We start from the raw sequence: 986,780 nt of genomic DNA on the forward strand, positions 1-986,780 counted from the left end.
ACGCAGTGCCGTAGGGGACCGCACCGCCACTTCCCAGCAAATTAGGGACACTGTTGCTCCTGGGGTATCGGCGAGGACCATTCGCAACCGTCTCCATAAAGCTGGGCTACGGTCCCGCACACCGTTAGGCCGTCTTCTGCTCACGCCCCAACATCGTGCAGCCCGCCTCCAGTGGTGTCGCGACAAGCGTGAATGGAGGGACGAATGGAGACGTGTCATCTTCAGCGATGAGAGTCGCTTCTGCCTTGGTGCCAATGATGGTCGTATGCGTGTTTGGCGCCGTGCAGGTGAGCGCCACAATCAGGACTGCATACGACCGAGGCACACAGGGCCAACACCCGGCATCATGGTGTGGGGAGCGATCTCCTACACTGGCCGTACACCACTGGTGATCGTCGAGGGGACACTGAATAGTGCACGGTACATCCAAACCGTCATCGAACCCATCGTTCTACCATTCCTAGACCGGCAAGGGAACTTGCTGTTCCAACAGGACAATGCACGTCCGCATGTATCCCGTGCCACCCAACGTGCTCTAGAAGGTGTAAGTCAACTACCCTGGCCAGCAAGATCTCCGGATCTGTGCCCCATTGAGCATGTTTGGGACTGGATGAAGCGTCGTCTCACGCGGTCTGCACGTCCAGCACGAACGCTGGTCCAACTGAGGCGCCAGGTGGAAATGGCATGGCAAGCCGTTCCACAGGACTACATCCAGCATCTCTACGATCGTCTCCATGGGAGAATAGCAGCCTGCATCGCTGCGAAAGGTGGATATACACTGTACTAGTGCCGACATTGTGCATGCTCTGTTGCCTGTGTCTATGTGCCTGTGGTTCTGTCAGTGTGATCATGTGATGTATCTGACCCCAGGAATGTGTCAATAAAGTTTCCCCTTCCTGGGACAATGAATTCACGATGTTCTTATTTCAATTTCCAGGAGTGTATGACAGCACACTGACGAGGAGCTGTTACCGAAGTTCATCTTCATTCCAATGTCTAGGATGACAGGAGATCCCCTAAGACACCAGGGAATAGCTCGCAAGGTAATAGATGGATATCTACCTATGCGCCTAGATACATACTCCGCAAGACAACGTATGGTACGTGGCGGAGGGTACCCTGTACGACTATTAATCTTTTTCTTTCCTGTTCAACTCGCAACTAGTGAGAGAGAACTACTGTCTGTATGCCTCCTTACAAATCCTAATCTCTCTAATTTTCGTGGTCCTTACGCGAAATGTACGTTACCCGGGATAAAATCGTTCTGCAGTCAGCCTCAAACGCCAGTTCTCTAAATTTTCGCAATAGTGTTCCTCGAAAAGAACTTCGTCTTTCCTCCAGCGGTTCCCATTCGAGTTCCCAAAGCATCTCCGTAATATTTACGTCTTGTTCGAAAATACAAGAAACAAACCTACCAGCCAGCCTCTGAATTGCTTCGATGTCTTCCTTTAATTTGACTTGGTACGTATCCCAAACACCCGAATGGGACGCAATAGTGTCCTATAAACGGTCTCCTTTACAGATGAACCACAATTTTCTAAAATTCTCTCAATAAACTGAAGTCTTCCCCACTAAAGTCCTAAAATGCTCATCCCATTGCATATTGCTTTTCAACTATACACTTAGATATCTAATCGACGTGACTCTGTGAAAGAGCACACTACTAATGCTGTCTTCGAACGTTATGGGTTTGTTTTCCTATTTATCTGCAGTAACTTACATTTTTCTTCATTTAGAGCTGGCTGCCATTCATCACACCAAGAAAAATTTTTATCTAAGCCATTTTGTATCCTCATACAGTCCCTCAATGCCGGCGTCTTCTCGTACACCACAGCATCATGATCAAACAACTGCAGATTGATGCTCACCCTGTCTGTCAGATCATTTGTGTGTATAGAAGACAACAGTGGTCCTAATACACTTCTCTGCGGCACTCCTGATGCAGAGGGTGAAAGCTGTACAGGAAGACGAAGACTGGAATACATCCAGCAACTACTTGAGGACGTAGGTTTCTAGGGAGATGCATGTGGTCAGCACACCGCTCTCCCGGCCGTAGGTCAGTTTCGGAGACCGGAGTTGTTACTTCTTAATCCTGTAGCTCCTCAGTCTGCCCCACAAGGGCTGAGTGCACCCCGCTTGCCAACAGCGCTCGGCAGACCGGATGGTCACCCATCCAAATGGTAGCCCCCGACAATGCTTTATTTCGGTGATCTGACGGCAACCGGTGATACCACTGCGTCAAGACCGTTGGCATAGGTTGCTACTGCTCCGCTGAGATTAAAAGGTTGGCACATGTTATGAATTCGTGGTGAGTCGCATCAAACCAGTCATAGGAATGATGACTCCAAAAAAAGTCTTATATGCTCAGAGACTTATGACACTGAACAAGAAAATGGTTCAATTGGCTCTGAGAACTATGAGACTTAACTTCTGAGGTCATCAGTCCCCTAGAACTTAGAACTAATTAAACCTAACTTACCTAAGGACATCACATACATCCATGCGCGAGGCAGGATTCGAACCTGCGGCCGTAGCGGTCGCGCGGTTCCAGACTGTAGCGCCTAGAACCGCTCGGCCACCACGGCCGGCGACAGTGAACAGGTATGAACTTTAATGAGTCATCACCAGAACTAGTGTCTTGTTACAAAATTCACACGTCGAGTCGTCATCCAGCGTTCATCATGGTCTCTTAAAATCAACTCAACTCTCTTGATTTTAAGTGACCATGATTTTTTTCTTTTGTTTTGTGTATTATTCTTATCAGCAACTTGGATACATAATCCATTAAGCTGACTATGAATTAGTTGACGCACTTACCTGCCATTGTTATTTTTGGGTACGTGTGCGTGAAACGGTTCCGAAAGTATGGTGGCGTATCTCCAGAGTCCCGACTGAATCGTGTTGTATGAAAGACGTCAGCATAGAGACGAAATGTTGGTAGAGCCGAGAAGGTCGATCCCCGGGCCGCTCTCCGGAAGGATACCTCGCCCTCGTGCAAACTCGGATGCGCGCCGTCGCCTCCTGCGAGCGCCGGCGCTATCCGGCATCCGCCTACCCCGCGCGACGCTGCCGCGGCGATAACTCGATCACGGAGCGGAACCGTTCCCGCGCGCTGTTTCGGCTTTACGCCCCTCCTCAGCTCCGCCAGCCGTGCTTTACAGCTGATTGCAGACCCCTCGCTTCCTGCCGTGTGCCTGCGCTCCCAGCTACACTCTCAGCTCCTGCCTCATGCGTCACCAATGGTTCAAAAATAATTTCTATTTATAAAATACCGCGGAATATTTATTAACAAATTCACAGAACCATGACGGATATTACACAAGCTGATGATGTTGATGATGTTCTGGTAAAGAAGCCTAAGGCTGATTTGAAGCAGTATTCCAGTTCCCTAGCCTACCTATTAACTATTCCATTTCGGCGTGGAAAGAGTCTTAGATCACAGAATTTTTGCTTCGTATACCAACACACCGGAGTCTCTCCTTTCACCAACTCCTTTTCTATGGGTTGCAATGTCGGATCATGTGTAATTTACATTGCTAAACCGCTAAAATAGTAACCCGATCCAAATTCTAGGTTGCCTATCTAATGGCTTCCTGGAGCAACAAAAATTTGATTTTCAGTAGTTCATACAATTGTTGGCCGAATTTAAAAATTTAAAACGTTGTCATAGTCTGCTCGTTAACAAGAATTACGTTAAAGCATTAAGGTTAGAGACTGTGCATATATCTTGAGGCAGCGTAACAAAGGCGCACAAATTACCCAAACTATATTCATACAGTATTTGAGAATGAAGCCTCTTATCGATTTCCAACAAACTTTGCACACAATTTCAAGTTATTTCGAAACATTTCTTCAATCTTACCGACTGCAAAATAGGAAAAGGGAAAAAATTTGCCGCTCATTACACTTTCGCTGTTCGTACAGTAAAACTTCAACTTCAGCTATACTGTTTTAATTTATTACTTCTTTGCTGCTAAATATAAATGTCACACATTTGACAGGCAGTACTCATGTATACCACTGAATGTAGCTGCAAAATTATATCGCTCTACGACATAAATCATATCGTGAATATCGTTTTACGTGCTACACGTCAAACACTTAATTCATTAACTCATTTGTAAAGTAATCACACATTTTTTTACTATGAAGTTAAACAACAGTGTGTGGCGAATTTCTGGTATCTACGAAGCCATTTTACACTAGAGAGGCAAAAAAACTGATACATCTGCCTAATATCGTGTTGGACCCCGAGCACGCAGAAGTGATGCAAAACGACGTGGCATGGACGTGACCAATGTCTGAAGTAGCGCTGGAGGCAATTGACACCATGAATCCCGCAGAACTATCCATAAATCCCTACTATGGGGTGGAGATCTGTTCTGAACAGCACGTTCCAAGGCATCCCATATATGTTCAATAATGCTCATGTCAGGGGTGTTTGATGGCCAGCGAAAGTTTCTAAACTCAGAAGAGTGTTTCTGGAGCCACTCTGTAGCAATTATGGACGTGTGCGGTGTCGCATTGTCCTGCTGTAATTTCCCCAAGTCCGTCGGAATCCACAATGGATATGAATGAGCGCATGCTATCAGACAGGATGATTACATATGTGTCATCTGTCAGAGTCGTATTTAGACGTATCTGGGGGCCCGGTTCACTCCAACTGCACACGCCCCACGCAATTACTGAGCCTCCACCAGCTTGAATACTCCCCTGTTGACACGCAGGGTCTATGGATTCATGAGGTTGTCTCCGTACGCGTACACTTCCATCTGCTCGATACAATTTGAAACGAGACTCGTCCGACCAAGCAACATGTTTCCAGTCATCAACAGTCCAATGTCGGTGCCGACGGGCCCAGGCGAGGCGTAAAGCTTCTGTCGTGCAGTAAAGCTTCGTGTCCTCAATGGGTACACGAGTGGGCCTTCGGCTCTGAAAGCCCATGCTGACACTAGTTGAGGGCCCAGCACTGAAATCAGAAGCGATTTGCGGAAGTGTTTCATTTCTGTCACGTTGAACGATTCTCTTCAATCGTTGTTGGTCCCGTTTCTGCAGGATCTTTTTCCGGCCGCGGCGATGTCGGAGATTTGATGTTTTACCTGATGCCTGATTTTCACGGTACTTACAGGGGAAATCCCCACTTCATCGCTACCTCGGAGACGCTATGTTCCATCGCACGTGCGCCGACTATTACACTACGTTCACACTCACTTAAATCTTGATAATCTACCATTGTAGCAACAGTAAACGATCTAACAACTGCGCCAGACACTCGCCGTCTTAGGTGTTGCCGACCGCAGTGCCGTATTCTGCATGTTTACATATCTCAATGTTTGGATACGCAAGCCCATATCAGTTTCTTTGGCGCTTCATTGTACATCAAATACCACAACAAAACCGAAGAAACCAGTGTTCCTGTTTCTATTTATTAATAAATTCTGCGTTATATCACTTCGTACCTGATTCTTAATCGTTGCACGGCAGGTCTTGTACGAAACTATGTAGTGCTATCCATAAGATATCGTCTACTGTTGTCATGGAGTTTCTACCTGAGTATGCACTCACATATCTACGTTGGCGTTTCTATGCAACGAGAGAAAGTTCGTTGAACGTACGAGACAGACTTTTCTCTTCTGGAGTCATCAGTCTCCTGATTGGTTTGACGTGACCCGTCACAAATTCTTCACCGGTGCATCTCGGTGTACAGCTTACACCCTACATCCTCTGTTATTTGTTAGATATATTCAAACCTCTTTCTCCCGCCCCCCCCCCCTCTACAGTTTTTACCCTCTACAGGCCCGTCAGCTATCACAGAGGTTATTCCCAGAAGTCTTAACGCATGTCCCATCATCCTGTTCGTTTTTGTTGTCAGTCTTTTCCTATCTTTTCTTTATTCGTCGATTCTGCGGAAAGTCTCGTCATTCTTTGCCTTATGAGTCTACCTAATTTTCAACTTTCGCCTGTAGCACCACACCTCAAACGCTTCGATTCCCTTCTGTTCCTGTTTCCCTACTGTAATGATTCAGTGCCATACAAAGCAGAGCTCCAAACGTACATGCTCACGAATTTCCTCCTCAAATTGAGGTTTGTGTTTGATACCAGTAGACTTCTCTTAACCAGGAATGCCCTCTTTGTATGTGTTAGTCTGCTTTTTAAGACCTTGTTTCGTCCATCATGTATAATTTCGCTAACAGGGTAACAGAATTCACCAATTTTTATGCTAAGTTTCTCGCTATTCTCGTTTCTGCTATATCTCATCAGCTTTGTCTTTTCCCAGTTTACTTTCAGTCCATATTCCGTACTCATAAAACTGTTGATGATAGATCCAGTAATTATTCTTCGCAGTCACTGAGAATAGCAATGTCCTCAGTGAATCTTATCACTGATATCTTTTCAGCGAGAATTTTAATCCCAATCTTGAAACTTTCTTTTATTTCCATCGTTGCTCCTTCGACGTACAGATTAAACATTAGGAGCTAAAAACTGCATCCCTATCTTACACCCTTTTCACTTTGTGCTTGATCTTCTAGTCTTCCAATAAGACTGAAGCTAGACTAGGGATCAAAATTCCCGTACATCCGTCTCCTAATGGATAATGGGACAGCAGCTGTTATATTTATGTCTGGCAGCAATAACATCATCAGCTGTATGAGTTTTAATTTAACTGTAAATCGTTTCGTTGGTAGAATACACCGTCCTCCGCGCTGCAAACAGACTCACCACACATCAGAAGTATTGCAAACGCCAATGGTTTCCGCTGCTTTTACCAGAAATATGGTGACGATTCCCGCTGCGCAAGTGATCCCTCTGTACCGCAGAGGGACCTGAAGATGGTGGATTGTGTCACCGAAACAGGTGGCAATTAACACAAGTACACGTGGCTGATGCTATTGTTGCTAAACATATATAGATGTTGATACTGATGGTCTGTTAATTACGTAGTCTCTGTAGACGCACTGCAGCCAACTCAGCAACTAAGTGAGTCATCAGAACGAGTAATAAAGGTATGAGTGGGAATGACAGAGTTTATTTGCCAATAGCACTATTAGTTATGGCACTTGATTTTTTTTCCTGTGGTGGTGAGGAAGGCAGAGAAACGTGGCAAAGCGGCAGAAGTGAAAGAAACAGCCGTAGGTTTTTCCAGGAAAGCAACCGGGCTTCTACAATAGCATGACGGCTTTGCTTGTGAGCGCAGGCGGTCTTACCTCTCGGTAAAGTCGGCCTGAATTCTGGAGGCTGAGCAGTGGTAAAATTTGCTGTTTTGAAGAGCGCGCCGCAGCACGTATTGTGAAGCAGTCGCCCTCCGTTTCTGGCGGTGGCGCCGCTGTGGCAGTCGCAGCTTTGATGTCTCCCTCTGGTGGGAAAGGTTACCTGTTCACGTGCATTTAAGGGGCGCTATGAGCTCGCTAAGCGACTCGCTCACGTTACGTGGACATTCACGAGCCGGAGATCATCACCATCAGTTTCGTGTGTGTGCCATCGTGTTTGTGTTTAGTGTTCTTCGCCGTCACGCCCCTCCGTTCACCTGTGCCGTCGAAGTCGTCAGTGTTTGTGCGCCGTGACGACAGATTTTTACTGTTTTTCGTCGAGTGTGAACGGCTTCGTGTTATTTGTTTTCTGTCTCTACTGTTTTTTGCCCTTTGTACACTATATTCTGTGTCTCCCTTGTTTTTTCATTTGTCCAGCTTGTGGCTGAAGAGCGGCGTAGTATGCTGCTGCCAACCCACCTTATGTAAAGGTGTTAAATAACAATAAAGGAAAAAAAACTCGCTAGGCGGCGAGTCTGGGCAGTTGGTCAGTCGGGGTGAGGCTGGGTCAGTCTCGCGTCACCAGTTGCTGGTCTGTCTGTCGTTCGCATTTGTGCGGCCGTTAGTGTCTGCCTGTCGTCGGAGTGCAAGTATGTCTGTCGTCTGGATCAAACTTTAAGGCCAGAAAATGAGAGTCTTGCCACTCCGCCAGCAACAGAACTCAGCTAGTGGTCGCCCGGTCGGGGCTGAGTTCCTGCATCTGAGTCTGCGCGTTAGGCCCCCAGTCTGCTCGAGTTGCTCGGGCAACGGTCATTGGCGGTTGGATCGATTGGTTGGTCAGTCGCGCACTGAGACACGAGATGACTTGTCCGCCTTGAGCATCGGCGCATGTCAGGTCGCCACGTGAGTCCAGTGGGCCGCGGCGTATAGCGAGGGGTAGTGACTTCGCGGTCGACACGAGAGCAACAGGAGTCAAACCACGACATCGGGCTGGCCGGTGTGAGCTGCGACGCCGTGAGACGGGAGATCGGTGCGCCTTCCTGCGTCCGGTGAAGCGGCTGGCAGCGTACGGTTCGGGAGAGCGTTGGGGGTGCTGCGCCAGGTCTTCGCCGGAAATCGCAGTTTATTAGAAGTGATTGGAGATATGTTGTTTCATTTACTTCTTAAATTCTACTTGTATTCTTGGTGAGGTCACCAGCCGCTTTGTTTTGGGATAGTCCCACCATTATTCTCAGTTTGCCCACCCGCGGGTAGGTGGTTATTTATGAATTGGGTGGTCCGTTTTTCCCTTGTGGAGTAGGGGTGGGTTAGAGCAATCTGCGGTTCGGGTTGTTCAGTAATCCCCGTGTCAATCTGTCATACGTTAATAGCTGCCTCTGTCGTGTTTCTAGGATTCGGTGTTAACGAATTTATTGCGTAAGGTGTAAAGGCCGAATTCCTGAAATATGTTTTTATCTTGCCTATCATCTTGAGAGGCGGTATATGTGTAACGTAGAGCATGTTTGTACATTTTATGTAAGACTGCATTTCATGGGTTTTTATTTAAATGGTCATTGTAGTATATAAAGTTGCTACACTTCCACCGTAAGAGCTTTCTTTTAAAAACAAGTTGCACTTTCGGCGGCAAGTATTTTTTTTTTTTAATGTGAGTGTTTTGTACCATTTCCATCCCTCCTACGGGGTGCATAGTTTATGTGTTTGTGTGAGTTGTTAAAATTTTTATTTTAAAGTAACCTGCTGTGTTGCAGATTTGCACCAGTGTAGTCTTTCAGAGGTTGTTGTGAGCGGTCGTGACTACGTCCGTGTTAAATGGGAACGGTAAGGCTCTCAGCCCGAAAGCTCATACTGTCAACAACAAAAAAGTTATTTCTGCCTCAGAGTAAATTGTAACTTGATATTTAGAGGATGGATTCCGATTATAATTTTTAAATCTGTTTTTTTTTTAAAAAAAGAAAAGGTTTTTAGGAATAAATTTTCGATTTGTTGAAAGAAATTTGTTTTCATCAGTTACCCACTGGCAACTTCTTCCACGCTCACATACTGTGATTAAATGTGTTAATGTGCTTGGTGAATAGCTAGTAAATAAAGTAAATTCTTTAAGAAAATACTTCGATAGTAAATCCACGGTTCAGAGGCGTATTGTCCATCTGTGCGACTGACGGAGTTTTGTGATTTGCTCTGGAAAGGAGAGCATTCTCCTCCGCTGGTGTGGAGTGCACGTGCATTTTCCTGGCGCCAAGTTTAGCGGCAACCCAAGCATAGATTTTAGCGGCAAACTTTCTCATTGGAGGAATAGCGCTATCCTGTGTCGAGGCAAGAGTAGTGGCACGGTGTTATTAGAACTACATTGGCGCAAATCACGTGGGCAGCTTGGCCATTGAAGAGAACAATTTTCGGCTACTCCACGAGGATTTTGTGTCGAGGACGTAACAGAGGAGAGGTTTCCGCGGCATTCTGTAGGTGCCCACCGTAGAGGATGGCGTGGACAGTTCAGTCGAGGTACTTTGTACGTTCAGAAAACTGGCAGGGAGCCTCCAAAGACGACAGTCGGTTCTTTCGGCGCGAGGATAAGCCAGCGATGGCCTTCGAAATTGCGCACCTCGACCAATCTCCACATCACTCTTGGGCGATTCAGTGTTGAGCGTATAGGCGGCCCAGGGCTATTAAAAATCTTTTTCTGAGGACTTAGTCTTCACTGCATTGATTTCATCTGACGTACAGCCCTGTATTTCAACCAACCCATGTCGTACTGACATTCAGCTGGCGGATCACTATCTCGGTCAGTACCTGACGTATAGTCAGAAGCGCCGGCCGATGTGGCCGAGCGGTTCTAGGCGCTTCAGTGTGGAACCGTGCGACCGCTACGGTCGCAGGTTCGAATCCTGCCTCGGGCATGGATGTGTGTGATGTCCTTAGGTTATTAAGGTTTAAGTAGCTCTAAGTTCCAGGGGACTGATGACCTCAGCTGTTAAGTCCTATAGTGCTCAGAGCCATTTGAATCATTTTTTATTGTCAGAAGCCTTTGTTGCTATTACCCGAGGGAGATGTCGTTCCAGCTTGACCCCTCCCCCCTTTTAATAACTTTGCCAGCCGTCGACATCATCTGTAACTGTGCGTTTTGTGTCTTTTGTTTTCAATTTTGGGGTTTGTACTAAAATAAGTCTGAAAAGGGCAATATTTCATTTCAGTACCTTATTCATCCTGTCCGATTGAATTCTAATAAATTTTTGTGCGCTGAGGGTACATAACAAGGGCAGGAAAATGTAGTCAGTAGTTCGATCCCGGATCGTTCCTTGTTCACAACATGGTTTGGAGTCCTCATCAGACTGTAGGTCCCCCTATAACAGTCAGGTAAGTCAGTTCAGAGATACGAAGATCAATGAAAATAAACGGCGTACACCGCTTCCAATAGGACCGTGCCTAACGAAGGACTATAGTTTTCAAACCAGCCTTCGGATTCATGGCATACTTAAACAGATTTGTGTGTCTCACTACTGGGTAGTCAGGAGTGGAGTGATCAGTTACATTTGTTTTCCTTAGACAAACGTTAGTGCAACTTTCAACATTATATTAGAACAGAATTACAGACTTTAGCATGTTTAAGACTTCGTGGTAATAAATCCTCATTCTCGAGAACAACTGTGTGCTGGAATAGAAACTGAAATTTTGCAGGCAGAAAGGAGTTTCAACACGGCTACCAGTTAGAAAGACGGGGTCCACTGGTGACTATCTCCAATCTGCAACCTACCAAGTCTCCAGCAGAAGCGATGACAACTACATGGCGCTGCTGCAAGTAAGACCGAAACGTTGACGGATAACACGTTCTGTTAGGTGAGTACTCCTTGAGAAACGCCATCCTATCCCTGGATGGCAATCACCCCACACTCCCAATTTATTATTTTACTTTCCAGCATTTGATTATATCAGATTCCTGTTTTCTCACGTCAGGCGGGTTTGTCTGTCTTAAACTTCCACCTCTCTATCATAAACTTCAATTGTAATTGTTGATCCCTAATTTCCTGTGATAGGATGACCAACAGTGGTCTAGGGGTAGTGTTTTTCTTTCTTAGCAATCAAAGTGTCCTTGGTCCTGGGTTCGATACCTGCCATCACATAAATTTATATTTATAATTAGCATTGACGGACGAAGACTTCCGGCGTTCACGGTGTCAGTTCGCTGCAGCACTACTTCAGACATTAGTCGTGTCCATGCCAAGTCGTGCTGCGACACTTCTGCGTGCCCGCAGGGGCCCTACACGATATTGGGCAGATGTGCCTATTTATTTGGCTCTTCCGTGTAGTTTTGTTCATTTCCTGCAGACGCAGGCGCCGCGAACGAGGCCCGTGAGCAAGTGCGCCATTGAGAGCGAGCAGAACGGCAGGGACAGGCGCGTGGGCGTCGCGGGGGGCAGCGGCGGCGGCGGCGGCGGCGGAGCGGCGGCGTGTCCCTAATTGTGTGTCGTCTGAGAATGCGCGCGCCGATAGCATCGCATCTGCCGTGCCGTGCCGGCCTCCGCCGCGCTCTGCCCTGCTATCCCGTGCCCCGCACTGCTCTGCTGTGGCCGGCAGCCCCGGCAATCGCGCCGCGCATCGCGGCTGCCGCCACCTCGCGCGACAACGCGCCGGCTGCTCGCTGGGAGGGCAGGGGGCACTGGGCTGGCTGATGCCGACGTGTTTACAGCCGCAGCAGGCACTCGCTTACCAGCTTCTCACTTAACCGACAGTTCGCAGCGACGTGATTTTTTCAAAATTTATTTAGAATCCAGAGTGTGTATTTAACCGTCTAAAAGACATAGTTACCATGGACACTGGAATCTACTGGGCACCTGCTCACGGATGACCAGTGTGAGCTGTAATTATCGCATGGCAGCGAGACTTCGTAGATATGCTAATGCGTTAATGCGGAACCGATTTACGTTGGAGAAAATTAGTTTCTGGTTTGGTCACCAGATGCAAATCTGGCGCTGAACATTATTTGTATGACGGTATAACATCCAAGCTGTCATTGGACAAGCCATAAAGTGAGGAACAGTATACAGGGTGTTACAAAATGGTACGGCCAAACTTTCAGGAAACATTCCTCACACACAAAAAAAAGAAAATTTATTATGTGGACATGTGTCCAGAAACGCTTACTTTCCATGTTAGAGCTCATTTTATTACTTCTCTTCAAATAACATTAATCATGGAATGGAAACACACAGTAACAGAAAGTACCAGCGTCACTTCAAACACTTTGTTACAGGAAATGTTCAAAATGTCCTCCATTAGCGAGGATACATGCATCCACCCTCCGTCGCATGGAATCCCTCATGGGCTGATGCAGCCCTGGAGAATGGCGTATTGTATCACAGCCGCCCACAATACGAGCACGAAGAGTCTCTACATTTGGTACCGGGGTTGCGTAGACAAGAGCTTTCAAATGCCCCCATAAATGAAAATCAAGAGGGTTGAGGTCAGGAGAGCGTGGAGGCCATGGAATTGGTCCGCCTCTACCAATCCATCGGTCACCGAATCTGTTGTTGAGAAGCATACGAACACTTCGACTGAAATGTGCAGGAGCTCCATCGTGCATGAACCACATGTTGTGTCGTACTTGTAAGGGCACATGTTCTAGCAGCACAGGTAGAGTATCCTGTATCAAATCATGATAAAGTGCTCCATTGAGCGTAGGTGGAAGAACGTGGGGCCTAATCAAGACATCACCAACAATGCCTGCCCAAACGTTCACAGAAAATCTGTGTTGATGATGTAATTGCACAATTGCGTGCGGATTCTCGTCAGCCCACACATGTTGATTGTGAAAATTTACAATTTGATAACGTTGGAATGAAGCCTCATCCGTAAAGAGAACATTTGCACTGAAATGAGGATTCACACATTGTTAGATGAACCATTCGCAGAAGTGTACCCGTGGAGGCCAATCAGCTGCTGATAGTGCCTGCACAAGCTGTACATGGTACGGAAACAACTGGTTCTCCCGTAGCACTCTCCATACAATGACGTGGTCAACGTTACCTTGTACAGCAGCATCTTCTCTGACGCCGACATTAGGGTTATCGTCGACTGCACGAAGAATTGCCTCGTCCATTGCAGGTGTCCTCGTCGTTCTAGGTCTTCCCCAGTCGCGAGTCATAGGCTGGAATGTTCCGTGTTCCCTAAGACGCCGATCAATTGCTTCGAACGTCTTACTGTCGGTACACCTTCGTTCTGGAGATCTGTCTCGATACAAACGTACCGCGCCACGGCTGTTGCCCCGTGTTAATCCATACATCAAATGGGCATCTGCAAACGCCGCATTTGTAAACATTGCACTGACTGCAAAACCACGTTCGTGATGAACACTAACCTGTTGATGCTACGTACTGATGTGCTTGATGCTAGTACTGTAGAACAATGAGTCGCATGTCAACACCGAAGTCAACATTATCTTCCTTCAATTGAGCCAACTGGCGGTGAATCGAGGAAGTAGAGTACATACTGACGAAACTAAAATGAGCTCTAACATGGAAATTAAGCGTTTCCGAACACATGTCCACATAACATCTTTTCTTTATTTGTGTGTGAGGAATGTTTCCTGAAAGTTTGGCCGTACCTTTTTGTAACACCCTGTAGATATCGACGATAGGGCACACTGTTTTATCCGAACGGCAGAAATTACAGTGATACCAAGTTAGTGTCGCCGGCTGAAAAGTCTGAAGAGAGACCCAATGTGACACTACTGGCCATTAAAACTGCTACACCACGAAGATGACGTGCTACAGACGTGAAATTTAACCGACAGGAAGAAGATGCTGTGATATGCAAATGATTAGCTTTTCAGAGGATTCACACAAGGTTCGCGCCGGTGGCGACTCCTGCAACGTGCTGAAATGATCAAAGTTTCCAAACGATTTCTCATACACAAACAGCAGTTGACCGGCGTTGCCTGCTGAAACGTTATTGTGATGCCTCGTGTAAACAGGAGAAATTCGTACCATCACGTTTCCGATTTTGATAGAGGTCGGATTGTAGCCTATAGCGATTGCGGTTTACCGTATCGCGACATTGCTGCTCGCGTTGGTCGATATCCAATGACTGTTAGCAGAATATACAATCGGTGGGTTCAGGAGTGTAATACGGAACGCCGTGCTGGATCACAACGGCCTCGTATCACTAGCATTCGAGATGACAGGCATCTTATCCGCATGGCTGTAACGGATCGTGCAGCCACGTCTCGATCCCTGAGTCAACTGATGGGGACGTTAGCAAGACAACAACCATCTGCACGAACAGTTCGACGACGTTTACAGCAGCATGGACCATCAGCTCGGAGACCGTGGCTGCGGTTACCCTTGACGCTGCATCACAGACAGGAGCGCCTGCGATGGTGTACTCAACGACGAAACTGGGTACATGAATGGCAAAACATTTTTTCGAATGAATCCAGGTTCTGTTTACAGCATTATGATGGTCGCATCCCAGTTTGGTGACATTGCGGTGAACGCACATTGGAAGCGTGTATTCGTCATCGCTATACTGGCGTATCACCCAGCGTGATCGTATGGGGTGCCATTGGTTACAGGTTTCGGTCACCTCTTGTTCGCATTGACGGCACTTTGAACAGTGGACGTTACATTTCAGATGTGTTACGACCCGTGGCTCTACACTTCAATCGATCACTGCGAAACCCTACATTTCAGCAGGATGATGCACGACCGCATGTTGCAGGTGCTATACGAGCCTTTCTGGATACAGAAAATGTTCGACTTCTGCCCTAGCCAGCACATTCTCCAGATCTCTCACCAATTGAAAACGTCTGGTCAATGGTGGCCGAGCAACTGGCTCGTCACAATAAGCCAGTCAATACTCTTGATGAACTGTCGTATCGTGTTGAAGCTGCATGGGCAGCTGTACCTGTACATGCCATTCAAGCTCTGTTTGACTCAATGCCCAGGCGTATCGAGGCCACTATTACGGCCAGAGGTGGTTGTTCTGGGTTCTCAGGATCTTTGTTCTCAGGATCTGTGTTCTCAGGATCTATGCACCCAAATGGCGTGAAAATGTAATCACATGTCAGTTATAGTATAATCTATTTGTCCAATGAATACCCGTTTATTATCCGTATTTCTTCTTGGTGTAGTAATTTTAATGGCCAGTAGTGTATTAAATGGTTTAAAGAAGATGATAAAGAAATTGGACGAACGCAGGTGAGCTTCCAGGAAGACGAGAGTGCAAGTTATTGGCGATGTTGCTGTTGCTGTAACTGACCGTGCTGCACATACACCGGAACTGCTAGTGCTTCTGCAGTGTCACGAGAACTATCCATCCTATTGGCAACAGTACGGAAAGTTTCAAGGTCTGTTTTACTCCGGTTCCTGCACAAGATCGAGGTGGTGCGTGAACTGAAACCTCATGATCCGCAGCGACATATCGAATTTGATCTTTCGTTTTGTCACGCATCGGAGTTGATGACGTGTGGCCGGACAATATTATAGGAAGTGACGAGGCACATTTTACAGTACAAGGTGCACTGGATACACGGAACTGTCGAACAGGGGGTACTGTTAAACCGCTCGTTGTCCTCGAAGAGCCATGGCACTCGCCAAGTCTGATACTGTGGTGTGGATTCACAGACCTGTATTCTCTGTCCATTCTTCTTTGAAGAGAATATACCCAGATGGCCTGCCAAGTGTACAGAGACGTCTGCACGTTTTCTAGACTTTCCTGTACAGCATGTGATTGCTGCTTTGGAAGAGCGCAACAGTGTGAAAACTACTACTTTCATGAAAAGATGGGGCAACACCTCCTGTAGCTCGCCCAGTGAAAGATCTGCTTCATACAACCTTCCACGAACGTGCTATTTCGAGAGGTTTTGTAGATGCATGGCTTGCACCTGATCTGAATCCGTGTGTCTTTACTCTATGGGCAGATCTAGAAAAACGCGTTTACCACGGATACGTTCGTTCTCTACCTGATCTGAGGGCCGGTATACAGGAACAAGTTGCTCAAATTGCGAGCTAACATCCCAAAGATGTTCGGGCTTCCATGCGGTTCCTCTTCGTCGAAATGTCTTGGCTCAAACTCGTCTAGGGGTTGAACCGTAAGTGTCGCATTACACGCCCTAAATTAGACACTTGTAACCCTTTGCTTAAATTGTCTGGCTGATGGCAAGTTTGCGAAGTACAAAGTTAATATAACAGATAATAACAGTAATAACAATATCGGGAACTAAATCAACGACCCATAAATGACGTAGGCCACATAGTTGCGATTTGGTTAGAATAATGTTTATTCAGAAAGCAAACTAATAGCGAAAGTGATCGTATTTAAAGTTAGTGTTACACTCGAGCTCTTATCCATTTGACACAGTTCGATCATTCACAGTCTCATCGCGAAATACAAGTTACGCGAAAAGTTAGAGTTTACACTAGACATGCGGCTGCTCACCGCTCAGAGACTAACTCCCGCGATACCACACAATGCGAAATTTTCTAAGTCGTTTCACTTCCTAGCTACCTAAAGACCGACCGTCCGCTTTCGCGTTTGCATTCGAACTGTCCCCTATGGTGTCTCGACCAGAACTGACGCCGGCCGCGGTGGCCGTGCGGTTCTAGGCGCTCCAGTCCGGAGCCGCGCTGTTGCTACGGTCGCAGGTTCGAATCCTGCCCCGGGCATGGGTGTGTGTGATGTCCTTAGGTTAGTTAGGTTTACGTAGTTCTAAGTTCTAGGGGACTGATGACCACAGCAGTTGAGTCCCATAGTGCTCAGAGCCATTTTTGAACCAGAACTGACCTCTGTCCGTCTCCGACCGCGTTTCCCGCGCGCCGAACCTCTTCGCTCAACTGACTAGCGCAGTTCCCTTTCCTGAAGCCGTCCATCTCATTGACTACAGCTTATTCTACATTACATTTTAGCATATTTAAATAATCAAAGTTGACCACTTTCGCGTTCTAAATAAAGTAACAATAATATCCATTACTTAATAAAAGTTAAATTCTTTTACATAGAACCAATACAATTTCCTCCTTAACTTTGTGTGTCGCGGCCAGTAACCTTGCACCAATGTGCTTTCTGATAAATAAATAAAGAACAAAAGTAACTATTACGCACAAAACTCTACAACAAATATTCTATTACCAAACGATTCGGTAAGTTGTCATGCTGTCATCGTTCAATGTGTTTTGCGGGGAGAAAATGATGATCTGATGCTTAACTCAAAATACTGATAATTTAAATTTACTATATCTTTTAAACAAAGTTACAGAGTTGACATTTACAACGTTTGTCATTTTAATGATGCGTTTCTACACTCCTGGAAATTGAAATAAGAACACCGTGAATTCATTGTCCCAGGAAGGGGAAACTTTATTGACACATTCCTGGGGTCAGATACATCACATGATCACACTGACAGAACCACAGGCACATAGACACAGGCAACAGAGCATGCACAATGTCGGCACTAGTACAGTGTATATCCACCTTTCGCAGCAATGCAGGCTGCTATTCTCCCATGGAGACGATCGTAGAGATGCTGGATGTAGTCCTGTGGAACGGCTTGCCATGCCATTTCCACCTGGCGCCTCAGTTGGACCAGCGTTCGTGCTGGACGTGCAGACCGCGTGAGACGACGCTTCATCCAGTCCCAAACATGCTCAATGGGGGACAGATCCGGAGATATTGCTGGCCAGGGTAGTTGGCTTACGCCTTCTAGAGCACGTTCGGTGGCACGGGATACATGCGGACGTGCATTGTCCTGTTGGAACAGCAAGTTCCCTTGCCGGTCTAGGAATGGTAGAACGATGGGTTCGATGACGGTTTGGCTGTACCGTGCACCATTCAGTGTCCCCTCGACGATCACCAGTGGTGTACGGCCAGTGTAGGAGATCGCTCCCCACACCATGATGCCGGGTGTTGGCCCTGTGTGCCTCGGTCGTATGCAGTCCAGATTGTGGCGCTCACCTGCACGGCGCCAAACACGCATACGACCATCATTGGCACCAAGGCAGAAGCGACTCTCATCGCTGAAGACGACACGTCTCCATTCGTCCCTCCATTCACGCCTGTCGCGACACCACTGGAGGCGGGCTGCACGATGTTGGGGCGTGAGCGGAAGACGCCCTAACGGTATGCGGGACCGTAGCCCAGCTTCATGGAGACGGTTGCGAATGGTCCTCGCCGATACCCCAGGAGCAACAGTGTCCCTAATTTGCTGGGAAGTGGCGGTGCGGTCCCCTACGGCACTGCGTAGGATCCTACGGTCTTGGCGTGCATCCGTGCGTCGCTGCGGTCCGGTTCCAGGTCGACGGGCACGTGCACCTTCCGCCGACCACTGGCGACAACATCGATGTACTGTGGAGACCTCACGCACCACGTGTTGAGCAATTCGGCGGTAACGTCCACCCGGCCTCCCGCATGCCCACTATACGCCCTCGCTCAAAGTCCGTCAACTGCACATACGGTTCACGTCCACGCTGTCGCGGCATGCTACCAGTGTTAAAGACTGCGATGGAGCTCCGTATGCCACGGCAAACTGGCTGACACTGACGGCGACGGTGCACAAATGATGCATAGCTAGCGCCATTCGACGGCCAACACCGCGGTTCCTGGTGTGTCCGCTGTGCTGTGCGTGTGATCATTGCTTGTACAGCCCTCTCGCAGTGTCCGGAGCAAGTATGGTGGGTCTGACACACCGGTGTCAATGCGTTCTTTTTTCCATTTCCAGGAGTGTATATGGAAAGTCGATTGTTAAGATCGACCAAAGCTTTCAGATTTTAGCATTTAGGTCTTTGTACAAAACTTGTTAATTTCACTTTAGCAGTAAATCCTAAACTATTATGGATATGATCAATATTCAAGTTTTATTGGGATCACCAAGAAAATTTATGGAGGATGGCAGATTAAAATTACTGTGGCTTGATTCCCTGCATTACTACAGAATTAAATAGTTTTCATAAATGTTCCCTTTATGGCCGATCTTAGGTCCGCCACATTTAACACTGCTACGTGTCCTTGGGCACAAAAGCCTTCTACTGGGTTTTCCTACGACGTAGGTTGTCGTCTGCCTCACTTGCACACTACAGCGCTTAGGCCTCAATACACAATAGACACCTGCAAGTTCCCCATCTCGTGGTGAATCTGCGCCCTTTGTGGCATCCGGCCCTGACGACATGGTTCGTTTCACAATTCCTGTAGGGTGACTCTTCCGGCCATATATTTAAAGAAGAGCGCAATGCTCGTTAACTCACAACATCCCACTGGAATTGCTCCGAGCAACTGTTGATCACATCCTTTTACGGACTCAGCGTCTCGTCGTCGTCTCCGGTGCTCTTATTGAACAAACAGTTAAGCAACGGTTAACAATAAAATCAATATTATGCCTTTCTTACTTCTTTGACGTAATTTTTCTTCCTGCGTAAATCGGTTCCTCATTAAAGCATTAGAATGCCTCCAAAGTTTCTCTGATCTACGATAATTACAGCCCACACTAGACCTCTCTGTGACTAACTGCACTTAAATTATAACCACCCGGTAAGAACAGAATAACTAACTGCGTATTTTCAAAGATAAGAGCCCAAACAGTGACAATGGTATCCACAGTAAATCGTTAACAAATTGCGTTAAAAGTAAGTTCGACAATTTTGTTTTAGAAATTCACACCATTTCAGTAAATTCATCACAAGAAATAGTTAAAAATGAATTACGCTGTCTATATATCGTTAAAACCTGCAGATTTTCCCCAATACTCTTGAAGAAATTAACAATTGCTTTATAAGAGCGACTGTCTTTAGTGAATAAAAGAGAAGTGGCTCATTGAAGCAGGTGATATCCCATACTCAGCAGTGTCCTCAAAAAGGTCCAACCATTCACAGTCAAATTGGGGACATGAAAACAAGACGTGGCTTACATCAGATTCTAACTCAGAATCGCACTCCCGTGCAGGACAACTGTGAATGTGTATCCAATATAGGAGGAGAGTAAAAGAGTGGAAATCGTAGGTCTGTCCAAAAGTGTGTTCGTAAACCAAGGCGTTGTAGGAATTCGACGTTACAACACCGCATAATAACCACCCTCGTTTTTTGAGACGCGTTCCACATCTCTTGCTACTGGCGTTTTAAGCCCTTTTTGAGCTCACTTAAGTGGTCTGTACAGGGCAATATGAAATCAAGAACAGTGGCAATAGAAGCCGTTTGCTTCGCTAATAAGCTTCCTCACTATAGGGGACTCTAGCGTGAAAATGCACCCACAACAAACAGATAGTGTGCTCCCTCCATTTAATACGAAGGTATTCTAAGACCATATCCCACATAATTTGGTTGGTTCTCTTATTGTATTTCGACATATCCCAGCACACAACACACATTCACAGACAAGCAGAATCACTTATATATAAGTGCCAAGGTAAAAGATGTTCTTGTGTTCAAGCAGGGCTCTCTGGTAAAAGCTGGGGTCTTTGGTCGCAAGAGCGTGACCTGGATGTTCACCTCTGTAATAAGACCTACGAAAGTTTGGGCTACAGTATGGTGGAATAAGGTACAACAGAAGTCGTCTACTAAGCAGCTTTGGAAGATGCATCACATCTTTGTATTACAGTAAAGGCAGTGTCAGGGGTATGAAGGTTGAAAACTAGGGAAAAAAAGCTGTAAGATATCCAGAATCCCAATCTAATATAATGAACGTGGTAAATTCAGGAATGGTGGAGAAATGAAGGCTGACTATGCCACAGCTTCCAGTTGCCTATGCAAAACTTTCAGAGGTACAATTGGAAGCAGGGAGCAGTGGAAGAACGAACCACGATACCGTTCAGGAGACAGACTGGTTTACGGACTGGTCGAAAACTGGCGAAGGTGTTGAGGCCGGAGTATACAAGCTATAGTGTAAACTAAAGAGTGTGATCTCTCTAGGAAAACTGACTACGATGTTACAGGCGGAGATATTCGCTCTCAGAGTGTGAGAGGAGGAGAATCTATATTCATGCAGACAGCGAAGCAGTGCTGAAATTTCTATTAGCCACTGCAACGACATTTACGATGATCTCTGAATGCCATGAAGTCCTCATAAGGCTGGGGAAAGCAACAGGGTAGACCTGCTGTCGGCCCATGGTCTCTCAGGTATTAATGGCACAGAATAAACTAATCACTGAATAGGCTATCCAGGGAAGAGGCGACGATTCCATTTGCTGGACTGAAACCTGTGTTAACCATCATTAAGGCAACTGTAAAATCTAAACTATGTAGCTGCATCAAGAGGTAGCACGCGGAATATTGGATTAAAATCCAAAAACAAAAGCATGGTTTCGGCATAATTAGTTTGCCATGCTTTTGTTTTTGGATTTTAGTCTAATATTCTACCCGTTGCCTCCTGAGTATGCCGTAGTCATGTTTTAAGAGAAATTCTGAAATTTGCGGATGAACAGGGGCAGATAAAGTTCACTGTATGTTTGATGGCCTGCCACAAGAACTTCAGGAAACGTCTGCACGGAATGAGTGTACAGAAATAAGCCCCTAAGTGCAGATAATGTGGTGTGCTGAATGAAACTGCACCTCATTTAATCTTGCAATGCGAAGCGCTGCAAATCAAAAGAAAGAGATTGCCTAAAGAGTTTGAGTCTAAAAAAAAAATCTAGTGAAGAATGTACTACCATTATTCAAGGGTACTGTCTGGCTTTACTAGAACGACAGGGAAAGGAACTGTAAGATAGTTTCGTTGTGGACCAGAAATCAAATACATACACAAAACCTTTATTTTTTTCTGAAACAATGGACAACATTGTCCCAGAAGTGAACCAGAATTGTCCCCATCCCCCAGCCCACCCAAGCCTTGCGGGAGGCTTCCCTCCATGATCAGCGGATGCCAGAACTGGAAGCCCCTCCAAAGCATTCGCTCTTTAACGTCCAATAGTCACTGCTTCAGTTTCCTCGTTGCTTCCTACAACAGTGCCAGAAGTGCATGTTCGTGACAAACGAATGAAGCTCGTGGATTAAAGAGACTAAAAAGCTCGTTAGTCCGAAATTTTGATTGGTGTATGTATTCCAGTGTCCGTTTTTCTCTACAGATTTTACCCTCTATAGCTCTCTCTAGTACCACGTAAATTATTCTGTGATGGCTTAACAGAAGTCCTACCAGCCTGTACCTCCTTCTCATCAGTGTTTTCCATGAATACGTTTCCTCGCCGATTCTCTGGACGTCCTCATTCCTTAACTTATCAGTCCATTTAATTTTCAGTATTCTTCTGTAGCACCACATCTCAAATGCTTCGATCCTCTTCTTTTCCGGCTTTCCCGCAGTCCACATTTCACTACTATGCAATACTGTGCTCCAAACTTTCTCAGAATTTTCTTCCCTAAATTAAGGCCTATGTCTGATACTAGGAGACTTCTTATGGCCAGAAATGCCCTTTATGTCAGTGCTGGTCTGCTTTCATATCCTCCTTGCACCTTCCATCATAGGTTATTTTTCTGCCTACGCAGTAGATGGTACAAATGGTGGTACAAATGGCTCTAAGCACTATGGGACTTAACATCTGAGGTCATCAGTCACCTAGAATTACAACTACTTAAACCTAACTAACCTAAGGACATCACACACATCCATGCCCGAGGCAGGATTCGAACCTGCGACCGCAGCAGCGGCCCGGTTCTAGACTGAAGCGCCTATAACCGCTCGGCTACAGCGACCGGCTACACAGTAGAATTCCTTACATTATGCTCCAGTGTAGTATCCCCAGCGTACACTAAAAATTCGTCCAAGTTCTACCTTTGGAGCTCCTGGAAGCCGAACCGCCTTTGTCGATGACCAATGACTGCCAGATAGGCGGATTTCTGAGCAAGTTTCGGCAAACACGGAAAATATCACAGCACGGGGGAACAATCGAGTGGCCAGGTCTGCAAGTGAAGCAGAGTGACATCATGGTTGGTTGGTTGGTTGGTTGGTTTTTGGGGAAGGAGACCAGACAGCGAGGTCATCGGTCTCTGTGACATCATGGAAGCCGAGAGATAACCTTACTAATGACAGAGCAGAGTTTCGTAAGGAAGGCTGTGCATAACGCAACATTAACTATTGAGGTATCGAGCCAGCAGAAAAGAGCCTCTGCAAGGTGAATCTGCAGAAGTCTGAAGTCACTATGAGAGCTGGTATGGCCATCCCCGTCGTCGCAGAGCTAACAGGAAGCGCCAGCATAAACACCCCACCCTTTTCAACAAATGTCTGTTTGCTGCGTGCTGACTGCCGACTGCCCTGTGCGTAGTCTCAACACTTGTGTCAGTTGCAGCTATCCAATGAGACAGGACGCTATAGAGGTGGAGCGTCATCATGCCTCGCTGTCATCAATCGGTTATAGAACCGCGAGTACAGCTGGAAGGACATCGAGGCATCACTGATGGAGTTTGGAGGCACCCAACAACCCGCAGTCCTGCTGGGGGCTTGACCTTCACGATCTGGACGCTGCCTGTCATCCACCATTGAGAGGGGAGGCTACTGCAGGTGCTCATCCCATTCTTGAGGCCGTCACTGATGCCACTGGCTCCTGTTTCCTAATCAGGGCTAAGAGCTGATCATGAACTATGAACTCAGCACAGAGCTGGGCGAGATGTGGTGGTGGGAACCTAGCAATGATCAAGAATGCCAAGAAAATATCATCGAAAATAACACATTAATGAAGCAGTAATACGTATCAACCGTGGTCTAGGGGTAGCGTCTTTGATTCATAATCAACACGTCTTCAGTTCCGGGTTCGATCCCCGCCACTGCCTAAATTTTGATAAATAATCAGCATTGGCGGCCGAAGACTTCCGGCATAAGAAGTCAGCCTCATTCTGCCAACGGCCTTGTCAAAGAGGGCGGAGGAGCGGATAGAGGTTCAGGGCACTCTCTTGTCCTAGGGGTGGGAAATTGCCCCTGAAGGCGGAAGAATCAGCAATGATCAACGACATGAGGATGCAGAAGGCAATGGAAACCACTGCATTAAAGACACGTAACGTGTATCCACAGGACATGTGGCCTGTATTTCAAGAAGTGTCATGATGATCTCTCCATTGGCAAAAGATTCCGGAATAGTCCCCCATTCGGATCTCCGGGAGGGGACTGCCAAGGGGGAGGTTACCATGAGAAAAAGATTGAATAATCTACGAAAGGATAACGTTCTACGGGTCGGGGCATGGAATGTCAGAAGCTTGAACGTGGTAGGGAAACTAGAATATCTGAAAAGGAAAATGCAAAGGTTCAATCTAGATATAGTAGGGGTCAGTGAAGTGAAGTGGAAGGAAGACAAGGATTTCTGGTCAGACGAGTATCGGGTAATATCAACAGCAGCAGAAAATGGTATAACAGGTGTAGGATTCGTTATGAATAGGAAGGTAGGGCAGAGGGTGTGTTACTGTGAACAGTTAAGTGACCGGGTTGTTCTAATCAGAATCGACAGCAGACCAACACCGACAACGATAGTGCAGGTATACATGCCGACGTCGCAAGCTGAAGATGAACAGATAGAGAAAGTGTATGAGGATATTGAAAGGGTAATGCAGTATGTAAAGTGGGACGAAAATCTAATAGTCATGGGCGACTGAAATCCAGTTGTGGGGGAAGGAGTAGAAGAAAAGGTTACAGGAGAATATGGGCTTGGGACAAGGAATGAAAGAGGAGAAAGACTAATTAAGTTCTGTAACAAGTTTCAGCTAGTAATAGTGAATACGCTGTTCAAGAATCACAAGAGGAGGAGGTATAATTGGAAAAGGCCGAGAGATACGGGAAGATTTCAATTAGATTACATCATGGTCAGACAGAGATTCCGAAATCAGATACCGGATTGTAAGGCGTACCCAGAAGCAGATATAGACTCAGATCACAATATAGTAGTGATGAAGAGTAGGCTGAAGTTCAAAACATTAGTCAGGAAGAATCAATACGCAAAGAAGTGGGATACGGAAGTACTAAGGAATAACGAGATGCGTTTGAAGTTCTCTAACGCTATAGATACAGCAATAAGGAATAGCGCAGCAGGCAGTACAGTTGAAGAGGAATGGACATCTCTAAAAAGGGCCATCACAGAAGCTGGGAAGGAAAACATAGGTACAAAGAAGGTAGCTGCGAAGAAACCATGGGTAACAGAAGAAATACTTCGGTTGATTGATGAAAGGAGGAAGTACAAACATGTTCCGGGAAAATCAGGAATACAGAAATACAAGTCGCTGAGGAATGAAATAAATAGGAAGTGCAGGGAAGCTAAGACGAAATGGCTGCAGGAAAAAAGTGAAGACATCGAAAAAGATATGACTTTCGGAAGGACAGACTCAGCATACAGGAAAGTCAAAACAGCCTTTGGTGACATTAAAAGCAACGCTGGTAACATTAAGAGTGCAACGGGAATTCCACTGTTAAATGCAGAGGAGAGATCAGATAGGTGGAAAGAATACATTGAAAGCCTCTATGAGGGTGAAAATTTGTCTGATGTGATAGAAGAAGAAACAGGAGTCGATTTAGAAGAGATAGGGGATCCAGTATTAGAATCGGAATTTAAAAGAACTTTGGAGGACTTACGGTCAAATAAGGCAGAAGGGATAGATAACATTCCATCAGAATTTCTAAAATCATTGGGGGAAGTGGCAACAAAACGACTATTCACGTTGGTGTGTAGAATATATGAGTCTGGCGATATACCATCTGACTTTCGGAAAAGCATCATCCACACAATTCCGAAGACGGCAAGAGCTGACAAGCTGCTTACAAGAATAATATACAGAAGAATGGAAAAGAAAATTGAGAATGCGCTAGGTGACGATCAGTTTGGCTTTAGGAAAAGTAAAGGGACGAGAGAGGCAATTCTGACGTTACGGCTAATAATGGAAGCAAGGCTAAAGAAAAATCAAGACACTGTCATAGGATTTGTCGACCTGGAAAAAGCGTTCGACAATATAAAATGGTGCAAGCTGTTCAAGATTCTGAAAAAAGTAGGGGTAAGCTATAGGGAGAGACGGGTCATATACAATATGTACAACAACCAAGAGGGAATAATAAGAGTGGACGATCAAGAACGAAGTGCTCGTATTAAGAAGGGTGTAAAACAAGGCTGTAGCCTTTCGCCCCTACTCTTCAATCTGTACATCGAGGAAGCAATGATGGAAATAAAAGAAGGGTTCAGGAGTGGAATTAAAATACAAGGTGAAAGGATATCAATGATACGATTCGCTGATGACATTGCTATCCTGAGTGAAAGTGAAGAAGAATTAAATGATCTGCTGAACGGAATGAACAGTCTAATGAGCACACAGTATGGTTTGAGAGTAAATCGGAGAAAGACGAAGGTAATGAGAAGTAGTAGAAATGAGAACAGCGAGAAACTTAACATCAGGATTGATGGTCACGAAGTCAATGAAGTTAAGGAATTCTGCTACTTAGGCAGTAAAATAACCAATGACGGACGGAGCAAGGAGGACATCAAAAGCAGACTCGCTATGGCAAAAAAGGCATTTCTGGCCAAGAGAAGTCTACTAATATCAAATATCGGCCTTAATTTGAGGAAGAAATTTCTGAGGATGTACGTCTGGAGTACAGCATTGTGTGGTAGTGAAACATGGACTGTGGGAAAACCGGAACAGAAGACAATCGAAGCATTTGAGATGTGGTGCTATAGACGAATGTTGAAAATTAGGTGGACTGATAAGGTAAGGAATGAGGAGGTTCTACGCAGAATCGGAGAGGAAAGGAATATGTGGAAAACACTGATAAGGAGAAGGGACGGGATGATAGGACATCTGCTACGACATGAGGGAATGACTTACATGGTACTAGAGGGTGCTGTAGAGGGCAAAAACTGTAGAGGAAGAGAGAGATTGGAATACGTCAAGCAAATAATTGAGGACGTAGGTTGCAAGTGCTACTCTGAGATGAAGAGGTTAGCAAAGGAAAGGAATTTGTGGCGGGCCGCATCAAACCAGTCAGTAGACTGATGACCAAAAAGAAAAAGAAGCAGTAATAGAGGACTGTCTTCCAAAGTGCCACATCACAGCCAGGCCCGCAGAGCAGCGCCTCGTTAGCAGCAGAAAAAAGGGTGTGCGCTCAACTCGTAGTTCTGCCAATACAAAAGAGTATCAGGTGGCGACTACTACATCACAGGGCGGCCGTTCACCCGCGGCCTCTAGCAGCCCCCAGCTCTATGTATCGATCTCTAAAATGCTCTCGTTGACATTGCAGATCTGCACTCAGGAGTAAGGTCCCAGTTCCTCCTGAAATACTCTCTGGCTCTTAGGGATCAGGCCTAAGCCCCTATTTAGGAAACGTGAGCCATCAGCATTGGTGTAGGCCTCAGGAACCAGGTGAGCAGCTGCAGTGGTCTTTCAAGGGTGGATGACAGTCAGTGTCCAGGTCATGCTGATCATGCCTCCAGAAGGCTTGCAGTGTGATGACGGCTCTGCGTGGCATTAGTGATGCCTCAGAAGCTGAGAGTGCAGCTAGCTGCAGCAGTTTCCTTCCAGCCACACTTGTGCTTCTGTAGACGATCGAAGACAGCTGGGCGAGCTCAGGGTCGACCTCCATAGCCTACAGCTGCAACTGATACAAGGGCTGAAACTATGCACTGGGCTGTTGGGAATAAGCACTTAGCAGACAGATTTGTTAAGAAGGGTGGAGTATTTATGTTGGCGCTTCCCCTGTGCTCTGCAGCGGTGAGGATGTCTATGACATCATGTGTCCTGGTAGATGACTGCTGTCAGTTCTCCTAGTGGCTTGACATTTGAGTACTTAATGTTGCATTGCGCCCAGCCTATCCTACCAAACTCTGCTTTGTCCCTCGTAGTACAGCGCTATCTCTCCGCCTCCATGACGTCATTATGCTTCACTTGCAGATCTGGCCGCTTGGTCGTTCCCCCACAATGAGATAGCTTCCGGGCTTGCCACAACCAGGTCAGCATTTTCCACTAGCTGGCAGTCTATGGTCATTGACACACACGGTTTAGATTCTGGGATCTTTCCAGGTGGAACTTGGACTAATTTTTGGTGTCCGTCAAGGATACTGTCCTGGGGAGTATCACTTAAATTCATCTAATTCGTGATCACCAAACTTGAAGTAAAGTTTCTCGCTGTTCTGATTCCTATTACCTCACATTACTTTCATCTTTCTTCGATTTACTCTGAATCCATATTCTGTACTCATTAGACTGTTCAATCCATTCAGAACATCTTGCAGTTTCTTTTTCACTTTTACTGAGGATACCAATGTCATCAGCGAATCATATAATTTATATTCTTTCGCCCTGGATTTTGATTAGACACTTGAACATCCCTTTTTTTTTGTCTTTGCATCTTCGATCTATGGATTGAACAATAGGGGAGAAACACTATATTCCTGTCTCATACCATTGTATATTACCCATCTTTCCCCTTACCCCTTACCCCTAATTTCGAACATCTTCCACCATTTTACGTTGTCAAATGCTTTTTCGAGGTCAACTAATGATATTAAAGTGTCTTGTTTTTCTTTAGTCTTACTTCCATTACCAACCGCAACGTCAGAATTGCCTCTCTGGTGCCTTCACCTTTGCTAAAGCCAAACTTATCGTCATGTAACACATCCTCAGTTTTCTTTTCCGTTCTTCTGCATATTATTACTGCCAATTACTTGGATGCATGACCTATTAAGCTAATTGTGCGATAATTCTCGCGTTTTTCAGCTCTTGCAATCTTCGGAATTGTTACGATGATATTTTCCCGAAGGTCATATGGTGTATCGCCAGACTCTCACATTCTACACACCAACGTCAATAGCCATTTTGTTGCCATTCTCCCCCACCCGCCAATGGTTTTAGAAATTCTGATGGAATGTTATCTAACCCATTTGCCTTATTTCATCTTAAATCTTCCAACGCCCTTTTAAATTCTAGTTGTAATACTGGATCACCTATCCCTTCTATATCGACTCTTGTTTCTTCTACTGTCACGTCATCAGACGTCTTTCCCCTCATAGAGGCCTTCAACGTACTCTTTCCACCTATCCGCTCCCTCCTCTACACTTAACAGTGGAATTACCATTGAACCCTTAATGTTACTAATTTTGCTTTTAATTTCACCGATGGCTTTTCTGTATGTCAATCCTTCTGACAATCATTTCGTTTTCGATTTCTTCACATTTTTCGTACAACCATTTCATCTTAGCTTCCCTGCACTTCCTGGTTACTTCATTCCTAACTGACTCATATTTCTGTAATTCTGAATTTCCCTGAGCGTTTTCGCACTTCCTTCTTACATCGATCAAGTATTTTTTCTGTTAACCATGTTTTCTTCGCGACTACTTTACTTGTACCTATGTTTTTCTTTCTAACTTCCGTGACTGCCCTTGTTAGAGATGTCCATTCCTTTTCATCTGATCAGTCTACTGAGGTATTCTTTATCGCAGTATCTATAGCCTCAGAGATCTTCAAGCGTGTTTCTCCATCGCTTAGTATGTCCCTATTGCACTGTATCTTAAACTTCAGCCGACTCTTCATCACTACTAAACTGTGATCTAAGTCTATATCTCGCCCTGGGTATGACTCACAGTCCATTGTCTGATTTCGGAATCTCTGACTGGCCATGATGTAATCTAACTGAAATCTTCCCGTATCTCCCGGCCTTTTCCAACTATATCTCCTCGTCTTGTAGTTCTTAAATAAAGTATTCGCTATTAGTCGCTGCAATATTTTGCAGAACTCAATTAGTCTTACTCCTCTCTCATTCCTAATACCAAGCCTATATTTTCCCGTAACCCTTTCTTCTACACCTTCCCCTACAAAGGCATTATAAGCCCCCATGACTATCAGACATTCATCTCCCTTTATGTACTGAATCACCCCTTCAATGTCCTCATATATTTTCTCTATCTCATCTTCTGCTTGTGACGCCGTCAGGTACACATCAACTATCGTCGTCGATGTTGGTTTGTTGTTGATCCTGATTAAAATAACCCCGTCACTGAATTGTTCACAGTAACCTACTCTCTGTCTTACCTTCCCATTTATAAATAATCGCCGGCCTCTGTGGCCGAGCGGTTCTAGGCACTTCTGTCTGGAACCGCGCGACCGCTACAGTCGCAGGTTCGAATACTACCTAGGGCATGGATGTGTGTAATATCCTTAGTTAGGTTTAAGTAGTTCTAAGTTGTAGCGGACCGATGACCTCCGATGTAAAGTCCCACAGTGCTCAGAGCCATTTGAACCATATTAAGAATCCTACTCCCGTTATACGTCGACTTACTCGCTGGTTAAGTGCATGCGCTTATCATCTTTACCCTGGTCTCGCATCTGCCAGGCCTGTATCTCAGACCCTGTCTCGTAATGCTGATTTAAGCTTGCCGTGGTTTCTCTAAATCACTTAAGGCAAATGTAGAGGGAGTTTCGTTAAAAAGGATACTGCTGATTTCCTTCTCCACTTTCCCCAAGCCGAGCTTCGGCTCCATTCCTAATGACCTCGTCACTGGCAGGCCATTAAATCGTAATCCTCTTTCCTTTCCTTCGTTTTTTATTCACTTTGCAGTGCATATCGTCGTCCATCAGTCTGCTAATAGAATACAATACAAGGCTTCAACAATCCAGCGATGTTATACACTCATTTCCAAGTTCCGAAGCTGATTTATGATTCTTCTTTAAGTAGCAAATACACTCCTGGAAATTGAAATAAGAACACCGTGAATTCATTGTCCCAGGAAGGCGAAACTTTATTGACACATTCCTGGGGTCAGATACATCACATGATCACACTGACAGAACCACAGGCACATAGACACAGGCAACAGAGCATGCACAATGTCGGCACTAGTACAGTGTATATCCACCTTTCGCAGCAATGCAGGCTGCCATTCTCCCATGGAGACGATCGTAGAGATGCTGGATGTAGTCCTGTGGAACGGCTTGCCATGCCATTTCCACCTGGCGCCTCAGTTGGACCAGCGTTCGTGCTGGACGTGCAGACCGCGTGAGACGACGCTTCATCCAGTCCCAAACATGCTCAATGGGGGACAGATCCGGAGATCTTGCTGGCCAGGGTAGTTGACTTACACCTTCTAGAGCACGTTGGGTGGCACGGGATACATGCGGACGTGCATTGTCCTGTTGGAACAGCAAGTTCCCTTGCCGGTCTAGGAATGGTAGAACGATGGGTTCGATGACGGTTTGGATCTACCGTGCACTATTCAGTGTCCCCTCGGCGATCACCAGTGGTGTACGGCCAGTGTAGGAGATCGCTCCCCACACCATGATGCCGGGTGTTGGCCCTGTGTGCCTCGGTCATATGCAGTCCTGATTGTGGCGCTCACCTGCACGGCGCCAAACACGCATACGACCATCATTGGCACCAAGGCAGAAGCGACTCTCATCGCTGAAGACGACACGTCTCCATTCGTCCCTCCATTCAGGCCTGTCGCGACACCACTGGAGGCGGGCTGCACGAAGTTGGGGCGTGAGCGGAAGACGGCCTAACGGTGTGCGGGACCGTAGCCTAGCTTCATGGAGACGGTTGCGAATGGTCCTCGCCGATACCCCAGGAGCAACAGTGTCCCTAATTTGCTGGGAAGTGGCGGTGCGGTCCCCTACGGCACTGCGTAGGATCCTACGGTCTTGGCGTGCATCCGTGCGTCGCTGCGGTCCGGTCCCAGGTCGACGGGCACGTGCACCTTCCGCCGACCACTGGCGACAACATCGATGTACTGTGGAGACCTCACGCCCCACGTGTTGAGCAATTCGGCGGTACGTCCACCCGGCCTCCCGCATGCCCACTATACGCCCTCGCTCAAAGTCCGTCAATTGCACATACGATTCACGTCCACGCTGTCGCGGCATGCTACCAGTGTTAAAGACTGCGATGGAGCTCCGTATGCCACGGCAAACTGGCTGACACTGACGGCGGCGGTGCACAAATGCTGCGCAGCTAGCGCCATTCGACGGCCAACACCGCGGTTCCTGGTGTGTCCGCTGTGCCGTGCGTGTGATCATTGCCTGTACAGCCCTCTCGCAGTGTCCGGAGCAAGTATGGTGGGTCTGACACACCGGTGTCAATGTGTTCTTTTTTCCATTTCCAGGAGTGTAGTATAAGGGCACCAAGCAGCAATTGCAGACATAATGCAGGAACTGGCACATCTTGCACGATGGCTACACTTGCTGTCTGGATTCCTCATATTTGTGAATGTACTATGATTCATGTGACTACAGAACTATGTTGAGTACGCTTGCTTATTGTCCAAGCTCGTAAATAATGCAATAATTCTAACCTTCTGATGCAGGGGAATAGGTGGCTGAAAACAGTTGCTGATTTTTTCAACAAAATAACTACTACAGAATGTATAACAGTAATCTGCTTAACTTCACACTCACATAAATCTATTTGAAGGAATGTTGTCGCCTTTGACTGTAAAATTATAAGTTTGCACCATGAGTCCTTTATCAGACGGAGTAACGTATATATAGTAGTAGTAGTAGTGGTAGCAGTAGTAGCAGCAGCTTTATTCATCCATAGATCTCTTTTTACAAGGATCTAGGACATGTCAAAGTATTTACAAATTTAGATCAATTTAAAATAAGCTAATTCGTCTACACATATATTTACTGACTTCTAGTTAAAGACAATGATTAGATTTACTCCTTGTATACAATACTTACTAAATAATGTAAAGCCACATTGTTCACTCATATCTTACTATCAGTAACTGCACACACTATACACACATTGTTTCGTAACACTTCACTCACTACACACACACACACACACACACACACACACACACACACACACACACACACACACACACATACAAGCTGGTGATCTCTGGGCCTTTCCCATTTGCTATCTTGTAAAACTGAGTCAGCATCCCTCCATAATAAGGAAGATGTCGTGCTCAGAAAGAGGAAGAAGTTTTAGTGTTGTGCAATTCGTAGCTTGGGGGTAAGTATTTCTAGAAAGGAAAAAAAAGAAGGAAAAAACATAAAGTGAACGTGTTATGTGGAATGTTGGATATTTTATAATCATTATTATTATTATTTATTTGTATAACATTTTTTATCAAACCCCTACTCTGTTTTAGCTAAGTAATCCTCCAATGTATAAAATGTATTGCGTTACAGGTACTCTTTGGGTGCCTTTTTAAATAAGTGTATTTTTGCATTTTCTTTAATCTCTTTTGGTAATTTATTGTACAGTTTTATTCCGTGGTAGATACAGATATAGAATGACACTTACATAACGTCATGCATATGATTTACTAAATACAAAAAATAACATACTATTGGTATATAGTTACGGTATGCATGGCATGATGTAAATGCTAGGCTTCGTTTTAGCAGTTCGCAGTATTCCATTTCATAATGACCACTCGGCCGAAATTGTAATACTAGGTTTCATAAATGAATAATTTTACGATCTAAGGCAAATATGACGTCCTTAAAAAGTATATAGACTTGTAGCCTGATGGCCATCACTTTTCGTGTAACAGACAGCTGGATGACCATATTGGTTATGGATGGCATCGGCAATTAGTGTGTAAAGAAAACACTTCATGAACTTTCGATCATTGCTACTAATCCACATACTATGCTTGAAATTATCAGGTTTCTATGCCAGGATCGTTATAATGAAGGGGGCTCTTTCATTCCTTTAGTTGGAAACATTGTTTTTTGGGATATATTGTGCAACATTACTATCGACTGTGGTTATGCCAAAAGCTTTGCTGGCCAGACAGCACACTGAGTGGCAAATTTATCTTTTGAGTTTCATGTTTGATTCGAACAAGCTTGGAGAGTGCGAAGTTGAACGAGTTGTGGTAGTGTCGCGAACTGCAGAGTATCCGGTGCAGGACGAATTCAGTCTTCCCAACAATCTGTTGGTAATGGTTCTATTCTTCCTATTATAATTATTCATATCATTGATCTAATATTTATGTGCCCAGTACCTGTCAAGTATTGATCGATGACACTGCTCGCGATTACACATGATATGTTTGAAGATATATCGTGTCACAGATCAACTAATATCATTTCCTCTTTTTTTCATTCATATGCATTTGGTATGAAAATAGATGTAACGGACTTCAAAATACCACGATTTTCTTTAACAGAGTATTCAGATTACCTGTTTCGGAAAAACTATGTTGCCATCTTTCGGTCTTATGTGCAACACTTCAAAGAATCTCTTCCATGTCTACAATAATTTGTGTCACACAATGAACAGACATTCCAAGAACGAGCATGGCATAGTATATCGGCATGTCAAAGATGAAAAAATTATTATATAAAATACCAAACACAGTGCACCCAATATACCCAGAGTGGAATAATGTCAAGCATATACAATATGCATTTATTGCTTAGACTACATTTCTCTCACACCCATCAGTTCTATTTTCTGTTTACTTACTAGTCTTGCCTCTTTTAGCAAAGATCGACCCATCACGTGGCTCCTGCGAGAGAGATGGAATTTGTCTACTACCCCTGATCTCACCATGCCTGTAATCTTATATAAAGGAGATATTCTGTATACGAATTTTTCATTTTCGTCTGCCTGATGTCTAGGGCCTATCGACGTATCAGGAAGCTTTAGAAAATAAGTAAAGTGCATTGTACATTTAGAGGCACTCTTTACCACTCTCTTAAATCAGGTCCACATTAACAGTCCACGACTGAATATAGGGATAAATTTTTATATGTGGGGGCACCCACAACTGTTCTGCAACATGTTTGTGGTAAAGAAGACAGAAGTCGCTTACATTACCTTGGTTTTGGGGTCTGAGTCGGCTTCCTGTAAGCACACGGGACACACAGGTGTATCAACGTTCAACGGTATGCGTTCCCGATGGCAGTTGTGGGACAAGAGGTCGTTTCCCAGGTTCCATTTGAAGGTTGATGTTCTTTGCAGCCACGGGGTGCTATATGAAGGTCCACCTACGGTATAGTTCGCGCAGAATGCGGTGGCCGTTGTACAGTGACCAGTTTTCGTGCAAAAGTGTTGGGCGAGTTCATCCCTTTGTTCAGAAGGGGAGGCCGACGACCGTTTGTCACCTTTCGGCGATGACAAAATCGACGCGCACGCCCTGCAATCTTTCTCAAACAATTTTACAGAAACTGTTCGGTAAAAAAGTCATTTTGCTTCACTTGTAGCTTTATATGCCAGATCCATTATAATGTGCCCATCATTTCGTTAATGAGGATAGTCATTGCGACTTTTACGCGGAAGTAAGACACTGCGTGGTATCTGAAAAAGTTTGCGATGAAAGACAGGGGGTGCTATGATTTTGGATGTGGTGCATGTTACATAATATGTTTCTGCGTATGAAATTTAACTAACATTTTGAATTTTTCTTTACACTTGGGTGGAGTCCTTAGTCTGTCATCAATCTCGAGAAAATTGATCTGACGTAGCGCACTCATCTGCGATCCCGCAAGGCCAGCGACAAAACCAGAGTGAAATATGTACAACATTCCTCATATTCCATAAACGGTCTGAGATATCGAAATGAGATTTTCGCAAATGATAGTGCACGAACAGGAGAGTGCTTTGCCGTATCGTTATTATGCAAACCTTCATTATCTACAGTGTTACTCCACTAACTACATACTTTTCCAAAGGAATAATGTAATTTTTAAGTGCCGTCGATAGCTGGTGTAATGAGAAATGCTGTGGGTCTTGGAACAACATAAGCGATGTCACTACACATTTATTTTGTACCATGGATATGCTTTTTCATAAACTTAATAATCCACTGATTCAGAATGCTCTCGCAATTGCGTCTGCACAACATGTTAGTGAGATGAGGCTGGGTAAACTCCGCTGAATTTTGTCAATAGAAGCAAAATTTAACAAGGCAATAAGAGCTATGTGTAGGTTTTACTCAAAACATTTTTCTGAAAGTTGCAAGTGGTTAACAAACCAGGCGAAAATAAATCGCTACATTTTCGGTTGAATTCTTTTTAGATACTAACCAAAGGAGAAGTGACAGATATTTTTGAATGGTCGCCATGCAAGTGTGAGCGTGAAGGGGCCTCACTTAATTATTAAAAAAAATGTGAGTATAGGCTGTAGTTTATAATGGCATTTCCCCTCCAGCGGTCGGCTTTTCCCTTACAGCGCCTGCCCCACCCCTCCCCCAAAATGCGTGCCCTGCTGTCTCTGCCTTGCGTGCACCATAGACGTATGACGCCCCATTACTGCTAGATTCCAGACTCACCTGATGATGGGACTACGACCCCGAAACTGTGCTAGTGTAAACCGACTTCTGTCGTGCAAGATTTCGGTCAATAAAAATATTTTACTACTTTGACGGATTTGTTTACCACGAACATGAATACAGGTGTCGCAACATTTCCAAATAGCTCTTCGGAAATAGTGCGGTGACACGAGAAGAGACGTATCAGAAAATAGGTGACTCTCTTGGACCTCGGCGCACACTAACGTACCAAAGGATCAGCTCAGGAATCCTAAGGCGTTGTCAGTGCTTGCTGCCAACACAGACTCAAAGGAAGGCATCGGCGCTTGTTGGTGACGTCACGTCAGCTAGGCACGGCGAACTCCAGGTCTGTTGCAGGCAGAAACGCCTGGGCGTGCTTATCACTATAAATCTCTTGTTTTTAGACAAAATTTTTGGTATTGTTTTGGATTCTGCGGTTTTATTTAGATGAAATATTTTCTTACTATCGTAAAGCTACAAATGAAGATCATACTTCTGTATTACTGAATCCTGTCGAAACAAACGTAGATCATAATGAGAAGATGCTTTGCCCCATTGCAAGCTTCGGAAATTTTACATTCAAGTAACTATATTTACTTGATCCATTTTGCTATCGAATCTTACCCCAACCCCCTTACAATGAACTCGTTTATTTATTTATTTATTTTCGTTTTCATCGTCACTGGAAATGTGAACTAATTTACATGTGCAAATGTCCAACTGTTGCCAGTCATTAGATTACAGTCGTTTTCAACGAAAGGAATTCTAAACAGGAAACAAAATAGCTTCATACTTCGAAAATACTGCTGAGCTTAAACTTTTTTAAACATGCACATTAGAAAGATACCTATTCCCCTCTTGCAACTGAAAGGAGAAAATTTATAAGATAAAAAAAATTTATTTGACAAAACAAGTATCTCTCTTTTGCCTCTTCTTCTGTCCCCCACCCCATCCCCAAACGCGAACAATCGCAAGATATTTCATTAATATTCAGTGCTCCTCACCCCATAGTCAACCAAGATACCTAAAGAAGAGCAGCAATATGTTCACAGTTTCTTCTAAAAGCAACCCAGTACAAATGTAACTTCCTCAGATTTACAAATAAGGTAAAGAAGCACGAATTCTGTTGCTGCTGGACCATGAAGTTGTTTTTGTATGTCAATCCTTAAAACAGGTGGAAATTTAAGTTCAGGAGTACACTATTTGTTGAGAAGTGTAATGAATTGCACAGCTAATTGATTGCAGAAATCTCTCAGGACAATGTGTGTTGGTCAACTACCGCCAATAGTTTTACATTTTCCTCTATCAGAGGGGGAGACACCACCATTATGAGTATGCCTGCAACAGACCTGGCGTTGGCCGTGCCTAGCTGACGTGACGTCACGAACAAGCGCCGAGGCCTTCCTTTGAGTCGGTGTTGCTGCTGGTCCCACGCGTCGAAGTCGACCTGGGATGCCCCTCGATTCTCATGCGGCGATAACTCGATCATGACTGCGAAAACGTTTTGACGGCGGCGGCGGCTGCGGTGCAGCAGCTGGGGTTGGGGCCCGGGTAGGGGTTGGGTCTGGCGGGGTGAGGCAATTTGGCGCCGTTTTAGGGCGACGCGGCAGCGGCGGCGGCGGCGCACACTCAATTTAACTTTCATCTGGCTCCTTTGTGCAGCGCCAGTCAAAGGAAACGCCGCCCCCGCCAATGGCGGCGGCTCCGTCAGGTCCGAGGCGGCCCGCCCTGCTGGCACGACGCGGCCGTCACTCCGCCAACTGTGCTCTGCCTCTGCAATCTGACTAATGGACTCTCACACGAGCGCCTTCCCGTTCTTATCGTAGCTGTACCACACTGCTCAAATTAATGTTGTTCCTCACGAACCAGGGAGTTCCGCCATTCCCCTCTACACAACCTTCCACAAACTGCTTCAATGCAAACTGTATAATTCTATGAATGATGATACTGCGAGGGTTAGTCATAAAGTTTTAATTATCTTAAAAAAAATAAAAAAAGCTTTATTTAGTAATCTTTCGTTGAGACTACGAAGGCTTTCCCGTCGTAATAATTGATAATATTCTTCACGGGTGTGCAGCCGGTTCATAACGTCTTGATGACACAATATTTCCACCGTCCAACTGGCCGCCATCTTCAGGTGAGAGTGCTGGTGCACGATCTCGCCGGAACTGACTTCCCAGCGCAAGCGGCAGCCCCTATATAGGCCGCAGAAGACCCACAACGCGTGCGCGAGAAGGTGCCGTAACTGCCCTCTAGCGCAAGTAAACATACCGCACCGCCAGTGGTGGAAACAGGCGAAATCGAGATATCGCTATCAAAAATCAAAAATTTTAAAAAAATTTTAAAATTTTATTCCGACGATCGAAACACAGACCGTTGTTTTTTAATGTCAGATAACACCGGATCTCTTACTTAGAAGATAACCCTTGCCCCTATTAATAAGATTATCAGATAAACGAATCTCTATAGATTCTTTTAAAACACAGTCCCAATAGCGAGATGCAGGGGCAACAATTTGTGTCCCGTCATATAGCATTCTGTGTCCCTCGGTGAGACAGTGATCCGCCACTGCAGATTTCTCATGTTGAAGCAACCGTGTGTGCCGCTGATGCTTAGCACATCGGTCCTGAATGGTCCGGATTGTCTGCCCAACATAAGCCTTTCCACAGTGGCAAGGGATCTTGTACACACCGAGCTTCCTCAAACCCAAGTCATCCTTAACAGAGCCAAGAAGCGCTCTAATCTTGGCTGGCGGACGAAAAGTACTTCTGATATGATATCTTTTCAGAATTCTTCCTATCTTCGAGGAAATGCTCCCAGCAAAAGGCAGAAAAGCCACCGATTTGCAGGTATCTTCTGGTGGTTCAGGCGAAGGTCCAAACTGGAAAGCACGACGGATCTGTTTATCTGTATAGCCATTCTGCTTGAACACAACCTTAACATGGTCCAATTCTTGTGTCAAGCTTTCTCCATCTGAAATGGCATAAGCTCTTCTCGTCAACGTCCGCAGGACCCCCGTACGCTGGAACGACGGATGACAGCTAGAAGCATGCAGGTAACGGTCCGTGTGCGTAGGCGTTCGATAAACACTGTGTCCCAGTATCCCATCATCCTTTCTGTACACCAGAACATCCAGAAACGGAAGCTTTCCATCACTTTCCACCTCTATGGTAAACTTGATGCTAGGATGCAGGAAATTAAAATGATCTAGGAGGCGGTCAAGAGCTTCTCTCCCATGAGGCCACACCATAAACGTATCGTCAACGTACCTCCAGAAACAGGTTGGTTTTAAGGACGCCGTCTTCAGCGCCATGTCCTCATAATCTTCCATAAAAAGATTGGCGACTATTGGGGACAATGGGCTCCCCATAGCCACTCCGTCAGTCTGTTCAAAATATTTGTCACTGAATAAAAAGTATGTCGACGTCAGCACGTGGCGACAAAGTCTGGTTGTTTCCTCATCCAGTTTCTCACCAATTAATTGCAAGGATTCTTCCAGAGAAACCCGGGTAAAAAGCGACATGACATCAAAGCTCACAAGCAAATCCCAGGGACTAAGAGACAAGGACTTCAATCTCTGAATAAACACCATAGAATTGGGAATGTGATGTTCGCATTTGCCGACGTGAGGGCCTAGAACAGATGCTAAATATTTGGCTAGATTGTAGGTAGGAGCACCCAAATTACTCACGATCGGACGAAGCGGGACCCCTTTCTTATGAATCTTGGGTAGAGCGTATAATCTCGGTGGCACGGCAGCACCAGGACGAAGTTTTTTGAGAACGTCGTCAGGTAAAGAACTCTTCTTCAGTGGAAATATTGTGTCATGAACACGTTATGATCTGGCTGCACACCCGAGAAGAATATTATTAATCTTTCGTTGTTTGCGCGGACACAGTTGCGTCGCTGAGATAGGCTTACATGGGGGCCACACAAACTTCTCCTCATCGATTTGATTTATATTAAAAGGATGTGTGGGCTACGACTATGACTTCAATATATGTAAACATCAAGACGCAACTCCAAACTATTTTTGAGAAATCGAGTCTTAACATTTTACGCGTGCTCACATCCCTCGTATGGTCGTCAGTAATCGAGGATTCCGCAGCCAAGCGAGTAAGCACTTAGTTTTGATAAGAACGATGTCTTTGGGTCGAATCTCGCTTCGGATACTCTATTTTTTATTTCGTTCCCACGTAATTCTAACAACAGACTTGGTGTGGTACGCGGCACAATTGTATGTTGACCGAGCACTGCTTACGAATGTAACCCTATAAATAAATGAAAATGAAGAAAAACGTTCACATGCAAAGACTCGGCGTTCGTTACAAGTGCTGTGTATGTGCAATAATTATTATTTCCCATGTTTCTACGATTAGTATCATACTGATTCGTACAGTGCTCCATATTGTTGTGTTGTGATCTTCAGTCCAGAGACTGGTTTGATGCAGCGCTCCATGCTACTCTATCCTGTGAAAGCCTCTACCCTCTTAATCTCCGAATAACTACTGCAATCTACATCCTTCTGAATCTGCATAGCGTATTCATCTCTTGGTCTCCCTCTACGATTTTTGCCCTCCACGCTTCCCTCCAATACTAAATTGGTGACCCCTTGATGTCTCATAATGCCAAGGTCTGCCACAGATTCCTCTTCTCCCCAATTCTATTCAGTACCTCCTCATTAGTTACGTGATCTACCTATCTAATATTCAGCATTCTTCTGTAGCACAATATTTCGAAAGCTTCTACTTTTTTCTTGTCTAAACTAGTTATAGTCCATGTTTTACTTCCATACATGGCTACATTCCATAGAAATACATCCAGAAAAGACTTTCTGACACTTACATCTGCACTCGACGTTAACAAATTTCTCTTCTTCAGTGACGCTTTCCATGCCATAGCCAGTCTACATTTTATATCCTCCCTGCTTGGGCCATCATCAGTTATTTTGCTTCCCAGATACCGAAACTCGTTTACTACTTTAAGTGTCTCATTTCCTAACCTAATCCCTCAGCATCACCTGATTTAATTCGACTGCGTACCATTATCCTCGTTTTGCTTTTGTTGATGTTCATCTAATATCCTCCTTTCGAAACACTGTCCATTCCTTTCAGCTGCTCTTCCACATCCTTTGCAGTATTTGACAGAATTACAGTCTCGTCGGCAAACCTCAAAGTTTTTATTTCTACCGCATGGATTTTAATTCCTACTCCAAATTTTTCTTGTGTTTCATTTACTGATTGCTCAATATACAGATTGAATAACATCAGGGATTGGCTGCAATCCTGTCTCACTTCCTTCTTAACCAGTGTTTCTCTTTCGTGCCCATTGACTCGTATAACTGCCAACTGGTTTCTGTATAAGTTGTAAGTAGCCTTTCGCTCCCTGTATTTTACCCTGCCACCTTCAGAATTTGAATGAGAGTATTCCAGTCAACATTTTCAAAAGCTTTCTCTAAGTCTACAAATGCTAGAAACGTAGGTTTGCCTTTCCTTACCCTATCTTCTAAGATAAGTCGTAAGGTCAGTTTTGCCTCACGTGTTCCAACATTTCTACGGAATCCAAACTGGTCTTCCCCGAGGTCGGCTTCTACCAGTTTTTCCATTATTCTGTAAAGAATTTGTGTTAGTATTTTGCAACTGTGACTTTATAGACTGATAGTTCGGTAATTTCCACAACTGTCAACACCTGTTATCTTTAGGATTGGAATTATTATATTCTTCTTGAAGTAGGGTATTTCCCCTGTCTCATAAATCTTGCTCACCAGATGGTAGAGTTTTGTCAGGACTGGCTGTCCCAAGGTTATCAGCAGTTCTAATAGAATATTAACTATTCCCTATATGTTATACATTATACTTGCCGGATTTGTAGATGCAATAACGTAAATAAAATGACCATTGTGATTTGATTGAAAGCTCTCGTGTATCCATTTTTTCCCAATTTCATCACGAAAACTTTTTTCTCGTTATTTCGGGAGATAATTTAAATAATAAATGACTCATTCCATAAAGACACACTGCACAGTAATAATTCGTAATTACCTGTGAAGAAAAAAATTCAAGGAAGAATACTCGATCCATTGACCTCGCGCTCCTTAACGTAGCCGCTTAATATGCTTGGCTACAGACTCATTGGTTGCTAGCGACCATACAAAATATAAAAATAGATGTAAAATTTTGAAACACCAGTTTCACGAAAACGATTGGGAGTTGCGTCTTCCTGTTTACGTATGTTAGAGCCGTAAAGTGTCCTACACATCCTGTCAGTTTGAATCAAATCAGTGAGGGGAAGTTCTTACGGTGTCCTTGTTAGTCAAATAACGTAAGACTTACCTCTGACTGCATTCTCAGCGCTTTCCAGACCTTAGCAAACAGACGGGATGGTCTAACAGGGGAAGGAAAAGTTAGAATTCTGTGTAGATAAAAACTCTGATAGAGACTCAGAAGATTCTGAAAGTGCTTGAAGAGAAAGCTAGGTTTGATATAACAGGTTTCAATATACCGAACAATGATTACACTTGGATTTACTTAGTCGATCCACGATTAAGAACTTAAGAGCAGAATGAATATAATCACACTTGGATTACATTTAGTCGACCCACGACTGAAACAAAGTTAAGACCAGACCTAGCTGCTATCTACATTCAGCAGAATTCTGAAATACGCGGGCAAAGATGGGCAGAGCAGCTGTGGGCTTATCTAAACAAATTCACTGCCGCTCAAGCAGACACCATGCTATAGATTCATTAACTATTAATTTAGGCTCCACAGTCTCTAGGTTCCGCAGCCATTCGTATGGTGACATCCTACATCATGGCTCTCAAGTCACTGCTATCTCTTGGACAGTCAGTCTGTGGCATATATGCTATTTTGTGTGACGTCAGACCTGCTCTCTGCTAGATCGCAAGATGTTTATACTCCATAGAACCTAGAATGTCTCGTAATATCCGGAATATTCGCACGGCGACAGAGTGTTGTGTTGTCCCTGTGTTCTTATCGTCATAAACGACATTCCACTGTTGGGATGGCTGTGTGGGGACGTCCTGAAAGCCAATAAACTAAAATTAAAAAAAAAAAAGCTTCCTGGATAATGTCACGTACCTAGCGCGGACTCTCTCTTTTCCTTTGCCTTTGACACGTGATCTTAATTTCAGAGTCTGCGAGCAAAGAAGTGGCGCTTCTGTCGATAACAGTGCGATACGGTTCAACCACTAGTTTATTTCGAAACACTCAATGAATGCTGGCAGCCTTTTTCCAAATACACAGATGACAGCTCATTGCCTGTCGCTCCAGCTGCACTGTTACTATCTACTGCTTGCCATTATTAATTTTAGAGGTGCCAATAATTGAGCACACGTGACTACACGTTTGCAGCTCTTGTACACACAGAAACCCCCGCGACTCACCACCACAGCGCGCCACTAGAAGACGCATAACAAACTGGTGCAACACGACGATGAAGTAATTAAACTTTAAGACAACTCCTCGTAAACTGCATTTTAGAAAATTAAAATTACACTGACGGGCTAAAACTCATGGGATGTCTCCTAATGTCGTGTCGGACCTCCTTTTTCCCGGCGCAGGGCAGCAACTCGACGTGTCACGGACTCAACAACTCGCTTGTAGTCCCCTGCAGTCAATATTGAGCAATGCTGCCTCTACAGCCATCCATAATTCCGAGAGTGTTGCCGGTGCAGAATTTTGGGCACGAACTGACATATCGATTTGTTGCACAAATCGTCAATGGAATTCACGTCGGGCGATCTGGGTGGCCAAATCATTCGCTCGAATTGTCCAGAACGTTCTTCGGATAAATCGCGAAAAACTGTGGCCTGGTGACATGGGGCATTGCTATCCATAAAAATTCCATCGTTGTTTGGGAATATGAAGCCCACTGATGGCCACAAATGGTCTTCAGGTATATACATTGAACCGTTTCCAGTCAATGATCGGTTTACTTTGTCCAGAGAACCCAGTTCGTTGTATGTAAACAAGGCCCACTCCATTATGGCGTCACCACTAGCTTGCACAGTGCCTTGTTGACAACCTTTGTCTTTGGCTTCGTGGAGTCTGTGTGACACTCGAACCCTACCATCACTTATTATCAACTGAAATCGGGACTCATCTGACCAACTCACGGTTTTCCAGTCTTCTAGGTTTCAACTAGTAGGAGAGTTGCTGCAAGCGATGCTCTGTTGTTCGCAAAGACACTCGCGTGGGCCTTCTGCTGCCACAGCCCATTAACGGCAAATTTCACCGCACTGTCCTAACGGATACGTTCGTCTTACGTGCCACATTCATTTCTGCGGTTATTCCACGCAGTGCTGTTCGTCTATTAACACTGAAAATTCTACGCAAACGCCGCTGCTCTCGGTAGTTAAGAGAAGGCCGTAGGCCATTGCGTTGTCAGTGGTGAGAGGTAATGGCTGAAACATGGTATTCTCGGCACACTCTTGACACAGTGGATTACGAAATATTGAATTCCTTGATGATTTCCGAAATGGAATGTACCATGCCTCTAGCTCCAACTACCATTCCGCGTTCAAAGTTTATTAATTCCCAACGTGTGTCCAAAACAACGTCGGAAACTTTTTCACGTGAATCATCTGAGTAGAAATGACAGCTCCGCCTACGTACTGCTCTTTTATACCCTGTGTACACGATACTACCGCCATCTGTATATCTTCACATCGCTATCTCATTACTTTTGTTCAAATGGTTTAAATGGCTCTGAGCAGTATGGGACTTAACATCTGAGGCCATCAGTCCCCTAGAACTTAGAACTACTTAAACCCAACTAACCTAAGATCACGACACGCTTCCATGCCCGAGGCAGGATTCGAACCTGCGAGCGTAGCAGTTGCGCGGTTCCGGACTGAAGCGCCTAGAGCCGCTCAGTCACCGCGGCCGGCTGACTTTTGTTACCTCAGTGTTTATACATGTAGATAAAAGAAATAATACTGAATGTTTTTGTATGTCCATCCTTATGATTGAAGGATTGTGTGATTTCGGCTGTTCACTTACGTAACAAAATGTTGCTGGTTGCTGTGTTCTCTGTTACACTCTCTCTTATCACTGTGCGTTTCCTGTAATCCTCCTTTTCTCTCTCGCTATCTCTCTCTCTCTCCCCCCCCCCCCCCCTTCCCTTCCGCCCAGTACCTGTTATTTACACGCAACGGATCACGTTTCTTTTTACATTATGACATCGACTATGTACACGACTCTAACGCACTTGAATTGGTAACTGGCTGTTTCATGATACAATTATTATTCTACTTGGTTCGGGTTATCAAAACAAACTCTATTTCGAGCATGATATATGGTTTGAAGCGTATTTTGGAGGATTTTTCGAGTGTGGATCTTTGCTGATGGGTACGTTGCAGTCATTGCCCTTTCGTTATATGCTTGGTGCTAGGCCAGCGTGTACAATCGCGAGAATTACTACTACATATCACTGAATGTCTGCTCTTGACATGCAAATATCTGAATCGTATGAGACGTATTTAGTGGTTCTGCATCCGTTTTCAGTTTTACATGACTTTGCACTTACCCTCACTTGGGTTCCGCTGGACGTGACTTACGGCACTGCCAGTGGTTTTGTTTGTAGTAGTGAATTTGTAGTCGACTCATGGATTACTGTCACATGTTCATAGTCTTGCATTAAGCAGACACCTGGAATTTACTTATGATTTCTTACTGGTACGTTGTGTAGCCTCCTCACTGTTTAATTAATATGTGGTTTGTCTTTCAGACGACGTGGGTGGTCAGTACCTTTAATCAGAGATTTTTATTACATAAATGTAACGCCTTTTAGTTTTAATGTGGCTTAAAAGACTTTGGTGAGTATCCATTAACAATGTATTTATTCATGGGTATATGCAACTGTAAAATATATTTTCTTTGTTCACATATGTTTAAATACATATAACTTTTTGAGTGGCTTGCTAGTGAAAAAACTTTTCTGTTAATTCACGAACTGTTACAGTTAACGTTATCCTTTACCGTGCAGTGCATCCTCGCAGGCTAGCACCACTCATTTTGGTAAGGTGTAGCGTAGTCATTTAGGGTGTGGCTTCTTCTGGGTGCAATTATTGCAGAGTATCTAACCTTAACATCCTTCCGACTGTCTTCTGTTCTGACTTATTTGTTGATGTGTAACCTTAACACCTGCGACATTTGCTCAACAAGCTGAATTTTGTGCATACGCAAAAGCTTTATTTGTTAAATATTTTACAGGTGTGAAGAAGATTAGGAAGTAACCAGCGGATTTTTTATGTAGTGCATCCAATCTATTATTGCTAAAAATAATATTATTGCAAACATTGTGTGTTTTTATTTTTTTGTACCTCTCACAATAATGTCTGTAATTTCAGTTCAGAGCCTAGAATGCGACAAATATAATTCTGTTCATGCCAGTATTTTCACTGCAATGCCTAGAATGCCACAACAGCACCAGTGTGCTTGAAACACATCCTCACTATGACAACCAGTATCTTCATTTATTGTCAACCTGAATGATAGCTGAAACTTTTGAAGCACGTAGACCCCTGCAGCCACTGCAGCTAAATTAGTAGAGTGACTGCACTGCAGTGGGTACACGTTTTTTTTTATATATATAAAGTACCATTGCATGCCAAAAGCTGGTGTAGTCGGTATCATGGCAGGGTGGCTGAATCATCCTCGACACAAGGACTTTGTTGTAAGTGACCGGTCTTGTGATGGTGTTGAAGACCAACAGAAGAATAAGAAGAAAAAACAGGATACTTCTTCCTGATAATTTATGGGCTGTAACTGTAGGTAGCTGCGGCAAGACAAATGTTTTCAAGCCACTGTTAACACACCCGCTTTGAGTACATATGTGTATTTTCAGAAACGTTGTTTCAGTCTAAATATCAACTTTTACTAGAGATATTATGAGATATGGATGGTGTAACATACACGACATTCACGCAACGCAGTATTATCACCCCCATCGGAAAAAGTATAAAACCTAAACCTAAAAACAGTGTTCAGTTTCCATGATGTTAACAAGGAAAACTAGGACCAAATTCGAAGATATTTATGTTTTGGGCGTCATTTGAGAGGTGCATATTTTATTTGAGTCCTTCATACTCCAGAATCCCAAAACAGTCAGTGTGGGATAATGCATACCTCATCATAGTCTTCAAATGAGACAATTTGAATTTAAAGCACATTTAGCTAGCTCATGTAGGAACTGACATATCATTCAATAAATATGTAAAGTTATGTGAAGATTGCTGGAATCACACACAATACGGGTTTCTTGTTACTGATATAACAAGAAAACTGTATGACAATAGATATAGATGCAAATTCCAGGAGTTTCCATATATATGGCTACGAAAGAGAGGGTACATTAGTAAACGTTGCTCCATGGACAAGTTTGCAGGAATACTGAAAGGATAGGTATACATAGAAAGAGAATTTGTCTGTACATAGATGAAAAATTTCTGCCTCTCAAAGTTGAGGATCTAGATACATATTTCTGGCATCAACTGATAAACGCTTTAGATGCTAGGGTCACTGCACGTGAAGTGAAAGAAACAACTTAACCGAAAAGGTTGATAGAATCGAAAAGGTAGGTTAATAAGAAAATATATAAGGTGCGCCCTTTTAAGGAGTCCGCTTAGTATGTAACAAGATGTCAACTGAGCATAAGGTTGTCACGGCACGGAAGGCTATTTGAAAGAAATTCACTTTATCGAGAAATATGGTACAAAATTCTACCATGTTACTTGAAATGTAGTGTTCTCTGAAGTACACTAATTTCACTTTTCTGGGAAATATACTACAGAAATTCAGCCACATGGTTTTAAATGTAGCGTAAGTATGTATGAAATGAGAACCATGTGCTGCAAACAGAAAGACACTCTTAAACTTAAACACACAGTTTAAAATGCAATGGCATTCGAGCACACTTGCTACTATTTCTTCTCCTCCTTTTGCTACTGCCTTTGTCCGGCATTGGGCGCAGGGTCGGCAGGTTACAGTACAGAATTGGCATGGTTAATTTTAAGGAGTGGCCAAATGCCCTTCCTTCGGTCACCCCATACTCCCCAGGACGGAATTAGTGTACCCCAGCTGTCTGCGTCTAGTGAAAATAATGAAATAAAAAAATGGTTCAAATGGTTCTGAGCACTATTGGTCTTAACTCCTGAGGTCATCAGTCCCCTAGAACTTAGAACTACTTAAACCCAACTAACCTAAGGACATCACACACATCCATGCCCGAGGGAGAATTCGAACCTGCGACCATAGCGGTCGCGCGGTTCCAAACTGAAGTGCGTAGAACCGCTCAGTCACCAGCTGCCAGCATAATGAAATGGTGCAAATGTGTTCCATATGTCTGCAAGTCGTATAACTGAGGAGGGACGTGGGGACCAGGCCAGTATTCACCTAATGGTATTTGGAAAACCTCCTAAAAAACATATCCAGGCTGGTCAGCAGACTAGCTGTCGTCGGTAATGCTCCAGGTGGATTCGATACAGGGCCGGCGCGCCTGCCTGAGTCCAGGAAGCATCGCACCAGTGCTCTCGGCTAACCTGGCGAGTCAACACACTGGCTACTACTAAATAAAGTCAAATAGAAAATACAGGAAATTTGAACATATACAGCTACTGTTAACACACTTTCTACTCCTAAATTCTCTTTAATCAGAAGAATATAACAAAATGCAGTCACTTGGTTTGAAATGCATATGTAAGGAGCACAGAAACAAACTTTACAACCAGCAGCATACTACTAAATTTGAACACATCGTTCGAAATGCATCGAAATTCGAACACACTTGCTACTACTAAGTTTGGTTTAACATGAATATACCACCATGAATTCTGTACGCAGAAAATATGTATTCCCACACCTGTTGTGATGCTGCTGGTGCATTCCGCTGTGGAGGCTGTTCTTCCACACGTGGAAGCTGCTGTTCCTGCTGCTGCTTTTTCTAACTGGCAATCTAAGACAGCTACTGTTTCCAGCATGAACACTGCAACGATAAAGAAACTTTATGTAACGAAATTCGTACACATGTTTTATAATGCAACAGAAAATATGCTACAACACTTGCAGTTAAATTAGTTTTAATCAGAAATATACTACTAAATTTGAAGATTTAGTCTGAAGTGCAATGAAAATTGTACTACGAACACACTTGATGTATTGAAATCTGAACATATGTGCGGCGAGCAGAAATATACTATGTAACACATACTAGAAAAATACTCTAACACACACTAGCTACAACATTCGTTGGAAAAACAACAACGAGACTATATCACTACAATTTCTGTACTCCGAAAAAATATCTAGTTACAGGGTACTTCGTCCAGGTCTTGCCTTGGACGTTTCGCTTCCTCGTTGACAATGACTGCTGCTGGTCAGTTGATGACGAAGGATGAACATATGTGGACGACAACTGGATAAGAAAATTTCCAGACCCTTTGAGCAGAGTGAGAACGATTCTGCAATGCTAAGGTCTATACAAGTTAAGCACCACCAATAATTTTGAGTAGGGGTGTAGTATCATTGCCACAGATACTACTACACACAGCGCCAACACAAGGCTGGCAGCCCGTCGTCTGCCGAGCAGTGCGCACTCTAGCGGGCTGTGCAGCTCGACGGAACTGGAGTGTGCCTCGTTCACTTCTTAGTTAGATTTCAACCTAGGCAGACGCACTTTCATAATCGGCCCTCAGCCAGTTCTGTAATGTTTGCATTGATTCCCCGAGGAGGGCCCATCAGGCTTGGTCCCTGAGAATATGTTGTATTAGCGCATGGTATTCCATGTTACGAGATTGTCAGTTCATAGCCACAGCTGCAGTCCTACAAACTACTGAAGATAAGTACTTTCATTGTACTATGTGTTTCTTGAATAATAATCCTTCTCTCTAACACTGTGCCGTACCGCATATTATTGCAACCTGGACTCATTCAGCTCCTATCAACTCGGCCTCCTACTTATTTGCATTTAGTAACGAGCTGAAAACACCCACGCGTTTTCTGCCTCTAAACAGAGAGACACAATAAGAGGAGCAATAGGAATGGTTCTATAGGAGTTAATTTTTGTGTGGGAGACCAATAGGTCTGCTTGTGCTTTGTGAACTAGCCACTCGATATGGGGCTGCTGAAGAGGACACACATTCTTCTTCTCGACACTGTTATAAAAACTGCTCAGCTGAGTTGTAGTACAGCGAATTATTTTTCAGGTGAATACCGTTTTTTTTGTTTCTTTGTTGTTTTTTTCAGTGAGGTGCAGCCTTTCCGCTGGCAGGGGTAGCCGAGCGCTTCTAAGCGCTACAGTCTGGAACCGCGCGACCGCTACGGTCGCAGGTTCGAATCCTGCCTCGGGCATGGATGTGTGTGATGTCCTTAGGTTAGTTACGCTTAAGTAGTTCTGAGTTCTAGGGGACTGTTGACCTCGGAAGTTAAGTCCCATAGTGCTCAGAGTCATTTGCAGCCTTTCCAGTTCTTGGTAGAGAAAAGGAAACCGTTTCAAGTGCTCTCACAAGAACATGTGAAATACAGTCGCTTTCGTGCTGGAGAAATGGAGTTCAGCCACACGTGCATGCAGAAATAGTATGTGACCTTACACAAAGTGAACTCACACCATCTGTTGTTGCTGCTCGAAACGCATAGGATGTTTCACATTGCTCAGTGTACCGCCTGATCTGAGAGGACGTGTAAACCCATTACCCAACACTGCGAGCACATGGCCGAGAGCTGTCTTCCACACACCAAATGGATAGGTATGTCATCCACACGTGCACAGACGCAGTGACAGAATAGTTCACAGTTACACACTCTCTTCCCCACGTTCCTATTCATAATGAATCCTACTTCCGTTGTTTTCTGCTGCTGTCCATATTACCCTGTTGTATCCTGCCTACTCGTCAAATATGGGGTGCCTAGGATACCTGCTTCTCGGATCGCTAGACTACAATTCAAGGAAATCTTATTAATGAAGTGTATTCTACATCTACATCTACATTTATAATCCGCTAGCCACCCAACGGCGTGTGGCGGAGGGCACTTTACGTGCCACTGTCATTACCTCCCTTTCCTGTTCCAGTCGCGTATGGTTCGCGGGAAGAACGCTGTCTGAAAGCCTCCGTGCGCGCTCTAATCTCTCTAATTTTACATTCGTGATCTCCTCGGGAGGTGTAAGTAGGGGGAAGCAATATATTCGATACCTCATCCAGAAACGCACCCTCTCGAATCCTGGCGACCAAGCTACACCGCGATGCAGAGCGCCTCTCTTGCAGAGTCTGCCACTTGAGTTTGTTAAACATCTCCGTAACGCTATCACGCTTACCAAATAACCCTGTGACGAAACGCGCCGCTCTTCATGGATCTTCTCTATCTCCTCCGTCAACCCGATCTGGTACGGATCCCACACTGATGAGCAATACTCAAGTATAGGTCGAACGAGTGTTTTGTAAGCCACCTCCTTTGTTGATGGACTATATTTTCTAAGGACTCTCCCAATGAATCTCAACCTGGTACCCGCCTTACCAACAATTAATTGCACGCATACTCCCAGATATCTTACAGAAGTAACTGCTACCAGTGTTTGTTCCGCTATCATATAATCACACAATAAAGGATCCTTCTTTCTATGTATTCGCAATACATTACATTTGACTATGTTAAGGGTCAGTTGCCACTCCCTGCACCAAGTGCCTATCCGCTGCAGATCTTCTTGCATTTCGCTACAATTTTCTAATGCTGCAACTTCTCTGTATTTCTACAGCATCATCCGCGAAAAGCCGCATGGAACTTCCGACACTATCTACTAGGTTATTTATATATATTGTGAATAGCAATGGCCCCATAACACTCCCCTGTGGCACGCCAGAGGTTACTTTAACGTCTGTAGACGTCTCTCCATTGATAAATACATGCTGTGTTCTGTTTCCTAAAAACTTTTCAGTCCAGCCACGCAGCTGGTCTGATATTCCGTAGGCTCTTACTTTGTTTATCAGGCGACAGTGCGAAACTGTATCGAACGCCTTCCGGAAGTCAAGAAAAATAGCTTCTACCTGGGAGCCTGTATCTAATATTTTCTGAGTCTGATGAACAAATAAAGCGATTTGGGTCTACACGATCTATGTTTCCGGAATCCCTGTTGATTCCTACACAGTAGATTCTGGGTTTCCAAAAACGACATGATACTCGAGCAAAAAACATGTTCTATAATTCTACAACAGATCGACGTCAGAGATATAGGTCTATAGTTTTGCGCATCTGCTCGACGACACTTCTTGAAGACTGGGACTACCTGTGCTCTTTTCCAATCATTTGGAACCTTCCGTTCCTCTAGAGACTTGCGGTACGCGGCTGTTAGAAGGGGGGGCAAATTCTTTCGCGTACTCTGTGTAGGATCGAATTGGTATCCCATCAGGTCCAGTGGACTTTCCTCTGTTGAGTGATTTCGGTTGCTTTTCTATTCCTTGGACACTTATTTCGATGTCAGCCATTTTTTCGTTTGTGCGAGGATTTAGAGAAGGAACTGCAGTGCGGTCTTCCTCTGTGAAACACCTTTGCAAAAAGGTGTTTAGTATTTCAGCTTTACGCGTGTCATCCTCTGTTTCAATGCCATCATCATCCCGGAGTGTCTGGATATGCTGTTTCGAGCCACTTTAACGTAAGACCAGAACTTCCTAGGATTTTCTGTCAAGTCGGTACATAGAATTTTACTTTTGAATTCACTGAACGCTTCACGCATAGCCCTCCTTACGCTAACTTTGACATCGTTTAGCTTCTGTTTGTCTGAGAGGTTTTGGCTGCGTTTAAACTTGAAGTGAAGCTCTCTTTGCTTTCGCAGTAGTTTCCTAACTTAGTTGTTGTACCACGCTGGGTTTTTCCCGTCCCTCACAGTTTTACTCGGCACGTACCTGTCTAAAACGCATTTTACGATTGCCTTGAACTTTTTCCATAAACACTCAACATTGTCAGTGTCGGAACAGAAATTTTCGTTTTGATCTGTTAGGTAGTCTGAAATCTGCCTTCTATTACTCTTGCTAAACAGATAAACCTTCCTCCCTTTTTTTTATATTCCTATTAACTTCCATACTCAGGGATGCTGCAACGGCCTTATGATCACTGATTCCCTGTTCTGCACTTACAGAGTCGAAAAGTTCGGGTCTGTTTGTTATCAGTAGGTCCAAGATGTTATCTCCATTAGTCGGTTCTCTGTTTAATTGCTCGAGGTAATTTTCGGATAGTGCACTCAGTATAATGTCACTCGATGCTCTGTCCCTACCACCCGTCCTAAACATCTGAGTGTCCCAATCTATATCTGGTAAATTGAAATCTCCACCTAAGACTATAACATGCTGAGAAAATTTATGTGAAATGTATTCCAAATTTTCTCTCAGTTGTTCTGCCACTAATGCTGCTGAGTCGGGAGGTCGGTAAAAGGAGCCAATTATTAACCTAGCTCGGTTGTTGAGTGTAACCTCCACCCATAATAATTCACAGGAACTATCCACTTCTACTTCACTACAGGATAAACTACTACTAACAGCGACGAACACTCCACCACCGGTTGCATGCAATCTATCCTTTCTAAACACCGTCTGTACCTTTGTAAAAATTTCGGCAGAATTTATCTCTGGCTTCAGCCAGCTTTCTGTACCTATAACGATTTCAGCTTCGGTGCTTTCTATCAGCGCTTGAAGTTCCGGTACTTTACCAACGCAGCTTCGACAGTTTACAATTACAATACCGATTGCTGCTTGGTCGCCGCATGTCCTGACTTTGCCCTGCACCCGTTGAGGCTGTTGCCCTTTCTGTACTTGCCCAAGGCCATCTAACCTAAAGAAACCGCCCAGCTCATGCCACACAACCCCTGCTACCCGTGTAGCTGCTTGTTGCGTGTAGTGTACTCCTGACCTATCCAGCGGAACCCGAAACCCCATCACCCTATGGCCCAAGTCGAGCAATCTGCAGCCTACACGGTCGCAGAACCGTCTCAACCTCTGATTCAGACCCTCCACTCGGCTCTGTACCAAAGGTCCGCAGTCAGTCCTGTCGACGATGCTGCAGATGGTGAGCTCTGCTTTCATCCCGCTAGCGAGACTGGCAGTCTTCACCAAATCAGATAGCCGCCGGAAGCCAGAGAGGATTTCCTCCGATCCGTAACGACACACATCACTGGTGCCGACATGAGCGACCACCTGCAGATAGGTGCACCCTGTACCCTTCATGGCATCCGGAAGGACCCTTTCTACATCTGGAATGACTCCCCCCGGTATACACACGGAGTGCACATTGGTTTTCTTCCCCTCTCTTGCTGCCATATCCCCAAGGGGCCCCATTACGCGCCTGACGTTGGAGCTCCCAACTACCAGTAAGCCCACCCTCTGCGACTGTCCGGATCTTGCAGACTGAGGGGCAACTTCTGGAACAGGACAAGCAGCCAAGTTAGGCCGAAGATCGGTATCAGCCTGAGACAGAGCCTGAAACCAGTTCGTCAGACAAACTGGAGAGGCCTTCCGTTCAGCCCTCCAAAATGTCTTTCGCCCCCTGCCACATCTTGAGACGACCTTCCACTCTACCATAGGTGAGGGATCAGCCTCAATGCGGGCAGTCTCCCGGGCAACCACAGTCGTAGTCCGATCGGGGGATGCGTGGGACGAGCTGGCCGTCCCCGACAAACCCCCATCCGGACCCCCACAGTGATGCCCATTGGCAACAGCCTCAAGCTGTGTGACCGAAGCCAGCACTGCCTGAAGCTGGGAGCGAAGGGATGCCAACTCAGCCTGCATCCGAACACAGCATTACAATACTTAACTTTGTGAAATATAGATGTGTCGCAGGCAAAGGGCGACAGAAAATGTACGAAATCTCTTCATTACATACAATGCTACATAGCAGAAGCGAAATGTCTAGTCTTGATGCTGTTCTTGAACTCGCTGCTGTAGAAGTCGGCGAACTGCTATTCTTCAACTGGGCCGCGGTCAGACTGGTGCAGAGCTTACGTTCTCTTCGCGGAGATGGCGCTGCCGTCGCTTTGTCGTCCTGGAGAGGGGTCGGTCCGCATGCAATTGGCTGACGTCTTCTTCACACCCTCTCTGCTCTAACGTTCTCTACCGGCGTACCGGTGCTTGACTTTACGCCAGAACATACAGACATCCTTGTCAACTTTCCACTTCACTTCACTGACCCCTACTATATCTAGATTGAGCCTCTGCAGTTCCCTTGTCAGACTTTCTGGTTTCTCTACCACGTTCAAGCTTCTGTCATTCCACGCACCGACTCGTAGAACGTTGTCCTTTCGTTGGTTATTCAGTCTTTTTCTCATGGTTATCTCCCCCTTGGCCGTCCTCTCCCGGAGATGCGAATGGGGGAGTATTCCGGAATCTTTCACCAATCGAGATATCATGACACTTTATCAGTTACAGGCCACATGTCCTGTGGATACTTGTTACGTGTCTTTAACGCAGTGGTTTCCATTGCCCCCTGCGTCCTCATGCCGTTGATCATTGCTGATTCGTCCGCCTTTAGGGGCAATTTCCCACCCCTAGGACAAGAGAGTGCCCTGAAACTCTGCCCGCTCCTCCGCCCTCTTTGACAAGGCTGTTGGTGGAAAGAGGGTGACTTATTACGCCGGAAGTCTTCGGCCGCCAAAGCTACTTATTAATCAAAATTTAAGCAGTGGCGGGTTTCGAACCTGCGACCGAGGATGTTTTGATTATTAATCATTTTGCCCGTAAGTGTTCGTTCTATTAGTTTGGGGCGGACGTCCCATGACGCTTGTTCATCAGTGATCCATTACTCAGTTTCTTTTTATTGTTACAGAGGGTAGCTAACCCTCAAACCGAACACCGTGCCGGCGGCCCCTACACCATGGGTGCAACGCACATCAGTGTTCATCAAATGGCCGACTGCGATGGACAGCGCTAGTATAGTATGAGCAGGGCACATGCTCACAACAATATCTCTTAACCATGGAGAGGGTAGGACATAGGCAGAGTGCACCAGGTCAAACGTAACACCACACACTCGGTGCTTGCGGTGTGTAACGGATGACTCTTTTTAACTGTGAACTTTAGTGCTGTGTATGAAACTGTTGTTTCGTGAAATTTATGTTTGTCACACGATGTAAACTCAGTTTCATGTGGCTTTTTCCACACGCATCTTCACACATGATGGGTCCAGTGCATTCGACGTTCGCAATATCTTTAAAAAAACCGCGGTATGCATATTTTTTCCGCGTGTAATTGGTGACTGTATTTCACATGCATTCCTACATGTGTAAAGCGTCCCCAGTTTAGTTTCGAGTATTATTTCCATGTTAGTAACATAACCACTCATGCAGGAGCTTGAGAGAAGGTGATCTCATAACCGATTTCCACGCGGGACAAGTTAATTTCACCTCGATTTTTACTTTACTTTCGTGATAATTTTCATTGTGTTATTAGAGCAGTTTCAATGTCCGTAGCGGCAGTGTATTGATCTGTAATTAGGCGACTGTTTCCCACCAGTCGATTTCTCTTTAGTTTTGTAAATGATAGTTAATTGAAACCTTTAGCTGCCGACAGGTATTGTTGATGTGCCTCGATGGGGACAGCTGAAAATGTGTGGCCTGACCGGGAATCGAACCCAGGATCTCCTGCTTACATGCCACCGCGTACACAGATGAATAGCGCGACTGCAGGGACTTATCCCTTGCACGCTTCCCGTGAGACCCACATTCCCAACTGTCCACAATCTACATACGTAATGTACCTAATAGATATTTGCCCAATCACTCATTACTCGCGCACACTAAGGTGACGATTCTCGTAAGAGTTCGGGCAAAAAATGGCTCTGAGCACTATGAGTCTTAACATCTGAGGCCATCAGTCCCCTAGAACTTAGAACTACTTAAATATAGCTAACCTAAGGATATCACACACATCCATGCCCGAGGCAGCATTCGAACCTGCGACCGTAGCGGTCGCGCTGTTCCACACTGAAGCGCCTAGAATCGCTCGGCCACCACGGCCGGCGAATACGGGCAACCTGTGCGCATTAGCACAGACAAACGTCAATGGCTGGGTAGCCTTTAACTATATATATATATATATATATATATATATATATATATATATATATATATATAGTAACTGTTCTCGAAAGAACAGATAGCATTGATGATCGTGCTGCTTCTCTAGAATAAATGATACTTAATTGAAATCCTTAGTATCCGACGTATGTAGATTGTGGACAGTTGGGAATGTGGGTCTCACGGGAAGTGTGCAAGGGATAAGTCTCTGCAGTCGCGCTATTCATCTGTGTCCTCGGTGGCTCAGTTGCAGTCTGCCGCCGGCAGTGCTGCGAGGCGGTCACGCGCCAGAGCGCTGCGGGCGAGGCGCGCACGGTGTGTTTGTGTTTACTTCGGCCGCTGTAAGTGCCGTTTTCCTTCAAGACCACCATGGCGCACAACTATCGGAAGAAGACATTACGTTTCAACTTTTGTTCTGACTTCGCCCGACCAAAGGCCCTGGAGGTAGAACGATTTATACGCGATGAAGTTAAAATACCACCAACGGATCTAATTGGTATCCACTTGTCCATAGTTAGCAGTACCGTCTACGTCAAAATGATCAACGATGCGGCGTGCGACAAGGTGCTTCAAGAGGCAAAACGTGGACTGCGCTTCTGTCATTCCGACGGCAACGTCGGACCCGTTACCGTCGATCACGCAGGTCTCGGCACACGGACGATAAGGATCTTCGAACTGCCGTTCGAACTACCTGCAGACGTCGTCATCGAGGCGCTCCGTCCCTATGGCAACGTTCTGGAACATGTTGCCGAACGATGGGTCCAATTTCAGACCTATCCAGTTTTAAACGGTGTTAGACAGGTCCGCATCGAGTTGCAGAAACACGTGCCTTCCTATCTACGTATCGGAGGCTGCCGTGCCATTATAATGTACGACGGCCAACCTCGGACCTGTTCCGGTTGCGGGAAAGAAGGTCACCTACGGTCTGAATGCATTCAACGACGTGTCGCGCAGCTCCCGTTGTCGGAAGCGTCCGTCACACCCACGATGACCGCCCTACCGGTCACTTACGCAGCGGCTCTTGCCACGTCTACAGTTTCGTCCAGTCCGTCGCCCGGTCCTTCCGATCGGCACGTCCCACCGTCCCAGTCACCAACAGACGGTGCAGACGTCCCACCTGACAACGTTGCCGCCGAACAGGCTCCCGCACCGGACGCTGAGGAGACCAGTACATCTTCACAACACCTGTTTGACAATTTCATTGTACCCACCGACGCCTTCGAACCAGGTCGACGCTCCTCCTTACCGTCGTCCGACACTGAGGAACACGTGCGCAAACAACGCTCGCCACGTAGGCGCAAACGCCGTCGCCGTTCACCCACGGGCTCTCAGAGCGTTGCCACCCGCGACGACGAAGACGACACCCAAGCAGCCGACATTTCCACGCAGAGGTCGGCGGACAACTTTCACGGTGAACAAGACGTTTCGCAGGACGGGACCACTATGGAGGTCACCACGCGCAATGTAACGATCGGTGCGCCGGTTGAGACGCCTGTCTCCCCGCCGACAACTCCAGATCTCTCTCACCACGACGCAATTCCCATGGACATTGGACAGACCCACGGCACAGGAGCATGGGCCGACGACATTGAGGAAGATACGCCCCCTCCTCCGGATGAGTTACCTCCGCCGGACGAGGCTGCCTGTTAACATCAAAAGCGAGGCATTGCAGCTGATGGGACGGGACTTCCTGTCGGTGCCCTCCTCTTACTTCCCTTGGTGATGGTAGATGCGCGTCCACCACCACTGACACAAACATACCGGTTTGCCACACTGAACATCAACACGATCGGCACTGCACCCAAGCTGCAACTCCTATGTGACATGCTTCGGGCCTCTGACGTCGACGTCGCCCTTCTTCAGGAAGTACGCGTTGCCACACTACCACCAGTCTACGGCTACGACTCATACACGTCCACATGTGATCAATCAGGGCGTGGAGTGGCTTTCTACATACGCGAAGGAATCCCACTCACGGACACGACAATCCTTCCCTGTGGAAGAGGCATGGCTGTTACCATCTTCGACACGCGCGTCATCAATATCTACGCTCCGTCTGGCTCCACGAACCGTCGGCAGCGGTCCACTTTCTTCGGACATGACGTGGCGCCCCTGTTTTCTGGACACTTTGATCGCCTTATCATGGGAGGCGATTTCAACTGTGTCCTCCATCCGCAGGACCAAGTACCTGGTTATTCGCCATGCCCGGCGCTGCTCACCTTAATCGAAGATTTTCATCTAGTGGACGTTTGGGAGAAAATTCATGGCAATACCCCCGGTTTTACCCATTATACAGCACATTCTGAGAGCAGACTGGACCGGTTTTATGTCTCTGCTCACCCCGGCAATGAAGTCGCCCAAGCTGAACGATGGCCCCTTGCATTTTCGGACCATTGCGCCGTCATTTGCTCCCTGGCTCTGCCACCTCAGTCAGTGTGGCGCAGCAGAGGTTACTGGAAGCTTAATACCTCCCTCCTTAATGATCCACACTGCCGACAATGTATTGCCACTATATGGGCGTCTTGCGAAAGACGCCTTCCGCAATACACATCCACGTTCCATTGGTGGCTCAAATGTGCCAAACCTGCGATCAGAAAGGCCTTCATACAATGTGGCAAGGAAGCAGCAGCATGGCATCGAGACACCACAAATTTTCACTACGCCGTCCTCCGTGAGCTCGATGCGCTCCCTCCATCACCTGACACCCACAGGGAACGACAACGTACTAAAGCTCGTCTCCTCTCTCTTCAACGTGCACGACTGCATGGTGTCGTGGTGCGTTCCCGACGACAAGACCTCCTCCACGACGAAACCCCATCCACAATCCATGCCGCATCCGACCATAGTCGTCGACGTCGGCTTTTCGTCCCCAACATCACGACCTCCGATGGTGTTCACCACACAACACAGGCGGCGGTCGTGTCCGCCTTTGCTGAACATTATCGCCAATTTTACGATGATGAACCGATGGCGACGCCCATTCCTGATGATCTCCGTCCTTCCCCTGATCGGACCCTCACCGTAGCGGAGTCAACATCCATGATGTCTGCAATCACCGCAGAAGAGGTGGTAAATGCGATCAACAAAGGAGCCAAGAACAAATCACCCGGACCAGATGGTCTCCCAGTTGAGTTTTATCGGGCGTTCACCACGTTAATGCTTCCTCGCTGGACGGAAATGATTCAGGAACTCTTTACTCCGTCCTTCCCAATTCCACCTGAATTCGTCACTGGCATTCTTCTACCTGTGCCTAAACCGAAGGGAGGGTCTCATGTCTCTGCATATCGCCCCCTTACACTACTGAATGCAGACTATAAAATCTATGCACGCCTCTTAGCAGCGCGCATACGCACCGTCTTACCTACGGTCCTTTCACCTGAGCAGACTGCACGTGGTTGTGGGGCCACCTTACAAACAGCCCTCGGAGAATGCCGTGACCTCATTGCACTGGCGTCGGTTTGTCGCCTTCGTGCAGCACTGGTATCCGTCGATGTCACGAGTGCCTTTGATCGCGTTCGACATCCATTCCTCCTCACGGTGGCGACACGTATGGGGTTTCCATTGCTTTTTGTCGATGCCATTCGCCGGTTACTCCTTCCCGCGGTCTCGATGGTACAAGTCAATGGGAGGCTTGTAGGACCGATTCCTATACGCCGCTCTGTGCGTCAAGGATGCCCTATGTCTACTTTACTATATGCCATTGCACTTGAGCCCCTCATCACTGGACTTACCTCTAGACTGCAGGGCCTCACTTTGCGTGACCACACCTTTCACTGTAGGGCTTACGCGGACGATCTCCTCTTTCTCACCTGCTCCTCCACGGAACTCAATGACGCCATCCAATGGATCCACCAGTATGGACGTCTTTCTGGTAGCATTCTTAATGTCCGTAAATCGACTATGATGCACATTGGGCGCGGCCTACCGGCTATGGTGCCGACCCCACTCCCAGTCAGTGCCACCCTTCGTTACTTGGGTATCGAATTTACGAGCTCCACACACCGCACAGTGGCCCTGGCTTACCGGCGGCTTTTGCAGTCGATTCGGCACCATGTCCGCGGTCAAGTGCACCGTAACTTAAACCAACTCCAACGTGTGTCCTATGTCAACATCTATGTCGCCCCTAAACTGGTACACGTCGCCCAGATCCTCCCAATGCCGTTACTCCTTGGTCGCCGCATCCAATCAGCCTTTGGATATTTCGTGTCAGCAGGGGCACTTTTCAAAGTCCGCTACAACACTCTAACACTGCCTCCTGCAAAAGGTGGCCTCGGACTCATCAACGTGCGGGCACGCTCTTCTGCACTCTTTGTCCACACTCTGTTGCGGCACTGGCAGGGGCCGGTCCCGTCTTTCACACGCAGTCTCTTAGATATCCTCCGACCAGCTTCTCTAGATCCACCGATCAATGTGGCACCTATTTCTCCATTATTGTACTACGTCGCCAATTGTTTCATAGAACTCAGCTACGTTCGGGCCGATCTTCCAGTCACCCGTCCTCCCCGTACTAAAGATTATTATCGTTTGTTTATGCTGTCCAACCCTTGCGACCCCATGGTGCTACAGCATCCTGACATTAACTGGCGCACGGTTTGGGGGTGTGTGCATGCACCCTTTTTACCGTCGTCTGTGTCTGCACTCTGGTATGTTTTAGTCTATGGAAAATTCCCGACTAATAGTCGACTTTATCGCATAGGACTGGCCGCCTCCCCTCTCTGCCCTGACTGTGAGCTCGAAGACACCGACGAGCACCGTCTTACGTGCCCCCTGAAACAAAACGTATGGCTCCTCATCCAACGAATCGTGGGCTTTTACCTCCGTGCCCCGCCAACGACGGTAACCCCGGATTTCCTGTTGTTGCCCCAGACATTTCACTACCCTCTTGCTAAGCACCATACCCTAATCTGGTTTCGAGGACAGGCTTTAGAATATCTCTTTCGGAGTGGTCCGCATACAGTCCTTGACTTCTGGTACAAAGTTGTGACCGCGCATAGCACCCTCACCCGAAAACCATCTTACCGACAAACTTTTGCCGGTTACCTCCGCAGCGTCTTCCTTGAACCCCCTCCAAGTTGGGGTGTACCATGCCTACCTGTCACATGATGCAACACCCTTATCCACGTTCTCATGCATCGACCAAAAAAAAAAAAACACAATTTTTAAAAAAAAAAAAAAGAAAAAGGAAGAAGACAGAATATGTTATATTTTGTTGTATTTAATGTTTTTTTTAATATTTTTTTTGTTTAACTAACAGTCATTTGTATATTTTCAAATGGTACCTTGAAGAACTCTTGCATAGTGAATATATATGTACTATTAGTTTGTTCAATTCAAATTTTTAAACAAAAAAAAAAAAATGTTGGATAGCGTCTGTCATGTAAGCAGGAGATCCTGGGTTCTTTCCCGGTCGGGGCACACATTTTCAGCTGTCCCCATCAAGGTATATCAATAACACCTGTCGGCAGCTAAGGGTTTCAATTAATTATCATTTATTGTAGAAAAGCTACATGGTCATCAATGGTATCTGTTCTTTCAAGAACAGTTACTATCTTCATATACTTTAATTTAGAGGTGACTTCAACGATTTTTTAAAAATTTCATTGGGTAATTAGCACCAGTTTCAGCAATATATAGATGCATAACGTTTCCCTACACAAAAATATTTTGGACATGTATGACTGGTGACGGCATTTCACATCGATTTCAGTGCATAAATCGCCCCAGTTTAGTTTCGAGTGCTATTTCCAGGTGGAAATGCAATCACTCGTGCAAGCGGTCAGGAGAAGGTAATTTTGTAACGATTTCCACGTGGGAAAAGTTAGTTTATATTTTACTTTCATGACAATTTTCATTGTGTAATTAGCGCAGTATCAATTTCCAACGCAGCAATGTATCGATCTGTAATTAGGTGAGTGTTTCCCGCAAAAATTTGAATTTCATGTCGATTTCACTTCAGTTTTGTGCTTATTTCATTTTTTTTTAATTTCATTTGGTAATTAGAATAGCATCAGTTTCATAGAAGCAGTCTACTAATCTGTAATTAGATGAGTGTATCCACACACAACAAAAATAAAATAGAGCTCTCTGTGACCATAAAGTAGCTACCTTCCTCAACAGCAGCTCAGCACAGAGTCAATTTTCCCGCCATTTTCGAAGAGGGGAAGGGGGAATGAAGGGGAAAGTGGGGGAGGGGAGGAGAGAGTGGGGATGTGAGAGATGTCACCAAGTGATGTCATCAGGTGATGTCATCAGTGCGATGTTCCCACAGCTATTGTGGCCATCGTGCATAGATTTAGCAACCATTCAGACTGCCTGAGTATCGGCTTTATTACCCTATTTACGATGGTTGGAACTTTGAAACAGAGCTACGCTGAGCAGCCAGGACGTTACGACCACTATCGATATAAACCCATCCACACGGTAGCAGCATCATGTGGCGAGGAACGTCTGCTGGTCAGACACATACACGGCGCATGTCGTATCAGTGAGTGTGCTGTCTACGTGAAGAATGGGGAAGGCGCGTGATCTATCTGAGTTTGTCAGAGGACAAATTGTGATGGCCCAAAGGCTCAGCACGAGCATTTCGGAACTGCCCGTACTCCCCCAAATTACCTAAAAATTTAATAAAGGATTCTTTCTCAAAGGGACATGTTTCAGCCTACTTTTATTTAATTGTCATTTGTAACTTACTCTGAACTACTCCACAAAACTAGTATCCTGCTATTTTTCGTTATTATATATACATCCGGGGAGGGGGACTGCGTAGAGTCTCATTTCTATTGATTATTATTTTTGTGTTTCACATCAGCAACCTGTTTTACTCTTTTTGCGTACTTCCCTTCATGGATAAGCTCTGCAGCGCGTAAATGTACGTACAATGGGATGTACACGTGTATCACTACTAATCAGGGTAGTTTTTTCTTACTTAAGAATTTTTCGCTCATTCTTGCTCAAAACGATTTTGGCCTGATGTGGCTGAGAACAGACACCCCACTTTCCTTTCACGTTTTCCACTGATCAAGCAAACCAACACGCGTACTCAGTCGAAAATTTTGTCAGATTAACTGGTGTCGGCCAGGACAACTGCCTGCCGCGGACAACATCGGCGCCGGCCGGAGCGGCCAAGCGGTTCTAGGCGCTACAGTCTGGAACCGCGAGACCTCTACGGTCGCAGGTTCGAATCCTGCCTCGGGCATGGATGTCTGTGATGTCCTTAGGTTAGTTAGGTTTAAGTAGTTCTAAGTTCTAGGAGACTGATGACCTCAGAAGTTAAGTCCCAGTGCTCAGAGCCATTTTAACCATTTGAACAACATTGGCTTATGAGGGAATCTTGGTTTTGAGAAGATACTGTTTTTGGTGACGCCATGGTGACTGGTAAAAGGATTCGGTTCACATTTTCGATGTAGATAATCATCAGATTTACTTCCATTAACAACCAAGAGAAATAATGCTCTTTGGTATCATGTGAAGGGAGTATCTATTCAAATTCGTCGTTTGCTTTTTGCGAACCATGAGCACGACGTCCGTATCAGATTTTCATACTAATAGTCAATAAGTACTTGTCTCAGTGACTGGAAAGAAGACCTGAAAATATATCCATATCGGCGCCTGCCGAATTTTAGCAGACTTAATATATTTTTGACGAGTTGACTTTGCAGTTAGTTCCCGCCCACAACACAATTAGGGCCTACACGGTATTATTCCTGGTCATAGGAAATACTCATAAGCCAGAAAAATTGCTGATAGGATGGGACTTGCTGGTATTATTAGCCCTTTATTCAGCATGGCGGACTTTGCTTCTTGTTTCCTCTGAAATCCATTTGTAACGATAGTGCAAGCTGGTACGCAAATTCTGTGTCGTCTCCTCCCATAGTTTTTTTCATTTTTTAGCTAGTTGGAGTCTCGTGTATTATTGAACCAGTTTGGTGTTGGATCAATCTGGAGTACGATAGCTCTATTTGATTTTGTGTGTGCTATCATTCATCCAAAGTTGGCAGCAGCCACTCTGATTGCGCCGCCATGGGCTCGGCGAGGCGTCTTCTAGAGGGGATCTTCGGCGCTCGAGAGGCGTCGGCCCGTGGAGCGAAACAGCGAAGTTCTGCTCTATAGCCGTGACTTGTTGTCGGCATCAGTCAACGTTTATCTGTGGAGCTAAGTTCGGAGTCCAGTCCGTAAGGGGTGTGGGGGCAGCCGTGGTAATGCTCATGTCCGCGTCTTCTACGTGCAAGGAGGAAACCTGATTCTCACTCAGCTATGGGCAGCCTTTGTATCCTCGTGCTCGCCATCACTTGTGATTCACGCGACACGGTGGTGCCTTGGTAGAGCTGTGTAATTTGTCGAATATCGAATGTACTTGGTCATTTTGTGATGGGATTTGCTGCACCTAAGCAGAGAAATGATTTACAACAATCAGCTTTTGTACTAATGACCAACAGTCGTAAGCTGTGACAGTGCACAACACTTAGCAATGTGGTAAACAATAAATTTGAGCTCCGCAGCTTGTAAGATTAGTGTTCAACACCTTAGAAGTTAAGCAGAGAACAAAATGGCCCTCAGAAACTGATAATTAAAACCACATTAAAATATGTAAATAGCATTTAAGGTGAAAGCTTAGAACAACAACACACAGAGAAAGTGGCCCAGGCAAATTGCTCATTGTGAAGCGAACAGTTCATGCATCGAACACAAGCAATGCTCACCTTCTGCAAACAACGTCCCTCCAAACAACGTATCCAATAGTTTGAGCCAACAGTTTCCACAAACGACCCCCTTTCGGCTGTTGCCACCACACTGCAGAATGTATCAGCTCTCACCTCGTCCCAAAATGACCAAGTATGTTCGAGGCGTCAGCGCTATCAAGACACCATCGCGTCACGTAAATCACAAGTGATGCCAGGCACGAGGATATAGAGGCTGCCCATAGCTGAATGAGAAACAGGTTTGCCCCTTGCACCTAGCAGACTCGGGCATCAGAGTTACCACGGCTGCACTTACACTCCTTAAGGATTCTGCGTGCAACTCCACAGACGAATATTTACTTATGCCGATAACAAGCCACTATACTGGGGCAGAACTTCACCGTTTCGCTTTACGGGCCAACTACTCTAGAGTGCCGAAGCTGAACGCTAGAAGAGGCTTCGCCAAAAGCCACAGCGGAATCACCAAAGTGGCCACTGCCAACTTTAGGCGAGTGACAGTACACGTAATATCAAATCGAGCTACCGTACTCCAGATCGAGCCAGCACCAAACTGGCTCAGTTATAATGTTCAGAGCTTACTGCATTCCAAAGAGTATCCATATCATATTACCCTCGAGCAAAGATCCCTTGCTGATATTAAATGTAAAGCATGTTTAAGGGAAATTCACCCCCTCTTAAGGAACCAGTTCAATAAGATTATTTCTTGATGTACTACATCTGGGTCAGGAGGGAAGATCTGGCGGGGCAATAAGTGGTTGTTTCAGAGAATATAGTTCATTCTTCGTTCTCCCCCCATGCGCATTCGGTTATTTTCCTATATCCCCTGTTAACTCACTGATGGAAAGAGTCCTGCTTGATAAATGGATAACAAATATTTAATAAAACCATTTACCTTGATCGCTATGCTGAAGCCTCAGTATTAAACAGCACTGCACTTTCAAAAATACCTCATTGTGTCAAATGGTTCAAACGGCTCTGAGCACTATGGGACTTAACATCTGAGTTCAGCAGTCCCCTAGAATTATAACTAATTAAACCTAACTAACCTAAGGACATCACACACATCCATGCCCGACGCAGGATTCTAACCTGCGACCGTAGCAGCAGTGCGGTTCCGGACTGAAGCGCCTAGAACTGCTCGGCGACAAAGGCCGGCGATTGTGTCAAACATAAGTAAACTTTCATAGACACTTTGCGTGCCGCTGCACGCGGTAGAACTGGGATATGGTAAAGCTTTGCCTTTTTTAATAAGAGTCATACTAGTTTTCCAGAAGTCCAGCGCATATGGCAAAAGGCGTGAGGCGAAAAATAAGGAGCCAAATATGTATAACAATCAGGAATACAAGCAGAAGTGTTCAAATAAGACAAGGACACATTTTATTTCTGACTTACTGTTACGCACAATAAGCAAAATTTGTTTGTTACTGTCCTTGGTGTCACAGTTTTAATGCCCAGCAGCTATGCTTATGACGGTGATTTATATTTTATACGGTTCAATGCGGGGCGGCGAAGATCATAGTGACTTTCTAACTGTATCGATTTTTCAGCGCAATTGTTTTCTTGGACAGTGGGAAGCTCTCGAGGCAAGGCTTGACCAGGTAGGGTGCCTAGGCTGAGCGATTAGCCGGGGGCCAGTGGTCGCGCGATCGATTTGTCGGCCGCGGTGTAAACAGCGCTCCGCGTGATTGATTGGGCCGCCTCCCGCCGGCACAATCTCGCCGATCCGCCCCCACGGCCCTCGCGCCGCTCCCCAGAATTTGGTTGCGCTTTGATGGATGGCCGCGCCCATCAGCGCCGCCGATTTAGAAACACCTCCGCTGGCACCTCACCTCTCGCGGGCATTTCTGCGAAAATATCTCGGGAACAGGCCACAGCGCAGCAAGACACCCACAACACCAATAGCACACAGCTTATTTTTAGTAAAGGCACTAAGCGGAGGTTTTTAATGGCGCTAGATGCGATATTATACTTCCCTCAGTCACGAACTTATACTTGCTACTTTTCTTTGGTGTTACACGTTTCGAGAGAATCCTCTCGTCATCAGTTGTCCGTCTATTAAATAGACATCATTATTTTGTATGACTACAATACTCCCGCCCCCCTCCCAAGTACGATGATTTCTTTGTTGTGTGTGTGTGTGTGTGTGTGTGTGTGTGTGTGTGTGTGTGTATGTGTGTGTGTTTGTGAAGATGAATGGAGTGAATATACATTAGAAATTCTGGGACATTGATTGCTCAGAAAACAGTTATATATGTCAATTCTTGAGTTGATAATAAAAACATGTAAGGCAGTCGTAGATCTCACCCACGTATACTAAACGGATGCATTTAAATTTAAGCCATTTAGTTTCGTGGTTTATCGTAGAATTTGTCATTTTTGCATTGTGTGTCTTGGGAATGATTAGGAATTCACTTGAGCACTCACATCTCTGCCGCAGCCTGTTTCATAGAAAGAATGAAGTGAAGACACATGAAAGCAACCGGAGTAGTTGTCTAGACATACGGAAGCAAACCGGAGTAGTCGTCTATTAGTCTCCATTCTAAGAGCAGGACAAACACTATTGTGAGCACTACGAATAAATTGTGCATATTCTGTAAGAAATTGCTGGATGAATTTAATAAAATGCGAGCTGAAAGCGAAAACTGGACTCGCCTACATTATTCATGATAAATGTTTACCTTGTCTCCACAAACTTCACTAAGATTCAGCCTGCAGCCGATTTGCTGTATCTAAATCCCTCAGATATACTCCAATTAGTATATACACTGAGGTGGCAAAAGTCATGGGATAGCGATATGCAGATGTACAGACGGCGGTAGTATCGTATACACAAGTTATAAATGGGCAGTCCATAAGGAGAGCTATGGCTCTAAGCACTATGGAACTTAACATCTGAGGTCATCAGTCACCTAGAACTTAGAACTACTTAAACCTAACTAACCTAAGGACAAATCACACATCCATGCCCGAGGCAGGATTCGAACCTGCGACCGTAGCAGCAGCGCGGTTCCGGACTGAAGCGCCTAGAACGGCTCGGTCGCATAGGCCGGCAAGGAGAGCTATCATTTGTACTCAGGTGATTCATGTGAAAAGACTTCCGACGTTATTATGGCCACAAGACCGGAATTAACAACTTTAAATGCGGAATGGTAGTTGGAGCTAGACACATGGGACATTCCATTTCGAAAGTCATTAAGGAATTCAGTATTCCAACATCCATAGTGTCAAGACAGTGGCGAGAATACCAGATTTCAGGAACTACCTCTCACCACGGACAACGCATTGGCCGACGGCCTTCACTTTACGACCGACAGCAGCGGCCTTTGCGTAGAGTTATCAGTACTAATAGATATGTCATTGTGGAAATATAACGAACGTATCTGTTATGAGAGTGCGTTGAAATTTGGAGTTAATGGGCTATGGCAGCTGGCGACTGACGCAAGTGCGTTTGCTAACTGTACGACGTTGCCTGCAACGCCTCTCCTGGGCTCATGACCACATCGGTTGGACCCCAGACGACTGGTAAACTGTGACCTGGTCAGATGAGTCCCGATTACAATTGATAAGAGCTGATGGTAGGGTTTGTGTATGGCACAGACCCCACAAGGCCACGGACCCAAGTTGTCAACAAAGCACTGTGCAAGCTGGTGGTAGCTCCACAACGATGGGGGCTGTCGTTACATGGAATGGACTGGGTCCTCAGGTCTAACTGCAGCGACCATTGACTGGAAATGGTTATGCTCGCCTACTTCGAGGTTATTTGAAGCCATTCGTGGATTTTATTTTTATGGCTGACAGTGCGCGATGCCACCAGGCCAAAAATGTTGACGTTTGTCTTGAAGAACATTCTCGAAAATTCGAGAAAATGTTTTGGCGACCCAGATCGCCCAACATGAATTCCGTCGAATATTTGTGGATCATAATCGAGAGGTCAGTTCGTGCACAAAATCTTTCAACGGCAACACTTTTGCAGTTGTGGACGGCTATGGAGGCAGCATGGCTCAATATTTCTGTAGGGGCTTTCAACGAGTTGTTGAGTCCATGCCAAGTCTAGTTGTGGCACTGCGCTGGGCAAAAGGAGGTCCGACAAGATCTTAGGAGGTAATCCATGACATCTGTCGCCTCAATGTATACTGTCTGATCAAAAGTATGCGTACACCTCTTAATGGACAGTAATGTGGGGTGTGTCCATCCTTTGTCTTTATGATGACTTGAACTATTCTGGAGACACTGTCAACGAGCTGTCTGAATATCTGCAGAAGAATGGTAGCTCATCCCTACTCAAGAATCGAAATCAGTGAAGGTAGTTATGTTGCTCACAATAATCTGGAGTGAATTCGACGCCTTAACTCATTCTAAGGGAGTTCCACTGGTTTCAGTGTGTGCACAGATAGGTCCTTTTCAAGTCTGTTATTGTCCGAAACCACTGGCTCACAGATGCTGAATTGTCATGCTGATATAGAATGTTCCTCTACTGTACGCAGTACACAGTGCTATAGAACGCGTTGATATCCATCCGCATTTAGCGTTTTCTTCAGCACTATCCGCGAAAAACACCCCGAACACTGTAGTACCACCCCTTCTCTACTGCACTGTTCGCATTACACATGAAGGCAGCTAACAATCTTCAGACATTCGCCAAACCCAGACTCTTCCATCGGTTTGCCACAAGTTATGGCGTGATTCGTCCTCCAACTCAATCGTTTCCAGTCATCTACTGTCCAATGGAGTTGGTCTCTCATAACCTCAACCGTCATTAGGCACTCATAACAAAAATGTGTTGCATATGAGCATCTGCTCGACCACTGTACCACGCTCTTTATAACGTCCTACGTATAGTCGTTATGCTAGCTGGACTGCTGGTAGCACTTACGAGATCACGAATGGCTCTTTACACTGATTTCATGCGATTATTTGCAACCATCCTCTGCAATGCTCGAGGGTCGTTGTCCGTCAGTTTGGTACTAGTTTAGCTGTGGCTGTTCCTTCACAGCATCACTTCACAGTCACATCACGAACAGTTGACTTGCGCACCTTTAGTAGGGCTGAAATATCCCTGATGGATTTGTTACTCCACGTTTACATACGGTCATTGAGCATTCCTAATCGACCCATGCTACCGTTACTGTTTCTCTACTGTCAAAACAGTATTGTGCGCCTTCTTTTACACTGGCGGATCCGCTTCTCGCAACATCTAGTGGTCAGTTCCTCATTACATATGGGACTCTGGATAAATTTAACGTGGTAAACATAAAAAAGTTAGGAAATATATAAGACAGTGACAGCCCTCAACCACTGAACTACATATAACTTTTCTTTGCGTTCTACTCTTCATTTAACGAAAATAAGTAGAACGAAAATATTGAGTTGCGTACCTCCTACTGGCCCTCCACATTCGTAAATTCTAAATTGGTTTCAAGTAATACGTATAATTGAGTTTCGTCCGGGTTATCAGCTTATCTACACTGCTAAATGGTTATTAACAAGTAATAATGTATTATTTCAAACATATTATTGATTTGGTACTGCGACATCAAAGGATCATTTGAACATCTAGAAAACAATATTTTTATTTATCAGCCTTTCTCCAAAAAACACCGAGTGAGGCGGCGCAGTGGTTAGCACATTGGACTCGGATTCGGGAGGACGACTGTTCAAACTCGAGTCTGGCATTCCTGATTTGGGTTTTCCATGATTTTCCAAAATGCTTCAGGAAAATGCCAGGATGGTTCCTTTGAAAGGCCAAGGCCGATTTCCTTCACCATCCTTCCCTAATCCGAGCTTACTCTCTGTCTCTAATGACCTCGTTGTCGACGGGACGTTAAACACTAATCTCTTCCTCCAAGAAAAATGTCATGCCTATAACAGAAATGTACGATTAAGGGTGAAATTGTTTCCTAAAATCAGGCGTAAATTACAAGCCTGCTTTATTTTATCCACGTACTGAAGTGATAGCAGCCCTTGTGAGGCGTGGGAGACGTTTCTAATATCAGCGCTGCATGTCATTATCGGAGGGACTGTTTTGTTGTACTGCATTTTATGACCGTGCAAATGAAATATGCAATGCGTTAGGGATGATTATGTCCTTTTTACTAGAGGGTGTAAACTGTGCGCTCTGTCGGTTAATTTTATGATCCAGGCACTCGTATGTGCGATTAACTACGGTTCTCATCGGTACTGTACATCCAGTTGTGTACTCGTACGCCGCGAAATGTGTTCATTATCAACCATACAGATAGCGCCACAGCACAGCATGTGTGTACTCTTTGGCAACATTCGAACGCTGTATATAAAAAAAAATTGATATTTCAAATCGAAAAACAAATAGTCTCTGTGTTTTGTCACTACTTTCGAATTCTGTTTCCAGATAAGATATACACGCGCCCTTTGTAAGTTACCATCCAGCTACTGTCTCTGTAGTGAATCGTTCGTGTAAGTAATGCATTTTATCCGTTCAGTAGCGACGTTCATAAAACGTAGTTTAAAACTCTATACAAAAAAAAAACAGAATCTTCCGCTAACTGGCTTTAGGGCTGTAGGAAATTGTTTACTTTCTTTGAAATGCACTATCTCACTTTAGTTTTAACATTTTTTCCGGCGAAACTTTCAGTAGTCTCTGTCTACATTTGTGAAGTCAGCCTCTATGTCACTTATTGTTCGTAGTGGAGGGTCTCTCCCCTTCGGTCTTGCCTTACACAACAGCTAGTAGTTTTCTGGTTCTACGAGTGGAGTCACGGACAGAGGTCTGTTGACAGCAGATACGGTCAGCCTGCGAGTGTGTGCCTGTAACTGGGTGGATTGTTAACAGCCAGACCTCAAGCCCAGCCACATGATCAGGCTTTCACGCAAGCAATGTTGTGCTAAATGTAGCCTATATATTCCTGAATACCATTTTCGCGACTCTCGCTTTTCATCCTTTAAAGATCAGCATTCTCACTTACGGAAATTCGGGAGCATTTCTTCCCACGCTGATCCAATGAGGATTTGAGAAGTGATGGAGATTGTATAGGAATTATAAGAAATTTCGATGGATAGGTGTTTTAGGTCATGTTCCCCTCAGGATATAGGTGTGAAAAAGAAGAATTGCTCGTGTAGCCTGAATGACTCTGCTCCCACTGGGATAGTGAGAGAGACCCACCTACTGTCCCTCGATAAGAGAATGGAACTAAGGACTCCCTCGGTCCTTACAACATAATAGCATCGGCGTCGAAGTTCACTGAGGTGGTTCAAATGGCTCTGAGCACTATGGGACTTAACTTCTCAGATCATCAGTCCCCTAGAACTTAGAACTACTTAAACCTAACTAAGGACATCACACACATCCATGCCCGAGGCAGGATTCGAACCTGCGACCGAAGCGGTCGCGCGGTTCCAGACTGTAGCGCCTAGAACCGCTCGGCCACTCCGGCCGGCCTCACTGAGGTGCCCGCGAGAGAAAATAAAAGTCTGAAACAAATAAGTAAAAGCAATGTCATAATTAGCTACGAGGCCGTGTGGTTGCCACACATGTTCTCCCAAGAAGCGAGTACTACTCTCTGTCTGCATGCTGCCAGTAGCGACACAGAGCTTGATACGATGACACAACAAACGGCGTAAATAGATTCCGGGTCTGTCAAAGTGCAATACAGAGAGCAATGCTTGCAGTGAGTCTGAGAGAAAGGATCGAGAATCAAGAGGTAAGAAGAAGAAAGAGTCTATTACGTTGCCGAGCGAGTAGCGAGACTGAAGTGGCGTGAGGCAGGACACGCGGTCAGGAACACCTTCAGATGGACCAAACTCTGATTCAGTGACATCCTAGAAAACCAAAGTCATGTGTCGGACGTCCTCTAACGAGGCGGAGAGACGACATCCAACGGCTTGCAGGGAAAAGCTGGAGCCATATCGCACAACAAAGATCGACATGAAAAATCTTTGGAAGAGGTCTATGTTCAAGTGACTGAAGATGAGGAAGAGGAATACGACGGCACAGATGTCTATTACGTTGCCGAGCGAGTAGCGAGACTGAAGTGGCGTGAGGCAGGACACGCGGTCAGGAACACCTTCAGATGGACCAAACTCTGATTCAGTGACATCCTAGAAAACCAAAGTCATGTGTCGGACGTCCTCTAACGAGGCGGAGAGACGACATCCAACGGCTTGCAGGGAAAAGCTGGAGCCATATCGCACAACAAAGATCGACATGAAAAATCTTTGGAAGAGGTCTATGTTCAAGTGACTGAAGATGAGGAAGAGGAATACGACGGCACAGATGGTTCTAGAATTTGCAGATAGTATCCATACGCTGCTGATGTTGCAAAACTACGACTATTTTATTTTAACTTTGCCATTGCTATCCTGATTATAGCCAAAGCAAATTTTCTGCCTGTGAAAGGATTACTCAACGGTGTGTGAACAGCACCAACATCCCTGCAGCCCACACATAACACAGAGCTATTATATGCCAGCTGACCCTAGCAAAATCGCCTTTATAGCCAAACCTCATTTTCTGAAGGGATTACTCAACAGCGTGTGGATAGCACCAACGTCCCTACAGCCTACACACATCACAGCGCTATTATATGCCAACTGATCTTAGCAAAATGGTCTCTCCGTGCCTCCTCCTGCCAGGGACTTAATTTCTTCTGCAGTAGACTGTCACCTCGTTGTGCAGTCGATAAACGATGTTACATTCTACCACACCATCGCACACACCCAATCCCTCCTTCCACGCTAATACCCACAGTGGATGTCTCACAAACTGTAACAGTGGGCGTAGATGTATACGTATTTTATCAGCTTCTTGTGTTGTACGTGCCATAGCTTTGAGCCCGTATGTTGTTAGGGACAGGATGAATGTATCCATAAAACTTTCCTTTCAAATTTATGGTGATATGCCATCTAGGCAAGCCCAGTCATTCGGATCATCTGTGCTGTCTGTTTATCTTTTCCAAAAATGTAAATATATGTGAATTCCTAAGGGACCAAACTGCTGAGGTCATTGGTCACTGGACCTACGTACTACTTGAACTAACTTAAGCTAAGAACAACTCACACACCCATGCCCGAGGGAGGACTCGAACCTCCGGCGGGAGGGGCCGCACTATCCGTGACAGGGCGCCTCTAACCGCCCGGCCACTTCACGCAGCTATCTTTGTCCCTGACAAATATATGATTTGTGTTCCAGAGATGATTTTTGACATTTATAACACATGAAAATGGCCTAAGACTGAAATCTAGATGTGTAATAAAGCATATCACACAGTCAAAATATATCTTTCCGTAAAACTAAACGTATTCATTTTCACTTCCGGAGCATAGGTTTCTAGCATGGCCAGGCCTAATGACTTTCGCTTTTTTAATGTTAATTTTGAGTCCTATAGCTTGGGAAGCGTCTTTGGTTCTCGGATTATTTCTGACAGTTTGTTTGTGTCATTGCTAAAGCAAAAGTGTTTTCCATGTCGACACCTTTTTTTCCCCAGAGAACACAGTTCAACACACCTTCCACAGCCGAGATGTGTAACTTGGTGACATTGTGTCTCCGTGTCTGACGCCTTTTCTCACGGGAACTTGTCAGTGGTCCAGTCTTCTTTTACTTTCACAAGCTGCTTTCTCGTAAATGTAGCGAATTAATTCGCTGTATTTATAGTCACTCGAGGTTCTGTTCATCGTCCTCAATACTACACCGGTTTCGATCGCGTCGAACGCCTTCTGGTTGTCTACGAAGGGCACGTGACGTGGGGCGTTGTAACCCGTGCATTTCTCTTTCTGTGTGCATGCTCCTTGGAGATGGCCAAGTGAATGTGAATTTCTGTGTGAATGCAGCCTGATCGACTGGCTGCCAAAAGTCAAATTTTTGACTTAGGAAGTACGTAATCCCTAGGAGTTGACGTACAGAAACTGAAGAAGAAGAAGAAGACAAATACTTTTCAGGCAACTGTATTCTCCGAATATTGAGTGGGAAATTTGGAAAGTGTTGTTGTTGTTGTGGTCATAAGTCCTGAAACTGGTTTGATGCAGCTCTCCATGCTACTCTATCCTGTGCAAGCTTTTTCATCTCCCAGTACCTACTGCAACCTACATCCTTCTGAATCTGCTTAATGTATTCATCTCTTGGTCTCCCTCTACGATTTTTACCCTCCATGCTGCCCTCCAATACTAAATTGGTGATCCCTTGATGCCTCAGAACATGTCCCACCAACCGATCCCTTCTAATATACGTAAAAACGTAAACGCTTCTACTACATTAGGAGGAGGGTCATGACTCCCATAATACTCACCTCTCCCCCCCCCCCCCCGCTACCCCCCCCCCCACCACCACCACCGCATTTGATCTGCTCATGTAGCGGGTGGTGCGGGTGGTTATAATTAAAGTGGAGCTACTTATAAAGGTCGAGTGTTGGCTGTAATTACCGTATGACAACCAAACTTGTTAGACATTCTAATGCGTTAATGCGGAACCTATTCACGCTGGAAAACAAAACAGTTCCAGTTTTACCCAAGAGGAGTATGTCAGGGGGTGGGCACTCTTCGCATTACGGTGTGGCATCTACGCTGTCATTTGACAAGCTATAACGCAAGTGGACGGTACGGCTATCGACAAGAGAAACCGTGCACTGATAGTGAAACTATTTTATGTGAACAGCAGCATTTACAGTGCTGCATTGGGGGAACATCGCCGACAGAAAGCTCTGAGGAGAGGCCCGATGTCACCGAATGGTTTAAAGAAGATGATAATGAAATTCGTAAATACGGGTGAACTTGACGTGGCACCTGGATGAGGAAGGCGTCCTATCGCGGTGTAAGCTATAGATGATGTTGCTGTTGCTGTAACTGACCATGCAGCACATGCCCTAGGTAGTGCTTGTGCTGGTGCAGTGTCACGAGAACTGTCCATCTCATTGTCAACAAGTGGAAAATTTTACGGTTTCTTTGACACTGCTACCCATACGAGTTCCGGACGATACAGCAACTGAAACCTCATAACCCACGGTAACATTCTGCATTTGCTCTTCTTTTCCTGGCGCGGAACGATGTTGATGACGTTGAAAGGTGGCTTTAACTTCGCACCTTACAAGAACTCATCATACTTTGCCGTGATCTACAAACACAATTAGGTATCATGTAATAGGTTGTACATCGTATATATAAACATATATAAAGGAGACTAACATTGTCACGTACGTCTTGGAAATAATTGTTAATGCTTATTGCATGAAAGGCGACGGAGTGTCTTTTTATAAAAACGGCGTAACGAATGATTGCCTATACTAGTAGAGGTTGGAACGCCAGTGGAGATGAAACGGCAGGCAGAACTCAAGCTCAGGGTGGAAGGCCCACACAGGTGTTGGTCCTGCTCAAACACAGGAAGTAGCTAGATAGTCGTCGTGGCACCTGAGCTCTGGAGCACAATAGCACAATAGGGTGAAGGCCAGCCGCTATTACAGTAGGGACCGGAAGGATAAACTGATAATATTTCGGAACGCTGAAAATCAAGGATGCAGGTGAGAGGAACGTAGAAGCCGCACCTCAGAAACCACGCAGGCTGGGTTATTTCCAAGGATTTTTACTCAGAAGCGTACCATTGTACGAGTATAGGTTTTTCCTCGCAAACTTCAACACTGGACGACAAAAGGCTAAAATATGGTTGGTCGGCGTTCGGAAGAATCTGTAGAGAGGGAGAATATTCCGTGGTTTCGGGAATGTGATTCGTTTTTGGAATTACGATGGTGGGGAGCCAAGCCATGCTGGGAAGCCAGCGCTGGAGAGACGAGGTTTTACGTTGTGAGCGCCCGTGTGTGACGGTCGCTCGATATCAGCTTTGTTGGTACAGACGGGCTTGCTGTCTTTGCCCTCAGGAGAGTTTATAGTTAGAACAGTTAGGCACTGTACTGTTGCGAACCTATACGATTCTGGACTTCACCTACGGGTTGGAAGTCGTCGTTGACTACGCAGCGTTCAGTAATTGAGAGCACTTCCTCTGGCTACATATACGAGTACGTTGACACTTTATCTGAACTCAGTCCTTGTGATTAGTTTCTCATCTGTAGAACACAGAGAGGAGAAGACAGTATTAGAGTATATTAGTCAGAGGACCGCCTTCTATGGTCCTAGTATTTGAAAGAGTTTACTTGTGGCTGGAGTTCTGCCATCGTCGTAGACGAGTACGAGAACCATCACTTCGACGCACCGGACGTAGTTCATACGCTGATATCGCAAATTGCTTCGGCTTATTAGCGCTATAAAAGCTAAACAGCTGTGATCACGTTAGTTTATTTCCACTGAGGTTCCACACCACCGTAGATCATCTTTGAAAGAAGTGTCTTCTACTGTTTGGTTCGTAGATGATGTCAGACATTCCGTGTTTTTTATATTAGACCGCGCACTCATAATAAGGGGCAGAGTTGGGCAATTGATCAGTGATTATACTTAGAAAATGTAAGCTTTGTAATATAAAGGTATTTTTAATCTACAATAAATATGTAAGCAGGAACAACGTTTATTATTTAGTAGGATTAGTTGCCTTCATCATTCATTTATGTTTAGATTGTAATTTATATGTTAAAGTCGATTAAGAGATCCTCATATCTGCTTCACTGGGTAGTCAGAAAGGGCCAAATCTTCATTTTAGCGTTTATTATTTTCCGTTGCGCACATTCATTTTATACCCGCCTGGAGTAGCATCTTGGAACATGTAGCCTGGCAACAAACTGTGGAATGACGAACCATATCTTACACTACAGGATGCAGTGAATACACAGAACCGCCGCTTATGTGCTATTGTTAAACCCAGTGTTGTGCGCGAAGAGCCATTGCACTCGCCGTATGTGACTAAGTGCTGGGGATTCACAAGCTCCTTTATTCTCGATCCGTTCTTCTTTTAAGAGAGTACACCGAGAGGGTCTCTCAGGTGCAACGTGACATCTGCACGTTATCGAGACCTCCTTGTACAGTATGTGATTTCTGCTTTGGATGAATGCAACCGTATGGAAACTTCTGTTTTCATGCAAGACGGGGAAATACCTCAGGTCGTTTACCCAGTGAAAGATCTGCGTAATGCAACCTTCCAAGAAAGCGTTATGTCGGTAGGTTTTCCAAATGCGTGGCCTACTAGATCACCTGACGTGAACCCATATGACGTTTTTGGCTCTGGGGATTCTAAAACAAGGCATTTGTCAGGGACCGTTCGGTCTCTGCCTGATCTCAAGGACAGTATTCAGGAACAAAAAAATCGTTCAAATGGCTCTGAGCACTATGGGACTTAAATTCTGAGGTCATTAGTCCCCTAGAACCTAGAACTACTTAAACCTAACTAACCTAAGGACATCACACACATCCATGCCCGAGGCAGGATTCGAACATCCGACCGTAGCGGTCGCTGAGTTCCAGACTGTAGCGCCTAGAACCCCTTGGCCACCCCGGCCGGCTCTTCAGGTTTGCACCGATCCCACTGGAACTGCTGCGAGCAACTGTTGCGCACGTCGTTTGAAGGAGGCAGCATCTCGTCGACGTCTCTGGTACTCACATGTAACAAAGTGTATAAGCGGCGATTTATAATAAAATCAACATTATGCCTGTCTCACTTGTTTGACCTTCCTGCCAATACCCCGATCCTAATCCATTACATATGCAACCATTTCTATAGGTATTTCTTGCCTTCAAAACCCCAACCTTGCATCTGATGGCCAAAATTTGGCCTAATTATTTTTTACCTGAGTAAATCGGTTCCGCATTAATGCATTAGCATATTTAGCAAGTTTCGCTGAAATACAATATTTACAGCGCACGCTGGACCTCTGAGCATAGCTGCACTTTAATAATAACCACCCGGTACTAGAAATACACTTCGTCACACACCGTAGTGTGCCTGCGGACTATGGATGTAGATGTAAGGTACTGCTAATACGCTACTGACCATTAAAATTACTACACCAAGAAGAAATGTAGATGATAAAGGGTGATCATTGGACAACTATATTATACTTGAAGTGACATGTGATTACATTTTCACGCAATTTGGGTGCATACATCCTTAGAAGCCAGTACCCAGAACAACCACCTCTGGCAGTAATAACGGCCTCGGCATTCAGTCAAACAGAGCTTGTATGGCGTATACAGGTACAGCTGCCCATGCAGCTTCAACATAATACCACAGTTCATTAAGAGTAGTGACTGGCGTATTGTGGCGAGCCAGTTGCTCGGCCACCATTCACCAGACGTTTTCAATTGGTGAGAGATCTGGAGAATGTGCAGGCCAGGGCTGCAGTCGAACATTTTCTGTATCCAGAAAGGCCCGTACAGGACCTGCAACATGCGATCGTGCATTATCCTGCTGAAATGTAGAGTTTCGCAGGGATCGAATGAATGGTAGAGCCACGGGTCGTAACACATCTGAAATGTAACGTACACCGTTCAGACTGCCGTCAATGTGAACAAGAGGTGACCGAGACGTGTAATAAATGGCACCCCATACCATAACGCCGGGTGATACGACCGTATAGCGATGACGAATACACGCTTCCAATGTGCGTTCACCGCGATGTCGCCAAACACGGATGCGACCATCATGATGCTGTAAACAGAACCTGGATTCATCCGAAAAAATTACGTTATGCCATTCGTGCACCCAGGTTCGTCGTCGAGTACACCATCACAGGCGCTCCTGTCTGTGATGCAGCGTCAAGGGTAACCTCAACCATGGTCTCCGAGCTGATAGTCCATGATGCTGCAAACGTCGTCGAACTGTTCGTGCAGTTGGTTGTTGTCATGCAAACGTCCCCATCTGCTGACTCAGCGATCGAGACGTGGCTGCACGATCCGTTACAGTCATGCTGATAAGATGCCTGTCACCTCGACTGCTAGTGATACGAAGCCGTTGGGATCCAGCAGGCGTTCCGTATTACCCTCCTGAACCCACCGATTCCATATTCTGCTAACAGTCATTGTGTCTCGACCAACGCGAGCAGCAATGTCGCGATACGATAAACCGCATTCGCGATAGGCTACAATCCGACCTTTATCAAAGTCGGAAACGTGATGGTACGCATTATACTCCATACACGAGGCATTACAACAACGTTTCACCAGGCAACGCCGGTCAACTGCTGTTTGTGTATGAGAAATCGGTTGGAAAGTTTCCTCATGTCAGCACGTTGTAGGTGTCTCCACCGGCGTCAACATTCTGTGAATCCTCTGAAGAGCTAATCATTTTGTGTGAATGCTCTGAGAAGCTAATCATTTGCGTATCACAGCATCTTCTCCCTGTCGGTTAAATTTCGCGTCTGTATCGCGTCATCTTCGTGGTGTAGCAGTTTTAATGGCCAGTAGCGTAGCGGCAGATACTCATGGAGCGAGAATGTCGGCGCACGCGGGGCGGTTTAGCGAGCAGTAGTGCGCGACGCGGCGCAGCGCCTGTTGACGGCGTGGAGAGGTTTCCTCACAGCTAATCAATATGGCGCTGCTCCTGTGAGGGAGGCGGCGGCCGGGGGCCGGCACGCCGTAATGAGGGCTGCGCCGGCCAGATAACGCCGCTCCGCTGGGCCGGACGCACTGCGGATTAATGGCGGCGCGCCCGGACAGAGTGGCCTGCGTCCAGGGGTTCCCACTGCCGTGAGTTGACGTGGAGCCCGGGATCAGTCCTCGTCTCTGTGCCCAAACTACAACATCTTATCGTATAAAATAAAGTTTTATACTAATCTAAATACAATTATAGGTCATTCATGTTTAATTAACACATATCAACAAGCAATTCTACGCAACTGTTCAAGTTCTGTAAAGATTCCACGTCCCACTGCAGACAGATGACAAACGGTGCTCCACAGGGCTCGATGTTGGATCCACTACTGCTAGTTTAGTACTCCACGATTTTGAACATTGTAGGGCAAAGAGATTGGATAGCTGGAAATAGTAAATTGATGGGAAAAGACTTTTCCCACAATCAGCTTAACAACTCATGCATCCATGTGCTAAAAACCATAATATACAGAAGAATGAAAAAGAAAAGAAGCTGCCTTAGCCGGCCGGAGTGGCCGAGCGGTTCTAGGGGCTACAGTCTGGAACCGCGCGACCGCTACGGTCGCAGATTCGAATCCTGCCTCGGGCATGGATGTGTGTGAAGTCTTTAGGTTAGGTTTAAGTAGTTCTAAGTTCTAGGGGACTGATGACCTCAGAAGTTAAGTCCCATAGTGCTCAGAGCCATTTGAATCTTTGAAGCTGCCTTAGATGAGAATCAGTTTGGGTTTAGCAAAGGTAAAGGCACCGGAGTGGCAGTTCTGACGTTGCGGTTAGTAATGGATGCAAGGCTAAAGAAGAAACGAAACACGTCCACTGGATTTGTCGACCTGGAAAATGCGTTAGACAAATGGTCCAAGATGTTCGAATTTCTGAGGAAAACAGGACTACGCCTCAGTGAACGGCGTGTGATATACAGTATGTAAAAGAACCAAGAGAGAACACCAAGAAGACGTGCTCAGATTAAAAGGCGAGTAAGGCAGGGATGTTATTTTTCACCCCTGCTGTTCAATCTACAGATCGAAGAAGTTATCACGGAAATCCAAGAGGGTCAAGAGTGGGATTAACGTACAGGATCTGTTGAATGGAGTAAATAGCCTAATGGAGTGAACAGTCTAATGAGTCCAGAATATGGATTGAGAGTAAATCGAAAAAAAAAGAAAAACACGAAAGTAATGATAAGTAGTAGACATGAGAACAGCGAAAAACGTGGCATCTTAAGTGTTGATCATGAAATAAATGAAGTTAAAGAATTCTGCTACCTAGACAGCAAAGTAACCCATGACGGACGGAGCAAGGAGGACACAAAAAACAGACGTACTACCAAATAGGGCATTCCTGGTCAAAAAAAGTCTACTAGTATCGATCATAGGCCTTAACTTGAGAAAGAAATTTCTGTGGATGTACGTTTGGAGCACAGCATTCTATGTCAGTGAGACTTGGACTGTGCGAGAACTGAAACAGAAGATAATATAAGCATTATAGATTTGGTGATACAGGAGAACATTGAAAATTAGGTGGGCTAATAAGGTAAGGAATGAGGAGTTTCTCTATAGAATCGGCGATGAAAGGAACATAAAAAGACTGATAAGAAGAACGGACAGGATGATAGGACATCCGTTAAGGCATCACGGATTAACTTCCATAGTAATGGAGGGAGCTGCAGAGGGTAAAAACTGTAGAGGGTAACAGGGATTGGAATACATCCAGCAAATAATTGAGGACATAGGTTGCAAGTGATACTCTGGGATGAAGAGAAAACAGCAAAGTAGTAGACTAGCGAGTATTTTGGAAAAGAGTTAAAATTCAGGTAAAATAAATAAAAAATTTGATGTTTCCTGATGATATTCTAATTCTGTCAATAGATTTGGGAGAACAGTTGAACGGAATGAATAGTGTCTTGAAAATAAGTTATAAAATTAGCATCAGAAAAAGTATAACGAGAATCTGGTCAAACTGAATTATGTGATTCTCAGGGAATTGGATTAGAAAATCAGACACTAACAGTAGTAGATGAGTTTTGTTATTTGGGCAACAAAATGAGTCAGGACGGCTGAAGTATAGAAAATGTTTAATACAGACCATCAATAGCAAGAAAAGAGATACTAGAAAACAGAAATGTGTTATCACCGAATATTAATTTAATATTAATTTAAATGTTATATTTAAATGTTATATTAAATTTAAATGTTATATTAATTTAAATGTTATTACGTTTTTCTAAATGTAATTGTGTGGAGTGTAGCCTTGTACGAAACTGATCATGCTACAGAAGAACGCTGAAGATCTGTTGCTTAGATGCGATAACTAATGAAGAGGTACAACTCGAACTGAGGTTGAGGGGTAAAAACTTTTATGGGAGACCAAGGCTTCGATACAGTAAGGAGGCTCCAATGAATAAAGGTTGCAGCAGTTACGCAGTGAAGAGGGTTAAGCCGGCTATACTAGATGCGAGAGCTGGATCAAACCAGTCTTTGTACGGGATACTACTACACACGGCAGTCACCACAATAGGGGCGTTCAGGATGGGTTATCCAAAGTAGCATACAGGGGCCTCTACTATTTAATCTGTACTTTAACGGTATTGTATCGACATATCATACCAAGGTAGCCGTCTACGGTAATGACACACCTATAAGGGTTTAAATGGCTCTAAGCACTATGGGACTTAACATCTGCGGGCCGGGATGGCCGAGCGGTTCTAGGCGCTACAATCTGGAACCGCGCGACCGCTACGGTCGCAAGCTCGAATCCTGCCTCGAGCATGGGAGTGTGTGATGTCCTTAGGTTAGTTAGGTTTAAGTAGTTCTAAGTTCTAGGAGACTGATGACCTCAGAAGTTAAGTCCCAGAGTGCTCAGGGCCATTTGAACGATTTTTGAACTTAACATCTGAGGTCCTATAACAGCATAGGTCTGTAAGCCGGAAAACATAAACTCACGACTGTAAACTGCACGCAGAGACGTCGATCTTTAGCAGCAGATACTCGTACGTCGTATTGAGTACGAGGCCTACGAGAAAACAGGCCGCGGCGCGTACGTCACAAAGGTAGGCCTGAACTCGCTCGCTCGCTTAACTCATAGACAAAATGCGTTTCTAAACCTGTTAAATCGCAACTGGATGTCTACGTACTACCGAGAATTGCATATTATGCTAGAATCTGGTATTATGAAGTCTTAACGATGACTACTCGTACAACAAATTTAAAATCAATTCTCGACATAAATGTTATAACGGTTTGTTTGTAGCATTTATTCTTTTCTGCTTAACAGTCCTCGTTTCATACAAGATGTGGTGCCTTATGCAAGTGATAATCATTTTGACCTTATTTTAATTTTATTGTACCCCAGCACATCTGTAACAAACCATTAGTAGGCCCATGCACTTTCTGTCATTGTAGGACTAACAACAGTAAGGTTCCATAATAGTAGATTCCAATAGAAGATACAATTCTCGTTTGTACATACACACCCGGTTAAGAGTTAACAGGTGTTGAAACGCAGTTTTTCTGCTGAGTTGAGCGAGCGTTGGACGAACTAGGCCTACCTTCGTGACGTACGTGCCGCAGCTTGTCTTTCTCGTGGGCGTCGGTTGAGTAAAGGTGACATAGGGGGGCAGTTCGTGGCTTAACAATTTTAATCACACTTAAATGGTAGTAACGATCGCCTTTCAGTATACTGAGCAGTGATCCGGCCACACTCAAGGAGTAACACTGCCAAATTTGAAAATTAACGTGCCTACCCTTGAGAGTACAGGATAAATGCCAGGAAAAAGAAGAATGATTTATCTGGAATGTAGTCTTGTAGGGAAGTAAAAAGTCGGCGATAACAAGTCAGACAAGAAGAGAATAGAAGCTTTTGAAATGTGATGCTACAGAACGATACTGAAGATTAAAACGGTAGATCGCGTAACTCAAAAATGGTTCAAATGGCTCTGATCACTATGGGACTTAACATCTGTGGTCATCAGTCCCCTAGAACTTAGAACTACTTAAACCTAACTAACCTAAGGACATCACACACATCCATGCCCGAGGCAGGATTCGAACCTGCGCCTTAGCGGTCGCGTGGTTCCAGACTGAAGCGCCTAGAACCGCACGGCCACACCGGCCGGCTCGCGTAACTAATGGAGGGGCACAGAATCAATGGGGGAGAAAAAACTTAACAGCACAGCATCAATAAAAGAAGAGTTCGACTGATATAACCGATTCTGAGGCATCAAGGAATCGTCGGTTTGGTACTGGATTGTGGTTTGGTGGCGGGGGAAGGGGGGGGGGGGGAAATTGTTAAGGAAAGCCAAGGGATGGATTCAGTAAGCAGGATCAAATGAATGTACGTTGCAGTACTTAGAGATGAACAAGCTTGCACATGATAATTTAGTCAGTCTTCGGACAGAAGACCACAACAACAACGACATTCGTAAAATAGATTGTATCAATGAATGTAAAACTCTTGCTATTGTAAATAAGCATTCTAGACAAAAAATTACTCACTCCGAGGAGACATCACGCTAACACCGCCGCGCGGAGTGGCCGCGTGGTTTGAGGCGCCATGACACGGATCGCACGGCCCCTCCTGCAGGAGGTTCGGGTCCTCCCTCGGGCATGGGTGTGTGTGTTGTTCTTAGCATAACTTAGTTTAAATAGTTTGAAAGTCTAGGGACCGATACCTCAGTAATTTGATCCCTTAGGAATTTAGAAACATTTGAACATTCGCTAACACCGCATAACATAATGGCTTCAGTTGGGCGACTAAGAGGTTCCCGAAGTTTCTTCAAGTATGCCATATTCAACTGAAGGCACCCATTGACGAATAGATCCTGCAGAGTTATCAGATTACGGGAGTGATATGTAAGTCTGCAGGCTTTCGTGGCCGTTGTCACTGAAGTTAAAATTCCCTGGGTTGTTAGGCCGCGTCATGTTTCTTCTAAAATGTTCGACTACTGCTAGAACCTGTTCTGAACACCAAAAGGTCCTGATGAAGATCCCATCAGAGGGGTCGAAACGTCGAACATTTTAGAAGAAGCATGACGCGGCCTAACAACCCAGAAGATTTTAAATTATGGGAGAGAAGTTCGTTACATTTCAGTCAGTGTTCCACACAGTCCCGAACATTTTCTATCTGTTTAAGATCGAATGATTTAGCGGAGTAGCGGAGGTAAGGTAGGGTGCCTGACTAATCGTCAAAACAAGAATGTGACTGTCCGCACTGCTTTTCCATGGAAGGCGAGGGTCCACAGTACACAGTACAGAAGATGTAAAATAGTGGACGACACTCTGTCACAGAAATTGTTGCCAGAAACACCCTCCTTCACGTTCACGATAACCTGAAGGCCTGGGCTCACTTATGGAAGGAGAAACATTCACAAAACTTCACAGACCCCGCACCGTACTGCTGCCTCCAAACACTGCGGGTGAAATGCCTCCTTCAGATGTCGGCTCCCCGCATCGTTTGAAAAGATAAAACTTGCAGTCTCCGGAATTGTGTGGATATTATTCCGAAAGTCAGATAGTATATCGCCAGACTCATACATTCTAATCACCAACGTGAATAGTAGTTTTTTTGCCACTACTCCCAATGATATTAGAAATTCTGATGGAACATCATCCGTACCTTTGCCTTATTTTTTCTTAAGTCTATGTTCTTCTATCGCATCACAGACGTATTTCTCCTCATAGAGGCCTTCAAAGTACTCTTTAAACCTATCCGCTCTATCCTCTGCATTTAACACTGGAATATCCATTGCACTCTTTATAGTACCACTCTTGCTTTCAATTTCAGTGAACTTTGCTTTAACTTTTCTGTATGCTGTGTCTGTCCTTATACCAGCCATTTCTTTTTCAGTTTCTTCACATTTTTCATGCAATCATTTCGTCTTAGCTTCCCTGCACTTCCTATTTATTTCATTTCTCAGCAACTTGTATTTCTATATTCCTGAATTTCCCTGAACATTTTTGGTCTCCTCTCTTGCAAAGATCAGCTGAAGCATTCCTACTGTTACCCATGGTTTCTTCGCAGTCACCTTCTTTGTACCTATGTTTTTCTTTCCAACGTTTGTGATTGTTCTTTTTAGAGATCCCTCTCCAACCGAACTACCTAATGAGCTATTCCTTATCGCAGTATCTTTAGCCTCAGGGAACTTCAAGCATATACTTTCATTCCTTAGAACTTCTGCATCCAATTATTAATGGTACAAGTCAATTACCAAATCCACCAATTACAATGGACATTACTACGAAGAAAATTATTACAATTGCGTGAGGTGTAATAATAACATTATAAATTTGGTCATCCCCAATTAGTGATCCTTCTCTGCCCATTGGTTCTCCCTGGCAAGCTCTTAAACTTGAGACTACTGTTAATCAAGACTAAAGCGTGATCTGAGTTTATATCTGCTCCTGGGTACGCCTTACAACGCACTTTGTGATTTTCGACTGTCTGATGTTCAAATGGCTCTGAGCACTATGGGACTTAACTTCTGAGGTCATCAGTCCCCTAGAATTTAGAACTACTTAAACCCAACTAACCTAAGAACAACACACACATCCATGCCCGAAGCAGGATTCGAACCTGCGACCGTAACGGTCGCGCGGTTCCAGAAAGTAGCGCCTAGAACTGCTCGGCCACCCCGGCCGGAAGACCATGACGCCCGACCGTGATGTAATCTAATTCAAACCTTCCACTATCACCCAGCCTTTTCCAAGTACGCCACTTCCTCTCCTGATTTTTAAACAGTGTGTACGCTAACAAGAGCTGAAATTTATTGTAGAACTTAGTCTTTCTCCTCTCTCATTCCTTGCCTCAAGCCCATATTTTCCTGTAACCTTTTTTCTGCTCCTTCCACTACAACTGCATTCCAGTCCCCCATGACAATTATATTTTCATCTCCCTTTACGTACTTTCTTAACCTTTCAGTGTGCTCCTGTAATTTCTCTATCTCTTCATCTTCAGCTTGCGCCATCGGAATGCACACCTGAATTGTCGTTGTTCGTGTTAGTTTGCTGTCGATTATGATGAGAACAAATTGTTCACAGTAACACACTCTCTGTCCTACCTTCCTGTTCGTAGCGAATCCTATTCCCGTTATACCATTTTATGCTGCTGTTGATATTATCCAATTCTCATCTGGTCAGATATCCATGTCTTCTTTCCACTTGACTACATTGATCCAAACTATATCTGGATTGCGCCTTTGCGGTTCCCTCTTCAGATTTTCTAGCTTTCCTACCAAACTCCTCATATTCTACGCCCCGACTATTAGAACTTTATCCCTTGGTTGGTTATTCAATCTTTTTTTCATGGTAACTTCTCTCTTCGCAGTCCTATCCCGGAGATGCGAATGGGGGAATGTTCCGGAATCTTTTGCCCGTGGCGAGATCATCATGACACTTTTTTAGTTACAGGCCACATAGCCTGTGGATACAATTTGTGTGTCTTCAGTGCTGTGTCTTCCATTGCCTTCTGCATCCTCATGCGGGTTGATCATTGCTGAGTTTTCCGCCTTTAAAAACAGTTTCACACCCCAAGTGTAAGAGAGTGTTCTTAACTTCTGTCTGCTCCTCAGTCCTCTTTGACAAGGTCTTTTGCAAAATGAGAATGTCGGAAGCCTTCGCGCGTCAGTTGTAATGATTTTTATTCTAAATTAGGCGTTGGTGGAGTTTGAACCCGGGATCGAAGACGATTCCTCTAGACCACGGGTGCTAATCGTACATGCGACTTATTATCAATGAAAGACCACTCAAGTGAAGGCCGATGGAAGTATTATTATGCTATGAGGGTCATTGATCTGGACTATCATGGCACCTCCTGTACTAATCAAATATACCGTGACAACTATGGATTACATTAACGTTACACGGCCACCTGCTTCACTTCATGCTTAGTGAACACTCCGGTGGCGGTGGCGGCTTATAGATGAATAATTGTCCGTATAAGAAGACCAAAATCGTGCTACAGTGATCTGCGGAGCATGTGAATGTACTTTCATGGCTTGCCCACCAAATTCGATTGATACGAACCCAGTGGAACACATATGGGACGCTGTCAGGTGCAGGCTTCGCCTACGTATGCCGCAGGTCATTAAATTAAGGAAATTTGGTTACCTGTGCGTAGGCATGTAGCGTCATAGTCCTCCGAAAAACTACCGAGAACTTGTCGAGTCCATGCCACGCAGAATCGTTGCTGTGTTGTGTTCCAAAGATGGACCAGTACACTATTAAGCAAATGGTTAAAAATCAGTTATGAACTAAGGCACACAGATAGATCACACTCCCTACATGGTTCGAGTAACCGTCAGCGATATCAATTAAATATTTCGATGTAATCGGTCGGATAACGTAATATATAGGGTGTTTCAATATTACAGCAACAAACTTCGAGGGATGCAGAAGGCGTCTTGAGGAACAAAATAGGGATAGGAACTCGTACCTGGAAACATCATCCATCAACGTCGTGGAGCGTCGAAGTTAGAGGTTCCGGCACGTGTGTAAGCATGTACAGACCGGGTGATCGCCTAATGACTTTACAAAGTTTCAGCGAGGATGGAGAAGGTAAAATGTATCAACATAAGAGACCCTGGTCCGGAAACGAACAAGTCCACAGATATAAGCGAAAATCGATCTGATAATTCCTGATAGGGAAAATACAGGGTGAGTCACGAATATGTGCAAATATTTTAATATGTTATTCTACAAGTAAAACTACAGAAAAAGTTCACATAAACATAGGTCCGTAAACATTTAGTTACGGAGTTACGGCTAATAAAAGATTTTACCTTAAATTTAGCAACTTCACTAATATGAAGCCATTGCATAACTGTACGAGGTAGATGTAAAGAATGATTTCCATTTATTTTGTTGTTATTGGTCTGGTGAATCTAATAAAACATGTTCCAGACGTGTATCTGCACTAGTTTTCCAGAAAATCCAGAGGAACAAAGATTTTTATACAAGTAAATTTGTTTACTTTCCATTAAGAATGCAGAAGCATTTATGCCATTGTTCGCAACAGTTAGTTGTTTCAGTCGTTTCCTAACCTTGAAACGAATTAGTTTTCTGTATTGTTCGGTGAAAGAACATAATAACAACAGTGTATTTAACTGAAACCACATAGCAACTGTTGTAGTTTGTAGATTATTTATGAAATAGGGATGCCTTTCAAATTTACGACAGAGGAATTATTTATGAAATAGGGATGCCTTTCAAATTTACGACAGAGGAATTCGCCGATATGGTGTTTATTTACAAGTATGATGGTAACGCTACGGCTGTAGTTCACAAAAATCGCATGCGTTATCCAACTCGGAGGATTCCGAATGCACGAACCATTAGTGGAGTATTTCGAATATTACGGGAGACAGATTCTCTGCCTAGCGTTCGTAATCAGTACGAGCGCTCGATACGTGAAGACGATGATGAGGGTATTATGGATGCTGTTCAACGTAGCCCAGGTACCAGTACACGACATATCTCTCAACGGTTAAGCATTTCACAATCGAAGGTATGGCGTACACTGAAGTACAACAATCTGTATCTTTACCATAAACAAAAAGTGCATCATTTACGTCAGGAGATCCTGCCCTTCACTTGGAGTTGTGCAACTGGTTGAATATTAATCGCCGGTTACGCAAATATATTTTATTTACTGGTGAGGTACAGTTTACTCGAGATGGTATAGACAATTTACATCAAGAGCACGTATGCAAACCCCTGCGTTACACTGTTCAACGGCCGGCCGGAGTGGCCGCGCGGTTAAAGGCGCTACAGTCTGGAACCGCACGACCGCTACGGTCGCAGGTTCGAATCCTGCCTCGGGCATGGATGTGTGTGATGTCCTTAGGTTAGTTAGGTTTAAGTAGTTCTAAGTTCTAGGGGACTTATGACCACAGCAGTTGAGTCCCATAGTGCTCAGAGCCATTTGCACTGTTCAACGCAGTTTCCAACAACGACTTAGCATAAATGTGTGGTGTGGTGTGGTATGATAAACACACACTTTATTGGACCATTCATTTTCCCAGGACGTCTAACTGGCGAACGTACTCACAATTCCTTCAACAAGAAATGCCCCGCTTCCTCGAAGATGTTCCACTTGCTACGCGATTGCAAATGTATTTTCAACATGACGACGCGCCTCTACATTTTTCCAACGCCGTTGCTGCACATTTAAATGAACATTTTCCCCAGAAATGGATTGGTCATGGTACTGCACGTCTGTGGCCACCCAGATCGCCCGATTTAACGCCAATGGCTTTTTGTCTGTGGGGATGGATGAAAGACATAATCTATGAGGACAAAGTCTATACACATGAGGTATTCCTTGCTCACATTATGAATGCAACAGACGAAATTAAGAAAAACCCTGTGAAACTAAAAGGAGCAACAAAATCTGTTCATACACGTGCAGCTAAATGCACAGAACTCTGTGGAGACGTTGTTGAATATTTATTGTGAATGCATTGTGAAATTGTATGTACACTGTACAACTTCCTTAAAACTGAGTTTTTTTTCGGTTTAACATGGTATTAATAAAAGCAGATTATCTGACACATTCATACAGTTTCAGTTAACGTTATTACCACCATTTTTCCAAAATTAAATTCTCTACAACGTGTGTTGAAAACTTTGTGCAGTTGTCTGCAAAAACAAATTGGGCCAAGTAGTTAATAAATTAGCTTCTCTGGATGTTCTGGAATACTGCTGGAGATACACGTCCTGGACATATTTTACTAGATTCCCCAGACCAATAACAACAAAATAAATAGAAATCGTGCTGTATTTTAACCTCGTACAGTTTTGCGATGTCTTCATATTAGCGAAGTTGCTAAATTTCAGGCAAAATCTTTTATTAGCCATAACTCCGTAACTAACATTTACCGACATATGTTTATATGAACTTTTTCTGTAGTTTTACTTGTAGAATAACATATTAAAATATCTGCCTATCTTCGTGAATCACCCTGTATGTACTGGTACTGTTGTTGCTAACAAGGTAGGGCAGATAGCTTTCAGAGGTGGTAGTATGGACCACAACAAGAAAAAAGGGTCCAGTAAACATGGGCCCTGCGGGACTGCGAGCACTTGTTCACCTTTGCTACTGTGAAAGACATCTCCACTACTGAGCTCACAGCTCTTAAGCTATGCACTTTAGAGGCCACGTTTGGTTCAAATGGCTCTGAGTTTTATGGGACTTAAAATCTGTGGTCATCAGTCCCCTAGAACTTAGAACTATTTAAACCTAACTAACCTAAGGACATCACACACATCCATGCCCGAGGCAGGATTCGAACCTGCGACCGTAGCGCTCACGCGGTTCCGGACTGAAGCGCCCAGAACCGCACGGCCCCACCGGCCGGCAGAGGCCATGTTTACTGGACATTTTTTGCTTGGTTTGATCCATTCCACCACCTCTGAAAGTTGGCTACCCAACTATCTTCGCAACAACAGCAACGGTGCATGTATTCAGTGCCAGAGGTAACAAAACGATTTTCGCCTATACGAGAAGCGTTCAGTAAGTAATGCAACACATTTTTCTTGGTCAGTTTCGACTGAAAAGTGCGGAGTCTGCTGTAGGATGTCGTGGGATATTCCGGCTTCAGTCCGTATACTTTCATGAAATTGCGACCGGCTGCGGCGCTATGTGTAGCCTGTAACGGAGGTGCGTACGAAGCAGAGAGTTTTCACTGAGTTTTTTCTTTTTGGTAGAAAACCAGAGCACAGTAGATATACACAGGCGCTTGCAAAATGTCTACAGAGAGGAATTCACAAAACCTCATTGGACTATTCTTCCTCATTCACCTTAGATGGTTCAAATGTTTCAAATAGCTCTAAGCACTATGGGACTTAACATCGGGGGTCATCAGTCCCCTAGAACTTAGAACTACTTAAACCTAACTAACCTAAGGACATCACACACATCCAAACCCGAGGCAGGATTCTAACCTGGTACCGTAGCAGCAAGGCGGTTGCGGACTGAAGCGCCTAGATCCGCTCGGTCACAGCGGCCGGCTCATTGACCTTATAGCCCGGATCCCGTAGCTTCCGACTTCCATCTCTTTGGCACATTGTAGGATGCAGTTCGTGCTGAACAATAAGCGGGGTACTGATGCAGCAAGACGTTGGCCTCGACCTCGACTAGTAGAGTAGTAGCATGCGGGCGTAGAGGACCTCCCAGTAAGGTGGTGTAAGGCCATCACACTGAACAGAGAGTATGTTGAATAACAGAGTTTTGTTGCCAAACGAGCGGGGACTAGTGTGGCATGTTGGAATCCTCAATAAAACTAACCTGCTCCCAGAAAAAAAATGTGTTCAATTATTTATTGAACGCCCCTCGTAACTGTGTCGCATGCCGGTACACCCTTTATTCGGCACATCTCTGGCTCCTGGACTCTTTGCATTCTACGGTGCCGCAACCAAGAGGTCGTGTGGGGTACGTGGGAGCCGGGAGAGGCCATCCAGGTGGAGCGAGAAGTCGAGACAGTAAGGTTTGCTTGGTGTGCGAAGTGTCTGGCGCCGGCCTGGTAACGGAAGGCGGTGTGTTCGGTGCGAGCTACAGTGAACGGAATGGGAAACGGCTACCAGGCGGTATTACATGAATTCCGCACCAGGAACTCCTGAAAGGGGAGCGGTATTTTTCGCTGGTTCCATCTGCAACTGAGTTTTCCAGTATGTTCTGAGTATATTAAACTTCACCAGCTGTTATTCGCCCGCTGTGTTCCCCTTCGTAAGCATCCGTGATTATTGTGGATACTCGAACGTTATTTCAAATAATTAAGTAACGTGCTCGCGGGCGGCGTTCAATTGCGTCTATAAATACAATGGTGTACAAAATTAAAGCAACAAACTGCCATTTCCCTATTCTGTATCTAATTCACGATATAATCATACAGACTGTCACCAGATGTCGTTACGATTGTGTTCTGTACGGAAGACGCCATTCTGATCAACGGACAACCGCGTCAACAATGACCTCTGATCACCTATCAAGCGGGGTAGGGCCGGCCAGGGTGGTCGAGCGGTTATAGGCGCTACAGTCTCGAACCGCGTGACCGCTACGGTCGCAGGTTCGAATCCTGCCTTGGGCATGGATGTGCGTGATGTCCTTACGTTATTAAGTTTAAGTAATTCTAAGTTCTAGGGGACTGATGACCTCAGAAGTTAAGTCCCATAGTGCCCAGAGCCCTTTGAACCATTTGAAGCAGGGTAGTGTTTGCAGGGTAGTCCCACATCCACAATCGCTGTGTACACAGACGGTGCAGTATGGCACAGATAAGACGCCTACAGACTCTCTAATGTGGAGGACCATAGCAGAAATGGAAGCAGGAGAGTCGCTAACTGAGCCGCGTGGGATTAGCTGAGCGGTCTCAGGCGCTGCAGTCATGGACTGTGCGGCTGATCCCGGCGGAAATTCGAGTCCTCCCTCCGGCATGGATGTGTATGTTTGTCCTTAGGATAATTTAGGTTAAGTAGTGTTTAAGCTTAGGGACTGATGACCTCAGCAGGTAAGTCCCATAAGATTTCACACACATTTGAACAAGTCGCTAACTGATGTCGCCCGACAGCTTAATGTGATTCGTTCTGTTGTTTCTCGGATGGGGCGACAGTTTAAAAGAGACCGAAACTGTGTCGCGGAGACCAGGACAGAGCCGACCAGTGTGAAATCAGAAAGAGTAGACCTTTAATTGGCTGTAAGGGCACGACGGTACCGCCTCAGTACTGCACTGGAACTGGCATCTGACCTCACAGAATCTCCTGGCGATGTTATATCTCAGTAACACTTGCTTGTTGTTCGAAGCCGGCAGGTGTGGCAGAGCGGTTCTAGGCTCTTCAGTCTGGAACCGCGCGACCGCTACGGTCGCAGGTTCGAATTCTGCCTCGGGCATGGATGTGTGTGATGTCCTTAGGTTAGTTAGGTTTAAGTAGTTCTAAATTCTAGGGGACTGATGACCACAGATGTTAAGTCCCAGCCCGCATCTCGTGGTCGTGCGGTAGCGTTCTCGCTTCCCACGCCCGGGTTCCCGGGTTCGATTCCCGGCGGGGTCTGGGATTTTCTCTGCCTCGTGATGGCTGGGTGTTGTGTGATGTCCTTAGGTTAATTAGGTTTAAGTAGTTCTAAGTTCTAAGGGACTGATAACCATAGATGTTAAGTCCCATAGTGCTCAGAGCCATTTGAACCATTTTTTGTTAAGTCTCATAGTGCTGAGAGCCATTTGAACCATTTTGTTGTATCGAGGCAAACGGTGTACAGGGGGCTTCAGCAGAGTGGCCTTTATTGTTGGAGACCTGCTGTCTGTTACCTCTGGCGTGTCTTTACAGAAGGGAATGTTTGGAGTGAAGCTGTCAACATGCCACCTGGACGGTCGAACTGAAGGCCAATGTTCTTTTCACAGATGAGTCCCGATTTGTTTTGCAGAGTGATTCCCAACAGAGTCGCATCTGGAGGGAACGTGGAACACAATTTCCGAACCCAACCACTGGGGAAAGAGACCGATATCGAGGAGGATCCCTAATGGTATGGACAGGGTTTATGTTGACCATTCGAACACCTCTTCATGAAGTTGTACTGGTGAATCAGCAAGATTTAACTGCTGATACGGTGAGGAGATCTTGAGATCTCATACGCTATTGTTGCGAGATACTGCGAGACCAGACTTCGTATTGGTGGACGATAATGCTCGACCTTAGAGAGCACGGGTGGTCTTCGCGCTCTCCCGATTTGAATCCCATAGAGCACGTCTGGGATGCACTAGGTAGATGAGTTGCATCACGTCAGCATCAACCACTCTCCAAGACTTGTGAGCAGCTCTGCAAGAGGAATGGCGATTATTGCCTCAAAATGAGATTAATGATATCATTCACAGCATGTACCATCGTTCCGGGGCTGTATTTGTGCCAGAGGTGCTCCGCCCCGTACTAAGAACATTAACCAGTTATCAGAATGTATGTGCAAATCAGTTAAATTGGAAAAAAACGAACAGTTTTGTCTACCGTTATGCATGTTGCAGCTGAATATGTTCTGTATTTTTTACGTTCTTTCTACTTTACTATAATCCGTTTATATAGTTTTGTGGAAAAATAAACACAACATTGCAAAATTTGCGTCTGTTGCTTTAATTTTGGACCAGTGTAAGCATTCAGTAGTAGCTGTGGCCACTTTTATTCTCTGGGCATTTTGTGCAACGGCCAAAGGCTTTTTGTTGTCTGAGGCCCTTGTAACTATTAAACTTGAGATCACAGTGTGTCCCATTAATGTGCAACTACTTTCAGAACTAAAATAGTTTCTTTGCAGATTATCGGAGGCCTTGTTGTGTACCATGTACACCTTCTGAATTGCAAACGATGTCATAGTAACGCACTTCAGTTGAATATTGTCCAAGATGTTACTCCAGGCGAGTGTGAAATGAATGTGCGCCACGGAGAATAATAAACGCTAAAATAAAGATTCGGCCGTGTCTGACTACCCCCTGAATCAGATCTTAGGATCTCTCAATTCTATAAATTATAGTTTAAACATAAACGATTGATGAAGGCAACTAATCCTACTAATTGATAAACGTTGTTCCTGCTTATATATTTGTTGTAGATTTAAAAAAACTATATATTACAAAATTGCTAATCAATTGCCCAACTCCGCCCCTTATTATGACAAATGGTTCAAATGGCTCTGAGCAATATGCGACTTAACGTCTGAGGTCATCAGTCGCCTAGAACTTAGAACTAATTAAACCTAACTAACCTAAGGACATCACACACATCCATGCCCGAGGCAGGATTCGAACCTGCCACCGTAGCGGTCGCTCGGTTCCAAACTGTAGTGCCTAGAACCGCACGGCCACTTCGGCTGGCCCTTATTATGACAGCGCGGTCTAACATCAATAACGCGAAATGACTGACATCATCTACTTACCAACAGTACAGTTCCTAACTGTTCTAACTATAAACTCTACTGAGAGCAAAGACAGCAAATCCGTCTGTACCAACAAAAGCTGATATCAAGCGACCGTCACACACGGTCGCTCACAACGGAAGATTGCGTCTCTCCACCGCTGGCCTCCCAGCAAGGCTCGACTCCCCACCCTCGTAATTCCGGAAACGAATCACATTCCCGAAACCACGGAATATTCTTCCTCTCTACAAATTCTTCCGAACGCCGACCAACCATATTTCAGTCTTTTGCTGTCCAGCGCGGAAAGTTTGCGAGGAAAAACCTATACTCGTACAACGGTACGCTTCTGAGTAAAAATCCTTGGAAATAACCCAGCCTGCGTGGTTTCCGCGGTGCTAGTTCTTCGTTCCTCTCACCTGCGTCCAAGATTTTCGTAGTTTCCGAAGTATAATCCTTTCGGTTCGGCTACAAAACCGGCCGGTCACGACTCCATTGTGCTCCACCGCTTAGGTGCTACGACGTCCGTCTTGCTACTTCCTGTGTTTAAGCAGGACCAACACACCTGTGTGGGCCTTCCACCCAGGGCTTGAGTTACGTCTGCCATTTCATTTCCATTGGCGTTCGAACCTCTACTAGTATAGGTAATCATTCATTACGCCGTTTTTATAATAAAGACACCCACGTTTCATGCAATAAGCATTAACAATGATTTACAAGGTGTACGTGACAATGTCAGTTTCCTTTAAATATTCATATATACGATGTACAAACTATCAAATGATATCTAATTAGCCGGCCGAAGTGGCCGTGCGGTTAAAGGCGCTGCAGTCTGGAACCGCAGGACCGCTACGGTCGCAGGTTCGAATCCTGCCTCGGGCATGGATGTTTGTGATGTCCTTAGGTTAGTTAGGTTTAACTAGTTCTAAGTTCTAGGGGACTAATGACCTCAGCAGTTGAGTCCCATAGTGCTCAGAGCCATTTGATATCTAATTGTGATTGTAGTTCACGGCAAAGTATGTGGATGAGTGCTTGTAAGGTGTGAAATTATAGGCACCTTACAATTACATCGTCCTGTACCGGGCGCTAGATGTACGCTGAAACACCAGATTAACGGTCTCAAAGCTGAACAGCTGATGATAATATCATTGGTTGTTACTGTATTAATCTTAGTTGGTGGATTATGCTTTTTCTAGTTACTTAATTTTTTGCTGAATGACAATTCGATTATTACTTTTTAATGTATGCTCTTCCATGTAATGATTCTGGAGTTGTTGTTCTGATAAAGTAAATTATTGTCTGAGATGAGCTTCTGTTCTTAAACTTTTCTGGATTTGGATTATGCCGTGGAGTGAATTTCTCTATAGTGCCACAGGTAAATTTAATTGGTATGGGTGGCTACTTTTAATTTTTTGGATAACTGGATTTTCTAATTTTGTTGACTAACTGTATATTCAGTAACGAACCAGCTAAATTACGGCTCTATTAAATTTAGGGGACTTTAAGTGGCTAAATCCTGAATTAACTTTCATCATTTAACGTTTATTATTATTAGTCTGTTGTAAATGCTTGTGTGTCTTTACATTTCTCAAAATTCAGTAAAGCCTTCAGCTGCACTGCCCTTCTATTTAAACCAGTTCTTTTGCGGGGCTGTTGAGTTACGATTTAATGATAAAGGTTTTAAAGTGTTGCATTGGTAAATTTACAAACTTTGATAAAGAAAAAGAGAATGAAATGTTGATAGTAGTCAGTAATATAATAGGTATTTCAAATATGTCTGTAATAAATCTATCACAGTATTATTCTGCACTACACCCACGCGACCCTCGCTCTGCACACCTAGGTGGCACGTAACTTTCAACTAGTTTGTTTCCGGACTATAGTCCTTCGCCTGAAATTGATACATTTATCCTTCTCCATCATCCACGTAGGTTTGTAACATCATTGCAGAATCACCCTGTGTATACACTCATATACAGGCACCAGCGCATTTAGATTCGACACTCAGCAGCGCCGTTGGATGACATTTCCGGACACGGTTTCCACTTCTTGGTTTGTTCCTCTTCTACACTGAAGAGCCAAAGAAAATGGTATAGGCATGTGCATTCAAATACAAGGATATTTAAACAGGCAGAATACGGCGCTGCTGTCGGTAACTTCTGTGTAAGACAGCAAGTGTCTGGCGCAGTTGTTAGATCGATTACTGCTGCTACAGTGGCAGGTTATCGACATTTAGTTGAGTTTGAACGTGGTGTTATAGTCAGCACACAAGCGATGAGACACAGCATCTCCGAGGTAGCAATGAAGTGGGGAATTTACCGTGCGACCATTACACGAGTCTACCGTGAATATGAGGAATCCGATAAACCATCAAATCCCCGACATCGCTGCGGCCGGAAAAAGATACTGCAAAAACGGGAGCAACGACGACTGAAAAGAATCGGTCAACGTCACAGAAGTGCAACCCTTCCGAAAATTGCTGCAGATTTCAATGATGAGCCATCAACAACTGTCAGCGTGCGAACCATTCAACGAATCATAATCGATATGTGCTTTCGGAGCCGAAAGCCCACTCGTGTACCCTCGATGACTGCACGACACAAAGCTATACGCCTCACCAGGGCCCGTCAACACTGACATTGGACTGTTGATGAATGGAAACATGTTGCCTGGTCGGACGAGTCTCGTTTCAAATTGTATCGAGTGGATGGACGTGTACGGGTATGGAGACAACCTCATGAATCCATGGACACTGTATGTCGGCAGGGGACTGTTCAAGGTGGTGGAGAACCTGTAATGATGTGGAGCGTGTGCAGTTGGAGTGATATAGGATCCTTGAAACGTGTAGATACGACTGTAACACGTGATAAGTACGTAAGCACCCTGTCTGATCACCTGCATCCATTCATGTCCATTGTGGATTCCGATGGACTTGGGCAATTCCAGCAGGACAATGCGACACCCCACACCTCTAGAATTAATGCAGAGTGGCTCCAGGAAAATTTTTCAGAGTTTAAACAATTCTGCTGGCCACGTAACTCCCCAGAAATGAACATGATTGAGCATATCTGGAATGTCCTGCAACATGCTGTTCAGAATAGATCTCCATCCACTCGTACTCTTACGGATTTATGGACAGCCCTGCAGGATTTCTGGTGTCAGTTCCCTCCAACACTACTTCAGACATTAGTCGAGTCCATGCCTCGTCGTGTTGCCGTCTTCTTCGTGCTCGCGAGGGCCTACACGACAGTAGGCAGGTGCACCAGTTTTCTTTGGCTCTTCAGTGTATATTCTTTCTATATCCCCTCGAAATTTGTCGGTGTACTTTTTAAACGCCCTGTAGAACAGCCACATAAATCATGAAGAGAATATGAATCACTAGCTTAAGGAAATATAGTATACCACAAGTATCTTCTCTAGTGGAGAAGACCTGTGATCCGCACGATGTCATGTAAATTGCCACTGAGCTGCTTTTGAGTTTTCGACAGTTAATCTTTCTATAGGCTGTTCACGTCTCCGTAAGCATTCCACAGAGTAGTAGTGACGAAATCGAAAATTTAGACAGGTACAGAGCGTACAAGCGATCGGTCTTTCCGCGAAGCATCCATGAATATAATGGGAACGGGAGGCACGTAACATTCTCATCCATAACGCGATGACATGATGTGCCTTAGTAAGCGCATAGAAAATTAATCACGTCGACTTTCATGGAAGCAAGTTTTCAGTCCTTGTTTTCTCACTGGTTCATGAATTCAATAAGCCACAAAATGTGTTTCTCTTTGTAATTTCTCACCTTTCAACTTCCGTGTCATGAAGTAATGACTTAATTGCGTAACAACGTACGCTTAGTGTATCTGCGTAGAGATACAGGTCGACCCGTCATCGACTGCTGACACCACAGCTCCAACTGCGCGGTTGCTCAGCTGCAGGTGACGACAGGTGCCTCTCAGCACGTTCAGCGGCTCCCTGAATCGACTGGACGTGTCGCCAATGGAGATACGTACTGATCTGAAGATGGGTATCAGAAAAATAAAAACAATTTGCCATCTAGACTGATTGTTTTTTTTTTTTTTCGTTTCCTACAAGATCGTTGTTGTTCTAGTTATTCCAAATATTATTAACAGCTCAGGGATCATCAATATCCATAGTTTGTAATCGAAATGTTGCATTATCTATTAAACATCTTTTTCAGCCTTGTATTATGGTACCACACTATGTGATCAAAAGTATCCGGACACACCCAAAAACATACGTTTTTCATATTTTGTGCATTGTGCTGCCACCTACTGCCAGGTACTATGTATCAGCGCCCTTAGTAGTCGTTGGACATCGTGAGGGAGCAGAATGAGGCGCTCCGCGGAACTCACGGACATCGAACGTGGTCAGGTGATTTGGTGTCACTTGTGTCATACGTCTGTACGCGAGATTTCCACACTCCTAAACATGCCTAGGTCCATTGTTTCCGATCTGATAGTGAAGCTGAAACGTGAAGGGGCACGCACAGCACAAAAGCGTACAGGCCGACCTCGTTTGTTGATTGACAGAGACCACCGACAGTTGAAGGAGGCGTAATGTGTAATAGTCAGACACCTATCCAGACCATCACACAGGAACTCCAAACAGCATCACGATCCACTGCAAGTACTATGACAGTTAGGCGGGAGGTGAGAAACCTTGGATTTCTTGGTCGAGCGGCTGCTCATAAGCCACACATCACGCCGGTAAATACCAGACGACGCCTCGGTTCGTGTAAGGAGCGTAAATAACGGACGATTGAACAGTGGAAAAACGTTATGTGGAGTGACGAACCACTGTACACAACATGACCATCCGATGGCAGGATGCGAGCACCTGTTCATAATGCACATCCTGTGACGGAGTGGTTACACGACAATAACATCCCTCTAAAGGACTGGCTTGCAGAGAGTCCTGACATGAAACCTACAGAACACCTTTGGGATGTTTCGGAACCCCGACTTCGTGCCAGGTCTCACCGACCGATATTGATACCTCTCCTCAGTGCAGCACTCTGTGGAGAGTTGGCTGCCACTCCCCAATAACCTTTCCAGCACTTTGTTGACGTATGCGTGCGAGAGTGGAAGCTGTCATCAAGGCTAAGGTTGAACCAATACCATATTGAATTCCAGCACTACCGATGGAAGGCGCCACGTAATTGTAAGTCATTTTCAGCCAGGTGTCCGGCTATTTTGATTAGATAGTGTACATCTATGAGGTCTGTTCAAAAAATTACGTAACTTTGTCCATAAAAATTTTCAACGCTTACCTTTTACTTATTGTTCATGGTCTTCGAAACACTCTCCTACACAACTGATAACCGCTCCCAACGCCGTTTCCACTTCCGGAAGCAGTTTTGGTACGCCTCTTGCTGGATCGAGAGAAGCGCCGTCTGCGAATTTTCCATCATCTCATCTATAGTTGCAAATCTTCGTCCTTTCAACGGGTCTTCAACTTTAGAATTAAAAAACGACCGCAGGGGCAGGTCTGGAGAGCACGGAGAATGATTTCAATTTTTATGCAATAGTCCCGCACCAACAGGATGCGTTATCGTGACACAAGAGCCATCAATTGTCTCGCCACATTTCAGGCCATTTCCTTCTTACATTTTCTCGCAGGCGACGCAAAACATCCCTGTGGCACGAATTCATGATGAACTAATCCTACAAAGAAAATTATCAGCATAGCTTTGACATTTGACCTGACCTGACGAGCTTTTTGTGGTCTTGGGGATCCTTTCCCAATCCACTGTGAGGATTGAACCTTGGATCCTAACATCATGACCGTAGACCCACGTCTCGTCGCCATTTATGATTCTCTTAAGGAACATCTCGTTCTTATTTGCACGATCCAAAGGAAAGTTCTTCACAGGTTGCGAGGCGAAGGGCTTTTGGTCTCGACTCGTGAGTCGCTGGACGAACTTGGCGGCAAAACGAAGCATTTCAAGATTCTGGGTCAGGATTACATGACATGATCCAACTGTTTAATGTTACATTCTTCTGCAGTCTCTTGGACAGTCAGTCTTCGATTGGCAAGAACAATTTCGTTGACCAGAATGAGATTTTCACTCTGCAGCGGAGTGTGCGCTGATATGAAACTTCCTGGCAGATTAAAACTGTGTGCCCGACCGAGACTCGAACTCGGGACCTTTGCCTTTCGCGGGCAAGAGCTCTACCAACTTAGCTACCGAAGCACGACTCACGCCCGGTACTCACAGCTTTACTTCTGCCAGTACCTCGTCTCCAACCTTCCAAACTTTACAGAAGCTCTCCTGCGGCAAAGGTCCCGAGTTCGAGTCTCGGTCGGGCACACAGGTTTAATCTGCCAGGAAGTTTCATATCAGCGCACACTCATTCTGGAAACATCCCCCAGGCTGTGGCTAAGCCATGTCTCCGCAATATCCTTTCTTTCAGGAGTGCTAGTTCTGCAAGGCCCGCAGGAGAGCTTCTGTAAAGTTTGGAAGGTTGGAGACGAGGTACTGGCAGAAGTAAAGCTGCGAGTACCGGGCGTGAGTCGTGCTTCGGTAGCTCAGTTGGTAGAGCACTTGCCCGCGAAAGGCAAAGGTCCCGAGTTCGAGTCTCGGTCGGGCACACAGTTTTAATCTGCCAGGAAGTTTCAATTTCGTTGACGTTCCGGACATGAGCGTATCGGTTGACATCACAACGCTACCTGAACGTGGGTCATGCTTAACTTCTGTCCGGCCATTTTTAGACTGTGCGAGCCACTCTTAACACCGAGTCGGGCTTAAGCACTCATCACTGTAGCGTTCCTGCATCATTTGGTGTGTCTCGGTAGAGATTTTCTTGAGTCTCAAGCAAAAATTTAATGCAAACGCATCACTCATCTAACTCTGCCATCTCGAAATTCGCAAACTGTGCTGACATGATGTTCTATTTAATACAGCACTGAACAATTATTAACAGACATGCAACAACCAATCTTCCGGCAATTACACATTAAAACACGCGAGAGTAGTGACGCCAACCGCATTTCGCTCCAACACACCTGAGCCGTGTTCCGGCTCGTGTTTGTGCCGTTGACAGGTTGGCGTCGTGTATTCGGCTTGTGACCTCTCCTTTTCTTAGTGCGTTCGCTGGCGCCACTACGTTTGCTCGCTTTCTCTATCCGTGAGTGGCAGTCGCGGCGTTTATCGATAGCTATTACTGTGGTACTATCTTTGGAGCGACCTCTAGCATTTCCGACTCGTCGTGTGTCGGAGTTCAGTTGGGACCGAGCAGCAGTGAGGTCCGTCAGCGCCAGTACTCGCCGAAGGAGCTGGCGATATAAGCACTGCCCGATGGAAGGATGTGGTCGCGAGAGTGCACGACCATGTCGGGGTCCGGGTTCAGCGAGTTTAAGTTGAATAGATCGTTATAGCCGAGTAGTGCAACTTTGACTTTTGTGTGTGTCCGTCCGTCGAAGTGACCTCAAGCTATCAAGATGTCAGTTGGCGATTTTATACTCTGACGTTTCCCTTGCAAAACTTGATTGGCAACGACCGTTGGTTGGTCGTTCGATCGGTCGTCTCAGTGGACGACGTGTATCTGGTCTTTCGACCGTTTCTGTGTTCTTAGCGTTCATGCCTAGGGGCAATTCGTCTTGTTTCTGAATAGTGACTCTTTTAGCATTGTTTGAGTTGTTTGTGGAATTATCTTTTGCTATTCCATGTGCATCTAATCAGATTTTGAATAGGCAATTTGGTCTTAACCCTGTCTGCGTACTAGGATTTGGTGGAGCCAAGTTGTGTAATTAAATGCTTGTGATTTGACGATGTTAACTGTTATTCTATCGTGGTATTGGTTATCGCATCTTAGGCGGATTTTGCGAGTGTGCTGGTCGGCGTTTAAGCTGTCCGTAGTTTGAGTTGCCATCTTGTTAACTGAGCATAACTCTTGGCTGCCTGTCTCACTGCTTACGCAGCTGTAGGGACTTTTCTCAAGCCGATCCTTGGGGGATCACTCCCTTCTTTTTTGGTCTGATTGTGTCAATTGTTTAAAAATAATATTTTGTTTAAATTATTCCTACTGCTTGTAGCCTTCAGCCGACAAATAGTTTGAATTCTGCTTAATAAGACCTTCAGCCGTCAGTGTAGCTTGTATTACAGTCAATTTTTTAAAAATGATTGTTTTTAAAAAATTATTACCTCAAATAAAGTGTACGTGTTTACTGTGCAACCAACGGTAACCGATTAGGCCCCGTTCACACCTTTTCCTGCCTTCCCTAAGTCCCACGTCTCAACACCATTGGAGCGCAATTACGGAATGTTCCGGAATTTTTTGAACAGACATCGTACTCGACAATTTCTTCATAATCTTTGCACTTTGTCCTTGGTCTTCCTTTGTTTCTCTTTCCTAGCGGCCGATAATACTAAATATATTTAGTGCTCTATCCTTCTTTACCCTAGATACTGGTTCTTTCCAGTTATCTTGAAAATTGGCTATTGTCGATTCATTGTTGACATTACAGCACATTTAATTTTTTTCTGTCTCTGTAGTTGCTAGATCCGCTATTGAACGAAACTTCATATTTTATTCTTACTGCGGAATCGGTTTCGAAATATGAAGAATTTCATTTCCACTTGTATCAGGGACATCTCTGTCGGAAACGTGTAGAAATCGTCTAAAAGATTTGTATAATTTTGTCTTTGTTGTTGGTCATCTGTGTCTACTATACAAAGAGGCCCACGCGAAATGAGGCAAACTGGGGACTCTAGTTTCTTATAATGGCCAAACAAAATTACTTACAAATTGATATATTCTGTCGCTCCAAATGTCTCTGAGCACTATGGGACTTAACATCTGTGGTCATCAGTGCCCTAGAACTTAGAACTACTTAAACCTAACTAACCTAAGGACATCACACACATCCATGCCCGAGGCAGGAGTCGAACCTGCGACCGTAGCAGTCCCTCGGTTCCGGACTGAGCGCCTAGAACCGCTCGGCCACCGTGGCCGGCTCTGTCACTCCAAACGCACATATTAAATTGGTTACAGTTATGCGTCCGATTAATCCCGACAAATTACGCGTAATTAATTGGATGCAGAATCAATCGGTGTTGAAACGCTACCATGTAAATAGCTAAATATAATTAGATGCGTTACCCTGGTCAGACGAATAGAGAGTAATATCAACAGCATCAGAAAACGGTAAAACAGGAATAGGACTTGTTATGGAGGTAGGACAGAAATTTACTATGGACAGTGCAGTGACAGGGTTGTTCTCATCAGGGTCGATAGCAAACAAACACAGACAATAATAGTTAAGGTATACATGCCGCTGAAGCTGAAAATGAAGAGACACAGAGAGTATATGATGATACTGAATGGGTAATTCAGTTCGCAAGGGGAGATGAAAATTTAATAGTCATGGGGGACTGGAATACGAAGGCAAGGGAAGAAACAGGAGAAAGGATTACGGGAGAATATGAGCTTTGAGGTAAGGGTGAAAGAGGAGAAAGACTAATTGAGTTTTGCTATAAACGTCAGATGGCAGTAGCCATTACTCTGTCCAAGAATCACAAGAGGAGTACGTATACTTGTAAAAGGCCGGGAGATACTGGGATATTTCAGTTAGATTACATTATGGTCACGCAGAGATTCCGAAATCAGATACTGAACTGTAAGGCGTACCCAGTAGCAGACATTGACTCAGATGGAAATTTGGTAATCATAAAGAATAAGCTAAGTGTAAAAGACTAGTCAGCAAGAATCAAGGCCCAAACAAATGGGATACGGAAGGAATGAAGTGATATGCTTGAAGTTGGCTGAAGCTGTAGATATTGCGATAAATAATACGGCAGTAGGCAGTTCAGTTCAAGAAGGATGGACATCTCAAAAACGGGCAATCACGTAAGTTGGAGAGAAAAACCTGGGTCCAAGGAATGTAGTTGCGAAGAAACCATAGTTAAAAAAAGAAATATTTCAGTTGATCGACGAAAGAAGGAAGTACAAAAATTCAGGAATATAGAAATACAACTCACAATAGGAAGTGCGTGGAAGCTAAGGCTACGTGGCTACTTGAAAAAAGGGAAGAAATGTAGAAGGAAATGATTGTCGGAAGGACGGCCTCAGCACATAGAAAAATCAAAACAACATTCGATGAAATTAAAATCAAGGGCGTAACATTACGGTTGCAATGTTATTTGCACTGTTAGATGCGGAGGAGAGAGCGGATAGGTGAAAAGCGTCCGTCGAAGCCTTCTAAAAATAGGACTTATGTGATGAGGTTATAGTAAATGAAACAGGAGTGGACATGGAAGAAATAGGGGATCCAGTATTAGAACCAGAATTTAGAAGTTTTTGAGCAATTAAAATCAAATGAGGCAGAATGGATGGATAACATTCCACAGGAATTTGTAAAATAATTGCGAGGAAGTGGCAACAAAACGATTATTCACGTTGATGTGTAGTATGTGTGATAATTCCGATATACCATCAGACTTTCGGAATAGCATCATTCACACAGTATCCATAAATATAAGAGCTGACAAGCGCGAGAATTTTAGCACAATCAGCTCATGCATCGAAGTTGCTGACAAGAATAGTATATAAAATAATGGAAAAGAAAATTGAGGATATGTAAGATGACAATCAGTCAGGCCTTAGGACAGCTAAAGGCACGAGAGAGGCGGTTCGGACGTTGAGATTGGTAATGGAAGGAAGTCTGAAGAATCGTACATGGGATTTGTCGGATGGTGACAGATCATCGAAATCCTGTGAAAAACAGGGGTACTCTATGGCGAAAGGCGAGTAATATACAATATGTACAAGAACAATAAGAGTGGAAGACAAAAAGCGAAGTCCACAGATTAAAAAGCTGTAACACAGGTAGACAGGTGTGTGGTCTTACGCTCCTGCTGTTCGATCTATAATTCGAAGAAGCAATGGTGGAAATAAAAGAAAGGTTCAAGAGTAGAATTAAAATCCAAGGTGAAAAGATATCAACGGTAAGATTAGGTGATGATATTATTCTCAGTGAAAGTGAAGAAGAATTGCAGGATCTGTTGAATTAATGAGAAGTAGCAGAAATGAGAACAGCGAGAAACATGACATCATAACTGGTGATCATGAAGTAGATGAAGGAATTCTGCTACCTAGACAACAGAATAACCAATGACGGAGGGAACAAGGAGAACATAAAAAGCGGGCTAACACAGGCAAAAAGGACATTCCTGGCTTAGAGAAGTCTTCTAATATCAAACATAGGCCTTAATTTGAGGAAGAAATATCTGAGAATGTACGTTTGGAGCACAGCGTTGTATGGTAGTGAAACATGGGCTGTGGAAAACGAGAACAGAAGAGAATCGAAGCATTTGATATGTGGTGTTACAGAGGAATGTTGACAATTAGGTGGACTGATAAGGTAAGGAAAAAGGAGATTCTCCGCAGAATCCGCGAGTAAAGGGATATACGGAAGACACTGACAAAAAGAGCGTGCAGTATGATAGAAAATCTGTTAAGACATCAGGGAATAACTTCTTTGGTATTAGAGAAAGCTGACGAGAGTAAAAGTTTTTGATTGCGTTTTGTATGTGCGCGTCCAACTGACCACATAGAGAATTTTCAGAGGAATAACTCAAAAACGAAAATTTAACACCGTCTTGATTTCATTTGGCAATATAAGATCTTATTCATTGTAAGCAATGTCTGTTGACGGTGTTACAGCAATAAAATCCTAGTGCACCGAGTCGCACTTAGCGCTAGTTACGCAAATATAAAAATAATAACAAATGATCCGTGTTTTTATTACCAGTCTCACGACATCATTGTGCAGTCATTCGACCTGAGGCACTATATTCAGCAGAATGTCCCACGGTGAATCGGAAACGTCTGAACGAGAAGTTAGAAAAGAAAGAAACCTCTTCTGCAATACCTTAGGCGGAACAAGGGAGAATAATGCCAAAATACCAAAAAGACTGCTTACTGTCAAAGCGAAACATTAATGACCCAGAAAATACTAGCCAGGCGCATTTTTGTCTATTTTCTGCGCAAAAAAGAAATTGACGAGGGTGTGCTGGTTCACAGATGTTGAACTGGATTCAAGAAGTGGGGACCACGAATGAAGACACCCAGGACTGTTTTTATTGAAGAAGGACCACACAGAACGAATGAGTGAGTATTAGATGCAAGTTAAATATCAAAGACGTGGTTGAAATAACGTACTCCACACGCAGTTTGCCGAAACGAAAGAAGAACAACGGCATGTACCGTGTAATAGCATTACTGCACAGTAATTTGATAATGACTTAAATTTAATTTCTGTGACTGACAGGTATTCATTGATCGTCATCTTGTTAAAAAAAAGTCACTCAAACCGTTCTTCGTGCCTGTTTCTATTGTAACATGTTGTTGTTGTGGGCTTCGGTTCGATGACTTGTTTGATCCAGCTCTCTATGGTAGTGTATCTTGTGCAAGCCTCTTCATCACTACATAACAAATTCTTTTCAATCTACTTACTGTATTCAAATATGGTTCCTGCTTATGATTTTTATCCTCCACATTTCTCTATAATACAAATTGACGATATCATGTTACCTCAGGATTTATCCTCCACATTTCTCTATAATACAAAATTGACAATGCCTTGTAACCTCAGGGTTTCTTGTAACAATCTACTCTTCTTTTAGCCAAGTTATGCCATAAAATACCTTTACCTCAATTCGATGCGGAACCTCCTCATTATTTATGAGATCTATCCACCTCGTCTTGAGCAATCTCCTATTGCACAACGTTTCAAAACCCACAGTTCTAGAACGCAGGCTGTATTTGCGTAATTGCTGATACAGTATTTGTTTTTGCAGTGTCGGTCGCCATCCGGTTGGCCGTGTTATTGCCGCCAGCGCGACAGGAGGGCACTGCCACGAGCGTTTACACCACTGCCAATGATAGGCAGGCATCACCTCTTCGGAGATCCAGCGGTGGGTCTATTTAAGTTAAAACATCGATGCAACGAGCCCTATTTTGTGTTTGCCATTTCATAACATTTACAGACTTTCATAGCGGTCAGGGCTCAGCATCTACGAAACAGTCATATTATTTAAGATTGACTGAGTTGTAAACCTTTTTATCTGTATATATTTCAATATTCAAATCTACTGTTAGCAACTAGCTCTGCAACTACAAAAAACAAAGTTATGTCTTACTTTTACTATTTGGTATCAGGTGCAGAATAAATTAATACCTGAATTCTCGGTCCACGAACGGCTCCTGTAACAACTAAAGAACAACAAAGCATGGAAAGGAAGATACAGCAGTTTTATGGGCATAAGCCAGTGGTAAAAGCCAAAATTGCCTGCCTAACGTTTTAATTTCTAATGCTGAAGATATCATGAATGTTTTTAACAGCTCAGAAAGCAGGCTTAGGATCGAACAAGCTCAGTAATCCCAACTGTTTATATGTATAAGCGCAATAGGTGGTTCGTGACGTCATTAGAGCGTTGCCTAAGATCGAACAGTGGCACCGTCGTATGCTATGAAGCTTTGATTGCAATCATGTCTTCGATTTAAGGATTTGGGATACGGATTTGAAGAACCCAGTACGTTGTCATCGATGCTGAGTGTTCATCGGAGGTGAGGGTATCATCTGGAGTGCCCCAGGGAAGTGTGGTAGGTCTGCTGTTGCTTTCTATCTACATAAATGATCTTTTGGATAGGGTGGATAGCGATGTGCGGCTGTTAGCTAATGATGCTGTGGTGTACGGGAAGGTGTCATCGTTGAGTGACTGTAGGAGGATACAAGATGAATTGGACAGGATTTGTGATCGGAGTAAAGAATGGCAGCTAACTCTAAATATAGATAAATGTAAATTAATGCAGATGAATAGGAAAATGAATCCCGTAATGTTTGAATACTCCATTAGTAGTATAGCGCTTGACACAGTCACGTCGATTAAATATTTGGGCGTAACATTGCAGAGCGATATGAAGTGGGACAAGCACGTAATGGCAGTTGTGGGGAAGCCGGATAGTAGTCTTCGGTTCATTGGTAGAATTTTGGGAAGATGTGGTTCATCTGTAAAGGAGATCGCTTATAAAACACTAATACGACCTATTCTTGAGTACTGCTCGAGCGTTTGGGATACCTATCAGGTAGGATTGAGGGAGGACACAAAAGCAATTCAGAGGCGGGCTGCTAGATTTGTTACTGGTAGGTTTGATCATCACGCGAGTGTTACGGAAATGCTTCAGGAACTCGGGTGGGAGTCTCTAGAGGAAAGGAGGCGTTCTCAAATGGTTCAAATGGCTCTGAGCACTATGGGACTTAACTGCTGAGGTCATCAGTCCCCGAGAACTTAAAACTACTTAAACCTAACTAACCTAAGCACACACACACATACATGCCCGAGGCAGGATTCGAACCTGCGACCGTAGCGGTCGCTCGGTTCCAGACTGTAGCGCCTAGAGCCGCTCGGCGGAGGCGTTCTTTTCGTCAATCACTACTGAGGAAATTTAGAGAACCAGCACTTGAGGCTGACTGCAGTACAGTTTTACGGCCGCCAACTTACATTTAGCGGAAAGACCACAAAGATAAGAGAGATTAGGGCTCGTACGGAGGCATATAGGCAGTCATTTTTCCCTAGTTCTGTTTGGGAGTGGAACTGGTTGTGGTACGAGGTACCCTCCACCACGTACTGTATGGTGGATTGCGGAGTATGTATGTAGATGTAGATGAAGGACACACAATACCCAGTCCCCTGCCAGGAATCGAACCCGGGTCCCCTGCGTGGTAGGCGGTAACGCTACCGCTACCCTAAGGAGGCGGACGTCCTCAGTGGTGTCGAGCAAGAGCTCTTTGGAGAGCACGTGAGGGTCTGTTGCGTTTTCTTATGAAAGCTGGTTCTCTCTCGGTTCCAGAGAAGCAAGTCAGATGAGGGCCTGCAACCAACATGTCTGCGTGACAAGCACACTGTGGTGCAATTTCGTATGACAGCAGCAACACTCTCCTGGTAATCCCAGGTACTCTGCAAATTTGCACGTCTGTTAGGTGATTCGACCTGTAGTGGTGCCATTCGTGAACACCGTCCCAGGAGGGGTTCCAACAGGATAACGCTCTCCCACATGCTCTACGGAGTGTAGACATGTTGCATTGGCCTGCTTCATCATCAGAGCTGTCTCCAGTCGAGAAGATATGGAACGTCACTGGACAATAACGTCAGTGTCATCCACAAATAGCATTAACCACCCTGCACTGACCGACTAAGTGCAACAGGCATGGAACTCCATCCCACAAATTGACACCCAGCACCACTAAACACAATATATGCACTTTTGGATGCTTGCATTCAACATTCTGGCGGTTACACTGGTTATTAATGTACCAGCATTTACATTTGCAACGATTTATCTTGCGCTTACATTAACCTGTGATCCTGTAATGTTACTCTCTTAAATATATTACCTAGACAAATGTATTTTTCATTACTCTATATTAATTAATAAAATTATAAACAGCCGACCAGTTGCAATGGATAAAGAATTCATTACCTAGGTTTCGACAAATATAAATTTGTCTTCTTCAGAAGGTGGCCTAAGGACAATGAACATCGTAGCTTACATTATAAAAGTATGAAACTTAAGCCAAGAATAAATTTTAACAGAAATTAGAGAGCTCTTGCATTACAGAAATATGAGACCGACGACTGGTACTTACAATTTTACATTAGTAATGACTAATGTACCATCGCCGTTTTTACAAATGTCGGCATACCTCCATTTGTTAAAAATGAAATGTAGCCCTAGAACTAGGGTTTGTCACGTAAATATAAAATAGTACATGGATCTTGCAGAGCTCACAACCGACTGAGTGTAATCGGCGAGCGTAGTTACTCTGAGACCAGGGTAGGTGGCGCTCATGGCGAGAACCATTTGCCAATTGGCGTACAAAGGTAGCGTGTAAATTATCAGTATTAATAACGTCCTTAGATAAAGTAACAATAAAAAAGAAGGAAACTAACACTCCCGTTATAACAGTATGGGAGCATTGGTACAAATAATATAGTTATACATCAAAAAAGCAGGTGGCGCTTACGCCGAGAGAATTACGCCTAGTGGCATATACAGCCAAAACATAAAAAAATTACATTACTATATTAGTGAAGCCCACAAACGGTAAATATGTCAGAACTTTAAAATTGACAATAATGGCTCTTCTCAAGACAGAATTACACAATATAGTTAATACACATTCGCAGGGAACCAAAGTTTTAGAGCCAGACAAAATCACATATGGGCCGATGTAGTGGCAAACATACATCGTGAGAAAACCACATTACATAAAGGGTAGTGAGCTTAAAGCATTGAAGGTGCATCATAGCTTCCTGAGGAAATAGACCACTAAGGTTACCAGCATTAATGTTAAACCATAAACAGTACAGGTTTAAAGCCTTCGAAAAAGGTTCAACTGATCGTTCAGTATATTACCGTCCTTGGGCTCTAGATGTTTGAAAATTTGTAACTCTACCCACAGATCTAATCTACGCCCTTTGACTTCTCTGTGTAGGATAACAGTGTCTTCTAAATGTTTAGGCGTATGACCGGCTATCAAGAGGTATTCAGCAAAAGTAGAGCTGTGTATTTTCGCTCCTTTTTTGCCTAATAGGTGTTCTTTATATCTTGTTTTATTATATTAATTACTTCTCAGTGTTGAGATTTTGTCTATCAGCATACCTATTTATTAATGATGCAGTTCGTATGACGACACTCTAATCTCACCAGCAGTCCGTGCTAAAAGCAGAGAAATTTCTGAAATATTTTCAGTTAAATAGTCGGCACGAAATTCGCTCGCCACTCCGAATCAAACGCTCAAATGTTAAATGGATGAAGGCAGAACAAAAATAATGGAAACGGACAAACGTTCCGAGAAAGGATGGGAACGAGTAGGAGCAATTTCCGTGGGAGCCGCCAACTGATAATATTTACCGACTTATTGATTTATTCATCGGCCGCGTGTGTTATGTAAAGCATGTAGGCGGCGATCGTATCGGCGACTTCTGCTGAATAATGGAAGACGGACGAGATTCGGACGTCCCGGCAGGACCGCCGCATCCACGATGCGCGCTGGCGCTGCCGACGGCGCATACCCAGGCGAGTTACGGCCGCCGATGAATATGGATAACCAAATCGTCTCCCAGGGGGCCTAAGTGCAGTCATTTATCGGCAAATGTCATCGACGGGAAGTCCGGAATGACTGGAAATTCCTGCTGGCTGAGTGGATAGGAAAAGTCTCTCACCTGCCGCGCCCTAGTGCTGCCTTCTGCGAGAGCCCAGAAACACAAATAGGTAATCTAAACAGCGAACTTCGCCGCAGTAGAATTCACACTGAGATGTTTTCATGACATCTCTAACGTAATAGCAAGTCAGCTGTTGTAGGATATACGGATGAATGCTGGAATATCCATCTCATTGACATACACTAAGTGTGTCTCCAAGTAAACAGTTCGTCGTTCATTAATGATTTTGCCGAACTATCCAAAATTCTGGAAAACTTTGAAACACAAATAAATCTCTTGGAACAGATAGCCAGTAGAGCAGGTTTAATAATCTTCCTAAGAAAAAATCCAATTTTTCCCAACATAAAAAATACCTCAAAAGTTTTAGGAACAGACATCGAAAAAATGAAAAAGGAAGAAACGTTCAAAAATGTGGGAGATTGGCTTAGAAAGATCTGCCATACATGAAATCATACACATAATACAGAGATCACACTAAATGTTTGCAATAATTTCCAGAAAAAGAAAAAAAAAAAGAAAAAAAAACGCGTTTCAATGCGCTACTAAAACCATGATGCTTCTATGATATAGTTGCGCTCTACCAAAACTATGGTTTTCTCCAAGTAAACTGTTCGTCGTTCATGGATGATTTTGCGGAACTATCTGAATTTCTGGAAGAAACTGAAACAGGTAGCCAGTAGAGCACGTTTAATAATCTTCGCAAGAAAAAATCAAATTTTTTACCAACATAAAAATATCTCAAAAGTTTTAGTAAAAGGTGTCGGCAAAATAGAAACAGATGAAACGTTCAAATATCTGGGAGACTGATTTAGAAAGATCTGCATAGATGAAATCATACACATAATACAGAGAGCACACTAAACGTTTTAAATAATTCCAAAAACGGAAAACAAACGAATTTCAATACGCTAGTATAACCATGATGCTTCTAAGATACAGTTGCGCTTTACCAAAACTACGGTTTTCGTACAGTACATAAATGGCGTAGTAAATGACAGAGTTACAGGTAGCATTGGTTGCATTAGTGGGACAGAAACATAAAATTAATGAGTGAGAGAGAAACTGGGAACCGACGACATCTCTTTGTTTTTTGTGTTTTTGTTTCTTGATTTGTTTTGCACAATGTTAGAACCGCACATCGTTCAGTGCTAATATATTGTGTATTTTATGTCCTCACAAAATATAAAGTGCATTTTATAATTAAGAAAAATTAGTTGAGCGCGAAGCTTCTGTGCTTTTATGTGGCCAATGCAATTACTTTCAAGGCCGGCCAGTGTGGCCGAGCGGTTCTAGGCGCTTCAGTCTGGAACCGCGCGACCACTACGGTCGCAAGTGTGAATCCTGCCTCGGGCATGGATGTGTGTGATGTCCTTAGGTTAGTTGGGTTTAAGCAGTTCTAAGTTCTAGGGGACTGATGATTTCAGATGTTAAATCCCATAGTGCTCAGAGCCATTTGAACCAATTACTTTCGATTCGAGTACGGTTTACATGAAAAACATAAAAAAATATATATGCTTACTGTTATTATTGAATTTCTGTTTCTGGCGCTATATGATGAATTTGTACTGTCTTTTTCTAACACAAAATCCCTCTGTTTGGCGTTACAGACAGATAACTCTCGCATAAAACCGAAATCAAACATTGACAACTTCAGCTTTGCTGTAAATATTGTTCATTGTTAAATAACAGACAGGAGGATAACTGTGTTGATAAAAACTTTCCTTAGTTTACGCGTTTCTTTATATATCCTCACTCAGTTTCTAGACGGTTCACCGCCTCTGGTGTCTATGGGAAACTAATGAGACACTTATCGCATACGCTGGCAAAGCGAGAGAACTGAGGTAAAGCTTGAAAAGTATACAACACACCTAACGTCCAGATAATGCGGTTACAATCTTAACTGCCAATACTGCTAGGAAAAGTACCGTAGTCAACGCTTACTTATGATGGTCTACAGTACCCTACTATACTTTTACAACTTTTGGAGAGAATTTATAGGTCCAGTAAGAAGCGTAGAAACCCGTAAATCAAGAAAATTGTTTAAGAGCTTCCGGAATGCTGGAGCAGCTGTGGGTCAGCAACTTTTGTTAATCAACACAAAGGAAAACCAGTCGAAAGCGGGACGAGACCCATTTTCAAATCATCGTAACGTAGTCAAAAATAGTATTTCCGGAGATGCGAAAACCATGTCAAAAATGTGGAACGAACAGTTACAGCGCATACAGATAGTTATCTGCAACCCCATTTGACCGACCGACCATCCGAGAGCTAGTAACCCCCTACAATTTTCTGTCATCCCACAGTATTGGTCAATGACCACCAGCAGTCGGATTAGGGCATTACCGTCCCATGACTGCTGTTAACACCACCCCAGCGGTGCCGGACCGGGAAGCATAGACTGCTGCTGGGTGGTGTCGTATTCTGTTTCAGCAGTGAATGGCGGTTCTGCGTTGCCTCAGATGACCTCATCGGCGCGTACTGAGGCGAGCTGGGAAGACGTGGCATCTTACCATTGTTTTGGAGAGGTGTAACGGTGTCACTCCTGGTCTCATGGCGTGGGGATCCATCGGGAATGACTTAGCCACCGCTGGCATTGATTGATAGTACTCTGACTGCATAATGGTACGTCACGGAGAGCCTGCGTCCTCATTTACTGCCTCTACGGAAATGTGGCGTGGGACAATGTTCGCCCACACGTGCCACGTGCCTCTATGAACGGTCTGTCTGGTGCTGAGGTACTCCTGCGGCCAGCAAGATGACCAGATCTGTCAGCTGCCGAGAATTCTTCCGTGTTGTATGGTCGTGGTCCATGGGACTCTTCTATCCCTGACGTTTCGTCCAAGGCTACTGTCAGTCGGCAAGACTCAGCGTAACCAGGAGCACCTCCGAAGATTTCCAGCGTAGCTTCGGACGAAACGTCTGGGATAGAAGAGTTCTATGGACCACGGCCATACAACCCGGAAGAATTCTCGGCAGCTGAAACATCCAGTCGTGAAAGCCTTCATTATATGCCCAGATCTGTCCCAGATGGAAAATGTGTGGGACCAGCTCGGCTGTCAACTTCGTATCAGTGCCAATGTCCCGGATATCAAGGACGAGTTAGAACAGTCGTGTGCAATCTTGCCTCAGGAGAGAATACAACGGCTATATGACACCCTTCACAACAGAATCAATGCCTGCATGCAGTCCAGATGCGGCGCAGTTCATTGTAGTAAGTAAGCTCATACTGTCTCCTTCTCTAGACATTTGACCCGATTTTGTCATCGTTGAAGTAACATCACGCATCCTTTCAATTTCATTTTCTCCTCCCTTTCTGAGTTTTCCACTTATTTTTGTCAGTAAATTCTGTAGTATACTTAGTTAACGGAGACGTCCTTTAGTGGTATACTTGCTTCGAAGTATTGTTGGTATAAACTTATTTTGATTGTTGTCTTTCTGGGTGGTAGTATGCATATGGTAGAGCATGGCTTTTGGCGCATAGAGCAATCGCGGCGGAAGACGTCTGGTATAGCAAGTCACCCTCGTTCTTCCAACGGCCTTGTCAAAGAGGAGCGGACAGATGTTAGAGACGCTGTCTATCCCTTGGAGTGGGAAACTCCCCCTAAAAGGTGGAAGAATCAGCGACGATCAATGCCATGAGGGCTCAGACACATATTGTGTATCCACACTACGTGTGACCTGTAATTGAAAAAGTCATGATTATCTTTTCACTGACCAAAGATTCCGGAACAATCATCTATTCGGATCTCCTGGAGGGCACTGCTAAGGGGGAGGTGACCATTAGAAAACGACGGAATAACAATAGACGAGCCGGAAAGTCAAAAGTCAGAAGTTTCAACGTAGTAGGGAAGGTAGAAAACCTGAAAATGGAAGTGCTAAGGCTCAATTTAGATGGGAAATGGGGAGAAGACATGGATTTCTAGTCTGACTAATACAGGATAATATCAATACCAGCAGAAAATAATTACACAGGAGTAGGGTTCGTTGTGAATAGGAACGAACGGCACAGAGCAAACTGCTGTGAACATTTCAGCGATAGGATTCGTTACATTCGACAGAAAAACAACGTCGACAACAATATTTCAGGTTACGACCCGATAGAGATACAGACGGAGAGGTGTTTGAGGATACTGAAAGGATAATTTAGAATGTGAAGGGAGACGAAGATTTAATAATAACAGGGGATTAGAGTGCGGTTGCAGGGGAAGGAACAGAAGAAATGGTTACGGGAGAATATGGGCTTGGTCATGGGAATGGGAGAGGTGAAGTATTAATTGAGTTCTGCAACAAATTTCCGACGGTAATATCAAATACTCCGATCAAGAATCACAAGAGCAAGAGATATGCTTGGAAAAGACAAGGATACATGAGAAGATTCTAGTTGGATTACATTGTGGTCACATAAATATTCCGAAACCATATACTGGCGTATTCAGACAACAATTTAATAATGATGAAGAGTGGAATGAAGTGTAAGAGAGTCGTACCGAAAAATCAGTGCGGAAGGAAGTGGGATATCAGGTACTGAGGAAGAATAAGACGCGTCTCAAGTTCGCTAAAGATGCAAATACTGCGACAAGGAATAACACAGTTGGCAGTTCGGTTGAAGAGGAGTGGCCGTCCCTAAAAAAGGTAGTCACAGATGTTACACCGTCAAACATAGGTACAACGAAAGGAACTGAAAATACAGAAGAAATACTTAAACTGATCAACGAAAGGAAGGAAGTACAGAAGTATTCAAAAACACAGGAAAACAGCAGTAGAAATCCCTTAAGAACGAAATAAGTGGAAGTTCATGGCAGACAAGGTGAACTGGCTGCAAGAAAAATGTGGAGAAATCTAAAAATAAATAACCGTCAGAAGGAATTATTCAACAAGTAGAAAAGTCAAAACAACCTTCGCTGAAATTAAAAGCAAAGGTGGTGCCATTAAGAGTGCAATCCTAATCCCACCATTAATACAGAGAGTGGATAGGTGGAAACAGTACATTGAAGGCTCCCGTGAACAACGTAAAAAAGAGCTCTAGAAGTCTTGAGATAAAATAAGGCAGCAAGATAAATAACATGCCAAAGGAATATCTAAATTCATTGGGGGAAGTGTCAAGCAAACGACTATTCAAGTCGGGGTGTAGAACCTATGAAACTGACCATATACCATTTGGCTTTCTGAATAACATCAGCCACACAGTTCCGAAGATTACAAGAGGCGATAAGTGCGAAAATTATCGCACAATCAGCTTAACATCCCATGCATCGAAGTTGCTGCCAAGAAAATAGACAGAAGCTTGGAAAATAAAATTGAGGATGTGATAGATGACGATCAGTTTGACTTTAGAAAACGTAAAGGCACGAGAGAGGCAATTCTGTAGATGCAGTTGATAATGCAAGCAAGACTAAAGAAAAATCAAGACATGTTCATAGGCTTTGTCGACCTGGAAAAAGCGTTCGACAATATAAAATGGTGCAAGATACTCGAAACTCTGAGGAAAATAGGGGTAAGCTATAGGGAGAGACGGATTATATACAATAGGTACGAGAACCAAGAGACGACACTAAGAGTGGAAGACCAAGAACGAAGTGCTCGAATGAAAAAGGGTGTAAAAAGGGATACAGTCTTTCGCCTCTACTGTTCAACCTATGCATCGAACAAGGAATGAAGGAAATAATAGAAAGGTTCAAGTTGTGGTTAAAATTAAGAGTGAAATAATATCAATGATAAGATTTGCTGATGACATTGTTACCCTTAGTAAAACTGAAGAACAATTACAGAATTTGTTCAATGGAATGACACGCCAAGGGTACGTACACTGAAGAGCCAAAGAAAATGGTACAGCTGCAGAATATCGTGTAGAACACCCGCGAGCACGCAAAAGTGACGCAACACGACGTCGCATGGATCGACTAATCTCTGAAGTACTGCTGGAGGAAAGTGACACCATGAATCCTACAGGGCTATCCATAAATCCGCAAGAGTACGAGGGGGTGGAGATCTCTTCTGAACAGCACGTTGTAAGGCATTCCATATATGCTCAATAATGTTCATATCTGGGGAGTTTGGTGGACTGCGGAAGTGCTTAAACTCAGAAGAGCGTTCCTGGAGACACTTTGTAGCAATTCTGGAGATGTAGGGTGTCGCATTGTCCTGCTGGAATAGCCCAAGTTCGTCGGAATGGACAATTGACATGAATGGATGAAGGTGATCAGACAGGATGGTTACGTACGTGTCACCTATCAGTGTCGTACCTAGACGTATCAGAGGCCCCATATCACTCAAATTGCACACGTCCCACACCATTACGGAGCCTCCACCAGCTTGAAGAGTCCCCTACTGACGTGCAGGGTCCATGGATTCATGAGCTTGTCTTCATACCCGTCCATGTCCATCCGTTCGAGACAATTTGAAACGAGAATCGTCCGACCAGGGAACATGTTTCTAATCATCAAATTCTAATGTCGGTGTTGACAGACCCAGGTGCAGTCATCAAGAGAACACGACTCGGCCTTCGGCTCCGAAAGCCCATATCGATGATGTTACGTTGAATAGTTCGCGCGTTGACACTTGCTGATGGCTCAGCATTGACATCTGTAGCAATTTGCGGAAGGGTTGCACTTCTGTCACGTTGAAAGATTCTCTTCAACCGTTGTTAGCCCCGTTCTTGCAGGATCTTTTTCCGGCCGCAGCGATTTCGGAGGTTTGATGTTTCACCGCGTTCCTGACGTTCAAAATACATTCGTGAAATGGTCGTACGGGAAAATCCCCACTTCATCGCTACCTCGGAGATGCTGTGTCCCATCGGTCGTGCACCGACTATAATACAACGTTCAAACTCGTTTAAATCTTGATAACTTAGCATTGTAACAGCAGTAACCGATCTAGCAACTGCGCCAGATACTTGTTGTCTTATATAGGCGTTGCCGATCGAAGCGCCGTATTCTACCTTATTATATATCTCTGTATTTGCATACGCATGCCTATATCAATTTCTTTGGCGCTTCAGTGTAATATAGATTGAGTGTAAAACGGAATCAAAAAATAATGAGTAGTAGCAGAAACTAGAATAGTCAAAACTGGTGATGAAGGATTCGACGAAGTTAAGGAATTCTGATTCCTAGGAAGCAAAATGACCAGTTACGGACGAAACAAGGAGGAGATAAAAAAGCTGACTAGCACAGGCAGAGAGGACTTTCCTGGTTAAGAGTAGCCTACTGGTATCAAATATAGGGTTTAATTTGCGGCCGGCCGCGGTGGACGTTCGGTTCTAGGCGCTCAGTCCGGAACCGCGTGACTGCTACGGTCGCAGCTTCGAATCCTGCCTCGGGCATGGATGTGTGTGATGTCCTTAGGTTAGTTAGGTTTAAGTAGTTCTAAGTTCTAGGGGACTGATGACCACAGATGTTAAGTCCCATAGTGCTCAGAGCCATTTCTTGTACCTTAATTTGCGGAAGGAATTTCTGAGAATGTACGTTTGGACCACAGTACTGTGTGATAGTGAATCGTAGGCAACGAAAAAAGTATAACAGAAGAGAATCGAAGCGTTTCACATGTGGTATTACAGAAGGAAATTGAAAGTTAGGTGGACTGATAAGGCATGGGTAGGTTCTCCACAGAATCGGCGAATAAAGGAACACACTGATACGAAGAAGGGACAGGATGATAGAACACGTGTTATGGCGCCAGGGAAGAACCTCTACGGTACTGGAGGGAGCTGTAGAGGGTAAAAACTGTAGGGGAAGACAGAGGTTGGAATACATTCAACAAAAAACTGAGAACGTAGGTTGCAAATGGTGCCCTGCAACGAAGACGTTGCCGCAGGAGAGGAATCTTTTAAGGGCCGCATCTAACCAGTCAGAAGACCGTGGATGGTGATGATTTCTGGGTGAAGGCGTTACAAAACAAGGCCACCAGCGAATGCTGATGACTTAAGAATAACGAAGAAAAAACTTCCATGATTCAATGGATCTTTTGGAAACACCTACAATTAGTAGCGTACATATTCGGCGACAACGATCGACATAGCATTCTCTATGATGTTGCTCCATATGACCCACAGTAATACTTGCCGGGACATAACCCTAAGCTATTCATCACTTAAAGTGGCACTTTTATAGTGGAACAACGTAATCCACTAAACTATTTGAAAAACGTATGCGTACAAATAAGCATTATTAAACGGTAAGTACTTCGTTATATTGTTTCTACAGGCCTTCTACCATGTTGTTAAAATCACGGTATACTATATATTGCAGTCGTATTTAATAAATAATCACACACGCCAACACACACACACACACATATATATATAGTCTATTTTTTAATGATAACATAGTGTTTTCTGGTGTCCGCTTCACTTTTATTTTCTGTTTAGCCTTAACACCATCAGTTACGTTACTACTGAAATGTAGAAAATGACATTTACTCCGTATTTTCACGTCGCTTTCTGTATGCACTATTTCTTCTATGTTATTCACTATTATTGTATCATCTTTTATGACAACGGTCAATTACATTTTGATGATGGCTCTGTAAACCGAAAACTGGTTTACTTAATAAACTAATACAGTATCACAAACACGATTTTGTGCTTCTCATTTCTACATCTACATAAATACTCTGCAAGCCACCGTACGGTGTTTACGCAGTTCAATAGTTCTGTTCTCTGCTCCTCAAAATTAAAATTATTATGAAGCTGTAACCCCAAGATCATCACTAAAACAGGTGGTGCGTATCGGACAGAGCTGCAGGATTTGCTCCCTGACAGGGGAGGTATTTCCCGATGTGTCTCACTCTCACCTGTGTCTCCACGTCCACCACTCTCTAGCGCAGGATCAGACGACGACGTTCCCACAATCGTCAAAGTCCTGAACCTACGAGCGCGCATCGTCGTTACACACACGCCTCTTCTCTGGTGTACAGCTGAGTTCGACCAACCTACTTTCCCTCGCTCTTGCCATAGTAGTCGCTCGAACAGCTGGATGCAACTCTCCTTCTTTCCAAAGCTCGTAAATTTTTCAGATGTCTTCCAGCACTTCTAGGCTCACAACACTGGTCGCATGATATAGAAAAAGGAAATTTTCTACGTCTCTGTTCTCTGCTGAACACAGTTTGTAAAGCGGAATTTGGGAAGATGATGCAATTTTTCTGCTACTCGAAAAGAACATCATAAATGTTCCCAAAATGACCATTGAGGTCTCTGTAGTGGCTAAGCTAGAGGCCATAATTGTTTCTCTAAGTTTCATAAGCGAGTAAGAAATAAAATTTGAAAGGTTGCAAAAGTTCAAAAATTAAGAGGGATTACAAGACTGGTAATAAAGAAGAAGGGAGATGATGAAAAACTGTAAACTGGTAATAAGCAATTAGGTGAGAAATTAGGGAAAAGTATAGAAACTAGTGCAACAGAGTTAAGCGAGAAACTAGGAATTACTGTCACCACTTAAGAGGGACAGATACATAATTCATAAGAAATATGTCAATACATTAATGAAAATGCTACACGTAGACTTAATGTGCCTAGTGTTAAGTGAAGGGCTACAGTCAGATTTTGATTAAACAATTTTTATTGTTAAAAGTAAACTAACCACTGTTGAAGCAGGTCAGACTAAACACCAGGAACCATTAATGAACAGATTATACAGTTGCAAAGAGAATTTTAGAATTTATGGAAGGAGAGTGTGAAGAGTGAAACAGAGTTAACAGAATGATTTGAGGTGATACCTTATCAGGAAGTTGTTACTGAAATTGAAGAATAAATTTAAAGTCATATCACAGGTTTTAGAATTTTGAAGAGTTGAAGGTTAGTTCTGTAAAAGATATGCCAGGGAGTAGCGAAGAGGTTGAGCAAACGATTAAGAAGATTGGTGATTTGAGTGCTTCTATTGCACTATTATTAATTAATGCTGAAACAAGTTTCAGTGGAACAGTACTTATGGGTGTTGGTGAATCTTAATAAGCGAAAGAAGGTGAAGACAGAGCGACCAATTGGTCTTAAAAAATCAAACTGTAGGAGCACAGAGCCTAGGAAATCATAAGGAGGCTTGTTCAAATGTAATTATTGTAGCTGTGGAAGTTAAGAGATCAAATATGGTGTCAGAGCAGGTGTTAGAACTTGAGCCAGCTGTATAGATGTTGACCCTGAATCAGCAGGCAGCACAAGTGGTTCTGAAATCAGTCCGAAGTAGGAAACTAAGTGAACTTGAAAGTTCTGCAGCTAGGTTTTCTGAATATGAGTATATTTTTGTATGTACTTAACAATATAGCAAAAATTGTTTTATTTTGTTCCAGAGAGATGTAGAGTGATGATTAATTTTTCCTTGTGAAATAAGATTAGAGAGAGGGATTGGTGCCTCAGATGTGGGAGGCTTTGACGGGGGTGCTATAGCATTCTACTGGAAGAGGATCCTTTCCAAAAGTGGTACTCTTCACACTGAGAACATATTGGAATGGAAGTGTGTATCAGCTCTGTAGTTTTGAGGAGTTTTACTCAGTGGGGAGTACCCAGTGCCTTTTATTGTCTATTTATTAATATTTTTTCTTTTTTCAGGGCTAACCACAAAGTTTTTTAAATGTTTTTCTTGAAATGTATTTAATTTATAGTGTTTGTGACTAATCAAGAAGCTTTTGCATGTGTTTCTCGTTTTGCTTCCATGAGTGATAAGACTTCCTGGGGTACTCATGTGACTGATATTTGTCTTTGGTGGATGGAACATGTAAATTGAAGTTTGACAGTAATTCCAGCTGATGATAAGGTTTTGCAACTTTTGAAGGATATTCCTCAATCGTATTCTTATGTGTTTCTTGGTATTAATGTTTTATTCTGTAATATGGCGATTGCTGTGTACTTAAAGACATTTTCTTCTGTTTGTAGGTCTGAAATCTAGTGTGATGAAAATGATTCTGGTTTGTAAGATGTCTGAGGTTTTCATGAGCTTACCACTGATGTTTGTTCCTTGATGAATGTTTTGTTACACTAATACATTAGTTGAGTATTACTTGAAACAGATGCTTCATACAGAATGAGTTAATTTGCTCTGTGTTTGTGAATTTTTGAAAACTGGTTGCAGTAGAGAGAGATTTTCTATGCATTGAAGTGTAATCATAGAAATTAATGATCAACTCTCAATATGTTCTTCTACATAAATAACAAACTAAAACAAAATAGCAAATAAATAAATTAATTAATTTACAGCGAAAAATATAAAATGTAATTCACAGCCACGTTAAAATACAGAGACTGTAACTACAAAACAGCTAAAATAATGTATTTGTGAACTGTACTTGGTTGAGTAATGTAAAAACAAGAAATGAGTCAATCACCCTGGAAAGACATTATAATCTCCCATCTAAAAACACTATATAGAATGTCAGACATCACACAGAATCTAGAAACATGCACAAAATTCGATTTATCATCTCTCAAAATAGTGGACAGGTCAGCAGGTAAGCTGGTTGCGTTTCTCTTATTTTGGTGTAAAGCACATTCTGTTAAAATGCAGTACAGATATATGTACACCACAAGCACAGCATACTGGTCTATCCTACTGCAGGAGCAGGAATCGGGGCCTCAGAGAACAGTAGCCTATCTGGACGTATGTTAGGGGTACTCCTTCCCACTGCAGTGACTGGAAGAAGCAATGCCTAGGCCGTGGCATTTCTGTCACTGACTGTAGCCACATAACCACTCCTCACCCCACAGTTGTATGACCCTGTGCCTCAACAAGAAGGTAAATGTCTGTAGAGGCACAGCACATTTGGAAATTGTATTTTCCAAGCAGGTATTCTTAGATAATTCATCTCTTACTTCATTACCAAGAATTCCCATGTGACCTGCTGCCCAAGAGAGTAACACCTCCTTGCCTTGCCTCTGTAAGTGGAAAAGGGTGTCATGGATCATCTGAATACACAACATTTTAACCTTAATGTTGTGACATATATGGTCTTGAGACTTGTATAGCTGCCCACGGAGATGATCGGAGGTCTATCATACATGATTGCATGGGGCAGAGTGTTGAGACAGAACAGTAGGCCATTGAAGGCACAGAGAGGCCCAACTGTCGAATTAACATTTTATTTTACTCATTCATTTGTGGGGGGAGTGACCACACCCCCCATTCCATGTGAGAACAGTTGGGTGACTAGCGAGATGGCAACCAGTGTCCTAGTAGCTGGCTGCACATGCGTACCTAGCTCTGCTGACACAGTGCTCAGTATGTCATACACAACCCCATTGCATGAGTCACTCCACAAACACAACACTTCAGTGGCACATGAAGATTGTCAGGAAACTTGCTATGGCAGCCAGCTTCCCACTGAATGACTGCATCCCAGTGGCCCTTGGTGTGTAGTATGGGGCACGCACATTGTGATGACAGAAGATAGCTGCTATGCATGGGGTGTGACCTCCTGCCCCCTGGGCAGAATGGCTTGCTGATGGAGTAGGCTTGTGAAAACCCATTGCGCCATGGCACTTAATCTGGAAGGTAGACTTCGAGCAGGAATCTGATGCATTAACAGACACACAAGCTCGTGACTGCTGCCAATGGCCCCCATGTGGTCTCCTTATCTGGCATGGCCCCCACATCCTGGAAGAAGTGATGGGCTGCAAATAAAAGTGCTATCGAAGAGACAGGTATTTATAATCACCTTCTCAGAAACACCACTAGTAGCCATTTGTGGAGAAGTTCCCTTGGGAGTACTGCAAGAACCATTGCAGTGGTGGTCTGCAGTGATAGGTCTCACTGATCAAGCCTGGTCCACCTTGCAATAATTCAACAGCTCTGTTGCTACAACCAAAACGACAGCATCCTGCGATCACCAACTACCAATGTCTGCTGCAGTACTCCACCACATAATTCCACAGATTTGCCTATAAAATGGTAGCACCTCTACAGTTCTATAGTTGATGGTGCTGAGAGCTCCTGGTAGTTTATATCTAACAACATGAGTAATTTTAAGGAAAAACTCGTGGAAGATGGACCCATATATTTCGTCATTTGTCATTTGTCATTTGCTTTGTTGCTTAACAACAATTACTTTGATTACAAATTAAAAATCTTGGCAAAAATGTACAACAACGTTCACTTTAATTTAAAGGATATGAACAGGATCAATTCATTAATAAAAAATTTTAACAATTAATACAATTAAGAACAGGGCTTAAAACCAGTGATATGCGTAAGTCCCCAAATACAATCAAGAAGTCACTCCAAGTAGGTGCGACTGCAACCGGTTAAATGAATTACAAATGACTGCCACTAAACGTACTAACAATTCCCAAACATGGATAAAACTTTAAAAAAATAGACAACACCAACCACCGGCCAGTGCGGCCGAGCAGTTCTAGGCGCTACAGTCTGGAGCCGTGCGACCGCTACGGTCGTAGGTTCGAATCCTGCCTCGGGCATGGGTGTGTGTGATGTCCTTAGGTTAGTTAGGTTTAACTAGTTCTAAGTTCTAGGGGACTGATGACCTCAGAAGTTAAGTCCCATAGTGCTCAGTGCCATTTGAACCATTTTTGAACGACACCAACCCAAAATACAGAAAGAATAACAAGTCACACCACTGATTGTGGGCAACGGCCTTGTCACAGTGGATACACCGGTTCCCGTCAGATCACCGAAGTTAAGCGCTGTCGGGCGTGGCCGGCACTTGGATGTGTGACCATCCGGGCCGCCACGCGCTGTTGCCGTTTTTCGGGGTGCACACAGCCTCGTGATGCCAACTGAGGAGCTACTCGACCGAATAGCAGCGGCTCCGGTCAAAGAAAACCATCATAACGACCGGTAGATCGGTGTGCTGCCCACACGTCCCTCCTAGCTGCAGACTCATCTGAGGATGAAACGGCGGTCGGATGGTCCCGATGGGCCACTTGTATCCTGAACACGGAGTGTGCTGTTTACCACTGATTGTGGCAGTTGGGAAGTCTTTAACAATTTATAAACCTTAGTACAATCCCTTAAGCAATAAAATATACAATCCCCTCAAATACAAGAAAAGCTTGGAAGGCATGGAACTTAAAAGATTACTCCCAGTCGATATGCACCAGCAAAGACATTAATAACGATCATTAAACAAATACGCAATCCCCCAAAATAGAAGAAAAGCTGGGAAGGCTTACAGTTTAAATGTGACTCCCAACTTGTACACACCAACAGAAACATTAATAATGGCCCTTAAATAAAGAAGAAGTCACTCAAAATACAACAAAGGTGTCAAAATACAGCAACCAGTTATGACAGCAAACTGTCAGCAACCACGCAAGTTTGACAATGAATGTTGTTAGTTAATGAACTCAACAGTTCGTACACATAAGTAAAAGCCTTTAAAACTTAATACGCCTCGGAGCTAGCAAAATAGGGCCTCTAACATTTAAACGAGTTGTTAAAGGAGAAATATAGTACGAGGAACCTCGGACTTGCAGAGCACACCTTAAGGCTTGTGTGCTTGCTTAGCACTCAGTACTTGAATAGTTCAAGGGTTCTGGAATTCATTGTCCGCAGATCGTGGTCGTGCGGTAGCGTTCTCGCTTCCCACGCCCGGCTTCCCGGGTTCGATTCCCGGCGGGGTCAGGGATTTTCTCTGCCTCGCGATGACTGGGTGTTGTGTGATGTCCTTAGGTTAGTTAGCTTTAAGTAGTTCTAAGTTCTAGGGGACTGATGACCATACATGTTAAGTCCCATAGTGCTCAAAGCCATTTTAACCATTTTTTTTTTGGAATTCATTGAGCGACACGGTGCTGTGGCACGCAAAAAAACGATTGAACTTAATTAACTTGAGCTAACACGAGGCAACCGACAGAAGTTCCTGGCTGCAGGCAAACCTAGACATCGTGCAACAACGAAGTGTCACCGCACAAGGAAGAAAACACGTCCCTGCTCTGAGCCCAGGAAACAGAAACGTGTCGTCTGCAGCCAGAACTACTCTCCCAGCATGCTTCAGAAAGGTAACTGTAATCTGCCCAAACACGACTCCAAACGACAGTATCTAAGAGGTAGGAGATATTAACGTATTGTGGAAATGGCTACACATACAAGTCATGAGCTTGACAGTCCTTAATATTACATGAGAACTGACGACGTGAACTACAACCAGCTGCAAATCCAAGTACGAGGGCGCACCCTCTTTTAACAGTCCATTTCCTTTGACGCAAACTATAATGCAGTCCCAATCACATAAACTCAATTTACAACAGAGGGTATTCATAAACTTACAATGAATATGATCTGGAACAAACAGATTTAAATTAGTTACACTGATTGATGACCATCCACACAATCACTCGGTGGCGTAATGAACACAACAAGTCTAATTCAACATTGAAACAAGTGTGGGCTTATGATAACAAGTACCAATAAGAGATTAACTCCACTCAGGTGCGAAGGAGCCATGACTTCCAGGATTCCAAGGAGGGGTGTTATTGCCTCAAATTTGTGCACGTGATCTACGGAACCTGTAACGTTTAAGCGTGCTGGTGCTTTCTGGTCAGGTTTCATTCTGCATCAGTGGCCCTTCGCACAATTACTTAATCCAGCCAGAAAAACCAACTCGTCAACCGCGCCTCCCGCTAACCACCGGTACCATGGCCCGGAAGACCCAACAACAGTCGACCAAAAACCGTAGCCCTGCCATATGACCAGGATCGATATAGGCTATACAAGTACACTACTGGCCATTAAAATTGCTACACCACGATGATGACGTGCTACAGACGCGAAATTTAACCGACAGGAAGAAGATGCTGTGATATGCAAATGATTACCTTTTCAGAGCATTCACACAAGGTTGGCGCCGGTGGCGACACCTACAACGTGCTGACATGAGGAAAGTTTTCAACCGATTTCTCATACATTAACAGCAGTTGACCGGCGTTGTCTAATGATACGTTGTTTTTATGCCTAGTGTAAGGAGGAGAAATGCGTGCCATCACGTTTCCGACTTTGATAAAGGTCGGATTGTAGCCTATCGCGATTGCGGTTCATCGTATCGCGACATTGCTGCATATGGAATCGGTGGTTTCAGGAGGCTAATACGGAACGCCGTGCTGGATCCCAACGGCCTCGTATCACTAGCAGTCAAAATGACAGGTATCTTACCTGCATGGCTGTAACGGATCGTGCAGCCACGTCTCGACCCCTGAGTCAACAGATGGGGACATTTGCAATACAAGAACCATCTGCACGAACAGTTCGACGACGTTTGCAGCAGTATGGACTATCAGCTCGGAGACCATGGCTGTGGTTACCCTAGACGTCACATCACAGACAGGAGCGCTTGCGATGGAGTACTCAACGACAAACCTGGGTGCACGAATGGCAAAACGTCATTTTTTCGGACGAATCCAGGTTCTGTTATAGCATCATGATGGTCGCATCCGTGTTTGGCGACATCGCGGTGAACGCACAAAATGTTCCACTGCTGCCCTGGTCAGCACATTCTCCATATCTCTTACCAATTGAAAACATGTGGTCAATGGTGGCCGAGCAACTGGTTCGTTACAATACGCCAGTCACTACTCTTGATGAACTGTGGTATCGTGTTGAAGCTGCATGGGCAGCTGTACCTATACACGCCATGCAAGCTCTGTCTGACTCAATGCCCAGGCGTATCAAGGCCGTTATTACGACCAGAGGTGGTTGTTCTGGGTACTGATTTCTCAGGATCTATGCACCCAAATTACGTGAAAATGTAATCACATGTCAGTTCTAGTATAATATATTTGTCCAATGAGTACCCGTTTATCATCTGCATTTCTTCTTGGTGTAGCAATTTAATGGCCAGTAGTGTAGTTAGTGGCGCCAGTGGAGTGGCATGTCCAACAAAATTAAAGCTGCGACAGCTCAGTGGTATTCACTAGTTTAAGGATAAACCCTCGTGGTCTCGCGGCAGCGTTTTCGCTTCCCGAGCACGGGGTCCCGGGTTCGATTCCCAGCGGGGTCAGGGATTTTTCCTGCCTCGAGATGACTGGGTGTTGTGTCGTCTTTATCATCATCATTCATCCCCATTACGGTCGGAGGAAGGCAACGGCAAACCACCTCCATTAGGACCTTGGCTAGTAAGGCGGTGCGGGTCTCCCGCATTGTTCCCCTACGCTCTATAAAGAAGCATGGGACTTCACTTCATTTCAAGCAGACAGGACTGGAGAGAAATCGGTACGATGAAGGTTGTGGAATGAGTGTCGGGAGGAGTCAAAATACTGGATGTTTGCGGTAAGAGATGGCTATGACTGCAGTGTATCAGGGAAAGATTGGGTTTCAGCCTTCGTATGGTAAAGGAAGAGCTAGTAAGGTTATGGGTTGCAAAGTACCTAAATCTCACGAATGACTTTATGGTCTGGAGGGGAAAGTGGTTGAACTTAACTGAGAAAAAAAACATGGGATGTGTGGAGAGTGTAAAATGTGGCGTCGATAGTTACGATGCCTCACCGTAGGTGCACGCTTTCGTAAGTTGACACTACGAGAGGGGACACACTACGCCGACCACTACACCCTCTGGCCGACGCTGTGGAGCTCAAAAAAATAGTTCAAATGGCTCTGAGCACTATGGGACTTAACTTCTGAGGTCATCAGTTCCCTAGAACTTAGAACTACTTAACCTAATTAACCTCACACACATCCATGCCCGAGGCAGGATTCGAACCTGCAACCGTACCGGTCGCGCGGTTGCAGACTGTAGCGCCTAGAACCACTGCGGCCGGCGTGTGGAGCTCAACGAGTGCTGTCTTGATTTCTTACTATTCCATCAAGAGCAGATGGCCTGGAAACATCGCTTCGACTACCGAGTGGGCTGGCTTACTATTGAGACTTTGATTAGACATGGACTACGGCTTCACACCTACGTGCTCATTCTAGCCAAAGTTATGTATGCCTTTGTTATTTACTTGTGTTTTTGACTCTAGTAAAAAAAGTGTTCGTTATATGCAGTACCGAAGTGCTTCACCTCTCCTGCTCCTACCAGCTTCCGCCAGCCGCGGTGGCCGAGCGGTTCTAGGCGGTTCAGTCCGGAACCGCGCAACAGCTACAGTCGCAGGTTCGAATCCTGTCTCGGACATGGATGTGTGTGATGTCCTTAAGTTCGTTAAGCTTAAGTAGTTCTAAGTTCTAGGGGACTGATGAGCTCAGATGTTAAAGTTCCATAGTGCTCAGAGCCATTTGAACCAATCCTACTCGCTTCCTTCACTCTCAGCCTATATTACAGATGGCTGGGTGTTGTGTGATGTCCTTAGGTTAGTTAGGTTTAAGTAGTTCTAAGTTCTAGGAGACTGATGACCATAGATGTTAAGTCCCATAGTGCTCAGAGCCATTTGAACCATTTTGAACCATATTACAGAAGGCGGGATAAAAAATAAGACAGACCTGTATTCTCAAGGATGAGGGATATAGTAGGGTCTTTGGATTCCATTTTGTGAAAGACATAACACTGGCAAGAGAAACCCAGGTGTTCGAATATATGTAGCAACTTTCTCAGCTGTTAGAAGTTACGGTTGATTGAGGGTAAACGAATACAGATAGTTATTTAGCGTGCACGACACTCATTCAGATGGAACGAGTGTGTCCTGCCGTATCATGGCTGTTGCATTGGCTTCTATTGTCATCAGGGGCCGAGTTGTCCGCCCCCAGTAGCTGAGTGGTCGCTGACGCGGTAGCTCAGCGTGTTCGGTCAGAGGGTTGCGTACCCTCTGTAATAAAAAAAAAACTGAGTTAATCGATCATCAACGAACTTAATGGGATGTCTTACGACGTCCGCCCCGAGCAGATACAACGAACAAAAGCGAACAAAATGAGATTTTAAAACAAAACAAAAAAAATGTGGTCAGCGCGAAAGAATGTCAATCCTAAGGGCCCGGGTTCGATTCCCGGCTGGTCGGAGATTTTCTCCGCTCAGGGACTGGGTGCTGTATTGTCCTAATCATCATCATTTCATCCCTATCGACGCGCAAGTCTCCGAAGTCGCGTCAAATCGAAAGACTTGCACCCGGCGAACGGTCTACCCGACGGGAGGCCCTAGTCACACGACATTTATTTATTTTTAGGGGCCGATTTCGGAAAACGAAAGATATAACCGACAGCATACGTCGCACAATTACAAACAAATCCGCGTCTCCGCTGTGTTCGCCTACACTTCGGATGTTGGGCCACTATTACGCAGCTCACATTCCGCCGGCAGCACCTGCGCGGGAAGCTGAAGAGGCAGTGCGGCGGTGCACGCGGCGCGGCGCCGCCCAGCTCGGCTCGGGTCGGCGCGGTCGGTGGCCCGGCGCGGTGAGTATGCAAACACGCGAGCGTGCATGCGTAGCCAGGTGCGGGCGGCCAATTACCGCGCGATGACGCACCGCCGAGGAGTCACCGCAGGGTGGGGGGGAGGGGCAGGAAGCGGCGGCGGCGACCCGCGTGACAATGAGGCGCGTGCCGGCGCGGCCAGCCAGCACGGCCAGGCACGCCCTGCCAGACGCCCGCGGCGGGAACTCCGTGTCCGCCACAGCAACACATGTCAGCGCGGTTCGGCCACCACGGCACTCTGCCCCGGACTCACCAAAATACACTACAGGAAAAGGTAGTTCACCCTTCTATATGTGTATTGTTGCTGCAGTGCATATGGAGTACACGAAACAATTCGATTTACAGATCAGTAGCACAAGCGGTTCTGACGAATCAGGTATTCACCCATCTTCAAGCGCGCATTTAGTACACGGTGTAGCCTACACCGTGGGCAATGCAGGCGCTGACTCTGGTCTTACGTTAAATCAGTAAGTGGATCGAAACAGCATATCCAGACACTCTGGGACGATAATGGCATTGAAACAGAGGATGACACGCGTAAAGCTGAAATACTAAACACCTTTTTCCAAAGCTGTTTCACAGAGGAAGACCGCACTGCAGTTCCTTCTCTAAATCACCGCACAACCGAAAAAATGGCTGACATCGAAATAAGTGTCCAAGGAATAGAAAAGCGACTGAAATCACTCAACAGAGGAAAGTCCACTGGACCTGACGGGATACCAATTCGATTCTACAAAGCGTACGCGAAAGAACTTGCCCCCCTTCTAACAGCCGTGTACCGCAAGTCTCTAGAGCAAGGCTTCCCAACGTGTGGTCCGCGGACCCCTTAGGGGTCCGACGGCTCTTTCTAGGAGGTCCGACGGCTCCTTCTAGACGGTCCAGTGCCACCTTCACCAAATCGTGTAAAATAATGAGTAAAATTATTGAATCAAAATGTGAAAATCAAATTCATCATTTTTTTTTTTTTGGTGTGAAAAACATATGTACTTTTACTTCAGGTCGTATTCCCAAGCAGCCTTTGCGGTTCCTAAGTGAGAACGCATACACAGTTTACTGCCGGACTATGCGCCTTCTCTGATCGACTGTTTCGCAACAATACGGGCGTCGTTTGTGCGCCGGCTCACGGCAGTAGATCCGCTGAAACATTTTACGCATGCGCGGAGCGAGCTTTGTCGACCAATCACAGCGCTCGCTGGCACGTATGCGGCCCCAGGCATCATTAAATGTCAAACTTGCTTTGTCAATGCACTACCTATTTCGTAAGTCGATTTTTGACCTTCAAGTTGTTTTCATTCATCTCTAAACCAAAGACTATGGAACTTGCATTAAGAAGCTTTCAGTTCCCATGGGTTTCACTATGAAATTTAAAGTTACTGAGCTCTTGACTGACTAGGGGTCCGCCATGGATTTTCGACTGAAGAAGGGGCCCACCAGCTGAAAAGGTTGGGAAGCCCTGCTCTAGAGGAACGGAAGGTTCCAAATGATTGGAAAAGAGCACAGGTAGTTCCAGTTTTCAAGATGGGTCGTCGAGCAGATGCGCAAAACTATAGGCCTATATCTCTGACATCGATCTGTTGTACAATTTTAGAACATGTTTTTTGCTAGTGTATCATGTCATTTCTGGAAACCCAGAGTCTACTCTGTAGGAATCAACATGGATTCCGGAAACAGCGATCGTGTTAGACCCAATTCGCTTTATTTGTTCATGAGACCCAGAAAATATTAGATACTGGCTCCCAGGTAGATGCCATTTTCCTTGACTTCCGGAAGGCGTTCGATACAGTTCCGCACTGTCGCCTGATGAACAAATTAAGAGCCTACGGAAATCAGACCAGGTGTGTGGGTGGATTGAAGAGTTTTTAGCAAACAGAACACAGCATGTTGTTCTCAATGGCGTGCCACAGGGGAGTGTTATCGGACCATTGCTTTTCACAATATACACTCCTGGAAATGGAAAAAAGAACACATTGACACCGGTGTGTCAGACCCACCATACTTGCTCCGGACACTGCGAGAGGGCTGTACAAGCAATGATCACACGCACGGCACAGCGGACACACCAGGAACCGCGGTGTTGGCCGTCGAATGGCGCTAGCTGCGCAGCATTTGTGCACCGCCGCCGTCAGTGTCAGCCAGTTTGCCGTGGCATACGGAGCTCCATCGCAGTCTTTAACACTGGTAGCATGCCGCGACAGCGTGGACGTGAACCGTATGTGCAGTTGACGGACTTTGAGCGAGGGCGTATAGTGGGCATGCGGGAGGCCGGGTGGACGTACCGCCGAATTGCTCAACACGTGGGGCGTGAGGTCTCCACAGTACATCGATGTTGTCGCCAGTGGTCGGCGGAAGGTGCACGTGCCCGTCGACCTGGGACCGGACCGCAGCGACGCACGGATGCACGCCAAGACCGTAGGATCCTACGCAGTGCCGTAGGGGACCGCACCGCCACTTCCCAGCAAATTAGGGACACTGTTGCTCCTGGGGTATCGGCGAGGACCATTCGCAACCGTCTCCATGAAGCTGGGCTACGGTCCCGCACACCGTTAGGCCGTCTTCCGCTCACGCCCCAACATCGTGCAGCCCGCCTCCAGTGGTGTCGCGACAGGCGTGAATGGAGGGACGAATGGAGACGTGTCGTCTTCAGCGATGAGAGTCGCTTCTGCCTTGGTGCCAATGATGGTCGTATGCGTGTTTGGTGCCGTGCAGGTGAGCGCCACAATCAGGACTGCATACGACCGAGGCACACAGGGCCAACACCCGGCATCATGGTGTGGGGAGCGAGCTCCTACACTGGTGATCGTCGAGGGGACACTGAATAGTGCACGGTACATCCAAACCGTCATCGAACCCATCGTTCTACCATTCCTAGACCGGCAAGGGAACTTGCTGTTCCAACAGGACAATGCACGTCCGCATGTATCCCGTGCCACCCAACGTGCTCTAGAAGGTGTAAGTCAACTACCCTGGCCAGCAAGATCTCCGGATCTGTCCCCCATTGAGCATGTTTGGGACTGGATGAAGCGTCGTCTCACGCGGTCTGCACGTCCAGCACGAACGCTGGTCCAACTGAGGCGCCAGGTGGAAATGGCATGGCAAGCCGTTCCACAGGACTACATCCAGCATCTCTACGATCGTCTCCATAGGAGAATAGCAGCCTGCATTGCTGCGAAAGGTGGATATACACTGTACTAGTGCCGACATTGTGCATGCTCTGTTGCCTGTGTCTATGTGCCTGTGGTTCTGTCAGTGTGATCATGTGATGTATCTGACCCCAGGAATGTGTCAATAAAGTTTCCCCTTCCTGGGACAATGAATTCACGGTGTTCTTATTTCAATTTCCAGGAGTGTATATAAATGACCTACTAGATAGTGTCGGAAGTTCCATGCGGATTTTCGCGGATGATGCTGTAGTATACACAGAAGTTACAGCATTAGACAATTGCAGCGAAATGCAGAAAGATCTGCAGCGGATAGGCACTTGGTGCAGGGAGTGGCAACTGAGCCTTAAAATAGACAAATTCAATGTATTGCAAATACATAGAAAGAAGAATCCTTTATCGTATGATTAAAAGATAGCGGAACAAACACTGGTAGCAGTTACTTCTGTAAAATATCTGGGAGTATGCGTACGGAACGATTTGAAGTGGAATGTTCATACAAAATTAATTGTTGGTAAAGCGGGTGCCAGGTTGAGATTCATTGGGAGAGTCCTTAGAGCCCTACTTATACCTCCCGAGGAGATCACGAATGTAAAATTAGAGAGATTCGAGCGCGCACGGAGGCTTTCTGGCAGTCGTTCTTCCCGCGAACCATACGCGACTGGAACAGGAAAGGGAGGTAATGACAGTGGCACGTAAAGTGCCCTCCACCACACAGCGTTGGGTGGCTTGCGGAGTATAAATGTAGATGTAGATGTAGATCCAGTCGACCGTACAGATGGCGAATACCCTCCTGGGATACGTTATGTCACGCCTGCTCGACCTGTTCACGTAGTTCTTCTGTAAGAGTTATTGGTTGACGAGTTGAACGGGTCACTTCTCTGCCTATCATATCCCACACGTGCTCGATCACAGGGATCGTGCTGACCAAGGGAGTTGCTGCTCGTGTTGCAGAGAAGGTTGAGTTTCACGGGCAGCGTGTGGGCGAACGTTATCCTGTTGGAACAACACATCTCCTTCTCGTTGCAAAAACGGCAATAGAACGGATCTAACAACATTCGCAAGTGCCGAACGCTGGTTATCGTCCCCTCCAGAACCATCAAAAGTGAAAGAGAGTTGTATCACACCCCAGACCATAAGCCTTAGGGTGGGGCAAGTGTGTCTTGGACGAACGTACTCTACCAGATAGCAATCACCGAGTCTACATCGAACGCAAAAACAGCCGTCATTTGCTTGCAGGCAGAATCTACTTTCATTCCTGAAGACCACGGCGTGCCATTCCATCTTCCAAGCGATCCTCTGATGGTACCAGTTGAGCAGTGCACGGCGATGCTGTGGCGTGAGTGGAAGACTAGCTAGAGGTGTGCGTGGCCATAGTCCCACTGTTAACAAGTGGTTTACAACACATCCTGTTGACACGTCTAAACCCACAAGCCCTTTTATCTCTGCTGTGGTAGCTGTACGATCTGCCACTGCTGCCCTTACAATACGACATCCTGACGGGGGTCAGTCCTAAGTGGACTTCCAGAACCTATGGATGTGAGATCGTTCCCGTGACCACTGATACCAGCATCGCTGCGCAACCGACGCAGCACGGGCAGCTACTGTGGCAATTTTCCGAAAGGACCGTCCCGCTACTTGAAAGACCACATTTCAAAGTCGCTCAGTTGGCTGTAGCAAGCACGAGTTCGTCTCTGTGGCGTGGTTGCCTGCCTGCTTCACGCGTTTGCACCGAACTGTACCTTTTGGCTGTGAGCATTCCCTATTAAAGGTTAAGCACAATGTCCTCCTTGTAGCTATGCCACTGCGCTACCTGCTGGCGGACGACGTCTGCTATATACTACCCACCATGTGGCATATGCCGTCGCTTTCATCCGACATAGACGTAATTTTTCCATGTGTAGGCAAATATCTTTTTTTTCCGGCGGTGTATGCGGGCTCGGGGAAAAGTTCTCTGCCTGGGACCGAATAATTCAACATAACTATTGAGGTTGTCACGTCGAAAAAAGCAGTCTGCAATGACTTCTGAAAAAAATGCTCTGTAATGCGTCACGTTTTTTCTAAAGATGATTCGATGTCGTCTGCGTTTTGGCTGTTCATAAAATTCCACTTCGAAAATCTACTCGTCATCGTCCTGGAAATGTCTGCCTCGCAGTGGTTTCTTCATCCGAAGATAGATGATGAATCTGATTTTATCAATTACAAATGGTTGCTGGAAGACTGTGATTATAAATAAAACTTTCTTTCTACCGGTCATGTTTCTCTTTTTATTTATATTTTGCATTTTGTATTTCGGGAAATGACAACCATTTTCAAGTAGTCTTACTTCCGTGGTTTGTCATTTATACATACATAACATAAAGTTTGATCATGACCCATATTCAGACTAAGAAGTATACAAAATAACATGCCAGTAATGTTGCGTGTGATACCTAGGACAAAAAGGGCGAGATTTCAACACGAGGTATACGGAGCACATAGAAAAATGGTTCAAATGGCTCTCAGCGCTATGGGACTTAACTGCTGTGGTCTTCAGTCCCCTAGAACTTAGAACTACTTAAACCTAACTAAGGACATCACACACATCCATGCCCGAGGCAGGATTCGAACCTGCGACCGTAGCGGTCACGCGGCTCCAGACTGTAGCGCCTAGAAAATGGTTCAAATGGCTCTGAGCACTATGGGACTTAACTTCTAAGGTCATCAGTCCCCTAGAACTTAGAACTACTTAAACCTAACCAACCTAAGGACATCACACACATCCATGCCCGAGGCAGGATTCGAACCTGCGACCGTAGCGGTCGCGCGGTTCCAGACTGTAGCGCCTTTAACCACTTGGCCACCCCGGCCGGCGATATAGCGCCTAGAACCGCATGGCCACTTCGGCCGGCGGAGCACATAGAAGCCTACACACACAAAGTCAACAACAGCCACAACACAGGATACCCATTTCGAAAAGTAGAACAAAATTTTCAGTGAACTCCACTGACGAAACGAAAATTAAAAACTAGATCTGTTGGAAGAAGTGTAGATATATTCACATATAAATCGTAAAGACAAAATAGTGCGTGAAAAATTGGAATGTGAATTTCTTCAGATTCTTCGACAGCATACTTAAATAAAAATAGCGACACATAAAAATTATTGCCACTGTAAAAATAAGTATCTGGTAGTTGTAATAAAAGTTCAGTTACTCTCGGAGGTCCAGTGTGGGCTATAATTGCCATATGCCAACGAAACTTGGTCGACGCAGTAATACGTTAATGTGAAACCAGTTTGCGCCGGAAAAAAGTACGGTAGTTCCAATTTTGGTCACCATGTGCGAATCTGGCGTTGTACACTGTTTGTAGGACGGTATGGCACACACACTGTCATTTGACAAGCCGTAACGTGAGTGAACAGCATTTTTATCGAGAAGAGAGACCGTGCGCCGTTAGTGAAACTATTTTATGTGAATTGCGCCAAGTGCAGTGCTGCATTGAAAGAATATCGCTGACTGAAAGGACTGAGAAGAGACCTGAGCCCATTTAATGGTTTAAAGAAGACGGTAATGAAATTCGAAAACACGGAGCACCTGGTAGAGGAAGGCGTCCCATTGTCATTGGCGAGGTTGTTGTTACTCTAACTGACCATGCAACCATGCCCCTGGTAGCGCTTGTGCTCGTGCTGTGTCACGAGAATTGTCCCTCGTACGGTCAACAGTCCAGTAAATTTTGCGGTCTATTTTACAGTGGTGCCGTACAAGATCCGGACATTGCAACAGCTGAAACCTCATGATCCACAGCAGCGTTCTGAATATGCTCTTCGCTTTCCGGCACAGATCGAAGATGACGACCGACATGTGGCCAGACAATATTCTATGGAGGAAGAGGCACCTCTCATAGTGCACGGTGCTGTGAATCTACACAACTCCCGAATTTGGGGTGTTTTTAAAACCACGTATTGTACACGAAGAGCCATCGCACCCACCGTATGTACACTCCTGGAAATGGAAAAAAGAACACATTGACACCGGTGTGTCAGACCCACCATACTTGCTCCGGACACTGCGAGAGGGCTGTACAAGCAATGATCACACGCACGGCACAGCGGACACACCAGAAACCGCGGTGTTGGCCGTCGAATGGCGCTAGCTGCGCAGCATTTGTGCACCGCCGCCGTCAGTGTCAGCCAGTTTGCCGTGGCATACGGAGCTCCATCGCAGTCTTTAACACTGCTAGCATGCCGCGACAGCGTGGACGTGAACCGTATGTGCAGTTGACGGACTTTGAGCGAGGGCGTATAGTGGGCATGCGGGAGGCCGGGTGGACGTACCGCCGAATTGCTCAACACGTGGGGCGTGAGGTCTCCACAGTACATCGATGTTGTCGCCAGTGGTCGGCGGAAGGTGCACGTGCCCGTCGACCTGGGACCGGACCGCAGCGACGCACGGATGCACGCCAAGACCGTAGGATCCTACGCAGTGTCGTAGGGGACCGCACCGCCACTTCCCAGCAAATTAGGGACACTGTTGCTCCTGGGGTCTCCATGAAGCTGGGCTACGGTCCCGCACACCGTTAGGCCGTCTTCCACTCACGCCCCAACATCGTGCAGCCCGCCTCCAGTGGTGTCGCGACAGGCGTGAATGGAGGGACGAATGGAGACGTGTCGTCTTCAGCGATGAGAGTCGCTTCTGCCTTGGTGCCAATGATGGTCGTATGCGTGTTTGGCGCCGTGCAGGTGAGCGCCACAATCAGGACTGCATACGACCGAGGCACACAGGGCCAACACCCGGCATCATGGTGTGGGGAGCGATCTCCTACACTGGCCGTACACCACTGGTGATCGTCGAGGGGACACTGAATAGTGCACGGTACATCCAAACCGTCATCGAACCCATCGTTCTACCATTCCTAGACCGGCAAGGGAACTTGCTGTTCCAACAGGACAATGCACGTCCGCATGTATCCCGTGCCACCCAACGTGCTCTAGAAGGTGTAAGTCAACTACCCTGGCCAGCAAGATCTCCGGATCTGTCCCCCATTGAGCATGTTTGGGACTGGATGAAGCGTCGTCTCACGCGGTCTGCACGTCCAGCACGAACGCTGGTCCAACTGAGGCGCCAGGTGGAAATGGCGTGGCAAGCCGTTCCACAGGACTACATCCAGCATCTCTACGATCGTCTCCATGGGAGAATAGCAGCCTGCATTGCTGCGAAAGGTGGATATACACTGTACTAGTGCCGACATTGTGCATGCTCTGTTGCCTGTGTCTATGTGCCTGTGGTTCTGTCAGTGTGATCATGTGATGTATCTGACCCCAGGAATGTGTCAATAAAGTTTCCCCTTCCTGGGACAATGAATTCACGGTGTTCTCATTTCAATTTCCAGGAGTGTATCTGTGTGGCGTGAGTTCACAAGCACCTTTATTCTCGGTCCGTTCTTCTTTGAAGAGAATACACCCAGAGGGTCTGACAGGTGTACCGAGACGTGTGGAAAGCATTGAGAGCTCTTTGTACAGCGTGTGCTTTGGAAGAGCGCAGCTACGTGGAAACCACTGTTTTCGTGCAAGACTGGGCAACACCTCATGTCGCTCTCCCTGTGAAAGATCTGCCCAGTGCAACCTTCCACGTACGTATTATCTCCAGAGGTTTTGCAGATGCGTAGCCTGCAAGATCTTCTGATCTGAATCCATTTGGCATTTAAGCTTGGGGATATATAAAAGAACGCATTTACGAGGGACACGTTCGTGAGCCGTGCACGGCTCGTGTTAATGCCATTTATGGTTTGTCGTCTTCTATTACGGTACTGCCGCCTCATTTTCTTATTCCATTTACTGGCGTCACGAACTTCCTGCCTTACTTGCCCGTGAGCGGCAGCAGCAGCGCGTATCGATAAGTGCACTGTCCTACCATCTCTGCAGCGACCGATAGTATTTCCGGGTCGTCGTGTGTCTGGCAGTCAGTTGGAGACGGGCCAGCAGTGCAGTCGGGACGCAGCAGCAGTGAAGTCGGGGACGGAGCGCCGGTGAGGCGCCGACAGCCAGTGCTCGCCGACCGCTGGCGACACACGTGAACAGTCGGACGGAGGGAGATTGGAGAGGGACAACCGTTGGTTGGTCCTTCGGTGGGTCGTATCATCGGCCGACGTATATTTGGTCCTCTCACTGTTTCCGGGCCTGAGCAGTCGGTCGGTTGGCGAGAAGCAGCAAGGAAGTCTCCGTCGCGCGTAGTTTGGCAGGGGCCGCTGGCGCTCTGCATCCGCTGTTGGAGTGTGAGGTGCTGCTTGCGAGTGGTCGCCCACCGATCTTAGACATGAAAGATGAGTCCTCACTTAACCTACTATCGAGCCTCAACTATTTACATTTCTTTGTTTATACTGGTTGTCGCTTTTGGGATATTCCCGTGAGCAACAACGTGTGCACAGTCACGTCGGCTAAGATTCCAACGTCTTCCTGTGGTGTTTATTTTAATTTATTCCCAATTATTGCAGTTGACCAGCGGTATCATCTGCCTTGTGGCCATTGACATTCCGGTTACCTGCCCTGGCCGTTGACGTAATTTTCGGCGGTGTATTTTACTCGTCGTGTTGTTGCTATCCTGCACGGTGTGTAGTTCGACAGCTCAAGTGTTGTTGGTCGTTGTGGGCGCCAATACTCTGTGTGTCGTTGTATTGAAATCTTGTGGTCGTTTTACTGGTTGCGTGGAGCAGAACTGATTTTGTTGATTGCTCGGTCGGCTGTCTGTCGGTTGGGTTGCCTTCAGATTAAGAAGTCGTTGGGCAGGCTGCCTGTCTCACCTAAATGGGAGTTAGTGTTACAATCTCAGGCCAACCCTTTGAAATTTCTGAGAGCCGTTCTTTGTGTGTTACATAGTAATTTCCCTGTTTGGGCTTTGGTTATTTGGTTGATGAGTGGCCTTCAGCCGAGTATCAATATCTCTTAAATTAAAGTTCTTGTCTTGTCTTTAAGGCATGAGATTGTAATTCCTTATAGGGGCCTTCAGCCGAATTTTGTATGAAATGTTTTAAGATACGGCCTTCTTCCTTTTGATTGTAACTCTTCTTATTGCTTAATATGCGGCCTCCAGCCAAGATCCATTAAAATTGAATTGCTAAGGCCTTCGCCGGCCGGAGTGGCCGAGCGGTTACAGGCGCTACAGTCTGGAACCGCACGACCGCTACGGTCGCAGGTTCGAATCCTGCCTCGGGCATGGATGTGTGTGATGTCCTTAGGTTAGTTAGGTTTAAGTAGTTCTAAGTTCTAGGAGACTTATGACCACAGCAGTTGAGTCCCATAGTGCTCAGAGCCATTTGAACCATTTTTTTTGCTAAGGCCTTCAGCCTGTTTACATGGAAGATTTAGAAAATACTTTTGGGTGAAACCTCCAGAAGAACCTTGTGTTTCAATTTCTTGCCTAGGCCTTGTGTCTTGGATTTTGAGTGTGGCCTGAAGCCGATGTAAAGTTAATCAGAGGAGGTCGATTAAAGTTTTCAGTGTTTTACATCTTTGTTGTAATATTGTATGTTGGTAAATAGAGTTTGTATGCTGAGTGCAACTGACAGCAACTTATTTCGGCCGCTATCCACAACCTAATCCGCTCTGTCCTGCTAGCCCAGGCATTTCAGTTCGGTCCCTACCAGATCTGAAGGTCAGCATAGAGTAACACGTTGCTCAGATTCCTCAAGAACTGCTGTGAGGAACTGTTGATCACGCCGATTTACATATGTGGCACCTCGTCAGCGTCTCAGGTGCTTAGGTTGAACGTATTATGTAAATGGCGGTTAATTATAAAATTAACATTATGCCTTTCTCACTTGGTTGATCTTTTCCGCCCACGACCTGCTCCTAATTCATTACATACGGAAACATTTCTATACATATTTCTTGCATTCACAGCGCCAGATCTACACATGTAGCTAAAATTTGAACTAATTTTTTCCAGCCTAAATCGATTCCGCTTAAAGCATTAGAATATCTACCGAGTTTCGTTACCATACGATAATTACAGTCTACTCTAGACCTCTGTGAGTAGCTATACTGTAATTATAAACAACCAGTACAAGTAAAAAATAATCCAGATTATTAAATAAACACCCTCTCTATGAAAGCACACATCCTCTGCGAACTACCTGCAGTGTTATCTTTGTAGACTATGTGTAAAGACATGTTTGAAACTGCTTGCTTGCGTTTTTTTTGCCAATTTTATTTGGAACTGATCATACAAAATTGTGTGTGATGTTTAATATGTGTTTCTCCACAAGTAAACCACAAAAAACTGTGAGTGGAAGTTCTTTCCAAATTTCGTCACCAATGTAGAATGATAGATCAGTAATTAAAAACTGTGCATTTGTTTGTGTGTTAAAGTAAACAGCACAGTGTAGCACCTCACACATTGGAAATATCGTGAATATATGGTATAACACACAGAAAACGTGCTTGTGGACGGAGAACCATTTCGCAAAATAATTCTTGCGAAATATAGATAAGAAGAAAATCTTGACTAGTAGCAGAAAAGTTATTTCTTGCTGTCAGTTCGGGATCCTGGCAGACAGTCACACTCCAAGCAGCTCTGCGGAACGCAACGTGTTGTTTTGAATACATTGTAGTGCTTTTCATAAGTTCTGGATGGTTTCTGTTTAAGCTGTTGTCACACGTTCAGTGAATATCTGTGGTGTGTTTACATTCTAGTAGGATTAGCCGAGCGGTCTAAGGCGCTGCAATCATGGACTGTGCGGCTGGTCCCGGCGGAGGTTAGAGTCCTGCCTCGGACATGGGTGTGTGCGTTTGTCCTTAGGATAATTTAGGTTAAGTAGTGTGTAAGCTTATGGACTGATGACCTTAGCAGTTAAATCCCATAAGATTTCACACACATTTGAACATACATTCTAGTTTTAACTTCCGCCTGCCGTCTAGCCGTTACGTGTTGTTTTCGATTCGTTGTAGTGTTTATATAATTTCCTGATCAGCAGTTAAGGTTCATGCTCTTAAGGATCTTGGCCAGTCCATAGCCACGAACTACCATCATGGTTCCTACCAAACGATCTGTTGCGGTCAAGACTGAATTCTATTATTTCGCATCGACTGCTGTTCATTATCACTGGAAGAATGCTTTCAAAAATTTTTGATAGGGAAGAGCCGCATTTATAGGTAATAGTCACGGGAGAGGCGTAGGACAAATGCTACGGGAAAATTCGGATGTAGAATATCGGGTCACAAGGATCATGAAACCTAGTTTCAAGCTTAGTAAGATGACAGACGACATAGTGGCCCTGTGCAGAGATTTCGATGGAGATGATCACGTACTTACAGTAGAAGGAGCAGGAAACAGCCTGGCTACCAACGTAGAATACAGTATTAAAGCTGATCTGTAGGAAAAAGGAGTAGCAACAGCACACACTCGTTTGGGGTTTTGGAGGTTTTGCAGCACCATGATCGGCCCTGGATAAAAACAGCTATTAACCGTATAAACAAATAAGTGAGTGGGTTGCTTTTGACTGAAACAAAGTCTTGTACCTGTCCCGTGCCTGTTGCTACAAGTGAGAGACGAGGATACGCGAATCATGCCCTGCACTTGTGTAGGAGGGAGAAGAAAAGTTTAGCTGCACATCTTGTGGAAAGTGTAAGGGAGACCACAAGCACACAAGACAAAATTCGTTTGCTTACTGGAGTCAAAAGGCTTCATTTTTAGGTTAGAATCTGGCTACAGGCAAACAGCAATGAAATAAATTAAAGCAGAACAAGACTATAAACTATATATAATAGTTTGCTGCAAAAATAATTTTTTTTATATAATTCAGTTTGTTAATTATAACTCATATTTGGAACTTGCGTTTCTCAAGCGTCTATACAGTTCGGAGAAATCACCGAAACTGCTCTTTTGTACCGGAAATTACATTTCACGTACCTCCAGCGAGAATATATTGCACAATATCGAACGATTTACCTAGACGATCTTAGCAAAATATTTGTATAATATCCAGCCATTTCTCTAAGCTTTCGTAGAGAAATATAACTTGAATAAGTCTCACGTACTATTTGATCCCGTCAGATGACGTAGGTATCCAGGGGAAATGTGGGGCTCCCACATTAGGTAGAACTTGATAGCTCAAAGAAGCGAAATATATCACTGTTTCAAGTGCTGGATGAGCTGGAGCGTTGTAGTGGAGCAAAATCATCCTCTTGGACAATTTCCTGCAACGATTCCTCTTGACCGCATCCCGTAATCTCATCAGAAGTTCTCATAAAGTATTCCTATGCTCCTGTTAGCACCACACCACGACAGGTCACAAATACAGTCAGCATCACCTCTCCCAAATATGCCTGGGCACTAAGGAGGGAAAAATCGACTGATTCAACCAATACAAGTATTTTAGTTCTCTATAACCAGTATTTTCTGGTGTTAGTTTGGTCTCGGTTATAACAGGTTTTCTTGTCTTTTACTTACAGCCAGGCAAAACGTTCTGCACATCAATTTTCCACAATAGCGGTGCTACAATTTTTGGGTTTTAAATAAAACTTTTTTTTAAAACAAAAACGAATAATTTGTTTGTAAAACAATCCGAGTACCTGGCGTTGCCCGGGTATGTATTTATCTCAGTCTTCTATTACCGCATCTCTTCCTTTCCATTCTCTTTGTCTATCTCCTCCTCTCCTCCCCCCGTCTAGGCCCATCTCCTCCTCCCCCTCTTGTGGTTCATCTCCTCCTCCGTCTGCGTCCTCTCCCTGCTCATCTCCTCCCCTTTCCTTTCTCATTCCATTTCCTAATCTCTCTTTGTCAGTTCATCTCCTCCTTCACCCCTTTCTGCCTGTCTCTTCCTCCCCCTCTCTCTGCCCACCCCTCCTCTTTCCTCTCTCTGTCGATCTTCTCCTCCCCACTCTCTCCGCCTATCTCCTTTTCCCCCTTTCCCCCTCTCTCTCTCTCGATGTTCGCCTCCCCTCGCTCTGTCCGCTTCACAGTGGACATCCCCTCCTTCGCACTCGCTGTCTGTTCATCTCCTCCTTCCCCCTTCTCCCACCATGTTATCACTGTCACCCCAATAGGAAGCCGGTGGTTTTTACCTCCACAGTATTTCTTTTCAGACTATAACTAATATGTTTACCAAATTTGGCTGAAATCGTTCCAGGGGTTTATGATGAGTTTTTTACCCTTGGCTTTGCCTGCGTATGCACGTGCCAAAAGTATTTCAAATATACTTAAGGTATTTCATACGTATTTGTACGCATATTTCACCTGTATCTAGAGCGAATTTCGCCCTGATGTTTTATTTTCATGTAGTTCAGTGTTTTTGACTTCGTATCTCTTGAACTATTGTTGTTGTTGTGGTCTTCAGTCCTGAGACTGGTTTGATGCAGCTCTCCATGCTACTCTATCCTGTGCAAGCTTCTTCATCTCCCAGTACCTACTGCAAACTACATCCTTCCGAATCTGCTTAGTGTATTCACCTCTTGGTCTCCCTCTACGATTTTTACCCTCCACGCTGCCCTCCAATGCTAAATTTGTGATCCCTTGATGCCTCAAAACATGTCCTACCAACCGATCCCTTCTTCTAGTCAAGTTGTGCCACAAACTTCTCTTCTCCCCAATCCTATTCAATACCTCCTCATTAGTTACGTGATCTACCCACCTTATCTTCAGCATTCTTCTGTAGCACCACATTTCGAAAGCTTCTATTCTCTTCCTGTCCAAACTGGTTATCGTCCATGTTTCACTTCCATACATGGCTACACTCCATACAAATACTTTCAGAAACGACTTCCTGACACTTAAATCTATACTCGATGTTAACAAATTTCTCTTCTTCAGAAACGATTTCCTTGCCATTGCCAGTCTACATTTTATATCCTCTCTACTTCGACCATCATCAGTTATTTTACTCCCTAAATAGCAAAACTGCTTTACTACTTTAAGTGTCTCATTTCCTAATCTAATCCCCTCAGCATCACCTGACTTAATTCGGATACATTCCATTATCCTTGTTTTGATTTTGTTGATGGTCATCTTATACCCTCCTTTCAAGACACTGTCCATTCCGTTCAACTGCTCTTCCAAGTCCTTTGCTGTCTCTGACAGAATTACAATGTCATCGGCGAACCTCAAAGTTTTTATTCCTTCTCCATGGATTTTAATACCTACTCCGAATTTTTCTTTTGTTTCCTTTACTGCTTGCTGAATACACAGATTGAATAACATCGGGGAGAGGCTACAACCCTGTCTCACTCCTTTCCCAACCACTGCTTCCCTTTCGTGCCCCTCGACTCTTATAACTGCCATCTGGTTTCTGTACAAATTGTAAATAGCCTTTCGCTCCCTGTATTTTACCCCTGCCACCTTCAGAATTTGAAAGAGAGTATTCCAGTTAACGTTGTCAAAAGCTTTCTCTAAGTCTACAAATGCTAGAAACGTAGGTTTGCCTTTTCTTAATCTTTCTTCTAAGGTAAGTCGTAAGGTTAGTATTGCCTCACGTGTTCCAACATTTCTACGGAATCCAAACTGATCTTCCCCGAGGTCCGCTTCTACCAGTTTTTCCGTTCGTCTGTAAAGAATTCGCGTCAGTATTTTGGAGCTGTGACTTATTAAACTGATAGTTCGGTAATTTTCACATCTGTCAACACCTGCTTTCTTTTGGATTGGAATTATTATATTCTTCTTGAAGTCTGTGGGTATTTCGCCTGTCTCATACATCTTGCTCACCAGATGGTAGAGTTTTGTCAGTACTGGTTCTCCCAAGGCTGTCAATAGTTCTAATGGAATGTTGTCTACTCCCGGGGCCTTGTTTCGACTCAGGTCTTTCAGTGCTCTGTCAAACTCTTCACGCAGTATCTTATCTCCCATTTCATCTTCATCTACATCCTCTTCCATTTCCATAATATTGTCCTCAAGTATCTTGAACTATACGCTGTACAATTATGTAATTCTGCAGATACATACAATGGTATGTGTCCACTGTCTGCGAAATGTGTTGTGAATAGAGTTAGTGTTACTTACTTCCTCTTTCAAGTCTCTCTTCCTCAAAATTCCAAATATTCCCGCTCTCCATGGTAATCTCCGCCATCCAAGATTTCTTCTGCCTGGAGGTGGGCCTCGTTCTTGCTCCATTCACCGTGCACGGCCATACTTTTGAAGAGCTCTATTCCCGATTCTTTGCACGACAAGTTGTTCCACATCCGTTATCTCCCTAATTTCTGTATTTCTTCTCCGCTCTGTTCTGGATATCCTGGCTGCCCTCCTTGTTCCATCCATTTCTGCTGCCTATACTCTGCTTCTCTACCGCTCCCTCAGGGTCCACCCTTCTGCAACATATGCTAGTATACTTGCCACACAGTTTGCAGAATTCTCTTATTTGTTCGTTTTGATATTCCTCGGTTCCAAGTAATCCTGTTTAACATTTTAACTGCTTATTTTGCCTACTGTGTCCTCATTCCACATCTGTTTCACAACTTTCCGAGAAACGGATAATCGATTATAAGTATGTAAACTGCTTTACGGTTTCAATAGTTCCTTGGGGCAGTGTTATATCCTTTCTACCTCCTGCCGCAACTCATATTTATTCTAAGCCAGGCTCGTTCAAATGCTTCCATGAACGTCTTTGTCGTAAATTACACATCCTCTTTACTTTGTACTGTCAGCACTTGATCATCGGTAAACAATAATGAGTAGAATGTAGCATGCTGGAAAGAAATTACCATACCTCCTCATGACTGATTCTCCCATTCCAGTATCAAACAGGGCTGGGCGGCATGCTTGGAATGTCTCACTCAACTTTCTCTCTACTGTAGCTACAGGGTACTATTGGTGACGTATTCTCCGAGTTAGGGATATTTGTTGCGCTTCTACATCTACATACTCTATCGCTTCCCAAAGTTCGTTGATGAGTACAGAATCACGATCATTTCTAAATTCACAAATATTAGACGTACTTCCCGATACGTAGAATACACCTTCTGACTTATTTCTCTAAGGCTAAAATATTATCCAAAAAGATCGCCCAACCGTAAAACCTACCTGTACCTCTCGCAACTTTCCCTCAATCTCTCTCTCTCCAACCCGTTTTTCAATATAGCGCTAAAGAGTCTACTGATAGACACCATAATACTAACTTATTTGATTACTTCTTGTTCACTTTTATATAAATGCCAGGTATGTAGGATACACATCACTCTAGTGGTATTTCTTCTCCCTCCACAATCTGAGTCAACAATTTACATACAAGTCTCTCTATTTGAGGGGGCCCATGTTTCCAAAATTCCATCACAACTCCTCCTAGTCCATTTGCCCTTCCATTTCTTGCCTTTTCAGCATCTCTTTTACTTCTTTCTCTAGTACAGGTTCTGTATTATGTGATGTACTGCTTTTGTTGTAGACTTCTACCAAGTGGTCTCTTCTTTCCTCTACCACAAATTCTTCAAGGCGCTTTTTCCACTGTCCAATAAATACAGGTTGGATTGAGTCTACTGGATTTCTAGACATTTTCATGTCCTTGTCATCTTCCATGCCTCTGCCACACTTCTAAATGTGAGTGAATGCCCTATTTCTACACGTACTCTTTCACATGCCTCCTTCTTACACTTTCTTGTATACCTTGTGCCTCTCCGAATCCTTTCCACTCAGAGAGATTAACCACATGTGATATAGTTTCTTCTTTTCTCAACCACCTCCAACAATTTCATAATCATCCAATCATCCATTCAGTTCTTACTCTTCTCTCCCTTTTCCTTCCATAAGCCTCCTCCACTGCTTCCTTAATTGAGTTTCAAAAACCGTATAACTCATTAGCACACAGATGCTCCACCAGTTGCACTTAATCGGAAAAACAGTTTTTGATGAAATTAGAAAATGATCGGAGCCACACTCTATTCCTCATTTGGCCCTTACATCTTTTACCTTCGTTCCCTTCTGCCTCCGCACCATAGTGTATTTGATTTTATGTTCCTTGACAGATCGGCCTAGGTGTACTTATGGATTTCTTTGTGCTGTAATTGGCCAAATAAGTTTATCAACCTCCTTCCGTTATGGTTTTCTAATTTTTTCCCGGTGGTCCTACAGCGTCATCCTTGTCCATTACGTAAGGTGTTGCTATCATAATTAAGAACGATTCCAAAAATCTGTCAGATAGTGAAAGTGTGTTCATGTCCGTTGACAGACCAGTTTTAATGTTCTGTATTACATTTCAGATGCTGTTTTTAAATGATAGAGTGCAGAAAACAGTCGTCCTATTTTTGCAGGATTTATTACGCAGATCCAGATTCCGGCTAGTGCCTAGCCATTACCACTATTTTTTATTCTCGATGCATGTTAGTTCCCTGCTGTTTGGGAGTCAGTCCTAGTTCTTTGAATACTATTCGATAGTATTCAAAGAACTGTGACATGATTGACTCTTTTCGAATTTACTCACCCAAGTACTGATGCCACCATTGTGGCAGTACCATCCCCCTTTTTTTTCTTTCTGTGGACGAGGCATTCATTGGCAAAAAAAAAAGTAATTTCCACAGATCGCCATATTGCACCAATAATTAAACCTTGCAAAGTGTCCTTACTTATCGCCAAATACTGAAAAACGGTTACTCAATTACACTGCTCACCCACTGAGGATAGGAGCTTGAATATTAGAGCATGAAACTGATCTCTGACCAAGCAATATATCACCGTGTATTGTGTTGATATAGTAAACATTCAATTCGTGTCCCATGCCATACAAAAAACTGCCCCTTTTAGATCATTCGTACATATACCACGAAGACAGGCACTACCATAGATATACTCGTGGCACTAGATATTTCCCTGCAAGGTCAGTGGTCATCCACTCCTGACAGGTGACCAGAGCGCCCTCAGTGGGCCAAAGTCACTGTCAGAACTGTTCTTCAAATTCGGGCTTGTTCCTCTCGACACAAGTGAGTTACTGTTTCTTGTCCGGACCTGCTTGCCTGCTCGCTTTTCTACACCCATCTCCAGACTCCGGGATTGCAATGACGTATGTATTTTCGCATGGTTTACCATAATATTATACCATTTTCACGGTATTTCTCGTTATCAAGCACACAGCAGTAGCCTACCGATCGCTTAATAGGTTCACCTTGAGCATCAGGGTTATAAAGTATGTGATTGTGTTTCAACATGCCCAAAGGAAATGACTATGTCCAGCCATGAGAAAGGTATGGATTTGATGTGGAGTACTGTATAGCAAAGGGAAGAGTATGTCAAGTCATAAGAATGGTAGTGATATTTCTATTTCCAGAGCCACAGCCATCAGCAGGGTGTATTTCCAATACTTTGCTCACTGCTGAAGCTCGATAAACTGAGACTGCCATAGTAACATTTAGTTGTAAGTACATGGAAAAAATATATATGATGCCAGTTTTTTTCCTAAGACGATTCTGTCTATGATTGCTTGGCGTGCAGCACCGGTGACTTGTGGCAGGAATGACTCACATTTCCCATAAACTGTAGCAGCTTTCCGAATGCAGAGGACTGTTGGAGTGTAGGAATGTAGCTGACTTAACTGTTGTCCTCTAGACGGCCGAATAGCGAACTAATACTTAGTATGTGTTGCATTTCTTTCGTAATTGCGTGGAAATATGAAAAGATTCAATATGAACATGTGTTTGCACTAGGCCGTTATTCCCTCCCATGAAAATTGTCCAGTTGACTGCTTCTGCAAATTTCGGGGATTTATTTAGTTGAGGGAAAATCGATTGTGGTGTGTGCATCTAGCATTTGGAAGACTCCTTTACCGGTTCTCTAGACATGAGAAACACCTTAGTTGACCTTGTAAATTATAGGAATGATTTGGTATCTGCAACATCACTGGCATTGGTATTCACGAGTGGGAATATCAGTTTTCTCTATTTTTCTTGAGTTTCCACATAAATGTTGCAGACATGCCACATTTCTAGTTAGTCAGTGGTTTACAGCATGCCCCACCTAGCTTAAGTTTTGGGATTGTAGAGAAATAATTTCCAGTATATATCTTTTGCATTATGTTGCATGAGCGATCGGTAGAATACTGCTGTGAGCTTGATATGGAGAAGTACTGCGGAAATGGAATAATATTATGGCAAACCATGTGAAAATACATATGTTCTTCTAATCCCAGAGTCTGGAGATGGGTGTAGAAAAGCGAGCAGTCAAGCAGGTCCGGAGCAGAAACAGTAAAGCATTTGTGTCAAGGGGAACGAGCCCTAATTTGTAGAACAGTGACTTTGGCCTGCTGAGGGTGCTCTGGTCACCCGTCGAGGGTTGAAGACCATCAACCTTGCAGGGAAATATCTAGTGCCACGAGTATATCTACAGTGCTGCCTGTCTTCACAGTATATGTAAGAATGCTGTAAAAGGGGCGATTTTTGTATGGTGTAGGATATGAATTGTATGTTTACTATATCGACACAGTACGTGGTGATATATTGCTGGGTTGGAGATCAGTTTCACACTCTAATATTCAAGCTCCTGTCTTCAGTAGGTGAGCAGTGTAATTGACTAAGCGTTTTTCGGTATTTGACGATAAGTAAGGGCACTTTGCAGGTTTAATTGTTGGTGCAATTTGGCAAATAGCTTTTTTTTGCCATTGAAAGTTTCGGTTGCAGATAGAAAAACAAAATACAGACGTTGCTTCCACACCAGCGGCATCAGTACTTCGGTAGGTAAATTCGAAAAGGGCCAATCATAATGCCCAATTCATTCACAAGACATTCTTTGTACTGGGATACAGGAGTCTCTACATAGCGGTCAGAACGTTTGCATATGTTGAAAGCAGGAAGGATAACACTTGATGGACAGGCTTCCACATTAGGACCATGAAGAAGAATGCATTCGACGTTATTATGTGCTATTTTCGTAAACAGATTTCAGTGCACACAAGCCGGGACATCACGAAAACTCCTACAAAAGCGCACATTAAGTATTTCTGGGACAGTATGCAATTTCCAAGAGTTCGCTACAGATACTTAGATTCATTCCACAACCACAGCCATCAAGAGGAAACGTTACCTGTACATCAATCATTGTCAGGCTGTAGCAGCAATCATAACATTTAATTGTAGTTACTCTGGTAAGTAAGTTCCTGGCTTCCAATATTCGTGTGAGTCTTGCATGTATTTGATTATCTGTAGACAACTTTTGTGGGGTTTAACTATCAGTGCAATGTAGCGATCTGAGCAAACAAATTTTGCCACTGAAAGTCTTGTCTGCAGAAAACAATAGCGGATGGTGCTCCCACACTGGCAGCTTCAGCAGTTTGACAGGTAATTTCAGTGATGGACAGGTTGTCCCATTAATAATGACCAATACAGCCTTTGCTATTCTGGGAAACCTTGCCACAACTCTCATGGCACTGCACCCAGACTGCAGCTATGGGTCGTCATGCCAGCAGTGGTACGTAGGTGAACATGTATTTCAACAGGAATTTCTAAGCTGTCAAGTATGAAAGGGATGTCGCTGCCACATCCTTGTGGGACCTGAACAGTCACATCGTAGCTTCGCAGGGAGTGCCGGTGCACCCTGACTCCGGCGTCATCGTTGGGCGTTGGGTAGCGGGTTGTTTTTTACTAGCAATCTTTTGTTTAAACTATATTCCGTCTACATCTACATCTACATATATACTCCGATAGTTACCAAGCAGTGTGTGGTGGAAAGCACTGTTCGCACCAAAGTCATATTTACCCCTTCTGTTCCACGTGCAGATCACGCAAGGGAAAAATAACTGTCTGAATTCCTCAGTATGAGCTCTAATTTCCCTTATCTTTGAATGGTAATCATTGTGCGATATGAATGTTGGTGGTATTAATATATGCTCTACATCCCTGGCGAAGATAGAATTTTGGAATTTAGTGAGCAGCCCTTTCCGTTTAGTGCGTTGTCTATCTGCAAGTATGTCCCACACAATAGGTTAAGTGCCTGTCAATCAAAATGAAATGGGGGTGACATGGAAAAGCACTTAACAGAACGAAAGGTTAAGTATGCGTGAATCAAAGGAGAACAATAGGTTAAGTACCTGTCAAGCAAAGGAGAACAACTGGATTGCACCTTAGTGCATACCTGCCCCTGATATAGGCAATCCACATTAACAAAATGGGCTTGCACACCTGTAGCCCTACTACTGGCGTAAACTTGTTTGTTCACCAGCTTGTGTCGGCTGTGAACTCGAGCTTGCCACAAAAACTAACCATCCTCTCTAGATTTGATTGTCATCATAAATAGTACCGAACTTAGAACCGAAATCGGATGATTTGTCGTAATATTGGCCAACGTCATGATGTAGTAGTAGGAATAATTTTATAAAGAATCTTCTGGTTAAAATTTGATATTGTTGTGTTTAGAGTTATTTCGATTAATCAGGACGAAATGCGTTATTTTGACAACTGTCCTAACATTGTGACGTTACAACCTACTTAAATTCGTGTATTTCTTTGATAATAATTCTGAATTAAAAACAATATGTGTACAGCTTAAACACCATTTTGCTCGGTCATAGAATAAGGGTCCATTCCTTACCCCAGTCATTTATTCTGTAGACGCTAACGCACTCACAGAGTGTTTATATTGAGGTCTGACGAGAGAGAAAAGGAGTGGAGTGACAAGCTCTGTGTTCTATGGAATTTAAACGTTGTTGGTGGGGTGGCTGCGCATTCTGTATTAGAAGAGTGGGCGGGGGTATCGGAGCCACCGTTCCTGACGTCTGCAGCATTGTCGTCATGCCATAGGTTGGCTACTGCGGGTCGGAGGTGACGGTGCTGATAGTCGCACTGAACCGCTGCTGAGTCGGGTGTGGCGGAAGTACGGTACCCTGTCTCGTAATGTTTGAGGGAGAAGTAACTACTTTCGTTTAGGCACGTTTTTCAAAAAAATGGTTCAGATGGCTCTGAGCACTATGGGACTTAACATCTATGGTCATCAATCCCCTAGAACTTAGAACTACTTAAACCTAACTAACCTAAGGACATCACACTACACCCAGCCATCACGAGGCAGAGAAAATCCCTGACCCCGCCGGGAATCGAACCCGGGAACCCGGGCGTGGGAAGCGAGAACGCTATCGCACGACCACGAGCTGCAGGCATGTTTTTCAACACAGGTGCTTCTTCTCGGAAGGTAATAATATTAAGAGACATAATTTTGTTAATTTCCTTGTGCTTAAGATACACTGGGCAGCTTCGGGAGAGAGCACTGTGACAAGTGACACAATGAATACGAGGTGGTTGATTGGCCGTCCCACAGGCGTCACTTCTGTGTGGCCCTGCGCAGTACGTGCATCTTGTGTTACTTCTGCACTGTTTGCTGCCCCGTCCATACTGCAAGCAATTATAACACTGTAAGACGGAGGGTACATTGACTTCCACTGGACAGTGAACTCCATGAATATAAACAGACTGTGAAAGCCGCTGCAATCTAAATGTCACAGCACGGTTTTTTACCTACTGCTCGCTCAGAATTTCAATTTCATTAAATCTCCTGACGGCAATAACTTTACAGTAACACGTCATTTCCGATAGTAATTAACTCACCGCCATCGTAAGGGAAGTTTCTACATTATTGATAATACCTTCTTTAGCATAAAGAACTTCGGAATGTAGGCTTCCAAATTTACTTTGGCTGAGAAAGAGTATTGAACTAAAAGACTGGGCGTTAATCCTGACACAGTCTCAGTTTTCACACGGTTTTTCCCCATCATCGTAATATTAATTATGTGCTTCAATAATGACTCGCAGTTCTGCCTAATGAGCTTGTCTAGTGCCGTAGGGTGGAGCCTGCCTATATTCCTGTTTCTGCTTTCAACAAATAAGATAAGCGGACTTTTGTTGGTTCCTTCTTATAAATTAGCAGCTCAACATACGTGTTGGTGCGTGATGGCTCCTTCTTGGGTGGCGTCGACACACACCACTTTCTCCATTTTCTCTCGTTGGTCATCGTCTCCTTTCTCCTGCATGCGGTCCCACTGGCGGTTCTGCGAGGCAGGCAAGTCTCTTGCTGTAGTTGCATCGCAGGTGCAATATAATGACTTATAGAATGAGATTTCCAATCTGCAGCGGAGTGTGCGCTGATATGAAACTTCCTGGCAGATTAATACTGTGTGCCGGACCGAGACTCGAACGCGGGACCTTTCCCTTTCGCGGGCAAGTGCTCTACTAACTGAGCTACCCAAGCAAGACTCACGACCTGTCCTCACAGCTTCAATTCTGACAGTAACTCGTCTCCTACTTTCCAAACTAGGTCCGACATATAGTTTTAATGTGCCAGGAAGTTTCATATCAGCCCACACTCCGCTGCAGAGTGAAAATCTTGAAACATCCCCCAGGCTGTGGCTAAGCCATACCTCCGCAACACCCTTTCTTCCAGGAGTGCTAGTTCTGCAGGTTTGCAGAAGAGCTTCTGTGAAGTTTGGAAGGTAGGAGACGAGGTATTAGCAGAATTGAAGCTGTGAGGACGGGTCGCGAGTCGTGCTTGGGTAGCTCAGTAGAGCAATTTCCCGCGAAAGGCAAAGGTCCCGAGTTCGAGTCTCGGTCCGGCACACAGTTTTAATCTGCCAGGAAGTTTCATAATGATTTGTGTCTGCGTCGTAGAACGCGATGATTGCGTCACTAATCATTTTGCTGATTGGTGTGTGAAGTGCTTCAGTATCCATTGCGAAACTGTGCGGCTGGTTTAGAGAAGTTTGTGGAGCAGCACGGCTGCAAACGACGCCGTCTATGGTGATGATCGTAGCGTAACAAAAGTTTTAACGTCTCGGCAGAAACTATGGAAGTAGAACAAATACCGGAACAAACTATCACTGTATACACTTCGGGAGCAGCAGCCGGATAGGAAGCGTCTACACGGCAGCGCGCCGATGTTGTTGTCTCTTCCGCTTCCCGGAGCGAACTGAGTTATTCAGGCTTTTGACAGGTGATCACATAATGTCACTAAGCACTGTAGTTAAGCACGTCTGATCAGGAAAACAGCTTGTTCACGGCACCTGGTGGAGGCTCCATGCGGGGCCTTGGTAACCGATTCTCCACGGTAGAAAATAATGTTGGCCAGCCAATCTCAGTGATTAAGTGACTTGTTTGAGACATTTCGCTGCGGTTCACAAACAAAGGTAAAGCTATCCTAGCAGACGAAAGAGCAATTATGTGTTCGTTGAGACAAGCAATTGCTCACCGATAAGGCGTTTTTCAGTTAATCCAGATAATTGGGAGCTTGCTGTTCTTGTTTCGCAGTTTATTCATTGCAACCGTTCTTATATTTGTTATATCGGCGAGCTCGTCTAGTAACATTCGTGTGCGACTTTCTGACAATGGAGTAGATCTTGTATAAACTTCCTAGTAGCCGTCAATTCATCGGGTAAAATGAAGCCTTTTTCTAGTACAAGGTTTCGCTGCAATTTCAACACAGGGTGTACATTACAGAATAAGACTACTTTTTTTGTCGCCGTCTTTAGGATTTGTAAAATATCTTCCACTTTACTCAAAAGTCGTTTCAGTACACCAGAATTTTCGGTCTCCTCTGTCGCAAACAACAGGCACAATGCGGAGTGCAGTTCCGCTCTGCTTCTTTACAATTATCTTTTGAGAGCTCACAAGTCACTGTGACACTGAAGGCGTAAATACTGGCTACTTTCATGTCAAAAATAAATTGAGGCCATGAACACCTGACCATTTTTAACATTGACTGAGTATCATATTAAGATATGAATAGTACCTTGTTCTGCTATTTTTAAGTTTCACGATGTACACACGCACTTTGAGAAAGGAATTATGTGGATTAGGAATATGATGCGAAAAAACCTATGTATCTTCCTTAGAGGCAAGTCTAACGTTTCATTCCCCCAGTTCCCAATTTAATCCTCTATGAAAATATATTGCGCGTATGCTCGCATTACACACTTTCATTCTATCACTCGTTTGCAGCAGGATATCCACGTACGTTTAAGAATAATTTTTTCAGAGAGCAATGCTAAACTGTGTTCGAATGATATACGGTACTTTGATCTGATGAGAAGCAGACCACCGGAAATTCAATATTTTCTATAAAAGAAACAAATCAAGCACTGAGCACACCATTATCTGCGGCCCAAACCAAAACACTTTCAGGAAACATTCCTCACACACAAATAAAGAAACGATGTTATGTGGGCATGGTTCCGGAAACGCTTAATTTCCATGTTAGAGCTCATTTTAGTTTCTTCCACCTACGCTCAATGGAGCACGTTATCATGATTTCATACGGGATACTCTACCTGTACTGCTAGAACATGTGCCTTTACAAGTACGACACAACATGTGGTTCATGCATGATGGAGCTCCTGCACATTTCAGACGAAGTGTTCCCATGCTTCTCTACAACAGATTCGGTGACCGCTGGATTGGTAGAGGCGGACCAATTCCATGGCCTCCACGCTCTCCTGACCTTAACCCTCTTGACGTTCATTTATGGGGGCATTTGAAAGCTCTTGTCTACACAACCCCGGTACCAAATGTAGAGACTCTTCGTGCTCGTATTGTGGACGGCTGTGATACAATACGCCATTCTCCAGGGCTGCATCAGCGCATCAGGGATTCCATACGACGGAGAGTGGATGCATGTATCCTCGCTAACGGAGGACATTTTGAACATTTCCTGTAACAAAGTGTTTGAAGTCACGCTGGTACGTTCTGTTGCTGTGTGTTTCCATTCCATGATTAATGTGATTTGAAGAGAAGTAATAAAATGAGTTCTAACATGGAAAGTAAGCGTTTCCGGACACATGTCCACATAACATATTTTCTTTCTTTGTGTGTGAGGAATGTTTCCTGAAAGTTTGGCCGTACCTTTTAGTAACACCCTGTATATATATATATATATATATATATATATAAGTTTTGGTTTGGACCGCAGATAATGGTGTATATATATATATATATATATATATTTATTTATATATATATATATATGTGTGTGTGTGTGTGTGTGTGTGTGTGTGTGTGTGTGTGTGTGTGGAGGGGGTGGGGTTGTAAAAGAGGTAGCGGCTGACGTTCTAAATTTTTTCAAATCAGTAAGTGTATGTTTGTTGACGGCCGTATGAACTGCTGCTGTAGCTAACGGTAAGTTCACGCCTGCCGCAGTGATTTCTCAGGAAAGCCACACAACATATCCGTGAACGACGGAGTTTTCATCAGAAATAAAGGCGAACAATCGCCTCCCCTTCCAACCCCCCCCCCCCCCCAACCCAACCGAACGTCCCCCCCTCCCCTTCCCATGGCTCCTCCATTGATCTCGATTTGGCTTTGTCAAAGCATTGTAATGTTAAGTCAGAACCCAACCCAAAAAAAAGTGTAACCAAAATATGGACCTACTAAAGCGCACTGTTATATAGGTCCGACCATTTGGTCTTCTACCCAATTGGCGATCGTAACACATTTACTGATTTTTTCCCTTCCATAACCATATTTATCCCTATATGACATCAGCAGTATACGATCCACCATATAAGAATCAGGAGTAGAGTATTTTAAAGCATTTGAACTAATATACTTCTAAAAAATTGGTTTTGGAATCCCACGTCAATCCGAAGCTCTTCCTACTTTCGCCGCGCGGGATTAGCCGAGCGGTCAGGGGCGTTGCAGTCATGGGCTGTGCGGCTGGTCCCGGCGGAGGTTTGAGTCCTCCCTCGGGTATGGGTGTGGGTGTGTGTTTGTCCTTAGGATAATTTAGGTTAAGTAGTGTGGAAGCTTAGGGACCGATGACCTTAGCAGTTAAGTTCCACAAGATTTCAAAAAACATTTTTTTCTTCCTATTTTCAGTCCAGTGATGACATAATAGCTCCTGCTGAAATCAAATATTCCGAAAACATCGTGAAAATCTGGCAATATTTTCCAGGAATTGCCATTCGTATTTCGTACACAGCTTGTTGCTAATTACTGACAATCTTAAAGGTACACGTCCTCGTTCTTCTCTTCTGTTTTAGCCTATTAAGAAAACAATCTAGCTGGGTGTTGTATGCTGTCCTTAGGTTAGTTAGGTTTAAGTAGTTCTAAGTTCTAGGGGACTGATGACCATAGATGTTAAGTCCCATAGTGCTCAGAGCCATTTTTTGAAAACAATCTAGCAGCTATGCTACGTGCTCAGTCGCTGTGAAGCTTCCATAGGGGGTGTAATCTTGTTGATTGCTTGAGTCCTTTAGCGGATGTTTGCATTTATCACTCATTCCTGTGTTATTTAGAATTTATGGTTACAATGGCTTTTTCTCGCCAGGGTGTCTGATATTTTCAGCTTGTAATTATAGAGAAAGTGCTACAGTGGTGAGAGATACTAGCATAAGTTGAATGGCTGCATTTTGATGTTCCATATACAAAGCGACTCAGATAAACTGTTCATCTCAAACATTTCTGGAGCCGTTTAAGATATCACAATTCCATGAATGCATGGATAAAGAGGAAACTGAGGGATGCAACACCGGTATGCCAGTATAAAAGGGGCACAGAGAAATGCAGTTTTCATTCTGCCTGTGTCGTATTCGTGTGTCGAGTGCTGATTAGTTTTGAAAAATAACTGCCTTTGACCAACCAAGACAAACTAGATATGCTACGTCTCTACGGAGGCTGCATAAGCAAACTGGTGGAGAACTGTTGAGCTGTAGACAAGAAGGTATCGCTGTGCCCAACAAGTATGACAGTTTACTGAATGTGCAACAACAAATTTAGTGGAGATGTAACAACTGGGCCAAATGAATAGATGTTCTGACAGTCAAATTGCTAGTGCCTATGGAATAAGTCAACCCAGAATTGATTAAGCTGTGTGCGCAAACAACGTCCATCTATCAAGCAGATTAATCAGCAGGATTGCGGAAGACACATGAAATTCTGGCGCTCGCTTCTGATGCGACATTAATATAAAAGTTCTTTCTTCAAATAATTCTCTTTACTGATTAAGCTACCTTTTCAAATCATAGAAAGCTGAATTTGAACCACTGAGAATCCATTATGATTGAGGCAAACCAACATGAGTGTCAGTGGAGTGTGAAAGATTGTTTCGGGATTATTGGTGACTGCATGACTCGATCTTACTTCTTTGAAAAGACCTTCCCGGGTAGAGGATGCACCGAAGTACTGCTGGCCTGCTAGAGGAACTACCACTTCAGATACGAAGCCGAATGTAGCAGTAACACAATGGATGCACGGCTCAATACTTGCTTATAAGGCTAAGACAGCGCTCACCCAATTCTTCCCTGATCGATGGAGAGGACGTAACGACGTTAACAATAGGCAGGACGTCAGTAGGCATGATGTTCACCTGATTTGATGTCACCGGAATTTTTCTCTATAATGAACTCGAAGATGACGTTTATGCATAACTTACGACCACCCAAGAGGATTTAAAACATCGTATGGTTGTAGCATGTGCATTAGTATCGAAGCAATCTTCACAGTCTGTTCACAAGTCTTTGCACCAGCGATTGCAAACGTGTATTGCAGCAGATGGTGGTCGTTACTCGCACTTAATGGCATAGATGTAACCTTAAGGAAGTGTTAATGACCACATTTCAATGCAATTTCTTTGTTGTTGTTGTTGCTAATGGAATTTTTCTTGGCATTAAGTTCATTGTTATTTATCAGTCTTTACATATCAATCCCTCGTTTTGCAAATACATTCAGTTTTTGACGTTCAAGCTTATTTAAAGACCCTAGCAGAAACTAAAGCAGAGTTGTTCCTGTAGTTAACTGTGGACAGTCTTTAGATCCCATGTCATTTGCCTTCGAGATAGTGTGTGGACCTACCACACATAGTCAAGTGTGATTGGCGTCCGTATTAAATTAAGCTCTACTATTCCACTTTCGTCAGTAGATTCTCTTAGCCGTGTCAAGTTATAGTGTCCCATCACCCTGATATTCAATATGACAACACGAACATCCGCTTAAGACAGCAAAAGGTTTCACGTTGAAACTGATAAATCCTAACTTCTAAACATTGTAAATTCTCCGAAGCTATAAACTGGGGTTTGAAGAGTGAAATGCTTTTGAATTCCTCTATTTTACAAATGCGATACTAGCAGCAGAAACTACTGTGCTTCTATTCCAAAAAAATTTAAGTTGATACCGACATCTCTATAAGTAATATAACTATTGAAAGAGACTATACGGAATTTAAGACGACTTACACGGTTTATCTGGATGAAAACGGAATTACGATGTCTTAGACGATTCGGAAAATGTCTGAGATGAACAACTCAGCTAATTCATCCTGTATTGTGCTGTGTAAGCGTCTGTGATTCCTAATGTTTGTTATTGTTTACTAGCTTACTGAGTTCATGTGAAACTTAAATCCTGCGTAAAATAGTGGAATACTATGGAAAACACTCCAACGGAGTCGTTAAAATACCTTGTAAAACACCTAATGTAGCAATAGCCAAATATCCGAGAGGAAAGCACATATTCTAATAGAATATCAACCGTTATGAGTAGAGCTCCAAAACTACGATTATTGTGGTTTTCCTTGTAGCTTTGGTCAGTTAAGGCCGTACCCGCGTTACATGTTCATTAGGTCTGTTGCATACCTATTGTATGTCCCCTTATAACAATCGCTTTCTTTACGTATTCGAGCAGTGTCTCACTAATTCTCCCAAAAAAACGGAAGTGGTGAACCATGTAGAAGCTATGGGGGGATATATACAAAGCGCCAGGTAACCCACGTAACATTTGTTTTTACATAGTTATCCTCCTGTCTTCTACTTCAAAGTAAAGAGTATTCATAACAAAACTGAAACTGTCAACGTTTAGATCAGGTTTTATTCGAAAATTGCTGATTTGTAACGTGAAACAGTGGGATGTTCTTGTAAAAAGAAAGAAAACAATAAAAATTTATCATGCAGTGCTAGAAAACGAAATTTCCTCAACAAAAAGATAAACTAAAAAAACGCAAAATAAAAACATATCAACCATCGCTTCAATACTTTGTCGAACTTATATAAAATATGTTTCTTTTATGCATAAACAACTTTCGGGTTTATCAGGAATAACAGGGAACTCTTTCCGTTGATCATGATGAAAGACGTTCTGATGATGATAATGATGATGAAGTCCCATACTCCGTGACGAAGCGTAGGGGAACGATGCGGGAGACCCGCACCGTCGTAGTAGGCAAGGTCCTAGTGGAGGTGGTTTGCCATTGCCTTCCTCCGACCGTAATGGGGATGAATGATGATGATGAAGACGACACAACAACACCCAGTCATCTCGAGGCAGGAAAAATCCCTGACCTCGCCGGGAATAGAACCCGGGACCCCGTGCTCTGGAAGCGAGAGCGCTACCGTGAGACCACGAGCTGAGTACAAAATAACAACACGAATTAAATATTTTATATTGTTCTTGCATGTAAATTGTACCTGCATTAAAAGTAATTGCTTTGGTAACATAAAAGCGCAGAAGTTACGCGATCAGTTAATTTTTATCACGCACAAAATGCAATTCACGTTCTGTAAACATATGGAATACATAATGGGCTAACGCTGAATGATGTGCGGTTTTAATTACGTGACAAAGAAGAGCTGTCGTCGACTCCCAGTTTCTCTCTTGCACATTCATTTACGTTTCTTTCCCTACCAATGCTATCAATACTATCAGTATTCCTCTCATTTACTACGTCATTTATGAGTGCAAATCTACTAATGAGCATTCGTAAAAATGTGATTTTCAATATTTAGTAACGGATAACAGCCGATGGGTGTAATGCATTTCTCAATAATTTTGTGTGACTAACTAATAAACGAGTACTAACAATACCCAACGATATAACATAGCTTCACCAACCAGACTGATAGCCCCATTTTCTTGAGATGATGACGGTTAGCTCAATCGTCCCAAATATTAGACAGAGAAACGAAATATTCATCCTGGTTGGACACTCAGCAGTATATATTACATATGATGAGCAGAAAAAATATAGTAAATCAATTCCAGGGCTCCAATTGCCACGACCTCACCTTTTAGTTATAGAGACAGTTCGGGACGGATGCGTGCGCGGGCGTCACCTGGCGGGCTGTCCGCGACTGTACCGGCAGGTGGAAGCAGCGAAAGTGAGGCGCGCTCTGAACCAATGTTTGGCGACCCTGCCAGGCCTGCCACCCCCGGAAATTCATTTCCTAGCGCGGAAGTCACCTCCGGCGAACGCACATCCAAACAAGCGAACCAGACCCCCACACCTTGTTAGCTGCCTGCAAATCTTGCCAACGTCACTGATCTGTTAAATTACCCCACGTTTTCACTTTTCTCTCTCCTGAGACCACTTCTCTTTTTCTTTATGTAATATGAGCCGTATCCATCAACACAATTTCTTTCCTTGCTTTTATTCATTTATCTGCCCTACTTCGCGGGACTGCTCTACATCTACAAGATATTCCATGTACTAGTTCCTAGAAATTTTTTAACTCAGACCATACAACGTATATCCGACAGAGCAGCAATTTTCATGCATGTTTGTTAAATCGAAAAGTATTCGGGAAACATCAGGTTTAGTTTTCTCCATTAGTTCTATTTATAACCAGCCAATAGCTGTCACTCTGATGAAATTATTCCAAATATTTAAATCTAAATAAATCATTTCATGATTATATTAATAAACACTAAAGCGTGTAATACGACTAACAAAACTGAATTCGACTAGCATGCTAAAGGATGATAAGCATTCGGCTCCATATCGATCATCCAAATGTAAACAAATGTGATATCTTTCGTGGTTTATACAGCTAGCTACACTCCTTATGATTAGACATAATGGTGACCAAAACTTCTACTTCATGTGTGCAATAAATACAGAGGACAGAGAGATCCCCAAATTTATCCCAGATAGAACATGTGTGGGAGCAATTGGAACGTCTACTCCGTCCCAGGATATCAATGTCCAGTTACAACAGCTGTGGACCGACTTACCTAACGAGGGGATACAAAGGCCTTACGAAACCTGTTCCAACCGAATTAATCCATGCATTCAGGTCAGAAGGCTTTCACTGTCATATTTCTATCTGAACCACGAACCGATTTTTTTTTTTCTTTAAGATAACAACATAGGCTGTCAAATTATTCAGGATGACTCTTATTGCACCGCATACATAGTGTTCGGAAATTTTCATTACAAACTTCTAGAACTTGCAGAGGGGACTGATTACATAATATTGTGAATAGAAACCCATCTCCGGAAACGGCAGCCGTTTGAACACACGTTTGCTACGTAGGTATGCAGCACGGTAGACATGATGGCAGGTGATTACGTCGTCGGATGTCATTTGACGTATCTCCTACCTCTCTGATCTGGTTCGAGCCTCATTCACGTGTCTGTGAGTGTTAGAGCAACGTAGCTGCGTACACGTTTGCAGAAAACACCGACATGATCCTTCTGAAAGGCTCCTCGTCGCCTGTGCCAAGTTCATTTTCCACAACGTACGAACCCATCGCACACACCTTTCGTCACAATTACGCTACGGCTTCGGGAAAGGGTACCTTCACCGTCAGCAGGCTTCAAGGAGATGCCACACATCCTCACTGGAAGAAGCCGTACTGCATCATGTTGAATAGAACCCATCAACGTGCACAAGAGCAATTTTTTTGTCTGCCAACGAGTGGAACTGTAGAATAAATGATGTACTGGTTCACCCCTAATCAATTACTTGTAAAATTGGTCGCATTACCAACATATTTTCAGATGGTTGCAGCACGAAAACCGTGATTTCCTGACTCGGGTTCCAGTTCCAAATATTATCTGCTCACTCCCCTCTACGATTCCTAGAAGTTTGTAACGGGAATTTCCAGCCACTCTCTATATGGCTTTATTGAGCAGTTCCGTTATGTGGCCGTTTTGAAATGTATTGCGTCGCTAATGTGTGTATCATATTGATAATTTGTTAAGTGCTACATGGTAACACACATTTCGAACAAACGTCGAAAGTCTACATATATGGTCCTGCACATCACAGACTCCTTATAAGATTATATATGTAGACTTTAGAGTTGGGGGGATGGGGGGGGAGAGGGCATAAATATCTGTTTGCACGTAACAACAAACAGGGTTTAAATGTGAAACACACATCAGTGATGCAAATTCATTTGAAAATGGCCACAAGCCGAAACTTGCTCGTAATGTCACATTGATACGGGGTACAATAATGATCAATAAGTGTAATACAATTTGACAGCCTACGAGATTTCTTAGATGATTTCAATATCAAGAAAACGTCGAGATTGTGGACCTAATTATGAAGAAATTAATTCATCATATTTCCAAGTTCTTGGTACTTTAATTGCTGAAATAAAATCACATGCCTTCTCAATCCGTGAACGTTCAGATCGTTTCCTCCTCCGTTTCTGAGCGCTTACCTTCGTTTGTCCGGTAATGTAATTACTGTAAGGATCAAAGGTTTGTTTTACCGAAAACAAACATTCAATGTGCGCCTTATTGGACGCGTGACAAACTTCCAGAGGACCATCAAATCCGTCCTACACTTTGCATGTATTTAGTACTGCATTCAACTGCTGCTCCAACGCGAAGTTAGTGGAAAGGGTGACTCGTACACGGACTCTTTTGTAATCCCCATTCCACACCAAAACAGCACACTTTGTGAGATCAGGTGACCATGGAGGAGAACGGTGTGATGCGAGGTCCTTATGACCCTTATACAGTAGTGAGTTCATCGCCCTACTCGCCACGAAAATCACGTTGCACAGCAGGAACTGAGAATGCAAAACGTCTTTGGTTGCTGCGCTATCGCCACGTTGAATCGATGCGCATCGGGTAATGAACGAGTGAACGAAGGAGACTCCTACCCGCAACCTCATGAACTGACAACTTACGGTAGATGTCAAAATACCCTTTTAACTTCCGTGTGTATGTTGTTATAAAATTTACTCTAAAGCTTTTATCTTCATTTTTGTAAGAGATGTAGTGTTGTGAAATGAGATTAATGTTTTTGAACGCTCTATAATACATACGAATGTGGCAGCAGTTACATGGGCCACGTTTTGCGGGCTATTGCCAGTCGCTGTGCTAAAAACAAACAACCCATAGCGTATAGCAATTTCAAAAATCAGCCGGGGCCAAGTACAGTGCCGTGAATAAACATGACACTATATTCTGGACCACAATTCGAATCTCTGGTTCTCTGTGTAAGGAAACCGTTAAAATTATACCTACACCAACATTAGCAAACACAAAATTACCAAATAAGCAGCAACCAGTCGCCATATCATGTTTTATTTATTCACTTTTGCAAATAGAAGTAATACTACTCAGGGCACATATTCGTTGAAAGCACCGATGATGGCTGTTAATCAGTTGAAATCGATTTGCAAAGGTGAATAAATATAATGATTTTGCTACTTGTTGCTGCTTATTTGGTAATTTTATGGTTTACAGTCGCTGCACAACTTGGGAACCACATGGAGCCCACCACTCATTAACAAACGCATCAGTCACGCACTTAACAGCGAATGGAAGGCCACCCATGTTTTATCGCTCGTAACAGTTTGGCTTAAGAAATCATCACCGTCGTGTTGGTACCGCTCAAGGAAAGTCAATGCACTGTCTAAACATTTGGTTTTGTGCACGTCCGTCAACATTTTCGGTACCCAGCGTGAACAAAATTTTCGGTAATTCACGTGCTCGGTCACATTGCTAGACAAAACACTAAGAGAAACATTAGGAAAGTCATCACGCAAGGAGGAAATCGTAAAGTGTCTGTTTTGTCTCACCTTATTTTCCACTTCCTGCACCAAACTTTCATTAACGACCGAAGGACGCCCACTCCGTTGTTCATCACGCACATTTGTGTGGCCATCTTTAAATGCTCTCACCCACTTTCTTACCATTCCATAACTTATAATGTTTTCTCCGTAAACTGCACAGATCTCACGATGAATATCGATCGCTTTTAGGCCTTTAGCAGTAAGATATCTTAAAACAGCCCTTACTTCACAGTCGGCGGGACTCACGATTATCGCAGACATCTTAAACACTCAGTACACAACGCGAACAAGGAAGAATCAGACTATTATGGCGTCAGTGCGTAGATCAAGGTACAGGCTTTTATGGAAAAATAAAATTATTGAGATATCTTAGCACATCTTTTTTTAATTGCAAAACGGTACTTAATTTAAAAAAACACGCCTCGTATATCGTTATTCTTAAGGCCAAATCCTCAAACTTTTTGCTCGAAATTCTACTCCTAGTCTGAGATGGCGACATCATAAATTTGAGCGACGTATTTTATGAAAGTCTGACGGCCCTTCACAACGACAACGTGGCATTTTATCCGAAATTGGTGTTGCACGAAAAACGACTACTTTTTATGTAACAACCTCGTCTTGAATGATTTGGAAGCTATCCTGTACAAACTACTATGCTACTCGTTTATTGCTCCTGCTGGTTGTTTTCGCAAAGCTCTTGCACTGCTGTACTCGGTGGTGCTGTCAGTTTCATTTCCATACGCTCGGCAACCACTATAGGAGATGCGAGGTCGATACGTAGGGGTCCAGTTTCGCATACTAATGTGGCCACAGGGGTTGTTGGTTCGTCAGATCGCGATGGCCCGTCCCCCGACCGGGACGGAGTGCGGCGGAGCGCAAAGACCTGCGCAGGCTGGCCTGGCCTTGGGCACAACAAAGGCAGGAGCTGAGCCGTGGTGGGGCGGGGTGCGGAGAGAGGGCAGCTCGCAGCTGCTACACTGGCCTACACCCACGCCACCCATCTGCGCGTGGACCCACCCTTCGCAGAAGTACTTCTCAGCCTCGTGCTCCGCACACGCCTTGTGCCTCCTCCCTGCTGGCTCCCTGATTCTGAAAACTGGCACCCTTTTTTATTTCAGGTTTCCTGAAACAGCATGTATCTATTACTTCTCCCATCAAAATAGACATTTCACTTACAAGTATTTATTGTACTAATTGAAGACATTGCCGTCTGAGACCAACGTGACTTTTTTTAATATAATGAAGGAAAACAGACACCATATGGGCCAGTCTCTATGTTTATTCACTCTATCAACAACTTTGCCGCAGGTATCTTCAGACTTAGTGTCTACTAATTACTGCGAAGCTTGAGATAAAACAGTTTCACAGGTTGATTCTTGCGAACAGAAAGCAGTCACTATTGATAATACTATTTATGTATACAAATAGTGCCGTTGCCGGTTTCGAACCGACAGGTTCATCTTCAGCTGCTCACGTCTAAATATATATTTTATGATGTTTACCTTAGTTTTCGGTTTTCTATTCCTACTTGTGGTGGAAGTTCCTTGGGTTGTTACTACTCTACAGCATGAAACCATGTTAAAAACGAACTATTTAAACATAACTATTCATAACAACTATAGCATACATGTACACAGATCTTTGACATTGGATTATTGTAGTTTACTTATGCCGCAATCTTGCGTCATAATGTTGCAATGTTATATGCTTGTGTTCACGAAATACTGAAGAGTATCTGAAGAACGTATTTGATGTATATACATAATCACAGTGTGTGAAGCACCATACACACACACACACACACCAAAAAAATTTTTGTCCCTTGGGAAAGTATACAAAGATAGGGATATCACAAATATAACCATGCCAAAGAATTTCTCTCTCAGAGATATTACAATACATTTATTGATGTGATAGCAGGAGAAATAATGTAAACAAATGTAGAAAACAATTTGTTCGAAAATGTTACTTAAATAATATTGCGTAAATATTGTGGTAAACATGGACTACAAAGTAAATAGATATGAGTGTACGTAAATAATTAAATAAATAAATATTATGACAGTGGACGTTTTATTTATGTATGATGTTTAGCCGAACGTATAAATTAATTTAACTATTGTATTAATATGTCACTGTGTGAGATGTTATATTTTAGCGTAGTGTTCCACATTTTGTTGCCGTCTGCATGTGAGTATGGTCAAAACGGGACTAATGTATATTTATGTTTCAAATTGGAAAATAGGTGAATCAAGTTTTGTAGGGATGCTGTAATGACTGTCTCAGTCTGTTCATTAAGGAGATGATGGGGCTTTTTTTGGCATGTATTTCTATCTCTTTGAATAGATTCTTAAGGCTTCCTGTCTCAGCATGGTGCAATATCTGGATGTGGTCATGAATCCTTTTCACTCCACGTCTGTTAAGCATTATGTGCATTGCCAATGTGGAGTTTGATATGTTGTTCAAACATATGGGATCTAAATGATCTTAGAACCGAATCTCGAAGCTTCTCTCAGTTTGTCCTCTATAGCAGGAGGGGAACTGCGGCAACTGACTATGTATACATCTGATGGGGGACTGTTATTCCGTAAGTTATAAAGCTACTGAAGTTTGTTGTTTGTATGGAAACTTATCTACATATCGATATTTTTAAACAGGCTGCTCACTTTTGTGAGAAATGCTCCCCGAAACAAGAAGTGCAACCTGTTTTCGTCTGCCTACTACTGTCTGTTTCATTAACTGCAGTTCACGACGAAATAAGGTAAAACAGCTAAAACTTAATCTTCCTCCTACCTACTAACTGCGATGCGCAGTAATTGGGAGATATTGGTTCTGAAGATGTCCTGTAAACAACAGTCGAAGCAGGTGTGACGATCGGCTTATACTCGCCTTCAGTGCCAGTTCTTTATTTCCTCCAGGTAATAAGGCTATGGCGATGATATGTAGAAATGATGAAGAATGAAGTTGAAAGTGGTGGTAAACCTAGTGTTAACTTTCTTGGTAAATCGTTTAGTAAAATATATCGTTGCCACCCAGTAATCCGACTTGCTTGTGGGAAGAAGTACCCGGCTCAAGCAACGTGCGCGATGACAGCATCTTAGCAATGGGTGTGTGGAAAAGTAGCGTCCTGACGTCAACACCACTTAATGAACATTTGATTTTAACTTCGTAAGACGCCAGCCATTGGTTTATATACGTACGACACTGATGTAATGATATTTGTTGCACCAGACCAGACTATTTGACTGAACTTACTGTTAAAGCTGAAGAGGAAATATTAAGAAAAGAGCTGGGGAATTCCTGGGTGCAGTGTCTGTGACGTGGAATTTAGGAATACGTGTTCAAGTTTGTTCCAAGGTGAGAGTTTTATTTCATGAGTATATTTGAGTGGTAATATCGAAGTGTGATGATCAGTTTGATGATCTGCAGACAATGCCACATGTTTATTAATTTGAAGAATCTTTCATGATATTGGTACAGTATAACTGCTTTTTGAAATTGATGTAGATTGTATGGAGTTTAAACTTTTGCAAAGAGAGCAGTTTTTTTAACAGACTTCCATATGCACATTCAGGGCCACAAATAGATAGTCTAGTCAGTTAAAAAATGGCTCTGAGCATATTGGAACTTAACATCTGAGGTCATCAGTCCCCTAGAAACCTAGGACATCACACACATCCATGCCTGAGGCAGGATTCGAACCTGCGACCGAAGCAGTCGCGCGGTTCCGGACTGAAGCGCCTAGAACCGCACGGCCACCGCGGCCGGCTCTAGTCAGTTATACATTGGCATATTCGGGTATTTTGACTATTAGGCCCCTATTTAACAGGAGTCTCATCCGAGCCAGATCATTATTATTACTCAAGTGATCAGGAACGTTACTCTGGGACATGTAGTAATTAGACGCAAGTTTCCAGCTAATCCCACTAAATACGAGAAACGCTACGGTGGTAATCCGGAGAAATATAAAAATTGAGCTATACGCTGTTGTTTTTCTTTTGTTTATACTGAGCTACGATGCTATTGCTTCAATATAAGTTTTAGTTGTTCCTTCAGAACGGTTATGTACTGAAAAGTGTTGAAGAATTCATTAATTACTTTTTTTACTGGTTTATACACATATAGAACTCAATTTGCAAATGTTGCTTTGACATTTCCCTGTACTGCTCCTGTTTATTTCCACTTCATCACAGCATTATTATGCGAATTTCTAAAGGTGATAGTCAAGACGGACCATCAGTCGATGCGTTTTTAGGAGAACTTCCCTTGGTAAGAAAAAATGTTTAGTTTGCATCAGTTAAAATTTTTTCGGTTTCAGAAATTTCATGAAATTTCAGATGGCCCTGAAAGGTTAAGAAAATTATTATTTAAAGAGAGAAAATTTCTTTTCACAGTGTCTAAATTTAGTTTCAAAAGGTACGTCAGAAAACAGCAAAAAAAAGCAAGCCGAGAAAGAAAAAATGATGATAGGAAAACAGTGCTATGAGAGGGGGAGGAAGCCCTTAACAAAAACATGGGCTTCACCCTACAAACATACAGAACTGAAATTCGTAAGTCAGTCTTTCCTAGTATTTTTTTCCTGCTACTTATCGCTTCTTGCCTTCCTGGAAATGGTTTATATAACTGAATAATGCCAAGTTTCACTATGGCTCTGGGAGCCAATAAGTCCCTGGGAAAGCGAATTCAGACGTCCGAGCAAGACAGTGGCATTCCACCTCGAATATGACCATTCCAAGTGATGTTCAGACTGCATTCGGTTTTATGGCAACTTTACCTTTTTACCTTATTTCTGGATTTCAGTTTCTTCACACTCCGTTGCGGCTTCCTCTCCTCCTCTCGCTTCCGTACGACGTACTTCACTCGCTTGAAAAGTTTCTGAATCCATCCTTTCGCTCACAATAAACACCGTTCGCATCACTTAGCCAGGGACTCCCGTGCTCTCGGCCAGTTTTCACGGAGTCTAGATTAACGTCCCAAAACCAGCAGAACTGTCGTTTTCAAACTTCTGCTCAGCAACCTCCAGCATAAGACACCACAGATCCCAAAGAACCCTCCTCAGCGCGCACCCTCTTCCATGTCCTTAGCACGTTTCCCGGATACGCCCGACGTGAATTTCCTTTCGAAAACTGTATTTCAGCCATTTATACTTTCTGTAATATGTCGATCTGTTGGGACTAGCGTGTGAAACCGCGACAGCAGGTTCCAGTGTACCAAAGTACCATTAGTGTCACGCGATACATTTACATATGCAGTTAAGTCCCATAAGATTTCATACACATTTACGTATGGGTGCCAGGCTGACTTCTAGGGAAATTATGAACGCTTCAGCACCCTCGCGAAGATCCATTCAAGTACAGGACGTAGCAACCTGTAGAAGTGTATTAATTTGTAAGCGCTATGTGACCTCAGACATAGCGACTATCTATCAACATTCCTCCGGTGCTCTACGTTTGGACGACTTTCCCGCAGCGTAGTGGACGGTCTTAGCGGCGTGTGTCGCGGGGAGCCTAGGCGGTAGGCGTCTGCCCGTTCGTCGCACGCGCCTGCACGACCCAGCGGTCTGTGTTATGCTGATGAGACAGGTGTGCGGTGAGCAGCCCGAGGCAGCTGCCTCGACCCACGAGCCTGACGGGGGTGGCGATTGTCTGCCTCTGCCGACTTACCCCACGCTTCCACTGTAAGCGGTATGTTGCAAAAGATGCGGCATCCGACCCAACCAAAGTAGTCGCAAGTCGCCTACATAAAAGGAAGGTTAAACCGAAGTTGAGATTCGAAAAGTTATATGTCTGCAGTTCTCTCTGAATATCGAGAATGATGCTAACTACACGCTCGGCTTCTGAATTTTGACCTTAATTAGGTACATATTTTATGAGTGGCATTGCGTGATTTATTTGTTTGTCAAGCTGTCAAGCAGAAAAAAAGTCTCTGCGTCAGTCACCTTTTTATTACATCACTACGCTTTTAGATCATTCCCATAACTATTTTCAGATGGAGAACTACATATCGAAATTCTTGGTATTAGTGCAGAGCACAAACGCCTTTTCACGGCAGCAGGCCAATTGAATAACAGATTTTCTTCCCACTTTGCTTATTATACTTTTTTAAAACAGAAACAGCACCGCTAAACTTAGAAACATATGTTATGATAGTGTAACGTGTACTTACATGCAAAACAGAACTAAATAGATGCTGCATTCTGCTGTTTGTTTTACACGATCGTCAATGTCTGTGAGGTGTTCACTGTTTCTTTACTTTAAAGAAGACGTTGTATGCATCAGAGGCGTGGTTCTATTTTACTTAAGCTCAAAGATAACTGATACGTGTAATTACTGGAGCTTGGGTGTTTCATTTAGTGTACATCACAAAGTAAACCGTTTATTACCTCGAAAGTAATTGCCATAATTGTTAACACATTTATCTCATTGTGAGACAACGCGGTCAATGCCTTCATGAAAAATTGTTTGCGGTTGTCCACAATATTATGATTGTAATCAGGCGTGCACTTCTTTGTCCGAAGCAAATTAATGACCGTGAATGTCTTTCTTCAGGGCTCCAAAAATATGGAAATCGCATTGGGAGAGATCGGGACTGTGTGCAAGATTTGTAGGGCTTCCCAGAGAAATTTCTGCAACGTAATCGAAACAAAGTTGGAAACATGTGGGCGGGCATTATCCTTCAACAGAATGATGCCATCTGTCACCACTCCCTGGAGTTTTGATTTCCTGGCGCGCTTCAGTTTGTGGAAAGTTTCTACGTACAGTTGTGACTGCATTGTGGCGCCGTGTTCCAGAAAGTCAATGAGCAACAAGCCATTGCAGTCAAAGGGGAAGGTCATCATGACTTTACTGGAGTTGGAGTGCCTGATGTTTAGAAAACAGTAAATAGCGTGTTTGTGCTTCATCCTGTGTATCTTTTTTCCCTAGATGCCAAATAACATCAAAAATTATTTTTCTCATTAAATTCATCTGACTTTTTCACTGTTCAAACGGTTTTCATTAGAAAATATTCATCTACTTGTATTCCTGTTTACGCGAAGTACAGGCGTTTTTGTCCAGGTATTGTAAAACGCAAACACCTTTTTGCTTTCAGATAATGCGTCTATTCTGTGAGAGAATACTAGCAGGAAAAATACCAATCGTCTATGCAAACCTTTGCAATCACGCGAAGATTAAGTGAGCAACAAAATACAGAGTAAGAAAACACAAAAGGGCAAAATACATTACTGCAATAGGAGTGAAAGTGGCGAAAGTTGGTTAACTTCCCATCTTCGCAGACGATGCCAGAGTCCCCCTTTTCTGCACATGCGTAGTCTGCAACATACTCAATATTTTAGAACGCCACTCTCGATACAGTCGATTGATCATTGACATCACAGTCCCACTAGCGAAATAGTTGATGGCTGGTTCACTTGCTGTGACGCACAACCACAACGGATGTCGATATTAACCAGAAAATCGCTCTGGCCTTAGAAATGCTCACACTTACGACTCGGAGTCCAACAATCTAAATCATCTGCCAGTGTAGAACGAAGGACGAGGGAGGAGAATGTTTCTGATTCATTATGCACCCTCTACAACACGCCGTATTGCTGCTACTGGTATTAACTGTAACTTTAAATGCGAAATGCATAACTTCTTCTGTTTTGTATATCATGCGAAATATCTAACCGCGAGGTGAATTAAATGCAGCGAAATGAATGGATCGACAGTGAAAACGCAGCAGTTGGAATGACAACTGGGTGTTCAGATACTGTAGCTAAAAACAGGGTAAATTAGAATGTCATTGGTGTTTGTTGCAGGATTCTAGTGCGAATCGTTTACAAGATATTGCATTTTGAAAAGTTCCCACGCCGACTCTTGTACAACACCTGTGGTAGCACACACTAAAGTACAGAGCAACTGTATACATTTGTTATGTGGGTTCTGATCGGTGACAACTGACCATCACAGGTTGTGTTCGAAATGACACCAGCAGCAGCAATACATGCTTCCAGCCTGCTATGAAACAAGTGTTGCACACGTGTTAGCATTTCAGCGGAGATGTCCGAACAGGCTGCAGTAATACGTTGTTGCGTATCATCGGGTTTAGCTGGTATGTCCTTGTAGACAGTGCCTTTCGGCTTTCCCCACGGAAAAAAGTCTACGGCTTCAGATCGGGGGAATGGGCCAGCCAACGTACAGGTCCTCTGCGTCCAATCAAACGATTTGGAAAGAATTCATGAAGACATGCTGTAGTACTTCGTGCGCTGTGGGTCTAACTGCCGTAATTTTGGTACCACAGGGTCTTTCTAGTCTGAAGAGGAAACGTCCTTTAGCATTAATGGAAGATGGTCTGTTAGCGCGCGCTTTAAGTGTTCTGTCCGTGAAAAGCGGGCCCATGAGTTGATCGTTCACTATCCCACACCACACGTTTACACATCACGGATGCTGATTTTCCACCTGACGAAGCCAACAGCGATTGTCAACATAATCAGTAGCGCATCTTTTGGCATTTTACATGGCCATAACTGGTAAATGTAACTTCACCACTGACAAGGTACATGATACATCTAGAGTACCCTTCTTTAATGCCCATGTACAGAAGTTAACGCGATTCTCATAATCGTTTCCAAGGAGCTCTTTATGGAGAGAGATGTGATGAGAATGGAGCCTCTGTCGATGGAGAACGCGTAGCCTGATTCATGGCACTTCCTCGTGCTATTGCGCGGGAGCTCTCGTGCGGATCAACTGCTACAGCTGTCGTCACTTTTTTCCTTCTATTACGTTATCTCGATGTTACACTACGACATTCAAGCAATTGGTTGAAGAGGTTGAGAAATAACGCCGAGATGGTTGACGTCTACGATATCTCGTAAACGACTCGCACTAGAATTCTATAACAAACACCACTAAAATTTCCAGAATGACATATTTTCACTCTTCAACGGAGTGTGCGCTGATATGAAACTTCCTGGCATATTAAAACTGTGTGCCGGACCGAGACTCGAACTCGGTACCTTTGCCTTTCGAGGGCGAGGCGAAGGTCCTGAGTTAGAGTCTCGGTCCGGCACACAGTTTTAATCTGCCAGGAAGTTTCACCACTAATATTCTAATTTACCCCACTTTAAGTTTGTTAATGTTAGTAGGCATTGTTCATTTTAAAGAAGTGGATGTCTGCATAAATAATAGACATTCTAAGTATTATTACAGTCTGCTAATTGGCTAACAATACGAGCCCCTGAATACGAACCCATTCTGCGAAAACGCCACATCAATAGGACTTCCCATTTCCGAAATATCTGCGGTGCAGATTTTAGGGAATTCATCCCATATACACTATAAATGAAAGTATTTATCTATGTTACTCACTTTCATTTTATCTCACAACGCTTTTCGAGGGGCTACACCCATTTGTTGGGTTACATTATATTTTTGTTTCCTGGATGTACCTAGTTGTCCATTTTGTGTTTCATTCCACTACAAGTAAAGTATAATTAGCACTACGAACGTAATACGGCACTCTAATTACAAATTGTAAACAATAATAAAGATGCTTACAAGATGTTCTAGCAAAAGCAATCCTCACGGCGAACGTAAATGTACATTTTCATTTTAAGATATCCCACAAACACGAAACAACAACATAAACCGTTTAGAAATTGTACAGATGTAGAAATACAGTGCCTTCTAAGTGAAAGAGCATTCATTACCAGCTATCACTGCGAATCGAAGAAAGAGTAACAGGTATATAGGTGTTGAAATCCTTACAATCTTTCCTCTTAAGAATGTCATTATTACAAACAATACAACATTTAACATAAAAAATTTATAAACATTTACTTCAGCATATTTATTTCTTAATCAGTTTGGCGTTTTGGCAGTGGTTTTCATGATTTAATTGACTCCAAAATGGACGGTAGTAAAAGTTACTGCGCATCACGTAGTATGCCTGTGAAGTTTCTAAGAAAGTTCATTGACTCCGTCCCACCTTTGTCATTTTTTATGTTCTGCTCATGTTTCCTGCTACCAACAAATGTTTAAAGTTCTTCACAAAGTTTCAAATTGTAGCCTTTGTTTACTTTATTATTATTGAATTATAAAATAACAGAACTATTGCTGTAAAACATTTTATTTCACAAACAGACGTTTTTAGTTATTGTCACCCTCAACATACTCCCCTCCTCTATCCCTACAACGTTCCATGCGAATTTTCCATTGATGGAAACTGTACTGGAAGTCTTCCTCTGTGAGCTCCTTGATGACATGTGTCGTTTTTCCTTTCACTGCATCAACGAACTGAAATATTATTCCTTTAACTGCAGATTTGACCATAGATAATAGATAAGTCACATGCTGCTAGGTGAGGCTAGTAAGGTGGGTGGTAAAACCCTTTAGGATATTGTACTTCCCTAGAAAGCTCTTAACGGACAACGCGGTATAAGCTGGTGTGTGTCCTTGATCCAGAACCCACGAGTACTTCCACAATAACTAAGTACTTTTTATCTTATTTTTTAACGGAATTGAACTAGAACCTTCAGATAGCAATGATTGTTAGTAGTTTGATCTCTAAGGAACACAATGAAGATACACAGTTCCCCGAATAACGAAAAAAATCACGCTTTGATTCTCGATTTGCTCTTTCGAACTTTTTCCCTCTCGATGAAGATGGGCCCTCGAATGCGTGCATTGGCATTTAGTTTCTGTATCATAAGTCAAATCCCTTACATAATCCCTTAACTCTTACCAAGTAATTAGGATCATTGTCAATGTTATTCAAAATGTCAGTAAAAACACTTCTATGAGCTTCTTTCTGGTCGATTGTGAAAATTTTCGGAATAGTTTCGCGCACACTTTTATTGTGTTAAATTTGTTGTGTAAACTTTTCCTTAAGCATTCGTTGTCGATACCTACATTTTCAGCAATGGATCGAATACTCAGCTAAGGGTCAGATCGAATCAGATTACCTATTTTTCCGATGTTTTCAATTTTTTTTATTTTGAAGGGCGTCCCGGGCGTGTGTCGTTTTCAACGTCTTCTCAGTCATCTTGGAAGAGCTTGAAACACTCAAAACCTCACGTACGTGATAAACTGTCGTAGTTAAAAACTTCTTTGAGTAAAAGATTTCAGTAGCAGTTTCTCCAGGTTTCATGTGAAACTTCACGACAATTTGTTGCTCTGTTATTACTTACCACTTTTGCGGCAAAACAGAATAACAGCTGTTACGCAAAGGAAAGTCACGGGCACAATGGATTGTCTACGGACGCAAGAGATGATGCATTCGTCTGAGAAAGCTTCGCGCTTCACAACTATTTGTCCTTCCATCTTCAGCACATGCGTACTTACTCTGTGACTGCATCAGTCTCGTTATTTTATCGCCAAAAGCATGTCCTGTATTGTTAATGTGGGTAACTATGGCACATTTATTGGGGGGAGGTCGTTACAGCACAGTTTTTTAATCTGGTATGAAGGTTTAAAACTGCGCACACTCCATTTCATTCTAGAAAAAAAGGATGTTTGTGTGTAATATCGACAAAGACGAAAGAACCTGCCAAGTAGTTTCCTTTTGGAAAGCACTAGAGAAAGGCGAGAGCGTTGCAGTGGTGTTGCTGCCACGTCAGAAGTGATTTCGCAAGATGCGCTGCTGCTGGCTTGCAGGTGAGTGCGTTCGCTACGTCAGACTCTTGGCAACCCCGCACGTCGGTGTGGAGTTGCGAGGCTAGCAGGTAAATCGCCAACCCTGAGCTCTGTGCAGCCGATACCCGACGGGCGCCGAGCTGGGAAACCGCGCCGGCTCTTAATTCTCGTCCCTAGGGGAGCCATTTCCCTAGACTACAGCAGAATGCATGTAAACGAGCCAGACCCTCGCGGAGTGCCTAATGCTAGGGGGAGGGGTAATAACGGAGTCGCCCCTGTAAAAGCGGGAATTTTCAGTATTGGCGCACATTTAGGGGTCGCCCCGCGGAAGGGGGTGATTTTGTCACAGAAAGGGCGCATAATAACAATGAGACTACGACGGACGGGGAGTTAAGAGAGGGTGGAGTAGCTGCGACGCTCGGAAACGCGCCAAGGGAGAGAATAGGGTAGCGCCCCGTTTCCGAGATCTGGGAAAACGTGTCGGGCCGTCACCAGCCCCCCTTCCGGTGACCTAGATTCTGCAGCTGCGATTTCGCGGAGGGAAAAATCGGTTTTGAGTAAAAAATCGAGACCAAGGTCGAGACTGCGGGCTATTGTGCGTGCCCCTTCCTCCGTCACACGCAGACTTCGGGCGGCGCAGGCAGCGAGTGGGGGTGGGGGTAGGAGTGACCTCGTCTCCCCTCCGGCTCTGCGCCACCCCAGGAATGTGCGAGGGTGGGGGCGGCGAGAGGGACTGTGGATGGAGACACACACTCTCGCTCTCCGCGACAGTTGTGTTGGCTGCCTTCTGCTAGCGTAATTTTCACTTTTCGCGACCAAGTATTCATACGCATGAGAACACTTACGAAACTGCCTTAGCTGAAGCAGTTCTCTTTGCAGACAACGCAAGCAGTAGATGCAGCTGCAAAAGCAGCAGCCGGCTGAAGTGGCCGTGCGGTTCTAGACGCTGCAGTCTGGAACCGCGAGACCGCTATGGTCGCAGGTTCGAATCCTGCCTCGGGCATGGATGTGTTTGATGTCCTTAGGTTAGTTAGGTTTAAGTAGTTCTAAGTTTTAGAGGACTAATGACCTCAGAAGTTGAGTCCCATAGTGCTCAGAGCCATTTGAACCATTTTTTGCAAAAGCAGCTTTCATACTCCTACATTTTCTAAATGCTGTCGGTTGTACCACATGTCGACAACTAATCTCAGTACGTCACACATGAGTCGTGGCTCAAAGACTGGCGGTAAAGCTGGTGCACGAAAATCGAAAGGTCGCTAGATCTTCCCTGTCAAACCAGGGAATTTTCAGTCTACATTTCCACCTATCATTCATCTGTCAATGGTGTGAAGATTCGCGAGAAACGATTCCCCGTTGGTCCCCTTTCCGCTGCTGGATAACTGGAGCATAGATTAAGGACCCGCAATTCGTCGAATTTAAACTCTTGCGCCAAGCCATTGAAAAGTACGAAATTAGTGTCACATGGTGTTTATTGTAGATATATGAATGCCTCGGTGAATTTTTGACTATCACAACTAGGTATAATGGTTTCACGTTGCTCACAGAGGTCAAAAGATATACATGTATTTCACAGATAGAAACACGCCGTCTGTCTTTCTTTCGGTTTTTATTTCCAATACGTATTCCAAAGTGAAATCTCCACTACCAAGGGTTCCAAAATTAACACGACCAGGAGAATCAGCTGTACCTAAGGGATGTTAAAACAATCTGTTAAGTAGAGAAATGTATGTGACAACAAACTAAAACACATACATACATCGTATATACGAATAAAAGAGAAGTACAATTACGGTTAATAATACCTCCACTCAGCCGCAGCGTCCATAATTGCTTGGCATCTTCGAGGCACGATTGAAAAAAATGTTTTTATGCGTATTCACATAAAAGAGACCTTCAGTTGATGGCTATGCCAAAGTGGAGATCTTTTTCCTAGCAACTTCTTTCTTATGTAAGGCCATACATTTTATAGGGTTAGCGTCATGCGACTGCGAGGTCCTTTCCAGTACCTGCACGCCTTTCTCCTTATCGCAATCGCTGCAAAGCCTGTTGGCGGTGCTTTGGATCATTGTCCTCCTGCAGTATCCAATATTCATTTATGTCCATGAACCAACCTTTGGCAGTCGGCATCAAATGTTTTTGATAAACGCAACTCATAATCTGCACTCATGTCGCTTCTTGTGTATCTCAGTCAATAATTCAAAGTAAACAAGCGCTTTATGGACATTTCAAGAAGGACAAAGCTTCCCTCTGTTGGATTGTGAAAGAACAAAGGCGATATCTTTTACCATCTGTGTGTAATGTCGACCACGCTCTTACTTAACAGACTGTACGTAAAAGTAAAACGAAAACAGCATCAGTAAAAACAAAAAAAACAAAAACATAGCGCTTTAAAACACCTGCATATTATGTCTGACAGAAAATATGCTTATCCGATGTGTCATATCTATTTCTTATACTTAGGTTGGTTAAGGGTCTAAGCGCAATTAAAAGCAAACAACCTAGAGGAATTTCGTCCCTCTCCCTGGACCTCGAACGTGCTTATGACCGCGTATGGCATTCCGGTCTCCTCTTCAAGCTCCAAACCTTCGCCCTTCCCATTAACTACGTCCGTCTGATCGGCTCCTTTCTCTCCCGCCGTCCTTCCTATGTCACCATCCATAACACAGATTCCTACACCTTTTTCCCCTCCGCCGGTGTGCCCCAAGGCTCCGTCCTCTCCCCCCTTCTGCACCTTTTGTACACGGTGGACATGCCGCCGCCGTCACCCCCATCCACCTTCTCCAGTTTGCCGATGACACCGCCTTCCTTGCCCTTGCCCTTGCCTCCACCCTACAGCGCTCCCAACACCTTCTCCAATCCCATCTTCACCGGTTCACTTGGTGCAACCAGTGGTTGCTCAAGGTCAATCCCTCCAAAACCTAGGCGATCATTGTAGGCAAAACCACCCCTTCCTTCCGCCTCCTTGATTTCTATATCACCATCTATGGCCGTCCTATCGCCCTCACTCCCACCCGTAAGTACCTTGGCGTCACCCTCGACCGTCGCCTCTCCTGGACTCCCCACCTCCGGACAATCCAAGCCAAGGCACACTCCCGACTCGGTCTCCTGCAGCTCCTTTCCGTCCGTACGTGGGGTCTGGACCCCTCCACCATCCTCCACACCTATAAATCCCTCATCCGCCCTATCCTTTGTTACGCCCATCTGGCTTGGATCTCCGCCCCCCCTACCTTTTATAAATTCCTCCAAATCCTTGAACACCATGCTCTTCGCCTCGCCTATCGCATCCGTCTCCCCTCCCCCACGTGGATCCTGTACGATCTCATCCCCTTCCCCCACCTCCTCCTTTTCCTTGAAAGGATACGGATCCTGTACACCTCCTGTAAACTCGATCCTCCTCACCCACTAGTCTCCCCGATCCTCTCCCACCCCCGCCCACTGCTGCGCCTGTATTCCCACATCCCACCCGGTCTCCATCTCTCCACCCTCCTTGCCCTCTCCCAAGGTGGCTTCCGTCAGCTCCCCCGCCCCCTGATGATGTCCTCCTCCCCCTCCATCTACCCCTCCTATCAACTGTGACTCTGCCGCACCCGCTACTTCTGGTGTCCTTTCCTTTAGGCACCCTCCCTCCCTTCTCTTTCCTTTTCCCCCATCCCCTCCCTCCACCCCTCTTCCCCCAGGCTTCCCCTCCCCCTTCCTCCCTCCCCCTATCTCCCCTGCCCATGGCATCTCTACTCTCCCCTCTCGCTCTCCCACTCCCCTTCCTCCTCCTCCTCCTCTCTTGGCAGGTCCCCGGACTCGCACACGCATAGTGAACATTCGCGCGCCGGAGATCATCGCCATCAGTGTCTCATGTGTGTGCATTCGTTTGTGTTTAGTGTTTGTTCGCCGTCACGCCGCCACTGTTCCCGTGTACCGTCGCCATCATCCATGTTATGTGCGCCGTGTCAACTACTGTCAGTGATGTTTTCTCGTCCAGCGTGAACGGCTCCATGTTTTTTTGTTTTTTAGTGTCTACATTGTTTTGCCCGCCGTTTTGATTGTATTCTCTGTGCCCCCTCTCTGTATTACTTATTGTAAAACTCAAGGCTGAAGAGCGGCGTACTCTGCTGCTGACAGCCCGCCTTGTGTTGTTGTTGTTGTGGTCTTCAGTCCTGAGACTGGTTTCATGCAGCTCTCCATGCTACTCTATCCTGTGCAAGCTTTTTCATCTCCCAGTACCTACTGCAACCTACATCCTTCTGAATCTGCTTAGTGTATTCATCTCTTGGTCTCCCTCTACGATTTTTACCCTCCACGCTGCCCTCCAATACTAAATTGGTGATCCCTTGATGCCTCAGAACATGTCCTACCAACCGATCCCTTCTTCTGGTCAAGTTGTGCCACAAACTTCTCTCCTCCCCAATCCTATTCAATACCTCCTCATTAGTTATGTGATCTATCCATCTAATCTACAGCATTCTTCTGTAGCACCACATTTCGAAAGCTTCTATTCTCTTCTTGTCCAAACTATTTATCGTCCATGTTTCACTTCCATACATGGCTACACTCCATACGAATACTTTCAGAAATGACTTCCTGACACTTAAATCAATACTGGATGTTAACAGATTTCTCTTCTTCAGAAACGCTTTCCTTGCCATTGCCAGCCTACATTTTATATCCTCTCTACTTCGACCATCATCAGTTATTTTGCTCCCCAAATAGCAAAACTCCTTTACTACTTTAAGTGCCTCATTTCCTAATCTAATTCCCTCAGCATCACCGGACTTAATTAGACTACATTCCATTATCCTTGTTTTGCTTTTGTTGATGTTCATCTTATATCCTCCTTTCAAGACACTGTCCATTCCATTCAACTGCTCTTCCAAGTCCTTTGCTGTCTCTGACAGAATTACAATGTCATCGGCGAACCTCAAAGTTTTTATTTCTTCTCCATGAATTTTAATACCTACCCCGAATTTTTCTTTTGTTTCCTTTACTGCTTGCTCAATATACAGATTGAACAACATCGGGGAGAGGCTACAACCCTGTCTTACTCCCTTCCCAACCACTGCTTCCCTTTCATGTCCCTCGACTCTTATAACTGCCATCTGCTTTCTGTACAAATTGTAAATAGCCTTTCGCTCCCTGTATTTTACCCCTGCCACCTTTAGAATTTGAAAGAGAGTATTCCAGTCAACATTGTCAAAAGCTTTCTCTAAGTCTACAAATGCTAGAAACGTAGGTTTGCCTTTCCTTAATCTTTCTTCTAAGATAAGTCGTAAGGTCAGTATTGCCTCACGTGTTCCAGTGTTTCTACGGAATCCAAACTGATCTTCCCCGAGGTTGGCTTCTACTAGTTTTTCCATTCGTCTGTAAAGAATTCGTGTTAGTATTTTGCAGCTGTGACTTATTAAGCTGATAGTTCGGTAATTTTCACATCTGTCAACACCTGCTTTCTTTGGGATTGGAATTATTATATTCTTCTTGAAGTCTGAGGGTATTTCGTCTGTTTCATACATCTTGCTCACCAGATGGTAGAGTCTTGTCAGGACTGGCTCTCCCACGGCCGTCAGTAGTTCCAATGGAATATTGTCTACTCCGGGGGCCTTGTTTCGACTCAGGTCTTTCAGTGCTCTGTCAAACTCTTCACGCAGTATCGTATCTCCCATTTCATCTTCATCTACATCCTCTTCCATTTCCATAATATTGTCCTCAAGTACATCGCCCTTGTATAGACCCTCTATATACTCCTTCCACCTTTCTGCTTTCCCTTCTTTGCTTAGAACTGGGTTTCCATCTGAGCTCTTGATATTCATACAAGTCGTTCTCTTATCTCCAAAGGTCTCTTTAATTTTCCTGTAGGCGGTATCTATCTTACCCCTAGTGAGATAGGCCTCTACATCCTTACATTTGTCCTCTAGCCATCCCTGCTTAGCCATTTTGCACTTCCTGTCGATCTCATTTTTGAGACGTTTGTATTCCTTTTTGCCTGTTTCACTTACTGCATTTTTATATTTTCTCCTTTCATCAATTAAATTCAATATCTCTTCTGTTACCCACGGATTTCTACTAGCCCTCGTCTTTTTACCTACTTGATCCTCTGCTGCCTTCACTACTTCATCCCTCAAAGCTACCCATTCTTCTTCTACTGTATTTATTTCCCCCATTCCTGTCAATTGCTCCCTTATGTAGTTGTACAACCTTGTGTAAGGTGATAAAATCACAATAAAGAAAAAAAAAAAAAGGAATTTCGTCGAGGACAACCAGTGAAACACATTGTCACAGTATGAAAGTATTTTTAAAGGGCCGTAATTTATTTTCTACTAGCGCTCTTACGCGTTTACATATATATAAGAATGTAACGTACCTAAGGTGCGTCTTAAGTGACCGTTGGAAAATCCTGCTATGGAACTTTCGCTTAGTAACACTTATCAGAAATAAAAACCAAAATATAGACTGTCTCCAGGCTGTTTTATTTATAAAGCACAGGACAATACTAGACGACGAATGTTGAACAGAAAAGAAAGTAGCATTGATAACAAAGCGTAATAGAACCTCTAATGTTCTCAACATACATAAACGATTTGCTAGGCAGGATCGGCAACACTATAAGTTTATTCGCAGTCGACGCTGTTGTGTATAGACACAATCCTTATTGCAACACTGTATGGAAATTCAATAAAACTTGGAAAGAACCTGATAGTATCTGATTACTCAATTTGTAGTGAACATCGTGAGCAAGTAACACCATATAAGTAGGTAATACAAAAAAGCGACGAAGAAAGAGTTGCAAAGCTACAGAAAGCTTACAGACTTACATGGAACGATTACAACAAAAGAAGTATTTCCGTTAATGCCATATTAAAACATTACAAAACAATAGTCTTACCAGAAGCCTTGTATGCCTCAGAAACAACAGTAATCAGGGGAAGAACGAAAATCAAGGAAATAGAAAAGCAAGAGAGGAAAATTCTGAGAAAGGTCTATGGGCCAGTTCAGAGTTAGGGGGTCCGGATTAAAAGATCGACAAAAGAATTGTACAAGCAGACAGAGATAATTACAGACATCAGAAAAAGAATGGCTAAATTCTGTGGCCACATTTATAGGATGAACGAAAGTAGTGTAGGCGCCCTGGTGGTCCCTGTCGCCTACGGTGGACTGGATGGCCGAGCGGTGACCTCTCCAGTTGTCAGGATGCTAGGAAATGGCTGTAGAAGCGTCAGAAACGCTGAAGAAACATTATTCATTCATAACAACTTTATTCCTGCCGAGTACAGCGTGGCTTGGTGATATCAACGACCTTCACCGAGACCTCGCTGACTCGTAGTGATGACACCAGATCCGGGCCGTGCAGTCTTGCTAGCGCAGCGCCGCGTGCTGTGACGTAGCGGAGGAATGTCCTTACTACGGTCGCGCGTGGCTGGCGGCGCCCGGCTGGGCGGCGGCTCGGCTGCGGACAGCAAGAGGTTCCGGGTTGGAGTCCCGGCGCTGTCGGAACGAGAAGCGTTCTCGTAGTGCGGAGTGTACTCCATTCCACCCCGTCTTCTTCCCTGCTCCTCCTGGTGGCTCGTCCGCGGTGGACGGGCGGAACGGGCTGCAGTCCCCCAGCGTCGTCGGCTCACCCGGTTGTGACGGCGGATGCACAGGGCCTAAGCCCCGCACGATGTCGATGACGGCTCACTGATGTGGTCAGCATTGGCAGCGAGCGAGTCTGCCGCGGTGTCTGCTAATCCTGGGTTGATGATTGACAGCGTTAGCAGAGAAGACCAGGGCTGGTACTGTCCCCTCACGTCTGCTGCTGGATGGGCCGCCCTTACTGCAACATCGCCTTAATAAAGATTAACGTGTCGATCACCGAGCTGAGCGCTACGCAGCGACCCAGTACACATCTAACTGCAAGTCTAACTGCGAGTGCGAGTGTTTTGCTGCTATCAAAGCTGGCGTATTTAAAGGAAGCACGACCGACGTCCTGACTCGTTTGTAATGACCGCATTCGTTCCACTTATACTGCTGATTCATTTGTCGTACTCGCCCCTTAGGTGTTCTTGCGACAGAGTTACGTGTTGTTGCGGCAGACTTACGTGAAGTTGTGAAATGCGGTACAGCTGACGCTATACCTCTGTCTTGCACTCTACGAAAGTCTCCGTCTAACACAAACCCGCGTGCTAAGCAATTCTCTCTCGCCTGTTGTGTGTAACCAGGCCATTGCCCCTGCGTGACGACACATTCCGATATATGCAATCCTCTTAGCTCTTGCCTAACCTACTGCTTCTGGCTCTCGGCATAGGCAACGAAACTTTGACAATATTCCACGTTTCCAACTCTTTACTATTCCGGGACACTACAGTAGGCTGATCAAGAAGATTTTTAACATAGCGATGAGTAATACGATAAAAACTAACTGGGCAAAGGAACCCATGGAAAATCTCAAGAAACTAAATATCTCCACAGAAGAAATAACAAACAGAGAAAACTGCAGAGAAAAAAAATCAGGAAACAGAAATTCGAGGAAACATCAAAAGAGAAGAACCCAGGAAAGAAGTGGACAGAAGAGAAGAAGAAGAAACATAGTGGATATACCATGTGTTTTTTGGAAGATAAAAGAAAGAGACAAAAAAGTGCCATGAAAATTGATTGTATTTTAACGCTCCCCTAAATGGAGAATTAACGATAATAAAAAAGCAATACGGTATTAATTGTGATACACACATAAAATTAATATCAGCGAAGAATTTGTTGAAAGGTTTGAAGGTAGATGTAGATGCGGGATTAATACATCTATTTTGCAACAGTTTCCTTTGCATTTGATATGCTGGACTGGCGGCAAAGATACTTTCCGTTGTATACTTAAGAATTCGATTTTTGTATTAGTATAATATGCATAGACACACCGTCTGTGCGTTAGAATATGTGCACGTCTTTCAAAAACTTAGGGCGGATGCATAGGGCTCTTCAGCATCTCCTCAGTACCTCTTGTATCGCTAAAAGATGCGGATGACGTCTAATCATATCCGTTTCTCTTCACAGAAATTGAATTTCAAAGAGTTACTAGCAGTTTTAATGACTCCCGTTTCTCTAGTCTTCAGTCTGAATAATGGTTTGATCCAGTCCTCCGCTCTGCTCTATAACGTTCATTTCAGCGAGTTAATGGCAATATTCATGACGTTGTTGTGGTCTTCTAGTCTAAAGTCTGGTCTAGTGAAACTCTCAACGCTATTTTATCCTGTGCAGACCTTTTCATCCCTGCATAACTACGGTAACTAACTGTATTTGAAACCGCTTATTCTACAACCCCTCTTCTAATCCCCCCTCCCCCCTCACACATATATATACATATATAGACGTTATACATCCCTCCGTCAATAAACTGATGCCTGAGGAAGGGTCCTATCAACTTGCCTCTTCTTTCAGTAAAATTGTGCTATGAATTTTTTTTCCCCTCGATATGATTCAGTATCTCTTCATTAATTGTCAGTACTACTCATCTAATCTTCAGTAGCATCACATTTAAAAACCTGTTATTCTCTTCTTGTCTACATTCTTTATTTTCCACGTTGCAAGGCTGCACTCCAGACAAATACTTTCAGGTCAAAAATTTATTTATGAAAGCGCTACTAACAATAGGCTACTACTGAGGTTTACGTCGGTTTCAAACGTACGGGTGTAATTATCTTCTTTTATTGGTAAGGATCCTGCGTCGCAGTGACTGTGCGACACCCCATGACGTCACTCAGAAGCTTGCGTGCTGTCGCGTGCTCTGCTGTGACGTCACGGCCTTCTCGAAGCTGCACTGGCGGCCGCTTCGCAGAAGCGCGCACGCACTCGCCTACTTCCTGCCGGCTGCTAGGCCTACGCGTCGTACGCATCATGCTTCTAACCGATCATACGCCGCAGGATGAAAGAGTAACATCAGTGCGCCAATGTGGACAGTAGTAGTACCGAAAATGTAATATTCTAGATCTAGATATTCTGCTTCAGTTTCTTGTAACGCAATCAACGTTTCGGATGTTCTTCAAGATCTTCTGGTATCCCCGGTTGGCTGAACACACTCTAAGACCAGTGCTGTCTTCACTTATACAAGAGAGTTTTCCCATTCTTGTTCTGGACAAATGCGGCTATTCAGTGAAATTTTCCGACTACCATTGGCAGGCCATCGTCTTTGGATAGGTAGTGAAGCGAGCAGAGAAACAGAGGATGAATGTATATCAAAATACAGTTTTTGTGCTGCAAAGGTGGCTCGGCATTACTTGAGGAGAACTGGTCAAGCTCCAGTGCAGAGTGACGTCCATTGTCACCTCGCAACGAAAGCGCGATAATAACTTCGCAGGACTCCGTGACAACTTGCTGTCTACGAAATTTATTTTACTGGCAATGAAAATGAGAGGGCGTGATAGTACCTACAGAGAAGATGCAAGCAAATATTGACAAGCAAACGTTAAAGTGATGAAATCTTCTCGGGCTTCCATTCGGGTAGCTGCGTCGAATATCCGCGACGTTTCGATGAGTGTCACTCTCATCATCTTCTGGCGAAGAAGATGATGAGAATGACACTCATCGAAACGTCGCGGATTTTCGATGCAGCTGACCGGATGGAAGCCCGAGAAGATTTCATCAGTGGTATACACCAGGAATGCCTAAGTGCAGATAAAAAGTTAAAGTGTTTCATGTATGGGCTTTAAGTTTTAGAGGGCCGGAATGAAAGGCTCATTTTGTGAGGACGAGAGAATATACTTTCAAAAAGACCATTCTTAATTAGAATATTTATGAAAAATGAATCAACAAAATGAAAGCGACCATTGGTTTATTTAGATGAAGAGTGGATCCATACACACTACACTGTGAATAAATGCTGCACTGCGACAGTGTGCAAAGAATATTCTGAAACAACAGTGGCAGGAAACGTTTGATTTTTTTGAATGGAAAATTTCATTTCGTGTTCACTTCTTCTCTATGACTTTAGCAGGAATATTCCGGACTATCTTCTAGAAAAAATCAGAAATACGTAGAGTGAAGGTCAGCCGAACTTCGGCTTGAATTTAAGAGCACCAACCTTCTCCCCTTTATTCTTCTAACAAGCCTTGTAAGAAAATTGTTCTCTTTCTACCACCACCGTACCATCTACCGTCCTAAATCCTCTAGAACTGATCTCCAGTCTGTCAAACAATAGAATCCGTAGTCGTAGTATGCCAGGTATCTCTGTTTCTAACCCAAAAATTTAGCGGCTGATTTTTTGGCTGTTGATAAACACCGTGTGTTAATGCAGACTGATACCAGCTTTCCGACGAAACACTTCAGCTTCGCTGCTATTATATTCAACCAGCTTTCTAACTGGCCTCGCAAGGCTAAGTGGACCTCCTTCCTGAATTTTCCATCACTGAAAAATTTGAGGCAGTCACCGGGAATCAAAGCTAGGACCTTGGTGTTGTTGTTGTTGTTGTTGTTGTTGTGGTCTTCAGTCTAGAGATTGGTTTGATGCAGCTCGCCATGCTACTCTATCCTGTGCAAGCTTCTTCATCTCCCAGTACCTACTGCAAACTACATCCTTCTGAATCTGTTTAGTGTATTCATCTCTTGGCCTCCCTGTACAATTTTTACCCTCCACGCTGCCCTCCAATACTAAACTGGTGATCCCTTGATGCCTCAGAACATTTCCTTTCCAACCGAACCCTTCGTCTAGTCAAGGTGTGCCACAAATTTCTCTTCTCCCTAATTCTATTCAATACCTCCTCATTAGTTATGTGAACTACCCATCTAATCTTCAGCATTCTTCTGTAGCACCACATGAAAGCATCTATTCTCTTCTTTTCTAAACTATTTATCGTCCACGTTTCACTTCCATACATGGCTACACTCCATACAAATACTTTCAGAAAGACTTCCTGACACTTAAATCTATACTCGAAGTTAACAAATTTCTCTTCTTCAGAAACGCTTTCCTTGCCACTGCCAGTCTATATTTTATATTCTCTCTACTTGGACCATCGTCGCCGGCAGGGGTGGCTAAGTGGTTCTAGGCGCTACACTCTGGAACCGCGGTACCGCCACGGTCGCAGGTTCGAATCCTGCTTCGGGCATGGATGTGTATGATGTCTTTAGGTTAGTTAGGTTTAAGTAGTTCTAAGTTCTAGGGAACTGATGACCTTAGAAGTTAACTCCCATAGTGCTCTGAGCCATTTGAACCATCATCAGTTATTTTATTCCCCAAATAGCAAAACTCATTTACTACTTTAAGCGTCTCATTTCCTAATCTAATTCCCTCAGCATCAGCCGATTTAATTCGACTACATTCCATTATCCTCGTTTTGCTTTTGTTGATGTTCACCTTATATCCTCCTTTCAAGACACTGTCCATTCCGTTCAGCTGCTCTTTCAGATCCTTTTCTGTCTCTGACTAAATTACAATGTCATCGGTGAACCTCAAGGTTTTCATTTCTTCTCCATGGATTTTAATTCCTACTCCGAATTTTTCTTTTGTTTCCTTTACTGCTTTCTCAATATACAGACTGAATAACATCGGGGATAGGCTACAACCCTGTCTCTCTCCCTTCCCAACTACTGCTTCCCTTTCATGCCCCTCGACTCTTATTCGACACTTTGGTGTTATTGAGCCAAAAATGCTAACTACACTGACGAAAAAAATCACAACACCAAGAATGAGTTGCAAGACATAAACGGCAGTTCCTATGCGTGTTTCTACATCTGAAGGTTGATATCTATTCAAAATTCGCGGCAGTTTAATAAGAGTGGCATCAGTAGCGCCGCTGTAGGGATGCACATCAGGCTTCCTTTAAATACACGCTGATCGGTCGTGAGCGTTAGTTACCTTCCAAATTGGACCTAGTGAGTTAGTCAAGAAAGCCTTTAAGGAAACGAAGGCGCCTTTATCAACACTTTACTGAGGGTGAACAATGTCGTGTAATATGTCTACGAGAAGCTGTATGTTCCTTCTGCGATATTGCTGAAAGACATGGCTGGAACGCAGCCACTGTGTATGACTGCTGGCAGTGGTGGTCACGAGAACGTACAGTCGAAAGAAGACCAGACTCCACAAGGCTACGTGCCACTGCTTAGTGGAGAGACCATCTTGTTCGCCGCATAGCTCTGCTACATCGCGCCGCGATGAACTGTTACACATCAGTTACTTCAAGGACAGCGTGCGTTGCACTGATCACAAACCATCGCTACTTGCGGTTTCAGTGGTGTCAAGTGAGAGCTCATTTGAGGGCAGGGTGGACGCCAGTTGTGTTTTCTGATGGTTCTGCGTGGGTGACAGTGATGGCCGAGTGTTAGTTAGAAGGAGGCCAATTGAGGGCGTGCAACCAACCTGCCTGTGTGCTAGACATTGGACTTAGAGCTACGGTCTGGAGCAAGATTTCGTATGGTAGCTGGAGCACTCTCCTGCAGCAGGAGCTTCCTGGCTGCAAATTTGTGCATCGTAGTGATTCGACCCGTTGTGCTGCTACTCGCGAACAGCATTCCAGGGGTGTTTTCCAGAACTAACTATCGTCCATATACGGCTGTTATAAAAAAAAAGGCTCTGAGCACTATGGGATTTAACTGCTGTGGTCATCAGTCCCCTAGAACTTACAAATACTTAAACCTAACTAACCTAAGGACATCACACACATCCATGCCCGAGGCAGGATTCGAACCTGCGACCGTAGCAGTCGCGCGGTTCCAGACCGTAGCGCCCATAACCGCTCGGCCACACCGGCCGGCTACGGCTGTTATAACCCAACATGCTCTGCCCTGCGTCGACATGTTGCCTTGATCTTTTAGCTCACTAATCGAGCATCTAATGGACATCATTGGACGACAATCCATAATACAGCATGAACCAACCAAGTGCAACAGACATGAAACTCCATCCCATAACCTGGCATCAGGCATATGTACAACATGCATGGGCCAGAATGAGATTTTCACTCTGTGGAGAAGTGTGGGCTGATATGAAACTTCCTGGCAGATTAAAACTGTGTGCCGGACCGAGACTCGAACTCGGGACCTTTGCCTTTCGTGGGCAAGTGCTCTACCAGCTGAGATACCCAAGCACGACTCACGCACTGTCCTCAGAGCTTTACTTCTGCCAGTACCTCGTCTCCTACCTTCCAAACTTTGCAGAAGCTCTCCTGCGTACCTTTCAGAACTGGCTCTCCTGAAAGAAAGGATACTGCAGCGACATGGTTTAGCCACAGGCTGGGGGTTCTTTCTAGAATGAAATTTTCACTCTACAGCGGAGTGTGCGCTGATATGAAACATCTGTAAAGTTTGGAAAGTAGGAGACGAGGTACTGGCAGAAGTAAAGCTGTGAGGACGGGGCGTGAGTCGTTCTTGGGTAACTCAGCTCGTAGAGCACTTGCATGCGAAAGCCAAAGGTTCCGAGTTCGAATCTCGGCCCGGCACACAGTTTTAATCAGCCAGGAAGTTTCACTAAGCACGGACGTTTGCATCCTTGCATTCAACATTCTGTCAGTTATTCAGGTTATTAATGTACCAGAATTTCACATTTCCAATGGCTTATCTCACACTTACTTTAACTGTGATCTTGAAATGTTAATCATTTAAATATGTTACCTAGACAAATGTATTCTCAAAATTTCGTTTCTCAACATTAATTATCTTTTGGTGCTGTGATTTTTCCCCTCAGTGCATTAGACCACGCCGCCAGTTTGCTTTTACTGCAGAGACATTACATTAGCATTTACAGTTCTGATACTAGAAAACCAAAAATGCTATGTACCATGCAAAAAATGATTTCCGGCCACCTGAGGAGATGTAGTGTGACAGACTAAAAAAAATCTGTTGGCGTAAATTCGAACAAAGAATTGGCATAATCATCTGCGATTGAAGCAGCAGATGACGAATCAAAAGACATAGGACTGCAAAATTAGAATATCACCAGACAAGATAGTTTCACAGAGACTGCAAGCGAAGCCGGCCGGATTGGCCGTGCGGTTCTAGGCGCTACAGTCTGGGACCGAGCGACAGCTACGGTCGCAGGTTCGAATCCTGCCTCGGGCATGGATGTGTGTTATGTCCTTAGGTTAGTTAGGTTTAATTAGTTCTAAGTTCTAGGCGACTGATGACCACAGACGTTAAGTCGCATAGCGCCCAGAGCCATTTGAACTGCAAGCGAAGCATTCCGAGCACCCGACGTGTGATATACTGTTTGTCCCGTTTCTATTCGTTTTCTAAACGACAACTTCATTGAGTGATGTGTACAGACGTGAAAGAGTACTGGAGTGTACATTATAGTAAATCTGCCCTCCATGTTACTCAGGCGTAAATACACTGTGCTGCCACCCAGCACTGGTAATCAGTTCGCCTTGTTGAGTAATAGTTGCTCGCATTCCTCGTGCGCTTCGGCTGGGTATTTACTTCCGTGAGGGGGGAAATCAAGTTGAAAGCCTTTAGCCGTCACCTCTATAGAAATTACTGTACTTTCGCCGGCCGAAGTGGCCGTGCGGTTAAAGGCACTGCAGTCTGGAACCGCAAGACCGCTACGGTTCGAATCCTGCCTCGGGCATGGTTGTTTGTGATGTCCTTAGGTTAGTTAGGTTTAACTAGTTCTAAGTTCTAGGGGACTAATGACCTCAGCAGTTGAGCCCCATAGTGCTCAGAGCCATTTGAACCATTTGAACTGTACTTTCCTTCTTAGATATCGTAACTGCTTCTCGGATTTTCCTCCTTTAAAAGTTGCATTCTCTGGCTGGAAATCGTCAGTTGCTGAAATATACGTCTTGGTCACAGTTGATGTTTCGCTTTCGAAGATTTGTTTTAAAGGAGTACTCTTTAATATGTTCTCTTGCTCCCTTTCCAGTTTCGGTCAGATACACTTTGTCACAGCCGCTAATCACTACACGGAATTTGACAGTGAACTGGTGATCAGCCGTGTTCGTTTCGTGCTGCAAAGTATGACATTTGTTCTCACAGAAAATTGTTGTCTTTGTATCATTTTTCTGAAGAATTCTGCATCTACGGTCAGAATCTTTAGAGAAAAACGGTAACTTCAGAATGAGAAGGCGGTTTCTCTTCCTTCTTGTTAATTAACACTCACTTGAGAGTAGTACCCATGGAAAAATTATCGTAGTCGCTGGTCCTCAGAATCTGTTTTAAGACAGTTATCTACAAGCTGTTATTTTCGTTGATACGGAAGGCATACAAATAGTGTTGAATACTGCTTACTTCAGGGAAGTGGTCAGAATTAGCATCTAAGTACCAATTGGCGTTTGTAGGCTTTCTATAGACTCTGTGTCCTATAGTATTGTCTGATCTTCTATGACCAACACATCTAGGAACGTGAGATCGACCTTACTCTCTATATTCAAGACGAAGTTCACTTAGGATAATATCATCTAAGAAATTGTTAAAGGTCACAAGCTCTTCTTTACTGTGCAGCTGTATAACAAATTTATACCTTGTTACGCGATACCACCGTTTATACAAGCATATTGCCATTCCATGACTTTTGTCCCCTCACTGTATAACATTCCTTTTCTTATGTTTGGCGCGTAACATACATTTAGTGATAATGATTTGTTTTCAGCCAATACGCGTTCCTACGTCTCTACGTAGGCGAGATCGCTAACCCTTGGTTATCGAGTAGCGCTCCAGTCTGAAAAAGAAAGTCTGAATACAAGAGGCGGAGAAAGTTTCTTCACCAGTGTGTAGGCTGACTCATAAAAACTTCTGATTGTCAGTCTTTGCACCAGTGTCGTACTTAACATCACAAATCTGCCTCATCGAGGAGAGCATGCGATACTATTGATGGTGATCCACCCGTTCAGACGGTAAACTTAATGGCCTCCTTAATAATCTACGACTCAAAGAAGCCACCTCTTCCCTTCATTTCATCCACAAGAGTACAAACTCAACACTACACTGTACACGCACTCATTACAATCATCCAAACAACACAGGTACACACTCGACACTTCGTAAGAGGTCGGTGGAAGGCTAAGTCAAACCTACGCCACGAGATTGCCCACAATAGACAAAATATTGATTTGTATTTTTATGGAAGTTATTGGCTGGTTTTGCACAAATGGGCTAGCTTTAAGCTTAGAAAAAAACACAGCTCATTCTATTGGTAGAAAGTTTTAATTTCTTGGGTGTGCATTCTAATGAAAGCTTAAAACGAAATAACCATAAAGTTGACGTGCTAAAATGGATGCTTTTGCCATAAGAGTAACTGCCAATTTTAGGGATATAGAGAAGTGGGTAAGTTGCCATATTTTGCATATTTGCAATAACCGATGCCTTACGAGGTAACAGTCTGCGATCACTCCTCCGATAAAAAGTATTCATTAAAAAAAAGAATTAGAACTATGTGTGACATCCACATGTACATCTCGCAGGCATCTCTTTAATCAACAGGGAGTATTAACCGCAGACTCACAGTACATTTATTCATTTATGAAATTCCCTTTAATGAAAACATTGCCACAGAAAGGGCTCAAATATGCAGCTGTAATACTCTATGGTAATCTAACCGGGCCGCGCGGTATTAGCCGAGCGGTCTTGGGCGCAGCAGTCATGGACTGTGCGGCTGGTCCCGGCGGAGATTCCAGTCCTACCTCGGGCATGGGTGTGTGTGTGTTTGTCCTTAGGATAATTTGGGTTAAGTAGTGTGTAAGCTTACGGACTGATAACCTTAGCAGTTAAGTCCCATAAGATTTCACACATATTTTTTTGAACAATCTACCCGGAAATAAAAGTCTGACAGCAGAAGTATTTTTAAATGAAGATTAAAGACGTTTCTCTTTGTCAACTCTTTCTGTAACATACATAAATTCTTTAACAGAAGTAATTAGTCATTTTTACAGTAACAAACCTGCAAATGGATAGCTTGCAAGCACATTAAGATTTTTCAGTTTTTTTAGATGTATATCTGTATATTGTAATTGTTCTATTGAAACGATTCACATCGTAACGTTTATCGTGAACGCGGTACAAGTAACCACCAACTCACTAAGTAGAGTCCCTTTTCCTAGGATTCAAAGCCAGTTTCTTGAGAGAGTAAATGACTTTTATTTTATAGTCTCACCTTTGTATTTACATGTCTTAGAGTATTGCATATACACCGGTCTGTTGCTCCAAGGCTTGCAGATTCTATGTTAGATGTACCGTAATTTTATGTATAGTGGAACTTGTTGTGGATGTTACTCAGTTATGTGGAGAGAGGTAGCAAAAAGCCAGAAATATTTTTTTAAAAAAGCTTAATTTCACTGTCAAGACCGGTTTCGGCTCATTACGCAAACCTTCAGATGACAGAACTTGTTTGGTTTTACTGTCGGTAACATCGACAGCATGTACTCTCCTCTTGCACAACAAGGGAAGTTTAATGTAGTTAGCACCATTTTATGCTCTATGTTGAAGACTTACGTACATTAAAATGTGAATCCATCAAATGTGAATAACTTAGATGTACATACGCGTGTTTCAGTGAACAATGCTTCGGTCCTCATTCGTCAATATGATTTCTTGAGAGAAACCACCAAAAAGTTAATGTAAGCAAAATGCACACGTTCTGTTGTCGCCCTTCGTCGTTGATCCGACGGGCGAATTCGATTCGAAAGTGGTGCGCCCCCGAATCCTGGAAACGGCGGAGTAGTGCGTGCTTCGTGTGAGATACTCTACTCGGTTCCTATGGTATCAGCACCAAACAGGAATTTTATAAGACTGTGAAGTCGCCGGCCGCTGTGGCCTAGCGGTTCCAGGCGCTTCAGTCCGGAACCGCGCTGCTGCTACGGTCGCAGGTTCGAATCCTGCCTCGGGCATGGATGTCTGTGATATCCTTAGGTTAGTTAGTTTTAAGTAGTTCTAAGTCTAGGGGACTGATGACCTCCGATGTTAAGTCCCATAGTGCTCAGAGCCATTTGAACCATTTGAAGGCTGTGGAATGAGGTCGGTAATGTCTTCTAAAATGAACATCGATTGCCGGCCGGAGTGGCCGAGCGGTTCTAGGCGCTACAGTCTGGAACCGCGCGAGCGCTACGGTCGCAGGTTCGAATCCTGCCTCGGCCATGGATGTGTGTTATGTCCTTAGGTTAGTTAGGTTTAAGTAGTTCTAAGTTCTAGGGGACTGATGACCTCAGAAGTTAAGCCCCATAGTGCTCAGAGCCAATTTTTTGAACATCGATTACGGAACTGAAAGGGTAAGGATCAGGGTGTTGGAATGGTGAGGTGCTGAACACAATTTATACTTTCGATGTCTAGTTATTTACCGCAAGTAAACAATAATATAGAAGCTCGTTTAGTACCTTTTCACATCATCTGTACAAAGAACAGTTAAGAGACCAATGTAACTTGAATGTTAATTTCTTAATATTTACGTTCAGGGATACCAAAATTTTAGAACACGAGAAATGAACGTCACTGATTTAACAAAGCAAATGGTAAAATAATCGCCTTCAATACGGCATAATTCAATACAACGATTGCAAGTGACCGGTCTTAAAGCTCCAGTCCCTTCAAAATAAGAAGGCCAGCTTTGGAAGCGGCATAACCAACCTCTTACAGTTAGCAACTTTGAAAAGCAATGGCCTCCGCATAGCTACTTCTAATCTATTGTACAATATACCAAACCTGTCTGCAACACACCAAAAATCCTTAAACCCAAGAGTAGTATTTAATATATATATTAAAGAGAACTAAGTCTAGCATCTCTTTGTAAGTAGACTTTTTAGGTTTTTATGTTGGTAACGCCACGTAGCGCTCTGTATGCAAATCACTGACTGTGCTGTGTGCAGTCTGTGGCTGATTTGAATTGTTGGAATAGTTGCTACTGTAGTGTTGGGCAGTTGGATGTATTGGCGCTCGCTGTATTGCAGTAGTTTGAGTAACGAATATTTGTGAGGTAAGTGATTCATGAAAGGTAGGCCTATAGGTTATTGTTAGTCAGGGCCATTCTTTTGCAGGGATTATGGAAAGTCAGATTGCGTTGCTCTAAAAATATTGTGTGTCAGTTTAGTGATGATCAGAATAAGTAAAGAGAGAAATGTCTGAGTACGTGCAGTTTTGCTCAGCTGTTTGAAAATCAAATAACATAAGAGGTTTACCAGCACAGTCATTTATAATTTTCCAAAGGGGACGTTTCACTCTTCGAGAGCTAATTTCATGATTCGAAGATTTGAAAACTACAACAAATTCGGCCAATATTTGAAGTGGCCAGCAGAATCATACCAACATAATTAAGTAGCGCCTCAAAGGCTTAAACAAGTAAACATCGTACTAAATAAACGCAAATGGTTCTTCAGGTAAACTTGAATACGTTTACATTGATCGCAACCAGAACATAACTTACAAAGTTGTGAGCTTACACGGACTCTACCCCATAAATAATGATTGGACAGATATTCATCAGTTCACAAATAAACCGGCTTGCGTTGTAACACCGAGTGTGTCTAAGCCAGAAGTCAGTCGTCCACATTATTTGAACATAACATAGTCGAAATGCGCAGGCAAGCCTGGCGGCACTCTACAGGTGTCAACATCATCACTAGCATAGGACAGTGATAAGTCAGATGCTTACCGAATAATGGACATAGATGCTTGCCGAAACAGCGCAAGGCTAAACGCTTACAATTCAGTCGTAGCTGACAGAGTAAATGGAGTCTCGGCTTCAGGACTGCGGGTTCCCTCCACTACAGGTAGCAAGCAACGGCTCCTGCCGAGGAGCAGCAACCACACCAGACGTAAACACGTTGCAACACACCAACAAGCAAACCCTCTCGGTGAACCAATCCTTCGGTCGTAACGCGGAACCCCAATGCTCATCGCGGCCCACCAGAAGCCGCACTGACTCGCTGCACCGCCAACGGAAACAATCAAATATCCCTCTATTATGGAGCGAGTGATCACGCCTTTACACTGAAGTGACAAAGTCATTGCATACCTTCTAATGTCGTGTTGGACTTTTGCTCCATGTGCTGCACCAACTCGACGAGGTATGGAGTCAACAGGTCGTCGGAAGTCACCTGCAGAAATAATGAGCCATTCTGCCCCTATAACCGTCCACAACTGCGAAAGTGTTGCTGGTGCAGGATTTTGTGCACGAATTGACCTCTCGAATAAAACCCATAAATGTTGGATGGGATTCATCTCGAATTTTCCAGTATGTGCTTCAAACCAATCGCGAAAAATTGTGGCCAGGTGACATGGCGCATTGTCATCCATAAAAATTCCACAATTGTTTGGGAACGTGAAGTCCATAAATGGCTGCAAGTGGCCTCCAAGTAGCCGAAAATAACTATTTCCAGTCAACGATCGCTTCAGTTGGACCAGAAGACCGACTCCATTCGATGCAAACATAGCCCACACCACTATGGAGGCACCAACAGTTTGCACAATCCCTTGTTGACAACTTGGGTCCATGGCTTCGTGGGATCTGCGCCAAACTCGAAACCTACCATCAGCTCTTAAGTTTGAAATCGGTATTTATCTGACCAGGCCACGATTTTCCAGTCGTACAGAGTCAAACTGATATGGTCTCGAGCCCAAGAGAGGTGCTACAGACGATGTCGTGTTGTTAGGAAACGCACTAGCGTCAGTCGTCTGCTGCCATAGTCCATGAAAGCCATATTTCGTCGCACTCTATTAACGGGCACGTTCGTCATACGGCTCACGTTGATTCCTGTGGTTATATCACGCAGTGTTGTTTGTCTGTTAGCACTGACAATTCTACGCAAACGACGCTGTTCAAAAAATGTTCAGATGTGTGAGAAATTTTATGGGGCTTAACTGCTAAGGTTATCAGTCCCTAAGCTTACACACTACTTAACCAAAATTATCCTAAGGACAAACACATACACCCATGCCCGAGGGAGGACTCGAACCTCCGCCGGGACCAGCCGCACAGTACATGACTGCAGCGCCCGAGACCGTTCGGCTAATCCCACGCGGCTCGACGCTGTTCTCGGTCGTCAAGTGAAGGCATTCGGCCACTGCGTTGTCCATGGTGAAGGTTATGCCTGAAAATTTGTATCCTCGGCACACTCTTGACACTATCGATCTCGGAATATTGAATTGCCTAACGATTTCCCCGCGTTCAAAGTCTGTTAATCACGTCGGACATCTTTTCGCATACCTTGTGTACGCGGTACTACCGCCATTTCATCTACATGTACATACATACTCCGCAATCCACCATATGGTGCGTGGCGGAGGGTACCTCGTACCACAAGTAGCATCTTATCTCCATATTCCACTCCCAAACAGAACGAGGGAAAAATGACTGCCTATATGCCTCCGTACGAGCCCTAATCTCTTTTATCTTATCTTTGTGGTCTTTCCGCGAAATGTAAGTTGGCGGCAGTAAAATTGTACTGCAATCAGCCTCAAATGCTGGTTCTCTAAATTTCCTCCGAAACGATTCACGAAAAGAACGCCTCCTTTCCTCTAGAGACTCCCACCCGAGTTCCTGAAGCATTTCCGTAACACTCGCGTGATGATCAAACCTACTAGTAACAAATCTAGCAGCCCGCCTCTGAGTTGCTTCTATGTCCTCCCTTAATCCCACCTGATAGGGATCCCAAATGGTCGAGCAGTACTCAAGAATACGTCGTATTAATGTTTTATAAGCGGTCTCCTTTACAGATGAACCACATCTTCCCAAAATTCTACCAATGAGCCGAAGACGACTTTCCGCCTTCCCCACAACTGCCATTACATGCTTGTCCCACTTCATATCGCTCTGCAATGTTACACCCAAATATTTAATCGACGTGACTGTGTCAAGCGCTACACTACTAATGGAGTATTCAAACATTACAGGATTCTTTTTGCTATTCATCTGCATTAATTTTCATTTATCTATATTTAGAGTTAGCTGCCATTCTTTACACCAATCACAAATCCTGTCCAAGTCATCTTGTATCCTCCTACAGTCACTTAACGACGACACTTTCCTGTACACCACAGCATCATCAGCAAACAACCGCACATTGCTATCCACCCTATCCAAAAGATCATCTATGTAGACAGAAAACAACAGCGGACGTACCACACTCCCCTGGGGCACTCCAGATGATACCCTCACCTCCGATGAACACTCACCATCGAGGACAGCGCACTGGGTTCTATTACTTAAAAAGTCTTCTAGCCACTTACATACTTGGGAACCAATCCCATATGCTCGTACCTTAGTTAGGAGTCTGCAGTGGAGCACCGAGTCAAACGCTTTCCGGAAGTCAAGGAATATGGCATCCGTCTGATACCCTTCATCCATGGGTCGCAAGATACCATGTGAAAAAAGAGCGAGTTGCGTTTCGTAGGAGCGATGCTTTCTAAAGCGGTGCTGACGCACGGACAGAAACTTCTCTGTCTCAAGGAAATTCATTATATTCGAACTGAGATTATGTTCGAGAATCCTGCAACAAACCGATGTTAAGGATATTGGTCTGTAATTTTGAGGATCCGTCTTTCTACACTTCTTATATACAGGCGTCACCTGCGCTTTTTTCCAGTCGCTCGGGACTTTACGTTGGGCAAGAGATTAGCGATAAATGCAAGCTAAGTAAGGAGCCAATGCAGTAGAGTACTCGCTGTAAAACCGAATTGGAATCCCATCAGGACCTGGGTATTTATTTGTTTTCAACCCACTCAGCTGCTTCCAGCCCCAGGGATGTCTATCACTATGTCCTCCATACGGGAATCTGTACGAGACTCAAACGGCGGCATGTTTGTACGATCCTCCTACGTGAAAGGTTTCTCAAATGCTAAATTTAAAATTTCAGCTTTTGTTTTGCTGTCTTCCGTTGCCAGGCCAGACTGATCAGTGAGTGACTGGATGGAAGCCTTCGACCAGATTACCGATTTTACGTAAGACCAGAATTTCCTGGGGTTTTCAGCAAGATCTTTTGCTAAGGTATGACGGTGGTAGTGGTTGAATGCTTCGCGCATCGCTCTTTTTACAGCAGCATGAATCTCTACTAACTTTTGCCTGTCCTCATTCTCCCGATCACGGTATAAGCTCCCTTTGCCGTTCAACGCGAGGTTGTGGCCCACTTCTCTCGCGAGCAAGACCGCGGGCGTGTGGGAGATCCGCCTGACACGATTGTTGAGGAAACATTACCTAGAATGTGCCACGCACCCTGCGACCGCTCCATCTGTTTGGGGTGGAGGACCGCTGGACTGGAATGGAATGCAATTTCACGGGGTTCCCGCCTAATGCGGCGGCAGGGGTGCTTTCCAGTCCCGCTGCAAATACGTTTCCTTTGAATCCGCAGAAGGAGCCCTCCAAACCACAGTTTCTTTAAGTCGGGAGGAGACGCTCCCGCTCTGCACACATGTCACGCATCTTTGAAACTTTTATTCGGACCGTGTCTACATCTCCTTGGTATTTATACTGAGAATGGTTGCTCTGAAAGCGCATAGCATGTTCCTGACACAGTGTAGTCCCACGAGACCTTGTCATTTCAGTATATCTATTGTTGTTGACGAACTGCGATTGTGATTTAAATTGGAGATTTATTTCGTAATAAATATGCAACCAGTCGCTTTTTTCTTAGGTTTTTGACACGATTTATTCTATCATAAAGATGTTTTCGAGCCACTGCAGGCTCATCATCAGATGGAAGTGTTACAAGAACATTATGCTGTGGACCAAGTGCAGCTAGTTGCTGTACTGATGTTGAGTGCATTGACTTGCGGTATCCATAGCAAATCTGTTCCTATAATGTAAATTATCAAGCTATGTACACAAATATACGCAATACTTAGCTGCACCTGGTTTTACACTAATTCACATGTGTGCGGAGTGACACTTTCACTCTCTAGCGGAGTGTGCGCTGCTATGAAACTTCCTGGCAGATTAAAACTCTATGTCAGGCAGACTGAGACTCGAAATCGGGACCTTTGCCTTTGGCGGGCAAGTGTTCTACCAACTGAGCCGCCCAGGCATGCGTCACGACTCTTCTTCACAGCTTAATCTGCCAGGAAGTTTCACATCAGCACACACTTCGCTGATTAATGATAATCTCATTTTGGAAACATCCTCCAGGCTGTGGCCAAGCCATGTCTCCACGATATCTTTTCTTCCAGGAGTACTAGTTCTGCAAGGTTCCCAGAAGAGCTTTTGTGAAATTTGGAAAGTAGGAGACGAGGAACTGGAAGAATTGAAGCTGTAAGGAGGGGTCGTGAGTCGTGCTTGGGTAGCTCAGTTGGTGGAGCATTTGCCCGCGAAAGGAATAGGTCCCTAGTTCGAGTCTCGGTCCTGCATACAGTTTTAATCTGCCAGGAAGTTTCACTTTGCATGTGGTCAGCACACTGCTCTCCCGACCGTTGTCCGTTTTCGTGACCAGTGCCACTACTCCTCAAACAAGTAGCTCCTCAATTGGCCTCAAAAAAGCTAGGTGCTACCAGCTTGCCAACAGCTCTCGGCAGACCGGACGGTGATCCACCCAAGTGCTAGCCAAGCCTGACAGGGCTTAACTTCGATCATTTGACGGGAACCGGTGCTACCACACCGGCAAGGCCATTGGCTTCATCTTTTTAATGATCAAAGAATATTCTGTTAAACAAATTTCATGGTGCGTACATGTTGTTTTGAGAATACTTCTAGATATCACATGGTGAAAACCACAGCTTCATTTTTGTTGCTCCTCTTACCTGTCTTGGAAAATCGTTCTTCTAATACAGAAGCTTTCTTGTTTCTTGATTCCTCATCCACGGATTCTCTATGATCTAGCACAATGGATAGGGGAGGATATAATGGTATACTGAGTACGAAATCAACAAAATCCATCGACGGAAGTCTTTAGAACTTCAAACAGAATACGCCGGATAAATCTAATTGTACCAAACATTGCCACGCAAAATTGAAGATGACAACCGAAGCACTACAGGAAATGAAAAAGCCATCAAAGGAAGAGATGTTCCATTAATAAGGGCCAAGTAAGCTGGCAATATAAACACCATAAAGAGCAAAAGGTGGCGCAAGCGTGTAGGAACTGCGTATCCCCTGACGGGGGCTGAATATGTCATCAGAGGTCTGATCAGTGACACGTACGTGGACCGCGACACCCTTCTATTTACGAGGTGCATTCAAATTCTACCCCTCCGATTTTTTTTTCTAATCAACTACTAACCCGAAATCGATGAAACTGGCGTTACTTCTCGACGTAAACGCCCTGCAGACGTACACATTTTTCGCAACGCTGACGTCATGATTCCACGGCAGCGGCGAAGGCTTCTTTAGGAGTCTGTTTTGACCACTGGAAAATCGCTGAGGCAATAGCAGCACGGCTGGTGAATGTGTGGCCACAGAGAGTGTCTTTCATTGTTGGAAAAAGCCAAAAGTCACTAGGAGCCAGGTCAAGTGAGTAGGGAGCATGAGGAATCACTTCAAAGTTATCATGAAGAAACTGTTGCGTAACGTTAGCTCGATGTGCGGGTGCATTGTCTTGGTGAAACAGCACACGCGCAGCCCTTCCCGGACGTTTTTGTTGCAGTGCAGGAAGGAATTTGTTCTTCAAAACATTTTCGTAGGATGCACCTGTTATCGTAGTGCCCTTTGGAACGCAATGGGTAAGGATTACGCCCTCGCTGTCCCAGAACATGGACACCATCATTTTTTCAGCACTGGCGGTTACCCGAATTTTTTTTGTGGCGGTGAATCTGTGTGCTTCCATTGAGCTGACTGGCGCTTTGTTTCTGGATTGAAAAATGGCATCCACTTCTCATCCATTCTCACAACCGACGAAAAGAAAGGCCCATTCATGCTGTCGTTGGCGTGTCAACATTGCTTGGCAACATGCCACACGGGCAGCCATGTGGTCGTCTGTCAGCATTCGTGGCACCCACCTGGATGACACTTTTCGCATTTTCAGGTCGTCATGCAGGATTGTGTGCACAGAACCCACAGAAATACCAACTCTGGAGGCGATCTGTTCAACAGTCATTCGGCGATCCCCCAAAACAATTCTCTCCACTTTCTCGATCATGTCGTCAGACCGGCTTGTGTGAGCCCAAGGTTGTTTCGGTTTGTTGTCACACGATGTTCTGCCTTCATTAAACTGTCGCACCCACGAACGCACTTTCGACACATCCATAACTCCACATGTCTCCTTCAACTGTCGATGAATTTCAATTGGTTTCACACCACGCAAATTCAGAAAACGAATGATTGCACGCTGTTCAAGTAAGGAAAACGTCGCCATTTTAAGTATTTAAAACAGTTCTCATTCTCGCCACTGGCGGTAAAATTCCATCTGCCGTACGGTGCTGCCATCTCTGGGACGTATTGACAATGAACGCGGCCTCATTTTAAAACAATGTGCATGTTTCTATCTCTTTCCAGTCTGGAGAAAAAAAATCGGAGGCCTTAGAACTTGAACGCACCTCGTAGCGTGCCAACAAGAGGCGGAGGAGAAAATGGACTGAGAAAGGGGAGAGGAAGAGATGGACACAGAAAGAAAAGGGGAGGAGACAACAGGGAGACGGGAAAAGAGGAGATGGACAGAGAGAGAAGAGAGGAAGAGAGGGACTAATAGAAGATTGGAATGAATAAATACCCGGGCAACGTGGGGTTTCTCAACTAGTTATGCTCGAAAGCTACATGTTGTAATGGTTCTTTATTTACGTGACCATTACGGCACTCCAACCCCAGTTCTACTTTTCTGGGAAGTAACAGACATATTTTTGTGACAATATTGTCATTCGGTTTTATTAATGTATAGGTACTCCGATGTATCGATATATTACAGTGATATGTTTCTTCTGTGTATTCATTTCTGTTAGACTGTCATAATCTTTGACTTACTTGTAACCGTCTTGGCGCGAATGCGCACAGAGCAGTCTTTGTTTCACTTTGCAGAAGTTAAGCTGTTATTTCGCTTTGTAAAAGAACGGTCAAGTCTTGTTTTTGATTAAAGTGGAAATTAAATATATGAAGATTGATACAAAACTGTTTTCTTGATGATGTGACAATTAAGAAGAAGTATATGTGAATTTACAAGAAGTTTTATAAAACTGTGGATTGTAAACACCAAGTCAAAAATTACACTCCTGGAAATGGAAAAAAGAACACATTGACACCGGTGTGTCAGACCCACCATACTTGCTCCGGACACTGCGAGAGGGCTGTACAAGCAATGATCACACGCACGGCACAGCGGACACACCAGGAACCGCGGTGTTGGCCGTCGAATGGCGCTAGCTGCGCAGCATTTGTGCACCGCCGCCGTCAGTGTCAGCCAGTTTGCCGTGGCATACGGAGCTCCATCGCAGTCTTTAACACTGGTAGCATGCCGCGACAGCGTGGACGTGAACCGTATGTGCAGTTGACGGACTTTGAGCGAGGGCGTATAGTGGGCATGCGGGAGGCCGGGTGGACGTACCGCCGAATTGCTCAACACGTGGGGCGTGAGGTCTCCACAGTACATCGATGTTGTCGCCAGTGGTCGGCGGAAGGTGCACGTGCCCGTCGGCCTGGGACCAGACCGCAGCGACGCACGGATGCACGCCAAGACCGTAGGATCCTACGCAGTGCCGTAGGGAACCGCACCGCCACTTCCCAGCAAATTAGGGACACTGTTGCTCCTGGAGTATTGGCGAGGACCATTCGCAACCGTCTCCATGAAGCTGGGCTACGGTCCCGCACACCGTTAGGCCGTCTTCCGCTCACGCCCCAACATCGTGCAGCCCGCCTCCAGTGGTGTCGCGACAGGCGTGAATGGAGGGACGAATGGAGACGTGTCGTCTTCAGCGATGAGAGTCGCTTCTGCCTTGGTGCCAATGATGGTCGTATGCATGTTTGGCGCCGTGCAGGTGAGCGCCACAATCAGGACTGCATACGACCGAGGCACACAGGGCCAACACCCGGCATCATGGTGTGGGGAGCGATCTCCTACACTGGCCGTACACCACTGGTGATCGTCAAGGGGACACTGAATAGTGCACGGTACATCCAAACCGTCATCGAACCCATCGTTCTACCATTCCTAGACCGCCAAGGGAACTTACTGTTCCAACAGGACAATGCACGTCCGCATGTATCCCGTGCCACCCAACGTGCTCTAGAAGGTGTAAGTCAACTACCCTGGCCAGCAAGATCTCCGGATCCGTCCCCCATTGAGCATGTTTGGGACTGGATGAAGCGTCGTCTCACGCGGTCTGCTCGTCCAGCACGAACGCTGGTCCAACTGAGGCGCCAGGTGGAAATGGCATGGCAAGCCGTTCCACAGGACTACATCCAGCATCTCTACGATCGTCTCCATGGGAGAATAGCAGCCTGCATTGCTGCGAAAGGTGGATATACACTGTACTAGTGCCGACATTGTGCATGCTCTGTTGCCTGTGTCTACGTGCCTGTGGTTCTGTCAGTGTGATCATGTGATGTATCTGACTCCAGGAATGTGTCAATAAAGTTTCCCCTTCCTGGGACAGTGAATTCACGGTGTTCTTATTTCAATTCCAGGAGTGTATTTCTACCATACCACTGTTCTGATCTGGGATTGTTTGATCATTAAGAATTTCATGAAAAACGAATATATTGCTAAAATACAGATCTGGACCTTCTAGCAGTCAAAGTGGAATCACCCTAGAATCAACAAGATGAGCCATAACAACTTCGACGAAATCTACGTGGGAATCCATTCAAGATAAGTGCCAAAATTAATGACTTTTTTACAGTGATTTCATTATTTCCATTCGGACGATACGATCCACAGTCAATAACTTTGTTGTTACTCGATAAAGCGAACATATGTTGCGTGAGCAACATTATTAATCTGATTTCTAACGTACTTTGCAAGTGGTGGTATTGTTAGCACCTGTACTCTGGTTCAAATGGCTCTGAGCACTATGGGACTCAACTGCTGAGGTCATTAGTCCCCTAGAACTTAGAACTAGTTAAACTTAACTAACCTAAGGACATCACAAACATCCATGCCCGAGGCAGGATTCGAACCTGCGACCGTAGCGGTCTTGCGGTTCCAGACTGCAGCGCCTTTAACCGCACGGCCACTTCGGCCGGCCTTTACTCTGGATATCAGAGTAAAGTGCACGTCAAAGTACTGAAGCACATACCGGACTCCTTATCGTTCCACCCTGATATAGAGTATGGGAAAAATTACGACTTAAACGCCTCTGTGGGAGCTATGATCAGTCTAACCTTGTCTTTGCACTCCCTATGGGAGTGATACATAGGGGATTGTAGAACATTCTTAGAGCACTGACATTTTGTAAGTGGGGTATCGCCAGGTAGTTGGCATTGCATGTGTATCACGCCCTACCATTCGTCAAATCCTTCATTGTACACGTTCTGTATCTCTTGTTAGTCGCAACTGATACGAGTGTTTCACCCTTGAGTAATATTCCAAGGTCCGCCCCCGGTAGCTGAGTGGCAGTCCGCTGTTAGCAGCGGTGTATCAGATGAGAGCAGGAATAAGTGACTACCGTCTGAGACATCTAGACCTCCTACAACGGACACGATATGCTGACGTCTATTTGGCGTCACGTATCCCCCATTTTGCACAGGTACTCCTTATACCATCCACCCTGGCTCACCGCATGTTGGCGGTTTTGGGATCCTTTGTTAATACGGGCATGTTATTTAAGATTCGTTACGAGTCCCTAACCCTCCCGAGGAGCAGAGGGGGTTTAGGCCTTTGTCATGTTCAGAACAGAGCGAAGACCCTGTCACCTGCAACTGTGGCGACGAAGTCCGACGTTCCTCACAAGTCTCTTACTGGAAGCCTTACGACCAATCTCACTCGCACCCCCTGTGATGATATCGGACATCCCAGCACCTTTCTTCTACATTAGCCAATTCTTCCTTGAATTAAGCTACATCCGCACCGCACTACTACCCACACGCTTGATAATGACGAGGGCGATATATGCTGCCATGCAAATGAACAGGACGCCGAATGTGATTGAAAGCAAACACCCCACTACCAAGTGGCGCGCTGTGTGGCAGGCAGTGAATGCCACCACCCTTGATACTGACGTGCAATCTGCATGGTACGTAACTGTTAATGGGAAACAGTTGTGCCAGTCCCGCCTACATCACATCCACCTCGCTGATTCACACTTGTGTGCCACATGCCAAGTGATTGACACGGATGAACATCGTTTCGAATGCGGGTCGGCAAAGGACGTTTGGTATTTGGTGCGTCAGATATCGTCTTTTCTCAAACGCACGACTCCCGACAGGATAACTACCCGATCACTTCTTTTCCCCGATAAGATTTATTTCCCAAGAGCAAAAACTAACTCTGTGACGTGGATCAGCGGCCACGCTTTTCACTACCTATTCGGTAACGGCGAAAAGACAGTACCCGATTTTTGGTATTACCTCAACGAACGACTGTGCAATCGTCAAGAACCCTAAATATAGGCAATATTTTTCTAATTTTCTTTGGAGTGCATTCCATAATCCGCCTCGCAGCTGGATTATCGATGACATGAGAAAATAACCATAGCACCTCTACCCAGTTTTTTTTTTTAATGAGATTGAACAAACAACGGAAAAAACACAGCAACGAGACGACAGTCATCGAAAAATTCGCAGCGGGCTATAGTATGGAGCATCCTTTGTCGTAACGGGACTACTTCCTATTATTCTGTTTATGTAGCCGAAGAGGAACGGCCTTCCTTTTATCCATTTGTATGAAAATAAAATAAAATAAAAATTAAAATTAAAAAATGCAGAAAAACAAACCTTCCAAAATCCTTTTTCCTTTTTTTTCTTTTTTGTTAAAGTGGCTAGGATAGCTGGCTATTTAAAAAAATGCCCATTTGTGTTACGTACGCATTTTGTTATTTTAATTAGTGTAGGTTTTGAACATGTCGACATACTAATTAAACCATAACTTGAAAAAAAATTTTAAAAATTAAAAAAGATGGATAGAGCGTAAAAAAAAGCCGTCAGCGCGACGGACTGTCAATCCTAAGGGCCGGGTTCGATTCCCGGCTGGGTCGGAGATATTCTCCGCTCAGGGACTGGGTGTTGTGTTGTCCTAATCATCATCATTTCATCCCCATCGACGCGCAAGTCGCCGAAGTGGCCTCAAATAGAAAGACTTGCACCAGATGACCGGTCTACATGACGGGAGGACCTCGTCACACGCCATTATTATTAATATTCCAAGACGTGTTGTAGTGGTGTTTTGTAAGCAATAGCTTTTGTTGAATGATCGCATTTTACCCCATTCCTACCAATTAAACGCAGTGTATCATCTACATTTTGTAAGACTCAGCCTATGTCATTATTCCATTTCATATCTCAGAGTTTCAGGGAGAGCGTAAGGGAACAAATGGCAGGAATGGGGGAGAGAAATACAGTAGAAGAAAAATGGGTAGCTTTGAGGGATGAAGTAGTGAAGGCAGCAGAGGATCAAGTAGGTAACAAGACGAGGGCTAGTAGAAATCCTTGGCTAACAGAAGAAATATTGAATTTAATTGATGAAAGGAGAAAATATAAAAATGCAGTAAATGAAGCAGGCAAAAAGGAATACAAACGTCTCAAAAATGAGACGACAGGAAGTGCAAAATGGCTAAGCAGGCATGGCTAGAGGACAAATGTAAGGATGTAGAGCCTTATCTCACTAGGGGTAAGATAAATACAGTCTACAGGAAAATTAAAGAGACATTTGGAGAAAAGAGAACCACTTGTATGAATATTAAGAGCTCAGATGGAAACCCAGTTCTAAGCAAAGAAGGGAAAGCAGAAAGGTGGAAGGAGTATATAGAGTATCTATACAAGAGCGATGTACTTGAGGACAATATTAGGGAAATGGAAGAGGATGTAGATGAAGATGAAATGGGAGATATGATACTGCGTGAAGAGTTTGACAGAGCACTTAAAGACCTGAGGCGAAACAAGGCCCCGGGAGTAGACAACATTCCATTAGAACTACTGACGGCCTTTGAGAGCCAGTCCTGACAAAACTCTACCATCTGGTGAGCAAGATGTATGAGACAGGCGAAATACCCTCAGACTTCAAGAAGAATATAATACTTCCAATCCCAAAGAAAGCAGCTGTTGACAGATGTGAAAATTACCGAACTATCAGCTTAATAAGTCATGGCTGCAAAATACTAACGAGAAATTCTTTACAGACGAATGGAAAAACTAGTAGAAGCTGACCTAGGGGGGGACCAGTTTGGATTCCGTAGAAATATTGGAACACGTGAGGCAATACTGACCCTACGACTTATCATAGAAGCTAGAGTAAAGAAAGGCAGACCTACGTTTCTGGCATTTGTAGACTTAGAGAAAGCTTTTGACAATGTTGATTGGAATACTCTCTATCAAATTCTGAAGGTGGCAGGGGTAAAATATAGGGAGCGAAAGGGTATTTACAATTTGTATAGAAACCAAATGGCAGTTATAAGAGTTGAGGGGCATGAAAGGGAAGCAGTGGTTGGGAAGGGAGTGAGACAGGGTTGTAGCCTCTCCCCGATGTTATTCAATCTGTATATCGAGCAAGCAGTGAAGGAAACACCCGAAAAATTCGGGGTAGGTATTAAAATCCATGGAGAAGAAATAAAAACTTTGAGGTTCGACGATGACATTGTGATTCTGTCAGAGACGGCGAAGGACTTGGAAGAGCAATTGAACGGAATGGATAGTGTCATGAAAGGAGGATATAAGATGAACATCAACAAAAGCAAAACGAGGATAATGGAATGTAGTAGAATTAAGTCGGGTGATGCTGAGGGTATTAGATTAGGAAATGAGACACTTAAAGTAGAAAAGGAGTTTTGCTATTTGGGGAGCAAAATGACTGATGATGGTCGAAGTGGAGAGGATATAAAATGTAGACTGGCAATGGCAAGGAAAGCGTTTCTGAACAAGAGAAATTTGTTAACTTCGAGTATAGATTTAAGTGTCAAGAAGTCGTTTCTGAAAGTATTTGTATGGAACGTAGCCATGTATGGAAGTGAAACATGGACGATAACTAGTTTGGACAAGAAACGAACAGAAGCTTTCGAAATGTGGTGCTACATAAGAATGCTGAAGATTAGATGGGTAGGAGGTATTGAATAGGATTGGTGAGAATAGAAGTTTGTGGCACAATGTGACTAGAAGAAGGGATCGGTTGGTAGGACATGTTCTGAGGCATCAAGGCATCAAGGGATCAAGGGATCAAGCATTGGAGGGCAGCTTGGAGGGTAAAAATCGTAGAGGGATTCCAAGAGATGAATACACTAAGCAGATTCAGAAGGATGTAGGTTGCAGTAAGTACTGGGAGATGAAGAAGCTTGCACAGGATAGAGTAGCATGGAGAGCTGCATCAAACCAGTCTCAGGACTGAAGACCACAACAACAACAACAACAACAACACCATGAAGCAACACACCAGTGTGTATTGAGGGAATATTTCCACAAAAACGTGTTGTAGCCCAGTTGCACAGGCGGAGCGGCGGTATGTGGGGGAGGCGACGCTGGTTGCGGCTCCGCGGGCATCGCCTCGCTGCACGCGCCCTGCTCGCAGCTCGGTGGGCGAGACGACGCCGCCCCGCTGGTGCCTCTGTGGCGGCCGCCGTGTTGCCGGGCTTCGCGACAGGTAGCTCAGCTCTCGTGGAAACAACGCGCCGCCCCGCAGGAGAGGGCGCGCAAAAAAGCGCGCGCCGGATGTCGGGTCGGGGGCGAGATCTGCATTGCCGCCGGCCTACCTGCGCGCTTTCCCAGAAGGCGGAAGGCCGCCGTATACCTGCGCCCGTAAGCCGGCCCGCTCCCTCCGCGTTGCGTCCACGGCGCCGCGCGTCCGTCTCCAGCTGCGCGACGCAGACGCCTGGACAATGGCGTGGCCCACCCACTCTGGAGCCGGCGACTCCATTAGGCTGCTGTAAAGACAAGAATCTAGGCTCCCGTCTGCCCCGAAATATTACAGTGTCTGGGGCCCAAATATAATACATTCTGGCCGGACGCAGTGGCCGAGCGCTTCTAGGCGCTTCAGTTCTGAACCGCGCGACCGCTATGTTTGCAGATTCGAATCCTGCCTCGGGCTTGGATGTGTGTGATGTCCTTAGGTTAGATAGGTTTAAGTAGTTCTAAGTTTTAGGGGAGTGATGACCTCAGATCTTAAGTCCCGTCGGCCGGAGTGGCCGTGCGGTTCTAGGCGCTACAGTCTGGAGCCGAGCGACCGCTACGGTTGCAGGTTCGAATCCTGCCTCGATCATGGATGTGTTTGATGTCCTTAGGTTAGTTAGGTTTAATTAGTTGTAAGTTCTAGGCGACTGATGACCTCAGAAGTTAAGTCGCATAGTGTTCAGAGCCATTTGAACCATTTTTTATACCACATCCTAATAAATTTTGATTCTCAAACAAAGCCACGGGAGTAGACGACATTCCATCAGAACTACTGACGGCCTTGGGAGAATCAGCCATGAGGAAACTGTTCCATCTGGTGTTCGAGACATATGAAACAGCTAAATACTTTCAGACTTCAAGAAGAATGTAATAATTCCAGTTCCAAAGTGAGCAGTTGCTGACAGGTGTGAAAATTAACGAACTATCAGTTTAATAAGTCATGGTTGCATAATACCTGTTGTGTTGGCAGAAGAGCCAACACCGTGTTACTAGTGGAGGCCGAAATGCACGCGTTTTAGCTCACGCAGGGTGGTGTGAGGAGGGAAGGACTATACTGACGTGAGGTCTGGAACATGACAAGGAATGAGAATTCAGAAAGCGGACGTAATTAGTTTGATACTTAACTGTAATCCATTAATTACGAACGTCGCTCTTGACGGTACATGATTCACAATATTATCTGTTCAGAAGACATATAATAACTGAATATGGCGCCGTGCTAGATCGTAGCAAATGACGTAGCTGAAGGCTATGCTAAACTGTCGTCTCTGCAAATGAGAGCGTATGTAGTTAGTGAACCATCGCTAGCAAAGTCGGCTGTACAACTGTGGCGAGTGCTAGGGAGTCTCTAGACTAGACCTGCCGTGTGGCGGCGCTCGGTCTGCAATCACTGATTGGCGACACGCGGGTCCGACGTATACTAAAGGATCACAGCCGATTTAAAGACTACCACCTGGCAAGTCTGGTGTCTGGCACTGACAACACAATAACAACACTAATCCTTTATATAAGAATGAAGCAACTGATGGAAGCCGACCTCAGCCAAGATCAGTTTGGATTCCTGAAACACGCAAGGCAATACTAACCCTACTACTTCGGTTAAGAAAAGACAGCAACTGATGGAAGCCGACCTCAGCCAAGATCAGTTTCGATTCCTGAAACACGCAAGGCTATACTAACCCTACTACTTCGGTTAAGAAAAGACAAACCTAAGTTTATAGAATTTGTAATCTTAGAGAAATCTTTTGAGCATGTTGACTGACACTTTGAAATTCTGAAAATAACGCTCGTAAAATACAGAGAGAGAAAGGCTATTTACAACTTGTACAGAAACTAGACAGTAATTGTCAGAGTTGAGGAGCATGAAAGGGAAGCACTGGTTGAGACGGGAGTGAGACAGGGTTGTAGTCCTCCCCCGATGTTATTCACTCTATACATTGAGCAAGCAGTAAGCGAAAGCAAAGTAAAATTTGGAGTAGGCAGTAGAGTTCAGCGAGTAGCCATGACACTATAATTCTGTCAGAGACAGCGAAAGACTTGGAAGAGCAGTTGAACGGAATGGACAGTGTTTCGAAAGCAGGGCTATAAGCTGAACATCATCAAAAGTAAAACGAGGATAATGGAATGTAGTCGAATTAAATCGGGTGTAGCTGAGGGCATTTGATCAGGAAACGAAACATTTAAAGTAATAGTTGAGTTCTGCTATTTGGACAGCAAAATAGCTGATGACAGACGAAGTACAGAAGATATAAAATGTAGAATGGCAATCGTAAGAAAAGTGTTTCTCAAGAAGAGAAATTTGTTAACATCGAATATAGGTTTATGTTTTATGAAGTCCTTCCTGAAGGAGTAAAGCCGTATGTGGAAGTGAAGAAAGTGCGATAAACACTTAAAACAACAAGAGAATAGAAGCTTTTGAAATGTGGTGCTACAGAAGAATACTGAAGATGGGTAGATCACGTAACCAGTTGGGAGGCACTGAATAAAATTGATGAGAAAAGAAATTTGTGCCACAATTTGACTAAAAGAAGAGATCGGTTGATAGGACACATTCTGAGTCATCAAAGGAATGTAAAGTTAGTATTGAAGCGAAGTGTGTGGGTTAAAAATAGTACAGGGATACCAAGAGATGAATACAGCAAGCAGATTCAGAAGGATGTAGGTTGCTGTAGTTTTTCGGAGATGAAGAGGTTTTCAGGGGATAGAGTTGTATAGGAAGCTGCAAAAACCAGTCCTCGGACTGAATACGACAACAAGAAATGAAAAAGTCATATGTTCTACACTATTAATTTGTTTCGTATACTGGTTATCTATTTACAACGCTATTATCAGACTTTAATGAACTATTGTCGTCAAAGAGGGCACTGTATTCGCGAACAGCGTTGAAAAAGATGTTACAAGTCGAGAATGACGTACATACGGAGTAAATGTCGTCGTTGACAGTGCAGCTGTAGTGTAATTAAACATTGTAACATCAAACAGTAAATAAATATTAAATGAACAAACCAGAAAAAACATGAACACTAAACCACCAAAAATGGTGGTATAGATTTTTCAAACCGGTAGAGGGAGTTTTCTTTGGATGAAAATTAATTAAACTAACAAACTCTGGGAGGTTGCACAGGAAAGTGAAAAGTTTTTTTCTAATGTGTTTTTCGGCGAGGACAAAAAGTAATAGAAAAAAGTTTCAACCTCTGTTACCAATGGACAACAACATGGACAAAATACAATTACTGTAGTTATAGTAGACAGAGCTTACAGCAGTGGACCATGTACAAGAACCAGAATATGTGGAGTACATAATCACAATAAAATAAATGAGTACAAGAGGAATGGTAGAATAAAATGAAACAGGCAGTGTGGAAGAATTGGAAAAATTTGAGAATTAAGATAAGAATAGAAGAAGGTAAGTACCGAGTTCTCTTTGGTCTCTTACCTGTTTGATGTACAAAGAAGATTTCAATGCACTGTTAAACATATTAAAATTTATTGCCTTAACCTGCGGCTTAGTAAACAACAAATGAACCAGGCTATTGGCGTAACTCTTATGTTTATGTTTGCAATCAGTCACAAAACATTATTAACTCAAACGTTTTATTGCTTGTATGGGGATAGCAATACAAGTTTCGGATTTTGGTCTGTCATCTGATGTCTCATCTGCGTAATGTGCAAGTGCTACCGTGAGGTGAAGAAGTTGACATAAGAAATGTAGTCGTGGTAGGCGACATCAGATGAGCCAGAAAATTGATGATGACAGTCACCCCTTCTCCTCGAAAAACGAAAGAACACTGGGTTGCATTTACGGGATTGTTGGAAAAGCTACAAAGAGGTGGGAATTTATGGGGCCTGCAACATTTCATATGGTGTACAATTCCTTGAAACGGAAGAAGAAGACGAAGACGAACTATAGTACCTTTCAGATTGGATATCTGTGCAAGACAAATTCAATGATATAACTTTTTCGTATTTCGAACAAGAAATTACGGACTAACAATATACTGAATATGAAGCTTTTGTGGTGTTTGCCGTTAGAATTGCAAATTTACTACTGGAAGTTTACGTCACTCGCCACGGAAACTATCACCTGCGAGGAAAACGATAGTGATGTTTACGCTACTCTCGACTTCATTTGTTTCATGGGAGAACCTTTGGAGTAACTCGTTATTTATATTAGCTGTAAGTAAAGTATGCTGCTTTTACACTTACTTTTATCTGTCCAGTTTTCTTTACGATCTATTGGCTCTTGTGGTGGCACTTCTGGGTAGGGAGAAGAATCACTTAGAAGGAATCTTCAGGCGCGATTTGATGTAAAAATCCATCAGTACCTGGATTACTTAAGTGTCTATAGTTACTTATTGTTTTTCTGACTAGTTGTTGTTATAAATATTCCATCAAAAGCTCTATTTTCTGTGTTTCAGAGTGACTGTTAAGGTTAATGTATTCCTTTTTACAGTAACCGCTACCAATCAAAATTTGTTCGCACCTCGCTAAAATTTGATTTTTGACATGTTTCGAAGTATAAACCCATCCTCAAGTAGCCAAGAATTTTTTTTTCTTCCCAGACGTTAACAGACCAAATGCTTTAGCGTCAGCATAACGAATCACCTCTTAACTCACACACAGCCAAAGTATTAATATTACAGACAACGACCTCGTACCCACCATGTACCGTTGACGATGGTCCAATTATATTGGTTAGCAGATCCAGGAACATCCGTGATAGTTGTACCTTAAACACGTTCAGTTACAGGCAGAAAGTTGACTTGTGCACTATAAATATAGAAATCTAGCCTCTCTGATAGTATGCCATTAAAGGGTATGCAGTACCCAAACAAGACTGTTCGTAAAAGACCTTTCCGAATTAAAGTCACTGTACACTTCGCTAATGGTTCAGAAACGATACGTTAGGCAGTATGACCACAACAGTGTTTAAGACAATTTGTAAACGTCACGTAGATCTCATAAGCATTACGTGTTTAACATTCGACTGAGCGATGATATTGCGGTGTATTTTCTAATCATGAAAACATCTGTATATGACAGCTTCCAGAATACTTTGTGCGGGAGGTTCCCACAGTTCTAAGCATAGCAAGCTCCTGATTATCCGGTTTAATTTTATATGTTGCATTTGAAAACCCGCAGCATTACATACATTATACTCACCGGATACTAATGTATTTACAAGTTTACTCTTAAAACGCAGCCGGCCGCTGTCGCCGAGCGGTTCTAGGCGCTTCAGTCTGGAACCGCTTGACCGCTACGGTCGCATGTTCGAATCCTGCCTCGGGCATGGATGTGTGTGATGTCCTTAGGTTAGTTAGGTTTAAGTAGTTCTAAGTTATAGGGGACTGATGACGTCAGATGTTAAGTCTCATATTGCTCAGAACCATTTGAACCATCTTAAAACGCACTGTAATTCGCACCACTTGCTTAAGCTTTACTTGCGAGAAATAACAGTTCAGTTTTATTATTTCTGCTTTTCACTAAGTTCTCTCCCGACAACAGTTTTCACGTTCATTTTCTGGAGTCTAAGCATTCGTGTAGTAGAACGAATTTTGTGCTAAAACTAATAAAAGATCAAGCACTTCAGTGTCTAAACTTTAAATGAGCAGGAAATTGTCGATTATTTAACTCTTAGGGAAATAGTCAGGAAAAGCATATAGACTAGAAGTCGGCCACTTCTATGCATCTATGTAAATGTTAAAGGGGAAACAACCCAAAAGTATTCCAGTTTGCTGACTTTGGGATTTGGGTCCGTATCGTCTCCTGGTGGTGAAATGTAAGTCACAGTCATAATAGTATGTTACAGACGAAAACATTTCTTATAATTACAACGGAATACTTCAGCTCCGTTTAATTTTTTTAATATTTTCAGAACTCGCCAAACTATGCACAGATTATCGGAACGAAAACTGGCTAATTCACCCACAACTGCTGAGAACATAATTACAGTAATCTAGTACAGTTTCTGACCTTTTTGTCGTCTTCAGGTACCACAAAATTATTTACATTAGCCTGCATAACCGCGTTCTTAACCTAGCGTCAAATAAAATAAAAGCCATCCTGCGACATCTTCGTAGACTGTCATAATCAGATTAGATCTTGTACAGGGTGCTATAAATAAATTTATGGCACCTGATGGTGAAGATTGAAATCAGTATTAAATAAAGAGTTATTTTATCAGTATCTCTTGTCGGCTTTGAGATACAGCCGACTGTTTTTAATTCGAATCTCGATGTATACTATGTTTCGGTAAAAAGAAGAAGTTGTCCCGTCTTTTGAAAAAAAAACACTGGATAAACTGATGAAATCTCGTGTGTTTTGGATTGACGATTGACATGACATAACCCCCCCCCCTTCCCCCCCTTCCCTCCCCCCCCCCCCCCCCCCACACACACACAAACACACTATAATTCGAAGACAGCGGCTATCTAACAGTTAGTAGTTAGTAGTTGATATTTTTCGTCATTTGTTTACGTAGTTGTTGTGGAATTCAACTCCAAGTGCTTTTCCTTTGTTTACTTAACATTGAATAACGTACTGTAATGACTCAGTTATGAAAATGACGTCAAAGAATACAAGTGTTTGCCTCTCGCAGAACCGTTTTCTTGATTTACGAGAAAATGTAGTATATGAGTATATAGTACATTTTAATGATGGTGTGAAAAGAGCAGCAGGAGAAGAAGCAGAGCCGATTTCATTTGTGACTTCACAGGAGGCAAAGTCGTCAAGGGCCCCACCAGCAAGCGACCGACAGCAGCGATCCGAGGCATGCACCATCATTGTGATCCATCGCACGTCTCACCCCTCCACACACCAGTGTTACTAGCGCCGCGGTGTGATGAAGTTTTGCTATCGAAACTGAACTGCTGTGTTTGCCGGCGGGCGTAGTTGTGCAGCGTAAGTTTACTAATACACTTAAATAACGTGCAGCATAAATTGAATTTCAAAGAGAGAAAAGTTATCTCATACTAATTTACTGACAGAATTACGATTTCATCGAGAAGACCGGCGTAATTACATACGTATGACTGAAAGTACTTACCTGGTGTCACTAAAGAATGTTACGCCGTAAATACAAAAAAGACACACAAATATGAAGCAATCAATATCAGCCCACGTGCGCCTAACTACACCTTTAAAGTTTCTAGCGGCTGGAAGAAATTAAATTTTAGATATTGACTAAATGGCAAACCTGGAGTAGCCCGGTTATTCATTCTGGAAAATTTCTATTAGGAATGAAAACAAAAAATAATTTTTGTGTGTACTGAAGTATCGAAACCATTGCCTTTTTCCATGTATTCGCGACAACACCTTTTAAATTGTGAACGAGCCGTACAAAGAAATATGCATAACGTACAGATGTATAAGTACAGTATCCAAATTAAAAGGCAGTACGGCGGACAGTATCTGTACGCTGCGCGCCGCGGCTACGCGCGTCTACAACGCGGTTTTGTAAACGTCTCTACGGCAACGCCTCTTCATAGCCCTACAGTAGGCTAGCCTTTTCGCCTACAGCTGTTTGAGCTTCGCAGCTGAAAGCTGTCGAAAGCGCTGACAGGTGTCATTGATTTTCTTAAGTTTACTCAACTGCAGGAGTCTTTTACTACTAAAGAATAGATGTATTAAAACTTCATCCATGATGCGTCGTTTTTCACCTGCCTCAGTGTTTATGACGTAGTTTCTCTTGAATTACATGTCGTAATTGTGTTGATACATTCAGCAGCGTTTGTAGATACTGTCAGCGAAATGTGTTGCTAATAGTGTCAGTAGTAAAGAAGTTATAAGTGTAAGTTTGAAGCATCATGCTGCAGTTTTTTACACAACTCAGTGTTTACGGCATATCTCCTGAACTATATATGGTACTAATGTATAATTTTGTAAGTGCACTTACTGCCGTATGTGGATACTGCGTGCAAAATTTATTGCGAATACAATTAGTAGCACAGAAGTAATACACTGAAACATCATCCACGGCGCAGAAGTTTTCAAGAATCTCATTCCTTTTGACATCATACACTATGTGACCGAAAGTATGATCAAAAGTATCCGGAAATACCCAAAACATACGTTTTTCATATTATTTGTATTTTTCTGCCATCTACTGCCAGGTACTCCATATTTGCGACCTCAGTAGTCATTAGACATCGTGTGAAAGCAGAATGGAGCGTTCCGCGGAACTCACGGACTTCGAACGTAGTCAGGTGATTGGGGGTCACTTGTCTCATACGTCTGTACGCGAGATTTACGCACTCCTAAACATTCCTAGGTCCACTGTTTCTGATGTGATAGTGAAAACGTGAAGGGACACGTACAGCACAAAAGCGTACAGGCCGACTTCGTCTGCTGACTGACAGAGACTGCCGACAGTTGAAGAGGGTCGTAATGTGTAATAGGCAGACATCTATCCAGACCATCCCACAGGAATTCTAAACTGCAACAGGATCCACTGCAAGTACGATGAGAGTTAGGCGGGAGGCAAGAAAACTTGGATTTCATGGTCGAGCGGCTGCTCATAAGCCACACATCACGCCGGTAAATGCCAAACGACACCTCGCTTGGTGTCAGAAGCGTAAACATTGGACGATTGAACAGTGGAAAACGTGGTGTGCAGTGACGAATCACGGTACACAATGTGACGACCCGATGGCAGGGTGTGACACGGCAAATTCCGGGTGAACGTCATCTGCCAGCAGTAAAATTCGGAGGCGGTGATGTTATGGCGTGGTCGTGTTTTCCATGGAGGGGTGTTGCACCCCTTGTTGTTTTGCGTGGACCTTTCATAGCACAGGCCTACACTGATGTTTTAAACACGTCTTGCTTCCCACTGTTAAAGAACAATTCGGGGATGGCGATCGCATCTTTCAACACGGTCGAGCACCTGTTCATAATGCAAGGCCTGTGGCGGAGTGGTTACACGACAATGACATCCCTGTAATGGACTGGCCTGCACAGAATCCTGATCTGAATCCTATAGAACACCTTTGGGATGTTTTGGAACGCCGACATCGATACCTCTTCTCAGTACAACACTCCCAAGAAACCTTCCAGCACCTCATTGAACCTATGCCTGCGAGAATGGAAGCTGTTATCAAGACTAAGGTGGGCCAACACCATATTGAATTCCAGCATTACCGATGGAGGGCGCCATGAACTTGTAAGTCATTTTCAGCCAGGTGTCCGGATACTTTTGATTACATAGTTTACCTCCTTAACTATGATAGGTAGGTTGTTCTTAACCCCCCCCCCCCCCCCCCCCCCACACACACACACACACACAGCGATTCTTGGCTGACTCAGGAATATTTCTACCAAGTTTGTTTGACGTGGCTGCACGATCCGTTACAGCCATGCGGATAAGATGCCTGTCATCTCGACTGCTAGGCCGTTGGGATCCAGCACGGCGTTCCATATTACCCTCCTGAACCCACCGATTCCACATTCTGCTAACAGTCATTGGATCTCGACCAACGCGAGCAGCAATGTCGCGGTACGATAAACCGCAATCGCGATAGGCTACAATCCGACCTTTATCAAAGTCGGAAACGTAATGGTATGCATTTCTCCTCCTTACACGAGGCACCACAACAACGTTTCGCCAGGCATCGCCGGTCAACTGCTGTTTGTGTATGAGAAATCGGTTGGAAACTTTCCTCATGTCAGCACGTTGTGGGTGTCGCCACCGGCGCCAACCTTGTGTGAATGCTCTGAAAAGCTAATCATTTGCATATCACAGCATCTTCTTCCTGTCGGTTAAATTTCGCGTCTGTAGCACGTCATCTTCGTGGTGTACCAATTTTAATGGCCAGTGGTGTACTTTGTGATGACGAGAAAGCCTCTGTACCATCCCTCACAAGGATTAGGTTGTCGTACTAACAGGTGTGATGTATAGATTTCTTCTGTGCCACATCCTTACAGATGAGAACTAATAACTTTTCAGTTTTATTTTATGAACACTGTGCTCAGACTACGCAGTTTCTTTTTTTTCCTTTGTGATAGCTGCATTCACTTTCTTCGCCTTATTCAACAGCAGCGTCAAGCATCTTTCTCTTTTAATTTTGACATAGTAAGCTTTCGAAGTTATCTTGCGTAAAGCTTTTTTTCCTCTGAACACTTCAATAAATTCGGTAGTAAAATCTTTACTACACGGAGCCATCCTGCTGATTCACAAAAGTATACGATACACACTACACGAACACGTACGTCATAACTTCTAGGTGACAAATTTCGCAGCAGCAGCGGCTAAAGCTTATTGTTACTAGGAATGAATTTAATGAAAAGGAGTTTGTTTGGGTCCTGTTAACTACTAAATAACTTGTGAGAAGCGATTTCATAAATTAAGTCTGTTTAAAACTTCAGGATCATTGTAAGGTTGATGCATTAAGTTGTTCTGAAAGTGGTGCTGATATTCAAGATAATAAAAGGGGGTTAAAAGCTGTGAGCTATCTGGGGAAGTTAACCTTGCATTACTGAGCAACTGTTTCACCAGGTATCCAGTCTATCTTACCAAATTCCCAACCAGACTAACATGAATCATAATCTTTTAACAGTCACTTACGACAACCGGTGAAACATATATAAAAAGAGAATTTAAATAAAAATAAATAAATCAGTTTATATTTGGACAGTTATTTTAACATTGATCATTGTTCCGTTAAAATTTCATCATATTAAACTTGATTCATAATTAATATGGTGCCTTATTTAGTAGGATTGTGAAAATGTGAGTTTGTAATCTTACGGAACACATCAAATGTGGAGCCAAGATTGGGAGACTGCATACAACACAGCATTCTAAAATAACACACGAAGAATGTTGAAACATATGCAGGGGGAAATTAACCACAACCAACCGATTCAATTTTCACCAAAAGAAGTTACGGTCGTAGCGCAATTCTGTCCGTCATGAAATTACCACACACTGGTATACTTAATTCATACTAATTGTCTGTAAAATCTTCTCGAAAAGAATAGCTGAGGGCTACCTTGATGATTACACCACATGCTTCACGTGGTCAATTTGGTTTACACAAAGAGTGTAACTCCACAATAATTTTGATAATTAAAATAAATTACATCGAAACGCAATTTACAATAGAAAAACCTCGAACTGGTTACTATCGTCATACTATTAACCTGATGGGACAAACAATTATATAAGCACGTGGTACTGGTCTCACAAAGTATACCCTTCGTGGGTTGAACATAAAGAAAAGTTGCTATATTGAAAAATATTGTCAAGACGAGACGTTTTAATCTCACGCACATTCGCATTTAAGATTGATGATCTTAGTTAGGGTTACGGATCATCATCATTTGGTTCCACTTTGCTCACAAAGCAACTACTGGAAGATATTCTGAACTTCACACTCGAATCACATTGCGTTGCAATTTAAGATATAAGATATTTTAGATCCAAACCTGACACAAAGGTCATTAAATTTTCAGTTAGGCTTAACTTAAGAAATCCACTGTCCTACGGACTTAGCAGAGACGCGCTTAGCTGGAGATCTTACCACTTCAGACGCTTGCCATGGACAGACTGGCGTGGGCCCCTACTGAGGGTGCCTCATAGATACAATCGGAAGTGACCAGAGAGGCAGCTTCCTATACCAACATGACAAGGGACGGACAGGACCATACCAAGAATAGAAACCTCTTTGCTTTTAGAAAGCGTAGCTACCTGTTCCGACGTTGGTCCAACTGTTCTCTAGCAGACAGGCTTGCCTGCTACCATCAAGCATGCAACTAGAAATACATTTGCTCATTCATCCTTTCACAAAGGGAAGGGGGATGACACTATCTTATTATATACACTATATAAAAGAAAGCAGATGTAGGTTCCATATGAGACTGTGTGACATGAATTACATGAAGTGAAGTGTCGTGTGACGAGGGCCTCCCGTCGGGTAGACTGTTCGCCTGGTGCAAGTCTTTCGATTTGACGCCACTTCGGCGACTTGCGCGTCGATGGGGATGAAATGATGATGATTAGGACAACACAACACCCAGTCTCTGAGCGGAGAAAATCTCCGACCCAGCCGGGAATCGAACCCGGGCCCTTTGGATTGACAGTCTGTCGCGCTGACCACTCAGCTATCGGGAGCGGACGTGAATTACATATAAACTGTGTTTTCAAGTGTAGTAGTGTGACAGATCATTCTTGTTCATGTGTAAAAGTAACACGTTTCACTGATCAGTCTCCTCCCAGATAGAAACACCACAGTAAATTTAGAAGGGGAATATATGCCATAAATGACAACAGTTTTAAGAAATTAACATGAAAGGAATCCAACAGAGACCTTTCATCATTATAACCCATAAATATTAATAGACAATGACAGTTTCAATGACATAAGTATCAATAATGGCTGAATGCCAGATTAACAGATTATTTCAATTTCAAAGTTACATTAAGATTTAATAACCACAGCACATTATTTAGATGTGGAGGATAATTATTATTATTTGGAGGATAAGCAGGCTTCTTTAACTGATAAGCAAAAAATGGGATTATTCCAAACTCGGACTAACAATCAGAAGCCTAACCTTGCAGTTTATTTTGTGCTATGCTTGCGAATTTTGCCTTGAATTCCATTTTCAAGCGTAGTTAAGCCATCTAAATCTCTCCTGGCTATATAAATGAAATCAGGCCTTGAGTGTGGTAAGATCTGCCATCACCGACGTGAGGGCAGAGTGACACGTCTTCTGTCTCCGAGCTCTCGACCGACAGTACTACTTCCACTCTCGCAGACAGACCTCGTCTCACAACAACCCTTACAATCGCGCTCCCATGCTTCGCCCTCAGATTGTTTCTATCGTTATATGAGTGCTTACACAATTCCAAGAATAGTGTTAACTTCGATATATTGTTTCATGTAATGGAGAGTTATGACACACTCCTTACAACGTAAAGAAACGAGTCACAGACAGGAAGCCATATTGAAATCACACTTGTGATCCGTCATATAGATACCTGCGATCTAAGAAGCAATCAATCGCACATGCGAAGGACCGCTGCGATTCGTCGCCAATGTGTGGGGCTTTTTACAGACAGACGTTGCGCTTATTAGTTACGTCCTTACAAGAGAACCTCAACCCCCCCCCCCCCACCCCCCTGCCATCGCAAGGCCCTCAAATTTAGTGGCAAAATAGCCCGGTGTACAGTCCGTTGGACACGCGTCAAGCACGAAAACGGGAAGGAAGTGTACTGAACTGTGAAGAAAGAAACAAAATAGAAACACTGAACGGTCCAAGCTCAAGATGTGCAACATCGAGAGAAATGCGGGCATCAAGACGTCGTGGTTCTGTGCGCAGGTGTTGGACTACAAAGAGGGACATCCGTATTCAAATCTCCTTCGTGCTCCATTTTTTTTTTCACAAAATTATGAACTTTTCTTGCGGTCGTTGACGCGTCTGTTTTCCATATGAAGTCTTGGCAACTGTCTCTATACATTGGTTACAGAACATGAATCATGTGGTAAGAATATATTACCAAACTTAAACTCCTCCCAAGCAGGCCATGAAGGCCCAACGGTACCGACCGGCGGCCGTGTCATCCTCAGCCCACAGGCATCACTAGATGCTGATTTGAAGGGGCATGTGGTCAGCACACCGCTTTCCCGGCTGTATGTCAGTTTCCTAGACCGGAGCCGCTACTTCTCAATCAAGTAGCTCCTCAGTTTGCCTCACAAGGGCTGAGTGCACCCTGCTTGCCACCTGCGTTCGCAGACCGGATGGTCACCCATCCCAGTGCTATCCCAGCCCGACAGCGCTTAAATTAGGTGATCTGACGGGAACCGGTGTTACCACTGCGGCAAGGCCGTTGACAAGAATATATATTATCGCCGCAAGTAAAAGAGATGAACAGTGATCAGTGGAGATGCCGCATAGACCTCTAACAGAAATGAAAACAACGAATAAACGTGTGTGAACTATGTTACAACAAAGGAATTCATGAGTCAAAACTACCAAAACGCTATGCAAGTCTTAACATGTTGTACTTGTGGAGAACAAATAGCAGTTACGTACGTCTGGAGGTCCCTCGTTGTCAACAAAACAAATAATATGTGGAGTGTGGGGGAGATTGGAACACGGATCTTACCGCTTCGCGGTCCAATACCGTGACCAGATTACCACGACGATGTGATTAAAGCATTTCGCTCGATGTTGCACATCTTGCCTTTGGACCGTTCTCTGTTTCAATTTTCCTTCTTTTTCCACAGTTAAGTACACCTTCTTCCAATTTTCATGCTTGATCTTTGTTTCTGACGGGCTACCCACTAGGCCATCTCACCACTAAATATGAAGGGGCCGTGATAGCGAGGTTCCCTTGTTAGCAGGAAGGAGAATGTGACTTGGTGAATTCTTCAAATCATTCAAATGGCTCTGAGCACTATGGGACTTAACATCTGAGGTCATCTGTCCCATAGAACTTAGAACTACTTAAACCTAACTAACCCAAGGACATCACACACATCCATGCCCGAGGCAGGATTCGAACCTGCGACGGTAGCGATCGCGAGGTTCCAGACTGAAGCGCCTAGAACCGCTCGGCCACACAGGCTGGCGATGAATTCTTCTCGGGTTATCAGACGAGTGGTGCCGTCGTCTTGTCGCAACGTTCCAATGAGTTTCATACCCATCATCTTCAGGATGTACGAAACTCATTGAAACGTTGCGACAAGACGACGCCACCACTCGGCTGGTAACCCGAGAAGAATTCATCAGTGGAATACGCCGAGAAAGACTGCAATCGCATAGAATGTGACGTATTTCCGACTTTTGGTCACTTTAAAATAAACATTTGCTAAGCACGCTGTAAGTCCCTGAAGCAGATAAAGGTCATCAATTTCTTTATTAACCGTTCTCTTTGTACGGACACCATCATTTCCATTATTTCTTGATTCCACCTTGAACAGTCAAACTTTCGTTTAATCGGTACCCTCAATTACTCGAACTTTTTTCTGATGTCTCTTGAACTTCGAATTACCGAAATACGATTGTATGATAAAATTATAAACAGCCGACCAGTTGGAATGGATAAAGAATTCTTTACCTAGGTTTCGACAAATATAAATTTGTCTTCTTCAGAAGGTAGCCTAAGGACAATGAACATCATAGCTTTCATTAGAAAAGTATGAAACTCAAGCCAAAAATAAATTTTAACGCAAATTAGAGAACTCTTGCATTACAGAAATATGATAACGACGACTGGTACTTGCAATTTTACATTAATAAGGACTAATGTACCATCGCCGGTTTTACAAATGTCGGCATAGATTCATTTGTCAAAAATGAAATATAGCCCTAGAATTAGGGTTTGTCACGTAAATATAAAATAGTACACGGATCTTGCAGAGCTCACAACCGACTGAGTGTAATCGGCGAGCGTAGTTACTCTGAAACCAGGGCAGGTGGCGCTCATGGCGAGAACCAATTGCCAATTGCCGTACAAAGGTAACGTGTAAATTATCAGTATTAATAACGTCCTTAGGTAAAGTAACAATTAAAAAAGGAAGGAAACTAACACTCCCGTTATAACAGTGTGGGAGCATTGGTACAAATAATGTAGTTATAAATCAAAAAAGCAGGTGGTGTTTACGCCGAGAAAGTTACGCCCAGTGGCATATACAGCCAAAATATAAAAAAATATAGCAATGCAATTTTTTATATTTTGGCTGTATATGCCACTGGGCGTAACTTTCTCGGCGTAAACACCACCTGCTTTTTTGATTTATAACTACATTATTTGTACCAATGCTCCCACACTGTTATAACGGGAGTGTTAGTTTCCTTCCTTTTTTAATTGTTACTTTACCTAAGGACGTTATTAATACTGGTAATTTACACGTTATCTTTGTACGCCAATTGGCACATGTTTCTCGCCACGAGCGCCACCTGCCCTGGTATCAGAGTAACTACGCTCGCCGATTACACTCAGTCGGTTGTGAGCTCTGCAAGATCCATGTACTATTTTATATTTACGTGACAAACCCTAATTCTAGGGCTATATTTCATTTTTGACAAATGGATCTATGCCGACATTTGTAAAACCGGCGATGGTACATTAGTCCTTACTATTGTAAGATTGTAAGTACCAGTCGTCGTTTTCATATTTCTGTAATGCAAGAGTTCTGTAATTTGTGTTAAAATTTATTCTTGGCTTAAGTTTCATATTTTCTAATGTAGTTCATTGTCCTTAGGCTACCTTCTGAAGGAGACAAATTTATATTTGTCGAAACCTAGGTAAAGAATTCTTTATCCATTGCAACTGGTCGGCTGTGTATAATTTTATTACGTGGAACCGTTGCTGTTGTGCAGCTATGTTTCAAATATTGACGATTGTATGACTTTTTTTTTTAATTTGTGTTTCGAATTGTGCCATTTTCTGTGCCTCTGCTACTATTTTTCCAGGGGAGGGGATGGGGGAAACGGGCATAGAAAGTGCGGTTAGACCGACGCGTGCAGCTCCCGACGAGTCGCGAATGTGGCGCGCAGCTGCGGGTAGGGACGGGCGCCGGCAGTGAAAGGCTTTCTCGCGGCGCGCAGCCAGCAGCCACCTGCCGCGTCCCCCCCCCCCCCCCCCCCGCGCTCGTCTTCTTCGCTTCTCTCCTCTCCTCTCCTCTCTTCTCCTCTCCTCTTTCGCCTCGCCTTTGTCATTAAAATCAATATCGCGCCGGCCGCCTTCCGTCTCTGTCTGGCGCCGCTTTCTCCGCTCCCTGTCTCGCTCGCCGGCCTCTCATAACGGCCCGCCAATAAGAGCATTTTAAAGGGCGGCGCCCGGGGTGGGGAAAGGATTACGAATGGCATTGGTGCAAAATGTAAAAAGGGGGAGAGGGCGCCGGTGAGGCGGGGGGTGGTGAGGGGAGGCGGGGAGGGGGGAGCGGCGTCGGACGGCGCATGGGCGGAGAGGCGCCGGGACGGCGGCGGCGGCGGCGCGGGGCGGCGGAGGCGTTCACGCCCCCGCGCCGCTGCTTTGCATAGCGCGCATGTGCGACCCCGCCGCCATGGAGCGCCGCGGGCGGGGCGCGGGGGCGGCCGCGGCGACGTCCGCGTCACTAGTGCCTGCCCGCCGCACGGCCTCGTCGCTCTGACTCTCCTTTCATTACACAGGGCGCAGGCTTCACGCCTTTTACGGCTTCTTTAAAACTCTTCCGTGTTTATTCGTTATAGTGTGCAACCTTCCAACGCTTCGGTTTTCATCTGGTCGTCGACATACACTAGTCACCTAAAAAGAACGAAAAAAAGTAAATAATTATAAATTCGTGATGAAAAACTGTGGTCATAGCAAAGCAAACGAAGCTCTGCGTTTTGGCACAGAAGGAGCTAATAGGGAGCGATCGACCGTCGTGTCATCCTCAACCAACTGGATCATTCGGGGCGGTATGGAGGCGCATGGGGCGGCATATCGCTCTACCAGCCGTGAAACATCCCCTTAGAAAAATTTATGAATGACAGTGCTAGTAAACCTCTTACGTTATTTGATTTTCAAATAGCTGAGCAAAACTGAACATACTCAGACGTTTCTCTCTTTACTTAGTCTGATCATCACTAAACTGACACACAATATTTTTAGCGCAACGCAATCTGACTTTCAATAATCCCTACAAAAGAATGGCCGTGACTAACAATAATCTATGACTTTCATGAATCACTTACCTCACAAAAATCTTTGTTACTCTAACTACTGCAATACAGCGAGCGCCAATACTGCCAGCCGGCCGGGGTGGCCGAGCGGTTCTAGGCGTGTCAGTCTGGAATCGCGTGACCGCTACGGTCGCAGGTTCAAATCCTGCGTCGGGCATGGATGTGTGTGATGTCCTTAGGTTAGTTAGGTTTAAGTAGTTCTAAGTTCTAGGCGACTGATGACCTCAGTAGTTAAGTCGCATAGTGTTCAGAGCCAATACTGCCAGCTAAGTAAAAGATTCTAACTACTGATAGGCATACTTAACAAATGAAAGATTTTAATAGAGAACAAACAATGTATTTACCTTAATAGTATTCTAATGTCATTATATATATATCTCAGTTCATGACATCCAGTATTACCAATTCCGTTTATCTGACGGACACACGTCCAGATCGTCCGCTCTCAAAACTCTGGCATCTCTCTTCCCACATCCACCACTGCTGGCGGCTCACCACCAAATGCCCAACGCTACGCACTGTTCACATCCAACTGTCCAAAGCTACAATATCGAAAATTCCAACAATGCAAGTCAGGCACAGACTGCACACAGCAGAGTCTGTGATTTTCATACAGAGCGTTACGTGGCGTTACCAACATAAAAGTCCGCCCCCGGTAGCTGAGTGGTCAGTGTGACAGAATGTCAATCCTGAGGGCCCGGGTTCGATTCCCGGCTGGGTCGGAGATTTTCTCCTCTCAGAGACTGAGTGTTGTGTAGTCCTAATCATCATCATTTCATCTCCATCGACGGACAAGTCGCCGAAGTGGCGTTAAATTGAAAGATTTGCACCCGGCGAACGGTCTACCCGACGGGAGGCCCTAGTCACACGACCAACATAAAAACCTAAACATACAGCCGTTGTCGGCGTTTCTCACGTTGGAGCCGCTGCTTCTCACTCAAGGTGATCCTCAATGGCCTCACGAGACCGTTCCAGTCCTCCGACCAAGGAAACATCCCTGGTAGCACTGGGGGTCGAACTCCATTCCTAAGTAGCTAAACACCAGTCTGCCACCGTAAGTCAATTTTCAAACAGACGTGTAGGTCAAAGAAAAGTTTCACAAAGCCTAAACTCATTGTTGAGGCACAATACACGTTACCCCCACGGTCCCGAAGTATAAATTGCTATTACTTCCTGCTGTGACCAACCACTCCAGCACCTACTGTATGTCGCCTCGTCCGCCTACCACAGGGATGCGATCGCTAGTCTAAGACAATATGAAAAAAAAGAACTATCGGTAAGTAAGTAGCATATGAATGCCCAGAATGAAAATTTCTCTCCGCAACGGAGTGTGCATAGTTTTGAAGCTCCGTGGCAGATAAGAACTGTCTGAGGGACCAGGACTCGAACCTGGAACCTTGCCTTCCGCGATAAATGCTGTTTCCGACTTTCTTAAAAATAATACTTTATTGATTCCTGAAGTGTTACAATGATGAATGACAAAAGAGTCATTTCTACTGCTATTGTACACAGTTTCTGTGTGAACATATTCAGGTTCTTCGTCAACTGTTAGCTTCTTACCCATATTATACAGAAATCGATGCCATCAACACATAAAGCCACATGAAACAAAATAAACTACCGTAAGTTTCAAATCTATACCACATTAAGAGTGCTGAAAAGATGTTACAGTCCACGACAATGTTTTACTGACTAAAACAGACAGGGTTATTGGTTTCACAAGGGGATGCCACGACGTTGGGACCACAGATTTACGTCACTTCGCACACCTTTAGTAGGTCATTAAAGCAGCATTATGTGCAAGTAGAAAAGTGCACTACTACGGCAATTCCGAGAAAATCGACCACAATGACTTCTTACGGTCGGCACTTTTGCACGGATTCATCAGTTACATAATAGACGTATAAAACCTCTCTTGCCACTTTCTCTGGATTGCCAGAGTACTGCACCTTGCTACTTGCACGTTATGTTGTTTTAACAGCCTACTAGTGGTGCACAAAATTTGAAGTACATCCGTGATCCCAAGGTCGTGGCCTTCTCTTGTCAGACAAAATCAGTATTATGTGTTCTGACAAAACTTCAGTAATATTTTAAAACTAAAAACTTACACACCAAGTGAGTCAGAGTATTGAAAATACAAACTTAAATAATATTATTTCTTTAAATACTTTATTCCACAGTTGCTACTGTGACATTCTTGTCGTCACATAATTAAACGAATCTCAGGTTGCTTAAGAGCAGTGACGTATAAATACACTGCTAAATTATGTCCCTACTGTAATTTGATTCTTTACTTACACTACAGCTCACTTATAAAAACTATCTATAAAAAATAAAAATATACAACAAGATGCAGACATTGTATACTACACTACATAATTCCACAGTGAAATCTCTTGACTTTACTGAATATCACTTGGTTCATGTTCCATAACATGGAATTACTGCAAACGTATTGAGTTGTTGCTTTTCCCCGGTCGGCTGGTGTGGTCGAGCGGTTCTAGGTCTGGAGTTAGGCAACCGCTACGGTTGCAAGTTTGAATCCTTACTCGGGCATGGGTGTGTGTGGTGTCCTTAGGTTAGTTAGGTTTAAGGAGTTCTAAGTTCTAGGGGACTGAGGACCTCAGATGTTCAGTCCCATAGTGCTCAGAGTCAAAAATGGTTGAAATGGCTCTGAGCACTATGGGACTTAACATCTATGGTCATCAGTCCCCTAGAACTTAGAACTACTTAAACCTAACTAACCTAAGGACATCACACAACACTCAGTCATCACGAGGCAGAGAAAATCCCTGACCCCGCCGGGAATCGAACCCGGGAACCCGGGCGTGGGAAGCGAGAACGCTACCGCACGACCACGAGCTGCGGACTTGCTCAGAGTCATTTGTACTATTTGGTTTTAGCTTTTCCCCGTAAAGGACACTTAATTTTGTTCTTAAGCGAACAGGACACGCTCTTGTAATGAAATATGTCGCCACATTGTCTTTTTCTACAGTTTTAGTACATTGCTTGCAAATTCAAATGTGAGTGAAATCTTATGGGACTTAACTGCTAAGGTCATCAGTCCCCAAGCTTACACACTACTTAACCTAATTTATCCTAAGGAGAAACACACACACCCATGCCCGAGGGAGGACTCAAACCTACGACGGGACCAGCAGCACAGTACATTGCTTGCAGTCAGATTGCACATTCATTAAGGTTCTTCCTTCTTGCTCTCTGTTGTTCTGCTTGTGGGTGTGTCTACCAGTTCCAGACTCTTTGCTGCAATTTTTTTGGGTCGTCTGCCAGTGCGTTGAATAATACGCACAACCAAAAAGAATTTCCGTACCACGCATTTTGTCTTCTAACAGTTTTGCATCTCCGTACGATCTGTCTATTTGTCCTGTGAAACCTTGCTTCTTGCCAGGATTCATGATTCTAGCCCAACGCGAAGTACACTACAGATTTTAATCAGTGAGTTTGAGAGTATCAAAATATGTGGCATAAATGGTCGAATCTTTTGACTACATTGATTTAGAATCTTACAATTTTTACGCCGCCAAGAGACCGTAGACCTTACTATGTTACGTACATTTGTACTTCATACGCCAAACTCTTCCAGAGCAACAGACAGACAGATGGATTTAAAAATATTTTTGTGTTACGTAATAAAAAATTAGTAATTTTAGGACTTTCTCGTTTCTTTCACTATGAAATCTTACTCCTTACCAAATTTCCTGAATCTGAGCCAACGGCAAGCACCCTGTATGTTTTGATGAGTCAGTTTTCGGGTATGAAATTATGTGAATACTACATGGCCGTATCTTTTGATTTTGTAGACTTAGAAGCCTACAGTTTTTACATCGCCAAGACTTCAATATGTGACTGAAATTTTCGCGTTATACGTTCACCCATACCTGACAAAAAGAGCCTAAATCGTCAGGCATGCATGTAGACAAAAAGACAGAAGGACAACAAAGCGATTCTAGAAGAATTCCGTTTATGCAAACTGAGGCATAGAAACCTAAAAAGGGTGAGAAACGCTGGCGAGGGGATTTTGACTCGAGAACGAGTCCTTCACGGTGCAGTAGTGTGTGCGCCGCTCTTCCCGAAAGGTTCAAAACAAAATAGGAATTGCTGTTTATAAGTGGATTTTTCCTCTTACCACCATAACCTGATGTGGGATCATTACTCAAAATCGTTCAGAAATCGTCTCAAGGAAGGAAGTGGAATTCATATTTAGCGGCGTTGCGTTTTATTACTCGATGCCGCTTATTATTATTTTTTTTTTAGCAGTTTATGTGACATTTTTTCTCACCATCGACACATGTAGTTTCAGGGCACTATATCCATATTCTCAGCTTCTACCGACATTCTGATATTGCTATAATGAGAATTTATTGTTTTGTTTTGATGCAAATTTTTTCGGTACTGATGCCAAATACACTCCTGGAAATGGAAAAAAGAACACATTGACACCGGTGTGTCAGACCCACCATACTTGCTCCGGACACTGCGAGAGGGCTGTACAAGCAACGATCACACGCACGGCACAGCGGACACACCAGGAACCGCGGTGTTGGCCGTCGAATGGCGCTAGCTGCGCAGCATTTGTGCACCGCCGCCGTCAGTGTCAGCCAGTTTGCCGTGGCATACAGAGCTCCATCGCAGTCTTTAACACTGGTAGCATGCCGCGACAGCGTGGACGTGAACCGTATGTGCAGTTGACGGACTTTGAGCGAGGGCGTACAGAGGGCATGCGGGAGGCCGGGTGGACGTACCGCCGAATTGCTCAACACGTGGGGCGTGAGGTCTCCACAGTACATCGATGTTGTCGCCAGTGGTCGGCGGAAGGTGCACGTGCCCGTCGACCTGGGACCGGACCGCAGCGACGCACGGATGCACGCCAAGACCGTAGGATCCTACGCAATGCCGTAGGGGACCGCACCGCCACTTCCCAGCAAATTAGGGACACTGTTGCTCCTGGGGTATCGGCGAGGACCATTCGCAACCGTCTCCATGAAGCTGGGCTACGGTCCCGCACACCGTTAGGCCGTCTTCCGCTCACGCCCCAACATCGTGCAGCCCGCCTCCAGTGGTGTCGCGACAGGCGTGAATGGAGGGACGAATGGAGACGTGTCGTCTTCAGCGATGAGAGTCGCTTCTGCCTTGGTGCCAATGATGGTCGTATGCGTGTTTGGCGCCGTGCAGGTGAGCGCCACAATCAGGACTGCATACGACCGAGGCACACAGTGCCAACACCCGGCATCATGGTGTGGGGAGCGATCTCCTACACTGGCCGTACACCACTGGTGATCGTCGAGGGGACACTGAATAGTGCACGGTACATCCAAACCGTCATCGAACCCATCGTTCTACCATTCTTAGACCGGCAAGGGAACTTGCTGTTCCAACAGGACAATGCACGTCCGCATGTATCCCGTGCCACCCAACGTGCTCTAGAAGGTGTAAGTCAATTACCCTGGCCAGCAAGATCTCCGGATCTGTCCCCCATTGAGCATGTTTGGGACTGGATGAAGCGTCGTCTCACGCGGTCTGCACGTCCAGCACGAACGCTGGTCCAACTGAGGCGCCACGTGGAAATGGCATGGCAAGCCGTTCCACAGGACTACATCCAGCATCTCTACGATCGTCTCCATGGGAGAATAGCAGCCTGCATTGCTGCGAAAGGTGGATATACACTGTACTAGTGCCGACATTGTGCATGCTCTGTTGCCTGTGTCTATGTGCCTGTGGTTCTGTCAGTCTGATCATGTGATGTATCTGACCCCAGGAATGTGTCAATAAAGTTTCCCCTTCCTGGGACAATGAATTCACGGTGTTCTTATTTCAATTTCCAGGAGTGTATAATTACGAAGCGTCTTCATAAATCGCAGGGTATCGGAATGTGAAACATCGAATGTTACTGAGAAAAAAATAACATTTTGCTGCCAGTTTAATGCGAGTTAAAATGCATGCTGTATCTATGTACCGTACAGCATCCCAGTCCGTCTCCATGGCTGAGTGGTCAGCGTACATGGGTGCCTTGCGTTGGACCCGAGTTCAGGTAGCCACCACCAGAAGCGCAGGTGCCTTAATTTCGGTGGACGTCAGCAAGGCCTTCGACAGGATCGATCACAAATACCTCGTAGAGACACTAAACAGACTCGGGTTTGGACAAAAATTCATCACAATCATCCAGAAGATACTAAGTACTGCGAGATTGACAGCAATAATCAATAGTTGGAAAACAAAGGAGATAAAACTGGACAGATCTGTGAGGCAAGGCTGTCCAGTCAATGGCTCTATTCACTTTAGCATTGGACCCGCTGCTGCGGAAACTCACTAATGACATCAGAGGATTCTCCGTAGGAGACAAAGCAGTAGCGTGTATAGCCTACGCTGACGACCTAGGCAGATATTGGGAGAGTAGAAACCATCACGAACACATTCCAAAATGCGTCAGACGCCCAAACCAACCCTAGAAAAACAGTACTACTGCCGATACGGAATCAACGGCTCAAGCCAGAAAGGCAGTGGTACATAATAGCAGAAAGCCATAAAGTTCTTGGAATATTTATACAGTCTTGTCCACTTAGAATGGCCGCGTACAACTGGAGAGACGTGCTACACACCATAAGAGGCCTCTTCAGACAGCACGCGAAACGGAAACTAACAGTCCGCCAGAAAATAGACCTGATACGCACAACGATCCTGTCGAAAGCATGGTACCTGGCGCAAATCTTAAGCATCCCGACCGAAACTGCGCGAGCACTTACGAGCGCAATGTACTACCCGTTGTGGCGTCGAAATATATTCAAAGTGGCGCAAGCAACGTGCTCGCTGCCAACGAAAGAAGGGGGACTAGGTCTAGTTGATATAAAGACCAAATGTGCAGCTGTTCTACTAAAACGAACGCTCGGCATCCAGGACAACAGACCTGACAGCGACACAGCCAAGATAATTGCAGGCTACAAGCCTTCATCAGAAGAAACGCCGGTCGACACGAGGCACATTCCTTTCAGAATGCGACACGTCAGGCTGCACTACGCCATCAAAAGTTACGTTCTGGGCACCACGGCGAACCCCACCCACAGAACAGCCAAGAGAATATACTGGACCCTCAGAGGGAAGCCGGCAAAAAACAAAATCGAACACAAACTTCCGCAGTACAATTGGAAACAAAGATGGGGAAACGTCTCGGAAAATGTGTTGCCTAAACATGCGAAGGAGACATGGTACAAAATAGTTAACAGAACGGTACCAACCAACCAAAGACTGGCGAAGATAAAACTCGTCGCAAGTGACAAGTGCGACGTATGTGCCATGACCGACACCCTCGAGCACCGATTCACCTGCGGCAGTGCCACCAACATATGGGAAGCCTGCAGCAGATGGTGGCCCACATCAACAGAACGGCGCCGGGAAGCATCACAGTGGAATCAAGCGACTGGCGACTCTCTGGATCCTCGCCATGACGGCACGAGCCATCGTAGCGAGGAGGCAGACCGACCAGCTGGCCTTCCTGATGGACCTCTGGGAGAAGAACAAGACGGCCCAGCAGCACAGGCGCTACCGCGAGAACTTCAGAAACTTCCAGCAGATTCCACTGCAGACAGCGATCGCCAGAGTCTTACCCAGCCTGTGACCCTCAGCACCGCCACAAGCCACCTAACCACACTCACCACAAGAAGAACGTGTGCAGTGATAGTGAATAACTGCAACAGAAAAGATAAAGTGCTTTCTCCTCTCGCCTCATATAGTGAAATATAGTAGTATAAAGTGTTTCTTCTTAGTGAAATCAGTGATACAAGTGCTTCTCAGCAAACAACTGTCATGCTCGCAGACAAATCAGTGTCAAAAGTATGCCCAGTAGTACTAACAGTGTTTTTCTTCCGTTATTTTACTGTATTGTCTAGGATACAAGCATTACTTAGTGGAAAGTGCCAACTACTCATAATTTTTTTAATGATTTCCTTTACTATGTGCCCTATAAAATTTATATTGTTTACTCACACTTTCCTCTCTGCTTCTCTTATATAATATGACAATTTTTATCTCTTCTTCAATTTATGTATAATCTGTAGTATATGTAAAAAAAAAAGTTCTCTTCCACTTTTGCTCCATCTGTCATGCTGATGTTTCGCTCATACTGTCCCACCTAACAGTGCAAACTAGAGGAAGAGATGAAACCAGAATGCACACTGTGCCTGTGGCAGCACAAGTGCATGACATACAGATACATGAACTCAAAATCAATGTGTCGATGCTACATATAAATTATTATGCCTGTCCTGCAATGTTTTACCCAAAAAAAGGACGACAAATGGCCACGTAAAAGGTTTCAAGGAACAACAATAAGAGAAAAACGAAAAAGAAGAGAATATACGAACGAAAACCTATAAAATGACAGTAATGTTAACCAACACTAGGAATGTAATAGGTTAATAAAATGAAATGTTTTTTTAATGTATAGTTGTTAATGTATTCAAATATAATATATATGGTTACAAAAAAAAAGATTCGATCCCCAGTACCGCCAGGTATTTTTTTTCCTTGGCTGGAGGACTCGAGTGGGGTCCACTCAGCGTCATGATGCCAGCTGAGGAGATACCTGAATGAGGAATAGTGGACCCAAGTCAACAAAGCCAACAACATTGGAGACCCCTGAGTCCGTTCACGAATGACGCTGTTGTAGAGAGAATAGCCACAATGCCAAGAAATTGAAGAAAAATCAACTAAGGACTGCTGAGGTGCAGTGAGTGGCGGTTGACTCTTAACAGAAACAAATGCAAATTAATGCGCGTAAATAGATGGGAAGACTTGTTATTTTATAATGATACGACTGCCAAACAATCACTGTAACCAGTCATATCCATTAAACTTCTTAGACTATGAGTACAGGGTCATTTAAAGTGGGAAGTCCTCATAAGACTAATTGTAGTAAGGACTGATGCCAGACAGAGGTTCATTGGAGGTATCATCAGGAACTGAGGTCCATCCACGACGGACATAGAACTCTCGTTCGAGAGATATTTGAGTATTGGTCAACCTCTGGCCTTTATCAAACAGGATTGATAGGCGGAGGAGGCCAAAGAAGAGCAGCACTTTTCGTCATAGTTTCGATAACTAAGTACTAAAGCGTCATGAAAATGTTTGTCAAGATCCAGTGCATACAAGAGAGGCGTTGTGCATCACTGTGTGGTTTACCGTTAAAATTCCGAGAGCGTACTTTCCTAGAAGAGTCATCTAGAACTGTCGCTCTAACAAATGGCTCTAAGCACTGTGGGACTTAACATCTGACGTCATCAGGCCTCTAGACTGATAACTACTTAAACCTAACTAACATAAGGACATCACTCACATCCATGCCCGAGGCAGGATTCGAACCTGCGACCGTAACGCCAGGGCGGTTCCAGACTGGAGCGTCTAACATGTTACACCGTGTGACGTTCTTGTTACGTGACCATTTTTCCCAAACTGTCCCGTAACTGATGTAAAAACCAATTAAAATCACAAATCAAATCGGAATAAATTCACTCCCAACGATAAATGAAATATGAATAGGTAGCAGTGATCGCCATTATTTAACTATGTAGATTACAATTTCCTGTATTGAACTGCATGCATACCTAAATAACGATCTTCCACAAATGCATAATGCAACGCACTGTTGGCGGGGGGCTCACGGTGGGTCATAAACCGGCAGGGAAACGGCCCTAGAAGATATCACAGAAGTCCTGCAAGCAAATAGACGAGGATCCTCCTCGGGTGGTCAGATTAGACGGTTCTTTGAAGGAAGCCGAAATGCCGTCAAATGCAATAAAAGTCACAATGCGGATTGTATCTCCAAGTTGAGCACTTGATACTGTTTTTAGGGAGCTATGTCCGGTAGCGCACTGTTTCGGTAGAGTCCCGGAAGAACTCCGATTTTGGACAGATGCACAGATTGTCACAATTTGCCGAAATATACAGAATTTTAAGATAACATCTTGGACAGTAGAATGGGAACAGCAAGTTAAGGACACCATTGAAGGTTGTGAGACACCACACCGTCACCGCGTTCAGACCCCTTTTAAGACCTGGTTGTTTAATAAAGTGGAAAAAAACAACTATCATGGGTTAACCTCAGCAATTTAGAAGTCGGAGAAAGAAACAAAAATGCGCTTCAGGGTTCAACTTTATCGGCTAGCCCGCGAACCTAGACAGGGAGGGGAAGCGAGCAGGACATACTTTTGGAGCGCAAAGTATAACGATTTTCGTAACTGGTTAATCGCCTGAATTGAGAATAAGGTAGGGAGACCAGCGTCTTTGAAGACAACTTCTAAATGTCAGCACTCGGAATATTTATCGTTCAGCCAATCAAAACTACGCCACGGCAAGAAAACGCAGAGAACTTGCTTGTTGGAAACAGCCTGCAGTTCATTTTACAGGGTCTTTATAGCCAGGTGGCACCTTGGTCAGACAACACTTCGGCACCGACATGCTCTCATCCGGCTAACTAGATGCAGACGCAAGTTACTGGTACCGGGTCAATAACTGATTTTGTAGGAACTTCAGCCGCTACTTGCAGGTTATCAGTATGGTGAGCTCCAGTCGCAACAGCGAAGCTAACAGTAGGCAGCAATTTCAATCTTCGTTCTGACCTCTTGTTTGCAGTTAAGGGATGAACATGCTTTCAACGCCAGCCGCAGGTACAATCACATATCCTTCTGTAGCGCTTTCTATCTTTGAACACTAATCTTCCGCAATCACGACACGACTTACACGAAAGTAATTGTTTTATCTATATACGCGTTCATTTGAATCGCATCCCATGTGTCCAAATGGTTCAAATGGCTCTGAGCACTATGGGACTCAACTGCGGAGGTCATTAGTCCCCTAGAACTTAGAACTAGTTAAACCTAACTAACCTAAGGACATCACAAACATCCATGCCCGAGGCAGGATTCGAACCTGCGACCGTAGCGGTCTTGCGGTTCCAGACTGCAGCGCCTTTAACCGCACGGCCACTTCGGCCGGCCCCCATGTGTCCCGCGTCATGGTTTTCCAAGGCACTAGCTTATAATTCTTAAACCATTTCTTTTGCATTTTTGTGTAAAATCTGTGTTAACTCAGATCCTTGTTTAATTCAGAAGATACCCAACTCATTTATCGTTTTTCTCGTCGGCAACTGTTTAAGTATGTCAGATATGCACGTTCATTTATCCAATTGGATACATTTAATATATCCAATTAAAGATTAGCATTTTTAAGCGGCCACCACCAGAGAATCGTAAAAACGACAACTTACACTCTCATTCGCGAGGTTTGATGCATTACGACTCAGCAATTTGCGCTCCTGCCGTCAGCTGGCAAAGTAAGCGCGGGTGCAGTTATCAGCGCTCTTAGGTACTAAAAAGCGTGTACTTGATGGTTTCAGCGGTGTCTTGCGGTGTAACACAAATCTCATAGAAAAAATATTTGTTCTAAATTGTCGCAGCGTTTCGAAGGTGAGGGGGAGTCTTTCTTTTCCCGGAGTGTGATGTCCGTTGAAACCTGGGTTCACCAATTTTGAGCCCGAAATAAAAAGATAGGATGCAATGGCGTCACCCTCACTCCCCACAGAAGGAAAGTTCCAAAGATTCCGCCGGTATGAGGACTATGTTTTGAGACAGTGGGAGTGGATTTTAATCGATACGAAGCCACGGGGAGATACTATTACTTCCGAGGGAAATGTGAACACATTAACAATACTCAACGAGAATTTTCGACAACTTCGTTGCCACAACAACCCACGGGATGTTTTGATTCCACATTATAACGCTCGGCTTCACACAAGTCTGAGGACGTGTGATCACGGAACAGTATTACCCATCCACCCGACAGCCCAGATGTACTTCCCCAATATTTTTTTTGTTTGCGGCGTTAAAGTAGTATAATATTAGTGAAAGACAGACATTTTGAGGACAACGAGGAGGTGGTTGGTGCCATGAATAAATGGCTTCCTGGCCACAATAAGGACTAGTATACCGATACACGCTCCTGTGTCTCGCTTGAGGAAGGCCATGAAGATTATTACATTCGTTCATTCATTCATGCCTGCAATTTTAATTGAAGTCTAAGCGGTAAGGTCAGGTGGCCTCGAAGCTGACAAGCGTTTTGAACGACTTCCAAACCAACGTCCAGCGAACATGCACTTGGGTTATTTTCGGATAATCAGAGCACAGTGTGGAGACCCGTCGTGCAGGTACACAACGGAATTCAGTTGTCCATCAGACGGTTTCAGAAAAAGGTCAGACAAGTCTTACAGAAACGACGTTCTACTTCTCAAGGTACCTGGCACCATTTATCGTGTGCTCTGTAAGAAAGAGTGTGCTGGTTGGTACTAGCCATACTTCCTGGTTGGTAAGGGAATGGGGATGGGTCTCTCCCATTTTTGCACTTATTGAAGACTGTTGTAGGCCGATACCCGGCAACTGTGGAGGCTGACAAAAACACAAGTGTGAAATGTGGCCTCGTCTGAATAGAGGAGGTTATCTAACAGGTTTTTTATTTTTCTAGGCCTCCATAAAGTTAGTATCCATTTCTATACGGGCGGCATAATCATCCTTCCCCGAGTGCTGAATTACTTGAATGAGATACACCGTTTTCCTCAACGTAAAGCGAAGAGTACGCCAAACAGTAGATCGTGGAATATTTAGTTCACGGCTCAGACGACGAATGGAAGAGCACTGACTCGTTTCATTGGCCCTCTCAATGCTCCTGGCTGCGACGTCAGATGTAGATGGTAGTCCTGTTCCTCTCGTCTGAACTGCAGACAAGAAACATGTTGTTGGCCTTTGGTGGTGGCGCTTTGCCACGGAAAAGACAGTAAAGCTGACACACCTCCCCGAAAATTTCACTACCATGTTTCCAGGAAGCAATGGATATTATTTCTTTTACACAGAGCATGTTAAAGACCCTTGAAAGAGGGAATGATTACATTAATTTTTAAATGAATTTAATCATTATTTTTGTGGCACCCTGCAATGCCCAATATATTTTTTCTTCAACGATGATTTCTTCAACACAATTAAAATTACAAACATGAATGAGTGAGCGAATGGACGAAGCTTCATGGCCTTCCTCAAGCAAGACACAGGGGTGTGTATCGGTATAATAGTTCTTATTGTGTCCAGGAAGCCATTTCGTTAAGTCGTTGATCTTCAGGGTTAAAATCAGTACCCTTGTTAGGTGTTTGAAAGGATTGTGGACTTGGTGAAAATCACCAAAACTTATCAACAACGGAAAGTATTCCGGGCTATGGAGGAAAGATGCCCACTTTACGTTGACATAGAGGGTGGGCACGTTGAACTTTAATAATGTCTAGCGGCCACCCCTCCATGAATCATTGACCATGCAGCTGGTGGGGTGGCTTGCGTGCCTCAGCGATACAGATACCTGCTCCGTAATTGCAACAACGTCCGCCCCCGGTAGCTGAGTGGTCAGCGCGACAGACTGTCAATCCAAAGAGCCCGGGTTCGATTCCCGGCTGGGTCGGAGATTTTCTCCGTTCAGGGACTGGGTGTTGTGTTGTCCTAATCATCATCATTTCATCCCCATCGACGTGCACGTCGCCAAAGTGGCGTCAAGACGAAAGACTTGCACCAGGCGAACGGTCTACCCGACATTTCATTTCAATTGCAACAACAACGGAGAGGTATCTGTTGAGAGGCCACACGAACGTGTGGTTCCAGAGGAGGGGCAGCAGCCTTTTCAACAGTACCAAAGGCGACAGTATGTATGACAGATCTGGTCTTGTAACATGAGCCAAACCTGCCTTGCTACGGGGGTACTGCGAACTGCTGAAAGCAAGGGGAAACTCCAGCCGTAATTTTTCCCTAGGGCGTGCAGCTCTGCCGTATGGTTAAGTGATGGTGTCATCCTCTCGCGTAAAATATTCCGGAGGTGAAATAGTCCCCCATTCTGAAATCCGGGCAGGGATTACTCAGGATGCTGTCGTCACCAGTAGAAACAAAACTGGCATTCTACAGATCGGAGAGCAGAATGTTAGGTCACCTATTTGCGCAGGTAGGTCAGTAAATTTAAAAAAAGGAAATAGATTTATTTAATTTAGATATAGTGTGAATTAATGCAGTTCAATGGTAGGAGTAACATGACTTTTGGTCAGGTGAATACAGGGTTATAAATACAAAATAAAATAGGGATAATGCAGGAACAGGTTTAATAATGATAAGAAAATAGGAATGCAGGTAGGCTACCATGAACAACGTAGTGTCGTAGCCAACACATCCACCACAGTAGTACACAACTAGCTCCGCAAATGACAAAGAAATTGAAGAAATATTTAATATAAATTTAAGTGTTAGAATGTGTTTTCTGGAAGTATTTGTATGGAATGTAGCCATGTAGAGAAGTGAAACTTGGACGACGAACAGTTTAGACATAAAGAAAACAGAAGCTTTATCAATAAAGAATAATGAAGATTAGACGGGTAGACTATGTAACTAGTAAGGAATTACTGAATATAAGTGGGGAGAAAAGGAATTTGTGGTACAACCTGACTAGAAGGAGGGATTGGTAGATAGGACACATTTTGAGACATCAAGGGATCGCCACTTTAGTATTGGAGGGAATTTTGTGGCATAAAATAGTAGAGGGAGACCAAGAGTTGATTACAGTACGAAAATTCAGAAGGATGTATGCTGCAGTACTTATTCGGAGATGAAGAGTCTTGCACAGGATGGAGTAGTATAGAGCCTTCGAACTGAAGACCACAGCAACAATGCCTCATATGTGCCTTTGTTGTATAATATGTTTTCCATACTAAACACGTGTTTCACGAAAAAGGATCATTGCTTTTGGTACACCCTGCACTTTCTTGGTGACGCTCCTACCTTAAAAATAAATTAATACCTTGCGATAGTATCGGTACCGAGCCCGACATTATCGATGTATCGACACGGTGCTAGGTTCTGGTATCAACATCAACTACACTGTGGAATCTGATACTTGAACAGCCCCACGAAGATTGCGAGCACAGGGAGTGCGCGACGCCTGTTAGCATACGCTGGCCAGACCAGAGTCGGGGCTGGCGAGAGCCCATCCTTTTCTCGGGAGCGGCGCGCCCTGCGCGGGTATCGCTGTTTACCCGCAGAGTCAATAAAGGCGATTACTTATTATTTATTTATGCCGGGCCGTATCTGCGCCAGATAACCTGCGGCGTACCGACTGAGTCACAGCTACGGCGGCGGCAGCGGCGGCCGCACTACGACACTCACGTTGCGACACCGCCCTATCTCCCTGGACGTGACGTGACGTAGGCTCCCTCTACTTGCACTCGCCGAGATCAAGCCTGGTCTGCTCCGCTCTCCTTTCGTTAGCAGAACATATTTTGCACTTATTCAAATGAACAATGCCGTCCACTTCTCAGTATATCCCCAGGAAACAGCAGACACGCTGAAACAAGCACATAAACACAAGCAGATTACAAGTATGATACTGGTCGTGGAAATAGATATATAAATATACAGGTTGGTCCATTGATCGTGACCGGGCCAAATATCTCACGAAATAAGCGTCAAACGAAAAAACTACAAAGAACGACACCTGTCTAGCATGAAGGGCGCTATGGTTGGCCCGCTAGATGGCGCTGCCAATAGGTCAAACGGATATCAACTGCGTTTTTTTTTTTTTTTTTTTAATAGGAACCCCCATTTTCTATTACATATTCGTGTAGTACGTAAGGAAATATGAATGATTTAGTTGGACCACTTTTTTCGCTTTGTGACAGATGACGCTGTAATAGTCACAATCATATGGCTCACAATTTTAGACGAACAGTTGGTGACAGGTAGGTTTTTTAAATTAAAATACAGAACGTAGGTACGCTTGAACATTTTATTTCGGTTGTTCCAATGTGATACATCTACCTTTGTGAACTTATCATTTCTCAGAACGCATGCTGTTACAGCGTGATTACCTGTAAATACCACATTAATGCAATAAATGCTCAAAATGATGTCCGTCAACCCCAATGCATTTGGCAATACGTGTAACGACATTTCTCTCAACAGCGAGTAGTTCGCCTTCCGTATGTTCGCACATGCATTGACAATGCGCTGACGCATTTTGTCAGGCGTTGTCGGTGAATCACGATAGCAAATATCCTTCAACTTTCCCCACAGAAAGAAATCCGGGGACGTCACATCCAGTGAACGTGCGAGGCGTGGTATGGTGCTTCGGCGACCAATCCACCTGTCATGAAATAATGCTATTCAATACCGCTTCAACCTCACGCGAGCTATGTGGCGGACATCCATCATGTTGGAAGTACACCGCCATTCTGTCATGCAGTGAAACATCTTGTAGTAACATCGGTAGAACATTACGTAGGAAATCAGCATACATTGCACCATTTAGATTGCCATCGATAAAATGGGAGCCAATTATCCTTACTCCCATAATGCCGCACAACACATTAACCCGCCAAGGTCGCTGATGTTCCACTTGTCGCAGCCGTCGTGGATTTTCCGTTGCCCAATAGTGCATATTATGCCGGTTTACGTTACCGCTGTTGGTGAATGACGCTTCGTCGCTAAATAGAACGCGTGCAAAAAATCTGTCATCGTCGCGTAATATCTCTTGTGCCCAGTGGCAGAACTGTACACGACGTTGAAAGTCGTCGCTATGCAATTCCTGGTGCATAGAAATATGGTACGGGTGCAATCGATGTTGATGTAGCATTCTCACCACCGACGTTTTTGAGATTCCCGATTCTCGCGCAATTTGTCTGCTACTGATGCGCTGATTAGCCGCGACAGCAGCTAAAACACCTACTTGGGCATCATCATTTGTTGCAGGTCGTGGCTGAACACTTCCTGTTTCCTTAAATAACGTAACTAGCCGGCGGACGGTCCGGACACTTGGATGATGACGCCCAGAATACCGAACAGCATACATAGCACACACCCGTTGGGCATTTTGATCACAACAGCCATACATCAACACCATATCGACCTTTTCCCCAATTGGTAGACGGCCCTTTTTAACACGGGTAACGTATCACGAAGCAAATACCGTCTGCACTGGCGGAATGTTACGTGATACCACGTACGTTTGTGACAATTACAGTGCCATCTATCACAAAGCGAAAAAAGTGGTCCAACCGAAACATTCATATTTCTTTAGGTACTATACGAATATGTAATAAAAAATGGGGGTTCCTGTTTAAAAAAACGCACTTGATATCCGTTTGACCTATGGCAGCGTCATCTAGTGGGCCAACCATAGCGCCATCTAGTTTCCCCCTTCAAGCTAGACGAGATTCGTACTGTGTAGTTTTTTTGATTGACGCTTATTTCGTGAGATATTTGGCCCAGTCACTATCAATGGACCACCCTGTATACACTGAGGTTAAAAAAGTTATCGAATAGCTATAAGCACAAATATAGATGGCGGTAGTATCGCGTACACGAGGTATAAAAGGGCAGCGCATTTGCAGAGCTGTCATTTGTCCTCAGATGTTTCATGTGAAAGGGTGTTAGTGGGCTCACTATGGCAATTAACAGACTTGTAAACGTCGAAGGGCAGATGGAGCTATAAGCGGGGCATATTCCATTTTGGAAATCGTTAGGGAATTCAGTATTCCGAAAACCATAACGTAAAGAGTGTGCCGAGAATTTCAGGCATTACCTCTCACCGTGAAAAACACAGACGGCCTTAATGACACAGAGCAGCAGCGTTTGCGTAGAGTCGTCAGCGGTAACAAACAAGCCAAAATACGTGAAATAAGCGAAGAAATAAACGTGGAACGTACGACGAACGTATCCATTAGGACAGTGCGGCAAAATTTGGCGTTAATTGGAAATGGCAGCAGACGAGCGACGCATTTGTCTTTAACAGCAGGACGCCCGTAGCGCCTCACCTAGCCTCGTGACCGTATCGGCTGGGGCCTAAATGACTGGAAAACTGTGGCCTAGTAAGACGAGTCCAGATTTAAATTGGTAAGAGCTGATGGTAGGGATCAAGTGTGGTGAAGACCCCATGAAGCAATGGAGCCACGCTGTCAACAAGGAACTGTGTAAGCTGGTCGTGACTCCTTAGTGGCTGTGTTTACATGGAATGGACTGTGTCCTGTTCCGAAACTGAACCGATCACTGGTTGTAAATTGTTATGTTCAGTTTCTTGGAGACCGTTTGTAGCCATTCGTGGATTTCATGTTCCCAAACTGCGATGTCATATCACTGGGCCAGAATTGTTCGAGATCGGATTGAACAACATTCTGGGCAACTCGTGCGAATTATTAGGCCACACAGATCGCCCGACATGAATCCCATCGGACATTTATGGGGCATAATAGAGAGGTCAGGTCGCGCACAAAATACGGCACCGGCAACGCATTCGCAGTTATGGATGGCTATATAGACGGAACTTCCAACGACTTGAGTCCTTGCCAGGTCGAGCTGCTGCACTAGGCCGAGCAACGGAGGTCCGACACGATATCAGGAAGTATCCCATGGCTCTTATGAACTCGGAGTATAACACCAACATACCACCGACTACAAGGCAGTTCTTGCAGTAATGATCACCGGGGCAAGTTCGAGGTAGAGGATGGCTCAAATGGTTCAAATGGCTCTGAGAACTATGGGACTTCACTTCTGAGGTCATCAGTCCCCTAGAACTTAGAACTACTTAAACCTAACTAACCTAAGGACACCACACACATCCATGCCCGAAGCAGGATTCGAACCTGCGACCGAGGTAGAGGAACCGGCTATTTCGTGAAAATTACATATCGTGTCTCTTGTCTTGTATTCACCTGTTTGTTTTCCCAAGCATTTTACATGAAACGTTATGACGCTATTGCTGCACGCATTGAATACTTTTTGTTGTATTCTTACATTAAAAAATGTTCAAATTTGTGTGAAATCTTATGGGACTTAACTGCTAAGGTTATCAGTCCCTAAGCTTACACACTACTTAAGCTAAATTATCCTAAAGACAAACACACACACACCCATGCCCGAGGGAGGACTCGAGCCTCCGCCGGGACCAGCCGCACAGTCCATGACAGCAGCGCCCCAGACTGCTCGGCTAATCCCGGGCGGCTGCCAGATGGGTGAATTTCGTCCGAGCTTCAAATCGCTTTCTTTTGGAGTATTTCTCTTAATAGGTTCTCATACGCTACACCAGTGTCTCAGCTGCGTATTAGGTCAGGCACCACCCAGATTCCAGGCATTGACATACTCATCAACAAACTGCCTGTCCATCGTGCTATCCTGACTCCAAAATAAAATAAAAAATTAAAATAGAATAAAAATAAAAGCTTGTATACAGATGTATCCTTCAGTGTCAATCCCATGCTCGTTGCTATGCCCTAGAGCGATGTAGGTATCACTGTCCGTGGCAACATCACAAAACCCCAATTAATATGGTTTGCCTTTTTTCGAGCTGCAATAGCATTTCTATATGGACGATGATTAACAACTGTTAGTGGCGCTGTGTGTGTGTGTGTGTGTGTGTGTGTGTGTGTGTGTGTGTGTGTGTGTGTGTGTGTGTGTGTGTGTGCTCTATTAAGAGTTCATGCTCGTGTAGTTTAACGCATAGTGAACTAATCTGGGAGACAGGGAGGTCAGTCAAGTCAAATACGGATACAATCCTCGCGGCGGTTCAACGACCGTTGGTACGGCACACCGGCCAGCCTGAGCGCCTATTTCGGGCGACCTTTCGCACTAGCCTCAGCAAATGCTAGACTGTCACCAGTGTCTGCTCCGCAAAATAACCAGCGGAAAATGCTGCTATCCGAGCACAAAAAATTCGTATATGTTACTGTTTATTCAAAAGACTCTGACTGGACAGTGGGATACTACCTGCCTCATTCTACCTTTCTCAGCACCTTTAAACATTTTCCCAAAAATTTTAGCATACAAACATATTCATGCATTTTCGAGATGTGTCTCACCTCAAACTCCCACAATCTCGCCCAACTAACTCCCTCACATCCAGTAGTCCATCCGCTCCGATTTTCCCGTTCTCACTCACTCAGTCAGTCCACCTCACTGTCATTATCTCTTTGTGTGTCTCTGTCATTTTCTCCTGTGTCACAGCCGCAGTCCCTTTCGGTCTATCCTAGTAATACAGCCTTGTCTCACTGTCGCTGTCTATCTCTTGCTGTTACTGCTATTGCCTCATACCTTGTTTCCTACTGGTGGTATTTCTTCCCACTGTCACTATCTCACTCTTCCTTATTGTCAGTGTCATATACTCTATCTCTCTTCATTCCCTCCCCCCCCCCCTTCCCCTCCACCTGGCACTGCCTGCTTCACTCTTTTCCTAGCACTGTTCAGTCATTGTCGACTATGTTCCGTAGACAAAGTGTCCCTCTGTTTCTCTCACCCTGCCATTGTCTCCTTCGCTGTTTCTCTAACACAGCCACTGTCTACTACCTTCTAGTACTTATTACTGCCACTGTCGTCTTCTCTCTTAGCGTAAGAGAGCGTGAATATGTTATCATCCCAAAATCTTTGTGGACCTTTTTAAAGATCTTGAGACAGGTAGAATGTGGCAGCTGTTATTCCACTTTTCAGTCAGTGTCTTTTAAATAAACATGAACATACAAGCATTTCTTGCGCTCCGATATGAGCACGTTCCGCTGATTGCTATAGTACAAAAACTGCCAGTATTAACTTTATTTGTTCATAGTCAGTATTACGTAAATTTCCACTTCAGACACCCAAATCATTGTAATACTGTTTGACATATTACAATTATTTCTTAGCAAACTATGACGTAAAAAAAGGTACCGCTTGTGTGAAACCCTGGTCTGGAGAGAGCCTGATGTCCCTAATCAGATCAGGTTAAATAAATAAATTGTCACCGCTGTCGTCTGTAAGACTCGTCCCTACAGTTTTTCATGTAATGCGCCTTGTGTAGCATGTGTTCCAGGGTTGAGGGTGTGTGTGGCGAACACCTGTACTCACGGAGAGTTTTAGTTTTTACAAGGTGCGTCACCCAGCCAAAACACATTTCAAAAGAACCTTGCCCTGTGCCAAAAAGTGCTCTTCCCGGAACGTTATAAGAGGAGCAGTCAATGTTAGGTAAAATTCAGCGTTCCATGAGAAGCATCCGCCGCAGTGTGAATAGGAATTCTTTTCTCTTTGTAAAGCCAAGGGCCAATTTGCTGTCGCTTTTTTTACGTGGGTTGAATAACTTCTGGCCTAAAAAGTTGTAAGAGGGCGCCTCCTTGGCTAACCTAAAAAAAAATAAGGGTGCGAGAAGTTGCGATGACAGTTTCCAAGAAGTGGAGATTTGAGGCAAGCATATTGACTGAAGTAACAAAGCTGAGGAATAGGAGAGAAACTCTGTTTAAGAAGTGCATGCTGATGTGTGTAACTATCGGTTAATGTTGGAAAACTTTTGCAAGGAAGAAAGACAGTTGGCTCGTTGGTAAAAACACCACTGGCCAGAATTTTGCAGAGACGTTTTCATTGGCAATCGGAATTGTGTTGATTTGTAGAGTAGAGGAAGAACGTTGTGTCCATGGAGAACACTCTTCGGATCAGGAAACAGAGGAAAACACACTTCGGGTTGCGACACATTGGAAAACACTATCGGACGAGGTACGAAGATGAGCGCTTGGTCTAGAGATTTCATATGAGGACCCGATAGGGAGTTGATGTGTTGCAGTCTTTGGCAGATCACAGCGCCTGCTATGCTCCACGCATCTGAGCGCTAAATATAGTGAGAGATCGCAGCTCGGGCAAGTAGAGTGCGAGAACTGTAGTGTGGTTTTAGACGCATTGTTATGACCAGCGACATTTCGCAAATCCAACACAGTTCCCATGCGACTGAAGCCCATGTAGTTACGTCAGTTGCACGTGTTGTGTTTCATTCTTCTCGCAGTTTCAGGCAATCACTGCACGACCACCATGGATTCATCTTCCCATAATTCATGTGTAGAATTCGGCTACGTCTTATTTACCTAAATCAACCAGTCTTTGCCAAGATATTAGATTAATACTGTCCCATGTCAACAATAGTTGATTATTTTCTTATTCCCTGCGTTACTTGCGATCGAGAGGACTCTGTAATCTGGTATTCATATACGTCAACAGATAACCTTGTAACATGGAGGGATTAGTGTGGGCAACTGTTTCATTTCATAGTTACACGAACATCCTGTTTGTTGCTTTTTCTTCGGTACAACAGCCACGTCTCATGTCTGCTAGGGCCACCCCTGACCTGTTAGTTACTCGTTGCACGAAGTCTTTCTCGTTAAATACATATGAGTCCATGGTGAGCGATCTGACTATTGGCCAGTCCAACGAATGTGGTTCGTACTGACGCACATGGGTGCGTGTGGAAGGCTCGGATGTATCCTCGCAGCATCAGTTGCGACATATTGCATAGAGATTATCTGGATGTAAGTACTGATCTGTATCCTACGTTAAACTGACGATTCTGATATTGGTTGTGGTGTTATATGATTTGTTATGCAGGTTACATGTTTTATTCCTGCTTTGTTCGGAATATGTGGCAGGGTGCTTGATATTGACTATAAAGTCGAAACTGGCAAACACTAAATAAGCTGAAAATTGTACAGCTCATAACGGAAAATGTTTTCTTTTCAGATATATAGGATGGTCAGAAACAGTCTGAAAGGCTTGTAAGGATGCTGCAGGGGAGCGTGTGCTGAGAAATAACTATTAAGAAAAAATTCAGTCCGTTGCGTCGTTTCAGAGTCATTTAGCTTTGAGTTAGCCAGTCAGGCCATCGCATGCGAAAATTCAAGCGTGCTGCCCGAGGCAGTGTCTCCAAATGTGTTCTTCGTTTGGTTTCCTCAAACCGAACAAACGTGTATTTTGCTCACCTAGCTTAAATTCATCATTTCCGAAAAAGTCACATTTTAACTGGTAACGAGCATTTCAACAAGTGGTAATTGAAGGACCAAAAAATGTCTGTTCATTAACGCATTTCAGCGCGCGCAGGTGCTTGAATTTCCGCGCGCATCGACCTGATTGGCTAACTTCAATGCTAAATAACTCGGAATCGGCGCAACGTATCGAATTTTTTCTTAACAATTATTTCTCAGCAAAACCATTCCTGAATTACCCATACAAGTTTTTCAGACTGTTTCTGACCACCCTGGCCGGCCGGAGTGGCCGAGCGGTTCTAGACGCTACAGTCCGGAACCGCACTGCTGTTACGGTCGCAGGTTCGAATCCTGCCTCGGGCATGGATGTGTGTGATCTCCTTAGGTTAGTTAGGTTTAAGTAGTTTTAAGTTCTAGAGGACTGATGACCTCAGAAGTTAAGTCCCATAGCGCTCAGAGCCATTTGAACCATTTTTTGATCACCATGTATATCGAGGCTATGGACCCATCGGCACATAAGATTACTTGAAACTTAATATTTTTATGCTCGTTACCGTACATATGTAATATACCTAACTAACATTGCTTATCAGTCGTATTTCCACAAACAGAATGAACTGACAAATTCGATGGATGTTGTGCACACACGTAAGTCACCTGCATCTCACGTTTTGCTTCTCACGACAAACGAAAGCATGAAACGAACAAGTTATCAGGCATAATGGGAGATCACCACCTTGAAATGGAAGTACAGGGTGTTCCAAAGTACTCATAACCACTTTGGTCAGGTATATTTCAGAAATGGGGATAGGTATAAAGATAGAATTTGTAGTATAATGTTCATGCACACCTGAAGTTTTAGTAGCCGTTCAACAGAGATCAGTGTGAATGCCATCTGCAGCAAGCAGGATACCTAAGAGATATCCCATTTCCTCCCATGTCCGGCCTAGCATGTCTTCACTAATGTGTCCAGTTGCTGACCTGATGTGAGTTCGTAGTTCCTTCAGACCCTGCACTTGTTTCTGGTAGACAGAATCCTTCAAAAAGCCACAAAGAAAAAGCACTAATAAGATTACGTCTGGAGACATTAGGTGCCGGGCAATGGATCCTCCTCTGCCACACCAAGGAGCTGGAAACGTGTCGCCCAAAGCCTCCCTAAGGACCGTCTCACATGGAGTAAGATTCACTGCAATCTTAACTTGCCAGTTCAAAGGGCTACTCCCTTGAGGGCTCTGTGGTCTGCTGGCCGGCTGCCCTGCACGGAGCTGTCCGCCTTTCCCAGGTGATATTTTTCATGTGAGGCCTAGTCGGATTCCCTGCACGCTACCTGTTCTGACCAATCAACAGTCCCGTTTGGCGATTGGCATCACAGCCTACAGTGCGGGAACTAAGACACCGCCAGTTAACTCTCGGGACCGAAAAGAACGTCACGTGCTCGCCAGCTGAACTACGATCTTCCCCAAACAATTGTAAAGAAACTATTAGGTAAAAAATTTGATTCTCGCACATCTTATGGCTTCATTCGTCACCTCCATGATGAATTACTTATCATATAGTTAACTGTCGAATTTACTGTAGTATTTCAGGATTAAGTAAACTACTGCAAGAACTTCGGAAAGTTTGCAGTGAAAAATAGCGGTCGGTATGAATTGGTTTTTAGTACATGTTAGGTAATATGTTGCTGCTTGTGGAATTTAGCTATCACGTTGAATTTTTCTTTAAACTTCGAAGGGTACTGTGATCTGTCATCAGTCTTTAGATAATGGGTATTATGTAAGGCGCTTTGTCCCGAGCTCGCACGTCGGCGATGAAATATTCACAAAATTACTCGTATTTCCGAAACTGTTTCAGATATTCGAACAAGATTTTGACAAATGACAGTAGACAAAGAGAAGAGTATTTCACCATATGATTAATATGTGAAACTTACATATCTACCGCGATATTCAAGTGGCTACATTCAGTGAAATGATGCAATATTTAAGCGTCAGCCACCCGTTGTGGTCGAGCGGTTCTAGGCGTTTCAGTCTGGAACCGCGCGACCACTACGGTCGCAGGTTCGAATCCTGCCTCGCCGGCCGAAGTGGCCGTGCGGTTAAAGGCGCTGCAGCCTGGAACCGCAAGACCGCTACGGTCGCAGGTTCGAATCCTGCCTCGGGCATGGATGTTTGTGATGTCCTTAGGTTAGTTAGGTTTAACTAGTTCTAAGTTCTAGGGGACTAATGACCTCAGCAGTTGAGTCCCATAGTGCTCAGAGCCATTTGAACCATTTTTGAATCCTGCCTCAGGCATGGATGTGTGTGATGTCCTTAGGTTATTTAGGTTAAGTAGTTCTAAGTTCTATGGTACTGATGACCTCAGATGTTAAGTCCCATAGTGCTCAGAGCCATTTGAATCATTTTTAAGCGTCATCAGGAGCTCGTGTAGCGAGAATTACTGTGGGTCTGAAGCATATTTTCATATCGAGAATGAGCATTTTAAGAGACCGTTGATATATCTTTACATAAGTTGCTGTTTTATCATTCAATCGAAATTTCAACTACATTATAATGTTAGTGAGACGAATATTTATAAACTCGAGCAAAAGAAACCGATTAATATGGCAACTCGGAATCTTACATATTTCTCGAAAATCGTCACTGATAACATTTCTCTGAAGAAAGATAGAGATGATGATATGTCTGGGGAAAATAAATCACAGTACCTGTTGAAATTTCAGCCAAATCTTATAAGCCAGTGTATTTTTAGTAACTAATGATGAGGACTGAAGCTGGGCAACGGATTTTTTTTTATTTACATTGCCAATAATCTAAGAAATATGATAGCAGTAACACGCCGCAGCCGGCCGAAGTGGCCGTGCGGTTAAAGGCGCTGCAGTCTGGAACCGCAAGACCGCTACGGTCGCAGGTTCGAATCCTGCCTCGGGCATGGATGTTTGTGATGTCCTTAGGTTAGTTAGGTTTAACTAGTTCTAAGTTCTAGGGGACTAATGACCTCAGCAGTTGAGTCCCATAGTGCTCAGAGCCATTTGAACCATTTTAACACGCCGCAGCTTCTTTTTCCTGTCTCTATAATGAATGAGCGACTGTACATTTTCACCACAGGCGTCTTTTAGTTGGTCAAAGATATTAGTAATCTGTTTACACCTTCATTGGTAGATGAATGCATTTTGCAAATTTAAATTTTTTCATATTTCTCAGATCACTGAGGTACAGAAATGAAATTATTTGGCCAGTGTCAATCCACATCATTCACACTGGAGCACATAATTTCATTAAAATTTCAATAGAAGTATCGAATTATTTTTGCCAGACTTCTTCCCTTTAATTTCGTTCAGGAAGACGTTATCAGTGACAAGTTTTGAGAAATGAGTTAATTTCCCTTGTGGCCACGTTCATGTCTGCTTCTGTCGCAAAACATAGTAGACAAGTATTCATGTTACTAACATTCTATTGCAGTTGAAATTACAACAGAGTCATAAAACAGCAACTGATGGAAAGACAAGTCAATAGTTTTCCAAGATGCTGTTCCAGGCAGGTGTTAAATGAATGTGCGCAACGAAAAATACTGAACGCGAAAATGAAGATTTGGCCCTGGTTGACTACCCCCTGAAGCAGATCTTAGGATCTCTCAATGGTGATATTATATCGTCCTTCTTGCTCTTTAACATATAAATTACAACATAAACATAAATGAATGATTAAGGGGACTAGTAACTACAAAATGATAAATGTTGTTTCTGCTTATACATTTATTGTAGATTAAAACCCCTTTGTATATTACAAGTGTTTATATATCAATGTCCAATGGACATAAAGAGATACAAATTAATTTCCTAACTAATACGCTTCATCAATAGCCCAAATCAGCCCCTTTTCATGGCTACGCGATCCAATATAAATAACTCGAGATGACTGACATAATCTACGTATCAAACACTAGAAGACACTACTTTCAAAGATGATCTACAGTGCTGTGCAACCTCAGTGGAAATAAAATTTAGCTTTATAGCCCTAATAAGCCACCATATGTACTGCGTCCGGTGTGTCGGAGTGACTGTTCTTGTACACGTCTAAGGTAACGGAAGAACTCCAGCCACAAAATATAAAATAAAAACTCTTACAAACATTAGGATGGCAGAAGACGGTTCTCTGACTAGTATAACCTAAAACTGTCTTCTCCTCTCTGTGTTCTACAGAGGAGAAATGCGTACTCCCAGCCACAAGGACGGAGTTCAGATAACGTCTCGACGTGAGTATAGGCGGAAGAAGTGCTCCCAATCACTGAACGCTGCGTAATTAAAGACGACCCCCTACCTGGAGGCGAAGTCCTGAATCGTATAAATTCGCAACAGTGCAGTGCCTAACCGCTCTAAATATAAAATCTCCTGAGAGCAAAGACAGCAAGTCCGTCTGTACCAACAAAAGCTGATACTAAGTGACCGTCAAACACGGACACTCAAAACAGAAGACCTCATTCTCTCCACCGCTGACTTCCCAGCAAAGCTCGGCTCCCCTGCCTCGTAACAGCAGAAAGGGCATCATATTCTCGAAACCATGGAATATTCTCCCTCTCTACAGATTTTTCCGAGCGCCGACCAACCATATTTTGTCTTTTGTCGCCCAGCGCGGAAAGTTTGATAGGAAATACCTATCCCCGTTAATTAGGAATACATACAATGGTACACTTCTCAGAGTACAATTGCTCAGAAATAACCCACCCTGCGTGATTTCCGAGGTAACGCTTCCGCGTTCCTCTCTGTTGCGTCCAAGATTTTCAGAGTTTCCGAAGTATTATCCGGATATCTTTCCGGCCCCGATACAATACCGATCGGCCGCCGGTGTATTGCGCTTCAGCGCTCAGGTGCCCCTACCGTCCGTCTTGACTACTTCCTGTGTCAAGTAGGACCAACACAACTGTGCAGGCTTTCCCACCCAGGGCTTGAGTTACGCCTGCCGTTTCATTTCCACTGGCGTTCCAACCTCTACTTGTATAGGCAATCATTCATTACGCCGGTTTGATAATAAAGACACTCCGTCACCTTTCATGCAATGAGCGTTAACAAGTATTTACAAGGTGTACGTGACAATCCCAGTCTTCTTTAAATATTCATATATACGATGAGCAACCTGTCAAATGATACCTACTTCCGGTTGTAAATCACGGCAAAGTATGTACATGAGTGCTTGTAAGGTGCGGAAATTATAGCCACCTTACAGTTTAATGAAAATACCCATTATTTGTATAAAAATAAAGTGAAATTCCCTCATAAGTGTTGTTCCAAACACACTCGTTTCATTAGTTAAATGCTACATCATTTCATTGAAAAAATCTGCAGTCGCTTGAATATAGTGGTAGATAAGGACGTTTTACGTATTAATGATATGGCGAAACACACTCTTCTTGGGGTATGATGATTTTCGAAAATCTTGTTACAATGTCTGAAACCATTTCTTCTTTTCTTTTCTTTGTGCCTTTATCCCACAGTGTGTGTGGGATCGGCATGGTTACAATCGGATTTGGCATCGTTAGTTTGAAGGGGTGGTCGGATGCCCTTCCTGCCGCTGCCCTGTACCCCCCCCCCCCCCTCCCTCTCCCCTGGGACGGAAACAGTGTACCACATCTGCCTGCGTCTAGTGTAAATCATGAAATAGTGCGAACGTGTTTCAAATTTCTGCGAATCGTGTAGCTGTGGCGGGACGTGGGGACCAGCCCGGTATGTAGATGGGATGTGAGAAACCGCCTAAAAACCACATCCAGGCAGGCTGGCACACGGCCTTCCTCGTTAATCCGCCGGACGGATTCGATCCGGGGTCAGCGCACCTACCCGAGTCCACGAAGAAGCGCATTAGCGCTCTCGGCTAACCTGTCGGATATCAGAAAACATATACGAAGTATGATAAATTTCATGAATATTTCTTTCTGGCTTCTTCACTGGTCGCGAGTAACATACAGTCCATTTTCTCGAGACTGGTAATAGCAATATCCTCCAAAGTTTATAGAAAAATCAGTTTGTTAGCTACATTTCATAGCAGCATATGACCTAACGTGCACCAAACGCAAATTCGTAGCGACCTCTATTTGTCACTGCAAACTTGCAGTAGCTTACTTTATCCTAAAATACACTATTAGCCATTAAAATTGCTACAGCAAGAAGAAATGCAGATGATAAATGAGTATTCATTGGACAAATATATTATACTAGAACTGACATGTGATTATATTTTCACGCAGTTTGGGTGCATAGATCCTGAGAAATCAGTACCCAGAACAACCACTTCTGGCCGTAATAACGGCCTTGTTACGCCTGGGCATTGAGTCAAACAGAGCTTGGATGGCGTGTACAGGTACAGCTGCCCATGTAGCTTCAACACGATACCACAGTTCATCAAGAGTAGTGACTGGCGTATTGTGACGAGACCCCATTGACCAGACGTTTCCAATTGGTGAGAGATCTGGAGAATGTGCTGGCCAGGGCAGCAGTCGAACATTCTCTGTACACAGAAAGGCCCGCACAGGACCTGCAACAAGCGGTCGTGCATTATCCTGCTGAAACGAAGGGTTTCGCAGGGATCAAATGAAGGGTAGAGCCACAGGTCGTAACACATCTGAAATGTAACGTCAATGCGGACAAGAGGTGACCGTGACGTGTAACCAATGGCACCCCATACCATCACGCCGCGTGATACGCCAGTATGGCGATGACGAATACACGCTTCCAATGTGCGTTCACCGCGATGTCGCCAAACACGGATGCGACCATCATGATGCTGGAAACAGAACCTGTGTTCATCCGAAAAAATGACGTTTTGCCATTCGTGCACCCAGGTTCGTCGTTGAGTACACCATCGCAGGCGCTCCTGTCTGTGATCCAACGTCAAGGCTAACCGCAGCCATGGTCTCCGAGCTGATAGTCCATGCTGCTGCAAACGTCGTGGAACTGTTCGTGCAGGTGGTTGTTGTCTTGCAAATGTCCCCATCTATTGACTCAGGGATCGAGACGTGGCTGCACGATCCGTTACAGCCATGCGGATAATATGCCTGCCATCTCGACTGCTAGTGATACGAGACCGTTGGGATCCAGCACGGCGTTCCGTAAAACCCTCCTGAACCCACCGATTCCATATTCTGTTAACAGTCATTGGATCTTGACCAACGCGAGCAGCAATGTCGCGATACGATAAACCGCAATCGCGATAGGCTATAATCCGACCCTTATCAAAGTCGAAAAGTGATGGTACGCATATCTCCTCCGTACACGAGGCATCACAACAACGTTTCACCAGGCAACGCCGGTCAATTGCTGTTTATGTATGAGAAATCGGTGAGAATCTTTCGTCATGTGAGCACGTTGTAGGTGTCGCCACCGGCGCCAACCCTGCGTGAATGTTCTGAAAAGCTAATCATTTGCATATCACAGCATCTACTTCCTGTCGGTTAAATTTTGCGTCTGTAGCACGTCATCTTCGTGGTGTATCAATTTTAATGTCCGATGACTGGGTGTTGTGTGATGTCCTTAGGTTGGTTAGGTTTAAGTAGTTCTAAGTTCTAGGGGACTGATGACCATAGATGTTAAGTCCCATAGTGCTCAGAGCAATTTGAACCATTTTTAATGTCCACTAGTGTATCAAAATAAATATGGCAATTAACGAAATGATAGGCAGTTCACCATGAAGCTGACAAATGAAGCTATAAGGTGTGCTAGGATCAAGTTTTTTTTACAGAGTGGTTTCTTCACAGTCGTTTGAGAAAGACTGAACTTTGGCCGGCTGGCTCACCCTGCCGTACACGGAGTGAAGCCAGCCAGTTAGCTTCCGCGCCGAACCGTACACGGTGTAAGAGGTGCAGCAAGAAAGGTAGCTGTCACCCCCACCTGTTAGCCGCCAGTCACGCGCGCCATAAAGCAGACTTGTGGAGAACCTCACTCTACGTGAGACAAGCTTAATGATTAAAGTAATCAGGAGCAGCATCATCCTGCTGTAGCATGTCAGTTTGCAGTTCTTCGACCTGTGGAAATGTAAAGTGTTCCAACGAATCCAGATGAACAGTTGAGGTTACTGATGCACTTGCAAACAAAACTCGTCACACAACTCATTTATGAAGTAAACCGCGCCACACGTTTATTTTGAACTGTGTGCCTCAAGGCCCAACGCACACTGCACACAGCAGAGGCAGAGCAGAGGTGGCATGGCTTTCGTAAAGCACGCTTTCAAATGAGACGCCACACAACTGCATGCAACTAAGGTGCACGACACAGCTGGGCAGCACTCTGTCCCACTGTTCGACCCGCACTGTTTTCCTCTACCTGCACGGACTGCTTCGTCCCCTCAAGACCCATTGATTTGGCATGGTTATTAGCAGGATCTCTTGACTGCATGAACAACAAGGTACATATGCTGGCCGACCTTTTTCAAACGGTTGTAGAGAATTTATTCTGTAAAAGAAATTGTTTTTGCACATCCCACAGCTTAAATCTTCGGCTCCGTGATGAACCGCCTATGATTTCGTTAACGATTATAGTTATTATGGTATTTCGAGATTGCTAAACTACTGCAAGACATTCTTAAAGTTTGCACTGAAAAATAGGAGTCGCTTTGAATTGGCGTTTGGTTTGTGATAGGTCATCATATGTTGCTGAATATAAAATGTAGTTAACGTATTGAATTATCCCTCTGTTGCCAGTATCGAGAAAATGGATTATCTGTAAAGCACTCTATCCCGAACGCAGGCGGCACTGAAAAAGAACGAATGAAATATTCATAAATCTCTCATATCTCATAAACTAGTTTGAGGTATCGAAACAATGTTTTGGCAAACATCAAGGTACAAAAAGTACAGGTACTTATTATTTGATTTATTTATTTATTTTATATGCATTCTTCACAGTGTTAAGTTCTTCACTTTAGTATTGGGCTCTTTCTATAGTACATACTGCCATTGAACAGAACCTTTTGGTGAATTAAAACACTCGTGAAATCTACCTCTCGTAAGAAAAATTTCCCTCGTGTTTCTGCTCCTACTTGGAGGAGGCGACAGAAGATGTTTAGTACTCATGGTGAAATCGCTTGACATAATGTTTTCATTCCAGAATTAATTATGAACTACACATGTATTCAATTCTGGCAACAGCCTCCAGTTTGCACTCAAAAGCCGTTTAAAAACACGAAACCTGGAACACAATACGCCAGATGCACTGTGCACAGTTTGACGAACTAGAGAAAGTCTGTAAATAAAAACTTTAATTTCGTCGTTAGCAGTACCTCTGCATTTCGAGTATGGTCGCATTAAGTTTTTTTCAGAAAGGAAATACTTCATCGCCTATGAAAACGTAAAGGGCTCCTGAGTTCCGAATCATAGGCGGAACCTTATCTAACTGCATGGACTCGCAGTGAATACTGCTGGTCGCTCTGTGCTTTGCGAATGTTAGGCCACTACCGACAAGGGAAACTCCCTATCACACGCCTCTCAGATTTAGAAGTAAAATGGCCCAGTGGATAGCCTGCCAAAAAGTGAATACAGATAAAGCATGAAAACAGTAAGAATGTCGTCTGAACTACGAAAAAAGAAGCACAGTTGAAACAGTGAACAGTCCAAACTCAAGATGTGCATCATCTAACGCACGTGGTTAGCCACGGTGTTGTGGTTACATGGTTACGGTGTTGGATTACGAAAGGGGAGATACGCGTTCAAACCTCCCTCGTGCTGTTTTTTACCCCTTCACGAGAATTATGAGCTCTCCGTCCGCTCATAAACTATCTTCAAATTTGTGTCTGTGTCGTGGTGTAACGCTCGTTTGCAACAGTGAGGTGTAACGAAGGGACCTTCAGACGTATACACCTCTTACTAATTCTACACAGGTGTTACATGTTATCACTCTTGCGTTCCGCTTTGGAAGTTTTGAGTCTTGAATTCCTTTGTTGTAAAAAAGTTCACACCCATTTATTAGTTGTTTTCATTCCTGTGAGAGGTCTGTACGGCATCTCGCCTGCCCTCATTAATCATCAAATTTACTTACGACGCTAATATATTCTTACCACATGACTCACGTTCTACAATCAATACATAGTATGATAATTGCCGAAAGTCCAGAAGGAGAACAGACAAATCAATGAATGGAAGGACAGTTCATAAATTTGTGTGTGTATGGGGGGGGGGGGGGGGGCATGAGGAAGATTTGAACACGGATCTCCCCCTTCGCAGTACAACACCATGATCACACAATCACGACGCGATAGTTCTCGAGATACGCTCGATGTTCAAAGAAAACTTGAGTCTCATTTCAAATAGGCATCCCACTTACACAATTATAATTGGTGGTGAGTTCAATCTGCCCTCGACATGCTGCAAAAGCTATACGTTTAAAGCCGGCGGCAGCCAAAAGCGTCATCCACAATTGTACTGAATGCTTTCTCAGAAAATTCAATGCGAACTGCTTTTAATAATGTCTCTGTCACGGAATCTGGAAGAAAACCCAAAAAGATTCTGGTCGTACATAAAGTACAAGATAGGCAAAACGCAATGAATACTTTAACTGCGCGATAACAACGGTGAAGTCACTGATGACAGTGGCACTAAAGCAGTTATTAAACACGGTTTTCCGAAATTCTTTCACCAAAAAAGACAAAGTAAATATTTCTGAATTACAATCAAGAACAACTGCCAAGATGAGAAACAGTCCGACCGCGACCTGCGACAAACGAAAATAACACAATATGTATGTTTTTGGATAGGGTCCGCCTTTAGCAAAACACAGTGAATGTTTCAGCCGCGATTGCTGCAAATCCTCTCATTAGCTCTCTGCAAGTAGCGCGAGTTTCAGGAATTTCGCAAAGAAGTGTCCTACGCATACTGCATGCACTACAAATGGCATCCACTTCTATCGCTGCATCACGAACTGCACAGACGGCCCCTCCCACCGAAGGTTCGGGTCCTCCCTCGGGCATGGGTGCGTGTGTTTTTCTTAGCATAAGTTAGTTTAAGATAGTTTAAGTAGTGTGTAAGTCTAGGGACCCATGACCTAAGCAGTTTGGTCCCTTAGGAATTCACATACATTTGAACACTTGAACTGCACGGAGACGATTTTCACAATCGCCTGAATTTCTACAACTGGATGCGGTAACAACTGACAGCCAATGATAGTTTCATTTCACAGATACTTTTCTCCGATGACTAAAATCTTACGAATCGTGGTCAAGTGAATCGACATAATATGCATTATTGGTCAGTGGAGAACCCCCATTTGGTTAGGCAAGTTGCACATCAATGCCCATGGAGTGTCAACGTTTGGTGCGTTATTTTAGATATGCAGGTAATTGGCCCATACTTCGTAGAAGGTAATCTGACATGTCAAATGTACAGTGACATTGTGGTAATATTTTACCCATACTACTATGATCCACTTTAAACAAGACTGGATATGTTGTTTCAACACGATGGGTGCCCAGCGCATTATTCACGACTTGCTCGACAGGTTTTGAGTCGAAACCGTCAGGGATGATGGATTGGACGAAGAGCTCCTAAAACGTAGCCCGCACGTTCACCCGATTTGACTTCTGCCGAATTTTTCCTGTGGAGATGGCTAAGAAAGCGTGTTTGCATGGATGTGCGAACAACCCCTGAAGATATGCGGCAGCAAATTCGCAATGTATGTGCAAACATTAGCGCAGAGACACTAATACATGTCAGATAGTCGTTCAGAGAGTTGCAGTGTGCATTAGAAACAACGGACAACATTTCGAACATTTGCTGCACTGAAACACTTGTGAGAGGCGAGAGGACTCACAGTAATCAAGCATCCCGAGGTAATGAGAGGAAAGGGGACTCACCAAAATCGAGCACCCCCTTAGGGAACACGTTACTACTACGCCCATGTCGTTGTTGCTGGGTAACGCTAAATGTAATCTAAGAATGCACTGCGGAGAGTAGACAGTATCACATGATGGCATTTTCTCAAACGTCAAATAATGTATTTTGATTTTCCTAATTGGATGTGTATTTTTGTGGGATATTACCGTCTTGCAACAATTGTCACCCCATTTTCATGTGTGCCGATTACAGCGCCATCTGTCAGGAAACGGTAGAAATGTTTCATACAAAGGTTTCATATTTTTGCACTGAAAATCCAAATCTGCAACAAAAAATTGGGTTCCTATTTAAGATTTCAGTCACCCCCCTCCCGCCCCCGGAAGCGGTGCAGAAGGGTCGAGCGTTATGTTAATAGATGTTCCTCTTCGAGGTGAACAACGTTTGTTATTTTTTTTTTTAAATCCAACGTGTATTTTGCCAAGTATTCTGTCAAAAAGTTTTAAATGCCTCAACCTGTATATCCTATGATATATCTTCATGTTCATCCTCATGGTTATTGCTCGTGCTTGAGTCATTTGCTTGGAAGGGCCCCTAATTGTGCGTTCTCTACTTCATCGCTAAAAAGCCCGGGGAACCAGGTGCCATGGCCTATCAGTACACGTGTAGATGCAGTTGCAAGACCTGCCGGACACCTGGCCTACATGGTAAGTTCTCGCTGTCGTCCTCGGACGTCAGTTGTATTGCAGAATGATACAATCCCTAGGTTATCGTAGCAACGAAATATAGTGCTCCATTTGCTTTAAGAGATTAAAAACGGGAAAAGGCACAAAAAAACCTACGAATCGTACAAGGAAAATCCTCCACAATGTTCCTTGGTACAGAAGATAAATTCGATTGATACACCTATAATTCTATTCCTTTGCTGTAAACTTGGAATAGAGACCGAACCCTTAACAATCTGGTTGCTTCAGGGCAAAAATCCCAAAGCGACGTTACAAGGAATTGACTATGTTGTGACATTTCGCTCTCGTTGTCACCGCTCCCCTCTCCTTCACATTCGCAATCTTTGCTGGGAACAATGAGTCCGAGTTGTGGTGCAGCCTCTACCCCATATCGATTGTGATCTCGTAGTCCTTCATCTTCATTAGAATTTTTCAGTCTTTGCTCGAAGTCTATGTTTGTTACTAGAAGCAGTTCGACGCGCAAGTCGCCGAAGTGGCGTCAAATCGAAAGACTTGCATCAGGCGAGCGGTCTACCCGACAGGAGGCCCTCGCCACACGCCATTGTTATTATTATTAGCATTATTACTAGAAGCAGTAACAATAAAAACCGAAAATGGTTCATCTCAGTCTGCCCGTTATTTTGAACAGTTTTAACTAACAGGTTAAACTGGAGACGAAAACAACAAATGTAACCAAAAACTGGTAGTTTTAGCGATAATCGCCATCCGCAGATGGAGGGACATTTTCGTCGATCACTAAATAAACAAAACTTGCAGTGTATGTCAACATTACGCCACAAGTAGACTATTCTAGCTACAAGAAAAGACGTTTAATAAAATACGTACAAGAAGCAAGAAGGAATAACAAGACTGGAAGACGAAGAACGAAGTACTCGGATTGAAAAGGGAGTAAGGCGGGGAAGTAGTCTTTCGCCTCTACTTTTCAATCTATCCATAGAAGAAGCAATTATGGAAACAAAAGAAAAGTTCAAGAGTGGAATTAAAATTCAAGGTGAAAGGACAGCAATAATAAGGCTCGCTGATGAAGTTGCTATCCTTAGTGAAAGTGAGGATGAATAACAGGATCTTCTGAATGGAATGAATGTGAAAATGAAGAAGAATAACAGGATCCGCTGAATGGAATGAATAGTCTAATGAGTACAGAATATGGACTGAGAGTAAATCGAATAAAGTCAAAAGTAATGAGAAGTAGCAGAAATGAGACCATCAAGAAACTTTATATTAGCATGGATTGTGACGACGCACATGAAGTTAAGGAGCAAAGTAACTCATGGTGGACAGAGCATGGAAAACATCAAAAAGGGCATTCCTGGCCAAGAGAAAGCTACAAGTAGCAAACATACACCTTAATCTGAGGAAGAAACGTCTGAGAATGTGCGTTTGGAGCACAGCACTTTATGGTAGTGAAACATGGACTGTGTGAAAACCGGAACAGAAGAGATTCGAAACATCTGAGATGTAGTGCTACAGAAGAATGTTGAACATTATGTGGACTGATAAGGTAAGGGAAAATTGGGAAATCTGTGGTAAGGTCTTATGGGAACAAACTGCTGAGGTCATCGGTCCCTAAGCTTACACACTACTCCGCGCGGCATAAGGTAAGGAATGAGAAGGTTCTGCGCAGAATTGGAGAGGAAAGGAATATATGGAAAACACTGAAAAGAAGGGACAGGATGACGGGACGTCTGTTAAGATATCGGGGAATAACTTCCATGGTATTAGAGGGAGCTGAAGAGGGTAAAAACGGTACAGGAAGACAGAGATAATAATACATCAAGCAAATAATTGAGAACGAAGGTTGCAAGTGCTGCTCTGAAATAAAAACATTGCCATAGGAGAGGAATTCGTGGCGGTGCCTCGTCAGACCAGTCATAAGAGTGATGACTCAAAAAAAAAAAAAAAAAGAAGTGAGCGCCGCGAGGGAATCGACATCGAGGGAGGATGCAAGAGTGTCCGCATCCAATTCAGATTGGAACGCCTTGGTATGCAGATCAACTTGACGTAGAAGCACGGCAGAGTCTGTCACATCTTACAAACGCAAGAAGTTGATGACGGCTCCATCTTCACTAAGAGGACAGCACTTCTGCAGCACACACTCGGTGCCACAGTCATACCTACGCGTTAATTCGCAGCACCGGCAGAGTAGTTCGCTTTGATTTCACGCTTGTGGAATCCAAGAGGATCACCTGTCTCATTTTCTTTTGCACAAATAATAAATGTGTCGGCTTTTGGGTTTTGGTCTCGAGTTACCAATCACAGTTCCGAATGATAGTAACAGGCTTAAATAGTTGTCAGTTAACGTTGAACTTCCGGAAAGAGTAACTTCTTAAGAGGACAAGAACTAATTTGACTAATAGGATAGTGACACTGCATTCTATTTCAAGGAAATTAGATAGATGTAATTCTCGCAGGTTTTAACTTATTCATTTTATACATCGATCCCGCAAATGTCTTTATGAAAATCTGTAAGTATAATCATTGTTTCTGTTCGACCCCTTCACTTATTCTTCGTAGTAAGTTTTAATATGTGACTAGGAAGATATCAGCAATGAGCTCAAATTCATAACCGCCACACTACTCCGTTCAGATAGCTTTAGAGTGACATTTTGTGCAAATTCCCCACTTTGAGTTATAGCTCAAATGGCTCTGAGCACTATGCGACTTAACTTCTGAGGTCATCAGTCGCCTAGAACTTAGAACTAATTAAACCTAACTAACCTAAGGACACGTAACGTGTATCCACAGGACATGTGGCCTGTAATTGAAGAAGTGTCATGATGATCTCTCCATTGGCAAAAGATTCCGGAATAGTTCCCCATTCGGATCTCCGGGAGGGGACTGCCAAGGGGGAGGTTACCATGAGAAAAAGATTGAATAATCAACGAAAGGATAAGTCGGGGCGTGGAAAGTCAGAAGCTTGAACGTGGTAGGGAAACTAGAAAATCTGAAAAGGGAAATGCAAAGGCTCAATCTAGATATAGTAGGGGTCAGTGAAGTGAAGTGAAAGGAAGACAAGGATTTCTGGTCAGATGAGTATCGGGTAATATCAACAGCAGCAGAAAATGGTAAAACAGTTGTAGGATTCGTTATGAATAGGAAGATAGGGCAGAGGGTGTGTTACTGTGAACAGTTCAGTGACCGGGTTGTTCTAATCAGAATCGACAGCAGACCAACACCGACAACGATAGTTCAGGTATACATGCCGACGTCGCAAGCTGAAGATGAACAGATAGAGAAAGTGTATGAGGATATTGAAAGGGTAATGCAGTATGTAAGGGGGAAGAAAATCTAATAGTCATGGGCGACTAGAATGCAGTAGTAGGGGAAGGAGTAGAAGAAAAGGTTACAGGAGAATATGTGCTTGGGACAAGGAATGAAAGAGGAGAAAGACTAATTGAGTTCTGTAACAAGTTTCAGCTAGTAATAGCGAATACCCTGTTCAAGAATCACAAGAGGAGGAGGTATACTTGGAAAAGGCCGGGAAATAAGGGAAGATTTCAATTAGATTACATCATGGTCAGACAGAGATTCCGAAACCAGATACTGGACTGTAAGGCGTACCCAGGAGCAGATATAGACTCAGGTCACAATATAGTAGTGATGAAGAGTAGCCTGAAGTTCAAGACATTAGTCAGGAAGAATCAATACGCAAATAAGTGGGATACGGAAGTACTAAGGAATGACGAGATACGTTTGAAGTTCTCTAACGCTATAGATAAGCAATAAGGAATAGCGCAGTAGGCAGTACAGTTGAAGAGGAATGGACATCTCTAAAAAGGGCCATCACAGCAGTTGGGATGGAAAACATAGGTACAAAGAAGGTAGCTGCGAAGAAACCGAGGTAACAGAAGAAATACTTCAGTTGACTGATGAAAGGAGGAAGTACAAACATGTTCCGGGAAAATCAGGAATACAGAAATACAAGTCGCTGAGGAATGAAATAAATAGGAAGTGCAGGGAAGCTAAGACGAAATGGCTGCAGGAAAAATGTGAAGACATCGAAAAAGATATGATTGTCGGAAGGACAGACTCAGCATACAGGAAAGTCAAAACAACCTTTGGTGACATTAAAAGCAACGGTGGTAACATTAAGAGTGCAACGGGAATTCCACTGTTAAATGCAGAGGAGAGAGCAGATAGGTGGAAAGAATACATTGAAAGCCTCTATGAGGGTGAAGATTTGTCTGATGTGATAGAAGAAGAAACAGGAGTCGATGTTGAAGAGATAGGGGATCCAGTATTAGAATCGGAATTTAAAAGAGCTTTAGAGGACTTACGGTCAAATAAGGCAGAAGGGATGGATAACATTCCATCAGAATTTCTAAAATCATTGGGGGAAGTGGCAACAAAACGACTATTCACGTTGGTGTGTAGAATATATGAGTCTGGCGATATACCATCTGACTTTCGGAAAAGCATCATCCACACAATCCCGAAGACGGCAAGAGCTGACAAGTGCGAGAATTATCGCACAATCAGCTTAACAGCTCATGCATCGAAGCTGCTTACAAGAATAATATACAGAAGAATGGAAAAGAAATTGAGAATGCGCTAAGTGACGATCAGTTTGGCTTTAGGAAAAGTAAAGGGACGAGAGAGGCAATTCTGACGTTACGGCTAATAATGGAAGCAAGGCTAAAGAAAAATCAAGACACTTTCATATGATTTGTCGACCTGGAAAAAGCGTTCGACAATATAAAATGGTGCAAGCTATTCGAGATTCTGAAAAAAGTAGGGGTAAGCTACAGGGAAAGACGGGTCATATACAATATGTACAACAACCAAGAGGGAATAATAAGAGTGGACGATCAAGAACGAAGTGCTCGTATTAAGAAGGGTGTAAGACAAGGCTGTAGCCTTTCGCCCCTACTCTTCAATCTGTACATCGAGGAAGCAATGATGGAAATAAAAGAAAGGTTCAGGAGTGGAATTAAAATACAAGGTGAAAGGACATCAATGATACGATTCGCTGATGACATTGCTATCCTGAGTGAAAGTGAAGAAGAATTAAATGATCTGCTGAACGGAATGAACAGTCTAATGAGTACACAGTATGGTTTGAGAGTAAATCGGAAAAAGACAAAGGTAATGAGAAGTAGTAGAAATGAGAAACTTAACATCAGGATTGATGGTCACGAAGTCAATGAAGTTAAGGAATTCTGCTACCTAGGCAGTAAAATAACCAATGACGGACGGAGCAAGGAGGACATCAAAAGCAGACTCGCTGTGGCAAAAAAGGCATTTCTGGCCAAGAAAAGTCTACTAATATCAAATACCGGCCTTAATTTGAGGAAGAAATTTCTGAGGATGTACGTTTGGAGTACAGCATTGTATGGCAGTAAAACATGGACTGTGGGAAAACCGGAACAGAAGAGAATCGGAGCATTTGAGATGTGGTGCTATAGACGTATGTTGAAAATTATGTGGACTGATAAGGTAAGGAATGAGGAGGTTCTATGCAGAATCGGAGAGGAAAGGAGTATGTGGAAAACACTGATAAGGAGAAGGGACTGGATGATAGGACATCTGCTAAGACATGAGGGAATGACTTCCATGGTACTAGAGGGAGCTGTAGAGGGCAAAAACTGTAGAGGAAGACAGAGATTGGAATAAGTCAAGTAAATTATTGAGGACGTAGGTTGCAAGTGCTACTCTGAGATGAAGAGGTTAGCACAGGAAAGGAATTCGTGGCGGGCCGCATCAAACCAGTCAGTAGACTGATGACAAAAAAAAAAAAAACAACCTAAGGACATCACACACATCCATGCCCGAGGCAGGATTCGAACCTGCGACCGGAGCGGTCGCTCGGCTCCAGACTGTAGCGCCTAGAACCGCACGGCCTCTCCGGCTGGCTTTTGAGTTATGACTAGGGCCGTAATTTTCACGTCATCCATTTAACTTTGCGCACAAAAATTTAGAGGTTAGTTGTTGAAGAGATGGCCTGCCCACAATTAATTTTGGAAGATCAGGGGAAATTAAACACTGTGTGCGTTGGTGAGAGGGGAAGGGGGGGGGAGGGGGTTGCAAGACAGGTAGAGAACAGAAGCTTATAGAACGCTGGAGATTAGGTGGGTAGATGGAATAAATAATGAGAAGGTACTGATTAGAATGTATGGCACACCTTGACTAAACGATGGGACTGGCCGATAGGACACATCCCGAGGAATTAAGACACAGTCCATTTGATAATAGAGGGAAGTGTGTGTAGGGGGATCGGGGGTAAAAATTTCAGAAGGTGACGAAGTTTGAATACAGCAAGCTGATTCCAATGGATGTAGACTGCACTAGTTATGCAGACATGTAGACACGTTACAGGATGTACTAGCGTGGAGGGCTGCATGAAGCCAGTCTTCGAGCTGAAGACTACTTACAACAGAATTTATGTGAGTGCTTTGTACAAATACTAAAAAAATGAAACATACGTCGTTAAATGTCGAAGGTATGGGGTTGATCCCCAATCAGTAGTACGATTTTTATGTCACTTAACACTACTTCTAACTCTTGTGTCGGTGACACCCTGACTTACTTCTTAGTTGCCGCCAGCAAATTACTTGTAAACATACGATATATTTGGAAACAGAGGGATGTAAGCGTTACGAACTATTTTTAAAAGTAGGTATCTGTGGATGGAACACAAGGCTTGAGTAGATATGTCGCTAGGTATGTTAACTGTGGTCGTAATGCCAGATCACCATTAAAGGTAACAAGATGGGATAGTAAGACACTTGCGGAAACGAATGCTTCCACTTCTCATGATGCAGGCAAGCTAATAAACAGTATTCCTAAGCCAGCGCAAGTCTTAAGAATCGTGGAAGGTAAAGGTTACTGAGTAACCCAAGAGTTCTCATGTGTTATGAGATAACTGTGTTAAGTCCCATATGTATCGTTATGATATTATCAGCCTATAACTAACTAATTTTACAGTTACGCCCAGTAATTTTATTCTTTATCTACTCGAAATTGTTTTTTCCTTTCACGACCGTGCACGAAAAAGTGATCGACTTTAGAAGTTACAATGAGTTACAAAACCCTAAATTTTTCCTGGGTGTTACTTTCGAATTCTAAACGTTTTTTCAATAGGCAAGTGAAGTTATTAATAGATGCAAAACAGCCCAGTGCAGTGTCATCCAGTAAGAATCTTTCCATATAAGACTGTTATCTGGACTTCACTGCACGCAAAAGTAAACGACGTCTGCAAGATAATTGATGGCAGAGCTTTCGTTTATCTCAGGAGCTACACTGTCCCGACAAACTGCGTATTAGGTAGTCGGTCGGTATGCCAATCCTTCGACAGTACATGTCCTTCTCCAGTCAGTGCAGAGGTGGTTTCATTTACTGCGGAGTCAACAACATCTAGATTGTATCTTGAATGAATGGTGTGTTCTTCACATATAAAGTTTTCGGAACTATTCTCGTATCTCGTTCGTCTCTGGGTAGAGCCACACGAAATGCATGGAAGGTAACTAATTTGGTGGTGGTGGTGGTGGTGGCGTCCTGCCCTAAGGAGTTGTAATGTTGAAAGAGTTTACGGAACTTTACATCTTTGCTAATGATCGAAGCAATATTGTTAAGACTCAACACTACACAAACGAAATCCTTCAAAAACATGCGAGTGCATTCAAAAGTGTAGTTGAGATTTCCATTTCATAGGCGATAATGCCAGTCCTCACGGAGACGGGCTGATAAACAAATTTCTGTAAAATTAATTTCAACGCCTCTACCGGCGGGCGAGGCCTCCGCATCAGAAGAATGGTTTTATTAGTATTTTTTTTTTATGAGCGTATTCAGTTTCACAACTTCCATAAGCACTTATTTAGGGGGATGGTTCCCTTCAAAGGGCACGGCCGACTTCCTTCCCATCCTTTCCTAATCCGGTGGCCGGTGGGTCCTATGACCTCGCTGTTTGGTCCCCTCGCCCGAATCAGCACTTCGGACACTGTTTTATGCGAAATTTTTTATAATTACGCTTTGTTTGTCACTTTCCCTACATTTTGTACGGCAGATACACTGACAGAAAAATCGAAACACCAAAAAGCGTTTGTGCGACGTAAACGAATGATGGTAGGCGTCCTTCCACATGTGAAAGGCGTTTTCTATTCATATTTCGCGAGAGTCGAATACGAGTGGAGCTAGCGGCGCCACTGTGAGTAGATACCAGGGTTGCTTCAAATACATGCTGTAACAATCGTGAACGTTAGTTGCCTTTGAGATGGATCCTTCCTGATTTGGCGTTAGTTAAGAACGCCATTGCCACGCGTAGTGGCCGCGCGGTTAGAGGCGCCATGTCACGGATTGCGCGCCCCCTCACGCCGGAGGTTCGAGTCCTCCCTCGTGCATGAGTGTGTGTATCGTTCTTAGCATAAGTTAGTTTAAGTAGCGTGTAAGTCTAGGGTCCGATGACCTCAGCAGTTTGGTCCCTTAGCATTTCATACACATTTGAACATTTGAACAAGAAGAAAGAAGGCAAGAAATACGCCATTGTCCCCTCCTCACTGAGTTTGAACGAGGTCATATAATAGGGCTACAAGAAGATAATGTTCCTTCCTAGATACTGTAGAAAGACTCGGCAGCAGAGTAACCGCTGTACATGATTGCTGCCAGTGGGTTCACGAGAATGAACGGTCGCAAAAAGACCGCTCTCAAGAACGGATAACTGCCGAGGGGGAGGACCGTCGTGCTCGGCGTATGGATATAGCGCATGGTACTGCATCTGTAGCAGCAATCTGAGCAGCAGTTGTCACCACAGTAACACAACCAACTGTTTCAATTTGGTTATCTCAAGGACAGCTCTGAGCCAGGTGCCCTGTAGTCTGCATTTCACGGACTCCAAATCACCGCCATTTGCGACGTCAGAGGTGTTAAGCGACAGTTCACTGGAAGGCAGGATGGAGATCCGTTGTGTTTTCTAATGAAAGCTGGATCTGTCTTGGTGCCAGTGACGGTGGTGTCTTGGAGGCCGTTTGAGGGTCTGCAACCAACATTTCTGTGTGTGTTCGAAAGACAGCAGTAGTACTCTCGCGGTTATCCCACTAGAAACAGTACGTCAGACTGGTGATTGGACCTGTTGTTCTGGCATTTATGAACAGCATTCCAGGGACTGTTTTCCAACAGGATAAAGCTCGTCCGCATACCGTTGTAGCCCAGCATGCTCTACAAAATGTGGACTCGTTGCCTTGGCCTGCTCGATCTCCAGATCTGTTTCTAATCGAGTACATATATCATATCATCAGACGACAACTGAAAACTCATCCACAAACAGCACTAACTGTTCCTCTTTTGATGAACATGTGCAACAGGTATGTAACTCCATCCCACAAGCTGACATCCGGCACCTGTACAACACAATGCATGTATGTTCGCATGCTTGCATTCAACACTCTGGCGATTACGCCGGTTATTAATGTACCAGCATTCCGCATTTGCAGTGGCTTATGTCGCGCTGACATTCACCCGTTATCTTGCAATGTTAGTAACTTAAATATGTTACCTATACAAATTCATTCCTGAAATTTCACTTCACTACATTAATTTTCTTTTGGTGTTGCGATTTTTTTCCCCGTCTATGTATGATACCATTTCTTGCTGATACTTAACTACTGGACCTACTGTAGAAAGATATCAATGAATGGAGTCTCCTCTGTGGCATCCTTGTGGTGATTGTGTGTTTCCTCTATGTACATAAGTAGCCTTTCTAAATACCGCTCCATTTCCCTCTTCCCACGTCCCTGAATGATAATCCGAAACCGAGTCTTTCGGTCTGGGGCGACTGTATAATCGCTGGCGCTTGATTGACAGGTAAAAGTAGCAGATAAGCAACACACGTATGTCGGATAAGGAGCCGCCGTATGCAGACGCTACATGGCGAGGTGTGCGCAAACGGAACGCTCATTTGTTAGACGCGTGGTGCGTCTGCCACTGCAAAGTGGGTCGCGGCTGCGGCCTGCCGTTTGCATTCTTCTCTATATAGAGCCGTCAGTGGTTTGAAGTTAGGTACCGGTAGCTGTCAAACACTCTATCAGGATTTCCTTATTCATTTGGCCTAATACATCCCTTCGTTTTACGTCACAATATAAGTCAATGGTGCTTCATCGTGGTAACCAACGTTTTGGAGTTTTTGACAGGCTGACATTTACGCAACAATCGGTAAGGTGAAGGATCTCTCATTCAGATCAATAAGAGTAAAGGAAGGAAGTAGTGTTGGATACACAGAAAATTTTCTGTGCTAGTAACCCTCTACGTCATTTGATTTTCAAACAGCTGAGCAAAACTGAACGTACTCAGACATTTCTCTCTTTACTTATTCTGCTCAACACTAAACTGATACACAATATTTTTAGGGCAACGCAATCTTTCAATAATCCCCACAAAAGAATGGCCCTGACTAACAATAATCTATACCTTTCATGAATCACTTACCTCACAAAAATCTTCGTTACTCGAACTACTGCATTACAGCGAGCGCCAATACTGCCAGCTAAATAAAAGATTCAAACTACTGAAGGCTCCAACTACTGATAGGCATAGTTATCAAATGAAAGATTTTGATAGAGAACAAACAATGTATTTAACTTAATAGTGTTCAAAAGGCATAATATATATAGCAGTTCATGACATCCTGTCTTAAAAATTTCCTTTTTCTGACGGACACAGTTCCTGATCGTCCGCTCTCAAAATTCTGCCAACTCTCTCCCTACATCCACCACTGCTGGCGGCTCACCTCCAACTGCACAACGCTACGCGCTGATCACATCCAACTGCCCAACACTGCAATAGACAATATACCAACAATGCCAATCAGCCGCAGACTGCACACAGCAGTCAGTGATTTTCATACAGAGCGCTACGTGGCGTTACCAACATAAAAACCTAAACAGCCTACTTACAAAACAACCGTCCCACGTATCTCGGGTTAGTGTCGCTTCACAAATCCGACTTTCACTTCTTCACTTTTAGATATTATTTTCAGGCACAATGCGCTCATCAAATAGCGATCAGCATGTTGTCGTTAATTTATTAACTACCGAGATGCAGGTGTGAAATTGACTTCATGCTGTCTTTTAGCCCCACAATGGCAGTTCGTTTTCTTCTTCTTTTCATGCTTTCATCATAAATAGAATGTACGAATGAATAATGCTGAGACATTATGCACACCGCTCTGCAAATCTTAATGATGAGATGGTTAAAGTAACGTAGCATAAAACTGGTGGAACATGTGAAAGTAGGGGAGCATGTTGCCAGAGGTCTCCCAGTCGTACACAGAAAGCTGGGACGTGACATAGCGTGTGAGCAGAAGGACTGTAGGGCCATATGGGGCTGGCCCTGCGACACGAGGCATTTGAAGGAACGGGAAAGACGTTGTCTCAATCAGTGAGCATTACGATGTCCTGTGGTGGTGTTCTTAACTACAACATGTCCCAGAGACAACATCCGGATAATTTCGCACAGGGAAGAATCATCGAGAAACTGGAAGAAGTATAAAGTGCAGTAAGTACATCGCAGGAGTTTGGTATTGTCACAGCATTGTTTTACACGTATGGGGAGCGTTCCGAACCACATTGACCATTGCCCGAAGGAGAGGAGGTGGCTGATCATGGTCAACTACGACAGCAGATGACCGATATAGTGTGAAACAGGCAAGAAAGGACCCACTTCAAACAGAGAGTTCAATTGTAACCACATTTGACACGATTGGATGGCCGGCAATCTCACACTTCACAGGGGTTCGACGAGTGAATCGAGATAGTCCCTTTATCCGACGACCAGACACTGTGTTCCGTTTATACCAGCACCTCGGTGACACCGTTTGCGATGGTGCCAAGAACATAGGTACTGTACCATCGAGGACTGGGGGTCGCACCAGCCGGTGTGGCCGAGCGGTTCTAAGCGCTTCAGTCTGGAACCGCGCGACCGCTACGGTCGCAGGTTCGAATCTTGCCTTGGGCATGGATGTGTGTGATGTCCTTAGGTTAGTTAGGATTAAGTAGTTCTGAGTTCTAAGGGACTGATGACCTCAGAAGTTAAGTCCCATAGTGCTCAGAGCCAATTGAACCATTTGAACTGGGGGTCGCGTGCTCTGCTTGGATGAGAGCAGTATGTCTGAGCAGTCATTCTGGACGTACTCTCGTTTGAAGAGAGATGGAGAACACTTACAACAACCATGACAGTTTTGTTATTCCAGGTGTCATGGGGAAGGCCAGTATATTGTTGCATGGCGGTACTGTCCCCTATATCTCACCAGTCAAAGTTATTGTGACACTTCACTCCTTTCACAAGTACGTCTTTTCAGGGCTGCCATCGGCCCTGATTTCACTTTTATGGATGGCGATGATCGACCGCATCAAACAGCGAAGGTGAAAGAGCTTTTGCAACGAGAGGATATTCGGCGAATGGACTGGATTGGCCGTTCCCCAGGCTTAAAACCCATCGAGCGCGCGTGGGATGCCTTGCGAAGACTGTTGTCAAATGTTAGGACACACCATCCAGCAGTTGTCAACCTCGCTCGTAGGGGAATGGAACGCCGTACCACAGGAACTCACTTCCAACGACGTGGCCGGAATGGAAGCACGTCGCAGAACATAAACTGCCGTCCGTGGTGATCACACACCCTATTAATAAACGTGTCCAGCCTTTTGTAACGCTCATGCGATCATCATTAATCGCGAAGACTTTAGTGTAATTACTGTCTTTGAATGTAAGTGGCATTTTTGTTAGTTGCAGTTCTGTACGGTCCAAGTTTCATCCAACTACGTTACTTGCCAGTGACACATCATACGAAAGGTACTCAGTCCTTTAGTTTGGCCCACCAGTATTTTACAAGCAGCATAAATTAATTGAACGTCGATGAATGTCCCAATATCCACTGTACCTCACTCAATATTCAGAGCAGCGATACAGATTAATTATCTCCTATTTCGACATGCATTTTATTGAGTTGGGTATTCAATCCAACCCAATAATAACAACCTAATTTTGAATATGATCGTACGTCGTAAACTTTTATCACATTTGTGTGCTTGTGTGTGTGTGTGTGTGTGTGTGTGTGTGTGTGTGTGTGTGTGTGTGTGTGGTGTGCATCTGGGCATTTGTGAATGTACCTCCCCGATCCTGCAACAAGTTTTTGATAGGTGTGCTTACAATTATCTTCAGAAGTTGTCATGTATACACTTTTCTTTTCATGCTATAAGACTTCTCTTCCTCCTCGGTGGGAGCCACCGGGTATAACTTCAGTTCACCTGGTAGTGAACTGAGGGGATTATGACGGCACAATGGTACGCCATGGACATGCTGCGTCCTCCTGCCTTAACTGTCGTGCGACAGTATCGCGGTGCAGTTTTTCAACAGGACAATACTTGTCCATAGAACTGTCTACGAACCGTCTGCGTGATGTAAAGGTACACCACTGGCCAGCAAGAACCCCTCATATTCCCCGATAGAACATGTGGGGGACCAGCCCGGATGCCAACTCCATCCCAGTGACAGTACATGATCTCAAGGACCAGTTACAACAGGTGACGATAGAACGACTTTGGCACACACTTCCCAACCGACTCAGTGCACTAATCCAGGAAGTTGCAACGTCTTACAGGTAAGAGGGTTCGTACAACAAAGTTCCTTGTAAAACTGACTCGATTTTGTAGTCAACGAAATATCACATACCCTCTCAAACCGCAAAGTTTCATTCTGTTTCCTCTTTTTCATCTTGATGCTTCCCTTGTCTTTCCAGGTGACTGGTTTTTGGTTTTTATGCGACCCACCACGAAGTCCTCTCCTGTGCCTACCATTCCATCTCAGAGTAGCGACTGCAACCCACCTCATCAATTACTTGTTGGCTGTATTCCAATCTCTGTCTTCCTCTACAGTTTTTACCCTCTACAGCTCCGTCTAATAACATGGAAGTTATTCCCTGATGTCTTAACAGATGTCCCGTCACCCAGTAGCTTCTTTTCGGTGTTTTCCATACATTCCTTTCCTCGCCACTTCTGCGCAGAACCTCCTCAATCCTTACCTTATCAATGCACGTAATTTTCAACATTCTTCTGTAGCGATACATCTCAAAGGCTTTGGTTCTCTTGTGTTCCGGTTTTCCCACAGTACATGTTTCACTACCATACAATGTTGTGCTCCAAACGTACTTTCTAAAAGATTTCTTCCTCACATTAAGGCCAATGTTTGATACTAGTAGACTTCTCTTGACCAGGGATACTCTTTTTACCAGTGCTAGTCTGCTTTTTATGTCCTCCTTGCTTCGTCCGTCAGGAGTTATTTTGTTGCTTAATTAGCAAAATTTCTTAACTTCGTGTACTCGGTAATCCTCAATTCTGATTAGTCTCTCGCTGTTGTCATTTCTCCCATTCCTCATTACTTGAGTCTTTCTGTGATTAACTCACAATCCGTATTCTATACTCATTAGGCTGTTCATTCCATTCAACAGGTCCTGTAATTCTTCTACACTTGCACTGAGGACAGCAATGTCGTCAGTGAAACTTGTCATTAATATCCTTTCACTCTCAATTTTATTCCCACTCTTAAACCCTTCTTTTATTTCCACTACTACTTCTTGGATTTAGAGATTGCACGGTAGGGGCAAAAGAATACCTCTCCGCCTTACTCCGTTTTCAATCCGATTACTTCGTTCTTCACCTACCAGTCTTAGTATTCCCTCTTAGTTCTTATACGTATTGTATCCCCCGTCTTTTCCTGTAGCTTACACCTATTTTTTTTAAAAAAGAATTTCGAACGTCTTGCACCGTTGACATTGTCGTACGCTTTTCCCAGTTCGACTAATCGTATGAATATGTCTTTTCTCTTTATTTCTTAAATCTTGCTTCCATTATCAACCGCAACATCAGAACTGCCTCTCTAGTGCCTTTACCTTTCCTAAAGCCAACTGATCGTCATCTGATTATTTTCTTTTCCAGGCTTCTGTATACTATTCTTTTCATCAACTTGGATCCACGACCTGTTAAAGCTGATTGTGCGACAATTCTCACACTTTTCATCGCTTGCTGTCTTGGGAACTATGTGGATGATTCTTGTCCGATATCGCCATTGTCATATATTCTACACGCTAGCGCTAATAGTCGTTGTCTATGTCGTCTGCCTTATTTGACCTTCAGTCCTCCAAAACTCTTTTAAATTCTGCCTGTAATAGTGGATTCCCTACCTCATACTATCGACTGCTGTTTTCTGTCACATCATCAGACTAGTTCTCACATTCCGGAGGCCTTTGAATGTGTTCTTTCCACCTACCCGTTCTCTCCTCTGCATTTAATAGTAGAATTAGCATAGCAATCCTAACCTCAAGCGTCTGCAAAGTAACAGCCAGCCGTGGGACACTTCAGAATTCCACACATATTGTCTGCGTTAAGTGAAAGCTGACAGAAACTCTAAAGAGATATCCTGCCGGGGTTGACAGGAGTGGCGCGTATATTTACTTCGGCTTGAGGGCGCTCCTGTCGTAGTACGGTCCTATTCCGTGCACTGTTGGCCGAGGTCGCTTCAACTCCTTGTTTGGTCTTGCGTTCTTCGTCTTCTTTCCGGCGCTTGTAGTTACGCCAGAACATGTTTGGGAACATAAAATCCATGGTCTCCAACTTGCCAAACACAACCATTTCCAGTCAATGATCGGTTCATTTGGACCATAGTACCCAGTCCATTCCACGTAAGCACAGCCCACACCATTATAGAGCCACCACTAGCTTCCATACTGCTTTGTTGACAACTTCGGTCCATGGCTTAGTGGGGTCAGCGCCACATTCGAACCCTATCATCAGCTCTTACCAACTGAAATCGGGACTGACCTGACCAGGACAAGGTTTTGCTGTCGTCTAGAGTCCAACAGATATGGTCACGAGTACAGGAGAGGACTGTAAGTGATGTCGTTCTATTAGCAAAGGCACTCGCGTCGGTCGACTGCTGCCACAGCCCATTACCGCCAAATTTCGCAACATTATCCTGACGGATACGTTCGTCGTACATTCGAGATTGATTTCTGTGGTTATTTCACGCAGTGTAGCTTGTTTTTAGCACTGATAACTGTACACAAACGCTGCTGCTCTCGGCCGTCAAGTGAAGGCCGTCGGATGCTTTTGAAGTCTGTTAATTCCCGTCGTGCACCAATAACGACGTCGGAAACCTTTTCATATGAATCACCTGGCTGAAAATGCCAGCTCCGCGAATGCACTGCCCTTTTATATCTTATGTACGCGATTCTACCGCCGTCTGTATATGTGAATATCGCTATACATGACTTTGTACATCTCAGTGTACATCGAAGCTGGGTAAATCGAGTAACTGATAGTGGGATACTGAAGCGCACTGGGAATGAGTTCTATGGCGCAACTTGACTAACAGTTATGAAAGACTTGCTCAAGATAAACGTGGAGAGCCAAACCGTTATTCGTAGTGATGAGTACAATAGCCGTGTTACGCTACCACCCCCTCACCTTTATCAGTCTTTCTGTGCTGCACCTGTAACTTATATCACACAATCTATATTTTTACAAAAGTACAGAACCCGATTGACCGTCTCCACTTGAGCCCGGTAAGTGACTTCGCATATTAAGGAGTGATGCCTGGTAACATCCCTGAGCCCTGTGGAACTCTATTTGGGTTCAATACTGACTTCCTTGGTCGGAACGCTTATATCTTGGCGACGGCAGGTGATACGATGTCCTAACATTTTTGTAAAGAGAGAAGACATTCAAAGCGTTTGGTGAAAACCCATATATGTCTGTGTTGCCTGCTTATGCAACCGAGGGCACCAAAGAACACTGACGTACAGGACGTAGTCAGTTTTAAAAGAGAGCATTCAAATGTTTTCCGACTTAATTTTAGCAAACTGAGGGTCGGACCCCAATCATTAATTTACTAAAAACTCAGTTCCTGACGGTTAAATTATCGGTTAGCCTAATCTCGAATGCCTCCTTTTCTACATCGAATTTTTCCAACAAGGAAAATTATTTTCAGTTCCATGACAGAAGTGTGCTCATATATATTATGCTAAATTCCAGCATTTTATGCAATGAGTCATGAGTAAGGTCATAGACCACTGCTGATGGTGATTTTAAGTTTGAGATTTATTGAACTAAGGAACAGGCTGGATATCGGCACCAAGTTTCACTCATCCAAAACAACACAAAACGCAGTATTACAAGCAACGATCACACTCCACTCGTAACATTGATACAAACTTGGAGGCTTACACAAGCAATTTTCGCTTTGGCTTTACACAGGATGGCAATTTGGAATTCCTGGTTTCGTTCCACCGTTCACTTGACAGGCAACAGACATGGAAACAGAATATGGAGGCCTAGTAATTTTCTCGTGGATTTATCTCTTACAGTTGCACTTGACAATACGTCTGTTCCTTTTCCTTCTACCAAAGCTACCTACTTTCGTGGCATACTATTTATAGGAGTCGTGGGGAACGGGTGACCCTTATTCATGCAGAACAGAATCTGCATCAACATCTATTCCCACTAATGAAATGTGTGACAGCGCGTTCTTTTTATTGAATCATTTGTTAAAGTTTCGTTCATCGTAAATTTCGGGAACAACGTCTCTCCTATCTTTCTGAAATCCCCACGATATTGTACTAGAAAACGATCAAGTCTCTGTCTGCAAATCTGAATGAGCATCCCAGTTTGGCAGTATAAGAAACCACTATGACTCATAGTCAGTAAAAGTTCATCTCTTGTGCATATTCAGCTGTCTGTGGGATTTTCGTTCTTCTATTGTTTCAAAATTCAAAACTGATCTATAACTCACTCTTGCTCTTCTCCCTGTTGCAGCTTTCAATGAGAATGTTCTGTAAGTTACCATAATTACTCATAAAATAACTAAATGCTTAAAAATTGCTTCATATTTATTTAATAGTAGTGAAATTAGCATTGAGCCGTGCTTGGCTCATTTTCGTGCCATCTTTATTTAACATCTTGTTTTTACCGTACTGCCGCCTCGTCATTTTAATTTCAATTACTGGTGTCACTGAATTGCTGTCTTGTCTGCCTATGAGTGGCAGCAGCAGCGCGTATCGATAAGTGCACTGTCGTACTATCTCTGGGCGACCGATAGCATTTCCGTGTCGTCGTGTGTCGGACCTGGCTGGAGTCGTTGAGCTGGAGCGCGGCAGAAGTGCAGTCGGGACTCACTTGTCAGCAGCAGTCGGGGAGGGAGCGCTAGGGAGGCGCGGACAGCCAGTACTCGCCGACCGCTCGCGACACAGGATGTACTGTCCGGCGGGCGGAGATGGCAGCGGCATCGACCGTTCGTTGGTCGGTCGTTCAGTTGGTCGCCCTTTTGGGCGACGTGTGTTTGGTCTTTTGACCGTTTCTGGGCCTCGTCACTGGATCATCTTGTTGGACGTGGCTCGGTTCCTTCTTGTACGGAGGCGTCGTGGCCAATGGGCAAGAGTTACCTCTGCATGACTGGGTCCGATCCAGTGTGCCCGGATCGCCGTGTCTCCCAGTTCCGCATGGACATCGGGTTGAGTCGGGATGGAGTTGCAGTGAGCTCCGGACAGTCTAGACTCGCCCGACCATTGCCGACACACATGGTTTGACTGGCAACGACCTTGGTTGGTATTTGGTCGGTCGTCTGGTCAGACAACATGTGTTTCGTCACCGACCACCTTTCGGTTTGGTGTGTGTATCCGCCTGTGATTTGTTCGAGTTGTTCATCAGTGTTTCGTTTTACGAGTGTTCGAGCTTCTTGTGGCAGTTTTTCGTGCAACATTGTGTACCCTGTGTCAGTTCGACTGAGCAATGCTTTAAATGCTGTCTGCGTACTGCAGTAGCCAATTGCTCGGTTGCGACAGACCAGCGAGTGAGTGTTTTCTTACCGTGTTGGTGCTGTCCGCCACGGCGTGTAGTTCGACAGCCGTTGCGATGTTTTTGTATGTCAGTGGTTATTGTGCCTTGGCTTATTAACACACCAATATTTGAAGACGAATGTTACTGGTCTCTTCGCCTCGCTGTCATTTTGGTCATAGGACCGTTGGTCTGGTGACCGAAATCAGGTAGTTGGTTGGTTCGTCGGCCGTCTGTCGCTTGGGTTGTTGGTCAGCCTGCCTGTCTCGCCTAAACGGGCGTTAGTGTTACTATTTCAGGCCGACACATGGAAACTTGTGAGCGCCGTTCCGTGTCTATTACATAGCAATTTCCCTCTTTGAGTTTTAGTATTTTGGATAATGTGCGGCCTTCAGACTAGTTTTAATATATCCTGAATTAATGTTCTTGTCTTGCCCATTAGGCATAAGATTGTTATTTTTTATATGGGGCTTTCTTCCGAATTTTACATGAAACCTTTTACGACTTGAAGTCGTTAAATTATGGTGTTCATATGTGGCCTTCAGCAGAATTTAACATCTCTTAAACTCATGTTCCTAAGATTGTGACGCTTTGCTATGGCGCCTTCAGCCGAATTTGCTTGAAATGTTTTAAGAGTAGGCCTTCTGCCGTTTGATTGAAACACTTCTTATTGCTTAACATGCGGCCTCCAGCCGAGTTCCGCTTAAATTGAAGTGCTAAGGCCTTCAGCCTGTTTAGATTAAAGATTTAGGAAATATTTTGGGCCAGACCTCCAGAAGAACCTTGTATTTTAAGTTTTTGCTTAGGCCTTGCGTCCTGTATTTTGAGTGTGGCCTTCAGCCGATCTAAAGTTAGTTAAAGGAGGTCAATTAAGGTTTTGAGTGTTTTGCATTCTTGAGCAATATGGTGTGTAGACAAATAAAGTTTGTATGTTTAGTGCAACTGACAGCAACCTATTTTGGCCCCTTTCCACAACCATACCCGCTCTGGCCTGCTATACCAGGCATTTCAAGCACCATGTTCCATTAATCAAAAAAACTGTTACGGATTATCAGCCTGTTACTTAGTTGAAAGTGATTGGTTTGGTGACGCAACGATCATGCGCTATGACCGTGCCGTCGTTTCCAAATTCCAGCGCACGTTATTCGTGCCTGCAATTTATAATGTTAACTAAGTCCGACGATTATTACTATTGTGCAAATTGTTTTTTTGAATTGAAATCTAACAGAAAAAGCGGTTTTATAGCACCAAACCTTTCCGCTCTCCAGCAACAACTTCTGTGCTGGACAGTTGAGTTCCATAAAGTAACAGGTATTTAATCAGTTACAGGCATTAGACGAAGTAGGAGAATTTTACTCCAACTCATTAATTTCATTAACTCTAAAGTCTACATTTTCATGCCTTTGCTATTATCTTGCTGTCGTCAGTGTGGTGCCACTACGCTTCGAGAAAATTTCGCTTCTGATTCTAAAACATTTCAGAAACGTGCACCGGTCAAAACAAGGCAGAATTACACTGGCGACTTAGTGACTTGACCAACATTTGATGTACATTTGTATATATACAATTTTATTGTCATAATATTGTTACAAATTGTTTCGTGTCTTATGTACCATCAACAGTGATAGGTAATGGAAAAACTGATTAACAGCCGAAGAGCCACCCAATAATAAAACAGTTTAATTAAAATCAACAGCTGTGATTCCTTAAATATTTACCAACACAAACAAGTTAGTCAAAAAAATTGTGGGTACCTGTCTACGTTTTACCATAATACAAAAGGTAAGGCTAATACTGTTTATTCTCTTTTCCTTATGTCTCGATTGGAATCTGATGCAACATTTTAATCATTCAATGCCCAGTTTTATTTAGTATTCGAATATTTTAAAATGTTAGTGGTGGTTAGTTTTAACAATAATAAGTATTTTGTTTGTGCAGGATGCCTGACTGGGCTTACAATAACGCGTAATGGGCAGCGCTTCTTATTATTTCAACAAATCAATGTCATCTCTCCAGAACGTTTATGCCCAGCAATTTTGTTATTTGTGTGCTGATTTTTTAAACATTAGTCTTCTGACTGGAGTAATGCAGCTCGCCCCGAATTCCACATGTCACAATCTGTCTTCCTCTACAGTTTTTGTCCTCTACAGCTCCCCCTAGTACCATGGAATTTACTCCCTGATATCTTATCAGATATCCTATCATCCTGTCCCTTCTTCTTATTAATTTTTCCTTATATTCCTTTCGTCGCCATTCTTATCCTTATCAGTCTACCCATTTTTCAATATTCTTCTGTAGCAGCATGTCTCAAATCCCTATATTCTCTTTTGTGCGGTTATTCGTACAGTCCATGTCTCACTGCCATAAAGTGCTGTGCTCCAAACGGACATTCTCAGAAGTTTATTCCTCAAATTAAGACCTATATTTAATACTGGTAGGTTTCTCTTGGCTAGAAATGCCCTTTTTGTCAGTGCTAGTCTTCCTTGTATCTACGTTTTTCTCTCAAACTTTCGTGATTGCCCTTTTTAGAGATGGCCATTCCTCTTCAACTCAGTTCCCTACTGAGTTATTGATTACCGCAGTATCTATAGGCTCAGCTTTAAGCGTCTCTCTTCATTCCTTACTACTTTTGTATCCCACTTCATTGCGCACTGATTCTTCCCGACTAGTCTCATACGTTTCATCCTACTCTTCATCATTACTAAACTGTGGTTTGAGTCTCTCTCTGCCCCTGGGAACGCCTTATAATCCAATATCTGCTTTTGGAATCTCTGCCTTCCTATATCTCCCGGCGTTTTCCAAGTACACCTCTTTCTTTTGTGATTCTTGAACAGAGTATTCGCTGTTACCATCTGAAATTTATTGCAGCATTCAAATAGTCTTTCTTCTCTCTCATTTCAACTGCCAACTCCCGTAACCCTTTCTTCTACTTCTTCCCCTGTAAGCGCATTTCAATCCCCCATGAGTATTTTCGTGCCCCTTTACGTACTGAATTCTTCTTATTTTGCTTGTGCCTTTGTCCAGTAGATTTCGGAGGGTCAGCATGGTTATGGTCGGATTTGGCAGGGTTAAGTTAAGGGGTGACCGGATGCCCTTCCTGTCGCCGACCGGTTGGATGAGAGGAGATGAGCATGATGAAGACAAAACAATCTTCGACCCAGCCGGGATTCGAACGCGGGCCCCTTTGCACGGCATTCCGTCGCGCTGACCACTCAGCTATCGAGGCGGACCCTTTACGTACGGAATTACCCATTCAAAATCCTCATATGCTTTCTCTATCTCTTCAACTTCTCCTTGCAACGTCGGCATGTATACCTGAACTACTGTTATCGATGGTCGTTTGCTGTCGATTCTGATTCGACAGCTACTTTTTATGTTGTGATATAAATAAGTAAGCCCATGAAAATGGGAACTGAAACATGGGACAAGATAGTATAGCAAATTTGCTGATGTGGCCATTGAAAACACTGATGTTTCAGCACTCGAAATGAGATCTATAGACTGGACAAGTGTGATTTTTTTTAAACCTGAGTTGCAGTGTCTTGGTCATGTCATAAACAGTCAACGTTTGCATCCTCTTCAGTCGCTTTTGTCAGCCATACCTGATCTGCCAGTTCCTCGCAATGTCACGGAATTACAGTCAATCTTAGGGAAAATGAACTACTATATTCGGTTCATACCGAATGCAGCACAATTCGCAGCTCCATTGCATCGCTTGCGTCGCAAGAACGTGTCCTTTGTTGGAGAGATTAGTGCCCAGAAGCCTTTCAAAAACGCAAAGATGCATGGCTCAGTGATCGATGCTTAGTTCACTTTGATCCTGGTACACCAGTTGTGTTGCAAGTTCGCGCTTCCTCTTGCGGAATAGGTGCAGTGCTTTCGCACAGATTTGGTAATAAAGACCGGCCTATTGCTTTCGCGTGAAACGTGTTTTCCAAAGTTCAGTGTAACTATTCACAAATAGAGAAAGATGCTTTGGCTATTGTGTATGGTGTAACCAAATTCCACCACTATTTGTATGGCAGAAAATTCTGCTTGGTAACGGATCACAAGCCATTGCAATCCTTGTTTCATTCGACGAAGCCGGTTCCTGTACGAAGTGCCCAAAAAAGGAAAGATGGGCTTAGTTGTTGTCTCAATACCAGTACGAGATTGTGTATCGTCCGACAGGTGATGCGGACACACTTTCATGTCCTCCGATTTCCCCTGATACAGGCTTTGACGCTTCTGCTGCATCTTGTTGTCACATTAATGCTCACTATTCTGAATTGCTTCAATCCTTTACCCCTGAACTATAGGAAAATTGCACAGGCCACGGAAGCTGATTCCGATTTGAACATTTTGCTAAAATACATTCGAACATCTTGGCCTCACTCATTGCATAGGATAAAGAACTCTATAGTGCGCCGATGCTTTACACGTTAGCATAGCCTTGCTATACAGAAAGGAGTGATTCTTGTTCGAAATGACAGTGGACACTCACGTCTATCGATCCTCAAAGCTTAGCAAAAAGAAGTGTTGCAGTTACTTCACAAAGGACACTGGGGAATTCTCGTACTAAGCAGTTAATGCGTCGACACCGTACTTGGAAGGGTGTGGACGCCCAAATAGACCACATGAAGTAGCGGTGTCACTCCGCTCCGCCACAAAAATTTCTGCGTGGCCTAAGTCACAATCACCATGGCAACATGTGCACATGGACTGTGTGGGACCTTTTTGGGACACTCTTTGGTTGATTGTGGTAGACTCTCATAGCAGGTTTCCTTTTACCGTGCCAATGAACTCGACAACGTCACATAGTAAAGCTCAGGCGTTGTCCTCTATTTTCTGCCTCGAAGGTTTTGCCTGAAGTCATAGTGTGAGCCAACGGCCCTCAGTTCACGTAAAATGAATTTGAAACATTGTATGAACGCAGTGGCATACGGCATGTAACTAGTGCACCGTTCCATCTACTGTCAAACGGCTAAACGGAACGTTTTGTCAGACCCTTCAAGCAGCATATGGCCAAATTTCGCACAGCACACACCAGGGATAAAGTATTGCAACTGTTTCTCGCCTCTTATCGTTCCATCCACCAACTTGACCATAGCCGGCGCAATTGCTTCACGGCCGCCACCATCGGACACTGCTCCATCTACTCCACCCTCCTCAGCATCCGGCGCCGAAGAAAGGTTGCAAGTATCGCTTTACTTCGCCAGATGTTGTGTTTTTTAGGGTTTTTAGCGGCAGCAGACGGTGGGCGCGAGCCAAGATTCTTCGTCGACTTGGCGCGTGGGTGTATGTCATTTCTGGCCCAGACGGATTGCACCGCCGACATCACAGTAAAATTCGTTACTTTCATGTGCACAGTGATCTTTCTGTACCTCTTCGCCCAGATTCACGAATCCCGAGGACAGAGCGGCCGAGGCAGCCGCCAGAGGGTGCCATCACGACACCGCGGGACGAACCCATGGAGCCTTCGCCTCCGCCGCCTCCTCTCGTCCTACAGATGGAGCTGGAACCGCACACGCCGCAACAGCCGACGCCTTCTACATCTGGTTATGGGCCTCAGAAGGTGGATATGTACCTTTCTGGGCGTTTTCCAGGGAACTTTTCCGCCAGAGCACAGACCGGATCAGGGGGAGGGGGGGAGGGGGGGAGGGGGTACGACTGGAAGCCGACGTCGTGTGCAGCCACAGCTTCCAGACCATCGCAGCATCCACGCCCCTGCCTACCCTCCAGTTGTCGTGCTCCTTATGTGACGACGGTCCGTCGCTTTGAGGAGGAGGAATGTTACGGCATAAAGTCAGGTGCCGGCACGTCAGTCGGGAACGATAGAGTAGAGAGGGCTGTGAGACGACGTCAGCCAATTGCACGCCAACCGACCCCTCTTCAGGACAACGCGACAAAAATGGCTCTGAGTACTATGGGACTTAACTTCTGAGGTCATCAGTCCCCTAGAACTTAGAACTACTTAAACCTAACTAACCTAAGGACATCACAAACATCCATGCCCGAGGCAAGATTCGAACCTGCGACCGTAGCGGTCGCGCGGCTCCAGACTGTAGCGCCTAGAACCGCTCGGCCACTCCGGCCGGCGACAACGCGACATCAGCGGCTGGTTGCGGCCCAGTTGAAGAGCAGCATCAAGATTAGACACTTGTATAATGTAGCAGCGACATCGGAATTGTATATACTGAAGAAACTTGTTTATTTCGTAGGTCGCCCCTTGCTTGCGACGCTTGTGTGTTATTGTCAGAGTTAAGTTTTTGTCATTGTTCATTTTGTAATAAAACTCATTAATACGATTCGCTTGAATTTTTGTCTAGCGATCCGAGGAAACAGGTTCCATAGACACACCATCTTTGACGACTAGGCAGGATTCAACAATTTCAAATACATCAGATTAGCTTTTTCATAAAAATTCGGTTTCCAAACAACAAATTAACCTCTGTTTCTCGAACAGCTCAGACTGTTTACGGAATTTTAGTAGTAGTAGTTTTTGTTGTTGTCTTCAGTCCAGAGACTGGTTTAATGCAGCTCTCCTTCCTACTCTATCCTATGCAAGCTTCTTAATCTCCCAGTGTCTACTGCAACCTACATCCTTCTGAATCTGTTTAGTGTACTCATCCCTTGGTCTCCCTCTGCAATTTTTACCCTCCACGCTGCCCTACAATACTAAATTGCTGATTCCTTGATGCCTCAGAATACGCCCTACCGACCGATCCCTTCTTCTAGTCAAGTTGTGCCACAAATTTCTCTTCTCTCCAATTCTGTTCAATACCTCATTAGTTATGTGATCTACCCATCTAATCTTCAGCATTCTTCTGTATCACCACATTTCGAAAGCTTCCAAACTATTTATCGTCCATGTTTCACTTCCATACATGGCTACACTCCATACAAATACTTTCAGAAACGACTTCCTGACACTTAAATTTATACTTGATGTTAACAAATTTCTCTTCTTCAGAAACGCTTTCCTTGCCACTTCCAGTCTACATTTTATATCCTCTCTTCTTCGACCGTCATCAGTTATTTTAGTTCAATAATGAATTTTTCCTGTATTTTTCGCTTTATAGTGGGTCCAGATATGCTTATAGATTCATCCTACCTTACAGTCGGCACTTCACTAGTGCCCTGCTACATTATGAATCATTCATCTTACATCGGTACGGGACCTTATTTGTATTATACCCATAAGACTTCAAACCACTTCCATTACAGTTCAGTCTGCAGTTATATGGTCATTTTCCTGAAAACACAGTTTCGTCTAAGACCATAATTTTGCACAACATGTTCCTGAAAGATAAATATTAGAAAAAATATTTTCCTTAAAATTTTTATTTTTATTTACGTAACTAATGACATTTTTCATTATTTTCATTATTCTCCTCATCAGAAGTGAATTAACAGAGAATATTGTTCAACCGGTGCACTCAAGTGGCACAAATATGAAACAGTTGAAAAATTACCATCTCTCAACGAGAATAAACTGTGACTTTGGTAAAACAGGTTGCTAGTGAAAGCAATTATCCTAATGGGGCGGTAATTGGTTGATAAATTAGGATGATGTATTCAAGAGATAGACCTTCAGAAGCTGAGCACGTCGGTAACGCCTTGGTCCACCTTTGGCCCTTGTGCTGAAATTTAAGGTTGGTATGACCTGCCATGAAGAGCATCAAAACAGAGCATAGAACGTCGATGACGTATCGTCAAGCCGTTTGACGAACGACAGTCAGACCGCTATCCCTCTGCTGTCCCCCCCAGACACATCTTCGGCCTGGAATCTCACTGACTGGAGTAGAATTGCCTTCAGTGATGAGACCCCCACGCCCTTTGTCAACGAGACAGGCGGCGCAATGGTTAGTAAACTTCGCTGGCATTCGGGAGGACGACTGTTCAAACCCGCCATCCAGAGTTAGTTTTTCCGTTATTTCCCTAAATCGCCCCAGGCAAATGCCGGGACAGTTCTTTCCAAAGGGCTCGGCCGGTTTCCTTCCTCAAACTTGACACAAACCGAGATTGTACTCCGTCTCTAACGACGTCGATGTCGACGCGACGTTAAACCCAATCTTCCTGTCTTCCTTCAGTTTCCCTTTGGTTGTCATCCGTAGCACCCCTGCAGCACAGCGGTAAGTTGACGATATTCTACGCCCCGTTTTGTTGCCCTTCGTGGCAAGCCATCCTTGGCTTACATTTCAGCAAGATAATGCCCACCCACACACAGAGAATGTTTTTACTGCATGTCTTACAGCTCGCTAAACCCTGTCCTGGCCAGTAAGGTCGCCAGATCTCTACCCTCTGTATATCCATCTCTTTAGCGATGGTTGCGGGACTCGTCTGTTTCTTGATAGAGCATGTCAAATTCAACACCTTTCTACCGTCAATTTTCAACCTTATTTTATTTTGTAATCAGTTTCAGCGTTTTACTACGCCATCTTCAGGCCCCTGACCGAAGTGCAGGAATAATCTATCTCGCTTGTGATCGAAACAGAGGCCAGCAATACCAGAAATACTGGTATTAGTAGATATTTGTAACGGTGACAACTTCAACCATCACTAGCTGATGGTTGAAGTGGTCACTGCAACAACTACTAATACCTACGCCTGAAGATGACGTAGTGAAACGCTGAAACTGGTTGCCCAATAAAATAACGTTGAAAACTGACGGCTGAAAGATCTCTACCCAGTTGAGAACGTTTGAGGAATTATGGACAGTGCTCTCCAGCCAGCTCGGGATTTTGACGATCTAATGTGCCAGTCCGACAGACTTTGGTACTCTATCCGTTAGGAGGACTTCCAACAACTGTGCTCATTAATGCCAAGCTAAATATCTGCTTGCATAAGAACCAGAGGCAGACCAACGCGTTATTGACTTGCTCAATTTATGAAGAATTATCTCTTGAATATGCCGTGCGGGATTAGCCGAGCGGTCTGGGGCGCTGCAGTCATAGACTGTGCGGCTGGTCTGGCCGGAGGTTCGAGTCCTCCCTCGGGCATGGGTGTCTGTGTTTATCCTTAGGATAATTAGGTTAAGTAGTGTTTAAGCTTAGGGACTGATGTCCTTCGCAGTTAAGTCCCAAAAGATTTCACACACATTTGAACTTTTTTTTCTCTTGAATAAATCATTCCACTTTTTCTGAAGTTCCAATAATTTGTTTGTCTGTGCTTGTACATCACGGATTTCCGTCCCATTAGAATAATTTCTTCGTGGTGCGTCGTATTTTTTTTTTTTTTTTGTTCTATGTCCTTTTTCCCTATTTCTCATGGTGTATTTTATGACATGTCTGCGTCTAGTTGTGACATATAAAAATTGTAATTAAAGGCTACCACGCTTCTACGTTCCACATAGTTCAGATTTCATATTTCTGAGAGCAGGCGTGGTTTGAGGCGCCATTTACGGTTTGCGCGGCCCCTTCCACCGGTGGTTCGTGTCCTCCCTCGGGCACCTTAGCGTAAGTTAGTTTAAGTAGTGTGTAAGTCTAGGGACCGCTGACCTCAGTAGTTTGGTCCTTTAGGAATTCACACACGTTTTCTGAGATCAAATGAGTTTTGTGTGTCCCGAAGAGAGCTTTTCGAAGCGAGACAACCTTGGACAAAAGAGCGAATTTGTTGTGGGTTGTCAAAAGATGTATCGTGGTGACGGTGTATCTAGAGCAAGAATATACAATTGCTTGCTAAAGTTTAGAACTTAGTATGCTGGTCACCCGATATTACTACCTTTGCGTCCATTGCGACAACATGGCGGTGTTGCGCAACGCAAGCACGTTGCTCCTGGAGCACGTCGCCGTAAACAGAGCTTCGAAGGCGCCTCTCTCCGGGGACAACAGGTCGTGACCGCACTGGAGTGCACTTCTCCGCCAGTAACAGTTTTTATGCTTTCTTCGTTACAAAGTACGAAAATTGAAATATTTGCAATGACAGGCCAATACATACACAGGACGAGCGTAAAGTCTTTTCCTGGTTACGAGAATTTAGTTCTAAAGAAATTCCCTCACAGGACGTGAAAACGTTCGTGGGCGAAGAAGTGGTGACGTCACAGCGTGAAATTCCATGTTCCGTTACATTGCGTAGCGTGAAAGGCAGAATCCGCCATGTAATAATTTTGCTTCGTGGAGGGAAATGTGGCCACCGAGATACAGCGTCGGTTTTACGTTACAAGCAGAACTCAGAAGCCGCCGTATTGTATTAATTCGTGTGAACTCTGTCTACATTTGGCGGTTTTTATACTACAGGGTATATGGCGTGAAGATAACCTGTTTCAAAGCACCAGCACAGTACAGATCTATGTGGTTACAATTTGCTATAAGGAAATGACAGGATCCACATTCCTGTAGTTACAGTCTTCTCATATTCGCCGCTTTTTGTATTCTAACTTGCATGCTATGAAAGTATGCCACTTCTGTGTTATGGGGCATTCGTCATTTATCAAAAGTACGCCGTTCTTGCTACAATTCATTGTAGTTAATTGTCAAATGACGATATCTGTGGTTACAACCTTCAGACTTTTGTAAAATTTGTATCCACTTAAATGAGCCATTGTTGTTATGTTCAAACGGTATTGTTATCGATAGTGACATGAACTATGGAGAGAAATGTAACAGGTTCGTGTCTGGTTTTTATTTAATTTTTTTCATCTAATGTTTTATAAAAGATTCCGAGACTTATTAGTTTCATAGAATTATGATCTACAATACTCGATGTTATTTAGTATAATATTATTTTAAATAATATATTTGCCGCCCTTCTTGTTGCATAGGCCAATAAGTGGAACGTTTCCCCAGTGGCCACCAGAAATTTTAATGCGGCTGCCAGTGTACGTCAGAAAGTAAGCATAAGCTACAAACAAACTGGAAGTCTGTATGTTGTCAGTAAATATCATTCTCAATAATGGTGAGTAGCTTCGTCTCCCATTGGAATGAAATTGCGAAATAAATGTCTACTTTGAAACCTATTTACTTAAGTACGTTACTTCAGAGTGATAGTCGTCAATACAACATCGAGAACATGGACGGTGTGAATGCAGAAACCGATATTAGACACTATAGTTCATCCGCATTCAATTTATATCCAGAAATGTGACAGAGAGTCAATTGTTAACAAATGATCTCAGGTCATTGTGCAGCATATCTACAGGGTGAGCGAGAAGTCCCCGTATCTCTGCAGCCCATGTTTAGTATCAAATGGTATGCAGATTGGTAAGTAAGTTACTGCTTATCAGTTGTTGGAATCGATTGCTGGAATTCATGTTTACTTGTTTTCGGAGTCTCAGTTTTTGGCAGATGTGAACTGTCGTAGTTACACTATTGAGAAACGCTTAGTGTCGAGACGTGTGATGCGCCAACGACAACACCCTGGGCAAAAAACGAAATAGATTGTGGGAGCATTCCAGGAAAGATTTAATAAGCCTCCACCGTCAAAGACAGCATTTCTCGGTTGGGAAAGACGTGCTTTTGCTTTTGGCTGTGTTAAAGACAGGTCGCGGAATGGAAGCAAGAAGAGACGAGAAGAACTATGCGCCGGAATCTCTGCTTCCGATGAACAATCCCATATGAAGTCGACGTTTAAACGTGGGTGGGAACTCTACATACCGACGACAACAATGCGAGATCCATTGAAAAAACACTTTTTCTACTGACATTCGTAAACGAGTTATCGGATATAGACCGGAGTGAGCATATAGCCCCAGTTGCAGTGAGCCGTGCCTAGGTTATATTTTCAGACTAATGTGCCACTTATCGCAGCTCACGCGCAAGAAATATTGTCTTTTGGGCCAAAGAGAATCTTCATTACATAGTCAAGTTAGACACGAATCCGCCTCACGTAATGATAGACAGTGATGATCACACAACATCTGCTTGGACACTGCTTTTTGAAACGATTGTGAATGACGCAGATTATTTACACATGGTACAAACTTGGTTAATACCTCAGCTTGAAGAAGGGGGCCTCGCGGAACACACGTGGTTGCAGCAAAATGGAGCGCCTCCTTATTACGCTCTTGCAGTCCCCGAGTTCCTAAATAAAGACTTTCCAGGACGGTGGATAGGTCGTGGTTCGTGGTTCATCAGCAACACCAGCTCCCTTGAAATGGCCATTAGTAAGTCCTGGCCACCGAGAAGTCCTGACCTCACCAGATGTGACAAACTCGATATGGGGGTCGTTAAGGCGCATGTATCATCAAAGCGTTACGCTACAAATGAAGAACTACGCAATACTGCTGGGGATGCATTTCGCACTATAACACCGTACCTGCTCGGAAATATGTCAAGAATAACATGGAGGCTTGTGGAAGTGTATTTAGAGCATGATGGAGAACATAGTGATTTATGAGAATGCAGGCTTTCTCGGCGAATCTCGATGATAAAATCTTCTAGGGTTGACAACCGAGTCAATGTGTTGTTTTGCAGCAACCGTTCAGCAAGTTTCTTACTTGCCGTCTTCAGGCGAAGATGGCAAGTAAGAAACTTGCTGAAACGTTGCTGGAAAACAATACATTGACTCAGCTGTCAACCCGAGAAGAATTTATCAACGTAGTGATATATTGGACACTTAATATGTGAGTACTTGGGCTAAAACAAATGAAATCGCTTGATATTCGATACTAGGAGGTACTGGGATTTATCGCCTGTCCCGTTCCCCTACCACCAATTCGCTCTTCACGTCATCGTCGAGCCCAGAATCTTCGCGATTTTTTCCGCCCTTCTTTGACTGTTGCTACACAGTCAACGGGACTTTTTTTACCCGCGTCCACTTTCGTAAACTGCTTGATGTGTAATTAGCACACCAAATGTAGCTAAGTGTTGCTGGTGTGCGCTGCGGTTCCAAATCACGTCGAGGAACACGTTCCGTGAGGAGTGCCACGTAGTTTCAGGGCTTGTAGCAGCCTCGAGGGATACCATGTTTGGCATACTTCGCAATTAGAATCTTGGCTCTTGTGAGACGGCTTAAGCAATAATGCTCGATACAGCTATGAAGTTTGTTGCAAATGGTAGTTTAACTCATGGTGTTTCTACAGATACACTTTTACATGTGCTCTGAGAACATCTATTTAGGAGTGCTGCTACCACAATGGCGTATGCGCAGGCGCAATGTCTTTTGTGGTTTCATTGAACACGGTTGCCTGTTACAGTTCAATGACAGTTCCCAAATGCCTATGTTCGATACCCACCAGATGTGAAGAGCAGCAACAGATGGTATGAAAAGCTTAAAGAGGCTCAAGGCAAGAAACGGCAGAACTGGAGTGAGGACACTATTGATGCCGTGCGTACGGCATTGCAACACAGCACACGGAAATCGACGTGTCGTGTTTCCAGAGAAACCAGCATACCTCAGAAGAGAGTGGTGAAGATTTTACGCAAACGGCTGCAGTTTCATGCATACAACCTGCAGCTTCTTCAAGCTTTGTAGCCAGACGATCCTTCCAGACCTGCCGAGTCTGCTAGGAACATGACAGAACGAATCGGTGTAGACAGTGGCTACCTTAATAAAGTTTGTTTTTCGATGAACTGATTTTACATATCTCCAGGGATGTAAACAGGCGTAATACCCGGATCCAGGAGTCGGAGAACGCACATATCTTGGTACATCGGATAAAGCGCAGCCTGAAAGTGCATGTATGGTCTAGCTTATTGAAAGACGCAATTATTAGACCGTTCTTTTTCATTGAGCCTACCATTACGGCAGCAGTATTCATGGCTGTGTTGAAACTCCACGCTGTGCCTCAGTTATAAGAATTTCACCCGTGTTTAGTGTTTCAGCAAGATGGGTCATCTCCGCACTTGGGTTTACTTGTTCCCCAATACTTGGATGAAATCTCTCCCGACATATAGGTCAGTAGAGAAGGCCCAACATCAAGACCACCATGTTTACTAGACAAAGACCTTCTTGACCATTTTTGTGGATTTACTTTGCGTATAACGTGCAAACTCTTACGGCAAAAATACGAGATGCTGCAGGACTTATGATGGAAGTGATATTGGTAAAGACGTAGAGAGGAATTAAGCGTCGCCTACACGTTTTACAGGTAACAAACGGAGCACACGTGGAAATATATCCATAAAAACTTTATGATTTAAGGACCATTTGCAACAAACCGCATAACTGTACGTAGCACAGTTACTTATAAACATTTTTTTATTCAGGAAAAGACATTACTTTCATCATGTACTATTAAGGAATTAAGGTACGAATGATACTTAAAGGGGACTCCAGCGTTTTCCGTAGTCCTTTAAGTGTGTAATTTTCATCGTAATGGTTTATTGCAGCCCTGCTAATAAAACGCTCTATTTAATGTCGTTTCGCAAACTATAAAACGCGGTGTACTGTCGAGAACAACGGAGGACATTGAAACACTGGACCGCTCAAAGTCCGGAAACTAGTAAGTGCATGAAGGTGCGCGTGCTTCTAGAAACGCAGTCGCAGTACGGAAGCTAGAAATGTCTCTCATGCATAACATCCTAACAGTTTTGCGTACAAACCAATGTCGATGCAAGGATGTTGTCTACAAGCGAATGACTGTTAAGTACGTCTTAAAGGACGGAACAATCTACTGATCCACCGCCGTATTACCAACTTATTTCCTGCAGTGGTCATGATAGTTGCTTAAGGTCACCCCTTTCCTTGTGACTTCATTGGCAGAATTAGGGGCCCTGTAAATAATGTATGACCGCTCCTCGTTATCATCGGACGACGGACTTACGAAACTCTATTATGCTGGATGTGAAATTCAGATCACATTAAATATTTAGCAAAGTTAGAATCCTTTATCTCTTTTGATACGCAGTAACTATATGTTCCTATACGTTGTCAAAGGTCTCTATTTTGGTTACAATTTGCCGTTAAAATATGAGATGGGCAAGGGTATTCCAATGCTGCTACGGTATCCAAAGACACAGAGCTCCGAATAACAATGGAATAAACAGAATACTGGTGGTTTGTATGATTTTAAATATGCTGACTACAAAAGGTCGTAACCCGTGCGAATACACGCTGTTTTTAGAAAATTAGATAACAACGAACTTTTTTTTTCATTTCTAATGTAAGGAACGTCACGTGAACTGCGATAAGCAATGCACAAATAATATTTTGTCAGTGTGGCAATATTAGAACTGAGATTTCATATCAATGTTGATCTTTAAAAATAGCTGGATACTAAAAATTTTCATCAACTGACATTGAAGATAATGTTTAGAATCGGAAGAGAAAATAAAAGAAGATGCGATGGAAGATAAAATACTGCGGAAGGAATTTGACAAATCTCTGAAAGATCTAAGTCAAAACAGGTCCATGGGATTAGACAATATTTCCTCAGAATTACTGAGATCCTTGAGAAAGCCAACCATGACAAATCTATTCCAGGTTTTATGCAGACATACGAAAAACCACAGACTTCAAGAAGTATGTAATAATAAGACGGTAATCATTCAGGTTCCAAAGGACGCGGATGCTGACAGATGTAAATATTACCGAAAAATCAATTTAACAAGTACTTCTTGCAACACGCTGACAATTATTTACAGAAGAACCGAAAAAATGCTAGAGGTTGATCTCGGGGAAGATCATTTTGGGGTCCAGATAAATGTAGGAACACGCTAGCCACTAATGACCCTACGCCTGAAACGTCCCCTTAGAAAAATTAATGAATTACTGTGCTGATAAGCCGCTTACATTATTTGATTTTCAAACAGCTGAGCAAAACTGAACGTACTCAGACATTACTCTCTTTACTTATTCTGATCAACACTAAACTGACACACAATAATTTTAGCGCAACGCAATCTGACTTTCAAAAATCTCTACAAAAGAATGGCCCTGACTAACATTAACCTATACCTCTCACAAATCACTTACCTCACAAAAATCTTCGCTACTCGAACTACTGCAATACAGCGAGCGCCACTACTGCCGGCTAAATAAAAGATTCAAACTACTGAAGGCACTAACTACTGATAGGCATAGTTAGCAAATGAAAGATTTTGATAGAGAACAAACAATGTATTTACCTTAATAGTGTCAAAGTCATAATATATATAGCAGTTCATGACATCCATTCTTACAAATGTACTGTTTCTGATGGACACACCTCCAGATCATCAGCTCTCAAAAATCCGCCATCTCACTTCCCCACATCCACCACTGCTGGCGGCTCACCTCCAACTGCGCAAGGCTACGCGCTGTGCACATCCAACTGCCCAACACTACAATAGCGAATATTACAACAATGCCACCCAGCCACAGACTGCACACAGCACAGCCAGTGATTTTCATACAGAGCGCTACGTGGCGTTACCAATATAAAAACCTAAAAAGCCTGCTTACACGCCTTCTCTTAGAAGACAAGCCAAAGGAAGGTAAACGTACATTTACTGCATTTGTAGATGCAGAGATAGCTTTTGGCACTACGTTCACTGGTATACATTCTCTGAAATTCTAAAGGTAACGAGGTAAAATACACGGAGCAAAAAATTATTTGCAACTTGTACCGAAATTAGACTGCGGTTAGAAGAGTCAATAGGCATAAGAGGATAGCAGTACCTGAGGAAGTAGTGAGACAGAGTGTAAGCTGCGTGTCAAATGACACTTTCAGTTCCTCAATAGTTTCGCCTTCAACAGCTCGCAAATTAGGTTTTGCAAACATTTTCTCAAAAACCTTCTGTAACCAATGCAGAGTAGGTTCTTTGATTTGCGTCTCTTTGAGACAGTGCGGAGGGAACATGTTGACTCTGGTGACTTCTGCACGCTACCTGGAGTCGCAGATTGAATAGACTCAGCACTGACTGTTAGGGGCAGCTCGGCCCGAAACAATAACAGCCAATAGCATTTCACAGCATTCAGGTGGGGTCACTTCATGTAACGGGCGAAGCCCCGAATCCTCCCTCGGTCAGAAAAATGGTACCGAATCCTGCCAAGCCCGCAAGGGTCTGGAAAAAGATGGGACCGAATCCTCCCGTTTGAAGCAGGTAGCAGTCCTAAACGTTATGAATACTCCAAGCAACCAAAGGAAAGCATATGAAGTTACAGTAGAAGATGTAAGAAATTTTCGCGTGTATTGTATGTTTACAAGTTTTATCTTTTGTCTTATTGAGATAAAGTCCAGCCGGCACAGGGCCAGTGACTAAGTCCTGCTCGAGGTCACGCGCAAAGCGTGCATAAGTGAATCAACATTTTTTGTTTAAAACATGGGAGGGGTAGAGGAACGAGATAGGGAACATGGCAGAGATCATTATATTATTGTCTATAATACAACATACAATGTGTCAGTTTGGGAGGATTCGGTCCTGTTACCTTCTTATCTACCTGGTTTCGGGAGGATTCGGGGCTGCGCCCGACGTAACTCGCTTGCTACTTCGGAGGCTCCACATTGGATTTCATCAGCGGTAAAGAGCCTTTAGGAGATCCTAAGAACAATGGATCAGGCAACGCTTGTACTTGCTTGACGTGATCCTATGGTTATCGGACGAGTGGCTATGGCGTTGGAGGAAGCAAGTTCGCGTCCTGCTACATGCATTTCTTTTTTTTTTTCCTTTTTCGCGTTTGTAACAAATTCTTGTCCCTTCTTATTCACAAAACAGAAGTATGCTCTGCAATATACGATATTATCCGTATGTAAGAACGTTGTCTCTCAAGAACGAGTTTCTTCGGTTTTGTGACTTCAGTCTGATTAGAAAGCGAAAGATGATACTCCTGCAAGTCATACAATCAGCAATGATATCTGTATTCTAGCTTGTTACGAACTTCTCTTTGAGTCATCAGTCTTCTGACTTGTTTGTTGCGGCCCGCCACGAATTCCTCTCCTGTGCCAACTTCTTCATCTCAGAGTAGCACTTGCAGCGTACGACCTCTATTATTTGCTCGATGTATTCCAATCTCTGTCGTGTACTACAGGCTTTGCCCTCTACAGCTCCTTCTAGTACCATGGAACTCGTTCCCTGAAGTCTTAACAGATGTCCTACCATCCTGTCGCTTCTCCTTATCAGTGTTTACCACACGTTCCTTTCCTCTCCGACTCTGCGCAGAACCTCTTCATTCCTTACCTTATCAGTTCACCTAATTTTCAACATTCGTCTGTAGCGCCACATCTCAAATGCTTCGATTCTCTTCTGTTTCGGTTTTCCCACAGTCCATATTTCACAACCATACAATGCTGTGCTGCAAACGTACATTCTCAGAAATTTCTTCCTCAAGTTAAGACCTGTATTTGATACTGGTAGACTTGGTCAGAATTGCCATTTTTCCCAGTGATAGCCTACTTTTGATGTCGTCCTTACTCCATTCGTCATTAGTTATTTTGCTGCCTAGGTAGTAGAGCTCAACTTCTTCTACTTCGTGACCATCTCTCCGGATGTTAAGTTTCTCGCTGTTCTCATTTCTCCTGCTTCTCATTTCTTTCGTCTTTCTTCGATTTACTCTAAATCCATATTCTTGGCTCATTAAACTGTTCATTACATTCAGTAGATCTTGTTATTATTCTTCACTTTCACTCCGGATAGCAGTGTCATCATTGAATCGTATCGTTGGTGGTATTCACGTTGAATTTTAATCCCACTCCTGAACCTTTCGTTTTTTTTCCATCATTGCTTATTCGATGTACAGATTGAACAGTGCGGGTGAAATACTACATCCATGCCTTACACCCTTTTAAGTCCGAGCACTTCGTTCTTGGTCGTCCACTATTATTATTCGCTCTTGGCTTTTGTACATATTGTATATAATCCGTCTCTCCCTATAGCTCACCCCTATTTTTCTCAGAATTTCGAACATCTTGCACCATTTTTCATTGTCGGGCGCTTTCTCCAGGTCGGCGAAGCACATGAATGTCTCTTGATTTTACTTTTGTCTTGCTTCTACACTCCTGGAAATGGAAAAAAGAACACATTGACACCGGTGTGTCAGACCCACCATACTTGCTCCGGACACTGCGAGAGGGCTGTACAAGCAATGATCACACGCACGGCACAGCGGACACACCAGGAACCGCGGTGTTGGCCGTCGAATGGCGCTAGCTGCGCAGCATTTGTGCACCGCCGCCGTCAGTGTCAGCCAGTTTGCCGTGGCATACGGAGCTCCATCGCAGTCTTTAACACTGGTAGCATGCCGCGACAGCGTGGACGTGAACCGTATGTGCAGTTGACGGACTTTGAGCGAAGGCGTATAGTGGGCATGCGGGAGGCCGGGTGGACGTACCGCCGAATTGCTCAACACGTGCGGCGTGAGGTCTCCACAGTACATCGATGTTGTCGCCAGTGGTCGGCGGAAGGTGCACGTGCCCGTCGACCTGGGACCGGACCACAGCGACGCACGGATGCACGCCAAGACCGTAGGATCCTACGCAGTGCCGTAGGGGACCGCACCGCCACTTCCCAGCAAATTAGGGACACTGTTGCTCCTGGGGTATCGGCGAGGACCATTCGCAACCGTCTCCATGAAGCTGGGCTACGGTCCCGCACACCGTTAGGCCGTCTTCCGCTCACGCCCCAACATCGTGCAGCCCGCCTCCAGTGGTGTCGCGACAGGCGTGAATGGAGGGACGAATGGAGACGTGTCGTCTTCAGCGATGAGAGTCACTTCTGCCTTGGTGCCAATGATGGTCGTATGCGTGTTTGGCGCCGTGCAGGTGAGCGCCACAATCAGGACTGCATACGACCGAGGCACACAGGGCCAACACCCGGCATCATGGTGTGGGGAGCGATCTCCTACACTGGCCGTACACCACTGGTGATCGTCGAGGGGACACTGAATAGTGCACGGTACATCCAAACCGTCATCGAACCCATCGTTCTACCATTCCTAGACCGGCAAGGGAACTTGCTGTTCCAACAGGACAATGCACGTCCGCATGTATCCCGTGCCACCCAACGTGCTCTAGAAGGTGTAAGTCAACTACCCTGGCCAGCAAGATCTCCGGATCTGTCCCCCATTGAGCATGTTTGGGACTGGATGAAGCGTCGTCTCACGCGGTCTGCACGTCCAGCACGAACGCTGGTCCAACTGAGGCGCCAGGTGGAAATGGCATGGCAAGCCGTTCCACAGGACTACATCCAGCATCTCTACGATCGTCTCCATGGGAGAATAGCAGCCTGCATTGCTGCGAAAGGTGGATATACACTGTACTAGTGCCGACATTGTGCATGCTCTGTTGCCTGTGTCTATGTGCCTGTGGTTCTGTCAGTGTGATCATGTGATGTATCTGACCCCAGGAATGTGTCAATAAAGTTTCCCCTTCCTGGGACAATGAATTCACGGTGTTCTTATTTCAATTTCCAGGAGTGTATTATCAACCACAACGTCAGAATTGCTCCTCTGGTGTCTTTGCCTTTCCCAAAGCAAAACTGATCATCGTCTAACACATCCTCGATGTTCTTTTCAAATCTTCTGTATATTATTCTAGTTATCAACTCGAATGCATGTGCTACTAAGCTGATTGGGCGATAATTCTCGCACTTGTCAGCTCTTGCTTGTGTGGATGACATTTTTCCGAAAGTCTGATGGTTTGTCATCAGACTCATACATTCTACATATCAACCTGAATAGTTCTTTTGTTGCCACTTCCTCAATGATTTTAGAAATTTTGATGCAATGTTAACTACCCCTTTGCCTTATTTGGTATTAAGTCCTCCAAAGCTCTTCTGAATTCTGATTCTAACACTGGATCCCCTTCTCTTCTAAATCGACTCCTGTATCTTCTTCTATCACATTAGACAAATAGAGGCCTTCAATGTACTCTTTCCACCTATCCGCTCTCTCCTCTGTATTTAACAGAGGAGTTCCCGTTGCACCCATAATGTTACTACCCTTGCTTTTAATTTCCCCGAAGGTTGTTTTGACTTTCCTATATGCTTAGTCAGTCATTTCTTTTTCGATTTCTTCACATTTTTCATACAGCCATTTCATGTTACTTTCTTTCCACTTCCTAGTTATTTCATTTCTCAGTGATCTGTGTTTTTGTATTCCTGAATTTCCCTGAACATTTCTGTACTTCTTTCATCTACCAGCTGTAGTATTTCTTCTGTTACCCATTATTTCTTTGCAATTACGTTCTTTGTACCTATGGTTTTCTTTCCAACTTTTGTGACTGCCCTTTTTAGAGATGTTCATTGCTCTTCAACTGTACTGCGTACTGAGCTATTCCTTATTTCTGTGTCTATAGCCTTAGAGAACTTCAAGCTAATCCTGTCATGCCTTAATGCTTTTGTATTCCAGTACTTTGTGTACTGATTCTTCCTGACTAATCTCTTAAACTTCAGCATACTCTTCATCACTACTACATTGTGACCTGACTCTATATCTGTCCCTGGGTATGCCTTGCAATCCAGTATCTGATTTCGGAACCTCTCTCTGACCGTGATGTAATCTGACTAAAAGCCTTCCTTATCACTCGGCCTTCTAAAGCATATTTCCTCCTCGTGTGATTCTTGAACAGATTATTCACTATTACTAACTGAAATTTGTTACAGAACTCAGTTAGCCTTCCTCCTCTCTCATTCCTCGTCCAAAGCCCATATTCTTCTGTAACCACTTTTTCTACTCCTTCCCCTACACCTGCATTCCAGTCCACCATGATTATTAAATTTTAATCTCAATTTACACACTGTATTACCCTTTCAGTATCTTCGTATAAGTAGGGGGACAACGCCATTGTTTAGTGCGGTTTGCTTACATTCAGACACAAATATGCATTCAGCAGCAAATTTATTCAACATGGTTCAAATGGCTTTAAGCACTATGGGACTTAACATCTGAGCCGGCCGAGATGGCCGAGCGGTTCTAGGCGCTACAGTCAGGAAACGCGCGACCGCTACGTCGCAGGTTCGAATCCTGCCTCGGGCATGGGTGTGTGTGATGTCCTTAGGTTAGTTAGGTTTAAGTAGTTCTAAGTTCTAGGGGACTGATGACCTCAGAAGCTAAGTCCCATAGTGCTCAGAGTCATTTGAACTTAACATCTGAGGTCATCAGTCCCCTAGACTCAGAACTACTTAAACCTAACTAACCCAAGGACATCACACACACATCCATGCCCAAGGCAGGATTCGAACGCCGGCCGCGGTGGTCTCGCGGTTAAGGCACTCAGTCCGGAACCGCGCGACTGCTACGGTCGCAGGTTCGAATCCTGCCTCGGGCATGGATGTGTGTGATGTCCTTAGGTTAGTTAGGTTTAAGTAGTTCTAAGTTCTAGGGGACTGATGACCACAGAAGTTGTCCCATAGTGCTTAGAGCCATTTGAACCAGGATTCGAACCTGCGACTGAAGCGCCTAGAACCTTTCGGCCACACCGGCCGGTGGTAAATTTATTGTTCTCTTTTTTGAGCGACAGGCCCTTAACCTACTGTTCTGCTAAGAGGGTTATGACACCCTGGGGACAATCCATCCTGTTGCCTGACGGTTCCTTAACCTGCTGTTCCCTCAGCCACCCCCACTCTCTCCTTCTCCCCCTCCCCGTCCTCTTCCCCATTCCCCCCGGAAAGGTCGTCGCTGATAACAGCACACTTTTGATTGACTAATTAATTAAATCTATCAATTAACTACCCACCTCTTGAAAATTCCCCTGCCCTCCCCCATCCCCCCAGAAAATGGCGGGAAAAGCGATCAGTTAATTCATCATTTGCAATGAGTGTAATATTGTTTAAAACATTTGGAAAATGTGTGGAATATTATTTGAATTAACAATTTATAGGAAGCAAGGCTGTGTATGAAAATATTTTATTTATTTTATTTAAAGAATTTGGCGGGATATCGATTGCAGTGCATGGAATATTGTTTAAACAATTTGGACAATGTGTGGAATATTGTTCAGGAGTTATTAAATCTGGTGTGGGTTATCACATCTTGAAGGTGTCACAAATGTTTCTTCAGAAGACATGCCACAGGGAATATTAATTAAATCGTTAATACAGTGTTTAAGTAATTTGCTTCACACAATTTAAAACTACTCAAAAGTAACAAAAGATAAAATTTGCACAATAGTTTGCATGCATAAACAACAGTGTTATGTTTTTGACAAGAAATTTTATTAAATAATCCAAACCTAGTATTATTTGAGACACGATTTGAAGTGGTGATGTATGAAATAATAGTTGGAGTTTCAAATTTCGATGTGAATTTATACCATCACACTTATAGAGTTTCCAACCACTACTGGCCTGCTAAGTGCATTTTCTTTTTTAAAGCGCTACAGAATTCCTAAGTTGTACAGTTCTCTCCGCTACACCACGACGAAGATAGAGGGAGGAAGGGTTCTACACTTGAGGGGATAGTAGCAACAGCAACAACAATAACAAATACCTATGCAAGACAGTCTAGCGCAAAGTACTGAGAAGCAATAAATACGACACACACTTAAACTGCAACCGAATCCGTATTAATAAGTTGTCATAGTTAGATGTCATAGACCGCTATCAGTCGGAAATTTTATGTCGCAATTGGGGTTTTAAAGCACTATAGAATCCCTAAATTAGTTCTTTCCGTTACATTTGGAAGAAGGAAAGCTCTACTGTATGGTAGGATAGCGATAACAGCAAACACCACTGCAACACACAGAGTCCACTGCGATGTACTGAGAAGTGCTAAACATGACACACGTAAACCATGGCCCAGTCTGTAGCAGTAGTTGCCATTGCTAGATGTCGGAGACCACAGAAATGCTCCAACATTCCGTACGCTCACCTCTCTGTCGTTCACACACAGTACGCCTCTCCCCTCGTACAACGCCAGGACCGACGTTCAGAAGTCGGCGAAAACTACAATCGTGACTGCATCCACAGTTGTGGACGCGGGTGTATGCCAGAGTGCACCAACCTTGGCCATGGAGGGTATCCAGGGATGATTAGAGCAGGAATTTGTATGTTATCAATACTACAGTACAAACATCAATTTTGAATCTTCTCTCACGCAACATACACGCATCTACATCTGTCTCACTCAGCCAACACGCTGGTCACTTCACCAGTCCTCGCTGCCATGGGCAGACCAGACAGGTCGGAGCATTCTTTGTACCCAGCCCAGCGTGAGCTAACCCTTTACTGCTGGTTGCCAACTCCTTGTGATCGCCGCTGCAGCTAGCCATGGCGCACTGAGAAACAAGTAGCTGCAGCTTGGACGTATACAGTAGTTCTAAACAGTTCCACCCCGACATAGACCCACCAGTTTAAAAAATCTACTTTACCCAACCCCGAGCGGAGTAGATTCCTCCAGTTTATACGAGTTATTTTGGAAGACAGAAGAAATCTGACAATACACGCGTTTTCACATCGCTAAAATATCGTTACTTGTTGTGAAAGTCCTGCACAGGATGTAATATCATAGATTAAGGGTCGACCTGCGACAGCAATCGCACAACTTGCATACGGGCCGCTAGACGCCGCCGCGAGCGCTAAAAGTGCATTGCGGTCGCAGGCGCGTGTGTTGCGTACGGGCCGCCACGAGCGAAACCGTATGTAAGTGCCGACGGAGTTCGGCCAACTCATTTTGTTGGCATCTCATTTTTGCCTATTCTCTTATTTCTTTGTGCTCTCTTTCAGCCATTCTGATTTACTCCCAATTGAGAAGTGCTCATTTTGGCATTTCACTTTTGCATATTTCTCATTTTGCTAATAATGTGCTCCTTAGCTTTTTACAGTTGAATTGATTAACATAGTCTCATGTACTGTTTGTTCATTTCAGCCTCTTCATATTTTGATGTTCTTTAAATACTGTTGTAAGTAGGCTGTTTAGGTTTTTTTATTGGTAACGCCACCTCTGTGTGAAAATCACTGGCTGTGCTGTGTGCAGTCTGTGTCTAGTTTGCATTGTTGTCTGCCATTGTAGTGTTGGGCAGCTGGATGTGAACAGTGCGTAGCGTTGTGCAGCTGGAGGTGAGCCGCCAGCAGTGGTGGATGTGGGGAGAGAGATGGCGGAGTTTTGAAATTTGTCATGAACTGCTATATTTATATATGATGATATCAAGGTAAATACATTGTTTGTTCTCTATTAATATCTTTCATTTGCTAACTATCCCTATCAGTAGTTAGTGCCTTAAGTAGTTTGAATCTTTTATTTAGCTGGCAGTAGTGGCGCTCGCTGTATTGCAGTAGCTTGAGTAGCGAAGATTTTTGTGAGGTAAGTGATTTGTGAAAGGTATAGTTTACTGTTAGTCAGGGCCCATTCTTTTGTAGGGATTATTGAAAGTCAGATTGCGTTGCGCTAACAAAGTATTGTGTGTCAGTTTAAGCACAGTCCTGTATAATTGTTCAAAGGGGACGTTTCACTGTAATAATCATCGGAAGCATTTCTTCCCTTAAACTTGTGTAAAGTATTCTCGATGTAGGATTTGTTCTGTGACACAGGTGCAAGGCTTTGAATATAGGTTATATACGAAACTGTGCTTTAAAAGGAACTTATTTTCTCACAGTTTTTACTACATCAGACGACAATTTTATGATATGAGGGATAAATTTGAGGGGCGAACCCATGGAAATAGTCTTAAGTGATCCCCTTTAAAAATAAAAATTTGTTTGACGCTGAAAGACGTGACACTGTAGGCACCGAATATATATATATATATATATATATATATATATATATATATATATATATAATTATATACGTCACAAGGACTATGGCATAGTCTACATTCCCTCTAAGTATTCTTTCAGGTAGAAAAATATCTTTTCTTATGTGTCATGTCCTGTTCACAGGACTAGAACATCAAACTCATTTTTGGCTCATAATGGAGAGCTAAGATCTACCACTGTCACAGGATGCCTCCTTACTTTCGGACTCTCTTAAGGTAGCAGCCGGTTGCTGTGGCCGTGCGGTTCTAGGTGCTTCATTCAGGAAACGCGCTGCTGCTACAGTCGCAGGTTCGAATCCTGCCTCGGGCATGAATGTGTGTGATGTTCTTACGTTGCATAGGTTTAAGTAGTTCTAAGTCTAGGGGACTGATGACCTCAGATGTTAAGTCCCATAGTGCTTAGAGCCATTTTTAAGGTAACAGCACATAGAAGTTGTAAATATAAGGTTCATATTATGTATCACTTAATAAATTTGTTAATACATCTCACTTGATTACGCAGGTCGTCCATCCCTATGTAGGGGAGAGATTCAAATATCGCTAAAAGATATCGCTGCAACCAAAAAAACGCCAAGTCAAGGATCATATCCGTGGTGACCTAGCCATCACCCCCACTTGCCAGGTGGCATGTCACTATTATAAAACTCATAGGCTAATCAATTAAATTGATCATGAGAGTCATTTTGCGTGGTGAATATTTTTATTTTTTCAGTATTTGGATTAAACTCACCAGGTAGTGCAAATGGGAGTCCTTGGTGGGAAGATGATTTTATTTTCGAGGAACACTACTGAGAACTGACGTTTGAAGCTGACCACAGAAGGACTCTACCAGCTGCAACATACATTTTGCGTAAGGTCCACGCTGTTAAAACGTGATCACAGCAACTATGTTACCGTAACCCTGCATGAAAAGGGGTCTTGGTTCTACAGGGACACACAAAAGTCGCTGATAGAATTATGCTTTCTTGTAGAAATGCTATCTGTGATTTGATATCGAGTCTATCCAGTCAAACATATACTTCCGTTGTATCCTATGGAGCCGTCTCTCAATGAATTATGTTCATACCACTCTCATATCTCGAAATAGGTCACCATTTTCGAACGTATCTTCTACAGCAAAACTCTGTGGCTTCAACAGTCCCTCTTCATCTTCTAACTGTTCCTCAGTCTCTGCTCTGCTCTCTCTGTCTTGTCTTTGTCCATGTGATCATCTCAGTTAAAGTCGGAACTGAACAGGAGTTGAGAGCGCTATATCTACCACCTGCTGCACCCTGTGGACAAACAGGTTGAGCTGAGCTAATGTCACAGGACCATCTTTTCTGACCACTTTGTTCAAATGGGGATATTTGTAGAAGCTCTGCCAACAGTGTACGATGTGTAAGGCCAGTACCAAAACGAAGCTTCATCCTGCAACACAAGGTAGTATAAAAGACAGTACAGGAACCGAAAGATAGATGAGGATTTTGCTACTGTAGTCCTGTGCTTCTCCAAACTACATATAGGTACTACAGTCCGAAGGAGATCTACATCCCTTAGGGCGCTTTCACATCTCTCACCCAAACATTCTCTGTATCATCCAACAGAGGAAAACTACAAATTATAAAAACTCTGCTAACTTCAGCCAACAGAGAACTTGACAAGATTTTACCGCATCTCTCTCTTCCAATATATTGAAAACAAATACCATGTGCTGACATTGAGCATATGTGGTGATACTGTTAATTACATACATTTTGATCCATTAGAGCAGGTGGCCAGTGATCGAAGGTACTTGGACAGACCAGTGTAAAGTTTCATCACCTGTAATGTAGGAGGGCCACAGACTATCAGTTGCAAGAGAGGGTCCCTGTTTTTTTTTCTGATACATTGTTTTTTCTGCTGTAACATGTCCAAGCAGTGTATTACTACAGCTTTGTACACCACCATACATTTTGCTTTTTCCACAACGACTTAGAGGTCTGTGTCAGGTTCTAAACTGATGTTAACATGTTTCGATCCATTGGCTCTCATAGAAAACTAGACATCACTTGATGTAAATAATTTTGCTGCTCCTCCCACAACGCACACTGGAGGACTGAAATAAAAGAAAGTCACAACATAAGGAAACTCAAACCGTTTTGCAGCATCGTGAAACGTTTCCAAACAGCTGTCTGAAGCTGATTGATGATCGCTACCATTAAACTCATCTTTCACAGCGACAGGGTAGCATATGGCTCGGTGTTCCATTTCGATTGATTCTTCATATTGCAGTCCTGTATGTAATCACTGTTTCAGTGCTGCCTATTCCCAGAAGGTGTTGTTCCTGCCAAGACTCTCCATCTCAAACAAGTGATGTCAGTCAATCATCGTGGTATTCAACAGTTAACTGATGGATAGATGTGATGGAAAAGACCATGTCAATGTTCTGTAATAAGTACCACGGTTGATAGTGTGATCAATTTTAGCAATTTTACGCTTTTTTATGTAATTTCAATGCTGGCCAATGACACAGCAGCATGATTCCCACTTTCTATATCATCACTAAACCGCCCCTCCACTATTTTGTGAGTACCATTGCGAATGTAGATATATGACTATGCAGGACATCCATTCAGTGTTAATTCGCAAACTTATACACCAAAGTATACCAGACAGCAATCTAAATACTTCTACCACTTCTATCATAGGCCACAATTAACGATTATGATTGCCCATCTTTCCCTACATGTACGCCAGTCACAGAGAAATCACACATTTGTAGGGGGATGTTAGAGATCGAAAGATCTACTCGCACTGTCTTTGACAAACGCTCCCTGCAGTACTGTCACCGATTTAATTTGTTGGTTGGTTGTTTTGGGGAAGGAGACCAGACAGCGAGGTCATCGGTCTCATCGGATTAGGGAAGGACGGGAAAGGAAGTCGGCCGTGCCCTTTGAATGGAACCATCCCGGCATTTGCCTGGAGCGATTTAGGAAAATCACGGAAAACCTAAATCTGGATGGCCGGATTTAATTTGTAGCTTACCAGAAACAGACCGTTACATTGCACATCTTATGAAGGAACAGAGTGAACTGAGCCGGTAACTGCTGTTTAGTGGGCACTGTTCCACAGCAATATTACTTACGGCAGCCATCCAACTGCACGAGATCTCTCCAGATGAGGAGGTTAGCACCCCTTATCGGTCTATACGTACTAGATATGAGTGTTGTGGTATACAACAGATAGTTATGAAGAAGTGGATGCTGCAGATGGACATACTTTGAAGCATTTTACGAGAAGGTATTGGTAAGAGAGGAATGGTCGTGGAACATAAACACATGCATTCGTAAGGCTGCACGATTCTGCACTTAAAACACGCTAAAATACTAGAGCGCTGCACCTTCCGACTTATTAGTCATGTGGAATGTAGTGCTGTACGTATCAGCAGCGCATGGCATACACTCTCCACGTAAGTTTCTCTACGCTAAACTATTGTGACAAGCTATAAAGTGATAAAAATACTATCTTGCACACTAAAGGAAACATCGATTCTTTGTAACACAAACACTACATAGGTTTCTAGGGATGTATTATAAGCTGTTTACGAAGTTGATGCCCATTATGGTTAGCGTCCGCCCATCCTGATTTAGGTTTTCCGTGATTTCCCTAAACCGCTCCAGACAAATGCCGGGATAGTTCCTTTCAAAAGGCACGGCCCGTCCTTCCCTAATCCGATGAGACCGATGACCTCGCTGTCTGGTCTCCTTCCCCAAAACAACCCAACCCAACCCATTATGGTTAGGAAATTATATGTTCCCAACAGCCCTATGGAATGATCGTCAACAGCCAAAAATGCATATGAAGAAACAGTGACATCTTAGGAGGAAATAAACACTATGATCAATAGCCGTAGGAGATGTAACAGTCTTACTGCAGTTTACCACCGCACCTGGTAGTCTTCTTCTTCTTCCATACAGAAGTCGTGGTCCGATGTTAGGTTGTATTTTTCAAGTGCTGGATAATGTTACCATTTCACCTAGACATAATGTCTCTAGAATGCCTCCCCTCTCCACTATTAAGACGTGTATATGTTGCACCAGTCCACTCTCCTCCTCCAGAACATTCCATTTTACTGATTTTGCTGAGTACTCCTTTCATGGTATTTGTCTCTAATTTTATATATTCTCAGTCAGTTACCGCTATCATACTAAGTTTCCGCGATTTTGCATATTTAATATTATTTCCCACAATTTTTACGTATCTCACAACAATTTTTCGTGATTATACCAATTTTTCCTCTAATTTTATCGATTTTATGCCATCTTCCATATTTTTTCCACAGTTTTCCTCACACACACACACACACACATATATATATATATATATATATATATATATATATATATATATATATATATATATATATGCTCATGTTGCTGACATACCCTTGTTCTTCTGATTTTCTACAAGAATATCTGCGCTTCTTATACACCAACATACTAACAAATCCTAAAACTTGCCCTTTCCCTGATGATCCACTTGCATGCATTTAGGATAAGACGAACACGAGAAGTATGACAACAGTCGTTCGTAACTATATGAAACTAGTCTCGGTAGCTGATAACTGTGATGATGTCTCACCTGGTCTAGTGTTCCGACATACATAAATTATTACTCTACATTTGGTGGTCATCCACGTTAAACATTCTATTCCAGCCGTCTTATCGCTGTCGACAAAAAATGACTGTTTCCCTGGTCCCCGATGCTTCCATGTCATCATTTTCTCGTATTCCTCTTGCTGTTGCATACTCTTTCCCATACACAAGAATTTCCCTGCACCAAGAGGAAAACATGCAAGTATTCCCTCAACTTCCTTGCATTTCGGAATATTTTCCTCAATTTATACCTATTTTTTGTCATTTTTCGTAATTTTATCGATTTTATGTCACTTCTACCCATGCGATGGAGACGAGGTACTGGCAGAAGTAAAGCTGTGGGTAACGGGCGTGAGTCGTGCTTCGGTAGCTCAGTTGGTAGAGCACTTGCCCGCGAAAGGCAAAGGTCCCGAGTTCGAGTCTCGGTCGGGCACACAGCTTTAATCTGCCAGGAAGTTTCATGCCATCACTTGTCTTTCTGTATTCTAAAATTGCTTGTAAATGTAGTACACTCGCCATCACCTAGAGCAAATGCATTATTTCTCTGGTCAGTCGGCGTAGTATAGCACTGTACTCAAATGGATCCAGTCACCTCCAACCACGTATTCCATAGTTGCAGTACATTTGCTCTGCTTTCTGAATGTCTGTGTCTGCGCATGTGTCGTGTGTGTCTCCCATAACCCGGTCCTCCTACTGGTGGATCCAACTTCAAACATAGAACACATCTCCGGACGTAAGGAGCGGTTGGTCCACCTTTGAGCCCTATCCCAGATATGACGTGTTACTGATCTACCTCTGAACATCGCTCTGACTATAATACGCAGCAGATCCACCTTAAAACCCTATCCTGAATGTCATATATTGTGGATCAGCATCCCAACAGTGCTCCAGATATAACGCGTGGTGGATCGACACTCGGACACCAACTCGGGTGTACTCTGAGCCAACCATGACACATGCACGGACACGAAAATACAGAGCCAAAACATTGCATCTGTAGAATATGTGGTTGGAAGTGACTGGATGCCTTCGAGTAAAATGCTATACTATGCCTTCCAGGCAGAAAATAGTGCTTTTGCGCTACGTCTTGGCAATAGTACTACATGTACAACCAATTTTAGAATACAGAAAGACAAGTGATATCATGATCGCATGAGTAGAAGCGATGCAGAATCGATAAAATTATGAAAAATACGTGTAAAATGAGGGAAAATACACTTACATATATGGAAATTGAGGGAGTACTTGCATCTCTTCCGCTTTGTACAGGACAATTCTTGTACATGGGAATGAGTATGCAACAGCAAGAGGAACGCGAGAAAATGATAACATGGAAGTACCGGGAACCAGGAAAACAGCCTTTTTTGTCAACAGCGATAAGAAGGTTGGAATAGAATGTTTAACGCGGATGATCACCGAACATAGAGGAATAAATTTATGTATGTCGGATCATTGGGCGATTCTGTAAGTGTGAGCTACTGATTTAATTTTTTATACATTTTCAATGTCAGATTGTGTTACAAAACTTTTTATTCGGTCATGAAAATGGTTATGAACTGTAGATTAAAACTGAAGAAACTTCAAAAAGTTGGGAATATAAGGAGATGGACCTGGATAAACTGACTAAACCAGAGGTTGTACAGAGTTTCAGGGAGACCATAAAAGAACAATTGACAAGAATGGAGGAAAGAAATACAGTAGAAGAAGAATGGGTAGCTTTTGAGGGATGAAATAGTGAAGGCAGCAGAGGGTCAAATAGGTAAAAAGACGAGGGCTAGTAGAAACCCTTGGGTAACAGAAGTAATATTGAATTTAATTGATGAAAGGAGAAAATATAAAAATGCAGTAAATGGAGCTGGCAAAAATGAATACAGACGTCTCAAAAATGAGATCGACAGGAAGTGCAAAATGGCTAAGCAGGGATGGCTAGAGGACAAATGTAAGGATGTAGAGGCTTATCTCACTAGGGGTAAGATAGATACTGCCTGCAGGAAAATTAAAGAGACCTTTGGAGAAAGGAGAACCACTTGCATGAATATCAAGAGCTTTGATGGAAACCCAGTTCTAAGCAAAGAAGGGAAAGCAGAAAGGAAGGAGTATATAGAGGGTCTATACAGGGGCGATGTACTTGAGGACAATATTATGGAAATGGAAGAGGATGTAGATGAAGATGAAATGGGAGATATGATACTGCATGAAGAGTTTGACAGAGCACTTAAAGACCTGAGTCGAAACAAGGCCCCCGGAGTAGACAACATTCCATTAGAACTACTGACAGCCTTAGGAGAGCCAGTCCTGACAAAACTCTGCCATCTGGTGAGCAAGATGTATGAGACAGGCGAAATACCCTCAGACTTCAAGAAGAATATAATAATTCCAATCCCAAAGAAAGCAGGTGTTGACAGATGTGAAAATTACCGAACTATCAGTTTAATAAGTCGCAGCTGCAAAATACTAACACGAATTCTTTACAGACGAATGGAAAAACTGGTAGAAGCCGACCTCGTGGAAGATCAGTTTGAATTCCGTAGAAATGTTGGAACACGTGAAGCAATACTGACCCTACGACTTATCTTAGAAAATAGATTAAGGAACGGCAAACCTACGTTTCTAGCATTTGAGGACTTAGAGAAAGCTTTCGACAATGTTGACTGGAATAGTTTCTTTCAAATTCTAGAGGTGGCAGGGGTAAAATACAGGGAGAGAAAGGCTATTTACTATTCGTACAGAAAGCAAATGGCAGTTATAAGAATCGAAGGGTATGAAAGGGAAGCAATGGTTGGGAAGGGAGTGAGACAGGGATGTAGCCTACCCCGATGTTATTCAGTCTGTATAGTGAACAAGCAATAAAGGAAACAAAAGAAAAGTTCGGAGTTGGTATTAAAATCCACGGAGAAGAAAAAAAAAACTAAGGTTCGCTGATGACATTGTAATTCTGTCAGAGACAGCAAAGGACTTGGAAGAGCAGTTGAACGGAATGGACAGTGTCTTGAAAGGAGGGTATAAGATGAACATCAACAAAAGCAAAACGAGGATAATGGAATGTAGGCGAATTAAGTCGGGTGATTCTGAGGGAATTAGATTAGGAAATGAGACACTTAAAGTAGTAAATGAGTTTTGCTATTTGGGGAGCAAAATAACTGATGATGGTCGAAGTAGAGAGGATGTAAAATGTAGACTGGCAATGGCAAGAAAAGCGCTTCTGAAGAAGAAAAATTTGTTAACATCGAGTATAGATTTAAATGTCAGGAAGTCGTTTCTGAAAGTATTTGTATGGAGTGTAGCCATGTATGGAAGTGAAACGTGGACGATAAATAGTTTAGACAAGAAGAGAATAGAAGCTTTCGAGATGTGGTGCTACAGAAGAATGCTGAAGATTAGATGGGTAGATTACATAACTAATGAGGAGGAGCTTGTGACACAACTTGACTAGAAGAAGGGATCGGTTGGTAGGACATGTTCTGAGGCATCAAGGGATCACCAATTTAGTATTGGAGGGCAGCGTGGAGGGTAAAAATCGGAGAGGGAGACCAAGAGATGAATACACTAAGCAAGTTCAGAAGGATGTAGGTTTCAGTAGGTACTGGGAGATGAAGTTTGCACAGGATAGAGTAACATGGAGAGCTGCATCAAACCAGTCTCAGGACTGAAGACCATAACAACAACACGAAAATGTATATGACAAGACATAGTTTCACTAAAAGAGGGTTTCGAGGTACTACTTGCATTCGTAGATTAATCTGCTGAAACATTACAAGACCTGCAGCGTCTCCCGGAAGTTATGCAATCTGTACATTGAGCAGGAAATGAAGGAATCGAAGGAGAAATTAGGTCAGAGACTTACTGTTCACAGTGCAGAAATAGAAACTTTGTGGTTTGCCGAAGACGTGACAGAAACGGGAAAGAACTTGCAGTTGCAGTCGAATGTATTAGTTTTTATTGAATCAACTTGTGCTGATAAAATTAGATTAGAAAATTAGATACTACGAGTAGCCGATGACATCTGTTATTTGGGAAGCAAAATAGCCGAATACGTCCAAACTAGAGAGAATATGAAACACAGGCAATAGCAAGAAAACGTTGCAGAAAAAGAAAAATTTGTGAATATCGAATACAAATTTAGGTGTTCGGAAGTCATTTCTGACGGTGTTTGTCTGAATATTAGGTCTATAGAGAAGTGCGACATGGAGAATTAGCAGTTCAGCAAGAAAAGAATAAAGGTTTTAAAATATGGTGCTATAGAGGAATGTTGAAAAGTAGATGGGTGGATCCAATAACTAAAGAGGAGGTACTGATTCGAACTGAGGGAAAAGTAGACTGTTGCATAACTTGGCTGAAAGAAGGGATCAGTTAATAGCACACATCCAGAGGCATCAAAGAATCGCCAAGTTGGTACTGAAAGGATGCACAGGGCTAGAAACTGTAGAGGGAGACAAAAATTTGAATATGATAAGCAGTTACAAATAAATTCAAGATACAGTATTTATGCAAATATGAAGAACCTTGCACAGTCTAGTGTGGAGAACTGCATCAAACTAAGCAACAGACTGAAGGCCACAACAGAGACAACAACTGCAGTGAAGAGAATTAAATTTTGGAAATATTTGGCTAGACTGGCTACGACTATGTTACCTCACTTTATCGTGTAGTTTATTATGTATGTCATTTTCGATTATTCAGAACCACACAGACCATCGTTAACTTATCTACAAAGATTTTAGTACTATTTTCTCACACCAAAGAACTGTGCATACTGAACTTTGAAGTCAAATTTAATAGGTTGAATTACCTTCCCGCCAGGTAATAGTTCTGCAGATAGATCTTTTGAAGTTTTTTATTTTATCGCTGCAACTTCACAGTCCTATCGCTTAAATGCTTTCATATAAAAATAATACATAAATGGTGAGTCTCAGCATAAGAAAACAAGTTTTAGCTTATTATAATACTGCTATCAATTTAAGTAAGGCATAAAAATAGAACATTATTCCCCAGAAACCATAAAGTTTAGATCAGATTGCATGTAGTTAAGTAATTGTTAAGCCTGTGGCTACACTTCATCACAGAAATTAAATAGGTATCATTCATCCACATGCAGAAAACCTGTCAAGAAGCGATGATTATTATAAGCCATACAATGTAAATAAAATGTATAATCAGAATTTGTAGTTCATAGCAGAGCTTATAGACATCTGTTTGAAACAACTACAAAAATAATTAACTATCTTATAACTAATCGTAACATCCAGAAACGACAACATGGAAAACGGTTAACCAAAAGAAAGCATTGTGTTGTGGAAGAAACACCATAGTGATTTGTATATCCAGCTTGTCTGAGTAACAAATTCTAGATCACAGAATTATTTATTTCCGATGGCCAGTTTCAGCCAGTATAGACTGCAGTATTACAGCTAGGCTGGTTCTGATACAGTCAGCAATGCTGCCAGATTTCCCGCCCCCCCCCCCCCCCCCCCCACCCCTAGGACATCATCAATCTGTCATGCATACCAGATTTCTGCCACTAGCTCCCCACCCCTCCTCTGATATAGGCCTCTATATAGCATGGTAGTAAATTCAAAAAGCGTCAGGAATTTCAAAATAGTCGTGATTTTCCCCCACTCCTATGAAGTCATTGTGCAGTTAGGGCAGTTATCCTAAATGTAAAATGGTGCATGAAACTAATTTTAAGCCTCAACTTCCCTCTCTATTAAGAACAAAATGGTATTTGCTAGGAACTCTCCAAGCCTATCATGAATCTAATTTGTTGTTCTGTACTTCACTCATATGGCAACAGCGCCAAACTATATTGAACACATATCAACCTATATGCTGATATCTACTGCCATCTGGGTCTCAGATGAACAGAGTTAGCTGATCATCTTGGATATTAATACACAATTTCTGCTGTATTTAATCCTTTAATTTTAGACCACTGCTAGTATCGTGGCACCAGGAGAAACATCTTCAGGTGAACATCGGCATAACAATAAACCAAAAAGTAATAACAACCCTAAGAACTCAAATGATATAATAACTGTTCTAAAAGCGTTTGAAATTCTTAAAAAAACTTTTATAAACTTTTACAAAACAATATTAAAATATTTATACTCTCATAACTGAATCATTAAAGCTAAAAATCTCAGAACTTGGTATCCAGATTCATTGTTGGTCAAAATAAAACTCTGCTAAGAGGTGGTACATCACTCAATAAAACAGTCAGATACATGGATTCAAATCCACTACGATGGGTGGAGTCTAAACAGATTATGCCATAGTGATACGGAAAAAAGTCATCAGGGTAACGAGACTGGTTTTCAATTCGAACCTACCACAAAACGACGAAGTTCAGACTAGGTTTCCTGTGGTTCGTCAAGACTGAAGAAGGTGCGAACGTGGCGCGCTTGCCGGCCGGTGTGGCCGTGCGGTTAAAGGCGCTTCGGTCTGGAACCGCGTGACCGCTACGGTCGCAGGTTCGAATCCTGCCTCGGGCATGGATGTTTGTGATGTCCTTAGGTTAGTTAGGTTTAATTAGTTCTAGGCGACTGATGACCTCCGAAGTTAAGTCGCATAGTGCTCAGAGCCATTTGAACCATTTGGCGCGCTTGTTGAACAATATCCCACAGAAGGGCTTTTCTGACACTTTCATATCGGTGTATGAACGTTCTGTGAGTTGTACTCAACATGGGGGACACTTGTTTACAAAACTTGAAGCTCTAAAGGTTTTCAGAAATTACTGCAACCAGTCGCCTTTTATGTAGATGTATTTTATTTAACCATGACCGGTTTCGAGCTGCCTAGCAACTCATCATCAGATGGTATATACATTTAGTGCTTTTTTGTACCCATTGTGTGGGTGGTTGAGTATCTGTGGCTAGACAGAAACGAGAACAAATAATCGCTACATGTGGTACAGTAACACGAAATATTTACAGCATAATTTATGTTTAACGTATAAGAGCAAATAATCACTACATGTGGTACAGTTACACGAAATATTTACAGTTTAATTTACGTTTTGAGGTGTTACTTACAGATAAATCTTTCTGCAGGTATATATATATCTCTTTTAGGACGTATTTTTGAAACCATTGTGTCTTGTTTTTCACAATTTCACAAGTTAAAACTTTCACTAGATGTATATTACTTTTATGAGGCACTGTTGGAAACATATATCTTGTTTTTCGTAAACATCGCTGAACACACTTAGCCACAGATACGAATACAGGATTTACACATTATAAACAAGCCAAAGATTGCAATATAACTACAGTATCAAAGATTTCAAGTTGACCAGAGGCATTATTAGTCATCACACACACTGACAAGAGATTTGTCTTTATTACATAGAAAATAAATGTAAATTAGCTTAAACTAGTAAAATGTTTATTTATAAATTAACTGTGCAATTTTAACAGGTATATAAAAAACTAGATTTTTTACATTATATTTCAGTTACATTTAAGATTATTGGTATTGAGAGTATTATGACAGCTAATTTCTTGCTCCTTCCATTGGCTGATCTTGGCATATGATGTCTGGGATGAGAGGTTGATGGTTAACTTGAAATAATAAGTGATGCTGGTACTTGAAAGGGTGTGGAAAAGGAGTTGGCGGTGGGGGGGGGGGGGGGTGGGGGGGGGTGTTCCACATCCACAATGGATAAAAGTCTTGAAGCTCTAAAATCATCATATAAACTTTCTCTATTTTTTATTAATTCAGTCTCGAAATTTTATGGACTGCTGGGTAAGTAGTGCCCGACGTACAATAAAATATGCGTTCTTTCTCATGTTGCCCAAAGAGCTTCCGCAGCTCGGTGCGGATACATCTATGGGTCTTTGGCACCAACGGTCATACAGAAACCTCGCACCCGTGCAACAGTGTTTTCTGGGACCAGGCGATGAAAGGTGACAAAATCAAAATGAATAGAAAAAACTCTCAACACGCTGACATGGACACGTTTCAAATTAATCACTTTCCTTCGGCAATTGGAACAAAATAGTTTGCGTCTATAACTTCCAAAACTGTTTGGGGCGTGCGATTTACATCTCAGAAAAATGACTGTTCATCTTTAATTGGCGAACAATCGTGTCTGGGAGTCGTCATTAAGAACTACAAGGTATTCGTGTGAAAGAGTGCGCGGTCTGGAAGAGGAATGACGAGTTGTTCCAGGTTCCGTGAAACAGCGAAATTTAAGCACTTCGTCGGAAGCAATTAACGGAAGACATGCACAAGACAAGAGCTTGTTAACTAGTGCAGAATTTTTCACGATGTACCGAAAATTGTGCAGTTGAAGGCAGCTAGTTAGGTGCCGGTTTTGGCGATATGCCTCAACCCCCGCCGACAGGCGGCTGGTTAACGCGCTCAGCTGTGCCATCAGTTGACGGTAATGAGTTCAATGGCCGCTTTCTGAAACATGCCTGGGGCTGCTATGTCTGAAGACTCTCGAAATGATGTCAGAAGAGCGTGATGCAAAGCAGAGTCTCGAAGACATTTACCTTACTCTGGCAGGTAACGAATTAAACAAATCCTCATATAAACTACACGCTGATACCTTTTCCTTAAGAATAATCTCCAATGTCCCCGACACTGATACGCGAGAGCTTCTTTACTTTACATACCTTTCCTCTATTATTTCGGATGGTTTCATATTTTTGGGCTACTCCGCTCTTTCCCAAAGAAAATCCTTCGACCAGAAAAAGGAGGCTCAGAGCGTTTTGCAGTGTCAGTTCGAGAACTTGAAGGTCCTTGCTTAGGCGCTTTGGAATTATGTAAGCTCGTTTATTGCTGCCTACGTTACAGCGATCTTTAAAGTGCACTTCAAAAAATCTGTCTCTTTGGACTGTATAAAATTTGAGATAAGTGCCACGTTTTCCCAATCTGACTGACAATGAGTATTTATTACGACCTGCTGATCCTTGTACCATATTCTGTACCGAAATTGACTATAAATAAGACTAGTTTAGTTTTGTTTTTAGTGAAAGAACGAGCAATCTGTCAGTACAACGAATTTCTTTCTTTGAGTTTCATATTGTTGATCTCTACTATTCGTCCACTTCTTAATTTTCTCACGCAATTTAATCATCTCCTTTGTTTTATTACATCGTGTCTATGATTGTAATCCTCCAGATTTTATCTGTATTTCATAGACCGGAATGCGAGGAATGCACTGACTTCTGGTTAATCAAGTGCTTTTCCTGCCGGCTCGTACTTGTATAATAGAAGCTTGATATAACAGTTCTTTCATACTGCCTGTATAGTATACACTTGTGATAGGTATGCCACTTACGGATGGCGACTGCAGGTGGGCGGCATCTAATTCGCTTCTACTGAGACGTGTGTCTAGGTTACCTGAGCCTCTAGTTACGTAGTTATGTACTTTCACCTCAATTTTGTTGTGGAGCTAACTGTAGCCTACAGTTTCAACAATCAGACCAAACATATGTTTGTGCGCACGGTTCCTAGTCTGTTCAGTTTTACTTTGACGAGTTCCCTATGTAACGTTTCAGAATGGGCGTCACTGTGAACAGAAGTTATTTTGATTTAGTAATTTAATTTCCTAGTTCTTGGAGATAAGTACCACCTATTATGCAAACCAATGTTTTTTTCCACATAGACCCAAAAATGTTTTAGCAACGTTGTTTCATGGACAGTGTGTATTCTACAGTGGTGGAAATATTTATTGCATCACCTCTTACGATTAACAATTTTTGTTCGATAACTGAGCTAAATTTGCCTGATTTATCTTGATTTCTATCAGAAATGAATATACACAGTAATTTTTGTCAATTTGTTTTTACTCTTAATTTTTTTGTTTCTATGAAAATGTTTGTTTTTTATAATTTAATACTTTTTCGAAAAATGAGAGTGTAGATGTCAGCTTTTCTGTTTTTTGCTACTCTTAAATATGAATACTACTGTTGAAAGAAACTGCATATTAATGTTCTAACATAACACTGATGGATTTTAGTGTTTGTATTGCCTCATTCGAACACACTGTTGCATTTAATGTTTGTTGCGGCACCACACGCCTTAATCACCGCTTGGCATCCTAAAGGCATTGAAAGAATTAACTTTTTAATGTACTCCTCACTCAGTTCATGAAACCACAAACGCACAAGGGTGTCCAATAGCTCCCGTGGCTTCTTTTTGGTGATAGCATTTCCCATAGCCTTCCAACAGTTCTTAACAGGATTGAGATCTGGTCTGTTTCCAGGTCACTCTAATACTCGAACCCCATTTTGTCGAAGGAAAGATTTTACCTGAAATGTAGAAGTACGTGATAATTAATAAAGAAAGTAATCTGCTTCGTGTTTGGTACAAACATTAGTCATAGGACTCACCTTCAAAGTTCTATGGTAAGGAGCGGAGTCATCCTGAAAAATGCAATTGGGAACAACTCCAAACTGGTCTCTAATGGTTGACTAAGCTTCCTTTCAGGGATTCTTATGTAGGCGTCTGCATTGACAGTGCCATTGACAAAGTCCAAATGACCTATGCCGTGACTGGAAATGCACCCCCGGACCATCTGTCCTTGTGGGTGTTTGACTGTATGTGTTATGCATAAGCCATGCAGATTAAATTTGGACTCATCTGAAAACATTACTTTGTTCCATATCTCTGGTGTCCATGTGGCATGTGCCTTTGCCCATTTTAGTCGCTGTTGTCGCATTATCTTGGTCAATAAAGGCTTCCTTCTAGGACGACGGGCTTAGAATCCAGCCTCGAGTAGTCTACTTCTTACAGTTCCACTGGTTACTGAGATGTCGCACATTTCTTCCCAGTTTCGTTTTAGTTCAGTTGATGACAGGCAACGATCGTTGAGCGAAAGCCTTTTCAATACCCTGTCCTGTTTGGCAGTAGACACCCTTTCCCGACCTCTTCCTTTCTCAAGATCAACATTTCCTTTTTCCCTGTATTTTTTCAATAACCTCGTAATTGTAGATTGATTAAATCCTGTCTTGGAGGCTATCTCTCTGGTGCTGAGACCAACAGACGAATAGGCAAGTATAGCAGCTTTCTTTTCTGGCGTTAATTCAACTTACCTGCCTATCTTCTCACTGCAAAGTCTCAGCTCAAAGGGGCAGTATAAACAGTGGTTTCATTGTAAAACCAAACGACACAACAAAGAGTTGTGTGTTGTTGGAGAACATGCATGAAGAAGTCAGATTATTAAGGCAAGAATATGTCAACAAAGTTTAGAAACAATGGGACTGGTAAAACCTGAAGCAAACTGCTGCAAAAAACAAAAAGATGCAGTAATTCATGGTGATGCAATAAGTATTTCCACCACTGTATATTCAGTTCCTAATTTTTAAACATCATTGGGCGTGTAGGATCCAATAGTGTTATCTGATTATCAGCTTTGGCTCATATGTTACCACGAAACCCAATAAATTAAAAATCAGCAACACGTACAACGCCTCTAAAGCGGAATAAAGCCGGTGACTAGCCTTCACATACAGTCCAGAAGCCACAGCAAGCAATGGTACACTTCCCTGGCAGACGAAAACAGCAGTCGGTCACAGTGATTGGTAAGAACGCGGCGCAACAAGCACACTTCCATCTGAGTAACATCCCAACCGATCTAAGTAGGACACGTCATTTTGGAAGGTTAGAAGTGGTGAATTAGTTCAGGTGAATAAGGGTGCTGAAAATAATCAAGCTCAGCGTGTTCATTGAAACATTCCTTCCATATGCCTCGAGTGGTTTAGACCACAGAAAACTTCATACAGGATAGCTAACTTGTATCTGATTTCCGATCAACAGAATGCTAAACCGGGGTCTTAAGGTTGTTGGCGCTTTAGTGACCACTTGTTGAGGTGTTGCCTGTTGGCTTCTATCTCACGTTCTTCGGCCAACGTTTAACGATTTGCCTGACGTTTCGCCGACACCCTCCGTTGTTGATGTCGATCTAGAGTCGAGCTCGCGGCCGGAAATTATATGTACCGTCCTCGCCAACGTCAGGGTGCTTTCTCCTGGTCATCACCGCCGTGGTTCGCACCTGATTCGTATTCTGTAGAGACCGACCGCTCACATAGCAAGGGAGAACCACAGCGGTAATAATCACGGAAACGCCATCAGGTGTTAGCGCCACGGGAAAACTTCCTCTTATTTGTCTTCAAACCTTACTCTATCATCTGAACTGCATATCAGAAATACTCGTTCTCTACAAAGAAAAATTTTCTCGGTACCATGACATAGTACTGCCATGTTCTTTGTATAAAGAGCCCACTTTTGGAGCCATCTCCCTCAAAATATTAGAGAAATTAAACTCCTTCCAAACTTTAAAAGACAGTTAATAGTCCACTCTCTATCACAACAGCCATTTTCTCCTACATTGTGTGCAGCTGGTTCTCTTAAGTTCCCCTCCAACAGAACTTTACTCTACCCCTTTTTTGGCAGAGTTCTCTCTCTGTTTGTATCCTGTTGTTTCCTAACAGTCACTGCCACTGTCACTTCAGTCTCCTTTTTCTTAATCCATTCTGCTTCTGCTAGTACTAAACATGGCTTCAAACGTACTAAGCTAATCTGTATCACAAATGGCCCTCCACTGTTATAATTATTTTTACTATTGTTATTAGTGTAAGTTATTATTATTATTATCTTCACTTTCTCAGATGTTAAGTCCGGTTAAAAATGGAGTGACGCGGACCTTGATCAAGCGTCACTTCCTTTTAACTGTACGGTATGTGTTATATTGCATTTAGAAACTTTCGGGTAATTGAACATGTATCAATAATTACGGATTTCTGTAGTTGTATATATATGTTTGGATGTAGCTGTATTGCATTGATGTACTGGTGGATATTGTGTGGTATGACTCCTGTAGTTGATAGTATAATTGGTATGATGTCAACTTTATCCTGATGCCACATGTCTTTGACTTCCTCAGCCAGTTGGATGTATTTTTCAATTTTTTCTCCTGTTTTCTTTTGTATATTTGTTGTATTGGGTATGGATATTTCGATTAGTTGTGTTAATGTCTTCTTTTTATTGGTGAGTATGATGTCAGGTTTGTTATGTGGCATTGTTTTATCTGTTATAATGGTTCTGTTCCAGTAAAATTTGTATTCATCATTCTCCAGTACATTTTGTGGTGTATACTTGTATGTAGGAACGTGTTGTTTTAAAAGTTTATGTTGTAAGGCAAGCTGTTGATGTATTATTTTTGCGACATTCTCATGTCTTCTGGGGTATTCTGTATTTGCTAGTATTGTACATCCGCTTGTGATGTGATCTACTGTTTCTATTTGTTGTTTACAAAGTCTGCATTTATCCGTTGGGGTATTGGGATCTTTAATAATATGCTTGCTGTAATACCTGGTGTTTATTGTTTGATCCTGTATTACAATAATGAATCCTTCTGTCTCACTGTATATATTGCCTTTTCTTAGCCATGTGTTGGATGCGTCTTGATCGATGTGTGGCTGTGTTAGATGATACGGGTGCTTGCCATGAAGTGTTTTCTTTTTCCAATTTACTATCTTCGTATCTGTTGATGTTATGTGATCTAAAGGGTTGTAGAAGTGGTTATGAAATTGCAGTGGTGTAGCCGATGTATTTATATGAGTGATTGCGTTGTGTATTTTGCTAGTTTCTGCTCGTTCTAGAAAGAATTTTCTTAAATTGTCTACCTGTCCATAATGTAGGTTTTTTATGTCGATAAATCCCCTTCCTCCTTCCTTTCTGCTGAATGTGAATCTTTCCATTGCTGAATGTATGTGATGTATTCTATACTTGTGGCATTGTGATCGTGTAAGTGTATAGAGTGCTTCTAGGTCTGTGTTAATCCATTTCACTACTCCAAATGAGTAGGTCAATATTGGTATGGCATAAGTATTTATAGCTTTTGTCTTGTTTCTTGCTGTCAATTCTGTTTTCAGTATTTTTGTTATTATTATTATTATTATTATTATTATTATTATCCTTATTGTTATTATTTTATTATTATCAACATTATTATTGGGAAGATTTGTAATATTTTTTTTTTACGTGCTGCTCCTGGTCAAATGTAAGAGAGGCGCCAATATGGTAAGGCTAAATAAGCAATAAATAATAAACATAATCTCTGGCTCCGGGCTTGGCTCCAATCCGCTACCAGCAATGGAGAGAACCTTTGATAGCACCGGCCGTTCGGCTGACGGAACGTCACGAAAATCGTTAACAAACGTCGACAGAAGAACTCGAGACAGAAGCCGATAGCCAATAGTCATGGTCTTAAAACACTGTTCCAGGAACAAGAACTCCCATGTACGTTAAATGTTCACCGAACGTTCGGATAAAGAATTCGAAGTGATTAGCTGTATTGTGGCTAGCAAATTCGTGGTTTCAATCTAAACACCTGTACCGCTTCCATTTATTCAGTTCGCCGTCTACGCATTTGTTTATTTTTCTGAAAACCTCTTCTCCTACATGTCTAAAACATGAAACGCAGTAAATTCATAATATTGAAAATTCTTTACATAACAATATTTTTATAAAAATTTTTAACTTCAGTAATACACTAACGATGATATTACTAAGTGTATATAGCACAATCGTAAGATAAGTAAATATAATAATCCATAATTAATTAGAAGGAATATGAAATGAAAACAAGTAGTAAAAGAACAAACGTAAATGAAACAGGGGAGAGCGCGGCTAGAAGTTACCGAGGTAAGTTGTTCCAATTTAAATAACTTCGTGAGGGAAAGAGATATGAATATGAAGTAAAAACGCCGTGAGATGAAATGCCACAGCGCACCGACGTCAGCCATCGTAAACAGGCTAGTGGTCTGGAACATCGAAACGACAGCACGTGCGTCGCTGGTTCACGTAAGAAAATACACTCCTGGAAATGGAAAAAAGAACACATTGACACCGGTGTGTCAGACCCACCATACTTGCTCCGTACACTGCGAGAGGGCTGTACAAGCAATGATCACACGCACGGCACAGCGGACACACCAGGAACCGCGGTGTTGACCGTCGAATGGCGCTAGCTGCGCAGCATTTGTGCACCGCCGCCATCAGTGTCAGCCAGTTTGCCGTGGCATACGGAGCTCCATCGCAGTCTTTAACACTGGTAGCATGCCGCGACAGCGTGGACGTGAACCGTATCTGCAGTTGACGGACTTTGAGCGAGGGCGTATAGTGGGCATGCGGGAGGCCGGGTGGACGTACCGCCGAATTGCTCAACACGTGGGGCGTGAGGTCTCCACAGTACATCGATGTTGTCGCCAGTGGTCGGCGGAAGGTGTACGTGCCCGTCGACCTGGGACCGGACCGCAGCGACGCACGGATGCACGCCAAGACCGTAGGATCCTACGCAGTGCCGTAGGGGACCGCACCGTCACTTCCCAGCAAATTAGGGACACTGTTGCTCCTGGGGTATCGGCGAGGACCATTCGCAACCGTCTCCATGAAGCTGGGCTACGGTCCCGCACACCGTTAGGCCGTCTTCCGCTCACGCCCCAACATCGTGCAGCCCGCCTCCAGTGGTGTCGCGACAGGCGTGAATGGAGGGACGAATGGAGACGTGTCGTCTTCAGCGATGAGAGTCGCTTCTGCCTTGGTGCCAATGATGGTCGTATGCGTGTTTGGTGCCGTGCAGGTGCCACAATCAGGACTGCATACGACCGAGGCACACAGGGCCAACACCCGGCATCATGGTGTGGGGAGCGATCTCCTACACTGGCCGTACACCACTGGTGATCGTCGAGGGGACACTGAATAGTGCACGGTACATCCAAACCGTCATCGAACCCATCGTTCTACCATTCCTAGACCGGCAAGGGAACTTGCTGTTCCAACAGGACAATGCACGTCCGCATGTATCCCGTGCCACCCAACGTGCTCTAGATGGTGTACGTCAACTACCCTGGCCAGCAAGATCTCCGGATCTGTCCCCCATTGAGCATGTTTGGGACTGGATGAAGCGTCGTCTCACGCGGTCTGCACGTCCAGCACGAACGCTGGTCCAACTGAGGCGCCAGGTGGAAATGGCATGGCAAGCCGTTCCACAGGACTACATCCAGCATCTCTACGATCGTCTCCATGGGAGAATAGCAGCCTGCATTGCTGCGAAAGGTGGATATACACTGTACTAGTGCCGACATTGTGCATGCTCTGTTGCCTGTGTCTATGTGCCTGTGGTTCTGTCAGTGTGATCATGTGATGTATCTGACCCCAGGAATGTGTCAATAAAGTTTCCCCTTCCTGGGACAATGAATTCACGGTGTTCTTATTTCAATTTCCAGGAGTGTATTTTCGTATTTGGTATTTTTGATCTGTCTCACGAAATTTAACGAGTAACATTTAGTGTTTCAATGTTTTATTTGAAGGATTTATCTACTGTTTTGGTACACAATGCGTGTATTACCTACAGTAATGGAAATAAGTATTCATACCCTAGAGCGTGGAAAAGTAAACTGCCTTTATTGACAATAGGAAACCATAAACACTAATTCCATATGCACTATACACATTGGACAGTCGCCAATGCAGCTATGCTGGTATATAGAACGAGAACGAACAGGCCTTTACAAAACAAAATACAAAAACGTCTGCCAAGTTCTCTACTGAGCTGGGAATTAAGAATGCATACACCTACAGAAAATGACACTTCAAACAAAGCCAGAACATGTTAAATACTTCGTATGCATACCCTTCCGATGTATTACTTCTCGCAACCTCCGTGGCATGGAATGGACCAATCTTCTTGTAGTTTCCGACGTTATACATTCCCATTCTCGAAGGAGAGCCTCTTTCAAAGAGGCCTTATTACGAATGTCGTGTTTTCTCACTCGTGTTTCCAGCTCACTCTACAAGTGTTCGATGGGATTCACGTCCAGACTCTGAGCTGATGTTTTAAGAGTGTGTGGAGTGTTGTACAGCAACCACAGCCGTAAAATTTGCGCCGTATCTTTGGGATCATTGTCCTGTTGGAAGTATTGATTTCTAGGTAAACCCAATACGTCAACACTCTGTTGTAAGTTCTGTTTGAGAGTGTTCATATACACAAATCTGTCCTTGGTACCTTCCACAAACACTAGTTTTCCGACACCGGACGCTGACATACAGCCCCATACCACCACCTCCGTGCTTCACCGTGGGTTGAAAGTTGTTTCGGTCGAGGTCTGTATTCGGTCTTCTCCAGACTAAGATCCTACCATCATTGTGCACGATATTAAGTTTGCTTTCATCACTAAACAATACAGTATCCCAGAAGTCTGCTGTCTTGGATACATGTTGTTTGGCGAATTCCATCCGCCACTTCCTGTTCTTTTTGTTGATGTAGGGCTTTCGTCTCGGGACCCTGGCTCTGTAGCCCGAACAATTGAGAATGATACTAACTGCCCTTGAATGGATGTCCTTTCGGAAGTGGCCATGTACATATGTGGATAGTACCGAAGCTGTCGTTTTCGGGTTTTTCTTGATGATTCTTAGCAGCATTCTGGTCTCTCTTGTTGTAAGCTTCTGTGGATGACCGTGTCGTTCACTGTTTATTACTACATGTCTGTCCTTATATCGCTTAATGATAGATTGCACAGTCGCTCCGCTTCGTCCTACGATATTCGCAATTTCGGCATACGACTTGTGTTGAAGATATTGGGCGACAACGATGTTTCGTTCCTCAATGGTCGTTTCCTTCCCCTTGCGGCTCATTCTACTGTTCCACGGTACCCGCGTCCGACGTGCTGTTGCTTCACGGCCGCCACACGACTACACAAGTGTGGCATGCACTACGGGGCTGCGTCAGCCGTTTGTTTGGTTGAAATCAGTCCGCTGTATGAATACATTTTGCCTTGCCGTAGACTGTGCGGAGTGTAACATAATTTATTTTCCCAGAATAGATTAATAGCATACGGGAAGCTTCATTACCAAGAACTTGGTTATTTGACGCTACATCATCGTACTTATTCGTATCGGTGCTGTGGGTGATTTACTTTCCCAACACACCATCGTAGTTTGTCACCACCTACTGTATGAATACTTATTTCCATGACTGTATGTTTCGTAAAGTAAACAATATCTTGCTTTTATTTCAACATCCGTCATGGGGCTAGATGTTCCGTTTTTCCGGGACACGTTGTGAACTCGGAATAACTTTCCCCAGTTCATTTGCACCACCAATGGAATATAGGAATATAAATATCGTTTTTTTTTTGCCTTGAGAACTATGGGAATTAACATCTGAGGTCATCAGTCCCCTAAAAGTTAGCACTACTTAAACCTAACTAACCTAAGGACATCATACACGTCCATGTCCTAGGCAGGATTCGAACCTGCGACCGTAGCGGTCGTGCGGTTCCAGACAGAAGCGCCTAGAACCACTCTGCCACAGAGGCAGGCGTTTTTCTTTCTTTTGTCGTTTAAGGACGTATCCCCGAAAAATAACACGAGGTTCTGTGCCACAGGAGTTGAAGCAAAAAGCAGCAGATGCAGTTCTCAACGATGGCAGGAAAATAAAAACTGTTTGCAAAGAATTGGATATTTGTCATATGACTTTATACAGATTTCTCAAAAAGCTAAGATCTGGGGTAGAAAATATCGCGATTGGTTACGAAAAAGTAAGATTCGTCTTTACTGAAGAACAGGAAGATAGCAGAATATCTGTTGCAATGTGCTTCAATTTTCTTTGGTCTTCTACAAGAAGAAGTCAAAAAGTTACCGTCGAATGTGCACTGAAATTCAATGCTCACAATATTCCACCATCGTGGCAGGAAAATAAAAAGCTACTCTAGACTGGCTGACTGGTTTTTTAAAAAGACATCCTCACCTGTCAATAAGAACACCGGAGTCAACGAGTGCCAGCAGGGTGACATCATTCAAAAAACACAATGTTATTGATTTTTTTACAAAGCTGAGTACAGTGTTAGATAAATATAAATTTCCACCTTAAAGAATATGTAATTTAGATGAAGCAGGCGTTATCACAGTGCTAAAGCCAAGGAAAATTATTGCCAAGAAGGGAATGAAGCCATAACATCTGCTGAACGAGGGACATTTGTTACAGTGGAACTGGCAGTAAATGCATTAGGTCATGCAGTTCCTCCCATGTTTATTTTCCCAAGGCTTAAATACAAGGATTAGTTTATAAAAGGCTGACCACCGGAATCTATCGATGCAGGAAACAGTTCAGGGTGGATGACAGCTACCGAGTTCGTGAAATATATGGATCATTTTATCAAACATACTAAACCATCACCTGCAGATCAGATATTATTGTTGCTCGATAATCACCAATCTCATACTGATATCAATGTGGTGGAAAAGTGAAATCTAGCTCCATTATAATGCCGTCATTCCCGCCTCATTTTACACCGCCTATAGGCATTGGATATTGGAGTAAATGCACCTTTCAAAAGCTATTATGCAAAGGCTCAGGATAATTGGCTATGTAATAATCCTGGCAAGACAGTGTCGATATATGAGATCCCAGAAATTTTTTGATACGCTGCCTCGTGCAGTGACGCCCATAAACGTAATGAGTGCTCTCAGAAATCCTGGCATTTGGCCTTAAGACCCCAACGCTTTTACAGAAAACGACTATGCTACAGATGTTACAGACCGCCTTTCAGCTTTAGTAAACGCATAAGACGTGGCTTTAAGCATTTCACATGATATTTTCACCAATAGTTCGGAGGCAGTATCAGTGACTGTTACTAGCATACACGCTAATGCATCTGAAATGGTAAACATAAGTACAGATACAAGACAAACCGTTGATGCGGCAGGGCCATCAGAGGTTGTTAATATGCCTGCATCTTCTGGTGTCATAGAAGAACAACTCGATGAAGTCCCTTCTCTTTCGAAGCAGTACGTCCTTTGTAAGGCACCACTAAGGATTGGGACAAACAAGAGACGTCTTAGAAAATTCGCTATTTTAACCTATACTCCAGTTAAACAAACATTAGTAAAATAGCAAAGCATGAAAAGGAAAGTGAACATCAAAAATGAAAAAGTGAGAAAAAATAAAGGAAAAGGGAAAGATAAAAAACACAAGGAAATGGAAAAGGAAAAGGCAAAGGGAAGGGGAAGTCGCTTAAATGACAGGTGTTACAAACAAGTAGTGAAAGGTCTGAAAGTGAAGAGGACAGTTTAGAGTATTATTGTCTAGTGTGGTGTGACAGTTAATCTAATTCACGTTCTGGGGAATAATGGGTACAATGTCAAGAATGTAAGAACTGGGCCGATTTAAGATGTAGCCTGAATCAAGCCTTATTAACCTACCCATGCCCGTACTGTGATTGTGATATATCTTCTGATGATTAATTAATTATAAGTATATATGACAGAAGACTGAATTATCAAGGCAGAGTATTTACAAGTAATTTAATAAGCTGTTGATTACTAAAGGGTTAATAATATTATTAATTATAGTTACTTACAAATGTACAAATGTTTACCTGGTGATTCATACGACATTGTTGATTATTACTTAAATAAGCAGACATGGTTTCGTCATTTATTGTTTTTTATTTCACAAATAATAGCTTTAACAAGTATGGTAAAAACTTACCCCGACTTTTTAACAATTTGCCCCAAGTCGGGATAAATTGTTATTTTACGACTTTAGACATTGAAACATTAGTACTTAGAAAACCTCACAACAAATGACCCAAATAACTGTCATAATATCAAAGTTACAAATGTAAGTTAATTTTGATTGCATCGCATGAATACTAAAATCAAGTATTCTTAACGAATTTTGAAGTTAACTAAAAATCGCAAATTGTAGCCCCGCTCTCTCCTACCGCATTGTAGACGTTATTCGAATGCATACTATCCGGATTCAGGATTATCCATGAACATTTCAGCGATTTATTAGAAAAGATGAAGCCTGAAGTGTTTAGCCATAAATTCACCGGATAAAAATTTCTGGTTGTGAAGATGCAGATGATGAAAATGTGTCGCAGGTATATTGAACAAGGTATGTTCGGTGAATGAAAAGAGTGAAGACGGACACCGAGACACTAAACTGCGTTATCTGTTATTACAGAGAAAATTCCTTTGATTATGCTAATATTATGACTCCCCAGCAAACGAAATTGTAATCAACAAAAAAATTAACGAACCAAAGAAACTGGAGAAACTGGACGATTATTTCCCGAAAGTGAACTGAAAGCAAGTGGCAGGTACAGTCTTTTTCACGTAATATTGTTAATAAGCTGCCAGTAATGAAATGGGTTTTCAGATGTGACATGTACCACGTTTTATGAACACATTAATTAGATACTATTTTCTAGAAAAAACGTCGTTTTTTGGGTTATCCCCGTTTATCCATGCAGTATCGGATTCTCATTGACCCGAATAATAGGGAGGCTGTTGTATTAAATTACCGCTATCGTGTATTTCTCTTGCTGTACTACACTACGGTTTGTAGCTAGCTCGGGCTTCCAGTCTTGCGTGCACCGAGTGGGAGAAAAACCTACACTCACAACCGTTTATGCATTTTACTTTGTGCCCAAAAAGCTGTCTGCTTTGAAAATTAGTTATTTCGCACCTAATCGATATCGGGATTCCTAAATTCCAGCGTCAGGCACCTTAGTTTGACCAAGACAGCTGTAACTCGCAAGCACAGCGCTAATCATGAACCCGAGCCTGCATGTCTCGCAAGATCGCACGTAAATGTTTACCTCGTGACAGAGAGAATTCCGCACCGGTATCAGTTGCTCCCTCTCCTACCTCAGTTGCATACGTACCGATCAAAAAATGTCTGGCCTTCTGTCCATATATCACTCAGGCTGTCATCGCGATATCTATGCCAGATGTAGCTCTTTTACACAGTTCTCTCTGAACATCAGTTTCCTAAATTTACACAGGCCCGACGTCACCATTCTTCCTGAGCGTCTCTGTTACGCTCTGGTGTGAGCTAGGATTTTTACCGGCATCTTACGACCTTAGGAATCCGTTTGTGAATTCCTACGACGTTTTCTTCCTTTCACTTACGAGGGTCTTTAATGTGGGACCGAAACAGTATTCTACCTAAGTCGCACTGGAGTCACGCTTATAGTTTTCCTAGCGTATACACTACACCAGACTTTATATCTGCATCTGCACGCTGTGGATCATTAGGAAGTCCATGGCAGAGGGTACATTTTACCACACGGCATTGGGGCTATTAATATTCCATTCACAGATGTTGCTTGCATAAAACTGCTGCTTATGCGTCTCTGTGCAAGCTTTTACTTGCTTAATTTTATCCGCACAAAATATTTGTCTGGAGGGCTGACGAATCGTCATAGTTTCTGCCCAGAAAGACTGTTCTTGAATATTTATGAGGATTTTATCGGGAGACGTATATTGTATTCAAGTGGTCAAGTGTGTATCTTACCCTTCCACATATCACCATTAAAGTTCTCATTGTTTGCACAAATTTTGAAAACTTCGTGAAGAGTAAGATTACGAAAGAAGAACTTATTTAACTTATCTTGATTATCTCGTTGTTGCTGTTGTTGCTACTGGCTCGAAATCTTGTTATGTCCAGAAGTACATTTCTTGCTGTTGAAAATTTTGATTTATCGATGCAGGTTCTTGTTGCACTAAATAACTGATGAAGATTTACCTGTTGCTATAAATATCTTTTTATTTTATCCCATTCTTCTATGCTACACTGACTTCACAGTCTCCATTTTTGTCACACCACAAATACTTTATTAGTGACACGCTCAAATACACGTCTGATTCCATCAGAGACATACCCACTGCTACTTACATTCTGCGGTACTCAGTTTCCAAGAGTTTACAAACTTTCTCGATAGGAGAAGAATCTTTACCAAATTATATCATTATTTCATAAATAAATCTAGAAATAAATTTAATAATTAGCGTTTGATTGCGCAATTAATAATATGAATTTTATGTATGCCAGAAGTTTTACGCTTAAAAGAAGAGTAATTTTAACTGTTAGTACATATCGATTGTAACACATTAATTTCATTTTATACATTTTAGCCTGAAATATAATACATCGTAAACAAAATCATATTAATTCTTTTGGTGAAACAGTTGAGATAATTTTAACCTACGCAGCAATCGATAGTATACATGGTATCGGTTATTTTAATAAAAAAAGGTAATGTTAGAGGAGGGTGACTCGTTATAAGTGTTTTACACGATGTCTCCTTCATAAAAAAAACTATACTATCCCAGTATCCTGCCAGTGAACTGCAGCATGGAACTTTCTTTACGTAAAATGTGAGTCTAAATGGCTCTTCCAGTCTTCATCTCTACACATTGCTACCCACAAATAATTGCCTTTGAAAAAGTGGAGCACCCAGAAGGGGGGAATGAGACACAATGAAACTTCATGGGTTTTGAAGTACTGTGATGTTATTTCACTGATTACAAAATTTAGTCGTATTTACAAAGAACTTGGCAGTATGAGCTCACATATCAGCATAATGTTACACCCTCTCTGTCCTGGATGCACCCACTAATCCGACTGGCAAGGGTGTTCACAGTTCCCGGCCGCAGCAGCACTCCAAACATTCGTGATCACTCAACATCTGATGCTCTTGCACCCATTACAGACGGTAACAGGCCTGGCCAAAACGCTAAACACGAATAACACTAACTTGTGACCGTTCTACATATCACAGAGAATTAAAGCTCTAATCATTTAGATATCCGCTAATGGTGTGTACGTGTACGGAGCTACATTGGCATCCGACTGTCTTCTAGCTGCTTTACTTCTTTTGTCAGCCAGAGTACTCGTACAACATTACTGACCCTAGTTCTCTAGTTGTGACTCATTACTCTAGAAAATTCTTTGTAGAAGAAAGGAGATATTACGCTTTTTTGTGCATTGCGGATCTATTTGTCTCCTGTTTTCTCAGATATTCAATCAAAATGAGTGAAATCTGCAGACTGACTATATGACTTCGTCCAGCCCATGAAGCACTGTATACATTCTACGACAAAAAAAAGGAAAAAGAATAGAAAGACGCACCACGAAGGAATTAACCGAAGGGGACGGATATCGGTAGATAAGACGTACATGTACAGACAAGGAAATGATTACCAGATGTTTTCTATTCTAGTCTTTGATCACAATACCAATTCGTTAGACGATGACCGGTTTCAGTCCGTAATGACCATCCTCAGATCTACAGTATACAAATATATACACCTAGTGAGCAGTGTGTCTTTCACCATAATACAGCAACGCGTATCACAATATACTATCATACAACCAGAGAAATATACAGATAAAATACGGTAAAACTTACCTTTTTTACACCATGTCCTAAAGTGATAAGGCCATAATGGCATCGTCAAAACATGTAAATTGAATCAGCACAGCATCGTCATATAGATATAAAATAAGGTGTAGAATATGCCACATCGTCCACGCAGTCATTATTGCAACTGACTAGTGAAGTACAGTAGCTACCAGAAATCTGTTTGCCTACATCCTCCCTAGATTTCGCTACTGTGGGCTTCGATGTAGTCAACATTTACGCAGAAACATAATCTGATAAAAACACATTAGGTAAAATACATGTAGCAGACTTTTAAATATTGATAACTATCATAGAAACCAATTGTGATACATTAAAGTACGAATAAAGTTACCCATACAAAAATTATTAAAAGGATATATATGAAGAGAATAGGTCCGATCCTTTTATGGTGCCGGCCGAAGTGGCCGTGCGGTTAAAGGCGCTGCAGTCTGGAACCGCAAGACCGCTACGGTCGCAGGTTCGAATCCTGCCTCGGGCATGGATGTTTGTGATGTCCTTAGGTTAGTTAGGTTTAAGTAGTTCTAAGTTCTAGGGGACTAATGACCTCAGCAGTTGAGTCCCATAGTGCTCAGAGCCATTTGAACCATTTGAACCTTTTATGGTGAATTTACCGTCAACAATTAATATACGTACTACATTGCCTGTAGCAACCTATAAATTGATTATGAAAGATAAAATGTCTATATGACAGCTGAAAAAAGACAGATCAATGATCAGCGCCCTCTGTTGGGTCAGCCGCCAGGATATTATTTAGGTCTGCACCGATCTTAAGAACTTAACCACTAGAGGGCTTTGCATATATCGTGATATGTCTCCCACAGGAAACGTATAAACAACATATTAACAGTCAATAAATAAAATTATATAGTCTGGCCATACATTCCATGAATAGTTAGGACATAATCATTTACAGAATTGGAGCGACTAATGTATGGAAGTAAGGCAAATGCCTATTGTTCTCGACATAAATCATCAAGCAAGGCAAGGTATAAATACGCGAAGCATTCTTTGGCTATCGTAGTACGATATCAAATAACTATGTCTCAGTTGGTGAATGATTACCAGTTCAGAGAAATTGGATGATTTAGTAAAGAGAAAGATCTTCGCAAATTGAGCAAGTCAATAACGCGTTGGTCCACATCTATCTCTTATGCAAGTAGTTATTCGGCTTGGCGTTGACTCATACATCTACATCTACATCTATACTCCGCGAGCCACCTTACGGTGTGTGGCGGAGGGTACTTATTGTACCACTATCTGATCCCCCCTTCCCTGTTCCATTCACGAATTGTGCGTGGGAAGAACGACTGCTTGTAAGTCTCCGTATTTGCTCTAATTTCTCGGATCTTTTCGTTGTGATCATTACGCGAGATATATGTGGGCGGTAGTAATATGTTGCCCATCTCTTCCCGGAATGTGCTCTCTCGTAATTTCGATAATAAACCTCTCCGTATTGCGTAACGCCTTTCTTGAAGTGTCCGCCACTGGAGCTTGTTCAGCATCTCCGTAACGCTCTCGCGCTGACTAAATGTCCCCATGACGAATCGCGCTGCTTTTCGCTGGATCATGTCTATCTCTTCTATTAATCCAACCTGGTAAGGGTCCCATACTGATGAGCAATACTCAAGAATCGGACGAACAAGCGTTTTGTAAGCTACTTCTTTCGTCGATGAGTCACATTTTCTTAGAATTCTTCCTATGAATCTCAACCTGGCGCCTGCTTTTCCCACTATTTGTTTTATGTGATCATTCCACTTCAGATCGCTCCGGATAGTAACTCCTAAGTATTTTACGGTCGTTACCGCTTCCAATGATTTACCACCTATGGCATAATCGTACTGGAATGGATTTCTGCCCCTATGTATGCGCATTATATTACATTTATCTACGTTTAGGGAAAGCTGCCAGCTGTCGCACCATGCATTAATCCTCTGCAGGTCCTCCTGGAGTACGTACGAGTCTTCTGATGTTGCTACTTTCTTGTAGACAACCGTGTCATCTGCAAATAGCCTCACGGAGCTACCGATGTTGTCAACTAAGTCATTTATGTATATTGTAAACAATAAAGGTCCTATCACGCTTCCCTGCGGTACTCCCGAAATTACCTCTACATCTGCAGATTTTGAACCGTTAAGAATGACATGTTGTGTTCTTTCTTCTAGGAAATCCTGAATCCAATCACAAACCTGGTCCGATATTCCGTAAGCTCGTATTTTTTTCACTAAACGTAAGTGCGGAACCGTATCAAATGCCTTCCTGAAGTCCAGGAATACGGCATCAATCTGCTCGCCAGTGTCTACGGCACTGTGAATTTCTTGGGCAAATAGGGCGAGCTGAGTTTCACATGATCTCTGTTTGCGGAATCCATGTTGGTTATGATGAAGGAGATTTGTATTATCTAAGAACGTCATAATACGAGAACACAAAACATGTTCCATTATTCTACAACAGATTGACGTAAGCGAAATAGGCCTATAATTATTCGCATCTGATTTATGACCCTTCTTGAAAATGGGAACGACCTGCGCTTTCTTCCAGTCGCTAGGTACTTTACGTTCTTCCAGCTATCTACGATAAATTGCTGATAGAAAGGGGGCAAGTTCTTTAGCATAATCACTGTAGAATCTTAAGGGTATCTCGTCTGGTCCGGATGCTTTTCCGCTACTAAGTGATAGCAGTTGTTTTTCAATTCCGATATCGTTTATTTCAATATTTTCCATTTTGGCGTCCGTGCGACGGCTGAAGTCAGGGACCGTGTTACGATTTTCCGCAGTGAAACAGTTTCGGAACACTGAATTCAGTATTTCTGCCTTTCTTCGGTCGTCCTCTGTTTCGGTGCCATCGTGGTCAACGAGTGACTGAATAGGGGATTTAGATCCGCTTACCGATTTTACATATGACCAAAACTTTTTAGGGTTCTTGTTTAGATTGTTAGCCAATGTTTTATGTTCGAATTCGTTGAATGCTTCTCTCATTGCTCTCTTTACGCTCTTTTTCGCTTCGTTCAGCTTTTCCTTATCAGCTATGATTCGACTACTCTTAAACCTATGATGAAGCTTTCTTTGTTTCCGTAGTACCTTTCGTACATGATTGTTATACCACGGTGGATCTTTCCCCTCGCTTTGGACCTTAGTCGGTACGAACTTATCTAAGGCGTACTGGACGATGTTTCTGAATTTTTTCCATTTTTGTTCCACATCCTTTTCCTCAGAAATGAACGTTTGATGGTGGTCACTCAGATATTCTGCGATTTGTGCCCTATCACTCTTGTTAAGCAAATATATTTTCCTTCCTTTCTTGGCATTTCTTATTACACTTGTAGTCATTGATGCAACCACTGACTTATGATCACTGATACCCTCTTCTACATTCACGGAGTCGAAAAGTTCCGGTCTATTTGTTGCTATGAGGTCTAAAACGTTAGCTTCACGAGTTGGTTCTCTAACTATCTGCTCGAAGTAATTCTCGGACAAGGCAGTCAGGATAATGTCACAAGAGTCTCTGTCCCTGGCTCCAGTTCTGATTGTGTGACTATCCCATTCTATACCTGGTAGATTGAAGTCTCCCCCTATTACAATAGTATGATCACGAAACTTCTTCACGGCGTTCTGCAGGTTCTCTCTGAGGCGCTCAACTACTACGGTTGCTGATGCAGGTGGTCTATAGAAGCATCCGACTCATAGAGCCGGTGGGTGTCCTCCTGAAGGATACCGTGCCAAATCCTGCCCAATTGGCATGTTTCATAGTCAAAATCCCGAATAGATGGAGGACCCTGCCCATAATGCTCTAACTTTCTCAACGGGGGAGAGATCCGGCGACCTTGCTTGCCAAGGTAAACTTTGGCAAGCATGAAGACAATCTGTGTGCGAGTGGACATTATCGAGCAGACAGGTAAGCCCAGGGTGGCCCACCTTGAAGGGCAACAAAACTTCGTGGTACTTCGCTCTTTCCTCTTTTTTTTTAAATATCTATTTGAATGTTATTTTATTCATGCTGGACCTTGTGAACTCGGTGGCCGTTCGCCAACAACTTCTCTAGCGTTCAGTCAGTTCCATATTTATGTACGTCTAAATATCAACTATTATGCTGTTGCATAGTGAGGCAAACACTTTTCAAAAATGGCTCTGAGCACTATGGGACTTAACATCTGAGGTCATCAGTCCCCTAGAACTTAGAACTACTTAAACCTAACTAACCTAATGACATCACACACATCCATGCCCGAGGCAGGATTCGAACCTCCGACCGTAGCAGTCGCGCGGTTCCCGACTGAAGCGCCTAGAATCGCTCGGCCACCGCGGCCGGGAAACACTTTTGAATGCCGCAAAAAGTCTACTATTCATTATTGGTCGTTATCGCGTATGATCTGCGCCTTCAGTATTAAATTTGGCTGACGGGCACGTTTCTACTAAACATGTTTTCCGTTCTCTAGATCATTTGGTGCCTCACAGTTCTCTTGTAGTCATAATAGCTATGGTTGTGTCCCAGATGTATTTCAATGCCATTGTTTCTTTTGAGTGACAAAGAGATGGCGACCTCGATAAGAACTCCAGCACTATGGCACGGTGAGTCATTAACTGCCTTCGCTCTCCTCTCCTACACTACAGTGGAATGCGTGGAGAAAGCTACTGGCACGCTGTTTCATCTTTAGGCTGCGCGTGACGCACCATTGTCAGCGAACTGAGAAGAGAAGCTGATGTGTTGAGGAGTTCAGTAGAAGGAAGATACTAGCAAGGAAAATATTCTTTTGTGCGGTAACTACTTTCTGTTTGGTATTGTTCAAGTAGGGAATATATGCTTGTAATAAATCTCAAACGGAACGAAGCAACTGTTTAAGTGAAGGCGTGAATTTCAAGCAGACGATATCAGTAACAGGGCAGAAAGCGCATAATTAAAGGAACTATTGGTAAATGTCTTAGAAAGGATGTAATAAGACATAAAGAAAATTTGGTTAGAGAAACAACTGAAAACATGGAAGTTTAAACCAAACAGAAACCTCGTACTACGTTTGAGCAGGTAATATGAAAGAGAAAAAAATTTTACGAGTATTCTGCATGTGATAAAATTTCGGGCCACTGAAACGTTGATGTGAATATTTGTCCAAGCACTGGGAGGGGTATCGGATTAAATTAAGCAGAAACATCATCGTTTTGGAAAACCAGCAAAAGACCTTGCACGTACGAGGAAAGCAAAAAAAGAAAACAACAAATAGTACGAGGCAGGTATTGAAGAGAATGCAGCACTTTCGAGTAAACAATAACAATAACGTCGTTCTTTGAATAATAATAGGAATATCATAGAATACGCTACATTCAACAAAATTATTAATTAATGTCTTTGGCAGAATGTGAGGTGACACATGACAAAGTCGTAAGAGAAACAATCGACAATCAGTGTATAAAGAGGACAAAACAAATCTCCAATGTGTCGATGCCATATTTCTACTCTTAAAACTAAAGACAGTGAGAAAATTGCAAAAAATTTCCAGAACACACACACACACACACACACACACACACACACACACACAGGTTTATATATATACCCGCGTTTGTAAAGCTATTGAAGAAGGGAAGAAAATAAAATGCGAAAGAGGTGATGATCTTTCTATAGGAATGAGTGAAGCTGCGGAAAAAGGAAATTTTACAGAATGTCTACAGAGAAAAACAACAATCAAAACTAGAAAAATGCTACAACTACTCTACTTCCCAAGAAAGTAGACAGTCAGTACATCCAATAAATCATACAATTATGAGTCTTCTCTCCGTATTTTGCAATAAAAGCAGTAAAATTTTCACCTATTGCTTACAGAAGCATTAGAATGCAAAACGAGAAAGATAGAAGCTGGCTTTAAAAAGGATGCAGCACAATGGACTAGTTGTAAGGCGTGAAAGAAACTATAGAACGGAACAATGCGTATGAATTTCCACTTTGAGAGACATTTATAGAATTTGAGAAGGCTTTTGACTTAGTTCCCACAAAATCTGCCTTAACAGTCCTACTGTAAGTTCCATTAGATGTCATCAAGGTAGTAACAAATTCAAAGTAAAAAGAGGAGTGAGGAAGTTTAAACGGGACAACGAAAAAGGACACGTGTTAATGTTGCGTATCCGTAACAACTTCGTTTAGATTATGGCATGGACTGCTTTCCGCTAATGTAGATAAGCTTTAACAATGAATGGAAGATATTAATAGAGAATTCTTGAAGGCAGACTTGAAAATAACAGTAAAATAATTTCAAATCAACATATCAAAACAGTAGTGTTAATTAACATTGATGTCATAGAACAAGTTGACAAGTTTCTGTATTCACTGCAGCTGAAAACAAAGGTTGGGTGAGCAGTAAAGAAACATGTAAAATTAGTCTTGTAAATTGGTAAACTGAACTTCTGGTAAACTGAATAGCGTTTCCAAAGATAATCTTCCAGTTTGACTGATAAGGAAAGTGTGTATCGGCAATTTTTATTTGTTGCTACGTGACCCGAATTTTCAAAGGGGAAACCATACAAAAAAATTAGTGTAGTTCGTCGTGCAATGGAGACATGTTGCTGGAAACCAGTGGGTGGGACAGAAAAACAACAAGCTTTCCAAACATGAATTGAGCCCCAAAATCCAAAGAAAATATTCCGTGCGTTGTTCAGGGATATTTTCTGATTATTCTGGTATAAATGACCAGTGGCCTATTGGCTCTATACACAATAGTATTGTAATTACAATTTAATCAGTTTTGTTACCGCCGTTACCTCTGTTTCTGTAAAAATGCCTTCACAACAGTGAAAAAAGATGTACCATGTAACCATCGCAACATGGAAGGATCAGGTTTTTCGTACACGCCTATACACATATGTGAAACTACTTCATTTTTTTTCTTCAACAAGCCCCATTACAGTATCTGTAATACTGTATGTTTAGGTTTACTCTTCATACAAGATACATAAAAAAATTTAATTATAACGAATTACGAGAGCACAGATTAAAAGTATGCAGTTAATTATATTAGTAAACTACTGTATAGCCCATATTATTTTAAGATCGTATTTCACAGTAATACAGATTTATGTCTTAATGTCTGGTAAGGTTTTCAGTAAGAAAAACGTTCTTTTCTTACCTTAAAGTAACATAATTATTCATAAGCTGGGAAAGGTTACGATATTGCAAAATATGTGAAATCCGTTCATGTAAAGCTTCGCTAAAAGTAGTTTATCGACGAGTCAGTTGCCTGCCTTTTATGTAACACTCTTCCGTAATGCGTCTCACTCATTACTAAACTCTCGGCACACCCATAACATGTCATCTACTGATTGATTTACATTTTAAGCATGTACAAGCAGTACTTCGGGCTAGCCTAAACAGACGGTAGTAGGACATTAAATCTTTATGTCCGGTTAACTTTGTTGTAAGATTAGATGACAGGTAATTGTATGGACAGACGAAGTTCAACATTCGAAAAATGTCTATTGAGGTCGCCCCTTCCGTAATTTCAGCCCGTTCTCTTCCCATTCATCTTTCAACGCGTGTCTTAACTTTCTTTTAATAGTAGAAGGAGGAATTCTGTTATAGCTTCCCACTGCGTTTTCACGAGCTACTAATTTGACAAGTCTGTTGCAAGGTCTTGCCTACGAGTTCCTACACGATCTTTTGTCCTTTCGAAGTAAATACATATCTACATCAGATGAAATTCTCTAATATTTTTCTGATCTCTTCTATCAGATATTTATAAATCCTGTAATTTTTTAACAAGCCCAGCATAATTTGGCTGGCCGTGCATATTACAGCTGCCAATTTAACATTTGTTTCTCATTCGTTACTTATAAGGGACAGACAAAGGAAAATGAGACAGATGGAAAAATTAAGTAAATTGTTTATCAATTAAAAAGTGATCACCAAAGCTGTTAATACATTTATCTTACGGTGAGAGGGCTCACATGTTGCGAAGGCTGTTTCGACTATGCAGCAGAAGTTTCGCTGGGAAGCCCTTACACATCCTCTATACATTCCAGATCTCGCCCCATGTGATTTCCATATTTTTGGAACGCTAAAAAGAGAGATTCGTGGCCGCCGATTTGCTTCGGACTAAGAGATGCATGCCTGGGTACAATCATGATCCCATAGGCAATCACAATCATTTTTATGTGAAAGCATTTACTGTCTTGTATCACAGAGGGGTAAACGTATTAACAGTTATGGCGATTACTTTTGAAACAAATAGTTTACTTGCATTTTCCCATGTGCTTCGTTTTCATTTGACTGTTCCTTACAGTCTCTCTAAAGCTCGCAAGATTGCTCATTTATTGCTTAATGGTGCACCCATTCTTTAGCGTATATCGTAACTTACAGGCAGGTGTGCCTTTAATGATTATTACCACTCCTGAACCTGTTCCGTTCTCCGAATAACTTCGGCATGTATAAACCATATTAGATATTCCTTGAGCTCTTTTACCGGGTGGGAGCGCTGTTTGTATTCTAAAGGGGTGTCTGTAGAAAGGGCTACGTCTGCAGTTTTTATAATTTTATATTCGTTAGCTATTGTCCGGAGGTATGCGAAACTACTGCGATGAAGTTACCGTCACTGCCGGATCACCGGAGCATAGTATGGGCTGTACCGCTTTCCCAGTACATTCCCATACACGAGGTGCATATCGGCCAAACTTGAACCAGTAAACATAGTCACAGAGTTGTGTCCCATTGCTAGCGTACAACTAACTCTGCTACACAAACAAACCTGAGACAGGATCGAACAGTACTGAAGGCAAGCTTGAAGACAATAAGTAAAGTGGGCGTTACTGTCGAGTACCGTGAGCCAACGCAATAAACTTGTTTCCAAACAAGACAAACAGCGCATACTATCGACATTCGTGTTATTGTGCAGGTATTTTGAGTGCAAAACACCTAGTCAGATAATGGAGGTAAGAAGTCAAACGAAAAGCAGTTTTTCTCTAACAAGCCACCCCAGATCATGGGTTCTTTATAGCAAAATACAATATTTACTTGAAAACCTCCTGTTGACTGTTGCGGAATACGCAATTACCACTCTTACGAGAAAAATATTGGAGAGTGCGGCACGTAATCAGGCGAATAAATGGCACAATAGTCGAAATTTTTTGCTAGTAAAGGAACTAGTTAAGAAAAGATTGAAATGACGGACAATAGGAAGTGGTTAAACGGCTATAAAAATCATTCAACTGTCGCATGAAGGCCTATAACGAAAGGCAGAAATGCACTCAGAAGTATAGGAGAGGCCTTTGCCAAGCATTAGCTCTTGAACTGCCGTTGCTGCTCCTGAGGCACCTAAGGAATAACAGATTTCAGGTCGGTTTAATCTCCTTGAAAGGAAACATAGCGAGGTGAGAATAAAGATATTTATCTATTCATGATAAGATTATCTGAAACGTGTCGTGGATGAAAAATAAAACGGAAAACGTGACAAGTTGAGGTATTTATTGTTTCTCAGTTGTCAAACCCTTCTATACACATTCTACGAACACCTTGAATTTTGCCCATCCTTTCTTTGCTTCTCTTCTCACTTCCCTGATCTTTCATTACGGAGAATTTAGCTCACCTTTCGTTCATTGCTGTCATTGCATCCTATACTACTCTGCTTTTAACACTTCTACTGTAATTCTTCTCTATACACGCAAACAGCGTTTGGTGCAACCATCGTTCCTCTCTTAGGAAGCAAAACATGAATGTATTTTCAAAAATTGAGCTGGTTCAATTGAAATGAATACCTTAAATAATTTACGAGCAGAACAAATAACAAAAAAAGCGACCGAGTAAAAGTTACGTATCGCGTCATTATCGATACATATTTTCTTTTCAGTCAATTTAGAGAGGCTGGCGAATCTGTCTTTATACATTACGCGAGAATGTATTTATACCGAAGAAATTCTTTCCTAGCGTCCATGTTACATGAAATGAAAACACTATTTACCATTGCTGCTTAAGGTAATCACAAATTCCTCGAAGTTTGAGTGTCGTCGAGTAACTGCAGCAACATACGAAAAGTAGCAAACGGTTGTTCAACTTCAGCGTTGGTGGAGAGTTGAAAAATTTAGGAATACAATACTTTCTTCGAAAGCTCGAGAGATACAGTGTAAACCAAAGAAGAGCGGCCTTAGTTGTGGGTGTCCCTCACTCTGGTGAATCTTAATAACAATTTTGATGCCTGAGATATATTTGAAAGAAGTTGTAAAAATTTAATCCGCCAGCCATGCAGAGAATGCGGGTTAGCGATTTACGTCGTTAAGATGGGTCTGAAAAACTATTTGAAAATTCACCCGGGAAGTCCCAATAAGTTTAGGAATCTTCTCCTGATAATTTAGGGCACGATACGAAATTCTTAGCGATCATCTTATAATGTAAATAAAATAAACCTCATCTGTTTGCTGACATCTTATGGCCAGATGAGGCATTTTCCGATGTGAGACTTTTCTTAACAAAAGTAACTGCGTTATCAGTGTTAACGAAAATTACAGTGCTGTGCTATGCGAGGTAACTTCGTATTACCGGTGTTCAGTGGAACAATACTACAGATCTCATATGTATACAAGATGATTACCACATTTCGCTATTAATTCACATCTATTTTGACATCCGCTTTCGAGGACCGTAGCACAATCATTGCGCACAAGATAATGACCACCAAGAAGCACAGATATTACGCATCTCATGCTCTCGTTGATCTTGAGGACAGAATCGTCCATTTTTAAACCACAGCGCCGAAGGATTTACTAGCATTTGCAGCATTCCTGGATTCCGTGTATGGGATACAGCCTACTAGTGGTAGATTATATTTGGATACATAGGAAGATTCTTAGATATTATACACAGCAAAAATAAGGCCGTTTTTCGATTACAGAATTACAGTAAATCAACTGTTGCAACCCGGCTACACAAAATAGTAAGGAAAATAGAAAATGGACTGAATAGGAGATACACTGAGTATTCTTCATACAGCTTAAAACGCAAAAAACTACAGATCCCACGACGCTACAAATCTACTGAACACAAAAGCTGCAGCCAAGTGTAACTCTGAATGAAAAGGCAATGAGACACTAAGGCAGAAAGTAACTTTAGCGAGACTTGCCTCTTCTATCAAACTATCTCACAGGCACTTGACACAACTTGATTTTATTACAGATCCTCATCTTGAAAACAAAACAACAAATATTTTTCTAAGCAAATAAAAAATCCATTTGAATTCATATAATGAATTTCTATTTTTAAAAGTCTGTTGATGACATATCTGTAAAATTCAGCATACTTTCGATTCACGCATGAATACAGTAAAACATTTAAACACAATTTCCGCTGATGTACGATGCAGTTGTGTAATAATCTCTGTATTTCAGAGATGCGTAAAACTCCGAACATTACCTGAAGTGATTCCTGTAGATCTTTGGGACAGTTTGTGAACATGTAGTGTGTGAAGTTCATATGCAAATGTCTCGAAGGTTAAAAGAAGCTCTGATGTTCAGGACTGTAGGCAAGTTACATCGGCTCTGAAAGTGTTTCCACGCCTCTCTGGGAACGCCTGTCAGTGTTACTGAATCAGAGTCTCTTGTTCTTACTTAACTAAATCATGATGAAATGTACTGTTCTTCGTTGAATCTTCTCTATTTTCTCTATGAATCATAGCTGGTAAAGCCTTCTGATCCTTTATCGGTCGACCGGAAGTTTTGGAAGCTACATTTTCACAGGGTACTATCGATAAATCTGAGTCTGATATTTGCTTTTGCTACGATTAATTTTATGTGGTCGTTCCACTTTAAATCGCTCAATCAGGTTCTCGCAGGTATTTAAGGGATATTATGGACTCTAGTGACTGTTCAGTAGCAAGAAATCACAAAATTACGGGTCTTTCAGCTTATATATCCGTAATACGTTACATTTGTTTATCTTGTGGGTCAGCTACCAATCCTTACGCTAACCGTCGATTCTTGGCAGGTTCTAGATTTCTCTACAATCTTCTTAACCCTCTGTATACAACAGCATAATACGCGAACGGTCTTATGATGGTTGTGGCGTGCTATATTTAGTCATTTGCAAACGCTTTAAGACAAAAAAACGAAGAAGTGTCAGGAAGATCGGGGTTGGGTTATTTTTGGGTGAAGAGACCAGACAGCGAGGTCATCGATCTCATCGGCTTAGGCAATGATGGGGAAGGAAGTCGGCCGTGCCCTGTCAAAGGAACCATCCCGGCATTTGCCTGGAGCAATTTAGGGAAATCACGGAAAACCTAAATCAGGATGGCCGGGCGCGGGACTGAACCGTCGTCCTCCCGAATGCGAGTCCAGTGTGCTAACCACTGGGCCACATCGCTCGGTCGCCACGAAGGAATTGTCCGGAGTGCCAGATATTGGTAGTGTGACGTACAAGTACAGACAGGAAAATTATTGCAATTTCGGAAAAAATGGTCAGTTTATTCAAGAGAAGGAGTTTCACATATTGGACTAGTCAATGAAGCATTAACGGACCCCTCGCCCTTATGCAGGCAGTTATTCGGCGATAGCATTGATTGATAGATTTGTTAGATGTCTCCTGAGGTATGTTGTGCCAAAATTTGTCGAATGGGCGTGTTAGACCGTCAAAAATTACGAGCTGGTTGGAGAGCCTGCCCGTAAAACTCCAAACGTTCTGAACTGGGAAGAGACGCGTCGACCTTTCTGGCCATGGTATGGTTTGCCAAACACGAAGATAAGCGGTAGAAACTCTCGCAGTGTGCAGGAAGGTGTTATCTTGCTGAAATCTAAGTCCACCAAGGCCAACAAAACAGGGTGTAAAAATCATCAAGATGACACAGCTGTAAAGGTGCCGCAGATGACTGCGGAGGGCTTTTGACACTGTACCACACAAGCGGCTCGTAGTGAAATTGCGTGGCCGGCCAGTGTGGCCGAGCGGTTCTAGGCGCTACACTCTGGAACCGCGCGACCGCTACGGACGCGGGTTCGAATACTACCTCGGGCATGGATGTGTCTGATGTCCTTAGGTTAGTTAGGTATGTCCTTAGGTTAGTTAGGTTTAAGTAGTTCTAAGTTCAAGGGGTCCAATGACCTCAGAAGTTGAAGTCCCATAGTGCTCAGAGCCATTTGAAATTGCGTGCTTATGGAATATCGTCTCAGTTGTGTGAATGGATTTTTATTACCTGTCAGAGAGGTCACAGTTCGTAGTAATTGACGGAAAGTCATCGAGTAAAACAGAAGTGATTTCTCGCGTTCCCCAAGGTAGTGTTATAGGCCCTTTGCTGTTCCTGACCTATGTAAACGATTTGGGAGACAATCTGAGCAGCCGTCTTCGGTTGTTTGCATACGACGCTGTCGTTTATCGACTAATAAAGTCATCAGAAGATCAAAACAAACTGCAAAACGATTTAGAAAAGATATCTGAATAGTGCGAAAAGCGGCAGTTGACCCTAAATAACGAAGTGTGAGATCATCCACATGAGTGTTAAAAGGAACTCGTTAAACTTCGGTTACACGATCAGTCAGTCTAATCTAAAAGCAGTAAATTCAACTAAATACCTAGGCATTACAATTCCAAACAAATTAAATTGAAAGGAACACACAGAAAATGTTGTGGGGAGGGCTAACCAAAGATTGCGTTTTATTGGCAGGACACTTAGGAAACGTAACAGACCTACTAAGGAGACTGCCTACACTACGCTTGTCCGTCCTCTTTTAGAATACTGCTGCGCGGTATGGGATCCTTACCAGATAGGACTGACGGAGTACATCGAAAAAGTTCAAAGAAGGGCAGCACGTTGTGTATTATCGCGAAATATGGGAGAGAGTATCACAGAAATAATACAGGATTTGGGCTGGACATCATTAAAATAAAGGGGTTTTTCGTTGCGATGGAATCTTCTCACGAACTTCCAATCACCAACTTTCTCCTCCGAATGCGAAAATATTTTGTTGACACCGACCTACATAGGGAGGAACGAACACCATGATAAAACAAGGGAAATTAGAGCTAGTACGGAAAGATATAGGTGTTCATTCTTTCCGCGCGCTATACGACATTGGAATAATAGAGAATTGTGACGGTGGTTCGATGAACCTTCTGCCAGGTATTTAAATGTGATTTGTAGAGTATCCATGTAGATGTAGATGTAGATGTAGACTATCAAAGCATTCCTGCCATGAAAAGAAATGGCCTTCCAGGCCATCACTTCTGGTTGTCGGTCCGTAACGTGGGCGATAATCAGGTCGGTATCGTACCGCTGTCCACTGCATCTCCAGACACTTCTTCACCGGTCATCGGGGCTCAGTTCGAAGCGAAACTCATAACTCAAGGCAATCTACTTCACACATTCCAGGCCGAAGATGTGTCCGGGGACGCCCCGGATTGCGATGGGATACCTAACCGCCATACGACAACCAGGAGTGATGATCTAGGATGCCATTTCATTTCGTAGCAGGACCGCTTCGCTTGTCACCTGCGGCAACCCTACAGCACGGCACTAAGTCGACGATATATTATGGCCCGGTTTGTTGCCCTTAATGGCAAGTCATCCTGGGCTTATATTTCAGCAAGATAATGCCCGCTCGCACACAGCAAGAGTTTCCACAGCTTGTCGTCATGATTCCAAAACCCCCTCGGTCAGTAAGGTCGCCAGTTCTCTCCCAAATTGAGAGCGTAACGGGCAGGGTCCTCGAACCATATCGTGATTTTGACTATCGGACGCGCCAGTTGGATAGAATATGGCACGATATCCCTCATTGCTATCTCCAGTGAAAGTGAACAAGAATTACAGGATGTGTTGAATGGAATGAGCAATATAATGAGTACAAATATGGACTGAGAGGCCTGCCGCGGTGACCGAGCGGTTCTAGGCGCTACAGCCTGGAACCGCGCGACCGCTACGGTCGCAGGTTCGAATCCTGCCTCGGGCATGGATGTGTGTGATGTCCTTAGGTTAGTTAGGTTTAACTAGTTCTAAGTTCTAGGGGACTGATGACCTCAGAAAGTGAGTCCCATAGTGCACAGACCCATTTTTTTGGACTGAGAGTGAATCGAAGAAAGATGAAAGTAATGAGAAGGAACAGCAAACAGAACAGCGAGAAACTTAATATCGTAATTGGTAATCAAGAAGTAGATGAAGTTAAGGAATTATGTTACTTAGGCAGCCAAACAACCCATGACAGAGGGAGAAAGGAGAACATAAAAATCAGTCTAGCATTGGCAGAAAGGGCAAGAAGAGTCGGCCAGTATCAAACATGGACGTTAATTTGAGGAAGAAATTTCTGAGAATGTACGTTTGGTTCAAATGGTTCAGGTGGCTCTGAGCACTATGGGACTTAACATCTGAGGACATCAGTCCCTTAGAACTTAGAACTACTTAAACCTAACTAACATAAGGACATTACACACAGCCATGCCCGAGGCAGGATTCGAACCTGCGACCGTAGCGGTCGTGTGGTTCCAGACTGAAGCGCCTAGAACCGCACGGCCACAGCGGCCGGCTGTACGTTTGGGGCACAATATTGTATGTCAGTGAAACATGGACTGTGGGAAATCCGGAACAAAAAATAATGGAAGCATTTGAGATGCAGTGCTACAGAAGAATGTTGAAAATTAAGTGGACTGATAAGGTAAGGAATAACGAGGTTCTTCATAGAATCGGCGAGAAAAGGAATATATGGAACCGCTGGCAAGAAGAAAGGACAGGATGATAGGACACCTGCTAAGACATCAGGGAATAACTTTCATGGTACTAGAGGGAGCAGAAGAGGGTAAAAACTATAGAAGACAGAGATTGGAGTACATCCTACAAATAATTGAGGCCGTAAGTTTCAGTCGCTATTCTAAGACGAAAAGGTTGGCACAGGAGAGGAATTCGTGGCGGGTCACATTAAGTCAGAAGAATCAAAAAAATTTCTCAGGAGAACATTCAATAACCCTATCAATTAACGGCAAACCGAGCAAGTGCTTGCATAAGAGCCACAGGTAGACTAACGCGTTATTGACTTCCACAATTTGTAGATCTCTGTCTTTTGGACAAATCGTCAATTTTTTTCTGAAATTGTAATCTTTCGTCTGTATATATATATATATATGGACATCACATCTACCGATCTGCGCCCCATTCGGTGATTCATTTGTGCCGCGTCGGTTATTTTTTAGTGTGTGTTGTGAACATCCATGCATCTATAACACTCTCTAAGGTAACATCCAAGCTACTTTTACGTCTGAAAGTCTCTCTACGTTAAGAATGACAGGTTGTATTGCGTTTTCTTGGAACTTTCAAACTGATCACGTAGCTGGTATGATATTCCGTACGCTTGTATTTTGATCATGAGCAGCCTGTGAAGATCTGTGTCGAACACCTTTTAGCATTCAAGGAATGTACAATCGGTATCTGTTGTCTTCTGGCTCTCCTGTACTAACAGACAGACCTGTGTTTCCGTGGATGTTTGCGGAATCCACGCTGAGTCCTACAGAAGAGATTTTCGGACTCAAAAAATGTCATAATATAAGAGCGCAAATCTTTTTTTCAAAATTTTGCAATAGATTGAATCCAGTTTATATAAGTTTATAGTTGTGTACCTCTGTTCTACAACCTTTTAGGAAACGAAAATAACATGAACTTCCTTCCTCCAACAATCTACAATAGACTACAGCTAGAGGAGCAGTAAGTTCTTTCGCGTGCTCTGTAGAATCCTGGAAGTAATGTTTTACAGGTTCACAGAGCCCGTCAGTGTACCATTAACTACTTGAATACTGAAGTGAAGTAGCTGGAGAAAGTTTGAAGCGAGGCAAGAAATTATAACGAAAGACAAAGGGCAGTTACTGACAGACGGAAGAGAGACAGCGCATTAATGGAATACAAAGAGAATGGTTGTGGCCGAAGTGAAGATTAGGAGAAGGCGTTTGTTTTGTCGAAGCCTTAGTTGGAGGCGAAAGCGGGCATCGTACCACGTAATTAGCACATCCGAATAACAACAAAACTGTGGAAATGCTTTATTTATACGATTAATTTTCTTCTAGGTTACCCATGAAGTAAGATGATGATTTAACAATTACAGAATATAATAGAAAACTAAAAATTCAGAAAAAACAACAGATTCTAAAACTGCTAAGTTATATTTCATAAACATAACTTTACGGGTTTACATCCTTTAAGCCGATTTACTTGAGTGATCTATATTTAATTCACTCCACAAAAAAGTTGTTCACTTGCCACTGAGCCCGACGGAGGAGGCAGATGTGAGATGGAACTTTGTGTTTACTGATCACCACTACAAACGATCCTTAGACACGGGGATATGTTTTCATCTGTTGTACTCTTTGAATAAGTTATTTTAAAATATTTGGTAACCAACACTGGACATTGCTTTTATCTATTTTGTCATAGTTTCAGCTCCAGGCAGTAGATGCTGCTATATTAACTGTCACGAATATAGCATGCTCTGTTTCCGGGCAGGGGTGTCAAAAACCTTCCGTTTGACAAACAGACTGATACAATCCAACACTTTGACTGAATCTGTCGTTTAAAGGTTTGACTGGAAATCTAACCTTTTCACTGTGAGTTTAAGAAAGTAGTATTTCCCTAAACTTTCCCACAGTGATCACATCCGAGGCAATTTGTTAACAGGGGCATTCTTTTCAGGTCGGCCAAGACGTCCTGGGCCAATGTCTGCTGACTGCCTGATCTATACTGCTAGTGGTTTCTGGTTCTGAAGTTTAGATTTTGAACCTCGCTGGGTAAAACTTCCAATTCAAAACTAACGAGGCGGAGCCAGTGTCGAATGTGCAGTTTCAGTCGAGTGTTCCATCATTTTGGAGCAGAAGGCAAATATCCGCTGTATTACCTTCTATCGTGAACTCGTGGTGAACTCGTAGTGGTTACGAAGTATGGATACAGTTGATTCCTTTTTGGTGAACATTACAGTCTCAATAAATTGCAAAAAAGTCATCGTTTCCACCAGGACATTTGCTTAAAATAAGTTCATTGTTTACCTCTAATGGCCATTTTCAAGCTTTAGCTTAATAGAATGGATGTCGAAAACATGTGTTTCTCGGTGGAACTGAATGTTACGTTTTACCGAAAAGATACTGAGGCTGTAAATACGTCGGTTTTCGCGGCCGTGACATCTTATAAAAATAAAAAGTGAAATGCTAAAATGTTGAAATAACCAACGTTTCGTTTTTTTTTTAAATAAGATGTCACGGAAACACCCCCAAAACTATTTGAAACAGATAGTGAGATTACTTACAAACGTATGGAGACACACCCGACTAGCTATTTTTGATAGTTATTATTGTTATTCACGAAGTCTTGACCTCATTTGATGGATTTATTACAGCTGAACTGTTTCGAATGTAGTGAGTCATCAACAGAACTAAAAGATCCAAAACAAAAGACAAAAATTTAAAATTACTATTACACACAAACAGTTATAAAAATATTAGAAAGTGCACGATAGCAGCTGTGACAACTATAATCCACTAGAACACAGCATCTCTGATTGTATCCACACTCTTTGGGAGGTAATAAAGTCGCAAGCAAACAACGTGAATGATGATTTTGCGTATGGACCAAACAAACCCACAATTATACGACGAGACTTTTCAGGGTGAACAAGGATTGCCATTGTGCAGTACTAAAGAGATATCCGCCCAAAAGAACTCCGCTGATGCAACCATGCGATGTCCAGCTTTGTCGTCAGCTGAAGAATTCGATCAAAATGCTTCGTAACTGCTCTTATCTCGTCGAGAGAGAAAAATAAATCACGTTACGAGAATACCGCAAAAAATACGCTCCATTGTACATCACCAGTTGTCCTCGCCAATATTTGGCGAAATGATGCGTTATGTTACTGAAACACTGCGATGAGAGAGGTCCTTTTATGTATGTCAACATACATAGTACAGAAACTCTCAAGCAACCATACACTTTTTTAAAAAATGCAGCGTTTGTATTGTGTGCAAGATGAGAAAATTACTGCTTCCCATGTTTTTACGACGGATACTACACCAGTATGTGTAAATCATCAACTTCAAAATAATAAAAGTGTCTAGTCTTATGTATGAAGTTCTCGTGTATTTCTTAGAATCCCTTTCTGAAAATTTATTTACAATTCCAAAATATCCTTAGCGTTTTCTTTCATGAAAATATTAATAAATACAATGGATTCAGCAGTATTTTAGTTATTTGTAGTGTAAGTAACGAAAAAATATAAAATAAAATAAAGATTTTAAAAAATGTGTGTGAGATCGAATGGGACTTAACTGCCAGGCCATCAGTCCCTAAGCTTACACACTACTTAACCTACGGTATCCTAAGGAGAAACACACACACCCATGCCCGAGGGAGGACTCCAACCTCCGCCGGGACCAGCCGCACAGTCCGTGAATGCGGCGCCTAGACCGCTCGGCTAATACCGCGCGGCTAAAGATTCAACATACAGACTCGAACCCACGACTTTCGGATTACCATTCTTACTCTTTCCGCTGCAGCAGCCTCTCCCTGGATACCACATTCTTATAAATTACCCATTCTTCCCATGACTCCCACCAAAAGTGCTATTTTTCCTGTAGGCCTGTCGTGTGGACACAAACTTTTGTTACTTTCATTTCTGGCCAGCTGCTGCTTATACCATAAATTAAGACGAAATTGGCGACGCTGGGTCCACTTGTTATCTGGTGCAATTTCATATTATTTGGTCTCACTATGTACCTGATAAAATTATTCATCTATTTCTTTCTACGAGGAACGTTCAGTAAGTAACACTTTTTTTTATGAAAGCAGGCTAGTTTTGTTTAGGATTCCAATATACTATATTATTCCTCACTCAATTGGCAACAGATCCACTTTTTCAACATAATCTCCGTTCGACCGGACGGTGTGACGCCACTTAACGGGGAGGGCCTGTTTGCCCGCATGGTACCACTCTACTGGTCTGCGTCAGCGTCAACGTCTTGTTGCACCAATAACCTCCCCATCATCGACGTACTGTTTCCCGTAAAGTGAATCCTACAATGGGTCAAACAGAAGGAAGGGAGATGCAGCGAGAGTCAGATGGATGAGGAAGAAAAATCCCGTTAAGTTTAGTTAGGTCCTCTGGAGAGCGCAGACTTGTGTGAGGCCTTAGTTGTCGTGGAGAAGTTCGTTTTCATCCGTCCATCATCTCGAACGAGTGTGTCCGCAAATTGTAACATTGCACGAGTCACAAATATATGTGGCCGGCCGACACGCCAGAGATCGGAGAGATTTGCGCGATCTTGTTAAGAAGATTACTGACATCTCGCCCAACGGCTCACCATGCTGTTGTTCACCGCCAGATCTCCATACATTCTGCAAGCACCTTTGAATATCTGCCATTCTCTGATTTTCCGCCAAACGTCAATGAAAGCTCTCTGCTTGGAACGCATCCCCGTTATAGATGTCATTTTGAAGACTACGTCTTGCGTCACCACGTACCAAAACTTCATGACACTATAGACGTTGAAACGGGAATATGTCGCACAACAGAATCCGCATTTTTTACACCGAAATTAGCAGATAAAAAAGTGATGCATTACTTATTGTACGTCCGTCGTATTTTGATGTCTTATTATACCAGGTGATCAAAAAGTCAGTATATAGTTGAAAACTGAATAAATCATGGAATAATGTAGATAGAGAGGTACAAATTGACACACATGCTTGGAATGACATGGGGTTTTATTAGAACCAAAAAAATACAAAAGTTCAAAAAATATCCGACAGATGGCGCTTCATCTGATCAGAATAGCAATAATTAGCATAACAAAGTAAGACAAAGCAAAAATAATGTTCTTTACAGGAAATGCTCAATATGTCCACCATCATTCCTCATCAATAGCTGTAGTCGAGGAATAATGTTGTGAACAGCACTGTAAAGCATGTCCGGAGTTATGGTGAGGCACTGGCGTCGGATGTTGTCTTTCAGCATCCCTAGAGATGTCGGTCGATCACGATACACTTGCGACTTCAGGTAACCCCAAAGCCAATCTGGGGACCCGGAAGGCCGAGCATGACGAAAGTGGCGGCTGAGCACACGATCATCACCAAACGACGCGCGCAAGAGATCTTTGACCCGTCTAGCAATATGGGATGGAGCGCCATCCTGCATAAACATTGTACGTTCCAGCAGGTGTTTATCAGCCAGGCTAGGGATGATGCGATTCTGTAACATATCGGCGTACCTCTCACCCGTCACGGTAGCAGTTACAAAACCAGAATCACGCATTTCCTCGAAGAAAAAAGGCCCGATAACGGTAGGTGTGGTAAATCCAACCCATACCGTGACTTTCTCGTCGTGAAATGGAGTTTCACGACAGTTCTAGGCTTTTCGGTAGCCCAAATTCTGCGTTGACAGACCCTCGGAGCGTGAAATGAGCTTCTTCGGTCCACAACACGTTACTCAAGCAATCGTCATCTTCGGCCATCTTTTGAAACGCCCACACCTCAAATGCCCTCCGCTTCACTACATCGCCAGGTAACAGTTCACGATGCCGATGGATTTTGTACGGATAGCATCGGAGGGTACGCCTCAGTGCCAACCAAACAGTAGTGTATGAAATGCCGATGCGACGTGCGACTGCACGAGCGCTTACTTCCCGGTGCATAGACGAACCCGCTACAGTCTCACTTCCTCTTGAACTGTCTCAGCAGCATTACGCCTTGTGCTCGGTCGGCCACTACGGGGTCTATCGTCTAAACAACCCATGGCTTCGAACTTCGAAGTCAAAATGGCTCTGAGCACTAAGTGACTTAACATCTGTGGTCATCAGTCCCTAGAACTTAGAACTGCTTATACCTAACTAACCTAAGGACATCACACACATCCATGCCCGAGGCAGGATTCGAACCTGCGACCGTAGCGGTCACGCGGTTCCAGACTGAAGCGCCTAGAACCGCATGGCCACAGCGGCCGGCAACTACGAAATCATTCTCGCCACAGCTGCATTTGTGAACGGACCTTTACCCGTTCGAATCCCCTTCCTATGGCGATAGGATCGCAACGCTGAACTAGCACATTCACCATTATGGTAATAGAGCTTCACTAAAAGCGCCTTTTTAGGTAACGTCAACATGCTGCGTCTGCTGGCGCATCTGATTCTCTCTCTCTCATTACCGCTCCTTCTATGCACGATCGTCATGCGCAGTCACTGATGTTTTGCTGTCCAGCGCCATTTTGTCGGACATTTTGTGAACTTCTTTTTTTTTTTTTTTTTTGTTCTGATAAAATCCCATGTCATTCCAAGCACGTGTGTCAATTTTTACCTCTCTATTTACATTATTCCGTGGTTTATTAACTTTTCAAATTTATACTGACTGTTTGATCACCCGGTATTTGTGGATGCATTTGTAAATCAGTTCAAGCTTGGAGCTCGCCAATAGGGCTAAGCAAACTTCTAAACTAATGAAACAGCCCGGAGGATATGTTCTTTGGATAACGAACGGAAGTAGATGCAGAAAATTTGGCACAGAGGGTAAGTTTGAGGTGAGAAAGAAGGATGAGAGGCGAAAGGAACAATTATGGTCGGAGAGGAGTGGGCGCTGGCGAGGAATAGCAGGCGGAGGAGGAAGAGGAGGAGGAGGGCCGCGGACGAGGTGCAGATGCGCGTCAGTAGCGCGGCTTGTTTACGCGGGCGCGGGCGCGGGCGGGAGCGGCAAGTGCAGCAGGCCCCTCCGCCGCCACCTGTTCGCGGCCGTGGTGGGGGCCGCGCCTCTCCCCCGTGGTGGGGGGCCGGGCGCGCTCAGTGCGAGTAGAACGCTCGCGCGCGCCGGGCGACCCGCAGGCAACAGAGCGCGCGTGGCCGCAGCCGCAGCAGCAGTCGCAGCACGAGCGCCCGCACACCCCGCAAGCTGGCCGGCCTGCAGCACAGCGCCGCCATGGCGCCCTGGGCCGGCGCCGCCCCCGCCGCCTGGGGGTGGCCGGCGCCGCCCCCGCAGCCTCCCGCGCCGCCACCGCCGCCGCCCGTGTCGGCGGCCGACCAGCCGCTCGACTTCTCGCTCGCCAAGTTCCATCACAACAACAACAACGACTCACCTCCCGCCGCCCACGCCGCCCTCCTGGGCCGCCGGCCGCACGCCGTCACGCCCCCTCGCGCGCTACCCGACGCCGCCTCCGACGCTGCCGAAGACGACGCCACCGGCCGCGACTCGTCGGACAACTCCTCCGACAACTCGGACGTCGCCCCCGCGTCTCCGCCTCCAGGTGAGAGACGCTGCCCCCGGCATGCCCGTGTGGATTTGGCCAGCGTGGCCCTCCAGTTGTCACCCACCTATAGTACGTGTGCGAACCAAAGTGTTCGGGAACACCAGTGAAATTTTCCTCCTCCCAATGCTCTTCGTGAACGTTTCGTGTAGACAATAATACGAATTTGGGTGCTTAACATCTCGTTCTTAACCAATACAGGATGGCAGCCTGCTTAAATATTTACACTACCTTCGTAGTTCTTTAAGTGCTCAACGACAATAAGATTCATTCAAACAGTACTGTGCCTTGCAGTGCATGTTCCTTATAAGACATTAATTCAGGGGCTGCAGTATTTTATTTGACAGTCGGAAGGCAGAATTTTGCAGATTTTTCGTTGTGTACGATGCCTTTCTTGCAATGTCTGGCACTAGAAAGTTTTATCATTGTTTACGTGATGTTGTGCGCCTCGTAAACAAAGTTATGACGTATATAGCAGTTCTTCTCCGTGTCTCCTCTGTAAGCGAGGGTGGTCCCGGCGGAGGTTCGAGTCTTCCCTCGGGCATGGGTGTGTGTGTTTGTCCTTAGGATAATTTGGGTTAAGTAGTGTGTAAGCTTAGGGACTGATGACCTTAACATTTGAACATTTTTTTGTAAGCGAGGGTGCTCGGTAACTATTCGAGACAAAGAGGGGACATACCTCAAAATTCTCTCAATGGGAATGACAGGCGGTCTTCCCTTCTAAGCATCATTTCGAGCAGTGATGTTCATAGTGGCGCTGACTGCAATCCAGTCATCACTTGTGTAATCAAGTCAAAAATTCTACTCACTCATGGTCACCGCACCAAGAATAAAGTTTGAATATTCTCCACAACCCACCTGTCAGTAGCATCCACTTCACGGCTGCACGTGTTATTTACGAGTTGTCGCACAAAGCCCGATTTATCTACTACTTTGTTCGTGTATCTCGTAAACTGTACACCTTCTAGCATCATCGCCTCTGATACGGTCGATCCACTTTCGTTAAATATCAGAGAAAAGTAGCGTGATGTGTTCTGCATACAAGAGAATCCTAAATCTGAGTAAGAAAGAGAACACCGCTACTAGCCTTTCGTATAAGGTCGGTGGGGTAATTTGCTGTGGAAATATAATGCTTACTTATTGGCAATGAGCATTTTGTCAAATAAATATATCAATTACGTTTCAAGTTATTACGTTTTATACTAATGTACGTTTCATCCGGACATCTTGTAGCACAATTCGGCTGACAATAGTAATTCAATACGAACTGAGCTAAAGCATGTCGACAGTGTTCCTTGTAGGTCCTTAGCGTACTTTTTGAAGAAACTTAACCAATCAAGAGAGTCAGATTTGGATTCACTGATGCGCATTGAATTTGTAAGCAGTTTAACATTAAACAAAGCCTGTATGGAATAGCTGCCTCAATCGTAGCCGAAAACAATTGTTATCAGTTATTCACGAAAATGTCAACACGTGCTCGTGATGCTGATGTAGACATTACAGGAGTTCTTGCAACAGCTTCCGACTCTCTTATGACTGATCTGTCGTAGTAAGACTTCTCATTATGCATGTTATTTTTGCCGGACAAGTAGTTTCGCGGTCACAGCACATATATCATATCATTTATGTTTGTCACGATTCTTTGGCTTGTGTTCTCTAACGAATCATTCCGTTCCCACATGGGAAAACTAACAGCAACGCAAAGTTGTCACACTTTACATGCAAAGAATGTTGATCAAGGAAACATATTCCTATGGGCAGGTAAAGTGTTAATACGATGCAAACATCTGTCGTAGAATCTTGTAGACTTCCGGGAGTACAGTGGTCGATATTGTTTGGCGCAGCTTTTCCGTCAGACCCAAAAAGCTAATCACTATTTGCACTGAATCACCACTTCGTAATTTAACCCTCCGTCCCGCCCAAACACTTACACACACCTACAAAAACAGATGAATGAATTTGGATAAAACTCAGTCAAAGCGGAAACGCAAAGACTTTCCTTTCACTGGAACATTTTCAGTATAATCATGTTCTTAAGAGAAGTAGTACAATTTTTCTTCACATTTTATTGTCGACAGGAAGCTTGCAAATTCATCATCTTCGTCATTACACACTTACTCTTCAACCATTTTGTGTAACATTGGTTAAACTTCGTTTGACTTTAACCACTTGTTATTGTTCTGATATGGGACCTGCACCTCCGCAGGGTCTAAAAGAGAAAGCATTTTAAATTTTCTTTTAGTCATTGTCTTCACGGTTTAGATACATTTAAATCGTAAAAAGTTACAAATTAAACGTATTTCGCATGTAGCGTACTGTCCAGCAGGAGAGTGCTATAAAACATGTACCTCGTATTTTTGCTGACACGCTAATTGATCTATCTATGGTATTAATCAAGATGGAAAAAGTGAACTTGGGAAGAAGTAGTTGCATGTCTGTTGTACAATAACCTGTCAGCAACGTGTAATAATATTATAAGCGTAATATTTTCAACAACTGACGTGAATAACGTATTTTGTACGAAATACTTTAGTTTCGACTCAGTTCGCCAACAAGATATCCACAGGTTCCTTTCCTCTAATAAAAATTACGTCTATTTTCTGTAACACGCGAGCTGAGATACGTAATACATTATTAGAAAATATTGATGGCATTTTTGTAAACTGCTCTACAGCAAAGCTAGTAAGTCCATATTGCATACGTATTTATTTGACACTGAAAATTTGTTGAGTCCGGAGAGCCACTTTCTCATTAGTTAAACGGTACTTCAGGTTGTCGCACATCTATTTTTTACCCCAATGCAACTGCTGTTTGCTAAATAAATACACGTTTCTTCGGGCTATTGCCATCCCTGAAAGATATTTAATTTCCCATGTCACATACTGTGTCTTTACGACAGTCATCAATGTAATAATGTATTAAAAATGTTTAGACCACGCAGACGTTTAAAATGTTCATTGGTTCATAATTTTTTCCTTCTTTGAGAGCTATAAAGTTCGCCATTTACGCAGTAACAATGGAAACGCAGCCCGTGCTCTCTGCACCAAACAGTAGTTTTACCACGTATTTACTGCGACGGCTCTTAATGCGTGGTTAGCATCCCTCCCAATTGTAAGTATATATTTATATACTTGACGGAGTGTTTCGTCCTTCTAACTGAGAAAACTAAAGAAACGAGAGACGGCTATATGTAAACCGAGAATGCATGAGCCTGTTTCCCCTAATACTACAGTTGTGAAATTATTTATGCGAATAAGTTGCAATGTGAGAGTCCGACATACTCCACCACACAGAAATGAATCGATTATGGACGGTGAGAACAACGTTTTGCGTCATCTCGTAAAAATTATTCTTAATATTAAAAAGTTAGAAAGAAATATTGAAAATTTCTTCATCCGATACTGCACCAGTTCTACGCATTACTTATCAATTATCACATCACTGAAAAAAAGGCAACACTAATTTACAGAGTAAAATACTTTTATTTATGCATTACGCAATGCAGATGCTTCGTAGCCAAACACCCACTTTATGTAAACAACTAAATTTTTTAGTAACATCTTAGAGTGCGCAATAAATCCAATGTGGTCCACACCTATAACTCTGCAAACTGTTGACTAATTTCCATTGCCAAAACGGACGCTGTCCAATGGACAAGCAATAGCTGGTATCTTCTAAGCACACATCTCAGGTCGCTGTTGGTAGAAACTACGACCTCTTTATCGCCTTAACCAACTCAACTTACAAGAATGAGGCGTCAAAAATACAGATATACATAAAGTTAAACGCACTAACCATAGTCCTCAGAGAGGTTTGGTTAGTCGTAAGTTTACTACTCTCATCTACAACATTTTGCGGAATCAGAATACCACAGCATGAATTAAATATTAAACAGCGTTTTTGAAAGCGAGTCAGCCGTGACGTGGTTTACATAGAAAAGCATTTCGTCATTCAGTGATAATCTCTACAGAATATTGGCATGAGTCACAAGCGAATGAGAGCGTCACACATCGAGACGGAATTTGTTGTGAAATGTTATTCGCCATTCTTTATATCTACTCACATTAATCTCTCGGAATCTGCTTACACGTTATGTATTTATTCTGAATTTATGCATAAACATTATCGACAATCTAGTAGAAGCATAACGTATATCAAACAGTCAGTGTTACAAGCCCTTCCCATAGGTGACATGAGGTACTAGACTGTTGTATTTGCAAGCGAGTTATCATTTAATTAATATTAAAAATAAAGCGGATGCAGCCAACGTGTAAATGATTTTTGTTCGACAGTGAAGTCCTCACACTCCCAAGAGCCCCAACATCTATCACAAAGTTAGTCGTGTCTGACCGAACAGATAAGTGTTCATCAGCCCATGAGTCGTTTTGCATAGAAAATTTAATACGAAAAATGATATAAAAACATGTTTTATCATATGTACATAAAATCCGTAGATATGTCGGAAGACGTACGCGCAGAGCGCAATAAATAAAACAGTTGTGCAGCTGCTCCACGGTGGAAAAGGAAGATTATGCTTCCTTGTCTCGCTAGGGGCAGCCTACAAAGCTCCAAAAATATTTCCTCAAACCTCGTTAGACGGCCATTCTGTCTTACCAAGACCAAATTAATATTACTACTGTAGTCTGTATTGCAGAACATAATATTCAACTTTTATACTGAAGGATGTGCTGTATTTCTCCGCAGAAACTATTCTTGCTCGACAAGACAGTTGAGTCTACCGTTAAGTTTGCTGTTGCAAGAAGAGATTTATATTATAATTTCCTGTTTTGATAATTTTGCTGACGGTAAACATGTGAATAACTGTCTGGACAACACAGTTCAGTGAAGAGTTCTCTTTAATTATTGTTAATAGCGCTATCAGACGCCGATCGTGTTATTGGGACGAAGAGGAGGGAGTTCGGTGTACTTGTAACGTGGCTCCCACTGTGCCTTATCTCAGTCGGAACGGCGACGCTTGTGCGTATTACTCGTTTATCAATTTCCGCTCTATCTGGAACGGCTTACGTTTCGCTCGTTGGTTAAAATTAGAGGCAACACGACTTCGCGCGATCGACAGTCCGTTTCGCAATTAGCCGTGGGGAAAGGTGTGCTGTTACGCAAAATGTCGCAGAGCCATATTCCTCTTACTCCCAGCTCTTCTTCTATCGGGAAACAAAACAGAGTCGTCCAGTAAACTTGCGGTGGTGTTTCTCGTTGTTATTACAATGTGTCACCCGGAATGAATTTTCGTAGCTATTTTCGCAGTTAATAACCTGAGAGTCGGTCTGCAAACATCGTCTCGCTTTACTACCACGTTTCAAAGTGGAACCACAGATTCGTGGTACAGATTGTTATGTAGGAGCTATCACAGATAACTGTGCTCAGCCTCCTTCACGGTTAAAAGAGTCAGTTGATCCAGAGCACTATTAGAGAGAACTTCCGCCTTACGCAAATCGCAGTCCTTCCCGATACGTGTTCCAGCACTTTAACTGTTATTTTCAGTGGCCGATAGTTCGAAATTGCAACGTGTGTTGGTGAAATAAAACTGAACTAACTGTGTTACGTACAAGACAGTAATTTTCCCAATTTTTTCCGTACGCAACATGGATATTAGGAATGGCTTAAATATCTAAAAGATGGTAATTATTTCGTTCCTTGTTGAGTTGTTTCTGGGACATACTATAGTCGAATATCCACAAAATGGAGTTCATAAGTTTCAAGAGCTGTTTCCTGGAGTGTTTTGACACAAAATGCTGGACGCTAGTGGTTGTCTACAGAGTAATTCGTCTACTTTGTTGTGGAGAGTGCTGGACTTTCAACACACGGGCACCACAGGTTAGGGACTGTATACAAGTTATCTTCTGTTTCCCGTTGACTGGGGTTACTACCAGATTACTGCTACAATGCCAGAAGGCAAGTGAAAATACCTCTTAACCGTAAGTTACTAAACGCTCGTAAAGTTTAAGACTGCTGTTGGCACCAATTCGAGGTTTTCGCCAAGCTGGTGTTGTCAATACAAGGCGTAAAACAGGTCTTTTTGTACTTATTATGTACGTGACATACCAAAGGAGACCGTGTATTGTAATTAAGTAGCGCATGAACTTTACTTCCTTTGAATTGAATATGTACTAAGATTTACGATGGTCTAGTACCAATGTAACAATTTCCCGCCTTTAACGTTCTAAATAAATAAATCATTCAAGTAATTATCTGTGGACTCGCTTAAACGACCACATGTGATCAAGCTGTGTTCTTTCTTGTATGAAACGTCCCCTTTGAACAATTTTTACAAGACTGTCCTTAACCTGACACACAATATTTTTAGCGCAACGCAATCTGACTTTCACAATTCCCTACTAAAGAATGGCCCTGACAAACATTAAACTATACCTTTCACAAATCACTTACCTCACAAAAATCTTCGCTGCTCAAGCTACTGCAGTACAGCGAGCGCCACTACTGCCAGCTAAATAGAAGATTCAAACTACTGAAGGCACTAACTACTGATAGGGATAGTTAGCAAATGAAAGATATTAATAGAGAGCAAACAATGTATTTACCTTAATATCATCACAAGTCATAATATATATATCAGTTCATGACAAATTACAAAACTCCGCCATCTCTCTCCCCACATCCACCACTGCTGGCGGCTCACCTCCAACTGCGCAACGCTACGCGCTGTTCACAGCCAGCTGCCGCTGCCCAACACTACAATGGCGAGTATTACAACAATGCAAAGCAGCCACAGACTGCACACAGCACAGCCAGTGATTTTCATATTGAGCGCTACGTAACATTGCCAATAAGAAAACATAAACAGCCTACTTACATAGAGAAAACATAAACAGCCTACTTACACTTGTAATGGCATTTATTGACACTTAAGATCAATGTGCATGTCTAACGAGCTGCTCTACTGAGCTTGCACAATAGCCACTGAAAGTTAATAAACCAATGTTTTACTAAATCTGTGCAGTTAAGTACACCAGACGTTGTGAATTGTCGGGTAATTTTTGAGGCCATAAATATCACTCTCAAGACTGTCGTACTCCTTACTCTAAACAAGGATGATGAGGGAGACTACGTTTTGACAGCTGTAATACCGCTATAATGATTTTCACGGGAAGTAAATATCCCTTCAGTAACCCAAATTAAAAAGTTGTTACAAGCAACATTGTTTAACGCTGTTTTCTTCTGTAACATCAAAGTTTTTCTTTCAGTCATCTGAAAACGATAACGGTGTCGCCACAATTTCTGACGCTGTGGTCAGTCTGACCACAAGTAACTCTGTTCACCTTCTTGTACACTCTGCGGTCGAGCCTATTTGATTCGGTAGAATGCGTCTCTAGTGTACCTCAGTAGAATTTTGTAAGTTTGTCAGAAAATCATCTGTGGCTATTTTTACCATTGTACTAATTATAGTGAAGACGCCGTAACCAGAAATAAACAATGTATTAATATCATAAGTTTAGCGCTTCGAAGGTTCGAATAAATTTCTTTCATTGATTTACAAATTAATTTTGTAATTTAATATTGATTCATTATACTCTCTTCACCATTCACATCTGCTGAGGGACTGTAATTTTTGTGATTCTTTTTAAGCTTTGTAATTAATTTCGAAATATGTCAGAATTTTACCACATCGCACCCAACCCTCTTCCTCCCTCCCTTCTACTTACCTGCATTATTCAGTCGTTGATATTGTCATTGATATTGTATTTATTTATTTATGACTTCAATTCAAAGGCTAGTCTTCCAGCGGCATATTGTAACACCGTCACTCAACTGTCACCGTTTAACATTTTATAGAAACGGGTCACGCTTCAAATCAGCCGTGGATACGTTCTAATCCGTGACAGGTAGGTGTGGACCGGCATGCACCTTGCGGTCGCTCCCGGAGAGACGTTCTATTTGAAGGCGGAAGCAGCTTATCAGCCGCACCTCGCGTGTCGAGTCGCTTCTCGGAACGATAAAAAAAATAAAACGAAAGCTCGGGCAAGGGCGCGCCACGAACGTTCCACACCTCCTGCAGGATATTTTCGGGGAAAATGTACGTAGACCTACGTGTTCATCCGCACGTGGCGTGTCGTTTTCAAATTGTCTGCGAGAGATCTTTTCTTAACATAAATCCGTCATTTTAAATTCCACTTATGGAAATTACAATCCCTAGAGCTGTTGTTTGACCTCCGCTCTCACATACAGACAAGACTCACCGGTATGAATGACAGGTATTTTTCCATGTTTATATTGATGCAATAGTCACATAGGCTGAGACGTAGGTAAAGGTGGTGGAAAACTTAATTTCATCGGTGAGATACTGGGAAAATCAAGGCAGACCACAAAGGTGACTCCTTACAGAGTCCTCGTGCTTCCCATCTAGAATACTGCCCGAGCGTACGGCACCGGTATGAAATAAGACTAACAATGAATACTGAACGTATTCAAAGAAGAGCAGCACGCGTGGTTAGAGGTTTGTTTGACCAACGGGGTAGCATTATCATACTAAATCTTTCATGTAAATGGCAAGGGAACCTGAGCGACATCATCTCTATCAGTTTCTGCCACTATGAAGCCATACATGGAGCCACTTGCGTAAATAAAGGTTTTTCTGTCTCTCCCAAAACTTCCAGAGTTTTAAAGGTACCCTTGCGTAATAAAATGTTGATTTTCATTATTAGCATAGTTTCCCTATAGCTTTAGTACATGTAGATTTATCAGTAGTGCATAATCTGTAGTCACTGTGCAAAATTGTTTCCATTTATTAGGAGCAGCAGTAAAAACAAATACAACGTGTGTAAATAAGAGCTACGATTTTAAGGTTCATTGAGTTAGCGGGCACGCATTTCTGGATTGCGGAAGCGGAATACATATTAAGCCGCAGCAGCCCTAGAACGCATCTGTTGAGCTGGATCTTTACTCGGTGATAGGTGACGTTTTCAAAGGACTGCTGTGTTCGAACGAATCGTAGTTGTGTTAAAAACTTGGAATTTTTATGGACGTTCCCAGTCACTGGCAACGAAAATGACGGTCAACAGCCGTTGTTATAGTCCTTAATATGTTATTCTAGTCCTTAAATTTTGTAGCTCATTTGCTTTCATGTCTTTCTTGTTTTAGAGTTCACCACCACATATTTTGCTCACAGTAACGTCACACATGAAACATTACCCAAGAGAATGACTATTCATACAGTCCACCTTATGTGTAGCAATCAAACGTTTGCACACTTCTTGGGCTCAAATGAAACTTTAAACTTATTAAGTGCTGAAGTTCCGTTACAGGCACCTGTAATTTAGTTACGTAGTCCTGTGTATGCACGCCAGCGTGAAAATACAGATAACCAATGTTACGTTAAGTTGTGAAGCTACGAACCACGGCGACGAAGGATCTGCACATCTTTCATTCAGTTTTCTACTTAAGTTATAGATGACAGTTTCGTTTCATGGTTAGATTTCATTATGAGAGAACTGAAATATCAAAAATTATAGGAAAACAGTGACTCCCCATAACAGAGCTAGCAGGAAACATCCGGCTCAACACTGTTTTGGATTGGCAAGACCGCCAACCCACTATGAGAGGAAACCGAAAGGCACGCGTTTTGGCTCACGCAGGCTGGCGTGAGGTCTGGAAAAGGTCAAGGAAATTAGACTAGCAAAAAACGTACGTAGCTGCTGGAATGCTTAACTTTAATCCATAACTGGTGAACATCGCTCTTGACGGTACATGTTTTACAGCATCAATAGTAACTGGTAATGGCGCCTTGCTAGGTCGTAGCAAATGACGTAGCTAAAGGCTATGCTAACTATCGTCTCGGCAAATGAGAGCGTATTTTGTCAGTGAACCATCGCTAGCGAAGTCGGCTGTACAACTGGGGCGAATGCTAGGAAGACTCTCTAGACCTGCCGTGTGGCGGCGCTCGGTCTGCAATCACAGATAGTGGCGACACGCGGGTCCTACGTATACTAATGGACCGCGGCCGATTTATAGGCTACTACCTAGCAAGTGTGGTGTCTGGCGGTGACACCACAAACACTGTTTGTTGTGGTGTCAATTTTAGAAATCTGTTATATTATAGTGAGAGATCCAACACTCTGAATAACGCGAATAATAGTGTAAGGCAGGTTGTTAATGAACCGCCTTGAAGTTAACTGGATTAGGGAAGTTGCTACATTCTTGGTCTACACCATTTGAAAATTTACATCAATGTAGAGGACAGTGGTACTACAAAATTGTTAAGGCTTTCGTGGCCACTTGTTGACAAACTGCCTATTGGCTTCTGTCTCGGGTTCTTCGGCCGACGTTCATCTAATGATTTTTCTGACGTTTCGCCAGCACGAGTGGCTGGCATTGTCAAAGCTCCACCCACCACCGGCAATGGAGGGTGAAGCTTTGACAATGCCAGCCACTCGTGCTGGCGAAACGTCAGAAAGATCATTAGATGAACGTCGGCCGAAGAACCCGAGACAGAAGCCAATAGGCAGTTTGTCGACAGTGCTACTATTCAAACTCTTATGGGACCCACAACTCAGTGCTGAAGTAATACCGCTCTAATTGCCTTGCATATAACCGATCGAATTGAAGCCTGTTTTCGCACTCGGACTATACAAGAACGTTTTTATACAAGGGAAACTTTGAACACATTACAGATACAATGACCATAAGTGTGTTACGCCGGTCTTCGTAGTATCAAACTGCGGTGTGAAACAACGCAAAACCTTTGGGAGTACCCTTGCGGACTTGTCTTTATCGACTAAATAGATCTAAATAAACAAACAAACACCGCATGGAACGTTGTTTCTTTTATTACCGACCACAGTTATCAGTTTTCCAATCCCAATGTTGACAAACTGCATTTTGCGGCGCCAGATCTGAAGATATAGCGCAGATTCAAAACGGTAGTCGATGATAAAAAGTTTTGACCAAGACGATCTTTGTTTATTTGTTCTAACAAAGGAAATCACAGTTCCTAGTACAGGGTGCCAGTTATAAATGTAACTATTTTTTAGGTACATGAGCTGAGCTTAATGCTTTTTTTAAATAATGTGACGCTTTTAAAACAAAAATTATATCACCGTCATAAAATACCTTAATATATTGACTGTTTTTTGTTCAGATTTCAGCAGATTAGCGCTTCCGAACTTCTAGGAAAGTAACTTCAAGAAAATGTAAAAGTAACGAATTTGTTAGCAGTGAAATATAATAACAGAGTAACTTGTAAATTAACTTGGAATAGTTGACACTAATAGCACACCATAACTGTGCTAAGAAACTAACACTTCGAGTCTGGGCAAGGAGCAGGGCAGATGTATGTCGTCTTTTGTCGTACTTTGTTCGTAGAAAAATGTTAAACTTTTACCAGTTAGGTAATAGCTCAACAGTAGACGTGGCACATAATCTAAATATTTTTGCTGGGTGAAGAAACCATAATTCGAAGTTAAAATGACGATTATGCTGGTGATTCTGTAGTTTGATGAGCTACGGCATAAAAATACCAAAATCATTTCCCATTTTTGCCTCTGCTGAGATGAAGAAACGCTCAGAAATTGCCTGTGCTAATAATTACTAGCTCACAATTACCTTAATGATAATGGCGTAGGAGCTTGAGAATATTGTCATACTGATTTGAGACACCTGCATCTACATCTACACACACACACACACACACACACACACACATACACACACACACACACACACACACACACACACACTCTGTGCAAGCCACCGTATACTATTCGTCATTTCCTTTCATGTTCCACTCGCAAAATAACTATCTATATGCTTCCTTACGAGCCGTAATATCTCTACTCTTATCTTTATAACCCTTATGCGAAATGTGTGTTGGCGACAGTAGAATATTTCTGCTCTCAGCCTTAAATGCCGGTTCTTTAAATTCCTTCAGTAGCGCTTCTCAAAAAGAAAGTCGCCTTCAATCTAAATATCTCCATTTGTGTTTCCGAAACAAACTTGCATTTGTTGTAATTTACCGGTAACAGATCAGAACAAATCTATCAATCTGCCTCTGAATTAGTTCGATACCTTCCTTAAAACAGACGTGGTGCGGATCCCAATCACTCGAACAGTCGGTCGCACTACAGGTGAGCCACACTTTTCTAAAATTCTCCCTATAAACCGAAGTCGACCATTCGACTTCCCTATTACAGTCCACAGAAGGTTCATTTCATTTCGTATCGCTTTGCTACGTTACGCATAGATTTTTAATGGACGTGGCTGTGTCAAGCAGCACGCTGCTGATACCGTATTCTAACATTTGGTTTTTTTTTTCCTACTCATCTTCATTAACTTAGGTTTTTCTACATTTAGAGGTAATTACCATTCATTACACAAACCAGAAATTTTTTCAAAGTCATTTTGTATCCTCCAACAGTCACTCACGCCCAAACCTCCAGATGTCAGATCGGTACCAAAATGTTTTATGCCGATGCAGTATCAACCAAAACATCGATTTAGTTTATACTGTGCGCTGTCGTTCAGCAGAACGGGCGTAAATGTTTATTAAAAGTAACACCAGAACTAAGGTGCACCAGAAAAGGATAACTGTGAGTAACTAACATTTATTGCTTCCTTGGGGAAGTTGGTAGAGCGTTAGATCGTCCCCCTGGGATTATACGCCAATGATAAAGATTATTTTTTACTGTATAATGGGTGAAAGCGTTATATGGGACTATTTTCCGAACGTGTGATGCAACTGCTTCTATATTCTATTGCTCCGAGTGTTTGTTTATTCTGTGAAACTGCAAATGCACTAGCTGCTTCATCACGAGTGGTGCCTTTTCTGTCGCACATGTCCTACAGATCACCACAGATATCTACATAAATGTACTCTGTAGATTTGCTACTTTCTGTTAACCAAGTGAAAGCAGACTGCCAAAAAAAAGAACACTGATACAAACTTCGAAAAAGTCCTTTTACGTGCCAGGAAAATGTTCTCCCGTATAACAGTTTCGCGTGTAGACAGTTAAAACAAATTGTCATCACTCCGGTTTGAACACGGGACCTTTAGTACGACGACCTCCCGCTTTCCGAAATTACCCACGAGAGGTCAAGAACATCGTCACTTACAGATACGCCTTTCATGTGCTCCGTAGTTCTGCTGTTACTTTTAATTACCGTTTACGCATGTTCTATTTGACGACAGCACATAGCACGAACTAAATCGGTGTTTTGACTGATATTCTATCTAGATACAATGTTTGGTACCGATCTGAGTGTCTGACGTCTGAAGGTTTGGGTGTCTGCGACGACGCTTTCCCATACGGCACAGCAGCATCAGGTATAAACAGAAGCAAGGAAAAAATGTACGTGCTTTCAGAATGCTACTGAAACGTGTTATGGTAATCTGGTTGGTAATAGTTAACCGAGATCTTTGTCAGTCCATTAGTTTTCGTTTTAATGTGTGGCTGGTGTTTTATCCCCTCCCCCTTCCCCGAATTGTTGATTGACTTAGTAGAAAGTGAAATATGTTTTAATAAACTAACGTAACCATTTCGCGTCGCTAAAGGAGTGTTTTGGCGCCGATCCTATTGAAAACAGGCCTCCCCAATTCCCGGTTGCGCGACGCCCCTCGTTTTGGAGAGGAATCTGGCTTTTGTGGCACCATCCCATTTCCAGCGCTTTTCAGTTAATGTCGGGGGAAAGCCGGGGGAGCGCCGGCGTCGCCACGGCACGGCGGCCAGGGGCGGCCGCTTTGGTGGCCAGATTAAAAGAGCGACCAGCGCGGGGCGATCCAGCGTCCAGCGTGCCCTGTCTGTCTGCGCCCCACAGGCACGACCAGTTAAGCAAAGAACAGGGGTCGATAGCAAAATCCATTTCCTGACTGTACATAGCAGACAGTAATTAGCCATTTTTCCAAGATGCGAATTAAAAAAAGCACTCCCTCTTCAGGCCACGAGTGGCCTACCTGGACCATCCGACCGCCGTGTCATCCTCAGGGAAGGATGCGGATAGGAGGGGCGTGGGGTCAGCACGCCGCTCTCCTGGTCGTTATGATGGTATTCTTGACCGAAGCCGCTACTAGTCGGTCAAGTAGCTCCTCAATTGGCATCACGAGGCTGAGTGCACCCCGAAAAATGGCAACACCGCATGGCGGCCCCAGTGGTCGCCCACTCAAGTGCCGGCCAAGCCCGACAGCGCTTAACCTCGGTCATGTCACGGGAACCGGTGTATCCACTGCGGCAAGGCCGTTGCCAAGATGCGAATAAGCTGAACGATAAATTAGGTTCGTACATAAGTTCATAGCGTTTTTATTTTGTATGTTGGTATTACAGCTGCTATAGATTTATTTATCGTTTGTCATTTTCTTTTCGTTTCTAGTTCATTGTAGCTGTCTGAGTAAATTTCGTGATTTGGAGACAGTGAGTGGAGCTATGACCTCTCGAAATTGGATTGCCAAATGGAGAAATCGAGAACGTTTCCGTCATATTTGCCTATTTGAATTCAATAAAGTGGTGACAGCAGCGGAGACAGCCAGAAACATTTGCGCCGTGTATGGGGCAAGGTTTTTCTAGTTTTAAGTAGGATTGTTTTGACATTAGTGACTCTCCACTTTCAGGAGGACCGTCGGTGTTTGATGAAGATCGGTTAAACGCATTAACCCACAGTGATACATGTCAGTGTACCCCAGAAGTAGCAAATGTGATGAACTGTGTCCATTCAAGCATCGTGCGATATTTGCATGCAGTGTGGAAGCGCTCAAAAATCGGGTATATGGGTACCACATGATCTAAGACAAAATCACAAAAATTAGTGGGTCGCCATATGTGCATCTCTGCTTGCTCGTCATCAATTGGCCCCTGTACCACAGCTACCATTCCTATCCTGTAGAGACGAGAAATGATGTCTTTATGCTAACATGTTGTTGTTGTTGTTGTTGTGGTCTTCAATCCTGAGACTGGTTTGATGCAGCTCTCCATGCTACTCTATCCTGTGCAAGGTTCTTCATCTCCCAGTACCTACTGCAGCCTACATCCTTCTGAATCTGCTTAGTGTATTCATCTCTTGGTCTCCCTCTACAATTTTTACCCTCCACGCTGCCCTCCAATGCTAAATTGGTGATCCCTTGATGCCTCAGAACATGTCCTACCAACCGGTCCCTTCTTCTTGTCAAGTTGTGCCACAAACTCCTCTTCCCCCAATTCTATTCAATACCACCTCATTAGTTATGTGATCTACCCATCTAATCTTCAGCATTCTTCTGTAACACCACATTTCGAAAGGTTCTATTCTCTTCTTGTCTAAAATATTTATCGTCCACATTTCACTTCCATACAAGGCTACATTCCATGAAAATACTTTCAGAAACGACTTCCTGACACTTAAATCTATACTCGATGTTAACAAATTTCTCTTCTTCAGAAATGCTTTCCTTGCCTTTGCCAGTGTACATTTTATATCCTCTCTACTTCGACCATCATCAGTTATTTTGCTCCCCAAATAGCAAAACTCATTTACTACTTTAAGCGTGTCATTTCCTAATCTAATTCCCGCAGCATCACGCGATTTAATTCGACTACATTCCATTATCTTCGTTTTGCTTATGTTGATGCTAACATAAGGAAAAGAAAGGAATGGTTGCACCCAAACAAAGCAGTAACTCTCCGTAGAAAGCCGTGCACACACCCACAAAAGATAATGTTATGCATCTGGTGGAACTGCAACGGTGCAACGTACTAAGAATTGCTTCCCCGAGGTATAATTATCACTGCCGACATTTATTGTCCACAAGTGAGACGTCTTGCAGACTCAATCTAAGAATAACGACCTGGAAGACTGCTTAAAGAGATGCTACTCCACGATAACGTTCGTCCGTATTCTGCTAGACTGACCAGAAGTACTATTCAGGGGTTGGACCGGGAAGTCATTCCCCACCCACCTTATTCGCCTGATTTTGCGCTCTCAGGTTTTCATCTTTTTCGCTCTTAATCAATAAGTTACACCAGCGTTGGCAGGCTGTTGTAAATGGTGAAGGAGAATACATTACTGAAGGCTGAAGTCTCTGTTATGTGTACCCGTTCTGTTTATCAAACGCTACAAACCTATAGTGCATAGGTTTGTAGCGTTTGATAAACAGAACGACATCTTCAACTTTTGTTGTCGTGTCTTCCTCAGTTGCGTGTAATATTACGGTCCATAAGTAAAAAATACAATTGAGACTCCATAAGAGAAGAAGAACAACACCAAAAATGCAACAGGAGCGTAATATGTAAGAAATTGTCCACGGAACCTGCCACTGATGATGCCTTGCAGAAAATAAAGGCGAAACGCGTATGGCACTAAAATTTTGTTTTATTCAGTTGCTGTCGGACGGTCCATAAGTAAAAATTATCTGTATATCGTAACTATGCACTAACGCATTATAAACTAAACAATGGCAAGAAAAGCTTTCCTGAGAAAGAGAAATATTAATATTTTAGTTGCGACTGACGGTGACCGTTATGAAAACCAACTGAAAATACAAATTGCTGTAACCAGTTACATTTATTATATTATACATGCCACTACGCGTTGGTGTCCTGTGTACTGAAATTTGCTCCATAAAAGACCGACGGAATGTACTCTAAATCTTCCTGTCTGAAATGCGTAGCTTGCCCGGTAGATAGCGCAGCCAGTGGCTCTTGCCTGGTCTTTTGCTTTTTAATAACACCTCATGAAGTGGTGTTCGAGCAAGAACAGTAATGCCAGAATTCTTACAATCGGGAACGATGATAATTTTCCTTTTGATTTCCGTGTGGTTTGGCCCGTTGATTTTATAACGTGCTCTTCGTTGCCTGCAGTTCTTGCACTTCGTAACTCGCGCCCTAGATTGTCCAGATAACCTAACTCTGGAAGTCGGATTCTCTTCCTCTCGGTCCGTCTCCTTCGCCTGATTAGTGTACGGTACTTCTGAGCGAGCGTCATATGGAGTTTCTCGTTAAAGCACTTTTGAACCAGGCACTTTTCAACGTTTGGTGTTTCGCATTCATCGGATATCCGTTGCTTCCTTTTTTCAACAGCGCCAAATCACTATCCTGTCTGCTTTGGTTCTCCTTAAGATATACTTTACGATGGTTGCTGGGGATGGTCGTTGAACGTTCTGTATTGAACCAAGAGGCCTACACATATGCAAAAAGCACGAATTGAGCGATACGAATGCTACAGACTCGTACCTAAGTGGCTATCCACTCCGGTGGAGGAGGACGTCAGCAGTACAGGTAGATCGTGGATCATGCGGAGCTTTTCTGGCCGACGAGGACTCACAGGATATGGGCAAGACGTATCTTGGTGAGCAGGTAGCTTCCAGGAATACTGGGCACAAATTTCACAGATTATAGTACGGGCACAAATTTTACTTTGTGCAGTTTCCAACTAGCCTTACGCATTTCGGAGGACTATACCTCCACTATCGGGAGTGTTTACGTCATTTAACATCGCATGGATGTATTGTATGTTCGAGTTTTGGGTGGCCTGTGGCACTGACCGGTAGCAAACGGGAAAAAGGAAACTATTTTTGTAAAAAACGTAAAGCTACGTAGATGTTTAGCTGACATAGATCAACAGTAATATAAATGTGATACGTCTCAGTGGTCACAAGCAAAACGAAAACACGCAGGATCCTACGTGGCTGAAACATGATCAATCCCTCTCTCTCTCTCTCTCTCTCTCTCTCTCTCTCTCTCTCTCTCTTTCTCTCTCTTCAGTTTTATAACGTTCGTGTAATATGGGTGAGGGCTGGGGACATTTTTCTATCGCCTTCCCGATGGAATCACCCTAGTGCATAGCCCTTAGTCATTTGAGGTGAACCCGTGTCTACATGTATGAGTCTACCTGCTGGTAGGTACCAGGCCAGGTCTTGTAACAGACGCTTTTTGTCACGGTTCCAGGTGAGATAGTGCGGTGGTTGATGTGCTTTGTCTGGGAGAATAGCAATTCAGATCCCAGCCTGCCATCCGTGCCTTACTTAAATCGTTTAAGGAAAGTGGCGCAATGGTTCAGATTTCCTTAGCCAACAAGAGGCTACGCCCCGTCTCTGACCACCTCGTCACCGGGACAAGGCGTTAAACCCTAGTATTCCTGTCGAGATAGTTTCACATTATTTACTTTCATAGACTATGTGTGCGTTCCCACGAACAGGAATTCATCGCCCATGCGTTTCTTCTCTGGCAACGCAATACAATAAATTGCCACATTTCAAATTCAATAAATTGCTGCGTAGTACAAAACAACTCGTTAGTTTTTTGTCTGTAATGGCTGCATTGTTTCATAAGATAGGAGTACGGAAGAGAAGATGCAGTGTCCCATACTCTTTACGACATATCCAGTATTTATATTTTCTTCGGAGAATGTCTAATTCAGTAGCTTTCTCTGCAGTTGCCCCTCGTAAAAAAAAAAAAAAAAAAAACTATTTCCCGTTTCACATTTGATATTATGAACTATTTTGAGAATGCCAATTAGCTGCACTGAATTATTTTTACGATTAGAGTCCTCCGTGAAGATAGTGTGACTCTATTTCCATAAAGTTGCGAGATGATCAGCAATGACGACGGGTCCGAAGCGGATAGCTTCTGGAGAGGACCGATATAGTGCTAACGTGGACGCACAACTGACAGGAAAAGTTTTAAGACGACCAGTATTAACTGTCGCACATATTGACTAGAGGGCTGCGTAATTAGCATTTTTTCCATGTTTGTATCCCTACAGACTTTCTACGTCCGTCTATATATGCACTTGATGGGTTCAATTCTTCAGTTTAGCATCGTGAAATTAGATCTCATTCAGAAAAGATGTTCCTCAAAAATAGTGCTAAAAAGCTGAGCAAATGCCAGTGGCCGAGATAAATCCAAAGTTTAGTCAGTAGTAATCGCTTTAGCAACACATTTCCGCTAAGCAGTCGGCAATATTTCAATACCCTCACTCGTCTGGAGTGGAGTTCCTGCCCATTTAACTCTGTGTAAGACGTACATGTTATTAAATGTGAACTACAAGGTTTCTGATATTATTTTGTTCAGTGCTGTTGTATGAAGACACACGAAGTGGAAGAAAAACGAAAAAAAGGAAGCAAGTCGCTGTACATTCGCAGTAATGAAGAACTCAAGATACTCCCACCAAAACTGTAATTCAGCGCCGTCAAAAGTGCCTAATCAAACTCAGTCAGAAGCCAAACGAATAATTTGAATATGTTCAGGCCGGCATTCGCGTGAGTTGCGTTAGCTTTTCCTTCAGTCCAGCAGGGTTTTCGATGACATACGTGCATTCTGTTAACACGTGCGAGGAAGGAAGACAGTAAATTCTGCTTTTATCGCAGCTTCTGACGAAAAGGAGAGACGGGAGATGTAAGCAGCCGTACACTCAGATACGTATGGACGGACGACCGTTTAATGTTGCATGGTTATATTTTGCCCTTACACTGAAAACAAAAAAGTATCACGCGGGAATCATTATCAATCGAACTAAGATACGCGTACATTGTTACTTTCAAGTATTTAGGAATAGAGGGGAAATTTGACATATTGTTTTTGTTAGGCGTTCTCTGTCCCGCAAAGAACACCAGGATTTTTAAAATAGTACAAGACAGGACGAGAACACAATTACCAGGAGGTAAAGAACGTTATATGGAGTCAGTTCGTATTCAAAGATATGTCTTAAACGCTGGGAAACATAGTGTCATCACACGAAGAATTAGATTTATAAATCTAATTGCGTTGCCATTGTTTTTACTCTAATTTGGACCATAAATTTTCTGCTGTTCAGCATAGTGACATTTAAATGTCCAAGAATGTAAGCATAACTTCTTTGTTTACAGGAATGAATATAACTTCATCGGATGCAGTTTCACTACTGCCTTCATAAACTTGCTTAGTTGCAGTTGCCAGGACTGTTTCATCATCATTTAATTAGGTCTGCATAAATAGCGCTATTAAAGGAGTTGAAATTAAAATTATCTTACTACACGTGGTAAAGAGTGCTGCATAAGAAATCGTAATGGTTTGCAGCAATAACAGCTAATTATTCACATATTAAATCTGTGCATTTCCGTTTGGCATTCCAGTACACTGACCAACAGATAATTGGGATTTAACATTCAGTGGAAGTGGTTTATTTTGGAATGCCCCAACTTTTTTTTGTTGTCTCTCGTTGTCTTCTAGAGAGTATAACTGTGAAAAGCGTTAAATTTGTTCCGAGCAACAAAAAATTGAACATTACATTATTGCTGACTTAAAAGACATACTCCGTACTGATTCGTCGTGAGAACGAATAAATAAGTCTTTGCATGCAAATAGACTAGCGTTAACGAGATTCTTAGCATTGCTATTAACAGTCCAAATAAAGGTAGCGCATTTAAATGGACGTGTCTCCGGATACAAATTTACTCTTTCTGTTCGATCATACCTCTTCACATCAGATCCTTTTTCTCGAATCTTTCACTCATAATATAAGAAATAGTGCCCTTCGATACTGTAATTGCATCTTGAGGAAACACAAAGAAGTCTTCCGTTAACTTTTCTATCTTAGGATCGGTTGTAACGAATAGCCGGCTTTGTGACTTGGCACTTCGTTGTAGCTAAGTTACGACAGACCTCGGAGGTCGTGGCTTCTTGTCTCGCTTGGAGCGTAGGTGAATGTTTTGAACGTTGTGGTCCTATTTGTAAATAGCAACGGATAAGATGAACAAAAATACGTTATTTTTGATTTCTCATTATAGTTTTTAGGAGCTACTGAAATTATACAAATAGATAACAAAATTAAATACTACCGGTAAGCATTTCGTCTTTTGTAGAAATTGAAGCTTAAAACAATTTTGATATGCCTACGGCTATCTCCACCTTTGAATGTTTTGCGATTTTGCTAATACACACATTAAAAGAAGCAATGGAATGAATACTTGGAGCGCGTTGTTGAATCCTTCTGAGTCAAAGGAATTAGTTTTACTGTTTTTCTGACAAAGTAGTTAGAGGACTAAACTGTAACGCACACATAGAAAATACACAGAATCTTAATTAATTTGAGAATTACTGGCACTAGATTTAAATATTGTTATATTGTTGTGTTATTGTCTCACAAGTAACACTCACCGGAATTCGGAACAAAACCCAGGCTATCTTTCGGTGTTTCTCGTATTACCAGTTATGAATGCTACAATAATAAATGTATGAATGACGCGGTGTATGTTACTGGACTAAAGAAATCACTAACTTTACTACAGTTTGTCTTATTATTCGATATTTGCATCTCTAATAGCATCCCATAACGGACGTGGAGATTCTAGTTGAGAATTCTGTCCCCTAACGCCACTGTTATTCAGTTCGCAAGTAGTGACAAGTAGCTCCTAATTGCTGTCTGCCTTTATGATAATTAAATAGTCTTTCCAGTTTGCATAAATCTGGCTCATATGTCGACGGTACTAGAATACTCACATTATTATTTTATTATAATACTGTATACAAGCCTCTCCATCGTACTCTGCAGACGTTCCTACAATTTCTACTCCAACGCTAATTTGCTGATCTGTTTTCGATTCTGTCACTAAGTCTTCATTGGAAATAATGCCATTTGGTACACTAGATACTGGGCACACATTGTCCTTCTCCCACTGGTGACTCCACCGCTATTGAATCTTTCGGCTTCCACATTTCTCGACGCTACATCACCTTCCGTCGATGGAATAAAAGTCACTTGAAACTCTTAGTGAGCTGCAAGCGAATTTCGGTTCAGATTAATTTTCTCGTCTTTTGTTTTCTTGCTTTAGTGTTTGCATTTTCTTAGAGCGACTTAGTATTTGTCCACACGCAGATCCAAAATGTAGTTTTACTGACTCCATATTTAAGGTTGCTTTCCATATTTTAATTTGGATTTCAACAGTGCTGTAACTTGCATTTGGTTTTGTAATTGTAATTCGTGGCGTGCTCTATTCTTTTACAACGTCAGTCAGTTGTCGAAGGAAATCTGAGTTATTCCAGCATCTTAACAAACACTCTGGTCAGCTATGAACTATACCCATGGTAAACAATACGAGCAAACTAATATCACTTGCAAAAATTTCGCTCAATACTTTGGCACTCTGAAATCTTAACGTACTACATGTAATTCCATACTAACGATCTGCCCTAAACTGTGCTCACACGTAAAGGGTTGCATGTTTTTAAACAATAGCTGAGGAGAATTTTTAGTACTTCCGTCACACTGATCCAAGCCTCCGGTATATAGGAAAATGCTATACGAAGAGGCCTTTTACTGAAGAGTTTTGTCTTACAGCATTTTCGTTACTTAAACGTTTTGGCATAAACTTTCGGTTGTTTTTGAATTTCTGTTGACTGTTTAGTTGTTTAACCTTACTGGGCAACGATCACTAGTGTCGGGTGCAGAGTGTCACGTTCGCTGTTTGGTTGGAATCCAAACTGCGACCAACAAAAGTCTGCCCTTGACACCTGGCAAAAACAACTAGGAAGTTCTTGAAATCTCTTGTAAGCAAAAAACGAAAATTCATCGGCAGACCAAAAAACCCTGTAAACCATGCTATACACAGTTTAATGTATTAATCTGCGTTCGACCTACCAAAGCCTTTGGTCATCATGTTCTGATGAGTGTAGCCAGTGGAATTACGCACTGAAGAATAGCGACGTCAGCGAAACGCCGCCGCAGAGACAGCGCAGATGTGTCGGGTTGCGGCCCATCATGTGTGTACACCTGGCGTCTTCGATCATACCCCTTCGCGCGCCAGAAAAGCGTTGGGATTGCATAAGGTTACACTTAGCAATATTCAGCCGCCGTCAAACATTTAGCATTCCCTTATCTTCCTTTTCCTTGTACAGGTAGGTGATAATAATTGTATTTGTTGAAATAGTAATTTGCAAAAAAAAAAAAAAAAAAAAAACTCTTATGCAGATCTCATTTTAGTTAGCACGATTTATAGTTTCCGTAATTCCTTTGAGTCACTTCCATGCCGGCCGCGGTGGTCTAGCGGTTCTAGGCGCTCAGTCCGGAACCGCGCGACTGCTACGGTCGCAGGTTCAAATCCTGCCTCGGGCATGGATGTGTGTGATGTCCTTAGGTTAGTTAGGTTTAAGTAGTTCTAAGTTCTAGGGGACTGATGACCACAGATGTTAAGTCCCATAGTGCTCAGAGCCATTTGAACCACTTTTCACTTCCATGTTTGTGCGGGAATGAATTTCAGTCCTACTTTAAATCAAGCTCTACTAATTTGTTCAAGGCAATGTACACTAGAGCCAGTGCCTTCCAAAAAACGCTAATGGACCATGTACGTTCCGTTCACACGTATCCCCTCTTCTTTTTCCCTGTTTAATAAACTCAAACCTTCTCTGAGACGGTTCAGAAGTCTCTTGTCGGTTTTTATTCTCCTTTCCCGACTTTTATTTCGATCCAGAAATTCTCACAATCTTGACGAAGTCTAATGAGAGCTGAATCACGAAGTCTAGTGAAAACTGAATCGTCAGACTATGTCGTCTACACCAAAACAGCATAGGTTGGAACACTACCGTGTTTCTCGGTGGCCGTTCATAATAAGTTTGTTGAAACTGAGCCAAATGTTTTCTCTAAAATCTATGAAACGTAGGAAAAGCGTTTTTCCATACTCATTATCCAAATTTGCTAATTTAAAGATTTATTACAAATGATCCCTTGTGCTGTTTAACTTATAAAGCCCTCTTGTATCTCAAGTTGATTAAAATGAAATGTTATTTCTGACAATGCCGTACCGAAAATGTGGTCGTAGGGGCAGCGGGAGAGGCCCTAGTTCATACCTAGTTAGCTCGAAGGGGAGGAAGAAGAGGAATGATGGAGTGTTGTTTGGAAACAAATTTGTTCCATTCACTCACAGTGAGTGCTGTTGACAACTTTAATACCTACTTTACTCTTCGCCACGAAGTTTGTGTTTACGACATGTGTGTCTACACTCCGCAAGCCTCCTTGCGTCGTGTGGTGGAGGTTCTTTGTGTACCACTCTCAGATCCCCCTTTCCTGTACCAGTCGAAAATGGTTCGCAGGAAGAACGATCGCTGGTAATCCTCCTTATGGGCTAGAATCTCCCTAATTTTGTTGTCACGGTGTTATTGACTGTACAAGGAACGTACGCTCTCGGAACTTTAACAGTAAACCACGCCGTAATGCAGAACGTCTCTCTTGCAGCGTCTGCCAGTGGAATTGGTTGATCATCGTGATGATGTCGTGCTTATTAAAAGTATCTGTAACGAAATGCGCTGCCGGCTTCCTTGGCGGGTTTGGCTTTCCAAAGTGCTGGCTGTATGTTAACGGTGGTAAACGCAGTATGAAAACTTATGCTGATGAAGAATCAGCCAGCAGCCTGATGAGCTGTTCCTAGAGTGATGACAGTTACATCACAATACATTCGCATTGTTTGAAGGTTGCTACGACACTGTATGTTTTGTGTAGTGCCTTTTGGTGACTGCAAATTATAGTTTTTTTAGTGTTTCGAGGGTACTTTCATAAAAAGAAAGGCAAATAACTTTAATTAACTGAATGAAAACTGCGTTAATGTTGCGCAGGCAGCCGCTGTATACAAGGATCCGCTACGACAAAACGCCCAGAAAATTTCTTGAATAACAGCTTAAATTTTGTAGGTGGAGTTCGTGTTAACCTTCCATAATGTCGTCGTCGAGGTGATGTTAGTCACACTTCTTTCCGTCCTTTGGATGAGAGCTTTTAAGTCCAATGATCGAGAGGGCTATCGAACGTGCACCGAGTGAGGTAGCGCAGTGGTCAGCACACTGGAGTCGCATTCGGGAGGACAACGGTTCAAACCCGCATCTGCCCATCCTGATTTAGGTTTTCCGTAATTTCTCTAAATTGCTTCAGGCAAATGCCGTGATGGTTCCTTTGAAAGAGAACGGCCGTCTTCCTCCTCCATTCCGATGGGACCGATGGCATCGCTGGTTGGTCCCCTCAGCCAAAGTAATCAACCACCCAACTATATAATGTTAGTTTGGGTTGGGCTGTTTTGGGGGAAGAGACCAAACAGCGAGGTCATCGGTCTCATCGGGTTAGGGAAGGACGGGGAAGGAAGTCGGCCGTGTCCTTTGAAAGGAACTATCCCGGCATTTGCCTGGAGTGATTTAGGGAAATCACGGAAAACCTAAATCAGGATGGCCGGACGCGGGATTGAACCGTCGTCCTCCCGAATGCGAGTCCAGTGTGCTAACCACTGCGCCACCTCGCTCGGTTATAGAAGGTACTGACACTTGTTTATAGAATATCTGCTTCGGTTCCCACTAATTTTCTTAATTTATTCTACAACCGGTTTTAAAAGTTAAAGCTTGATCTTCAGGTGCCACCAAATAATTATGGGAACATAAATGTCTGATGGTGGGGCCAGTCAGTCATGTGGGATCGCACCCACGTCAAACAAACACATGGGATGGTAGGACCATCAATCACAGCGCCCGCTGTGGCGCTGGGTTCAACAAACTTTCACCAACAATACAAACGCGTCATGGACTCAGCACTGTCACTCATACGGCACGGATGTATTAGGGACAACACTGACAAGTCTTGAATGGACACAGACAACTTTCACAAGATTGGGCGGGTCAACAGTTCATGTATCTGCAGTGTCTGATTGTCACCTGAAAATTGAAAGATTGGGCTTAGAAATTGCGAAATGCCAGCAGTGCTTGTAAAAAAAATCAAGAAACTGGTGAAAACACGAGATGTTTGAGAAGGTGGCATACGATTCGCGTTGCTGTCTCCAGCACCAGCTCGTCACTGGCTGTGAATTTACCTGTGCTGTTTCGCTTGGCGCCGCTACCGTACAGTGCGACCTCGCAGTAAATCAGCCCAGGTATGGCGACTGTACCTCACCGGTAGGTGACTGGCCTGGCCTTTCCGTCATTAGAGCGACACGCTCACCGCCTGGAATGCAGCAACGGCGTTCCTGCACGGCGCCCCTTATCTTTCAAAGGGTCGCCAACCGCCGCCTCACACCGTAAACACTCGGCCCGCTGTACGACTGTGTCGTACTATCTCTTTCCGCCGAATACTGCCGTAGGTGAATTCTTGGCTTCTGAGGCTTATCATACATCCGATCAACTGAATCCACCGATACCCGAAGCAGTTTTTAACTTTTGAAGTAGTGACGTTGTGGCTTCAGACGTCAAACGATTCCAGACAGAGACAGTGTTTATTTTTTTAAATGTAAGTGGTATTGTCAGTCTGATCTGTAGGGTAGGGTGAACTCTAGGTTAAGTTGAAAGGCGACAGCTTGGTTGTGAGTTTGTGACGCCAAAGAATGTGAATATGAAGTCTTAGTTTTGGTGACATACAGATCTGTGGAGTGACCCAAGGTATAAGTTAGATCGAAAGGTAGTTCGACGAACCCGTGCCAGTTAGGGTAGTCATGTACTTATAGATCTGGTTGTGTTTTGGCGAAGCTAACGAATGTAACTTTCTTTTTTTTCAGTCCTCAATTATTTGCTGTGTTCCTCTGTTATTTTTACGCTCTGCATCTCCCTCTAGTACCGAGGAAGTTTTTCCCTGATGTCCTGTCCCTTCTTTTTGTCAGTGTGTTCCACATATTACTTCATTCCTTCCCTCCCGATTCTGCGGAGAAGGTCCTCATTCCTTACCTTACCTCAGAATATATCCCTGTAAATCCATCCTTTCTTGAAGTAAAGTTGTGCCATAACTTCTCTCCCCATTAGTTGCTCTCATCCTCTAACCCACCATATTATCTAGCACCATATTTCAGAAAATTCTGTTCTCTTTTTGTCTGAATTGCCTGTCGCACAGGTTTCACTTCCGTAAGGGCTACAGCTTAACGAATAGCGTCAGAAAGGAGTTTCTAATACTTAAATTTATATTAGATGTTAAGTTCTGAGCACTATGGGACTTAACATCTGAGGTCATCAGTCCCCTAGACTTAGAACTACTTAAACATAACGAACCTAAGAACATCACACACATCCATGCCCAAGAAAGGATTCGAACCTGCGACCGTAGCAGCAGCGCGGTTCCGGACTGAAGCGCCTAGAACCGCTCGGCCACAAAGGCCGGCTGATGTTAAGCAAATCCCTCCTATTCAGAAGGGCTTTTATTAATACAGCCATGAAGACACTACTTTACCATCTGGGTGCAAGATGTACAAGACAGGTGAAATACCCTCAGACTTCATGAAGAATTTAAAACTTCAAGAAGAATGTGATAATACGAATGTCAAAGAAACAGATATCAACTGAACTATCACTCTGATAAATCATAGTTGCAACATACAGACAAGAATCCTTTGTGGAAGAATGAGAAGTTGGTAGATATCAACCGAACTATCACTCTGATAAATTATATTTGCAACATACATACAAGGATCCTTTGTGGAAGAATGAGAAGTTGGTAGAAGCCGACGTCGAGGAAGATCACTTTAGACTCTGAAAAAAAATGTAGGAACATGCGAATCAATACCAAACTTACAATGAAGTTAGAAGACAGAATAAATTCTCTAACCTATCTACCCGATTGAGGAATCTGATATTCGACACTCCGAAACGGAGAATGTCAATTTTATTTTTCCTGATAACAACATCCTCGTAAATAGTCCCCGCTCAGAGATTCGAATGGCAACGTTATATCCCCGAAATATTTTACCCAAGAGTATATATCATTTAATCATACAGCAGAACTGCATGCAATCGGGTAAAATAACTGCTTTATTTTCTCCTTGCTTTCAATCGTTCGTAGTACCAGAAAAGTAACGCCACTTTTCCTACGTTAGCACATCAGTCAGTCGTCCAGACTGTTTTCTCTGGAACTACTGAAAACGCTACTGCCCCTATTTCAGGAATCACTTGTTTTTCTGTCCCCTCTACTGACACCCTACCGGTACGGTTATATATATATCGATGAGGCACTTAGTCCATCCCATCGTGGCAAGGTCAGTGGTGTGTCCGTTATTTTTAGAGAATGATAAATTGCCATTGCCATTCTCGAAATGATATCTGTGCAGTGAGTCTAGTTTGCTTTTGTTCTAGGTCATCGCTGCTTAAACCCTTATACATATTCCAATTTCTCTTCATTCCGCATCTTTTATACCCTTGACTCCCACTGTCACTGTTTTCCTTTTTAACACATTTATTTTTATTCCATTACCTTTTCCAGTAGTTGCCCTTAACATTTCTTGGGCACTGCAAACGATCACAAACACAGGACTACACACCAGAGATGTACCATACGGTTAGGATACACAATAACTTCCCTCATCACGATGTCCAGAGTCAGCAGTGACAAATACACATTGGTAGCTGTGGGCCTTTTCGCTGATACACAACATTGCACCATTAATCTCCCCAGTTGTGACTTTCGCTAGACCACTGAAAGTTCACGAAGGAGCGAGGAGATTCCTGCAGAGAAGCTCCATTACTTCTTGCCTAGTCCCCAGTGATTCAGTCGAAATTCTTCTAAATGACGTAATAGATATCTAACGCACATTCCATTAGATTCTCAGCAGCTTCTTCCCATGCCTCTTGGAATATAGCAACAAACTTGCATGGTCCATCTATCTTGTATTCTATTGGCTCCATTTCATTTTCATTGCGGTGGTTCTAATTACGTCTTCCTCTCCAGTCTGTCCCTTTATCAATTTGTTTGCGTTTCCATGTCTGCTAGTCATTTTTAACAGTTATCTCTCCATTGCTCATTGAACAGTTCTGTCCTTTTTTTTAAGTAGATTCCTGATGTAGAGTTCATATTTTACTGCCACAAGTTAATATAACCGGCCGCAAAAAAAAAAAAACGCAACGCCCTCAAATGAGGTGATAGGTAGTTCACCATTGTAACCATTGTAGGGGTGTGTGATAAATTCAGACCAATGAAACACACATTTCACAGTAAATGGAGGGTGCCCAAGGAATCGCATCGGTACACAGCGTAAATCCCTCCCTCCGCCTCCCCCCCCCCCCCTCCTCCTCATTTCTCTCTAGCTCTGCTGTCTCTGAAGGCAACACAGTTCGCATGGAAATGATCATAAAGGTGCCGAATGGCATTCTGTGATAAACTGTCCCAAACACCTTGCACCTTGTGTTGTGATACGGGAATGCTTCTTGCAGGTTCTGGAGAAAGAGTAAGTTTCCGCCTAATCAAGTGCCATACGTGTTCAGCTGGCGAGAGACCTGGTGATCTTGTTGGCCAGGACAGTTGTACATTGTGAATAGCACGTTGCGCCGTTGCAGCCATATGTGGAGGTCTATTATACTGCTCAAAAAAGCGCACCACTTTCCTATCGAAGAAATGTCAATATCACAGTCTTCCCAATGTAGCGGACACTGACTAGTTTACCCTGTAGGACACCAATTGTGACCACGAGTTGTAACTGATGCCCAGCCGGCCAGTGTGGCCGTGCGGTTCTAGGCGCTTCAGTCTGGAACCGCGTGACCGCTACGGTCGCAGGTTCGAATCCTGCCTCGGGCATGGATGGGTGTGACGTCCTTAGGTTAGTTAGGTTTAATTAGTTCTAAGTTCTAGGCGACTGATGACCTCAGAAGTTAAGTCACATAGTGCTCAGAACCATTTGAACTGATGCCCAACCCCTCTCCCCATTTCCCAGAAGATGAAGCCTGGGGGTGAGACCTGTGTACCGTGAGCAAATGCATTCTGGAAAATGCATCTCACCAGGTGTACGATTTACACGTGTGCATCCACCACCCGTATACAGTCAGAACCTACTTTCATCACTGAAGACAACTCACCAGTCAACTCTTTCATGACAGAAGAGACTGTGTCGTGGTTTCGATGGTGACCTAGCTAGAGGCACACGTGAATTACGAAGGGAGCTGAGTTTAACGGAAATCTAAGAGATCAGTTCGATGCCAAGAGAACGCTCTATCGAACGTATATAGACAGCACAACGTCCCCTTCCACAGAAGTTGGGTTCTACTCTCCGAGAGAAATATCGTTCGTTAACGATCGCTGAATCTGCAGCTGCTGAAATCGCAACGCCATTTGCCGGGTTAAAGCACAGTTCAGCATAGCCGCCCGAGATTCGTTGGATTGTTTTTACGTCTAACGGAAGTGTTAGTATCTTTGGTAAACAAAAGACGGTTGCAGCAGACTGTCAGTAAGCCGTGTAATCAGCCGCTTTCCCGTAATATATTTTTATTATTTTTGTACTGATTTGTTGAACGTTACGTTTTCCAATATTAACGAAGAAATTCATGTCATGTTCTCAACTACAGTTAAATTTAAGAGCAAAATTTTACTTTGGAATGAGGTAAGTTCGTAGTCTATAATATCCATACTTGTGAGAGTACTAATGGGCTTAAAAAGTAAGAGCTATACCATTTGAAAATAATTCATTACATTGCAGCAGTTGTGAACGATTTACATTCACCATTTTCTTAAGTGGGACGTGTAATTACTGTATGAATTAACGTTTACCAATATGTATGCCTGCCGAGTTCATTTGTTTCACAATAACTAAGAGTTTTTATATTCATCTCAGAAATGGATTGTATTAAGATTTAATGTTCTTATGGTCATGAGATAGTATTGTATGTAGTCTGTTAAACGAATTAAATAGCAAAAACTATTTATGTTGAACACATTATAGTAGAAATATATTGGTATGCAACAACTTTTCAACACAAGCTACAGTAGACACATTATAATTTTGGAAATTTATAAAGGATCATGTTCTTCAGATATATTCACAGGGCAACATATAACATGCTCAGCGGATTCATTATTAGCCTATATAAGAGTGATGAAAAAAATTGAAGCTAATGAACATTACAGATTAAATATGCTTCTTTGTTCAACTTCTTTCCGGGCACTAACGTCGTTATCAGAAATTTCTTCTCTGTGTGTCAACTACAACATTATGTTATTTACCTTCTACCGGACAAAATATTTTTTTAATAAGATTTTATACGTAGACTGCAACGAAATAACCATTAGAGCTGTGTGAATCAGTGAGCACGACTTGTGATATAAATTTTTTCCCAGTTATGTTTCCATGAACGCCGGAGAACGGGGGAATTCGTATGGCTCGGGTTTCTTTGCTAGAGAACTAATCACATTCTTGTAAAGTTTGTTAAAACGGGAAAAGAAAAGAACCACGCTGTGACAGCTAAAGTGAAGAACCCTGTCACCCTAATCGTGAAAGAGATAACGTCCTCACATCCTCTTGTGACGGGACTAGCTTATGGATCGTTCGACGGCGTTAGGTAACCTCTGTTGGGCGTCGAGATCCCTCCTCTGCGATTAGTTGGTGTTCGTGCCCCTCGAGAACTGAAGCAACGGGCTGAATGATGCAAAACATTGCAACAAGTACTTCTGTAATCTTAATAAATGTCTTCATTTTCGGAAGTATCTTTTTTCAGCACAACGTGAGTTTCTTGATGATTATTTGATGCAGAGAGGGCCCCAGGAAGAAGGAAATTAACTGAATGCCAGGGCGTTAGCCAACCTCGGTACTCTTCTTTCTGAGCCCGCAGACAAAAGTTGAAACGTGCGGAAGCCAGAGCTGTCGCAACTTCTGTTATCTGTTGTCATCATCACCCATCCACAGTGCTGATGAAATTAAGTATGAAAGACAGTCAAACAGATGTCCATATAGAGCACTGTAACGGGCAGAAATGCAGGCGTTTTTAAAAGTAAATCCCTGTGATAATAGCTAGCGTTTATGTGAGGGTGATAAAATAAGCAGTGGTACTGTGTTGTCCGAAGAGACTTACGTGAATAAGACATATGCGATAGAGTCCGGTTGATGAGTTACATACCTTTGGCTATAATACTGGTTTCATGAGAAGATTGTGCAGTTGATATCTTTGGATGAACAGCCACTAAGTGCAATCAGTAAGTGTACATTCCGAATGGAGGTAAGAAATCAGTTTAGGCGACTAATGACCTCAGAAGTTAAGTCGCATAGTGCTCAGAGCCATTTGAGCCAAGAATCAGTTCTAATATGAAAATTAATAAACAGTTGTTTATTACTCATTCGAGTTCAAATGACAGAGTCTTGCTCATTTTAGCTCACGGGAATTTTAATGACCTCAGCACAATAATTCTTTTTATTACTTTCGTATGAAGGTCAACCAAACTTCTCCCGACGTGTGGTTCTGTTGAAGTGTTCAGTCCGAAGACTAGTTCGACGTGCTGTGGTACATACTACAAATTAGTATATCATCGGAATAACAATAAGTGAAACTTACTACTATTAATAGCATCAAAATACTCACCAATAACATGTTAACATGAATAGTCAGTGCTAATTGAGGTGACATGAAGGCGAGCTCCAAAGCTGCTGTGAAGTGGGTTGTTGTTCATAAACAGACTTGTCTTGTGGCCAACAGTTGATCGAATAATGAAATTCAAAAAAGTTTGAGCAACGACGTCATTCATATATTGCTATGAGATGATAACTATGTGACTTTACTTAAACAGTAAAACATACATATCGCAAAAACAAACAAGTAAGAGCGAAACAATCGCACAGTGGCGTGATTACAGAGTGCTACCGTCTGACGGTCAGCAGCTTTTCTATCCTGATTTATTCATCGCTGCTCAACAGCAATAAGTTTTATAACTGCTCATCTCACTTCTTAGTTGTTACTCAGAGGTATGCTAAGTTGGGTTGTGTACCACAGATCCGAAGAAGGTTGACTGACCTTACCAAATCATACCCAAGTAATGAAATACATTGTCATCAATTTCCGCCCATCTAATATTGTCAACGACCATGTTCAAGATTTAGTATCTAAGATTTATGTTACACGATTCATGCGCGTCAGTTTTTTTACGTAGTTACAAAGTTGTCGAAGACGTGATGATTTTGCAGATAAGACCACCGAGAATTTTTGTGTGTTTTCTTATGTTTTTCAAGTGACTGGAGCTTTTTGAATGTAATGACCTATTTACATAAAACTATTATTGCGTAATTCTCAAGTAATGAAGTCCTTCCAGTGCCTAAAGATTTTTGTTCATTTTTGCGTAATGAAATTAAATGAAATATTCGTATGGCAATGATAGCCGGGAGTCCACACTTGTGGAAGTTCGGCATTCGCTGTCAAACTAAAAAAAGAAGAAAAGGCAGGTTCCGTACAGGACGTCACAGTTCTCGTGCAATCCTCACGTGCGTATGTGCCATCCGGTGACAAAATAACATACTAGAAAGATAGGCTCTAACGTAAAGGATTGAAGCCTGCCGATATGAGTAGTCAGAAACTCTACCTCCAAGGCCGGTCTGCGTGTCTGGACAAAGACCACGCAGCATCTTGAGGGTGACTCACCAAATTTTAATAGTAACTTTATGTAGTGTACCCTTTTAGTAGTAGAGAAATTAACGTAGCAGATGTTTGTGGAAATGTGTAGCTTCTATGGCTGCGGAGCGTCAGACCATATTGGTTCCCATCGCGCGTCTGTGCGTTGATTCGGAAGAGCGAGGTAAGCGTGCCGCACAGCCGATGAGCGGAGTTCCCGATCTATTCAGGGAAAGAGCCCAAGCAATTAGGGACGCTTCGACTGTAGTGTCCGGCCAGCCGAATTCCTTTGGTCGCTCCCTTTCACTCGTCGGCAACCTTTCAGGCTAATGCATTCGCCGCGGACGGCCTGTTCACAGGGATGCCGGTGTCGGTGCGTCCCGCTGCGACACTGGAGACCCCCGACGAAACGAGCCGCTGTCGCATGGAAATATTACAGCGTCAGTCACTCTCCCTGCTGTGCTAGAATAAATAGCCACTTGATTTCTGCATCTTTATTTGAACGAAGTTCCTGGTTAAATGATTATTGTTATTTATTAGTTTACTTGAGTGGCAGGGGGGCGAACTGTAATAATTACTTGAGAGAAGGTGAACTTCGAAGACAGGGCTAAGAATAGCGGTGGCCTGGCTGCAATGAAGTGCACAGTAGTGTGTGGTATGGCACGAGAGAATTTGGCGAATCAGGAATTAGACTGTTCTTGTGGTTATAGCACTGACTTGCCGATTCACCGTTCACCTCGTCCCTCACATACCTCTTATCGAGATGTGAAGACGGTAACCATGCTTACCGATACCGGTGATCGACGATAAAAATTGTCTGCAACTGATCTTGGACAGGAAGTTCATCTTCTCTTAAGTAACTAATATTATTATTACTATCGTTATTATTATCATTATTATTCGGTTCTAAAAAGTTCTGGTTCACACACACTTTATTTTATTACGAATTTGCACTAAGTATTTCAGTTATTGAGACTGCTTCTTGACGTTTCATATTTTTAACTAAAAAATGTGAAGCTGAGACGCATGAGAATGGAGTCTGACTTTCGAAATGGTCTGCGCATTTCTTTGCGATAGAATGTGGCCTTTGAAGCGGGACACAAATAATTTTTAATATCTAGGATAAAACTGCAAACCTCACTAGTTTCATTTCCAGTGGGATAATTAATATAAATTTTAAAGCTTTGTTTGTACATTTTGCCAAATTACTGTGTGAATGTAGACGGTAAAACAGGGTGATACACGATTATCCTTGGCCGGCCGCTGTGGCGGAGTGGTTCTAGACGCTTCAGTCTGGAACCGCGCGACCGCTACGGTCGCAGGTTCGAATCCTGCCTCGGGCATGGATGTGTGTGATGTCCTTATGTTAGTTAGATTTAAGTAGTTCTAAGTTCTAGGGCACTGATGACCTCAGTTATTAAGTCCCGTAGTGCTCAGAGCCATTTGAACAATTTGATTATTCTTGTCTACAGCGACAGATTCCACTGAAAGACGAGGCAAGAATTGCCCTACAGACAACGGACACTTAAAACAGTGCCTTGACCGTATTTCTTTTGCGATAAAAGTTAGTAATATTGCAGTTTTATATGTCCCGTTCGAGGATTGTAGGTGTTAATGACACGAAACTCAGGTACTGTATCCAAAGTAGTAGTAGTAGTAATAGTAGTAGCAGTAGTCTTGTTTCTGTAATTATCTGTTCTCTTGTAAATACACCTCATACTAAATGACTGCTAATCGTATGAAACAATATACACTGAAGCCGGCCGGTGTGGCCGTGCGGTTAAAGGAGCTTCAGTCTGGAACCGCGTGACTGCTCCGGTCGCAGGTTCGAATCCTGCCTCGGGCATGAATGTGTGTGATGTCCTTAGGTTAGTTAGGTTTAAGTAGTTCTGAGTTCTAGGGGACTGATGACCACAGATGTTAAGTCCCATAGTGCTCGGAGCCATTTGAATATACACTGAAGCTCCAAAGAAACTGGTATAGGCATGCGTTTTCAAATACAGAGAAATGTATAAATAGGCAAAAGACGGCACTGCGGTCGGTAACGCTTATATAAGACAACAAGCGCCTGGCGCAGTACTTAGATCAGTTACTGCTGCTACAATGGCAGGTTATCAAGCTTTAAGTGAGTCTGACCGTAGTGTTATAGTCAGCACATGAGCGATGGGACACAGCATGTCCGAGTTAGCGATGAATTGGGGATTCTCCCGTACGCCCATTTCACGATTGTACCGTGAATATCAGGAATCCTGTAAAACATCAAATCTCCGAGATCGCTGCGGCCGGAAAAAGATCCTGCAAGAACGGGACCAACGACGACTGAACAGAATCTTTCAACGTGACGGAAGTGCAACCCTTCCGCAAATTACTGCAGATTTCAGTGCTGAGCCATCAACAAGTGTCAGCGTTCGAACCATTCAACGAAGCATCATCGGTATGGGCTTTCAGAGCCGAAGGCCCAGTCGTATACCCTTGACGCCTCGCCTGGGCCCGTCAACACCGACATGACTGGAAAGACGTTGCCTGTCGGACGAGTCTCGCTCCAAATTGTATCGAGCGGATCGACAACCTCATGAATCCATGGACCCTGCATTTCAGCAGGGGACTGTTCAAGCTGGTGGAGGCTCTGAAATGGTGTGGAGCCTGTGCAGTTGGGGTGATATGGGACATTTGATACGTCTGAATACGACTCTGACAGGTGACACGTACGTAAGCATCCTATCTGATCACCTGCATCCATTCATATCCATTGTGCATTCCGACGAACTTGGCCAATTCCAGCAGGAGATGCGACACCCCACACATCCAGAATTGTTAGAGAGTAGCTCCAGGAACACTCTTATGAGTGTAAACACTTCCGCTGGCCACCAAACTATCCAGACATTATTGAGCATATCAGAGACGCTTTGCAACGTGTTGTTGAGAAGAGATCTCCACCCCCTCGTACTCTTAAGGAATAGTTGACAGGCCTGTAGGATTAATGAGTCAGTTTCCTCCAGTTCTACTTCAGACATTAGGCGAGTCCATGCCACATCGTGTTGCGGCACTTCTGATTGCTCGCGGGGGCCCTACACGAAATTAGGTGGGTGTTCCTGTTTCTTTGGCTCTTCAGTGTACGATTACCTCCAGTTGGATATAGATATGAACTCAAAACTTAAGATTTTATATCGATGGTTCTCAAAATTTTGACGACGACTAATAAATAACTACTGAATCAGATTGTGTACTGCTCGTATTCCGCAACGACAACTTGAAGAATGAAAACAAAAACTGAGCATCATAAAAATATGCTTCATGATTTGTTAAACTAATGATAATTCACTCTGTGATGACGAACGGTTTACGTGATCTTTAGAATACAGTGCTGATTAATTTTATGAAGTAAATAGCGTTCTCTAAATGTTGATTATGAAATGTGAGCCAAGTGCTGCAATGCCTTGACGTAATCGTCCACGCCTTTGCTAGTAGCCAGCTACTGGCACTATCTACCCAACCATCCATACAGCAGTATGTGATCTGCTTACCGGACCAATATTCCAGTTGACTCAGAAGTTAAGATGTGGACTAGGTTTCACACAGAGTGCGGTTCAAACATCAGACAAGGCATCTATACTTCGGTTACCCATGATTTCCTTGTGTTACTGAGGTTGCTGTCGGAATGCTGTGTTCATGAAAAGACTACTGCCAGTTTGCTGCCCCCCAACCTTCTTCGGCCTGGGCATGTGATGCGCCTCTAAGCATCTCGTCGCCGACAGGACTTCGCGCCCTAATCTCCCTTTCATAATAGCACGATGCACCATCAGACATTTGCTGATGCTACGGCTGATGGTCTTGCATGTATATTTATTTGTATATGTCGTACGCTTATCGACCCTCGAGGAGTGAAGTTTCTGCAGATACCCGACGCATCTTTCTTAAATGTGGGAGACGAGACTGAAACATCCTGGCCCAGTGTCCATTAAACTAATAAGCACATGCTTATTATTGGCGTTGACGTTATCATGTAATTATGTGTAGAAGGTTCCATTATCGAGTTTTAAAAGATGCAGCACTCATTGTTGATAAAATCTTCTGGACTGAACAACCACACGGAGACACCAGAATATTCCTGGGGAAGATCTCGGCAGAGGAGTTGAAAACTCGAGTTTGGAGAAGAATTTCAACAGGAATATCTCACAGTCAATATCACACAATAGTTCTTACCTTCAATTACTACCGTCATTTAAGCCTGCGGGAGTATACAAGCAGTAATCTATTACTATAAAACATTGACCTAAAGTTGATCAAGAAATTCCTGAGACTATAAGTTAAGAGCCCTGTTTCGAAACGTGTGCAAGGTAATTGGAGGGAGGTGCGGGGAAAACGCACTAAAAACCAAAAAAAATTTACTAGAGGAATGGCTGGGTTGTTGTTGATTGGTTCGTGGGGCACTCAACTGCGTGGTCATAAGCGCTCGTACAATGTCCCAGTTTTTGTCACTCCAATTTTTTACTCAATACAATCTAGCTACTGTCACGAATGACGATGATAATGATGAAATGATAAGGACAACACAAACACCCAGTCCCCGGGCGGAGAAAATCCCCAACCCAAGCGGGAATCTAACCCGACACCGGTTGGGTTGATGAGAATATATTTTAAGGTATGTTCACATGTTTAGCAGTGGGAAGATTGTAGAACATTTGGCATATTAATTATGCTGCGATGTGGTAAAGGCACAAGATAGTCTGTCGGTCACCTGAACAGCGAGCTCTCGTGTCCCCACCCTCTTTAGTCGGCTGCGTCACAAGGAGCACCTGCAGGTTATTTCCCCTCGGTATGCCGACCTTTCCACCACGCGCCTTTCAAAATCTGAGGCGAGACAAATGATGTTTATGTTCCACTTGATGCGTTAACGCTATTCGGAAGACAGAAAGGCATTACAAAAGAAATGATACAGAAACGAAACTGTTGGAATTTAAAATAAGATTTATGTACATTCACTATCTGATGATGTATCTTGCCACCTATTAGTGGAGTCTAATGTAGAGTGTGTCCACCCTGCGCCTTTATGGTGGCTTGAACTCTGGTGGGGACACTTTTGAGGTGTCTGAATAATTATAGAAGAAAGGCAGCACTTTGTCCCTCAAGAGCCGAAACCAGAGAAGGCAATAGTGTTGGACGCTGGGGGTCTTCAACGAAGTCAGCTTTGTAACTCATACTAAAGGTGTTCCATTAGCTTCCCGTCGGGACTCTGTTCAGCCCATTCCACTTTAGCAATGGTGGTGTCCACAAGCCATTGCCTCAAAGATGCTGCTTTATAAGAGGGTGCACTGACATGATGATTCAATCATTATCTCCTAACTGTAGCGTTTTCTCAAGCACAATAAGGGGACCACACCTTAACCACGAGAAACACTTGCATATCTACTATTTACTTCACTGTATACAAATTTTGAGAAGTTTAAGAAAGTGCAATTATTTACAACAGTTACTAATTTTTAAATGGGACGATGTCTTCTGACAATTAAGTCCTAAGAGTACAGTAAATGAGAATGTCAGTGGTGTTTGTTCCAGGAAGTTATGCAAGTAGTTTACGAGTTATCGTATTGTGAAATTTATAAACACGGACAGCTGTTTGTTCCATCCTATTGCTTAGATGCCAGGCGACGTAGTCCTGTTTGTTTACTTTGTGTTGCATGTACACTGCGATTGCATTGCGACGGTCCTGTCAGTTGCGTGATAGTCAACGCCGTAGGACGTGCATGGAAGTTGGTATTTCCCAATGCGGAAAAAGCGGACATACTCATGCATGAATGTAGGAAGAATTCCGTTCGTTCGTGTAACATGACCCAGTGCGACAGACCCCTGCAAACAGTTACATACGATTGGTAGTGTAACGCCTAGAATACATAACAGAAGGAAACGCGTGACTGGATAGGTGGGTGAAATTAATATACTACCTGCTGTAGCAATAGGCCCGCAAAGTAGTTACTTTGAATTCGCAGGAGGAAACCGCATGAATCAGGCAGGCGTACTTCGCGTTCTCCATCGTCATAAGTTTCACTACTGCACATCTCTCTCCATCTAATGTTGCGTGGAAATGATTTTGCGAATTGTATGAACTTTTGCACAGGGGCGTTAAGGCTTGACGCTCGGGACGTGTCATGTATCGTGTTTACAGATGACGCAACATTTACCTATCACGGCCAAGTAAATTTCAGACACCTGCACCACTGGTCTGCTGACAAGCCCCGTTGGCTTCGTCAGGTGAAACGTCAGCGTCCATGGAGTTTAAATGAATGGCATGGAATTGTGCATCCCTGATTTTCGTAGGGGGGACACTGAATTAGCACAAATATCTCAAACTCCCTAAAGGACTGTTTTCCGCAGATGTCAGAAGACGTTCCCCTTCAGACTACGCCGGCCGGTGTGGCCGAGCGGTTCTAGGCGCTTCAGTCTGGAACCGCGCGACCGCTACGGTCGCAGCTTCGAATCCTGCCTCGGGCATGGGTGTGTGTGATGTCCATAGGTTACTTAGGTTTAAGTAGTTCTAAGTTCTAGGGGACTGATGACCTTAGATGTTAAGTCCCATAGTGCTCAGAGCCATTTGAACCATTTTTGAACTACGAATCTCGTAAGCTACTTGCACTGTAACAAACACCACTGAAATTGTAATTTACTCTACGTTCATTGAGGTACTGTCAATAGCCATTGTCAGTTTTAACAGATAAAGCAATATTTACTAATCATGGCCAATTAACTCTCAAAAACTACATAATTACTGAAAAACTTCAGACAATCGTTAATAAACAAGCATTTTTTCATTGAAAGATTTGTACCTTTCGTAAATAAACACACGTTCGAAACTAATACCACTCTATGTATGAGCTACAAAGGCGAGCTCCGGTCTACCATTCTAGTCTGTGAAATTCGCTTATGAATAGAGCCTTCCATTCCCGAAATATTTGCGGCGCAACTTTTAGGTGATTCACCCTGTATTTTGTTAAATATAACAATCGGTTGTCACTGGAAAAAAAAATACGGGATATATTTCGATAGGATTTTCAACGGCTTTAGTAACGTTATTGAAAACATTTTGAGACTTGTTTGGTCTATTTTGTTAAATATAAACGTCGGTTGTCACTTGAAAATGTGGCGAGATGCTGCGAAAAGTAAGAATTCTTAGAACATCTGTCTTTTTCACATGAGCTCTAGAATCAGTATACGGATTTCTATGCTGTTTCAGAACTGAACAATGTAGCTGTTGTGAAAGGGTTTCAAGCTATGCTTCTTTGAATCGAATGTAGCAGAATTTGTACAGAAATATTATTTGCCAATGCAGCTTGGATTTCTTTGTCGAAGATCGAAACGACTCCCTTTGTCCATGAGCAGCAAGGATTTTATATGAGCGAATCACGTCGTACCAGGGGACTTTAAAAAGTTACACATTGCTATTGCAAGCTAAATAAGTTTTATTGAACACCACACTACAGTTCAAGGTGACACAGATACGTGACACTATTCTTCAACACCGTCACCAGGTATCTGCAAACAATGGTCGAAACGTTGCACCAGTCCTTCGATTCCTCGACTATAGGAACCCGCTCCTTGTTCACGCAGCCATTCGAGGGCCACTGTGTGAACTCCTGCAACATTGGAAAATCTCTCTTCTTTCCCCCAGATGTCCCTTCAGCCTGTCGAAAAGATGGAAATCGCGTAGGTAAAATCTGGACGTTCCGATCAGCGTTGCCCACGATCGTGCAGCTTTGGTCAGATAGTTGGCACCATTTCACTGCTATTGCACGCGACATTGAATTTTTTTCATATAGCGCCAGAATTTGTCGTTGTATCTTTGCCCAATTTAGACGTTTTGCCTACAAGAATCGCATGTCCTGTGTCCTTCAACTTTGGAGTACGTTTCCAGCTGACGGGCCGGCCGAAGTGGCCGTGCGGTTCTAGGCGCTGCAGTCTGGAACCGCGAGACCGCTACGGTCGCAGGTTCGAATCCCGCCTCGGGCATGGATGTATGTGATGTCCTTAGGTTAGTTAGGTTTAACTAGTTCTAAGTTCTAGGGGACTAATGACCTCAGAAGTTGAGTCCCATAGTGCTCAGAGCCATTTGAACCATTTTGAACCAGCTGACGGCCCATTTCGCTCTCACTCTGTGATGCACCTATTGTCTGTACAGCAGCAGAACTGCGTCTGCAGGACACCTGGAACATATGCCCTCTTATGACAATGCGCCAGCCGTGTTGCTCTGTGGTCTTAGCGTGGGAAACAAAATGGTTCAAATGGCTCTGAGCACTATGGGACTAGAACTTAGAACTACTTAAACCTAACTAACCTAAGGACATCACACAACACCCAGTCATCACGAGGCAGAGAAAATCCCTGACCCCGCCGGGAATCGAACCCGGGAACCCGGGCGTGGGAAACGAGAACGCTACCGCACGACCACGAGCTGCGGACAGTGGGAAAACATGTGGAGCTTCTGAAGTCTTTACGTGCCATTAAAACATTAACATGCTAACTGAGGCTGGTAACTGATCATCGCACACGGCACTATGCTCCTGAGCAAGTTCTAGGTGTGCTTGTATGAAAATCGCAGCGATCTTCAGGGAGATGCCGTTATCCCCACAACGGAGGGTGTTGAGGGCGAGAGAGGGTGGGGGGGTGGGGGGCACATCTCAGTTTATTCAGGACGGTTTTCTCCAAAGTTGTGAAATCCTTGTTCTTCATTAGGCCATCCCCCATTGTCTAGTACCTCTGTGTCGCCTTTAAACTGATAAAATGCAAAATAGACGACACCCGCGCCAGCGTTGCCTAGGCTCACGTTTCCCAGCATTCTAAGAGCTGTCTAGCACGCAAGCTGGCGCAATGGCCACGAGCGGATCGCACAAACAATTACAAGTTATCACTACAAACATCCTCTCCATATAATGAAATTATGCCGTACACACACGCAACATCCGTGTTTTTCCCGCGTACCCGCTTTCGCCGACTCATTAAAATAATTATTACAGATGTATCGCAACGGGGCAACCGAGCATTTCCGCGGCGCAGTCGGCACACAGAGAGAGAAGGGCAGGGAGTCAGTGACTGCCGGGTCGTGTTATGTGTAGCGAGCGCAGACGGCCGAGACCACGAGCACGACCACAGGCAGCTGTAGGTGTGAGTACCGTCACGAGCGCCGTGTTCTGTTCCGCGGCAACGGCCCCCTTCCGGCCCCCACCACAGGTCACTACATGCGGCCACTGGTCTCGCCCAGGTACACCACGTCCGTCTCCCTACCTTACAGCGAAGATTTCTCCTTACACAGTCTTTACACTTCATGAGGATTCGCGGCAAACGAAATCTTAATTGTTTCCTTCTGTCGTGGCTGAAGCGACTCAGTTGTTTTTCGAGATCTGGTTTCAAATAATTGTCCGTCTAGATTAGTCATGGTTACCTCAAACAATTTGAGACGTATACTGCGATGATTCCTTAAACAAGTAGACAACCTATTTCCTTCCCCATTCATATCCAACCAGATCTTGTGCAACAACTCCATTGACTTCGGCCTCTGTGGGATGCTCTCCACTCTTCCTCTACTGATCCCTGGACTCTCTTCTACTGTCGTCTTCTCTGTGCTCGTCTGTCGCCTCCTCTGTACTCTTGTCTCGTTTCCTCTGTACGCTTTTCTATCCTTCTCCCTCTTCTATCCTCCTCTCTCTTCTGCCTACTCCTGTCCTCTTCGCCCTCCAAGCGAGGTGGCGCAGTGGTTACACACTGGACTCGCATTCGGGAGGACGACGGTTCAATCCCGCATCCAGCCATCCTGATTTAGGTTTTCCGTGATTTCCCTAAATCGCTCCAGGCAAATGCCGGGATGGTTCCTTTCAAAGGGCACGGCCGACTTCCTTCGCCGTCCTTTTCTAATCCGATGAGATCGATGACCTCGCTGTCTGGTCTCCTTCCCCAAACCAACCAACCAACCAACCAACCAACCAACCATCTTCGCCCTCCTGTACTACTCTCCCTCTTGTCCTCATCGCTCTGCTTTCCTTTTCACTCTGCTGTGCTCTTCATTTTTCTGCTCTCTTCATGCATCTGTCCTTTTTTCTGTTCTGTCACCTTCTCTCTCTCCCTCTCCCCCCCCCCCCTCTCTCTCCCTCTCGTCTTCTGTCTAAATGCAACTCGATCTTGGACTCAGGAGCGTGGGGCAGCAACTGGTCACTGTAACGTAATAATAGTGTACCAACAACCGTTATTTTGACATTGTTTTATTACGCAACCCGTTTCGACGCTCCAATCACGTCATTTTCAGGCCTGTCGCATGAATGACACCAAGTACCACTCGTGCATGTGGTTCGTTTGACAGTTGCTGTCACATGTGTGAAGTTCGGATATCTATGGACAAATTATGAATAATAGTGTCTCGGCTTATGCATACTTGAGTGATGCTAGGTCTCGTTCATGCGATAGGCCTGAACATGATGTGATTGGAACGTCGTACATGGTTGCCTAATAAAACAATATCAAAATAACGACTGTTGGTACAGAATTATTACACTTCTTTTTTTTCTTCTTCTTCTTCTTCTCCTCTCTCTCTCTCTCTCTCTCTCTCTCTCTCTCTCTCTCTCTCTCTCTCTCTTTATCTTTCTCTTTCATTTCTCTCTTTCGACTTTCCTCTCTTCTGTCTTCTCTCCAGCCCTCTCTTTTCTCCCAAAACATCCGTTTTTATCGTAGGCCGTCACGAGATGGTTTGTTTACCTTTGGTATGCGACTTCACTACAGAAATGTACTTTGCATCTGGTGAACTTTTGCATCACATATATGTTTAAATGTGTAATAGCAGGTGATGGGGCGCAGTGTTTATGGAATTGTACGCCTTATCTAGTTTATGAATGTTCCAACCATAACAACGCGTGACACAAAATGAAAAGTGCACTACGTTGTACAACGTATATTTTCCACCAGCCTTTTCCATTTCTTGCTCACGAATAGCTGTATGTCACTTTCCCCAGTTGACCGTACCAACATTGAAAAAATATTCATATTTTGAATAGGTGACCTCTGAGAAACGAACAGGTCCGCTATCCAGAGATATCGGTTTTACTTCAGAAACGAGCTAGATGGCTCAATATGTTTGACGCTGATCTGATACTCCGGTGGATTCGAAAGCAAATCCCCGTAGAAAAAAAAATGGCTCTGAGCACTATGGGACTTAACATCTGAGGTCATCAGTCCCCTAGAACTTAGAACTAATTAAACATAACTAACCTAAGGACATCACACACATCCATGCCCGAGGCAGGATTCGAACCTGCGACCGTAGCGGTCGCGCGGTTCCAGACTGAAGCGCCTAGAACCGCTCGGCCACACAGGCCGGCAATCCTCGTAGATCCATACAAATTCATGCTCCCTCTCGTTTCGTAAAGCATTTCAAGTGAATTGGGGCATACTTGCTTCATGTCGACATGTCCGACTAATTCCTCTTCTTTCAGAGAGCTAGTTTTTTAGCTATGATGTAACCTGAGGTAGTCCAGCATTGTGTTAATAGATTGAAACAATAGGATGCTATTTAGATGGAGTCTGTGGGGAGTGCATGCGAAAGCCTTGATGCTCGCGCGGTCTTCGCTCATTTACTGCGGACCATTTTGTTACATCTAATCAGAAGAATCACCTCATCATGTTGTCCCAAATGTTTTGAAAAACACCATGTTTTAAAAGAGAAGATTCGAAATAATTTCTCAGTTAATATTTCGTGATATGTGTAGTAAACGACATGTCAATACCCCTGCCCCCCCCCCCCCCCCGGTCCCTCCCCGGAGCTCCATTCCCTTCCAAAACAAAATAACTTACATGGCGTTAATGTTTGTGTCATTTGCGAAGTAAGGTACACGTATTTACATAAAAAACGAATTTATGTGACATTTACATCCGTTTTCTCATTCATGTTGCATTTCTCAGTTCACGATTTGGAATATCATTGTAGCACATTTGCGATCTTTCGGTATAAGTAATCTGTTCCCGAAGGTTGCGGTAAATACAAGATGCTTTCCGGCTTTATCGTCAATGCTCATTTGGTGTTTGCAGCCAGTAATGCAACGAACACAGAGTTCTACGCTGAGTGAAGTGGTTGACCCAGGGCGTGGTCGAGCGGCGACCCTGAGCGGACAAGCCAAGCGCGAAAGAGGCGCCAGGCGCCAGCAGACGCGCGCCGCCTGTCGATGAGCCAGCTGCACCCGTGTGTTAAACACCTCCAACCGACCGCTGGTACCTGCGACACACGCTCTCTGTCACTGCTTTTAACTGTAACTGTTTTATTTACATCCACGAAATACCGAGTGGTTATAATAAAAGTGCAAATACTCGCGGGGGTCAAGTGTAGGCTGCAGCGCAACTTGGTAGATATGTTAATGCGTTAATGCCGGAAAAAAATTTAGTTCTAATTTTGGCCACCAGGTGCACGTCTGGCGCTGTAAACTGTATGACATCCACGCTGTCATTTTACAAGCCATGAAGTTAGTGAACAATATGCGCTGTCAGTGAAACTGATTTATGTGAACGGCAGCAAATGCAGTGCTGCGTCGAAAGAGTACCGCCGACTGGAAGATCTGAGGAGATACCCGATGACAATTTGTTTAAAGAAGATGATGAATTTCGAAAACACGGATGAGCTCGTTGTCCAGGTGGACGTTATTGACGAAGTCGCTGATGCCGTAACTGGCCATGCAGCACGAGCCACGGGTCGTGCTAGTGCTCGCGCAGAAACGTTTCTGTTCGTCTTTCTCGCATTCACAGCGCCGAATTCGCACCTGATGGCCAAAATTAGAACTATTTTTTTTTTCCAGCGAAAATCGGTTCCGCGTCTACGCATTAGCGTATCTACCACCTTTCGCTGCCAAACAATACTTCAAATGGTTCAAACGGCTCTGAGGACTATGCGACTTAACTTCTGAGGTCATCAGTCGCCTAGAACTTAGAACTAATTAAACCGAACTAACCTAAGGATATCACACACATCCATGCCCGAGGCAGGATTCGAACCTGTGACCGTAGCGGTCGCTCGGCTCCAGACTGTAGCGCCTAGAACCGCACGGCCACTCCGGCCGGCAAACAATACTTATAACCCAAACAGGACCACAGTGTGTAGCTGCGCTTCAGTTGTAACCATCGAATTCCTCCAGGTTCAACAGGTTACCGTAGTCTCATTCACACACAGCATTTTCTGTAACACAGACTCACTGTACTTAAAGGACGGCATCAAGGAAACCACCGACACCTGCTGTAATGTGTATTTGCTCATGAACAACCAGATTCCGTCAATGTCTGGCTCCAGCTCACGGACAGACATTACTTCAGGCCTGAGGAAGGTTTATTGGCGTAAGTTATGTATTTTTTAGGTTACTATTACTTTCCTGTTGGCGGCTATGGTCCCGTTAGACACTACTAAATACTTTATGGAGTACAGGCACATAAATCCCGTTCCGTCTTGTTTGAAAAAAATCTTTGATTTCATCCCAGTTTTGTGCCACATGAACTATTTTGCCGTTTTGAAGCAATTCAAAAGGTTCTGTATCAGATTCACGATGCATTCACGACTGTACAATATCCGCGTGTTTGCGATTAAGTACCCCTCCTCCTTCCTCTTTCTTCTCTTGCTTCCTCACTCTCCTCCTCCCCTTCATCATCTTTCCCCTTCCTCATCTACTTGCCGCTTAATCCTGTTCCTCCTTGCACTTCTTCCCCCTCGATCCTCATCCCTTTTTTTTCTGTACACCCTTCGTTGTCCTCCTTCTCCTCCACCTCCTCCTCCTCCCTCCTCCTCCTCCCTCATTCTCTTCTTATTTTTCTTCATTTTCTTCTTTCTCTTCCTCCTCCTCCTCATCCATTATCCTCCTCAACCATTTTCCTCCTCATCTGTCCCATTTTCTACGGTTTCATGCTCTTATCCTCGACCTTCCTCCCTCTTTCCTCCTTGTCCTCTACTTTCTTCTCACCTTTTGCCTTCTTTGCTACTGTCATCATCATCTTCATCTAATGCTGCTGCTGCTACCCACCACCACCACCACCACCACCATTATCGACATAGCTTGGTGCTCCTTGAATTTTGTGGCTGCTACATGCATAAAGAGTTGCTTTAGTGGAACTACTGTTTTTACATACGCCATATTTTTTGCCTTATTTACGGACACACTGTCCTTCTCCGTTATGATTCCCATAGCTGATAGACGCAAGGTTAGTCTTTATGTTGTGTTTAAAGGGAATTGTTTACTTTATCACTGTCGTACGCCAAAGTATTAACCATTCAATATTACTTTCCTGTTTCTGGTATACTCCGAAAAAGATGGGTGTAGCTCACAGAGGCAGGAAAATCGACAGGCTCATAGAATCGTGCAGAATTAGTAGTTATCATGTCACATGCAAAGAAAGGAGAGCTTTGTCACACACCAGAAGACACTGTGACGAAACATTTACATTTATGTTTGAACTGGTGACAGATAACGACTTTTCCTTCTGAGATGTCCTTATACCTGTACTGAGAATTAACAGTCGAGATTATCATTGCAGTAACTCAACTCTAATAGAAATGCACAGGATAACATTTTCAGACTAAGCAGAATCTAGTGCCAACCACAGAGAGACCGATCTGGTTTACACTACGTAACAATTATGGAGTTCTATAGTTTCTTGTTTTTGTCTTGTATGATTTATGCTAAAGGACAACTAAACGAAATTTCTGACAAGCAGTAAGATCAGCCCTGTGTCGTACTTTACATTGAGGGAAACAGATAGAGCTACTCATGTAGTGCGATAAATCAAAAATAGAAGATTGACTGTAACTTTTACAATCCACCTTTTGCAAACAAATATATGTTGGAAATATTGAGAGATTTGTACCTCGAGTACATTTTAAATGACATAGTGTCTGTACCGATATTAATATCACTTGACCTGGTAAATTACTTTTTAACTAACGCATTTAATACCCGTTGCAGAAGGCTACAGATAGGTAACCATGGTTATTATAACAAGGAATACAAGTTAATATCAGTATAGCGCTAGGTAGTGACAGAGGGACATTCTACATGTGGTTCCATCATTGTCAAATTTGGAAACGAGCGACGAGGTGAGAAGCTTTTAGATTTTCTATGAGAATGAACCGGCAGCAGCTCTAGTGGGAGAAAGATGGAGTGTACAGTCTTGGTCTCGTTGTCAATTTTTCTGACATTAGCCTGCGACATTTTACATCCGGTTTGGGAACGACACATGTAGCGCGCCAGCAAACGCTCTCACAGCTCATAAAAATGTGACGATGAGTAAATTTCCATTGAAGAAAGGAAGGACATACCCCTGCGTTTAGTTGCTCTATATGAAATCCATGTGTAGCATCGTAGACGTGTGGGGCTTTTAAAGGGACGAAACCAGTTGGAATAAGGAAAATGGGAAGAGGAATCAAGGACCTAAACGCTACTTGTTTTACGATCACAAACTTGCTACGCCGAAGCGGTGGCGTGTAGAAAGCCAGTAGAGAAACACACTGCCCTTCTGCGAATAGCTTTCTTCTTGACGCACCTGCCAATGATGTTGCAACACGCCGTGAAGCAATGACTGCGTGTGTAACTATTGGGCAGCTATCTAGATTACCCGAAAGTCAGCAGTAAGTGTGATATTTAATCGAATGACGCCTTACCTGTGTATGACGTATGACAAATTAGGCATATCCTGAGACGATGAACAAGGTGTTCTTCCTTTGTTACAGTGCAAGGGACATAAGATGTCCTTTAATTTGTTACTGAAGTACAGTTTGGAACCACTTTCGACAGCGGAACACGTACACCGTTGGTCACTATGCTAGTTACTGTTGCATAGGCAAACGCCTAGTTCTGCTCTCGATTTGTTACGGTATGCCATGAACAGATAGAGCCAAAATACTGTGACGAAACTAGGGATTGGTTGATCTACCAACACGTCCGGCTAGTTATTTATTTTTATCTTTTCTGATAGTCGTAACATACCGGGAACAAAACTGAATTAACAAAACGAAGCCATCAACTGAGGCTACTAGGACTTTAAAGTGTTGGCTTCCCCCGATTGTGATTTCTGAACAGTTTCTCGGAACTAGATGGTACCTATTCGGCCTCCCACTTACCAGTACTGAGGACCTCATAAGACAGTATATGTTCACCCCAACTTTTGTTATTAGAGAGGCCATAGCCAGTCGTGGTACCACGTTGGCTTCCTCGCTTCGTGAATTCTAGCCGGCAGTGCTAGCTTTCTCCAATAATTTTTCCTCGTTTTTCTGTCAGGATCATACAATTCTTCTGAATTTATTTCTCTTCCACTTGTTTCGCTGCGTGTCAGAACACGTGTGTATATTCTTTTTGTAGTATGGTTCATATATCACCATTCATTTTCAATCATTCTTCTATCAAGCTCAGTTATGTATTTTTTTCAACTTGTTCCTATTACCTTCGAAACGTTTGGCCGTATTTTGCTTTACCGGTAAGTGAAGCAAACTTCCTGACTTTCTCCTGTTTGTTTATGTAGCTGTTAAAAGTACAACGTACTGCTTCTGCGCGTAACTGAGCGTTAACAGTGACTTAGAAGTAAAATGGTAGTTAATTTGCAACACATTTTCTCATCATTTTAGTTTCATTATAATTTCTTGCCTTGTTCTCTTTCCATAGATCGTTATTACGAGTGCGTTTTGAAAAGTAATTCCTCTGAATTTTTTGTGAAAATTCTTGTCTTTTTAAATAAAACGAACGTTAATAACATCCTACGTCGTTATCCTTCATGTCTACATATTTGCTGTCCTCTGCCGCTAGAGTGCTCCGAGTTGTAACGTGTAACAAGGCGGTTTGTAACGTAACTATGTCGGAGCTTGAGAAACAGCATGCTGTAATGAAGTTTCGAATTCGAACAGTTCGTTCACACGCTGAGCTTCCTCTCCTTCAGTATGTCAATGCCACACCATACAGGAGTGCTGCGACATTTGCAACAATCCGACGCCTTGATTTGACTGCCTTCGATCATCGTCCACACAGTCCCCATTTGACCATATCATATTGTCATCTGTTTCCGAAACTTAAAGAAAATCTTTGAGGACTTCTCTTTGATAATGAGGAAGCGGTGCATGCAGAGGTGAGGTTGTGGCTCCGTCATCAGTGTCAAACATTCTACAGTGAGGGTGTCAAGGAATTGTTTTCTCGTTGGGAGAAGTGTGTTCGTCGCTTGGGTGACTACGTAGAGTAACAAAATATGTAGAGATGAAGAAAAAATATGTAGAGTGTATTAATAGCGTTTCTTTTATTTCAAAAACCTTAAAAGCTTTCACACAAAAAATTAGTTTTCAGCACGCACTCGTAGGATTATCTTGCGATACAGAGCGAACATATGAGCAAAGCAAACGATAGTTAAAAGTTGTACTCAAAATACGTTTGAGCCATCTGTGCCAGCGTTTTCAACGAAGACAGTATGAGAGCAGTAGAAAGTCGCTGTTTGGGTAGCAGATGCCAGAGGAATCTCGTGATACAAAAATAGAAAGCTGTTTTGAGCTACATTGACGAGATGAGGTATCGCTACGTGGACAGATGATTCATTCTCATTGCCGGATGTTATGTTACACATCTGTTGCGCAAATAATTGTGAAAGTACGGCGCCAGTAGAGAGAGCCACTAACGACATTTCGTTAAAATCTTTACTCTCATCGAATTCCTCAGTGCGCCCTTGCGAAATGCCTCGAGATGTAGCCGAGACATAAATATAAGACTCGATGACAGATACTGTGGCGTGGTGGACAAATCAGAGGCAGTGTGTTGCATTACCGAACATAATTTCAGTGATTGCAGAACACGTTTAAACGTATCTGACAGAAATGTCGAGAGAATGGGGAAGGATTAGCAGTAATGATTAATTATTAGGTTGACGCATTAAGTTCGAAGCTTTTTTGTTTTGCATATTCGTATTAGTGTTGCTATGACTTATTTATCGACTGTCATTTTGTATTTGTAGCTCACTGCTGCTATTTGAGTCTACATATTGTCATTCTGTCATTTGGAGCCCGTGGGTGGAGCTGTGGGCGTTAGAAAAAGGAGCTCCAAGTGGAGAAACGGGACAAATCCGATAAATCCTTCTGTTTGAGTTCGTTGGAGGGGTGACAGAAGCGGAGGCAGCCAGAAACATTTTCGCCATGAATGGGGATAATGCCATTGGAAAGAACACGGTAAGAAAATGGTAAGGAGAATCATTTTGACATTAGTGACTTTCCACGTTCAGGAAGACCTTGATGAACATCGTTTAAATGCATTAATCAACAATGATCGACGTCAGTGTAATTAAGAACCGGCAAATGTGATGAACTATGATCACTTCATTACCGTGCAACATTTGAATGCAATGAGGAAGGTTCAAAAATCGAGAGTGTGGGTACCGCATACTCCAAGCCAATATCACAAAAACCTGCGGGTCGCCATATGTGCATCTCTGCTTGCTCGTCATCAATTGGGTCGTGAACAACACCTACCATTCCTATTCTTTATTGTCAGTAGCGACGAGAAAGGGTGTCTTTTTGTTGTCACATGGGAAAGAATCGAATCGTTGAGACCAAACAAAGCAACAAATTCCCTATACAAAGACCTGCACGCATCAGCGACGGTGTGGCGTACTGTGAATTGATTCTCCGTGGCGTTACCATCACTGCCAACATTTCTGTCAATAACTGAAACACCTTGCAGACGCAGTCCAAGAACGACGATTAGGAAGACTGTCTGAAGTGAAGTGTTGCTACTCTGCGACAACACCAGTCCGCATTCTCCTAGACCGACAAACAACGCTGTACAGGAGTTGGGTTGGGAAGTCATTCGGCACCCACCTTGTTCGCCTGATTTTGCACCCTCAGATTTTTCACCTTTTCCGCTCTTTGTTGAATAACCTTAAATGATCTTCCTTTCCGGATGAAAATGCGAACCTAACATGGATCGACGAGTTGTTCTTCTGAAAACCGCGTGGTTTCTGCAGCCACGGAATCGGAAAGTTACTCCAGCGCTGTCATACTGTTGTAAACTGTGAAACATAATGTATTATTCATGACTAAAGCCTCTGTTATGTGTATGCCTCTGTAGTGTGTTTAAATTTATAGAAAAAACGCTACGAACTTATCCATCAATCCAATATTTTGGAGAAGAGCAGGTAATGCAACACGGAACATTGTTATAGAGACTTACAACACTGCATAAAGATTATTAAACTGTTTTATTATTCTTCCTCTCATTCTGCCTGAGCTGCATTAATTATATTTAGGTTCGACCGGTGCTTTAGACGTTCTTCAATGCTTGCGACATACATACCGTTCCTGCACAAGCTCATCAGCATCCTCCTGTGTTATACTGTCCAACCAGCCCAATCTCGTCACCCTTTTGCCGTTCTTAGAGGTAGTGCCGAGCTTGGTGGCGTAATGGTTACAATACTGGATTCGTATTGGGGACGGCGCCGGTTCTGATCTCCTAGCTGCGATTCAGATTACGATTTCTTGTGACTTTCCTAAATTGCTTCACACGGGCTCGGCCGATTTCTTTCCCTATTCTTCCCTAATCGGAGTTTATGCTCCGTCTCTAACGGCCTCACAGTCGAAGGGGCTATAAGTTTCATATCAGCGCACACTCCGCTGTAAAAATATCATTCTGCAAACATCCCCCAGGCTGTGGCTAAACCATGTCTCCGCAATACCCATTCTTTCAGGGGTGCTAGTCCTGCAAGTCTCGTAGAAGAGTTTCTGTGAAGTTAGGAGTATAGGAGATGAGGTACTGGCGGTATAAAGCTGCGAGGACAGGTCGTGAGTCGTGTTGGGTAGCTCAGTCGGTAGATCAGTTGCCCACGAAAGGCAAATGTTCCGAGTTCGAGTCTCGGTTCGGCACACAGTTTTAATCTGCCAGCAAGTTTCACAACCTAGAGCTATTTTTGTTCGCTGTTCTGCTACAGTGGCTACTGAGTTTTTGGAGGGGAAGGGGGCAGGGACGGCCAGAAATTGCTGGCATGGGGTTGTCCCTCATTGTTGTGACTGACGCCACAGTCTTTGCGAAATTAAGATAGTTTTGCATCAGCTGTTCTGTTGTGGCAATCGAGTGATATACTAAAGCACACGCTGCGAGGCAGCCATGTTGTTTTTAAAATATACTGGTTACATCTATAGAGAACCGTTTCCGCAGTGAAAGTGCGTCAACAACAGTGCTAGATTAAGCAACGCAATAGTGTGATGCTAAACAAGAGCTCCGCCATTGTACCAACTATGCACATGAAATTTTGGGACGTCAAAATCATAAGTGAATATCCGATACACGAATATCATACCGTAACAAAAGATGTATCCCGCACAGGCTGCGGTGTCAGTCACAATAGCGAAGCACAGCTCCACATAGCAGAAGACAAGACTGGACATCGATTTCTGGCCACCCGCCCCTTAAACACCACAACAGCGGCCATAAGCAGTTCCATGTTAACATAGACTACCATATTTTATCTTTAATTAACATCTGTAGGCATAAACGCCTGACGGAATGTGTTAAATTAAACACAAAACAGCACAAAATTGCAAATAATTTATTAATAAAAACTTTAACTAACCTAACCAGCTTTGACCAACCTGACCAACTTCGACCAACCAACCAAGTGTGACCAATCTAAAGAAGCATGACCAGTGTAAGTAACTTTGAGCAGTAAATTTAACCACTCCATCTCACTAATACGCCGTTTATCTAAAAAAACCATTTATTACGAAATTTTGCACGACCCATTCTAAGGCGAGTCTCCTTTTGATTAAGACTGCCACCTACTATCAGACAGACTGCGCGTACTGTATCCTGTGTGCTACTTTCCATACCACCATGACGATTCCCACATAACCCTGCCATAGAGCTCCGTCTTTATTGCATTGCTGATTGCACCGGTACTAGGAACTGTTAGAGACTAACGGCGAACCCTAATCTCCATCCAGTAGACAAATGCCAGGTAATACCGGCGATGTGGTGCCTGGGGCCGTTTTGTATCGACTCGCACGCCTGGTACTGTAATACAAAAATCAATCGCTGATGTGTTGAAGCGTAGCACCCACTGAAAATGACTCCACTTGAAGCTATTAAGAGCGCTAGTTGCGTCGTACGGCTGTCGCCACCTGCAGTGTAGCAGACGGAACGTGGAGCTGAAACTCAATGTTGCAGCCACTGCACACTACGTGCGTATGGGCGCCTACTCAGTATTCGCTGCGTCCACGGTTCGAGTCGGGCAATCTGCCACCGTGGACGACTATCTTTACGATCGATCTGCATCTGCCACGGGACAGTACGGTCCCTGCTGAGATAGCGATCCTGGCGTCCGTCTTGAAACCCACTCTCTGCTCTTAATCCCACCAGACGATTTGCTCAGAAAAATCTTCACCGTCTCGATTAGCGACAGGAAACAATCTCGGATGCCAATGGAGTTACATGTACTTTCTCTCTCTCTCTCTCTCTCTCTCTCTCTCTATTATTTACCAATCTTTCCATTTCTGTATACCTACTAAACCTACACTTGTCGATAATGTTTAATATGATCTAAACTCATGATTGACCCTTATAGTGCTTCTTCCAGTGCTAACTTTTCCTCGATGTCGTTGTAGGTATCACACTCAACTACCCATTTTTCTGGTGTGGGTTTTCGTAGACTTGTTTACTTACCTGTTTTTTCTCGTATACCTGGAATCATACTATCTCGCTTCCATGCACATAGAAGTAGCAGTCATGAAAAGAAATGTAGTAATGTCTGCCAGAAAATCAAAGGAGGTTTTCCTGAAGTCAACTGAGGCTATTCTCAGCATCACCACATAAAAACATCTTACAAACGTCGCAAACTAGAGTCCAGCCTCACGAAATATGGATGGAACGTAAAGAGGACTTCATCACGACCACCTGCTACTGAAGCTGTTTAATACGTGCTAAATCACCCCACCACCTGTTACCTGGTGATATTCAAGAAAAGTAAGGGACAGTAATTTGTGTGCTTGTGTGTGAGAGAGGGGAGGGGGGGGGGGGGTGGCAGCAGCGGAGTTGGTGATTTACACTCACCGTAAAGTAGCAACAGCTGTGGTAGCACAATGCGGAATACGCATTAAAATTATTAAAAATGAATGGACTACCAGTAAGTCATTCAAGCGAATTCGTTCTGGTGTCGGAAGCAGCAAAATTAACCCCACAGAGATGAGGTTCGCCGGCCGATGTGGCCGAGCGGTTCTAGGCGCTACAGTCTGGAACCGCGCGACTGCTACGGTCGCAGGTTCGAATCCTGCCTCGGGCATGGATGTGTGTGATGTCCTTAGGTTAGTTAGGCTTAAGTAGTTCTAGGGGACTGATGACCTTAGAAGTTAAGTCCCATAGCGCTCAGAGCCTCAGAGATGAGGTTCCTGCAGTCGGGGTTTCCTGAATATGACCCTGAACAGACTTCAGTTTTGATCGTACAGTCTCGCTCATGCCCAGCCTCGTTTTACATGGAAGACTTACAGAAAGTGGCCACAGTTGCTACTGAGGTTGCCAAATTCTGTCTGCAGTTTTCTTAAGAAAATTTTTCCATTGCGTTCCCATTTGACATGTATATTGCTGTGTTTTTTTTAGTCGTCTGCTTCTGACACGTTTCTTGAAATATTCATGGGGAAGCAAGGGCCTGCAACACTGTCGCTTACTGTCAGTGCGGGCGGACAAGCTCCTCGTGGAGCGTGAGATTACGTAGACTGAACGGGGCATGATAGCTGGTGCCTGATTCGCGAGACACGTTGACTCCGAAGTTGTGTGGACCAGTAGTGATCGACGATTCACGCTGTCAGATGCCTCGAAGGCTTTCCAATCCACAGAGCACACTGAAACCTTCCAAGCACAGCTACTTCTTGAGCCTGCCAGCAAACACTAGCGAGAATTCTCCGAGGCAATCTGCAAGTCACACAGCTTAACGTGACACCAGAATGTACTGCTGGAGCCGCAAAACCGCTCCCCGACAGAGCAGAGGTACGGTCGTTAGCTTCCGTGTAACATAGAGCCAGGCGATCTTCCAGAGCCCCCCTGTTAAGGCCTCAGCGGGTAACTATTAACGTAAATTTACTGACGTGCATCCTAAGAGTCCTGAGTTCGTCGCTCGGCGGTGTTTTTGCGTGCATCCTCTACATTCTGCAGTACAGAACGCAAGCGAGTGCCGATCTTGCCTCACCACAAAAACATCCCCTCGTGCCGTGACGTGTACTGTCTGAGCTGCAGCCATCTGCAACAGTGAAATCAATAGCCAGTTAAAAAGATTCGTGATCTTGATGCGGCTAATTTACTAGAACCGTAGATCCCACAGCAGATTCAGTTGCTGCCTCAGAAGAAACATTCTCTTAAGTATCATGCACAAGAGTTCAGGTATGGTCTTAATCTGATCACGTGTAACTCTTTTCATTCTCTGTAACTGCATTCCGCTTTCAGATACACTTTTCTAAAGTTAATTGCTTTTAATTTTAAGCTGACCTACTGAAAATTTTCAAAAAGTTTGAGCGTGTTCTTTTCTACCATTAAATACCAAATAAATTTCGTCCTGTATCCCAAGCTACGGAGTTATTGAATACGTATACTATATCTCTCACATTCAAATAGTTTGGTGAATTAACAAGTCCTGCATACACTGCTCTAATAGGGATAGTTTGGAGCTGTAACGTATCAACAGGTAAGCCACAGCTCGACACAGTTATAATAACTTTTTAATTTTTTTACTTCTTGTTTGCGCGTCATCGTATTAGCATGTGCTAGCGACGTGTGGAAACTACGACGAGTGGAGACTACAGCAGAGTGGGCAGGAGGCGACAAAAAAGGAAGAAATGGACAGTCAGTGGTGCTGAAATGGCAGGGAAAGGTCTACAATTGCAATTCTGGTTCAAATGGCTCTGAGCACTATGGGACTTAACATCTGAGGTCATCAGTCCCCTAGAACTTAGAACTAATTAAACCTAACTAACCTAAGGACATCACACACAGCCATGCCCGAGGCAGGATTCGAACCTGCGACGGCGGCGGTCGCGCGGTTCCAGACTGAAGCGCCTATAACCGCTCGGCCACTCCGGCCGGCTGCAATTCTGGGAACTTAGATGCTCATATAAAGGTACAATCGGCCAACACCGTCCGGAAACAGCATCTTCATGAAATAGTACAGCCGATCGCAATTCTAAAACTGAGGTTGACGTTAATTAATGAAATTACTCTGCAGCTCATGTTACGCATTAGACAAAATCAGTAAAGTGACAGAGATGGGGAAAAAACTAGGAGACCTTTATGCGATTTTGGGGGAATATTGAAACTTCCTGGCAGATTAAAACTGTGTGCCGGACCGAGACTCGAACTCGGGACCTTTGCCTTTCGCGGGCAACTGCTCACCATCTGAGCTACCCAAGCGTGACTCACGACCCGTCCTTACAGCTTCAATTCTGCCAGTACCTCGTCTCCTACAGGTCCCGAGTTCGAGTCTCGGTCCGACACACAGATTTAATCTGACAGGAAGTTTCATATCAGCGCACACTCCGCTGCAGAGTGAAAAATGCCGTTCTGGGTGAATATTATTTGAGCAAGCGTACTGACGATTTATAGTGTCGTAAGATTGTCTGGAGCACAGAAACCAAGGTGATGACGATAACTATTCGTGGTGGAAATCACTCTTTTGCTGTGGGATGACTCTAAGATTGGAGGACACTGAGATGAAGAACCGTAGAACGAATGAGACGTAATAGCCACGTCAGAATTGACTAAGCCATTGGGACGCCAGAATTCGAAATAGTTGTTTACTTAAACGCAAATATGACCAATATTGGTCTGGCTGGAATCTTGAGATCACCACCAAGAATTTGTTAGCATAGCGTAAATGTGCGAGCTCGTGAAAAGTCGATCAAAGATTGTTGAAAGGGACTAATGGGATGAGACTGATTTTCAGCTCCTTTGTTTCAACAACATACTTTATGCACGAAAGATGCTTTAAGATACTTACGTGCCAAATTGAGGAGGAGGACTGTATGGTGTCACCGCCAGACACCACACTTGCTAGGTGCTAGCCTTTAAGTCGGCCGCGGTCCGTTAGTATACGTCGGACCCGCGTGTCGCCACTACCAGTGATTGCAGACCGAGCGCTGCCACACGGCAGGTCTAGAGAGACTTCCTAGCACTCGCCCCAGTTGTACAGCCGACTTTGCTAGCGATGGTTCACTGACAAAATACGCTCTCATTTGCCGAGACGATAGTTAGCATAGCCTTCAGCTACGTCATTTGCTACGACCTAGCAAAGCGCCATTACCAGTTACTATTGATGCTGTAAAACATGTACCGTCAAGAGCGATGTTCACCATTTACGGATTAAAGTTAAGTATTCCAACAGCTACGTCCTTTTTTGCTAAAGTCTAACTTCCTTGTCCTGTTCCAGACCTCACGCCAGCCTGCGTGAGCTAAAACGCGTGCCTTTCGGCCTCCTCTCATAGTGGGTTGGCTCTCTTGCCAATCCACAACAGACTGTAGTGGTGCGAAGAAAGGAAGCAATTTTGGAGCTATAGTGATATTTAGGGGTGAGACCAATGTCAATTTTGATAGTTCTCGTACCCAGCAACAGATAGCAACACTTATTTCTAATTTTTTACATTTGAGGGTTAGAGCGTCTTCTGTGCATGTCTTCTATTGCCATGGCTCCAGTCATCCTGAATCCTCGAAACACTTTATAGCTACTGATGAGGGTACTCCTGAATTTGCGTGCGCATTTTATATCATTTGCAAATCAGTGGTTTTGGTATCTTACAGAAGTAAAATCAGTTTAATAGGCATAGCTTTGCAGTGATCTCGAGTAATCAGTGACTTCTCTTAGTTACATTATGAGACGTGACAGGAACTTAGAAGTTCCGTCTGCGTCCGCTGTTTTTGTAGCCTTCGAGCGAGTTCCACGTGTCGAGAAGACGGCGGCGATTTCAATCCGGGCCGCTCGAGGAAGAAAAGACAGGCGAGGCGAGACCAGACAGCCCCTCTCCCCGGGCCGCGCCATCGGTCGCCCAATTTCCGCGGTCGGCCCTTGGGGGCGAGCAGAAGAATTAATCTTGTTTACACCAGGCCGCTCTTCACTGTAGCGCGGGGAGAAGTTTTAGAAGTAATCTAGAGCTCATCTCGGCCCGGCGATTAAATCTATTAGGTAGGAGAGGCGGAGAGGGAAATAATAGCGGGAAGTGCTAGTGAGCGCTATGGTAAGGCGAGAGGCCTCGATTAATGTCGAGGGGCAGGCAGCGGGAGACGCGAAGGCGGCGCAAAAAAGGAAGGAACGGGCCTCGCCGGCTATCCGTGGCCGGCCGAAACAAGTCTCTTGCGACTAACCATCGATGATATCCTGCCGGCCGCGGTGGTCTAGCGGTTCTAGGCGCTCAGTCCGGAACCGCGCGACTGCTACGGTCGCAGGTTCGAATCCTGCCTCGGGCTTGGATGTGTGTGATGTCCTTAGGTTAGTTAGGTTTAAGTAGTTGTAAGTTCTAGGGGACTGATGACCTCAGATGCTAAGTCCCATAGTGCTCAGAGCCATTTGAACCATTTTGAACCTGATAACCTCACTGCCATGTCGGCCCACCATGAATTGTGCGTGGGTACGGCCGACTCACTAAGAAACTGGATCAGCTGTAGTACCAACAATCGGGACATAGTGAAGCCTCCTTTCGGGAACTACCTCTGTCAGAATTTCAACTGACAGTATTTGAGACTTTGGCTATATGGATTCTCTTACCCTATTGTGTGATAGTGCTCCGTCGAAAGACCAGAGAAGTTTCGAAAGTGGGTAAAAGTTTAGAAAGAAAAGATAAAAGCTTTAAGGTTTGCTGATCACAAAGTAATTTTGTCAGATAGTACATGAACTACATGAAATAAAACCGTCATACGATCTGAACGGTTTGCGTTAGGACGTTCAAGCAGCACGGTTGGCCACGGGGCATGATGAGAATTAGTACGATGCGAATACGGTTTGGTTTAGCGACGAAGCCCACTTTCAAGTGGATGCGTTCTTCAAGAAGGAAAATGGGGGAATTTGGGGGACTCTTCACCCTCAGCGGGTGACTGTGCGGCATAAAGTGTCCAGTCACGGAATAATCGATGCTATACTGCTTCAAAAAATGGTTCAAATGGCTCTGAGCACTATGCGACTTAACTTCTGAGGTCATCAGTCGCCTAGAACTTAGAACTAATGAAACATAACTAACCTAAGGACATCACACACATCCATGCCCGAGGCAGTATTCGAAAATGCGACCGTAGCGGTTGCTCGGTTTCAGACTCTAGCGCTTAGAACCGCACGGCCACCCCGGCCGGCGCTATATTGCTTGATGGCACAGTGACTACCGAACGGTACGTGAAGGTTCTGGAAGATGATTTCATCCCCGTTATCGAGCGTGACCCTGATTTAGACAAGATGTGGCTCACGCAAGACGGAGCTCGACCCCATCGAAGCAGGAGAGTGTTTGATGTCCTGGAGGAGCAGTTTGGGGATCGCGTTCTGGCTCTGGGGTACTCAGAGGCCAGTGGCATGGGCCTCGATTGGTCGTCGTATTCTCCGGATCTGAACACATGCGACTCCTTTTTGTGGGTCTATATTAAAGACAAGATATACAGCAATAACCCCAAAACCACTGCTGAGCTAAAGACAGCCATTCATAAGGTCATCGACAGCATCTATGTTCCGACACGTACCGGGTCATGCATAATTTCGCTATTCGTCTGCGCCATATCATCGCCAATGATGGCGGACATATCGAGCATGTCATAACCTAAATCCGAATATCTGTTGTGATGTTTACATGTTGAATAAAGTGTGTGCAAGCCGTATTTTGTAACTAATTTACGCTTTTTCATATAGTTCAATAATTGTCAATCTGTAAGATTACTTAATACAATTGACAGTGACTTGAAAAGCGATGAACGTAAAAAAAAAAGTAAAACAAGGGTAATGGAATGCAGTCGAATTAAACCATGCGATGCTGACGAAATTAGTCTAGAAAATAATAAAAGTAGTAGATGAGTTTCGCTATTTGAACAGTACAATATCTGATTATGTTAGAAGTAGAAAAGATAAAAAATGTAGACTGGCAACAACGAAAGAGGGAAACATTTTAATGTATCAGATAAAGGCAAGTGTTAAGAAGTATTTTTGGAAATATTTGTCTCGAGTGTTGCCTTGTATGGAAGTGAAACATTAATGATGGAGAGTAGAGACAAATGGTAGACAACCTGGTCGCTACAGCCGACTATTGTGCGATCCAGCTTTCCTAGTGGGTGGCAGGTGGTAGGGATTTTAAAAGCATTTCGATTAGGTTTCCGTAAAACTTTGACAAAGTGTTTGGTAAGTAATTATTATTATTATATGCTTTAACTTCATACAAGTCTATAAATCACCATTACTCTGGAACTAATGGGCGCTTAGAAAACTTTACTACAGAGATACAAAAGTGGGCGGTAGATTAAAAAGGTTGATTACTCCTGGTATAGACCAAGGGGCAGAAGGTTTTGAAATGTTGTGCTACTGAATATTGCAGAAAGTTAGATGTGTAGATAGAGTAACATAGGACGTAGGGAAATACTGTACCAAATTGAAGAGAAAAGAAATTCCTGGCACAGCCTTACTTAAAGGGGGGGATAGGTTGTGAGAATACATCCTTAACGTATCAAAGGATACTCTGTTTAATTATGAAGGGATGTATATCTGTGTGGGTGATGGGTGTGGTTGGAGGGGGGGGGGGGTGAGGTGGTAAAGGCTATACTACAGTGAATAGGTTCAAATTGATATAGTCGTTGTAGTCAGGCAGACAGGGTATATTGGCGTGGAGAGTAGCATTAACCTGATTTCGGTATGACGACAACAACAACACCAGTAATTCGGTCTCTAGCGAGAAGAAATATTTGTAACAGCAAAGAAATACTTACAGGAAAGTTACATCGTTAAAAAAAAATCAGCAAAACTAATTCCCGAAGCGAATCTTGAGGCGATCACATAAGGAAGTTTCCGAGTGGATCACTACTCTATCTCGGACATATTCCTTCCACTAACGTTCTAATATCCTGGTCGATTTAAGTACCCATCACGGATTTAGTCTGGCAGTGCTTCAGCTGCACTTTCAAAAGATCACGGGCTTTCTTTTGCAATCTTCGCTGGAATAACAGCCACCAGATGCGAACGGTGTACCTCTTTAGAGTTTTGATCCTGCACACACACACACACACACACACACACACACACAAACACACACACATATATATATATATATATATATATATTAATTATATATTAATTTCTCAAGACATTCCTTTATGTTTTATACTAAGGATCCCCCCCCGCTTTGCAGGGGTAGCACAAGGTATCTACGACTAGATGACTTGTTTATAATGTGTAGTTGTATGCACAAAGCTCTCTGGGGAATGAGCGTCTCTATCAATGAAAATCGATCAAATTCCCTTCAGTGTCACAGCACGTAGACATAAAAATGCACCAGTGGACTTTATAATATTTCTATTTAATTTCTCTACAAAATTTTGGTTATGAAACGATTCTGAGAATGCTCTACTGCACTGAGTACAAGAAGTGTTTGCTGCATTTTAAGCGACATATAAGGGAAGCCAAAACAAAATGAGACATGTGGAAAGAAAGTACTTCTTATTTCAAAAGTAATCGCAATAACTACTAATAAATTTATCCCACTGTGAAGCAAGACGGTCAAGGCCCTCATGAAAAATGTTTGTGGTTTCCTACAGAGCCACGATTGTAGCCAGGCGTGGACCTCTTCACCTGAACCAAATCGATGGTTACGTAAGTCTTTCTTCATGGCTGCAAAAATATGGAAATCGCTTGAGGAGAGATGGTGGACAGTATGGAGGATGTGTAAGAGTCTCCGAGCCAAACGTAGATGAAACAACTTTGGCAACATGTGGGCAGCCATTATCCTGCAACAGAGTGATGCCGTCCGTCTACATTCCAGGGCGTTTGGTCTACGCTGCAGAAGTTTTGCTGGGGAGCCGTTACATGTTCTCCATACACTCCCGATCTCTCCCTGCGTACCACCGAGCGAGGTGGCGCAGTGGTTAGCACACTGGACTCGCATTCGGGAGGACGACGGTTCAATCCCGTCTCCGGCCATCCTGATTTAGGTTTTCCGTGATTTCCCTAAATCGCTTCAGGCAAATGCCGGGATGGTTCCTTTGAAAGGGCACGGCCGATTTCCTTCCCCATCCTTCCCTCACCCGAGCTTGCGCTCCGTCTCTAATGACCTCGTTGTCGACGGGACGTTAAACACTAATATCCTCCTCCTCCTCTCCCTGCGTGATTTCCATATTTTGGGAGCCCTGAAGATAGACATTCGTGGCCGTTGATTTCCTTCGGACGAAGAGGCGCACACCTAAGTACAGTCACTGTTCCGTAGGCTGCCGCAAACAGTTCTCCACGAAGGCATTGACCGTCTCATCACACAGTAGTATAAATTAATTAACATTTATGCCGATTAATACTGAAATAATAAACAGTTTACCTACTTTTTCCATCCCTCTTGTATCCATTTGAGTGCCCATTATAGAACTGTTCTGGTTACAAACTTCAGCAAAGGCTTCAGCAAAATTTATTTAAATGTTAACATGATATTGAACGTTATCATATTGTTGTGTGACACTTCTGTTATGAACCTAAGACCATTGACGTGAACGCAATTTTCTTCGTAAAAACATGTCCCTAACACGAAATGGTTTCTCCACGTAACGTGAAGGTACATCCAGCTGAATGCTGTGCCTTAATCTAGAATTCTTAGCGGATGCACAGCGGAAACAGAACGTGTAGGATGCAGCTAAGGAGAAGGTTTGCCTCGCCACGTGAGCGGCACAGAAAACATCAGAAATGTTTTTCTCAGAGGGAGTGCAGGAGAATAAATGGAGTGTTAACGGGCACAGTGTGCTTTTCTGGAGAAGGGAGTGCGGTGTTTTACCCGTTTCTTGCCGCTTGGGAAACAGAGTGTCGCTGCCCTCGCTAACTAATGAAGCGCACGCCGACTGAGAACCCGATAGCTCCGTGGAAACGCAGCTCACCTCTCATTAAAGGATTCCTCTATTGCAAGTACACGGTAAACGTACTTAGGCACACAGTTTGAACTCGGCACTTTTCACTTCTTTTGTAGTTTATTTGTCTATTTCACTATGCACTGCACCGAAGTGGTCAACACATTGGAATCGTGTTCGGAAGGCAAGGAATTTAAATTGCCGTCCAGCCATCCTCGAATGCTGGAATGTTTCCTTCAACTAGGGCACGGCCACTTCGTTTCTCCGTCTTTACGCACAGGTAGCCCTCCATCTCTAATGTCTTACATGTTGACGAATAATCAAACACTAAACCTTGTTGCTTCATTTTGCCCTTATTTGTAGTCACTTAACCTCTTTGCTGCTGCGTTTCTCCTGTGTTTTACTTACACCACATTTATTCAGGCTGGAGAAAAACGTGCGTTTGGAGCTGGTTCACTTTCGAAACTGTGCTCTTACAAGGTGTTCCATAATTCCCGTTAGGGAGTTCTGCGGGTTGTATAGGAGACTTAGTAGGTGAATTTTTGATAAAGGAAGCATGTCCGGAATCGTACGGCTAGGATATGAAATCGTTTTGAAGTCTCCCGCTTCACGGTACGCACACAGCGGAGACAGTGAGCTCCAACCTGTGTGCTCTAAGAAGCCCACGGCATGGGCGGAGTTTGCAGTACTCGTCGTCCGGATTCATGCTTGGTGACGGAGGACATACTCTTCAAAGTCGAGAGTGCGGCGTGTCCATAGAACATCACAAAAAAAATGGTTCAAATGGCTCTGAGCACTATGCGACTTAACTTCTGAGGTCATCAGTCGCCTAGAACTTAGAACTAATTAAACCTAACTAACCTAAGGACATCACACACATCCATGCCCGAAGCAGGATTCGAACCTGCGACCAGAGCGGTCACTCGGCTCCAGACTGTAGCACCTAGAACCGCACGGCCACTCCGGCCGGCTAGAACATCACAGTTAACCCTTCCAGTTGCGAGCGCACCACTTTCTCGCAGCCTGTGTTGCAGACGTGCGAAAATGGTACGCGACGTCATAATTGCAACACGGATTGACGACGGCGTCCACTCCAAAAAGTCGTGTGTACCGTGAAGCGGGAGATTTGATAGTGATCCTATCTTCAAATTTCTCTTTTAGCCTAAAAAGTGTTCATAGAAATATGTACCCAGTATTTTATATAGAAAATTAGCAGGATTAACAGTATTATCCAATGTCGAACGTATTCCACATTTCTTTCTACGACCTGTTTATATAACTTAAACGTTCAAATTACGCGCTAACGAAACAGAAACGTGAGACAAATCGGGATTGATCCTGTTGGCCAAATTAGGGACCACTCATCTGCTACACCTTGAGACACATTTACAGCCTGGCCGAGCGGTTCTAAGCGCTACAGTCTGGAACCGCTACGGTCGCAGGTTCGAATCCTGCCTCGGGCATGGATGTGTGTGATGTCCTTAGGTTAGTTAGGTTTAAGTAGTTCTAAGTTCTAGGGGACTGATGACCTCAGAAGTTAAGTCCCATAGTGCTCAGAGCCATTTTTGAACCATTTACAGCCAACTGAGGGTCTGGTTCGCTGTCTCTGTCTCGGGTACACAACACACAAATACGAGTATAAATAGAATCAAGCTTCCGCGATTCTAGACAGCACACAGGAAATTAATTCCTTAGGGTAGCTGATTATTGTGATGATAAGATGGACACCCAGCAGTAGAGTTAAAATAAAAATCATCCACTCATAGCGAGTACAGTTCGTCTTAAGCTACTACTTTACATACCGAATGAGGGAACGTTGCTGTTACTGTATTGCATTCATATTCAGAAGAAGGCCTAGCCTGATTAAGATTTCTCTAAGCTTTCCCGACAAGGCTTCAGGCGAAAACCGATTTACTGTGTCTGTCAGACCACGAATCCAAAGGTTCGCGATTCAGTCTTATCTCTTCTTTCTCCTATAGAAATAATTAATATCACTATATATTACAAATTAAAGCCACCCTCCGCCTTTTTCTGCCTGTATGTTAAGGCTTACCTCAGGAACTAGCGCAAGATTTTGATACGATTTCCTCTAGTAGATAGACTGATTCACGAGGAAGGTTTCTGTACATAATTTGCAGCGGAAAAATGCTTCTCTCAGAGCAAGAAAAGTGCGAATATGTTCCTGGTTATTTAAAAGACTGTCTGAATAGTGGGATACCAGCTGTCTCATTCCACCTTCCACAACACCTTTAAAAATTTCCTCACAAATTTTAGCATGCGAACATATTCGCTTTTTTTCTTTTTAGCATGCAACTCACCTCAAACTCCTACAAGCTCCCCTAAATGTAATTCACTCACACCTACTAGTCCATCGCTGTAAGCCGCCCATACCCATCCAATCCCCATTGTCCCTTCTCACTCACTCATTCAGCCCAACTCTTTGTCATTATCTGTTTGTGTGTCTCTGCCATTGTCTCCTGTGCCATATCCACTTCGTTTAATCCTATTACTACAGTCTCCCCTCACTGTCACAGTCTCCCTCCCTCCCCCCCTCTCTCTCTCTCTCTCTCTCTCTCTCTCTCTCTCTCTCTCTCTCTCTCTCATGATAACATTTCAGTCCTTCGTTTCTACTGCTGCTGTGTGTTTTTCACTCTCTCTCTCTCTCTCTCTCTCTCTCTCTTCCTTGTTGTTATAGTTTCTCAATATTACGGGCTCTCACCCACTAGTTCTTTCTCTTTATCCTCACGCCTGGCACTGTCTCTCCCACTCTTTTCCAAGCACTGCTCTGTCACTGTCAAGTGTGTTCCACAGCCATTGTGTCACTCTCTTACTCTCACACTCCATTGTCTCCTTCGCTCTTTCAATACCACAATTACTGTCTACTATCTTCCAGTAGTTATTAGTGTTCCATCTCTTTGCCACTACCACTGTCTTAAAAAAATGCGAATGTGTCCGCTTGCCAAAACGTTTGGGAAATTTTTTAAAGGTTCTGAGGAAGGTAGGATGGGTCAGCATATCAACTTTTTTGTGCTGCGATAGGAGCATTTTTCCGCCTGTTCCCTTCTTTTCCTTGCTACAGCAGTACATGTCACTCATATGAAAAGAACTTTATGGAGCAGTAAAATTTTGATAGTTTACTTACGTGAAATTGAAATAACAGACACTAATTTTACGCCTCCTACCTGTTTTTATGTGCACAAAAATTTTGCATGTGCTTCAGTACTAGAACACTTAACGGTGTATTTCTCCTTGCTATGTGACTTTAGAAACAAAATTTTCGCCTCACACCGTATATTAGGGCGTATTTTGCATGTAGGCTAACTTTGATCCTCTGCATCTCAGAAAGGGTGAATATATCAAGAAAAATTTCAAGGTTGTTCGAAATGAATGCAAATGTATGTGAAATCCTAAGGAACCAAACTGCTGAGGTCATCGGTCCCTAGACTTACTCACGACTTAAACTAACTTATGCTATGAACAACACACACACACACACACACACACACACACACACACACACACACACACACGCCCGAGGGAGGACCTGAACCACCGGCGGGAGGGGCCGCGCAATCCGTGACATGGCGCCTCAAACCACGCGGCCACACCGCGTGGCAAAGTTGTTCGAGATTGGGATCTTAGGAATATATCGTAAAAATTTCAGCCATTTTCTCTGCTTATCCGTCTTGTAATCCCCGACAGGAATTTCGTCTGCTGGTGATGGCAAAAGTATCGTAAAAAAAAACATTTTTATGGAGTTTTCCGAGGAACTACCATGAGCTACTGGTGCGTCCATAAGTCGCATCGAGGCCACAGTAGACCACATCAAATGAGAAAAATAACCAACCCATTTTCTCAATTTTACCCTGTACTATAGGATAGTGACACCGACAATGAGCCGGTCGGAGTGGCCTTGCGGTTCTAGGCGCTACAGTCTGGAACCGAGCTACCGCTACGGTCGCAGGTTCGAATCCTGCCTCGGGCATGGATGTGTGTGATGTCCTTAGGTTAGTTAGGTTTAATTAGTTCTAAGTTCTAGGCGACTGATGACCTCAGAAGTTAAGTCGCATAGTGCTCAGAGCCATTTGAACCATTTGAACCAAGACAATGCTTCTACTAGGTATAAAAATGTTCTCTACACCAACAGCTATCCAGAACACCTGACCCTACCTTTTTATCGTCAATAGAAGCCAAAGCATGAGCAACGGAATAGCCCGTATATAAATACGGCATTTTGGCAAATTTTAGGTGTTTACCGTTACGTCGAAAAAGCCGTCCGGTCGTAGACACATGTGCAGAGTTTGATATTGCAAAACTCTACCACGGTTCGGAGTACACGCTAAACTGTAGGGCCCCAGTCATTGATAATGTTAGTTCAGAGTAGCATACCTAGTAATGCAATGCTGTCTTCAAATCCGGTGTGAGAACAGCTTTCCCCGAAACTCTTCCAACCTAGCTAGCTAGTTTTGTGAATCTGAGTACCTCGACGTGGATGTGTCGTTGGAGTATACGCTTTCTTCAGTCGAAAGCTCCGCGAACACCTCAGTTAACGTTTCCGGCGTTAGTAGCGGAAAGAGGCCGCTGTGTAGCTGTACCGCATTAGGTGACAGCGCGCAGATTCGGAGTGCATGAATGAAGCTGGCGAGCGCCGCGTGCTCTCCCACGGCGCGCGGAGGCAGGTCAGCGGCTGCCGCTGCGGCTGCGGTCTGTCCGCATGCACCGCCGCCAATTACGCCAGCCGAGCCCCAGGGGACGGTGCTCTGCAGCCCACAGCCTCAGCAGGCTGGCAACCCACGGCAAACGCGCTCGCCGCCGCACGCCCTCGGCTGACCTGACACATGTTCTTGTCGTTAATGTTGGGAACCCTGCACCGCGCGCTGTCGCTTTACAACAGAGTAACGGACTACATCGGCTGGAGGCAGAAGGGGTGGGAGAGCCAGCAATAATCGTGGCTGCCGGTAGGCAAAATTCCGAAGGTAGCATGGGTAAAATACAGGGAGTGAAAGATTACCTACAACTTGTAGAGAAACCAGACTGTAGATAAACGGGGTGAGTCACGTAAAACTGACACCCTTTTATTTCCTGAACGGTTCCAGACATCGAAGCAAAATTTTCAGTAATTGATAGTATGACGAAGGGCTAACGCTCTGAACACGGGTGTCAACCGAGAACAAGCATTATTAATTTTTTTTTTTTTTTACTGAAACTGCGTCCTTTTCATAACTGCATTTAATAGCTCTTGGAAAGACGATTACAGTGATATCGGGCTTGATAATTCTGACGTTGAAACTTTTCGCAGAAGACGCCAAGAAATGCATTAAAATTGGAACATAATGCTGCTATTGCGTTGTAAACGCCTCCAAGATAATCTCTCATACCAGGCTCCGTTGTTACATGCAGCAGTACAGCTATTAAAATGAAACCTCATTTCCTAGACGACATAGATGCAGTGTCAACTGTTATTTTTGTACATGAAACCACGGCATACGCTAGCTTCGGGGGCATCAGTTGGTGCTTAGTAAAACTATTTCAAATGTGCGTGGAGACAACTAGAATTTCGTCAAGCAGTTTTCCATTGCCGTTGCGATAGTGTTTGTTTGACATTCGCCGTATAAAAGCAGCGCGTCTACCTTATCCTCATTAGAGTATATGCGTGCATGTAAGAAATGCGGAAGCAGAAATAACCTGCCGGTAGACAACAAAGTTCCTGCTTGTTCTGCAGTGTCGAGAAGTAAATAGTCGAAAGACTTGATACAACGATGTAGCCTGGCATAACTTTGACTCTTTCTGGCAGATTAAAACTGTGTGCCAGACCGAGACTCGATCTCGGGACCTATGCCTTTCGCAGGCAAATGCTCTACCATCTGAGCTATCCAAGCACAAATCACTCCTCTCCTGCCGGCCGGGGTGGCCGAACGGTTCTAGGCGCTACAGTCTGGAACCGCGCGACCGCTACGGTCGCAGGTTCGAATCCTGCCTCGGACATGGATGTTTGTGATGTCCTTAGGTTAATTAGGTTTAAGTAGTTCTAAGTTCTAGGGGACTGATGATCTCAGAAGTTAAGACCCATAGTGCTCAGACCCAAAACCAAAAAACTCCTCTCCTCACAGATTTACTTCCGCCAGCGTCTGAAGGGGTCCTGAGTCGTGCTTGGATAGCTCAGATGCTAGAGCGATTGCCCGCGAAAGGCAACGGTCCCGAGCTCGAATCTCGGTGCGGCACACAGTTTTAATTTGTCAGGAAGTTTCATATCAACCCACTATCCGCTGCAGAGTGAAAAACTCATTCTGGCGTGACTGTGTTTACAACTCAAGAGCCGATTTTGGCCGACTTGTATTTCAACTTTTGAGTACTTCTCGGATTCCTTTGCGAAGAATTCCAGTTTCAAAATTAACAAGTATTATATCTTTGTACTCGTCTTTTCAAGCGTTTTCGGATGCCGTTGAAAATAGTATAACATTCTGTTTTAAAAAAATCATAGTTGATCCAGTAACACGATGGAGACAAGAGGTAAGATTCCATATTAGGTGCCAAAGTAAGTGACCCTTAGAGTAGGATCATTTGCCGAAAACTTCATTTCGATAACTGGAACAGTTCCCAGAATTACGTCTCACGTGACTTACCATATAGAAGTCAAAGGAAATGTAAGAGAAGTAGCAGTTGAAAATGGTGTGACAGAGTTGCGGTCTATACGCCGTATTACTCAATTTGTACATTGAGCAAGAGCTAAAGGAAACCAAGGAGAAATTTAGAATGAGAATTAACGTTCAAGGAGAGAAAATAAAAGCTCTCCGGTTCGCCGAAGATATTGTAATACTGGCAGAGACAGCAAAAAACGTCGAAGTTCAATTGAATAGAATGGATAGTATCTTAAAAATAGGTTGCCACGTGAATATAAACTAAAGTAAAACAAGGGTAACAGAATGTACTGAAATTAACTCGGGCGATACTGAAGGAATTACATTAGGAAATGAAACACTTCTAGCAGTAGATGAGTATTGCTGTTGAGACAGCAAAATCAGTGATAATGAATGACTACAGTAAAGAGGATAGAACATGCATACTCGTAATAGCAGCAAAATCATTTCTGAAAAAGGTAAGTTTGTTAACATCGAATATAAATGTAAATTCTAGGAAGCCATCTCTCAAGGAATTTGAAGTGTAGGCTAGTACAGAACTGAAACGCGGACAATAAACAAATGAGAACAGAAAACTTTTGAAATATGGTGCTACAGAACAATACTAAAAATTAGACGGTTAGACTGGAAAATAAAGGAGAGATGCTGCATCGAACTGACAAAAGAAGTTTATTAAAAAGTACTCGAACTACTTTTTGATGGTAGTGGGTACTCATTACTAGAAGTATGTTGTTGTGGTCTTGGTTTGACGCAGCCTTTCCGTTGAAGCCTCTTCATCTCTTTGTAGCTTCAGCAATCCACAGCCATTTTAACCTGCTTATTGTTGTGAAACTTTGGTATTCCTGCAGAACTTTTCTCTCTTCCGACTCCCACTCTCCAACACACACACACACACACACACACACACACACACACACACACACACACACACACAACCTACCTCCGGTCGTTACCAAAACTGTCGATTATTTGATGTGTCCTATGAATCGGTACTATCTTTTAGTCAAGTTTAGCCACATATTTCTTTTCTTCTCAGTTCGATTCAGTACCTCACCAATGGCTACCGATCAACCCATCCAATCTTCAACATTCCTTTTGTAGCACTACATTTGAAAAACCTCTATTCTTTTTTATCTGAACTGTTTGTAGTCCACTTTTCACTGCAATAAACTCCAGGCACGTACTTCAGGAGACCGTCCTAACATTTAAATTTGTATTAGATGTTATTCCCAGTGTGTGTTTCATATTGGCTCTACTTCGGCCTTCGCTAGTTATTTTGCTGTACAAATAGAAAAACTCGGCTCCTATTTTAGTGTCTTACGAAATGTATTTTTATGCTATCCAAAAATGAAGAATCAAACGAACATCACGAGCACTCATTTCAACCACCCAAGACTCCGTCTTTAGATCCTCTTATCTTCATTTTACCGAAAACAGTTTAAAGCCGGAAATGTAGTCCTTCTTTAAAAGAAACCACATGCATGTCGTTCAACAGGTATTTACCTCTGTCCTCGAAACAAAGACTCTTCCACAATGGACAGATAAGATCGAGTAAATGAGAGAATGACTTATCAGTGTCCCACTTTCACGTCTAAACAAACTGGAATCTTTCCATACAGCAGCCTCCGAACTGCTTACACAAAATGTAAAGGCAGTGAGAACAGTTTGAGGACGAGTACTTGATCCTTTCCTCTGTGTCATTTCAATTCCTTTTCTGCTATTTTGATTAGTTACATTTAATAGGCGTTCCCCCGTTGCTATCAGCATAGTGAGACTATCATTTTACAGTAGAATATTCTTCTCCAATGTATCCTTTTGTTATGTGACTGCGCAAGTTTGATCATCATAACACACTGTGTTGTATGAGGGACAGCGCAGCCATAAGTAAATATACTGAATAATAACTGGATGGTTGCTCTTGTAAATAATTTATTCAGCAACCGTTTTCGTAGCTTAGAACTCAAATCATCTGGTTGTATATGTTAAGTAGTGACCTTAAACTTGCGATATGGACGGGACTGGACATTCCTTGTCTATGTGTAAGTGACACAATCAATGATTCGGTCAAGTACGCAGAAAGTATGGATCCATGATTCCTCACACGTGCCGTGAATCCGGAAAGGACAGCAGTTAAGTGCAGCGCATTGTCGCAAGTTTAAGGTCGTGATTTAATATGTCTAACCTGATGATGTGGTTTCTAAGCTGCGAAATCTGTCCTTAAAAGAATTATTTACAAGAGCAGCCAAACGGCTGTTATTCAAGATGTGATCACAATTATTTCAGTGTGATGACTTTCCTTACTGATTCTCCAAATTTTGGCTGTCGGGTAACTACATATGCCACACGACATAAGTCTCTTCTTTTTCAACAGGTCAAAGAACCTGTCCAGTCACTCTTCTTTCAAATATTCCCACTTTTCCTCTTACATTTTTCTGGCTGTCCATCACATAGGGTGCAGCTGAATATTTCACTCTGTTAAAGATATTAACTCCCGTGCGCCAGGCAGAAACGAATGTCTTCTGATTGTAGATTTTCCCATACATCGAATTCTACATCGTCGTTAGCTGTGAACTGAGCTCCCAAGAAGTTGAACCTCTTGAGTGATTTAAAGCTTCTACCAAACAGCAAACAATAAGTTTTAATTTTGTTGGTCTGTATATCTTAACGATTACCTTCTGCCATCACTGTCAGCTTAGCCTTTTGTTATCTCAGAAAAAACACTATCTTCAACGATTGCTAAGTTCTGATGCATGTTTCGCTTATCCGTCTCCACTATCTGAACTGTTTACCCTATCGCTGGAGTCCAGTATTCTCGCTTCTGATTTGCTTGTACAGTCTATGTATATATGTTTTATATTGATAATTCGTTTTATCTCCAACAAAGAAAAAAAAAGTCGTAAATCGATCGGCACACATGGCAGCGGGCTGGAGCTGGAACAGAGATTAATATCGTAGAGTGAGCAATGTAACGTGTTTGAACTAGGACCCATGCTACACGTCGATTGCAATCAGGCTAGAGAGGGTTCTGCTGTCATGAACATTTACCTTATTTCCCTATAACACCGTGGTTATATGCATGCCCGGCAAAAGAAGGTACTAAACTGCAATCCCCATAAGTATATGGTACCAGAGATCTTTCTGAATGCGATGTTTATATGCAGACTGAAGTGACGAATGAAAATTTGTACGAAGGCTAGGACTCGAACCCGGCAGATACTGCAGCAGTTAGCGCATCTGCCAAGAGAGCAGGGGATCCAGGTTCGAATCCCGGCCTTGGTACAAATTTTCATTCGTCGCTTCAGTCCGCATGTACGAAAATCCCCGAAGTTTCGTCGAGCCCAATTGGGATTCAGCCCAGCCGATTGCGGTTCTCTCGAATACTGGCCCACCGGACCACCACAAGTTGTGAACGACTGTTATTCGATATGTTACTCCATTATGTAACGCTTTGGACTAGTCATGCCACTATGAATCGCATTGCTTTTCCCCGGACAAAAGCGAAATGGACTGATAAAATGTACTAGAAAAGATTGTCTAACGAAAGTGGCCACAATGGTGTAAAGGATGTAACGACGGAAACTCTGAGAATACAGGAAGATCTGCAGCGGATAGGCACTTGGTGCAGGGAGTGGCAACTGACTCTTAACATAGACAAAAGTAATGTATTGCGAATACATAGAAAGAAGGATCCCTTATTGTATGATTATATGATAGCGGAACAAACACTGGTAGCAGTTACTTCTGTGAAATATCTGGGAGTATGCATACGGAACGATTTGAAGTGGAATGATCGTATAAAATTAATTGTTGGTAAGGCGGGTGGCAGGTTGAGATTCGTTGGTAGAGTCCTTAGAAACTGTAGTCCAACAACAAAGAAGGTGGCTTACAAAACACTCGTTCGGCCTATACTTGAGTGTTGCTCATCAGTGTGGGATCCATAGCAGGTCGGGTTGACAGAGGAGATAGAGAAGATCCAAAGAAGAGCGGCGCGTTTCGTCACAGGGTTATTTGGTAAGCGTGATAGCGTTACGGAGATGTTTATCAAACTCAAGTGGCAGACTCTGCAAGAGAGGCGCTCTGCATCGTGGTGTAGCTTCCTGTCCAGGTTTCGAGAGGGTGCGTTTCTGGACGAGGTATCGAATATATTGCTTCCCCCCACTTATACATCCCGAGGAGATCACGAATGTAAAATTAGAGAGATTCGAGTGCGCACGGAGGCTTTCCGCCAGTAGTTCTTCCCGCGAACCAGACGCGAGTGGTACAGTAAAGGGAGGTAATGACAGTGGCACGTAAAGTGCCCTCCGCCACACACCGTTGGGTGGCTTGCGGAGTATAAATGTAGATGTAGACAAGCCTGGCTCGCGACGAATATCACCTCCGTCTTTGTAAGTTTTTTGGTACCCTACCTTGTTTACAAGTACCATGCGTTTACAGATGAAACAAAGTCCGGCTTTGCAAAGAAAAGACCGCTACTCAAAAAATTAGCGCTGTAGGTAGGACAGGCTCTATACAGGAAGCGAGCCGGGAGGTCATCGGCAGCCACTCCCCCACTCCATTTGCCTGTCGGCTTTTGAAATCCCGCGGGGGAGAACGCAAGCGGATAGGGAGAAGGGATGATCTCATAATCATAACATCACATCGCCCTCGCAAAGACGACGGTGTGCTGTGCACGAGGGCGTTTATTAAGGATCAGGAAGCTCTCCCCTCGACATCGCAGGCACCAGGGGTAGCAGCTATTTAAACTCCGCTTCGTCAAGATGAGCCAGTTCATAATCAAGTACTTCATAACTTCCAACAGCTTCTCATTTACCAGTGCTCCGTGTAAATATAGGGATTTCTGTTCATGAAAATTTGCGTAAATCATGAATACAGGGTGTTACAAAAAGGTACGGCCAAACTTTCAGGAAACATTCCTCACACACAAAGGAAGAAAATATGTTATGTGGACATGTGTCCGGAAACGCTTACTTTCCATGTTAGAGTTCATTTTATTACTTCTCTTCAAATCACATTAATCATGGAATGGAAACACACAGCAACAGAACGTACCAGCGCGACTTCAAACACTTTGTTACAGGAAATGTTCAAAATGCCCTCTGTTAGCGAGCATACATGCATCCACCCTCCGTCGCATGGAATCCCTGATGCGCTGATGCAGCCCTGGAGAATGGCGTATTGTATCACAGCCGTCCACAATACGAGCACGAAGAGTCTCTACATTTGGTCCCGGGGATGCGTAGACAAGAGCTTTCAAATGCCCCTATAAATGAAAGTCAAGAGGGTTGAGGTCAGGAGAGCGTGGAGGCCATGGAATTGGTCTGTCTCTACCAATCCATCGGTCACCGAATATGTTGTTGAGAAGCGTACGAACACTTCGACTGAAATGTGCAGGAGCGCCATCGTACATGAACCACATGTTGTGCCGTACTTGTAAAGGCATATGTTCTAGCAGCACCGGTAGAGTATCCCGTATGAAATCATGATAACGTGCTCCATTGGGCGTAGGTGGAAGAACATGGGGCTCAATCAAGACATCACCAACAATGCCTGCCCAAACGTTCACAGAAAATCTGTGTTGATGACGTGATTGCACAATTGCGTGCGGATTCTAGTCAGCCCACACACGTTGATTGTGAAAATTTACAATTTGATCACGTTGGAATGATGCCTCATCCGTAAAGAGAACGTTTGCACTGAAATGAGGATGAACCATTCGCAGAAGTGTACCCGTGGAGGCCAATCAGCTGCTGATAGTGCCTGCACACGCTGTACATGGTACGGAAACAACTGGTTCTCCCGTAGCATTCTCCATACAGTGATGTGGTCAACGTTACCTTGTACAGCAGCAACTTCTCTGACGCTGACATTAGGGTTATCGTCAACTGCACGAAGAATTGCCTCGTCCATTGCAGGTGTCCTCGTCGTTCTAGGTCTTCCCCAGTCGCGAGTCATAAGCTGGAACGTTCCGTGCTCCTTAAGACGCCGATCAATTGCTTCGAACGTCTTCCTGTCGGGACACCTTCGTTCTGGAAATCTGTCTCGATACAAACGTACCGCGCCACGGCTATTGCCCCGTGCTAATCCATACATCAAATAGGCATCTGCCAACTCCGCATTTGCAAACATTGCACTGACTGCAGAACCACGTTCGTGATGAACACTAACCTGTTGATGCTACGTACTGATGTGCTTGATGCTAGTACTGTAGAGCAATGAGTCGCGTGTCAACACAAGCACCGAAGTCAACATTACCTTCCTTCAATTGGGCCAACTGGCGGTGAATCGAGAAAGTACAGCACATACTGACGAAACTAAAATGAGCTCTAACATGGAAATTAAGCGTTTCCCGACACGTGTACACATAACATCTTTTCTTTATTTGTGTGTGAGGAATGTTTCCTGAAAGTTTGGCCGTACCTTTTTGTAACACCCTATATATCTCCGTATAAGTGTTCTCCTCTGTTTTCCTTGTAAGCTCGACGTTGCAAGAATACGTTTCCGTGTACGATTAATTTGGTGTTATATTATCTCCTCAGATAGCACGCGCACTGATATGCCGTCTGTGCACACGTCGTTTTCTCGGATATTACTTTCTCCGAGCTGAGTGATAAGTCGCCTCAGTCTTGCCTCTTAGCAGTGAGTAGCGTCACTAGATGAGTGCTGATTTCACATTATACATAGATAACGTCATTAGACCTTATTATCTCTTTCCAGTTACGCTAATTTCAAAATTATACCTCCACTGAACGTAGATCTGCTAGAAGTGGACTCTGCAAGACTACCCGGCAACGAAATGTGGTCGTCTTATTCTGGAAGATCGTAGTTTGAATTTGAGATCTACCATTGTGATTCACCTTTCGTATGCTGTCCCTCCATTATTCACCGCAGGGGTTTCCTCCTTTTATCTTTGACCAGATAGATACGTACTGCTATCTAAAAGACATTACTTGATCGGTCTGTGAGAAACCATAAGATTCTCGTCGGGTCTGCAGCCGGATCATACAAATCATCTAGACACGGTACTTCAGCGACACATCTCGCGCCCATCTTCAGGCGAGAACACTGTTTGTTAATCTCGCCGGAAGTGATTCTTACCGTAAACGATGGCCCTTTTATACTCCGCGGAGAAACGACAGCATGAGCGGCAGAAATTGTCGGTGCTGCTTCCTATACAAACTGAAGATACTACGCCCCACTAGTGAAAACTAGCAGAAACGATTAATTACTATCGAGTATCTGGGTCAATACACTACGTCCACCAAGTCAAAGAAAGCTGCTTTTTAATATAAGATAAAACAGTATATATATTTTATTTATGTCTTTATTTATAGTATTATCTGCCGGTCTAATTTCGACTGATTCCATTAATACATAGCCATAATAGCGAGACCAGGGGAAACTAAATGTGTCTCATCATACTTCATTCTTTTTCTGTTTGAGAGAGTGCTCTGCCACTGCAGATTTCTTAGGTTGTGGTAATCATGTGAGGCTATATACGGTCAGCAGAACTGTTGCGAATTGTATAGCCAAAATGCATTTTCTCAGAATGAGATTTTCACTCTGCAGTGGGGTGTGCGCTGATATGAAACTTCCTGACAGATTAAAACTGTCTGCCGGACCGAGACTCGAACTCGGGACCTTTGCCTTTCGCGGGCAAGTGCTCTACCATCTGAGCTACCCAAGCACGACTCACGCCCCGTCCTCACAGCTTCACTTCTGCCAGTACCTCGTCTCCTACCTTCCGAACTTTACAGAAGCTCTCCTGCGCAGGTGAAAATTGACGATCTGGTAGAAGACGAACAACATTAGGAAAGGTAACGCTTCCAGAGAGGACGTTCTGACGTTGAACCTGTTAATGGAAGCAAGGCTTAAGAGAAATCAAAATATGTTCCTAGAATTCGTGGACCTAGAAATGACGTTCGAAAATGTAGAATGGTGGAATATGGTCGAACTTCTCAGGAAACAGGTGCAAGCCTTAGGGAAAGACGGGTAATACACAACATGTTTAAAAATCAATAGAACAGTAAGAATGAAAGTCAAAGAACGAAGTGCTCGGATGTAAGATAGGGATATAGTCTTTCTCCACTGCTGATCAATCTGTTCGTTGAAGAAGCAGCGACATAAAAAGGGAGAGGTTCATGAATGGGATAAAAATTCAGGGTGATAAGATTCGCTAATGACATTGATATCCTGGGTGAAACCAAAGAAGAATTACGGGAGCTGTTGAATGGAATGAACAGTCTAACAAGCACAGTATATAGATTGAGAATAAACTGCAACAAGAGGAAAGTAATGACGAGTACCAAACCTGAGATTAGTAACAGAGTTAAAATCAAACTTGGTGATCAACATGCACATGATAAACTTAACATCAAAATAGCTGATTACTAAGAACACGAAATTAAGGGATTCTGGTACCTTGGAAGCAAAATAACCCATGGCGGACGATGCAACGACATGAAAAGCAGGTTCTCAAGGGCAAAGAGAACATTCGTGGCCGAAAGAGTTCTGCTAGTATCAAATATCGGCGTTAATTTTACGAAGAAATCTGTGAGAATGTATTTTCAGAGCACAATATTGTATGGAAGGGAATCACGGACGGCGGCAAAACTGGGAAAGAAGAGTATCGAAGCATTTGAGATGTGGTGTCGTAGAAAGATGTCGAAAATTAGGACTGATAAGAAATGAGAATTTTCTCCACAGAACAGTGAAGAAAAGAACATATGGAAACCAACGGCGAGAAGACGGGAGAACATGAAAGGACATGCGTTAAGACATCAGGGCATAATTTCTACGTTACTGGAGGGAGCTGTAGAGGGCAGGTAGCGTAGCGGAAGACAAAGATTGGAATATATACAAAAAATAAATAAGGACGTTATGGGCAAGTGCTACTCTGGAGAGGAATTCGTGGCCTGCCGCTTCAAGTCAGAAGACGGTGACCCCAAAAAAAGTTCATAATGTTATGACTGCATGATGTAAGAATTCGCCGCCGTAGCATTCCGCTACTGGTAGGGATTTTTCCTTGGTAGGAGGATGGGAACTGCATACACTTACCTCGTGGTTACCTGATCGAGTAGTATTGGCACCAGATATGCTAACACTACCACACCAGGGAGAGCAGCGTGCTGACCCTATACCTCTCTGCCGCATCTCGATGACGCAATTGGTTGATGATGACATGGCGGTCGCTCGGTCCGACAGGCCCGTCTGTGGCCAGAATGGCGGTGCTACGGTGTACCAGTGTATCTACCCGCTCGCTCAGCGAAGTGGCACTGGGACACTAGTCTCGCATTCGCGAGGATGATGGTTCAAATTCTCGTCCAGCCATTCTGATGTAGTTTTCCCGTGATATCCCTGAATCGAATGCTGGGATGGTTCCTTTGAAAGGGCTCGGTTGAATTCCTACTTTGATTTCCTTCTCCATGCCGGCCGGTGTGGCCGTGCGGTTCTAGGCGCTTCAGTCTGGAACCGCGTGACCGCTACGGTCGCAGGTTCGAATCCTGCCTCGGGCATGGGTGTGTGTGTGGTCCTTAGGTTAGTTAGGTTTAAGTAGTTCTAAGTTCTGGGGGACTGATGACCACAGATTAAGTTCCATAGTGCTCAGAGCCACTTTGAACCTTCTCCATGCTCCCCTAATCCGAATTTGTACTCCGTCATCGATGACCACATTATCGACGATTCGTTGAACCGTTATCTTCCTTCCAGAAAGTCCGCCTCTGTAACTCTGTGGTCAGCGTGCGTGGCTGCTACTCGAAGACCTGGGTTTGATTTCCGATACTGCCAGGACTTTTTCCTTGTTGAGACAACTGGAACGGGGTTTGCTTGCAGCCCCTGCCCACCCCACGTCCCTTCATACCGCATCGAATGACTCCATCGGCATAGGATGACACGGCCATCAGTCTGTCCCGCGAAGCTTTGCTTTTCCTTCCGGAAGATATTCTGCAGATAAATACCGATGTGATTCCCCAACAAGTTCCTTTAGTAGTAGAAATCGGTATGGAGACAGTATTCCTAAGACAGTAATAGTACAATGTCTGTACGTTGCTGTATCAACTTTAGTATCAAAGTAGTAGAGACATATAAGACGTAAAGAATCATAACAGAATTACATAGTTTGTTTCATAACATGAGTAACAAAATTACGAGTTTGCATTTCTTGGGTGGAAATTGGTATAAAGACACTCATTGTCCTGCCGTGTTATTGCATTGTTAGTACTTTTTCCAACCTACATTATTCCTAAGTACCTCAAAAATTCTATTTGACATTGATTTTTTTAGGGTTTGTACGTCTAGCAGTGAAACTGTCGCCCACTGTTCTCGTATCACACTTTTCAGTTCACGTACGGCCTCAAATTTCCTTCCATTGCGACAAGCACGCCTTGCAAGTATTCCCCAAATGTCTTGGACGAGGTTCACGTTTGGGCTACGTGGCAGCCATGGCAAGACATCAATATCTTTATCTACAAACCTCTTGTTAGTTGTAGCAGAAACATGCACAAACACATTATCTTGTTGAAACATTAGACTTTCTTTCCCTAGGTACTCCTATATTCTAATCAGTTCTGTCTCTTGAATTTCAGCACACGTGTTAGAGTACATTGTAGTGAAACTTCCTGGCAGCTTAAAACTGTGTGCCGGACTGAGACTCGCTCTCGGGACCTTTGCCTTTCGCGGGCAAGTGCTCTACCAACTGAGCTACACAAGCACGACTCGCGACCCATCCTCACAGCTTTAATTCCAACCGTACCTCGTCTCCTCATTCTGGATACATTGTAGTGGTCAGTCAAGCAATAAGTGATTCACCTTTAGCGCAGAAGGCTGACCAAGTCATAACACTACCAAAATTTCTGCTCATTCTTATCTGCTGTTCTGTTCTCAGTTCTTGCCAATAATATTGAAATCCATCCGGCCCATCTGAATTAAGATTCTCAACACTGAAAATCACTTCATGCCATTCTGAAGTCCATGACATATGTTTTAGGAGAACTCCAATCCTGTGTATGTTTGGGTGTTGGAACACGTTTCTGCAGTCGTTTCTTGAATGCAAGATGTTTGTCAATTGACAGAATTTGACGTACACTTCTGGTAGTTACTGTAAATCAGCAATAAGTTGAGAAGAATAACTGTTTATGGTCCTTGCTTTGCGTAAAAGAAACCGTTTCGATGTTTCGAATAACTTTCTGCTTAGCTTATATTTTACGTTCTGCCCTCAACGTGCTCCCAGACTAGCGAAATTATCAATCATTGTACGACGTGAACAGTTCAACTTACTGGCGACTTGAAGAGTAGAGAGACCTATTTCCACGTATGCACAGATTTTTTTTTTTTTAATGTGTGTGAATTCCTAAGGGACCATTCTGCTGAGGTCGTCGATCCCTAGACTTACATCCTACTTAAACTAACTTGTGCTAAGAACAACACACAACCCATGCCCGAGGGAGGACTCGAACCTCCGGCGAGATGGACCATGCAATCCGTTTCATGGCGCTTCAAACTGCACGGATTTGTTATCCACAATCGTGGTTTATGTACACAACACGCACTGTCACTACTGGTGTGTGTTTCATATCTGCAGTAGACACACTTACGGAAGCACTATACCACAAAAATGCTAAGTTCCACTTCTCACTCGTTGATGTCTTGTTATGTACCGTACTACTGACATCAGACGCGATACCATTTGAATGCATTTGTCAGTATACAGGATCTCATACTATTTCATTTACAGCAAAGACGATTCGAGCCGATAATGTTAATTTTCCTAAAAGTACTCACGTCTTTACACTGATTTCCACTACTGTGCAGACAAAAAGTTCATTGACATCGACATAATCTCTGTGTGTGGACTGTCCTCGGTACGTTGTTAGAATGGGTAGCATTCATCTCACGCTAGGTGAGGAGAGCGCTACGTCATAGTGACGTAGGCACGCGTAATCATGAGTTTCACGAGTTTTCCTATCGACTGTTGTGTGCATTCTGTATATATCGACTGTTGTGTGCATCTTGAATCTGCATTGTTATTTGTTTATGTGCTTTCATTGTCCGGTGTTGCTAGCGTGTACGTCGTTCTGAACATGGGGTACTCATTTAGTCGATTTAGGTGATTTACGTCACGTTGACGTAGCATTACGTCATTATGACGTAGGGTTCTCACCTAGCGTGAGATGAATGCTTCCCTGTTAGAACAGGCGCTCGCTCTATGAGGGGCGCGGTGGTTCGTTGACAGAGGCTAGGCAGACACGAGCGTCGCTAATGAGGCGGCTGTTAGGAGACGTTCGTTGCAGCGGGGAGTCGGCCGTGTGACAGTTGGCAGGCTCCACTCCTCGCCGTGTGAGGTGAGGCGAGGTGAGGTAAGGTCAGCGGCCGTGGCGGGATGCGAGACACGCGGGCCGCGGTCGCAGTCGCTGCCGCAGCTGAGCCCCGGCGCTGGCGGAGGCGGCGGGCGGTCTCCTGTGCGGCCACGCCCACCCCCCACCCTCGCCGCCCGCACGTGACAGCCACGCTGTGTCGCCGGTTGCCTGGCGCCGCCGCGCTCCACTCCGCTCGGCCTCTTGTTCCTGCCTTACCCGTGTGTTCCGCATGTCCTGAACTTCGACGTCTACATACGTACTCCGCCAGCCACCATACGGTGCACGTCGGAGGGTACCCTCTACCACTACTACATCTGCATCTACATGATTATTCTGCAGTTCACATATAAATACTTGGCAGAGGGTTCATCGAACCACAATCATAATATCTCTCTACCATTCTCCCGAGCAGCGCGCGGGAAAAACGAACACCTAAACCTTTCTGTTAGAGCTCTGATTTCTCTTATTTTATTTTGATGATCATTCCTACCTATGTAGGTTGGGGTGAACAAAATATTTTCGCATTCGGAACAGAAAGTTGGTGACTGAAATTTCGTAAATAGATCTCGCCGCGACGAAAAACGTCTTTGTTTTAATGACTTCCATCCCAACTCGCGTATCATATCTGCCACACACTCTCCCCTATTACGTGATAATACAAAACAAGCTGCCCTTTTTTGCACCCTTTCGGTGTCCTCCGTCAATCCCACCTGGTAAGGATCCCACACCGCGCAACAATATTCTAACAGAGGACGAACGAGTGTAGTGTAAGCTGTCTCTTTAGTGGACTTGCTGCATCTTCTAAGTGTCCTGCCAATGAAACGCAACCTTTGGCTCGGCTTCCCCACAATATTATCTATGTGGTCTTTCCAACTGAAGTTGTTCGTAATTTTAACACCCAGGTACTTAGTTGAATTGACAGCCTTGAGAATTGTACTATTTATCGGGTAATCGAATTCCAACGGATTTCTTTTGGAACTCATGTGGATCACCTCACACTTTTCGTTATTTAGCGTCAATCGCCACCTGCCACACCATACAGCAATCTTTTCTAAATCGCTTTGCAACTGATACTGGTCTTCGGATGACCTTACTAGACGGTAAATTACAGCATCATCTGCGAACAACTACTCCATTCGCAAGTCATATGTTAGATGACGATCAGTTAGACTTTAAGGAAGGTGAAGGCACCAGAGAGACTGTTCTGACGTTATACTTCGTAATGGAAGCAAGACTGAACAAAACTCAAGCACATTCATAGATTTTACGTCCTGAAAAAAGCAAAAAGCATTAGATAGTGTCAAATTAAGCAAGATGTTCGAAATTCTGAGAGAAATAGGGGTAAACTATAGGGAAAGGCGGGTAACATAGAATACGTACAAAAACCAAGAGGGGACAATAAGAATGGAAGACCAAGACCAAGAACGAAGTGCTCGGATTAAAAACGATGTAAAACAGCGATGTACTGTTTTGCTCATACTCCGAAGGAGCAATGACGGTAATACGAGAAAGCTTCAAGAGTGGGATTAAAATTCAAGGTGAAAGGATATCAATGATATGATTCGCTGATGATACTGCTATCCTCAGTGAAGTGCAGAAGAATTATAAGATGTGTTGAATAGAGTGAACAGCCTAATGAGTACAGAATATGGACTGACAGTAAGTAGGAGAAAGACGAATATAACGAAAAGCAGCACGAATGAAAACAGTGAGAAACTCAACAACAAAATTGATCACGAAGCAGTTGGAGTTAAGGAATTATGATACCAATGCAGCAAAATTACCCATGACGGACAGAGAAAAGACAAAAAAAAAAAAAAAAAAAAAAAAGCAAACTAGCACTGGCAAAAAGGGCATTCCTGGCCAAGAGAAGCCTACTAGTATTAAACATTGACCTTAATTTGAGGAAGAAATTTCTGCGAATGTACGTTTGGAGCACAGCACTGTACACTGTACGGCAGTGAAACATGGACAGAAGAGAATTGATGCATTTGAGACGTGGTGCTATAGAAGAAAATTAGCTCGACTGATGAGGTAAGAAATGATGTGGTTCTCCGCAGAATCGGCGAGGAAAGGAACGTATGGAAAATAATGACAAGAAGAAGGGACAGGACGATAGCACATCTGTTAAGACATCACGGAATAACTTCCATGGTATTAGAGGGAGCTGTATCTACATCTACACCCATACTCCGAAAGCCACCTGACGGTGTGTGGCGGAGGGTACCTTGAGTACCTCTATCGGTTCTCCCTTCTATTCCAGTCTTCTCGTATTGTTCGTGAAAAGAAGGATTGTCGGTATGCCTCTGTGTGGGCTCTAATCTCTCTGATTTTATCCTCATGGTCTCTTCGCGAGATATACGTAGGGGGGAACAATATACTGTTTGACTCCTCGGTGAAGGTATGTTCTCGAAACGTCAACAAAAGACCGTACCGAGCTACTGAGCGTCTCTCCTGCAGAATCTTCCACTGGAGTTTATCTATCATCTCCGTAACGCTTTCGCGATTACTAAATGATCCTGTAACGAAGTGCGCTCCTCTCCGTTGGATCTTCTCCATCTCTTCTATCAACCCTATCTGGTACGGATCCCCCACTGGTGAGCAGTATTCAAGCAGTGGGCGAACAAGTGTACTGTAACCTACTTCCTTTGTTTTCGGATTGCATTGTAGAGGGTAAAAGCTGTAGAGGAAGACAGAGATTGGAAATACATCCGCACAAATAATTGGGGTGGTAGGTGTAGGGCAGTCAGCAGACATTCGCAGACTAGGGCACACCCTGTTGGTCGGGTCATTTATCTATACAGAGAACAAAATCGGTCCTATGGCACTTCCTTGCGGCACTCCTGGCCATAGCCTTGTCTCTGATCAACAAGCGCGTCCATAATAACGTATACTCCCGTCCATGACATCTGTCCAAGCAAACTCGTTATTGTCAGGACTGTAATTCGTATCAGTTGACATCCGAGTCTTAAGCTCAGATCTTGTGACTTTTTCGTGAAATAGTACTATCTGTAGGAGGTCGTCATATCGTTTCGCTTCCTAAGGCGATAGGAAATCGCTCTAAAGACTCCCACCAAAATCTTGTAAAAAAACTGATTTTCGCCTGGGCTATAGGTTTTCACGTTGTCTCTAAGGACGACAGAAATGTGTTCTGAATTTAATTAGGACCGATTTACGTTAATTTTTATTTTTGCCCGATTAAATTTTTGTCGCCTGGTAAATTGTTTTAACATCATTAATGGACATTAAGTAGTGGGCTGCCTGTGACTGTAACTTCTAGGTTAGGGGTATATTTACTAATAAAATTCCGTCTTCACTCACAGTATTTTTAGTTTCTAATTCTTGTCTAAAGCATTTTGGAGCGTCACAACTGCTTCGGTTTTTCATTTAACAGAAACAGAAGACACAGTTCTTAGATTCAGCGAGAAGGCTATGACAGGTGGGAGTAATGAGAGAAATGCTAGAAAAATTGAGGGAACTTTAGTATTGTAGTATATTACCCTCGTTTGAAACACAACATTCGTCTTCTGCATTGTTGAAAAAAGTTCCACATTTGCACATACATTGTAACAGAACTACTTGACTCAAATAAAGCATAGCTAACCTATGTGAGAGTGATATGATGGAACACTGAATTTCGTATCATTTCCTTTCAGATGGACTGACGAAATGAAATAAATAAATTATTTACGTGAGTGGCAGTTAACTATCTTCATTTTACATTCTTAAATATTCAACACGAGATCTGGCATGGTTAAGAACATACAGGGTGACTCAAAATACTTGTTGCAATTTACTGCTTCTATTATTGTGTGTCATTTATACCAGTCGACAATGAAACATAATTTCGCAGTGGGAAGGGGGAGGCAGGAGAGAGGGAAAGACCGAGATCAGGATGGTGGAGCCGGCCGTTGTGGCCGAGCGGTTCTAGGCGCTTCAGTCTGGAACTGCGCTGCTGCTACGGTCGCAAGTTCGAATCCTGCCTCGGGCATGGATGTGTGTGATATCCTTAGGTTAGTTAGGTTTAAGTAGTTCTAAGTTCTAGGGGACTGATGACCTCAGATGTTAAGTCCCATAGTGCTCAGAGCCATTTGAAGGATGGTGGAGGTGACTGAAACAGGTATCAGGAAATTGTTTTCATTGGTTCTTGTGAGGCTCTTATATTAAAAGACAGTCATTGCTGAATACAATTGCAATCTGTTGTATTCTGTTCATTCGGAATATCATAGGGTTGGATATTGTTTTGTCCGCGTATTTCTAGTGTCTCTAGTATACTGGGCTGCGCGACTGAGAGTTGACTATGGCAGATTGTGAGATCTTTATTGTTGCCGGAAGGCTGTGTTCAATATCATGAAGTTGAGTTGCCATTGACTGAAGATTGAATACCATTAATAAATACATCAATGACATAGTTTCAGATTTATCATATGATGTCTCCAACATGCTGAACTCACTAAAATGTGGGTTTGTTTTCTGTGATTGCTCTCTAATCGGTCTTTCGATGGTTTCGTATCGCATTGCCTTTTCTAAGTATAAGCTTCGGGAAAGCTTTTTTTTTTTCATTTGTCAATTTTTAACACGTAACTGATATGAAGTCTTAAGGTGCCGTCGCCTACAAAATACTTAAATTCAAGTGTGCTATATATATATATCTATAATTCCTCAAAGTCTTGCTCGGCGATTAAATGCCACACAATGGATCTAACAGCCTTGCGTTGGATCCTCGATCAGCCCTAGGATTTTTATATACCCCTTATCACTTCTTTCGTCTGTGACATTGTTTGTCAATGAGAAGAATGCAGAGTTTAACCGTATTTGGGATATAAGGTTAAACTGCAGATCCGCCTACAACTGATTGTTGGAAGATCAGAGGAAGGCAGTGGTGTACCAACTCCAATAACATCGTGCCTTTTAAAGCAGTTTGGTGTTCAAACCAATCGTCGAGTTGATACGAGCTTTACGTCGATATCTAGGAATTTCAAATATTTGTTCCTGATATTACTTGCTGTGGGAAAAGTTTTTTTTTTTTTATTGGATAAGCGGAATTTTGTCCCCTGAAAAAGTTTTGCTACAGTGTTGTGCAAAACTTCAAGACGAAAGTAGCTTTCTCATGATGTGTTACTGCCTGCCAAGAAACATAGCCTGTTTATAGAAAGGCAGTGCTGGAGATACCCTCATGTTGTGAAAGGTGGGAGTGCGTAATGTACCCAGGAAGTTGTCGAACGTGATCGTTTTAGTGACACAGGTATTACGGTATGAGGAGCATAATTCGCATGGGGTACTGATCTCCATAATCTTTGAACACGGTCAACGTTACTGTGGCACCGTAGTCCTTCTCCAGCGCGTCTTTTCAGGGCTGCATTGGGGCCTGACTTCATTTTTATGGATAACAATGCGTGACCGCGAACAGCACAGGTGGTACAGCTCCTAGAACGCGAGGATATTCGGGGAATAGACTGGCCTGCCCCCTCCCCCTCACCCCCGACCCACTCAAAATCCATCGAGCACGTCTGTGATGCGTCGGGGAGCCGTGTTGCAGCATTTCCGCGTGCACCAGTGACCACCCACCAGTTTTGGGAGAATAGAACGATATGCCATAACAGTTCCTTAGCAGCCTTGTGGCCTGTACGGGAGCACTTTGCGGAACATACATTGCCATCCGTAGTTATCATACACCTTAAAACAATGTCCCGCATTTTGTAATGTCCAGGGGACCATTACGAGTCGCATTGACTGCAGTGTAGTTATTGTCTTTTAATAAGTCATTTCTGTTCGATTCACTGCGTACTTCTGTCAATTACCTTCCGTACGATACTGTAGCAGTTGTTTCTATGTATGGTCGAAGTTTCAGGGGTCTGTCACTTGGCAGTGACACAGCATACGAAATATACTTTCGTGCTCATTGGTTTGCAAACCAAGTGCTTGAAAAACTGGCAGCTCAATGCCTTGGCCACAGGAAGCCGCAACACAGAGGGTGCCTACAATGCCAGTCCATGTCCAGCCCGCTCACTGTGAAACTACGTCTAATTCAAACAGGACTTACGGGTGCATGAATTCGCAGAGGAAAACGATTGTAAGCGAAAGTACGCATGACAAGCAGAAAACCGATCAAAATCATCCTTGCATAACATGTCTGCGATCAGATTGGTTTATTCGAACACTACACTGCTACTACATTGTAGTATGGTCAGTTGAGAATGGTACGCGCTTGTCTCTTTTTTGTATCCTGCCGCCTCATCTAATGTAGGGTGCCTAGGAAGCTGTTTTCTCGGATCTCTAGGCGACAATTCAAGCAAATCGTATTAACGGAGTTTATTACAGTAACTTAAATTGACAATACTTAACTTCGCGTATCCACAAAGGTGTGCCGCAAGCGACATGCAAATAATCAATGTCCTTCGGTGTATACTATTTCACAGCTAGCAAAAAATACAATTCAGTTCATAAGTCACTGCTGTAGCATAAGTGTGACGGTTCTTCTTCCACTCCGGCCGCGGCCAGGTGGCGTGGTCTTATATTCTCTTCGTGTAGATGCCGCTCCTGTCTCGGTGTCGAGCTAGTCACCGTACTATTGGCTGACGTCGTCTCACAGCCCTCTCTGCTCCTCCGTTCTTCATAGTCCTGCGGGTGCTTGTCGTTGCGCCGGAACAGTCTCCATCAGCGTGTGAGACGGCTTAACTTTATTTTAAGCAAGTACATACGGAACTACCTGAAGGCAAAGTGGTAGGAATAATTGAAGTACTAAACAGAAGTTCGTAATTTTATTTTTTTATCTATTTATTTATTTTTTATCTGATCCAGTCTCCCACACGCCCCTCCCCCCCCCCTCCCTCCACCACCACCAGATACATCAAACCCCACTAAGATTACAGGACACACACAACCTTGAAGTTCAAATCTCCTACGTGAGTAGGCCGCATGATACTTCCACATCCTTCTACAAGATACGTGTAGGAGGACGTAAACATTGGTAGACTCTTCTAGAAACGTAGGCTCTTTGAATTTTAGCAGTGAAGCACACAGTGATCCAGAACGTCTCTGTTGTAGCGTCCGCCACCTCCGCGACAATTTTCTCTCTTCCTAACCGGTCTAAACGAAACACAATGGTCTTATTGCAATCTTCCCTACAACCTCAATCTGTTCCAAACGGTAAGTGTACCAGACATAGAAACAATACTCAAGTATCGCGCACTTCAGCGTGTCTAAAATCTGCGTTTCGTACCCCTTGATGGCGTCGTCAGTTGAACTAGGAACACTACGAAATTCCCGAGAGAGATCCCAGCTGAACTGCCGAAATGTCGTGTTTGGAGAAGTTTAGGGAGGAATCTAATGTGGCCTAGTCACCCAGAGGATGTGACCTACAATAACAAGAGCAACGACAGTCGGCACACTAATACAAATATCGACGTTGCTGTTTCGTTCATTGACCTTAAAGTTCGTTTTATGTTTTCTCCATTCCTGTCGCTTGGCAGCTATCCTCTCCATTTCAACTAAACGACTATATTCTACAACACTGTTATGTTCACACCTGCCACTGATACTCGTTTTTGTACTATGCCTTCACATACAGTTTCACTGTCTGACAAAAAGAAAAAAAAGAAAAAATAAGAAGCACCCAGAAGACATGGTTGGTAGTCACTTTAACTTCGCCCACATTCAACCCATCGGCGGATATGTGAATGATCAGAGTTGTAATACTCTCTGACAGGCAGAAAGGCCACCTGAGAGCATTAGAAGTGTTCGTATTTAATGTTGTTGCAAGGCTTCGTAGTATATAAAAGGGTCGTGAACAGTGGCAGTTGTTTGGTAACCACTCTGAGAGATACCAGTGAGACAGCGCTATCAACCGGACTGAGTTTTAAAGGGTGTCGGCCTCCTGGTCGAGTCGTGCAATTAGGCAGTTTTGTAGGGCATTCGCGTGTGGCAGTGACGGTGGACTGCATGGGAAGGTGAGAGCAGGCTTACTCGACGTCGAGATTGCTGTCTACGACGTCTGACCGACAGAAGAGGTTATCGCCAAATATTGCGGAGCAAGTATGTTCCAACCCCCTTCACAACTGCTCCTGCCAGCCGAGAACAAGTAATGGACTCCGTACACTATCCTATGTCGTCCCGCACCGCACTAGGTGGTGACAGTCCTAGATGTAGGCTACCGTTAGCTACACAACACAAACTGCTGCGTTTGGAGTGGGAAGCACAGAATACTGATCAACGGCGTCGCATTATGTTCACCGATGAATCGCGCTTCTGCACTAACCCGCATGACCATCGTCGGGCAGTACGGTGGTGTCTTGGGAGAGAAGACCAATTCTTCCAATGTTTTCCGCAGGCACAGTGTGTTACTTCTGGCGCCTTGGTGTGGGGAGGCATTGGGTATGCATTCAGGTCACAGCTGTTAGTGATTGGGGTACTCTGACTGCATAACTGTGCGTCACGGACAGCTTTCGTCCCTGTGTGTTACCTCTCATGTGACAGTACATTTTCGCAATTTTCCAACACGACAATGCTCGTACCTTCATAGCGCGTTTCTCTACGAAAAGTCTGCATGAAGTTAAGGTACTCCCACGTCCAGCAAGGTCTCCGCACCTCTCCCCGATAGAACATGTTTGGAATCAGCTCGATCATCATGTTAGCGGCAGTATCCAGTATATCAAGGAACATTTATGGCAGTAGTGGTCCAGCCTGCCACTGGAGAGGATATAACGCCTTTACGACGCCATTCCCTACCGAATCAGCGCGCGCATTCAGACCAGAGGGGGTGCAACGACGTACTGATAACTGGGCATATATTGTCAAATTATTTGTAAATTTGTCTCAGTTTTGTAATTACCGAAATAACATCACATATCCCCTCAGCCCGTAAAGTTTCATTTCATTTCTTCCCTCTTCCCCCCACCTCCACCACCACACCACCACCACCACCACCACCACCTTCTGCGCGCTTCGCTTTTTTGTGAGTCAGTGTAGACACACAACTCTGCTGAAAGGCAGTTGCAGTCTACCGTCAAGTTGTATCTGATGATTCTAATAGTATGGCCACTTTTATTTTGGTACTTATGCATGGTATAGTGTGTTTTTATTCCTAATGTTTCGTCCTCTGCTAAGGAAGATATCGCTAGAGGCAAGAAATTTTGACTGTTGCTTCTACCTGTATCAATAAGACACTGAAACACCTTGTGCCCAGTCGTCCGTGATGACACCGGCGTCGGGGGATCCAAGCTAGTCAGTTGGGTGGTAACATCACCGTACAGGGTAGCCGCGTAGTCTTAGGCGCCTTGCCACGGTTCACGCGGCTCCCTCCTCTCGCCCTCCCCCCCGCCCCCCACCACCACCACCACCAAGCCCCGACATCCGAGTCCTCCCTCGGGCATGGATGTGTGTGATGTCCTTAGCGTAATTTAGTTTAAGTTAGATTAAGTAGTGTGTAAGCCTAGGGACTGATGACCTCGGCAGTTTGTTGCCATAGGAACTTACCACTGTGCAGTTCTACGGGACTGCAAGTTAGACTTAAGTCAGGCAGCATAACAGCCTACTCTGAGGCTGTGAACTTACATATCTATCCACTCTGCAGACCGGTGTAATTATGAAGTGCAAAAAGTATAAAAAAATGGTATGGAGGCTAACATCCAACCGGTGAAAGTGGGTAATGTTGTTGATATACAGACATGAACGTCTAGAACATATGTCTAACAACGTTTGGTTTCCTGTTCTGTCTTCTATTAAGATGCTGTCCAGGAACTGTATACCCATATACTGAACAGCTAAGAGATAACTCAATTTGTACTAACGCATGTCATTTACAATGCTGCTTTTGGGAAGCCACAGACTTTGGCTGATGGTAACCACTACTTTAAATATGCTAAAAATGAGTACATCCAAGGTAACTGACTGTTTTCTGAACCCTAATGTACCCAACTGTGGCTTTAAACTAACTGCCCGCTTTCGCTATGTTTCAGTGTCATATCGTTCTCACTGTATCTGTTTCTCAGAAATCAGGTCACAGTTGCACCTCGCAGACAGTAAGACCGCTCTGGTTATTGAGAGTAATTCTGATGTACCTTTTGATTCAATCTTACTTTCCTGATGCCATCTGCGGGTACTGCAACGCGCGACAGATATCGGAGTAGAGCAATACGTTGAACGAACTTGTGACCCACTTCTGTTGGCCTTATCACAAACAATGAGTAACGCTGTTCTGAGTAGTCGGCTTAATCTGTAGCGCTTAAGATTCTTGTCGACACCGAAAAATCGATAATATCGCCATGGAAATGTGATAAGATAATTACGAGCTTGTTATTTAATTTCAGCGTTTTACATATTGTTACAACATATTCTAAATGCGCACTATTGCACGATACTCACACATGAACAACAAATTAAGTCATTACTGATTTGTTTTTCAGTTCCGCGCTCACTGCGCAGTTGGTGGTGATAAATTATAGAGTTGTTCATCAGAGCGTCTGGCGCGCCTGAACGAAGACCATGAACGAACACTACGTTAATCTATTCTCTGAGAAATTCTGTTCGATTTGTCGTTCCTGCAGCACTCAGGTTCGCCCACCATTCTAGTGCCTGAATACGTATCGGACTGTCTTATTTAAGACCAGTCTCAGATATTCGCTAATGTTCAGTTGTGATTTGACATGCCATATGTTCCTCAAACCACTCTTAAACAGAGTTATAATTGTGACACAGGTCATTAGTCTTAGGAAACATTATATATACCACACGATGTAAAGGTATTCAGTTCATTAAAAGTAAAGCGTCGTCTTTCTTTGTAACTGTGTCATTGTCCGTACGCTTCTGTGTTAAGTCAACCGCGCCATAAACGAAACGTTTAAATTTGTATGTGAAGGTGCTGTTCTCCAAGAATTCTTTTTCTGGAAGCACTAACAAAGTCACTTTCGTGCTAGACTGGAAATTTTATGTTTTGCAAAGGAAACATACAGTCCTTTATTTATGGCGCTAGATGAACTGCTTCCTATCACTGCAATACCGTAGCAATTCGGATCCATTAAGAGGCCAGGAGGGGTTCGAGTATTACGGAATAAGACATGGATTTGTTGGGCATGGTTCCATCACCTTGACTCTATTCTTCCCTATTTAACTGACCTGGTAAGAGCATGTGGTCGATGTGGGGACTTACATGTTAATGTGCAGTGCAAACGATGGTGCGATTTCTAATTTTGTACATGTGTACGTAACCATGCTAAACCATATTTGTTTCAAAGAACTTTGTCTTTCTCTTTCCAGGTACGTGTTTTAGCTGCCAGTATACGCAGAGTGTTTCCATTACGGTCATCATACGGTCACTCCGTCCACAGTTCCTGGAAAGAAACAGGACGTGAGCAGCGGCATGGCAGAGTCGACACACAGTAAGAAGCTTATTACGTCCGTCAGTTCTAATTTACAACTAGCGTCCTGCTTTCCCTCATAACTATTTTACGAATAGTATCATACAAAAGAGGAAGGTGTAAATTCTTGTGGCAAAATACACTATTCCGTGCCACTCGAAAAATCCAGCGATTATTTGCATGCCCCCATTTCAGGTAGTAATATTTGTGTAGCATTTTCTTTATGAAGACGAGACGTTCTTTCGATTTAGTGGATGTTAGATTTGAATGTTCACGCAGCCTATACTGTTTTAATGACTGTAATACGCCATACGACAATATTTCTTTGTTATTTTACCCATGTTGAATCTTGTGAAATCCGTGCCGTAAATGATAGTTAGTGAATAACGCAGCCACACGTAAGTGCTTTATTTTAATGCCATAACCAGTTTCGCGCTACCGTACACATCTCCAGATAGTTAAAATTTCCAGTTACGTTGTTTTGATTAGCACCATGTCGTCTGTTTCTGTGCTGTACAAGAATATTTGAATAGCGGCTCTCAATAGTCAAACATTCTTGCTGTGGCTGGTTACGTTTTCGCCAACAACACACTTTCTTTCTTTCACCAGAAATCCTATAAATTCGTAGCTATTGTAGCCTTCCGCCTTACAGAGCTCAGTCGCGTCCGACATGGTTCCAGAATTGTGTTGTCAGGAATAATTAAACGTCAACTTGTATTCAGCCTACAGCTGACAAGATACCACGAAATTCAACGATTCTGTGGATTTATTGAAACAAAAAAAAGGGGAGGGGACGTTACTATGAGCGGGATCAACAAGATTTTTCACCTCGAGTCACCAAGAAAACCTACGAAAATCAATATTACAAGACTTTTCTTGCGCTTGGCCAGAAGGTCATATAGTCAGGTTTTAGTGTTCTAGAAATTTTTCTGTCCGTAGCTCGTGGTTTGGTGGCTAGCATTGCTACCTCTGAATCATGGAGTCCCGGGTGGATTTCCGACCGGGTTGGGGTTTTTCTCTGCCCGGGGACTGGGTGTTTGTGTTGTCATCATTCGTGAACGTGGCTAGGTTGGACTGTGTTCAGATTGGGAATTTGTGCGGGAGCTGATTACCGCGCCGTTGAGCGTCCCACAAAGCAAACATCATCTTCTAGAAATGTTACATTTATTTAAAAATGTTATTATTTTAAAAAATATATGTATCTTACTGATAAAGAATTATCATGTTATGGGTACGTATGGATAACTGGTATAACAAACCTGTTTTGTGCTGTGAACGAAGCGTGCATATGAATAAAACGTTATATGTATCTGCTGTTGCTATATCACATCCACAGTAAGGATTGGTTGGTGTTACGAGACTTTGACTTGAATGTTCATCTAATTATGGGGTGTACAGCCAAATTATCTACAATCTATAAGTTCTGCAAAACAAACATGACATGAGTACAGCTTCCACTACTCCAGTTGTGGACCAAAAAAAAGGCTAATACTAACAAGTTTAAGTATCTCATGTCCACAATTTTCCTGAATTCGTATTTTAGAGATTTACGTGGTGTTTACCCTATACACGTACATGTACCTACGTATGTATTTATGCATGCACGAACAGAGAAAGCTGTCTCAGATTTGACCCTTGAAACACTTCCACTCACACTTAATTGCATTTTGTCGCCCTCATTCCTTTGGGTGTCTCGTACAGATTGCTTTGTAGTTTCTATGTAACACAGGACTGCCCTGTCGTGAAGTGTGTCAAATAAGGCCACTCTTTAGTTTCAAACGGGAACTGATGTTGGGATGATACAACACTAGTAACAAAATTTTAATAGGACAGTACTGTTTATCAACAGAAGTATCGCTTACAAGTGAGAGAAACGGAAGGACTCGCTTATGGAATATAAATTTTCCATAGTGCCTCCAACAAACATACGCACTCAGTTCCCAGAAATGAGCAGTACGCAAGCCTTGCAGGGAATGACACTTGAAATGAACAGCTATTAGTTATTTCGCCTTGATGCTCTTCCTCTTTACTTGACTAGTGGCGTCAACTATCGTCTATGACGGGAAAGTGACTGACTATTCTTTTGGCGATTACTTTACGTATCACTTTTTCCATTACAGTATACTAAGACAATGCGAATTTTACTTTCTCTCCAGTTCAGTCATTCCAATAAGTAAATAATGGGTGGAAATCAAAAGCTACAATGTCCGAAAGATGACTGTAAATCAACGCCTTTGTGAGAAGTTTCTTGGTCCGCCGACTACACCCAATTATTGCTGAGGCGGAGATAAGGGGAATAACTCTTTGTCGATAGGGAGCCGCCTTCTCGGAATGCTTGTTTAAATATTGCGACAGGTGCGGCACGACTTGCCCGTTTTATTACCGGAACGGAACGGCCTGGTGCGCAACACAACGTTATCGGCTACGCAAATAATAGATTAAGGCTCACCTTTGCGTCCCATGCGGAAAAATACTCGCGACTTAAGTACCCGCATCGGACAACCTAGAAATGGGAATCAAGAGCGGAGAGTATTTTCTTGCTGTCTGGCAAGTGTTTTTCAAGTCGGAGCCACAAAATTTCCACGTAATAACAGCGTGATGACATTCGTTATGTAACTGGCTCAATTCAGATCGCTATAGCTCTCGTAAGCACACGATTCCCGACGAATTACGTTAAGAGGTGACTAGTGTGGGTCTCCTATCTGTGGTCGACCTGGCAGGGCAGTAGGACGGATATGAAAAACGCAATTTCGAAAAGGTCGAGGAAGAGTCCATTAAACCCACAAACCGATTTCCGTGTCTTATCTTACTTGTAGGAGAGTGTTTACATGGGCTGACGGATTCTCTGCACTTTGGAGAACGTCAAATGAGTGCGTCTTTCGTTTCACATTTTAACTCCTTGTTTGTATCAGTTCACACTATTACAGATTTGCGAGTAAACTGAGAAGAGTGCTTACAGAGTCTTACACGCGGCTAAGTACTCGTAGTTTCGGTTCATGTTCCGTAGCGAACGCTGACAAGAATATCACAGCAGAACGAGCAGTCATCCAGAACAGAGTCGTGTAGTGGTGAAATGCACAGATTACACTTATTGAGGTATGTTTCGTACCAAATTTAAAAGTTATCTTTGACTAAAAAGTATTTTCTGGAAAAAAGTACTTGCAGTTGAAACTCGTCATTATATACTTTGTTCCCTTTAAACACTATTTCGTTATCTTTCTGTTAGTTGAGATATTTAGCATACTAGTAATAATTATTTTTTTAAATTGTTGTAATTAAAATTAATAGTACTCCTGAGCTTGACTTTGCTATACTCCTAGAATATGCCGGCCGGAGTGGCCGTGCGGTTCTAGGCGCTACAGTCTGGAACCGAACGACCGCTACGGTCGCAGATTCGAATCCTGCCTCGGGCGTGGATGTGTGTGATGTCCTTAGGATAGTTAGGTTTAATTAGTTCTAAGTTCTAGGGGACTGATGACCTCAGAAGTTAAGTCGCATAGTGCTCAGAGCCATTTGAGCCACTCCTAGAATATGGCTTACTGACCTTTTGCGGGAAGTGGCCAAGAGAAAATAACAGGTCTGCTGCTGTTTGTGGAGCTCGTATACTGGTGGTGACGGATGTCTGGGGCAAGCTGCGGAGAGTGAGTGATGAGCAGATAAAAGCTGAAAAGTTTGTGTGAGCCACGGTAGTAGGGGTGAGGAAGAAGGGGCGACAAGTTCTCCAGTCTGGTATTTAGCCTGGCTTTTGGTCGCTTGGCCAGGACCGAGGTCAAACCTATTAAACAATAATTTGTACTCCTGAGTAGGTAATAGGAACACCAAAGCGAAGTTGTTCTTACATATTCCTGATGTAAGTCTCGGGGCGATCTTGTAGATCTGGCTAAACGATAACAGTCCTGTCATTATTGAGAAGCTGTTAGGTGATTATCAGTTTGGCTTCAAACATTTCCACATAGACTACGCCATTCAGTGTCGCTAATTACTGTACTATTGTAATGAATCACAAGATGATGGCGATAACTCTGAATTTGTCACTGCTAATAGCCTACAAAAGGAAATACAAGGGGTAACACGGATTTCGACTTAGGTTATGTAATTGACAGGCATGCTAACATATTTTTCAAATCACAATTTCGGATTTTTGTTTGTTTGCTGGCGAAAGTAATTGAAGTATCCACAATGAATTTTCATTCTGTAGTGGGGTTTGGGCTAACCTGAAACATCTTGGCAAATTAAAAAAGTGTGTCAGACCGGAACTCGAACCCGCCATCATTGCTTTTCGCGGGGAAATGCTGTACCGACCGAGTTAGCCAAGCACAACTAACGACCCGCCTTCACACCCTTACTTCCGCCAGTAACTCATTTCCCACTTCCAAATTTCACAGACGTATACGTTGCGAGAACTCCAAGGCGAAAAAATATAGTGGTGACATGGTTTAGCCACAGCCTAGGGAGTTGTTTCCTGAATGAATTTTCACTCTGCAGCAGAGTGTGCGCTTGGAAAAATCTGTGAAGGGGTCGTGAGGTGGCCTGGATGGCTTAATTTTAGTCGGTAGAGCACTATCCCGCGAAAGGCAAAGGTCCGAGTTAGGAGTGTCGCTCCGGCACACAGTTTCAATCTACGAGTAAGTTTCAGATCAGCAAACATTCCGCTGCAGAGCGAAAATTCATCCTCTAAACAATCCCCTGGGCTGTGGCTAAGCCATGGCCCCGCAATATGAAATCTCCCAGAAGTGATGCCCCCGCCAAGAGGATTTCAGTGAAGTTCGTTAGGGTGGAGATGAGGCAGTGGCGGAAGTTTTGAGGCCGGGTTGAGAGTCTGGGGAAGGGAGAAGGGGGGCGGGAGGGGGATAGAGATTGGACGTACAGTTAAATATAAGTATAAATAATCATAGCTCTATCCATCCATAAAACAGAAGCATTCACGGAGTACCCTGTCGCTGCTGTCCGTCTCTCCGCGTTCTGCTCAGAATTCCTCCTCTTTCGTTTAACAAAAAACGAAAGCATTTTTGCTATCACTGTAACTTTTCCCTGAAGTTATATGGCCTGACTGCGAAATTACAGATGAGATAAGGATAGGTCTTGAGGAAAATTCTAAGCCTGATCAAAGAAAATTGTGACTTCAAGAGAGAAAACAACCATGAACCCTATACACAAGTAGAAAAGACCGAAAACACTATTCGTGGTAGATTTGTTCTTCCGTTAATTTCTCAACAAACGTGCGGTTCATCAAGGTAGAAAAATACGTGCAAGAAATAGGGATAACATTGAAGGATATTCGTGAACGCACTCCGCTAATGAATAAACTCGAATAATAGCCACACATTGACGAATAGCCAAAACGAAGAAGTGTCAGAACATGGCAAACGCGTGAAGAAAACTTTGCCAGTTTTCTCGTTCACGGAGTAAAAGAAATGCAGCTATCTTTCTGTGTTGTTCGTTTTTCTCTTTTCGTTTCAGTCACTTCGTCTCCATCTCCCACCGTCTCTCAAGCCCATTGCTGCCACTGCCCCCAATTTAAAATTAACTTTGTTATTCTCCTTTTCACAAAACAGACTCGCATTCGGGAGGCCGACGATCCAGGTCCCCGTCTGACCACCAATATTGAGGTTTCGCGTGATTTCCCTAACTTGCTCCACGCAGATGCTCCCTTTCAAATCGGCAGGGCCTATTTCTTACCCATCCATTCCTAAACCGAGTATGTGCTCAATCTCTAATCACCTCGTCGTCGACGGAATGTTAAAGTCTAACCTTCCTTTCTACCATCGTTCACCAATATTTTTTACTATCGCGACTATTGCTTTCCGCCATTTACTTGTACATTACAGCTATTTATAAGTGTTGCGTCCCATATCAGATGGAAGTCTTGTTATAACATCTGCGCATAATGTGAAATATGCAGAATGCCTGATTAGATTAAGAGACGGCCTAGTGGCGTTAATCTGGCCGGGATAAATACTCACGTAAAAATAAATGAAATGGTCATCAAGTCGCCACAATTTTCTCTGAGAAACCGCATCACATTTGTGAACTGTCACGTTTCACGTTATACTGAGACCTCGGAAACACCATCCCTGGAACATGCACGTCACTACCCTCACTCCAGAAGTGGCAGAAGAAAAGTGCCCTGAAACTGAGAGGACAGAAACTGAAACTGGCTTAAAACTGTGACCCAACCAATCAGTTGCTTTAATAGTAGGGACCCACTGTGTAATATCCGCCGTGTGCTCGCGCCACTAAACGGTCTCCTCCTTCGCTCGCGTGAGACGACGAGTGTTGCCCCCCCCCCACCCCCCCCCACCCTACACACACACACACACACACACTCTCTGCTTCCCTGGCCTAATTGCTTCCGCCCCCGGAATGCGAGGTTAGCCAGCCAGCCGCGTGTCATCCTCTCGTGACCCCCGACGCCGTCTCTCAGGGGAATCTCAGGCCCCCTTTAAAACTGTTCCCCACTCCGGAACTGACACCATCGAGCAACGTGGACGCGAAAGTCGGCGGGTAACGATGTAAGTCTTGTCATTTTTCGTGGCGTTTGCAGACTTGACTTTCTTTAAAACTGATTCGCTCCAGTGTACTGCAGAAGCCACATAGTAGCGTTTCTTTAAGGTGTGGTGCGGCGGTTCATTGGTTAGTCCCAGACTAAAAACCCAAAGCTCTGGGTTTGTCACTGTTTCTTTTGGTTTGTCGTCAATAGCGCTTATTCATGCACAGTGCGTTACATTTATTTACGTCCAGAGTTAACTGCCGGCCCCTGCAGCGCATGTCTTATTGCATTCCGCTACGGTCCTCCGGCGTTGCAACCATCCTACAGACACCGGCGATATCTGCGGACAATCTCGTGGAGCTTACGAGCTTTTCTTTGTCTCTAATGACCTCTTCGTCGACAGGTCGTTAATCGCTTATCTCCCTCCTTACTGAACAGATTACTCCTTACAATAGTGTAAAACAGCAACAAGCAACTGTTAATAATAGTATTTAGCTATTTCTGGCGAAAAAAAAATATCGTTATCAATTTCGAATCGACAGGTTCATAGTGAGACTGCTCTTGTCGTTTCAAATTAATTTAGCTTGTACTGGAATTTTAAATGTGAACACTTGCCGAAAGCGTATCTCTTGCCTTTCGGCTCGGCTAGATGTTTAGTTTAAAACACCCGCTGGCTCGATCTGTCGCGCGCAGGATAAGCAGCCATTGCCCTCTTACTTAGGGAAGTGGACGTGTGGAGCATGGAGGCGGAAGGTTGTCGGTATGTTTCGCTGGGCTGTGATGTGCACGACGTCGAGGCAGTTGTACTGGCTTTTCAGTTCCTGAATGGGAACTCTTTGACAGTTGTCTTGAGTTGCTTTGGACTTGTGTTCAAATGTTAAAGCGGTTTTAGGTGTTCAAGGGTCAGCTGGGAAGTTATTGGATTCGTTTGGGTGGTTGCAGTTGTCGTTAAATTGTCGTGTAGTTTTATGTGCTGAACAGGTCTGCTGGGCAGCCTTTGTGTTCGTTAGCCCTATACCAGTTTGTTGTTTAAATTTACCAGCTGAGAGCTGTTGAGTTGATTTGAGTTGTTATATTTGCTGATTGAAATAGTTTTGGTTTTAAGTGCTACATAGATACCCAGGCAGCTGTTAGCATGGTTGATGTTGTTGAGATTTTTCTTGTTATGCATTAATGTGGATTTAATTGCTGCGCAGCTCAGACTAGTAGCTTTTGAGTAGATTAGCGAGGCTGCAAGCTGACGCTGGTGGTCCTCACGGCAGTTCTGAATTGAAGGGAGCTATTTACCAATTCTGTTAAGTCCGCTGTAGTAGGCGTTAGACTCCACGGAGATTATACTTCAGCGATTACGAAATTGTCCGTTATTAGCGGATTGAAATTCGTTTGCCTACGAAGGCGTGGATGATAAGTTTTATAAAGCTGTGAAACAAGTATATCCTTCTGCTTTGCATATCTGCAATTAGTGTGTGCCCTATTGGACCAAGTGGGTTGCGGTTCTGTGTACACATTTGATTGTTGAAAATGGCTCTGAGCACTATGCAGCTTAACTTCTGAGGTCATCAGTCGCCTAGAACTTAGAACTAATTAAACCTAACTAACCCAAGGACATCACACACATCCATGCCCGAGGCAGGATTCGAACCTGCGACCGTAGCGGTCGCTCGGCTCCAGGCTGTAGCGCCCAGAACCGCACGGCCACTCCGGCCGGCGATTGTTGAAATAAGTGGTTGTTAAGGCAATGTAATTGGGGTAATTCCCCAGCCCTCCACTCAAGAATTGTTCGGGGATCGAGCTAATAAACATCATTATTAACAGTTGCCACTTTGTCGTAACAATTAGCGTGTACTTACACACGTGCACTGCCTCGGCACTTCATTTTTCGATAAAATAGCAGTGATATCCTATATCTTTCCTTTTCCTTAGAGGTGTACTTCCCGCTCCTTCCTGCATACCTTCTTCACACTTCTCTCTCGCTCTTAGTGCTTCGCCATATACAGTTCGCTATTTTAGCTCTCTGTTCAAAAAATGGCTCTGAGCACTATGGGATTTACCTTCTGAGGTCATCAGCTTCCTAGAACTTAGAACTACTTAAACCTAACTAACCTACGGACATCACACACATCCATGCCCGAGGCAGGATTCGAGCCTGCGACCGTAGCGTTCGCGCGGTTCCAGACTGTAGCGCCTAGAACCGCTCGGCCACTACGGCCGGCTTAACTCTCCGTTGTTCGCATACTAATCATCTATACGGTGACAGTAGTATCAATGTGCTAACTATTAACAAAGTAACTTTGAAATACTCCGTGAATTGTGGGTTAGGCAGACTGGGGAATTCGACTTAGCCATTTCAACAAGAAATTTCTTCGGATCATAACAAGGTGGTGGTGGTAAGTTCCTATGGGACCAAACTGATAAGGTTATCGATCCCTAAGCCTACACACTACTTAATCTAACTTAAACTAACTTACGCTAAGGACAACACACACGCCCATGCGCGAGGGAGGACTCGAACCTCCGACGGGGGTAGTCGCGCGAACCGTGGTAAGGCGCCCAAGACAGCACGGCTAACCTGCGCGGCTGGATCACGACATGGAGGCTTAGTGACAATCTTTCTTCTTGCGAACCATACGTAACTGAAACAGGAAAATGCGGAAGTGACAGTGGTAGACAAATTACCCTCCGCTACACACCTTGAGGTGGCTAGCGGAGTATAGATGCAGGTGTAGCTGTAGATATGCGATTCTACAGGAAAATAAATTGCTTCTGAAACAGATTTCACGAATCGCTGACGTCTCCAGCACGACCGAAATGTCGTTCTTTTCCAGAACGAATTTGTCCTAGGGTTGGCAGTGATCACTGAGTCAACCGATCTGCAGCGCCAGTTTGAGTGTTACAATCTCTCAAAATCCTTTTTCGGTTTTTTATTCCTGTTATGTCATGTGATATACTTAGAAATGGGCCAGTGACTGAAAGATTTTGACTCCCAAGGTTTCAAGACATACAGAGTAAAATATTAAATTACATAGGCAGATAAAAGAAATCTTTGTCTGTCTACGGTTCGTTGCTGTTCTTGAAAAGTGATAAATGGTTGAATACCGCAAAAAATGACCAGTGTTCTCCCATTGATTCTAATTTTTTGGAACTCTGCTCAGAAATCATTTTGTAATCGAGGATCACATCACTGTTTTAACATTACGAATATTCATTGCTACAAGGTGAAAACTGACACTGAAAAACCCTAAATTTCACGTTAATATTTCTGTTTTCAAAAGCTACAACCGGATAAATGCGTATTATGTAGACACAGGCAAGAGATAAGCTACTTTCTATTTTTATTCTAACCTGTGAGTGAATTGTTAAAGTTTTCCTTTTATATGATGTAAGCTTGTCGTGGTTCTGCCACTCTTATCAGTCTTTTACATCTACATCTACGTGATTAATCTGCTATTCACAATAAAGTGCCTGGCAGGGGATTCAGTGAACCACCTTCAAGCTATCTCTCTACTGGTCCATCCTCGAACGGGACGCGCGAAAAACTAGCACATAATTTTTTTTTTGCAAGCCCTGATTTCTCTTAATTTACCGTGATCATTTCTCCCTATGTAGGTGGGTGCCAACAGAATGTTTTCGCAAGTGGAGGAGTAAACTGATGATTGAAATTTCATGAGAAGATCCCGTCGGAACGAAAAACGCCTTTGTTTTAATGATTGCCACTCCAATTCACGTACCATGTCTGTGACACTATCTCCCCTATTTCGCGATAATACAAAACGAGCTCCCGTTCTTTGTACTTTTTCGATGTCACCCGTCAGTCCCACCTGATGCGGATCCCACACCGCACAACAATATTCCAGAATAGGTCGGACAAGCGTGGTGTAAGCAGTCTCTTTAGTGGACCTGTTGCACCTTCTAAGTGTTCTGCCAATGAATCGCAGTCTTTGGTTTGCTCTACCCACAATATTATCTATGTGATTGTTCCAATTTAGGTTATTTGTAATTGTAATTAAACCAAATGGTTGATACTACACTTCGCAAAATACTTCCAGATTAGGGATGGCGCCATTCTGTAGACGGCCGGAGTGGCCGAGAGGTTCTAGGCGCTACAGTCTGAAACCGCACGACCGCTACGGTCGCAGGTTCGAATCCTGCCTCGAGCATGGATGTGTGTGATGTCCTTAGGTTAGTTAGGTTTAAGTAGTTCTAGGTTCTAGGGGACTGATGACCTCAGATGTTAAGTCCCGTAGTTCTCAGAGCCATTTGAACCAAGCCTTTCTGTAATATAAGTAACGTCCGACGACAACAGCGAGAAACAAATATGGGACAAGATGGGGCAAGTCTTGCACACTGCACGTATACGCGTACCATCTCATAGGTCACGCTGCATGGTAACAGGCACACTATTGTACAGGCAATGCTGAACCAATTCTTAAGCCACATTGAAAGGTATAGGTTAATGTTAGTCAGGGCCATTCTTTTGTAGGGATTATTGAAAGTCAGATTGCGTTGCGCTAAAAAATTGTGTGTCAGCTTAGTGTTGATCAGAATAGGTAAAGAGCGAAATGTCTGAGTACGTCAGTTTTGCTCAGCTGTTTGAAAATCAACTAGCGTAAGAGTTTTATCAGCACAGTAATTCATAAATTTTTCTAAGGGGACGTTTCATATAGCTACCCTGCCAGGATTCGAACCTGGAATCTAAATTTTTCCAAGGGGACGTTTGAACGTGTTTGTTGCTCGTTTCTGTCGTCGTTGTTGTTAAAATAGTAGAGATCGCTTTTCCCATTTTCTATAATAACCCGATATTTCAAAGCAATGGAAATCTTACGAATAAAAAAAGTTACAGTTTTTTCTTTAAAAAATGGTTTATTTAAGAACCAAAAATTTTAGCACTGCTGCTACGGCTAACTGCTATTTCGGGTTTTTTACGCGGTTATTAGTAAAAAAAATAAAAACGCCTTTTACGAACGTGACAAAACAAATACGGAAAATACCGGTTATTCAGAAGTAAAATATCCGTATCGGTCTTAAGTGGCCGGTTTTTCCCATGCTTACATTGCCCGCCCGGCATCAGATGCCAGTGAACTTTCACCTTCCGTTGTCCCCGCAGGGGGCCGATTGAATGGGATTCCACTTGTCACCCCTATCGAGACTTTGCCGGCGGGTCGACACGAGCGCAACCCTTTCCCGCAGGTAGGCGCGTGGCCGGCGGCAGCCACCTGTTAGGACCGACTCACACGCGCACGCACGTGCGTATCTTGTTAAGTCGCGGCGTGCGGCGGGGTGCTAGGGGGCCCGGGCGGCGTGGCGCAATTAAAAAGTCGCGACTGAGGCGCTCTTAATTGAGCGGCGCTGGCCGCAAAATTAGCCGCGGCGCGTCGGCGTCGCTCAGCGCCGTCGTGGGAGGCCGGCGCGTTCCTAACGAGCGGCGTGCATTGCGGCGGCGGCGGCGGCCACCCGCCGCGGTCTTCCAGCCCGGCGCCTGCCGCTCGGCGCCTAATGGCTTCCTCTTCCGCCCACTCGCGCTTCCAGCGTAAACACTCGCCGCAGCAGGCGTTTGCGCCCTTCCGCCTGCACTGTGCCACTCTACCGCTGCGCCACAGAGACTGCTTCGCTACTGGAGATCCATTCAATCAAGAAGTCAGTGGAATGGAACAGCAAACGACGTCACAGTAGGGATGGGAAAAACTGAACCTGTTACAACCAATACTAGTACTTTACTTCTGAATAACCGGTACTTCTCGGTATCTGTTTGGTCTCAGTTACGCTGAAGCACCCAAGAAACCGGTATGGGCATGCGTATTCAAATACAGAGCATCGAGTAACATTATACTGAGTAAACTATCCGAAAATTACCTCGAGGAATTAAACAGAGAACCGACTCGTGGAGATAACATCTTGGACCTACTAATAACAAACAGACCCGAACATTTCGACTCTTTAAGCGCAGAACAGGGAATCAGTGATCATAAGGCGGTTGCAGCATCCCTGAATGTGGAATTAAATAGGAATATAAAAAAAGGGAGGAATGTTTATCTGTTTAGCAAGTGTAATAGGAGGCAGATTTCAGACTACCTAACACATCAAAACGAAAATTTCTGTTCCGACACTGACAATGTTGAGTGTTTATGGAAAAAGTTCAAGACAATCGTAAAATGCGTTTTAGTCAGGTACATGCGGAGTAAAACTGTGAGGGACGGGAAGAACCCACCGTGGTTCGACAACAAAGTTAGGAAACTACTGCGAAAGCAAAGAGAGCTTCACTGCAAATTTAAACGCAGCCAAAACTTCTCAGACAAACAGAAGCAAAACGATGTCAAAGTTAGCGTAAGGAGGGCTATGCGTGAAGCGTTCAGTGAATTCCAAAGTACTCGTAAAATTCTGTGTACCGACTCGACATAAAATCCTAGGAAGTTCTGGTCTTACGTTAAATCAGTAACTGGGTCGAAACAGCGTATCCAGATACTCTGGGATGATGATGGCATTGAAACAGAGGATGACACGCGTAAAGCTGAAATATTGAACACCTTTTTCCAAAGCTGTTTCACAGAGGAAGACCACACTGCAGTTCATTCTCTCAATACTCGCACGAGTGAAAAAATGGCTGACATCTAAATAAGTGTCCAAGGAATAGAAAAGCAACTGAAATCACTCAACAAAGGAAAGTCCACTGGACCTGACGGGATACCAATTCGATTCTACACAGAGTACGCGAAAGAACTTGCCCCCCTTCTAACAGGGGAGTGTTATGTGACCTAGTAGATAGTGTCGGAAGTTCCATGCACTTTTCGCGGATGATGCTGTAGTATACAGAGAAGTTGCAGCATTAGAAAATTGCAGCGATATTCAGGAAGATCTGCAGCGGACAGGCACTTGGTACAGGGAGTGGCAACTGACCCTAAACATAGACAAATGTAATTTATTGCGAATACACAGAAAGAAGGATCCTTTATTGTATGATTATATGATAGCGGAACAAACACTGGTAGCAGTTACTTCTGTAAAATATCTGGGAGTATGCGTACGGGACGATTTGAAGTGGAATGATCACATAAAATTAATTGTTGGTAAGGCGGGTGCCAAGTTGAGATTCATTGGGAGATTCCTTAGAAAATGTAGTCCATCAGCATAGGAGGTGGCTTACAAAACACTCGTTCGACCTGTACTTGAGTATTGCTCATCAGTGTGGAATCCGTACCAGGTCGGGTTGACAGAGGAGATAGAGAAGATCCAAAGAAGAGCGGCGCGTTTCGTCACAAGGTTATTTGGTAAGCGTGATAGCGTTACGGACATGTTTAGCAAACTCAAGTGGCAGACTCTGCAAGAGAGACGCTCTGCATCGAGGTGTAGCTTGCTGTCCAGGTTCCAAGAGGGTGCGTTTCTGGATGAGGTATCGAATATATTGCTTCCCCCTACTTATGCCTCCCGAGGAGATCACGAATGTAAGATTAGAGAGATTCGAGCGCGCACGGAGGCTTTCCGGCAGTCGTTCTTCCCGCGAACCATACGCGACTGGAACAGGAAAGGGAGGTAATGACAGTGGCACGTAAAGTGCCCTCCGCCACACACCATTGGGTGGCTTGCGGAGTATAAATGTAGATGTAGACAGTGACATGAAAACAGGCAGAATACGGCGCTGCGGTCGGCAACGCCTATATAAGACATGTCTAGCGCAGTTGTTCGTCGGTTACTGCTGCTATAATGGCAGGTTATCAAGATTTGTGTTTTAACGTGGTGTTATAGACGGCCCACGGGCGATGGGACACAGCATCTCGGAGGAAGCGATGAAGTGATGATTTTCCCGTACGACCATTTCACGAGTGTGCCGTGAATATTAGGAATCCAGTAAAACGTCACATCTCCAACACCGCTGCGGTCGGAAAAAGATCCCGCAAGAACGGGACCTACGTACTTGAAGAGAATCGTTCAACGTGACAGAAGTACAAACTTTTCGTAAACTGCTTTAGATTTCAGTGCTCGGCCATCAACAAGTGTCAGCGCGCGAACCGTTCAACGCAACATCATCTATATGGGCTTTCGGAGCCGGGGCCCACTCGTGTACGCTTGATGACGGCTCCGACGCAAAGCTTCACGCCTTGCCTGGGCCCGTCAACAACGACACTGGACTATTGACGACTGGAAACATGTTGCTTTGTCGGACGAGTCTCGTTTCGAATTGTACCACTGGATGGACGTGTACGGGTATGGAAGCAACCTCATGAATGCATGGACCCTGCATGTCACTAGGGGAGTATTTAAGTTGGTGAAGTCTCTGTAATAGTGTGGCCGGCCGCAGTGGTCTCGCGGTTCTAGGCGCGCAGTCCGGAACCGCGCGACTGCTACGGTCGCAGGTTCGAATCCTGCCTCGGGCATGGATGTGTGTGATGTCCTTAGGTTCGTTAGGTTTAAGTAGTTCTAAGTCTAGGGGACTGATGACCACAGCTGTTAAGTCCCATAGTGCTCAGAGCCATTTTTGTAATAGCGTAACCCACCAGGTTAGTTGAGAGCGCCAACGCGCTGCTTCCTGGACTCGGGTAGGCGCGCCGGCTCCGGATCGAATCCGCCCGGCGGATTACCGACAAGGGCCGGTGTGCCGGCCAGCCTGGAGGTGGTTTTCCACATCCACTTAGGTGAATACCGGGCTGGTCCCCACTTCCCGCATCAGTTACACGGCTCGCAGACATCTGAACACTTTCGCACTACTCCATGGATTACACTGGTCGCAGACAGTTGGGGTGCACTAATTCCTTTCTGGGGGGGTACGTGGTGGCGGCAGGAAGAGCATCCAGCCACCCCTTCAAGTAACATTGCCACTTCCGATTAACCATGCCGACCCTGCGTATCCGCGGGAAAAACGGCACAAGCAAAAGAAGAAAGTCTCTGTAATAGTGAGAGGCGTTTGCCGTTGCAGTGATGTGGGACACATGAAACGTGTAGATACGACTCAGAGAGGTGACGCGTACGTAAGCATCCTGTTTAATCACCTGCATCCATTCATGATCACTGTGCATTCCGACGGAGTTGGGCAATTCCAACAGGACAGTGCGACAACCCACACGTTCATAATTGCTACAGAGTGCCTGTAGGAACACTCTTCTGATTTTAAACGCTTCCGCTGGCCACCTGACTTCCCAGACATCAACATTATTGAGCATATCTGGGATGCCTGGCAACGTGCTGTTGAAGAGATCTCAATCCCCTCGTACTCTTACGGATTTACGGACAGCCTTGCAGGATTCGTGGTATCAGTTGCCTCCAGCACTATTTCAGACATTAGTCGAGTCCATGCCACGTCGTGTTGCGGCACTTCTGCGTGCTCTCGGGGGTGGGGGGTTCCTGCACGTTATTACGCAGGTGTACCAGTTTCTCTGGCTTTTGAGTGCATAATAGGTTTCTTTATTTTTTACTAATAACCGAGTTAAAATAAACTATCAGTTAGCCACAGATGCAGTGCTAATTTTTTTCCTTTTTAAATTCACATTTTTTAAAAGAAGGAATAATTTTTATTCGTAAAATTTGCGTTGTTTTCAAATATTGCGTTATTATAGAAAATGCCGACGGACAAACGAGCTACAAACACACGGCATAAGAATTGGTACACCACGCCTGAGACAGTAACGTTCCTGTTGCCGTGTGTCGTGGCTTCAGGTACGCCTGTGCGTGCTGTGTGCAAGAATGGCCTCCACCAAGTCTGTGGGGCACCTCTTCTCGCTGTCGTCGCCGGACATTAGTCGTATTGCACTAACCGTAGTCTTGGAAATATCTCTACGAAGAGACGTAGCAATGAAGTACAATGCTTCATTTGCTTAGAAGATTAAAGATCTGTCTGCCACGATTATGGTATAGTAAAAGAGGAAGGAAATTACGGTAGAAGTAATAAATTAAAAGATTAACAATAATTCATTTATAGTATACAGTAAAATTAGAAACTAGGTGATCTGCTGACTGTATCTACATAATACACTTTTATCTGCTTGTAGCCCTTGAAAACGAACAAATTAACATGGAAAACAGAGTTCTTGAACCTTAGTTTTCATCCTTTAGCACTCACTTTTCGTAATGCCAAAATAGAGATATGATCCCCGATTACAACATGATTTTCGTGCAGCGTTTCAAAATGTTAGAACCAATACGAGAATACCTTTTTTTTGTTAGTATGCAACCACTTGACACTTTTCAAGAAAAGCAGTGACCGGGGAGCAGATTAAGTTTCCATTTAATTGTTTACTTACTTTAATATTTTGATTTTATATATCTTGAAACTGAGACTCAAAATTTTTTAACGTCTCTACGATTTCTAAGTTTATTACAGAATATAATAGAAACAAGAAGCGAAAGTTGGTCATTTCAGAAACTGGTTATTTTCAGCGGTTTTAAATGTCAGGTTAAACTGGCGTGAATATATATATATATATATATATATATATATATATATATATATATATATATATATAATTGCCCCCCCCCCCCTCTCCGTCGGAGTTTCGAATTCTCCCTCGGGCAAGGGTGTGTGTGTGTGTGTGTGTGTGTGTGTGTGTGTGTGTGTGTGTGTGTGTGTGTGTGTGTGTATGTGTGTATGTCGTCCTCAGCGTAAGTTAGTTTAAGTTAGATTAAGTAGTTTATAAGCTTAGGGACCGATTGCCTCAGCAGTTTGGTCCCATAAGACCTTACCACAAATTTCCAGACACAAATTACGACGTCTAAATTGGAAGAGTAATAAATCTGACAGAAGTTTCACTGGTGAATTTTCAAACTCCTGCAGGAAGAATAAACGAAAATCTCTTGGAAGTTTGGAACGGTAATAAAAAACAATTTCAAAAATCTTACAATATCGCTTTTAAGTATTTGACAATGGTCGGACGTCTGTTCCATCTTAGAGACTATTTTCGGAGATTTTCACAGACGATGCAAGCTTTGAATCAACAATGAAATCGATTGAAGGGCAAACGACTGGGTAAATTTTTGTTTTGCAAACCATAGAAAAGAAATATTGTAGTCTTTAAGAAACTGTAAATTTGTTATAATTTTCTTCCCAGTTTCTAGCAATGGATTTTGGACATCACGAATGTATCTATTTTGTTTTTATTCCGGGTATATCAAATCAATGCTCGTATTCAGTTGTAAAAAATTAGTAGATGTTTTGGAAATATCTACGTATTTTTTGATGTATCGTCATAACACCGAAAAAATATCAACGTATTTTTTAAAATGTCTATTCCTTCTTCCTTGAAAGGAAGATGATGATGACAAAACGTTACACAACAGTATCCTATGAACACAATTCCTGTGTCAGAATTGCAATCAGTCAACATATATAAATACCTGGGTGTACGAATCAATGGATTATGAAATGGAACGATCACATAAGGTCCATCGTGGTTAAAACTGGTGACAAATTTTGGTTCATTTGTAGCACTCGAGAAATATCAGTCTTCTGAACAATGAGAAAATACGCTTGAAGTTTTCTGAGGCTATACATACTACAATAATGAATATCTCAGTGGGTGTTGATGAGGAATGGACATATCTCCTGTTGAGTGGAACGAACAGTCTAATGGGTACGGAATGTGGATCGAGAGTAAACCGAAGAAAGACGAAAGTAACGAGAAGAACCGGAATTGAGAATAGCGGGAAACTTAACATCAGGATTGGTGATCACGAAATAGACGAAGTTTAGGGATTCTGCTAGCTAGGCAGCAAAATAATCCCTAACTAACGGAGCAAGGAGTATATAAAAAGCAAATTAGCAGTGGAAAAAGGGAATTCCTGGCCAAGAGAAATCTGATAGTATCAAACAGAGGCCTTAATTTGAGGAACAAATTTCTGATAATGTACGTTTGGAGCACAGCGTTGTATGATAGTGAAACACGGACTGCGGGAAAACCTGAACGAAAGCATTTGAAATGTGGTGCTGCAGAAGAATTTTAAAGTTTAGGTGAACTGATAAGGTAAGGAATCAGGGGGTTATCCGCAGAATCGGACTAACGACAGGGAGGGAGAGGATGTCAGGACACCATAGGTTTATGGGACTCATACGAAGAAGATCAGTGCGAAAAGGCCCAAGTTTGTTTGATGGAAATAGTGAAATGGTAAAATAGAAAATAGATTTAAGCCTTCTTGCGAAATCCTATTCAAAAGATTCAAGAACTAGTATTAAGATAGGAATTTTGGAATATATTATAACTCCGGATGCGTCACTCCAAGAGGGACCACAAAGACAATATTATTTTCAGCATGCGCTCGGGGATTTAAACTCCTTCTCCCTGCGCACCATGCGCCATTGCGAAGGGAAGAGACCCAGATATGTGGCACAATGGGATGTCAGCAGTTTGCGATTTGTTTCGGGATGGATCCTCAAACAATCAGGATTAATATTCAACTGCAAACTCACCCTTCAGCATCAGATCATAGTTGCAAATTTCTTGTTGGTTCAACGAGTAGGACTCACAGTCAGACACCATTTTACAAAGAGCCTCCCACTTTTCAGAGCAAGGAGCTACGCGTCATACATGGCACCGAGAAGCACTCCCTTAATAATGACATAAAAGGTAATAGTAATTTGAACACTTTTCACCAGAAATCAAAAATTAGGCCCAACAAACTTAAGCAGAGTTAACCTTGAAGCTTCATAGAAGGACACCGAACCTGTAGTTCACAGAATACTTACACCTTTATGTCACATTCTTGCCCGTAAATATGATCCAAGCAATCTCCACAACTGGTTTTTAAAGTAGTTGAATTCTGATACATTCACTTGGGACTATCGGTAAGTCACATGTCTCGGAGATTTTCCACTGTTATCATCAAGACAAATTGTTTCCTGTCTTATCTTCACAGTCAAGGGAGGCTACACACGGGAAAGTATTAATGAATTTTGATGTATGTCTCTTGTGTGAGACGATGGACTGGAATCGTACGAGGACGTCCAATTTCCGTTGACATTTCTCTAGTTGGGAATTCTGCAAATACCTAATTGCTACGAAGGTTGGCAACAAAGACTCTGAAAGAAGCAACTTAATTTTTGAAAGTTACTCTTACAATGTATTAGAACGTTCATTGTCTTGTAATGACTGTACAACTTAAGGGTAATGTGTGTTTAATAAAATTAAACATACGGTTTGTATAAATTACCGAGTGATATTTGGATTTTACAATTATTGATTGTTAGCACAAATGAGAGTAGAAATTCATTTAAAAATTTACACTTGAGACGTTACAGACCTAGTTCTCTTAATGGTAGTGTTTGGGGTGGGGGAGGGGGGGGAGACGTTCATTAGTATTCTGAGAAATATGCAGTAAACATTCCATTCCACAATGGGCACCTGATTCCTTCGTACGATAAACAAGTGATGTCATCTTGAAGGCATTCGTGACACCGCCCTTTGTCCGGTGAGCTGTCTGAAATGAAAAGGGCACTAGGAATGCCACAGACTGATGGAGTGAGGTACATGGAAGTCCCGCTCGGCTCTGCATCCTACACTGTAAACCGCGTGTCTCACACAACGACTTTCAAGCTTTGGATTTTGATGTTGTCTGCGAGGAATGACGAGCAAGAAATTGAATGGAATTCGAGGTCTAATGTTTAAGCCACATTATCATCTACTAAATGATTTACGTGTTTACTGAAAAAGTGTTCACGCCGTCATTAGTAATCTCAAAAGTAGCATTTGACAGGAGCGTGTGGAGAGAATCCTTAAGATACTTGTTGATGATCTGAAAATCGAACCCAGTTTTTGAATAGACGTGTATTTATTAGCATCACTTGCCGGTTAAACTACGATGATTTTTAAATACTTGCGAGCTGGGAGCGCAAATTTTAAGCGGTGATTAGACCTAGTGTAAGTGTTGATCATTACTTCCAAACAACACGTATAGAAACATAGTATTTAGAAGAGAAATGAATGTGCGGTGTGGTAGTTAGGTCTTCACTACTTCTGAGAGTGTTTTTTAGACATTGATATACACTTACTGAAAGGACACGATTTCGGTTGTTCTTATATGAAGACCCAAAATTTACCTGGAACATCGGCTTCAAGCAGGACAGTGAATGTATGTTATATTAAGAAATAAATGAAATCACCCAGGGAATGGCAATGCTTTCCACTGTGATGAAATCCAAGCTAGTAAAACGTATGTTCTACTTTCATTCCTCCATTTTCTGTGCAGTAGAAGAAATACTTTTTGTACCATATTAGCGCGTTCTTCCCGATTTACGTACAAATCTTGAGAAGAATGACGTATATGGTCTCCCTATGAGTGGTAACTAGACTGATATTATTTGGCAGATAACCTCAACTGTATTTTAGGTTGTTTTCCAAGTTCGTTTTGATAACTGCTGGGTCGTACCCAATCTTCGCCTTCATAAAATACAATGAACGTAAGGTCAAAACACGTTAACATAGGAGAGAATGTTCACACGATTCTCCGATAGAGGCCGCATCCAACTTCCCTCCTTTAGGGCAACTGACGATCGTATCGATGGGAAGGGCGTCCAACCGTGAAAGTTAAAATAAAATAAATTTCCCAAATTATGAAAACAGCGGATTCCCTACGAAGGGATAAACACTGGGAAAGAGAGAGAACGCCATCTCGTATTCATGTGTTACATGGAGTGGTGCCTCGTAAGTACACAATTCAGGTGTTCAAATTTTACATTCAGATAAATATGAGTGTGAAATTAAAAGTAACTGCTGTATAACAGTTATGCTTATCAACATATCTATACAACTTAAGTTGCTGTCAGTAGCATTAACAATAATAATAATATTACTAACCTGCATAGCTTGTCTGAAAAAAGAAAGAATAGTTTTGAGGAGTTTTGTACTCAATTAAGGACAGTTTATGGCAGAATGAAATGTTCAGATGTGTGTGAATTTCTAAGGGACCAAACTGCTTAGGTCATCGGTCCCTAGACTACCTACTCTAACTTAAACTAACTTATGCTAAGAACAACGCACACATCTATGCTCGGGGGAGGACTCGAACCTCCGGAGGGAGGGGCCACACAGTCCATGACATGAGCAGAACGAAATAATGTTTAAGCATTAACTGCTCTCCGTTTCGCATTTTTGTGTAAGTGGGAGTTTTCGTGCTTTTTTATTTTTGCAGAAAATGGTTCAAATGGCTCTGAGCACTATGGGACTTAACATCTATGGTCATCAGGCCCTTAGAACTTAGAACTACTTAAACCTAACTAACCTAAGGACAGCACACAACACCCAGTCATCACGAGGCAGAGAAAATCCCTGACCCCGCCGGGAATCGAGCCCGGGAGTGATTTTTGCAGACAAATGCACAAGATCCTAAATATGTGTGTTAATTAACAAATAAACTTCCGGGTTGAAAATGATACATTCTTTCGCCTAGCACCGTGCACTTTATCAAATCAGCATGTATTTAGTCTGTAAGTCAATTATGTCACACCAGTTGCGCATGCGCAAAAGCTCCTTAAAAATGCACAACTGAAGGTGTTCAATTGGTTCAAATGGCTCTGACCACTATGGGACTTAACATCTGAGGTGTTCTCGCGACCCTGCTGCCATGTTTCAGCGAGTCTAGAGGGGCAATGTAGCACAGTGCGGTAGATGTAGTGCCGTGTATTTCAGATTAGCGCGTCTACATTACGTTTAACAGCATTCAAAGAAAATAAACAACAAATCCGCAAGGTGTCAAAAGTTAGGTTGTGCACGTGTTCTTATGCTCTTACACAACATCCGCCTCAGGTTATATGTTTACCACAACTGCTTTGCTATCCCATGGGCCGGCCGGAGTGACCGAGCGGTTCTAGGCGCTACATCCTGGTTCGAATCCTGCCTCGGGCATGGATGTGTGTGATGTCCTCAGGTTAGTTAGGTTTAAGTAGTGCTAAGTTCTAGGGGACTGATGACCTCAGCAGTTAAGTCCCATAGTGCTCAGAGCCATTTGAACCATATCCTATGGGGTAACCCGTAGAATGTTCTTATGTTCCTCTCTTGGAGCGCTATTTTCAAGTGTACTAAATCGAATTTAAGCAGATAAATATCACGTTGGCAGTTAAAATTTTTAAGTATTTGTGTGGGTCAAATCTTTGAGCAGATTGTCTGCAAACAGCTAAATTTGTCACATGGAACAAATACGAGATCTGCTCTCGATCATTGTTGTAGAGTGATGGAGCGTATTTTGTGATTGAATAAATATAAGAGAGAAAAGTAGTAGTAGGATAAATTAGGCAGATCAAAACCATTTCCTTGGCAATCCGTAAATTGCCTCTCGAAAGATGGGATGAATTTCGAAAACAGGCGAAAAAGATCGATTAATAAAAGAAAGGAACAAGTAATCCCATTTGATGAAACCTGAAATCTCTCTAGATGCTAAGAAATGCATAGAATATAATGCATCGCGGGAGTGAAGCGCTGGACAGCGGCGGACCAGCTACCATAAAAGGGAATTCCCCGGCGATCAGGGGTTCTTACTGCGCCACCAATGCAATTGGCGGCACTGCTTGCCGGAGTGGAGGAGTGCTTTTAATTGCGACGCATCGCTTTTGCGGTCTAGTTGAGCTTAAATTTATTGGATTAATTAAAGCGTCTTGAAGCAGTCACGGGCTGTCCGTTCCCATCTCGCAAGAACAATTACATATTTTATACGTTCGTTACCACCGGCTCCTAACAGCTCCTGTGTACGGCTCTTACGACGCAATAAATTAAATTAATTAAGTTGCCCTAACTGCTTGCAGTGGGAGTGGGGGAGGGCGGAATTGGGGGGGAGGTCTTATCTCCGCTCCCCGCTGCCATTCGCCCAGCCCGCTCTATTTTAATTATCGGAAGCTTTAGCAGGAGGGGGCTCCACGTTGTCCTTTTGTCCATTTGCGACCATTTCTTGACTGCCCGTTTCATTAGACTCTTAAGTAGTGGGAATTGGTCGTCTGTATCGCGACCGGTCTGGACATCCTTACGTCACGTACAGTAACAATAGTGCAGACCTTACCGAAAACTCTATTACTCCAAGAAGGAGGGCGCTATCCATTAACAAACGGATGAATGTGAGCACAACCACAAGTGTACCCAACTGGCTGCCCTTACACGTTTCGCCCAAGCATCAATAAGATGTGGGGTTGACGTCGCAGATAAATCGCGTAATGTCGGAAGCTCATCATGGGAACCGTCACAAGAAATAGCGAGAAACAAGTGTTCGGGAAAAAAAATCTGTTTCGACAGCAAGGGTTGCCGCTTTTACTCTCCCATTAGTGCTCCAGCAACCGCATTAATGTGGTCATAAACAGAACCTGGCTCCATCATTCGCATTTCCAGCAGTGGTTTTTATTCGTAGCTGCGAACTCTTTGATGTCAATAAACTCGTTAATAACGAAACTGCCAAGAATTTTTATTATCTACTGCCATCGCTTAGTTGTCGTCATCCTCACTCCCTTCGTACGTTAGTATTTGAGTGATTCTCTCTCTCTCTCTCTCTCTCTCTCTCTCTCTCTCTCTCTCTCTCTCCCTCTCTCCCTCCCTCCCCTTTTTTTCTCTATTCCTATCTTCTTACCTCTCTCAATCCGTCCGAAGATGTATCACTCACATAAGTAAAATAACGGTACTGATCGACTGATCAGGTTCTCAAGTACCGCAGATTTTACAGTGACAGTAACTACGATTTTGTTTTCTGCCGTTAGGAACGAATACCCTTTTCCCATCTATTGTGTATTTTCGAAACTATTCTGTGACGCGTACCCTTGTTTTGGAATTAGTCTGGGAGGTCTCGAACAGAGATGTAGTTTCTTCTTCCTTCTGGCGCGGTGTTGAAGCTGGACTAGCACTCCAACCGGCCATCCACATCGAGATTTTCCGTGGTTTTCGTAGATCTCATCCTAAGAAATATGTAGAATATAATGAAACGCGGGAGTGAAGCGCTTGAAAAGCACACGGCCGATTTCCTTCCGCCGATTTCCTTCCCCGATCTTCTCCAGTCCAAATCGGCTCTCCGCCTCTAACATCTTTGTCGTCTACGACACTTTAAACACTAAACTTGCTCCGCTTCTTTCCTTGCACGCCTTTGAAAACTGATTCTCTCTGCTAATCAACGCGTCCCTTCTTTCCAAATTCCACTGACGGTCTCCCGCCTTTCTACCCATACGTGGGAGAAATGAAACAGCAGTGAACAGCGTAGCACCACTCTGTGGAATGTTTCCAGAAAGAATCATTTACTTTGCTATAGTTTCATCACTGTCGCCCACACCGCTCTCATCTTATAAGCTTTCCAAGATATCTTTTGTTCGTAAGTGAATTTCGATTGTACGTCCATTTCGTTTCGTAACTGGCGACTCTCTCTCTCTCTCTCTCTCTCTCTCTCTCTCTGTCTCTCTCTCTCTCTCTGTCTCTCTCTCTCTCTCTCTCTCTCTCTCCCTCCCCTCTCCCGTGCAATACATTACATTTTAGAGCCCATTCATTACCTGCGTGTTACTCGGTTGAAACCATGGGCTGAGAATTATTATCGACCTTCAGCTGTCAGGAAAATGGCAGGCAAACATATAGATAGGAAATCGGTCAAGGATTTGTTACAGCAGTAGCAAAATTTCAGACATGAAGTTAATTAATATTAATGTCGTGTGACTAGGGCCTCCCGCCGGGTAGACCGTTCGCCGGGTGCAAATCGTTCGATTTGACGCCACTTCGGCGACTTGCGCGTCGATGGGGATGAAATGATGATGATTAGGACAACACAACACCCAGTCCCTGAGCGGAGCAAATCTCCAACCCAGCCGGGAATCGAACCCGCGCCCTTAGGATCGACAGTCTGTTGCGTTGACCACTCAGCTACCGGAGGCGGACGACATGAAGTTTAATAAACAATGGTACTCATTTTGAGAATGTGACGTGCATGAGATGTCGAGATTGGAATTCGAAAATTTGAAACACAGGACTCATCGAGAACGGTACGTAATTTCTCTCGGTGAGGTTCATAATTCTACTCATTTATACTTCGAGCAGCGGTAAGGCAACGATTTTCCCGGTGCGATCTACAAATTATTCCGCGCTGGCGTCCGGTATGCTTCCTTACCTCGCGAGCTGATGTTCCCCGCTAGATATTTAAGGCGCTTTATAGCCGCAGTGCACGCACCGCTGCGAAAATATGTGGCGGCTGGTGCACGGCGCGGCAACGAACTCATAACGCCGGCCAGCTGGCTCGGCCGCGCTCTCACTATCTGATTTGCCTCCGCGGCCGCCCGCCTCCCGGAGCATTGCTATTGCTGCCGGTTGACGGTGGTGCGGGCCGCGCCGAGGTGAGGCGAAACGCAATTATAACCCCGCGGCCGGCCGTGGTCCCGCCCACTGCAGCCGCCAGCTGCGCTCTCCGGGCTACACCGGTGGCTCCTCCACGGATCACCACACCGGCCGCCGGGTCACACTTTCCTCTCCTGTACGCTTCCGTCCTACTCCATGTACGGGGCACAGCGTTTACAGTGAGGTGACGAAAGTCACTAGATACCTCCTAATATAGTGTTGGACCACCTCTTGCCCTGCGTAGTGCAGAAACTCTACGTGACATGGGCTCAACAAGTCGCCGAAAGTCCGTGAATAAATACGTTTGTCCGGAAAATACGTATAAAGTTGAAGGTGGGAGTGTACGGCAGCTTGTTGAGTTACCCTTTTTCATCTGCCGTCGGCATGGAGCTCTCTCTGATTGAGGAACAGCACGTCAACATCAAGTTTCTTGCAAAGCTAGGCAAGAATGGCCGTGAGATTTTTGAGTGTTTGAAACAGGTTTACGGAGACAATTCTCTGAAGGAACCAACCGTGAACAAGTGGTTAAAAAGGTTCCGGGATGGGCGAGAAGAAGTTAACAATGACCCTCGCCCAGGACGCCCGTCGACATCGAGTTCCGATGCAAATGTTGAACGAATTCGGGCTTGTGTTCTTAAAGACCGTAGATTGACAGTCAGAATGATTGCTGACGAGCCATCAATCCCCAAAACAATCGTTCACGAAATCCTGATACAAGGTTGTGAGCGAAAATCGTACCGAAGCTCTTGACGCCAGAACAGAAAGCAAAGCGGGTTGAGTGCTGTGAGAATTGGTTGGAAGCAGAGGAACGAGGGGACTTTCTCAACAGAGTCATCACTGGAGACGAGTCCTGGTTTTACGAATTCGATGTGGAGCTCAAATCTCAAAGCAAGGAATGGAAACTAGCAGGAGAACCGAGAGCAAAAAAGTCGCGAAAATCAAGGTCCAATGTGAAGAAAATTTTGATTATTTTCTTTGATTCTAGGGGCATTGTTCACAAGGAATTTGTCCCTCCCGGCCAGAGAGTGAACGGAAATTTTTACGTTGAAGTTCTGACACGTCTCAGAGCTCGTGTGGCCCGAGTTCGACCGGAGTTGGCAAAAGGGGGCAGGTGGAGCCTTCATCACGACAATGCGCCCGCTCACACGTCGCTCGTTGTGCGCGAGTTTTTGGCCCGAAGCTCAATCACCGTGACAGACCACCCGCCTTATTCACCCAATTGAGCCCCCTGTGAATTCTTCATGTTCCCGAAATGCAAAATGGTGCTTTGGGGGCGGCACTTGGGATATGTGGAAGCCATCAAGGCAGAAACGACACGGCAACTGAACAACATCACAACTGAAGACTTTCAGCAATGTTATCAACAGTGGAAACGGCGTTGTCAGAAGTGTATCGCGTCTCGGGGCGAGTACTTTGAAGGAAACCATATTACAATACCTGAATAATTGTAAAATAAAGTTATTATTCAACTTTCATGCGTATTTTCCGGACAATACTCTTATTGAGCCATTCTGCCTATACAGCCGTCGATAATCGCGAAAGTATGCCAGTGTAGGACTTTGTACACTAACTGACCTTACAGACGAATGGTAAAACTGGTAGAAGCCGACTTCGGGGAAGATCAGTTTGGATTCCTTAGATATGTTGGAACATGTGAGGCAATACTGACCCTACGACTTATCTTAGCAAATAGATTAAGGAAAGGAAAACATACGTTTCTAGTATTTTTGTAGACTTAGAGAAAGCTTTTGACAATGTTGACTGGAACACTCTATTTGAAATTCTGAAGGTGGCAGTGGTAAAATACAGGGAGCGAAAGGCTATTTACAATTTGTACAGAAACCAGATGACAGTTATAAGAGTCGAGGGGCGCGAAAGAGAAGCAGTGTTTGGGAAGGGAGTGAGACAGGGTTGTAGCCTATCCCTGGTGTTATTCGATCTGTATATTGAGCAAGTAGTCAAGGAAACAAAACAAAAATTCGGAGAAGGAATTAAAATTCATGGAGAAGAAATAAAAACTTTGATGTTCGCCGATGACACTATAATTCTGTTAGAGACAGCAAATGATCTGGAAGAGCAGTTGAACGGAATGGACAGTGTCTTGAAAAGAGGATATTAGATGAGCGTCAACAAAAGCAAAACGAGGATAATGGAATATAGTGGATTTAAATCAGCTGATGCTAAGGGAATTATATTAGGAAATGAGACACTTAAAGCAGTAAAGGAGGTTTGCTATTTGGGGATCAGCCGACCGGAGTGGCCGTGCGGTTCTAGGCGCTAAAGTCTGGAGCCGAGCGACCGCTACGGCCGCAGGTTCGAATCCTACCTCGGGCATGGCTGTATGTGATGTCTTTAGGTTAGTTAGGTTTAATTAGTTATAAGGTCTAGGCGACTGATGATCTCAAAAGTTAAGTCGCATAGTTCTCCGAGCCAGCCATTTGGGGATCAAAATAACTGATGATGGTCGAAGTAGAGAGCATATAAAATGTAGACTGGCAATGGCAAGGAAAGTGTTTCTGAAGAAGAGGAATTTGTTAACATCGAGTATAGATTTAAGTGTTAGGATGTCGTTTCTGAAAGTATTTGTATGGAGTGTGGCCATGTATGGCAGTGAAACGTGGGCGATAAATAGTTTGGACAAAAATAAAATAGAAGCTTTCGAAATGTGGTGCTACAGAAGAATGCTGAAGATTAGATGGGTAGATCACATAACTAATGAGGAGCTATTGAATAGAATGAGGGAGAATAGAAGTTTGTGGCACAACTTGACTAGAAGAAGGGATCGGTTGGTAGGACATGTTCTGAGGCATCAAGGGATCACCAATTTAGTATTGGAGGGCAGCGTGGAGGGTAAAAATCGTAGAGGGAGACCAAGAGATGAATACACTAAGCAGATTCAGAAGGATGTAGGTTGCAGTAGGTACTGGGAGATGAAGCAGCTTGCACAGAATGGAGAAGCATGGAGAGCTGCATCAAACCAGTCTCTGGACTGAAGACCACCGCAACAACAACAACAACTGACCTCTCGTTTATGTCCCATAGCTTTTCGACGGGATTCATGTCGGACAGTCTGGATCATTCGCTCAAACTCTTTAGAATGTTTTTCAAACAAATTGCGAACAATTTTGGCCGGGTGACATCGAGTTGGGGACATGAACTCCTTGAATGGATGCAGATGGTCTCCAAGTAGCCGAACGTAACCATTTCCAGTCAATGATTGGTTCGGTTCCACCAGGCGACCCAGTCTCTTCCGTGTAAACACAACCCACACCGTTATGGAGCCACCACCATCCTGCACAGTGCCTTGTTGACAATTTGGATCCATGGCTTCGTGGGTCTGCTCTTAACACCTGAAATCGGGACTCGTCTGACCAGGCCAAGACATCCCAGTCGTCTAGGACCCAACCGAGTGGACACGAGCCCAGGAGAGACGCTGCAGGCAATGTCTTGCTGTTAGCAAATGCACTCGCTTCGATCGTCTGTTACTCTAGCCCATTAACGCCAAATTTCGCCGTATTGTCCTAACGGATACGTTCGTCGAACGTCCGACGTTGATTTCTATCGTTTTTCACGCAGAGTTGCTTACCTGTTAGCACTGAAACTCTAAGTAAATGCCGCTGCTCTCGGTAGTTAAGTGAAGACGCCGGCCACTGCGTTGTCCGTGCTGAGAGGTACTGCCTTAAATTTGGTATTCTCGGCACATTCTTACTACTTGGATCTGGGAATACCGAATTTCCTAAAAAGATGGCTCTGAGCACTATGGGACTTAACATCTGTGGTCATCAGTCCCCTAGAACTTAGAACTACTTAAACCTAACTAACCTAAGGACATCACACACATCCATGCCCGAGGCAGGATTCGAACCTGCGACCGTAGCAGTCGCGCGGTTCCGGACTGCGCGCCTAGAACCGCTAGACCACCGCGGCCGGCCCGAATTTCCTAATTCGAAAATGAGCTCAGAAAACCAAACTTAAATTGAACATATGAATTGAAGGCACGTGCGGAAGAACGGGTGAACCCTCAAATGTAAAAAGTTTAGAGATAAGTGTTGCCATCTATTGCTGGGTACGAGAACTATAAAAATTGACAATGGTCTAACTCCTGTGGGGTAACCATGGAAACGCCGAGGAAGCGAACAAAAGTGTTGTTGGTGCAGAAAATGATTGGTTTCTGCCTTCTTTCATGTTTCCTTATCCTCGTTTCAGTTGAAAACTCAACGACCAGCGAATCAGTAAATTGCAGTTACCAGACAGTTTTTCGGATTTACTGGACCATCGTGTTCAATACGTGATGAAGAGAACTAATTCATAAGTCTGTGCGGAATGCTATCATACACCGGGCGAGACATACTAAACCGAATCCTCTATCAATATCACCCAGAAAAAAAGCTTCGTAAACTGTTCGATGCCCTTATATTATTAACACACGTTTTAATTGCTTTGGGGTACACCTGAATGTGACTCTACTTTAAAAAATTTGATACTAACATATTGCTTACATCACTGCGTTAATTTCTCGACATGCGGTCTCGATGCCATAGTTAAAGCTCCACCGTCTTAAACTAATTGTGGCGTTTAACAGTCTAGCTGCAACATTTGTCTACCTGACATATATTGGGGCAGGATCTGTCTTCTTTTTATGAGTATAGGTTAGTAATGAAATTGGACGGAAAAATCTGTTCAACTAATTTTTGTAGCGCTATAAGACCTCTCTGCTTCTCTACTAGCGGTGGATAACGGATCAGTTTAGCCTCACAAGATACAGAGGGCGCCTACAGTTCGAAAGTTTGCGCTTGTGAAGTGTTAATTTCTTGCTGATCATTTACGCCTGCGAACATTGTAATACGGCTGTGGGAATACCTATGTCGTTACAGAAATGTCACCTACATCTGCATCTACACGGATACTCTGCAAATCATATTTTAGTGCCTGGCAGAGGGTTCATCGAATCACCTTCACAATAATTCTCTATTATTCCAATCTCGCACAGCGCGGGGAAGAAACGAACACCTATATCTTTCTGTTAGAGCTCTGATTTCCCTTATTTTATTACGATGATCGTTTCTCTCTAAGTAGATCGGCGTCAATAAAATATTTTCTCATCCGCAGGATGAAGTTTGTGATTTACATTTCGTGAGAGGGTTCCGCCTCAACGAAAGACGCCTTTGTTGCAATGATTTCCACCACAAATTCTGTATCATTTCAGTGGCACTCTCTCTCGTATTTCGCGATAACACAAAACAGGCTGCCCTTGTTTGAGCTTTCTAGATGTACTCCGTCAGTCCTATCTGGTAAGAATTCCACACCGCACAGCAGTATTCTAAAAAGAGGACGGACAATCGTAGTGTAGGCAGTCTCTTTAGTAGATCCTTTTTTTTTCTTCTTCTTCTAAGTGTCCTGCTAGGAAAATGCAGTCTTTGGTTAGCGTTCCCCACAACATTGTGTGTTCCTTTCCAGTTTAGGTTGTTCGTAATTGTAATTCTTAGGTACTTAATTGAATTTTCGGTCTTTAGATTTGACTGATTTATCGTGTAATCGAAGTTTAACGGATTTCTTTTAGCACTCATTTGGATGATCTCACACTTTTCTTTATTTAGGGTCAATTGCCAATTTTTGCACCATACAGATATCTTTTCTAAACCGTTTTGCGATTCGTTTTGGTCTTCTGATGACTTGGTTTGTCGATAAACGACAAAATCATATTCAAACAACTTAAGATGGCTGCTCAGATTGTCTCCTAAATCATTTGTATATATAAGGAACAGCTAAGGGCCTATAACACTACCTTGGAGAACGCCAGAAATCACTTCTGTTTTACTCGACAACTTTCCGTCAGTTACTACGAGCTGTGACCTCTCTGACAAGAAATCCGAGCCCAGTCACATAACTGAGACGATATTCCATAAGCACGCAATTTCACTACAGGCCGCTTGTTCGGCACAGTGCCAAAAGTCTTCTGGAAATCTAGAAATAAGAAATCAATCTGAAATCCCTTGTTAACAGCACTCAACGCTTCTTGTGAGTAAAGAGCTAGTTGTGTTTCACAAGAATGATGTTTTCTAAATCCGTGTTGACTGTGTGTCAATAAACCGTTGTCTTTGAGATAAGGCATACTGTTCGAATACAATATATGTTCCAAAATCCTGCTGCTTACCGATGTTAATGATACGGGTCTGTAATTTAGTGGATTACTGCTACTACCTTTCTTGAATATTGGTGTGACCTCTGCAACTTTCCCGTCTTTGGGTATGGATCTTTCGTCGAGCGAACGGTTGTATATGATGGTAAGTATGGAGCTATTGTATCAGCGTGCTCTGAAAGGAACCTAATTTGTATACAGTCTGAATCGGAAGACTTGGTTTTGTTAAGTGATTCAAGTGGCTTCACTGCTCCGAGGATATCTATTTCTACGTTACTCATGTTTGCAGCTGTTCTTGATCCGAATTGTGGAATATTTACTTCGTCTTCTTTGGTGAAGGAATTTCGGAAAGCTGTGTTTCGCAGCACTGTCATCGGTAGTATTTCCATTGCAATCGCACAGAGAATGCATTGATTGTGTCTTGCCGCTAGTGTACTTCACATACCTGATGTGTAAGATGCATTTTTATATACATGTTACTTTTGATGGACCTTAAAAGCTTTAATGTTGCTGCCTATATTCATTCCTGGAGTGATCATCGTTGTTTCCAAAATTTCTTAATTATATAGAAAAATTCGTTTTTTTTTAACTTTCCCATTCTTTAACTACCATCCATTAGCAGAATGAGATTTTCACTCTGCAGCGGAGTGTGCGCTGATATGAAACTCCCTGGCAGATTAAAACTGTGTGCCCGACCGAGACTCGAACTCGGGACCTTTGCCTTTCGCGGGCAAGTGCTCTACCAACTGAGCTACCGAAGCACGACTCACGCCCGGTACTCACAGCCCAGGCTGTGGCTAAGCCGTGTCTCCGCTATATCCTTTCTTTCAGGAGTGCTAGTTCTGCAAAGTTCGCGGGAGAGCTTCTGTAAAGTTTGGAAGGTAGGAGACGAGATACTGGCAGAAGTAAAGCTGTGAGTACCGGGCGTGAGTCGTGCTTCGGTAGCTCAGTTGGTAGAGCACTTGCCCGCGAAAGGCAAAGGTCCCGAGTTCGAGTCTCGGTCGGGCACACAGTTTTAATCTGCCAGGAAGTACCATCCATTAGCTTCACACACACATGACAGTATATTGGTACTCCATACAACTCTTGCGTTCGTAACTTTTTCCTCGAAACTTTTGTTCTTTGGAGAGTACTTCACATTGCTCAGTTGCATGGTTCAAGAGTTCACCACCTTTACCCTCTTCAAATCACGTGTGTTCTTTTTACGAATTACACATTTTCTGATTGCATTTGACGTTGTATGATTTGCTTATACATTTCACCTGAAGAATATATACTGTTACTCCAGCTCAGCCACATCTCCTGAGCTGACCTAGAAGGGAATCCGAGACAGATGTGTTTGTTCATCTCACAAAAGCAGCCGTTTTCATCAGGTTCTATGTTGGTCACTAATGACCATCGCTTCTTCCAAGAGAAAGGACTACGCGCCGCTGACTCAGACATATAGTGGTCCAAACAAAGCAGCTTTCTCCTCTCAGCCGATTGTGCAAGCAAACTGAACTTTGCGCGGCAAAATCATGTACAGAAAGGCATTAGGTGTAAATAATTCCCGCAATATAGTTACGAATATTACTAAATTAAAGCAACCTTTACCCTTCCTCGGTTACTCGTATTTCTCTCTGTAGAAGCGCGTTCTACGATTGAGTATCGTTTCTTTGAAGTTCCAATAAGAAATAAACAAATGAGAGAACCTGTGCAATCAGACGAAACTCCTGCCATACTATCTGTGTTACAAGGGGGCGTGAAAGTGAATGGACGATAACGGAACTAATCAAAATAGTGGATAGGAAGAGTGTTTATTCATGCAACATAAATATAATAGTCAAAAAGTTTCAAATTACTCGTCAAAGAGTAGTATGAAGCGCTATTCAAAAATTATTTTTGTAAGAGAATGGTTCTGATAACACCTATAAGAAATTTCGTTCCCCTGGTTTGGTAATAACAGTTTACACCCGACACAAGCGTACTAGTGAAAAAATCATTCAGAAACTGGTGAACATGGTGATTACCATCCGAGGTCGTAACATCGCACCAGACGTGATGGACATGATTTTGCGACATCATGAATGACCATAACATACATTTGTAACAGTTTTGAGACTATGTTGCGTTACATGTCATCAAACATTATGGGAAGAATTACGACCACCGGACATATGCGGAAGCACTAGCGCTTCGAAGTAAGCAAGGAATTTCAACTACTATTTGAGCAGAATCCACTTTCTTTGAAAACGTCACTACGAAGAAAATTAGATTTGCGGTTACGATCTTTAACATAAATAACGATCGTCCCAGTGTCAGAGTGCTTGCTGTCCACGCCCAGAACATTAATAATGATTCCTCTTCAAAATCCGAGGTGCAACATCCGAAGCAGATTACCCTGTTTCATTGATAGGATAGGTATTTTCATATGTGACTTCTCTTGCTCACTAAGATAATAGATATAGATGTAGAGAACATTTGATCGCCAACTGTCATTTTCTAAGGAGTTCGAGAATAGGTTTTAGCAGTAAACATCAGATAATTGGCACTTGAGTGCAATAGATTAGAATATTCAACTGCGTACTGTGTAAATCATGAAAAACATTTTGACCAAAAACCAAATAAATTCTGTTTGTCACACGCCGTACTTTCCAGACATGTTTCGTGACTTTCATTATCTCTTCCCAAAGATGGAAATTAAATTGACTGAAGCAGCTGAGAAAATTAAAGGGAAACGCTGTTAGTGCTCAACGCTGCAACGAGGGAATGCTTTCAGTGGCATTTAAAAAGTAAAGGCGTTAATTTTAAGGTGACAATGAAGAGTAGGATCAGTTCGCAGCGGCAAGGCAATACAGAGATACTTTGGCGTAAACGAGACAATGGACAACAAGACGCCGATATTCTCGCAGTGGCTTCGTAAGCTAGGTCTTCTTCCTGCATCCATTGCTTGTTCGCTGATACTATGAATGGACAGAGAAAGACATAAGAAAACAACGTTATTATAACTGCTATGGACAGAAGACGTTTTTTAGAGAACTTAATCCATGTACATAACTTTCAGAGAAAAATCCTTCGATGGCTCTTTCTTAAACGCTTCCGGAATTTCTTCTTACTGGCAGAAACGCAGGAATAAAGGAGGCACGAACGGGATTCTGCTACCAAACTTGGGAAATAACTCCAGTTAGTATTCAACATGTGGTGCACGGAGGAAAGATCTGCATGAGAACTGCAAACTGGAGGGTCCTTTCGCCTTAGAAAGTAATCATTCCGTTAGGAAAGAATGATGGAGGGTTAGTATATAACGTTCCGTCGATGACAAGGTGATCAGAGACGGAGAAAAGCTTAGACTGGGCAAGGATAGGAAGTTACATCGTTTCTGTGGAATGAAGACCAATGCAGATATTTTATAGCGCTTTTGTTTATTGTTTACTAACGCTCATATCTTTTTTCCATTTATTCTGGGTGTCCATACCTCCCTGATTTACAAACGCAATTAAAAAGAAAAACTACGAGGCATAGAAACTTGCGGTTTGCGGCATCGTGTAATGTAGCTCAAACAGTTTTCTACAAAAAAAATTGTACATTTCCTCATGGGCTCCTTTCGCAACCAGTAAAATGTCTAAACACTGTCTCATCGCCTGTGCTAACATGGACGTCTGAGGTGACAGAGGCTATTGCATCCACAGTTCTGCCACAGAGGTCTCCTAGAACACCTACAGACGAGGAAAACGTAACGTCTTTCACATAACCATAGAGGAGGAAATGCAGAGGGGTTATGTCCGAAGATCATGGTGGCCCCTTTGCTGGTCCACAATGTTCTCTCCATTGCTGTGCAATTGTTCGATTGAGGAATTCAAGAGCATGAAAATTCCAGTACAGTGCTGCACCACCCCTCTGAAAGACCACATCTGCCTGAAGGGGAAGAACCTGAGAGATAGAAAATTACTCAACATGTTCACATAAACAGTTCCTATCATTGTTTGTTCGATGAAGAGAAAAAGTCCAACTACGCTGTCTTTCATCAACACACACATCACTTACGTCTTTTCGCTGTCTCTGACACGGTTTCGCCAACATTGCCGATTTCCCGAACTCCAGATGTGAATTTGTTGCTGAAATGTAAACCCAGGATGTGCCACAAAACGGGGGGGGGGGGTAGAATATGTCGACTTCTGCTGTGGTATAAGAGTGCCGCGGATGACAACCAAAGGAGTCCTACTATGAAAAGAAATGGGACACCACAGCATCACCGCTGGCTGTCGGGCCGTAAGTTCAAATGTGTGTCAAATCTTATAGGACTTAACTGCTAAGGTTATCAGCCCCTAAGCTTACACACTACTTAACCTAAATTATCCTAAGGACAAACACACACACACCCATGCCCGAGGGAGGACTCGAACCTCCGCCGGGACCAGCCGCACAGTCCATGACTCCAGCGCCAGACCGCTCGACTAATCCCGCGCGGCCAGATACGTCTTCACTGGTCATTGGGGCTTAGTTCGAAGCGGAATTCATCGCTGAAGACAATTCTGCTCCATTCAGTGAAGTTCCAGGCGGAAGACGTGTCTGGAGACGCCCTGGACAGCGATGGGATACCAACCTGACTGTCGTCCGGCATACGACAACCTGAAGTGATGGTCTATGGTGCCATTTCTTTTCGTAGCAGGACCTCTTTGGTTGTTATTTGTGGCATCCTTACAGCACTACAGTACGTCGACGACATTCTACGCCCTTTTGATGGCAAGCCATCCTGAGATTACATTTCAGCAAGATAATACCCGCCCGCACAAGACGAGAGTTTCTAGTGCTTGCCAGGCACTACCTTGGCCAACAAGAAGCCGGATCTGTCCCCAGTTAAGAACGTTTGGAACATTATGGACAGGACCCTCCAACCATCTCGGGTTTTTGACGACCTAACTCGCCAATTGGACAGAATGTGGGACGATACCTCTCAGGACATCCAACAACTCTACCAATCAATGTGAAACTGAGTAACTGCTTGAACAGGGGCCAGAGATGGACCATTGCATTACCGACTTGCTCAGTTTGTGAAGCTCGTATCCTTGAACAAGTCCTCGAACTTTTCTGAAATTCTAATCATTTGTTTGTCTGTACATGTACATCATATCCACTGATTTCTGTCCAGTTCGGATAATTCCTTCGTGGTGCGTCCTCTTTTTTCTTTTTGTTTTGTCCTAGAATATATGCCTCATAGTTTCGTTTTTTAATTGCATTTGGAAATCAGAGAGGTTTTATGTGGACACCCTGTATAACAATCATCGCTCAGGTGCAACTACTTCACCAGATTATGAGAAAAGCTTTCTCGAATCAAATCTTGGAAGTCCTGATGGAGCTTTCGCACCAAACTTTGTATGTGAACCAAAACCCTAAAATACTGAAATATTGTCAATGGACTATACAGAGGGGTCCAAAAAATGTATCCACTGTTTAAAATCCATAACTGGCAAAGTAATTGTCGGAGTTGTCTCATGTTTGGTGAAAGTGTAGCTTAAAGTCCAACTTAAAGATATCACTGTAGGTGTTCGAAATGGTCGCCATTAACATCCACAAACAAACGATGCCGCCGAACTGCAGCACACACTACTGACTGCAACGTGTTCAGTTGGATATTTGCACGTGAATGTACGATGGATTCCCGAAGTTCATCTTACGTGCGTGGCTTTTGTCGATAAACGACGTCCTTTAGTGTTCCCCACAGGTAAAAGTCCAGAGGAGTTAGGTCTGGGGAACGTGGTGGATACTCCACAGCACCTCTACGGCCTATCCATCTTCCACCGGCACAGTTACCGGTGGTGAGGCGTCCCTTCAGAAGCTTCGGAAATCCATTTTGCCTGCCATGCGAGACTTGTATGGAGACGAAAGAGTTTACTTTCAACAAGATGGTGCCCCAGCCCACTACCAAAATCGTGTTAGGGCGTATCTCGACGAAAATCTACCAGGAAGATGGATACTCCCTAGAGGCGATGTGGAGTATCCACCACGTTCCCCAGACCTAACTCCTCTGGACTTTTACCTATGGGGAACACTAAAGGACGTCGCTAATCGACGAAAGCCACGCACTTTGTATGAACTTCGAGAATCCATCGTACATCCATGTGCAAATATCCAACTGACGACGTTGCAGTCAGTAGTTCGTGCTGCAGTTCGGCGGCATCGTTTATGTGTGGATGTTAATGGTGACCATTTCGAACACCTACAGTGATATCTTTAAGTTGGATTTTAAGCTACACTTTCACCAAAAATGGGACAACTCCATCAATTAGTTTGCAAGTTATGGACTTTTAAACAGTGGATAAATTTTTTTGACCCCTCTGTATATAATTTAAGGAAAGCAATGAAAATCTAATTCGATGTGGCCGTACAGGGTTAGGAACCACCGCCCTACTACTAAGGTGTCCAGTGTTTTACCAGTGCGCCGTCTCGTTCGATGCTGGACGTGGAGTAACAGGAATGAATGAGGCGTACACGCGGCAGCTTTAGCCGTACGGATTCCCCACGCCGAGGAGCTCCGCGCGTTGTCCACCGGACGCTGCGGCCACGTCCTGCGCGATACGGATCAGCACACGCGGTCTGCACGTGGCTCGGGAAGGTGTGGCTGCGGCTGTGGCGCCGCGATCCCCGCCAGGTGTCCTTGGCGGTTTCCTTGGTACCGCAGCCCGCGATGGTATCGGGGACCGCTTCAAAGGATGCCGCTCTTCCCCGCTATTCCCTCCTGCCTTGCATATGAACTGTGCGACTCACCGGCGGAAAAGACTGTTTTCACGGAGTTTGTAACTCCGAGAAAATGTGCGCCCTTACGTGGAATTGGGTCGAGTGTGGGCCGCTCAGTCTCAACACGATAATCTGAAATCCTAGCGTAGCGTAGTTCAGTCTTGTCGTTCATAAAAGCTTTACTTAAAAGCAGTGTGGGTTGAGTTGAAAAACTCTCCCAGGAAACTGTGGTCGGTAATACACAACAGTAATGAAACTGATTTAGGCATTTTAAAAGGAAAATAAACACTTTTCTGTCCTGCTTTTTATTTCTTTCGTAAGATGTATGTGCTTTTGTTGATGCAGTAAGCGGAGAATATCCAACCGTTGTTCTTAAATCACAAACAAAGCATTCCGTGATGCACAACACTTACAGCGTTCGCCACCGTCGTTTGTTAAATCTCTCCTTACTACTCTCGGGCTTGCTACCAGGTGTACCGGTATGAACTGAGCGTTAAGATACAAATGTGTCGATAGGGATTTGTTGTGAACCAGCTTTAATTTTTTTTTGTTTGGTTGGTTGGTATGACACCTGTCAAAGATATTTAGTATACATCAAGTCATGGAGAAAACATCATATGTTTTCATCGTGTTAACATTGTCGAATTTTGTACTAGAAAGTGATGATTTGCGGGAAGCATAAATTTTTTGTTTTCATTTGAAAAAAAAGAGTGCTGCAGAGTCGCATCGAATGCTTGTCGAGGCATATGGTGATCATGCTCTATCAGAAGCAACATGCAAAAGATGGTTTCAACGGTCCAGAAATAATCATTTTGATGTAAGAAATGAAGAACGTGGAAGACCACCAAAAAAGTTCCAAGACGCCGAATTGCAAGCAATATTGGATGAAGATGATACTTTGAGTCAGAAGCTAATGGCAGCAATGCTAAATGTTGCACAGCGAACAATTTCTGACCGTTTGAAAGCTATGGGAAAGATCCAAAAGTGTGGAAAATGGGTGCCACATGAATTGAATGAAAGACATATGGAAAACCGAAAAACCATTTGTCAAATTTTGCTTCAAAGACATGAAAGAAAATCAATTTTCCATCGTATTGTTACTGGCGATGAAAAATGGATTCATTTTAAGAATCCTAAATTGGAAAAATCATGGGTTAATCCGGGACAACCATCAACATCGACTGCAAAATCTGATCGATTCGGCAAGAAGACAATGCTCTGTGTTTGGTGGGATCAGAAAGGTGTGATGAATCATGAGCTTCTAAAATCCGGTGAAACTGAATACTAATTACTACAGACAACAAATGATCAATTTGAACTATGCATTGATCGAAAAAAGACCAGAATGGGCCAGAAGACATGGCAAAGTAATTTTTTTACACGTCAATGCTCCTGCACACAAATCAAAACTGGTTCAGGATACAATCAAAATACTTGGCTGGGAGCTGCTACCCCACTCGCCGTATTCACCAGACATGGCCCCTTCCGACTACCATTTGTTTTCATCAATGGGACACGCATTGGCTGAGGAACACTTCGATTCCTACGAAGAAGTCGAAAATTGGGTGTCTGATTGGTTTGCTTCAAAAGACGAACATTTCTGTTGGCGTGGTGTCCACAAATTGTCAGAAAGGTGGTCAAAATGTATAAAAAGCAATGGTCAGTACTTTGAATAAAATGTTTTTACTTTTCAATTCAAAATTAGTGTTTCATTTTCACAAAAAACGCTCATTTCATACTGGTACACCTGGTAAACCATCTTGTGGATAGACGCAGCTCTTTTCGTTTGAAATTCTTTGTCTGCTCTACAGATTGTCACACATAAAATTGATACCCCTCACGTACCGATTAATCATCAGTAGCTGAATTGTTTGTGAAGTGGCACACTGTCCCGAAAGTTGGCTACACTGCATTTTATTGGAAAGTTCAGTGCAGCTGTGTGTTCGTGTGTCATTTGTTTTGAGAAGCTTATAATGTTGATTTGTTACACAAATGGGGCACTTTGCATCACAACAGCGAATTTGTATTGTGGAGTGTTGCATAAAGACAGGCTCCATCAATAAATGTAAGGAAATGTTTTTAGTGAAGTACCCTGGTAGAAAACTCCCCGCGACAAGCACCATTAAAGATCTGTACAAGAAATGCAGGGCTGTAGGATCGGTTCAGAAAGTGCAGAGGAAGACGCGACCGACACTATAGACAGAATCCTCATTTGTATGAATATTACGAGAAGTCCTCGCAACTCCCAGAATTTCAGATGCTAGTCTCAGGGCATCCTACATATTCTGCATGAAGACTCTCTTCACTCAGGTGTTTGGTATGCGTTATTCGGCATGCGCATTATTAGCCCCATATTTTTTAATTAAACGTTAAACAGAGCCAGATATCTAGAGATTTTTGACTCTTTTTATGCACATTTTACAGATGCTGAGAAGCAGACCAAAGTATGGCTACACCACCAAACTGTTCCTTAAAGACAAACTTGTCAGTAGACGCCTCTAGCTTACTAAAAAACAGAGTGTTTGCTGACAGTCCTCACCCAATTGAAGATCTTAATCGTAACGTTACCATAGAAATTAACAACTTCACGCCTGCTGAAGTTTGTCGCTCATAGCGTCATCAGACGAAGTCATCCATGCCTGGATGCCCATGGCCACCAGTTCCAGTGTCTCTTATAGATAGGCAACTACATGCCTTTTAACGTTACTATTATCTATTCTTTTTTAGTTAGTTCACTGTTGCTTGAACCTCTGGCGTGAGGCGTACCGGTTTTATGTGGGGCACCCTGTATTAATCCAGCTTACTAAGCCGTACTGACGAGCCGTATTTCAGAATCGGTTGAACAGTTGTCATGTAAGGCACTTTTTTCGTATATAGATTATATTTCCCTAAGATTCTTTCAGTGACTGTCAGCCTGGCACCTGCTTTCTATGGTAGTTTTTTATGTGGCCATTCCACTTTAGGTAGCTCTGGGTGGTTACTACTATCGATTTTTCGGTAGTTACTGTTTCCAATAATTTGTTGCCAGTAGCTTTACCGAAAAGTAGTGTCTCTCTTATCCACTTTGAGTCACCATGTATCATTTATTTCCGTTGAGTATCAAATGTCATTTCCTGCATCAATGGTCGCTCTTCTGCAGTACTTCCTGCATTTTACTTCACTCTTGAGGCATTGCTATATTCCCATAGACAAAGGTTCTCAACCTGCAGGGCGCGTCCCCCTGGGGACTGGTTGGTTGGTTGGTTTTGGGGGAAGGAGACCAGACAGTGAGGTCATCGGTCTCATCGGATTAGGGAAGGACGGGGAAGGAAGTCGCCCGTGCCCTTTGAAAGGAACCATCCCGGCATTTGCCTAGAGCGATTGAGGGAAATCACGGAAAACCTAAATCAGGATGGCCGGACGCGGGATTGAACCGTCGTCCTCCCGAATGCGAGTCCAGTGTCTAACCACTGCGCCACCTCGCTCGGTCCTGGGGACGGGGGAGGAAGGCTTGGGGGAGGGGGGGGGGCGTGGTAGCACTAAATCTAAATGTGGAGGGGGCGGCGCAAGCTTACTGAAAAGAAAAAAAAATGAATTCAAAAATTTTAATTTACTGAAAGGAAAGAAAAGCCATAATAAAAAATTAAAATTAACATTTACACTGTTATAATTCATTTATAGATAGAACTGTATCAGTACTGCACAATTGATTTAACAATTAACTTTTGAATACTAAATTTAAAAAAGTATATTAATTGTTAGTGACTCTGTTGAGCCTGGCTTGCAGAGCAAAGTTTAATGAAGGAGGTAATCCATGAAGTTATCGCGCGCTACCTGTAAAACAGAGCAATGTAGTGGATCGGTGATACGAAATAGCAATAAATTTACTTGTTCGTGATAATTTGTAAGGTATCTGAGTTCGTAACTTTAGCCTCAAAATACATATATAGTTGTCGCATAAGGGAAGGGGGAGGAGGAGCGAATTGAAAATTGGGTCACCATGAACACTGAAAAGTTGAGGAACGTTGCCATAGACGGTAGCTTCGTCTGCGAATAGCCTCACGGAGCCTCTAACATTATCCTCTAGATCATTATTATGCAGGGTGTTTCAAAGGCTATGCATTAAACCTCTGGGGTGACAGATCTTGTCACGACGCAAGGTGTCCTTTAGCATTAGCCCCACCTGAGATGACGAGATTTCGCCAAACTAGCAGTGTCCACTAATCAGTTGTTCGCCATACTACTTACCCCAGTAAATTGAGAGAATGATTTTCAGTAACAGAACCGTAAGAAGCCAGCTGCTGTTGCCGAGCGGTTCTAGGCGCTTCAGTCCTGCTACGGTCGCAGGTTCGGATCCTGCCTCGGGCATGTATATGTGTGCTGTCCTTAGGTTAGTTAGGTTTAAATAGTTCTAAGTCTAGGAGACTGATGACCTCAGATGTTAAGTCCCATAGGGCTAAGGGGCATTTTTTGAACCTTAAGAAAGGAAGTCTCTAAGCGGGGAAATTCATTTTAGAAGCGAATCAAGAACTTAAATTTCGCTGAGCCTATCTTTCATAAGGAGCAAATAAGTGGATTAGAAGTGTTTGACACTTTGCCCCACTGCAGAGTCTTGACGAAGGTCCGAGCATGCGTATTATGTTCTCAAATATACGAGTGACACGGAGACGTTTTAAATAATAGACCCTAGCACGTCGTCGTCGGCGGCGTGTGGTCGTCAGAGACAAGGCTATCGACAGGAGTACCTGATCTGACGGACAGAGCGAACAGCAATTTACGGCTGTTTGCTGATGATGCTGTGGTGCACGGGAAGGTGTCGTCGTTGAGTGACTGTAGGAGGATACAAGAGTACTTAGACAAAATATCAAGTTGTTGCGATGAACGACAGTTTACTCTAGATGTAGAAAAATGTGAGTTAAGGCGGATAAGCAGGAAAATCAATGCTGTAACGTTCGAATACAGAGTTACTAGTATGCTGCTTGACATAGTCAAGTGGAGGGAATATCTAGGTGTAACGATGCAAAGCGGTATGAAATGGAACGAGCATGTCAGATTGATAGTGATGAAGGCAAATGCTAGTCTTCATTTTATGGAGAGAATTTTGGGAAAGTGTAGCATATCTATAAAGGAGACGGCGTATAGAACATAAGTGCGACCCGTTCTTAAGTACTGTTAGACTGTTTGGGATCCCCACCAAGTCGAATTAAAGGACGACATCGAAGTAATTTAGAGGCGTGCTGTTAGGTTTGTTACAGTTAGGTTGGATCGGCAAGCAAATATTACGGAGGGAAGACCGCGCTCATTTCGCCAGACATTATTGCGCAGATTTAGAGAACCGACATTTCAGACGGGTTGCAGATAGATTCTACGGCTGCCAGCACAAATTTCGTGTAAGGACCACGATAGCAAAAGATGGGAGAACGTAGGTTCGTACAGAGGCTTACAGAAGGCTATTTAGCCTCGCTCTATTTGCGAGTGGAACAGAAAAGGAAATGACTAGTAATGGTACGTCGTACCTTCCGGCATACACCGTACGGAGGCCTGCGGAATATGTATGACGATGTAGATGGGTTACACACAAGGCATACGCACGCTTGGGCGTGCCTACGCCTCTCAGGGCCATAATCAATACAAAACTATGAAACTTCCTGGCACATCAAAACTGTGTGCCGGACGGAGACTCGAACTCGAAATCTTTGCCTTTCGCGGGCAAGTGTTCTACCAACTGAGCTACCCAAGCACGACTCACGCCCCGTCCTCACAGCTTTAATTCCACCAGTACTTCGTCTCCTGCCTTCCAAACTTCGCAGAAGCTCTCCTGCGAACCTTGCAGAACTAGCACTCCTGGAAGAAAGGATATTGCGGAGACAAGGCTTAGCCACAGCCTGGGGGATGTTTCCAGAATGAGATGTTTTCACTCTGCACCGGAGTGTGCGCTGATATAAACCTTCCTCGCAGATTCATTCTGGAATACAAAACGATGCCTGAGTTTGCGGGAAACCGTCAGATAACATTTTGTTCCTCACATAAGTTGTTCATTTCACGTTCCATCCCCGCTACAGGTCTAATGCGAAGACGTTGAACTGTAGTGTATACTGTAACAGCTTTACCACATTCTCTTTGGGTAATCGTGGAATTATCTGTAGACAGGTTCATTTTGTTCTGTTAAAAGCGATGTGTTGAGTCCTTCCTAACCGCGGAGTAGGCCTGCGTCCAGATACAAATCTTGCCCGATACTCAGTAAACTCGTAAACTTGGTTGGTCATATTGTTCGTATACCAGAAAGCCGAAAGCCTAAAGCACAATGACTGCACCAGACCTGTGAGTAGATAAGACAGATGAACTACGTCTGGAAAGATCCACAGCAAATGGGTGCTGGATGGATGGCAGCAAAGAGCAGTGAGTAGACAAAGGAAATGCGTGATCTATTGTGCCTGATCGCGTCAACTAATGAAGTAGCCCTTTATTCCTTTGCCAACTTCGCTGCGGTTATTGTTTTCTAATTTGAACACTATCGATCTCAAAGTAACACGGCTCCACTCTCAGGCGCAAGAATGCGGGAACCGGTGTCCTTGAGCTTCCAGATACTGCTAATCCGTCCCTGTAGTCTAAAATTACGCGTACGGCTCAAATTCTATCCTTTCTTCCACAGAGGATATGTTGTGAGGTTTCCCCGGTGTTGATCGGGCAGCATGAGCTCCCTGTGGGAGCCACTGTTAGATGAGGTATGATTCGGTGCGTGCGCCTCGACCGGGAATATCAGATTCCTCGGCGTGTGCTTCCGACGCCGGACCGGTTCCCAGTGACTGATCGCCGGGCCAGCTGGCCGCTTGTTTTTGCCACCGGCAGAGGCGTGATCGCCCGGACCGCAACGCCCCGTGTGGACTCATGTCTGCGCGTGACCCCGACCAGCACCTCGCGCTGCACCCGAGACTTCCAGAGGGCCGACCATACCGCGACGGCTGTCACTTCCTGCCACGGTTACCACTGTACCGTCATCTCCGTTTCCGTTCCGCTGTCCTGCAGAGACGAATGCCTGGCAGCAGAAATATAGCAGTCGCAAGAAAACGTATCCGAATTTCATCGACAAAATTTCGGAGGTTTATAAGTATATACCAGAGGAAAAATGCTCCTATCGGAGCACAGAAAATACGAATATGTTCCTGTTTATTTAAAATAAAGACTGAAAAGTGGGGTACCAGCTGCCTTATACTTCCTTCCTCAGCACCCTTAACAATTTCGCAAAAATATTATGGGAATATATTCGCGCTTGCAGCTACCCTCTCACTGCCACTAGCTGCCCTAACTATAACTAGCCCAGCCGGGCGGAGTGGCCAAGCGGTTCTAGGCGCTACAGTCTGGAACCGCGCGACCGCTACGGTCGCAGGTTCGAATCCTGCCTCGGGCATGGATGTGTGTGATGTCCTTAGGTTAGTTAGGTTTAAGTAGTTCTAAGTTCTAGGGGACTGATGACCTCAGCAGTTAAGTCCCATAGTGCTCAGAGCCAATTATAACTAGCCAACATCCATTAGACCATCACTGTAAGTCCCTCATGGCTATCCACTCCCAATTGCCCATTTGTAAGTAGGCTGGTTAGGTTTTTATGTTGGTAACGCCACGTAGCGCTCTGTATGAAAATCACTGACTGTGCTGTGTGCAGTCTGTGGCTGGTTTGCATTGTTGTAATTTGCTATTGTAGTGTTGGGCAGTTGGATGTGAACAGCGCGTAGCGTTGCGCAGTTGGAGGTGAGCCGCCATCAGTGGTGGATGTGGGGAGAGACATGGCGGAGTTTTGAGAGCGGATGATGTGGAAGTGTATCCATCAGAGACAGTAAATTTGCAAGACTGGATGTCATGAACATTATATATATATATATATATATATATATATATATATATATATATATATATATAATGACTTTTGAACACTATTAAGGTAAATACATTGTTTGTTCTCTATCAAAATCTTTCATTTGCTAACTATGTCTGTCAGTAGTTAGTGCCTTCAGTAGTTAGAATCTTTTATTTAGCTGGCAATATTGGCACTCGCTGTATTGCAGTAGTTCGAGTAACGAAGATTTTTGTGAGGTAAGTGATTCATGAAAGGTGTAGGTTATTGTTAGTCAGGGCCATTCTTTTGTAGGGATTATTAAAAGTCTGATTTCGTTGCGCTAAAAATATTGTATGTCAGTTTAGTGATGATCAGAATAAGTAAAGAGAGTAATGTGTGAGTACGTTCAGTTTTTCTCAGGTGTTTGAAAAGCAAATAACTTAAGGGGTTTTCCAGCACAGTAATTCATAAATTTTTCTACAGGGACGTTTCACATTCTCATTCACTCATTCGACCCAACTCATAGTCACTATCTCTCTGTGGTTCTGCAACTAATTCTGTCTTCTGCCTCGCAGTCACAGTCGCCTTCCTTATGTTCTGCTACTACTGTCTCCTCTCAGTCGTCGTCATTGTCACAGACTGTCTCTCATTATCACTATCTCACACCCATTTCCAATTTCTCCTTCTCCTAATTCATCTCCCCCCCCCCCCCCCCTCCTCTAGCGCTACCTCCTTCATTCTTTTCGTAACACTGTTCTGTCACCGTCAAATGTTTTCGCTGCCACTGCGTCCATTTTTTCTCTCCCACTGCCATTGTCTTCTTCGCTCTTTCTATATCACAAGAAATGTCTACTTTCTTCCAGTATTTATTACTTTTCCATCTCTTCCCCACTGCCACTATCTCCTTCTCTCTCAGCACAAAAAGTGTGAATATGATATCATACTAAAATTTTTGGGAAAAATTTTAAAGGTACTGAGGAAGGTAGAATGAGGCAGTTGGAACTCTACTTATCTGTTGGAGCCTTTTAATAAACATGGCCGTATTAACCTTTTGTGTGCTTCGAGAGGCGCATCTTTCCTCTGGTTCCCCTCTTTTCCCTGCTATAGCAGGGCATGTCATTCATATGAAAAGAACTTTATGGGTTAGTAAAATTTTGATAGTTTATTTATGTGAAATTGAAATATAGCAAAACAATTTTTCACTTCAGTCAGGATTTTACGTGCACAAAAATTTTGCATGTGATTCAGTATTACAAGACGGGGTTCCGCGGTGATAAGAGGGACACTTTACAGCAAAACTTCTCCACGCGACGTCACTCTGTATGCTACGTTTTCCCCTCTCACCGCATTTTACATGCCTATTTGACTTGCAGAAGTACCTCTGTAACTCGGAAACGGTAAAGATAACTAGAAACGTTTCAAGGTCGTTCGAGACCGGAATCTAGGAATAGATAGTAAAGATTACGGCAGTTTGCTGTGCATAGCCGTCTCTGAATCTGCGACTGGGGTTTGATCGCTGCTGGAGAGGAAAAAGCTGTGAAAAACGCTTTTCTCTGTTGGGGTCCTCAGGAACTGCCCATGGATTCGCGCAATTGCGTAATTAATTAATTAATTCATTCATTATTCACGGGTATATCGCATCACCAAACCGTAATCAATCAGTTTATTTAATAATTTTTACGTGGGTATTTTAATTATTCAAACAGTGAAACTTTGAACCTCTGTATCCTGGAAACAGATAAAGATATGAAGAAAATTTTCGAGGTAGTTAGAGATTGGAATCTACGAATATGTCGTAAAAATTTTAGTCATTTGCTGTTCATTGCCGTCTTGGTATCCTCTGCTGGTTTTTGGTCCGCTGGTGGGAGTGAAAATACAGTAAAGAAAAAAGCTTTTGTTTGGTAAGGGGACGACTAACAGTGCTACTGACCATTTGTGCTGCATATTGCCGACCCCAGTAAACTAATACAGTGGTTTTCAATAAGAAAATCCCAACAATGATTGTGTCTAACAAGAGAAAGATATTTTAGAAAGTAATCAGAAACTTTAATTTTGCTGGGCTTTTACCCCCTTTGATATGGATCAGATGGCTGTATTACAGGCAACACCCAAAGCAGAGGCACGCCGTTCAGTGCCTATACCCCAGGTGCATAACCAGTGCAAAGGGATGCCTACTGTCGCTGAGAAGCGATAGTGAACATTTTATCTCTAACAGAAGTTGTTTTCCATGACGTGATCTGTCAGCGTTAGACGTTTGACGCAAATAGTCTGGAATACCGTGCAGGTTCTGCTCAAACTTCGTTGTTCTCCGGAGTTGTGGCGGCTGTTTATTGCTTTTCCCCACCAAATACCACCTCATCTGTAGAGGACTAGCTTGTAGATCCCACCATGGCCCCAAGATGTCACATCATACGCCAGTTAAATACGGACTAGATTACAATACGTACATATATGACACACTGATTGTTACTATAACTAAAAATTATACACACAAACCATCCTCATGGATGAATGTATCTATTAGTGAAAACTATATCAGAATCCCTGCAACAGCTCCTTATATTAGTTTTCACATGCAGACAGAAAAACACCGCGAGGGACTTCAGTTTATAATATGTCTAGATATGTGTTCAAGTGCCATATAGCGACATGCATTGTCTCCAGGCATCCACCAAGGCGAGCCGCTCTCCGCGGCGAGAGGAAATCGCTCTAAAGGCTCTATCCACTACAAAAACAACTTTTAAAAAACCTAAAATTTCCTTGTGGTATTGATCTCTAGGGCGTCGTTAAGCACTTCAAAATTTGTTGGTAATTTTATTTGGAATCAAAATTAATTCCTTTTTGAAACGGATGAAATATTCCCTTCCTGTAAAAAGCCTCAAATTTAACGTGTCATATACTGAAAACTAATGACCATGAGAAGTCTGCTACTATCAAACATAGATCTTAAGTTGAGGAAGAAATTTCTGAGAACGTACGTTTGGAGCACAGCATTGTATGTCAGTGCAACATGGACTGTGGGAAAACCGGAACAGAAGATAATCGAAGCATTTGAGATGTGGCGCTACAGAAGAATGTTGAAAATTAGATAGACTAACAAGGTAATAATGAGGTTTTATGCAGAATCGGCGAGGAAAGGAATATATTGAAAACACTGACAAGAAGAACTGACAGGATGATAGCAAACTTGTTACGATACCAGAGAATAGCTTCCATGGTACTAGACGGAGATGTAGGGGGTAATAACTGTAGAGGAAGTCACAGATTGGGATACATAAAAAAAAAATGAGGACGTAGGTTGCAAGTGCTACTGTGGAATGAAGAGATTAGCACAGGGCAGGAACTCGTGGCGGTCCTCTTCAAACTGGTCAGGGGATGATGAAGACTCAAAAAAATGTATCTGCTCACTGAGAACAGGGAAGCATAATGCTTCGCGGAGCGGAAGTGCCCGCACAGTGGGGCAATGCCAGTACATCTCCCTGGTGCATTGGCGGCGGTAGTTGTCAAATGCCAACTAGTTAGAGTCGGACTACTGAGTTGGGTCCACCGCATCAGCAGTTGACTGGCGAGCACGAGCGCTCGCCAATCGCTGCGAGCGCCGATCTCGGCTCGAGTGCTGCACAGAGTACGCCACGGGCAGCGCCGCGGCTCGGTACAGTTGCCGGCGGCGCGCCCAGAGGCCACCAACAAACCAGCAGCAACCTTGGCCGCCGCTGCCGCCCGCCCGCTGGAGGGTAAACGCCCGTGGCGAAGGCCGGTACAGGCCTGCCAACCTCTGCATTCCAGGCGCGGCACGCCCTCGCAGGTGCATCGCTCGGCCGCGGCCGCGTCGCTCGGGGCAGGCCTGCGGGCAGCGGGCCCGCGCTCGGTACCCGCCACCCGCGGGTCAGCGCCTGCCTGCCTGCCTGCCTGCCTGCACAGTTGCCCTCCCACCGCGCCGCCGCGACGCGGCGCCCACACCCACCCTTGGGACCTACTGCGCACGCCGGCCGAAGTGTACCCGCCGCTATCTGTGACGGCTGATATCACAGCACCCCTCTTCACCGCCCCACAGTAAACAGTATGGGTCCATACTGAGTGTGTGTGTGTGTGTGTGTGTGTGTGTGTGTGTGTGTAGTTTGAGGTTTTCGGGCGCTAAACAGCATGGTCATCAGCGCCCAAACGCATAGAAACAGGAACACATGCGGTGAAGGGACGAAGACGGACAGCGAACAAGGACGACGACTAAAAGACACAGACCTGACGCAGTTCCAAATCCTCACATACAGAGACAAAACAAGAGGAGAAGAAACACACTGTAAAAGGAAACACAAGGAAAAGAGAACAGAAATCGAAGTGAAACAAGTAGGTAATCGTCCGAGGCAACAAATTGGACAGGACACAAAACCGTAAGACCTTAACCACAGTCGTTGCGTCGTCTTGCAAAATAGAGGGCAAATCCGGTGGCAAGGAAACCACCGCCCTCTGGTCAGAGAATAAAGGAAAGTCAAGTAAAATGTGGCGGACAGTAATCTGGACGCCGCAAGCACTGCAGATTGGGGAGAGTCCTCCCGCCGGAGTAAAAAACCAAGCGTTAAGGGACTGTGCCCGATGCGGAGGCGAGTGAGGAGAACCTCATCCCGCCTGCATGACTGGTAGGACGTACGCCATGGCCGCGTGGTGGCCTTGACCAGACGCAGCTTATTTTCACCGATTGCCAGCCACTCCTCTTCCCACTGACGCAAAACAAGAAAACGCAAAAGGGAGGTAACAGCATGGACGGGGACGGCACATTCAACAACGTGAGGGAGGGAACATGCATCTTTGGCAGCCACATCGCCAGTTCGTTTCCCCTAATACCCACGTGCCCCGACACCCAGCAGAAAGAAACCTCCTTCCCCTGCCGTTGCAGGTGGAGAAGGGCATCATGGATGTTCTGGACGACCGTATCCGCTGGGCACAAGTGTTGCGTGGTCTGAAGGGCACTCATGGAGTCAGAACAGATGAGAAACTTAAGACTGGGAACACATCTCATCTGCTCCAATGCCCGCAAGATCGTAAACAATTCGGCATCAAAGCTGAAAATACTTCATTCACAATTTTGGGAAAAAATGATCTATTGAATAAATGCTTCATGTAGTTCCTGCCGCGTCAGGTTTCTATTCTGTCTCAAGCTTTCGACGACTTCGCCTTTCGTCATGGTCAAGAGATTCCAATAGGCTGTTGGTTACATTAGATCACGCTGGCGTTATATCAGAAATCTGCCATTTACCAACCTCACTGCAACAGTTGTAATACTCCATGCTTAGGACAAACGAATAGAACATTTGAAGTAAGCTATAAAGAACACAAATAGAGCATGGAAATAGGGCACCAGCAATTCAGTATTTGCAGAACAACCTGAAAACTAAACCACCGCCCCATCACAGTAAAAACATTTGCATGAAATACGGGGAAAGAAAGGGAAGAACTGGTACGAATTCGTGACTTCCAGCATTGTGGTAATGCTACGACGAAAATTAAAATTTTTTGCCGGGCCGAGACTCGAATCTGGATGTACCGCTTCTCATGAGCAGTTGCCTTAATCTCCCAGGCGATCCTAACACTGTCCCTGACCGACTGCGGCACGCATTTTCAGTTTTTGTCATTCCACTGCCGTAATGCCGTGTCCTGCTGGAAGTCACGAAATCTCACCCATCCCTTCCCTTTCTTTCCTCATTCTCTATTTAACACAAATGTTTCCACCAGCCGCGCCTTCACGAGCGGTGTCAGTTCCATCGGACATGTCTGACAGAATAGACACTACTCAAAGCATTTATAATAGAAATATCCATGAAAATTGGATCAATAACAACAAACATCTCCTATAGATAAAAAAACACAATAAAAGACCAAACAAAAATTTATTAATGAAACATTATTTAAACTAAACTAGTAAAACATGCAGTACATAAATAACAACCCCTGACCACAAAAATACCCTCACATGAACCAGGGAATGCACCCATCCAAGATCATCCACCGCTGTACCATAGTGAAGCAATAATTTACAGCCGGCCGGAGTGGCCGAGCGGTTCTAGGCGCTACAATCTGCAACCGCGCGACCGCTACGGTCGCAGGTTCGAATCCTGCCTCGGGCATGGATGTGTGTGGCGTCCTTAGGTTAGTTAGGTTTAAGTAGTTCTAAGTTCTAGGGGACTGATGACCTCAGCAGTTAAGTCCCATACTGCTCAGAGCCATTTGAACCATTTGAATAATTTACACACAGAAGTTAGGACATATTAGTTCACCTTATACACACACACACACACACACACACAGAGAGAGAGAGAGAGAGAGAGAGAGAGAGAGAGAGAGAGAGAGAGAGCGCAATCGCGGACGCTTCCAAAACAAAAGACGATCGCATCCCGCATTTTATATGTAAGGCCTAAATCCCGAGCGAGGTAATGCAGCAGTTAGCACACAGGACTCGCATTCGGGAGGACGACGGTTCAGACACGCGTCCGGCCATTCTGATTTAGGTTTTCCGTGATTTTGCTAAATCGCTTCAGGCAAATGCGTGGATGGTTCCTTTGAAATGGCCCGGCCGATTATCTTCCCCTTTCTTCCCTAATCGGACGGGACCAATGACCTTGCTGTTTGGTCCCCTCCCCCAAACCAACCAACGAACCAGCCTAAATACGTTTCGTGTCAGTCAAAGTGCTGTCAACAAAAAATATAGCACGTAAGTGAAGAACAACGTTTAGAATGAGACAGGAAACAAAAAACTATTGAGTAATTATAATAATTTAATAGCGTTTATGATAGTATGTCGAAGCTTGAGAACTGTTCACGATCCTGGCAAACAGAATTCCAAGACGAACCATATTGTTACAGTGGGCAGAGCACTGAAGATGCTTTTAAGTAAAACGAAGCGCGTATGGACTATCTAAGACTTGTATTACAGTAGCAGAAGAGGTAATTAATCTATGTAGCCGGCCGCGGTGGTCTCGCGGTTCTAGGCGCGCAGTCCGGAACCACGCGACTGCTACGGTCGCAGGTTCGAATCCTGCCTCGGGCATGGGTGTGTGTGATGTCCATAGGTTAGTTAGGTTAAAGTAGTTCTAAGTTCTAGGGGACTTATGACCTAAGATGTTGAGTCCCATAGTGCTCAGAGCCATTTGAACCATTTAATCTATGTAACTTGTGTAACGTGCACTTTGTTTAGTTGCCGCTTTATATCATGGAGACGTCAAAAAGTCACAGAACTTCTATGTGCTACCAGAGATTATCTCGATGTCTGTAAGGGAAAAAAGTTCATAACGATGCTGACTTCATTATCTGGTGGGTGACTCAGATTAGATCTCTGTTGCCATTCAGCATCAAGTGTCCGTTTCTATGCAGCACTAAGGGTGTAGCTACTATGCCAGTGTAAGTTGTCGTTACAGATTCCGATGTCAACGGCTTCTTTGGAGTCGGGATCCCAACAGCTAGATGCGTGGGATAATATTCCCATCTCATCAAATATAATCATCTGTTTGTTCGCATTCAGCACCAGCAGGTTTATCGAGATCGCGATATTTGATGTGTCGGTGCTCTGTCCAACTCCGTCCAATATAGCTGCCGCCACATGTCACAAGATATTTTATATATTCTACGAAAGCCGAGACCATGCTTACCGTTACTGGGCATGTATGGAAGTTCCGTGGTTTCGTGACGTCTCCATGGCATAATTCGGCCAGCTAAATAAACCACCTAACGTAGTGCTCAAATCTCCTTACAGTGACAAGAGAGGTCGAAAGCTTAGGACTGAATTCAAATTTGCCGCGGCAGGCATTTATCTGAGAACGTCACCACCATATACTACGTTGTCAAAATGACTTATCGGCGGAATAATGCTCCTTGGAACTAACATGCAATGACGGAAGAACCACGGTCTCGTGATCACAGAGCGGAGAAATCGACACACACGTTTCGTAATCCCACGGAGAAGGGCTCACAGTTGGCGGGTGAGGCCCTTCGTGAGCATTCCAAAGAGAGTTCCTCGTATATTTACTACCTATCTCTCCGCTTTAGCATCTTGTAGGCTACGAGTGAGCGGATTATTGCAGTTTGCCGTGCGCTTTTGTGAAGTGACGAACTTGCTCAGCAAGAGAGGATAGTGGCGTAAAGCTAAAAAAGAAATTAAGAAATTTATCTCGAAGTAGGCAAATGATATCAAAAGTGCAAGAATGAAGGGCCATTCGTGTACCAATTACAAGCGTACTGTAATCGAGCGTCTTTCCTTGCGACAGGGACATCAGTCTAGTGGAATAGTAGCTAAGAAAGCATGACCCAATCTACAGTGTGCATCACATATCATAGATCATTCTAAACAGCAGTAAAAACTAACAAGCTTCTCGTCAAGGAAGTGTAAACAATCCGATGAATTTGATTTTAAAACGCTCTGGCAGATCTCCTATAAAATGACTTGTTTTGACATGAAAACGCTAAGAGAAGCGTTCCTCGAGACCAGGAAAATACAATTTAACATCAACAGCTTTAAGCATTTCCTCTTACACTACCTAGTTGCATTTTTTTCTCTGAGACGTCATTGGCGCTGTGATTTAACATATTTTCCGAGCGGTTAAATAAAGACGACCTGAGCGCACGTTACCCAACAGCCTAGCATACTCAGTAGGATGCGGCTCAAAAAAATCTTACAAATTAATTGATGTAAGAAAACTGGCTCTTTACATGCTTACATTTTTATGATGGACTTTGTACATGGCAAGTGAATGAAAATGATACCACTAATGTCTTTCCACAAAAATGCAAAATGATGACGATTCATAGGTTTGGCAACAAGTAACTATAAAAATTACATACATATGGGAAGGTGTTATTCGTAATGTTATATGACGAACCCACATTACGCTAATGTATGAATATCAAATAGTGTTAACGAAATGCCGGAAGCTGTGGCCGAGCGGTTCTAGGCGCTTCAGACCGGAACCTCGCTGCTGCTACGGTCGTAGGTTCGAACCCTTCCTCGGGCATGGATGTGTGTGATGTCCTTAGGTAAATTAGATTTAATTAGTTCTAAGTCTACCAATAGACCCCTGATGACCTCAGAAGTTACGTCCCATAGTGCTTAGAGCCATTTTTGTTAACGAAATATTATTAATCACATTGGTGGCTACAGCACTGGATGGACTTTTTTTAAAATTTGTGACACATACTAAGAGAATTAAATTTTTTATTTTATTCGAAAGGCACTCAACTAGACTGAGGCCCTTTCAGTATGGACCGATTCGTGACTGCTGAAACTGGTGCCACATCGGTCTTGAATCCGAATTTCCCGCTTTGCGTCTTAAGCACTAGGCTGCCTGAGCTCTCCTTCAAACCTCACACAAAGTATCATCGTCCCTGATGTTTCCGTTGATAATATCCACTCATTCGAACACGGAATTTGCCTTTCCCGGGCAACGCGATTCAATTGTCAAGCAATACGGTGAAGAAGCTTCAGTCTTTTATCTCTCTTTCCTACTTTCCAAATTTCACTGAAGCTCTCCTTGCATACCTTGCTGGACTAATAATCCTGCTCAGGTCTGCAAAATCTGATTCTGGAAGGAACCCCTAAACCTGTGGATAAACAGCATCTTTCTTCCGCGAGGGCTAGTCCTGTGCTGCATGCAGCAGAGCTTCTGTGAAATTTAGAAAGCTGGAGAGGCTACTGGCAGAACTGAAAGCTATGAGGGCGGGTCATGAGTCATGCCTAGTCAGGTCACCAGGGAAAGCCAGAGCTCGTAGTTACAGTCCCGATCAGGCACATAGGAACTTCCAAACAGTGCACACACTGCTACAGAATGGAAACAACCTCTAGCTTGTCCGCAGAACCTTTTCTATCAAGTTTGGAAAGTAAGAGAGGTGCAAAAATTGCAGGTACGACGGCAGGAAGTGAATCTTGTCCAGATAGCTTACTCGGTAGGAAAATTTCCCACGAGAGGCAACGATCTTGGTTCGAACCCTAGTCCGGCAAACACTTTCAATCTCTCAGTGAATTTCTAAAACGTCGTAATTTCAGTTCACATGCGGAAAAGTGAATTGGTGGTGCAATGCTTGGTCTGAAAGTCTGAAAATGCCATAAAGTTCTTTGTCTCTTAGCATTAATACTGAGAAACAATGCTTGAGGTAGATTGGATTAATTCAATTGTAGGAAGAAACATCAACAATTCTGGAAGTGCCTGCCACACATTGGCTTCTTCATCCCTGGAAAGAGGAAGAAGTTACTGGGTGTCCTGTTAGGAGAATACGCCGGGGACGGGGTAGGGGAGGGGGCGTGAAGGCAAAACACTCAGGACGTATGACTGCGTCCCGTACAAAATATGAAACAGTGGTGGCAAGGGAAAACACCACCTTGAACAGCTTCCAGCGACCTCCCGTGACCTCGTTAGGAGATTTCGCCAATACGCTGTTGTGAAAGTTTGGCCACTGCTGACACAATCTTTTATCGCCACACTATGGGAGTGTCCCCCCCCCCCCCTTTTTTCCATGCGCCAGTCATGTTGTTCTGCTGTGCTTCAATGCCTGTGAACATGTAATGAGACAAAAAGGAAAGATACATATCAGAGTCAGTCTGGACGGCAGCTAAATCGAAAAAAAAAATGGCCCAAATGGCTCTGAGCACTATGGGACTTAACACCTGAGGTCATCAGTCCCCTAGACTTAGAATCACTTGAACCTAACTAACCTAAGGACATCACACACATCCATCCGACGCAGGAGTCGAACCTGCGACTATAGTGGTCGCGCGGTTCCAGATTGTAGCGCCTAGAACCGCTGGGCCACGCAGGCCGGCAGCTAAATCGAAACAGCTCACTCCTGACAGAGAACGCACATATATTTACACAATTACAGAAAGTATTTCTATTGATTTCGCAAGAAAGTCCCACAACGTTTTGGAAAACGTGAATGTGAAGGAGAAAAGAATGAGGTACAACAGGACTCCAACCCTGTACCGATGTAGTCTCTGCTAGGTTGTAGCATCGTTATAAGACACTCTTGATTTTATCTTACAGTCTCCTATAGGCTTTAATCACCGGTTTGTTATTAATTTACATTTAATTATAACAAACGCTAACAAGAATGACACGTTTTACGTGACTCTTTAATGTGCCGTTGCCTTAAATCAGCTTAGTCTGATAACACGCTAGTTATAACGCGATAATAACTAAATACAAAAATTCTTTAACCACCAGTATGACGTTGCTCTTAGTTTTATTACAACACATCATACCAATAACAATTCTCTCTCGAGCCATTCCAGTGTGCTGGTCCTTAGAAACAGCATATATTAATGGGATGTAACGTATAACACAAATTTCACCGAATGCAGGCCTCTGCTAAACAAGACAAGTACAATATGGCGCCTTGCTTTCTGCTGGGCTCCAGCTTTCTGCTTAGGAGGACGGAGCGTTCTTGCTTCCTATCGGTTTTATTTAACGTGTCACGTCGCCGAAATATCGCGGAACTACTTTTGTGTTTCACGTGACGGAATGGCTCCTCAACTTGAAATAGCAGGAAGTGACGTCACGAGGAACAGTGCCACCGTCCTGAGGTACAGGTGGAGCAGCTAAAACCTGTCTTTGTCACTGTCTAGGCGGTACAGATGGACTCGGCCAGCAGTGTATGGCCCCTGGCTGGAGAACGCCCCCACTCCTGGGAGGCCGGCGAGGCGTAATGGTCAGGGGGCTACTTGGGGAGGCCTGCGACACCTGACAAACGACTTTACATAGAAAGGCGGCGGTTGCCGTGGCGGGCGCATACGTCTCGCCCCCATATTGATTCCGGCGCCGCCCGACGCCGACGCTGCAAACACGCCGTTTTGTCCGCTGCAGGCCGCATAAAAATCGCATTCCTCAGCGGCCGCGCGGCTTTGTGCGCGCTGCATGCTGATGGACGCCTCTTTCCGACCCGCCCTGTGGGGGTGCCGGCTGCGACACCTATTCTGCCTCACGGCCATTCTGTGCCAGCAAATCTGGGCCCGCTTGCTTTTCATACCTATGTATGCGGGCCACATAACCACTCTTTTCCGAGGCGCAGTACAATGGCGGGTCGTAAGAAATGCTTACAGTACACCCTCCACGAAATTCCTTTCGTGGAATTCGAACTCCTAACGACAGCTGCAGCCTTTAAGCTAGCTCGCTTTGGCGAAGACTGCGACATCAGGCTCTGAACAGTACCGCCTTAGAATATCTCCACGGAGAATTTGCCTTTATTGTTATTATAAATATGAAATTACATATATGTTGATGTAGACCGAAGACTGGCTTGATGCACTCTCCATTCTATTCTGTCCTCTGCAAGCTTCTGCATCTCTGTGTAACTACAGCAACTTATAACGATTTCAACTCTTGGTCTACCTCTACAATTTTTACATGTCTCCATCCCCCCACTCTCCTCCATAACAAATGACGACTTCTCCATGCCTCATGGTGTGTCCTATAAACTGACTCCTTCAATTAGCCGCATAGTAAACTCCTTCGTTTAGTCGCACCTTAAATGCGTACAGAATATGGATTGAGAGTAAATCGAAGAAAGATGAAAGTAATAAGAACTAGCCGAAATGGGAACAACGAGAAACTTATCATAATTCGTGATCACGAAGTAGATGAAGTTAAGGAATTCTGCTACCTAGGCAGCAAACTAGCCCAATACGGGCGGAGCAAGGAGGACATAAAGAAGTAGACTACCACTGACAAAAAGATCTTTCCTGGCCAAGAGAAGTCTACTAGTATCACAGGCCTTGAGGAAGAAATTTCTGAGAATGCACGTTTGGAACACAGCATTGTATGGTATGCAAACATGGACTGTGGGGAACACAGAGGAGAATAGAACCAATCGACATGTGGTGCTACAGAAAAATATTGAAAATTAGATGAATGATAAAGAATGAGTTTCTGCCCAGAAGCATAATGGAAAACTGCAGGCGAAGACAGAGGTTGGAATATATGCAGCAAATAATTAAGGACATAGGTTGCAAGTGCTAAGCTGAGATGAAAATATTGGGACCGAAGAGAAATTCGTGGTGGGCCACAGCAAAGCAGTTAGATGACTTATGACCTAATATATATTTCCATTTAGATTCATTAGTTATTAGGTATACCCACCTGATCGTTAGCATTCTTCTGTAGCACAGCATTTCTTGTCTGGGCAGTTTACCGTTGATGCTTCACATTCTTACAAGGCTAAACTCCAGACAAATACCTTCAGAAAGAACTGCCTTAGACATAAATTTATATTAGATGTTAACACGTTTCTCTTTTTCGGAAAAGCTTCCGTTGCTATACCCACTCTGCATTTTAAACCGTCTCTGCTTCGGCTATCATCAGTTATTTTGTTGCAATCTCTCAGACTTTCCCGGCGATTCGTTGTCATCTATTTGATATCGGATGTTTTATCGGTGGTCCGTGTCTTCCCAACTCTCAGGGAATACGTGATGAAGACGTAGAGCTACGGCGTCGAAATATCGTTCTGGGAAGAAGCGTACCACCGGCAGAAAACAGTTTCATTGAGATGACTCTTATCTTGGTTCCAAAATAACAAAACTCATCTACTGTTTTTGTTGTCTCATTTACTAATCTAGTTTCTTCAGGGACACATTTTATAATTCGGCTACATTCCACTAGTTTTTCTTTCTTCTCCCTGACCTTTTCCACATTCCTCCCTGATTTCTTTTACTGCTCGCTCAAAGTACAGACTGAAAAGCACTGGGGATAGGCTCCAACATTCCCTCACTTCCTTCTTGTTGCGCACGAGGCTTAAGGGTACACACATACCACGAGAGGCCGCAGTCACACAGCCACAACGATTCGCTAGGTGCCCCTGTGTTCCGTGCAGCAGCCTCCAGGTGGTGCTCATAAATTCGGACCACTTTCTGCTTCCGCGCTATGTCCCTCTGCGTATCATAATACTCCACCGATAGTGTTGCCAACCTCCAAAGGGAGCGCTATCAGCCATGGATTACTTTGCTTCCGCCTTGTAATGGCGAAGATGGAAATCCTTCACACACATACACACACACACACACACACACACACACACACACACACACACACACACACACTCATAGTTTTGATCTTGCGGTCAGACAGTGCCAGCACACAGCTCAGCTCAGTTCAGTTCCTGCAATTAAGCTACGGACCACACTGCTATGAGTTCCACCGGGAAGAAAAAAATTCGACTGTTTATGAAGAAGTAGAGACATTGACGATTGTCTGCGTAATTACTGTCAGGCATAGTGAGAATATCATAGACTGCCAAGAGACAGCGAAATTGTTTTGATTTCATTCTATTAGGTACAGGATATCAAGTGCTACATATAAACTGTAACAAAGTTAACTATCGTACCGTATAATACATACAATAAATGTTATTGGTTATATCTGATTGTATTGCTACACTTTTATTGTAGTTCCGCCCTGTCAAACAAGTGTATCAGTAGGCTATTCAAGCACGCAGTTACCTCCCAGTTTATTGAACAATACGAGTACACGTCTTTTCTGCTACTGTGGATGTTTGGGGCGAATTAATAGTAGTGTTTCTCAACCTCTGCTTTCCTTTCATATCCATCAACTTACTACTAGGATGTGATCTGGTAGGTAAGAAGGTGCGTTTTGCACTGAGCATTGTCAGATGTCTCGAATTTCGTGGTAATTTTAAGGCTGTTATGACCCACCTCACCCAAGCTATACACGGAGCACCAAATATCTCGACCGTTGGGCACTGCTCATAATTCAAAATATAATTTGTATTCACTTCAAGGATGGTAGAGTACACAAAACTTCCAAAACGTGTTTTGAATATGTCGACTGCTGTAACCAAGGAATTTAGAATACGGAGTTCGCCACGAGGTCATCAGGGGCGCCTGCGTGAACTAAACAACTGAGCTGTGTGCTCGTACTGAACTGTCTGACTTGTGTGTGTGTGTGTGTGTGTGTGTGTGTGTGTGTGTGTGTGTGTGTGTAGGATTTCCATCTCCGCCATTACAAGGCGGAAGCAAAGTAATCCATGGCTGATAGCGCTCCGTTTGGAGGTTGGCAACACTATCGACGGAGTATTACCGTCGTGTGGATTCCATTATCGTATTATTACCACTACGCCACTATTTTCTGAACGGTATTTTAACTTTTGCCCCCTGTCGTCCATTGACTTCTCTTGGAGCGCCAATTAGTACTGTACTTCCATTCCACGATGGTGACCGATCCTCGTCTTCGCCCACTTGTTCGTTCCGTGCTGTCGTACGTAGTGAGAAATACAGCGCGGTGTCAGGGGTCTTAGGTGCGTGCACACCACCCGTCAATGTTCTCAGTTCATTTAGTCATCATAAATACGACTGGTAACTAGTTTATTGACTTTGTATATGTTTCGAAAGATAGTAAATGCACACAATTTGACTGAAACTACTTCCTCACTAGGTAAATGAAGTAATTACACTTACAAACATCGGCTAGTTTAAAGTTTTACATTAGGATTCTTAAGAACACCGAATAATAAAAAAATGGTTCAAATGGCTCTGAGCACTATGGGGCTTAACATCTGAGGTCATCAGTCCCATAGACTTAGAACTACTTAAACCTAACTAACCTAAGGAAAATACTGTTTCATTTTTTTGCATAATAGGGCAACCTTTGTTAATATCACACGTGTACAAAGATGCACACATCCTTTCTACGTTATGAATTAGGAAAGGCATTTCGTTTATTAAATATTTTAAATCCGAGCTTTTAGTTTCTTGACACACCGACTTTTTAAACCACCAATCTCCTAGTTCCGAATTCGTGCAAATCAAATCTGGCTACACCAGCCACACTGCTTATCAATAATTAGAACATTAGTTCCATGCAACTTTTAGCTTTAATTGGTTTTTACTTTATGAATAGAGGAAACCGGCTTGATGCCCAGTTTCTGGACTTTCAAAAAGTAGTTAAACGGTACCACATGGAGATGTTCTAAAGAAAACACGCCGTCATTTGATTTATAGCCAGAATTGGAATTGGATGGAATTTTTCCAAACGGACAGTACTCATCAAGTTATCGTGGACGGAGCGTCTCCTAGAGACGCAGAAGCAATTTGTTATGTGCCCAGGGGAACGTAGAAGGAACGTCACTGTTCATGTTATACTTCAGTGACTTAGCGGATAGTATCAGTTCCAACCTCAGATACTTCACAATGGATGTAATCCTCGAGGAATTTAATTTCGGCAAAACCTGCAGTAATGTGTAGTCTCTATCACAGCACCGTCTTACTATTGAACCTCTTTCATTAATACTTGCTTTTCAGATCTATCCTAGAGAAAGAATCGAGCAGTGCGTCCCGTGTGAGATGTATTCATTACGTTTGATTTTTTGAACCGGCCGCCGTGTCATCATCTGCCTTGTAGCGCCATGTGGGTGTGGCACGGGGGTGCATTGTCAGCACACCGGTCTCCTGCCCGTTTTACAGACTTTTCGGACCGTGGAGCCGCTAGTGCTCGGTCAAGTAGCTCCTCGATCGGCATCACAAGGCTGAGTCCTCCCATTAAGAAAAAATCCTTGCCATTACTCGGAATCTAACCCCGGTATTCTACATGGCAGCCATCTACACTGGGCACTCAGCAATGGAGGTGGACAATAATAACAGTCATACTGTAGTTTAACAGTTGGAGCCTTCTGTAGGAATTTCACAGTTGGATAATCAACATTTGTTACATCATTTAATTGTGATTTTTATAGTAATCAACACACATATCGAATTCTGCCCGACGGATGCACGTAAACGAGATAAGTTCTTTTACTGTATTCTCTTTCGAAACCTTCTCTTTTTTGCATATGCCTTCTCCGGGCTAAATACGGGAACTAAACAAGGAGATTGAATTAATTAAAAGTTAGTGTGGAATAACAGGAATACTTCGAAACTGATCGAAATCTGATTTATTCCGGTTTCGAGTCCAGGAAAACAAATGATCTGTGAGACATTAGGGCTCTGAGCACTATGGGACTTAACTGCTAAGGTCATCAGTCCCCTAGAACTTAGAACTACTTAAACCTAACTAACCTAAGGACATCACACACATCCATGCCCGAGGCAGGATTCGAACCTGCGACCGTAGCGGGCACGCGGCTCCAGACTGTAGCGCCTAGAACCGCTCGGCCACTCCGACCGGCAACGGAGCTGTGTTCTCAGACATAATTGTTATCCCACCAACCGGCGATGATTGACCTCGTCTGGAGGTGTGGTGAGCTACAATAAAAGTCAATAGCTACACATACTTATTCCTAGAGGGCCAGGCACGAAGTGAAAGGCATTAGTTTTCAGCAATACGCATTATCTCTATCTCTTCTGTAGTGGCTCACAGGTGTGAGTAAGCTGCATCGCATTACCATCAGAAAGCAACATTCTTCTGTTTCGCTCTTAGGCGACGCCCCTCCTGCGATGTACGTTACTTCAAACTCGTGTGCGTTTTCGGAACACGGTCGTGAGTTACAGCGGCGCTCGTAAAGCGAGACCGATCAGGCGTGAATACGACCGGGCGCCATCCTCTTGCATTCGCAAACACTACGCCAGTAGCCAGTGCCTGTAGCCAGCTAGCAAAACACTGTGCAACTTGTTTTTACTGAGGCTGGAATGGTCCGGATAGTTTGGAGGGAGGGGTGGGGGGGGGGGGCGGCATATGAATGTAAGACCACAGTCATACACATCTCTCGCAGGAATACGTTGCCACATTTTCCGTTTCGCGGCTCTGTAATAATGAGTGGTGACATAAACACTGGTACGCAACGTCTGAGGATGCGATATCATCGCCGTTCAAGACAGTGGAATGAATGAGTAAAACAAATGAAAATGAGGAATACTTCTTGCATTTTATAACCAGACTGTCAATGTCCGGATCGCACTTGAGTTTTGAAATGAGACAGATGATCTGGCACCGTTTTTTTCACTAGTTTTGTAAGGGGACGCAGAGATGTATACTACACTCCTGGAAATTGAAATAAGAACACCGTGAATTCATTGTCCCAGGAAGGGGAAACTTTATTGACACATTCCTGGGGTCAGATACATCACATGATCACACTGACAGAACCACAGGCACATAGACACTGGCAACAGAGCATGCACAATGTCGGCACTAGTACAGTGTATATCCACCTTTCGCAGCAATGCAGGCTGATATTCTCCCATGGAGACGATCGTAGAGATGCTGGATGTAGTCCTGTGGAACGGCTTGCCATGCCATTTCCACCTGGCGCCCCAGTTGGACCAGCGTTCGTGCTGGACGTGCAGACCGCGTGAGACGACGCTTCATCCAGTCCCAAACATGCTCAATGGGGGACAGATCCGGAGATCTTGCTGGCCAGGGTAGTTGACTTACACCTTCTAGAGCACGTTGGGTGGCACGGGATACATGCGGACGTGCATTGTCCTGTTGGAACAGTAAGTTCCCTTGCCGGTCTAGGAATGGTCGAACGATGGGTTCGATGACGGTTTGGATGTACCGTGCACTATTCAGTGTCCCCTCGACGATCACCAGTGGTGTACGGCCAGTGTAGGAGATCGCTCCCCACACCATGATGCCGGGTGTTGGCCCTGTGTGCCTCGGTCGTATGCAGTCCTGATTGTGGCGCTCACCTGCACGGCGCCAAACACGCATACGACCATCATTGGCACCAAGGCAGAAGCGACTCTCATCGCAGAAGACGACACGTCTCCATTCGTCCCTCCATTCACGCCTGTCGCGACACCACTGGAGGCGGGCTGCACGATGTTGGGGCGTGAGCGGAAGACGGCCTAACGGTGTGCGGGACCGTAGCCCAGCTTCATGGAGACGGTTGCGAATGGTCCTCGCCGATACCCCAGGAGCAACAGTGTCCCTAATTTGCTGGGAAGTGGCGGTGCGGTCCCCTACGGCACTGCGTAGGATCCTACGGTCTTGGCGTGCATCCGTGCGTCGCTGCGGTCCGGTCCCAGGTCGACGGGCACGTGCACCTTCCGCCGACCACTGGCGACAACATCGATGTACTGTGGAGACCTCACGCCCCACGTGTTGAGCAATTCGGCGGTACGTCCACCCGGCCTCCCGCATGCCCACTATACGCCCTCGCTCAAAGTCCGTCAACTGCACATACGGTTCACGTCCACGCTGTCGCGGCATGCTACCAGTGTTAAAGACTGCGATGGAGCTCCGTATGCCACGGCAAACTGGCTGACACTGACGGCGGCGGTGCACAAATGCTGCGCAGCTAGCGCCATTCGACGGCCAACACCGCGGTTCCTGGTGTGTCCGCTGTGCCGTGCGTGTGATCATTGCTTGTACAGCCCTCTCGCAGTGTCCGGAGCAAGTATGGTGGGTCTGACACACCGGTGTCAATGTGTTCTTTTTTCCATTTCCAGGAGTGTATTTATTTTTGCGTTACAAAAATGGTTCAAATGGCCCTGAGCACTATGGCACTTAACATCTGAGGTCATCAGTCCCCTAGACTTAGAAATACTTAAACCTAACTAACCTAAGGACATCACACACACCCATGCCCGAGGCAGGATTCGAACCTGCGACCGTAGCAGGAGCGCAGTTCCGGACTGAAGCGCCTAGAATCGCTCGGCCACAACGGCCGGCTTTTTCGTTACAGCGACACTTCGTGGCCGCCTTGTTGTGGTTCCGCATGAAACGAAGTGTAAAAATGTTTGGCTGTAACTCGGCTGCAGTTCGCATCCAGTTTAGGTAGAAATCACTGGGGCTTGAGCAGTCTATATTTATCTGTGGTTCAAGCTATTTACACTGTCACCGCTCTAGAACCCAGTTACAACTTTTGGCAGCAGTACACATGCAAGACGTCTTTCATTCACTACAAACTCGTGTATGCCCGTACGTTGCTCTTTGCCTTTTCCGCCGCTAATGCTCTTTCATCTCACAGGAAAAGAAACCTGTTTATGATGAATGGTGAAACATTTTCAAATTGTTACCAAGTTGATTCGAACACTAACATCTAATTACTTCTAAAAAATCTTCGTTGTGTGTCTACATGATTTACGCTAATATTGCTTAAAATATTCATTGAAGTTATAATTGAAATATCGTATGGTATGAACAACACAGCTCACTTGGACGTCCGACAAAAATTGTGCAATCACATACTTAGGGAAAACAAGTGCCATAAGGAGCTATGTAGAGTACATACATTTGAAGGATAATTTCTGAGAATGTGTAGCCTAGATAAATAAAATGCATGTAACAGATAATCAAAACTGCGAATCATTCCAGAAGACTATAAATGCTATATATACTTACCTAACAGAATTTGCCAAACCATTTTAATATGCAACAAGATTAACAGAAGATACAGCCCTAATAGCGACTCTAGGCTCACAACTAGTTTCCGGCCTGTCACGTTGATTATGATAACAGTGTTGTACAAGTAATCGAATCACTAGATATACGGGGTGATTCCGTGATGGTGTAATAAACTTTCAGGGCTGTTGGAGAAGGCGAATTATGTAAATATGAGGTAAGAAAGCTGGTGTGGAAACGACTGAGCTGTAACTTATAAGCGAAGTGAATCTCTTCTAGTGCAAGCTCTGTTCTTTTCATATTTTGTGAAGAAGTAGTATGGACCAAAATAGTAAAGAATTTCCGATAAACATGGGTTCTAAAGTGTGTGCGTGATGAGCTATGAGCACTTCTTCAATAGAAGAAATAAGTTTCGCAGTAGCGAAGATAAATAAATCCTCATAGCTCTCCAAGCACACACTTTAGAATCCATGTTTATCGGAAATTTTTTACTATTTTGGTCCATGCTACGTTTTTCCAAAGTATAGAAAGGAAGGAGCTTACAGTAGAAGAGGTCCACTGTTCGAGATATAAGAACGATTTTCACTTGGAACTTTCGACTCGGTTGTTTTGGGAAGAGGGTCCCTTATCACAGATTGATACATTACCATTCTCTATCATCCCTGAAAATTGGTAACATCATCACAGAATCACTCTGTGCATAAGTGTGGCAGTAAATTTATTTCGACAGTCTTTGTTGTTGACGAAGAAATGTAACACCAGTTAATACAGTGCCAGTGACGTATAACACGAATATTTCGGCTTTCAAGTAAAACTGGATTACTACGGATGGAAAATATTTCGCTCAAAATAATAATCAATGAAGAAACAATGGAGGAGACAAATTCTTTTAAATATTCCAATTGGCTGTGCGTATAAGTAGTGTTATCATCGAATTAGAAATGAACACAAAACTTGAGTGGATGCATTTACATCTGCTTCGGGGATCATTCGTAGAGTGATCTTAATGCATAACATATGCTGGTCTATAATGACTAGAGCTAGAAATCAAGACAAAAGTCTTAAAGGAATAGAAACATCGGGTGCGTGATTTTTACGACACGCTGTGGACATGGTTCTCAGAAATGACACTAAAAACAGTAATAATCCTCGGCAACTACGCCTCTAAGAAGAGTTAGAAGGAACAATTGCCGGCCGGAGCGGTTCTAGGCGCGGTTCTAGGCGCTACTGTCTGGATCCACGCGACCGCTACGGTCGGAGGTTCGAATCCTAACTCGGGCATGGATGTGAGTGAAGTTCTTAGGTTAGTTAGGTTTAAGTAGTTCTAAGTTGTAGGGGACTGATGACCACAGCAGTTGAGTCCCAAAGTGCTCAGAGCCATTTGAACCAGCCAAGGAACAATTTGTCCGCTTAGTTTTTAACATTCTTCTGTAACTCTGCTTTGAAAATGCTTTCAGATTCTTCCTCTCCGGTTTTGTCATGACCCTTCTATACAACGCAGTGCTTTGTCGTACGTTTTCTACTGCTTCCAGAGCTGTCTATCAATAAATCTTGTTTATCGAATAAGCTTTCTTCACCCCCGAGAATCCGCATGTGATGCCCTGTTCGCCTCCGCCATTTATGTGATATTCGCTGCCCACTTCATCCACCATTTTTTAAAGGGTAACGATGTGAATATTGAGCATTCTAGGAACACTATTCTCTCTGTTACATCATCATTACTCTCTCCCTAGCCGGCCGGAGTGGCCGAGCGGTTCTAGGGGCTTCAGTCTGGAACCGCGCGACCGCTACGGTCGCAGGTTCGAATCCTGCCTCGGGAATGGATGTGTGTGATCTCCTTAGGTTAGTTAGGTTTAAGTAGTTCTAAGTTCTAGGGGACTGATGACCTCAGAAGTAAGGCCGGCCGCGGTGGCCGTGCGGTTCTAGGCGCTCCAGTCCGGAGCCGCGCTGCTGCTACGGTCGCAGGTTCGAATCCTGCCTCGGGCATGGATGTGTGTGATGTCCTTAGGTTAGTTAGGTTTAAGTAGTTCTAAGTTCTAGGGGACTGATGACCACAGCAGATGAGTCCCATAGTGCTCAGAGCCATTTGAACCATTTTGGACCTCAGAAGTAAAGTCCCATAGTGCTCAGTGCCATTTGAACCTCTCTCCCTACCTCCTCCTACGAGTAGTTCCATTCATTCACCTCGGGACTCTGGGTCAGTCACGTCTTTCTTCGGACGCCACCGCCGTGTATTGTGATTGACTCAGCTGGCAGTGTTTCGCAGAAGGGTCGACTGTTCCAGGAGCGGTGGGAAGCACGTTCGGCCCTTCCGAGAAAAGGCGCGCGCTCACCGAGCCTAATTCATTCAAATGTTTGGATCAGTATGTCGCGTGGCCGCGTGCGCTCTTTAGCCGGCGTCGTTTGCGGCATTTAGGCCCGGCTCACGGCTCGCGCGCCGCCGCCGCCGTCGCATATGAACGCCGGGCCGGCACCTGCATCGGAAATATCACGCGTGGCGCGGCGCTGCGCCGCTCGCATCAGAATGGCAGGCTTAGCTCCGCCCGACGCACGCTACTCCCGCACAGCCTCGCAGGGAGACGCCAGCACGGCCTGGGGTTCCCGCCATTCACTCAACAAGTGTCAGCCACGCTGCATTCCCAAGTGGCCACCGTCCCATCCGCTGCTGCTCAAACAGCTCTGCGACAGCAATCTGTTGTAAGCTGCTCTTGCCTCCCCTAAACAATTACTACAGTATATTCTCGATCATTTACGTCGACACTCACGATCATAAAAGTTGCATCGTACCCAAGGCGTCTTGCAACAAACGACAAATTTGCATCAAGTGTACTCATCATATGCTTTGGTACACAAATGATTAATATTTCAGAGCAAGCGTGCAATGTGTTTAGTACCAAAGGCATGTACGACGGCGTGCTGAAAAATAATGGCTCAGAGTTTTTTTTATATGAAAACTCTTGAAACGTCCCCTTAGAAAAAATAATGAATTACTGTGCTGATAAACCTCTTACATTATTTGATTTTCAAACAGCTGAGCAGAACTGAGCGTACTCAGACATTTCGGTCTTTACCTATTCTGATCAACACTAAACTGAGAGACAATATTTTTAGCACAACGCAATCTGACTTTCAATAATCCCTTCAAAAGAATGGCCCTGACTAACATTAACATATACCTTCCGCAAATCACTTACCTCACAAAAATCTTCGTTACTCGAACTACTGCAATACAGCGAGTGCCACTACTACCAGCTAAATAAAAGATTCTAGCTACTGAAGGGACTAACTACTGATAGACATAGTTAGCAAATTAAAGATTTTGGCAGAGAACAAACATTGTATTTACCTTAATAGTGTTCATAAGTCAAAATATATATAGCAGTTCATGACATCTAATCTTACAAATTTACTGTCTCTGATGGACACACGTCCAGATCATCCGCTCTCAAAACTCCACCATCTGTCTCCCCACGTCCACCACTGCTGGCGGCTCACCTCCAACTGCGCAACGCTACGCGCTATTCACATCCAACTGCCCAACACTACAATAGCATATACTCCAACAATGCAAACCAATCACAGCCTTCACAAAGCACAGTCAGTGATTTTCATATAGAGCGCTACGTGGCGTTACCAAAATAAAAACTTAAACAGCCTACTTACACTCTTAAAGCTTTTTAAATAAAACAAGCGTCATTACTATTCTACATCTTTATTTTCATATCTACATGTTTATTTCTAAGCGTAGCCACTCTGGTGACGAACAGACGTCTCCCAACAAGAGACCAGTTTGTTGATACCGTCACTGTAGAATGTTTGACATTGTTGACGGAGCAACAGCCTCACCTCTGCTTGCACAACTTCATCACAATCAGAGTGAAGTCCTGGAAGGAGTTCTTTTAAATTCTGCAAACAAATGAAAATCGGATGAGGCCAAGTAGAGGCTCTACGGAGGATGATCAATGAGAGTGAACTAATTGTTGCAGATGTCGCAGCGCTCATGTGTGATCCGGTATTGTCATCCTGAAAGAGAGGGTGTTCCGTGTGTGGACGAACTCTGCGAATTCGAAACTCGATTATAGCAAGCTGTTGCTCGAGCACCGACGTAGCTACGTTACGCACCGCCATGTTACACGCTACAATTCGGAGTGCTCTAGGCAGAGAATTGCAAATATGTAGACATAAAGAATGAAGGTGTTGAAAGTAAATAACGTTTGTTGTACTAAAAAATCTTTAAGATTTTCACATAACAAATTCAGAGACATTATTTTTCTGTAAGCCCATGTTCACTGTATTGGAGTACAGATAACGCGGAGGATTCGTCATTCAGAAATCTCACATTAATGTTACTTATTTGTGAAAAGATCCTGTTACCCCTCATACGAGGGTGAGTCAAATGAAAACCTTAAATTTGTAATAACAAATCGAAATTTCGCGCCTTTATCCCGTAAGTTGGTAAACGTGTTACAAACAGCGTGCAGAATGGCCTGTAGGTGGCAGCATAGGGCAGATGCACACATACGTAGCAGTATCAGTATAAAGATGGCCGCCCCACTTGCGACTTGCACCAGGGTAGAACAGCGTTCTGTTATTCGGTTTTTGCGTAATTGGAATTCATCGACGAATGAAGGTTCAGTACGGTGATGCATGTTTGTCACAACAGCAAGTCTACGAATGGAGTAGGAATTTCGCAAATGGTGTGACTTCAGTGGAAGATGCTCCTCGTCCATGTCAGGCACAACGAGTTGTGACTCCACAGAACATTGCAGCAGTTGAAGCCATAGTGAAGGAAAACCGCCGAGTGACTGTGAATGCCATTGCAGCATGTTTACTGATTAGTCATGGGTCAGCACACCACACTGTGCATGATGTGCTCCAGTTTCACAAAGTGTCTGCAAGATGGGCGCCACAGCAGCTGACTCCTGAAATGAGAGAACGGCGTGTTGATGCTTGTGAATAACTACTTCCGCGCTTTGAACGAGAAGGTGATGTCTTCCTTGCAAGAATCGTTACTGGGGACAAAACATGGGTTCACTTCCACCAACCGAAAACGAAGAGAGCTAGCAAGGAATGGCGCCATTCGTCATCACCAAAACCAAAGAAGTTTCGAACAGAACCATCAGCAGGGAAGGTTATGCTGACACACGTTTGTGATGAACAGGCGTCATTTTGGAGCATTACATGCCTAGAGGGACCACTGTCACCAGTGCATCACACACAGATCTCCTAAAACATCATCTGCGGCCTCCATCAAATCAAAGCGACGTGGATTGCTGTCAGCATGTTTCCTTTTGCAACATGACAATGTAAGGCCCCACACTGCCCGTCCAACAGTTGCAACAGTCACAGACCTGCATTTTGAGTGTCTTCCTCATCCACCATACTCACCTTGCCCCAAGTGATTTCCATTTGTTTGGACCACTCAGAGACGCAATGGGAGGAAAGAAGTTCCGTTCTGATGAAGAGGTACGCCACGCGGCACAAGAGTGGTTGCGAGGACTACCAAAAGAATTTTTTTTCTAAAGGAATTTATGCACTATGTAAGCGCTGGAGGACTTGCATTGAGCGTGGGGAACATTATGTTGAAAAGTGATACAGCTTTGTACTACTTCTGCACAATAAATAATATTTAAAAAATATTTAAGGTTTTCATTTGACCCACCCTCGTACAAGAAGGAGAAACGCTTAACAGCACATGTTGGAAACCATTAACGGCAAGATCGGTCCATCTCGGGATTGCTATATATCATTCATCGATATCAGTACTCTCTTTAGTCACGTTCTCATGACTATGATGCGAACATGGAATAGATTGGTTCTCAATCGACCTACGCCACAAGCGCTCGAGAGGAAGCGCGTATTGTTCGCTTGCCCACGCAGGGGCTTAGAGCCACGTCACGACATCGAATCAGGAAACAGGCTCGATAGCGGGGCGACCATAGTTGCAGCTGTCCTTGATGCGGCAGTAGAGAGAGACGCGCCGACAGTGGTGCATCCAGGACATGGCTGGAAACATGGGTGGCGACGCGTCGTCTGAGGATCAGCGTTTAGCTTCGCGATAGATGTAACGGTATGTGGAGACTCTGAGGGGAACAATCGTTGCAAGTGACGGATGAAAACACCTCTGACAGCTGGCTCTAATTCATCATGCTACAGATTTTACGACATGCAACCACATCTTCAGGTGCACCAAAAAAGTATTACATGAATCCTTCATAGGTGAACCCAACATTCTTAGTTACTGCTATTCTGAGAATATTATCAATATTTTAAAAATTAGAGGAACGAAGGATAATTGAGAAGAATAATTGAGAACTTGAAGGAATGTCATGTGGCGTCCACCCTGACCAAATGCCGAGAACAATGACTAACTAAATGAAAGAAGAAAAAAAGAAAAGCGGTAAAGCACTCTTCTGGAAACCAGGAAGTTGCTGGATGCAGTCTCGGCGGGACCACGGATTTTTCAGTCCTCTTTTTACCCTAGCTTTTATCTCCCAGAAATGTGACCATTCACCAGAAACATGTGGTTCGGATTCCACGTTAAACTGCATGTCCCCTTTCCTGAGTTGAATATCTGGCGTCGGTAATGTACACGCAAGTCGCCGAACTGACGTCAAGTAGGAAGACTTACACCAGGCCATTGAGGCACACTACATTACTATATTATTATTATTATTATTATTATTATTATTATTATTATTACTATTATTATTACTATGGAAGCACAAACTTCAATTCATAGAAACCACCTTAAAGAGTGCTCTTGAAGATGTGTCAAAATAGTACAGAATAAACCAGCTTAAACCAAACCCATCAAAGACACAAGTGTGTGCTTGCCATTTGAGAAATAGGAAAACCACCCGCATGTTAAATATAGAATGGTCAGGGGTTAAACTGGAACACTGTGACACTCCAAAATAGCAAGGAATAACACTTGGCAGATCTTTAACGTTCAAAAAACACGGCACGAATTTCAAATCAAAAGTCTCCACCAGAAACAACCTACTGCGAAAACTGGCCGGATCACAGTGGAACAGACAAGTGAAACCATTCGAACTTCTGCAGTGACATTATGCTACTTCACTGTAGAGTATGTCTGTCCTGTCTGGCAGGCATAAGTCAATACATGCCAAACAGGTGAATATTGCCCTAAAGGATACATTCAGAATTATAACAGGCTTCTTGAAGTCAACTTCAGTCGAATGGCGCTACCACCCTGTAGGAAAAGCACCACCTCGTCTTCAAAGAGAAATAGCAGCAAACAGGGAGAGAACGAAACTGGAGCAGGAAAAAAAGCAGCCCATGCACGGGAAACAACCCCACTCACAACAACTAAGGCCAGGTAAAAGGTTCCTTAGAACATCGGAGAAACTAACAACCACTGACGAAGAATCCAGGCTGCAACTATAAAGGCTTGAGACATCCCACCCTCCTGGTTGGAAAAGATTTTCAGAATCTCTATTAACCCCTGGTCATGATGAGATTCGGCCAATCTGGAAATCCTCGAATAGGCTGAGGTCAGGAGAAGGCAGATCACGGGTTAACTTACAAGAATGGGGATATATTGAAGAGAACAAACCCAATGCGGCTGCGGGGAAAAACAGACCGTTCAACATATGCTTTAGTGTCAACTGTGTCCAGCCAGGTGCACAAAAGACGGCTTTCACCAGGCAACGGAAAATGCACTGCACATGGACAAATTTTGGTCAAAGATTTATAAACTTTGTTGGTCTATCAACAACTGTATAAACTGTGTTTTATGTATCTTTCTGACACGATTGTACGAAACCGTCAGATCGCGAGTCCACTCACATTTGTGGGTTTTTTTCGGACAGAAAGCCGTTATTTACAAATAGAGACAGATTTTGTTTCATTCTCCCGAGAAATGTCAGATTTGACACTTGGGACGTGTTCCATTTCCACCCTTCACGTGATTTCCAACACGGTCTTGCAACGAGGGACCCACGTCAAAACGTCTTTGTTACCGAAGCTGACCATTAGTGGCGTATATAAACAGTACTCTCAGCAAATATACAGTCCTGGCGGAAATAATGCCGTCCTTGAAACAAAAGTTTTAAGCCTTCCTTACATTCGGCTTGGGCGGTGACTTTCGTGTGCGAACCATAGCGCTGCCATCATTTCGCGGCGTATTCCCCAACGCAGTGCCATTATATCACGTCAGCGGAGGGCAGTGTGGGGTCCCAGGCGGGCGTTATTGCCGGTAGACAATAGCGCGGCCTTTTGAATTGGTCGTCCGCGAGTTCCGGGGCGGCGCGCGGGTTCCTGTCACGCAGGCTAATTTGCGCGATAATTTGTGTTGCGCGAGTAATTAAGAAGCAGCGGCGCCGGCTATCCGCGGTCCGCTAACTGCGGCCTGCGCGACGCGTCGCCGCTTAATGACAAGCTGCGAGGCCCGCAGGAGCTAATTACACAGGCTGCGGGCGCGCTGCCCGGCTACCGGAGGCCGGCAGTGGCCAAGTGTTAACTGCCTACCAGCTACTCCGCCGCTCTCTTCCAGTGCCGTCTCTTATTTTGTTTTTCGTTCGATTACGACTGATTTGTCACTGGCGGTGTATCTATATAAACACCGCCCGAGAAAAAAAAAGTGATACACCCAGAAAACATGATCGGCAGCAGATGTAACTTGATATGCGCACATACCATCGGCGGGTATGTATTTTACTCTCTGTATGTAAGGGGCGTGAAGAGCTTCAGAGGGTGGTGAGAAAATGTGTGAAATGCTTGTAGGGATGTTATAGGGCAGGTTGTACTGAGACATAAATGTTAAGAAATTAATTCGATACGTTGCGCCGTTTCAGAGATATTTAGCATTGAAGTTAGCCAATCAGATCGTCGCGCCCGTTAATTCAAGTTTCAGGTAACGAGACAAAGCACTCGTTGGGCAACACCGCCCCTGGCAGGCCGCTAGAATGCGAGAGCGCGACGCCCCCGATTGGCTAAATTCTATGCTAAATAACTTGGAAACGGAGCAAATTTCTTTCTTAAAATTTATGTCTCAGTACAACCTGCCTTGTAACATCCCTACAAGCATTTCACACATTTTCTGACCACCCTGTATTTATATATATATCCATCAGCGGGTATGTATATTACTCTCCGTATATAAGGGGCGTGAATAGCTTCAGAGGGATATATATAATTTTCGATTATTCCCTTTTGAGAGAGAGATTGAACTTGAGTAGTCATTATTTCTTCTTCTCTCTTCGCTCTTCCCAAATTCTCTTCATACGTTCACTGTGTTCTCTCTTGTGTTCTTCCGACCATCTTTCTCCCGTTCTGTTCTCCGTACGTTCGTGTTTAAGTGTGTCTTTCTATATGATGTTTCTAAACTGTTCTCTATTGTTTATGTTGTTTTGTGTGATCCCCAGTACTGATGTTCCTCCCACGAATTAACTTTGGAGGTTGTGTCTGTTAATACCTGTTGAATAATTGACCTTGTTTTCCTGTCAATCCTGAACTCCTCTAAGGTGTGAAATAATGTTTCTCTATCTATTGAATCGTATGCCTTTATATATATATATATATATATAACTGACAAGTTTGTAGGACAAATGTTGCATGGGACAACGGGGTCTATAATGCGACGTTGGCTTTTTGTTGCTAAGTGGGTCGCGCCAGAGATACGCCAGTGATGTGTAACAGTAAGGTCTTTGAATGTCAACGAAGATCACAAAGGTGGCATGAACGTCCAGTTACAGAACTTTCCAACAATGACTACTTTCGTAGTGCCCCTGCCCATTACACTCATTACTCGCGGCAGACAACCTTACCGAGTCCCGTAAGAGTTCGACCAATGCGTGTGCATCCTGCATCATTTCATTCTGAGAGTTGCATGGTCACCGATGGTATCTGTTCTTTCGTACATCTCGGAAAGAACAGATACCATCATCATAACGTTGTATGTCGTATCTGTGACGACGCCTTACGCCTGTCCGTTCCGAGAACTCGTGTGTAGTTGTAGCGCGTTACCTGTTGCCGCCAATTGCCACTGGAGCGCGCTGCTTTCGCATACGATTACGTCGCGGTACACGAGCCGTGTGAACACTCCGGGCTGTTTCTGATCGTGCGGCAACACGGTGGGGACCAGGTCAGCGCGTTGCACGCTGACTGCCGTGCCCCACGGCTTCACGCTGGCGGTGGAGCGGGCCCTGCCGGCCGCAGTTGTCCAGCTGTCGGAGCGGCCCTTCCCTCCCTGCCGAGATTTGCACGCTCTGCGCGGCGGGCGAGTGACGGCCGGGCGGCCAATGGCGGTCTCCGCGGCGACGCCGCTCTTTACAGCCGTCACGGGCCGCGGCTCCTGAATACCGCATGCAGATCGCCGCCATATGGGGTCACGGCCGCTCCCTGCTCCAGCGGCGACGCGGCCCGCACCAGCCACACCTCATTCCACCTGTGAGATTTCCAGGGAGCGTTCTACCTTCAGGCGCACAATAACTGGACTAGAGTCCTAACACTCGAGAGACGTGGAAAAGGACGGGGTCACACAGAGTTGCACCATGTTATTAAACCTTACTATTTTTGCCGCTGGACGAAGATGTAAATTTTGAGCGGTGCAACAGAAGTTCCAAAAGAACTATAGGCAGCTTCTTACAAGGGAACCTCCCCATCGCACCCCCCTCAGATTTAGTTATACGTTGCCACAGTGGATAGGCCTCGAAAAACTAAACACTGATCAATCGAGAAAACAGGAAGAAGTTTTGTGGAACTATGAAAAAAATAAGCAAAATATTCAAACTGAGTAGTTCATGCGCAAGATAGGCAACATCAAGGACAGTGTGCGCTCAGGAGCGCCGTGGTCCCGTGGTTAGCGTGAGCAGCTGCGGAACGATATGTCCTTGGTTCAAGTTTTCCCTCGAGTGAAAGGTTTACTTTCTTTATTTTCGCAAATTTATGATCTGTCCGTTCGTTCATTGAAGTCTCTGTTCACTGTAATAAGTTTAGTGTCTGTGCTTTGCGGCCGCACCGCGAAACCGTGCGGTTAGTAGACGAAAGGACGTTCCTCTCCAATGGGAACAGAAAACATTTGATCGCAAGGTCATAAGTCAACCGATTCCCCCACAGGAAAACACGTCTGATATATTCTATACGACACTGGTGACTGCATGTGCGTCACATGGGAGGAATATGTTGTCGACCCACCTAACTTGTACACTTGGCGAATGGGTAAAAAGATTCTTCTACCTTGCCCGATTTAGGTTTTGTTGTGGATGTGACAATCACTCCCAAAAAAGTGATGAAAACATAAGAGTTTGTCACAAAACTGCAACAAATGAATGCAACAGTTTCACAGTCGCACAGTTTTCCCTGTGCTCTGTCAAAACATATGTTTTTAACGTTTTCAAATTTTTCCGTGAACAGGGACGCCAATGAACGAACGGACAGATCATAACTTTGCGAAAATAAACTTTTCACTCGAGGGAAGACTTGAACCAAGGACCTCTCGTTCCGCAGCTGCTCAGGCTAAGCACGGGACCACGGCGCTCCTGAGCTCCCACTATCATTGACGTTGCCTCTTGCGTATGGACTACTCAGTTTTTATACTTTGCTTATTTTTTTCATTGTTCCACACAACTTCTTCCCGTTTTCTCGATTGATCTGTGTTCAGTTTTTCAAGGCCTATCCACTGTGCCAATTAATAACTAAATCTGAGGGGGCTGCGATGGGGAGGTTCCCTTGTTAGAAGTATTCAAGTATTGTAAAATCTATAACAATAGTGAAACTGTAAAGTCGTCGTGTCTCTCTATTGTCTGAACACGCTAACCCCAAAACTGAAAACTAAAACTGAACTCCACCAGAACAGGCCATGAAGGCCCATCGGTACGACGGGTCGCCGTGTCGCCCACAGGCGTCATTGGGTGAGGATTTGGAGGGTCATGTCCTCAGCACACCGCTCTCTAGGCCCCATGTCGGTGTACGAGATCGGAGCCGCTATTTCTCAGTCAAGTAGCCCCTCAGTTTGCCTCAAAAGGGCTGAGTGCACCCCCGCTTGCCAACGGCGCTCGGCGGACCGGATGGTCACCCATCCTAGTGTTAGCCCACCCCGACGGTGCTTAACTTCAGTGATCTGGCGGGAACCGGTGGTACCACTGCGGCAAGGCCGTAATCTCGAAAACTACTAGACGAATTTTCACGGTGTTTTGCAAGGAAAGTTGAGCGTAGTTTGGGCAACATATAAGCTATATTTCGTCAAAATCGGTTTCGGAAAACTGATATCGTAGTTTAAAGTTTCTTCTAAAATCGGCTGCTCATCTCAGTAGTTGGGATGTATTATCATCACGGCGTAGTACACTCTTAAGTTTTTTTTCTTACGTCAATGACGGAACTGTTTTCGGAAGTTGAGCTCAGAGATGGAATTAAGAACCGCAGTCTTATCTTTACGAAAACAAACTAACATTGTATTTATTTTGCTACCATATTCCCTGATTTCACTTTGTGTATTAAAAACATAACGAAATTCAAATGGTTCAAATGGCTCTGAGCACTATAGGACTTAACTTCTGAGGTCATCAGTCGCCTAGAACTTGGAACTACTTAAACCTAACTAATCTAAGGACATCACACACATCCATGCCCGAGGCAGAATTCGAACCTGCGACTGCAGCGGTCGCGCGGTTCCAGACTGTAGCGCCTAGAACCGCTCGGCCACATCGGCCGGCCATATTCGAAATTGCTTAGCTTCTTCTTATAGATTTCATTTGTATTTGACTTCTTGGCTACTGCGAAAAATGAATTTACTGACAAAGTGATCCTCTAATGGTTCCGTTTTTACCGATTGAGGTACGGAACCCTTGCGAAGCACGACCGTGTAGTTAGTTTGTTAATCAAAACCGTCCAACGTCTTTTCAGAAGTATTTTTATCGTACGGCTGTATGTTTGGAAGTCATAGTTTCATCCTCACAGCTTGAGTTATTATGCAAGGATCTTCATTGCGATGTCAACAAGCAAGAAACGATCATCTTTCGCAGTTACACTACATCCTAAATTGTTATTTGTAAAATAGTGGTGGTATGTCTACATAATTACAGAAGACTAGTAAAAATTTTCGTTAAAACTTATTGTATGCTTGCGAATTTTGTTAGTTTCTTTCGTTGTAGTCGCAATGATGTGTCTTCTACATGTTGTCTACACTGTTATATGAGATAGTTTCCAAAGATGGCACAACACACACACATTGACATTCACAAATATGACAAAACAAGCTTCAAACAACACGACAAATTGAATAGATATTACTGTGCGGTTGTACAAAGATAATAGATATCTAAATTACATGGCATACAAAATTACTTAATTTTTAAACAAACTTTTTACTTACATGTTACACAGAAATAACATTGTTTATCCTTCCGAGTGGACGGAATTGAACGCGAACATTAATATTACAGGCTGCAAAAGATATGCAAGTTATTTAATAATCATGTGGCTTTAATACACGAATATTAACTAGTGCAATGCGACGGGGTACAATATGCAAAAACCGTTTATTAATCTGACAAAGTAACAGGGCATATTAACAGAGAATTCGTAAGCCACATTGCGTCATGTGAGAGATAGTAACTGGAAAAATTCATTGCTAGTAGGAAATAACTAAAGATGGGAAGAGAAATAGTGATTTTCCTAACTTCAAAACGCTAACGATGCTTTTGTGAATACAAAACGAAACACGTGCGCGTACCTGAACGTCTCAGATTTAATTTGCGTAACGCACAATAGCAAAAACACAAAAAAATCGTCATATGTATGTACATTTAGAACAAGCTTTTGACAGTGCCAACCGCAATACATTCCTTGTATGAATAATTGTAAAATTGTGAGAAAACACAGGGATCTTTGAGGGGGACGAGAGTGTAGTTCGAAACGAGTCGAAGGACATTAAAAGGCTGCAGTAATTGAGAAGGGAATGAGGTAGGACTGTAGGCAACAACAAAACGAGCTGCTGCTACTATGAAAGATGATCAGTCAAATGAAACTGTAAAATAGTCTTCTCTGCCACGCAGTTTTATTTCATTTTAGCCCGCAGAACACACTTAAAATATGGTAATATTCAAGTTCACTTAGAGTATAAGTATTTCAGCAGCTTTTCAGCACAGAAAATCCGCTACATAGAGCTATGTGAATTGTAGTTGTTGTGGTCTTCAGTCCAGTGACTGGTTTGATGCAGCTTTCCATGCAACTCTATCCTGTGCAAGGTTCTTCATCTCCCAGTACCTACTGCAACCTACATCCTTCTGAATCTGTTTAGTGTATTCATCTCTTGGTCTCCCTCTACGATTTTTACCTTCCAGGCTGCCCTCCAATACTAAATTGGTGATACCTTGATGCCTCAGAATATGCCCTACTTCTAGTCAAGTTGGCCGCGCGGGATTAGCCGAGCGGTCTCGGGCGTTTCAGTCATGGACTGTGCGGCTGGTCCCGGCGGGGATTCGAGTCCTCCCTCGGGTATGGGTGTGCGTGTTTGTCCTTAGGATAATTTAGGTTAAGTAGTGTGTAAGCTTAGGGACTGATGAACTTAGCAGTTAAGTCCTATAAGATTTCACACACATTTGAACACTAGTCAAGTTATACCACAAATTTCTCTTCTCTCCAATTCTATTCAATACCTCGTCATTAGTTACGTGATCTATCCATCTAATCTTCAGCAGTCTTCTGTAGCACCACAATTCGAAAGCTTCTATTCTCTTCTTATCTATTTATCGTCCATGTTTTCTTCCATACATGGCCACACTCCATACAAATACTTTCATAAACGACTTCCTGACACTTAAATCTATACTTGATGTTAACAAATTTCTCTTACGCAAACGTAATTCCAGAGCAGGAGTAAGAAGTATGGGTTCACCAGTAAATGAATGACAGCGATGAAGACTACTACAGCGTCAGAGCGTAGAGCGCTACCAACAGGGAGGCCGGCACGTTTCACTTTTCGTCGGACACAGAATAGACCCCTGAGGAAGACCGGGCGGTAGCAGGCAGCGCCACAAAGGACTGTGTGCGCAGAGTTCCTGGAAGCGTGTGCTAATGGCGCTGGCCTTGGGCCGGGGGTGGCACCACCGCCACCGCCCTGCCAAATTCCTGCCCAGGGGCCAGGGTTGCACAACCAGGGCTGTCCACTGCGGGCGCGATCTCACATGTTGCAGCTGCTCCAAAGGCACAGTGGCACTGCAGTTACGATATGGATACAGTTATGATTTCACTGGAATTATGCCTGTTTGACACCATGCGTTATATCTCCACTGCGCTTAGCTTGCTTCCCAGGAAAACATGTACAGATGTTGGAAATTTCCTTTACATGAATTTCAGTCACTGTAGAAATCATAGATACAAAATACAACTTCTTGAGTTGTGTTACTGAAACATTTTCAGTTAACACAATTCTACCCCCTGCCACAAAATTCTCTATTTTTATTAATAGAGAAGTTTCGGAGGACTGATTAATACTCAATCTTCATGCATTTCTAAATTGTCCACTCTAAAACATAAACAAATACGTAAGAATGCTGGGCTGCATCAGTATACCAGTATGATATGTATGAATATAAAGCAGGGATTAGCACCATAAGAATATAAGTCAGTGCACCTAATTATAAATTAGACGAAGTGTCCCACTCGAGAAACGTGTAAATGTAGGAAACGCACAATGCAGCTGATGCATTCTCAAAATACAGTCGACATCAACTTAAGAAGATAAAGCTACAAGTCTGGTCAATCAGTAGGAGATACGTGGCAACACGAATCGCGCTATGGCATAACTGAAGTTTTATGACAGGCATGCGTACAGCACAAGATGCAAAAGTTTATTTATCGTATATACTTTCCTAGTTTAAGACCATTCTAGTCTCATATTAAATTATGTGCACTGGAATTAGTTTTACTCAAATAAAAGCGAAAATGTATTTCTTTTAGTACCTTGAATAAGAATTATTCTCCAAATTAATCCGAGCACTGCCACTGAATGAATTCTTTCAGTACCACACAAAAGTGAAATGTACTACAAAGTCCTTCGCCTAAAAAACTTCTTTCCCAAAGTACACAAAAACCAATATTCGCTGATACGTTTGATAGTCGTCGTCATTCACCAAGCCAATGAATTAATGTGAAATTGACTCTGCTACGGTCGCAGGTTCGAATCCTGACTCGGGCATGGGTGTGTGTGATGTCCTTAGGTTAGTTAGGTTTAAGTAGTTGTAAGTTCTAGGGGACTTATGACCTAAGATTTTGAGTCCCATAGTGCTCAGAACCATTTGAACATTTTTTTGAAATTGACTCTTAGTTACCATAGGGCGGTGCAATACGTAAATGCCTTAAGCAATTTTGGGCTGCGCAGTTGACTGGGGTTCTATAATGTAAACAGTATGTTTTCCTTTCTTTCTTCGCAACAAATTAGATAATCTTTTTGCGGAGCCTGAAAATTGTCAATGTGGGCAATTATTTTTGATAAATGTGTATCGAGGGGGTGGTGAGAGCATTTGAAATGTAGCAAAGGATACAGGCTGGCGTTCCGGCGTGGTGGTTAGGATCTTCGCACCGCTACCCTCCTCCCATTGCCGTCTGTATCAAGTTGCTGAAAATTCCCCAAGAAACCTTCCCGCACCTGACTGAACGTATGCCTGGAAGAGTGGAAGCTGTCATCAAGGCATCGGTAATTCCAGCATTACCGATGGAGAGTGCCACGAACTTGTAAGTCATTTACAGCCAGGTGTCCGGATACTTTTTGATCACATAGTGTACGTGCGTACAGTACATCTGACCAAACGTGCGACTGGATTGAAGGCTTACAGCAAACAGATCACAGCATGCCATTCTGAACGGAGAAAATCCTTCACACGTAAAAGTAACTTCCCATGTGTTCCAAGGGAGTTTCATAGGGCCAGTACTTTTCACAGTATACATAAATGATCTAGTCGGATGCCCATGAGGCTTTTCGCAGATGATGCTGTTGTATACAGAGAAGTCGCAAAATAGAAAATTCTAGCAAAATACGGAAAGAGCGGCTGAGGATCAAATGGTTCAAATGGCTCTGAGCACTATGGGACTTAACAGCTGTGGTCATCAGTCCCCTAGAACTTAGAACTACTTAAACCTAACTAACCTAAGGACATCACACACATCCATGCCCGAGACAGGATTCGAACCTGCGACCGTAGCGGTCACGCGGTTCCAGACTGAAGCGCCTAGAACCGCACGGCCACACCGGCCGGCTGAGTAGCAATTAACGCTCACCATTAACAAATGTAAATACATAGAGACAAAGACCATTTATTATAAGATTACACGATTGCAGAACAATCACTGGAATATCAATAAAATATCTAGTAGTATGCTTACGGAGCAATTTAAAGTGGGACGACCATATAAAAAGTCATCGGGGTAAGGCAAATGCCTGACAGATTTATTAGAAGAATCATCACAAAGTGTTGTCCATCAACACAGGCGGTGGCTTACAAAACTCTCGTTCGACCAATACTTGAGTAATGCTCGTCATTCTGAGATCCGAAGCAGACAAGATAGATAGAGGGAATAGAGAAGATCCTAAGAAGAGCAGCGCGTTTCATTACAGGTTCGTTTAGTAAGAACGAAAGCCTCACGGATGTGCTCAGCCGACTCCAGTAGAAGTTACTGAAAGAGAGACATTCTGTGTCACAGTATAGTCTACTGTTAAAGTTCCGAGAGAGTACAGTCCTGGAAGCGTCAGTCAATATATTGCTTCCTCCTACGCACAGGTCGCGGAAATACAATGGAAAACATCAGACAGATTCGAGCCCACAAGGAGATTTACCAAGCAGTCGTCTTCTCGTGAACAACACGTGACTGGAATAACCGGCCAGTGTGGCCGAGCGGTTCTAGGCGCTTCAGTCTGGAACCGCGCGACCGCTACGGTCGCAGGTTCGAATCCTGCCTCGGGCATGGATGTGTGTGATGTCCTTAGATTAGTTAGGTTTAAGTAGCTCTAAGTTCTAGGGGACTGATAACCTCCGCTGTTAAGTCCCATAGTGCTCAGAGCCATTTGAACCATTTGACTGGAATAGGGTCGAGGGTTGTGTTGTTTGGGGGAAGAGACCAAACAGCGAGGTCATCGGTCTCATCGGGTTAGGGAGAGAAGTCGGCCATGTCCTTTCAAAGGAACCATGCCAGCATTTGCCTGGAGCGATCTAGGGAAATCACTGAAAACCTAAATCAGGATGGCCGGACGCGGGATTGAACCGTCGTCCTCCCGAATGCGAGTCCAGTGTGCTAACTGGAATAGGAACACAAAGTACCCTCCGCCACACACCGTAAGGTGGCTTGCGAAATATAGTTATAGCTATGATTTTCTTAAGATTTTCAATAATCTTTCCCAACAGCTTCACATCTATGTTTATTTTGCGGTGTACTGGGTCTTTAAAAACGGATGATGATGATGATGAAGTCCCATTTTCCTTGACAGAGCGTAGGGGACCGATGCGGGAGACCCGCACCGCCGTACTAGGCAAGGTCCTAGTGGAGGTGGTTTGCCATTGCCTTCCTCCGATCGTAATGAGGATGAATGACGATCATGAAGACGACACAACAACGGCCAGTCATCTCGAGGCATGTGAAAATTCCTGACCCCACCGGGAATCGAACCCGGGACCCCGTGCTCCGAAAGCGTGAACGCTACCGCGAGACCACGAGCTGCGGACTTTAAAAATGCAATGTGCCAAATTGGAACTTAATAATATGGTGAAATATTCGTCTATGAGTTAGGACAGTAATTTCACCGACATTTACATTTCAAGAAAAATGCCCTTTATGGTCGAAATTATTAATATCACACATTTTTACATATCTGGGCTACTACATAAATTTTGATTGTGAAAACAATGTGGATGAGAAAGATCGCACAAATTTCAAATAATATGTGAAACAATATACAAGACATTCAACCACAAACCTGAAAGGGTTCAAAAATTAAATTCTGTTAAAGTAAGTGTAGTTGTGTGGAAGTGTGAGTTGTATAATTATAAAGAAATGTGACAGAAAAATATAGCAGCAGAGGTGAGATTCTTGAGAAGAGTGACGGTGTGCAGAAGAAGAGATTTCATAAAAATGAAAACGTTCGAATTAAGTTGACTGTACATACTGTTAACGAGGAAGTAACTGAATACAGAGAGAGGTGGAAACGTTGAACAAAATGAAAGATGAAGAGACCACACAAGAAATTGCTGTACTACAGCGCGAAAGCAAGAGTACCCATGGATCGACTACGAAAATTATGAACATGAACTTTGCGAAGACGGATCAGGCGAAGGCATAATCCTTGCACGTAAGGCGACGACGACTACAACGGCAGAATAATTTGTCACTAATTTCAGTCTCGCCTTGAAGTGATTGCATCGACACGGGTACTATCGGCAGAGCAGCGAAGGCCAGTAAAATCCACCGCTCGTCAGAAATGAGTGACGCAGTGCAGCATCTACTTGCAGCACACACGCGGCTCCGCCATTGGCGGCGGCGGAACTGCATTGTGATTTTCCAGTTACCCTCTCTGCATGCGAGCTCTCGTGTGTGGGCGTAGCTATGCATAATGAAATGCCGGCAGGGAGGCTGACTAAGAATCACAATGATATTGCAGCAATCAGGCGACGGTAGTAATGCGTCGACAATGGCCCATTAAAGAGCGCTAAGGGATACGCCGTGAATGGTCTGCAGGTGTAACGGATCGGCACGAATTGAAATTACAGTGTCGATCGTAAATTCTGCAGTAATAAAAATCTATTTTGCGGAATTTTTACAAGGTTAATGTGAATTTCATCTTCGGAGATCACAAACGTATCTAATTATTATTTATTTATGTCCATTCTTGTGACTGATGGTCTGCGGGACTTCGGCCGTTCACTTACATTAAATGAAGGACCTGCAGCCGTCGTTTTGATGTTATTTTCTTATACTGCAACCAGTTTCGGTGACTCATTACACCTTCTTCAGGCGTTAAGTGACGTCGAGGGGGTGAAGTCCAGTCGTATACACGATACCATCAGTGGCCACTTCTATGAACTGGCTTCCATAGAATACTGAAAGAGCATTGTTGTGTCTGATTGCAGACGCAACATCGCTTTTATAGCATTCAGCCAATTCATAGATGTTGTGGAGTTCACCCTCTCAGAGCCAGTTAAGACCTGAAGATGGTATAATGAGTCATCGAAACTGGTTACGATATAATAACATAGCATCAGAAAGGCGGCTGCAGATGTTTCGTTTTATTACGTATCTAATAATTTTTCTTCCCTCAGCTAATGTGGCTACTTACGCCACACACGAGGTGTTTCAGCTTCGAGGGAATGTTGAGGATGTCTTGACGAAAAAGTGACGATAGCAACCCGTGTCCGGAAATGTCATCCAGCAACGCTACAAAGCGTCGAAACTACAAGCGTCGAACCTGTATGTGTATGCGCATGCAGGATGATCCGCGATGATATTACAAACTTTCAGAGTTGATGGTGAAGGGTAAATGTATCAATTTGAGGTGAGGGGTCCTGGTCAGCAAACGAACGAGTCGAATTTCTGATACCTCTGACAGTGGAAACCGTACATGTACCAGTACTGTTGTTGCTAGTATTGTAGGGTAGGTAACTTTGAGAGGTGGCAGTATGGACCAAAACAAGAAATAATTGTCTAGTAAACATGGCCTCCAAAACTGCGTACCTTAAGGGCTATGAATAGTTGTTCAATAGAAGAGATGTGTTTCACAAGTGCTCATAGCTCTTAAGGTACGCATTTTAAGGCCCATATTTATCAGACTTTTTTTCTTATTATGGTCCGTGCTATCACCTCTGAAAGTTACCCGACAATTTTAGCAACAACAGTACCCGTACATGTATTCGACAGCCAAAACTGTCGGAACGATTTTCTCTTATAACTTCCGACTCCATTCTTTCCGGACAAGGGCTCTCACCTCAAATTGATACATTTATCCTTCTCCATCATCGCTGAGAGTTTGTAACATCATGACGGAACCACCTTGTATATATAGGGTGAATTTTTCCACCGTGTACACACTCTGGTGGTTGATCGATGACAGGATACGGAACAAAGAAGGTCTAATGAACGTATGCCCGGAAATGCATGGTTTCCATGCTAGAGACCATTTATTAAGTCAAAATTCTTACAGAGACAGCGGTCCAATACGCGCTGTAGCATGCAGCCACAGTTACAGTACACATGGTTTACTCCTAGAGGGGGGAATGTTGTCTCCGACTCACTTCTCTTGCTGACTCACCTGGTAGTGGATGTGATACAGCGAATTAGTACAACAGTCTTCCACATGAGATGAAAATTATTTCATCGTTCCCATTTTTAAGTAAAACGCTAATGTTTATAAATAAATTGTGTACCCTAAAATCTAGAAAATTATTTACTGAATAAAGATGTATTGAATTGCAATCGAGTCAGGCAGTGACATAGAAAGCAACCTTGCACTTCATTGCTCCATGTTTCCTTGTATGTTTACAAAATGGGAAAAACTCAGTCCTGAGACAGATTGCTCTTGTATTTTTGTAGCATTGAATATTACAGAACATGCTTGTGTCAATTTAATAAGAAAGCCCCAGAACGTATTATAGTACGCAAAGATGAACAGGAAGCAGGACACAACCAGCTACACTTGACTTCTCAACTGCACAACTCTATCCGGTATTCTGCACAGGGCTTTCGTAACAAGTGACAAAGTGCTCTAGGTTAAGATCTCTTGAAGGCGTTAATCACCGATACCTTATGAAGTCTTTTAACTTGCTTTTGCCTTGAGACTTTAACAGCACCCAAATTATAGTACAAAAACAAATACAGAAATGAGATGACACAATTTCAGAGACTTCGCAGGTCTCACATGGATATGATTTTATGTATGCACACTGAAGCGACAAGTAAAAATTTGTGCCACGGCCGGGAATCAAACGCAGGTCTCCTGCTTACTAGGAAGGTGTGTTATCCACTACGGCACCTTGGCACAGCAGCTCTCACAACTGCATGGGTTTCCCTGAAACTTCTCCCTCCTCAGTCTAAATTCTCGCTGCCGTACCAGTCTACTTTAAATTCCCACTCACACAAGAACAGAATTGCCGAGGCTCTCTGTGTTTTGGTATCGAACGTTAATGGAGGATTCACAGTGAAACCCAGGTGCAGGTACTTACACAAATGAAATGACCACATTCCAGGCATTTTACTAGTCTCATACAGATAGGATTTTATCTATATAGACTGAAAAGGCGGAATGGGACGGCAGTGAGAAATTGGATCGAGGAGGGAGACATGCCAGGGTAATCCGTGCAGTTGAGTGAATCGCTGTGGGAACGTGGCTTAGTGGCTAATGCATCTGCTTCCCAAGCACGAGATGTGGGTTCGATTCCCGGCCTTGGTACAAATTTTCATTAGCCTCTTCACTCTCTATGCATAAAACACAGTTCTTTAACAACCAATATCACGTTCTCCGCAATTTTATTACAGGACGTCGTACCAATAATGATGCGTTTTCGCTATGTGCTGGTACATTAGAACAGTGTATATGCATAGGACGGAAGTTATAACATAAAATCCACTAAATTTACATCTACATTTACACTCCGCAAGCCACCCAACGGTGTGCCGCGGAGGGCACTTTACGTGCCACTGTCATTACCTCCCTTTCCTATTCCAGTCGCATATGGTTCGCGGGAAGAACAACTGCCGGAAAGCCTCCGTGCGCGCTCGAATCTCTCTAATTTTACGTTCGTGATCTCCTCGGGAGGTATGAGTAGGGGGAAGCAATATATTCTATACCTCATCCAGAAACGAACCCTCTCGAAACCTGGACAGCAAGCTACACCGCGATGCAGAGCGCCTCTCTGGCAGAGCTTGCCACTTCAGTTTGCTAAACATCTCCGTAACGCTATCACGCTTACCAAATAACCCTGTGACGAAACGCGCCGCTCTTCTTTGGGTCTTCTCTATCTCCTCTGTCAACCTGACCTGGAACGGATCCCACACTGATGAGCAATACTCACGTATAGGTCGAACGATTGTTTTGTAAGTCACCTCCTTTGTTGATGGACTACATTTTCTAAGGACTCTCCCAACGAATCTCAACTTGGCACCCGCCTTACCAATAAATAATTTTATATGATCATTCCCCCTCAAATCGTTCCGCACGCATACTCCCAGATATTTTGCAGAAGTATCAGTGTTTGTTCTGTCATCATATAATCATACAATAAAGGATCCTTCTTTCTATGTATTCGCAATACATTATATTTGTCTATGTTAAGGGTCAGTTTTCAGTCCCTGCACCAAGTGCCTATCTGCTGCAGATCTTCCTGCATTTCGCTGCAATTTTCTAATGATGCAACTTCTCTGTATACTACAGCACCATCCGCGAAAGCCGCCTGACTACTTCCGACACTATCTGTGGGCTCAAAGTGAAAACGACGAAATCCAATGTTGCGTTGCCAACGTTCTGCTTGTGACGTAAAACCGGTACTTCATCTGACTGGGCACGCTCCTCTTCACGAAGCAAATCTGTCTTACACATTCACGCTGCGGAATGCTGTGTAACGTGAAATTCCGTGCAGAGGAAACTCGACCGACTCCTCGTCTTCGAACACTTTCTCGTCCCGTGTGGGGACAGCTTTAGTCGGCCGCGCTCCGCCTCGTAGGTCCTGCGCGTGCGAGCGAGCCGTGAGGAGGAACGACGACCGCAGTGGAGGTGTCCGGGGCCGCTGCTCATTACGCAAACAGAGCGGTGCGCATGCGCCTGGACGCTTCCGCCGCGCCAAATACGCCGGCGCCGCTATTAACAGGGGCCGGCTGTGATTAACGCGCGCGACACCGCCGCTGCCGCTTCCGGCACGCCGCTTTTGCATACGGCGCGGCTGCGGCAGCAGGGGCGACAACGACCGTCATTTGCTCCGCAGGGTCTGCCGGCTGTCTCAGTGCGTGGAGCCGTCGGCAAGCAGACCGAGCTTTCAAACTACACTATTGCCCATTAAAATTGCCACACCACGAAGATGAAGTGCTACAGACGCGAAATTTAACCGACAGGAAGAAGATGTTGTGATATGCAAATGATTAGCTTTTCAGAGCATTCACACAAGGTTGGCGCCGGTGGCGACACCTGCAACGTGCTGACATGAGGATAGTTTCCAACCGATTTCCCATACTTACAAACAGCAGTTGACCGGCGTTGCCTGGTGAAACGTTGTTGTGATGCCTCGTGTAAGGAGGAGGAATGCGTACCAGCGCGTTTCCGACATTGATAAAGGTCGGATTGTAACCTATCGCGATTGCGGTTTATCGTATAGCGACATTGCTGCTCGCGTTGGTCAAGATCCAATGACTGTTAGCAGAATATGGAATCGGTGGATCCAGGAGTGTAATACGGAACGCCGTGCTGGATCCCAACGGCCTCGTATCACTAGCAGTCGAGATGACAGGCATCTTATCCGCATGGCTGTAACGGATCGTGCAGCCACGTTTCGATCCCTGAGTCAACAGATGGGGACGTTTGCAAGACAACAACCATCTGCAAGACGACGTTTGCAGCAGCATGGACTATCAACTCGAAGATCATGGCTGCCGTTACCCTTGACGCTGCATCACAGACAGGAGCGCCTGCGATTGTGTACTCAACGACGAACCTGGGTGCACGAATGGCAAAACGTCATTTTTTCGGATGAATCCAGGTTCTGTTTATAGCGTCATGATGGTCGCATCCGTGTTTGGCGACATCGCGGTGAACGCACGTTGGAAGCGTGTATTCGTCATCGCCATACTGGCGTATCACCCAGCGTGATGGTATGGGGTGCCATTGGTTACACCTCTCGGCCGCCTCTTGTTCGTATTGACGGCACTTAGAACAGTGGACGTTACATTTCAGATGTGTTACGACCCGTGGCCCTACCCTTCATTCGATCCCTGCGAAACCCTACATTTCAGCAGGATAATGCACGACCGAATGTCGCAGGTCCTGTAGGGGCCTTTCTGGATACAGAAAATGTTTGACTGCTGCCCTGGCCAGCACATTCTCCAGATCTCTCACCAATTGAAAACGTCTGGTCAATGGTGGCCGAGCAACTGGTTCGTCGCAATACGCCAGTCACTACTCTTGATGAACTGTGGTATCGTGTTGAAGCTTCATGTGCAGCTGTACCTGTACACGCCATCCAAGCTCTGTTTGACTCAATGCCCAGACGTATCAAGGCTGTTATTACGGCCAGAGCTGGTTGTTCTGCGTACTGATTTCTCAGGATCTATGCACCCAAATTGCGTCAAAATGTAATCACATTTCAGTTCTAGTATAATATATTTGTCCAATGAATACCTGTTTATCATCTGCATTATTTCTTCGTGGTGTAGCAGTTTTAATGGAGAGTAGTGTACGTTCACTGTACCGAGTTCAACGTGCTGCTGATAGCCCGTAAACTGTCTGAGTTTTTCAAACGATACGAGTGCCTCATCGTGGTTTACGCCATCGCAGCGCTCTCCAGCGGCAGATGTAGGCTGTAATTGGCACGCAAACCACCCTGTTTCCGAAAATAATGGTCGTAAATTCCTATGTTATCTGTATTCAAGTGCACATTTCCTTCCTTTTCCGTGCGTTAGTCATAATCTTCTGTCTGTAGGACACACAATTAAAAATTTCCGTATCCATGAACACGTTAGGGGGGAAAAGCAGGAGAACCATGTGCATCCAGTAAGGACATCGGCTTATAAAATTTCCATTACAAACCCTGCCGTAGAAATTTACAATAATTTAAAATAAAAATTACTTCATCATTCTCACGTAATTCTTACTTGATCACTGTTTCTGTTCAGTAGCAGAATATTTATAACGTGTCAAACAAAAAACCTTAAACAAGACCAAAACACACGAAAAGCATACTTCAAGACGGTTGAACGAGGATCTGAACCTCTCACCACCTTCGTGCCATGCCACTGTCTGAAACAGTGTTCCACCTATTTCGGCGTTTAAAAATAATACTTTTCCAGGTGTCTTTCAGACGTAGATGACATCACAGGTTTGTAAACACCGATTCAACTTTCCCGCGGAGAATGCAGGAGTGTTTGCTAACGGCACTCTTGAGCGGAAAAGACAGGAAACTGTAGCGTGTGTTGGGGTGCAAGAGGAGCCCGCGCTAAGATGAGGAGCGCTGTGAACAGTGGTAGTTGCACGAGATCAGTCAGTGGAGCCGGCCCGGCCAAATAAGTTTTTATCGCCTACCTGGAGGCAGATAAAAGGTGCGTGGCCGACAACCCTTCCCGCACCCTCCCTGCGAGACGAGAGGTCGCGTGCCGCTGCAGGCACAATGCCTCGGTAAGCGTCGCGTGGCAGCCACAAACACGGCCACCTAGCCATCCCAGACTCGTGCCTGCAAGCGTTCCCGTATCACTAGGTACTGACACTTTGCAAAGAAAGACGCTAATTCCAGGGGGCTCTTACAGGGGAAGCGCCTGACCTCGAACGCTCTGAACCGCACGTCGACGTGTTTAGAATATAAATCACTCGTCCTAAACACAGTGGTAACTGTCACTGCGTGTAAAACCGCGCGTCACTCCACGTGAGACTTTTGAATGAACACCTGTTCAAGGTTTAAGAGGGGAACTTTGTTAATATGACGGCACAAAATACTGATATAATACACTACTGGCCATTAAAATTGCTACACCAAGAAGAAACGAAGATGATAAACGCGTATTCATTGGACTAATATATTATACTAGAATTGACATGTCATTACATTTTCAAGCAATTTGGGTGCACAGATCCTGAGAAATAAGTACCCAGAACAACCACCTCTGTTCGTAATAACGGCCTTCATACGCCTGGGCATTGAGTCAAACAGAGCTTGGATGGCGTGGACAGGTACAGCTGCACATGAAGCTTCAACACGATACCACAATTCATCAAGAGTAGTGACTGGCGTATTGTGACGAGCTAGTTGCTCAGCCACCATTGACCAGACGTTTTCAATTGGTGAGAGATTTGGCGAATGTGCTGGCCAGGGCAGCAATCGAACATTTTCTGTATCCAGAAAGGCCCGTACAGGACCTGCAACATTCGGTCGTGCATTATCCTGCTGAAACGTAGGGTTTCGCAGGGATCGAATGAAGGGTAGAGCAACGGGTCGTAACACATCTGAAATGTAACGTCCACTGTTCAAAGTGCCGTCAATGCGAACAAGAGGTGGCCGAGACGTGTAACCAATGGCACCCCACACCATCACGCCGGGTGATACGCCAGTATGGCGATGACGAATACATGCTTCCAATGTGCCTTCACCGCGATGTCGCCAAACACGGATGCGACGATCATGACACTGTAAACAGAACCTGGATTCATCCGAAAAAATGATGTTTTGCCATTTGTGCACCCAGGTTCGTCGTAGAGTACACCAACGCAGACCCTCCTGTATGTGATACAGCGTCAAGGGTAACTGCAACCATGGTCTCCGAGCTGATAGACCATGATGCTGGAAACGTCGTCGAACTGTTCGTGCTGATGGTTGTTGTCTTACAAACGTCCCCATCTGTTGACTCAGGGATCGAGACGTGGCTGCACGATACGTTACAGTCATGCGGATAAGATGCCTGCTAGTGATACGAGGCCGTTGGGATCCAGCACGGCGTTCCGTGTTACCCTGCTGAACCCACCTATTCCATATTCTGCTTACAGTCATTGGATCTCCACCAACGCGAGCAGCAATGTCGCGATACGATAAACCGCAATCACGAAAAGCTACAATCCGACCTTTATCAAAGTGGGAAACATGTTGGTATGCATTTCTCCTCCTTACGCGAGGATTCACAACAATGTTTCACCAGGCAATGCCGGTCAACTGCTGTTTGTGTATGAGAAATCGGCTGGAAACGTTCCTCATGTCTGCGCGTTGTAGGTGTCGCCACCGGCGCCAACCTTGTGTGAATGCTCTGAAAAGCTAATCATTTGCACATCACAGCATCTTCTTCCTGTCGCTTAAATTTCACGTCTGTAGCGCGTCGTCAATTTTAATGGCCAGTAGTGTTGAACCAAAAACAAACATACGAAATCGGAAACTAAGTTACGATCGGTCGTGAAATGGAAACCACAGTGAAATCAAAACTGCTTGATTTCAAACATTTTGATACATCTTCCAACCACTTCTCTACATAGTCGCCACTCCGACTTAGACATCTGCCGTAGCGTAGTACCAACTTTCCAATACCCTCGTCATAGAAGGCAACCTCCTGTGCTTACCAGCAATTTTCTACGCTCGACTGCAGCTCGTTGTCAGTGCCAAAATATTGTCTTTGTAGCCAGCTGTTCATTTGAGCAGAGATGAAAATCAGCGGGAGCAAAAGACTGTCATGAAGGCAAAATCTCGCGGCAAACGCCCATACTTTGCGACAGACACCATGGGGATATTTTACAAGCAACTTTACGTGCATATTGTGCGATCAGGAAACACTGCCCAACACATCTGTCCAAAGCTTCATTGGATTTTCACTGTGGTTTCAACTTCGCGACCGATCGTTCCTTACTTTCCGAGTAGCCCTCGTACTTTACTGTCTGGACTCGTTGCTCTCCCTCTGCGCAAAATAATTAAAGCTATCTGAACTACAAACTTTTCTCTACTGATCTGATAGTGTTACACACCTATTCAGCCTTCAAATTGCAGATCTTGGTTTTCAGTGAATTGGTCAAAACAATGTGCAACAGAACAAAATACACGTTCTACATTCAAGCAGTGCAATACTAACCGCCAAACTAATCACAGTCTCTAACCATAACAGTGGCATGCCAAAGTTATAACCAGGCCTTTACCACGCATGTCGCCACATACGTTTGCACGTCGGTGCAGAAAGTTTGCTGTATAGCGCAGACGTATGTAAGATATTAGTCTTAAAAACTCAACATCTAAGGAAATACACATCAAGAGAATGGCGGTATTTTGTTGTCCGGTGTGCTTCTCGCCATTTTATAGCGATACTCTGTTTCTAGGCGTTATACGATTTTATCGAAAGGTCTCTCATTTTACATGTAAATGACTGTTTCTAAGGCGCATTCCAGATCGCATGCTTGGTTGAGGGGGTGTAACATATTCTTTTGAAACACATTACATTTATTGCAATTTTAACCTCTAACAAACATTTCTTCGGCGAGATAATACTAAAACCCTCACCAACGTTTCCTTTATTACCAGGTTTCGAATCGCAAAAATCTCCAGCAAATGTTAAGGTACGTTTACACCTGTTCGACTTTCTGTTTGCACTAGGCGTTACACAAAGAGGCAAGGAGGCGCACACCCCGGTGCATAGTCGCTTATTACTTTGAACTGTACGCTCGGGAGTGTAGGTGTCTCTCCATATCAGACGGGCAGATACGTGCCTCTAGTTACGTGTGGAGCAAACACAGTCACGCGGAAACTAGCCGCCAGGCACACAGGTGTAAACACACGTTTACTTGCGGATGAGCTGACACACAATTATAATAAAACGATACAAATGCCTTACCATCCAGTTGTAATAAAACAGATTGCAAATGACTTGCAACACAATTATAGTAAAACACACTAGTGTCTTAATTCCAATCAACTGTCGGGTGTAATTTAATCACTTGGTCATGAAGCTAGAAGTAACATAAGCAATCTTACAGAATACGCCCCTTTCAAGCAGAAAATATTTTCACTGAATGATATATTACACTATACTCAAACAACGAACAGCATGATCTTCTGTATGTCCTTCAACTAGTTCAAATAGCTATACAAATCATTACTTGTGTGTATGATATAATTCAGTATCGTCCTTACTCTCCTGATAAACTTCAGGTAACTACAACCCAGTCAATATGGCTTACACAAAGATACCATCACTCCCCCTATACAAGTGCAGTAACCCGCCACAGCAACCACACGAAACTGTCAGCCAACGCATGCAACGGCTCCCGGCAAACTGTAAGTCCAGCGTGCAAGCTTTCTGCAGCATCGCCCCCAACCAGTACACAAAATAAAATTAATGTTTGATTGTAACCGCACTGCCACTGGCATAGACAAATTACCAACGCTCTCTAACTTCATGAAGATCGGCTAGGTGGCGGTGCTATACGTAGCCTTCAAAATTGCGTTAGTAACAAAGTGCATTCCAAGCAAAAAACTGTCATTGAATTTCTTTTGGCGGAAAACCAGAACATCGCAGATATTCATAGGAGCTTGCAGAATGTCTACGGAGACCTGATAGTGAACAAGCGCACGGTGAGTAGTTGGGAAAATCGTTTGTCATCGTCACAACAAAGTCGCGCAAAACTGTACTACCTCCCGCGAGCCGACCGGCAGAACACAGTTGTGATTCCTGCAGTGTTGGAACAATCCATATTTGTCCACCTGTTTTCGCGAGGGGCGGTAAGCAAGTACAGATGCACCAAAGTGAACGATGTGCTCCTGACACCCAGTCTACATTTCACGAGCGTGATATCCTGGAAATCGCTTTACTGTAAAGAATTCAACTCTGGAATATTAAGACCAGCATCGCAGACTTAATAATTATAAGACATAACGGCGTCAGTTTCTAATAGACACTAGCAGGCAATCTGGGGCACGCTATCCCAGCATTAGCAGAAACGGTGGAGCTCCCGTAATGACTGGTGTTTAGTGACCGCAGAAATTCGCATTACTCGAAGACCGCAGAAGACTCGGACACGTCTCGTTAGGGCTTCCCAGGAATATGCGGGAACCGACTGCCTCGGCTGTCAGTCGAAGGTGCAAGCCGCCCGACTACTCATATTTAGTGTTGATTGGCACACTAATTGACGTTTTTCATTACCTCTATTATAGAAGGATTCTAACATTGTGTTCCATATAGAACTTTTCTGAGAAAGCTGCACACATAAAAGTGTAGCAATCTTCTTGTTCAATGATGTCTCACGTACAAACAAGTTTACGATTTTTGACATTAATTAAACTTTTATGTGTACAGTAAGCAATGTACCAAATGGAAGTTACTCTTAAAAAATCATGACTGGCAAACGTGCAGGAAATGATTCTTGGTAGCCTCCGTGGTGATCAAACACCTTACCATTCGTAGCTCCTCAATTCAAGAGAGGTGTAATACGTCACAACCGTTCGTTCCTTAAAGGTCGAGTGTTAAGGGGAAAGCAACTGATACTGATGCCATTTTCGCAGAACTAATGAAGAATGCTGTTGGCAACGTAAAATGGTAGCATTGAAACTGACCAGATCCTTTTACAAGACAGACTTCGAAAAACGCTTTACCAATCCACAGCAAGTGCTACCTAAAAAACAAAAAAAAAAAAGAACTGTGCTAAACTTTGTATCTAATAACACATGTTTCAAAGATTATGTCGAGTTGAAAAGCAGATGTTGAGTGAAGATAGGTAAATCAGGAAGGGATTAGGAACAAGAGTCATTATTGCACTGATGCATTTTTTTCTGTCGGTCTTCTCAGTGGTTTGATGCGTCCAGCCACGACTTCCGTTTCTGTGCCAGCCTCTTATCTCAAAGCAATGTCCTCAATTATTTGTTGGAAGTAAACCAATCTCTGTCTTCCCGAACAGCTTTTACCTGTACAGTTCCGTCTACTACCGTGAATGTTACTCCTTGATGTCTTAGAACATATGCTATCATCCTGTTTCTTCCTGTCCGTGTTCTCCGTATGTTTCTTTCCTCACCGACGCTCCGCGATTAAAACACACCGAAAATAAGCTGGTTTTAATTGGAAAATGATTTTGAATTTAGCACCCGAAATTGAAGAACATTATTCAGGAATTGAAAACTTGATTTCGTCGTCTTAGTGTTTCTCTTGACATGATTCTGTTGGAGTGGCCATATGTCCCTTTCACTCGAGAACAGTCTAGCATAGAACCTTCATTGGAGGACCTACTGCTTCACATGGCGTATGCATGTGTAGTTTCATGGACATAAATAAGACCACCTGGCGACTATATTATACAGTTGTAGGCCATCTTGATTTCGGTTTTCCGTGATTTCCCTAAATCGCTGCAGGCAAATACTGGGATGGTTCCTTTGAAAGGGCACGGCCGACTTCCTTCCCCGTCCTTCCCTAATCCGATGAGACCGATGACCTTGCTGTCTAGTCTCTGCCCCCAAACAACCCAACCCTATACTGTCGTACAGTCTTTGCTCCCAGATCTGTACTCTAGCCAGCATATCATCCATGAAGAAGGTTCACAGTTCTGGGTTTCAGACTTACTTTCTGTCGCTCCCTCGCCTTCGCAAATCTCTCTCTCTCTCTCTCTCTCTCTGTGTGTGTGTGTGTGTGTGTGTGTGTGTGTGTGTGTGTGTGTGTGTGTGTGCGTGCGTGTGCGTGTACAGCCACGCGCAGCCTTTTTCGTTTCTCGTAGATTCCCTTCCATAAACAGTGTCTAACCAATCCGTTTATTGCGTGTATCCCAGATGTGCAACCCTAGCGTTGCTTGTCGCTGTTTAATTCATTCCCGCGGTGTCTCAAGCAGTTGGCGGTCTGCTTCTTGGAAGTTCTGTTACGATGACGACCAGCGATAGCCGGAACTGGGGAATGATTCCACGAAGCGCGGTGAATTAGCGCAAGAAAGTTGGTGCGTGACGCACGAGCAGCAACGAGCTGAATAATGCGAATGAGGGGGCACCGGGTAGCGGTGACCTGCTACTGGATGGATCTCGAGACGACTTCGTAGCACCAGGCCACGTCCTGTTACAGCGCCATACCACGGAGAGGCCTGTCATCGCGGCTGAGGCCCCGTTCGCAGCCCACGGTGGACAGGGCGAATTCTTGACAACCAACACAAACCATCTGAAACTATGCTGCTGCAAATCATAGTCAAAATTGATTTATGCAGTGGCTATTATCGCTGGCATGCTGGACTCTGTTACCGATCACTTACTCGTAAGAGCCCATTGATTAAATATCTATACCAGTTCGCTCATACACAGTTTTGTTAATGTGCACTGTGGACAATACAGGACTCTTGCATTGCTGCACAGGCAAACTCCTAGTGGAAGCTAGCTTGTCGTTGAATTCGTTCGACCAGTTATGAAATGGCAAGCGTGAACTTATACTTTATTTTCTGTATGTGAAGAGTACTTGTGGGAGAGTGGGATATTCGAGCGTCACATAGCCAAACTCCTCTTGAACAGCACAAAGGAGGCAGCTTAACATATATGCGTGACCGACATACACAGTGTTACATTTGGTCATCCTGCGACGCAAGAGATAGGTTTAGGGTTTAACCTTGGGCATTTTCGTTCAGCCACGGAATCATTAACTGTGCATCCCCAAATTCAGCTAAATGACGGCAATGGAAATCTCATCCCCCTCTTACCAAAATTCAAAACTGCTAGCTCTGGTCATCGGGGCTCACCACTGAAGACAATTCCACTCCAGTAAGTGAAATTGACGCCCAAGAGTGTCTGATGACCCCTCAACATCGGTAGAATACCAACCTGACTGTCGACCGCCATACGACCCGACAATCAAGGGTGATGGCCTAGGGCACCATTTCTTCTCACAGGAGGGCCGCTTTCTCATCCGCGGCATCCCTACAGCACGGCGGGACGTTGACGACATTGTACACCTCGTTTTGTTGCTCTTCATGGCACGCCGTTCTGGGCTTACATCTCAGCAACGTCATGCCCGACCTTTATCAAAGTCAGAAACGTGATGGTACGCATTTCTCTTCCTTACACGAAGCATCATAACAACGTTTCACCAGGCAACGCCGATCAACTGCTGTTTGGTATGAGAAATCGGTTGGAAACTTTCCTCGTGTCAGCACGTTGTAGGTGTCGCCAACGGCGCCAACCTTGTGTGAATGCTCTGAAAAGCTAATCATTTGCATATCACAGCATCTTCTTCCTATTGGTTAAATTTCGCGTCTGTAGCACGTCATCTCCGCGGTGTAGCAGCTTTAATGGCCAGTAGTGTATGTTGCAACTGGTATCACGGATGGTATAACGTCAGTACCAACTTTCGGGTCTCTGCTAAGCCGAGGCACACGAGAAAGACAAGCTGTACGCGTGCGTCACAGTACATGACATTGCAGGTCTTACGAGTGCCAGCAGCCGTCTCCAGTGGGGAGCCGGAAACTATTTCAGACGAGTTTAACAACTCTTGAGTTCGCGTTTAAATTCATGCAAAGTTAAGGCCTGTAGTGGGTACCTTTTCAGTTACTCGTTGATTTCCAGTGAACTCAGCACAGAGTCGAAGCGTGGGGGACAAGCCGGCTAAAGTGACGTCTGATGTTCGTTGTGGGGCCCGTACCTCTGGCAGGCTCCGGGGCAAAGCGAAGTCACGTCGTGTTTGACGTTCGCCTAGGGTGGACAACGGGTCACGTAGTCTTCCACTCCTTTGACTTTCGACTTGATTCGACCTCAACGTGTCACTGCGAGACGAACCAGGTGGTAGCGGTTAGTCGTGCAGCAAGTGTCGGCGGTTCGCAGAAGCAGTAGTGATTACCGAAGTGAGGCAGTGGTGCTGCAGCCGATCAGCTGAGTGGCAGCCTCTAATTGGCAGGCAGACCAGCCCGGCGGCCACGCACGCCTTCAGCTGCAGAGCCCGGAGGCTGAGCGGCACTGTTTGCCCATCCCTGCGGGCGCGGCCTTGACTCTGGCTGATTGCGGGCAGCTCCGGCGCTCTACCTGCGCTGCGCTTACCGGCCGCTGCCCGCTGCCCGCCCCCACCTCCGCCCCCGCCTGCTCCTGCATTCTGACCAACAATTACCCCACCACAGGCCAGAGAGCGATGGCAGTGCCGGCTGTGGGTGATTAGCCCCCCCCCCCCCCCCCACCCGCACTGCGATAATGGTAATCGAGCCAGTGCTACTTATGGATGATCTTCACACCGCATCGGTTGTTGATCCAGTATGCACTCTGTCGTTACCTCGAGACTTCTCTCCACCCATGCTAACAAATCTGGACTTGCGGCGGCGCGGTTCTTTCTGCCCCTTTACGACGAACCTGCACCTACCTGTGAACATTGTCTCAGCATATCATCGGTAGGGAATCCGAGTGAAACCTACTGTACTTCGACGTGAACCAGGCTGCAATTAAAATCACTAATCTACGTTTCGGGAGAAAGTTTTTACAAGAAATGAAAGGTTGGTAATTTTGTCCTCAATTAATATCTTCTGAAACTTAGGTAAACAAGTATCACTGCCAAGCCAGTGATAGTCTTAACGCAGTCACTCACAATCCCTTTCACTCACGTTAGCTAGTTTATGGTGTCGCATTTCCGAAAACGTAATAGCTACAAAAATACTGATTGTTTTTGATTGAGAATGCTCGCCAAATATTAAGTCTGTCGGTACCAAACGCAGTCACAGTTTTTAGCCACCGACCCCTGCTCAATACGCCACGCGGAATATATGTATTTTCTCGTCACAAAATTCACTTAAAAATTCCGAAATTTCTACACACACATCGGAATAATTATGCCGTCACTTTCCAACACATTTGATGTATGAAACACTGCTAGATCCGGCAACTTATCATTTCCATCGGAACTACTATTACACACGTCCGATCTGTTTCATGGCTAGGCTCCAACTCCCCTCTAGAGTACTCGAAGTCTTCTCTACCAACAGAGAAAGGCGCGCGAAGAACATTGCTTTACCGTTGGTCAGTTTACTCAACAGCCAATAGCAAAACATTCTCCCGCGTCAGTCCGATCAATAACTAATCGCAAAATAGTTAACCTAACGACTGCACTTTTTACCGACGTAATTACCTAATATGCTGAAATTTTGTTTATGCATAAAGTTATTTACTATCGTTATTTATACCTGAATTAACTTTCCCTTTACCATAAACTTGCTTTACAAATCTATTCTACAAAAATCCCCTTTGTCCACATCCATACTTCTTTGAAATGTTCCCACATAAAATCCTACTACATAACTCGTTAAACAATTATCTTCATATTAACCTTAAACCACGCATCATTCATACTGCTAAAACACATTTATAACATTTAACATACACAAAAAGACATGATAACACTTTATGAAAATACTAGAACAGTTTATGAAAAACATTCTATTACTTAAGTGCACTCTAGTGGGCACAATCGAAACTAAAATCACAGTCCCCCTATCCAATATTGTCCTCTATCGGCTGATACATAAACTACGTGCGCGTACAGTCTCGCGTCACCATCTGTCACTATCCAGCTCTGAGACACATCTCCCACTTAACCGCCTCCACGGCAGGATCGTTATACGGCGCTACGCCTCCGACTGTTGATATTTTTAAAAATATCGGGAATCCGACATATCAATATTCAAAAATATCGTTTGCGGCCCTCGATATATCGGGAAATATAAAGATATATCGATGGAAAAAATAGCGACGTACTGGCCTATAGTAATATCGGCTGAACATTGTAAATACAATGCCGGTTTTGGAGTTGTATATTTAAGTATTGATTTATTATTAGATATTCTGTACATCAACAAGCTAGCAGCCTGGTTTTCCCCCGCAGGCCGGAATGGCCTTGCGGTTCTAGGCGCTACAGTCTGCCTCGGGCATGGATGTGTGTGATGTCCTTAGGTTGGTTAGGTTTAATTAGTTCTAAGTTCTAGGGGACTGATGACCTCAGAAGTTAAGTCCCATAGTGCTTAGAGCCATTTGAACCATTTGTTAAGAAAAATTCCACTGGCAGCTGGTAAAATTCTAGTTTTATTGATATACAAATGGTTTCGCGGCCTAAAGCCGCGTCATCAGAGGCAAAATAAATGATACAGTGTCTCAACTTCTTGGATAATAAAATTATAGGGTAATATGTAGTATATACCCACAATGTAAAAAGGTCATAGGTGTACCCACCATGCCGGCCGAAGTGGCCGTGCGGTTCTAAGCGCTTCAGTCTGGAACCGCGAGACCTCTACGGTCGCAGGTTCGAATCCTGCCTCGGGCATGGATGTGTGTGATGTCCTTAGGTTAGTTAGGTTTAACTAGTTCTAAGTTCTAGAGGACTAATGACCTCAGAAGTTGAGTCCCATAGTGCTCAGATCCATTTGAACCATTTTTGTACCCACTACTCCTGTTCAAAATATGTTATTCAGTGAATATTGTCACTTTATATTGGCAAACAAAGGGTTCCTTTTTATAAAAATTTGCCTCCATCTAAAAAAACATATATTATCGTGAGATATTTTTTAAAACCAGATTGACAATTGAAAAAGTTTGTACTGACAGGATTAGTTGGAGCGCAATGTATATTACTATTTGGAACCGTACAAGGTGACAATTTCTTATTGGTACGACGGCAGGACAGCCCAGTGCAGGGAAGGGTAAAAGCGAACCGCACAGGCGACTGAGAAGGGCTAACGAACTGGTGGAAGGGAGACAATCTTGCAAATGGTGTGACGTCATGTACTCATGACATGAGCATTGGGTCGGTCCCATTACAAGCCAGAATAATACTGCATTGTATTACGTACTAACACTTAATAGTAAAAACAATTAAAGTTAGTCTTAATTCTATTGCGCTTTAATTCTAATTGATTAATCAGCGTTCGTTTTTTTACTTGAACCTAAAAATTTCAACTTCCTCTAATACATTAAAAATATGTTTTTTTATCAAGTATTTTTAAATTTTCTGAAGCAGCACGTGATAGCACGTGCCTAGATCCGAAGAAGCAAAGTACGCTGGAATGATGTTTTTAGGTCTTACACACCTGCTTATTTTTTCGCATACTGGACCCAGATATGGTACTCTACTAAAAATAGAGCGGTCCTTTGTCTGATCGGCTGGTTACAAGTAACGATATTTTCTGAACAATATATATTGACTAGGAGCGGTGGGCACGCCCATGACCTTTTAGCATTGTGGGTATATTTTACACATCACCCATTAACTTTATTATGCACAAAGTCGAGACACTTTACATGCATCTTTATCACGTAGGTTAGACCCGATGATGCGGCGTTGCGCCGCGAAACCGGTTTTGTATCAATAAAACAAGAATTTTATCAGCCATCAGCGGAATTCTTAGCATCATGCCTTTCAAAAGCTGAGGATGTCCGGATTATATTTGGCTTTAAACGACGTTGTTGATCAGTGTTCTAATTCCAACATTACCGTCCGCAAGAATGCACTGGCCATATGGGTGGAATACTCAACTGGCGGTTTAATCAGCTTCGTGAGGACAACGGAAGACGTACTCGATAGTTCAAAATTAACATAAACGATCTCGATCACAAGAAACCTATTTTTCTTTTTAGGTTACCTGTTTCGGTCTATTTAAACCATCTTCAGACCTCATACCATGATGGTAGGTGGGGGCAGTTAAAGGAGCTGATGTTATGACTCCACGAACGCTAACTGCTCGCTAGTGTTAAAATCATTGTCATTACCACAATGGGGGAAAGTCACGTGCACTATCTGTTGCGATTCTCTCACACTACTTCCTGAGTACATTCTTACGTATATAAACTGCTTGCGAATTTTATTCCTACAAGGCGAGGTCCCCAGCGGTGGGATCGATATTTTAAAACCATATATACGGTGAATTTTGCACAGAGCATAACTTAATCATAGCTAACACTTGGTTCAAGAATCATAATAGAAGGTAGTATACCTGGAAGAATCCTGGAGATACTAAAAGGTATAAGATAGATTATATAATGGTAAGACAGAGATTTAGGAACCAGGTTTTAAATTGTAAGACATTTCCTGGGGCAGATGTGGATTCTGACCACAATCTATTGGTTATGAACTGCAGATTGAAACTGAAGAAACTGCAAAAAGGTGGGAATTTAAGGAGATGGGACCTGGATAAACTGAAAGAACCAGAGGTTGTACAGAGTTTCAGGGAGAGCATAAGGGAACAATTGACAGGAATGGGGGAAAGAAATACAGTAGAAGAAGAATGAGTAGCTCTGAGGGATGAAGTAGTGAAGGCAGCAGACGATCAAGTAGGTAAAAAGACGAGGGCTACTAGAAATCCTTGGGTAACAGAAGAAATATTGAATTTAATTGATGAAAGGAGAAAATATAAAAATGCAGTAAATGAAGCAGGCAAAAAGGAATACAAACGTCTCAAAAATGACATCGACAGGAAGTGCAAAATGGCTAAGCAGGGATGGCTAGAGGACAAATGTAAGGATGTAGAGGCTTGTGTCACTAGGAGTAAGATAGATACTGCCTACAGGAAAATTAAAGAGACCTTTGGAGAGAAGAGAACCACTTGTATGAATATCAAGAGCTCAGATGGCAACCCAGTTCTAAGCAAAGAAGGGAAGGCAGAAAGGTGGAAGGAGTATATAGAGGGTTTATACAAGGGCGATGTACTTGAGGACAATATTATGGAAATGGAAGAGGATGTAGATGAAGACGAAATGGGAGATAAGATACTGCGTGAAGAGTTTGACAGAGCACTGAAAGACCTGAGTCGAAGAAAGGCTCCGGGAGTAGACAACATTCCATTAGAACTACTGATGGCCTCGGGAGAGCCAGTCATGACAAAACTCTACCATCTCGTGAGCACGATGTATGAGCACCTTGAATATAATAATTCCAATCCCAAAGAAAGCAGGTGTTGACAGATGTGAAAATTGCCGAACTATCGGTTTAATAAGTCACAGGTGCAAAATACTAACGCGAATTCTTTACAGACGAATGGAAAAAATGGTAGAAGCCGACCTCGGGGAAGATCACTTTTGGATTCCGTAGAAATGTTGGAACACGTGAGGCAATACTGACCTTACGACTTACCTTAGAAGAAAGACTAAGAAAAGACAAACCTACGTTTCTAGCATTTGTAGACTTAGAGAAAGCTTTTGACAATGTTAACTGGAATACTCTCTTTCAAATTCTGAAGGTGGCACGGGTAAAATACAGGGAGCGAAAGGCTATTTACAATTTGTACAGAAACCAGATGGCAGTTATAAGAGTTGAGGGGCATGAAAGGGAAGCAGTGGTTGGGAAAGGAGTGAGACAGGGTTGTAGCCTCTCCCCGATGTTATTCGATCTGTATATTGAGCAAGCAGTAAAGGAAACAAAAGAAAAGTTCGGAGTAGGTATTAAAATTCATGGATAAGAAGTAATAACTTTGAGGTTCGCCGATGACATTGTAATTCTGTCAGAGACAGCAAAGGACTTGGAAGAGCAGTTGAACGGAATGGACAGTGTCTTGAAAGGAGGATATAAGATCAACATCAACAAAAGCAAAACGAGGATAATGGAATGTAGTCAAATTAAGTCGGGTGATGCTGAGGGAATTAGATTAGGAAATGAGACACTTCAAGTAGTAAATGAGTATTGCTATTCAGGGAGTAAAATAACTGATGATGGTCGACGTAGAGAGGATATAAAATGTAGACTGGCAATGGCAAGGAAATCGTTTCTGAAGAAGAGAAATTTGTTAACATCGAGTATAGATTTAAGTGTCAGGAAGTCGTTTCTAAAAGTATTTGTATGGAGTGTAGCCATGTATGGAAGTGAAACATGGACGATAACTAGTTTGGACAAGAAGAGAATAGAAGCTTTCGAAATGTGGTGCTACAGAAGAATGCTGAAGATAAGGTGGGTAGATCACGTAACTAATGAGGAGGTATTGAATAGGATTGGGGAGAAGAGAAGTTTGTGGCACAACTTGACTAGAAGAAGGGATCGGTTGGTAGGACGTGTTTTGAGGCATCAAGGGATCACAAATTTAGCATTGGAGGGCACCGTGGAGGGTAAAAATCGTAGAGGGAGACCAAGAGATGAATACACTAAGCAGATTCAGAAGGATGTAGGTTGCAGTAGGTACTGGGAGATGAAGAAGCTTGCACAGGATAGAGTAGCATGGAGAGCTGCATCAAACCAGTCTCAGGACTGAAGACCACAATAACAACAACAACAACATATACGGTGATGTAGGCTACGATCCTAGGTATCACACCCTGCAGCCTTGACCCTGGAGGGCCTTTCAGTGATGCTCAATAGCGTTAAAACATTAGTATAAAGTTGGCTGACTGCGTGGTTAATGAATAGGGTAAGGCATTCATGTGCAGAAGATTGTCGGTACGAATCTCTCAATTTGTTTTATTTTTAAATCTTTAGTAAATGACTTCAATCATTATTTTCATTCAGTTAATTCGTTTAAATGTAATTTTTTTATATCTATTCCATTTTCACATCATTTTAATCATTGTATGAATTTTTATTTTGTTCTTATTTTTTTCTTTATGTTATTCTTTTTTTCACTCGGACTTCTATGCATGTGAATTTAATGTTATTTGTCTGTTATAGTATTTAAATATTTGACATTTCCGATCTATCACTTGAAATGGAAACACGAAATAATGTATTTATACTGGCTGTGCAATGGTTGTTTTTCGAGAGGTGATGGTATAATGCACATGAAGATGTAAATGATAGAAGTGCTTACAAGAAAAGAAATTCAAGCAGAAACGAATTCGTATGGCTCGTAATAACGAAGTGTTACCCAGATTAGGCAAGGGTCTGAATTCGAGTCCCAATCTGTCCGTGTTTCAGCCTACAATAAAGTCTCATTGCTCTCTAAACTTCGCTGCTAAGTGGTAGACTAATTCTTCCGACAGAAACCAATTAATAAAAATAATCCGCTAAGAAGAGTTTAGTAAATGTGCATTGCACTCTAAGCATTGTCATTAACAGGTAATGTCAGTACAGTTGTTGTAGCTGTTACGAGCTTTCGGAGAAAGAGGAAAAGAGAAAGAGAGTTGTATGAAAAGAATGTGAAGAAAGGAGAACGGAACGAGAGTCGTAAGCGACAAGCAGAAAGAAGACACTCCGGAGTAGAGAAAGAAGTGAAGTAGAATGGAATATAAGAGGGATTAGGAAATTAACATGATTGTGTTGCGCTACAGTACTGAGGGAAGGATCCAATGCCAATAGGATGAGTATGGAAACAGAGTAAACTCCCGGTTTTTATTGAACACGTAATGATTTCTAGACTTGTTTCCTGGCGGATAGCCGCCCGGTGTGGCCAAGCGGTTCTGGGCACTTCAGTCTGGAACCGCGCGACCGCTACGGTTTCAGGTTCGAATCCTGCCTCGGGCATGGATGTGTGTGATGTCCTTAGGTTAGTTAGGCTGAAGTAGTTCTAAGTTCTAGGGGACTGATGACCTCAGATGTTAAGTCCATAGTGCTCAGAACCATTTGAACCATTTATTTTCCTGGCGGATACTTTCTGTGTGAAGAATGTCGTATTCTAGTAAATGCCAGTCACAATTTCCCTCAGTGATTCAGGCGCCGTCAATACGGCACTTTACGGTTTTGTAACTGACATGTTGCATCACATAAACGAAATTATCCACATAAAATATTGTAATATTGTAACTGCTTATGACGGAGGATAATGCGAAACAGTTTTCGTTAGTTTCTGTCCTACTCTAAATGTGTCTTCCTTAACGCAGGCTCTCTAAATTTATCTAGAATTTCGCTAAAACGATGATCCCCCTTTTCCCGGAAGTTTCAATTTTCCAAGTTCACTGAGCATCCCTGCCTCACTTTATTATGGATTACACTGACCTCTTGTGACGCCAGCAGCACGACTCTGAATTCGTTCGATATCTGACGTCACTACACCTTCTCAACAAATCGAAATATTTTATTTCCCTTTTCCAACAATTTTTCTTTTTCGTCCCACTTCGTATCTGTTCGATGCGTTACCAATTAGATGATTATACGATGTGACTGAGTCCAGAAATTTTACGTTGATATTGGAGTCGTATTTTATCGGTCCATAAGTACAAAAGCAGAAAAAATAGGATATGTGGAGAAGTATAGAGGCAAGCGTTTGTTCAGACCAATTTCCGTGAGTCGATTGGAAGCGAAACAATCTAAATTGTTCAGCAGGTATTCCAACATCCGTACACTGATAATGATGAAGTCCCATACTCCTTGACGGAGCGTAGGGGAGCGATGCGGAAGACCCGCACCGCCGTACTAGGCAACGTCCTAGTGGAGGTCGTTTGCCACTGCCTTCCTCCGACCGTAATGGGGATTAATGATGGTGATGAAGACGATACAATAACACCCAGTCATCTCGAGGCAGGTGAAAATCGCTGAACCCACCGGGAATCGAACTCGGGACCCCGTGCTCCGAAAGCGAGAACGCTACCACAAGACCATGAGCTGCAGACACACTGACAAAAGGACTAGAGAATGTGAATGAGTTAATGTGAATGAGTTAATGTGCATTGTCCGAAAGGTATCAGGGGAAACTTTCAAGTGACAGTTTGCAGAAGGAAAAGTTGTCCAGTTTCTTTTACTGTCACTTATCAGACAGCGTGAAAACTCAAAAAATTGACAACCAATCCATCTGAAACTAAAAGTAAAGTAGTTATTGGTCGCAGTCGACAACAACGTATATGTCACAGATCCATTTAGTGCTTGAGAAACGTCTCGTCGTTCGTTAGTAGCTGTGTTTCTTGATCTACTTTTTGGCAGTAAGCCTGGGCTCGCATCATCTTTGCTAACTGACGGTGAGATTTCAGCTTCGTGGACTTCTTTTATGCTCGTGGTTTGATACCTGAAGCTGAGCGACTGCTCTCTGTATAGGGTACAGGTTTCACCCGCAAGTTCCTTTATCGAATATGGATCGCTAACGTGTCGGCGAGAGATTCACGAGCACGTAATCACTGATTTTATCCCAATGGTGGTCCCACCAAGTGCAGCCAAAAGGGGAGATTCACAAAAGGGTTAACTTATTTTATAATGCCATTACAACCTCCGTGCAGCGTTTAAGTGGAAAAGCAGTTGATAGGCAGTGCACTATTCCGTATGATTTACCCTGGGCAGCTATCGGTTTTATTAAAAGCACGTGACCGCGAAATTATCGGACTGGCTGGGAAGAGACGAGTAATTAATATGGAAAGCAATTTAGGAGCTAAGTGATGTTATTACGGGACGCATCGGAGCAGTGCCGGCTGGGCCTGTAACGCGATTAAGGACGGCCTAACCTGCTCGGTGATTTGAGGCGAAGAGTCGTTAACAGCGGGCGGGTCTCCTTGTGTCCGCTGACAGGCAAAGCACACTACGTTTCCCATGCATGTTGCGTTTTAACGAAGGGCCATGTCCAGGTTCGCTGTTTGGAACGCCGTTCCTAAAACTTTTTCCCCGTGCAAGAACGCAATGGTACGGAACTTACAGAATCTTTCAATTTCTTTAAGTCAGCCCTGCGGCTCATCCAAGATTACGTCACACGCTAGAATGTTTACACGGTAACGATAGCTTTTGCAGGGTGAACATAGATATATACTGAGTTCTTATTCTTGTCCACTGCTTTCTTTCTTTGTTAGTAACTGTTGAACTAGGAAGATTACGAAAAAGCTTGATGCGGCCGCTCTTGCTGGGAGTACATATGAAAGAGCCTTTGGACAGGCAGCATAGACAACGCTTAAGTACAAACAAAGGAAAGAAAATAACGTTTAAAATTTAAAATGTAGTTTAAGTCACTCACAATGTAAGAGCAAATAATGAAGGAACTTACCTCCGTAAAAGTTAGTGAAATACAGTAACGCAAGAATCTGCACTGCATGGAGAGTGTTGCCAAGAGTTCATCGATGGGAGAAAGATAGTGGCGTCATTGTAATGAGGTAAAAGACTTTTGCCAACGTTTCCCAGGCAACGTGGATCTTCATTCTGGAGATAGAAGGCACCTACCTACGGAACGCGTAAAAATTTGTGCTTTTGCAGTCCTGGTCGTTGAACCTACATTTTTATACAGCCTGCCCGCATCTCGTGGTCGTGCGGTAGCGTTCTCGCTTCCCACGCCCGGGTTCCCGGGTTCGATTCCCGGCGGGGTCAGGGATTTTCTCTGCCTCGTGATGGCTGGGTGTTGTGTGATGTCCTTAGGTTAGTTAGGTTTAAGTAGTTCTAAGTTCTAGGGGACTGATGACCATAGATGTTACGTCCCATAGTGTTCAGAGCCATTTTTTATACAGCCACGGTCTCACGTCGAGCATTGATAATATCAAAGGCGTAATAAAGTTTAGGGTCCCGTCGGCGATGAAGTCATTAGTGACAAGCTCGAATCTTAATGGGATATCGATTGCTTCCTTTTCAAAATAACCACCTTGGCAATTTCTTTTAGTGATTTAGGGAAATCACTTAAAACCCAAATCTGGGTTATCGGACAGGGGATCTAAAATCAGTCCCTCAAAATTCAGGTCCAATGTCTACAGGAAAGCTTCATCACTCAGTAACAGCTGAGAAAGTCCTCATGACGTGGGGGAGTATTTGCTTTTTCATTGAATGGCGGCTTGCCTCATATGTGAATAAATGGAAGACCGTAAGATTATAGGAGAAAACAGCCTGCACCTCTCGAATACATTGTGATCGATGTATTGTTGGACAAACTCACGTCGATTAAATATCGAGGAGTGACATTGTGAACACACAATGTTAGCAGTATATAGTGCAAATAGTCCGCTTAAATTTATTGAAAGATTTCTATGGAAAATGTAGTTCAGGCTTAAAGGAGACGACCTATGAAGCTAGGAGGACGTTTTCTCAGTACTTATTGACTGTCGGTGATCCTCAACACATGGGAGTCAGAAAGCAGTCGAAGAATTCGAGAAGAATTCTGATATGTTTGCAAAAAAAATGGTTCAAATGGCTCTGAGCACTATGAGACTCAACTTCTGAGGTCATTAGTCCCCTAGAACTTAGAACTAGTTAAACCTAAGGACATCACAAACATCCATGCCCGAGGCAGGATTCGAACCTGCGACCGTAGCGGTCTTGCGGTTCCAGACTGCAGCGCCTTTAACCGCACGGCCACTTCGGCCGGCCGATATGTTTGCAAACAGTAGGTTGAATCACTAAGAGAGTTACGGAAATTGTTAAGAATCTTACAAAGGAAGCTTTGGGAGAAGGGCGGGTCTGTTTTTGCAAAAGTTGGGAAAATTTTTAAAAAAATTATTGTGGCACTTTGCTGAAGGATACTGCTGCTTCCATCACGCACCTTCCGCAAGGACGATGAGGGGAACGAAAGAATGGATCCGACAGGTACTGACGTGCGCGGTCTATTTTCCCAGCACTCCATTCGCGAGTGGAACAAGAAATGAAGACTCAAATTACAGAACCAATTACCCTCCACCATGGACAGCACAGAATCTTTCAGGGTAAGTACAAGTACAGAGATGTAGGCAAAAAGTTTTTTCCATCGTATTAAATAATTTCTTGGTCTTTAATTTGTAATTTATTTTCCGGCTGTAAAATATTCTTTTAATGTATTCGTCTCTCTTTATCAACTGTGAAACACATTCACCCCACAGAAATCAGTTTTGTGCCTTTACTTGGAGTACTTTTTGGCTGTACTGCAGTCATAAAATCGTCTAGCGTTTAAACTGATACCCGAAATATTATAAGGAGTAAAACTGAATGTGGTGCACAGAATTAATAAGATATCAAACTATTGAAGGATAAAATTTGGCTCTGAATCTTCGCCTTTTTTTAGAAATTTCTGAAATATTTTTAAAATCATATAACCAACAAAAAGAGGTTCGAACACGCAATTAGAATGAACAACGTCGACAATGTTTGTGTGAAGAGATTTGCTTATTTCTCCGGTTTTGATAAACAACAGAATTCTTCTTGTAAACACAAATAAGGTACTGGTAATGTGTGTGAAATCTTATGGGACTTAATTGCTAAGGTCATCAGTCCCTATGCTTACGCACTACTTAACGTAAATTATCCTAAGGACAAACACACACACCCATGCCCGAGGCAGGACTCAAACCTCCTCCGGGACCAGCCTTACAGTCCATGACTGCAGCGCCATTGACCGCTCGGCTCATCCCGCGCGGCCACAAATAAGGAAGAAATCGTGTTGTCTCTGCAGTTTTCTCAATTTTTGGGCTATATTCGTGAATAATGCTTCATTACAAACGCCAGGACGTTTCTGGCGTCTCTAAACAAGACGCTTTTCTTGTCCTTTCAGTAACGAGAAACTCTCAATACATGCAGCATTCTAAGGTTACATCGGAGGTTGCCACTATTAAATAATAAGACACAGCTCTGTGTGAGACATCTGCAAATAGATTAGTGTAAGAGAAATGTGGGCAGCGGACAGTGTTAGGCGTCCGTGGTGTTTGTCTGGCCTGGGGCCTGGAAAAGAGGAGCTGGCGTAAGCCGTTTACTGCCGGGGCGAGGAGAGGCGGCTCAGCCGCCATCCGGCTGCCGATCCCGGTTTAATTGAACACAGCCCGCCCGCCATTCCTCACGCGAGATCACGCCCGGGGCAGATACGCCAGCCAGTCGACGCACAGACCTGCGTAAGCTGCGTGAACTTTAGTTTCAGCGAAATGCGCATAGTATACTGTATGATAAGCTAAGATGAACAAAATTGTGCAATTACACACTTTCTCGGCTAGTAACATATGATAGATCCGACAATTTAGACCATTACTGAAAGCGAAAAAGCAATACCGCTGGGCTTCCTATAGAAAAGCTGTATAAGGACTCCACGTAGTGGTCGTTTATTAACAAGACGCTTCGAACTAACTGTCACGTTCACAGAATGTCGTGTCTAATGTAAACAGTTTTTATATGTATGTTATTATTAACCTGTGAAACTTATCCATTAACATTAGTGACACTGTGCTTCGCTATGCAGTACATTTACGGTAAGTGGTATCACTTCTCAACCACTTCTGGATTAGAAATTTGAGAGTATAAGTCAACATTTTTTTTTTTTAAAGTTATGGAATTAAACCAAGCCGTATACGTATTCAAGATTCGTGTGGAACACGTAGTGAAGACTCTTTGCTGTTGTGGCACTATGCGCTACCTCGAGACTGCTTTAATGAAAACTGTAGCCGGCCGGAGTGGCCGAGCGGCTCTAAGCGCTACAGTCTGGAACAGCGAGACCGCTACGGTCGCAGGTTCGAATCCTGCCTCGGGCATGGATGTGTGTGATGTCCTTAGGTTAGTTAGGTTTAAGTAGTTCTAAGTTCTAGGCGACTCATGACCTCAGAAGTTAAGTCCCATAGTACTCAGAGCCATTTCAACCTCTTTTTTAATTAATTAATTTATTTATTTTTTTTGAAAACTGTAAACAAATCCGATAAACTTTAGACATAATCATGATTCCAGCCTCTGGAATGACATGTTAAATTGGCATCCGCAGGTGAGAAGATAAGATTTAGAAATTCGGTGAGTCGCTGATGATCGACTGCAAAATACTATATGAATGTGTATATACGTAGGTGTGAAATGTCAGAATCCGTACTCACAGCATTACTCTTTTACGAAGTCGAAGAGCTTGAATGAAACGTCTCTCTTCCACTATCTTGTTTTTAAAAAAAATGGCTCTGAGCACTATGGGACTTCTGAGGTCATCAGTCCCCTAGAACTTAGAACTACTTAAATCTAACTAACCTAAGGACATCACACACATCCATGCCCGAGGCAGGATTCGAACCTGCGGCCGTAGCGGTCGCGCGGTTCCAGACTGTAGCGCCTAGAACCACTCGGCCATTCCGGCCGGCCACTATCTTGTTTTCTGATGGTGGTTTGAATATCAGTAATTTGAAGCCATTCTGTCCAACCATTGTCCACGAGTATTTGAGAAAGTCAACGAAGTCAAAAGACGACTATTATTTTTATGTACTCCTGAGTGACAGTTTAATTTCACGACACTATTGTGAACTGGGTATTGTAAGCTTCAAGTCACTGACGTGTTGGCTTGAGCTTTCTAAAGTGAATCACGCCACGCTGGTGAGATGCCTATCTACGGGGGTAAGGCATATTCCGGTCAGTCAGCTGTGCGTGTCCTATCTCCCATCTTCTGTTGCGTGACGCTACTGTGTAAGCCTCTACATAGGGGACGCGATTATTATAAGCAGCACAGTAATAGTATAATTACAGTACATAAAGTGACTGCGTTTATGATGATAGAATCAAAGTAAGGGTGTGCGAGTGATGTGTTTGTAAATGACGATGACAAATTTTGCATAATTGCTACCCACCTGTGAGACCCCATTGTGTGGAAGACAGTCCTACCACAGTTGTGAATGCATTGTTTCCAGTACGTAACTGTCGCAAATACTTTGCTTTTTATTTACATTTTTTGTACCGCAGGACCACCGAAGGTGGTAACGAAACGAGTCGATGCATAGATGAATCATGTCAGATGTCACGGAATAAACTGCATGACAGAATAACACCAAGCTCTTTTGATCGCTATCAGATTCGATCAGCGCGTGTGGTGGAGTACTTGGACCGTGATTAACTTGTGAATTTGCAAATATCATAATGTGTTGTTTAGATAGGAATTTCGCGAAGCACTAGCTAAGCTGAAGAAGTGATTCGCCACGAACAATTTAGGAATCCACTTGACACGTAAAACACATGATGATACGCTAATATAAGTCTCACTGCTCTCGAATATGATTGCTGTGGCTTACCTAATCATCACGTCATTTCTCTCGGTGCTTGGGAAACCACATACAAGGCTCTCGTCCGCCTCTTAGATTCCCATTTGGCTGGACTCAAGAAAAAGGCGGTAGGAATTCAGAGATATTCTGTTAGGTCTGTAACGAATTGATTTAATCTGCGAGAAAGTGCTGCGGAGTTAGAGAACATTAATGGGAATCGTTCGAAGAAAGAGCATGTTTCTTTTGCTAATCGCTTTTGGCGACGTTTGTAGAATCAATATTTCACGTACAGACAGAGACACTCTACCGCTGTTCATTGCGTGATTATCGCGTAGACACCAGAAAAGCAAAGAAAGGTGGTGTACAACATATATCATTTTTCGTTGCTCCTTACACTCATAGCAAGAAACGACTAATGACTGCATGAAGTACCTTCCATCTTGCACCCAACAACCGCTTGTCGAGCATGTGTGTAGATTGATTACAGCTGTACTCACCTTACGGTATTATCTCCAGCGTAATAAATCAACTGATATGCAAGCAGCTGAAACGTTATGTAACGCTCATAAACACGTTAATAAGTTTGTCTTCATCTTTTTCAGGTACGTATCCAGACAGATCTGCGTTGCGCAGGCGCACTTGTCTGTTTTCTAAGAAACTGTTCCGGTTCCATGGTCACCTATCGTGTTGCAGTCATCTCGTATGGTGAGTGAGAAATTGAGTAACTCAGACCCAGTTGAGAAAGAGATTTCATTGTCCTAGTTATACACAACACCAAGTTAATCTCTACAGAAACATCTCCCAGCCAGAGACCCATGAGCTAATTTACTGGATGTGTCCTTACCGCTGGGACAGCGGTTACGTGCTTCCATGGTGGATAAAATTCTGATAGACTCACTCAATTGTGAAACACGCGAATGAAACTACTCATATTACTGTTTGGCGAATTGTTTCGTCAAACAGATTTAGAGAGCCACTCTTGCTGGAAATTGAGGATTGACGCAAGATATTTTGTTTCAAAGGCGAAAGAGATGTGCTGCCAAACATATTACAAATATTTTGAGCACAGTGGAATCCAATTTAGAAAGTTAAGCAGTGATTATCTTAACAGTTTAGTATGGTGCAAGTCAGGGACTTTCATACTCTCTGGCTACAATTGGGTACATTAACTTTTACTCTGTCCTAGATGCAACAGAAGTATGTTTTCGCAGTGGAAACGCGAGGTACACATTTGTGAATTTTCAGCCTTTTTGTCATGCGCAAGTGCTGCCAGCTGTTACGTATCACTATGCAAATATCAGGAAGTCAACTCAGCAGTGAGCAGCAGTTCGTGACCACCAAAACACACAAGTGTGGTTTGTCCGCTTTATTCCACTGTATAACTGACTATTGTTACTGTCATTTTGCAAGGTAATTATTTAATTATCATTTTACTATTTATTCCCATAGAGAATATTTCGTAATTAGTTATATTAGTCCATAAAATGAACCAAGTGTGCCAAGTATGTTTTGAAAACGGGTACATATTAACCGGCCCCTGTGGCCGAGCGGTTCTAGGCGCTTCAGTCCGGAACCACGCTGCTACTGCGGTCGCAGGTTCGAATCCTGCCTCGGGTATGGATGTGTGTGATGTCCTTAGGTTAGTTAGGTTTAAGTAGTTCTAATTCCAGGGGACTGAAGACCTCAGACGTTAAGTCCCATAGTGCTTAGAGCCATTTGAACCATTTTTGGTACATACACTCCTGGAAATGGAAAAAAGAACACATTGACACCGGTGTGTCAGACCCACCATACTTGCTCCGGACACTGCGAGAGGGCTGTACAAGCAATGATCACACGCACGGCACAGCGGACACACCAGGAACCGCGGTGTTGGCCGTCGAATGGCGCTAGCTGCGCAGCATTTGTGCACCGCCGCCGTCAGTGTCAGCCAGTTTGCCGTGGCATACGGAGCTCCATCGCAGTCTTTAACACTGGTAGCATGCCGCGACAGCGTGGGCGTGAACCGTATGTGCAGTTGACGGACTTTGAGCGAGGGCGTATAGTGGGCATGCGGGAGGCCGGGTGGACGTACCGCCGAATTGCTCAACACGTGGGGCGTGAGGTCTCCACAGTACATCGATGTTGTCGCCAGTGGTCGGCGGAAGGTGCACGTGCCCGTCGACCTGGGACCGGACCGCAGCGACGCACGGATGCACGCCAAGACCGTAGGATCCTACGCAGTGCCTTAGGGGACCGCACCGCCACTTCCCAGCAAATTAGGGACACTGTTGCTCCTGGGGTATCGGCGAGGACCATTCGCAACCGTCTCCATGAAGCTGGGCTACGCTCCCGCACACCGTTAGGCCGTCTTCCGCTCACGCCCCAACATCGTGCAGCCCGCCTCCAGTGGTGTCGCGACAGGCGTGAATGGAGGGACGAATGGAGACGTGTCGTCTTCAGCGATGAGAGTCGTTTCTGCCTTGGTGCCAATGATGGTCGTATGCGTGTCTGGCGCCGTGCAGGTGAGCGCCACAATCAGGACTGCATACGACCGAGGCACACAGGGCCAACACCCGGCATCATGGTGTGGGGAGCGATCTCCTACACTGGCCGTACACCACTGGTGATCGTCGAGGGGACACTGAATAGTGCACGGTACATCCAAACCGTCATCGAACCCATCGTTCTACCATTCCTAGACCGACAAGGGAACTTGCTGTTCCAACAGGACAATGCACGTCCACATGTATCCCGTGCCACCCAACGTGCTCTAGAAGGTGTAAGTCAACTACCCTGGCCAGCAAGATCTCCGGATCTGTCCCCCCATTGAGCATGTTTGGGACTGGATGAAGCGTCGTCTCACGCGGTCTGCACGTCCAGCACGAACGCTGGTCCATCTGAGGCGCCAGGTGGAAATGGCATGACAAGCCGTTCCACAGGACTACATCCAGCATCTCTACGATCGTCTCCATGGGAGAATAGCAGCCTGCATTGCTGCGAAAGGTGGATATACACTGTACTAGTGCCGACATTGTGCATGCTCTGTTGCCTGTGTCTATGTGCCTGTGGTTCTGTCAGTGTGATCATGTGATGTATCTGACCCCAGGAATGTGTCAATAAAGTTTCCCCTTCCTGGGACAATGAATTCACGGTGTTCTTATTTCAATTTCCAGGAGTGTATTTCTGTTCAAATCTTGCATCTCAAATCATTAAAAAATTACCTACGAGTATTACCACGATAAAGGAAAATTTTCCTTGCTCCAGAAAAATATTCGGGTCTGAAACAGTTAAAAGATGCGAAAGGACCTTCCCATCAGTACGACATTATTTCGGGAAATATGCTACAGAAGCAGTACCAAGGAGGAAAGCTTCACGTTAACTAGTTATCCAAGAAGATCATCTTTATGTTCGATGCAGAGGCCGTGTTTTGTAATTCCTCTTGGGGGGGGGGGGGGGGGGGAGTGGCAACAAACTATCTTTAGGGGCGTTACAACGGTTTTCCAATGGGCCCCGACTCCGCCCTAGCGTTAATACACAGCACATACTGTTACAGTAAATACTTAAATATTAATTATTGATCTCAACAAAAAAGTCATCCACTTATCGCTTAGGCATTAGGCTCGTAGCGCCCTGTAGAGTATCATACACTACAAACAAAAAGTTCGACCAGTACTCCTCTGTCACCTGGGCTAAAGATACAAATCCCATACTTTTCGAAGGAGAGGCACCAAATTAGATGTCTTAGCGGATGCAGGTCTCCCGGTCAGAAATGTCACATCATAATTTGTGTTAGAGTTTCAAATTGCGACCGTTAGCAGCATGGCCATACATCATAAGGCCTCATCAGTTCATTAGAAACAATGCTTAAGGGTAAATAATGAAATGAAACGATATTCCATATTCGTGTAAGTTTATACTGATAAGAAACTGAATTGAAAATCACATGATAGATATCTTTTACGCCTAAGATTTGCAACTTCTGCATTACGTGCAATGTCACGTCTTGGAAATAAAAATGTCAAACAATTGTCTAACTTCCCTATTTTAATTTTCTAATGTCTTACACCATCATCTGCGGTAACTCCTCATTGATGTGAAAGTGTACAAGCGTGTACGACAAAGATATGATGTGGTGCCCATTCTAGCACCTCTTTTTGACACCTCTTTAAACGGATGGGTATACCGTTGTCAAGAATTAATCACAGACAACAGTAGCATTCATAAATGTAATACCAGAGAAACGAATGTATTCCACTATAGTTCACCAAACCTTAGTGTTAAATTAAAAGGAAGGTCTGCTTTGGCCGTAATATTGATGTTCTATTGATAGCAAAATCGATTTTCAATCACATAGTGATCATCTTCAGTGCTGTTGTGTACAAATTAAACTCAGCACTGAAGATAATCACTAGGTGATTGAAAATCGATTTTGCTATCAATAAAACATCATTATTACGGCCAACGCTGACCTTCCTTTTAATTTAACATATATGGTCGTTGTGCACACAGTACTCCATGGAGTCGCCAATCAATAAACCTTAGTGTGGCTGAGAAAGAAGTGACCACTTACCCAGAGATATAAAGAATACAACAGATAATAAAGAGTAACGTCAAACAGACTGAAATATCGTTTCGACAATTTATAGTACTCCGTAAAAGGTAAAGAAGAGAGTCGAATACTTAGAGATGTGCATCTGTCGAAGGATGTTGAGGACTAATAAGAAATAAAGAAGCTCTCCGCAGAATCGGCAAGGAAAAATAGTATATAGAAAACACAGACGAGAAGAAGGGACAGGATAATATGACATGTGTTGAGGTTTCGGGAAGTAGCTACCAAGGTAGCACTGGGAGTTCTAGTGCATAGAAACTGTAAGGAAACGTGTACAACAAACAGCCGAGGACGCTGGGTGCAAGTGACTAGTACAGGAGAGGAAGTTATGACGGATCGCATCACATCACTCAAGCTGGTGACACTCCTGTTACCCCCACCCCCACTCCAAAGAAACTGAAGGAATGTGCATTTCGGCAGCAGAACTGTTTTATACGGTACGAGTTATTTTCATAATTGTTATTGAACGCATTATAGTTGTTTCTCGCCTCCTAGCTTCCAAAATTTTGCTCTCTTTCCCATCTTTCGTCTGCAAATTCTTCTTTAACACAGCCTTTCAGATTCCGGCTTCCCACGTTGTTTTAGGGCGTTCTTTCGCCTTCTTTTTCTTCTTCTTCTTCTACTACTACTACTACTACTACTACTACTACTATTAGATGGTTTCTGTTGCATCTGCGGCATACATGATCATGCTATCTCCGACTTTTCCTTATACTGTATCCATTACAGTAGTGCCCAGGTTCATTCTCTCTTACATGTGTCTTCATTTTTAATGTTATCACGAAGTGTCAGCCCACAACCACTCCAAAATCTCGTCTGCAGTGACATTAAATTCCTCTTAATTCTGTCGGTTATTTCCCATGTTTCTGTTCCATATATTGTTATAATTTCTGCAACAGTTGTGGTCTAGCGGTTCAGGCGCTGCAGTCCGGAACCGCGGGACTGCTACGGTCGCAGGTTCGAATCCTGCCTCGGGCTTGGGTGTGTGTGATGTCCTTAGGTTAGTTAGGTTTAAGTAGTTCTAAGTTCTAGGGGACTTATGACCTAAGATGTTGAGTCCCATAGTGCTCAGAGCCATTTTTTTGCAACAGTTTTCAGTATCTTAATAATCATATTTGATCTTATGCATAAAACTCCATTTAATTTTTTTGTTTCTTGTCTACCTTGACCAATGCGATTCTTAACATCGCTTCTAGTGGATCGTGAACCCATCTTTGTTAATAATGACCCCCAAACATTTATAAGCGTCCACAGACTTTACTGCCCTAATATCTAAGTCTTGACACCCTCCATGACTCAAGTTTTTCTTTTTCTGTGAATTAATGGTTAAACCCTGTTTCTAACATTCTCTGTCCTACTTTGTAACCACGTAATCCATATCACGTCATCCTCAGCAAAGATGACATGGTTATCAACAGAATGCTGAGCGAAGAGTTTGTCAGCATTTAAACAGACAATCATACTACGACATGAACGTTTTCATAACCTTAAGGAAGAATTCAAGTTTATTTTAAATTATGTAGGCGCTACCGCGCATCCTTTGGACGCTATAATCTGTGGTGTCAATTATTACACGTTTTAAATTTGGCATCACGTTTTGCAGTAACTTTCCTTAGAAATGCCGCTTAACCGTAGCTTCCTCCCCCCTTAAGGCTATACTTTACAACCACTTATTCTCAACTTTTTTTTTTTTTCCTCGTTACGTCGCAACGGTCAGATTTGGAAGTCCATCACTGGCAGAAAGCACTTAATGTACTGGTTGAGACGCGCCTGTAAGCATACTAGGTCTGGTGGCACACACGGGGAGCGCACGGCAGCACGGCCGAGTTAATTGTGGGTGTAGCGGTGGGCGTGTACGCCGAGGTGCGAGGGCGCGGCCAGCGGTCAGCGCACGCCGGCTTCCGCCGCGTCTGCGTCCGCGTGCACGCACAGGCACGCAAAGCCGCCGTCCGCCCACGCAGCGGCGTGTCTGTGCGTGCGACACGGCGATGCGTCGCTTCCTTTTGTCCATTCATACGGCCCGTCGCCATGACGCGCCCAGCCCACCACCTGACACGCTGGCCTCCTTCCCAGCCGAGGTGTTGTCACCAAGTTGTTACTCTCAGCCGCCAAAAATTAAAATTACGTAATTAATTTTTTGAAAGTTTTATTTAGCCCAGATCGTATGATATACATATGTGGACGACTGGTTTCGGCAAATTGTAATTGCGATCTTCAAATCCTTAACAGTCACCAATTTAGTGCCAGTGTATGTGGTGCACTATCATCTAGTCCTGAATACACACGAATGTAACTCGCTGGAGCAGACGCATTAGCGTCACCTTATACCGGGTGATCAAAAAGTCAGTATAAATTTGAAAACTGAATAAATCACGTAATAATGTAGATAGAGAGGTACAAATTAACACACATGCTTGGAATGACATGGGGTTTTATTAGAACCAAAAAAATACAAACGTTCAAAAAATGTCCGACAGATGGCGCTTCATCTGATCAGAATAGCAATAATTAGCATAACAAAGTAACACAAAGCAAAGATGATGTTCTTTACAGGAAATGCTCAATATGTCCACCATCATTCCTCAACAATAACTGTAGTCGAGGAATAATGTTGTGAACAGCACTGTAAAGCATGTCCGAAGTTTTGGTGAGTCATTGGCGTCAGATGTTGTCTTTCAGCATCCCTAGAGATGTCGGTCGATCACGATACACTTGCGACTTCAGGTAACCCCAAAGCCGATAATCACACGGACTGAGGTCTGGGGATCTGGGAGGCCAAGCATGACGAACGTGGCGGCTGAGCACACGATCATCACCAAACGACACGCGCAAGAGATCTTTCACGCGTCTAGCAATATGGGATGTTTTTTTTTTTTTCTAATAAAACCCCATGTCATTCCAAGCATGTGTGTCAATTTTTACCTCTATATCTACATTATTCCGTGGTTTATTAAGATTTCAAATTTGTACTGACTTTTTGATCACCCGGTATCATCAAACTGAAATGTACCACATGTGCGGTTTTATCATTTTATCTTTGGCTCGACGCTAATGCCTCTGCTCCAGCGAGTTACGTTCCTGTGTATTCAGGATTAGCTGACAGTGCATCGCTTACAGTGGTACTAAATTGATGAGTGTTAAGGATTTGAAAATGACAATTAAAGTTTACCTAAAGTAGTCATCCACATGTGTATTTCATGCAGTCTGGACTAAATAACATTTCTCCAACCAAAAGATTACATTTTTCATTACAAGAGATCACACTCCTGTCGACGATGTCAGATAATTATAACTATTTTTTTGTTCATTTGTAGCTACGTTCTTCAGTCCAGGTACACACTGAAATCCGCGAGTCACAGTACCGTAGCACGCAGCTGGAATGCCAACCCCTTGATAAAGTGGACATTGGCTTCTCCATTCTCTTTTCGCTCCTGTATCGGCATGCTGCGGTACTATAGCTCGGCCACACCAAAACTGCAGACGTGTACGTGGAAATAAATCAAATTACGAAATTTTATTTTTTTCGGAATGATAATTAAGGCTCTAGCGCTCAGTGATATGGCGGTGGGGACAGTGAAGCTTTCTGCTTATTACACTCGTGAGGCAGCTACACCTCTGAATTACAGTGACGTGTCCATACCTACGTAATGCGAGAAATCTGCTTTTGGAGTGCAGGGCTTTTGTGGATTAGCGGGGAATGGTATTTCATAAACACATAAATAATCTATTGAGTCGCTGGACAATCGTACTGCTACCGAAATGGAAAACGACAGAAGACGGAAATATTGAATTCGGTCTTCCAAAACTGTTTAACCGCTGGTTATAATATACTGTCCTTTCTTTCAACCACCGCACGAACAACAAAATAGCAGCTCTCGTTACCCATTGTGAAGCCAGGCCACATTTTGCAGATGTTGGGCATAGTTTTGATGAACTAAAGCCTATAATGGTGCTTATTAAACTGATAACTAGGAAACTGGATAGAACATGCATATTGCACGAGCAACACACTGAAATTTATAAAGGTATAATATGAATATTTCAAGAATGCGTCGCTCAGAAACATACTCCACAGTATCAGACAATTAACGACGAAGAAGTGAGGATTCAACATCAAAGCTTGTAAGAGACATGTGACAACGAATTTAAAAAAAAAATCCAAGCTGGTAATGGTTAAATGTATACAAAATTTTTATTCCATAATGTACACTTTGTGAGACATCCCCTCAAGCTGTACTTGACAAATACTTTACTTGGATTAAATTGTTCACACGACCCTGGTTTCAGGATATAAATCCCATGTTCAAGCGCGTAAAAAAAAGAGAAAAAAAAGAAACAAGGAAAACTAAGAGGGATTCTTCATAAAATCAATTAACATTAAAAGGGCCCATACAAATGTGAACATCAGGTTATACATTGATTGCCTACGAGAAATTCGCACCAGTCATGTAACAATTGCAACAAATTCATCGAGTAGCATGCGAGATCCCGTGCGGGTGAGATATGAAAAGTTTCTCTGAATCAACCAGTACCACAACGGGTAAACGAAGTTACCGGAAAAAAGATGAATGTAACTGCACATAAGCACACATTATCAGACTTACTTAATATATGAACCAACTGCGAACGACTATACATGTCGTATTGGTTAAGAAATTAAATCGACCGGCCTTGTTGGGCTTCCACAATATGCAGCGGGCTGGACACTTACATGGTAAGCTACTTCTGAGGTTCACAAATTTAACATTAGGGTGGTAATATGTAGTTATTTTCTGTTATTTCGTGTAGGCCCCGTTCATCCGGTTTGATACTGGTTGATTCGGAGAACATTTTCATGCCTCATCGCACTAGATCGTGGCTGCTGCTTGGTGAATTTTCTGCAGTTTTTATATGACTGGTACGACTTTCTCATAGGTAATCAAAGTGCAACCTCATGTTCACATTTATATGGGCCCTTTTAATGTTAATTCATTTTATGAAGAATCCCTCTCATTTTTCATAATTTCTTGTAGCACCTGAAGACGGGATTTACATCCTGAAATCCAGCTCGCGTGTACGATTTTATCCAAATAAAGGATTTGTTAAGCACACCTGGAGCGGATTTATTCATTATGAAAAGTTTTTATACCAAACTCGTGATTCGTTGATATTCACGTTTTGATTCTTGCTGAAAAGAGCTTGTGGTCTGAAGTAATCTATTAACTGTCGATCTAATGTTTTTTTTATCATTCTTTGAGTATAATAGGCTGTGGATTATCGATAATTAAACCAAAGCTTCCATAATATACAGGAATTCTCGAACGAAATTTACGATAACCTGCAAATGCCCAGCATCTCGTAAACAAATTTTATGTTTGAAAAAGAACGGTTTTTGGTTATTGTACAGTTACCATGTACTAGAGCGTAACGTATATTCTGAGTTATGGAACGTGCAACTGACGAACAGTGTCAGCTACAGCGCCGTAAGGCTGTAAGGCGAACAGACTGCAAAGGAACGCAGACCTGATGGTCAGTTCATGGCTACTGGCACAGTCCCCGGTGGCTTTATTCCTTAAGTAAACGCGGGCGTGGAAAATTCCAGACGAATGCAGCAGATGAGCGCAGATATTCACGAGGCGGAACCGCGAGAGCAGGAAGCAACGGGACCCGCGGTTATTAAGAGATTCGCGCAGGTTCCGGCTTGCGCAGCGCACAAACCACTCGGCGCTGCTCTAATGAAGGGCTGGCGCCAGCTTTCCAGGGTTCGCACCTCATCTCGTCCCGGCGGCGTGAAGTCAGTGTTGCGAGGGCCAGCATCACCCTGTGATAAACTGCATTTCATTATTTTGGCAGCTGTGAAAAGCTGGGTAACTTTCTGCTGTAACACGTAGTTGTCAAGCAAAGAATGACTGGGTATTGAACAACGCTGCACAACATTTTAAACATACTTATGCTATCTGTCTGACCTTTATTCTGGCGTACATTGAGGAAAAATTTCTGAGAATGTAAGTCAAGAGCACACCGTTGATGGAACTGAATCACGAACTGTGGTGGAACTTGAGAAGAACAGAACCGAAAGGTTCGAGATGTGGTGCACCAGAAGAATGGTGGAAATTAGATGGACTGATAAGAAATGAGTCTTTCAGTAGAATCGGCGAGGAGAAGAAGGCGTGGGACGATAGGACAAGTGTTAAAACATCAGAGAATGATTCCATGGAATTAGAGGAAGCTATGAACGGTAAAAGCTGTGAGGGAAGACAGGGAAGGTTTTTGGAATACTTGCACTAGGAAACGACGTTTTCATGGTTTTGCCTCTGAAGATTGACATGCAACTTAAAATTTTAACAGCTCAAGTTTAGACTTTGTTACTTATGTCACTGTTCACAGCTGACACTTCCATTGCTATAAAGTTGAACCCAGCCGTACAAGGATATCGTTACCTAGACCTGATATCTATGTCGTGGCATGGCATCGAACAGTTATGTTTGACAGTGGCGTTACACCGAAATTTCTATATCATCATGAAATCTTTTACTACCAAAGCGGAAAAATAGAGTGAACGCAACCTAATTGTTAACATTAGAACATGCATACCGTGTTGCAAATACTGGATTCTGTTTCTAGCTCATAGTTTTGAAATTTGTTTCCTTGTTTGAAAATCACCGGTAATTTTCCTACAGTTGCACACACGTTTGGCCTATATAACTGGCATCAGTCCGTTGTCCAGTTTTACAGTACGTTCTACGCTTGTATGTTAAGACCTTTCTGCAGATCCAATATGTCCTCTATAGGAATCAACATGGATTCTGCAAACAGTCTGTTCGTCCACGAGACGCAGAGGGCAGTAGACATCGGCCTCCAGGGCGATGCAGTGTTCGTGGACTTTCGATACGGTTTCGCACTCTCGGCTAATGAATAAAATACGGGCACTGTGTTGGACAGAAGTGTCTCTAGAAAGAAACAGAACCCTTTTCAAATACATATTTTCAGTCCAAAAATAGCTTCGGGGGTTCCCTGAAGGGCGTATATATATAAAACGTATTGGATATTGTTTGCGATGGTGTTGCTGCACAAAAGGGAAAATGCTGAAAGCGGTCCCCATGTATATATTTTTACTTCGCCTTATAGGAAGGATTTTGGGTAGCTGAGTTCTAACGGGAATGAAATTATTTATTCAGTCCTGAGTGCTAAGTCGTCTAAATTCAATGAATTTTCTATTTATTACTAGCCCTAATTTCGTTCCTAGAGAAACAGACCTGCACGTCGGATATTAATTGCTAATCTTCAGAACGACCGATCAGGGATCACAATTTGGTAACACATTTAGTAATTTTCTCTCACAAGGTACAGAACCATTCGCAACTGGAACGGGAGAGAAGGGAAGTTGAACTGCCTTATACCTCTCCCGGCCACTGCGAGCTTGTCACAATTGTGCAAAGTAACACTGGTGCGGAGATGGAGTGTGTTGACACTTCTGCGTAACCCAAAACGCTTGAGGCAGTTTTTTCCTTTTTGCAAAACAACACAAAACAAAAATCTAGCACTCAAATCGGGATGAAATAGTGTACTAGTATTCAGTGTCAAGTTACAAAAAACGTAACCAATGAAGCTGCTGTAAGACAGAGACGACCGGAAGATAGAAATGCCAGGAGTGAACAGCAGCAGTGGAGCATGGTGGCACTGTATCATCTCGCCGTGTTGTTTTGACAGCGGCTGCCGGTTTTCCACCAGGTTCTCCGTGATCGACATGGATCTATGTGTCGACTGCCCCACTTTTTTTATTGTGTCCCTAGACGATCTTTCCTAGAGAAAGCTATGTCCTGTAGAACGAATTTTTCATTCTCCAGCCGAGTTGTGCTGGTATGAAACTTTCTGACAGATTAAAACTGAGTGCCAGGCTGGGACTCGAATCTGGGTCCTTAGGGACTGTGCGGATAAGATTAGATTAATTACAGCACGCACAGAGGCACTTTTCCCGCGTTCCATTCTTGAATGGAACAAAAAAAGCCCAAATAAGCAGTACAATAGGACGTAACCTCTGCCATGCACTTCAGAGTGGTTTGCAGACTACAGAAGTAGGTATAGATGCAGATTTTCGCCTTTTGCGGGCAAGTGCTCTACTAACTGAAGTACCCGAAGACGTTTCACTACCCCGCCTCACAGCGACGGTAAGAGATGAGGTACTGGTGGAAGTAAAGGTGTGAGGCCGCGTCGTGAGTCGTTCTTGGCTAACTCAGTCGGTAGAGCATTTGCCCGCGAAAGACAAAGGTCACGGGTTCGAGATCCAGTCTGGCACACAGTTCTAATCTGCTGCGAACTAGCCAGATATGTTACGTTGCCATTTACTGGCTGGTCCTAACCGCCAACCATCCCCCATGGATGGACCCCGAGCTCCTGTCGTCCCTCTTCAGACAAAGGAGATTCTCCAATGGTCACCGTCATATTGGTGACCACAGATAGAGGTCTAAATACAGTCTGAAAGGTGTTCCTTTAAAACTAATATGGTCCAAATTTACTCTTGTACAGAGGGAATAACTTTCAGTAAATTCCATTTCCCTTTTGTATCGGCAACTCATAGAAAATCGAGAGGCTGATTTTTCTATATTTTTATGTCTAGCTTAATTCCCCAATAAGATAAATGTATAATCACAAACTGACAGTGGTGTATAAAGCACCCTCAGCCACAAATTTTAAGATGACTAAAGAATAGATGCAGAGGTATATGTATAGTGACCAAAATCGTGACGACTGGAAAGCTTGTTGCAACCACTGTGGTTGGGCACACACGGCGCGCGGACCACGGCACACGTAAACACGCTATCGCGGCCGGGACTTCCGAGCGGACGCGACCCTGTGCGCGATGCGCTCGCCGTAAAAAAAACGAGCGACGTCCCCCCGCCGGACACGTAATGATATAATTTGGGAGCGGGCGGGCCGTGCATAATGACACGCGTGTGGCCGGTACGTGTCCGCCGGCCGGTTTCTTATTTGCTCCGCGCTCTGCCCTGCGCCCTCGGCTTCAGCCCTCAGCGCTGATGAGCGGCCCACCGCGCCACGCACTGTGTAATTACGGCCTGCCCGCCACAAACAAATGAATTACGAGCCGAGTCGCGATGCGGCCTGGCGTTCGGATCCCGGACTGCTGGGGTGGTCGGGTGGCCGCCTCTCCGTAGCGCGGAAGAGGGCGCGTCGAGCGAGCCAGCACGGGGGCACAGCACTGTTCCTGCGAAAGGCCGGTTTAGCTAGAGTGAGGGGGCTACGGTATATTCATCAGTATGCAGCGCTTGACTTCAAAGCATACAAATCGTAATTAGCTGTTGCCTGTCATGAATAAGATGCAAGACTGACCCCGTTATTCATTATCGCCTCGCCCTCACAGGGGCCGAGAAAGCGTTCGTGGGCGAGTAGCTGGTCGAGTTCAGTGACGTCACAGCATGGAATTTTCACGTTCCACGGCAATCCGTAGCGTGTAAGACCGAATAAGCCAAGTCACGTATTTGCTTCTTGGAGAGATACGTGGGCAATGACATGCAAGATCAGTTCTGTGTCACAACCAGCACTTTAGAGACGCGATATTGCTTTTGGTATTTTCAGTTGTAGTCCATATTTGATAGGTTTTTATATTTTCACTTACGCTCTATGAATATCGGCTATTTTAAAGCACCAGCGCAATGAGATCTTCGAAATCTCTTCGTTATCATTACGATTTAGGCAACTGCCTTGCCGCAGTGGATACACAGGTTCCCGTCAGATCACCTAAATTAAGCGCTGTCGGACGTGGCCGGCACTTGGATGGGTGACCATCCAGGCCTCATGCGCTGTTGCCATTTTTCGGGGTGCAGTCAGCCTCGTGATGCCAATTGAGGAGCTACTCTACCGAATAGTAGCGGCTCCGGTCAAGGAAAACCATCACAACGACTGGGAGAGCCCTCCTATCCGCATCCTCATTGAGGATGACACGGCGGTCGGATGGTCCCGATGGGCCACTTGTGGCCTGAAGACGGAGTACTTTTTTATTATTACGATTTGTTATTGTAAAGTGATGAGAAACGTCTTATTGATTGGTGAAGAACTTTCATATTTGGGTGTTTTCGTATTATAAACTTGCGTGTTATGAAAATATATGCCGTTTCAAGGCAACAGCTCATTGAAGATTTATTTAATAAGCGTTTTCGTAGTAAGATTTGTTATATAATAATATATCAGCGATTATAACTCTCAGGAGAGCATAATAAAAGACATTTCAATCTCTGTCTTCCTCTACAGTTTTTACCCTTACAGTTTCCTCTAGTATCGTGGAAGTGTTTCTCTGATGTCTAACAGATGTCCATCCAATCCCGTCTTCTTGTCCGAAATTTCCATATATTTCTTTCCTCGCCTTGCTTTATCAAAATTATTTTTATTCACCTTCGCGTTTTCTAGAAGGTCCTTGCGACTTTCTCACTAATTTTCTAGAAATACGTTCCGTAATATTCGATGTGAATGGAAATATAAAAAGTGCTCTCACTCTCATGAGCGAGTTTGCTCTATTTTCTCAACATTTCAGGGAACATGGACAAGCGGATTCCAAGACTGCTTTATGTATCACTGCACGATTCTATTGAACTTCATTACTGATTTTTTCATTCATTCAAAAAACGTTATATACCTTGGGATACATAATTTCTTTATAAATAATGTTTATTATTGTGTCACGAATCTCTCTCTCTCTCTCTCTCTCTCTCTCTCTCTCTCTCTCTCTCTCTCTCTCTCTCTCTCTCTCACACACACACACACACACACACACACACACGAAGTACAGAAAATGTACCAATAATATTGCAGTAAATAAATATTTGCTATGGGTTTATGTACAACGCTTATGTTTTATTTGCAACAGTTAAGCTACATCTTCCAGGTACTTCCTTACATGGTCGCCAGTCCAACTGAGGAATTTGTCGTATCATTGTACCAACTTTCCAATACCCTCGTCATAGAAGGCTGCCCCTATGCTTTCTGCCAGTTCTCTATGCTAATCTGCAGTTTGTTGACTGTGCCAAAATGTTGTCTTCATAGCCAGCGGTTCATGTGAGCGGAGATGAAAATCAGGGGGAGCAAAATCCGGATGGGTGATCAAACACTTCCCATCGGAAACTAAGCAGGAGCGTCCTCATTTTGACCCTGCAGTCTACGGCCGAGAATTGTCAAGAATAAGGAAATGCATTACAGGTACATTGTATGCGGTGCATGAAATGAGACGAAATATCTCACAGGTACTCATCCTTAGCGGAACACACTATTTAAGAGGCATTTTTGCGTGCTCACTGTGCGCTCAGAACTGAAAAGAGCAACTTTACGCGATCGGCGGGCATACTAGAGATAATGTCTAACACATCTATGCAAAGCTTTATCGGATTTTCATTGTGGTTTCCATTTCGCGGTCGATCGGACCTCTCTCTCCGAAGAGCCCTCGTAAAGTCCATAAATTCTTAGAAACATACGTTCTTGCTCTGTTTTCCTATATGCCGAGTCTCCGCTGCCGTGATAAGAAATTCTGCAAGAATCCTCCTTGATGGTCTAGACTTGAACCTTGGTATCACCGAAATTCTTCGTTGACTACAGAGATATATTCGTATGGTGTGAATGCATCCGCAACCTAGAGGGTAATGGTTGTGATGTGACACGCCCACTTTGATCTTCTGAGCACACATTATGGTGGATTGGGAAGTGGACAGTTGATGAAGATCATGTCTACGTGCTACCTCAGAAGTATCTGTGTGGACATGGAACAGAAGGAATGGTCAATTGATGAGAACGTCCGTGTGGAGATGAGATGCGTCGCTTTATTTCTGTTCTGAAGACGTCCGCCTTGTGACGAAATGAGACTCCCAAGACTCGACCCTTGAGCAGGTGTGATTTTATACCCCAGATCAGAGTGGGTTTAGGCGCTTCAGTCTGGAACCGCGTGACCGCTACGGTCGCAGGTTCGAATCCTGCCGCGGGCATGGATGTGTGTGATGTCCTTAGGTTAGTTAGGTTTAAGTAGTTCTAGGTTCTAGGGGACTGATGACCACAGATGTTTAGTCCCATAGTGCTCAGAGCCATTTTTAGAGTGGGTTCAAGTACCCCACAAGAAGGTACGAACCGGCGAGTTGTTTAATTGTGGTAGCTTCTTGACAATATAAGGCTGAAATGTGAAAAAAATATGTGTGAAATCTTACGGGACTGAACTGCTAAGGTCATCAGTCCCTAAGCATACACACTACTTAACCTAAATTATCCTAACGACAACACATAGACCCATGCCCGAGGAAGGACTCGAACATCCGCCGGGACCAGCCGCAAAGTCCATGAGCTTAAATGTGAAGCTAAGCGTGGGGTGATGAGCTCGTACGGCCTTTAAGATTTTGCAACGTGTATTCCGTTGATAGTACTAAACCACTATGGTACAATAGTTCAGCACATTGTGTGTAGTATAACAAAGGGATGTGAGATACATACATTACTTCATCGCACTACAAATCTGCAATAGCGAAAGAGCAACGAATATTTTGGAAATTTGTGGTAAGTGCCTGTGGGACCAAACCGCTAAGGTCATCGGTCCCTAGGCGTACACACTACTTAATGTAACTTAAACTAACTTATGCTAAGGACATCACACACACCCATGCCCGAGGGAGGACTCGAACCTCCGACGAAGGTAGCCGCGAGAGCCCTGACAAGGCGCCTTAGACCACACGGCTGCCCCGCGTGGCAGCAACGAATAAAGAATATGCTACCTCTTGTAGTAATGTTGTCTCTATATCGATCCATATCGCTATAGTTCTTTTCTTCTGTGTAGTTTTTTAATTTGAATCTATGGTACAAAGGCCATATATTTGAAACTCATGTCTTTCACTCATAATCTTGCAAAACAGTGACTAATTCATTTCAAATTGTAAAAAAAGAAAAGAAACTCAACTCAAATGTAACTGAGTTACAGCGAAGTCTCAGAACAAAAATGAGCAAGGGTTGCAACAGTCTGGCTTGATGCAGCACATTCGCCAACCCTAAGACCTCTGAGTATGCCGCATTTTCGTTGGTCGCGTCGCGAGGCGCAGATCTCCACACTGGCTTCATTTTGTCTGACCACAGCTGCGTTTACTGCCGTGACCTCACCGCAAACACTTGCGGCACTGACCTCATGGGCTTCTCGCGCGTACATTGTCACACTGTTTGGCATATGTAAATCGTTGCTCGTTGACACAAGAAGAAAGTGCCAGAAAATCTTGCAGCAGTGGCAGAAACACGATTTGCTATAACAAACCTAAATTAGCACTTAAACTAAATCCGTGGATGAAACTCGGACAAAAATATTCAAATGTGCAATAGGCACGTGCGTCCGCACTGAGAAAGCCGCTACGAGATAAAATTGCCCTGACTGCAAGATGCCAGTTCCTCGCAATCGAAATTAGGCTTGTCGAACGGAGGATGGTAATCCTGTTGGAGGCGCAGCGGTAAGAATGAGAGGGTTTCGCTACGGTAGCGGGTCTGGCCAGGCCGTTTCCTCAAGTTCCGTAAGACGCCAGCACGGCGCTGCGGACGTGGTCGCTCGTAACGACCTGTGTCACGCGATGCTTACCCAGGCCACCTGAGGAATGCCAGCCCAAATAGCACGCACCTGGCCGCGGACGCCACCCCCACCTAGGAAGCAGCAGACGCTAGAATACCAAATCGGAAAAGCGGATGGAAAGTGTTCTGATCCGCCACAGCTGACACTGAAGTAATATGAACTTCTTTCCTTGTCTTTTTTTTTTAATTCTGCAAATTTCCGTTTTTATCTCTCGCATAAGTCCACATAAGTGATACACTGAAGAGCCAAAGAAAGTGGTACACCTGCCTAATGTCGTGTAGCGGCCCCGCGAGCACGCAGAAGCGCCGCAACACGACATGGCATGGACTCGATTAATGTCTGAAGTAGTGCTGGAGGGAACTTACACCATGAATCCTGCAGGGCTGACCCTAAATCCGCAAGAGTTCGAGGAGGTAGAGGTCTCTTCTGATATATCCCAGATATGCTCAATAATGTTCATGTCTGAGGAGATTGGTGGCCAGCGGAAGTGTTTAAACTCAGAAGAGTGTTCCTGGAGCCACTCTGTAGCAATTCTGGACGTGTGGGATGTCACATTGTCCTCCTTGAATTGCCCAAGTCCGTCGGAATGCACAATGGACATGAATGGACGCAGGTAATCAGACAGGATGGTCAATACGTGTCACTTATCAGAGTCGGATCTAGATGTATCACGGGTCCCATATATCTCCAATTGCACACGCCCCACATCCTTACAGAGCCTCCACCAGCTTGAAGCCGGCCGGAGTGGCCGTGCGGTTCTAGGCGCTCCAGTCTGGAACCGAGCGACCGCTCTGGTCGCAGGTTCGAGTCCTGCCTCGGGCATGGATGTGTGTGATGTCCTTAGGTTAGTTAGGTTTAATTAGTTCTAGGCGACTGATGACCTCAGAAGTTAAGTCGCATAGTGCTCAGAACCATTTGAACCAACCAGCTTGAACAGTCCCCTGCGGACATACATGGCCATGGATTCGTGAGGTAGTCTCCATACCTGTACACGTCCATCCACTCGACACAATTTGAAACGAGACTCGCCCGACCAGCAACATGTTTCCAGTCCAATGTCCGTGTTGACGGGCCCAAGCTAGGCGTAAAGCTGTATGTCGTGCAGTCATCAAGAGTACACAGTGGACCTTCGGCTCCGAAAGCTCATATCGATGATGTTTCGCTGAATGGTTTGCTCGCTGAAGCTTGTTGATTGCCCAGCATTGAAATCTGCAGCAATTTGCGGAAGGGTTGCATTTCTGTCACGTTGAACGATTCTCTTCAATCGTCGTTGGCCCCTTTCTTGCAGGATCTTTTCCCGGTTGCAGCGACGTCGGAGATTCGATGTTTTACCCGATTCCTGATATTCAAGGAACACTCGTGAAATGGTCGTACGGGAAAGTCCCCATTTCATCGGTACCTCGGAGATGTTATCCCCCATCACTCGAGCACCGACTATAACATCACGTTCAAATTCACTTAAATCTTGATAACCTGCCATTGTAGTAGCAGTAACCGATCTGATAACTGCGGCAGACACTTGTTGTCTTATATAGGCGTTGCCGACCGCAGCGCCGTATTATGCCACTCTACATTTCTCTGCATTTGAATAACAATGCCTGTACCATTGTCTTCGGCGCTTCAGAGTATAATTGGCAACTTACTTAAAAAATGTTATGACATATTTACGGCGAAGCACTATTGACATAGTTCAGAGGACCACCGAGACTGCGGGACTGTTCTAGTGTCAGCAACTTATTAGTCGCGCAAGGACCGCTAAGACAAGTGACATCAGGGTTTGTACGGAAGCATATACAGAGTCGGTTTTCCCTCCATTTGCGAGTGCAATAGAAAATGGAATTGCAAGCGGTACTCTCCGTCCTGCATCTCTTGGTGGCAAACGGAGTATGTACGAGATGCGTTCAATAAGTAATGCTACACTTCTTTCGGAGAGCAGTGTGGTTTTATTTGGGATTACAATACTCCATATTATTCAGAAATCTTTTGGCTAATAAACACTACTTTTCAGTACAATCTCCGTACAATGCGAGGGCCTTGCGCCAATTTTCGGGGAGGGTCTGTGTGCCCGCATGATACCACTCTATTGGTCGACTTCGGAACCACCGTCTTCTGCTTCCTACCGAGTACGTCCTTCGTTGGGACAAACAGATGGAAGTCGGAGGGTGCAAGATCCGGGCTGTAGGGCGGATGGGGAAGAACAGTCCAGTGAAGTTTTGTGAGCTTCTCTCGGCTGTTGCACAGACTCGTATGAGGTCTTGCGTTGGAATGAAGAATGAGAAGTTCGTTTACATTTTCTTGGTGATAAACACGCTGAAGTCGTTTCTTAAGTTTCCTGCTGGTACTAACACGCATTTCAGGATTGATCGTTGCACCATGACGGAGGATATCAAACACAATAACTGCTTCAGAATCCCAGAAGACCGTCACCACAACTTCACCGGCATCTACGAATTTTTTCTGGGGACGAAAGGTGGCGTGGCGCCACTTAACGCATTGCCATTTTGTTTCCGGTTCGAAGTAATGAAACCATGTTTCATCACCTGTGACGCTGTTCGAAAAACATTGTCACGTCTTCCCTCGAAACACGCAAGCAGTTTCCCACAGATGGTCCTGCGTTGCTGTTTATGGTCTTGTGCCACCGGGCACACACCTCTGAGTACCCCAACTGGTGACGAGGGTATCAGCACTACCAACAGAGGAGTCCTGTTAAGCAGCAAGCCGCTTGATTGTGTTCAGTCGATCACTCGAATGAGAGTGTCCGCACGTTCCTACGCTGCAGGAATTACAACTGTGTGAGGCCGGCCAGTAAGCGCGAGATCCGCCAGGTTTGCGCGATCTTGTTGCGATGTTAACACATGCCTCTACGAACGACTGAGTGCTTTTGTTAGCTGCTATATGTCCGTAGATATTCTACAAGCGCCTGTGAATGTCTGTGCCGCCACCCGTCGGAACTTCGTGAAACTATAGGGGCTGAAGCGGGAGAATTCTACGGTGTTCCGCAACTAATTCCGCGTTTTTGTAAATTGAAATCGGCCGAGAAAAAAATGTTACATCAATTATTGAACGCCGCTCGTACGCAGATTTAATAGGATCCTTATTTGGGCTGGAAACCTCCTGGATCGCTTCTGGAGTGAGAGAAGCTGGTGTCCCCCAGGAAACGTCATAATGTTTGAGCTCTGGGACGCGCGTGACAGCGGGACGTCAACAGTGGGTTAGCGGGAGGTGGTAGTGATACCAGCAGGTGGCTCAAGCGCTTCATAAACAATGCTGGCAGCGGTCGGCCACGTATTTTGTCGCGGCCTTGTGCGGTGCCGTGCGCGCGCTGTCCGCAGTAATGACAGGGGCCGCGCCTGCCAGGGCCGGCCTAATAAAAACCCGTGCCGTGCCACGTAATGACACTCCGGGCGACGCGCCTCCCACCTGCTGCTAGCGGCTCCTCTGCTCAGCACGCAGCCAGCCTGGGCGCCCCGCCACCGGCCCACAGCGGTACACTTCCTTTGTCTTCGCCTCTCCACCCGCGCTCGCTTAATTGTTTCCCCGGTTTCCTCCTCCCGCCTGAGCCACTTCTCGTTTTACAACTACCATTTCCCGACAAGAGTGCTGACTTCAATTTGCGTACTGTTGGTTTTTACTTCCTCTTGTAATTTCGGCTGCATTTTCACTCACTTATAGCCGTTTACCACCACGGCATAACTTGAATATTGCCCTTCAGCCTGGCACACAGAAGATCCAAAGAAGAGCAGCGCAATTCGTAAGAGCAAACGCTTCACGGAGATGCTGTAATGCACCTCTGTTACAAGCAATACCAGCATGCCCCCCCCCCCCCTCACCCACCACCACCCTTCCAACAAGAAGATCGCGATTATTGGAAGAATCACAGTGGCGTCTTTTTGACGCATCTTATATTTATAACGTCATATCTCCCAAACTATCAGTCGCACAATGATATAATTTTGCAGGTATAATTAGAGGTGTCACGTACGACTTCGCGTTGTTGTTGTGGTCTTTAGTCCGAAGACTGATTTGATGCGGCTCTTTAAGCCACTCTATCATGTGCAAGTCTTTTCGTCCGAGAAACTACTGCAACCCACATCCTTCTGAATCTGCTTATTATGTAAATATCTCTGTCTCCGTCTGCGATTTTTACCCCGACTCTTCCCACCAGTACTAAATTGCTGATCTCTTGATTTTCAGAGTATGTCCTACCAACCGATCCCTTCTTCCAGTCAGGCAACATCACCTGATTTCATTCGAGTACATTCCATTATCCTCGTTTTAGTTTTCTCGATGTTATTCTTATATCCTTCTTTCAAGAACTTCTTCATTCCGTTCAACTGCTCTTCCAAGTCCTGTGCTGTCTCTGACAAAAGTTCATTCCTGCTCTAAATTTTTGTTTTGTTTCCTTTACTGCTTGCTCAATGTACAGATTGAATAACATAGGGCGTAGGCTGTCTCACTCCCTTCTCAACCACTGCTTCCCTTTCATGCCCCTCGGCTCCTTTAACTGTTGTCTGGTTACTGTACAAATTGTAAACAGACTTTTACTCCCTGTACTTCACATCTGCTACCCTCAAAATTTCAAAGAGAGTATTCCAGACATCTTCTCAGATGAATCGTAGGGTGAGTATAGGGTCAGTACTGTCTCGAGTGTTCCTACATTTCTCTGGAATCCAAACCGATCATCGCCGAAGTCAGCTTCTATCACCTTTTCCATTGAAATTCTTCCAATCCATCTGTGGCATACAGCAAACCAGTGCTTAACAGTATTCGTTAAAAACAGTCTTGGTTCCAATTTTAGTTTTTTATTTTTCAACTACGCGTTTCGCCTTATTTAGGCATCTACAGGTTGATCTTAATTTGGTATTTCTTAGACCGATCCTTTAGACAGTGTAGCCAAAGGGCATTGTCGAATACATCATGTTGGCCTGATGTATTCGACAATGCCCTTTGGCTACACTGTCTAAAGGATCGGTGTAAGAAACACCAAATTAAGATCAACCTGAAGATGCCTAAATAAGTAGTTGAAAAATAAAAAAAACTAAAATTGCAACCAAGACTGTTTTTTAACCAATACCTTTTCCATTGTTCTATAAAGAATTCGTGATAGTACTTTGCAACCGTGACTTGTGAAACTAATATTCGATAACATTCTCACCTGTCAGCACCTGCCTTCTTTGGAACTGGGATTATTATATGCTTTGTGAAGTTTGAGGGTATTTCGCCTGTTTCATACCCCATGCTCACCAGATGGAAGAGTTATGTCATCCCTGGTTCTCCAAAGGCTATCTGTAGTTCTAACGCAATGTCTTCTTCCAGGGCCTTGTTTCGTCTTAGACCTTTCAGTGCTCTGTCAAATTCCTCTCGCAGTACCATATTCATCTACACCCTCTTCCATTTCTACAATATTGCAATCAAGTACATCTCTCTTGTACTGATGACTTCCTATACAGCGCTAGGGGAGGTGGAGTACAGAGTGGTGCAGAAACCGTCGTCATAGAAATGCTCGATAGGAGCAGAAATGATTAGCCAACAAGTTAATCAAAACCAACAGAAGATTTACTTAACTTATATTTCTCCATGCAAACGAAGACTCAATGGAAATAATGCAGCAAGGAATGATAGTCCAGCTATCTGAATGTCAGAAAGGGTGAAGCAGAGACGAAGGAATCGTAGCATAGTAGCTCCAGGCACAAGTTGGCTCACCAGCTGCAGCCGGGCGTCGCATGTTGCGGTGGTATAGGGCGCTTGTAGTTCAGGGCTGCTGGAGGTGTGGCCCAGCGGACGTCTACCATTGCGTCTGCTAGATTCCGCGCGACTGCTGTCGGCGTCAGGCAGAAACTTGGCATTATGTTACCAACCTTGATATGCCGTCAGGTCGATATGTGAAACCAAAAGTGGTGTATGTGGGTTGTTGTTGTTGTCTTCAGTCCAGAGTCTGGTTTGATGTAGCTCTCCATGCTACTCTATCCTGTGCAAGCTTTTTCATCTCCCAGTACCTACTGCAACCTACATCCTTCTGAATCTGTTTAGAGTATTCATCTCTTGGTCTCCCTCTACGATTTTTACCCTCCACGCTGCCCTCCAATACTAAATTGGTGATCCCTTGATGCCTCATAATATGCCCTACCAATCGATCCCTTCTTCTAGTCAAGTTGTGCCACAAACTCCTCTTCTCCTCAATTCTATTCAATAGCTCCTCATTAGTTATGTGATCTACCCATCTAATCTTCAGCATTCTTCTGTAGCACCGCATTTCGAAAGCTTCTATTCTCTTCTTGTCCAAACTGTTTATCGTCCATATTTCACTTCCATACATGGCTACACTCCATCCAAATACTTTCAGAAACGACTTCCTGATACTTAAATCTATACTCGATGTTAACAAATTTCTCATCTTCAGAAACGCTATCCTTGCCACTGCCAGTCTACATTTTATATCCCCTCAACTTCGACCATCATCAGTTATTTTGCTTCCCAAGTAGCAAAACTCATTTACTACTTTAAGCGTCTCATTTCCTAATCTAATTCCCGCAGCATCCCCGATTTAATTCGACTGCATTCCATTATCCTTGTTTTGCTTTTGTTGATGTTCATCTTATATCCTTCTTTCAAGACACTGTGCATTCCGTTCAGATGCTCTTCTAGGTCCTTTGCTGTCTCTGACAGAATTACAATGTCATTGGCGTATGTGGGTACTGTTCGCAAAATATGTTGCGAGTACAGGAAGTACTGAATGACTAATAAATTAAGGCGTCATGCTTGATGCTGAATATTTACTGCACGATGAGTGAAAGTGTAGTAAGCCATAAAGTTTTTTCGTTTTCTTATTTTGTAGGGGCTGTCACCGAGAAAAAATTTCGAAACTGCTTGAAATGATTTGAGATGATTGTCGAAATAGTGAAATGATATGAGAAGTTTGTTGAAATACTGGATGAATACCGTCAGGATAATATGCGCGTCGTGACTTACTCTGCGGCAAAACATAAACACAGTTTCTAACTTTAACACGTGTCTTGTTTTGTTAAACCTTTAATCTAATGATAATACCTATTAATGAGTAGATTATGAAAGTATTTCAAAATTAAATTTTGCCAGTAATTATGTAAAATATTAAAAATATAAGTTATATGGCCCTGGAAGCTGTTAGATAGGCAACTGGGATTGTGTTACCCTTTACTGTTAGTTACACAGGTATCTTATTGTTGAACATTTTACAGTTTAAGAACAAAATTCAGTACACATGTATACAGACGCTTACATACATGCAGGTCTAGTCTGTGAATAATGGGGCAGGTAGTAGCCAGTGGTCTTACGGTAAGAAACATCCCAACATTTTCCAGAAGCAATTCAGGGAAACTACGGAAAACTTAAAGCAGGATGGCCATATGGAAATGGAAGCCTGTTACCTCCAAAATAAAAGGTCAGTTCGCTGAAAACAGTAGAAACTCGTTGGATTTCTTCCTAGTATATAATACTGCTGTTTATACACGGTGTAACCGGTATGTGTGAAAGTGTTTTTATATGTGGTACCTTAAGATGCACGCACATCAGTGTGTTGGTTGTTTCTTCTCTGCATCAGTGTGTAATATATTGATTATTCCTTGCTACTGTAGAAACTGAAGCTGTGAGAAAGGAGGACAGGCGCTCCTAGGCGCGGAAGCAGAGACGATGCTGAGGGCAGATGAAACTAGGAGAGATATTGTTACATGAAGTAAACCGTAAGGGGAGATACTTGTGAAAATGCAGACGCCCCCAGATGCGGTCCCAGGGCGTTAGTTACTCCTCAAGGAATTAACATGTCACTTCATTTGGCGTCTAGACGCTGTGATAGGTTGCCATCGTAGAACTTTGTAACCAACAGGCACGTACTAGCGTATAAAGCCAGTTTGATACCAACCCTGAGAACAGCAACGTTAGTAGGCTCACAAGAGCTAAAAAGAGAACGAAAACGCCAAAAAACTGTTAACCTAGCAGCCCCTACTCCAGGGAGACCGAGGGGCGGGGCTAAATGACGTATCACAATAATGTTGCAAGCCTTATTTGGCAAAGCAGTTACGTTTAGCTTTCAGCTGAACAATGTTGATACCAAACACGGACTTAGTGCAACTTCATTAACATCCCCGCCTTAGGAGCAGTAGAGGGGACCTAACTAAACCGTGATTGGCAGGCGCCTGCAAGAGACCTGCGGGATTGGCTGGGTAGCTTTAAGCGGGAAAAACAGTGCCCCCACGCGACTCTTTAAAACCCCTAGATTCCGCATTTTAGCGGAGTTCTCAGTCAGACGATCTGGGCGCCGAATCCACGTCCGTCGACTCCAGCCTCGGTCCAGCTCCTCGGTCCTGCTCTCTCACTTGGAGTGCCTCAGTATGTGTCACATTCAGTATGTTTTGTTTTTCAACTAAGTTGTTGCCTTAAGATGCTGCTAGTGTTTGCTATTGTGGTTAGCATCCACCCCTGGGACTTCTGCACTGGCTTCTGTTGTTACTGTGTTATTCATGCTTTTTCTAACCCTAGAACTAGCCTCCAGTGTATTAGTTAGTCCTGTCTGGAATAAATAACTATTTCAAAACCCAATTTGTCCAAGAGTCTCCACAACGAGTTCCCTACCGAGTCTCACCACCTGCATTTCTAGTAAATGCCTGTACCAGTGTTGGCTCAGATAGAAGAAAACATTCAAATGCCTTCACTGTGAATTGCCCTTCTGCCTTCTGCTCTGTACCGATCGTGAGCGCAGACTCACCAGTAACCCCCTTTTTCCCTCTCCCACCTGTCAGGACACGACAAGTCTTTCCACAAATAGGTCAAAAACCTGCATAGCCGTATGGACACCACTTAGTGGTCTACGCCCGTCGGTATAAACTAACCGTTTTTCGTTCACGTCTGGCACTTGAGCACATGACCTGCTGCCCTGCAAAAATTGCCATTAATGGCTTTCTCTTGGGACATGTACTTGGACGTGCGACCCAACCTAAAAACATACTACTCATAATAGCTATAATTGTTAATCTGAAAATGAAGTCAATATTGATGTAATGTTGTCCAGTCCACAGTCCTCAATCACCAGCTAAAATATCTGCACTTCAACCTTTTACAACCTGTATATACCTGGAAGAAAGCCGGCCGCGGCGGTCTCGCGGTTCTAGGCGCGCAGTCCCGAACCGTGCGACTGCTACGGTCGCAGGTTCGAATCCTGCCTCGGGCATGGATGTGTGTGATGTCCTTAGGTTAGTTAGGTTTAAGTAGTTCTAAGTTCTAGGGGACTGATGTCACAGCAGTTGAGTCCCATCGTGCTCAGAGCCATTTTGGACCTGGAAGAAAGACTAATTTCATAATGCATAAATGATCATTCATTTCTCAGTCAGCACCAGTCACTTTTTACGCTACACACAGCATCAGGTGAAAGCAGGACCACGATAACGGTATTTTGCTTCTGATTTGTGTACAGCACCTTCCAATTTTCTCGTCTGTGATAGTGACTGAAGGTGGTAGGGATAAAATACAGGGAGCGAAAGGCTATTTACAATTTGTACAGAAACCAGATGGCAGTTATATGAGTCGAGGGGCATGAAAGGGAAGCAGTGGTTGGGAAGGGAGTGAGACAGGGTTGTAGCCTCTCCCCGATGTTATTCAATCTGTATTTTGAGCAAGCAGTAAAGGAAACAAAAGAAAAATTCGGAGTAGGTATTAAAATCCAGGGAGAAGAAATAAAAACTTTGAGGTTCGCCGATGACATTGTAATTCTGTCAGATACAGCAAAGGACTTGGAAGAGCAGTTGAACGGAATGGACAGTGTCTTGAAAGAAGAACATCAACAAAAGCAAAACGAGGATAATGGAATGTAGTCGAATTAAGTCGGGTGATGCTGAAGGAATTAGATTAGGAAATGAGACGCTTAAAGTAGTAAATGAGTTTTGCTATGTGGAGAGCAAAATAACTGATGATGGTCGAAGTAGAGAGGATATAAAATGTAGACTGGCAATGGCATGAAAGCGTTTCTGAAGAAGAGAAATTTGTTAACCTCGAGTATTGATTTAAGTATCAGGAAGTCGTTTCTGAAATTATTGGTATGGAGTGTAGCCATGTATGGAAGTGAAACATGGACGATAAATAGTTTGGACAAGAAGACAATAGAAGCTTTCGAAATGTGGTACTACATTAGAATGCTGGAGATTAGATGGGTAGATTACATAACTAATAGGCATTGAATAGAATTAGGGAGAAGAGGAGTTTGTGGCACAACTTGACAAGAAGAAGGGACCGGTTGGTCGGACATATTCTGAGGCATCGAGGGATCACAAATTTAGCATTGGAGGGCAGCGTGGAGGGTAAAAATTGTAGAGGGAGACCAAGAGATGAATACACTAAGAGAGATTCAGAAGGATGTAGGTTGTAGTAAGTACTGCGAGATGAAGAAGCTTGCACAGGATAGAGTAGCATGGAGAGCTGCATCAAACCAGTCTCAGGACTGAAGACCACGACACCAACAACAATAGTGAGTCAGCATCCATTCATAACGAGTGAAATGTTCTGCTCAGAAAGAGAAAACGATGGCAGTGTTATCCATCACAGTGCTTTCGTGTAAGGTACAAATGTTCAAATGGGTATGAAATCTTATGGGACTTAACAGCTAAGGTCATCAGTCCCTACGCTTACACACTACTTAACCTAAATTATCCTAAGGACAAACTCACACACCCATGCCCGAGGGAGGACTCGAACCTCCGCCGGGTTCAGCCGCACAGTCCCTGACTGCAGCGCCGTGTAGGGTATTCCGGAGGAAAAAATACTACCGTGACAGTGTGTGTGTCAGCAACGATCCCGTAGTCAACATATAGGTAGCTTATTTATTACCTCTGACCGTATTACCGTTCAGTCCGTTTCTGCTTCCTTGTGTGTGTGTGTGTGTGTGTGTGTGTGTGTGTGTGTGTGTGTTAGTTAATGGCTGAGTCTGGTGATGGCCCCTGTCCCTTGTACGTACGGCGGCGTTGCGTGTAGTCTGAGGTGAGATGAGGCGCGTCATTTAGTCCCGGTTTCCCCAGTGGGGGCCGGGCGAGTATTTCCGGCCTACCACCACCGGCCCGGCCTCCACAAGGCCGTCCCGCGAGCCACTCAATGGTCGCTGCCCCAAGCAGGCGGCAGCAGCCGCGCTCACACAATGGAGTACGCGTTATCTCGTGGCTGTGCTACCCCCTCCAGCACCAGCCACCCTACACTGTCGTCTTGCAATTTGATCAGTTCATCCCAGTGAGAGCTACACGTTATTACAGTATTATTATTATTATTATTATTGTTATTACTATTTCTTCGACTAACTGGAATACGTTGCATCTTCAATTCCTCTTCTGTCCTTGTTATTTGATATTTTTCCAGTAACGCCTCAACTTTCCTCACGCTCTTTTAGGCAATTAAATTTCACCTAAGAAAATACAATGCACAAATAGTTAAAATACGATAACCCACAAAGCAAAGTTTATTCGGTTTACAGACAGATGGTTACCTTAACAGTTGTGGCATCAGGAAGGGCATCCTGCCACATAGTGAAATAATCAAATAAAATTTGCCGAATTCTGAAAAATTCGACCATTTACTAGACGGGATAAACGTTAAGGAAAACAAGAATTATTAGGTTCAAATGGTTCAGAGCACTATGTGACTTAACTTCTGAGGTCATCAATCCCCTAGAACTTGAAACTACTTAAACCTAACCAACCTAAGGACATCACAGACATCATGCCCGAGGCAGGATTCGAACCTGCGACATTAGCGGTCGCGCGGTTCCAGACTGTAGCGCCTAAAACCGCCCGGCCACTCCGACCGGCGCAATTATTAGGTCTGTTGTTATTAGCAGAAGTTGTTACTTTTGTACACAAACGAACCATTCGTGAAGAGATGATTCAAACAGTTTCCTTTTACCACAAACCATCTCGAAGATGCTGAAGGTAAATTTCTTGTGGTAACCATGAAGGATCGTAATTGATTCACTCCTTCGCCGAAATGTATGGTTTATTTCTTCTACTTACGGTGTCAGTGCGTTGTGAAAATTTCCCTGATTAAAAATATCAATCCGCTGAGCAATTAATAGCTATTGGTTCTAGTGTTAAATGACAAGCTCAGTTATAAGGCGACCGTTTCCTATTTAAGTTAATTGAGTGGCACAGCAGACCATTCGTCAATAAACTTTCGTAAGCAGCGTCTCATTCCCGCTTAGCGCGTTAATCCTCCGTTTGCGACGTAAAAAAATGGAAGAGCCATGTGGTATTATTGCAAAGACATGATTGATGCTATTAGGACAGCTGCCTTTTACTTGCAGTAGGGGCGGCCGGAGTGGCCGAGTGGTTCTAGGCGCTTCAGTCTGGAACCGCGCGACCGCTACGGTCGCAGTTTCGAATCCTGCCTCGGGCATGGATGTGTGTGATGTCCTTAGGTTAGTTAGGTTTAAGTGGTTCTAAGTTCTAGGGGACTGATGACCTCAGCAGTTAAGTTCCATAGTGTTCCGAGCCATTTGAACCATTTGAACTTGCACTAGAAATCTAAGACTGCTGCGTCATTCTGCCTTTCAGTGGTCAGTGAGGTTATCAATAATTCGATTAACAACATCACAATCAAGCTTATACAACAAATCAAGCAAAGACCTGAACGATCACATCCGGGTGATATATATGGTGGTTAAATTTATCAATAAATACGCATTCTGCTATTATATCTCACTGCGGTCAGATCAATAGACAACATAGCTGCTGAAAAACCTCTACGGGCAGAGACTTGGACACAAACTATCCCACCAAGGCCTACATAAAAAGTTTCGAAAACCGGTATTATGTGAGAAATGTAGCGCCCCATTACGTGTGGTTCCCGTAGTGATTAGACCAACTCCAGCATAGACAGAGGCGCGTAAAATTTAATTCTTCCGACGCTCCGTAAGCGACTGGAACGAGAATGAACGCTAATATATGGCACAACAGGAAGTACCTTTTGTCAGACACTTCGCAGGGGTTTGCACAGCCCGATCTTCTTGCGAACGTCCATTGTCGTGACCATCACTGCCAGCGATCACGTACAGTGACTACATTCCTGCCAAGTATTTCTGCAATATCGCAGAAGGAACATCCAGCTTCTCGTAGTCCTGTTACACGCCCTCGTTCAAACTCAGTGAGTTCTTGATAATGGCCCCTAAAAGCATTCTTGATTAACATCTGCTCATCACGTCCGATCTCGGAGATAAATAACGCTCACTACAATTACTGCCTGTATTTTGAGAAAAAGTGATTTAACCTTCATACATGCTCTACTAGCGCCAGTCTTATGCGACTGGGGCGAAATTGGAACTGACGTCATCTTCAAGATGTAGAGACACGCCTACTAACTTTCAATTATATCGCACAACCCCTTCTTGGCGTTGCGATTTTTTTTCGTCAGTGTACGTGCTTTGGTACGAAATGTACCCTGATGAGCGTGCAGAAGTGGCGGTGAAGGCGCAGAGCAGCCAGTGGTTCGCCGTCCTCCTCCGGATTGATTCAGTGGGAGCAACGCGCAGAAGGCTGCCGCAAGGCCGCGCGCTCTCCCTGGGCGGAGCGGGGGCAGGAGCAGGCCGGCGGAATGGAGTGGGACGGAATGGTTTGGTGGTCTTCCCTCCTCTCCTCTCTGGACCCTGCGCGGCCGGGCCAGCCCGGAATGCGGCCACAAGAAACAGCGCGGCTCATCAGCATACCGCGACACCCGCTTGCGGTACCGCCGCACTCTTCCTACCTGCCGGCCGACCGCTCGCCTTTTTTACTGCCGGCACCGTTGAGCGCCGCCCAGCAAATGAAGGCCGCCGACCGCCGACACTCTGAACCCGGCCACCGGCACCACCAACCTCGCGCAGACTCCACCGCCACCTGTCCTATAGTAATGAAACAACGCTGCCACCGAAATTATCAATATTTGTGCTTTCCCTTGTCCATCAGTGGAAATGAGCGTTTTGGCGTCATTGGCCGGGAGGCCCCTTACGGGGCAGGTCCGGCCGCCTTGGTGCAGGTCTTATTACACTGGACGCCACATTGGGTGACCCGGATGGGGATGAAATGTTGATGAGGAAAACACTACACCCAGTTCCTGAGCGGAGAAAATCCCCGACCCAGCCTGGACTCGAAACCGGGCCCCTTAGGACGGCAGTCCGTTACGATGACCATTCAGCTATCGGGGTGGACTGTCCGTCAATTTAAGTGCTCGTGCCTGGAGCTTGCTATGGCCAGCACCTCATTAGGTGCCATCCAGTGCAGCACATTCGGATTATACGAGCACACCGGAATTATTTGAGTAGCCACAAAATACCGGTTGATCAAAAAGTCAGTATAAGTTTGTAAACTTAATAAACCATGGAATAATGTAGATAGAGAGGCAGAAATTGACTCACATGGTTGGAATGACATGGGGTTTTATTAGAACAAAAAAAAACCATAGTGCTGGACGCGTGAAAGATCTCTTGCTCGCCGTCGTTTGGTGATGATCGTGTGCTCAGCCGCCACTTTCGTCATGCTTGGCCTGCCAGGTCCCCAGACCTCAGTCCGTGCGATTATTGGCTTTGGGGCTACCTGAAGTCGCAAGTGTATCGTGATCGACCGACATCTCTAGTGATGCTGAAAGACAACATCCGACGCCATTGCCTCACCATAACTCCGGACATGCTATACAGTGTTGTTCACAACATTATTCCTCGACTACAGCTATTGCTGAGGAATTATGATGGACGTATTGTGCATTTCCTGTAAAGAACATCATCTTTGCTTTGTCTTACTTTGTTATGCAAATTATTGCTATTCTGATCAGATGAAGCGCCATCTGTCGGACATTTTTTGATCGTTTGTATTTTTTGGGTTCTAATAAAATCCCATGTCATTCCAAGCATGTGTGTCAATTTGTGCCTCTCTATCTACATTATTCCGTGATTTATTCATTTTTCAAATTTATACTGACTTTTTGATCACCCGGTACTTCGTATAACAAAGTGCGTTAGCTAACTGTTAACCTGCCACTATGTTGTAGAGGACAACCCCACGATCTCCCGTACTTGGTAGGAGCACTGTGAAGGCTTCGTCTTTTTTTTGTGTCATTCCCAAACCAGATCGTGTGAGAAAAGGGAAAATTAAGTTTTCATGCCTCGTCGACAACGGGACCGTTAGAGGAGGAACGAAAAAAAAACACATCTGGCCCAGATATAGAAGGAAAGCAGCCACATCTTTATCAAATGAACTGTTCCGTCATTCGCCTCGAGAGATTGAGGGATATCACGGGAAACCTAAATTACTGTGATCGGACGGGGTTTCGAAATCAAGTCCTCCCCATCGATTGCTTCTCCCGTCCTGATCCGTCGTATTTATTGCTTCATCCCTAACGACACTGGTGCTGTCGAGACATTAAATTCTTAACATGTCTTACATCCACTTGGTGGTTGGTTTTAACAAGGGAGTACTTAGCTAAACATGGTGCTGTTGTATATTATATGCTATTGACTGGAGGTTTTCCTATTTAAAAATTGCTACTACAAATAAAAGAAGGGACAACTACGGAAAACGTTCCGAGATCGATTGACGACTGGATTTGTTGTCTTACGCCCAATAAGCCGCAGAGGCACACTACGCTGAAGTAATCGCCTTCTTCAGTACCTGATAATTTTATTACCCACCTTACGTGACAATTGTTTAACAACTAATACGCCCACATAGAATATGTCAAGTTGTTCCACACCTTGATGTGTTACTGTAATACAAAAGGAATAAATTATACATTGTCCTTCATCCTACAGCCGTGTGTGTGTGTGTGTGTGTGTGTGTGTGTGTGTGTGTGTGTGTGTGTGTGTGTGTGGCGGGGGGGGGGGGGGGGGAGGGGGGTGGATGCGTGGGTGGTTTGGTGTTCATGTGGATGGATGGGTGGTCGGTACTGCTGAAGTTCTGCCATTTCGTAGCTGGACTTCTTGCATGTTTGTTAGATAGGAAATTAGTTGGGACTATGGTGGTCCTTGAGCGCTTCTGTGGCGTTGGTTTTATCTTCCTAGGTTGGGGTTTCCTGAGTAATCGCCCGAAGCATCTTGACTCGGTGCCAGGCTTCCTAAGCTGTTCGTCGTTGACGTTAATGCTTCAACGTTATCTAGGCGTGTTCTCGTAAGATTGATGACGAGTTCCCGGATTGGCGCCATATCTAGTTCCTGGTGTAAATCGCTGACCCTAGCCCTCGGACGAGCCTGACGCACCTGCACTGCAACATTTGTAGGATCTTAAGTAGTTCTAAGTTCTAGGGGACTGATGACGTCAGATGTTAAGTCCCATAGTGCTCAGAGCCATTTGAACCATTTGGTCGGTCCTGGCGACCAGTTTGTTGCTGATGTTCTGTCTGCGCCGAGCAAACATGACCGCTCTCGTCTTTTTGCGTTGAGATGTAATAGGTTATCGGATGCCCAGTTTTCCATAAGGGTCAACGAGGGCGTTTACTCTTCTACTGTACGTAAGAAGGGCCGTATCAACCGCAAATTGTGCGAGCACTACTTCGGGGAGCAGTGGCATGTTGTCCACGCAGAGGGTGAACAGTGTAGGGGACTGTACCGCCCCTTGCGGTGTACCTTCCCGTACGGCCTGGTCTTGACACTTGAACGGTATCCTTCGATTTTAACGACGAAGTAGCGGTCTTGCAGAAAGCTACAGATCTGGGGCCACACCATTCTATACCTTAGTTGTATACTATACTGCTTGACGCACACCCTAACAACACAGCGTCAGTATTTCGTACCAGCAGAACTATTTCTCAAGGAAGCTTGCTTGACAGTTTATTCAGTCTACATGCTTCCCAGATGGCAGACTTCTTTCATTGCTTTTAGCATGCCTTCTGGAATTTTGATACGTAGCAGTAAATGGCATTTATTTTCTTCTAAAGTATGTTGGACATAATGATGAAGTTCAGGATTACCTATCACGTCGACTACTGTGAATTCTAATATGGGCAATCGGTATTGCTGTCTTTGCGGTACTGCTGAGTAATATACTGTACGACGCGCAAGAGCGATTACTGCATTTCGACACAGGCCTAGCTACCGGAATACTGTCACGTTCTTTAAACGACAGACGCACTGAGTAAATGCGGGAAGTTGAGACGAGTAAATTGTAGTTGTTTTTCTGTAACAATAACGGTGCAGCGTGTGAGAAAGGAGACTGGCTGTGACAGGCGGCTGTTCCCACGGCCGGCGACGCGGCGACCGGCAGTGCTTTCGCAAGGCGCGCAGTGAAACGCACAATCGCGAACGCAGCTCACGCACTCATTTGCGCGGCCTTATTTGTGCGTGCGAAGTGCGTGGTGCGAATTGTGCAGCGCGGCTCGGCGCAGGTGTCGGCCGGCGCTGGCATCGCGCCCGCACAGGGCACACGCGGCCCGTGGGAACCGCTGCAAGCTGTCGTCAGCCCTTATTCATATACACACGACGCTCTTAAGTACTGCAGCTCTCCTCGTGGTGTAATGCCCCTGTACTGCGTGGTCATGTCTTCTTGCAGTCTCGTCCCGGTCCGGTACTGTAGTCTATGAGCTCCTGTAGCAATGGTTGGTGCATTACACAGCACTACATTTACTTTCAACTGAAAATACAAATTACTATAATCAGTCACATTTGTTATTCTTTCCGCTAGTCGCTTCGGACTGTTAAACCTACTTTCAATTGAAAATACAAATTACTAAAATCAATCACATTTGTTATTCTTTCCGCTATTCGCTTCGGACTGTTAAACCTACGGGGGGTGGTTGAAAAGTCCGTGCAAAAATAAAAACTACTTACCGCTCCTGGTTCTCCACAGAATAGGCTAGTAAAGGATCATGTGGGAACTGCTAACTGGGAGAAGCAATAGTATGATAGGAAATGGAATAAGGCATCAGGGAATAGCTTCTATAATACTAGACGGAGTCACGGAGGGAAAAAATTGAAGGGGCGCGCTGCAGTTAGAATATATTCAGCAAACAACTGAGATGTCGTTAGGTGTCGATGCTACTCTGAGATGATCAGTACAGGAGAGTAATCGTCGAGGACTGCATCAGCCAAGTCAGAAGACTGGTGATAGAAGAGAGAGAGAGAGAGAGAGAGAGAGAGAGAGAGAGATTGCAGCTTCTTGCCACTGTCCCATTCCACTCGTAAGTAAGAAATTAAATGCCAGCGGCGCTACGTCGGGTGGTTATACGAGTAATTAAAGAGCAGCTACTCACAAGAGATACAGTGTGGGCTGTGGTTATCGTATGGCAGCGAAACTTGGTAGATATTCTGAAAACGATCAAGTTCGACAATATTCCTGAGCACGTGTTCCACCTCTCACTGTATGATTGTTGGTCTAGCAATGTCCTACAGTATCGTTTTGTTAGTGCAGGTGATATGGTGTGGGGAGGCGTGATGTTGCATGGGCGCACTTACGTGAGAATGCTAAGAACGAAATAGCTACTGTAGCACACTGAGGGTGTAGTAAGTGGTTCGGACGGTGGTGGCAAAGCAGCAGTGGTTGCTGGCAGATACGGCAAAACACAGGTTGCTCCTGGCAGCCGGTGATGTGGTCGATCCGGAGGCAGGATGAGAGGAAGCTGTCGAGCGGAAGGAGCGTGTCGTGTCGCAAAGCCGGCAACCGGCCGGCGGAAGCTTGTGGTCTGGCGGGCAAGAGGCTGCGCACCGAGCTCGCGTGGCCCTAGCGGGAGCAGCTGCTAGCCTCACGCTTGCTCTTGTTGTTCGTACCTTGAAAACGCATGCTTGAGCGATCGCTAAATTTTGTTGTGCTTGAGATTGACTACTTCTTGTTGTTGTCCGTGTCACAAAGCCACCAAGGCAATTATCGGGTGGTTATAATTAAAGTGCAGCTACTCACGGGTATCCAGTGTGGCTGCAAATATCGTACGACAGCGAAACTTGGTAGATATGCTAATGCGTTAATGCGGAACAGATTTACCGAGAAAAAAAATTAGTTCCAATTCTGGCCACCAGGTGCAAATCTGGCGATGTACAGCATCTTGCCTACGTCCGATACTGAACCAACTGTATAATCGGTGGCCGGTAATAAAATCAACATTATGCCTTTCTCATTTGCTTGACTTTTGCTACCCGGTACTAATACCTTACATGCGGTAACATTTCTATACGTCTTCCTCGCATTCACAGCGCCACATCTGCAGCTGGTGGTTAAAATTTGAACTAATTTTTTTCAGTGTAAATCAGTTCCACATTAGCGCATTAGAATATCTACCAAGTTTCGCTGCCATACGATAATTATAGCCCATTCTGTATCTCTTGTGAGTAGCTCCTCTTTAATTACTCGTATAACCACCCGATGTAGCGCCGCTGGCATTTAATTTCTTCCTTACGAGTAGAATGGGACAGTGGCAAGAAGCTGCAATATCTCTCTCTCTCTCTCTCTCTCTATCTCTCTCTCTCTCTCTCTCTCTCTCTCTATCTCTCTTCCTCTTCTATCATCAGTCATCTGACTTGGCTGATGCAGTCCGCGACGATTACTCTTCTGTACTGATCATCTCAGAGTAGCATCGACACTCAATGAGATCTCGGTTGTTTGCTGAATGTATTCTAACTGCAGCGCGCCCCTTCAATTTTTGCCCTCCGTGACTCTGTCTAGTATCATAGAAGCTATTCCCTGATGCCTTATTCAATTCCTATCATACTATTGCACCAAAAACTACTTTAAGCAAAACCAAATTTTACCAATTTGTCGGTGGAGGACCCCAACTCTCCTTTTGTTAAGCGATATTCCATTCCCCTCTGTGAACGTTTATCACTGGCTGACACCTAAGTGGCATGCTCCGTGAAAGTCTAGAGAGATCACTCTATGGTATCCGTTTCCAGTCTTCAGAGAGATTGGCATTAGAAGATATTCAGGGCCACCACCGTATGTAGCAGCCACCACCTGGTCCAACGGGATCAGTGCGATATACTGCCTGGCGGTACGGCGACGACAAGTTCCGTATAGCTGTCAACACTGAAGCTTCCCCACAACATCGCAGAACTATGGCAATCTATCGATTTTCTGGACAACCTTTGGCAAGTGCCGCTCACCACGGTCCTCCGCACACGAACACGGCCCTTATCATGCGTCAGAGGATATCTGGACCCGTTTGTGAGTAACACTTTTCGCCAGTGACTGAGTTACTAGTTGACGCGGAAATGGCGGAAACTAAAGAAGCGCAGAAGATGCTGTCGTGTCAAGCGGGGTACTCGAACAGGACCTCTGGGTCATAAGGACCTTTCTCGTAAACTGTTTATTACAATCTGATTGGACACAAAGGCTCCATTGGCCCTTCCGGGATGGTTTTGCAGTGCTCTGGCGGTATTCGCACCACTCCGCAATGCATAGATGGCCAGATATCGGTTTTCACGTGGGGCTGTAATTCGACGGCGACCTTTACCAACTCGCCTTGAATATGGACACTGATCTGTCTCCTGTAGCGTGTCCACAACGTATCGTTACACATGGAGAGGCATTTGCATCTGCACCAAGACCACCGAAAGCCCTTCCGTTTTGGATCAAACAGCCCTTGCAACTTGCGCTGCATTAGGATGTCGCATTTCATTTGCTTGGTTGAACACAGCATCCACTAATGACGACCGTCATCCGTGCTTCTCACTAGAAAACATTGGGTCACCGGTACTCACTCCCTTCTGAGGGATCACCTGACGTGTAGTGCATACCACAGCCAATAAATGGCTAACGATTTTAACTACTGCCTACATTAAAAGCAAGGATCTCAAGCTATGCAGTAAGGCCACAGGTATCGCCTGTATCATAACAGATTCAACACACCGGCCGTTGATACACTTGTTATTCCAATTCTTTCGAACAACGTAGTAGCTATTTATGTTAAACAAGAACTCATCAGTATATGTCCTCTGATCCAGAGCTCTTCTTCAAAAGTGTGTGAAATCTTATGGGACTTAACTTCTAAGGTCATCAGTCCCTAAGCTTACACACTACTTAACCTAAATTATCCTAAGGACAAACACACACACCCATGCCCGAGGGAGGACGAACCTCCGCCGCGACCAGCCGCACAGTCCATGACTGCAGCGCCTGAGACCGCTCGGCTAATCCTGCGCGGTGATCCAGAGCTCTGTTGACTTCCTCTTCGCTTACCGTGTCGCCGTTGCAAGGTAGTATGGCGTCACCAAGTTCTACGTATTTCCTTTCTAGCAGTCCACAGTCCATTCCTTGTAAAACAAGAATTGAATGCCTCCATTAATCAGCGAGAAGGCGCAGTACGTGTAAAAAATTATGCATTTACGAGGTATGTTGAAGGAATCTTCATTGTACTTTGGTGTCTGCATAATTTCTAAGAAGAACGCCACAAGTCTAGCTGCTGTGCAACAGGCATCCTAACCGAACAGATCTTACGTGCCGCGCGGCACTCCCACTGGGTTTACTAGAAGTCTGCGCGTCGTGGCCCATCTTGTTTGCAGCACCACCACGTTCCCCATCGCCCTGCATGAGGCGGCTTCCAAATGCTACTCTCGCTGAACACGTGGTCACACAAAGGATTTACCTGCCACCTGCACCAAAGGACGGGTTGCGAATGCAGCGACTTTCCTTTGTCATGCGTCCACGGTATACACAACGTGACCGTACTGCGCGTATTATTTAGCCATCCCCACGATCCATTCGGGAGACGGTCAGATATCCTCAACTGCTGTTCAAACCAACTGCACTGTTCATATGATGTGATATGCGGACTTACGTCCCAACAATTGGGATCTTTGACAATAGAACACTGACTCTTTGACCCAAGGACCATGAAAATGAATCTATCATAGCAGTGTAAATCCAATAACATGTTCTGTCGACATCGGTGCAGTTAGAGACCAGCCTCTACGTCGATTAGGCAGAATGGGAAAAGAAATGGTTGTTGCAGTGGTGAAGATAACAGAACAGTTTTTCTTTTTTTTGTCATGCATGTTTTAGGGGAACGACAGAAAAATCTGTAGCTGGAAGCTATAGAAATTTTTAAACCAAGTGATAATGTAAAAACAAGTCCATCTTCGTGCATGAGAGCTTATTCAGAACTGCCACGAGATCGATAGTTAGTTCGCCGAGAGATATTTATACTTGAGGTTCACATATTTTATCACTAATTCTCTTTTTCTCTCTGCGCACCCACGCTTGTGTGTGTGTGTGTGTGTGTGTGTGTGTGTGTGTGTGTGTGTGTGTGTGTGTGCGTGTGCGTGCGGGCACGCGCGCGAACGCCAAATAATGCAATCGCAAAAAAGTAAATGAGACGTGTTCTATGCAAACTTCCATACCTCTCTGACCACTGGTACCTCTTCCCATTAAACTGAAGCGATCCACATGTGCGCCGGCCGGAGTGGCTGAGCGGTTCTAGGCGCTTCAGTCTGGAACCGGGCGGCAGTTACGGTCGCAGGTTCGAATCCTGCCTCGGGCATGGATGTGTGTGATGTCCTTAAGTTAGTTAGGTTTAAGTAGTTCTAAGCTCTAGGGGACTGATGACCTCAGATGTTAAGTCCCATAGTGCTCAGAGCCAGTTTTGATCCACATCTGCCAAATTACATTTGCTCAGTTCCAGATCGACGTAACGCATCTGTGAGCTGAGGATCTACAGGTCAATAGCAATAAAAAGCGAAAAAATCTTTGTATAACTAGCTGTTCCCAGTCACGGGTTGCTGTGACACAGTCTCCATAAATGGAAAAGAAAGGAAAAAGTAAGCGCGTTTCTAATATGAATGGGAATCGGATATACATCCTGATCTCCTTTCCCATCTCTCTGTCCATCTCCTCTTTCATGCATTCTACATTTATTTCCTCCCACGTCTCTGTCCATCTCCTATTCTTCCCTGTCTCCGACTTTTAAGCCTTGTTTGCTGTTATTGCAATTTCTAATTCTGTAGTAGTTCTAATTAAAAGCTAACTTTCCTGTTTACTAAAAACGTTTCGTCTATATCCGACCGAATGTTCATCAGAGTATTGTTTAAAAATTTGAAGTAAATCGGTCAAAAACTTTTCAGTAATTTTGGTAATAACCTTCCCCTTTTATATAGGCGTATTACATATTTATTTATATATCTACATATATTAAAACATAGGTATGTAAAACCCGCGCATATTCGAATGCAACATTGTGTCAAAATTTCAAAGCCATCAGTGAAGAACTTTAAAAAATATACGATTTTGAACAAATGAACATTTACATTCTTGTTCATATAGATATCAGAATCTTTGTATGCTAGCGTGAGAATGCGTGGACGAACGTAAGATTAGCTACATTCATTTAATGCCTCTCACGGCCGCTTTAAACCGTATTCTTCAAGCAGAGATACTACAATCACGTCACGAGACCTCCGCTGTCGTATGGGGTGGGACAGGAAAGACAAAGGTGACCAGCACGCGTGCTCAACACGAGTAGCGGAGTCCTAGCAACTAACACCAGCCGTATCACTGTTAAGAGGGCTAGTGTTGGTAGTTCAGGCTGTAGTGACGACTCAAGAAGCTTCGCCTACCAGAGACTAATACTGGTACGTGGGTAGTACAATAGTCATTAGCACACACGGCTTAAGCAATCGACCGCGGCGTTTCCTTCCCAAGAATCAGCGGCAGCAGTTGGACGGAGCGGCTCGCAGAATCCAGAGTCCCGCAGGATGTTCCTCTGGCGAGGCAGTGGCGGCTGCCACTCCCCACCGCTACCTGCGGCGTCATTAACAGAACGCGGATTATGTTAAACAAAAAGAGACCGGCCCGGCTCGGGCTGCCGCTGCGCCTCCGCTCTTAATTAGAACCGCGGGGCACCGGCTCCGCCTGACCCCATTCACCTGCTGTTCCCGGTTCCCACGCGCTACTCGATTATACAGGGTGGCGAAGTTAAAAGTAGCCCGCCTCCCCTTTGAATGCGAATGCAATATTTGGACTTCTGAAATAGAGTAAATAGCTACAACAATGGACAGTTTTATGCATTAATCGGTTGCTAGCTTTCTTCTGTCAGCGTTTCAGTTAATTTCATAAGTGAAGTTAGACGTTTCTCCTTGCGGTCTGCAAAATGACTTACTCGATAGAAGAAAGAACTGAAATTGTGGAAGCATATGTGAAAACACGTTGTATAATTAAATTCGCAAAGTTTTCAGGGTCAAGTATCCGGGTAGAGGACTACCCGAAAACAGAGCAATAGAGTTTCTGTATAAAAATTGGCCTACCCAAGGATCTGTGCAAATGTGAAACGATAAAAAATTCCTTAACTTCGCACGTCAGAAGTTATTGCAGATATTCGCAAAAGAATTATTCAGAGCCCAGAGAAACCTACATGTAAATTAGCCCAACAGGCGCATTTAAATAGGAGTTGCCAGTGGACATTGAAAAGTCTTAATCTGAAGACATATCGTGTGACGGTTATGCAGTGGTTACGGGAGGATGTCAGTCAGAAAAGTGGAGATTACTGAACGAGACTTTTGAATAACATCAACAAAGGTTTGTTAGACCGTTTCCATTATATCAGGAGTAGTGAATCGTAGTTTCATCCTTCCAGTCATGTGAATTCACAGAGCACAAGGTGCTGGGCTACAGAGAATCACGACACTGTGTGACAGAAACCACTCCATGATGAAAAAAATTTTTTTTTGCGTTTGATGCGGTGTGGCAACGGCCTTGCCACAGTGGCTACACCGGTTCCCGTGAGACCACCGAAGTTAAGCGCTGTCGGGCGTGGTCGGCACTTGGATGTGTGACCATCCAGGCCGCCATGCCATGTTGCCATTTTTCGGGTTGCACTCAGCCTCGTGATGCCAATTGAGGAGCTACTCGACACAATAGTAGCGGCTTCGGTCAAGAATACCATATTACGACTGTGCTGACCCCACACCCCTCCTATCCGCATCCTCTACTGAGGATGACACGGCGGTCGGAAGGTCCCGGTAGGCCACTCGTGGCCTGAAGACGGAGTGTTAGATGCGGTGTAGCAGGAACGCGCGTCATTGGACCGATATTTTTTGACACTACCCTAAACACGGTTGCATATATGGAAATTTTTGATGCATTTTGTGCTGAACTATGTGAATATGAAAGATAATAATGCTTATACCAGCAAAATGGAACAACATGCCACACATCTAAGGTATTCCTAGAAAGAGTCCATTACGTGTTCACTGAGGAACGAATCACTCACATCAGCCAGAGACTGCGATCATGTGTGTGCGAGAGTTGCGGTTGTGTGTGTGTGTGTGTGTGTGTGTGCGTGTGTGTGTTCTATCTCTGACGAAGGCCTTGTTGGCCGAAGTCTTTTTGTTGCGCCTATCTGTGGCTCTGCACCTCCTATATATAGTGAGTGGCAACTATCCTTTTCATTATATTGTTACATTCCATTTACGTTGTTAAAACACTTTTGTTAATAAAAATTGCCAACAATTAGCGAAATTTGTGGTTTTTTTTAATTTTTGTGCTGGGAACATAGCACTCCCAGCCTCCCCTTTCGAAGTACTCTTTTTGGGAAAAGCGTCGGTATTGCTAGGACTAAACTGGCGATGATCAGTCTGGAGCGAGGCCGGCGTGTGTCGACCAGTGGCGACAGACCAGAGCCGGAGCGGCAGTCGGCGAGCGGCTGGCACGGGCCGTGACCAGATGCTATCTGCCGTCACGGAGGGCCTCGCCGTGGCCCAGCCACCATCACCCGGACCGCCTTAATTCGTGTAATCAGCGGGCTTGCTGCGCGCCGTGTCGTTGACACAGACGGGGTGCAGGACCGCCATCTGGAAAGTAGCTGACGTCCTCTTATACACACGCAGTCCCCAGCTTGTGCCACTCTTATTAGCGTCTTTGCTTCAAATAATTTGTTTACAGTCTGTAAGCGCCCACGTACTATTTGGACTGTTTGTTATTTCTAATTTTTATTGATATTTACCCTGACGTGACAAAATTCATGGGATAGCGATATGCATATACAGAGATGGCGACAGTATTGAGTACACAAAGTATACATGGGATTTGCTTTGGGGCAGCTGTCATCTGAATAGTTGAACAAGGGCGGCACCAGAGCATTTTGTTAGTGCGGGTTGCCTACATCAGTGGCAGGTATGCACTCAGGGGCAAACCTATTGTTCTCCTTAGGTTGAGAGGTACTTAACCTATTGTTCTCCTTTGACTGACAGGTACTTTACCTATTGTTCTGCCAAAAGGACTCTTCCTATTGATTGAGAGACACTTAACCTATTGCTGCCCCACCCCATCCCTCTCCCCTCCCCCCTCAGGAAACCTCACCCCTCGCTGTTAAAGGTACACTTTCAGGTCTGAATCATTGCCCATCTCACTCTTATCAATTTGATTGACTACTTAATTAAACACCATCCCCTCCCACCCTCTCTCTTGGAAATTTGTGGGGAAAAAAGACTCAGTTGAACAATTGGAGGAAATTCAATTGTATTGACCAATCAATTTAATTAAGTAGTCAGTCAAATTGATAAGAGTGAGAGGGGCTATTCTAATAACTCAGACCTGAAAGTGTACCTGTAGAGTGTGGAGGGGGGGAGTTTCCTTAGGGCTGGGGGGGGGGAGCAATAGCTTAAGTGCCTATCAATCAAAGGCAAGGATCCTTTTAGCAGAACAATAGATTAAGTACCTATCAATCAAAGGAGAACAATAAGTTTGCCCCTGAGTGCATACCTGCCCCTGATGTAGGCAACCTGCACTAACAAAATGTTCTGGTGCCGCCCTTGCTCTACTACTCATCTGTACTCAGGTGATTCTTGTGAAAAGGTTTCCATCACAATTATGGTCGCACAACGCCTATTAAAAGACTTCCAATGCGAACAGTAGCTGGAGCTAGACACACGGGACATTCTATTTCGATAATCATTAGGGATTTCAGTATCCCGAGATCCACATTCTCAAGAATGTACTGAGAAGACCAATGTCAGGTCTCTCTTCTCGCCACGGACAAAACAGCGGCCGACGGCCTTAACTTATCGACTGAGACCAGAGTAGAGTTGTCAGTCTAACAGACAAGCAACACTGCATGAAATAAAATTGAGTGTGAAACAACATTGAGCACTTGCCCGCGAAAGGCATACATCCCAACTTTGAGTCTCGGTCCGGCACACAGTTATAATCTGTCAGGAAGTTTTATGAAATGCGTGTTTGACCATCAGCTGCTTTTATTTTAAACCAAAATGTCGACTGATTGCAGTCACAAACCATCTTCACGGATTAGGATTAAAACAGTTAAGCCACAACATCTCATCTATCATTATTTAAATAATAGTCATGTCTCATACTATGTTTGTTTCGAAGAGTCTTAACCCAAGTAGATGGTTCGTGACTGAAATTGGTAGATATTTGGGTTTAAAATAAAGCAGCTGATGGTCAAACATGCTTTTTATACATATAAAACACTGAGGCAAATCCACAAAATGTATGTTAGGTAATGGTCAACGCTCCTACGAGTATTTTAATGCATGTTATACACGTATATCGTACTTGTGCTACTTGAGAGGGCCCCTATGAGAAATGAGTGATCGTCAATTAAACGTTGTGGGAGCATTTTTAAGGACATGCAGAAGAATAACAAATGAACCGTTGAAGGAAATGCACTTTAATTTCCACATGGGAGAGTAACGCGTGGTTAATTGTGTACCATGTTTACGTTCCAAGTTACAAATGATGCAGAGTTCGACGACCATCTGCTTCCACGACAGTCTGGAGCGACATTACAGATGCCATTTCACATTTGTTCGCAGGTGAACCATGGAATGTTCAACTGTCGCTATACAGCTCGTCTTTGTAGATAGCACATTGCGTCCAACATTATCAGCCATGACAACGGTAAACGTCAACAATTTGTGGCGGGGTTGGTTGTCGCCTCTTCCAGGAGCGACAGCCTAATCGCAGTTAATTCGATCTTCCGAATCATCTTCTTAAATCCCGTTGCGGAAGGTGGATCTCTTCGTATTCTTTTAATGCGTCGATACTCGCGAAGAACAGTAGCACTTTGCCGGCCGAAGTGGCCGTGCGGTTCTAGGCGCTGCATTCTGGAACCGCGAGACCGCTACGGTCGCAGGTTCGAACCCTGCCTCGGGCATGGATGTGTGTGATGTCCTTAGATTAGTTAGGTTTAACTAGTTCCAAGTTCTAGGGGACTAATGACATTGGAAGTTGAGTTCCATAGTACTCAGAGCCATTTGAACCAACAGTAGCACTTTCCCTGTTGTTTCGATAAAGCAGCTTTATGAGTAAAGCCCTTGTCCAGACCCAAGTTGGCTGTCCCCAACTGTAACGCACACAGATGCTTGTGTTTCAACCGCACTTTGCCGTACTAGTACTGGCGCCTAACGGCAACTCATGACACTAACGAGTCGAACAACAGACTGTGCGAATATCATTCCTGTAAAGGAATGCCCCTTACGGGGCAGGTCTTATTACAATCGACGCCACACTGGTCGACCTGTGCGCCAGACGGGGATGAAATGACGATGAAGACAACACAACACCCAGTCCCTGAGTGGAGAAAATACCCGACCCAGCCGGGAATAGAACCCGGGCCCCTTAGTACGGCAGTCCGTCACGCTGACCGGTTTTTTTATAATCTTTATTGAACAAACAAAAAGTACATATATATTCACTATGCAAGAGTTCTTCAAGGTAACATTTAAACATATACAAATGACTCTTAGTTAAACAAAAAATATTAAAAAAACATTAATTACAACAAAATATAACATTCTGTCTTCTTCCCTTTTTTTAAAATTTGTTTTTGGTCGATGCATGAGAACGTGGATAAGGGTGTTGCATCATGTGACAGGTAGGCATGGCACACCCCAACTTTGAGGGGGTCAAGGAGAGACGCTGCGGAGATAACCGGCAAAAGTTTGTCGGTAAGATAGTTTTCGGATGAGGGTGCTATGTGCAGTGACAACTTTGTACCAGAAGTCAAGGACTGTATGCGGACCACTCTGAAACAGGTATTCTAAAGCCTGTCCTCGAAACCAGATTAGCGTATGGTGCTTAGCAAGAGGGTAGTGAATTGTCTGGGGCAACAACAGGAAATCCGGGGTTACCGTCGTTACCGGGGCACGTAGGTAAAAGCCCACGATTCGTTGGATGAGGAGCCATACGTTTTGTTTCAGGGGGCACATAAGACGGTGCTCGTCGGTGTCTTCGAGCTGACAGTCAGGGCAGAGTGGGGAGGTGGCCAGTCCTATGCGATAATGTCGACTATTAGTCGGGAATTTTCCATAGACTAAAACATACCAGAGTGCAGACACAGACGACGGTAAAAAGGGTGCATGCGCACACCCCCAAACAGTTCGCCAGTTAATGTCAGGATGCTGTAGCACCATGGGTCCGTTCAGCTATTGGGGCGTACCCTGTAAATATGGCTGATCAAATAAAAGAAATTATTCAGATTGTGAAGGGAGACGAAAATTTAATAGTCATGGGTGACTGGAATTCGAGTGTAGGAAAAGGGAGAGAAGGAAACATAGTAGGTGAATATGGATTGGGGGACAGAAATGAAAGAGGAAGCCGCCTGGTAGAATTTTGCACAGAGCACAACATAATCATAACTAACACTTGGTTTAAGAATCATGAAAGAAGGTTGTATACATGGAAGAACCCTGGAGATACTAAAAGGTATCAGATAGATTATATAATGGTAAGACAGAGATTTAGGAACCAGGTTTTAAATTGTAAGACATTTCCAGGGGCAGATGTGGACTCTGACCACAATCTATTGGTTATGACCTGTAGATTAAAACTGAAGAAACTGCAAAAAGGTGGGAATTTAAGGAGATGGGACCTGGATAAACTGAAAGAACCAGAGATTGTACAGAGATTCAGGGAGAGCATAAGGGAGCAATTGACAGGAATAGGGGAAATAAATACAGTAGAAGAAGAATGGGTAGCTTTGAGGGATGAAGTAGTGAAGGCAGCAGAGGATCAAGTAGGTAAAAAGACGAGGGCTAGTAGAAATCCTTGGGTAACAGAAGAAATATTGAATTTAATTGATGAAAGGAGAAAATATAAAAATGCGGTAAGTGAAACAGGCAAAAAGGAGTACAAACGTCTCAAAAACGAGATCGACAGGAAGTGCAAAATGGCTAAACAGGGATGGATAGAGGACAGATGTAAGGATGTAGAGGCCTATCTCACTAGGGGTAAGATAGATACCGCCTACAGGAAAATTAAAGAGACCTTTGGAGATAAGAGAACGACTTGTATGAATATCAAGAGCTCAGATGGAAACCCAGTTCTAAGCAAAGAAGGGAAAGCAGAAAGGTGGAAGGAGTATATAGAGGGTCTATACAAGGGCGATATACTTGAGGACAATATTATGGAAATGGAAGAGGATGTAGATGAAGATGAAATGGGAGATACGATACTGCGTGAAGAGTTTGACAGAGCACTGAAAGACCTGAGTCGAAACAAGGCCCCCGGAGTAGACAATATTCCATTAGAACTACTGACGGCCGTGGGAGAGCCAGTCCTGACAAAACTCTACCATCTGGTGAGCAAGATGTATGAAACAGGCGAAATACCCTCAGACTTCAAGAAGAATATAATAATTCCAATCCCAAAGACAGCAGGTGTTGACAGATGTGAAAATTACCGAACAATCAGTTTAATAAGCCACAGCTGCAAAATACTAACACGAATTCTTTACAGACGAATGGAAAAACTAGTAGAAGCCAACCTCGGGGAAGATCAGTTTGGATTCCGTAGAAACACTGGAACACGTGAGGCAATACTGACCTTACGACTTATCTTAGAAGAAAGATTAAGGAAAGGCAAACCTACGTTTCTAGCATTTGTAGACTTAGAGAAAGCTTTTGACAAAGTTGACTGGAATACTCTCTTTCAAATTCTGAAGGTGGCAGGGGTAAAATACAGGGAGCGAAAGGCTATTTACAATTTGTACAGAAACCAGATGGCAGTTATAAGAGTCGAGGGACATGAACGGGGAGCAGTGGTTGGGAAGGGAGTAAGACAGGGTTGTAGCCTCTCCCCGATGTTGTTCAATCTGTATATTGAGCGAGCAGTAAAGGAAACAAAAGAAAAATTCGGGGTAGGTATTAAAATTCATGGAGAAGAAATAAAAACTTTGAGGTTCGCCGATGACATTGTAATTCTGTCAGAGACAGCAAAGGACTTGGAAGAGCAGTTGAATGGAATGGACAGTGTCTTGAAAGGAGGATATAAGATGAACATCAACAAAAGCAAAACAAGGATAATGGAATGTAGTCTAATTAAGTCGGGTGATGCTGAGGGAATTAGATTAGGAAATGAGACACTTAAAGTAGTAAAGGAGTTTTGCTATTTGGGGAGCAAAATAACTGATGATGGTCGAAGTAGAGAGGATATAAAATGTAGGCTGGCAATGGCAAGGAAAGCGTTTCTGAAGAAGAGAAATTTGTTAACATCCAGTATTGATTTAAGTGTCAGGAAGTCATTTCTGAAAGTATTTGTATGGAGTGTAGCCATGTATGGAAGTGAAACATGGACGATAAATAGTTTGGACAAGAAGAGAATAGAAGCTTTCGAAATGTGGTGCTACAGGAGAATGCTGAAGATTAGATGGGTAGATCACATAACTAATGAGGAAGTATTGAATAGGATTGGGGAGAAGAGAAGTTTGTGGCACAACTTGACCAGAAGAAGGGATCGGTTGGTAGGACATGTTCTGAGGCATCAAGGGATCACCAATTTAGTGTTGGAGGGCAGCGTGGAGGGTAAAAATCGTAGAGGGAGACCAAGAGATGAATACACTAAGCAGATTCAGAAGGATGTAGGTTGCAATAGGTACTGGGAGATGAAAAAGCTTGCACAGGATAGAGTAGCATGGAGAGCTGCATCAAACCAGTCTCAGGACTGAAGACCACAACAACAACAACAGTAGACAGTTTCCCGTGTACACTTGCTCAAGTAGATAAAGTTTAATTATAACCTCCCTATACTTGCCAGGCCCTTAAGTTGCTACTTGCGACTAACTACACCGTAACATCTACGGGTGATAAATTGCAGAAGTCGCAGAAAACGCGTATTGAAATTGGCAGAGTGCGGAGGGATTGAAGTTGCAAATTCGTGAACTGTGTGATTTGAAACTGTGACAAATAAGAATCGCGTTTACTGGCAGGTAGCATTCACAGAGATCGCTGATATCGAAAAGTCTCAGTTTATCCCATGCTTACTGCGATCGTGGTGATGGGGCCGCCGCTGTGCTGTGCCGGCGGCGCTGTGCTGTGGTGGGGAGTGAGCAGGTAGCGGGGTGGCGTGGCGCCACATTAATTGGCTCGGGCTGGGATGGGCCGAGCTGCTAATGACCGGCTGTCGGCCCTCGCGGCTCAGCCGCAGACACAGACGTCCCACCCGCGATTTATCGGGGGCAGCTGCGCAACCACCCTCCGCCACATCGCAGGAATTCTGCGCTCGCTTTTTGCCGTCTCTCCGGACGACCGCCAGGTGCCTCCACGCCCAAACCGCCGTCTGCACGAAAATTGCCAGGGAGGAAAACCCTCGCTGCTTCCCCGTACCCTACACAAGAAAACTCATTATGTGGTGATCCGAGCCAACTTCCGCATTAGTTACGTCACTAGGCGGTGTTGAGATTCCTGTCTGCCCCTCCAGATCTCACAATGATTTTACTTCAGGTGACTGGCAGAATGGTTCCTTTAAAAAGGACACGCTCGATTTTGTATCCAATTCTTGTTCAGATTTCTACCATGTGTCTGACTGTGGTGTGCGTACTGTAAGACCTTCGGTACACACACCATCAGACTATTTGACTTGTCGCTCCAACAAAGCAGGTGAGTGTCAGCAATATGTCTCGTGGTCTTATCGTGGCGTGTTTATCTTCTGCCGTTAGGTCAGACGATAGACTTGCATGCTTAGAGTAGCAGATTGATGGTGACCAACTTTAAACAGAACTTGATTAATTTTCACACACATTTATTAAAATAATAATAACCATAAACCTTTCTTAACTTGATTCTGGATGCTATTTACAATTGACAATCTGAAGTTCCTTTGGTCTTGGTACATTAATCTTATTCTAACATACCTCTGATACTTGACAAAGTGGCTATACATTTATCTTCATGGCTATGTACAGGAATGTGATACTCTTATTAGGTGCAGACTGAAACTTGACTATAGACTGGTACAGACAAATGTTGACTAATGCAGACTGGTGCAGATAAATGCAGACTGACTGATGGGAGGTCTGTACATTCGTTATAATACCTCGAGCATTCAGGTATCACCGCACGAGTGTGATCCGCAAGGAGCGTTAGCAGCAATCTCATTGGCTGTGTTACACATTAATACGCGGATCGGCAGAAGCAGAATTTGGTCCGTCTCTAAGGCAGCGCCATCTCATAGTGCGGAGACGGACGAGCGCTGCGCCTGTGCTGTTGTGCTTAGCGGAGCGCGCTCTAGTGGGAAAGTTGTGTACGCACTGACTACGCGGAACTATGTACACAACACTGACGATATTGTCGTCGACATAATGTTAAACCGTAATCCTGTTCCACCATAGGTCGCTTTCAGATCCAGTGGATTACTTACAAACAGACCAAATACATACACGATGGTTGTCCGGTACATCACAATACTTTACTACAAATAGTCCCGTAAGTCGAAGGGCATGAAAGGGAGGCAGTGGTTGAGAAGCGAGTGCAGGGTTATAGCCTAGCCCCGATGTTTTTCAGCACGCAGTGAAGGTAATCAAAGAAAAATTCGGAGAAGGAAGTAAAGTTCATGAAGAAATAAAAACTTGCAGGTTTGCCGATGACATTTTAGTTCTCTGAGTGACAGCAAAGGTCTTGTAAGAGCACTTCAACAGAATGGACAGTGTCTTGAAAGGAGTATATAAGAGGAACATCAACAAAAGCAAAACAAGGATAATGAATTGTAGTAGAATTAAATCAGAAGATGCTCAGAGAATTAGATTAGAGGCCGAGACATTAAAAATAGGCCGGCCGTGTGGCCGTGCGGTTCTAGGTGCTTCAGTCTGGAACGGCGTGACCGCTACGGTCGCAGGTTCGAATCCTGCCTCGGGCATGGATGTGTGTGATGTCCTTAGGTTGGTTAGGATTAATTAGTTCTAAGTTCTAGGCGACTGATGACCTCAGAAGTTAAGTCGCATGGTGCTCAGAGCCATTTGAACCATTTGAACTAAAAATAGCAGATGAATTTTGCTATTCGTGGAGGAAAATAATGTATGATGGCCGAAATAGGAAGGATGTAAAATATAGACTGGCAATTACAAGAAAACCATTTTGAAGATGAAGACATTGTTAATATCGAATAAAGATTTAAGTGTTAGACAGTCTTTCCTGAAGCTATTTGTCTGAAGTTCAGCATTGTGTGGAAGTGAAACATGGACGATAGAGAGTTGGGACAAGAAGAGAATAGAAGATTTTCAAATGTGGTGCTACAGAAGAATGCTGAAGATTGGATGGGGTTGTTTGCGTTAACAAATGAGGAAAAACTGAATATAATTGACGAGAAATAATTTTGTGGCACAACTTGACTATGAGAAGGGATCGGTTGGTGGGGAACAATGAGACATCAAGGAAGAACCTGTTTCGTATTGGAGGAAAGTGTGTGTTTGTGGGGGGGGGGGGGGGGTATGAAAATCGAAGGGGGAGACCAAGAGATGAATACAGTTAGCAGATTCGGAAGGATGTAGATTGCGGTAGCTACTCAGAGATGAAGAGGCTTGCACGGGATAGAGTACCATGGGGGCTACAAGAAACGAGTCTTCGGATTAAAGACTACAACAGTAAAAGTCTTATTCGATGGAAAATGCAATTAATTTCCTCCAACCTAGAGACAGTCCACTGTGACAGCGAGAAGTTCAATCTGGAGCGCTAAGCTTCATGAAACATACGCAACGTGTCACCAACAAGGGTATAAAGCAAGCACCCGCGCGCAAGCACACGCGCGCAAGCACACACACACACACACACACACACACACACACACACACACACACACACACACACACACACTAAACAGAACTCCGCCAGAACAGGTAATGAAGGCCTAACGGTACCGACAGGCCGCCGTGTCATCCTCAGCCGACAGGCGTCACCGGCTGCGGATGTGGAGGGGCATGTGGTCAGCACACCGCTCTCCCGGCCGTATGTCAGTTTTCGAAACCGGAGCCGCTACTTCTCAATCAAGTAGCTCCCCAGCTTGCCTCACAAAGGCTGAGTGCACCCCGCTTGCCAACAGCGCTCGGCAGACCTGATGGTCAACCATCCAACCATTCGGTGATCTGACGGGAGCCGGTGTTACCACTGCGGCAAGGCCGTTCACACACACTTTTCCTCTCTTTCCACGCAGCGCGGGATTAGCCGAGCGGCCTAGGGCGCTGCAGTCATGGACTGTGCAGCTGATCCCGGCGGAGGTTCGAGTCCTCCCTCGGGCATGGGTGTGTGTGTTCGTCCTTAGGATAATTTAGGTTATGTAGTGTGTAAGCTTAGGGACTGATGACCTTAGCAGTTAAGTCCCATAAGATTTCGCACACATCTCTCTTTCCACGATGCAGTGCAAAAGGGTAATGAAAACCTCCACCTACAACTTTGGATAACAGAAATTCGGGAGACAAAATTATGAACGCCACTAGCTAGTAGTGCTCCAATCGTTGAGTGTATTATGTTACGCAGTTAGACGTTACTTTCTATACCTTATCACCACTACCCTGATTTTCGTAACTGGCATTATGTTGCAACCCCTATAATTGGTTTCTTCAAAACTTTATTTCGTTCTGAGTCATTTACATTTAATTGTTCAAAAAAAGTTTTTTGTGATAATTCTATGACTGTCTCGAAGTTCGGTTCGAAATACAATTTAGAGACGAATGCTCTCGTATTTTGCCGGATTGTTTGCAATAATTCGGTTGTCTGTCAGGAGCTTGTTGTAGACCTAAAAATATAACTATATGTTGCTATGGTCTCGAAATAGGATTTAGTGTATAAAATTTTACGAACAAATACACAAGGATCCTTGGTTTCATAACTAACCAATGTCGCAAGCCGGCAACGCTACATCAGAAGTTCCGCTGGGCAACTTTTGGTGCATTTCATGGTAGGTATGTAGTCTGTTTCGTTGATAATGATTCTGGCTATCTTAATCTGCATGATCTGGTGCCGTTTGGTGCCGTTTCGAGTGACAACAGACGTGTATTGTTAAACAGGCCTCTGCTGCAGACTGCGTGGTAGATAGCATTTGTGGGTGCCCGAGAGCCTGCTGTGGTAATTGTTTGCGTCTCGTAAAAATTTACGGTCTTTGTGGAACACGAGACATTATTTCCGGGCAGAGCCACTTTGCAATACATCAAGGCAGTCACCCGCCATTACGAGAGGGTGGCGGCGCCTAATGGCTGTTCATCACGGCGGATGGCGGACTCGGGACGCAGTTTTGGCAGATAGGTGGCGGACATCTGCTGCCGACTTCACCACATGACCGCCCAGATCCGGGACTGCCCTACCCCGTGGCCAGATGTCCGAGATACTGCGCCGCTCTGCCTCAACGACGCCCAGTAGCAAATTCACCCAGAGAGCGTTTCACGGCGCACGCTACACCACTGTTAATCCTAATGAGTCATATACTCGGTTACACGAAATATTACTTCCATTTTCGAGCTGTCTTCGAGATCGTTTGCCGTTTCAGCTGGACGCGCACCTTTGCATGTGCATATGTAACTGACTGATCAGCAATGAAACCAAGTAAGTCACGATTACGTGGCGAACTGAGTGTGGAAAATCTTTGAAACCTTTTACTTCTGTCCGTATGCCGACAGTTTATACCAGATAAAAATTTTGTGTGTCTCCAGCTCCCCAAAAATGATTAAATAATACGGAAAATCTATTTCAGTCCTAATTCATATTGTTAGAAATATGAAACCAAGTCGTATGCAGTGCGACTTCCTTTTGCCCGCCATAGTGCAGAAGATCGACGTAGCATGGATTCGACAACTCGTAGGAAGTCCCTCGCAGAAATATTGAGTCACGATGCCTCTGCAGCCGTCGAAAATTGCGAAAGTGTTGCGGGTGCAAATTTTGTGCACCAACTGACCTCTCGATTATGTCCCATAAATATTCAATGGGATTCATGTTGGGCTATCTGCGTGACCAAATCATTCCCTCGAATTGTCCACAATTGTCTTACAACCAATCGCGAACGGCTATGCCCTGGTGACGGGGCGCATTGTCATCCATAAAAATTCCTTCGTTGTTTGGGAACATGAATGGCTGAAAATAGCCAGTGATTGGATCAGCTGGGCCAGAAAACGCAATTCTTTCCATGTAAACAAAGCCCGCATCATTATGGAGCCCTCACATGCTGGCCACACTCAACCCTACCATCAGTTCTCACCACCTGAAATCGAGACCAATCGAACCAGGCCACGGTTTTCCAGTCGTCTTGGGTCCAACCGATGTGGTCACGAACCCAGAAGAGGCGCTGCAGGTGATGTCTTGCTGTTAACAAAGCACTCGCGTAGGTCATGTTGCCATAACCCATTTGCGTCAAATTTCGCCACTTTGTTCTAACGAGTACGTTTGTCGTACGTCCGAAATTGAAGTCGGCGGTCATTTCACGCAGAGCTGCGTGTCTGTTAGTATTGACAACGCTACGCAAACGCCGCTGCCCTCGGTCGTTAAGTGAAGACCGTCTGCTACTGCGTTATCCGTGGTGAGAGGTAATGCCTAACATTTGGTATTCTCAGCACACTCTTGACACTATGGATCTCGGAATATTGAATTTCCTAACGATTTCCGAAATGGAATTTTCCATGCCTCTAGCTCCAACTGCTATTTCGCGTACAAAGTCTGTTGGCTGCTGTCGTGCGGCCACAATCACGTCGGAAATCCTTTCACACGAATGACTTGAGTACAAATGACAGTTCCGCCAATTCACTGGCCTTTTATATCTCGTGTACGCGATACGACAGTCACGTGTATAAGTGCATATAGCTATGCCAACCCAGTGTGATTACTGCGCATTCGCAATTTTTCACTTTTCTCCCTCCTCTCTCAAGCAGTGTGGCGTGATGGCAGGAGAAGTGTGCAGACACGCTGAACGCTATAGCACGTGAACCAGGGCACAGTTCAAAAGCCGAATTCTTGTGCGCCCCTACTGTAGATAGATGGTTCAAATGGTTCTAAGCACTATGGGACTTATCATTTGAGGTCATCAGTCCCCTAGATTTAGAACTATTTAAACCTATCCAGCCTAAGGACAACACACACATCCATGCCCGAGGCAGGATTCGATTCTACGAATCTACTTACCTTTTGTCTAAAGCAATTTCTTCGTTTTTCCACAAATGGCGCTACAATAGGAGGAATAGAAATGGGTACACAATCGTAAATTACGACGTGCTACTCAGTGGCCCTTGAAATACCAATGGTACGTAGGACCCCACTTCCATACTGCGAGAGTAGGACTGGCCAATATTCATAACTTATAATTGGAGTGCCCATTCGCAAAGTTTTATTGTTACGATATATCTGCCGGATGACTACTCGACGTGGCACTGTGGCTGTGGCACGAGACGAACACTACTGCACTTTTTCAGTTAGAGTATGTGTTCAGACTCAATACCACCAACTTCAATATACTTAATGTTCCGGTTTTCAAATGACCACACACAGGACAGAAGCATATCTGCGGAAACGTCAGCACAGGCGTTTGTGAAGCGGTCGACCATGTCTTCAAAGCCTGTTGGAACTCGATGGTACATCTATCTCCTAAAAATCCCCACAGAAAAAAGGCCAGCGACCTAGCGGGCCAATTAACAGTACCTCCGCCGATCCACCGACCAGTGTAAACAGTCTAAAAACTCACGTGCTTCAATTGCGTAATGCACTGGACAACCGACATGCTGAAACCACATATGTTGTCGAACGTTAAGGGCAAGATCCTGGATGGGCACCAGTAGTTCCTATTCCAAAAACGTTCGATATTTGCGTCCATTCAACTTGCCGTCTGTAAAATTCGGACCAATCAGTCTATTCCCCATGATGCCACACCATACGTGAACAAGGACGTTGATGATCAATTTGCCGTAACCTGTGGGAATTGTCAACGCTCTAGTAATGCATGTCATGCCGGTTAATGCTACCGTGGTTTCTCAATGTAGACTCATTGGAAAATAGTACGTCGCCAGAGAATGCCTGGGTCGTTTGCATTTGTTGACGTGCCCATTCACAAAATACTACTCGCCTACGGAAGTCCACGCTATGAAGTTCTTGATGCAATGACACGTGGTATAGGTGACACTTACGACGATGCAGTATTGTGAAAATACTGCCAACGGATATAACGGAACCTCAGTGTAATTATCGGGCGCTTATCTATGGGTTGTGGTGCGCTGCCGCTAGTACAGCTATTTCATTAGCTTCTCCTGTAAATCGTTTGCTTCATTTCCTTTTGCCGGTCTCTAAGCTGCCAGCAGACATAAAGGCATTCACAACCTTGTAAAAGAACGAACGAGTGCGAGGTTTCTCTGAAAAAAACGCTCGGCGTAAAAGGCAACAGCAGCCTCAACATTTCTCCTACATTCTCCGTAAATCAGGATCATTTCAGTTTTTTCTTCTATGGTTGCAACATTCATCACCCACTTGTACGTCTGTTTTCCAAATGACAGGTAGATGCGCAGGCAATAAACACTGTGCAAGCATTGTAATATTGAGAGCCGCTATCTGTTCTGTGTGTGTACGATACGTGAGCTCCTGTCCCAGTTTACCGCCTGTTACACTATGTGATCAAAAGCATACGGACGATTGGCTAAAAATGACTTACAAGTTAGTGGCGCCCTCCACCGATAATGCTGGAATTCAGTATGGTGTTGGCCCACCCTTAGCCTTGATGACAGCGTCCACTCTCGCAGGCATACGTTCAATCAGGTGCTAGAAGGTTTCTTGGGAATTGCAACCCATTCCTCACGGAGTGCTGCACTGAGGAGACGTATAAATGTCGGTCGGTGAGGCCTGGCATGAAGTCGGCGTTCCAAAACTTGCCAAAGGTGTTCTACAGGATTCAGGTCACGACTCTGTGCAGGCCAGTCCACTACAGGGATGTTATTGTCGTGTAACCACTCCGCCAAAGGCCGTGCATTATGAACAGGTGCTCGATCGTCTTGAAAGATGTAATCGCCATCCCCGAATTGCTCTTCAACAGTGGGAAGCAAGAAGGTGCTTAAAACATCAGTGTAGGCTTGTGCTGTGATGGCGCCACAAAAAACAACAAGGGATGCAAGACACCTCCGTGAAAAACACGACCACACTATAACACCACCGACTACGAATTTTACTGTTGGCACTACACACGGTGGTAGATGACGTTCACCGGGCATTTGGCATATCCACACCCTGCCGTCCGATCGCCTCATTGTGTACCGTGATTCGTCACTCCACACAAAGTTTTCCAACTTCTGAATCGTCCAATGTTTAAACTCCTTACACCAAGCGAGGCGTTTGGCCTTTACCGGCGTGATTTGTGGCTTATGAGCAGCCGCTCTACCATGAAATCTAAGTTTTCTCACCTCCCGCCTAACTGTCATAGTACTTGCAGTGGTTCCCGATGCTGACTGAAATTCCTGTGTGATGGCCTACGTAGATGTCTGCCTATTACACATTACGACCCTCTCCAAGTGTCGGCGATCTCTGTCAATCAACAAACGAGATCGGCCTGTACACTTTTGTGCTGTAAGCGTCCCTTCACATTTCCACTTCACTATCACATCGGAAACAATGGACCTAGGGCTTTTTAGGAGTGTGAAAATCTCGCGTACAGACGTATGACACAAGTAACACCCAATCACCCGACAACGTTCGAAGTCTGTGAGTTCCACAGAGCGCTCCATTTTTCTCTCTCACGATGTCTAATGACTACTGAGGTCGCTGATGTGGAGCACCTGGCAGTAGGTGGCAGCAAAATGCACCTAATATGAAAAACGTATGTTGTTGAGGGTTACTTTTGATCACATAGTGTATGATACGTCGTAGTTCGCTACGCGGCCGCGGTGGCGCGTCGAGAAATGCCCTGTGGGATATGTGGGAGGAATACAACGTTGCAAATGTGGTTTCCAGTAGAAGTTATAAAATACTGGCCTGCCGTACACGCGCGGCATGGAGGTGGGGTCGCACGTGCCACTGGACTGTCAAGGGCCATTGAGTAACATCTCGTAATTTACGATTGCGTACCCATTTCTGTTCCCCCGATTACAGCGTGATCTGCGGCGAAACCAAGAAAATGCTTTAGGCAAAACGTATGTAGATTTTGCCACAGAATCGTAATCAGTGATAAAAACCGGCAGTTCCCATTGGAGATTTCAAGGCTGCCCTGGCCTCACACACAGGGTTCGGTTGGGGGGGGGGGGGAGGCGAGTGTGTTATCGTTGGATATCCCCCCTCCAAAACAAACAAATTGGAACTAGAACTTATTTTGATCCGATGTGTAGTTTTCCAGGCATTTCAGTGTCTTCGGTTAAAATGAACACCCTGTTGTTGTGGTCTTCAGTCCTGAGACTGGTTTGATGCAGCTCTCCATGCTACTCTATCCTGTGCAAGCTCCTTCATCTCCCAGTACCTACTGCAACCTACATCCTTCTGAATCTGTTTAGTGTATTGATCTCTTGGTCTCCCTCTACAATTTTTACACTCCACGCTGCCCTCCAATACTAAACTGGTGATCCCTTAATGCCTCAGAATATATCCTACCAACCGATCCCTCTTCTAGTCAAGTTGTGCCACAAACTCCTCTTCTCCCCAATCCTATTCAATACTTCCTCATTAGTTATGTGATCTCCCCATCTAATCTTGAGCTTTATTCTGTAGCACCACATTTCGAAAGCTTCTATTCTCTTCTTGTCCAAACTATTTATCGTCCATGTTTCACTTCCATACATGGCTACACTCCATACAAATACTTTCAGAAATGACTTCCTGACACTTAGATCTATACTCGATGTTAACAAATTTCTCTTCTTCAGAAATGCTTTCCTTGCTATTGCCAGTTTACATTTTATATCCTCTCTACTTCGACCATCATCAATTATTTTGCTCCCCAAATAGCAAAACTCCTTTACTACTTTAAGTGTCTCATTTCCTAATCTAATTCCCTCAGCATCGCCCGACTTAATTCGATTACATTCCATTATCCTCGTTTTGCTTTTGTTGATGTTCATCTTATACCGTCCTTTCAAGACACTGTCCATTCCGTCCAACTGCTCTTCCAAGTCCTTTGCTGTCTCTGACAGAATTACAATCTCGTCGGCGAACCTGAAAGTTTTTATTTCTTCTCCATGGATTTTAATACCTATTCCGAATTTTTCTTTTGTTTCCTTCATTGCTTGCTCAATATACAGATTGAATAACATCCGGGAGAGGCTACAACCCTGTCTCACTCCCTTCCCAACCACTGCTTCCCTTTGATGTCCCTCAACTCTTATAACTGCCACCTGATTTCTGTACAAATTGTAAATAGCTTTTCGCTCCCTGTATTTTACCCCTGCCACCTGTATGTGATATATGCGTATATCAGCGAAACCACGGGCAAAACCTAATTTAATGCACAAAAGATAAGTGACTTTCATTTATTTTGTAGATTTAAAACTTTCTGCTTTGTAGAGGTGTACCTTCTTAGAAAAAAAGGGGGCTACAACGCATGCCATGCACAGCTAGTGTAGCTACAGAAATTATTACACGCTCATCTACAGTTGGCCAGGTTCGTTTGCACGGCAAGAGCTGTCTGGTTACGGCGAGTAACTGGAATGCAGAGTGACGTTAATGAGAGTAGTGAACTCGGTGAGGCAGGCAGCCAGGTAGGCAGAGTAAGTAGCTGGGATGAGCTGCGCCTGCGCAGTGAGTCAGCTGCGGTGTCTGGGGCGGGGGCGTGATGCTCGCTCGCCACCTGAGCAGCTGCAGCTGCAGCCCGCCAAATGGCGCCAGTAAATCTGCCGTAATGGCCCCGTGTCTTAATTTAGCGCCGTCCGCGCTGGTGTCGCCGCCGCTGCTCTGCGCAAAATCCAATTCAGCCCTGCCCTCCCCCTTCCTCACACGGGAGCTCTGCCTTCTGTCCCACGGTACACCAGACAGTGCTCCAACATTCATTTAGCGAGAGTCTCTTACGACCAACATTAACGTCTCGGCCGCTCTTACCGCGGAGAAAATAAGACCTCTCTTCAACACTACCTATTCGAGCTTTGTCTCTGAATGTCGATTATGCGTTTCCAGATGAATATTCGAATTGGTAACAAAGTTAACTCCATTGGAACACATTAGGACTGGCAGTGAAACGTCACAATTAGAGCAGTAAAACTACCATAAGCTACTGTGGGCTATCACAAGTAAGTGTAGACTACGGCAGGCTATCGTAGACACTCTCAAGTATGTGGAGACTACGGTAGACTATCGTAGGTACTCACAAGTAAACTTAGACGGCAGTAGTTTTCCTCCTGGCTATGGTCAAGTAAAATCTTAATCTGTTAGATGTGTTACATACTTATTAGGCTTAACTCATTTCGATCGCTTCATATGTGTGTGCGATTGATATCTTACCATATGCCTCTAGAACCTGTAAGCAGTGACACGTCTAGAAACTGAGTGAAGACATGCTTGCCCCAAAAAAACACCGACAAGCTTTATGGACAGGTTCCTTACACCAAAACAAAAAGAAAAATGTGTAGTAAACGTGGGCTCTAAAATGCATACTCTAAGAGCTATCAGAACTTGTTTGCCTTCGATACTATGAAACTGATCACTTATACTGCGCCGGCCGCGGTGGCCGTGCGGTTGTAGGCGCTCCAGTCCGGAGCCGCGCTGCTGCTACGGTCGCAGGTTCGAATCCTGCCTCGGGCATGGGTGTGTGTGGTGTCCTTAGGTTAGTTAGGTTTAAGTAGTTCTAAGTTCTAGGGGACTGATGATCACAGCAGTTGAGTCCCATAGTGCTCAGAGCCATTTGAACCATTTTTGAACTTAAACTGCAAGCAATTTGCTTTCGATATTTTGGGAGAAGATAGTATGGAACAAAACAAGGAAACAATCTCCAGTAAACGTACAGTATAAAGTTTATTACTAGATATCTCCTAATATCAGTATTGCTGACCTCTGCTTCGATCAGAAGCGAGGTAGATTATTCCTACACGTCGGTCAGGGGCCTGAAGATGGCGCAATAAAGCGCCGAAACTGGTTGCCGAATAAAACAAGGTTAAAAATTGACGGCTGAAAGTTGTTTAATATGACATCCTCAATCTAACGGCCGAGTCCCGCAAGCATCGCTAAAAATAAGGATATACGGAGACTTCAGTGCTGATCCGTCGAGGACTACAGATTTGTAGCACGAGAACTGGAACGATTTTTGTTGTAAGAACTATTCCGTCATACATTCCGATCGTTCTCATGACTCTAATTATGTCGACACCTTCCTGTCTATACCTTTTTACGTAGCTTCTTAGTGTAATGCAAACTTAAACTATTTTCCCAGTTCAAAAGTGATGTTCGCAGTTATGTTCGAAGGTGTACAACAAGCTGAGATATAATAAAGCATTTTAAATTACTAATGACTACAAGCGCTAATTATATTTATATTTTAATAGCTATTTAACCCTCTGCCAACCATCGGGACGTACGTGTGCCACGATAGGTTATCACTGAACAAATTCCAATTTGTTGCTTGTTATTGTATGTATTCGCATCCGTGTCCCACTGGTAAAGGGAACCTCCAAATGTTTAGCAAAATTCGTATAATTACAGATTGCAGCCGCAGGTTGTGTTGCCTTCAAGTATCATTGTTAACCCTCGTCACCATTTTGTGACATCGAATTAGGTCGCACCTGCTGATAGGCAGTCCAGTTACCAGATTTGAAAAGCGGGCTGCCTTCGCGCATTCCCGGACATATTGCGTCGACGACTTTCAGCCACGAATTGACGCTTGCCACATCACAAAAGAAAATATTGCATACAGAGCATCTGTAATGTGAGTTATAAACTTGGAGAGATGCTCTGTCCACTGGTGTATGTCTGCTTCTAGTATCTCCTGTAGTTTTTGCATAGTCGTCTTCTGAAAGCCTGGAGATACTTACAAATAATCCTGCATGTCTACGTCCCACCTCCATTCCCAATTCCCCTGAGCCGGCCGGTGTGGCCGTGCGGTTAAAGGCGCTTCAGTCTGGAACCGCGTGACCGCTACGGTCGCAGGTTCGAATCCTGCCTCGGGCATGGATGTGTGTGATGTCCTTAGGTTAGTTAGGTTTAATTAGTTCTAAGTTCTAGGCGACTGATGACCTCAGAAGTTAAGTCGCATAGTGCTCAGAGCCATTTGAACCATTTTGAACCAATTCCCCCGGAAAACGATTCGGAGCGAAATATTCTTTTCATACTGTTACTTCTTAGTAAGACATTAATTAAAATAACCAAGCATTAATGTTTTCGAAATAAAATTGGTAGTCAAAGGGTTAAAAGTTCTCACAATGCTTGGCAGTTAATGTGCGATGTTAATATGTCGTGCTATAGTTGTTCTTACATACTTGCTAAAACACGAGATCTGTATACGAATATCTGATGAGTATGAAGATGACTAACTTAACTATGGTTGAATTACCTTCTTTTTTTTGTATATTCTGAACACATCCATTCTTAGGACGGAAAGTTTAACCCCGAATCGTTGAACCCAAGCTCTCAAGGAATCGTAGAGTTTTTGTTACAAGTATTGTTTACTTTATCTCTATTTAGATTTAGAAAAAGCATTTGATAAATTGGACCGCAATTCACTCTTTTGAATTGTGAGTTATTGCAGGTAAAATACAGGGAGCGAAAACTTATCAACCACATGTACGGAGAAAAAGACTGCAGTATTAAAGACTCGTTGGACATGAAGGGCAGTAACTGAGAAAAGAGCGGCAGGTTTGTATCTTGTCCGCCAGGCTACTGAGCAAGTAGTAAAGCGATCGAAGGAGAAAATTGGAAAGCGAAATAAGAAGAAATAACTGTAAGGTTCGTCGATGACATTGTAATTCTGAATGGGAAGACCTGCAGGATCAGTTGAACGGTGTTCTTACTGCCTGAAAAGAGGCTACGACGGAGAGTAAAGTCGTGTCGAATCAAATAGATGAAAGGCGACGAGCCGGCCGCTGTGGCAGAGCGGTTCTAGGCGCTTCAGTCCGGCACCGCGCGCCTGCTACGGTCGTAGGGTCGAATCCTGCCTCGAGCATGGATGTGTGTGATGTCCTTAGGTTAATTAGGTTTAAGTAGTTCTAAGTCTAAGGGACTGATGACCTCAGATGTTAGGTCCCATAGTGCTTAGGGCCATTTGAGCATTTCTTGAGAGACAGACAAGCATGGTTCCTAGCCGATGGAATGATCTTTTGGCTAGTTGATCTGGAAAAAGGACGTTTTTTACATTAAGAACGAAAGCGTAATGTTTGGGCTTTGGGATAGTCATTTCGGCAGTCAAAGTAGATGTTTTTATCGTTAAGACGAAGAGGTTAGTGCGAAGCGAGGAATTCGTGGCTGTCCATGTCAAACAAGTCAGAAGACTGATGACTCAAAAATTAATGTGATAAACTCATTCTTTTTAATTTTTGTGCTCAACCCATGCCGGTTTACTCCATTGTGCCGGCCGGAGTGGCCGTGCGGTTCTAGGCGCTACAGTCTGGAGCCGAGCGACCGCTCCGGTCGCAGGTTCGAATCCTGCCTCGGGTATGGATGTGTGTGATGTCCTTAGGTTAGTTAGGTTTAAGTAGTTCTAAGTTCTAGGCAACTGATGACCTCAGAAGTTAAGTCGCATAGTGCTCAGAGCCATTTGAGCCAACTCCATTGTGGCTTATTGTAACCGATGGTTATTTGATGAGCATCGATATAAAAGATTCCATCCACCACTGTCGCTGCGCACTCAGCGCGGCTGACTCCCATGCGGTGGACTTAGGTTCGATTAACGGTACTGCCAGGAATTTGTCCTAGGTAGGGGGACTGGAACGCGTAGCACTCAGTGGAGAAGCTACTTCACCTAGTAGAAGCGGCTCCATCTCACGCAAACCCAAATCTTTCGGGAGAGCAGTACATTGACCCACCACTCCTCCATACCACATCCTATGACGCCACTGGCAGACGACGACACGGTGATCGGTCGGTCCCGATGGACCTGCCAGTGCCTGTCGACAGAGTGGTCATATAACAGAATTGTTTTCAGGCGATATCCGTCCTGATAACCGTGTGTCTTAAGGCACTGCTTCCCGGATGGGGAGGTGTGTGGGCAAAGCGAGCTTCCGGGACGGGGAGGTGTGCCGACCCCTGATCGAATACTCCCACCGGATTAACGACTAGAGTTGGTGTGCAAGCTTGATGTGCAAGCCAGCCTGGATGATGTTCTTAGGCCGGCCGGAGTGCCCGAGCGGTTCTAGGCGCTACAGACTGGAACCTCGCTATCGCTACGGTCGCAGGTTCGAATCCTGCCTCGGGCGTGGATGTGTGTGATGTCCTTAGGTTAGTTAGGTTTCAGTAGTTCTAAGTTCTAGGGGACTGATGACCTCAGATGTTGTCCCCTAGTGCTCAGAGCCATTTGAACCATTTTTGATATTTTTAGGAGGTCTTCCACATCCCACTAGGTGAATACCGCGCTGGTTATCAAATGCCGCCTCAGTTACATGATTCGCAAACATTTAGAAAAGTTTCACTCAGTTGCACATGAATAAAGCCTAAAAATGACTCTGAAAAAGTGCCACACCACACGCAGTGAGTTGGAGTACACATATTTCGTCCCGTCGGGTAACGGGGTGGTGACATCCGGCCAACCCTTAAACTAACTATGGGAAGTGCGTTAATAATCATGGCGTCCCTGCTCCGAAGGCACAAAAAAAAAGAACTGTTTCCATACGACGTTCTTATTGTATGATGTATCCCAGTGGCGATATTTCAGAGAGTCTTGTATGAATATTTGAACTGTTCTCACCATCGCACCTCTCCAATCACACGGCAGTGGGCGAGCTGACGACATTCGACAAGTGTTGCTTCAGACAGAGGGTGGATCGAAATGAAGAAGGAAGGTGATGTGGGGAACCGTGGTGAGGCAGGCAATAGGGAGCTGCTAGCTGCTGCTCCTGCTTCTGCGGCAGCGACCTTCCCGTTAGCTGCAGCGCTCAGACGCACGCGAGCAGCCCATTAGTCTCGCCGGCCTGCAGCAGGTGTCGGCTCCCTGTTTGCTTCGTCCGCACGCCGTCCTCCCCGTGGCCAGACAGGGGACAGCGTAATCGCGGTACTGGCTGTCATACAGCTTCACACCTCTGACTTGCGGACACTTGACAATCACGAGAGAGCTTCCCAAGAAATTGTTACTTCACCGTGAGAAACTGTTTCCGCCGAAAACAAACTTTGGCGCTACAATCGAGGCTGGGATCGTACACGCTACGGGCACTTTTACACGAGGACCTTTCTTGATCAATCGACTACTCGTGGCAAGTGAGTATACTGCGTCGCCCCACATGAGAAGCTCCTCTAATGAGTCTCGTCCGTCTCGTGTGACAGAGAGAGGTGGCGCAGTGGTTGCCACACTGGGCTCGCATTCGGGAGGACTTCGGTTCAAACTCTCGTCCGGCCATCTAGATTTAGTTTTTTTTATGTCCCTAAAAAATCAAAAAGATAAACACTTTCTGTTGTTTGGGATCTGTTTGTACATAGTTCCGCGTAGTCAGCGCGTACACAACTTTCCCAGTAGAGCGCGCCCCGCTAAGCACAACAGCGCAGGCGCAGCGCTCGTCTGTCTCCGCACTACGAGATGGCGCTGCTTTAGAGACGGACCAAATTCTGCTTCCGCCGATCCGCGTATTAATATGTAACGCAACCAATGAGATTGCTGCTAACGTAGAACCTTTTCTCCTCGCGGATCATACTGGTGCAGTGATACCTGAATGCGGGAGGTTTTATAACGAGTGTACAGACCTCCGATTAGTCTACAGTCCTCCGATTAGTCAGTCTGCATTTGTCTGCACCAGTCTGTACCAGTCTGCATTAGTCTGTACCAGTTTATAGTCAAGTTTCAGTCTGCACCTAATAAGATTATCATATTCATGTACATAGCCATGAAGATAAATGTATAGACACTTTGTCAAGTATCAGAGATATACGTGAGAATAAGATTAATGTACCAATACCAAAGTAACTTCAGATTGTCAATAGTAAATAATATCCAGAACCAAGTTAAGTAATTTTTATGCTTTTTATTATTTTAATAAATGTGTGTGAAAATTAATCAAGTTCTGTTTAAAGTTGGTCACCGTCAATCTGCTACTCTAAGCGTGCAAGTGGCATTTCTATCGTCTGACCTAACGGCAGAAGATAAACACGCCACGATAAGACCATAGACATATTGCTGACACTCGCTTCTTCGTTAGAGCGACAAGCCAAATAATCTGATGGTGTGTGTGTACCGAAGGTCTTACAGTACGCACACCACTGGATCCATTTTAGAAATCGAGGAAAAATCAGAGCCAGAAATCAATAAAAGAATTAGTAGCGGACGGAAGGTCATTGGGATGCTTAACTCAGTCTTATGGAGCAGGAATGTAATGAGCAGAACTAAAAAAATAATATAAAAATCCATATTAGAGAGTATGGAACGGAGACCTTGACAATTAGCCTCAAGCACATTAAAAAATTACACGCTCTAGAGATGCACTTCTGGAGAAGATCGACAAGAATCTCCAGGAAAGAAAAGATGAGGGCCGCCGAAATAATAAGGAGAATGGGAATAAAAGAAATAATATATGACGTAATGGATAGGAAGAAATTACAGTGGTACGGGCACATACGACGAATAGAGAAAACTAGATTACCAAAATTGATACTGGAGTGGGAACCGGAGGGGAGAAGAAGAAGAGGACGACCTATGACCACCTGGCTCCAAAATGTACAGCACACAATGAGGAGAATGGGCGCAGAGGAAGACACACAAGATCGAAACACCTGGAGGAATATTTTGAAAATATAGTTGAAGAACGTTTATTCTTTGTATTGTAATTTCCGAGTAAATTATAAGCCTCTGTAATGAGGAAAAGCTCAAAATAAAAAAAATAAATAAATTAAAAAAATTGCTCCATGCAAATGACGCGATGAATCCTTCGAAAAGGTAACGGCCGATTTCCTTACCCATCCTTTCCTTCCCTGAATTTGTTTTCCTTCTCTAATGTCCGCTTTTGACGAGATGCTTAACTCTACTCTTCCTTCCTTCACCACGTGTGGTGGTCTTCATTTACACACCAACAAAAAAAAACTGCGTGCTTATTGAGTGCTGTGTTCTGTCCTGTTAAGGCGCCTGGACGGTGAAAGTATGGATATTGGCGATCGTCCTCCGTTCAAAAAGCATGGAGTATCGTCTCAGTTGTGCGACTGGATTCGTGATTCCCTGTCAGAAAAGTCACAGCTCGTAGTAATTGATGGAGGGTCGTCGAGTGAAACAAAAGTAACATCTGGCTTTCCCCAAGGAGGTGGTATAGGCCCTCTGCTGTTCCTCATCTACATAAACGATTTAGGAGACAATCTGAATAGCCCTCATAGATTGTTTGCAAAAGATGCTGTCGTTTACGGTCTTGTAAATTCCCCAGATGATCAAAAAAATTGCAAAACGATTAGACAAGATATCTGTATGCTTCGAATGATTCTAAATAATGAAAAATGTGAAGTCATCCACAAGAATAGTAAAAGGAATCCGCTAAATTTCGATTACGCGATATAACACAAGTCTAAGTTCAACTAATTACTTAGGGATTACAATTATAAATAAATTAAATTGGAACTAAAACATAGGTAATGTTGTGGAGAAAGCAAACCACAGGCTGCTAGTTGTTGTAGAACGCTTAGAAAATGCAAAAGGCCTACTAAAGAGACTGCTTACACTGCACTTGTGAGCCCTCTTCTGGAGTGCTGCTGTGCGGTGTGGGATCCGCATCAGACAGGAGTGACAGAGAGAGGACTTCGAAGAAGCTCAAAGAAGGGCAGCTCGGTTTGTACGATCGCGAAATAGAGGAGTGTGTGCCACGAATATGATACGTGAATCGGGGTGGCAGTCATTAAAACAAAGGCGTTTTTCGTAGCTGCAGGATGTTTTTATGAAACATCAATCAGCAACTTTCTCCTCAGAATATGGAAATAATTTGTTAACGCCCGCCTATATAGTAAGGAGTGATCATCATAATACTATAAGAAAAATCATAGCTCACACGGAATGATTATGTGTTTGCTTTTCCCACGCGCTTTTCCAGAGTAGAACGGTAGAGGAATAACCTGAAAGGTGGTTCGATGAACACTCTGCCGGGTACTTAATTGTGAATTGCAGAGTAATCATGTACATGTAGATGTAGAAAAGTCGAAATATAGTAATGCAATCAAAAAGTTAATGGTGATAGTATAGTTTAACAATAACCAAGTCAAAATTCATGGTGGAAGTTTTTTTAAAATCTTATGGGATTTAACTGCTAAGGTCATCGGTCCCTAAGCTTACACACTACTTAACCTAAATTATCCTAAGGACAAACACACACACACCCATGCCCGAGGGAGGCCTCGAACCTACGCCGGGACCAGCCGCACAGTCCATGACTGCAGCGCCCTAGACCGCTCGGCTAATCCCGCGCGGCGTGGAAGTTCTCCACAAGGTCGTACGCTAAATTCTGTTTACTAATGAGATATAGAAGAACAGCAGCAGAGTTGTCCAAACATTTCAAAACATCAACATTTCTTTTACTCGAGACAATATATATATACATATATACGAACACATCAAACATGCTTAGAAGAGAGTGTAAAACATTTTTGCCTTATCCTTTGTATCTTGTTTTGTTTTCAAGTACCTAATAACATCCCAACTTTCTCTACTTCCATACAAAAGGCGCGGAGCCAAGGAGTCACAAAAAATCAAAAGCACTGTACTTACCACTGATGCAAACAAATTAGTATTATTTCGCTGGGGCCATCTAGGTCCACTTAGTCTTCTTACATTTGGCAGACCAGGTTTCCGTCATTCTTTGCGAGTGGGCTTGCTTATGTTACTCCTTCCAAAGGGCGCCGCGTCTTATTTTGGTTGCTCGTCCCGTCCCATGACTGCCCTAATAATTCTGCGGTGTTGGCTTCAGAACCATATCATAATGACATATCTTTCCGTTCTTTCTTTTTTTTTCCAATAACGCATGGTACCACGATGTCGGTGGTTTCCTATTAACCGTTCGATTTGAATCTTAACATTTTTACGTTGTTTGACAGAATGGCAGTATCATCCGCAGAAGGTAGTCTAACACGATTCCCTCGGATTTACTTCAGTTATTATTACGTTTTCTTTTTACTCTTATTAAAATCCCAAGCGTCTGTCCCGCGTAAAATGTGGGTGTGATACCATGTCATATTAAGGAGAGGAGAGGGACAGAATAAGATTTTAATCTGCTCCCAACGCCCCCTCCAAGTTTTCCGAGAAACGAATGTGGGTAGGCGCCGGCTGTAAAGCTGAATTTTTAATTAAAATTTTTTTCATCTATTTACGTTCATATTTCCGCACAGCTTAACCTTTCCTTTGTCCAGGTATTGTAAGACCGAAGTAACTTTTTTCTTTCACATATCTGGTATTTCCGGTAAGAGAACACTAAAAAAATTGTTCAAATGGCTCTGAGCACTATGCGACTTAACTTCTGAAGTCATTAGTCGCCTAGAACTTAGAACTAATTAAACTTAACTCACCCAAGGACATCACACACATCCATGCCCGAGGCAGGATTCGAACCTGCGACCGTAGCAGTCGCTCGGTTCCAGACTGTAGCGCCTAGAACCGCACGGCAACTCCGGCCGGCCGTAAGAGAACACTCCTACGGAATAGTCGTCAGGCAGTTTTAGCAATGTGCCACGAAAACAAAGCAAGGGAAAAAAGTATGGTGAATAAGACCCAAAAAATTGGCCGAGTGTGAGTAGAACGACCGCACTGAGGGTTCCGTGCATACTTAATTATGCATGTAGGTAGTTCATCCAGCACGGAACTCGAGAATTTCGACGATTTTTGCCTGTCGAAGTCTACATTGGCAAGGTATCAAAATATGTTACGTAAGTGACTGTATCTATTGATTGCATTGACTTAGAATCTCAAAGTTTCTTACGCCGCCAAGAGACCATAGACCTCAGTATGTGACATAAGTTTCAATTTGAAACTTCCCCGTTCCTGAGAAATAGGTTTCTTAACAGTCGGACAGACCGGCGGGTTCCACTTTTACGAATAGAGTTACGGGAATTTAAAAAGTACAAAATTCATTAGGTACTGGAACATGAATGAACGCGGTGAGAATAGGTTAAATTCCGATGTTAGCGTAAGACGCCACGGTCTCCTCATTCTGCGCATGCCTTTTCTACAGAAAACTCGGCTTTTAGAACTCTGCGCTCGACACAGGTAATTGATCGCTGACGTCACTGACCCACTCGTGACGTGTTTAGCGGATGATTTACACACCGACACGTGACCTGCCCCCTCCACGTGTAGCCATTCTGACTTGAAAGTCTTCGTGTAAAACAGGCTTAACTCTCGTTATAGCAATAAAATGTGAAAAAATCTGTGTGTTCTGCATTACGGCAGGTCTTGTCATGGGGGAAGCCTCGTCAGAGAGGTCCACCGCATGAGCGTCTAGGGAAGTGATTCCAGTGGTGGTTTCCCGTTGCCTTCCACTGATGATGATGAAATGATAATGAGGACAAGACAACACCCCGTCCCTGAGCGGAGAAAATCCCCGACCCAGCCGGGAATCGAACCCGGGCTCCTTGGCGTGACAGACCGCCGCGCTGACCACTCAGCTATCGCGGCAGACAATAAATTTTGAAGAGGTGCTAAATACAATAGATAAAAGAAGTCTATCGAAAATCATTTTTAGAAGTGGTTAGCTAATGAGGCATCTGTTACGCGTACAGAAGTAGCTAAACTTACCACTGAAAAAGAGTTCTAGCGTGGAAAAATTGTAACGGCAGGCAAAGACTATACGAGGGATATCAGCAAGTAAGATTATAAGGGCGATAATCCTAGAATCTCGTCAATTATAGAGAAATTAATAGTGTGCAGTATTTTTGACACATGGGATTTGCAACCGTGCAGAGTTTCAGCCACCCGCCACCTACAGCGTTAGTTGCAAGTAAACACAAATGGGGACTCTTTAGGAAAACTGGTCTGGCGAAAAAGATGCCCCGTTATTCTATTTCTGTGTTCGAAACATGTAACCGTGGCTAAATTCGCTGGCAGCGGGTAGAGTTTTAGGGAGAGACTGTAATGTCTTTTCAGCATGTCGCAATGGTGTCGAAAGTTTGCGGCCGGTATCGAAAGCGTCACGGACGAGGATCGCAGTGGCCGATCTAGCACGCCATCAATAGATCATAGCTCAGATCGTGGGTAGAATTTAAAAAAACGGGAAGATCACGTTGGAGCATACGACTGTATAATTGGGAATGTCATTCGGTAGCATTCGTCACATTTGAAGTCATTTTCAACATTTTTCGACCGTGACTGTCTCAAGAAATATGTAATGGTTTTTTAAATTACCGCTACCAGTCACAAATTTTGTTAATTATAGTATTATTTATTTATTTTGCTACATGTTTCGAGGGAATACCTCATCTTCAGGCTAAATGGCACTACAAAAACAATTTCACGATGAGATTATACTGATGTTACATAGTCTTTTCATAAATGCTGTGGTTATCCTGTGGAAGAAGAGGAAACTTAGTAAGAGGCGATGTCACTTTGGAAGTTGGACTGATGTTTTGTAACAGTCACTCACTTTGTTCTTCTGGCGTGGCAGTCTCCTTGTGATGAGCTGAGGTGTTTCCATTTCCCTGGCTATTTTGGCTTTTTTGATCGCTGTTCACAAATTTTCACTAACGTAACAGTAACTTAGAAACACGATCACAAGAACTAATCAGTAGTGCAGTGGACAAGATGGCCATCTTGTCAAGAAGCTAACTGATGCGAACGTTGCTGCCATTGGCCTCTAGTTAGGTGCATAGTGGTGGAACTGTGTGTGTTAGCCCTAGGACTGTATCTAGATGTCTTTAAATGCCTCCTTCTCTTTCACATGCAATTACGTTAGTCATACGTGACACATTTAGTGATTATGTGTCTGTCTTCAATTTTACGTGGATTCACATTACGTTATCTTGAGTTCCGTTAGGTACGACTCGTGGCATTGCCAGTGTTCCAGTGAGGGTTTTTTTTTCTGTCATAGTGTATGCATTGCCAGCTTATAGATTCTGTCACACGTTCACAGTTTTAAATTTGACTGACGTATTACAATTACTTACGGTTTAATTACTGGCATGTTGTGTGGCCTCTTCACTGATCAATTAATAATGTGAATGACTTTTACACGATTTGTATGACTGCTATTTTCGTTTAAAAAAAAAATTAATTGCGGGGATGTAATGCCTTTTGGTTTTAGTTTCATCGAAAGACCCAAGTATGTAGTGGTTACAGTACATATTCATAACTATATATTATTTTTTATTATTTTTAATCTAATTTATTTCTTCGTGATCACATATGTTTAACACACATGAGTACTCTTTGAGCGGTGTGCTAGTCAGAAACCTTTTCTGATTTTTCGTGTATATACATTGTTGAGTCATCCTTCATGATGCACTGCATCCTTGCACGCTACTTAGTGTCCCTTTTGTGTGATTGTTTCATGGCAGTGCATGATACATAGATCCATTCGCACGTGAAAGTTTTTCATCATGAACAGATTCGTGTGGACGTTTTACATACGTTCTACGTATGTTATGATCTGAGATGGGTCTTATATTCGGTCTTCGAACACGTCTTGGACATTATATATATGACATAATGTATGACCCTCATTATACTTTGACGCGACACACAGGTCATGTTCCTTCTCTTCACTTGTTTGTAAGATATTGTCTCTTTAATACTCGTACATTCACCACCGTTTACAGTTATCTTGTCTTTCAGTAGGTTATTTCAGATTCGTGCAGGTAATGTATCTCCGACCGGCCAATAAAAATAAGTTTTGAATAAATAATATAATTGCCCAATGTGTTGAATGAAAGTTCATTATGGTATATTGTAGATATGTGACAATGGACGTATCTGTTGGTTCTATCAAATGTTTGCTGTAAATTCACTTGTAGAGTCTTATCCGTATTTCTCATTCTGTTTTTAATCTGTTTCTGTGTCGCTTGATTGATAAGTTGACAGTGCTATCGTTAATGTTTTTTACGTACAGGCCTTAAGATGGCACATTGAAGCACCGAAACTGGTTGCAACAAAATGAATAAAATCACAAGGACGGCTGTAGGCGTTTTATTTTCTCACAATGGTAAACGGCCGTCGTCCCAAAGACCTCCTGTCAAAAGGATGGACATACAAAAACCCTCCCTAAAGTCCGGACCTTGCTTCAAGCGATTTTCGCCAATTTTCCTCACTTGAAAGAGTACCTAGGAGGCGGACGTTTCGCTTCAGACTTGGGGATGAAACACTTTGCGTCATCGTGGCTGAACACGCAAGGACAGGAGTTTTGCCAGAAGGATACATTCAGACTCAACTCACGAAGCAACAAGTGCCTAAACCGATAAGGGGGCTATGTCGAAAATAATCTAATGAATGCACTTACAGTTGGCTGTATTAGTTATATGAAATAAAACGTAGACGTATCGCTGCAGGCTTCGTAACCTTAGTTCCTGACCACCCCTCGTATTCAAAATACATTACAGAAGTTGTAGAGCGTAGCAGTTCGGTGGATATCAAAAGATTAGCAGAAAACATGAATATTTGGAGGACAGGATTAAACCAACTGAAAGGCTAATGACAAAAAAATGGAAAGTGTGTAACACAGTTTTTTACAAATAGCTAGAGGAAACAACAAAGGATTTGACATCTTTACGGGGATTCTTTGCAACTGCTAAATGACAAAACAAAGAATCGGACAATCCCCACATTACCACTCAAGATTAGTTTTCTGTCAGCGATAAACAATCAGCGACATGTTACGAGTGACGCCAGCTTGTGTTAATAAACGCCAGAGGAGACCGTTACTGCTGACAGAGCACGGGTCCTCGTTTAATTATCAGTTACGACTGCCCTCTGGTTAGCGCTAGAGAAGGCCGCGAGTTATTAAGCAGAATACGATGTCATTTGCAAACCAAGGACGGCCGCTTGGGGGAATTAGGCCCGGACTCACACAAGAGCGGCCAACTAATTGCGAACGGGTGCCCAAAAATGAACCCAGCGTTTATAATTAAAACAGAAAGTTGTGAGTGCCCCCTCGCTTATCATTATCTCGGTCCGGCGGACAACATGCATAGCAAAATTACCAGGGAATTCTAGAACTCCGTCGGGGGAATTATAAGCCAAGTCACTAATTTTGTGGAAGGAAATAGCCTTTCCGAGAAGTCTGCAGCGTGGGAAGATGGGTTTTGTATACTGAAGAGTGAGCGCGAGATGCGCGACCGGGGGTCGGCGGCCTGATTTTTCTGTTGTTTCAGGCATCGTCGTTAAGGCATTTTCAGGCCGGGTGCGCAACAGTTTGCTCTTACATCTATAATTGCTTGTTCATAAGCTTCTTGGGTCATCTCGAGATGAATTTATTATAGCTTATAATAGTGCTCATTAGTAGTGGTACTATGCGACGAACGTCTCAGCTACTGATGACTGACACTATACACTGCTACAATGAAACGTGACTTTATAAGGGGACAGTCAAATAAAACGAGACGTGAGAAGAAATCGGGACTCTTTGGAGTATGCATAAGGCCTTCCCAGCGTAGTCAAAACAACCAGGTCCACATGTTGCCAAGGTTGCTGCGACTACATTGCAATAGCTTCGCTGGACGTTTCTATTTGACCGTCCCATGTGGCTTAGTAAAAGAATGTTACTTCACTATTATATGTACAGGGTGTTTCAGGGGGAACAGTAAATATTTTAGGATATAGTAGCATACGCTTAATTTCAATAAAACATTCCATATAATATGTGTCCAATTTTTATTGTTGACAGAGGTACAGTAGGTTACAGTGATAAATTTTCATTTCGAGTGTTGGTACTTCATGTTGGTACTCCACTCGCTATTGGTTTATTTATCGTTTGCCATTTTTGCTTTGAAGTTCAATTGTGGAGTTGTACAAAACTTTACATAATTGACTCTTCCAGCTGTAATCGTGAGTATGGTTTGTTCGAGCATGGCGCATCGTCTTACAGGTCCCCAGCGCTATTGCAAGAGGTTCTTCTGAGATCGTTCATCAATTCTAGGTGTTCTACTTACGTTTTCCCGAACATTTTCGCTTACTAGTCTTGTAATATCACCGAATCTACTGAAAGTATATTAGTATTAATGTTAACATTATCGCGTTTAAAGAGCTGGGTGATTAACTCACTCTTTGTATGTTTGATTGCTTTCGTTTTCGACCTTCGCCTCGCTGTTTCAATAGTTAAGACTGCCAACCATCATTTACAATTTCTGCCGCTGCTCAGTGCGAAGTTGCCAAGCGCATAATCGCAACCGCCACTGTGTATAACACTACCAGAGCGAATTCAGTATTTCCAGCAGATTGCTGCTCATATTTTAAAAATTTAATTCAATGCATTATTATTAGTTACGCAATGAAAAATTATTCTTGAACTGGAAATATTTTAGTGCTGTAGTTGCTGATTGTGCTCTAGGTTACATATTCTATTACGTGTTATGAGATGTGCTAGTCTTTTGTTTACCTATTTTGGGCCGACTTTACCGGATATGACATGTCAGAGGTCTAAGAACAGTCATCAGATGACCAAAACGAATTGCAAAATGATTTAGATAAGATATCTGTATGGTGCGAAAAGTGGCAATTGACCGTGAGTGAAGAAAAGTGTGAAGTTATTCATATGAGTACTAAAATAAATTCGCTAAATTTCGATTACGCGACAAGTCACACAAAAATTAAGGCTGTAAATTCAACAAAATACTTAAGGATTACAGTTACAAATAATCTAAATTGGAACGATCACATAGATAATATCGTGGGTAGAGCAAACCAAAGACTGCGATTCATTAGCACAACACTTAAAAGGTGCAACAGGTCTACCAAGGAGACTCCATACACTACGATTGTCCTCCCTATTCTGGAGTACTGCTGTGTGGTGAGGGATCCGCATCAGGTAGGACTGACGGATGACATCGGAAAAGTTCAAAGAAGGGCAGCTCGTTTTGTATTATCGCGAAATAGGGGAGATACCGCCACAGACAAGATAAGTGAACTGGAGTGGTAAACATTAAAACAAAGGCGTTTTTCGTTGCGACGGGATCTTCCCATCTACATCTACATTTATACTCTGCAAGCCACCCAACAGTGTGTGGCGGAGGGTACTTTACGTGCCGCTGTCATTGCCTCCCTTTCGTGTTCCAGTCGCGTATGGTTCGCGGGAAGAACGACTGCCGGAAAGCCTCCGTGCGCGCTCGAATCTCTCTAATTTTACATTCGTGATCTCCTCGGGAGGTATAAGTAGGGGGAAGCAATATATTCAATACCTCATCCAGGAACGCACCCTCTCGAAACCTGGACAGCAAGCTACACCACGATGCAGAGCGCCTCTCTTGCAGAGTCTGCCACTTGAGTTTGCTAAACATCTCCGTAACGCTATCACGCTTACAAAATAACCTTGTGACGAAACGCGCCGTTCTTCTTTGGATCTTCTCTATGTCCTCTGTCAACCCGATCTGGTAAGGATCCCACACTGATGAGCAGTACTCAAGTATAGGTCGAACGAGTGTTTTGTAACCCACCTCCTTTGTTGATGGACTACATTTTCTAAGGACTCTCCCAATGAATCTCAACCTGGCACCCGCCGTACCAACAATTAATTTTATATGATCATTCCACTTCAAATCGTTCCGTACGCATACTCCCAGATATTTTACAGAAGTGCTACCAGTGTTTGTTCCGCTATCATATAATCATACAATAATACATCATGATACTTCAGTCGCCAGTTTTCTTCTCCGATTGCGAAAACATTCTTTTGGCACCCATCTACATAGGGAGAAATGATCATCACGATAAAATAAGAGAAATCAGGGCTCACACAGAAAAATTTCCGTGCTCGTTTTTCCTTCGCGCCGTTCGAGAATGGAACGGTAGAGAGACAACTTGAAGGTGGTTAATTGAACCCTCTGCCAGGTACTTTATTGTGAACAGCAGAGTAATCACGTATTTGTAGATGTACAAGATAATGTCGTAAAGATCGAAATCTATCATGAACAGAAGAAAAATACAGTAATATACAAATGGCAGTGTATTCTTTCAAAAAATACGGTTGACTGTGGCTCAGGACAATCGAAAACTTTTTCAAGGTGTAGGAGCCCGTGCAGTTTAACAGGACTCCGAACCATGGTGCAGCAAAGATTGCCAGAGATTCATTCAGTTATTCTGTACTACACAGACCGTAACTAATTGATGCTTTGTGTATATTGCGCCACATTTTCTTAAATTCCTTAGCAACTGCGTCTAACGGCCACCCACAGGACCTTTGAATGCCGAAGGTGTTCCGGTACCACGACTGACACGCCTCGTAGCCAGTGAAACTACTGTTATTCCGAGCCACCGTCTCTCCTTTTTCGGCAGACAGTGCTCGCGAATGCGTGCAGATGTCAGGCGGGCAACTGCGTCCATCAGTACGTGACGGCGGCATTGTGCGGGCCAGAGTAACTGCATCGGTCGCGCAGCGCGGAGCGCTCCGTTGGTTTTGCTGACTGAGGCGTCAGAGTGCTGGCGCCGAGTACAAAGCGGCGCGGCTAACGAGGCCGCCGGCGTCTGCTGTCCAGTGTGTGGAGTCCGGCGCCCGTAGCGCCATCTGGCGCCGGTGACTCACTTCTGCCCGGAATGCTAACAGCGCCCGCCTCCCAGAGTCGACGCTACGGACGAGCGTGGGCGCACGCACAGACTGCTAACCTCTTCCGGTGGGCCACGAAGGGAAAGCGCCGTGGCCGAGCTTCCAGCGGATTAAGCGCCGTAGCGGTAGCCAGTACCAGCTGATGAAATGAGCAGCTTCCTGGTGTATCACAAACATCCTGAATGAGATTTTCACTCTGCAACGGAGTGTGCGCTGACATGAAACTTCCTGGCAGATTAAAACTGCGTGCTGGACCGAGACTCGAAATCGAGACCTTTGCCTATCGCGGCCAAGTGCTCTACCATCTGAGCTACCCAAGAACGACTCACGCCCCGTCCCACAGCTTTACTTCTGCCAGTACCTCGTCTCCTACCTTCCGAACTTTACATAAGCTCTCCTGCGAACCTTGCAGAACTAGCACTCCTGAAAGAAAGGATATTGAGGAGACACAGCTTAGCCACAGCCTGGGGGATGTTTCCAGAATGAGATTTTCACTCTGCAGTGGAGTGTGCGCTGATGTGAAACTTCCTGGCAGATTAAAACTGTGTGCTGGACCTAGAGTCGAACTCGGGACCTCTGCCTTTCCCGGGCAAGTGCTCTACCATCTGACCTACCCAAGCACGACTCACGACCCGTACTGGCAGAAGTAAAGCTGTGGGGCGGGGCGTGAGTCGTGCTTGGGTAGCTCAGATGGTAGAGCACTTGACCGCAAAGGGCAAAGGTCCTGAGTTCGAGTCTCGGTTCGGCACAAAGTTTTAATCTGCCAGGAACTTTCATATTAGAGCACACTCCGCTGCAGAGTGAAAATCTCATTTTGGAAACATCCCCCAGGTTATGGCTAACCCATGTCTCCGCAATATCCTTTCTTTCAGGAGTCCTAGTTCTGCAAGGTTCGCAGGAGAGCTTCTGTAAAGTTTGGAGGGTACGAGACGAGGTACTGGCCGAAGTAAAGCTGTGGGACGGGGCATTAGTCACTCTTGGGTAGCTCAGATGGTAGAGCACTTGCCCGCGAAAGGCGAAGGTCCCGAGTTCGAATCTCGAACCAGCACGCAGTTAGCCAGGAAGTTTCACAAACATCCTGTTGCATCCTAGGGATCAACGCATGTAAGTACAGAGTGCTGTTCGAAAGGTTTTGATACTGTTTCTCGCAAAGTAACTGACAGCCTCACGATGAGAATTTACAGCACCACCACCACCACCACCACCAGCAGCTGCAGCAGGGTTAGTGATATAGTAGGGATGATTTCATTGGAGGTGGCATGCCCTCACCTTCCTGATTTGTTCAGCAGTGCCGCGCGGGATTAGCCGAGCGGTCTGAGGTGCTGCAGTCATGGACTGTGCGGCTGGTCCCGGCGGAGGTTCGAGTCCTCCCTCGGGCATTGGTGTGTGTGTGGATGTCCTTAGGATAATTTAGGTTAAGTAGTGCGTAAGCTTAGGGACTGCTGACCTTAGCAGTTAAGTCCTATTACATTTCACATACTTTTGAACTTTTTTTTTTTGTTTTTGTTTTTTTTTTTTTGTTCAGTAGTGACAATTAAAAGTACTCATCCATCAAGTAGTCATCCATCAAGTAGTCATCAACTCAACTTCTTTTACGTCGTCTCGGTCCTCTGTCACCTCTTCGTATCCAGCAAAGAACTCCGTTGTCAATCTCCACCCCCCCCCCCCCCTTTCCGCGCCACCAAGGGCCAAGGGCTGGCTACACATCTGTCGCAACACTGTCGCCATAATTACGTGTATTCCAGTTAGATTCCCGATTTTCCGTTCCCATTAATTCCCAACAAGCATCTTCCCATTGCCCACTGAGCAAGTCTCAGCTTTTGAATGATTTTTGCATTAAAAGTCCTCTTTTGACTGCTTCAATCCAAAAGTGGTAATACCTCGTAATTGTAGACTTTCTGATTGAGTCGCATCAGTTTTGGAAACTTTTCCGTAGTGTTCCAAAATCTCCCCATGCTTTTTTAACGCTCGTATTTGTTTCTTTTGAAGTCGAACTAGTTATATTCAACTGCCTGTGATTTCATTGATAATATGAATTGCTTTTGCGATGTGATGATTGTTAATGTAGTCGTCTTATAATTATTTCCCAAGTATACTGTGAGACTAAGATATCTATTCGTTATTCAAGCTTGACTCTTATCTCCACTCAAAGCAATCAGTAAAATCTAATCAGCAAAACGAATCTGATTCAGATATATTCCACTAACATATAGAATTCTGATCTGAATTGCTCACAATCGTGATGAAATCTGATGTAATTTGCAGTAAGAACATACTTATAATTGCCGATTTGTTGTAACTGTGTCAATAACTTTCTCAAAATTTCTGAACGTCAGACAACGTGGTAACACGTGCTTTGTGCTTCGTTGTTTAATTTGCAAGTCGTCACGTATGCTAGAGGCAGACACTGATGGGATGCCCAATTTCGTGATTTTCTTCGGTTTATTTATTTTCAAGGAGAATATGAACACTACAGAAGCATAAAAACCAAGCATCATTTACAGCCAATATTGTTACTCACTGCGCCATCGAGGCTGGGTTATCGGCATCCCTTAGAGCCGCAATTCCTTCCCCTGTCACCTCTTCCTCTCCCCCTTTCTATTCTCTCTCCCTATCCCTCTCCTTCGACATGCTCCTTCCGCTTATCACTCGCTCCCACACTCCCCCCCTCCCCCTCCTATTGGGGCCCCCATCGCCGTCAACGGTAGTACATTCTCTGTTACATTTCCATACGCTAGTCCACAGCTCGTGGTCTAGTATTCAGCGTTATTGCCTCTAGATCAGCAGATTCCAACTTCAGTTCTCAGTGGGATCAGAGATTTGATCCACTAGGATACTGTATGTTGCTTTGTCGTCATCATTTCATCATCATCGACCTGTAAGTTGCCGAAGTGGCATCAAATTAAAAAAAAAAAAAAAAAAAATCACTACGTGGCGAAACATCCGAGGATGGGGTCTCTCAGCCAATAGTGCCATTCGTTCATTTCATTTTATGTGTATACTCCCTGTCTTACCTACCCCATACTCACCCCTTTCCTCTCCCATCCTGTAACTCAAACCTCACCCCTTTCCTCCCCCATACTCTACACCTTCCCTCCCCCATACTCCCTCTCTTACTTCTCACTACTTCCTGATACTCATCCTCCTCCTAATCCTCCTCCTCCTCCTCCCCCCCCCCCCTATATCTCCCCAAACCTGCCCATACTTCCCTGTACCATCTCATACTCCCCTTGAAGCCCTTAACCTGCCGCACACTCCCTTCTTACATACTCCTTACTATTCTCCTTCAACTACTCATTCTCTTCCTTTACTCCTTCTCATTCTCTTCCCAACTCCTAGTTCCTTTCCCCAACTTCTCCTCATGTTCTTCCCCTACTCCTACTCCTCCTCCTACTCATCCTCTTCCCTTACTCATCCTCTTCCCTTACTCATCCTCTTCCCTTACTCACCCTCATTCTCTTACTCTTCATCATTCTCTTCTCTTACTGCCCCTCATTCACTTCCCTTAGTCTCTCCCTCCGTCTCTCCCTCCCTCTATCTCCCCCTCCCTCCCTCCGTCTCTCCCTCCCTCTATCTCCCCCTCCCTCCCTCCCTCCCTCCCTCCCTCTCTCTGCCCCCCTCTATCCCTCTCCCTCCTTCTCTCTCCTTCTCTCACTCTCAAATCCTCCAAAAGCTGTTTGTTCCAGTGCAGCTCGCTGTGGGGTGAACGTTTCATTCTGATCTCCAGAAATAATCATTATGATGTGACTCTTCAGTTTCTCTCAACAAATTAATCTATCTAACAGCGCTCATGTGTACTGCCTGTTCATACTGTAGTATCTCCCATTGGGCACTGAAGTGGCAATACTCTTGTGGACTTCCCAGTCAGTTGTTATGGTAATGGTATAATCTGAGTTTTTAGGTAGCGTCATATTCCTCTTCTAGATTATAAAACGCTCGACGTTTCGTTCGGGTGCAGAACAGTGTTCTGTCACAGTGGGGACCAGCCACGAAAGACCGCAGATATATGAAATCTTCATGCTTCTTACTGTTTGTGCTCTTTATTTTAGCACTTCAGTGGCAACAGTAGATGCAAGGAATAACTTTAGGAATCTATTCTCTAAACGGGACAACCTACTTGAGGCAGAGGCTGCAGGATGGTGGAAGAGAAGATTCTGGCGTGCGGCTGTGCCCGCCATTAGCATACTACGAGGCCGCTGGTGGCTGGGAGTAATTAATAACGGATTAGGGCAGCGCGCCGGCGGGCACCCGCCTGGCTAATGAGCGATGCCTATCTGCTGACGCTAATTAGCCTCTCTCCGCCACCCCCGCGGTCGCTTCCTGCGGGATCCAGATCCGGCATGTTTACATTGTCAGCGCCACCACCTGCTGCTGCGTTCAGGACAGCAGTAGCCGGCGGAGATGCTGGCCGGCTGGCGTAGAGGGATGACTCGGCGGGATCTCTGGCCCGGGGGAGCAGCGTTTATATGCCGGAGGGCGAACGTCGAAGAGCGTTGTGGCGGCTCCTTTTCTTATGATGAGGATTGACTGTATTTAAATCTTATATAAGATTGCCTCAAATTCCGATCATGAAAGTTCAGTAAACATTTAATTTATTTCTTACAATTTGGCTCGGGTATAGCACCGCAGTGTAGGGTCTGAATAAAAATCCAGTAGAAAAATTAAGTTACCAGTATAAAATTCATATCAGGGACGACAGATGTAGCCCCTCGCTCTGCTAACAAAACTGAACATAAGATGTTACTCCAAGAAATAAATATTTGTAACTCAACGCGCCGCTCAGAAACTGCGATCTGCTTAAAATTATTGGGAAATTAATCGAGTACACTTCGACATTGGCTGATTTGAGAAATAAACTATCGATCACAGTGTGTACTTGTGGTAACATTACCGGCACTGTGCCTCACAGGTCTAACCTAACAGCTTGAATAATAGACAATGATAAATCAAATCGTGCTGTCCTGGCGCAGTCATGTACAAGTCGTACCATAACGGATGCAGTACGTCGACTGACTATATTATGTCGCATTTGTATTGATTCCTGAGAAAACAGTGTTTGTTTGTGGATGCTGTGCCTCTTGTTGTTAAACTACTGTTCAGTGGCTCCATTGCATTCACTCTAAGCTGTATAGTGTGACGGCCGTTCTCTGCGGTATTATGCAACCATAGATGTTATAGAAATATATGTATCTTCCACATATCCTCCTAGATTACTGGATAGATTTCAGCTAAAAGTGGTAAACATATCATTTACTGTATAGATAGTTTAGAAGTGGGGTTTAGGACATCACCATTAAAGAGTGGTGGTGGTGGTGGTGGTGGTGAAAAATGTGTAACCCCCAGACTTTATTCACCTAGTATTTTAGAATAAGAGGGCTTAGTGACATGCGACTAACTTTCCACATAATTTGAAAACTTAACGAGACCTTTTCTCGGTGACAATCCCCAGAAAATACTGAAAGAAATAAAGTTTATCGCTTTCTGTATTTTCGCTCAACATTTAGTAAAAATGCCGCACCAGGCATGACGTTTTAATTTATCAGTTATTTACTAGTAACTCTATTAGTAACATATTTTGGGAACAGCATTCACTTCTGGCAACGAATGAACCTGCATAATTATATCATTGTACGACACATAGTTCGGGTGATCTGACGTGATAAACATTGAACTGCGTTAAAGTGAAACTGCAGGGTGAAATCAGCTGGAGATACAGATGAAAAGTGCAAAAATTTGTTAAATACGTGCGAAGTGTGCGTACGCGGCGAAAGCCACAGGTAAATGCTCCTCCTAACGCTCTGGATCGATGTCAACCAGATTTGGTAGTCATTTACTTACTATCCCCGAAGAAATACTGGTGAGGGTAGGGGCGGGGGAGAACCAGCAGTATCCTGTGGGAGTGGAGGTGATAACGTGGACATGGAAGGAAGAAATGGACAAGGAGAAGGGAAAGGAGGAGATGGACAGAGGGGGACGGATAAGGACAGAAGGAGGAGGGGCAGGTGGTCATAGATACGGACAGGGGATGGTCAGAGAGAGTCATTTGGAGGAGATGGTCAGAGAGAAGGATTTGGAGGAGATGGACAGAGAGAGGGAGGGTGGAAGAGGTAGACAAAGAGAGTGCTGAAGGAGATGGACAAAGAGAGGGGAAAGGAGGAGATGGGATAATAGAAGATTGGAATAAATACACACATCAAAAAAAGTTTTGCATCACCTTGGTTCCGGAATCTGTGCAGAAAATTGGAATAGAGATCGTGGTTGCAATATGGACCTCGCCTTGGACGTCGGGAGTGAAGTTGCACATCATGCAGCCTATTGCGCACAGTTTGAGTCGTAACACGACGTTCTGTGGCTCCACTAAAATAACTATTCAACACGGTGGCGTTGCAGTCAGGGTTCCTCCGAGCCATAATCCGTAGGTAACGGTCATCCACTGCAGTAGTAGCCCTTAGGCAGCCTGAGCGAGGCATGTCATCGATCCCACGCCCGGGTTCCCGGGTTCGATTCCCGGCGGGGTCAGGGATTTTCTCTGCCTCGTGATGACTGGGTGTTGTGTGCTGTCCTTAGGTTAGTTAGGTTCAAGTAGTTCTAAGTTCTAGGGGACTGATGACCATAGATGTTAAGTCCCATAGTGCTCAGAGCCACTTGAGCCATTTGAACCATGTCATCGACAGTCCCTGTCTCTGTAGCTCCTCCATGTCCGAACAACATCGCTTTGGTTCACTACGAGACGCCTGGACACTTCCCTTGTTGAGAGCCCTTGCTGGCACAAAGTAACAATGCCGACGCGATCTAAATGCGGCATTGACCGTCTAGACATGGTTGAACTACAGACAACACGAGCCGTGTACCTCCTTCCCGGTGGAATGTCTGGAACTGATCGGCTGTCGGACCCACTCGGTATAATAGGTGCTGCTCATGCATGGTTGTTTACATCATTGGGCGGGTTTAGTGACATCGCTGAACAGTCGAAGGGACGGTGTCTGTTATACAGTATCCACAATCCACGTCTATCTTCAGGAGTCCTGGAAACCGGATTGATGCGAAACTTTTTTTGATGTGTGTACGTAACCGGGCAGCAGCCGGCATCGGCTATTTAACGATAAATGGATTTTTACGATGTGTCGCCCTTCTCCCATCACTCAGCAACAGTTTCAGATACGTGTTCTTCTATTTCAAATTTTAAATTCATATTTTAGCGAGAATTAAGAATCGTATTTAACTGGACCGTTACATCGGTACAGATTTTCGGTACCGTGTTCACATGTTAGCCGTGAATTAATTTTTGCTAGCCCTTCTGATAGCAATTTTCCCTGCAGTGCTTGTTTTACGCGGATCGTTTCTGGAAATTTACTGCTTCGATTCAGACAACACGACGACATCTTCAGTTTTTGGAAGTGATATTTCCAGTACTTTCGTGTTGTTTCACTAGAGAGAGAGAGCCAGAGAGAGAGAGAGAGAGAGAGAGAGAGAGAGGTACGGTGAGTCGTCTAGCTCTCCTCCAGTCAGAGGCTGCGGCAGCTTGGCGGTCCAGAGCCGGCGCGGCGAGCGGGCTGCCGACCGCGCGCAGACCTGCAAATGAGAACAGGTATCCCCGCGGCATCGCCTTTCGGCATCGCGTGCCTGCCGGCCGTAAAGCCACGAGTGAGAAATCCTGGACCGCGCCGGGTCACGGTGGCTCTTTAGTTAACAAAGAACACCGCGCAATTAAGAGAACGCGCCAGTGTAAATACGGTTCGTCGGCCCAGCGGCTCCTGCCGTCTGCCTGCCAGCTACCGTCGTGCCAGCGAAAATTCCATCTGCGTGCCATTGCCTTCTCCTTATACCGATACTCTTCTTCCCACGTTGTATTACTGCTTCCTTTCTACTGAGACTTCTGAGCAATTAGTTTGTTCTCACCAGTAGCCTTTACGTAATCGGATCTTCAGGTGGGTAATCAGTGTATGTTGAGGAGCACTTTAGCTGCAACATACGCAATCGTAAATTGTGGCACAGTTATCTCTTGTCCTTAACATCTGCATGCCTGCCTCATCTGTACTTTCTGTAGTATCAAACTGCTTTCCTGGTCGGACATCACGATTTAGGATAGGTCAAGTTTCTCTAGCCAACGCCCTTGCCGCAGTGGTAACGCTTGTTCCCTTCAGTTCTCCGAAGTTAAGCGCTGTCGGGCCTGGCTAGCACTTGCATGGGTGACCGTCCGAGTCTGCCGAGCGCTGTTGGCAAGCGGGGTGTTCTCAGTCCTTGTGAGGTCAATAGAGGAGCTACTTGATTGAGAAGTAGCTGCTCCGGTCACTAAATCTGACAACGGCCAGGAGAGTTGTGTGCAGACGACATGTCTCTCCATATCCGCATCCAGTCAAACCTATCGGCTGAGGATGACACGGTCGTCAGTCGGTACTGTTGGGCCTATTCGGATAGAGAGAGAGATTTCTCTAAATTCCTTCTGGCGTGTACTGTCGTGGCTAAACCTTAAGAGTCCATCTTTCACCTGCCACTCTTCACTTATTTATCGCCGGCCGGAGTGGCCGAGCGGTTCAAGACGCTTCAGTCTGGAGCCACGCCACCGCTACGGTCTCAGGTTCGAATCCTGCCTCGGGCATGGATGTATGTGATGTCCTTAGGTTAGTTAGGTTTAAGTAGTTCTAAGTTCTAGGGGACTGATGACCTCAGAAGTTAAATCCCATAGTGCTCAGAGCCATTTGAGCCAACTTATTTATCTTCCTTTCGGCCGACATTCCTTCTTATGAAAAGAAAAAATATGTTTGACATTTTTGTGTTTGCTCAGATGTACTTCAACATGTGCCTAGTATCATACAGGCAACTGCTGCTTCTGCCTCACGCTGTGGTAGGCCAATATTCAGTAAATTTTTCATAGTTACATATTTTTATGTACTTATCTGTAACCGAAAGGAGTGATGGAAAAAAGTGAGAAGGTACACATTACTCAGAAGCCATAGCGAGGAAATTATAACAAAACAGTTGCACGCGAATAAATGTGCCAAACATTACATTTCTATCTTCAGCGAGGATGTGCTTTTTCTTGACAGAAAGGACAAAGCCAGTTACAAACTACAGGGAGGGCAAATTAAAATAACACCGAAAATACTTAAAATAAGACTGAACATCACAGAAGATGACGGAAGCATTGACATCGATGCAGTGCTGTGTTGTATTCATCAAACTGTAGGACACGCGTAGCAGCTCTGTCTAAGGATAGTAGCAATAACTTTTTAGTGTATGAGGATTATTTCAGCAGATCTGACCTTTCAATTTGCCCCACCTGTAAAAATCACGGGGAGAAAAGCTAGGCGATCGAGGCGGCTAGGAGATTGCACAGCCTCTGCTGATCGTCCTCTCCCCACCGAACACCTCGTGCGTTCTTGTCAAGGTTGTCAAAGCGGTGTGTCTGCTGTTGCTCTGGCTGGCCTAAAATACCTATACAGTCGTTCACCACCTGTAAGTTGATCCACACATGGACTTAACAGTTTCTGGACATACCGGATAGCATTTAGTGCTTGTTGAAAGACTCGTGTTACGATGCCGACGCCAAGCACTGGGCACCAAACGCCGATCTTGTGACTATGCAACTGCACTTCAAACTACTGGTGGAGATTTTCTGACGCACAATGGCTCATGTTCTCTGAGTTCACATACCCAAACAGGCTGAACCCCAGGCACCACAAGAAGAAATACCAGCGGCAGAATCCAATCCGCCAAAGTTCGTCTGAAGGCTTTAACCCACGCACAGCAGTGAATTTGCCAGGGTAAAGATGCAGGCTCCTCTTGATTATGTTTCGGCACAACGATTTTAGTAGTTTCTCTGAATCAGAAGAAGTTTTAAAGTCACGCCGGCGTCATTATGTAAGGGATGGCGCAACTGGAGTAGGAATGTGTACACAACCTATTTAAGGAACAATCTTGGCTATAACTCGAAGTGACGTTCAGAAGTTATGTAACTAAATCCATCGGAGACGTACTTAGTAAGGGCCTACCGCTGTCTACAGAGGTTAACAACAGAGGAAAAATTATGTAATATAATTCTAACCTTATTTTAAACGCATTTGTCTGTAACGGATTATGAAATATAATGAATAGACTACTTTTTGCTAGAATACAGTTAACAAGTAACATTTTCGCGAAATATTAATTTAGGTACCAAATCATAAAATACGTAACAGTATCTATCCGGAGCCAACTAAACGGGAAACATGACATACAGCAGGGGAAGCAGATGGCAGTAAGAGGCAGGTTTTGCGAAGAGCTTCTGTAAAGTTTGGAAGGTAGGAGATGAGGTACTGGCAGGAGTGAAGCTGTGAGGACGGGGCGTGAGTCGTGCTTGGGTAGCTCAGATGGTAGAGCACTTGCTCGCGAAAGGCAAAGGTCCCGAGTTCGAGTCTCGGTCCGGCACACAATTTAAATCTGCCAGAAAGTTTCAAGGGTTAGTGACCATAATGTCATCACAGCGACGATGGTTACTAACGTTAATAAATCCGTCGACAAGGACGTAAGAGCATTTATGCTAGAAAAAGCGGATTAGCAGTTGTTAACATCCAACTTAGAAATGAACACACATCATTTAACTCCAATGTGAAGCACACAGGGGAATTACGGACAAATTTTAAACTGACTGTAAATTGCGCTCTGGAGGCGTATGAGTTAACTAAGTGAATTGAGGATGGAAACGACCCTCCATTGTTTATAATCAAATTCTGAAGATACTGAGGAAAAATACAGTGATACGCTCTCGTTTCAAAAAACCCCAAATTATAATAGTGCCATTTGTGCATCCGTCAAGGGGTCAATGGGCGAAGCGTACAACTACGTCTGCCGTCATTCCTCAGTGAAAGATCTTATCGAGAACCCGAGAAACTTCTGGTCCCACGTGAAGCTTCTATCTAGTCACTAATCGACCAATCTGAGGTGGCGGTAGAAGATAGCAAAAGGAAAGTTGAAGTTTTAAATTTCACGTTAACGTAATATTGACACAGGAGGTCCGTACAAACATACCGCTGTTTGACTGTTGTACACATTAACTCACAGAGGACACAGAAATAAGCATCCGTGACGTAGAGAAGCAACTGGAAGAGTTGAAAACAAATAAGTTGCCATGTCCGGATGGAATCCCATTTCAGTTTTACAACGAATAGTCCGTGGCATCGGTCCGTTAATAAGTTTGCATTTGTCCCAAGCGACAGGATAAAAGTTCAAGTGTCTCCTGTATATAAGAAAGGTGAAAGAACGGACAGGCATTATTATAGACCAATATTCTCAACCTCGGTTTCCTAAAAAATTATTGAGCAAATAATACTATAATAAGTTTCCTTGAGACAGAAAAGCTTCTGTCCGCGAATCAACACGGTTTTAGAAAGCATCGCTTGTGTGAAAGTCAGCTTGTCCTGATGATCACATGATATCCTGCAAACCATGGATGGAGGGAAACAAGCAGTTTCCACCTTCCTAGGTTTCCGGAAAGCGTTTGACGCAGTGCCCTACTGCAATCTGTTGACGATGGTCCGAGGGTACGGTTTATTTTCCCAGGCATGAGAGTGGCGGAAGACTTTTAAAGTAATAGAACCCAGTTCGCTGTCCTCAATGGTGAGTGTTCATCAGAGAAAGAGCTATCGTCATTAGTGCCTCAGGGAAGTGTGATAGGACTGCTCTTAATCTTTTTATACATAAGTGAGGTGACGGATAGTATGTGCAGCAATTTACGGGTGTTTGCTGATGACTCTGGTATACAGGAAGGTGTCGCCATTGAGTGACTGTAGGAAGATACTAGATGACATAGACGGAATTTCTAGTTGGTGTGGTGTATGGCAGCTTTGTCTGAATGTAGAGAAATATAAGCTAACGCGGATGAGTGGGAAAAACAATGCTGTAACGTTCCATTACAGCGTTAATAAGTTGCTGCTTGACTCAGGTGCAACGTTGCAAAAAGATATGAAATTGAATGAGCGTGTCAGGTTGATAATATAAAAGGCAAATGCTCGACTTCGTTTTATTGAGAGAATTTGGGAAAGTGTAGCTCATGCATAAAGGAGACGGCGTATATAAAGCCAGTGTGACGAAGTTATTGAGAGGTGTTAGAGCGTTTAGGATCCCGACAGGGTCGGATTAAAGGGCAGTATGGAAGCAAATCAAAGGCGTGCTACTAGATTTGTTACCGGTAGGTTGGATCAGCACGCAAGTATTACTCAGACCCATTACGAATGGGAATCCCTGGATGGACCAAGCTCTTTTCGCGTGTCAGTATTGCGGATGTTCAGAGAGCCTACATTTGAGGCCGACTGCAAAGGAGTCTACTGCCGCCAAGGCACCTGTCGAGTAAGGACCGTGAAGAAAGATGCGAGAAATTAGGGCTCATTCGGAGGTGTTAAAACAGTCTTTTGCTCCACGCTCCGTTTATGATTGGAACAGGAAAGGAAATGACTACAAGTGGTACGTGGTACCCTCCGCTATGCGCCGTACGGTAGCTTGTCGAGGATGTATGTGGATGTACACCAATAACGATAACACGTCAGATAATATCGACTACGTGGATGATTATATTTATCATGCTATCTTCATGTTAGGTACAGCAGATACTGAGAATGGCAATACGCTAAGTAGGGACGTGAAAGGGAAAGATGTAGACGTCAAAAGTGCCGTTGAGTTACATAACAGTAAAACTTGAACTTTTCACTTTGACGGTGTGTGTTACCGCAAAGTTGCTGCGGTGCTCCGTGAGAGCACCACACGTGTCCGGTGCGCCGTGAAATTAGCGGGCGGAACAGTGAACACAATCAAGATTTTCACGCACGATCCACAGATTAAGGCTGCCAGCTGGTAGTTTCGTTGATCTCCACCGGTATCATTAAACTGTTCTCACACTTCCTCCCTGGCCAGAGGTTGCGGCAATTAGGGAGGCGACTCATTTTTTGGTCTCCCGCCCTTTTAATTTTTCGGCCGCAGCGACCGCCGAAACCGGTGGTTCGGACAATCAGCTTCCACAATCGGCGTCATTTACGACTTCCGCCGCCTTTCCACCCCGCTGCTAATTGTCCTCGACATATATGCGGAAAGGAATAATGAATGGTGGGGTTACAGAGCTCTGAAGTAAGTGGAGTGGCTGACTATTGTAAAGCGACGTATCTACATCGAGCAAACATATTAGCCTTACGCTGCCCTGCCCCGCCGTACGTTGAGTTACGTCTTGCGTCGCGGGCAGTCTATACGGCAGGCGTTATTTCTCGCAGCTCCATGTGTAAAGGTCTGCGCAAAGGCGGATACCCGTAATAATATTCACTTCATAGATATATAAGCTACATTTATGGATGTATATGCGGATACCCGCGGTAATAATTATTTAATGTTCAAAAGTTAAATAACAGAGTCAATACCACGATTTTCCTCTACTTCCATTATGTGTGATCAATACAACTGGTTAATAATTCGGTATGGTGTGCCAATATATTGGTTTGAATGTGCAGTGTCCCGGAGATGGTAGATAACCTTGTTGGCATCTTTTTGGATTTTCTTTAGCTCCACCCATTGCAAAACACTATTTATTTCTTTTTCTTCGCCCAGAGATTTTTGGACTCCTCTGTTATTTTCTGGGGGTCAAATTTATTTATGTAAACCATAATACAGAGGTTTTGCTTATTTATCTGCTGTACACCTAAACAGTATAACATGTTTATTGTGTCTGATTTATTTCTGTTCCTCACCTGATAATTACATTGCAAGTAAAAATGCATTTAAAATATCGGTCTTTGTGCTTTTTTCGTCGTTTGCAGAGTATGTCATCTGGAAAGTAGTCATGAAGAAAATTTGACTGGCAGATGACTCACATGCGTTGAAACATGTCTGGGTGAATGGAACGTAATAGTGTTTTGCGGAGTTAAACAAAATCAAATTGGAAACGTGGAAGAACGTCAAGAGTAGTTTCCAACCGGAGCGAGACAATTCTCTCAAAGCCATTGTCGCCATCTGTAAGGAATAAGGCAGTTAAACAGTTATATGAAGGAGAACAGCTTTGCTGAAAGTAGCTGTTTTTCTTCCTTGTGAGGATGAATGTACTTGAAGCAATGGCTGTAAGTAACACTGTGAGTAAATGGTTCAAATGGCTGTGAGCACTATGGGACTTAACTTCTAAGGTCATCAGTCCCCTAGAACTTAGAACTACTTAAACCTAACTAACCTAAGGACATCACACATATCCATGCCCCAGGCAGGATTCGATCCTGCGACCGTAGCGGTCGTACGGTTCCAGACTGTAGCGCCTAGAACCCCTCGGCCATCCCCGCCGGCCACTGTGAGTAAATTACCACTAGGCATAACTAGTTACAACCTTACTGACGTAGTCTGCAGTGGCTGATTCCGCTTGTTGATGTATAACTGGACTCGTTCCACATCCCTAAAGACACTCCTTTGTAATGTAATTTACAGAACAAGACGGTTGAATGAATGAATGAATGAATGAACAAGTAGTTCAGAGTTAGATAGCCACGGATTCCCTGAATCACAAGAGTTGTATCTTTCAGTAATCTATGAACGAGCCGGCCCCTGTGGCCGAGCGGTTCTAGGCACTTCAGTCCGGAACTGCGTTGCTGTTACGGTCGCAGGTTCGAATCCTGCCTCGGGAATGAATATGTGTGATGTCCTTAGGTTAGTTAAGTTTAAGTAGTTCTAAGTCTAGGGGACTGATGACCTCAGATGTTGAGTCCCATGGTGCGTACAGCCATCTATGAACGATTTTATTCCTCATTGTAGCCCATCTGAAATGGATCTCGGTCTATAATGTACTCAAAATTGACGCCGCGCTAAACCCTTGTCTTCCTTCCCTGCTTTATTTTCCTGGAGATATGTTTGTGTCCTTGTTAAACAGATGCAAAAAAGCTAGACCCAATATGACTGTTAAGTGGATTTTCCGACGTTATCTAAGCTATACGTAATACACAAGTCACAACTTTGCTTATTGTTAATGGTATTATTAACTTTTTTTCTCTTCTGATAACGTCGTGAACATTCATACTGACTATGCAGGCATTTGTGTATAAGGCAAGATCTGTAGACTTGTACTAGTGTTTGATATTTATTCTGTGCTTTGATCTTGATTTTCAGCTAAAAGGCAGAAAGATAGGATTGATAATTTTCACACTGTTTGGCATAGTACTCGTAATGTAACCACAGTACATGCCCTAGCCATTGAAAGTGCTAGAAAGGTCCCGGACTGCTGATCAAAGTAGGAGCACATTTCAGTTTAGCTGTCTTAGACAATAACGCTTCTTTTTTTTATCGTTAAGTGAATGCATAAATGTGAAAATGCGTTTCAGAATCAGTATTTCTAATCCCCTGATAAAAAAGGAAAGGTACATCAGTTTAAATGTGTATTCATCCACGTGTACCCAAAAACGTGAAAAAAAATTTAAAATCTTATAATGGATTTTTCTGAAACAAAATAGTCCTGACAAAGTTTTCCTCCGGATGTGTTATTTTTAACCGATTTAATATTAGAATGTAATTAATGAACGAAACTGGAATTTGATGATCAAGAGACATGTCCGTTGATGTGAAAAGTAATTTAACCAGGTGTGGTTTAGGTGGACACCAACGAATTTTGGGACAGACGAGTAACAATAATCACCAGTCATCTACAGTGTGAATTATAAAACAAATGAAAGTGTAGAGTCTTACATTGAATTACGAATGCTGCATGTTGTATCTTATAAACCACATTCGCCGTTTGTTCCTGAATACCTTACATTTGTTTTACAAGTTCCAAAGTGCCCCGAGAAGGTTAAATATTGCACACACAACACGCAAAGTAGAGAACGTGGAAACAGCGGCCTGAAAAGTGCTCGTCGACCCAGCCAGATGCCGTAGTAATGACTTTGTTATTCATAAAATATTGTATGCTAATTAGGTTGATGGCTGCACTAAGGCATAAATGCTCGTGACGGTGCGTCATTAGCCCCATTGTCTGTTAATTGGGTTGCAAATGCAGGTAAATTAGTTAAAAGCGTGAAAGATAAAACCTGTCTCGCTATATCTGTCTGACATCTGTAATTTGGTCTCCTCGTGAAGTAAAGGAACCAGAAAGCGTGCGACCACCAACTCCTTTGTGTACCAATCTTCTCGCTTTTTGTTTGTCATACATAATCACTGTGTTTGTTAATTTAAACTAAAACAAACCCGTGGTATTCTAAAAAGTCAATGCCCAGTAGATGCACAGTTGATACAAATACGAAATGACGTCACTGTTGCGATTAAAATAGAGCTGAAGTTTATTACAGTAATGTAAGAAGAGCATGGTTTTATTTAGTACTGTCGCTCCCACCACTTGCCGCAAAACAACAAAATAACAAGCGTAAACAAAATAACTTTCTGGAGTATCTTTTCTGTGAAATTTCTTCGTAGACTCGTTTTCCACGATATTCGTGCAGGATTCTCCAGTACTAGTGTGTTCATTTCAAATCTTATCATAATAAAATCGAAGAAATGACCACCTGAAAGTTCTCTCGAAAGTTTTGTTGCTTTGCTAGGCATACTTATATAGAAGCCCTTGCCTCCATCCGACGTGCAAACTCTTGACACCTAATCGGGTTTAGAGGGTCCTTCAGTTCACTATGGACTCTGAATAGGTGTGCTATTATTATTATTATTATTATTATTACTATTATTATTATTAACTACATACTGAAAGCACTGTCACTATTTAAAAAATAGCGGCACAAGCAAACAAGTGACTAATAAGTGGACGAACGTCGGACCTCTGTATATGTTGGTTTCAACGTTCATTTATGCAGACAACACGCCTCGCTACATAACACCATCCTGATTTTGGTGGTACCGTACCGTAGCTCTATTTGCTTCTTTTCACTTTCTATTTCGACGAAACTGAAGAACCTATACTAGCAGTTACTGCGTATTTGTTCTTATTAACTCGATCAAAAACTTTGGTTACACTGTTACTAGTGTAAGTACAGAAGGTTTATATTTCTGCATATGGTCAACGGCAACTAGTTCTACAGATCCTACGCTTGGAATTCCTTGAGGAGTAGCAATCGTGCTGAATATTTTGGTCATGGCATACTTCACTCCTTTATGTTTGGTATCTCCTTGAGCATGTTCGTCTCTAACGCTGCTGCACTCATATTTTTAAGATCGAAATTAGCGGCGATGAGCGAAAATTTTTGTCGTCTACGCCATGATTTCTTCATAAATTTTAATCGTAAGGTCTGTATGCCACTTTTTCGATTTCATTTTTCCCGTCTTCGATCCTGTATTACCATCGGTTCGTTCTAAATTGCCATACCATCGTAACGGTAACCTGTTCCTTCCAATAGCTTCGATTATGTTCCCCTCCACTCCCAGCGTTTCTCTATTCTTCATTTCTGAAGTGGTCTAGTCTTGACACTCCTGAATGTCACCTTCAGTAATCCATTCTAATGACTAGTAGTTGACCTTCTTTCTCTTACCCATTTCCAAATTTCTGACCCACATGCATATCATATGCTTTCTAACGTTGCTTTGAATATAGTCTCTTCAGTTTTCTTTGTGATATTATTACTCCAAACCATGGAGTTTCAGTCGAATAACACATTCCGTTGTCCAGTCTTATTTTTGATATCTTCTACATTCTTTTGCTTCGCAAGTTTTGTTTCACCTAGGCATTTAAAAGAACAACAACACTAAAATTCCCAAAATCTAAATCATGCCTCCAGGTTAAAAAATTAGAATTCAGTCATTAATGTGGTGGCAGTCAGTGCGAATAAGGATACTTTGTAAATCACCTTCCCCCTTGCCACCTCTGACGGTGAACTCTGGCGCGTTGAGGGCTTTCGCAGATGCGATGCTGGTGAATGATCCAAGGCGTCCTCGTAACAGAACGCTATGTGGGAAGTACTCTCTCATCTGCAATGACCGGGCGTTACGAAGCGTTCTTTACCACAGAGCTAGCTAAGCAGGAAGACGGGCGGTGTACAAGAGGTGGTCGCCGCTGATGTGGGAAAAAGGCGAGAGGCTAGCTAGAGATCTGGCGCCTGCAATCTTCCAATCAGCCGCCGCTGCTGCTGCAGCGCCACCGTGTGGGAACACTGGCGGTCCCACCAAACTAGAGAAATTAGCCAAACCGCTTCTGGACGCTTGCCGACCACAAGAATTTAAAGAATCAAGGGAAAGGTAATTCGGCCCTGAGGCGAGAACTGGAGCATTCAGTCTCTTTAAGTTACCAGGCTCAAGCCCCCGCCTTGTTGTTCTGATTCAAGTGTGTCTAAGTAGCCGAAGAATGCGCTGATATAAACTGAGACGACAGCGGTAGTATCGTGTACACAACGTACAAAAGGCCAGTGAATTGGCGAATCTCTCATTACTAATATGGTTCATGTGAAAAGGTTTCCGACGTGATTATGGCCGTTCGACGAGAATTTAGACTTCAGAAGCGAAATGATTGTTGGAGCCTGACGCATCGAACATTCTATTTTAGAAATCGTTATAAATTCAATATTCCGCGATTCACGGTGTCAATAGCGTGTCGCGAATACAAAGTTCCAGGGATTACCTCTCACCACGGACAACGCAGTAACCGCGGCCTTCACTTAACGACCATGAGCAGCGGCGTTTGCGTACTGTTATCACCTCTAACAGACAAGTAACATTGTGTGAAACACCCGTTGAAATCAATGTGGGACGTATGACGAACGTAGCCGTTTGGACAGTTCGGCAAAATTTTGTGTTCATGGGCTATGGCAGCAGACGACCGACACGAGTGCCCTTGCTAACAGCACGCGACACACCCTGCAGTGTCTCTCCTGAGTTCGTGACCATAGCGGTTGGACATAGACGACTGGAACACGGTAGCCTGGTTAAATCAGTCCCGATTTCAGTTGGTAAGAGCTGATTGCAGGGTTCGAGTGTGGCCTAGAATCCACGAAGCCATTCACCCAAGTTGCCAACATGGCACTGCGCATGTGTGTGGTGGCTCCATAATGGTGTGGGCTATGTTTACATGGCGTGGCCTGAATCCTCTGGTCTATTTGAAGCGATCGTTGACTGGAAATTGTTATGTTAGACTACTGGGAATCCATCTGTAGCCGCCGCGCAGGATTAGCCGAGCGGTCTAGGGCGCTGCAGTCATGGACTGTACGGCTGATCCCGGCGGAGGTTCGAGTGCTCCCTTGGGCATGGGTGTGTGTGTTTGTCCTTAGGACAATTTAGGTTAAGTAGTGTGTCAGCTTAGGGACTGATGACCTTAGTAGTTAAGTCCCATAAGAATTCACACACATTTTGCCGGCCGCGGTGGCCGTGCGGTTCTAGGCGCTGCAGTCCGGAACCGCGGGACTGCTACGGTCGCAGGTTCGAATCCTGCCTCGGGCATGGATGTGTGTGATGTCCTTATGTTACTTAGGTTTAAGTAGTTCTAAGTTCTAGGGGACTGATGACCTAAGATGTTAAGTCCCATAGTGCTCAGAGCCATTTGGACCATTTGAACCATCTGTAGCCATTCATGTACTTCACGTTCTCAGACAACGATGGAATTTTTATGGACGACAGTCAGCCATGTCAACGAAACACAGTTGTTTGCTATTGGTTTGAAGAACATCTGAACAACTGGAGCGAATGGTCTGGTCACTCAGGTTACCGACCATGAATCCCATCGAACATTTATGGGACGTAATCGAGAGGTCAGTGTTCGTGCTCAAAATTCTACACCGGCAACACTGTTTCGCAATTATGGATGGCTATGGAAACAGCATGGCTCAAATTTACTGCAGAGGACTTCAAACGACTTCATGACCCTTTATCGGGTTGCTGCACTAGGCCAGGAAAAAGGAGATCCAACACGATATAAGGAGGCATCCAGTGACTTTAGTCACTTTAGTAGAGGTGTAAATGGCAATGCACTCTTAAAAAAAATAGTGCTCGCTCATGCACACAGAGAGATGTGTCGAATAGCGTCAGAAAGCGCGAACGCACACAGCTGAAACAGATTTGTCCACTGCGACAAATACACATTAAGCATGTGTGCCATATTCGTGTTACGATTTGAAGCTAATATTATGTTTTGTGGCTAACTTCGATAAAAGGCGACAAAGTACGGAATGGAGAGCAGAAACGTATGTTAGCGAGTAGCCCATACGTATCAGAGATTGATTTCCCGCATTGATATGGTACGTTAACAAGATCAACGGTGCAAATCATCGTCCAAGAGTTAAACATGGGCCTCGCGGGATTAGCCGAGCGTCATGGACTGTGCGGCTGGTCCCGGCGGTGGTTCGAGTCCTCTCTCGGGCATGGGTGTGTGTGTTTGTCCTTAGGATAATTTAGGTTGAGTAGTGTGTAAGCTTAGGGACTGATGACCTTAGCAGTTAAGTCCCATAAGATTTCACACATATTTGAACATTTGAAGTTAAACATGCCGTCACAATATCCAAGACTATCTCAGACGGAGAGGGTCCATTTTGTAGCAGAAGTTCACTCACAAGCCGAAGACAATGTTGTGACTACTACTGAAGATTTCGTTGACGCATGTACTTTTATTTTGTGTGTGATCTTTGGTATAGTGGACATGTGATCGATGCCGAATGTTATACGAGAAAACTGTATGATCCGTTGGCTTAGTCGGTGCACTGCACTTGTGGCATTAATGTCCCTAAAGAGACCAAAATGTTGGCTTCACAACACTATTTCATGTCGACAGATACAATTAAAGGAAAAGTAGAAACAGTTACTCACTTTTGAATACATTGTGGCAGTGACAGTGATCAATGTGTTGCAAATATTTACTGGCAAAAACAGTCCTGATCACTACTAGTGATTCTCCAGCAGAAGAAGGTTCTTACTCGTTGGTCTGAAGATGATCACAGTAGTGGTCGAAACCGGTCACCATAATAAATAAATTGTGGTCAAAACTGTTTTTGATAGTAAATATTAGAAACAGTTACATGTAATCTGTCACTAATTATATTCACAACTCAGAAAGTGTTTGTGTTTTCCAGACTCGTTCAGGCAAATGTGAGACTGATTCCAATTTCCGACTCAGAAAGTACGATTACATACAGCTAAAATACGATAACATGGAACCAAGTTTACCCGATTCACAGACATATTTAACGACTTGTTTGCAAAACACTGTTATTCTCTTCATTGTTGTCTAACATGATTAATTATAACGCTTGCGTCGTCCTCAAAAAGTATTAACTCTGATTAATTTGTGGAAATCGAACGTCATCCACATCATATGTGTGGACCTAAAATTGAACCCTGTGGCACACACTTCGTAGTTTCTTCCCAATCACGAATTCTCTCTTCTTCGAAATTTATTATAAGTCATTCTGCGCAACTTTTGGTAGTTATATGAAATGAAGAACAAATTTCACCACTTTGAAGAGGAGTATAACGCCATAAAACTCGAACAGTGTGAAACTGAGACCTGTCACGGAACTTTTTTAGGGGTGGGTTGCTATGACAAGCAGGCAGGCCTTTAGAGGGACATGCCGTAAACTATGACGCGGTAAGCAGTCGCTCTCGTCCCGAAATAAATTTCCGCTCGGCTTAAACGGGAAGACGGCGAGCAAGTTAAGGAGGAGAGGCGGTCCGCCACACACGAAGAGGCGTGTTGAGCTAACGGGGCGATGCGAGGCGATGCTATCTGCGGAAGAGTGTCCTCCCGCACGCGGCCGCTTGTTAGGGGCGTGTGTGCCGCCGGAAGACGCCGTTTAGATTACCATCTCTGCACATGCGCGTGAAGCAGCCGCGCCGGACTCCGCATTCACTCATTACCGCCCCGGCAACTACACTGTTTCACGGTTTATTTCTGCTTCCCCTTCTTAACGACCGCGTTTACAGGAGCGTGGTTCCACAAGACATATCGACACTCAGTGCTTTAGACTACGTAGCTAAATTCGGTCAAACTTCTCTTGCAGAGGTTTGGTTACGTATAGTTACTACAGCATTGAATCGCTACTTGACTCCACCTCCACGATGTGCCATTCCACGGAATCTCACGCGTGTCCTCTGCCGGAGTAGACGCGCTTCTAAATAGATGTGGAACACTAGACAAATTATGTGACATACTGGACCGCTAATTAGAAATAAAATCCAGAAACTCTCATCAACAGTCACTAATAATTATGGGCAATTCATTTCTGATGGCCCACAATTCCTCTTGCACACAGCAGGGCTAACAACGAACTTCCATATTTCGTGTGTTCCTAGCTATTCGCGCAGTAATGCAAATATTGAGGCCTGCCAGCCAAACAGCCTTGACGTGAAGAACTCCGACTGATTTACGGTTTGCGCAAGGTAATTAAAAGTGGACCCTAAACTGAACCTTGTGGAACTCTCCCGTCACTAACATTTTCTCTTCCTCCAGTGTTGGTTCAAGTAATTCAGGACATTTTTTCTGTAGGACATATCACCGTCAGTAACGAAGAACAATTAATTTCTCCACTGACAGGAATTATGCCGAACACGAATCGTTCCAGCAGTGTGAAATTGAAAGCTATTAATGTAGGGCTATATTTCTTTAGTGTGCTGTTATTTTACCCGTATCTGTAGCCGACTTAGCTAACGCACGCTTGATCAATGCGCTCGACCCAGAGATACACCGATTTTAATCGTGGTTCAAAAATGATTCAAATGGCTCTAAGCACTATGGGACTTAACAGCTGAGGTCATCAGTCCCATAGACTTAGAACTACTTAAACCTAACTAACCTAAGGACATCACACACACTCATGCCGGAGGCATGATTCGAACCTGCGACCGTAGCAGCAGTGCGGTTCCGGACTGAAGAGCCTATAACCGCTCGGCCACAGTGGCCGGCTTGAGATTTAACCCAGGACATAAGCGCACAGGCTAGAGATGAGATATTCTACACCACCACCACGCCTCCAACAGCAAACAAAGAACGGCTCATGGAAATTTCTTCTACCAGCAGTATTATAACATAAACCTCCAGATACAGCACCTGGAGATGGCCTTTGTCCAGTACCTGATGCCAACCGACTGCTGTTGCTGCTGCCACAGGTACTGATGTGAAGTAGATAAAAATTTATTGTACACGATTTGCTGTTTTAGTTAAGGAAGTGCGATGTTGACAAATCATCGATTTCATCATCGACGGCCGATAATAATCGCCTCCAAAAATCTACGTTGTTAACGTTGATCTTAAATGACAAAGTTATAGAATTCTGTCAGGAACAACATAAAAGAACAGCTAATATCGTTTCTATTACTCAATGAATAGATTAATTAACATCACATATGCCACAACGTTTGGTATACTGACAGTAATGCTTCTTATTTTCTGTTGATCCTTTTAGTAACGGATTCAGGTACAAAGTGATTATTCAAATGGCTCCAAGCACTATAGGACTTAATATCTGAGGTCATCAGTCCCCTAGACTTAGAACTACTTAAACCTAACTAACCTAAGGACATCACTCACATCCATGCCCGAGGCAGGATTCGAACCTGCGACCGTAGCAGTCGCGTGGTTCCGGACTGAAGTGCCTAGAACCGCTCGGCCACAGCGGCCGGCCAAAGTGATTATTAAAAATCACTCCACATTTCACGCAAGATGGAATTTTCCTCCATTTTGAGCAATCCTTTCGTTACAATGCAAATGGTAAAAATAAAATATCAACCATTGTCTGACATCGCTCGTCGGCGAAAACAATATTCCTACGCTGTCATATTATTAATCTTTAATGTTACCACGGACGGGTGAAAATGAAAGCGTGACGAAAGTCGTCATTACACGTAACAACTATTTTTCTAAGTAACAAATGAATTTTTCGATATCTTGTAGGACACAAAACATCTGAGAAACCTTAATTACATATTTGTTGGTTTCCTTTATATGACTACTTACATTTTACGTGGATCAAATGTGATCGTATGTATCATAAACTGAAAATGTGCTTACATAATTCTGAGTATCATTTTAGCAATTTAGAAAGAAATCGAAAGATTACGACGACGTACTACTTGACAAGAATAATGCATGAAAGTGAAGGAATGAGAGGAATTTGATTACGCTAAGCTAAAACAGTAGCCAGTGTCCCTGGCTCCTCCCCTCCATTTCTCCACCCAATCACCCCCCCCCTTTCCCACCACCCGCCCTACACCTGTACTATATGCAACTTGGACTAGTGTTGCACTGGTATCGTTATGTGAGATCTTAGAAAAAGATTCTCTTAAATTACGAATGGATTATTAAATGTGGTAACAAGTAGCTTGGCTTTTCTGCCGCCATCAGTTGATATATTATCTTTAAGATCGATGTAACGATGTATCGGCGTCTACAGTATCGATATTTTCAAGTCTATGTTTAAACTCCCAACGTCGATATTTTGTAAATACTGACGATCGCTGACCACCCCTAGTTGCATAATACGATATTGATAAGCTGCCTGCAGTGATGGCTCCCGGCTTGTAAGCTGGGGAGACAATGAGGGGAAGAGGTAGGCGCCGCGCAGGTATCGCGACCCCCATCTGGGCTCACATTACGCCGCTTCCTGGAAGGCGGGCGAGCGCTGCGGGCAGAAATTAATAGCACTGTTTCTCAGCGCGATGTGTGTCCGCCACAGCTTCATTACGGCTATCGGGACACCGATCGGCTGACACGCTGCGTAGTTCCGCGGTAGCTTCTGGTATCTTCTTGTTCCTTCCTGTGAGTTTCCGTGCCCACAGGGAACGATACCGCGGGCGGATCTCGCCCACTTACAGGTCGGCCTGGCACCGTGCTGAACGTCCTAGAGGCGGAGCTCGTATTTTTGAACAGCAGGATTCACACTGTAGTAGTACCCCCTTTATCGGTCTCAACCTGAGGTTAATTACTAGCCAGTGGCTCATTCATTACTTTGACCGACTGAACCCATTTGGTTAGTTAAGATAAACGAATAAGAGACGGCCTCTTGTTATTTTTCGACGATTCCCCCGAAAAAATAACCACTTACGATGATCGAAAGAGTATTCACAGAAATGATCTTGATCAAAAGTAGTCAGTTCGAGCTAACTTGCAAGATTAGGCAACAACATTTATTTTTATTTTATTTTACACATCTAGTTCCATAAGACCAAATCGAGGAGCTACTGTCCATGGATAGTCACGAACGAGTCATTACATGAAATTAACATCAGGAAAGTCAGTAATAGATTAAATAAATTTACAGGAATCTATGCAGCCAATAAGCTTCTCAATATATACTAGAATAATCAGCAAAGCAACTCAGGAAATCGCTAATTTTTTTTTTTTTTTAGGAATTCCCCGACGGGATAAAAGGAGTGAGACACGCGTAAATTATTCAGTTTCTAATTGAAATTACATGGATTAATTATATTTTTTAATTCATGTCGTAAATTATTGAAAATGGTTGCAGCAGAATACTGCATTCTTTTCGGCACAAGAGTTAAGCAGGTGAGATCCAGATGCAGATCGAATATCTGCCTAGTATTGAGTTAGTGAATGATGCTAAAAAGTATATATTTAGAGCCAAAAATTCCCACACTTCTGAAATGCGGTCGACATAAGGTTCGCCAGCCTACACAGTATATTCCTTGAAAGGCCTGTTTATAGTGAAAAATACCATTCCTGAATGGGAAGAGTTACTGTAGAATATAGACCTGCATCTGCAAGTGTTGCCATTGCACGTCAGGAACATACTACCAGCGGAACATGTCTGTCATGCAGGGCAGCATATAGTCAGGAGTTTATACCCTTTTGTTCGTACCTCCGCTCCTATGGGAATTGTGATGTATAACCCTCACAGTGCTGATTCTCATACAGAAAGCAATATGTGTAGCACATTTGGTTGAAATTGATCGAGTGGTTTAGGAAGAGATGTTGGAGATACATACATGATCAAAAGTATCTGGATACCTGGCTGAAAATGACTTACAAGTTCGTGGCGCCCTCCATCGGTAATGCTGGAATTCAATATGGTGTTGGCCCGGCCTTAGCCTTGATGACAGATTCAACTCTCACAAGTATATGTTCAATTAGGTGCTGGAAGGTTTCTGGCGGAACGGCAGCCCATTCTTCGCGGAGTGCTGCACTGAGGAGAGATATCGATGTCGGTCGGTGAGGCCTGGCACGAAGTCGGCGTTTCAAAACATCCCAAAGGTATTCTATAGAATTCAGGTCTGGACTCCGTGCAGGGCAGACCATTCCAGGGATGTTACTGTCGTGTAACCACTCCGCCACAGGCCGTGCATTATGAATAGGTGCTCGATCGTGTTGAAAGATGCAGTCGCTATCCTCGAATTGCACTTCAACAGTGGGAAGCAAGAAGGTGCTTAAAACATCAATGTAGGCCTGTACTGTGATAATTCCACGCACAACAAGGGGTGCAAGCCCCATCCATGAAAAATACGACCACACCGTAACACCACCGCCTCCGAATCATACTGTTGGCCCTACACATGCTGGTAGATGATGTTCACCGGGCATTTGCCATACACCGACCATGCCATCGGATCACCACATTTTGCACTGTGATTCGTCACTCCACACAACGTTTTTCCACTGTTCAATCGTCCAATGTTTACGCTCCTTACACCAAGTGAGGTGTCGTGATGTGTGGCTTATGAGCAGCCGCTCGACCATGGAATCCAAGTTTTCTCACCTCCCGCCTAACTGTCATAGTACTTGCAGTGGATCCTGATGCAGACTGGAATTCATGTGTGATGGTCTCTATGGACGTCTGCCTATTACACGTCACCACCCTCTTCAAGTGTCGGCGGCCTCTGTGAGTCAAGAGACGAGGTTGGCCTGTGCGCTTTAGTGCCGTACATGTCCCCTCACATTTGCATTTCACTATCACATCGGAATAAGTGGACCTAGGGATGTTTAGGAGTGTGGAAATCTCGCGTACAGACGTATGACATAAGTGACACCGAATCAAATGGTTCAAATGGCTCTGAGGACTATGGGACTCAACATCTGAGGTCATCAGTCCCCTAGAACTTAGAACTACTTAAATCTAACTAACCTAAGGACATCACACACATCCATTCCCGAGACAGGATTCGAACCTGCGACCGTAGAGACCCAATCCCCTGACCGCGTTCGAAGTCCGTGAGTTCTGCCGAGCGCCCCATTCTACTCTCTCACGATGTCTAATGACTACTGAGGTCGCTAATATGGAGTACCTGTCAGTAGGTGGCTGCACAATGCACATAATATGAAATACGTATGTTTTTGGTGTTGTGCGGATAGTTTTGATCAGAAAGCGTTCATATATTTATCCGTCATTCTCTAAATATCGTACACCTATTTTTCTAAGAATTTCGAGCATCTTGCACCATATTGCATGCCGAACGCGTTTTCTAGGTTAAAAGACTATATAAGAATTGCAATAAATTCCCAGTAATGGTTGTATGATAATTATGAATATCTACGAATAATTTCATCTACACAGCTTAATGTACACTACTGGCCATTAAGATTGATACACCACGAAGATGACGTGTTACAGTCGCGAAATTTAACCGACAGGAAGAAGATGCTGTGATATGCAAATGATTAGCTTTTCAGAGCATTCACACAAGGTTGGCGCCGGTGGCGACACCCACAACGCGCTGATATGAGGAAAGTTTCCAACCGATTTCTCATACACAAAACAGCAGCTGACCGGTGTTGCCTGGTGAAACATTGTTGTGATGTCTCGTGTAAGGAGGAGAAATGCGTACCATCACGTTTCCGACTTTGATAAAGGTCGGATTGTAGCCTGTCGCGATTGCGGTTTATCGTGTCGCGACATTGCTGCTCGCGTTTGTCGAGATCCAATGACTGTTAGCAGAATATGGAATCGGTGGGTTCAGGAGGGTAACACGGAATGCCGTGCTGGGTCCCAGCGGCCTCGTATCACTAGCAGTCGAGATGACAGGCATCTTATCCGCATGGCTGTAACGGGTCGTGCAGCCACGTCTCGATCCCTGAGTCAACAGACGGGGACGTTTGCAAGAAAACAACCATCTGGACGAACAGTTCGACAACGTTTGCAGCAGCATGGACTATCAACTCAGAGACCATGGCTGCGGTTACCCTTGACGCTGCATCACAGACAGGAGCGCCTGCGATGGTGTACTCAACGACGAATCTGGGTGCACGAATGGCAGAACGTCATTTTTTCGGACGAATCCAGGTTCTGTTTACAACATCATGATGGTCGCATCGGTGTTTGGCGACATCGCGGTGAACGCACATTGGAAGCGTGTAATCGTCATCGCCATACTAGCGTATCACCCGGCGTGATGGTATGGGGTGCCATCGGTTACACGTCTCGGTCACCTCTTGTTCGCATTGACGGCACTTTGAACAGTAGATGTTACATTTCAGATGTGTTACGACGCGTGGCTCTACCCTTCATTCGATCCCTAAGAAACCCTACATTTCAGCAGGATAATGCACGACCGCATGTTGCAGGTCCTGTACGGGCCTTTCTGGATACAAAAAGTGTTAGATTGCTGCCCTGGCCTGCACATTCTCCAGATGTCTCACCAACTGAAAACGTCTGGTCAATAGTGGCCGAGCAACTGGCTCGTCACAATACGCCAGTCACTACTCTTGATGAATTGTGGTATTATGTTGAAGCTGCATGGGCAGCTGTACCTGTACACGTCATCCAAGCTCTGTTTGACTCAATGCCCAGGCGTATCAAGGCCGTTATTACGGCCGGAGGTGGTTGTTCTGGGTACTGATTTCTAAGGATCTATGCACCCAAATTGCGCGAAAATGTAATGACATGTGAGTTGTAGTATAATATATTTGTCGAATGAATACCAGTTTATCATCTGCATTTCTTCTTGTGTAGCAATTTTAATGGCCAGTAGTGTATTTGCTTTGTTATGAGGTTGCTGGTACTGGCTAGCGTTTACCCCGTCGTTTGTGTGTGTATGTGACGTAGACAAGAAGGACGGGTAGACGCGAGCTCAGCAGCGCCAAATACGGAGACGTCGTCGCTGTCGTTGTTGTCGCTTGCCTGAGGCGCTGTCAGCCTCCTGCGGCCGCCGCTGCGGCCGGGGCGGCGTCGGTGTCAATTGGCGGCCGGCCGCACAATTAGCGGGTGTCGGCGGCTGTGAAGCCGGCTCCAGTGTCGCCGCAATTAGCGCGTGCCCCGCCGCTGCCAGCTTCTTAGAACGCTCTGGCGCCGCCACTGGCGACTTTTAACGCCGTCGTAAAAGGCTGCCACGTCGCGCGTCGCCGCTGCTTCCAGTTACCTGACGTAGCTACACCTCCGGGGTTTCGCGGCGTGGCGCGGAAATACAATTGAGTCAAAAACTTAAGGATGAAAGTAAGTTTCGCAAGATGAAGCACTGCCAAGTAACGGCATGAAATTTGGACGATACTTAGAAATGCTACAATATAGTACACAAGGCATCGGAATGAAAAGCGCCGTGAGAGAAGTAGAAATCACACTCTACTCAGAGACAACGATCACACTACTGGCCATTAAAATAGCTACACAAGAAGAAATGCAGATGATAAACTGGTATTCATTGGACAAATATATTATACTACAACTGACATGTGATTACATTTTCACGCAATTTGGGTGCATAGATCCTTAGAAATCAGTACCCAGAATAACCACCTCTGCCCGTAATAACGGTGTTGATACGCCTGGACATTGAGTCAAACGCGGCTTGATAGCGTGTACAGGTACAGCTGCCCATGCAGCTTCAACATGATACCACAGTTCATCAAGAGTAGTAACTGCCGCATTGTGACGAGCCAGTTGCTGGGCCACCATTGACCAGACGTTTTCAATTGGTGAAAGATCTGGAGAATGTGCTGGCCAGAGCAGCAGTCGAACATTTTTTGTATCCACAAAGGCCCGTACAGGACCTGCACCAGGCTGTCGTGCATTATCCTGCTGAAATGTAGGGTTTCGCAGGGATCGAATGAAGGGTAGAGCCACGGGTCGTAACACATCTGAAATGTAACGTCCACTGTTCAAAGTGCCATCAATGTGAACAAGTGGTGACCGAGACGTGTGACCACTGGCACCCCATACCATCTCGCCAGGTGATACGCCAGTATGGCGATGACGAATACACGCTTCCAATTTCCGTTCACCGCGATATCGCCAAACACCGATGCGACCATCATGATGCTGTAAACAGAACCTGGATTCATCCGAAAAAATTACGTTTTGCCATTCATGCACCCAGGTTCGTCGTTGGGTACACCATCGCAGGTGCTCCTGTCTGTGATGCAGCGTCAAGGGTAACCGCAGCCATGGTCTCCGAGCTGATAGTCCATGCTGTTGCAAACTTCGTTGAACTGTTCGTGCAGATGGTTGTTGTCTTGCAAACGTCCCCATCTGTTAAATCAGGGATCGAGACGTGGCTGCACGATCCGTTGCAGCCATGCCGATAAGACGCCTGTCATCACGACTACTAGTGATACGAGGCCGTTGGGATCCAGCACGCCCCCCCCCCCCCCCCTCCAACGATTCCATATTCTGCTAACAGTCATTGGATCTCGACCAACGCGAGCAGCAGTGTCGCGATACGATAAACCGCAATCGCGTTAGGCTACATTTCGACCTTTATCAAAGTCGGAAACGTGATGGTACGCATTTCTCCTCCTTACACAAGGCATCACAACAACGGTTCGCCAGGCAACGCCGGTCAACTGCTGTTTTTGTATGAGAAATTGGTTGGAAAGTTTCCTCATGTCAGGACGTTGTAGGTGTCGCCACCGGCGCCAACCTTGTGTGAATGCTCTGAAAAGCTAATCATTTGCATATCATAGCATCTTCTTCCTGTCGGTTAAATTTCGCATCTTTAGCACTTCATCTTCGTGGTGTAGCAATTTTAATGGCCAGTAGTGTAACTATACAAAGAACAGACAGCCATAGCACAAATAAAAAATACATAAAAATAAGCTAGAATTCTTAAAGATGTTAGCAAAGTATGCAATCACTCCTATCACTATGCAACATCTACATGGAATTTCTAAGAAAGGGGTACTGTACATGTGTCGAAATTATTGGAAAAAGGATATAGGTACTTAGGATTGCGAATGACGTATATGTGATAGCTCCAGATGAAATAAACTTCCAAGGAATGTTATAAATTACGGATTCATTGCTATGGGATGAGTACAAAACACAAATTAACCCACAAATACAGACACACTCTTTGTTCGAAGGAACCAGAAGAAATAGACATCGAAGGGAAAAAAAACCATACCAATACTTAGGAGGGAAGTCAACTGAATACTGAAGAGGCAAAGAAGGCATAAAACAAAGAATTAGAGATGCAGCAGTGTTCATGAATAAATGAAAAATGCTTAGTTAAGACAACATAAAAAGTCGAAATGAGCAAAGAAGTAGTTAAGAGCTACACTTGGGGCACAGCACTCACTCTAAGACTGTGGAATGTGCACAATGAGCAAGAATGAAATGAAAGTTCTTGAAGTATTTGAGGTATGGTCCTGGACTGGACAGAGAGACCACCAACCAAGGCCGGCCGCTGTGGACGAGCGGTTCTAGGCGCTTCAGTCAGGAACCGCACTGCTGCTACGGTCGCAGGTTCGAATCCTGCCTCGGGCATGTATGTGTGTGATGTCCTTAGGTTAGTTAGGTTTAAGTAGTTCTAAGTCTAGGGGACTGGTGACCTCAGATGTTAAGTCCCATAGTGCCAAGAGCCATTTGAACCATTTTTTAACCAACCAGGAATTCCTCCAAGAAGTTGGAGAAGACAGGTCATTTAGGACGGCCTTAACGACCGTGAGCAGCGACGTTTGCGTAGAGTTGCCAGTGCTAACAGACAAGTAACAGTGCAGAAAACAATGTGGCAGGGACAAAGAACGTATCCATTAGGACAATGCGTCGAAATTTGTCGGCAGGTGCTAACCGTACATATCTCCTGCACGACCTTTTGAGGTCTCGTGTCCTTATCGGTTGAACCCTAGACGACTGGAAAATCTTGGCCTGGTCAGATTCCCGATTTCAGTTGGTAAGATCTGATGGTAGGGGGGACTTTCAGCGACGTTCTGAGTACACAGCGAGTGAAGTAAGGAGGTCCGATACGATATTAGGAAGTAGTCTATGACTTTTCTTCACTTCAGCGTAATTTCTTTTATTAGTATGCGAGAAGGCCCTGGGAGAGCCAGTTCTGACAAAACTCTACCATCTGGTGAGCAAGATGTATGAGACACGCGAAATACCCTCAGACTTCAAGAAGAATATAATAATTCCAATCCCAACGAAATCAGGTGTTGACAGATGTGAAAATTACCGAACTATCAGTTTAATAAGTCACAGCTGCAAAATACTAACACGAATTCAAATGGTTCAAATGGCTCTGAGCACTATGGGACTCAACATCTTAGGTCATAAGTCCCCTAGAACTTAGAACTACTTAAACCTAACTAACCTAAGGACATCACACACACCCATGCCCGAGGCAGGATTCGAACCTGCGACCGTAGCAGCCTCGCGGTTCCGGACTGCAGCGCCAGAACCGCACGGCCACCGCGGCCGGCTAACACGAATTCTTTAGAGACGAATGGAAAAACTGGTAGAAGCCGACCTCGGGGAAGATCAATTTGGATTCCGTAGAAATATTGCAACACGCGAGGCAATACTGACTTTGCGACTTATCTTAGAGGAAAGATTAAGGAAAGGCAAACCTACGTTTTTGGCATTTGTTTACTTGGAGAAGGCTTTTGGCAATGTTGACTGGAATACTCACTTTCAAATTCTAAAGGTGGCAGGGGTAAAATACAGGGAGCGAAAGGCTATTTACAATTTGTACAGAAACCAGATGGCAGTTATAAGAGTTGAGGGGCATGAAAGGGAAGCAGTGGTTGGGAAAGGAGTGAGACAGGGTTGTAGCCTCTCCCCGATGTTATTCGATCTGTATATTGAGCAAGCAGTAAAGGAAACAAAAGAAAAGTTCGGAGTAGGTATTAAAATTCATGGACAAGAAGTAATAACTTTGAGGTTCGCCGATGACATTGTAATTCTGTCAGAGACAGCAAAGGACTTGGAAGAGCAGTTGAACGGAAGGGATAGTGTCTTGAAAGGAGGATATAAGATGAACATCAACAAAAGCAAAGGATAATGGAATGTAGTCGAATTAAGTCGGGTGATGCCGAGGGAATTAGATTAGGAAACGAGACACTTAAAGTAGTAACTGATTTTTGCTATTTGGGGAGCAAAATAACTGACGATGGTCGAGGTAGAGGGGATATAAAATGTAGACTGTCAATGCCAAGGAAAGCGTTTCTGAAGAAGAGAAATTTTTTTAACATCGAGTATAGATTTAAGTGTCGGGAAGCCGTTTCTAAAAGTATTTGTGTGGAGTGTAGCCATGTGTGGAGGTGAAACGTGGACGATAAATAGTTTAGACAAGAAGAGAAAAGGAGCTTTCGAAATGTGGTGATACAGAAGTATGCTGAAGATTAGATGGGTAGATCACGTAACTAATGAGGACATATTGAATAGAACTGGGGAGAAGAGGAGTTTGTGGCACAACTTGACAAGTAGAAGGGACCGGTTGGTAGAACATGCTCTGAGGCGTCAAGGGATCACCAATTTAGCATTGGAGGGCAGCGTGTAGGGTAAAAATCGTAGAGGGAGACCAAGAGATGTATACACTAAGCAGATTCAGAAGGATGTAGGTTGCAGTAAGTACTGGGAGATGAAGAATCTTGCACAGGATAGGGTAGCATGGAGAGCTGCATCAAACCAGTCTCAGGACTGAAGAACACAACAACAACAATGTGAGAAGTCAGTTTGTTGTAGAGTCCGGGAAGTCTGTGAGATCCAGTGGAGATCAAGATCCAATGGAGATCATTGTCATTGACTGTCACAGAAAATTTCGGAAGCAAATGTCAGTCGGCGACGGTGGATGTAGATCGAGGCACTTGGACCGATCCCCTCGTTGACACAACAGGTGAGGCGGCGGAGAGGCCTCGGTGCAGGCGACAGTAGTGAGCCGGACTGGAGGCTACGACAGGCCGCAGTAGGAGTAATTAAAACTGAGGAGAAGCGGCCAGTTAAGCAAGTTGTCAGACGGAGGCGGCGCTGCGGCGGTGTGGGCGTGCGCGGCGCGTTTGATGCGCCGTTCCCACGGCCCGTGGCGCCGGCTGATGAGCGTGGGCTCCGCTGCTCTCCGCTCTGCCCCGCTCCACTCATCAGCTCGAGGCGCTTCCCGGACGACGCTACGCGGCGCTGCAGACGGCGGGCCTCCGTCACCACCAGCTGTCACCGCAATGCCAGCTGACAGACAAATCATTCAGCCACTGACGTTGGTAGCGTCCCATACGCCCAGTTGGCCTCTCGCTTGTTGCTTATACATCTGATTCCCTAGGGGCAGACGGCCGGAGTGGCCGAGCGGTTCTAGGCGCTACAGCCTGGAACCGCGCGACCGCTACGGTCGCACGTTCGAATGCTGCCTCGGGCATGGATGTGTGTGATGTCCTTATGTTTGTTAGGTTTAAGTAATTCTAAGTTCTAGGGGACTGATGACCACAGCAGTTGAGTCCCATAGTGCTCAGAGCCATTAGAACCCTAGGGGCATCCCATTTCATTTCCTTTCTTTGAAGCAACAGTAAATTAATTCCAAGTTTTAGTTATTATCAGTGCTTGATATGTAAAAGAGGTTCCCGTATTTGAAACTTATACTTCTTAAAACGTTATTTTAACGCTTTTCTGGGCATTTTAAACACGTGACTACAGCATTTGTCTTACGTCCCTTCAATCGCAGCAAAAGTTCTATCATACCACATCTCAAAATCTGTGGTTCTGATTTTTTTTTTTTTTCATAAGGAGAAGAAATAAAAACTTTTAGGTTCGCCGATGACATTCTAATTCTGTCAGAGACAGCAAAGGACCTGGAAGAGCAGCTGAACGGAATGGACAGTGTCTTGAAAGGAGGATATAACATGAACGTCAACAAAAGCAAAACGAGGATAATGGAATGTGGTCGAATTAAGTTGGGTGATGTTGCGGGAATTACATTAGGAAATGAGACGCTTAAAGTAGTAAATGAGTTTTGCTATTTGGGGAGCAAAGTAACTGATGATGGTCGAAGTAGAAAGGATGTAAAATGTAGACTGGCAATGGCAAGGAAATTGTTTCTGAAGAAGGGAAATTTGTTAACTTCCAGTATAGATTTAAGTGTCAGGAAGTCGTTTCTGACAGCATTTGTATGGAGTGTAGCCATGTATGGAAGTGAAACGTGGACGATAAATAGTTTAGATCACATAACTAATGAGGAGGTATTGAACAGAATCGAGGAGAAGAGGAGTTACTGGTAGAACTTGACTAGAAGAAGGGATCGGTTGGTAGGACATGTTCTGAGGCATAAAGGGATCATCAATGTAGTATTGGAGGGCAGCGTGTAGGGTAAAAATCGTAGAGGGAGACCAAGAGATGAATACACTAAAAAGATTAAGAAGGATGTAGGTTGCAATAGGTACTGGGAGATGAAGTTTGCACAGGATAAAGTAGCATGGAAAGCTGCATCAAACCAGTCTGAGGACTGAAGATCACAACAACAACAACAAGGCTTACCTGTACGACATACCGTAGCCGAACCGTCTCAATTCCAAGCACTGGTTATTATTGTCTAAATAATGATGCTATAGCCGTTTGACTGTTATTTAACATTTTAAACTGATGTACCACACGCGCAATTTATTTTCACTGTATGTTCTGTCTATTTTTCATATATATTATTTAACAGATAAAACTTAACATCCAGTCTGGGTTGTAGGTTGGCTCTCTAATGATTTCTAGAGCCAACAAAAATTTCGTTTCTGTGTTTCGTAAATTTAATGATCGAATTTAAAAGTTTAAAATGCTCTCTCATAAGCCACGCGGGATTAGCCGAGCGGTCTTAGGCGCTGCAGTCATGCACTGTGCGGCTGGTCCCGGCGGAGGTTCGAGTCCTCTCTCGGGCATGGGTGTGTGTGTTTGTCCTTAGGATAATTTAGGATAAGTAGTGTGTAAGCTTAGGGACTGATGACCTTACCAGTTAAGTCCCATAATATATCCCACAATTTTTTTTTTCTCTCATAATCTGCTCATTAACATGTATATTATTACGTTAAAGGTTTAACGCAATAAGTCGAGTATTAAATTTAGAAACTGTGTGCTTGTCTTGTGGCAGCATAGCTCACGCCGCGCAAATTACTCAAATTCTTATATGAATGAGTGTCTTTTCTTTCTCAGTTGTCCGACAGAAGAGACATCATACATTCATATAATCGATTCACCTTGATGAGCAATGAACCCACAACCTTCATTTTGGATGCGCATTTACGTTCGTCCTCCAGCGGGAATCTAAAATTAGCGAGCATGGAGGATGTAGACAGGGACTGTTGATAGATGGCGCTAGGTGTGAGTCTGAGTCCACGTGGGTGCGTGGAGAGATACTCTACGCATTTACGATAAACACTGTGTCGGGATGGCGCAGCAGTTTACGTAACTACCTCGAAAGCAGGAGATCTTGGGTTCGAGTTCCAGTATAGCACATATTTTCACTCGTCGCCCCTGATTCCACATAAAGTCACGATGCGGCTGATATCATTAGCTCCTTCCCTTCTTCCCTTTCCTTTCTTACTCCTCCCCCCACCTTCAGTTCACATAACTATCCAACTTTTGTTCATCCTGTATTTGTGAGTGAGAGCAGTTAGTGACTTCTGAGAACGCATATGCGAAATCTTTGCTCACAGGCAGACGACACAAAATAATGAAAGGGAAAAGAACTTTATCACTTACTCCGTTTCGCTTTTCCTGCAGTAAAACATACCATCAGGCACGAGGTTTCAACTTATTACTTCCTTGCTATGGACTCCATTTGTAACATAATTTTCAGACAGTGTCCACTTATACCACTGAATGTACCTGCAAAATTATGTCATCGTACGACACATAACTCAGGAGATATTACGTTGTAAACATTGGTATGCATCAAAAATTACCGTAAAACGGAGCGCAAATTACCCAGAATACTCTCATCTAGTGTTTTATAGTGAGAGCACTTAGTGACTTCCAACAAAGTTATAAATAACAGTGTCAAATCATTTCTAATTTTTTCTCATACATAGCTAGTTTCAGTTTTGACATATTCAGCAGCTTATTGGTGTATAATCCGAAACTAATAATGCGAACATTATTACCGTTTTGTGTCTTCAACCATAAAGATTTTTCATGTTGAACGTCAAATATTTAATACATTAGCTCATTTCTAAAGTAATCAGATGGTGATGCCGTTTTATACATGGAAGGACAATTCCATATTGAATAATAAAACCTCATGTCATTCCAAGCATGTGTGTCAATTTGTAACTCACTATCTACATTATTCCGTGATTTATTCAGTTTTCAAATTTATACTGACGTTTTGATCACCCGGTATATGTAGAAATTCTCTATATTGCCTTTTATTGTGTAAGCGGTCGGCATCAGTGTGTTTATAGAGTCCACGTAATGTGCTACGTGCGTATTTATTGTTTGGTTTTGGTTATCGGCGCTATGACACATTCTTATGCTTCAAATGTTGGCCAACAGAAGGATAAAACCCTTAAAAGGTACGCAAATTCGTTTGGTTTGACCCCAGGAGACTTAATTTTCTTTGCAAGAGTCAAATATCTCCTCAAAGGGGAACATTTTGAGGAAGCTGTATGGATTCAGCCGAATGTGAAATGTTTATGAGCAGCATTCGAGTTGAAGCTTTTCTCAGGTGTTCCAAAGCCCCTAAATTCATTGCCGTGAGTGTGCGGCAAGGAAATGAATGTATGTTGACACCTACTGCGATACTAAATTTTTCGACATCATTCCGTATTTTATGGCAATGTAGTTCTGGAATGTATTGAACCCAGAAACTGGCTCTGAGCACTATGGGACTTAACATCAGTGGTCACCAGTCCCCTCGAACTTAGAACTACTTAAACCTAGGATTCGAACCTGCGACCGTAGCGGTCACGCGGTTCCAGACTGAAGCGCCAAGAACCGCCCGGCGATCCCAAAAACTCTTAACGATGTTGCTAGAAGGCGACCTTCATTACCGTCACCAATGGATGTTTAGAATGAGGGAAAGCGATTGCGACGTCGGCGTTGATTTCATTACAACTGCGTTGGTGGAGGGAAGGTGGGAGCATTGATGGCCTGTTTAAGGAGCCATCCCGCCATTTATAAAGCTCACTGAGGACATAAATCTGTAAAACTCGAAGGGGACTTGGACCCTACTTCTTCAGAATGAGACCTCAGATACTTCACATCTTCTCTTTTTCTGGATTACCGAAGTTAGCGAAGTTCCAGACCTGATGGATGCAGAGCAGAGTCTTAACATACCAGCCAACGAGCCTTCTTACTAACTCTCAACCCACATATAGAGGGAAGCTTGCTGTTTCCAGCAGAAGTAGCCCACATTTGCAATTCCACTTCAGTGGGAACGAATCTGTTAGGGAGCTCCCTATAAGCTTTCTCGATATTACCAAAGAAATCGGAGTAGCATGTTCAGCTGCCCGGTTTTTACGGGCAGCGACAGCTGACAAGAGCAGATACTCAAGCCCGTGGCGACATGCCGAAGTCACAGAGACCGCGGCGTATGTGTCTGCATGCCCCGTTTGGTAAGCCAGCCGCACAATGGCTCATTGTCCTTCGCATCGCTGGGCTCTTGAGCCACCTGTTATCTGTCGCTCCGCGTTTACTGGCATTGTAATGAGCCTCCCTCCCTCCCCCCCCCCCCGTCTCTCTCTCTCTCTCTCTCTCTCTCTCTCTCTCTCTCTCTCTCTCTCGTAAGCATTCCACACCTTCATTCTGTTTTCCACAACCTTTTATCAAATGGCAATTTTTCTTTCGCTGAAAATATTTGTATAAAGCGTCCTGCTAAACTCGTCTTCTTCCACTTCTTTTTCTTTACTTCATGGACGAGAGCTATTCGGAAAGTAAGGTACGATCGGTCGCGAAATGGGAACCACAGTGAAAATCAAAGAAGTTTTATTTGCAATCGTTAGCCACTACACCGTCTACCTACTTCTCTACATAGTCGCCGGTGCGACTCAGACAGTTGTCATAGTATTGTACCAACTTACCAATATACCCGTCATATGCCTGTGCTTTCTGCCAATTCTCTACACTGAACCACAGCTTGTTTTTTTTGTCAAAATGTTGTCTTCATAGCTAGCGGTTCATTTGAGCTGAGATGAAAATCAGCGGGATCCAAGTCCGGGCTTTATGCCGGAAGATCAAACACTTCCCACCGAAAAAGGTACAAGACCATCCTCATTGCCGGTGCAATGTGCACCCGACAACTGACACGAAGAAGCAAATGCATGACAGTTACGTTATGTGGGCTGCATGACATCAGGCGAAATTTCTCTCAGGCATTCATTCTTGGCGGGAGAAACTATTTCTAGGCATCTTATACTCTCAGTGTGTGCTCATAACTGTAAAGAGGGACGTAATGTGATTAACAGGCATTCTGATAACACTGTCCAACACACCTATGCAAAGCTTCATTGGATTTTCACTGTAGTTTCTGTTTAGCGACCGGTCGGACCTTACTTTCCGAATAGCCCTCGTGTTACGCAAACTGAAGGTTACGGTACTGGTACTCTATCTCTTGTACAGCATTCCTAGAGTTGTTCTTCCAGTGTATTTATAACTGCGAGCCTCTACCGCCAGTCTTTCTGCACCTGTATGGTACATATGTTTCTTTCAATTTCTCCTATTTTCTATTTTAATTTTTTATTTAGGTTATATGCTTATAATTTTTCGTTATATCCTCATTTTTACGATCTTCTCTTGCACAGCTTTGCATTCTTCCAAGAACCCTCATTTCTTGAGCCTGTATTCTACTATATTGCTGTCTTGTTGTCACCCGTAAACTGCACGTGTATTTCTTTCCTGGCTTTAGTCTGTATTTTTTTTTTTTTTTCAAATCGTTCAACAGATGGTAGTAAATTATTTGCCAATTGTTCCATATCATGTTTGTATCCATATATGATGTCACATGCTAAATACTTAAAATGTTTTAACTCCCTCCAAGATTTTATTATTCAAGACTACTTTTTATCTTACTGGTCATATGCTCGTAATGAAATCACTTTCGTTTTCTCTACTAAGGATTTTATGTTGTATTCTGAGGCTGTCAGCTGCAACTCCCATCTGCCAGTCTTTCTCTGCAGCTGGTGTTGTGTCATCTGCTCATAAGATTACATTTAGAGTAGTCACGATCTGAAAATATTTCTTTTTATTCACCATCTTCCATTTACTGATCACTTCGGCGGAAAACAGCGTCTTTGCCTCAACCCTTGTTTGTGTTCGTGTTCATTGGCTTTCTGATTATGTTTGCCATATTTCTTTTTTTTTTTTTTTTTTTTTTTTGTATAGGCTCAATATTTCATACGGTGATGGCATCGGTGATCGTTAATTTTAAACGTTATGCCTATTGTGGTACAATGAGGAAGGAGGACACAGGGGAAAAACTAGAAATCAACACGAATAAAAATCCTGTAAGGCGATGGTAGTCCCCATGGTAACATACGGAAGCGAGAATTAGACAGTGAGCAGATCAGACAAACGGAATTTAGGAGATATCGACAGGAAATTTTGAAGATCTGTGGCAGTCTGTGCGTTCATGGATAAAGAAAATTGAAGTAATGGCAGACGAAAGAGGAAATTTTCTATATGAATTGTAGACTATAGGACATGAAACTAAAATGGAAAGTAAATATTTCACAAAAGGAAAAAACTGATTTTCAGTGGTTTTGCAGGATTATAAGTCAATGGGCAATGGAACGCAGGAAGACATCTCACAGGAAAGTTGCCCTTGAAGAAGGAACAAATCTTAAAGATGGCGATGTCGTATACTGGAACAGCTGCAATTGTCCACAATTTATAAATTTATTATAAACATTCCACATCCCAATACTTTAATATTTGTGAGCGATTTCATTTATTGGAGCTATTTTCAGAGTTGGTTAAGCTGACGAGTCATGTTTTTCTGAAGCGAATATTCAGAAAAACATGCCATGCCACAAATCTCATTTTTCTATTTATATATAGCTCACATGGGTGTGTAATATGGATCACATGCTTTCCGAATGTAAAAGTCTATTCATAAGTTATACTATCTACAGGCTGCTGCGATGTCCTTGCAAGTAGAAAGTTCTAGAGTAGTCTGTGAATAGAAAAATGGGATTTGTTTCATGGTAACTACGTAACTCTCAGACTAAAACTTCAATAGTTCGTAATTCGATCCCCGGGAAGTCTTTAAAATTTTATGGGCAGTTGAGATGATGATCACCTCTGACAACGTATTGCACATAGGGAAAAATAATCATATTGCACAATGGTTTGTGTTGCGCGTTAAACTGAATGTCCGTAAGTAGTAGCCGTTTCTCGCTTCGGGAGAAGAGGTGCTGTCTAACGAAGTTCCCCCGACGTTTCAACCAACCTTCGGGTTAGTTATAATTTTACTCAAATAGAAAATAATTTAGTGGTATTTGCTTCAAAACTGTGTAGGTTTGCTAGCGTTAGTTTCCTCCGAATATTGGGGCTGAACTCACTGACACGTAATAACTTATAGGAATAGTGTTTACAAGGGGACATCTTTATAGAGTTCCGATTTAAATGAGTTAGCGAGGTTGCAATTCTGGGACTTCCTGGATAAAGTATGTTGACTCGTAACTGATCAGGCACTGAAGACCAAGTGATACTGATCGGTTCCCTTGTCATCTTCTGCAAACAGTGGCCTGTAGTTAACACACCGCTCTCCTTGCCATTACCGACATTTGAAACAGGATTGTTCTTTTCTTTCCCTCATTCACCTACCGCTTCAGTTGGCAATCTCGGCTGAGACAGCCCACCTCCGGCCCTCCCACAAAGGAAAAATCCTTGACAGTGCCTAGAACTGAAAGCAGATCATCCGGTCATCCGGAGCGACCTTAAGGAATAACCACATAAAACACATATTTGGAAAAGCAGATGCTACATTGAGATTAGTAGGAAGAATCTTAACTAAATGTAACTCATCCACGAAAGAAACACTTGTTCGACCCGTTCTTGAGTACTGCTCATCGCTCTGGCGCCCTTGAGGTAGGACTGATAGGGGGGAGAGAGAGAGAGAGAGAGAGAGAGAGAGAGAGAGAGAGAGAGAGAGAGAGGAAGATCCAACGAAGAGCAGTGTCTTTCGTCACATGATTGTTTAGTCGACGCGAGAGCGTATCAGAGATGCTGAACAGACTTGAGTGGCAGACGCTACAAGAGAGGTATTGCGCATCATGAAATGGTTGAATATTTAAATTGCAAATTCGGAGAGAGTACATTCCAGGATGTGTTGGACAACATAATACTTCATCCCACATAGTATCGCGAAATGTTCACAATGAGAAAATTCGAGAAATTGGAGCTAATAGAAAAGTTTACTGACAATCAATCTTCCCACGCACTGTACGTGAATGGAACAGGGCAGGGGAAATCAGATAGTGCTACCGGAAATACCCTTTACTCAACACCAACACTTGCAGATGTTTGATTTAGATGTCGATCGCCGGCCTCTGTAGCCGAGCGGTTCAAGGCGCTTCAGTCCGCAACCGCGCCGCTGCTACGCTTGCAGGTTCGAATCCTGCCTCGGGCATGGCTGTGTGTGCTTTCCTTAGGTTAGTTAGATTTAGGTAGTTCTAAGTCTAGGGGACTGATGACCTCAGATGTTAAGTCCCATAGTGCTTACAGGCATTAGAATCATTTAGATGTCGATTTACATACAACAGGGAAAGTCGCTAGGAGTACAGCGATTCGAATGCGAGTCTTCAGCATGGCAATCACACACACTGGTCCCTCGGTTGCAGAATTGGATCTCCTACTTTACAACATTTCTGAGCTCGTTCCTAAATACTACCGAGGTCAACAGAAGCGAAATTAGAAATTTCTTTGCACGTAAGGGGTCTACAATTGCAGTCAGCTACTGCAGTGGGTTACATGGACGTGGTCGTTGCTTAATGAAAATGGCCATTTTGTGAAGTTATTTACGAGCTGTCGTACTAATCGATCCGGCTGAGCCTCGCCCCTGATAAAGACCAGCGCCACTTGCCACGAGCTGATGGAGATTAATGACGCGCCGTCGACGGGATCGTGGAACCCCGCGCCAAATTCTATTGGCGCTGTGTTTGCGACTCTCTCCTGGTGCACAGTTCCACTGGTCACCCGTGGGCGAAAGAAAACCGTTACGAAGTGCATTTGCCGTAGAACTGATAGCAACTCCCACATCTTAAACCGTAAAAAGTATTTTCAGTCCGACAGCCTTTTACTCGACTAAATGAAGTAACGTTACATTTCTCGTTTGTGTTTTAATTCCCCGTGCGGCGTTACTGGTGGAGCGAACACAGAAATATTGATAGAATGCTAATAGCGAGTTATTAAACGCTCCTGGACATCCAGGTTACTGCGATACAAAGTTTAAGGAAACACACATCCGATTTTACCGCGTCTAATCCCCAGGTCTTACGGTTTGTTGCTGAAGTGATTTTTGTTTGTTTGACGAGCCAAAATTGTAATAGAATCCATCGTGCAGACAAGACTGCTGCCTCTACAGTCTAATATTACGGTTTGCTTAAAGGTTCTATCCAAGATGACCAAAGTCTCGAGTAGATTTGTCAGCTTAAAGTGCGTTACCAGAAGGTAGTCTCGACAAGATTCGGCACGACTCTTTACAGTGGTGGGAAATACGGGGGTCTTACTACATCTACATTGCTCTACGGATAAAACGATCACTGGATCAGTCAGAATCATTGCAAGTTGATTATTTAAGAGTTTCCAGAAGTAACAAAAAGATTATTTTCAGTATTTCGGTTCAGATTTCCGACCTGTCATCCTGATTTATGTTTTCCGTGGTTTCCCCAAATAATTTAAGGCAAATTCTGAAATGCTCAGTTTGACCACATTCGTGGGAAGGCTCTGTTCCCATGGACCTCGACGTGGACTGAGCTTTGAGCCGTAATCTCCTTTGTTTACTTATGTAACCAAAACTAGAATTTCTGCAGGAAACAACGTTGAAGAATTGCGTCAGTTTGCGAGGCTTTCCCAGTTAGCACAACTAGTAGCGCACTTGCAATGCAAGGCACGTATCAGAGTTGTAGCTCTGGTACTATATTCAGTTTCAAAAGGCAAAATTATTGCTCAGCTTCACACTTTTCACCAAATCTAAGTACACAGACGGAAAAAGAAATCGCAACACCAAAAAATAATTAAGTTAGAGTAATGGAATTTCGGGAATACATTTGTCTAGGTAACATACTCGTATGTAATTGATTAATATTGCAAGATCACAGTTTAATGTAAACGTGAAATAAGCCGCTGCAAATGTGAAATGCTGGTGCATTAACAACCGGTGTAACAGCTAGAACGCTGAATGCAAGCATGCAGAAGTATGAGCATTGTATTGTACAGGTGTTGGATGCCAGTTTGTGAATAGGAGCGCTAAGCGAAAGACGGAGATTGGAAGACATGCAACAACTAGCTAAGGACGTAGGGTTCAAGTGCTGGTTTGAGATGAAGAGGTGTGTTCTGGAGAGGAATTTGTGTCGGGCTGCTTCGAACCAGCCAGAACAATGATGGCTCGGAAAAGAAAAAAAGATAGAGATGATATACCGACCTGTTACAGACATAGTACAGCTCTGAATTCATTCATTGTCTGTTAAAAGACGGAAGCAAGCTTAGAGTTTAACGTCCCGTTGACAGCAAGGTCATTAAAAACGGATGCGCTCTTTTATGTCAAACATAACTGATGACTCCATACACTGGAGTTAGCCTAGCCGTTTGCACTAGCTTCTGCTGTGCTACTTCCTTCAGAGAGGCACTGCATTCTCCCAGAAACCAATAGATCCAAATCTTCCATTCGCCTTCGTTACTATTGACTTCACTTTTAAGTCCTGTACCGTATTGCTGCTTACTGTTACCCCTAGGTACGTAAAAGATTTGACACGCCCACGAAATTTGCCGCTAATCAAATATCCGATATTGTCACGAGTTTCAATCGAACAATGAATGTAGTTAAGGACACTGTATGGTATTAATGGTAATGTTACTTTCGGAAATCTCTGTACGTCAGTGATCATCGCGTCTGGCTGCTATGCGGAAGGTCCAAGTTCGACTGCCGGTACTGTTAGGGGTTCTTCCTTGAAGGGAAGATAGGAACTGCGTGCTCTAAACCTCTTGATGCCAATTAAGGAGCAACTTAAGTGAAAAGCAGTGCTGCTCCGCGTTTAATAAAGCCGACAGCGGCCGAGAGAGCTGTGTGCCCCTCCACACCGCATCCAGATGACGCCACAGGCATTGGATGACATGGCGGTCGGTCGGTCCAGACTGGCTTGTCTCGGTCAGAACGCGGAGTTTTGCTTTACCTTCGAAAGTGTGGGACTGAAAAAGATTATACATATATTTTTGAAAAGGAGCAACCTTCCGCCTCGTGCTTTTTTTCCTCGCCACAACGTGATTGACTGCTGTTTTGGAACGCCTCTCAGCTCATAGCAACGGAAACGTGGTTCAGTTCACGGACTGGACTCTTGAGATGAGCCGGTGCGCCACGTGTGGGATTCCGCGTTATCAGTGGACGGGGCCGGCACGTCCGCTTTGTTATTCGGATTTCGACATGTTTACGGAACAGCTTGCCCGCCTAACCGGGGCAGGGACGGCGGCGTGACTGACAATAGCCACCTGTTTACCTTTCCGCTCCGATGTGTGTTTTAGTCTCCGCATTTAGGTCTCGCACCACGCAAGCGGCCCAGATAAGGCCATGTTTACGGAACTGGTACATCGTCGGTAAGTACCTGTTCATAACCTTCACCAGAAAACTATCAGTCACTGCAGACTACTCATCTAACAGTGCTTACAATTTTTAGGGCTTGCGCTAACATCGAAAACGGTATGGAAACTATTTCTTCCTACTCCTGTGATCACTTTGTTTCTCGTAAGCCCGCTTCCATCCTGCCCAGCAACAGGGTTACCCCCTACTCCTTGCCAGCAGACGTTCTATCTTGTTACCCACCGTCATAAATGTACAGTAATGTTCCGTGCTGTATTATGGCTACCTATGAGACTATAAATCCGAATGTGTGTGCCCTTTAACGCTCTGTTTCCACGTTTTCTTTTTCTGTCTTCATCGCTACTTTCACTTCTGGTAACGATATTTTTCAGTCTGAAAACTGCCAAGTGGTACTGGTTTTTTTCGAGACAGAAAATAATGGTATTTACTCCCTTTTTCTTCCTATATCCAAACGGCTGTTTTTATCGGTTTTCAACTTAATTGTAGTTGATTTCGAAGCCACAAGGCATTTAAGGAACCATTTGGACTCGAGCACAGACAATATTTAATTTACTAAACTTAGATTATATGTATCGACTTTTTAAGACAAGAGAAAGCAAAACAAAGGAATTAACACCGCTCTCTTGTCGCAGCCAGTAGGCTAAAAATGGCTCTGAGCACTATGGGACTCAACTGCTGAGGTCATTAGTCCCCTAGAACTTAGAACTAGTTAAACCTAACTAACCTAAGGACATCACAAACATCCATACCCGAAGCAGGATTCGAACCTGCGACCGTAGCCGTCTTGCGGTTCCAGACTGCAGCGCCTTTAACCGCACGGCCACTTCGGCCGGCCGCAGCCAGTAGGCATCAGCAGTCTTATGTCATTCGTTGTCCTAGAAGGACGTAATATTTTGTGTGGCTCCACAGTTAGCCATACTGATACTTATTTGCAGAAAAGAGGCGCAGAATTAATAAGTCGCTCTCATTTGTGAATTATCAGCAATTATTTACCTAGAATTTTACGTGTCATTCATATCGTAATGTATATGTTGAAATGAATACATGTATTATTTAATCGTATGCTTTTCTCCGTTTTAGTAGTTTTAGTCACCCCATTGACATGATTGAAGCTGAGGTCAGATATCAGACTTTATGTACAAAAAATATATAATGAGCCCTGGCTACGTTCCGTACATCTTCGGACGTGCGAACCTCGATAAATTCACGGTGTAAATTGCATTTACTTTGTTGTGTGACCTCAATGAAAAATGCTACGTAAGATTTTATGAAAAATTAAGAAATTCAGTTCCAATCTTAAAGGCGAAACAAACTTTAACCTCTCAATTACTTATCCAAACCATTATTATTATTACAATTTATTATTATTATTTTATTTTATTTTTATTTGTTAAAGGCTGTATGTTTCAAATGGCTCTGAGCACTATGGGACTCGACATCTGAGGTCATCAGTCCCCTAGAACTTAGAACTACTTAAACCTAACTAACCTAAGGACATCACACACATCCATGCCCGAGGCAGGATTCGAACCTGCGACTGTAGCGGTCACCCGGTTCCAGACTGAAGCGCCTAGTTCTAAGTTCTAGGGGACTGATGACCGCAGATGTTAAGTCCCACAGTGCTCAGAGACATTTGAACCGTTTTTTTCGACACATATGCAACACACCTAACGTACAGGTAATGCAGGGTAAACTAGGCTCCAGGCATTATCATATATTCAGATTTTGTGTATACTGTTGTGTGGAATGGAGACCAGCCCAGCGTTTTCCGAAACTAGTGTGGCAGATCATATAAAAACGATACTACGGCTGACCGGTGAACCCGATCAGCGGTGATTAATCCGTGCGCATTTATTCCTGGTCAGGCTCACCGTGTCTTGTGCGCTGTGCTGTAAGCTGTACAACCGATTTGCCGGCGCTAACTTCTCTTGGCGACTTCGTACAGCTACGAGTTAGCAACAGCAGCAGCGGCAGTTCTAGGTCACCCGGCGGCGTTTTTCAAGTTGCGGTAGGTCCTAGGAACACCAGTAAGCATTATTTGTTTCTGGACCGTTACGCGAGATGATGACGTCTGTGGCGAGACGGAAGGCCGTGCGGCGGCCGCTCGCATAGCAGAGCAGTAGCAGTAGAAGGAGCTGCGGCATCAGCAGACAGAAACAGAGGAACGGAGTGGAGCGGGTTTTGGCGCGGCATACCTGCGGCGGGGACAGGCATCCGTCAGGCAGCCGCTGCCCGCCGGCCGCGTCCATCCATTACCCGCCGGCACTTCCAAGGGGCCGCCGACGCCGCCGCCACGCATATCATCAGGCCGCCGACGAAACCGCCGTCCTAGTCCAAACTGCTGCGCTCACACCGCTCCCCGCTGCTCACATCGCTCTCCTGGTTGGCTGACCATCTCTTTAAAGAATCAAGACGCTACACGACATTCTGGACAGACAATAAGGGCACACACGAACTGACGTTCCACAGAGCACTATTTTAGGACTGCCGCTATTCACCCTGCGTACGAATCACACTTGATTGTACGCTTGCACCGCTCGGCTGTCCATCTCTTCAAGATGCAGGGTGCTACACGTTATCTTGGAAGGAGGAAAGCGCTCACGAACTTAGAATGTTCCTAGAGGTGGGCAAAGTCGTTCTTCAAAAATGGTTCAAATGGCTCTGAGCACTATGGGACTTAACTTCTGAGGTCATCAGTCCCCTAGAACTTATAACTACTTAAACCTAACTAACCTAAGGACATCACAAACATCCATGCCCGAGGCAGGATTCGAACCTGCGACCGTAGCGGTCGTGCGGTTCCAGACTGTAGCGCCTAGAACCGCTCGGCCACCCTGGCCGGCAAAGTCGTTTTTTCTTGGGAACTAATTCACTGGTGATCGCCCTTTTTTGGGAACCGTTCATTTTTACTCGATCACCGTTCATTGTGCTTGTTATGTGGTTCTTACGAAAAACTGAAAATTAGTAGCATAGGCGACTGAGGATGGAGGGTGCCAAGAGGGGGATTTGCCTCCCCCCTAGAGTACAGAGTTTTTATTCATAACAGAATTCTCACACACTTGTGATTTTCGTGATAATGCAAAACATCTCGTTTAGCCGACTTTTGCGTTATGTGGCTGATCGCAGTGAAATAAAAAAGGTGGCGCACGAAAAACCGGCCGCGATTACGTACGATTTGTTGACCGCTACGAGCAGAATAGATAAACATGTAATAATTAGGCAGTGAAGAAATAACAAATGAGCTAATGCAAGGAACTTAGAAACAATAGATGACGGTTGGTAAGCGACAATGAGCAGTCGAGTACTCGGGGCCGATTTCTCGTGCGCCACCCTGTGTCACTGAAATAATATTGTAGGAGTTATCATATTCTCTTTACAAAATGTGACAACCATACACTCGATTACGAAGTGCGGGCTTCAATCGGTTGTGCCGGCCGGGGTGGCCGAGCGGTTCTAGGCGCTACAGTCTGGAACCGCGCGACCGCTACGATCGCAGGTTCGAATCCTGCCTCGGGCATGGGTGTGTGTGATGTCCTTAGGTTAGTTAGGGTTAAGTAGTTCTATGTTCTAGGGGACTGATGACCTCAGAAGTTAAGTCCCACCTTCTAACTATGCGTTATTTTCTATACAAACAACTCTTGGGTGTTGCTATATAGTTCTTACACTTCTGTGTTTTGAATGGGACTGGATGAGGTTTGCGTCGGATATGAATGTTATAAACAGCGCAATCATCTGCTTCAGTCGCGTTTCAATACCAATTTGTAGTTTGTTGCGGCGTATTTCGAAAGCTTGCTATCGTCATCAAGTACCTATCCATTAATTGTAGGTTATTTTATCGTGACATTGGCAATAAATGCTATTTTGCTGTTGGTGGTGATGGTGATGGTGGTGGTGCTGGTGGTGTTCGATACGGCAAAGATTCTTTGATTCTGTTAGAAATTTACTGTTAATTACAGTATAACATTTTATGCTCTTCGTATGTCCTAAAACTAAAGGAAACAAACATGCTTCTAGTGAGAATATGTATGCCAATTACGTAGAGCTCTAAACAAAATTAAAAACATCGCCTACACTTGATAGTTCCAATGCCACTTGTAGAAAGATATCCCTGTATCCTCTTGCCTTTGTCCGACCTCTGAATTGCCCTTCTCCGACCTTAACTAGCCAGTTGTAGTGGGACATAACTGTTTCATCTTGGCATAATTATCACTTAACACATTACTCTGAAGCTAAAATTACGCAATTAGCTGACTTACACATATTGCGAAGATATAAAATGGTGTACTAAGACTAATCAAGAAGCTTTAAAAACTAATCTTACAAGGCTCACTACAGTGTAGAATAACATGTAGGGTTAAAGTTGTCAGATGCTCTTCTTTCCTGCTCCAATAAATTTTTTGCCAAGTGAATATTTTAGGCCTAATGATCTAATACAATATCATCCGAGAACTTTGTGACTACATACGTCAAGCACACAAAGGTTCTGTCAGTTCTATTTTCAGAGAAAATAAATGAATGCTCATGGGAATTCCACAATGGTGGGTAACCACAAATATACAACCGTGTTTTGTTAGAAGGAGGACGCTGGTGTTAAGCTGATTGCTAGGTCAGTATTTCGTAACCGTACTGCTACGTCTTTTTGCCGCCTTATACATGGTGAACAGAAACAGTCTGAAAAGTTTGTAACGATGTTGCAGGGTAGACTGTGCTGATACAAAATTTTGAAGAAAAGAATTCGACAAGTTGCACCGTCTCCCCATTATTTAGCATTGAAGTTAGTCAATCAGGCCGTTGTGGGCGCAAATTCAAGCGGCCCGCCACAGATGGTGTCGCCAGACGCGTTTCTTCGTTTAGTTTCCTAAGACCAAACAAGAGAGCATTACTAAATTTAGACATGTAAATATTACACCCGGGCAGTCTCGTGCGTTGTCGTCTACGCTATGTGAACAACTGACAATAATCATTGTATCTGTGTTAGAGGACAGAGAAGGGTTCCTTGATGCGTGTGCGCGCAGCACTCCTCATTCAGCACAATATAGAGAGTGCTTTTGACTTCGAGAAACCAATCGCTAAGGGAACTCCGTTTAAATTTCAGAAGTATTGTGTTTTGAAATACAAAACAAGGGGTTCTGTACTAGGACAAAGGTCCATATACATCATTCCCACTTTGGAAAAAGAAATACAGTAACGGTGCGTTGAAAAACCAGAGTGTATCAACAGTGGCGTTTAATTCTGTGAAGCTATAAAAAGAAGGGATTTATTGAACAACGTGGTTGATGAAAGTAGTTCATAGTTAAAGAATATACTATAAGATGGTCACCAGTAACCGGACGTAACTCAGAAAAAAGACATCCATGCTGGACAGGTAGAAGAATAATAATAAGAAGAAGAAGAAGAAGAAGAAGAAGAAGAAGGGAAACAAAAGGTCCTTCAGTAACTAGAAACTATACAGAGAAACTGTCCATCATGACGTTTGGACCACCGGAGAAAACAGTGGTATTTTATTTGTGTAGTTACATTTTATCAATTTACTTTCTATTATCATGTTTTTGTGCCTTCCTATGGGTTTCCTGATCGTAGGTATTATTAAAAATAACAGTACTTTTAAGTTTTCGTGTGTTCTGGGCGTTTAAACTAATATTTGATGAAAGAAATGTCTGCTCATTATAACCTTCTGAGAATGATTTATGGGAAAAGGGGCTATAAATATTTAACAGAAATGTTATTTTCCAAATTAAAAACGTGTGTTAAAATATCTAGTATTATGGGGAAAAATGGTTCAAATGGCTCTGAGCACTATGCGACTTAACATCTATGGTCATCAGTCCCCTAGAACTTAGAACTACTTAAACCTAACTAACCTAAGGACATGACACACATCCATGCCCGAGGCAGGATTCGAACCTGCGACCGTAGCAGTCACGCGGCTCCGGACTGAGCGCCTAGAACCGCTAGACCACCGCGGCCGGCTATTATGGAAAGATTTACTTAATAGTAGTACGCATCATATTAAAGCAAACTTGTATATTAGAATCGATTTATTACTCAGATATGTTAAATGTAAGTGTGTAAACTGTCCTATCGCAGATAACCATTTTGTCCTATGAGCCTTTCTTCTGAAAACTGCCTCAGTTTTATATGACGGGTATCTGATTGGCAACGGCCTAATTGGCTAACTTCGGTGCTAAATAACAGGGAGACGGGGCAACGTATAGAACTTTTTTATTAACAATTTTTTCTCAGCTCAACCTATTCTGCAACATTCACACAAGTTGTTCAGACTGTTTCTAGTCACCGTGTATATTACGAAACGGCTAGAAATGTCATGCAAAACCCGTTCGCAGTAGCAAGTTGCCTATATAACGGCTTCCAGGGGCAACAGAAACTTAAATTTCAGTATTGACCGAGTTTAAATTGCTATTATAACGTACCTTTTAAGAGGGATAATCTAACGTTATGACCAGTATTTGAGAACGAAAGCACTTGGCGATTCCAAACAAACTTAACATAAAATTTCAAATCATAAAAACTTTTGCTCGTTAACAGCCCCTAGAAAAATAGTGAAAGGGAAAAAGATTATTGCTTACTATATTTTATCTGTTCATACAGAAAAACTTCAGCAGCAGGGATATGTCACGGATTGCGCGGCCCCTCCCGCCAGAGGTTCGAGTCCTCCCCCGGGCATGGGTGTGTGTGTTGTTCTTAGCTTAAGTTGGTTTAAGTAGTGTGTCAGTCTAGGGACCGATGACCTCAGCAGTTTTTTCCCGCAGGAATTCACACACATTTGAACCAACAGGCATACGTTTTAATTTATTGCTTCTTTATTACTGACTCTATTCGTAACACATTTGGCAGACAAAATCCACATATAACACTGAATGTACCTACACAGCTACATCATTATACGACACATAAACATTGAGACGCATGAAACGAATGTTTTGCACACTGGTGTTCGATTCTTTAAAGAATCACGGTTAGTGGTCTGTTATTTTTTTCAAAACATAGCGAGCAACCCTCTTATTGACAGTACACGCAGGACAAGGCTATAGGGAAAAGATAGCTACGTAAATAAATTTCGGAAGAAGATGGATATATCGTGTAAAGAAATAAAATACATGTATTTGAGAGCGGAGCGGCCGTTTTACGCAGCGTTTTTGGAAGAGCTCTTCCACGGAGCTAGTGGATGTGACTGTGCGAAGCAGGTCAAGAGCAGCACAGCGGAGGGAGAAATCCAGCGGCGGTTTCGGCAGTTTTTGCTTAAAAAACGGCCGCCGACGTGGCTGATGGAGTGGGGTGGGATGTGGTGAAGAGGGGGGGGGGGGGAGGGCACCGGGAACGATGAATGAAGCGAGCGGGCGGGCACTACCACAGCGTCTGCAGGCCTTCCTGGAATCCGCCTTCTCAGCTGGGCGTAGACGCCCTGTTACACTCAGTTGCTGGAAACAGTTAGGGCAGACCTCAAGGTTGGTCGCAGGACCAACGTATTTTACCAAGTCCGCTGCTACCGAGGGTGGCGTAAAGTATAGAGTGAGGCGGCGCAGTGCTTCATGTACTGGACTGAGTTTCAGGCGGAGTATGTATTTCCTGTGGTTACCTTAAGTTGCTGCCGCAGAACACAGGATTTATTTTTTTATTTTTTTATGTGGTCGAGGCTGATTCCTTTCTTCGTTCTCTCGCGCCTCAACTGGTTTTCCAGCTCCAGTAAGTTCTGCCAGAACTGCTCTTCCCCATATTTAAGATTACTGTAAGACAGATAATAATTTGAGCTGCTATTCAGTACTTTTCAAAGAAAAAAACAAATAGACAAAGAAATGAGGTTAAATCTTACGAAAACACAGTAGAGCAACCAGTAATGGGACACATAGCACTTAGGTTATTATATTCAACCGTTTATGGATTAGACTTTTGAGATCGTTTGGATAAGTTACGAGTAATTTTTTTCAGTGAGGATGCTGCCAGTCAGTGTTTCGCACTTAAAACGACTCACTTAATAAACTACACAGACACGAGATGATGGAATGATTAATACAATATATAGGAATTAAACCGCGCACTTCGCTATGCTGGTGTATTTCATTGTTTATCCGAATCGTTCACGCTATTGTCGAAACAGATTCTTCAATAACGCCACAGATGATTTCCCGTTTCCCAATCCCCTACCTCTTGTGACGTTTTCTGTGCTCTGGGCCAACAAAAACAAATCTTGAGTCCCCATTCGGTATTGCCGCAAATCCAGCTTGTGGCTTGCATCAATCTCATGTGAAGAACATCAGTGGCTACAGTCAAATTCCAGGTTTCTGTACCCAGATTTCACCTTTTTCTATTAGATTTGTCAGTTTAAATACTGACAGGTCGAAACATGTCTTCATAGCCTAATATTTATTTACTAAAGCGGCTACTAAAGAATTTTAACAGTAACAACTGACATCAGATATCTATTTGCACTGTTGCCAACCTACTAAATTTGGATGCATTCACGGAAATTAAAGGAACTGCACGTCTACACGACTTTCCACAACATCAGTTCACTCTGTACTGCCTTACGGCGTCTTCCTTAAAATCTGTTTATTTACATCCCTCTCCCCAGCAGTTTAAGGGACTTGAGGTTACAAAAACGAAGTGTAAACATCAATTTAGTAACAGAATTAAGTTGCATGAAGATTAGCTCTCTTTTAATTTACATTAGTATTAACTTAAGAGATTTTCCTTTACATATTTTGTTTGAATGTACACCAATATAGTATTAACCTCACTGGATTCCACAACCTTGTCTGCCGTATTAGCAAAATAAAATAAAGGCAATTTCTACGGAATTTAAAAAAGACTTAAAACTGTTGCCAAAATGTCTCACATTAAAGATATTTTCGTGCTGATCAAATGACAACGTCTTAAAATGGTTCAAATGGCTCTGAGCACTATGGGACTTAACTACTGAGGTCATCAGTCCCCTAGAACTTAGAACTACTTAAACCTAACTAACCTAAGGACATCACACACATCCATGCCCGAGGCAGGATTCGAACCTGCGACCGTAGCGGTCACGCGGTTCCAAACTGACGCGCTTAGAACCGCACGGCCACACCGGCCGGCGACAACGTCTTACACTATGCAAATCTGTAGTGTTTTATAAGTTATGGACAGTGTAATATTATGATTTATCTTTTAGTAATATTAATTCAGCTCAACCGTTTATTTTATAAGTGCATGTGTAAAACGTGATCTTTGTCATCCACCATCTGCTGAATAAGTGTTACTTTTCAAAACAGATGTTTAATTGAATTTTAATTCTGCCTAACAACTTCGTTTGTTAGTTTATGGTACAGTTCTAGAATTAGAAAAAAGAGAATGTCTCCCATAAAACCAATTATCATATTCTGGTCTTTGTTATAGATTGTCAGTTCATAGTACCAAAAAGAGAGGTGATGAATTAAACTGGTTTCAACATTTAAAATATGGATTTCTTACAGAAATACTGGAATAGAATTTCAGAAGGATTATATGGCTTCTGCGGAACCAGAAAGCAATCAGCAATGATGTTTTGTTATTATAATATTTATAATGTATAAGAAAAAATGGAATTCACTAGATATAAATTTAGTTTGGGTTCAAAGAATTTGTCGCCATGTGTCACGATTCTTCGATAATCAGTTATGTAATTATATCACACTGTACAAGCTTCTGGAACAGTGACAAGAAAAACTAACAAACAAAGATGTTGGATGCTATAGTGCACCACTTTAAAATTCTGATTTTTGGATAGGTCGAGAATCAGGTCTTCTTTTCTTCGATTCCGTCGCCCTTTATCACACCACGACGACAAAATGTGAAGGGGGACTGTCAGAATCATTCTGCGCACGATGCGGCGCCAAAATGACAAATAGCAACCAACTTATCAGCAGCTCTCCGTCGATAGATGCAGTGGGTAGTGAGTGATTCGTGGCCTCAATGCGTTCCACACGGACAGCCACAGGCTGTTGGCTTCCTGGCGAACATATGACTCACGCTGGACAGGTCACTCCACTTTTCTTTATTTGCCTGCTTTATCACTGACATAGTGTTTCCCGTACTCATTGTGAGTCGTTAGTGTGCACAAGCACCCGTGGAATTTTCTCGGCAACCACGACGTGTGAAACTATTTTGGAACCCTGATCTCTCCTCTCAGATCATATCCTAGCTACATGCAGCACATACTAAATTAATAATTACTGCTTTAAATGCGTCGCTTTATCGTTCGGCTCGGGACAGTCAAAAAATATCCGGAACCTTCATGAGGCGTTTTAACCTTCCAAAATTTCCTGCTTTTTACAACGCAACAGTTTCTTTACTCGAAGTATTTCGAGACTTTTTTCTATTTGCTTTCGAAGAAATTGTGAGTTTAATTGTACTGTTAATGTTTTGCGTATGTCCTGCAAACGTGCAATGCGGAAATTATTTGTTTCGTCGAATTTTGGTGGTGTGTTCAGAGCCGTATAGTGTTGCTGGATATGGCAGCATTTCTTCACCGTTGTTGCGATATCTTGCGCAAGAGCCGTTCAACTTACTACCTTTTTTATAGTTGCATTTTTCTTCTCCTTTTTGAACTATTTGGTTTCTAACCGTTTTTCTCACATTTATTAATTTTATGTTAACCGCGTGTTTAGTATCGGATATGCCTTTTTTTTTTAATTCGAGAATAATAACATACCGAAACTCCCTGGGCTCGCGAGCTTCGTTTCCTCAGAATCAGATGGGGAGTGACTCGGATGAACAGGAAACGTTAACCAGTTTGATGTAGAAAACAGCCAAAGTTTCAAAATTCAGTTTTTTTATTTATTTAATTGAAGGTTAGTTTCAGGTTACCTGAACCCATTTTCAAATAATTCAGACAGACAAAATGGTGTATTCCATAATAGCATACATAACGTGTTAAGATTATACATTTGTAAATACATTGATATCGACGTCCAGTTTTTCAGTGAACATTGGCAGGACAAATGTACAATCCAGCGTGCTCGAAATCCAGAAAACGTTTACTCCACAATACGGATTTTTGTGGTCGGTATTTGCGTGTTTGTTTGGTAATAGGCTATTTACTTTCTTTGCCTAACATTACATCTTCCACTGCTGAATCCATCATCAAAGTCATTAGAGCTGTTGTATGAGTAGAATCTCACGATGTCTCCAGCATTGGAAGGCAGTACGTTAGGCAGAGAAATGTCTTGCACTATGGCCATAAAACAGATACCACCAATAACAGAAAAAATTTTAGCAAGTGACATGAAAAGAGCTTTTTTTGGGCAGTCTGTTCGTATCTATATCTTTTCACTGTCCGCAGCTCGTGGTCTCGCGGTAGCGTTCTTGCTGCCCGAGTACGGGGTCCCGGGTTCGATTCCCGGCTGGGTCAGGCTTTTCCACCTGCCTCGAGATGACTGGGTGTTGTTGTGTCACCTTCCTCATCATCATCATCATCATCCGTCCCCATTACGGTCGTAGGAAGGCAATGGCAAACCACCTCCACTGGGACCTTGCCTAGTAGGGCGGTGCGGGTCTCCCGCATCATCCCCTACTCTTTGTTGCGGAGTATGGGACTTCATCATCATCTTTTCACCAATGTGTCATGCAAACATATGAGTACAGTTAATAAATATCTGCTTCCTTATGTAGTACCGAATGTACGTCTCCGTAGCCGAGTGAATAGTACCACTGACTGCTATGCGGAGGACCCGGGTTCGGTTCCGGTACTACCAGGGATTTTTCCTTGAAGTAAAGACCGGTACGGGGCGCAGTCAGTCTCGTGAGGCCAACTGAGTAACCACTCAACCGATTAGTAGCGGTTCCAAGATCAAGAATTACGATGACGGCGGGAGAGCGGTTTGGTGGCCACATGCTCCTGCATACCGCATCCGACGACGCCATTGGCTGAGGACAAAACTGCGGTCGCTCGCGCCAGTTTCGCCCATCCAGCGGCAGAAAGCGGAACTTTACTCCTACCCTTACGTAGTCTCAAAGTACAGTCTGTTTGCCTTTACTATTTGTGCTATTGCATCCTAAGAGATTTAGTTGGGTTGCATTTCAGATTTCTCTGTAATTTTTTAGATCTACAATAACGAACATGCATATCTCTATTCTGTGACTTTCTACGCTTACTGTAGACGCTCCTAATAATGACCCTTTACATTATAAATGTTGAAAAGTTCCTTACGGAATAGCTGCTGACGTGTTGCGCCTAAAGACATTCAGTTTGAAATCTTACGTCATGTGATTCATTCGCTGCCCTTTGTGCTACCTGCCGATAGTGCCCTGTGTGGTAAACGCAACAGGAGCCCTATTTTGGGTGGAATCGCGTGGGAATGTGTCACCCTTGCTTTCCGCAGTTTTATACCAAAAACTCGGCCCAGCGGTCGTGATTCAGGGAGGGAGCAGGGAGGGAAGCGAGTGTACGGGAGGAGTGGGGTGAAGGCAGCTCCCCATTTTGCTCGTTTTCCCAGAAGTCGTTGTATGGGGAATAACGAACCGCCGTTTTTGTAGAGAAATGGGTTTTCGTCTTCCGAATTCCCCGAATTCACTGTAGCGGAAGTTGGTTGCTGGAATTTTCCCACGGTGTACGCTTTAACTTCAGGAATGACAAGTTTTTTTAGTAACCCATACGATATTGATCTGTCTACCAAATTGACACCCTCACACAGCACATTGCTAGCACTGGTATCGCGTCTCAGTGAGGGAAGTCTGCAGCTGAACGTCTCTACGGGTTGCTACTATGGCGGAAAACACCATTGATGTTTGAATGCCAGACTCTAGAAGAGACACCCTTAATGTTTTCATAACTGAAGACAGATTTTGGCCATACAGTTATCGCTATAAAGAACTCGGAAGCTTAAATCTTCAAGTTCCACCCATCGTATCTGCGTTGAGGTCACTGCAAACGGAGAATTACTTTTGGAATGGCATGGGGTGGGGAAGAAAATCAACTGCAGAAATCATCACTGAATACATCTCATATTATTTGGACAAAATACAGATAAGTTAAATTAGAAATATCGAACAGGCATGTCAACCCGTCTTTCCGCCGGACTCCGTGGTCTCCACCTCATTTTTTCTGCGCGGAGGGTAGCAGACAACGTTATGGCTAGTTTGACACCGTCCGCCACCACTTCCCACCTTGCAGCCAGCATCTCAGTAGCATTTAAATTCTACACCCTCGATTATATTTTGTATACATTCTAAGCTCTTGTCTTCCGCTGAAGCTTTTTCTCTTCCTTTAGTACGATGCGACTTGTTCCCTAACGTCTTAGCAAACGTCCCGTCATTATTTCTTCTTCTAGTCAGTGTTTTCTCCGTATTACATTCCTCTGCGATACTGTTATTCAGTTGCACCACGTCTCAAACTCTTCAACTCTCTTCTTTTACAGTTTTCCCACAGGCCATGTTTCCATACAATTATGTGCTCCTGATGTACATTCTCAGGCACTTTTTTCACAAATTAGGGCGTGTGATTGATACGAATAACTTTCTTTTGGCGAGTAACGCGCTCTTTGTCTGTTCTATCCGGGCTACTCTGCTTAGATCGTCCTTGCTTCGGGATCATAAACCAGCTCAACAGTAAAAATCTGTGGGGCGATAACAGAGGGCAGATCTTGGACAAAATGGAGAAACCGAACAGGATTGCCTAATTTACTAAACGGCTAAAATGGTCACTCATTCCGCGATGCACGTTGTTGATCCAGCAGCTTCCAAGGGCAACAGTATAAAACGTCGTCTTAATCTACTCATTAAGCTGTGTAATCTTACATTAACAGTTTAACACAGTAAGTCAAGTGTTATTGTTAGATACTCTGTATAATTTGAAATTTGTGCTAAGGTCTTATGGGACCAAACTGCTGACGTCCATCAGTCCCTAAGCTTACACACTATTTAATCTAACTTAAACTAACTTACGCTAAGGACAACACACATACCCATGCCCGAGAGAGGACTCGAACCTCCGACGGGGGGAGCCGCGCGAACCGTGACAAGGCACCTCGGACCGGGCATATTCTGTATAAAAAAGTATCCCAGGAGCAATGGTAAGTATTCAGGAATATGATAGGAACGCTCTTATGGGCGTATATCCCATTCCGAATGGTTTCCAAGGTGGAACACATTTAACTTGCTAGCCTCTTTGATATTTTATTAGAGCCCAACCTACCTCGTTGCTTTCAACCTCTTTGCTCGAAATACTGTGAGTGAAATAGAGCGAGGTATTGCATCAGAAGAAATATAGGCTAACTGTGTTTGTACGCGCGCTGAATAAAATGCCACACATCTACACTAATGAAGAATATGCACATATGGTATACGTTTACGGCTTCTGCGATGATAGTGCTCCTACTGCTGTCGAAGAATACCATCGGCGCTTTCCTGATCGTGTACAGTGTTAACCAGAGTTTTCAGAACACTGTGTGAAAAGATTAATTCTTCCATCATCCCATTGATCTTTGGAACCTTTAGTTGAACAACCCGTGCAGGAACAGCAACTTATTATTGGAATGTTGCACCGTAGTCCCACTACCAGCACACGGCGATTTTCTGCCCGCAATGCTTAGAGGTGAATGTGTTAAAAATACGTAGTTTTCAATTGATACTTCGTAAAATGCATATTGTAACGCTTATCAACTGTTGTACACGTGTTTATGTGTGAACGTGCAATGTATTGACTCGAATGGCTCTGAGCACTATGGGACTTAATAGCTGAGGTCATCAGTCCCCTAGAACTTAGAATTACTTAAACCTAACTAACCTAAGAACATCACACACATCCATGCCCGAGGCAGGATTCGAACCTGCGACCGTAGCGGTCGCGCGGTTCCAGACTGAAGCGCCTAGAACCGTTCGGCCACCACGACCGGCCTGCAATGTATTGAATAATAAAGAAAACAAATAACAGTGTACATTAAATGTGTTCTATCTCGGAATCCATTTGAAATAGAATATGCCCATATGGAGTTTTTTGCTTCAAATGATAGTTCCTGTTCTATCCCCGAATGTTAATATCTCCTCCCTTAACACCCTGTATGTCTCGAGACAGCGTAACTAGTGACGCACAAACTACCCATAGTATATTCAACCAGTGTTTGAGAATGAGAGCAATTAACGACTGCCAGCAAACTTTACACACAATTTCAAGCCTTTTCGAAACTTTTTCTCGCTGATGGCCCCCCACAAAATAATGAATGTAAAAATTTCACAACTGACTACATTTTTGCTGTTACGGTACGACGTTTGAATTTATCACTTCTTTAGTACTACTTCTATTCGCAACGCACTTATAAAACAGGTTGCTTAAGCCGGCCGCCGCGGCCGAGCGGTTCTAGGCGCTTCAGTCCGGAACCGCGCTGCTGCAGGTTCGAATCCTGCCTCGGACTTGGATGTGTGCGATGTCCTTAGGTTAGTTAGGTTTAAGTAGTTCTAAGTCTAGGGGACTGATGACCTCAGATGTTAAGTTCCATAGTGTTTAGAGCCATTTGAACCATCAGGTTGCTTATGACTTTTACGATAGTCTTTGGGTGAATAATTCGAATGTAACAAACCCAACATTATTAGGATTTTGTGTCTTCAACCATTACAGTTTTCCATGCTTAACGGCAAATATTGAACACAGTTGTAAAGTAATTTGACGTTTGAAAGTATTTTATGCAAGTGAGTTCGACCCTTTAAAGAATTGACGGGTGTGGGTTTACTGTTGTCAGCCCAAATCTCCAAAACCCGAACAAGTAGAAGTAGCAGAGGTTAGACATCGTAGTTTATGTTTGTGCTGCCCGACCCAGCACCCACTCGGTGCTGAGCCCAGACGGGGTGTTCCGGGATTAGCAGTGCCCGGCTGACACTGCCCCTGTCTTTCCGTTTCCTGGGGCGGCGCGGGCCAGCATTTCCGTGAGCAAACACGGGGCGAGCTCCGCTGCTGACTGTTCCTTCCCCGGCCGTCGCCAAGTCGATAGCGGGACTGTAAACATAGCGCTTTCCGCGTTTCTGAGGGCACAGAGGAAAAAGCCAAAGTACGACCTCCCCACACGATGGAGGGCAATTCTTGAGTTCCGTATTCCACATTATATGACAAAGGAGATAGCACACGGTGGCCAGCTCCCTCGAAAAGCGTGTAACGTGAGACAGACAGGGTCAGCTGATAGTGAAGCAGTTCGGATGCCTTCCAGACAAGTAGCAGGATGTTACTATTAAGAAACATTTTGTAAAAATTGTCTCCATTTTACAACTGCTTTTAAAAATACATTTTTCGTTCTATATTCCTTGTGCATTCGGCTCGAGGATTCTGTTACATCCACAGATCATTGACACAATGATATCTGATATGTCATGTTAACACAATGAGGAAGTCTGTTACTCGTGGTCTAGTGACTAGCGTGGTTGCCTCTGGATCACTGTGTCCCCGCTTCGATTCCCGGCCGGATTGGGAATATTCTCTGACCGGGAACCGGATGTCTGTATGTGTTGTCCTCACCATATCATCATCATTCGTGAGAGTGGCTTCATTAGATGCGTAAAAACTTGGACTGTGTAAAAATTGGGACTTTTTACCGTCGCTGACGACTGCACAGTTGAGCGCCTCACAAACCAAACGTCATCATCAACATCAACAACAACAAAGAGGAAAACAATTAAAAGGACAATATATAATAACAGACAGGTTTAGCTGACAAAGGTTTTAGATCTTGAATACAATGCCTTTTTCGTATATACAATGCCTTTTTCGTATATACATGTTTGTAAACCAGTTAAATTGGTATCAGGTCCATGACGATGCTTCTGTCATTGTATTATGTTCTTCATGTTGCCCCATGTCCTATTGTCTGTGTGTGAAATCGTACGTGTGTCTAATCTTATGGGACTTAAATGCTAAGGTCATCAGTCCCTAAGCTTACACACTACTTAACCTAAATTATCCTAAGGAGAAACCCATGCCCGAGGGAGGACTCGAACCTCCGCCGGGAACAGCCGCACAGTCCATGACTGCAGCGCCTTAGACCGCTCGGCTCCCATGTCTGGACGATGTCTTTATCACCTAATATACGTAATGAAAAGTCTTTACAAAAATGCATGCATTGTAATAAACACAGGTAGGAATCGATTAGAAGAAAGAAGTATTGACCAAGTTGCTAGACAAGTGTGTGCATTACCATCTACCGTTCTTAATATTTTCATTTACTTCATTCTTCATAAATGGAAATGTAAAGTCAACAAAGGAATTACAATAACGAATGAGGAATACCTGAAAGTATTTTTCTTTGCACATGATAAGTTTTTATTCAAAATAATCAAGATGACCTTCAAAGATCACTATACCCGCTGAAAGAAATATGTGAGAAATAAAACTTTAAAATTTCTAGTATAAAACGAAAATAGCGGAACCTCGAGGAAAATATCCAGTCAGATCAAAAATTGTTTGGGCTAATTCAGTTTTAGAACAAGTCTCTCAAATCCCTTATTTAGGCTGTGCTGTAAGTTTTGATTTTGATTGTGTTATTGAATATAAAATACACAAATTCCAAGCTGTCTGTGGTACAATTAGCAGAACATTGGGCGATAAAGTACAAAATAAGACCATCATGCAATTCCATAACGAGAGAGATGGCGGTTCCTGTGTTTCCTATGGAAGCGAAAGCTGGATTAAAATTTTAAAAAAAGGTCAAACTGCAGAGATGAGATTCCCAAGGAAGACGAAGGACTGAAGAGCAAGAGATGATTAGAAATGAAGCTATTAGAGAAGAATTATATATTTTCAACATGAATGAAAAAGTCTCAAAATATCATGGAGACTGTAGACCTCCATTCGCAATTCGTGAGAATGCCAGGTCACAGAGTTCACCAGAAGATTCTGAACTATAAGGCGAATGGGAAAATAGATATAGAACAACCTCGAAACAGATGGAAATGATTTGTTTGTCGCTTTGGAACAGATGAAAGCCTAATCCTTCAAAGGATGGTGGTGGTGATGAAGTTTGCCCATTCGAGCGACTGAAAAACAGTCAGCTTCTGTCCTCATGTGTATGAAACGCTGCGATCAGGAAAATGGGAGGAGATTAATAAATTATTCGTCATAAATCTTAAATGGTTCAAATGGCTCTGAGCACTATGAGACTTAACAACTATGGTCATCAGTCCCCTAGAACTTAGAACTACTTAAACCTAACTAACCTAAGGACAGCACACAACACCCAGTCATCACGAGGCAGAGCATAAATCTTAGGCATAAGATTTTGCGATAAAGTACATTGGGTTTTGCTGCATACTGTAGAATGACTGGTGTGTTTATGAGTAATTTTTGTTTAGTTTTTTACAGATCTCTACTCTGTATTATCTAAATAATTCCTCACGGTACAAAATCTGTTGCTTAAAACGTATATTTTAACAGACCTTTTAAGTAGACGAGTTTAAGTTTTCGCTGTAGTCTCCCTGGTAAAATTATGTACAGGCTTTTTTCCTGGTGGGAAGTGGTGTTCTTTGTGTTGTTTTCCTCAGTAAATGTAGGTTAATTTAGGTCTGGCTCTTGTCCTATAATTAAAATTGCTGCTTTCGGTACCCCTGCTAATGATACGTACACTTGTGGATACTTTGTAATAATTTACATCATTTTATGGTGTTGTTGGAACTTGTGAGACCATCGCCTGTTTAAAATTGCTTTCAAAAATACGTCTGTCATTTTACATTCCTTGTATGTTTGGCTTGGGGACTCTAATAAGTTCTTCTGGTCAGTCTGTGCAGTACTGCATCAAATAATAAACGTCAAAGATATAAGGCTGAAGTGAAAATAAACAACTGAGTCTGGCATAAGACATAGCTTAAATACCAACGTTACTGACGAGTCCATAAGGCAGTAGGGTGCCGACGTCGAATTTTTGGCAAAGCGAAGAGTCAGGACGCAGCAAAACGTTGCTGTGGGCTATCGGCCGATCGAGTCCTTTTGAAGCTAGTCTGCAGATCTATTTCTAGAGTCATATATTTAATTATTCTAAAAAAAGGCTGTAGAAATCATGCAACAAGGTAGAAGGAAAAAATACTTTCCGCTGGGGTAAACAACTTCATACTGATGCGGGTTTCCGTTGGGGTAGTTTTGATGGAAAACTGAGATAGGGGGAGCTGGAAATGCGGGCAATGCGCCATTGATTTCCTGTATGGGACGTGACCAGCTACAAACCAGTGAGCGGCCACATCTGTCGCGTTACCTGATACATCAGTAACGGAACAATGAAACGACTAAATTGATCTTTTATCTGAATAGCACATATCCTTCGTCATTGCTGGAAAGATCACAGTTTGATCTTCAGGAACTAGTACTAGCATTATGTACCCATCTGTTCCTTTCCGAAGTACTTTCATATCGCTGACAATTCACTCTCTTTGATTTCCAGCCCTTTCAGTTTAAAACAAATACCACCTAATGCGTGGTTGTTCTCCACATCCCACATATCAGAGCGCCAAACATCTTCCTTCACGCATGGAGGTGCAGGAAATATCAAAGGACTCCGAAACTTACAAGAATTTTGGCTTCATATTCACTTTTCTCTTTCGGACACTACAGGACTTCACTTTTGTAGATTTGAATTAAAATACCAAGCTATCCATTACCCTTTTCGATTCACGCAATTTCGGAGCCTGCTCATTTACCTTTTACTAACAGGAATGTCCTTTTCGACGACTTTCTCTAGTTCAACAGGAAAATGGAAATAAATTTTAATTTGAATAGGGTCGCATGGCACTTGAAATTCATCACTTAAAGCAATAAAACATTAATGTAATTATATGTTTATGACTGCAAACAGTCGTGTAATATTGTCAAATTGTGTGTTTTTTATTCGTCGTATAGGCATTGGGCAACATGTTTCGGGATATCGCAAACATCTGGTGCCTTATTATGGCTGAGTTTAATGAACACAAAACTGAAGATCGTTTTTTTCCCCACTCAGCAGCTGTGCGTGTGTGTGCAAACATGAGATTTACTGACACTCAAACTGTGTGCCAGACTGGAACTCTAACGCGGAACCTTCGCTTTTTGCAGGCCAAAGCTCTACCAAACTAAGCCCGCCTCACACTTCGGAATGCAGAAGAGAACCACTGGTGGAGGAAAAGCTGCGAGGGTTATGTAAGCCACAGTTTTTTTCTTGTTATTTGCATTATATTTTGCAGCATCCGCGTAACTTCAATTAATGTAGCAAGTTCCGTGTAATGTCACTGTAATATTATGCACCCCTCTTCAAAATGGTTCAAATGGCTCTGAGCACTATGGGACTTAACTTCTGAGGTCATCAGTCCCCTAGAACTTAGAACTACTTAAACCTAACTAACATAAGGACATCACACACACCCATGCGCGAGGATTCGAACCTGCGGTCGCGCGGTTATGTACCCCTCTGCCACAAACCTTATTGTGGTTTGCGAAGTACAGATATAGACGAAGATGTGAATAGCTGTGGCCATAAAGACAAGGCTTCATTTCCGTGACAATCCTGAACAATAAGATACGATATAATTCAGTGTTTTTGAAAATACTGTTTTTGATTGAGGGCTGTTTTTCATATATTCATAAAACTGAAATTCCTGAAACTTCCCAAGTATACACTTTCCAGTTATGTACCAAATTAAAGTTGTTTTTAATTATTGTAGTGATAATTATCACTTTAGGTCCGTCACATTTTCGTGTCATTTGCATTTCCTTTTATTATTTGGAACGCATATTCAGAGACCTGAAATATATTCATAATTGTCTTTTTATTGTTGTCTTCATCTAGGGAAGTGTACATTGAGGTTATAAAGAGTTCTGGCACTTCCTGATTTTGACGACATTTTAATAGTTTGATATTGTACTTACAAATTTCGTAGATGTTGCTAAATTTGTTCTTGTTACAGTTTTAAAATTTGATTTGCCCAGCGCTAGGAAATGAACACTCAGTTACGTCATGTTATGTTTTTGATGTTGCTAGCTGTTGAACTTTACTGTCAAGTATCGAAAGTGTACGAGGTTTGTCCGGAAAATACGTATAAAAGTTGAATAATAACTTTATTTTACAATTATTCAGGTATTACAATATGGTCTCCTTCAAAGTACTCGCCCTGAGACGCGATACACTTCTGCCAACGCAGTTTCCACTGTTGATAACATTGCTGAAAGTCTTCAGTTGTGATGTTGTTCAGTTGCCGTGTCGTTTCCGCCTTGATGGCTTCCACAACTCCCAAGTGCCACCCCCGAAGCATGATTTTGCATTTCGGGAACATGAAGAAGTCACACGGGGCTAAATCGGGTGAATAAAGCGGGTGGTCTGTCACGGTGATTGAGCTTCGGGCCAAAAACTCGCGCACAACGAGCGACGTGTGAGCGGGCGCATTGTCGTGATGAAGGATCCACCTGCCCCCTTTTGCCAACTCCGGTCTAACTCGGGCCACACGAGCTCTGAGACGTGTCAGAACTTCAACGTAAAAATTTCCGTTCACTCTCTGGCCGGGAGGGACAAATTCCTTGTGAACAATGCCCCTAGAATCAAAGAAAATAATCAAAACTTTCTTCACATTGGACTTTGATTTTCGCGACTTTTTTGTTCTCGGTTCCCTTGCTAGTTTCCATTCCTTGCTTTGAGATTTGAGCTCCACATCGAATTGGTAAAACCAGGACTCGTCTCCAGTGATGACTCGGTTGAGAAAGTCCCCTCGTTCCTCTGCTTCCAACCAATCCTCACAGCACTCAACCCTCTTTGCTTTCTGTTCTGGCGTCAAGAGCTTAGGTACGATTTTCGCACACAATTTTTTCATTTCAAGTTTTTGTGTAAGGATTTCGTGAACGATTGTTTTGAGGATTGACAGCTCGTCAGCAATCATTCTGACTGTCAATCTACGGTCTTTAAGAACACAAGCCCGAATTCGTTCAACATTAGCATCGGAACTTGATGTCGACGGGGTTCCTGGGCGAGGGTCATCGTTCACTTCTTCTCCGCCATCCCGGAACCTTTTTAACCACTTGTTCACGGTTGGTTTCTTCAGAGAATTGTCTCCGTAAACCTGTTTCAAACACTCAAAGATCTCACGGCCATTCTTGCCTAGCTTTGCAAGAAACTTGATGTTGACGCGCTGTTCCTCAATCAGAGAGAGCTCCATGCCGACGGCAGGTGAAGAAGGGTAACTGTCAACAAGCTGCCGCACACTCCCACCTTCACGTAGAGTGCTCTGACTCGAACTGAGCATTGATGGGAGTGATTACAGCAGTAGTCCCACCAGGGGGTGACTGCAACTTGTAACATAAAGACATTATTCAACTTTTATACGTATTTTCCCAACAAACTTCGTATTGGGATCTCTCTCTCTCTCTCTCTCTCGTTTTTGCTTTAATATCATTACTATTTTTCTAACGTGAAATAAACTGCATGCGTTGAAATTGAACTGAGTTCACTTTTCACGTGATTTTTCTACACGGCTGGGTAGCGTAACAGAGGAAGATAGTGGCAACGGCATTAGTGTTGTTGGACAGTGACATGCAGAACAGGGAAACAGCAGGTACTGCCGGGCCCGGCGGGCGTGACGTACCGGTGCGTGACGTTTTCCAGGTACCGCGGCCGTCTTTGTGTGGTCATTAGCGCTGGACCGGCGCACAAAAACCGCGCTATGTAAATGGCCGCTTTGTAGCGGCCGCCGCGGTTGGGGGGCGCCTCCTTTGTCGTGGGCTAGCCTCACCGTGCCGCCTGCCATAATTTGGCGAGCCAAAGGCGGAGGCGGACGCGGACGAGGACCAGCCGATCCCAGCTCTGCCGCACAAAGGCGTCACACCGGAGCGCCTGCTCTTCCTAGGCGGCAAGTGTTCGGGGCGACAGGCGCATTTGTCGCGGGATGGTTTCATTGTGGTGGGAAGGCAACACCAGAAGTGAAACTGACCTCGTGCATGCCGTAGGGGTAAGTGTTCGAACCGTACCGTTAAGATCGATTGATATTGGGCGTCAACGGAACGCAACTTCACTGTCTGAGGTGCGTTGACAATAGGTGTAACGTCAACACAACTGTCACTTTGCTTCACCCAATGCCAAACATTGAAAGTGAGGTTATGAGATACCTTCGTAATGCGGTCGGAATGTGCGCTGTCTGATCGAAACTATCCGGATACTTATTAGGGGCATTAATACGTAGTTTGTCAATCCTTTATGGCAGCTTGAACTCTGCTGGAGACAGTTTCATTGAGGTGCCTGCTGAATGTTTCTGGAAAATTGGTAGCCCGTTCTTCTACAAGAACCGAAACAAGAGAAGGTAACAATATGAGACGGTGGCATCTTCAGCGTTGTCGGCGTTCTGTCCCTTCCCAAAGTGTTTCATTGGGATTAGGTCGGATGTCTGGGCAGGTCAATTTCAAGAATGATATTGCAGACAGACCATGACCTCACAGATGCTGCTTTATGACGTGGTGGATAATCATGCTGATACAATCATGGTCTCCGAACTGTTCCTCTGTACGCAGTACACAAGGGTGTGAAATGTGCTCATATCCCTCAGCATTAAGCGTTGTCTTAAGTGCAATAAGGGATTCACACCCTAACTACGAAAAGCACACCCACTCCGTAACAGCACCTTCTCCTTAAGTCACTGTTGGCACTACACATGATGGCAGGTAACGTTCTCCGAACACCCGACAAACCCAAACCCTTCCATCGAATTGCCACGGGTTACAGCATGATTCATCACTCCAAATGTCCGCCCCTGGTAGCTGTGTGGTCAGCGCGACGGAATGTCATACCTAACGGCCCGGGTTCGATTCCCAGCTGGGTCGGAGATTTTCTCCGCTCAGGGGCTGGATGTTGTGTTGTCCTTATCATCATCATTTCATCCCCATCGACACGCAAGTCGCCGAGGTGGCGTCAACTCTAAAGACTTGCACCAGGCGAACGGTCTACCCGACGGGAGGCCTTAGCCACACGGCATTGCCATTTCCATCACTCCAAATGTTTCCAGTCATACACTGTCCAGTGGCGTCCCTCCCTACACCATCTCAAGCGCCGCTTAGCACTTACAACAGAAATATGTTGCTTATGAGCAGCTGCTCGGCCATTGTACCCCATCCATTTTAACTTCCCACGCACAATCATTGTGCTAAGTGGTCAGCTAGACCACAGATGATCCGCTCCGCTGATTTCATGCCCTCGGTAATTCTCGACTGTTACGGTGCGCCAGTGCAGGAGCTCTGGTCTTGGTTTAGGTTTGGTTGTTCCTTTGCACTTCTTCTTCGCATCACGGCACGAACAGTAGACTTAGGCAGCTTTCGAAGGGTTGAAATGAACCTGGTTGATTTGTTACTCGGTGGCATCCAATGACTAGTCCACGTTCGAAGTGACAGAACCCTCCTGACTGAACCATGCTGCTGTTTCTGCTTATCTTCTGACAACCCTACACCCCACAAATCTTTTTACTGGCGGGTCCGCCTCTCGTAATCTACTGGTCAAATAGTCGTTACATAGAGGTGTCAGGATGCTTTTGATCAGATAGTGTAGGGTTTTCTTTTGTCTTCTCCCTTGTGTTTTATAAGAAAGAAACGTCAGATATTACCGCATTCATCTACTTCAATTGGGATGACTTTTTCGTTGCCAAAAAAGTTTTTGTTATTGTAAATGCTTCATCAATTTATATCATTATTTATGTACAGTGCAAGCTTTTCCTGTGTTGTAAAACGTAAATAATTTTTCGCTTTCGCTTTTTTGAATTCTTTTATCAAGCAACACCCGAGGAAATATATCCGAGTCTTCTTAGAGCCTTCACGAAAGTAAAGCAAACAATAAGATAAAAAATAAGAAGACAGAAAAGTACGAAATCTATTATAGTAATACCGTATGTGTGAGTACAGAGAGAACAGGTTAGCTTCCTGTCTTAGCAGACGGCGCCAGACTCCCCTGACCTACGTCAACGCCACGAGTTTTTCTCCGAGAATGCTCGAGGTTGACGTCCCTTCCCTTTCCGTCCCGTTGACGATTCGTGTACATGCTGCCATTTGACATGCATTATAGAATGTTTCGAGATTCTGTGACATCAAATCAACCTTTCTTAGCCATCGGCATCCACTGCGCATTTCTTCCAAATACCAACGACGCTCTCTTTCTATGCTGTGCTACGTATTTCCTTGGAAGGATGTGTACGGCGATAAGGCCAACTTCACCATACCCGACATTCAATTTTTTTAACTTGTCGCAAGTGAGCAACAGGAGTAGGTATTCTTCAAGAAGAGATGAAAGAAAAAACGAAGATTAGGTGATAACGTCTCGTCAATAGCGCGACCTATAGATCTGGATCCAAGACCCAGTTGGACAGTGGTGAGCAAGGGATTCACCTGCCGTGTGGTTGAAGCGTACTTTTAGAAGGAACATATAAGTCCGGGAACGAACAAACTGGAGCGGAAAGTGCAGTTATCGCGGATGATTTGTGTGGAAATTATGACCAGTCGATTTATAAAGTTTACAGAACTTTTTGTCGTCTCATTAAGCAGATTTATAGATACTACAGGTTAGCCATTAGTTGTGAGTGCGTGCAGACACTTCATATTTTGAGGAAGTGCAGATAGTAGGGAGACTGTGGCCTTTGTGAAAAAAAAACAAGACTATTTGCACTTGGCACAAAATATAAAGTGCCTGTAAATACGTACCATATTACGATTAGTCTGCTGTGGCTCGAAAGCTGACTAATGCCACAATTTAAAGATTTTAAAAACGTTATAAAACGATTGGTCGTAAATAAAACCCGAAATTCGATAACAACCGCTGCGCTCGGAATCCAGAATCGATAACAAGTAGTTTAGACACAATTATGACTGTACGAAAGTGAGGGGAGGAGGGCATGGGTAGAATACGAATTTAGTAGAAGGGATGGTAGATGGACCAAAGATGTTTCTTACTGGATTGCAAGAGGGGAACAAAGATCGGTGCTAGCATTGACGAAAACGGCGACTCACGTGCCTCCGATAACTGACACCCTAAAGTTAATACTGCACATAGCTTGCTGTAACAGACCGTTGACAGGAAGTAAGGAAAATTAGCGTTTAACATTCCGTTCTCGACGATGTGGTTGGAAACTGTGCACAAGCTCGGTTTAGAGAAGGAAATCGACCGTGACTTTGAAAGGAACAATCCTGGCATTCGCCTTAACCAATTTAGAGAAATAACGGAAAATTTAAATCGGAATTAAGATACTCTTATTTATCATCTGTCGATAGTTGTTTTTATTGCTTCAAACCTATCGGTTTTGGGCAGTGTCTCTCATCTCCGGATCATTTCCCGCCCTCAAAGAGTAACCATTCTTAACGGAATTACGAGGGTGAGCCGAATGAAAACCTTAAATATTTTTTAAATATTATTTATTGTTTAGAAGTGGTACAAAGTTGTATCACTTTTCAACATAATCTCCCTCACGCTCAATGCAAGTCCTCCAGCGCTTACAAAGCGCATAAAATCCTTTAGAAAAAATTCTTTTCGTAGTCCGCGCAACCACTCATGCACCGCGTGGAGTACCTCTTCATCAGAACGAAACTTCTGCCCTCCCATTGCGTCTTTGAGTGGTCGAAACATATGGAAATCACTTGTCGATGAGGAATGGCGCATTCCTTGCTCGCTCTCTTCGTTTCTGGTTGGCGGAAGTGAACCCCATGTGGGAGCAGATGTAGATTTATAAAGACGGAAAATAAATCTCTTTTCTACAAATAACGATCACGAGGAAATCTCTTTGACAGGTGTGTCCAGTGTTGATTGATCTGGATTGCTGGATGAGTGTTTGAACCGCAGTCGTCCCCTAACACTGCAAGTCGAGTGTATTACCACTATCTTTCCTCACTGTTGGCTGGCAGAAAAAAATTGATAACAATGTTATGAACCTATCGCACAACCTAGGTACCGCTATTAAAAAAGGCACACGCAAAATAAGAGATATATCGGTGCGCCTAACTTAAGGAGCTCTGTATTCTTATCAAATCGCTGTCTTATTTGGGACGTCCCATCACCATATATATAGTTTTCAGAAATAATTTCTTATGAACACTGCAGTTCTGACATCCATCTTCCTCATGACCTCGATGTCTCCAGACACGGATCTTTTTTCTCGTTGACAGGTGCTGACAATGATGAAACAGGGAAGAGGTCTAAGCTATGTATTCCTAAAAAAAAAAATAATTTACAACGTACTCTTCCATGCGGCGAGACTCATTTAACCTCTATACTACTTGAATAAATTGCAGACGAGGAACCCAAATGGAAAGACGAAAGCTGGCGTATGAAACTGCTCGTTACGCATTGGGTTATTTACTAGGCCTGGCTTATCTTTCTCAGCACTTGTCACTGGTTACTGCAAGCCCGCCGCCCCTTCCATCTGAGCGCATCTCTCCGACGCACATTTAACCCTGTTTCCTCGGGGTATTCATTACGCTGATTTTCCACGCAGATGCGGAGGCAGCGCTCTTATTTCCGGGTCTGTGAGCAATAATCTCGTTCCAGCGCACAGGTTCCCCCGCGACGAAATGATAGACTAGACTGCGGTGAGCTCCTCGCGGTCGCTTCCCTATCTTAGCTCTTCCAGTTTTACATCAACTTAAGCACGCCACTTCTGGAAACTTATGCTGATCCCCTCCCCCACACATTTTCATCTCACTGCATGCGTAGTTTCTAACTGAGAATTACAGCCTACCTAATATTCTTGTCAGACGGAGCAAGGTAAATTTATCTCGATCCGTAAGAAAATTTTACTAAAACCACACGTTCCGCGGTATTAGACCCTCGTGTGCGTATTATAATTAAATTATCAGTGCTCATGATTCAGTCTTCAGTATGATATTTTCAATAGCAGCTATGTCAGAACAATTATTTTATATCAAAATTAATGTGGATTACTTCTTGCATTCCGCAGAAATATGCGTCACCAGTGGAATGGTAAACAATGTTTTTCCACCTGAAGATGAAGGCATACCTCTCGAAACGCATCGTAGCTATCATTAAAATTGTGTGGCTGTTGGAGATAATTGTTTTTTTTAATTTTGTAGAACGAAATCTCACAGCCTCTCAAATGACAGGCCGACAGGTGCAGAACAAGACTGTTGTTTTATATCTTCCGACAGTCTGGTCGCATGCATAGTCCCATTACATGAGATGCGTTTCAAAAGCCCAGTGAGTGGTCTCAGAAAATAAAGGAAGCAAGAGTCACAAACAAAATATTTTTACTGGCATTCAGAGTAATAGCCATCAGCTATGACACACAAATGGCGTCAGTTGTAAAGCTAGTGAAAACAGTCGCCAAACGCTTCTTACGGAACCGCTGGATACGTCATGGTCACGTGTTGTTAGATATCCGCATCATTACCGCAGATATGGTGACGATATGGTGACCGAGGGACAATCAACGGTATATTCTTCATAGTCTTCCCCACCTGCCTCGGATAGAAATTCATGAGGTATCAAGCCCTCACTGTTGTAAATGGCGATCAACATCCTGTTACTCTCTAGATTTGTCACTGGACTCATTTTTCGAGGCGAGGAAGACGATGGACACCATGCCACTGACTGTCCCTTGGTCTCCGGATCGTATTGCAAGCCCGCCGCCAGGCCTCGTCTCCTGTAACGATGGGCGTATGCAACAGCGCGTGACCACGGTCCTTCAAGCCATTCTACAAGAAGCGTTTGCTGACAGTTTCCAGTAGCTTTTCGGTCTATGTGTCAGAAGTGTGTTCTAACTATGGTGTTTACGTTTAAGGTTCGTAAAGACAGTCTTGTTTGCAACTCTTGTTTCCTTTATTTCTGGGACCATTTACTGATTTTTTCAAACCCACCTTGTATTTCGTTACTTCGCCCTCTTGGATAGGTCCAATTTGTACAACACGACAACAGTGTGGAATTTATCAACATGTAACAGAGTGCCATAATGTAATAAATTTTAGAGGCAGAGGGGGCCAATGGAACAGTTATCTGACTTGAATATTAAATGCGCAGTAATGTTATGGTTATTTTAGTCTGGCCTCACAAACATTTTACAATTTTTTTACATGCCGCGCCTCGCTAAAATCCTTATTACACTGTAAAATAATATCGATAAAGATATTGGTATACCTGCCTAATATCGTGTAAGGTTCCCGCGAGCAAACAGAAGTGCCGCAATACGACGTGGCATGGACTCGACTTAAAACCTGAAGTAGTGCTGGAGGGAATTGACTCCATGAATCCTGCAGGGCTGTCCATAAATCGGTAAGAGTACGAGGAGGTGGAGATCTCTTCGAAATAGCACGTTTAGAGGCATCCCAGATATGCTCAATAATGTTCATGTCTGGGGAATTTGGTGGCGAGCGGAAGTGTTTAAACTCAGAAGAGTGTTCCTGGAGCCACTCTGCAGCAATTCTGGAGGTGTGGGGTGTCGCATTGCTCTGCTGGAATAGCCCAAGTCCTCCGGCATACACAATGGACATGAGTGGATGCAGATGATCAGACTCGCACTGCCTGACTCGCTCTCTGCCCTTTTAACAGATGACTCGGCTATGGCTGACTTGGTTTTACGTTTTATTCGGGCAGGGGGATTTTATCATTTACTCTGAGTGTTTCTGTTTTATTTTATTGTTTTGTGTTGATTCTGGCCTTTGGCCTATGGTTTTACAATGATTTTTTAATGTGTTTCTAAGTGGTTGGCCTTTCCTTTTTTATGTCTATGGTCGGCCAACCACCGTCACACTCTGTGTGGTTTTAGTTTGTTTTGTCTTGTCTTTGTCTCAGTATCTCTTGTTCTGTATCGTCTGTGATCTCTTCTGTTCCTCGTTTTTATGCTCTGTGGGTATTCTTTGTCTTTGGAAAAAGGGACCGATGACCATAGCAGTCTGGTCCCTTTAATCCCCCCAAACCAACCAACCAGATGATCAGACATCATGCTGTCAGAGTCATATCTAGACATACCAGGGCTCCCATATCACTCCAACTGCACACGCCTCACGCCATTACAGAGCCTCCACCATCTTGAACAGTCCCCTGCTCACATGCAGGATCCATGGATTCATGAGGTTGTCTCCATACCCGTACACGTCCACCCGCTCTATACAATTTTAAACGAGATTCGTCCGACCAGACAACATGTTTCGAGTCTTCAACAGTACAATATCGGCGTTGATGAGCCCAGGCGAGGCGTAAAGCTTGGCGTCGTGCAGTCATCAGAGGTACACGAGTGGGTATTGGCTCCGAAATCCCGTATAAATGATGCTTCACTGAATGGTCCTCACGCTGACGTTGATGGCCCAGTACTGCATCTGCAGCAATTTGCGGAAGGGTTGCCCTTCTGTCGCGTTGAAAGATTCTCTTCAGACGTCTTTGATCCCGTTCTTGCAGGATCTTTCTCCGGCCGCAGCGATGTCTGAGATTTGATGTTTTACCGGATTCCTGATATTCACGGTACACTCGTGCAATGGTCGTACGGGAAAGTCCCCACTTTATCGCTATATCGGAGATACTATTTCCCATCGCTCGTGCGCCGATTATAACGCCACGTTCAAACTCATTTAAAATATGATAACCTGCCACTGTAGCAGCAGTAAGCGATCTAACAGCAGCGCCAGAAACTTGTTGTCTTACATAGGCGTTGCCGACCGCAGCGCCATATTCTGCCTGTTCACAAATCTCCGTGTTTGAATACGCATGTGTGTATCAGTTTCTTTGGCGCTTCAATGTGTGTACGAAGGAGAGAAATTCAGCTCTATCTGGGGCGGCACGACAGGGGGAAATTTGTTGTCAGGGCAGGCTGAGCGGTGTGCAGATTTGCGCCGGGGCCGAGCCGTCGAGACGGCCAGGTGATGCGCGCGAGGCAGCAGCAGCAGGCACCACAATGGCGGCGGACACAATAGCGGGGGAGGCAGCCAAGGTCAGGCAAAGAAAACCAAAACACCCCTTCTGCACACAGCCCGCGGCCATTCCCATTTCATCACAGATTTTCAGCATCCGGTTTCATAAAAGGAGGAAAAGAATTTTTGCCCGTCGCGGCCTTGAGGAAGGAGGGCGTGTATGCGCGAGTTGGTGGGACAGGGCAGGGGGAGGGGGTGGTGCAGCCGAATAAGAGTGAGGGTGGCTGGAGGTGGCGGGGAGGGGGGGGGGGGGGAGAGAAGTGGAGAAGGCCGCGAATCGAGCGTTCTGCCGCGGCGAGTTCTTGCCCCTCATATGGCGGGGCTTTATGACGGGCCATTGTCGCGTATAAAGAGGCTAGCCCGTTCTCAATGAGGCTTGCTCGCGAATGCAGACGACCCGTACGATCAGCACCGCTCCTGCGGACTGCACAAAGAATCTCAACTATTCCGCACTTGGCATGACAAGAAAATTTTTGCATCGTGATTGTCGTTAGCGGCTTAATATACGTTGACTGTCCTTGTTTGTGGAAACTGCTCCTACATGTGACCTCAGATACCTCAGTAGTGGCGCTTGTGAAATGATATTCATGGGACATAGTTATTTATATAAATATGTGGTGTCTGTCCTGTCGGAGATGTTGGGCTAATGGAAGGGGCGATACTTGCGCGTGACGGGTTGAGAATTTGGGTTGGACGGGAAGCGTGTCCGATGGCCAAAATGGTTCAAATGGCTCTGAGCACTATGGGACTTAATATCTGAGGTCATCAGTCCCCTCGAACTTAGAACTACTTAAACCTCACTAACCTAAGGACATCACACACATCCATGCCCGAGGCAGAATTCGAACCTACGACTGTAGCCGTCGCGCGGTTCCAGACTGAAGCGCCTAGAACCGCTCGGCCACAACGGCCGGCGCCTTTATTTCCTTCCTATGAAGTTTTTCGCTTGTGTAGTGACTTTCAAGATAACTCAGATACATTTCGATTGTTGTGTGGGAGCACTGTACAAACTGAGTTGCCAACACTGCCAACAGAAATTTTTCATTTCGAAAGACCTAAACAAGGTGATAAACTCCAGCGATTCCTTTGTCATCTGTTTCACAATACCGTAGACAATTTCCAGTAAGATAGCAGACTGTAAGAATGATTTCTTTTTGCAACTTATGACTCACGTTTCTTCATTTATACAAAAATTTCATTCGGCCTTTTGGAACCATATTAAAATGTAAGATTTTGCCGCCCACCAGAAACCTACTGCCGAGGGCGGTGGCAGAGTTACCTCCTCCCCCACCGCCTCACCGCCGCAGATCCGGTCCTTAGTTCAGACACATTAAGAAGCTACATAGACGAGGTGCTGCCCTCGTGTCGTTAATTGTAACCTTAGAGAGAAAATAAACAAAAGGTGGATGAGTTTGTGTCCGATTCTGTTATATCTACAGGGTGTTACAAAAAGGTATGGCCAAACTTTCAGGAAAGTTTCCTGAAAGTTTGTCCGTACCTTTTTGTAACACCCTGTATAAACAAACCATGTATTCATTATTCATTTTACATGCCATCATTTCATGCATACTAAAATATTAGGTAAAAAGAAATAGAACCAAGAGAGAGAGAGCGAGAGCGGAATACTGGAGCTCCATAAAGGTTGTTATTCAAAATTTTTCCTGCTGATTAGCGAGACGGGTTGTGAGAGCATTGTGTTGGCATAAACTGTCAAAACCTCTTCTTGGTCCGTTAGAGGACAGTACTAAAGTAAAAAAAAAGAAAAAACACGGAGCACGCTCGTTTTCGTTTCGTACGGTCCTCGGAGAAAGCACGATCGCAGCAAAAAGTGACGGTATCTGGATCTGGCCGTGGCACTCGACTGGCGGGCCGGAATCTGCCTCGTTACGGCGCCGACAGAGGGCGGCCATCTGCAGTGGGTATAAAAGAATTTCAAATTTTAATTTGCGGGCCGGGAGTCGCGACTACCGAGACTGGAGATCATGAGCGCATGTACACTCTGTGTGTGTGTGTGTGTGTGTGTGTGTGTGTGTGTGTGTGTGTGTGTGTGTGAGGTGGGGGGGAGAAACGGTCGGCGGTTCGAGTCCCGTCACGTGAGCCTGACAAATGAGCGCGCGACAGCCATCTTGAATATATGAGGGGGCTTTTTGCGGCGGTGCGCGCTTGTCCGCCGGTCGTCGCCTCGCGGCCATCTTGAATTCGTTGCGACAACAAAAGACGCCGACGCGGCGTGGCCCGTCGGCAGCAGGAGCAGTGCGCTGTTCTGGCGTCCGCGGGGCGGCCAGTTTTTTCGCGCGCGAATATTCAATTCCAACTCTGCTGCGCCGCCGCTACGTCTTTCTGCTCTCTTCCACATCTACTCTGCCTCGTATCTCTCTCTCTCTCTCTCTCTCTCTCTCTCTCTCTCTCTCTCTCTCTCCATCTCCCGCCTCCTCTCTCTTTCCCCGTCTCTACCTATCTCTCGTTTCCCATACTCTGCAGGCCACGGGAAAAAAGCGGGCCTGCCTTAAGATATTCTTTTATGTGGCGCTTTTCCCCGGCTTTTTATAAATTTAACGAACGATCGGCGTGTTTTCTCCCCGCCAGCGGATCCATTCCCCCCTCGACGACGTTAGCGCTGGCCGTATAAAGAGCGCGTTTTGGGCGAAAAGGCCCGCTTTTCTATACACCGCAGGGGTTTCTCCGTTGAGAAGGACCGCTGAGTGACCGGGGGGGGGGGGTGGAGGGGAGGGGAGAGGACTGAACACTACCTGTCGAATCCGAGCCGGCGCGCTTCCGCAGATTCCCGTAATAAAATAGTAAAATGCTGTGCGTCGGTTTTTTGGGGTAGAAAAGAAAGAAAAAGCTGTCGAGGAGGAGGGGTAGGAAAAAAAAGGGATGCTCTAGGATGCGAGGCTCCAGGACAGCGGCGGCGTAGTGCGTGGAATCGCGCGCGCAGCAGAGTCCGGCGCGAGGGATTCTGCGGGAATCCGGGACGTGGGAACGGGCACAGGCCGGCGCTGACTCACCCCCGCCACCCCCGCAAAGTGCACTTCCGGCCAGAGGCGATGCTGCTGTCCAGGCCCCACGGCGTAGCGGCGAGAGGGACGTGTTGCCCTGCTGCCCGAGGAGGCGTGCTGTGCTGCGAGGCGGCGACAGGTACCGTGTCATGCCCTGCGCTCTAGCCGAAGCCGACCAGGCGGCGTGTCCTGCCGTTTTGTGATTACGAGCGAAGTGAGTGACTTCGAACGATCAGAACCGCACGAAAATGCGCTTAAAATATGTTGGGTTGATACATGAACGTTCGCAGTGGTTACACATAAGTTTGAAAGACACAACAGGTACGCGTCAATAATATATTCTCCTTCGCAGTTTACAACCGTCTGCCAACACTGGGGTAACTTTTCGATTCCGCGACTGTAGAAATCACGTGGTTTTGAGGCGAAGAACTCGTCGAGCCATGTTCCGAGCGCTTTTTCGTCGGCAAGGGAAATTTCTTGAAAGGTATTTGACAGCAAGCGGAAAAGGTGAAAATCTGAGGGCGCAACATCAGATGAATAAGGTGGATGCGGAATGACTTCCCAGCCCAGCTCCTGTATAGTGTCTTTTGTCTAGGTCTTCCGTCAGTCTAGCAGAATGAGGGCGGGTGTTATCGTGGAATAGCATCACTTAGCGCAGTCTTCTTGGTCGTTGTTCTTGCACTGAGTCTTTGAGACGTCTCAGTTACTGACAAGTGACAACAAAAGTCAGCAGTAATGATTACACCCCGGGAAGCAGTTCGTAGTACACCACACCGTCGCTGTTCCACCAGGTTCATAGCATTATCTTTTGTGGATGGACGCAGGTCTTTGTATGGAGAGTTGTTGCTTTGTTTCGGCTCAACCATTCGCATCTTTCCGGTACGTTAGCACAAAGACGCCATTTCTCGTCACCTGTAACGACACAGGGTAGGAATAGTCGGTGTTGTTCTCGAGGAAACTGATGACGAGCAGGCAGAGCTGTGCTTATGGTGACTCGTAGATTTTTGTGACTTTCACGTAGAGCATGCGTTACCCATACATCCGATTTCTGAAACTTCCTCGTTGCATGCAAATGTCGCACGATGATGGGATGATCACAGTTCATCACATTTGCCAGTTCTCGAGCACAATGGTAATGGATCGTTGTGGATTAATGCGTCTAAACGATCTCTATGAAACCACGAAGGTCTTTCTGGAGAGTAACTAATGCCAAAACGATCCTCCTTAAAACGAAAAAAACCGTTTCTTGCCCTGCTCTGCCTCGTTCCATTATCCCCATACACGGCGCAAACGTTTCTGGCTGCCTCGTCTGCTCTCACCCCGCTACTGAACTCAAACAGAAAAATATGTCCAAAAAGTTCCGATTTCTCCATTTGGCACTGTGTTTTCTGGCGTCCACAACTCGCATCACCGACGGCCTCAAAATTACAAAATGACAAAATGTTAACTCAGGCAGCAATAGTGAACTACAAATAAAAAATGTCAATTGATAAATAAACCCATAGAAACCCGAAAAGCGACATGCAAAACAAAAACGCTACGAACATACGTACCAACGTAATACATATCGCTCGTCGCTAAAACAGTGGTATCAGCCATTCGCATTTGAAACTGGGTGTCTTACCGCGAGAAACATTTGAAGGATCACCTACACACGGTCTGAGAGAGGAATTTTCGTAACGCGAAGAAACAAAATCATCGATATAATAGCACCAAAAACACACACACGTCGTGACTTATTCCTATATTTCCGTCCGGTTAAAATAATTAGCCTTATCTCAAACACAAATTGTTTCTACTGACCTGGTAGTGTTGCAGTGTTTTTCAGTCTTCGAAGTGTAGGTGTGAGATCTCTGTGAAGTGGACAAAGCAAAGTCGTACAGAACATCTAACTAAAGCCACTCCTTCAGATTCAACATCACGTCAGCATTTGAGCAGTCCAATATCACACGTCGCATAAATTACATTTTCAAACGACGACACTTGTATGTAGATGTCATAATCTAAGTTTTTGCAAGCATATTTAACACAGGGTTCTACTTCGGTGAGCTCCGACGACGAAATGAGGATCGTGTGACGTTACTTGTCGTTTCCCACATGGAACTCTTATAAAAATTAGCGATCATTCTCATGTAGAGCTTATATTGCCTAGAGAAGCACACATCAAGAGGTTTGCAGTACAGCAATAAGTCTTGTCATCGAAATATCTGTTTTGCTGATTGTATTATGTTTACATTTTATTTCTTTGTGCAACCAGAGTTCCTCTCTTAGACCGTGAATAACTGACTTTTTAAACGTCTCTCGCGGTAAGACCCGCAGTTCTGCGTGAGAATGGCTCGTACCACTGTGCTTGAGACGAGCGGTATATATTCTGAGGACATTAACGCGCAGTTCTGAACGTTCGAGGTCACGCACTTCCAGTGTTCGAAGCACGCAGGTGGGTACCTCGTGTACTCGGCCAAAATGAGAAATGAAATGTCAATTCATAACCTGTTCCAGTATTTAGTAGTGTCTGATGATTTAAATAATATATCGCTGCACCAGATGTGTTTTCTTTATATGTACCAAGACACGTTTTTTTTATTCTGATTTTCGAGAACTCGTAGTTTGCCCTTACAACTTTGCGTGTGTTTTGTTATGCCTATTTCCCCACAAATCACCTTCTTATGTTCTCAAGATATTTGCGCCCCATTCGTCACACACACACACACACACACACACACACACACACCATTCACAGATTTTCCAACTGTGGCTGAGCTGTTTTCATATGTGTGAATCTCTGTGAAGAGAGAGAGACACAATACCTTGAGAACACAAAAAGACGATTGCAGGAAGAGAGATGCATAACAACACACACACACACACACACACACACACACACACAGGCATCCAACCTGAGGTCTCCCACCGCACTTAAAACTTGTAATGAACTCTCAAAACCTGTACTGTTACGCATGTAAACACGTAACATGCGCAGTACTTTATGTAAGCCATTATCGACGCAGTAACAGGCTTTCAAGTATATTTTTATTACTGTCTATTCCATGGCAATAATACAAGTCAGTAAAGAATTAAGCTGCTCTTTTATACCAACGGTGACAGGACGCGTACCCACAATGTAAAGAATCCTCACCTGTCATCGTTTGCGTCAGAGGATCCATTAGGTACTGTGCATTATAGCTGTAGGGTTAGTACCGAGGAACACGTGTGTTCGTTCACTATTTGATTTTAAAAATGGATGTGGCATGTAGACAGTGAACCACATATGTTTCCGGAACCGCTGAGGATATCGCTGCAAGGTTATGAACATGTGAGCCGGCCGCGGTGGTCTCGCGGTTCTAGGCGCGCAGTCCGGAACCGCGCGACTGCTACGGTCGCAGGTTCGAATCCTGCTTCGGGCATGGATGTGTGTGATGTCCTTCGGTTAGTTAGGTTTAAGTAGTTCTAAGTTCTAGGGGACTGATGACCACAGCTGTTAAGTCCCATAGTGCTCAGAGCCATTTTATGAACATGTGATAAATTCGTAAAGACTTTTGTACTATTCTCTATAGTCACTGCCCGTAGATTTTCTTTTATCTTTTTTTTCTTTTTATCTGCCGAGATATTGGTACAACTTACTTCATTTACACGAAATTTTATATAATGTTGGAATGTATTGTTGGTACAACGAACATAGTGAAATGAATGGAAACGTTTACAATGAAGTGCGTCTGCTACAGTTCCAGTAATGTGTTTTATTCTCCAACATACATTCTGAAGCACAGGTTTCATCTGTGGGACTTCGTTTATTACCGAAGGAGTATCATTTCAATGTCAGCATATACGTATGAGCCATATTGCAGTGTATTTTTAACTGAAATCGCGATTTTGCTAAAACGTGTGCAAAAGTGCCGGTACCGTAGCATATACGCAGATTTTGTCACGTACGGTCCGCTCGTATGTTTCAGTGTGTTTTATCCGACAAAGGTCATTGCGATTGTACGCCTCCATAGTTGAGTTAAAAACATGATGAATCACACGATGGAGGCGGTTTCGATCCCCTGGAGTTGGGTGATTACCTTATAGGTCCACTCCACACAAATGTTTAGTCTAAACACACTTTTAGACCTTTTCTTTCGTAAGCATTTCCTCCCAATACAAACCCGTTCATCTCTTATTGGTGGTTGTTTAGGAGCCAGATCGTGCTTTTTCCCCCCATTTTCGGTAGCTATGCGAAACGTTCCTTAGCCTCTTCGTAAGTAACTACCTGCAGTAGTTGCTATTTTATCTTTGCTCACGTATTAATTGCTGCGTTTCTTTTTAGTTTCACGAAATTCGGCGTGTCACAATTTCATCTGTACGTACACACAGTTACGTATACCAGTATTACATACATGATGCATAGTGATCCGCGCAGCTTCGTGTTTCTCATTACAGTACGTTGTCATCCTGTTCGTTATATTTCGCAACATTTCAATATTTTGGATTCATCATAAGTTTAACTAAATTTGTACTCAACGTATTAATTCCACAAGTATTACACGGAAACAGGACTTGAAAGCAGTAATGTATGCTGCTAGGTGGCATCTGTTGTCCGTCGTAACCAACAATCTGCATGTCGTTCACATTCTACGTTGTAGGCGCACATGTGATTGAAAGGCAAAAGAGAATTTCGCCAGTTGCAATCTGCGGTCATCGTTCAAACTTTTGGAAGCAAGATGATGCCATTTTGCTAGAACTTTGTGGAACAGTGTTATGAATGACTGAGTGAGGGAATGATATGTGAGTTAACGCTAAAGATTCCCAAGTACGGTGTGCTCTTCACCACATATGATACAATGTCTTGAAGAATATATGGCAAGTCTAACGTCCGGAATGATGAACTAACTGAGCGCCTGAATGTGACAGGAAATCATCGCATTGACAATGTCCAATTTTCTCTGTAATTTCCGGAAGTTTCAAATGGCTGTCTTGATATTTGGGCACCAGAATTACGTTGATCGAAGTACAGAGAATGTAAATTGTCGATTGGAAATTACAAGGAAAGGTTTCAGAAAATGAAAATGTGTGAATATGGAATACAAGTGCGAAGATGTCTTTTCTGAAGGTATTTGTCTGGAGTGTTGCCTTATTTGGAAGTGAATCATGGACGATAAAAAGTGCACGTAAGTAGAGACTACAAGCTTTAGAAATGCAGTGCTGCAGAATAATGTTGAATTTTAACGAATCCATAGTAGTATGACGTGGCATACAGAAGCAGTGAAAGCTGTGTGCGTTATGACCGTCGTCCGTCTTTACTTCGCTTCTTAGATGTTTCCTATGCGTATTTCGGAGAGAAACGTTCGACATAGATATTTTCTACATTCACATAAAGCCATTTGGCTGTAAAATTCTTTATTTGTTCAACTGTCTAATGCAGTTTCAGCCGTGTGGTCATTATCATGTGGAAATAATGGTGCTGTAGCGCTTGTCACGAAAGTCATCTGACACACCAATGCATGTCATAGTCATATGTGTAAGTTGGGTCTTTAACTATAATAAAGCGTTTACAATGAACGAAAACGAGGCGATGAGAAGCTTATATGTCAGATGATTTTCTTACGTTTTGCTATGTGGTGAGCACAATTATTTCCGCTTGATATTGAACGCACTGCCAAAACTGCAATAATGTGCAAAGGCGGCCATTATGCCATTACAGAATTTTATATGATTGTGAACACCAGATTCGGGAAGTCAGTCATTCACATAAGACTTAACAACATTCATCAGCTGAGGACGGAAAGTCTAAGATTGATGTTGAAAACCTTGATCATGGAGCTTCCGCTCCGAAACACGTAACTGAAATAAAAATCTAAAAACCTAAACAGTCAACCGACGAATTTTTATTCATAAAATATTTACAGTCCTGAAGTTTAGATAATTAGAACGAACAACAAATGTAGAGGAAGTGAATAAAATGGGGAAGAAAATAAATGTTTGGTACAAATTGACTAAAAGAAGGGAACGGGTGATAGCATAGATCTTGAGGCATCAAGAAAATATCTGCGTGGTAATGGAAGGTAGTGTAAAACTTGTAGAGCAAGACAAAGACTCGAGCGCAGTAAACAGGTTGAAACGGATGTAGGCTGTAGTACACAGAGGCGACAAAAGTCATTGGATAACGATATGCACATATACAAATGGCGGTAATATCGCGTACACAACGTATAAAAGTCAGTGCATCGGCGCAGCTGTCATTTGTAATCAGGTGTTTCATGTGAAAAGGTTTCCGTCGTGATTACGGCCGCACGGCTGAAATTAACAGACTTTGAACGCGGAATGGCAGTTGGAGCTAGACACATGAGAGATTCCATCTTGGAAATCGTTAGAGAATCCGGTATACCGAGATACACAGTGTCAAGAGTGTACCGAGAGTAACATATTTCAGGTATTATCTCTCACAAAGGACAACACAGTGGTGGACGGCCTTCAGGTAAAGATTCAGAGCAACGGCGTTTGCGAAAAGTTGCCAGTGTTATCAGACGGGCAATAGTCGGTGAAATAACCGAAGAAGTCAATGTGAGATGGGGTTGGGTTGGGTTGTTTGGGGGAAGAGACCAAACTACGAGGTCCACAGTCTCATCGGATTAGGGAACGACAGGGAAGGAAGTCGGCCGTGCCCTTTCAAAGGAACCATCCGGCATTTGCCTGGAGCGATTTAGGGAAATCACGGAAATCCTAAATCAGGATGGTCGGAGCCAGGATTGCACCGTCGTCCTTCCGAATGCGAGTCCAGTGTGCTAACCACTGCGCCACCTCGCTCGGTGCAGTGTGGGACGTACGGCGAACGTATGCGTTAGGGCAGTGCGGCGAAATTTGACGTTAATGGACTATGGCAGCAGACGACCAATGCAAGTGCCTTTGCTAGGAACAAGATAACGCCTGCAGCGCGTCACCTTGGCTCGTGACCTTATCACTTGGACCTCAGACGACTGGAAAACCGTGGCCTGTCCAGAAGAGTCCCGATTTCAGTTGGTAAGAGCTGATGGTAGGGTTCGAGTGTGACGCAGACCCCACGAAGCCATGGACCTAAGTTGTCAACGAGGCACTGTGCAACATGTTGATGGCTCCATAACGGTATGGGATGCCTTTACATGGAATGGAGTGGGTTCTGTGGTCCATCTGAACCGATTATTGACTGGAAATGGTTATATTCGGTTACTCTGAGACCATCTGCACCCATTCATGGACTTTTGTTTCCCAAACAACTATGGAATTTTCATGGATGGCAATGCGTCATGTCACTGGGCCACAATGATCGTTCGCGATTGGTTTAAAGAATACTCTGGACAATTGGATTTGGCAACCGAGATTGCCCGACATGAGTCTCATCGAATGTTTATTGGACATGATCAGCAGGTAAGTTCGTGCATAAAATCCTGCACCAGCAACACTTTCGCAATTGTGGACGGCAGTAGAGGCAGCATGACTCAGTATTCTTGCAGGGGCTTCCAACGAGTTGTTGTGTCCATGCCACGTCGATCTGCTGCTCTGCGCCGGACAAATTGAGGCCCGACACGATATTAGAAGGTTTGTTGTTCTTGTTGTGGTCTTCTGTCCTGAGACTGGTTTGATGCAGCTCTCCATACAACTCTATCCTGCGCAAGCTTCTTCATCTCCCAATACTTACTGCAACCTACATCCTTCTGAATCTGCTTAGTCTATTCATCTCTTGGTCTCCCTCTGCGATTATTACCCTCCACGCTGCCCTCCAATGCTAAATTTGTGATCCCTTGATGCCTCAAAACATGTTCTACCAACTGGTCCCTTCTTCTAGTCAAGTTGTGCAACAAACTCCTCTTCTATCCAATTCTATTCAATACCTCCTCAGTAGTTATGTGATCTACCCATGTAATCTTCAGCATTCTTCTGTAGCACCACATTTCGTAAGCTTCTATTCTCTTCTTGTCCAAACTATTTATCGTCCATGTTTCACTTCCATACATGGCTACACTCCATACAAATACTTTCAGAAACGACTTCCTGACACTTAAATCTATACTCGATGTTAACAAATTTCTCTTCAGAAACGCTATCCTTGCCATTGCCAGTCTACATTTTATATCTTCTGTACTTCGACCATCTTCAGTTATTTTACTCCCTAAATAGCAAAACTCCTTTACTACTTTAAGTGTCTCATTTCCAAATCTAATTCCCTCAGCATCACCCGACTTAATTCGACTACATTCCATTATCCTCGTTTTGCTTTTGTTGATGTTCTCCTTTCAAGACACTGTCCACTCCGTTCGACTGCTCTTCCAAGTCCTTTGCTGTCTCTGACAGAATTACAATGTCATCGGCGAACCTCAAAGTTTTTATTTCTTCTCCATGGATTTTAATACCTACTCCGAATTTTTCTTTTGTTTCCTTTACTGCTTGCTCAATATACAGATTGAATAACATCGGGGACAGGCTACAACCCTGTCTCACTACCTTCCCAACCACTGCTTCCCTTTCATGCCCCTCGACTCTTATAAATTGCCATCTGGTTTCTGTACAAACTGTAAATAGCCTTCCGCTCCCTGTATTTAACCCCTGCCACATTCAGAATTTGAAAGAGAGTATTCCAGTTAACATTGTCAAAAGCTTTCTCTAAGTGTCTAAGGTAGACCATGACTTTTATCACCTCAGTTTAGTTGTAGAGAGCTGGAGAGACTTCCACGGAGAGCTGCACAGAACCAGTCTTCCAACCAAAGATCACAACAACGACACTATGACAAGGGAGACAGTTTCCCATGATCACAGTCATACAATCGCGAATAGGAGCGCATGCAGTTGTTATCTCTTCCTAAATCCGATACAGTATTCTGAGAGTGATGGGGCGGTGGTCGCTTGCCAGAGACCACGTGCCGATCACCCGGGTATCCGCGCGGACCGTGCTGTGGGGGCGGCAGCTGCCACAATGCGGGCTGTTTTTGGATGGGTGGGGGGGGGGGGGGGGTGCATTACTCACGCTGTGTCCTCTGGAGGCGGCCGAATAAAAAGCGCGACCGGGCGCGCACACAGAGAGATAGATACTGGCGCCGCGCCCGCATGCGGTCACAATGACGGGCCTAATGAAGCCAATTCCATTTATACGGGTTTCTCCAATTTGTATAAAAAGTCCGACCACGGCCGCAGCTGCGTGGCCGGCCGACCGTGGAGCCCGTCGCTGCGCTAATCACACCAGGCCAGGGGGCCGAAACAAAGGAGCGCTTCCCGGAAGGCCCGGCGCGTGATTCCAGCAACAGACACCACCATTTAATGCATATCTGTCCGCAAGGAGGAGGAGAGAAAAATAACGATCACCACCGTCATCCCCAGGGGACCTAGCGGAGCAGATCAACAGCTGTTGGCAAAGGTGTCATCGAAGAGCAACGTGGGAGGAACACGTGGTCAGCACACCTCTTCCCTGCCGATAATGAAGGCTGTCGCAAGTGGAGCCGCGCCCCATGGTTCCTCGCGAGTGTGAACTATGAAGGTCGTTCGGAAAGTAAACATTTTTTTCTTCATAAATTTTTATTTCATATATTTAAAAAAAACTGCATTTTATACGGCCGGCAGGTGTGGCCGTGCGGTTCTAGGCGCTTCAGTCTGGAACCGCGTGACCGCTACGGTCGCAGGTTCGAGTCCTGCCTCGGGCAGGGATGTGTGTGATGTCCTTAGGTTAGTTAGGTTTAAGTAGTTCTAAGTTCGAGGGGACTGATGACCTCAGATGTTAAGTCCCATAGTGCTCAGAGCCATTTGAAACATTTTACACGGAATTTGATACAAAATCTATTTTTCTATGTAGACACCTTTCAAATTTAGGAAACTGTCGTACCGTTTTACCAGATTTTCTTTGTCTTGTGCGTACTCAGTTTCCGACAAGTTGTTGAACAACTGATAAACGGCTTCTTTAATTTCATCATCATTTCCTTAGCTCTGTCCAGTAAAAAAGTCATTCAATTTGGGGAATAAATGATTATCACTTCGGGCTAAGTTCCGACTGCATGACAGATGTTGAAATATTTTCCACTGAAACCGCTGGAGCAATTCCTGTGTCCCATCCACTGGAAGCGGAAGTGCATTATCGCAAAGGAGGATGACTTCGCCGGCCGGGTGTGGCCGAGCGGTTCTAGGCGCTACAGCTGGAATCGCGCGACCGACGGGCAGGGATGTGTGTGATGTCCTTAGGTTAGTTAGGTTTAAGTGGATCTAAGTTCTAGGGGACTGATGATCTCAGATGTCGAGTCCCATAGTGCTCAAAGCCATATGAACTTTTTTTTTTAGGATGACTCCACTGGTTAGCATTCCGCGCCGCTTATTTTTAACGGCGTGGCCAAGCCGTTGAAGCGTCTCACAATAGACTGTTGCAGTCCATTAATTGTGAAACGCTACCTTCTCCCATTTTTGTGTCGGACCTTGCTTTGAGTCTGTCAGCCATCACTGAGGGCCGGTCTGAGCGATCTTTGTCGTGTACGTTCTTCCGTCCGCCATTTCAACACAATACACCACTTTCGAACTGACTCTCCGTTGGTCACATTATCGTGAATGTCAGTTGTCTGTCTATAAATTTCGATCGGTTGGACTTATTGCGCGTTGAAAAACCGGGTTACATTGCGCACCTCACACTTGACGGGATCCTCAATTGTGTCACACATTTTAAAGCCACACAGCCGATCAGTAATCAACTTTATTGGATCGTGGCTGCTGCAAAGCTGAGGGGGATGAGTACCAAGGTCAGTGGTCGGTCGGCAAACCTTCCTCACTCTTCGACTGTCCCTCGTACATTTTCCAATTCCCCCCCCCAGCAGGATCAAATTCTGGTCAGTACCGGTGATCAAACCTAGGTCTTCAGTGCGGCAGGACTCATACTCGTCACCTGACTGCTAGCAGGCCCCAATACACTTTGCCGTTGATGTCAGGGTATATTTAGACAGTATTTTCGGCAGCTTGAGTGGGAGGGTGTGAGAGTATCGTGACCACTACGTTCTCCTGACATTACTGCTGTTGGACAAAAAAATTGTGAGAGAGCGGGGAAAGAGGACGAGGTGAAGTGTTCGGTGTCCAAATACACCCGACAGGCACTGCAAAGGAGTTGCAAGCACTCTTCGAGGAACACTTTTTTTGTCTTAGACAATAATTAGCACGCAGGTATCCAGTTTTATTTTAACGTAAATGGAACATCTCTAAAACAATATTCATCACACGGCAGTTGGAACACATAGTCTCGTAAATTCGTAAATCACTTGAGACAAATGGCGGAATTCATCTGTTGAAAGGATACCTGAAGAAGGCAATAGGGAAATTGACGAAACATCACATAAAGAAAACAATTTATTTTGTTTTTAGACTTCTGATTGGTTTGATGCGCCTCACCACGAATTCTTCTCGTGTGTTAACCTCTTCATCTCGGGTTACCGGTTGCATCGCACGTCCTCCATTATTTGTTGTATGTATTTCAAACTCTGTCTTCCCTACAGTTTTTCCCCTCTACACCTCGCTCTAGTACCATGGAGGTTACTCCCTGATGTCGTAACACATGTCCTACCATCCTCTCCCTTCTTATTGTCAGTGTAAGAAAATGACTGCTTGGATGCAAACGCGAAAATCTTGTAAACCATCAATCCCGCGAAAGAAGCCTATAGGACTACATCGTTTTGTTTGCTGTTTATGGTGTCACATTTGATTTCCCAACAGGAAAACAGAAGGTGTTAAATGGTTACCAAGATCTAATGTTTCACTGCTTCGAATCAAAAAGTTTTATAAAATCTTGTACATTTTTGATCAATGAGTCCTCGACGAGTCTTGGATACTATTCGCCCACGAAACATACAAATATTTCGGCATTGTGCATTGTCACCAACTAAAGATTAATCTGGCAAAAGAGCGCAGCCGTTCTCCTATAAACTATAACGATTTCGTACCTCATTCACAGAATTCCGAAGTACCGGCCTCAACTTTTGTTTGCCGTTCTAAATATTCTCTTGGTTCCAGTTGTTTAGAGTTTTCTTGTTTGTTTTCACGGTCAGATTTGCTTCTGACATCATTAGCTTATACAGCGTAGTTCAGCCACCCCTAGTTATACGTTTTGTGCAACCCACAATGCCTTCATATACCACGAGAAAGATTTTAATATTCTCTGCCTTCCTCTGTGGAAACCATTAGTTCTACAGAGAAATGAGCTGGATGTTTTTACAGAAAATTTAATGTAGTTAAATTTTGTAGTGGGATACGTTTTGCTAGAGGCTGTAGTTTTCGAATTATTCAAGAAAAAGATGCAAAAGTTACCTCCAAATACGTTTTCTTGAATAACTCAGAAACCGTGGCCTCCAGCGAAAAGTATCCCAGTACAAAATTCAACTACATTAAATTTCTCACAAAAGGGATCGTTTCATTTTTTCTGTAAGACTGTTAGTTTGCGTGTAGCGAGCGAGAGAATATGACAATATTGTACGTGGTTTTTGAAGGTGTTGCAGGTTGCCTAAAACTCATAGGTAGGGGCAGATGGATCATCCTAAATAGAACAAATGTAACGTAGCGTTGGTTCTGAGCAGTAAAAAGGATACAAAGTTATTAATGGAGTGTAGACACTACTACCACTACTACTACTACAACTATTACTAATAATAATAATAATAGTGATAAATATCAAGCATGACCTGTAGTGACCTTAAGATGCATATCACGTGTGAAAATAGCAGCAAATAAATAAACCAATATGTAGGAAATAGATGACCGTTCATGAAGCAAAATGAAGATTAAGAGTTTAATATCCCGGTGGAAATGAGCTCATTATAGACACAGTAAAAAGTCGTATTGGGAAAGGAAATCGGCCGTGTCGTTTTCGAAGGGGAATCCTGACACTTGTCTTATTGATGCACAAAACCTACGAAAAAAAAATTAAATTAAATGGTCGAACGGGGATTTGTATTGGTATCCTTCCGAATACGAGTCCAACGTCACTTTGCTCGGTGAACTCCATTCAGGGATCTGTAGTTGAATGCCAGTCAATCACTCGCGAGCCCCTTTTCAGTCGATGCCGGTAGCAGTTAGCGACTTCCGTTCGTTAGGCTCCTACGGTTTCCCCTTTTCTGGCTGTTTTTTTTTTTTTTTTTTTTACTGGTAATCGAACGACGGTTATCGGTGACGGTTACGAAGTGTCGAAGGCGCCTCGGCAGAGAATTGTCGTACGTAAAGGAAAGCGAAGGGAACACACAGGTGGGCACCGGAGTGCGCGGGTGACAGTTGAGCGCAGGGTGAGATCGCCGAAGGGGGGGGGGGGGGGGGAGGGCAAGAGAAACGGAAAGGACAGGCCGACAAACACAGCTCGTAGCACGTGGTGCCTCGACATGGCGGGCGCCGTATTTCATCTGGCTGTCGCCTTTTGTCGAGGGTTGGCCCGAAGGGATTGCGGCCGGGCTGGGGGGGGGGGGGGTGGGAGGAGAAGGGGTGAGACGTCACCCTCCCGGCAAAGGGTTCGGCACGCGCGCAAAAAAGGCGAAGAGAAAACACGCCGCCAGCTACGATTGGTCGCGGCCCGAGCGGCACGCGCTACGCGCTCCTGAGGACGCAAGGGGTTGTGCGCGCACGCGACGGCTCACAAGCCCAGCCCAGCACCGCACGGCACATCGAAGCACGCGCTGTACTCACCGTACCCCACCCTCGTCACCGCACCCCTACCCTACCCGCCCCTGTTATTCTGCAATTGTCGAGATTAGCGGCGTTTTAAGCCTCTCCCATAACAGCAGCCACCATCCGCATTAAAGTATACACAGTAACCGCAACACTAAAGTGGTTTTCTCTTCGATTATTTTCCTTGCGTCATCACTCGTAAGACCGGTTTGATGGAGGTCTTCCGTCTCTTCACTGCTCGTGCTAATCTTGATCTCTGCATAACTAGGAGAAAGTGGGGAAAGACAGCCAACTTAAGCTTTGAATACTTTTCCCCTCTCCAATATTTGCTCAGAAATATTTTTGTTATTAATGCGTCTTCTTGAGTAACAATATTTCATTTTCTTGTTTTAGTCCAACGCATTTCCAAGCTACAACTCCATTTTCAAGGACTATATTGATATTTTTTGGGTGTTACATCTATCCAGTTTATCATCATTTGTCCACTAAATATCATTTTCTGTATCGGCGAAAAATTATCGTTCTATATAAATAATAACGGAAATGTTCGTTTGTTCAAAATCATTAATCTCCGAAAGTTCTTGACCGAATGCATTGAAATGACGCCAACGTTGCATTCCAATACAGGAGTGTTTTCAGGTACATATATATATATTCCTCTTTTATCACATACATGCTAGATGACATCCCAGTAGGTCTACAACAACAGTGAGCTTTCAAAGCAATGAAGAACTTTCGGAGATTTGAGGTTTTGAAGAAACGAACATCTAAGTTTGCGCTTATATAGTAACTGTAAATGTTCCTAATCAGAAATCGCCGAACGTTTTTGACCGAATGCTTTGAAATTTTGACACAACGTTGCACTGGAGAACGTTATAAAAATGTAAATGTTGGTTTGTTCAGAATCGTTAATCCCCAAAAGTTCTTGACCGATTGCTTTGAAATTGTGACACAAACCTTCAATTCTAATACGGGCATGTTCTGCGTACCTAATTCTTTAATATATGTATATTTTAACAAGTATAATACGTAAATATATATAATATATAAAGTGAAATATTTGTTATTAAAAACCTCAAAATATACCTTTCCGAATTACTTCAGATATTTATACGTTGCTCAAAGCCGTGAAACGTTGTTAGCGAACAGTAAGGTTGTATTTATGGCTTACTGGTTTTTGATTTGAGTACTACTATAGGATTTGAATTTCCAGTAACAATAATGAGAGGTTCAAGGTCAGAGAGATGGGATAGAGGAGATGGACAGAGGATGAGGCCTTGAGGGAAATGGACATAGAAAATGGGAAGTAGGAGATGGAGAGACCGCAAGGAGAAGGTGATGATCAGAGAAAGTGTGGTCTCACCGCCAGACACCACACTTGCTAGGTGGTAGCCTTTAAATCGGCCGCGGTCCGGTAGTATACGTCGGACCCGCGTGTCGCCACTATCAGTGATTGCAGACCGAGCGCCGCCACACGGCGGGTCTGGAGAGACTTCCTAGCACTCGCCCCAGTTGTTCAGCCGACTTTGCTAGCGATGGTTCACTGACAAAATACGCTCTCATTTGCCGAGACGATAGTTAGCATAGCCTTCAGCTACGTCATTTGCTACGACCTAGCAAGGCGCCATTATCAGTTGCTATTGATATTGTAAAGAATGTACAGACAAGAGCTACATTCAACATTAATGGATTAAAGTTAAGTATTCCACCAGCTACATCCTTTTTTTCTAGTCTAACTTCCTTGTCCTGTTCCAGACCTCACAACAGCCTGCGTGAGCTTAAACGCGTGCCTTTCGGCTTCCTCTTACATTAGCGGGTTGGCCCTCTTGCCAATCCACAACAGAAAGGGAGGAGGAGGAGGAGATGGACTGAGAGAAGGGGGCAAAGAGGGGGCAGTAGGACATGGCGAGAGAGGTGGGGGTGGGGGGGGGGGCAGAAGATGGACAGAGAATGAATGGGGGTAGAGGTGATGGACAGAGAGAGGGGAAGGAGGAGATGAACAACGAAAGGGGGGAAAGGAAGAGGGACAGAGACAGGTGAGAGGAGAAGATTAGTACGTATTCAATTTGCCACATAATAGAAACATGTGGTTCCTCTTTTCTTTCGTTTCCATTTAAGCAGACTGAGCAACAGCAAAGCGTGGCCGGGTACAGCTAGCAATTAATAAACTTAATAATTGTTGCTAGGGACGGATAATTGTCTAGTTCCGAATAAAATTAAATAAATTAGTTTCCTATGTTTTGGATTCAAACAGCGTTTCTCAGATAAAAGTTGTTTACGCCGTCTTACTCTAAAGTGCGGGTAATTTTACGAATTGACAACTGTAAGATAACGAGCCACGACAAGAATGTACATTGACAATAAGCAACACAAAATTTTCTTCTCTGTAAATTTTTCTAACACAGGAAACGTATCACTAAAAAGCATAATGTCTTAGAAGGAATGCAAGCTTGGTAATACATCAGACTTATTGCACCTCAAAGAACCGTTTGTTTACTCTAACCGTATTGGACTCAAACTGAACGCATGTCAACAGGAAGGGATCACTGGGACTCAAGCTCATTTTAGTTAAAAACATGTCTACTTTCCTCCAGTTCATTTGCACTACCATTCTTCACGTATCTCCTCAGAGTTAGGTTTCAGTTACTCGGTCTCTGTAATTAGAAAAGTCGTTTAAATTAGCGTGACTATACCTTTTACAGACGCATCGGTTGCGTACTTCGCAATGCTCGCGACGCTTGGCAAAGGAAGCCCACACAAGATTACGTGACGTTGTTTGACATCTGATTACGAGAGGTGACGCTGCAGGTTACGTTAGACGCCATCTGCATCTCGGAGGAGAGGGCACCCCTTTATCATTTTCAGTCTCTCTGACACAATGACGATATAAGTACTGCCTGATGTCTTAAGACATGTCCTATCACCATGTCCATTCTTCTTGTCAGTGTTTTCCATATATTCCATTTCCCGCCAAGTCTGCGGAGATCCTCTCTACTGTTTCCTTTTAGTCAGTGCCAGTCTGCTGCTTATGTCCTGCTTCCTCTATCTATCATGGGTTATTTTACTCACAAGTTAGCAGACGTCCATTACTTCTTCTCCGTGACCGCCGTTTACTATATTAAGTTTCTCGGTATTCACGTAATTTCTTCTTCTTCTTCTTCTTCTTCTTCTTCTTCTTCGATTTACTCTCAATCCAAATTCAGTACTAGACAGTTCATTCAATTCAACAAATCTTGTAATTCTTCTGCACTTTCACTGTCATTGATCTCTCTTTACCTTGAATTTAAATCTCATCTTGAACCTTCCTATTATTTCCGTCATTGCTTCTTCGATTTATAGACTGAACAGCATGGTCGGCAGACTACATACCTGCGTTACCATCTTTTTCATCCGAGCACTTTGTTCTTGATCTGCCAGTCTTATTATTCACTCTTGGTTCTTGTACGTAAGTTAGCCTCTAAATTCAGTCCTTTAGTAGTAAAAGTGAGAGGGTCGCCAGCTTCACGACCGTCGCAATTGGCCTCTGACGACTGTGATGGAAGCTAACATCAGAAACATTACAGATAGTGTGCGAAGCAGAGTGTAGTAGCTGGATAAAAAGTTCTGTGTTAACTATCTGTGAGATGTCAATCACGCTTGTTGATTGTAATGATGTGACCGGATCATGCAATTAACAAAAGGCTTTTAATTTCTGTCGTCCTAAATTCTTTTTCCTCACATCCGACATTGATCTCTCTCACTTTTATGCTATTTTTACAGAATAGGACAGCTAGTTCTCGTGCCGCTTGGTACGGCACGGAAGGGCTGAGTGAACCGGCCTCACCGCAACGAATCGGCAGCTATGGGATCCATGCGCCCTGCTGCTACGGAGCATTGATTGATGGCGGCAGTCCATTCTCCTTGCGTGACGGAGTTTCCTCTTTGTTGTTAGTCAGCTGTCGCCTCAGCACAGCCCTTCTTTGTACTTCCGACAGATACGAGATGGCAATGTCGTAACTTTCATGTGTAGATGCACAGTGCAATAACGAACCGCATTCTGTCGTATATTTTCTGCCCGCCCTTATTTTTATGGGCTCTGGCTAATTTCTTCAGTTACGCACTGCCATTAGCGATATTGCTCGAGGCGAAAGAGCATGTCGTGTAAATGCGTCTTAGCGATTTCTGACACTTAACAGGAACATTTGATTTGGAACTCTTCACGACAAAACGAGAATAGTTTAGTTACAGGCTGCCTCTTCCAAAAGAACTGATCTGTTAGATACTTAGTGTATGTTCCACAATTGCATGTGCCTTTCATTTACAATACCCATGAGAACGTGTTTACTGGTAATTTGGAACGAAAGTTTTATACAATTAGACATAATCTCGTCGACACTGAAGTCACTGAAAAAGAAACACTGTGCAATTAGGCAAGCAAAGAGAAGGAACGTACAAGGATGGTAGATTAGAACTAATCTTGTCGATATCTAAATCGTCAAACCCAGAGTGCTAGCGGAGTTGGACAAGAAGGATGGGAAACCATGGAATATAAACTGCCTGACAAAAAAAGGTGAAGCACCCAGAAGGCACTGTCGAATGTCAACGTAACTTCGTACATACACATACCATTGGTGGGTATGTAAATGATTAGAAGTGTCGTTCTCAGTCACAGGTAGAGCAACCAAGAGAGTGTTTAACTGTTGTTCGCGTTTAATGTTATTTCCAGGCATGGTACAGTACAGAAGGGAAGTGAACAGCGTCAGATGTTGAGTGATCGTTGTGAAAGGCACACAGACGCAGCGCAGTCGTGTTAGCATTATCAGCACCTGGCAGAGTTTGAAAAAGACCACATTGTTGGTCTCGATTTCGCCAGCTAGGCGAAACGTGCAGTATCCAGATTTGTGGGGCATTCGGATGGAACACTAGTCCGAACGAGAGGGCAGGAATACTTGTCAAGGTTTCGGTCGACCATGTCTGACCACCACAACTGCGGATCCGTGATAATCCAGCAAGGAAAGTGGGACTGCAGGCGGACCCGTAGTACTTGAGTAATGATAACAAGACATGCGGCTGTATTTGAATCTAACGTCGTTTATTCTTTTTAACACACGCTACTAGTTTCGACACCACATGCCGTCACCTTAAAGCCCCGAACGTGATCTGTCATCCGCAGCCGTTTTCATGTGCAATCTTATGCAATGGGCCAAAATTTAACTACGTTCCGTACCTGGCGTGGCAAGAACAAGCCCAGCATGTTGTTGCCACGTAAGGCACGGAATCTAGTTAATTTTGGCCCGATGTATACGGTTCTGTTCGGTTGTGAATGACAGGTCACGTTCGGGGCCTCAAGATGATGTCATGTGGTGTCGAAACTGGTAGTGTGTGGTGAAAAGGATAAACGGCGTTAGATTCAAACACAGCCGCTTGTTTTGAAGTCGTTACTCTAAAGTATCACATGTCCGCCTGCAGTCCCACTTTCCCTCCCTGATTACCATAGATCAAAAATATGGTTCAAATGGCTCTGAGCACTATGGGACTTAACATCTTAGGTCATCAGTCCCCTAGAACTTAGAACTACTTAAACTTAACTAACCTAAGGACATCACACACATCCACGACCGAGGCAGGATTCGAACCTGCGACCGTAGCAGTCCCGCGGTTCCGGACTGCAGCGCCTAGAACCGCACGGCCACCGCGGCCAGCAATTACCATAGAAAGAAGTAGCTTACAAAACGCTTGTTCGTCCGATTCTTGAGTATTGCTCATCAGTATGGGACCCTTACCAGGTTGGATTAATAGAAGAGATAGACATGATCCAGCGAAAAGCAGCGCGATTCGTCATGGGGACATTTAGTCAGCGCGAGAGCGTTACGGAGATGCTGAACAAGCTCCAGTGGCGGACACTTCAAGAAAGGCGTTACGCAATACGGAGAGGTTTATTATCGAAATTACGAGAGAGCACATTCCGGGAAGAGATGGGCAACATATTACTACCGCCCACATATATCTCGCGTAATGATCACAACGAAAAGATCCGAGAAATTAGAGCAAATACGGAGACTTACAAGCAGTCGTTCTTCCCACGCACAATTCGTGAATGGAACAGGGAAGGGGGGATCAGATAGTGGTACAATAAGTACCCTCCGCCACACACCGTAAGGTGGCTCGCGGAGTATAGATGTAGATGTAGATCAGTTGTGGTGGTCAGACGTGTGGACCGAAAACTTGACGACAAGCATTCCTGCCCTCACGTTCTGGAGTGGTGTCTTGACTGGGAAACATGGACTGCTGATGAATGGCCTGGTATTGTTCAGCGATGAATCGTGGTTCTCACTACCCCGGATATCTATTGATGACGATCCTAGCGCCGAGCCGTGAAGAAGTCCCATTCTTCCAATTTTTTGGCGAGGCACAGTGGTGTTAGTCCTGCCGTCATTATGTGAAGCCCCGTCGTGTACGACTTCAAGCCACAGTTGGCAGTGGTTGAGGGGACTCTAACGACACAACGATACGTCACGGGCGTCGTGTTCCCTCACGTGTTACCTAATGTTTTATGGAACTATATGTTTTCCTCTTTGGCGTCGGAAGGACCTTCAGAGATGATCCAAACTACATAACATATGTGGAACTACATCGAATACGAACAACACAACTGCGCCACACACCTCCGTCCCGCTGTGTTCGCTTACATTTGCCCTGTTGGGCAGACGTTTTTGCAACTTCCCCTCACGACGGCAGCTATTAGTTGGCAGAGTATTTATCTTGTTAATTTTTCAATGAGTTTTATGCATGATGTGTCGTCCAAGTCGCCTTAGAAAGCATTCTGCAGCACCACAGGCAATAAATACAATCGTTCCATGTAAATGGAAACAAGACAGATTTTCATTCTATTAATCATTCTTCTCCATTGCAGATGTCCTACAAACCAAATTTTATGCATTGACAATTACTTGCATCCGTCAGTAAAGTGTCTGCTGTGACGCAAGGAAAACGACTCCGCTATACATTTACTGGTTCAGTTTAAACGGGGAGTGGGGGGGGGGGGGGCGAAGGAGGGGCGGCCTGTCTTATCTATCTCACCCTTTCTGAAAACTTATTTACTTAATCAGTTCTGAAGCTCCGATAGAACTTGACCAGTCACCTGCTTCTTCGGCTCAGTTTTAAATGACGTTAGTAGTCGAACCCGGCTTCTTAGTTCGAAGGATATAGTTCGCTTACGAGACAATGAGCGACATACCATTTTATCGTCTCTCCCTGAAGACAGGGCAGTTCGAAAGGTTCATCTTACTGTGATTTTTATGAATGCAGTTTCCATTGTGGCTGTCTTTTGAATTTCACTGGCGCTTCATCTGATACTGACGTTTCATCAGGACTCATTAATCTGTACCACAGTTATTAAGGTCTGTCGGGAATATAATTGCTTGCAATACAGAGAAGCCACCAATAGCGCAGCCTCATTTGCATGTGCTCATCTGTCGACAGCAGTGGCTAGTGCCAGATGTGGGAAATGAAAAGAGCCTGCTAAGCACCTAATATAGTGTCCTTGAACTGTTGCCTATTCAGTGTTTCGTGGGGGTACCTTCCTTGCTTAATAACTGGCTGGCGCACTGGACCATCTCGGGCTGCTCCTGATGTTTCGGCAACACGCTTTTCAGGCGGGCAGAGCTGATCGCACATTACCGTGCGGTGAGCTATAGTTAAAGATCCAACTATTGACAGTCAAGATACAGGACGTCCTTTCAATGACTAGCGCTACAATTAATAATAATAATAATAATAATAATAATGTACAGAAAGGAAAAATAATGCATTGCAACACGGTAGTGAACCAGAATGACATTACGCAAGTGGCTGTGTACAATATAAACCGGGCAAACTTGAAGTATTAGGGACAAGAATCATGAAAACATTTTAGATACAATGATGCAATTTATCAAAATAAAGAATAAAACAGATACAATAAGGAAAAGAAAACTTATTTTTCGGATGTTTATACATGATTAATGACATTAGACTGACAAAAGTGATCTTCGTGTTCCTCTGGAAAAAGAAATTAACACCAAGCTGGATCTGAGACGATAAAAAGGGATTTACAAATTCACAGCATGAAAGTAGAAAGGCAGATTTTCAAGCGGAGAGGGATTTTAAAAAGAGGAAGTGCTTCATTTTGAAGCATTTCTAGGCACAAGCAGTCAGAGAATGGGAATGAATTGGTCTGAAGAAAGAAAAATGACACATGGTAAAATGATGAAGGAATATTTGAGGATAGGAAAAGAGCATATGTAATTGAAACTGATGATAAAATCTAAGTCGCTTGTCCGCGTCGTATTCCTCTTCAAACTTAAAAAAAAATGGCTCTGAGCACTATGCGACTTAACTTCTGAGGTCATCAATCGCCTAGAACTTAGAACTAATTAAACCTAACCAACCTAAGGACATCACACACATCCACGCCCGAGGCAGGATTCGAACCTGCGACCGTAGCGGTCACGTGGTTCCAGACTGAAGCGCCTAGAACCGCACGGCCACACCGGCCGGCTTTCAGGATTCCACTTGCGTTTCTGGATGGCTGAAAACTGTCGCGTCCACCTTATAAAAGGCTACTGAATCGAAATTGTCATATGGTGCCTAGCTGGCCGACAGGGTAGGGTAAAGGATGACACAAATAATGATAATAATAATAAAACGTAAGATATGGAGATCGCTTTTTGCTCCCACTTGTGTATTAGAGAAAATGGGGTGAGAATGGAGGAAGGTCATAAATACCAAGGGCGTACAACCAGGAAGAAGGCCAAATTATATCACTGTAGGATGTCTAGCATTTGCAGATGACATGGCGCTTAATACAGACTAACTTGAAAGTCTAGAAGAACGAATCTCAGAACAACATCGTTTGAAAAATCACAGTTCTTGACAAATATCAGTAATGCATAGTCAAAAGCTTAAAATAAATATCACAACACCTGGTTTAGTCTGCTTTAAATTTATAGGAGAATGGATATCGAATAATATGAAGGAAAAGGCAGCAATAGAGACTAGAATGCATGAATTAGAGAGGGCTTTCAAATAACAAGAGACTATAAACTAAAAAATCTTTATCCTGGAACACAAAGCTAGATCACTATTTAACAGTAGGCAGAATACTCTATGCTGTGAAAACCCTTAAACTGACTGCGAAGGGAGAACTCGAAATATTATAAAAAAGAACAACATGAAGAGAAATACTAGCACTCAAGAGCAGCAGTGAATCAGAATACATTTTAACATCGAATACAGTTGAAAAGTTCAGAGATGTAACGAGAAAAAGGAGATTAAAATTCTATGGACATATACGCAGGATGAATAATGACAGAATAGCTAAACAAGTTCTTGACTAACATTGCAGATCAAAAACAACGCGCCCGAGAGAAGTAGGAAGAGGCATCGTAAATGTGAGAGTCGACAAGACGACAATAAGAGAACACATTTTAAAGGAGTAATATAAGAAGCAGGCATTCAGTGCAAGAGAAAATCAAGAGCTGGAAGAAAATGGGACACAAGAAGAAACAGTATTTTCGAAGAATGAAAGACAAGTGAGCCCAAAGAAAATTGAAGTTGAATAACGGAAACAATAGGCCTCTACTTATTTACCACAACCCTCTAAAAGAGATATTGGAAGTAATAATAATATTAATAATAATAAGGTATCTTTTGTGCCACTACTTATGGATTTGCTTTGGCTATCTACAGACTGATTTTATCCAGAAAGGAGCTAATGTTTCTCTGATGCAAGAATTATTACCTGCTATGGTTATAGCCACGAACACATACAATATCTCGGATGGATGAGCTTTCTCCTATGCCGTACGTCCTTCTTGCTGACGTTTCAAAAGCAGCATAGAATACGCCCACTGCCACCTTCGCATTGTTTGGACGCCCGTTTTTGCCTCGCTTCTTTTCTGTGGCACGTGCCACAATAGGAATTTATGAAGCTCACCACACGTCACTGAGGCACACAGGCAGTCAGTCTTGCCTATCACACGTGCTGCTGCCTTACGCTTAGAAGAAGTCATTCTAGAATTTTCTGTCGTTACATTCTCATCCAAAACTATTCTGTGAAGATTACTGCAAGATAATTTTCGATCCGTCGTCTGCAGGCAAAAAGGAAACTCCTATACAGAGAAGTAACTCTTCTCTGGTCGTGTGTTACGTCGTCCAGACACAGTACTCGTGCAAGGGTGTATAACAATATTTTGTATTATTTAATGTATTTATTTATGATATCTTTTTATTTAGACTTTTCTGCCCGTGTGTTACAAGAGACTGCACGCTCTTGTACCTGACGTCTTGTCAGCATCAGTGAGAAAATTATGGCCTTCTCTGTTGCTGCACAATGCATTTTATTAATGGCAGATGATCGTGGAGCAATTTGTAGCATTTACGGCGTTAATTAGCAAAAGCTCCTACGAGGCTGAGAACATCCGTCAAGTTCTTGGCGCTCTCCTTGCCGCTAATTAACTGCTTCCGACATAGGATCTGGCGTAATAGTTTCTTTCTGGTAGAGAAGAGCAGAAAGACAGCCCTTGTTAGTCACTGGCGCAGCCACGAATGTATCGCTTTACGTTTGTTTGTCGATATGTCTACATTAAACTCTAATTTCTTACGATAATATATCATAAAAAAATATTTCTTGTCCGTCATCGAAGTTGCACCGGTAACTTAATTCTAAAATATTAAAATTGAGGGCTGAATCTCAAAACAAACCGAGCAAACTGCTTCTCATTTGCAGAGCTCCGTCGAAAACGTTACGGATTGCATGTACCTGGGATGATTGTTCAAACAAAATGGCAACCGGTTTCTTCCAGTAACTTCGACCAAACTGAGTAAGTTCTTGTCTCAAATGCCCCACTTATCGATAGTATCGGTGTTCACCATCAACAGATAAAGGTACCTCTGAATTGTGACATCCTAATCGTAATGATCTGGAAAACGAAGGACACATGAATCGTATGAAGCACTTGCAATGTGTCGATTGTCAAACAGCATCGACGAACGTCTCTGACATTGGAAAAGGACAGTAGGGACTTACAACTTCATGCTCACCATCATCTTTCTCTTTTTCAGGAAAGCCATCACCTTTCAACCTTTCGAACATAAATGGGTCGTCAGTTGTTCATAATTATTACCGGAGAACTTGGACAGACACGAGAAAGAGAAGTGTCGAAAACAACAATACAGTGCATTGCAGTGTAGAACAAATGCCGTAGTTCTCCAGTAGAGGTAATTTAAATTCTGTCTGTTGGTTCAATTTTCAGATACTGTAAGAAAAGTGGAAGCTTTCATGTCTCCTCTATGATTCAGTTTTCTAGTGCTGCTCTTCCTCCTCCTCCTCCTCCTCCTCCTCCTCTTCTCACTCTATTCCCCGCTCCTTATTTTTCCCTGTGGTCCAGAGATCATCCATTTATCAGTGTCGGGAACCGGAAATTCAACACTATGAAGAAGCAGCTCTCTTGGTTTAGTGGCAAGCGCCATCCGTTTGTTTCAAAGCCACCAGTTCTAGTGGTTATCTCTTGTTTCTAACCTTTTACTCATTTTAATTGTCACGTTGCTATTTTGGTAAATGGTCGATAGAAGAATCAAGGTATAGGGCGGTGGCTAAAAGCAAGGAGAAAATTCAAATGGCTCCAAGCACGATGGGACTCAACATCTGAAGTCATCAGTCCCCTAGACTTGAAACTACTTAAACCTAGCTAACCTAAGGACATCACACACATCCATGCCCGAGGCAGGATTCGAACCTGCGACCGTAGCAGCAGCGCGGTTCCGGGCTGAAGCGCCTAGAACCGCTCGGCTACAGCGGCCGGCAAGCAAGGAGAGGTACATTTTCAATAACACAGGCTGCCTCACCTAAGTCTGACATATACAAGAACTTTGTTAATACTGATGTAGCACGAAAATGGTTAAGAAAAATGTTGCTTGGCTGCAAAATGCCTACCTGCTTACGCTACCGAAAATAATCTGGACATTAATCTTAACACAGAACGCTTACTATGATTTTTAAATGAGACCACGATATTTCTTAGAACACAATTGTAGATGTGTGTTAAAGAAATTTAGTGTTATAACTCATTTTCAGATCAGCCTGAGTAAAAATATATCGAATTTTTGTTGTTTTTGCGGCCGTTTGAACAGCGCACTACTTCGAAGTTAACCACTCTCCGTCGAGAGTGGCATAAACACCGTGTATCGCTTTCTTCGGCTGCGCTAGTTTCCGTAGAGGATAACGTAAACTTCCAGGCTACTACACGAGGTGTCACAATAATAGCACAAAATTCCCTCTGAACATGCTTTTGCTACATAATGCCGTGTCAGACCTACAAGAGTTACACCACTAACTTTATTTTACACAGGTATGTTATTCTGGGGCAGAGAGAGGGGGGGAGAGAAAGAGAGAGAGAGACAGAGAGTGTGTTTGGGGCGGAGCAACAAAGTCGTTTTTTGTGTGCTAGCGGCAGTTGTACACTTTTATGATTTCTCACTAAGGTGATTTTAGCTGGCGTAAGCACATAGGGCTTTTGAAGCCAAACAACCTTCGCGAGCACCATTCTCATGTCACAGTAAAACCATCATAGTCATTGCAGATGCCAGAGTTGAGCGTTTACACCTAGTAAGGCCATAATACTGTTCCTCCTTCCAATCACTGCACGAAGGTTGAAATGGCAGATAGTGAGAAGTGGGTACCGAAACACTTATTCGCCCAATTCATGAGTACTGTTTATCATCGTGGGGCTCTTACCAAGTACGGTTCATGGAAGACAGACAGAAAATCCTACTATGGGCGTCGCCTTTCGTCACGTGATCGTTTGCCCGGCAAGTGAACGTTACGGAGATGCTCAACAACAGAGACTTAGTGAATCACTGAGAGGTTTACTGTTGAAATTTCATGTAATTTGAAATTAGCACTGGATGTGATGAAAGGCTGACCCTCCAGTGTCAAGAAGAGATGGGGTGTATTGTGCTGGCAGTAGTGTAGCAGTAGCAGGAGCATAAGCAGAATAGGTCGATCAGAAGAGGTCAGTGTCTTCGGGAATGGACTAGTCACTGAATATCACCAGAATAACAGGTCCGTTAGCGACGTTTCAGCCATTATAAACCTACTCAGATTGACTGTTGGTGGCGTGATTGTGAAGTGGAAACTCGAAGTAAGAACGAGTTCTTACGGACCGTCGGTCATTGCGGGGTGGTTGTGAAAAATCGGAAGAAATCAGCGGAAGGAGGCATTCGTGAGTTCCAACCTGCGGAATTAAAAAAAGATGAGGTACAATGCTAGAGTATGTCCTCATAAGACACTCATTGTAATCGTTGCTAAGCGACGCTTGAGGTGGTACAACAATGGACGCCAGTGGACACTGGACGATTGGGTGATTTGAAGTGATGAATCACGTTATACCCTATGGCAATCCGATGTAAGTGTTTGGGTTTGACGAATAGCTGGAGAACGTTACCTGCCATCGTGTGTAATGTCAACAGTGTCGAATGGTGGGGGCGGCGTTAGGGTTTGGAACTGTTTTTCGTGGTTAACATGTGGTCCCTTAAGAAAATATTAAACACGAAAGTATACGAAATGCACCTTGTCACAAAGCAGCATCTGTGAGGCAATGGTTTGCGCACACGGACATTCCTGAAATTGGCTGGCCTGTCCAGACGTCTGACTTGATCCCAATGGAACAAGTTGGAAAGAATTATAACGTCGACTTCGCTGAAAACCCCACCGTCCAACGTCACTCTACTCTTGAAAAAGAATGAGCTGCCATTCCTGCAAAGATTCAGACACCTCACTCAAAGCGTCCCCAACATAGTTCAAGTCATAATGAAGGCGAAGGGTGGACACATTTCATATTAATGTCCACTAGTACGGGTCTGGATGCTTTAGATTAGATAATGTATTACTTCCTCCAACATATGTCTCGGGAAATGTCGTACATTGCCAATGGCCTTGCCGCAGTGGTAACACCGGTTCCCGCCATATCCGCATCCAGTGACGCCTATGGGCTGAGGATGACATGACGGCCGGTCGATACCTTTGGGGTACCTTTGGCCTGTTCGGGAGGAGTTTAGTTTAGTTTAGTTTTAGAAGTGTCGTACGGAGCTTCAGCGACATTCATTTTACCCACGCGCCATTTGCTAGCGGAGCAGACAAGGGCGGAAACATAGTGGTACCAGAATTAACGTCCACCCCATTCCGTAAAGTGGCTTGTGGAATGTAGATGTATGAGTAAAATAGGAGAACGTTCTTAGTTTATAAACGACGGGAAAAAAGATTTCAGTTGCTGGACTATGCTGAGAGACGGTTGGCGGCCGCACTGCATTCGCGAGACCGCCGTTATACCGGAGGGTGTTGAGGCAGATTAGCGATTTAAAACGCGGTGGCAGGCAGGAGTACGGAAAGCGCGACACTGGCTAAAAAAGCTGCGGGCAGGGGTTGCGGCAGGGGCGCTCATTCCGGGCGTTTCCCCCTTTTTTAACGGTCTGCCCCCTCCCGGCGCGGCAGGAATTATTCATATATGCGAAATCCGCGCCCCGTCGCTTTGTACCGGGCGCGCTTTCAAGTCGCTGCCAGCCATTCATATTTGTTAGTGCGCGTCGTTCTTTTCCAGTCATTTATTCCGATACCAGGGTCCACCTGACAGCTGGGGTCCTATCCACCCCTCCCCGCCGCAGTCTCTGCTCTTAAATACCTTGCCGTCTCTTGCTGCAGCCGCGCCGCAAAGACCTCAGCATTCGTGTAATTGATATTCCAGGCGACTGTCGCAAAGCAGCTGACCGTTTTGTGACAGGACGCCTTTTGGTTCTACGAAGCTTCCTCTACTTTTGAATAGTTCATTCTAACATCTTTTCGTTGTTCAGTCTCTAATAATTCGCACACTTCGTTTCTATAGCTGGCTCGTCGACTGAGAACGGTAAAGACGCTTTCTAGCCTCTATCCAAAGATCATTTGTCAAAAGACTTCCCGCTGCTGCTGACACCGACTCTCGTTGGCTAACACGACTTGTGAAAGAATTTTGCCAAGGCTGTCGGAATACTCATCCAGTCCCGGATTTTAATTTCGAATTTTATAATGGCGTGTCCTTGATGGAAGTAAAGTCTGAATTAAACCCTCATCTACATCTCAATCATTAATTTTTAATATTACGAAAAGTAGCACGGATTGGACAGGGAACTGGGAAGGAATAATCGTTGGCCTTCTTAACAAAGTATTCCGACTTCATCTGGGAAACATGCCTTTTTGAGATCATGAACATCAAACTGTTGTCTACAATTACGGGAATGTAGTCGTGCCCAACAGGTTTCCTTCCCTTACATTTCGCCTAGGACCGTCCAGGTGTCTTCTGATAAATTATTATATATCTTATGGATATACATATACAATTCATAATAAAATACGAAAGGAGTATGCAAGAGCTCTGGACTCAGTTGACATTACAGAATGATGTCAACAGAGTATATCCAATCCAGTGTTGTTGGAGAGGCATTGGTGATATCCTTCCAGTCTTCACCGGAGCGTCCCTTGGGACATTTCTCTACAACGGTCTCTCTGCGATGGTCTTCTCTGAAACTTCACAAACATTCAATGGGGAGTCTGAGAATCCCTATTCGTACATGAAGACTTAGCATGGAGGGAAGAAGCAAAGCATCTGAAGTAATACCGTAAGTAGTTGCACATTAACTTTATGAACAAAACGCTGTTTTTAACCTACATCAGTGAAATATGTACAAACGCCTGTATTCAATTTGCAGAACAACCACGGAAGATGCTATTCAAGTAACAGCAAAACGCGTCTGGTTTAATTCTCTTTCATTAAATTGTAGTCAGCTCAAGACAGAAGACCTATAGTAGCTGATTTTAACAGCTGCTGCGGAGGACGGCCATGCAAACAAACGTATTGTTGACTCCGCTTCACTTCAGCTGGAAGCGACGTTACATTCGGTCCATGTCCTCAGTTTCGACGTTTTGCGCACAATAATCGTACTGTCCCATGTGCTCCAGCTGGGGAGTACGTTTCCAGTTGTCAACGCCACTTCATTCGCGTACTGTGATGCGCCTGTTATCCGTACCGCAGTAGAGCTGTGTCTAGAGGAAACTCGGAACATGTACTCTCCCCTGGTAACGCACCACTCTTGGTCCGCAGTCATCTTACCGTGGGACGACATGTCTAACTTACTTTTTGAAGTCGACTCGTAGATAAAGTTCAAAATGGCTCTGAGCACTATGGAACTTAACTGCTGAGGTCATCAGTCCCCTAGAACTTGAAACTACTTAAACCTAACTAACCTAAGGACATCACACACATTCATGCCTGAGGCAGGATTCGAACCTGCGACCGTACCGGTCGTGCGGTTCCAGACTGTAGCGCCTAGAACCGCTCGGCCACTCCAGACGGCGTAGATAAAGTATTTGTTTCGTTTCGCTCATCAGAGAAAAGTATCTTCTGATATCACCGTCCAGATGTCGGCTTCGTCCAGATTTTTTTTATCGGTAGGTGCGAACAACAAGCAAGTATTACGGAGTTGCTTCGGGAACTCAGTTGGGAATTTCTGGAGAGGTGACGACGTTCTTTTCGAGGAAAACTATTGAGACAATTCAGAGAACCGGCATCTGCAGCTGACGGCAGAATTGCTTTACTGCCGTCAACACACACTTCGAGTAAGGACCACGAAGATGAGATGCGAGAAATTAGGGCTCATACGCAGCCATATGCCTCTCCCCGTCCGGTCTCGGAAGACCCAATAGGACCGACCGACCGCCGTGTCATCCTCAGGCGTCACTTGATGCGGGTGTGGAGGGGCATGTGGTCAGCCTCCCGCTCTCCCGGCCGTTGTCAGTTTTCGTGCCCGGATCCGTACCTCTCAATCACGTAGCTTCTCAACTGGCTTCACAAGGGCTGAGTGAACCCATACAGAGACACATAGATGGTCGTTTTTTCCTCGCTCTGTTTGCGAGTGGAACAGGAAAGGAAATGACACGAACCGTACGATAGCTTGCGGAATATGTATGGAATGAGATGAAAGTTTATTCATTTTCGTTTACAAACGGAGAAATCCGTAAACCACTTTAGCAAGAACTGATCCTCCACGATCCTCACCTGCGCGCCGAGGCGAAAAATGAGTCTTGACCCTCTTTCATCCCACAGAAACACCACGGCTACTTGCTGCTTCCAGTTTCGTCCAGCTAGCGTTTTCACTGACTGTGCTGCGGTGCGGGCGTTGACCCCAACAGAAGGGTGGGTGAGGATTCTGCGGTATCGCAGAAACACGCGGGTCGAAGCGACGCAGCGACGTGCATATTCGTCGCCGTCGTCGTCGTCGTCGTCGTCCATGACTCCGGCGACGCCATTTTCCAGTCGGCTGCGCCCCGACGTGCGTCTCCCCTCGAAGGGGTGCGTTCTGCGCATATCGGAGGCCGCCGATTCGTCGGTTAATACGCAAATGGGGGCGCCGGTAGCTGCTACCCCTTCCAGTGGGCAAACACACCGCATCTGCCCGCGGCGCACGCCAGATGGCACGGGTCGAGTTACGCCGAGTGCAAATACAAAGACGGCAGCCGCGGCACGCGGACCCTCCCCCCCACAACCACCCCTACTTTATTGATCGAGTAGAGTTTTAACAGTTTGAAAAGAAGAGGGGGAACGGAGTTGGTTCGTGCCGCGGCGCGACGCTCGGGGGTTGCGAATGGGGTTTAGGCCCGCTCGCGCTGCCGCGGATTTCTTCTCCTTTTTTTTCTGGTCCTCTCACTCTCGCTCTTTACTTTTTTAGTCGCGGAGAGAAGTGGAGGGGGGAGGAAAGGAAGGAAAGGTTCGGCGAGCGCGGCCCGCTATTGGCTGACGGCATTAAAAAACCAAATCGCAGCGAGCGCCACGGTAGGTACGGCGTGGCGCGGCACGGGGTGGAATATGCAGGCTTTTGTGCGTCTGCGGCTGCGTCTGCGCGCGCTCTGGTGCCGGCTTTTGTGGTGGAGCAGCGCCGAGCGCGAACGGGTACAGCTGCCGGCTCACTCGGGACGTCACGCTGGAGTTCTGCCGCCTAGCCATGCCGCTGATACGTGAGTACTCCGGCGTGTTTACTGCGCACTGCTGCCTGTTGCGATACCTGTAAATGACCAACAGCCAGATTTTGAGTACGACGAGCGATTGCGTTGCCATTCCGAGGTTCTCTTATACACCGTGTTAGGAAATTCCTATTACAAACTTCTAGGACTTGTCGTGGGGGAGTGAGTACACAATGAATAGCAGGAGACCGTTTATAAAACACTAATACGACCTATTCTTGAGTACTGCTCGAGCGTTTGGGATCCCTATCAGGTCGGATTGAGGGAGGACGTAGAGGCAATTCAGAGGCGGGCTGCTGGGTTTGTTACTGGTAGGTTTGATTATCACGCGAGTGTTACGGAAATGCTTCAGGAACTCGGGTGGGAGTCTCTGGAGGAAAGGAGGCGCTCTTTTCGTGAATCACTACTGAGGAAATTTAGAGAACTAGCATTTGAGGCTCACTGCAGTACAATTTTACTGCCGCCACCTTATATTTCGCGGAAAGACCACAAAGATAAGAGAGATTAGAGCTCGTACAGAGGCATATAGGCAGTCATTTGTCCCTCGTTCTGTTTGTGAGTGGAACAGGGGGAGAAGCTGCTAGATGTGGTACGAGGTACCCTCCGCCACGCACCGTATGGTGGATTGCGGAGTATGTATGTAGATGTAGAATAGGATCCCATGTCCAGAAAGGTACCGTTTCCTTCTGCGACGTTCTCAATTCAGATGTTTAACCCATCCACTCCTGCTTGAGGAACTGAATTCAAATGGTTTAAATGGCTCTGAGCACTATGGGACTTAACATCTGAGGTCATCAGTCCCCTAGAACGTAGAACTACTTAAACCTAACTAACCTAAGGACATCACACACATCCATGCCCGAGGCAGGAGTCGAACCTGCGACCGTAGCGGTCGCCTGGTTCCAGATTGTAACGCCTAGAACCTCTCGGCCACACTGGCCTGCAGCTGAATTAGGCGTGACGCAGTACAATTATTAGGCATCAGTTCGAAAGGAGACATAACGAAACATTCATTTATCACTTAGGCACATTTGTTTGTATTAACGCTTAAACATTACGTTCTGCACATACAGTAAGCAGGATCCTTTTTTGATCGGAAATAGTCTAAAGATGTGCTTATGTGATAAATGGATGTTTCGCTGTGTTTCCTTTCAAATTATCCGAAAATTGTACTACGTCACGCCTAATTCAATTCCTCGAGCAGAAACGGATGTGTTAAACATCTGAACTGAGCCACCGTTTGCGGACATGTGTTCCTATCCAAAGTATTATGTACACTCTCCCTTCTATAAGTCTTACAAGTTTTTAACGGTATTTCCGAACACCCTGCATATTTCTACTCCACTATTGTCCCCATATTCGTCGCGAGAGATTGCGCAGCTGTGTTGATATTGCTGTATAACCGCCTCGCTGCGGATAAATATTGTCAATAGAGAATAATTCGAAGTAAACGCCTTCACGAAATATTGATTTTATGGATATTAGTTGAAAAGAATGTTCTTGAAATTTGGTGGGTGCGACTCAGTTTCTTGAAAATAATAAATGACCAGAACTTATATCTCGTTGCTTCGCTGCAGTTGATGTTTCATGTAAGTTTCTTAAATGAAAACTGGCCAGAGAACGCCATGGGTCTCAAATGACGTGAAAAGTCAATTACTGTTCGATGTGTACAATTTATTACATCCAGAGTGCTGCTGAAAATCTTGCATCATACTGGGCCTCCCCACACGATTTCTAGCCGCTCTTATATATTCTTACTAGCAATTGATATATTGTTGCGTATAGTATATTTGCTGACTTCACTTACAGAAGTTGTTGATAGTTAAAAAAAATATTATCATCCGACTCGTCTGCGCCTTGATTTCTCAGATCAGTCGACCTCACCCTTACGGATTTGTCTGTGTGGTCTCATCACAATAGTTCAGTGTACTGCACTTCCGTTGATACGGCAGAAGAAATGGAGCAGCGTATTGTACAGCCTTGCAAAAATTTATTACATGATCAGGGATTATTTGGAAGAATTGGTAATTTACTGCAAAAACGAGTGGAATATTGCATCTAGACGCGAGGAAGGACTCATGGAACATATCCTTTAAAAGCATGTACAGTGTGCTGTAAAGTATAACATGAAGTATGCTGAAGTAATATTTCTGTTACTGTAGGCAGTGGGTGACTTAACCGAAAATTTTACATTTCAAATATTTGTATACTAACTAGGATGATAAATACTGAAGTCAGTGACGGCTCGTAACATCGTCGCAGCTATAAAGGATCCGTGAAGGCCATGTTTACTCGTACCTTTTTGCTTCTGTTACAGTATAATTCCTCCCGCGTCAGTTATCGCTATTACATTCGTTGCACCGTGTATGTTCATCGAGAGTCGCGTATACGTCACGTATCGGTTGCCCCGACGGCCCTAGTTTTCGTGGACAGCAGCGTGAACGTGAAGGACGCGCACCATCAGAGCTGCCACAACGACAGCAGAAAAATCCCCACATAAGTGTATTTTTACTCCGTAGTTTCTTGTGAGACCTGCGGAAGAGTTATATCACTGAACGTGTGTCCTACAGTTCTCCTATTCTGATGCAAAAAGACCTACTACGGTTCCTTTAAATAAACAAAATTAATGCCTTTATCTCAGTGTACAATAAATTTCCGAAAACTTGTTGGCCTTTGTTCCACGAGCCCCTAAAACAATTCGTCTAGGCGAACAGAGGTCAAAAGAGATCATTAAACAGTCGAATGTCATTTGATGTGATAAATGCCTCCCCTACAACATCGCGATGTTTATTGAAAGACATATTGACTCCTAAGGCAGCTGTGCCACGTACCGTTTTGCGACCAGTTTTAGTCACATAACATAATCAGACGCAAATAATTTCACCATTTGTGCATAACGACCGCGAAGCGAAACTCTGTGCAATTATTCCTGTTTTGCCAAACACAGGGTAGTCAAAAGGGACTGTACAACTTTGAAATGATATAGAAATTTTATTTTGCAGCAAACAAACTCAAGTATGATTCACATAGTGCATCAGTACCTATACCGGCACCATTAGCGCTATTCCAAAGGTGTAAAGTCCTTTTTGATTCTCCTTGTACAATTTAATTTGTTCTAGAATGACCAAGATGTTAAACTGCATTTGGGAAAACTTGAATACCTGAATGTACTCGACGTTTTGGTTGTAACGAGCAAAATGGTGAAAAGTTGAAATCGTTTGAGCGTAGTGACAGTTTTAAGTAACTGAGACAGTTCGCAAAGAAAATTTTTTGACACTGTATCTGCGGGTGATAATCTGTCGTTCAATAACAAATATTGCTGGGCTTAGTGTAGATTCTAAAACGACTGAAGCATTAATACACAACATTTGTTACCGAGAGGGGTGGTGCATTGATGATGAGCTCGTGGAATCGGATTAGAGAGTATCGGACTGATGTCCCTAATCCCCAGTCCTGATCTACGATCTTGAAACTATAGACAATGCGATCGCAGAATTTTTCTGAAAGAAGCTTCCGTAGACTTTTTTTCCATCTTTTTTTAATCTGAGATTGTTCCCAGCCTCTGACGATCTCAACGTCGACGAGACAGAACTTTTATTTTCATAAGATCAAATGGTTCAAATGGCTCTGAGCACTATGGGACTTAACTTCTGAGGTCATCAGTCCCCTAGAACTTAGAACTACTTAAACCTAACTAACCTAAGGACGTCACACACATCCATGCCCGAGGCAGGATTCGAACCTGCGACCATAGCAGTCGCGCGGTTCCGGACTGCGCGCCTAGAATTCATAAGATCAATCCATATATCAACCTCAGGCAACGACAATGTTAAAACACGGAGTCACATTTCACGTAAGTAATTCATGCATGACCTTCGCTGACAGATATTCGTTAGGCCCATGAATTTATCACACCCATTTAGTACAAACGCTCTCAGTCTGTTAGACGGATCAGTCTGACCGACATTGTGAACGTACCATTCCGGTGCATAAATTTCTAACCGTGGGAAAATTCTAGTGTTGATCCCTAACGTACTGATTCTGGAGAGTTCTGAAGGTGAAACCCCGTTTTTCGATAAAAGACGGTGGTTCGGTATCCCCTCCAAGCATCTTTTGGGAAAACGGGTAACATGGGGAGCCTGTCGCGTTCTCCACGCCCCTCGTCGTACACATTCCCGTTCTTCCACCCGTCCCTCGCGACTCCTACGTTGATTTTTTTGGTATAAAACCGGAAAGAAAGGGCGAAGCATTCCCACGTGATTGATCCCAAAATCCTGTCGCCTTCCCTGGTGAAGGAAGAATAGGGTGGCCAAGGGGCTGCACTGATGCCGGATTTCGGATTTTTGTGTCGATTATCAGAACACTATGGCAGTTGTTCTGGAAGTTTTCAAACTGCGTTGCATATTGATTTCCAATATAACACACACGCGTATACAGTGTATGAATAAAGCCTGACAATACCAGAAGCAATTTTGCAATTTTGTTTCTGACGTGTATCAGATCATGGATAATCTTAACGTTCAGTCACACTACAGCACTGATTAGAACTCTTCACAGAAACTAATAACAAGAACACAGTGGCAAAACAGAAGGTCGTTTTGCATAGGCTCTGTCCTCACAGTCACTATGATTTAGAGTTTATGTGGTTTCTCTAAATCATTTCAAATTGATTGCGGAGTGGTCTTTCCAACTTGACAAAATGACCAATTTCTTTTTCATCCAGATATAGGCCTACAGCCGCAAGTTCACACTAGATTATAGCTGCTTGCCAGTCTCGCATCTTTGCCTCGTAGATTCTATACTGGCAGTCCTGTAAATATTCACGACGTTTCAACAGCTGTCCCTATTACCTCGTAAAGAAAAGATTATTGTTTGCCTTTATTAGTTCAGAGGCTTCACGCACCGAGTGCAGATTTATCCAGAAGTCGTGAGAAGTGGACCGATAACACGGATCGCCTTTTCTTACGCAAGTGCATCTGCCGCGCGATTCCAAACAAACGCGGCTCAGAGTGACGACGGACGTGAAACCTGTTGAACTTCAACCATAGTAACACAGTAATTGCGATTTTAAACACCAAAAAATATATGAGGCTTTCTGAAGTCTGTTACAAAATACAAGGGCTTGTAGTATGTAATCGAAAAGCACAACGTTTTTAATCGGAACGCAAGGTCGGAAGAACTGATCTCTTGTTGCAAGTTGATCAGAGTGGAGCAACTGTTTGGATCTGAGCCAAATCGCAGTAGATCTGGGCACGTTTCTGGCCACCAGAGCTTCCTCTACCGAAAATTACACATTGTAAGATGTCCCATGGGGCAAAACTGGATTAAATCAAGCGATCGCAGAAGACGAGTAATTGTACCGTAAGCCATTACTACACCGTACACTGAAATTCCTATAAGACTGTTCAAGCTAAAGTGGCTGTGTATTTCCATAGTGCTGTATAATTCTGAGGTACTACTACTCTTAGATTTGTTTTAATGCTAACAAGTAATTAAACATCTAGCTGAATGCACGATCTCAGTCAATCCCCGATACATTCTCTGGGTAAGGCGCCATTGCACATTGGCACCGGATGGGCAAGCAGCACCGGCCGTTGTGGCTGAGCGGTTCTAGGCGCTTCAGTCCGGAACCGCGCGACCGCTACGGTCGCGCGGTTCGAATCCTGCCTAGGGCATGGGTGTGATGTCCTTATGTAGTTAGGTTTAAGTAGTTCTAGGGGACTAATAACCTTAGATGTTAAGCCCCATAGTGCCCAGAGCCATTTTAACCATTTGGGCAAGCAGCTAGTAAGACTGTCTACTGGCCGTTCATGTCAGCTTTCGACGTGGGACGAGCTACACCTCCTTCATATTGCTCACCAGTTTTCGTGTTGTGATTGATTATAATGCCAGAACTAAAAGTCCCCCCCCCCCCCCCCCCGAAATATATCCAGTTGGGATCCCTACTGGAATATCTGGCTGTAACAGCCTGCCCAACTCTGAGGGGCAGAGAATGAAAAATATGCAAAATAAATAAATCCACGCTGACCGATTAGCTAAGGAGGCACACTCGTCTAAGAACAAAAACTTTATCGATTCCGTGCTCAGTATAAACGCGAGAAGTTGTAACTATAATTTGATTCAGCCGAAATAATCATTTCACATTAATCACGACTTTAAATCCTACTAGAACGAAAAAGAAACTTAGCTAGCTTTAGCTGGCCACAGCAGTACAAAAAGTGCTACAAAATGGTAGGAAATGCCATGTGTCGTTCCACTTGAAGCTAGGAGGGGTCGCTGGCGGAATCGCCGAGAATGCGGGCAGTGTCCACCTCAGTGGCAGGCGCAGTCGATCTCGCCGCCGCGTCGACCGTGCAGTAGGAGTATCGACAACGGTCGGAGGGGACGCCCCGACAATTAATTTGGGTGAGCGCTGGCGCGAGCGCACGCCGGCCGCTCTTCCCACACGGACAGGCATTAGCTCCTTTCTTTTAAATTAAGCCCAAGATCTAATAAAGATATCAACAGCCGCTTTTCGGGGCGTTCTATTCACTTTGCCCGAAAAACAAAAGGAAGAAAGTGTAGCGGCCTGCGAGGGCTGTCCACTGGACTTCACCTCCCCTCTCGTCGCTTTCCCCTCCGCCCCCGCCCCCCATCCTCTGCCCCTCCATTCCCCCCCCCGCCTGCTCAACTCACGTTACCTCTCTTAATTAGACACACGTGTGGCGGATACGAGACTTATCGGGGTCCCATCTAGCTGGACTAGTGTGGCCAGAGGTGTACGCCCTAATCGGTCATCTGTTGCCTGCCGAAAACATTGTCTTCGAAATGTACCTGGGGCAGATACGAATCGTGTGCTTCGGAATCCGGAAAAATGGAAGCGCATTAGTTAAATGGACTCGAGTGGCTAAAGTGCCCCACGGTCATTAAACTTCGCTGTTTTCTCAGTTCCATTATTTTTAGGAAGCAGTTGGTTAACCGACCACGAAGCTCATTGTATAAGACAAACAGCAAACATGCAATTTTATGGAGACACTAAACGAAACGCCCTGTTCCTTTTCCTTTCGTCTCCCTAGCATCTACCTGAGGCGTATTTCATGGAAGCAAAGATCAGAGCTATGTTTCAAGAAATTTTTGTGGGTGATTTCACTATTTTAATATTCCGCTGTAACCTATTCCACTTTGACACTTACTCTCTGCCACAAAGCAGGGATCTTTCATTTTATATCTTCTTCTTTTTTTTTTCGCCACTAGTGATTATCTCGCTTCCTACTCATTGATATTGCTGATGCGTGACCGTTATCATTAAGGTATCTTTGTTCTTTCAGCTGTTGTCCTGAGAAATCCTTTTACACTTTCGCGTGGGCTATACCGATCTATTACGATTGTCGAACAACATCAGCGAAATCTTTCGACCATTTACGTCTGGCTCATTTCAAAGGTCCCCAAAATTTCAGCATAGGTCTGCTTCCAAGGAATCTCTATTTTCCGTCCATAAAATTCGCTTTTCATTGCAGTTAATATCACTTTGCGGTGCTACCCCCAGGTACTAATGATGTAATCTCGTAGAATCCTTTTTCTTTCTTATTTTCTTGTTGACGCCGTTTTCAACAGTATTCACCACCGGAGGCGCTGCAACTCATTGTGCGCCAGGGGGCAGCGGGAATGATTGTGAGTGCGTGCGTACTATATCTAGCGCATGCGCTGTTGTACTTCCGATGCATATAAAGGTGCTGTCATTTGCGAGTGGAATCAGTTATCGGCGAGAGCAGCGTAGCTTTTCTCACCTGATGGTGGCTGCCAGGTGGACCGCTGAAGTATTGTGCTCAGATGACAGTTTGATCCGGCTGGAAAGCCGACAAGAATTTGAAAGAAAAGTGTCTTGACGGACGGACGGACGGAGAGAAAGAAGAAGATTCCATTTTTACCTATTGAGATATGCAACCCAAAAAAGTGTGGAAATTTCAGTTTTTTTCTTTAGACTGCCGTGAAGGCTGTTCTCGGAAATAGGGGCAAACTCAGAAAAATCATAAAGGAGGAATACTGGACTGATTAAACGAGTTTCCAGAAGTCCCACATTTTTTTCTAAAGAAGGAAAGGCCAAAAATAAAAAAGAATATCAGCATTTGAAATGTGGTGATGCTAAGGAATGTTGAAGATTAGATTGACTAACCAATGAAGATGTACTGAACCGAACGAGAAATGAAATGTACGGCACAACTTAACTAAAAAGAGGGATCGATTGATAGCAGACTTTCTGAGACATCAACGACTAGATCGTTTGGAACCGGAGGAACGTATGGGGAGGGCTACAGAGGGACAAAAAAGGATCAACTTCTGTACGAACATTCAAACTGATGTGGGTTTCTTTAGTTTTACAAAAATCAAGAACCTGCACAGGAGAAGTGCATAAAACCAACATCAATGGTTCAAGTGGCTCTAAGCACTATGGGTCTTAACATCTGAGGTCATCAGTCCCCTAGACTTAGAACTACTTAAACCTAACTAACCTAAGGACAGCACACACATCCATGCCCGAGGCAGGATTCGAACCTGCGACCGTAGCAGCCGCCTGGTTCCAGACTGAAGCGCCTAGAACCACTCGACCACACCGGCCGGCCAACATAAATGGTGACGGTTTTGCCACTATTCTACGAAGAATACGTGACTTTACCTTGGGTTTCGATCGATACAGGTGTTACTCGTGTTAACTAGCTGATTTTTGCTGTATTGATTAAGCGATGGTCAGTGCCCAGTAGCCGCAGATGGGAGGAGAGCGCTGTTGGCGACGGAGCGGTACACAGCAGGCAGGGTCCGGCGGTGGAGGACGTTATTGACGTGATTCGGCGTCTGTGATCCGAGTAGCCTCGCCGGCAATTCTGTAATATCGCCGGCAAACAGGGCGGCTTGTTTGTGTGGCCCATCCGATGCCGGGCGGCCTCCGGTAGCTGCAGAAGAGCGGGAGCTGACCCGCGCCCTCACCTCTCTCGTCTACCCTCGCTCCTCTTCTCACTGCCGCGCAGACATGTTTCTGTGTGACGGAGAGGATGGAACTCAGTCCAGACGTGACTGAGAGCACGCTGGATTCAGTAGACAAGAGAGAACTTGAAACATCCCCTTAGAAAAATCTGTGAATTACTGTGCTGATAAACCCCTTACGTTATTTGATTTTCAAACAGCTGAGTAAAACTGAACGTACTCAGACAGTTCTCTATTTCCTTATTCTGATCATCACTAAACTGACACACAATATTTTTAGCGCAACGCAATCTGACTTTCAATAATCCCTACAAAAGAATGGCCCTCACTAACAATAACCTATACCTTTCATGAATCACTTACCTCACAAAAATCTTCTTTACTCGAACTACTACAACACAGCTAGCGCCAATACTGCCAGCTAAATAAAAGATTCTAACTACTGAAGTCAGTAACTACTGATAGTCATAGCTAGCAAATGAAAGATTTTGATAAAGAACAAACAATGTATTTACCTTAATAGTGTTCAAAAGTCATATATATATATATATATATATATATATATATATATATATATATATATATATATATGTGTGTGTGTGTGTGTGTGTGTGTGTGTGTGTGTGTGTGTGTGTGTGTTCATGACTTGCAGTCTTACAAATTTACTGTCTCTGATGGACACACGTTCCAGATCATCCGCTCTCAAAACTCCGCCATCTCTCTCCCCACATCCACCACTGCTGGCAGCTCACCTCCAACTATGCAACGCTACGGGCTGTTCACATCCAACTGCCCACTGCAATAGCGAATTTCCAACAATGCCAACCAGCCACAGACTGCACACAGTATAGTCAGTGATTTTCATACAGAGCACTACGTGATGTTACCAACATAAAAACCTAAACAGCCTACTTACAAAGTAACGAGGAGAACACGGCAAGTGTCATAATGCGATTTCCCATATACTTCGTTCAGTGGAAGAGAAGTCAAAATGAGGGAACACGTGTTGCGGTATACACGTAGATACTCGATCGTTTCTGAGAAAACGACAGTCAAAGTATTGCACGCAACTTCAAGTTTTGCGCCCCGAGCGCGAAAGTAGGTTTTTGGTTTGTTTTATTTTTTCATTTATATACCCATGTCCGTAGAATGGGACTACACGAGTTGTTTCATATCAAGTTAGGGTATACAGGGGCGTTATATTAATAGTAAAATTACAACTGGATCTCAAAATGTCATACTCTTATTTTATAATACATGTATGTTCGGTACTTTCAGGGTTCACAATCGTTTAAAAATTCATATTCTTGTATTTCATTCTTCTATCAGTTCTTATATTTTACTATTGTCTTAATTCGTCAGGAAGATTCGGGCATACCCTCGGTTGACGCCGATAGTAGAAACATTCGACACACAGAGATTCCGAACACCATGGCCATTGCGCGAAGGTAGTTTGCTTCGTGTGCATCTCATTCTGGGAAAAACGTCATTAACACTGCTGAAGATTTCTCGCGTTGGCAGTGATTTCGCGACAAACCACGCATGACGGATCACTTTTCCGAAAACTGGCACTTGCAGTTGATTATGAATCAAGATACACTACATGAATTTCACCTGAAACAATTTCAAATATTTTTCTAAATTCATTCGCCAGACATGCCGTTACTACACGAATAAGTACAACGTTATTTCAGTACAGACTGGAAAACATTCGTGAAGTAATCTCCTACGGATATCGGTAGGTGGATGAAGAACAAAAACAGAAATAATAATCAGGTTTCGAACAGTATCTGTGTATACGCCGAGACACTTGTTCACTCATATTGACCCCTGTTCCACTGAGAGAAGTTTCTTGGAAACAGGGTCGTGGCGCTTGCTGCATTCTCCTCGTAAGTGAAAGAAAGAACACCAATGATATCTGACATTGTAAAACTGGAGTAAACGACCTACTTTAAAAATATTTTTTATTCACAGTTGCCATGATCGAATTTGTGTACTTCGGGTTTAGACTCATCTAAGTCATGACCAGAACCAGCATGTTGCTACGACATTGCCGGCCGCGGTGGTCTAGCGGTTCTAGGCACGCAGTCCGGAACCGCGCGACTGCTACGGTCGCAGGTTCGAATCCTGCCTTGGGCATGGATGTGTGTGATGTCCTTAGGTTAGTTAGGTTTAAGTAGTTCTAAGTTCTAGGGGACTGATGACCACAGTAGGTACGTCCCATAGTGCTCAGAGCCATTTGAACCATTTTGCTACGACATTAACACGTCAAATAAACATCTAAGGCCTGTCGTGGTCACTTCAGATGAACTACATTGATTTCAAGTGACCACGATGGGCACTAGACAACTATTTGACGTGGTACATTACATCAAGATACTGGTTCTGATGACGGTTGGTTCAAATGGCTCTGAGCACTATGGGACTTAACATCTGAGGTCATCAGTCCCCTAGAACTTAGAACTACTTAAACCTAACTAACGTAAGGACACCACACACATTCATCCCCGAGGCAGGATTCGAACCTGCGACCGTAGTGGTCGCGCGGTTCCAAACTGAAGCGCCTGGAACCGCTCGGCCACACCGGCCGGCTCTGATGATGGCTCAGAAGCAGTCAAAAGCAGTAACTTACCAAGTACGTAAATGTGAGTAAGACAAATACGAATAAAAAGATTGCTTGTGTAGACATTTTTCGTAGTTACCGTATCAATATTCATTTGTAAACTCAACGCCTTTTCTTCACGCAATATTAGTACTTAATATTCAACTCTGTTTCGCCTTCCACAAGTAAGACACGTTTAGATTTTTTTATTTGTTTTTTCTCTATGCTGAAACATTGTCTTTCTTCGCAGGTGTTTGTAAGTAGAAAAGTGTCCACTTCGTTCTCCAAAATTCGACTTCAGCTCACATTTGTCTCAAAGTTCTTTTGTAAACGAGCAGTTCTACCAGAAAATTTCGTTCCAGTTCTCGTGTTATCAATCAAAATTGGCTGCCACGTCACCAGCGAAGTGTCTCGCATCGTGTAGGACACAAAACAAAGTTTGGTGAAAATGTCAAAATTCTGGAAAAAGAAAGAGAGGAGGGAAGATTATTATTTAACGTCTCGTCGATGATGAAGTCATTAGAAACAGAGAACAAGCTCGGATTGTGGAAGGAAGAAATCGGCCGAATCCCATTCTTACGAATCGCCCCGAGACACGAATATATGTCGACCTGGGATGTTTCCGTTCAGAAAGGCCATAGCTAGTTTCCTCTGTTGTCCAGTGGGATCATCACCTCGGTTGTAATGACGTAGTTTTCAACTTTTTTTCTTGTTTTACTGACATTTTTTGGTATATCGCTAATCTACGCTAATCAATGTATAAATGGCAGTAGTCCGATTTGAAACTAGAACCACTACCGCTTATCTCTTCTGGTATATAGTCAACAGAAAACCTTTTATAATGTTCTGAAAGTTAGAGTTTGACCACGCGCATGCAGAAGGAATGTTTCTTTTCTTTAAAAATAGTTTGCATCCGCTACATCACAAGAAGGCAACTGGTTCTTTGTGCTAGAAAGTTACAGATAATCTCTAAGGTAAAACAGTTTTATCGTACTATTAAGTAATTCAATACAGGCACTATGAATTTCTTGTTGACTTCGAACACAAGCGTATGATAGCTCCATTAACCTATGAATGCGGTAGTCCAGGTAAGGTGCTTTTTTGTATCGCTTTAGCAGGGTTTCCTGTCGGCAAAATACGACAAGTAGGCGCCGATTTCCGAGAGCGGTGAAGCGTTTCACGTTAGATCACCCGTTGTTTCCTCTGTAATTGGTCGCTGGGATGGTGATCTCGTTAACTAAGAGCAGCAGGTCTGTTCCTCAGGAACATCAGCGTTCTTTACCCAGGCATGGTGCGCATCACGACTGAATGCAGTGAAAAGTATAGTCTACTCCGTTGCGAAAGAGGGCGCAGCTACTGCATTGCTCTGGCACTTACAAGAGCTCCCTCGGTTCTCCTCTCGTAAACATATTTCCCATGCAGCGCAGGGATGCAAAATTGACCATTATTTGATGCGAAGCTTCGTGTCGTCATGGCACAGGAGGCGGAATATTTGCGTAGAGTCTAAATCGAATTCAGTACAGACAGAGCACTCTTTTCTTTGAAAAATAACCGTGCATTCGACTCAAGCGCTTTGAGGGAATCATGGAACTGATAAATCAGATTGGCCAGCAGCTTTATTGGTCCACAAAGAGGACACCGCCCATCACCCATTTCCGTAACGGCGTGCCTTAAAACTAGGACTGGTCAATCAGTGTTCACAATCGAATGGGCTAGAGCACTGCTCGAACAATAATGTGACATTTGACTCACGTGCCGAGAAACTGAAAGCCCTAGCTCGGCTTAAATTTTAACGATTTCTTCAGACCACGAAGAAATAGCATGAAATCGTAACATTATATAAACTTCTGTTCTGTTTGAACAAATTCGCAGTGACGGCTGTTTTGGAGCCAAGTTGAAAGTCAAAGGTGAAAATGTTCTTCAGAAATATGAGTTGACCCAGAATCCAGTGCTAAGATGGTTACCAAGTGGGTTGCAAATGAGCATTTAAAAACCCGTTCACATATTAGAATAACGAATAAAAAGTTACCAGCTTTCAATCAGCTTTAAAACAAAATATTAACGTTCAAATGAAACAAGGCAGAAAATTAATCAAGAACGTGGTAACTGTAATTGCAATCCCGATAAAAAATTGCAACATTCGTTGAGGAGAGAGTACCAATAGAAGACGCTAGATGCCAGAGCGATCGAAAGCTGGAGTAGAACGGACATTTCTCGAACCATGACTTGAACTGCCAGAGCCGTTCGAGTCGTGCTCAAGCACAGCACTATTTTAAACATCCATGAGTTTTAATATCTGTGGCTACAGTCACGTCTGTCTGCACACATGTACACACACCGATAGTCTTTGACTCATTCAGAAACACACCGTAACGCCGGCCGGTGTGGCCGAGCGGTTCTAGGCGCTACAGTCTGGAACCGAGTGAACGCTACGGTCGCAGGTTCGAATCCTGCCTCGGGCATGGATGTGTGTGATGTCCTTAGGTTAGTTAGGTTTAAGTAGTTCTAAGTTCTAGGGGACTGGTGACCTCAGAAGTTAAGTCCCATAGTGCTCAATGCCAACCACCACACCGTAACAATATAAGTGCAACAGGTAAGTGACGTATTATTTTCAGTTCCACCTCGGAAATATCGTCTAATACCATCCGTCTTCGTTCGTAAATATCTTTGATTATACGTCCCTTGTTCAACGACCTCGCAGATGTAGAAACCAACACTATTAAGAATGTCGGACACTGTACTGTAATGCACATCGCGTTTCTTTGAGCTAGCGCATCGGTTAGAAACGTAAACGAACTAACCGAAACCGGTCTTCGACCGTACTGTTATGAATACTTCCACTTATTTTCTTGGTATCTGGACGGGAGCAAATGGGAGGTGTGATAATCAACTGCGGACGGCTCGTCCGCTTGTAGCTGTGGAGGAAGCAATTTTTCTTCGGCGCTGGTGTCGATGAAACACCTGCAGAGAGCGAAAGAGAGAGAGAGTGAAAGAGAGAAGGAATGAATAGCAAAAGCGACTGCCTGAAACCTGTGTAGACGGAATCCTGTTTCACACCACGAAAATTAATACTGCTGCCGTGCCGATAGAATCTGAGGAATTTAATTTGCCTTGCTAGTTGAATAAATTGTGCTGTGTGTGTGTGTGTGTGTGTGTGTGTGTGTGTGTGTGTGTGGTGGGAATAGCTGCTTGTTACAGAAAATGAAAGCTGATGGAGGTATGGATAATCCTCGCGTGTTGTCCGTCATACAAAGCTAGGTATGGTGGTATTAATGGCGCAGTTGTTTTATTTAAGATGTTGATAGCTCGACGCCGACATATTTAGCTCTGTGTTTAACGAAGACTGTAGTCAGTAGACGCTCCTGATTTCTGTTTCAGGTGCTTTTGCATTGAGAACTGTTTTGATAAAGAAAAATAGTGTTTTAAGGCTTATACATGATGGATCGTTAATTTATATCGAAACGTGGAGAAACACTAGTTGAGTGACGCAGCTTTTGATTAGAGACATATTTGAAGATGGTCTCACAGTGTACATGAAATGTTCGGTATTCTAATTATTGGTTCTTGTTATGGGTGGAGGGAATTTTTTCTGCATAAAGAGGCAAGGATTACTCTAAATATGCAGGTGAAAATGGCCGACATAGTAATTACGATTAGTGTTTAGATAACAAGTTTAATTTTAGATGATATTCATTAGAATTGTAAAATTTGAGTTTTAAATAGAAGATTTTCAAATTTGAGTCTTGCTGTGTTATACTCCATTTATTCCGTATGGGAGTTCCGGACGTGGGAAATACTGAACCTACCGACACCATTCATGTGCTTTGATCCATGGCGTCAAAGTGGAGGGCGAAAACCACTCACCGTGGCCCAGCAAGCACAGAGTACGCTCCATAACAAGAAGTACAGTTATTCTCATGACATCGCATTCGTCGGCTTCGCTAATTGATAACCCAACTGTCATTTCATCTCTAGACCTGTGGTGCGCTACCGATGTGTCCATCACGATAATCCACATTGTAACCTATTACAGAAAAGCAAATAAATTTCATGTACATCTACATGATTATTCAGAAATTCACAATTAAGTGCCTAAAGAGGGTTCATCGAGCCACCTTCAAAAAGTTACTTCTGTAGCGTTCCACTCTCGAACAGTGCGTGGGGAAAACGGACACTTAAATCTTCCCGTGCGAGCTCTGATTTCTCTTATTTTATTGTGGTGGTCATTTCTCCCTAGCCGGCCGGAGTGGCCGTGCGGTTCTAGGCACTACAGTCTGGAACCGCGAGACCGCTACGGTCGCAGGTTCGAATCCTGCCTCGGGCATGGATGTGTGTGATGTCCTTAGGTTAGTTAGGTTTAAGTAGTTCTAAGTTCTAGGGGATTGATGACCTCAGAAGTTGAGTCCCATAGTGCTCAGAGCCATTTGAACCATTTTGAACCATTTCTCCCTATGTAGGTAGGCGCCAACAAAATATTTTCACATTCTGAGGAGAAAATTGGAATTAAAATTTCGTGAGAAGTTCCTGCCGCAGTGAGACACGCCTTTGTTTTGATGACTGTCAATCTAATTCGTGTACCATATCCGATGTCCTCCGTCGATCCTATCTGATGTACCGCACAACAGTATTCCAGAAGATGGCGGACAAGCGTAGTGTAAGCAGTCTCTTTAATAGACTTGTTACATTTTCTAAGTGTTCTGCCAATAAATCGTAGTCTTTGATTACCTTTCTCCACAACATTATCTGTATGATCGTTCCAATTTAAGATATTCGTAACTGTAGTCCCTAAGTATTTAGCTGAATTTAGGCGTTTTAGATTTTTGTGATTTATCGTGTAACTGAAATTTAGCGGATTCTTTTTAGCGTTCATATGGATGACTTCACACTTTCATGATTTAGAGTCAACTGCAACTTTTTGCACCATATAGATATCTTGTCTAAATCATTTTATAGTTCGCGATGACCATCTGATGACTACAGTAGCTCTGTTTGCACACGCCACAATATCATTATGTCACGGGTCAAGCTCAAAGTCAGGATAGGTTCAGGACACGTTAGATGTGAGTCAATCAGACGTCCATTGAATGGAGAGTTAGAAAATAGCTGTATTGGAGTCTATATCCTTCTCTGGAAGAGATTTCTGCCATTAAACAGATGGAAGAAATGGAGTCCGTAATGGACTGTAATACTTCCCAGACGTTAGGGGTCAGTTACTGAGATGCAGGCAGAATTTATCGAAGGATTGCATACAGATCCGAAGCACAGTAAACGTGTTGGTATACAGTAAAGTTGCGTGCATTACAGGGTGTTTCAAACAGGACTTTACAATTTCGAAACTTCGTACAAATTAATTCATTGTACGTACACAGGTGATTGTAGCGTCAATTTGTAGGGAAATACATAAATTTTCGTCTCGCGTAGTTCGCTAGTGCCGAATCATGTCGCAAGGAGCGCTAGTGGCAATTGCGTTAAAGATGGCTGCCTTCACTGGACCCGAGCGTGCTAGCTGTGTTGCGTGTTTTGGTTTGAAGAATCGAAGTCTGCGACTAAAGTTCAGCGTAATTTCCGTACCATATACACTAAAGATCCGTTTAGTAGGCCAACAATTTATGAGTGGCATAAATGTTTCGTAGAAACAGGGTGGGAAATCATCAGGTCGTCCAAGCACAACTGACGACGTCGTTGAGCGGGTGAGACAACGTTTTGTCAGCACGCCTACGAAATTGACCCGGCGTGCATCCCGCGAACTTCAAATTCCACATACGGCTGTTTGACATGTGTTGAGAAACTGTTCGCTTTTGAAACCGTACATATTGACGATCGTACAAGCAATAGAAGACACTGATGAAATTGCTCACAACATCTTCTGTGCGGATATGTTAAATCGATTACATGAGGATGAACATTTCTTGGGAAAAATCATATTTTCTGACGGGTCGACTTTTCAAGTTTAATATACATAACTGTAGGATTTGGGGCATTGAAAATCTACATCAAACATTGCATCATGTTCGTGATACCCCTAGACTGAACGTTTTTTGAACATTGAGCAAGAACAAAGTGAGAGAACCATCAACGGGATAGTATGTCTGGATATGTAACAACAATTTTTGATACCACAGATCGATGAGGATGGCCGAACGGCTCTAGGCGCTACAGTCTGGAACCGAGCGACCGCTATGGTCGCAGGTTCGAATCCTGCCTCAGGCATGGATGTGGGTGATGTCCTTAGTTAGGTTTAAGTAGTTCTAAGTTCTAGGGGACTGATGACCTCAGAAGTTACGTCCCATAGTGCTCAGAGCCATCGATGAGGAAGACCAAGAACGAAATGTTTACTTCATGGAAGATGGTGCACCACCCCACTACCTGGCGTACGTACGGGATTTTCTCAGTGACCGCTTTCCATGTCAATGAATTAGCCCTGTTGCACCAAGTGTATGGCCCCACGTTCCCCAGCCCTTTTTAAGGAGGATTCATCAAGGATATCGTGTTTGTACACTCTGTGCCGGCTCCTCTACAAGAACTTACGCCACCACTGAGCAAGTTACACCTGCAATGCTACAGTGAGTTTGGGAAGAAACTGATGTTCGATGGGATTTGTGCAGATTAACAAACGGAAGCCACATACAACATCTTTATGTTAAGTTAAAAAACCACTTGATGTATTTTCCTTCAAAACAACACCAAACCCAGTTCAATATCTTCCTTCGATAAATTTATAGGAATTTTTAAAGTTGTAAAGTCTTTTGCGACACCCTGTTTTTACGAAATTCGCCATCGTGCCGTGGAGCCGTCGTATAACAACGTGGCAGCACGCTACTGCACTCGTGTAAATGCAGATGAGCTGAGCCATGCGTCCAGGAGCGCACAGGAACGCAGAGACGGGTGGTGACGCGCGGCGTGCCTCGGCGGGCTGGGACCTCACGCCCCGCGAATTAAACGCCGGAAGCGGCCGTGCGGCACGGCGGGCCAGCTAATGCGTACACGCGCCCTGCACGCATCGGTGCGCCGCCTTCCGCAGCACTCCGAGCCCTGCTCCCACCTGTCGACAGCCGCAGCGGGTTCACCGCCCGCTGCCAGCAGACTCAATCGTCCACGCACACGAGGAACACTCTGTAATGTAGTAGGGTGAGCACACGGGTGTTTCCTCTCTTTATGACGAATTAAATTGTTCAAAACAATTCTTATACTAGGCGGGCGTGGACGATTTTTCAGTCGGCCACCCACAAAATCGTTTCGTTATTACATTGGTTTGGACAGAACTACGCCCATGGGCGATCAATAATCGATGTATGTAATAAATCTCAAGCAAGACACAAAATTACCGGCAGTCGTCATCGTGCATTCTTCTGCATATCTATCCACGCGTATGTTGGTTTTAGTCCGCCGACTGATTTACGCTCTCTAGTACCAGTGAACTCACTCTGTCTTCAGGCCACGAGTGGCCTACCGGGACCATCCGTCCGCCGTATCATCCTTAGTGGAGGATGCGGATAGGAGGGGCGTGGGATCAGCACACGGCTCTCCCGGTCGTTATAATGGTATACTTGACCGAAGCCACTACTATTCGGTCGAGTAGCTCCTCAATTGGCATCACGAGGTTGCGTGCACCCCGAAAAATGGCAATAGTGCATGGCGGCCTGGATGGTCACCCATCCAAGTGCCGACCACGCCCGACAGCGCTCAACTTCGGTGATCTCACGGGAACCGGTGTAATCTCTGTGGCAAGGCCGTCTAGTGCCAGTGCAAAAATGAAAAATATAGAATTAGCTAAAGAAAATTAAAAAACTAACACGTATGGCTCTTTTCTGTGGCACTAATGGAACGCTTAGCCGAAAGAGGGGAAATAAGAGTACAAGATAACTCAGGACAGTGGGAAGTGCAGAGCGTCCATTTGATATCTTTCGTAAAATAGGCATATCAAAGAAGAAGACCTAATATTTTATCAGTTATTTCGTCTGTGTCCATGTTGTAAGTAGAGTGCAAACATTTTTTACCTCCATTTCAGCTTAACTGCAGTTTTCAATAACTACCCGTCTCGTAATAAGTGTCGAACCATTGTATCTCTTCGAATCGTTAAGTTCTCTATTAGATAAACGGAGGATCGTTGACATATTGCAAGACGTCTTCGTTCCTTACTTGATGAATCAATCAGATCGTCACGTCTCATGTAACACCACATTTCAAAAGGTTTGTAATCGTTTTATGTGTCTCTTCAAAACTGTCCAATCCACAGATCACAGTTCTCGCTCCATTTACAAAAAATTCTTTGCCGGATAATTTCCAGTATTATATTGCAGTGCCTGTGATTTTATTGAGTACTCTGCACTGTCCTTCAGAGATGCATGCATGTGTGGAGAACATTCCATTGTCCGTCATAAAAACGCAGGCACTTCAATATAACATTTCGTGCCAAGGCAAGGGCGCGACAATAATAAGTCTCTCCCTCTACAAAGTGAGCGACTACAGGACGTAGACACACGGTGACATGTGGAAGTTGGCGCCAGTGCTGGAGTTGTGCACGGATGGCCGAGGAGTCGACCTAACAGGCACCGTGATCGACGAAGTGGCGCCACAATCACTGCACTCTCCAATCCCTGTCGATCCTATTTCGCCGCCATTCAGTCACATTAGGTCGTTCCTCGCGGGCTGTAGTTATTTGCTGGACGACCTGCGTTCTACACAATAGCCAAAGAAGGAGGACTATTACTACCAATTACAAAGACACCAAAACGCCAACGTGGTTCAACGACGCTATCCTGCCGTACGACGGAGGAGAGTATGGCGTGTGATTCATCTATCTTTTCTCCCATGGAAGTGCGGGTTTCGTGGTGCGTGATAGTGAATGACAAATTGGCTGATCGCCAATGACTACACTGGTCGACGCGCCTTTGAGTCCACTTCGCGCAGTAACTGATTCTGACGCACATCAGCTGACATGTGGTATGGCGGCTGCATGTTGGGTACTCACACAACAAAGTTAGCCCTACTCTTCCGACGGCCACCTACGCCAGTTGATTCGAAGATCTATTCCATCCAGATGGTGTCTACTTCCCTGGACAAATGCAGTCAACTGGATTAAAGGAATGGCGCCCTACTATTTCTTCCACGACGATGATAAAGACGTCATAGATTATTGGTCCTTGCTGCTGGACAAACACACGGACTTACAGTGCCGGGAGAAATACCGGTCCTGTTTCGCCAACTATTTGGGTTCATTGTTCATTTCCCGTTTAGGTAGGGTGGACCAGGTGCGAGAAGAGATAGATGACAATGATCCACATTTCAAGATTAATTTCAACCTGAGAACACAGGGACAGTTCTCTGTGCTCATCTGTTGTAAAGTTTTCTTCGCCTATTTAGTATGGTCTTTATTTTGTAATTAAAAGAAAAACAAATAAATAACAAAAAGAAAGAAGAGCCCTTGATACCCCCCCCCCCCCCCTTCGATCGCTGTTCCAGACCAGTGAGCAGGTCGACTCAGTGTCCAGGCCTCGGGTGGCCCTCTCTGATGCCAAGTTCCATGGCCCCTCCCAAAAAAATGGGGATGGCGGCTAAAGCGACCTCTCACGTAAAGCTTCAATCCCGTCTCCAGCCATCCTGATTTAGGTTTTCCGTGATTTCCCTAAATCGTTTCAGGCAAATGACGGGATGGTTCCTTTGAAAGGGCACGGCCGATTTCCTTCCCAATCCATCCCTAACCCGAGCTTCCGCTCCGTCTCTAATGACCTCGTTGTCGACGGGACGTTAAACTCTAACCACCACCACCATCTCACGTAAAGCGAGAAATACTGGTTCGAGTCCTGGTCCGGCACAAATATTCATCGTCTCCAATACATTGAGTAGCTGAAGTCTGATAATATTCACAATTGCGAACACATTTCCATTACCAGACGTGTGAAGTGGACAGAGCGAAAAATTGGCCATGCGTGCACATCTGCAGTTAAAGTCGATTGCGAAATGTGGAGGGAACAGCCTACCAATAGAAACCGTCGCATTTTGAAATTAATTTAGGGAGAACACAATTTCCAGATACTTTTGTGACTGTTTATCCGCGCTGTGTCTTCGCTTCACTCTCGAGGCTTCTGTGTTAGCATGTCAGCTTCACCGGAATCTTTTCACGAAGTCTGAACCTTTAGAGATAAGTAACGCTAAGATAGAGATCTAATATTTGGCAGACTCTACTACACTATAGTTTGCCATCCACATCTTGAGTCCTTCAGCGAAGATGGGTTTTTTCTGGTATAGCGGTGTGGTCAGGCTTTGTTTCGGCACGGTGCAGCAGCTCTTGAAAGGGGAACACAGAGAGGCATTTTACAGGCACGCGGGGGTGAGCATGGAGTGCCTGCGGAATGTACACACATCCGCCGCTGCTCGTCTTGCGACCCTCGTGGTCGACCCCCCACGCTACCCTGGTCAGCCTCTGAACCTCCCTCTGGAATTTAAAAAAAAGGAAGTGGGTAAATACAAAGGAGATAGGAGGAGGGGAGGTGAATAAACCATTAGGAGGTAGCGGGACATGTCAAACAAGGCGCTACAGCCATTTACTGCAGCAACAGCCATTTTAATTTGGGGGAGCGGCGCGGTGCAGCGGCACATGAAATACGCACTTGCCCCTCGGCTGACCCTCCCTCGCGGAGGGCGAGATGGCAGGCGCCGCCTGCCGCCGCTGATAATGCCGGCCACCCCCTCCTTCCCCCACACCCCAACCCTAAAAAATGATCGCAGCCTCGGGCGCCCGGCTGTCTGTGAACTACAGGCCAGGGGACCCGTTCTGCTCCGCCACGGGCCTCCAGCATATCATGTGAGCGGCACAATGTGGATCTAAGGCTGCTAGGATGTTCTTTACTTAAACCTACGTCTAGGGAATTCTCCTTGCGTAAGTGTGAAGCACACGGGTTGGGGCCGGCCGTGGTGGCCGGGCGATTCTAGGCGCGTCAGTCCGGAACCGCGCGACTGCTACGGTCGCAGGTTCGAATCCTGCCTCGGGCATGGATGTGTGTGATGTCCTAAGCTTAGTTGGGTTTAAGTAGTTCTAAGTTCTAGCGGACTGATGACCTCAGACGTTAAGTCCCACAGTGCTCAGAGCCATTTGAACCATTTTTGAACACGGGTTGGACAGAAGTATGGGAACACATACAGAAATGCATGTTTGAACATAAATGCAAATGCTAGCCAAGCCCGTTGTATTTGATCAAGAAGGCCAGCTGCGCAATGTTCTCAGTACGTTGTGTCAGCCGTAGTCAGAATAGTATTCTGTGTAACTGTGAGCGCATTATATGGGAGCTGCGTGATTTCAAAGTGGGAGAATTGTTGGTATTGTTATGGTGGGTGCTTCTATATCCAGTGAAGGCGAAGTGTACGTTGTTCCATGAGGTGCCGTATCGAAGATTTATATCACATATAGGGAAAACGGAGAAACATCATTCGCTATTTCGCAAAATGGTTCAAATGGCTCTGAGCACTATGGGACTCAACTTCTGAGGTCATCAGTCTCCTAGAACTTAGAACTACTTAAACCTAACTAACCTAAGGACATCACACACATCCATGCCCGAGGCAGGATTCGAACCTGCGACCGTAGCGGTCACGCGGTTCCAGACTGAAGCGCCTAGAACCGAACGGCCACACCGGCCGACGTTATGTCGCAACGCAGACATAAGTGTGTGCTGACTGATTGTGACGGACGGTCCTTGAAGACGATTTTGACAGCTGCAGTGACACCGCAGAACTGAATTCCGCACTTGCGAAGCCTGTCAGTGGCAAAAAGCACGAAGGGATCACAACATCCCCACTCCTATCTTCTCATATCCCCTCCCATCCCCATCTAGATATTAGCGGGAAAAGTATCAGTCAGCCGTTTTCTACACAGTGTGGTATATTGTTTATTTAAACAATCTGAGTTCTCATTGATTGAGCTTTATACAGTAGCTCCATCTAGTTTCGTCAATAACTGCTAGATGTGAAGTGGATATTTTCGCTGTTAGGCCAGCTCGAGCCAGTCTAGACAACAGCCCTATCGGGGAAGGATGGGGAATAACGCACTTGCGAACGCTGTCAGCAGCAAAAAAGCACGAAGAGAGCTCCTTAAGCACGGAATTGCTGGGCGAACTGGGATTACAAATCCATTCATCAGTGATGCAAATGATCGCAACAGGAAAACTTAGTGCTGAAACCATAAAATCTGGATTACGGAGCAATGGGAGAAAGTCGTTGAGTCGGATGAGTGTTGTCTGGTGAGTTGTTGGGCGAGGCGGCCTCGTCATCACGACATGGTCACGCAAACCTGCCCGATCTCCCGCATCCCGGCCGACCGTACACAGTTCTAACTCATGTTGTGTTGGACTTCAGTATGTTCGTCGCCACAAAAATGCAAACGAATTTCTCCATGACATCGCAAGGCTTCACACAACACTGTGCACCCGAGTGGAGCTCAAAACACTTCATTGGACTGTTCTTCCTCCTCCATCACACAGACCGCATCCCATAGGATGCGCTCCGCGGGAAGTGGTACGATTATGGTGGGGAGATTATTGATGCAGCAAGACGTCGACCAGTAGGGTGGTCCCAAGCGAACGTACAAGCCTCCTGGTATGACGTCGTGTTGTATACATAGTTCCGCGTAGTCAGCGCGTACACAACTTTCCCACTAGAGCGCGCCCCGCTAAGCACAACAGCGCAGGCGCAGCGCTCGTCCGTCTCCGCACTACGAGAAGGCGCTGCCTTAGAGACGGACCAAATTCTGCTTCCGCCGATCCCCGTATTAATATGTAACGCAGCCAATGAGAATGCTGCTAACGTAGAATCTTTTCTCCTGGCGGATCACACTCGCGCAGTGATACCTGAACGCGCGAGGTATTATAACGAGTGTACAGACCTCCGATTAGTCAATCTGTACGAGTCTGCATTTGTCTTTACCAGACTACAGTCAAGTTTCAGTCTGCGCCTAATAGATTATCATATTCCTGTACATACCCATGAAGAGAAATGTATAGACACTTTGCCAAGTATCAGAGATATGTGAGAATAAGATTAACGTACCAAGACCAAAGGAACTTCAGATTGTCAATTGTAAGCAGCATCCAGAATCAAGTTACGTAATGTCCATGCTTTTTATTATTTTAATAAATTTGTGTGAAAATTAATCAAGTTCTGTTTAAAGTTGGTCACTGTCAATCTGCTGCTCTAAGCGTGCAAGTGGCATTTCTATCGTCTGACCTAACGGCAGAAGATAAACACGCCACGATAAGACCACGAGACATATTGCTGACACTCACCTACTTCGTTAGAGCGATAAGTCAAATAATCTGATGGTGTGTGTACGGAAGGTCTTACAGTACGCACACCACACGTCGGAAGGCCGTCGCATGTAGGGTTTTGTAGCCCTAAGAGCGGGGACTAACATGGTATAATGGCATCCTGAATAAAACCACTCTCCCTTGAAAAAAGTGGTACATTACTTGATGAACGCTCCTTGTAGTAAAGCAAGGAACCGGTCCCAGAGAGGATGCGCGTCTGCCTATCATAGTTCAGCGACGCTGGAAAATGGGTCCGACCTCGGCCGTTCCCATCTCTGCTGACGTCAATGTTGCCGTAGGTTAAACATCCAGACGACCGCCGCATCGCTTCTAATTGCTATTATTGCCGGAGAGCGCTGTATAAACTGAACGTTCACTAATCGAGTAGACGCGTCAGAAAGGATGAGCCGTTCGTTACCATTTAGGCGGAGTGATAGGAGGTGACGGTATTCCAGGAAGGCGTCGCCGGGGCAGATAAATCATGCGGCTCGGGATGCCCGGTCTCACGCTTCGTTAAGCGCAGTTAGCCGGCGGCGGAATTACGGCGGCCGTCCGGATAGCAATTAGCCTGTCCGCGCCCGCTACTGGGCGGAGCGCCCCGCTCTGACGTCAATGCACTCGGCGCTGCTACACTCTGATGTACGGCGCCTCGCCTCGCGCTGGGAACTGCGGCTTGGCGGCGTATGTCTGCGTCTTGCAAAAAGGGGCGTTACGTGTAAAGCAGATTACGGTTAAACGTCCATTCAGCGAGGAGGTCACTACGCTCGGTCTGGGACAGGATGGGCGGTGTGCTTCCATAGTAACTATCCCGACGTTTATGTTAACCCAGTTCTAAGCAAAGAAGGGAAAGCAGAAAAGTGGAAGGAGTATATAGAGGGTCTATACAAGGGTGATGTTCTTGAGGACAGTATTATGGAAATGGAAGAGGAGGTAGAAGAAGATCAAATGGGAGGTACGATACTGCGTGAAGAGTTTGACAGAGCACTGAAAGACCTGAGTCGAAACAAGGCCCCGGGAGTAGACAACATTCCATTAGAACTACTGACAGCCATGGGAGAGACAGTGCTGACGAAACTCTACCATCTGGTGAGCAAGATGTATGAGACGGGCGAAATACCCTCAGACTTCAAGAAGAATATAATAATTCCAATCCCAAAGAAAGCAGGTGTTGACAGATGTGAAAATTGCCGAACTACTAGTTTAACAAGCCACGGCTGCAAAATACTAACACGAACTCTTTACTGATGAATGGAAAATTTGGTAGAAGCCGACCTCGGGGAAGATCAGTTTGGATTCCGTAGACATGTTGGAACACGTGAGGCAATACTGACCCTACAACTTATCTTAGAAGCTAGATTAAGGAAAGGCAAACCTACGTTTCTAGCATTTGTAGACTTAGAGATAGCTTTTGACAATGTTGACTGGAACACTCTCTTTCAAATTCTGAAGGTGGCAGGGATAAAATACAGGGAGCGAAAAGCTACTTACAATTTGTACAGAAACCAGATGGCAGTTATAAGAGTTGAGGGACATCAAAGGGAAGCAGTGGTTGGGAAGAGAGTGAGACAGGGTTGTAGCCTCTCCCCGATGTTGTTCAATCTGTATATTGAGCAAGCACTAAAGCAAACAAAAGAAAAATTCGGAGTAGGTATTAAAATCCATGGAGAAGAAATAAAAACTTTAAGGTTCGCCGATGACATTGTAATTCTGTCGGAGACAGCAAAGGACTTGGAAGAGTAGTTGAACGGAATGGATAGTGTCTTGAAAGGAGCATATAAGATGAACATCAACTAAAGCAAAACAAAGATAATGGAATGTAGTCGAATTAAGTCGGGTGATGCTGAGGGAATTAGATTAGGAAATGAGACACTTAAAGTAGTAAAGGAATTTTGCTATTTGGGGAGCAAAATAACTGATGGTGGTCGAAGTAGAGAGGATATAAAATGTAGACTGGCAATGGCAAGGAAAGCGTTTCTGAAGAAGAAAAATTTGTTATCGAGTATAGGTTTAAGTGTCAGGAAGTCGTTTCTGAAAGTATTTGTATGGAGTGTAGCCATGTATGGAAGTGAAACGTGAACGATAAATAGTTTGGACAAGAAGAGAATAGAAGCTTTCGAAATGTGGTGCTACAGAAGAACGCTGAAGATTAGATGGGTAGATCACATAATTAAAGAGGGAGTATTGAATAGGATTTGGGAAAAGTGAAGTTTGTGGCACAACTTGAGTAGAAGAAGGGATAGGTTGGAAGGACATGTTCTGAGGCATCAAGGGATCACCAGTTTAGTATTGGAGGGCAGCGTGGAGGGTAAAAATCGTAGAGGGAGACCAAGAGATGAATACACCAAACAGATTCAGAAGGATGTAGGTTGTAGTAGGTACTGGGAGATGAAGAAGCTTGCACAGGATAAGTAGCATGGAGAGCTGCATCAAACCAGTCTCAGTATTGAAGACCACAACAACAACAACATGTTAACCCTAGGAAGCCCAAGCCTTTTTTTCTAACTTGGATGCCTAAGGGGGGTTTCGGCGAGCCCACAGGTATTTAATAAGTTTACTGACGAAAAATTACAACTTTCAAAATGGTTTATGTATTTTAACTAAGGCATCGGTTTATAAATGTTGTTAATTGTTATAGATATTGGACTGAGTGAATAAAAAATTACCATATTACAATACAAAATACAGATGTGTTCATATACAATAGACTACTCTGAGTCCTCAACTTCAAGGCAAGAGAGACACTTCACAATTTTTTTCTGAATGTGTGTTACCCACGTGTTTATAACAACGGTCCACAATACTGTTTTGGTTTACTTAAATTGCTGTAATTCTGCTTCTTTGTTTAGCTTTTCTTACACAAACATGGCGCCGACCTTTCCCTGCAGGAGGCTGACGTGCTTCTGTTGTCACTTCTTTGATTTTCTTTTGCAGAATAGTCTCCATTGATTGAACAATTTGGTTAGATAACTCTCTTGCATTGGCACTTCTTTCTTCTACCTGCAATTTCACTAGTTCCATCCCAGCTTGCAGAAGATAGAGTTCCCGTTTGTTGTGTTTCTCTTCATTCCATCTTGGATGTTGCTGGATGAATATGGTGGTTGCATTGATAGCACAAATGTCGTTGAGAGAGTAAAATACAGATAGGGGCCATTCTTTGTTCCCCTCTTGTAGGTGTACATAGGCGCCATTTGATCAATGGTATCAATTACACCTTTAGTGGAATTATAATATGCATTTATCTCAGTTTTATTCTTCTCTCCTCCAACAGTGCCTTTATCTTGGAGCATTGTTAATAATATCAGTAAGTTCGTACTTGGTTTCATTTTTGCTGTGTAGGACACCAAAGTTACTGGGGCCCTCCGTGTTGGGAACTGCACTAACTCACTGCAAGTTTACAAGATAGATAACAGCTGACAGGCATCAACAATCACTTTCTCTGAAAGTAACCGATTGTTGTGAATATCAGGAATACCAACCAACAAGAAACTAACTTGCATTGTTGTGGAGATGAGAAATACGAAATCCTACTAAGGGAAATTTTCTATAGCATGGAAGCCTAAGGGGGGGGGGGGTTGTTGGACCCATAATAAGTTTGTTTATTTTTTCTTTCAAAGCAGGAATTTTCTATAAAATATATTGACTGGCCTCATCAGTCCGGAACCGCGCGACCGCTACGGTCGCAGGTTGGAATCCTGCCTCGGGCATGGATATGTGTGATGTCCTTAAGTTAGTTAGGTTTAAGTAGTTCTAAGTTCTGCTGCCCTCAGATATTAAGTCCCATGGCGCTCAGAGCCATTTGATTTGGGAGGTGAGAAAACTTGGATTTCATGCTCGAGCGCCTGCTCATAAGCCACACATCACACCGGTAAATGCCAAACGACGCCTCGCTTGGTGTAAGGAGCGCAAACATAGGATAAATTGAACAGTGGAGTGACGAATCACGGTACACAATGTGCCGATCCGATGGCAGGGTGTGGGTATGGCGAGTGCCTGGTGAACGTCATCTGCCAGCGTGTGTAGTGCCAACAGTAAAATTCGGAGGCGGTGGTGTTATGGTGTGGTCGTGCTTTTCATGCAACCCTTGTTGTTTTGCGTGGCACCATCACAGCACAATCCTACACTGATGTTCGAAGCGCTTTGTTTGCTTCCCCCTGTTGAAGAGCAATTCGGGGATGGCGATTGCATCTTACAACGTGGTCGCGGTCGAGCAGCTGTTCCTAATGCACGGCCTGTGGCGAAGTGGTTATAAGACAGTAACATCCCTGAAATGGACTGGCCTGCACAGAGTCCTCAGCTGAATCCTATAGAACACCTTTGGGATGTTTTGGAACGCCGAATTCGTGCCAGGCCTCACCAACCGACATTGATGCCTCTCTTCAGTGCAGCACTCCGTGAAGAATGGGCTGCCATTCCCCAACAAACCTTCCAGCACCTGACTGAACGTATGCCTGCAATAGTGGAAGCTGTCATGAACGCTAAGGGTGGGCCAACACCATACTTAATTCCAGCATTATTGATGGAGGGCGCCACGAACTTTAAAAGTCATTTTCAGCCAGGTGTGCGGATACTTTCGATCACATAGCGTAGGTTTTTGCATAGAATTATGTTATTTAGTTTTCTTGTTTTTCACCATTCCGTTTTTCTTTATTTTCAGATAAATGGTCTCCCTCTACGATTTTTACCCTCCACGCTGCCCTCCAATACTAAACTGGTGATCCCTTGATGCCTCAGAACATGTCCTTCCAACCGATCCCTTCTTCTACTCAAGTTGTGCCACAAACTTCTCTTCTCCCCAATCCTATTCAATACTTCCTCATTAGTTATGTGATCTACCCATCTAATCTTCAGCGTTCTTCTGTAGCACCACATTTCGAAAGCTTCTATTCTCTTCTTGTCCAAACTATCTATCGTCCACGTTTCACTTCCATACATGGCTACACTCCATACAAATACTTTCAGAAACGACTTCCTGACACTTAAACCTATACTCGATAACAAATTTTTCTTCTTCAGAAACGCTTTCCTTGCCATTGCCAGTCTACATTTTATATCCTCTCTACTTCGACCATCATCAGTTATTTTGCTCCCGAAATAGCAGAACACCCTTGCTACTTTAAGTGTCTCATTTCCTAATCTAATTCCCTCAGCATCACCCGACTTAATTCGACTACATTCCATTATCCTTGTTTTGCTTTTGTTGATGTGCATCTTATATGCTCCTTTCAAGACACTATCCAGATATCATTTTTGTGACCTGAGGTGAAATGTGTAATTAAGAAACACACGAGATGGTTATTGTGTTTCCCTGAGGCAGTATGCCTAGATTGTATAAATTCCAGTCTTTCACTACAAGTTCTAACAATTCTGGCGCGATAGCGAAAATGTTATCCGGTTGATCACCGTCGATTATGTACAATGCTTGAAAAGTAACAATCAGTAAATGAGTAATACAAAGCAGAAATTTGAACAAAAACACGCCTAGCTTCGTCTGTCCCTCGGCCCCTTCACCCCCACCGCCATCGTCACCCCCCCTCCCCCCCCTCTCCAGTCATTTCTACCTTTCCCTTTGCTCTACAGCATGGAATGGTATTGCAATCATGTACTTCATGTTAGTACGGCTGTGCATTCGTAGCATGCGTCGCCGACTGCATTTCTACCAGTGGATGCAGCAGCATACGACCCTTATTTGTTTAAACAAGATTCTCGCTATGCACGAGGCTGTGTTAATCTAAATTACGATTTCATGTCTGAATCGACGTCAGTCCTTGTTGTGGATTGGCAGGAGACCAACCAACTAAATTGAGAGGAAGCCAAAAGGCACGCGTTTAAGCTCACGCAGGCTGGCGTGAGGTCTGGAACAGGACAAGGAAATTATAACTTAGAAAAAAAGGTGGTAGCTGGTAAAATACTTAACTTTAATCCATTAATGTTGAACGTAGCTCTTGTCTGTACATTCTTCACAATATCAATAGCAACTGATAATGGCGCCTTGCTAGGTCGTAGCAAATGACGTAGCTGAAGGCTATGCTAATTATCGTCTCGGCAAATGAGAACGTATTTTGTCAGTGAACCATCGCTAGCAAAGTCGGTTGTACAACTGGGGCGAGTACTAGGAAGTCTTTCTAGACCTGCCGTGTGGCGGCGCTCGGTCTGCAATCACTGATAGTGGTGACACGCGGGTCCGACGTATACTAACGGACCGCGGCCGATTTAAAGGCTACCACCTTGCAAGTGTGGTGTCTGGCGGTGACACCACAGTCCTCATGCAGTGAACAGGACTGCAGGGAGACAGTGTTACTGGATACTCAAGAATATGAGTTTCTGATGTCATCTAAAATCACTTTCCCTTCCTGTGAGGTATCACCTTATTTAGTGAATTTCCGTTCTATCGTCAAGGGATTCAGTGTGATAACATTTTAAAGACTGTGTGTATGTAATAAGTTTTCTGAACACATGTATTGAAAGGTAAGTAACTTGTTAATGTAAAGAATATTATACAAATAAACACTAGACACGTTGCAGAATTCTGAATTCGGTGTTGGCGTTATAGGAAAAATCAAGTTTGCTGTGTTCTCGAGGTTAGACAACACAGGAGTTTTATTATTTTATTGAGCATTTTCTCCGTACAGATCACAGGGTAAACGCTACACTATTAACACTCTCAATAAAGTACAGCTCCAGTTGCATAAATAATTTTTCGTTCCATCCAGTTCCAGCTACACTTGGTAAGCGTTTAACAAAATAGGCTACTTATTACCATTCCATCAGTGTGCCCTAGGCAGTGATGCTTTCACAACAAGACTCGTTTAGTCTTAATGGTTTAGTAGCCGAAACCACATGTGATGAAAAAGACGTATTTGCGAAATTGTAATTGTGATGCATTCAAATACAGAAGTTACACTCCAGTAGCGCCCTCCTTGCTTTCTCTCAAACCTCTTCACCTCCTCCTCCTCCTCCTCCTCCTCCTCCTCCTCATCCTCCTCTTGTTCGTCATCCTCCTTGTGTCCTTGATACTCCTCTTTTCCTCATCCTCTTCCTCTTGTTCCTCATCCTACTCCATCTCCTCTTCCTCCATGTCCTCCTCCTCTGTCTGCGCCTCCATCTCCTCATCCATCTCCTCTGGTTCCTGATACTCCTTGTGATTGTGATACTCCATTTGTTTTTCATCCTCCTCCTCTTATTCCTCCTCCTCTTATTCCTCCTCCTCCTTGTGGTTCCTCATCCTTTTCTCGTTGCTCATTCTCCTCCTCCTCCCGCTGTTGATCCTCCTTTCTCATCCTTCTCGTCTTACTCACCCAGCTAATAACCCAACCTTCTGTATTTTCCTCCTCACTCCGTGCTCTCCCAGAATATCTCAATCCTTTTTGTCTAATTTTATTGTTATCACCGTTTACGACTGATCATGGGTAGCGTCTCGTAACGACGGTAGTTTGTTATAAAAGTTGCCATCTAGTTCAGGTAACCAACATATACTGAAAGAGTCTTAAAACAACATTTTTCTACCACCTAAGTAACTACCTATTTTGGTGTAGTATTTTTAAATCGAAATACCAAGAAACAATAGAGATCACTGATCAGCAGAAAAAAGGCTGGGTTAACTAAACGAACTCAACACCTGCGATGCGTTACCCGTCCTACCCTCCGAATACAACAGCGCGTCTTTCGCTCATTTGACTTTACTCCGTCTGCAGGTTTTATGGAGACCCACATACTGCAGCGGTATTCAGCACTATACCAGCGCGTCCTGCGCACGGCCCCTTCTCGCCTGGGGCGGGTGCGAATGTACGGATGGCCGCAGGAGGCTGTATTTTAACTCGAGAGCCCTTATTGATCCCTCCTACCGCGCGGGCATGGGGTCCGCATGCGGCAGTATTTCAGCGAGGTCCGGCGTGTCGTAAACTGGAAATGGTCGGCGTCCGGGCGACAAGTAATAATGCCGGCGCCTGGCCGCCGCCTGATAAATGACATCAACACGGCGGCAACAGATGACGGCCGGTAACTGCCGGCTGCCGCCTGCCGGTCCCTCAGCCGGAGACATCGGCGCCGCCAGGGGGGCGAGGTACAGGCCAGTTACTGCCCAGACCCAGCTGCGCCGCGACGCCACTTATGCCGTCTTACTGTTCCGGCAGTGAGATGCCATAGCTGCTACACAAGCTTGGTACTCTTAAACCATGCTTTTGCTCACGTTGCTAGCACATTTAGTTCGAAATACATGTATCACTAGGGGTAAGATAGATACTGCCAACAGGAAATCCAAAGAGACCTTCGGAGAAAAAAGAACCGCTTGCCTTAATATCAAGAGCTCAGATGCAAACCCTGTTCTAACCAAAGAAAGGAAAGCAGAAAGGTGGAAGGAGTATATAGAGGGTCTATACAAGGGCGATGTTCTTGAGGACAGTATTATGGAAATGGAAGAGGAGGTAGAAGAAGATGAAATGGGAGGTACGATACTGCGTGAAGAGTTTGACAGAGCACTGAAAGACCTGAGTCGAAACAAGGCCCCGGGAGTAGACAACATTCCATTAGAACTACTGATAGACTTGGGAGAGCCAACCATGACAAAACTCTCCCATCTGGTGAGCAAGATGTATGAGACAGATGAAATACCCTCAGACTTCAAGAATAATATATTAATTCCAATCCCAAAGAAAGCAGGTGCTGACAGATGTGAAAATTGCCGAACTATAAGTTTAATAAGCCACGGCTGCAAAATACTAACACGAACTCTTTACAGATGAATGGAAAAATTGGTAGAAGCCGACCTCGGGGAAGATCAGTTTGGATTCCGTAGACATGTTGGAACACGTGAGGCAATACTTGACCCTACGACTTATCTTAGAAGCTAGATTAAGGAAAGGCAAACCTACGTTTCTAGCATTTGTAGACTTAGAGAAAGCTTTTGACAATGTCGACTGGAATACTCTCTTTCATATTCTGAAGGGTGCAGGGGTAAAATAAAGGGAGCGAAAGGCTATTTACAATTTGTACAGAAACCAGATGGCAGTTATAAGAGTCGAGGGGCATGAAAGGGAAGCAGCGGTTGGGAAGGGAGTGAGACGGGGTTGTAGCCTCTCCCGGATGTTATTCAATCTGTATATTGAGCAAGCAGTAAAGGAAACAAAAGAAAAATTCGGAGTAGGAATTAAAATCCATGGAGAAGGAATAAAAACTTTGAAGTTCGCCGATGACATTGTAATTCTGTCAGAGACAGCAAAGGACCTGGAAGAGCAGCTGAACGGAATGGACAGTGTCTTGAAAAGAGGATATAGGATGAACATCAACAAAAGCAAAACGAAGATAATGGAATGTAGTCGAATTAAATCGGGTGATGCTGCGGGAATTAGATTAGGAAATGAGACACTTCAAGTAGTAAATGAGTATTGCTATTTGGGGGGCCAAGTAACTTACGATGGTCGAAGTAGAGAGGATATATAATGTAGACTGGCAATAGCAAGGAAAGCGTTTCTGAAGAAGAGAAATTTGTTAACATCGAGTGTAGATTTAAATGTCAGGAAGTCGTTTCTGAAAGTATTTGTATGGACTGTAGCCATGTATGGAAGTAAAACGTGGACGATAAATAGTTCAGACAAGAAGAGAATAGAAGCTTTCCAGATGTGGTTCTACAGAAGAATGCTGAAGATTAGATGGGTAGATCACGTAACTAATAAGGAGGTATTGAACAGAGTTGGGGAGAAGAGAAATTTGTGGCACAACTTGACTAGAAGAAGGGATCGGTTGGTAGGACATATTCTAAGGCATCAAGGGGGGGGGGGGGCATAGTAGAGGGTAAAAATAGTAGAGGAAGACCAAGAGATGAATACACTAAATAGATCCAGAAGGATGTAGGTTGCAGTAGGTACTGGGAGATGAAGAAGGTTGCACAGGATAGAGTAGCATGGAGAGCTGCATCAAACCAGTCTCTGTACTGAAGACCACAACAACAACAACATGTTGCATTTTTTGTCAACTATATGCGACACCCTGTTGTCGGCGTACCTCACTATGACATTTTCTTGTGTTGTTGATGTTGGATCTAAGGCATCCTGCGGAACCGCTTTTGTGGAGCATAGCAGGGAGGAATTTCACCTTATCTTCCTATTGGTGATGCTCCCTGTACTAAGCACGAACGATGGTGTCGTAGTACATAGGCTACAAGAGCAAGTGGGCTGAGTGGCTGCTGCCGGCCGTCTTATATTGCGGCGCACAGGGCGCTCCTTGTTCAGAGCCTCTGCAGGCATGGCTCGGGCGCGCACCATTGGGTCCGCCAGATCGCGCGCGACTGCTGTTGGCGTCAAAATGGAAACTTTCAATTCCGCTGCTATGGCACCCACGAGGTGGTACCGATAAGTGATACCACATTGGGCATTGACATCCGCTTGCTTTGGATAAATAAGGGTCAAGGTATTCTACATAATCAAACTTTTGACCACTTTACTAAAAGGAACATTACTGATGGACAGTTCCACCCAACACCCATTCCTTGTACGGATTTCAAGTCGACGGTTAAGAAAGCTGCTTACCACGACTGGAACTGTGAATGTCGCGTAATAGCGGCCATCCGGCGACCGAACGTATCTTCTCGGCCAAGTTTAGTGGACGTCATGTGACCTCCCTCGTCCACATGAGACTGGAAAGGGTGTTAACCTAGCCAGCTATCCCGGTTGACATATCGGCGCCTCTGGACACTGCAGTCGGAACGGTGGAAACGGATCTGAACCACGTCATATTGGGGTGTACCAACTACTCAGCCACGCAGGCAATCTTGTATAAAAGACTGGTTGAGAGAGGCTACCAACTCCGTACAACTGTAACTGCTTTACTTCGCCACTTCTATATATAGAGGCATTATTTACTCACGAACTATTTAAAAGACGGCTTTGGCCTATACGCTATGTGGCTCTTGTCCTCCCATGGAACCAACCCGGTTTAAAAACTGGGACGTCCGTATTTTTTACTTTGCATTAAGATCTTTCTAAACGACGCCATTATTCATCTTTCAGTGGTAAGTTGCCATGGACGTCATTCTCCTCTGGAACAGCCCGGTTCCAATACTGGGTCCTAATTTTGTGTCTTCTTTGTTTTTAATTTATATAATAACTTATCTTCGTACTTCACAATCTTATAATTAGTTAATAGTTAAAACTGCACTGATAGTAACTTGGCACTGTTTTACCTACTGTTGGCTGTCTGGAGTTCGTCTTTTAGTGCTGTTATATTACATTAAGAACTAATGTTTGTACAGCCCTCTCTTTTTATTGTTCTATTGTGTAAATTGGAATTATATCAATAGCGCACTTTTGTACCACCTGTTGGCTGTATGGTCTTTGCTGTGGGGGAAAAAAATAATCAGAAAATATTGTGGAATAAGCTTTATAATTTCATCGGTAGAGTTCACCCTGTATTTATTCATCTCACCAACTAGAAATTTTGTCCAAGTTATGTTGTAACATTCTGTAGTTGCTCAACGATGATACTTTTCTGTACACCACAGCGTCATCAGATTGCTGTCCGCCCTGTCCGTCAAATCGTTTATTTACGCCATCGAGAACAACGTACTGGGCTTCGTTACTTAGGAAGGCCACTTACATAATCTAGTGTCCTATTACAGAGCCCCAATAAGGTATTGCGTGGGCTCTTACACCGCATAGTAACATTTTCCACTGCTACGCATTTGTTAAGTTGATATGAAGTTCATGTTGAGCGTGTTTGGTGAGCGCCGCGAGTGCAGTTTGGGTGCTTTCTTGTTGCAGACGGAGTGGTCCCACGGTCGCTGTGGCCTCCGGAAGCGGCGCTGTCGTGGTCCCCGGAAGAGGCCCGCTGCACCGCCGCCACGCTGCACGCGCGCCTCAGGGGCATCCATGCTGGTGAGTATGCCTACTTCCACTATAATTAATGATAAACTCGTAAATGTGAGAATATGTATGCAGCTTGCATCTTAAACATCCCAAGTATCTGTGGATGAGTCATGACCGCACTATTACGTACGAGGGGCGTTCAGTAAAATGCCAAACACATTTTTCTGGTTAATTTCTGTTCCCAAAATTTCCGCTTCTTGAAGTTCCAATGGCTGTCGGCGCCACATGTAGCTACGTAGCCTTCAAAATGGCGTCTCTAACGGAGGTGTGTTCCAAGTACAGTGTTGTCATTGAGTTTCTTTTGGCGGAAACAGAGTATCGAAAATATTCGTGGGCATTTGCAGAATATCTACGGGGACATGGCTGTGAATGAAAGCACGGTGAGCCGTTGGTTGAGGCGTCTGTCGTAATCACAACAAGGTCTCGCAAACTTGTTAGAGCTCCCGCGTGCCGATCGTCCGCATACAGTTGTGACTCCCGCAGTGCTGGAACGTGCGGAAACTGTCATTCGAGGTGACCGGCGGATCACAATCAAACACCTCGCTGCTCAACTGGATGTCTCTGCTGACACACTTGTCCACCATTTGTACTCAAAGCCATGTACCTGTTGGGTTTTTCGTTGCCTAACAGAAGACCATAAAGAGCAACGAAGGATCATGCGGAAGTGCTCCCGCCTTAAGAGGCCGGTCGTGGAGGTTATTGATGCAGCAACACATTGGCTCCGACGTCAACCACTAGAGTGGTAGCATGCGGGCATACAGGTCGCCCAGTAAGGTGGAAAGAGGTTGTTGCATTGAACGGAGATTATGTTGAAAAATAAGGCGGGGAATAATATGTTGTTTGGGATCCTGAACAAAACCAGCCTGATTTCACAAAAAAGTGTTGCGTTATTATTGATGACCCTCTACGTAAAACATTCTGAGAACTCTGCAGAAAATATATGAACTCGAAATAAGTTAATTCAGACATTTTGTGCAACTGCTTGGGGAGCAACCGCTGAACCTCTTCACACATATTGGCTTGCTCTAGTATACCCTCTAGCCGAACATTGTGCCCCAGTATGGATCAGTAGTTGTAATTCCACGGTTGTTGGTGGACAACTGAACAACACTACGGGAATGATCTCTAGTACCATCAAATCCACACTTACATATTAGCTTTGGTGTTCTATATCTCCGGAGATATGTAGAGAAGACGATCTGCTACGAGAATTAAAAACAAAAAGCGTTGAAGATCCAGGCCTTACCATTCGATGAAGATCTCTCACAACTAAACCGCAGGCGTCTAAAATCCCGACAACTGTCACCATGTCTGGCTGAACCTGGAAACGACGGTTACAAGTCGAGAGACCAACGGACACGTTACTGGAATAAAGAAACAAACTAACCCATACAACAATGGTTCCAAAACTACAACCTCAACAGTCCTGGAACTGAATTAAACCAAAGACCGTGGAAGGCACTAAATCGGGTACGCAGAGGGCAAGGCAGGTAATCAGATTCGCTTCGCTTATGGTGGAAAATGACATTTCCGGACTGTGATTGTGCCACATGGAGACAGCCTATCCAGCATCTGATATAATTACCACCCCACCCGCCCCCCACCCACCTTATGCTATTAAATACGATCAGAAATCCTTACAGAGCTCGGCCATTACTTTAGCACTTAAACACAGAATTTGTCTAGATCAGTATCTTAATTGTTCCAAACGACGCGGTTCGACGGTAGCCATCATCGGATGAAAGTAAAATCAAGGACAAGAACACTGTGTCTCGTCAACAACAGTGCTGCCACAATACAGTTGTCGTTGAGACACATCGTATCTGTCTCCGTTTTTATTTTGATCTTATGGTGCACACTGCGGGCTCGGTTTAAAAAGAACTAGCTTAGAGCCCGCTGCTTCGATCGCAAGGCTGTGGTGCACAAATTTATTTTGTTTTTCTTTATCGAATTTGTATGTTGTTACGGCAATTGCTAACTTGTAAATCTACACATTATAAAGGAGTTAGTGTCCCTCTACATGCCTATCATTCTTTGCATCATTAAAGTGTCCTAATGGTTTAATTTAATTTCATCTAGCGAGTTCAAAAGAGAAGCAGACAAATCGGATAAGTGGTTCCAGTCTTACATCCGGTACTGTATTCTCTCATCTCAACCGCATATTTCTGTACATGAAACCACATTCAAAGATGCTCTCTATTCCGTCACCAATAATTATTAGTTTGCGTAGTAATTACAACAAAGATAATTTAATAAACATGTATTAGGTCTACTGAAAAATTAATTGTATTAAAGCCCCATGTCTTTTTCTACTCAGTTCTGATAAAGCCGATTTGTGACTGTTAAACAGCTTTCTTAGATTTAGTTCACAAATTGCAACACGTTCTGCACTTTTCGCACTAATTGAGGCCATAGAAGCATCGCCTTTTCCGAATGTGCTTCTAACAAAAAGCGAGTCTGCTTTCATAATGAAATATATTCATAAAACTCTTCATCCCCTATTTCACCCCCTTAGGAGTTGAATTTCCAAAAACACTGAAACACGTATTTATTTATTTCTACCCTTGAAGTCAATACAAATTTTCATAGATGTAGTTTTAAGAATGCTTTAGTAGTTCTTTAATAACGATTTATTTTCAAGAGAAAGCTTTCACCCACTATTTCACCCCATTAGGGGTTGAATTTCCAAAAATGCTGGAACTTTTTTCTCCAACTGAGAAGTGAAATACTTATTTTCGTCGATGTAATTTTAAAATGTTTTAGTATTACTTTATTAATGATTTGTTGTCAAATAAACTTTCATCCACTTTTTTATCTACCTTAGTGGTGAAACATGTGTTTGTTTACTTCTGACCGCGTAACTAAATACCAATTTTCGTAAGTCTAGCTTAAAAATTGCATTAATAGTGACATATTTTCAAAAAATCCTTCATCCCCTGTTTCATCCCCCTTAAGCGTGGAATTTCGATAAATCCCTTACTAAACGAGGTCTTCTGTGTATGATGATGACCATGTTGAGTCAGGCAGTCAGTATGTTGCCTTGCATGTATACAGGGTGTTACAAAAAGGTACGGCCAAACTTTCAGGAAGCATTCCTCACACACAAAGAAAGAAAATATGTTATGTGGACATGTGTCCGGAAACAGTTACTTTCCATGTTAGAGCTCATTTTATTACTTCTCTTCAAATCACATTAATCGTGGAAGGGAAACACACAGCAGCAGAACGTACCAGCGTGACTTCAAACACTTTGTTACAGGAAATGTTCAAAATGTCCTCCGTTAGCGAGGATACATGCATCCACCCTCCGTCGCATGGAATCCCTGATGCGCTGATGCAGCCCTGGACAATGGCGTATTGTATCACAGCCGTCCACAATACGAGCACGAAGAGTCTCTACATTTGGTACCGGGGTTGCGTAGACAAGAGCTTTCAAATGCCCCCATAAATGAAAGTCAAGAGGGTTGAGGTCAGGAGAGCGTGGAGGCCACGGAATTGGTACGCCTCTACAAATCCATCGGTCAACGAATCTGTTGTTGAGAAGCGTACGAACACTTCGACTGAAATGTGCAGGAGCTCCATCGTGCATGAACCACATGTTGTGTCGTACTTGTAAAGGCACATGTTCTAGCAGCACAGGTAGAGTATCCCGTATGAAATCATGATAACGTGCTCCATTGAGCGTAGGTGGAAGAACATGGGGCCCAATCAAGACATCACCAACAATGGCTGCGCAAACGGTCACAGAAAATCTGTGTTCATGACGTGACTGCACAATTGCGTGGGAAGTCTCGTCAGCCCACACATGTTGATTGTGAAAATTTACGGTGAATCGAGGAAGTACAGTACATACTGACGAAACTAAAATGAGATCTAACATGGAAATTAAGCGTTGCTGGACACATGTCCATATAACATATTTTCTTTATTTGTGTGTGAGGAATGTTTCCTGAAAGTTTGGCCGTACCTTTTTGTAACACCCTGTATAGCAAGGCTAATCAAAACATAGCGATCCAAAAAAATTCTTTGTGTGACTCCTTATGGTATGTAGTGGCCGAGCGGTTCTAGGCGCTTCCGCCTGGAACCGCGCGACTGCTACGGTCGTAGGCCCGAATCCTGCCTCGGGCATGGATGTGTGTGATGTCCTTAGGTTAGTTAGGTTTAAGTAGTTCTAAGTTCTAGGGGACTGATGACTTCAGATGTTAAGTCCCATAGTACTCAGAGCCATTTGAACCATTTTTTGTGTAGATGCTGGGTCAGTAGCTAGCGAGCGGGATATTGCAATGAAGAAATCGGCAAGCAATTCAGCTCGTATAACGTACTGTCAGATTACCACCACGGTGTGAGACATTTTTCGGCTAGGGCGGCGGCTGTCGTTAGGAGAGTCGTAAGCGGGGGCGGCGCGGCGTGAGATTGTCGGCCGGTCACGTCTCGGGGCGACAAGAGCGGCGACTCCGCAACAAGGCGCCGTGGGAGGGGAAGACACGGCAGCACGCGGGGCCGCGGCGCGACGATATTGCCTTTTGGTAAGTGTGTCCGGCCCGGCAGCAGCTGGCGGATCGCAGCCAATAACCGACGCTGAATACGGCGCCAGCCCAGGCCGCACCAGGCCGCCCCCGCGTCGCCGCCTTTGAAGTGGACACGAAACCTCCCCTACTCTGCCCTCCTCTCCCCTTCCGCCCCCGCCCCAGGGGTCCCGAGTGGTCAGTCGCTCACCCCCCACCCCCGTCCCCGCCTCTCATTCCTCCCTTTCCTTCCCTGCCCTTGCCTTCCCTACTGCGATCGAATTAAAATAATTGATTTCGCTTAAAGTGCGCCGCCCTTGAAGCTCTTCCCCCAGCAGCCGGCAGCTGCACCTGGCAGCTTCTACAGGGGAACCCAGCAGACAGAGGGGGCGCTTCCCGTCTTCCGAGGGATATCGCGTATTTAAATGCCAGTCTCAGCTACTCATAGCTGTTGTGTGTGATTACTAAACTTTCATTCGCGTTACAACTGGGCAGTCAGCCCAGATGCTTGCCTTACGCGGGAGGTGGTGTGCCGCGGTGACTCACAACGAAAACACGGCAACTGCCATATCCCGATTTCCCAAAAACTTCCCTTCCGGGAAGAGAAAAGGGGTCAAAATGAGCGAACATGCGCCTCGGCTTATCTGTGCATACGCGACCGTTTACGAGAAAACGGTGGTTCAAAGTTTTCGAGGTAATGTATGTGCCTTTTAGCGAGGAAAAAGTTCAGCTGAAGCACTACATCACGCGATTACGCCCCTTGCTCGACGCTCGATGATTATTTTTATTTTCGTTTTTCATTTATCTACTCATGTCCGCAGAAGATTATTCCACGAATGTTTTCCGATTTATATTGAAATAACGTTGTCCTTATTCGTCTGCTGGTTGCATGTCTACTGAATGAATTTAACGAAAATACAATAAATAAATGAGAAAATTATTTGAATTTGTTTTCGGTGAAATTCCTGTAGTCTACCTTGATTCATAATAAACTGCAAGGGCGAGTTTTCGGTATGCTTGGACTGCCGCGATATTTATGCTAACGCGTGAAATCTTCGACACTGTTAACATTTCTTTTCAGAGTAAGATTCATACGAAGAAATATCACTGTGGCAAACCTTTCTTTACACGCTGCTTGTGGTGTTCGGAATTTCTGTCTTTCGAATGTTTCTGCAATCGATATCATCCAAGGGAATGCACCAGTTCTTCCTGTAGAATACGCATAAGAATAAAATATAAGTATTAATATAAGAACTGATATAAGAATGAAATGTAAGAATACGAGAATTTAAAAAAGATTGTAACCCCTGAAAATAAAGCGCAACCAACGGAACGTTTTTGTTCTACGTAGTTATTCTCCTGTCTCTTATTTACAAGTAAACAGTATTCATAGCAAAACTGAAATTTCCAGTGTTTATTTCAAGTGTTATTCGAAAATTGTTGACATGTAAACGGAAACAGGAAGCTGCTGGAGAAAGATTTTTTAAAAATGCCGATTTATCGCAAAGCGCTAGAAAATAAAATTTTCTCACGAGCTTACATAAAACAGTTGTTTCCTTAAGATGGCCTGATAAGCCGAAAACTAGTTCGTAGCCACAAAAATCAGCAGAACAATAACAATGTACTTGTTATTCCACCTTACAAATTGTATAAAACATGTTTCTGATATTCATAAACCACTGTCGCACTTCCAGTAATAACAGGGAACTCTTGCCTTTGATTACGATGAAGAACGTTCTATTGAGCACATAATAACAGCAATAATTGTATAGATTTTTTATGTTTGGACAAGTAAATTGCATTTCGTCTAAAGTGATTTTGCTTTGGTTACATACAAGCGCTGAAGTTGCAGAATCAAATAATTTTTATTACTTATGAAATGCAGTTTATATTTTGTAAGGATGTAAAATATGCAATGGCTTAACACTGAACGATGCGTAATTCTAATTATGTGCAAAACAAAGAAAAGACAAAGAGAAGTCGTCGGCTTTCGGATACTCTCACACACATTTATCTACGTTTCTTTTACCACTGGTAGTTCTACCTTTTACTGCGTCATTGATGTGCTATACCAAATCTAGCGAACAGTAGTTTCGGTAGAGCGCAACTCTAGTAATGCATATCTCTACGGGTGGATGATATTCCCTTTCTTGTTAGGGACTTTGAATGGTTTTTCCACCCCTGTGTGTAAGTTATCCTTTAAAGAGTGTGTGCGCCTGCTGTTTTGTTGTGATTTCATTCCTCTGTTCTAGTGTAGTGCAACTTACACATTCCTGAGGAACTTCATTTTAGACGTTTCACGTATTCCATTCGTGACGTGCTCTTGTGGCACGGAGTCGCCTAACAGTAGCGACACCATTAAATAATGACTGTGGCTGAGGCAGCGGGCAGCATTGTCACACTCTCTAGGAAGCCAGGTATTCTAGAGAGCGAGAGAGCGACAAAGGCGTCCCCTGGCCCGTTCTGCGTGGGCGGGCTGTCCCGAGGCCGGCTCCATAAAAGCGGCGGGCGACCCTCGCCCGGGTCTCCCCGGCGCTCTTTTGTCTCTGCTGGGGCCTGGAGGAGCGGCCGGCAACTCAATTTGAATAGACGAGCGTCCGGCGCGGCCCGGGGACAAAGTGTTTAGGGCTTCTCGCCTTGCCTCTCCCCGCCGCCACTCGGCCGCCTAAATCCAGTTTAAGGCCGGCGAGTAGCGCCCAGACGGTGTGTGGGTGTGCTGCATCAATCACGGGCACGCGCCGGGACCCGGGGAGCGCCCACTTCTCAGCCGCGGCGCTCCTTCCCTTCCTCTCTCCTCTCTCTTTGTTTTCTTTGTAAGGTACAGTTTCAGAGCTAGTAGTAGAAGTTACCACCACTACCATCACCACAATTATCATGATCCTCATCATCTTGATTATCACCATGACCATATTATTATTATTATTATTATTATTATTATTATTATTATCATTATCATCATCATGAGCATATCATGTCTCATCATCATGCTTACCACCATGATGATGATCGTGATTATGATCATCATCATCATCATCACATCATCAAGGCTATCATCATGATCATGACCATCATCACCATCTCCACCACCACGGCCATGATCTTCAGCTTCTTCTTCTTGATCATCGTTATCCACTTATACCCTGGTGAGCCTAGCCTCTTCCAGACTCCAATATACCTTATAGCCTTCAAGAACCTTCAACATCGCAGCGCGTCAGCAATCGTTGGTTAATATATTAAAAAACTAAAAACCCGCCTCGATTGCGAAAACAGCACCTAGTGTTAACCTAGGTTTCGGCGTAGATAACTACACCTTCTTCAGAACAACAATAAAACCCACAAGTGCCTAAGAAGACCTTTGTCAATGATTAAAAGAACACCATAGCTATGCATTTATAAACGAAAAAAAAGGAAAAACACTTTGTACATATGTACTGTTTGTGTTTTCCTTTTTTTCGTTTATAAATGCATTGCTATGGTGTTCGTTTAATCATTGACGAAGGTCTTCTTAGGCACTTGTGGGTTTTATTGTTGTTCTGAAGAAGGTGTAGTTATCTACGCCGAAACCTAGGTTAAAACTAGGTACTTTTTTCGCAGTCGAGGCGGGTTTTTAGTTTTTTAATATATTATGGCCTTCAACTTTTCGCATCCAAGTTTGTACTGGTTATTTGTTTTTGTCGCTAATCCGTCATCCACTAGCTCGTTGTTAAGGTCTTTCTTTATCATGAGAAATCCAACACAGAATCTCATTAGACCATCTCCCACCATTTCTTATCTCTATATTGCCAGCGCATCTCCATTTCAGTTTCGTAACAGTAATCATCACATCTTGAACTCCTATATTTTCGTTTCTTGATTTCAAATTCCTTTTCTTCCTGCAATGTGTATATTTACGTTGCAGAAGCATTTCGCCTTTTTCTATGAGACGTATTTTCAATGGATTTTTTCGTTAATCTTCTGTCTTGCCAGAATCTGCGTTTCCTCTCATCTGGCCATAGCATCCGAACTGCAGTTATGAAAGCACAGGTTGAAAATACAGCTTGAGTTGTAAGGTTCTTTCTATTTGTCAATACTTAAACCACGACTGGTTTTGACCTCTTACACGCTCATCACCAGGTGTGATAAATCTGTCCTGGACTCCGAGCGCCGCGATGGACGAGCAGAGGAAGTACTGAGCACTCTGTAAGAGCCAGTAACAGGTCGTCGCTCAGGTATTGAATAATAAAAAGAACGTGACAACTTAAGCGGTATTTTCAACCTCTACCATAATGCTCAGTTGCTGATGTTCCTCCAGCAGGTGTATTTGTTAGAATTATCAAAATTAGCACACATTTCTTGGTTTTGTAGTTTTGATAATGTTGTATTTATCAACTGCTCTTGGTGCCAAACGTAAAAATGTGACAGGAAGTGAGCTCCCTACCACCGATTGTAATTGCTCTTATGAGTTGGGTCGCTTCCATACAGAAACTATACAGCCTCTTGATAGGGCGATGTGTGTTTAGGCAACACTATGGCAAAAATATGGAGCCTGTGGCTGTACAGGTACGAGCAGCCCGTAGTGGCTCGCCTTCACCCATTCCTTTTTACACATTTTGTGAGTAAAGCCCTTCTGGCCTGTTAATTATTTTATATGTGACATGTAAGTACTGCTACTGTCTTTTATTGTTAGTCAGTACTTACACTTTTTATATAAAAATGTCTTTTCCTATAAATTTGTAACTATGTTATAGGCCATTTTAATTGTTTTAATTCTGATGAAGGCACTCTTAGAAGTGTTGAAAGCTGGTCAATAAGACTAAAAATAATAGTGACAGAGGGCTCATTTGTTTCAATTCTAATTTAAAAACGGTCACTGAACCAAGCAGTCATGTTTAAAACTTTGATATCTTCAAAGGTCAAATTTCGTTTAGCTGTACTCTTGTTTTATTTCTTGGATCCATCTAAGTAGCAGACTTTTTCTGCGCCCCCTGTTTGCCGGTTTATATTCAATTATGTTTTGGGTATTTTTTCTGTCCCATTCTCATTAAGTTTTCAAACCAAAAAAGTTGTCCATGACCTATTACATCCATCATGTTATCTTTCTTGCGCTTTATTTCCTGTACATCCTTATTTTTTCCTATGTTTCGAACTAAGCTCCATGATGTTCGTCTTAGAAAGTCCATTAGTAAATCTTCGATCTTCTTGCGGTTCTTCTCAGTAATCGTCCAGCAGTCAGAACAAAAGATGGTATTTGGCTAAGTGATGCCTTTATGTATGTTAAATTTTCACTTATTCCGATTTTTTTGGACCGCAAAATGGAGGTCGGTTTTGATATTGTTCTCCTTCCTGTGCTTAATTTGTTTCTCAAGTAGTCTTCACATGATGCGTCTTCCGTAGGTACTAAGCGAATTAAAATTTTTTAAATGCTTTTTAAATGCCTCTTACATTAGAGGTTTAACACAGTAAGTCAAGTAATAAATCGTCTAAAAATTGTAGAGTTTGTTTGTAGCTGCTAATCCACATTTATTGTGGGATCAAGGTTCCACATCTTCAGGGTAATATGGCTAGATTACATTACATTAAGCCAATAAGAGCTCCCAACGTTCTACAACGCACGTATCCTGGGATTATCAAATGCAATTGATGTTGCCAGATCCAGTGATTATTACAGACTGTTGATGGATCTTAAAACGTCCATTGCATTTGATGTTGCCAGGATTGTGCTTTGTAGAAGGTTGGTAGATCATACTGCCTTAATGGCATAATGTAATCCAGCAAAATTAGGCGATTTATTATCGTAAAACTGGTTGCACTTTGATATCCTAATGTATGAGGATTAGTAGCTACAAGTGGACTCTACAGCTTTTTTAGATTTTGCCACAATTTTTTTAAAAGACCTTTTGATACTTGTTTATTGTGTTAAGCCTCTGCTGTAACATTATACAGGATGATTCAAAAAGAATACCACAACTTTAGGAATTTAAAACTCTGCAACAACAAAAGGCAGAGCTAAGCACTATCTGTCGGCGAATTAAGGGAGCTATAAAGTTTCATTTAGTTGTACAACTACCCGAGGCGATGGATCGGCCGCCAGGCAGCCCGTGACAGAGCACTTCATCACTGGCCTCCAAGAAGCCCTGATCTTACCCCCTGCGATTTTTTCTTATGGGGGTATGTTAAGGATATGGTGTTTCGGCCACCTCTCCCAGCCACCATTGATGATTTGAAACGAGAAATAACAGCAGCTATCCAAACTGTTACGCCTGATATGCTACAGAGAGTGTGGAACGAGTTGGAGTATCGGATTGATATTGCTCGTGTGTCTGGAGGGGGCCATATTGAACATCTCTGAACTTGTTTTTGAGTAAAAAAAAACCTTTTTAAATACTCTTTGTAATGATGTATAACAGAAGGTTATATTATGTTTCTTTCATTAAATACACATTTTTAAAGTTGTGGTATTCATTTTGAATCACCCTGTACTTCTTAAAGAGTGGCTTTTCACAGCATTTTATTATTTCTAAATTCGGTCAGTAAATATATGAAATATTGAAAATAAATGTGTTGTTTTCCTTGGAAGTAGTCAGGCAAACCGTAACTAGGATCGGGTGACCATTTTAGCCGTTTAGTAACATAGACTTGGGTTGTCTGCGGTTTTCAGTTGTTCCTAACAGCTCTTTAAAGCCCAACCACGGCGATGGCTGAGGATCGCTGGTTGCCTCAGTAAGACCTCGGCAGTGACGCTCTCCCCCTCCAGCGACGTTCGCTTGCGGCCCCCCACCGTACGGCAGTTTGAGATTTGATTTGAAATTCCACCTGCTCGGCAGTCAGCGCAACCCTCGGCGATAAAGAAGTGGGCACGGTTAGCGACCAACCCTTGCAGCCGGAGGACACGCGACGGCGTCATTCATCCGGGGAGTGAGGAGGCGCACTCAATAGAGAGACAGCCGGCGAGCGAACCCCTTCCGCGCCTGCCCGCCACGTGGCCTACCCACAGGCGTCCCGAGCCGTTTTCACTCTCTCACTGCCGCCTCGCGACCCGCTATTGTCGCGTCCCAAACGATGTGTGGTCGCGATAGAGCTGCCGCCGCCTTTCAAACAGTCCTACATAGTCTTCCGAGACGGCCGTATAAAAGGGTTCGGCGGCTTCCCACCCCAGCTCGAAAGGGCAGAGATTTATCGTTACAATAACTATTTCCGTTTCTCACACAATTGGCGCTTTTTGTGTGTCTGTATAAACAGTCATCCTTTCAAATCCTCTGATGAGGCTTTATTTGATTAGGCAAAGCGTCTATTGGGTAACTGAAGCGATCAAATCTTCAGTTTAAAAATATTCTCACAAGGCACAGAAATGCAATAAATGGCTGATCGTGCACAGCAGCTAGCTGCGGATAGGTTTTACATTACTTCATTCAAAAAGTACCCTTACTGGTTTCGAATTTATACAGTTCATCGTAAGACAGATTCATGCTTTTCTCAAAACACATTTCCTTCATCTACGTCATTACCCTCCTATTCACAATAAAGTGGCTGGCAGAAGGTTCAATGAACCACCTTGAAGCTGTCCTGTACCTTTCCACTCTCCAAAGGCGTGCGGGAAAAACGAGCACTTAAATTTTTCTGTGCGAACCTTTATTTCTCTTATTTTATCGTGATGATCATTTCTCCCCATGTAGGTGGGTGCCAACACAATGTTTTCGCAATCGGAGGAGAAAACTGGTGATTGAAATTTCATCGTAAGACCCCGCCGCAACAAAAAACGACTTTTTTATGATTGACACTCCAATTCACGTATCAAATGGTTCAAATGGCTCTGAGCACTGTGGGACTTAACATCTAAGGTCATCAGTCCCCTAGAACTTAGAGCTACTTAAACCTAACTAATCTAAGGACATCACACACATCCATACCCGAGGCAGGATTCGAACGTGCGACCGCAGCGGTCGCGCGTTTCCAGACTGAAGCTCCTAGAACCGCTCGGTCACACCGGCCGACAATTCACGTGTCATTTCTGTGGCACTATCTCTGCTATTTCGCGGTAATGCAAAACGAGCTGCCCTACTTTGTACTTTTTCGATGTTATCCGTCAGTCCCACCTGATGCGTATCCCATACCTCACAGCAATACTCCAATATAGGGCGGACAAGCATGGTGTAAGCAGTCTCTTTACTATATCTGTTACACGTTCTAAGTGTTCTGCCAATGAATCGCAGTCTGGTTTGCTCTACCCACAATATTAGCTATGTGATCGTTCGTATTTAGGTTATTTGTTATTGTAATCCCTAAGTATTTAGTTGAATTTACAGACTTCAGATTTGTGTGACTTACCGCGTAATCGAAATTTAGCGGATTTCTTTTAGTACTCATGTAAATAAATTCACACTTTTCTTTATTCAGGGTCAATTGCCACTTTTCGCACCATACAGATATCTTATCTAAATCATTTTGCAATTCGTTTTGGTCATCTGATGACTTTACACGACGGTAAATGACATCATCACCTGCAAACAATCTAAGGCGGCTACGCAGATTGTCTCCTATGCCGTTAAAATAGATCAGGGACAATAGAGGGCCTATAACACTTCCTTGGGGAACGCCGGATATTGCTTCTGTGTTACTCGATGACTTACCGTCTGTTACTGCGAACTGTGACCTTTCTGACAGGAATTCACGAATCCAGTCGCACGACTGAGACGATATTCCATAGGTACGCAGTGAGGAATGGTGTCGAAAGCCTTCTGGAAATCTAAAAATATGGAATCAATTTAACATCCCCGGTCGATAGCACTCATTACTTCATGAGTATAAAGAGCTAGTTGTGTTTCGCAAGAACGATATTTTCTGAATCCGTGTTGTGTGTCAATAAATCTTCGAGGTACTTCATAATGTTTGAATACAATATATGTTCCAAAACAATACTGCGAATCGACGTTAGTGATATAGGCCTGTAATTCTGCACCGGTTTACTATAGAACTACAGAAAGATGGTTGCGCTATAGAATTGTGTTACAATGCAACTTATGTGAAATGTCCGTCTAGAGAATTTGTTTTCACAGTTTTCTTCCAATAGATCATATTCGTATTGTTCGGATCGTATGGTATTGGTAATGTTGTCTCTATTATCACAGTCGCATACGTTGGTCTGCATTATAAATACTATCGTCTGGTTACAAAACGAATTTTCAATACGCACCACATGTTTTTATTCACAACACATAAAAAGCAAATACAGAGATCTATCTGTATTTAATACTTCTTCAATTTAACGCACCCATAATGTACGTTTCCCAGAATTACATATCTTTGTAACATATAATTGTGTATCAGCGTCATTGACACTCACGTGCTTTGTAAACTGCATAATTTCGAAACCGGTAACACGTTTTCTACATCTACATCTACGTGATTACTCTGTTATTCACAATAAAGTGCCTGGCAGAGGGTTCAATGAACCACCTTCAAGCTGTCTCTCTACCGTCCAACTGTCGAATGGCGCATGGGAAAAACGAGCATTTAAATTTTTCTGTGCACGCCCTGATTTCTCTTATTTAAACAAACAAAATAGCTGCTAAAATAATAATTCGTATATTCATACTGTTAAACTCACAATCTCCTTTCGTTCGTGCGTCATGAAACCTGCTGTCACGTAAAATCAGTCACCTCCACTCATTCCCAAAATCCTCAAAATGACGAAACTTTTTCCTCTTCGCCCCCTTCTTCCAGACGATCCGTTTAGTTGTATGCATGTTTACATATCACACCGCGCCGAACAGCTCTTGCATACATACCTTCTCCTGTTTCATGTGATTCGACGAAGTAACCATATAACATCGTTATTTACATCCAGTGTTTGCCTGTAGTACTTGTTCCAGTTTTTCGTCGCTTCATCTTCGTTCGACTGAAATACTGTCCTTTTGTTAATATAATAATTCTACTTCCACGAAACATAAGCTGTTAGAAAGTGCAATGATGAACAGGCAGCCTTTCATAAGGAAAAGAATTTCTCCTACGATGGCTCCAATAAAAACGTTAGAGAGGTAATTAGAGGAATAAAATAGATTTCTATATAATAAACGAAGTTAAAAGTTCTGCAGTTGTTAGCACGTTCATTAATCCCAACATCCCCAGTAATACTACCGCTTTAAAGTTACCATCTGTGCGATAGTCTGAACCTCTGTCGTTTTCCTTTAGTCCCTTTCCGCTCTTATTTTGACAAATTATTTATTTGTTCCTCCTTCGCTGTTGGTTTTGAATCAATAATGAGTATAATCGACATTTACCGAAATATTCGGCAAGCTTCACAGCTGTTAGCAAATTCATAGGGGCTGATATTCGACTGAAATGCTTGACGTTACTATTTTGGATACTGATAGGTCTGCACGTGATTTCTGATTGACTCTACACACCACAGCAGAGTTTTCTCGTACGTTTTCAATTTGTCCCATCTTTTCTACACTATACACAAACCAGTAAAATGAATATCGTCGCGGCAGTCTTTATTTTGATCACCGGTTCTGATGGCACATGACTTGATCTTCAAAGAGATCGGTTATGTATTCTACCCGTTCAAGTTTTGATTGTTTCAATCGCTGCACGTCAATTGAGGCACAGTTCATTCAACAAATGCAGGGCGGATTCGTTTCCCCGTCCATAGGCCTATACAAAGTAGATGAATTCCGTGTTTATAATGACAAAATGCAAAATGCTGTTTATATATAGGCACAACGCGATTAACATGTTTGATCACGCGGAGCAGTGGCAGACGGTCATTAGGAATGAGAATAATAAGCATAACAATCAGAGTACTATGCAGTAACATTCACCTGATAGCAGCAGTATTCCATTCAGGTTGTCTGGTATGCTGAATGCCTCAAAAACATATTAATAGCCAAACAAAGCTTGAGAAATCTGTCCAGTGAAAGTCAGCTTAGTTTAAAAGTCTTCTACAAAAGGGAAATGAATAAAAGAACGGTAACTAATGGCGTACATTCCTCCTTCACATTCATTTTTCGGTATGGAACTGAAATGGGACCACGAGTAAATACTAAATCATGGATGAGTGTAGAGCTATATATATATATGCATAAAAAAAAAGCTGTAGAAGTAGTAATTCAGCACTTCTGAAGAATGTTGACTACACAGTCGGCAGATTGAGAGCTACAAGCAAGAATTGGTGAGACCAGAAATTACGGAAAACACCAGAACTAGTATAGCTCTCTGGAATATTTAACTTAGCGTTGGAAAGAGCACTAAAGAAGAAAAACTGAAATCGTAGACATGTTATATTTTACCCTGGATGTGATAGATATAAAGAGCTCTGCGTATTAACACAAAACAGGAAGAAAGGGAACTAGGTCACAACTGTAGAAAAGTACTTTGTGTCAAAACGTCTACGAAGATAGACGCAGAAAACTGAAAATATTTTTATATCAGGGAATATTTGTTACATAAAGAATAAAAGGAATAAACTACTCATACTTGACGACTCAGTTAAATGCTTCTAGAGTAACTTTCTCAATAGTTCCAGAGGCATCGCATCGTAAATGTAAACTTGTTCAGTTTTTCGAAGCCCGCTTTATTCGCTGGAGCCATTTCCATCGTATCAGGCGCGTCGTGGTCTTCTCTTTGGGGTCAATTGTCTGAATTACGGCTATTTGAAGTTTTTTATCTTTTGTTTATCACAAATATTGAGCAAAGTACTTGTTTATTTTTACTCACGCAACTTCATTAAGTTAGTTCTATAGGCATCTATTAACGATCTTATGTACTGAGCTGGGCCAATAATTTCCCGGAGCGCGGGTCGACATTCCATTTACTCGTTCCCTGGCCACGTAGCTTACAACACGTAAGATATTCCCAAATTAAAGGCGACACAAATTTTTCACATTCCAAACTTTGTCGGGCCCTTCAAGAGGATGATTTTAAATACATTTTCACGTTATAAATTTAGACAGAGAGAACTTCAGTGAAGAAACTAATAACAAAGATACGCTCATACGGAATAGTTAGACAGATATGCCACTGTGTCGTCGAAATGATTTGTTAGAGAGGATCAACAGCCATATAAGATTTTTCAGATAAGGTGCTGTTTTCGACAGAAAAGCGTCATGGTTCGATGATCGTAATGAATTGCAGAAATATGTGTGACGAAATTTCCCCCTAGTGTAATGTATGGCTGCTCCAATCAAATGTGCAAAAATGCAAGATACTGTCTGTAAGAAAGAGAAAGAACCTGGAGGTAACTTATTACAAGATTAGTAGTGGACATCTTTAGCACGTCACATCGCTTAAGTACTTACGGGTAATGCTATGAAGCGATATGAAATGGGATGATCACACATGATGATTGTTACGGTACGTGAATGAAATACGATTTGTTGAAAGAGTTCTGGAAAAAGAATGGTTCATCTGTAAGGACCCACAATTCTCCAATTGGTGAGAGAAGGGGTCACGTTGTTAAAATGTAAGTCTACTTAGCTAGCCCCTATTTCGATTGCACATCAGGTTGGATACTTCCTACATGTCCTGAATGTGGTGTAGTGAAACGCCGAAAGTGGTCGCATAAATGAAATAAAATTTTAAATGTAAATGTTTGAAGGTGTTTTAGATTTGACATTTTATAAGACACGTAGAGTCGACGGGAAGTGTAAGTTGTTCCCTATGACGTGATCTATCACCCCCAGACGTTTCGTGCATATGCTCTGAAATACCCTGTATATGTTGCGTGGGAATCATGAATTGAGATAAGAAAGATTAAAAGCATATAGAAATCCAGTTTTACTTCACTAAGTAAGCGAAGGAAACGAGACGGAACACCACTTACATTGCTTCAAAGTTTCCTCCGACTTGCGCTTTACAGTGGTTTGTGGAGTTAACAGTGTGCGCTGAATACACTAAGGCGACAAAAGTCAAGGGATAGCGCTTTGCACATATACACATGGTGATAGTACGACGTACACAAGGTAAAAAAGGAGAGCGTATTGGCAGAGATGTCATTTGCAGTCAAGCGATCTATGTGAAAAGGTTTTCGAAGTTATTACGACCGCACGACGGAAATTAACAGACTTTGAACGCGGAATTATAGCTGAATCTAAACGCGTTACAGAATTCCATATTCAGAGGTCCACAGTGTCGAGAGTGTGCCGAGAATGCCAAATTTCAGCCATTACCTCTCACTATGGACAACGAACTGGTCGACGGCCTTCCCGTAACGACCAAGAGCAGCAGAGTTGTCAGTGCTAACAGGCAAGCAACATTGCATGAAATAACTGCATAAATCAGCGTGGGATGTACGACAAACTTATCCGCTAGGACAGTGCTGCGAAATTTGGCGTTAATGAGTTATGGCAGCAGACGATCGACGCGAGTGCCTTTGCTAACGGGACGACATCGTCTGCAGTGCGTCTCCTGGGCTCGTGACTATATCTGTTGGATCCTAGACGACTGGGAAACCGTGGCCTGGTCAAATGGTTCAAATGGCTCTGAGCACTATGGGACTTAACATCTGAGGTCATCAGTCCCCTAGAACTTAGAACTACTTAAAACTAACCAACCTAAGGACATCACACACATCCATGCCCGAGGCACGATTCGAACCTGCGATCGTAGCAGTCGCGCGGTTCAAGACTGAAGCGCCTAGAACCGCTCGCCCATACTGACCGGCGTGGCCTGGTCAGATGAGTCCCGATTTCAGTTGGTAAGAGCTGATGGTAGGGTTCGAGTATGGCGTAGACCCCATGAACCCATGGACCCAAGTTGTCAACAAGGCACTGTGCGAGCTGGGCTCCACAATAGTGTGTGCTGTGTTTACATGGAAAGGACTGTGTCCTTTGGTCTGGTCCAACTGAGCTGGTCGTTGACTGGAAATGGTTACGTTCGGCTACTCGGAGACCAATTGCAGCCCAAACAACGATCTCATTTTTACTGGGCCGTAGTTGTGCGACTGGAGCGAATGGTTTGGCTACACTCATCGCCCGATATGAATCTCACCAGAAAATTTATGGGACTTAATCGAGAAGTCAGTTCCTGCACAAAATCCTACACCGGCAACACTTTCGCAGTTCCGGACGGCTATAGAGGCTGCATGGGTCAATATTTCTGTAGGGGACTTCCAACGACTTGTTGAGTCCATGCCACGTCGAGTTGCTGCACCAGGCCCAGCAAAAGGAAGTCCCAGACGACATTAGGAGATGTCCCATGACTTCACCTCGGTATGTATCGCCGCTGCAAGTATTCAAACCCCTCACTGTTGGCAGTACGCATCACCAGTTTTCTCGAGCCTGCCCGGCTGCGGTGACACTACTGTCACGTAGTTTCCTGGGAGGGATTGTCCGCCGCAGCAAGCACGCGGTGGCGGGGGCGGCGACTACCCGCGCCTGTGTCTGGGGCAGCAGACGCCTCGGCTGGCTCGCCTCAAATTGGCGGCCTTTTTCCGCGCTGGGTGCGGTCCGGTCCGGGCCGCTGCGCTTTCCATGTCAAAGGCGCTGCCGGCCGCCTGTCATGTTTAATGCATCGCCCGCCGCCAATAAGTATTCATGCTGCCCGCGGCCGGGACCGCGCCGGTAGCCACAGCCACAGGCACAGGCAGGTGGAGGCGGAGGCGGAGGCTGGCTCACGCCAATTCGCGCTGCGTCCCCGTCCCGGTTCACGTTCACGTCCACGTTCACGACCCTGTTGCCGGGCGGCAGCAGACACAGACCCTCTCCGTCTGCCGCTCGCCGACCGGTCGACACACAGTGTCCGCTCTGGCGCGCGCGTGCCCGCGGTGAAAGACTACCTCCTGTCCGGTGCTCGTCGGGCTAAAACCCTTACGAGGTAGGATTTGTACATAAGACAGAGGACACCAAGCCAACAGCGGAGCGTTTCGTCACGGTTCGCTTGATGAGCCTCACTCATCACCACTACCACCAACACCATTATCATTATCATTTAAGACTAATTATGACTTCCAGCGTTCAGTCTGGAGCATAGTCCTCCTTATAAAATTCCTCCATGATCCCCTATTCAGTGCTAACATTGGAGCCTCTTCTGATGTTAAGCCTATTACTTCAAAATCATTCTTAACCGAATCCAAGTACCTTCTCCTTGGTCTATCCCGACTCCTCCTACCCTCTACTGCTGAACCCATGAGTCTCTTGGGTAACCTTGCTTCTCCCATACGTGTAACATGCCCCTACCTGACTGCTACATCTATAGAGTTCATTCCCAGTTTTTCTTTGATTTCCTCATTGTGGACACCCTCCTGCCATTGTTCCCATCTACTAGTACCTGCAATCATCCTAGCTACTTTCATATCCGTAACCTCAACCTTATTGATAAGGTAACCTGAATCCACCCAGCTTTTGCTCCCATTCAACGAAGTTGGTCAAAAGATTGAACGGTGCACAGATAACTTAGTCTTGGTATTGACTTCCTTCCTGCAGAAGAGACTAAGTAGATCGTAGCTGAGTGCTCACTGCATTACCTTTGCTACACCTCGCTTCCAGTTCTTTCAATATGTTGCCATCCTGTGAGAATATGCATCCTAAGTACTTGAAACCGTCCACCTGTTCTAACTTTGTTCCTCCTATTTGGCACTCGATCCGTTTATATCTCTTTCCCACTGACATTACTTTCGTTTTGGAGATGCTGATCTTCATATCGTAGTCCTTACATTTCTGATCTAGCTCTGAAATATTACTTTACAAACTTTCAATCGAATCTACCATCACAACTAAGTCATCCGCATATGCAAGACTGCTTATTTTGTGTTCACATATCTTAATCTCACCCAGCCAATCTATTGTTTTCAACATATGATCCATAAATAATATGAACAACAGTGGAGACAGGTTGCAGCCTTGTCTTACCCCTGAAACTACTCTGAACCATGAACTCAATTTACCGTCAACTTTAACTGCTGTCTGACTATCTATGCCCACGCGACCGCTACGGTCGCAGGTTCGAATCCTGCCTCGGGATTGGATGTGTGTGATGTCCTTAGGTTAGTTGGGTTTAAGTAGTTCTAAGTTCTAGGGGACTGATGACCTCAGCTGTTAAGTCCCATAGTGCTCAGAGCCATTTGAACCATTTGACTATCTATGTAAAGGGCTTTAATTGCTTGCAAAAGTTTGCCTCCTATTCTGCATCTCGTAGACCAGACAATAACTTCCTCCTAGGAACCCGGTCATATGCCTGTTCTAGATCTATAAAGCATAGATATAATTCCCTGTTCCACTCGTAACACTTCTCCATTATTTGCCGTAAGCTAAAGATCTGGTCCTGACAACCTCTAAGAGGCCTAAACCCACACTGATTTTCATCCATTTTGTCCTCAACTAATACTCGCACTTTCCTTTCAACAATACCTGAGAAGATTTTACCCACAACGCTCATTAAAGAGATACCTCTGTAGTTGTTACAATCTTTTCTGTTTCCATGCTTAAAGATTGGTGTGATTACTGCTTTCGCCGAGTCTGATGGAACCTGTCCCGACTCCCACGCCACTTCAATTATCCTGTGTAGCCATTTACTGGCCTCACTTGGAATGTTTTTTTCATCGTGAACCACACCGACTGTGATTGGTGTACGCTCAGAAATGAGCTGATAATCACACGGAGCGTGCTCCGCAACATGATTTGCGACAGCTGCCCTCTCTAGCGGCAGCTGTCGGCTATATCTGGTGCCCAAACCCAAAAGCTGTTTACTCTTATGATGTAGGATTAACACAATAGACAGAGGACACATAGCCAACAGCGGAGCGTTTCGCCACGGTTCGTTTGATGAGCCTCACTTGGAACTTTTTTTTCGTCGTGAACCACACCGAGTGTGACTGGTGTACGCGCAGGAATGAACTGATAATCACGCGGAGCGTGCTCCGGAACATGATTTGCGAACGCTGCCCTCTCCAGCGGCAGTTGTCGGATATATCTGGTGCGCAAACCCAAAAGTTGTTTACTAAATTGGACTCGCGAAAAATGAGCTACGTCGTTAGTTGTGTTAGTGATCGTGGAAGAAGAGATCAGAAAAATGTGAGGAATTTAACCTGTTGTGTATGTCATATGCAACAGTAAGAAGAGGTGGCCACAGAGTGGTGTGGCAGCTGTCGTCATAGAAAAGCTGGACAGGAGCAAAAATGATTAGCGAGCACGTTAACAAAGCAAACAGAAGATTTATTTAACTTGTTTTTTTTCCAAGCGAACGAAGACTCATTTCAAATAATTCAGCAAGAATAAGAGTCCAGCCGATACAAGAGAAAATAGGATGAAATGATAATTAAATCAAGACCCTAAGCTGTCGACAGGCGTTGATATACATCGACGGGGACAGTTGAAAATGTGTGCCCCGACTGGGTCTCGAACCCGGGATCTCCTGCTTATATGGCAGACGCTCTATCCATCTGAGCCACCGAGGGCACAGAGGACAGTGCAACTGCAGGGATTTATCCCTTGCACGTTCCCCGTGAGACCCACCCACATTCCCAACTTCATGTCCACACACTAAATTCGTAGTGCCCCTGTCCATTACACTCATTACTCGCGGCAGACAATCTTACCGAGTCCCGTAAGGGTTCGGGCAATGCGTGTGCATCCAGCACAGAAGAAGGTCAATGGCCGGTTAGCCTTAACTATATGAAGGTGGTATCTGTTCTTTCGGACATGTTCGAAAGAACAGATACCATCTTCATGTATGCAAATAGAATGAGGCTTACTGCAGAAAGCACGAGCAGTGGTGTCGTAGCGATGAGGCTTGAAGTGCAAGTGGGTTGAGTAGCTGCCGCTGTCCGTACCGTATCGTGATGGCAGAGGGCTCTAGTGGTACGGAGCTGCTGGAGACGTGGCTCAGTGGGCGTGCACTATTGGGTCCGCCAGACCCCACACCAACCCTATCGGCGTCAGACGGAAACTTGTAATTCCGTTGCCAACGCTGGTAGGGTGTTACCGATACATATTACCACGTATACCACCTACATAAATGATTTAGGAGACAATCTGAGAAGTCGTATTACATTTTTTGCAGATGATACAGTCAGCTACTGTCTAGTAAAGTCCTCAGAAGATCAAAATGAATTGAGAAATGATTTAGACAAGATATATTTATTGTAACTAAAGTGGCAATTGACTCTGAATAATAATAAGTGCGAACTCCTTCGCCTGAATAATAAATAAATCCGTTAAATTTCGGTTAAACCGGAAGTCACATCAAGTGAAGGTTGTCGATCCAATTATGTAAATACCTAGATATTACAATACAGAACAATGTAAATTAACACCGTCGCATAGAAAATGTAGTGCGACTGGGAACCAAAAAGTCAAATGTGTGTGAAATCTTCTGGGACTTAACTGCTAAGGTCATCAGTCCCTAAGCTTACACACTACTTAACCTAAATTATCCTAAGGACAAACACACACGCCCATGCCCGAGGGAGGACTCGAACCTCCGCCGAGACCAGCCGCACAGTCCATGACTGCAGCGCCTCAGACCGCTCGGCTAATCCCGTGCGGCACAGGCGAACCAAATACTGCATTTTATTGGCAGAAAACTTAGAAGCCGCAACAAATCTACTTAAAAGAGACTGCCTGCTCTACCCTTGTCCGATGTCCTCTGGAGTACAGCTGCACAGTAAAGAAGTAAGTTTTATCACAAAACGGGATAGCAGTTATTAAAACAAAGGCGTTTTTCGTTAGGGTATGTATTTCCATGAAATTTCAATCATCAATGTCTCCTCCCAATGTGAAAATACTTTGTTGACTCTCGCCGATATAGAAAGAAATGACCGTCGTAATAAAATAGAGATCAATTCATTTTCTCCATTTGCTGTTAGAGTGTGAAATTCAGAACAATCGTGTAGATATGGAATCGTAATTTTCAGCCTGGTTGGCGTACGTCAGAAACGAGCTTTTGCACCACACAGAAGAAGCTGTTCAACGTAATTTACAACTACAGTGCGTTACAGCGGCAGTTGTCGGCTATATCTGGCACGCACGCAGGAAGCTTTGTTTACGAAATTCGATGCGCTTAAAACAGCCTACGATTGTTCTGTTAGCGATGGCCGAAGATGACCGGGGAAAATCACGAAGAAGACTGTGAACACATAGATGGATTGAACAACGAATTGTTACCTAAATTTAAAAATTATTTGGGCGGTCCTTTGACGTCATTAACTCCAGTCTAACGAATTTTATCAACAACACAGAAAAACACCACTCTTCGGCAAAGTTTATTGTGGTAGTTGCTAGTTTTAATATTGTAGAAACATGGCTTATTTTTCCATGCGTGTATTAAAACGCACATTTGTTCCTTTGTCCTCATGCTAACCATGTTGTCGATGGTATACACTGTACTGAATTTCGAGGGATCAGCCAATGGCATAGACAGCGGTCTTGCATTTGAGTCCATGTCCCCTGGCACGTTCACTAGCTCGAAGAAATTCATTCGCAAACGGTGAACGCCCATTATATATAACATCGAATATTCCAAAACTTTTATTAAACTAGTAAGAAAATCGTAGAATCTTTTAGAAAACGTCAAGGGTATTAAAATATATTTGCAGAGAGTATGATGCGAACTGGCATCCTTTCAGTTCATAATCCGCGCCTCTGTGCACTACAGTACAGTTGCCGGTCTGTGATCTTACTATGTCCTGAAGACTTTAACCGACGATATTAAACTGACGCTTATGTATAGCAAATCACACAAAAAAGAAACGTTTTTTTAGAGTTCTCAATGTGCCATTGCTGTGAAATCGCATACATTCATAGCACGTAAGTTACAATATAAAATCCACCAAATATGGCTAACTGCAAACGATGTAGTCCAATTTGGCCTCTCCTAAGTTCCGTTTGTGACGCAGAAATGGATTTTTCATCTCATTACCCACATTCCTCTCCACGCTACAAAAATGTGACGCGTCTAATGATTCCTTTCACGCTCACGGAATGTTTACTGTTAAAAATTCAAAGAGCACTCTTTCAAAAAATAGTAGGACACATTACTTCCACCCACACACTCCTCTCGAATTGACAAACCAGAGAAATTTCTTCCCACATATGTATCACTAATGGAACAGGGAGGTGATGAAATCTCAGTGTTACCAGAAGTATCCCTCTCGATACATCATTGGGTGACGGCAGAGAATAAATATAGATCTACAGAATTTCTCTATGAGGCGAAAACTGCCACAGATCCATACACATAAAACAACGTTTGGTGTGAATATTGGGAAGTGTGCAACACTCCAAATTTCGTGATATTGCTAGTGAAAAAAATCTGTATCATTACTTTATTTTTTTAATGAAATTTCCTCCATTTGACTGTCAATTGTTCATTTATTTTTCGGATCATGATTTCGGCTTACAGCCATTCTCAGTTGAATGTTGAAATGTTAAAATATATCTGACCCGTCTGTGACATGTCATCGTCGAAAAAACATATTTCTGATCTTATAGACCAATTTGTCGTATTGCAGGATACGAGAACATATCGATCCTGCAGTCATTTAATACATCTGGTCGATAAGATCAGAAATATGTTCTTTCGACGATGACATGTGATAGGCAATTCAGACGTATTTTAACACTTCAACGTGCACTTATAAGTGGCTATAAAGCCGAAATCATCATTTTATAAAGTAAATGAACAATTAACTGTCAGATGGCGGAAGTTTCTTCCAAAAAATTCTATATGACTGTGATCCCCCACGAAGGAAAGATCATGTGTCCCCATTTTTTGCATTTCTTTAACTTCGAGGATTCGTTACGTTAAGCGCCAAAACACACTTGGAATATATTGTCGAGCTTATGGCCGAGTAACATAGTACGGAATTTGGTAAATAAAAATATATAAATAGGTAAAATGGAGTTTTGTAGCTAGCGATAAAAATTATGGTGAAAGGATCTGTGAAAAAATTGTTCATCTTCCAGGGGATCCATATTTACATTCCAAAGTTCATTTAACATTCCGAACTCATAAAGTGCTGCTTGGATGTAATTGTGGTACTGTCAGAATTACAGAAAGGAAAATTATTTCCTTGTGTGAGATAAATGCGTTTTCTTGCTTTCTATCGCGGATTTTTTTTTTTCACTCCCGAGAAGTGGACATGGTTTTCATCGTTCATAGAAATCCAAGGATTCACGTAATAGCATTCAGTTCTGCTGTAAGAACTGGTGACACGTATTCAGTAAAATAACGCGGGTTATTAACTAAAGATACCAAGTGCAATTGTCAGCGTTTGTACGACGTTCATGCGTTTATAAATTTTTTGCTGGTACTGGTTTACTCTGCATCGAATTGCCTTAGCAACATTTTTCCGTTCTTGTTCCAAGTTTACGCTACTGACGTAAGTGTTGTAGCTGCCGGCCGAAGTGGCCGTGCGGTTCTAGGCGCTGCAGTCTGGAACCGCGAGACCGCTACGGTCGTAGGTTCGAATCCTGCCTCGGGCATGGATGTGTGTGATGTCCTTAGGTTAGTTAGGTTTAACTAGTTCTAAGTTCTAGGGTACTAATGACCTCAGAAGTTGAGTCCCACAGTGCTGTCGATCAAATTTTCTTAGCTTATCCTTGGTTCCAGCTTCTTTTATGGCAAGTCCAAGTTTGAAGGTTACGTACTGCAGTCTCTATCAAAGTTAGTATCAGAGTAACGAATAGTTTACGTCTGTATATATATATATATATATATATATATATATGTGTGTGTGTGTGTGTGTGTGTGTGTGTGTGTGTGTGTGTGTGTTTGTGTGTGTGTTGCAGCAGAGAGAAGGAGGCGCTGAGTGAGTCAGTGTCCTGTCACTCTGAGGCGTCAAGGCGAGGAGCCCCAGTGAGTGATTAGCTCCATTTGCCGCTTCTGGGCGTCCCTGCAGTCCAAGATCAGCCGCCTCAGCAAATGCTCCACGTGTTTTCCCCTTACATTCTGACAGCTCTTTCACCATCCGCTGAGCTGGCACGAGAACAAGAAATTACGAGGCGCCCTTAACCAAGTGTGGAAGGGAGCTTCTTGTCACCTAGATTTTCATCATAACAAGCACACTGCAAATTTCTTTTTATTGTTTGATTGATTCCACAACATGATCCACATATAGCCATCCATTAGTACTGACTTTGCACTCTTTCATGTCGTCACCGACATCAGGTTATTAGGCACTGCGCAAAAGTTTCTGATGTCTCTATTATAACTCCCTGCAGAGATCATTCGCTTGTGTAGTACGAGTATTTTATTCCCTGTTTACTTGAGTCGATAGTCCTGCAATATTTTATAAATGACGACGTTTTCGTCTGTACTGTTTTTAGATGTGTTTATCCAAAATCGTGATTTCGGCATATTCTGCCAATATCAGATGCCCAGCTCTCTACGTCTTGTCCAATATTATATAATGTAGATGCATAGTGAAAAAAAATTAAAGAAAACGGTCAAATGTTTTAGGCAATCCTTTGTCTATAAGCAAGAAATAAAATAGATTAGAGTAAGATTTGACATGTGGTGAAATTAGGCTTGAAGTCATGCGCGGTATATGAGGTGCATCAAATATTTTTTCTGATCTTTTTATTTCTTAGTTTTAGACGAATCATTTCACAAAAAATTAGACTTTTTTCAATTTTTTTCATTTTCAAGTTTTTCTCAGAGAACGAAAAATATAGTACATTTAAATATCAGTCAGTATTCTATTATTATTAATGTATATAGATCAAGAGAAAGAGAAAAAAAATGAGGTTTCAGTTGATGCTGTAATTTTATACTTTTTATCCTTGCGACACGAAAGCAAGATTCCACAATTTGTACATCAATGTAACTTTTCTCGCGAAAAATAGATAGAGCTTGAAGAGATGAACTTCTTGACGCTTCATTTCTATAGCAAGCAACAGCTGTCCGTGAAGTATTTCCCTCAAATTACTATTTTTTCTTAATTGCCCTGATTATTTTCAAGCAATAAAGCTTTCTTATTTGCAGAACTAGACCTCACAGTGGTCAATTTAATACCCCCTTTGTCCATTTCCTACTCTTCGTTTGGCTATGCAAATTCGGATCAATACTCCGTTGTGTAATTTCTAGGGAGTCTTGATTTCGTTCCGCGCAAACATGTGAGAGAAAATCAAGAGTGCAGATGGCGTGAACTCGTTAAGAAAGTAGGCCTATTGCATAAAGTGCTACGTCCTTCTTTTTTATAAGTGATGAAGACTCCCATCTTATTATGCACATGAAACATATAAACGTGTCTGACATGAGGACAGCGCCCTCTTGAAAGCAACGATTAAGCACTTATTCAGTACATAAAACTCTCAAATAGCTGTTGTGAGTAAAAACGTTTAATAAGAGTCCAGGTAGAAAACGTCTTTTGCAAAAATGCTTTGTAATTATTCTGATAACGTATATAACGGTCCCAACAAATAGTTTTTTGTCATGAAAGGGCTACAGTCACTGCAAAGAGGTCAATGATTTCCCTTACTAATATACACGTATAACTGTAACCATTATAATTAATTTCAGTAACATACTACGTTATCATTTAATGAAGAGAGATACATTGATTTCTTATTATTCGACTTAAAGCATTTTTCACAGTGATATCCTTTCGCGTGTTAAGTAAGCTGTTTTGGCAGTGAGTAAATCTCTCAGTATTTTTATTAGGGATTTTCCGACCAGCTTACAGACCAAAACATCTCTCGCAGCACTTTTTCTTGATCTGGGTTTCTGAAGAGGGACGACTGACTGATAAATTACAACTTTAGAAATGTCTTCTAATGCTCTGTCAAATGAAGAACACTTATTTAAAGGTCAGTCAGTATTATCAGTTTAGATATCTTCGAAGATAAGACAACAAAAGTATACATCGTTGTCTTTTCAAGTACTTGCTGTCCTGTTTGATTGTCTAACGCTTTTGTTGAATTTTTTTGTTTTTCGTTTTCACTGATAGCAAGGGTTATTTTCGTTTGCCGTACGACAGGGCGGTTGACCGTTAGATTATGCAAGACTAGAAGAAAGAAACTGTTTCATGAGTTTTTTTCGCATCCGTCACATACCGATTGTATATATAGCTATAGAAAATCACATGATTTTTATTCCCTTTATTTACGTGTCTTTTCATCATTTAAAAATGATCTTAAGACGAAATCTCAACAATGCGTATTGTAATAAACAGTGCAGTCAATGGTGAATATGAAGTCATTTTTAAAAAAAATGAACGTTCAAGGCACCGATTGTTACGTAACGTTCTCCGCCACATCTAGTTTTCTTGTTAGTTGTTTCAGTAGACGTTATTTTTGATATTACAGTGGTTTTGGAATCATAGATACATGGAAAGACTCCCTTGCGTGCCGAATCGGAACCAAAACCGTAGCCGGCTGTAGTGGCCGGGCGGTTCTAGGCGCTACAGTCTGGAACCGCGTGACCGCTACGATCGCAGGTTAGAATCTTGCCTCGGGCATGGATGTGTTTGATGTCCTTAGATTGGTTAGGTTTAAAGTAGTTCTAAGTTCTAGGGGACTGATGACCTTAGAAGTTAAGTCCCATTGTGCTGAGAGCCATTTGAACCATTTTTGAACGATTATGTTTATTCTGCTTCACAACCGCTGTTATCCCTATCACCTGCAACGAGTACAAGGATTATCAGCAGCGGACTCCCCTCTACGCGAAGGATTTTGTCGATGGTTTTTGCGCCATACAATCACAATTATGGGATTTCTGTCATCAGTCCTCCTTACCGACGAAGCAACCTGTACCAGAACTGACATCATCAATCTGTATAATCGTCACCTGTGGGCTACAGAAAATCCTAGTGGAATGGTTGAGGCGTCTCATCAACATCGGTTCAGCGTTAATGCGTGGGCGGGGATTCCTGGCAAACACATACTTGGACCGGTTATTATTCCACAACGCCTCGGTGGAGGAACGTACCTAGACTTTCTGTGGAACAGTCTGCTGGGCTGCTTAAGAGTGTGCCTTTGGGAATACGACAGGTCATGTGGTTCCACATGACGGAGCACCAACCCACTTCCGCATTACAGTTCGCCGACAACTCAACATCTTCCCCCGACGTTAGACAGAACGCGGAGGCCCTGTAGCAAGGCCTGCAAGATTATCGGAGTTACACTCCCTGGATTTTTACATCTGAAGAGTGTTGTGTATACTGAACCAGTTTTTCATGTGGAGACCCTTCAACAGCGTGTTCGCGACCCTTGTGACGCTATTCGGAGAGAGGTCGGAACGTGCAAAAGAGTGTTATAATCCATGGTGCGACGTGAACATGTGCATTGCATCCCACTGTTACGTGGACGCGATGCAGCTCCGTATCGTGTTCCAGCACGATTTGTTGTCGTTACATGCATACCACCTATTTCCGGACACATGTTCACGGGACCCTTCTTTCTCCATTGCCAGTCAGCAATCCGTCCCTGCAGTTTGTCCGTTTTATTAATGAGCACTTCTGGACTTGAAGCACCATAAATACAAAAAAAAAACGACAATCAGATTGCCGCGTGGTTTCCTTGTTAGCCTCCCAAGGCTAATCGTGTGGAGCTGTCATCTAACAACGGGGTGGTGCACCCCTACTCACTAACCACATTGCCACTAAATTCTATCTAAATTTTTCCACTTCCACGTTAGTGAAAAATTATTTGTACTACAAGTTCGTTATGGGCATCTCCGCTATTTACAATAGCGCTCTTTACGCATGTTCGTTCGCTATTTACGATAGCGCTCTTCACGCGTGTTCGTTGAAACAAAAGAAAAATGACATAACCAAATTTGACGTGTGAGGGGCAGTCGGGAACAGTACCCTACTGCGTCAAGGATAGAGAGACTGCCTTGTGAGGCTTTCGGACTCCGTAGTGTGAATGGAAGGCTGGTGTTGGCGTCGCAAAGAGGTCACATAGCTGCCGGCGGACGAGCGCGGAATACCGGCCGCCCCGCGCCTGCCTGGATTCAGCGCCATCCTCCCTCGCTCGCGATGAGATCGCCAGCACGTCACTGCCGACAAAGCGCCGCGGGGCTTATGGAACCCTGCGACGCTCCGCCATTTGGCACACAGCATTAGGCGACTAGCACTGATTTGCGTGATGTGCGTGGAATGGACGGGGAGGCGGGCCGCACTTCATTCTCCCCCACACCACGCCCACACGTCAGCTCAGTTGTCAGCGCGTCGGACAGGCCTCGATTAGTAAACTCCTCGATCGTAATGCTCGGTGGAATTCGCGCTGTAGCCCAGTCAACTGAGGCCAGTTTCACGGGGACAATCCTAGAGCCGCTACAAATGTCTTCGGTAATAGGTACTAACACTGACACCCTCCTTCCCCCCATCCCCTTCCCGTTCCTTTAAAGAATCGAACTCGCTTGTTCATGACGTCATCTGTAATACTACGCGACTATCCCGAAACTCGAAACAGGGTCTGCGTTGCCTATCTAACGGCTTGCAGAGGCAACAAAAATTTGATTTTCAGTATTTCGCGTTAATATTTTCCGAATTAAAAAATTTAAAATGCTCTCATAATCTTATATTAAAAGTTTAACACAGCAAGTACTACAATCAGAGACTGTGTATCTGTGAAGGCACTGTAACCCGTGGCGCGTTAATACCCGGAGTTTATTCATCCAGTTTTTGAGACTGATAGCACTTACCGACTTCCGACAAACCTTACATATAACCCTAACGAAACCTATTCTCCCTGACATCCCCCACAAAGCGGAGCAAGGAAAAAAATTTGGGTCGACAGAAGCATCCGATCCAACGCGTCGGCTTTGACCCGTGACGTAAGGGTGTTGTCGTGTGTGACGTCATGACGGCGCGGAGTTTGGTTTGAGTGTGGCTGTCTCCAGTTCTGTTTTATCTTATTTTATTTACTTTTCTGATCTGTTCGTTCTATCTCCTGAGATTTTTTTTAAATTTAAAAACACTTATTACTTATTTTAATTATCTGTTTCCTCGAATTTCTGTTTTAGTTTATTATATTTATCTTTCTGATCTGTTCGTTCTATCCCGTGAGATTTTTTTTAAAAAAGACAAAAAACACTAATCAGCTACTGAAGCATCTTTATCTTCTATGGGTTGCAGGGGTTACGACCCTTGGGGAGGTGGGTGGGTATTCATGCATGGCTGTCTTCACTTACACGTTGTAGCTACGCAAGGCGTCTAAATTTGTTTATATTTAGTTTGCCTCCCACCCAAAACACCTCATTTCCCGCGCTTGTCCCGTTAGTGTCATTAGGCTTCTTGTGGAAAGTGTGTGTGTTTGTTTTTGTTTCCGCCATATTTGTGACGTCATGGGTCAAAGCAGACGGGTGGGATCGGACGCTTCCGTATTTCCAAAAATTTGTAGCTTATTAGATTTTTTCCGGTTGATGCAGTAAAACATCAGCATCAGACTTGATAGCCGGGAAGAGGTCATTTTAAGTAGGCTGCGTATTGGGCACTGCCATTTTAGCCGTCGGCATTTGATAAGTGGCGCTACCCCACCATTTTGCACACATTAGGCCCAAGTTTTAACTGTTCTAAATGGCTCTGAGCACTATGGGACTTAACATCCGAGGTCATCAGTCCCCTAGAACTCAGAACTACTAAAGCCTAACTAACCTAAGGACATCACACACATCCATGCCCGAGGCAGGATTCGAACCTGCGACCGTAGCAGCCGCGCGGTTTCGGACTAAAGCGCCTAGAACCGCTCGGCCACCGCGGCCGGCTATTAAACATCTTTCTGTGTGGGGTATCAGCGAGAAACAACTTCCGATAAGCTTTGAAATTGTGTATAAAGTTTGTTGAAGTCGCTAAGTCATCATCAAATAATGGATGAATGTAATCTGGGTAATTTGCACGTCGTGTGTTACACTGCCTTACAACATAAAGCATACAAAATTTCTACATTTAATACTCAACTAACTGTGTTAGCACTCTAACCTACTATTATACCTCTCGATGAGTAGATTATGACAGCATTTTACATTCTTAAATTCGTTCAATAATTATGTGAAATTATGATGATGTAATACACACTACTGTAATTTTACGCACATCGTTTCCCTACATCAGTTCCCAGACGCATGCATTGTGTAGGAAATGACCACGACTGTTGTAATTAAATAATTGTATGTATAAATTCCGCCTGTAGTCACAGAATAGTTTTATTTAACAACGTTAATGTAGGAGACAGGTAATGGAGAACTGAAGTTGAGAGTCGGGCTTGGATATTTCACGCAGCAAGAGAATTTTCAGCGAAAAGCAAGGTTCTCGGTATGTGTGCCAATACGGCTTACAGTTTTCTCCGCCAGGAGATTCAATTTTACTAACAATATCGCGCGTATGTGGACATCAGTAATATTGATTTTGCGGGTAAAAGCCTGCACCAGATAGGATATCCCCGTGAGTGGAAAGGAGGACAAAACGAAGTAGATTTTTCTCCGTCTCAGGCACAGGATGCCGCCTAGCGGAACAAACACGTGAATGTAAACGCTAAAGATAATATAGAGAAAGAATTAGATATTCGTACAACGCAAAATTTTATGTTGCGGTTAGGGAAGCGAGAGCTGGACTGAACAACCCTGCAGGCTTCCACACTAGCTGGTTTGCAGTGATCAGCCGAGCAGCTAGCTGTGCCGCGGAACAGCGTAGAGAACCTGCAAGTGTACAGACAGTTTGACCAACGCTCAGGCCAACGCGAAATGAATCGCCTATTGGCCGTAGCAGTAGGTCGATCTGACAAGCGACACCAAAGCAGCTCTTCTAGCTTCTCATATGGTAGCGACTGGCATCCCCACATGGCTGTCACATCATTGATGTGAAGTATACCGAACATTTTGTTGTGAAGCAGTGTAAGCACCTAAGAATATGAAACAGTTTGCCATTTATTACAATTTTCCGACATTCTGGGTTCAGTGAGAATGTACCAAATCAAATTTCATTTGCTTCTCTTCTCTTTTTTCAAGTGTTCTGCAGCCGCTTCAGGTTTTCCCGCTGGGACATTCATCGTTGAAATTAGTATCATCTACGATTTGAGCATAATTTTTTCCTTTACTCCAACATATTTTCTATGAGGCATTGTGGACCGAATAATTTTTTCTTACAATAGGGAAACTCAGCAAACATATTTCTATAGGGACTTCATAAAAAAAACGTAAAATATCGGAAAAAGCTTTCACACGAACTGTCTTTCGAAAACGTAACATCTGTATGAACTGACAGGTAACTGATTATCCACGTTATATACACTAGCAAAATTCCATGAGATTTTTGTTCCTTGCCTTTCATTTTCCATAACCAATGATTTGCCTGACGAATGGTAGTAATAAGCAATTTAAAAACTAAAATTAGCAGTCAATTTTAAAAAATAGTGCGGTCTGTAAGTTTGACTTATTTTTACAGACATCTCACACAAGTCGTAAAACAAATTTTTCGCGTTAGCAAATCAGTATCAGAGAGATAAAGGAATCGATACCTGAAAAAAATGAATTAAAAATGAAAAAATGAAACTGAGGATTGATTCCGAGGTGTCAGAGTGGCATTCAGGTACTATGCCACTTAGCCACCGGGAAACATTCTAAACTGTAGCATTAAATACGTGTGACGTACAGTGTTTTACGCATCATGTGAATAATTGTAGTGAGTTTGCACGTCGCTACTAAAACGAGCAAATGACAACTGTTTGGTAGGAAAAGTGTGGCTTTTCTATTCTCTCCTGTGCAAGCAACATATAAATTGTACACTGCAGCGCTCAATATTCTTGGAACAGTAGTAAATACAACGAAATATTATTGGTTCGACATTACTAAAGATATATCACAACACCAGATACGTACTTCACATAGACATGAATAATTTGTCGCTTTCCACAAACTGCCATTACGACGAATTCCGTCTTACGAGTTAACTATAACTGTCCATTGTTTGCGCCTTTATTCATTCACTGGAAATATTAGTGCCACCGAGCAACCTTCACTACAGTTCTTACAGTCAATAGGAGAACAAACTGAAATTTCTCTCTGTTGTCCTTAAAAATTACTGAAGTCATAGTTACAGTCATTAAATTCCTTATCAATCAATATTTAGTACACAAAAACTGGTGTGAATATCAAATGAGACAATCATGGCCACGATTCCGCCTTGGTGGCTGCGCGGTCAGCGCGGCGCTTTGCTAGCCGAAGGGGCCCGGGTTCGATTCATCATGGCCGGTTCGGAGGCTTGGCGTTGTGTTGTTTTGTCTTTTCGTTCGTATCGTCATAGTTGATATTCCACTGTTATAATGGTTGTACGGGCACGTTCCAAAAGCCAGTAGAAAAAAAATCATCATCGCTGCAGATTCGACGGACGGGATGATTCTTTTATCGATGTTAGATTACACAAAGGGCATGCAGAAGTGCATCAGGACTTACTGTATTTCTGTCTGCAAAAAATTATCCTACGGAATGATGTATTGGGGACGTCAATATCGCCCAAGAACAGCACTGACAATAATATTGGAGAAACGGTATACACAAAACATGGCGTTCTGAGCTGTCAGGCAGTCAGCGTCGTTACCACTACTGGTCACTCCACGTAGATTCTCCAAGACGGTGGATGTTGAGGCGCCCATCCCTCCACCCCCCCCCCGTCCCCCCTCATCCTCCCCCGCTACCCCCCAGCCCCATCCTGTTAGCCAACACCCTGGCTCGGACCCTCCACCAAGCGACACTGGCAGGTCCCTGAAACCCGATCTCTGCTCTCGGTTTGCCACGCGTTACATTTTTTCTGCCGGGGCGGAGAATCACTTGCCTGATGTGGGTAACATTTTCCGCCCTATCTAGACATGGCTGTGTGAATTATTATTGTCTGCCAGTTTGAAAGCGACAGAGACAATATTGATCCTCCACTGGCTGAATGTTCGATTACCTTTATTGCTCGTTACTGCACACTTTCGCTCCTGAGGTGATTTTTAAGCATTCTTTAATTGGAGTGCCTTCATAATTACTCTAAAAATCATCAAAGCAGGAAAGAAGAAGAGTTTTGCGGAACTAAAAATACGTTTTTAATCCTGCGAAACTGTCCTTCACTTTTCTGGTGTGTATGTTAGGATACTTGAAAATCGATTCAGAGGAGACAGTGCACAGTAAGGAGAATAAAGTGTGATGTAACACATCCGGGACTGTGAGAAACAGGAGGAGAAGAGAATAAAAGTGTCTGAGATGTTGTGTCACAAAAAGATGTTGAAAATTGTGTGGACCAACAACAGAAGAATTGAAGTTTTCCACAGACTCGGCGATGGAACGAATGTATGTGAGGCACTGACTAGAAGGAAGTACAAGATGATGGGATGTGTGTACAGATGTCAGGGAACAACTTCCATAGTACTGGAAATACATTCACCATTTTGAATATTATCGGACTTCATCTGCACAGTGTATTGGTGACAGTGAAAATCTGTGCGGACCTAGAATCCAATGCGGAATTCTGGCTTTACGCGAGCGGTTGCCTTCGCCGCCATCGTTCAAGACAAAAAAATATAGTGGAAAACAAATATTGCTCTATATACAACAAATAACTGAGGATGTTGTGTTTTGGAGCGTTGAAATAGGAGGGGATGTCTTGGCGCGCCACATCAAGGCTGGTGAGGCAAAAAAGTCTATGTTTTAACCACAGAAAATCAGTCAGTTGTAGAACGATGTTGTCCTAAAAATAAATACGGTGTTTAAAATGTCCTACATCGTCGGCCCCCATGGTTTGAGATAACCAGAGGAAAAGCTTGGTCTCTGAGTGAGTACGGCTTTTAATGCACCATCCTCTGAATACAATTCCAGTGGCACAACTACTCCATCACGCTCAGCCACAAGATGTGTGCCGAGAACTCTACTACTGTATTCTATACTCGGTATTCACACTACACGTTTCAACGTTCATGAAACGAAATAATTCAGTTTGTTGCGAAATGTGATTATTCAGTATTGACGTAACAGTTAAAATAAGAGCTGAGTATGAGAAGGACGCAATACAAGGTGTGTTCAAAAAATTACTTATCTTTCTGTCTCGCTACAAGCTTGTTGTCCAGGTGTGAAGTCTACTCGGAGTGTTCGAAACACATTCGTCGGCCTTGGCTGACATTCACTTACGTCCAGCAGCTTTTCGCAACACTACATACTGTGATTACGCATCAAAAAAAAAAGTTAGACTCTTCACGGTATGCTAAAAAATTGAGCGTGAAATGTTTGCATAGGCTATTGAAAGCAACAGACTCAACTTGACTGAACATAACATGCCGTTGGCGCGATTTGCTCCTATTTAGAACCCAACTTTCGGTGCGAAATGTTTCGCGAAGCATATTTTAATTTCTACAGTTTAGTATCTAGCACACAAATTTTCAGAAAAGTGTATATTATTTGAATCTACAATTTTTGTATTTTGAAAATATGATATTAGTTAGTTACTGTAAAATATTTTAAATTTACAATGGATTGTTCTAAATTCCAAATTTTTCTTTGTGAGTAATAGCTTTGTCAGAAATATTTATTGAACAAAGCAAATTATTCTTCGTTAGCAGATAACATAATGTTTCAATTAAGGCATATGAAAATTAATATAAATTTCATTTATCTGTATAGCAATTTAATGCAATATTTGTTCACTACGGACCCAGATTATACTATATTTCTTTAATCGCATTGTTTTTACTGGGAGTAGCTGTCCTTTTTCTATCAGGTAACTAATATCTAAGTACTGGATAACAAATTTCATTCCAAAATATGGTAAATAAAATTTTAACAACTTCTTAAATTTTCATGTCATTCTTTACGTATTTAATAGAGTGTATAAGAGGGACCTACAGTGTAGAATAAATAGGCAGCTCCTTGTTAATGTTTGTCACTTAGCTCATCTCTTCGAAAATAAACATGTGATGACGAGCTTTTATTGCTGTAAGTTATACATTAGACTCGACTGTAAGCCAATCGTATCGTGTCATTCAATGTAAAATCATGCCGAAAAAGGCACCAAAAATCTGTGCTGAGTATGTCAGTAAAATCATTTTGCCTACCCCCAAATGCATTTCAATGTACAAAGTACACTTGTTTGACATGTGAATTGTACCCCTGTGGCGGTGTCAGTTGCAGACGAATCGGTCGACCGGGCACCACTGCGCGCGCACACACACACACACACACACACACACACACACATATATATATATATATATATATATATATATATATATATATATATATATATATATATATATATATATGTGTGTGTGTGTGTGTGAGAGAGAGAGAGAGAGATAACATGTCCATTTCCGAACTACGACTCCTATCTAAAAATGTTCAGTTCCTCCTCTACCGAAGGCATAATTTATAATTTTGACCCTAAAGGTCTCGGAGACTCCGTAGGTCGCCAAGACAGAGTTGTCGCCTGACGTGTAGTGGGACGCGTTGTCAACACGGGACACACGGCGCAGTTCGCTGTATCACCTACAGGTTCGGCCCCACCCCAGCGCTCCGCGATCAGGCGCGAGGCCGGCTCCGGCAGCGCATCTAACCCCCTCTAGACGGCCACGACCGGCCAGTAATCGAATATTTAACGAAGAGGGAAAACCCACTTTACGTGCAAATCACCCCCGGCCGGGCTGCGGCGAAGGCCTCTCCTCTGCCGAGCTGGCGACGCGAAGCACCCCTCCTGCAGGCGCCACACCCTGCGCAGACCGTTATTCCCGGTAATTACCCCCTTATATTTACTGCGCTCTATTTTTCCTAGGCGCAATTGCGTCTGTCCTGGCAATTGGGTCGTGTTTGGAAGAAAGGGGAAGAGCGGCAAATGAAATAGGCTTCGTGACTCATCGGCCGCTCCCTGAGATCCGGCGGGCGCCAATTACTGTCTGAGGTCATTTATAGGGAGACTTCATTGTCAGTAGACAAACATTGTTCCGTAGCCTTCATTTGCAAACTTACATAATTCTTATAGCAAATAACCTCTAGAGAAGTTGTAAGTCAGTTTCAAAGCTAACAAGTAACAATTTTGGAGGAAAATGAAGATGAGGTACGAAGAGCACTGATGAACTATGAGAAAAGGAAATATAACCTTTCCTATGTCTATAAATAAAGCTAAAATCATGACATATCATGGAAAATACCGCACCTGCTCAAAAATAATAATCGGTAAATAGGGGATACATGCGAAACTTTCACACTTTCATAATTTTAAAGAATGACAACATTTGGAGTAAGTGTTGTCGTAGGGATAGTGTAGTTGTAGGAATGAAGAGAAAACATCTTTCAAAATGAACCAAGCAACATGAAATAATAACCACGAATTTATGATACATCCTCGTCTATACATTTCAATGTGCCCAAACATATGTTTTTCATTTAGTGTGTTTGTCTTGGCTTGTACGACGGGCAGAGATCACGAACTGTCATAGGGCCACGTAACCTATAACTTTAACACGACAAAGACTTTGTTGAAGTAACCCAGTTAGGCCCTAGCAGCAATGGGTAAATCACAATTCAAGGCGACAATGATAAATACGTTTGTAATTTCGGAAACTATATTCGTTTTGAAAAGGCAACTTGTACGACGGGCAGAGATAGTGGACTACCGCAGTGGTCACGGTTATTATCTGTGACATTGCTGACACAAATTATCCAATTTATAAGTACTTTAAAATGAATAAAATGATATTTGTATGAGTTTGCTTCGTACAATATGCCCATTTGCTTATACAGTTAAAAATCTCTTATGTTAAAATTTCCCTCAAATAGTAAGGTTTGCCGGCTGGAGTGGCCGAGCGGTTCTAGGCGCTACGGTCGCAGGTTCGAATCCTGCCTCGGGCATGGATGTGTGTAATGTCCTTAGGTTAGTTAGTCTTAAGTAATTCTAAGTTCTAGGGGACTGATGACCTCAGAAGCTAAGTCCCATAGTGCTCAGAGCCATTTCAACCAATTTTTAGTAAGGTTTACCGCAAAATAGGTATACCATGTCAGAAGGTACAGGGAGGTTGAGAAATAATATATACGATACCCCATGTGGGTAGGTTTCCAGCTTTAATTTTTTAGGAAGTAATATAGTCCATGATATGAACAAAAATATAAAAAATGAGATTAATAAATATCAATTAATATGCGGAATGGAAAGTAAAACATTGTAAATCAAAATATAGAAGGAAACAAAATTAAAATTTTATAAAACCGTAGTTACATTCGTATTGCTGTATCGAAGTGAATCATGGACCACCAAAAATTTAAAAAAAAAAGGCAGTAGAAATTAGATTTCTCAGGAACGTTATATAGGTGTTACAAGCGAAGATCATATAAGAAATGAGGATATTAGAAATCAACGAGATCAATGAAAAGACTGAAGAAAATTTAACATTACTGAAACATCTACAAGGAATGAGTGTTGAGTGAATCCCACGGGAGGTCATGTTTTACCAGCAAAGAGAGAGAGTGGATGAAGGAAGACGCAGGGCGAGGGGGGGGGGGGGGGGGGGGGGTAGTGAAAAGCGAAGATGAAATAGGCACAAGTGACTAAACCTTGAACTGTAGATGAAGAAAATGAGGTAAAGCTGCGTAGTGTGGGATCGTAAGTCAAACAAAATATTTATGCGCTGTGCCATTCGATAATGTGATCTCAGCCGTCTACAGTAGATACCCGTCACCTGAAAAAGATACCTCAGAAGAAGAGACATCTCCACTGAATTCCTTTCTTTCCTAAAATAAAATCAGCTAAACGACATTCGCCAGACATCCGTCACGGACACACATGTGTATCCGAAGACCATCTAATGTACCTTGACATCTCTCTACTGCTCCACACGCGAAAGATAGTGTTCTTTGCACCACACTGCGGCGTCATTTACGCATCTTATGATCGGTGGTTTCTGGGCACCGGGATGACAGCGAATATCAATTCTTGTCCGGCAGTTGATGTCATTTTTTGTCACTTATTTCTGAACCTGGGCTCTAATGGAAGATGAAAGTTTCTGGAACACCAAAATTTTGTGCCAGACCATAATCCGAACCTTTACCATGTGCAGAATTTCAACTGTGAGGGCGAGATTTCAATCGCGCCTGTATGGGTTAGGCTAGATGTATTATAGGTTCCGTAGGTGCATAGTGAGGAGATTCTCAAAGATGTAGACCAGTCTATAGAACAAGAATACGTAATACATGTTTACAAAAAAAAGGGACATGCTAATATTTATGGAATATTCCGTCGGTTCTTAGAGGAACGTAGACATATTAATAATTTGAATGCAAAGTATTGATGTTCCACAATAATTATTGTGGAACATTAATACTTTGTGTTGAAGGATAGGCTAATGTTGCTTCAACAAATCCTAAATAAAATAGTTCTCATGGATGTGGAACAAAAATTTTTTTCCCCAACTTCTCACAAATTTACTGAGATACGGATGATTATTCGTAGGCTGTTGTAGACAACCATCACCAAACAGAAAATCTGTTTCTACATTGAACGCATTACTGCAATGAGGATCCGTAGAAGTCAGATTTTACGCAGCACTCAAGTTATCTGACGTTGTTTTTAAAAAAAATACACATTAATCGGTTGTACTCAGAAGTTTGTTAGTGGAAGAGGTGAAGTTGACCACTAATAAATTCTTTAGATTCCTCTTAAAATGGGGTGTATTAGTTGTTAATCATTTTATGGATGCTGGAAAATTATTGAAATCTGTGTTCCTAAATAATAGACACCTATCTGGAACAAAGTGACTTCAAATCTAAGCTCATTCGGAAGAATATTGTCAACAGAAGGCAAGTATCTATGTTCGAGTTCCGGGTCCATCACACAGTTGTGACCTGCCAGAAAATTTCGAAACAGCTCACACTCCATTGCATAGGGAATTAATCAGAGACAAAGACGGATGTTACTAGAGTGTGCTTTAAAGTTAAGTAGTCACCATCGGTTAATTTCTTCGGCCTACCAGTACTCCCATGGCACTACCTCACGGGGTGTTCAAACTTGTGGACACTTATAATTGTAGAATGACCTTCGAACTTCCTCAGAACTCAGTCGATTTATTCTTTACAGGAAGATCGTCTTCGATGCTTTATATGTCGGCCTTTTCCCTTGGACGCTTAGCCTAAATGCAATCGGAGCGCCTTCATGGGCCTGTGCGAGGACTTTTGGTCATACGTGTATTATACTGTAGGTATATTAACTATGGTTAACGAATGTAACTTAAGCCTCGCCCCTCCATGTGCTTTCTTGAGTATATCAGCTGCTGAAGCAACAGCCATCAGCGCCCTCGCCGAAGCTTACGGCTGCGAGTAAAGTAGCTGAGGGGAGAGTGGCCAGTGGATAAAGTCCCCCACGCAAGTCGTCACGTTTTATACCTAATTCGATATTCAGCAGCTGGCCGGATATTCGCGACACGTCTGCCGGTAAAATATGGAAAACGCCCCCTGACAAGCAGTTTGGGCCGTAGTGGCCGTCCTTAAAACAGACCCCTACCCTCCTCGCACAGCAGAACCTCTCTCGGTGATCGCCACAGCTGAACGGTGAATGCTCTGCCCCATCTCGTACGTCTGTATCTACATCTGCACCGCAACTTCACAAAAGCGATACACGTCTGTCATTTACAGGTGGAATGCTGAAATGAAATTTGTTTGCGTGCCACTGTGTAAGTAGTAATGAACATAACGTTTACATCTCCTGCTCCAAAGTGGCGAGTATGTGACGAGCCACCAGATTATTCATTATCGTCTCATTCCGAGCAGTTTCTAGATATTTGTCAAGCGGTGATAGTGTTCTTTGCACCACACTGCGGCGTCAATTACGCATCTTATGATCTGTGGTTTCTGGGCACCGGGATGACAGCGAATATCAATTCTTGTCCGGCAGTTGATGCCATTTTCTGTCACTTACTTCTGAACCTGGGCTCTAATGGAAGATGAAAGTTTCTGGAACACCAAAATTTTGTGCCAGACCATAATCCGAACCTTTACCATGCGCAGAATTTCAACTGTGAGGGCAATATTTGAATCGCGCCTGTATAGATTAGGCTAGATGTATTATAGGTTCCGTAGGTGCATAGTGAGGAGATTCTCAAGGATGTAGACCAGTCTATAGAACAAGAATACGTAATACATGTTTACAAAAAAAGGGATATGCTAATATTTATGGAATATTCCGTCGGTTCTTAGAGGAGCTTAGACATATTAATAATTTGAATGCAAAGTATTGATGCTCCACAATAATTATTGTGGAACATTAATACTTTGTGTTGAAGGATAGGCTAATGTTGCTTCAACAAATCCTAAATAAAATGGTTCTCATGGATGTGGACAAAATTTTTTTTCTCAACTTCTCACAAATTTACTGAGATACGGATGATTATTCGTAGACTGTTGTAGACAACCATCACCAAACAGAAAATCTGTTTCTACACTGAACGCATTACTGCAATGAGGATCCGTAGAAGTCAGATTTTACGCAGCACTCAAGTTATCTGATGTTGTTTTAAAAAAATACACATTAATCGGTTGTACTCAGAAGTTTGTTAGTGGAGGAGGTGAAGTTGACCACTAATAAATTCTTTAGATTCCTCTTAAAATGGGGTGTATTAGTTGTTAATCATTTTATGGATGCTGGAAAATTATTGAAATCTGTGTTCCTGCTCATTCCGAGCAGTTTCTAGATATTTGTCAAGCGGTGCTCAATTTAAAATGTTTAAAATTTTCACATTATTCTCTCTCTCTCTCTCTCTCTCTCTCTCTCTCTCTCTCTAACTCAATATATTGAGTGTAACTAGGACATGATGAAAAGTAATGCCTCCGAATTTTTTATTCTCTTCTCAACATCGGTTGAGGTATTACATGTCATGCATATTATTTGGTCTAATTCCTCGCATCGCTGACGAAAGTTTCCCTCTGCCGCTAGAAGACTCCGAATTGTGGCGTGTAACTAGGTAGTGTGTAACGTAAGTATGTCGGCGCATGAGAAACAGCGTACTGCAGTCGAGTTTCTAACCGCATAAAATGTGCCTTCAATTGAAATTCACAGAAGAATGAAAATAGTGTAGGGCGATGCTTGTACCGGCATCAGTAGCGTGCGACGTTGGGTTGTTCGCGCTAGTAATGAAAGAAACAGTGGTGCTAACCTCAACGTGTGTGACAGAACTCGGAGTGGACGACCGCGTACAACAACTGGCGAGCCCCGTCACAATCGGGTTGGCGAACTCATCAGAGAAAATCGTAGGATAACATAACACAGTTCTCAGGTAAGTGTGGCGTATCACGAGAGCGCGTGCAGACCATCATTGCAGAACTGCGAGACCCTCGGAAAATTGAAAGCACGAATTCGAATAGTTAGTCCACACGTGGAGTACCCTCTTCTTCAGCACGATAACGCCAGACCACAAACGAGAGGTGCGGCATCTGCAATAATTCGACACCTCGGGTCCACTGTCATCGGTCGTCCTTCATAGTCCCTACTTAGCCACAACAGATTTTCATCTGTTTCCAGAACTTAAAGAATACCTACGAAGACTTCATTTTGTTAAGCTCAACGGACAAAAAGTTTGCGTGTAATTTTGTCCCTGGACTTGATAACGGTCTGGATTCAGTTAGGAAGTGAGTCCACAAGGATGTGCAAGTGCGTCACATCGAGGTTAAGCCACTGGCTGACGATTTGGTTGCACAAATTGCGGGGATGCTGAGTAACTGTTCCAATTTGTCCTAAAGATTTTGTATGGAATTTAAGTCAGGTGATTTTACAGGCCAATCGAGATGAAATAGGGTGGGCGAGTTTTCAGGAAACCAGTCACGTATTCTTCGAGCCCGATGAACTTTGCTGCTGTAGTGTTTATGTGTGAGCAATGGCCTCTTGCCAGATGATCGACACCAAATGTTCACTGCATTGTGATCCCGTCGCAGTGTTCTCTCGCTAACAGGTAGGGATGGACATCACTCACTCCCTGCAGCAAATCGTGTCGGGTTTGGAAGTGATTTTGATTCACAGTCTCTTTCAGTCAGGATCTTTTACCGGCCACAATTCTGACGTCGTGTTTCGTGGTCACATGTGTTACACTACTGCTTGTAGATGCGTTGAACAGTTCGGCGCGCCGGCCGGAGTGGCCGTGCGGTTCTAGGCGCTACAGTCTGGAGCCGAGCGACGGCTACGGTCGCAGGTTCGAAACCTGCCTCGGGCATGGATGTGTTTGATGTCCTTAGGTTAGTTAGGTTTAATTAGCTCTATGTTCTAGGCGACTGATGACCTCAGAAGTTAAGTCGCATAGTGCTCAGAGCCATTTGAACCATTTTTGAACAGTTCGCCGCGAAACGCTAATATACCCAGCAACGTCACACACAGTATGGCCACGAGCAAGGTCAAACACGACTCCACCTTTTTGTCATTCTGTCACTTCCTCACATTTACTTACGTTCACGTAGAATGTCCGCTCAAAAGAAAAATGCTGCGTCATGCTGATGTAGAGGTGTTGGGAGTGCAGTTGAGCACGTGACTCGATCGCTGCGCCATCTGCAAAGGCTTAACGATTCATCTGTGCGTGCGCACTGGGGTGACTATATTTTCCAGTGAGCTTATTGATGAAACGGTGCAATCAGTGGCTCCGTCAACAATGTCAGACAATCTACAGTGATATAATCAACAAACGAATCTCTCGTTGGTAGAAATGTGTTAGTTCTCATGGTGACTGTCTTGAGAAATAAATGTGTAGACATTTGTAGAATACTAAAGTTTGTTTTACTTAAAAGGCTTACAGAGTTTACATAACAAATTCGTAGTCATTACTTTCCAGCGTCCTTGTATATTTTTTACCCCACGGTGAGAAAAATGGGCCCGATTTATCCCAGTTTCTGAACAGCAGGTAAAGTAGTGGTGGCGCTGCAGAGTGTGGCGGCTGTCGGAACTTTGTGGTCGGGCTGTGCGGCCGGCGGGGTATTTACATGGCGACCCCGTGCCGTCCCGTCCCCCGCTTGATTAGCCGGCACCCCTACCCCGCTCTGGACTCTCACCAGTTATTGACCGCCCCAGCGCCAGCACCAGCTGCCCGCGGCTGTTCAAGGGGATGCTCCACCCCCACACCACCTTCCCCAAAATGTCAGCCTTCACCCGCTCCCACATAGTTATCACCAATGATCCAAAGATCCAAAGAGTTTTGCGAACACTCACATAACATTGTCAAGTCGGGCAATGTGACAGGTGACACAGACACTACATTTACATAGATACCCCGCAAGCCACCGTACGATGCGTGGCGGAGGGTATCCTGTACTGCTACTACTTGTTTTCTTTATTGTTCCACTCCCAAATAGAACGAGGAAAGAACGATTCTCTATATTCCTGAGTAACTTGATCAGTCTGGTCCTTACGCGCAATCTATGTTGGCGACAGTAGAATCGTTCGGTAGTAAGCTTCATACACCAGTTCTATAAATTTTGTCAATAATTTTCCTCGAAAAGAACAACGCCTTCCCTCCAGGGATTACCCAAGCATATCTGTAACACTCACGTGTTGTTCAAACGTTCTGGTAACAAATCTTGCCCGCCTCTGAATTACTTCGAAGTCTTCCTTTAATCCGACCCGGTACAGATCCTAAACAGTCGAGCAATACTCAAGAATAGGTCACACCAGCGTCCTATGTGCGGTCTCCCTTACAGATAAACAACACTTTCCGAAAATTCTCCCAAAAGACCGAAGTCGACCATTCGTCTTCCCTACCACAGTCCTCAGCTGCTAGTTCCCTTTCATACCGCTTTGCAACTTTACGCCCAGATATTTCAACGATATGATTGTGTGAAGCAGCACACTACTAACTCTGTATCCGAACATTACGGGTTTGTTTTTCCTGCTTATTCACATTAACTTTATCTAAGTCATCCTATAGTCACTCAACTTCGACACCTTACTGTACACCACAGCATTATCAGCAAACAAATGCATATTGCTGCTCACACTTCCCTCCAAATCATTTATGTATACACAGAACGACATTGGTGCTATCACACTTCCCTGGGGCATTCTTGACGATACCGTTGTCTCCGATGAACACTCGCCGTCGAGGACAACATACTGGGTTCAACTACTTAAAACGTCTTCGAGTCACATATCTGTGAACCTATTCCATATGATCGTACCTTCGTTAAGAGCCTGCAAAAGGGCACCGTGTCACTTGCTGGTCGTAGGTTGTGTCCCAAAAATGAACAGCATAGTGACAGAAGTTATGACACTTTCTGCAGGACCTGACCATCATTTTGCAGGCAGTGCTCAAGCACGTACAGTGCAAGCTGTTACTGATTTGTTTGACTGATAGGGTTGCTAAGTGCTATACCACCTACTGCACTCCCCTGACTTAAGTTCAACTCGATTTCTAAACTGAATGAAACGCTTCACGACATTCGCGTTAGAACTGCAACAAATTCGTCGGGCAATAGAACGCGCCGCTCGAACTGTCAACACAACTGGCACTGCTAAGAGTATCCTACAACTTCCACATCGCTGGCAACGGGCTATACACAATGCTGGTGACTAATTTGAAGGTCAGTAAAACTTTGAAACACGTATCTATTTTGTACGAGCTGTAAATAAATAGTTGCCACTATTAAAGTTCCAACCCTCGCAATATGTGTAGATTCGAGTCAAGTTACGCTGCTCTCTACGGATGCAGGACAGTTTACTGCTCTTTCTTCCAGATACAACGTGCTCCGTAGATGACCAACTAGTAACTCCCATCATTGCCGCAAGATGTCGTTCCTGACACCAATTTAATATGGAATAATATCATTCATCATTGCCGTAAACAGTAAATTATATATTCAAACCTTCCACGTGAACCAGTCTATCCATTGGTGAAAACCTCGGGACGACTTATAATATGTATAGATGTAGAAGCGCGCTTAATATGTACCAATGTCAGTATAATATTAACATTGATTCCGGCATTCTGTTTAGTCTAGGTTCCTAGTCAGCAGAATCCTTTCACTTCTTCCACTATTCATTCTTTGCCAATATTGACGTTTAATAAGTCGTTATTCGCCTTTCTAGTACTCGTCGTTATATTCGTCCCTTTGTTCATCTTTAAGCCATATTCTGTGTTAAGTATGCTGTCCATTTATTTCAACAACTGTTGCGCGTATTCTTCATCTGCGGCCACAATAGCCTTGTCATATTGAGAAAAAGAAACAAAAGAATCTTATTCTTGAAGAACTTAAGGCTTTTTAAAAGAAGACAAAACTAAATAAAACACTTCTTTGGTTAAAATAAACCTAGCACACCGGAAATAAATCTTTCCAAGTGCTTCTTTTAATTGTCGCTTGTCCTATTGTACATTCAGTGTTGGTTAGTGAGGTATTCTTTGCACCGGCTAAAGATTCCAGGTCTGGGTTGTAAACTGTAAGCTAAGTTTCCAAGAACCCAAGCGAATGCATTATTTTTCGCTGCTGTGAAGACTTTCAGATCTGGAATCAGACTTATTCCTGTTGTTATATACCTCTATGAAGACCTGGGTATAAGTGCCAAAATATTTTCCTAGAACAATACCAAATGTGGTGTTGCTCACATGCGAGGAATAAATGCTGTGTCGTGGATTTTGAATCTTCCGCCATGCCAGCTCACAGTTATAGTTCGGGCACTTTATGCTATTATGATGTTTTGGCACACCAATCATGTAGATGCCGCAGTAGATCGGTTTAAGTAACTTAATTCTTTATATCGCTGGCATGGGTTATCAAAACCCGCAACAATACCCATTATGTCTACCAGCTATGAAGAATATTATTCCAAACGTCAAGTAGCGTAATAATCAGACGTATTACCCAACTGGCTTGTTGTGACACTATTACTTACAAACTACGTTCTCACTGACGGGAGTATGCCTACCTTATGGAGTCGGTAATTGACAACATAAGACATTCGTGAAAATACCACTGTGTGCGTTGTTAATACAAGAAGAAGTTACGATACCTGACAGAGTTTAGTGCGCGGTGACTGCCCCTGCATATGCGACTGACCCGCGACGCACGGCGCCGACCGTAGGCGGCCAGTCTCCCGTTTCCGGGCGGGTCCGCCGGCACTTACCGGGATAAGGAAGAGGCCATTTAATCTGCCCGCCGGTCACTGTCCAATCTCCACGCCGGCTCCGGTTGCCTCGTGCCTCCCCACAATCCCTCCCGCTCGTTGGACGGGGGGCGACCTGGCAGAAGCGCCACCGGCTCCCGCCTTTGGTTCGTGTTCTCGCGTTGTGAGGTTCCGCAGCCGCTTTCTAAGCGAACCCACACAATAGTGCTTCCCTTGTAACCAACATCAAAGACACGTGTTATATTGGCACGACCCGTCGCAGAGGACTGTCAGCGCTGGATTCAACTCCCTATCACAACTAACAGGGGATGGTCCAGTTCCACAAGTCGAAACATGCCAGGAAATTTTTTACACGGGAAGAATACACCGAAAGAAATTCACTGCCTAAATTTTAGGTACTAAGGGACACTCGAGGTCTTTTATGTTGAAAATGGCAAAATTCGGTGCCCGCCTGGGGGATGCGGACATTCACACATTCACCGAAGCTGTAGCAGGCGAATTGGTTGACGGCGCATTGGTAAATACATAACACAACACAACCCGATCGTAGTATGTAAACTGTATTTCCGTATCTGCATCTACATTTATACTCCGCAAGCCACCCAACGGTGTGTGGCGGAGGGCACATTACGTGCCACTGTCATTACCTCCCTTTCCTGTTCCAGTCGCGTATGGTTCGCGGGAAGAACGACTGCCGGAAAGCCTCTGTGCGCGCTCTAATCTCTCTAATTTTAGATTCGTGATCTCCTCGGGAGTTATAAGCAGAGGGAAGCAATATATTCGATACCTCATCCAGAAACGCACCTTCTCGAAGCCTGGACAGCAAGCTACACCGCGATGCAGAGCGCCTCTCTTGCAGAGTCTGCCACTTGAGTTTGCTAAACATCTCCGTAACGCTATCACGCTTACCAAATAACCCTGTGACGAAACGCGCCGCTCTTCTTTGGATCTTCTCTATCTCCTCTGTCAACCCGACCTGGTACGGATCCCACACTGATGAGCAATACTCAAGTATAGGTCGAACGAGTGTTTTGTAAGCCACCTTCTTTGTTGATGGACTACATTTTGTAAGGACTCTCCCAATGAATCTCAATCTGGCACCCGCCTTACCAACAATTAATTTTATATGATCATTCCACTTCAAATCGTTCCGTACGCATACTACCAGAAATTTTGCAGAAGTAACTGCTACCAGTGTTTGTTCCGCTATCATATAATCATACAATAAATTCGCAATACATGACATTTGTCTAAGTTAACGGTCAGTTGCCACTCCCTGCACCAACTGGTATCCGCTGCAGATCTTCCTGCATTTCGCTGCAATTTTCTAATGCTGCAACTTCTATGTATACTACAGTGTCCTCCACGAAAAGCCGCATGGAACTTCCGACACTATCTACTTTCTGTGATTCAAATGCTCACAGTTACTATTCGTTCTAACTTGCAACTCATTTAGTATCCCAAATCAACAAGTTGCCAGTTCATTTGCACAGTTGTTAACTATCAAGAGTTGATATAAAATTGAATCAAAATCCGTTTGTTATCTTCATCTATGCCTGCTAACAGACATTTCATTTACGCATGTAGTAAAGTTTCACAGTAATTTAGAATTCAGTTAACATTCTTAGTCTTGTAAAAATGACATATGAAGAAAGTGATATGCAATCGGAATCACTGACCTCTGTTGGAGAGCTATACATGTGTTAATTGCAAGATACATTCTTGGACATATATTCGAATTACGCCAACATTTCGTCAGAAACTGTTGGAACATTAGAAGAAGTAGGAAATACTCTGACGAGTCCATGGATTGTGATTCGAACGATGATGTTTGTGCCAGTAAGCGTCCGAATCTCTTCCAAGGCAAAAGAAAAAATTTAAAGTAGGAGTTTTTAAAGGAAAAGGAAAAAACTGAATTGTTTGTTAAGTGAACGATGGAGAAAAATCTTAACCTTAAGTAGTGTGCAAAGCCGATTGCGTTTCTTAAAATTTGAACGTTAATTGTATAAATAGGAGAAAGAATTACACGAAGTAAGAAGTATGCACCAGAATGAAACATTGAAAAGTGTGGAAGAAAAACTATTAGTAAAACTTAGAACTGCTCGTAAAAGACAATGCACCGTTACTGACGGAGATCTATTGCTGATAAGCAATACTACACAGAAATTAGTAGCTGATGTGAAAATGAAGCTTACTATTATCCCAGCCACTGCTGCATTTAAAACCGATCAGAAAGGATTCCTGAACTAAGTGCACAGAAACCGCAAATTGTCATTTCGGAATCAAACACAGTCCATTGTGCAATCGATGAATGTTTTGGCACGTTACTATATAATAACGACGATAGTGAATGAATTACTGTTTCCGCATATTTATATTTGTCTTCAGTCGGATAGCGTTAAGCATAGGTTGCACAATCGATGAGGCAAAATTACTATTCTGGATCTGGAATCTCTACATTGTTAAGTGCAATCGTGTGCAGTTTCGCATTGTTAAGTTATTCACTTGAGATCAAACCTGGGATTGTATGAAAAGTTTGAAAAGCTCTCAACAACACTAAAAATGGTTCAGATGGCTCTGAGCACTATGGGACTTAACTTCTAAGGTCATCAGTCCCTTAGAACTTAGAACTCCTTAAACATAACTAACCTAAGGACATCACACACATCCATGCCCGAGGCAGGATTCGAAACTGCGACCGTAGCGGTCGCGCGGTTCCAGACTGTAGCGCCTAGAACCGCTCGGCCACTCCGGCCGGCAACAACACTAAAGAAACAGAGGCTGTATTCTAAGGAGAGATTAAGAAAATGAAACCAGAGGCTTGCAGATAGGTCATTGATGTAGTAGTAGAAGAACAGAAAGGCAGACATTCCACGAATAAGAAACGTATGTCAGAAGCTAGAGCAGTGTGGGGTCGGTTAAGAAGATAAAAGGACGAGAGAGAGAGAGAGAGAGAGAGAGAGAGAGAGAGAGAGAGAGAGAGGTTCAGAACAAAAATATCGACAATGGTGGATCTATTAGATCATATACAGGAAGATCGAGCAAGAGTGGGTCAGGGAGTGAAGGAATACTGGTGAAAGAGAAAAGAAATTGACAAATGATGCAAGTGTGTAACTGAAGCTAGCTGAGGTAATCTAATTCATAAATGAATAGTTCTTGGAATAAGAGAAATACGCTTTCTTGTCAACAGCCTTGTGATGGTTCGCATCAAACCAGTCAGAAACGATCCATCACGATTTCCTTTAACAGACTCTTAACTGAAAATGGCACAAGCAGTCAGTAGCAGGTGCTAGCCTCAGGAGGCACCCCATGTGGCCAGTCTACTGTGTCGCCAGGACGGCGTGCGTGGCGTGCATCCCGGCAGCAGGATCTGAGGTGTGGCGACAGGCGTGGGTGGGGCGGGAGTGGGGGTGAGAGAGCCACTCGGCGGGATTGGCAACTTCCTGGGGCGCGGCCGGCTGATGAAGCGCCAGGAGTGCTTTAATTCGCCGCCACTGCCCCACTTGGCCGCGTCCGGGATTGCCACTCTTCTCTCCTCGTCTCTCCTCTCCAGTGGCACCGCTTTCGCCGCGCCGTTAACAAATCGACTGTCGCCTTCAGGTCTGTTATAAATATATGAGAATGGAAGACCGAGAGACAAGTGCTCCGATTACAACGGGCGTAAGGGACGGATGTAGTCTTTCTCCCCACTGTTCAGCCAATAAAACAAAGAAACAGTGAAGTAAATCACAGAAAAATTCAGTAGGATGAAAATTCGGGGTGAAAAAAATAGCAATGTTGTAAGATGCGCCCAAATGAAAAATAGACTGTATTTATACGTAAAGAAATTTTAATATACATAATTGCCATTGACATTGATACACCGAAACCAGCGCGTAGGAAGGGAGTGGATGGATTCAGTGTAGAAACTCTTCGTTGCTGACGGATCTAGTTGCCCGGGGTGTCCTGTACTTCTTTGTCACAGGTGAGCCTTTGACCTTTCGGAGACTGTTTTAAGGGGCGGAAGACATGCGAGTCGCATGGGGAGATATTGGGACTGTAAGGAGGATGTTCCTTGACCTCCCATCGGAGGTCCCTTCTTGGCCACACACCCCGCCCCATGACGTTGACACCACCAGAGTACCGTGCACGATCCGAGACAATGCTCTTCGTAAATCTGGGAAGCGTGCTCCCCTTCTGCGCCAAGAAATTCAATAATCGCTCTTTGTGCTGACTGGAAGGAATCCATCATGCTCCGGACTACGGAAACAACTCTCCAGAAATGAGGAAATTGCTGCGAGGCCTCTAACTTGACTTGTGCAACTGGGAATACCACCATACCAGCTCTCGCTAAACACATTCATCCACTGGGAATACATAGAGCGCCACTACAGCGAAGGTCTCGTTTTCAATTGGGCATACCTTACGGGGTTTTGCTAACAACGTTGCAATCCTCTGTGACCGAGAGGAAGAATTGCACGACCTGCTTAATGGCATGAACAGTCTGACAGAATATGAACTGAGAGAAAAAATGTACACCTTGCAATAACATGTACATATAATATATGCTTTCTGCGTGTGATCAGTCCATCCTACAGGACGATGAAGATGAAGATTACATAAGATTACCATCCTACAGGACGATGAACAAAGATGAAGATTACGTAAGATTACATTTGTAAAAGTTTTAATTTTCAGGTATCTAGCACAAAAACGAAAGCTATGGCATGGCGAGGAAAATACCCATTTACGATGAAGGTGATAACTGATTATCAACCAGTAGAACAAGTTTCAAGCTTCACTCAATGTGGGTGTGAGTTATCTTTCAGTGCTGATGGAGTGAAGGAAAAAGATTCATAGATTTCAATGTATGTGCGGAACAACTCGGCGAAAGGTAAGGCAAGACTATTTCTGTGCCAACATTGATGTATGGAAGCGACACATCAGAGAGTTAAACAAGTCATCGAAAAAGTATACAATCGTCTGAAATTCTGTTCCTCCGGTCAGTGCCAGCATACACACTAAAAGACAAAAAATGTAATGAAGAGATTAGGCAACAATTAAATATATTCTCGTTGAATGACGGAATTTTCCAAAGCAAGACAAATTGGGAAAACAATATTTTTAGAGTGGAGGACAACAGAATTCCAGTGCTTACCCTTGAATATCATCCCAACGGCAGCAGAGATGTTGGTCGGCCTATGAAGTGATGTTAGCAAAACTGAGGCCGTAACACGCTAACTGTCTAATCCTGGAAGAGTAAGTAAGTAAGTGAACCGAAGAAAGTAATGAGAGGAGCAGCAGAAACTAGATCAGTGGTAAACTTAACGCGAAAGCAGTGACACATAGTTGATCAAGGGAGGGAATATTTCTACTTTGGAAGCAAAACAACTAATAAAGGACGAAGCAGCGAGGGTTGGGTTGGGGTTGTTCTGGGGAAGGAGACCAGACAGCGAGGTCATCGGTATCATCGGATTAGGGAAGGACGGGGAAGGAAGTCGGCCGTGCCCTTTGAAAGGAACCATCCCGGCATTTGCCTGGAGCGATTTAGGGAAATCACGGAAAACCTAAATCAGGATGGCCGGACGCGGGATTGAACCGTCGTCCTCCCGAATGCGAGACCAGTGTTTAACCACTGCGCCACCTCGCTCGGTGAAGCAGCGAGGACATAATGAGCAGTGTAGCATAGCCAAAGAGGCAGAAGTAGTCTACTAGTACCAAAACATAGGCCTTTATTTGGGAAATAAATTTCTTAGAATGTGAATCCAGAGCCCTGTATTTTATGAAAGTTAATTAAAGGCTGTAGATAACCTGGAAAAGAAGGGAGTCGAAGCATTTGAGATGTGTCGTTGCACAAGGGTGCTGAAAATGATGTGGACTCATAAGATAAGAAATGAGGTGATCTTCCGCAGAATCGACGACGAAAGGAATACGTGGAAAACACTGACAAGAGGAAGGAGTTTAACGCTCCATCGACAACGCGGTCATTAGAGAAAGAGCGCAATCTTGAATTACGAGAGGATGGGAAAGGGAATCAGCTTTGCCCTTTGTTGAGAAGCCTTGCCGGAATTTTCGTGGAGCGATCTGAGGAAACCAAGGAAAAGTCAAATCTAGGTGGTCGGACGGATATTGGAAGCTATCGTCCTCCCGAATGCACTGACAAGAACAATGAGCAGGGAGAATATGTGTTAAGACATTCGTATATTGAACTAAAGCGATCTGCAGAGGGCAAGAAACTGTAGTCGAAACTAGAGACTGTAATATATCCATCAAATACTTGAGGTACTTTGGACGTAAGTGCTACTCTGAGATTAAGAGGTTGGCATAAGAGAGGAAGGTGTAGCGAGTGCATTAAACATATCAAAAGACGGTTAAGTTGACTTGATCATTTGTTTCCTCGTGTTTTTATTCCTATTCCGCAATGATCTTCCTTCTCACGTTCTTCTTCGAGATAAGTGTATCTGTGGTTCATACCCGAATATTCCCGAACAGATTTTCACACGTTGTCCATAAGAAGTGTGATCAGCACGACCTCGGGGAAAGCGGCGATCTATCGCAGCCAGCTGTCAGCTGGTGTTGAAACAGCCGATGCAGCGGAACGTGGTGCGTGGCCGATGGACGTGTAGATAGGCGTGGGGCGCAGCCAAGGCACGCCCGCCAAGACCACCGCTGCCGGTGGTTCTTTTTCTTGCCTGTCTTACACTAAGCCGCTGTCGCTCCTTGTCCGGAGTACCATGCATTGATTAACGTCTGTTCATAGTAGTTGCAAGACATTTGGAACATGTATCATGTTCGAGTATAATGACTTTTCTGGAGACTAGAAATCTACTCTGTAGGAATCAGCATGGTGTCCGAAAAAGACGATTCGTCCACGACACTCAGAGGGCCATAGATACGGGTTCCCAGGCAGATGACGTGTTTCTTGACTTCCGCAAGGCGTTCGATACTGTTCCCCACAGTCGTTTAATGAACAAAGTAAGAGCATATGGACTATCAGACCAATTGTGTGACTGGATTGAAGAATTCCTAGATAACAGAACGCAACATGTCCTTCTCGATGGAGAGAAGTCTTCCGAAGTAAGAGTGATTTCGGGTGTGCCGCAGGGGAGTGTCGTAGCACCGTTGCTATTCACAATATACATAAATGACCTTGTGGATGACATCGGAAGTTCACTGAGGCTTTTTGCAGATGATGCTGTGGTGTATCGAGAGGTTGTAACAATCGAAAATTGTACTGAAATGCAAGAGGATCTGCAACGAATTGACGCATGGTGCAGGGAATGGCAATTGAATCTCAATGTAGACAAGTGTAATGTGCTGCGAATACATAGAAAGAAAGATCCCATATCATTTAGCTACAATATAGCAGGTCAACAACTGGAAGCAGTTAATTCCATAAATTATCTGGGATTAGGTATTAGGAGTGATTTAAAATGGAATGACCATATAAAATTAATCGTCGGTAAACCAGATGCCAGACTCAGATTCATTGGAAGAGTCCTAAGGAATTGCAATCCGAATACAGAGGAAGTAGGTTACAGTACACTTGTTCTCGCACTGCTTGGATACTCCTCACCGGTGTGGGCTCTGTGCCAGATAGGGTTGATAGAAGAGATAGAGAAGATCCAACGGAGAGCAGCGCATTTCGTTACAGGATCATTTAGTAATCGCGAAAACGTTACGGAGATGATAGATAAACTCCGGTGGAAGACTCTGCAAGAGAGACACTCAGTAGCTCGGTACGGGCTTTCGTTGAGGTTTCGAGAACATACATTCACCGAGGAGTCAAGCAGTATATTGCTCCCTCCTACGTATATCTCGCGAAGAGACCATGAGGATAAAATCAGAGAGATTAGAGCCCACACAGAGGCATACCGATAATCTTTCTTTCCACGAACAATACGAGACTGGAATAGAAGGGAGAGCCGATAGAGGTACTCAAAGTACCCTCCGCCACACACCGTCAGGTGGCTTACGGAGTACGGATGTAGATGTAGTGGCGACCTCTGTCCATTCTACATGACTTATGAATTTTAAGTGACACCTCTACTAAGTGTTCGCCAGTATTATAGTCTATGACTATATTCTGTCAGCTAATGAGACATTTACAAAAGAAGAATGCACTAACAAGTTTGTTTACGATACACACACTTAATAACCGAGATATGCACTGAAGTGACATAAGTCATGGTATAGAGATATACATATACTATCGCGTACACAATGTATAAAACGGTAGTGCACTGGCCGAGCTTTCGCTTGTACTCAGGTGATTCATTTGAAAAGGTTTCCGATGTGAATATGGCCGCACGCGTAAATTAGTTGCAGCTAAACGCATGGGACATTCCATTTCGGAAATGGGAATTCAGTTTTCTGAGATCCGCACTGTCAGGGGTGTGGTGTGCCGAGAATAACAAATTTCAGGCATTACCTCTCGCCACGGACAATGCAGTGGCTGACGACCTTCATTAAACGGACGGGGCCAGCGGCATCTGCATAGAGCTGTTAGTTCCAACAGACAAGCAACACTGGGTGAAATAAGCGCAGAAATGTGGGAAATTCGCCAAAGTTATCCGTTAGGACAATATCGCGAAATTTGGCGTTATGGGCTATGCCAGCAGACGACCGACACGAGTGCCTTTGTTAACAGCACGACATCGTCTACAGTGCATTTCCTGGGCTCGTAACGATATCTATTGCACCCTAGAGGACTAGAAAACCGTGGCCTCGTAAGATGAATACCGGTTTCAGTTGGTAAGAGCTGAAGGTAGGGTTCGCGTGTGATGCAGACCCGACGAAGCAATGGACCCAAATTGTTATCAAGACACCGTGCAAGCTAGTGGTGGTTACATAGTGGTGTAGGCTTTGTTTACTTGGAATGGACTGGGTCCTCCGGTCCAACTGAACCGATCGTTGAGTGGAAAAGGTTACGTTCGGTTACTTGGAGACCATATGCAGGAACTTTATGGTCTCAAACAACATGTCACTGGCACGCAACTGTTTGGTTTGAAGAAAATTCTGGACAGTTCAAGGTAATGATTTGGCCGTCCAGATCGCCCAACATGAATCCCATCGAACATTTACGTGACGTAATCGAGAGGTCACTTAGGCATAAAATCCTGCATTTCAAAGACAAATTTATCACTTGGGTCAGTGGCCCATGTAAGTAAACATTCAGGTAACCCGAGACTAACTCGGAAATTCTAACAGACAAGCTGCCCGTAGAACACTTTTTATACACACATAAATAGAAATCACTAAGCAAATCAGCAAAGTCACTCTCTCGGATTCAAACACATTACACTAATTTTAAGAAAACCACACCTTTCCAACCTCACAGGCGAGGTTTACTGAGGGAACAAACACAATACGCATCATAATTTCTTTAGTACTCCATATGCCATCATTCAAATCACTGTTCCGGCCGCCAACGTCGAAACTGCACACGCCGAGAACATTCCACAAGGCAAGTTGCTGCTGCACTTTCTGGCCAAAACCCAGAAATCAGCCACAATGGATGCTATCGCGCATACGGTTTCGAATACACCTAGAGGTCCCAACGGCCGCTATGTCAACAGACTGGCCCCTCAGCCCGTACCTGCTGCCTCCTCGTACAAACACCAACACGCCAATCGCGGCGCAGGTCGCGCCTTTTCCTCACTGGCGAACAGCGATAAACCGAGCGAATCAGTACGGCACTCGAGCCTCCAAACGGGACGCCAGTCACTCAGAGGATCCAAAGATAGCACAACGCTGCCACGGCTCAGGTGGGATGGATTCGAACAGTTGTAACAATTTTCATAAACTTCTTTTAGAGCTTCCGGGCTGAGAGGCTGTAGTCGACCCATAAAACTATTCGCTAACGTTTCGTCCTCGCCTGCGGAGTTCATCTTCAAAGATGAAACCCTCACAACGGGGCAGAAAGCTTAAGGGACGCTATGAGCACTGTAGAAGGCATGACAGTTCGTCACATGACTCGATTGTCGCTGACAAGTGACATTATATCCATTCGGAAATGTTTTCGCAAAGCCTATGGTTAAAACGCTTTTTAAGCCCACCATATCTCTGAGAGGTGAACCTCATTCGTTGGTGACAGATGATGTGCGTAAAGTGTCGTGCAGTTGTGAGGAAGTATACATACTTCCACGAAAAGATGTATTAACATCCATTTAAAAGAACGCATAAAGAGCTACCGCTTTGGTGAAACTGGCAATCCAACTCTAGCGGAACATGCTTTACAGTCTGTACACTTAAGTTTTAGCCGAGACAATGCTTTCGCATGAGTGCTTGTGTAGAGTGGCTATAGACATTTAGAAGCATCATAATAATTTTAACAGAAGGAAAGAGGGATTTAAATAAAATATGGTTGTCGACTTTGTACAGTGGAAGGCAATCTGACTTGTAATCGAGAATGGTCGTGCGATAGTGTTCTCGCTTCCCGTGCCCGGGTTCCCGGGTTCGATTCCCGGCGGGGTCAGGGATTTTCTCTGCCTCGTGATGACTGGGTGTTGTGTGATGTCCTTAGGTTAGTTAGGTTTAAGTAGTTCTAAGTTCTAGGGGACTGATGACCATAGATGTTAAGTCCCATAGTGCTCAAACCCATTTGAACCATTTTTTTGTAATCGAGAATGATGTCACACGTGAGAAATGTATCTATTCGGGTTACGTGAGCTGTATAGAGGAAACTGTGGTTGCAATACTGGCTACAGTCTGCTGCATCTGAATGCCACAGTTCCTTTCAGTCGGAATTATAACTGACAATTTCAGATACATGTGATGGCTCCGTTGGTTAGCTGTTAGAACTCGATCAGAAATTAACGTAGAAAGATTTTTGGACATTAAACCCGATTCTAATTTTTATAGTGTGAATTCTCTCCAAAGTCAAAAAGAAGGAGAAAGACACAGTACTGTCATCAGTATCGTTTATAATAAAACACAGTTTTCGTCTTCGTACTAATGGCTGCCTTAATCACAATGAACGGTTTAGTATGGGCAAATAAAGTGTATAGGGAGGTAGTTTCCAGTGTTGTACAATATCTCTGGCTTACACGTAGTGGCTCTGAGCACTATGGGACTCAACTGCTGTGGTCATCAGTCCACTAGAACTTAGAACTACTTAAACCTAACTAACCTAAGGACAGCACACAACACCCAGCCATCACGAGGCAGAGAAAATCCCTGACCCCGCCGGGAATCGAACCCGGGAACCCGGGCGTGGGAAGCGAGAACGCTACCGCACGACCACGAGATGCGGGCTTACACGTAGTGTAAGAATGTTCGGAGCATGAGACAGGAACGCTCAGGGTATAGTATCGCCGTCAACATAGTGAGCAACCGGAAACTTCTGAAGAGGCATAAGACGTAACGCGCAGAAAACAACAGTTGCGTGTACCTAGTTCATCAACCAGGCACAGTGCTGCTATGAGTTACGTAAACCCAAGTCAGGGAAAGGAGAACAGCTGTGTCGAGACAAGCAGCCTCCAGACTAGGGCTCCTACAAGTTTATGTTCATCTTTAACTACCTACAATTACTTCTCGCACCCGCAGGTGTTTCTGTCTGTGTTTTCCGCAGTTATTTCGAGTTAATGGAAGCAGACAACGGGACGTCTCTCTTGGTAGTAGAAATGATGAATTCATCAGCCTTGACCAATACCAAAGCTACTTATTGCGGCAATTAGAAATTCAGTTATGAGAATTGACGTGAAAGGAAGACATCAGCAGAGGTGAATTTTTTTTTCTATACCTGTATAAAGGTACATTTCGACAGACAGGAAGATAAGTAGACTGTAATTGTAATGTTAAGAAAATCGAAGTAAGTGAATGAAGTTATTTGGTAGGATTTCTAAATTCTTTCAATTAAATATATAACTGAAGCACTCGAGATGCAGGTGCATCAATAAAAATTAACTTGCTTCTCTAGGTCCAAGTGACGGTGCAAAGCGACAGAAAGGAAAAGAAAGAGGTTTCAGCAGTCCGTTCAGTATAGGAAACGCAATTTTGAAAGTGTTTGCTGAAATAACACACGGTGGTGAAAAATTGCGTTAAAACGGTAGTCTTTTAGAACTGTGTATTATATTGACTAAATGTTGACAAGAAATCTGAGTAAAACCATAAACACGTGGACTTGAACAGCTCCTTATCCTGTTTATTTTGTGACTGTTGTCACTATCATCCTGCTGCAACGTTAAAATCTCACAATACTCATTACACCAGTATCACCTCATGATTCAAATTTTTAATTCCAACTTTCAAAGCAATGTCCGAACCAGTTGTGAAGGAAGGAAGAAAGATTAGAGTTTAACGTCCCGCCGCCATCGAAATCATTAGAGCACAAGCTCAGAATGTTTTAAGGCTGGGGAAGTAAACACGGGGAATGAAATCTGCAGTGTCCTTTCAAAGAACTCATCCCTGCATTTCCCTGGAGCGATTTAGGGAAATCACGGAAAACGTAAATGCGGATGGCAGGACGCGGATCTGAACTGTCGCCCTCCCGAATGCGAGTCCAGTGTGGAAACTACTGCGCCACCTCGCTCAGTGGCGCCTATCGGGACGAGTCTAGCGTCGCACGTTTCTGTGGCCGTTGCCAGAAGTTCCTTTGCCTACAAACCGGCCAACTGGCGTTGTTAGAATTATATATTAATACCTTCAGCTGCTGACGGGCTTTGATATATATCAATGGGGACAGGTGAAAATGTGTGCCCCGGGACTCGAACCCGGGATCTCCTGCTTACATGGCAGACATTCTATCCATCTGAGCCACCGAGGGCACAGAGGATAGTGTGACTGCAGGGACCATCTCGCGCACGCCTCCCGCGAGACCCACATTCTCACCTTTAATGTCCACACACTACATTCGCAGTGTCCCTACCCAACACACTCATTACTCGTGGAAGACATTCCTACCAAGTTCCGTAAGAGTTCGGGGAATATGTGTGCATCCGCACAGAAGAAGAACGTCATGGCCGGTATTGCCAGAACTATATACATATCCGAAAGTACAGACACCATATCCGTATAACTGATGTTGTTGTCCAGGATTTGGCCAGTATTTGGATTGCCGGTGCATGTGCATCCGCACAGAAGAAGAACGTCATGGCCGGTATTGCCAGAACTATATACATATCCGAAAGTACAGACACCATATCCATATAACTGATGTTGTTGTCCAGGATTTGGCCAGTATTTGGATTGCCGGTGCATGTGCATCCGCACAGAAGAAGAACGTCATGGCCGGTATTGCCAGAACTATATACATATCCGAAAGTACAGACACCATATCCATATAACTGATGTTGTTGTCCAGGATTTGGCCAGTATTTGGATTGCCGGTGCATGTGCATCCGCACAGAAGAAGAACGTCATGGCCGGTATTGCCAGAACTATATACATATCCGAAAGTACAGACACCATATCCATATAACTGATGTTGTTGTCCAGGATTTGGCCAGTATTTGGATTGCCGGTGCATGTGCATCCGCACAGAAGAAGAACGTCATGGCCGGTATTGCCAGAACTATATACATATCCGAAAGTACAGACACCATATCCATATAACTGATGTTGTTGTCCAGGATTTGGCCAGTATTTGGATTGCCGGTGCATGTGCATCCGCACAGAAGAAGAACGTCATGGCCGGTATTGCCAGAACTATATACATATCCGAAAGTACAGACACCATATCCATATAACTGATGTTGTTGTCCAGGATTTGGCCAGTATTTGGATTGCCGGTGCATGTGCATCCGCACAGAAGAAGAACGTCATGGCCGGTATTGCCAGAACTATATACATATCCGAAAGTACAGACACCATATCCGTATAACTGATGTTGTTGTCCAGGATTTGGCCAGTATTTGGATTGCCGGTGCATGTGCATCCGCACAGAAGAAGAACGTCATGGCCGGTATTGCCAGAACTATATACATATCCGAAAGTACAGACACCATATCCATATAACTGATGTTGTTGTCCAGGATTTGGCCAGTATTTGGATTGCCGGTGCATGTGCATCCGCACAGAAGAAGAACGTCATGGCCGGTATTGCCAGAACTATATACATATCCGAAAGTACAGACACCATATCCATATAACTGATGTTGTTGTCCAGGATTTGGCCAGTATTTGGATTGCCGGTGCATGTGCATCCGCACAGAAGAAGAACGTCATGGCCGGTATTGCCAGAACTATATACATATCCGAAAGTACAGACACCATATCCATATAACTGATGTTGTTGTCCAGGATTTGGCCAGTATTTGGATTGCCGGTGCATGTGCATCCGCACAGAAGAAGAACGTCATGGCCGGTATTGCCAGAACTATATACATATCCGAAAGTACAGACACCATATCCGTATAACTGATGTTGTTGTCCAGGATTTGGCCAGTATTTGGATTGCCGGTGCATGTGCATCCGCACAGAAGAAGAACGTCATGGCCGGTATTGCCAGAACTATATACATATCCGAAAGTACAGACACCATATCCATATAACTGATGTTGTTGTCCAGGATTTGGCCAGTATTTGGATTGCCGGTGCATGTGCATCCGCACAGAAGAAGAACGTCATGGCCGGTATTGCCAGAACTATATACATATCCGAAAGTACAGACACCATATCCATATAACTGATGTTGTTGTCCAGGATTTGGCCAGTATTTGGATTGCCGGTGCATGTGCATCCGCACAGAAGAAGAACGTCATGGCCGGTATTGCCAGAACTATATACATATCCGAAAGTACAGACACCATATCCATATAACTGATGTTGTTGTCCAGGATTTGGCCAGTATTTGGATTGCCGGTGCATGTGCATCCGCACAGAAGAAGAACGTCATGGCCGGTATTGCCAGAACTATATACATATCCGAAAGTACAGACACCATATCCATATAACTGATGTTGTTGTCCAGGATTTGGCCAGTATTTGGATTGCCGGTGCATGTGCATCCGCACAGAAGAAGAACGTCATGGCCGGTATTGCCAGAACTATATACATATCCGAAAGTACAGACACCATATCCATATAACTGATGTTGTTGTCCAGGATTTGGCCAGTATTTGGATTGCCGGTGCATGTGCATCCGCACAGAAGAAGAACGTCATGGCCGGTATTGCCAGAACTATATACATATCCGAAAGTACAGACACCATATCCATATAACTGATGTTGTTGTCCAGGATTTGGCCAGTATTTGGATTGCCGGTGCATGTGCATCCGCACAGAAGAAGAACGTCATGGCCGGTATTGCCAGAACTATATACATATCCGAAAGTACAGACACCATATCCATATAACTGATGTTGTTGTCCAGGATTTGGCCAGTATTTGGATTGCCGGTGCATGTGCTGGCTCCAGCGGGAGGCGCTTGCAATACTGGAGCGCGGCCACGCGCCAATCGCGGGTTTGTAGCGTGGAGCTGTAGTGGCAGGCGAACAGCCAGGACAAAGCAATGCCAAGTAAATTTGAAATATTATACGTATGGCAATAGATCAAATGCCATAACACAAGTGACGACGCCAGAGGTGCGTGTTGTTAAATTTCAAGAGTACCCCAAGGAAATTTTAAAGGGTCATTACTATTTATAGTATATCTAAACAATGTAGTAGATGAAATCGGAAACTCCATGAGGCTATCCACAGTCAATGCTGTTATCTGCAGGAATGTTGCGACGCTGTGAGACTGTAGCGGGCACAGGGACAGTGGTGGCAGCTGACCCAGAAAGTAAAGAAACATAAAATGTGTATAAATAGACGAAGAGATCCGTTATTGTTCGATTATGATACTATCACTGAAAAGAGTAACTGCCGTAAAATTTCCAGGAGTAACTGTCCAGAGTGACTTAAAGTGTAATGGGCTCATAAAACTAATTGTAGGAAAAATACATCCAAGGCTGAGATTCTATGGAATCTCTCCATACGGAGTCTCTCAGAGAAATGTAAGAAGGAAGAGTAGGGTTTAACGTCCCGTCGACATCAAGGTCATTAGAACGGAGCACAAGGCGATACTGTTACAAGGATGGAGAAGGAAACTGGTCGTGCTCTTTCCAAGGAATCATCCTGGCAATTGCCTAGTGTCCTTTCGTAAATCTCAAGGATATGTAATTATAAAACACTTGTAAGACCGATTTTACAGTATACATCATCAGTCTGTAACCCTTATTATGTCGTGTTATTAGAAGAGACAGAGAAGACCCAATGAAGAGAGATGCGTTTCGTGGCTGGAATGTTTACTCATCGCGAGAGCAGTACAAAAATGCTCAACTAACTGCAGAGGCCAACGCTACGACAAAAGGCGTTGCGCAACGTGGAGAGGTTCACTGTTACAAATTCCGATAGCGTAGTTTCAAGACGAGTCTGGCAACATATTACTTCCTCCCACATACGCCTCGTGAAATGACTGTAACGAGGAAACTGGAGAAATTACACCCCCTTACGGAGCATAAACGAAGCTAATTCTTCTCTCATAGTATTCGCGACTGGAATAAGAAAAGGGGTGAAGAATAATAGCGATATCAGAAGCAACCTCTACCACACACCGTAAGTAGCAGTGTTGTGTCGCAGACTTCGTTCTCCTTTCTTTCTGAGGAGGGCAGGTCTGCGACGAAAGAATTTGATTTGCATGAGTCGAGAGGACAGCTGAGCTTTGTGTGGAGGTTTTTTGGGGTCTCCTCCCGCTGGAGCCTAAAAACTGGCCCCGCCTGGAAGCTGGAGCCGTCGGCCTCGGCTGAGCGCCGTCTCGCTCGCTGCCCGGCTTATCCCCGTCTGTCTGCGCCCATTGTCAATTCATGGCCAGCTACAGTCATATCTGATGTGCGCGTACGGGTTGCACGTCTCATGTTGCCGGCTTATTCCGTATCAAACAGTCCTTTCATCGTGTGAAACGGAACTCAGGATCGTCACTATTCTTGCGTTCTATGCTCAGATGTCATTCATGCGAAATAGTGTGTTCGGGACGTCTACATTTTTTAGCAAAAGTTATTGATACCTTTACAAATTACAAAAAACTTTCAAGCCGACTGCTTTCACCATTTTTTTAAATTGTAAAGCATTCCATTTTTGTAATCTTATAATAAGTTACCTGATACTTAAGATCTATGCTTGATACGATTACCTCGCGTTATTAACAGTGAGCAGTGAGTGTGAAAAGTGATCCCACTTGCCTTTTTTTTCTGATTTATGGTGGTGTGATCAACAGGTTCAGCCTGTTCCTAGATAATTCTGCGTAATTCTTAAGGAATTTTGTTGTTTTATGTTCTGATTCTAGGTATAAGTAATGATCATTGACAACAGCTGGTTTATTATGAATTATGTCAGTAGCCATGAGTCCGATCATCCAAACGACGGCTTTGTTTCTGAATAGTGGGGCATCTTTACTTTTGCCACCTTATCATTTTCGTTATGTCGATGCAATACCGGTTGAGTGATGGATGATCGTAGCCTCCTTCGTATGTAACACCAGATCTCAAATGCGTTTCCGCAGGTGAACCAGTAAGTTATCATGTCAACAAGACGACATTTCCCACTATGGTTCGAACCCTGTAACTTCAGATTTGTAGCCTGACACCCACTAAGTCACCGAGCCGCACCGCAGATCTTATGTAAATTAAAGAAATAACAGCAGAAACAAAAGGCGGCCATAGGTTACGCAGTTTAGTACTACAGCTAACGAAAAAAAGAGTCACGCGGAAGAAACATGATGGCACATAGCCTCAAGATAACGAAGTCATAAGCGCTGCACATCTGATCTCTTGGTGGTTGAACGATTCACTGAACTGAAATCAATGGATTGATGGGGATTAATTCAGCAAAGATGCGCTGACGTGAAACTACATCAGCGAGATCAATCAGATGTACTGAATCAGCAGTGTATCGAACCTGAGGTGGCATCTCACATCAGAATACGAATCCGGATTCCCAACGAGTAGTCACCTAAACGTTACAGGTCATTTGATACCCTTCCAGATATGATCTTTTTTTTTTCATTTCAACTCAGTGAATCTAACTAAAGTGTAGATACGTGATGGCAGATGTAGACCCTGCAGGAGGACCCTGGGAGTGGTGGTCGGAAATCATAGGTGGAAACATCAGTGACAGTAAAAGTTTGACACAGGTCTAGATTGCTCGCAGTAAGCAGAAAATCTGGGTTTGAGTCCCGTCTGGCTCAAATTTTCGTTAGTTTCGACTTATTTTCCCCGTTTTTTTATAGCGATGTCATATTTTCGTTAATATTTCTGCAAATGATTACCAGACTTTGGGTGCACCGAGGTCACTAGAAAACGGATTTGTCAGCTACATTTCGGGGCACTGATTAGAGAATCACGTGCCTGCTCCGAATCGTCCGAACGCACATACAAGGCACACAGAGACTGAAACACGACCAGTAGCAGTGCCTGCACCCGGAGCTTTTGAGAGGCGAGAACTTCCATCCGCCATTATAGAAGCCGAACATGGAAAACACACCGGTATCAGTAATTATATCGGATCGGATTCGTCACACATCTTGGCTATATCTTTCCATGACACTACATCTTTCTCCATTGTCTCCACTGCGACCATAAGATTGTGGAGCAAGCTACACTGTACCCTGCCTCTAAAAAAAAGCAGTCTTCTTTCAAGACGACATTAAAACTTTATCTGTTAATAGCTTAGCGCCCGCTACTTCGCTCGCGTAGACTGTATGGTCTGCACAGATTTTTTTAAGTTTTCCTTTAAATGATATTTTTATGTTGTTCACAAACTTTAATACCTTCTAAACTTCTCACGCCAAATAAAGCATTACAATCATGGTCTTTAGTACTTCCGACCAAAAAGCGATTGTGGTAGCTGGAGTACAAGGCTCTTGTTAATCGTATCTTTTGCGCTCTTGTGATGATATTTACATGAAAACTTTCATCCCATAACACATATTTCTTTATATTAACCGAGATGTGAATACCAGTTTTCATAGCATCAACTTTTTTTTTAATACAATGAAATGTTTTCTTAATAATTTTCATCCCCTGTTTCACCCCTTTAAGACTCGAATTTCCAAAACCGGTGTAACACTATTTTTTTTTATTTCCAACGGAGAAGTGGAATACCAGTTTTATAGATGTAGCTTTAAAAATGCTTTAGTAATTATTTAATAATGATTTACTTAAAAAAAGAAATTTACCACTATTTCTCACTGATAGGAGTTAAATTTCCGAAAACGGTGGAACACGTACTCCTTTACTTCTGACCGAGAGACGAAGTACCAATTTTCGTAGGTCTGGCTTCGAAATGGCCTTAATAGCGACATTTTTCAAAAAAGTTTGCATCCCCTACTTCACCCCATTGGGGGTCGAAGTTCTTCTTAAACGACGCCTTCAGTATAAAGGCAACACCGTCTCCAAATTTCAAGTTTCTATACTTAGCAGTTTGGAGTGAGCGTTCATTAGTCAGTGAGTGAAACAGTCAGTCGGGACATTGCCTTTTGCATATATACACTATCGGTATATCTTGCTGCATATCCCAGCTATCTTCCTCCTGTCCAATGGTGACTAGTATCTCTGTCACATTACAACACCTTCGGTGCTTATCTCATCCCTACATATTTCTGTTTTTCCTCGTTCCAACTCACCTACCGGCTAAGCATAACGTATTATGTCTCGCACTTGCTTAGATCGGTCAATTTCTTCCTCATATTTGCTTCTTTCTGTATTGCTACCGTATATTCTTGTTGAGATATCATTGTCACATTCGTCAAAAACGTAATGAAAAAATTAATTGATATAACATTAACGAAACTGGCATTCCTTAAATGCCCTACATTCATTAAAATGTCTTATTATTATTATTTTTATTATTATTTTAATACTACTCGCGTACAACGCATTTTGTAATATTGGCCCACTTAGGATTTCCAGTTATTTGTCAGAACGAGCCTGAAGCCCATAATGCCACGTGAAATAAATGCGTAAATAAATAAGTCTGATTGTGAATCTCAGAAGGACGAACAGTTAAAATAGCAGAGATCGACTGCGATCCACAACTGTACCTCGTATGAAATTAAAAGACTATAGCTGCAGCTGTCAGAGCTTATTTAATCATAACAAAATTACTTTCCGTAAGATTCATACCTCGCACCACTAAATTATTCACGTATAGAACACTGAAAATTGGTCAGTAACTGTAGAAGATACCAACATGTTGGATGGGTGCCATTCAGAGGAACATACTCCACGGCATAGTAAGTCATTGTTGTGAGAGACGAAGGTGAAGGAGGTGATGCAACATTCCAATTCATACCATGGACCAAGATCCACCCATCATAAAAGTAGTGATTTCAGCAAGACGGCGTGCGTGTGGTACAGATGGGTGACAACGAGGCTCCAAAGATGATATTAAATGGAAACCTCGGTGGAGAATTAGAGCGCGGCTGACCAAAAACCAGATGGACAGTTAATGTTAAAGAAAACCTACAGAAAATGGGGTACAGGAATTGGAAAGCACTAGCACAGATCCGGAGCATCTAGCGGGAAATCGTGGAAGAGTCCAGGGCCCACAATGGACTGTAGAAGCGCTGAAGAAGTGGGACTCCCAGCCGGCAGCTGCGGCCATTGTGCGCGGTTGTTAGCCTGTGGCGCCTGCCTAACAAATGTCAGCTGTCATCTCGTAGCCGGTGCGCACGGCGCGCACTTCCTGCAGGAATGCCTTCTCGATTTGTGAGATTACATTTTTATGACGGCCCGTGTTTCTGCCTCCCAATTACGGGCGAGTCGCTCGTTACTCAGTTCTCACTGCGCGCTGCTCTCTCTGCTTCCCTTGTAAAACATCTCCCCGGTATGCCCGCCGCCTTTTCCCTCGCAGCGCCGCCGCCGTTTTTCTCCCCATTTACGCAACAACCGGGGGTCGTTGAACGACGTGCAAGTGCGCACCTAGCAAGCATTCCTCGGCCATGCCAGACGCGGTAGCTTCCAGTGATATTGGAATATACATGGTAACGCGAATTCCATTGACAAGCCACCAGAGACTGCCAGAGAAGCAATTCCTTAGAAACAATTCCTTGTCCCCATTGCGGCTTTTAGATTCATGTTGTGCAACGCAGTGATGATGGATTAAGGGCAGCGAAACGTGTGGGTAAAATTGGAAGACAAGTAATTGTTTTGCTGAAGATGGCAGTTTGAAATACAGGGTAAGACAGCTAAGAAAAGCCACCCAAAACAGGGTGCCTCTACTTATGGGTTTTACGCAAGCCACAGAACCTTCAGATACCACATACAATATTTTCATAGCCTCTCGCTCGCTGCACGATAATTAAATTAGTCCTACAGAAAAGTGAACAATACCTTTTTGTTGGAAATTAACGTAGCTAACTTTCGTACTGGGATACGTTTTCGCTGGAGGCCGTAGTTCTCGAATTATTCAAGAAAAAATACACGTTTTTGTGGACTAACTCGGAGACCGTGGCCTCCGGCGAAAGCGTATTCTGACACAAAATTTAACTACATTAAATTTCCTACAAAAAGGTCCTGTTCATTTTTCCTGAGATCTAGTAGCCAGTGCGTAGCGAGCGAGCGAAGGAATGTGAAAATCTCACGTATGGTATTTGAAGGTGTTGCGGGTTGCATAAATCCATAGCTGAATTAAGCCTGTGTATCCAGAAAGAGTAAATACAGGGTGTTCCAAAATCAAACATTTAGGGGTGGTAGATTACGTCATGGGGTATAACTTTTGTCAGAGACAAAACGTTCGGTGTCACTTCCAGTGACAGAATGTCTGCTATTGCATATGCCTTGTCTGTTGCTCATAATTCGATCATCTGCTCTGTAGGAAAGAGTGGTAGGCCCATCGAAATCGTCCGCAGCTCGTGGTCGTGCGGTAGCGTTCCCGGGTTCGATTCCCGGCGGGGTCAGGGATTTTCTCTGCCTCGTGATGACTGGGTGTTGTGTGCTGTCCATAGGTTAGTTAGGTTTAAGTAGTTCTAAGTTCTAGGGGACTGATGACCATAGATGTTAAGTCCCATAGCGCTCAGAGCCATTTGAACCATTTTTGAACCCATCGAAATTAAAATTCCCGATTCGCTTCTAAAATAAGTTTCTCCACTAAGATACTCATTCTTAAGATTTTCCTCTTGAAAATCACTTTAGTGGGATAGGAAGTATGGATCACACCTGATTAGCAGACCCTGTCAGCTAGTTCAAATGGCTCTGAGCACTATGCGACTTATCTTCTGAGGTCATCAGTCGCCTAGAACTTAGAACTAATTAAACTTAACTAACCTAAGGACATCACACACATCCATGCCCGAGGCAGGATTCGAACCTGCGACCGTAGCGGTCGCTCGGTTCCAGACTGTAGCGCCTAGAACCGCACGGCCACTCCGTCCGGCGCCTGCTAGTTCGGTGAAATCTAGTCATCTCAGGCCCGACAAATACAGGGTGTTTATACATTAGTTATACAAAACTAACCTTTAATTTGTGAAAAGGGGAGATAAGTTACAGGAATGTTTGATAAAAATATGGTTCAAATGGCTCTGGGCACTATGGGACTTAACATCTGAGGTCATCAGTCCCCTAGAACTTAGAACTACTTAAACCTAACTAACCTAAGGACATCACACACATCCATGCCCCAGGCAGGATTCGAACCTGCGACGTAGCAGTCGCGCGGTTCCGGACTGAAGCGCCTAGAACCGCTCGGTCACAGCGGCCGGCAATGTTTGATACAGAACTGAATGCAATTTATCTTTTAAGTTTTATTCCCGCCTAGCACTGTTAATTCCCGATGGTCCTGCTAGCTGGAATGCGCGAATGAGTTAATCCAACAGTACCGACGGAGCTGTATAACGGTGCAGAGCCGGCAAGGTGTTGTTTATGGCTTCATGGATCCAAATCCGCCACTGCAGTTCACATAAATCAGGACCTAAACGGCGCCAGCCGCCACCTCAAAGACAGACTGCTATCGATTTGTGCAATCGTATCACGGAAACTGACAGTGTATCACATAGGACGCCGGGTCTGTGTCTGTCAGCAGTCTCCAACGAAGCAATTGACCAAGTTCGGAGGTCTTACATTCGTAGTCTGGGTCAATCAACGATATGTACCAGCTCAGAATTGAATATGCCTAGTGTTACAGTGTTGAAGGTATCACGGAAACGCCGGTCATTCAAACCGTACAAACTGGAAATGTTGCAAACTTTAAAACGAAGTGACGAAGAGAAACGAGCTAAGTTTTGTGTAGAAATTTTTAACAAAATGCAGACTGAAGATGATTTTCTTAATAACGTTATGTTCAGAGACGAAGACACCTTCCATAACTGCCATCAAATGAATCGGCATAATGTTCGGATATGGGGTGAGCTGAAAAGAAGTCACATACGAGATTCGCCCAAGGTAAACGTTTTATGTGCTGTAAGCTGATTATAGATGGAACATTGCTCGTGTTAAAAAAGTGGCCACATTGAACATTTGTATATAAAGCTTGAAGTTATACTGAATTCTGTGTTGCATCAACCATTTCTGCAAGTTATTTATTTTTCACAATTGAACATTACTTTTGTATAACTACTTTATAAACACCTGGTACTACAAGGCGCCTAGTACCGCCAGGAAGCATCGGTGGACATTTTGTGTGTAACAAAAGCTGTTCTCCACGACGTGATCTGTCAGACCTAGACGTTTGATGCAAAGACTTTGAAACATCCTGTATAATGAGGTAAAAAGCATTCAAAGTGACTCGGATTTTCTCTCATATGCAAATAATTTTTAATGGTTATAGCTGCCAAATTTTAAAACATTTTTAATAGAACTTATATTCTTATTTATGTAGTGGTGAAAGACCCTTCACAGAGGACTTCAACTACTAAACACATGTGAAGCTCGATCAAATAACAAAGATAACAGCTTTGCAAAAAACGTTGTGCTTTCGTCAGGAGAAAAGGTCGCACAAACGTCTTCGGTCTGTCCGGTACTGTACGTGTGCTTATTATTTAGACTGTAATATACAGTGGCCAAAATGTTGGACTTGCGGACTGATAGATGCTGAATAATGATTCCGGGCAACCCATATTGTACGCTGCTTTTCATCTGGACTTAACCGCAGCGGAGTGTTATACGGTTTTTCATGTCTTCGGGAGTCGTAGATTGTTCCTTGTAAATCTCGCACTTCAGTTTTCCCCAAAGGTAAAAGTCCAGAGGTATGTCCAATGAGAGTACAGGCCATTTTGCGTTTCCTCAAAGATCTCCGAACGTCCTGTTCAGAAGGTCTACAGTTATCTGCGGAATGGGCGGAATATTTGCTAGGCTGCTACCACACGAATTACTTTATGCCCAGTTCCAAAAAGTGCAGCACAGCATATGTTACGAACTGAAAATACTTGAGTCTTCAGAGTCCCACCAGTAAGACAGGGACCAATTACGCTTTTCTTCAGAAGCACGCTCCATACGTTGACAAACCAAAGTCGTTGTTTATATGTTTCTCTCAGCCAGGGTTGATTTTCAACAGACCATTACTCCATATTGCGAAGATTGATTTGTCCGTGGTACGTAAACGAAGCTTCATCCGTAAAACAAGTACTGCACAGAAATGCCGCTTCACTTGGCAGTTTTCGTAGCCGCCATGCGAAAAACTGGAACTGCTATGGCGTGAAATATGGAAAGCATGAAAGGTGTTGAAATCTAGCAATTCATGAACACTCTTTTTGATGATCCCACTCGCACATTCAAGCTTCTTCGTTGTAGCATATGGATTGTTTGATACGGCTGCTAAAATGTTACATGCATCTCTTCCATTTGTTGCTGTTCCTTTTCATAGGCGTATTTTGTTCCTGACGGTTACAGTTTCATGTTTTTTTTTAACTAAGTTCGTGAGGGTTTGGCATGATCAGAGGCCCTATCAGTACACAAAAATACTGCTGCTTTACCAGTTTGGCGATATTCTCCATAACCGAAAATCATTTCCACTTTTTCGACAGCCGTGTACATTATGGAAGTTGAAATGCCTCATGACCAACGTTGTCTAAACGTTACAACACACAAATCTGTGGTGAATGAAGTTGCGGAAACACGCTGGTCTTCGTTTCACGAGTCCCTGGCCAATAATCAGCTAGGTGAAAAGAAACTACCGATGTCTTTTTTTTCTGACCACGCCTGTTTCCTGCTGGCACATTTTTATAAGCGGCATCCTATGTGCTTAAAACCATATTTTTCCAGCCAACTGAAAATGCCTTGTATAAGGCGAAGAAAATCCAGTCCAGCAACCAGGACTTGTTGTTCCTTCATATTGTTATTAATAGTTGCTGTATCACACTGCAATAGAATGGAGAAAAAAAAGTAAGTTAATGGGAAGCGTGGCGTAAACATCGCATATTGCTTTCACAGTCCGCGGCATCATCCTTTGACGAACCGCTGTTGGATGCGTGAGTTGTCAATTCGACAAAATTAAACCGATATAAGTAAGCCTCCCGCTGACTTTGCAGTGTTTGCCGGTGAAAACAGACTGCGTTGGATAGCCAGAAGAATAAGCTAGTAAATGCTGTAGCTATCGGAGTTGCAGACATGAGCTTTCGTTTGTGCAGGTGAGTACGCGTCAACCCTTCGCCTTGAGGCTTGGGGAGCAGGTAGTGGAGAAACGCCCCGCCACACGTCCACACGTGGGGAGCACGTGGCGCGTCTTAGCTGCAACCCCAGCCTCTCGAGCGGCCAACCCTTCCCTACCTGTTCGCGTGTCAGTCGCGTGTCGAGTCTTTACTTCCGCCTTTACTTTGCAGCCCCTCCACAGCGACAGGAACCTGTTTAACAACGACTGGAGCCCCCCCCCCCCCCTTTTGCAACTGGGGCCACCAAGTTTGCAATAGGGCTCACTGTAGGGATATCGGTTATCGTTGAAACAACGGGTTTTCGGTTACGCCGCTTCTTTGCGTCTCCAGTTTCATCTCAATGTTAAAACCGCTCAAAATAACCATTTTTCTGAAATAACCTATTTACAGTTTTTTTATTGCTATTACTTCCAGTAACAAACGTAGACTTCGAACAAAGATTGAAATTCTGCTGAACATGAAGCAGTAGGTAATCACGAGCACTATGAGGTTGAGGCTGCTACAAAAATCAGCCTCATTGCTTCCAGTAAACACTGTAAGGTGAAGCTGACAGGCGCGGTAACAGCGGGAGAGAAAAATCGCAAGTTGATGACTTCCTTGCATCGTCCGTTTTGGATGACATCAAATTTTCGCCCTGAAGCAACCATAAAAAAAAAAATGGTTCAAATGGCTCTGAGCACTATGGGACTCAACTGCTGTGGTCATAAGTCCCCTAGAACTTAGAACTACTTAAAGCTAACTAACCTAAGGACAGCACACAACACTTAGCCATCACGAGGCAGAGAAAATCCCTGACCCCGCCGGGAATCGAACCCGGGAACCCGGGCGTGGGAAGCGAGAACGCTACCGCACGACCACGAGATGCGGGCGGCAACCATAAAATTAACGGCTCTGTTATTTCTCCATGTTTACAGCGCGACAGTAAAATTAAAGGTAAATCAATTAAATTTACCTTCTCTACCATAGAACATGTTGCAAGTTTGTTGTGCCTCCTCCCGTTTTTAATCTTTTAAAGCAAATGGAGATTTTACCTCATTTCTACCGCACTTCTTAAAATACTTTCTAGCTAAAGATGATACCATTCTGTTGTACAACTAATGTCCGAGGACGACAGCGAGAAACTAGAAACTACCGCATAGACCAGGTAGGGGGCGAGTCTTGCACACTGTACGTACATGCTTACAGTCTCGTAGGCCACGCTACAGGGCAACAGGTGTGTCTGTTATGCCTTACCAGTTCTTACGTCATGTGTTTGTACTAATTTGTAACTAGAGGCGTTGTTATTAAAATAGTGCTGATCACTCTTCTCAATTTACACAGTAATCCAATATTCAAAGCAGTGAAAAATTTTACGAATAAAAATTAATGGTTTCTACAAAAAGTTTTATTAAAAACCAAAAATTTTAGTAACGTTGCTATTGTAAACTGATATATCTGGTTTTTTTTTGTTTTTTTACACGGTTATAACTAAGGAATGAAAAAAGTCAGTCACAACCGAGACCAAACAATTACCGAAAACGGTAGATTATTCAGAACTAAAAAACCGCTACTGGTCTTAACCCGTCGGTTTTTCCCATCTCTAGCAAACTGGCGCGTACTGTGTCGTTAGAGGTCATGATGCAACGAGATGCATAATGGAAAAGAAATCTGCTATATACCTCTGGAAAAGAATGTAGGTTACCTGTAGTCTATGTAGGCCGTTAGTTAATTGCGTATTACTGTGGTCAGTATTAACTGCTTCGTATGAATTACGCAAATAAGTAACATGCCATCGCATGGGTTCGTATGACTTTTGATATACATTGTTTAACTGAATAACGCGGTGGTGCAGGGTTTAAGTGGGAGGCTAAGGATGCAAATGGGGTGGGTTTGATCCTCAATCTGTCTTAGGGGTTGGGTTGTTTGGGGGAGGAGACCAGACAGCGAGGTCATCGGTCTCATCGGATTAGGGAAGGAAGGGGAAGGAAGTCGGCCGTGCCCTTTCAAAGGAACCATCCCGGCATTTGCCTGGAGTGATTTAAGGAAATCACGGAAAATCTAAATCAGGATGGCAGGACGCTTGATTGAACCGTCGTCCTCCCGAATGCGAGTCCAGTGTTCTGTCTTAGGATTTGTAACTGTCCCTTATCATTTGTTTCAAATCTGGGAATGTTCGTTTACGACAAAAATGTTGCACCTTGGTTTTGAGTCCTCGTTAAACTTCAGATCCCCCTGTAAATGAAATGGATGGGTAAGAATAACATACAGTCTGTCAATGGATATTAAATGACTGATACATGTTCTTTTGTTTTGATTTTTTCACTTGGAATATCTTTTGTATTACTGAGTATTGGTGACAACGCAACGGAACGTTACATCACCGCTTCCAGCATATGCTTTTTATCTGAAGATGACCGTTGGGTGGTTGCGGCATTGAGAAATGCTGATGTGTTTGTACTGTAATACGGCATTTCAAAGGCCGGAGGAAGGCAGCGGAATACCACCTCCAGTTGAACTATGGCTAGTAATGCACAGCTGTATGCAAACAACCTTCAGTTTGACGAGAGCTTCACTTTTTACTAATTGAAGGGTAGTACGCCAATTCTAATCCGTTAGAAGACGATCTTTGTAAACGTATTGGGCATACCAGCGATCACAATGAACAGTAATAAATTATTGTATAGAACAGTTTGATGACATAAAAACATTTTTGTTCATAAGTCGTGATCGGTTTCGACCTGATGTGGATCACCATCGGAACATACTCCAGTATGAAGTCGATATCAGTGGGTGATATCCACAGTTCCTTCTCCGTGCCATTGTCAACACACGTAATCACTGGTGTATTGTCCAAAGATATCCTTATTGCGTAAAAACCAGACGCCACTTATGAATAAAAGTATTTCTATGCGATGAAGACTGCTCTATACGGCGTGATTCAGCTGCCCCCACCAATAGGTTTTATGCAACCCACAACGCCTTCAAAAACCATGCGCCAGATTTTATTATTCTCTCGCTACAGGCAAACCATTAGTCATAAACAAAATTGAACAGGAAATTTCTGTAGGAAATTTTAATGTAATTAAATTTTGTACTGGGATAGGTTTTCGCTGGACGCCATGGTCTTCAATACAGATGTGTTACAAGATCACTTCAATTCAAAAATTATGGCCTCTAGCGAAAAAGTATCCCATTACAAAATTTAACTACGGTACATTAAATTTGTTACAAAAAGGTCCTTTACATGTTTTCTGTAGGACTAAAAGTTTGCGAGTGAGAGAACATGAAAATCTTGCACGTGGTATTGAAAGCGTTGCGGGTTGCATAAAACCCATGGGAAGAGGCAGCTAAAACCCTGTATAATATTTTATTACGTAAGGAGATGGTTTAGTGCATCAAATTTTGCGAGATCAGTAGCAAATTAGTGGAGTGTCAGGATTATGTTAATGCAAGGAACAATAATGGTTAATATTCACTGAGCTCCGGCCACGGCGTGGAACTACAGCCGTCGTATTACTGCTTGTTTGCAAGCTTTTCATTTCTCCCCGTTTTCTTCGTTGCGTCGCATGAGTTAACCAGATGGTATTGAAGCATGTCTGCTCAGAAAGTCTCCTTGGACGCTGGACTCGGCCTTAGCGTTTATAGTGATTTCTAAGTTTCGCAGAGCAAATCCCTTTAAGAAAAGAAAAAAAGCCAAAATCCTTTCATAATGCTAGCTTGAGCTCCGGCTCTATCGACCAAGCCGTCGACAAGATGTGAGACCTTAACCTTTCTTCTTTTTCCTTTTTTTGATTCCTCATCCAGTATGTGTTTTTAATTCCCTGCGTAAAACCCGATGAATCCTCGACACCCAGTTCCTAATGTTACATCTCACAAGCACTGTTTTGGGGCTTTTGAATTCTGGTGTGGCATCACTGTATATTCAGAAGAGTTTATGCTGTATTTACAGAGATCTGTAACTGAATGAACTGAAGGGCTCGTTCTATCCCTTCATAAAAGCCTCGCAGAGAAATTGGAAGAAACTTTATAATTAAACTGTTGCCCTTTAGAAGACTGCTGAGACCTATCCATATAATTATGAGATCTATAGTAAATGAATGAGATATTTCGGAAAAGCTTTGAGTCGTATCACGCAGTCATGCGTTCGCCTCTCAGATGCGTAACCAAAACTGCAAAACTCAGTGGCAGAACTGCCAACTGATGAACGCGTCACGGAGTGTTAAGTATGGCATGGCCCGTTCTTTTTTTTATTTTCTTCTTTAATGACGCACTTTCAACGCTACGTAATCTGAACGTGAATGATGAAAATCTCAGTGATATACACACTGCAGACACCCTCCTCGCCATTCACCTCACCCCCTTACTTTATCTATCTCAACGCAGAGATCATTTTGGTGAGCTCGTTAAATAATTAAGTTCGTTCTTAATTTTCATTTGATGGACATTTCCTCAGAAAAAGTATTATCTTGCACCTTAGAGCATATCACTTCTTCCCGGGTGGCGCCGTCAATTGTTTCACAGGCAGTTAACCTCCCGGATGCCACTCGTGTTGCGTGACTGTACGTTATTTCCTGTTTTGCACAATGAAAAGTTTATCTGTGCTCCAGTACTAACAAAGGATTCGACATATTAAACACCATTATTCCGTTGTATGTCAATTTTTTATTTCTGATTGCAGTGATAACAAACATTTTTCGTCGTAATGTTCTACATCTACGCTTGCTTACTCCACACTTCTAGCTACAAAGAGCGAAAGCGGCACTGCGAGTTTGGCATTTGTCTGGAAAGTTTCGATTGCATTGTTTTTAGCGTCCTGGTGCCGTATGAATATGAAAACCTGGTTTTTACCCACACAATTCTCCCCATTAACAAGATAACCATTCCTTGATGCCTGAGGATTTGTCTTATAGACATATTCTTGATTTTAGTGAAGTTGTGCTACAACTCTCTCTTCTCCCTAATTCTGTTCAATAATTCGTCATTAATTATTGTAATGTAATTTTCGGTGTTCGCCGTTTAAAATCACAGAATGCTATTCTTCATAGACTGACAATCGTGCCAGATTAACATGACTCTAACTCAACGATGAATTAACGTACCTTTGCAAACGAACTAGATGGCTAACATTTAGCAATAAACAACGTGTGAGGCATCTTCTTCTCGACTTCGACTTCCCAAAGTTACAGAAATGTTTCACAGATAATTTCAAAAAATCCTTTTCCCTGGTTACGATAGCACATTGTCACTTATCGAGCATGTGAAGAATATAACAGGCTGTGCTGTATCAAAATGTGGTCATGATCATACCATATTTCTTAGTGTATGGTGCGCAAATTTCGAAGTCCGGCTTCGGGAAACGTAAATTCATGCCAGGCGCATGCTTATCGTTAGACCTCCGACTTATCTAATGGTTTAAGTGTTTATAAATTTTTTCGTACGATTTGAGCCACTACGGACTGTGAGTTAACAATCGATATCATTTTCCATTTTTAGCTTTTGTCCGACTGTCAGTTTTATGTCCCGCCATTAGCTCTTGAGCCCACCACTTAGCGCCTTCTTCCAGTCTTCTGAAAGGTGGTCTTCATCTTTCGAGCTTTTTCCCAGATCAGAATCTCCGTAGTGTTTCGGCATTTGTCAGAGATTTTGTCCTCTGAGATACCGATTTCCTTAAGATCTTTATCACATGCATACAGCCATAGAAATCTTTCTCCCTTGAGCCATATGAACTTTCACATTTTCTTTGGTAGACGATCCTCTGGCATTTTGAAGCTGCGCCTATAGAACAAGAAGCTATTTTTTTTAAATCGATGATATTACTGGTTCTATCTCTGTGCGCAGTTTCTCATATGATCTCGAAGATGCCTACTCCTCAATCGATGTGTAGCCTAAAATCTTCCTTAATATTTTGCGTACTCTTTTGACTAATACATCGACTACTCCACGGCTATTCATTATTAGAGTTTCCGAAGCATATAATTCTAATGGTTTAACAGTCGTACTGTAGTGTCTTAATTTCGCTCCAGTGCTCAGCGACTTCCTATTACAGTTTTTCATGCGGTAACTTACTCCAGTTTGCAGATCCTAGGATTAATCGCTTCCTGTTTTAACCATTCTCTTGGACTGCCTGATGTAGGTTCTAAATTCCCTCAGATGATTAATCTTCCATTAGTTAAAAAAACTTTCATTCTGGTCCCTCGCTAGTGCTTCTCACGTATTTTGCCTTTTCAAAGGAAACCCGTAACGGTACCACATAAAACAGATAGTGGGAAAAACAGATACCAGACTGCGATTCATCGGAAGAATCTTAAGGAAATGTAACTCCTACACGAAAAATCAAATGGTTCTGAGCACTGTGGGACTTAACAGCTGAGGTCATCAGTCCCTTAGAACTTAGAACTACTTAAACCTAACTAACTAAGGACATCACACACATCCATGCCCGAGAAAGGATTCGAACCTGCGACCGTAGCAGCCGCACAGTTCCGGACTGAAGCGCCTAGAACCGCTCGGCCACCGCCGCCGGCCCTCCTACCCGAAAGAAGTGGCTTATAAGGCGCTTGTTCGCCCGATTCTTGAGTATTGTTCACCTATCTGGGATCACTCTTAGGTAGGACTGATAGAGGAGGTAGAGAAGATCCAACGAAGGATCGCGCGTTTCGTCACGGGATCGTTTAGCTGGCGAGAGAGCGTTACGGAGATGCTAAACAAACTCCACTGGCAGACGTTACAATAGAGCCCTTGTGCATCACGGAGAGATTTACTATTGGGATTTGGGGACAGCACTTTTCAGAAGGAGTCGGATAACATATTACTTCCCCCCACATACATCTCGCGTATTGGCTACGAGGAAAGAATTCGAGAAATCAGAGCCAGTACAGAGGCTTACCGACAATCATTATTCCCACGCAGTATTCGCGAGTGGAACAGGGTTGGAGGGATCAGATAGTGGTACGGAAAGTACCCTCCGCCACACACTCCTCGGCAGCTTGCGAAATATGATGTAGATGCAGATGTACCCTCTCCGCTGTCTCTGTCAACCGATCATTCTTTAGGATTGCTTAGTTAATATTGTGGGCAAAAATTATAATATCCGCGAATGTGGGTAAAATAGTTGAGGTAGCGGGTAATGGACTTGCGGACAGCATAGCACCGGTACGCACGGCGAGGCGGCTGGCCGCGGCTATGAACCCGTCCGCGGCGGCAGCGGCAAGCCGAGCCGGCTGGCAGCCGCCACTCTGCATGCGAAGCCCCGCCCCCCGACGCGGCCCGCGAGTCGCGGCGGCCGGCGCGGAGGCGGCGCGCGCCGATTGGCCGGCGTCGCGGCCGTCAGCCCGCCCCCCGCTAATTAGGAGCCGGGACACGAACCCGGTCCGCGGCGCGTGGGCGGAGCCAGGCGCGGGTCGTTAGCCGCTTCTTTGTCGCGCGCCGCGGGTCGTTAACTCCCGCGCAGGCAGTCGTTACGTGGCGCGCTTTACAGCTCCGCCGAAGGACTCGCGCTTGTTTGTCCGTCCGCGACGCAGGCATTTGTTGCTCTCTGTGCGTTCCTCATTGAAATTTGCACCTCCCGGCCATCGCGAGACGCAGGTACAGCAGCTCTTTATGCTATTCCCGCGCAGTTCGCCACATTTTCATTTCCATCGCTCGCGTAACTCGTCGGTGGTGACGGCAGCATAATCTCGCCTTCAGTGTTGCAAAATGGAAGAACATGTGCAGTAAGACTGTCCATCGATTATTCATAGCCAAACTAGGTCGAAATGTTGAACTGTTGTACTGGTGGAGAAGATAGACCTGAATGCCACCGACATAATTGCGACGGTTGTTCAAGGATTATTTGCTGTATCAGGCCATTCCTGTTTTCAAGAAAGGTCGTCAAACAGACGGATAAAACAATTGGTCCACATCGCTGACATCGCTCAGTTGGAGAATTTTGAAACACGTTTTAAGTTCTGGTGTTATGACATTTTTGGAGACCGAAAATCTCCTCTGTAGGAATCAACAAGGGTTTTGAAAACAACGATCGTTGAAATGCAGTAGCTCTATTCGTCCAAGAGGCCCAGATGACGGTAGATACCGGCGCCGAGGTGGATCCTGTCTGTCTTGAATTCCGTAAGGCATTTGATACAGTTCCGCAGGGCCGCCTAATGAATTAAATTCGAGGGTACAGAATATCAGACCAGCTGTGTGACTGCACTGAACAGTTTCTAGCGAACAGAACAAAGCGTGTCACTCTGAATGGAGAGAAGTCTTAAGACGTAAAAGTGATTTCGTGCGTCCCGTAAGGAAATGTTACAGATCTATTACTCTTCGCAATATGTGTAAAACGACACATTAGACAACATCGAAAGTTCCATGAGGCTTTTCGCGGATGATGCTGTTGTATACATAGAAGTCGCAGCGCTAGAAAACTGTAGCGCGATGCGGGAAGGAAAACCTACAGCCGATCGACACTTGGTGCAGGGAGTGGCAATTGATCCTCGACATAAATGATAGTAGTGTATTGCCAATACATAGACATAAAGACCCATTATTGTAAGATTACACTATTGCAGAGTAGCAGTTACTTCCATAAAATATCTATGGGTATACGTACGGAGCGATTTGAAATGGAACGACCAGGTGTCAGTCTGAGTTTCATTGAAAGAACCCTCGGGAAAAGTAGTCCATGAACAATGTAAGAAGCTTCTAAAACACTCGTTGGACCAATTTTTGAATATTGCTCATCAGTATGGGGTCTGTACATACAGGATTGATAGAGGAAATAGAGAAGATACAAAGAAGAGCAGCGCGTTTCGTTACAGATTCATTTGGTAACCACGAAAACTTCTTGGAGATGGTCAACGAACTCCAGCGGCACACGCTGCAAGACGCGGTCTGTATCACCGTGTGGTTACTGTTCCGAGAGCGTACGTTTCTAGAGGAGTCAACAAAGATATTACTTCCTCCGACGTAGTATTATGCGGGAAAACACCACTGACACAAGAGATTCGAGCCCAAACGGAGGCTTACCGGCAATCGTTATTTTCGCGAACCATTCGCGCCTGGAAAAGGAAAGGGGGGAAGTGGCAGTGGTACAGAAAGTACCCTCCGCCACACACCTTAAGGTCGCTTGCGGAGTATGGATGTAGATATAGATATAGATGTAAACTGGCATTAATGAGTCAAAATATCCGGCACCTCGTTGCAGATTAGCTTAATTTCCTTTGATTTTTTTAGTCCGCTTCATCTTACGATTTGTATTGCTCTAACATATGTGCACAATAAGTAGTAGACTGTCTAGTTCTGCTCTTCTCGGCGGCGACTGTAGTCCGGATGCTGTCATAAGGCATGGCGCTAATGAACGAAATAAGTGTTGATGCACTCCGACTGGAGCCGGGTGTCCACTTTTATCCCTGTTTGGCGCATGGAAGTCCTCTTCGGAATGTAAGGCGGAAGTGTGACGTAGTTCGCGTTGTGTGTGCCCTCTGTGGTCCCTGGCTTTAACTATGTTGGATTAATCTGGAGGCTGCCTTGCCACGTGGCGCCCTCTCTGTGTATGGGTCTGCACCGTATGTACTAGGGGACACGGAGTAGTTCATTCCTGACATGTGAAACTCGCTATCGAACCCCCCTCAGATTTAGTGGTAAGATGACCCAGTGGACAGCCTGTCAAAAACGGAACACAGATCAAGCATGAAAACAGGGACAAGGTGTACTGAATTGTGCAAAAAGAAGCAAAATAGTGAACTGTCCAAACTCAAGAAGTGTAACATCGAGAGGATTCGACTAGCCCCAGCGTCGTGGTCGTGTTGTCACGGTGTTGGACACCGAATAGGGAGATCCGTGTTGAAATCTTGCTCGTGCCGCATTTTTTTTTTTTTTCACAAATTTATCAAATGTCCGTCCGGTCATTGAAGCGTTTGTTCGCCATACTCATGTTTGCGCCTGTGACGTGGTCCAACGTCCGTTTGCAAGAGCAAGGTGTACGGAAGGGACCTCCAGACGTATGTACCTCTTATTTGTTCTACGCAAGTACCACTTGTTATCACTCTTGCGTTCCGTTTGGGAAGTTTTGACTCGTGAATCACTTTGTGTAATATAGTTCACACCTGTTTATTTGTTGTTTTCATTTCTGTGAGATGTCTATGCGGGATCTCGCCTGCTTTCACTATTCATTACATTTATTGCTACGGTTAATACATTGTTACTACATGACACATGTCCGCAGCTCCTGGTCTTGCGGTAGTGTTCTCGCTTCCCGCGCACGGCGTCCAGGGTTCGATTCCCGGCGGGGTTAGGGATTTTTCCTGCCTCGAGATGACTGGGTGGTGTTGTGTCATCATCATCATCATTCATCCCCATTACGATCGGAGGACGGACCTTGCCTAGTACAGTGGTGCGGGTCTCCCGCATCGTCCCCTACGCTCTTCGGAGTATGGGACATCATCATCATCATATTCTGCAACTAGTGAATAGTATGACAATTGTCAAGACTACAGAAGGAGAACAGACACAACAGTGACCGGACGGAAAATTCATAATTTTGCGAAAAAAATATTCGATATGAGGGAGATCTGAATGTGGGTTTCCAGCTTGACGGTCCAACACCATAACCATACAACCTCAATGGTGCTGTTCCCGCAATTTGCTCGATGTTTGTCAGGGATCCGTGATCCCACGAATATAGATGCTAGTATCCGACACCCAGGTCGATAGCAGTCGATTGTCGAGCGCTGCAGGAGGCAGTGAGATTAGTGTCGACTGAGCAACAGTACGGGAGAGACGGGCAAGAATTGTGGTCGAGCTGAGTACAGTGTCAAAGGCTGATTTGCGAAGTGAGTAGTAAACGGTAAATTCACCGGAGTATGACAGATGAGCGCGTCCCCCTGATCGTCGTGGAGTTGACCCTCATCGATACCGATTCGCGAGTGATATGAAACCAAAAGTGACAAGTGCCGAACTACGTGTTTCGCGTCAACCGCATCCGCCAGCAACAACCGTGAATTGCAGTGAGGATTGTTGTGAATTTAACCGCCGTCATTGCGTGTGACAATGTACTTAAAATCAGCAACCATTAAAAGATATAACTGTAATTAAACGTTTGAGGCGAAGGTAGCAACTGCCTCAGAATTTGTGTGTTAGTAGAAAATACATATCAGTTTTTACATCGCAACCTTTATGGTTTTTAATGATAGACAAACTTTCAGTCATTACCTATTCCGTCTCAAAACAGCCTCACTTGGTTGAAATACCCCCCGAACCCACAGCAGAAAAACCGGTAGCCTTTCGTCCATTAAGCACACTGTCATATAATCATATAATTAACTGTTTGGTGGTTTCGGTAAACCACACAAAACCCAATCTTGAGCTCGGAGCGTTCACTGTTTCTATTTTGTTTCATTTTACAAAGTTCAGTACAATTTCTTCCTGTTTTCATGCTTCATCTATGTTCAGTTTTTCACGTCCTATTCACTGGACTATTTCACCGCGAAATCTGACGGGGGTGCGATGGACAGTTCCCTCTATCAGACGCTAACGGAAACTTATCAGAAAATCGCATACAACGAGTAAACAATTTGTGCATCTTAGTTTGATCGCCATCAGTTAGCTAGTAGCACGACACTGAGTAACTTACCGTTGATGAACTAATTGCGTTAGAAGCGACACCTAACAGAGATTCACAAAAGAAACATCAATACCAAGTGCTTTCGTCTGAAATACGATCGGGAATTGCCATACAAAACAAATCTGAATGACGAGCGGGGCTGCTATAATCATTCTCCAGGAAATGAAATCACCAGTTAGTCATTCCTTTCAGTGCTTTCGCCTTCCAGCGCCGCAGACATCAGAGGAAGTGTTTCTTGCAGCTTGCATCTAGATTCGTTGGCTCGCTTTTCGTAAAATCAACCTTTCCTCCGGGCCATTCTCGAGGTGGGTGACCTTCCGATAAAAATCTGATTTAGTGGCAGCTCGTAACTGTGGAAGAGAGAGCACGGGGGAATGGGACGGAGAAATCGAATGAGGGCGCGAGACATTGTGAGAACTAAAGAATGGACCCCGCTAGACTGCCGTTCGGACTGAATCTCCCCACAAGGGGGGGGGGGGGGGGGGGGGCAGCGATCGCCACCTCTCAGCTTCCAGATTTATTTAGACACACAGCTTGGGATACGCAGCACGTAGCCTGCTCAAACCTAACTTGGCACTTTTCACGTTACGGAATCATTGCTAGAGGTGAAATAAGCAACATATAACAGGTAACACAGTTAAAATACAGAATGTGGTTCTTTAGTCGAAAGAACAGAAACAACACTCACATAGCATGAACTAGCATGTAGATATACTTGGGCTACATTCGAAACATCCATCAAGTCACTGAATGGTAAAAAAAAGGTAGGAGGTTTGTGTCATACGCAGCTAAGTAAAACAGGTTAAGTAAATCTGCAGGCTTTCGTGGTCGTTGTCACTAAAGCTAAAATCTTCTGGGTTGATAGGCTGCGTGATATTTCCTCTAAAATAATCGACGTTTCGACCCATCTGCTGGGATCTTCTTCAGGATCTTCCGGTGTTCTACCACTAGTGGACACCGGAAGATCCTGAAGAAGATCCGAGCAGAGGGGTCGAAAAGTCGATTATTTTATAGTTAAATATGACGCGGCCTAACAACCCAGAAGATTTTAACAAGTAACTTTGCATCCGTTGGTTGGGTTTACGGATGAGCGAAACATCCTAGAATCTTGTGACAGCTGTTTTGCCAGGATCTATCTCTCGGTATTTTGAGTCTTCAAGGTGCACGAATTATATTAATTTTTGAATAGTCAGTTGCAGGGCAGTCTCTTTTGTGGCTATAATGTAGCAATAGCAAGTTAATGACACTGTTGGCAAAATTTTGAGAAAAAAAGGACCATTTTTTATGTAGGGAGCATTTCATAATTCTTTGAGACATAGCCACAATTGTTTTACGTTAATCGGATTTGAACTAAATGTTCTTGCTGGTCTGTTTGTCTATGTTGAATATCGTTCCTCTAGCTGGATGTTCTAGTAAACAGATGTTTGCTGCTTTAAGAAAATCTGTTTCCAAACGAGCTCGTGAGCATAGAATTTGTACCAAGAACTTCTGGATCAAGTTCCACCAAACCAGACTCTATTAGCGCTTCGCAGTAAATTTCTATAACAATGCAATAGCATAAAAAGGGGTGTCCTTTTTTAATAGGTTAATAGGATTGTTGAATTATTCATCTTTAGAATTAACTGCTGTTAAAGTTGAGAAATTTACGAGACATTAAAAATACAGTAATTCACTGCACGATTAGGACACTCGCTTCGATTCCATTTTCTGCGAAGAGAGAAGCTTATTTCTAGTAATTGGAAGGATACTGGCAGACTGCAATATGTGTGCGAAAGGGATTGCTTTGAAGACACTTTTACAGTTTTTACTCAATGGGAGAAGTTGTTTCTCTAGTGTTTGGAATCTCCATCAGGTCAATCTAACAACAAAAATCGTACGCAGACACTTCTTTGGCTGCAGAGAGAATACAACAGAGATAATGAAATACCCAAGACCTCGCGAAAAATCACGCCAAATATCTCTCGAGAATTTTCTCAAATTCTGAAATCTGATTTCCAGGGTAGCATGTACGAATGTTCTTGAGCTTCCTAAATAGTCCGACTCACTTACAAAAAGCATTTCACAAATACCACATAGAAAGTGTCAGCTAGAAATAACATTGTCCACAAACCGAGTGGAACCAGTTGGCGTATACAACCAGAGATGGTGAGAATTACCGCCCTGTTTTACCGCGGACTACTCGTTCTGTTTGTTTCACATCCAGTGATGCTAAACAAGTTGACACTTAACATGTATGTTTGACACTTCTCTGAAAGTAACACTCATCACTAGTTGCTTGAGGCCAACCACACGTGATAGGGTTTACCGTCTGGCAGTTATCACTCCACCAGATTTTATAAGACAAGCTGTGTCGATGCACGAGAGGTCTAAACCACTTGCATCACACGTGCACCCATTGTATGGATATCAACCTGTCCACCAACGACTGGGGCGTAGGAGTAGATTCCTCCATACGACCGTAAATGTAAACGAACCTCTTCAGACTACAAGGTTAACATCATGGAGCAGCGTGGACGCAACAAATCGACCATCACCCATCACCCCCAGAACACGAAGAATTCACGGCTATCTGGAACAGATTTCTTACTGGTGCATGAAGATCCACAATGAGTATGTTGAAGTGGGGCTTCCCACGCCGATCTAGGCTCTGAGAATGTGCTGAAGACAAAACCTCAGTCCACTTCATGAATTGCTTCCAGCGCTCTTTGAAATCAATAGTAGGATGAGGGAAAAGGGGAGGGGGGGCGTGAATTTGATGTCAGTCCACTGCTGTCCCAACCATTGTCAATTTTCGTGACAGGAAGCTGCTACTACTCGGTCAGGTAGGTCACCGCTTCCCGCTACGGAAAAATCCCTGGCGGTACCCGGAATCGAGCCCGGGTCTTCCGCGTGGCAATCGCCCGCACTCACCATTCGACTACGAAGGCGGACGCGCTCCGTCATACGTCGATGTAAATCTGCCTACTCGATTCCAGCGCGCGTCTCGGCCGTTAGCTGTTTTGCAAGCCCGCACTCGGCCGGCAGTGGAGATACGTGGAGGCGTGCTGGTAGCTGGTCCTGCTACGATGCGAGGTTTTGCGACGCGGCGCGGCAGGACGTTCAACCGCCGGCGACCACTTAGCGCCCAGAAAAGGAGACGGAGGCGTCTCCGTGTGGCAGCCGGGACAGGCCGGAGATATATGGCGGCGCGGCGGCTGCGACGGCCGGCTCGGCTTCCCGGAACGCGGCGCAGCGCGGCAAAAATCGCGGGCTGTTCCGCGACGCAAATCTCCGGCCGACCGCCTTATTTACCTGTCACGCCGCTTATGCGGTCGCCAGCCTCGAGCCAACCCCTCTCACCAGACGCCACTTTTTCGCAAATGACGAATCTGGACGACCAGACGGTCACGATCTTTAACGTCGTCATCAAATCCCCCTGCGACATGTTTTTTATCAACACTGCGTAAGGAACACACGAGAAACCCTTACGGGAACTTTATTTCAACAAGCACGCACTTACGCTGGTGCTCACTAAAACTGTGTCAGAAGGAAGGTTATCAAATAAATAAATTTTACTTGTTATGTGTTTTAAGAAGTTACTTACTTCTGAATAATTATTAATTGAAATACCTAGGACCATTAATCAGTTTCAAATGTAATGATATTTGTATCTGACTAGAATTAGATAGTCGCTCTCCTGGAAATCACTCATAACTAAAGGAGTAGCTCGGCTACCGCCATTCAAGTCCTAGCCTAGGCTTTGAATGAGTTAAATATCTCAGTGGAAAAGAGCGTTTGGCGTCATTGGCCGGGAGGCCCCTTACGGGGCAGGTCCGGCCGCCTTGGTGCAGGTCTTATTACATTCGACGCCACATTGGGCGACCTGCGCGACGGATGGGGATGAAATGATGATGAAGACAACACAACACCCAGTAGCTGAGCGGAGAAAATCCCCGATCCAGCCGGGAATCGAACCAGGGCCCTTAGGACGGCAGTCCGCCACGCTGACCATTCAACTATCAGGGCGGACAACATCTCAATGAAAATTTAGAGCTCAGAGAAAAACTGTTATCTAGTTTGAATAGATAATATCAGTGGTCATACAAATTCTCGACTGAAACACTGAATAAACGTATCTCTAGTGATTCGTATAGTGAGGAATGTTCGTTCTACACCAGATGAGTCTCAATAGGTACTGCTAACTTAGTGTGCCCGTCTCACGCGCCGCTGAACGTCTTGTAGAGCTTCAACTAAATAATCCGGCAACCTTAATCCCTTGAGACTCCACGACGCTGCAGCTAAAGTCTTCTTGAGCAACCTAAAACTTGAAATACATCCATCAGAAAGGCCATGGCCGCCTGCACACTACGGGAGTACGGTTTAGCTCCTCCTTTATTGGGCTGATTACTGATATCGGAAAGAATGATATTAATCTCCGAAATAATGGCTATGCTGGTGCAACGTTTCACACTTTGCAAAGCCGGACCGCGGGCAGGCTGTCGTCGGTAAGCAGTTCGTTTGGAATCCAGCTGTCCAGGTACGATTCTATTCTGTCTGAAATATCCCAGAATGGTATCTTGAATGAAAAAGTCTCAATGATCAGTTTACAGTTCGTACACTTGATAATGTGTAGTGCTTAAGAAAACTTCGGCTAACTTCGAAATTAAACATTACAGGAGGCCAGCAATAAGAATCTGTAACTGCCTAGCTAATTAAGATCTGTTCTGTCTCTCTTCGGTCAACGCTAGAAAAAAAAAAATCTACCGTTTTTCTTATTACGGAAACAAGAATTCGAAGAATTTACGATTAAATTATTAGGTGATTTGCGGGCATATACGATTAAATTTGCACCTTTCCAGTATTATTCAATGTCTTTCTTGGGTTCGTGACTCGAACTGCCCCTTTTTATAAGAATTACGTAACTTACTTACAAAATTATGCAAGTCCCTTTACTGGCGTCACAAATGGCGTATTACAGCACGTACAGTATGGTAGGAAGTTCAAATGCTTAAATGTGTGTGAATTCCTAAGAGACCAAACTACTTAGGCCATCGCTCCCTAGATTTACACACTAGTTAAACTAACTTAAAGTAACTTACGCTAAGACAACACACACACCCATACCCGAGGGAGGACTCGAACCTCCGGTGGGAGAGGCCGCGCAGTTCATGACATGACGCCTCAAACCGCGCGGCCACTCGGCGCGGCATGGTATGAAGTATATACGATTAAATTTGTAGATTATGTACGGGTATAGAGAGTGCGAAATTTACTACACAGAACTGTTACCTCTGACAGCGTCAAAGATTCTAAGGAAGCTGTGCGTGGAGTCAAATTCAGGCTGGGTAGTAGGTATGGCGTCATCTGTGCTGCTTCAACTCTATACACGAGTTCATCAGTCGAAGTCGTTACTGAGTGGTGACGTGACAGTATTGGCAGACCAGATATTATCAATGAGTGAGAGATCTGGCGAACGTTCTATACCCACTCAGGTCACGTCAGCACGGTCAGGATGCGGCCTTGCGTTATCGTGTTGGAAGACGCAGATTAGGCCAAGCCTTAACGCACCAGAAATCATCCTCTGCATGTGCCACAGGTGGTCGTATTGTCTACATAACGGTACCCCACGCAGTCCGGCAACGTGCGTTCTTCTCGGAACCTACACGCATAGATTAAGTCCATACTAATGATGAACGCAGTACCAGGGCGTATCTGAAAAGACAATGTGTTGGTACTCCTCTGTCAACTCTTTTCGTCGGTCGCACCAACAGTGAACCTCTTTCTGTTTCCGCGTCGGAGGGAGCGGCAACAATGATGGCTGTGATGAGATCCGTTGGTGCTAGATACGTCACACTGACCTTGGGTATACTTGTCTTCCTGCAAATAAACCCACGTTTTGATTCAAGGTACGTGACGTGGCTGTACGATATTGCACAATGAGTGCATCCTCTCGCACGCTAGACGCGTGGCGCCCATTCGGATCCTGCATGGCGATGAGTGAGTCCTTCCGCAATCCTTCTATTCCTGCTGCTGTCAAGTACCAACACCTGGTAGTAGACGTTCTTCTCCTGACGCGAGACACAACATGATCTTTCCACAAACAATGGGCGTTCAGATTCGATATCTGCGTCTGGAACCCTCTGCATAATCTGTATACAGAATGTTGATCACACACGTACACCAGCGTTATTTCAACGGTCATGTTCGACAATGCTGGATATACCCTCAAATGGCGAAAGATGGGAACGTGTAATGCACCGAAGAGCATTGTCAAACCTTACATTTTTTTGGTCCAGAAGTTAAGATGTCGGAAGGCATAATTTTGATAAAGCTTACTAACCTCTAAATCTTTCAATGTGGTACCCTTACCTGTCAACTTTACAGTGACACTGCACTCCTTCCTCGTGTGCATCTTCTCAGTAGAGCATTCGTCTCCGACAACATTTTTATGGATGAAAATACTCGACCGCATCGAACAGCGTAGGTGGAGGACGAGGGGGTATTCGTCTAGTGGACCTACCTGCCCGATGCCCCGAATTAACTCCATCGATCACGTGTGAGAACTCCTTACCAACCTTTTTGCCAGCATGGGAGCACGTTGCAGATAATGCATTGCCATACGCGGTCAACGCACGTCCTATTCAGAACCACGTTCCGCCTTTTGTAACGTCGAAGCGACCACGATGAATCGTGGTAACTTCACCCTGATTATTGTCTTTCAATAAAAGTGTCGTCTCTGCTCATCTCAATTCACTTTTCTCTCAGTTGCGTTCCATAATTTACTGCAGCAGTTCTATGTATGTTCCCAGTTTCGACAACCTACGTTACTTGGCAGTGACGCATCATGCGAAAGTTCCTTCATACAAGTCTAGATAAGCACAGTACACATAAAAGTAAGGTCCAATTTCAGATTCTTTACGTGTCTATAATCCGAATGTTAAACTAACGGAAAATTGTTAACTTTGGAGGATTACGTATCTCAGATTTCATTATTCCTAGTTAAACGAACAATTATTTCTCTCATTTCTTTTGTGGGCCGTTGGAAATGTCTAAAATTATCGCAAGGAGTGTGTTTGATCTGAAGCAAAAATAGAAATGCAGCTGCAAAGGACGCGTTGGGTCTGTCTATAAACTGACGCGCAGCGCTTGTGGCGGGGGAAGTGGTGTTCGTCGGAAGAAAAAGCTACAGCTGCCGCACAGGAACACTTCGAAGCAGTTTCCCGCGCAGCAGTGTTGTGCAACATGCGGAGATTTACGTATCACTTGTTCTTGTGCCTTTCTTGTGTTACTTATTTTACTAATTACTGTATTCCTTAACTGTTACAACACGTCAGTTTGCCGGCGGACTATAATAGCCATTCTTCTTTACGGGTTGAAGGCACAGAATAAAGCGCTCGGAAAATATTTTATGAAGCTTAAAATAGGCAACCCATCTTAAATCATCCGCCCTGGGTGAGGATGACGTACACCGCCCTGTCACATTAATGTAACCACCTGTCAGAAGCTCGAATAACCACCTTTTGCAGTGAGGGAAGTTGCAGGACGTGTAGGAAGAGTCTCAGTGGGGTTGGGAAGGTACCGGCAGTCATGCCGACTCCAGTCCTGTGGCCAATTGCGTTAGGTTTCTCAGTTAAGGATCCACGGCGCGAATAGCCCGATCGAATTAGTCTCACAGATTCTCGACAAGGATTAAACCCGCAAAGTCTGGTGGCCAGAGGAGTGCAGTAAACCCATTCTGGTATTCTTCGAAACACCCATATACAATGCGAGCTGCGTGCATTGTCCTGCTGGTAGAAATCATTGTGCCGAGGAAAAAACAGTGCTTGTAGGGCTGGACATGGTCCCCAAGGATAAATGCATACATATTTTGATCCGTTGTGCCTTCCAGAAAGAAGAAATCACCCAGGAAATGCCATGAGAGCGTTCTCCAGACCCTAACGCTCCATCCACCAGCCTGGACCCTTCCGATGATTTTTTGAGAGCTGTACACGCCGACGATCATCCATCCGATGGTCATAAAACTTGATTCATCTCAAAAGACCACTTGTCGCCACTCAGCGCTAGAGGGCTTCCAGTTTCGGTATTGGCGTACAAATTCCAACCTTCGTCGCCTTGCTACGAGGTCCATAAGCAACAATGTCCACTCAATGGTCGTTGATGAGACACAGTTGGTACCCTCTTGGTTTACCCGGCGGGCAGTTGCTCAACAGTCTATTCGCCCGCACACATCTCCTCAGCCATCATTCAGCCCCATCATCTACGGTCCGCGATGCATCACAGTCGCCTCGACACCCGCTTGGGATAGTACCATTTTGCCATGCACGGTATGCTTTTACCACGACGGCACGCAAACAGTTTACAAGTTTAGCCGTTGTGTAAATGCTTCCTCCTTTGCCCGAAAGCCAGTCATCATGTTCTTTTGGACATCAGATAAAGCGCCTCGATTCCGCATTACGACAACAACTGCGTTGTTTCCTGCGTCCTCCCCCACTCCCCGGCATGCTTTATATACCCTCTAGTGCTACTGCTGCCACCGTCTGCGTGTGAGTGGTTATTGGACGTTGACGTCGAACATATGCGGTGGTCACATTAATATGTATTTCAATATTTCGTGCACTTTAAGGTCAGCAACCCAACTGGAAGTCCCGCTGCTTACTTTAAGCTGCATGAAATACTGAAATACTTTCCGGTCGACCCAGCGTGAGTTATAACTTACAACTTATTGTTTGTCTTTTATCCTTTCGTATTCTACATCTACATCTACATTTATAATCCGCAAGCCACCCAACGGTGTGTGGCGGAGGGCACTTTACGTGCCACTGTCATTACCTCCCTTTCCTGTTCCAGTCGCGTATGGTTCGCGGGATGAACGACTGCCGGAAAGCCTCCGCGCGCGCTCGAATCTCTCTAATTTTACATTCGTGATCTCCTCGGGAGGCATAAGTGGGGGGAAGCAATATATTCGATACCTCATCCAGAAACGCACCCTCTCGAAACGTGGACAGCAAGCTACACCGCGATGCAGAGTGCCTCTCTTGCAGAGTCTGCCACTTGAGTTTGCTAAACATCTCCGTAACGCTATCGCGGTTACCAAATAACCCTGTGACGAAACGCGCCGCTCTTCTTTGGATCTTCTCTACCTCCTCTGTCAACCCGACCTGGTACGGGTCCCACACTAATGAGCAATAGTCAAGTACAGGTCGAACGAGTGTTTTGTAAGCCCCCTCCTTTGTTGATGGACTACATTCTCTAAGGACTCTCCCAATGAATCTCAACCTGGCACTCGCCTTACCAACAATTAATTTTATATGATCATTCCATTCAAATCGTTCCGTACACATACTCCCAGATATTTTACAGAGGTAACTGCTACCAGTGTTTGTTCCGCTATCATATAATCATACAATAAAGGAGCCTTCTTTCTACGTATTCGCAATTTATTACATTTGTCTATGTTAAGGGTCATTTGCCACTCCCTGCACCAAGTGCCTATCCGCTGCAGATCTTCCTGCATTTCGCTGCAATTTTCAAATGCTGCAACTTCTCTATATACTACAGCATCATCCGCGAAAAACCGCATGGAACTTCCGACACTATCTACTAGGTCATTTAAATATATATATTGTGAAAAGCAATGGTCCCATAACACTCCCCTGTGGCACGTCAGAGGTTACTTACGTCTGTAGACGTCTCTCCATTGAGAACAACATGCTATGTTCTGTTTGCTAAGAACTCTTCAATCCAGCCACACAGCTTGTCTGATATTCCGTAGGCTCTTACTTTATCAGGCGACAGTGCGGAACTGTATCGAACGCCTTCCAGAAGTCAAGGAAAATGGCATCTACCTGGGAGCCTGTATCTAATATTTTCTGGGTCTCATGAACAAATAAAATGAGTTGGGTCTCATGTGATCGCTGTTTCCGGAATCCATGTTGATTACCTATATCGTACGTTTAGAGGAGAAAAACCAACACCTCGCCGTGACCAGTCTGGACGCAGTCCACCTACTCGCTGGCTCTGGTACGGTCGGGTCGCGACGCAGGGCGTTACTGTCGGGAGAGCTAGATGGAGAGAGCCGTTGGAGTTTATACAAATGACCGCCACTCCGGTCGCCTAGTGGAAGAGCCCCGTAAAAGTTAAAATACGCCGATTCGATTCCATTACAGGCCGGCACTCGGCGTGTCAGCTGCCGAGGAGGGCCATCCGCCGGACGTTCTCTGGCCGGACAGGACCGCCCCCGCTCCCGCCCCCGCACCCGCCCCCGCACCCGCCGCCAATATCGGACAAATTTAATGCCGTCCCCCGTAACGGTCGCCTCCCCTGCCAATCTAAATACGCTTTCAGGCGGCCTCGCCAGGGAACGGCAAGGACCGCGAGATATGCTGCCCTAACAGTCTCCAGCCGACGACGACAGGACCCGCCTTCTCTGAGGAAAACCTCTGCAGTACATAACACAGAGACGGCTGTCATAGCGCGAGGGTAACATATTCACACAGAAGTGGCTGACCCTGCCAGTGCATCTGAATTCATACTCTGCAAGTCCGAAGCACGGCGTGCAGAGAGAAAAGGAAAGACGGCTGAAGGCCGGTGGTTAACTTCACGCCCACATCTAAGTTATCAAAGAGGTAGCAAGTAATCCAGCTAGAGGAGGGTGGGGAAGTAATCGTCTGTGGTGATATCGGGAGCCGTTCCGATATTGTCTTGAAGATATGAGGAGAAGCAACGGCGCGTCCAAATCTGAACGCTGAACCAACACATCTTCGTTGTATCCTGAGGATGAGCATTAATCAAACTGACCTTATGGAGATGGTAAATATTTCGTTTGTTATGATTCATTCATAAACTCTCTTCCAATTTCGTCGGTGTCGTCCACATCTACAGCTTATGTTCAATGAGAATTTTAAGTTCACTCTTGTAAGCATGAATTTTAACACAGACTTACGGGAAAAAATAATTTGAACTGGACAGATGGTTCAAATGGCTCTGAGCACCATGGGACTTAACATCGGAGGTCATAGTCCCCTAGAACTTAGAACTACTTGAACCTAACTAACCTAAGGACATCACACACGCCCATGCCCGAGGCAGGATTCGAACCTGCGACCGTAGCAGCCGCGTCGTTCCGGACTGAAGCACCTAGAACCGCTCGGCCACACCGGCCACCTAAACCGGACAGACTTCTCAGCGATAAATAATAAGTTTTGTGGTCAAGATTGCGTGCCGTAATATTTAATTTCCTCGGTGTACGGTTGCGACAGGTCTAGCTGTCATCTTCAGATGTTCTGGAAATAATGTTATTGGGCGTGTATCGTACAATCATAACGAGAGACACCCCTTTAATGAAAGACAGGCGCCACGTCATCGTGGCTGAAAAAGTTATTATTTTTCACTGAAGGTCAGATAGCACCTAGGAACACGTGGAACTTATATACACCTTGTAGACTCTTGTATCGTAGGAAGCAAGGAAGAGGATGTTGTTATAGGTGGGCAGTATCCTCTTTCTATAACACAAATGCACACGTGGATTAGCACGGTTCTTTATTTACATGAACAGAAAGCTACTTATGGTTGGATTTGGCAAGGTTAATTTAAGGAGTGGCCGGATGCCCTTCCTGTCGCCACCGCGTTGGATGAGATGATGAACACAACACAGTGACGAGGATTAGGACAGCACAACACGCAGTCCCTGAACGGAGAAAAATCCCCGACCCAGCCGGGAATCGAACCCGGGCCCCTGTGCACGGCATTCCGTCGCGCTGACCACTCAGCTATCGGAGCGGACGAAACTTCAGTCTCACTACTGGGCCCTTATTTGGGCGCTATGTACTGTCGTAACCTGCGATGAACTATACTCGCTCTGCAATTGAGCTGACAACCGCCAAACTGGAGCGTGAGTTAGTGAGGCTCTCCCGTCAGCGTCCGCGGCCTAAATACATGCTGTCGAGAGGGCGTTGGCGGCTTGTTCTTGTTAGCGTGACTCTGGCCTCTCTCGTGATGAGTGCCGTTGATCCAGCGCTTACGGTCGATCTTGGCGCTATATCTGTGCCGACCGGTGTGCCGGCGACAGCTTACACCATCACACACCCCTCGGCATTCAACTAAAACATTAGGCCAGTTTAAATCAGAGGTATGAATAAATCTTCAACAGTTTTCTGAGATCATGGAGCCAAGTTGCTTGAAAATCAATTAATTAAAGAACTGTTATTTTTATCCTAATGTGAATGTCTTGCAATAACAGTAATCTGGCGTATTCTGAATCTGTTAATCAAATATACTTCACCTTATCATGTCATCCATCTTATTCGTGTTGTACACTGAACAGAAATGAGCATCTATTATGAATTCATGACGACACATTTATATAGTTACGTACCTACCAAATAGAAATGCAGTTTAGCTTCCTTATTGCTTTCCCAAAGTTAATCGCCACTATCAACAGAGCACAAATACACCAAAGCTTGTAGAAGAAATCTAACAGGTTCAAATTGGGGGGGGGGGGGGGGGCGGGGGGACTTGGTAGGCCATAGTATTGGCGAACCAAGTGTGTTGGTGCGCCATCATGCATGTATCACATAGGCATCCTTTAATCACAAGGAACATCATCAAACATCTCTTCATCACAGAGGAGCACTTGCAACCCACGTTCCAAATTACTTGCTGGATGTATTCCAATCTCTGTGTTCCTCTGTACATTTTTTACCCTCTACAACTCCCTCTAGCAGCACGGAAGTTATTCCCTTATGTCTTATTAAATTTCCTATCATCTTGTCCCTTCTTCTTATCAGTGTTTTCCATATATTCCTCTCCTCTTCGATTCTTCAGTCTACCCAATTTTCAACATTCGTCTGTAACACCACATCTCAAACGCTTCATAAGTTTCTCGCTTTTCTGATTTATGCTACTTCCCATTACTCTCGTCTTCCTTCGATTTGCTCTCAGTGCATATTCTGAACTCATTAAACTATCCATTCCGTGCAACACATCCTGTAATACTTTTTCACTTTCACTCTGGATACCAATATCATCAGCTAATGTTATCATTGATTTCCTTTCATACTGAATTCCAAGTCCATCTTGAAACTTACTTTTATTTTCCTCATTGGTTCTTTGATGTATATACTGAACAATAAGGGCGAAAGATTACACCCCTGCCTTACACTCTACCTGAGCACTTCTTTCTTCCATTCCATTCTTATCGTTCGTTCTTGTACATATTGTGTACTACCCGCCTTTCCCTATACGTTACCCCTATTTTTCTCAGAGTTTCGTGCTAGCTCGCAGGAAAAAGATTTTGAAGTGCAGGATTCGAATCGGAATCTTCCGTCTGGACCGCTCACCGTGTTATTGATTTTGGAAATGTACCCTTGAGCGGCCAGCGGCCGCTGCAGACGGGGCTGGTTTTTGCCGGCTCTGAGTCAGCGCGCGCTTAATTGTGTCCGCGTGCGTGGCCCGTTAATTGGCCGGTCTAATTTATCGGCCATTAGCCGGCCCGGCCGCCTGTCAGCGCCGCGTCGGCCCTACTTAATGGCCCGTGACGCTGGACACTCTCTGCGCTCCCATTTCTCACCCTCCGGGACTTCCCCGCTGAGACAGTATGTAAACTGATCACTGCATTGCTCGCGACAGACAGGCAGGCAAACAGAAAAAGTATAAGCAAGCTGGGGAGCAGAGAACTCAGTGTGAAGGATGTAGTCGACGCTGTTGCAGGTACGGGTTGGTAGCATTGTAGGCACATAAATGCCTGCTAGCGCTTTACCTTTCGAGCTGAATTCCCATACTAAGTGTGCAGTCATAACGTATCGACTGCACACCGACCAGCGAAGCGCCGCAAGAAGGCGCTGACCCGCGCGCCAGTGGAAAGAGCCGACAGCGCCACACAGTTGCCCCAGGAAGAGATCAGTGCTCCCTGTCAACGCTGACTTAACCAGCCGCCCGCCGCTAGTCGGCCTCAGTCTGGTCGCAGACTTTGGGGGCATCAGTACTGAGAAGGCAAGGCCACGACGTTGGACTCACGGATTTACTTCAAACTTTGTACACGTTTAGTAGGCCATCAAAACAACATAAGATACAAGTAGTAAGCTGCACTACACTCAAAATTCCAAGAAAATCAAAAGTTTCACTGATGTACACTATGTGATCAAACGTATCCAGCCACCACCAAAAGCATACCTTTTTCATATTAGGTGCATTGTGCTGCTACCTACTGCCAGCTATTTCATATTAGCGACCTCAGTAGTCATTAGGCATCGTGAAAGAGCAGAATGGGGAGCTCCGTGGAACTCACGGACTTCGAATGTGGTCAGGTGATTGGGTGCCACTTGTGTCATACGTCTGTACGAGGGATATCCACACTCCTAAACATCCCTAGGTCTACTGTTTCAGCTGTGATAAAAAAAGTGGAAACGTGAAGGGACACGTACAGGACAAAAGCGTACAGGCCGACCTCGTCTGTTGACTGACGGAGACCGCCGACAGCTGAAGAGGGTCGTAATGTGTAATAGGCACACATCTATCCACACTATCACACAGGGATTCCAAACTGCATCAGGATCCACTGCAAGTACTACGACAGTTAGGCAGGAGGTGAGAAAGCTTTGATTTCATGGTAGAGCGGCTGCTTATAAGCCACACATCACGCGGGTAAAAGCCAAACGATGGCTCGCTTGGTGTAAGGAGCGTAAACGTTGGATGATTGAACAGTGGGAAACGTTGTGTGGAGTGACGACTCGCGCTATACAATGTAGCGATCCGATGGCAGGGTGTTGGTTCAAAATGGTTGAAGTGGCTCTGAGCACTATGGGACTCAACTTCTGAGATCATTAGTCCCCCTAGAACTTAGAACTACTTGAACCCAACTAACCTAAGGACATCACACACATCCATGCCCGAGGAAGGATTCGAACCTGCGACCGTAGCGGTCGCGCGGTTCCAGACAGTAGCGCCTAGAACCGCTCGGCCACAACGGCTGGTGGAGCAAAAGTAGCTTCCACTAGTTGCTGAGGTCTAGCAGAACAGCACGTGCCTGGAAATCGAGAAATCGCGGGATAGAATCCCAGTCGGACCATGGGTTTTTCAGTCAGCCTTTTAACCTAGTATTCCCCTTTCAGTGATGTGAAGCTTTGACAGGACCGACATGTGTTTAGGTTTTCCCGTTAAACTGCAGTTCACCTTTACCCGGTTGGCTAACTGTGGTAGATACTAAAATGTAGACTTTCACGGCCGGAAATATCATGTCCATTATAATTATCCGGGCTCTTATGCCGTGGTCGGTTGATGAATTCTGTGTCGATTCCCAACGTTTCAAACGAGCAAACGGATGGCGTGGCTATGGGAAGCCCCCTAAGTCCCGTAATTGCAAACTTCTTTATGGAGAAATTCGAAGAACAGGCCTTAGGTACTGCCAGCAAAAAACCAAATGTATGGTTCCGATACGTGGATGACACGTTTGTGCTGTGGAGACATGGTAGGGAGGAACTAAGCCGGTTCCACGAACATCTGAACAGTATAAACTCGAGAATTCAGTTTACAATGGAGGAGGAGGTAGACGGCAAGTTACATTTCCTCGACGTGCTTTTTTTTAGAAACAAAAATGGTAGATTGGGCCACTCAGTATACCGCAAACCCACGCACACGGACCGTTATTTGCACCGGGATTCGAACCACCACCCACAACAGAAGCGGGGTGTTATCAAGACGTTAGCGGACCGAGCTAGAAATATTTGTGAACCTGAGTTGCTCGACGCTGAGATGGAACATCTCCACAATGCACTAATGAAGAACGGATATTAGTCCGCCGAAATAAAACGTGCCTTGAGGCAGCCACGCAGAAATCATACTGACGTACAGGCTATTGCAAAATCTAAGGTTTTCCTGCCGTTTGCTAAAAATGTAACGGAAAGAATAGGGAGGATCTTGACGAAGCGGAATATTACCGTAATTTACAAGCCCACCAGGAAGATACAGGAATACCTTAAGCCTGCCAAGGACGCTTGCAAACCAGTGGAAAAAGCTGGAGTGTATAGGATCCCATGCAACTGTGGTGATGTTTATGTGGGTACCACTAAAAGAACTGTTTCTAAACGGTTGGAAGAGCATAAGGGATATTGCAGAAGAGGAGAAACGGAACGATCAGCTGTTGCGGAGCATGCTTTCCAGCCAGGGAACCACAATATTCGTTTCGAGGAGACTCAAGTACTAGCGGCCACAAGCGGATATTACGAAATGCTCTACAGGGAGGCAATCGAAATCGCTAAACACCCAAATAATTTCAACCGAAAGGAGGAGGGCGTCAAATTAAACGGTATATGGATGCCGGTGTTAAAGAAGATGTGTACCACCCGCCCACTACTGGGTGATGGCAACGGCGATCGACGGCGACGGACAGCGGCCAATTGCACTGACGTTTTCAAAACACGTGACGTCACGCCGCGGCGTGGGAGCGCGCGGACACGGAATTTAGCGGCAGTCAGTAGCGAGCCAGTGGGTGTGTTGGACCTTCCATTGAGCTACGGACCCCCTTGAAGATGTCTCCCGCAGTCGGAGACGAAACGTTGGGAATCGACACAGTATTCATCAACCGACCACGGCATAACAGCCCGGATAATTATAATGGACATAACTGTGGTAGGTTAAGGACATACAAGTCACCAAAGCCGCTCCAATTGAAAGACTTGCACCGGGCCATTGAGCCACACGAAATTTTTATAGTTGAATGACGGCACATGGTGATGCCTCGCGTACTAAAACGAACGATAGACCATTGGCAGCAGACAGGCAGATGGTCTTAAAGGTTCGCAGTTGAATCAACGCGTGCCTCGCAGCAGCTGCGTGGCCACCCCCTTTCCATTGACCGCCGCCCGAGGAAGGGAGCGTTCTTAACGTGGCGTCGTCTGCTGCAGAGCTGGCTGCGTACAGGGCAGAGGGAGTGCGGCTAGTGGCTGGGAGTTATGCGGGGGCAGAGTTTTAATTGCGGCGCGGCAGCGTGCGTGGCGCGGGCCGGCGACTCGGCGGCATGCATTATGCAGGCGGCGGCTCCATTATTCATCCCGCCGGAAGCCGGACCAGCGGACAGCGCCGCTCACCTGCGCCACCGCCGACGCCGCGCCGCGCCGCGCTGCCAAATACGCCTACGCACTGTGCACCGCTCCGCTCCACAGCGTAAACCGTGGCCGATTGCTGCTCGGCATTGCTGTTGCTCAGCACGTAACGGAAGGAGATCAGACGACGTCTAATGGTGTGCTTACACGCTCCGCATTTTACGACAATGTGTGGTCGCTGTAGAGTTGCCGTGTACATTGCTGCAATGTCGCTGCAGTTCACGACAGTATTTTCATGGTCCACTATATTGCTGACTGATCAGACTGTTCAATGTACACTACTGGCCACTAAAATTGCTACACCAAGAAGAAATGCAGATGATAAACGGGTATTCATTGGACAAATATATTATACTACAACTGACATGTGATTACATTTTCACGCAATTTGGGTGCATGGATCCTGAGAAATCGGTACCCAGAACAACCTCCTCTGGCCGTAATAACGGCCTTGATACGCCTGGGCATTGAGCTAAACGGAGCTTGGGTGGCGTCTACAGGTTCAGCTGCCCATGCAGCTTCAACACAATACCGCAGTTCATCAAGAGTAGTTAGTGACTGGCATATTGTGACGAGCCAGTTGCTCGGCCACCATTTACCAGACGTTTTCAATTGGTAAGAGATCTGGAGAATGTGAGGCCAGGGCAGCAATCGAACATTTTCTGTATCCAGAAAGGCCCGTACAGGACCTGCAACATGCGGTCGTGCATTATCCTGCTGAAATGTAGGGTTTCGCAGGGATCGTAACACATCTGAAATGTAACGTCCACTGTTCAAAGTGCAGTCAATGCGAACAAGAGGTGACCGAGACGTGTAACCAATGGCATTCCATACCATCACACCGGGTTATACACCAGTATGGCGATGACGAATACACGCTTCCAATGTGCGTTCACCGCGATGTCGCCAAACAGGATGCGACCATCATGATGCTGTAAACAGAACCTGGATTCATCCGAAAAAATGACGTTTTGCTATTCGTGCACCCAAGTTCGATGTTGAGTACACCATCGCAGGCGCTCCTGTCTGTGATGCAGCGTCTAGGGTAACCGCAGCCATGGTCTCCGAGCTGATAGTCCATGCTGCTGCAAACGTCGTCGAACTGTTCGTGCAGATGGTTGTTGTCTTGCAAACGTCCCCATCTGTTGACTCAGGGATCGAGACGTGGCTGCACGATCGGCTACAGCCGTGCGGATAAGATGCCTGTCATCTCGACTGCTAGTGATACGAGGCCGTTGCGATCCAGCACGGCGTTCCGTATTACCCTCCTGAACCCACCGATTCCATATTCTGCTAACAGTCATTGGATCTCGACCAACGCCACACATTTTCCAGTCCAATGACCGCCACTCTTAGTCTGTCCTAAAAGTAGTTAGATAGCTAAGGGCCTTTCTTGTTGATTTGTAAGTCCCACGAGTCAAAGCGAGTTTGGCGATCGTTATTTAAACTAAATTAATGATGTAGCAGAACTGAGAGAGAATTATTACGGGTCCGCCAATAAGCAGTATTTTATTATCTATTTGATGTTTCGAAATACCTAACACGTCCTACATTCGTGCAGCCAGACCATGCATACACCTCCGGCATGTTGCTGTAGGCCTGATTCCGCTCGGTTTGCAATGAACTGCGCCACATACCGTACGTAATAAGGACACTGCGCAGTGTTTTTAAAGCTTTGACAAGAGACATTTACCTGACGGGATATTTTATGCACGGTATCCCATGTACCCATTGCTACCGAATAAATTTGTCTCGGGCGCTGTAAATCGCCAAGAGTGCGTGGGTTCTGTCCTCTGCCACGGATGTGTCTTCGCGCGACGCTACGAAAGCTCCGGAGAACGGACGAAGGGAGCGTTTCATCGCAGGGAGTACTTATGTTGAGGTAGAAGTTCGGCAGGAACATAGCTGCGTGCGACTACTCGTAGCATAAAACGCGGACAGAGCCAGAAAGAGAAGCGTGGAGCGTAGAGCGGTGCCGGCGCGGCTGGCAGTGCATCATAGCGCGGCTCGGGGCGCGCGTGGCGTGATTGGGGCGTGCATGTTTTATGGCGGGCCGCTCCAGCCAGGCCGGGCGCGGCTGTTTTATTCACAAAGGTCGGCGGGCGGGCAGCAGGCGCCGCGAATGCGCGATGCCCGGCCAGCTGACCGCGCGCGAGTCGATACCGCCAACTAATATGCCGCGCACGCAGCGGGCGGCGACTGCCCCGGCCGCGCAGTCAGTCACGCCGGCCGCTCTCCGCGACTGGAGGCCGCCGCTCGATTCTCACTGCGCGAGGACCGCCTTTTAACGTACTACAAAAACAAATCATTTCATTCTTTCTCCAAATATTCAGCATTAAAATTCATACACTGCACTCAGGTGACAAAAGTAATGGGATAACCTCCTAACATGGTGTCGGATCTCCTGGCGTAGAGCAGCAACTCGTCGTCGAATGGACTCAACAACTCGTTAGAGGTCCGCTGCAGAAATATTGAACCGTGCTGCCTCCGCAGCCGTCTATAACTCCGAAAATGTTGCCAGTACAGGACCTCTCGATTACGTCGCATAAATGTTCGACGGGATTGGACGATCTAGGTGGCCAAAACATTCGCTCGAATTGTCCAAAATGTTCATCAGGCCAACTGGAACAATCGAGGCCCAGTGATGGCGCAATGTCATCCATAATAATTCCGTCGTTGTTTGGTCTCCACGTAACTGAACATAAACATCTCCAGTAATGACTGGTTCACTTGGACCAGAGGACCCACTCCATTCCATGTAAACACAGTCCACGCCATTATGCACAGTGGCTTGTTGACAACTTGGGTCCATGGCTTCGTGGAGTCTGCGCCACACACCAACCCTACCATCAGCTCTTACCAACTGAAATCGGGACTCGTGTGACCAGGCCACGTTAATTCAGTACGTCTAGGGTCCAACAGATACGGTCGCGAGTCCCGGATAGGGGTTACAGGCGATGTCGTGTTCTTAGTAAAAGCACTCGCTTCAGTCGTCTGCTGCCATAGCCCATTAATGCCAGACTTCGCCCCCCTGAGCTAAAGGATGCGTTCGTCGTACGTCCCACATTGATTTCTGGAATGGCTGGCCGCTGTGGCCGAGCGGTGAAGGCGCTTCAGTCCTGAACCGCGCGACTGCTACGGTCGCATGTTCGAATACTGCCTTGGGCATGGATGTGTGTGAAGTCCTTAGGTTTAAGTAGTTCTAAGTCTAGGGTACTGATGACCTCAAATGTTAAGTCCCATAGTGCTCAGAGCCATTTGAACCATTTTTTTGATTTCTGGGATTATTTCAAGCAGTGTTGCTTCTCCGTTAGCAATGGCAACTCTACGCAAACGCCGCTGCTCTCGGTCGTTAAGTGAGGGCCGTCGACCACTGCGTTCTCCATGGTGAGAGGTAACGCCTGAAATTTGGTATTATCGGCACGTTCTTGACACTGTCCATCTCGGAGTTTTGAATTCCTTGTCAATTTCCAAAACCGAATGTCCCACACGCCTGGCCCCAACTACCATTCCGCGTTCAGAGTCTGTTAATTCCCCTTTTCCGGCCACAGTCACATCGGTAACCTTGTCACATGAATTAGCTGCAGCTGCAAACCATTTCTCGAAATAACTCCTCCACTCCGAAGTTGATACCTCAAAAACATATTTTTTAAAAGATCAACTTCCCCGTGTGTTGTGCACATATACAAATTATAGGTGTTCAATAAGTAATGCAACACATTGTTTTTTTCGGACATCACGGTGGTTTATTCAGGATTCCAATACACCATAACCGAGCGCGGTGGTGCAGTGGCTAGCACACTGGACTCCCATTCGGGAGAACGACGGTTAAACCCCGTGTCCGGCCATCCTGATTGAGGTTTTCCATTATTTCCCTAAATCGCTCCAGGAAAATGCCGGCATGGTTCCTTCGAAAGGGCACGACCGACTTCCTTTCCTAATCCGATGAGACCGATGACCTCACTGTTTGGTCTCCTCCCCCAAAACAACCCCATCCAATACACCATATTATTCTCCAGTCTTTTGGCTACGAAACCCTATTTTTCAATACAATCACCATCCAATATGATGGCCTTACGCCACCTTCTGGGAGGGCCTGTATGCCTTTATGCTACCACTCTACTGGTTGACATCGGTGCCAAGGTCTTGCATCGAAACACTTTTTACCATTGGCATTAAGGACCCATGTTTCGTATCCATAAAAGAAGACGGAACACAAGCGTGTTTCAACAGTGCGGACCTCTGCGCTGTTCATTATCGCTCTGTACTGCTGGATGTTGGTAAGCGGCTTCATAGCCAGTCGCACTGGCGTGATCCTTCTTGTTACCTCATCTTCACAGCTTGCCGTGTCACAGATGGTTGATCCAAAACAAAGCAAATGCTCCACTGCCAGTTCCTATAATCGACCTGCGAGTTGGACCTGTGCCCCTCGATCGACTATCATGAGTTTGGACGTGTTGAGATTAATGTCTAATCCATATGATGGACTCTAATGTCATTTACTTTAGTTAGTAGCCCAAGAAGTTCGACTCCGCTGCTGGCTAAAAGCACGGTGTCATCAGAAATCGAAAGTAGTGCTGACTTCGATACATCTAAGGACTTCTCTGTCTTCCGGAAAGACAGAAGTCGAACCCTTCGAGTCATATTGCGCACAACTCAACTTAGGCCCTTTGCTGTTTCTTATCTATATAAGCGATTTGGGAGACAATCTGAGCAGCCGTCTTAGGTTGTTTGCAGATGACGCCGTCGTTTATCGACTAGTGAAGTCATTCGAAGATCAAAACAAATTGCAAAACAATTTAGGAAATATATCTGTATGATTCGAAAATTGGCCATAGACCCTAAATAACGAAAAGTCTGAGGTCATCCACATGAGTGCTAAAAGAAATCCGTTAAACTTCAATTAAACGACATATCAGTCAAATCTAAAGGCCGAAAATTCAACTAAATACTTAGGAACTACAACTGCGAACAACTTAAATTGGAAGGAACACAAAGAAAATGTTGTGGGGACGGCTAACCAAAGACAGCGTTTTATTGGCAGGACATTCAGGAAATGTAATAGATCTACTAAGGAGACTGCCTACAATACGCTTGTCCGTCCTCTTTTAGAATACTACTGCGCGGTGCGGGATCCTTATCGACGGAGAACATCGAAAAAGTTGAAAGAAGGGCAGCACGTTTTGTATTATCATGAAATATGCGGGAGAGTGTCACTCAAATGATACAGGATTTGGGCTGGTCATCATTAAAACAAAGGCGTTTTTCGTTGCGACGGAATCTTCTCACGAAATTTCAATCACCAACTTTCTCCTCCGAATGCGAAAATATTTTTTTGACACCGACCTACATAGGAATGAACAATCACCACGATAAAATGAGGGAAATCAGAGCTCGCACGGAGAGATATAGGTGTTCGTTCTTTCCGCGCGCTATACGAGATTGGAATAATAGAGAATTGTGAAGGTGGTTCGATGAATCCTCTGCCAGGCACTTAATTGTGATTTGCAGAGTATCCATGTAGATGTAGACGAACTATGAGAACCAGTGCTGGCCGATCTCCACAAAGTTCGTCGCTGGCGGAAACACGATCACAAGAAAAATCTGGTAACCAGTTGCAAGAGGTGTTATCCAAAGTGATCGATTACCAAGAGTAGAAAGAAGCGATTAGAGCCATCATAGATGCGATGGCCTTTTATGGAAACCGTAAAAAGAATTACCTAGCGAAAACATGCTGCTTCTTGGGTTCCATACCTCAATCTGTAAAAGTGGAACTCTTATAGATTTTTTTTTCTGTCTGTCTCACTATCCATCCGACTGTTAATAACCCTTTGTCTCAGGGTCAGAGAGGCGTAACAAGTTCAAATTTATGTCACATATTACAGTCTGTGGTCCTTTGGCGGTGTAAAATGATTATGCTTCTCAGCAAGTGCGGCAAAAGGTTCGGTCATTTATGTCACTTAATTTGATGCTCGAAAACTCACTCATCAAAACCTATAGGATACCTCCTATTGACCTAGAAGCAAGGTTTCACAGCACAAGTAAAGTCATTTATCATGAAACTTGTTAAATTATATCACTTAAAAAATCTATTTGGCATTTAAACACACATTGCATTCATCATGCGACAAAAGCGTAATATTTACTGCATGCAAACATAAGATGTAAGCTGCAACCATGTTTTAGTAAGTAAATAAATATTTTATTAGATGTTCCTTGTGTATGTATGGTTCTTCTAGGTTTTTTTATGACCGGGCGAGGAACTACAGTGGAGAATTAATACGATCGCGAGTGCTACTCGCATCTGGACAATTATATATCTATATCAGCCCTATTTTTTTTCTTTAAACGTCCACTGCAAACAAACAAATCGTTTAATTTCTCTGCTGCCGTTGTTTTAACAATAAAATATGACAATTTTTAAAACAAAAGTAATAGTACATCACTCAATGCCACCTAGAGGTCGTTTGTAGAAACTCTTGGAGCACCACAGTGCCACTTTAAGCTAAGAAAAAATCTGAGTGTGACAGATGTAAAAGGGAATCTGAACGAATCTGGGGCACGCAGGAGTACAATCACGTCAGCAATAGAAGCTACATTAGCAGGTCCGCGAGGAGCCAGCGTAGTGTTTTGTGTTAGCGCTGCCTACCTGTTCGTACAGCCTTTTGAGCGCCGCACCCCTCACCCTTCCGGCACGTGTCTGCGGCTACCTGGCCACACGTGTGCGCCACGCGCCACGCCTGCTCAATAATCCATCGTGGGCAGCACAATCATATCCAGACGCGGCGCACCGCCTCACCTGCAAATCGGAGAGCGCTCCTCAATATTTCAGCACCCGCCCAACGCTACCGCGCGTATACCTGCGAGGCGCGGGTCGGCCTGTAATAGATATTGCGCATTAAAACTGAGTAGCTGGCTGCCACAGCCGGTTACCCCACACACAAAACGCTGAGGAGTGTTTCACAACGTGGTGGTGTTCAAACCCGATTTAACGTCAGCGGCGGAGTGGTAAGGTAGAGAAATTACTTACGCTGGGTCCTTCTTTTACCATATATACTGTCACAAAAGAAATCGCAGCACCAAAAAATTATTCATGTAGAGTAATGAAATTTCAGGAATACATTTGTCTAGGTAACATATGTAAGTGGTTAATGTTGCAAGATCACAAGTTAACGTAAGCGCGAGATACGCCATTGCAAATCCGAAATGCTAGTACGTTAATAACAGGTGTAACCGCCAGAATGTTGAAAGCAAGCATGCAACCGTGCATGCATTTTGTTGTACAGGTCCCAGGCACTTGGTCGGTCAACACAGGTTCGGCTAATGCTGGTTGTGGATACTGCTAGAGTTGTCCGATGATGTCCCACATGTGCTCGGGTGGAGACAGATCCGGTGATCGAGCAGACCAAGGCAACATGTCGACACTTTGTAGAGCATGTTGGATTACAACAGCGATATGTGTGCGAGCGTTATCGCGTTGGAATGCTGTTCAGGAATGCCAGCACAACACGTCGAATCACCAGACTTGGCCTCTGCAGGTTTATCTGCTATGATGCGTGCTTCACTCTAGCACAGAGCAGTCTTTTTTTATGATGTAAAAGTATAATTTTACGATTAGTAATAATTCCTTATTAACATTTAGAATGGGTCATGCCAGGACCATACCCAATATTTTGCTTATTTTCATATCGCTGTAGGTAATCAATCTGAAGATGCCCCACGAAGACGAAACGCGTTGTTAATAATACACTCCTGGAAATGGAAAAAAGAACACATTGACACCGGTGTGTCAGACCCACCATACTTGCTCCGGACACTGCGAGAGGGCTGTACAAGCAATGATCACACGCACGGCACAGCGGACACACCAGGAACCGCGGTGTTGGCCGTCGAATGGCGCTAGCTGCGCAGCATTTGTGCACCGCCGCCGTCAGTGTCAGCCAGTTTGCCGTGGCATACGGAGCTCCATCGCAGCCTTTAACACTGGTAGCATGCCGCGACAGCGTGGACGTGAACCGTATGTGCAGTTGACGGACTTTGAGCGAGGGCGTATAGTGGGCATGCGGGAGGCCGGGTGGACGTACCGCCGAATTGCTCAACACGTGGGGCGTGAGGTCTCCACAGTACATCGATGTTGTCGCCAGTGGTCGGCGGAAGGTGCACGTACCCGTCGACCTGGGACCGGACCGCAGCGACGCACGGATGCACGCCAAGACCGTAGGATCCTACGCAGTGCCGTAGGGGACCGCACCGCCACTTCCCAGCAAATTAGGGACACTGTTGCTCCTGGGGTATCGGCGAGGACCATTCGCAACCGTCTCCATGAAGCTGGGCTACGGTCCCGCACACCGTTAGGCCGTCTTCCGCTCACGCCCCAACATCGTGCAGCCCGCCTCCAGTGGTGTCGCGACAGGCGTGAATGGAGAGACGAATGGAGACGTGTCGTCTTCAGCGATGAGAGTCGCTTCTGCCTTGGTGCCAATGATGGTCGTATGCGTGTTTGGCGCCGTGCAGGTGAGCGCCACAATCAGGACTGCATACGACCGAGGCACACAGGGCCAACACCCGGCATCATGGTGTGGGGAGCGATCTCCTACACTGGCCGTACACCACTGGTGATCGTCGAGGGGACACTGAATAGTGCACGGTACATCCAAACCGTCATCGAACCCATCGTTCTACCATTCCTAGACCGGCAAGGGAACTTGCTGTTCCAACAGGACAATGCACGTCCGCATGTATCCCGTGCCACCCAACGTGCTCTAGAAGGTGTAAGTCAACTACCCTGGCCAGCAAGATCTCCGGATCTGTCCCCCATTGAGCATGTTTGGGACTAGATGAAGCGTCGTCTCACGCGGTCTGCACGTCCAGCACGAACGCTGGTCCAACTGAGGCGCCAGGTGGAAATGGCATGGCAAGCCGTTCCACAGGACTACATCCAGCATCTCTACGATCGTCTCCATGGGAGAATAGCAGCCTGCATTGCTGCGAAAGGTGGATATACACTGTACTAGTGCCGACATTGTGCATGCTCTGTTGCCTGTTTCTATGTGCCTGTGGTTCTGTCAGTGTGATCATGTGATGTATCTGACCCCAGGAATGTGTCAATAAAGTTTCCCCTTCCTGGGACAATGAATTCACGGTGTTCTTATTTCAATTTCCAGGAGTGTATAATATATTGTAACCAAGACTGTTTTATTTCAAATATTCTACCTACGGGTGCTTTCCAAACGGCCTAATGGAGTGGAACACATTTTGTTAGTTATTTTCATCCGAAACCCTATTATTGTTAGAGATCCGTATGTTGAGGAGCTACAGGTAGTGTAGAGTGTAACTGCTGGCGTGCGAGACTGGGAGGTAAATCATACCCGAAACGAATCGGCGCGACGGATTAACGCCCTGGTAACCAACCCAAACTCAGTGTGGTTTTAGGTGGTTTTCCACAATCGTTTAGGCAAATTCTCTCCCGGTCCCCCGTCTCCGCTGTAGAAACTACGATACACCAACAGTTAAAATACGGCAACATGAAGAGCAAATTTTAAATGATCCACTGGCAGATCACGCACACTAATTTCCTCCATTAGGTTAGCCGACGATTGTAGATACAGACTGGGTGGGGGGGGGGGGGGGGGAAGATCTGAGCTCGTAGATGAAGTCAGTACCCCCATCCTGACTCTCAGTTTCAGCTATCTGTTTACTTTGAAAACGAGTTATTGTGTTGTTTCCTGTCATACTCTGCGTAAGTAGAACACAGTTCATGACCGCTCGAACTGGCTGTAGCGCAGAGCCCAGTGGAACAAACACGCCCTTCCTGATGTTTGTTAATGACGGTGGAGTTCACGAACTGAACGGCTAGCCAGAACAAGTCCAGAGCGTAGGAAAGTCATATTCAAGCGTATACACAACAGTCCAGGTAGCAATCCATAGCACAAACGTAATACAGGCGAAGTCAGGACTCTACTGTTGAACGACGCGTGACTAAAGGCTTCAAAGAATAGCGAGCGACCGCATAACAAGTGTCAGGCCGCGGTGTTTCCAGGCAGTCTCGCGCCGGTGGACGGCTCCACGTGACGTGCATGCCGCGGCGGCGCCACTCGCTAGAGACAAGAGTTCTCTCTTGACCTGTTCTCTATATTGATACTGGGGCTGAGAGGCGAATCCGAATCATGGCCGGATACTAAAATTTGCGCTCCGTTCCAATAAAAGCTAGTTTCTCACGCATCTCATTGTTTATGACGTCATATCTGCTGAACTACGTATCGTAGAATGACGAAAATTTGCAGGTATGTTCAGTGGTGATTCGTATTAATGTTTAAGAGCTCCCTAAGTGAAGTAGATGACGCTGAGACGAGTAATTTGATATAACACACGTCGGGTAGCGAATGCTGAGAGAAAGCCCAAAGGTGGATAACAAACAGAACATGAACGTCATCAGATGACGTACCTCGCCTCACGTGCTGTGGTTGGGCTTGTCGATCGTACTCTTGCTGGTAGAGGCGGCGCTACACATCGCTCCGCTAGGCTGCTCTGTTTTCGTAAATGTTAACCTATTCATCGTAGTATTGGAATACTTCTGCCGCGCGCACTGCCGCATCACACCGGACAATCCATGAATGAATACAGAGTACCCTAGCGGAGCAATGTGTAGCACTACCCCCAATCGGTGAGGGTAGGATCGACAAGCCCAACCGCTGCACGTGCGTGATTTACGTCATCTGCTGACTTTAGGGGTCTTTCCCGACATTTGCGACCCTGTGTGTCTTATAATAAACCACTTGTCACAACGTCATGTACGTCACTCCGGAGGGTTTTTAAACGTTAATAAGAGTCACCTCTGAAAAATGTGTTGGGAATAGGGTTAGTAGAAAAGCAAAGTAATAAATTAAAATGACATGCCTGATGCTGAAGTTTTGATCTATGAGCAGTGACAATGTAGTGAGCGATAGTCTTTCTTCGTTTCGTTATTCTGAGGGTCACGTCAGCGCGGAAAAGTTCCGAAAAAGTTTGAAATTACGAGTGTGCTATTTGTTGATAGTCGTCAAGTGCTCTCATTTTCAAATACTGGATAAATATAGCCTGGGTAATTGGTGCGCTGCGACTTACGCTCCCTCATGACATACGCACACTTTCTAACTTTAATATCTGATTGTGTTAAATGTTTACCGTAACATTATACCTCCTAACCCTTTGCGTCCCAAAAATATGAAAAATATATAATTTTAAGAATTTTCATGTATTAACTTTTATCATCATAATAAGCAACGAATACAAGAGGAAATCGGTAAATAGTAAACAGTTATTTTAAGGATGTATTACAGGATGAAGCCCCTCCACGCCCACATCGGCATCATGGCCAACAAAAAAGGTCTACTACCATCTCCACATAGGGATTAGTATTCACTAAGTGAGGTCTCGCAGGATGTGGGTACTGCAAAGTTTGCATATGTGTGGTTATCATGAACCATTAATACGCACTCATCAGAAGATGGACTGAGTCGAAAATTGAACGAAGGGAATGATTTGAAGGGTAAAGGAAAAAAACTGACAAGGCAAGAGTCAAGGGAAAAAAACCTGCTATAGTCGTGTCCCTTAGTAAGAGCCAATAGCGGATTGCTTGCTCTCTGCGACAGATTGGGCTCATTTGTAACCACTAGAAGGTACAGTTTTCAACCACCCATCATTTCATGTGATATACTGAAAAGAAATTTTGCGTTTATCGTAAATAATATCCCACATCTCGAAACTTCCATGAACTCATAACGTCTAAAATAGATGATAGTCGTAAATAACTAGCGAGAACGGGCCTAAAATTTAATAAATCTTATATGAAAATTACATACCCTCGAAGTGGCTTCATTTCACTGGCACTCATGAAATCAGTAGCACAAACTTCAATTTACATTAAAGTAACTTAGATATACGAGTACTTATTTTCACTGTGATCTCCTCAATATGGCCATTAAAAAAAAAAAGGTCGTATGTCAGAATCTCCAAAAACCCCTTAGCACAACCTCAGCGCCAACTGTTGCTTTGAGCGCTGTAAGTGACTGCTACAGCGCACTACACTCGTAGAAGTACCTCATTGTAAGAGTAGAAGTCGCTGTCTTGCAATATCATCGGTGGTTTCATGCGAAAGGTACTGGTACTTAAAATAATAATAATAATAATAATAATAATAATAATAAAGCTGTGATTTCAGGAAAGAACTACTGGTATTCAAAGGGTCAGTGAGTAGATCATTGCCCCATTTCAATTTTTTTTTTAATTCGGCCAATAATTCTATCAATTACTGAAAATCAAGTCATTCTTGCCCCTGTAAGCCCTCGGGCCCGGAGACTGGGTGACGGTTCCTGCCGTTACCTAAATTTTCAAACCATGAGACACATCGGACCCCGTGCGGCAGTATAATAAACTCAAGGAAACAAGAGATAAATTGTTGACTGACTTCAATTGACTCGGCTAGGCTGACGGCTTCTTCTGTTGCAGGGGTGGAGCGGGGAGGCGACGCGGCCGGAGACCACGACGCGCTCTCGCCCACACGCGCAGGTGAGTCGACACGGCAACGCCGAAAAGGAACGCCTCTCCGCATTCACAAGGGAATGTTCCCAGGTGTAAATAAACGATCTTGATGAAACTTGACAGAGCTCTTACTAGTCTTTGCAGAATGTGACGAATTTTGCAAAATAGGGGGCGTTTCTCAAAACTACTATGTAACACAACAATCTGTATCATATTTTAAAATTAATGAAGTAAGCAATGCCACGGAGAACCCTCCGTTAACCATCGTAAAGTGGCATATACTATTATTACCCTTCCTTAAGATCATTAAAATTCTTTTTTGCTAAAACACTCCTTAAAAACTGAATCTGAGGTATGATTTACACAAAGGGGAATAAAAAAAAATATAAAAAAAACGGATAATAAACAGTGCACAATAACGCCGCATGGCCGGTTCCTGTAAGTCTGTCAACGTCTGAATGGAGATTGTCAAACCGTGAATATTTGACCTCACACGTTCAGTATTATTGACAATAATGAAAATATTTTGAGGTCCATTAACATTGCTCATCAGTATTTCTCGTACTGACAATACGTTAATACGCATCCTCAGACGGTCAACATATTGACTGTTTGACAATATTATTGAACTTTTGAGGGCCGTTTAATGTGTTGTACTAGCGACAGGAGCAAGGCTTACTGTAAACATATTTCTCGTTCTTACTTTCAGTGTGTTTTCGTGCTCTGGCTGCGGAAGGAAACGGCAGAGAGAGAGAGAGAGAGAGAGAGAGAGAGAGAGAGTGGGGCAGAAGCCGGGCCATCGTTCGCACAGAGCCGGCAGGTAAATCAGCAGATAATGCGCCGGGTGGTCAGAGAGCCCCAGGGGCCTAGCGTTGCCAGGCGACGCCCCCCGGTCATTACCGCCGCTGGTCACTCGGCCGCCACCACCCCCACATTCCCTCCTCCCACCCCAGGCAACAGCCGCCTGAGGGGGTGGGCTGCCCCTGATGTACTGCTGGGGTTTCCCGCCTGCGAAACTTCGCAACGCGCGACGCTCGAGTAAGGCGCGCTCTGTGCCCACCCCAGCACTCACACACGTATGGAGATGGAGTGCCAGTATAGTTCTGTTTTATTTTCATTGTGGTCCCCGCTCCTGGAGCATTTACTTTGCCATTCTCACTTACCAGGAGGCACCGGTATCAACAAAGCCAGGAAGTTTCAGTCCTGTGTTAACCTTACTACCTTCACAAAGCGAATCTATGATTTAGTCGATACGTGATGTAAAGATCGATTAATATTATCTATCTCCTGGAGCCAAGGTAGTGGTTGTCAAGTCGATGATATTAGCTATTCACTTTACAATGTACAAGACAATAATATAAGAATCTACTAGAAAATAGAACAACAGTAGAAACATTTAATTTAAAAAGTAGCATGTAAGTCTGCAATTGTGGAGCAAATACCGCTGATGAAATTTAGGAAATAAGACTCTTATTGTTTGGGTACATCCAACAGACGGTTGGTTGATCTGGGAGGAGGGGTCCGGACAAGGAGGTCATTGGTCCCATCGGATTAGAGAAGGATGGGGAACGAAGTCAGCCGTGCCCTTTCATAGGAACCATTCCGGCATTTGCCTGAAGAGATTTAGGGAAATCACGGAGAACCTAAATCAGAATGGCCGGACGCGGGTTTGAGCCGTCGTCCTCCAGAATGCGAGTCCGATGTGCTAACCACTGCGCCACCTCGCTCGGTGTACATCCAACGAATGATCCCTAGTAGACTGATAACAATAATTGTACAGTTTTTTGAACATCTAAAAGGTAAATCTAACTGGAAAGTGCATGGGACGTAGAATAAATTGGCATAATTAGGAGGGAAATCGAAGACGGAACAAAGCTGCGCAGTGCCGATGGTACTGTTACCGACGACTGTGCCGCTAAAGCGGAGTTATTGAACGCAGTTTTCCGAAATTCCTTCACCAGGGAAGACGAATGGAATATTCCAGAATTTGAAACACGAACAGCTGCTAGTATGAGTTTCTTAGAAGTAGATACCTTAGGGGTTGCGAAGCAACTCAAATCGCTTGATACGGGCAAGTCTTCAGGTCCAGATTGTATACCGGTTAGGTTCCTTTCAGATTACGCTGATACAATAGCTCCCTACTTAGCAATAATATACAACCGCTCGCTCACCGATAGATCTGTACCTACAGATTGGAAAATTGCGCAGGTCGCACCAGTGTTTAAGAAGGGTAGTAGGAATAATCCATCGAACTACAGACCTATATCATTGACGTCGGTTTGCAGTAGGGTTTTGGAACATATACTGTATTCAAACATTATGACTCACCTCGAAGGGAACGATCTATTCATACGTAATCAGCATGGTTTCAGAAAACATCGTTCTCGTGCAACGCAGCTAGCTCTTTATTCGCACGAAGTAATGGCCGCTATCGACAGGGAATCTCAAGTTGATTCCTAATTTCTAGATTTCCGGAAAGCTTTTGACACCGTTCCTCACAAGCGACTTCTAATCAAGCTGCGGGCCTATGGGGTATCGTCTCAATTGTGCGACTGGATTCGTGATTTCCTGTCAGGAAGGTCGCAGTTCGTAGTAATAGACGGCAAATCATCGAGTAAAACTGAAGTGATATCAGGTGTTCCCCAGGGAAGCGTCCTGGGACCTCTGCTGTTCCTGATCTATATAAATGACCTGGGTGACAATCTGAGCAGTTCTCTTAGGTTGTTCGCAGATGATGCTGTAATTTACCGTCTAGTAAGGTCATCCGAAGACCAGTATCAGTTGCAAAGCAATTTAGAAAAGATTGCTGTACGGTGTGGCAGGTGGCAGTTGACGCTAAATAACGAAAAGTGTGAGGTGATCCACATGAGTTCCAAAAGAAATCCGTTGGAATTCGATTACTCGATAAATAGTACAATTCTCAAGGCTGTCAATTCAACTAAATACCTGGGTGTTAAAATTACGAACAACTTCATTTGGAAAGACCACATAGATAATATTGTGGGGAAGGCGAGCCAAAGGTTGTGTTTCATTGGCAGGACACTTAGAAGACGCAACAAGTCCACTAAAGAGACTGCTTACACTACACTCGTTCGCCCTCTGTTAGAATATTGCTGCGCGGTGTGGGATCCTTACCAGGTGGGATTGACGGAGGACATGGAAAGGGTGCAAAAAAGGGCAGCTCGTTTTGTATTAACACGTAATAGGGGAGAGAGTGTGGCAGATATGATACGCGAATTGGGATGGAAGTCGTTAAAGCAGAGACGTGTTTCGTCGCGGCGAGATCTAGTTACGAAATTTCAGTCACCAACTTTCTCTTCCGAATGCGAAAATATTTTGTTTAGCCCAACCTACATAGGTAGGAATGATCATCAAAATAAAATAAGGGAAATCAGAGCTCGAACAGAAAGGTAGTGACTTGACGATCCATACCACATGTTTCCAGTCAGCTAACGCCCAGTTCCTGCTTTACCGCTACGGGAAATAGTCTTTTGCAAGGTACCATATTCAAAATGTCATTCGCATCTAGGTTACTTCGGAATGTTCACTCGGGAGCTCACTGATACGGACCTGCGTTCTGTGGCAGCAGCAATTTCTGATAGACTCGAAACCGACTGTCATTGACAAAATACGACAGTCGTCTCTGGTTTCTATCCACTACATTCTTTTTACAACTACTATTTTTAGGCCGCATTTTCGTTTTCCGTAGTTTTCCTAAATCGATTAAAGCGGATGCCGGAATGGTTCTCTGATAAGGCACGGCCGATTTCCTTCCCTGAACAGAGCTTCATCACTATGACCATGTCGTCGACGGGACATCTTCCTTCCTTTTTAGCACACTTGTGTACGATAATATCAGGTACTTTAACATTTCAGGATTTCTTCTTAACTGAATTAACAGCTGCAAGGATGTAAATAAACTTTAAACAGTACAAGTATTTTCCCTCCTCCTTGCTCATTCGATTTGTTTTATCAAAACGCAGTATTCTTGGTGCCTATTTTAGTTAGTTTTTTAGGTTCTCATTTTGTATGTTATCATTAAATTTGTTCTGTGGGTCTGTTATTTAATGTAGCTGACACCATATTTATACTAACGTCTGCCATCGCTTTGCGTTGCTGTCCGAAAATATTCGACGTGTATAGTAGATTACTGTAGACTTTTGCAGACACTACTATCAAAATCTTCAGACTGTTTACCTTCTGAGTTTGATGATGTCGACTCTTCTGAGTTGGTAATTTTCTGGCAATAACCACAACCCGTTCCTTGTTATCACAATTCTCGAACAAGGTGAAGGTATAGCATCTGGAGAAAATTCTGAATGATTTATGTATAATGAAAAGAAAAAGAGAGATTGTACGGATATCTGCAGCTAACAATTCGCTAAGACTGGTTAACTGACACGTCAGCGACTCAGAGACACAGACGGAAATAATAAGCCAGACTACAGGGGTTTTTAGTGCATTTCTTGGTGGTTGGCTTTTCGTTTTTTGTTTCTATGGTCGGCCAATCACTGTCACACTCGGTGTGATTTTAATTCCTTTTTTCTGGTCTCTGTCTGTGTCTTTCTTTTCCTGTGTCGTCTCTTCTCATCTCCATTGTTTGTTTTTATTCTTTGTAGGTGTCTCAAGTTCGTGGAAAAAGGGATCGATGGCCCTAGTAGTCTGGTCCTTCAATCCCACAAACCAACCAACCAACTACAGGAAGAGCCTAACATCAACAACTATTCATTGCTTTCTTTGTATCCTGAGCTTCTTGCACAGAGAAAGAAATTAAATGTTCTTGAGGTGGAACCTTGTAACATGTATGCTTATATGATAGAGGCTGAAATAAACTGACTCGCGATGACACTGCGCTCGAACAATCGAGATCGCCGTATAGCTCTCGCAGTTCCCTAAAGAGGCAAATAAAGAGCATTGTAGATGTAGACGTAGCCGTGGCTGTAGACGTGTAAGAAGGAGTTTACTGTTCCTGTCTATCGCTGGAGGACCTCAACGTCGCTCTTAACACAGGCCGTGGAGGGTTGCTTGATTTGACTAAACAAACAACTCGCAAAGGTCGGGGTGCATACCAACACACGGAAGCTATCACTGAGGGCATAATATGGCTCAATTCATGTCCCTCCCTTCCGTTAAGACTTCAAGCTGTATATACTGTCAGCTCTTAAATCAATGTGCACAAGAGCTTGACTCCAGTGGGGACTAAAACATGGGAGATGCCAGGAGGAGATTGTGAATAAATGTAACTTATTGAGAAGAGATCCACTGCTGTTCGATCTGGCCTTTGGTGATAAATCATCTGAAACATTAACACCTGTAAAATGACTGGGAGTAACCGTCCAGAGCCACCTAAAATGCAATGGTCACATAAAACTGAGTTTAGGAAAATTAGACGCGAGGCTGATATTCATTGCGCGAATGTTAGGGAAACATAATTAATTCATCCACGAAGAACGTGTCTTTGAAGCACTTGTTCGACCGACTCCTGGGTATCGCTCATCAGTCTGGCACTCTTACCATACTGGATTAATAGAGGCGGTAGAGAAGATCCAACAAGAAGTGGCGCATCTAGTCACGGGGTCGTATAATAAGCGCGAGAGCATGCGTTACAAATGATGAGTTCTGCACCGCGGAAAAGTTTTCTCTTGGTATTCCGAGAGCGTACGTTCTAAAAATATTCAAGTAACATATTACTTTTCGCCACATATATCTCGTGAAAAGACCACGATGAGAAAATCGGAGAAATTAGAGCTGATACGATGACAGCAATAGCCGAAGTACTCGTTGCTTGCAGCATATAATTGTAGATCTGTCCGTATAGATAATCGTTTGAGCGCATTATAAGCTCTCGATACACCTAACTATCATATTCATGCCAATATTGATATTATTTATCCTTAGGACCTATAGACAGTGACGTTCTGACCGAAGTTCGTAATAGATAAGCTAGATCTAAAACGAGACGGTTCCGAATTAATACTTCACTCAATCCCGACATCTGCTCTGCCGTTTGACGGTCCCACACGTCTGAGAACAATACGCATATATAAAAAAAATGTTCATATTTCACGTTATACTCTAGGCTCACTTGTAACTGACTGGATTAGGTCACTGGAAGATGTTCACACTCAATATTACCCGTAAAAGAACAATAGGGAAACAAACATGTCATTTCCTATAGAACTAGGAGTACGCGTCCGCTTTGAGCAATTTCATTCTTAACTTAGCTCTTCAAATAGACGTCAGGGGGAAGTATCGTAATATACATTTGTTTCATCCACTGTAGAACATCCAACAGAACTATCTCGCGGGCCGGAGAAGCCGTGCGGTTCTAGGCGCTACAGTCTGGAGCCAAGCGACCGCTATGGTCGCAGGTTCGAATCCTGCCTCGGGCATGGATGTGTGTGATGTCCTTGGGTTAGTTAGGTTCAATTAGTTATAAGTTCTAGGCGACTGATGACCTCAGAAGTTACGTCGCATAGTGTTCAGAGCCATTTGAACCATGTTTGAAGAACTTTCTCGCATTTCTTTCGTTGATAACTGTATCAGCTCGCACAACTTTAACAATCATTCAGAAATTGAATAACATCTCTGAGCTCACAGTCGGAGGAACGTTTGTATCACACACTTCAAGTTGAGCGCTCATAGAATGCACAATGAGACGTAGTTTCGGCTGACACACGACACTGAGCCGAGATGGCGAGGGAACCAGTAGCACTTGGATAGTAGTTCGATATCGACCTGCGCGGCGCAAATGTTTAATAGGCCTTTATTTCCAAGATTATCCATGCCGACTAGAAAAAAAAAAAACTTTGAAAAGAGGAACTGACAGACGAAAGTCTCGTGCGCAATCGACGTCAGTCGTGAGAGACGTAACGCAATGACAGTGGATGGAGTGTTCTGTGATCTTGTTGAAGGAACCATACTAGTATTCTCGTGAAATAATATGCACTGCTGGAAAAATAAGCCTTTTAGAGGTTTCCAATTCACTCAAGATTTATTGTTCAAATGTGTATTGTATTCCTAAGGGACCAAACTGCTGAGATCATCGGTCCCTAGACTTACACACTACTTAAACTAACTTATGCTAAGAACACCACACACACACCCATGCCCGAGGGAGGACTCGAACCTCCTGCGGGAGTGGCCGCGATTAATTGTTGCAACCGTGCATATAGGGTACATGAAATGATTACATTTATAGAGCAATACCACTAGCGGTTCTGTGGTACCAGGTATCAACCCATGCTGATACACCCATAATAGTACGTGGTGTAGTCTCCACGGGTGACAATGCAGGAGCTGACTCTGACATCCAGTCGATCGTATAGATGTCGAATACTGTCCTGGGATACGTTACACCAGCCTGCTCGACCTGTTCAAGTAGTTCTGTAAGGAGTGCTGGCTGACGAGTCGGTTCTCGTCTCATCATATCCGATATGTGCTCGGCTGGAGTAAAGTCTGGAGACCGTGCTGGCCAGGGAAGCTGCTGTACGTCCTGATGAGCAACACAGGCAGTGTGTGGGCGAGCAATCCTATTGGAAAAACAAATTACCTTCCTGTTTGCAAGACCGGCAAAAGAATCGGCCTGACAACATTATGCACATACCGAGCGCTGGTTAGCGTTCACTCCAGAAACAGAGGTGAAAGAGAGTTGTAGTTTATCGCTCCCCAGATCATAAGGCCTGGGGTGCGGCCAGCGTGTCTTGACGTATGCAGTCTGTGTGAAAGCGCTTACCAGGACTGCGACGTACGAACAAACGACCATCCCTTGCGTTAAGGCAGAATCTGCTTTCATCACTGAAGACGAGGCGCGCCATTCCAAGCGATGCTCTGACAGCTCCAGTCGAGCCGTGTACGTCGATATTGTGGCGTGAGTGGAAGACGGGCTGGAGGTGCGTGTGCTCGTAATCCCACTGCTAACAACCATTTCGCAACAGATGTTGTTGACACACCTGGGCTCACAAGCCCTCTTATCTGTGCTCTGGTAGTTGTACGATCTGCCACTGCTGTTCTTAGAATACGACGATCCTGGAGGGCGTCTCTGCTGGGTGGACGTCCATCTACAGCTCTGAGAATGTCACGTGACAACTGTGAAACCTCACCTTAGAAAAATTTATGAATGATTGTGCTGAAAAACCCCTTACGTTATTTGATTTTCAAACAGCTGAGCAAAACTGAACGTTCAGACATTTCTCTCTTTACTTATTCAGATCATCAATAAACTGACACACAATATTTTTAGCACAACGCAATCTGACTTTCAATAATCCCTACAAAAGAATGGCCCTGACTAACAATAACCTATACGTTTCATGAATCACTTACCTCACAAAAATCTTCGTTACTCGAACTACTGCAATACAGCGAGCGCCAATACCGCCAGCTAAATAAAAGATTCTGACTACTGAAGGCACTAACTATTGATATATATATATATATATATATTTGTTCATGATATCCAGTATTACAAATTTACTCTGATGGACACACGTCCAGATCATCCGCTCTCAAAACTCCGCCATCTCTCTCCCCACATCCACCACTGCTGGCGGCTCACCTCCAACTGCGCAATGCTACGCGCTGTTCACATCCAACTGCCCAGCACTTCAATAGCCAATATTACAACAATGCCAACCAGCCACAGACTGCACACAGTACGGCCAGTGATTTTCATACAGAGCGCTACGTGGCGTTACCAACATAAAAATCTAAACAGCCTACTTACAACTGATACTAACATCTTTGCACAACTGACGCAGCACGTTCAACTTCCAGAATGAGATTTTCACTCTGCAGCGGAGTGTGCGCTGATATGAAACTTCCTGGCAGATTTTTTTTTTTAACTGTGTGCCGGACCGAGACTCGAACTCGGGACCTTTGCCTTTCGCAGGCAAGTGCTCTACCCAAGCACGACTCACGCCTCGTCCTCACAGCTTTACTTCTGCCAGTACCTCATCTCCTACTTTCCAAACTTTACCGAAGTTTCATATCAGCGCATACTCCGTTGTAGAGTGAACATTTCATTCTAGAAACAACCCCCGGGCTGTGGCTAAGCCATGTCTCCGCAGTATCCTTTCTTCAAAAATGTTCAAATGTGTGTGAAATCTTACGGGACTTAACTGCTAAGGTCATCAGTCCCTAAGCTTACACACTACTTAACCTAAATTATCCGAAGGACAAACACACACACCCATGCCCGAGGGAGGACTCGAACCTCCGCCGAGGCCAGCCGCACAGTTCATGACTGCAGCGCCCTAGACCGCTCGGCATCCTTTCTTCCAGAAGTGCTAGTTCTGGAAGGTTAGCAGGAGAGCTTCTGTAAAGTTTGGAAGGTAGGAGACGAGATACTGGCAGAGGTAAAGCTGTGAGAATGGGGCGTGAGTGGTGCTTGGGTAGCTCAGTTGGTAGAACACTTGCCCGCGAAAGGCAAAGGTCCCGAGTTCGAGTCTCGGTCCGGCACACAGTTTTAATCTGCCAGGAAGTTTCACTTTCAACTTGTGTGACAGTTCTCCGGAAGGACCATCCCGCCAGTCAGGTCACAATTTGACCCCTTTCAGACTCGCTCAATTGGCTGTGGGAAGCACGAGTGTGTATCCGTGGCGTGTTTGCTGCTTGCTTCAAACATTTGCACCACACTGAGCCTTCTGACTGTATTCCCTATTAAACGGTAGACACGGATGACGCTCTGGTAGCTATACCACTGCGCTATCTGTTGGCGAACGACGCTGAAATCAGTATTAGTACATCTGCTTCCCGCAGCTGGTGGCTTATGCCGTCGTCTTTCCAGGTTTATTAGTTTCTTTCCGGCAGTGTACTTCCATATGAGATTGGCGGAGGGGGATCTGAACACCATTCATCACGAATACGAACCAATCCTCTTCTTCGGTCTGTGACGCAGCGGAAGGCGTAAATATGGCAAATAAGAACACTCTCAAGCACGAATTTTGCCCGTAATAGTGGCTTAAAAAGCGTGGGAAGCGGGAAGAGCGGACAGGCGCAGCGTCGTGGCTGGCTGTCGCGTGCCCCTCTGCTCCAGGAGAGGAGTTTAATGAAAAGGCTGATGGGGCTGCGAGCAACAGGACGGGGCGGAGCGGAGCGGGGGCGGCGGGGGCGTGTTTTACGAGCGCGACCGGCGGCGCTCAGCAGGTGGATGGCCGCCTGGAGGGCCCTCAGCACCTCGCCAGCCGCGGGGGTTCCCCGGCCCACGCTGGTCACCTCTGCGGCCGCGAGGGGAGCCGGTTAAAAGGCAGGGCTGACAACTACCGCTTCTGGACAACTGCGCAACCGTGACAGCGGCGTCATATTACACTTCTACACCGCCAAGTATCAACTGATAAATGACTACGTAGATAATCTTCAGCGTTCTTCCGTAGCACCGCATTTCAAAAGCTTCTATTCTCTTCTTGTCTGAACTGCTTAATGTCGACGTTTCACTTCCATACAGTGCTACCCACCAGACAAATACCTACAGAAAAAACTTCCTAACACTTAAATCTATATTCAATGTTGACCAATTTCTCTTTTCCAGATGCACTTTTCTTGTCATCGCCAGTTTACATTTTATATCCTTTCTACTTCGGCCATCATCAATTATCTTATTCCCCAAACTGCAAAACTTCACTACCTTTAGTGTATCGTTTCCTAATTTAATTCCATCAGCATCGTTTGATTTAATTGGGTTCCATTCCATTGTAGGTCCATAGAGCTTACACGAAAGTGTAAAAGAAATACTCTGGGAACTTAAATGGAATCCTTGGGTGATAGACGACGAAGTTGTCTCGAAAACCATTTCGGTAAATTTAGAGAATCTATTTTCGACGAAGACTTTCCAATAATTATACTGCTACTTCCTCTTGCGCCTATGCTTTCATCTCAGAGTACCACTTCCACCGAACATCCTCAGTTACTTGTCGCATATATTCCAAACTTTGCCTTCCCCTACAGATTTTACCCTCTGCAGCGCCCTGAGACACCGCATCTCAGTCGGCAAAAAGGGAACCTTTATACGATCACTTTGCTGTTCGTCTATTTGTCTGTCCGACGATTAAAAGCCCTTTTTCTCAAGAACGGGTAGACATATCAAGTTTAAAATCGTGTCACGTACTAAGGACTGAAGTCCATTGTCGGCGTAGGAAATTGAAGCTTCTAAGTCACGCCTTGCCACGGTTCGCGCGGCTCTTGCGTCGGAGGTTCGAGTCTTCCCTCGGGCATCGGTGTGTGTGTTGTCCTTAGCGTTATGTTAGTCTAAGTTAGATTAAGTAGATTGTAAGCCAAGGGACCGATGACTTCAGCAGTTTGGTCTCATAGGAACTTAACACAAATTTCCAAAAAGAAAATTTTTAAGTCAGACAATCGAATGATCGGCCATTTATGTCACATATTTTGATACACGAAAACTCACTCACCAAAACCTGTGGGGTATTTGGCGTTGGTCTGTAATCATGAAATTTGGCAGGAAATCACGTTTCACAGTACAACTAAAGGAAAAAATCCGAAAATTGTGAATTTGTAATTACATCAAACCGAGAAAGAATTTTTAGTCATTTCTTATCAGATTGTGTGTCTGTTGAGGCTCCTTTTTCTCCGGAACGGGTACATGTATCAACCTGAAACATGTCACACACTAAAATGGTAAGTGGGAAGTTCTATGGGACCAAACTGCTGGCGTTCAAAAATGGTTCAAATGGCTCTGAGCACTATGGGACTTAACTTCTGAGGTCATCAGTCCCCTAGAACTTAGAACTAGTTAAACCTAACTAACCTAAGGACATCACACACTTCCATGCCCGAGGCAGGATTCGAACCTGCGACCGTAGCGGTCGCGGGGTTCCAGACTGTAGCGCCTAGAACTGTTCGGCCACTCCGGCCGGCAAACTGCTGGCGTCATCGGTCCCTAAGATTACACACTACTTAATCTAACTTAAACTTAGCACACACACACACACACACAGACACACACACACACACACACACACACACACACACACACCCATACCCGAGAGAGGACTCGAACCTCCGACGGGAGGAGCCGCGCGAGCCGTGACAAGGCGCCCTAGATAGGGCGGCTACTCGGCGCGGCATACTAAAGTCTACAGTCCCTTGGCGGTGCAATACATCTAAGCTTCTAATTCATTGTAATCAAAAGATAAGACCATTTATGTCAAGTATTTTGCTACTAGAAAACTTACTCATCAAAACCTATAGGTTATGTTTTGTTAACCGGGAACCTAGAAACGACGGAGAGGCTCCGTCCCCGCCGTAGCCGCAGTTGTCCACAACCCCACAACGACTACTGCAGTCCACTTCACCCCTCCGCCGCACCACACCGAACCCAGGATTATTGTGCGATTCGGTCCCCGGTGGACCCCCCAGGGAAAGTCACACACCAGACGAATGTAGCCCCTATGTTTGCGTGGTAGAGTAATGGTGGTGTACGCTTACGTGGAGAACTTGTTTGCACAGCAATCGCCAACATAGTGTAGCTGAGGCGGAATAAGGGGAACCAGCCCGCATTCGCCGAGGCAGATGGAAAACCGCCTAAAAACCACCCACAGACTGGCCGGTTCACCGGACCTCGACACAAATCCGCATGGCGGATTCGTGCCGGGGACCAGGCGATCCTTCCCGCACGGAAAGCCGTGCGTTAGACCGCACGGCCAATCGGGCGGACAAACCTATAGGTACTTCTCTTTCAGCTAGAATCGTGAAATTTGGTAGGATTTAAGTTTTCAAAGTACAAGCAAAGGAAAAAAAACTCAGAAAATTATTAATTTGTAATTATGTCGCGCGAAAAATTTTGTTTTGGCATTTGTTCAAAAATGGCTCTGAGCACTATGGGACTTAACTACTGTGGTCATCAGTCCCCTAGAACTTAGAACTACTTAAACCTAACTAACCTAAGGACATCACACACATCCATGCCCGAGGCAGGATTCGAACCTGCGACCGTAGCAGTCGCGTGGTTCCGGACTGCGCGCCTAGAACCGCTAGGCCACTGCGGCCGGCTTGGCATTTGTTGTCCGACTTGAAATTTGAAATTAAAACGTTCTCGAAAGTCATGGAATCCCTGATGCAGATATCCTGGACTATCAACGTCGCTAACGGGCAAAAACTGTCGATATGCGCGATTCCCGGACTGGTTTAAAGGTCTAAATACGTAACTAAATTTGTACGGAACCCTCAGAGCGCGAGACCCACTCGCACCCGGCCAATTTTTTTCTCATGCTCAGTCCGATCAGTAAAGAGAAAGTCGATAGTGTCGGCACGATTTATCCTCGGCCATGCTCTGTACAATGACTCGCAGATGAGGATGTACAGTATCTGGCTGGTCGTAGAGGCCAGCTTCCCAGAAGGCTGTTGATGGAAGTTTGAAATGAACCGCTATGAATGTGGTCCTCTGGGAGAGGAGCTCCTGGAGGCGGCGGGTGGTCCACTCCCGCCTCCGCCCCCGCGTCCGCCCCGGGCAGGAAATCACATTTCCCTACGGCGGCCGCCTCCGCGCCTCCATAAATCGCTGCGAGGCCGGGAAGCGCGGCGTGAATGCGCGATGAGCGGCCGGATGACGGATTGCCGCCCACGCGGTCGCCCTCGTGTCTGCATGCAGGCGCGTGCCCGCCGCCCAGTGGCGGGCACTCAGCTGGAGGCGAAGTCTGCCGGGCTGGACTCAGGGGCAGATCCACTGTCACTGCGCGGCCAAGCGCCTGGCGCTACATGACGCCTGACGGAAATTACTACGTGTCAGGTACACTGCTCTAGGATCGGTTCAGGCCCATATAGTCCGTAAGAAATTATAACAGAACTGCACGGGGAACTTTTACTGTCTGATCAGAAGTATCCGGACACCTATTAGTGGACATTACACTGGGTGACAGAAGTCATGGGGTAGCGATATGCATCTACAATACTGGCCAATAAAATTTCTAAACCAAGAAGAAATGCAGATGAGAAACGGGTATTCATTGGACAAATGTATTATACTAGAAATGACATGTGATTACATTTTCACGCAATTTGGGTGCATAGATCCTGAGAAATCACTACCCAGAACAACCACCTCTGTCGGTAATAACGGCCTTTATACGCCTGGGCATTGAGTGAAACAGACCTTGGATGGCGTGTACAGGTACAGCTGCCCATGCAGTTTCAACGCGATACCACAGTTCATCAAGAGTAGTGACTGGCGTATTGTGACGAGCCAGTTGCTCGGTCACCATTGACCAGACGTTTTCAATTGGTGAGAGATCTGGAGAATGCGCTGACCAGGGCAGCAGTCGAACATTTTCTGTATCCAGAAAGGCCCGTACAGGACCTGCAACATGCGGTCGTCCATTATCCTACTGAAATGTACGGTTTCCCAGGGATCGACTGAAGGGTAGAGCCACAATTCGTAAAACATCTGAAATGTAACGTCCACTGTTCAAAGTGCCGTCAATGCGAACAAGAGGTGACCGAGACGTGTAACCAGTGGCACCCCATACCATCACGCCGACTGATATGCCAGTATGGCGATAACGAATACACGCTTCCAATGTGCGTTCACAGCGATGTGGCCGAACACGGATGGACCACAATGACGTTGTAAACAGAACCTGGATTCATCCGAAAAAATGACGTTTTGCCATTCGTGCACCCAGGTTCGTCGTTGAGTACACCGTCGCAGGCGCTCCTGTCTGTGATGCAGCGTCAAGGGTAACCGCAGCCTTGGTCTCCGAGCCGATAGTCCATGCTGCTGCAAACGCCGCGAACTGTTCGTACAGATGGTTCTTGTCTTGCAAACGTCCCCATCTGTTGGCTCAGGGATCGAGACGTGGCTGCACGATCCGTTACAGTCATGCGGATAAGATGCCTGTCATCTCGACTGCTAGTGATACGAAGCCGTTGGGATCCAGCACGGCGTTCCGTATTACCCTCCTGAACCCACCGATTCCATATTCTGCTAACAGTCATTGGATCTCGACCAACGCGAGCAGCAATGTCGCGATACGATAAACCGCAATCGCGATAGGCTACAATCCGACCTTTATCAAAGTCGGAAACGTGATGGTACGCATTTCTCCTCCTTACTCGAGGCATCACAACAACGTTTCACCAGGCAACGCCGGTCAACTGCTGTTTGTGTATCAGAATTCGATTGGAAACTTTCCTCATGTCAGCACGTTGTAGGTGTCGCCACCGGCGCCAACCTTGTGTGAATGCTCTGAAAAACTAATCATTTGCGTATCACAGCATCTTCTTCTTGTCGGTTAAATTTCGCGTCTGTAGTACGTCATCTTCGTGGTGTAGCAATTTTAATAGCCAGTAGTGTACATCTACATTTACATCTACGTGGATACTCTGCAAATCACATTTAAGTGCCTGGCAGTGGGTTCATCGAACCACCTTCGCAATTCTCTATTATTCCAATCTCGCATAGCGCGCATGAAGAATGAACAACTATATCTTTCCGTACGAGCTCTTATTTCCCTTATTTTATCGTGATGATCGTTCCTCCCAATGTAGGTCGGTGTCAACAAAATATTTTCGCATTCGAAGGAGAAAGTTGGTGATTGGAATTTCGTGAGAAGATTCGGTCGCAACGAAAAACGCCTTTCTTTTAACGATTTCCGGCCCAAATCGTCTATCATTTCTGTGACACTCTCTGCCATATTTCACGATAATAAAAACGTGTTGCCTTTCTTTGAACTTTTTCAATGTACTCTGTCAGTCCTGTCTGGTAAGCATCCCACACCAGCAGCAGTATTCTAAAAGAGGACGGACAAGCGTAGTGTAGGCAGTCTCCTTAGTAGGTCTGTTACATTTTATAAGTGTCCTGCCAATAAAACGCAGTCTTTGGTTAGCCTTGCCCACAACATTTTCTGTGTGTTCCTTCCAATTTAAGTTGTTCGTAATTGTAATACCTAGGTATTTAGTTGAATTAGGGCTTTTAGATTAGAGTGTTTTATCGTGTAACCGGAGTTTAATGAGTTCCTTTTAGCACTCATGTGAATGACCTCACAATTTTCGTTATGTAGGGTCAACTGCAAATTTTCGCACCATTCAGATACCTTTTCTAAATCGTTTTGCAGTTTTTTTTATCTCTTGATCACTTTATTAGTCGATAAACGACAGCGTCATCTGCAAACAACCGAAGACGGCTGCTCAGATTGTCTCCCAAATCGTTTATATAGATAAAGAACAGCAAAAGGCCTACAGCACTACCTTGGGGAACGCCAGAAATCACTTCTGTTTTACACGATGACTTTCCGTCAATTACTACGAACTGTGACCTCTCCGACAGGAAATCACAAATCCTGTCGCAAAGCTGAGACGATATTCCATAAGCACGCAATTTCAATACGAGCCGCTTGTGTGGTACAGTGTCAAAAGCCTTACGGAAATCCAGAAATACAGAATCGATCTGAAATCCCTTGTCAATAGCACTCAACGTTTCATGTGAATAACGAGCTAGTTGTGTTTCACAGGAACGATGTTTTCTAAACCCATGTTGACTGTTTGTCAATAGACAATTTTCTTCGAGTTAATTCATAATGCACTTACACAGGTGGCGGTAGTATCGCGTACAGAAAGTATACAAGAGCAATGCATTGGCGCCACCGTCATTTGTACTCGGGTGAGTCATGTGAAAAGCTTTACGGCGTGATTATGGCCGCATGACGGTAATTAACAGAGTTTGAACGCGGAATCGTAGTTGGAGCTATACGCATGGGACACTCCATTTTGGAAATCGTTGGGGAATTCAATATTCCGACATTCACAGTGTCAAGGGTGTGCCGAGAATACCAAACTTCAGTAATTACCTCTCACCATGGACAACGCAGTGGCCGACGTCCTTCATTTAAGAACGAGAACAGCGCCGTGTGAAGTTGACGACAAACGATACTGCGTGAAATAACCTCAGGAATCAACGTGGGACGTACGACGAACGTATTCGTTAGGACAGTGGTGTGAAGTTTTGCCGTTAATGGTTGAAACGGCTCTGAGCACTATGGGACTTAGCATCTGAGGTCATCAGTCTTCTCGACTTTGAACTACGTAAACCTAACTAACCGCCGGCCGCTGTGGCCGAGCGGTTCTAGGTGCTTCAGTCTGGAACCGCGCGACCGCTACGGTCGCAGGCTCGAATCCTGCCTCGAGCATGGATGTGTTTGATGTCCTTACGTTAGTTATGTTTAAGTAGTTCTAAGTTGTGGGGAACTGATGACCCTAGATGTTGAGTCCCACAGTGCTCAGAGCCGTTTGAACCATTTTTGAACAGATTTCGCCTCTGTCAGTAGTTTTATATCATTTTTAGCAAATTTAATGAATTCACTAAATGAATAAGGAAAATTAATGGCAACTTGCAGTTCAGATTTCATTAGGTTTGCACTACTTCTATTTCTTACATCTATCCACTTATTATTCATAAGAGAAAATACTCTCTCAGTGTGAGCATTACTTTCTGGTATACTTGTAACATAACCTTCTGGCTTAACCAAGTTCTCAAAATTCAAATTATTTGATTTGAATGTTGTTAAAACTGGAAAATCTATCTTCCATTCTCTGCCTAACTTTCCTGATTAGTGAAGCCCATCATCAAACCTTGAACAACGATTCGCAGTAAGCACTGGCACTGAAACGAAGTCCCATCTAAGCCCCAAGCGTCGGTTGACCATTTCTAAGATAATCTATAGACAGAATGTCGATATAGAATCGGTTGTCTCTGCAGTCCGACGTCTCAACGAATTCTGACCGTGCGTGCAAAATTTAAATGGCTGAAAAATATTTGTACGTTTGTAAAAACAAAAAAGTGAAGTTAAAGACCGCAGAAAAAGGCCCAATGAGCCTGAAAATATGGGAGCAAGGGGATTACGAAAAAATACGAGGGTCACTCCAAAAGAAAAGCATACTACTTTTTTTTAAATCCATCTTTTATTCTACATGTTTGAAAGTTTTACATTGTGTAGATACATCCTTTAGGAACAATATTTTCGTTTCTCCACAAAATTTCCATCCCTCTCAACTGCCTTACGCCATCCGGGAAGCATCGCCTGTATACCCGCACGGTAAAATTCTGGACCAACCTGTTGCAGCCTCTGTTTGGCAGCGTGCACAAGGGAGTCATCATCTTCAAACCTTGTTCCACGAAGAGAGTCTTTCAGTTTATCAAAGAGATGATAGTCACATGGAGCCAGGCCAGGACTGTAAGGCGGGTGTTTCAGTGTTGTCCATCCGAGTTTTGTGATCGCTTCCATGGTTTTTTGACTCACACTTGGCCGTACATTGTCGTGCAACAGCAAAACATCCTGCTTTTGCCGATGTGGTCGAACACGACTCAGTCGAGCTTGAAGTTTCTTCAGTGTCGTCACATATGCATCCGAATTTATGGTGGTTCCACTTGGCATGACGTCCACAAGCAAGAGTCCTTCGGAATCGAAAAACACCGTAGCCATAACTTTTCCAGCAGAAGGTGTGGTTTTGAATCTTTTTTCTTGGGTGAATTTGCATGATGCCACTGCATTGATTGCCTCTTCGACTCTGGTGAAAAATGATGGAGCCATGTTTCATCACTAGTCACAATTCTTCCAAGAAATTCATCTCCACCATTCTCGTACTGTTCCAAAAGTTCGCTGCATACCGTTTTTCTTGTTTCTTTGTGAGCCACTGTCAACATCCTGGGAACCCACCTGGCACAAACCTTTTTCAACGCCAACAGATGGGTTCAAATGGCTCTGAGCACTATGCGACTCAACTTCTGTGGTCATCAGTCGCCTAGAACTTAGAACTAATTAAACCGAACTAACCTAAGGACATCACACACATCCATGCCCGAGGCAGGATTCGAACCTGCGACCGTAGCGGTCGCTCGGTTCCAGACTGTAGCGCCTAGAACCGCACGGCCACTCCGGCCGGCTTTAACGCCAACACTTCCAGTATTCTGCAGACACTTCCTTCCCCTATACCAATGTAGCGTGACAATTCGTTCACTGTGATGCGTCTGCCAGCAGTCACCAATTCGTTAACACTCTGCACATTGTCTGGAGTGTCTGCAGTACGAGGCCTGCCGCTGCGAGGACAATCCTCTATATTCCCGTGGCCGCTTTTATCACGTAACCTGCTTGCCCACCGACTAACTGTACTGCGATCGACAGCAGCATCTCCATACACGTTTTTCAACCTCTTGTGGATGTTTCCCACTGTCTCGTTTTCACATCACAGGAATTCTATGACAGGACGTTGCTTCTGACGAACGTCACGTGTAGCAGCCATCTTGAAGACATGCTGTGACGGTGCCAGTCACGGAAACAGGTTGAACTAAGTTTGAAAACCAGCGGGAAGGATGTATTTACACACTGTAAAACTTTCACACATGCAGAATGAAAATTGTATTTTTACAAAAATAGTATGGATTTCTTTTGGAGTGACCCTTGTTGTGTTGGCAGAAGAGCCAACACCGTGTTACTAGTGGAGGCCGAAATGTACGCGTTTTAGCTCACGCAGGCTGGCGTGAGGAGGGAAGGACTATACTGACGTGAGGTCTGGAACATTACAAGGAATTAGAATTCAGAAAGCGGACGTAATTCGTTTGATACTTAACTTTAATCCATTAATGATGAACGTCGCTCTTGACGGTACATGATTCACAATATTATCTGTTCAGAATAGTAACTGATTATGGCGCGTTGCTAGGTCGTAGCAAATGACGTAGCTGAAGGCTATGCTAAACTGTCGTCTCGGCAAATGAGAGCGTATGTAGACAGTGAACCATCGCTAGCGACGTCGGCTGTCCAACTGGGGCGAGTGCTAGGGAGTCTCTCTAGACTAGACCTCCCGTGTGGCGGCGCTCGGTCTGCAATCACTGATAATGGCGACACGCGGGTCCGACGTATATTAACGGACCGCGGCCTAGCAAGTGTGGTGTCTGGCGGTGACACCACAAACCTCGTATATTCAAATACGGGAGATCCCGGGAAATACGGGAGAGTTGGTTACCCAAGTATGTGGCTGCACTGGATCTGCTACTGCCGTGTGGCGCCCCCTCTGTATTGGCTGTGTACCATATCCACACCAAAATCTGTGAGCCATGGGGTGTATGCTTCCTCGTGAATGGACAGGACAGGATAGGCAAGGTAAGGCGTGGTCACGATTAGTAGCGGAAGATCCGTTACAGGTATGGCGACATGAAGAAAAATTCAAAAAAGAGTTCAAAATTTTGGAAGGTTCCCGGATAAGGGTGTGGGAAAAGTAGGGAGAGTACGTAGCAGGGTGTTGGTGGCACCGCGTTCAGATAGCCCAGTGGCAGTGTCCGCGTCAGCGATCGGCGGTGCCCGCGTCTCGGCTGTCGTCGCGGGCTTCGTGCGCTGCTCCCCGGCTAATCCAATTACGGGCCGCCACTTATCGCGCGCTCATCGCCCAAATTAATTGGCGCCTTTGTAATTAACGGGCCGGCCCGGCGGACTGGAGCGCGCTAGCATCTCGCCGCAGCCGCTGCCGCCACCGGCACCTCTGCGCCCGTGTCCACGTCCGCCGGCCGCCTCCACATCCACCTCCGCCTCCCCGCCTGTTTTCATGCATGCTTGGACACGGAAATTGAGCGCCTCCTCGCCCGCAGGGCTGCACAAACTCCGCGACGTGGCCCTCTCTCCGCTTTCCTGTCCCCTCGCCACTCTCGCACACGTGTGATGTTCCTCTAACCACAGTTGCTAAAGTCAGCCCTGTCCCTAAAACTGCTGTTGATTTTCGTTCACATGCGTGTTATTCTTGGTTGTTGTTGTGGGTGGTGGTGATAGTCAGAAGATTGAAGAATGATTGTATGCAGTTCCCCATGCTAGTCTACCTTATGCAAGCCTTTACATCTCTTCGTAAGTACTACTATCGTCACGGACAGTCAGATGAAAACGAGACAGATGCAAAAAAACATTAGCTAGGTGCGAGAACGACTCGCACACTGTTTCGTAAAAACTTAACTATGTACACTACTGGCCATTAAAATTGCTACACCAAGAAGAAATGCAGATGATAAACGGGTATTCATTGGACAAATATAGCCGGCCGAAGTGGCCGTGCGGTTAAAGGCGCTGCAGTCTGGAACCGCAGGACCGCTACGGTCGCAGGTTCGAATCCTGCCTCAGGCATGGATGTTTGTGATGTCCTTAGGTTAGTTAGGTTTAACTAGTTCTAAGTTCTAGGGGACTAATGACCTCAGCAGTTGAGTCCCATAGTGCTCAGAGCCATTTGAACCATTTTTTTGGACAAATATATTATACTAGAACTGATATCTGATTACATTTTCACGCAATTTGGATGCATAGATCCTGAGAAATCAGTACCCAAAACAACCACCTCTAGCCGTAATAACGACCTTGATACGCCTGGGCATTGAGTCAATCAGAGCTTGGATGGCGTGTACAGGTACAGCTGCCCATGCAGCTTCAACACGATACCACAGTTCACCAAGAGTAGTGACTGGATTATTGTGACGAGCCAGTTGCTCGGCCACCATTGACCACATGTTTTCAATTGGTGAGAGATCTGGAGAATGTGCTGGCCAGGGCAGCAGTCGAACATTTTCTGTATCCAGAAAGGCCCGTACAGGACCTGCAACATGCGGTCGTGGATTATCCTGCTGAAATGTAGGATTTCGCAGGGATAGAATGAAGGGTAGAGCCACGGGTCGTAACACATCTGAAATGTAACTTCCACTGTTCAAAGTGCCGTCAATACGAAAAAGAGGTGACCGCGACATGTAACCAATGGCACCCCATATCATCACGCTGGGTGATACGCCAGTATGGCGATGACGAATACACGCTCCCAATGTGCGTTCACCGCGTTGTCGCCAAACACGGATGCGACCATCATGATGCTGTAAACAGAACCTGGATTTATCCGAAAAAATGACGTTTTGCCATTCGTGCTACCCAGGTTCGTCGTTGAGTACACCATCGCAGGCGCTCCTGTCTGTGATGCGGCGTCAAGGGTAACCGCAGCCACGGTCTCCGAGCTTATAGTCCATGCTGCTGCAAACGTCGTCGAACTATTGGTGCAGATGGTTGTTGTCTTGCAAACGTCCCCATCTGTTGACTCAGGAATCGAGACGTGGCTGCACGATCCGTTACAGCCATGCGGATAAGATGCCTGTCATCTCGACTGCTAGTGGTACGAGGCCGTTGGGATCCAGTACGGCGATCCGTATCACCCTCCTGAACCCACCGATTCCATATTCTGCTAACAGTCATTGGATCTCGACCAACACGAGCAGCAATGTCGCGATACGATAAACCGCATTCGCGTTAGGCTACAATCCGACCTTTATCAAAGTCGGAAACGTGATGGTACGCATTTCTCCTCCTTACACGATGCATCACAACAACGTTTCACCGGGCAACGCCGGTAAACTGCTGTTTGTGTATAAGAAATCGGTTGGTAACTTTCCTCATGTCAGCACGTTGTAGGTGTCACCACCGGCGCTAACCTTGTGTGAATGCTCTGAAAAGCTAATCACAGCATCTTCTTCCTGTCGGTTAAATTTCGTGTCCTTAGCACGTCATCTTCGTGGTGTAGCAATTTTAATGGCCAGTAGTGTATATAAAGGTTCATCTAATCGGGGAATCGAGGGTATTGACAATTTTCGCCTGTTGTCGAGATTGATACTTGCAAGATATCGGTTATATGCGATATCTTACATCACTTCAAGCTAATTTCCATATAGTTCCTTCAACAAAACCACCGGCCGCTTACTTCTTCATCTTTATACAGGTTAAGTTAATGCTACTTGTATGCAATGATTGTGGTATCGGACAGAAACCAATTGTAGCCTTCGCCCTTTCTTACTTTCGTTAATCGTTAAAGTAATTACCATTTTGTTATGCCTGCACTTTGCTGATTGTGCGACTTCAGTACATTTCACACTACAACAATGCGGCATGCTTATTCAGCCTGTTATAGTTTGAACCACGAGGTGGCATCCATTACTCTTTAAACGACGAAGCTTAAGAGATCTGTATTGAGATATATTACACGAGCAAGCGATCTACTCTAGAAACGTTAGAGAAGTCAATCGAAATTAGAAGAAAAGTACTACTACAAGCGGCAGTATACTAAGTGACCAATACTTTCACGTAACTTCTGGTTGATGATCTCTCCAGACAGCAATCCTGTGCGACTGTTTGCAGCTGCTGTAAAGCGGCTGCTACTTTGTAATCTAAACTGCTCTCAGTGTTCTTCGGCGTAAGTAGATGCAGTTAAAATGCCAAAGACAATATCCTGCTCTGCGCTGTTGACGCATCGTAATGTAATGGCTGTAGGTCGGGGCACTTGAGTACGCCGAGCAACGACGCCACTACAGCTGACGAACAATTTTAAAATTTTACTTATTTCACCCTTTTGGAGATATCTCAACCCTGTTCCAATTACATACCAACCAAAATGCATAAAGTAGTTATCTCCATGTACTAGGCTAAGACAATTGCATGAAATCGAAGATACCGAAACAGATATGTCCAAAAGAAGTAATCGTCGATGATTTAACACAACACAAAGCGAAAAGAGATGTGTCGAAGATGAAGTAAATATATCCCTCCTAATGAAACAGATACACGCTACAAAACTTGTAACTATAGATATCGTTTAAATACTTAAATCGGCGTAATATACGAATTTCCCATGCAAAGGAAGAGCGTGACTTCGGACGCTCAGAATGGCAGGAAAATGTGCTTGACGGCCGGTGTCGCCGAGCTGTTCTAGGCGCTTCAGTCTGGAACCGCGCGGCCGCTACGGTCGCAGGTTCGAATCCTGCTTCGGGCATGGGTGTGTGTGATGTCCTTAAGTTAGTTAGGTTTACGTAGTTCTAAGTTCTAGCGGACCGATGACCTCAGAAGTTAAGTCCCAGAGCCATTTGAACCATTTTTGAATATGTGCTTAGAATAAAAATAACTTATCCCAAAAACAGCTGTATGACCCATTCTCATGCAAAACTGCGCGTCTTACCGCGAGACATTTGATGATCTCCTATTGAAGGTCTAAGAGAGGAAGGTAAGTAGCGCGAAGAACCTAAGTATCAACATGACAGGATCAAAAAAACACACATTTCAATGTCGTGACTTATTGCTATATTGCCAGCCTCTTTGTGTGTGCTTCTTTAGGTAATGTATGCTCTACGTGAGAGGAATCGTTGATTTCCTAAGACTGCAATGTCAGAAACCACAAATAGTTACACGATCGTCATTCCATCATCAGTGGCGTACAGTCAACTTTCTGCACCGAACTACGCTTGCCAGAAGGCCGGTAATGGCACTGACACGCCAATATCATCGTTTGAAAATGCACTTAGTGTGACGTTTGATATCGAACTGTTTGAATGCGGAAGTGATGTTGAATGTGAAAAAGTTACTTTAGTCAGACGTACACATTGTTCTGTTTCACTTTGCTTTGAGCACTTCACTGAAATACCATACCAACACTTTGAACACTGAATGCTTGTGCAGTACTATCAGATCATTAGAAAAAAGTTTATTGTTCGTATAGCGTAATTGTTTTAAACAGAGACAATATAGCAATAGACCACGACATTCGAAAATGTGTTTTTGGTCGTATTATATCGATATTTTATTTCTGCGCGTTACAGAAGTTCTTCTCTTAGACTCTGAACAAGCGATCATTTAAATATGTCTCGTTGTAAGAAGCGCAGTTATACTACTGGGTTTCGGATGAGCTATTTATATCTTAAGCATTTTCGTGATGTCCTGAAATTTCGATATGACACACTTCCCTTGGGTATTTAATTGAGCAGTGGAAACTAAATAAAATTCGTTGACACTGACTGACGAGGAATTTTAATGCCTTCGTTTCTGCTGAAAAACTGCTGATACTTGCTGTGTAAATGTTTGTGCTACTTGCTATTCCATACAGCAACGTACTTTTTCGTGCTTAAGCAGGCTGCTATGAAAGTATTGAGGACAATAATGCTCATTGCTGCTGTTCCGATTTCTTTTACACTTTTTCAGAGTGTTATCATGTCGCATGCGCCTTACGCAGAATGTTCTGAAAAAAGAAACGGTATTGAAAGTTGTCATATAAAGACACCTGCTCGCTGAGTTAAAATAGGTGCCGAAAGTGCTTACCCGCAGACCGCTACATCTACATCTACATTTATACTCCGCAAGCCACCCAACGGTGTGTGGCGGAGGGCACCTTACGTGCCACTGTCATTACTTCCCTTTCCTGTTCCAGTCGCGTATGGTTCGCGGGAAGAACGACTGTCTGAACGCCTCCGTGCGCGCTGTAATCTCTCTAATTTTACATTCGTGATCTCCTCGGGAGATATAAGTAGGGGGAAGCAATATATTCGATACCTCATCCAGAAACGCACCCTCTCGAAACCTGGCGAGCAAGCTACACCGCGATGCAGAGCGCCTTTCTTGCAGAGTCTGCCACTTGAGTTTGTTAAACATCTCCGTAACGCTATCACGGTTGCCAAATAACCCTGTGACGTAACGCGCCGCTCTTCTTTGGATCTTCTCTATCTCCTCCGTCAACCCGATCTGGTATGGATCCCACACTGATGAGCAATGCTCAAGTACAGGTCGAACGAGTGTTTTGTAAGCCACCTCCTTTGTTGATGGACTACATTTTTTAAGGACTCTCCCAATGAATCTCAATCTGGTACCCGCCTTACCAACAATTAATTTTATATGATCATTCCACTTCAAATCGTTCCGCACGAATACTCCCAGATATTTTACAGAAGTAACTGCTACCAGTGTTTGTTCCGCTATCATATAATCATACAATAAAGGATCCTTCTTTCTATGTATTCGCAATACATTACATTTGTCTATGTTAAGGGTCAGTTGCCACTCCCTGCACCAAGTGCCTGTCCGCTGAAGATCTTCCTGCATTTCGCTACAATTTTCTAATGCTGCAACTTCTCTGTATACTACAGCATCATCCGCGAAAAGCCGCATGGAACTTCCGACACTATCTACTAGGTCATTTATATATATTGTGAAAAGCAATGGTCCCATAACACTCCCCTGTGGCACGTCAGAGGTTACTTTAACGTCTGTAGACGTCTCTCCACGCCGTGCACATCTGCAACCGTTCTGACCGCTATGGTTGGCGTGTAGCTACCATAGTCACAGATACGCCGGGCCTGCTTACAGTTACGCCGTGCCTGGACAGTGAGGACACACAATTCGCAGAATCACCTTTATTCAGGTTTGTGACAGGGTGCGATTTGTGCTTTTACCAGTGGGGGGGGGGGGGGGGATGTCTTAGGGGGTTAGTAGAATTATATATGTTACTAGCTTGGACCGTGGCATTACGCATGGTTAAACAGCTATTTATAAATAGATGTTAAAGCCGAAACTCACTATTGACGCGTATGCACTATCAGAAAAGCCAACCCTTGTTATATCTTTAAAAGTACATAGTAGGTAAAGCTTATTTACAAAATCATCTACATACAGGTACAGATATACGAAGGGAATTCAAAACGTAGAGGGACATTTGTGAAAAGTTGTACTTATTCTGATGATAGAAAACTGAAACATATTAATAGTGTTAATAGTAATACTTATTAAAAACTTTGTGTTCGGCTCCACAAATTTACATTATATGTCAAGTTTTACTCCAGTGCGTGGGAAATGAACATCCCAGGTTGGGATGCATAAACTAAAACCAGAGGAGGGGATGGTCTGATGTAGAGGGGGGAAATCCCCCCCCCATCCCCTCCTGCAAATCGCACACTGGATTGCGATATATATTCAGTGTTAGAGAACTGCAGATCGTGCGATTGCGACCTGCAGGCGACAACGAAGTTCAAAGAGTAAAAATCCGGTTTCATTAACTAACCAACATTTTAAGCGCAGAGTATCGAATTTCAACATATTCTTTCTTGATATACATAAACATCTTCGTCACTGATTTACTATGTATATTCCCGATGAAAACGGATAAAATCTATTTTCCCCACATGTTCGTATCAATTAGGACTTTGTTTCTGACGGGCCGATTCAGGTAAACCAATAATTTGCGAATGCCACAATACTGTCATGGTGCGTAAAACACAATGATAAACTGTGCCCACTATAGAGCAGAGTCGTTGACGCATGTGACTATGAGTTCTAGTTGTAGTTATTTCCTCAATGGTAGCAGTGCGATAGTTGGATTAACTAGATGTAGAGGACGTTACTTGATTGAAACATACGAGGCAGTTTAGGTGTAACCACTCTGTGTCAACAGCCATGGGCGTCACGTTTAATATCTATAGAACTCCAGAACGCTATTGCACCGAACCACTAAAAGAAAAAAAACGTTGCTCTGGTGTCTTCATAGAAAAAGGAACGTTAACCATACAGCAAATAACTCACTCTCTTTGCTTCCTACCACTTGTTCTAAAGCTTATTTCGATACCGAGGACGGTTTGCAAACTATATTAGGTATGACACATCCTATACGAATATAAGAAGGATATTTTGAACAAGACGAACAGTGTTATTTCAGGACGCTGTTTTATTTTCAGAGAGAGACTTTTATCTTCTCTGAATACTTGAAAGAGAATTCGGAACAAGTTACATATAATGTGAATTTGGTATTGTCAAGGAAAGTTCAGTTTCAATGTGAATATGCACATAAGCGGGGGGTGGAATAGAATTAGATTGCGGCATTAGTGATAATCATTTCCAATTGGGTAAATATGTTGATCTAAACTTTACAGTGCCACATGCGATGGAACTAACACACAAAGTCCCTTCTAGGAAGGCAAAGTGAAAGACTGAGAAACTAAGAGAGTTTACGGAGGAGAATGGATGCAAAAAACTAGTGGAATCTTTTATTGAATTGTGATGTATTGGTACCCTCGCGAAGTCGGCATGAGACGACAGGTGTGAGATGTGTTGTTAGAGATGGGATCGTTTGATTCTGTTAGTCTACGAAGATACTTGAAGAAGTCAGAAAAGAAAATACAGGGTGATTCAAAAAGAATACCACAACTTTAGGAATTTAAAACTCTGCAACGACAAAAGGCAGAGCTAAGCACTATCTGTCGGGTAATTAAGGGAGCTATAAAGTTTCATTTAGTTGTACATTTGTTCGCCATTTCAGCCAATAAAGTTTTTGGTCCCTTTTTCTTCGAAGGTGCTACTGTAACTGCACTACAGTATCTGGAGATGTTAGAGAATTGGCTGTTCTCTCAGCTCGAACAAGAAGCACAACAATTCATATTTCAGCAGGATGGAGCGCCACCACATTGGCACTTATCTGTCCATAACTACCTGAACGTCAACTACCCGAGGCGATGGATCGGCCGCCAGGCAGCCCGTGACAGAGCACTTCATCACTGGCCTCCAAGAAGCCCTGATCTTACCCCCTGCGATTTTTTCTTATGGGGGTATGTTAAGGATATGGTGTTTCGGCCACCTCTCCCAGCCACCATTGATGATTTGAAACGAGAAATAACAGCAGCTATCCAAACTGTTACGCCTGATATGCTACAGAGTGTGTGGAACGAGTTGGAGTATCGGGTTGATATTGCTCGTGTGTCTGGAGGGGGCCATATTGAACATCTCTGAACTTGTTTTTGAGTGAAAAAAAACCTTTTTAAATACTCTTTGTAATGATGTATAACAGAAGGTTATATTATGTTTCTTTCATTAAATACACATTTTTAAAGTTGTGGTATTCTTTTTGAATCACCCTGTAGTTAAGAAAGATCAGTTTCTTCCCAAGAGATGCTATTCGGTAAATTTCGGGAAACGGTTCTGCTGGATTCACCGTGCATAGCGCATAAGGATTATAAGGACATACAAACGGATATTTTGGCGCTTACGGAGGCAAGAAGGTAGCCATTTTTGCCTGACTCGTATGCTACGGGAAAGACAACGGCTGATGATATCACTAAACACAATACCAGCCACTCTCTCCATAATTCTCAACAAACATACAGTGGCCAGAAAAGTACACAGGCTGTTCGACTGTTGTGGGTAAAAATGAAAAAGGCGCACGAGGACAGTCGAACACGCAAATGATGTTACTAAACAGGTCTTGAAACTAATCTTTTCCCCGATATGACGTATTACAACTGAGTGCATGAACACTTTATAACAGAGTACCCGAGAATTCAAACTGCTGTTATGTGCCTGAAGACAAATACTTTACAAAAATTGTTTCACAAGGCCACCGTTCATGTGTAAAAAGAAAGCAAGATTGGAGTTTAATGTCCGGTCTACAGCGCGGTCATTAGAGACGGAGCACAAGCTCGGACTATCAAGGATGGGGAAGGAAATCGGACGGGCCCTTCTCAAGGGAGCTGTCCCGGCATTTACCTGGAGCGATTTAGGGAAGACACAGAAAACCTGAACCTGTCCGAACGGGGATTTGAATCGTCGTCTGCCCGAATGCGTGTCCTGTGTTCTAAGCCGCAGCGCCACCTCACTTGATCGTTTATGTGAAGGCGGGCTTCACCACGTCTCATCGTCGATGCCCGTACACGTACAAAAATCCAAGGCGTGTTCCGAATGCATTGGAAAGCATCCACAATGCGCCCGCGGAGTTCGACTAAATGCCCCTAAAAAAAAAAAAAAAAAATAAAATAAACAAAAAAATCCAACAGATTCACGCAGGTCCCAACGGCCCAAGCTTCGGGAACTCAAACGGGAATCCCTGGAGGGAAGGCTTTTCGAGGAACGCTATTGAAAAAACGTAGAGAAGCGGCATTTGAAACTGAGTGCAGGACGATTCGATTGCTGCCACCTTACATCTCGCCAAAGTGCCACGAAGATACGAGAAATCAGGGCTCATATAGAGGCATATAGATAGTCGTTTAAGGTGGCTTGCGGAATATGTATGTAGGAGTTAAAGGTCAGGGGACACTGGAAGCCATGATATCAGCTACGACCGACAAACTTGCTGCCGAAATGCTCTTTAGCAGTACTTTGGTGTCGGGAATGATGATAAATTCAAACGAGGCCAGTTCATCGCTTTGTAATTTACGCCTCACTTGCAGTGTTTCGAAATAAACGCAGCCTTAGATATTAATAACGTTGAAACATTAGCAGAACTGCAGTTTTGCTTGCGTCGTATTGGCTAAACATTTGGTTTCCGGATCTGTCTTTGCTGCGATTATTTGTGTGCCTCATTGCCCGCTACTCACCTCTTTTGTTTGCACCTGTGCGGGAAGAAAAATGGTTCAAATGACTCTAAGCATTATGGAACTTAACATCTGACGTCATCAGTCCCCTAGACTTAGAACTACTTATACCTAACTAACCTAAGGACATCACACAAAACCATGCCCGATGCAGGATTCGAACATGCGGCCCTAGTAGCAGCGCGGTTCCGGACTGAAGCGCTTAGAACCGCTCGGTCACAGCAGCCGGCTTGTGGGGGGAGATTGCTGTCGATGGCCCACCTACAAAAAATGTGCAATAAAATCCTCGGATATTGTAATAATTATTTAATTGTAACTTGAACATAATCTTTTGCACCTGACCGTAGTGGACACAGAAGTCATAAATATTCAGTGTTAATGAAATATTTGAAAAATCAAAAGATGCGTCAAGGGGCCAAGCAAGAGGACTGGTTTCCTTTATTGTGCCAGGTAGTTTCTGTGAATGGGATACGAAGTAACAGCTGTTAAATACTACATACATCTAAATAAGCATCAAAACATTTCATATTATTTTTTTATTTTTAGAAGTTTTCTGTTGACATCTGAAACCAAAAAGGCTAAAAGTAGAAACGTCGCCTTTTAACGTAAAAAAATTACAAAAGAATTAAAATACATTGACTAATTATCAGAACACTTGCAGACTCCGAGAAAACATTTAATGAAAACTTGTACTTCAGTTTTGTTCGCAGTGGCCTTCTTAGGCCTACGATTAGACAAAATTCGAAGTGCTTCGTTATTGCATTGCATTGCTTAACAACAGCAACAAAAGAATGGTTCAAATTGCTCTGAGCACTATGGGACTTAACATCGGAGGTCATCAGTCCCCTAGAACTTAAAACTACTTAAACCCAACTAACCTAAGGACATCACACACATCCAGGCCCGAGGCAGGATTCGAACCTGCGACCGTAGCAGTTGCGCCGTTCCGGACTGAAGCGCCTAGAACCGCTCGGCCACCGCTGCCGGCTTAACAATACCTATTCTCCATCCACAATACCTAATTTTATATTGTATGACAAACTGGTACGGATTCACATACTCGCCAATGATAGCTGCAGAAATTTAATCATTATCATCGTATCACTAGACTTTTCAATCATCAATACTAGCCAGTTACAAGAACATAGTGCAAATCTAACATTTTTCCACTTTTTCTGTGTGCGTTTGCGCATAAACTCACTACTAAGATGGCGAATCTTAGGTAACGAGAGGTACGCTTAGTGAATCCTAGAATGCACCTATTGTCAATATCCACATAGAAATCGATCCAGCCTATCGAAGGAGCCTACCCTTCGGTAGCAAGCTTACCCTAGTAGTCAAAAACCTGTAGTCTGTGTTAAAAATATTTAGAATAAGGTCAATTCTATTGCTTGAATTCAGTTATACCTTAAGCAATTGTGTAGTATATGTACCTCGAAAATGAAACTAATTTTGCAAAGAGTCCAGAATGAGATTTTCACTCTGCAGCGGAGTGTGCGCTGATATGAAACTTCCTGGCAGATTAAAACTGTATGCCGGACAGAGACTCGAACTCGGGACCTTTGCCTTTCGCAGGCAAGTGCTCTACCATCTGGCAGAAGTTAAGCTGTGAAGACGGGGCGTGAGTCGTGCTTGGGTAGCTCAGATGGTAGAGCACTTGCCCGCGAAAGGCAAAGGTCCCGAGTTCGAGCCTCGGTCCGGAACACAGTTTTAATCTGCCAGGAAGTTGGCAAAGAGTGTCTGTAATATGAGGAGCAGTTTTCTCATTAGCAGTAAAGTTCGAACGGCAGGCTTCTGGTTGTCTGGTGACCGTTACACGCCACACCGTTTCGGAAAGAACGTTATCTGATTGAGTGGTAAAGCGGAAGAGACGGAAGGTACGTAAGGATTCGTTTGTGGTGTTTACAGGCAGCAGCAGCGACTCAGAGGCTGCAGCGCCGGCGGCGAGGGTGGGCGTGGCCGTCGGAAGCCCGCCCGCGCACCGCCCCGCTGACGACGACGATGACGAGGAAGACGACGACTCTGTGGCGTCGGCCGACAGCCGCGCCGCCCCCGCGCACGCCGCCCTCAACCTCGTGAGTCTTCCACAAGCGTCCACTAGTCCTAAACACGAATAATTAAATAAACGCTGGAAATCTTCAACATTTGTAATCCTGTCTTCCTCAGTTGCGTGTAATATTACGGTATATTGATAATTTTTACTTATGGACCGTCTGACGGCCCATAAGTAAAAATTATCAATATACCGTAATAAAACGCTGGAAATCTTTACGAAGGTATTCACAGAGGTATTACAAGTTTTTAGGTTTGCAATTCGGCTGCAAACCAACTAACCATCAATTTCGCAGAGAATCTCTAAGAGACTGTCAAAGCTGCGCCAAAACAGCGAAATTCAGTTTATGTCTAGACGATGAATTACAAGCAAAGGGTAGATCGCAAATTAACTTTTCTGTATCTTCCCACTTCTTTTCAACGTTATACAAAGAAAATTTGGTACAGCCCAGACTTCCAGTCGAGGAAGTTGGCGTATAATCGAGTTTGGGAGTAGAACCGGGAACACTCATATTTCTCTTTCCTAGTTGGTCACATTTTTTTACCGTTGGACCATGAAGACAGCTGCCAACTCCGGTATCGCCATACGCTTGGTACTGTGAGACACGTTGTTGTTGAGCAAAGTAATTTGTTGGATTTTTGTGGTTGTGTATCATACCTTGTGATATTTTGTGTTCAATAAGGAACTTACACGTCGTATTACAAGCTGAAACTAGTAATACAATGAATAAAACTTGTAACAGGCTTTATAAATAAATGCCATCTTAAACGATTCTTCACATTCTTTCTTATGCGGAAGGAGTTTTAGAGATAAGGTACAGCTGCGGTAAAGCCGGGTAGGAGCAATGAGGTAAAACCGAAACTACCTGATATTACCTCACTGCTTCGTTACATATAACTTGCATGTGCAACGTCACAAATTTATGCCGTTAACGTTACGCCACTGGCGTGCACACGTTTTTATATCTACAATTTAATAATTGCAGATAGAAGTCTCAATTATTTTGCTCCAATTTAGATTAGTTTTGTCACTAATAATGTGATTAATTCTCCCTTGTGGCAGAGTATATTTTCATTTGAGATGAGATCATTCAGCGCTTTATACGGTTCGAGAATTAAGACGTGGCTTAACAGCCATCCGAGACGAATGGCAACCTAGTACTGAATAGCTCGATTGTTCGAACGTGGACATACTAGAATACCAACAATGCAAAACGACCTATCTTGAATTTAAAACACGGGTATTTTCCCCCTTAATGCGAATGAATTTGGCGAAGAGGAAATTGCACCATCAGATACAACAGAAATACTAATGCTAGGTTTCCAGAACACAACAGTCATTACTGTTGCTGCTCCGCATTCTGGTCCCTCGACTGATGTGCAGACACAGCCTTCACTCGCTGTATCAGCCGTTTCCTCATTAGGGGAGACCATCATCACCCAGGTCAAGAAGAAAATGCCCCGTGATCACGGACTTCCTACAATATAGAACTCAGTACAACAAAAGCATCTTCCCGGCAGATCTGAAAAAAATTGTCGTAGGTTTCCCGGTATAGACCGTAAAAAAGAGTTGGAAGAATCCGAAAACGAATGGGGCAAATAGCTCTTCTGAACATGAAAATGAAACATCCTTTCTTCTTTACAAAGAGACCTACTTGTCAATAAGAAAATCAGATGACTGGTGAGAAGTGGACTCATGAGGGACAGGTTGCAATTAAGATGATTTGCCTGAGTACCTGTATGTCCCATGCCTCAGATGTAGAATATAACATTGCCCGTTTGTGTCCCACAAGTACCTGCTTTTAACCTAAGGTACGGAGTATAACCCTATATTGCACAGTGCTGAGTTATATTACGTATAATTTAAACCATCTAAAATAAGTCCTCATAGTTCATATGTTTTTCACGCTTTGTTTATCTTTCACTGAAACAGATTTGAAGTCCCAGCAATGAAAATTCTCATTGTCATCTAGCGTCCCCCTAGCTACCCGATTATATCCCAACGTCTCCCAGTTTCTCATTTCCTCGACATGATTCATTCATGCGAGCGAGGTGCCTCAGTGGTAACACGCTGGAGTCTTCATCGAGATGACTGCGTTCAAATCGCCGCCCTGCCACCCACCTTTTGGTTTTCTTGTGATTTCCCTACTTCACTTTAGGCAAATGTCGGTATGGTTCCTTTGAACGGACACAGCGGATTTCCTTTTCCAATCTGAGCCCGCGTTTCGTCTCCAATGTCAGCGTCATCGACGGGACGATAAAACCCATTGTTCATTCATCCCATACGTGACAATTTCGTATTATAGAAACTATTGAAACAGACAGCAAAAAAGAAGTGAACATCTCGTTTGTATCAGAATTTGAGTAAGTCTAGTGGTAGTCTCGCACAGTTCGTAAAGTCGTCAGAGTTGTTCAAACAACTATAAGAAGTTGCTGAACAGAGGGGCATCTAAACCACTATCAAGTTTTCGGTACAGTGGTATAATTCCATACTGCCAATTAAATAGATTGATGTGCTGCCTCTTCTGGCACAATTATAGATGTAAATTATTACTCTTCCGTGCCTCAGTAACGATGATGATGAGTTTAAAGCGGGAGTAAGACACAGGATTCGATGTGGGAAAGAAAGAGTATGGTTCACCTTCTTAGCTGAGTGGTCAGTGCGGTTGACTGCCATGTGGTGGGCCCGTGTTTGATTCCCGGTACTGCCAGGGATTTTTGCGTCGTGGGAAGAGTGGAACGGGGTGCTCTCAGCCTCGTGATGGCAACTGACGAGCTACCTGGCTGAGTAGTAGCGGCCCACGAAAACTGACATCGGCAGGAAGAGCGGAGTGCTGACAACGTGCCACTCCATATCGCATCCAACGAAGCCATTGGTAGAGCATGACACGGCGGGCGGTCGGTACCGAAGGACCCAGCAGGGCCTGTTGATGGAATTACAGAAAAAGTTTGACACCACAGTTTGGTTTTCTCAGTTTGCCTCACTCCCTGGAAGAGAAGCGGTGCTAATAATAGCAACTCCTATTCTTTCCTTGATACTTGTCCGATATGAACTATTTTGCAGAACTTGGCGGTTCGTACCCACACCGAAAACTTTCGAGCGTTCTAGTCAGACCGGAATTTGGATGATTCTTTTTAAAGAATTGTGGCAGTGTCTAGTCACATTTCTTGTCGTTAAACAGTCTCACAGCTGAACGATGAGAACAAGTAACGCACAGCTGAAAGGGGGGGCGCGTGCTGCGTTCCGGAGGTCGCATCTGCTGCTGTGGCTGGGGCGAAGAACGCCTGGGGACGAACGTGATCGTCAGGCGCCCTCGCTGTCGACAAATCCGATTTATCAAGTGTTTTAAGGGACGACAACAGCTCCCCTCTCCGCTCCGTGCTGTTCTTTTTTAAGCGAGTCCTCAAGCCCGAACTTGAATGCTTCCAGAATGCTGACAATCTCGTTAGTCGTGCTGAGACTCTAGTGTGGGAAAACAAAGTGGCACCGAAAAAAGTCAGAATGTCGTGCTGCCTTATGGCTCTTCTTTCTTTCAAATTTTAAGTTGTTTACTGAAAGATTCTCGTTGCGAGAATGTCTCTTTAGCCGTGGTATTAATGCAGACTTCGCTGACATATTTCGTCTCGTCAGGTACGTGCTGCCACGTTATGGTTTATTAACCTCACAATTTATGTTTAGTTATTCACACAAGCTGGGGAACATAGTTTTTAATTTTTGTGTAAACACCTTCCGCTAGTCAACACGATAAATCCAAGGCGACAAAGGTATTTGTATTTACTCGTGCACTAACGCGACACTTTATTCACATATTACATTATCGCCTCGTTTGTTTATAAACTCAGAATTATAGTCTAATTTAAATTAGTTGGTAGCTGATGTTTAAGGTCCGATGTTAAAAACACTTAGAAAACACAGAAGTGTCAGTAGTGTATCTAAACATGTCAGAACTCCGCTCTTCGTTTTAATTAGGATCAGATTTTCGTTTTTTTCTTAAAACAGGTGAAATTCCGAAATTAGAGAAGTTTCCTACTTGAGAAATGGCGGAAACAATACTTTCGCAGCCGGAATGGCAAACAAACAGATCCCACAATGACAATACAACTGACATCGATGTTTTTCTGGCGGGAGCATTCCTTCCCGCTCACTGTCGGATGCCAGTTAATTTAAAACAGACTAAAAGGCTTCTATTCCAGATTCAATTGTCTACAGTTCTACTTTTAACTAGTTGGGATTTGACGGTGAGTGGGCTGGACTGCTCTCGCCAGTATAACACCAATGAGAGTCGGTTCCCACTGCATTGCCGTTTCCGCTGCGCAAAGAATTGCGTCTACCAGTTCTCAAATATGAAACGTATTTGTATACAAAAATTTCGTCTATTTAAAGAAAAATTCCAGCTCTCATTAAAATTAACAATCGTTGTCTGAAATGCTTACAGACATTGTAGATATCTGTACTATTCCGGTATGTGAATTTCGGATTTTTTAATTTTTTTTTTACTTTTTTATTCATTTTATTTACTTATTTTTTTTAGAAGATGGAAACTGAAATTTCGTCTTCATATTGTAAGGATGATGCCTTCAGCTGTATTTACAGGTCCCTACTTCCTATCAATAGTCATGTTGACTGCTGCCGTAGTTCTCACCATAGCAGGAACTAAGGCGCACCTTCTATGATATGTATAACGATGATTACCCGGAATCCACATGATCATGTGGTGTCATAGATGGGGCCTGAAGAATTTCTTTTTATTTATTTGGCTTCCAGCGTGTGTACTCTCTGTAGCCATCTGAAACAAATGGTTACAACGTACATTCAGTTGTATGAAAAGAATACATAAGTGCATAATTACAGATAAAAGAGCCAAAGCTATCAAAATTTTGTCCATCTTAAATTGTTAAAAAACAATCCGTATGCGCTGTAACTGTTTGGTTGCACATTAGTGACATGGTTTTTGCATTTTCGCAAATTTTGTCTATGTTTCGATGATTTGAAAATTTCTCCCGGCCTGAAACTGGTCATCGAGCGAATAAAAAAAGTGAAATTTGCAATTTTTGACTGGTTTTTAGTTGTGCTCTTAACAAACAGATTTAGAAGTAAAGTACACAGTTTTGATTTATCAATTCACACCATTTCTGAAGTTTCATCACAAACAAGATTAAGACTTTTCCCAACTCTGTTAATAAAATTAACACTAATTTTATAGTAAACGAAAAGGAAGAATCTGAGGGAGGTAGTATTCCATACAGAATTTCGCAACAGAATTTCACAAACCTCTTCCCTCTCCACTGTACAGCACTTCGATCTCTAGAGTTAGGCAGCTGCAGTGGGACTGAACGAACTACGAACGACCTGTGCACGCGAAAATTTAAAAGGTGTACTTTCAGAAAGTCACAACTGCGTGCTATCAGAATTATGTTCCAAATTTTTGCCCAGCATCGATTTCTGGGGCTGATTATCTTACAAGTGTGTGTGTGGTTTTTTTTTTTTTTTTTTTCCTCCTCAAAATATGAGGTCAAGTTGGTGATGTTTCCTTGCTAGAGGTAGTACAGAAATCGATGCCGTACGTGAATTTAAGGTCTCACAGAGAATTTAAAACAATTTTCTGTCGCAGCGGAGCCCTGTGCCAGCTATAGACAGTCCTTGTTGCGACAACGGCGTAACTTCGGACCTTAGATATCAGATGGCAACTAATTTCGATTAGGGTATATAGGAGTCACGTTCTCCGTTAAATCCTAGACGCCGTCCAGTCTTGGGCAGCGGCCCATCAATGCGAGACTGTTGAAGGGCAGGTTTGGTCCTTGACAGGTGACGGAGGTGGTGTCGCAGCGTAGCTCCGGAGGCGGGTCGCCGGGGCCACCGATGACGCCGGGGGCAGTTCCGGGGGCGGCGTCAGGGGCGGGGGCGGCGTCCGCTTCCGCCTCCGTTCAGGCCGCGCTACTCTCCCTCAACCAGGTAAGTGGCACTTCCAGCGGCAACCTTTTCCTCTCTAGTGTCAAACCTCGACCGACGTACCGGTTTAGCTTTCGCGCTGCTGTCATTTTATCGCCTGGTCTGCTGTCGCAGACAAAACATGTTCTGTCGTGAAACACTGACTGTTCCTGGTTGTACCGTAGATTAACTGATGACACTACCAGCGTTAACCTCAGACTTCTCACAGATGATGCAGATATCTGTAATGAAGTACTATCAGAAAAAAGCTGCAAAAATCCAGTAACATCTTGACAAGATTTCAGCATGGTGCAAAGATTGGCAACCTACCTCAAATATAAAGTAGCATCATTAATGTTAGGCCCAAAGGCAGATTTCCACATAGTAACTCTCCATACGCTCTCCTCTCTTCCGCTATACTCTTCACGTCTACGTAATTTCCGCTTGCCTTTATAGCGTCTATCGTCTTGTATCTCCTCCTTCTTCTCAATCTCACTCACAAACTAGTGCTTCCCGTCTCGACAAATGTCCCATCCAGTTCTTCCTAACTGTCACAATCTTCAGCATTCTCCTCGTTTCGCCAATCATTTCCAACAGTCTTTCGTTACTCACTCTTTTCATCTAGCTTATCCTCCACATTCACGTCTCGAATGCATCTAGCATTTTTTCATCCTCTCGCCTTAATGTCCACGTTCTTGCCCCATTGTTGTTGTTGTGGTCTTCAGTCCTGAGACTGGTTTGATGCAGCCCTCCATGCTACTCTATCCTGTGCAAGCTTCTTCATCTCCCAGTACTTACTGCAACGTACATCCTTCTGAATCTGCTTAGTGTATTCACCTCTTGGTCTCCCTCTACGATTTTTACCCTCTTCGCTGCACTCCAATACTAAATTGGTCATCCCTTGACGCCTCAGAACATGTCCTACCAACCGATCCCTTCTTCTAGTCAAGTTGTGCCACAAACTTCTCTTCCCCCCAATCCTATTCAATACTTCCTCATTAGTTATGTGATCTACCCATCTAATCTTCAGCATTCTTCTGTAGCACCACATTTCGAAACGTTCTATTCTCTTCTTGTCCAAACTATTTATCGTCCATGTTTCACTTCCATACATGGCCACACTCCAAACAAATACTTTCAGAAACGACTTCCTGACACTTACATCTATACTCGATGTTAACAAATTTCTCTTCTTCAGAAATGCTTTGCTTGCCATTGCCAGTCTACATTTTATATCCTCTCTACTTCGACCATCATCAGTTATTTTGCTCCCCAAATAGCAGAACTACTTTAAGTGTCTCATTTCCTAATCTAATTCCATAAATTGCATTATTCTAAATGAAACACTTGTCAAGTCTTTTCCTCAGACCTTTATCTAGTTTGCTACATAATTATCTCGTTTTTCTATTGAACGTCTCCTTCGCTATAGCTATGCGAGTTTTCACCTCCTGATGACATCTCTTCAGTGAACTTACTCCCAACATACGTAAATGCTCTTTCTTAGCTAGTAAGAACTCATCCTATCTTAATATTTGCTAGTCTCCTTCCGTGATGTCCACCAAACTCCTTGTTTTTGCTGTATTGATGCCTATCCTATAGCCCACACGAGCTTCATTCAGATATTTTAGCACTTATTTACAGTTTCTTTCATTTTATGCCACTAATACCATGTAATTATCAAACCTTATAATTATATTCTTTTCCCATCAACACATACTCCTCTTTTTTTCCATCCAAGCCTGTCGCAATAATCTCTTCCATGTATAAGTTAAACAAGAAAGGGGGGAGGCAACAATCATGTCTAACACCCCTTGCAACGCTGCTTGCTTCCAACGTTTCTTTTCGAATCCTTAGTCTTACCTGGTGTAAATATAAATTCTGTACCAGTCGTCTTCCTCCCACTTTACTCCTTTCTTCTTCAAAATATCCATCGTTCCATTGAACTCTGTCGAAAGAACTTCCCAAACCAGTCGGCACAGCACAAATTTCTCTATCTATATCATATATATATTTCCCTGCAATTTTTAACACATCAATTGCATCTCTTGTTCCTTTTCCTCTTCAAAATTCGAAATTGTTCCTCCCCAGTCCATATACCCCATTTGCCCTGTAGTGGTTTATTCAGCACTCTCAGCAGTATATATGTCCGCAGCTCGTGGTCTAGTGGCTAGCGTTGCTACCTATGGGGTAGAACCCTCCCAGGTTCTATTCCCGGTTGGGGTGGGGTTCTTCTCTGCCTGGGGACTGGGTGTTTGTGTTTTCCTCATCATATCATCATCATTTGCGACTGTGGCTACATTGTACTGTGTAAAAAAATTGGACTGTGTAAAAATTGGGACTTTGTACGGGCACTGATGACTGCACAGTTGAGTGACCCCCAAACATCATCTCAGCAGTATTTTATTTGCTTGAGAAATTGGACTGACGTATACTCTTCACATTTTTTTGGTATTTCTCTTTTTCGCAATTGGTATCATCATCATTGCAAGAATCATCAGAGCATTCCCTTTCATCTTATGTCTCATTACAGAGCTAGACTATTTCCTTCGTTCCTCTGTTTCCAAAACTCTTCAACACTATTGGCAAGTTAAGGTAAAATAGTTTGGCTACCCTTGGGCTACACGGTGATGAAACAAGCGAATGTATGAGAAAATTTAGTTCCGTAAATGAACTGCTAAAGAGACTCTTTCCCATTATATCTTTGGAGGAGAATGTGAGGTTTGAAGAGTTAGGTAGATATATTTCCAATGTAAATCTAACAGCTGGGTCTGGGACGAACCTTACCGATTTGGCTTACGTAATGGTGAAAATTTCAAAATACTTGTAAAATATTTTGATCAGCTTCTTAATTCTCCAGAACTAATCCATAAATGCAGATACTCAAACACTCTTGAAAATCTAGAAGAATATGTACTCTCAGCTATCAAAGAAGTTATTTAAGTCTTCTAAAGTTAATGGATAGTACTCTATTACAGCAGAACCTTTGAAATGGTCTCTACCAAAAATAAAAAAATGAGCTAAAAGAAAACTTAGAAAACAGAAAAACTGCCAGGAGAGTGGAAGGTGGCCTCAATTCATCCATAACATAAGAAAGATAAGCAAGATGTTTAACAACTACAGATGAATTTCTTTGGAACTAGTTGCAAATGACATGTTTTTGGAGATTATATTGAACAGAGTAGAAACAATACTGGAGAGAAATTTTGAATATCAAGGTGGTTTTAGGAAGGGCAGATCATTTCTGAACAAATATTTAATTTGAAGTCAATCACTTGCCACACATTACTGAATTCAAAAGGTCAGTATTTCCCTTTGAAATTGCATGTAGTGTATTGTGCGAGCGTACAGTATGAGGTATTCTTAAAATCTCATTGCCGCGATGGTACCATAGGTTAGTCATCCAAATTCCAGGCTGTCAGCTCACCAACCCATTATTTTATTCCACAAAGTTAAATCATTGATTATAAGATTTAAATATATTTAAAGAGTTCATTTTATGTACATGAAATTAATATATTCAATTTAGTTGTCCTTGTAAGTGAAAAAACTACACATGCAGAGAATGTGCAAGTGCTAGTGATGTTGCCGAGTACTTATGGCAGGATACTGAGAATAAAAGAAAGTTAACTGTTGAAATTGAAGAAAAAGGCATTATTCCTTTATCCACTTATGTGAGTCTGTAGTTAATGACGATGAAGGAAGTGGCAGTAAATTGCATTCTATCACCTGTAAATGGAGGATTTATGGTGATATTATCAAGCTCCCATTCCTGTTTGACAATAGTGACTCACACTTCCTCAGAATGCTAGGCTAACAGTGGAAATTGAACGTTTCCAGCTCCATTCCCCAGGCATTATTCATGAAATTTTGTGTGCTGCAAAAAAGTACCAAAGGTGATTTCAGTAACAACACATTCAGTGAGATACACGTGGAAACATGTTTCACCAAAAGAAATGAGGATATTCCTTGGAAAAAACAAAAACAAAACATGGCTCTGTATTCAAAGGCTGAGTTAGGTGACTATACAGCTGAATATTGGTAGGCCAACCAGCATTCATTAAGGATTTTTTCCCCTTGTCTCATATTTTTCCCGGTCTTCTCTAACCCTATTTTCCACACAAACCAAACAGCAGATTGGGTGGACACAAATGGTAAAAAATAGGTGTGGAAATGCTCCAAAGGAATGGCTCCACTTCTGAATAGTAACAAGTGCCATGGCTAGGAGTCTCACTTTATTTCATTTTATCTATCAACGTCTTACAAGAGTACACCAAAAGTTTGTAGCTGACTCTACAGTTGTCAACTGAACGAATATCGTGATCAGTGGAGGCAACCATTTCACCTTAGCAACAATACTTTCTTTAGCAAAACAGCAGACAGAAAATTTTCATTAGGTTTCTCAGTTGTGGGGGGACTAAGCTTATTGAACATAACTATAGATTGTTGTTTTTAGATGCCTTGACTTTTGAATTCTCCAGTCGGTATTTGGTACCACATCACTCAGTGAGACCAAATGTTCGAAAACATTTGTTTATGTTAGAGTATCCACTCCATACTTTTCTCAGTCTCAACAAAAGTTTTACAATGATCTTTTTAATAAAGTTTTCTTTTATTTTTGTGACCGCAGGGATCCAGAGCATTGTTTCTGAGAGACAATGTTCTTTTTCCTGAGTCATTTTACAGTGCTCCTTCACAGACACATAAAACCATTTCTCCATTATCTTGCAGGGAAGAGGCATTCTCTCCAACAACACAAGAAGAGAGGAAAAGAGAGAGAGAGAGAGAGAGAGAGAGAGAGAGAGAGAGAGAGAGAGAGAGAGAGAGAGAGAGCGGGCTGGGACACAAATATTGAAATGGTCATATCTTTATATGATTAGATACTATAATGGAGTCCTTGTTCATACTTATAAGCACCACTCAGCATCTTCATTACATGCTAATTTATTGTGTTTACTTGTTCCATCAGTCAGTTGTACCTATTTTGTTCTCTTGTTGAGAACTGCAAAATCCACCCATCCCAATCCTTTTCCATGTTGAACAGGATAATGTAAATAATTGACACTACTGGTAATTATTTATTGCAAAAAATTACTAATTTTTATTTTTATGGTGCATTAAAAATTTGATATTAATGAAGAGATGCTGTCCCATCCTAACATCTACAGATAAAAAATTTTGAAAATAGAGAGTAAGGCTTTAAATAACGTGTACATTTACATGAAATGAATATTAAAAGGATGCATCCAAGATGAAATAAATATTACAAGGCCACATCCAAGATAGGTGTTTCAAACAGTAATTAATTATCAAATGTTAAATTGCTGATTTGTGTTAACTGTTTCAGCTGATGAGCCAGGGACAGCAGCTGTTCTTGCAGAATCAGCTGGCTGCTGCAGCAGCAGCATCAGGCTCTCTTGGACTGGGCTCCAGTACACAGCAAGTTCTGCAGCAGTTTGTGCTTTTCCAGCCTGGAGCCACTTCTTCACCTACTGCTCCAGCTCCTGGAAGCCAGGCACATTTCTTTCTGCAAAGTCGGGTGAGTGATTTTTGCCAAATATGTTGCCAACACAGTATCCCCTAGACCCAAGTCAGCTGTATTGTTTTCTAACATAGTCTAAATTTGATAATTTCAACAACAGACTCATTAATTCAGTTTCTGATGCTAATGAGATTGGATTCCAAACATTCTGCAATTATGAAAATGGCTGGGAAATAGGCCAATCAAGATGCATCAAGTCGGAATGATATCCTAGTCTGCAATGGATATATTACCTACAATTTTTGTTCATTTATCATGCTGCTCTGTACTAAATATAGATGAGGTAAATTACACAGAATGAAGTGCATAGTGAAAATATGTCATCATGTTTCACAGAAATGAGAATCTGCGTTAAAAATTTTCTTATAAACAAACATATATACTCTAATGCATGCTCAGTTTTAATTATTTTGCAATAATTCTTTTACATAAAAAACTGTGAAGGTCCTATCATCTAAGTTAATGAACTGCAAAACCACATACTATCTTAAATATTTTATAATAAAGTGCATACTTTATAGAAATCTGTATAGTAGTGTCAGTTCCATCAGTCCTGTGTGCTGTGGTTATTCTTGGCAGAACCAGTAACTACTGAAATTGATTGTGCGTATTATAATGACAGAACATAAAATTTAATTTTCATTTTTCAAAGTACGACTACTAAGAAAAGAGAGAATTTGCACAGTTGCATGTTCCTTGTAGTAAACGCAATCTGTTATCAAACTAGAAGAAAATTACACTTTGCTAATGCACTAAACATGGACTTACATTGCAGAATGTGATGGGCGTGTCTTGGAAAAATTAATGATTTCACAGGTTTTTGAAACGTTAAGAAAATGATATACAGATATCAATAATTTTCAAAAGCTTTGCTCCATTCTGTTTTCTCCCCACTTTCTCAAAGTTACAATACTCTGTCATTGTCATCTGTGAGACAGGATTTTCTTTTAAAATGTTTTTGCATATCATACATAAAATTCCCGTTACAACCTGTCTTCCCTTTCTATTTCAATGCCATATTCTCTCTGTAGCAACTGCCAACAACAGTAAGTTTCTGTTCTTGGCTATATGCCTCTGATGTTTACAGGATCTGTTACAACAAGGGTTTACTCATCAAAATCTGTCTGGGCGCGGAGTACCTACGCAGACAGCGCAGGTAACTCGCCCTTCCTTGACTACCTGCTTGAATGCATTGTTTCCTTCCCTGTGAAACATTTGGTTTTTTGAAACCGTAGTAATTCCTGCATATCATTAGTAGCCGCATGTCAAACGTCTGCAGAGTTTCAGGATGCATGAGTAAGCTATAGTGCAATCTCAGAAAGAACCTCACATTTTTAGAGAAAGAATTCATTCATGACAGAAGGCTGCAGTTTTTTGTATTTAATTTTTTAGTGCTTGGGGAATCCAGCAATCTCTCTTGTTTAAACAGTTTTCTGCATATTCAGAAAACAAAACAATTATGATCCATGCAAAGTTTTACTGATAATATTCCTCTCATTGAATAAGATGATACACAAATGCTCTTTTTTTGTATCTGCTGTCACTTGTCTGATTACAGCACCCACCATTTTGCAGTCTCTCCTCCTGCACTGACTTTTGCTTCAGCGAGAAAAGCCCTGATGCTTATGTGATTTATTTATCTTAGCATGGCATGTTTATTTTATACTTTGTGACAGAGGGTCAAAAGTGAGCATAAAGCAATTATGTGTTGTAGAACATCATAATAATTATCCAATGTGAAATGTTCATAGAATGAGGGCTTTTACAACTGGATGACATTGCTGCTGGTAAACCATTCAAGGTATACGGTTGTGGTCCTTGAAATTCTTCTGTTCCTAACATTTTGTCCGGAACTGTGCCAGACATCTTCAGAGGTGTTGCTTCTCCATTGGCAAGACTCAACATAGGAGCAACGTCACTGAGACATCCAGTGCAGTTCTGAATGAAACATTAAGAACAGAAGAGTTTTGTGGATCATGACCCTTTACCTCAAAAGATTTACCAGCAGTAATGTGAAATGTGTTCCTCAACATGATTCAACTTTGTAGTTTTCCATAGTGACTTCAGATCATTTTCTTACATTATAAAATGCAAAATACAAAAATCTAGTAAACGAGAAGAAACAAGTGTTTGGATCCACATCTATGGGTAAAAAGAGCATTAAAATACAAGAAATTAGAATCAGTCAGTATCATGAATATCACAGAAAATAAACCTGAAACGAGGAAAACTGAAGTATGAAATTTAATGTAACAGGAAAAGACAAGCTCATTTAACTGTATCAAGAGGTATACTTGCTACATAAAATTACTGAGACAGAATGGTTGGCCATACTTTAAGTACCTTTGGGGGACCAAATTCCAGTCCTGCCAATACACATATTAAAAGTTAAAGTGACAGACTTTCTACTATAAGTTTCTGTCTCAGAAAAAGAGAGGGGTGGGTTGGGGAAGGTTAGAAAGGGTGAGGTATGGCTTTTCCTCCTAGAGGAAGGAACAAATCTTTGACTACACTTATCCTGTGATACTTTTCATAATGTATTCTGAGTAACATGTCCTGTCCCAACCTTCCCTAACCTGTCACTCCCTCTTTCCTGAGGAAGGAACTAACAGTGCAGAAGGCTAGGATAGCTTTTTGCACGTTTATATGTTTCTTTAGGTAGTACTGGAATTTGGATACCTGAGTTTAAAATACAAGGCCACTTAATAAATATAGGAACTGGAAATGAGTTGATGAGGGAGAGGAAACCGAGGAGCAGCAAAAGTAAATAAGAAATGACATAACTTGTCAAAGATACAGAATACTGACAAGTGCAGTTTCCTTCTGTTCATTGTTTCTCAGCCCAGTTGCAATAGTTAATTTTTCAATATAAATGTCAGTTGAATCACCTCTGCACAAAATAAAATATTTCTATGTGGAAATTTATAAATTATTTTGGCACTTTGTTAATATAAAAATATAGCCTGGCAAAGTTTCCTTGGCTATTATGTCCCAGGGTTAACAAAGTAATACTTATTTCTGGAAATACATTCTCACCATGTGAGAGATATTCACAGTGATCACAGAAAATCACAACGAGCAGTTGCGTGTGTGCCATGTATTTCCTAGCATATTCGAAAGAATGGATATGTCTTCTCATACCCACTGACAGCTCAAAGCATTACGAAAGAGAAATTACTCTCACTGTTAGAGAAAGGAGGAAAAACGTAGACAACATTAGTAAGAGAAATCATTAGTGAACAGGAAGGCCAAGGAAAAATGCTATCACAACAAGGAATAAAATAAGCTTGCACATAAAAAGCAACTGAAATTATGTATTCGTCAGGTACACACAAAAGGAAAGTAAGTTTTTATTTTCATATATTGGTAGCCCAAGTTTTCCCAGCAAAAAATGTCCTAGCTGAGTAGCTGATAAAGAATGGAAAAAAGGGTTTTGTGCATACACTAAAAAATACATTGAAGAGCAGGGCCCCCACAAGCATGCAGAAGTGCCGCAACACTATATGGCACAGACTCAACTAATGTCTGAAGTAGTGCTGCATGGAACTGAGACCAGAAATCCTGCAGGGCTGTCCATAAATCCATAAGAGTAGGAGGGTGTGGAATTCTCTTCTGAACAGCATGTTGCAAGGGATCCCAGATGTGCTCAATAATGTTCATGTCTGGGGAGTTCGGTGGCCAACTGAAGTATTTAAACTCAGCAGAGCATTCCTGGAGCCACTCCGTAGCAATTCTGGACTTGTGTGGTGTCGCATTGTCCTACAGGAATTGTCCAAGATCATTGGAATGTACAATGGACATGAATAGATGCAGGTTATCAAACAGGATGCTTACATATGTGTCACCTTTCAGAGTCATATCTAGACATGTCAGGGGTCCCATATCACTCCAACTGCACCCACACGTTCATCCACTCGATACAATTTGAAATGAGACTCGTCCGACCAGGCAACATGTTTCCAGTCATCAACAGTCCAACATTGGGGTTGGTGAGCCCATGCAAGGCATAAAGCTTTGTGCAGTGCAGTTATCGAGGGTACACGAGTGGGCCTTCAGCTCCAAAAGCCCATATCAATGACGTTTCGTTGAATGGTTCACACACTGACACTTGTTGCTGGCCCAGTATTGAAATCTGCAACAATCTGCAGAAGGGTTGCACATCTGTCATGCTGAACGATTCTCTTCAGTCATTGTTGGTCCCCTTCTTGTAGGCTCTTTTTCTGGCCGTAGCGATGTTGGAGATTTGATGTTTTATCGGATTCCTTATATTCACGATATATTCATGAAATTGTCATATGGGAAAAATATTCACTTCATCCCTATCTCAGAAGTGCTGTGTCCCATCACTCATGTGCTGTATTCTGCCTGTTTACATATCTGTGCATTTGAGTATGTATGCCTATACCAGTTTCTTTGGCACTTTTTTTATGTTTTATATCCAGAATATCTCAGAAATTACATTACTGTTGTGATGATGCTGTGTGTACAAGAATTGTATAATGTTCATGCTGTTGCACAGAAACATATAATGAGTGTGTTCACAGGTGCAGCATGCAGTGGCGCAAGCAGCACAACAGCTGCAGCAGTTGCAGAAGCAACAGGCATCACAGCAACACAGTCATGCTCATGGGCCATCTCCTCACAACCATCATAACCACCACCACCACCACAATCACCATCACCAACATCACAAGGCTGGTGCAACAGTGATGAGGACTCCAGAACCACAACCACCAGGCCCAGACGAGACAACTGACCTGGAAGAATTGGAACAGTTTGCAAAAACTTTTAAGCAGCGACGCATAAAATTGGGGTTCACTCAAGGTGATGTTGGACTTGCTATGGGGAAACTATATGGGAATGACTTCTCACAAACCACAATCTCCAGGTTAGTTGTTAAAATTTTCTGCAAGTGGCATGAGAAAACTTATAATGTCTTTTACAACTCTTCTGGTATTATGAGAGAGCACTGCCAAATCTACAGTTTCATCTAAAATTGTCTGTAACTCACATTTGATTATATCATTGCTGACTAATGACAGAGAGTTTCTGGGTTCAGTCTCAGGAAACAACCTTGGATGTTATTTCAGTGAAATCCACTCAGTATCATGGGGCCTTTATAAGCATAGCAACATCTTGCTACTTTTGTCTGATTCTGAGCCACAGCTCCATTTATAATTCTCACATTTCAACTTTATGACTTTGAATATTGAAATTCTATAAGTGTGTAATGAATCAATGAATTTAAATGTATTTTTCAAAAAAATTAAGACTGACACAAAAATTCAATGGATTTTTTTTTCCATTGATGTGCCAGAGAATTTTTTTGCTCACTGCTTTCCTGTACCTAATGTATCAATGAATAATGCATTTGCCTCTTTATCAGATATTCATTGAGTGTGCTGCAGGCAGAAGTATTTTTTATTAAAAGATACAAATTCTTCTGTGATGTTTTACATTTACCCTTCTTAATCATAATTTCTGTAGCAGTATTTTTTAATCATCACAATGAAAGAAATGGCCAAAGTTGCAAATTTAACTTTTACTTATTTGATGACTAGATTCAATTTGGGACCCAGTTTAAAATCATCCAGATAGTCAAAACTGTATTTTCCCAAATATAAGAACCATATCAAAATAACAAACTTGTGCAAATGAACAGTTATACAGCAGAGTTATCTGTATTTTCTGTAACTGTTCACTAATACTTTGTTAATAGGTATATCTTGGCATGGTTCTTATATTTTGGGAAATGCCATTTTGACTATCTGGATGATTTGAAAATGGGTCCTGAACCAAAACTAGTTATCAAGTAAATAAAAGTGAAATTGGCAGCTTTGGCTGGTTTTCTATTGTATTGATTAACACAAGTTGTTGCCCTGCAATTACTCTAGCATCCTGAAAGTTCATAAGTATTTTTTATTCCCACATATGCTAAAATAATGCAGTCTTAAGCTGCTCTCAGGAATAGTGTGTCAGATTTTCCAGTTAATTGATCATTAACAGTACATGAACCCTTTCCCACTTCTGACATAGTAAATTGATATCTATCCAATTTAGTACAAGTATAACCAACAGTGTAATATATTTAAAAACAAAGATGATGTGACTTACCATACGAAAGCGCTGGTCTTTAAATATGTCTGCTTGTGTCTGTATATGTGTGGATGGATATGTGTGTGTGTGCGAGTGTATACCCGTCCTTTTTTCCCCCTAAGGTAAGTCTTTCCAGTCCCGGGATTGGAATGACTCCTTACCCTCTCCCTTAAAACCCATTTCCTTTCGTCTTTCCCTCTCCTTCCCTCTTTCCTGATGAGGCAACAGTTTGTTGCGAAAGCTTGAATTTTGTGTGTATGTATGTGTCTGTTTGTGTTTCTACGACCTGCCAGCGCTTTCGTATGGTAAGTCACATCATCTTTGTTTTTATATATATTTTTCCCGCGTGGAATGTTTCCCTCTATTATATTGATATCATTAATTTGAACCCAACAGTGTAATATATTTGAAAAAGTCTTATTCTTGAGAGTTATTGTTGTGTTTCAGGTTTGAAGCTCTAAATCTGTCATTCAAGAACATGTGCAAATTGAAGCCACTGTTACAAAAGTGGTTAGAGGATGCAGACAGCTCAGCAAGCAACCCCGGCTCCTTAAGCAACCCTCTGACAACACCAGAGGCTGTAGGCCGTCGTCGCAAGAAGCGCACATCTATTGAGACAAGTGTCCGTGTAGCACTTGAGAAGGCTTTCCTACAGAATCCAAAGCCAACAAGTGAAGAAATTGCTGTGCTTGCTGAAAGTCTGGTCATGGAAAAGGAGGTGGTGCGAGTATGGTTCTGTAACAGGTATGGGGCACACAAACTACTGTTGTTGTGGTGTAGGAGTAATTTTCTTGACATATTAATAAATTGTTGCTTCTGTGAGTTTGTGTTAGTCATTTACAGGAAATATGTGTGATTTTCAAAGAGCAGATGCAGTCTCTTGCAGAAATGAATGTGATGTGGATTCATATGGTGCTGTTAGGCAAGTGATGTTACAGAATGTAAAATACCAGGAAATATCATGTTTTTTAAAGAAATTTCAAACATATTTTCACTGTACCAGCAGTGTCATCATAAAGGGAATTTTGATTCACAATGAAATACTTGAATGTGATTGAAAAAAACATATGAGAACAACTTGCACTGTGAATTCCATGGGACAACTGTTATGACTATTTACAGATGACAAAAATGCAAATGCATTTCAGTTATCTGTAAGTTGAGTAGCTAGAAGTGAGACAAAACAAAGATTTTTGAGAGAATCAGTAAAAGCTGAAGATGAAACAAAAAAAAAGTACTAAAATAATGAAAGATCACAAATAATAGGTGTAGAATTATGTTCCATTTTTAGTACCAGAGCTGAAATAAAAATAAACTTACCTAAACAAATATCCATCAAACGTAAATCTGAGATAGAATAGAATTATGTATAGGAGGCAGCATCTCTACTTGCAGGCATAACAGTGCTGAACAGTAGACAGGTCTGTAGAAGGGATATTAAACTGCTAAATGTTCAGATTGTGTCCATCTTCAGGGCTAGCTTCGAAAGCATAGCAATTAATGTCCATTTCTAAATGCCTGTCTACTACTCAGTGCCCTTTTTATGTCATGAGAAGTGATCTAATCTACTTTGCACAAACATGCATTCAACTACTTTGAGGATACAGTTGAAGGACCTCTGGAAACCATTATCATAATATAAGAGCTCAGATGCAGATTTTAGAAACAAGTATGATTAAGGAGTCAGTACAAAATATGGATGTATGTGGGCTTGAAACTAAAGTGAGTAAGAGGAACTGAAGAACTCAGAGAACAATGGAAAAATGGCCTTAAAACAAATAAAGGTGTACTTCAAGAGGAGGAAATTCTAGACAAAGAAAATGATTGAAGTTTCTGAATGTCTGCAAGTGAACATTTTGCTATCAAATCCAGGTGGAGATACTGCATCTGACTGGAAATTGGTACCACAGTTCACAATAATTTTGTTGTAGAAGATATTACCTAGTTCCGAAAGTTATTAAATGCTGAACTGTTATTATCTTCTTCCCTTGAATCTGTTTGTCAGCTATAGCAATTATAATTTTATGTAAAAAAAAATCACCATTATTTACATTATATAATGTACGTCTGTGCTCACTGTTTACAGTTTTGGAACTCCATTAATTCATCATATATATCAGTTACAATCTCCACTGATTGTGTCACATGTAGATATAACATCATGGGCTGATATTTGGGGCCATTTTTGCAACACAGCCACTCGCTATTTTGTTTATTGCTCTTGTGTGGAATACTTCACCCCCCTAAAATGATCCACTCCTCCAGAAAAAAATAGACCATTTGATGTTTTAGTGCCAACAAACAGTTCTTATTACAATCTAGTTTCAAAATTAGCCCATTGATTTGCTCCATAACACAACCTAACTAGCCCGGGAACAGGGTTATTTCGCTACCACCCCCTGCGTTGTTGCAGGCGCCAGAAGGAGAAGAGGATCAACCCCCCGAGTGCGGCGATGGGCGGGCCACCCGGCAGCAACACCCCTAGCAGCGGCAGTGCCGGCGGAGCGGGCTCCGGGAATGGCAGCACTGGCAGTACCACCGTGTTTGGCCACCTGGCTGGGCCCCTGGCTGCCACAGGCGCCCTGAGCATCAACGCCCACGCGCACGCCCACCCTCACCCTCACCCACACCCGCACCCGCATGGCCCACTGTCGCTCGTCACAGGTGTGGGTGTAGGAGGACCTACAGCAAATTACTCTGCTCCTGCTGTCAAGACGGAATGACCTTTCTGAACTGTCATGCCATGGCGCATGACATATTGACTGCTCTCGATTGGTGGCAGTGTGGTGTCATTCTCTACATCAGTGAATAAGTATTCTGAAAGTAGCTGTAAAAACAGTGTAAATAATGGTCGAAGTCATTCAGTAGAAGAAGAGCAAGAAACTGGACAGCTAATCACATAACTGCAGACTCTTTAAGCGTGTGTAAACTACCCAGTTTTACAAATTCATTTGTATCTTCTGGTGTAATAGAATCTATTGACTTGGCACTATCAAAGTGTCTGTAACATAGTGTAAGTTAAGAGTGAATTATATTGGGACAATGTTGCAAACTGGCCACAGCACCATGGGGATGGGCCACTATCACACTATATGAGGCTTGATGGGGTCAAATAATGTTTTTAAAAAGTAAGGTCTTCTGTGTCATAGATGATAGGATGAGACAGATATTACCATGCTAATTTTTTACAAAAATAATAAATAATGTTCTATTTGTGGTATTTAATCTTCATCACAGCCGATGCAGAACAATTTGTTTAACATTTGTATCACAAAAATTTATCAAAATATGTAAAGTTTTACATCGAGAAGTGTTTTACTCATTTTGTCCATAAAGAGATCAGTAGTAATCATTTATAAATTTCCAAAGAATATTTGACCAAGTTATTGCCTGATCTCAAGAAGTATAATTTTTTAACTGTAGCAAATTAAATTTATGGACTCCCTTTTGGCACTTCTTGCTATTCCTCAGAGATCATTACATTATGTAACGTATTTCTTCCATGAAGAGAGTGAAAGGAAAGTGTAATAGTGGAAAATGTCTTCCATCAAAGAAGTTCCTATCAATTCTAGTATTATCTGATATGTAAATGCAATATATAGTCGTTTGTTTGCGTGTAAAGTCCTTATTCATCGGTTGAACTTTTTTGGAATTGCCATTAAATTTGACCCATGCTCATGTGCTGATGGTCAGCAAACATATGTTCATATGTAGGTGTGTGTGATCAAGACAATGCCGTACCTATGCACCCCATGTACCCACCCGTCAAAGCAGGGTTCCTCATCAAATTCTGGGCAGGACATGGGCAGCTGTGTGCGGCACAACCCGAACTCTCGACTTTCATTCTCTGCTTGTCAAGAGGACCAAGAATAAAGTGAAAGTTCCTATTGCCATCTTGGCACAACCAAATATGGTTTGAAATGTCGAATGAGTTTCGGTTCTTTTTTATTTCAGTGTGAAAACAGATGTATTGTGTACTCTTTTAAATTTAAATTATGATCATAAAAGCTAAAAATATAATAGCAGAGTTCATCATTTTAAAATTCTGCTTAATATTGTTACTTTTCACTGATTTCTTCCTATGAAAGATCTTCTCAGTCTGCTTTTCTCTGTGTTTCCACCATTGCAAAGGACGTTTCTTGGAAATACCAAAAATTAAGTTACCTCTGAGGTCATACAAGTGTTTTTATTTTCCTTGGGCTGTTAACCGTTATTGTTGTAGGATATCGATGTTATTACTTTATACCTGATTTTGTTTAGAATTTGGAATAGATTGACCAAATGTAAGCTAGTAGCAACCTATATTAACAAATGGTCATGGTGTTTATATGACCTTTTGTACTGTTGTGTACTATCTTGTGACTTCCTTCTTTTCCTTCTTGCAATTACTCATTGCAAAAAAAGTCATGTGTATCTATTCACTACTGTAGACTAAATATGAGCTGTATTGTAAATCTATTGTTTCTAATCTATCCACTTCCAAAGACTACAGACTGAGGCTATTGAAGGTGGCTTCAAAAATTCTTTTTTATTGGTGTGATATATGTCGTCCATATTTGTTTCTTAAGGTTCATTGGTACAGAATATTAGGTTCTGTGCCAGCTTACTGTGGTATTCTATAAATAGAAAATACACAAGAAGTAGGAACCATCTGTTGTCAGCATGTGTCTTGTCATCTTGTCACAGTAACACAAACTTTATATATCACATTGTGTTAACTTAGATGTTTAGAAATGATATAATAAAAACTGAGCATAAAATGAACCAATCAAATTTCTGGCCTCAGGAGTGTAAATTACTTATTTTAAACCTATTACTTTGATTGGTTCATTCTGAGAACTCTACTTGTAAAAGAAATATATAGCTGATGAACTTCAGTTTTTAAAGATTTTTCAAATATATTATGAGCAAAGATGTTTTTCAATTTTATGGAAGTTTGTTGATGAAGGAGATTTATATATTTGTGTCTGTGGAGAGATGATGTGAAACCTGAAAAGGACTCCTTCAGAGCAGCTATCCTTTTATTTTATGACTTATTTCAAACAATTTTGATACATATCATTCTGAATTTGGTGTACAAATTACAAAAGTTGTTTTGTTACTTATCTGTTAGATATTTAAATTGTTTGAAGTTTGGTGAGTTGACTGTTTTAATGCCATTTGCACTGTACAGTGATTGCTTATGCTAAAACTGATATATGTAATTTTTTTCCACACACAAAGCAGCCACCTGCCACTTTGTTACTGCCTTACATTATTGTTTCTGTTCAGAAAAGATGTACACCCTGCCAGTCCTTATATGGTTTTAAGTTAGTATGCTTCATACATGGCCTAATCAATTATCTGTCAATTTCTTACACTGTGGCTGAGTAAAATTGTGCTGCTATTCTGTTGTTTTCTACAAAGGACTCCAATCATTGCGGGTTAGCAAATTTTGTCCTTTTGAACATGTCATTGTTTCATGATCTTGCTTAATATTATAAAGTGGGAAAAACTTCCATATATATATGTAATATTTTATTCTACAATACATACAAAGTGAAATAAGAAAAAAATATTTGAAGTTGTGAACTTTGTAAGATATATTCCATTCTTTTTACAGGTATGACTTAATTAAGCAGTTGAGTGCCCCCCCCCCTCCCCCCTAAAAAAAGCCAAACTTAAATAAGTTGTGAAGCAGATTTGCTATTGTAGACAGCAGTTAACTCTTGTTTCTGCATGAGTGTACTGTTTATAAAGTCAGCAGAGAAGTATTTTGATTAAGGAAAATATTCTAGCTATGTCGCTGATGTACTTTCTCCACAGTCATTATTCAGTGTGAACTACATTTCTGATCAGTGGAGTTCAGTATCAAAACAGCTACTAAGCAAATGAAAGTGAAATATGTTAACTGTACCATAGATAACATTATTTATAACTTTACTTTGTCCATTGGCAGTGTTGATATTTCAGTTTTTAACAAATGAGAATTGGTCAGATAAGAAGATACATTTGGTAGTTGTGTCTTGTTATAGCTGAATTTTTATTATGAAACATGTCACTTAAATGGAAAGTGAGATTTATGTTTAAATATTAAGGCAGTAGATATTCACTTACCTGCTGACTATTTGCATCATATATCTTCTGTGTCTGCAATCTTCTCCATTTTATTCCATCCAAAAAACTGCTGACAAACAAGTAACAAGGTGTGCAGTGGTGTTACACAATACTATGGGTTCAGAAAACCTAACCAAGAGACATAAGAAAAGGGAATTAGTTGCTTGTAAATGAAGGGTGTGTGTGGAGAAATTTTGTTTCTAAGCTAAAGGTGCTAGCAAATAACAGAAATATTCTAGATGTATGAACATCAGAAGGTAGCTTCATTTTTGTTACACATTTTGTTTAAATGATTTGATGATTGTATATTTAATGAACAATAAGTTTTTATATAAATACTTGTGTTTCAAAGATATAATTTTGCCATTGTTAATACGAGGTGTAAGAGTGGGGGCAGGGGAACAAGTACAGGATATGCACACTGGAGCTACCTGGTTGTACAGAAACTGTAAAGGAAATATATGTTATATTATTTCATGGTGTTTTGACAAGTAATGCATATCTGTACTGTACCTGCCCTCTGATTAATGAAGAAATAGGCAATAAAATTATACTGCACATTATTTTCATTAAGTAAATGTGCTCTCAGTTTATCAAGTTGTCATGTTGTCCTGATATTCTGTTGAACTAAGTTGATCTAGGAATTTAAGTTCCAAAATGTCGTAAAAACTGACATTATACATGAAGAAGACATTAAAATGATATCAGTTACAAACTTAAAAGAGATTGTGTGCAGGATTATATATTAACAAATATACAATGATAACTTTCAAGAAAATCACTGATGCATTGAAGAAAGTCTTACACAACACATTAAAGAACACAGTGCCATGCTTCAGTTACTCATCTCAGAAATAATAGAAATAATTGACATTCATCATTTACATGTTTTTGTATTGAGACTGCAAAAATGTCTCATAACATGATACAGAACACAGTGCCTTGCTTCTCAGAAATAACTGTAGCAGATGCTATTCATCATTTAAACAGTTTTATATTGGGACTGCATCTTTTACTACTCAGCTAATATTTGTGCACTAATAACATTCTAGACCAGGAGAGACAAGATGTGCATATTTTGTTTTTCAGTAGCAATGTAAGGACCGGCCAAGATAGCCACATGCATTAGCACACTGCTTCTGGGATTCTGAGAGGTGTACCAACCCTGGATCAAATGTGCCCCATCGATTAATGACATGAGTCGGTGTGTAAAGTTCTGACACTTTCACATGGGATAACACTAGATGCAGATAGGTGGAGTACACAGATTCTGTCCTGGAGAGGAAGGGGTGGTGACAGGTGTGGGATCTGGCCACCCTCTACAACTAACACTGGCAAATCCCAATCAACATGCCAACCCCGTGTGAAGATACAAGGAAAAAGAAGAAGAAGAAGCAGAATAGTAATCTAGGATTTTCATCATCCTATTACATGAGACTTTTGACGAAGTTCTTCTCAAGCATCTGTTTATCTGTTTTCCGATATCTTCCATTACTTCCTTTGCATCCATTACTCTAGCCCACGGTGTATTTCAGTCAGTTCTAAAATGGTTGTTTTCATGAAAAATTGTCCATATATGGTATGAAGCTCTTCTTGGAGTTCCTGCTTACTAACATGTCATGCTTACTAATATGTCTGTACGCCCAAACATTTTATGCAGAAATGGGTCCCTCTGTACCACCACTTCAGGTCTGATTACATGAAGTGTTCAAGTCTCTCTTAAGTTCTGCCTGGCTGGTTTCCTGTTAGTGTATGCTGGCAAGGAGCAGAAAACACAGGTGGGTAACACTGGACATGTTGAGTGGAGAGAAAGTCCTCTTCTCTCTTCATGCTGTTCATACTGGTAAATGTATTTCACCCTTCCTTCCTGTAAGCTCAAAGAAAAATTACAAAAAAAGATATAATGGATTATTATTTAACATTAGACTGCATGTGCTGATAGGGTGAGTTTGGGAATTAATCACGAAGTAGATGACTGATTTGTGGTGGCAGCACATGCTACTCTGCACTTACTTTTGTTTATAAAACCACAGAAAAAGAAAAGTGAATTTCTGTGAGGAAGATGCAGGGCAACTAAAATGCCATTAGAAGTGTTTATTTCATGTTAACATAGTTCAATAAGTCATTAGTGCCTACACTACTAGAAAAGATTTAGAAATGTGGCATTTTCAGATGTTTTAAAAGGCTTCAACCTTTCTTCTGAAACAGGAAAGTGAAGAAATGAACAACTTCATCACCATATTAATGACTAATTGGCAAATACTGGATTAAAATTTTTGATTATTCAGCTGAATAATAAGTTCTTTTTCATTTCAACATCTCACAATAAAATCATTAACTAATTAAAATACAGTCACACACAAAAGTAGTTCAGTGAAGTTACCTATTGATGAGCATCAATTTTTCTGATTCTTCTGGATTAGCTACTGCAGAAAAGGAAAACTAATTGCTCTATTTGTGGCACAAATCTAGTTGTGGACAGTTCTGACCAACTAAAAAAATTTGGTAATGGGCTAGTTCCGTTTACTTATCATAATTCAACAAAACATTTCATTGTTTGAGACTGTCTTGTAATGTTATGTTTAAAGACCAACCATCAAAGGCCAAAAGTTATTTACTCTAATGAACAGCAACAATAGGTGATTGCTTGGTGTTGCAGGTGAATTTTAACTGTAATGAAGTTTCCAGTAAAGGACAAGATAATACGAATGAAAATTTCCATTACCATACTCTGTTTAAGACTTGTATCATATTTAAAAATGATGTACATTATAACCTAGAATTCAGATTATAGAGCCCCCAAAGTTGGCAGTCTGAACTAGAATAAACTTTGGAAAGAACAATTATTGCAATGAAATATTTTAGGGGCATAGTGAATTTTGCACTGGAATTAAAACCAGTAATTTTAGGTGTGAAAAGGCTGGCTCTCACTACATATCACAAAAAGGAAATTGAAAACATCCTCATGAACACTAGAGAACCTCTATGAGAACTTTCTGTAGATACAAACTTAAAAGAGAAAAGTATAGACTTAAACATGTCATGGAAGAAATGTTATTTAGCATAAAATCCACTGCTTTTCCACTATTTCCATCACCATACTGTTTATCTACCCCAGTAGACTTTAAATACTGACGCTTAATGGAAGAACAATACCTTGTAATAGAATGGAGTTTTACTTTACTATTTACTGAGGTTTATGTGTAATGTATTTGCAAGCAGAATGAAGGATTATATTTGCTTGTTCTGTCAAGTGGGATAAGGCATCATAGTAAATTAATTTTTTTGTTAGCAAAAATTATGAAAAATTATGAAGATGCAGAAAGAGAAATGCCAAAAGAAAAATGAGCATATAACATCTCATTTACCAGCCATGGCATATTGACTGAACAACGCATCCCCATTGTATAAAACTGACGTGTCCTAAGACGACAGGGCCTCTGTTCACAGAGCTCGCATCCTCCAGGACTGGTGAATTATCTCCCATGGGCACCACAGTCACCAGATCTCAGTATATTGAGCCTTTTTGGTCTGCTTTGGAGAGAAGGGTGCGTGATCACTATACACCTCCATCGTTGTTACCGAAATTGGCCACTATTTTGTAGGAAGAATGGTACAAAATTCACATAAAAACCACACAGGACCTGTGTTCATTCCTTCATGATGACTGGAAGCTGTTCCAAATGCCAACAGGTTTCCTGCACTGTATTAGGCATGTTAATGTATTGTGTTTCTGGTGTTTCCATATTTTTGTCCAACCCCTGTATTATATGTCCATTTAGCTTTCTTACCACGCGGAGAAGACTTGTTGAGAAAGACAACAGAAGGTTTAAATTTCATGCATGTAGCACCTCTGGATTCTATGCTACAGTGAATAAAGATGGAAAATATGACAAATCAAGAAAATTCAACACAAACCCCATAATGGTGAGAGACTTTATTTACTAGGTAAACAAAGCTCTTGCCATTCTAATTTTACTCACTCCACTACTTAATAGATTTCTATCTTTCTTATTTTTTCTCTGAAGTTCCCAAATTAAATTTTATATTTTCTTTAAGGTTAATTTTTGTTTTTCCCTTTGGTTGACATAAGAAGGAAAGGCTAGGATTATTGTGGAATACCTGTATTTCTTCTTCTTCTTCTTTTTTTTTTTTTTTTTTAATGAGTATCCACACTGGCATAAATTGCAGTACCACGGAAAGGAGTAATAAAGATGATTTGACAGATCAGTGTTTATATGATGAGTGCATCAGTGAAATACAATTTGTTTCATTTTCAACAGTATACAACATTAAGCATCAATGCTGTTATTCTTCCTACTTGTGAGATTGGATTTAATTTTCACCCTGGATTAATTTCTATATTTTGCCCCACTATTTAGTCCAGTCCATCAGGAAACCAGGGAAATCAAGGGAATGGCCTCCAACCTCAGAGACATTTAGTTATTTTCCATATGGTAACTATCATTACAGTATTTTGACAAATAAGTTTTTCTATTTTCTTTGGAGAAATTTTACACAAAATAATTTTCCTTATTGGTTGGATGCATTTTGCAAAGACCTACAATTATTTACCAAATGAATAGTTTCCATGGAAAAATATCTTGTTTATATGATTCATAAGTTGGTGCAGTTCTTTTCATCATTGGTCGAATGGAGTTTTTACATTAATACTTGTTTGGTTTTCATAGCTGTTTGGCATTTCCAAAGGGTATTCATAGAGAGACCCTTGCTTCACAAATGAAACAGAGTGGAGATTGTTCATATGGATTGTATATATGGTTGTCAGTGGAGCTTTGTCTCCTAGCTTCAGCCAAGGAAGCAGTGTGATGATCCAACTTAAGGGGGTACAGCTCACAGAACCACCATCCAGCATGGCAGGAACAAATGAAACAACTGAACACTGGTATCAAAAACATATAACAGTAATAGCTCTCTGATGGGAAAACAAGGTAAACATCAATTGTGAAACTGGAGGCAGAGATATTCTCGCTCATAAGAGATATACTAACCTACCACAAAATGTAAACATGCAGATTACGGAGAAGCAATCTACAACAAAGTTCATTTGATAATGGTTAGCAGAAAAATGGCTCTGAGCACTATGGGACTTAACTTCCAAGGTCATCAGTCCCCTAGAACTTAGAACTACTTAAACCTAACCAACCTAAGGACATCACACATATCCATGCCCGAGGCAGGATTCGAACCTGCAACCATGGCGGTCCCGCGGTTCCAGATTGTAGCGCCTAGAACCGCTCGGCCACCCCGGCAGGCTAATGGTTAGCAGAATCTGTCTGTGAGCCATTTGAGTTCATTGTTCATCAACTTGTGACTCACACCACAGCCCACAGTCATAGCAATACAGGCCATTATATCTACAAATGCACGTACATTGTACATGTGTAGTTAGTTAGTTTAATAAGCCAAATCACATATTTTGAAGGTGCCTGATGCACACAGTTTTTATTACCAATGCCAGCTGGCCAAAATAATTTTCATCTCAGCAGCAGTTGCTCAGTAGTAGCATGTCTCTACTTCCATTTACTTCTGTAATGCCCACGGCAGAACTTCCATCACACAGTCCATCAAGTGACACAGAAACACAACTAACTTATTTGTGATAATTCTTTACAAATCATTTTAGGTTTATTCCACAACAGAAAGAGTAGTCTACACCACACAGCAGAAATTTGTACCCCAACAGCAGAGTAGCTGATTGAAGGTAAGTGTTACTCACAGTTTTTTGGTGTTTGCCGTTGCAGTTTAAAGTTCCTTATCCACACTGTAAAGTCAGTCAAGCAACTAACCAGCTAATATTTTGAATGTTCATATTGTCAATCTATAGACATAAATCTAGTAGACTCATACGGCATCCTCACAATATATCATTTTTAAGACTGCCATCACAAATCACTAGTGACTGTGAGCAATGTTATACTCAACTGAAATTAACATAGTAACATAAACAAAAAAGTAAAATTACCTTGGCACCTCTGCTTCTGAATTGTTTTATGTACACCTTTGGTTCCTTATATGCTCAGGTGCTTCATCTACACAGATGTAGAGAGTACACAGTGCTGTATATTTCGTTGTTCATTCATTTATGTGCTGTACTAACTTGCATCAACCTCAGTGAGATATGCAACTAACAGCAAAATTAAGTGAGGAAGAAAAATTCTAGATATCATATCAACTGTGAATGTAAACCTATACCTACCTAATACCCCATTCAATTTAGAATCACTTAAAATCTAGCAAACCCTTAATATATTACTAGCATACCAAATGGATAACAGCTTTCACTGCTATGGCTTAGCTTAATTACTTTATCAGTAGATTATTATCTTAAGAATCTCATTAGCCTCAAATTAGGTGGTGACAGCAGATTAAATTTCTTATCAACTAATACAGGGCAATGTCTTTTAAAACTGTTATCATCTCCATGTACACACATTATACTCTGACCCTGGTAGTATTTCAGAATTAAAATGCTCTTCGTGCTATTAATTTCATCAACAAGAATATAAGACACAATCCATCAAGTGACACAGAAATACAACTAAATTACTAATGGCAATTCTTTACAAATCATTTTAGGTTTGTTCCACAATAGAAAGAGTAGTCTACACCACATAAGTACACACTATTACATTTTGTACAATGCATATGTGTTGGTGTAAAGCAGTTTATGTCTGGTAATTATTGTGACTGTACAGGTTGAATGAGAATGTGCATGTTGTGTGTGACGAAATAAAATACAATCTCTCTCATAAACTCATCGAAAATCAAAGTTCTAAACTGTTCACAAGTACTGTATCAGCTCAGAGTCCCCAGGTGCTACCACATGAAAAGATTTACCCACAAACTACACAGCATAAACACTTCAACGTGCCCCTACAACTACAGTTGGACTTACAAGTCTGACTAAGTTTCATCTATGGGGTGCTAACTCACATTCACTGCAGTGTACGAAATGCTCCACAAATGTGTTTAATATAGATGCAGACAGTATTTCTATGCAAAAATCATGTACACACTCACATTTTTTTTTGAAGTTTCACAAAATCGGGTTTATAGTAAAACGAATACAGAAACATCGAAAGTCACAGATCAAAATAAATTAATTTCACAGCCTGACCAAGTTTCTTAAGATCTTGGAGGTGGCTGAATAAATCACAATTAACTGTGTGTGTTATCTTTAGAAAATTGTTAAAGTTGCACAGTATCTCAAACTACAAATTCCACAATGGCTACACACTGGAACCTTCTAATGCAGCTTCTATCACATGCAACCCGAAAAATAACAAGGCCATAAGATGCTGAAAAACTTCTGTGTCCAAAAGTAAGAACTCTGAATAATTCACACACATAGACTAGCAGCTATTTCAGTGCTCCTCAAATAGACTTTCTCAAATTACAGACTAACACACCTTCAATGGCATCCAAACATAGACTCATCCTGCAAAATGATTCTGTTCACACAAGAAACCTCAGTCAGCACCACTGAAGTCTTTCAAACTACTGAACATGAAAATTTCTGAAATTCTTAATTCTAACCTTTTAGATACATATGATACATCAAATGACATGGAAACTTTCTGAGGAATGCTATACTGTCACCATTTTTCTTTTATCTGTCATAGTTTATTTATAAACAATAATTGTTATGGTTTTCCTCCATTTTCAGATTTATAAGTGTAAATATTAACAAAAAATATAAATTATACATTAAATAATTTCCTATATACCTAAAGTTCGCAGTACTGCCACTATTTTTAATGGTTTCTCTATTTATTTACTAAGAAAAGCTGTTTTAACTTCACAAAATTCACTTTTTGGCCTCTCATTTGAATATGTGGATAACTTCAGTAAATTTGCTATCACAGTCCAATACAGTTTTATGAGATGTATCCGTAGACACCTCATTTGTTGCAATCGCATACTGCATTGCTAAGATATTCACTTTTACAATTCAGGAATTATTTATAAAATTTGACTTACAGAAACTTACAAACTAATGCGGATATTGAAGGGATGTCTTCACACATGAAATCGTCCGTTTCTGCTTCAAATGAGCCTACTGGCTCTTCAGTGGCACATATGGTTCAACATTTATTAATTTTGGGGTAAGCTTTAATTTTGTGCTGAACATGAAAAGCAGCCATGATAAATGAGCAGCCATTATGCTGCACAACGGATGGGTTTTCCCAGTCACATGGTCACCTTAGCAGCCAGTGGAAATCCAGAGACAACCATATCTGTGGAGCATAGTGTGAAACTGGCCCTCCACACATTCCTGTCAATCTGATTTCAGCTGTCAGCACAAATATGACTTGATCTTAATCCTGTCTGCACATCTGCAGTCACATCTTCATGACTGAAGAAAATGTCTCTTTCCTCTACAATAGGCTATCATGTTACAATACCCCCACTTGCTACACCATATACATAGTAAATGGTGTCACAAATAGCAGCAAACACAGTACTGAATTATTAGAAATAATTTACCCTAAAACTCTCACATGAAAACCAAAAAAATTAACTAAATAAAACTATAAATGAACTTATGTGGCAGCACATGTCTACCTTAATACAAACATAATTATCCTGAACAGATGCAAACAAAATTACACACTCTATCAAACAATAAATGAACAAATTTAATATCTGAGAACAAGTTACACCATTAACTAAACATTGCAATTTCACTGATTTCTTTCACCGTAAACAATTTGCACAAACACTACAATACACCTTTCACTGTCTTCATATGTGACTCATTTAGCTGTGATGCACCCTATAACTTTGGCACAGTTTTCTAAGCTCTTCTGCCAGCCTGTTGATGTGACACTAACAAGAAACAAAAATCACCCAGTCAGTTTCATATCAGCAAAAGTGACTGGGTACTGAGGTTTTGTCAGATTGAAAACCTACCCCCTTCGCCTTCCAGACTTGATGCAATGAAACTAAATTTCGGGGAAAAAACTGACACAGACAAACAGATGATCATGTGTGCAAGGAATGTATGCTAGGTACAGATTTTTCATATAAGTAGCAACAACTTGTATTAAGGACAGAAAAGCCCAAATCATAGCAGCTGTACAACACAAAGACAAAATTTCTCCAAACAAAGTGAAATGAAAAAGTGACTAGGATGGTACTCAGAATATCTAGACATAACTGGTTTTATGGTAGGTGTCAGCTACAATCTTGGCTACTCATTTTGCAAACATTATATTAACTGCTGTTCATTACTATTTGACCTAAATTTTATGCAAATGAATAAAAGTAAAAATTTATAAATATCCCATTATACAGCACAATACAGAATCTCATTCTAATCTGACTGAATAAAGTAACCAATGAAAACACAGATAGAAAACTATATACCACAAAAAATATTTTCATCAATTCATATAACTTCTTATACATTATTTCATTCCCATCCCCTGACCAGTCAGTCACATCTAAACTACAAACTTCCTCCCCATGCGCCAAAAAGAAGCTTGGTGTGTGACCAAAATAACCACTTATACATCTGTGTTTGTCGCATTCCAAAATAACAGTACGTAAAATTTCATCCACAAAGTTCCTCAACCTTCTTCCATATCCTACGATACTCATCTTATATATATTAAAATGGAATCTGTTCTTTTGGACATGTCCGAGAGAACAGATACCATCGGTGACCATGCAGCTTGTTAGAATGAAATTACAATTAAATCAATACAATGAAATAAATACCCTTAGCTGCATACAGGCATTGATATACATCAACGGGGACAGTTGAAAATGTGTGCCCCGACCAGGACTCGAACCCGGGATCTCCTCCTTACATGGAAGATGCTCTATCCACCTGAGCCCCCGAGGACACAGAGAATAGTGCAACTGCAGGGACTTATCTCTGGCACACCTCCCGTGAGACCCACATTCCGAACTTATTGTCTCACACTATATTCGTAGTGCCGCTGCCCATTACACTCATTACTCACGGCTTTACCAATTCCCGTAAGAGTTCGGGACAGATACCATCTTCATATATATAGATAAGGCTCACTGGCCATTTGACCATCTTCTATATGGATGAACACACATTGCCCGAACTCTTATGGGAATCAGTAAAGCCTCGAGTAATGAGTGTAATGGGCAGGGGCAGTATGAATATAGCGCAGGACAGTAAGTTGGGAATGTGGGTCCCACGGAAGGTGTGCCAGAAATAAGTCCCTGCAGTCACACTATCCTCTGTGTCATCGGTGGCTCAGATGGATAGAGCATCTTCCATGTAAGGAGGAGATCCCGGGTTAGAGTCCCAGTCGGGGCACGCATTTTCAACTGTCCCCTATGATGTATATCAACGCCTGTAAGCAGATACGGGTATTCATTTCATTGTATTGATTTAATTGTAATTTCACCCCAAATATTAACCAACATATGTACAATTCCACAAACGTATATATTTCATATCATCAAAATTATGTACCACTCATTACTTTGGTTGTTTGTACAGCCGGGGCTCAGTCACATTCCTTAGTCCCAATTGTTTCTGTTATTTGGGATACTCCAACTTGCATGAATTTAGGTGAGGACAACTCACTACAACAAACTTCTTTGACAGTTCCTTTGTTTTTACTAGTACCAGGCCACCAATCCCATTGGTGTATACCTACAGTCATGCCTTATGTTTCCTCTGTAATGATCTCTTGCCATTTGCTTCACAATTGATTTCTTTCTCTCCTGTTAAGATATAGGTGTACCCACTGTATTCACTATCAGGTTCGGTGCCTTCTCATTCCACATTGCTTCATGTTGTGTGAACTCCGTAGCACTACTTTTCACAGTGTTCATCACATCATCAAATGCGGTTACATTTTCTGCCCAGCAAGTGAGCCTTTTATGTCTGAGCAGAATCCTCCTACAATCTTTTAACAAATTTAATTTGTCTCTTATCTCTCAACCCATCTACGGATCAGCCTTTGCATGCTATAAGGAAATTTGGCACCTACATCATAAGCCACCCCACATTTCCAGAAGCACCACATAGTTCTAAATTACTTATCCTATGATTTACCTTTTTAATTTCATTATTATTAATCGCAACTATATTCTCCAGTTCTTTTCTCAGATTGTCAGCAGTGCTTGCCAATTCACCCATGAATAAATTTCTGTTTCATCACAGTTAGCCACAATTTTTCTATCTACCTCAACAAGATCTTGCCTTTTTTCCTCATCTCTTGCATAACACAACTGCCAGCCTGAACCAGTCTCAACCCTCAGTTCAGCCTCAACTGTATCAGTTCTGGCAAACATATTCTTTTCCACCTTGTCAAATTTTATTGATAAATCCTCCACTTAACTGGTTAATCCCTCAATTTTACCACTCAAATCATCTTTAAAACTCTCCACAGAACTATTCACATTGCACATAGCCATTCTCAGATTTCCCATCTCACTCATCAGTGACCTAAGCATGTCCATCATGGTTGTATCCTCTACTTTTGCCTGTCTCTGTGGACTCTAAGACTCACTTCTGCTAGCTTTGGACTCACAATCACTAGGTGATTTTTTTATTTTATTTCCCTAATTTCTTGCTCCATCACTATGGCTGGCACAAAAGTTGGAATTACAAAGGAAACTGCACCTGCTGCAGCACTTATTTGTAGCTGTGACTCTGCCACTGCTGCTGATGAATGCTGCACTGTTGTGCTGTTGCTGAAGTGAGGTTAGAGTGGCTTTCTGGTAGCTGAGCGAGCAGCAGCAGGGACCTCAGGTTGCAGCAGGCAGTCTCGGCACTTGGCATGCCGTATGGTGAACTGTGTGGCACTCGTGGTAATCGTAACTGCAACAGCCATTAATTCCACACCGTGGCAGTGGTCGCAGCATGCCAGCATGTAGCGATGTTTGATGAAATTGTTATGCTGTCAAGGAACTGTTTCACTTGATGCAATTCTTCACTGCTTTCTGGATTTGTTCACTCTGAACTATCGCAGACAAGCCCCCCTATGCAACCATACAAGTTGAATAGGAATGTGCATGTGTCGTGGATGACAAAATAAAATACAATCTCTGTTATCAACTCACCGAAAATCAATGTTCTGAACTCTTCACAAGTTCTGTATCAGCTCAAGAGTCCCTAGGTGCTACTGCATGGAAAGATTTACCCACAAATTACACAGTACAAACACTTCAATGTGCCCCCGTAACTGTGGTTGAACTTACAAGTCTGGCTAAGTTTCATCTATGGGGCGCTAACTCACATTCACTGCAGTGTGCCCAGTGTTCCACAAAAGTGTTTAATGTATATGCATACAGTATTCCTATGCAAAACTCATGTGCAAACCACATGTTTTTTAAACTTTCACAAAGTTGAATTAATAATAATAAGATTACATAGACATTGAAAGTCACAGTTTACAATAAATTAATTTTGGAACCTGGCCAAGTTTCTTAAGGTCTTGGGGGTGGTTGAATAAACCATGATTAATTTTATGATTTATCTTCAGAAAACTGTATCTCAAACTATACATTCCACAATGATTACACTCTGAAACCTTCTAAAATGGCTTCTATTACATGGAACCCAAAAAATAACAAGTCCATCACATGCCAAAAAATTTCTATGTACGGAAGCAGGAACTATGAATAATTCACATATGCAAACTAGAGTTATTTCACTGTTTATCAGATAAACTTCCTTGAAACATAAAATATCACAGCCTGACCATCT

General features: G+C 43.9%; 2 protein-coding genes and 1 pseudogene across 2 annotated transcripts; all 3 read left to right on the forward strand.

Moving 5' to 3' along the window:
* Positions 1–128,334: 128,334 nt before the first annotated feature.
* Positions 128,335–128,452, forward strand: LOC124620540 (annotated as a pseudogene).
* Positions 128,453–364,701: 236,249 nt separating this feature from the next.
* Positions 364,702–919,185, forward strand: LOC124620190 (homeobox protein Hox-A3-like). The gene is made up of 6 exons (XM_047146859.1): positions 364,702–364,904; positions 364,965–365,383; positions 720,852–720,935; positions 802,946–803,059; positions 918,185–918,244; positions 919,070–919,185. Exons 1-6 carry the CDS (start codon positions 364,702–364,704, stop codon positions 919,183–919,185), a joined length of 996 nt encoding a protein of 331 aa, XP_047002815.1.
* A 19,091-nt stretch (positions 919,186–938,276) lies between these two features.
* Positions 938,277–974,626, forward strand: LOC124620191 (POU domain, class 2, transcription factor 3). The gene is made up of 7 exons (XM_047146860.1): positions 938,277–938,322; positions 950,250–950,416; positions 956,200–956,346; positions 961,667–961,858; positions 966,406–966,749; positions 968,405–968,701; positions 970,371–974,626. The coding sequence occupies exons 1-7, from the start codon at positions 938,277–938,279 to the stop codon at positions 970,678–970,680; spliced, it is 1,503 nt and encodes a 500-aa protein (XP_047002816.1). The 3' UTR covers positions 970,681–974,626.
* The last annotated feature ends 12,154 nt before the right edge of the window (positions 974,627–986,780 follow it).

This window comes from Schistocerca americana, chromosome 6, assembly GCF_021461395.2.
Source record: "Schistocerca americana isolate TAMUIC-IGC-003095 chromosome 6, iqSchAmer2.1, whole genome shotgun sequence".
NCBI classification, from domain to species: domain Eukaryota; kingdom Metazoa; phylum Arthropoda; class Insecta; order Orthoptera; family Acrididae; genus Schistocerca; species Schistocerca americana.

What these genes read in the sequence shown, in the direction of transcription:
- LOC124620190 (XM_047146859.1), top strand. Translation starts at nt 364,702, where the DNA reads ATGGTCGGAGAGGAGTGGGCGCTGGCGAGGAATAGCAGGCGGAGGAGG. An exon ending in CCCCGCGTCTCCGCCTCCAG is followed by an intron (nt 365,384 to 720,851) that starts GTGAGAGACGCT and finishes CGCTTTTTGCAG; the next exon opens with GCCAAAGCTCTACCAAACTA. An exon ending in GCTCTCGCCCACACGCGCAG is followed by an intron (nt 918,245 to 919,069) that starts GTGAGTCGACAC and finishes CCGGGTGGTCAG; the next exon opens with AGAGCCCCAGGGGCCTAGCG.
- LOC124620191 (XM_047146860.1), top strand. Translation starts at nt 938,277, where the DNA reads ATGGGGTGTATGCTTCCTCGTGAATGGACAGGACAGGATAGGCAAG. An exon ending in CGCTACTCTCCCTCAACCAG is followed by an intron (nt 956,347 to 961,666) that starts GTAAGTGGCACT and finishes TAACTGTTTCAG; the next exon opens with CTGATGAGCCAGGGACAGCA. An exon ending in CGAGTATGGTTCTGTAACAG is followed by an intron (nt 968,702 to 970,370) that starts GTATGGGGCACA and finishes GCGTTGTTGCAG; the next exon opens with GCGCCAGAAGGAGAAGAGGA.